The 899,232-nt window shown below is 38.1% G+C and overlaps 1 protein-coding gene and 432 non-coding genes across 433 annotated transcripts in view; all 433 read right to left on the reverse strand.

Annotated features, from left to right (window-relative positions):
- Positions 1-28,399: 28,399 nt before the first annotated feature.
- On the reverse strand, positions 28,400-28,471 carry TRNAA-CGC (transfer RNA alanine (anticodon CGC)). The gene has a single exon. It is a non-coding gene; the product is annotated as a tRNA-Ala (tRNA).
- Positions 28,472-31,921: 3,450 nt separating this feature from the next.
- TRNAA-CGC (transfer RNA alanine (anticodon CGC)) lies at positions 31,922-31,993 on the reverse strand. Its single transcript has one exon. It is a non-coding gene; the product is annotated as a tRNA-Ala (tRNA).
- Positions 31,994-33,701: 1,708 nt separating this feature from the next.
- On the reverse strand, positions 33,702-33,770 carry TRNAA-CGC (transfer RNA alanine (anticodon CGC)). Its single transcript has one exon. It is a non-coding gene; the product is annotated as a tRNA-Ala (tRNA).
- A 1,686-nt stretch (positions 33,771-35,456) lies between these two features.
- TRNAA-CGC (transfer RNA alanine (anticodon CGC)) lies at positions 35,457-35,528 on the reverse strand. Its single transcript has one exon. It is a non-coding gene; the product is annotated as a tRNA-Ala (tRNA).
- A 16,707-nt stretch (positions 35,529-52,235) lies between these two features.
- On the reverse strand, positions 52,236-52,304 carry TRNAA-CGC (transfer RNA alanine (anticodon CGC)). Its single transcript has one exon. It is a non-coding gene; the product is annotated as a tRNA-Ala (tRNA).
- Positions 52,305-53,990: 1,686 nt separating this feature from the next.
- On the reverse strand, positions 53,991-54,062 carry TRNAA-CGC (transfer RNA alanine (anticodon CGC)). The gene has a single exon. It is a non-coding gene; the product is annotated as a tRNA-Ala (tRNA).
- A 2,750-nt stretch (positions 54,063-56,812) lies between these two features.
- On the reverse strand, positions 56,813-56,884 carry TRNAA-CGC (transfer RNA alanine (anticodon CGC)). The gene has a single exon. It is a non-coding gene; the product is annotated as a tRNA-Ala (tRNA).
- A 1,632-nt stretch (positions 56,885-58,516) lies between these two features.
- Positions 58,517-58,588, reverse strand: TRNAA-CGC (transfer RNA alanine (anticodon CGC)). The gene has a single exon. It is a non-coding gene; the product is annotated as a tRNA-Ala (tRNA).
- A 1,671-nt stretch (positions 58,589-60,259) lies between these two features.
- Positions 60,260-60,331, reverse strand: TRNAA-AGC (transfer RNA alanine (anticodon AGC)). The gene has a single exon. It is a non-coding gene; the product is annotated as a tRNA-Ala (tRNA).
- A 1,677-nt stretch (positions 60,332-62,008) lies between these two features.
- On the reverse strand, positions 62,009-62,080 carry TRNAA-CGC (transfer RNA alanine (anticodon CGC)). Its single transcript has one exon. It is a non-coding gene; the product is annotated as a tRNA-Ala (tRNA).
- Positions 62,081-65,513: 3,433 nt separating this feature from the next.
- On the reverse strand, positions 65,514-65,585 carry TRNAA-CGC (transfer RNA alanine (anticodon CGC)). The gene has a single exon. It is a non-coding gene; the product is annotated as a tRNA-Ala (tRNA).
- A 5,228-nt stretch (positions 65,586-70,813) lies between these two features.
- On the reverse strand, positions 70,814-70,885 carry TRNAA-CGC (transfer RNA alanine (anticodon CGC)). The gene has a single exon. It is a non-coding gene; the product is annotated as a tRNA-Ala (tRNA).
- Positions 70,886-78,391: 7,506 nt separating this feature from the next.
- Positions 78,392-78,463, reverse strand: TRNAA-UGC (transfer RNA alanine (anticodon UGC)). The gene has a single exon. It is a non-coding gene; the product is annotated as a tRNA-Ala (tRNA).
- Positions 78,464-82,438: 3,975 nt separating this feature from the next.
- TRNAA-CGC (transfer RNA alanine (anticodon CGC)) lies at positions 82,439-82,510 on the reverse strand. The gene has a single exon. It is a non-coding gene; the product is annotated as a tRNA-Ala (tRNA).
- Positions 82,511-84,688: 2,178 nt separating this feature from the next.
- TRNAA-CGC (transfer RNA alanine (anticodon CGC)) lies at positions 84,689-84,754 on the reverse strand. Its single transcript has one exon. It is a non-coding gene; the product is annotated as a tRNA-Ala (tRNA).
- Positions 84,755-85,823: 1,069 nt separating this feature from the next.
- Positions 85,824-85,895, reverse strand: TRNAA-CGC (transfer RNA alanine (anticodon CGC)). The gene has a single exon. It is a non-coding gene; the product is annotated as a tRNA-Ala (tRNA).
- Positions 85,896-86,960: 1,065 nt separating this feature from the next.
- TRNAA-CGC (transfer RNA alanine (anticodon CGC)) lies at positions 86,961-87,032 on the reverse strand. The gene has a single exon. It is a non-coding gene; the product is annotated as a tRNA-Ala (tRNA).
- Positions 87,033-88,097: 1,065 nt separating this feature from the next.
- On the reverse strand, positions 88,098-88,169 carry TRNAA-CGC (transfer RNA alanine (anticodon CGC)). Its single transcript has one exon. It is a non-coding gene; the product is annotated as a tRNA-Ala (tRNA).
- Positions 88,170-89,234: 1,065 nt separating this feature from the next.
- TRNAA-CGC (transfer RNA alanine (anticodon CGC)) lies at positions 89,235-89,306 on the reverse strand. Its single transcript has one exon. It is a non-coding gene; the product is annotated as a tRNA-Ala (tRNA).
- Positions 89,307-90,371: 1,065 nt separating this feature from the next.
- Positions 90,372-90,443, reverse strand: TRNAA-CGC (transfer RNA alanine (anticodon CGC)). Its single transcript has one exon. It is a non-coding gene; the product is annotated as a tRNA-Ala (tRNA).
- A 1,065-nt stretch (positions 90,444-91,508) lies between these two features.
- Positions 91,509-91,580, reverse strand: TRNAA-CGC (transfer RNA alanine (anticodon CGC)). Its single transcript has one exon. It is a non-coding gene; the product is annotated as a tRNA-Ala (tRNA).
- Positions 91,581-92,645: 1,065 nt separating this feature from the next.
- Positions 92,646-92,717, reverse strand: TRNAA-CGC (transfer RNA alanine (anticodon CGC)). The gene has a single exon. It is a non-coding gene; the product is annotated as a tRNA-Ala (tRNA).
- Positions 92,718-96,032: 3,315 nt separating this feature from the next.
- On the reverse strand, positions 96,033-96,104 carry TRNAA-CGC (transfer RNA alanine (anticodon CGC)). Its single transcript has one exon. It is a non-coding gene; the product is annotated as a tRNA-Ala (tRNA).
- Positions 96,105-97,169: 1,065 nt separating this feature from the next.
- TRNAA-CGC (transfer RNA alanine (anticodon CGC)) lies at positions 97,170-97,241 on the reverse strand. The gene has a single exon. It is a non-coding gene; the product is annotated as a tRNA-Ala (tRNA).
- A 2,205-nt stretch (positions 97,242-99,446) lies between these two features.
- TRNAA-CGC (transfer RNA alanine (anticodon CGC)) lies at positions 99,447-99,518 on the reverse strand. The gene has a single exon. It is a non-coding gene; the product is annotated as a tRNA-Ala (tRNA).
- A 1,066-nt stretch (positions 99,519-100,584) lies between these two features.
- Positions 100,585-100,656, reverse strand: TRNAA-CGC (transfer RNA alanine (anticodon CGC)). The gene has a single exon. It is a non-coding gene; the product is annotated as a tRNA-Ala (tRNA).
- A 1,071-nt stretch (positions 100,657-101,727) lies between these two features.
- TRNAV-CAC (transfer RNA valine (anticodon CAC)) lies at positions 101,728-101,799 on the reverse strand. Its single transcript has one exon. It is a non-coding gene; the product is annotated as a tRNA-Val (tRNA).
- Positions 101,800-102,864: 1,065 nt separating this feature from the next.
- Positions 102,865-102,936, reverse strand: TRNAA-CGC (transfer RNA alanine (anticodon CGC)). The gene has a single exon. It is a non-coding gene; the product is annotated as a tRNA-Ala (tRNA).
- A 1,066-nt stretch (positions 102,937-104,002) lies between these two features.
- TRNAA-CGC (transfer RNA alanine (anticodon CGC)) lies at positions 104,003-104,074 on the reverse strand. The gene has a single exon. It is a non-coding gene; the product is annotated as a tRNA-Ala (tRNA).
- A 1,065-nt stretch (positions 104,075-105,139) lies between these two features.
- Positions 105,140-105,211, reverse strand: TRNAA-CGC (transfer RNA alanine (anticodon CGC)). Its single transcript has one exon. It is a non-coding gene; the product is annotated as a tRNA-Ala (tRNA).
- A 1,065-nt stretch (positions 105,212-106,276) lies between these two features.
- On the reverse strand, positions 106,277-106,348 carry TRNAA-CGC (transfer RNA alanine (anticodon CGC)). Its single transcript has one exon. It is a non-coding gene; the product is annotated as a tRNA-Ala (tRNA).
- Positions 106,349-108,731: 2,383 nt separating this feature from the next.
- Positions 108,732-108,803, reverse strand: TRNAA-CGC (transfer RNA alanine (anticodon CGC)). The gene has a single exon. It is a non-coding gene; the product is annotated as a tRNA-Ala (tRNA).
- Positions 108,804-109,869: 1,066 nt separating this feature from the next.
- On the reverse strand, positions 109,870-109,941 carry TRNAA-CGC (transfer RNA alanine (anticodon CGC)). The gene has a single exon. It is a non-coding gene; the product is annotated as a tRNA-Ala (tRNA).
- A 2,015-nt stretch (positions 109,942-111,956) lies between these two features.
- Positions 111,957-112,028, reverse strand: TRNAA-CGC (transfer RNA alanine (anticodon CGC)). The gene has a single exon. It is a non-coding gene; the product is annotated as a tRNA-Ala (tRNA).
- Positions 112,029-113,092: 1,064 nt separating this feature from the next.
- TRNAA-CGC (transfer RNA alanine (anticodon CGC)) lies at positions 113,093-113,164 on the reverse strand. The gene has a single exon. It is a non-coding gene; the product is annotated as a tRNA-Ala (tRNA).
- Positions 113,165-114,209: 1,045 nt separating this feature from the next.
- Positions 114,210-114,281, reverse strand: TRNAA-CGC (transfer RNA alanine (anticodon CGC)). The gene has a single exon. It is a non-coding gene; the product is annotated as a tRNA-Ala (tRNA).
- Positions 114,282-115,353: 1,072 nt separating this feature from the next.
- On the reverse strand, positions 115,354-115,425 carry TRNAA-CGC (transfer RNA alanine (anticodon CGC)). Its single transcript has one exon. It is a non-coding gene; the product is annotated as a tRNA-Ala (tRNA).
- A 1,064-nt stretch (positions 115,426-116,489) lies between these two features.
- Positions 116,490-116,561, reverse strand: TRNAA-CGC (transfer RNA alanine (anticodon CGC)). The gene has a single exon. It is a non-coding gene; the product is annotated as a tRNA-Ala (tRNA).
- A 1,045-nt stretch (positions 116,562-117,606) lies between these two features.
- Positions 117,607-117,678, reverse strand: TRNAA-CGC (transfer RNA alanine (anticodon CGC)). The gene has a single exon. It is a non-coding gene; the product is annotated as a tRNA-Ala (tRNA).
- A 1,066-nt stretch (positions 117,679-118,744) lies between these two features.
- TRNAA-CGC (transfer RNA alanine (anticodon CGC)) lies at positions 118,745-118,816 on the reverse strand. Its single transcript has one exon. It is a non-coding gene; the product is annotated as a tRNA-Ala (tRNA).
- Positions 118,817-120,831: 2,015 nt separating this feature from the next.
- Positions 120,832-120,903, reverse strand: TRNAA-CGC (transfer RNA alanine (anticodon CGC)). The gene has a single exon. It is a non-coding gene; the product is annotated as a tRNA-Ala (tRNA).
- A 1,071-nt stretch (positions 120,904-121,974) lies between these two features.
- Positions 121,975-122,046, reverse strand: TRNAA-CGC (transfer RNA alanine (anticodon CGC)). Its single transcript has one exon. It is a non-coding gene; the product is annotated as a tRNA-Ala (tRNA).
- Positions 122,047-125,188: 3,142 nt separating this feature from the next.
- Positions 125,189-125,260, reverse strand: TRNAA-CGC (transfer RNA alanine (anticodon CGC)). Its single transcript has one exon. It is a non-coding gene; the product is annotated as a tRNA-Ala (tRNA).
- Positions 125,261-133,618: 8,358 nt separating this feature from the next.
- TRNAA-CGC (transfer RNA alanine (anticodon CGC)) lies at positions 133,619-133,690 on the reverse strand. The gene has a single exon. It is a non-coding gene; the product is annotated as a tRNA-Ala (tRNA).
- Positions 133,691-135,328: 1,638 nt separating this feature from the next.
- Positions 135,329-135,400, reverse strand: TRNAA-CGC (transfer RNA alanine (anticodon CGC)). The gene has a single exon. It is a non-coding gene; the product is annotated as a tRNA-Ala (tRNA).
- Positions 135,401-137,038: 1,638 nt separating this feature from the next.
- On the reverse strand, positions 137,039-137,110 carry TRNAA-CGC (transfer RNA alanine (anticodon CGC)). Its single transcript has one exon. It is a non-coding gene; the product is annotated as a tRNA-Ala (tRNA).
- A 2,210-nt stretch (positions 137,111-139,320) lies between these two features.
- TRNAA-CGC (transfer RNA alanine (anticodon CGC)) lies at positions 139,321-139,392 on the reverse strand. Its single transcript has one exon. It is a non-coding gene; the product is annotated as a tRNA-Ala (tRNA).
- A 1,638-nt stretch (positions 139,393-141,030) lies between these two features.
- Positions 141,031-141,102, reverse strand: TRNAA-CGC (transfer RNA alanine (anticodon CGC)). Its single transcript has one exon. It is a non-coding gene; the product is annotated as a tRNA-Ala (tRNA).
- A 2,210-nt stretch (positions 141,103-143,312) lies between these two features.
- Positions 143,313-143,384, reverse strand: TRNAA-CGC (transfer RNA alanine (anticodon CGC)). The gene has a single exon. It is a non-coding gene; the product is annotated as a tRNA-Ala (tRNA).
- A 2,917-nt stretch (positions 143,385-146,301) lies between these two features.
- On the reverse strand, positions 146,302-146,373 carry TRNAA-UGC (transfer RNA alanine (anticodon UGC)). Its single transcript has one exon. It is a non-coding gene; the product is annotated as a tRNA-Ala (tRNA).
- Positions 146,374-148,409: 2,036 nt separating this feature from the next.
- Positions 148,410-148,481, reverse strand: TRNAA-CGC (transfer RNA alanine (anticodon CGC)). Its single transcript has one exon. It is a non-coding gene; the product is annotated as a tRNA-Ala (tRNA).
- A 2,188-nt stretch (positions 148,482-150,669) lies between these two features.
- On the reverse strand, positions 150,670-150,741 carry TRNAA-CGC (transfer RNA alanine (anticodon CGC)). Its single transcript has one exon. It is a non-coding gene; the product is annotated as a tRNA-Ala (tRNA).
- Positions 150,742-151,807: 1,066 nt separating this feature from the next.
- TRNAA-CGC (transfer RNA alanine (anticodon CGC)) lies at positions 151,808-151,879 on the reverse strand. Its single transcript has one exon. It is a non-coding gene; the product is annotated as a tRNA-Ala (tRNA).
- A 5,771-nt stretch (positions 151,880-157,650) lies between these two features.
- Positions 157,651-157,722, reverse strand: TRNAA-CGC (transfer RNA alanine (anticodon CGC)). The gene has a single exon. It is a non-coding gene; the product is annotated as a tRNA-Ala (tRNA).
- An 11,762-nt stretch (positions 157,723-169,484) lies between these two features.
- TRNAA-CGC (transfer RNA alanine (anticodon CGC)) lies at positions 169,485-169,556 on the reverse strand. Its single transcript has one exon. It is a non-coding gene; the product is annotated as a tRNA-Ala (tRNA).
- Positions 169,557-170,619: 1,063 nt separating this feature from the next.
- Positions 170,620-170,691, reverse strand: TRNAA-UGC (transfer RNA alanine (anticodon UGC)). Its single transcript has one exon. It is a non-coding gene; the product is annotated as a tRNA-Ala (tRNA).
- Positions 170,692-171,756: 1,065 nt separating this feature from the next.
- On the reverse strand, positions 171,757-171,828 carry TRNAA-CGC (transfer RNA alanine (anticodon CGC)). The gene has a single exon. It is a non-coding gene; the product is annotated as a tRNA-Ala (tRNA).
- A 1,065-nt stretch (positions 171,829-172,893) lies between these two features.
- Positions 172,894-172,965, reverse strand: TRNAA-CGC (transfer RNA alanine (anticodon CGC)). Its single transcript has one exon. It is a non-coding gene; the product is annotated as a tRNA-Ala (tRNA).
- Positions 172,966-174,106: 1,141 nt separating this feature from the next.
- On the reverse strand, positions 174,107-174,178 carry TRNAA-CGC (transfer RNA alanine (anticodon CGC)). The gene has a single exon. It is a non-coding gene; the product is annotated as a tRNA-Ala (tRNA).
- Positions 174,179-176,363: 2,185 nt separating this feature from the next.
- TRNAA-CGC (transfer RNA alanine (anticodon CGC)) lies at positions 176,364-176,435 on the reverse strand. Its single transcript has one exon. It is a non-coding gene; the product is annotated as a tRNA-Ala (tRNA).
- Positions 176,436-177,500: 1,065 nt separating this feature from the next.
- Positions 177,501-177,572, reverse strand: TRNAA-CGC (transfer RNA alanine (anticodon CGC)). The gene has a single exon. It is a non-coding gene; the product is annotated as a tRNA-Ala (tRNA).
- Positions 177,573-178,710: 1,138 nt separating this feature from the next.
- Positions 178,711-178,782, reverse strand: TRNAA-CGC (transfer RNA alanine (anticodon CGC)). Its single transcript has one exon. It is a non-coding gene; the product is annotated as a tRNA-Ala (tRNA).
- A 2,185-nt stretch (positions 178,783-180,967) lies between these two features.
- On the reverse strand, positions 180,968-181,039 carry TRNAA-CGC (transfer RNA alanine (anticodon CGC)). The gene has a single exon. It is a non-coding gene; the product is annotated as a tRNA-Ala (tRNA).
- A 3,300-nt stretch (positions 181,040-184,339) lies between these two features.
- TRNAA-CGC (transfer RNA alanine (anticodon CGC)) lies at positions 184,340-184,411 on the reverse strand. Its single transcript has one exon. It is a non-coding gene; the product is annotated as a tRNA-Ala (tRNA).
- Positions 184,412-186,595: 2,184 nt separating this feature from the next.
- On the reverse strand, positions 186,596-186,667 carry TRNAA-CGC (transfer RNA alanine (anticodon CGC)). The gene has a single exon. It is a non-coding gene; the product is annotated as a tRNA-Ala (tRNA).
- Positions 186,668-188,931: 2,264 nt separating this feature from the next.
- Positions 188,932-189,003, reverse strand: TRNAA-UGC (transfer RNA alanine (anticodon UGC)). Its single transcript has one exon. It is a non-coding gene; the product is annotated as a tRNA-Ala (tRNA).
- Positions 189,004-190,068: 1,065 nt separating this feature from the next.
- TRNAA-CGC (transfer RNA alanine (anticodon CGC)) lies at positions 190,069-190,140 on the reverse strand. Its single transcript has one exon. It is a non-coding gene; the product is annotated as a tRNA-Ala (tRNA).
- A 3,310-nt stretch (positions 190,141-193,450) lies between these two features.
- On the reverse strand, positions 193,451-193,522 carry TRNAA-UGC (transfer RNA alanine (anticodon UGC)). Its single transcript has one exon. It is a non-coding gene; the product is annotated as a tRNA-Ala (tRNA).
- Positions 193,523-194,587: 1,065 nt separating this feature from the next.
- On the reverse strand, positions 194,588-194,659 carry TRNAA-CGC (transfer RNA alanine (anticodon CGC)). The gene has a single exon. It is a non-coding gene; the product is annotated as a tRNA-Ala (tRNA).
- Positions 194,660-196,843: 2,184 nt separating this feature from the next.
- TRNAA-CGC (transfer RNA alanine (anticodon CGC)) lies at positions 196,844-196,915 on the reverse strand. The gene has a single exon. It is a non-coding gene; the product is annotated as a tRNA-Ala (tRNA).
- Positions 196,916-197,977: 1,062 nt separating this feature from the next.
- TRNAA-UGC (transfer RNA alanine (anticodon UGC)) lies at positions 197,978-198,049 on the reverse strand. Its single transcript has one exon. It is a non-coding gene; the product is annotated as a tRNA-Ala (tRNA).
- A 1,064-nt stretch (positions 198,050-199,113) lies between these two features.
- TRNAA-UGC (transfer RNA alanine (anticodon UGC)) lies at positions 199,114-199,185 on the reverse strand. Its single transcript has one exon. It is a non-coding gene; the product is annotated as a tRNA-Ala (tRNA).
- Positions 199,186-200,250: 1,065 nt separating this feature from the next.
- Positions 200,251-200,322, reverse strand: TRNAA-UGC (transfer RNA alanine (anticodon UGC)). Its single transcript has one exon. It is a non-coding gene; the product is annotated as a tRNA-Ala (tRNA).
- A 1,064-nt stretch (positions 200,323-201,386) lies between these two features.
- TRNAA-UGC (transfer RNA alanine (anticodon UGC)) lies at positions 201,387-201,458 on the reverse strand. The gene has a single exon. It is a non-coding gene; the product is annotated as a tRNA-Ala (tRNA).
- A 1,062-nt stretch (positions 201,459-202,520) lies between these two features.
- Positions 202,521-202,592, reverse strand: TRNAA-UGC (transfer RNA alanine (anticodon UGC)). The gene has a single exon. It is a non-coding gene; the product is annotated as a tRNA-Ala (tRNA).
- Positions 202,593-204,781: 2,189 nt separating this feature from the next.
- On the reverse strand, positions 204,782-204,853 carry TRNAA-UGC (transfer RNA alanine (anticodon UGC)). The gene has a single exon. It is a non-coding gene; the product is annotated as a tRNA-Ala (tRNA).
- A 1,064-nt stretch (positions 204,854-205,917) lies between these two features.
- Positions 205,918-205,989, reverse strand: TRNAA-UGC (transfer RNA alanine (anticodon UGC)). Its single transcript has one exon. It is a non-coding gene; the product is annotated as a tRNA-Ala (tRNA).
- A 1,692-nt stretch (positions 205,990-207,681) lies between these two features.
- TRNAA-UGC (transfer RNA alanine (anticodon UGC)) lies at positions 207,682-207,753 on the reverse strand. The gene has a single exon. It is a non-coding gene; the product is annotated as a tRNA-Ala (tRNA).
- A 1,063-nt stretch (positions 207,754-208,816) lies between these two features.
- On the reverse strand, positions 208,817-208,888 carry TRNAA-UGC (transfer RNA alanine (anticodon UGC)). Its single transcript has one exon. It is a non-coding gene; the product is annotated as a tRNA-Ala (tRNA).
- Positions 208,889-210,579: 1,691 nt separating this feature from the next.
- Positions 210,580-210,651, reverse strand: TRNAA-UGC (transfer RNA alanine (anticodon UGC)). Its single transcript has one exon. It is a non-coding gene; the product is annotated as a tRNA-Ala (tRNA).
- A 1,064-nt stretch (positions 210,652-211,715) lies between these two features.
- Positions 211,716-211,787, reverse strand: TRNAA-UGC (transfer RNA alanine (anticodon UGC)). The gene has a single exon. It is a non-coding gene; the product is annotated as a tRNA-Ala (tRNA).
- A 1,691-nt stretch (positions 211,788-213,478) lies between these two features.
- On the reverse strand, positions 213,479-213,550 carry TRNAA-UGC (transfer RNA alanine (anticodon UGC)). The gene has a single exon. It is a non-coding gene; the product is annotated as a tRNA-Ala (tRNA).
- A 1,064-nt stretch (positions 213,551-214,614) lies between these two features.
- TRNAA-UGC (transfer RNA alanine (anticodon UGC)) lies at positions 214,615-214,686 on the reverse strand. Its single transcript has one exon. It is a non-coding gene; the product is annotated as a tRNA-Ala (tRNA).
- Positions 214,687-216,377: 1,691 nt separating this feature from the next.
- On the reverse strand, positions 216,378-216,449 carry TRNAA-UGC (transfer RNA alanine (anticodon UGC)). The gene has a single exon. It is a non-coding gene; the product is annotated as a tRNA-Ala (tRNA).
- A 1,064-nt stretch (positions 216,450-217,513) lies between these two features.
- TRNAA-UGC (transfer RNA alanine (anticodon UGC)) lies at positions 217,514-217,585 on the reverse strand. Its single transcript has one exon. It is a non-coding gene; the product is annotated as a tRNA-Ala (tRNA).
- A 3,882-nt stretch (positions 217,586-221,467) lies between these two features.
- Positions 221,468-221,539, reverse strand: TRNAA-UGC (transfer RNA alanine (anticodon UGC)). The gene has a single exon. It is a non-coding gene; the product is annotated as a tRNA-Ala (tRNA).
- A 1,672-nt stretch (positions 221,540-223,211) lies between these two features.
- TRNAA-UGC (transfer RNA alanine (anticodon UGC)) lies at positions 223,212-223,283 on the reverse strand. Its single transcript has one exon. It is a non-coding gene; the product is annotated as a tRNA-Ala (tRNA).
- Positions 223,284-224,347: 1,064 nt separating this feature from the next.
- Positions 224,348-224,419, reverse strand: TRNAA-UGC (transfer RNA alanine (anticodon UGC)). Its single transcript has one exon. It is a non-coding gene; the product is annotated as a tRNA-Ala (tRNA).
- A 1,675-nt stretch (positions 224,420-226,094) lies between these two features.
- TRNAA-UGC (transfer RNA alanine (anticodon UGC)) lies at positions 226,095-226,166 on the reverse strand. The gene has a single exon. It is a non-coding gene; the product is annotated as a tRNA-Ala (tRNA).
- A 1,685-nt stretch (positions 226,167-227,851) lies between these two features.
- On the reverse strand, positions 227,852-227,923 carry TRNAA-UGC (transfer RNA alanine (anticodon UGC)). Its single transcript has one exon. It is a non-coding gene; the product is annotated as a tRNA-Ala (tRNA).
- A 1,063-nt stretch (positions 227,924-228,986) lies between these two features.
- Positions 228,987-229,058, reverse strand: TRNAA-UGC (transfer RNA alanine (anticodon UGC)). Its single transcript has one exon. It is a non-coding gene; the product is annotated as a tRNA-Ala (tRNA).
- Positions 229,059-230,749: 1,691 nt separating this feature from the next.
- Positions 230,750-230,821, reverse strand: TRNAA-UGC (transfer RNA alanine (anticodon UGC)). Its single transcript has one exon. It is a non-coding gene; the product is annotated as a tRNA-Ala (tRNA).
- Positions 230,822-231,885: 1,064 nt separating this feature from the next.
- TRNAA-UGC (transfer RNA alanine (anticodon UGC)) lies at positions 231,886-231,957 on the reverse strand. Its single transcript has one exon. It is a non-coding gene; the product is annotated as a tRNA-Ala (tRNA).
- Positions 231,958-234,154: 2,197 nt separating this feature from the next.
- TRNAA-UGC (transfer RNA alanine (anticodon UGC)) lies at positions 234,155-234,226 on the reverse strand. Its single transcript has one exon. It is a non-coding gene; the product is annotated as a tRNA-Ala (tRNA).
- A 1,064-nt stretch (positions 234,227-235,290) lies between these two features.
- TRNAA-UGC (transfer RNA alanine (anticodon UGC)) lies at positions 235,291-235,362 on the reverse strand. The gene has a single exon. It is a non-coding gene; the product is annotated as a tRNA-Ala (tRNA).
- A 1,065-nt stretch (positions 235,363-236,427) lies between these two features.
- Positions 236,428-236,499, reverse strand: TRNAA-UGC (transfer RNA alanine (anticodon UGC)). Its single transcript has one exon. It is a non-coding gene; the product is annotated as a tRNA-Ala (tRNA).
- Positions 236,500-237,563: 1,064 nt separating this feature from the next.
- TRNAA-UGC (transfer RNA alanine (anticodon UGC)) lies at positions 237,564-237,635 on the reverse strand. The gene has a single exon. It is a non-coding gene; the product is annotated as a tRNA-Ala (tRNA).
- A 1,064-nt stretch (positions 237,636-238,699) lies between these two features.
- Positions 238,700-238,771, reverse strand: TRNAA-UGC (transfer RNA alanine (anticodon UGC)). The gene has a single exon. It is a non-coding gene; the product is annotated as a tRNA-Ala (tRNA).
- A 1,220-nt stretch (positions 238,772-239,991) lies between these two features.
- On the reverse strand, positions 239,992-240,063 carry TRNAA-UGC (transfer RNA alanine (anticodon UGC)). The gene has a single exon. It is a non-coding gene; the product is annotated as a tRNA-Ala (tRNA).
- A 1,221-nt stretch (positions 240,064-241,284) lies between these two features.
- TRNAA-UGC (transfer RNA alanine (anticodon UGC)) lies at positions 241,285-241,356 on the reverse strand. Its single transcript has one exon. It is a non-coding gene; the product is annotated as a tRNA-Ala (tRNA).
- A 1,064-nt stretch (positions 241,357-242,420) lies between these two features.
- TRNAA-UGC (transfer RNA alanine (anticodon UGC)) lies at positions 242,421-242,492 on the reverse strand. Its single transcript has one exon. It is a non-coding gene; the product is annotated as a tRNA-Ala (tRNA).
- Positions 242,493-244,689: 2,197 nt separating this feature from the next.
- TRNAA-UGC (transfer RNA alanine (anticodon UGC)) lies at positions 244,690-244,761 on the reverse strand. Its single transcript has one exon. It is a non-coding gene; the product is annotated as a tRNA-Ala (tRNA).
- A 1,064-nt stretch (positions 244,762-245,825) lies between these two features.
- Positions 245,826-245,897, reverse strand: TRNAA-UGC (transfer RNA alanine (anticodon UGC)). The gene has a single exon. It is a non-coding gene; the product is annotated as a tRNA-Ala (tRNA).
- A 1,065-nt stretch (positions 245,898-246,962) lies between these two features.
- On the reverse strand, positions 246,963-247,034 carry TRNAA-UGC (transfer RNA alanine (anticodon UGC)). Its single transcript has one exon. It is a non-coding gene; the product is annotated as a tRNA-Ala (tRNA).
- Positions 247,035-248,098: 1,064 nt separating this feature from the next.
- Positions 248,099-248,170, reverse strand: TRNAA-UGC (transfer RNA alanine (anticodon UGC)). Its single transcript has one exon. It is a non-coding gene; the product is annotated as a tRNA-Ala (tRNA).
- Positions 248,171-249,233: 1,063 nt separating this feature from the next.
- On the reverse strand, positions 249,234-249,305 carry TRNAA-UGC (transfer RNA alanine (anticodon UGC)). Its single transcript has one exon. It is a non-coding gene; the product is annotated as a tRNA-Ala (tRNA).
- Positions 249,306-250,525: 1,220 nt separating this feature from the next.
- TRNAA-UGC (transfer RNA alanine (anticodon UGC)) lies at positions 250,526-250,597 on the reverse strand. The gene has a single exon. It is a non-coding gene; the product is annotated as a tRNA-Ala (tRNA).
- A 1,065-nt stretch (positions 250,598-251,662) lies between these two features.
- TRNAA-UGC (transfer RNA alanine (anticodon UGC)) lies at positions 251,663-251,734 on the reverse strand. Its single transcript has one exon. It is a non-coding gene; the product is annotated as a tRNA-Ala (tRNA).
- A 1,064-nt stretch (positions 251,735-252,798) lies between these two features.
- On the reverse strand, positions 252,799-252,870 carry TRNAA-UGC (transfer RNA alanine (anticodon UGC)). Its single transcript has one exon. It is a non-coding gene; the product is annotated as a tRNA-Ala (tRNA).
- A 1,691-nt stretch (positions 252,871-254,561) lies between these two features.
- Positions 254,562-254,633, reverse strand: TRNAA-UGC (transfer RNA alanine (anticodon UGC)). Its single transcript has one exon. It is a non-coding gene; the product is annotated as a tRNA-Ala (tRNA).
- Positions 254,634-255,697: 1,064 nt separating this feature from the next.
- On the reverse strand, positions 255,698-255,769 carry TRNAA-UGC (transfer RNA alanine (anticodon UGC)). Its single transcript has one exon. It is a non-coding gene; the product is annotated as a tRNA-Ala (tRNA).
- A 1,064-nt stretch (positions 255,770-256,833) lies between these two features.
- Positions 256,834-256,905, reverse strand: TRNAA-UGC (transfer RNA alanine (anticodon UGC)). The gene has a single exon. It is a non-coding gene; the product is annotated as a tRNA-Ala (tRNA).
- Positions 256,906-257,969: 1,064 nt separating this feature from the next.
- Positions 257,970-258,041, reverse strand: TRNAA-UGC (transfer RNA alanine (anticodon UGC)). Its single transcript has one exon. It is a non-coding gene; the product is annotated as a tRNA-Ala (tRNA).
- Positions 258,042-259,105: 1,064 nt separating this feature from the next.
- TRNAA-UGC (transfer RNA alanine (anticodon UGC)) lies at positions 259,106-259,177 on the reverse strand. The gene has a single exon. It is a non-coding gene; the product is annotated as a tRNA-Ala (tRNA).
- A 1,064-nt stretch (positions 259,178-260,241) lies between these two features.
- On the reverse strand, positions 260,242-260,313 carry TRNAA-UGC (transfer RNA alanine (anticodon UGC)). Its single transcript has one exon. It is a non-coding gene; the product is annotated as a tRNA-Ala (tRNA).
- A 1,064-nt stretch (positions 260,314-261,377) lies between these two features.
- On the reverse strand, positions 261,378-261,449 carry TRNAA-UGC (transfer RNA alanine (anticodon UGC)). The gene has a single exon. It is a non-coding gene; the product is annotated as a tRNA-Ala (tRNA).
- Positions 261,450-262,669: 1,220 nt separating this feature from the next.
- Positions 262,670-262,741, reverse strand: TRNAA-UGC (transfer RNA alanine (anticodon UGC)). The gene has a single exon. It is a non-coding gene; the product is annotated as a tRNA-Ala (tRNA).
- A 1,065-nt stretch (positions 262,742-263,806) lies between these two features.
- TRNAA-UGC (transfer RNA alanine (anticodon UGC)) lies at positions 263,807-263,878 on the reverse strand. The gene has a single exon. It is a non-coding gene; the product is annotated as a tRNA-Ala (tRNA).
- Positions 263,879-264,942: 1,064 nt separating this feature from the next.
- TRNAA-UGC (transfer RNA alanine (anticodon UGC)) lies at positions 264,943-265,014 on the reverse strand. The gene has a single exon. It is a non-coding gene; the product is annotated as a tRNA-Ala (tRNA).
- A 2,202-nt stretch (positions 265,015-267,216) lies between these two features.
- TRNAA-UGC (transfer RNA alanine (anticodon UGC)) lies at positions 267,217-267,288 on the reverse strand. Its single transcript has one exon. It is a non-coding gene; the product is annotated as a tRNA-Ala (tRNA).
- A 1,549-nt stretch (positions 267,289-268,837) lies between these two features.
- Positions 268,838-268,909, reverse strand: TRNAA-UGC (transfer RNA alanine (anticodon UGC)). The gene has a single exon. It is a non-coding gene; the product is annotated as a tRNA-Ala (tRNA).
- A 2,185-nt stretch (positions 268,910-271,094) lies between these two features.
- On the reverse strand, positions 271,095-271,166 carry TRNAA-UGC (transfer RNA alanine (anticodon UGC)). The gene has a single exon. It is a non-coding gene; the product is annotated as a tRNA-Ala (tRNA).
- A 1,063-nt stretch (positions 271,167-272,229) lies between these two features.
- TRNAA-UGC (transfer RNA alanine (anticodon UGC)) lies at positions 272,230-272,301 on the reverse strand. Its single transcript has one exon. It is a non-coding gene; the product is annotated as a tRNA-Ala (tRNA).
- Positions 272,302-273,364: 1,063 nt separating this feature from the next.
- Positions 273,365-273,436, reverse strand: TRNAA-UGC (transfer RNA alanine (anticodon UGC)). Its single transcript has one exon. It is a non-coding gene; the product is annotated as a tRNA-Ala (tRNA).
- A 1,063-nt stretch (positions 273,437-274,499) lies between these two features.
- TRNAA-UGC (transfer RNA alanine (anticodon UGC)) lies at positions 274,500-274,571 on the reverse strand. Its single transcript has one exon. It is a non-coding gene; the product is annotated as a tRNA-Ala (tRNA).
- A 1,692-nt stretch (positions 274,572-276,263) lies between these two features.
- TRNAA-UGC (transfer RNA alanine (anticodon UGC)) lies at positions 276,264-276,335 on the reverse strand. The gene has a single exon. It is a non-coding gene; the product is annotated as a tRNA-Ala (tRNA).
- Positions 276,336-279,517: 3,182 nt separating this feature from the next.
- On the reverse strand, positions 279,518-279,589 carry TRNAA-UGC (transfer RNA alanine (anticodon UGC)). The gene has a single exon. It is a non-coding gene; the product is annotated as a tRNA-Ala (tRNA).
- A 1,064-nt stretch (positions 279,590-280,653) lies between these two features.
- On the reverse strand, positions 280,654-280,725 carry TRNAA-UGC (transfer RNA alanine (anticodon UGC)). Its single transcript has one exon. It is a non-coding gene; the product is annotated as a tRNA-Ala (tRNA).
- Positions 280,726-282,417: 1,692 nt separating this feature from the next.
- On the reverse strand, positions 282,418-282,489 carry TRNAA-UGC (transfer RNA alanine (anticodon UGC)). The gene has a single exon. It is a non-coding gene; the product is annotated as a tRNA-Ala (tRNA).
- Positions 282,490-283,553: 1,064 nt separating this feature from the next.
- On the reverse strand, positions 283,554-283,625 carry TRNAA-UGC (transfer RNA alanine (anticodon UGC)). Its single transcript has one exon. It is a non-coding gene; the product is annotated as a tRNA-Ala (tRNA).
- A 2,184-nt stretch (positions 283,626-285,809) lies between these two features.
- Positions 285,810-285,881, reverse strand: TRNAA-UGC (transfer RNA alanine (anticodon UGC)). Its single transcript has one exon. It is a non-coding gene; the product is annotated as a tRNA-Ala (tRNA).
- Positions 285,882-286,945: 1,064 nt separating this feature from the next.
- TRNAA-UGC (transfer RNA alanine (anticodon UGC)) lies at positions 286,946-287,017 on the reverse strand. The gene has a single exon. It is a non-coding gene; the product is annotated as a tRNA-Ala (tRNA).
- A 2,184-nt stretch (positions 287,018-289,201) lies between these two features.
- Positions 289,202-289,273, reverse strand: TRNAA-UGC (transfer RNA alanine (anticodon UGC)). The gene has a single exon. It is a non-coding gene; the product is annotated as a tRNA-Ala (tRNA).
- A 1,061-nt stretch (positions 289,274-290,334) lies between these two features.
- TRNAA-UGC (transfer RNA alanine (anticodon UGC)) lies at positions 290,335-290,406 on the reverse strand. Its single transcript has one exon. It is a non-coding gene; the product is annotated as a tRNA-Ala (tRNA).
- A 1,064-nt stretch (positions 290,407-291,470) lies between these two features.
- TRNAA-UGC (transfer RNA alanine (anticodon UGC)) lies at positions 291,471-291,542 on the reverse strand. The gene has a single exon. It is a non-coding gene; the product is annotated as a tRNA-Ala (tRNA).
- A 1,064-nt stretch (positions 291,543-292,606) lies between these two features.
- On the reverse strand, positions 292,607-292,678 carry TRNAA-UGC (transfer RNA alanine (anticodon UGC)). The gene has a single exon. It is a non-coding gene; the product is annotated as a tRNA-Ala (tRNA).
- Positions 292,679-293,742: 1,064 nt separating this feature from the next.
- On the reverse strand, positions 293,743-293,814 carry TRNAA-UGC (transfer RNA alanine (anticodon UGC)). The gene has a single exon. It is a non-coding gene; the product is annotated as a tRNA-Ala (tRNA).
- Positions 293,815-294,798: 984 nt separating this feature from the next.
- TRNAA-UGC (transfer RNA alanine (anticodon UGC)) lies at positions 294,799-294,870 on the reverse strand. The gene has a single exon. It is a non-coding gene; the product is annotated as a tRNA-Ala (tRNA).
- Positions 294,871-297,057: 2,187 nt separating this feature from the next.
- Positions 297,058-297,129, reverse strand: TRNAA-UGC (transfer RNA alanine (anticodon UGC)). Its single transcript has one exon. It is a non-coding gene; the product is annotated as a tRNA-Ala (tRNA).
- A 1,064-nt stretch (positions 297,130-298,193) lies between these two features.
- Positions 298,194-298,265, reverse strand: TRNAA-UGC (transfer RNA alanine (anticodon UGC)). The gene has a single exon. It is a non-coding gene; the product is annotated as a tRNA-Ala (tRNA).
- Positions 298,266-299,329: 1,064 nt separating this feature from the next.
- Positions 299,330-299,401, reverse strand: TRNAA-UGC (transfer RNA alanine (anticodon UGC)). Its single transcript has one exon. It is a non-coding gene; the product is annotated as a tRNA-Ala (tRNA).
- A 1,065-nt stretch (positions 299,402-300,466) lies between these two features.
- Positions 300,467-300,538, reverse strand: TRNAA-UGC (transfer RNA alanine (anticodon UGC)). The gene has a single exon. It is a non-coding gene; the product is annotated as a tRNA-Ala (tRNA).
- A 1,063-nt stretch (positions 300,539-301,601) lies between these two features.
- TRNAA-UGC (transfer RNA alanine (anticodon UGC)) lies at positions 301,602-301,673 on the reverse strand. The gene has a single exon. It is a non-coding gene; the product is annotated as a tRNA-Ala (tRNA).
- A 1,064-nt stretch (positions 301,674-302,737) lies between these two features.
- On the reverse strand, positions 302,738-302,809 carry TRNAA-UGC (transfer RNA alanine (anticodon UGC)). Its single transcript has one exon. It is a non-coding gene; the product is annotated as a tRNA-Ala (tRNA).
- Positions 302,810-303,873: 1,064 nt separating this feature from the next.
- Positions 303,874-303,945, reverse strand: TRNAA-UGC (transfer RNA alanine (anticodon UGC)). The gene has a single exon. It is a non-coding gene; the product is annotated as a tRNA-Ala (tRNA).
- Positions 303,946-305,010: 1,065 nt separating this feature from the next.
- On the reverse strand, positions 305,011-305,082 carry TRNAA-UGC (transfer RNA alanine (anticodon UGC)). The gene has a single exon. It is a non-coding gene; the product is annotated as a tRNA-Ala (tRNA).
- A 1,063-nt stretch (positions 305,083-306,145) lies between these two features.
- Positions 306,146-306,217, reverse strand: TRNAA-UGC (transfer RNA alanine (anticodon UGC)). Its single transcript has one exon. It is a non-coding gene; the product is annotated as a tRNA-Ala (tRNA).
- Positions 306,218-307,280: 1,063 nt separating this feature from the next.
- Positions 307,281-307,352, reverse strand: TRNAA-UGC (transfer RNA alanine (anticodon UGC)). The gene has a single exon. It is a non-coding gene; the product is annotated as a tRNA-Ala (tRNA).
- A 1,063-nt stretch (positions 307,353-308,415) lies between these two features.
- On the reverse strand, positions 308,416-308,487 carry TRNAA-UGC (transfer RNA alanine (anticodon UGC)). The gene has a single exon. It is a non-coding gene; the product is annotated as a tRNA-Ala (tRNA).
- Positions 308,488-309,552: 1,065 nt separating this feature from the next.
- On the reverse strand, positions 309,553-309,624 carry TRNAA-GGC (transfer RNA alanine (anticodon GGC)). Its single transcript has one exon. It is a non-coding gene; the product is annotated as a tRNA-Ala (tRNA).
- Positions 309,625-310,688: 1,064 nt separating this feature from the next.
- Positions 310,689-310,760, reverse strand: TRNAA-UGC (transfer RNA alanine (anticodon UGC)). The gene has a single exon. It is a non-coding gene; the product is annotated as a tRNA-Ala (tRNA).
- Positions 310,761-311,824: 1,064 nt separating this feature from the next.
- On the reverse strand, positions 311,825-311,896 carry TRNAA-GGC (transfer RNA alanine (anticodon GGC)). The gene has a single exon. It is a non-coding gene; the product is annotated as a tRNA-Ala (tRNA).
- A 1,064-nt stretch (positions 311,897-312,960) lies between these two features.
- On the reverse strand, positions 312,961-313,032 carry TRNAA-UGC (transfer RNA alanine (anticodon UGC)). The gene has a single exon. It is a non-coding gene; the product is annotated as a tRNA-Ala (tRNA).
- Positions 313,033-314,095: 1,063 nt separating this feature from the next.
- TRNAA-UGC (transfer RNA alanine (anticodon UGC)) lies at positions 314,096-314,167 on the reverse strand. Its single transcript has one exon. It is a non-coding gene; the product is annotated as a tRNA-Ala (tRNA).
- Positions 314,168-315,229: 1,062 nt separating this feature from the next.
- On the reverse strand, positions 315,230-315,301 carry TRNAA-UGC (transfer RNA alanine (anticodon UGC)). The gene has a single exon. It is a non-coding gene; the product is annotated as a tRNA-Ala (tRNA).
- A 1,065-nt stretch (positions 315,302-316,366) lies between these two features.
- TRNAA-UGC (transfer RNA alanine (anticodon UGC)) lies at positions 316,367-316,438 on the reverse strand. The gene has a single exon. It is a non-coding gene; the product is annotated as a tRNA-Ala (tRNA).
- A 1,063-nt stretch (positions 316,439-317,501) lies between these two features.
- Positions 317,502-317,573, reverse strand: TRNAA-UGC (transfer RNA alanine (anticodon UGC)). The gene has a single exon. It is a non-coding gene; the product is annotated as a tRNA-Ala (tRNA).
- A 1,064-nt stretch (positions 317,574-318,637) lies between these two features.
- Positions 318,638-318,709, reverse strand: TRNAA-UGC (transfer RNA alanine (anticodon UGC)). Its single transcript has one exon. It is a non-coding gene; the product is annotated as a tRNA-Ala (tRNA).
- A 2,200-nt stretch (positions 318,710-320,909) lies between these two features.
- TRNAA-UGC (transfer RNA alanine (anticodon UGC)) lies at positions 320,910-320,981 on the reverse strand. Its single transcript has one exon. It is a non-coding gene; the product is annotated as a tRNA-Ala (tRNA).
- A 1,063-nt stretch (positions 320,982-322,044) lies between these two features.
- TRNAA-UGC (transfer RNA alanine (anticodon UGC)) lies at positions 322,045-322,116 on the reverse strand. Its single transcript has one exon. It is a non-coding gene; the product is annotated as a tRNA-Ala (tRNA).
- A 1,066-nt stretch (positions 322,117-323,182) lies between these two features.
- On the reverse strand, positions 323,183-323,254 carry TRNAA-UGC (transfer RNA alanine (anticodon UGC)). The gene has a single exon. It is a non-coding gene; the product is annotated as a tRNA-Ala (tRNA).
- A 1,065-nt stretch (positions 323,255-324,319) lies between these two features.
- TRNAA-UGC (transfer RNA alanine (anticodon UGC)) lies at positions 324,320-324,391 on the reverse strand. The gene has a single exon. It is a non-coding gene; the product is annotated as a tRNA-Ala (tRNA).
- A 1,063-nt stretch (positions 324,392-325,454) lies between these two features.
- On the reverse strand, positions 325,455-325,526 carry TRNAA-UGC (transfer RNA alanine (anticodon UGC)). The gene has a single exon. It is a non-coding gene; the product is annotated as a tRNA-Ala (tRNA).
- A 1,063-nt stretch (positions 325,527-326,589) lies between these two features.
- TRNAA-UGC (transfer RNA alanine (anticodon UGC)) lies at positions 326,590-326,661 on the reverse strand. The gene has a single exon. It is a non-coding gene; the product is annotated as a tRNA-Ala (tRNA).
- A 1,063-nt stretch (positions 326,662-327,724) lies between these two features.
- On the reverse strand, positions 327,725-327,796 carry TRNAA-UGC (transfer RNA alanine (anticodon UGC)). The gene has a single exon. It is a non-coding gene; the product is annotated as a tRNA-Ala (tRNA).
- A 1,063-nt stretch (positions 327,797-328,859) lies between these two features.
- On the reverse strand, positions 328,860-328,931 carry TRNAA-UGC (transfer RNA alanine (anticodon UGC)). Its single transcript has one exon. It is a non-coding gene; the product is annotated as a tRNA-Ala (tRNA).
- A 1,065-nt stretch (positions 328,932-329,996) lies between these two features.
- Positions 329,997-330,068, reverse strand: TRNAA-UGC (transfer RNA alanine (anticodon UGC)). Its single transcript has one exon. It is a non-coding gene; the product is annotated as a tRNA-Ala (tRNA).
- Positions 330,069-331,131: 1,063 nt separating this feature from the next.
- Positions 331,132-331,204, reverse strand: TRNAA-UGC (transfer RNA alanine (anticodon UGC)). Its single transcript has one exon. It is a non-coding gene; the product is annotated as a tRNA-Ala (tRNA).
- A 1,062-nt stretch (positions 331,205-332,266) lies between these two features.
- On the reverse strand, positions 332,267-332,338 carry TRNAA-UGC (transfer RNA alanine (anticodon UGC)). Its single transcript has one exon. It is a non-coding gene; the product is annotated as a tRNA-Ala (tRNA).
- Positions 332,339-333,404: 1,066 nt separating this feature from the next.
- TRNAA-UGC (transfer RNA alanine (anticodon UGC)) lies at positions 333,405-333,476 on the reverse strand. The gene has a single exon. It is a non-coding gene; the product is annotated as a tRNA-Ala (tRNA).
- Positions 333,477-334,541: 1,065 nt separating this feature from the next.
- TRNAA-UGC (transfer RNA alanine (anticodon UGC)) lies at positions 334,542-334,613 on the reverse strand. Its single transcript has one exon. It is a non-coding gene; the product is annotated as a tRNA-Ala (tRNA).
- A 1,063-nt stretch (positions 334,614-335,676) lies between these two features.
- Positions 335,677-335,748, reverse strand: TRNAA-UGC (transfer RNA alanine (anticodon UGC)). Its single transcript has one exon. It is a non-coding gene; the product is annotated as a tRNA-Ala (tRNA).
- Positions 335,749-336,811: 1,063 nt separating this feature from the next.
- TRNAA-UGC (transfer RNA alanine (anticodon UGC)) lies at positions 336,812-336,883 on the reverse strand. Its single transcript has one exon. It is a non-coding gene; the product is annotated as a tRNA-Ala (tRNA).
- Positions 336,884-337,946: 1,063 nt separating this feature from the next.
- Positions 337,947-338,018, reverse strand: TRNAA-UGC (transfer RNA alanine (anticodon UGC)). Its single transcript has one exon. It is a non-coding gene; the product is annotated as a tRNA-Ala (tRNA).
- A 2,202-nt stretch (positions 338,019-340,220) lies between these two features.
- Positions 340,221-340,292, reverse strand: TRNAA-UGC (transfer RNA alanine (anticodon UGC)). Its single transcript has one exon. It is a non-coding gene; the product is annotated as a tRNA-Ala (tRNA).
- A 1,064-nt stretch (positions 340,293-341,356) lies between these two features.
- Positions 341,357-341,428, reverse strand: TRNAA-UGC (transfer RNA alanine (anticodon UGC)). Its single transcript has one exon. It is a non-coding gene; the product is annotated as a tRNA-Ala (tRNA).
- Positions 341,429-342,491: 1,063 nt separating this feature from the next.
- TRNAA-UGC (transfer RNA alanine (anticodon UGC)) lies at positions 342,492-342,563 on the reverse strand. Its single transcript has one exon. It is a non-coding gene; the product is annotated as a tRNA-Ala (tRNA).
- A 1,066-nt stretch (positions 342,564-343,629) lies between these two features.
- On the reverse strand, positions 343,630-343,701 carry TRNAA-UGC (transfer RNA alanine (anticodon UGC)). The gene has a single exon. It is a non-coding gene; the product is annotated as a tRNA-Ala (tRNA).
- A 2,191-nt stretch (positions 343,702-345,892) lies between these two features.
- Positions 345,893-345,964, reverse strand: TRNAA-UGC (transfer RNA alanine (anticodon UGC)). Its single transcript has one exon. It is a non-coding gene; the product is annotated as a tRNA-Ala (tRNA).
- Positions 345,965-347,027: 1,063 nt separating this feature from the next.
- Positions 347,028-347,099, reverse strand: TRNAA-UGC (transfer RNA alanine (anticodon UGC)). Its single transcript has one exon. It is a non-coding gene; the product is annotated as a tRNA-Ala (tRNA).
- A 1,066-nt stretch (positions 347,100-348,165) lies between these two features.
- TRNAA-UGC (transfer RNA alanine (anticodon UGC)) lies at positions 348,166-348,237 on the reverse strand. Its single transcript has one exon. It is a non-coding gene; the product is annotated as a tRNA-Ala (tRNA).
- Positions 348,238-350,428: 2,191 nt separating this feature from the next.
- On the reverse strand, positions 350,429-350,500 carry TRNAA-UGC (transfer RNA alanine (anticodon UGC)). Its single transcript has one exon. It is a non-coding gene; the product is annotated as a tRNA-Ala (tRNA).
- Positions 350,501-351,560: 1,060 nt separating this feature from the next.
- On the reverse strand, positions 351,561-351,632 carry TRNAA-UGC (transfer RNA alanine (anticodon UGC)). Its single transcript has one exon. It is a non-coding gene; the product is annotated as a tRNA-Ala (tRNA).
- A 2,321-nt stretch (positions 351,633-353,953) lies between these two features.
- Positions 353,954-354,025, reverse strand: TRNAA-UGC (transfer RNA alanine (anticodon UGC)). The gene has a single exon. It is a non-coding gene; the product is annotated as a tRNA-Ala (tRNA).
- A 1,065-nt stretch (positions 354,026-355,090) lies between these two features.
- On the reverse strand, positions 355,091-355,162 carry TRNAA-UGC (transfer RNA alanine (anticodon UGC)). The gene has a single exon. It is a non-coding gene; the product is annotated as a tRNA-Ala (tRNA).
- A 1,064-nt stretch (positions 355,163-356,226) lies between these two features.
- On the reverse strand, positions 356,227-356,298 carry TRNAA-UGC (transfer RNA alanine (anticodon UGC)). Its single transcript has one exon. It is a non-coding gene; the product is annotated as a tRNA-Ala (tRNA).
- A 1,064-nt stretch (positions 356,299-357,362) lies between these two features.
- On the reverse strand, positions 357,363-357,434 carry TRNAA-UGC (transfer RNA alanine (anticodon UGC)). The gene has a single exon. It is a non-coding gene; the product is annotated as a tRNA-Ala (tRNA).
- Positions 357,435-360,752: 3,318 nt separating this feature from the next.
- On the reverse strand, positions 360,753-360,824 carry TRNAA-UGC (transfer RNA alanine (anticodon UGC)). The gene has a single exon. It is a non-coding gene; the product is annotated as a tRNA-Ala (tRNA).
- Positions 360,825-361,889: 1,065 nt separating this feature from the next.
- TRNAA-UGC (transfer RNA alanine (anticodon UGC)) lies at positions 361,890-361,961 on the reverse strand. The gene has a single exon. It is a non-coding gene; the product is annotated as a tRNA-Ala (tRNA).
- Positions 361,962-364,282: 2,321 nt separating this feature from the next.
- Positions 364,283-364,354, reverse strand: TRNAA-UGC (transfer RNA alanine (anticodon UGC)). The gene has a single exon. It is a non-coding gene; the product is annotated as a tRNA-Ala (tRNA).
- Positions 364,355-365,419: 1,065 nt separating this feature from the next.
- On the reverse strand, positions 365,420-365,491 carry TRNAA-UGC (transfer RNA alanine (anticodon UGC)). Its single transcript has one exon. It is a non-coding gene; the product is annotated as a tRNA-Ala (tRNA).
- A 1,693-nt stretch (positions 365,492-367,184) lies between these two features.
- Positions 367,185-367,256, reverse strand: TRNAA-UGC (transfer RNA alanine (anticodon UGC)). The gene has a single exon. It is a non-coding gene; the product is annotated as a tRNA-Ala (tRNA).
- Positions 367,257-368,321: 1,065 nt separating this feature from the next.
- Positions 368,322-368,393, reverse strand: TRNAA-UGC (transfer RNA alanine (anticodon UGC)). The gene has a single exon. It is a non-coding gene; the product is annotated as a tRNA-Ala (tRNA).
- A 1,064-nt stretch (positions 368,394-369,457) lies between these two features.
- TRNAA-UGC (transfer RNA alanine (anticodon UGC)) lies at positions 369,458-369,529 on the reverse strand. The gene has a single exon. It is a non-coding gene; the product is annotated as a tRNA-Ala (tRNA).
- A 1,065-nt stretch (positions 369,530-370,594) lies between these two features.
- TRNAA-UGC (transfer RNA alanine (anticodon UGC)) lies at positions 370,595-370,666 on the reverse strand. The gene has a single exon. It is a non-coding gene; the product is annotated as a tRNA-Ala (tRNA).
- Positions 370,667-371,730: 1,064 nt separating this feature from the next.
- TRNAA-UGC (transfer RNA alanine (anticodon UGC)) lies at positions 371,731-371,802 on the reverse strand. The gene has a single exon. It is a non-coding gene; the product is annotated as a tRNA-Ala (tRNA).
- Positions 371,803-372,865: 1,063 nt separating this feature from the next.
- On the reverse strand, positions 372,866-372,937 carry TRNAA-UGC (transfer RNA alanine (anticodon UGC)). The gene has a single exon. It is a non-coding gene; the product is annotated as a tRNA-Ala (tRNA).
- Positions 372,938-375,271: 2,334 nt separating this feature from the next.
- TRNAA-UGC (transfer RNA alanine (anticodon UGC)) lies at positions 375,272-375,343 on the reverse strand. Its single transcript has one exon. It is a non-coding gene; the product is annotated as a tRNA-Ala (tRNA).
- Positions 375,344-376,406: 1,063 nt separating this feature from the next.
- On the reverse strand, positions 376,407-376,478 carry TRNAA-UGC (transfer RNA alanine (anticodon UGC)). The gene has a single exon. It is a non-coding gene; the product is annotated as a tRNA-Ala (tRNA).
- Positions 376,479-379,439: 2,961 nt separating this feature from the next.
- Positions 379,440-379,511, reverse strand: TRNAA-UGC (transfer RNA alanine (anticodon UGC)). Its single transcript has one exon. It is a non-coding gene; the product is annotated as a tRNA-Ala (tRNA).
- A 1,064-nt stretch (positions 379,512-380,575) lies between these two features.
- On the reverse strand, positions 380,576-380,647 carry TRNAA-UGC (transfer RNA alanine (anticodon UGC)). The gene has a single exon. It is a non-coding gene; the product is annotated as a tRNA-Ala (tRNA).
- A 1,063-nt stretch (positions 380,648-381,710) lies between these two features.
- TRNAA-UGC (transfer RNA alanine (anticodon UGC)) lies at positions 381,711-381,782 on the reverse strand. Its single transcript has one exon. It is a non-coding gene; the product is annotated as a tRNA-Ala (tRNA).
- A 2,961-nt stretch (positions 381,783-384,743) lies between these two features.
- On the reverse strand, positions 384,744-384,815 carry TRNAA-UGC (transfer RNA alanine (anticodon UGC)). The gene has a single exon. It is a non-coding gene; the product is annotated as a tRNA-Ala (tRNA).
- Positions 384,816-385,879: 1,064 nt separating this feature from the next.
- TRNAA-UGC (transfer RNA alanine (anticodon UGC)) lies at positions 385,880-385,951 on the reverse strand. The gene has a single exon. It is a non-coding gene; the product is annotated as a tRNA-Ala (tRNA).
- A 1,063-nt stretch (positions 385,952-387,014) lies between these two features.
- Positions 387,015-387,086, reverse strand: TRNAA-UGC (transfer RNA alanine (anticodon UGC)). The gene has a single exon. It is a non-coding gene; the product is annotated as a tRNA-Ala (tRNA).
- Positions 387,087-388,779: 1,693 nt separating this feature from the next.
- TRNAA-UGC (transfer RNA alanine (anticodon UGC)) lies at positions 388,780-388,851 on the reverse strand. Its single transcript has one exon. It is a non-coding gene; the product is annotated as a tRNA-Ala (tRNA).
- Positions 388,852-389,915: 1,064 nt separating this feature from the next.
- On the reverse strand, positions 389,916-389,987 carry TRNAA-UGC (transfer RNA alanine (anticodon UGC)). The gene has a single exon. It is a non-coding gene; the product is annotated as a tRNA-Ala (tRNA).
- A 1,065-nt stretch (positions 389,988-391,052) lies between these two features.
- On the reverse strand, positions 391,053-391,124 carry TRNAA-UGC (transfer RNA alanine (anticodon UGC)). Its single transcript has one exon. It is a non-coding gene; the product is annotated as a tRNA-Ala (tRNA).
- Positions 391,125-392,189: 1,065 nt separating this feature from the next.
- On the reverse strand, positions 392,190-392,261 carry TRNAA-UGC (transfer RNA alanine (anticodon UGC)). Its single transcript has one exon. It is a non-coding gene; the product is annotated as a tRNA-Ala (tRNA).
- A 1,063-nt stretch (positions 392,262-393,324) lies between these two features.
- TRNAA-UGC (transfer RNA alanine (anticodon UGC)) lies at positions 393,325-393,396 on the reverse strand. The gene has a single exon. It is a non-coding gene; the product is annotated as a tRNA-Ala (tRNA).
- Positions 393,397-394,460: 1,064 nt separating this feature from the next.
- TRNAA-UGC (transfer RNA alanine (anticodon UGC)) lies at positions 394,461-394,532 on the reverse strand. Its single transcript has one exon. It is a non-coding gene; the product is annotated as a tRNA-Ala (tRNA).
- A 1,065-nt stretch (positions 394,533-395,597) lies between these two features.
- Positions 395,598-395,669, reverse strand: TRNAA-UGC (transfer RNA alanine (anticodon UGC)). Its single transcript has one exon. It is a non-coding gene; the product is annotated as a tRNA-Ala (tRNA).
- Positions 395,670-396,734: 1,065 nt separating this feature from the next.
- TRNAA-UGC (transfer RNA alanine (anticodon UGC)) lies at positions 396,735-396,806 on the reverse strand. Its single transcript has one exon. It is a non-coding gene; the product is annotated as a tRNA-Ala (tRNA).
- Positions 396,807-397,869: 1,063 nt separating this feature from the next.
- On the reverse strand, positions 397,870-397,941 carry TRNAA-UGC (transfer RNA alanine (anticodon UGC)). Its single transcript has one exon. It is a non-coding gene; the product is annotated as a tRNA-Ala (tRNA).
- A 1,064-nt stretch (positions 397,942-399,005) lies between these two features.
- Positions 399,006-399,077, reverse strand: TRNAA-UGC (transfer RNA alanine (anticodon UGC)). Its single transcript has one exon. It is a non-coding gene; the product is annotated as a tRNA-Ala (tRNA).
- A 1,063-nt stretch (positions 399,078-400,140) lies between these two features.
- On the reverse strand, positions 400,141-400,212 carry TRNAA-UGC (transfer RNA alanine (anticodon UGC)). Its single transcript has one exon. It is a non-coding gene; the product is annotated as a tRNA-Ala (tRNA).
- Positions 400,213-403,173: 2,961 nt separating this feature from the next.
- TRNAA-UGC (transfer RNA alanine (anticodon UGC)) lies at positions 403,174-403,245 on the reverse strand. Its single transcript has one exon. It is a non-coding gene; the product is annotated as a tRNA-Ala (tRNA).
- Positions 403,246-404,310: 1,065 nt separating this feature from the next.
- TRNAA-UGC (transfer RNA alanine (anticodon UGC)) lies at positions 404,311-404,382 on the reverse strand. The gene has a single exon. It is a non-coding gene; the product is annotated as a tRNA-Ala (tRNA).
- Positions 404,383-405,447: 1,065 nt separating this feature from the next.
- On the reverse strand, positions 405,448-405,519 carry TRNAA-UGC (transfer RNA alanine (anticodon UGC)). Its single transcript has one exon. It is a non-coding gene; the product is annotated as a tRNA-Ala (tRNA).
- A 1,197-nt stretch (positions 405,520-406,716) lies between these two features.
- Positions 406,717-406,788, reverse strand: TRNAA-UGC (transfer RNA alanine (anticodon UGC)). The gene has a single exon. It is a non-coding gene; the product is annotated as a tRNA-Ala (tRNA).
- A 1,065-nt stretch (positions 406,789-407,853) lies between these two features.
- On the reverse strand, positions 407,854-407,925 carry TRNAA-UGC (transfer RNA alanine (anticodon UGC)). The gene has a single exon. It is a non-coding gene; the product is annotated as a tRNA-Ala (tRNA).
- A 1,066-nt stretch (positions 407,926-408,991) lies between these two features.
- Positions 408,992-409,063, reverse strand: TRNAA-UGC (transfer RNA alanine (anticodon UGC)). Its single transcript has one exon. It is a non-coding gene; the product is annotated as a tRNA-Ala (tRNA).
- Positions 409,064-411,401: 2,338 nt separating this feature from the next.
- Positions 411,402-411,473, reverse strand: TRNAA-UGC (transfer RNA alanine (anticodon UGC)). Its single transcript has one exon. It is a non-coding gene; the product is annotated as a tRNA-Ala (tRNA).
- Positions 411,474-412,537: 1,064 nt separating this feature from the next.
- On the reverse strand, positions 412,538-412,609 carry TRNAA-UGC (transfer RNA alanine (anticodon UGC)). The gene has a single exon. It is a non-coding gene; the product is annotated as a tRNA-Ala (tRNA).
- A 1,064-nt stretch (positions 412,610-413,673) lies between these two features.
- Positions 413,674-413,745, reverse strand: TRNAA-UGC (transfer RNA alanine (anticodon UGC)). Its single transcript has one exon. It is a non-coding gene; the product is annotated as a tRNA-Ala (tRNA).
- A 1,063-nt stretch (positions 413,746-414,808) lies between these two features.
- On the reverse strand, positions 414,809-414,880 carry TRNAA-UGC (transfer RNA alanine (anticodon UGC)). The gene has a single exon. It is a non-coding gene; the product is annotated as a tRNA-Ala (tRNA).
- A 1,064-nt stretch (positions 414,881-415,944) lies between these two features.
- Positions 415,945-416,016, reverse strand: TRNAA-UGC (transfer RNA alanine (anticodon UGC)). The gene has a single exon. It is a non-coding gene; the product is annotated as a tRNA-Ala (tRNA).
- A 2,828-nt stretch (positions 416,017-418,844) lies between these two features.
- On the reverse strand, positions 418,845-418,916 carry TRNAA-UGC (transfer RNA alanine (anticodon UGC)). Its single transcript has one exon. It is a non-coding gene; the product is annotated as a tRNA-Ala (tRNA).
- A 1,051-nt stretch (positions 418,917-419,967) lies between these two features.
- TRNAR-CCU (transfer RNA arginine (anticodon CCU)) lies at positions 419,968-420,039 on the reverse strand. The gene has a single exon. It is a non-coding gene; the product is annotated as a tRNA-Arg (tRNA).
- Positions 420,040-421,104: 1,065 nt separating this feature from the next.
- Positions 421,105-421,176, reverse strand: TRNAA-CGC (transfer RNA alanine (anticodon CGC)). The gene has a single exon. It is a non-coding gene; the product is annotated as a tRNA-Ala (tRNA).
- Positions 421,177-422,240: 1,064 nt separating this feature from the next.
- Positions 422,241-422,312, reverse strand: TRNAA-UGC (transfer RNA alanine (anticodon UGC)). The gene has a single exon. It is a non-coding gene; the product is annotated as a tRNA-Ala (tRNA).
- Positions 422,313-424,004: 1,692 nt separating this feature from the next.
- Positions 424,005-424,076, reverse strand: TRNAA-UGC (transfer RNA alanine (anticodon UGC)). The gene has a single exon. It is a non-coding gene; the product is annotated as a tRNA-Ala (tRNA).
- Positions 424,077-425,140: 1,064 nt separating this feature from the next.
- On the reverse strand, positions 425,141-425,212 carry TRNAA-UGC (transfer RNA alanine (anticodon UGC)). Its single transcript has one exon. It is a non-coding gene; the product is annotated as a tRNA-Ala (tRNA).
- Positions 425,213-426,275: 1,063 nt separating this feature from the next.
- Positions 426,276-426,347, reverse strand: TRNAA-UGC (transfer RNA alanine (anticodon UGC)). Its single transcript has one exon. It is a non-coding gene; the product is annotated as a tRNA-Ala (tRNA).
- Positions 426,348-427,411: 1,064 nt separating this feature from the next.
- Positions 427,412-427,483, reverse strand: TRNAA-UGC (transfer RNA alanine (anticodon UGC)). The gene has a single exon. It is a non-coding gene; the product is annotated as a tRNA-Ala (tRNA).
- A 2,828-nt stretch (positions 427,484-430,311) lies between these two features.
- TRNAA-UGC (transfer RNA alanine (anticodon UGC)) lies at positions 430,312-430,383 on the reverse strand. The gene has a single exon. It is a non-coding gene; the product is annotated as a tRNA-Ala (tRNA).
- A 1,051-nt stretch (positions 430,384-431,434) lies between these two features.
- On the reverse strand, positions 431,435-431,506 carry TRNAR-CCU (transfer RNA arginine (anticodon CCU)). Its single transcript has one exon. It is a non-coding gene; the product is annotated as a tRNA-Arg (tRNA).
- A 1,065-nt stretch (positions 431,507-432,571) lies between these two features.
- TRNAA-CGC (transfer RNA alanine (anticodon CGC)) lies at positions 432,572-432,643 on the reverse strand. Its single transcript has one exon. It is a non-coding gene; the product is annotated as a tRNA-Ala (tRNA).
- A 1,064-nt stretch (positions 432,644-433,707) lies between these two features.
- On the reverse strand, positions 433,708-433,779 carry TRNAA-UGC (transfer RNA alanine (anticodon UGC)). Its single transcript has one exon. It is a non-coding gene; the product is annotated as a tRNA-Ala (tRNA).
- A 1,692-nt stretch (positions 433,780-435,471) lies between these two features.
- Positions 435,472-435,543, reverse strand: TRNAA-UGC (transfer RNA alanine (anticodon UGC)). The gene has a single exon. It is a non-coding gene; the product is annotated as a tRNA-Ala (tRNA).
- Positions 435,544-436,607: 1,064 nt separating this feature from the next.
- On the reverse strand, positions 436,608-436,679 carry TRNAA-UGC (transfer RNA alanine (anticodon UGC)). The gene has a single exon. It is a non-coding gene; the product is annotated as a tRNA-Ala (tRNA).
- A 1,061-nt stretch (positions 436,680-437,740) lies between these two features.
- Positions 437,741-437,812, reverse strand: TRNAA-UGC (transfer RNA alanine (anticodon UGC)). The gene has a single exon. It is a non-coding gene; the product is annotated as a tRNA-Ala (tRNA).
- Positions 437,813-438,872: 1,060 nt separating this feature from the next.
- Positions 438,873-438,944, reverse strand: TRNAA-UGC (transfer RNA alanine (anticodon UGC)). The gene has a single exon. It is a non-coding gene; the product is annotated as a tRNA-Ala (tRNA).
- Positions 438,945-440,081: 1,137 nt separating this feature from the next.
- On the reverse strand, positions 440,082-440,153 carry TRNAA-UGC (transfer RNA alanine (anticodon UGC)). The gene has a single exon. It is a non-coding gene; the product is annotated as a tRNA-Ala (tRNA).
- Positions 440,154-441,217: 1,064 nt separating this feature from the next.
- On the reverse strand, positions 441,218-441,289 carry TRNAA-UGC (transfer RNA alanine (anticodon UGC)). Its single transcript has one exon. It is a non-coding gene; the product is annotated as a tRNA-Ala (tRNA).
- A 1,060-nt stretch (positions 441,290-442,349) lies between these two features.
- TRNAA-UGC (transfer RNA alanine (anticodon UGC)) lies at positions 442,350-442,421 on the reverse strand. Its single transcript has one exon. It is a non-coding gene; the product is annotated as a tRNA-Ala (tRNA).
- Positions 442,422-443,482: 1,061 nt separating this feature from the next.
- TRNAA-UGC (transfer RNA alanine (anticodon UGC)) lies at positions 443,483-443,554 on the reverse strand. Its single transcript has one exon. It is a non-coding gene; the product is annotated as a tRNA-Ala (tRNA).
- Positions 443,555-444,618: 1,064 nt separating this feature from the next.
- TRNAA-CGC (transfer RNA alanine (anticodon CGC)) lies at positions 444,619-444,690 on the reverse strand. Its single transcript has one exon. It is a non-coding gene; the product is annotated as a tRNA-Ala (tRNA).
- A 1,061-nt stretch (positions 444,691-445,751) lies between these two features.
- TRNAA-CGC (transfer RNA alanine (anticodon CGC)) lies at positions 445,752-445,823 on the reverse strand. The gene has a single exon. It is a non-coding gene; the product is annotated as a tRNA-Ala (tRNA).
- Positions 445,824-446,888: 1,065 nt separating this feature from the next.
- Positions 446,889-446,960, reverse strand: TRNAA-UGC (transfer RNA alanine (anticodon UGC)). The gene has a single exon. It is a non-coding gene; the product is annotated as a tRNA-Ala (tRNA).
- A 1,061-nt stretch (positions 446,961-448,021) lies between these two features.
- TRNAA-CGC (transfer RNA alanine (anticodon CGC)) lies at positions 448,022-448,093 on the reverse strand. Its single transcript has one exon. It is a non-coding gene; the product is annotated as a tRNA-Ala (tRNA).
- Positions 448,094-449,158: 1,065 nt separating this feature from the next.
- On the reverse strand, positions 449,159-449,230 carry TRNAA-UGC (transfer RNA alanine (anticodon UGC)). Its single transcript has one exon. It is a non-coding gene; the product is annotated as a tRNA-Ala (tRNA).
- A 1,103-nt stretch (positions 449,231-450,333) lies between these two features.
- Positions 450,334-450,405, reverse strand: TRNAA-CGC (transfer RNA alanine (anticodon CGC)). The gene has a single exon. It is a non-coding gene; the product is annotated as a tRNA-Ala (tRNA).
- A 1,064-nt stretch (positions 450,406-451,469) lies between these two features.
- TRNAA-CGC (transfer RNA alanine (anticodon CGC)) lies at positions 451,470-451,541 on the reverse strand. Its single transcript has one exon. It is a non-coding gene; the product is annotated as a tRNA-Ala (tRNA).
- Positions 451,542-452,606: 1,065 nt separating this feature from the next.
- TRNAA-UGC (transfer RNA alanine (anticodon UGC)) lies at positions 452,607-452,678 on the reverse strand. Its single transcript has one exon. It is a non-coding gene; the product is annotated as a tRNA-Ala (tRNA).
- A 1,064-nt stretch (positions 452,679-453,742) lies between these two features.
- On the reverse strand, positions 453,743-453,814 carry TRNAA-CGC (transfer RNA alanine (anticodon CGC)). Its single transcript has one exon. It is a non-coding gene; the product is annotated as a tRNA-Ala (tRNA).
- A 1,065-nt stretch (positions 453,815-454,879) lies between these two features.
- Positions 454,880-454,951, reverse strand: TRNAA-UGC (transfer RNA alanine (anticodon UGC)). Its single transcript has one exon. It is a non-coding gene; the product is annotated as a tRNA-Ala (tRNA).
- A 1,065-nt stretch (positions 454,952-456,016) lies between these two features.
- Positions 456,017-456,088, reverse strand: TRNAA-UGC (transfer RNA alanine (anticodon UGC)). The gene has a single exon. It is a non-coding gene; the product is annotated as a tRNA-Ala (tRNA).
- A 1,064-nt stretch (positions 456,089-457,152) lies between these two features.
- On the reverse strand, positions 457,153-457,224 carry TRNAA-UGC (transfer RNA alanine (anticodon UGC)). The gene has a single exon. It is a non-coding gene; the product is annotated as a tRNA-Ala (tRNA).
- Positions 457,225-458,958: 1,734 nt separating this feature from the next.
- Positions 458,959-459,030, reverse strand: TRNAA-UGC (transfer RNA alanine (anticodon UGC)). Its single transcript has one exon. It is a non-coding gene; the product is annotated as a tRNA-Ala (tRNA).
- Positions 459,031-460,133: 1,103 nt separating this feature from the next.
- Positions 460,134-460,205, reverse strand: TRNAA-UGC (transfer RNA alanine (anticodon UGC)). Its single transcript has one exon. It is a non-coding gene; the product is annotated as a tRNA-Ala (tRNA).
- Positions 460,206-461,310: 1,105 nt separating this feature from the next.
- Positions 461,311-461,382, reverse strand: TRNAA-UGC (transfer RNA alanine (anticodon UGC)). Its single transcript has one exon. It is a non-coding gene; the product is annotated as a tRNA-Ala (tRNA).
- Positions 461,383-462,447: 1,065 nt separating this feature from the next.
- TRNAA-UGC (transfer RNA alanine (anticodon UGC)) lies at positions 462,448-462,519 on the reverse strand. Its single transcript has one exon. It is a non-coding gene; the product is annotated as a tRNA-Ala (tRNA).
- Positions 462,520-463,653: 1,134 nt separating this feature from the next.
- TRNAA-UGC (transfer RNA alanine (anticodon UGC)) lies at positions 463,654-463,725 on the reverse strand. The gene has a single exon. It is a non-coding gene; the product is annotated as a tRNA-Ala (tRNA).
- A 1,064-nt stretch (positions 463,726-464,789) lies between these two features.
- TRNAA-UGC (transfer RNA alanine (anticodon UGC)) lies at positions 464,790-464,861 on the reverse strand. Its single transcript has one exon. It is a non-coding gene; the product is annotated as a tRNA-Ala (tRNA).
- A 1,060-nt stretch (positions 464,862-465,921) lies between these two features.
- TRNAA-UGC (transfer RNA alanine (anticodon UGC)) lies at positions 465,922-465,993 on the reverse strand. The gene has a single exon. It is a non-coding gene; the product is annotated as a tRNA-Ala (tRNA).
- A 1,061-nt stretch (positions 465,994-467,054) lies between these two features.
- TRNAA-UGC (transfer RNA alanine (anticodon UGC)) lies at positions 467,055-467,126 on the reverse strand. Its single transcript has one exon. It is a non-coding gene; the product is annotated as a tRNA-Ala (tRNA).
- Positions 467,127-468,190: 1,064 nt separating this feature from the next.
- TRNAA-CGC (transfer RNA alanine (anticodon CGC)) lies at positions 468,191-468,262 on the reverse strand. The gene has a single exon. It is a non-coding gene; the product is annotated as a tRNA-Ala (tRNA).
- Positions 468,263-469,323: 1,061 nt separating this feature from the next.
- TRNAA-CGC (transfer RNA alanine (anticodon CGC)) lies at positions 469,324-469,395 on the reverse strand. Its single transcript has one exon. It is a non-coding gene; the product is annotated as a tRNA-Ala (tRNA).
- A 1,065-nt stretch (positions 469,396-470,460) lies between these two features.
- TRNAA-UGC (transfer RNA alanine (anticodon UGC)) lies at positions 470,461-470,532 on the reverse strand. Its single transcript has one exon. It is a non-coding gene; the product is annotated as a tRNA-Ala (tRNA).
- A 1,061-nt stretch (positions 470,533-471,593) lies between these two features.
- TRNAA-CGC (transfer RNA alanine (anticodon CGC)) lies at positions 471,594-471,665 on the reverse strand. Its single transcript has one exon. It is a non-coding gene; the product is annotated as a tRNA-Ala (tRNA).
- A 1,065-nt stretch (positions 471,666-472,730) lies between these two features.
- Positions 472,731-472,802, reverse strand: TRNAA-UGC (transfer RNA alanine (anticodon UGC)). Its single transcript has one exon. It is a non-coding gene; the product is annotated as a tRNA-Ala (tRNA).
- Positions 472,803-473,905: 1,103 nt separating this feature from the next.
- On the reverse strand, positions 473,906-473,977 carry TRNAA-CGC (transfer RNA alanine (anticodon CGC)). The gene has a single exon. It is a non-coding gene; the product is annotated as a tRNA-Ala (tRNA).
- Positions 473,978-475,041: 1,064 nt separating this feature from the next.
- TRNAA-CGC (transfer RNA alanine (anticodon CGC)) lies at positions 475,042-475,113 on the reverse strand. Its single transcript has one exon. It is a non-coding gene; the product is annotated as a tRNA-Ala (tRNA).
- A 1,066-nt stretch (positions 475,114-476,179) lies between these two features.
- On the reverse strand, positions 476,180-476,251 carry TRNAA-UGC (transfer RNA alanine (anticodon UGC)). Its single transcript has one exon. It is a non-coding gene; the product is annotated as a tRNA-Ala (tRNA).
- A 1,064-nt stretch (positions 476,252-477,315) lies between these two features.
- Positions 477,316-477,387, reverse strand: TRNAA-CGC (transfer RNA alanine (anticodon CGC)). Its single transcript has one exon. It is a non-coding gene; the product is annotated as a tRNA-Ala (tRNA).
- Positions 477,388-478,452: 1,065 nt separating this feature from the next.
- On the reverse strand, positions 478,453-478,524 carry TRNAA-UGC (transfer RNA alanine (anticodon UGC)). Its single transcript has one exon. It is a non-coding gene; the product is annotated as a tRNA-Ala (tRNA).
- A 1,065-nt stretch (positions 478,525-479,589) lies between these two features.
- TRNAA-UGC (transfer RNA alanine (anticodon UGC)) lies at positions 479,590-479,661 on the reverse strand. Its single transcript has one exon. It is a non-coding gene; the product is annotated as a tRNA-Ala (tRNA).
- A 1,064-nt stretch (positions 479,662-480,725) lies between these two features.
- On the reverse strand, positions 480,726-480,797 carry TRNAA-UGC (transfer RNA alanine (anticodon UGC)). Its single transcript has one exon. It is a non-coding gene; the product is annotated as a tRNA-Ala (tRNA).
- Positions 480,798-482,531: 1,734 nt separating this feature from the next.
- On the reverse strand, positions 482,532-482,603 carry TRNAA-UGC (transfer RNA alanine (anticodon UGC)). Its single transcript has one exon. It is a non-coding gene; the product is annotated as a tRNA-Ala (tRNA).
- Positions 482,604-483,706: 1,103 nt separating this feature from the next.
- TRNAA-UGC (transfer RNA alanine (anticodon UGC)) lies at positions 483,707-483,778 on the reverse strand. Its single transcript has one exon. It is a non-coding gene; the product is annotated as a tRNA-Ala (tRNA).
- Positions 483,779-484,883: 1,105 nt separating this feature from the next.
- Positions 484,884-484,955, reverse strand: TRNAA-UGC (transfer RNA alanine (anticodon UGC)). The gene has a single exon. It is a non-coding gene; the product is annotated as a tRNA-Ala (tRNA).
- A 1,065-nt stretch (positions 484,956-486,020) lies between these two features.
- TRNAA-UGC (transfer RNA alanine (anticodon UGC)) lies at positions 486,021-486,092 on the reverse strand. Its single transcript has one exon. It is a non-coding gene; the product is annotated as a tRNA-Ala (tRNA).
- A 1,690-nt stretch (positions 486,093-487,782) lies between these two features.
- On the reverse strand, positions 487,783-487,854 carry TRNAA-UGC (transfer RNA alanine (anticodon UGC)). The gene has a single exon. It is a non-coding gene; the product is annotated as a tRNA-Ala (tRNA).
- A 1,064-nt stretch (positions 487,855-488,918) lies between these two features.
- On the reverse strand, positions 488,919-488,990 carry TRNAA-UGC (transfer RNA alanine (anticodon UGC)). Its single transcript has one exon. It is a non-coding gene; the product is annotated as a tRNA-Ala (tRNA).
- A 1,690-nt stretch (positions 488,991-490,680) lies between these two features.
- On the reverse strand, positions 490,681-490,752 carry TRNAA-UGC (transfer RNA alanine (anticodon UGC)). The gene has a single exon. It is a non-coding gene; the product is annotated as a tRNA-Ala (tRNA).
- A 1,064-nt stretch (positions 490,753-491,816) lies between these two features.
- Positions 491,817-491,888, reverse strand: TRNAA-UGC (transfer RNA alanine (anticodon UGC)). Its single transcript has one exon. It is a non-coding gene; the product is annotated as a tRNA-Ala (tRNA).
- Positions 491,889-492,949: 1,061 nt separating this feature from the next.
- Positions 492,950-493,021, reverse strand: TRNAA-UGC (transfer RNA alanine (anticodon UGC)). The gene has a single exon. It is a non-coding gene; the product is annotated as a tRNA-Ala (tRNA).
- Positions 493,022-495,848: 2,827 nt separating this feature from the next.
- TRNAA-UGC (transfer RNA alanine (anticodon UGC)) lies at positions 495,849-495,920 on the reverse strand. The gene has a single exon. It is a non-coding gene; the product is annotated as a tRNA-Ala (tRNA).
- A 1,064-nt stretch (positions 495,921-496,984) lies between these two features.
- TRNAA-UGC (transfer RNA alanine (anticodon UGC)) lies at positions 496,985-497,056 on the reverse strand. The gene has a single exon. It is a non-coding gene; the product is annotated as a tRNA-Ala (tRNA).
- Positions 497,057-498,117: 1,061 nt separating this feature from the next.
- TRNAA-UGC (transfer RNA alanine (anticodon UGC)) lies at positions 498,118-498,189 on the reverse strand. The gene has a single exon. It is a non-coding gene; the product is annotated as a tRNA-Ala (tRNA).
- A 3,941-nt stretch (positions 498,190-502,130) lies between these two features.
- Positions 502,131-502,202, reverse strand: TRNAA-UGC (transfer RNA alanine (anticodon UGC)). Its single transcript has one exon. It is a non-coding gene; the product is annotated as a tRNA-Ala (tRNA).
- A 1,064-nt stretch (positions 502,203-503,266) lies between these two features.
- On the reverse strand, positions 503,267-503,338 carry TRNAA-UGC (transfer RNA alanine (anticodon UGC)). Its single transcript has one exon. It is a non-coding gene; the product is annotated as a tRNA-Ala (tRNA).
- A 2,202-nt stretch (positions 503,339-505,540) lies between these two features.
- TRNAA-UGC (transfer RNA alanine (anticodon UGC)) lies at positions 505,541-505,612 on the reverse strand. Its single transcript has one exon. It is a non-coding gene; the product is annotated as a tRNA-Ala (tRNA).
- A 1,064-nt stretch (positions 505,613-506,676) lies between these two features.
- Positions 506,677-506,748, reverse strand: TRNAA-UGC (transfer RNA alanine (anticodon UGC)). Its single transcript has one exon. It is a non-coding gene; the product is annotated as a tRNA-Ala (tRNA).
- A 1,693-nt stretch (positions 506,749-508,441) lies between these two features.
- Positions 508,442-508,513, reverse strand: TRNAA-UGC (transfer RNA alanine (anticodon UGC)). Its single transcript has one exon. It is a non-coding gene; the product is annotated as a tRNA-Ala (tRNA).
- A 1,065-nt stretch (positions 508,514-509,578) lies between these two features.
- TRNAA-UGC (transfer RNA alanine (anticodon UGC)) lies at positions 509,579-509,650 on the reverse strand. The gene has a single exon. It is a non-coding gene; the product is annotated as a tRNA-Ala (tRNA).
- A 1,140-nt stretch (positions 509,651-510,790) lies between these two features.
- On the reverse strand, positions 510,791-510,862 carry TRNAA-UGC (transfer RNA alanine (anticodon UGC)). The gene has a single exon. It is a non-coding gene; the product is annotated as a tRNA-Ala (tRNA).
- Positions 510,863-511,927: 1,065 nt separating this feature from the next.
- On the reverse strand, positions 511,928-511,999 carry TRNAA-UGC (transfer RNA alanine (anticodon UGC)). Its single transcript has one exon. It is a non-coding gene; the product is annotated as a tRNA-Ala (tRNA).
- A 1,065-nt stretch (positions 512,000-513,064) lies between these two features.
- TRNAA-UGC (transfer RNA alanine (anticodon UGC)) lies at positions 513,065-513,136 on the reverse strand. The gene has a single exon. It is a non-coding gene; the product is annotated as a tRNA-Ala (tRNA).
- Positions 513,137-514,276: 1,140 nt separating this feature from the next.
- Positions 514,277-514,348, reverse strand: TRNAA-UGC (transfer RNA alanine (anticodon UGC)). The gene has a single exon. It is a non-coding gene; the product is annotated as a tRNA-Ala (tRNA).
- Positions 514,349-515,414: 1,066 nt separating this feature from the next.
- TRNAA-UGC (transfer RNA alanine (anticodon UGC)) lies at positions 515,415-515,486 on the reverse strand. The gene has a single exon. It is a non-coding gene; the product is annotated as a tRNA-Ala (tRNA).
- A 1,065-nt stretch (positions 515,487-516,551) lies between these two features.
- On the reverse strand, positions 516,552-516,623 carry TRNAA-UGC (transfer RNA alanine (anticodon UGC)). Its single transcript has one exon. It is a non-coding gene; the product is annotated as a tRNA-Ala (tRNA).
- A 2,277-nt stretch (positions 516,624-518,900) lies between these two features.
- Positions 518,901-518,972, reverse strand: TRNAA-UGC (transfer RNA alanine (anticodon UGC)). The gene has a single exon. It is a non-coding gene; the product is annotated as a tRNA-Ala (tRNA).
- A 1,065-nt stretch (positions 518,973-520,037) lies between these two features.
- Positions 520,038-520,109, reverse strand: TRNAA-UGC (transfer RNA alanine (anticodon UGC)). Its single transcript has one exon. It is a non-coding gene; the product is annotated as a tRNA-Ala (tRNA).
- A 1,141-nt stretch (positions 520,110-521,250) lies between these two features.
- Positions 521,251-521,322, reverse strand: TRNAA-UGC (transfer RNA alanine (anticodon UGC)). Its single transcript has one exon. It is a non-coding gene; the product is annotated as a tRNA-Ala (tRNA).
- Positions 521,323-522,387: 1,065 nt separating this feature from the next.
- On the reverse strand, positions 522,388-522,459 carry TRNAA-UGC (transfer RNA alanine (anticodon UGC)). The gene has a single exon. It is a non-coding gene; the product is annotated as a tRNA-Ala (tRNA).
- Positions 522,460-523,600: 1,141 nt separating this feature from the next.
- Positions 523,601-523,672, reverse strand: TRNAA-UGC (transfer RNA alanine (anticodon UGC)). Its single transcript has one exon. It is a non-coding gene; the product is annotated as a tRNA-Ala (tRNA).
- Positions 523,673-524,812: 1,140 nt separating this feature from the next.
- Positions 524,813-524,884, reverse strand: TRNAA-UGC (transfer RNA alanine (anticodon UGC)). The gene has a single exon. It is a non-coding gene; the product is annotated as a tRNA-Ala (tRNA).
- Positions 524,885-527,083: 2,199 nt separating this feature from the next.
- On the reverse strand, positions 527,084-527,155 carry TRNAA-UGC (transfer RNA alanine (anticodon UGC)). The gene has a single exon. It is a non-coding gene; the product is annotated as a tRNA-Ala (tRNA).
- A 2,278-nt stretch (positions 527,156-529,433) lies between these two features.
- Positions 529,434-529,505, reverse strand: TRNAA-UGC (transfer RNA alanine (anticodon UGC)). Its single transcript has one exon. It is a non-coding gene; the product is annotated as a tRNA-Ala (tRNA).
- A 2,278-nt stretch (positions 529,506-531,783) lies between these two features.
- On the reverse strand, positions 531,784-531,855 carry TRNAA-UGC (transfer RNA alanine (anticodon UGC)). Its single transcript has one exon. It is a non-coding gene; the product is annotated as a tRNA-Ala (tRNA).
- Positions 531,856-532,919: 1,064 nt separating this feature from the next.
- On the reverse strand, positions 532,920-532,991 carry TRNAA-UGC (transfer RNA alanine (anticodon UGC)). Its single transcript has one exon. It is a non-coding gene; the product is annotated as a tRNA-Ala (tRNA).
- Positions 532,992-534,055: 1,064 nt separating this feature from the next.
- TRNAA-UGC (transfer RNA alanine (anticodon UGC)) lies at positions 534,056-534,127 on the reverse strand. The gene has a single exon. It is a non-coding gene; the product is annotated as a tRNA-Ala (tRNA).
- A 1,065-nt stretch (positions 534,128-535,192) lies between these two features.
- Positions 535,193-535,264, reverse strand: TRNAA-UGC (transfer RNA alanine (anticodon UGC)). Its single transcript has one exon. It is a non-coding gene; the product is annotated as a tRNA-Ala (tRNA).
- Positions 535,265-536,329: 1,065 nt separating this feature from the next.
- On the reverse strand, positions 536,330-536,401 carry TRNAA-UGC (transfer RNA alanine (anticodon UGC)). The gene has a single exon. It is a non-coding gene; the product is annotated as a tRNA-Ala (tRNA).
- Positions 536,402-537,466: 1,065 nt separating this feature from the next.
- Positions 537,467-537,538, reverse strand: TRNAA-UGC (transfer RNA alanine (anticodon UGC)). The gene has a single exon. It is a non-coding gene; the product is annotated as a tRNA-Ala (tRNA).
- Positions 537,539-538,602: 1,064 nt separating this feature from the next.
- Positions 538,603-538,674, reverse strand: TRNAA-UGC (transfer RNA alanine (anticodon UGC)). The gene has a single exon. It is a non-coding gene; the product is annotated as a tRNA-Ala (tRNA).
- A 1,140-nt stretch (positions 538,675-539,814) lies between these two features.
- TRNAA-UGC (transfer RNA alanine (anticodon UGC)) lies at positions 539,815-539,886 on the reverse strand. Its single transcript has one exon. It is a non-coding gene; the product is annotated as a tRNA-Ala (tRNA).
- Positions 539,887-540,951: 1,065 nt separating this feature from the next.
- TRNAA-UGC (transfer RNA alanine (anticodon UGC)) lies at positions 540,952-541,023 on the reverse strand. Its single transcript has one exon. It is a non-coding gene; the product is annotated as a tRNA-Ala (tRNA).
- Positions 541,024-543,224: 2,201 nt separating this feature from the next.
- On the reverse strand, positions 543,225-543,296 carry TRNAA-UGC (transfer RNA alanine (anticodon UGC)). The gene has a single exon. It is a non-coding gene; the product is annotated as a tRNA-Ala (tRNA).
- A 1,141-nt stretch (positions 543,297-544,437) lies between these two features.
- TRNAA-UGC (transfer RNA alanine (anticodon UGC)) lies at positions 544,438-544,509 on the reverse strand. The gene has a single exon. It is a non-coding gene; the product is annotated as a tRNA-Ala (tRNA).
- A 1,065-nt stretch (positions 544,510-545,574) lies between these two features.
- Positions 545,575-545,646, reverse strand: TRNAA-UGC (transfer RNA alanine (anticodon UGC)). Its single transcript has one exon. It is a non-coding gene; the product is annotated as a tRNA-Ala (tRNA).
- A 2,201-nt stretch (positions 545,647-547,847) lies between these two features.
- Positions 547,848-547,919, reverse strand: TRNAA-UGC (transfer RNA alanine (anticodon UGC)). Its single transcript has one exon. It is a non-coding gene; the product is annotated as a tRNA-Ala (tRNA).
- A 3,339-nt stretch (positions 547,920-551,258) lies between these two features.
- Positions 551,259-551,330, reverse strand: TRNAA-UGC (transfer RNA alanine (anticodon UGC)). The gene has a single exon. It is a non-coding gene; the product is annotated as a tRNA-Ala (tRNA).
- A 2,202-nt stretch (positions 551,331-553,532) lies between these two features.
- On the reverse strand, positions 553,533-553,604 carry TRNAA-UGC (transfer RNA alanine (anticodon UGC)). Its single transcript has one exon. It is a non-coding gene; the product is annotated as a tRNA-Ala (tRNA).
- A 1,065-nt stretch (positions 553,605-554,669) lies between these two features.
- On the reverse strand, positions 554,670-554,741 carry TRNAA-UGC (transfer RNA alanine (anticodon UGC)). The gene has a single exon. It is a non-coding gene; the product is annotated as a tRNA-Ala (tRNA).
- A 1,065-nt stretch (positions 554,742-555,806) lies between these two features.
- On the reverse strand, positions 555,807-555,878 carry TRNAA-UGC (transfer RNA alanine (anticodon UGC)). The gene has a single exon. It is a non-coding gene; the product is annotated as a tRNA-Ala (tRNA).
- Positions 555,879-556,944: 1,066 nt separating this feature from the next.
- On the reverse strand, positions 556,945-557,016 carry TRNAA-CGC (transfer RNA alanine (anticodon CGC)). Its single transcript has one exon. It is a non-coding gene; the product is annotated as a tRNA-Ala (tRNA).
- A 1,141-nt stretch (positions 557,017-558,157) lies between these two features.
- TRNAA-UGC (transfer RNA alanine (anticodon UGC)) lies at positions 558,158-558,229 on the reverse strand. The gene has a single exon. It is a non-coding gene; the product is annotated as a tRNA-Ala (tRNA).
- A 1,065-nt stretch (positions 558,230-559,294) lies between these two features.
- Positions 559,295-559,366, reverse strand: TRNAA-UGC (transfer RNA alanine (anticodon UGC)). Its single transcript has one exon. It is a non-coding gene; the product is annotated as a tRNA-Ala (tRNA).
- Positions 559,367-560,430: 1,064 nt separating this feature from the next.
- Positions 560,431-560,502, reverse strand: TRNAA-UGC (transfer RNA alanine (anticodon UGC)). Its single transcript has one exon. It is a non-coding gene; the product is annotated as a tRNA-Ala (tRNA).
- A 1,065-nt stretch (positions 560,503-561,567) lies between these two features.
- Positions 561,568-561,639, reverse strand: TRNAA-UGC (transfer RNA alanine (anticodon UGC)). The gene has a single exon. It is a non-coding gene; the product is annotated as a tRNA-Ala (tRNA).
- Positions 561,640-562,704: 1,065 nt separating this feature from the next.
- Positions 562,705-562,776, reverse strand: TRNAA-UGC (transfer RNA alanine (anticodon UGC)). Its single transcript has one exon. It is a non-coding gene; the product is annotated as a tRNA-Ala (tRNA).
- A 1,064-nt stretch (positions 562,777-563,840) lies between these two features.
- On the reverse strand, positions 563,841-563,912 carry TRNAA-UGC (transfer RNA alanine (anticodon UGC)). Its single transcript has one exon. It is a non-coding gene; the product is annotated as a tRNA-Ala (tRNA).
- Positions 563,913-565,053: 1,141 nt separating this feature from the next.
- TRNAA-UGC (transfer RNA alanine (anticodon UGC)) lies at positions 565,054-565,125 on the reverse strand. Its single transcript has one exon. It is a non-coding gene; the product is annotated as a tRNA-Ala (tRNA).
- Positions 565,126-566,190: 1,065 nt separating this feature from the next.
- TRNAA-UGC (transfer RNA alanine (anticodon UGC)) lies at positions 566,191-566,262 on the reverse strand. The gene has a single exon. It is a non-coding gene; the product is annotated as a tRNA-Ala (tRNA).
- Positions 566,263-567,327: 1,065 nt separating this feature from the next.
- On the reverse strand, positions 567,328-567,399 carry TRNAA-UGC (transfer RNA alanine (anticodon UGC)). The gene has a single exon. It is a non-coding gene; the product is annotated as a tRNA-Ala (tRNA).
- Positions 567,400-568,464: 1,065 nt separating this feature from the next.
- On the reverse strand, positions 568,465-568,536 carry TRNAA-UGC (transfer RNA alanine (anticodon UGC)). Its single transcript has one exon. It is a non-coding gene; the product is annotated as a tRNA-Ala (tRNA).
- A 1,064-nt stretch (positions 568,537-569,600) lies between these two features.
- TRNAA-UGC (transfer RNA alanine (anticodon UGC)) lies at positions 569,601-569,672 on the reverse strand. Its single transcript has one exon. It is a non-coding gene; the product is annotated as a tRNA-Ala (tRNA).
- Positions 569,673-570,737: 1,065 nt separating this feature from the next.
- Positions 570,738-570,809, reverse strand: TRNAA-UGC (transfer RNA alanine (anticodon UGC)). Its single transcript has one exon. It is a non-coding gene; the product is annotated as a tRNA-Ala (tRNA).
- A 1,141-nt stretch (positions 570,810-571,950) lies between these two features.
- Positions 571,951-572,022, reverse strand: TRNAA-UGC (transfer RNA alanine (anticodon UGC)). Its single transcript has one exon. It is a non-coding gene; the product is annotated as a tRNA-Ala (tRNA).
- A 2,278-nt stretch (positions 572,023-574,300) lies between these two features.
- Positions 574,301-574,372, reverse strand: TRNAA-UGC (transfer RNA alanine (anticodon UGC)). Its single transcript has one exon. It is a non-coding gene; the product is annotated as a tRNA-Ala (tRNA).
- A 1,065-nt stretch (positions 574,373-575,437) lies between these two features.
- Positions 575,438-575,509, reverse strand: TRNAA-UGC (transfer RNA alanine (anticodon UGC)). Its single transcript has one exon. It is a non-coding gene; the product is annotated as a tRNA-Ala (tRNA).
- A 1,064-nt stretch (positions 575,510-576,573) lies between these two features.
- Positions 576,574-576,645, reverse strand: TRNAA-UGC (transfer RNA alanine (anticodon UGC)). The gene has a single exon. It is a non-coding gene; the product is annotated as a tRNA-Ala (tRNA).
- Positions 576,646-577,710: 1,065 nt separating this feature from the next.
- On the reverse strand, positions 577,711-577,782 carry TRNAA-CGC (transfer RNA alanine (anticodon CGC)). The gene has a single exon. It is a non-coding gene; the product is annotated as a tRNA-Ala (tRNA).
- A 1,065-nt stretch (positions 577,783-578,847) lies between these two features.
- On the reverse strand, positions 578,848-578,919 carry TRNAA-UGC (transfer RNA alanine (anticodon UGC)). The gene has a single exon. It is a non-coding gene; the product is annotated as a tRNA-Ala (tRNA).
- A 1,065-nt stretch (positions 578,920-579,984) lies between these two features.
- On the reverse strand, positions 579,985-580,056 carry TRNAA-UGC (transfer RNA alanine (anticodon UGC)). The gene has a single exon. It is a non-coding gene; the product is annotated as a tRNA-Ala (tRNA).
- A 1,065-nt stretch (positions 580,057-581,121) lies between these two features.
- TRNAA-UGC (transfer RNA alanine (anticodon UGC)) lies at positions 581,122-581,193 on the reverse strand. The gene has a single exon. It is a non-coding gene; the product is annotated as a tRNA-Ala (tRNA).
- Positions 581,194-582,258: 1,065 nt separating this feature from the next.
- Positions 582,259-582,330, reverse strand: TRNAA-CGC (transfer RNA alanine (anticodon CGC)). Its single transcript has one exon. It is a non-coding gene; the product is annotated as a tRNA-Ala (tRNA).
- Positions 582,331-583,471: 1,141 nt separating this feature from the next.
- On the reverse strand, positions 583,472-583,543 carry TRNAA-UGC (transfer RNA alanine (anticodon UGC)). The gene has a single exon. It is a non-coding gene; the product is annotated as a tRNA-Ala (tRNA).
- Positions 583,544-584,608: 1,065 nt separating this feature from the next.
- On the reverse strand, positions 584,609-584,680 carry TRNAA-UGC (transfer RNA alanine (anticodon UGC)). The gene has a single exon. It is a non-coding gene; the product is annotated as a tRNA-Ala (tRNA).
- Positions 584,681-586,873: 2,193 nt separating this feature from the next.
- On the reverse strand, positions 586,874-586,945 carry TRNAA-UGC (transfer RNA alanine (anticodon UGC)). Its single transcript has one exon. It is a non-coding gene; the product is annotated as a tRNA-Ala (tRNA).
- Positions 586,946-589,139: 2,194 nt separating this feature from the next.
- Positions 589,140-589,211, reverse strand: TRNAA-UGC (transfer RNA alanine (anticodon UGC)). The gene has a single exon. It is a non-coding gene; the product is annotated as a tRNA-Ala (tRNA).
- A 1,065-nt stretch (positions 589,212-590,276) lies between these two features.
- TRNAA-UGC (transfer RNA alanine (anticodon UGC)) lies at positions 590,277-590,348 on the reverse strand. The gene has a single exon. It is a non-coding gene; the product is annotated as a tRNA-Ala (tRNA).
- A 2,202-nt stretch (positions 590,349-592,550) lies between these two features.
- Positions 592,551-592,622, reverse strand: TRNAA-UGC (transfer RNA alanine (anticodon UGC)). Its single transcript has one exon. It is a non-coding gene; the product is annotated as a tRNA-Ala (tRNA).
- Positions 592,623-593,687: 1,065 nt separating this feature from the next.
- Positions 593,688-593,759, reverse strand: TRNAA-CGC (transfer RNA alanine (anticodon CGC)). The gene has a single exon. It is a non-coding gene; the product is annotated as a tRNA-Ala (tRNA).
- A 2,195-nt stretch (positions 593,760-595,954) lies between these two features.
- TRNAA-UGC (transfer RNA alanine (anticodon UGC)) lies at positions 595,955-596,026 on the reverse strand. Its single transcript has one exon. It is a non-coding gene; the product is annotated as a tRNA-Ala (tRNA).
- Positions 596,027-602,304: 6,278 nt separating this feature from the next.
- Positions 602,305-602,376, reverse strand: TRNAA-UGC (transfer RNA alanine (anticodon UGC)). The gene has a single exon. It is a non-coding gene; the product is annotated as a tRNA-Ala (tRNA).
- A 1,065-nt stretch (positions 602,377-603,441) lies between these two features.
- On the reverse strand, positions 603,442-603,513 carry TRNAA-CGC (transfer RNA alanine (anticodon CGC)). Its single transcript has one exon. It is a non-coding gene; the product is annotated as a tRNA-Ala (tRNA).
- Positions 603,514-605,708: 2,195 nt separating this feature from the next.
- Positions 605,709-605,780, reverse strand: TRNAA-UGC (transfer RNA alanine (anticodon UGC)). The gene has a single exon. It is a non-coding gene; the product is annotated as a tRNA-Ala (tRNA).
- A 5,141-nt stretch (positions 605,781-610,921) lies between these two features.
- Positions 610,922-610,993, reverse strand: TRNAA-UGC (transfer RNA alanine (anticodon UGC)). The gene has a single exon. It is a non-coding gene; the product is annotated as a tRNA-Ala (tRNA).
- Positions 610,994-615,072: 4,079 nt separating this feature from the next.
- On the reverse strand, positions 615,073-615,144 carry TRNAA-UGC (transfer RNA alanine (anticodon UGC)). Its single transcript has one exon. It is a non-coding gene; the product is annotated as a tRNA-Ala (tRNA).
- Positions 615,145-616,209: 1,065 nt separating this feature from the next.
- TRNAA-UGC (transfer RNA alanine (anticodon UGC)) lies at positions 616,210-616,281 on the reverse strand. The gene has a single exon. It is a non-coding gene; the product is annotated as a tRNA-Ala (tRNA).
- A 1,064-nt stretch (positions 616,282-617,345) lies between these two features.
- Positions 617,346-617,417, reverse strand: TRNAA-CGC (transfer RNA alanine (anticodon CGC)). Its single transcript has one exon. It is a non-coding gene; the product is annotated as a tRNA-Ala (tRNA).
- A 1,687-nt stretch (positions 617,418-619,104) lies between these two features.
- Positions 619,105-619,176, reverse strand: TRNAA-UGC (transfer RNA alanine (anticodon UGC)). Its single transcript has one exon. It is a non-coding gene; the product is annotated as a tRNA-Ala (tRNA).
- Positions 619,177-620,241: 1,065 nt separating this feature from the next.
- On the reverse strand, positions 620,242-620,313 carry TRNAA-UGC (transfer RNA alanine (anticodon UGC)). Its single transcript has one exon. It is a non-coding gene; the product is annotated as a tRNA-Ala (tRNA).
- Positions 620,314-621,377: 1,064 nt separating this feature from the next.
- On the reverse strand, positions 621,378-621,449 carry TRNAA-CGC (transfer RNA alanine (anticodon CGC)). Its single transcript has one exon. It is a non-coding gene; the product is annotated as a tRNA-Ala (tRNA).
- A 1,693-nt stretch (positions 621,450-623,142) lies between these two features.
- On the reverse strand, positions 623,143-623,214 carry TRNAA-CGC (transfer RNA alanine (anticodon CGC)). Its single transcript has one exon. It is a non-coding gene; the product is annotated as a tRNA-Ala (tRNA).
- A 1,693-nt stretch (positions 623,215-624,907) lies between these two features.
- On the reverse strand, positions 624,908-624,979 carry TRNAA-CGC (transfer RNA alanine (anticodon CGC)). The gene has a single exon. It is a non-coding gene; the product is annotated as a tRNA-Ala (tRNA).
- Positions 624,980-626,668: 1,689 nt separating this feature from the next.
- TRNAA-UGC (transfer RNA alanine (anticodon UGC)) lies at positions 626,669-626,740 on the reverse strand. Its single transcript has one exon. It is a non-coding gene; the product is annotated as a tRNA-Ala (tRNA).
- A 1,065-nt stretch (positions 626,741-627,805) lies between these two features.
- Positions 627,806-627,877, reverse strand: TRNAA-UGC (transfer RNA alanine (anticodon UGC)). Its single transcript has one exon. It is a non-coding gene; the product is annotated as a tRNA-Ala (tRNA).
- Positions 627,878-628,941: 1,064 nt separating this feature from the next.
- TRNAA-CGC (transfer RNA alanine (anticodon CGC)) lies at positions 628,942-629,013 on the reverse strand. The gene has a single exon. It is a non-coding gene; the product is annotated as a tRNA-Ala (tRNA).
- A 2,946-nt stretch (positions 629,014-631,959) lies between these two features.
- Positions 631,960-632,031, reverse strand: TRNAA-UGC (transfer RNA alanine (anticodon UGC)). The gene has a single exon. It is a non-coding gene; the product is annotated as a tRNA-Ala (tRNA).
- A 1,065-nt stretch (positions 632,032-633,096) lies between these two features.
- On the reverse strand, positions 633,097-633,168 carry TRNAA-UGC (transfer RNA alanine (anticodon UGC)). Its single transcript has one exon. It is a non-coding gene; the product is annotated as a tRNA-Ala (tRNA).
- Positions 633,169-634,232: 1,064 nt separating this feature from the next.
- Positions 634,233-634,304, reverse strand: TRNAA-CGC (transfer RNA alanine (anticodon CGC)). Its single transcript has one exon. It is a non-coding gene; the product is annotated as a tRNA-Ala (tRNA).
- A 1,693-nt stretch (positions 634,305-635,997) lies between these two features.
- On the reverse strand, positions 635,998-636,069 carry TRNAA-CGC (transfer RNA alanine (anticodon CGC)). Its single transcript has one exon. It is a non-coding gene; the product is annotated as a tRNA-Ala (tRNA).
- An 8,877-nt stretch (positions 636,070-644,946) lies between these two features.
- TRNAA-CGC (transfer RNA alanine (anticodon CGC)) lies at positions 644,947-645,018 on the reverse strand. Its single transcript has one exon. It is a non-coding gene; the product is annotated as a tRNA-Ala (tRNA).
- Positions 645,019-646,712: 1,694 nt separating this feature from the next.
- Positions 646,713-646,784, reverse strand: TRNAA-UGC (transfer RNA alanine (anticodon UGC)). The gene has a single exon. It is a non-coding gene; the product is annotated as a tRNA-Ala (tRNA).
- A 1,693-nt stretch (positions 646,785-648,477) lies between these two features.
- Positions 648,478-648,549, reverse strand: TRNAA-UGC (transfer RNA alanine (anticodon UGC)). The gene has a single exon. It is a non-coding gene; the product is annotated as a tRNA-Ala (tRNA).
- A 1,693-nt stretch (positions 648,550-650,242) lies between these two features.
- On the reverse strand, positions 650,243-650,314 carry TRNAA-UGC (transfer RNA alanine (anticodon UGC)). The gene has a single exon. It is a non-coding gene; the product is annotated as a tRNA-Ala (tRNA).
- A 1,065-nt stretch (positions 650,315-651,379) lies between these two features.
- TRNAA-UGC (transfer RNA alanine (anticodon UGC)) lies at positions 651,380-651,451 on the reverse strand. The gene has a single exon. It is a non-coding gene; the product is annotated as a tRNA-Ala (tRNA).
- A 1,693-nt stretch (positions 651,452-653,144) lies between these two features.
- On the reverse strand, positions 653,145-653,216 carry TRNAA-UGC (transfer RNA alanine (anticodon UGC)). The gene has a single exon. It is a non-coding gene; the product is annotated as a tRNA-Ala (tRNA).
- Positions 653,217-654,280: 1,064 nt separating this feature from the next.
- TRNAA-UGC (transfer RNA alanine (anticodon UGC)) lies at positions 654,281-654,352 on the reverse strand. The gene has a single exon. It is a non-coding gene; the product is annotated as a tRNA-Ala (tRNA).
- Positions 654,353-655,393: 1,041 nt separating this feature from the next.
- On the reverse strand, positions 655,394-655,465 carry TRNAA-UGC (transfer RNA alanine (anticodon UGC)). The gene has a single exon. It is a non-coding gene; the product is annotated as a tRNA-Ala (tRNA).
- Positions 655,466-656,530: 1,065 nt separating this feature from the next.
- Positions 656,531-656,602, reverse strand: TRNAA-UGC (transfer RNA alanine (anticodon UGC)). Its single transcript has one exon. It is a non-coding gene; the product is annotated as a tRNA-Ala (tRNA).
- Positions 656,603-657,666: 1,064 nt separating this feature from the next.
- On the reverse strand, positions 657,667-657,738 carry TRNAA-UGC (transfer RNA alanine (anticodon UGC)). Its single transcript has one exon. It is a non-coding gene; the product is annotated as a tRNA-Ala (tRNA).
- Positions 657,739-658,802: 1,064 nt separating this feature from the next.
- On the reverse strand, positions 658,803-658,874 carry TRNAA-UGC (transfer RNA alanine (anticodon UGC)). The gene has a single exon. It is a non-coding gene; the product is annotated as a tRNA-Ala (tRNA).
- Positions 658,875-659,915: 1,041 nt separating this feature from the next.
- TRNAA-UGC (transfer RNA alanine (anticodon UGC)) lies at positions 659,916-659,987 on the reverse strand. Its single transcript has one exon. It is a non-coding gene; the product is annotated as a tRNA-Ala (tRNA).
- A 1,065-nt stretch (positions 659,988-661,052) lies between these two features.
- Positions 661,053-661,124, reverse strand: TRNAA-UGC (transfer RNA alanine (anticodon UGC)). Its single transcript has one exon. It is a non-coding gene; the product is annotated as a tRNA-Ala (tRNA).
- A 2,189-nt stretch (positions 661,125-663,313) lies between these two features.
- Positions 663,314-663,385, reverse strand: TRNAA-CGC (transfer RNA alanine (anticodon CGC)). Its single transcript has one exon. It is a non-coding gene; the product is annotated as a tRNA-Ala (tRNA).
- A 1,043-nt stretch (positions 663,386-664,428) lies between these two features.
- TRNAA-UGC (transfer RNA alanine (anticodon UGC)) lies at positions 664,429-664,500 on the reverse strand. Its single transcript has one exon. It is a non-coding gene; the product is annotated as a tRNA-Ala (tRNA).
- Positions 664,501-666,680: 2,180 nt separating this feature from the next.
- On the reverse strand, positions 666,681-666,752 carry TRNAA-UGC (transfer RNA alanine (anticodon UGC)). The gene has a single exon. It is a non-coding gene; the product is annotated as a tRNA-Ala (tRNA).
- A 1,065-nt stretch (positions 666,753-667,817) lies between these two features.
- On the reverse strand, positions 667,818-667,889 carry TRNAA-CGC (transfer RNA alanine (anticodon CGC)). The gene has a single exon. It is a non-coding gene; the product is annotated as a tRNA-Ala (tRNA).
- Positions 667,890-670,089: 2,200 nt separating this feature from the next.
- Positions 670,090-670,161, reverse strand: TRNAA-CGC (transfer RNA alanine (anticodon CGC)). The gene has a single exon. It is a non-coding gene; the product is annotated as a tRNA-Ala (tRNA).
- Positions 670,162-671,204: 1,043 nt separating this feature from the next.
- TRNAA-UGC (transfer RNA alanine (anticodon UGC)) lies at positions 671,205-671,276 on the reverse strand. Its single transcript has one exon. It is a non-coding gene; the product is annotated as a tRNA-Ala (tRNA).
- Positions 671,277-672,341: 1,065 nt separating this feature from the next.
- On the reverse strand, positions 672,342-672,413 carry TRNAA-CGC (transfer RNA alanine (anticodon CGC)). Its single transcript has one exon. It is a non-coding gene; the product is annotated as a tRNA-Ala (tRNA).
- Positions 672,414-673,457: 1,044 nt separating this feature from the next.
- On the reverse strand, positions 673,458-673,529 carry TRNAA-CGC (transfer RNA alanine (anticodon CGC)). The gene has a single exon. It is a non-coding gene; the product is annotated as a tRNA-Ala (tRNA).
- A 1,042-nt stretch (positions 673,530-674,571) lies between these two features.
- TRNAA-CGC (transfer RNA alanine (anticodon CGC)) lies at positions 674,572-674,643 on the reverse strand. The gene has a single exon. It is a non-coding gene; the product is annotated as a tRNA-Ala (tRNA).
- Positions 674,644-675,709: 1,066 nt separating this feature from the next.
- On the reverse strand, positions 675,710-675,781 carry TRNAA-UGC (transfer RNA alanine (anticodon UGC)). Its single transcript has one exon. It is a non-coding gene; the product is annotated as a tRNA-Ala (tRNA).
- A 774-nt stretch (positions 675,782-676,555) lies between these two features.
- On the reverse strand, positions 676,556-676,627 carry TRNAA-CGC (transfer RNA alanine (anticodon CGC)). Its single transcript has one exon. It is a non-coding gene; the product is annotated as a tRNA-Ala (tRNA).
- A 1,066-nt stretch (positions 676,628-677,693) lies between these two features.
- TRNAA-CGC (transfer RNA alanine (anticodon CGC)) lies at positions 677,694-677,765 on the reverse strand. Its single transcript has one exon. It is a non-coding gene; the product is annotated as a tRNA-Ala (tRNA).
- Positions 677,766-678,831: 1,066 nt separating this feature from the next.
- On the reverse strand, positions 678,832-678,903 carry TRNAA-UGC (transfer RNA alanine (anticodon UGC)). The gene has a single exon. It is a non-coding gene; the product is annotated as a tRNA-Ala (tRNA).
- Positions 678,904-679,677: 774 nt separating this feature from the next.
- Positions 679,678-679,749, reverse strand: TRNAA-CGC (transfer RNA alanine (anticodon CGC)). Its single transcript has one exon. It is a non-coding gene; the product is annotated as a tRNA-Ala (tRNA).
- A 1,066-nt stretch (positions 679,750-680,815) lies between these two features.
- TRNAA-UGC (transfer RNA alanine (anticodon UGC)) lies at positions 680,816-680,887 on the reverse strand. The gene has a single exon. It is a non-coding gene; the product is annotated as a tRNA-Ala (tRNA).
- Positions 680,888-681,662: 775 nt separating this feature from the next.
- On the reverse strand, positions 681,663-681,734 carry TRNAA-UGC (transfer RNA alanine (anticodon UGC)). Its single transcript has one exon. It is a non-coding gene; the product is annotated as a tRNA-Ala (tRNA).
- A 1,065-nt stretch (positions 681,735-682,799) lies between these two features.
- On the reverse strand, positions 682,800-682,871 carry TRNAA-UGC (transfer RNA alanine (anticodon UGC)). The gene has a single exon. It is a non-coding gene; the product is annotated as a tRNA-Ala (tRNA).
- A 1,065-nt stretch (positions 682,872-683,936) lies between these two features.
- Positions 683,937-684,008, reverse strand: TRNAA-CGC (transfer RNA alanine (anticodon CGC)). The gene has a single exon. It is a non-coding gene; the product is annotated as a tRNA-Ala (tRNA).
- A 1,919-nt stretch (positions 684,009-685,927) lies between these two features.
- On the reverse strand, positions 685,928-685,999 carry TRNAA-UGC (transfer RNA alanine (anticodon UGC)). Its single transcript has one exon. It is a non-coding gene; the product is annotated as a tRNA-Ala (tRNA).
- Positions 686,000-687,064: 1,065 nt separating this feature from the next.
- TRNAA-CGC (transfer RNA alanine (anticodon CGC)) lies at positions 687,065-687,136 on the reverse strand. The gene has a single exon. It is a non-coding gene; the product is annotated as a tRNA-Ala (tRNA).
- A 1,397-nt stretch (positions 687,137-688,533) lies between these two features.
- TRNAA-UGC (transfer RNA alanine (anticodon UGC)) lies at positions 688,534-688,605 on the reverse strand. Its single transcript has one exon. It is a non-coding gene; the product is annotated as a tRNA-Ala (tRNA).
- A 774-nt stretch (positions 688,606-689,379) lies between these two features.
- On the reverse strand, positions 689,380-689,451 carry TRNAA-UGC (transfer RNA alanine (anticodon UGC)). Its single transcript has one exon. It is a non-coding gene; the product is annotated as a tRNA-Ala (tRNA).
- A 774-nt stretch (positions 689,452-690,225) lies between these two features.
- TRNAA-UGC (transfer RNA alanine (anticodon UGC)) lies at positions 690,226-690,297 on the reverse strand. The gene has a single exon. It is a non-coding gene; the product is annotated as a tRNA-Ala (tRNA).
- A 774-nt stretch (positions 690,298-691,071) lies between these two features.
- Positions 691,072-691,143, reverse strand: TRNAA-CGC (transfer RNA alanine (anticodon CGC)). The gene has a single exon. It is a non-coding gene; the product is annotated as a tRNA-Ala (tRNA).
- Positions 691,144-692,378: 1,235 nt separating this feature from the next.
- TRNAA-CGC (transfer RNA alanine (anticodon CGC)) lies at positions 692,379-692,450 on the reverse strand. The gene has a single exon. It is a non-coding gene; the product is annotated as a tRNA-Ala (tRNA).
- Positions 692,451-693,684: 1,234 nt separating this feature from the next.
- Positions 693,685-693,756, reverse strand: TRNAA-CGC (transfer RNA alanine (anticodon CGC)). Its single transcript has one exon. It is a non-coding gene; the product is annotated as a tRNA-Ala (tRNA).
- Positions 693,757-704,436: 10,680 nt separating this feature from the next.
- Positions 704,437-704,508, reverse strand: TRNAA-UGC (transfer RNA alanine (anticodon UGC)). Its single transcript has one exon. It is a non-coding gene; the product is annotated as a tRNA-Ala (tRNA).
- Positions 704,509-705,649: 1,141 nt separating this feature from the next.
- On the reverse strand, positions 705,650-705,721 carry TRNAA-CGC (transfer RNA alanine (anticodon CGC)). Its single transcript has one exon. It is a non-coding gene; the product is annotated as a tRNA-Ala (tRNA).
- A 2,205-nt stretch (positions 705,722-707,926) lies between these two features.
- Positions 707,927-707,998, reverse strand: TRNAA-CGC (transfer RNA alanine (anticodon CGC)). The gene has a single exon. It is a non-coding gene; the product is annotated as a tRNA-Ala (tRNA).
- Positions 707,999-709,064: 1,066 nt separating this feature from the next.
- TRNAA-UGC (transfer RNA alanine (anticodon UGC)) lies at positions 709,065-709,136 on the reverse strand. The gene has a single exon. It is a non-coding gene; the product is annotated as a tRNA-Ala (tRNA).
- Positions 709,137-711,062: 1,926 nt separating this feature from the next.
- TRNAA-UGC (transfer RNA alanine (anticodon UGC)) lies at positions 711,063-711,134 on the reverse strand. Its single transcript has one exon. It is a non-coding gene; the product is annotated as a tRNA-Ala (tRNA).
- Positions 711,135-713,060: 1,926 nt separating this feature from the next.
- On the reverse strand, positions 713,061-713,132 carry TRNAA-UGC (transfer RNA alanine (anticodon UGC)). The gene has a single exon. It is a non-coding gene; the product is annotated as a tRNA-Ala (tRNA).
- Positions 713,133-714,197: 1,065 nt separating this feature from the next.
- Positions 714,198-714,269, reverse strand: TRNAA-UGC (transfer RNA alanine (anticodon UGC)). The gene has a single exon. It is a non-coding gene; the product is annotated as a tRNA-Ala (tRNA).
- Positions 714,270-716,470: 2,201 nt separating this feature from the next.
- TRNAA-CGC (transfer RNA alanine (anticodon CGC)) lies at positions 716,471-716,542 on the reverse strand. Its single transcript has one exon. It is a non-coding gene; the product is annotated as a tRNA-Ala (tRNA).
- Positions 716,543-717,631: 1,089 nt separating this feature from the next.
- Positions 717,632-717,703, reverse strand: TRNAA-CGC (transfer RNA alanine (anticodon CGC)). The gene has a single exon. It is a non-coding gene; the product is annotated as a tRNA-Ala (tRNA).
- Positions 717,704-720,640: 2,937 nt separating this feature from the next.
- TRNAA-CGC (transfer RNA alanine (anticodon CGC)) lies at positions 720,641-720,712 on the reverse strand. The gene has a single exon. It is a non-coding gene; the product is annotated as a tRNA-Ala (tRNA).
- An 18,337-nt stretch (positions 720,713-739,049) lies between these two features.
- Positions 739,050-739,121, reverse strand: TRNAA-UGC (transfer RNA alanine (anticodon UGC)). Its single transcript has one exon. It is a non-coding gene; the product is annotated as a tRNA-Ala (tRNA).
- Positions 739,122-740,925: 1,804 nt separating this feature from the next.
- Positions 740,926-740,997, reverse strand: TRNAA-CGC (transfer RNA alanine (anticodon CGC)). The gene has a single exon. It is a non-coding gene; the product is annotated as a tRNA-Ala (tRNA).
- Positions 740,998-745,675: 4,678 nt separating this feature from the next.
- Positions 745,676-745,747, reverse strand: TRNAA-UGC (transfer RNA alanine (anticodon UGC)). Its single transcript has one exon. It is a non-coding gene; the product is annotated as a tRNA-Ala (tRNA).
- Positions 745,748-747,551: 1,804 nt separating this feature from the next.
- Positions 747,552-747,623, reverse strand: TRNAA-CGC (transfer RNA alanine (anticodon CGC)). Its single transcript has one exon. It is a non-coding gene; the product is annotated as a tRNA-Ala (tRNA).
- A 4,895-nt stretch (positions 747,624-752,518) lies between these two features.
- Positions 752,519-752,590, reverse strand: TRNAA-UGC (transfer RNA alanine (anticodon UGC)). The gene has a single exon. It is a non-coding gene; the product is annotated as a tRNA-Ala (tRNA).
- Positions 752,591-848,916: 96,326 nt separating this feature from the next.
- On the reverse strand, positions 848,917-848,988 carry TRNAD-GUC (transfer RNA aspartic acid (anticodon GUC)). Its single transcript has one exon. It is a non-coding gene; the product is annotated as a tRNA-Asp (tRNA).
- A 41,768-nt stretch (positions 848,989-890,756) lies between these two features.
- Positions 890,757-899,232, reverse strand: part of CHKA (choline kinase alpha) — a 44,353-nt gene continuing 35,877 nt past the window's right edge. The window contains exons 9-12 of the mRNA XM_063437859.1: positions 897,166-897,274; positions 895,719-895,825; positions 894,379-894,460; positions 890,757-892,787 (exon numbers count right to left, since the gene is read on the reverse strand). Of these exons, the coding sequence (XP_063293929.1) occupies positions 892,728-892,787; positions 894,379-894,460; positions 895,719-895,825; positions 897,166-897,274 (358 nt within the window). The 3' untranslated portion in view covers positions 890,757-892,727. The remainder of the gene's footprint in view (positions 892,788-894,378; positions 894,461-895,718; positions 895,826-897,165; positions 897,275-899,232) is intronic.

Raw genomic sequence — 899,232 nt, forward strand, 5'->3', positions numbered from 1 at the left:
CTGCCAAGTGACCCTATGTAGGGGGAACAGTCCATATTCTGCTCTGTGTCAGTGTGTATCAGGGGCTTTGAGGATGGGGAACAGTCTCTATTCTGCTCTTTGTCAGTGTGTATCATGGTCTCTGAGGACGGGGAACAGTCTCTATTCCGCTCTTTGTCAGTGTGTATCAGGGGCTTTGAGGACGGGGAACAGTCTCTATTCTGCTCTTTGTCAGTGTGTATCATGGTCTCTGAGGACGGGGAACAGTTTCTATTCTACTCTGTGTGAGGAGGAGGAACGGGAAATGAGTAGCTCGGCATCCAACCTTGTGCAAATGTGGTCTTTCATGCTATCGTGCCTGTTGAGGGACCCTCGTATAAAAAGGCTGAAGGAGAACGACCTGTGCTGGGTGTCCACGCTACTAGACCCCCGGTCTCTATTCTGCTCTTTGTCAGTGTGTATCATGGTCTCTGAGGACGGGGAACAGTCTCTATTCTGCTCTGTGTCAGTGTGTATCAGGGGCTTTGAGGACCGGTGTCAATCCATACCTACCAAGTGACCCTATGTAAGGGGAACAGTCCCTATTCTGCTCTGTGACCGTGTGCATCAGGGTCTCTGAGGACAGGTGTCAATCCATATGTCAAGGTGTCAATATGTCATATGTCAGGTGTCAATCCATATTCATTGCGATTTAGGAATGTTAGGTGATTTCTGCCCTTTATGGATTAAAACCAGAATCTGCATCAACTGTGTAATTTTCCATGGGAGTTTTGCCATGGATCCCCCTCCGGCATGCAACAGTCAAGGTGTTAGTCCCCTTGAAACAACTTTTCCATCACTTTTGTGGCCAGAAAGAGTCCCTGTGGGTTTTAAAATTCGCCTGCCCGTTGAAGTCAATGGCGGTTCGCCCGGTTCGGCGGTTCGCGAACGTTTGTGGAAGTTCACGTTCGCCGTTCGCGAACCGAAAATTCCGGGGTTGCGACATCACTAGAAATCAGTTCTCACCTATTGAGAAGTCAAGAAAACTACAAATGTGAAGTCAAGAAAACGTCCAGAAACTCTAGAATTTAAGTAGGGTAAGCAATGTACACTATTAAAAACCCACTTCACAGAAACAGGTAACTTTACTCTATTTTCTTTGGGAATGAGGACATCTAATGCCGACTTTGTCCTCAGATGGAATCCAGGCATAACCTTTTAAGACAGGAGAGGATGGGAACCTAAAGAAATCTCTTTGGATTAATTCATTCATGTTCAAAATTGTAGTGAAACTAAAAGCATATGGTAACGTTTACACTTATTGAGAGAAGCTGTGCCTAAAGCTGCATTTGAGAAGTCCTTGTAAACCTCACTTTTGCCTTAATATTTCACTTGATATGCCCTCCCATTTATTGCTTTAATGTTAAAGCCTTGAAAATCTTCAGTAAGTATATCATCTTTTGGGACAAATCTGTTTATTGTTTCGTAGTCCTATGACTATGTCTCCTAACTCAAAATCTATCATGACACCAGATGACCATAATGGTCCCATTGAAAGCTTGAATAGTTGCAAAAATAAAATATGTAGTGATATACCGAACTGTCCGCCGGCGAACAGTTCCCGGCGAACTTAGCGTGTTCGCGTTCGCCGCCGCGGGCGAACACATGGGCGGTTCGATCCGCCCCCTATTCGTCATCATTGGGCAAACTTTGACCCTGTGCCTCTCGGTCAGCAGACACATTCCAGCCAATTAGCAGCACTCACTCCCTTCCACACCCTCCAACCTCCCTCCCAGCATCCATTTTCGATGTATTCTGAAGCTGCATGCTTAGTGAGAGGAGGGAAAGTTTAGCTGCTGCTGATTAGATAGGGAACTTGATAGCTAGGCTAGGGTATTCAGTGTCCACTACAATCCTGAAGGACTCATCTGATCTCTGCTGTAAGGACAGCACCCCAAAAAGCCCTTTTTAGGGCTAGAACTTCAGTCTGCTTTTTTTTTTTTCTGTGTAATGTAATTGCAGGTGCCTGCCTGCCAGCTTCTGTGTGAGGTTCACAGTGGATACTGTGCCCACTTGCCCAGTGCCACCACTCATATCTGTTTTTACAATAGCTTAAGCTTTAGATTTTAAAAAAAGAATTTTTTTTCACTGTAATAGAAGAGCAGTTGCCTGCCTGCCAGCTTCTGTGTGAGGTTCACAGTGGATACTGTGCCCACTTGCCCAGTGCCACCACTCATATCTGTTTTTAAAATAGCTTAAGCTTTAGATTTAAAAAGAAAATTTCACTGTAATAGAAGAGCAGTTGCCTGCCTGCCAGCATCTGTGTGAGGTTCACAGTGGATACTGTGCCCACTTGCCCAGTGCCACCACTCATATCTGTTTTTACAATAGCTTAAGCTTTAGATTTAAAAAAAATATATTTTTTTCACTGTAATAGAAGAACAGTTGCCTGCCTGACAGCTTCTGTGTGAGGTTCACAGTGGATACTGTGCCCACTTGCCCAGTGCCACCACTCATATCTGTTTTTACAATAGCTTAAGCTTTAGATTTAAAAAAATATATTTTTTTTCACTGTAATAGAAGAGCAGTTGCCTGCCTGCCAGCTTCTGTGTGAGGTTCACAGTGGATACTGTGCCCACTTGCCCAGTGCCACCACTCATATCTGTTTTTACAATAGCTTAAGCTTTAGATTTAAAAGAAAATAATTTTTTTCACTGTAATAGAAGAGCAGTTGCCTGCCTGCCAGCTTCTGTGTGAGGTTCACAGTGGATACTGTGCCCACTTGCCCAGTGCCACCACTCATATCTGTTTTACAATAGCTTAAGCTTTAGATTAAAAAAAACAAAAACAATTTTCACTGTAATAGAAGAGCAGTTGCCTGCCTGCCAGCTTCTGTGTGAGGTTCACAGTGGATACTGTGCCCACTTGCCCAGTGCCACCACTCATATCTGTTTTTACAATAGCTTAAGCTCTAGATTTAAAAAAAAAATCACTGTAATAGAATAGCAGTTGCCTGCCTGCCAGCTTCTGTGTGAGGTTCACAGTGGATACTGTGCTCACTTGCCCAGTGCAACCACTCATATCTGTTTTTACAATAGCTTAAGCTTTAGATTTCAAAAAAAATATTTTTTTTCACTGTAATAGAAGAGCAGTTGCCTGCCTGCCATCTTCTGTGTCAGGCTGGATGCTGTGCCCATTTGCACAGTCAGTGCCACCACTCATATCTGTTGTGACAATAGCTTAAGCTTTAGATTTAAAAAAATATATTTTTTTTTCACTGTAATAGAAGAGCAGTTAGTTGTCTGCAAGCGTCTGGGTGTCAGGCCTACTTTGACAGTTGCCACTCATATCTGGTGTCTCTGTAGCGTGCTTTTACAAAGAAAAAAGGTTTCCAGTGTAAGCTAATAGCAGCCAGTCAGTGTCCTTCAAGCGGCTCTGTCAGGCCTACAGTGTGTGCTCTCCAGAACTGTTACAGTGCACATTGCCAATCATATCTGGTGTCTCTATAGCGTGCTTTTACAAAGAAAAAAGGTTTCCATTGTAAGCTAATAGCAGCCAGTCAGTGTCCTTCAAGCGGCTCTGTCAGTCCTTCCTTCAGCGTGTGCTCTCCAGAACTGTTACAGTGCACATTGCCAATCATATCTGGTGTCTCTATAGCGTGCTTTTACAAAGAAAAAAGGTTTCCATTGTAAGCTAATAGCAGCCAGTCAGTGTCCTTCAAGCGGCTCTGTCTGGCCTACAGTGTGTGCTCTCCAGAACTGTTACAGTGCACATTGCCAATCATATCTGGTGTCTCTATAGCGTGCTTTTACAAAGAAAAAAGATTTCTATTGTAAGCTAATAGCAGCCAGTCAGTGTCCTTCAAGCGGCTCTGTCAGGCCTACAGTGTGTGCTCTCCAGAACTGTTACAGTGCACATTGCCAATCATATCTGGTGTCTCTATAGCGTGCTTTTACAAAGAAAAAAGGTTTCCATTGTAAGCTAATAGCAGCCAGTCAGTGTCCTTCAAGCGGCTCTGTCAGGCCTACAGTGTGTGCTCTCCAGAACTGTTACAGTGCACATTGCCAATCATATCTGGTGTCTCTATAGCGTGCTTTTACAAAGAAAAAAGGTTTCCATTGTAAGCTAATAGCAGCCAGTCAGTGTCCTTCAAGCGGCTCTGTCAGTCCTTCCTTCAGCGTGTGCTCTCCAGAACTGTTACAGTGCACATTTCCAATCATATCTGGTGTCTCTATAGCGTGCTTTTACAAAGAAAAAAGGTTTCCATTGTAAGCTAATAGCAGCCAGTCAGTGTCCTTCAAGCGGCTCTGTCAGGCCTACAGTGTGTGCTCTCCAGAACTGTTACAGTGCACATTTCCAATCATATCTGGTGTCTCTATAGCGTGCTTTTACAAAGAAAAAAGGTTTCCATTGTAAGCTAATAGCAGCCAGTCAGTGGCCTTCAAGCGGCTCTGTCAGTCCTTCCTTCAGCGTGTGCTCTCCAGAACTGTTACAGTGCACATTGCCAATCATATCTGGTGTCTTTATAGCGTGCTTTTAAAACCAAAATTTTTTTTTCACTGTTATAGATTGAATAGCAGTTACTTGTCTTCAAGCGGTTGTGTCAGGCCTACAGTGTGTGCTCCGCAGAACTGTTACAGTGCACATTGCCAATCATATCTGGTGTCTCTATAGCGTGCTTTTACAAAGAAAAAAGGTTTCTATTGTAAGCTAATAGCAGCCAGTCAGTGTCCTTCAAGCGGCTCTGTCAGGCCTACAGTGTGTGCTCTCCAGAACTGTTACAGTGCACATTGCCAATCATATCTGGTGTCTCTATAGTGTGCTTTTACAAAGAAAAAAGGTTTCCATTGTAAGCTAATAGCAGCCAGTCAGTGTCCTTCAAGCGGCTCTGTCAGGCCTACAGTGTATGCTCTCCAGAACTGTTACAGTGCACATTGCCAATCATATCTGGTGTCTCTATAGCGTGCTTTTACAAAGAAAAAAGGTTTCTATTGTAAGCTAATGGCAGCCAGTCAGTGTCCTTCAAGCGGCTCTGTCAGGCATACAGTGTGTGCTCTCCAGAACTGTTACAGTGCACATTGCCAATCATATCTGGTGTCTCTATAGCGTGCTTTTACAAAGAAAAAAGGTTTATATTGTAAGCTAATAGCAGCCAGTCAGTGTCCTTCAAGCGGCTCTGTCAGGCCTACAGTGTGTGCTCTCCAGAACTGTTACAGTGCACATTGCCAATCATATCTGGTGTCTCTATAGCGTGCTTTTACAAAGAAAAAAGGTTTCCATTGTAAGCTAATAGCAGCCAGTCAGTGTCCTTCAAGCGGCTCTGTCAGTCCTTCCTTCAGCGTGTGCTCTCCAGAACTGTTACAGTGCACATTGCCAATCATATCTGGTGTCTCTATAGCGTGCTTTTAAAACCCAATTTTTTTTTTCACTGTTATAGATTGAATAGCAGTTACTTGTCTTCAAGCGGGTGTGTCAGGCCTACAGTGTGTGCTCTGCAGAACTGTTACAGTGCACATTGCCAATCATATCTGGTGTCTCTATAGCGTGCTTTTACAAAGTAAAAAGGTTTCTATTGTAAGCTAATAGCAGCCAGTCAGTGTCCTTCAAGCGGCTCTGTCAGTCCTTCCTTCAGCGTGTGCTCTCCAGAACTGTTACAGTGCACATTGCCAATCATATCTGGTGTCTCTATAGCGTGCTTTTAAAACCAAATTTTTTTTTCACTGTTATAGATTGAATAGCAGTTACTTGTCTTCAAGTGGTTGTGTCAGGCCTACAGTGTGTGCTCTGCAGAACTGTTACAGTGCACATTGCCAATCATATCTGGTCTCACAGTATCTTGCACGCATAGTACCACTAATCCCCAAAAAAATGACAGGCAGAGGCAGGCCACCCCGCAGGGGCCGTCGTGGTCGTGGTGCTGTGATTCCCTTTTGCCCTAGAATAATGCCCAGTTTTCAGAAGCCACGTACCCTGAACTTGAAAAGTTCTGAGGACATAGTTGACTGGCTAACACAGGACACCCAATCTTCTACAGCCTCCGCTCGAAACCTTGACGCACTATCCTCCTCCAGCTTAGCTTCAGGCACCTCTCAAGATACCACTCACCCGCCTGCCGCCACCACCAAAACTAGCACCACAGACGCTTTACTTGGTATGTCAGAGGAGTTATTCACACACCCGTTTGAAGAAATGAGTGATGCACAACCATTATTGCTAGAGGATTTAGATAACAGGGATATGTCTCAGGCAGGCAGCATTAAACACATGGAGGTACAGTGTGATGATGATGATGTTGTGCCCGCTGCTGCTTCCTTTTCTGAGTTGTCAGATACAAGCGAAGCGGTTGATGATGACGATGCGTCCATGGATGTCACGTGGGTGCCCGCTCGGCAAGAAGAAGAACAGGGCAAAAGTTCAGATGGGGAGACCGAGAGGAGGAGGAGACGAGTTGGAAGCAGGGGGGGGTCATCGCAAGGAGCTAGTGGCACAGTCAGACAGCATGCATCGGCACCCGGGGTCAGCCCGACAGCACGCCAATCAACGCATGCTGTGTCCACCACCAGAATGCCGTCATTGCAGAGCTCAGCAGTGTGGAATTTTTTTGTGTGTCTGCCTCTGACAACAGCGATGCCATTTCAACCTGTGCCAAAGGAAACTGAGTCGTGGGAGGTCCAACACCCACCTAGGTACAACTGCTTTGCGTAGGCACATGATCTCACATCACAAACACCTATGGGATCAACACATGAGTACAAGCAGCACGCCTACTCTAAGCCGCCATCCTCCTCCTGGTCCAGCATCTTCAGCCACGTCAACCACTGCTGTCCTCCTTGCCCCCTCTCAACCATCCTCCACTCCGTCTCCCGCCTTGAGCAGTTCCCGCTCATCTGCCCACAGTCATGTGTCTGTCAAGGACATGTTTGAGCGTAAGAAGCCAAGAAGCCAATGTCACCAAGTCACCCCCTTGCCCAGCGTCTGACAGCTGGCTTGTCCGAACTATTAGCCCGCCAGCTTTTACCATACAATCTGGTTGAGTCTGAGGCGTTCAAAAAATTTGTAGCTATTGGGACACCGCAGTGGAAGGTACCCGGCCGGAATTTCTTTTCACAAAAGGCAATCCCCAACTTGTACTCGATTGTGCAAAAGGAAGTCATGGCATGTCTGGCACACAGTGTTGGGGCAAGGGTCCATCTGACCACTGATACCTGGTCTGCAAAGCATGGTCAGGGCAGGTATATCACCTACACTGCGCATTGGGTAAACCTGCTGACGGCTGACAAGCATGGAATGCGTGGCATTGCAGAGGAGTTGGTGACACCACCACGACTTGCAGGCAGTCCTGCTGCCACCTCCTCTACTCCTCCTACTCCATCCTCTTCCATAACCTCCTCGGCTGAGTCCTCTTGTGCTGCCGCGTCTTGCTCCACATCAACGGCACCCCCCCAGCTCCCCAGGTACTATTCCACATCCCGGATACGGCAGTGTCACGCCGTCTTGGGTTTGACTTGCTTGAAAGCAGAGAGTCACACCGGACAAGCACTCCTGTCCACCCTGAACGCACAGGTGGAAAAGTGGCTGACTCCGCAGCAACTGGATATCGGCAAAGTGGTGTGTGACAACGGAACAAATTTGATAGCGGCATTGAAGTTGGGCAAGTTGACACATGTGCCGTGCATGGCACATGTGTGTAATCTGATCGTACAACGCTTTGTGCATAAGTACACAGGCTTACAGGACGTCCTGAAGCAGGCCAGGAAGGTGTGTGGCCATTTCAGGCGTTCCTACACGGCCATGGCTCACTTTGCCGATATCCAGCGGCGAAACAACATGCCAGTGAGGCGCTTGATTTGCGACAGCCCTACACGTTGGAATTCAACACTCCTAATGTTCGACCGCCTGCTCCAACAAGAAAAAGCTGTTAATGAATATTTTTGTATGACCGGGGTGCTAGGACAGCCTCTGGGGAGCTGGGAATGTTTTTGCCAAGTTACTGGACGCTCATGCGCAATGCCTGTAGGCTCATGCGTCCTTTTGAGGAGGTGACAAACCTAGTCAGTCGCACCGAAGGCACCATCAGCGACATCATACCATTTGTTTTCTTCCTGGAGCGTGCCCTGCGAAGAGTGCTGTATCAGGCCGTAGATGAGCGTGAAGAGGAAGAGGAAGAGTTGTGGTCACCATCACCACCAGAAACAGCCTTATCAGCATCGCTTGCTGGACCTGCGGCCAGGGCCGTCTTTAACGCGGGGCAAACGGGGCAGCTGCCCCGGGCCCTGTCCCTGCTGGGGGGGCCCAAGACAGCTGCTCCGTTTGCCCCGGCCCGCAAACTATGGGGGCCCATCGGGTGGCCCATGCACTTAGGGACACCCGGTGGGCCTGTGTCAGCAGGGGCCCGGTCGGGCGCGGTGGCGCTTTAACAGCGTGACCGTTCCCTTGCTTTTCGGCAGCCGTCTGGGAGGAAGTGACCGCCGCGCGTCACTTCCTCCCACAGAAACCGGAACCGCGCAGGAGGAAGGAGGACCAGCTGCTCAGAAGGGGGCCAGGCCCGGGAGAGAGCGAGAGCTTAACTCCCAGCCACCCCAGCCAGCCCACTGCACCCCAGGGAATCCACCCTCCAGGAAAAGGTAATAAACTGGAGGGTGGTTATCAAATTTTGCATGATTGTCTGAGTGTGAGTGTGTGTGTGTCAGTATATATGTATGTCTATCTGTGTGTATGTGTGTTTCAGTATGTCTGTCTGTGTGTATGTGTGCCAGAATAATTTTACAGGAATTAACTCCAAAAATGTACACCATTGAGTTAAAAATTCAAAACAATATAAACGTAATATATTTAGAATCCTGGGGAGTTATAGTCTTTCTTTAAATATACTCTACACTCGCGTTGGTGTTTTGGAGTCTGCAGTTCCCATACAATGATGGCCTCAATTCAATATTTTTGGATACAATTTTCAAATGATTTAATATTTCTGGATCAACTTTCAGAATAGATTAATATATTAAAATATATTTCAAAATATTAAATCATATTAGAAGTTTAACCCCCAAAATAAATCAATTCAGAAGCGTATTCAACAATATTACAATGAAGCCAACAACTGTCTATTGTGGAGATATGCCTCACTGCAGCTTTACTGTAGTTTAGTTTGTGATCGTTCCCCATAATTCTCAGTTTAGTGAATAATCCCCAATATGTTACATTGCTTTTCACACGTAGAAACACAAAAACACTTAGTGCTGGTGATACAGGATACAGGGGGCCAGGCCGGGAGAGAGCAAGAGCTTAACTCCCAGCCACCCCAGCCAGCCCACTGGACCCCAGGGAATCCACCCTCCAGGAAAAGGTAATAAACTGGAGGGTGGTTATCAAATTTTGCATGAATGTCTGAGTGTGAGTGTGTGTGTCAGTATATATGTATGTCTATCTGTGTGTATGTGTGTTTCAGTATGTCTGTCTGTGTGTATGTGTGCCAGAATGTCTGTCAGTGTGTCAGTATGTCTGTGTGTGCATGAGTCTGTCAGTGTCCCTGTGGTTCTGTATGTCTGTGTGTTTCAGTATGGCTGTCTGTGAGTGTCAAAATGTCTATGTGTGTATATCTGTCAGTGTCTGTGTGTATGTGTGTTTCAGTACGTCTGTCTGTCTGTGTGTATATGTGCCAGTATGTCTGTCAGTGTATCTGTATGTCTGTGTGGTTCAGTATGTCTTTGTGTATGTGTGTTTCAGTATGGCTGTCTGTGTCAGTACGTCTGTCAGAATGTGTCTCTGTATCTGTATGTTGTCCATTTGCGTTTGTGTGTGTATCTGTATGTGTCAGTGTTTGTATCTGTATATCTGCATGTGTGTCTGAATGTGTGTCAGTGTGTGTGTACCTTTTGTATCTGCATGTATGTCAGTGTTTGTATCTGTGTGTGTCTATGTGTGTGTCAGTGTCTGTGTGTATCTGTATGTTCTTGTGTGTATCTATATGCGGTCAGTGTGTATCTGCATGTGTGTCAGGTAGTGTATTTGTGTGTATCTATATGTAGTCAGGGGGGCCCAAGTAAATGCTTGCCCAGGGTCCAATCAAAATTAAAGACGGCCCTGCCTGCGGCAACGCTGGAAGAGGATTGTGAGGAAGAGGAGTCAGAGGAGGAATGTGGCTTTGAGGAGGAGGAGGAGCAAGACCAAACACAACAGGCATGCCAGGGTGCTCGTTGTCACCTATCTGGTACCCGTGGTGTTGTACGTGGCTGGGGGGAAGAACATACCTTCAATGACATCAGTGAGGAGGAGGAACGGGAAATGAGTAGCTCGGCATCCAACCTTGTGCAAATGGGGTCTTTCATGCTGTCCTGCCTGTTGAGGGACCCTCGTATAAAAAGGCTGAAGGAGAACGACCTGTACTGGGTGTCCACGCTACTAGACCCCTGGTATAAGCAGAAAGTGGCGGAAATTTTACCGAATTACAACAAGTCAGAAAGGATGCAGCATTTGCAAAATAAATTAAAAAGTATGCTTTACACAGCGTATAAGGGTGATGTCACAGCACAACGGGAATCTAACAGAGGGAGAGGTGGAAGTCATCCTCCTCCTCCCACGACCACGCCGGCAAGGACAGGGCGCTTTAAAGACATGTTGTTGATGGAGGTCATGCGGACCTTTTTAAGTCCTACGCATCGCCACTGCCCTTCGGCATCCACCCTCAGAGAGCGACTCGACCGACAGGTAGCAGACTACCTCGCTTTAACTGCAGATATCGACACTCTGAGGAGCGATGAACCCCTTAACTACTGGGTGTGCAGGCTTGACCTGTGGCCTGAGCTATCCCAATTTGCGATAGAACTTCTGGCCTGCCCCGCTTCAAGTGTCCTGTCAGAAAGGACCTTCAGTGCAGCAGGAGGTATTGTCACTGAGAAGAGAAGTCGCCTAGGTCAAAAAAGTCTAGATTACCTCACCTTTATTAAGATGAATGAGGGATGGATCCCGAAGGGACTGACACTGGGCGATACATTCGATTAAAAAAGGCCTGATGAGATGAGCTGCCTTGGGCTAAAAATGGTCCACACGCTGCTGTATTTTAGCTCTGAATGACGTTTGACTTGCGTGACTTATCCGCCACCAACTAGGGTTCAAGCCGCCATGTTTTAGGGCGCTTTCTGCCTGTGAAACAAACATCAATACATCAATTACAGCAGCGGCTGCAACAATACCAAATTTTTCAGGCATGTGTACATGCCTAATTTTTAGGCCCACTGGTGCAGCACTGTGGCTTCAAAAACCAAACCAAAAAAAAATCCTCCAAGATGGCACCAATATACCAGTGGTCTAAGCATCTTGCAACCTTGGCCTAAAAAGGGGAGGTGATTCCACAAGTAAAAATCGCTGCCATATACACGTCCACTGATAGGAGACGCGGAAGGTATTAAACTGATCAGAACAATACTAAACTCACCACTCCTATCGGGTGGCACATTAGCTTGCCCGCGCAGTGCCCCAAATTTCAAGTAAGAGGATCGACCAAGCATCTTCTTCCATCTCCCTGTTACATAAATCACTGCCATATCCATAGAAATTGTACATACAGGGCCAAATCTTGTCGCCTGTTGAAAGAGGTGACCTTGCTCGGGTCCCAGGTGTGCGGTTCCTAAAATGGCTGCCATATACACGTCCACTGATAGGAGACGCGGAAGGTATTAAACTGATATGAACATTTACTAAACTCACCACTCCGAGTGCTGTTATTTATTTAAATTTTTTGTGGTGAGGCTTTACAGGACAGAGTGCTTCTCCACGGGACATGTTAACTCGCGGGCAGCTGGCTCATCAAGGAACCAGAGCAGCTTTAACGAGCAGCTTGAATGGTGTCCCAATAGCTTGCATTTAAAAACCTGTTAAATGTTATAATAACGTCAGATTGCTTTGCAGCAGGATATCCTTCCAGAAGAGATGTATTTGACAAAATGTTGTAATACCTTTAGTAAAAATGAGTGAAAAAAATAAATCACAAGCAGGGTACAAATGGCTAATTAAAGCTAAGGATTTCGGGATTAACCATGTTTTAGAGAAGGAGATCCGACAAAAAAAAAAAAAAAAAATACCTTGTTCGATTCTAGAAACCTGGTGTGTATGGTAATCTGTCCCAAGTCAATGAGGCAAAACTGCAGATGGAGGAAACATGCGAACTCACAGGTTACATTAGCACCACCACTCAAAAAACACTGAATAAACAGACGCAGAACTGTAGCCGTGTCTATATTTTAAAGTAAATTAAGTCATACAATTCACCACCCTCATTTTCTAAAAGGGGAAAAATTACTATGGGTCACTTTACCACCAGTGAAGTTCAGCCCACCCCCGGCTCCAACCAAGTGACTGAAATCCTCCAAGATGGCACCAATATACCAGTGGTCTAAGCATCTTCCCACCTTGGCCTAAAAAGGGGAGATGATTCCACAATTAAAAATCGCTGCCATATACACGTCCACTGATAGGATTATTATTATTTATTATTATTATTGCAATTTATATAGCGCCAACAGATTCCGTAGCGCTTTACAATATTATGAGAGGGGATTTAACTATAAATAGTACAATTACAAATAAACTTACAGGAACAATAGGTTGAAGAGGACCCTGCTCGATCGAGCTTACATTCTATAGGAGGTGGGGTGTAAAACACATTAGGACAGGAATTTTCAATCAAATAAGGTGGATTGCCCTTTAGGAGAGGGCAAGAGACAGGTATGTGAGGTATTGGTTAGTCTTGGAGGCCATAAGCTTTCCTAAAGAGATGGGTTTTAAGGCACTTCTTAAAAGATGCAAGACTAGGGGAGAGTCTGATGGCGGTAGGCAGGCTATTCCATAGGAAGGGAGCCGCCCGCGAGAAGTCCTGCAAGCGCGAGTTGGCCGTACGAGTGCGGACAACGGACAGGAGGTGGTCACGGGCAGAGCGGAGAGACCGAGAAGGGACATACCTATGGATCTGTGAGGAGATATAAGAGGGGCTAGAGTTGTTCAGTGCTTTATAGGTGTGAGTTAGTACCTTGAATTGACTCCTATAGCATACAGGAAGCCAATGTAAGGACTGGCAGAGGGGTGAGGTGTGAGAGAAACGACTAGAGAGGAAAATCAGTCTAGCAGCAGCGTTCATTAGGACTGTAGGGGTGCAGTACGGCTTTTGGGAAGACCAATCAGGAGAGGGTTACAGTAATCCATGCGGGAAATTACTAGAGCATGGACAAGCTCCTTGGTGGTATCTGGTGCAAGAAAGGGGCGGATGCGGGCTATGGTTTTAAGATGGAATCTACAGGATTTGGCAACATGCTGGATGTGAGGCTCAAAGGTGAGACCAGAGTCAAGTATGACACCAAGACAGCGCGCTTGCAAGGATGGACTGATGTTGGTACCACAAACTTGAAGGGAGAGCGAAAGAGGAGGATTAGTATTAGGAGGAGGAAGACAAGGAGCTCAGTTTTTGAGAGATTGAGTTTCAGAAAGCGGGAGGACATCCAGTCAGAGATGGAAGAAAGGCAAGCAGTGACACGTTGCAGGACGGCAGGGGAGAGGTCCGGGGAGGAGAGATATAGCTGGGTGTCATCAGCGTACAGGTGGTAGTGGAATCCAAAAGAGGTAATAAGTTTGCCAAGAGAGGCAGTATAAAGAGAAAATAGAAGGGGACCAAGGACGGAGCCTTGGGGGACTCCAACCGAGACAGGGCGAGGGGAGGAGGTATCATTAGAAAAGGAGACACTGAATGAGCGTTGGGAGAGATAAGAGGAAAACCACGAGAGGACAGAGTCACAGAGACCAAGCGATTGAAGAGTTTGAAGAAGGAGAGCATGATCAACGGTGTCAAAGGCCGCTGAGAGGTCAAGAAGAATTAGTATGGAGTAGTGGCCTTTGGATTTAGCTGTGATTAGGTCGTTAGTGACTTTGATAAGTGCAGTCTCTGTAGAGTGGAGAGGGCGGAATCCAGATTGAAGGGGGTCAAGGAGAGAGTTGGAATTGAGGAAATGAGACACACGTGTAAAGACAAGTCTTTCCAGAAGCTTTGAGGAAAAAGGGAGCAGGGATATGGGACGGTAGTTAGAGAGGGTGGATGGGTCGAGGGATGGTTTTTTTAGTATAGGTACTACAGTGGCATGTTTGAGGTCAGCAGGGACGATGCCAGAAGAGAGCGAGAAGTTGAAGATGTGTGTTAGAGAAGGCATGAGACAAGTGGAGAGAGATCTGATAAGGTGAGATGACACAGGATCGAGCGGGCAAGTGGTGGGGCAAGTGGAGGAGAAAAGAAGAGCAGCCACCTCTTGGTCAGTAGCTGGGGAGAATGTCTGAAGGGTAGGAAAGGCATGATCTATGTGTGATTGAGAAACAGAAAGGCAAGGAGGGGAGAATTCTTTCCTTAGCTGTTCAATCTTGTCAGTGAAGTAACATGCAAAGTTATCAGAAGTAAGGTTAGTTTTGGGGGTGGCCACAGCAGGGCGAAGAAGAGAATTAAAGGTGTCAAAGAGATGCCTGGGGTTGCGGGAACATGAACTAATGAGAGAGGAAAAATAGGACTGTTTGGCAAGGGCAAGGGCTGCACTGTATGAACACAATATGAATCTATAATGGAGAAAGTCTGATTGGGTACGAGACTTCCTCCAGGAGCGTTCAGCACAACGGGAGCATCTTTGCAGGTAGCGCGTTGATTTAGTATGCCATGGTTGGGGGCGGGTCCTCCTTGAGGTGCTTGTTAGGAGACGCGGAAGGAATTAAACTGATCAGAACAATACTAAACTCACCACTACTATCTGGTGGCACATTAGCTTGCCCGCGCAGTGCCCCAAATTTCAAGTAAGAGGACCGACCAAGCATCTTCTTCCATCTCCCTGTTACAGAAATCACTGCCATATCCATAGAAATTGTACATTATATCCAGGAGAGTTTTACAGGGCCAAATCTTGTCGCCTGTTGAAAGAGGTGACCTTGCTCGGGTCCCAGGTGTGCGGTTCCTAAAATGGCTGCCATATACACGTCCACTGATAGGAGACGCGGAAGGTATTAAACTGATATGAACATTTACTAAATTCACCACTCCGAGTGCTGTTATTTATTTAAATTTTTTGTGGTGAGGCTTTACAGGACAGAGTGCTTCTCCACGGGACATGTTAACTCACGGGCAGGTGGCTCATCAAGGAACCAGAGCAGCTTGAACGAGGTGACCTTGCTCGGGTCCCAGGTGTGCGGTTCCTAAAATGGCTGCCATATACACGTCCACTGATAGGAGACGCGGAAGGTATTAAACTGATATGAACAATACTCCACTCCTATCAGTAGGTCCCCGCCATTGTGATTTATGCCCCCCACCCACCGCACAGGGGTGGGGGCCGGGGGGGGAGGAAAGTAGGTCCCCCCCATTGTGATTTATGGCCCCTACCCAACTCGCAAGGGTGGGGGCTGGGGGGGAGGACAGTAGGTCCCCCCATTGTGATTTATGGCCCCCACCCACTGCGCAGGGGTGGGGGCCGAGGGGGGGAGGACAGTAGGTCCCCCCATTGTGATTTATGGCCCCCACCCACCGCGCAGGGGTGGGGGAGGACAGTAGCTCCCCCCAGTGTGTATCAGGGTCCCTGAGGACAGGTGTTAATCCATACCTGCCAAGTGACCCTATGTAGGGGGAACAGTCTCTATTCTGCTCTGTGTCAGTGTGTATCATGGTCTCTGTGGACGGGGAACAGTCTCTATTCGTTCCTTTTAGTCACATCACTAGTGACTTACCAGGTGCCTGGGGGAGTGGTCCATTACAGCGTTCACCGCGGTCTTTTTCGAAGATCCCGACCGCGGTGCATCTCACCGTTTCTCGACGGACCCCCCTTGTTTGAAGTGCAACAGATACCGGCGGCACAGAATTCTCTTCAATACCCTTTCCTTGTTTCTGGTTTTTTTTCTCTCCATCACCTCGGTGGGGGGCCCACACCGAGGCAGGTACTCTTCATTTCTGTTTATGTATTTAGTTTTTTGTTGTGTATATATATTTTTTTGTTGTATATTCTTTTTAGATTAGTTTTTTATTTTTATGATTTATTTTGCAGCTGCTTCTGATACCGTATGTGATACTTTGTACTCTTTACACAGAGTCAAGTGACAGATTAGCGTCTGCACTACACTTTGTTTTGTGTTATATAGAGTAAGTTAATTGATACAACGTTCACCAAAGTGGATCCATGCACACATAGTACTGTGTGATATTTATTTACACACATTGTGACTTTTTATTTGACTCAATATTCTGTTTGATTTTTAAATAAATACATACATTTTTTGTACAAGTGCTAAATCATAGTATATGCATTAGTCCTTTATTGATATATTTATTTCTGAGCGCACATACTTTTTTACCCTTTTGAGCTACCACTCATTTATAGACGCTTGTGTATGTATGTAGTTGCCAATCCCTAATATTTGTTATTCAATACACCTGATATCTCTATTTTTTCTATTGTCTATAAGGTTATACAAGCGCATTCATAGGTGTTCAGTTAGACTATTTTTTACTTACTTTTTATTTTTTATTTTTTATTTTCCAGTTGTTACCCTTTATATTTTCTGGTGTTCTTCGGGTTTAGGTGGTTTAATCCCGATTGCCCTAGGAATTGTGTATCAATATGGGTCTCAATAGTGTTGCCAACAGGCTAGATAGGAGAACAAATTTATTCAACGAAAAAATTTCGGGTAAAGTGGAAACTATTCCTAGTCCAGAAACTAACATACACAAACTGTTTTTCGAGTTGGAAAAAACCCTCAAGGCAGAAATGAGAGATTGGTGGGATAGTGCCCTCCTGAAAAAATATGTTGACAATAAATTTATCCCCAGAGGTCTTAGATTTGACAAACAGCCCTTCTTCAATGATAATATTTCGTTAGAAAAAGAATGGCTAGGGGCCCTAGATTCTTGCTCTTTTATATTAATGGATATTCTGGTTAGGTATAGAGAATCGAGACTCCTGGTTACTGAGAAGAAGATTGAAGATCTCCAGCAACAAATTGGCCAGATGCCTTCACAATCGACTGTCACTTCCAAATTAGATGAGTCTGTCAATCAAAGGCTGATTAAGTTTGAGACAGATCTAATAGCCCATAAAAATAATAAATTTCAAAGGGACAAATCAGACTATCAAAGTGAGCAGATTAGGAGTTGGCAAAGGAAACGTAGTTTCAAGTTTGGTATCAGTAATAAGAGCGCAACTTCAAAGCCTTTGAAGGAGACTAACCCCAATCAATATCGACTCCAGCATACTTATAGGCCCCACACTGAGTGGGCCAATCATACCAACACTAAACAACAGGGGAGAGGGTCCCCATCGATCCCCTATAAGGCACAACTTGTTCTTGGAAAGAAAAATAGATCCCCAACGTTTCGTGATAGAAGACAACAGCACAATTCCATATATACTTCTGTGGGGAACTACTCACACAATACCACCAGAAGGGAGGAGAGTATTGGTGGGACCGATAAAGCTAGAGAACTAGGGGCCAAGCCGAAACAGATATCCCCTAAGAAGATTAAGTTTGCCAGTACTACATCTGAGGATTTTTTGGAGTTAGCCCCCCTACGAAGTACGGAAGAAAGAAATTTTCCCCTCTTCCGAAATCTGACCAGCAAAAGGAGGGGGGTACCCACAGAGGAACAAGAGGAGGTGGAAAACAGTCCGGCCAAACTGAGATGTCTCCAATGAGAGGTCTATTTAATCTATCACCCCATACCTTGGATGAAGGAGAAATCTCCCTACTAAATAAGGGATTAAAATATGCTCCTGATAGACTACCTAACATAATCGATTTATTTAAAGACCTCAATTATTTTGTCAGGAAACTCACGGTGGTACGATCCTTTAACCTGAAGGGATCAAAAGGTTTTGAAGATTGTCCTAAATTCCTAAATACTCCACAAGACAAAATTATCTTCTACAATTTGATCTCCCTTCTGGAGGAACAAGATTTCCCAGATCCCAAGGAAGATGTGCTGAGCATTCTAGATTCGAATATTTCGTCTGGATTAAAACCACCTTCTGTGTTCTACCCCCAAGCTGATAAAGGCCCTTATATTCAAATGTTCTATGAGTTGGTTCTAAAAGAACTGAGAGCCCTCTGTAACGTTCTCAAAAAGAAAAAAGCAAAGGTCTGTAACAACTTAGAAAAAATTGAGCTTACAGCAATGTCCTCCTTGAAAAACAACGATAATTTGATCATCAAAGGAGCAGACAAAGGAGGGGGTATCGTCCTGCTGGACAAAGTGGACTATCTTGAGGAAGCACACCGAATTTTGGATAATGTGGATTACTATAAGGTTCTTACCGGGGATCCTACTTCATCTTACAAAAAAGAGTTGAGAGAACTCATAGAACAGGCTCATCTGAATGGAGCGATTGATAAAAGAGAGAGAAGTTTTTTCATCTCAGCCAAGGGGGAGATTCCTATTTTTTACTACCTCCCGAAGGTGCATAAATCCCTCACTAATCCACCAGGGCGCCCCATAATATCGGGTTTGGGCTCATTGATATCACCCATATCCAAATGGGTAGATTTTCATTTACAAAGATATGTACCACATCTGCCCTCATACTTAAAGGACACAGGACATGTGCTTACGATTGTCAAGGATATTATATGGCGAGAACACTATTGTTGGCTGACCATTGATGTGGCAGCTCTCTATTCGAACATCGACCACACCTTGGGTTTAGAAGCCATTTCATCATATCTAAGATCTGACCCTCTACTTCCAACCAACCAGTCCCATTATATTGTCAAGTTTACCGAGTTTATGTTAACTCACAATTATTTTGAATTTGATGACAAGTTTTTTGTGCAAACCAGAGGTACCGCGATGGGGGCGAGTTTCGCTCCATCCTATGCCAACTTATTTATGGGTCACTGGGAGCAGTCGATGATACTCAGTGATCTATATTGGATGGAGCGACTCGCCCTTTATCGTAGGTTTATTGACGATATTCTCATTGTCTGGAGGGGTGAGTGGAATGAGGTGGAAGAGTTCATGTCCTATATCAACAACAATCACTGGGGTCTCTCCTTTACATATAAGAAACATAAGTCGACTATAGATTTTTTGGACCTATCCCTCACGGGGTCAGAAGGGCGGATTACCACCAAAACATACCTGAAAAATGTAGACGTGAATGGTTATCTGCATGCAAATAGCGGCCATCATCCAACATGGATCCAAAATATTCCCATGGGGCAATTTACCAGAATCAAACGCAATTGCACACTAAAGTCGGATTATGAGATGGAGTCGCTAAAACTTTGCCAGCGGTTTATAGAAAAATCCTATCCACCAAAGAAGATTCTGAAGGCTTATATGAGAGGACTTAGTTCCAATCAGATATTGGAGCCTGGGTCTCAAGGTCTGAGCCCTTCTGAACAGGGAAATCATACAAATGAGCACTATATTATTCTGGATTTACTTGAGCACACTCAAGTCCCTAAGCTAAAAAGAGCAAAATATAATATCAGCACCAAAGAGGTTGGTAAAAGTTCCACACCAATATTCACCACCACGTTCAATAAAGGCTTTGACGAGATCATTAACATTTTTTATACATACTGGCCCATTCTAACCAAGGACCCATGGTTATCATTTTGTATCTCAGAAACCCCAAAAGTTACTTTTAGAAAGGCCCCAAATCTAAAAAACATTTTGGCACCCTCTAAATTGCATCACTCTAATGAAAAGAGCAAAGAAATAACAACTCGCAAAGAGGGGATATCGAACAAAAGTTGTGGCCGCAATATATGCCTTACATGCAACTTTATCTGTGTTCAGAGCTCCACCTTTAGTCCATTCAATAACTCGGATGTTATTTTTCCAGTTCTATCAGAAATAACATGTAACACTTCATTTGTAGTGTATCTAATAACTTGCCCATGTGGGCGGCAATATGTGGGTCAAACCACAAGACCTCTCAAATGTAGATTCCGGGAGCATAGAACAGCCATCATCCGCAATGACACCAGGTCTGCGGTAGCCCGTCATTTTTCTATTTTTCATGACAAAAATCCATCAGGAATACAACTTATGGGGATAGCCCAGATCCCCCCTTATCAAGATGAGGCAAGGAGGAGAAGAGAACTGATCAAGTTAGAGTCAGTCTGGATCTTTAAGCTCAATACCATGACACCCAATGGTTTAAATGAAGAGTTAGAACTCTTCTGATTTGTTCAGTTTTCCCATCTCTGCTGTGCTTTTAGGGGCATCTGTAGTGATATCTAGAGGGGGAGGGGGGTACGATATGTTGAGTTCTGCTCGGGGCATGTCACATCCCCATTTATTGTTTCATTTTATTATATGGATTTGGGCTACTGATAGCACTGTTCAATCTATTTGGTTTATTATGGATTTTGTTTATATTAGGCACACTACTTTCCTTGACCTATACCCATACTTAGGTCTTGAGTATTCATACACTTTTCTTATTTTAAAAAGCCCAAGGGTTTTATCCTTAAATCATATATACCGTTTGAAGAATATCTGCTTTAGTTGGAATCTGTTATACATTAACACTAAATCTGCCCCTTTAAGTACAGATATAAATCTAAATAGTGATTTGTCTGACTATCATGTCTCTTTCACATCTTAAGGGGGATCTATATTGGTATCGGGTGGAGACTGGTGTGGTCTGGGGAATTCTGTTTAGGGCCTTCTACAATCCCACCTATTGGTTTATTATATAAATATGTCGGTTGGTACGGATAGTTATAGTTTATAATGATTTGGTTCAGTGTATTCTCTGTATTTACTTTGTTATTATCATTTATTATATATATATATATTTTTTATGAAGATCAGGCATAATATTTTGCCTGATTTATATTTAGGTCCATGTCTGGAGGATGGAATTACTTCCCTATCTATTATGCTCAGGTGCCCCCTTTTTTTAGACCACACGCATATAAAACTGTTCCTGTTTGAAACTATAATCTGTAAAAATTAAATCTGCCCCTTTAAATAGGGATGTGTTGTATTATGTGTGCAATGGATATATATATATATATCGAGTTTTTAGTCTAACTGTTATTTATTTATTTATGTTTGAGTAATGTATAAGTTTATCTCTCATTCAGATTCATTCATAGTATTTTGTGTTAATTATTTAATTGATTTAGAACTAATCGTTTGAGTGCTTCAAATAAAGGGGTGGATTTTTTCCCCCACCTGTTTAATCACTCCAGTATTTTTGAGGTATTTAAACCCAATTATCCTGCAGCTTCTTTAGTCTTGAGAAAGTCCCGTGGACGGGACGAAACGCGTAGACGTGAGTGTATGTGTGGCTGGTTCCACCGGATCCTTGTCGGCTGCCTTTATTTATTTATTTATTTTTTCATTATTTTTATTTTTATTTTTATTTATCTTATTTTATCCAGATTTTTTGGTTAAATTATTTTTCCCTCCCACCTACCAATTTTGTTAAGGAGAGTCCGGACACAGTGAAGCCGGGGACTTTATATTCTAGGCTGCTTCATTTCAACCATACCGCGGTCTTTTGAGAAGATCCCGACCGCGGTATATTCGTTCCTTTTAGTCACATCACTAGTGACTTACCAGGTGCCTGGGGGAGTGGTCCATTACAGCGTTCACCGCGGTCTTTTTCGAAGATCCCGACCGCGGTGCATCTCACCGTTTCTCGACGGACCCCCCTTGTTTGAAGTGCAACAGATACCGGCGGCACAGAATTCTCTTCAATACCCTTTCCTTGTTTCTGGTTTTTTTTCTCTCCATCACCTCGGTGGGGGGCCCACACCGAGGCAGGTACTCTTCATTTCTGTTTATGTATTTAGTTTTTTGTTGTGTATATATATTTTTTTGTTGTATATTCTTTTTAGATTAGTTTTTTATTTTTATGATTTATTTTGCAGCTGCTTCTGATACCGTATGTGATACTTTGTACTCTTTACACAGAGTCAAGTGACAGATTAGCGTCTGCACTACACTTTGTTTTGTGTTATATAGAGTAAGTTAATTGATACAACGTTCACCAAAGTGGATCCATGCACACATAGTACTGTGTGATATTTATTTACACACATTGTGACTTTTTATTTGACTCAATATTCTGTTTGATTTTTAAATAAATACATACATTTTTTGTACAAGTGCTAAATCATAGTATATGCATTAGTCCTTTATTGATATATTTATTTCTGAGCGCACATACTTTTTTACCCTTTTGAGCTACCACTCATTTATAGACGCTTGTGTATGTATGTAGTTGCCAATCCCTAATATTTGTTATTCAATACACCTGATATCTCTATTTTTTCTACAGTCTCTATTCTGCTCTGTGTCAGTGTGTATCATGGGCTTTGAGGACAGGTGTCAATCCATACCTGCCAAGTGACCCTATGTAGGGGTAACAGTCTCTATTCTGCTCTGTGTCAGTGTGTATCATGGTCTCTGTGGACGGGGACCAGTCTCTATTCTGCTCTGTGTCAGTGTGTATCATGGGCTTTGAGGACAGGTGTCAATCCATACATGCCAAGTGACCCTATGTAGGGGGAACAGTCTCTATTCTGCTCTGTGTCAGTGTGTATCATGGTCTCTGTGGACGGGGAACAGTCTCTATTCTGCTCTGTGTCAGTGTGTATCATGGTCTCTGTGGATGGGGAACAGTCTCTATTCTGCTCTGTGTCAGTGTGTATCAGGGGTTTTGAGGACAGGTGTCAATCCATATCTGCCAAGTGACCCTATGTAGGGGGGACAGTCTCTATTCTGCTCTGTGTCAGTGTGTATCATGGGCTTTGAGGACAGGTGTCAATCCATACCTGCCAAGTGACCCTATGTAGGGGTAACAGTCTCTATTCTGCTCTGTGTCAGTGTGTATCATGGTCTCTGTGGACGGGGAACAGTCTCTATTCTGCTCTGTGTCAGTGTGTATCATGGTCTCTGTGGACGGGGAACAGTCTCTATTCTGCTCTGTGTCAGTGTGTATCATGGTCTCTGTGGATGGGGAACAGTCTCTATTCTGCTCTGTGTCAGTGTGTATCAGGGGTTTTGAGGACAGGTGTCAATCCATATCTGCCAAGTGACCCTATGTAGGGGGGACAGTCTCTATTCTGCTCTGTGTCAGTGTGTATCATGGGCTTTGAGGACAGGTGTCAATCCATACCTGCCAAGTGACCCTATGTAGGGGTAACAGTCTCTATTCTGCTCTGTGTCAGTGTGTATCATGGTCTCTGTGGACGGGGAACAGTCTCTATTCTGCTCTGTGTCAGTGTGTATCATGGTCTCTGTGGACGGGGAACAGTCTCTATTCTGCTCTGTGTCAGTGTGTATCATGGTCTCTGTGGATGGGGAACAGTCTCTATTCTGCTCTGTGTCAGTGTGTATCAGGGGTTTTGAGGACAGGTGTCAATCCATATCTGCCAAGTGACCCTATGTAGGGGGGACAGTCTCTATTCTGCTCTGTGTCAGTGTGTATCATGGTCTCTGTGGACGGGGAACAGTCTCTATTCTGCTCTGTGTCAGTGTGTATCATGGTCTCTGTGGATGGGGAACAGTCTCTATTCTGCTCTGTGTCAGTGTGTATCAGGGGTTTTGAGGACAGGTGTCAATCCATATCTGCCAAGTGACCCTATGTAGGGGGGACAGTCTCTATTCTGCTCTGTGTCAGTGTGTATCATGGGCTTTGAGGACAGGTGTCAATCCATACCTGCCAAGTGACCCTATGTAGGGGTAACAGTCTCTATTCTGCTCTGTGTCAGTGTGTATCATGGTCTCTGTGGACGGGGAACAGTCTCTATTCTGCTCTGTGTCAATGTGTATCATGGGCTTTGAGGACAGGTGTCAATCCATACCTGCCAAGTGACCCTATGTAGGGGGAACAGTCTCTATTCTGCTCTGTGTGAGGAGGAGGAACGGGAAATGAGTAGCTCGGCATCCAACCTTGTGCAAATGGGGTCTTTCATGCTGTCGTGCCTGTTGAGGGACCCTCGTATATTAAGGCTGAAGGAGAATGACCTGTTCTGGGTGTCCACGCTACTAGACCCCCGGTATAAGCAGACAGTGGCGGAAATGTTACCGAATTACAAGTCGGAAAGGATGCAGCATTTGCAAAATAAATTAAAAAGTATGGTTTACACAGCTTATAAGGGTGATGTCACAGCACAACGGGAATCTAACAGGGGAAGAGGTGAAAGTGATCCTCCTCCTCCTCCCACGACCACGCCATATCTGCCAAGTGACCCTATGTAGGGGGAACAGTCCCTATTCTGCTCTGTGTCCGTGTGCATCAGGGTCTCTGAGGACAGGTGTCAATCCATATGTCAAGGTGTCAATATGTCATATGTCAGGTGTAATCCATATCCATTGTGATTTAGGAATGTTAGGTGATTTCTGCCCTTTATGGATTAAAAGCAGACTCTGCATCAACTGTGTAAATTTCCATGGGAGTTTTGCCATGGATCCCACTCCGCAATGCCACAGTCCAGGTGTTAGTCCCCTTGAAAAAACTTTTGCATCACTTTTGTGGCCAGAAAGAGTCCCTGTTGGTTTTAAAATTCGCCTGCCCATTGAAGTCAATAGCAGGTTTGCGCGGTTCGCCGGTTCGCGAACATTTGAGGAAGTTCGCGTTCGCCGTTCGCGAACCGAAAATTTCGGGTTCGCGACAACACAAAAAATATGTTAATTTGAGTGGCAAATGTAGAGTAGCGAAAACTGCCTGTCGATTCAAAACGCTATCTACACTAATACACTTTGGTGAAAAACAGATGGATGTCCTCAGATGGATTTCAGGATCAACATTTTTAGACAAGAGAGGATGGGAGCTTAAAGATGTTTCCTTGCATCTTGATTCAATTTATCTTCTGTTGAATAAATCCCTCAGTGGAACTATATGAAAAAATATCAATACCACACCATTAAAAAGAAAAATGTGCAACACTGGAGATCCCAGGGCCTCATACATGCGAAGCATGCGCTCTACCACTGAGCTACATCCCCAACACATGGCACAAACTCTAGCATTTGAGAAAAAGGCTAGAGCCTTGGTTTGTTAAAAACTAATTGTATTTTATTTAGAAAAATGTCCATCTGGTGACTCTTGTTTGCTCAATAGTTTAATGCTAAAGACTTATATTAACAGAGGGAATAATTTGTAACATTTAGGCAAAGTATTATTTGGAACTCCTACAAGTATGTGTGATAACTTAATGTCTATTGTTATATCAGATGGCTAAAATGCCCTCCCATTTATAGCTTTAATGGTCAAGCCATGAAGTTCTTTACTAAGAAGAATTTAAGCCAAATCTGTTCATTGCTCAATATTCTTATGGTCATGTCTTGTAACTTAATATCTATCATGACAACAGATGACCATAATTGACCAATATATGAATTGTTAAGAAAAACAAAATGTTCTATTTTGAGTGGCAAAAGTAGAGTCATTAAAACTGCTTGACGATTCAAAACTAAGCTCCAGAATCGAATATAGAGAGAAAACTCTACTGCAGGTAATTATCATTGTTTGGGGGAGGGGGGATGAAGATTTAAAATTGATGGACTGGCATTTCATGGACACCAGGCACAAAATCTTTTGAGACCACAGAGAACAAGATCTTAGCAGACGTTTCATCGAGTTGGTTCACTAAACTCTGAATTTTTCAGGATCAAAATCTGAATTGCATTTTTTTAGGTAGAAAGGGCCAAGCTGTAGAAGTAGCTGTGTTGGACTCTTTTCTAAAACATAAGTAGCTGGGTTGGACTCTTTTCTGAAACATCAGTTCTTGAAACAATTTATATAACGCTACAGTGGCCAAAGAAATCAGTTCTCACCTATTGAGAAGTCAAGAAAACTACAAATGTGAAGTCAAGAAAACGTCCAGAAACTCTAGAATTTAAGTAGGGTAAGCAATGTACACTATTAAAAACCCACTTCAGAGAAACAGGTAACTTTACTCTATTTTCTTTGGGAATGAGGACATCTAATGCCGACTTTGTCCTCAGATGGAATCCAGGCATAACCTTTTAAGACAGGAGAGGATGGGAACCTAAAGAAATCTCTTTGGATTAATTCATTAATGTTCAAAATTGTAGTGAAACTAAAAGCATATGGTAACGTTTAAACTTATTGAGAGAAGCTGTGCCTAAAGCTGCATTTGAGAAGTCCTTGAAAACCTCATTTTTGCCTTAATATTTCACTTGATATGCCCTCCCATTTATTGCTTTGATGTTAAAGCCTTGAAAATCTTCACTAAGTATATCATCTTTTGGGACAAATCTGTTTATTGTTTAGTAGTCCTATGACTAAGTCTCCTAACTCAAAATCTATCATGACACCAGATGACCATAATGGTCCCATTGAAAGCTTGAATAGTTGCAAAAATAAAATATGTTAATTTGAGTGGCAAATGTAGAGTCGCTAAAACTGCCTGTCGATTCAAAACGTTATCTCTACTAATACACTTTGGCGAAAAACAGACAAAGCTATTCTATTTTCTTTGGGAATGAGGAAATCTAATGCAGACTTTGTCCTCAGATGGATTTCAGGATCAACATTTGTAGACAAGAGAGGATGGGAGCTTAAAGATGTTTCCTTGGAGTTTCACTTGATTCAATTTATCTTCTGTTGAATAAATCCCTCAGTGGAACTATATGAAGAAATGTCAATACCACACCATTATAAAGAAAAATGTGCAACACTGGAGATGCCGGGGATTGAACCCGGGGCCTCATACATGCGAAGCATGCGCTCTACCACTCTACCACACATGGAGCAAGTTCTATAGCATTTGAGAAAAAGGCTAGAGCCTTGGTTTGTTAAAAACTAATTGTATTTTATTTTGAAAAATGTCCATCTGGTGACTCTTGTTTGCTCAATAGTTTAATGCTAAAGACATATATTAACAGAGGGAATCATTTGTAACATTTAGGCAAAGTATTATTTGGAACTCCTACAACTATGTTTGATAACTTAATGTCTATTGTTATATCAGATGGCTTAAATGCCCTCCCATTTATAGCTTTAACGGTCAAGCCATGAAGTTCTTTACTAAGAAGAATTTAAGCCAAATCTGTTCATTGCTCAATATTCTTATGGTCATGTCTTGTAACTTAATATCTATCATGACAACAGATGACCATAATTGACCAATATATAGCTTGAATTGTTAAAAAAACCAAAATGTTCTATTTGGAGTGGCAAAAGTAGAGTCATTAAAACTGCTTGACGATTCAAAACTAAGCTCCAGAATCGAATATAGAGAGAAAACTCTCTGCAGGTAATTATCATTGTTTGGGGGAGGGGGGATGAAGATTTAAAATTGATGGACTGGCATTTCATGGACACCAGGCACAAAATCTTTTGAGACCACAGAGAACAAGATCTTAGCAGAGGTTTCATCGAGTTGGTTCAATAAACTCTGAATTTTTCAGGATCAAAATCTGAATTGCATTTTTTTAGGTTGAAAGGGCCAAGCTGTAGAAGTAGCTGTGTTGGACTCTTTTCTAAAACATAAGTAGCTGGGTTGGACTCTTTTCTGAAACATCAGTTCTTGAAACAATTTATATAACGCTACAGTGGCCAAAGAAATCAGTTCTCACCTATTGAGAAGTCAAGAAAACTACAAATGTGAAGTCAAGAAAACGTCCAGAAACTCTAGAATTTAAGTAGGGTAAGCAATGTACACTATTCAAAACCCACTTCAGAGAAACAGGTAACTTTACTCTATTTTCTTTGGGAATGAGGACATCTAATGCCGACTTTGTCCTCAGATGGAATCCAGGCATAACCTTTTAAGACAAGAGAGGATGGGAACCTAAAGAAATCGCTTTGGATTAATTCATTAATGTTCAATATTGTAGTAAAACTAAAAGCATATGGTAACGTTTACACTTATTGAGAGAAGCTGTGCCTAAAGCTGCATTTGAGAAGCCCTTGTAAACCTCACTTTTGCCTTAATATTTCACTTGATATGCCCTCCCATTTATTGCTTTGATGTTAAAGCCTTGACAATCTTCACTAAGTATATCATCTATTGGGACAAATCTGTTTATTGTTTAGTAGTCCTACGACTATGTCTCCTAACTCAAAATCTATCATGACACCAGATGACCATAATGGTCCCATTGAAAGCTTGAATAGTTGCAAAAATAAAATATGTTAATTTGAGTGGCAAATGTTGATTCGCTAAAACTGCCTGTCGATTCAAAACGCTATCTACACTAATACACTTTGGCAAAAAACAGACAACGCTATTCTATTTTCTTTGGGAATGAGGAAATCTAATGCAGACTTTGTCCTCAGATGGATTTCAGGATCAACATTTTTAGACAAGAGAGGATGGGAGCTTAAAGATGTTTCCTTGGAGTTTCACTTGATTCAATTTATCTTCTGTTGAATAAATCCCTCAGTGGAACTATATGAAGAAATGTCAATACCACACCATTATAAAGAAAAATGTGCAACACTGGAGATGCCGGGGATTGAACCCGGGGCCTCATACATGCGAAGCATGCGCTCTACCACTGAGCTACATCCCCAACACATGGAGCAAGTTCTATAGCATTTGAGAAAAAGGCTAGAGCCTTGGTTTGTTAAAAACTAATTGTATTTTATTTTGAAAAATGTCCATCTGTTGACTCTTGTTTGCTCAATAGTTTAATGCTAAAGACATATATTAACAGAGGGAATCATTTGTAACATTTAGGCAAAGTATTATTTGGAACTCCTACAACTATGTTTGATAACTTAATGTCTATTGTTATATCAGATGGCTTAAATGCCCTCCCATTTATAGCTTTAACGGTCAAGCCATGAAGTTCTTTACTAAGAAGAATTTAAGCCAAATCTGTTCATTGCTCAATATTCTTATGGTCATGTCTTGTAACTTAATATCTATCATGACAACAGATGACCATAATTGACTAATATATAGCTTGAATTGTTAAAAAAAACACAAAATGTTCTATTTTGAGTGGCAAAAGTAGAGTCATTAAAACTGCTTGACGATTCAAAACTAAGCTCCAGAATCGAATATAGAGAGAAAACTCTACTGCAGGTAATTATCATTGTTTGGGGGAGGGGGGATGAAAAATTAAAATTGATGGACTGGCATTTCATGGACACCAGGCACAAAATCTTTTGAGACCACAGAGAACAAGATCTTAGCAGACGTTTCATCGAGTTGGTTCACTAAACTCTGAATTTTTCAGGATCAAAATCTGAATTGCATTTTTTTAGGTTGAAAGGGCCAAGCTGTAGAAGTAGCTGTGTTGGACTCTTTTCAAAAACAGAAGTAGCTGGGTTGGACTCTTTTCTGAAACATCAGTTCTTGAAACAATTTATATAACGCTACAGTGGCCAAAGAAATCAGTTCTCACCTATTGAGAAGTCAAGAAAACTACAAATGTGAAGTCAAGAAAACGTCCAGAAACTCTAGAATTTAAGTAGGGTAAGCAATGTACACTATTCAAAACCCACTTCAGAGAAACAGGTAACTTTACTCTATTTTCTTTGGGAATGAGGACATCTAATGCCGACTTTGTCCTCAGATGGAACCCAGGCATAACCTTTTAAGACAGGAGAGGATGGGAACCTAAAGAAATCTCTTTGGATTAATTCATTAATGTTCAATATTGTAGTAAAACTAAAAGCATATGGTAACGTTTACACTTATTGAGAGAAGCTGTGCCTAAAGCTGCATTTGAGAAGCCCTTGTAAACCTCACTTTTGCCTTAATATTTCACTTGATATGCCCTCCCATTTATTGCTTTGATGTTAAAGCCTTGACAATCTTCACTAAGTATATCATCTATTGGGACAAATCTGTTTATTGTTTAGTAGTCCTATGACTATGTCTCCTAACTCAAAATCTATCATGACACCAGATGACCATAATGGTCCCATTGAAAGCTTGAATAGTTGCAAAAATAAAATATGTTATAAAACTGCCTGTCGATTCAAAACGCTATCTACACTAATACACTTTGGCGAAAAACAGACAACGCTATTCTATTTTCTTTGGGAATGAGGAAATCTAATGCAGACTTTGTCCTCAGATGGATTTCAGGATCAACATTTTTAGACAAGAGAGGATGGGAGCTTAAAGATGTTTCCTTGGAGTTTCACTTGATTCAATGTATCTTCTGTTGAATAAATCCCTCAGTGGAACTATATCAATACCACACCATTAAAAAGAAAAATATGCAACTCTGGAGATGCCGGGGATTGAACACAGGGCCTCATACATGCAAAGCATGCGCTCTTCCACTGAGCTACATCCCCAACACATGGAACAAACTCTATAGCATTTGAGAAAAAAGCTAGAACCTTGGTTTGTTAAAAACTAATTGTATTTTATTTTGAAAAATGTCCATCTGGGGACTCTTGTTTGCTCAATAGTTTAATGCTAAAGACATATATTAACAGAGGGAATCATTTGGAACATTTAGGCAAAGTATTATTTGGAACTCCTACAACTATGTGTGATAACTTAATGTCTATTGTTATATCAGATGGCTTAAATGCCCTCCCATTTATAGCTTTAACGGTCAAGCCATGAAGTTCTTTACTAAGAAGAATTTAAGCCAAATCTGTTCATTGCTCAATATTCTTATGGTCATGTCTTGTAACTTAATATCTATCATGACAACAGATGACCATAATTGACCAATATATAGCTTGAATTGTTAAAAAAAACAAAATGTTCTATTTGGAGTGGCAAAAGTAGAGTCATTAAAACTGCTTGACGATTCAAAACTAAGCTCCAGAATCGAATATAAAGAGAAAACTCTACTGCAGGTAATTATCATTGTTTGGGGGAGGGGGGGATGAAGATTTAAAATTGATGGACTGGCATTTCATGGACACCAGGCACAAAATCTTTTGAGACCACAGAGAACAAGATCTTAGCAGAGGTTTCATCGAGTTAGTTCAATAAACTCTGAATTTTTCAGGATCAAAATCTGAATTGCATTTTTTTAGGTTGAAAGGGCCAAGCTGTAGAAGTAGCTGTGTTGGACTATTTTCTAAAACATAAGTAGCTGGGTTGGACTCTTTTCTGAAACATCAGTTCTTGAAACAATTTATATAACGCTACAGTGGCCAAAGAAATCAGTTCTCACCTATTGAGAAGTAGAGAAAACTACAAATGTGAAGTCAAGAAAACGTCCAGAAACTCTAGAATTTAAGTAGGGTAAGCAATGTACACTATTCAAAACCCACTTCAGAGAAACAGGTAACTTTACTCTATTTTCTTTGGGAATGAGGACATCTAATGCCGACTTTGTCCTCAGATGGAATCCAGGCATAACCTTTTAAGACAAGAGAGGATGGGAACCTAAAGAAATCGCTTTGGATTAATTCATTAATGTTCAATATTGTAGTAAAACTAAAAGCATATGGTAACGTTTACACTTATTGAGAGAAGCTGTGCCTAAAGCTGCATTTGAGAAGCCCTTGTAAACCTCACTTTTGCCTTAATATTTCACTTGATATGCCCTCCCATTTATTGCTTTGATGTTAAAGCCTTGACAATCTTCACTAAGTATATCATCTATTGGGACAAATCTGTTTATTGTTTAGTAGTCCTATGACTATGTCTCCTAACTCAAAATCTATCATGACACCAGATGACCATAATGGTCCCATTGAAAGCTTGAATAGTTGCAAAAATAAAATATGTTAATTTGAGTGGCAAATGTTGATTCGCTAAAACTGCCTGTCGATTCAAAACGCTATCTACACTAATACACTTTGGCAAAAAACAGACAACGCTATTCTATTTTCTTTGGGAATGAGGAAATCTAATGCAGACTTTGTCCTCAGATGGATTTCAGGATCAACATTTTTAGACAAGAGAGGATGGGAGCTTAAAGATGTTTCCTTGGAGTTTCACTTGATTCAATTTATCTTCTGTTGAATAAATCCCTCAGTGAAACTATATGAAGAAATGTCAATACCACACCATTATAAAGAAAAAGGTGCAACACTGGAGATGCCGGGGAATGAACCCGGGGACTCATACATGCGAAGCATGCGCTCTACCACTGAGCTACATCCCCAACACATGGAGCAAGTTCTATAGCATTTGAGAAAAAGGCTAGAGCCTTGGTTTGTTAAAAACTAATTGTATTTTATTTTGAAAAATGTCCATCTGTTGACTCTTGTTTGCTCAATAGTTTAATGCTAAAGACATATATTAACAGAGGGAATCATTTGTAACATTTAGGCAAAGTATTATTTGGAACTCCTACAACTATGTTTGATAACTTAATGTCTATTGTTATATCAGATGGCTTAAATGCCCTCCCATTTATAGCTTTAACGGTCAAGCCATGAAGTTCTTTACTAAGAAGAATTTAAGCCAAATCTGTTCATTGCTCAATATTCTTATGGTCATGTCTTGTAACTTAATATCTATCATGACAACAGATGACCATAATTGACCAATATATAGCTTGAATTGTTAAAAAAAACACAAAATGTTCTATTTTGAGTGGCAAAAGTAGAGTCATTAAAACTGCTTGACGATTCAAAACTAAGCTCCAGAATCGAATATAGAGAGAAAACTCTACTGCAGGTAATTATCATTGTTTGGAGGAGGGGGGATGAAAAATTAAAATTGATGGACTGGCATTTCATGGACACCAGGCACAAAATCTTTTGAGACCACAGAGAACAAGATCTTAGCAGACGTTTCATCGAGTTGGTTCACTAAACTCTGAATTTTTCAGGATCAAAATCTGAATTGCATTTTTTTAGGTTGAAAGGGCCAAGCTGTAGAAGTAGCTGTGTTGGACTCTTTTCAAAAACAGAAGTAGCTGGGTTGGACTCTTTTCTGAAACATCAGTTCTTGAAACAATTTATATAATGCTACAGTGGCCAAAGAAATCAGTTCTCACCTATTGAGAAGTCAAGAAAACTACAAATGTGAAGTCAAGAAAACGTCCAGAAACTCTAGAATTTAAGTAGGGTAAGCAATGTACACTATTCAAAACCCACTTCAGAGAAACAGGTAACTTTACTCTATTTTCTTTGGGAATGAGGACATCTAATGCCGACATTGTCCTCAGATGGAATCCAGGCATAACCTTTTAAGACAGGAGAGGATGGGAACCTAAAGAAATCTCTTTGGATTAATTCATTAATGTTCAATATTGTAGTAAAACTAAAAGCATATAGTAACGTTTACACTTATTGAGAGAAGCTGTGCCTAAATCTGCATTTGAGAAGCCCTTGTAAACCTTACTTTTGCCTTAATATTTCACTTGATATGCCCTCCCATTTATTGCTTTAATGTTAAAGCCTTGAAAATCTTCACTAAGTATATCATCTATTGGGACAAATCTGTTTATTGTTTAGTAGTCCTACGACTATGTCTCCTAAATTGAAAATCTATCATGACACCAGATTACCATAATGGTCCCATTGAAAGCTTGAATAGTTGCAAAAATAAAATATGTTAATTTGAGTGGCAAATGTTGATTCGCTAAAACTGCCTGTCGATTCAAAACGCTATCTACACTAATACACTTTGGCGAAAAACAGACAACGCTATTCTATTTTCTTTGGGAATGAGGAAATCTAATGCAGACTTTGTCCTCAGATGGATTTCAGGATCAACATTTTTAGACAAGAGAGGATGGGAGCTTAAAGATGTTTCCTTGGAGTTTCACTTGATTCAATTTATCTTCTGTTGAATAAATCCCTCAGTGGAACTATATGAAGAAATATCTATACCACACCATTATAAAGAAAAATGTGCGACACTGGAGATGCCGGGGATTGAACCCGGGGCCTCATACATGCGAAGCATGCGCTCTACCACTGAGCTACAACCTTAAAAACATAGAGCAAGCTCTATAGCATTTGAGAAAAAAGCTAGAACCTTGGTTTGTTAAAAACTTATTGTATTTTATTTTGAAAAATGTCCATCTGTTGACTCTTGTTTGCTCAATAGTTTAATGCTAAAGACATATATTAACAGAGGGAATCATTTGTAACATTTAGGCAAAGTATTATTTGGAACTCCTACAACTATGTTTGATAACTTAATGTCTATTGTTATATCAGATGGCTTAAATGCCCTCCCATTTATAGCTTTAATGGTCAAGCCATGAAGTTCTTTACTAAGAAGAATTGAAGCCAAATCTGTTCATTGCTCAATATTCTTATGGTCATGTCTTGTAACTTAATATCTATCATGACAACAGATGACCATAATTGACCAATATATAGCTTGAATTGTTAAAAAAAAAAAAAAATGTTCTATTTTGAGTGGCAAAAGTAGAGTCATTAAAACTGCTTGACGATTCAAAACTAAGCTCCAGAATCGAATATAGAGAGAAAACTCTACTGCAGGTAATTATCATTGTTTGGGGGAGGGGGGATGAAGATTTAAAAATGATGGACTGGCATTTCATGGACACCAGACACAAAATCTTTTGAGACGTTTCATCGAGTTGGTTCACTAAACTCTGAATTTTTCAGGATCAAAATCTGAATTGCATTTTTTTAGGTTGAAAGGGCCAAGCTGTAGAAGTATCTGTGTTGGACTCTTTTCTAAAACATAAGTAGCTGGGTTGGACTTTTTTCTGAAACATCAGTTCTTGAAACAATTTATATAACGCTACAGTGGCCAAAGAAATCAGTTCTCACCTATTGAGAAGTCAAGAAACTACAAATGTGAAGTCAAGAAAACGTCCAGAAACTCTAGAATTTAAGTAGGGTAAGCAATGTACACTATTCAAAACCCACTTCAGAGAAACAGGTAACTTTACTCTATTTTCTTTGGGAATGAGGACATCTAATGCCGACTTTGTCCTCAGATGGAATCCAGGCATAACCTTTTAAGACAGGAGAGGATGGGAACCTAAAGAAATCTCTTTGGATTAATTCATTAATGTTCAATATTGTAGTAAAACTAAAAGCATATAGTAACGTTTACACTTATTGAGAGAAGCTGTGCCTAAAGCTGCATTTGAGAAGCCCTTGTAATCCTTACTTTTGCCTTAATATTTCACTTGATATGCCCTCCCATTTATTGCTTTAATGTTAAAGCCTTGAAAATCTTCACTAAGTATATCATCTATTGGGACAAATCTGTTTATTGTTTAGTAGTCCTACGACTATGTCTCCTAAATTGAAAATCTATCATGACACCAGATGACCATAATGGTCCCATTGAAAGCTTGAATAGTTGCAAAAATAAAATATGTTAATTTGAGTGGCAAATGTTGATTCGCTAAAACTGCCTGTCGATTCAAAACGCTATCTACACTAATACACTTTGGCGAAAAACAGACAACGCTATTCTATTTTCTTTGGGAATGAGGAAATCTAATGCAGACTTTGTCCTCAGATGGATTTCAGGATCAACATTTTTAGACAAGAGAGGATGGGAGCTTAAAGATGTTTCCTTGGAGTTTCACTTGATTCAATTTATCTTCTGTTGAATAAATCCCTCAGTGGAACTATATGAAGAAATATCTATACCACACCATTATAAAGGAAAATGTGCGACACTGGAGATGCCGGGGATTGAACCCGGGGCCTCATACATGCGAAGCATGCGCTCTACCACTGAGCTACATCCTCAAAACATAGAGCAAACTCTATAGCATTTGAGAAAAAAGCTAGAACCTTGGTTTGAAAAAACAGGTCGCAAGAGTATTCTGAGAACGGACAGCAACTGAAATAGCCTGCCCTTCGGTAGGTCCCCGCTCAGAACTCAAGCTGGTTTTAGCTCATCTTGTGCCATTACAGAGAGAACATATCTGAAGCATATCAGACTGGTCCCACCCATACGGGTAGTCCAGATCCGAAATGCCAGCAAGTTCTCTCTGCACGAGGGATACAGCAACCCCAGACGATCGTTTCAGCCTTGTTAGGCATCATCAGTGAGGCATAGCTAATATCTCTCTAGGCACCGTGAGAAAGGGGTCCACGTCTGGATTACCCTTTAAACTTATGGAGAGAAAAAACGGGTCGCAAGAGTATTCTGAGAACGGACAGCAACTGAAATAGCCTGCCCTTCGGTAGGTCCCTGCTCAGAACTCAAGCTGGTTTTAGCTCATCTTGTGCCATTACAGAGAGAACATATCTGAAGCATATCAGACTGGTCCCACCCATACGGGTAGTCCAGATCCGAAATGCCAGCAAGTTCTCTCTGCACGAGAGATACAGCAACCCCAGACGATCGTTTCAGCCTTGTTAGGCATCATCAGTGAGGCATAGCTAATATCTCTCTAGGCACCGTGAGCAAGGGGTCCACGTCTGGATTACCCTTTAAACTTATGGAGAGAAAAAACGGGTCGCAAGAGTATTCTGAGAACGGACAGCAACTGAAATAGCCTGCCCTTCGGTAGGTCCCCGCTCAGAACTCAAGCTGGTTTTAGCTCATCTTGTGCCATTACAGAGAGAACATATCTGAAGCATATCAGACTGGTCCCACCCATACGGGTAGTCCAGATCCGAAATGCCAGCAAGTTCTCTCTGCACGAGAGATACAGCAACCCCAGACGATCGTTTCAGCCTTGTTAGGCATCATCAGTGAGGCATAGCTAATATCTCTCTAGGCACCGTGAGCAAGGGGTCCACGTCTGGATTACCCTTTAAACTTATGGAGAGAAAAAACGGGTCGCAAGAGTATTCTGAGAACGGACAGCAACTGAAATAGCCTGCCCTTCGGTAGGTCCCCGCTCAGAACTCAAGCTGGTTTTAGCTCATCTTGTGCCATTACAGAGAGAACATATCTGAAGCATATCAGACTGGTCCCACCCATACGGGTAGTCCAGATCCGAAATGCCAGCAAGTTCTCTCTGCACGAGAGATACAGCAACCCCAGACGATCGTTTCAGCCTTGTTAGGCATCATCAGTGAGGCATAGCTAATATCTCTCTAGGCACCGTGAGCAAGGGGTCCACGTCTGGATTACCCTTTAAACTTATGGAGAGAAAAAACAGGTCGCAAGAGTATTCTGAGAACGGACAGCAACTGAAATAGCCTGCCCTTCGGTAGGTCCCCGCTCAGAACTCAAGCTGGTTTTAGCTCATCTTGTGCCATTACAGAGAGAACATATCTGAAGCATATCAGACTGGTCCCACCCATACAGGTAGTCCAGATCCGAAATGCCAGCAAGTTCTCTCTGCACGAGAGATACAGCAACCCCAGACGATCGTTTCAGCCTTGTTAGGCATCATCAGTGAGGCATAGCTAATATCTCTCTAGGCACCGTGAGCAAGGGGTCCACGTCTGGATTACCCTTTAAACTTATGGAGAGAAAAAACGGGTCGCAAGAGTATTCTGAGAACGGACAGCAACTGAAATAGCCTGCCCTTCGGTAGGTCCCCGCTCAGAACTCAAGCTGGTTTTAGCTCATCTTGTGCCATTACAGAGAGAACATATCTGAAGCATATCAGACTGGTCCCACCCATACGGGTAGTCCAGATCCGAAATGCCAGCAAGTTCTCTCTGCACGAGAGATACAGCAACCCCAGACGATCGTTTCAGCCTTGTTAGGCATCATCAGTGAGGCATAGCTAATATCTCTCTAGGCACCGTGAGCAAGGGGTCCACGTCTGGATTACCCTTTAAACTTATGGAGAGAAAAAACGGGTCGCAAGAGTATTCTGAGAACGGACAGCAACTGAAATAGCCTGCCCTTCGGTAGGTCCCCGCTCAGAACTCAAGCTGGTTTTAGCTCATCTTGTGCCATTACAGAGAGAACATATCTGAAGCATATCAGACTGGTCCCACCCATACGGGTAGTCCAGATCCGAAATGCCAGCAAGTTCTCTCTGCACGAGAGATACAGCAACCCCAGACGATCGTTTCAGCCTTGTTAGGCATCATCAGTGAGGCATAGCTAATATCTCTCTAGGCACCGTGAGCAAGGGGTCCACGTCTGGATTACCCTTTAAACTTATGGAGAGAAAAAACGGGTCGCAAGAGTATTCTGAGAACGGACAGCAACTGAAATAGCCTGCCCTTCGGTAGGTCCCCGCTCAGAACTCAAGCTGGTTTTAGCTCATCTTGTGCCATTACAGAGAGAACATATCTGAAGCATATCAGACTGGTCCCACCCATACGGGTAGTCCAGATCCGAAATGCCAGCAAGTTCTCTCTGCACGAGAGATACAGCAACCCCAGACGATCGTTTCAGCCTTGTTAGGCATCATCAGTGAGGCATAGCTAATATCTCTCTAGGCACCGTGAGCAAGGGGTCCACGTCTGGATTACCCTTTAAACTTATGGAGAGAAAAAACGGGTCGCAAGAGTATTCGGAGAACGGACAGCAACTGAAATAGCCTGCCCTTCGGTAGGTCCCCGCTCAGAACTCAAGCTGGTTTTAGCTCATCTTGTGCCATTACAGAGAGAACATATCTGAAGCATATCAGACTGGTCCCACCCATACGGGTAGTCCAGATCCGAAATGCCAGCAAGTTATCTCTGCACGAGAGATACAGCAACCCCAGACGATCGTTTCAGCCTTGTTAGGCATCATCAGTGAGGCATAGCTAATATCTCTCTAGGCACCGTGAGCAAGGGGTCCACGTCTGGATTACCCTTTAAACTTATGGAGAGAAAAAACGGGTCGCAAGAGTATTCTGAGAACGGACAGCAACTGAAATAGCCTGCCCTTCGGTAGGTCCCCGCTCAGAACTCAAGCTGGTTTTAGCTCATCTTGTGCCATTACAGAGAGAACATATCTGAAGCATATCAGACTGGTCCCACCCATACGGGTAGTCCAGATCCGAAATGCCAGCAAGTTCTCTCTGCACGAGAGATACAGCAACCCCAGACGATCGTTTCAGCCTTGTTAGGCATCATCAGTGAGGCATAGCTAATATCTCTCTAGGCACCGTGAGCAAGGGGTCCACGTCTGGATTACCCTTTAAACTTATGGAGAGAAAAAACGGGTCGCAAGAGTATTCGGAGAACGGACAGCAACTGAAATAGCCTGCCCTTCGGTAGGTCCCCGCTCAGAACTCAAGCTGGTTTTAGCTCATCTTGTGCCATTACAGAGAGAACATATCTGAAGCATATCAGACTGGTCCCACCCATACGGGTAGTCCAGATCCGAAATGCCAGCAAGTTCTCTCTGCACGAGAGATACAGCAACCCCAGACGATCGTTTCAGCCTTGTTAGGCATCATCAGTGAGGCATAGCTAATATCTCTCTAGGCACCGTGAGCAAGGGGTCCACGTCTGGATTACCCTTTAAACTTATGGAGAGAAAAAACGGGTCGCAAGAGTATTCGGAGAACGGACAGCAACTGAAATAGCCTGCCCTTCGGTAGGTCCCCGCTCAGAACTCAAGCTGGTTTTAGCTCATCTTGTGCCATTACAGAGAGAACATATCTGAAGCATATCAGACTGGTCCCACCCATACGGGTAGTCCAGATCCGAAATGCCAGCAAGTTCTCTCTGCACGCGAGATACAGCAACCCCAGACGATCGTTTCAGCCTTGTTAGGCATCATCAGTGAGGCATAGCTAATATCTCTCTAGGCACCGTGAGCAAGGGGTCCACGTCTGGATTACCCTTTAAACTTATGGAGAGAAAAAACGGGTCGCAAGAGTATTCTGAGAACGGACAGCAACTGAAATAGCCTGCCCTTCGGTAGGTCCCCGCTCAGAACTCAAGCTGGTTTTAGCTCATCTTGTGCCATTACAGAGAGAACATATCTGAAGCATATCAGACTGGTCCCACCCATACGGGTAGTCCAGATCCGAAATGCCAGCAAGTTCTCTCTGCACGAGAGATACAGCAACCCCAGACGATCGTTTCAGCCTTGTTAGGCATCATCAGTGAGGCATAGCTAATATCTCTCTAGGCACCGTGAGCAAGGGGTCCACGTCTGGATTACCCTTTAAACTTATGGAGAGAAAAAAACGGGTCGCAAGAGTATTCGGAGAACGGACAGCAACTGAAATAGCCTGCCCTTCGGTAGGTCCCCGCTCAGAACTCAAGCTGGTTTTAGCTCATCTTGTGCCATTACAGAGAGAACATATCTGAAGCATATCAGACTGGTCCCACCCATACGGGTAGTCCAGATCCGAAATGCCAGCAAGTTCTCTCTGCACGAGAGATACAGCAACCCCAGACGATCGTTTCAGCCTTGTTAGGCATCATCAGTGAGGCATAGCTAATATCTCTCTAGGCACCGTGAGCAAGGGGTCCACGTCTGGATTACCCTTTAAACTTATGGAGAGAAAAAACGGGTCGCAAGAGTATTCGGAGAACGGACAGCAACTGAAATAGCCTGCCCTTCGGTAGGTCCCCGCTCAGAACTCAAGCTGGTTTTAGCTCATCTTGTGCCATTACAGAGAGAACATATCTGAAGCATATCAGACTGGTCCCACCCATACGGGTAGTCCAGATCCGAAATGCCAGCAAGTTCTCTCTGCACGAGAGATACAGCAACCCCAGACGATCGTTTCAGCCTTGTTAGGCATCATCAGTGAGGCATAGCTAATATCTCTCTAGGCACCGTGAGCAAGGGGTCCACGTCTGGATTACCCTTTAAACTTATGGAGAGAAAAAACGGGTCGCAAGAGTATTCGGAGAACGGACAGCAACTGAAATAGCCTGCCCTTCGGTAGGTCCCCGCTCAGAACTCAAGCTGGTTTTAGCTCATCTTGTGCCATTACAGAGAGAACATATCTGAAGCATATCAGACTGGTCCCACCCATACGGGTAGTCCAGATCCGAAATGCCAGCAAGTTCTCTCTGCACGAGAGATACAGCAACCCCAGACGATCGTTTCAGCCTTGTTAGGCATCATCAGTGAGGCATAGCTAATATCTCTCTAGGCACCGTGAGCAAGGGGTCCACGTCTGGATTACCCTTTAAACTTATGGAGAAAAAAAACGGGTCGCAAGAGTATTCTGAGAACGGACAGCAACTGAAATAGCCTGCCCTTCGGTAGGTCCCCGCTCAGAACTCAAGCTGGTTTTAGCTCATCTTGTGCCATTACAGAGAGAACATATCTGAAGCATATCAGACTGGTCCCACCCATACGGGTAGTCCAGATCCGAAATGCCAGCAAGTTCTCTCTGCACGCGAGATACAGCAACCCCAGACGATCGTTTCAGCCTTGTTAGGCATCATCAGTGAGGCATAGCTAATATCTCTCTAGGCACCGTGAGCAAGGGGTCCACGTCTGGATTACCCTTTAAACTTATGGAGAGAAAAAACGGGTCGCAAGAGTATTCTGAGAACGGACAGCAACTGAAATAGCCTGCCCTTCGGTAGGTCCCCGCTCAGAACTCAAGCTGGTTTTAGCTCATCTTGTGCCATTACAGAGAGAACATATCTGAAGCATATCAGACTGGTCCCACCCATACAGGTAGTCCAGATCCGAAATGCCAGCAAGTTCTCTCTGCACGAGAGATACAGCAACCCCAGACGATCGTTTCAGCCTTGTTAGGCATCATCAGTGAGGCATAGCTAATATCTCTCTAGGCACCGTGAGCAAGGGGTCCACGTCTGGATTACCCTTTAAACTTATGGAGAGAAAAAACGGGTCGCAAGAGTATTCTGAGAACGGACAGCAACTGAAATAGCCTGCCCTTCGGTAGGTCCCCGCTCAGAACTCAAGCTGGTTTTAGCTCATCTTGTGCCATTACAGAGAGAACATATCTGAAGCATATCAGACTGGTCCCACCCATACGGGTAGTCCAGATCCGAAATGCCAGCAAGTTCTCTCTGCACGAGAGATACAGCAACCCCAGACGATCGTTTCAGCCTTGTTAGGCATCATCAGTGAGGCATAGCTAATATCTCTCTAGGCACCGTGAGCAAGGGGTCCACGTCTGGATTACCCTTTAAACTTATGGAGAGAAAAAACGGGTCGCAAGAGTATTCTGAGAACGGACAGCAACTGAAATAGCCTGCCCTTCGGTAGGTCCCCGCTCAGAACTCAAGCTGGTTTTAGCTCATCTTGTGCCATTACAGAGAGAACATATCTGAAGCATATCAGACTGGTCCCACCCATACGGGTAGTCCAGATCCGAAATGCCAGCAAGTTCTCTCTGCACGAGAGATACAGCAACCCCAGACGATCGTTTCAGCCTTGTTAGGCATCATCAGTGAGGCATAGCTAATATCTCTCTAGGCACCGTGAGCAAGGGGTCCACGTCTGGATTACCCTTTAAACTTATGGAGAGAAAAAACGGGTCGCAAGAGTATTCGGAGAACGGACAGCAACTGAAATAGCCTGCCCTTCGGTAGGTCCCCGCTCAGAACTCAAGCTGGTTTTAGCTCATCTTGTGCCATTACAGAGAGAACATATCTGAAGCATATCAGACTGGTCCCACCCATACGGGTAGTCCAGATCCGAAATGCCAGCAAGTTATCTCTGCACGAGAGATACAGCAACCCCAGACGATCGTTTCAGCCTTGTTAGGCATCATCAGTGAGGCATAGCTAATATCTCTCTAGGCACCGTGAGCAAGGGGTCCACGTCTGGATTACCCTTTAAACTTATGGAGAGAAAAAACGGGTCGCAAGAGTATTCTGAGAACGGACAGCAACTGAAATAGCCTGCCCTTCGGTAGGTCCCCGCTCAGAACTCAAGCTGGTTTTAGCTCATCTTGTGCCATTACAGAGAGAACATATCTGAAGCATATCAGACTGGTCCCACCCATACGGGTAGTCCAGATCCGAAATGCCAGCAAGTTCTCTCTGCACGAGAGATACAGCAACCCCAGACGATCGTTTCAGCCTTGTTAGGCATCATCAGTGAGGCATAGCTAATATCTCTCTAGGCACCGTGAGCAAGGGGTCCACGTCTGGATTACCCTTTAAACTTATGGAGAGAAAAAACGGGTCGCAAGAGTATTCGGAGAACGGACAGCAACTGAAATAGCCTGCCCTTCGGTAGGTCCCCGCTCAGAACTCAAGCTGGTTTTAGCTCATCTTGTGCCATTACAGAGAGAACATATCTGAAGCATATCAGACTGGTCCCACCCATACGGGTAGTCCAGATCCGAAATGCCAGCAAGTTCTCTCTGCACGAGAGATACAGCAACCCCAGACGATCGTTTCAGCCTTGTTAGGCATCATCAGTGAGGCATAGCTAATATCTCTCTAGGCACCGTGAGCAAGGGGTCCACGTCTGGATTACCCTTTAAACTTATGGAGAGAAAAAACGGGTCGCAAGAGTATTCGGAGAACGGACAGCAACTGAAATAGCCTGCCCTTCGGTAGGTCCCCGCTCAGAACTCAAGCTGGTTTTAGCTCATCTTGTGCCATTACAGAGAGAACATATCTGAAGCATATCAGACTGGTCCCACCCATACGGGTAGTCCAGATCCGAAATGCCAGCAAGTTCTCTCTGCACGCGAGATACAGCAACCCCAGACGATCGTTTCAGCCTTGTTAGGCATCATCAGTGAGGCATAGCTAATATCTCTCTAGGCACCGTGAGCAAGGGGTCCACGTCTGGATTACCCTTTAAACTTATGGAGAGAAAAAACGGGTCGCAAGAGTATTCTGAGAACGGACAGCAACTGAAATAGCCTGCCCTTCGGTAGGTCCCCGCTCAGAACTCAAGCTGGTTTTAGCTCATCTTGTGCCATTACAGAGAGAACATATCTGAAGCATATCAGACTGGTCCCACCCATACGGGTAGTCCAGATCCGAAATGCCAGCAAGTTCTCTCTGCACGAGAGATACAGCAACCCCAGACGATCGTTTCAGCCTTGTTAGGCATCATCAGTGAGGCATAGCTAATATCTCTCTAGGCACCGTGAGCAAGGGGTCCACGTCTGGATTACCCTTTAAACTTATGGAGAGAAAAAAACGGGTCGCAAGAGTATTCGGAGAACGGACAGCAACTGAAATAGCCTGCCCTTCGGTAGGTCCCCGCTCAGAACTCAAGCTGGTTTTAGCTCATCTTGTGCCATTACAGAGAGAACATATCTGAAGCATATCAGACTGGTCCCACCCATACGGGTAGTCCAGATCCGAAATGCCAGCAAGTTCTCTCTGCACGAGAGATACAGCAACCCCAGACGATCGTTTCAGCCTTGTTAGGCATCATCAGTGAGGCATAGCTAATATCTCTCTAGGCACCGTGAGCAAGGGGTCCACGTCTGGATTACCCTTTAAACTTATGGAGAGAAAAAACGGGTCGCAAGAGTATTCGGAGAACGGACAGCAACTGAAATAGCCTGCCCTTCGGTAGGTCCCCGCTCAGAACTCAAGCTGGTTTTAGCTCATCTTGTGCCATTACAGAGAGAACATATCTGAAGCATATCAGACTGGTCCCACCCATACGGGTAGTCCAGATCCGAAATGCCAGCAAGTTCTCTCTGCACGAGAGATACAGCAACCCCAGACGATCGTTTCAGCCTTGTTAGGCATCATCAGTGAGGCATAGCTAATATCTCTCTAGGCACCGTGAGCAAGGGGTCCACGTCTGGATTACCCTTTAAACTTATGGAGAGAAAAAACGGGTCGCAAGAGTATTCGGAGAACGGACAGCAACTGAAATAGCCTGCCCTTCGGTAGGTCCCCGCTCAGAACTCAAGCTGGTTTTAGCTCATCTTGTGCCATTACAGAGAGAACATATCTGAAGCATATCAGACTGGTCCCACCCATACGGGTAGTCCAGATCCGAAATGCCAGCAAGTTCTCTCTGCACGAGAGATACAGCAACCCCAGACGATCGTTTCAGCCTTGTTAGGCATCATCAGTGAGGCATAGCTAATATCTCTCTAGGCACCGTGAGCAAGGGGTCCACGTCTGGATTACCCTTTAAACTTATGGAGAAAAAAAACGGGTCGCAAGAGTATTCTGAGAACGGACAGCAACTGAAATAGCCTGCCCTTCGGTAGGTCCCCGCTCAGAACTCAAGCTGGTTTTAGCTCATCTTGTGCCATTACAGAGAGAACATATCTGAAGCATATCAGACTGGTCCCACCCATACGGGTAGTCCAGATCCGAAATGCCAGCAAGTTCTCTCTGCACGCGAGATACAGCAACCCCAGACGATCGTTTCAGCCTTGTTAGGCATCATCAGTGAGGCATAGCTAATATCTCTCTAGGCACCGTGAGCAAGGGGTCCACGTCTGGATTACCCTTTAAACTTATGGAGAGAAAAAACGGGTCGCAAGAGTATTCTGAGAACGGACAGCAACTGAAATAGCCTGCCCTTCGGTAGGTCCCCGCTCAGAACTCAAGCTGGTTTTAGCTCATCTTGTGCCATTACAGAGAGAACATATCTGAAGCATATCAGACTGGTCCCACCCATACAGGTAGTCCAGATCCGAAATGCCAGCAAGTTCTCTCTGCACGAGAGATACAGCAACCCCAGACGATCGTTTCAGCCTTGTTAGGCATCATCAGTGAGGCATAGCTAATATCTCTCTAGGCACCGTGAGCAAGGGGTCCACGTCTGGATTACCCTTTAAACTTATGGAGAGAAAAAACGGGTCGCAAGAGTATTCTGAGAACGGACAGCAACTGAAATAGCCTGCCCTTCGGTAGGTCCCCGCTCAGAACTCAAGCTGGTTTTAGCTCATCTTGTGCCATTACAGAGAGAACATATCTGAAGCATATCAGACTGGTCCCACCCATACGGGTAGTCCAGATCCGAAATGCCAGCAAGTTCTCTCTGCACGAGAGATACAGCAACCCCAGACGATCGTTTCAGCCTTGTTAGGCATCATCAGTGAGGCATAGCTAATATCTCTCTAGGCACCGTGAGCAAGGGGTCCACGTCTGGATTACCCTTTAAACTTATGGAGAGAAAAAACGGGTCGCAAGAGTATTCTGAGAACGGACAGCAACTGAAATAGCCTGCCCTTCGGTAGGTCCCCGCTCAGAACTCAAGCTGGTTTTAGCTCATCTTGTGCCATTACAGAGAGAACATATCTGAAGCATATCAGACTGGTCCCACCCATACGGGTAGTCCAGATCCGAAATGCCAGCAAGTTCTCTCTGCACGAGAGATACAGCAACCCCAGACGATCGTTTCAGCCTTGTTAGGCATCATCAGTGAGGCATAGCTAATATCTCTCTAGGCACCGTGAGCAAGGGGTCCACGTCTGGATTACCCTTTAAACTTATGGAGAGAAAAAACGGGTCGCAAGAGTATTCGGAGAACGGACAGCAACTGAAATAGCCTGCCCTTCGGTAGGTCCCCGCTCAGAACTCAAGCTGGTTTTAGCTCATCTTGTGCCATTACAGAGAGAACATATCTGAAGCATATCAGACTGGTCCCACCCATACGGGTAGTCCAGATCCGAAATGCCAGCAAGTTATCTCTGCACGAGAGATACAGCAACCCCAGACGATCGTTTCAGCCTTGTTAGGCATCATCAGTGAGGCATAGCTAATATCTCTCTAGGCACCGTGAGCAAGGGGTCCACGTCTGGATTACCCTTTAAACTTATGGAGAGAAAAAACGGGTCGCAAGAGTATTCTGAGAACGGACAGCAACTGAAATAGCCTGCCCTTCGGTAGGTCCCCGCTCAGAACTCAAGCTGGTTTTAGCTCATCTTGTGCCATTACAGAGAGAACATATCTGAAGCATATCAGACTGGTCCCACCCATACGGGTAGTCCAGATCCGAAATGCCAGCAAGTTCTCTCTGCACGAGAGATACAGCAACCCCAGACGATCGTTTCAGCCTTGTTAGGCATCATCAGTGAGGCATAGCTAATATCTCTCTAGGCACCGTGAGCAAGGGGTCCACGTCTGGATTACCCTTTAAACTTATGGAGAGAAAAAACGGGTCGCAAGAGTATTCGGAGAACGGACAGCAACTGAAATAGCCTGCCCTTCGGTAGGTCCCCGCTCAGAACTCAAGCTGGTTTTAGCTCATCTTGTGCCATTACAGAGAGAACATATCTGAAGCATATCAGACTGGTCCCACCCATACGGGTAGTCCAGATCCGAAATGCCAGCAAGTTCTCTCTGCACGAGAGATACAGCAACCCCAGACGATCGTTTCAGCCTTGTTAGGCATCATCAGTGAGGCATAGCTAATATCTCTCTAGGCACCGTGAGCAAGGGGTCCACGTCTGGATTACCCTTTAAACTTATGGAGAGAAAAAACGGGTCGCAAGAGTATTCGGAGAACGGACAGCAACTGAAATAGCCTGCCCTTCGGTAGGTCCCCGCTCAGAACTCAAGCTGGTTTTAGCTCATCTTGTGCCATTACAGAGAGAACATATCTGAAGCATATCAGACTGGTCCCACCCATACGGGTAGTCCAGATCCGAAATGCCAGCAAGTTCTCTCTGCACGCGAGATACAGCAACCCCAGACGATCGTTTCAGCCTTGTTAGGCATCATCAGTGAGGCATAGCTAATATCTCTCTAGGCACCGTGAGCAAGGGGTCCACGTCTGGATTACCCTTTAAACTTATGGAGAGAAAAAACGGGTCGCAAGAGTATTCTGAGAACGGACAGCAACTGAAATAGCCTGCCCTTCGGTAGGTCCCCGCTCAGAACTCAAGCTGGTTTTAGCTCATCTTGTGCCATTACAGAGAGAACATATCTGAAGCATATCAGACTGGTCCCACCCATACGGGTAGTCCAGATCCGAAATGCCAGCAAGTTCTCTCTGCACGAGAGATACAGCAACCCCAGACGATCGTTTCAGCCTTGTTAGGCATCATCAGTGAGGCATAGCTAATATCTCTCTAGGCACCGTGAGCAAGGGGTCCACGTCTGGATTACCCTTTAAACTTATGGAGAGAAAAAAACGGGTCGCAAGAGTATTCGGAGAACGGACAGCAACTGAAATAGCCTGCCCTTCGGTAGGTCCCCGCTCAGAACTCAAGCTGGTTTTAGCTCATCTTGTGCCATTACAGAGAGAACATATCTGAAGCATATCAGACTGGTCCCACCCATACGGGTAGTCCAGATCCGAAATGCCAGCAAGTTCTCTCTGCACGAGAGATACAGCAACCCCAGACGATCGTTTCAGCCTTGTTAGGCATCATCAGTGAGGCATAGCTAATATCTCTCTAGGCACCGTGAGCAAGGGGTCCACGTCTGGATTACCCTTTAAACTTATGGAGAGAAAAAACGGGTCGCAAGAGTATTCGGAGAACGGACAGCAACTGAAATAGCCTGCCCTTCGGTAGGTCCCCGCTCAGAACTCAAGCTGGTTTTAGCTCATCTTGTGCCATTACAGAGAGAACATATCTGAAGCATATCAGACTGGTCCCACCCATACGGGTAGTCCAGATCCGAAATGCCAGCAAGTTCTCTCTGCACGAGAGATACAGCAACCCCAGACGATCGTTTCAGCCTTGTTAGGCATCATCAGTGAGGCATAGCTAATATCTCTCTAGGCACCGTGAGCAAGGGGTCCACGTCTGGATTACCCTTTAAACTTATGGAGAGAAAAAACGGGTCGCAAGAGTATTCGGAGAACGGACAGCAACTGAAATAGCCTGCCCTTCGGTAGGTCCCCGCTCAGAACTCAAGCTGGTTTTAGCTCATCTTGTGCCATTACAGAGAGAACATATCTGAAGCATATCAGACTGGTCCCACCCATACGGGTAGTCCAGATCCGAAATGCCAGCAAGTTCTCTCTGCACGAGAGATACAGCAACCCCAGACGATCGTTTCAGCCTTGTTAGGCATCATCAGTGAGGCATAGCTAATATCTCTCTAGGCACCGTGAGCAAGGGGTCCACGTCTGGATTACCCTTTAAACTTATGGAGAAAAAAAACGGGTCGCAAGAGTATTCTGAGAACGGACAGCAACTGAAATAGCCTGCCCTTCGGTAGGTCCCCGCTCAGAACTCAAGCTGGTTTTAGCTCATCTTGTGCCATTACAGAGAGAACATATCTGAAGCATATCAGACTGGTCCCACCCATACGGGTAGTCCAGATCCGAAATGCCAGCAAGTTCTCTCTGCACGAGAGATACAGCAACCCCAAACGATCGTTTCAGCCTTGTTAGGCATCATCAGTGAGGCATAGCTAATATCTCTCTAGGCACCGTGAGCAAGGGGTCCACGTCTGGATTACCCTTTAAACTTATGGAGAGAAAAAACGGGTCGCAAGAGTATTCTGAGAACGGACAGCAACTGAAATAGCCTGCCCTTCGGTAGGTCCCCGCTCAGAACTCAAGCTGGTTTTAGCTCATCTTGTGCCATTACAGAGAGAACATATCTGAAGCATATCAGACTGGTCCCACCCATACGGGTAGTCCAGATCCGAAATGCCAGCAAGTTCTCTCTGCACGAGAGATACAGCAACCCCAGACGATCGTTTCAGCCTTGTTAGGCATCATCAGTGAGGCATAGCTAATATCTCTCTAGGCACCGTGAGCAAGGGGTCCACGTCTGGATTACCCTTTAAACTTATGGAGAGAAAAAACGGGTCGCAAGAGTTTAAGGGATAATCCAGACGTGGACCCCTTGCTCACGGTGCCTAGGGAGATATCAGCTATGCCTCACTGATGATGCCTTACAAGGCTGAAACGATCGTCTGGGGTTGCTGTGTCTCTCGTGCAGAGGGAACTTGCTGGCATTTCGGATCTGGACTGCCCGTATGGGTGGGACCAGTCTGATATGTTTCAGAGAAGTTCTCTCTGTAATGGCACAAGATGAGCAAAAAACAGCTTGAGAACTGAGCGGTGACCGACCGAAGGGCAGGCTATTTCAGTTGCTGCCCGTTCTCAGTATTCTCTTGCGACCTATTTTTTCTCTCCACAAGTTTAAGGGATAATCCAGACGTGGACCCCTTGCTCACGGTGCCTAGGGAGATATCAGCTATGCCTCACTGATGATGTCTTGCAAGGCTGAAACAATCGTCTGGGGTTGCTGTGTCTCTCGTGCAGAGGGAACTTGCTGGCATTTCGGATCTGGACTGCCCGTATGGGTGGGACCAGTCTGATATGTTTCAGAGAAGTTCTCTCTGTAATGGCACAAGATGAGCAAAAAACAGCTTGAGAACTGAGCGGTGACCGACCGAAGGGCAGGCTATTTCAGTTGCTGCCCGTTCTCAGTATTCTCTTGCGACCTATTTTTTCTCTCCACAAGTTTAAGGGATAATCCAGACGTGGACCCCTTTCTCACGGTGCCTAGGGAGATATCAGCTATGCCTCACTGATGATGCTTTACAAGGCTGAAACGATCGTCTGGGGTTGCTGTGTCTCTCGTGCAGAGGGAACTTGCTGGCATTTCGGATCTGGACTGCCCGTATGGGTGGGACCAGTCTGATATGTTTCAGAGAAGTTCTCTCTGTAATGGCACAAGATGAGCAAAAAACAGCTTGAGAACTGAGCGGTGACCGACCGAAGGGCAGGCTATTTCAGTTGCTGCCCGTTCTCAGTATTCTCTTGCGACCTATTTTTTCTCTCCACAAGTTTAAGGGATAATCCAGACGTGGACCCCTTGCTCACGGTGCCTAGGGAGATATCAGCTATGCCTCACTGATGATGCCTTACAAGGCTGAAACGATCGTCTGGGGTTGCTGTGTCTCTCGTGCAGAGGGAACTTGCTGGCATTTCGGATCTGGACTGCCCGTATGGGTGGGACCAGTCTGATATGTTTCAGAGAAGTTCTCTCTGTAATGGCACAAGATGAGCAAAAAACAGCTTGAGAACTGAGCGGTGACCGACCGAAGGGCAGGCTATTTCAGTTGCTGCCCGTTCTCAGTATTCTCTTGCGACCTATTTTTTCTCTAGAACCTTGGTTTGTTAAAAACTTATTGTATTTTATTTTGAAAAATGTCCATCTGTTGACTCTTGTTTGCTCAATAGTTTAATGCTAAAGACATATATTAACAGAGGGAATCATTTGTAACATTTAGGCAAAGTATTATTTGGAACTCCTACAACTATGTTTGATAACTTAATGTCTATTGTTATATCAGATGGCTTAAATGCCCTCCCATTTATAGCTTTAACGGTCAAGCCATGAAGTTCTTTACTAAGAAGAATTTAAGCCAAATCTGTTCATTGCTCAATATTCTTATGGTCATGTCTTGTAACTTAATATCTATCATGACAACAGATGACCATAATTGACCAATATATAGCTTGAATTGTTAAAAAAAAACCAAAATGTTCTATTTTGAGTGGCAAAAGTAGAGTCATTAAAACTGCTCGACGATTCAAAACTAAGCTCCAGAATCGAATATAGAGAGAAAACTCTACTGCAGGTAATTATCATTGTTTGGGGGAGGGGGGATGAAGATTTAAAATTGATGGACTGGCATTTCATGGACACCAGACACAAAATCTTTTGAGACGTTTCATCGAGTTGGTTCACTAAACTCTGAATTTTTCAGGATCAAAATCTGAATTGCATTTTTTTAGGTTGAAAGGGCCAAGCTGTAGAAGTATCTGTGTTGGACTCTTTTCTAAAACATAAGTAGCTGGGTTGGACTTTTTTCTGAAACATCAGTTCTTAAAACAATTTATATAACGCTACAGTGGCCAAAGAAATCAGTTCTCACCTATTGAGAAGTCAAGAAACTACAAATGTGAAGTCAAGAAAACGTCCAGAAACTCTAGAATTTAAGTAGGGTAAGCAATGTACACTATTCAAAACCCACTTCAGAGAAACAGGTAACTTTACTCTATTTTCTTTGGGAATGAGGACATCTAATGCCGACTTTGTCCTCAGATGGAATCCAGGCATAACCTTTTAAGACAGGAGAGGATGGGAACCTAAAGAAATCTCTTTGGATTAATTAATTAATGTTCAATATTGTAGTAAAACTAAAAGCATATAGTAACGTTTACACTTATTGAGAGAAGCTGTGCCTAAAGCTGCATTTGAGAAGCCCTTGTAATCCTTACTTTTGCCTTAATATTTCACTTGATATGCCCTCCCATTTATTGCTTTAATGTTAAAGCCTTGAAAATCTTCACTAAGTATATCATCTATTGGGACAAATCTGTTTATTGTTTAGTAGTCCTACGACTATGTCTCCTAAATTGAAAATCTATCATGACACCAGATGACCATAATGGTCCCATTGAAAGCTTGAATAGTTGCAAAAATAAAATATGTTAATTTGAGTGGCAAATGTTGATTCGCTAAAACTGCCTGTCGATTCAAAACGCTATCTACACTAATACACTTTGGCGAAAAACAGACAACGCTATTCTATTTTCTTTGGGAATGAGGAAATCTAATGCAGACTTTGTCCTCAGATGGATTTCAGGATCAACATTTTTAGACAAGAGAGGATGGGAGCTTAAAGATGTTTCCTTGGAGTTTCACTTGATTCAATTTATCTTCTGTTGAATAAATCCCTCAGTGGAACTATATGAAGAAATATCTATACCACACCATTATAAAGGAAAAAGTGCGACACTGGAGATGCCGGGGATTGAACCCAGGGCCTCATATATGCGAAGCATGCGCTCTACCACTGAGCTACAACCTTAAAAACATAGAGCAAACTCTATAGCATTTGAGAAAAAAGCTAGAACCTTGGTTTGTTAAAAACTTATTGTATTTTATTTTGAAAAATGTCCATCTGTTGACTCTTGTTTGCTCAATAGTTTAATGCTAAAGACATATATTAACAGAGGGAATCATTTGTAACATTTAGGCAAAGTATTATTTGGAACTCCTACAACTATGTTTGATAACTTAATGTCTATTGTTATATCAGATGGCTTAAATGCCCTCCCATTTATAGCTTTAACGGTCAAGCCATGAAGTTCTTTACTAAGAAGAATTTAAGCCAAATCTGTTCATTGCTCAATATTCTTATGGTCATGTCTTGTAACTTAATATCTATCATGACAACAGATGACCATAATTGACCAATATATAGCTTGAATTGTTAAAAAAAAACCAAAATGTTCTATTTTGAGTGGCAAAAGTAGAGTCATTAAAACTGCTTGACGATTCAAAACTAAGCTCCAGAATCGAATATAGAGAGAAAACTCTACTGCAGGTAATTATCATTGTTTGGGGGAGGGGGGATGAAGATTTAAAAATGATGGACTGGCATTTCATGGACACCAGACACAAAATCTTTTGAGACGTTTCATTGAGTTGGTTCACTAAACTCTGAATTTTTCAGGATCAAAATCTGAATTGCATTTTTTTAGGTTGAAAGGGCCAAGCTGTAGAAGTATCTGTGTTGGACTCTTTTCTAAAACATAAGTAGCTGGGTTGGACTTTTTTCTGAAACATCAGTTCTTGAAACAATTTATATAACGCTACAGTGGCCAAAGAAATCAGTTCTCACCTATTGAGAAGTCAAGAAACTACAAATGTGAAGTCAAGAAAACGTCCAGAAACTCTAGAATTTAAGTAGGGTAAGCAATGTACACTATTCAAAACCCACTTCAGAGAAACAGGTAACTTTACTCTATTTTCTTTGGGAATGAGGACATCTAATGCCGACTTTGTCCTCAGATGGAATCCAGGCATAACCTTTTAAGACAGGAGAGGATGGGAACCTAAAGAAATCTCTTTGGATTAATTCATTAATGTTCAATATTGTAGTAAAACTAAAAGCATATAGTAATGTTTACACTTATGGAGAGAAGCTGTGCCTAAAGCTGCATTTGAGAAGCCCTTGTAATCCTTACTTTTGCCTTAATATTTCACTTGATATGCCCTCCCATTTATTGCTTTAATGTTAAAGCCTTGAAAATCTTCACTAAGTATATCATCTATTGGGACAAATCTGTTTATTGTTTAGTAGTCCTACGACTATGTCTCCTAAATTGAAAATCTATCATGACACCAGATGACCATAATGGTCCCATTGAAAGCTTGAATAGTTGCAAAAATAAAATATGTTAATTTGAGTGGCAAATGTTGATTCGCTAAAACTGCCTGTCGATTCAAAACGCTATCTACACTAATACACTTTGACGAAAAACAGACAACGCTATTCTATTTTCTTTGGGAATGAGGAAATCTAATGCAGACTTTTTCCTCAGATGGATTTCAGGATCAACATTTTTAGACAAGAGAGGATGGGAGCTTAAAGATGTTTCCTTGGAGTTTCACTTGATTCAATTTATCTTCTGTTGAATAAATCCCTCAGTGGAACTATATGAAGAAATATCTATACCACACCATTATAAAGGAAAATGTGCGACACTGGAGATGCCGGGGATTGAACCCGGGGCCTCATACATGCGAAGCATGCGCTCTACCACTGAGCTACATCCTCAAAACATAGAGCAAACTCTATAGCATTTGAGAAAAAAGCTAGAACCTTGGTTTGTTAAAAACTTATTGTATTTTATTTTGAAAAATGTCCATCTGTTGACTCTTGTTTGCTCAATAGTTTAATGCTAAAGACATATATTAACAGAGGGAATCATTTGTAACATTTAGGCAAAGTATTATTTGGAACTCCTACAACTATGTTTGATAACTTAATGTCTATTGTTATATCAGATGGCTTAAATGCCCTCCCATTTATAGCTTTAACGGTCAAGCCATGAAGTTCTTTACTAAGAAGAATTGAAGCCAAATCTGTTCATTGCTCAATATTCTTATGGTCATGTCTTGTAACTTAATATCTATCATGACAACAGATGACCATAATTGACCAATATATAGCTTGAATTGTTAAAAAAAAACCAAAATGTTCTATTTTGAGTGGCAAAAGTAGAGTCATTAAAACTGCTCGACGATTCAAAACTAAGCTCCAGAATCGAATATAGAGAGAAAACTCTACTGCAGGTAATTATCATTGTTTGGGGGAGGGGGGATGAAGATTTAAAATTGATGGACTGACATTTCATGGACACCAGGTACAAGATCTTTTGAGACCACAGAGAACAAGATCTTAGCAGACGTTTCATTGAGTTTGTTCACTAAACTCTGATTTTTTTCAGGATCAAAATCTGAATTGCATTTTTTTAGGCTGAAAGGGCCAAGCTGTAGAAGTAGCTGTGTTGGACTCTTTTCTGAAACATCAGTTCTTGAAACAATTTATATAACGCTACAGTGGCCAAAGAATTCAGTTCTCACCTATTGAGAAGTCAAGAAAACTACAAATGTGAAGTCAAGAAAACGTCCAGAAACTCTAGAATTTAAGTAGGGTAAGCAATGTACACTATTCAAAACCCACTTCAGAGAAACAGGTAACTTTACTCTATTTTCTTTGGGAATGAGGACATCTAATGCCAACTTTGTCCTCAGATGGAATCCAGGCATAACCTTTTAAGACAGAAGAGGATGGGAACCTAAAGAAATCTCTTTGGATTAATTCATTAATGTTCAAAATTGTAGTGAAACTAAAAGCATATGGTAACGTTTACACTTATTGATAGAAGCTGTGCCTAAAGCTTCATTTGAGCCTTGGTTTGTTAAAAACTAATTGTATTTTATTTTGAAAAATGTCCATCTGGTGACTCTTGTTTGCTCAATAGTTTAATGCTAAAGACATATATTAACAGAGGGAATAATTTGTAACATTTAGGCAAAGTATTATTTGGAACTCCTACAACTATGTGTGATAACTTAATGTCTATTGTTATATCAGATGGCTTAAATGCCCTCCCATTTATAGCTTTAACGGTCAAGCCATGAAGTTCTTTACTAAGAAGAATTTAAGCCAAATCTGTTTATTGCTCAATATTCTAATGGTCATGTCTTGTAACTTAATATCTATCATGACAACAGATGACCATAAATGACCAATATATAGCTGGAATTGTTAAAAAAAACTAAATGTTCTATTTTGAGTGGCAAAAGTAGAGTCATTAAAACTGCTTGATGATTCAAAACTAAGCTCCAGAATCGAATATAGAGAGAAAACTCTACTGCAGGTAATTATCATTGTTTGGGGGAGGGGGGATGAAGATTTAAAATTGATGGACTGGCATTTCATGGACACCAGGCACAAAATCTTTTGAGACCACAGAGAACAAGATCTTAGCAGACGTTTCATCGACTTGGTTCACTAAACTGTGAATTTTTCAGGATCAAAATCTGAATTGCATTTTTTTAGGTTGAAAGGGCCAAGCTGTAGAAGTAGCTGTGTTGGACTCTTTTCTAAAACATAAGTATCTGGGTTGGACTCTTTTCTGAAACATCAGTTCTTGAAACAATTTATATAATGCTACAGTGGCCAAAGAAATCAGTTCTCGCCTATTGAGAAGTCAGAAAAACTACAAATGTGAAGTCAAGAAAACGTCCAGAAACTCTAGAATTTAAGTAGGGTAAGCAATGTACACTATTAAAAACCCACTTCAGAGAAACAGGTAACTTTACTCTATTTTCTTTGGGAATGAGGACATCTAATGCCGACTTTGTCCTCAGATGGAATCCAGGCATAACCTTTTAAGACAGGAGAGGATGGGAACCTAAAGAAATCTCTTTGGATTAATTCATTAATGTTTAAAATTGTAGTGAAACTAAAAGCATATGGTAACGTTTACACTTATTGAGAGAAGCTGTGCCTAAAGCTGCATTTGAGAAGTCCTTGTAAACCTCACTTTTGCCTTAATATTTCACTTGATATGCCCTCCCATTTATTGCTTTAATGTTAAAACCTTGAAAATCTTCACTAAGTATATCATCTATTGGGACAAATCTGTTTACTGTTTAGTAGTCCTATGACTATGTCTCCTAACTCAAAATCTATCATGACACCAGATGACCATAATGGTCCCATTGAAAGCATAGTTGCAAAAATAAAATATGTTAATTTGAGTGGCAAATGCAGAGTAGCGAAATCTGCCTGTCGATTCAAAACGCTATCTACACTAATTCACTTTGGTGAAAAACAGATGGATGTCCTCTGATGGATTTCAGGATCAACATTTTTAGACAAGAGAGGATGGGAGCTTAAAGATGTTTCCTTGGAGTTTCACTTGATTCAATTTATCTTCTGTTGAATAAATCCCTCAGTGGAACTATATGAAGAAATATCTATACCACACCATTATAAAGAAAAATGTGCGACACTGGAGATGCCGGGGATTGAACCCGGGGCCTCATACATGCGAAGCATGCGCTCTACCACTGAGCTACATCCTCAAAACATAGAGCAAACTCTATAGCATTTGAGAAAAAAGCTAGAACCTTGGTTTGTTAAAAACTAATTGTATTTTATTTTGAAAAATGTCCATCTGTTGACTCTTGTTTGCTCAATAGTTTAATGCTAAAGACATATATTAACAGAGGGAATCATTTGTAACATTTAGGCAAAGTATTATTTGGAACTCCTACAACTATGTTTGATAACTTAATGTCTATTGTTATATCAGATGGCTTAAATGCCCTCCCATTTATAGCTTTAACGGTCAAGCCATGAAGTTCTTTACTAAGAAGAATTTAAGCCAAATCTGTTCATTGCTCAATATTCTTATGGTCATGTCTTGTAACTTAATATCTATCATGACAACAGATGACCATAATTGACCAATATATAGCTTGAATTGTTAAAAAAAACAAAATGTTCTATTTTGAGTGGCAAAAGTAGAGTCATTAAAACTGCTTGACGATTCAAAACTAAGCTCCAGAATCGAATATAGAGAGAAAACTCTACTGCAGGTAATTATCATTGTTTGGGGGAGGGGGGGATTAAGATTTAAAAATGATGGACTGGCATTTCATGGACACCAGACACAAAATCTTTTGAGACGTTTCATCGAGTTGGTTCACTAAACTCTGAATTTTTCAGGATCAAAATCTGAATTGCATTTTTTTAGGTTGAAAGGGCCAAGCTGTAGAAGTAGCTGTGTTGGACTCTTTTCTAAAACATAAGAAGCTGGGTTGGACTCTTTTCTGAAACATCAGATCTTGAAACTATTTATATAACGCTACAGTGGCCAAAGAAATCAGTTCTCGCCTATTGAGAAGTCAAAAAAACTACAAATGTGAAGTCAAGAAAACGTCCAGAAACTCTAGAATTTAAGTAGGGTAAGCAATGTACACTATTAAAAACCCACTTCAGAGAAACAGGTAACTTTACTCTATTTTCTTTGGGAATGAGGACATCTAATGCCGACTTTGTCCTCAGATGGAATCCAGGCATAACCTTTTAAGACAGGAGAGGATGGGAACCTAAAGAAATCTCTTTGGATTAATTCATTAATGTTTAAAATTGTAGTGAAACTAAAAGCATATGGTAACGTTTACACTTATTGAGAGAAGCTGTGCCTAAAGCTGCATTTGAGAAGTCCTTGTAAACCTCACTTTTGCCTTAATATTTCACTTGATATGCCCTCCCATTTATTGCTTTAATGTAAAACCTTGAAAATCTTCACTAAGTATATCATCTTTTGGGACAAATCTGTTTATTGTTTAGTAGTCCTATGACTATGTCTCCTAACTCAAAATCTATCATGACACCAGATGACCATAATGGTCCCATTGAAAGCATAGTTGCAAAAATAAAATATGTTAATTTGAGTGGCAAATGTAGAGTAGCGAAATCTGCCTGTCGATTCAAAACGCTATCTACACTAATTCACTTTGGTGAAAAACAGATGGATGTCCTCTGATGGATTTCAGGATCAACATTTTTAGACAAGAGAGGATGGGAGCTTAAAGATGTTTCCTTGGAGTTTCACTTCATTCAATTTATCTTCTGTTGAATAAATCCCTCAGTGGAACTATATGAAGAAATATCTATACCACACCATTATAAAGAAAAATGTGCGACACTGGAGATCCAGGGGATTGAACCCGGGGCCTCATACATGCGAAGCATGCGCTCTACCACTGAGCTACATCCTCAAAACATAGAGCAAACTCTATAGCATTTGAGAAAAAAGCTAGAACCTTGGTTTGTTAAAAACTAATTGTATTTTATTTTGAAAAATGTCCATCTGTTGACTCTTGTTTGCTCAATAGTTTAATGCTAAAGACATATATTAACAGAGGGAATAATTTGTAACATTTAGGCAAAGTATTATTTGGAACTCCTACAACTATGTTTGATAACTTAATGTCTATTGTTATATCAGATGGCTTAAATGCCCTCCCATTTATAGCTTTAACGGTCAAGCCATGAAGTTCTTTACTAAGAAGAATTTAAGCCAAATCTGTTCATTGCTCAATATTCTTATGGTCATGTCTTGTAACTTAATATCTATCATGACAACAGATGACCATAATTGACCAATATATAGCTTGAATTGTTAAAAAACCCAAAATGTTCTATTTTGAGTGGCAAAAGTAGAGTCATTAAAACTGCTTGACGATTCAAAACTAAGCTCCAGAATCGAATATAGAGAGAAAACTCTACTGCAGGTAATTATCATTGTTTGGGGGAGGGGGGGGTGAAGATTTAAAAATGATGGACTGGCATTTCATGGACACCAGACACAAAATCTTTTGAGACGTTTCATCGAGTTGGTTCACTAAACTCTGAATTTTTCAGGATCAAAATCTGAATTGCATTTTTTTAGGTTGAAAGGGCCAAGCTGTAGAAGTAGCTGTGTTGGACTCTTTTCTAAAACATAAGAAGCTGGGTTGGACTCTTTTCTGAAACATCAGTTCTTGAAACAATTTATATAACGCTACAGTGGCCAAAGAAATCAGTTCTCACCTATTGAGAAGTCAAGAAAACTACAAATGTGAAGGCAAGAAAACGTCCAGAAACTCTAGAATTTAAGTAGGGTAAGCAATGTACACTATTCAAAACCCACTTCAGAGAAACAGGTAACTTTACTCTATTTTCTTTGGGAATGAGGACATCTAATGTCGACTTTGTCCTCAGATGGAATCCAGGCATAACCTTTTAAGTCAGGAGAGGATGGGAACCTAAATAAATCTCTTTGGATTAATTCATTAATGTTCAATATTGTAGTAAAACTAAAAGCATATAGTAACGTTTACACTTATTGAGAGAAGCTGTGCCTAAAGCTGCATTTGAGAAGCCCTTGTAAACCTCACTTTTGCCTTAATATTTCACTTGATATGCCCTCCCATTTATTGCTTTAATGTTAAAGCCTTGAAAATCTTCACTAAGTATATCATCTATTGGGACAAATCTGTTTATTGTTTAGTAGTCCTATGACTATGTCTCCTAACTCAAAACCTATCATTACACCAGATGACCTTAATGGTCCCATTGAAAGCTTGAATAGTTGCAAAAATAAAATATGTTAATTTGAGTGGCAAATGTTGATTCGCGAAAACTGCCTGTCGATTCAAAACGCTATCTACACTAATACACTTTGGCGACAAACAGACAACGCTATTCTATTTTCTTTGGGAATGAGGAAATCTAATGCAGACTTTGTCCTCAGATGGATTTCAGGATCAACATTTTTAGACAAGAGAGGATGGGAGCTTAAAGATGTTTCCTTGGAGTTTCACTTGATTCAATGTATCATCTGTTGAATAAATCCCTCAGTGGAACTATATCAATACCACACCATTAAAAAGAAAAATATGCCACACTGGAGATGCCGGGGATTGAACCCGGGGCCTCATACATGCTAAGCATGCACTCTACCACTGAGCTACATCCCCAACACTTGGAACAAACTCTATAGCATTTGAGAAAAAAGCTAGAACCTTGGTTTGTTAAAAACTAATTGTATTTTATTTTGAAAAATGTCCATCTGGGGACTCTTGTTTGCTCAATAGTTTAATGCTAAAGACATATATTAACAGAGGGAATCATTTGGAACATTTAGGCAAAGTATTATTTGGAACTCCTACAACTATGTTTGATAACTTAATGTCTATTGTTATATCAGATGGCGTAAATGCCCTCCCATTTATAGCTTTAACGGTCAAGCCATGAAGTTCTTTACTAAGAAGAATTTAAGCCAAATCTGTTCATTGCTCAATATTCTTATGGTCATGTCTTGTAACTTAATATCTATCATGACAACAGATGACCATAATTGACCAATATATAGCTTGAATTGTTAAAAAAAACTAAATGTTCTATTTGGAGTGGCAAAAGTAGAGTCATTAAAACTGCTTGACGATTCAAAACTAAGCTCCAGAATCGAATATAGAGAGAAAACTCTACTGCAGGTAATTATCATTGTTTGTGGGAGGGGGGATGAAGATTTAAAATTGATGGACTGGCATTTCATGGACACCAGGCACAAAATCTTTTGAGATGTTTCATTGAGTTGGTTCACTAAACTCTGAATTTTTCAGGATCAAAATCTGAATTGCATTTTTTTAGGTTGAAAGGGCCAAGCTGTAGAAGTATCTGTGTTGGACTCTTTTCTAAAACATAAGTAGCTGGGTTGGACTCTTTTCTGAAACATCAGTTCTTGAAACAATTTATATAACGCTACAGTGGCCAAAGAAATCAGTTCTCACCTATTGAGAAGTCAAGAAACTACAAATGTGAAGTCAAGAAAACGTCCAGAAACTCTAGAATTTAAGTAGGGTAAGCAATGTACACTATTCAAAACCCACTTCAGAGAAACTCTATTTTACTCTATTTTCTTTGGGAATGAGGACATCTAATGCCGACTTTGTCCTCAGATGGAATCCAGGCATAACCTTTTAAGACAGGAGAGGATGGGAACCTAAATAAATCTCTTTGGATTAATTCATTAATGTTCAATATTGTAGTAAAACTAAAAGCATATAGTAACGTTTACACTTATTGAGAGAAGCTGTGCCTAAAGCTGCATTTGAGAAGCCCTTGTAATCCTTACTTTTGCCTTAATATTTCACTTGATATGCCCTCCCATTTATTGCTTTAATGTTAAAGCCTTGAAAATCTTCACTAAGTATATCATCTATTGGGACAAATCTGTTTATTGTTTAGTAGTCCTACGACTATGTCTCCTAACTCAAAATCTATCATGACACCAGATGACCATAATGGTCCCATTGAAAGCTTGAATAGTTGCAAAAATAAAATATGTTAATTTGAGTGGCAAATGTTGATTCGCTAAAACTGCCTGTCGATTCAAAACGCTATCTACACTAATACACTTTGGCGAAAAACAGACAACGCTATTCTATTTTCTTTGGGAATGAGGAAATCTAATGCAGACTTTGTCCTGAGATGGATTTCAGGATCAACATTTTTAGACAAGATAGGATGGGAGCTTAAAGATGTTTCCTTGGAGTTTCACTTGATTCAATTTATCTTCTGTTGAATAAATCCCTCAGTGGAACTATATGAAGAAATATCTATACCACACCATTATAAAGAAAAATGTGCGACACTGGAGATGCCGGGGATTGAACCCGGGGCCTCATACATGCGAAGCATGCGCTCTACCACTGAGCTACATCCCCAACAAATAGAGCAAACTCTATAGCATTTGAGAAAAAAGCTAGAACCTTGGTTTGTTAAAAACTAATTGTATTTTATTTTGAAAAATTTCCATCTGTTGACTCTTGTTTGCTCAATAGTTTAATGCTAAAGACATATATTAACAGAGGGAATAATTTGTAACATTTAGGCAAAGTATTATTTGGAACTCCTACAACTATGTGTGATAACTTAATGTCTATTGTTATATCAGATGGCTTAAATGCCCTCCCATTTATAGCTTTAACGGTCAAGCCATGAAGTTCTTTACTAAGAAGAATTTAAGCCAAATCTGTTCATTGCTCAATATTCTTATGGTCATGTCTTGTAACTTAATATCTATCATGACAACAGATGACCATAATTGACCAATATATGAATTGTTAAGAAAAACAAAATGTTCTATTTTGAGTGGCAAAAGTAGAGTCATTAAAACTGCTTGACGATTCAAAACTAAGCTCCAGAATCGAATATATAGAGAAAACTCTACTGCAGGTAATTATCATTGTTTGGGGGAGGGGGGATGAAGATTTAAAATTGATGGACTGGCATTTCATGGACACCAGGCACAAAATCTTTTGAGACCACAGAAAACAAGATCTTAGCAGACGTTTCATCGAGTTGGTTCACTAAACTCTGAATTTTTCAGGATCAAAATCTGAATTGCATTTTTTTAGGTTGAAAGGGCCAAGCTGTAGAAGTAGCTGTGTTGGACTCTTTTCTAAAACATCAGTTCTTGAAACAATTTATATAACGCTACAGTGGCCAAAGAAATCAGTTCTCACCTATTGAGAAGTCAAGAAAACTACAAATGTGAAGTCAAGAAAACGTCCAGAAACTCTAGAATTTAAGTAGGGAAAGCAATGTACACTATTAAAAACCCACTTCAGAGAAACAGGTAACTTTACTCTATTTTCTTTGGGAATGAGGACATCTAATGCCGACTTTGTCCTCAGATGGAATCCAGGCATAACCTTTTAAGACAGGAGAGGATGGGAACCTAAAGAAATCTCTTTGGATTAATTCATTAATGTTCAATATTGTAGTAAAACTAAAAGCATATAGTAACGTTTACACTTATTGAGAGAAGCTGTGCCTAAAGCTGCATTTGAGAAGCCCTTGTAAACCTCACTTTTGCCTTAATATTTCACTTGATATGCCCTCCCATTTATTGCTTTAATGTTAAAGCCTTGAAAATCTTCACTAAGTATATCATCTATTGGGACAAATCTGTTTATTGTTTAGTAGTCTTATGACTATGTCTCCTAACTCAAAACCTATCATTACACCAGATGACCTTAATGGTCCCATTGAAAGCTTGAATAGTTGCAAAAATAAAATATGTTAATTTGAGTGGCAAATGTTGATTCGCGAAAACTGCCTGTCGATTCAAAACGCTATCTACACTAATACACTTTGGCGAAAAACAGACAACGCTATTCTATTTTCTTTGGGAATGAGGAAATCTAATGCAGACTTTGTCCTCAGATGGATTTCAGGATCAACATTTTTAGACAAGAGAGGATGGGAGCTTAAAGATGTTTCCTTGGAGTTTCACTTGATTCAATGTATCTTCTGTTGAATAAATCCCTCAGTGGAACTATATCAATACCACACCATTAAAAAGAAAAATATGCAACACTGGAGATGCCGGGGATTTAACCCGGGGCCTCATACATGCAAAGCATGCGATCTACCACTGAGCTTCATCCCCAACACATGGAATAAACTCTATAGCATTTGAGAAAAAAGCTAGAACCTTGGTTTGTTAAAAACTAATTGTATTTTTTTTTGAAAAATGTCCATCTGGGGACTCTTGTTTGCTCAATAGTTTAATGCTAAAGACATATATTAACAGAGGGAATAATTTGTAACATTTAGGCAAAGTATTATTTGGAACTCCTACAACTATGTTTGATAACTTAATGTCTATTGTTATATCAGATGGCTTAAATGCCCTCCCATTTATAGCTTTAACGGTCAAGCCATGAAGTTCTTTACTAAGAAGAATTTAAGCCAAATCTGTTCGTTGCTCAATATTCTTATGGTCATGTCTTGTAACTTAATATCTATCATGACAACAGATGACCATAATTGACCAATATATGAATTGTTAAGAAAAACAAAATGTTCTATTTTGAGTGGCAAAAGTAGAGTCATTAAAACTGCTTGACGATTCAAAACTAAGCTCCAGAATCGAATATAGAGAGAAAACTCTACTGCAGGTAATTATCATTGTTTGGGGGAGGGGGGATGAAGATTTAAAATTGATGGACTGGCATTTCATGGACACCAGGCACAAAATCTTTTGAGACCACAGAGAACAAGATCTTAGCAGACGTTTCATCGAGTTGGTTCACTAAACTCTGAATTTTTCAGGATCAAAATCTGAATTGCATTTTTTTAGGTTGAAAGGGCCAAGCTGTAGAAGTAGCTGTGTTGGACTCTTTTCTAAAACATAAGTAGCTGGGTTGGACTCTTTTCTGAAACATCAGTTCTTGAAACAATTTATATAACGCTACAGTGGCCAAAGAAATCAGTTCTCACCTATTGAGAAGTCAAGAAAACTACAAATGTGAAGTCAAGAAAACGTCCAGAAACTCTAGAATTTAAGTAGGGTAAGCAATGTACACTATTCAAAACCCACTTCAGAGAAACAGGTAACTTTACTCTATTTTCTTTGGGAATGAGGACATCTAATGTCGACTTTGTCCTCAGATGGAATCCAGGCATAACCTTTTAAGACAGGAGAGGATGGGAACCTAAAGAAATCTCTTTGGATTAATTCATTAATGTTCAATATTGTAGTAAAACTAAAAGCATATAGTAACGTTTACACTTATTGAGAGAAGCTGTGCCTAAAGCTGCATTTGAGAAGCCCTTGTAAACCTCACTTTTGCCTTAATATTTCACTTGATATGCCCTCCCATTTATTGCTTTAATGTTAAAGCCTTGAAAATCTTCACTAAGTATATCATCTATTGGGACAAATCTGTTTATTGTTTAGTAGTCCTATGACTATGTCTCCTAACTCAAAATCTATCATGACACCAGATGACCATAATGGTCCCATTGAAAGCTTGAATAGTTGCAAAAAAAATATATGTTAATTTGAGTGGCAAATGTTGATTCGCGAAAACTGCCTGTCGATTCAAAACGCTATCTACACTAATACACTTTGGCGAAAAACAGACAACGCTATTCTATTTTCTTTGGGAATGAGGAAATCTAATGCAGACTTTGTCCTCAGATGGATTTCAGGATCAACATTTTTAGACAAGAGAGGATGGGAGCTTAAAGATGTTTACTTGGAGTTTCACTTGATTCAATTTATCTTCTGTTGAATAAATCCCTCAGTGGAACTATATGAAGAAAAAATTAAAAATAATTAAAAATTAAAAAGAAAATATGCAACACTGGAGATGCCGGGGATTGAACCCGGGGCCTCATACATGCGAAGCATGCGCTCTACCACTGAGCTACATCCCCAACACATATAACAAACTCTATTGCATTTGAGAAAAAGGCTAGAACCTTGGTTTGTTAAAAACTAATTGTATTTTATTTTGAAAAATGTCCATCTGGTGACTCTTGTTTGCTCAATAGTTTAATGCTAAAGACATATATTAACAGAGGGAATCATTTGTAACATTTAGGCAAAGTATTATTTGGAACTCCTACAACTATGTGTGATAACTTAATGTCTATTGTTATATCAGATGGCTTAAATGCCCTCCCATTTATAGCTTTAACGGTCAAGCCATGAAGTTCTTTACTAAGAAGAATTTAAGCCAAATCTGTTCATTGCTCAATATTCTTATGGTCATGTCTTGTAACTTAATATCTATCATGACAACAGATGACCATAATTGACCAATATATGAATTGTTAAGAAAAACAAAATGTTCTATTTTGAGTGGCAAAAGTAGAGTCATTAAAACTGCTTGACGATTCAAAACTAAGCTCCAGAATCGAATATAGAGAGAAAACTCTACTGCAGGTAATTATCATTGTTTGGGGGAGGGGGGATGAAGATTTAAAATTGATGGACTGGCATTTCATGGACACCAGGCACAAAATCTTTTGAGACCACAGAAAACAAGATCTTAGCAGACGTTTCATCGAGTTGGTTCACTAAACTCTGAATTTTTCAGGATCAAAATCTGAATTGCATTTTTTTAGGTTGAAAGGGCCAAGCTGTAGAAGTAGCTGTGTTGGACTCTTTTCTAAAACATAAGTAGCTGGGTTGGACTCTTTTCTGAAACATCAGTTCTTGAAACAATTTATATAACGCTACAGTGGCCAAAGAAATCAGTTCTCACCTATTGAGAAGTCAAGAAAACTACAAATGTGAAGTCAAGAAAACGTCCAGAAACTCTAGAATTTAAGTAGGGTAAGCAATGTACACTATTCAAAACCCACTTCAGAGAAACAGGTAACTTTACTCTATTTTCTTTGGGAATGAGGACATCTAATGCCGACTTTGTCCTCAGATGGAATCCAGGCATAACCTTTTAAGACAGGAGAGGATGGGAACCTAAAGAAATCTCTTTGGATTAATTCATTAATGTTCAATATTGTAGTAAAACTAAAAGCATATAGTAACGTTTACACTTATTGAGAGAAGCTGTGCCTAAAGCTGCATTTGAGAAGCCCTTGTAAACCTCACTTTTGCCTTAATATTTCACTTGATATGCCCTCCCATTTATTGCTTTAATGTTAAAGCCTTGAAAATCTTCACTAAGTATATCATCTATTGGGACAAATCTGTTTATTGTTTAGTAGTCCTATGACTATGTCTCCTAACTCAAAACCTATCATTACACCAGATGACCTTAATGGTCCCATTGAAAGCTTGAATAGTTGCAAAAATAAAATATGTTAATTTGAGTGGCAAATGTTGATTCGCGAAAACTGCCTGTCGATTCAAAACGCTATCTACACTAATACACTTTGGCGAAAAACAGACAACGCTATTCTATTTTCTTTGGGAATGAGGAAATCTAATGCAGACTTTGTCCTCAGATGGATTTCAGGATCAACATTTTTAGACAAGAGAGGATGGGAGCTTAAAGATGTTTCCTTGGAGTTTCACTTGATTCAATGTATCTTCTGTTGAATAAATCCCTCAGTGGAACTATATCAATACCACACCATTAAAAAGAAAAATATGCAACACTGGAGATGCCGGGGATTGAACCCGGGGCCTCATACATGCAAAGCATGCGCTCTACCACTGTTCTTCATCCCCAACACATGGAACAAACTCTATAGCATTTGAGAAAAAAGCTAGAACCTTGGTTTGTTAAAAACTAATTGTATTTTATTTTGAAAAATGTCCATCTGGGGACTCTTGTTTGCTCAATAGTTTAATGCTAAAGACATATATTAACAGAGGGAATCATTTGTAACATTTAGGCAAAGTATTATTTGGAACTCCTACAACTATGTGTGATAACTTAATGTCTATTGTTATATCAGATGGCTTAAATGCCCTCCCATTTATAGCTTTAACGGTCAAGCCATGAAGTTCTTTACTAAGAAGAATTTAAGCCAAATCTGTTCATTGCTCAATATTCTTATGGTCATGTCTTGTAACTTAATATCTATCATGACAACAGATGACCATAATTGACCAATATATGAATTGTTAAGAAAAACAAAATGTTCTATTTTGAGTGGCAAAAGTAGAGTCATTAAAACTGCTTGACGATTCAAAACTAAGCTCCAGAATCGAATATAGAGAGAAAACTCTACTGCAGGTAATTATCATTGTTTGGGGGAGGGGGGATGAAGATTTAAAATTGATGGACTGGCATTTCATGGACACCAGGCACAAAATCTTTTGAGACCACAGAAAACAAGATCTTAGCAGACGTTTCATCGAGTTGGTTCACTAAACTCTGAATTTTTCAGGATCAAAATCTGAATTGCATTTTTTTAGGTTGAAAGGGCCAAGCTGTAGAAGTAGCTGTGTTGGACTCTTTTCTAAAACATAAGTAGCTGGGTTGGACTCTTTTCTGAAACATCAGTTCTTGAAACAATTTATATAACGCTACAGTGGCCAAAGAAATCAGTTCTCACCTATTGAGAAGTCAAGAAAACTACAAATGTGAAGTCAAGAAAACGTCCAGAAACTCTAGAATTTAAGTAGGGTAAGCAATGTACACTATTCAAAACCCACTTCAGAGAAACAGGTAACTTTACTCTATTTTCTTTGGGAATGAGGACATCTAATGCCGACTTTGTCCTCAGATGGAATCCAGGCATAACCTTTTAAGACAGGAGAGGATGGGAACCTAAAGAAATCTCTTTGGATTAATTCATTAATGTTCAATATTGTAGTAAAACTAAAAGCATATAGTAACGTTTACACTTATTGAGAGAAGCTGTGCCTAAAGCTGCATTTGAGAAGCCCTTGTAAACCTCACTTTTGCCTTAATATTTCACTTGATATGCCCTCCCATTTATTGCTTTAATGTTAAAGCCTTGAAAATCTTCACTAAGTATATCATCTATTGGGACAAATCTGTTTATTGTTTAGTAGTCCTATGACTATGTCTCCTAACTCAAAACCTATCATTACACCAGATGACCTTAATGGTCCCATTGAAAGCTTGAATAGTTGCAAAAATAAAATATGTTAATTTGAGTGGCAAATGTTGATTCGCGAAAACTGCCTGTCGATTCAAAACGCTATCTACACTAATACACTTTGGCGAAAAACAGACAACGCTATTCTATTTTCTTTGGGAATGAGGAAATCTAATGCAGACTTTGTCCTCAGATGGATTTCAGGATCAACATTTTTAGACAAGAGAGGATGGGAGCTTAAAGATGTTTCCTTGGAGTTTCACTTGATTCAATGTATCTTCTGTTGAATAAATCCCTCAGTGGAACTATATCAATACCACACCATTAAAAAGAAAAATATGCAACACTGGAGATGCCGGGGATTGAACCCGGGGCCTCATACATGCAAAGCATGCGCTCTACCACTGTTCTTCATCCCCAACACATGGAACAAACTCTATAGCATTTGAGAAAAAAGCTAGAACCTTGGTTTGTTAAAAACTAATTGTATTTTATTTTGAAAAATGTCCATCTGGGGACTCTTGTTTGCTCAATAGTTTAATGCTAAAGACATATATTAACAGAGGGAATCATTTGTAACATTTAGGCAAAGTATTATTTGGAACTCCTACAACTATGTTTGATAACTTAATGTCTATTGTTATATCAGATGGCTTAAATGCCCTCCCATTTATAGCTTTAACGGTCAAGCCATGAAGTTCTTTACTAAGAAGAATTTAAGCCAAATCTGTTCGTTGCTCAATATTCTTATGGTCATGTCTTGTAACTTAATATCTATCATAACAACAGATGACCATAATTGACCAATATATGAATTGTTAAGAAAAACAAAATGTTCTATTTTGAGTGGCAAAAGTAGAGTCATTAAAACTGCTTGACGATTCAAAACTAAGCTCCAGAATCGAATATAGAGAGAAAACTCTACTGCAGGTAATTATCATTGTTTGGGGGAGGGGTGATGAAGATTTAAAATTGATGGACTGGCATTTCATGGACACCAGGCACAAAATCTTTTGAGACCACAGAGAACAAGATCTTAGCAGACGTTTCATCGAGTTGGTTCACTAAACTCTGAATTTTTCAGGATCAAAATCTGAATTGCATTTTTTTAGGTTGAAAGGGCCAAGCAGTAGAAGTAACTGTGTTGGACTCTTTTCTAAAACATAAGTAGCTGGGTTGGACTCTTTTCTGAAACATCAGTTCTTGAAACAATTTATATAACGCTACAGTGGCCAAAGAAATCAGTTCTCACCTATTGAGAAGTCAAGAAAACTACAAATGTGAAGTCAAGAAAACGTCCAGAAACTCTAGAATTTAAGTAGGGTAAGCAATGTACACTATTCAAAACCCACTTCAGAGAAACAGGTAACTTTACTCTATTTTCTTTGGGAATGAGGACATCTAATGCCGACTTTGTCCTCAGATGGAATCCAGGCATAACCTTTTAAGACAGGAGAGGATGGGAACCTAAAGAAATCTCTTTGGATTAATTCATTAATGTTCAATATTGTAGTAAAACTAAAAGCATATAGTAACGTTTACACTTATTGAGAGAAGCTGTGCCTAAAGCTGCATTTGAGAAGCCCTTGTAAACCTCACTTTTGCCTTAATATTTCACTTTATGTGCCCTCCCATTTATTGCTTTAATGTTAAAGCCTTGAAAATCTTCACTAAGTATATCATCTATTGGGACAAATCTGTTTATTGTTTAGTAGTCCTATGACTATTTCTCCTAACTCAAAATCTATCATGACACCAGATGACCATAATGGTCCCATTGAAAGCTTGAATAGTTGCAAAAATAAAATATGTTAATTTGAGTGGCAAATGTTGATTCGCGAAAACTGCCTGTCGATTCAAAACGCTATCTACACTAATACACTTTGGCGAAAAACAGACAACGCTATTCTATTTTCTTTGGGAATGAGGAAATCTAATGCAGACTTTGTCCTCAGATGGATTTCAGGATCAACATTTTTAGACAAGAGAGGATGGGAGCTTAAAGATGTTTACTTGGAGTTTCACTGGATTCAATTTATCTTCTGTTGAATAAATCCCTCAGTGGAACTATATGAAGAAAAAATTAAAAAGAATTAAAAATTAAAAAGAAAATAATGCAACACTGGAGATGCCGGGGATTGAACCCGGGGCCTCATACATGCGAAGCATGCGCTCTACCACTGAGCTACATCCCCAACACATAGAACAAACTCTATTGCATTTGAGAAAAAGGCTAGAACCTTGGTTTGTTAAAAACTAATTGTATTTTATTTTGAAAAATGTCCATCTGGTGACTCTTGTTTGCTCAATAGTTTAATGCTAAAGACATATATTAACAGAGGGAATCATTTGTAACATTTAGGCAAAGTATTATTTGGAACTCCTACAACTATGTGTGATAACTTAATGTCTATTGTTATATCAGATGGCTTAAATGCCCTCCCATTTATAGCTTTAACGGTAAAGCCATGAAGTTCTTTACTAAGAAGAATTTAAGCCAAATCTGTTCATTGCTCAATATTCTTATGGTCATGTCTTGTAACTTAATATCTATAATGACAACAGATGACCACAATTGACCAATATATAGCTTGAATTGTTAAAAAAAGCAAAATGTTCTATTTTGAGTGGCAAAAGTCGAGTCATTAAAACTGCTTGACGATTCAAAACTAAGCTCCAGAATCGAATATAGAGAGAAAACTCTACTGCAGGTAATTTTATAACATGACAGGAGGCTTCGTATTTGCTTAAGTCTCTCTTTACTAGAACTCCACAGCAGCACAGAAAACAACCAATCAGAAAAAAGTTAGGTACTATAAAACTCCACATGCATTATTTCCTCTTTCTTTGCTGCTCCGCATCAGTACAGGTCAGAGTACCACTGCCTCCTGCTCATAGTGGGTGGCTTTGGGGTTTTTATTGCTTATTTTCAGTATTTTTTATTCTATATTGTAGATTGCCTTTGTGGGATTTAGCTATATTTGTATATATATAGTCAGTAATTTATTTATCTTTCCCTTGTGAGATTTTTTCTTATGTATTCAATTTGTCTATGCCCTGTGTAATTTCATTCTATCAATGTATTTTTTCCTATATTTGTGGGGGTCTTTGGGGTCCTTACTGTTTTTTCTTTGGACTTGTGCCCCCTGTCCGTTTCCCATTTCTGTGTTCATGCATTTTTCATGCTATTTTGTTTTTCCGCATTTATCCCGCGGTGTGCCTGCCGCTCTGGGGCTTCAGGAGGCTGTCTACTTCTGCCTCCTTCGACCCCCGAGCTCCGGGACCGTGGAGTTCAACTCCGGCGGTCCCATGTGCCTTTTCGGTCGCGGGCTACTCGCGTGCGCCCAAGTACCCGGCGGCCGGATCTTTTTCCCCACGTGGCCGCCTCGCCGCGGACGCCTCCGCCCGTGGATGGCGTGTGTCCGACCGGGCGGGGGAGAGTGCGACCGGGGGTGAGTGGGACCGCCCGCGGCCCCCTCCCTCGTCGGTACATTACTCTTTGGAGGTCTGCCTCCACCCAGCTCAGTGCTTACCTTCTGCACTTGGAGCTGTATACAGGCCTTTGACTGCATGTCCATTTTAATTTCACTATAGTGACCGTTTTGAACTTGAACCTTCTATTAAGGGACTCTCTGAGTGACATTCTCCTATGGATTACTATCCATGTATGTGTGGGTGTATATTTTTGCATATACGATTTTTTGTTACATGTCAGGATTGCTGTGAGTTTGATTGACATAATTTACCTAAGTGTACTGTGATTTTACTGTCTAGTGTATATCAGATTACTGTATATCACAGAATACTGTGGGTTTTTTGCTGACAGTGTATATCACAGGTTGCTATGTGTTGTTACGGATAGTGTATTTCATAGATTTTGTTTGGCTGACAGTGTATATCACAGGTTGCTGTGTGTTTGCGGACAGTGCATATCGCTAATTTTGTTTGATCTACTGTCAGGGTATATCACAGATTGCTGTGAATTTCGAGTATTTATAAACTCGGTTATACAGGCTCTGTACAGGGGTGTACATCCTACATCCTACAGTTAGCTCTGGGATTCATTCGCTTCTCAGTATATATATTTTCTCTCAGATGGGACTACTCTGGTATATATTCTCTGTCCATGGCATATATATAGTTAACAGACTTGGATCTGACTCTAGCTGGTATGAGAGACCAGTCTACACCGATACGGTACAATTTATCAGGTTCTTGGGGAACTAATTATGTTGGCTGTTGTTTAACCCTACTCCTTGAGGTGTCCGTGATTACATTCCCCTTCACGTGTGTGCGGATGGTAATCTATAATATGCTAAGATATTTCAAATAGATCCGTGTGCGCATGTGCATACCTATCCACAGTTCATGGACAGTGGCGCTCAGTGTACCTTACATTCATGGACATGATGGTCACTGGACTACTTCCGCCTGTACCCAATACAGCTGGAATACCACTATTTGACTGCCGGGCACTTAGGGACTGCCAGTCCCGGTTCAAGTTACTCACACAGCATTACGCTGTCTAAAAGGGTTGATTGTCTAAGGGTCCTATGTCACAAGATCCCCTGAGGATCTACAATTTTTAGGGACCTCTACCCGAACTCAGAGGTCCCCGTTACTCATTCAATAACCACTGTAAAGCGCGACGGAATTGGAAGGCGCTATATAAATACATGTTAATAATAATATTGTGGTAATACACAACCCATTGAATGGCCTGCTATGTCTGTGCCCATAAGAATGGCCTGCTATGTCTGTGCCCATAAGATTGGCCTGCTATGTCTGTGCCCATAAGAATGGCCTGCTTTGTCTGTGCCCATAAGAATGGCCTGCTATGTCTGTGCCCGTAAGAATGGCCTGCTTTGTCTGTGCCCATAAGAACGGCCTGCTATGTCTGTGTCCATAAGAACGGCCTGCTATGTCTGTGCCCATAAGAACGGCCTGCTATGTCTGTGCCCATAAGAACGGCCTGCTATGTCTGTGCCCATAAGAACGGCCTGCTATGTCTGTGCTCATAAGAACGGCCTGCTATGTCTGCGCCCATAAGAACGGCCTGCTATGTCTGCGCCCATAAGAACGGCCTGTTATGTCTGTGCCCGTAAAAACGGCCTGTTATGTCTGTGCCCGTAAAAACGGCCTGCTATGTCTGTGCCCGTAAGAACGGCCTGCTATGTCTGTGCCCATAAGGACAGCCTACTATGTCTGTGCCCTTTAAAATGGCCTGCTAGGTCTGAATGGCCTGCTATGTCGGTGCCTACTTGAATGGCCTGCTATGTCTGTGACTATTTGCTTGACTAACCGTTCTGTGTCCATTCGTTTGGCCTGCTGGGCCTGTGCCCTACTGACGGGCCTACACTATTGGTACCGAACCCCCTCTTGGCCGCAGGCCAGGGGTAATATCACTGAGGAAATCCCAGTGCCCACCAGTGACATGGAGATAGGCAGGTGTCCAGACAAACACCATTGCCATAGTGTTCAAGAGGACACCAGTATACAGCCATCTGAATATGGTGGGAAGGGTGAAGGCCCTTAACCTCATGCCTGAAGGACAGAGTTTCTTATGAAGACCCCGGACACATCCACGGTTTACTCCAAACCGGCGACGGCACATCTCCAAGGAGAACTTCGCACAGGCAAGGACCGGTACTCAGACTCCTACAGGAGAAAGTAGTGTGTTTTCCTTGTCTTTGCCAGCTACTCCGTATCTGCCCCCGGAACTTTATAGGTTCAGTAGTTTTTTCCTGCGTTGGGTTGGCTCCTGGCCCTGTCCGGTGGGACTTACTTTTCTTACCTCCCGGCCTGCTGTTTGCCTTCTATCCGGATAGAATTGGTGTATTTTTCCCTTATCTACATTGATTGTTGCTTTTTTGTTTTTCATGACTTCCTTTTCCTTTCGCTCGGGTCGTCGTGAGGCCTGACTTGACCTCCTCCGGCCTCCCGGGCACTCGTGGATCGCGGAGAACGTCTCCAGCTTTCCTCAGACTACCAATGGTCTACCTGGACCCCGCGCGCGCGCACAGGATCCAGTTAGTCGGTTGATAGTTTTCCATCGTTGTTTCCGAAGATTGCCCTCAGCCTTATGCTGACATTAATATTCGGTGCGCCCTACAGTTTGGTCACCCTGAATCTCTAGGGACTCTAGTTTGCACCACGGGAGGGTGCGGCCCTCCATCACCTCTATCCGAGTATATATTTATTTTCAGGAACATAGGGCGAACCCTCTCATGCAGAGCCGGATAATGATTTGTTATTAGAGGGCGCAACCCTCACTCGTCCTCAACCAGATACTGGGCTGGATACAGAGGACAGATTGGGAGGACCCATTCTCATAGAGGGAACCGGTCTCGGATGTAGACTCTGCTGTTGGTTGCTAACGGGCACGGCCCGCTCAGGCTAGCAGCCGGACGCTCTCACGGTATGCGATCACAGTAGTAGAGAGCGCGGCTCTCTCATACACTCGACGCTCTACAGTACCGGCCATCTGTTCATCGCACAGGCTTGTACCTGTGCAGGACATTAATGACTACATAGAGGGGCGTCCCTCCTGCGTTCAATTGGAGCTGACATCCACGCTACTGACTTCGTCCTAGAGGACTGCCTGGTCATGCAAGAATTGCATGTTTAGACTAGATACCTCTATTCTATCTCCTGTAATGGATCTACTAGATCCGGACCGCTGTAACACGTAAGAAATACTCAGAGGTATAACGGGGGGAGTCTCCCACTTATTTACACGCACTCCTGGAGAGGGTGCGGCTAACGGATGGCCCTCCGGTATTCTGAGAGTGCAGGTTTGGGCATATTCTCCACCACTTAATACAGAGATTGCTTTCTGTTTTTGGATATCCAGACCATTACGAACAAACTGCGCAGACAGTTTCTCCCATGTCAAGATGTCAGGAGTTACGGTGACCTTCATGGAGAAAACGAGCACTGCCTTGCTCGGGTAACTGGATTCTGGAAGGCCTATTACCCGGTCTGAAAGACCATAAACCCCAGTTGCCTTGACTTCCCCGATCATTATGACCTTGGGATAGATGGCAGGCTGCCCCGTCTCCTCGGAGCGCGTGCCTGGTGAACATGGTTCAGAGATAGAGGAACCTCCGTTTCGGCTCTACTTATCCCTCACGGGAGCCGTTTTGTTGGATTCGCGCTAACCTATTTTTCAACTACCGTCGAGGAGACCTACGAGACTTTATGGAGGTGCTTGGTGTGCCCCGACTCCTACACAGACATCTCTCACTCTTGGACGAAGGCATCTCTGGATGGAAATCTGCGTTCCGGCTTGCCTTTCCCATTCCTTCGAAGATTCTGGGATTCACTATTCCCAGAGTAGTCGACCACCGTTTCTTCCACACCAGTTCAGTTCGGAACCTTGAATGGACGTCCTGTGGAGTTTTTTCTCTACTGCGTCCGAGGATTACACAGTCCATTTGGAATATTGGTATCACTTAGAGTACGGCTGGTTTGGCCACACTCTTGCCTGCATTATGAATTTATCCTCGGATGAGACATCTCACCGGGTAGGACAGGAAGGAACGGAAGATCCGCCTCGGTTTTTCTATTGCGATTTTGGTGGTGGTCTTAGGTGCATTCCTTGAGATTAGAGATCTACCTGCAAGGCCGCATTGCCGAATGGCCCTGGCACGATCGGAGGAGCCGCCTTACGGATCATGAGTTGAGACTTGGTGTCAGTTTTCTTCTCGCGACCCTAAGTCCTAGATCGGATTTCGAAATTATACAACTACAGGAATGTGGCTAATAGGTCAGCTTGACAGCTCATGGACCGACTTCTAGGAAACAGGTTGCAACACCACGTACAATGGATTTACCGGCGGATGGTGCTTTTTTCCGGATTTGAGATGCTTCGTCGGTTGGCATCTTCTTTGACCCGTCGGCTGTCATTTATCGTATTTGGAATGTCCAATTAGGATTACTCTGATATTTCCTGGAATAGATACCAGCGACACAAACAGTGTTGGATTGGTGAACTGAGCGTTGAAACAGCAAATACGAAGCCTCCTGTCATGTTATAAAATTGTAGATTATGCTAGCTTTAGTGTACCTATAATCTTAATTTTATTAATGACAGGAGGCGAGTATTTCCCACCCATTCTTGTCCCTCCCTTGTTTAATGTTATAGTTTAGATTATCAGGTACGTATGCAACTCTGTTTGTTGTCTCTGCTACCTGTCGCTTGTTCCTTATGTCTGTGTTTTTTTCCATAAGTAGGGTTGGGATATTTATATATTAGGTTAATTTGGTTGCTACATTGGGTACCTACATGTTTATTCAGAGTACATTTCATTGGATAATCAACCTGTTCTATTCTGTTTTTCTCTCATTTCAGTTTACAGTCCATCTACACTATCTAGTTTGTCGGTTACACTTGGATGGTGGACATCGTTATATTCATCGTATCTAGGACTTCGTTTCTTCCCCATGATGTTCTCTGCCTTTTATTCTGTTTTGTCGCAGCTTGAAAGAGGAAATGATGCATGTGGAGGGGAGTTTTATAGTACCTAACTTTTTTCTGATTGGTTGTTTTCTGTGCTGCTGTGGAGTTCTAGTAAAGAGAGACTTGACTGGCATTTCATGGACACCAGGCACAAAATCTTTTGAGACGTTTCATCGAGTTGGTTCACTAAACTCTGAATTTTTCAGGATCAAAATCTGAATTGCATTTTTTTAGGTTGAAAGGGCCAAGCTGTAGAAGTAGCTGTGTTGGACTCTTTTCTAAAACATAAGTAGCTGGGTTGGACTCTTTTCTGAAACATCAGTTCTTGAAACAATTTATATAACGCTACAGTGGCCAAAGAAATCAGTTCTCACCTATTGAGAAGTCAAGAAACTACAAATGTGAAGTCAAGAAAACGTCCAGAAACTCTAGAATTTAAGTAGGGTAATCAATGTACACTATTCAAAACCCACTTCAGAGAAACAGGTAACTTTACTCTATTTTCTTTGGGAATGAGGACATCTAATGCCGACTTTGTCCTCAGATGGAATCCAGGCATAACCTTTTAAGACAGGAGAGGATGGGAACCTAAAGAAATCTCTTTGGATTAATTCATTAATGTTCAATATTGTAGTAAAACTAAAAGCATATGGTAACGTTTACACTTATTGAGAGAAGCTGTGCCTAAAGCTGCATTTGAGAAGCCCTTGTAAACCTCACTTTTGCCTTAATATTTCACTTGATATGCCCTCCCATTTATTGCTTTAATGTTAAAGCCTTGAAAATCTTCACTAAGTATATCATCTATTGGGACAAATCTGTTTATTGTTTAGTAGTCCTACGACTATGTCTCCTAACTCAAAATCTATCATGACACCAGATGACCATAATGGTCCCATTGAAAGCTTGAATAGTTGCAAAAATAAAATATGTTAATTTGAGTGGCAAATGTCGAGTCGCTAAAACTGCCTGTCGATTCAAAACGCTATCTACACTAATACACTTTGGCGAAAAACAGACAACGCTATTCTATTTTCTTTGGGAATGAGGAAATCTAATGCAGACTTTGTCCTCAGATGGATTTCAGGATCAACATTTTTAGACAAGAGAGGATGGGAGCTTAAAGATGTTTCCTTGGAGTTTCACTTGATTCAATTTATCTTCTGTTGAATAAATCCCTCAGTGGAACTATATGAAGAAATATCAATACCACACGATTAAAAAGAAAAATATGCAACACTGGAGATGCCGGGGATTGAAACCGGGGCCTCATACATGCAAAGCATGCGCTCTACCACTGAGCTACATCCCCAACACATGGAGCAAGCTCTATAGCATTTGAGAAAAAGGCTAGAGCCTTGGTTTGTTAAAAACTAATTGTATTTTATTTTGAAAAATGTCCATCTGGTGACTCTTGTTTGCTCAATAGTTTAATGCTAAAGACATATATTAACAGAGGGAATCATTTGTAACATTTAGGCAAAGTATTATTTGGAACTCCTACAACTATGTGTGATAACTTAATGTCTATTGTTATATCAGATGGCTTAAATGCCCTCCCATTTATAGCTTTAACGGTCAAGCCATGAAGTTCTTTACTAAGAAGAATTTAAGCCAAATCTGTTCATTGCTCAATATTCTTATGGTCATGTCTTGTAACTTAATATCCATCATGACAACAGATGACCATAATTGACCAATATATAGCTTGAATTGTTAAAAAACCCAAAATGTTCTATTTTGAGTTGCAAAAGTCGAGTCATTAAAACTGCTTGACGATTCAAAACTAAGCTCCAGAATCGAATATAGAGAGAAAACTCTACTGCAGGTAATTATCATTGTTTGGGGGAGGGGGGATGAAGATTTAAAATTGATGGACTGGCATTTCATGGACACCAGGCACAAAATCTTTTGAGACGTTTCATCGAGTTGGTTCACTAAACTCTGAATTTTTCAGGATCAAAATCTGAATTGCATTTTTTTAGGTTGAAAGGGCCAAGCTGTAGAAGTAGCTGTGTTGGACTATTTTCTAAAACATAAGTAGCTGGGTTGGACTCTTTTCTGAAACATCAGTTCTTGAAACAATTTATATAACGCTACAGTGGCCAAAGAAATCAGTTCTCACCTATTGAGAAGTCAAGAAACTACAAATGTGAAGTCAAGAAAACGTCCAGAAACTCTAGAATTTAAGTAGGGTAATCAATGTACACTATTCAAAACCCACTTCAGAGAAACAGGTAACTTTACTCTATTTTCTTTGGGAATGAGGACATCTAATGCCGACTTTGTCCTCAGATGGAATCCAGGCATAACCTTTTAAGACAGGAGAGGATGGGAACCTAAAGAAATCTCTTTGGATTAATTCATTAATGTTCAATATTGTAGTAAAACTAAAAGCATATGGTAACGTTTACACTTATTGAGAGAAGCTGTGCCTAAAGCTGCATTTGAGAAGCCCTTGTAAACCTCACTTTTGCCTTAATATTTCACTTGATATGCCCTCCCATTTATTGCTTTAATGTTAAAGCCTTGAAAATCTTCACTAAGTATATCATCTATTGGGACAAATCTGTTTATTGTTTAGTAGTCCTACGACTATGTCTCCTAACTCAAAATCTATCATGACACCAGATGACCATAATGGTCCCATTGAAAGCTTGAATAGTTGCAAAAATAAAATATGTTAATTTGAGTGGCAAATGTTGATTCGCTAAAACTGCCTGTCGATTCAAAACGCTATCTACACTAATTCACTTTGGTGAATAAAATGATATATAATAAGTGTGGGTGCATTTAATATGAAAGAGGTGAATTATCGTTGGACAGACATGTAGCGCAAATGCCAGGTTAAATAAGCTGTGACTAAAGCCGAGTTTGTGAATATTTTGAAAAGATCACTTTTTGCCTACATATTTTTCTTGATACAATTCATCTTCTGGTGAATAAATTCTTCATTGGAACTATGTAAACAAAGTCACTCATGCCGACTCTTCTAAATTAAAATTAACTGCACCTGGAGATGCCGGGGATTGAAAACGTGGCCTCATACATGCAAAGCATGCGCTCTACCACTGAGCTACAACCCCATTACATTTCTCGAGTTGTACAGAACACGACACACAAATAGAACCTCGTCTCATTCGAAAAAATAGCCTTGTCTATTTTTTTTAATAAAGTTCGTCTGAGGACTGTAGATTGCAAAATAGTTAAAAGCCTCAGATGTATTTTAACAGAGGTAATAGTTGGACACATTTAACCACATCCAATGATTGTTTAGGACTCCTAGCCTACGTATGGTAACTTAGTGTCAATTGTTATATCAGATGGCTTAAATGCCCTTCCATTTATGACTTTATTGGTCAAAATATGAAGTTCTTCACTAAGTATATCATCTTCTTATCCAAAAATTATCCTCTTTTACTCGGGGAATGAGGACCTATAATCGATTTACTGACACCTCATGGACACCAGGCACCAGATTTTCTGAGACAGCAGTGAACAGGATCTTAGCAGATGTTTAATTAAGTTTGCTCACTCAACTCTAAATTGTTCAAAATCAAAACCTGAATTGCATTTTCTTTTCGGCTAAACGTTCCAAGCTGTGGAAGGAGCTATGTTGGACTCTTTTCTAAAACATCAGCCTTGAAACAATTTTAATAAAGCTTCTGTAGCCAAAGAAATGAAATTCTCATGAGAAGTCACTAAAACTACGAATGTGAGGTCAAGGAAACTTCCCGAAACTCTAGAATTTAAGTAGGATACGCCATATACACTATTAAAACCCCACTTAGAGAAGTTGGCAACGCTATGCTATTTTCTTTGGGAATAAGGAAATCTAATGCAGACTCTGTCCTCAGAAGGAAACCAGACACAGGATTTTTAAGACAAGAGAGGATTTGGAGCTTAAAGATTTTTCTTTGGATTGATACACTAATGTTGACATTGTTGTGTGATAATTACTAAATTGTAAAATTTTGACTTATTTAAAGAAGCTGTGAGTAAAGCCGAGTTTGTGAATATTTTTAAAACATCACTTTTTGCCTACATATTTTTCTCGATACAATTCATCTTGTGGTGAATAAATTCTTCATTGGAACTATGTAAACAAAGTCACTCATGCCGACTCTTCTAAATTAAAATTAACTGCACCTGGAGATGCCAGGGATTGAACCCGGGGCATCATACATGTGAACCAAGCGCTCTACCACTGAGCTACATCCCCATTACATTGCTGCAGCATTACAGAACACGACACACAAATAGAACCTCAGCTCATTCGAAAAAATAGCCTTGTCTATTTTTTTTTAATAAAGTTCGTCTGAGGACTGTAGATTGCAAAATAGTTAAAAGCCTCAGATGTATATTAACAGAGGTAATAGTTGGACACATTTAACCACATCCAATGATTGTTTAGGACTCCTAGCCTACTTATGGTAACTTAGTGTCAATTGTTATATGAGATGGCTTAAATGCCCTTCCATTTATGACTTTATTGGTCAAAATATGAAGTTCTTCACTAAGTATATCATCTTCTTATCCAAAAATTATCCTCTTTTACTCGGGGAATGAGGACCTATAATCGATTTACTGACACCTCATGGACACCAGGCACCAGATTTTCTGAGACAGCAGTGAACAGGATCTTAGCAGATGTTTAATTAAGTTTGCTCACTCAACTCTAAATTGTTCAAAATCAAAACCTGAATTGCATTTTCTTTTCGGCTAAACGTTCCAAGCTGTGGAAGGAGCTATGTTGGACTCTTTTCAAAAACATCAGCCTTGAAACAATTTTAATAAAGCTTCTGTAGCCAAAGAAATGAAATTCTCATGAGAAGTCACTAAAACTACGAATGTGAGGTAAAGGAAACTTCCCGAAACTCTAGAATTTAAGTAGGATACGCCATATACACTATTAAAACCCCACTTAGAGAAGTTGGCAACGCTATGCTATTTTCTTTGGGAATAAGGAAATCTAATGCAGACTCTGTCCTCAGAAGGAAACCAGACACAGGATTTTTAAGACAAGAGAGGATTTGGAGCTTAAAGATTTTTCTTTGGATTGATACACTAATGTTGACATTGTTGTGTGATAATTACTAAATTGTAAAATTTTGACTTATTTAAAGAAGCTGTGAGTAAAGCCGAGTTTGTGAATATTTTGAAAACATCACTTTTTGCCTACATATTTTTCTCGATACAATTCATCTTCTGGTGAATAAATTCTTCATTGGAACTATGTAAACAAAGTCACTCATGCCGACTCTTCTAAATTAAAATTAACTGCACCTGGAGATGCCGGGGATTGAACCCGGGGCCTCATACATGCGAAGCAGGCGCTCTACCACTGAGCTACATCCCCATTACATTGCTACAGTTGTACAGAACACGACACACAAATAGAACCTCGGCTCATTCGAAAAAATAACCTTGTCTATTTTTTTTTATAAAGTTCGTCTGAGGACTGTAGATTGCAAAATAGTTAAAAGCCTCAGATGTATATTAACAGAGGTAATAGTTGGACACATTTAACCACATCCAATGATTGTTTAGGACTCCTAGCCTACGTATGGTAACTTAGTGTCAATTGTTATATGAGATGGCTTAAATGCCCTTCCATTTATGACTTTATTGGTCAAAATATGAAGTTCTTCACTAAGTATATCATCTTCTTATCCAAAAATTATCCTCTTTTACTCGGGGAATGAGGACCTATAATCGATTTACTGACACCTCATGGACACCAGGCACCAGATTTTCTGAGACAGCAGTGAACAGGATCTTAGCAGATGTTTAATTAAGTTTGCTCACTCAGCTCTAAATTGTTCAAAATCAAAACCTGAATTGCATTTTCTTTTCGGCTAAACGTTCCAAGCTGTGGAAGAGCTATGTTGGACTCTTTTCTAAAACATCAGCCTTGAAACAATTTTAATAAAGCTTCTGTAGCCAAAGAAATGAAATTCTCATGAGAAGTCACTAAAACTACGAATGTGAGGTCAAGGAAACTTCCCGAAACTCTAGAATTTAAGTAGGATACGCCATATACACTATTAAAACCCCACTTAGAGAAGTTGGCAACGCTATGCTATTTTCTTTGGGAATAAGGAAATCTAATGCAGACTCTGTCCTCAGAAGGAAACCAGACACAGGATTTTTAAGACAAGAGAGGATTTGGAGCTTAAAGATTTTTCTTTGGATTGATACACTAATGTTGACATTGTTGTGTGATAATTACTAAATTGTAAAATTTTGACTTATTTAAAGAAGCTGTGACTAAAGCCGAGTTTGTGAATATTTTGAAAACATCACTTTTTGCCTACATATTTTTCTCGATACAATTCATCTTCTGGTGAATAAATTCTTCATTGGAACTATGTAAACAAAGTCACTCATGCCGACTCTTCTAAATTAAAATTTACTGCCGGGGATTGAACCCGGGACCTCATACATGCGAAGCATGCGCTCCACCACTGAGCTACATCCCCATTACATTGCTACAGTTGTACAGAACACGACACACAAATAGAACCTCGGCTCATTCGAAAAAATAACCTTGTCTATTTTTTTTTAATAAAGTTCGTCTGAGGACTGTAGATTGCAAAATAGTTAAAAGCCTCAGATGTATATTAACAGAGGTAATAGTTGGACACATTTAACCACATCCAATGATTGTTTAGGACTCCTAGCCTACGTATGGTAACTTAGTGTCAATTGTTATATCAGATGGCTTAAATGCCCTTCCATTTATGACTTTATTGGTCAAAATATGAAGTTCTTCACTAAGTATATCATCTTCTTATCCAAAAATTATCCTCTTTTACTCGGGGAATGAGGACCTTTAATCGATTTACTGACACCTCATGGACACCAGGCACCAGATTTTCTGAGACAGCAGTGAACAGGATCTTAGCAGATGTTTAATTAAGTTTGCTCACTCAACTCGAAATTGTTCAAAATCAAAACCTGAATTGCATTTTCTTTTCGGCTAAACGTTCCAAGCTGTGGAAGGAGCTATGTTGGACTCTTTTCTAAAACATCAGCCTTGAAACAATTTTAATAAAGCTTCTGTAGCCAAAGAAATGAAATTCTCATGAGAAGTCACTAAAACTACGAATGTGAGGTCAAGGAAACTTCCCGAAACTCTAGAATTTAAGTAGGATACGCCATATACACTATTAAAACCCCACTTAGAGAAGTTGGCAACGCTATGCTATTTTCTTTGGGAATAAGGAAATCTAATGCAGACTCTGTCCTCAGAAGGAAACCAGACACAGGATTTTTAAGACAAGAGAGGATTTGGAGCTTAAAGATTTTTCTTTGGATTGATACACTAATGTTGACATTGTTGTGTGATAATTACTAAATTGTAAAATTTTGACTTATTTAAAGAAGCTGTGACTAAAGCCGAGTTTGTGAATATTTTGAAAACATCACTTTTTGCCTACATATTTTTCTCGATACAATTCATCTTCTGGTGAATAAATTCTTCATTGGAACTATGTAAACAAAGTCACTCATGCCGACTCTTCTAAATTAAAATTAACTGCCGGGGATTGAACCCGGGGCCTCATACATGCGAAGCATGCGCTCTACCACTGAGCTACATCCCCATTACATTGCTACAGTTGTACAGAACACGACACACAAATAGAACCTCGGCTCATTCGAAAAAATAACCTTGTCTATTTTTTTTTAATAAAGTTCGTCTGAGGACTGTAGATTGCAGAATAGTTAAAAGCCTCAGATGTATATTAACAGAGGTAATAGTTGGACACATTTAACCACATCCAATGATTGTTTAGGACTCCTAGCCTACGTATGGTAACTTAGTGTCAATTGTTATATCAGATGGCTTAAATGCCCTTCCATTTATGACTTTATTGGTCAAAATATGAAGTTCTTCACTAAGTATATCATCTTCTTATCCAAAAATTATCCTCTTTTACTCGGGGAATGAGGACCTATAATCGATTTACTGACACCTCATGGACACCAGGCACCAGATTTTCTGAGACAGCAGTGAACAGGATCTTAGCAGATGTTTAATTAAGTTTGCTCACTCAACTCTAAATTGTTCAAAATCAAAACCTGAATTGCATTTTCTTTTCGGCTAAACGTTCCAAGCTGTGGAAGGAGCTATGTTGGACTCTTTTCTAAAACATCAGCCTTGAAACAATTTTAATAAAGCTTCTGTAGCCAAAGAAATGAAATTCTCATGAGAAGTCACTAAAACTACGAATGTGAGGTCAAGGAAACTTCCCGAAACTCTAGAATTTAAGTAGGATACGCCATATACACTATTAAAACCCCACTTAGAGAAGTTGGCAACGCTATGCTATTTTCTTTGGGAATAAGGAAATCTAATGCAGACTCTGTCCTCAGAAGGAAACCAGACACAGGATTTTTAAGACAAGAGAGGATTTGGAGCTTAAAGATTTTTCTTTGGATTGATACACTAATGTTGACATTGTTGTGTGATAATTACTAAATTGTAAAATTTTGACTTATTTAAAGAAGCTGTGACTAAAGCCGAGTTTGTGAATATTTTGAAAACATCACTTTTTGCCTACATATTTTTCTCGATACAATTCATCTTGTGGTGAATAAATTCTTCATTGGAACTATGTAAACAAAGTCACTCATGCCGACTCTTCTAAATTAAAATTAACTGCACCTGGAGATGCCGGGGATTGAACCCGGGGCCTCATACATGCGAAGCAGGCGCTCTACCACTGAGCTACATCCCCATTACATTGCTACAGTTGTACAGAACACGACACACAAATAGAACCTCGGCTCATTCGAAAAAATAACCTTGTCTATTTTTTTTTAATAAAGTTTGTCTGAGGACTGTAGATTGCAAAATAGTTAAAAGCCTCAGATGTATATTAACAGAGGTAATAGTTGGACACATTTAACCACATCCAATGATTGTTTAGGACTCCTAGCCTACGTATGGTAACTTAGTGTCAATTGTTATATGAGATGGCTTAAATGCCCTTCCATTTATGACTTTATTGGTCAAAATATGAAGTTCTTCACTAAGTATGTCATCTTCTTATCCAAAAATTATCCTCTTTTACTCGGGGAATGAGGACCTATAATCGATTTACTGACACCTCATGGACACCAGGCACCAGATTTTCTGAGACAGCAGTGAACAGGATCTTAGCAGATGTTTAATTAAGTTTGCTCACTCAACTCTAAATTGTTCAAAATCAAAACCTGAATTGCATTTTCTTTTCGGCTAAACGTTCCAAGCTGTGGAAGGAGCTATGTTGGACTCTTTTCTAAAACATCAGCCTTGAAACAATTTTAATAAAGCTTCTGTAGCCAAAGAAATGAAATTCTCATGAGAAGTCACTAAAACTACGAATGTGAGGTCAAGGAAACTTCCCGAAACTCTAGAATTTAAGTAGGATACGCCATATACACTATTAAAACCCCACTTAGAGAAGTTGGCAACGCTATGCTATTTTCTTTGGGAATAAGGAAATCTAATGCAGACTCTGTCCTCAGAAGGAAACCAGACACAGGATTTTTAAGACAAGAGAGGATTTGGAGCTTAAAGATTTTTCTTTGGATTGATACACTAATGTTGACATTGTTGTGTGATAATTACTAAATTGTAAAATTTTTACTTATTTAAAGAAGCTGTGAGTAAAGCCGAGTTTGTGAATATTTTGAAAACATCACTTTTTGCCTTCATATTTTTCTCGATACAATTCATCTTCTGGTGAATAAATTCTTCATTGGAACTATGTAAACAAAGTCACTCATGCCGACTCTTCTAAATTAAAATTAACTGCACCTGGAGATGCCGGGGATTGAACCCGGGGCCTCATACATGCGAAGCATGCGCTCTACCACTGAGCTACATCCCCATTACATTGCTACAGTTGTACAGAACACGACACACAAATAGAACCTCGGCTCATTCGAAAAAATAACCTTGTCTATTTTTTTTTAATAAAGTTCGTCTGAGGACTGTAGATTGCAAAATAGTTAAAAGCCTCAGATGTATATTAACAGAGGTAATAGTTGGACACATTTAACCACATCCAATGATTGTTTAGGACTCTTAGCCTACGTATGGTAACTTAGTGTCAATTGTTATATCAGATGGCTTAAATGCCCTTCCATTTATGACTTTATTGGTCAAAATATGAAGTTCTTCACTAAGTATATCATCTTCTTATCCAAAAATTATCCTCTTTTACTCGGGGAATGAGGACCTATAATCGATTTACTGACACCTCATGGACACCAGGCACCAGATTTTCTGAGACAGCAGTGAACAGGATCTTAGCAGATGTTTAATTAAGTTTGCTCACTCAACTCTAAATTGTTCAAAATCAAAACCTGAATTGCATTTTCTTTTCGGCTAAACGTTCCAAGCTGTGGAAGGAGCTATGTTGGACTCTTTTCTAAAACATCAGCCTTGAAACAATTTTAATAAAGCTTCTGTAGCCAAAGAAATGAAATTCTCATGAGAAGTCACTAAAACTACGAATGTGAGGTCAAGGAAACTTCCCGAAACTCTAGAATTTAAGTAGGATACGCCATATACACTATTAAAACCCCACTTAGAGAAGTTGGCAACGCTATGCTATTTTCTTTGGGAATAAGGAAATCTAATGCAGACTCTGTCCTCAGAAGGAAACCAGACACAGGATTTTTAAGACAAGAGAGGATTTGGAGCTTAAAGATTTTTCTTTGGATTGATACACTAATGTTGACATTGTTGTGTGATAATTACTAAATTGTAAAATTTTTACTTATTTAAAGAAGCTGTGAGTAAAGCCGAGTTTGTGAATATTTTGAAAACATCACTTTTTGCCTTCATATTTTTCTCGATACAATTCATCTTCTGGTGAATAAATTCTTCATTGGAACTATGTAAACAAAGTCACTCATGCCGACTCTTCTAAATTAAAATTAACTGCACCTGGAGATGCCGGGGATTGAACCCGGGGCCTCATACATGCGAAGCATGCGCTCTACCACTGAGCTACATCCCCATTACATTGCTACAGTTGTACAGAACACGACACACAAATAGAACCTCGGCTCATTCGAAAAAATAACCTTGTCTATTTTTTTTTAATAAAGTTCGTCTGAGGACTGTAGATTGCAAAATAGTTAAAAGCCTCAGATGTATATTAACAGAGGTAATAGTTGGACACATTTAACCACATCCAATGATTGTTTAGGACTCTTAGCCTACGTATGGTAACTTAGTGTCAATTGTTATATCAGATGGCTTAAATGCCCTTCCATTTATGACTTTATTGGTCAAAATATGAAGTTCTTCACTAAGTATATCATCTTCTTATCCAAAAATTATCCTCTTTTACTCGGGGAATGAGGACCTATAATCGATTTACTGACACCTCATGGACACCAGGCACCAGATTTTCTGAGACAGCAGTGAACAGGATCTTAGCAGATGTTTAATTAAGTTTGCTCACTCAACTCTAAATTGTTCAAAATCAAAACCTGAATTGCATTTTCTTTTCGGCTAAACGTTCCAAGCTGTGGAAGGAGCTATGTTGGACTCTTTTCTAAAACATCAGCCTTGAAACAATTTTAATAAAGCTTCTGTAGCCAAAGAAATGAAATTCTCATGAGAAGTCACTAAAACTACGAATGTGAGGTCAAGGAAACTTCCCGAAACTCTAGAATTTAAGTAGGATACGCCATATACACTATTAAAACCCCACTTAGAGAAGTTGGCAACGCTATGCTATTTTCTTTGGGAATAAGGAAATCTAATGCAGACTCTGTCCTCAGAAGGAAACCAGACACAGGATTTTTAAGACAAGAGAGGATTTGGAGCTTAAAGATTTTTCTTTGGATTGATACACTAATGTTGACATTGTTGTGTGATAATTACTAAATTGTAAAATTTTGACTTATTTAAAGAAGCTGTGAGTAAAGCCGAGTTTGTGAATATTTTGAAAACATCACTTTTTGCCTACATATTTTTCTCGATACAATTCATCTTCTGGTGAATAAATTCTTCATTGGAACTATGTAAACAAAGTCACTCATGCCGACTCTTCTAAATTAAAATTAACTGCACCTGGAGATGCCGGGGATTGAACCCGGGGCCTCATACATGCGAAGCAGGCGCTCTACCACTGAGCTACATCCCCATTACATTGCTACAGTTGTACAGAACACGACACACAAATAGAACCTCGGCTCATTCGAAAAAATAACCTTGTCTATTTTTTTTTAATAAAGTTTGTCTGAGGACTGTAGATTGCAAAATAGTTAAAAGCCTCAGATGTATATTAACAGAGGTAATAGTTGGACACATTTAACCACATCCAATGATTGTTTAGGACTCCTAGCCTACGTATGGTAACTTAGTGTCAATTGTTATATGAGATGGCTTAAATGCCCTTCCATTTATGACTTTATTGGTCAAAATATGAAGTTCTTCACTAAGTATGTCATCTTCTTATCCAAAAATTATCCTCTTTTACTCGGGGAATGAGGACCTATAATCGATTTACTGACACCTCATGGACACCAGGCACCAGATTTTCTGAGACAGCAGTGAACAGGATCTTAGCAGATGTTTAATTAAGTTTGCTCACTCAACTCTAAATTGTTCAAAATCAAAACCTGAATTGCATTTTCTTTTCGGCTAAACGTTCCAAGCTGTGGAAGGAGCTATGTTGGACTCTTTTCTAAAACATCAGCCTTGAAACAATTTTAATAAAGCTTCTGTAGCCAAAGAAATGAAATTCTCATGAGAAGTCACTAAAACTACGAATGTGAGGTCAAGGAAACTTCCCGAAACTCTAGAATTTAAGTAGGATACGCCATATACACTATTAAAACCCCACTTAGAGAAGTTGGCAACGCTATGCTATTTTCTTTGGGAATAAGGAAATCTAATGCAGACTCTGTCCTCAGAAGGAAACCAGACACAGGATTTTTAAGACAAGAGAGGATTTGGAGCTTAAAGATTTTTCTTTGGATTGATACACTAATGTTGACATTGTTGTGTGATAATTACTAAATTGTAAAATTTTTACTTATTTAAAGAAGCTGTGAGTAAAGCCGAGTTTGTGAATATTTTGAAAACATCACTTTTTGCCTTCATATTTTTCTCGATACAATTCATCTTCTGGTGAATAAATTCTTCATTGGAACTATGTAAACAAAGTCACTCATGCCGACTCTTCTAAATTAAAATTAACTGCACCTGGAGATGCCGGGGATTGAACCCGGGGCCTCATACATGCGAAGCATGCGCTCTACCACTGAGCTACATCCCCATTACATTGCTACAGTTGTACAGAACACGACACACAAATAGAACCTCGGCTCATTCGAAAAAATAACCTTGTCTATTTTTTTTTAATAAAGTTCGTCTGAGGACTGTAGATTGCAAAATAGTTAAAAGCCTCAGATGTATATTAACAGAGGTAATAGTTGGACACATTTAACCACATCCAATGATTGTTTAGGACTCTTAGCCTACGTATGGTAACTTAGTGTCAATTGTTATATCAGATGGCTTAAATGCCCTTCCATTTATGACTTTATTGGTCAAAATATGAAGTTCTTCACTAAGTATATCATCTTCTTATCCAAAAATTATCCTCTTTTACTCGGGGAATGAGGACCTATAATCGATTTACTGACACCTCATGGACACCAGGCACCAGATTTTCTGAGACAGCAGTGAACAGGATCTTAGCAGATGTTTAATTAAGTTTGCTCACTCAACTCTAAATTGTTCAAAATCAAAACCTGAATTGCATTTTCTTTTCGGCTAAACGTTCCAAGCTGTGGAAGGAGCTATGTTGGACTCTTTTCTAAAACATCAGCCTTGAAACAATTTTAATAAAGCTTCTGTAGCCAAAGAAATGAAATTCTCATGAGAAGTCACTAAAACTACGAATGTGAGGTCAAGGAAACTTCCCGAAACTCTAGAATTTAAGTAGGATACGCCATATACACTATTAAAACCCCACTTAGAGAAGTTGGCAACGCTATGCTATTTTCTTTGGGAATAAGGAAATCTAATGCAGACTCTGTCCTCAGAAGGAAACCAGACACAGGATTTTTAAGACAAGAGAGGATTTGGAGCTTAAAGATTTTTCTTTGGATTGATACACTAATGTTGACATTGTTGTGTGATAATTACTAAATTGTAAAATTTTGACTTATTTAAAGAAGCTGTGAGTAAAGCCGAGTTTGTGAATATTTTGAAAACATCACTTTTTGCCTACATATTTTTCTCGATACAATTCATCTTCTGGTGAATAAATTCTTCATTGGAACTATGTAAACAAAGTCACTCATGCCGACTCTTCTAAATTAAAATTAACTGCACCTGGAGATGCCGGGGATTGAACCCGGGGCCTCATACATGCGTAGCATGCGCTCTACCACTGAGCTACATCCCCATTACATTGCTACAGTTGTACAGAACACGACACACAAATAGAACCTCGGCTCATTCGAAAAAATAACCTTGTCTATTTTTTTTTAATAAAGTTCGTCTGAGGACTGTAGATTGCAAAATAGTTAAAAGCCTCAGATGTATATTAACAGAGGTAATAGTTGGACACATTTAACCACATCCAATGATTGTTTAGGACTCCTAGCCTACGTATGGTAACTTAGTGTCAATTGTTATATCAGATGGCTTAAATGCCCTTCCATTTATGACTTTATTGGTCAAAATATGAAGTTCTTCACTAAGTATATCATCTTCTTATCCAAAAATTATCCTCTTTTACTCGGGGAATGAGGACCTATAATCGATTTACTGACACCTCATGGACACCAGGCACCAGATTTTCTGAGACAGCAGTGAACAGGATCTTAGCAGATGTTTAATTAAGTTTGCTCACTCAACTCTAAATTGTTCAAAATCAAAACCTGAATTGCATTTTCTTTTCGGCTAAACGTTCCAAGCTGTGGAAGGAGCTATGTTGGACTCTTTTCTAAAACATCAGCCTTGAAACAATTTTAATAAAGCTTCTGTAGCCAAAGAAATGAAATTCTCATGAGAAGTCACTAAAACTACGAATGTGAGGTCAAGGAAACTTCCCGAAACTCTAGAATTTAAGTAGGATACGCCATATACACTATTAAAACCCCACTTAGAGAAGTTGGCAACGCTATGCTATTTTCTTTGGGAATAAGGAAATCTAATGCAGACTCTGTCCTCAGAAGGAAACCAGACACAGGATTTTTAAGACAAGAGAGGATTTGGAGCTTAAAGATTTTTCTTTGGATTGATACACTAATGTTGACATTGTTGTGTGATAATTACTAAATTGTAAAATTTTGACTTATTTAAAGAAGCTGTGACTAAAGCCGAGTTTGTGAATATTTTGAAAACATCACTTTTTGCCTACATATTTTTCTCGATACAATTCATCTTCTGGTGAATAAATTCTTCATTGGAACTATGTAAACAAAGTCACTCATGCCGACTCTTCTAAATTAAAATTAACTGCACCTGGAGATGCCGGGGATTGAACCCGGGGCCTCATACATGCGTAGCATGCGCTCTACCACTGAGCTACATCCCCATTACATTGCTACAGTTGTACAGAACACGACACACAAATAGAACCTCGGCTCATTCGAAAAAATAACCTTGTCTATTTTTTTTTAATAAAGTTCGTCTGAGGACTGTAGATTGCAAAATAGTTAAAAGCCTCAGATGTATATTAACAGAGGTAATAGTTGGACACATTTAACCACATCCAATGATTGTTTAGGACTCCTAGCCTACGTATGGTAACTTAGTGTCAATTGTTATATCAGATGGCTTAAATGCCCTTCCATTTATGACTTTATTGGTCAAAATATGAAGTTCTTCACTAAGTATATCATCTTCTTATCCAAAAATTATCCTCTTTTACTCGGGGAATGAGGACCTATAATCGATTTACTGACACCTCATGGACACCAGGCACCAGATTTTCTGAGACAGCAGTGAACAGGATCTTAGCAGATGTTTAATTAAGTTTGCTCACTCAACTCTAAATTGTTCAAAATCAAAACCTGAATTGCATTTTCTTTTCGGCTAAACGTTCCAAGCTGTGGAAGGAGCTATGTTGGACTCTTTTCTAAAACATCAGCCTTGAAACAATTTTAATAAAGCTTCTGTAGCCAAAGAAATGAAATTCTCATGAGAAGTCACTAAAACTACGAATGTGAGGTCAAGGAAACTTCCCGAAACTCTAGAATTTAAGTAGGATACGCCATATACACTATTAAAACCCCACTTAGAGAAGTTGGCAACGCTATGCTATTTTCTTTGGGAATAAGGAAATCTAATGCAGACTCTGTCCTCAGAAGGAAACCAGACACAGGATTTTTAAGACAAGAGAGGATTTGGAGCTTAAAGATTTTTCTTTGGATTGATACACTAATGTTGACATTGTTGTGTGATAATTACTAAATTGTAAAATTTTGACTTATTTAAAGAAGCTGTGACTAAAGCCGAGTTTGTGAATATTTTGAAAACATCACTTTTTGCCTACATATTTTTCTCGATACAATTCATCTTCTGGTGAATAAATTCTTCATTGGAACTATGTAAACAAAGTCACTCATGCCGACTCTTCTAAATTAAAATTAACTGCCGGGGATTGAACCCAGGGACTCATACATGCGAAGCATGCGCTCTACCACTGAGCTACATCCCCATTACATTGCTACAGTTGTACAGAACACGACACACAAATAGAACCTCGGCTCATTCGAAAAAATAACCTTGTCTATTTTTTTTTAATAAAGTTCGTCTGAGGACTGTAGATTGCAAAATAGTTAAAAGCCTCAGATGTATATTAACAGAGGTAATAGTTGGACACATTTAACCACATCCAATGATTGTTTAGGACTCCTAGCCTACGTATGGTAACTTAGTGTCAATTGTTATATCAGATGGCTTAAATGCCCTTCCATTTATGACTTTATTGGTCAAAATATGAAGTTCTTCACTAAGTATATCATCTTCTTATCCAAAAATTATCCTCTTTTACTCGGGGAATGAGGACCTATAATCGATTTACTGACACCTCATGGACACCAGGCACCAGATTTTCTGAGACAGCAGTGAACAGGATCTTAGCAGATGTTTAATTAAGTTTGCTCACTCAACTCTAAATTGTTCAAAATCAAAACCTGAATTGCATTTTCTTTTCGGCTAAACGTTCCAAGCTGTGGAAGGAGCTATGTTGGACTCTTTTCTAAAACATCAGCCTTGAAACAATTTTAATAAAGCTTCTGTAGCCAAAGAAATGAAATTCTCATGAGAAGTCACTAAAACTACGAATGTGAGGTCAAGGAAACTTCCCGAAACTCTAGAATTTAAGTAGGATACGCCATATACACTATTAAAACCCCACTTAGAGAAGTTGGCAACGCTATGCTATTTTCTTTGGGAATAAGGAAATCTAATGCAGACTCTGTCCTCAGAAGGAAACCAGACACAGGATTTTTAAGACAAGAGAGGATTTGGAGCTTAAAGATTTTTCTTTGGATTGATACACTAATGTTGACATTGTTGTGTGATAATTACTAAATTGTAAAATTTTGACTTATTTAAAGAAGCTGTGACTAAAGCCGAGTTTGTGAATATTTTGAAAACATCACTTTTTGCCTACATATTTTTCTCGATACAATTCATCTTCTGGTGAATAAATTCTTCATTGGAACTATGTAAACAAAGTCACTCATGCCGACTCTTCTAAATTAAAATTAACTGCCGGGGATTGAACCCAGGGACTCATACATGCGAAGCATGCGCTCTACCACTGAGCTACATCCCCATTACATTGCTACAGTTGTACAGAACACGACACACAAATAGAACCTCGGCTCATTCGAAAAAATAACCTTGTCTATTTTTTTTTAATAAAGTTCGTCTGAGGACTGTAGATTGCAAAATAGTTAAAAGCCTCAGATGTATATTAACAGAGGTAATAGTTGGACACATTTAACCACATCCAATGATTGTTTAGGACTCCTAGCCTACGTATGGTAACTTAGTGTCAATTGTTATATCAGATGGCTTAAATGCCCTTCCATTTATGACTTTATTGGTCAAAATATGAAGTTCTTCACTAAGTATATCATCTTCTTATCCAAAAATTATCCTCTTTTACTCGGGGAATGAGGACCTATAATCGATTTACTGACACCTCATGGACACCAGGCACCAGATTTTCTGAGACAGCAGTGAACAGGATCTTAGCAGATGTTTAATTAAGTTTGCTCACTCAACTCTAAATTGTTCAAAATCAAAACCTGAATTGCATTTTCTTTTCGGCTAAACGTTCCAAGCTGTGGAAGGAGCTATGTTGGACTCTTTTCTAAAACATCAGCCTTGAAACAATTTTAATAAAGCTTCTGTAGCCAAAGAAATGAAATTCTCATGAGAAGTCACTAAAACTACGAATGTGAGGTCAAGGAAACTTCCCGAAACTCTAGAATTTAAGTAGGATACGCCATATACACTATTAAAACCCCACTTAGAGAAGTTGGCAACGCTATGCTATTTTCTTTGGGAATAAGGAAATCTAATGCAGACTCTGTCCTCAGAAGGAAACCAGACACAGGATTTTTAAGACAAGAGAGGATTTGGAGCTTAAAGATTTTTCTTTGGATTGATACACTAATGTTGACATTGTTGTGTGATAATTACTAAATTGTAAAATTTTGACTTATTTAAAGAAGCTGTGAGTAAAGCCGAGTTTGTGAATATTTTGAAAACATCACTTTTTGCCTACATATTTTTCTCGATACAATTCATCTTCTGGTGAATAAATTCTTCATTGGAACTATGTAAACAAAGTCACTCATGCCGACTCTTCTAAATTAAAATTAACTGCACCTGGAGATGCCGGGGATTGAACCCGGGGCCTCATACATGCGAAGCATGCGCTCTACCACTGAGCTACATCCCCATTACATTGCTACAGTTGTACAGAACACGACACACAAATAGAACCTCGGCTCATTCGAAAAAATAACCTTGTCTATTTTTTTTTAATAAAGTTCGTCTGAGGACTGTAGATTGCAAAATAGTTAAAAGCCTCAGATGTATATTAACAGAGGTAATAGTTGGACACATTTAACCACATCCAATGATTGTTTAGGACTCCTAGCCTACGTATGGTAACTTAGTGTCAATTGTTATATCAGATGGCTTAAATGCCCTTCCATTTATGACTTTATTGGTCAAAATATGAAGTTCTTCACTAAGTATATCATCTTCTTATCCAAAAATTATCCTCTTTTACTCGGGGAATGAGGACCTATAATCGATTTACTGACACCTCATGGACACCAGGCACCAGATTTTCTGAGACAGCAGTGAACAGGATCTTAGCAGATGTTTAATTAAGTTTGCTCACTCAACTCTAAATTGTTCAAAATCAAAACCTGAATTGCATTTTCTTTTCGGCTAAACGTTCCAAGCTGTGGAAGGAGCTATGTTGGACTCTTTTCTAAAACATCAGCCTTGAAACAATTTTAATAAAGCTTCTGTAGCCAAAGAAATGAAATTCTCATGAGAAGTCACTAAAACTACGAATGTGAGGTCAAGGAAACTTCCCGAAACTCTAGAATTTAAGTAGGATACGCCATATACATTATTAAAACCCCACTTAGAGAAGTTGGCAACGCTATGCTATTTTCTTTGGGAATAAGGAAATCTAATGCAGACTCTGTCCTCAGAAGGAAACCAGACACAGGATTTTTAAGACAAGAGAGGATTTGGAGCTTAAAGATTTTTCTTTGGATTGATACACTAATGTTGACATTGTTGTGTGATAATTACTAAATTGTAAAATTTTGACTTATTTAAAGAAGCTGTGAGTAAAGCCGAGTTTGTGAATATTTTGAAAACATCACTTTTTGCCTACATATTTTTCTCGATACAATTCATCTTCTGGTGAATAAATTCTTCATTGGAACTATGTAAACAAAGTCACTCATGCCGACTCGTCTAAATTAAAATTAACTGCACCTGGAGATGCCGGGGATTGAACCCGGGGCCTCATACATGCGAAGCATGCGCTCTACCACTGAGCTACATCCCCATTACATTGCTACAGTTGTACAGAACACGACACACAAATAGAACCTCGGCTCATTCGAAAAAATAACCTTGTCTATTTTTTTTTAATAAAGTTCGTCTGAGGACTGTAGATTGCAAAATAGTTAAAAGCCTCAGATGTATATTAACAGAGGTAATAGTTGGACACATTTAACCACATCCAATGATTGTTTAGGACTCCTAGCCTACGTATGGTAACTTAGTGTCAATTGTTATATCAGATGGCTTAAATGCCCTTCCATTTATGACTTTATTGGTCAAAATATGAAGTTCTTCACTAAGTATATCATCTTCTTATCCAAAAATTATCCTCTTTTACTCGGGGAATGAGGACCTATAATCGATTTACTGACACCTCATGGACACCAGGCACCAGATTTTCTGAGACAGCAGTGAACAGGATCTTAGCAGATGTTTAATTAAGTTTGCTCACTCAGCTCTAAATTGTTCAAAATCAAAACCTGAATTGCATTTTCTTTTCGGCTAAACGTTCCAAGCTGTGGAAGAGCTATGTTGGACTCTTTTCTAAAACATCAGCCTTGAAACAATTTTAATAAAGCTTCTGTAGCCAAAGAAATGAAATTCTCATGAGAAGTCACTAAAACTACGAATGTGAGGTCAAGGAAACTTCCCGAAACTCTAGAATTTAAGTAGGATACGCCATATACACTATTAAAACCCCACTTAGAGAAGTTGGCAACGCTATGCTATTTTCTTTGGGAATAAGGAAATCTAATGCAGACTCTGTCCTCAGAAGGAAACCAGACACAGGATTTTTAAGACAAGAGAGGATTTGGAGCTTAAAGATTTTTCTTTGGATTGATACACTAATGTTGACATTGTTGTGTGATAATTACTAAATTGTAAAATTTTGACTTATTTAAAGAAGCTGTGACTAAAGCCGAGTTTGTGAATATTTTGAAAACATCACTTTTTGCCTACATATTTTTCTCGATACAATTCATCTTCTGGTGAATAAATTCTTCATTGGAACTATGTAAACAAAGTCACTCATGCCGACTCTTCTAAATTAAAATTAATCCCCGGCATCCCCTCATGCCGGGGATTGAACCCGGGGCCTCAAACATGTGAAGCATGCGCTCTACCACTGAGCTACATCCCCATTACATTGCTACAGTTGTACAGAACACGACACACAAATAGAACCTCGGCTCATTCGAAAAAATAACCTTGTCTATTTTTTTTTAATAAAGTTCGTCTGAGGACTGTAGATTGCAAAATAGTTAAAAGCCTCAGATGTATATTAACAGAGGTAATAGTTGGACACATTTAACCACATCCAATGATTGTTTAGGACTCCTAGCCTACGTATGGTAACTTAGTGTCAATTGTTATATCAGATGGCTTAAATGCCCTTCCATTTATGACTTTATTGGTCAAAATATGAAGTTCTTCACTAAGTATATCATCTTCTTATCCAAAAATTATCCTCTTTTACTCGGGGAATGAGGACCTATAATCGATTTACTGACACCTCATGGACACCAGGCACCAGATTTTCTGAGACAGCAGTGAACAGGATCTTAGCAGATGTTTAATTAAGTTTGCTCACTCAACTCTAAATTGTTCAAAATCAAAACCTGAATTGCATTTTCTTTTTGGCTAAACGTTCCAAGCTGTGGAAGGAGCTATGTTGGACTCTTTTCTAAAACATCAGCCTTGAAACAATTTTAATAAAGCTTCTGTAGCCAAAGAAATGAAATTCTCATGAGAAGTCACTAAAACTACGAATGTGAGGTCAAGGAAACTTCCCGAAACTCTAGAATTTAAGTAGGATACGCCATATACACTATTAAAACCCCACTTAGAGAAGTTGGCAACGCTATGCTATTTTCTTTGGTTATAAGGAAATCTAATGCAGACTCTGTCCTCAGAAGGAAACCAGACACAGGATTTTTAAGACAAGAGAGGATTTGGAGCTTAAAGATTTTTCTTTGGATTGATACACTAATGTTGACATTGTTGTGTGATAATTACTAAATTGTAAAATTTTGACTTATTTAAAGAAGCTGTGAGTAAAGCCGAGTTTGTGAATATTTTGAAAACATCACTTTTTGCCTACATATTTTTCTCGATACAATTCATCTTCTGGTGAATAAATTCTTCATTGGAACTATGTAAACAAAGTCACTCATGCCGACTCTTCTAAATTAAAATTAACTGCACCTGGAGATGCCGGGGATTGAACCCGGGGCCTCATACATGCGAAGCATGCGCTCTACCAGTGAGCTACATCCCCATTACATTGCTACAGTTGTACAGAACACGACACACAAATAGAACCTCGGCTCATTCGAAAAAATAACCTTGTCTATTTTTTTTTAAATAAAGTTCGTCTGAGGACTGTAGATTGCAAAATAGTTAAAAGCCTCAGATGTATATTAACAGAGGTAATAGTTGGACACATTTAACCACATCCAATGATTGTTTAGGACTCCTAGCCTACGTATGGTGACTTAGTGTCAATTGTTATATCAGATGGCTTAAATGCCCTTCCTTTTATGACTTTATTGGTCAAAATATGAAGTTCTTCACTAAGTATATCATCTTCTTATCCAAAAATTATCCTCTTTTACTCGGGGAATGAGGACCTATAATCGATTTACTGACACCTCATGGACACCAGGCACCAGATTTTCTGAGACAGCAGTGAACAGGATCTTAGCAGATGTTTAATTAAGTTTGCTCACTCAACTCTAAATTGTTCAAAATCAAAACCTGAATTGCATTTTCTTTTCGGCTAAACGTTCCAAGCTGTGGAAGGAGCTATGTTGGACTCTTTTCTAAAACATCAGCCTTGAAACAATTTTAATAAAGCTTCTGTAGCCAAAGAAATGAAATTCTCATGAGAAGTCACTAAAACTACGAATGTGAGGTCAAGGAAACTTCCCGAAACTCTAGAATTTAAGTAGGATACGCCATATACATTATTAAAACCCCACTTAGAGAAGTTGGCAACGCTATGCTATTTTCTTTGGGAATAAGGAAATCTAATGCAGACTCTGTCCTCAGAAGGAAACCAGACACAGGATTTTTAAGACAAGAGAGGATTTGGAGCTTAAAGATTTTTCTTTGGATTGATACACTAATGTTGACATTGTTGTGTGATAATTACTAAATTGTAAAATTTTGACTTATTTAAAGAAGCTGTGAGTAAAGCCGAGTTTGTGAATATTTTGAAAACATCACTTTTTGCCTACATATTTTTCTCGATACAATTCATCTTCTGGTGAATAAATTCTTCATTGGAACTATGTAAACAAAGTCACTCATGCCGACTCTTCTAAATTAAAATTAACTGCACCTGGAGATGCCGGGGATTGAACCCGGGGCCTCATACATGCGAAGCATGCGCTCTACCACTGAGCTACATCCCCATTACATTGCTACAGTTGTACAGAACACGACACACAAATAGAACCTCGGCTCATTCGAAAAAATAACCTTGTCTATTTTTTTTTAATAAAGTTCGTCTGAGGACTGTAGATTGCAAAATAGTTAAAAGCCTCAGATGTATATTAACAGAGGTAATAGTTGGACACATTTAACCACATCCAATGATTGTTTAGGACTCCTAGCCTACGTATGGTAACTTAGTGTCAATTGTTATATCAGATGGCTTAAATGCCCTTCCATTTATGACTTTATTGGTCAAAATATGAAGTTCTTCACTAAGTATATCATCTTCTTATCCAAAAATTATCCTCTTTTACTCGGGGAATGAGGACCTATAATCGATTTACTGACACCTCATGGACACCAGGCACCAGATTTTCTGAGACAGCAGTGAACAGGATCTTAGCAGATGTTTAATTAAGTTTGCTCACTCAGCTCTAAATTGTTCAAAATCAAAACCTGAATTGCATTTTCTTTTCGGCTAAACGTTCCAAGCTGTGGAAGAGCTATGTTGGACTCTTTTCTAAAACATCAGCCTTGAAACAATTTTAATAAAGCTTCTGTAGCCAAAGAAATGAAATTCTCATGAGAAGTCACTAAAACTACGAATGTGAGGTCAAGGAAACTTCCCGAAACTCTAGAATTTAAGTAGGATACGCCATATACACTATTAAAACCCCACTTAGAGAAGTTGGCAACGCTATGCTATTTTCTTTGGGAATAAGGAAATCTAATGCAGACTCTGTCCTCAGAAGGAAACCAGACACAGGATTTTTAAGACAAGAGAGGATTTGGAGCTTAAAGATTTTTCTTTGGATTGATACACTAATGTTGACATTGTTGTGTGATAATTACTAAATTGTAAAATTTTGACTTATTTAAAGAAGCTGTGACTAAAGCCGAGTTTGTGAATATTTTGAAAACATCACTTTTTGCCTACATATTTTTCTCGATACAATTCATCTTCTGGTGAATAAATTCTTCATTGGAACTATGTAAACAAAGTCACTCATGCCGACTCTTCTAAATTAAAATTAATCCCCGGCATCCCCTGGAGATGCCGGGGATTGAACCCGGGGCCTCAAACATGTGAAGCATGCGCTCTACCACTGAGCTACATCCCCATTACATTGCTACAGTTGTACAGAACACGACACACAAATAGAACCTCGGCTCATTCGAAAAAATAACCTTGTCTATTTTTTTTTAATAAAGTTCGTCTGAGGACTGTAGATTGCAAAATAGTTAAAAGCCTCAGATTTATATTAACAGAGGTAATAGTTGGACACATTTAACCACATCCAATGATTGTTTAGGACTCCTAGCCTACGTATGGTAACTTAGTGTCAATTGTTATATCAGATGGCTTAAATGCCCTTCCATTTATGACTTTATTGGTCAAAATATGAAGTTCTTCACTAAGTATATCATCTTCTTATCCAAAAATTATCCTCTTTTACTCGGGGAATGAGGACCTATAATCGATTTACTGACACCTCATGGACACCAGGCACCAGATTTTCTGAGACAGCAGTGAACAGGATCTTAGCAGATGTTTAATTAAGTTTGCTCACTCAACTCTAAATTGTTCAAAATCAAAACCTGAATTGCATTTTCTTTTTGGCTAAACGTTCCAAGCTGTGGAAGGAGCTATGTTGGACTCTTTTCTAAAACATCAGCCTTGAAACAATTTTAATAAAGCTTCTGTAGCCAAAGAAATGAAATTCTCATGAGAAGTCACTAAAACTACGAATGTGAGGTCAAGGAAACTTCCCGAAACTCTAGAATTTAAGTAGGATACGCCATATACACTATTAAAACCCCACTTAGAGAAGTTGGCAACGCTATGCTATTTTCTTTGGGAATAAGGAAATCTAATGCAGACTCTGTCCTCAGAAGGAAACCAGACACAGGATTTTTAAGACAAGAGAGGATTTGGAGCTTAAAGATTTTTCTTTGGATTGATACACTAATGTTGACATTGTTGTGTGATAATTACTAAATTGTAAAATTTTGACTTATTTAAAGAAGCTGTGAGTAAAGCCGAGTTTGTGAATATTTTGAAAACATCACTTTTTGCCTACATATTTTTCTCGATACAATTCATCTTCTGGTGAATAAATTCTTCATTGGAACTATGTAAACAAAGTCACTCATGCCGACTCTTCTAAATTAAAATTAACTGCACCTGGAGATGCCGGGGATTGAACCCGGGGCCTCATACATGCGAAGCATGCGCTCTACCACTGAGCTACATCCCCATTACATTGCTACAGTTGTACAGAACACGACACACAAATAGAACCTCGGCTCATTCGAAAAAATAACCTTGTCTATTTTTTTTTAAATAAAGTTCGTCTGAGGACTGTAGATTGCAAAATAGTTAAAAGCCTCAGATGTATATTAACAGAGGTAATAGTTGGACACATTTAACCACATCCAATGATTGTTTAGGACTCCTAGCCTACGTATGGTGACTTAGTGTCAATTGTTATATCAGATGGCTTAAATGCCCTTCCTTTTATGACTTTATTGGTCAAAATATGAAGTTCTTCACTAAGTATATCATCTTCTTATCCAAAAATTATCCTCTTTTACTCGGGGAATGAGGAACTATAATCGATTTACTGACACCTCATGGACACCAGGCACCAGATTTTCTGAGACAGCAGTGAACAGGATCTTAGCAGATGTTTAATTAAGTTTGCTCACTCAACTCTAAATTGTTCAAAATCAAAACCTGAATTGCATTTTCTTTTCGGCTTAACGTTCCAAGCTGTGGAAGGAGCTATGTTGGACTCTTTTCTAAAACATCAGCCTTGAAACAATTTTAATAAAGCTTCTGTAGCCAAAGAAATGAAATTCTCATGAGAAGTCACTAAAACTACGAATGTGAGGTCAAGGAAACTTCCCGAAACTCTAGAATTTAAGTAGGATACGCCATATACACTATTAAAACCCCACTTAGAGAAGTTGGCAACGCTATGCTATTTTCTTTGGGAATAAGGAAATCTAATGCAGACTCTGTCCTCAGAAGGAAACCAGACACAGGATTTTTAAGACAAGAGAGGATTTGGAGCTTAAAGATTTTTCTTTGGATTGATACACTAATGTTGACATTGTTGTGTGATAATTACTAAATTGTAAAATTTTGACTTATTTAAAGAAGCTGTGAGTAAAGCCGAGTTTGTGAATATTTTGAAAACATCACTTTTTGCCTACATATTTTTCTCGATACAATTCATCTTGTGGTGAATTAATTCTTCATTGGAACTATGTAAACAAAGTCACTCATGCCGACTCTTCTAAATTAAAATTAACTGCACCTGGAGATGCCGGGGATTGAACCCGGGGCCTCATACATGCGAAGCATGCGCTCTACGACTGAGCTACATCCCCATTACATTGCTACAGTTGTACAGAACACGACACACAAATAGAACCTCGGCTCATTCGAAAAAATAACATTGTCTATTTTTTTTTAATAAAGTTTGTCTGAGGACTGTAGATTGCAAAATAGTTAAAAGCCTCAGATGTATATTAACAGAGGTAATAGTTGGACACATTTAACCACATCCAATGATTGTTTAGGACTCCTAGCCTACGTATGGTAACTTAGTGTCAATTGTTATATCAGATGGCTTAAATGCCCTTCCATTTATGACTTTATTGGTCAAAATATGAAGTTCTTCACTAAGTATATCATCTTCTTATCCAAAAATTATCCTCTTTTACTCGGGGAATGAGGACCTATAATCGATTTACTGACACCTCATGGACACCAGGCACCAGATTTTCTGAGACAGCAGTGAACAGGATCTTAGCAGATGTTTAATTAAGTTTGCTCACTCAACTCTAAATTGTTCAAAATCAAAACCTGAATTGCATTTTCTTTTCGGCTAAACGTTCCAAGCTGTGGAAGGAGCTATGTTGGACTCTTTTCTAAAACATCAGCCTTGAAACAATTTTAATAAAGCTTCTGTAGCCAAAGAAATGAAATTCTCATGAGAAGTCACTAAAACTACGAATGTGAGGTCAAGGAAACTTCCCGAAACTCTAGAATTTAAGTAGGATACGCCATATACACTATTAAAACCCCACTTAGAGAAGTTGGCAACGCTATGCTATTTTCTTTGGGAATAAGGAAATCTAATGCAGACTCTGTCCTCAGAAGGAAACCAGACACAGGATTTTTAAGACAAGAGAGGATTTGGAGCTTAAAGATTTTTCTTTGGATTGATACACTAATGTTGACATTGTTGTGTGATAATTACTAAATTGTAAAATTTTGACTTATTTAAAGAAGCTGTGAGTAAAGCCGAGTTTGTGAATATTTTGAAAACATCACTTTTTGCCTACATATTTTTCTCGATACAATTCATCTTCTGGTGAATAAATTCTTCATTGGAACTATGTAAACAAAGTCACTCATGCCGACTCTTCTAAATTAAAATTAACTGCACCTGGAGATGCCGGGGATTGAACCCGGGGCCTCATACATGCGAAGCATGTGCTCTACCACTGAGCTACATCCCCATTACATTGCTACAGTTGTACAGAACACGACACACAAATAGAACCTCGGCTCATTCGAAAAAATAACCTTGTCTATTTTTTTTTAATAAAGTTCGTCTGAGGACTGTAGATTGCAAAATAGTTAAAAGCCTCAGATGTATATTAACAGAGGTAATAGTTGGACACATTTAACCACATCCAATGATTGTTTAGGACTCCTAGCCTACGTATGGTAACTTAGTGTCAATTGTTATATCAGATGGCTTAAATGCCCTTCCATTTATGACTTTATTGGTCAAAATATGAAGTTCTTCACTAAGTATATCATCTTCTTATCCAAAAATTATCCTCTTTTACTCGGGGAATGAGGACCTATAATCGATTTACTGACACCTCATGGACACCAGGCACCAGATTTTCTGAGACAGCAGTGAACAGGATCTTAGCAGATGTTTAATTAAGTTTGCTCACTCAACTCTAAATTGTTCAAAATCAAAACCTGAATTGCATTTTCTTTTCGGCTAAACGTTCCAAGCTGTGGAAGGAGCTATGTTGGACTCTTTTCTAAAACATCAGCCTTGAAACAATTTTAATAAAGCTTCTGTAGCCAAAGAAATGAAATTCTCATGAGAAGTCACTAAAACTACGAATGTGAGGTCAAGGAAACTTCCCGAAACTCTAGAATTTAAGTAGGATACGCCATATACACTATTAAAACCCCACTTAGAGAAGTTGGCAACGCTATGCTATTTTCTTTGGGAATAAGGAAATCTAATGCAGACTCTGTCCTCAGAAGGAAACCAGACACAGGATTTTTAAGACAAGAGAGGATTTGGAGCTTAAAGATTTTTCTTTGGATTGATACACTAATGTTGACATTGTTGTGTGATAATTACTAAATTGTAAAATTTTGACTTATTTAAAGAAGCTGTGACTAAAGCCGAGTTTGTGAATATTTTGAAAACATCACTTTTTGCCTACATATTTTTCTCGATACAATTCATCTTCTGGTGAATAAATTCTTCATTGGAACTATGTAAACAAAGTCACTCATGCCGACTCTTCTAAATTAAAATTAACTGCACCTGGAGATGCCGGGGATTGAACCCGGGGCCTCATACATGCGAAGCATGTGCTCTACCACTGAGCTACATCCCCATTACATTGCTACAGTTGTACAGAACACGACACACAAATAGAACCTCGGCTCATTCGAAAAAATAACCTTGTCTATTTTTTTTTAATAAAGTTCGTCTGAGGACTGTAGATTGCAAAATAGTTAAAAGCCTCAGATGTATATTAACAGAGGTAATAGTTGGACACATTTAACCACATCCAATGATTGTTTAGGACTCCTAGCCTACGTATGGTAACTTAGTGTCAATTGTTATATCAGATGGCTTAAATGCCCTTCCATTTATGACTTTATTGGTCAAAATATGAAGTTCTTCACTAAGTATATCATCTTCTTATCCAAAAATTATCCTCTTTTACTCGGGGAATGAGGACCTATAATCGATTTACTGACACCTCATGGACACCAGGCACCAGATTTTCTGAGACAGCAGTGAACAGGATCTTAGCAGATGTTTAATTAAGTTTGCTCACTCAACTCTAAATTGTTCAAAATCAAAACCTGAATTGCATTTTCTTTTCGGCTAAACGTTCCAAGCTGTGGAAGGAGCTATGTTGGACTCTTTTCTAAAACATCAGCCTTGAAACAATTTTAATAAAGCTTCTGTAGCCAAAGAAATGAAATTCTCATGAGAAGTCACTAAAACTACGAATGTGAGGTCAAGGAAACTTCCCGAAACTCTAGAATTTAAGTAGGATACGCCATATACACTATTAAAACCCCACTTAGAGAAGTTGGCAACGCTATGCTATTTTCTTTGGGAATAAGGAAATCTAATGCAGACTCTGTCCTCAGAAGGAAACCAGACACAGGATTTTTAAGACAAGAGAGGATTTGGAGCTTAAAGATTTTTCTTTGGATTGATACACTAATGTTGACATTGTTGTGTGATAATTACTAAATTGTAAAATTTTGACTTATTTAAAGAAGCTGTGACTAAAGCCGAGTTTGTGAATATTTTGAAAACATCACTTTTTGCCTACATATTTTTCTCGATACAATTCATCTTCTGGTGAATAAATTCTTCATTGGAACTATGTAAACAAAGTCACTCATGCCGACTCTTCTAAATTAAAATTAACTGCCGGGGATTGAACCCAGGGACTCATACATGCGAAGCATGCGCTCTACCACTGAGCTACATCCCCATTACATTGCTACAGTTGTACAGAACACGACACACAAATAGAACCTCGGCTCATTCGAAAAAATAACCTTGTCTATTTTTTTTTTAATAAAGTTCGTCTGAGGACTGTAGATTGCAAAATAGTTAAAAGCCTCAGATGTATATTAACAGAGGTAATAGTTGGACACATTTAACCACATCCAATGATTGTTTAGGACTCCTAGCCTACGTATGGTAACTTCTTCATCTTCTGGTGAATAAATTCTTCATTGGAACTATGTAAACAAAGTCACTCATGCCGACTCTTCTAAATTAAAATTAACTGCACCTGGATAGTTAAAAGCCTCAGATGTATATTAACAGAGGTAATAGTTGGACACATTTAACCACATCCAATGATTGTTTAGGACTCCTAGCCTACGTATGGTAACTTAGTGTCAATTGTTATATCAGATGGCTTAAATGCCCTTCCATTTATGACTTTATTGGTCAAAATATGAAGTTCTTCACTAAGTATATCATCTTCTTATCCAAAAATTATCCTCTTTTACTCGGGGAATGAGGAACTATAATCGATTTACTGACACCTCATGGACACCAGGCACCAGATTTTCTGAGACAGCAGTGAACAGGATCTTAGCAGATGTTTAATTAAGTTTGCTCACTCAACTCTAAATTGTTCAAAATCAAAACCTGAATTGCATTTTCTTTTCGGCTAAACGTTCCAAGCTGTGGAAGGAGCTATGTTGGACTCTTTTCTAAAACATCAGCCTTGAAACAATTTTAATAAAGCTTCTGTAGCCAAAGAAATGAAATTCTCATGAGAAGTCACTAAAACTACGAATGTGAGGTCAAGGAAACTTCCCGAAACTCTAGAATTTAAGTAGGATACGCCATATACACTATTAAAACCCCACTTAGAGAAGTTGGCAACGCTATGCTATTTTCTTTGGGAATAAGGAAATCTAATGCAGACTCTGTCCTCAGAAGGAAACCAGACACAGGATTTTTAAGACAAGAGAGGATTTGGAGCTTAAAGATTTTTCTTTGGATTGATACACTAATGTTGACATTGTTGTGTGATAATTACTAAATTGTAAAATTTTGACTTATTTAAAGAAGCTGTGAGTAAAGCCGAGTTTGTGAATATTTTGAAAACATCACTTTTTGCCTACATATTTTTCTCGATACAATTCATCTTCTGGTGAATAAATTCTTCATTGGAACTATGTAAACAAAGTCACTCATGCCGACTCTTCTAAATTAAAATTAACTGCACCTGGAGATGCCGGGGATTGAACCCGGGGCCTCATACATGCGAAGCATGCGCTCTACCAGTGAGCTACATCCCCATTACATTGCTACAGTTGTACAGAACACGACACACAAATAGAACCTCGGCTCATTCGAAAAAATAACCTTGTCTATTTTTTTTTAAATAAAGTTCGTCTGAGGACTGTAGATTGCAAAATAGTTAAAAGCCTCAGATGTATATTAACAGAGGTAATAGTTGGACACATTTAACCACATCCAATGATTGTTTAGGACTCCTAGCCTACGTATGGTGACTTAGTGTCAATTGTTATATCAGATGGCTTAAATGCCCTTCCTTTTATGACTTTATTGGTCAAAATATGAAGTTCTTCACTAAGTATATCATCTTCTTATCCAAAAATTATCCTCTTTTACTCGGGGAATGAGGACCTATAATCGATTTACTGACACCTCATGGACACCAGGCACCAGATTTTCTGAGACAGCAGTGAACAGGATCTTAGCAGATGTTTAATTAAGTTTGCTCACTCAACTCTAAATTGTTCAAAATCAAAACCTGAATTGCATTTTCTTTTCGGCTAAACGTTCCAAGCTGTGGAAGGAGCTATGTTGGACTCTTTTCTAAAACATCAGCCTTGAAACAATTTTAATAAAGCTTCTGTAGCCAAAGAAATGAAATTCTCATGAGAAGTCACTAAAACTACGAATGTGAGGTCAAGGAAACTTCCCGAAACTCTAGAATTTAAGTAGGATACGCCATATACACTATTAAAACCCCACTTAGAGAAGTTGGCAACGCTATGCTATTTTCTTTGGGAATAAGGAAATCTAATGCAGACTCTGTCCTCAGAAGGAAACCAGACACAGGATTTTTAAGACAAGAGAGGATTTGGAGCTTAAAGATTTTTCTTTGGATTGATACACTAATGTTGACATTGTTGTGTGATAATTACTAAATTGTAAAATTTTTACTTATTTAAAGAAGCTGTGACTAAAGCCGAGTTTGTGAATATTTTGAAAACATCACTTTTTGCCTACATATTTTTCTCGATACAATTCATCTTCTGGTGAATAAATTCTTCATTGGAACTATGTAAACAAAGTCACTCATGCCGACTCTTCTAAATTAAAATTAACTGCACCTGGAGATGCCGGGGATTGAACCCGGGGCCTCATACATGCGAAGCATGCGCTCTACCACTGAGCTACATCCCCATTACATTGCTACAGTTGTACAGAACACGACACACAAATAGAACCTCGGCTCATTTGAAAAAATAACCTTGTCTATTTTTTTTTAATAAAGTTCGTCTGAGGACTGTAGATTGCAAAATAGTTAAAAGCCTCAGATGTATATTAACAGAGGTAATTGTTGGACACATTTAACCACATCCAATGATTGTTTAGGACTCCTAGCCTACGTATGGTAACTTAGTGTCAATTGTTATATCAGATGGCTTAAATGCCCTTCCATTTATGACTTTATTGGTCAAAATATGAAGTTCTTCACTAAGTATATCATCTTCTTATCCAAAAATTATCCTCTTTTACTCGGGAATGAGGACCTGTAATCGATTTACTGACACCTCATGGACACCAGGCACCAGATTTTCTGAGACAGCAGTGAACAGGATCTTAGCAGATGTTTAATTAAGTTTGCTCACTCAACTCTAAATTGTTCAAAATCAAAACCTGAATTGCATTTTCTTTTCGGCTAAACGTTCCAAGCTGTGGAAGGAGCTATGTTGGACTCTTTTCTAAAACATCAGCCTTTAAACAATTTTAATAAAGCTTCTGTAGCCAAAGAAATGAAATTCTCATGAGAAGTCACTAAAACTACGAATGTGAGGTCAAGGAAACTTCCCGAAACTCTAGAATTTAAGTAGGATACGCCATATACACTATTAAAACCCCACTTAGAGAAGTTGGCAACGCTATGCTATTTTCTTTGGGAATAAGGAAATCTAATGCAGACTCTGTCCTCAGAAGGAAACCAGACACAGGATGTTTAAGACAAGAGAGGATTTGGAGCTTAAAGATTTTTCTTTGGATTGATACACTAATGTTGACATTGTTGTGTGATAATTACTAAATTGTAAAATTTTTACTTATTTAAAGAAGCTGTGAGTAAAGCCGAGTTTGTGAATATTTTGAAAAAATCACTTTTTGCCTACATATTTTTCTCGATACAATTCATCTTCTGGTGAATAAATTCTTCATTGGAACTATGTAAACAAAGTCACTCATGCCGACTCTTCTAAATTAAAATTAACTGCACCTGGATAGTTAAAAGCCTCAGATGTATATTAACAGAGGTAATAGTTGGACACATTTAACCACATCCAATGATTGTTTAGGACTCCTAGCCTACGTATGGTAACTTAGTGTCAATTGTTATATCAGATGGCTTAAATGCCCTTCCATTTATGACTTTATTGGTCAAAATATGAAGTTCTTCACTAAGTATATCATCTTCTTATCCAAAAATTATCCTCTTTTACTCGGGGAATGAGGACCTATAATCGATTTACTGACACCTCATGGACACCAGGCACCAGATTTTCTGAGACAGCAGTGAACAGGATCTTAGCAGATGTTTAATTAAGTTTGCTCACTCAACTCTAAATTGTTCAAAATCAAAACCTGAATTGCATTTTCTTTTTGGCTAAACGTTCCAAGCTGTGGAAGGAGCTATGTTGGACTCTTTTCTAAAACATCAGCCTTGAAACAATTTTAATAAAGCTTCTGTAGCCAAAGAAATGAAATTCTCATGAGAAGTCACTAAAACTACGAATGTGAGGTCAAGGAAACTTCCCGAAACTCTAGAATTTAAGTAGGATACGCCATATACACTATTAAAACCCCACTTAGAGAAGTTGGCAACGCTATGCTATTTTCTTTGGGAATAAGGAAATCTAATGCAGACTCTGTCCTCAGAAGGAAACCAGACACAGGATTTTTAAGACAAGAGAGGATTTGGAGCTTAAAGATTTTTCTTTGGATTGATACAATAATGTTGACATTGTTGTGTGATAATTACTAAATTGTAAAATTTTGACTTATTTAAAGAAGCTGTGAGTAAAGCCGAGTTTGTGAATATTTTGAAAACATCACTTTTTGCCTACATATTTTTCTCGATACAATTCATCTTCTGGTGAATAAATTCTTCATTGGAACTATGTAAACAAAGTCACTCATGCCGACTCTTCTAAATTAAAATTAACTGCACCTGGAGATGCCGGGGATTGAACCCGGGGCCTCATACATGCGAAGCATGCGCTCTACCACTGAGCTACATCCCCATTACATTGCTACAGTTGTACAGAACACGACACACAAATAGAACCTCGGCTCATTCGAAAAAATAACCTTGTCTATTTTTTTTTAATAAAGTTCGTCTGAGGACTGTAGATTGCAAAATAGTTAAAAGCCTCAGATGTATATTAACAGAGGTAATAGTTGGACACATTTAACCACATCCAATGATTGTTTAGGACTCCTAGCCTACGTATGGTAACTTAGTGTCAATTGTTATATCAGATGGCTTAAATGCCCTTCCATTTATGACTTTATTGGTCAAAATATGAAGTTCTTCACTAAGTATATCATCTTCTTATCCAAAAATTATCCTCTTTTACTCGGGAATGAGGACCTGTAATCGATTTACTGACACCTCATGGACACCAGGCACCAGATTTTCTGAGACAGCAGTGAACAGGATCTTAGCAGATGTTTAATTAAGTTTGCTCACTCAACTCTAAATTGTTCAAAATCAAAACCTGAATTGCATTTTCTTTTCGGCTAAACGTTCCAAGCTGTGGAAGGAGCTATGTTGGACTCTTTTCTAAAACATCAGCCTTGAAACAATTTTAATAAAGCTTCTGTAGCCAAAGAAATGAAATTCTCATGAGAAGTCACTAAAACTACGAATGTGAGGTCAAGGAAACTTCCCGAAACTCTAGAATTTAAGTAGGATACGCCATATACACTATTAAAACCCCACTTAGAGAAGTTGGCAACGCTATGCTATTTTCTTTGGGAATAAGGAAATCTAATGCAGACTCTGTCCTCAGAAGGAAACCAGACACAGGATTTTTAAGACAAGAGAGGATTTGGAGCTTAAAGATTTTTCTTTGGATTGATACACTAATGTTGACATTGTTGTGTGATAATTACTAAATTGTAAAATTTTGACTTATTTAAAGAAGCTGTGAGTAAAGCCGAGTTTGTGAATATTTTGAAAACATCACTTTTTGCCTACATATTTTTCTCGATACAATTCATCTTCTGGTGAATAAATTCTTCATTGGAACTATGTAAACAAAGTCACTCATGCCGACTCTTCTAAATTAAAATTAACTGCACCTGGAGATGCCGGGGATTGAACCCAGGGCCTCATACATGCGAAGCATGCGCTCTACCACTGAGCTACATCCCCATTACATTGCTACAGTTGTACAGAACACGACACACAAATAGAACCTCGGCTCATTCGAAAAAATAACCTTGTCTATTTTTTTTTAATAAAGTTCGTCTGAGGACTGTAGATTGCAAAATAGTTAAAAGCCTCAGATGTATATTAACAGAGGTAATAGTTGGACACATTTAACCACATCCAATGATTGTTTAGGACTCCTAGCCTACGTATGGTAACTTAGTGTCAATTGTTATATCAGATGGCTTAAATGCCCTTCCATTTATGACTTTATTGGTCAAAATATGAAGTTCTTCACTAAGTATATCATCTTCTTATCCAAAAATTATCCTCTTTTACTCGGGGAATGAGGACCTATAATCGATTTACTGACACCTCATGGACACCAGGCACCAGATTTTCTGAGACAGCAGTGAACAGGATCTTAGCAGATGTTTAATTAAGTTTGCTCACTCAGCTCTAAATTGTTCAAAATCAAAACCTGAATTGCATTTTCTTTTCGGCTAAACGTTCCAAGCTGTGGAAGAGCTATGTTGGACTCTTTTCTAAAACATCAGCCTTGAAACAATTTTAATAAAGCTTCTGTAGCCAAAGAAATGAAATTCTCATGAGAAGTCACTAAAACTACGAATGTGAGGTCAAGGAAACTTCCCGAAACTCTAGAATTTAAGTAGGATACGCCATATACACTATTAAAACCCCACTTAGAGAAGTTGGCAACGCTATGCTATTTTCTTTGGGAATAAGGAAATCTAATGCAGACTCTGTCCTCAGAAGGAAACCAGACACAGGATTTTTAAGATTAAGATTTTTCTTTGGATTGATACACTAATGTTGACATTGTTGTGTGATAATTACTAAATTGTAAAATTTTGACTTATTTAAAGAAGCTGTGAGTAAAGCCGAGTTTGTGAATATTTTGAAAACATCACTTTTTGCCTACATATTTTTCTCGATACAATTCATCTTCTGGTGAATAAATTCTTCATTGGAACTATGTAAACAAAGTCACTCATGCCGACTCTTCTAAATTAAAATTAACTGCACCTGGAGATGCCGGGGATTGAACCCGGGGCCTCATACATGCGAAGCATGCGCTCTACCAGTGAGCTACATCCCCATTACATTGCTACAGTTGTACAGAACACGACACACAAATAGAACCTCGGCTCATTCGAAAAAATAACCTTGTCTATTTTTTTTTAAATAAAGTTCGTCTGAGGACTGTAGATTGCAAAATAGTTAAAAGCCTCAGATGTATATTAACAGAGGTAATAGTTGGACACATTTAACCACATCCAATGATTGTTTAGGACTCCTAGCCTACGTATGGTGACTTAGTGTCAATTGTTATATCAGATGGCTTAAATGCCCTTCCTTTTATGACTTTATTGGTCAAAATATGAAGTTCTTCACTAAGTATATCATCTTCTTATCCAAAAATTATCCTCTTTTACTCGGGAATGAGGACCTGTAATCGATTTACTGACACCTCATGGACACCAGGCACCAGATTTTCTGAGACAGCAGTGAACAGGATCTTAGCAGATGTTTAATTAAGTTTGCTCACTCAACTCTAAATTGTTCAAAATCAAAACCTGAATTGCATTTTCTTTTCGGCTAAACGTTCCAAGCTGTGGAAGGAGCTATGTTGGACTCTTTTCTAAAACATCAGCCTTGAAACAATTTTAATAAAGCTTCTGTAGCCAAAGAAATGAAATTCTCATGAGAAGTCACTAAAACTACGAATGTGAGGTCAAGGAAACTTCCCGAAACTCTAGAATTTAAGTAGGATACGCCATATACACTATTAAAACCCCACTTAGAGAAGTTGGCAACGCTATGCTATTTTCTTTGGGAATAAGGAAATCTAATGCAGACTCTGTCCTCAGAAGGAAACCAGACACAGGATTTTTAAGACAAGAGAGGATTTGGAGCTTAAAGATTTTTCTTTGGATTGATACACTAATGTTGACATTGTTGTGTGATAATTACTAAATTGTAAAATTTTGACTTATTTAAAGAAGCTGTGACTAAAGCCGAGTTTGTGAATATTTTGAAAACATCACTTTTTGCCTACATATTTTTCTCGATACAATTCATCTTCTGGTGAATAAATTCTTCATTGGAACTATGTAAACAAAGTCACTCATGCCGACTCTTCTAAATTAAAATTAATCCCCGGCATCCCCTGGAGATGCCGGGGATTGAACCCGGGGCCTCAAACATGCGAAGCATGCGCTCTACCACTGAGCTACATCCCCATTATATTGCTACAGTTGTACAGAACACGACACACAAATAGAACCTCGGCTCATTCGAAAAAATAACCTTGTCTATTTTTTTTTAATAAAGTTCGTCTGAGGACTGTAGATTGCAAAATAGTTAAAAGCCTCAGATGTATATTAACAGAGGTAATAGTTGGACACATTTAACCACATCCAATGATTGTTTAGGACTCCTAGCCTACGTATGGTAACTTAGTGTCAATTGTTATATCAGATGGCTTAAATGCCCTTCCATTTATGACTTTATTGGTCAAAATATGAAGTTCTTCACTAAGTATATCATCTTCTTATCCAAAAATTATCCTCTTTTACTCGGGAATGAGGACCTGTAATCGATTTACTGACACCTCATGGACACCAGGCACCAGATTTTCTGAGACAGCAGTGAACAGGATCTTAGCAGATGTTTAATTAAGTTTGCTCACTCAACTCTAAATTGTTCAAAATCAAAACCTGAATTGCATTTTCTTTTCGGCTAAACGTTCCAAGCTGTGGAAGGAGCTATGTTGGACTCTTTTCTAAAACATCAGCCTTGAAACAATTTTAATAAAGCTTCTGTAGCCAAAGAAATGAAATTCTCATGAGAAGTCACTAAAACTACGAATGTGAGGTCAAGGAAACTTCCCGAAACTCTAGAATTTAAGTAGGATACGCCATATACACTATTAAAACCCCACTTAGAGAAGTTGGCAACGCTATGCTATTTTCTTTGGGAATAAGGAAATCTAATGCAGACTCTGTCCTCAGAAGGAAACCAGACACAGGATTTTTAAGACAAGAGAGGATTTGGAGCTTAAAGATTTTTCTTTGGATTGATACACTAATGTTGACATTGTTGTGTGATAATTACTAAATTGTAAAATTTTGACTTATTTAAAGAAGCTGTGAGTAAAGCCGAGTTTGTGAATATTTTGAAAACATCACTTTTTGCCTACATATTTTTCTCGATACAATTCATCTTCTGGTGAATAAATTCTTCATTGGAACTATGTAAACAAAGTCACTCATGCCGACTCTTCTAAATTAAAATTAACTGCACCTGGAGATGCCGGGGATTGAACCCAGGGCCTCATACATGCGAAGCATGCGCTCTACCACTGAGCTACATCCCCATTACATTGCTACAGTTGTACAGAACACGACACACAAATAGAACCTCGGCTCATTCGAAAAAATAACCTTGTCTATTTTTTTTTAATAAAGTTCGTCTGAGGACTGTAGATTGCAAAATAGTTAAAAGCCTCAGATGTATATTAACAGAGGTAATAGTTGGACACATTTAACCACATCCAATGATTGTTTAGGACTCCTAGCCTACGTATGGTAACTTAGTGTCAATTGTTATATCAGATGGCTTAAATGCCCTTCCATTTATGACTTTATTGGTCAAAATATGAAGTTCTTCACTAAGTATATCATCTTCTTATCCAAAAATTATCCTCTTTTACTCGGGGAATGAGGACCTATAATCGATTTACTGACACCTCATGGACACCAGGCACCAGATTTTCTGAGACAGCAGTGAACAGGATCTTAGCAGATGTTTAATTAAGTTTGCTCACTCAGCTCTAAATTGTTCAAAATCAAAACCTGAATTGCATTTTCTTTTCGGCTAAACGTTCCAAGCTGTGGAAGAGCTATGTTGGACTCTTTTCTAAAACATCAGCCTTGAAACAATTTTAATAAAGCTTCTGTAGCCAAAGAAATGAAATTCTCATGAGAAGTCACTAAAACTACGAATGTGAGGTCAAGGAAACTTCCCGAAACTCTAGAATTTAAGTAGGATACGCCATATACACTATTAAAACCCCACTTAGAGAAGTTGGCAACGCTATGCTATTTTCTTTGGGAATAAGGAAATCTAATGCAGACTCTGTCCTCAGAAGGAAACCAGACACAGGATTTTTAAGATTAAGATTTTTCTTTGGATTGATACACTAATGTTGACATTGTTGTGTGATAATTACTAAATTGTAAAATTTTGACTTATTTAAAGAAGCTGTGAGTAAAGCCGAGTTTGTGAATATTTTGAAAACATCACTTTTTGCCTACATATTTTTCTCGATACAATTCATCTTCTGGTGAATAAATTCTTCATTGGAACTATGTAAACAAAGTCACTCATGCCGACTCTTCTAAATTAAAATTAACTGCACCTGGAGATGCCGGGGATTGAACCCGGGGCCTCATACATGCGAAGCATGCGCTCTACCAGTGAGCTACATCCCCATTACATTGCTACAGTTGTACAGAACACGACACACAAATAGAACCTCGGCTCATTCGAAAAAATAACCTTGTCTATTTTTTTTTAAATAAAGTTCGTCTGAGGACTGTAGATTGCAAAATAGTTAAAAGCCTCAGATGTATATTAACAGAGGTAATAGTTGGACACATTTAACCACATCCAATGATTGTTTAGGACTCCTAGCCTACGTATGGTGACTTAGTGTCAATTGTTATATCAGATGGCTTAAATGCCCTTCCTTTTATGACTTTATTGGTCAAAATATGAAGTTCTTCACTAAGTATATCATCTTCTTATCCAAAAATTATCCTCTTTTACTCGGGGAATGAGGACCTATAATCGATTTACTGACACCTCATGGACACCAGGCACCAGATTTTCTGAGACAGCAGTGAACAGGATCTTAGCAGATGTTTAATTAAGTTTGCTCACTCAACTCTAAATTGTTCAAAATCAAAACCTGAATTGCATTTTCTTTTCGGCTAAACGTTCCAAGCTGTGGAAGGAGCTATGTTGGACTCTTTTCTAAAACATCAGCCTTGAAACAATTTTAATAAAGCTTCTGTAGCCAAAGAAATGAAATTCTCATGAGAAGTCACTAAAACTACGAATGTGAGGTCAAGGAAACTTCCCGAAACTCTAGAATTTAAGTAGGATACGCCATATACACTATTAAAACCCCACTTAGAGAAGTTGGCAACGCTATGCTATTTTCTTTGGGAATAAGGAAATCTAATGCAGACTCTGTCCTCAGAAGGAAACCAGACACAGGATTTTTAAGACAAGAGAGGATTTGGAGCTTAAAGATTTTTCTTTGGATTGATACACTAATGTTGACATTGTTGTGTGATAATTACTAAATTGTAAAATTTTTACTTATTTAAAGAAGCTGTGACTAAAGCCGAGTTTGTGAATATTTTGAAAACATCACTTTTTGCCTACATATTTTTCTCGATACAATTCATCTTCTGGTGAATAAATTCTTCATTGGAACTATGTAAACAAAGTCACTCATGCCGACTCTTCTAAATTAAAATTAACTGCACCTGGAGATGCCGGGGATTGAACCCGGGGCCTCATACATGCGAAGCATGCGCTCTACCACTGAGCTACATCCCCATTACATTGCTACAGTTGTACAGAACACGACACACAAATAGAACCTCGGCTCATTTGAAAAAATAACCTTGTCTATTTTTTTTTAATAAAGTTCGTCTGAGGACTGTAGATTGCAAAATAGTTAAAAGCCTCAGATGTATATTAACAGAGGTAATTGTTGGACACATTTAACCACATCCAATGATTGTTTAGGACTCCTAGCCTACGTATGGTAACTTAGTGTCAATTGTTATATCAGATGGCTTAAATGCCCTTCCATTTATGACTTTATTGGTCAAAATATGAAGTTCTTCACTAAGTATATCATCTTCTTATCCAAAAATTATCCTCTTTTACTCGGGAATGAGGACCTGTAATCGATTTACTGACACCTCATGGACACCAGGCACCAGATTTTCTGAGACAGCAGTGAACAGGATCTTAGCAGATGTTTAATTAAGTTTGCTCACTCAACTCTAAATTGTTCAAAATCAAAACCTGAATTGCATTTTCTTTTCGGCTAAACGTTCCAAGCTGTGGAAGGAGCTATGTTGGACTCTTTTCTAAAACATCAGCCTTTAAACAATTTTAATAAAGCTTCTGTAGCCAAAGAAATGAAATTCTCATGAGAAGTCACTAAAACTACGAATGTGAGGTCAAGGAAACTTCCCGAAACTCTAGAATTTAAGTAGGATACGCCATATACACTATTAAAACCCCACTTAGAGAAGTTGGCAACGCTATGCTATTTTCTTTGGGAATAAGGAAATCTAATGCAGACTCTGTCCTCAGAAGGAAACCAGACACAGGATGTTTAAGACAAGAGAGGATTTGGAGCTTAAAGATTTTTCTTTGGATTGATACACTAATGTTGACATTGTTGTGTGATAATTACTAAATTGTAAAATTTTTACTTATTTAAAGAAGCTGTGAGTAAAGCCGAGTTTGTGAATATTTTGAAAAAATCACTTTTTGCCTACATATTTTTCTCGATACAATTCATCTTCTGGTGAATAAATTCTTCATTGGAACTATGTAAACAAAGTCACTCATGCCGACTCTTCTAAATTAAAATTAACTGCACCTGGATAGTTAAAAGCCTCAGATGTATATTAACAGAGGTAATAGTTGGACACATTTAACCACATCCAATGATTGTTTAGGACTCCTAGCCTACGTATGGTAACTTAGTGTCAATTGTTATATCAGATGGCTTAAATGCCCTTCCATTTATGACTTTATTGGTCAAAATATGAAGTTCTTCACTAAGTATATCATCTTCTTATCCAAAAATTATCCTCTTTTACTCGGGGAATGAGGACCTATAATCGATTTACTGACACCTCATGGACACCAGGCACCAGATTTTCTGAGACAGCAGTGAACAGGATCTTAGCAGATGTTTAATTAAGTTTGCTCACTCAACTCTAAATTGTTCAAAATCAAAACCTGAATTGCATTTTCTTTTTGGCTAAACGTTCCAAGCTGTGGAAGGAGCTATGTTGGACTCTTTTCTAAAACATCAGCCTTGAAACAATTTTAATAAAGCTTCTGTAGCCAAAGAAATGAAATTCTCATGAGAAGTCACTAAAACTACGAATGTGAGGTCAAGGAAACTTCCCGAAACTCTAGAATTTAAGTAGGATACGCCATATACACTATTAAAACCCCACTTAGAGAAGTTGGCAACGCTATGCTATTTTCTTTGGGAATAAGGAAATCTAATGCAGACTCTGTCCTCAGAAGGAAACCAGACACAGGATTTTTAAGACAAGAGAGGATTTGGAGCTTAAAGATTTTTCTTTGGATTGATACAATAATGTTGACATTGTTGTGTGATAATTACTAAATTGTAAAATTTTGACTTATTTAAAGAAGCTGTGAGTAGAGCCGAGTTTGTGAATATTTTGAAAACATCACTTTTTGCCTACATATTTTTCTCGATACAATTCATCTTCTGGTGAATAAATTCTTCATTGGAACTATGTAAACAAAGTCACTCATGCCGACTCTTCTAAATTAAAATTAACTGCACCTGGAGATGCCGGGGATTGAACCCGGGGCCTCATACATGCGAAGCATGCGCTCTACCACTGAGCTACATCCCCATTACATTGCTACAGTTGTACAGAACACGACACACAAATAGAACCTCGGCTCATTCGAAAAAATAACCTTGTCTATTTTTTTTTAATAAAGTTCGTCTGAGGACTGTAGATTGCAAAATAGTTAAAAGCCTCAGATGTATATTAACAGAGGTAATAGTTGGACACATTTAACCACATCCAATGATTGTTTAGGACTCCTAGCCTACGTATGGTAACTTAGTGTCAATTGTTATATCAGATGGCTTAAATGCCCTTCCATTTATGACTTTATTGGTCAAAATATGAAGTTCTTCACTAAGTATATCATCTTCTTATCCAAAAATTATCCTCTTTTACTCGGGAATGAGGACCTGTAATCGATTTACTGACACCTCATGGACACCAGGCACCAGATTTTCTGAGACAGCAGTGAACAGGATCTTAGCAGATGTTTAATTAAGTTTGCTCACTCAACTCTAAATTGTTCAAAATCAAAACCTGAATTGCATTTTCTTTTCGGCTAAACGTTCCAAGCTGTGGAAGGAGCTATGTTGGACTCTTTTCTAAAACATCAGCCTTGAAACAATTTTAATAAAGCTTCTGTAGCCAAAGAAATGAAATTCTCATGAGAAGTCACTAAAACTACGAATGTGAGGTCAAGGAAACTTCCCGAAACTCTAGAATTTAAGTAGGATACGCCATATACACTATTAAAACCCCACTTAGAGAAGTTGGCAACGCTATGCTATTTTCTTTGGGAATAAGGAAATCTAATGCAGACTCTGTCCTCAGAAGGAAACCAGACACAGGATTTTTAAGACAAGAGAGGATTTGGAGCTTAAAGATTTTTCTTTGGATTGATACACTAATGTTGACATTGTTGTGTGATAATTACTAAATTGTAAAATTTTGACTTATTTAAAGAAGCTGTGACTAAAGCCGAGTTTGTGAATATTTTGAAAACATCACTTTTTGCCTACATATTTTTCTCGATACAATTCATCTTCTGGTGAATAAATTCTTCATTGGAACTATGTAAACAAAGTCACTCATGCCGACTCTTCTAAATTAAAATTAATCCCCGGCATCCCCTGGAGATGCCGGGGATTGAACCCGGGGCCTCAAACATGCGAAGCATGCGCTCTACCACTGAGCTACATCCCCATTATATTGCTACAGTTGTACAGAACACGACACACAAATAGAACCTCGGCTCATTCGAAAAAATAACCTTGTCTATTTTTTTTTAATAAAGTTCGTCTGAGGACTGTAGATTGCAAAATAGTTAAAAGCCTCAGATGTATATTAACAGAGGTAATAGTTGGACACATTTAACCACATCCAATGATTGTTTAGGACTCCTAGCCTACGTATGGTAACTTAGTGTCAATTGTTATATCAGATGGCTTAAATGCCCTTCCATTTATGACTTTATTGGTCAAAATATGAAGTTCTTCACTAAGTATATCATCTTCTTATCCAAAAATTATCCTCTTTTACTCGGGGAATGAGGACCTATAATCGATTTACTGACACCTCATGGACACCAGGCACCAGATTTTCTGAGACAGCAGTGAACAGGATCTTAGCAGATGTTTAATTAAGTTTGCTCACTCAACTCTAAATTGTTCAAAATCAAAACCTGAATTGCATTTTCTTTTTGGCTAAACGTTCCAAGCTGTGGAAGGAGCTATGTTGGACTCTTTTCTAAAACATCAGCCTTGAAACAATTTTAATAAAGCTTCTGTAGCCAAAGAAATGAAATTCTCATGAGAAGTCACTAAAACTACGAATGTGAGGTCAAGGAAACTTCCCGAAACTCTAGAATTTAAGTAGGATACGCCATATACACTATTAAAACCCCACTTAGAGAAGTTGGCAACGCTATGCTATTTTCTTTGGGAATAAGGAAATCTAATGCAGACTCTGTCCTCAGAAGGAAACCAGACACAGGATTTTTAAGACAAGAGAGGATTTGGAGCTTAAAGATTTTTCTTTGGATTGATACACTAATGTTGACATTGTTGTGTGATAATTACTAAATTGTAAAATTTTGACTTATTTAAAGAAGCTGTGACTAAAGCCGAGTTTGTGAATATTTTGAAAACATCACTTTTTGCCTACATATTTTTCTCGATACAATTCATCTTCTGGTGAATAAATTCTTCATTGGAACTATGTAAACAAAGTCACTCATGCCGACTCTTCTAAATTAAAATTAACTGCACCTGGGAATGAACCCGGGGCATCATACATGCGAAGCATGCGCTCTACCACTGAGCTACATCCCCATTACATTGCTACAGTTGTACAGAACACGACACACAAATAGAACCTCGGCTCATTCGAAAAAATAACCTTGTCTATTTTTTTTTAATAAAGTTCGTCTGAGGACTGTAGATTGCAAAATAGTTAAAAGCCTCAGATGTATATTAACAGAGGTAATAGTTGGACACATTTAACCACATCCAATGATTGTTTAGGACTCCTAGCCTACGTATGGTAACTTAGTGTCAATTGTTATATCAGATGGCTTAAATGCCCTTCCATTTATGACTTTATTGGTCAAAATATGAAGTTCTTCACTAAGTATATCATCTTCTTATCCAAAAATTATCCTCTTTTACTCGGGAATGAGGACCTATAATCGATTTACTGACACCTCATGGACACCAGGCACCAGATTTTCTGAGACAGCAGTGAACAGGATCTTAGCAGATGTTTAATTAAGTTTGCTCACTCAACTCTAAATTGTTCAAAATCAAAACCTGAATTGCATTTTCTTTTCGGCTAAACGTTCCAAGCTGTGGAAGGAGCTATGTTGGACTCTTTTCTAAAACATCAGCCTTGAAACAATTTTAATAAAGCTTCTGTAGCCAAAGAAATGAAATTCTCATGAGAAGTCACTAAAACTACGAATGTGAGGTCAAGGAAACTGCCCGAAACTCTAGAATTTAAGTAGGATACGCCATATACACTATTAAAAACCCACTTAGAGAAGTTGGCAACGCTATGCTATTTTCTTTGGGAATAAGGAAATCTAATGCAGACTCTGTCCTCAGAAGGAAACCAGACACAGGATGTTTAAGACAAGAGAGGATTTGGAGCTTAAAGATTTTTCTTTGGATTGATACACTAATGTTGACATTGTTGTGTGATAATTACTAAATTGTAAAATTTTTACTTATTTAAAGAAGCTGTGAGTAAAGCCGAGTTTGTGAATATTTTGAAAAAATCACTTTTTGCCTACATATTTTTCTCGATACAATTCATCTTCTGGTGAATAAATTCTTCATTGGAACTATGTAAACAAAGTCACTCATGCCGACTCTTCTAAATTAAAATTAACTGCACCTGGATAGTTAAAAGCCTCAGATGTATATTAACAGAGGTAATAGTTGGACACATTTAACCACATCCAATGATTGTTTAGGACTCCTAGCCTGCGTATGGTAACTTAGTGTCAATTGTTATATCAGATGGCTTAAATGCCCTTCCATTTATGACTTTATTGGTCAAAATATGAAGTTCTTCACTAAGTATATCATCTTCTTATCCAAAAATTATCCTCTTTTACTCGGGGAATGAGGACCTATAATCGATTTACTGACACCTCATGGACACCAGGCACCAGATTTTCTGAGACAGCAGTGAACAGGATCTTAGCAGATGTTTAATTAAGTTTGCTCACTCAACTCTAAATTGTTCAAAATCAAAACCTGAATTGCATTTTCTTTTTGGCTAAACGTTCCAAGCTGTGGAAGGAGCTATGTTGGACTCTTTTCTAAAACATCAGCCTTGAAACAATTTTAATAAAGCTTCTGTAGCCAAAGAAATGAAATTCTCATGAGAAGTCACTAAAACTACGAATGTGAGGTCAAGGAAACTTCCCGAAACTCTAGAATTTAAGTAGGATACGCCATATACACTATTAAAACCCCACTTAGAGAAGTTGGCAACGCTATGCTATTTTCTTTGGGAATAAGGAAATCTAATGCAGACTCTGTCCTCAGAAGGAAACCAGACACAGGATTTTTAAGACAAGAGAGGATTTGGAGCTTAAAGATTTTTCTTTGGATTGATACACTAATGTTGACATTGTTGTGTGATAATTACTAAATTGTAAAATTTTGACTTATTTAAAGAAGCTGTGAGTAAAGCCGAGTTTGTGAATATTTTGAAAACATCACTTTTTGCCTACATATTTTTCTCGATACAATTCATCTTCTGGTGAATAAATTCTTCATTGGAACTATGTAAACAAAGTCACTCATGCCGACTCTTCTAAATTAAAATTAACTGCACCTGGAGATGCCGGGGATTGAACCCGGGGCCTCATACATGCGAAGCATGCGCTCTACCACTGAGCTACATCCCCATTACATTGCTACAGTTGTACAGAACACGACACACAAATAGAACCTCGGCTCATTCGAAAAAATAACCTTGTCTATTTTTTTTTAATAAAGTTCGTCTGAGGACTGTAGATTGCAAAAAAGTTAAAAGCCTCAGATGTATATTAACAGAGGTAATAGTTGGACACATTTAACCACATCCAATTATTGTTTAGGACTCCTAGCCTACATATGGTAACTTAGTGTCAATTGTTATATCAGATGGCTTAAATGCCCTTCCATTTATGACTTTATTGGTCAAAATATGAAGTTCTTCACTAAGTATATCATCTTCTTATCCAAAAATTATCCTCTTTTACTCGGGGAATGAGGACCTATAATCGATTTACTGACACCTCATGGACACCAGGCACCAGATTTTCTGAGACAGCAGTGAACAGGATCTTAGCAGATGTTTAATTAAGTTTGCTCACTCAACTCTAAATTGTTCAAAATCAAAACCTGAATTGCATTTTCTTTTCGGCTAAACGTTCCAAGCTGTGGAAGGAGCTATGTTGGACTCTTTTCTAAAACATCAGCCTTGAAACAATTTTAATAAAGCTTCTGTAGCCAAAGAAATGAAATACTCATGAGAAGTCACTAAAACTATGAATGTGAGGTCAAGGAAACTTCCCGAAACTCTAGAATTTAAGTAGGATACGCCATGTACACTATTAAAGACCCACTTAGAGAAGTTGGCAACGCTATGCTATTTTCTTTGGGAATAAGGAAATCTAATGCAGACTCTGTCCTCAGAAGGAAACCAGACACAGGATTTTTAAGACAAGAGAGGATTTGGAGCTTAAAGATTTTTCTTTGGATTGATACACTAATGTTGACATTGTTGTGTGATAATTACTAAATTGTAAAATTTTGACTTATTTAAAGAAGCTGTGACTAAAGCCGAGTTTGTGAATATTTTGAAAACATCACTTTTTGCCTACATATTTTTCTCGATACAATTCATCTTCTGGTGAATAAATTTCTTCATTGGAACTATGTAAACAAAGTCACTCATGCCGACTCTTCTAAATTAAAATTAACTGCACCTGGAGATGCCGGGGATTGAACCCGGGGCCTCATACATGCAAAGCATGCGCTCTACCATAGAGCTACATCCCCATTACATTGCTACAGTTGCACAGAACACGACACACAAATAGAACCTCGGCTAATTCGAAAAAATAACCTTGTCTATTTTTTTTTTAATAAAGTTCGTCTGAGGACTGTAGATTGCAAAATAGTTAAAAGCCTCAGATGTATATTAACAGAGGTAATAGTTGGACACATTTAACCACATCCAATGATTGTTTAGGACCCCTAGCCTACGTATGGTAACTTAGTGTCAATTGTTATATGAGATGGCTTAAATGCCCTTCCATTTATTACTTTATTGGTCAAAATATGAAGTTCTTCACTAAGTATATCATCTTCTTATCCAAAAATTATCCTCTTTTACTCGGGGACGTATGGTAACTTAGTGTCAATTTTTATATGAGATGGCTTAAATGCCCTTCCATTTATGACTTTATTGGTCAAAATATGAAGTTCTTGGGGGCGGGGCCTGACAGCCAAGATGGCCGGACGTGTCCTCTGAGGGCTCCTGCACCAGAGGGCACACAAACATCCAAACTGCCTAATCTACCAAAGCCAATTACACAAGCTATCTGGATATCCATCCGGGACCCCAAGCGGAGCAGAATGGTACCACTCCGGTACCGAACCGCCACGGGAAAGCCTGAATCGGCCATGCGGCCTAACACAGAGCGGGGACTAAAGCATGGGGGAGGCGGCCGATCCCCCGGCTCGGGGCCCACGCACAAGCGAGAGATAAACAACGCCCTGCTACCCCCCCCTTTGGACCGGCGGGGGTTATCCCGGTCCAATCTGGGGACAACAACCCCTGAGAAACGGCAAACCCAAGCGACGACCAAACGGGACCTGAGAGGCCCAAACAAGATGGCGACGACAAGGCAGCCTGGGAAAGAGCGCACACTACACAAGCCCCCAGGAAATATTCCAGTGTTCTGCGGCAGACTCATGACTTACCTCTGCATGCAGTTTCCCACCCGGGGACAGGCCTTTAGGCGGGCGAGGAGTGAGGCAGCAGCTTGGATCCGCCCGACGACCAGACGACGCATGAGCTGGTTCCCTCCTCGGGCCTCCAGAGGGGCGCCGGGGGGGAGACGCCAGCACCTCATGAAGCAGGAACCGGAGTCAAGTCCCTTGGACACCGGCACTCGCTCCCACCTCAGCCAGGGAGAGGGCTGCAAACAAAGCCAGCCAGAAGGCCACCGGGCGGCGCCGGAATCCGCGAGACAGACCTTCCCACGTGACCGAACACACGCCGTCTGCAACAGAAGACACCGAACAGCAGAAAGACCCGGTACCACAGAGCAAAACGGGCGAAGAGCTCTACCACGACCTGCCAGGGGGAGACCCTCACAAGGACTGGGACTAACCACACACACGCAGCAATGGCGATTCCCAGCCCTGGGAGTGGGCTGAAGAGACACTTGCCGACCAGCACAAGCGAGGGCTTACCTAACCAGGCACCACCACCACCGCTAACCGGGATCGGCTGATCCTGATGCTGGACTTAAAACCAGACCTCAGAACTGCCAGAAAGGGACACTAAGCGCTCAGACAGGTTCACTGAGGGTCTAACTTTAACCCCTTGCTTACCGCAGCCCTAATGGTCATAAGCGTATATGCCACTCTAGCATACCAAGTGATGCACTAGCCTGCATAATACAAAAATAGGATGTCCTCAAGGGAGGAAATATTGCCTCTTTCCTTCTTTTAGTTAACATATTTCAGCATACACATAGGATCTTAATTGCAAAATGTATTGTATGTTTTGCGCAATATGCAGGGTGATAGATCTGCCACAGTGACCTACTAAGATTTTGCTTGCAACATATATTGTTTGTTATTTTATGTAATCTGTATGTTGTTCTGCGTAACATGCACAAGAAGCTAACAGAGCACTCATTAGCACATACTCACATAGGTATTACCACCCCGCAGGCAACGCACGAACCAACATTACGCAACCACGTTACGGCATAACATACGACACCATGCGTAATCACCCAAGCGAGAACATGTCTACCTGCACTGTTGCCCTAGCTATAAACGTCTCCCTTTACACAATATGCAAGGCAACCCACCTCACTGTAACGTTAAGCGAGAACACTTTTGTTATGTACACACTTAGCCTAGCATGTCTATCACAAACCACGAATGTCTTATTCTTTGTCTTTTTCTTACATGCTCTCCTTTTATAAAAAATGTGCAGTACCTTCTATGCCATGATATTGTTTTCTACTGTTTACTGTTATGAAGCTTGATATGGCTGTCGTGGCTACTCAAGCATGATGTAATGTTTGCACAACCAAAATAAAGAATTAAAAAAAAAAAAAACTATGAAGTTCTTCACTAAGTATATCATCTTCTTATCCAAAAATTATCCTCTTTTACTCGGGGAATGAGGACCTATAATCGATTTACTGACACCTCATGGACACCAGGCACCAGATTTTCTGAGACAGCAGTGAACAGGATCTTAGCAGATGTTTAATTAAGTTTGCTCACTCAACTCTAAATTGTTCAAAATCAAAACCTGAATTGCATTTTCTTTTCGGCTAAACGTTCCAAGCTGTGGAAGGAGCTATGTTGGACTCTTTTCTAAAACATCAGCCTTGAAACAATTTTAATAAAGCTTCTGTAGCCAAAGAAATGAAATTCTCATGAGAAGACACTAAAACTACGAATGTGAGATCAAGGAAACTTCCCGAAACTCTAGAATTTAAGTAGGATACGCCATATACACTATTAAAAACCCACTTAGAGAAGTTGTCAACGCTATGCTATTTTCTTTGGGAATAAGGAAATCTAATGCAGACTCTGTCCTCAGAAGGAAACCAGACACAGGATTTTTAAGACAAGAGAGGATTTGGAGCTTAACCCCTTAACGACGAGTGGCGGACGAGGTCCGTCACTCAGGGGAATGCGTTAATGACGAGTGACGGACCTCGTCCGTCACCCGTTAAAATGAACCCCAGATCGCCGCAATCGCGGCGATCGCGGGGTTAATGGTGCTCCGGTCTGCCTCTGCATTAGAGGCAAACCGGGAGCACCGGATCGGGCTATCAGAGTACATGTGCCCGCTCTGACAGCATGCCAGAGCGGGCACATGTGCTCTCTATACTCACCTCCGCCTCCCTGCACTTCCTGGTTCTGTGTGAAGTGCAGGGAGATGGATCTTCAGTGATCCTGCCCCCTGGGGGAAAGAAAACATAGTAAAATTAAAATCCCACCCCCCTTTACCCCCCCTTTACCCATTTTAATAAAAAATTTACCCCTTCCCTGCCAATTGATCACTGACTACAGTGATCAATTGGCAGGGATTACATTTTACTAAGATCTGATTTTTTTTTAACCCCTGAGGGTTAATTCTTTTTTTTTTAACCCTCAGGGGTTCAATTTATTTTATTAATTAATTTAAATATTTTAAAATTATAAATTTAGCTAGCTGGGGAGGGTGGAAGTTAGTGGGGAATTGGGGGATTTAGTATTACGCTAACTAGGGGTTAACGTTAAAAAAAGTTTAAAAATAAGCTTTAAAAAGTTAAAAAATTAAGTTAAAAAAAAGTTTTAATAACATTTAAGTAAAAAAATTAAAAAAATAAACCCTTTACCCAGTCCAAATAAAAATTAACCCCTTCCCTGCCATTCGATCACTGCCTACAGTGATCAAAATACAGATCACAGTATTATACTGTTCTAATTTTTTTTTAACCCCTGACGATTAACTTTTATTTATTTTTTAACCCTCAGGGGTTAAATTTATTTAATTAACTAATTTAAATATTGTATAATTAAATATTTTGCTAGCTGGGGTGGGTGGGAGTTATGGGAAAATGGGGAATTTACTGTTAGTGCTGCTTACTGCTAGTTAGGGGTTAACGTAAAAAAAAAGCTTAGAAAAATGTTAAATCTGTAAAAAAAAGTTTTACGAAAGTTTAGGAAACTTTAAAAAAATGAATAATCAAAACAAAAGTTTAAAAAATAGTTTTAAAAAGTAAAAAAAGTTTTAAAAAGTAAAAAAATACATTTAATAACGCTCATTACCTCTACACCTGGTACAAGCTAGCGGAAAAATGATCCCACGCTAAGGTTCAAAATATGCCTTTTGAAATACCCTGGGATGTCTTCTTTAAGAAATGGTATGGCTTTATGGGGTATTTGGTTTATATAGCCTGGTAAAATACTCTAAAATGGGACATGGGCACAGCGTAAAAATTTAAAGTTTGAAAAAAAATGGAATGGCTGTGTCCCAAATGTGCCCCTCCGATGTCCACATATACCTGGCAAAGGTACATACGGGGGTATTTTTGTACTCAGCAGACATAGCTGAGCAACATATGAAGTATTATACAGTGGTAGTACACATAAGGTTTGCAAAATATACTGTGCAAACTCACTTTGTGTGTCAAAAAGGCAGAAAAAACGCTTACTACCACTACACCTGGTACAAGCTAGCGGAAAAATGATCCCACGCTAAGGTTCAAAATATGCCTTTTGAAATACCCTGGGATGTCTTCTTTAAGAAATGGTATGGCTTTATGGGGTATTTGGATTATATAGCCTGGTAAAATACTCTAAAATGGGACATGGGCACAGCGTAAAAATTCAATATTTGAAAAAAAAAATGGAATGGCTGTGTCCCAAATGTGCCCCTCCGATGTCCACATATACCTGGCAAAGGTACATACGGGGGTATTTTTGTACTCAGCAGACATAGCTGAGCAAAATATGAAGTATTATACAGTGGTAGTACACATATGGTTTGCAAAATATATTGTGCAAACTCACTTTGTGTGTCAAAAAGGCAGAAAAAAACGCTTACTACCACTACACCTGGTACAAGCTAGCGGAAAAATGATCCCACGCTAAGGTTCAAAATATGCCTTTTGAAATACCCTGGGATGTCTTCTTTAAGAAATGGTATGGCTTTATGGGGTATTTGGATTATATAGCCTGGTAAAATACTCTAAAATGGGACATGGGCACAGCGTAAAAATTCAATATTTGAAAAAAAATGGAATGGCTGTGATCCAAATGTGCCCCTCCGATGTCCGCATATACCTGGCAAAGGTACATACGGGGGTATTTTTGTACTCAGCAGACATAGCTGAGCAAAATATGAAGTATTATACAGTGGTAGTACACATATGGTTTGCAAAATATATTGTGCAAACTCACTTTGTGTGTCAAAAAGGCAGAAAAAAACGCTTATAACCACTACACCTGGTACACGCTAGCGGAAAAATGATCCCACGCTAAGGTTCAAAATATGCCTTTTGAAATACCCTGGGGTGTCTACTTTAAGAAATGGTAGGCCTTTGTGGGGTAGTTTGAATTTAAAACCTGCAAAGATGCTTGGAAATTGCACATAGGCCCGGCGTCAAAATTCAAAGTTCGGTCAAAACTGATATGGCTTGGTCTCCTATATGGCACTGTAGCTTCACAAAATAGTGCCATAGACATACAATGGGGGTGTCCTTTTACTCAGAAGACTTAGCTGAGCATAATGTGGGGGGTTTGAACTTAGTGGGACACATGAAATATACAAAATGCCCAGCAAAAATGCAATCCGTATGTAAAAAATGCACAAAATTATTTTTTACCACATACTTTGGCATGTAATGGTAAAAAAAATGGGGGCATGTTAAGGCACAATATGCACCTTATGAGATACCCTGGAGTGTCTTCTTTTACAAATGGTAGGCCTTTGTGGGGTGTTTTGAACAGTCAAACTGTTATAATACCCCAAATGGAAGCATAGGCTCATTAAATCCGTCTCTCAAAATTCTACTGTGAATACTGAAAAGGACAGGTCTCCTGTATGGCACTGTAGCTTCACGAAATAGTGCCATAGACATACAATGGGGGTGTCCTTTTACTCAGAAGACTTAGCTGAGCATAATTTGGGGGGTTTGAACTTAGTGGCACACATGAAATATACAAAATGCCCAGCAAAAATGCAATCCGTATGTAAAATATGCACAAAATTATTTTTTACCACATACTTTGGCATGTAATGGTAAAAAAATGGGGGCATGTTAAGGCACAATATGCACCTTATGAGATACCCTGGAGTGTCTACTTTTACAAATGGTAGGCCTTTGTGGGGTTTTTTTGAACAGTCAAACTACTATAATACCCCAAATGGAAGCATAGGCTCATTAAATCCGTCTCTCAAAATTCTACTGTAAATACTGAAAAGGACAGGTCTCCTATATGGCACTGTAGCTTCACGAAATAGTGACAAAGACATACAATGGGGGTACCGTTGTACTCAGCAGAAGTAACTGAACACATAATAAAACTTTGTACAGGAATAGCACACACCAACTTTACAAAATACACATGAGAAGTTCTTTGTTATAAGTTTGTGTGCGAAAACCCCCAAAAAACACAATTTTACTCCAATATTTAGCAGAGGTTGGGGGTAAAATGGCTACGTAGAAAGTGTCAAAACAACCTTAGGTAAATAGCCTGTGGTGTCTACTTTATATAAATATATACTTTTGTGTGGCAATTTTGTTTTCTTTTATGGCTATTAGGCTTACAAGACAAACATACCAAATTCTAAAATCGCTCCACATAAAAAGTTTATTTTACTCCTTGTGCTTTGTGACCTGTAACTACCAAAAAAAACTTAAAATCCCAGACACATTATATATTCTGTAATTCAGAACAACTAAATGAATTTATTTTTAATTACTTTCCTTAACCTGCACTAATTATGTACACATTATTATTGCAAAAACTGTAAAAAAAACACACAAAAATTCATTTTTTTGCATATTTCTGTATTTTTTTTATAATAAATAAGCATTTATATATATATGTGTTACATCAAATTAAAGCCCTTTCTGTCCTTTAAAAAACGGACAGGATAATATGTGTCGGTGCAATAAATTAGTAAAATGCAAATTGCAGTTGAACGCAAATAGCAAAAAATGCAAAAAATGCCGTTGTCATTAAGTGAAAGACAAGCTTCTGAAGCTCTGTCCTTAAGGGGTTAAAGATTTTTCTTTGGATTGATACACTAATGTTGACATTGTTGTGTGATAATTACTAAATTGTAAAATTTTGACTTATTTAAAGAAGCTGTGACTAAAGCCGAGTTTGTGAATATTTTGAAAACATCACTTTTTGCCTACATATTTTTCTCGATACAATTCATCTTCTGGTGAATAAATTCTTCATTGGAACTATGTAAACAAAGTCACTCATGCCGACTCTTCTAAATTAAAATTAACTGCACCTGGAGATGCCGGGGATTGAACCCAGGGCCTCATACATGCGAAGCATGCGCTCTTCCACTGAGTTACATCCCCATTACATTGCTACAGTTGTACAGAACACGACACACAAATAGAACCTCGGCTAATTCGAAAAAATAACCTTGTCTATTTTTTTTTTAATAAAGTTCGTCTGAGGACTGTAGATTGCAAAATAGTTAAAAGCCTCAGATGTATATTAACAGAGGTAATAGTTGGACACATTTAACCACATCCAATGATTGTTTAGGACTCCTAGCCTACGTATGGTAACTTAGTGTCAATTGTTATATCAGATGGCTTAAATGCCCTTCCATTTATGACTTTATTGGTCAAAATATGAAGTTCTTCACTAAGTATATCATCTTCTAATCCAAAAATTATCCTCTTTTACTCGGGGAATGAGGACCTATAATCGATTTACTGACACCTCATGGACACCAGGCACCAGATTTTCTGAGACAGCAGTGAACAGGATCTTAGCAGATGTTTAATTAAGTTTGCTCACTCAACTCTAAATTGTTCAAAATCAAAACCTGAATTGCATTTTCTTTTCGGCTAAACGTTCCAAGCTGTGGAAGGAGCTATGTTGGACTCTTTTCTAAAACATCAGCCTTGAAACAATTTTAATAAAGCTTCTGTAGCCAAAGAAATGAAATTCTCATGAGAAGTCCCTAAAACTACGAATGTGAGGTCAAGGAAACTTCCCGAAACTCTAGAATTTAAGTAGGATACGCCATATACACTATTAAAAACCCACTTAGAGAAGTTGTCAACGCTATGCTATTTTCTTTGGGAATAAGGAAATCTAATGCAGACTCTGTCCTCAGAAGGAAACCAGACACAGGATTTTTAAGACAAGAGAGGATTTGGAGCTTAAAGATTTTTCTTTGGACTTTATTGGTCAAAATATGAAGTTCTTCACTAAGTATATCATCTTCTTATCCAAAAATTATCCTCTTTTACTCGGGGAATGAGGACCTATAATCGATTTACTGACACCTCATAGACACCAGGCACCAGATTTTCTGAGACAGCAGTGAACAGGATCTTAGCAGATGTTTAATTAAGTTTGCGCACTCAACTCGATATTGTTCAAAATCAAAACCTGAATTGCATTTTCTTTTCGGCTAAACGTTCCAAGCTGTGGAAGGAGCTATGTTGGACTCTTTTCTAAAACATCAGCCTTGAATCAATTTTAATAAAGCTTCTGTAGCCAAAGAAATGAAATTCTCATGAGAAGTCACTAAAACTACGAATGTGAGGTCAAGGAAACTTCCCGAAACTCTAGAATTTAAGTAGGATACGCCATATACACTATTAAAACCCCACTTAGAGAAGTTGGCAACGCTATGCTATTTTCTTTGGGAATAAGGAAATCTAATGCAGACTCTGTCCTCAGAAGGAAACCAGACACAGGATTTTTAAGACAAGAGAGGATTTGGAGCTTAAAGATTTTTCTTTGGATTGATACACTAATGTTGACATTGTTGTGTGATAATTACTAAATTGTAAAATTTTGACTTATTTAAAGAAGCTGTGACTAAAGCCGAGTTTGTGAATATTTTGAAAACATCACTTTTTGCCTACATATTTTTCTCGATACAATTCATCTTCTGGTGAATAAATTCTTCATTGCAACTATGTAAACAAAGTCACTCATGCCGACTCTTCTAAATTAAAATTAACTGCACCTGGAGATGCCGGGGATTGAACCCGGGGCCTCATACATGCGAAGCATGCGCTCTACCACTGAGCTACATCCCCATTACATTGCTACAGTTGTACAGAACACGACACACAAATAGAACTTCGGCTAATTCGAAAAAATAACCTTGTCTATTTTTTTTTTAATAAAGTTCGTCTGAGGACTGTAGATTGCAAAATAGTTAAAAGCCTCAGATGTATATTAACAGAGGTAATAGTTGGACACATTTAACCACATCCAATGATTGTTTAGGACTCCTAGCCTACGTATGGTAACTTAGTGTCAATTGTTATATGAGATGGCTTAAATGCCCTTCCATTTATGACTTTATTGGTCAAAATATGAAGTTCTTCACTAAGTATATCATCTTCTTATCCAAAAATTATCCTCTTTTACTCTGGGAATGAGGACCTATAATCGATTTACTGACACCTCATGTACACCAGGCACCAGATTTTCTGAGACAGCAGTGAACAGGATCTTAGCAGATGTTTAATTAAGTTTGCTCACTCAACTCTAAATTGTTCAAAATCAAAACCTGAATTGCATTTTCTTTTCGGCTAAACGTTCCAAGCTGTGGAAGGAGCTATGTTGGACTCTTTTCTAAAACATCAGCCTTGAAACAATTTTAATAAAGCTTCTGTAGCCAAAGAAATTAAATTCTCATGAGAAGTCCCTAAAACTACGAATGTGAGGTCAAGGAAACTTCCCGAAACTCTAGAATTTAAGTAGGATACGCCATATACACTATTAAAAACCCACTTAGAGAAGTTGTCAACGCTATGCTATTTTCTTTGGGAATAAGGAAATCTAATGCAGACTCTGTCCTCAGAAGGAAACCAGACACAGGATTTTTAAGACAAGAGAGGATTTGGAGCTTAAAGATTTTTCTTTGGACTTTATTGGTCAAAATATGAAGTTCTTCACTAAGTATATCATCTTCTTATCCAAAAATTATCCTCTTTTACTCGGGGAATGAGGACCTATAATCGATTTACTGACACCTCATAGACACCAGGCACCAGATTTTCTGAGACAGCAGTGAACAGGATCTTAGCAGATGTTTAATTAAGTTTGCGCACTCAACTCGATATTGTTCAAAATCAAAACCTGAATTGCATTTTCTTTTCGGCTAAACGTTCCAAGCTGTGGAAGGAGCTATGTTGGACTCTTTTCTAAAACATCAGCCTTGAATCAATTTTAATAAAGCTTCTGTAGCCAAAGAAATGAAATTCTCATGAGAAGTCACTAAAACTACGAATGTGAGGTCAAGGAAACTTCCCGAAACTCTAGAATTTAAGTAGGATACGCCATATACACTATTAAAAACCCACTTAGAGAAGTTGGCAACGCTATGCTATTTTCTTTGGGAATAAGGAAATCTAATGCAGACTCTGTCCTCAGAAGGAAACCAGACACAGGATTTTTAAGACAAGAGAGGATTTGGAGCTTAAAGATTTTTCTTTGGATTGATACACTAATGTTGACATTGTTGTGTGATAATTACTAAATTGTAAAATTTTGACTTATTTAAAGAAGCTGTGACTAAAGCCGAGTTTGTGAATATTTTGAAAACATCACTTTTTGCCTACATATTTTTCTCGATACAATTCATCTTCTGGTGAATAAATTCTTCATTGCAACTATGTAAACAAAGTCACTCATGCCGACTCTTCTAAATTAAAATTAACTGCACCTGGAGATGCCGGGGATTGAACCCAGGGCCTCATACATGCGAAGCATGCGCTCTACCACTGAGCTACATCCCCATTACATTGCTACAGTTGTACAGAACACGACACACAAATAGAACTTCGGCTAATTCGAAAAAATAACCTTGTCTATTTTTTTTTTAATAAAGTTCGTCTGAGGACTGTAGATTGCAAAATAGTTAAAAGCCTCAGATGTATATTAACAGAGGTAATAGTTGGACACATTTAACCACATCCAATGATTGTTTAGGACTCCTAGCCTACGTATGGTAACTTAGTGTCAATTGTTATATGAGATGGCTTAAATGCCCTTCCATTTATGACTTTATTGGTCAAAATATGAAGTTCTTCACTAAGTATATCATCTTCTTATCAAAAAATTATCCTCTTTTACTCTGGGAATGAGGACCTATAATCGATTTACTGACACCTCATGTACACCAGGCACCAGATTTTCTGAGACAGCAGTGAACAGGATCTTAGCAGATGTTTAATTAAGTTTGCTCACTCAACTCTAAATTGTTCAAAATCAAAACCTGAATTGCATTTTCTTTTCGGCTAAACGTTCCAAGCTGTGGAAGGAGCTATGTTGGACTCTTTTCTAAAACATCAGCCTTGAAACAATTTTAATAAAGCTTCTGTAGCCAAAGAAATGAAATTCTCATGAGAAGTCCCTAAAACTACGAATGTGAGGTCAAGGAAACTTCCCGAAACTCTAGAATTTAAGAAGGATACGCCATATACACTATTAAAAACCCACTTAGAGAAGTTGTCAACGCTATGCTATTTTCTTTGGGAATAAGGAAATCTAATGCAGACTCTGTCCTCAGAAGGAAACCAGACACAGGATTTTTAAGACAAGAGAGGATTTGGAGCTTAAAGATTTTTCTTTGGACTTTATTGGTCAAAATATGAAGTTCTTCACTAAGTATATCATCTTCTTATCCAAAAATTATCCTCTTTTACTCGGGGAATGAGGACCTATAATCGATTTACTGACACCTCATAGACACCAGGCACCAGATTTTCTGAGACAGCAGTGAACAGGATCTTAGCAGATGTTTAATTAAGTTTGCGCACTCAACTCGATATTGTTCAAAATCAAAACCTGAATTGCATTTTCTTTTCGGCTAAACGTTCCAAGCTGTGGAAGGAGCTATGTTGGACTCTTTTCTAAAACATCAGCCTTGAAACAATTTTAATAAAGCTTCTGTAGCCAAAGAAATGAAATTCTCATGAGAAGTCCCTAAAACTACGAATGTGAGGTCAAGGAAACTTCCCGAAACTCTAGAATTTAAGTAGGATACGCCATATACACTATTAAAAACCCACTTAGAGAAGTTGTCAACGCTATGCTATTTTCTTTGGGAATAAGGAAATCTAATGCAGACTCTGTCCTCAGAAGGAAACCAGACACAGGATTTTTAAGACAAGAGAGGATTTGGAGCTTAAAGATTTTTCTTTGGACTTTATTGGTCAAAATATGAAGTTCTTCACTAAGTATATCATCTTCTTATCCAAAAATTATCCTCTTTTACTCGGGGAATGAGGACCTATAATCGATTTACTGACACCTCATAGACACCAGGCACCAGATTTTCTGAGACAGCAGTGAACAGGATCTTAGCAGATGTTTAATTAAGTTTGCGCACTCAACTCGATATTGTTCAAAATCAAAACCTGAATTGCATTTTCTTTTCGGCTAAACGTTCCAAGCTGTGGAAGGAGCTATGTTGGACTCTTTTCTAAAACATCAGCCTTGAATCAATTTTAATAAAGCTTCTGTAGCCAAAGAAATGAAATTCTCATGAGAAGTCACTAAAACTACGAATGTGAGGTCAAGGAAACTTCCCGAAACTCTAGAATTTAAGTAGGATACGCCATATACACTATTAAAAACCCACTTAGAGAAGTTGGCAACGCTATGCTATTTTCTTTGGGAATAAGGAAATCTAATGCAGACTCTGTCCTCAGAAGGAAACCAGACACAGGATTTTTAAGACAAGAGAGGATTTGGAGCTTAAAGATTTTTCTTTGGATTGATACACTAATGTTGACATTGTTGTGTGATAATTACTAAATTGTAAAATTTTGACTTATTTAAAGAAGCTGTGACTAAAGCCGAGTTTGTGAATATTTTGAAAACATCACTTTTTGCCTACATATTTTTCTCGATACAATTCATCTTCTGGTGAATAAATTCTTCATTGCAACTATGTAAACAAAGTCACTCATGCCGACTCTTCTAAATTAAAATTAACTGCACCTGGAGATGCCGGGGATTGAACCCAGGGCCTCATACATGCGAAGCATGCGCTCTACCACTGAGCTACATCCCCATTACATTGCTACAGTTGTACAGAACACGACACACAAATAGAACTTCGGCTAATTCGAAAAAATAACCTTGTCTATTTTTTTTTTAATAAAGTTCGTCTGAGGACTGTAGATTGCAAAATAGTTAAAAGCCTCAGATGTATATTAACAGAGGTAATAGTTGGACACATTTAACCACATCCAATGATTGTTTAGGACTCCTAGCCTACGTATGGTAACTTAGTGTCAATTGTTATATGAGATGGCTTAAATGCCCTTCCATTTATGACTTTATTGGTCAAAATATGAAGTTCTTCACTAAGTATATCATCTTCTTATCAAAAAATTATCCTCTTTTACTCTGGGAATGAGGACCTATAATCGATTTACTGACACCTCATGTACACCAGGCACCAGATTTTCTGAGACAGCAGTGAACAGGATCTTAGCAGATGTTTAATTAAGTTTGCTCACTCAACTCTAAATTGTTCAAAATCAAAACCTGAATTGCATTTTCTTTTCGGCTAAACGTTCCAAGCTGTGGAAGGAGCTATGTTGGACTCTTTTCTAAAACATCAGCCTTGAAACAATTTTAATAAAGCTTCTGTAGCCAAAGAAATGAAATTCTCATGAGAAGTCCCTAAAACTACGAATGTGAGGTCAAGGAAACTTCCCGAAACTCTAGAATTTAAGTAGGATACGCCATATACACTATTAAAAACCCACTTAGAGAAGTTGTCAACGCTATGCTATTTTCTTTGGGAATAAGGAAATCTAATGCAGACTCTGTCCTCAGAAGGAAACCAGACACAGGATTTTTAAGACAAGAGAGGATTTGGAGCTTAAAGATTTTTCTTTGGACTTTATTGGTCAAAATATGAAGTTCTTCACTAAGTATATCATCTTCTTATCCAAAAATTATCCTCTTTTACTCGGGGAATGAGGACCTATAATCGATTTACTGACACCTCATAGACACCAGGCACCAGATTTTCTGAGACAGCAGTGAACAGGATCTTAGCAGATGTTTAATTAAGTTTGCGCACTCAACTCGATATTGTTCAAAATCAAAACCTGAATTGCATTTTCTTTTCGGCTAAACGTTCCAAGCTGTGGAAGGAGCTATGTTGGACTCTTTTCTAAAACATCAGCCTTGAATCAATTTTAATAAAGCTTCTGTAGCCAAAGAAATGAAATTCTCATGAGAAGTCACTAAAACTACAAATGTGAGGTCAAGGAAACTTCCCGAAACTCTAGAATTTAAGTAGGATACGCCATATACACTATTAAAAACCCACTTAGAGAAGTTGGCAACGCTATGCTATTTTCTTTGGGAATAAGGAAATCTAATGCAGACTCTGTCCTCAGAAGGAAACCAGACACAGGATTTTTAAGACAAGAGAGGATTTGGAGCTTAAAGATTTTTCTTTGGATTGATACACTAATGTTGACATTGTTGTGTGATAATTACTAAATTGTAAAATTTTGACTTATTTAAAGAAGCTGTGACTAAAGCCGAGTTTGTGAATATTTTGAAAACATCACTTTTTGCCTACATATTTTTCTCGATACAATTCATCTTCTGGTGAATAAATTCTTCATTGCAACTATGTAAACAAAGTCACTCATGCCGACTCTTCTAAATTAAAATTAACTGCATTTGGAGATGCCGGGGATTGAACCCGGGGCCTCATACATGCGAAGCATGCGCTCTACCACTGAGCTACATCCCCATTACATTGCTACAGTTGTACAGAACACGACACACAAATAGAACTTCGGCTAATTCGAAAAAATAACCTTGTCTATTTTTTTTTTAATAAAGTTCGTCTGAGGACTGTAGATTGCAAAATAGTTAAAAGCCTCAGATGTATATTAACAGAGGTAATAGTTGGACACATTTAACCACATCCAATGATTGTTTAGGACTCCTAGCCTACGTATGGTAACTTAGTGTCAATTGTTATATGAGATGGCTTAAATGCCCTTCCATTTATGACTTTATTGGTCAAAATATGAAGTTCTTCACTAAGTATATCATCTTCTTATCAAAAAATTATCCTCTTTTACTCTGGGAATGAGGACCTATAATCGATTTACTGACACCTCATGTACACCAGGCACCAGATTTTCTGAGACAGCAGTGAACAGGATCTTAGCAGATGTTTAATTAAGTTTGCTCACTCAACTCTAAATTGTTCAAAATCAAAACCTGAATTGCATTTTCTTTTCGGCTAAACGTTCCAAGCTGTGGAAGGAGCTATGTTGGACTCTTTTCTAAAACATCAGCCTTGAAACAATTTTAATAAAGCTTCTGTAGCCAAAGAAATGAAATTCTCATGAGAAGTCCCTAAAACTACGAATGTGAGGTCAAGGAAACTTCCCGAAACTCTAGAATTTAAGTAGGATACGCCATATACACTATTAAAAACCCACTTAGAGAAGTTGTCAACGCTATGCTATTTTCTTTGGGAATAAGGAAATCTAATGCAGACTCTGTCCTCAGAAGGAAACCAGACACAGGATTTTTAAGACAAGAGAGGATTTGGAGCTTAAAGATTTTTCTTTGGACTTTATTGGTCAAAATATGAAGTTCTTCACTAAGTATATCATCTTCTTATCCAAAAATTATCCTCTTTTACTCGGGGAATGAGGACCTATAATCGATTTACTGACACCTCATAGACACCAGGCACCAGATTTTCTGAGACAGCAGTGAACAGGATCTTAGCAGATGTTTAATTAAGTTTGCTCACTCAACTCGATATTGTTCAAAATCAAAACCTGTATTGCATTTTCTTTTCGGCTAAACGTTCCAAGCTGTGGAAGGAGCTATGTTGGACTCTTTTCTAAAACATCAGCCTTGAATCAATTTTAATAAAGCTTCTGTAGCCAAAGAAATGAAATTCTCATGAGAAGTCACTAAAACTACGAATGTGAGGTCAAGGAAACTTCCCGAAACTCTAGAATTTAAGTAGGATACGCCATATACACTATTAAAAACCCACTTAGAGAAGTTGTCAACGCTATGCTATTTTCTTTGGGAATAAGGAAATCTAATGCAGACTCTGTCCTCAGAAGGAAACCAGACACAGGATTTTTAAGACAAGAGAGGATTTGGAGCTTAAAGATTTTTCTTTGGACTTTATTGGTCAAAATATGAAGTTCTTCACTAAGTATATCATCTTCTTATCCAAAAATTATCCTCTTTTACTCGGGGAATGAGGACCTATAATCGATTTACTGACACCTCATAGACACCAGGCACCAGATTTTCTGAGACAGCAGTGAACAGGATCTTAGCAGATGTTTAATTAAGTTTGCGCACTCAACTCGATATTGTTCAAAATCAAAACCTGAATTGCATTTTCTTTTCGGCTAAACGTTCCAAGCTGTGGAAGGAGCTATGTTGGACTCTTTTCTAAAACATCAGCCTTGAATCAATTTTAATAAAGCTTCTGTAGCCAAAGAAATGAAATTCTCATGAGAAGTCACTAAAACTACAAATGTGAGGTCAAGGAAACTTCCCGAAACTCTAGAATTTAAGTAGGATACGCCATATACACTATTAAAAACCCACTTAGAGAAGTTGGCAACGCTATGCTATTTTCTTTGGGAATAAGGAAATCTAATGCAGACTCTGTCCTCAGAAGGAAACCAGACACAGGATTTTTAAGACAAGAGAGGATTTGGAGCTTAAAGATTTTTCTTTGGATTGATACACTAATGTTGACATTGTTGTGTGATAATTACTAAATTGTAAAATTTTGACTTATTTAAAGAAGCTGTGACTAAAGCCGAGTTTGTGAATATTTTGAAAACATCACTTTTTGCCTACATATTTTTCTCGATACAATTCATCTTCTGGTGAATAAATTCTTCATTGCAACTATGTAAACAAAGTCACTCATGCCGACTCTTCTAAATTAAAATTAACTGCATTTGGAGATGCCGGGGATTGAACCCGGGGCCTCATACATGCGAAGCATGCGCTCTACCACTGAGCTACATCCCCATTACATTGCTACAGTTGTACAGAACACGACACACAAATAGAACTTCGGCTAATTCGAAAAAATAACCTTGTCTATTTTTTTTTTAATAAAGTTCGTCTGAGGACTGTAGATTGCAAAATAGTTAAAAGCCTCAGATGTATATTAACAGAGGTAATAGTTGGACACATTTAACCACATCCAATGATTGTTTAGGACTCCTAGCCTACGTATGGTAACTTAGTGTCAATTGTTATATGAGATGGCTTAAATGCCCTTCCATTTATGACTTTATTGGTCAAAATATGAAGTTCTTCACTAAGTATATCATCTTCTTATCAAAAAATTATCCTCTTTTACTCTGGGAATGAGGACCTATAATCGATTTACTGACACCTCATGTACACCAGGCACCAGATTTTCTGAGACAGCAGTGAACAGGATCTTAGCAGATGTTTAATTAAGTTTGCTCACTCAACTCTAAATTGTTCAAAATCAAAACCTGAATTGCATTTTCTTTTCGGCTAAACGTTCCAAGCTGTGGAAGGAGCTATGTTGGACTCTTTTCTAAAACATCAGCCTTGAAACAATTTTAATAAAGCTTCTGTAGCCAAAGAAATGAAATTCTCATGAGAAGTCCCTAAAACTACGAATGTGAGGTCAAGGAAACTTCCCGAAACTCTAGAATTTAAGTAGGATACGCCATATACACTATTAAAAACCCACTTAGAGAAGTTGTCAACGCTATGCTATTTTCTTTGGGAATAAGGAAATCTAATGCAGACTCTGTCCTCAGAAGGAAACCAGACACAGGATTTTTAAGACAAGAGAGGATTTGGAGCTTAAAGATTTTTCTTTGGACTTTATTGGTCAAAATATGAAGTTCTTCACTAAGTATATCATCTTCTTATCCAAAAATTATCCTCTTTTACTCGGGGAATGAGGACCTATAATCGATTTACTGACACCTCATAGACACCAGGCACCAGATTTTCTGAGACAGCAGTGAACAGGATCTTAGCAGATGTTTAATTAAGTTTGCTCACTCAACTCGATATTGTTCAAAATCAAAACCTGTATTGCATTTTCTTTTCGGCTAAACGTTCCAAGCTGTGGAAGGAGCTATGTTGGACTCTTTTCTAAAACATCAGCCTTGAATCAATTTTAATAAAGCTTCTGTAGCCAAAGAAATGAAATTCTCATGAGAAGTCACTAAAACTACGAATGTGAGGTCAAGGAAACTTCCCGAAACTCTAGAATTTAAGTAGGATACGCCATATACACTATTAAAAACCCACTTAGAGAAGTTGGCAACGCTATGCTATTTTCTTTGGGAATAAGGAAATCTAATGCAGACTCTGTCCTCAGAAGGAAACCAGACACAGGATTTTTAAGACAAGAGAGGATTTGGAGCTTAAATATTTTTCTTTGGATTGATACACTAATGTTGACATTGTTGTGTGATAATTACTAAATTGTAAAATTTTGACTTATTTAACCCCTTAAGGACACATGACATGTGGGGCATGTCATGATTACCTTTTATTCCAAAGGTTTGGTGCTTAAGGGGTTAAAAAAGCTGTGACTAAAGCCGAGTTTGTGAATATTTTGAAAACATCACTTTTTGCCTACATATTTTTCTCGATACAATTCATCTTCTGGTGAATAAATTCTTCATTGGAACTATGTAAACAAAGTCACTCATGCCGACACTTCTAAATTAAAATTAATTGCACCGGGGATTGAACCCGGGGCCTCATACATGCAAAGCATGCACTCTACCACTGAGCTACATCCCCATTACATTGCTGTAGCATTACAGAACACGACACACAAATAGAACCTCGGCTCATTCGAAAAAATAGCCTTGTCTATTTTTTTTTAATAAAGTTCGTCTGAGGACTGTAGATTGCAAAATAGTTAAAAGCCTCAGATGTATATTAACAGAGGTAATAGTTGGACACATTTAACCACATCCAATGATTGTTTAGGACTCCTAGCCTACGTATGGTAACTTAGTGTCAATTGTTATATCAGATGGCTTAAATGCCCTTCCATTTATGACTTTATTGGTCAAAATATGAAGTTCTTCACTAAGTATATCATCTTCTTATCCAAAAATTATCCTCTTTTACTCGGGGAATGAGGACCTATAATCGATTTACTGACACCTCATAGACACCAGGCACCAGATTTTCTGAGACAGCAGTGAACAGGATCTTAGCAGATGTTTAATTAAGTTTGCTCACTCAACTTGATATTGTTCAAAATCAAAACCTGAATTGCATTTTCTTTTCGGCTAAACGTTCCAAGCTGTGGAAGGAGCTATGTTGGACTCTTTTCTAAAACATCAGCCTTGAATCAATTTTAATAAAGCTTCTGTAACCAAAGAAATGAAATTCTCATGAGAAGTCACTAAAACTACGAATGTGAGGTCAAGGAAACTTCCCGAAACTCTAGAATTTAAGTAGGATATGCCATATACACTATTAAAAACCCACTTAGAGAAGTTGGCAATGCTATGCTATTTTCTTTGGGAATAAGGAAATCTAATGCAGACTCTGTCCTCAGAAGGAAACCAGACACAGGATTTTTAAGACAAGAGAGGATTTGGAGCTTAAAGATTTTTCTTTGGATTGATACACTAATGTTGACATTGTTGTGTGATAATTACTAAATTGTAAAATTTTTACTTATTTAACCCCTTAAGGACACATGACATGTGGGGCATGTCATGATTACCTTTTATTCCAAAGGTTTGGTGCTTAAGGGGTTAAAGAAGCTGTGACTAAAGCCGAGTTTGTGAATACTTTGAAAACATCACTTTTTGCCTACATATTTTTCTCGATACAATTCATCTTCTGGTGAATAAATTCTTCATTGGAACTATGTAAACAAAGTCACTCATGCCGACTCTTCTAAATTAAAATTAATTGCACCTGGAGATGCCGGGGATTGAACCCGGGGCCTCATACATGCAAAGCATGCACTCTACCACTGAGCTACATCCCCATTACATTGCTGCATCATTACAGAACACGACACACAAATAGAACCTCGGCTCATTCGAAAAAAAAGCCTTGTCTATTTTTTTTTAATAAAGTTCGTCTGAGGACTGTAGATTGCAAAATAGTTAAAAGCCTCAGATGTATATTAACAGAGGTAATAGTTGGACACATTTAACCACATCCAATGATTGTTTAGGACTCCTAGCCTACGTATGGTAAATTAGTGTCAATTGTTATATCAGATGGCTTAAATGCCCTTCCATTTATGACTTTATTGGTCAAAATATGAAGTTCTTCACTAAGTATATCATCTTCTTATCCAAAAATTATCCTCTTTTACTCGGGGAATGAGGACCTATAATCGATTTACTGACACCTCATGGACACCAGGCACCAGATTTTCTGAGACAGCAGTGAACAGGATCTTAGCAGATGTTTAATTAAGTTTGCTCACTCAACTCTAAATTGTTCAAAATCAAAACCTGAATTGCATTTTCTTTTCGGCTAAACGTTCCAAGCTGTGGAAGGAGCTATGTTGGACTCTTTTCTAAAACATCAGCCTTGAAACAATTTTAATAAAGCTTCTGTAGCCAAAGAAATGAAATTCTCATGAGAAGTCACTAAAACTACGAATGTGAGGTCAAGGAAACTTCCCGAAACTCTAGAATTTAAGTAGGATACGCCATATACACTATTAAAAACCCACTTAGAGAAGTTGGCAACGCTATGCTATTTTCTTTGGGAATAAGGAAATCTAATGCAGACTCTGTCCTCAGAAGGAAACCAGACACAGGATTTTTAAGACAAGAGAGGATTTGGAGCTTAAAGATTTTTCTTTGGACTTTATTGGTCAAAATATGAAGTTCTTCACTAAGTATATCATCTTCTTATCCAAAAATTATCCTCTTTTACTCGGGGAATGAGGACCTATAATCGATCTACTGACACCTCATGGACACCAGGCACCAGATTTTCTGACATTGCAACAGTTGTACAGAACACGACACACAAATAGAACCTCGGCTAATTCGAAAAAATAACCTTGTCTATTTTTTTTTTAATAAAGTTCGTCTGAGGACTGTAGATTGCAAAATAGTTAAAAGCCTCAGATGTACATTAACAGAGGTAATAGTTGGACACATTTAACCACATCCAATGATTGTTTAGGACTCCTAGCCTACGTATGGTAACTTAGTGTCAATTGTTATATGAGATGGCTTAAATGCCCTTCCATTTATGACTTTATTGGTCAAAATATGAAGTTCTTCACTAAGTATATCATCTTCTTATCCAAAAATTATCCTCTTTTACTCGGGGAATGAGGACCTATAATCGATTTACTGACACCTCATGGACACCAGGCACCAGATTTTCTGAGACAGCAGTGAACAGGATCTTAGCAGATGTTTAATTAAGTTTGCTCACTCAACTCTAAATTGTTCAAAATCAAAACCTGAATTGCATTTTCTTTTCGGTTAAACATTCCAAGCTGTGGAAGGAGCTATGTTGGACTCTTTTCTAAAACATCAGCCTTGAAACAATTTTAATAAAGCTTCTGTAGCCAAAGAAATGAAATTCTCATGAGAAGTCACTAAAACTACGAATGTGAGGTCAAGGAAACTTCCAGAAACTCTAGAATTTAAGTAGGATACGCCATATACACTATTAAAACCCCACTTAGAGAAGTTGGCAACGCTATGCTATTTTCTTTGGGAATAAGGAAATCTAATGCAGACTCTGTCCTCAGAAGGAAACCAGACACAGGATTTTTAAGACAAGAAAGGATTTGGAGCTTAAAGATTTTTCTTTGGATTTATACACTAATGTTGACATTGTTGTGTGATAATTACTAAATTGTAAAATTTTGACTTATTTAAAGAAGCTGTGACTAAAGCCGAGTTTGTGAATATTTTGAAAACATCACTTTTTGCCTACATATTTTTCTCGATACAATTCATCTTCTGGTGAATAAATTCTTCATTGGAACTATGTAAACAAAGTCACTCATGCCGACTCTTCTAAATTAAAATTAACTGCACCTGGAGATGCCGGGGATTGAACCCGGGGCCTCATACATGCGAAGCATGCGCTCTACCACTGAGCTACATCCCCATTACATTGCTACAGTTGTACAGAACACGACACACAAATAGAACCTCGGCTAATTCGAAAAAATAACCTTGTCTATTTTTTTTTTAATAAAGTTCGTCTGAGGACTGTAGATTGCAAAATAGTTAAAAGCCTCAGATGTATATTAACAGAGGTAATAGTTGGACACATTTAACCACATCCAATGATTGTTTAGGACTCCTAGCCTACGTATGGTAACTTAGTGTCAATTGTTATATGAGATGGCTTAAATGCCCTTCCATTTATGACTTTATTGGTCAAAATATGAAGTTCTTCACTAAGTATATCATCTTCTTATCCAAAAATTATCCTCTTTTACTCGGGGAATGAGGACCTATAATCGATTTACTGACACCTCATGGACACCAGGCACCAGATTTTCTGAGACAGCAGTGAACAGGATCTTAGCAGATGTTTAATTAAGTTTGCTCACTCAACTCTAAATTGTTCAAAATCAAAACCTGAATTGCATTTTCTTTTCGGTTAAACGTTCCAAGCTGTGGAAGGAGCTATGTTGGACTCTTTTCTAAAACATCAGCCTTGAAACAATTTTAATAAAGCTTCTGTAGCCAAAGAAATGAAATTCTCATGAGAAGTCACTAAAACTACGAATGTGAGGTCAAGGAAACTTCCCGAAACTCTAGAATTTAAGTAGGATACGCCATATACACTATTAAAACCCCACTTAGAGAAGTTGGCAACGCTATGCTATTTTCTTTGGGAATAAGGAAATCTAATGCAGACTCTGTCCTCAGAAGGAAACCAGACACAGGATTTTTAAGACAAGAGAGGATTTGGAGCTTAAAGATTTTTCTTTGGATTGATACACTAATGTTGACATTGTTGTGTGATAATTACTAAATTGTAAAATTTTGACTTATTTAAAGAAGCTGTGACTAAAGCCGAGTTTGTGAATATTTTGAAAACATCACTTTTGGCCTACATATTTTTCTCGATACAATTCATCTTCTGGTTAATAAATTCTTCATTGGAACTATGTAAACAAAGTCACTCATGCCGACTCTTCTAATGTTTGAGGCCCCGGGGATTGACCCCGGGGCCTCAAACATGCGAAGCATGCGCTCTACCACTGAGCTACATCCCCATTACATTGCTGCAGCGTTACAGAACACGACACACAAATAGAACCTCGGCTCATTCGAAAAAATAGCCTTGTCTATTTTTTTTTAATAAAGTTCGTCTGAGGACTGTAGATTGCAAAATAGTTAAAAGCCTCAGATGTATATTAACAGAGGTAATAGTTGGACACATTTAACCACATCCAATGATTGTTTAGGACTCCTAGCCTACGTATGGTAACTTAGTGTCAATTGTTATATGAGATGGCTTAAATGCCCTTCCATTTATGACTTTATTGGTCAAAATATGAAGTTCTTCACTAAGTATATCATCTTCTTATCCAAAAATTATCCTCTTTTACTCGGGGAATGAGGACCTATAATCGATTTACTGACACCTCATGGACACCAGGCACCAGATTTTCTGAGACAGCAGTGAACAGGATCTTAGCAGATGTTTAATTAAGTTTGCTCACTCAACTCTAAATTGTTCAAAATCAAAACCTGAATTGCATTTTCTTTTCGGTTAAACATTCCAAGCTGTGGAAGGAGCTATGTTGGACTCTTTTCTAAAACATCAGCCTTGAAACAATTTTAATAAAGCTTCTGTAGCCAAAGAAATGAAATTCTCATGAGAAGTCACTAAAACTACGAATGTGAGGTCAAGGAAACTTCCAGAAACTCTAGAATTTAAGTAGGATACGCCATATACACTATTAAAACCCCACTTAGAGAAGTTGGCAACGCTATGCTATTTTCTTTGGGAATAAGGAAATCTAATGCAGACTCTGTCCTCAGAAGGAAACCAGACACAGGATTTTTAAGACAAGAAAGGATTTGGAGCTTAAAGATTTTTCTTTGGATTTATACACTAATGTTGACATTGTTGTGTGATAATTACTAAATTGTAAAATTTTGACTTATTTAAAGAAGCTGTGACTAAAGCCGAGTTTGTGAATATTTTGAAAACATCACTTTTTGCCTACATATTTTTCTCGATACAATTCATCTTCTGGTGAATAAATTCTTCATTGGAACTATGTAAACAAAGTCACTCATGCCGACTCTTCTAAATTAAAATTAACTGCACCTGGAGATGCCGGGGATTGAACCCGGGGCCTCATACATGCGAAGCATGCGCTCTACCACTGAGCTACATCCCCATTACATTGCTACAGTTGTACAGAACACGACACACAAATAGAACCTCGGCTAATTCGAAAAAATAACCTTGTCTATTTTTTTTTTAATAAAGTTCGTCTGAGGACTGTAGATTGCAAAATAGTTAAAAGCCTCAGATGTATATTAACAGAGGTAATAGTTGGACACATTTAACCACATCCAATGATTGTTTAGGACTCCTAGCCTACGTATGGTAACTTAGTGTCAATTGTTATATGAGATGGCTTAAATGCCCTTCCATTTATGACTTTATTGGTCAAAATATGAAGTTCTTCACTAAGTATATCATCTTCTTATCCAAAAATTATCCTCTTTTACTCGGGGAATGAGGACCTATAATCGATTTACTGACACCTCATGGACACCAGGCACCAGATTTTCTGAGACAGCAGTGAACAGGATCTTAGCAGATGTTTAATTAAGTTTGCTCACTCAACTCTAAATTGTTCAAAATCAAAACCTGAATTGCATTTTCTTTTCGGTTAAACGTTCCAAGCTGTGGAAGGAGCTATGTTGGACTCTTTTCTAAAACATCAGCCTTGAAACAATTTTAATAAAGCTTCTGTAGCCAAAGAAATGAAATTCTCATGAGAAGTCACTAAAACTACGAATGTGAGGTCAAGGAAACTTCCCGAAACTCTAGAATTTAAGTAGGATACGCCATATACACTATTAAAACCCCACTTAGAGAAGTTGGCAACGCTATGCTATTTTCTTTGGGAATAAGGAAATCTAATGCAGACTCTGTCCTCAGAAGGAAACCAGACACAGGATTTTTAAGACAAGAGAGGATTTGGAGCTTAAAGATTTTTCTTTGGATTGATACACTAATGTTGACATTGTTGTGTGATAATTACTAAATTGTAAAATTTTGACTTATTTAAAGAAGCTGTGACTAAAGCCGAGTTTGTGAATATTTTGAAAACATCACTTTTGGCCTACATATTTTTCTCGATACAATTCATCTTCTGGTGAATAAATTCTTCATTGCAACTATGTAAACAAAGTCACTCATGCCGACTCTTCTAAATTAAAATTAACTGCACCTGGAGATGCCAGGGATTGAACCCGGGGCCTCATACATGCGAAGCATGCGCTCTACCCCTGAGCTACATCCCCATTACATTGCTACAGTTGTACAGAACACGACACACAAATAGAACTTCGGCTAATTCGAAAAAATAACCTTGTCTATTTTTTTTTTAATAAAGTTCGTCTGAGGACTGTAGATTGCAAAATAGTTAAAAGCCTCAGATGTATATTAACAGAGGTAATAGTTGGACACATTTAACCACATCCAATGATTGTTTAGGACGCCTAGCCTACGTATGGTAACTTAGTGTCAATTGTTATATGAGATGGCTTAAATGCCCTTCCATTTATGACTTTATTGGTCAAAATATGAAGTTCTTCACTAAGTATATCATCTTCTTATCAAAAAATTATCCTCTTTTACTCTGGGAATGAGGACCTATAATCGATTTACTGACACCTCATGTACACCAGGCACCAGATTTTCTGAGACAGCAGTGAACAGGATCTTAGCAGATGTTTAATTAAGTTTGCTCACTCAACTCTAAATTGTTCAAAATCAAAACCTGAATTGCATTTTCTTTTCGGCTAAACGTTCCAAGCTGTGGAAGGAGCTATGTTGGACTCTTTTCTAAAACATCAGCCTTGAAACAATTTTAATAACGCTTCTGTAGCCAAAGAAATGAAATTCTCATGAGAAGTCACTAAAACTACGAATGTGAGGTCTAGGAAACTTCCCGAAACTAGAGAAAATTTATGCCAAACTTACCGTAATTTTCTTTTCCTGGCTATTTCTCATGGCAGCATCACTTATGGGTAGCTCCTCCCTTAGCAGTCACAGGACAGGAATTAATTAGATTAATTAATTAGACTGATAGGTATAAAGAGTCCCTCCTCCCCTTACACCACAGTCCAATTATAAAGCTGAAAATAAAAAATGGGCGGGAACCCTGATGCTGCCATGAGAAATAGCCAGGAAAAGAAAATTACGGTAAGTTTGGCATAAATTTTCTCTATTCCTGGCTAATCATGGCAGCATCACTTATGGGTAATACCCAAGCTCACAAAATTAGGGTGGGAATAAAATTATGATAAAACACACAGAACAAATTATTATGCTATTACTGAATTTAATATCAACGGGACAAAGAAACCGTAGACAAGACACTCTTCCCAAATGAGGTGGAAGGAGCATCCACATCAAGTTTGTAGTGTTTCATGAACGTCATCGGGGAAGACCAGGTGGCTGCCTTGCAAATGTCATCGTATGGAACCTCTGCCCAATTAGCCCAGGAAGTTGACAATGCTCTGGTTGAATGAGCCTTTATCTTCAGTGGAGGAGAGCGATCTTTATTGAGATAAGCCTTTCTGATTACAAGAGCAATCCAACGCTTCAATGTAGATAGAGAGGCTGCCTCACCTCTCCTGGCCCCTGAAGGCAAAACGAAAAGCTGGTGAGTTTTCCTGTAAGGAGCAGAACGTTCAAGGTACACAGACAGGCAGTCCATAACATCCAAACGATGCCACTTGATCTCCTCTGGTGAAGAAGGATTGGGGTAGAAGGATGGCAGGACCACCTCTTGAGATAGATGGAAACGAGAGACCACTTTAGGCAGAAATGCTGGATTAGGTTTCAGGCACACCCTATTGTGGTAGAATTGGAGACAAGAAGGCAGGGTGGAGAAGGCCTTGATCTCTGAAATTCTCCTAGCGGAAGTAATTGCTACTAAGAACAATGTTTTGTAAGTTAGGAGGACAGCATCCAAATTCTCAAGAGGAACGAATAGATCCTCAGACAGGTAGTCGAGAACAAGCGGAAGGTCCCAAGGAGGGGTAGTGGATCTCGAAGGCGGTCTCAACTTGAAAGCTGCCTTGAAGAATCTGGAGATCAATGGGTCTGATGACCAAGAGGTGTTGCACAAAGCTGACAGGGCCGAAGACTGAACTTTAAGAGTGCTGATGCTAAGACCCTTATCCAGACCTTCTTGCAGGAACTCCAAGATTTCAGTGTTGCGAGGGCGTATGAAGGCAACTCGCTTGGCCGAAACCCATTCCTGAAACACATCCCAGATTCTATGGTAGCATGAAGACGTAGAAGCCTTCCTTGAGTGTAAGAGAGTATTGACCACTGCTTCTGAAAGGCCTAATTGTTGAAGTCTTTCTTTTTCAAGACCCACACCCCCAATTTGAGGCGTTCCGGATGAGGATGGGATATTGGACCCTGCGTTAGCAGATCCTTCAAAACAGGCAGGGGCCGAGGCTGTTCCTGGCTCAGCGTTGACAGTAGGGGAAACCACGGCCTTCGAGGCCAAATCGGGATTACGGCAATAACCGTTTTCCCTTCTGCCCAAACTTTTCTCAGGAACCTGGGTATCATGGGTAGGGGAGGGAACGCATACCCCAGATCGAACGACCAAGGAAGAGATAGAGCATCCTGGCCCAGTGCCTGACTCTCTGGGTGGAGGGAGAAGTAATTCTCCACCTGGCGATTCCTGAACGAGGCCATCAGGTCGATCTGGGGCATGCCCCACCGACGGGTGATCCAAGCAAAAACTGACTGGTGAAGTTTCCATTCTCCCGGGAGAATTTCTGATCTGCTGAGAAAATCCGCCGCTACGTTCTCCGAGCCTGGGAGATAGATAGCCTTCAGTCCCTGGAGATAGGTCATGGCCATCACCATTAGAGGAGCTAGCTCTTTTAAGAGCCGCTTGCTCCTTGTGCCTCCCTGGTTGTTTACATAAGAGGCCACCGCTCGGTTGTCCGTCTTGATCAACACCCAGGAATTCCTGATCTTCGGAAGGAACACCTGAATGGCCTTGGAAACAGCTCGCAGTTCTCTTAGGTTGGAGTGGAGCCGACTTTCTTCTCGAGTCCACCACCCCTGAGTCCATGAGGAATCGAGGTGGGCACCCCAACCAGAAGAACTGGCATCCGTCGTAATAACGGTCCACGGAGGTTCTTCCAAGGGAAAACCCTTTGCTAGGTTCTTCCCGTTCCTCCACCAGTCCAACTCTCTTCTTACTGGCAGGGGCAGAGAAATTTTCTGATCCCAATCCGTTTTTTCTCTGTCGAACTGGAGAAGAAAACAACTCTGTACAGGGCGAAACTTCCATTGGGCCCACTTCACCAAACCTATCGTAGACGTCAAAGAACCCAGGAGACTCATGACTTCCCTTGCCGAGGCCTTTTCGAGAACCTGGAGCTTCTTGACTTTGTCTTGTAACTTCATGACCCTCTCTGGAGACAAAAACACATGAGCAGAAATGGTATTTATCACCGCTCCGAGGAACACGATGGTCTGAGATGGAATCAGGGAGCTTTTTTCTATGTTGAGAAGCCACCCGTGATCTTGCAGGATGTTCATTGCCATTAATGTATGATGCTCCACTATTCCTTGTGAAGGCCCTACGATGAGTATGTCGTCCAGGTAATGGAATATCTCGATACCTCTCATCCTTATGACGGCAATCAGAGAGACAAGGACCTTCGAGAAAGTCCTTGGCGCTAAGCTGAGACCAAACGGAAGCCCTCGGAACTGGAAATGTCTTCCTAAAGCCCAGAACCGAAGGAACTGCATGTGATTGCTGTTTACAGGGATTTGGTAGTAGGCGTCTTTTAAGTCTATGGAGGTCATCCAATCTCCTGGTTTTACGCACTTTAGGATAGTCTGTAAGGATTCCATTTTGAATGTCCTTACGTCTAGAAAGGCGTTCACTCCTTTTAGGTTCAGGATGAGACGCCACTTTCCCTGGGGCTTTGGGGCCAAAAACACAGTGGAATACATCCCCTGGAATCTTTCGTGAGAAGGGACTTCCTCCAACACCTTCTGTCCCAACAGCCCACCGTACCCGGATGGGCCCGAGGACCTTCAGAAGGTCTTCCCGGAGGTCCTGGCACCTCTACCTCTGGAAGCCTTATTGGAAGAGGAGTGAGAGAAGGACTTCCACGAAGAGTTCCTGGAATACTCCCTTCCGGGCTTGTAGCTTCTACTGTCCCGAAAGGACCGATCCTTAAATCGCCTGGTTTTCCAGGAGGAGGAAAAACCCTTTCTGCTGACTTGTGGAAGAAACGCTTTTTTCCCATCAGCCGCTTTCTGAATGGCATCCTCCAGGATCTTACCAAACAGGAGGTCCCCTTGGAACGGTAGACCACACAAGGACGCTTTGGAGGCATAGTCCGCCCCCCAGGAATGAAGCCATAAAGCCCTTCTGGAGGCCACCGATAGGGCCATACCTTTGGCAATCATGCGAGTGATGTCCAGGGAGGCTTCAGAGCAAAATTCAGTAGCAAGGCTCAAATCCTTGAGACTTCCCAGGAGATGTTCTCTACGGACACCTTGATCAATATCTTCCTCCAAATTAGCGAGCCAAACACGTAAGGCCCTGGAGAGAGTGGTCAGCGCCACTGCCGGATGAAGGGCGGAGCCTAGCGCCAGATAGGCTTTAATTAGGTCACCATCCATACGCTTTTCCATAGGTTCTCTTAAGTATGCCATGGAGTCTATAGGAAGCGTGGTCTTTTTAGCCATATGGATCACTGCGGCATCAACCTTGGGAACCGAATTCCAAAGGCAGCAGTCCATGGTAGAATAAGGATAAGTCCTTGTGAATTTGTTTTTCAAGGTGGACTTCCTCTCCGGCTTATTCCACTCCTGAAGGATCATGTCCTTTATAGAGGAATGCACTGGGAACGTTGGTCTATTAGGTTTCAGATCCTCAAAAAACCTGTCAGCCTCTCTCAATTCAGACTTTTCTTCCATGAGGCTAAGAGTGTCTCTGAGGAGGGTAATAAGCCGATCTACAGATTTAGAGTCCAGAGACCTGGAGGCATCCCAGCCTGCGACGCCCGAACCCCCAGGAAGCCCCAGGCAGTCGGGGAATAGCCCCATGGGCCAGAAGGCATAGCCACCAATCCAGGAGACCCCACAGGGAACCGGACAACACACCAAACCACAGGTAGGACCACTCCAGGGCCCCATAGTATGGATTCAAAGAACTGCCAGAAATAGGTGCGGGGGGGGGGGATTTTGGACCCCAATTAAGAGGGGCAAGCTGATAACAAGGGGAATTTGTAAGGAAGATCAACCCCATCAGACAAATAGAAAACCAGTGTCTCCCTCAGAACACCTAAATCCCACGCAGCGGTTCAGTTCTTACACAGAACCTGACCCAGTTAGTCCTGCTCATGCAGGCTGTTTACTGGGGCCTTCAAATGAAGAGAGGCTGAACTTCATTTGGAACGAACCCACGACAAACGCAGGAAGGTGGCCATAAAAGAAAAAGTTAAAAGTCCTGTAGAACTTGCTAAGGACAGGAAAAAAGACTGTGGTGTAAGGGGAGGAGGGACTCTTTATACCTATCAGTCTAATTAATTAATCTAATTAATTCCTGTCCTGTGACTGCTAAGGGAGGAGCTACCCATAAGTGATGCTGCCATGATTAGCCAGGAATCTAGAATTTAAGTAGGATACGCCATATACACTATTAAAAACCCACTTAGAGAAGTTGGCAACGCTATGCTATTTTCTTTGGGAATAAGGAAATCTAATGCAGACTCTGTCCTCAGAAGGAAACCAGACACAGGATTTTTAAGACAAGAGAGGATTTGGAGCTTAAAGATTTTTCTTTGGATTGATACACTAATGTTGACATTGTTGTGTGATAATTACTAAATTGTAAAATTTTGACTTATTTAAAGAAGCTGTGACTAAAGCCGAGTTTGTGAATATTTTGAAAACATCACTTTTTGCCTACATATTTTTCTCGATACAATTCATCTTCTGGTGAATAAATTCTTCATTGGAACTATGTAAACAAAGTCACTCATGCCGACTCTTCTAAATTAAAATTAACTGCACCTGGAGATGCCGGGGATTGAACCCGGGGCCTCATACATGCGAAGCATGCGCTCTACCACTGAGCTAAATCCCCATTACATTGCTACAGTTGTACAGAACACGACACACAAATAGAACCTCGGCTAATTCGAAAAAATAACCTTGTCTATTTTTTTTTTAATAAAGTTTGTCTGAGGACTGTAGATTGCATAGTTAAAAGCCTCAGATGTATATTAACAGAGGTAATAGTTGGACACATTTAACCACATCCAATGATTGTTTAGGACTCCTAGCCTACGTATGGTAACTTAGTGTCAATTGTTATATGAGATGGCTTAAATGCCCTTCCATTTATGACTTTATTGGTCAAAATATGAAGTTCTTCACTAAGTATATCATCTTCTTATCCAAAAATTATCCTCTTTTACTCGGGGAATGAGGACCTATAATCGATTTACTGACACCTCATGGACACCAGGCACCAGATTTTCTGAGACAGCAGTGAACAGGATCTTAGCAGATGTTTAATTAAGTTTGCTCACTCAACTCTAAATTGTTCAAAATCAAAACCTGAATTGCATTTTCTTTTTGGCTAAACGTTCCAAGCTGTGGAAGGAGCTATGTTGGACTCTTTTCTAAAACATCAGCCTTGAAACAATTTTAATAAAGCTTCTGTAGCCAAAGAAATGAAATTCTCATGAGAAGTCACTAAAACTACGAATGTGAGGTCAAGGAAACTTCCCGAAACTCTAGAATTTAAGTAGGATACGCCATATACACTATTAAAACCCCACTTAGAGAAGTTGGCAACGCTATGCTATTTTCTTTGGGAATAAGGAAATCTAATGCAGACTCTGTCCTCAGAAGGAAACCAGACACAGGATTTTTAAGACAAGAGAGGATTTGGAGCTTAAAGATTTTTCTTTGGATTGATACACTAATGTTGACATTGTTGTGTGATACAAAATAGATAGCAGAGACCCAGTATATGCTAAGTGCAAAAACAATAAGTAACTCAAACACCTTGGTGAGGTCCCCTTAACCTTCACCAACATTAAAATACAAACACAAAGAAAGTAAGGCGGAGTATCTTACATGCACTTTCCAAATGGTTCTTTACATGGGTACTTTCCTATAATACACCCTAAGAAAAATAAAACAGTAGATGATAGTGCAATATTGTCTGTACTGTTAATCACTTCAATCCAATAAGGTTTTCACAAGTGCAAACTCACAATGGTGGAGCCACTATAGGTTAGGCTCAGACAATTCGCCTGGTGGGATGTAAAGGGTCCCACTCCCTCCTCTGTGCTCCGGAATCCTTGTACAGGATAATCACAGGTTCGCAGATGGAGTGTAGTTAAATAGTATTTATTGGTAAAATACACAAATCAAAAACATAAAATAGTAAAAAAAGACCTTACAATCTCTGTGGATCAGTCTTAAAAGCAAAACGCGTTTCGCCCCTTCAGGGGGCTTCCTCAGTTGCTGTTGAGTTTCCTGGATCCTTGTTCGTTTTTAAATGCCATCTGTTGCCGCTTTTTTCCGTCCCTTCCTTCATTTCCGGTTTGCCGAACTTCCAGTTTCCGGTCTTTGCGTTCCACCCTTGGAACGCACACGCAATACGCCTGAATTTCCTGTAGGGTACCAGTCTCTCTCCTGTTCCGGTTATTTTTGCGTTCCACCGTTGGAACGCATGTGCGGGCTCCCTAAATGTCTCTTATTTAGAACGCTTTATGCGTTCTATCTTAAGTGTCCTTATCACAATGGGCTCATGCATCGGAGAGCAGGGAGAGAGAAAGGGAAAATAAGGAAGAAAAAAGGGGGGGAAGAAGGATGTTACTTGCCTTAACTGCCATAGGAAAAAAGATGTTTAAAGCATATACATATATATCTCCTTACAAAAGAACATAAAGACACTCTGCTATTTCTACTTGTAGTGATGTAAAAAGTACATAAAAAATGAATAAATAATATATAAATAGAAGCTCCCATGCCTCTACAGGTGCAGTCGTGTAACCTAAATCTCTCATTTAAAAGCACAAGTTTCTTAAAGGTGTATGCCTCCATAATTTATATATAATAAAAACGATTCTAAAAACCGATTTAAAATATTTTAAACAATTTTATAAAATTAGTGGTGCAGTAAAAGTTCAAATAATGCCATTCTACAATTACTGAATGGGGCTGTCTAGGCCTGATCGTAAACTGATAAATAAAACCACATCTCTCAAAAACATACAATTTCAACAGGTAAAGCCCAAGAAAATATATCATCAAAAGCAGTTTTAAAAATGACACACTTCAAAATCAGCATTTAGGCCATGCGGTGATAGGGAATTAAACTCAAAAATATACTTCATTTCCTCTCTCCCTAACTTGCGTATATAATCCCCACCCCTCCAATCCCTTTTAACTTCTTTAATGGCGCAAAAGAATAATTTGCTAGGATCTTGATCGTGCTTTTCTTTAAAGTGGAGCGGAACACTGTGGGTCTCCACCCCATTTCTGATGTTCCTAATGTGTTCCGCAACTCTTACTTTTAATGGCCTGATCGTTCTGCCTATATATAATAGGTCACATGGACATTTTAAAACGTATATAATTCCTTTTGTGTGGCAAGTTAAGTGATCCTTTATACAGTACGTTTTTTTTATAATGTGTCCTATATCTGTTAAGTGTCTTTTTTTGCTGTTAGTTGTTCTACAGGGTAGACACATTCCGCATCCGTAAAAACCTTTTAGATCCTTTAAAAAATGGCTGGATTTCTTTGGGCTTCGACAGCTTTTAACTAAAATATTTTTAAAATTCTTTGCACCTCTATAGATAATTCTGGGTTCGGGCTGTAAAATCTTATTGAGGATAGGGTCATCTTGTAGTAAATGCCAGTGCTTCTTAATTGTTTTCCTTATTTGTTTGTTTCGTCCATTATAGTTACAAATAAAGGATATATCATTGGTATTTCCTTGCTCTTTTTTAGGTTTATATTTTATAAGTTCCTTTCTGGGTACTTTTCTCACTTCTTCAAAATCTCTCTCTACAATTTCCCTACTGTATCCCTTCTCTATAAATTGCCGTTTAATATAACTGGCTTGTTCTAAATAATCAGATTCTTTTTTACAATTTCTTCGAATCCTTAGAAATTGGCCTCTTGGTGCGTTCTCCAGCCACGGGTTATGATGACAGCTATTTCTCTCTATGTACCCGTTAGCGTCCACTGGTTTAAAGTAGTTCTTGGTATTTATCTTTTCGTCCTCTATGTAGATATGTAGATCCAAGAAGTTTATTTTCTCTTCACTAATGCAGCTCGTTAGGTGAATCCCCCAGTCGTTCCGGTTAAGATACGTAATAAAATCATTCAATTGATCTTGGTTACCTGTCCAGATAAAAAATATATCATCTATGAAGCGGCGATAGGACACCAAGTATGCCCCCCATTCATGGCCCTGGGTGACAAATGCCTCTTCCCAGAATGCCATGAATAAGTTGGCATAACTGGGGGCAAACTTGGTGCCCATCGCCGTTCCACAGATCTGGAGATAAAATTCGCCCTCAAACCAAAAAAAGTTGTTGGTCAGAATTAAAAAAATGCCCTCTAGGATAAAATCTATCTGTTCACTCTTAAAATCTGATTTGGATAAAAAATGCCGTACTGCTGCCATCCCTTTCTCATGAGGTATTATAGTATATAAGGAAGTAACATCACAGGTTACCAACAGGTTGCCCTGTTGCCAAACCGTGTCTTCCAGGATCTGCAGCATGTGAATTGTATCCTTAAGATACGACGGAGTTTTCGAGACCAGAGGCTGTAGGAGAGTGTCTATATATTCGGACACTCGCGTGGAGACAGAGTCTATGCCGGATATTATAGGTCTACCGGGGGGTTCTGTGATGTTTTTATGCACTTTAGGAAGGTGATAAAAAACTGGAATTTTGGGATGAGTTACAAATAAGTAGCCCGCTTCTTTTTCATTGAGTATTTTTGACTCCTTCCCTCTATCTACATATTCCTTAAATACATTGATAATCTGTTTAAGGGGGTTATATGTGAGTTTTTTATACGTTGAGGAGTCTGATAAAATCCTTATAGCTTCCTTCAAGTATTGGGGTCTATTTAACATCACAATTCCCCCCCCCTTATCTGCTGGTTTAATTATCAGATCAGAGTTATCTCGTATCTCCTTTAGTGCTTTCTTCTCTCCTACTGTTAGATTCTGTTGATATTTATTCTCTTTTTTGTATTTCTTTACTTCCTCCATCACCATTTTTTCAAAAGTTTTTATTTCATGGGAAATTAAATGGCGTGGAAAAAATTGTGACTTCTCTTTAAGAGATGTGTGTTGATATTCGTCCATACTTTCATTCTCTTTGGGCAACTGTTCTGTCCTATTATAAAAAAATTTCTTTAAACATAGTTTCCTAATAAAATGGTTCATATCTGTAAAAAAGTTAAAAACATTAAAATCTGCAGTTGGGGCAAATTTGAGACCTTTCCTTAAAATGCTTATATGCTCCTTTGTGAGTGGTTCATCTGCAATATTAAAAATCCCATTTAAATCGATGTCTTTCCCCTCTTCTCCCTGTGCCTCCTTCCTAACTCCTCTCTTTCTTCTTCTTCTTCTAGTGATCTTTGTCTTTTCCCCTGCATCTCCCATGGTTGTGGATCGTTCGTCCATTTCCTTCTGTTCTGTATCAGGTCCCTCCGAAAAAAAGAAGGTGATGGGGGAGTATCTGGGGGTAATGACTTACTTATGCTCCTATTCCTTGTCAAAATAGGTTCCACTCTATCACTATTGGCTGATTTTGAATTCATTGTTCTCCCCTTTTGGCTCTTTTTCTGGTGATTGGATGAGCCTTCTTTTACCGCATCACTGTATGTTTTAGATTTGGTGACATAATGTTGGCTCCCTGTTTCTTGTGTGTTGATGAAATCTCTCCTTGTGTGATGTTCTAATTCTATTGCGTGTCTTCCTTCATGATGCAACTCTTTCCTAGTGGGTGTAGTGTACTGGTGTTGGGGCCCTAAGGCAAACCGTGAGTCCTGTCTCTCCCTATTTGTTACCCCCTCCCCCCTTGTTAAGTTGCTCTTTTGAGGGTGTCTATAGCGTGACTCCCTATCCTCTCTTCCATATTCCTTCACTCTATTTCTCGAGTCCCTACGTTCCGGTCTCTCCTGGTTGGTTCGTCTCCATGTTTGTGAGTTATGTGTGTCATGGGGAAATTTTCCTCTATAACTCCTTTTTGTATTTCTATTTGCCTTCTGTTTAGGGTTCCTCACATTGCCTGTTTTATAATCATTTATGTCTCTCTGATATTTGCTTCTTTTTATATCTATAGTCTCTGTTTCTATCCTATCTACTTTCTCTTTAATCTCTTTTAAGATGCTGTTATAAACTTCAGGGCTTGTGGAGTCTATCAAGAGATTTTTCCATTTATTTATCTCTTCATCCAATTTAGGTAGGTTCTCCTCCCTTCTCGCCACTATGTATCCCATGGTACTGAATGAAAAGCCATCTAATAGCTTATTCCATCCTGCCATGAAGTGTGGGTCATCCTTGTCAAAGCTAGGGTCCTTAAAAAATCTAAGACCTCTTGGAGTGATCTGATCTCTAACATATTTTTTAAGAGTAGCAATCTCCCATTTTGTTTTCATTTCCTTTATAAGGGCATTCTCCAAATTATATCTAAATTGGTTTTTGCCATTAAATTTTAAGGCTCCTTGCCGTTCTATACCTCTATCAAAACATGTATCAATGTTACTTGTTCTATAGTTTCTATTATCAAGAAATGTCATATTGATCTATATAGCTAACTGGGTCCTCTGAAAGGAGAATACAGACACTAATACAAAATAGATAGCAGAGACCCAGTATATGCTAAGTGCAAAAACAATAAGTAACTCAAACACCTTGGTGAGGTCCCCTTAACCTTCACCAACATTAAAATACAAACACAAAGAAAGTAAGGCGGAGTATCTTACATGCACTTTCCAAATGGTTCTTTACATGGGTACTTTCCTATAATACACCCTAAGAAAAATAAAACAGTAGATGATAGTGCAATATTGTCTGTACTGTTAATCACTTCAATCCAATAAGGTTTTCACAAGTGCAAACTCACAATGGTGGAGCCACTATAGGTTAGGCTCAGACAATTCGCCTGGTGGGATGTAAAGGGTCCCACTCCCTCCTCTGTGCTCCGGAATCCTTGTACAGGATAATCACAGGTTCGCAGATGGAGTGTAGTTAAATAGTATTTATTGGTAAAATACACAAATCAAAAACATAAAATAGTAAAAAAAGACCTTACAATCTCTGTGGATCAGTCTTAAAAGCAAAACGCGTTTCGCCCCTTCAGGGGGCTTCCTCAGTTGCTGTTGAGTTTCCTGGATCCTTGTTCGTTTTTAAATGCCATCTGTTGCCGCTTTTTTCCGTCCCTTCCTTCATTTCCGGTTTGCCGAACTTCCGGTTTCCGGTCTTTGCGTTCCACCCTTGGAACGCACACGCAATACGCCTGAATTTCCTGTAGGGTACCAGTCTCTCTCCTGTTCCGGTTATTTTTGCGTTCCACCGTTGGAACGCATGTGCGGGCTCCCTAAATGTCTCTTATTTAGAACGCTTTATGCGTTCTATCTTAAGTGTCCTTATCACAATGGGCTCATGCATCGGAGAGCAGGGAGAGAGAAAGGGAAAATAAGGAAGAAAAAAGGGGGGGAAGAAGGATGTTACTTGCCTTAACTGCCATAGGAAAAAAGATGTTTAAAGCATATACATATATATCTCCTTACAAAAGAACATAAAGACACTCTGCTATTTCTACTTGTAGTGATGTAAAAAGTACATAAAAAATGAATAAATAATATATAAATAGAAGCTCCCATGCCTCTACAGGTGCAGTCGTGTAACCTAAATCTCGCATTTAAAAGCACAAGTTTCTTAAAGGTGTATGCCTCCATAATTTATATATAATAAAAACGATTCTAAAAACCGATTTAAAATATTTTAAACAATTTTATAAAATTAGTGGTGCAGTAAAAGTTCAAATAATGCCATTCTACAATTACTGAATGGGGCTGTCTAGGCCTGATCGTAAACTGATAAATAAAACCACATCTCTCAAAAACATACAATTTCAACAGGTAAAGCCCAAGAAAATATATCATCAAAAGCAGTTTTAAAAATGACACACTTCAAAATCAGCATTTAGGCCATGCGGTGATAGGGAATTAAACTCAAAAATATACTTCATTTCCTCTCTCCCTAACTTGCGTATATAATCCCCACCCCTCCAATCCCTTTTAACTTCTTTAATGGCGCAAAAGAATAATTTGCTAGGATCTTGATCGTGCTTTTCTTTAAAGTGGAGCGGAACACTGTGGGTCTCCACCCCATTTCTGATGTTCCTAATGTGTTCCGCAACTCTTACTTTTAATGGCCTGATCGTTCTGCCTATATATAATAGGTCACATGGACATTTTAAAACGTATATAATTCCTTTTGTGTGGCAAGTTAAGTGATCCTTTATACAGTACGTTTTTTTTATAATGTGTCCTAAATCTGTTAAGTGTCTTTTTTTGCTGTTAGTTGTTCTACAGGGTAGACACATTCCGCATCCGTAAAAACCTTTTAGATCCTTTAAAAATGGCTGGATTTCTTTGGGCTAAGACAGCTTTTAACTAAAATATTTTTAAAATTCTTTGCACCTCTATAGATAATTCTGGGTTCGGGCTGTAAAATCTTATTGAGGATAGGGTCATCTTGTAGTAAATGCCAGTGCTTCTTAATTGTTTTCCTTATTTGTTTGTTTCGTCCATTATAGTTACAAATAAAGGATATATCATTGGTATTTCCTTGCTCTTTTTTAGGTTTATATTTTATAAGTTCCTTTCTGGGTACTTTTCTCACTTCTTCAAAATCTCTCTCTACAATTTCCCTACTGTATCCCTTCTCTATAAATTGCCGTTTAATATAACTGGCTTGTTCTAAATAATCAGATTCTTTTTTACAATTTCTTCGAATCCTTAGAAATTGGCCTCTTGGTGCGTTCTCCAGCCACGGGTTATGATGACAGCTATTTCTCTCTATGTACCCGTTAGCGTCCACTGGTTTAAAGTAGTTCTTGGTATTTATCTTTTCGTCCTCTATGTAGATATGTAGATCCAAGAAGTTTATTTTCTCTTCACTAATGCAGCTCGTTAGGTGAATCCCCCAGTCGTTCCGGTTAAGATACGTAATAAAATCATTCAATTGATCTTGGTTACCTGTCCAGATAAAAAATATATCATCTATGAAGCGGCGATAGGACACCAAGTATGCCCCCCATTCATGGCCCTGGGTGACAAATGCCTCTTCCCAGAATGCCATGAATAAGTTGGCATAACTGGGGGCAAACTTGGTGCCCATCGCCGTTCCACAGATCTGGAGATAAAATTCGCCCTCAAACCAAAAAAAGTTGTTGGTCAGAATTAAAAAAATGCCCTCTAGGATAAAATCTATCTGTTCACTCTTAAAATCTGATTTGGATAAAAAATGCCGTACTGCTGCCATCCCTTTCTCATGAGGTATTATAGTATATAAGGAAGTAACATCACAGGTTACCAACAGGTTGCCCTGTTGCCAAACCGTGTCTTCCAGGATCTGCAGCATGTGAATTGTATCCTTAAGATACGACGGAGTTTTCGAGACCAGAGGCTGTAGGAGAGTGTCTATATATTCGGACACTCGCGTGGAGACAGAGTCTATGCCGGATATTATAGGTCTACCGGGGGGTTCTGTGATGTTTTTATGCACTTTAGGAAGGTGATAAAAAACTGGAATTTTGGGATGAGTTACAAATAAGTAGCCCGCTTCTTTTTCATTGAGTATTTTTGACTCCTTCCCTCTATCTACATATTCCTTAAATACATTGATAATCTGTTTAAGGGGGTTATATGTGAGTTTTTTATACGTTGAGGAGTCTGATAAAATCCTTATAGCTTCCTTCAAGTATTGGGGTCTATTTAACATCACAATTCCCCCCCCCTTATCTGCTGGTTTAATTATCAGATCAGAGTTATCTCGTATCTCCTTTAGTGCTTTCTTCTCTCCTACTGTTAGATTCTGTTGATATTTATTCTCTTTTTTGTATTTCTTTACTTCCTCCATCACCATTTTTTCAAAAGTTTTTATTTCATGGGAAATTAAATGGCGTGGAAAAAATTGTGACTTCTCTTTAAGAGATGTGTGTTGATATTCGTCCATACTTTCATTCTCTTTGGGCAACTGTTCTGTCCTATTATAAAAAAATTTCTTTAAATTCTATCGCCGCTTCATAGATGATATATTTTTTATCTGGACAGGTAACCAAGATCAATTGAATGATTTTATTACGTATCTTAACCGGAACGACTGGGGGATTCACCTAACGAGCTGCATTAGTGAAGAGAAAATAAACTTCTTGGATCTACATATCTACATAGAGGACGAAAAGATAAATACCAAGAACTACTTTAAACCAGTGGACGCTAACGGGTACATAGAGAGAAATAGCTGTCATCATAACCCGTGGCTGGAGAACGCACCAAGAGGCCAATTTCTAAGGATTCGAAGAAATTGTAAAAAAGAATCTGATTATTTAGAACAAGCCAGTTATATTAAACGGCAATTTATAGAGAAGGGATACAGTAGGGAAATTGTAGAGAGAGATTTTGAAGAAGTGAGAAAAGTACCCAGAAAGGAACTTATAAAATATAAACCTAAAAAAGAGCAAGGAAATACCAATGATATATCCTTTATTTGTAACTATAATGGACGAAACAAACAAATAAGGAAAACAATTAAGAAGCACTGGCATTTACTACAAGATGACCCTATCCTCAATAAGATTTTACAGCCCGAACCCAGAATTATCTATAGAGGTGCAAAGAATTTTAAAAATATTTTAGTTAAAAGCTGTCTTAGCCCAAAGAAATCCAGCCATTTTTTAAAGGATCTAAAAGGTTTTTACGGATGCGGAATGTGTCTACCCTGTAGAACAACTAACAGCAAAAAAAGACACTTAACAGATATAGGACACATTATAAAAAAAACGTACTGTATAAAGGATCACTTAACTTGCCACACAAAAGGAATTATATACGTTTTAAAATGTCCATGTGACCTATTATATATAGGCAGAACGATCAGGCCATTAAAAGTAAGAGTTGCGGAACACATTAGGAACATCAGAAATGGGGTGGAGACCCACAGTGTTCCGCTCCACTTTAAAGAAAAGCACGATCAAGATCCTAGCAAATTATTCTTTTGCGCCATTAAAGAAGTTAAAAGGGATTGGAGGGGTGGGGATTATATACGCAAGTTAGGGAGAGAGGAAATGAAGTATATTTTTGAGTTTAATTCCCTATCACCGCATGGCCTAAATGCTGATTTTGAAGTGTGTCATTTTTAAAACTGCTTTTGATGATATATTTTCTTGGGCTTTACCTGTTGAAATTGTATGTTTTTGAGAGATGTGGTTTTATTTATCAGTTTACGATCAGGCCTAGACAGCCCCATTCAGTAAATGTAGAATGGCATTATTTGAACTTTTACTGCACCACTAATTTTATAAAATTGTTTAAAATATTTTAAATCGGTTTTTAGAATCGTTTTTATTATATATAAATTATGGAGGCATACACCTTTAAGAAACTTGTGCTTTTAAATGCGAGATTTAGGTTACACGACTGCACCTGTAGAGGCATGGGAGCTTCTATTTATATATTATTTATTCATTTTTTATGTACTTTTTACATCACTACAAGTAGAAATAGCAGAGTGTCTTTATGTTCTTTTGTAAGGAGATATATATGTATATGCTTTAAACATCTTTTTTCCTATGGCAGTTAAGGCAAGTAACATCCTTCTTCCCCCCCTTTTTTCTTCCTTATTTTCCCTTTCTCTCTCCCTGCTCTCCGATGCATGAGCCCATTGTGATAAGGACACTTAAGATAGAACGCATAAAGCGTTCTAAATAAGAGACATTTAGGGAGCCCGCACATGCGTTCCAACGGTGGAACGCAAAAATAACCGGAACAGGAGAGAGACTGGTACCCTACAGGAAATTCAGGCGTATTGCGTGTGCGTTCCAAGGGTGGAACGCAAAGACCGGAAACCGGAAGTTCGGCAAACCGGAAATGAAGGAAGGGACGGAAAAAAGCGGCAACAGATGGCATTTAAAAACGAACAAGGATCCAGGAAACTCAACAGCAACTGAGGAAGCCCCCTGAAGGGGCGAAACGCGTTTTGCTTTTAAGACTGATCCACAGAGATTGTAAGGTCTTTTTTTACTATTTTATGTTTTTGATTTGTGTATTTTACCAATAAATACTATTTAACTACACTCCATCTGCGAACCTGTGATTATCCTGTACAAGGATTCCGGAGCACAGAGGAGGGAGTGGGACCCTTTACATCCCACCAGGCGAATTGTCTGAGCCTAACCTATAGTGGCTCCACCATTGTGAGTTTGCACTTGTGAAAACCTTATTGGATTGAAGTGATTAACAGTACAGACAATATTGCACTATCATCTACTGTTTTATTTTTCTTAGGGTGTATTATAGGAAAGTACCCATGTAAAGAACCATTTGGAAAGTACATGTAAGATACTCCGCCTTACTTTCTTTGTGATTGTTGTGTGATAATTACTAAATTGTAAAATTTTGACTTATTTAAAGAAGCTGTGACTAAAGCCGAGTTTGTGAATATTTTGAAAACATCACTTTTTGCCTACATATTTTTCTCGATACAATTCATCTTCTGGTGAATAAATTCTTCATTGGAACTATGTAAACAAAGTCACTCATGCCGACTCTTCTAAATTAAAATTAACTGCACCTGGAGATGCCGGGGATTGAACCCGGGGCCTCATACATGCGAAGCATGCGCTCTACCACTGAGCTACATCCCCATTACATTGCTACAGTTGTACAGAACACGACACACAAATAGAACCTCGGCTAATTCGAAAAAATAACCTTGTCTATTTTTTTTTTAATAAAGTTTGTCTGAGGACTGTAGATTGCATAGTTAAAAGCCTCAGATGTATATTAACAGAGGTAATAGTTGGACACATTTAACCACATCCAATGATTGTTTAGGACTCCTAGCCTACGTATGGTAACTTAGTGTCAATTGTTATATGAGATGGCTTAAATGCCCTTCCATTTATGACTTTATTGGTCAAAATATGAAGTTCTTCACTAAGTATATCATCTTCTTATCCAAAAATTATCCTCTTTTACTCGGGGAATGAGGACCTATAATCGATTTACTGACACCTCATGGACACCAGGCACCAGATTTTATGAGACAGCAGTGAACAGGATCTTAGCAGATGTTTAATTAAGTTTGCTCACTCAACTCTAAATTGTTGAAAATCAAAACCGGAATTGCATTTTCTTTTCGGCTAAACGTTCCAAGCTGTGGAAGGAGCTATGTTGGACTCTTTTCTAAAACATCAGCCTTGAAACAATTTTAATAAAGCTTCTGTAGCCAAAGAAATGAAATTCTCATGAGAAGTCACTAAAACTACGAATGTGAGGTCAAGGAAACTTCCCGAAACTCTAGAATTTAAGTAGGATACGCCATATACACTATTAAAACCCCACTTAGAGAAGTTGGCAACGCTATGCTATTTTCTTTGGGAATAAGGAAATCTAATGCAGACTCTGTCCTCAGAAGGAAACCAGACACAGGATTTTTAAGACAAGAGAGGATTTGGAGCTTAAAGATTTTTCTTTGGATTGATACACTAATGTTGACATTGTTGTGTGATAATTACTAAATTGTAAAATTTTGACTTATTTAAAGAAGCTGTGACTAAAGCCGAGTTTGTGAATATTTTGAAAACATCACTTTTTGCCTACATATTTTTCTCGATACAATTCATCTTCTGGTGAATAAATTCTTCATTGGAACTATGTAAACAAAGTCACTCATGCCGACTCTTCTAAATTAAAATTAACTGCACCTGGAGATGCCGGGGATTGAACCCGGGGCCTCATACATGCAAAGCATGCGCTCTACCACTGAGCTACATCCCCATTACATTGCTACAGTTGTACAGAACACGACACACAAATAGAACCTCGGCTAATTCGAAAAAATAACCTTGTCTATTTTTTTTTTTTAATAAAGTTTGTCTGAGGACTGTAGATTGCATAGTTAAAAGCCTCAGATGTATATTAAAAGAGGTAATAGTTGGACACATTTAACCACATCCAATGATTGTTTAGGACTCCTAGCCTACGTATGGTAACTTAGTGTCAATTGTTATATCAGATGGCTTAAATGCCCTTCCATTTATGACTTTATTGGTCAAAATATGAAGTTCTTCACTAAGTATATCATCTTCTTATCCAAAAATTATCCTCTTTTACTCGGGGAATGAGGACCTATAATCAATTTACTGACACCTCATGGACACCAGGCACCAGATTTTCTGAGACAGCAGTGAACAGGATCTTAGCAGATGTTTAATTAAGTTTGCTCACTCAACTCTAAATTGTTCAAAATCAAAACCTGAATTGCATTTTCTTTTCGGCTAAACGTTCCAAGCTGTGGAAGGAGCTATGTTGGACTCTTTTCTAAAACATCAGCCTTGAAACAATTTTAATAAAGCTTCTGTAGCCAAAGAAATGAAATTCTCATGAGAAGTCACTAAAACTACGAATGTGAGGTCAAGGAAACTTCCCGAAACTCTAGAATTTAAGTAGGATACGCCATATACACTATTAAAACCCCACTTAGAGAAGTTGGCAACGCTATGCTATTTTCTTTGGGAATAAGGAAATCTAATGCAGACTCTGTCCTCAGAAGGAAACCAGACACAGGATTTTTAAGACAAGAGAGGATTTGGAGCTTAAAGATTTTTCTTTGGATTGATACACTAATGTTGACATTGTTGTGTGATAATTACTAAATTGTAAAATTTTGACTTATTTAAAGAAGCTGTGACTAAAGCCGAGTTTGTGAATATTTTGAAAACATCACTTTTTGCCTACATATTTTTCTCGATACAATTCATCTTCTGGTGAATAAATTCTTCATTGGAACTATGTAAACAAAGTCACTCATGCCGACTCTTCTAAATTAAAATTAACTGTACCTGGAGATGCCGGGGATTGAACCCGGGGCCTCATACATGCGAAGCATGCGCTCTACCACTGAGCTACATCCCCATTACATTGTTGCAGCATTACAGAACACGACACACAAATAGAACCTCGGCTCATTCGAAAAAATAGCCTTGTCTATTTTTTTTTAATAAAGTTCGTCTGAGGACTGTAGATTGCAAAATAGTTAAAAGCCTCAGATGTATATTAACAGAGGTAATAGTTGGACACATTTAACCACATCCAATGATTGTTTAGGACTCCTAGCCTACGTATGGTAACTTAGTGTCAATTGTTATATCAGATGGCTTAAATGCCCTTCCATTTATGACTTTATTGGTCAAAATATGAAGTTCTTCACTAAGTATATCATCTTCTTATCCAAAAATTATCCTCTTTTACTCGGGGAATGAGGACCTATAATCGATTTACTGACACCTCATGGACACCAGGCACCAGATTTTCTGAGAAAGCAGTGAACAGGATCTTAGCAGATGTTTAATTAAGTTTGCTCACTCAACTCTAAATTGTTCAAAATCAAAACCTGAATTGCATTTTCTTTTCGGCTAAACGTTCCAAGCTGTGGAAGGAGCTATGTTGGACTCTTTTCTAAAACATCAGCCTTGAAACAATTTTAATAAAGCTTCTGTAGCCAAAGAAATGAAATTCTCATGAGAAGTCACTAAAACTACGAATGTGAGGTCAAGGAAACTTCCCGAAACTCTAGAATTTAAGTAGGATACGCCATATACACTATTAAAAACCCACTTAGAGAAGTTGTCAACGCTATGCTATTTTCTTTGGGAATAAGGAAATCTAATGCAGACTCTGTCCTCAGAAGGAAACCAGACACAGGATTTTTAAGACAAGAGAGGATTTGGAGCTTAAAGATTTTTCTTTGGATTGATACACTAATGTTGACATTGTTGTGTGATAATTACTAAATTGTAAAATTTTGACTTATTTAAAGAAGCTGTGACTAAAGCCGAGTTTGTGAATATTTTGAAAACATCACTTTTTGCCTACATATTTTTCTCGATACAATTCATCTTCTGGTGAATAAATTCTTCATTGGAACTATGTAAACAAAGTCACTCATGCCGACTCTTCTAAATTAAAATTAACTGCACCTGGAGATGCCGGGGATTGAACCCGGGGCCTCATACATGCGAAGCATGCGCTCTACCACTGAGCTACATCCCCATTACATTGCTACAGTTGTACAGAACACGACACACAAATAGAACCTCGGCTAATTCGAAAAAATAGCCTTGTCTATTTTTTTTTAATAAAGTTCGTCTGAGGACTGTAGATTGCAAAATAGTTAAAAGCCTCAGATGTATATTAACAGAGGTAATAGTTGGACACATTTAACCACATCCAATGATTGTTTAGGACTCCTAGCCTACGTATGGTAACTTAGTGTCAATTGTTATATCAGATGGCTTAAATGCCCTTCCATTTATGACTTTATTGGTCAAAATATGAAGTTCTTCACTAAGTATATCATCTTCTTATCCAAAAATTATCCTCTTTTACTCGGGGAATGAGGACCTATAATCGATTTACTGACACCTCATGGACACCAGGCACCAGATTTTCTGAGACAGCAGTGAACAGGATCTTAGCAGATGTTTAATTAAGTTTGCTCACTCAACTCTAAATTGTTCAAAATCAAAACCTGAATTGCATTTTCTTTTCGGCTAAACGTTCCAAGCTGTGGAAGGAGCTATGTTGGACTCTTTTCTAAAACATCAGCCTTGAAACAATTTTAATAAAGCTTCTGTAGCCAAAGAAATGAAATTCTCATGAGAAGTCACTAAAACTACGAATGTGAGGTCAAGGAAACTTCCCGAAACTCTAGAATTTAAGTAGGATACGCCATATACACTATTAAAACCCCACTTAGAGAAGTTGGCAACGCTATGCTATTTTCTTTGGGAATAAGGAAATCTAATGCAGACTCTGTCCTCAGAAGGAAACCAGACACAGGATTTTTAAGACAAGAGAGGATTTGGAGCTTAAAGATTTTTCTTTGGATTGATACACTAATGTTGACATTGTTGTGTGATAATTACTAAATTGTAAAATTTTGACTTATTTAACCCCTTAAGGACACATGACATATGGGGCTTGTCATGATTACCTTTTATTCCAAAGGTTTGGTGCTTAAGGGGTTAAAGAAGCTGTGACTAAAGCCGAGTTTGTGAATATTTTTAAAACATCACTTTTCGCCTACATATTTTTCTCGATACAATTCATCTTCTGGAGAATAAATTCTTCATTGGAACTATGTAAACAAAGTCACTCATGCCGACTCTTCTAAATTAAAATTAACTGCACCTGGAGATGCCGTGGATTAAACCCGGGGCCTCATACATGCGAAGCATGAGCTCTACCACTGAGCTACATCCCCATTACATTGCTACAGTTGTACAGAACACGACACACAAATAGAACCTCGGCTAATTCGAAAAAATAACCTTGTCTATTTTTTTTTTTATAAAGTTCGTCTGAGGACTGTAGATTGCAAAATAGTTAAAAGCCTCAGATGTATATTAACAGAGGTAATAGTTGGACACATTTAACCACATCCAATGATTGTTTAGGACTCCTAGCCTACGTATGGTAACTTAGTGTCAATTGTTATATGAGATGGCTTAAATGCCCTTCCATTTATGACTTTATTGGTCAAAATATGAAGTTCTTCACTAAGTATATCATCTTCTTATCCAAAAATTATCCTCTTTTACTCGGGGAATGAGGACCTATAATCGATTTACTGACACCTCATGGACACCAGGCACCAGATTTTCTGAGACAGCAGTGAACAGGATCTTAGCAGATGTTTAATTAAGTTTGCTCACTCAACTCTAAATTGTTGAAAATCAAAACCGGAATTGCATTTTCTTTTCGGCTAAACGTTCCAAGCTGTGGAAGGAGCTATGTTGGACTCTTTTCTAAAACATCAGCCTTGAAACAATTTTAATAAAGCTTCTGTAGCCAAAGAAATGAAATTCTCATGAGAAGTCACTAAAACTACGAATGTGAGGTCAAGGAAACTTCCCGAAACTCTAGAATTTAAGTAGGATACGCCATATACACTGTTAAAAACCCACTTAGAGAAGTTGGCAACGCTATGCTATTTTCTTTGGGAATAAGGAAATCTAATGCAGACTATGTCCTCAGAAGGAAACCAGACACAGGATTTTTAACACAAGAGAGGATTTGGAGCTTAAAGATTTTTCTTTGGATTGATACACTAATGTTGACATTGTTGTGTGATAATTACTAAATTGTAAAATTTTGACTTATTTAAAGAAGCTGTGACTAAAGCCGAGTTTGTGAATATTTTGAAAACATCACTTTTTGCCTACATATTTTTCTCGATACAATTCATCTTCTGGTGAATAAATTCTTCATTGGAACTATGTAAACAAAGTCACTCATGCCGACTCTTCTAAATTAAAATTAACTGCACCTGGAGATGCCGGGGATTGAACCCGGGGCCTCATACATACCACTGAGCTACATCCCCATTACATTGCTACAGTTGTACAGAACACGACACACAAATAGAACCTCGGCTAATTCGAAAAATAACCTTGTCTATTTTTTTTTTTAATAAAGTTCGTCTGAGGACTGTAGATTGCATAGTTAAAAGCCTCAGATGTATATTAACAGAGGTAATAGTTGGACACATTTAACCACATCCAATGATTGTTTAGGACTCCTAGGCTACGTATGGTAACTTAGTGTCAATTGTTATATGAGATGGCTTAAATGCCCTTCCATTTATGACTTTATTGGTCAAAATATGAAGTTCTTCACTAAGTATATCATCTTCTTATCCAAAAATTATCCTCTTTTACTCGGGGAATGAGGACCTATAATCGATTTACTGACACCTCATGGACACCAGGCACCAGATTTTCTGAGACAGCAGTGAACAGGATCTTAGCAGATGTTTAATTAAGTTTGCTCACTCAACTCTAAATTGTTGAAAATCAAAACCGGAATTGCATTTTCTTTTCGGCTAAACGTTCCAAGCTGTGGAAGGAGCTATGTTGGACTCTTTTCTAAAACATCAGCCTTGAAACAATTTTAATAAAGCTTCTGTAGCCAAAGAAATGAAATTCTCATGAGAAGTCACTAAAACTACGAATGTGAGGTCAAGGAAACTTCCCGAAACTCTAGAATTTAAGTAGGATACGCCATATACACTATTAAAACCCCACTTAGAGAAGTTGGCAACGCTATGCTATTTTCTTTGGGAATAAGGAAATCTAATGCAGACTCTGTCCTCAGAAGGAAACCAGACACAGGATTTTTAAGACAAGAGAGGATTTGGAGCTTAAAGATTTTTCTTTGGATTGATACACTAATGTTGACATTGTTGTGTGATAATTACTAAATTGTAAAATTTTGACTTATTTAAAGAAGCTGTGACTAAAGCCGAGTTTGTGAATATTTTGAAAACATCACTTTTTGCCTACATATTTTTCTCGATACAATTCATCTTCTGGTGAATAAATTCTTCATTGGAACTATGTAAACAAAGTCACTCATGCCGACTCTTCTAAATTAAAATCAACTGTACCTGGAGATGCCGGGGATTGAACCCGGGGCCTCATACATGCGAAGCATGCGCTCTACCACTGAGCTACATCCCCATTACATTGTTGCAGCATTACAGAACACGACACACAAATAGAACCTCGGCTCATTCGAAAAAATAGCCTTGTCTATTTTTTTTTAATAAAGTTCGTCTGAGGACTGTAGATTGTAAAATAGTTAAAAGCCTCAGATGTATATTAACAGAGGTAATAGTTGGACACATTTAACCACATCCAATGATTGTTTAGGACTCCTAGCCTACGTATGGTAACTTAGTGTCAATTGTTATATCAGATGGCTTAAATGCCCTTCCATTTATGACTTTATTGGTCAAAATATGAAGTTCTTCACTAAGTATATCATCTTCTTATCCAAAAATTATCCTCTTTTACTCGGGGAATGAGGACCTATAATCGATTTACTGACACCTCATGGACACCAGGCACCAGATTTTCTGAGAAAGCAGTGAACAGGATCTTAGCAGATGTTTAATTAAGTTTGCTCACTCAACTCTAAATTGTTCAAAATCAAAACCTGAATTGCATTTTCTTTTCGGCTAAACGTTCCAAGCTGTGGAAGGAGCTATGTTGGACTCTTTTCTAAAACATCAGCCTTGAAACAATTTTAATAAAGCTTCTGTAGCCAAAGAAATGAAATTCTCATGAGAAGTCACTAAAACTACGAATGTGAGGTCAAGGAAACTTCCCGAAACTCTAGAATTTAAGTAGGATACGCCATATACACTATTAAAAACCCACTTAGAGAAGTTGGCAACGCTATGCTATTTTCTTTGGGAATAAGGAAATCTAATGCAGACTCTGTCCTCAGAAGGAAACCAGACACAGGATTTTTAAGACAAGAGAGGATTTGGAGCTTAAAGATTTTTCTTTGGATTGATACACTAATGTTGACATTGTTGTGTGATAATTACTAAATTGTAAAATTTTTACTTATTTAAAGAAGCTGTGACTAAAGCCGAGTTTGTGAATATTTTGAAAACATCACTTTTTGCCTACATATTTTTCTCGATACAATTCATCTTCTGGTGAATAAATTCTTCATTGGAACTATGTAAACAAAGTCACTCATGCCGACTCTTCTAAATTAAAATTAACTGCACCTGGAGATGCCGGGGATTGAACCCGGGGCCTCATACATGCGAAGCATGCGCTCTACCACTGAGCTACATCCCCATTACATTGCTACAGTTGTACAGAACACGACACACAAATAGAACCTCGGCTAATTCGAAAAAATAACCTTGTCTATTTTTTTTTAATAAAGTTTGTCTGAGGACTGTAGATTGCATAGTTAAAAGCCTCAGATGTATATTAACAGAGGTAATAGTTGGACACATTTAACCACATCCAATGATTGTTTAGGACTCCTAGCCTACGTATGGTAACTTAGTGTCAATTGTTATATCAGATGGCTTAAATGCCCTTCCATTTATGACTTTATTGGTCAAAATATGAAGTTCTTCACTAAGTATATCATCTTCTTATCCAAAAATTATCCTCTTTTACTCGGGGAATGAGGACCTATAATCGATTTACTGACACCTCATGGACACCAGGCACCAGATTTTCTGAGACAGCAGTGAACAGGATCTTAGCAGATGTTTAATTAAGTTTGCTCACTCAACTCTAAATTGTTCAAAATCAAAACCTGAATTGCATTTTCTTTTCGGCTAAACGTTCCAAGCTGTGGAAGGAGCTATGTTGGACTCTTTTCTAAAACATCAGCCTTGAAACAATTTTAATAAAGCTTCTGTAGCCAAAGAAATGAAATTCTCATGAGAAGTCACTAAAACTACGAATGTGAGGTCAAGGAAACTTCCCGAAACTCTAGAATTTAAGTAGGATACGCCATATACACTATTAAAACCCCACTTAGAGAAGTTGGCAACGCTATGCTATTTTCTTTGGGAATAAGGAAATCTAATGCAGACTCTGTCCTCAGAAGGAAACCAGACACAGGATTTTTAAGACAAGAGAGGATTTGGAGCTTAAAGATTTTTCTTTGGATTGATACACTAATGTTGACATTGTTGTGTGATAATTACTAAATTGTAAAATTTTGACTTATTTAACCCCTTAAGGACACATGACATGTGGGGCTTGTCATGATTACCTTTTATTCCAAAGGTTTGGTGCTTAAGGGGTTAAAGAAGCTGTGACTAAAGCCGAGTTTGTGAATATTTTTAAAACATCACTTTTCGCCTACATATTTTTCTCGATACAATTCATCTTCTGGAGAATAAATTCTTCATTGGAACTATGTAAACAAAGTCACTCATGCCGACTCTTCTAAATTAAAATTAACTGCACCTGGAGATGCCGTGGATTAAACCCGGGGCCTCATACATGCGAAGCATTCGCTCTACCACTGAGCTACATCCCCATTACATTGCTACAGTTGTACAGAACACGACACACAAATAGAACCTCGGCTAATTCGAAAAAATAACCTTGTCTATTTTTTTTTTAATAAAGTTCGTCTGAGGACTGTAGATTGCAAAATAGTTAAAAGCCTCAGATGTATATTAACAGAGGTAATAGTTGGACACATTTAACCACATCCAATGATTGTTTAGGACTCCTAGCCTACGTATGGTAACTTAGTGTCAATTGTTATATGAGATGGCTTAAATGCCCTTCCATTTATGACTTTATTGGTCAAAATATGAAGTTCTTCACTAAGTATATCATCTTCTTATCCAAAAATTATCCTCTTTTACTCGGGGAATGAGGACCTATAATCGATTTACTGACACCTCATGGACACCAGGCACCAGATTTTCTGAGACAGCAGTGAACAGGATCTTAGCAGATGTTTAATTAAGTTTGCTCACTCAACTCTAAATTGTTCAAAATCAAAACCTGAATTGCATTTTCTTTTCGGCTAAACGTTCCAAGCTGTGGAAGGAGCTATGTTGGACTCTTTTCTAAAACATCAGCCTTGAAACAATTTTAATAAAGCTTCTGTAGCCAAAGAAATGAAATTCTCATGAGAAGTCACTAAAACTACGAATGTGAGGTCAAGGAAACTTCCCGAAACTCTAGAATTTAAGTAGGATACGCCATATACACTATTAAAAACCCACTTAGAGAAGTTGGCAACGCTATGCTATTTTCTTTGGGAATAAGGAAATCTAATGCAGACTATGTCCTCAGAAGGAAACCAGACACAGGATTTTTAAGACAAGAGAGGATTTGGAGCTTAAAGATTTTTCTTTGGATTGATACACTAATGTTGACATTGTTGTGTGATAATTACTAAATTGTAAAATTTTGACTTATTTAAAGAAGCTGTGACTAAAGCCGAGTGTGTGAATATTTTGAAAACATCACTTTTTGCCTACATATTTTTCTCGATACAATTCATCTTCTGGTGAATAAATTCTTCATTGGAACTATGTAAACAAAGTCACTCATGCCGACTCTTCTAAATTAAAATTAACTGCACCTGGAGATGCCGGGGATTGAACCCGGGGCCTCATACATACCACTGAGCTACATCCCCATTACATTGCTACAGTTGTACAGAACACGACACACAAATAGAACCTCGGCTAATTCGAAAAAATAACCGTGTCTATTTTTTTTTTAATAAAGTTCATCTGAGGACTGTAGATTGCATAGTTAAAAGCCTCAGATGTATATTAACAGAGGTAATAGTTGGACACATTTAACCACATCCAATGATTGTTTAGGACTCCTAGCCTACGTATGGTAACTTAGTGTCAATTGTTATATGAGATGGCTTAAATGCCCTTCCATTTATGACTTTATTGGTCAAAATATGAAGTTCTTCACTAAGTATATCATCTTCTTATCCAAAAATTATCCTCTTTTACTCGGGGAATGAGGACCTATAATCGATTTACTGACACCTCATGGACACCAGGCACCAGATTTTCTGAGACAGCAGTGAACAGGATCTTAGCAGATGTTTAATTAAGTTTGCTCACTCAACTCTAAATTGTTTAAAATCAAAACCGGAATTGCATTTTCTTTTCGGCTAAACGTTCCAAGCTGTGGAATTAGCTATGTTGGACTCTTTTCTAAAACATCAGCCTTGAAACAATTTTAATAAAGCTTCTGTAGCCAAAGAAATGAAATTCTCATGAGAAGTCACTAAAACTACGAATGTGAGGTCAAGGAAACTTCCCGAAACTCTAGAATTTAAGTAGGATACGCCATATACACTATTAAAACCCCACTTAGAGAAGTTGGCAACGCTATGCTATTTTCTTTGGGAATAAGGAAATCTAATGCAGACTCTGTCCTCAGAAGGAAACCAGACACAGGATTTTTAAGACAAGAGAGGATTTGGAGCTTAAAGATTTTTCTTTGGATTGATACACTAATGTTGACATTGTTGTGTGATAATTACTAAATTGTAAAATTTTGACTTATTTAAAGAAGCTGTGACTAAAGCCGAGTTTGTGAATATTTTGAAAACATCACTTTTTGCCTACATATTTTTCTCGATACAATTCATCTTCTGGTGAATAAATTCTTCATTGGAACTATGTAAACAAAGTCACTCATGCCGACTCTTCTAAATTAAAATTAACTGCACCTGGAGATGCCGGGGATTGAACCCGGGGCCTCATACATGCGAAGCATGCGCTCTACCACTGAGCTACATCCCCATTACATTGCTACAGTTGTACAGAACACGACACACAAATAGAACCTCGGCTAATTCGAAAAAATAACCTTGTCTATTTTTTTTTTATAAAGTTCGTCTGAGGACTGTAGATTGCATAGTTAAAAGCCTCAGATGTATATTAACAGAGGTAATAGTTGGACACATTTAACCACATCCAATGATTGTTTAGGACTCCTAGCCTACGTATGGTAACTTAGTGTCAATTGTTATATGAGATGGCTTAAATGCCCTTCCATTTATGACTTTATTGGTCAAAATATGAAGTTCTTCACTAAGTATATCATCTTCTTATCCAAAAATTATCCTCTTTTACTCGGGGAATGAGGACCTATAATCGATTTACTGACACCTCATGGACACCAGGCACCAGATTTTCTGAGACAGCAGTGAACAGGATCTTAGCAGATGTTTAATTAAGTTTGCTCACTCAACTCTAAATTGTTGAAAATCAAAACCGGAATTGCATTTTCTTTTCGGCTAAACGTTCCAAGCTGTGGAAGGAGCTATGTTGGACTCTTTTCTAAAACATCAGCCTTGAAACAATTTTAATAAAGCTTCTGTAGCCAAAGAAATGAAATTCTCATGAGAAGTCACTAAAACTACGAATGTGAGGTCAAGGAAACTTCCCGAAACTCTAGAATTTAAGTAGGATACGCCATATACACTGTTAAAAACCCACTTAGAGAAGTTGGCAACGCTATGCTATTTTCTTTGGGAATAAGGAAATCTAATGCAGACTATGTCCTCAGAAGGAAACCAGACACAGGATTTTTAAGACAAGAGAGGATTTGGAGCTTAAAGATTTTTCTTTGGATTGATACACTAATGTTGACATTGTTGTGTGATAATTACTAAATTGTAAAATTTTGACTTATTTAAAGAAGCTGTGACTAAAGCCGAGTTTGTGAATATTTTGAAAACATCACTTTTTGCCTACATATTTTTCTCGATACAATTCATCTTCTGGTGAATAAATTCTTCATTGGAACTATGTAAACAAAGTCACTCATGCCGACTCTTCTAAATTAAAATTAACTGCACCTGGAGATGCCGGGGATTGAACCCGGGGCCTCATACATACCACTGAGCTACATCCCCATTACATTGCTACAGTTGTACAGAACACGACACACAAATAGAACCTCGGCTAATTCGAAAAATAACCTTGTCTATTTTTTTTTTTAATAAAGTTCGTCTGAGGACTGTAGATTGCATAGTTAAAAGCCTCAGATGTATATTAACAGAGGTAATAGTTGGACACATTTAACCACATCCAATGATTGTTTAGGACTCCTAGCCTACGTATGGTAACTTAGTGTCAATTGTTATATGAGATGGCTTAAATGCCCTTCCATTTATGACTTTATTGGTCAAAATATGAAGTTCTTCACTAAGTATATCATCTTCTTATCCAAAAATTATCCTCTTTTACTCGGGGAATGAGGACCTATAATCGATTTACTGACACCTCATGGACACCAGGCACCAGATTTTCTGAGACAGCAGTGAACAGGATCTTAGCAGATGTTTAATTAAGTTTGCTCACTCAACTCTAAATTGTTGAAAATCAAAACCAGAATTGCATTTTCTTTTCGGCTAAACGTTCCAAGCTGTGGAAGGAGCTATGTTGGACTCTTTTCTAAAACATCAGCCTTGAAACAATTTTAATAAAGCTTCTGTAGCCAAAGAAATGAAATTCTCATGAGAAGTCACTAAAACTACGAATGTGAGGTCAAGGAAACTTCCCGAAACTCTAGAATTTAAGTAGGATACGCCATATACACTGTTAAAAACCCACTTAGAGAAGTTGGCAACGCTATGCTATTTTCTTTGGGAATAAGGAAATCTAATGCAGACTATGTCCTCAGAAGGAAACCAGACACAGGATTTTTAAGACAAGAGAGGATTTGGAGCTTAAAGATTTTTCTTTGGATTGATACACTAATGTTGACATTGTTGTGTGATAATTACTAAATTGTAAAATTTTGACTTATTTAAAGAAGCTGTGACTAAAGCCGAGTTTGTGAATATTTTGAAAACATCACTTTTTGCCTACATATTTTTCTCGATACAATTCATCTTCTGGTGAATAAATTCTTCATTGGAACTATGTAAACAAAGTCACTCATGCCGACTCTTCTAAATTAAAATTAACTGCACCTGGAGATGCCGGGGATTGAACCCGGGGCCTCATACATACCACTGAGCTACATCCCCATTACATTGCTACAGTTGTACAGAACACGACACACAAATAGAACCTCGGCTAATTCGAAAAATAACCTTGTCTATTTTTTTTTTTAATAAAGTTCGTCTGAGGACTGTAGATTGCATAGTTAAAAGCCTCAGATGTATATTAACAGAGGTAATAGTTGGACACATTTAACCACATCCAATGATTGTTTAGGACTCCTAGCCTACGTATGGTAACTTAGTGTCAATTGTTATATGAGATGGCTTAAATGCCCTTCCATTTATGACTTTATTGGTCAAAATATGAAGTTCTTCACTAAGTATATCATCTTCTTATCCAAAAATTATCCTCTTTTACTCGGGGAATGAGGACCTATAATCGATTTACTGACACCTCATGGACACCAGGCACCAGATTTTCTGAGACAGCAGTGAACAGGATCTTAGCAGATGTTTAATTAAGTTTGCTCACTCAACTCTAAATTGTTGAAAATCAAAACCGGAATTGCATTTTCTTTTCGGCTAAACGTTCCAAGCTGTGGAAGGAGCTATGTTGGACTCTTTTCTAAAACATCAGCCTTGAAACAATTTTAATAAAGCTTCTGTAGCCAAAGAAATGAAATTCTCATGAGAAGTCACTAAAACTACGAATGTGAGGTCAAGGAAACTTCCCGAAACTCTAGAATTTAAGTAGGATACGCCATATACACTATTAAAAACCCACTTAGAGAAGTTGGCAACGCTATGCTATTTTCTTTGGGAATAAGGAAATCTAATGCAGACTCTGTCCTCAGAAGGAAACCAGACACAGGATTTTTAAGACAAGAGAGGATTTGGAGCTTAAAGATTTTTCTTTGGATTGATACACTAATGTTGACATTGTTGTGTGATAATTACTAAATTGTAAAATTTTGACTTATTTAAAGAAGCTGTGACTAAAGCCGAGTTTGTGAATATTTTGAAAACATCACTTTTTGCCTACATATTTTTCTCGATACAATTCATCTTCTGGTGAATAAATTCTTCATTGGAACTATGTAAACAAAGTCACTCATGCCGACTCTTCTAAATTAAAATCAACTGTACCTGGAGATGCCGGGGATTGAACCCGGGGCCTCATACATGCGAAGCATGCGCTCTACCACTGAGCTACATCCCCATTACATTGTTGCAGCATTACAGAACACGACACACAAATAGAACCTCGGCTCATTCGAAAAAATAGCCTTGTCTATTTTTTTTTAATAAAGTTCGTCTGAGGACTGTAGATTGTAAAATAGTTAAAAGCCTCAGATGTATATTAACAGAGGTAATAGTTGGACACATTTAACCACATCCAATGATTGTTTAGGACTCCTAGCCTACGTATGGTAACTTAGTGTCAATTGTTATATCAGATGGCTTAAATGCCCTTCCATTTATGACTTTATTGGTCAAAATATGAAGTTCTTCACTAAGTATATCATCTTCTTATCCAAAAATTATCCTCTTTTACTCGGGGAATGAGGACCTATAATCGATTTACTGACACCTCATGGACACCAGGCACCAGATTTTCTGAGACAGCAGTGAACAGGATCTTAGCAGATGTTTAATTAAGTTTGCTCACTCAACTCTAAATTGTTCAAAATCAAAACCTGAATTGCATTTTCTTTTCGGTTAAACGTTCCAAGCTGTGGAAGGAGCTATGTTGGACTCTTTTCTAAAACATCAGCCTTGAAACAATTTTAATAAAGCTTCTGTAGCCAAAGAAATGAAATTCTCATGAGAAGTCACTAAAACTACGAATGTGAGGTCAAGGAAACTTCCCGAAACTCTAGAATTTAAGTAGGATACGCCATATACACTATTAAAAACCCACTTAGAGAAGTTGGCAACGCTATGCTATTTTCTTTGGGAATAAGGAAATCTAATGCAGACTATGTCCTCAGAAGGAAACCAGACACAGGATTTTTAAGACAAGAGAGGATTTGGAGCTTAAAGATTTTTCTTTGGATTGATACACTAATGTTGACATTGTTGTGTGATAATTACTAAATTGTAAAATTTTGACTTATTTAAAGAAGCTGTGACTAAAGCCGAGTGTGTGAATATTTTGAAAACATCACTTTTTGCCTACATATTTTTCTCGATACAATTCATCTTCTGGTGAATAAATTCTTCATTGGAACTATGTAAACAAAGTCACTCATGCCGACTCTTCTAAATTAAAATTAACTGCACCTGGAGATGCCGGGGATTGAACCCGGGGCCTCATACATACCACTGAGCTACATCCCCATTACATTGCTACAGTTGTACAGAACACGACACACAAATAGAACCTCGGCTAATTCGAAAAAATAACCTTGTCTATTTTTTTTTTAATAAAGTTCATCTGAGGACTGTAGATTGCATAGTTAAAAGCCTCAGATGTATATTAACAGAGGTAATAGTTGGACACATTTAACCACATCCAATGATTGTTTAGGACTCCTAGCCTACGTATGGTAACTTAGTGTCAATTGTTATATGAGATGGCTTAAATGCCCTTCCATTTATGACTTTATTGGTCAAAATATGAAGTTCTTCACTAAGTATATCATCTTCTTATCCAAAAATTATCCTCTTTTACTCGGGGAATGAGGACCTATAATCGATTTACTGACACCTCATGGACACCAGGCACCAGATTTTCTGAGACAGCAGTGAACAGGATCTTAGCAGATGTTTAATTAAGTTTGCTCACTCAACTCTAAATTGTTTAAAATCAAAACCGGAATTGCATTTTCTTTTCGGCTAAACGTTCCAAGCTGTGGAATTAGCTATGTTGGACTCTTTTCTAAAACATCAGCCTTGAAACAATTTTAATAAAGCTTCTGTAGCCAAAGAAATGAAATTCTCATGAGAAGTCACTAAAACTACGAATGTGAGGTCAAGGAAACTTCCCGAAACTCTAGAATTTAAGTAGGATACGCCATATACACTATTAAAACCCCACTTAGAGAAGTTGGCAACGCTATGCTATTTTCTTTGGGAATAAGGAAATCTAATGCAGACTCTGTCCTCAGAAGGAAACCAGACACAGGATTTTTAAGACAAGAGAGGATTTGGAGCTTAAAGATTTTTCTTTGGATTGATACACTAATGTTGACATTGTTGTGTGATAATTACTAAATTGTAAAATTTTGACTTATTTAAAGAAGCTGTGACTAAAGCCGAGTTTGTGAATATTTTGAAAACATCACTTTTTGCCTACATATTTTTCTCGATACAATTCATCTTCTGGTGAATAAATTCTTCATTGGAACTATGTAAACAAAGTCACTCATGCCGACTCTTCTAAATTAAAATTAACTGCACCTGGAGATGCCGGGGATTGAACCCGGGGCCTCATACATGCGAAGCATGCGCTCTACCACTGAGCTACATCCCCATTACATTGCTACAGTTGTACAGAACACGACACACAAATAGAACCTCGGCTAATTCGAAAAAATAACCTTGTCTATTTTTTTTTTATAAAGTTCGTCTGAGGACTGTAGATTGCATAGTTAAAAGCCTCAGATGTATATTAACAGAGGTAATAGTTGGACACATTTAACCACATCCAATGATTGTTTAGGACTCCTAGCCTACGTATGGTAACTTAGTGTCAATTGTTATATGAGATGGCTTAAATGCCCTTCCATTTATGACTTTATTGGTCAAAATATGAAGTTCTTCACTAAGTATATCATCTTCTTATCCAAAAATTATCCTCTTTTACTCGGGGAATGAGGACCTATAATCGATTTACTGACACCTCATGGACACCAGGCACCAGATTTTCTGAGACAGCAGTGAACAGGATCTTAGCAGATGTTTAATTAAGTTTGCTCACTCAACTCTAAATTGTTGAAAATCAAAACCGGAATTGCATTTTCTTTTCGGCTAAACGTTCCAAGCTGTGGAAGGAGCTATGTCGGACTCTTTTCTAAAACATCAGCCTTGAAACAATTTTAATAAAGCTTCTGTAGCCAAAGAAATGAAATTCTCATGAGAAGTCACTAAAACTACGAATGTGAGGTCAAGGAAACTTCCCGAAACTCTAGAATTTAAGTAGGATACGCCATATACACTATTAAAACCCCACTTAGAGAAGTTGGCAACGCTATGCTATTTTCTTTGGGAATAAGGAAATCTAATGCAGACTCTGTCCTCAGAAGGAAACCAGACACAGGATTTTTAAGACAAGAGAGGATTTGGAGCTTAAAGATTTTTCTTTGGATTGATACACTAATGTTGACATTGTTGTGTGATAATTACTAAATTGTAAAATTTTGACTTATTTAACCCCTTAAGGACACATGACATGTGGGGCATGTCATGATTACCTTTTATTCCAAAGGTTTGGTGCTTAAGGGGTTAAAAAAGCTGTGACTAAAGCCGAGTTTGTGAATATTTTGAAAACATCACTTTTTGCCTACATATTTTTCTCGATACAATTCATCTTCTGGTGAATAAATTCTTCATTGGAACTATGTAAACAAAGTCACTCATGCCGACACTTCTAAATTAAAATTAATTGCACCGGGGATTGAACCCGGGGCCTCATACATGCAAAGCATGCACTCTACCACTGAGCTACATCCCCATTACATTGCTGTAGCATTACAGAACACGACACACAAATAGAACCTCGGCTCATTCGAAAAAATAGCCTTGTCTATTTTTTTTTAATAAAGTTCGTCTGAGGACTGTAGATTGCAAAATAGTTAAAAGCCTCAGATGTATATTAACAGAGGTAATAGTTGGACACATTTAACCACATCCAATGATTGTTTAGGACTCCTAGCCTACGTATGGTAACTTAGTGTCAATTGTTATATCAGATGGCTTAAATGCCCTTCCATTTATGACTTTATTGGTCAAAATATGAAGTTCTTCACTAAGTATATCATCTTCTTATCCAAAAATTATCCTCTTTTACTCGGGGAATGAGGACCTATAATCGATTTACTGACACCTCATGGACACCAGGCACCAGATTTTCTGAGACAGCAGTGAACAGGATCTTAGCAGATGTTTAATTAAGTTTGCTCACTCAACTCTAAATTGTTCAAAATCAAAACCTGAATTGCATTTTCTTTTCGGCTAAACGTTCCAAGCTGTGGAAGTTCCATGTTGGACTCTTTTCTAAAACATCAGCCTTGAAACAATTTTAATAAAGCTTCTGTAGCCAAAGAAATGAAATTCTCATGAGAAGTCACTAAAACTACGAATGTGAGGTCAAGGAAACTTCCCGAAACTCTAGAATTTAAGTAGGATACGCCATATACACTATTAAAAACCCACTTAGAGAAGTTGGCAACGCTATGCTATTTTCTTTGGGAATAAGGAAATCTAATGCAGACTATGTCCTCAGAAGTAAACCAGACACAGGATTTTTAAGACAAGAGAGGATTTGGAGCTTAAAGATTTTTCTTTGGATTGATACACTAATGTTGACATTGTTGTGTGATAATTACTAAATTGTAAAATTTTGACTTATTTAAAGAAGCTGTGACTAAAGCCGAGTTTGTGAATATTTTGAAAACATCACTTTTTGCCTACATATTTTTCTCGATACAATTCATCTTCTGGTGAATAAATTCTTCATTGGAACTATGTAAACAAAGTCACTCATGCCGACTCTTCTAAATTAAAATTAATTGCACCTGGAGATGCCGGGGATTGAACCCAGGGCCTCATACATGCAAAGCATGCGCTCTACCACTGAGCTACATCCCCATTACACTGTTGCAGCATTACAGAACACGACACACAAATGGAACCTCGGCTCATTCGAAAAAATAGCCTTGTCTATTTTTTTTTAATAAAGTTCGTCTGAGGACTGTAGATTGCAAAATAGTTAAAAGCCTCAGATGTATATTAACAGAGGTAATAGTTGGACACATTTAACCACATCCAATGATTGTTTAGGACTCCTAGCCTACGTATGGTAACTTAGTGTCAATTGTTATATGAGATGGCTTAAATGCCCTTCCATTTATGACTTTATTGGTCAAAATATGAAGTTCTTCACTAAGTATATCATCTTCTTATCCAAAAATTATCCTCTTTTACTCGGGGAATGAGGACCTATAATCGATTTACTGACACCTCATGGACACCAGGCACCAGATTTTCTGAGACAGCAGTGAACAGGATCTTAGCAGATGTTTAATTAAGTTTGCTCACTCAACTCTAAATTGTTGAAAATCAAAACCGGAATTGCATTTTCTTTTCGGCTAAACGTTCCAAGCTGTGGAAGGAGCTATGTTGGACTCTTTTCTAAAACATCAGCCTTGAAACAATTTTAATAAAGCTTCTGTAGCCAAAGAAATGAAATTCTCATGAGAAGTCACTAAAACTACGAATGTGAGGTCAAGGAAACTTCCCGAAACTCTAGAATTTAAGTAGGATACGCCATATACACTATTAAAACCCCACTTAGAGAAGTTGGCAACGCTATGCTATTTTCTTTGGGAATAAGGAAATCTAATGCAGACTCTGTCCTCAGAAGGAAACCAGACACAGGATTTTTAAGACAAGAGAGGATTTGGAGCTTAAAGATTTTTCTTTGGATTGATACACTAATGTTGACATTGTTGTGTGATAATTACTAAATTGTAAAATTTTGACTTATTTAAAGAAGCTGTGACTAAAGCCGAGTTTGTGAATATTTTGAAAACATCACTTTTTGCCTACATATTTTTCTCGATACAATTCATCTTCTGGTGAATAAATTCTTCATTGGAACTATGTAAACAAAGTCACTCATGCCGACTCTTCTAAATTAAAATCAACTGTACCTGGAGATGCCGGGGATTGAACCCGGGGCCTCATACATGCGAAGCATGCGCTCTACCACTGAGCTACATCCCCATTACATTGTTGCAGCATTACAGAACACGACACACAAATAGAACCTCGGCTCATTCGAAAAAATAGCCTTGTCTATTTTTTTTTAATAAAGTTCGTCTGAGGACTGTAGATTGTAAAATAGTTAAAAGCCTCAGATGTATATTAACAGAGGTAATAGTTGGACACATTTAACCACATCCAATGATTGTTTAGGACTCCTAGCCTACGTATGGTAACTTAGTGTCAATTGTTATATCAGATGGCTTAAATGCCCTTCCATTTATGACTTTATTGGTCAAAATATGAAGTTCTTCACTAAGTATATCATCTTCTTATCCAAAAATTATCCTCTTTTACTCGGGGAATGAGGACCTATAATCGATTTACTGACACCTCATGGACACCAGGCACCAGATTTTCTGAGACAGCAGTGAACAGGATCTTAGCAGATGTTTAATTAAGTTTGCTCACTCAACTCTAAATTGTTCAAAATCAAAACCTGAATTGCATTTTCTTTTCGGCTAAACGTTCCAAGCTGTGGAAGGAGCTATGTTGGACTCTTTTCTAAAACATCAGCCTTGAAACAATTTTAATAAAGCTTCTGTAGCCAAAGAAATGAAATTCTCATGAGAAGTCACTAAAACTACGAATGTGAGGTCAAGGAAACTTCCCGAAACTCTAGAATTTAAGTAGGATACGCCATATACACTATTAAAAACCCACTTAGAGAAGTTGGCAACGCTATGCTATTTTCTTTGGGAATAAGGAAATCTAATGCAGACTCTGTCCTCAGAAGGAAACCAGACACAGGATTTTTAAGACAAGAGAGGATTTGGAGCTTAAAGATTTTTCTTTGGATTGATACACTAATGTTGACATTGTTGTGTGATAATTACTAAATTGTAAAATTTTGACTTATTTAAAGAAGCTGTGACTAAAGCCGAGTGTGTGAATATTTTGAAAACATCACTTTTTGCCTACATATTTTTCTCGATACAATTCATCTTCTGGTGAATAAATTCTTCATTGGAACTATGTAAACAAAGTCACTCATGCCGACTCTTCTAAATTAAAATTAACTGCACCTGGAGATGCCGGGGATTGAACCCGGGGCCTCATACATACCACTGAGCTACATCCCCATTACATTGCTACAGTTGTACAGAACACGACACACAAATAGAACCTCGGCTAATTCGAAAAAATAACCTTGTCTATTTTTTTTTTAATAAAGTTCATCTGAGGACTGTAGATTGCATAGTTAAAAGCCTCAGATGTATATTAACAGAGGTAATAGTTGGACACATTTAACCACATCCAATGATTGTTTAGGACTCCTAGCCTACGTATGGTAACTTAGTGTCAATTGTTATATGAGATGGCTTAAATGCCCTTCCATTTATGACTTTATTGGTCAAAATATGAAGTTCTTCACTAAGTATATCATCTTCTTATCCAAAAATTATCCTCTTTTACTCGGGGAATGAGGACCTATAATCGATTTACTGACACCTCATGGACACCAGGCACCAGATTTTCTGAGACAGCAGTGAACAGGATCTTAGCAGATGTTTAATTAAGTTTGCTCACTCAACTCTAAATTGTTTAAAATCAAAACCGGAATTGCATTTTCTTTTCGGCTAAACGTTCCAAGCTGTGGAATTAGCTATGTTGGACTCTTTTCTAAAACATCAGCCTTGAAACAATTTTAATAAAGCTTCTGTAGCCAAAGAAATGAAATTCTCATGAGAAGTCACTAAAACTACGAATGTGAGGTCAAGGAAACTTCCCGAAACTCTAGAATTTAAGTAGGATACGCCATATACACTATTAAAACCCCACTTAGAGAAGTTGGCAACGCTATGCTATTTTCTTTGGGAATAAGGAAATCTAATGCAGACTCTGTCCTCAGAAGGAAACCAGACACAGGATTTTTAAGACAAGAGAGGATTTGGAGCTTAAAGATTTTTCTTTGGATTGATACACTAATGTTGACATTGTTGTGTGATAATTACTAAATTGTAAAATTTTGACTTATTTAAAGAAGCTGTGACTAAAGCCGAGTTTGTGAATATTTTGAAAACATCACTTTTTGCCTACATATTTTTCTCGATACAATTCATCTTCTGGTGAATAAATTCTTCATTGGAACTATGTAAACAAAGTCACTCATGCCGACACTTCTAAATTAAAATTAATTGCACCGGGGATTGAACCCGGGGCCTCATACATGCAAAGCATGCACTCTACCACTGAGCTACATCCCCATTACATTGCTGTAGCATTACAGAACACGACACACAAATAGAACCTCGGCTCATTCGAAAAAATAGCCTTGTCTATTTTTTTTTAATAAAGTTCGTCTGAGGACTGTAGATTGCAAAATAGTTAAAAGCCTCAGATGTATATTAACAGAGGTAATAGTTGGACACATTTAACCACATCCAATGATTGTTTAGGACTCCTAGCCTACGTATGGTAACTTAGTGTCAATTGTTATATCAGATGGCTTAAATGCCCTTCCATTTATGACTTTATTGGTCAAAATATGAAGTTCTTCACTAAGTATATCATCTTCTTATCCAAAAATTATCCTCTTTTACTCGGGGAATGAGGACCTATAATCGATTTACTGACACCTCATGGACACCAGGCACCAGATTTTCTGAGACAGCAGTGAACAGGATCTTAGCAGATGTTTAATTAAGTTTGCTCACTCAACTCTAAATTGTTCAAAATCAAAACCTGAATTGCATTTTCTTTTCGGCTAAACGTTCCAAGCTGTGGAAGTTCCATGTTGGACTCTTTTCTAAAACATCAGCCTTGAAACAATTTTAATAAAGCTTCTGTAGCCAAAGAAATGAAATTCTCATGAGAAGTCACTAAAACTACGAATGTGAGGTCAAGGAAACTTCCCGAAACTCTAGAATTTAAGTAGGATACGCCATATACACTATTAAAAACCCACTTAGAGAAGTTGGCAACGCTATGCTATTTTCTTTGGGAATAAGGAAATCTAATGCAGACTATGTCCTCAGAAGTAAACCAGACACAGGATTTTTAAGACAAGAGAGGATTTGGAGCTTAAAGATTTTTCTTTGGATTGATACACTAATGTTGACATTGTTGTGTGATAATTACTAAATTGTAAAATTTTGACTTATTTAAAGAAGCTGTGACTAAAGCCGAGTTTGTGAATATTTTGAAAACATCACTTTTTGCCTACATATTTTTCTCGATACAATTCATCTTCTGGTGAATAAATTCTTCATTGGAACTATGTAAACAAAGTCACTCATGCCGACTCTTCTAAATTAAAATTAATTGCACCTGGAGATGCCGGGGATTGAACCCAGGGCCTCATACATGCAAAGCATGCGCTCTACCACTGAGCTACATCCCCATTACACTGTTGCAGCATTACAGAACACGACACACAAATGGAACCTCGGCTCATTCGAAAAAATAGCCTTGTCTATTTTTTTTTAATAAAGTTCGTCTGAGGACTGTAGATTGCAAAATAGTTAAAAGCCTCAGATGTATATTAACAGAGGTAATAGTTGGACACATTTAACCACATCCAATGATTGTTTAGGACTCCTAGCCTACGTATGGTAACTTAGTGTCAATTGTTATATGAGATGGCTTAAATGCCCTTCCATTTATGACTTTATTGGTCAAAATATGAAGTTCTTCACTAAGTATATCATCTTCTTATCCAAAAATTATCCTCTTTTACTCGGGGAATGAGGACCTATAATCGATTTACTGACACCTCATGGACACCAGGCACCAGATTTTCTGAGACAGCAGTGAACAGGATCTTAGCAGATGTTTAATTAAGTTTGCTCACTCAACTCTAAATTGTTGAAAATCAAAACCGGAATTGCATTTTCTTTTCGGCTAAACATTCCAAGCTGTGGAAGGAGCTATGTTGGACTCTTTTCTAAAACATCAGCCTTGAAACAATTTTAATAAAGCTTCTGTAGCCAAAGAAATGAAATTCTCATGAGAAGTCACTAAAACTACGAATGTGAGGTCAAGGAAACTTCCCGAAACTCTAGAATTTAAGTAGGATACGCCATATACACTATTAAAACCCCACTTAGAGAAGTTGGCAACGCTATGCTATTTTCTTTGGGAATAAGGAAATCTAATGCAGACTCTGTCCTCAGAAGGAAACCAGACACAGGATTTTTAAGACAAGAGAGGATTTGGAGCTTAAAGATTTTTCTTTGGATTGATACACTAATGTTGACATTGTTGTGTGATAATTACTAAATTGTAAAATTTTGACTTATTTAAAGAAGCTGTGACTAAAGCCGAGTTTGTGAATATTTTGAAAACATCACTTTTTGCCTACATATTTTTCTCGATACAATTCATCTTCTGGTGAATAAATTCTTCATTGGAACTATGTAAACAAAGTCACTCATGCCGACTCTTCTAAATTAAAATCAACTGTACCTGGAGATGCCGGGGATTGAACCCGGGGCCTCATACATGCGAAGCATGCGCTCTACCACTGAGCTACATCCCCATTACATTGTTGCAGCATTACAGAACACGACACACAAATAGAACCTCGGCTCATTCGAAAAAATAGCCTTGTCTATTTTTTTTTAATAAAGTTCGTCTGAGGACTGTAGATTGTAAAATAGTTAAAAGCCTCAGATGTATATTAACAGAGGTAATAGTTGGACACATTTAACCACATCCAATGATTGTTTAGGACTCCTAGCCTACGTATGGTAACTTAGTGTCAATTGTTATATCAGATGGCTTAAATGCCCTTCCATTTATGACTTTATTGGTCAAAATATGAAGTTCTTCACTAAGTATATCATCTTCTTATCCAAAAATTATCCTCTTTTACTCGGGGAATGAGGACCTATAATCGATTTACTGACACCTCATGGACACCAGGCACCAGATTTTCTGAGACAGCAGTGAACAGGATCTTAGCAGATGTTTAATTAAGTTTGCTCACTCAACTCTAAATTGTTCAAAATCAAAACCTGAATTGCATTTTCTTTTCGGCTAAACGTTCCAAGCTGTGGAAGGAGCTATGTTGGACTCTTTTCTAAAACATCAGCCTTGAAACAATTTTAATAAAGCTTCTGTAGCCAAAGAAATGAAATTCTCATGAGAAGTCACTAAAACTACGAATGTGAGGTCAAGGAAACTTCCCGAAACTCTAGAATTTAAGTAGGATACGCCATATACACTATTAAAAACCCACTTAGAGAAGTTGGCAACGCTATGCTATTTTCTTTGGGAATAAGGAAATCTAATGCAGACTCTGTCCTCAGAAGGAAACCAGACACAGGATTTTTAAGACAAGAGAGGATTTGGAGCTTAAAGATTTTTCTTTGGATTGATACACTAATGTTGACATTGTTGTGTGATAATTACTAAATTGTAAAATTTTGACTTATTTAAAGAAGCTGTGACTAAAGCCGAGTGTGTGAATATTTTGAAAACATCACTTTTTGCCTACATATTTTTCTCGATACAATTCATCTTCTGGTGAATAAATTCTTCATTGGAACTATGTAAACAAAGTCACTCATGCCGACTCTTCTAAATTAAAATTAACTGCACCTGGAGATGCCGGGGATTGAACCCGGGGCCTCATACATACCACTGAGCTACATCCCCATTACATTGCTACAGTTGTACAGAACACGACACACAAATAGAACCTCGGCTAATTCGAAAAAATAACCTTGTCTATTTTTTTTTTAATAAAGTTCATCTGAGGACTGTAGATTGCATAGTTAAAAGCCTCAGATGTATATTAACAGAGGTAATAGTTGGACACATTTAACCACATCCAATGATTGTTTAGGACTCCTAGCCTACGTATGGTAACTTAGTGTCAATTGTTATATGAGATGGCTTAAATGCCCTTCCATTTATGACTTTATTGGTCAAAATATGAAGTTCTTCACTAAGTATATCATCTTCTTATCCAAAAATTATCCTCTTTTACTCGGGGAATGAGGACCTATAATCGATTTACTGACACCTCATGGACACCAGGCACCAGATTTTCTGAGACAGCAGTGAACAGGATCTTAGCAGATGTTTAATTAAGTTTGCTCACTCAACTCTAAATTGTTTAAAATCAAAACCGGAATTGCATTTTCTTTTCGGCTAAACGTTCCAAGCTGTGGAATTAGCTATGTTGGACTCTTTTCTAAAACATCAGCCTTGAAACAATTTTAATAAAGCTTCTGTAGCCAAAGAAATGAAATTCTCATGAGAAGTCACTAAAACTACGAATGTGAGGTCAAGGAAACTTCCCGAAACTCTAGAATTTAAGTAGGATACGCCATATACACTATTAAAACCCCACTTAGAGAAGTTGGCAACGCTATGCTATTTTCTTTGGGAATAAGGAAATCTAATGCAGACTCTGTCCTCAGAAGGAAACCAGACACAGGATTTTTAAGACAAGAGAGGATTTGGAGCTTAAAGATTTTTCTTTGGATTGATACACTAATGTTGACATTGTTGTGTGATAATTACTAAATTGTAAAATTTTGACTTATTTAAAGAAGCTGTGACTAAAGCCGAGTTTGTGAATATTTTGAAAACATCACTTTTTGCCTACATATTTTTCTCGATACAATTCATCTTCTGGTGAATAAATTCTTCATTGGAACTATGTAAACAAAGTCACTCATGCCGACTCTTCTAAATTAAAATTAACTGCACCTGGAGATGCCGGGGATTGAACCCGGGGCCTCATACATGCGAAGCATGCGCTCTACCACTGAGCTACATCCCCATTACATTGCTACAGTTGTACAGAACACGACACACAAATAGAACCTCGGCTAATTCGAAAAAATAACCTTGTCTATTTTTTTTTTATAAAGTTCGTCTGAGGACTGTAGATTGCATAGTTAAAAGCCTCAGATGTATATTAACAGAGGTAATAGTTGGACACATTTAACCACATCCAATGATTGTTTAGGACTCCTAGCCTACGTATGGTAACTTAGTGTCAATTGTTATATGAGATGGCTTAAATGCCCTTCCATTTATGACTTTATTGGTCAAAATATGAAGTTCTTCACTAAGTATATCATCTTCTTATCCAAAAATTATCCTCTTTTACTCGGGGAATGAGGACCTATAATCGATTTACTGACACCTCATGGACACCAGGCACCAGATTTTCTGAGACAGCAGTGAACAGGATCTTAGCAGATGTTTAATTAAGTTTGCTCACTCAACTCTAAATTGTTGAAAATCAAAACCGGAATTGCATTTTCTTTTCGGCTAAACGTTCCAAGCTGTGGAAGGAGCTATGTCGGACTCTTTTCTAAAACATCAGCCTTGAAACAATTTTAATAAAGCTTCTGTAGCCAAAGAAATGAAATTCTCATGAGAAGTCACTAAAACTACGAATGTGAGGTCAAGGAAACTTCCCGAAACTCTAGAATTTAAGTAGGATACGCCATATACACTATTAAAACCCCACTTAGAGAAGTTGGCAACGCTATGCTATTTTCTTTGGGAATAAGGAAATCTAATGCAGACTCTGTCCTCAGAAGGAAACCAGACACAGGATTTTTAAGACAAGAGAGGATTTGGAGCTTAAAGATTTTTCTTTGGATTGATACACTAATGTTGACATTGTTGTGTGATAATTACTAAATTGTAAAATTTTGACTTATTTAAAGAAGCTGTGACTAAAGCCGAGTTTGTGAATATTTTGAAAACATCACTTTTAGCCTACATATTTTTCTCGATACAATTCATCTTCTGGTGAATAAATTCTTCATTGGAACTATGTAAACAAAGTCACTCATGCCGACTCTTCTAAATTAAAATTAATTGCACCTGGAGATGCCAGGGATTGAACCCGGGGCCTCATACATGCAAAGCATGCGCTCTACCACTGAGCTACATCCCCATTACACTGTTGCAGCATTACAGAACACGACACACAAATAGAACCTCGGCTCATTCGAAAAAATAGCCTTGTCTATTTTTTTTTAATAAAGTTCGTCTGAGGACTGTAGATTGCAAAATAGTTAAAAGCCTCAGATGTATATTAACAGAGGTAATAGTTGGACACATTTAACCACATCCAATGATTGTTTAGGACTCCTAGCCTACGTATGGTAACTTAGTGTCAATTGTTATATCAGATGGCTTAAATGCCCTTCCATTTATGACTTTATTGGTCAAAATATGAAGTTCTTCACTAAGTATATCATCTTCTTATCCAAAAATTATCCTCTTTTACTCGGGGAATGAGGACCTATAATCGATTTACTGACACCTCATGGACACCAGGCACCAGATTTTCTGAGACAGCAGTGAACAGGATCTTAGCAGATGTTTAATTAAGTTTGCTCACTCAACTCTAAATTGTTCAAAATCAAAACCTGAATTGCATTTTCTTTTTGGCTAAACGTTCCAAGCTGTGGAAGGTCCATGTTGGACTCTTTTCTAAAACATCAGCCTTGAAACAATTTTAATAAAGCTTCTGTAGCCAAAGAAATGAAATTCTCATGAGAAGTCACTAAAACTACGAATGTGAGGTCAAGGAAACTTCCCGAAACTCTAGAATTTAAGTAGGATACGCCATATACACTATTAAAAACCCACTTAGAGAAGTTGGCAACGCTATGCTATTTTCTTTGGGAATAAGGAAATCTAATGCAGACTCTGTCCTCAGAAGGAAACCAGACACAGGATTTTTAAGACAAGAGAGGATTTGGAGCTTAAAGATTTTTCTTTGGATTGATACACTAATGTTGACATTGTTGTGTGATAATTACTAAATTGTAAAATTTTGACTTATTTAAAGAAGCTGTGACTAAAGCCGAGTTTGTGAATATTTTGAAAACATCACTTTTTGCCTACATATTTTTCTCGATACAATTCATCTTCTGGTGAATAAATTCTTAATTGGAACAATGTAAACATAGTCACTCATGCCGACTCTTCTAAATTAAAATTAATTGCACCTGGAGATGCCGGGGATTGAACCCGGGGCCTCATACATGCAAAGCATGCGCTCTACCACTGAGCTACATCCCCATTACATTGCTGCAGCATTACAGAACACGACACACAAATAGAACCTCGGCTCATTCGACAAAAATAGCCTTGTCTATTTTTTTTTAATAAAGTTCGTCTGAGGACTGTAGATTGCAAAATAGTTAAAAGCCTCAGATGTATATTAACAGAGGTAATAGTTGGACACATTTAACCACATCCAATGATTGTTTAGGACTCCTAGCCTACGTATGGTAACTTAGTGTCAATTGTTATATCAGATGGCTTAAATGCCCTTCCATTAATGACTTTATTGGTCAAAATATGAAGTTCTTCACTAAGTATATCATCTTCTTATCCAAAAATTATCCTCTTTTACTCGGGGAATGAGGACCTATAATCGATTTACTGACACCTCATGGACACCAGGTACCAGATTTTCTGAGACAGCAGTGAACAGGATCTTAGCAGATGTTTAATTAAGTTTGCTCACTCAACTCTAAATTGTTCAAAATCAAAACCTGAATTGCATTTTCTTTTCGGCTAAACGTTCCAAGCTGTGGAAGGTCCATGTTGGACTCTTTTCTAAAACATAAGCCTTGAAACAATTTTAATAAAGCTTCTGTAGCCAAAGAAATGAAATTCTCATGAGAAGTCACTAAAACTACGAATGTGAAGTCAGGGAAACTTCCCGAAACTCTAGAATTTAAGTAGGATACGCCATATACACTAATAAAACCCCACTTAGAGAAGTTGGTAACGCTATGCTATTTTCTTTGGGAATAAGGAAATCTAATGCAGACTCTGTCCTCAGAAGGAAACCAGACACAGGATTTTTAAGACAAGAGAGGATTTGGAGCTTAAAGATTTTTCTTTGGATTGATACACTAATGTTGACATTGTTGTGTGATAATTACTAAATTGTAAAATTTTGACTTATTTAAAGAAGCTGTGACTAAAGCCGAGTTTGTGAATATTTTGAAAACATCACTTTTTGCCTACATATTTTTCTCGATACAATTCATCTTCTGGTGAATAAATTCTTCATTGGAACTATGTAAACAAAGTCACTCATGCCGACTCTTCTAAATTAAAATTAATTGCACCTGGAGATGCCGGGGATTGAACCCAGGGCCTCATACATGCAAAGCATGCGCTCTACCACTGAGCTACATCCCCATTACATTGCTGCAGCATTACAGAACACGACACACAAATAGAACCTCGGCTCATTCGAAAAAATAGCCTTGTCTATTTTTTTTTAATAAAGTTCGTCTGAGGACTGTAGATTGCAAAATAGTTAAAAGCCTCAGATGTATATTAACAGAGGTAATAGTTGGACACATTTAACCACATCCAATGATTGTTTAGGACTCCTAGCCTACGTATGGTAACTTAGTGTCAATTGTTATATCAGATGGCTTAAATGCCCTTCCATTTATGACTTTATTGGTCAAAATATGAAGTTCTTCACTAAGTATATCATCTTCTTATCCAAAAATTATCCTCTTTTACTCGGGGAATGAGGACCTATAATCGATTTACTGACACCTCATGGACACCAGGCACCAGATTTTCTGAGACAGCAGTGAACAGGATCTTAGCAGATGTTTAATTAAGTTTGCTCACTCAACTCTAAATTGTTCAAAATCAAAACCTGAATTGCATTTTCTTTTCGGCTAAACGTTCCAAGCTGTGGAAGGTCCATGTTGGACTCTTTTCTAAAACATCAGCCTTTAAACAATTTTAATAAAGCTTCTGTAGCCAAAGAAATGAAATTCTCATGAGAAGTCACTAAAACTACGAATGTGAGGTCAAGGAAACTTCCCGAAACTCTAGAATTTAAGTAGGATACGCCATATACACTATTAAAAACCCACTTAGAGAAGTTGGCAACGCTATGCTATTTTCTTTGGGAATAAGGAAATCTAATGCAGACTCTGTCCTCAGAAGGAAACCAGACACAGGATTTTTAAGACAAGAGAGGATTTGGAGCTTAAAGATTTTTCTTTGGATTGATACACTAATGTTGACATTGTTGTGTGATAATTACTAAATTGTAAAATTTTGACTTATTTAAAGAAGCTGTGACTAAAGCCGAGTTTGTGAATATTTTGAAAACATCACTTTTTGCCTACATATTTTTCTCGATACAATTCATCTTCTGGTGAATAAATTCTTCATTGGAACTATGTAAACAAAGTCACTCATGCCGACTCTTCTAAATTAAAATTAATTGCACCTGGAGATGCCGGGGATTGAACCCGGGGCCTCATACATGCAAAGCATGCGCTCTACCACTGAGCTACATCCCCATTACACTGTCAGCATTACAGAACACGACACACAAATAGAACCTCGGCTCATTCGAAAAAATAGCCTTGTCTATTTTTTTTTAATAAAGTTCGTCTGAGGACTGTAGATTGCAAAATAGTTAAAAGCCTCAGATGTATATTAACAGAGGTAATAGTTGGACACATTTAACCACATCCAATGATTGTTTAGGACTCCTAGCCTACGTATGGTAACTTAGTGTCAATTGTTATATCAGATGGCTTAAATGCCCTTCCATTTATGACTTTATTGGTCAAAATATGAAGTTCTTCACTAAGTATATCATCTTCTTATCCAAAAATTATCCTCTTTTACTCGGGGAATGAGGACCTATAATCGATTTACTGACACCTCATGGACACCAGGCACCAGATTTTCTGAGACAGCAGTGAACAGGATCTTAGCAGATGTTTAATTAAGTTTGCTCACTCAACTCTAAATTGTTCAAAATCAAAACCTGAATTGCATTTTCTTTTCGGCTAAACGTTCCAAGCTGTGGAAGGTCCATGTTGGACTCTTTTCTAAAACATCAGCCTTGAAACAATTTTAATAAAGCTTCTGTAGCCAAAGAAATGAAATTCTCATGAGAAGTCACTAAAACTACGAATGTGAGGTCAAGGAAACTTCCCGAAACTCTAGAATTTAAGTAGGATACGCCATATACACTATTAAAAACCCACTTAGAGAAGTTGGCAACGCTATGCTATTTTCTTTGGGAATAAGGAAATCTAATGCAGACTCTGTCCTCAGAAGGAAACCAGACACAGGATTTTTAAGACAAGAGAGGATTTGGAGCTTAAAGATTTTTCTTTGGATTGATACACTAATGTTGACATTGTTGTGTGATAATTACTAAATTGTAAAATTTTGACTTATTTAAAGAAGCTGTGACTAAAGCCGAGTTTGTGAATATTTTGAAAACATCACTTTTTGCCTACATATTTTTCTCGATACAATTCATCTTCTGGTGAATAAATTCTTAATTGGAACAATGTAAACAAAGTCACTCATGCCGACTCTTCTAAATTAAAATTAATTGCACCTGGAGATGCCGGGGATTGAACCCGGGGCCTCATACATGCAAAGCATGCGCTCTACCACTGAGCTACATCCCCATTACACTGTTGCAGCATTACAGAACACGACACACAAATAGAACCTCGGCTCATTCGAAAAAATAGCCTTGTCTATTTTTTTTTAATAAAGTTCGTCTGAGGACTGTAGATTGCAAAATAGTTAAAGGACCACTCTAGGCACCCAGACCACTTCAGCTTAATGAAGTGGTCTGGGTGCCAGGTCCAGCTAGGGTTAACTAATTTTTTTATAAACATAGCAGTTTCAGAGAAACTGCTATGTTTATCAATTAGTTAAGCCTTCCCCTATTTCCTCTAGTGGCTGTCTCACTGACAGCCGCTAGAGGCGCTTGCGTGATTCTCACTGTGAAAATCACAGTGAGAGCACGCAAGCGTCCATAGGAAAGCATTATGAATGCTTTCCTATGCGACCGGCTGAATGCGCGCGCAGCTCTTGCTGCGCGTGCGCATTCAGCCGACGGGGAGGAACGGAGGCGGAGAGGAGGAGGAGAGCTCCCCGCCCAGCGCTGGAAAAAGGTAAGTTTTACCCCTTTTCCCCTTTCCAGAGCAGGGCGGGAGGGGGTCCCTGAGGGTGGGGGCACCCTCAGGGCACTCTAGTGCCAGGAAAACGAGTATGCTTTCCTGGCACTAGAGTGGTCCTTTAAAAGCCTCAGATGTATATTAACAGAGGTAATAGTTGGACACATTTAACCACATCCAATGATTGTTTAGGACTCCTAGCCTACGTATGGTAACTTAGTGTCAATTGTTATATCAGATGGCTTAAATGCCCTTCCATTTATGACTTTATTGGTCAAAATATGAAGTTCTTCACTAAGTATATCATCTTCTTATCCAAAAATTATCCTCTTTTACTCGGGGAATGAGGACCTATAATCGATTTACTGACACCTCATGGACACCAGGCACCAGATTTTCTGAGACAGCAGTGAACAGGATCTTAGCAGATGTTTAATTAAGTTTGCTCACTCAACTCTAAATTGTTCAAAATCAAAACCTGAATTGCATTTTCTTTTCGGCTAAACGTTCCAAGCTGTGGAAGGTCCATGTTGGACTCTTTTCTAAAACATCAGCCTTTAAACAATTTTAATAAAGCTTCTGTAGCCAAAGAAATGAAATTCTCATGAGAAGTCACTAAAACTACGAATGTGAGGTCAAGGAAACTTCCCGAAACTCTAGAATTTAAGTAGGATACGCCATATACACTATTAAAACCCCACTTAGAGAAGTTGGCAACGCTATGCTATTTTCTTTGGGAATAAGGAAATCTAATGCAGACTCTGTCCTCAGAAGGAAACCAGACACAGGATTTTTAAGACAAGAGAGGATTTGGAGCTTAAAGATTTTTCTTTGGATTGATACACTAATGTTGACATTGTTGTGTGATAATTACTAAATTGTAAAATTTTGACTTTATTGGTCAAAATATGAAGTTCTTCACTAAGTATATCATCTTCTTATCCAAAAATTATCCTCTTTTACTCGGGGAATGAGGACCTATAATCGATTTACTGACACCTCATGGACACCAGGCACCAGATTTTCTGAGACAGCAGTGAACAGGATCTTAGCAGATGTTTAATTAAGTTTGCTCACTCAACTCTAAATTGTTCAAAATCAAAACCTGAATTGCATTTTCTTTTCGGCTAAACGTTCCAAGCTGTGGAAGGTCCATGTTGGACTCTTTTCTAAAACATCAGCCTTGAAACAATTTTAATAAAGCTTCTGTAGCCAAAGAAATGAAATTCTCATGAGAAGTCACTAAAACTACGAATGTGAGGTCAAGGAAACTTCCCGAAACTCTAGAATTTAAGTAGGATACGCCATATACACTATTAAAAACCCACTTAGAGAAGTTGGCAACGCTATGCTATTTTCTTTGGGAATAAGGAAATCTAATGCAGACTCTGTCCTCAGAAGGAAACCAGACACAGGATTTTTAAGACAAGAGAGGATTTGGAGCTTAAAGATTTTTCTTTGGATTGATACACTAATGTTGACATTGTTGTGTGATAATTACTAAATTGTAAAATTTTGACTTATTTAAAGAAGCTGTGACTAAAGCCGAGTTTGTGAATATTTTGAAAACATCACTTTTTGCCTACATATTTTTCTCGATACAATTCATCTTCTGGTGAATAAATTCTTCATTGGAACTATGTAAACAAAGTCACTCATGCCGACTCTTCTAAATTAAAATTAATTGCACCTGGAGATGCCGGGGATTGAACCCGGGGCCTCATACATGCAAAGCATGCGCTCTACCACTGAGCTACATCCCCATTACACTGTTGCAGCATTACAGAACACGACACACAAATAGAACCTCGGCTCATTCGAAAAAATAGCCTTGTCTATTTTTTTTTAATAAAGTTCGTCTGAGGACTGTAGATTGCAAAATAGTTAAAAGCCTCAGATGTATATTAACAGAGGTAATAGTTGGACACATTTAACCACATCCAATGATTGTTTAGGACTCCTAGCCTACGTATGGTAACTTAGTGTCAATTGTTATATGAGATGGCTTAAATGCCCTTCCATTTATGACTTTATTGGTCAAAATATGAAGTTCTTCACTAAGTATATCATCTTCTTATCCAAAAATTATCCTCTTTTACTCGGGGAATGAGGACCTATAATCGATTTACTGACACCTCATGGACACCAGGCACAAGATTTTCTGAGACAGCAGTGAACAGGATCTTAGCAGATGTTTAATTAAGTTTGCTCACTCAACTCTAAATTGTTCAAAATCAAAACCTGAATTGCATTTTCTTTTCGGCTAAACGTTCCAAGCTGTGGAAGGTCCATGTTGGACTCTTTTCTAAAACATCAGCCTTGAAACAATTTTAATAAAGCTTCTGTAGCCAAAGAAATTAAATTCTCATGAGAAGTCACTAAAACTACGAATGTGAGGTCAAGGAAACTTCCCGAAACTCTAGAATTTAAGTAGGATACGCCATATACACTATTAAAAACCCACTTAGAGAAGTTGGCAACGCTATGCTATTTTCTTTGGGAATAAGGAAATCTAATGCAGACTCTGTCCTCAGAAGGAAACCAGACACAGGATTTTTAAGACAAGAGAGGATTTGGAGCTTAAAGATTTTTCTTTGGATTGATACACTAATGTTGACATTGTTGTGTGATAATTACTAAATTGTAAAATTTTGACTTATTTAAAGAAGCTGTGACTAAAGCCGAGTTTGTGAATATTTTGAAAACATCACTTTTTGCCTACATATTTTTCTCGATACAATTCATCTTCTGGTGAATAAATTCTTCATTGGAACTATGTAAACAAAGTCACTCATGCCGACTCTTCTAAATTAAAATTAACTGCACCTGGAGATGCCGGGGATTGAACCCGGGGCCTCATACATGCAAAGCATGCGCTCTACCACTGAGCTACATCCCCATTACATTGCTGCAGCATTACAGAACACGACACACAAATAGAACCTCGGCTCATTCGAAAAAATAGCCTTGTCTATTTTTTTTTAATAAAGTTCGTCTGAGGACTGTAGATTGCAAAATAGTTAAAAGCCTCAGATGTATATTAACAGAGGTAATAGTTGGACACATTTAACCACATCCAATGATTGTTTAGGACTCCTAGCCTACGTATGGTAACTTAGTGTCAATTGTTATATCAGATGGCTTAAATGCCCTTCCATTTATGACTTTATTGGTCAAAATATGAAGTTCTTCACTAAGTATATCATCTTCTTATCCAAAAATTATCCTCTTTTACTCGGGGAGTGAGGACCTATAATCGATTTACTGACACCTCATGGACACCAGGCACCAGATTTTCTGAGACAGCAGTGAACAGGATCTTAGCAGATGTTTAATTAAGTTTGCTCACTCAACTCTAAATTGTTCAAAATCAAAACCTGAATTGCATTTTCTTTTCGGCTAAAGGTTCCAAGCTGTGGAAGGAGCTATGTTGGACTCTTTTCTAAAACATCAGCCTTGAAACAATTTTAATAAATCTTCTGTAGCCAAAGAAATGAAATTCTCATGAGAAGTCACTAAAATTACGAATGTGAGGTCAAGGAAACTTCCCGAAACTCTAGAATTTAAGTAGGATACGCCATATACACTATTAAAATCCCACTTAGAGAAGTTGGCAACGCTATGCTATTTTCTTTGGGAATAAGGAAATCTAATGCAGACTCTGTCCTCAGAAGGAACCCAGACACAGGATTTTTAAGACAAGAGAGGATTTGGAGCTTAAAGATTTTTCTTTGGATTGATACACTAATGTTGACATTGTTGTGTGATAATTACTAAATTGTAAAATTTTGACTTTATTGGACAAAATATGAAGTTCTTCACTAAGTATATCATCTTCTTATCCAAAAATTATCCTCTTTTACTCGGGGAATGAGGACCTATAATCGATTTACTGACACCTCATGGACACCAGGCACCAGATTTTCTGAGACAGCAGTGAACAGGATCTTAGCAGATGTTTAATTAAGTTTGCTCACTCAACTCTAAATTGTTCAAAATCAAAACCTGAATTGCATTTTCTTTTCGGCTAAACGTTCCAAGCTGTGGAAGGTCCATGTTGGACTCTTTTCTAAAACATCAGCCTTCAAACAATTTTAATAAAGCTTCTGTAGCCAAAGAAATGAAATTCTCATGAGAAGTCACTAAAACTACGAATGTGAGGTCAAGGAAACTTCCCGAAACTCTAGAATTTAAGTAGGATACGCCATATACACTATTAAAAACCCACTTAGAGAAGTTGGCAACGCTATGCTATTTTCTTTGGGAATAAGGAAATCTAATGCAGACTCTGTCCTCAGAAGGAAACCAGACACAGGATTTTTAAGACAAGAGAGGATTTGGAGCTTAAAGATTTTTCTTTGGATTGATACACTAATGTTGACATTGTTGTGTGATAATTACTAAATTGTAAAATTTTGACTTATTTAAAGAAGCTGTGACTAAAGCCGAGTTTGTGAATATTTTGAAAACATCACTTTTTGCCTACATATTTTTCTCGATACAATTCATCTTCTGGTGAATAAATTCTTAATTGGAACAATGTAAACATAGTCACTCATGCCGACTCTTCTAAATTAAAATTAATTGCACCTGGAGATGCCGGGGATTGAACCCGGGGCCTCATACATGCAAAGCATGCGCTCTACCACTGAGCTACATCCCCATTACATTGCTGCAGCATTACAGAACACAACACACAAATAGAACCTCGGCTCATTCGAAAAAATAGCCTTGTCTATTTTTTTTAATAAAGTTCGTCTGAGGACTGTAGATTGCAAAATAGTTAAAAGCCTCAGATGTATATTAACAGAGGTAATAGTTGGACACATTTAACCACATCCAATGATTGTTTAGGACTCCTAGCCTACGTATGGTAACTTAGTGTCAATTGTTATATCAGATGGCTTAAATGCCCTTCTATTTATGACTTTATTGGTCAAAATATGAAGTTCTTCACTAAGTATATCATCTTCTTATCCAAAAATTATCCTCTTTTACTCGGGGAATGAGGACCTATAATCGATTTACTGACACCTCATGGACACCAGGTACCAGATTTTCTGAGACAGCAGTGAACAGGATCTTAGCAGATGTTTTATTAAGTTTGCTCACTCAACTCTAAATTGTTCAAAATCAAAACCTGAATTGCATTTTCTTTTCGGCTAAACGTTCCAAGCTGTGGAAGGTCCATGTTGGACTCTTTTCTAAAACATAAGCCTTGAAACAATTTTAATAAAGCTTCTGTAGCCAAAGAAATGAAATTCTCATGAGAAGTCACTAAAACTACGAATGTGAAGTCAGGGAAACTTCCCGAAACTCTAGAATTTAAGTAGGATACGCCATATACACTAATAAAACCCCACTTAGAGAAGTTGGTAACGCTATGCTATTTTCTTTGGGAATAAGGAAATCTAATGCAGACTCTGTCCTCAGAAGGAAACCAGACACAGGATTTTTAAGACAAGAGAGGATTTGGAGCTTAAAGATTTTTCTTTGGATTGATACACTAATGTTGACATTGTTGTGTGATAATTACTAAATTGTAAAATTTTGACTTATTTAAAGAAGCTGTGACTAAAGCCGAGTTTGTGAATATTTTGAAAACATCACTTTTTGCCTACATATTTTTCTCGATACAATTCATCTTCTGGTGAATAAATTCTTCATTGGAACTATGTAAACAAAGTCACTCATGCCGACTCTTCTAAATTAAAATTAATTGCACCTGGAGATGCCGGGGATTGAACCCGGGGCCTCATACATGCAAAGCATGCGCTCTACCACTGAGCTACATCCCCATTACATTGCTGCAGCATTACAGAACACGACACACAAATAGAACCTCGGCTCATTCGAAAAAATAGCCTTGTCTATTTTTTTTTAATAAAGTTCGTCTGAGGACTGTAGATTGCAAAATAGTTAAAAGCCTCAGATGTATATTAACAGAGGTAATAGTTGGACACATTTAACCACATCCAATGATTGTTTAGGACTCCTAGCCTACGTATGGTAACTTAGTGTCAATTGTTATATCAGATGGCTTAAATGCCCTTCCATTTATGACTTTATTGGTCAAAATATGAAGTTCTTCACTAAGTATATCATCTTCTTATCCAAAAATTATCCTCTTTTACTCGGGGAATGAGGACCTATAATCGATTTACTGACACCTCATGGACACCAGGCACCAGATTTTCTGAGACAGCAGTGAACAGGATCTTAGCAGATGTTTAATTAAGTTTGCTTACTCAACTCTAAATTGTTCAAAATCAAAACCTGAATTGCATTTTCTTTTCGGCTAAACGTTCCAAGCTGTGGAAGGTCCATGTTGGACTCTTTTCTAAAACATCAGCCTTTAAACAATTTTAATAAAGCTTCTGTAGCCAAAGAAATGAAATTCTCATGAGAAGTCACTAAAACTACGAATGTGAGGTCAAGGAAACTTCCCGAAACTCTAGAATTTAAGTAGGATACGCCATATACACTATTAAAACCCCACTTAGAGAAGTTGGCAACGCTATGCTATTTTCTTTGGGAATAAGGAAATCTAATGCAGACTCTGTCCTCAGAAGGAAACCAGACACAGGATTTTTAAGACAAGAGAGGATTTGGAGCTTAAAGATTTTTCTTTGGATTGATACACTAATGTTGACATTGTTGTGTGATAATTACTAAATTGTAAAATTTTGACTTTATTGGTCAAAATATGAAGTTCTTCACTAAGTATATCATCTTCTTATCCAAAAATTATCCTCTTTTACTCGGGGAATGAGGACCTATAATCGATTTACTGACACCTCATGGACACCAGGCACCAGATTTTCTGAGACAGCAGTGAACAGGATCTTAGCAGATGTTTAATTAAGTTTGCTCACTCAACTCTAAATTGTTCAAAATCAAAACCTGAATTGCATTTTCTTTTCGGCTAAACGTTCCAAGCTGTGGAAGGTCCATGTTGGACTCTTTTCTAAAACATCAGCCTTGAAACAATTTTAATAAAGCTTCTGTAGCCAAAGAAATGAAATTCTCATGAGAAGTCACTAAAACTACGAATGTGAGGTCAAGGAAACTTACCGAAACTCTAGAATTTAAGTAGGATACGCCATATACACTATTAAAAACCCACTTAGAGAAGTTGGCAACGCTATGCTATTTTCTTTGGGAATAAGGAAATCTAATGCAGACTCTGTCCTCAGAAGGAAACCAGACACAGGATTTTTAAGACAAGAGAGGATTTGGAGCTTAAAGATTTTTCTTTGGATTGATACACTAATGTTGACATTGTTGTGTGATAATTACTAAATTGTAAAATTTTGACTTATTTAAAGAAGCTGTGACTAAAGCCGAGTTTGTGAATATTTTGAAAACATCACTTTTTGCCTACATATTTTTCTCGATACAATTCATCTTCTGGTGAATAAATTCTTCATTGGAACTATGTAAACAAAGTCACTCATGCCGACTCTTCTAAATTAAAATTAATTGCACCTGGAGATGCCGGGGATTGAACCCGGGGCCTCATACATGCAAAGCATGCGCTCTACCACTGAGCTACATCCCCATTACACTGTTGCAGCATTACAGAACACGACACACAAATAGAACCTCGGCTCATTCGAAAAAATAGCCTTGTCTATTTTTTTTTAATAAAGTTCGTCTGAGGACTGTAGATTGCAAAATAGTTAAAAGCCTCAGATGTATATTAACAGAGGTAATAGTTGGACACATTTAACCACATCCAATGATTGTTTAGGACTCCTAGCCTACGTATGGTAACTTAGTGTCAATTGTTATATCAGATGGCTTAAATGCCCTTCCATTTATGACTTTATTGGTCAAAATATGAAGTTCTTCACTAAGTATATCATCTTCTTATCCAAAAATTATCCTCTTTTACTCGGGGAATGAGGACCTATAATCGATTTACTGACACCTCATGGACACCAGGCACCAGATTTTCTGAGACAGCAGTGAACAGGATCTTAGCAGATGTTTAATTAAGTTTGCTCACTCAACTCTAAATTGTTCAAAATCAAAACCTGAATTGCATTTTCTTTTCGGCTAAACGTTCCAAGCTGTGGAAGGTCCATGTTGGACTCTTTTCTAAAACATCAGCCTTGAAACAATTTTAATAAAGCTTCTGTAGCCAAAGAAATGAAATTCTCATGAGAAGTCACTAAAACTACGAATGTGAGGTCAAGGAAACTTCCCGAAACTCTAGAATTTAAGTAGGATACGCCATATACACTATTAAAAACCCACTTAGAGAAGTTGGCAACGCTATGCTATTTTCTTTGGGAATAAGGAAATCTAATGCAGACTCTGTCCTCAGAAGGAAACCAGACACAGGATTTTTAAGACAAGAGAGGATTTGGAGCTTAAAGATTTTTCTTTGGATTGATACACTAATGTTGACATTGTTGTGTGATAATTACTAAATTGTAAAATTTTGACTTATTTAAAGAAGCTGTGACTAAAGCCGAGTTTGTGAATATTTTGAAAACATCACTTTTTGCCTACATATTTTTCTCGATACAATTCATCTTCTGGTGAATAAATTCTTAATTGGAACAATGTAAACAAAGTCACTCATGCCGACTCTTCTAAATTAAAATTAATTGCACCTGGAGATGCCGGGGATTGAACCCGGGGCCTCATACATGCAAAGCATGCGCTCTACCACTGAGCTACATCCCCATTACACTGTTGCAGCATTACAGAACACGACACACAAATAGAACCTCGGCTCATTCGAAAAAATAGCCTTGTCTATTTTTTTTAATAAAGTTCGTCTGAGGACTGTAGATTGCAAAATAGTTAAAAGCCTCAGATGTATATTAACAGAGGTAATAGTTGGACACATTTAACCACATCCAATGATTGTTTAGGACTCCTAGCCTACGTATGGTAACTTAGTGTCAATTGTTATATCAGATGGCTTAAATGCCCTTCCATTTATGACTTTATTGGTCAAAATATGAAGTTCTTCACTAAGTATATCATCTTCTTATCCAAAAATTATCCTCTTTTACTCGGGGAATGAGGACCTATAATCGATTTACTGACACCTCATGGACACCAGGCACCAGATTTTCTGAGACAGCAGTGAACAGGATCTTAGCAGATGTTTAATTAAGTTTGCTCACTCAACTCTAAATTGTTCAAAATCAAAACCTGAATTGCATTTTCTTTTCGGCTAAAGGTTCCAAGCTGTGGAAGGAGCTATGTTGGACTCTTTTCTAAAACATCAGCCTTGAAACAATTTTAATAAATCTTCTGTAGCCAAAGAAATGAAATTCTCATGAGAAGTCACTAAAACTACGAATGTGAGGTCAAGGAAACTTCCCGAAACTCTAGAATTTAAGTAGGATACGCCATATACACTATTAAAATCCCACTTAGAGAAGTTGGCAACGCTATGCTATTTTCTTTGGGAATAAGGAAATCTAATGCAGACTCTGTCCTCAGAAGGAACCCAGACACAGGATTTTTAAGACAAGAGAGGATTTGGAGCTTAAAGATTTTTCTTTGGATTGATACACTAATGTTGACATTGTTGTGTGATAATTCCTAAATTGTAAAATTTTGACTTTATTGGACAAAATATGAAGTTCTTCACTAAGTATATCATCTTCTTATCCAAAAATTATCCTCTTTTACTCGGGGAATGAGGACCTATAATCGATTTACTGACACCTCATGGACACCAGGCACCAGATTTTCTGAGACAGCAGTGAACAGGATCTTAGCAGATGTTTAATTAAGTTTGCTCACTCAACTCTAAATTGTTCAAAATCAAAACCTGAATTGCATTTTCTTTTCGGCTAAACGTTCCAAGCTGTGGAAGGTCCATGTTGGACTCTTTTCTAAAACATCAGCCTTCAAACAATTTTAATAAAGCTTCTGTAGCCAAAGAAATGAAATTCTCATGAGAAGTCACTAAAACTACGAATGTGAGGTCAAGGAAACTTCCCGAAACTCTAGAATTTAAGTAGGATACGCCATATACACTATTAAAAACCCACTTAGAGAAGTTGGCAACGCTATGGTATTTTCTTTGGGAATAAGGAAATCTAATGCAGACTCTGTCCTCAGAAGGAAACCAGACACAGGATTTTTAAGACAAGAGAGGATTTGGAGCTTAAAGATTTTTCTTTGGATTGATACACTAATGTTGACATTGTTGTGTGATAATTACTAAATTGTAAAATTTTGACTTATTTAAAGAAGCTGTGACTAAAGCCGAGTTTGTGAATATTTTGAAAACATCACTTTTTGCCTACATATTTTTCTCGATACAATTCATCTTCTGGTGAATAAATTCTTCATTGGAACTATGTAAACAAAGTCACTCATGCCGACTCTTCTAAATTAAAATTAATTGCACCTGGAGATGCCGGGGATTGAACCCGGGGCCTCATACATGCAAAGCATGCGCTCTACCACTGAGCTACATCCCCATTACACTGTTGCAGCATTACAGAACACGACACACAAATAGAATCTCGGCTCATTCGAAAAAATAGCCTTGTCTATTTTTTTTTAATAAAGTTCGTCTGAGGACTGTAGATTGCAAAATAGTTAAAAGCCTCAGATGTATATTAACAGAGGTAATAGTTGGACACATTTAACCACATCCAATGATTGTTTAGGACTCCTAGCCTACGTATGGTAACTTAGTGTCAATTGTTATATCAGATGGCTTAAATGCCCTTCCATTTATGACTTTATTGGTCAAAATATGAAGTTCTTCACTAAGTATATCATCTTCTTATCCAAAAATTATCCTCTTTTACTCGGGGAATGAGGACCTATAATCGATTTACTGACACCTCATGGACACCAGGCACCAGATTTTCTGAGACAGCAGTGAACAGGATCTTAGCAGATGTTTAATTAAGTTTGCTCACTCAACTCTAAATTGTTCAAAATCAAAACCTGAATTGCATTTTCTTTTCGGCTAAACGTTCCAAGCTGTGGAAGGTCCATGTTGGACTCTTTTCTAAAACATCAGCCTTGAAACAATTTTAATAAAGCTTCTGTAGCCAAAGAAATGAAATTCTCATGAGAAGTCACTAAAACTACGAATGTGAGGTCAAGGAAACTTCCCGAAACTCTAGAATTTAAGTAGGATACGCCATATACACTATTAAAAACCCACTTAGAGAAGTTGGCAACGCTATGCTATTTTCTTTGGGAATAAGGAAATCTAATGCAGACTCTGTCCTCAGAAGGAAACCAGACACAGGATTTTTAAGACAAGAGAGGATTTGGAGCTTAAAGATTTTTCTTTGGATTGATACACTAATGTTGACATTGTTGTGTGATAATTACTAAATTGTAAAATTTTGACTTATTTAAAGAAGCTGTGACTAAAGCCGAGTTTGTGAATATTTTGAAAACATCACTTTTTGCCTACATATTTTTCTCGATACAATTCATCTTCTGGTGAATAAATTCTTAATTGGAACAATGTAAACAAAGTCACTCTTGCCGACTCTTCTAAATTAAAATTTATTGCACCTGGAGATGCCGGGGATTGAACCCGGGGCCTCATACATGCAAAGCATGCGCTCTACCACTGAGCTACATCCCCATTACACTGTTGCAGCATTACAGAACACGACACACAAATAGAACCTCGGCTCATTCGAAAAAATAGCCTTGTCTATTTTTTTTAATAAAGTTCGTCTGAGGACTGTAGATTGCAAAATAGTTAAAAGCCTCAGATGTATATTAACAGAGGTAATAGTTGGACACATTTAACCACATCCAATGATTGTTTAGGACTCCTAGCCTACGTATGGTAACTTAGTGTCAATTGTTATATCAGATGGCTTAAATGCCCTTCCATTTATGACTTTATTGGTCAAAATATGAAGTTCTTCACTAAGTATATCATCTTCTTATCCAAAAATTATCCTCTTTTACTCGGGGAATGAGGACCTATAATCGATTTACTGACACCTCATGGACACCAGGCACCAGATTTTCTGAGACAGCAGTGAACAGGATCTTAGCAGATGTTTAATTAAGTTTGCTCACTCAACTCTAAATTGTTCAAAATCAAAACCTGAATTGCATTTTCTTTTCGGCTAAAGGTTCCAAGCTGTGGAAGGAGCTATGTTGGACTCTTTTCTAAAACATCAGCCTTGAAACAATTTTAATAAATCTTCTGTAGCCAAAGAAATGAAATTCTCATGAGAAGTCACTAAAACTACGAATGTGAGGTCAAGGAAACTTCCCGAAACTCTAGAATTTAAGTAGGATACGCCATATACACTATTAAAATCCCACTTAGAGAAGTTGGCAACGCTATGCTATTTTCTTTGGGAATAAGGAAATCTAATGCAGACTCTGTCCTCAGAAGGAACCCAGACACAGGATTTTTAAGACAAGAGAGGATTTGGAGCTTAAAGATTTTTCTTTGGATTGATACACTAATGTTGACATTGTTGTGTGATAATTACTAAATTGTAAAATTTTGACTTTATTGGACAAAATATGAAGTTCTTCACTAAGTATATCATCTTCTTATCCAAAAATTATCCTCTTTTACTCGGGGAATGAGGACCTATAATCGATTTACTGACACCTCATGGACACCAGGCACCAGATTTTCTGAGACAGCAGTGAACAGGATCTTAGCAGATGTTTAATTAAGTTTGCTCACTCAACTCTAAATTGTTCAAAATCAAAACCTGAATTGCATTTTCTTTTCGGCTAAACGTTCCAAGCTGTGGAAGGTCCATGTTGGACTCTTTTCTAAAACATCAGCCTTCAAACAATTTTAATAAAGCTTCTGTAGCCAAAGAAATGAAATTCTCATGAGAAGTCACTAAAACTACGAATGTGAGGTCAAGGAAACTTCCCGAAACTCTAGAATTTAAGTAGGATACGCCATATACACTATTAAAAACCCACTTAGAGAAGTTGGCAACGCTATGCTATTTTCTTTGGGAATAAGGAAATCTAATGCAGACTCTGTCCTCAGAAGGAAACCAGACACAGGATTTTTAAGACAAGAGAGGATTTGGAGCTTAAAGATTTTTCTTTGGATTGATACACTCATGTTGACATTGTTGTGTGATAATTACTAAATTGTAAAATTTTGACTTATTTAAAGAAGCTGTGACTAAAGCCGAGTTTGTGAATATTTTGAAAACATCACTTTTTGCCTACATATTTTTCTCGATACAATTCATCTTCTGGTGAATAAATTCTTCATTGGAACTATGTAAACAAAGTCACTCATGCCGACTCTTCTAAATTAAAATTAATTGCACCTGGAGATGCCGGGGATTGAACCCGGGGCCTCATACATGCAAAGCATGCGCTCTACCACTGAGCTACATCCCCATTACACTGTTGCAGCATTACAGAACACGACACACAAATAGAACCTCGGCTCATTCGAAAAAATAGCCTTGTCTATTTTTTTTTAATAAAGTTCGTCTGAGGACTGTAGATTGCAAAATAGTTAAAAGCCTCAGATGTATATTAACAGAGGTAATAGTTGGACACATTTAACCACATCCAATGATTGTTTAGGACTCCTAGCCTACGTATGGTAACTTAGTGTCAATTGTTATATCAGATGGCTTAAATGCCCTTCCATTTATGACTTTATTGGTCAAAATATGAAGTTCTTCACTAAGTATATCATCTTCTTATCCAAAAATTATCCTCTTTTACTCGGGGAATGAGGACCTATAATCGATTTACTGACACCTCATGGACACCAGGCACCAGATTTTCTGAGACAGCAGTGAACAGGATCTTAGCAGATGTTTAATTAAGTTTGCTTACTCAACTCTAAATTGTTCAAAATCAAAACCTGAATTGCATTTTCTTTTCGGCTAAACGTTCCAAGCTGTGGAAGGTCCATGTTGGACTCTTTTCTAAAACATCAGCCTTCAAACAATTTTAATAAAGCTTCTGTAGCCAAAGAAATGAAATTCTCATGAGAAGTCACTAAAACTACGAATGTGAGGTCAAGGAAACTTCCCGAAACTCTAGAATTTAAGTAGGATACGCCATATACACTATTAAAAACCCACTTAGAGAAGTTGGCAACGCTATGCTATTTTCTTTGGGAATAAGGAAATCTAATGCAGACTCTGTCCTCAGAAGGAAACCAGACACAGGATTTTTAAGACAAGAGAGGATTTGGAGCTTAAAGATTTTTCTTTGGATTGATACACTCATGTTGACATTGTTGTGTGATAATTACTAAATTGTAAAATTTTGACTTATTTAAAGAAGCTGTGACTAAAGCCGAGTTTGTGAATATTTTGAAAACATCACTTTTTGCCTACATATTTTTCTCGATACAATTCATCTTCTGGTGAATAAATTCTTCATTGGAACTATGTAAACAAAGTCACTCATGCCGACTCTTCTAAATTAAAATTAATTGCACCTGGAGATGCCGGGGATTGAACCCGGGGCCTCATACATGCAAAGCATGCGCTCTACCACTGAGCTACATCCCCATTACACTGTTGCAGCATTACAGAACACGACACACAAATAGAACCTCGGCTCATTCGAAAAAATAGCCTTGTCTATTTTTTTTTAATAAAGTTCGTCTGAGGACTGTAGATTGCAAAATAGTTAAAAGCCTCAGATGTATATTAACAGAGGTAATAGTTGGACACATTTAACCACATCCAATGATTGTTTAGGACTCCTAGCCTACGTATGGTAACTTAGTGTCAATTGTTATATCAGATGGCTTAAATGCCCTTCCATTTATGACTTTATTGGTCAAAATATGAAGTTCTTCACTAAGTATATCATCTTCTTATCCAAAAATTATCCTCTTTTACTCGGGGAATGAGGACCTATAATCGATTTACTGACACCTCATGGACACCAGGCACCAGATTTTCTGAGACAGCAGTGAACAGGATCTTAGCAGATGTTTAATTAAGTTTGCTTACTCAACTCTAAATTGTTCAAAATCAAAACCTGAATTGCATTTTCTTTTCGGCTAAACGTTCCAAGCTGTGGAAGGTCCATGTTGGACTCTTTTCTAAAACATCAGCCTTTAAACAATTTTAATAAAGCTTCTGTAGCCAAAGAAATGAAATTCTCATGAGAAGTCACTAAAACTACGAATGTGAGGTCAAGGAAACTTCCCGAAACTCTAGAATTTAAGTAGGATACGCCATATACACTATTAAAACCCCACTTAGAGAAGTTGGCAACGCTATGCTATTTTCTTTGGGAATAAGGAAATCTAATGCAGACTCTGTCCTCAGAAGGAAACCAGACACAGGATTTTTAAGACAAGAGAGGATTTGGAGCTTAAAGATTTTTCTTTGGATTGATACACTAATGTTGACATTGTTGTGTGATAATTACTAAATTGTAAAATTTTGACTTTATTGGTCAAAATATGAAGTTCTTCACTAAGTATATCATCTTCTTATCCAAAAATTATCCTCTTTTACTCGGGGAATGAGGACCTATAATCGATTTACTGACACCTCATGGACACCAGGCACCAGATTTTCTGAGACAGCAGTGAACAGGATCTTAGCAGATGTTTAATTAAGTTTGCTCACTCACCCGCTGTGCTGAACGCTCCTGGAGGAAGTCCCGCACCCAGGCAGACTATCTTCATTATAGATTCATGTTGCTTTCGTACAGCGCAGCCCTTGCCCTCGCCAAACAGTCCTACTTTTCCTCTCTCATTAGTTCATGCTCCCGCAATCCCAGACGTCTCTTTGACACTTTTAATTCCCTTCTCCGCCCTGTTGTGGCCACCCCCCAAACTAACCTTACAGCTGATAGCTTTGCATATTACTTTACTGACAAGATTGAACAGCTAAGGAAACAATTCTCCCCTCCTTGCCTTTCTCTTTCTCAACCACACATAAATCATGCTTTCCCTACCCTTCAGACTTTCTCCCCAGCTACTGAACAAGAGGTGGCTGCACTTCTCCATTCCTCTCGCCCCACCACTTGCCCACTTGATCCTGTCCCATCTCACCTCATCAGATCTCTCTCCCCTTGTCTTGTGCCTATCCTAACACACATCTTTAACTGCTCTCTCTCTTCTGGCACTGTTCCTGCTAACCTTAAACATGCCACTGTAATACCTATCCTGAAAAAACCATCTCTTGACCCGTCCTCCCCCTCTAACTATCGTCCCATATCCCTGCTCCCTTACTCATCAAAGCTTTTGGAAAGACTTGTCTTCACCCGTGTGTCTCACTTCCTTAATTCCAACTCTCTCCTTGACCCTCTTCAGTCTGGCTTCCGCCCTCTCCACTCTACTGAGACCGCTCTTATCAAAGTGACTAATGACCTAATCTCCGCTAAATCCAAAGGTCACTACTCCATATTAATTCTCCTTGACCTCTCTGCTGCCTTTGACACAGTTGATCATGCTCTCCTCCTTCAAACTCTTCAATCACTCGGTCTCTGTGACTCTGTCCTCTCTTGGTTTTCCTCCTATCTCTCCCAACGCTCATTTAGTGTCTCCTTTTCCAAGGATACCTCCTCCCCTCGCCCTGTCTCGGTTGGAGTTCCCCAAGGCTCTGTCCTTGGTCCCCTTCTATTTTCTCTTTATACTGCCTCTCTTGGAAAACTTATTGCCTCTTTTGGATTCAACTACCACCTGTACGCTGATGACACTCAGATATACCTCTCCTCACCGGACCTCTCCCCGGCCGTCCTGCAACGTGTCACTGCTTGCCTCTCTTCCATCTCTGACTGGATGTCGTCACGCTTTCTCAAACTTAACCTCTCAAAAACTGAACTCCTTGTCTTTCCTCCTCCTAATACTGATCCTCCTCTCTCACTCTCCCTTCAAGTCAGTGATATCCACATAAGTCCATCCCTACAAGCGCGCTGTCTTGGCGTCATACTTGACTCTGGTCTCACCTTTGAGTCTCACATCCAGTTTGTTGCCAAGTCCTGTAGGTTCCAACTCAAAAACATAGCCCGCATCCGCCCCTTTCTTACGCAAGATGCTACCAAGGAGCTTGTCCATGCTCTAGTAATTTCCCGCATGGATTACTGTAACCCTCTCCTGATTGGTCTCCCCAAAAGCCGTACTGCCCCACTACAGTCTGTAATGAATGCTGCAGCTAGACTGATTTTCCTATCCAGTCGGTCCTCTCACACCTCGCCCCTCTGCCAGTCCTTACATTGGCTCCCTGTATCCTATAGGAGTCAATTCAAAGTGCTAACCCATACATTTAAAGCACTGAACAATTCCAGCCCCTCTTATATCTCTTCACTGATCCAGAGGTATGCCCCTCCTCGTACCCTCCGCTCTGCCCGCGACCACCTCCTGACCGCTGCTCGCACCCGTACAGCCAACTCACGCTTGCAGGACTTCTCACGGGCGGCTCCTCTCCTATGGAATAACTTGCCTACTGCCATCAGACTCTCTCCTAGTCTTCAATCATTTAAGAAGGGCCTTAAAACCCATCTCTTCAGGAAAGCGTATGGCCTCCCAGAGTAATCTCTCCCTTACATACCTGTCGCTTGCTCTCCTATGGGATAGTGCTTTGCTCTCTCCTCCAGCTCTGCTTCACTCCTACTTGATATTTCCTATCCTAATGTTTCTAATACCCCACCTCCTATAGACTGTAAGCTCATTTGAGCAGGGTCCTCTTCAACCTATCATTCCTGTAAGTTTTCTTGTAATTGTCTTATTTATTGTTACATCCCCCCCTCTCAAAATATTGTAAAGCGCTACGGAATCTGTTGGCGCTATATAAATGGCAATAATAATAATAATAATAACTCTAAATTGTTGAAAATCAAAACCGGAATTGCATTTTCTTTTCGGCTAAACGTTCCAAGCTGTGGAAGGAGCTATGTTGGACTCTTTTCTAAAACATCAGCCTTGAAACAATTTTAATAAAGCTTCTGTAGCCAAAGAAATGAAATTCTCATGAGAAGTCACTAAAACTACGAATGTGAGGTCAAGGAAACTTCCCGAAACTCTAGAATTTAAGTAGGATACGCCATATACACTATTAAAACCCCACTTAGAGAAGTTGGCAACGCTATGCTATTTTCTTTGGGAATAAGGAAATCTAATGCAGACTCTGTCCTCAGAAGGAAACCAGACACAGGATTTTTAAGACAAGAGAGGATTTGGAGCTTAAAGATTTTTCTTTGGATTGATACACTAATGTTGACATTGTTGTGTGATAATTACTAAATTGTAAAATTTTGACTTATTTAAAGAAGCTGTGACTAAAGCCGAGTTTGTGAATATTTTGAAAACATCACTTTTTGCCTACATATTTTTCTCGATACAATTCATCTTCTGGTGAATAAATTCTTAATTGGAACAATGTAAACAAAGTCACTCATGCCGACTCTTCTAAATTAAAATTAATTGCACCTGGAGATGCCGGGGATTGAACCCGGGGCCTCATACATGCAAAGCATGCGCTCTACCACTGAGCTACATCCCCATTACACTGTTGCAGTATTACAGAACACGACACACAAATAGAACCTCGGCTCATTCGAAAAAATAGCCTTGTCTATTTTTTTTAATAAAGTTCGTCTGAGGACTGTAGATTGCAAAATAGTTAAAAGCCTCAGATGTATATTAACAGAGGTAATAGTTGGACACATTTAACCACATCCAATGATTGTTTAGGACTCCTAGCCTACGTATGGTAACTTAGTGTCAATTGTTATATCAGATGGCTTAAATGCCCTTCCATTTATGACTTTATTGGTCAAAATATGAAGTTCTTCACTAAGTATATCATCTTCTTATCCAAAAATTATCCTCTTTTACTCGGGGAATGAGGACCTATAATCGATTTACTGACACCTCATGGACACCAGGCACCAGATTTTCTGAGACAGCAGTGAACAGGATCTTAGCAGATGTTTAATTAAGTTTGCTCACTCAACTCTAAATTGTTCAAAATCAAAACCTGAATTGCATTTTCTTTTCGGCTAAAGGTTCCAAGCTGTGGAAGGAGCTATGTTGGACTCTTTTCTAAAACATCAGCCTTGAAACAATTTTAATAAATCTTCTGTAGCCAAAGAAATGAAATTCTCATGAGAAGTCACTAAAACTACGAATGTGAGGTCAAGGAAACTTCCCGAAACTCTAGAATTTAAGTAGGATACGCCATATACACTATTAAAATCCCACTTAGAGAAGTTGGCAACGCTATGCTATTTTCTTTGGGAATAAGGAAATCTAATGCAGACTCTGTCCTCAGAAGGAACCCAGACACAGGATTTTTAAGACAAGAGAGGATTTGGAGCTTAAAGATTTTTCTTTGGATTGATACACTAATGTTGACATTGTTGTAAAATTTTGACTTTATTGGACAAAATATGAAGTTCTTCACTAAGTATATCATCTTCTTATCCAAAAATTATCCTCTTTTACTCGGGGAATGAGGACCTATAATCGATTTACTGACACCTCATGGACACCAGGCACCAGATTTTCTGAGACAGCAGTGAACAGGATCTTAGCAGATGTTTAATTAAGTTTGCTCACTCAACTCTAAATTGTTCAAAATCAAAACCTGAATTGCATTTTCTTTTCGGCTAAACGTTCCAAGCTGTGGAAGGTCCATGTTGGACTCTTTTCTAAAACATCAGCCTTCAAACAATTTTAATAAAGCTTCTGTAGCCAAAGAAATGAAATTCTCATGAGAAGTCACTAAAACTACGAATGTGAGGTCAAGGAAACTTCCCGAAACTCTAGAATTTAAGTAGGATACGCCATATACACTATTAAAAACCCACTTAGAGAAGTTGGCAACGCTATGCTATTTTCTTTGGGAATAAGGAAATCTAATGCAGACTCTGTCCTCAGAAGGAAACCAGACACAGGATTTTTAAGACAAGAGAGGATTTGGAGCTTAAAGATTTTTCTTTGGATTGATACACTAATGTTGACATTGTTGTGTGATAATTACTAAATTGTAAAATTTTTACTTATTTAAAGAAGCTGTGACTAAAGCCGAGTTTGTGAATATTTTGAAAACATCACTTTTTGCCTACATATTTTTCTCGATACAATTCATCTTCTGGTGAATAAATTCTTCATTGGAACTATGTAAACAAAGTCACTCATGCCGACTCTTCTAAATTAAAATTAATTGCACCTGGAGATGCCGGGGATTGAACCCGGGGCCTCATACATGCAAAGCATGCGCTCTACCACTGAGCTACATCCCCATTACACTGTTGCAGCATTACAGAACACGACACACAAATAGAATCTCGGCTCATTCGAAAAAATAGCCTTGTCTATTTTTTTTTAATAAAGTTCGTCTGAGGACTGTAGATTGCAAAATAGTTAAAAGCCTCAGATGTATATTAACAGAGGTAATAGTTGGACACATTTAACCACATCCAATGATTGTTTAGGACTCCTAGCCTACGTATGGTAACTTAGTGTCAATTGTTATATCAGATGGCTTAAATGCCCTTCCATTTATGACTTTATTGGTCAAAATATGAAGTTCTTCACTAAGTATATCATCTTCTTATCCAAAAATTATCCTCTTTTACTCGGGGAATGAGGACCTATAATCGATTTACTGACACCTCATGGACACCAGGCACCAGATTTTCTGAGACAGCAGTGAACAGGATCTTAGCAGATGTTTAATTAAGTTTGCTCACTCAACTCTAAATTGTTCAAAATCAAAACCTGAATTGCATTTTCTTTTCGGCTAAACGTTCCAAGCTGTGGAAGGTCCATGTTGGACTCTTTTCTAAAACATCAGCCTTGAAACAATTTTAATAAAGCTTCTGTAGCCAAAGAAATGAAATTCTCATGAGAAGTCACTAAAACTACGAATGTGAGGTCAAGGAAACTTCCCGAAACTCTAGAATTTAAGTAGGATACGCCATATACACTATTAAAAACCCACTTAGAGAAGTTGGCAACGCTATGCTATTTTCTTTGGGAATAAGGAAATCTAATGCAGACTCTGTCCTCAGAAGGAAACCAGACACAGGATTTTTAAGACAAGAGAGGATTTGGAGCTTAAAGATTTTTCTTTGGATTGATACACTAATGTTGACATTGTTGTGTGATAATTACTAAATTGTAAAATTTTGACTTATTTAAAGAAGCTGTGACTAAAGCCGAGTTTGTGAATATTTTGAAAACATCACTTTTTGCCTACATATTTTTCTCGATACAATTCATCTTCTGGTGAATAAATTCTTAATTGGAACAATGTAAACAAAGTCACTCATGCCGACTCTTCTAAATTAAAATTAATTGCACCTGGAGATGCCGGGGATTGAACCCGGGGCCTCATACATGCAAAGCATGCGCTCTACCACTGAGCTACATCCCCATTACAGAACACGACACACAAATAGAACCTCGGCTCATTCGAAAAAATAGCCTTGTCTATTTTTTTTAATAAAGTTCGTCTGAGGACTGTAGATTGCAAAATAGTTAAAAGCCTCAGATGTATATTAACAGAGGTAATAGTTGGACACATTTAACCACATCCAATGATTGTTTAGGACTCCTAGCCTACGTATGGCAACTTAGTGTCAATTGTTATATCAGATGGCTTAAATGCCCTTCCATTTATGACTTTATTGGTCAAAATATGAAGTTCTTCACTAAGTATATCATCTTCTTATCCAAAAATTATCCTCTTTTACTCGGGGAATGAGGACCTATAATCGATTTACTGACACCTCATGGACACCAGGCACCAGATTTTCTGAGACAGCAGTGAACAGGATCTTAGCAGATGTTTAATTAAGTTTGCTCACTCAACTCTAAATTGTTCAAAATCAAAACCTGAATTGCATTTTCTTTTCGGCTAAAGGTTCCAAGCTGTGGAAGGAGCTATGTTGGACTCTTTTCTAAAACATCAGCCTTGAAACAATTTTAATAAATCTTCTGTAGCCAAAGAAATGAAATTCTCATGAGAAGTCACTAAAACTACGAATGTGAGGTCAAGGAAACTTCCCGAAACTCTAGAATTTAAGTAGGATACGCCATATACACTATTAAAATCCCACTTAGAGAAGTTGGCAACGCTATGCTATTTTCTTTGGGAATAAGGAAATCTAATGCAGACTCTGTCCTCAGAAGGAACCCAGACACAGGATTTTTAAGACAAGAGAGGATTTGGAGCTTAAAGATTTTTCTTTGGATTGATACACTAATGTTGACATTGTTGTGTGATAATTACTAAATTGTAAAATTTTGACTTTATTGGACAAAATATGAAGTTCTTCACTAAGTATATCATCTTCTTATCCAAAAATTATCCTCTTTTACTCGGGGAATGAGGACCTATAATCGATTTACTGACACCTCATGGACACCAGGCACCAGATTTTCTGAGACAGCAGTGAACAGGATCTTAGCAGATGTTTAATTAAGTTTGCTCACTCAACTCTAAATTGTTCAAAATCAAAACCTGAATTGCATTTTCTTTTCGGCTAAACGTTCCAAGCTGTGGAAGGTCCATGTTGGACTCTTTTCTAAAACATCAGCCTTTAAACAATTTTAATAAAGCTTCTGTAGCCAAAGAAATGAAATTCTCATGAGAAGTCACTAAAACTACGAATGTGAGGTCAAGGAAACTTCCCGAAACTCTAGAATTTAAGTAGGATACGCCATATACACTATTAAAAACCCACTTAGAGAAGTTGGCAACGCTATGCTATTTTCTTTGGGAATAAGGAAATCTAATGCAGACTCTGTCCTCAGAAGGAAACCAGACACAGGATTTTTAAGACAAGAGAGGATTTGGAGCTTAAAGATTTTTCTTTGGATTGATACACTCATGTTGACATTGTTGTGTGATAATTACTAAATTGTAAAATTTTGACTTATTTAAAGAAGCTGTGACTAAAGCCGAGTTTGTGAATATTTTGAAAACATCACTTTTTGCCTACATATTTTTCTCGATACAATTCATCTTCTGGTGAATAAATTCTTCATTGGAACTATGTAAACAAAGTCACTCATGCCGACTCTTCTAAATTAAAATTAATTGCACCTGGAGATGCCGGGGATTGAACCCGGGGCCTCATACATGCAAAGCATGCGCTCTACCACTGAGCTACATCCCCATTACACTGTTGCAGCTTTACAGAACACGACACACAAATAGAACCTCGGCTCATTCGAAAAAATAGCCTTGTCTATTTTTTTTTAATAAAGTTCGTCTGAGGACTGTAGATTGCAAAATAGTTAAAAGCCTCAGATGTATATTAACAGAGGTAATAGTTGGACACATTTAACCACATCCAATGATTGTTTAGGACTCCTAGCCTACGTATGGTAACTTAGTGTCAATTGTTATATCAGATGGCTTAAATGCCCTTCCATTTATGACTTTATTGGTCAAAATATGAAGTTCTTCACTAAGTATATCATCTTCTTATCCAAAAATTATCCTCTTTTACTCGGGGAATGAGGACCTATAATCGATTTACTGACACCTCATGGACACCAGGCACCAGATTTTCTGAGACAGCAGTGAACAGGATCTTAGCAGATGTTTAATTAAGTTTGCTCACTCAACTCTAAATTGTTCAAAATCAAAACCTGAATTGCATTTTCTTTTTGGCTAAACGTTCCAAGCTGTGGAAGGTCCATGTTGGACTCTTTTCTAAAACATCAGCCTTGAAACAATAAAGCTTCTGTAGCCAAAGAAATGAAATTCTCATGAGAAGTCACTAAAACTACGAATGTGAGGTCAAGGAAACTTCCCGAAACTCTAGAATTTAAGTAGGATACGCCATATACACTATTAAAAACCCACTTAGAGAAGTTGGCAACGCTATGCTATTTTCTTTGGGAATAAGGAAATCTAATGCAGACTCTGTCCTCAGAAGGAAACCAGACACAGGATTTTTAAGACAAGAGAGGATTTGGAGCTTAAAGATTTTTCTTTGGATTGATACACTAATGTTGACATTGTTGTGTGATAATTACTAAATTGTAAAATTTTGACTTTATTGGTCAAAATATGAAGTTCTTCACTAAGTATATCATCTTCTTATCCAAAAATTATCCTCTTTTACTCGGGGAATGAGGACCTATAATCGATTTACTGACACCTCATGGACACCAGGCACCAGATTTTCTGAGACAGCAGTGAACAGGATCTTAGCAGATGTTTAATTAAGTTTGCTCACTCAACTCTAAATTGTTCAAAATCAAAACCTGAATTGCATTTTCTTTTCGGCTAAACGTTCCAAGCTGTGGAAGGTCCATGTTGGACTATTTTCTAAAACATCAGCCTTGAAACAATTTTAATAAAGCTTCTGTAGCCAAAGAAATGGAATTCTCATGAGAAGTCACTAAAACTACGAATGTGAGGTCAAGGAAACTTCCCGAAACTCTAGAATTTAAGTAGGATACGCCATATACACTATTAAAAACCCACTTAGAGAAGTTGGCAACGCTATGCTATTTTCTTTGGGAATAAGGAAATCTAATGCAGACTCTGTCCTCAGAAGGAAACCAGACACAGGATTTTTAAGACAAGAGAGGATTTGGAGCTTAAAGATTTTTCTTTGGATTGATACACTAATGTTGACATTGTTGTGTGATAATTACTAAATTGTAAAATTTTGACTTATTTAAAGAAGCTGTGACTAAAGCCGAGTTTGTGAATATTTTGAAAACATCACTTTTTGCCTACATATTTTTCTCGATACAATTCATCTTCTGGTGAATAAATTCTTCATTGGAACTATGTAAACAAAGTCACTCATGCCGACTCTTCTAAATTAAAATTAATTGCACCTGGAGATGCCGGGGATTGAACCCGGGGCCTCATACATGCAAAGCATGCGCTCTACCACTGAGCTACATCCCCATTACATTGCTGCAGCATTACAGAACACAACACACAAATAGAACCTCGGCTCATTCGAAAAAATAGCCTTGTCTATTTTTTTTAATAAAGTTCGTCTGAGGACTGTAGATTGCAAAATAGTTAAAAGCCTCAGATGTATATTAACAGAGGTAATAGTTGGACACATTTAACCACATCCAATAATTGTTTAGGACTCCTAGCCTACGTATGGTAACTTAGTGTCAATTGTTATATCAGATGGCTTAAATGCCCTTCTATTTATGACTTTATTGGTCAAAATATGAAGTTCTTCACTAAGTATATCATCTTCTTATCCAAAAATTATCCTCTTTTACTCGGGGAATGAGGACCTATAATCGATTTACTGACACCTCATGGACACCAGGTACCAGATTTTCTGAGACAGCAGTGAACAGAATCTTAGCAGATGTTTAATTAAGTTTGCTCACTCAACTCTAAATTGTTCAAAATCAAAACCTGAATTGCATTTTCTTTTCGGCTAAACGTTCCAAGCTGTGGAAGGTCCATGTTGGACTCTTTTCTAAAACATAAGCCTTGAAACAATTTTAATAAAGCTTCTGTAGCCAAAGAAATGAAATTCTCATGAGAAGTCACTAAAACTACGAATGTGAAGTCAGGGAAACTTCCCGAAACTCTAGAATTTAAGTAGGATACGCCATATACACTAATAAAACCCCACTTAGAGAAGTTGGTAACGCTATGCTATTTTCTTTGGGAATAAGGAAATCTAATGCAGACTCTGTCCTCAGAAGGAAACCAGACACAGGATTTTTAAGACAAGAGAGGATTTGGAGCTTAAAGATTTTTCTTTGGATTGATACACTAATGTTGACATTGTTGTGTGATAATTACTAAATTGTAAAATTTTGACTTATTTAAAGAAGCTGTGACTAAAGCCGAGTTTGTGAATATTTTGAAAACATCACTTTTTGCCTACATATTTTTCTCGATACAATTCATCTTCTGGTGAATAAATTCTTCATTGGAACTATGTAAACAAAGTCACTCATGCCGACTCTTCTAAATTAAAATTAATTGCACCTGGAGATGCCGGGGATTGAACCCGGGGCCTCATACATGCAAAGCATGCGCTCTACCACTGAGCTACATCCCCATTACATTGCTGCAGCATTACAGAACACGACACACAAATAGAACCTCGGCTCATTCGAAAAAATAGCCTTGTCTATTTTTTTTTAATAAAGTTCGTCTGAGGACTGTAGATTGCAAAATAGTTAAAAGCCTCAGATGTATATTAACAGAGGTAATAGTTGGACACATTTAACCACATCCAATGATTGTTTAGGACTCCTAGCCTACGTATGGTAACTTAGTGTCAATTGTTATATCAGATGGCTTAAATGCCCTTCCATTTATGACTTTATTGGTCAAAATATGAAGTTCTTCACTAAGTATATCATCTTCTTATCCAAAAATTATCCTCTTTTACTCGGGGAATGAGGACCTATAATCGATTTACTGACACCTCATGGACACCAGGCACCAGATTTTCTGAGACAGCAGTGAACAGGATCTTAGCAGATGTTTAATTAAGTTTGCTTACTCAACTCTAAATTGTTCAAAATCAAAACCTGAATTGCATTTTCTTTTCGGCTAAACGTTCCAAGCTGTGGAAGGTCCATGTTGGACTCTTTTCTAAAACATCAGCCTTTAAACAATTTTAATAAAGCTTCTGTAGCCAAAGAAATGAAATTCTCATGAGAAGTCACTAAAACTACGAATGTGAGGTCAAGGAAACTTCCCGAAACTCTAGAATTTAAGTAGGATACGCCATATACACTATTAAAACCCCACTTAGAGAAGTTGGCAACGCTATGCTATTTTCTTTGGGAATAAGGAAATCTAATGCAGACTCTGTCCTCAGAAGGAAACCAGACACAGGATTTTTAAGACAAGAGAGGATTTGGAGCTTAAAGATTTTTCTTTGGATTGATACACTAATGTTGACATTGTTGTGTGATAATTACTAAATTGTAAAATTTTGACTTTATTGGTCAAAATATGAAGTTCTTCACTAAGTATATCATCTTCTTATCCAAAAATTATCCTCTTTTACTCGGGGAATGAGGACCTATAATCGATTTACTGACACCTCATGGACACCAGGCACCAGATTTTCTGAGACAGCAGTGAACAGGATCTTAGCAGATGTTTAATTAAGTTTGCTCACTCAACTCTAAATTGTTCAAAATCAAAACCTGAATTGCATTTTCTTTTCGGCTAAACGTTCCAAGCTGTGGAAGGTCCATGTTGGACTCTTTTCTAAAACATCAGCCTTGAAACAATTTTAATAAAGCTTCTGTAGCCAAAGAAATGAAATTCTCATGAGAAGTCACTAAAACTACGAATGTGAGGTCAAGGAAACTTCCCGAAACTCTAGAATTTAAGTAGGATACGCCATATACACTATTAAAAACCCACTTAGAGAAGTTGGTAACGCTATGCTATTTTCTTTGGGAATAAGGAAATCTAATGCAGACTCTGTCCTCAGAAGGAAACCAGACACAGGATTTTTAAGACAAGAGAGGATTTGGAGCTTAAAGATTTTTCTTTGGATTGATACACTAATGTTGACATTGTTGTGTGATAATTACTAAATTGTAAAATTTTGACTTATTTAAAGAAGCTGTGACTAAAGCCGAGTTTGTGAATATTTTGAAAACATCACTTTTTGCCTACATATTTTTCTCGATACAATTCATCTTCTGGTGAATAAATTCTTCATTGGAACTATGTAAACAAAGTCACTCATGCCGACTCTTCTAAATTAAAATTAATTGCACCTGGAGATGCCGGGGATTGAACCCGGGGCCTCATACATGCAAAGCATGCGCTCTACCACTGAGCTACATCCCCATTACACTGTTGCAGCATTACAGAACACGACACACAAATAGAACCTCGGCTCATTCGAAAAAATAGCCTTGTCTATTTTTTTTTAATAAAGTTCGTCTGAGGACTGTAGATTGCAAAATAGTTAAAAGCCTCACATGTATATTAACAGAGGTAATAGTTGGACACATTTAACCACATCCAATGATTGTTTAGGACTCCTAGCCTACGTATGGTAACTTAGTGTCAATTGTTATATCAGATGGCTTAAATGCCCTTCCATTTATGACTTTATTGGTCAAAATATGAAGTTCTTCACTAAGTATATCATCTTCTTATCCAAAAATTATCCTCTTTTACTCGGGGAATGAGGACCTATAATCGATTTACTGACACCTCATGGACACCAGGCACCAGATTTTCCGAGACAGCAGTGAACAGGATCTTAGCAGATGTTTAATTAAGTTTGCTCACTCAACTCTAAATTGTTCAAAATCAAAACCTGAATTGCATTTTCTTTTCGGCTAAACGTTCCAAGCTGTGGAAGGTCCATGTTGGACTCTTTTCTAAAACATCAGCCTTGAAACAATTTTAATAAAGCTTCTGTAGCCAAAGAAATGAAATTCTCATGAGAAGTCACTAAAACTACGAATGTGAGGTCAAGGAAACTTCCCGAAACTCTAGAATTTAAGTAGGATACGCCATATACACTATTAAAAACCCACTTAGAGAAGTTGGTAACGCTATGCTATTTTCTTTGGGAATAAGGAAATCTAATGCAGACTCTGTCCTCAGAAGGAAACCAGACACAGGATTTTTAAGACAAGAGAGGATTTGGAGCTTAAAGATTTTTCTTTGGATTGATACACTAATGTTGACATTGTTGTGTGATAATTACTAAATTGTAAAATTTTGACTTATTTAAAGAAGCTGTGACTAAAGCCGAGTTTGTGAATATTTTGAAAACATCACTTTTTGCCTACATATTTTTCTCGATACAATTCATCTTCTGGTGAATAAATTCTTCATTGGAACTATGTAAACAAAGTCACTCATGCCGACTCTTCTAAATTAAAATTAATTGCACCTGGAGATGCCGGGGATTGAACCCGGGGCCTCATACATGCAAAGCATGCGCTCTACCACTGAGCTACATCCCCATTACACTGTTGCAGCATTACAGAACACGACACACAAATAGAACCTCGGCTCATTCGAAAAAATAGCCTTGTCTATTTTTTTTTAATAAAGTTCGTCTGAGGACTGTAGATTGCAAAATAGTTAAAATCCTCAGATGTATATTAACAGAGGTAATAGTTGGACACATTTAACCACATCCAATGATTGTTTAGGACTCCTAGCCTACGTATGGTAACTTAGTGTCAATTGTTATATCAGATGGCTTAAATGCCCTTCCATTTATGACTTTATTGGTCAAAATATGAAGTTCTTCACTAAGTATATCATCTTCTTATCCAAAAATTATCCTCTTTTACTCGGGGAATGAGGACCTATAATCGATTTACTGACACCTCATGGACACCAGGCACCAGATTTTCTGAGACAGCAGTGAACAGGATCTTAGCAGATGTTTAATTAAGTTTGCTTACTCAACTCTAAATTGTTCAAAATCAAAACCTGAATTGCATTTTCTTTTCGGCTAAACGTTCCAAGCTGTGGAAGGTCCATGTTGGACTCTTTTCTAAAACATCAGCCTTGAAACAATTTTAATAAAGCTTCTGTAGCCAAAGAAATGAAATTCTCATGAGAAGTCACTAAAACTACGAATGTGAGGTCAAGGAAACTTCCCGAAACTCTAGAATTTAAGTAGGATACGCCATATACACTATTAAAAACCCACTTAGAGAAGTTGGCAACGCTATGAAATTTTCTTTGGGAATAAGGAAATCTAATGCAGACTCTGTCCTCAGAAGGAAACCAGACACAGGATTTTTAAGACAAGAGAGGATTTGGAGCTTAAAGATTTTTCTTTGGATTGATACACTAATGTTGACATTGTTGTGTGATAATTACTAAATTGTAAAATTTTGACTTATTTAAAGAAGCTGTGACTAAAGCCGAGTTTGTGAATATTTTGAAAACATCACTTTTTGCCTACATATTTTTCTCGATACAATTCATCTTCTGGTGAATAAATTCTTCATTGGAACTATGTAAACAAAGTCACTCATGCCGACTCTTCTAAATTAAAATTAATTGCACCTGGAGATGCCGATTGAACCCGGGGCCTCATACATGCAAAGCATGCGCTCTACCACTGAGCTACATCCCCATTACACTGTTGCAGCATTACAGAACACGACACACAAATAGAACCTCGGCTCATTCGAAAAAATAGCCTTGTCTATTTTTTTTTAATTAAGTTCGTCTGAGGACTGTAGATTGCAAAATAGTTAAAAGCCTCAGATGTATATTAACAGAGGTAATAGTTGGACACATTTAACCACATCCAATGATTGTTTAGGACTCCTAGCCTACGTATGGTAACTTAGTGTCAATTGTTATATCAGATGGCTTAAATGCCCTTCCATTTATGACTTTATTGGTCAAAATATGAAGTTCTTCACTAAGTATATCATCTTCTTATCCAAAAATTATCCTCTTTTACTCGGGGAATGAGGACCTATAATCGATTTACTGACACCTCATGGACACCAGGCACCAGATTTTCTGAGACAGCAGTGAACAGGATCTTAGCAGATGTTTAATTAAGTTTGCTCACTCAACTCTAAATTGTTCAAAATCAAAACCTGAATTGCATTTTCTTTTCGGCTAAACGTTCCAAGCTGTGGAAGGTCCATGTTGGACTCTTTTCTAAAACATCAGCCTTGAAACAATTTTAATAAAGCTTCTGTAGCCAAAGAAATGAAATTCTCATGAGAAGTCACTAAAACTACGAATGTGAGGTCAAGGAAACTTCCCGAAACTCTAGAATTTAAGTAGGATACGCCATATACACTATTAAAAACCCACTTAGAGAAGTTGGCAACGCTATGCTATTTTCTTTGGGAATAAGGAAATCTAATGCAGACTCTGTCCTCAGAAGGAAACCAGACACAGGATTTTTAAGACAAGAGAGGATTTGGAGCTTAAAGATTTTTCTTTGGATTGATACACTAATGTTGACATTGTTGTGTGATAATTACTAAATTGTAAAATTTTGACTTATTTAAAGAAGCTGTGACTAAAGCCGAGTTTGTGAATATTTTGAAAACATCACTTTTTGCCTACATATTTTTCTCGATACAATTCATCTTCTGGTGAATAAATTCTTCATTGGAACTATGTAAACAAAGTCACTCATGCCGACTCTTCTAAATTAAAATTAATTGCACCTGGAGATGCCGGGGATTGAACCCGGGGCCTCATACATGCAAAGCATGCGCTCTACCACTGAGCTACATCCCCATTACACTGTTGCACTATTACAGAACACGACACACAAATAGAACCTCGGCTCATTCGAAAAAATAGCCTTGTCTATTTTTTTTTAATTAAGTTCGTCTGAGGACTGTAGATTGCAAAATAGTTAAAAGCCTCAGATGTATATTAACAGAGGTAATAGTTGGACACATTTAACCACATCCAATGATTGTTTAGGACTCCTAGCCTACGTATGGTAACTTAGTGTCAATTGTTATATCAGATGGCTTAAATGCCCTTCCATTTATGACTTTATTGGTCAAAATATGAAGTTCTTCACTAAGTATATCATCTTCTTATCCAAAAATTATCCTCTTTTACTCGGGGAATGAGGACCTATAATCGATTTACTGACACCTCATGGACACCAGGCACCAGATTTTCTGAGACAGCAGTGAACAGGATCTTAGCAGATGTTTAATTAAGTTTGCTCACTCAACTCTAAATTGTTCAAAATCAAAACCTGAATTGCATTTTCTTTTCGGCTAAACGTTCCAAGCTGTGGAAGGTCCATGTTGGACTCTTTTCTAAAACATCAGCCTTGAAACAATTTTAATAAAGCTTCTGTAGCCAAAGAAATGAAATTCTCATGAGAAGTCACTAAAACTACGAATGTGAGGTCAAGGAAACTTCCCGAAACTCTAGAATTTAAGTAGGATACGCCATATACACTATTAAAAACCCACTTAGAGAAGTTGGCAACGCTATGCTATTTTCTTTGGGAATAAGGAAATCTAATGCAGACTCTGTCCTCAGAAGGAAACCAGACACAGGATTTTTAAGACAAGAGAGGATTTGGAGCTTAAAGATTTTTCTTTGGATTGATACACTAATGTTGACATTGTTGTGTGATAATTACTAAATTGTAAAATTTTGACTTATTTAAAGAAGCTGTGACTAAAGCCGAGTTTGTGAATATTTTGAAAACATCACTTTTTGCCTACATATTTTTCTCGATACAATTCATCTTCTGGTGAATAAATTCTTAATTGGAACAATGTAAACAAAGTCACTCATGCCGACTCTTCTAAATTAAAATTAATTGCACCTGGAGATGCCGGGGATTGAACCCGGGGCCTCATACATGCAAAGCATGCGCTCTACCACTGAGCTACATCCCCATTACATTGCTGCAACATTACAGAACACGACACACAAATAGAACCTCGGCTCATTCGACAAAAATAGCCTTGTCTATTTTTTTTTAATAAAGTTCGTCTGAGGACTGTAGATTGCAAAATAGTTAAAAGCCTCAGATGTATATTAACAGAGGTAATAGTTGGACACATTTAACCACATCCAATGATTGTTTAGGACTCCTAGCCTACGTATGGTAACTTAGTGTCAATTGTTATATCAGATGGCTTAAATGCCCTTCCATTTATGACTTTATTGGTCAAAATATGAAGTTCTTCACTAAGTATATCATCTTCTTATCCAAAAATTATCCTCTTTTACTCGGGGAATGAGGACCTATAATCGATTTACTGACACCTCATGGACACCAGGCACCAGATTTTCCGAGACAGCAGTGAACAGGATCTTAGCAGATGTTTAATTAAGTTTGCTCACTCAACTCTAAATTGTTCAAAATCAAAACCTGAATTGCATTTTCTTTTCGGCTAAACGTTCCAAGCTGTGGAAGGTCCATGTTGGACTCTTTTCTAAAACATCAGCCTTGAAACAATTTTAATAAAGCTTCTGTAGCCAAAGAAATTAAATTCTCATGAGAAGTCACTAAAACTACGAATGTGAGGTCAAGGAAACTTCCCGAAACTCTAGAATTTAAGTAGGATACGCCATATACACTATTAAAAACCCACTTAGAGAAGTTGGTAACGCTATGCTATTTTCTTTGGGAATAAGGAAATCTAATGCAGACTCTGTCCTCAGAAGGAAACCAGACACAGGATTTTTAAGACAAGAGAGGATTTGGAGCTTAAAGATTTTTCTTTGGATTGATACACTAATGTTGACATTGTTGTGTGATAATTACTAAATTGTAAAATTTTGACTTATTTAAAGAAGCTGTGACTAAAGCCGAGTTTGTGAATATTTTGAAAACATCACTTTTTGCCTACATATTTTTCTCGATACAATTCATCTTCTGGTGAATAAATTCTTCATTGGAACTATGTAAACAAAGTCACTCATGCCGACTCTTCTAAATTAAAATTAATTGCACCTGGAGATGCCGGGGATTGAACCCGGGGCCTCATACATGCAAAGCATGCGCTCTACCACTGAGCTACATCCCCATTACACTGTTGCAGCATTACAGAACACGACACACAAATAGAACCTCGGCTCATTCGAAAAAATAGCCTTGTCTATTTTTTTTTAATAAAGTTCGTCTGAGGACTGTAGATTGCAAAATAGTTAAAAGCCTCAGATGTATATTAACAGAGGTAATAGTTGGACACATTTAACCACATCCAATGATTGTTTAGGACTCCTAGCCTACGTATGGTAACTTAGTGTCAATTGTTATATCAGATGGCTTAAATGCCCTTCCATTTATGACTTTATTGGTCAAAATATGAAGTTCTTCACTAAGTATATCATCTTCTTATCCAAAAATTATCCTCTTTTACTCGGGGAATGAGGACCTATAATCGATTTACTGACACCTCATGGACACCAGGCACCAGATTTTCTGAGACAGCAGTGAACAGGATCTTAGCAGATGTTTAATTAAGTTTGCTTACTCAACTCTAAATTGTTCAAAATCAAAACCTGAATTGCATTTTCTTTTCGGCTAAACGTTCCAAGCTGTGGAAGGTCCATGTTGGACTCTTTTCTAAAACATCAGCCTTGAAACAATTTTAATAAAGCTTCTGTAGCCAAAGAAATGAAATTCTCATGAGAAGTCACTAAAACTACGAATGTGAGGTCAAGGAAACTTCCCGAAACTCTAGAATTTAAGTAGGATACGCCATATACACTATTAAAAACCCACTTAGAGAAGTTGGCAACGCTATGAAATTTTCTTTGGGAATAAGGAAATCTAATGCAGACTCTGTCCTCAGAAGGAAACCAGACACAGGATTTTTAAGACAAGAGAGGATTTGGAGCTTAAAGATTTTTCTTTGGATTGATACACTAATGTTGACATTGTTGTGTGATAATTACTAAATTGTAAAATTTTGACTTATTTAAAGAAGCTGTGACTAAAGCCGAGTTTGTGAATATTTTGAAAACATCACTTTTTGCCTACATATTTTTCTCGATACAATTCATCTTCTGGTGAATAAATTCTTCATTGGAACTATGTAAACAAAGTCACTCATGCCGACTCTTCTAAATTAAAATTAATTGCACCTGGAGATGCCGGGGATTGAACCCGGGGCCTCATACATGCAAAGCATGCGCTCTACCACTGAGCTACATCCCCATTACACTGTTGCAGCATTACAGAACACGACACACAAATAGAACCTCGGCTCATTCGAAAAAATAGCCTTGTCTATTTTTTTTTAATTAAGTTCGTCTGAGGACTGTAGATTGCAAAATAGTTAAAAGCCTCAGATGTATATTAACAGAGGTAATAGTTGGACACATTTAACCACATCCAATGATTGTTTAGGACTCCTAGCCTACGTATGGTAACTTAGTGTCAATTGTTATATCAGATGGCTTAAATGCCCTTCCATTTATGACTTTATTGGTCAAAATATGAAGTTCTTCACTAAGTATATCATCTTCTTATCCAAAAATTATCCTCTTTTACTCGGGGAATGAGGACCTATAATCGATTTACTGACACCTCATGGACACCAGGCACCAGATTTTCTGAGACAGCAGTGAACAGGATCTTAGCAGATGTTTAATTAAGTTTGCTCACTCAACTCTAAATTGTTCAAAATCAAAACCTGAATTGCATTTTCTTTTCGGCTAAACGTTCCAAGCTGTGGAAGGTCCATGTTGGACTCTTTTCTAAAACATCAGCCTTGAAACAATTTTAATAAAGCTTCTGTAGCCAAAGAAATGAAATTCTCATGAGAAGTCACTAAAACTACGAATGTGAGGTCAAGGAAACTTCCCGAAACTCTAGAATTTAAGTAGGATACGCCATATACACTATTAAAAACCCACTTAGAGAAGTTGGCAACGCTATGCTATTTTCTTTGGGAATAAGGAAATCTAATGCAGACTCTGTCCTCAGAAGGAAACCAGACACAGGATTTTTAAGACAAGAGAGGATTTGGAGCTTAAAGATTTTTCTTTGGATTGATACACTAATGTTGACATTGTTGTGTGATAATTACTAAATTGTAAAATTTTGACTTATTTAAAGAAGCTGTGACTAAAGCCGAGTTTGTGAATATTTTGAAAACATCACTTTTTGCCTACATATTTTTCTCGATACAATTCATCTTCTGGTGAATAAATTCTTCATTGGAACTATGTAAACAAAGTCACTCATGCCGACTCTTCTAAATTAAAATTAATTGCACCTGGAGATGCCGGGGATTGAACCCGGGGCCTCATACATGCAAAGCATGCGCTCTACCACTGAGCTACATCCCCATTACACTGTTGCACTATTACAGAACACGACACACAAATAGAACCTCGGCTCATTCGAAAAAATAGCCTTGTCTATTTTTTTTTAATTAAGTTCGTCTGAGGACTGTAGATTGCAAAATAGTTAAAAGCCTCAGATGTATATTAACAGAGGTAATAGTTGGACACATTTAACCACATCCAATGATTGTTTAGGACTCCTAGCCTACGTATGGTAACTTAGTGTCAATTGTTATATCAGATGGCTTAAATGCCCTTCCATTTATGACTTTATTGGTCAAAATATGAAGTTCTTCACTAAGTATATCATCTTCTTATCCAAAAATTATCCTCTTTTACTCGGGGAATGAGGACCTATAATCGATTTACTGACACCTCATGGACACCAGGCACCAGATTTTCTGAGACAGCAGTGAACAGGATCTTAGCAGATGTTTAATTAAGTTTGCTCACTCAACTCTAAATTGTTCAAAATCAAAACCTGAATTGCATTTTCTTTTCGGCTAAACGTTCCAAGCTGTGGAAGGTCCATGTTGGACTCTTTTCTAAAACATCAGCCTTGAAACAATTTTAATAAAGCTTCTGTAGCCAAAGAAATGAAATTCTCATGAGAAGTCACTAAAACTACGAATGTGAGGTCAAGGAAACTTCCCGAAACTCTAGAATTTAAGTAGGATACGCCATATACACTATTAAAAACCCACTTAGAGAAGTTGGCAACGCTATGCTATTTTCTTTGGGAATAAGGAAATCTAATGCAGACTCTGTCCTCAGAAGGAAACCAGACACAGGATTTTTAAGACAAGAGAGGATTTGGAGCTTAAAGATTTTTCTTTGGATTGATACACTAATGTTGACATTGTTGTGTGATAATTACTAAATTGTAAAATTTTGACTTATTTAAAGAAGCTGTGACTAAAGCCGAGTTTGTGAATATTTTGAAAACATCACTTTTTGCCTACATATTTTTCTCGATACAATTCATCTTCTGGTGAATAAATTCTTAATTGGAACAATGTAAACAAAGTCACTCATGCCGACTCTTCTAAATTAAAATTAATTGCACCTGGAGATGCCGGGGATTGAACCCGGGGCCTCATACATCACTTTTTGCCTACATATTTTTCTCGATACAATTCATCTTCTGGTGAATAAATTCTTAATTGGAACAATGTAAACAAAGTCACTCATGCCGACTCTTCTAAATTAAAATTAATTGCACCTGGAGATGCCGGGGATTGAACCCGGGGCCTCATACATGCAAAGCATGCGCTCTACCACTGAGCTACATCCCCATTACATTGCTGCAGCATTACAGAACACGACACACAAATAGAACCTCGGCTCATTCGACAAAAATAGCCTTGTCTATTTTTTTTTAATAAAGTTCGTCTGAGGACTGTAGATTGCAAAATAGTTAAAAGCCTCAGATGTATATTAACAGAGGTAATAGTTGGACACATTTAACCACATCCAATGATTGTTTAGGACTCCTAGCCTACGTATGGTAACTTAGTGTCAATTGTTATATCAGATGGCTTAAATGCCCTTCCATTTATGACTTTATTGGTCAAAATATGAAGTTCTTCACTAAGTATATCATCTTCTTATCCAAAAATTATCCTCTTTTACTCGGGGAATGAGGACCTATAATCGATTTACTGACACCTCATGGACACCAGGCACCAGATTTTCTGAGACAGCAGTGAACAGGATCTTAGCAGATGTTTAATTAAGTTTGCTCACTCAACTCTAAATTGTTCAAAATCAAAACCTGAATTGCATTTTCTTTTCGGCTAAACGTTCCAAGCTGTAGAAGGTCCATGTTGGACTCTTTTCTAAAACATCAGCCTTGAAACAATTTTAATAAAGCTTCTGTAGCCAAAGAAATGAAATTCTCATGAGAAGTCACTAAAACTACGAATGTGAGGTCAAGGAAACTTCCCGAAACTCTAGAATTTAAGTAGGATACGCCATATACACTATTAAAAACCCACTTAGAGAAGTTGGCAACGCTATGCTATTTTCTTTGGGAATAAGGAAATCTAATGCAGACTCTGTCCTCAGAAGGAAACCAGACACAGGATTTTTAAGACAAGAGAGGATTTGGAGCTTAAAGATTTTTCTTTGGATTGATACACTAATGTTGACATTGTTGTGTGATAATTACTAAATTGTAAAATTTTGACTTATTTAAAGAAGCTGTGACTAAAGCCGAGTTTGTGAATATTTTGAAAACATCACTTTTTGCCTACATATTTTTCTCGATACAATTCATCTTCTGGTGAATAAATTCTTCATTGGAACTATGTAAACAAAGTCACTCATGCCGACTCTTCTAAATTAAAATTAATTGCACCTGGAGATGCCGGGGATTGAACCCGGGGCCTCATACATCACTTTTTGCCTACATATTTTTCTCGATACAATTCATCTTCTGGTGAATAAATTCTTAATTGGAACAATGTAAACAAAGTCACTCATGCCGACTCTTCTAAATTAAAATTAATTGCACCTGGAGATGCCGGGGATTGAACCCGGGGCCTCATACATGCAAAGCATGCGCTCTACCACTGAGCTACATCCCCATTACACTGTTGCAGCATTACAGAACACGACACACAAATAGAACCTCGGCTCATTCGAAAAAATAGCCTTGTCTATTTTTTTTTAATAAAGTTCGTCTGAGGACTGTAGATTGCAAAATAGTTAAAAGCCTCACATGTATATTAACAGAGGTAATAGTTGGACACATTTAACCACATCCAATGATTGTTTAGGACTCCTAGCCTACGTATGGTAACTTAGTGTCAATTGTTATATCAGATGGCTTAAATGCCCTTCCATTTATGACTTTATTGGTCAAAATATGAAGTTCTTCACTAAGTATATCATCTTCTTATCCAAAAATTATCCTCTTTTACTCGGGGAATGAGGACCTATAATCGATTTACTGACACCTCATGGACACCAGGCACCAGATTTTCCGAGACAGCAGTGAACAGGATCTTAGCAGATGTTTAATTAAGTTTGCTCACTCAACTCTAAATTGTTCAAAATCAAAACCTGAATTGCATTTTCTTTTCGGCTAAACGTTCCAAGCTGTGGAAGGTCCATGTTGGACTCTTTTCTAAAACATCAGCCTTGAAACAATTTTAATAAAGCTTCTGTAGCCAAAGAAATGAAATTCTCATGAGAAGTCACTAAAACTACGAATGTGAGGTCAAGGAAACTTCCCGAAACTCTAGAATTTAAGTAGGATACGCCATATACACTATTAAAAACCCACTTAGAGAAGTTGGTAACGCTATGCTATTTTCTTTGGGAATAAGGAAATCTAATGCAGACTCTGTCCTCAGAAGGAAACCAGACACAGGATTTTTAAGACAAGAGAGGATTTGGAGCTTAAAGATTTTTCTTTGGATTGATACACTAATGTTGACATTGTTGTGTGATAATTACTAAATTGTAAAATTTTGACTTATTTAAAGAAGCTGTGACTAAAGCCGAGTTTGTGAATATTTTGAAAACATCACTTTTTGCCTACATATTTTTCTCGATACAATTCATCTTCTGGTGAATAAATTCTTCATTGGAACTATGTAAACAAAGTCACTCATGCCGACTCTTCTAAATTTAAATTAATTGCACCTGGAGATGCCGGGGATTGAACCCGGGGCCTCATACATGCAAAGCATGCGCTCTACCACTGAGCTACATCCCCATTACACTGTTGCAGCATTACAGAACACGACACACAAATAGAACCTCGGCTCATTCGAAAAAATAGCCTTGTCTATTTTTTTTTAATAAAGTTCGTCTGAGGACTGTAGATTGCAAAATAGTTAAAAGCCTCAGATGTATATTAACAGAGGTAATAGTTGGACACATTTAACCACATCCAATGATTGTTTAGGACTCCTAGCCTACGTATGGTAACTTAGTGTCAATTGTTATATCAGATGGCTTAAATGCCCTTCCATTTATGACTTTATTGGTCAAAATATGAAGTTCTTCACTAAGTATATCATCTTCTTATCCAAAAATTATCCTCTTTTACTCGGGGAATGAGGACCTATAATCGATTTACTGACACCTCATGGACACCAGGCACCAGATTTTCTGAGACAGCAGTGAACAGGATCTTAGCAGATGTTTAATTAAGTTTGCTTACTCAACTCTAAATTGTTCAAAATCAAAACCTGAATTGCATTTTCTTTTCGGCTAAACGTTCCAAGCTGTGGAAGGTCCATGTTGGACTCTTTTCTAAAACATCAGCCTTGAAACAATTTTAATAAAGCTTCTGTAGCCAAAGAAATGAAATTCTCATGAGAAGTCACTAAAACTACGAATGTGAGGTCAAGGAAACTTCCCGAAACTCTAGAATTTAAGTAGGATACGCCATATACACTATTAAAAACCCACTTAGAGAAGTTGGCAACGCTATGAAATTTTCTTTGGGAATAAGGAAATCTAATGCAGACTCTGTCCTCAGAAGGAAACCAGACACAGGATTTTTAAGACAAGAGAGGATTTGGAGCTTAAAGATTTTTCTTTGGATTGATACACTAATGTTGACATTGTTGTGTGATAATTACTAAATTGTAAAATTTTGACTTATTTAAAGAAGCTGTGACTAAAGCCGAGTTTGTGAATATTTTGAAAACATCACTTTTTGCCTACATATTTTTCTCGATACAATTCATCTTCTGGTGAATAAATTCTTCATTGGAACTATGTAAACAAAGTCACTCATGCCGACTCTTCTAAATTAAAATTAATTGCACCTGGAGATGCCGATTGAACCCGGGGCCTCATACATGCAAAGCATGCGCTCTACCACTGAGCTACATCCCCATTACACTGTTGCAGCATTACAGAACACGACACACAAATAGAACCTCGGCTCATTCGAAAAAATAGCCTTGTCTATTTTTTTTTAATTAAGTTCGTCTGAGGACTGTAGATTGCAAAATAGTTAAAAGCCTCAGATGTATATTAACAGAGGTAATAGTTGGACACATTTAACCACATCCAATGATTGTTTAGGACTCCTAGCCTACGTATGGTAACTTAGTGTCAATTGTTATATCAGATGGCTTAAATGCCCTTCCATTTATGACTTTATTGGTCAAAATATGAAGTTCTTCACTAAGTATATCATCTTCTTATCCAAAAATTATCCTCTTTTACTCGGGGAATGAGGACCTATAATCGATTTACTGACACCTCATGGACACCAGGCACCAGATTTTCTGAGACAGCAGTGAACAGGATCTTAGCAGATGTTTAATTAAGTTTGCTCACTCAACTCTAAATTGTTCAAAATCAAAACCTGAATTGCATTTTCTTTTCGGCTAAACGTTCCAAGCTGTGGAAGGTCCATGTTGGACTCTTTTCTAAAACATCAGCCTTGAAACAATTTTAATAAAGCTTCTGTAGCCAAAGAAATGAAATTCTCATGAGAAGTCACTAAAACTACGAATGTGAGGTCAAGGAAACTTCCCGAAACTCTAGAATTTAAGTAGGATACGCCATATACACTATTAAAAACCCACTTAGAGAAGTTGGCAACGCTATGCTATTTTCTTTGGGAATAAGGAAATCTAATGCAGACTCTGTCCTCAGAAGGAAACCAGACACAGGATTTTTAAGACAAGAGAGGATTTGGAGCTTAAAGATTTTTCTTTGGATTGATACACTAATGTTGACATTGTTGTGTGATAATTACTAAATTGTAAAATTTTGACTTATTTAAAGAAGCTGTGACTAAAGCCGAGTTTGTGAATATTTTGAAAACATCACTTTTTGCCTACATATTTTTCTCGATACAATTCATCTTCTGGTGAATAAATTCTTCATTGGAACTATGTAAACAAAGTCACTCATGCCGACTCTTCTAAATTAAAATTAATTGCACCTGGAGATGCCGGGGATTGAACCCGGGGCCTCATACATGCAAAGCATGCGCTCTACCACTGAGCTACATCCCCATTACACTGTTGCACTATTACAGAACACGACACACAAATAGAACCTCGGCTCATTCGAAAAAATAGCCTTGTCTATTTTTTTTTAATAAAGTTCGTCTGAGGACTGTAGATTGCAAAATAGTTAAAAGCCTCAGATGTATATTAACAGAGGTAATAGTTGGACACATTTAACCACATCCAATGATTGTTTAGGACTCCTAGCCTACGTATGGTAACTTAGTGTCAATTGTTATATCAGATGGCTTAAATGCCCTTCCATTTATGACTTTATTGGTCAAAATATGAAGTTCTTCACTAAGTATATCATCTTCTTATCCAAAAATTATCCTCTTTTACTCGGGGAATGAGGACCTATAATCGATTTACTGACACCTCATGGACACCAGGCACCAGATTTTCTGAGACAGCAGTGAACAGGATCTTAGCAGATGTTTAATTAAGTTTGCTCACTCAACTCTAAATTGTTCAAAATCAAAACCTGAATTGCATTTTCTTTTCGGCTAAACGTTCCAAGCTGTGGAAGGTCCATGTTGGACTCTTTTCTAAAACATCAGCCTTGAAACAATTTTAATAAAGCTTCTGTAGCCAAAGAAATGAAATTCTCATGAGAAGTCACTAAAACTACGAATGTGAGGTCAAGGAAACTTCCCGAAACTCTAGAATTTAAGTAGGATACGCCATATACACTATTAAAAACCCACTTAGAGAAGTTGGCAACGCTATGCTATTTTCTTTGGGAATAAGGAAATCTAATGCAGACTCTGTCCTCAGAAGGAAACCAGACACAGGATTTTTAAGACAAGAGAGGATTTGGAGCTTAAAGATTTTTCTTTGGATTGATACACTAATGTTGACATTGTTGTGTGATAATTACTAAATTGTAAAATTTTGACTTATTTAAAGAAGCTGTGACTAAAGCCGAGTTTGTGAATATTTTGAAAACATCACTTTTTGCCTACATATTTTTCTCGATACAATTCATCTTCTGGTGAATAAATTCTTAATTGGAACAATGTAAACAAAGTCACTCATGCCGACTCTTCTAAATTAAAATTAATTGCACCTGGAGATGCCGGGGATTGAACCCGGGGCCTCATACATGCAAAGCATGCGCTCTACCACTGAGCTACATCCCCATTACATTGCTGCAGCATTACAGAACACGACACACAAATAGAACCTCGGCTCATTCGACAAAAATAGCCTTGTCTATTTTTTTTTAATAAAGTTCGTCTGAGGACTGTAGATTGCAAAATAGTTAAAAGCCTCAGATGTATATTAACAGAGGTAATAGTTGGACACATTTAACCACATCCAATGATTGTTTAGGACTCCTAGCCTACGTATGGTAACTTAGTGTCAATTGTTATATCAGATGGCTTAAATGCCCTTCCATTTATGACTTTATTGGTCAAAATATGAAGTTCTTCACTAAGTATATCATCTTCTTATCCAAAAATTATCCTCTTTTACTCGGGGAATGAGGACCTATAATCGATTTACTGACACCTCATGGACACCAGGCACCAGATTTTCTGAGACAGCAGTGAACAGGATCTTAGCAGATGTTTAATTAAGTTTGCTCACTCAACTCTAAATTGTTCAAAATCAAAACCTGAATTGCATTTTCTTTTCGGCTAAACGTTCCAAGCTGTGGAAGGTCCATGTTGGACTCTTTTCTAAAACATCAGCCTTGAAACAATTTTAATAAAGCTTCTGTAGCCAAAGAAATGAAATTCTCATGAGAAGTCACTAAAACTACGAATGTGAGGTCAAGGAAACTTCCCGAAACTCTAGAATTTAAGTAGGATACGCCATATACACTATTAAAAACCCACTTAGAGAAGTTGGCAACGCTATGCTATTTTCTTTGGGAATAAGGAAATCTAATGCAGACTCTGTCCTCAGAAGGAAACCAGACACAGGATTTTTAAGACAAGAGAGGATTTGGAGCTTAAAGATTTTTCTTTGGATTGATACACTAATGTTGACATTGTTGTGTGATAATTACTAAATTGTAAAATTTTGACTTATTTAAAGAAGCTGTGACTAAAGCCGAGTTTGTGAATATTTTGAAAACATCACTTTTTGCCTACATATTTTTCTCGATACAATTCATCTTCTGGTGAATAAATTCTTCATTGGAACTATGTAAACAAAGTCACTCATGCCGACTCTTCTAAATTAAAATTAATTGCACCTGGAGATGCCAGGGATTGAACCCGGGGCCTCATACATGCAAAGCATGCGCTCTACCACTGAGCTACATCCCCATTACACTATTGCAGCATTACAGAACACGACACACAAATAGAACCTCGGCTCATTCGAAAAAATAGCCTTGTCTATTTTTTTTTAATAAAGTTCGTCTGAGGACTGTAGATTGCAAAATAGTTAAAAGCCTCACATGTATATTAACAGAGGTAATAGTTGGACACATTTAACCACATCCAATGATTGTTTAGGACTCCTAGCCTACGTATGGTAACTTAGTGTCAATTGTTATATCAGATGGCTTAAATGCCCTTCCATTTATGACTTTATTGGTCAAAATATGAAGTTCTTCACTAAGTATATCATCTTCTTATCCAAAAATTATCCTCTTTTACTCGGGGAATGAGGACCTATAATCGATTTACTGACACCTCATGGACACCAGGCACCAGATTTTCCGAGACAGCAGTGAACAGGATCTTAGCAGATGTTTAATTAAGTTTGCTCACTCAACTCTAAATTGTTCAAAATCAAAACCTGAATTGCATTTTCTTTTCGGCTAAACGTTCCAAGCTGTGGAAGGTCCATGTTGGACTCTTTTCTAAAACATCAGCCTTGAAACAATTTTAATAAAGCTTCTGTAGCCAAAGAAATGAAATTCTCATGAGAAGTCACTAAAACTACGAATGTGAGGTCAAGGAAACTTCCCGAAACTCTAGAATTTAAGTAGGATACGCCATATACACTATTAAAAACCCACTTAGAGAAGTTGGTAACGCTATGCTATTTTCTTTGGGAATAAGGAAATCTAATGCAGACTCTGTCCTCAGAAGGAAACCAGACACAGGATTTTTAAGACAAGAGAGGATTTGGAGCTTAAAGATTTTTCTTTGGATTGATACACTAATGTTGACATTGTTGTGTGATAATTACTAAATTGTAAAATTTTGACTTATTTAAAGAAGCTGTGACTAAAGCCGAGTTTGTGAATATTTTGAAAACATCACTTTTTGCCTACATATTTTTCTCGATACAATTCATCTTCTGGTGAATAAATTCTTCATTGGAACTATGTAAACAAAGTCACTCATGCCGACTCTTCTAAATTAAAATTAATTGCACCTGGAGATGCCGGGGATTGAACCCGGGGCCTCATACATGCAAAGCATGCGCTCTACCACTGAGCTACATCCCCATTACACTGTTGCAGCATTACAGAACACGACACACAAATAGAACCTCGGCTCATTCGAAAAAATAGCCTTGTCTATTTTTTTTAATAAAGTTCGTCTGAGGACTGTAGATTGCAAAATAGTTAAAAGCCTCAGATGTATATTAACAGAGGTAATAGTTGGACACATTTAACCACATCCAATGATTGTTTAGGACTCCTAGCCTACGTATGGTAACTTAGTGTCAATTGTTATATCAGATGGCTTAAATGCCCTTCCATTTATGACTTTATTGGTCAAAATATGAAGTTCTTCACTAAGTATATCATCTTCTTATCCAAAAATTATCCTCTTTTACTCGGGGAATGAGGACCTATAATCGATTTACTGACACCTCATGGACACCAGGCACCAGATTTTCTGAGACAGCAGTGAACAGGATCTTAGCAGATGTTTAATTAAGTTTGCTCACTCAACTCTAAATTGTTCAAAATCAAAACCTGAATTGCATTTTCTTTTCGGCTAAACGTTCCAAGCTGTGGAAGGTCCATGTTGGACTCTTTTCTAAAACATCAGCCTTGAAACAATTTTAATAAAGCTTCTGTAGCCAAAGAAATGAAATTCTCATGAGAAGTCACTAAAACTACGAATGTGAGGTCAAGGAAACTTCCCGAAACTCTAGAATTTAAGTAGGATACGCCATATACACTATTAAAAACCCACTTAGAGAAGTTGGCAACGCTATGCTATTTTCTTTGGGAATAAGGAAATCTAATGCAGACTCTGTCCTCAGAAGGAAACCAGACACAGGATTTTTAAGACAAGAGAGGATTTGGAGCTTAAAGATTTTTCTTTGGATTGATACACTAATGTTGACATTGTTGTGTGATAATTACTAAATTGTAAAATTTTGACTTATTTAAAGAAGCTGTGACTAAAGCCGAGTTTGTGAATATTTTGAAAACATCACTTTTTGCCTACATATTTTTCTCGATACAATTCATCTTCTGGTGAATAAATTCTTCATTGGAACTATGTAAACAAAGTCACTCATGCCGACTCTTCTAAATTAAAATTAATTGCACCTGGAGATGCCGGGGATTGAACCCGGGGCCTCATACATGCAAAGCATGCGCTCTACCACTGAGCTACATCCCCATTACACTGTTGCACTATTACAGAACACGACACACAAATAGAACCTCGGCTCATTCGAAAAAATAGCCTTGTCTATTTTTTTTTAATTAAGTTCGTCTGAGGACTGTAGATTGCAAAATAGTTAAAAGCCTCAGATGTATATTAACAGAGGTAATAGTTGGACACATTTAACCACATCCAATGATTGTTTAGGACTCCTAGCCTACGTATGGTAACTTAGTGTCAATTGTTATATCAGATGGCTTAAATGCCCTTCCATTTATGACTTTATTGGTCAAAATATGAAGTTCTTCACTAAGTATATCATCTTCTTATCCAAAAATTATCCTCTTTTACTCGGGGAATGAGGACCTATAATCGATTTACTGACACCTCATGGACACCAGGCACCAGATTTTCTGAGACAGCAGTGAACAGGATCTTAGCAGATGTTTAATTAAGTTTGCTCACTCAACTCTAAATTGTTCAAAATCAAAACCTGAATTGCATTTTCTTTTCGGCTAAACGTTCCAAGCTGTGGAAGGTCCATGTTGGACTCTTTTCTAAAACATCAGCCTTGAAACAATTTTAATAAAGCTTCTGTAGCCAAAGAAATGAAATTCTCATGAGAAGTCACTAAAACTACGAATGTGAGGTCAAGGAAACTTCCCGAAACTCTAGAATTTAAGTAGGATACGCCATATACACTATTAAAAACCCACTTAGAGAAGTTGGCAACGCTATGCTATTTTCTTTGGGAATAAGGAAATCTAATGCAGACTCTGTCCTCAGAAGGAAACCAGACACAGGATTTTTAAGACAAGAGAGGATTTGGAGCTTAAAGATTTTTCTTTGGATTGATACACTAATGTTGACATTGTTGTGTGATAATTACTAAATTGTAAAATTTTGACTTATTTAAAGAAGCTGTGACTAAAGCCGAGTTTGTGAATATTTTGAAAACATCACTTTTTGCCTACATATTTTTCTCGATACAATTCATCTTCTGGTGAATAAATTCTTAATTGGAACAATGTAAACAAAGTCACTCATGCCGACTCTTCTAAATTAAAATTAATTGCACCTGGAGATGCCGGGGATTGAACCCGGGGCCTCATACATCACTTTTTGCCTACATATTTTTCTCGATACAATTCATCTTCTGGTGAATAAATTCTTAATTGGAACAATGTAAACAAAGTCACTCATGCCGACTCTTCTAAATTAAAATTAATTGCACCTGGAGATGCCGGGGATTGAACCCGGGGCCTCATACATGCAAAGCATGCGCTCTACCACTGAGCTACATCCCCATTACATTGCTGCAGCATTACAGAACACGACACACAAATAGAACCTCGGCTCATTCGACAAAAATAGCCTTGTCTATTTTTTTTTAATAAAGTTCGTCTGAGGACTGTAGATTGCAAAATAGTTAAAAGCCTCAGATGTATATTAACAGAGGTAATAGTTGGACACATTTAACCACATCCAATGATTGTTTAGGACTCCTAGCCTACGTATGGTAACTTAGTGTCAATTGTTATATCAGATGGCTTAAATGCCCTTCCATTTATGACTTTATTGGTCAAAATATGAAGTTCTTCACTAAGTATATCATCTTCTTATCCAAAAATTATCCTCTTTTACTCGGGGAATGAGGACCTATAATCGATTTACTGACACCTCATGGACACCAGGCACCAGATTTTCTGAGACAGCAGTGAACAGGATCTTAGCAGATGTTTAATTAAGTTTGCTCACTCAACTCTAAATTGTTCAAAATCAAAACCTGAATTGCATTTTCTTTTCGGCTAAACGTTCCAAGCTGTGGAAGGTCCATGTTGGACTCTTTTCTAAAACATCAGCCTTGAAACAATTTTAATAAAGCTTCTGTAGCCAAAGAAATGAAATTCTCATGAGAAGTCACTAAAACTACGAATGTGAGGTCAAGGAAACTTCCCGAAACTCTAGAATTTAAGTAGGATACGCCATATACACTATTAAAAACCCACTTAGAGAAGTTGGCAACGCTATGCTATTTTCTTTGGGAATAAGGAAATCTAATGCAGACTCTGTCCTCAGAAGGAAACCAGACACAGGATTTTTAAGACAAGAGAGGATTTGGAGCTTAAAGATTTTTCTTTGGATTGATACACTAATGTTGACATTGTTGTGTGATAATTACTAAATTGTAAAATTTTGACTTATTTAAAGAAGCTGTGACTAAAGCCGAGTTTGTGAATATTTTGAAAACATCACTTTTTGCCTACATATTTTTCTCGATACAATTCATCTTCTGGTGAATAAATTCTTCATTGGAACTATGTAAACAAAGTCACTCATGCCGACTCTTCTAAATTAAAATTAATTGCACCTGGAGATGCCGGGGATTGAACCCGGGGCCTCATACATGCAAAGCATGCGCTCTACCACTGAGCTACATCCCCATTACACTGTTGCAGCATTACAGAACACGACACACAAATAGAACCTCGGCTCATTCGAAAAAATAGCCTTGTCTATTTTTTTTTAATTAAGTTCGTCTGAGGACTGTAGATTGCAAAATAGTTAAAAGCCTCAGATGTATATTAACAGAGGTAATAGTTGGACACATTTAACCACATCCAATGATTGTTTAGGACTCCTAGCCTACGTATGGTAACTTAGTGTCAATTGTTATATCAGATGGCTTAAATGCCCTTCCATTTATGACTTTATTGGTCAAAATATGAAGTTCTTCACTAAGTATATCATCTTCTTATCCAAAAATTATCCTCTTTTACTCGGGGAATGAGGACCTATAATCGATTTACTGACACCTCATGGACACCAGGCACCAGATTTTCTGAGACAGCAGTGAACAGGATCTTAGCAGATGTTTAATTAAGTTTGCTCACTCAACTCTAAATTGTTCAAAATCAAAACCTGAATTGCATTTTCTTTTCGGCTAAACGTTCCAAGCTGTGGAAGGTCCATGTTGGACTCTTTTCTAAAACATCAGCCTTGAAACAATTTTAATAAAGCTTCTGTAGCCAAAGAAATGAAATTCTCATGAGAAGTCACTAAAACTACGAATGTGAGGTCAAGGAAACTTCCCGAAACTCTAGAATTTAAGTAGGATACGCCATATACACTATTAAAAACCCACTTAGAGAAGTTGGCAACGCTATGCTATTTTCTTTGGGAATAAGGAAATCTAATGCAGACTCTGTCCTCAGAAGGAAACCAGACACAGGATTTTTAAGACAAGAGAGGATTTGGAGCTTAAAGATTTTTCTTTGGATTGATACACTAATGTTGACATTGTTGTGTGATAATTACTAAATTGTAAAATTTTGACTTATTTAAAGAAGCTGTGACTAAAGCCGAGTTTGTGAATATTTTGAAAACATCACTTTTTGCCTACATATTTTTCTCGATACAATTCATCTTCTGGTGAATAAATTCTTCATTGGAACTATGTAAACAAAGTCACTCATGCCGACTCTTCTAAATTAAAATTAATTGCACCTGGAGATGCCGGGGATTGAACCCGGGGCCTCATACATGCAAAGCATGCGCTCTACCACTGAGCTACATCCCCATTACATTGCTGCAGCATTACAGAACACGACACACAAATAGAACCTCGGCTCATTCGAAAAAATAGCCTTGTCTATTTTTTTTTAATAAAGTTCGTCTGAGGACTGTAGATTGCAAAATAGTTAAAAGCCTCAGATGTATATTAACAGAGGTAATAGTTGGACACATTTAACCACATCCAATGATTGTTTAGGACTCCTAGCCTACGTATGGTAACTTAGTGTCAATTGTTATATCAGATGGCTTAAATGCCCTTCCATTTATGACTTTATTGGTCAAAATATGAAGTTCTTCACTAAGTATATCATCTTCTTATCCAAAAATTATCCTCTTTTACTCGGGGAATGAGGACCTATAATCGATTTACTGACACCTCATGGACACCAGGCACCAGATTTTCTGAGACAGCAGTGAACAGGATCTTAGCAGATGTTTAATTAAGTTTGCTTACTCAACTCTAAATTGTTCAAAATCAAAACCTGAATTGCATTTTCTTTTCGGCTAAACGTTCCAAGCTGTGGAAGGTCCATGTTGGACTCTTTTCTAAAACATCAGCCTTGAAACAATTTTAATAAAGCTTCTGTAGCCAAAGAAATGAAATTCTCATGAGAAGTCACTAAAACTACGAATGTGAGGTCAAGGAAACTTCCCGAAACTCTAGAATTTAAGTAGGATACGCCATATACACTATTAAAACCCCACTTAGAGAAGTTGGCAACGCTATGCTATTTTCTTTGGGAATAAGGAAATCTAATGCAGACTCTGTCCTCAGAAGGAAACCAGACACAGGATTTTTAAGACAAGAGAGGATTTGGAGCTTAAAGATTTTTCTTTGGATTGATACACTAATGTTGACATTGTTGTGTGATAATTACTAAATTGTAAAATTTTGACTTTATTGGTCAAAATATGAAGTTCTTCACTAAGTATATCATCTTCTTATCCAAAAATTATCCTCTTTTACTCGGGGAATGAGGACCTATAATCGATTTACTGACACCTCATGGACACCAGGCACCAGATTTTCTGAGACAGCAGTGAACAGGATCTTAGCAGATGTTTAATTAAGTTTGCTCACTCAACTCTAAATTGTTCAAAATCAAAACCTGAATTGCATTTTCTTTTCGGCTAAACGTTCCAAGCTGTGGAAGGTCCATGTTGGACTCTTTTCTAAAACATCAGCCTTGAAACAATTTTAATAAAGCTTCTGTAGCCAAAGAAATGAAATTCTCATGAGAAGTCACTAAAACTACGAATGTGAGGTCAAGGAAACTTCCCGAAACTCTAGAATTTAAGTAGGATACGCCATATACACTATTAAAAACCCACTTAGAGAAGTTGGCAACGCTATGCTATTTTCTTTGGGAATAAGGAAATCTAATGCAGACTCTGTCCTCAGAAGGAAACCAGACACAGGATTTTTAAGACAAGAGAGGATTTGGAGCTTAAAGATTTTTCTTTGGATTGATACACTAATGTTGACATTGTTGTGTGATAATTACTAAATTGTAAAATTTTGACTTATTTAAAGAAGCTGTGACTAAAGCCGAGTTTGTGAATATTTTGAAAACATCACTTTTTGCCTACATATTTTTCTCGATACAATTCATCTTCTGGTGAATAAATTCTTCATTGGAACTATGTAAACAAAGTCACTCATGCCGACTCTTCTAAATTAAAATTAATTGCACCTGGAGATGCCGGGGATTGAACCCGGGGCCTCATACATGCAAAGCATGCGCTCTACCACTGAGCTACATCCCCATTACACTGTTGCAGCATTACAGAACACGACACACAAATAGAACCTCGGCTCATTCGAAAAAATAGCCTTGTCTATTTTTTTTTAATAAAGTTCGTCTGAGGACTGTAGATTGCAAAATAGTTAAAAGCCTCAGATGTATATTAACAGAGGTAATAGTTGGACACATTTAACCACATCCAATGATTGTTTAGGACTCCTAGCCTACGTATGGTAACTTAGTGTCAATTGTTATATCAGATGGCTTAAATGCCCTTCCATTTACGACTTTATTGGTCAAAATATGAAGTTCTTCACTAAGTATATCATCTTCTTATCCAAAAATTATCCTCTTTTACTCGGGGAATGAGGACCTATAATCGATTTACTGACACCTCATGGACACCAGGCACCAGATTTTCTGAGACAGCAGTGAACAGGATCTTAGCAGATGTTTAATTAAGTTTGCTCACTCAACTCTAAATTGTTCAAAATCAAAACCTGAATTGCATTTTCTTTTCGGCTAAACGTTCCAAGCTGTGGAAGGTCCATGTTGGACTCTTTTCTAAAACATAAGCCTTAAAACAATTTTAATAAAGCTTCTGTAGCCAAAGAAATGAAATTCTCATGAGAAGTCACTAAAACTACGAATGTGAGGTCAAGGAAACTTCCCGAAACTCTAGAATTTAAGTAGGATACGCCATATACACTATTAAAACCCCACTTAGAGAAGTTGGTAACGCTATGCTATTTTCTTTGGGAATAAGGAAATCTAATGCAGACTCTGTCCTCAGAAGGAAACCAGACACAGGATTTTTAAGACAAGAGAGGATTTGGAGCTTAAAGATTTTTCTTTGGATTGATACACTAATGTTGACATTGTTGTGTGATAATTACTAAATTGTAAAATTTTGACTTATTTAAAGAAGCTGTGACTAAAGCCGAGTTTGTGAATATTTTGAAAACATCACTTTTTGCCTACATATTTTTCTCGATACAATTCATCTTCTGGTGAATAAATTCTTCATTGGAACTATGTAAACAAAGTCACTCATGCCGACTCTTCTAAATTAAAATTAATTGCACCTGGAGATGCCGGGGATTGAACCCGGGGCCTCATACATGCAAAGCATGCGCTCTACCACTGAGCTACATCCCCATTACACTGTTGCAGCATTACAGAACACGACACACAAATAGAACCTCGGCTCATTCGAAAAAATAGCCTTGTCTATTTTTTTTTAATAAAGTTCGTCTGAGGACTGTAGATTGCAAAATAGTTAAAAGCCTCACATGTATATTAACAGAGGTAATAGTTGGACACATTTAACCACATCCAATGATTGTTTAGGACTCCTAGCCTACGTATGGTAACTTAGTGTCAATTGTTATATCAGATGGCTTAAATGCCCTTCCATTTATGACTTTATTGGTCAAAATATGAAGTTCTTCACTAAGTATATCATCTTCTTATCCAAAAATTATCCTCTTTTACTCGGGGAATGAGGACCTATAATCGATTTACTGACACCTCATGGACACCAGGCACCAGATTTTCCGAGACAGCAGTGAACAGGATCTTAGCAGATGTTTAATTAAGTTTGCTCACTCAACTCTAAATTGTTCAAAATCAAAACCTGAATTGCATTTTCTTTTCGGCTAAACGTTCCAAGCTGTGGAAGGTCCATGTTGGACTCTTTTCTAAAACATCAGCCTTGAATCAATTTTAATAAAGCTTCTGTAGCCAAAGAAATGAAATTCTCATGAGAAGTCACTAAAACTACGAATGTGAGGTCAAGGAAACTTCCCGAAACTCTAGAATTTAAGTAGGATACGCCATATACACTATTAAAAACCCACTTAGAGAAGTTGGTAACGCTATGCTATTTTCTTTGGGAATAAGGAAATCTAATGCAGACTCTGTCCTCAGAAGGAAACCAGACACAGGATTTTTAAGACAAGAGAGGATTTGGAGCTTAAAGATTTTTCTTTGGATTGATACACTAATGTTGACATTGTTGTGTGATAATTACTAAATTGTAAAATTTTGACTTATTTAAAGAAGCTGTGACTAAAGCCGAGTTTGTGAATATTTTGAAAACATCACTTTTTGCCTACATATTTTTCTCGATACAATTCATCTTCTGGTGAATAAATTCTTCATTGGAACTATGTAAACAAAGTCACTCATGCCGACTCTTCTAAATTAAAATTAATTGCACCTGAAGATGCCGGGGATTGAACCCGGGGCCTCATACATGCAAAGCATGCGCTCTACCACTGAGCTACATCCCCATTACACTGTTGCAGCATTACAGAACACGACACACAAATAGAACCTCGGCTCATTCGAAAAAATAGCCTTGTCTATTTTTTTTTAATAAAGTTCGTCTGAGGACTGTAGATTGCAAAATAGTTAAAAGCCTCACATGTATATTAACAGAGGTAATAGTTGGACACATTTAACCACATCCAATGATTGTTTAGGACTCCTAGCCTACGTATGGTAACTTAGTGTCAATTGTTATATCAGATGGCTTAAATGCCCTTCCATTTATGACTTTATTGGTCAAAATATGAAGTTCTTCACTAAGTATATCATCTTCTTATCCAAAAATTATCCTCTTTTACTCGGGGAATGAGGACCTATAATCGATTTACTGACACCTCATGGACACCAGGCACCAGATTTTCTGAGACAGCAGTGAACAGGATCTTAGCAGATGTTTAATTAAGTTTGCTTACTCAACTCTAAATTGTTCAAAATCAAAACCTGAATTGCATTTTCTTTTCGGCTAAACGTTCCAAGCTGTGGAAGGTCCATGTTGGACTCTTTTCTAAAACATCAGCCTTGAAACAATTTTAATAAAGCTTCTGTAGCCAAAGAAATGAAATTCTCATGAGAAGTCACTAAAACTACGAATGTGAGGTCAAGGAAACTTCCCGAAACTCTAGAATTTAAGTAGGATACGCCATATACACTATTAAAAACCCACTTAGAGAAGTTGGCAACGCTATGAAATTTTCTTTGGGAATAAGGAAATCTAATGCAGACTCTGTCCTCAGAAGGAAACCAGACACAGGATTTTTAAGACAAGAGAGGATTTGGAGCTTAAAGATTTTTCTTTGGATTGATACACTAATGTTGACATTGTTGTGTGATAATTACTAAATTGTAAAATTTTGACTTATTTAAAGAAGCTGTGACTAAAGCCGAGTTTGTGAATATTTTGAAAACATCACTTTTTGCCTACATATTTTTCTCGATACAATTCATCTTCTGGTGAATAAATTCTTCATTGGAACTATGTAAACAAAGTCACTCATGCCGACTCTTCTAAATTAAAATTAATTGCACCTGGAGATGCCGGGGATTGAACCCGGGGCCTCATACATGCAAAGCATGCGCTCTACCACTGAGCTACATCCCCATTACACTGTTGCAGCATTACAGAACACGACACACAAATAGAACCTCGGCTCATTCGAAAAAATAGCCTTGTCTATTTTTTTTTAATAAAGTTCGTCTGAGGACTGTAGATTGCAAAATAGTTAAAAGCCTCAGATGTATATTAACAGAGGTAATAGTTGGACACATTTAACCACATCCAATGATTGTTTAGGACTCCTAGCCTACGTATGGTAACTTAGTGTCAATTGTTATATCAGATGGCTTAAATGCCCTTCCATTTATGACTTTATTGGTCAAAATATGAAGTTCTTCACTAAGTATATCATCTTCTTATCCAAAAATTATCCTCTTTTACTCGGGGAATGAGGACCTATAATCGATTTACTGACACCTCATGGACACCAGGCACCAGATTTTCTGAGACAGCAGTGAACAGGATCTTAGCAGATGTTTAATTAAGTTTGCTTACTCAACTCTAAATTGTTCAAAATCAAAACCTGAATTGCATTTTCTTTTCGGCTAAACGTTCCAAGCTGTGGAAGGTCCATGTTGGACTCTTTTCTAAAACATCAGCCTTGAAACAATTTTAATAAAGCTTCTGTAGCCAAAGAAATGAAATTCTCATGAGAAGTCACTAAAACTACGAATGTGAGGTCAAGGAAACTTCCCGAAACTCTAGAATTTAAGTAGGATACGCCATATACACTATTAAAAACCCACTTAGAGAAGTTGGCAACGCTATGAAATTTTCTTTGGGAATAAGGAAATCTAATGCAGACTCTGTCCTCAGAAGGAAACCAGACACAGGATTTTTAAGACAAGAGAGGATTTGGAGCTTAAAGATTTTTCTTTGGATTGATACACTAATGTTGACATTGTTGTGTGATAATTACTAAATTGTAAAATTTTGACTTATTTAAAGAAGCTGTGACTAAAGCCGAGTTTGTGAATATTTTGAAAACATCACTTTTTGCCTACATATTTTTCTCGATACAATTCATCTTCTGGTGAATAAATTCTTCATTGGAACTATGTAAACAAAGTCACTCATGCCGACTCTTCTAAATTAAAATTAATTGCACCTGGAGATGCCGGGGATTGAACCCGGGGCCTCATACATGCAAAGCATGCGCTCTACCACTGAGCTACATCCCCATTACACTGTTGCAGCATTACAGAACACGACACACAAATAGAACCTCGGCTCATTCGAAAAAATAGCCTTGTCTATTTTTTTTTAATAAAGTTCGTCTGAGGACTGTAGATTGCAAAATAGTTAAAAGCCTCAGATGTATATTAACAGAGGTAATAGTTGGACACATTTAACCACATCCAATGATTGTTTAGGACTCCTAGCCTACGTATGGTAACTTAGTGTCAATTGTTATATCAGATGGCTTAAATGCCCTTCCATTTATGACTTTATTGGTCAAAATATGAAGTTCTTCACTAAGTATATCATCTTCTTATCCAAAAATTATCCTCTTTTACTCGGGGAATGAGGACCTATAATCGATTTACTGACACCTCATGGACACCAGGCACCAGATTTTCTGAGACAGCAGTGAACAGGATCTTAGCAGATGTTTAATTAAGTTTGCTTACTCAACTCTAAATTGTTCAAAATCAAAACCTGAATTGCATTTTCTTTTCGGCTAAACGTTCCAAGCTGTGGAAGGTCCATGTTGGACTCTTTTCTAAAACATCAGCCTTGAAACAATTTTAATAAAGCTTCTGTAGCCAAAGAAATGAAATTCTCATGAGAAGTCACTAAAACTACGAATGTGAGGTCAAGGAAACTTCCCGAAACTCTAGAATTTAAGTAGGATACGCCATATACACTATTAAAAACCCACTTAGAGAAGTTGGCAACGCTATGAAATTTTCTTTGGGAATAAGGAAATCTAATGCAGACTCTGTCCTCAGAAGGAAACCAGACACAGGATTTTTAAGACAAGAGAGGATTTGGAGCTTAAAGATTTTTCTTTGGATTGATACACTAATGTTGACATTGTTGTGTGATAATTACTAAATTGTAAAATTTTGACTTATTTAAAGAAGCTGTGACTAAAGCCGAGTTTGTGAATATTTTGAAAACATCACTTTTAGCCTACATATTTTTCTCGATACAATTCATCTTCTTGTGAATAAATTCTTCATTGGAACTATGTAAACAAAGTCACTCATGCCGACTCTTCTAAATTAAAATTAATTGCACCTGGAGATGCCGGGGATTGAACCCGGGGCCTCATACATGCAAAGCATGCGCTCTACCACTGAGCTACATCCCCATTACACTGTTGCAGCATTACAGAACACGACACACAAATAGAACCTCGGCTCATTCGAAAAAATAGCCTTGTCTATTTTTTTTTAATAAAGTTCGTCTGAGGACTGTAGATTGCAAAATAGTTAAAAGCCTCAGATGTATATTAACAGAGGTAATAGTTGGACACATTTAACCACATCCAATGATTGTTTAGGACTCCTAGCCTACGTATGGTAACTTAGTGTCAATTGTTATATCAGATGGCTTAAATGCCCTTCCATTTATGACTTTATTGGTCAAAATATGAAGTTCTTCACTAAGTATATCATCTTCTTATCCAAAAATTATCCTCTTTTACTCGGGGAATGAGGACCTATAATCGATTTACTGACACCTCATGGACACCAGGCACCAGATTTTCTGAGACAGCAGTGAACAGGATCTTAGCAGATGTTTAATTAAGTTTGCTCACTCAACTCTAAATTGTTCAAAATCAAAACCTGAATTGCATTTTCTTTTCGGCTAAACGTTCCAAGCTGTGGAAGGTCCATGTTGGACTCTTTTCTAAAACATCAGCCTTGAAACAATTTTAATAAAGCTTCTGTAGCCAAAGAAATGAAATTCTCATGAGAAGTCACTAAAACTACGAATGTGAGGTCAAGGAAACTTCCCGAAACTCTAGAATTTAAGTAGGATACGCCATATACACTATTAAAAACCCACTTAGAGAAGTTGGCAACGCTATGCTATTTTCTTTGGGAATAAGGAAATCTAATGCAGACTCTGTCCTCAGAAGGAAACCAGACACAGGATTTTTAAGACAAGAGAGGATTTGGAGCTTAAAGATTTTTCTTTGGATTGATACACTAATGTTGACATTGTTGTGTGATAATTACTAAATTGTAAAATTTTGACTTATTTAAAGAAGCTGTGACTAAAGCCGAGTTTGTGAATATTTTGAAAACATCACTTTTTGCCTACATATTTTTCTCGATACAATTCATCTTCTGGTGAATAAATTCTTCATTGGAACTATGTAAACAAAGTCACTCATGCCGACTCTTCTAAATTAAAATTAATTGCACCTGGAGATGCCGGGGATTGAACCCGGGGCCTCATACATGCAAAGCATGCGCTCTACCACTGAGCTACATCCCCATTACACTGTTGCACTATTACAGAACACGACACACAAATAGAACCTCGGCTCATTCGAAAAAATAGCCTTGTCTATTTTTTTTTAATTAAGTTCGTCTGAGGACTGTAGATTGCAAAATAGTTAAAAGCCTCAGATGTATATTAACAGAGGTAATAGTTGGACACATTTAACCACATCCAATGATTGTTTAGGACTCCTAGCCTACGTATGGTAACTTAGTGTCAATTGTTATATCAGATGGCTTAAATGCCCTTCCATTTATGACTTTATTGGTCAAAATATGAAGTTCTTCACTAAGTATATCATCTTCTTATCCAAAAATTATCCACTTTTACTCGGGGAATGAGGACCTATAATCGATTTACTGACACCTCATGGACACCAGGCACCAGATTTTCTGAGACAGCAGTGAACAGGATCTTAGCAGATGTTTAATTAAGTTTGCTCACTCAACTCTAAATTGTTCAAAATCAAAACCTGAATTGCATTTTCTTTTCGGCTAAACGTTCCAAGCTGTGGAAGGTCCATGTTGGACTCTTTTCTAAAACATCAGCCTTGAAACAATTTTAATAAAGCTTCTGTAGCCAAAGAAATGAAATTCTCATGAGAAGTCACTAAAACTACGAATGTGAGGTCAAGGAAACTTCCCGAAACTCTAGAATTTAAGTAGGATACGCCATATACACTATTAAAAACCCACTTAGAGAAGTTGGCAACGCTATGCTATTTTCTTTGGGAATAAGGAAATCTAATGCAGACTCTGTCCTCAGAAGGAAACCAGACACAGGATTTTTAAGACAAGAGAGGATTTGGAGCTTAAAGATTTTTCTTTGGATTGATACACTAATGTTGACATTGTTGTGTGATAATTACTAAATTGTAAAATTTTGACTTATTTAAAGAAGCTGTGACTAAAGCCGAGTTTGTGAATATTTTGAAAACATCACTTTTTGCCTACATATTTTTCTCGATACAATTCATCTTCTGGTGAATAAATTCTTAATTGGAACAATGTAAACAAAGTCACTCATGCCGACTCTTCTAAATTAAAATTAATTGCACCTGGAGATGCCGGGGATTGAACCCGGGGCCTCATACATCACTTTTTGCCTACATATTTTTCTCGATACAATTCATCTTCTGGTGAATAAATTCTTAATTGGAACAATGTAAACAAAGTCACTCATGCCGACTCTTCTAAATTAAAATTAATTGCACCTGGAGATGCCGGGGATTGAACCCGGGGCCTCATACATGCAAAGCATGCGCTCTACCACTGAGCTACATCCCCATTACATTGCTGCAGCATTACAGAACACGACACACAAATAGAACCTCGGCTCATTCGACAAAAATAGCCTTGTCTATTTTTTTTTAATAAAGTTCGTCTGAGGACTGTAGATTGCAAAATAGTTAAAAGCCTCAGATGTATATTAACAGAGGTAATAGTTGGACACATTTAACCACATCCAATGATTGTTTAGGACTCCTAGCCTACGTATGGTAACTTAGTGTCAATTGTTATATCAGATGGCTTAAATGCCCTTCCATTTATGACTTTATTGGTCAAAATATGAAGTTCTTCACTAAGTATATCATCTTCTTATCCAAAAATTATCCTCTTTTACTCGGGGAATGAGGACCTATAATCGATTTACTGGCACCTCATGGACACCAGGCACCAGATTTTCTGAGACAGCAGTGAACAGGATCTTAGCAGATGTTTAATTAAGTTTGCTCACTCAACTCTAAATTGTTCAAAATCAAAACCTGAATTGCATTTTCTTTTCGGCTAAACGTTCCAAGCTGTGGAAGGTCCATGTTGGACTCTTTTCTAAAACATCAGCCTTGAAACAATTTTAATAAAGCTTCTGTAGCCAAAGAAATGAAATTCTCATGAGAAGTCACTAAAACTACGAATGTGAGGTCAAGGAAACTTCCCGAAACTCTAGAATTTAAGTAGGATACGCCATATACACTATTAAAAACCCACTTAGAGAAGTTGGCAACGCTATGCTATTTTCCTTGGGAATAAGGAAATCTAATGCAGACTCTGTCCTCAGAAGGAAACCAGACACAGGATTTTTAAGACAAGAGAGGATTTGGAGCTTAAAGATTTTTCTTTGGATTGATACACTAATGTTGACATTGTTGTGTGATAATTACTAAATTGTAAAATTTTGACTTATTTAAAGAAGCTGTGACTAAAGCCGAGTTTGTGAATATTTTGAAAACATCACTTTTTGCCTACATATTTTTCTCGATACAATTCATCTTCTGGTGAATAAATTCTTCATTGGAACTATGTAAACAAAGTCACTCATGCCGACTCTTCTAAATTAAAATTAATTGCACCTGGAGATGCCGGGGATTGAACCCGGGGCCTCATACATGCAAAGCATGCGCTCTACCACTGAGCTACATCCCCATTACATTGCTGCAGCATTACAGAACACGACACACAAATAGAACCTCGGCTCATTCGAAAAAATAGCCTTGTCTATTTTTTTTTAATAAAGTTCGTCTGAGGACTGTAGATTGCAAAATAGTTAAAAGCCTCAGATGTATATTAACAGAGGTAATAGTTGGACACATTTAACCACATCCAATGATTGTTTAGGACTCCTAGCCTACGTATGGTAACTTAGTGTCAATTGTTATATCAGATGGCTTAAATGCCCTTCCATTTATGACTTTATTGGTCAAAATATGAAGTTCTTCACTAAATATATCATCTTCTTATCCAAAAATTATCCTCTTTTACTCGGGGAATGAGGACCTATAATCGATTTACTGACACCTCATGGACACCAGGCACCAGATTTTCTGAGACAGCAGTGAACAGGATCTTAGCAGATGTTTAATTAAGTTTGCTCACTCAACTCTAAATTGTTCAAAATCAAAACCTGAATTGCATTTTCTTTTCGGCTAAACGTTCCAAGCTGTGGAAGGTCCATGTTGGACTCTTTTCTAAAACATCAGCCTTGAAACAATTTTAATAAAGCTTCTGTAGCCAAAGAAATGAAATTCTCATGAGAAGTCACTAAAACTACGAATGTGAGGTCAAGGAAACTTCCCGAAACTCTAGAATTTAAGTAGGATACGCCATATACACTATTAAAAACCCACTTAGAGAAGTTGGCAACGCTATGCTATTTTCCTTGGGAATAAGGAAATCTAATGCAGACTCTGTCCTCAGAAGGAAACCAGACACAGGATTTTTAAGACAAGAGAGGATTTGGAGCTTAAAGATTTTTCTTTGGATTGATACACTAATGTTGACATTGTTGTGTGATAATTACTAAATTGTAAAATTTTGACTTATTTAAAGAAGCTGTGACTAAAGCCGAGTTTGTGAATATTTTGAAAACATCACTTTTTGCCTACATATTTTTCTCGATACAATTCATCTTCTGGTGAATAAATTCTTCATTGGAACTATGTAAACAAAGTCACTCATGCCGACTCTTCTAAATTAAAATTAATTGCACCTGGAGATGCCGGGGATTGAACCCGGGGCCTCATACATGCAAAGCATGCGCTCTACCACTGAGCTACATCCCCATTACACTGTTGCAGCATTACAGAACACGACACACAAATAGAACCTCGGCTCATTCGAAAAAATAGCCTTGTCTATTTTTTTTTAATTAAGTTCGTCTGAGGACTGTAGATTGCAAAATAGTTAAAAGCCTCAGATGTATATTAACAGAGGTAATAGTTGGACACATTTAACCACATCCAATGATTGTTTAGGACTCCTAGCCTACGTATGGTAACTTAGTGTCAATTGTTATATCAGATGGCTTAAATGCCCTTCCATTTATGACTTTATTGGTCAAAATATGAAGTTCTTCACTAAGTATATCATCTTCTTATCCAAAAATTATCCTCTTTTACTCGGGGAATGAGGACCTATAATCGATTTACTGACACCTCATGGACACCAGGCACCAGATTTTCTGAGACAGCAGTGAACAGGATCTTAGCAGATGTTTAATTAAGTTTGCTCACTCAACTCTAAATTGTTCAAAATCAAAACCTGAATTGCATTTTCTTTTCGGCTAAACGTTCCAAGCTGTGGAAGGTCCATGTTGGACTCTTTTCTAAAACATCAGCCTTGAAACAATTTTAATAAAGCTTCTGTAGCCAAAGAAATGAAATTCTCATGAGAAGTCACTAAAACTACGAATGTGAGGTCAAGGAAACTTCCCGAAACTCTAGAATTTAAGTAGGATACGCCATATACACTATTAAAAACCCACTTAGAGAAGTTGGCAACGCTATGCTATTTTCTTTGGGAATAAGGAAATCTAATGCAGACTCTGTCCTCAGAAGGAAACCAGACACAGGATTTTTAAGACAAGAGAGGATTTGGAGCTTAAAGATTTTTCTTTGGATTGATACACTAATGTTGACATTGTTGTGTGATAATTACTAAATTGTAAAATTTTGACTTATTTAAAGAAGCTGTGACTAAAGCCGAGTTTGTGAATATTTTGAAAACATCACTTTTTGCCTACATATTTTTCTCGATACAATTCATCTTCTGGTGAATAAATTCTTAATTGGAACAATGTAAACAAAGTCACTCATGCCGACTCTTCTAAATTAAAATTAATTGCACCTGGAGATGCCGGGGATTGAACCGGGGGCCTCATACATGCAAAGCATGCGCTCTACCACTGAGCTACATCCCCATTACATTGCTGCAGCATTACAGAACACGACACACAAATAGAACCTCGGCTCATTCGACAAAAATAGCCTTGTCTATTTTTTTTTAATAAAGTTCGTCTGAGGACTGTAGATTGCAAAATAGTTAAAAGCCTCAGATGTATATTAACAGAGGTAATAGTTGGACACATTTAACCACATCCAATGATTGTTTAGGACTCCTAGCCTACGTATGGTAACTTAGTGTCAATTGTTATATCAGATGGCTTAAATGCCCTTCCATTTATGACTTTATTGGTCAAAATATGAAGTTCTTCACTAAGTATATCATCTTCTTATCCAAAAATTATCCTCTTTTACTCGGGGAATGAGGACCTATAATCGATTTACTGACACCTCATGGACACCAGGCACCAGATTTTCTGAGACAGCAGTGAACAGGATCTTAGCAGATGTTTAATTAAGTTTGCTCACTCAACTCTAAATTGTTCAAAATCAAAACCTGAATTGCATTTTCTTTTCGGCTAAACGTTCCAAGCTGTGGAAGGAGCTATGTTGGACTCTTTTCTAAAACATCAGCCTTGAAACAATTTTAATAAAGCTTCTGTAGCCAAAGAAATGAAATTCTCATGAGAAGTCACTAAAACTACGAATGTGAGGTCAAGGAAACTTCCCAAAACTCTAGATTTTAAGTAGGATACGCCATATACACTATTATAACCCCACTTAGAGAAGTTTGCAACGCTATGCTATTTTCTTTGGGAATAAGGAAATCTAATGCAGACTCTGTCCTCAGAAGGAAACCAGACACAGGATTTTTAAGACAAGAGAGGATTTGGAGCTTAAAGATTTTTCTTTGGATTGATACACTAATGTTGACATTGTTGTGTGATAATTACTAAATTGTAAAATTTTGACTTATTTAAAGAAGCTGTGACTAAAGCCGAGTTTGTGAATATTTTGAAAACATCACTTTTTGCCTACATATTTTTCTCGATACAATTCATCTTCTGGTGAATAAATTCTTCATTGGAACTATGTAAACAAAGTCACTCATGCCGACTCTTCTAAATTAAAATTAATTTCACCTGGAGATGCCGGGGATTGAACCCGGGGCCTCATACATGCAAAGCATGCGCTCTACCACTGAGCTACATCCCCATTACATTGCTGCAGCATTACAGAACACAACACACAAATAGAACCTCGGCTCATTCGAAAAAATAGCCTTGTCTATTTTTTTTTAATAAAGTTCGTCTGAGGACTGTAGATTGCAAAATAGTTAAAAGCCTCAGATGTATATTAACAGAGGAAATAGTTGGTCACATTTAACCACATCCAATGATTGTTTAGGACTCCTGGCCTACGTATGGTAACTTAGTGTCAATTGTTATATGAGATGGCTTAAATGCCCTTCCATTTATGACTTTATTGGTCAAAATATGAAGTTCTTCACTAAGTATATCATCTTCTTATCCAAAAATTATCCTCTTTTACTCGGGGAATGAGGACCTATAATCAATTTACTGACACCTCATGGACACCAGGCACCAGAATTTCTGAGACAGCAGTGAACAGGATCTTAGCAGATGTTTAATTAAGTTTTCTCACTCAACTCTAAATTGTTCAAAATCAAAACCTGAATTGCATTTTCTTTTCGGCTAAAGGTTCCAAGCTGTGGAAGGAGCTATGTTGGACTCTTTTCTAAAACATCAGCCTTGAAACAATTTTACTAAAGCTTCTGTAGCCAAAGAAATGAAATTCTCATGAGAAGTCACTAAAACTACGAATGTGAGGTCAAGGAAACTTCCCGAAACTCTAGAATTTAAGTAGGATACGCCATATACACTATTAAAAACCCACTTAGAGAAGTTGGCAACGCTATGCTATTTTCTTTGGGAATAAGGAAATCTAATGCAGACTCTGTCCTCAGAAGGAAACCAGACACAGGATTTTTAAGACAAGAGAGGATTTGGAGCTTAAAGATTTTTCTTTGGATTGATACACGAATGTTGACATTGTTGTGATAATTACTAAATTGTAAAATTTTGACTTATTTAAAGAAGCTGTGACTAAAGCCGAGTTTGTGAATATTTTGAAAACATCACTTTTTGCCTACATATTTTTCTCGATACAATTCATCTTCTGGTGAATAAATTCTTCATTGGAACTATGTAAACAAAGTCACTCATGCCGACTCTTCTAAATTAAAATTAATTGCACCTGGAGATGCCAGGGATTGAACCCGGGGCCTCACACATGCAAAGCATGCGCTCTACCACTGAGCTACATCCCCGAAACTCTAGAATTTAAGTAGGATACGCCATATACACTATTAAAAACCCACTTAGAGAAGTTGGCAACGCTATGCTATTTTCTTTGGGAATAAGGAAATCTAATGCAGACTCTGTCCTCAGAAGGAAACCAGACACAGGATTTTTAAGACAAGAGAGGATTTGGAGCTTAAAGATTTTTCTTTGGATTGATACACTAATGTTGACATTGTTGTGTGATAATTACTAAATTGTAAAATTTTGACTTATTTAAAGAAGCTGTGACTAAAGCCGAGTTTGTGAATATTTTGAAAACAGCACTTTTTGCCTACATATTTTTCTCGATACAATTCATCTTCTGGTGAATAAATTCTTCATTGGAACTATGTAAACAAAGTCACTCATGCCGACTCTTCTAAATGAAAATTAATTGCACCTGGAGATGCCGGGGATTGAACCCGGGGCCTCATACATGCAAAGCATGCGCTCTACCACTGAGCTACATCCCCATATTACTGTTGGAGCATTACAGAACACGACACACAAATAGAACCTCGGCTCATTCGAAAAAATAGCCTTGTCTATTTTTTTTAATAAAGTTCGTCTGAGGACTGTAGATTGCAAAATAGTTAAAAGCCTCAGATGTATATTAACAGAGGTAATAGTTGGACACATTTAACCACATCCAATGATTGTTTAGGACTCCTAGCCTACGTATGGTAACTTAGTGTCAATTGTTATATCAGATGGCTTAAATGCCCTTCCATTTATGACTTTATTGGTCAAAATATGAAGTTCTTCACTAAGTATATCATCTTCTTATCCAAAAATTATCATCTTTTACTCGGGGAATGAGGACCTATAATCGATTTACTGACACCTCATGGACACCAGGCACCAGATTTTCTGAGACAGCAGTGAACAGGATCTTAGCAGATGTTCAATTAAGTTTGCTCACTCAACTCTAAATTGTTCAAAATCAAAACCTGAATTGCATTTTCTTTTCGGCTAAACGTTCCAAGCTGTGGAAGGTCCATGTTGGACTCTTTTCTAAAACATCAGCCTTGAAACAATTTTAATAAAGCTTCTGTAGCCAAAGAAATGAAATTCTCATGAGAAGTCACTAAAACTACGAATGTGAGGTCAAGGAAACTTCCCGAAACTCTAGAATTTAAGTAGGATACGCCATATACACTATTAAAAACCTACTTAGAGAAGTTGGCAACGCTATGCTATTTTCTTTGGGAATAAGGAAATCTAATGCAGACTCTGTCCTCAGAAGGAAACCAGACACAGGATTTTTAAGACAAGAGAGGATTTGGAGCTTAATGATTTTTCTTTGGATTGATACACTAATGTTGACATTGTTGTGTGATAATTACTAAATTGTAAAATTTTGACTTATTTAAAGAAGCTTTGACTAAAGCCGAGTTTGTGAATATTTTGAAAACATCACTTTTTGCCTACATATTTTTCTCGATACAATTCATCTTCTGGTGAATAAATTCTTCATTGGAACTATGTAAACAAAGTCACTCATGCCGACTCTTCTAAATTAAAATTAATTGCACCTGGAGATGTCGGGGCCTCATACATGCAAAGCATGCGCTCTACCACTGAGCTACATCCCCATTACATTGCTGCAGCATTACAGAACACGACACACAAATAGAACCTCGGCTCATTCGAAAAAATAGCCTTGTCTATTTTTTTTTTATAAAGTTCGTCTGAGGACTGTAGATTGTAAAATAGTTAAAAGCCTCAGATGTATATTAACAGAGGTAATAATTGGACACATTTAACCACATCCAATGATTGTTTAGGACTCCTAGCCTACGTATGGTAACTTAGTGTCAATTGTTATATCAGATGGCTTAAATGCCCTTCCATTTATGACTTTATTGGTCAAAATATGAAGTTCTTCACTAAGTATATCATCTTCTTATCCAAAAATTATCCTCTTTTACTCGGGGAATGAGGACCTATAATCGATTTACTGACACCTCATGGACACCAGGCACCAGATTTTCTGAGACAGCAGTGAACAGGATCTTAGCAGATGTTTAATTAAGTTTGCTCACTCAACTCTAAATTGTTCAAAATCAAAACCTGAATAGCATTTTCTTTTCGGCTAAACGTTCCAAGCTGTGGAAGGAGCTATGTTGGACTCTTTTCTAAAACATCAGCCTTGAAACAATTTTAATAAAGCTTCTGTAGCCAAAGAAATGAAATTCTCATGAGAAGTCACTAAAACTACGAATGTGAGGTCAAGGAAACTTCCCGAAACTCTAGAATTTAAGTAGGATACGCCATATACACTATTAAAACCCCACTTAGAGAAGTTGGCAACGCTATGCTATTTTCTTTGGGAATATTTTCTGAGAGCAGACTCTGTCCTCAGAAGGAAACCAGACACAGGATTTTTAAGACAAGAGAGGATTTGGAGCTTAAAGATTTTTCTTTGGATTGATACACTAATGTTGACATTGTTGTGTGATAATTACTAAATTGTAAAATTTTGACTTATTTAAAGAAGCTGTGACTAAAGCCGAGTTTGTGAATATTTTGAAAACATCACTTTTTGCCTACATATTTTTCTCGATACAATTCATCTTCTGGTGAATAAATTCTTCATTGGAACTATGTAAACAAAGTCACTCATGCCGACTCTTCTAAATTAAAATTAATTGCACCTGGAGATGCCGGGGATTGAACCCAGGGCCTCATACATGCAAAGCATGCGCTCTACCACTAAGCTACATCCCCATTACATTGCTGCAGCATTACAGAACACGACACACAAATAGAACCTCGGCTCATTCGAAAAAATAGCCTTGTCTATTTTTTTTTTATAAAGTTCGTCTGAGGACTGTAGATTGTAAAATAGTTAAAAGCCTCAGATGTATATTAACAGAGGTAATAATTGGACACATTTAACCACATCCAATGATTGTTTAGGACTCCTAGCCTACGTATGGTAACTTAGTGTCAATTGTTATATCAGATGGCTTAAATGCCCTTCCATTTATGACTTTATTGGTCAAAATATGAAGTTCTTCACTAAGTATATCATCTTCTTATCCAAAAATTATCCTCTTTTACTCGGGGAATGAGGACCTATAATCGATTTACTGACACCTCATGGACACCAGGCACCAGATTTTCTGAGACAGCAGTGAACAGGATCTTAGCAGATGTTTAATTAAGTTTGCTCACTCAACTCTAAATTGTTCAAAATCAAAACCTGAATAGCATTTTCTTTTCGGCTAAACGTTCCAAGCTGTGGAAGGAGCTATGTTGGACTCTTTTCTAAAACATCAGCCTTGAAACTATTTTAATAAAGCTTCTGTAGCCAAAGAAATGAAATTCTCATGAGAAGTCACTAAAACTACGAATGTGAGGTCAAGGAAACTTCCCGAAACTCTAGAATTTAAGTAGGATACGCCATATACACTATTAAAACCCCACTTAGAGAAGTTGGCAACGCTATGCTATTTTCTTTGGGAATATTTTCTGAGAGCAGACTCTGTCCTCAGAAGGAAACCAGACACAGGATTTTTAAGACAAGAGAGGATTTGGAGCTTAAAGATTTTTCTTTGGATTGATACACTAATGTTGACATTGTTGTGTGATAATTACTAAATTGTAAAATTTTGACTTATTTAAAGAAGCTGTGACTAAAGCCGAGTTTGTGAATATTTTGAAAACATCACTTTTTGCCTACATATTTTTCTCGATACAATTCATCTTCTGGTGAATAAATTCTTCATTGGAACTATGTAAACAAAGTCACTCATGCCGACTCTTCTAAATTAAAATTAATTGCACCTGGAGATGCCGGGGATTGAACCCGGGGCCTCATACATGCAAAGCATGCGCTCTACCACTGAGCTACATCCCCATTACACTGTTGCAGCATTACAGAACACGACACACAAATAGAACCTCGGCTCATTCGAAAAAATAGCCTTGTCTATTTTTTTTTAATAAAGTTCGTCTGAGGACTGTAGATTGCAAAATAGTTAAAAACCTCAGATGTATATTAACAGAGGTAATAGTTGGACACATTTAACCACATCCAATGATTGTTTAGGACTCCTAGCCTACGTATGGTAACTTAGTGTCAATTGTTATATCAGATGGCTTAAATGCCCTTCCATTTATGACTTTATTGGTCAAAATATGAAGTTCTTCACTAAGTATATCATCTTCTTATCCCAAAATTATCCTCTTTTACTCGGGGAATGAGGACCTATAATCGATTTACTGACACCTCATGGACACCAGGCACCAGATTTTCTGAGACAGCAGTGAACAGGATCTTAGCAGATGTTTAATTAAGTTTGCTCACTCAACTCTAAATTGTTCAAAATCAAAACCTGAATTGCATTTTCTTTTCGGCTAAACGTTCCAAGCTGTGGAAGGAGCTATGTTGGACTCTTTTCTAAAACATCAGCCTTGAAACAATTTTAATAAAGCTTCTGTAGCCAAAGAAATGAAATTCTCATGAGAAGTCACTAAAACTACGAATGTGAGGTCAAGGAAACTTCCCGAAACTCTAGAATTTAAGTAGGATACGCCATATACACTATTAAAACCCCACTTAGAGAAGTTGGCAACGCTATGCTATTTTCTTTGGGAATATTTTCTGAGGGCAGACTCTGTCCTCAGAAGGAAACCAGACACAGGATTTTTAAGACAAGAGAGGATTTGGAGCTTAAAGATTTTTCTTTGGATTGATACACTAATGTTGACATTGTTGTGTGATAATTACTAAATTGTAAAATTTTGACTTATTTAAAGAAGCTGTGACTAAAGCAGAGTTTGTGAATATTTTGAAAACATCACTTTTTGCCTACATATTTTTCTCGATACAATTCATCTTCTGGTGAATAAATTCTTCATTGGAACTATGTAAACAAAGTCACTCATGCCGACTCTTCTAAATTAAAATTAATTGCACCTGGAGATGCCGGGGATTGAACCTGGGGCCTCATACATGCAAAGCATGCGCTCTACCACTGAGCTACATCCCCATATTACTGTTGCAGCTTTACAGAACACGACACACAAATAGAACCTCGGCTCATTCGAAAAAATAGCCTTGTCTATTTTTTTTTAATAAAGTTCGTCTGAGGACTGTAGATTGCAAAATAGTTAAAAGCCTCAGATGTATATTAACAGAGGTAATAGTTGGACACATTTAACCACATCCAATGATTGTTTAGGACTCCTAGCCTACGTATGGTAACTTAGTGTCAATTGTTATATCAGATGGCTTAAATGCCCTTCCATTTATGACTTTATTGGTCAAAATATGAAGTTCTTCACTAAGTATATCATCTTCTTATCCAAAAATTATCCTCTTTTACTCGGGGAATGAGGACCTATAATCGATTTACTGACACCTCATGGACACCAGGCACCAGATTTTCTGAGACAGCAGTGAACAGGATCTTAGCAGATGTTTAATTAAGTTTGCTCACTCAACTCTAAATTGTTCAAAATCAAAACCTGAATAGCATTTTCTTTTCGGCTAAACGTTCCAAGCTGTGGAAGGAGCTATGTTGGACTCTTTTCTAAAACATCAGCCTTGAAACAATTTTAATAAAGCTTCTGTAGCCAAAGAAATGAAATTCTCATGAGAAGTCACTAAAACTACGAATGTGAGGTCAAGGAAACTTCCCGAAACTCTAGAATTTAAGTAGGATACGCCATATACACTATTAAAACCCCACTTAGAGAAGTTGGCAACGCTATGCTATTTTCTTTGGGAATATTTTCTGAGAGCAGACTCTGTCCTCAGAAGGAAACCAGACACAGGATTTTTAAGACAAGAGAGGATTTGGAGCTTAAAGATTTTTCTTTGGATTGATACACTAATGTTGACATTGTTGTGTGATAATTACTAAATTGTAAAATTTTGACTTATTTAAAGAAGCTGTGACTAAAGCCGAGTTTGTGAATATTTTGAAAACATCACTTTTTGCCTACATATTTTTCTCGATACAATTCATCTTCTGGTGAATAAATTCTTCATTGGAACTATGTAAACAAAGTCACTCATGCCGACTCTTCTAAATTAAAATTAATTGCACCTGGAGATGCCAGGGATTGAACCCGGGGCCTCATACATGCAAAGCATGCGCTCTACCACTGAGCTACATCCCCATTATACTGTTGCAGCATTACAGAACACGACACACAAATAGAACCTCGGCTCATTCGAAAAAATAGCCTTGTCTATTTTTTTTTAATAAAGTTCGTCTGAGGACTGTAGATTGCAAAATAGTTAAAAGCCTCAGATGTATATTAACAGAGGTAATAGTTGGACACATTTAACCACATCCAATGATTGTTTAGGACTCCTAGCCTACGTATGGTAACTTAGTGTCAATTGTTATATCAGATGGCTTAAATGCCCTTCCATTTATGACTTTATTGGTCAAAATATGAAGTTCTTCACTAAGTATATCATCTTCTTATCCAAAAATTATCCTCTTTTACTCGGGGAGTGAGGACCTATAATCGATTTACTGACACCTCATGGACACCAGGCACCAGATTTTCTGAGACAGCAGTGAACAGGATCTTAGCAGATGTTTAATTAAGTTTGCTTACTCAACTCTAAATTGTTCAAAATCAAAACCTGAATTGCATTTTCTTTTCGGCTAAAGGTTCCAAGCTGTGGAAGGAGCTATGTTGGACTCTTTTCTAAAACATCAGCCTTGAAACAATTTTAATAAAGCTTCTGTAGCCAAAGAAATGAAATTCTCATGAGAAGTCACTAAAACTACGAATGTGAGGTCAAGGAAACTTCCCGAAACTCTAGAATTTAAGTAGGATACGCCATATACACTATTAAAACCCCACTTAGAGAAGTTGGAAACGCTATGCTATTTTCTTTGGGAATAAGGAAATCTAATGCAGACTCTGTCCTCAGAAGGAAACCAGACACAGGATTTTTAAGACAAGAGAGGATTTGGAGCTTAAAGATTTTTCTATGGATTGATACACTAATGTTGACATTGTTGTGTGATAATTACTAAATTGTAAAATTTTGACTTTATTGGTCAAAATATGAAGTTCTTTACTAAGTATATCATCTTCTTATCCAAAAATTATCCTCTTTTACTCGGGGAATGAGGACCTATAATCGATTTACTGACACCTCATGGACACCAGGCACCAGATTTTCTGAGACAGCAGTGAACAGGATCTTAGCAGATGTTTAATTAAGTTTGCTCACTCAACTCTAAATTGTTCAAAATCAAAACCTGAATTGCATTTTCTTTTCGGCTAAACGTTCCAAGCTGTGGAAGGTCCATGTTGGACTCTTTTCTAAAACATCAGCCTTGAAACAATTTTAATAAAGCTTCTGTAGCCAAAGAAATGAAATTCTCATGAGAAGTCACTAAAACTACGAATGTGAGGTCAAGGAAACTTCCCGAAACTCTAGAATTTAAGTAGGATACGCCATATACACTATTAAAAACCCACTTAGAGAAGTTGGCAACGCTATGCTATTTTCTTTGGGAATAAGGAAATCTAATGCAGACTCTGTCCTCAGAAGGAAACCAGACACCGTATTTTTAAGACAAGAGAGGATTTGGAGCTTAAAGATTTTTCTTTGGATTGATACACTAATGTTGACATTGTTGTGTGATAATTACTAAATTGTAAAATTTTGACTTATTTAAAGAAGCTGTGACTAATGCCGAGTTTGTGAATATTTTGAAAACATCACTTTTTGCCTACATATTTTTCTCGATACAATTCATCTTCTGGTGAATAAATTCTTCATTGGAACTATGTAAACAAAGTCACTCATGACGACTCTTCTAAATTAAAATTAATTGCACCTGGAGATGCCGGGGATTGAACCCGGGGCCTCATACATGCAAAGCATGCGCTCTACCACTGAGCTACATCCCCATTACACTGTTGCAGCATTACAGAACACGACACACAAATAGAACCTCGGCTCATTCGAAAAAATAGCCTTGTCTATTTTTTTTTAATACAGTTCGTCTGAGGACTGTAGATTGCAAAATAGTTAAAAGCCTCAGATGTATATTAACAGAGGTAATAGTTGGACACATTTAACCACATCCAATGATTGTTTAGGACTCCTAGCCTACGTATGGTAACTTAGTGTCAATTGTTATATCAGATGGCTTAAATGCCCTTCCATTTATGACTTTATTGGTCAAAATATGAAGTTCTTCACTAAGTATATCATCTTCTTATCCAAAAATTATCCTCTTTTACTCGGGGAGTGAGGACCTATAATCGATTTACTGACACCTCATGGACACCAGGCACCAGATTTTCTGAGACAGCAGTGAACAGGATCTTAGCAGATGTTTAATTAAGTTTGCTTACTCAACTCTAAATTGTTCAAAATCAAAACCTGAATTGCATTTTCTTTTCGGCTAAAGGTTCCAAGCTGTGGAAGGAGCTATGTTGGACTCTTTTCTAAAACATCAGCCTTGAAACTATTTTAATAAAGCTTCTGTAGCCAAAGAAATGAAATTCTCATGAGAAGTCACTAAAACTACGAATGTGAGGTCAAGGAAACTTCCCGAAACTCTAGAATTTAAGTAGGATACGCCATATACACTATTAAAACCCCACTTAGAGAGGGGCGGGGCCAGGCCGCCGAGCGAGATGGTCGCATGTCTGACCAGCTCCTGGAATTGCTAACGAAAAAACAAACCATCAGTCTACTTTGGGCACAAAAACTGACAAAAATCGGTGAAACACATCGGGTGGAGAGTACCGGACCCAGGGTGAGGCTGGCCCAAACGGTTTCAGTCCCCTGGGGGAAGAATCCTCACTGGCACCAACGAGGCCTACTCCGGCGGTGAGTGGGGCAGACGGCCGCTGCCCCGCTATCCTGCCCATCGGTGCTCAGACAGGAGCCAGACCCGTGGAGCCGTGGCCCCGTTCCCCCCCATGGACCGGGGGGGTGATCCCGGTCCCCATTCCCCCCATACCCCGACTATCCCGGGAGCAGCAGCAGGGCCGTCTGAATCCAGCACCAAAACACAGCGTGCAAGATGGCGGAGACCAAGAATGATGGCGCCAAACCAGGCAGTGAGGCTCAGAAGCGGCCCACACAGCTCCCCCTGCACAGCATGAACCTGCGGGCAGCACCGGCGCGGCCAAACCTGGAGGCCGTATCTAGCTGGGCTGCTGCGTGGGCCCGACGACTGAATCTAAGATGGCGGAGACCGCGAGGCAAAGCACTGACTCACAGAGCCCAAAACAAGCTGATGATCCCCGCTGACAAGACAAGCGAAGGAACCAGCAGAGAGCAAACCACCATCAGTGGCAGACGGATGAAGAGGAGGGGAGCCGCACGGCACAAGGCGGCGCAACAAACACCGCTACCGGCACCAAGCACCTAGCCACCTACCCTCAAAGAGTGAGAGAGCCGGAGCCCAAGGTACAGAGCTGAATCCCCCTTCAACATCTAAACCGGCATCTCATACACAAATATTGTGCCGGCTTCTGCCACAACATAAGCGACTTTAAACTAGGACACTCAGGCATACCCAAAGCCCTCCTATAAACGAGGCATAGGCTGACAGGGCACCCACAACCCAGGAGAGGGGAGAGGCCCTTACACAATGCCTTTGCTGATAAGGACGCTGCCCAGACCCTACCACAGCCTCCACAACTGGGACTGGCTTAACACTTAAGTAACTGACAAAATTTCAATGTGTACCATCTTTCTTGTCTTGTTCTCCCAAGTTTAGCAATTGTATGTCACTCTTAGCCTAAATGTACTATGCTTTGCTGTCCACACTGGGACATGTCACCTGCTACTCACGTCTTGACAGGCCAGCTGCCAGGCACTCTCTTGAGCCCTACTACCATTCTCACACTCCCTGTTTATAAGCGTGTAACATAAGCTATTCAACCTATTTTATTTTCTTCTAGTCAATCGTATTACCTAAGCAATCTCTAAATATAAAAAATTGTGCTTGATTTCGCATGTACCCATATGTTTCACATGTCTTTTAAGCGTTGAAGGAATGCCTTTGGGGTACCTTGCAACAACATGTTATCAGCTTATGCACAACAAAAATAAAGAATTAAAAAAAAAAAAAAAACCCCACTTAGAGAAGTTGGCAACGCTATGCTATTTTCTTTGGGAATAAGGAAATCTAATGCAGACTCTGTCCTCAGAAGGAAACCAGACACAGGATTTTTAAGACAAGAGAGGATTTGGAGCTTAAAGATTTTTCTATGGATTGATACACTAATGTTGACATTGTTGTGTGATAATTACTAAATTGTAAAATTTTGACTTTATTGGTCAAAATATGAAGTTCTTTACTAAGTATATCATCTTCTTATCCAAAAATTATCCTCTTTTACTCGGGGAATGAGGACCTATAATCGATTTACTGACACCTCATGGACACCAGGCACCAGATTTTCTGAGACAGCAGTGAACAGGATCTTAGCAGATGTTTAATTAAGTTTGCTCACTCAACTCTAAATTGTTCAAAATCAAAACCTGAATTGCATTTTCTTTTCGGCTAAACGTTCCAAGCTGTGGAAGGTCCATGTTGGACTCTTTTCTAAAACATCAGCCTTGAAACAATTTTAATAAAGCTTCTGTAGCCAAAGAAATGAAATTCTCATGAGAAGTCACTAAAACTACGAATGTGAGGTCAAGGAAACTTCCCGAAACTCTAGAATTTAAGTAGGATACGCCATATACACTATTAAAAACCCACTTAGAGAAGTTGGCAACGCTATGCTATTTTCTTTGGGAATAAGGAAATCTAATGCAGACTCTGTCCTCAGAAGGAAACCAGACACAGTATTTTTAAGACAAGAGAGGATTTGGAGCTTAAAGATTTTTCTTTGGATTGATACACTAATGTTGACATTGTTGTGTGATAATTACTAAATTGTAAAATTTTGACTTATTTAAAGAAGCTGTGACTAAAGCCGAGTTTGTGAATATTTTGAAAACATCACTTTTTGCCTACATATTTTTCTCGATACAATTCATCTTCTGGTGAATAAATTCTTCATTGGAACTATGTAAACAAAGTCACTCATGCCGACTCTTCTAAATTAAAATTAATTGCACCTGGAGATGCCGGGGATTGAACCCGGGGCCTCATACATGCAAAGCATGCGCTCTACCACTGAGCTACATCCCCATTACACTGTTGCAGCATTACAGAACACTTTACACAAATAGAACCTCGGCTCATTCGAAAAAATAGCCTTGTCTATTTTTTTTTAATAAAGTTCGTCTGAGGACTGTAGATTGCAAAATAGTTAAAAGCCTCAGATGTATATTAACAGAGGTAATAGTTGGACACATTTAACCACATCCAATGATTGTTTAGGACTCCTAGCCTACGTATGGTAACTTAGTGTCAATTGTTATATCAGATGGCTTAAATGCCCTTCCATTTATGACTTTATTGGTCAAAATATGAAGTTCTTCACTAAGTATATCATCTTCTTATCCAAAAATTATCCTCTTTTACTCGGGGAATGAGGACCTATAATCGATTTACTGACACCTCATGGACACCAGGCACCAGATTTTCTGAGACAGCAGTGAACAGGATCTTAGCAGATGTTTAATTAAGTTTGCTCACTCAACTCTAAATTGTTCAAAATCAAAACCTGAATTGCATTTTCTTTTCGGCTAAACGTTCCAAGCTGTGGAAGGTCCATGTTGGACTCTTTTCTAAAACATCAGCCTTGAAACAATTTTAATAAAGCTTCTGTAGCCAAAGAAATGAAATTCTCATGAGAAGTCACTAAAACTACGAATGTGAGGTCAAGGAAACTTCCCGAAACTCTAGAATTTAAGTAGGATACGCCATATACACTATTAAAAACCCACTTAGAGAAGTTGGCAACGCTATGCTATTTTCTTTGGGAATAAGGAAATCTAATGCAGACTCTGTCCTCAGAAGGAAACCAGACACAGTATTTTTAAGACAAGAGAGGATTTGGAGCTTAAAGATTTTTCTTTGGATTGATACACTAATGTTGACATTGTTGTGTGATAATTACTAAATTGTAAAATTTTGACTTATTTAAAGAAGCTGTGACTAAAGCCGAGTTTGTGAATATTTTGAAAACATCACTTTTTGCCTACATATTTTTCTCGATACAATTCATCTTCTGGTGAATAAATTCTTCATTGGAACTATGTAAACAAAGTCACTCATGCCGACTCTTCTAAATTAAAATTAATTGCACCTGGAGATGCCGGGGATTGAACCCGGGGCCTCATACATGCAAAGCATGCGCTCTACCACTGAGCTACATCCCCATTACACTGTTGCAGCATTACAGAACACGACACACAAATAGAACCTCGGCTCATTCGAAAAAATAGCCTTGTCTATTTTTTTTTAATAAAGTTCGTCTGAGGACTGTAGATTGCAAAATAGTTAAAAGCCTCAGATGTATATTAACAGAGGTAATAGTTGGACACATTTAACCACATCCAATGATTGTTTAGGACTCCTAGCCTACGTATGGTAACTTAGTGTCAATTGTTATATCAGATGGCTTAAATGCCCTTCCATTTATGACTTTATTGGTCAAAATATGAAGTTCTTCACTAAGTATATCATCTTCTTATCCAAAAATTATCCTCTTTTACTCGGGGAGTGAGGACCTATAATCGATTTACTGACACCTCATGGACACCAGGCACCAGATTTTCTGAGACAGCAGTGAACAGGATCTTAGCAGATGTTTAATTAAGTTTGCTTACTCAACTCTAAATTGTTCAAAATCAAAACCTGAATTGCATTTTCTTTTCGGCTAAAGGTTCCAAGCTGTGGAAGGAGCTATGTTGGACTCTTTTCTAAAACATCAGCCTTGAAACTATTTTAATAAAGCTTCTGTAGCCAAAGAAATGAAATTCTCATGAGAAGTCACTAAAACTACGAATGTGAGGTCAAGGAAACTTCCCGAAACTCTAGAATTTAAGTAGGATACGCCATATACACTATTAAAACCCCACTTAGAGAAGTTGGCAACGCTATGCTATTTTCTTTGGGAATAAGGAAATCTAATGCAGACTCTGTCCTCAGAAGGAAACCAGACACAGGATTTTTAAGACAAGAGAGGATTTGGAGCTTAAAGATTTTTCTATGGATTGATACACTAATGTTGACATTGTTGTGTGATAATTACTAAATTGTAAAATTTTGACTTTATTGGTCAAAATATTAAGTTCTTTACTAAGTATATCATCTTCTTATCCAAAAATTATCCTCTTTTACTCGGGGAATGAGGACCTATAATCGATTTACTGACACCTCATGGACACCAGGCACCAGATTTTCTGAGACAGCAGTGAACAGGATCTTAGCAGATGTTTAATTAAGTTTGCTCACTCAACTCTAAATTGTTCAAAATCAAAACCTGAATTGCATTTTCTTTTCGGCTAAACGTTCCAAGCTGTGGAAGGTCCATGTTGGACTCTTTTCTAAAACATCAGCCTTGAAACAATTTTAATAAAGCTTCTGTAGCCAAAGAAATGAAATTCTCATGAGAAGTCACTAAAACTACGAATGTGAGGTCAAGGAAACTTCCCGAAACTCTAGAATTTAAGTAGGATACGCCATATACACTATTAAAAACCCACTTAGAGAAGTTGGCAACGCTATGCTATTTTCTTTGGGAATAAGGAAATCTAATGCAGACTCTGTCCTCAGAAGGAAACCAGACACAGTATTTTTAAGACAAGAGAGGATTTGGAGCTTAAAGATTTTTCTTTGGATTGATACACTAATGTTGACATTGTTGTGTGATAATTACTAAATTGTAAAATTTTGACTTATTTAAAGAAGCTGTGACTAAAGCCGAGTTTGTGAATATTTTGAAAACATCACTTTTTGCCTACATATTTTTCTCGATACAATTCATCTTCTGGTGAATAAATTCTTCATTGGAACTATGTAAACAAAGTCACTCATGCCGACTCTTCTAAATTAAAATTAATTGCACCTGGAGATGCCGGGGATTGAACCCGGGGCCTCATACATGCAAAGCATGCGCTCTACCACTGAGCTACATCCCCATTACACTGTTGCAGCATTACAGAACACGACACACAAATAGAACCTCGGCTCATTCGAAAAAATAGCCTTGTCTATTTTTTTTTAATAAAGTTCGTCTGAGGACTGTAGATTGCAAAATAGTTAAAAGCCTCAGATGTATATTAACAGAGGTAATAGTTGGACACATTTAACCACATCCAATGATTGTTTAGGACTCCTAGCCTACGTATGGTAACTTAGTGTCAATTGTTATATCAGATGGCTTAAATGCCCTTCCATTTATGACTTTATTGGTCAAAATATGAAGTTCTTCACTAAGTATATCATCTTCTTATCCAAAAATTATCCTCTTTTACTCGGGGAATGAGGACCTATAATCGATTTACTGACACCTCATGGACACCAGGCACCAGATTTTCTGAGACAGCAGTGAACAGGATCTTAGCAGATGTTTAATTAAGTTTGCTCACTCAACTCTAAATTGTTCAAAATCAAAACCTGAATTGCATTTTCTTTTCGGCTAAACGTTCCAAGCTGTGGAAGGTCCATGTTGGACTCTTTTCTAAAACATCAGCCTTGAAACAATTTTAATAAAGCTTCTGTAGCCAAAGAAATGAAATTCTCATGAGAAGTCACTAAAACTACGAATGTGAGGTCAAGGAAACTTCCCGAAACTCTAGAATTTAAGTAGGATACGCCATATACACTATTAAAAACCCACTTAGAGAAGTTGGCAACGCTATGCTATTTTCTTTGGGAATAAGGAAATCTAATGCAGACTCTGTCCTCAGAAGGAAACCAGACACAGTATTTTTAAGACAAGAGAGGATTTGGAGCTTAAAGATTTTTCTTTGGATTGATACACTAATGTTGACATTGTTGTGTGATAATTACTAAATTGTAAAATTTTGACTTATTTAAAGAAGCTGTGACTAAAGCCGAGTTTGTGAATATTTTGAAAACATCACTTTTTGCCTACATATTTTTCTCGATACAATTCATCTTCTGGTGAATAAATTCTTCATTGGAACTATGTAAACAAAGTCACTCATGCCGACTCTTCTAAATTAAAATTAATTGCACCTGGAGATGCCGGGGATTGAACCCGGGGCCTCATACATGCAAAGCATGCGCTCTACCACTGAGCTACATCCCCATTACACTGTTGCAGCATTACAGAACACGACACACAAATAGAACCTCGGCTCATTCGAAAAAATAGCCTTGTCTATTTTTTTTTAATAAAGTTCGTCTGAGGACTGTAGATTGCAAAATAGTTAAAAGCCTCAGATGTATATTAACAGAGGTAATAGTTGGACACATTTAACCACATCCAATGATTGTTTAGGACTCCTAGCCTACGTATGGTAACTTAGTGTCAATTGTTATATCAGATGGCTTAAATGCCCTTCCATTTATGACTTTATTGGTCAAAATATGAAGTTCTTCACTAAGTATATCATCTTCTTATCCAAAAATTATCCTCTTTTACTCGGGGAATGAGGACCTATAATCGATTTACTGACACCTCATGGACACCAGGCACCAGATTTTCTGAGACAGCAGTGAACAGGATCTTAGCAGATGTTTAATTAAGTTTGCTCACTCAACTCTAAATTGTTCAAAATCAAAACCTGAATTGCATTTTCTTTTCGGCTAAACGTTCCAAGCTGTGGAAGGTCCATGTTGGACTCTTTTCTAAAACATCAGCCTTGAAACAATTTTAATAAAGCTTCTGTAGCCAAAGAAATGAAATTCTCATGAGAAGTCACTAAAACTACGAATGTGAGGTCAAGGAAACTTCCCGAAACTCTAGAATTTAAGTAGGATACGCCATATACACTATTAAAAACCCACTTAGAGAAGTTGACAACGCTATGCTATTTTCTTTGGGAATAAGGAAATCTAATGCAGACTCTGTCCTCAGAAGGAAACCAGACACAGGATTTTTAAGACAAGAGAGGATTTGGAGCTTAAAGATTTTTCTTTGGATTGATACACTAATGTTGACATTGTTGTGTGATAATTACTAAATTGTAAAATTTTGACTTATTTAAAGAAGCTGTGACTAAAGCCGAGTTTGTGAATATTTTGAAAACATCACTTTTTGCCTACATATTTTTCTCGATACAATTCATCTTCTGGTGAATAAATTCTTCATTGGAACTATGTAAACAAAGTCACTCATGCCGACTCTTCTAAATTAAAATTAATTGCACCTGGAGATGTCGGGGCCTCATACATGCAAAGCATGCGCTCTACCACTGAGCTACATCCCCATTACATTGCTGCAGCATTACAGAACACGACACACAAATAGAACCTCGGCTCATTCGAAAAAATAGCCTTGTCTATTTTTTTTTAATAAAGTTCGTCTGAGGACTGTAGATTGCAAAATAGTTAAAAGCCTCAGATGTATATTAACAGAGGTAATAGTTGGACACATTTAACCACATCCAATGATTGTTTAGGACTCCTAGCCTACGTATGGTAACTTAGTGTCAATTGTTATATCAGATGGCTTAAATGCCCTTCCATTTATGACTTTATTGGTCAAAATATGAAGTTCTTCACTAAGTATATCTTCTTATCCAAAAATTATCCTCTTTTACTCGGGGAATGAGGACCTATAATCGATTTACTGACACCTCATGGACACCAGGCACCAGATTTTCTGAGACAGCAGTGAACAGGATCTTAGCAGATGTTTAATTAAGTTTGCTCACTCAACTCTAAATTGTTCAAAATCAAAACCTGAATTGCATTTTCTTTTCGGCTAAACGTTCCAAGCTGTGGAAGGTCCATGTTGGACTCTTTTCTAAAACATCAGCCTTGAAACAATTTTAATAAAGCTTCTGTAGCCAAAGAAATGAAATTCTCATGAGAAGTCACTAAAACTACGAATGTGAGGTCAAGGAAACTTCCCGAAACTCTAGAATTTAAGTAGGATACGCCATATACACTATTAAAAACCCACTTAGAGAAGTTGGCAACGCTATGCTATTTTCTTTGGGAATAAGGAAATCTAATGCAGACTCTGTCCTCAGAAGGAAACCAGACACAGTATTTTTAAGACAAGAGAGGATTTGGAGCTTAAAGATTTTTCTTTGGATTGATACACTAATGTTGACATTGTTGTGTGATAATTACTAAATTGTAAAATTTTGACTTATTTAAAGAAGCTGTGACTAAAGCCGAGTTTGTGAATATTTTGAAAACATCACTTTTTGCCTACATATTTTTCTCGATACAATTCATCTTCTGGTGAATAAATTCTTCATTGGAACTATGTAAACAAAGTCACTCATGCCGACTCTTCTAAATTAAAATTAATTGCACCTGGAGATGCCGGGGATTGAACCCGGGGCCTCATACATGCAAAGCATGCGCTCTACCACTGAGCTACATCCCCATTACACTGTTGCAGCATTACAGAACACGACACACAAATAGAACCTCGGCTCATTCGAAAAAATAGCCTTGTCTATTTTTTTTTAATAAAGTTCGTCTGAGGACTGTAGATTGCAAAATAGTTAAAAGCCTCAGATGTATATTAACAGAGGTAATAGTTGGACACATTTAACCACATCCAATGATTGTTTAGGACTCCTAGCCTACGTATGGTAACTTAGTGTCAATTGTTATATCAGATGGCTTAAATGCCCTTCCATTTATGACTTTATTGGTCAAAATATGAAGTTCTTCACTAAGTATATCATCTTCTTATCCAAAAATTATCCTCTTTTACTCGGGGAATGAGGACCTATAATCGATTTACTGACACCTCATGGACACCAGGCACCAGATTTTCTGAGACAGCAGTGAACAGGATCTTAGCAGATGTTTAATTAAGTTTGCTCACTCAACTCTAAATTGTTCAAAATCAAAACCTGAATTGCATTTTCTTTTCGGCTAAACGTTCCAAGCTGTGGAAGGTCCATGTTGGACTCTTTTCTAAAACATCAGCCTTGAAACAATTTTAATAAAGCTTCTGTAGCCAAAGAAATGAAATTCTCATGAGAAGTCACTAAAACTACGAATGTGAGGTCAAGGAAACTTCCCGAAACTCTAGAATTTAAGTAGGATACGCCATATACACTATTAAAAACCCACTTAGAGAAGTTGGCAACGCTATGCTATTTTCTTTGGGAATAAGGAAATCTAATGCAGACTCTGTCCTCAGAAGGAAACCAGACACAGTATTTTTAAGACAAGAGAGGATTTGGAGCTTAAAGATTTTTCTTTGGATTGATACACTAATGTTGACATTGTTGTGTGATAATTACTAAATTGTAAAATTTTGACTTATTTAAAGAAGCTGTGACTAAAGCCGAGTTTGTGAATATTTTGAAAACATCACTTTTTGCCTACATATTTTTCTCGATACAATTCATCTTCTGGTGAATAAATTCTTCATTGGAACTATGTAAACAAAGTCACTCATGCCGACTCTTCTAAATTAAAATTAATTGCACCTGGAGATGCCGGGGATTGAACCCGGGGCCTCATACATGCAAAGCATGCGCTCTACCACAGAGCTACATCCCCATTACACTGTTGCAGCATTACAGAACACGACACACAAATAGAACCTCGGCTCATTCGAAAAAATAGCCTTGTCTATTTTTTTTTAATAAAGTTCGTCTGAGGACTGTAGATTGCAAAATAGTTAAAAGCCTCAGATGTATATTAACAGAGGTAATAGTTGGACACATTTAACCACATCCAATGATTGTTTAGGACTCCTAGCCTACGTATGGTAACTTAGTGTCAATTGTTATATCAGATGGCTTAAATGCCCTTCCATTTATGACTTTATTGGTCAAAATATGAAGTTCTTCACTAAGTATATCATCTTCTTATCCAAAAATTATCCTCTTTTACTCGGGGAATGAGGACCTATAATCGATTTACTGACACCTCATGGACACCAGGCACCAGATTTTCTGAGACAGCAGTGAACAGGATCTTAGCAGATGTTTAATTAAGTTTGCTCACTCAACTCTAAATTGTTCAAAATCAAAACCTGAATTGCATTTTCTTTTCGGCTAAACGTTCCAAGCTGTGGAAGGTCCATGTTGGACTCTTTTCTAAAACATCAGCCTTGAAACAATTTTAATAAAGCTTCTGTAGCCAAAGAAATGAAATTCTCATGAGAAGTCACTAAAACTACGAATGTGAGGTCAAGGAAACTTCCCGAAACTCTAGAATTTAAGTAGGATACGCCATATACACTATTAAAAACCCACTTAGAGAAGTTGACAACGCTATGCTATTTTCTTTGGGAATAAGGAAATCTAATGCAGACTCTGTCCTCAGAAGGAAACCAGACACAGGATTTTTAAGACAAGAGAGGATTTGGAGCTTAAAGATTTTTCTTTGGATTGATACACTAATGTTGACATTGTTGTGTGATAATTACTAAATTGTAAAATTTTGACTTATTTAAAGAAGCTGTGACTAAAGCCGAGTTTGTGAATATTTTGAAAACATCACTTTTTGCCTACATATTTTTCTCGATACAATTCATCTTCTGGTGAATAAATTCTTCATTGGAACTATGTAAACAAAGTCACTCATGCCGACTCTTCTAAATTAAAATTAATTGCACCTGGAGATGTCGGGGCCTCATACATGCAAAGCATGCGCTCTACCACTGAGCTACATCCCCATTACATTGCTGCAGCATTACAGAACACGACACACAAATAGAACCTCGGCTCATTCGAAAAAATAGCCTTGTCTATTTTTTTTTAATAAAGTTCGTCTGAGGACTGTAGATTGCAAAATAGTTAAAAGCCTCAGATGTATATTAACAGAGGTAATAGTTGGACACATTTAACCACATCCAATGATTGTTTAGGACTCCTAGCCTACGTATGGTAACTTAGTGTCAATTGTTATATCAGATGGCTTAAATGCCCTTCCATTTATGACTTTATTGGTCAAAATATGAAGTTCTTCACTAAGTATATCTTCTTATCCAAAAATTATCCTCTTTTACTCGGGGAATGAGGACCTATAATCGATTTACTGACACCTCATGGACACCAGGCACCAGATTTTCTGAGACAGCAGTGAACAGGATCTTAGCAGATGTTTAATTAAGTTTGCTCACTCAACTCTAAATTGTTCAAAATCAAAACCTGAATTGCATTTTCTTTTCGGCTAAACGTTCCAAGCTGTGGAAGGTCCATGTTGGACTCTTTTCTAAAACATCAGCCTTGAAACAATTTTAATAAAGCTTCTGTAGCCAAAGAAATGAAATTCTCATGAGAAGTCACTAAAACTACGAATGTGAGGTCAAGGAAACTTCCCGAAACTCTAGAATTTAAGTAGGATACGCCATATACACTATTAAAAACCCACTTAGAGAAGTTGGCAACGCTATGCTATTTTCTTTGGGAATAAGGAAATCTAATGCAGACTCTGTCCTCAGAAGGAAACCAGACACAGTATTTTTAAGACAAGAGAGGATTTGGAGCTTAAAGATTTTTCTTTGGATTGATACACTAATGTTGACATTGTTGTGTGATAATTACTAAATTGTAAAATTTTGACTTATTTAAAGAAGCTGTGACTAAAGCCGAGTTTGTGAATATTTTGAAAACATCACTTTTTGCCTACATATTTTTCTCGATACAATTCATCTTCTGGTGAATAAATTCTTCATTGGAACTATGTAAACAAAGTCACTCATGCCGACTCTTCTAAATTAAAATTAATTGCACCTGGAGATGCCGGGGATTGAACCCGGGGCCTCATACATGCAAAGCATGCGCTCTACCACTGAGCTACATCCCCATTACACTGTTGCAGCATTACAGAACACGACACACAAATAGAACCTCGGCTCATTCGAAAAAATAGCCTTGTCTATTTTTTTTTAATAAAGTTCGTCTGAGGACTGTAGATTGCAAAATAGTTAAAAGCCTCAGATGTATATTAACAGAGGTAATAGTTGGACACATTTAACCACATCCAATGATTGTTTAGGACTCCTAGCCTACGTATGGTAACTTAGTGTCAATTGTTATATCAGATGGCTTAAATGCCCTTCCATTTATGACTTTATTGGTCAAAATATGAAGTTCTTCACTAAGTATATCTTCTTATCCAAAAATTATCCTCTTTTACTCGGGGAATGAGGACCTATAATCGATTTACTGACACCTCATGGACACCAGGCACCAGATTTTCTGAGACAGCAGTGAACAGGATCTTAGCAGATGTTTAATTAAGTTTGCTCACTCAACTCTAAATTGTTCAAAATCAAAACCTGAATTGCATTTTCTTTTCGGCTAAACGTTCCAAGCTGTGGAAGGTCCATGTTGGACTCTTTTCTAAAACATCAGCCTTGAAACAATTTTAATAAAGCTTCTGTAGCCAAAGAAATGAAATTCTCATGAGAAGTCACTAAAACTACGAATGTGAGGTCAAGGAAACTTCCCGAAACTCTAGAATTTAAGTAGGATACGCCATATACACTATTAAAAACCCACTTAGAGAAGTTGGCAACGCTATGCTATTTTCTTTGGGAATAAGGAAATCTAATGCAGACTCTGTCCTCAGAAGGAAACCAGACACAGGATTTTTAAGACAAGAGAGGATTTGGAGCTTAAAGATTTTTCTTTGGATTGATACACTAATGTTGACATTGTTGTGTGATAATTACTAAATTGTAAAATTTTGACTTATTTAAAGAAGCTGTGACTAAAGCCGAGTTTGTGAATATTTTGAAAACATCACTTTTTGCCTACATATTTTTCTCGATACAATTCATCTTCTGGTGAATAAATTCTTCATTGGAACTATGTAAACAAAGTCACTCATGCCGACTCTTCTAAATTAAAATTAATTGCACCTGGAGATGCCGGGGATTGAACCCGGGGCCTCATACATGCAAAGCATGCGCTCTACCACTGAGCTACATCCCCATTACACTGTTGCAGCATTACAGAACACGACACACAAATAGAACCTCGGCTCATTCGAAAAAATAGCCTTGTCTATTTTTTTTTAATAAAGTTCGTCTGAGGACTGTAGATTGCAAAATAGTTAAAAGCCTCAGATGTATATTAACAGAGGTAATATTTGGACACATTTAACCACATCCAATGATTGTTTAGGACTCCTAGCCTACGTATGGTAACTTAGTGTCAATTGTTATATCAGATGGCTTAAATGCCCTTCCATTTATGACTTTATTGGTCAAAATATGAAGTTCTTCACTAAGTATATCATCTTCTTATCCAAAAATTATCCTCTTTTACTCGGGGAATGAGGACCTATAATCGATTTACTGACACCTCATGGACACCAGGCACCAGATTTTCTGAGACAGCAGTGAACAGGATCTTAGCAGATGTTTAATTAAGTTTGCTCACTCAACTCTAAATTGTTCAAAATCAAAACCTGAATTGCATTTTCTTTTCGGCTAAACGTTCCAAGCTGTGGAAGGTCCATGTTGGACTCTTTTCTAAAACATCAGCCTTGAAACAATTTTAATAAAGCTTCTGTAGCCAAAGAAATGAAATTCTCATGAGAAGTCACTAAAACTACGAATGTGAGGTCAAGGAAACTTCCCGAAACTCTAGAATTTAAGTAGGATACGCCATATACACTATTAAAAACCCACTTAGAGAAGTTGGCAACGCTATGCTATTTTCTTTGGGAATAAGGAAATCTAATGCAGACTCTGTCCTCAGAAGGAAACCAGACACAGGATTTTTAAGACAAGAGAGGATTTGGAGCTTAAAGATTTTTCTTTGGATTGATACACTAATGTTGACATTGTTGTGTGATAATTACTAAATTGTAAAATTTTGACTTATTTAAAGAAGCTGTGACTAAAGCCGAGTTTGTGAATATTTTGAAAACATCACTTTTTGCCTACATATTTTTCTCGATACAATTCATCTTCTGGTGAATAAATTCTTCATTGGAACTATGTAAACAAAGTCACACATGCCGACTCTTCTAAATTAAAATTAATTGCACCTGGAGATGCCGGGGATTGAACCCGGGGCCTCATACATGCAAAGCATGCGCTCTACCACTGAGCTACATCCCCATTACATTGCTGCAGCATTACAGAACACGACACACAAATAGAACCTCGGCTCATTCGAAAAAATAGCCTTGTCTATTTTTTTAAATAAAGTTCGTCTGAGGACTGTAGATTGCAAAATAGTTAAAAGCCTCAGATGTATATTAACAGAGGTAATAGTTGGACACATTTAACCACATCCAATGATTGTTTAGGACTCCTAGCCTACGTATGGTAACTTAGTGTCAATTGTTATATCAGATGGCTTAAATGCCCTTCCATTTATGACTTTATTGGTCAAAATATGAAGTTCTTCACTAAGTATATCATCTTCTTATCCAAAAATTATCCTCTTTTACTCGGGGAGTGAGGACCTATAATCGATTTACTGACACCTCATGGTCACCAGGCACCAGATTTTCTGAGACAGCAGTGAACAGGATCTTAGCAGATGTTTAATTAAGTTTGCTCACTCAACTCTAAATTGTTCAAAATCAAAACCTGAATTGCATTTTCTTTTCGGCTAAACGTTCCAAGCTGTGGAAGGAGCTATGTTGGACTCTTTTCTAAAACATCAGCCTTGAAACAATTTTAATAAAGCTTCTGTAGCCAAAGAAATGAAATTCTCATGAGAAGTCACTAAAACTACGAATGTGAGGTCAAGGAAACTTCCCGAAACTCTAGAATTTAAGTAGGATACGCCATATACACTATTAAAAACCCACTTAGAGAAGTTGGCAACGCTATGCTATTTTCTTTGGGAATAAGGAAATCTAATGCAGACTCTGTCCTCAGAAGGAAACCAGACACAGGATTTTTAAGACAAGAGAGGATTTGGAGCTTAAAGATTTTTCTTTGGATTGATACACTAATGTTGACATTGTTGTGTGATAATTACTAAATTGTAAAATTTTGACTTATTTAAAGAAGCTGTGACTAAAGCCGAGTTTGTGAATATTTTGAAAACATCACTTTTTGCCTACATATTTTTCTCGATACAATTCATCTTCTGGTGAATAAATTCTTCATTGGAACTATGTAAACAAAGTCACTCATGCCGACTCTTCTAAATGAAAATTAATTGCACCTGGAGATGCCGGGGATTGAACCCGGGGCCTCATACATGCAAAGCATGCGCTCTACCACTGAGCTACATCCCCATTACACTGTTGCAGCATTACAGAACACGACACACAAATAGAACCTCGGCTCATTCGAAAAAATAGCCTTGTCTATTTTTTTTTAATAAAGTTCGTCTGAGGACTGTAGATTGCAAAATAGTTAAAAGCCTCAGATGTATATTAACAGAGGTAATAGTTGGACACATTTAACCACATCCAATGATTGTTTAGGACTCCTAGCCTACGTATGGTAACTTAGTGTCAATTGTTATATCAGATGGCTTAAATGCCCTTCCATTTATGACTTTATTGGTCAAAATATGAAGTTCTTCACTAAGTATATCATCTTCTTATCCAAAAATTATCCTCTTTTACTCGGGGAATGAGGACCTATAATCGATTTACTGACACCTCATGGACACCAGGCACCAGATTTTCTGAGACAGCAGTGAACAGGATCTTAGCAGATGTTTAATTAAGTTTGCTCACTCAACTCTAAATTGTTCAAAATCAAAACCTGAATTGCATTTTCTTTTCGGCTAAACGTTCCAAGCTGTGGAAGGTCCATGTTGGACTCTTTTCTAAAACATCAGCCTTGAAACAATTTTAATAAAGCTTCTGTAGCCAAAGAAATGAAATTCTCATGAGAAGTCACTAAAACTACGAATGTGAGGTCAAGGAAACTTCCCGAAACTCTAGAATTTAAGTAGGATACGCCATATACACTATTAAAAACCCACTTAGAGAAGTTGGCAACGCTATGCTATTTTCTTTGGGAATAAGGAAATCTAATGCAGACTCTGTCCTCAGAAGGAAACCAGACACAGTATTTTTAAGACAAGAGAGGATTTGGAGCTTAAAGATTTTTCTTTGGATTGATACACTAATGTTGACATTGTTGTGTGATAATTACTAAATTGTAAAATTTTGACTTATTTAAAGAAGCTGTGACTAAAGCCGAGTTTGTGAATATTTTGAAAACATCACTTTTTGCCTACATATTTTTCTCGATACAATTCATCTTCTGGTGAATAAATTCTTCATTGGAACTATGTAAACAAAGTCACACATGCCGACTCTTCTAAATTAAAATTAATTGCACCTGGAGATGCCGGGGATTGAACCCGGGGCCTCATACATGCAAAGCATGCGCTCTACCACTGAGCTACATCCCCATTACATTGCTGCAGCATTACAGAACACGACACACAAATAGAACCTCGGCTCATTCGAAAAAATAGCCTTGTCTATTTTTTTAAATAAAGTTCGTCTGAGGACTGTAGATTGCAAAATAGTTAAAAGCCTCAGATGTATATTAACAGAGGTAATAGTTGGACACATTTAACCACATCCAATGATTGTTTAGGACTCCTAGCCTACGTATGGTAACTTAGTGTCAATTGTTATATCAGATGGCTTAAATGCCCTTCCATTTATGACTTTATTGGTCAAAATATGAAGTTCTTCACTAAGTATATCATCTTCTTATCCAAAAATTATCCTCTTTTACTCGGGGAGTGAGGACCTATAATCGATTTACTGACACCTCATGGACACCAGGCACCAGATTTTCTGAGACAGCAGTGAACAGGATCTTAGCAGATGTTTAATTAAGTTTGCTCACTCAACTCTAAATTGTTCAAAATCAAAACCTGAATTGCATTTTCTTTTCGGCTAAACGTTCCAAGCTGTGGAAGGAGCTATGTTGGACTCTTTTCTAAAACATCAGCCTTGAAACAATTTTAATAAAGCTTCTGTAGCCAAAGAAATGAAATTCTCATGAGAAGTCACTAAAACTACGAATGTGAGGTCAAGGAAACTTCCCGAAACTCTAGAATTTAAGTAGGATACGCCATATACACTATTAAAAACCCACTTAGAGAAGTTGGCAACGCTATGCTATTTTCTTTGGGAATAAGGAAATCTAATGCAGACTCTGTCCTCAGAAGGAAACCAGACACAGGATTACTAAATTGTAAAATTTTGACTTATTTAAAGAAGCTGTGACTAAAGCCGAGTTTGTGAATATTTTGAAAACATCACTTTTTGCCTACATATTTTTCTCGATACAATTCATCTTCTGGTGAATAAATTCTTCATTGGAACTATGTAAACAAAGTCACTCATGCCGACTCTTCTAAATTAAAATTAATTGCACCTGGAGATGCCGGGGATTGAACCCGGGGCCTCATACATGCAAAGCATGCGCTCTACCACTGAGCTACATCCCCATTACATTGCTGCAGCATTACAGAACATGACACACAAATAGAACCTCGGCTCATTCGAAAAAATAGCCTTGTCTATTTTTTTTAATAAAGTTTGTCTGAGGACTGTAGATTGCAAAATAGTTAAAAGCCTCAGATGTATATTAACAGAGGTAATAGTTGGACACATTTAACCACATCCAATGATTGTTTAGGACTCCTAGCCTACGTATGGTAACTTAGTGTCAATTGTTATATCAGATGGCTTAAATGCCCTTCCATTTATGACTTTATTGGTCAAAATATGAAGTTCTTCACTAAGTATATCATCTTCTTATCCAAAAATTATCCTCTTTTACTCGGGGAGTGAGGACCTATAATCGATTTACTGACACCTCATGGACACCAGGCACCAGATTTTCTGAGACAGCAGTGAACAGGATCTTAGCAGATGTTTAATTAAGTTTGCTCACTCAACTCTAAATTGTTCAAAATCAAAACCTGAATTGCATTTTCTTTTCGGCTAAACGTTCCAAGCTGTGAAAGGAGCTATGTTGGACTCTTTTCTAAAACATCAGCCTTGAAACTATTTTAATAAAGCTTCTGTAGCCAAAGAAATGAAATTCTCATGAGAAGTCACTAAAACTACGAATGTGAGGTCAAGGAAACTTCCCGAAACTCTAGAATTTAAGTAGGATACGCCATATACACTATTAAAACCCCACTTAGAGAAGTTGGCAACGCTATGCTATTTTCTTTGGGAATAAGGAAATCTAATGCAGACTCTGTCCTCAGAAGGAAACCAGACACAGGATTTTTAAGACAAGAGAGGATTTGGAGCTTAAAGATTTTTCTTTGGATTGATACACTAATGTTGACATTGTTGTGTGATAATTACTAAATTGTAAAATTTTGACTTATTTAAAGAAGCTGTGACTAAAGCCGAGTTTGTGAATATTTTGAAAACATCACTTTTTGCCTACATATTTTTCTCGATACAATTCATCTTCTGGTGAATAAATTCTTCATTGGAACTATGTAAACAAAGTCACTCATGCCGACTCTTCTAAATTAAAATTAATTGCACCTGGAGATGCCGGGGCCTCATACATGCAAAGCATGCGCTCTACCACTGAGCTACATCCCCATTACATTGCTGCAGCATTACAGAACACGACACACAAATAGAACCTCGGCTCATTTGAAAAAATAGCCTTGTCTATTTTTTTTAATAAAGTTCGTCTGAGGACTGTAGATTGCAAAATAGTTAAAAGCCTCAGATGTATATTAACAGAGGTAATAGTTGGACACATTTAACCACATCCAATGATTGTTTAGGACTCCTAGCCTACGTATGGTAACTTAGTGTCAATTGTTATATCAGATGGCTTAAATGCCCTTCCATTTATGACTTTATTGGTCAAAATATGAAGTTCTTCACTAAGTATATCATCTTCTTATCCAAAAATTATCCTCTTTTACTCGTGGAGTGAGGACCTATAATCGATTTACTGACACCTCATGGACACCAGGCACCAGATTTTCTGAGACAGCAGTGAACAGGATCTTAGCAGATGTTTAATTAAGTTTGCTCACTCAACTCTAAATTGTTCAAAATCAAAACCTGAATTGCATTTTCTTTTCGGCTAAAGGTTCCAAGCTGTGGAAGGAGCTATGTTGGACTCTTTTCTAAAACATCAGCCTTGAAACAATTTTAATAAAGCTTCTGTAGCCAAAGAAATGAAATTCTCATGAGAAGTCACTTCAACTACGAATGTGAGGTCAAGGAAACTTCCCGAAACTCTAGAATTTAAGTAGGATACGCCATATACACTATTAAAAACCCACTTAGAGAAGTTGGCAACGCTATGCTATTTTCTTTGGGAATAAGGAAATCTAATGCAGACTCTGTCCTCAGAAGGAAACCAGACACAGGATTTTTAAGACAAGAGAGGATTTGGAGCTTAAAGATTTTTCTTTGGATTGATACACTAATGTTGACATTGTTGTGTGATAATTACTAAATTGTAAAATTTTGACTTATTTAAAGAAGCTGTGACTAAAGCCGAGTTTGTGAATATTTTGAAAACATCACTTTTTGCCTACATATTTTTCTCGATACAATTCATCTTCTGGTGAATAAATTCTTCATTGGAACTATGTAAACAAAGTCACTCATGCCGACTCTTCTAAATTAAAATTAATTGCACCTGGAGATGCCGGGGATTGAACCCGGGGCCTCATACATGCAAAGCATGCGCTCTACCACTGAGCTACATCCCCATTACATTGCTGCAGCATTACAGAACACGACACACAAATAGAACCTCGGCTCATTCGAAAAAATAGCCTTGTCTATTTTTTTTTAATAAAGTTCGTCTGAGGACTGTAGATTGCAAAATAGTTAAAAGCCTCAGATGTATATTAACAGAGGTAATAGTTGGACACATTTAACCACATCCAATGATTGTTTAGGACTCCTAGCCTACGTATGGTAACTTAGTGTCAATTGTTATATCAGATGGCTTAAATGCCCTTCCATTTATGACTTTATTGGTCAAAATATGAAGTTCTTCACTAAGTATATCATCTTCTTATCCAAAAATTATCCTCTTTTACTCGGGGAATGAGGACCTATAATCGATTTACTGACACCTCATGGACACCAGGCACCAGATTTTCTGAGACAGCAGTGAACAGGATCTTAGCAGATGTTTAATTAAGTTTGCTCACTCAACTCTAAATTGTTCAAAATCAAAACCTGAATTGCATTTTCTTTTCGGCTAAACGTTCCAAGCTGTGGAAGGTCCATGTTGGACTCTTTTCTAAAACATCAGCCTTGAAACAATTTTAATAAAGCTTCTGTAGCCAAAGAAATGAAATTCTCATGAGAAGTCACTAAAACTACGAATGTGAGGTCAAGGAAACTTCCCGAAACTCTAGAATTTAAGTAGGATACGCCATATACACTATTAAAAACCCACTTAGAGAAGTTGGCAACGCTATGCTATTTTCCTTGGGAATAAGGAAATCTAATGCAGACTCTGTCCTCAGAAGGAAACCAGACACAGGATTTTTAAGACAAGAGAGGATTTGGAGCTTAAAGATTTTTCTTTGGATTGATACACTAATGTTGACATTGTTGTGTGATAATTACTAAATTGTAAAATTTTGACTTATTTAAAGAAGCTGTGACTAAAGCCGAGTTTGTGAATATTTTGAAAACATCACTTTTTGCCTACATATTTTTCTCGATACAATTCATCTTCTGGTGAATAAATTCTTCATTGGAACTATGTAAACAAAGTCACTCATGCCGACTCTTCTAAATTAAAATTAATTGCACCTGGAGATGCCGGGGATTGAACCCGGGGCCTCATACATGCAAAGCATGCGCTCTACCACTGAACTACATCCCCATTACATTGCTGCAGCATTACAGAACACGACACACAAATAGAACCTCGGCTCATTCGAAAAAATAGCCTTGTCTATTTTTTTTAATAAAGTTCGTCTGAGGACTGTAGATTGCAAAATAGTTAAAAGCCTCAGATGTATATTAACAGAGGTAATAGTTGGACACATTTAACCACATCCAATGATTGTTTAGGACTCCTAGCCTACGTATGGTAACTTAGTGTCAATTGTTATATCAGATGGCTTAAATGCCCTTTCATTTATGACTTTATTGGTCAAAATATGAAGTTCTTCCCTAAGTATATCATCTTCTTATCCAAAAATTATCCTCTTTTACTCGGGGAGTGAGGACCTATAATCGATTTACTGACACTTCATGGACACCAGGCACCAGATTTTCTGAGACAGCAGTGAACAGGATCTTAGCAGATGTTTAATTAAGTTTGCTCACTCAACTCTAAATTGTTCAAAATCAAAACCTGAATTGCATTTTCTTTTCGGCTAAAGGTTCCAAGCTGTGGAAGGAGCTATGTTGGACTCTTTTCTAAAACATCAGCCTTGAAACAATTTTAATAAAGCTTCTGTAGCCAAAGAAATGAAATTCTCATGAGAAGTCACTAAAACTACGAATGTGAGGTCAAGGAAACTTCCCGAAACTCTAGAATTTAAGTAGGATACGCCATATACACTATTAAAAACCCACTTAGAGAAGTTGGCAACGCTATGCTATTTTCTTTGGGAATAAGGAAATCTAATGCAGACTCTGTCCTCAGAAGGAAACCAGACACAGGATTTTTAAGACAAGAGAGGATTTGGAGCTTAAAGATTTTTCTTTGGATTGATACACTAATGTTGACATTGTTGTGTGATAATTACTAAATTGTAAAATTTTGACTTATTTAAAGAAGCTGTGACTAAAGCCGAGTTTGTGAATATTTTGAAAACATCACTTTTTGCCTACATATTTTTCTCGATACAATTCATCTTCTGGTGAATAAATTCTTCATTGGAACTATGTAAACAAAGTCACTCATGCCGACTCTTCTAAATTAAAATTAATTGCACCTGGAGATGCCGGGGATTGAACCCGGGGCCTCATACATGCAAAGCATGCGCTCTACCACTGAGCTACATCCCCATATTACTGTTGCAGCATTACAGAACACGACACACAAATAGAACCTCGGCTAATTCGAAAAAATAGCCTTGTCTATTTTTTTTTTAATAAAGTTCGTCTGAGGACTGTAGATTGCAAAATAGTTAAAAGCCTCAGATGTATATTAACAGAGGTAATAGTTGGACACATTTAACCACATCCAATGATTGTTTAGGACTCCTAGCCTACGTATGGTAACTTAGTGTCAATTGTTATATCAGATGGCTTAAATGCCCTTCCATTTATGACTTTATTGGTCAAAATATGAAGTTCTTCACTAAGTATATCATCTTCTTATCCAAAAATTATCCTCTTTTACTCGGGGAATGAGGACCTATAATCGATTTACTGACACCTCATGGACACCAGGCACCAGATTTTCTGAGACAGCAGTGAACAGGATCTTAGCAGATGTTTAATTAAGTTTGCTCACTCAACTCTAAATTGTTCAAAATCAAAACCTGAATTGCATTTTCTTTTCGGCTAAACGTTCCAAGCTGTGGAAGGTCCATGTTGGACTCTTTTCTAAAACATCAGCCTTGAAACAATTTTAATAAAGCTTCTGTAGCCAAAGAAATGAAATTCTCATGAGAAGTCACTAAAACTACGAATGTGAGGTCAAGGAAACTTCCCGAAACTCTAGAATTTAAGTAGGATACGCCATATACACTATTAAAAACCCACTTAGAGAAGTTGGCAACGCTATGCTATTTTCTTTGGGAATAAGGAAATCTAATGCAGACTCTGTCCTCAGAAGGAAACCAAACACAGGATTTTTAAGACAAGAGAGGATTTGGAGCTTAAAGATTTTTCTTTGGATTGATACACTAATGTTGACATTGTTGTGTGATAATTACTAAATTGTAAAATTTTGACTTATTTAAAGAAGCTGTGACTAAAGCCGAGTTTGTGAATATTTTGAAAACATCACTTTTTGCCTACATATTTTTCTCGATACAATTCATCTTCTGGTGAATAAATTCTTCATTGGAACTATGTAAACAAAGTCACTCATGCCGACTCTTCTAAATTAAAATTAATTGCACCTGGAGATGCCGGGGATTGAACCCGGGGCCTCATACATGCAAAGCATGCGCTCTACCACTGAGCTACATCCCCATTACATTGCTGCAGCATTACAGAACACGACACACAAATAGAACCTCGGCTCATTTGAAAAAATAGCCTTGTCTATTTTTTTTAATAAAGTTCGTCTGAGGACTGTAGATTGCAAAATAGTTAAAAGCCTCAGATGTATATTAACAGAGGTAATAGTTGGACACATTTAACCACATCCAATGATTGTTTAGGACTCCTAGCCTACGTATGGTAACTTAGTGTCAATTGTTATATCAGATGGCTTAAATGCCCTTCCATTTATGACTTTATTGGTCAAAATATTAAGTTCTTCACTAAGTATATCATCTTCTTATCCAAAAATTATCCTCTTTTACTCGTGGAGTGAGGACCTATAATCGATTTACTGACACCTCATGGACACCAGGCACCAGATTTTCTGAGACAGCAGTGAACAGGATCTTAGCAGATGTTTAATTAAGTTTGCTCACTCAACTCTAAATTGTTCAAAATCAAAACCTGAATTGCATTTTCTTTTCGGCTAAACGTTCCAAGCTGTGGAAGATTCATGTTGGACTCTTTTCTAAAACATCAGCCTTGAAACAATTTTAATAAAGCTTCTGTAGCCAAAGAAATGAAATTCTCATGAGAAGTCACTAAAACTACGAATGTGAGGTCAAGGAAACTTCCCGAAACTCTAGAATTTAAGTAGGATACGCCATATACACTATTAAAAACCCACTTAGAGAAGTTGGCAACGCTATGCTATTTTCTTTGGGAATAAGGAAATCTAATGCAGACTCTGTCCTCAGAAGGAAACCAGACACAGGCTTTTTAAGACAAGAGAGGATTTGGAGCTTAAAGATTTTTCTTTGGATTGATACACTAATGTTGACATTGTTGTGTGATAATTACTAAATTGTAAAATTTTGACTTATTTAAAGAAGCTGTGACTAAAGCCGAGTTTGTGAATATTTTGAAAACATCACTTTTTGCCTACATATTTTTCTCGATACAATTCATCTTCTGGTGAATAAATTCTTCATTGGAACTATGTAAACAAAGTCACTCATGCCGACTCTTCTAAATTAAAATTAATTGCACCTGGAGATGCCGGGGATTGAACCCGGGGCCTCATACATGCAAAGCATGCGCTCTACCACTGAGCTACATCCCCATTACATTGCTGCAGCATTACAGAACACGACACACAAATAGAACCTCGGCTCATTCGAAAAAATAGCCTTGTCTATTTTTTTTTAATAAAGTTCGTCTGAGGACTGTAGATTGCAAAATAGTTAAAAGCCTCAGATGTATATTAACAGAGGTAATAGTTGGACACATTTAACCACATCCAATGATTGTTTAGGACTCCTAGCCTACGTATGGTAACTTAGTGTCAATTGTTATATCAGATGGCTTAAATGCCCTTCCATTTATGACTTTATTGGTCAAAATATGAAGTTCTTCACTAAATATATCATCTTCTTATCCAAAAATTATCCTCTTTTACTCGGGGAATGAGGACCTATAATCGATTTACTGACACCTCATGGACACCAGGCACCAGATTTTCTGAGACAGCAGTGAACAGGATCTTAGCAGATGTTTAATTAAGTTTGCTCACTCAACTCTAAATTGTTCAAAATCAAAACCTGAATTGCATTTTCTTTTCGGCTAAACGTTCCAAGCTGTGGAAGGTCCATGTTGGACTCTTTTCTAAAACATCAGCCTTGAAACAATTTTAATAAAGCTTCTGTAGCCAAAGAAATGAAATTCTCATGAGAAGTCACTAAAACTACGAATGTGAGGTCAAGGAAACTTCCCGAAACTCTAGAATTTAAGTAGGATACGCCATATACACTATTAAAAACCCACTTAGAGAAGTTGGCAACGCTATGCTATTTTCCTTGGGAATAAGGAAATCTAATGCAGACTCTGTCCTCAGAAGGAAACCAGACACAGGATTTTTAAGACAAGAGAGGATTTGGAGCTTAAAGATTTTTCTTTGGATTGATACACTAATGTTGACATTGTTGTGTGATAATTACTAAATTGTAAAATTTTGACTTATTTAAAGAAGCTGTGACTAAAGCCGAGTTTGTGAATATTTTGAAAACATCACTTTTTGCCTACATATTTTTCTCGATACAATTCATCTTCTGGTGAATAAATTCTTCATTGGAACTATGTAAACAAAGTCACTCATGCCGACTCTTCTAAATTAAAATTAATTGCACCTGGAGATGCCGGGGATTGAACCCGGGGCCTCATACATGCAAAGCATGCGCTCTACCACTGAGCTACATCCCCATTACATTGCTGCAGCATTACAGAACACGACACACAAATAGAACCTCGGCTCATTCGAAAAAATAGCCTTGTCTATTTTTTTTTAATAAAGTTCGTCTGAGGACTGTAGATTGCAAAATAGTTAAAAGCCTCAGATGTATATTAACAGAGGTAATAGTTGGACACATTTAACCACATCCAATGATTGTTTAGGACTCCTAGCCTACGTATGGTAACTTAGTGTCAATTGTTATATCAGATGGCTTAAATGCCCTTCCATTTATGACTTTATTGGTCAAAATATGAAGTTCTTCACTAAATATATCATCTTCTTATCCAAAAATTATCCTCTTTTACTCGGGGAATGAGGACCTATAATCGATTTACTGACACCTCATGGACACCAGGCACCAGATTTTCTGAGACAGCAGTGAACAGGATCTTAGCAGATGTTTAATTAAGTTTGCTCACTCAACTCTAAATTGTTCAAAATCAAAACCTGAATTGCATTTTCTTTTCGGCTAAACGTTCCAAGCTGTGGAAGGTCCATGTTGGACTCTTTTCTAAAACATCAGCCTTGAAACAATTTTAATAAAGCTTCTGTAGCCAAAGAAATGAAATTCTCATGAGAAGTCACTAAAACTACGAATGTGAGGTCAAGGAAACTTCCCGAAACTCTAGAATTTAAGTAGGATACGCCATATACACTATTAAAAACCCACTTAGAGAAGTTGGCAACGCTATGCTATTTTCCTTGGGAATAAGGAAATCTAATGCAGACTCTGTCCTCAGAAGGAAACCAGACACAGGATTTTTAAGACAAGAGAGGATTTGGAGCTTAAAGATTTTTCTTTGGATTGATACACTAATGTTGACATTGTTGTGTGATAATTACTAAATTGTAAAATTTTGACTTATTTAAAGAAGCTGTGACTAAAGCCGAGTTTGTGAATATTTTGAAAACATCACTTTTTGCCTACATATTTTTCTCGATACAATTCATCTTCTGGTGAATAAATTCTTCATTGGAACTATGTAAACAAAGTCACTCATGCCGACTCTTCTAAATTAAAATTAATTGCACCTGGAGATGCCGGGGATTGAACCCGGGGCCTCATACATGCAAAGCATGCGCTCTACCACTGAGCTACATCCCCATTACATTGCGGCAGCATTACAGAACACGACACACAAATAGAACCTCGGCTCATTCGAAAAAATAGCCTTGTCTATTTTTTTTTAATAAAGTTCGTCTGAGGACTGTAGATTGCAAAATAGTTAAAAGCCTCAGATGTATATTAACAGAGGTAATAGTTGGACACATTTAACCACATCCAATGATTGTTTAGGACTCCTAGCCTACGTATGGTAACTTAGTGTCAATTGTTATATCAGATGGCTTAAATGCCCTTCCATTTATGACTTTATTGGTCAAAATATGAAGTTCTTCACTAAGTATATCATCTTCTTATCCAAAAATTATCCTCTTTTACTCGGGGAATGAGGACCTATAATCGATTTACTGACACCTCATGGACACCAGGCACCAGATTTTCTGAGACAGCAGTGAACAGGATCTTAGCAGATGTTTAATTAAGTTTGCTCACTCAACTCTAAATTGTTCAAAATCAAAACCTGAATTGCATTTTCTTTTCGGCTAAACGTTCCAAGCTGTGGAAGGAGCTATGTTCTACTCTTTTCTAAAACATCAGCCTTGAAACAATTTTAATAAAGCTTCTGTAGCCAAAGAAATGAAATTCTCATGAGAAGTCACTAAAACTACGAATGTGAGGTCAAGGAAACTTCCCGAAACTCTAGAATTTAAGTAGGATACGCCATATACACTATTAAAACCCCACTTAGAGAAGTTGGCAACGCTATGCTATTTTCTTTGGGAATAAGGAAATCTAATGCAGACTCTGTCCTCAGAAGGAAACCAGACACAGGATTTTTAAGACAAGAGAGGATTTGGAGCTTAAAGATTTTTCTTTGGATTGATACACTAATGTTGACATTGTTGTGTGATAATTACTAAATTGTAAAATTTTGACTTATTTAAAGAAGCTGTGACTAAAGCCGAGTTTGTGAATATTTTGAAAACATCACTTTTTGCCTACATATTTTTCTCGATACAATTCATCTTCTGGTGAATAAATTCTTCATTGGAACTATGTAAACAAAGTCACTCATGCCGACTCTTCTAAATTAAAATTAATTGCACCTGGAGATGCCGGGGATTGAACCCGGGGCCTCATACATGCAAAGCATGCGCTCTACCACTGAGCTACATCCCCATTACATTGCTGCAGCATTACAGAACACGACACACAAATAGAACCTCGGCTCATTCGAAAAAATAGCCTTGTCTATTTTTTTTAATAAAGTTCGTCTGAGGACTGTAGATTGCAAAATAGTTAAAAGCCTCAGATGTATATTAACAGAGGTAATAGTTGGACACATTTAACCACATCCAATGATTGTTTAGGACTCCTAGCCTACGTATGGTAACTTAGTGTCAATTGTTATATCAGATGGCTTAAATGCCCTTCCATTTATGACTTTATTGGTCAAAATATGAAGTTCTTCACTAAGTATATCATCTTCTTATCCAAAAATTATCCTCTTTTACTCGGGGAATGAGGACCTATAATCGATTTACTGACACCTCATGGACACCAGGCACCAGATTTTCTGAGACAGCAGTGAACAGGATCTTAGCAGATGTTTAATTAAGTTTGCTCACTCAACTCTAAATTGTTCAAAATCAAAACCTGAATTGCATTTTCTTTTCGGCTAAACGTTCCAAGCTGTGGAAGGTCCATGTTGGACTCTTTTCTAAAACATCAGCCTTGAAACAATTTTAATAAAGCTTCTGTAGCCAAAGAAATGAAATTCTCATGAGAAGTCACTAAAACTACGAATGTGAGGTCAAGGAAACTTCCCGAAACTCTAGAATTTAAGTAGGATACGCCATATACACTATTAAAAACCCACTTAGAGAAGTTGGCAACGCTATGCTATTTTCCTTGGGAATAAGGAAATCTAATGCAGACTCTGTCCTCAGAAGGAAACCAGACACAGGATTTTTAAGACAAGAGAGGATTTGGAGCTTAAAGATTTTTCTTTGGATTGATACACTAATGTTGACATTGTTGTGTGATAATTACTAAATTGTAAAATTTTGACTTATTTAAAGAAGCTGTGACTAAAGCCGAGTTTGTGAATATTTTGAAAACATCACTTTTTGCCTACATATTTTTCTCGATACAATTCATCTTCTGGTGAATAAATTCTTCATTGGAACTATGTAAACAAAGTCACACATGCCGACTCTTCTAAATTAAAATTAATTGCACCTGGAGATGCCGGGGATTGAACCCGGGGCCTCATACATGCAAAGCATGCGCTCTACCACTGAGCTACATCCCCATTACATTGCTGCAGCATTACAGAACACGACACACAAATAGAACCTCGGCTCATTCGAAAAAATAGCCTTGTCTATTTTTTTTAATAAAGTTCGTCTGAGGACTGTAGATTGCAAAATAGTTAAAAGCCTCAGATGTATATTAACAGAGGTAATAGTTGGACACATTTAACCACATCCAATGATTGTTTAGGACTCCTAGCCTACGTATGGTAACTTAGTGTCAATTGTTATATCAGATGGCTTAAATGCCCTTCCATTTATGACTTTATTGGTCAAAATATGAAGTTCTTCACTAAGTATATCATCTTCTTATCCAAAAATTATCCTCTTTTACTCGGGGAATGAGGACCTATAATCGATTTACTGACACCTCATGGACACCAGGCACCAGATTTTCTGAGACAGCAGTGAACAGGATCTTAGCAGATGTTTAATTAAGTTTGCTCACTCAACTCTAAATTGTTCAAAATCAAAACCTGAATTGCATTTTCTTTTCGGCTAAACGTTCCAAGCTGTGGAAGGTCCATGTTGGACTCTTTTCTAAAACATCAGCCTTGAAACAATTTTAATAAAGCTTCTGTAGCCAAAGAAATGAAATTCTCATGAGAAGTCACTAAAACTACGAATGTGAGGTCAAGGAAACTTCCCGAAACTCTAGAATTTAAGTAGGATACGCCATATACACTATTAAAAACCCACTTAGAGAAGTTGGCAACGCTATGCTATTTTCTTTGGGAATAAGGAAATCTAATGCAGACTCTGTCCTCAGAAGGAAACCAGACACAGGATTTTTAAGACAAGAGAGGATTTGGAGCTTAAAGATTTTTCTTTGGATTGATACACTAATGTTGACATTGTTGTGTGATAATTACTAAATTGTAAAATTTTGACTTATTTAAAGAAGCTGTGACTAAAGCCGAGTTTGTGAATATTTTGAAAACATCACTTTTTGCCTACATATTTTTCTCGATACAATTCATCTTCTGGTGAATAAATTCTTCATTGGAACTATGTAAACAAAGTCACTCATGCCGACTCTTCTAAATTAAAATTAATTGCACCTGGAGATGCCGGGGATTGAACCCGGGGCCTCATACATGCAAAGCATGCGCTCTACCACTGAGCTACATCCCCATTACATTGCTGCAGCATTACAGAACACGACACACAAATAGAACCTCGGCTCATTCGAAAAAATAGCCTTGTCTATTTTTTTTTAATAAAGTTCGTCTGAGGACTGTAGATTGCAAAATAGTTAAAAGCCTCAGATGTATATTAACAGAGGTAATAGTTGGACACATTTAACCACATCCAATGATTGTTTAGGACTCCTAGCCTACGTATGGTAACTTAGTGTCAATTGTTATATCAGATGGCTTAAATGCCCTTCCATTTATGACTTTATTGGTCAAAATATGAAGTTCTTCACTAAGTATATCATCTTCTTATCCAAAAATTATCCTCTTTAACTCGAGAATGAGGACCTATAATCGATTTACTGACACCTCATGGACACCAGGCACCAGATTTTCTGAGACAGCAGTGAACAGGATCTTAGCAGATGTTTAATTAAGTTTGCTCACTCAACTCTAAATTGTTCAAAATCAAAACCTGAATTGCATTTTCTTTTCGGCTAAACGTTCCAAGCTGTGGAAGGTCCATGTTGGACTCTTTTCTAAAACATCAGCCTTGAAACAATTTTAATAAAGCTTCTGTAGCCAAAGAAATGAAATTCTCATGAGAAGTCACTAAAACTACGAATGTGAGGTCAAGGAAACTTCCCGAAACTCTAGAATTTAAGTAGGATACGCCATATACACTATTAAAAACCCACTTAGAGAAGTTGGCAACGCTATGCTATTTTCCTTGGGAATAAGGAAATCTAATGCAGACTCTGTCCTCAGAAGGAAACCAGACACAGGATTTTTAAGACAAGAGAGGATTTGGAGCTTAAAGATTTTTCTTTGGATTGATACACTAATGTTGACATTGTTGTGTGATAATTACTAAATTGTAAAATTTTGACTTATTTAAAGAAGCTGTGACTAAAGCCGAGTTTGTGAATATTTTGAAAACATCACTTTTTGCCTACATATTTTTCTCGATACAATTCATCTTCTGGTGAATAAATTCTTCATTGGAACTATGTAAACAAAGTCACTCATGCCGACTCTTCTAAATTAAAATTAATTGCACCTGGAGATGCCGGGGATTGAACCCGGGGCCTCATACATGCAAAGCATGCGCTCTACCACTGAGCTACATCCCCATTACATTGCTGCAGCATTACAGAACACGACACACAAATAGAACCTCGGCTCATTCGAAAAAATAGCCTTGTCTATTTTTTTTTAATAAAGTTCGTCTGAGGACTGTAGATTGCAAAATAGTTAAAAGCCTCAGATGTATATTAACAGAGGTAATAGTTGGACACATTTAACCACATCCAATGATTGTTTAGGACTCCTAGCTTACGTATGGTAACTTAGTGTCAATTGTTATATCAGATGGCTTAAATGCCCTTCCATTTATGACTTTATTGGTCAAAATATGAAGTTCTTCACTAAGTATATCATCTTCTTATCCAAAAATTATCCTCTTTTACTCGGGGAATGAGGACCTATAATCGATTTACTGACACCTCATGGACACCAGGCACCAGATTTTCTGAGACAGCAGTGAACAGGATCTTAGCAGATGTTTAATTAAGTTTGCTCACTCAACTCTAAATTGTTCAAAATCAAAACCTGAATTGCATTTTCTTTTCGGCTAAACGTTCCAAGCTGTGGAAGGAGCTATGTTCTACTCTTTTCTAAAACATCAGCCTTGAAACAATTTTAATAAAGCTTCTGTAGCCAAAGAAATGAAATTCTCATGAGAAGTCACTAAAACTACGAATGTGAGGTCAAGGAAACTTCCCGAAACTCTAGAATTTAAGTAGGATACGCCATATACACTATTAAAACCCCACTTAGAGAAGTTGGCAACGCTATGCTATTTTCTTTGGGAATAAGGAAATCTAATGCAGACTCTGTCCTCAGAAGGAAACCAGACACAGGATTTTTAAGACAAGAGAGGATTTGGAGCTTAAAGATTTTTCTTTGGATTGATACACTAATGTTGACATTGTTGTGTGATAATTACTAAATTGTAAAATTTTGACTTATTTAAAGAAGCTGTGACTAAAGCCGAGTTTGTGAATATTTTGAAAACATCACTTTTTGCCTACATATTTTTCTCGATACAATTCATCTTCTGGTGAATAAATTCTTCATTGGAACTATGTAAACAAAGTCACTCATGCCGACTCTTCTAAATTAAAATTAATTGCACCTGGAGATGCCGGGGATTGAACCCGGGGCCTCATACATGCCAAGCATGCGCTCTACCACTGAGCTACATCCCCATTACATTGCTGCAGCATTACAGAACACGACACACAAATAGAACCTCGGCTCATTCGAAAAAATAGCCTTGTCTATTTTTTTTAATAAAGTTCGTCTGAGGACTGTAGATTGCAAAATAGTTAAAAGCCTCAGATGTATATTAACAGAGGTAATAGTTGGACACATTTAACCACATCCAATGATTGTTTAGGACTCCTAGCCTACGTATGGTAACTTAGTGTCAATTGTTATATCAGATGGCTTAAATGCCCTTCCATTTATGACTTTATTGGTCAAAATATGAAGTTCTTCACTAAGTATATCATCTTCTTATCCAAAAATTATCCTCTTTTACTCGGGGAATGAGGACCTATAATCGATTTACTGACACCTCATGGACACCAGGCACCAGATTTTCTGAGACAGCAGTGAACAGGATCTTAGCAGATGTTTAATTAAGTTTGCTCACTCAACTCTAAATTGTTCAAAATCAAAACCTGAATTGCATTTTCTTTTCGGCTAAACGTTCCAAGCTGTGGAAGGAGCTATGTTCTACTCTTTTCTAAAACATCAGCCTTGAAACAATTTTAATAAAGCTTCTGTAGCCAAAGAAATGAAATTCTCATGAGAAGTCACTAAAACTACGAATGTGAGGTCAAGGAAACTTCCCGAAACTCTAGAATTTAAGTAGGATACGCCATATACACTATTAAAACCCCACTTAGAGAAGTTGGCAACGCTATGCTATTTTCTTTGGGAATAAGGAAATCTAATGCAGACTCTGTCCTCAGAAGGAAACCAGACACAGGATTTTTAAGACAAGAGAGGATTTGGAGCTTAAAGATTTTTCTTTGGATTGATACACTAATGTTGACATTGTTGTGTGATAATTACTAAATTGTAAAATTTTGACTTATTTAAAGAAGCTGTGACTAAAGCCGAGTTTGTGAATATTTTGAAAACATCACTTTTTGCCTACATATTTTTCTCGATACAATTCATCTTCTGGTGAATAAATTCTTCATTGGAACTATGTAAACAAAGTCACTCATGCCGACTCTTCTAAATTAAAATTAATTGCACCTGGAGATGCCGGGGATTGAACCCGGGGCCTCATACATGCAAAGCATGCGCTCTACCACTGAGCTACATCCCCATTACATTGCTGCAGCATTACAGAACACGACACACAAATAGAACCTCGGCTCATTCGAAAATATAGCCTTGTCTATTTTTTTTAATAAAGTTCGTCTGAGGACTGTAGATTGCAAAATAGTTAAAAGCCTCAGATGTATATTAACAGAGGTAATAGTTGGACACATTTAACCACATCCAATGATTGTTTAGGACTCCTAGCCTACGTATGGTAACTTAGTGTCAATTGTTATATCAGATGGCTTAAATGCCCTTCCATTTATGACTTTATTGGTCAAAATATGAAGTTCTTCACTAAGTATATCATCTTCTTATCCAAAAATTATCCTCTTTTACTCGGGGAATGAGGACCTATAATCGATTTACTGACACCTCATGGACACCAGGCACCAGATTTTCTGAGACAGCAGTGAACAGGATCTTAGCAGATGTTTAATTAAGTTTGCTCACTCAACTCTAAATTGTTCAAAATCAAAACCTGAATTGCATTTTCTTTTCGGCTAAACGTTCCAAGCTGTGGAAGGAGCTATGTTCTACTCTTTTCTAAAACATCAGCCTTGAAACAATTTTAATAAAGCTTCTGTAGCCAAAGAAATGAAATTCTCATGAGAAGTCACTAAAACTACGAATGTGAGGTCAAGGAAACTTCCCGAAACTCTAGAATTTAAGTAGGATACGCCATATACACTATTAAAACCCCACTTAGAGAAGTTGGCAACGCTATGCTATTTTCTTTGGGAATAAGGAAATCTAATGCAGACTCTGTCCTCAGAAGGAAACCAGACACAGGATTTTTAAGACAAGAGAGGATTTGGAGCTTAAAGATTTTTCTTTGGATTGATACACTAATGTTGACATTGTTGTGTGATAATTACTAAATTGTAAAATTTTGACTTATTTAAAGAAGCTGTGACTAAAGCCGAGTTTGTGAATATTTTGAAAACATCACTTTTTGCCTACATATTTTTCTCGATACAATTCATCTTCTGGTGAATAAATTCTTCATTGGAACTATGTAAACAAAGTCACTCATGCCGACTCTTCTAAATTAAAATTAATTGCACCTGGAGATGCCGGGGATTGAACCCGGGGCCTCATACATGCCAAGCATGCGCTCTACCACTGAGCTACATCCCCATTACATTGCTGCAGCATTACAGAACACGACACACAAATAGAACCTCGGCTCATTCGAAAAAATAGCCTTGTCTATTTTTTTTAATAAAGTTCGTCTGAGGACTGTAGATTGCAAAATAGTTAAAAGCCTCAGATGTATATTAACAGAGGTAATAGTTGGACACATTTAACCACATCCAATGATTGTTTAGGACTCCTAGCCTACGTATGGTAACTTAGTGTCAATTGTTATATCAGATGGCTTAAATGCCCTTCCATTTATGACTTTATTGGTCAAAATATGAAGTTCTTCACTAAGTATATCATCTTCTTATCCAAAAATTATCCTCTTTTACTCGGGGAATGAGGACCTATAATCGATTTACTGACACCTCATGGACACCAGGCACCAGATTTTCTGAGACAGCAGTGAACAGGATCTTAGCAGATGTTTAATTAAGTTTGCTCACTCAACTCTAAATTGTTCAAAATCAAAACCTGAATTGCATTTTCTTTTCGGCTAAACGTTCCAAGCTGTGGAAGGAGCTATGTTCTACTCTTTTCTAAAACATCAGCCTTGAAACAATTTTAATAAAGCTTCTGTAGCCAAAGAAATGAAATTCTCATGAGAAGTCACTAAAACTACGAATGTGAGGTCAAGGAAACTTCCCGAAACTCTAGAATTTAAGTAGGATACGCCATATACACTATTAAAACCCCACTTAGAGAAGTTGGCAACGCTATGCTATTTTCTTTGGGAATAAGGAAATCTAATGCAGACTCTGTCCTCAGAAGGAAACCAGACACAGGATTTTTAAGACAAGAGAGGATTTGGAGCTTAAAGATTTTTCTTTGGATTGATACACTAATGTTGACATTGTTGTGTGATAATTACTAAATTGTAAAATTTTGACTTATTTAAAGAAGCTGTGACTAAAGCCGAGTTTGTGAATATTTTGAAAACATCACTTTTTGCCTACATATTTTTCTCGATACAATTCATCTTCTGGTGAATAAATTCTTCATTGGAACTATGTAAACAAAGTCACTCATGCCGACTCTTCTAAATTAAAATTAATTGCACCTGGAGATGCCGGGGATTGAACCCGGGGCCTCATACATGCAAAGCATGCGCTCTACCACTGAGCTACATCCCCATTACATTGCTGCAGCATTACAGAACACGACACACAAATAGAACCTCGGCTCATTCGAAAATATAGCCTTGTCTATTTTTTTTAATAAAGTTCGTCTGAGGACTGTAGATTGCAAAATAGTTAAAAGCCTCAGATGTATATTAACAGAGGTAATAGTTGGACACATTTAACCACATCCAATGATTGTTTAGGACTCCTAGCCTACGTATGGTAACTTAGTGTCAATTGTTATATCAGATGGCTTAAATGCCCTTCCATTTATGACTTTATTGGTCAAAATATGAAGTTCTTCACTAAGTATATCATCTTCTTATCCAAAAATTATCCTCTTTTACTCGGGGAATGAGGACCTATAATCGATTTACTGACACCTCATGGACACCAGGCACCAGATTTTCTGAGACAGCAGTGAACAGGATCTTAGCAGATGTTTAATTAAGTTTGCTCACTCAACTCTAAATTGTTCAAAATCAAAACCTGAATTGCATTTTCTTTTCGGCTAAACGTTCCAAGCTGTGGAAGGTCCATGTTGGACTCTTTTCTAAAACATCAGCCTTGAAACAATTTTAATAAAGCTTCTGTAGCCAAAGAAATGAAATTCTCATGAGAAGTCACTAAAACTACGAATGTGAGGTCAAGGAAACTTCCCGAAACTCTAGAATTTAAGTAGGATACGCCATATACACTATTAAAAACCCACTTAGAGAAGTTGGCAACGCTATGCTATTTTCTTTGGGAATAAGGAAATCTAATGCAGACTCTGTCCTCAGAAGGAAACCAAACACAGGATTTTTAAGACAAGAGAGGATTTGGAGCTTAAAGATTTTTCTTTGGATTGATACACTAATGTTGACATTGTTGTGTGATAATTACTAAATTGTAAAATTTTGACTTATTTAAAGAAGCTGTGACTAAAGCCGAGTTTGTGAATATTTTGAAAACATCACTTTTTGCCTACATATTTTTCTCGATACAATTCATCTTCTGGTGAATAAATTCTTCATTGGAACTATGTAAACAAAGTCACTCATGCCGACTCTTCTAAATTAAAATTAATTGCACCTGGAGATGCCGGGGATTGAACCCGGGGCCTCATACATGCAAAGCATGCGCTCTACCACTGAGCTACATCCCCATTACATTGCTGCAGCATTACAGAACACGACACACAAATAGAACCTCGGCTCATTCGAAAAAATAGCCTTGTCTATTTTTTTTAATAAAGTTCGTCTGAGGACTGTAGATTGCAAAATAGTTAAAAGCCTCAGATGTATATTAACAGAGGTAATAGTTGGACACATTTAACCACATCCAATGATTGTTTAGGACTCCTAGCCTACGTATGGTAACTTAGTGTCAATTGTTATATAAGATGGCTTAAATGCCCTTCCATTTATGACTTTATTGGTCAAAATATGAAGTTCTTCACTAAGTATATCATCTTCTTATCCAAAAATTATCCTCTTTAACTCGAGAATGAGGACCTATAATCGATTTACTGACACCTCATGGACACCAGGCACCAGATTTTCTGAGACAGCAGTGAACAGGATCTTAGCAGATGTTTAATTAAGTTTGCTCACTCAACTCTAAATTGTTCAAAATCAAAACCTGAATTGCATTTTCTTTTCGGCTAAACGTTCCAAGCTGTGGAAGGTCCATGTTGGACTCTTTTCTAAAACATCAGCCTTGAAACAATTTTAATAAAGCTTCTGTAGCCAAAGAAATGAAATTCTCATGAGAAGTCACTAAAACTACGAATGTGAGGTCAAGGAAACTTCCCGAAACTCTAGAATTTAAGTAGGATACGCCATATACACTATTAAAAACCCACTTAGAGAAGTTGGCAACGCTATGCTATTTTCTTTGGGAATAAGGAAATCTAATGCAGACTCTGTCCTCAGAAGGAAACCAGACACAGGATTTTTAAGACAAGAGAGGATTTGGAGCTTAAAGATTTTTCTTTGGATTGATACACTAATGTTGACATTGTTGTGTGATAATTACTAAATTGTAAAATTTTGACTTATTTAAAGAAGCTGTGACTAAAGCCGAGTTTGTGAATATTTTGAAAACATCACTTTTTGCCTACATATTTTTCTTGATACAATTCATCTTCTGGTGAATAAATTCTTCATTGGAACTATGTAAACAAAGTCACTCATGCCGACTCTTCTAAATTAAAATTAATTGCACCTGGAGATGCCGGGGATTGAACCCGGGGCCTCATACATGCAAAGCATGCGCTCTACCACTGAGCTACATCCCCATTACATTGCTGCAGCATTACAGAACACGACACACAAATAGAACCTCGGCTCATTCGAAAAAATAGCCTTGTCTATTTTTTTTTAATAAAGTTCGTCTGAGGACTGTAGATTGCAAAATAGTTAAAAGCCTCAGATGTATATTAACAGAGGTAATAGTTGGACACATTTAACCACATCCAATGATTGTTTAGGACTCCTAGCCTACGTATGGTAACTTAGTGTCAATTGTTATATCAGATGGCTTAAATGCCCTTCCATTTATGACTTTATTGGTCAAAATATGAAGTTCTTCACTAAGTATATCATCTTCTTATCCAAAAATTATCCTCTTTTACTCGGGGAATGAGGACCTATAATCGATTTACTGACACCTCATGGACACCAGGCACCAGATTTTCTGAGACAGCAGTGAACAGGATCTTAGCAGATGTTTAATTAAGTTTGCTCACTCAACTCTAAATTGTTCAAAATCAAAACCTGAATTGCATTTTCTTTTCGGCTAAACGTTCCAAGCTGTGGAAGGAGCTATGTTCTACTCTTTTCTAAAACATCAGCCTTGAAACAATTTTAATAAAGCTTCTGTAGCCAAAGAAATGAAATTCTCATGAGAAGTCACTAAAACTACGAATGTGAGGTCAAGGAAACTTCCCGAAACTCTAGAATTTAAGTAGGATACGCCATATACACTATTAAAACCCCACTTAGAGAAGTTGGCAACGCTATGCTATTTTCTTTGGGAATAAGGAAATCTAATGCAGACTCTGTCCTCAGAAGGAAACCAAACACAGGATTTTTAAGACAAGAGAGGATTTGGAGCTTAAAGATTTTTCTTTGGATTGATACACTAATGTTGACATTGTTGTGTGATAATTACTAAATTGTAAAATTTTGACTTATTTAAAGAAGCTGTGACTAAAGCCGAGTTTGTGAATATTTTGAAAACATCACTTTTTGCCTACATATTTTTCTCGATACAATTCATCTTCTGGTGAATAAATTCTTCATTGGAACTATGTAAACAAAGTCACTCATGCCGACTCTTCTAAATTAAAATTAATTGCACCTGGAGATGCCGGGGATTGAACCCGGGGCCTCATACATGCAAAGCATGCGCTCTACCACTGAGCTACATCCCCATTACATTGCTGCAGCATTACAGAACACGACACACAAATAGAACCTCGGCTCATTTGAAAAAATAGCCTTGTCTATTTTTTTTAATAAAGTTCGTCTGAGGACTGTAGATTGCAAAATAGTTAAAAGCCTCAGATGTATATTAACAGAGGTAATAGTTGGACACATTTAACCACATCCAATGATTGTTTAGGACTCCTAGCCTACGTATGGTAACTTAGTGTCAATTGTTATATCAGATGGCTTAAATGCCCTTCCATTTATGACTTTATTGGTCAAAATATGAAGTTCTTCACTAAGTATATCATCTTCTTATCCAAAAATTATCCTCTTTTACTCGTGGAGTGAGGACCTATAATCGATTTACTGACACCTCATGGACACCAGGCACCAGATTTTCTGAGACAGCAGTGAACAGGATCTTAGCAGATGTTTAATTAAGTTTGCTCACTCAACTCTAAATTGTTCAAAATCAAAACCTGAATTGCATTTTCTTTTCGGCTAAACGTTCCAAGCTGTGGAAGGTCCATGTTGGACTCTTTTCTAAAACATCAGCCTTGAAACAATTTTAATAAAGCTTCTGTAGCCAAAGAAATGAAATTCTCATGAGAAGTCACTAAAACTACGAATGTGAGGTCAAGGAAACTTCCCGAAACTCTAGAATTTAAGTAGGATACGCCATATACACTATTAAAAACCCACTTAGAGAAGTTGGCAACGCTATGCTATTTTCTTTGGGAATAAGGAAATCTAATGCAGACTCTGTCCTCAGAAGGAAACCAGACACAGGATTTTTAAGACAAGAGAGGATTTGGAGCTTAAAGATTTTTCTTTGGATTGATACACTAATGTTGACATTGTTGTGTGATAATTACTAAATTGTAAAATTTTGACTTATTTAAAGAAGCTGTGACTAAAGCCGAGTTTGTGAATATTTTGAAAACATCACTTTTTGCCTACATATTTTTCTCGATACAATTCATCTTCTGGTGAATAAATTCTTCATTGGAACTATGTAAACAAAGTCACTCATGCCGACTCTTCTAAATTAAAATTAATTGCACCTGGAGATGCCGGGGATTGAACCCGGGGCCTCATACATGCAAAGCATGCGCTCTACCACTGAGCTACATCCCCATTACATTGCTGCAGCATTACAGAACACGACACACAAATAGAACCTCGGCTCATTCGAAAAAATAGTCTTGTCTATTTTTTTTTAATAAAGTTCGTCTGAGGACTGTAGATTGCAAAATAGTTAAAAGCCTCAGATGTATATTAACAGAGGTAATAGTTGGACACATTTAACCACATCCAATGATTGTTTAGGACTCCTAGCCTACGTATGGTAACTTAGTGTCAATTGTTATATCAGATGGCTTAAATGCCCTTCCATTTATGACTTTATTGGTCAAAATATGAAGTTCTTCACTAAATATATCATCTTCTTATCCAAAAATTATCCTCTTTTACTCGGGGAATGAGGACCTATAATCGATTTACTGACACCTCATGGACACCAGGCACCAGATTTTCTGAGACAGCAGTGAACAGGATCTTAGCAGATGTTTAATTAAGTTTGCTCACTCAACTCTAAATTGTTCAAAATCAAAACCTGAATTGCATTTTCTTTTCGGCTAAACGTTCCAAGCTGTGGAAGGTCCATGTTGGACTCTTTTCTAAAACATCAGCCTTGAAACAATTTTAATAAAGCTTCTGTAGCCAAAGAAATGAAATTCTCATGAGAAGTCACTAAAACTACGAATGTGAGGTCAAGGAAACTTCCCGAAACTCTAGAATTTAAGTAGGATACGCCATATACACTATTAAAAACCCACTTAGAGAAGTTGGCAACGCTATGCTATTTTCCTTGGGAATAAGGAAATCTAATGCAGACTCTGTCCTCAGAAGGAAACCAGACACAGGATTTTTAAGACAAGAGAGGATTTGGAGCTTAAAGATTTTTCTTTGGATTGATACACTAATGTTGACATTGTTGTGTGATAATTACTAAATTGTAAAATTTTGACTTATTTAAAGAAGCTGTGACTAAAGCCGAGTTTGTGAATATTTTGAAAACATCACTTTTTGCCTACATATTTTTCTCGATACAATTCATCTTCTGGTGAATAAATTCTTCATTGGAACTATGTAAACAAAGTCACTCATGCCGACTCTTCTAAATTAAAATTAATTGCACCTGGAGATGCCGGGGATTGAACCCGGGGCCTCATACATGCAAAGCATGCGCTCTACCACTGAGCTACATCCCCATTACATTGCTGCAGCATTACAGAACACGACACACAAATAGAACCTCGGCTCATTCGAAAAAATAGCCTTGTCTATTTTTTTTTAATAAAGTTCGTCTGAGGACTGTAGATTGCAAAATAGTTAAAAGCCTCAGATGTATATTAACAGAGGTAATAGTTGGACACATTTAACCACATCCAATGATTGTTTAGGACTCCTAGCCTACGTATGGTAACTTAGTGTCAATTGTTATATCAGATGGCTTAAATGCCCTTCCATTTATGACTTTATTGGTCAAAATATGAAGTTCTTCACGAAGTATATCATCTTCTTATCCAAAAATTATCCTCTTTTACTCGGGGAATGAGGACCTATAATCGATTTACTGACACCTCATGGACACCAGGCACCAGATTTTCTGAGACAGCAGTGAACAGGATCTTAGCAGATGTTTAATTAAGTTTGCTCACTCAACTCTAAATTGTTCAAAATCAAAACCTGAATTGCATTTTCTTTTCGGCTAAACGTTCCAAGCTGTGGAAGGAGCTATGTTCTACTCTTTTCTAAAACATCAGCCTTGAAACAATTTTAATAAAGCTTCTGTAGCCAAAGAAATGAAATTCTCATGAGAAGTCACTAAAACTACGAATGTGAGGTCAAGGAAACTTCCCGAAACTCTAGAATTTAAGTAGGATACGCCATATACACTATTAAAACCCCACTTAGAGAAGTTGGCAACGCTATGCTATTTTCTTTGGGAATAAGGAAATCTAATGCAGACTCTGTCCTCAGAAGTAAACCAGACACAGGATTTTTAAGACAAGAGAGGATTTGGAGCTTAAAGATTTTTCTTTGGATTGATACACTAATGTTGACATTGTTGTGTGATAATTACTAAATTGTAAAATTTTGACTTATTTAAAGAAGCTGTGACTAAAGCCGAGTTTGTGAATATTTTGAAAACATCACTTTTTGCCTACATATTTTTCTCGATACAATTCATCTTCTGGTGAATAAATTCTTCATTGGAACTATGTAAACAAAGTAACTCATGCCGACTCTTCTAAATTAAAATTAATTGCACCTGGAGATGCCAGGGATTGAACCCGGGGCCTCATACATGCAAAGCATGCGCTCTACCACTGAGCTACATCCTCATTACATTGCTGCAGCATTACAGAACACGACACACAAATAGAACCTCGGCTCATTCGAAAAAATAGCCTTGTCTATTTTTTTTAATAAAGTTCGTCTGAGGACTGTAGATTGCAAAATAGTTAAAAGCCTCAGATGTATATTAACAGAGGTAATAGTTGGACACATTTAACCACATCCAATGATTGTTTAGGACTCCTAGCCTACGTATGGTAACTTAGTGTCAATTGTTATATCAGATGGCTTAAATGCCCTTCCATTTATGACTTTATTGGTCAAAATATGAAGTTCTTCACTAAGTATATCATCTTCTTATCCAAAAATTATCCTCTTTTACTCGGGGAATGAGGACCTATAATCGATTTACTGACACCTCATGGACACCAGGCACCAGATTTTCTGAGACAGCAGTGAACAGGATCTTAGCAGATGTTTAATTAAGTTTGCTCACTCAACTCTAAATTGTTCAAAATCAAAACCTGAATTGCATTTTCTTTTCGGCTAAACGTTCCAAGCTGTGGAAGGTCCATGTTGGACTCTTTTCTAAAACATCAGCCTTGAAACAATTTTAATAAAGCTTCTGTAGCCAAAGAAATGAAATTCTCATGAGAAGTCACTAAAACTACGAATGTGAGGTCAAGGAAACTTCCCGAAACTCTAGAATTTAAGTAGGATACGCCATATACACTATTAAAAACCCACTTAGAGAAGTTGGCAACGCTATGCTATTTTCTTTGGGAATAAGAAAATCTAATGCAGACTCTGTCCTCAGAAGGAAACCAAACACAGGATTTTTAAGACAAGAGAGGATTTGGAGCTTAAAGATTTTTCTTTGGATTGATACACTAATGTTGACATTGTTGTGTGATAATTACTAAATTGTAAAATTTTGACTTATTTAAAGAAGCTGTGACTAAAGCCGAGTTTGTGAATATTTTGAAAACATCACTTTTTGCCTACATATTTTTCTCGATACAATTCATCTTCTGGTGAATAAATTCTTCATTGGAACTATGTAAACAAAGTCACTCATGCCGACTCTTCTAAATTAAAATTAATTGCACCTGGAGATGCCGGGGATTGAACCCGGGGCCTCATACATGCAAAGCATGCGCTCTACCACTGAGCTACATCCCCATTACATTGCTGCAGCATTACAGAACACGACACACAAATAGAACCTCGGCTCATTTGAAAAAATAGCCTTGTCTATTTTTTTTAATAAAGTTCGTCTGAGAACTGTAGATTGCAAAATAGTTAAAAGCCTCAGATGTATATTAACAGAGGTAATAGTTGGACACATTTAACCACATCCAATGATTGTTTAGGACTCCTAGCCTACGTATGGTAACTTAGTGTCAATTGTTATATCAGATGGCTTAAATGCCCTTCCATTTATGACTTTATTGGTCAAAATATGAAGTTCTTCACTAAGTATATCATCTTCTTATCCAAAAATTATCCTCTTTTACTCGTGGAGTGAGGACCTATAATCGATTTACTGACACCTCATGGACACCAGGCACCAGATTTTCTGAGACAGCAGTGAACAGGATCTTAGCAGATGTTTAATTAAGTTTGCTCACTCAACTCTAAATTGTTCAAAATCAAAACCTGAATTGCATTTTCTTTTCGGCTAAACGTTCCAAGCTGTGGAAGGTCCATGTTGGACTCTTTTCTAAAACATCAGCCTTGAAACAATTTTAATAAAGCTTCTGTAGCCAAAGAAATGAAATTCTCATGAGAAGTCACTAAAACTACGAATGTGAGGTCAAGGAAACTTCCCGAAACTCTAGAATTTAAGTAGGATACGCCATATACACTATTAAAAACCCACTTAGAGAAGTTGGCAACGCTATGCTATTTTCCTTGGGAATAAGGAAATCTAATGCAGACTCTGTCCTCAGAAGGAAACCAGACACAGGATTTTTAAGACAAGAGAGGATTTGGAGCTTAAAGATTTTTCTTTGGATTGATACACTAATGTTGACATTGTTGTGTGATAATTACTAAATTGTAAAATTTTGACTTATTTAAAGAAGCTGTGACTAAAGCCGAGTTTGTGAATATTTTGAAAACATCACTTTTTGCCTACATATTTTTCTCGATACAATTCATCTTCTGGTGAATAAATTCTTCATTGGAACTATGTAAACAAAGTCACTCATGCCGACTCTTCTAAATTAAAATTAATTGCACCTGGAGATGCAGGGGATTGAACCCGGGGCCTCATACATGCAAAGCATGCGCTCTACCACTGAGCTACATCCCCATTACATTGCTGCAGCATTACAGAACACGACACACAAATAGAACCTCGGCTCATTCGAAAAAATAGCCTTGTCTATTTTTTTTAATAAAGTTCGTCTGAGGACTGTAGATTGCAAAATAGTTAAAAGCCTCAGATGTATATTAACAGAGGTAATAGTTGGACACATTTAACCACATCCAATGATTGTTTAGGACTCCTAGCCTACGTATGGTAACTTAGTGTCAATTGTTATATCAGATGGCTTAAATGCCCTTTCATTTATGACTTTATTGGTCAAAATATGAAGTTCTTCACTAAGTATATCATCTTCTTATCCAAAAATTATCCTCTTTTACTCGGGGAGTGAGGACCTATAATCGATTTACTGACACTTCATGGACACCAGGCACCAGATTTTCTGAGACAGCAGTGAACAGGATCTTAGCAGATGTTTAATTAAGTTTGCTCACTCAACTCTAAATTGTTCAAAATCAAAACCTGAATTGCATTTTCTTTTCGGCTAAACGTTCCAAGCTGTGGAAGGTCCATGTTGGACTCTTTTCTAAAACATCAGCCTTGAAACAATTTTAACAAAGCTTCTGTAGCCAAAGAAATGAAATTCTCATGAGAAGTCACTAAAACTACGAATGTGAGGTCAAGGAAACTTCCCGAAACTCTAGAATTTAAGTAGGATACGCCATATACACTATTAAAAACCCACTTAGAGAAGTTGGCAACGCTATGCTATTTTCCTTGGGAATAAGGAAATCTAATGCAGACTCTGTCCTCAGAAGGAAACCAGACACAGGATTTTTAAGACAAGAGAGGATTTGGAGCTTAAAGATTTTTTTTTTTTGGATTGATACACTAATGTTGACATTGTTGTGTGATAATTACTAAATTGTAAAATTTTGACTTATTTAAAGAAGCTGTGACTAAAGCCGAGTTTGTGAATATTTTGAAAACATCACTTTTTGCCTACATATTTTTCTCGATACAATTCATCTTCTGGTGAATAAATTCTTCATTGGAACTATGTAAACAAAGTCACTCATGCCGACTCTTCTAAATTAAAATTAATTGCACCTGGAGATGCCGGGGATTGAACCCGGGGCCTCATACATGCAAAGCATGCGCTCTACCACTGAGCTACATCCCCATTACATTGCTGCAGCATTACAGAACACGACACACAAATAGAACCTCGGCTCATTCGAAAAAATAGCCTTGTCTATTTTTTTTTTAATAAAGTTCGTCTGAGGACTGTAGATTGCAAAATAGTTAAAAGCCTCAGATGTATATTAACAGAGGTAATAGTTGGACACATTTAACCACATCCAATGATTGTTTAGGACTCCTAGCCTACGTATGGTAACTTAGTGTCAATTGTTATATCAGATGGCTTAAATGCCCTTCCATTTATGACTTTATTGGTCAAAATATGAAGTTCTTCACTAAGTATATCATCTTCTTATCCAAAAATTATCCTCTTTTACTCGGGGAATGAGGACCTATAATCGATTTACTGACACCTCATGGACAACAGGCACCAGATTTTCTGAGACAGCAGTGAACAGGATCTTAGCAGATGTTTAATTAAGTTTGCTCACTCAACTCTAAATTGTTCAAAATCAAAACCTGAATTGCATTTTCTTTTCGGCTAAACGTTCCAAGCTGTGGAAGGTCCATGTTGGACTCTTTTCTAAAACATCAGCCTTGAAACAATTTTAATAAAGCTTCTGTAGCCAAAGAAATGAAATTCTCATGAGAAGTCACTAAAACTACGAATGTGAGGTCAAGGAAACTTCCCGAAACTCTAGAATTTAAGTAGGATACGCCATATACACTATTAAAACCCCACTTAGAGAAGTTGGCAACGCTATGCTATTTTCTTTGGGAATAAGGAAATCTAATGCAGACTCTGTCCTCAGAAGGAAACCAGACACAGGATTTTTAAGACAAGAGAGGATTTGGAGCTTAAAGATTTTTCTTTGGATTGATACACTAATGTTGACATTGTTGTGTGATAATTACTAAATTGTAAAATTTTGACTTATTTAAAGAAGCTGTGACTAAAGCCGAGTTTGTGAATATTTTGAAAACATCACTTTTTGCCTACATATTTTTCTCGATACAATTCATCTTCTGGTGAATAAATTCTTCATTGGAACTATGTAAACAAAGTCACTCATGCCGACTCTTCTAAATTAAAATTAATTGCACCTGGAGATGCCGGGGATTGAACCCGGGGCCTCATACATGCAAAGCATGCGCTCTACCACTGAGCTACATCCCCATTACATTGCTGCAGCATTACAGAACACGACACACAAATAGAACCTCGGCTCATTCGAAAAAATAGCCTTGTCTATTTTTTTTAATAAAGTTCGTCTGAGGACTGTAGATTGCAAAATAGTTAAAAGCCTCAGATGTATATTAACAGAGGTAATAGTTGGACACATTTAACCACATCCAATGATTGTTTAGGACTCCTAGCCTACGTATGGTAACTTAGTGTCAATTGTTATATCAGATGGCTTAAATGCCCTTCCATTTATGACTTTATTGGTCAAAATATGAAGTTCTTCACTAAGTATATCATCTTCTTATCCAAAAATTATCCTCTTTTACTCGGGGAATGAGGACCTATAATCGATTTACTGACACCTCATGGACACCAGGCACCAGATTTTCTGAGACAGCAGTGAACAGGATCTTAGCAGATGTTTAATTAAGTTTGCTCACTCAACTCTAAATTGTTCAAAATCAAAACCTGAATTGCATTTTCTTTTCGGCTAAACGTTCCAAGCTGTGGAAGGTCCATGTTGGACTCTTTTCTAAAACATCAGCCTTGAAACAATTTTAATAAAGCTTCTGTAGCCAAAGAAATGAAATTCTCATGAGAAGTCACTAAAACTACGAATGTGAGGTCAAGGAAACTTCCCGAAACTCTAGAATTTAAGTAGGATACGCCATATACACTATTAAAAACCCACTTAGAGAAGTTGGCAACGCTATGCTATTTTCTTTGGGAATAAGGAAATCTAATGCAGACTCTGTCCTCAGAAGGAAACCAAACACAGGATTTTTAAGACAAGAGAGGATTTGGAGCTTAAAGATTTTTCTTTGGATTGATACACTAATGTTGACATTGTTGTGTGATAATTACTAAATTGTAAAATTTTGACTTATTTAAAGAAGCTGTGACTAAAGCCGAGTTTGTGAATATTTTGAAAACATCACTTTTTGCCTACATATTTTTCTCGATACAATTCATCTTCTGGTGAATAAATTCTTCATTGGAACTATGTAAACAAAGTCACTCATGCCGACTCTTCTAAATTAAAATTAATTGCACCTGGAGATGCCGGGGATTGAACCCGGGGCCTCATACATGCAAAGCATGCGCTCTACCACTGAGCTACATCCCCATTACATTGCTGCAGCATTACAGAACACGACACACAAATAGAACCTCGGCTCATTCGAAAAAATAGCCTTGTCTATTTTTTTTAATAAAGTTCGTCTGAGGACTGTAGATTGCAAAATAGTTAAAAGCCTCAGATGTATATTAACAGAGGTAATAGTTGGACACATTTAACCACATCCAATGATTGTTTAGGACTCCTAGCCTACGTATGGTAACTTAGTGTCAATTGTTATATCAGATGGCTTAAATGCCCTTCCATTTATGACTTTATTGGTCAAAATATGAAGTTCTTCACTAAGTATATCATCTTCTTATCCAAAAATTATCCTCTTTTACTCGGGGAATGAGGACCTATAATCGATTTACTGACACCTCATGGACACCAGGCACCAGATTTTCTGAGACAGCAGTGAACAGGATCTTAGCAGATGTTTAATTAAGTTTGCTCACTCAACTCTAAATTGTTCAAAATCAAAACCTGAATTGCATTTTCTTTTCGGCTAAACGTTCCAAGCTGTGGAAGGTCCATGTTGGACTCTTTTCTAAAACATCAGCCTTGAAACAATTTTAATAAAGCTTCTGTAGCCAAAGAAATGAAATTCTCATGAGAAGTCACTAAAACTACGAATGTGAGGTCAAGGAAACTTCCCGAAACTCTAGAATTTAAGTAGGATACGCCATATACACTATTAAAAACCCACTTAGAGAAGTTGGCAACGCTATGCTATTTTCTTTGGGAATAAGGAAATCTAATGCAGACTCTGTCCTCAGAAGGAAACCAAACACAGGATTTTTAAGACAAGAGAGGATTTGGAGCTTAAAGATTTTTCTTTGGATTGATACACTAATGTTGACATTGTTGTGTGATAATTACTAAATTGTAAAATTTTGACTTATTTAAAGAAGCTGTGACTAAAGCCGAGTTTGTGAATATTTTGAAAACATCACTTTTTGCCTACATATTTTTCTCGATACAATTCATCTTCTGGTGAATAAATTCTTCATTGGAACTATGTAAACAAAGTCACTCATGCCGACTCTTCTAAATTAAAATTAATTGCACCTGGAGATGCCGGGGATTGAACCCGGGGCCTCATACATGCAAAGCATGCGCTCTACCACTGAGCTACATCCCCATTACATTGCTGCAGCATTACAGAACACGACACACAAATAGAACCTCGGCTCATTCGAAAAAATAGCCTTGTCTATTTTTTTTAATAAAGTTCGTCTGAGGACTGTAGATTGCAAAATAGTTAAAAGCCTCAGATGTATATTAACAGAGGTAATAGTTGGACACATTTAACCACATCCAATGATTGTTTAGGACTCCTAGCCTACGTATGGTAACTTAGTGTCAATTGTTATATCAGATGGCTTAAATGCCCTTCCATTTATGACTTTATTGGTCAAAATATGAAGTTCTTCACTAAGTATATCATCTTCTTATCCAAAAATTATCCTCTTTTACTCGGGGAATGAGGACCTATAATCGATTTACTGACACCTCATGGACACCAGGCACCAGATTTTCTGAGACAGCAGTGAACAGGATCTTAGCAGATGTTTAATTAAGTTTGCTCACTCAACTCTAAATTGTTCAAAATCAAAACCTGAATTGCATTTTCTTTTCGGCTAAACGTTCCAAGCTGTGGAAGGTCCATGTTGGACTCTTTTCTAAAACATCAGCCTTGAAACAATTTTAATAAAGCTTCTGTAGCCAAAGAAATGAAATTCTCATGAGAAGTCACTAAAACTACGAATGTGAGGTCAAGGAAACTTCCCGAAACTCTAGAATTTAAGTAGGATACGCCATATACACTATTAAAAACCCACTTAGAGAAGTTGGCAACGCTATGCTATTTTCTTTGGGAATAAGGAAATCTAATGCAGACTCTGTCCTCAGAAGGAAACCAAACACAGGATTTTTAAGACAAGAGAGGATTTGGAGCTTAAAGATTTTTCTTTGGATTGATACACTAATGTTGACATTGTTGTGTGATAATTACTAAATTGTAAAATTTTGACTTATTTAAAGAAGCTGTGACTAAAGCCGAGTTTGTGAATATTTTGAAAACATCACTTTTTGCCTACATATTTTTCTCGATACAATTCATCTTCTGGTGAATAAATTCTTCATTGGAACTATGTAAACAAAGTCACTCATGCCGACTCTTCTAAATTAAAATTAATTGCACCTGGAGATGCCGGGGATTGAACCCGGGGCCTCATACATGCAAAGCATGCGCTCTACCACTGAGCTACATCCCCATTACATTGCTGCAGCATTACAGAACACGACACACAAATAGAACCTCGGCTCATTCGAAAAAATAGCCTTGTCTATTTTTTTTAATAAAGTTCGTCTGAGGACTGTAGATTGCAAAATAGTTAAAAGCCTCAGATGTATATTAACAGAGGTAATAGTTGGACACATTTAACCACATCCAATGATTGTTTAGGACTCCTAGCCTACGTATGGTAACTTAGTGTCAATTGTTATATCAGATGGCTTAAATGCCCTTCCATTTATGACTTTATTGGTCAAAATATGAAGTTCTTCACTAAGTATATCATCTTCTTATCCAAAAATTATCCTCTTTTACTCGGGGAATGAGGACCTATAATCGATTTACTGACACCTCATGGACACCAGGCACCAGATTTTCTGAGACAGCAGTGAACAGGATCTTAGCAGATGTTTAATTAAGTTTGCTCACTCAACTCTAAATTGTTCAAAATCAAAACCTGAATTGCATTTTCTTTTCGGCTAAACGTTCCAAGCTGTGGAAGGTCCATGTTGGACTCTTTTCTAAAACATCAGCCTTGAAACAATTTTAATAAAGCTTCTGTAGCCAAAGAAATGAAATTCTCATGAGAAGTCACTAAAACTACGAATGTGAGGTCAAGGAAACTTCCCGAAACTCTAGAATTTAAGTAGGATACGCCATATACACTATTAAAAACCCACTTAGAGAAGTTGGCAACGCTATGCTATTTTCCTTGGGAATAAGGAAATCTAATGCAGACTCTGTCCTCAGAAGGAAACCAGACACAGGATTTTTAAGACAAGAGAGGATTTGGAGCTTAAAGATTTTTCTTTGGATTGATACACTAATGTTGACATTGTTGTGTGATAATTACTAAATTGTAAAATTTTGACTTATTTAAAGAAGCTGTGACTAAAGCCGAGTTTGTGAATATTTTGAAAACATCACTTTTTGCCTACATATTTTTCTCGATACAATTCATCTTCTGGTGAATAAATTCTTCATTGGAACTATGTAAACAAAGTCACTCATGCCGACTCTTCTAAATTAAAATTAATTGCACCTGGAGATGCCAGGGATTGAACCCGGGGCCTCATACATGCAAAGCATGCGCTCTACCACTGAGCTACATCCCCATTACATTGCTGCAGCATTACAGAACACGACACACAAATAGAACCTCGGCTCATTCGAAAAAATAGCCTTGTCTATTTTTTTTTAATAAAGTTCGTCTGAGGACTGTAGATTGCAAAATAGTTAAAAGCCTCAGATGTATATTAACAGAGGTAATAGTTGGACACATTTAACCACATCCAATGATTGTTTAGGACTCCTAGCCTACGTATGGTAACTTAGTGTCAATTGTTATATCAGATGGCTTAAATGCCCTTCCATTTATGACTTTATTGGTCAAAATATGAAGTTCTTCACGAAGTATATCATCTTCTTATCCAAAAATTATCCTCTTTTACTCGGGGAATGAGGACCTATAATCGATTTACTGACACCTCATGGACACCAGGCACCAGATTTTCTGAGACAGCAGTGAACAGGATCTTAGCAGATGTTTAATTAAGTTTGCTCACTCAACTCTAAATTGTTCAAAATCAAAACCTGAATTGCATTTTCTTTTCGGCTAAACGTTCCAAGCTGTGGAAGGAGCTATGTTCTACTCTTTTCTAAAACATCAGCCTTGAAACAATTTTAATAAAGCTTCTGTAGCCAAAGAAATGAAATTCTCATGAGAAGTCACTAAAACTACGAATGTGAGGTCAAGGAAACTTCCCGAAACTCTAGAATTTAAGTAGGATACGCCATATACACTATTAAAACCCCACTTAGAGAAGTTGGCAACGCTATGCTATTTTCTTTGGGAATAAGGAAATCTAATGCAGACTCTGTCCTCAGAAGGAAACCAGACACAGGATTTTTAAGACAAGAGAGGATTTGGAGCTTAAAGATTTTTCTTTGGATTGATACACTAATGTTGACATTGTTGTGTGATAATTACTAAATTGTAAAATTTTGACTTATTTAAAGAAGCTGTGACTAAAGCCGAGTTTGTGAATATTTTGAAAACATCACTTTTTGCCTACATATTTTTCTCGATACAATTCATCTTCTGGTGAATAAATTCTTCATTGGAACTATGTAAACAAAGTAACTCATGCCGACTCTTCTAAATTAAAATTAATTGCACCTGGAGATGCCGGGGATTGAACCCGGGGCCTCATACATGCAAAGCATGCGCTCTACCACTGAGCTACATCCCCATTACATTGCTGCAGCATTACAGAACACGACACACAAATAGAACCTCGGCTCATTCGAAAAAATAGCCTTGTCTATTTTTTTTAATAAAGTTCGTCTGAGGACTGTAGATTGCAAAATAGTTAAAAGCCTCAGATGTATATTAACAGAGGTAATAGTTGGACACATTTAACCACATCCAATGATTGTTTAGGACTCCTAGCCTACGTATGGTAACTTAGTGTCAATTGTTATATCAGATGGCTTAAATGCCCTTCCATTTATGACTTTATTGGTCAAAATATGAAGTTCTTCACTAAGTATATCATCTTCTTATCCAAAAATTATCCTCTTTTACTCGGGGAATGAGGACCAATAATCGATTTACTGACACCTCATGGACACCAGGCACCAGATTTTCTGAGACAGCAGTGAACAGGATCTTAGCAGATGTTTAATTAAGTTTGCTCACTCAACTCTAAATTGTTCAAAATCAAAACCTGAATTGCATTTTCTTTTCGGCTAAACGTTCCAAGCTGTGGAAGGTCCATGTTGGACTCTTTTCTAAAACATCAGCCTTGAAACAATTTTAATAAAGCTTCTGTAGCCAAAGAAATGAAATTCTCATGAGAAGTCACTAAAACTACGAATGTGAGGTCAAGGAAACTTCCCGAAACTCTAGAATTTAAGTAGGATACGCCATATACACTATTAAAAACCCACTTAGAGAAGTTGGCAACGCTATGCTATTTTCTTTGGGAATAAGAAAATCTAATGCAGACTCTGTCCTCAGAAGGAAACCAAACACAGGATTTTTAAGACAAGAGAGGATTTGGAGCTTAAAGATTTTTCTTTGGATTGATACACTAATGTTGACATTGTTGTGTGATAATTACTAAATTGTAAAATTTTGACTTATTTAAAGAAGCTGTGACTAAAGCCGAGTTTGTGAATATTTTGAAAACATCACTTTTTGCCTACATATTTTTCTCGATACAATTCATCTTCTGGTGAATAAATTCTTCATTGGAACTATGTAAACAAAGTCACTCATGCCGACTCTTCTAAATTAAAATTAATTGCACCTTGAGATGCCGGGGATTGAACCCGGGGCCTCATACATGCAAAGCATGCGCTCTACCACTGAGCTACATCCCCATTACATTGCTGCAGCATTACAGAACACGACACACAAATAGAACCTCGGCTCATTTGAAAAAATAGCCTTGTCTATTTTTTTTAATAAAGTTCGTCTGAGAACTGTAGATTGCAAAATAGTTAAAAGCCTCAGATGTATATTAACAGAGGTAATAGTTGGATACATTTAACCACATCCAATGATTGTTTAGGACTCCTAGCCTACGTATGGTAACTTAGTGTCAATTGTTATATCAGATGGCTTAAATGCCCTTCCATTTATGACTTTATTGGTCAAAATATGAAGTTCTTCACTAAGTATATCATCTTCTTATCCAAAAATTATCCTCTTTTACTCGTGGAGTGAGGACCTATAATCGATTTACTGACACCTCATGGACACCAGGCACCAGATTTTCTGAGACAGCAGTGAACAGGATCTTAGCAGATGTTTAATTAAGTTTGCTCACTCAACTCTAAATTGTTCAAAATCAAAACCTGAATTGCATTTTCTTTTCGGCTAAACGTTCCAAGCTGTGGAAGGTCCATGTTGGACTCTTTTCTAAAACATCAGCCTTGAAACAATTTTAATAAAGCTTCTGTAGCCAAAGAAATGAAATTCTCATGAGAAGTCACTAAAACTACGAATGTGAGGTCAAGGAAACTTCCCGAAACTCTAGAATTTAAGTAGGATACGCCATATACACTATTAAAAACCCACTTAGAGAAGTTGGCAACGCTATGCTATTTTCCTTGGGAATAAGGAAATCTAATGCAGACTCTGTCCTCAGAAGGAAACCAGACACAGGATTTTTAAGACAAGAGAGGATTTGGAGCTTAAAGATTTTTCTTTGGATTGATACACTAATGTTGACATTGTTGTGTGATAATTACTAAATTGTAAAATTTTGACTTATTTAAAGAAGCTGTGACTAAAGCCGAGTTTGTGAATATTTTGAAAACATCACTTTTTGCCTACATATTTTTCTCGATACAATTCATCTTCTGGTGAATAAATTCTTCATTGGAACTATGTAAACAAAGTCACTCATGCCGACTCTTCTAAATTAAAATTAATTGCACCTGGAGATGCAGGGGATTGAACCCGGGGCCTCATACATGCAAAGCATGCGCTCTACCACTGAGCTACATCCCCATTACATTGCTGCAGCATTACAGAACACGACACACAAATAGAACCTCGGCTCATTCGAAAAAATAGCCTTGTCTATTTTTTTTAATAAAGTTCGTCTGAGGACTGTAGATTGCAAAATAGTTAAAAGCCTCAGATGTATATTAACAGAGGTAATAGTTGGACACATTTAACCACATCCAATGATTGTTTAGGACTCCTAGCCTACGTATGGTAACTTAGTGTCAATTGTTATATCAGATGGCTTAAATGCCCTTTCATTTATGACTTTATTGGTCAAAATATGAAGTTCTTCACTAAGTATATCATCTTCTTATCCAAAAATTATCCTCTTTTACTCGGGGAGTGAGGACCTATAATCGATTTACTGACACTTCATGGACACCAGGCACCAGATTTTCTGAGACAGCAGTGAACAGGATCTTAGCAGATGTTTAATTAAGTTTGCTCACTCAACTCTAAATTGTTCAAAATCAAAACCTGAATTGCATTTTCTTTTCGGCTAAACGTTCCAAGCTGTGGAAGGTCCATGTTGGACTCTTTTCTAAAACATCAGCCTTGAAACAATTTTAATAAAGCTTCTGTAGCCAAAGAAATGAAATTCTCATGAGAAGTCACTAAAACTACGAATGTGAGGTCAAGGAAACTTCCCGAAACTCTAGAATTTAAGTAGGATACGCCATATACACTATTAAAAACCCACTTAGAGAAGTTGGCAACGCTATGCTATTTTCCTTGGGAATAAGGAAATCTAATGCAGACTCTGTCCTCAGAAGGAAACCAGACACAGGATTTTTAAGACAAGAGAGGATTTGGAGCTTAAAGATTTTTTTTTTTTGGATTGATACACTAATGTTGACATTGTTGTGTGATAATTACTAAATTGTAAAATTTTGACTTATTTAAAGAAGCTGTGACTAAAGCCGAGTTTGTGAATATTTTGAAAACATCACTTTTTGCCTACATATTTTTCTCGATACAATTCATCTTCTGGTGAATAAATTCTTCATTGGAACTATGTAAACAAAGTCACTCATGCCGACTCTTCTAAATTAAAATTAATTGCACCTGGAGATGCCGGGGATTGAACCCGGGGCCTCATACATGCAAAGCATGCGCTCTACCACTGAGCTACATCCCCATTACATTGCTGCAGCATTACAGAACACGACACACAAATAGAACCTCGGCTCATTCGAAAAAATAGCCTTGTCTATTTTTTTTTTAATAAAGTTCGTCTGAGGACTGTAGATTGCAAAATAGTTAAAAGCCTCAGATGTATATTAACAGAGGTAATAGTTGGACACATTTAACCACATCCAATGATTGTTTAGGACTCCTAGCCTACGTATGGTAACTTAGTGTCAATTGTTATATCAGATGGCTTAAATGCCCTTCCATTTATGACTTTATTGGTCAAAATATGAAGTTCTTCACTAAGTATATCATCTTCTTATCCAAAAATTATCCTCTTTTACTCGGGGAATGAGGACCTATAATCGATTTACTGACACCTCATGGACACCAGGCACCAGATTTTCTGAGACAGCAGTGAACAGGATCTTAGCAGATGTTTAATTAAGTTTGCTCACTCAACTCTAAATTGTTCAAAATCAAAACCTGAATTGCATTTTCTTTTCGGCTAAACGTTCCAAGCTGTGGAAGGTCCATGTTGGACTCTTTTCTAAAACATCAGCCTTGAAACAATTTTAATAAAGCTTCTGTAGCCAAAGAAATGAAATTCTCATGAGAAGTCACTAAAACTACGAATGTGAGGTCAAGGAAACTTCCCGAAACTCTAGAATTTAAGTAGGATACGCCATATACACTATTAAAACCCCACTTAGAGAAGTTGGCAACGCTATGCTATTTTCTTTGGGAATAAGGAAATCTAATGCAGACTCTGTCCTCAGAAGGAAACCAGACACAGGATTTTTAAGACAAGAGAGGATTTGGAGCTTAAAGATTTTTCTTTGGATTGATACACTAATGTTGACATTGTTGTGTGATAATTACTAAATTGTAAAATTTTGACTTATTTAAAGAAGCTGTGACTAAAGCCGAGTTTGTGAATATTTTGAAAACATCACTTTTTGCCTACATATTTTTCTCGATACAATTCATCTTCTGGTGAATAAATTCTTCATTGGAACTATGTAAACAAAGTAACTCATGCCGACTCTTCTAAATTAAAATTAATTGCACCTGGAGATGCCGGGGATTGAACCCGGGGCCTCATACATGCAAAGCATGCGCTCTACCACTGAGCTACATCCCCATTACATTGCTGCAGCATTACAGAACACGACACACAAATAGAACCTCGGCTCATTCGAAAAAATAGCCTTGTCTATTTTTTTTAATAAAGTTCGTCTGAGGACTGTAGATTGCAAAATAGTTAAAAGCCTCAGATGTATATTAACAGAGGTAATAGTTGGACACATTTAACCACATCCAATGATTGTTTAGGACTCCTAGCCTACGTATGGTAACTTAGTGTCAATTGTTATATCAGATGGCTTAAATGCCCTTCCATTTATGACTTTATTGGTCAAAATATGAAGTTCTTCACTAAGTATATCATCTTCTTATCCAAAAATGATCCTCTTTTACTCGGGGAATGAGGACCTATAATCGATTTACTGACACCTCATGGACACCAGGCACCAGATTTTCTGAGACAGCAGTGAACAGGATCTTAGCAGATGTTTAATTAAGTTTGCTCACTCAACTCTAAATTGTTCAAAATCAAAACCTGAATTGCATTTTCTTTTCGGCTAAACGTTCCAAGCTGTGGAAGGTCCATGTTGGACTCTTTTCTAAAACATCAGCCTTGAAACAATTTTAATAAAGCTTCTGTAGCCAAAGAAATGAAATTCTCATGAGAAGTCACTAAAACTACGAATGTGAGGTCAAGGAAACTTCCCGAAACTCTAGAATTTAAGTAGGATACGCCATATACACTATTAAAAACCCACTTAGAGAAGTTGGCAACGCTATGCTATTTTCTTTGGGAATAAGAAAATCTAATGCAGACTCTGTCCTCAGAAGGAAACCAAACACAGGATTTTTAAGACAAGAGAGGATTTGGAGCTTAAAGATTTTTCTTTGGATTGATACACTAATGTTGACATTGTTGTGTGATAATTACTAAATTGTAAAATTTTGACTTATTTAAAGAAGCTGTGACTAAAGCCGAGTTTGTGAATATTTTGAAAACATCACTTTTTGCCTACATATTTTTCTCGATACAATTCATCTTCTGGTGAATAAATTCTTCATTGGAACTATGTAAACAAAGTCACTCATGCCGACTCTTCTAAATTAAAATTAATTGCACCTGGAGATGCCGGGGATTGAACCCGGGGCCTCATACATGCAAAGCATGCGCTCTACCACTGAGCTACATCCCCATTACATTGCTGCAGCATTACAGAACACTACACACAAATAGAACCTCGGCTCATTTGAAAAAATAGCCTTGTCTATTTTTTTTAGTAAAGTTCGTCTGAGAACTGTAGATTGCAAAATAGTTAAAAGCCTCAGATGTATATTAACAGAGGTAATAGTTGGACACATTTAACCACATCCAATGATTGTTTAGGACTCCTAGCCTACGTATGGTAACTTAGTGTCAATTGTTATATCAGATGGCTTAAATGCCCTTCCATTTATGACTTTATTGGTCAAAATATGAAGTTCTTCACTAAGTATATCATCTTCTTATCCAAAAATTATCCTCTTTTACTCGGGGAATGAGGACCTATAATCGATTTACTGACACCTCATGGACACCAGGCACCAGATTTTCTGAGACAGCAGTGAACAGGATCTTAGCAGATGTTTAATTAAGTTTGCTCACTCAACTCTAAATTGTTCAAAATCAAAACCTGAATTGCATTTTCTTTTCGGCTAAACGTTCCAAGCTGTGGAAGGTCCATGTTGGACTCTTTTCTAAAACATCAGCCTTGAAACAATTTTAATAAAGCTTCTGTAGCCAAAGAAATGAAATTCTCATGAGAAGTCACTAAAACTACGAATGTGAGGTCAAGGAAACTTCCCGAAACTCTAGAATTTAAGTAGGATACGCCATATACACTATTAAAACCCCACTTAGAGAAGTTGGCAACGCTATGCTATTTTCTTTGGGAATAAGGAAATCTAATGCAGACTCTGTCCTCAGAAGGAAACCAGACACAGGATTTTTAAGACAAGAGAGGATTTGGAGCTTAAAGATTTTTCTTTGGATTGATACACTAATGTTGACATTGTTGTGTGATAATTACTAAATTGTAAAATTTTGACTTATTTAAAGAAGCTGTGACTAAAGCCGAGTTTGTGAATATTTTGAAAACATCACTTTTTGCCTACATATTTTTCTCGATACAATTCATCTTCTGGTGAATAAATTCTTCATTGGAACTATGTAAACAAAGTAACTCATGCCGACTCTTCTAAATTAAAATTAATTGCACCTGGAGATGCCGGGGATTGAACCCGGGGCCTCATACATGCAAAGCATGCGCTCTACCACTGAGCTACATCCCCATTACATTGCTGCAGCATTACAGAACACGACACACAAATAGAACCTCGGCTCATTCGAAAAAATAGCCTTGTCTATTTTTTTTAATAAAGTTCGTCTGAGGACTGTAGATTGCAAAATAGTTAAAAGCCTCAGATGTATATTAACAGAGGTAATAGTTGGACACATTTAACCACATCCAATGATTGTTTAGGACTCCTAGCCTACGTATGGTAACTTAGTGTCAATTGTTATATCAGATGGCTTAAATGCCCTTCCATTTATGACTTTATTGGTCAAAATATGAAGTTCTTCACTAAGTATATCATCTTCTTATCCAAAAATTATCCTCTTTTACTCGGGGAATGAGGACCTATAATCGATTTACTGACACCTCATGGACACCAGGCACCAGATTTTCTGAGACAGCAGTGAACAGGATCTTAGCAGATGTTTAATTAAGTTTGCTCACTCAACTCTAAATTGTTCAAAATCAAAACCTGAATTGCATTTTCTTTTCGGCTAAACGTTCCAAGCTGTGGAAGGTCCATGTTGGACTCTTTTCTAAAACATCAGCCTTGAAACAATTTTAATAAAGCTTCTGTAGCCAAAGAAATGAAATTCTCATGAGAAGTCACTAAAACTACGAATGTGAGGTCAAGGAAACTTCCCGAAACTCTAGAATTTAAGTAGGATACGCCATATACACTATTAAAAACCCACTTAGAGAAGTTGGCAACGCTATGCTATTTTCTTTGGGAATAAGAAAATCTAATGCAGACTCTGTCCTCAGAAGGAAACCAAACACAGGATTTTTAAGACAAGAGAGGATTTGGAGCTTAAAGATTTTTCTTTGGATTGATACACTAATGTTGACATTGTTGTGTGATAATTACTAAATTGTAAAATTTTGACTTATTTAAAGAAGCTGTGACTAAAGCCGAGTTTGTGAATATTTTGAAAACATCACTTTTTGCCTACATATTTTTCTCGATACAATTCATCTTCTGGTGAATAAATTCTTCATTGGAACTATGTAAACAAAGTCACTCATGCCGACTCTTCTAAATTAAAATTAATTGCACCTGGAGATGCCGGGGATTGAACCCGGGGCCTCATACATGCAAAGCATGCGCTCTACCACTGAGCTACATCCCCATTACATTGCTGCAGCATTACAGAACACGACACACAAATAGAACCTCGGCTCATTTGAAAAAATAGCCTTGTCTATTTTTTTTAATAAAGTTCGTCTGAGAACTGTAGATTGCAAAATAGTTAAAAGCCTCAGATGTATATTAACAGAGGTAATAGTTGGACACATTTAACCACATCCAATGATTGTTTAGGACTCCTAGCCTACGTATGGTAACTTAGTGTCAATTGTTATATCAGATGGCTTAAATGCCCTTCCATTTATGACTTTATTGGTCAAAATATGAAGTTCTTCACTAAGTATATCATCTTCTTATCCAAAAATTATCCTCTTTTACTCGTGGAGTGAGGACCTATAATCGATTTACTGACACCTCATGGACACCAGGCACCAGATTTTCTGAGACAGCAGTGAACAGGATCTTAGCAGATGTTTAATTAAGTTTGCTCACTCAACTCTAAATTGTTCAAAATCAAAACCTGAATTGCATTTTCTTTTCGGCTAAAGGTTCCAAGCTGTGGAAGGAGCTATGTTGGACTCTTTTCTAAAACATCAGCCTTGAAACAATTTTAATAAAGCTTCTGTAGCCAAAGAAATGAAATTCTCATGAGAAGTCACTAAAACTACGAATGTGAGGTCAAGGAAACTTCCCGAAACTCTAAAATTTAAGTAGGATACGCCATATACACTATTAAAAACCCACTTAGAGAAGTTGGCAACGCTATGCTATTTTCCTTGGGAATAAGGAAATCTAATGCAGACTCTGTCCTCAGAAGGAAACCAGACACAGGATTTTTAAGACAAGAGAGGATTTGGAGCTTAAAGATTTTTCTTTGGATTGATACACTAATGTTGACATTGTTGTGTGATAATTACTAAATTGTAAAATTTTGACTTATTTAAAGAAGCTGTGACTAAAGCCGAGTTTGTGAATATTTTGAAAACATCACTTTTTGCCTACATATTTTTCTCGATACAATTCATCTTCTGGTGAATAAATTCTTCATTGGAACTATGTAAACAAAGTCACTCATGCCGACTCTTCTAAATTAAAATTAATTGCACCTGGAGATGCAGGGGATTGAACCCGGGGCCTCATACATGCAAAGCATGCGCTTTACCACTGAGCTACATCCCCATTACATTGCTGCAGCATTACAGAACACGACACACAAATAGAACCTCGGCTCATTCGAAAAAATAGCCTTGTCTATTTTTTTTAATAAAGTTCGTCTGAGGACTGTAGATTGCAAAATAGTTAAAAGCCTCAGATGTATATTAACAGAGGTAATAGTTGGACACATTTAACCACATCCAATGATTGTTTAGGACTCCTAGCCTACGTATGGTAACTTAGTGTCAATTGTTATATCAGATGGCTTAAATGCCCTTTCATTTATGACTTTATTGGTCAAAATATGAAGTTCTTCACTAAGTATATCATCTTCTTATCCAAAAATTATCCTCTTTTACTCGGGGAGTGAGGACCTATAATCGATTTACTGACACTTCATGGACACCAGGCACCAGATTTTCTGAGACAGCAGTGAACAGGATCTTAGCAGATGTTTAATTAAGTTTGCTCACTCAACTCTAATTTGTTCAAAATCAAAACCTGAATTGCATTTTCTTTTCGGCTAAACGTTCCAAGCTGTGGAAGGTCCATGTTGGACTCTTTTCTAAAACATCAGCCTTGAAACAATTTTAATAAAGCTTCTGTAGCCAAAGAAATGAAATTCTCATGAGAAGTCACTAAAACTACGAATGTGAGGTCAAGGAAACTTCCCGAAACTCTAGAATTTAAGTAGGATACGCCATATACACTATTAAAAACCCACTTAGAGAAGTTGGCAACGCTATGCTATTTTCCTTGGGAATAAGGAAATCTAATGCAGACTCTGTCCTCAGAAGGAAACCAGACACAGGATTTTTAAGACAAGAGAGGATTTGGAGCTTAAAGATTTTTTTTTTTTGGATTGATACACTAATGTTGACATTGTTGTGTGATAATTACTAAATTGTAAAATTTTGACTTATTTAAAGAAGCTGTGACTAAAGCCGAGTTTGTGAATATTTTGAAAACATCACTTTTTGCCTACATATTTTTCTCGATACAATTCATCTTCTGGTGAATAAATTCTTCATTGGAACTATGTAAACAAAGTCACTCATGCCGACTCTTCTAAATTAAAATTAATTGCACCTGGAGATGCCGGGGATTGAACCCGGGGCCTCATACATGCAAAGCATGCGCTCTACCACTGAGCTACATCCCCATTACATTGCTGCAGCATTACAGAACACGACACACAAATAGAACCTCGGCTCATTCGAAAAAATAGCCTTGTCTATTTTTTTTTAATAAAGTTCGTCTGAGGACTGTAGATTGCAAAATAGTTAAAAGCCTCAGATGTATATTAACAGAGGTAATAGTTGGACACATTTAACCACATCCAATGATTGTTTAGGACTCCTAGCCTACGTATGGTAACTTAGTGTCAATTGTTATATCAGATGGCTTAAATGCCCTTCCATTTATGACTTTATTGGTCAAAATATGAAGTTCTTCACTAAGTATATCATCTTCTTATCCAAAAATTATCCTCTTTTACTCGGGGAATGAGGACCTATAATCGATTTACTGACACCTCATGGACACCAGGCACCAGATTTTCTGAGACAGCAGTGAACAGGATCTTAGCAGATGTTTAATTAAGTTTGCTCACTCAACTCTAAATTGTTCAAAATCAAAACCTGAATTGCATTTTCTTTTCGGCTAAATGTTCCAAGCTGTGGAAGGTCCATGTTGGACTCTTTTCTAAAACATCAGCCTTGAAACAATTTTAATAAAGCTTCTGTAGCCAAAGAAATGAAATTCTCATGAGAAGTCACTAAAACTACGAATGTGAGGTCAAGGAAACTTCCCGAAACTCTAGAATTTAAGTAGGATACGCCATATACACTATTAAAAACCCACTTAGAGAAGTTGGCAACGCTATGCTATTTTCTTTGGGAATAAGGAAATCTAATGCAGACTCTGTCCTCAGAAGGAAACCAGACACAGGATTTTTAAGACAAGAGAGGATTTGGAGCTTAAAGATTTTTCTTTGGATTGATACACTAATGTTGACATTGTTGTGTGATAATTACTAAATTGTAAAATTTTGACTTATTTAAAGAAGCTGTGACTAAAGCCGAGTTTGTGAATATTTTGAAAACATCACTTTTTGCCTACATATTTTTCTCGATACAATTCATCTTCTGGTGAATAAATTCTTCATTGGAACTATGTAAACAAAGTAACTCATGCCGACTCTTCTAAATTAAAATTAATTGCACCTGGAGATGCCGGGGATTGAACCCCGGGCCTCATACATGCAAAGCATGCGCTCTACCACTGAGCTACATCCCCATTACATTGCTGCAGCATTACAGAACACGACACACAAATAGAACCTCGGCTCATTCGAAAAAATAGCCTTGTCTATTTTTTTTAATAAAGTTCGTCTGAGGACTGTAGATTGCAAAATAGTTAAAAGCCTCAGATGTATATTAACAGAGGTAATAGTTGGACACATTTAACCACATCCAATGATTGTTTAGGACTCCTAGCCTACGTATGGTAACTTAGTGTCAATTGTTATATCAGATGGCTTAAATGCCCTTCCATTTATGACTTTATTGGTCAAAATATGAAGTTCTTCACTAAGTATATCATCTTCTTATCCAAAAATTATCCTCTTTTACTCGGGGAATGAGGACCTATAATCGATTTACTGACACCTCATGGACACCAGGCACCAGATTTTCTGAGACAGCAGTGAACAGGATCTTAGCAGATGTTTAATTAAGTTTGCTCACTCAACTCTAAATTGTTCAAAATCAAAACCTGAATTGCATTTTCTTTTCGGCTAAACGTTCCAAGCTGTGGAAGGTCCATGTTGGACTCTTTTCTAAAACATCAGCCTTGAAACAATTTTAATAAAGCTTCTGTAGCCAAAGAAATGAAATTCTCATGAGAAGTCACTAAAACTACGAATGTGAGGTCAAGGAAACTTCCCGAAACTCTAGAATTTAAGTAGGATACGCCATATACACTATTAAAAACCCACTTAGAGAAGTTGGCAACGCTATGCTATTTTCTTTGGGAATAAGAAAATCTAATGCAGACTCTGTCCTCAGAAGGAAACCAAACACAGGATTTTTAAGACAAGAGAGGATTTGGAGCTTAAAGATTTTTCTTTGGATTGATACACTAATGTTGACATTGTTGTGTGATAATTACTAAATTGTAAAATTTTGACTTATTTAAAGAAGCTGTGACTAAAGCCGAGTTTGTGAATATTTTGAAAACATCACTTTTTGCCTACATATTTTTCTCGATACAATTCATCTTCTGGTGAATAAATTCTTCATTGGAACTATGTAAACAAAGTCACTCATGCCGACTCTTCTAAATTAAAATTAATTGCACCTGGAGATGCAGGGGATTGAACCCGGGGCCTCATACATGCAAAGCATGCGCTCTACCACTGAGCTACATCCCCATTACATTGCTGCAGCATTACAGAACACGACACACAAATAGAACCTCGGCTCATTCGAAAAAATAGCCTTGTCTATTTTTTTTAATAAAGTTCGTCTGAGGACTGTAGATTGCAAAATAGTTAAAAGCCTCAGATGTATATTAACAGAGGTAATAGTTGGACACATTTAACCACATCCAATGATTGTTTAGGACTCCTAGCCTACGTATGGTAACTTAGTGTCAATTGTTATATCAGATGGCTTAAATGCCCTTTCATTTATGACTTTATTGGTCAAAATATGAAGTTCTTCACTAAGTATATCATCTTCTTATCCAAAAATTATCCTCTTTTACTCGGGGAGTGAGGACCTATAATCGATTTACTGACACTTCATGGACACCAGGCACCAGATTTTCTGAGACAGCAGTGAACAGGATCTTAGCAGATGTTTAATTAAGTTTGCTCACTCAACTCTAAATTGTTCAAAATCAAAACCTGAATTGCATTTTCTTTTCGGCTAAACGTTCCAAGCTGTGGAAGGTCCATGTTGGACTCTTTTCTAAAACATCAGCCTTGAAACAATTTTAATAAAGCTTCTGTAGCCAAAGAAATTAAATTCTCATGAGAAGTCACTAAAACTACGAATGTGAGGTCAAGGAAACTTCCCGAAACTCTAGAATTTAAGTAGGATACGCCATATACACTATTAAAAACCCACTTAGAGAAGTTGGCAACGCTATGCTATTTTCCTTGGGAATAAGGAAATCTAATGCAGACTCTGTCCTCAGAAGGAAACCAGACACAGGATTTTTAAGACAAGAGAGGATTTGGAGCTTAAAGATTTTTTTTTTTTGGATTGATACACTAATGTTGACATTGTTGTGTGATAATTACTAAATTGTAAAATTTTGACTTATTTAAAGAAGCTGTGACTAAAGCCGAGTTTGTGAATATTTTGAAAACATCACTTTTTGCCTACATATTTTTCTCGATACAATTCATCTTCTGGTGAATAAATTCTTCATTGGAACTATGTAAACAAAGTCACTCATGCCGACTCTTCTAAATTAAAATTAATTGCACCTGGAGATGCCGGGGATTGAACCTGGGGCCTCATACATGCAAAGCATGCGCTCTACCACTGAGCTACATCCCCATTACATTGCTGCAGCATTACAGAACACGACACACAAATAGAACCTCGGCTCATTCGAAAAAATAGCCTTGTCTATTTTTTTTTAATAAAGTTCGTCTGAGGACTGTAGATTGCGAAATAGTTAAAAGCCTCAGATGTATATTAACAGAGGTAATAGTTGGACACATTTAACCACATCCAATGATTGTTTAGGACTCCTAGCCTACGTATGGTAACTTAGTGTCAATTGTTATATCAGATGGCTTAAATGCCCTTCCATTTATGACTTTATTGGTCAAAATATGAAGTTCTTCACTAAGTATATCATCTTCTTATCCAAAAATTATCCTCTTTTACTCGGGGAATGAGGACCTATAATCGATTTACTGACACCTCATGGACACCAGGCACCAGATTTTCTGAGACAGCAGTGAACAGGATCTTAGCAGATGTTTAATTAAGTTTGCTCACTCAACTCTAAATTGTTCAAAATCAAAACCTGAATTGCATTTTCTTTTCGGCTAAACGTTCCAAGCTGTGGAAGGTCCATGTTGGACTCTTTTCTAAAACATCAGCCTTGAAACAATTTTAATAAAGCTTCTGTAGCCAAAGAAATGAAATTCTCATGAGAAGTCACTAAAACTACGAATGTGAGGTCAAGGAAACTTCCCGAAACTCTAGAATTTAAGTAGGATACGCCATATACACTATTAAAAACCCACTTAGAGAAGCTATGCTATTTTCTTTGGGAATAAGGAAATCTAATGCAGACTCTGTCCTCAGAAGGAAACCAGACACAGGATTTTTAAGACAAGAGAGGATTTGGAGCTTAAAGATTTTTCTTTGGATTGATACACTAATGTTGACATTGTTGTGTGATAATTACTAAATTGTAAAATTTTGACTTATTTAAAGAAGCTGTGACTAAAGCCGAGTTTGTGAATATTTTGAAAACATCACTTTTTGCCTACATATTTTTCTCGATACAATTCATCTTTTGGTGAATAAATTCTTCATTGGAACTATGTAAACAAAGTCACTCATGCCGACTCTTCTAAATTAAAATTAATTGCACCTGGAGATGCCGAGGATTAAACCCGGGGCCTCATACATGCAAAGCATGCGCTCTACCACTGAGCTACATCCCCATTACATTGCTGCAGCATTACAGAACACGACACACAAATAGAACCTCGGCTCATTCGAAAAAATAGCCTTGTCTATTTTTTTTTAATAAAGTTCGTCTGAGGACTGTAGATTGCAAAATAGTTAAAAGCCTCAGATGTATATTAACAGAGGTAATAGTTGGACACATTTAACCACATCCAATGATTGTTTAGGACTCCTAGCCTACGTATGGTAACTTAGTGTCAATTGTTATATCAGATGGCTTAAATGCCCTTCCATTTATGACTTTATTGGTCAAAATATGAAGTTCTTCACTAAGTATATCATCTTCTTATCCAAAAATTATCCTCTTTTACTCGGGGAATGAGGACCTCTAATCGATTTACTGACACCTCATGGACACCAGGCACCAGATTTTCTGAGACAGCAGTGAACAGGATCTTAGCAGATGTTTAATTAAGTTTGCTCACTCAACTCTAAATTGTTCAAAATCAAAACCTGAATTGCATTTTCTTTTCGGCTAAACGTTCCAAGCTGTGGAAGGTCCATGTTGGACTCTTTTCTAAAACATCAGCCTTGAAACAATTTTAATAAAGCTTCTGTAGCCAAAGAAATGAAATTCTCATGAGAAGTCACTAAAACTACGAATGTGAGGTCAAGGAAACTTCCCGAAACTCTAGAATTTAAGTAGGATACGCCATATACACTATTAAAAACCCACTTAGAGAAGTTGGCAACGCTATGCTATTTTCTTTGGGAATAAGGAAATCTAATGCAGACTCTGTCCTCAGAAGGAAACCAGACACAGGATTTTTAAGACAAGAGAGGATTTGGAGCTTAAAGATTTTTCTTTGGATTGATACACTAATGTTGACATTGTTGTGTGATAATTACTAAATTGTAAAATTTTGACTTATTTAAAGAAGCTGTGACTAAAGCCGAGTTTGTGAATATTTTGAAAACATCACTTTTTGCCTACATATTTTTCTCGATACAATTCATCTTCTGGTGAATAAATTCTTCATTGGAACTATGTAAACAAAGTAACTCATGCCGACTCTTCTAAATTAAAATTAATTGCACCTGGAGATGCCGGGGATTGAACCCGGGGCCTCATACATGCAAAGCATGCGCTCTACCACTGAGCTACATCCCCATTACATTGCTGCAGCATTACAGAACACGACACACAAATAGAACCTCGGCTCATTCGAAAAAATAGCCTTGTCTATTTTTTTTAATAAAGTTCGTCTGAGGACTGTAGATTGCAAAATAGTTAAAAGCCTCAGATGTATATTAACAGAGGTAATAGTTGGACACATTTAACCACATCCAATGATTGTTTAGGACTCCTAGCCTACGTATGGTAACTTAGTGTCAATTGTTATATCAGATGGCTTAAATGCCCTTCCATTTATGACTTTATTGGTCAAAATATGAAGTTCTTCACTAAGTATATCATCTTCTTATCCAAAAATTATCCTCTTTTACTCGGGGAATGAGGACCTATAATCGATTTACTGACACCTCATGGACACCAGGCACCAGATTTTCTGAGACAGCAGTGAACAGGATCTTAGCAGATGTTTAATTAAGTTTGCTCACTCAACTCTAAATTGTTCAAAATCAAAACCTGAATTGCATTTTCTTTTCGGCTAAACGTTCCAAGCTGTGGAAGGTCCATGTTGGACTCTTTTCTAAAACATCAGCCTTGAAACAATTTTAATAAAGCTTCTGTAGCCAAAGAAATGAAATTCTCATGAGAAGTCACTAAAACTACGAATGTGAGGTCAAGGAAACTTCCCGAAACTCTAGAATTTAAGTAGGATACGCCATATACACTATTAAAAACCCACTTAGAGAAGTTGGCAACGCTATGCTATTTTCTTTGGGAATAAGAAAATCTAATGCAGACTCTGTCCTCAGAAGGAAACCAAACACAGGATTTTTAAGACAAGAGAGGATTTGGAGCTTAAAGATTTTTCTTTGGATTGATACACTAATGTTGACATTGTTGTGTGATAATTACTAAATTGTAAAATTTTGACTTATTTAAAGAAGCTGTGACTAAAGCCGAGTTTGTGAATATTTTGAAAACATCACTTTTTGCCTACATATTTTTCTCGATACAATTCATCTTCTGGTGAATAAATTCTTCATTGGAACTATGTAAACAAAGTCACTCATGCCGACTCTTCTAAATTAAAATTAATTGCACCTGGAGATGCAGGGGATTGAACCCGGGGCCTCATACATGCAAAGCATGCGCTCTACCACTGAGCTACATCCCCATTACATTGCTGCAGCATTACAGAACACGACACACAAATAGAACCTCGGCTCATTCGAAAAAATAGCCTTGTCTATTTTTTTTAATAAAGTTCGTCTGAGGACTGTAGATTGCAAAATAGTTAAAAGCCTCAGATGTATATTAACAGAGGTAATAGTTGGACACATTTAACCACATCCAATGATTGTTTAGGACTCCTAGCCTACGTATGGTAACTTAGTGTCAATTGTTATATCAGATGGCTTAAATGCCCTTTCATTTATGACTTTATTGGTCAAAATATGAAGTTCTTCACTAAGTATATCATCTTCTTATCCAAAAATTATCCTCTTTTACTCGGGGAGTGAGGACCTATAATCGATTTACTGACACTTCATGGACACCAGGCACCAGATTTTCTGAGACAGCAGTGAACAGGATCTTAGCAGATGTTTAATTAAGTTTGCTCACTCAACTCTAAATTGTTCAAAATCAAAACCTGAATTGCATTTTCTTTTCGGCTAAACGTTCCAAGCTGTGGAAGGTCCATGTTGGACTCTTTTCTAAAACATCAGCCTTGAAACAATTTTAATAAAGCTTCTGTAGCCAAAGAAATGAAATTCTCATGAGAAGTCACTAAAACTACGAATGTGAGGTCAAGGAAACTTCCCGAAACTCTAGAATTTAAGTAGGATACGCCATATACACTATTAAAAACCCACTTAGAGAAGTTGGCAACGCTATGCTATTTTCCTTGGGAATAAGGAAATCTAATGCAGACTCTGTCCTCAGAAGGAAACCAGACACAGGATTTTTAAGACAAGAGAGGATTTGGAGCTTAAAGATTTTTTTTTTTTGGATTGATACACTAATGTTGACATTGTTGTGTGATAATTACTAAATTGTAAAATTTTGACTTATTTAAAGAAGCTGTGACTAAAGCCGAGTTTGTGAATATTTTGAAAACATCACTTTTTGCCTACATATTTTTCTCGATACAATTCATCTTCTGGTGAATAAATTCTTCATTGGAACTATGTAAACAAAGTCACTCATGCCGACTCTTCTAAATTAAAATTAATTGCACCTGGAGATGCCGGGGATTGAACCTGGGGCCTCATACATGCAAAGCATGCGCTCTACCACTGAGCTACATCCCCATTACATTGCTGCAGCATTACAGAACACGACACACAAATAGAACCTCGGCTCATTCGAAAAAATAGCCTTGTCTATTTTTTTTTAATAAAGTTCGTCTGAGGACTGTAGATTGCGAAATAGTTAAAAGCCTCAGATGTATATTAACAGAGGTAATAGTTGGACACATTTAACCACATCCAATGATTGTTTAGGACTCCTAGCCTACGTATGGTAACTTAGTGTCAATTGTTATATCAGATGGCTTAAATGCCCTTCCATTTATGACTTTATTGGTCAAAATATGAAGTTCTTCACTAAGTATATCATCTTCTTATCCAAAAATTATCCTCTTTTACTCGGGGAATGAGGACCTATAATCGATTTACTGACACCTCATGGACACCAGGCACCAGATTTTCTGAGACAGCAGTGAACAGGATCTTAGCAGATGTTTAATTAAGTTTGCTCACTCAACTCTAAATTGTTCAAAATCAAAACCTGAATTGCATTTTCTTTTCGGCTAAACGTTCCAAGCTGTGGAAGGTCCATGTTGGACTCTTTTCTAAAACATCAGCCTTGAAACTATTTTAATAAAGCTTCTGTAGCCAAAGAAATGAAATTCTCATGAGAAGTCACTAAAACTACGAATGTGAGGTCAAGGAAACTTCCCGAAACTCTAGAATTTAAGTAGGATACGCCATATACACTATTAAAAACCCACTTAGAGAAGCTATGCTATTTTCTTTGGGAATAAGGAAATCTAATGCAGACTCTGTCCTCAGAAGGAAACCAGACACAGGATTTTTAAGACAAGAGAGGATTTGGAGCTTAAAGATTTTTCTTTGGATTGATACACTAATGTTGACATTGTTGTGTGATAATTACTAAATTGTAAAATTTTGACTTATTTAAAGAAGCTGTGACTAAAGCCGAGTTTGTGAATATTTTGAAAACATCACTTTTTGCCTACATATTTTTCTCGATACAATTCATCTTTTGGTGAATAAATTCTTCATTGGAACTATGTAAACAAAGTCACTCATGCCGACTCTTCTAAATTAAAATTAATTGCACCTGGAGATGCCGAGGATTAAACCCGGGGCCTCATACATGCAAAGCATGTGCTCTACCACTGAGCTACATCCCCATTACATTGCTGCAGCATTACAGAACACGACACACAAATAGAACCTCGGCTCATTCGAAAAAATAGCCTTGTCTATTTTTTTTTAATAAAGTTCGTCTGAGGACTGTAGATTGCAAAATAGTTAAAAGCCTCAGATGTATATTAACAGAGGTAATAGTTGGACACATTTAACCACATCCAATGATTGTTTAGGACTCCTAGCCTACGTATGGTAACTTAGTGTCAATTGTTATATCAGATGGCTTAAATGCCCTTCCATTTATGACTTTATTGGTCAAAATATGAAGTTCTTCACTAAGTATATCATCTTCTTATCCAAAAATTATCCTCTTTTACTCGGGGAATGAGGACCTATAATCGATTTACTGACACCTCATGGACACCAGGCACCAGATTTTCTGAGACAGCAGTGAACAGGATCTTAGCAGATGTTTAATTAAGTTTGCTCACTCAACTCTAAATTGTTCAAAATCAAAACCTGAATTGCATTTTCTTTTCGGCTAAACGTTCCAAGCTGTGGAAGGTCCATGTTGGACTCTTTTCTAAAACATCAGCCTTGAAACAATTTTAATAAAGCTTCTGTAGCCAAAGAAATGAAATTCTCATGAGAAGTCACTAAAACTACGAATGTGAGGTCGAGGAAACTTCCCGAAACTCTAGAATTTAAGTAGGATACGCCATATACACTATTAAAAACCCACTTAGAGAAGTTGGCAACGCTATGCTATTTTCTTTGGGAATAAGGAAATCTAATGCAGACTCTGTCCTCAGAAGGAAACCAGACACAGGATTTTTAAGACAAGAGAGGATTTGGAGCTTAAAGATTTTTCTTTGGATTGATACACTAATGTTGACATTGTTGTGTGATAATTACTAAATTGTAAAATTTTGACTTATTTAAAGAAGCTGTGACTAAAGCCGAGTTTGTGAATATTTTGAAAACATCACTTTTTGCCTACATATTTTTCTCGATACAATTCATCTTTTGGTGAATAAATTCTTCATTGGAACTATGTAAACAAAGTCACTCATGCCGACTCTTCTAAATTAAAATTAATTGCACCTGGAGATGCCGGGGATTGAACCCGGGGCCTCATACATGCAAAGCATGCGCTCTACCACTGAGCTACATCCCCATTACATTGCTGCAGCATTACAGAACACGACACACAAATAGAACCTCGGCTCATTCGAAAAAATAGTCTATTTTTTTTTAATAAAGTTCGTCTGAGGACTGTAGATTGCAAAATAGTTAAAAGCCTCAGATGTATATTAACAGAGGTAATAGTTGGACACATTTAACCACATCCAATGATTGTTTAGGACTCCTATCCTACGTATGGTAACTTAGTGTCAATTGTTATATCAGATGGCTTAAATGCCCTTCCATTTATGACTTTATTGGTCAAAATATGAAGTTCTTCACTAAGTATATCATCTTCTTATCCAAAAATTATCCTCTTTTACTCGGGGAATGAGGACCTATAATCGATTTACTGACACCTCATGGACACCAGGCACCAGATTTTCTGAGACAGCAGTGAACAGGATCTTAGCAGATGTTTAATTAAGTTTGCTCACTCAACTCTAAATTGTTCAAAATCAAAACCTGAATTGCATTTTCTTTTCGGCTAAACGTTCCAAGCTGTGGAAGGAGCTATGTTGGACTCTTTTCTAAAACATCAGCCTTGAAACAATTTTAATAAAGCTTCTGTAGCCAAAGAAATGAAATTCTCATGAGAAGTCACTAAAACTACGAATGTGAGGTCAAGGAAACTTCCCGAAACTCTAGAATTTAAGTAGGATACGCCATATACACTATTAAAAACCCACTTAGAGAAGTTGGCAACGCTATGCTATTTTCCTTGGGAATAAGGAAATCTAATGCAGACTCTGTCCTCAGAAGGAAACCAGACACAGGATTTTTAAGACAAGAGAGGATTTGGAGCTTAAAGATTTTTCTTTGGATTGATACACTAATGTTGACATTGTTGTGTGATAATTACTAAATTGTAAAATTTTGACTTATTTAAAGAAGCTGTGACTAAAGCCGAGTTTGTGAATATTTTGAAAACATCACTTTTTGCCTACATATTTTTCTCGATACAATTCATCTTCTGGTGAATAAATTCTTCATTGGAACTATGTAAACAAAGTCACACATGCCGACTCTTCTAAATTAAAATTAATTGCACATGGAGATGCCGGGGATTGAACCCGGGGCCTCATACATGCAAAGCATGCGCTCTACCACTGAGCTACATCCCCATTACATTGCTGCAGCATTACAGAACACGACACACAAATAGAACCTCGGCTCATTCGAAAAAATAGCCTTGTCTATTTTTTTTTAATAAAGTTCGTCTGAGGACTGTAGATTGCAAAATAGTTAAAAGCCTCAGATGTATATTAACAGAGGTAATAGTTGGACACATTTAACCACATCCAATGATTGTTTAGGACTCCTAGCCTACGTATGGTAACTTAGTGTCAATTGTTATATCAGATGGCTTAAATGCCCTTCCATTTATGACTTTATTGGTCAAAATATGAAGTTCTTCACTAAGTATATCATCTTCTTATCCAAAAATTATCCTCTTTTACTCGGGGAATGAGGACCTATAATCGATTTACTGACACCTCATGGACACCAGGCACCAGATTTTCTGAGACAGCAGTGAACAGGATCTTAGCAGATGTTTAATTAAGTTTGCTCACTCAACTCTAAATTGTTCAAAATCAAAACCTGAATTGCATTTTCTTTTCGGCTAAACGTTCCAAGCTGTGGAAGGAGCTATGTTCTACTCTTTTCTAAAACATCAGCCTTGAAACAATTTTAATAAAGCTTCTGTAGCCAAAGAAATGAAATTCTCATGAGAAGTCACTAAAACTACGAATGTGAGGTCAAGGAAACTTCCCGAAACTCTAGAATTTAAGTAGGATACGCCATATACACTATTAAAACCCCACTTAGAGAAGTTGGCAACGCTATGCTATTTTCTTTGGGAATAAGGAAATCTAATGCAGACTCTGTCCTCAGAAGGAAACCAGACACAGGATTTTTAAGACAAGAGAGGATTTGGAGCTTAAAGATTTTTCTTTGGATTGATACACTAATGTTGACATTGTTGTGTGATAATTACTAAATTGTAAAATTTTGACTTTATTGGTCAAAATATGAAGTTCTTCACTAAGTATATCATCTTCTTATCCAAAAATTATCCTCTTTTACTCGGGGAATGAGGACCTATAATCGATTTACTGACACCTCATGGACACCAGGCACCAGATTTTCTGAGACTGCAGTGAACAGGATCTTAGCAGATGTTTAATTAAGTTTGCTCACTCAACTCTAAATTGTTCAAAATCAAAACCTGAATTGCATTTTCTTTTCGGCTAAACGTTCCAAGCTGTGGAAGGAGCTATGTTCTACTCTTTTCTAAAACATCAGCCTTGAAACAATTTTAATAAAGCTTCTGTAGCCAAAGAAATGAAATTCTCATGAGAAGTCACTAAAACTACGAATGTGAGGTCAAGGAAACTTCCCGAAACTCTAGAATTTAAGTAGGATACGCCATATACACTATTAAAACCCCACTTAGAGAAGTTGGCAACGCTATGCTATTTTCTTTGGGAATAAGGAAATCTAATGCAGACTCTGTCCTCAGAAGGAAACCAGACACAGGATTTTTAAGACAAGAGAGGATTTGGAGCTTAAAGATTTTTCTTTGGATTGATACACTAATGTTGACATTGTTGTGTGATAATTACTAAATTGTAAAATTTTGACTTTATTGGTCAAAATATGAAGTTCTTCACTAAGTATATCATCTTCTTATCCAAAAATTATCCTCTTTTACTCGGGGAATGAGGACCTATAATCGATTTACTGACACCTCATGGACACCAGGCACCAGATTTTCTGAGACAGCAGTGAACAGGATCTTAGCAGATGTTTAATTAAGTTTGCTCACTCAACTCTAAATTGTTCAAAATCAAAACCTGAATTGCATTTTCTTTTCCGCTAAACGTTCCAAGCTGTGGAAGGAGCTATGCTGGACTCTTTTCTAAAACATCAGCCTTGAAACAATTTTAATAAAGCTTCTGTAGCCAAAGAAATGAAATTCTCATGAGAAGTCACTAAAACTACGAATGTGAGGTCAAGGAAACTTCCCGAAACTCTAGAATTTAAGTAGGATACGCCATATACACTATTAAAAACCCACTTAGAGAAGTTGGCAACGCTATGCTATTTTCTTTGGGAATAAGGAAATCTAATGCAGACTCTGTCCTCAGAAGGAAACCAGACACAGGATTTTTAAGACAAGAGAGGATTTGGAGCTTAAAGATTTTTCTTTGGATTGATACACTAATGTTGACATTGTTGTGTGATAATTACTAAATTGTAAAATTTTGACTTATTTAAAGAAGCTGTGACTAAAGCCGAGTTTGTGAATATTTTGAAAACATCACTTTTTGCCTACATATTTTTCTCGATACAATTCATCTTCTGGTGAATAAATTCTTCATTGGAACTATGTAAACAAAGTCACTCATGCCGACTCTTCTAAATTAAAATTAATTGCACCTGGAGATGCCGGGGATTGAACCCGGGGCCTCATACATGCAAAGCATGCGCTCTACCACTGAGCTACATCCCCATTACACTGTTGCAGCATTACAGAACACGACACACAAATAGAACCTCGGCTCATTCGAAAAAATAGCCTTGTCTATTTTTTTTTAATAAAGTTCGTCTGAGGACTGTAGATTGCAAAATAGTTAAAAGCCTCAGATGTATATTAACAGAGGTAATAGTTGGACACATTTAACCACATCCAATGATTGTTTAGGACTCCTAGCCTACGTATGGTAACTTAGTGTCAATTGTTATATCAGATGGCTTAAATGCCCTTCCATTTATGACTTTATTGGTCAAAATATGAAGTTCTTCACTAAGTATATCATCTTCTTATCCAAAAATTATCCTCTTTTACTCGGGGAATGAGGACCTATAATCGATTTACTGACACCTCATGGACACCAGGCACCAGATTTTCTGAGACAGCAGTGAACAGGATCTTAGCAGATGTTTAATTAAGTTTGCTCACTCAATTCTAAATTGTTCAAAATCAAAACCTGAATTGCATTTTCTTTTCGGCTAAACGTTCCAAGCTGTGGAAGGAGCTATGTTGGACTCTTTTCTAAAACATCAGCCTTGAAACAATTTTAATAAAGCTTCTGTAGCCAAAGAAATGAAATTCTCATGAGAAGTCACTAAAACTACAAATGTGAGGTCAAGGAAACTTCCCGAAACTCTAGAATTTAAGTAGGATACGCCATATACACTATTAAAAACCCACTTAGAGAAGTTGGCAACGCTATGCTATTTTCTTTGGGAATAAGGAAATCTAATGCAGACTCTGTCCTCAGAAGGAAACCAGACACAGGATTTTTAAGACAAGAGAGGATTTGGAGCTTAAAGATTTTTCTTTGGATTGATACACTAATGTTGACATTGTTGTGTGATAATTACTAAATTGTAAAATTTTGACTTATTTAAAGAAGCTGTGACTAAAGCCGAGTTTGTGAATATTTTGAAAACATCACTTTTTGCCTACATATTTTTCTCGATACAATTCATCTTCTGGTGAATAAATTCTTCATTGGAACTATGTAAACAAAGTCACTCATGCCGACTCTTCTAAATTAAAATTAATTGCACCTGGAGATGCCGGGGATTGAACCCGGGGCCTCATATATGCAAAGCATGCGCTCTACCACTGAGCTACATCCCCATTACACTGTTGCAGCATTACAGAACACGACACACAAATAGAACCTCGGCTCATTCGAAAAAATAGCCTTGTCTATTTTTTTTAATAAAGTTCGTCTGAGGACTGTAGATTGCAAAATAGTTAAAAGCCTCAGATGTATATTAACAGAGGTAATAGTTGGACACATTTAACCACATCCAATGATTGTTTAGGACTCCTAGCCTACGTATGGTAACTTAGTGTCAATTGTTATATCAGATGGCTTAAATGCCCTTCCATTTATGACTTTATTGGTCAAAATATGAAGTTCTTCACTAAGTATATCATCTTCTTATCCAAAAATTATCCTCTTTTACTCGGGGAGTGAGGACCTATAATCGATTTACTGACACCTCATGGACACCAGGCACCAGATTTTCTGAGACAGCAGTGAACAGGATCTTAGCAGATGTTTAATTAAGTTTGCTCACTCAACTCTAAATTGTTCAAAATCAAAACCTGAATTGCATTTTCTTTTCGGCTAAACGTTCCAAGCTGTGGAAGGAGCTATGTTGGACTCTTTTCTAAAACATCAGCCTTGAAACAATTTTAATAAAGCTTCTGTAGCCAAAGAAATGAAATTCTCATGAGAAGTCACTAAAACTACGAATGTGAGGTCAAGGAAACTTCCCGAAACTCTAGAATTTAAGTAGGATACGCCATATACACTATTAAAAACCCACTTAGAGAAGTTGGCAACGCTATGCTATTTTCTTTTGGAATAAGGAAATCTAATGCAGACTCTGTCCTCAGAAGGAAACCAGACACAGGATTTTTAAGACAAGAGAGGATTTGGAGCTTAAAGATTTTTCTTTGGATTGATACACTAATGTTGACATTGTTGTGTGATAATTACTAAATTGTAAAATTTTGACTTATTTAAAGAAGCTGTGACTAAAGCCGAGTTTGTGAATATTTTGAAAACATCACTTTTTGCCTACATATTTTTCTCGATACAATTCATCTTCTGGTGAATAAATTCTTCATTGGAACTATGTAAACAAAGTCACTCATGCCGACTCTTCTAAATTAAAATTAATTTCACCTGGAGATGCCGGGGATTGAACCCGGGGCCTCATACATGCAAAGCATGCGCTCTACCACTGAGCTACATCCCCATTACATTGCTGCAGCATTACAGAACACGACACACAAATAGAACCTCGGCTCATTCGAAAAAATAGCCTTGTCTATTTTTTTTTAATAAAGTTCGTCTGAGGACTGTAGATTGCAAAATAGTTAAAAGCCTCAGATGTATATTAACAGAGGTAATAGTTGGACACATTTAACCACATCCAATGATTGTTTAGGACTCCTAGCCTACGTATGGTAACTTAGTGTCAATTGTTATATCAGATGGCTTAAATGCCCTTCCATTTATGACTTTATTGGTCAAAATATGAAGTTCTTCACTAAGTATATCATCTTCTTATCCAAAAATTATCCTCTTTTACTAGGGGAATGAGGACCTATAATCGATTTACTGACACCTCATGGACACCAGGCACCAGATTTTCTGAGACAGCAGTGAACAGGATCTTAGCAGATGTTTAATTAAGTTTGCTCACTCAACTCTAAATTGTTCAAAATCAAAACCTGAATTGCATTTTCTTTTCGGCTAAACGTTCCAAGCTGTGGAAGGTCCATGTTGGACTCTTTTCTAAAACATCAGCCTTGAAACAATTTTAATAAAGCTTCTGTAGCCAAAGAAATGAAATTCTCATGAGAAGTCACTAAAACTACGAATGTGAGGTCAAGGAAACTTCCCGAAACTCTAGAATTTAAGTAGGATACGCCATATACACTATTAAAAACCCACTTAGAGAAGTTGGCAACGCTATGCTATTTTCTTTGGGAATAAGGAAATCTAATGCAGACTCTGTCCTCAGAAGGAAACCAGACACAGGATTTTTAAGACAAGAGAGGATTTGGAGCTTAAAGATTTTTCTTTGGATTGATACACTAATGTTGACATTGTTGTGTGATAATTACTAAATTGTAAAATTTTGACTTATTTAAAGAAGCTGTGACTAAAGCCGAGTTTGTGAATATTTTGAAAACATCACTTTTTGCCTACATATTTTTCTCGATACAATTCATCTTCTGGTGAATAAATTCTTCATTGGAACTATGTAAACAAAGTCACTCATGCCGACTCTTCTAAATTAAAATTAATTGCACCTGGAGATGCTGGGGATTGAACCCGGGGCCTCATACATGCAAAGCATGCGCTCTACCACTGAGCTACATCCCCATTACATTGCTGCAGCATTACAGAACACGACACACAAATAGAACCTCGGCTCATTCGAAAAAAATAGCCTTGTCTATTTTTTTTAATAAAGTTCGTCTGAGGACTGTAGATTGCAAAATAGTTAAAAGCCTCAGATGTATATTAACAGAGGTAATAGTTGGACACATTTAACCACATCCAATGATTGTTTAGGACTCCTAGCCTACGTATGGTAACTTAGTGTCAATTGTTATATCAGATGGCTTAAATGCCCTTCCATTTATGACTTTATTGGTCAAAATATGAAGTTCTTCACTAAGTATATCATCTTCTTATCCAAAAATTATCCTCTTTTACTAGGGGAATGAGGACCTATAATCGATTTACTGACACCTCATGGACACCAGGCACCAGATTTTCTGAGACAGCAGTGAACAGGATCTTAGCAGATGTTTAATTAAGTTTGCTCACTCAACTCTAAATTGTTCAAAATCAAAACCTGAATTGCATTTTCTTTTCGGCTAAACGTTCCAAGCTGTGGAAGGTCCATGTTGGACTCTTTTCTAAAACATCAGCCTTGAAACAATTTTAATAAAGCTTCTGTAGCCAAAGAAATGAAATTCTCATGAGAAGTCACTAAAACTACGAATGTGAGGTCAAGGAAACTTCCCGAAACTCTAGAATTTAAGTAGGATACGCCATATACACTATTAAAAACCCACTTAGAGAAGCTATGCTATTTTCTTTGGGAATAAGGAAATCTAATGCAGACTCTGTCCTCAGAAGGAAACCAGACACAGGATTTTTAAGACAAGAGAGGATTTGGAGCTTAAAGATTTTTCTTTGGATTGATACACTAATGTTGACATTGTTGTGTGATAATTACTAAATTGTAAAATTTTGACTTATTTAAAGAAGCTGTGACTAAAGCCGAGTTTGTGAATATTTTGAAAACATCACTTTTTGCCTACATATTTTTCTCGATACAATTCATCTTTTGGTGAATAAATTCTTCATTGGAACTATGTAAACAAAGTCACTCATGCCGACTCTTCTAAATTAAAATTAATTGCACCTGGAGATGCCGAGGATTAAACCCGGGGCCTCATACATGCAAAGCATGCGCTCTACCACTGAGCTACATCCCCATTACATTGCTGCAGCATTACAGAACACGACACACAAATAGAACCTCGGCTCATTCGAAAAAATAGCCTTGTCTATTTTTTTTTAATAAAGTTCGTCTGAGGACTGTAGATTGCAAAATAGTTAAAAGCCTCAGATGTATATTAACAGAGGTAATAGTTGGACACATTTAACCACATCCAATGATTGTTTAGGACTCCTAGCCTACGTATGGTAACTTAGTGTCAATTGTTATATCAGATGGCTTAAATGCCCTTCCATTTATGACTTTATTGGTCAAAATATGAAGTTCTTCACTAAGTATATCATCTTCTTATCCAAAAATTATCCTCTTTTACTAGGGGAATGAGGACCTATAATCGATTTACTGACACCTCATGGACACCAGGCACCAGATTTTCTGAGACAGCAGTGAACAGGATCTTAGCAGATGTTTAATTAAGTTTGCTCACTCAACTCTAAATTGTTCAAAATCAAAACCTGAATTGCATTTTCTTTTCGGCTAAACGTTCCAAGCTGTGGAAGGTCCATGTTGGACTCTTTTCTAAAACATCAGCCTTGAAACAATTTTAATAAAGCTTCTGTAGCCAAAGAAATGAAATTCTCATGAGAAGTCACTAAAACTACGAATGTGAGGTCAAGGAAACTTCCCGAAACTCTAGAATTTAAGTAGGATACGCCATATACACTATTAAAAACCCACTTAGAGAAGCTATGCTATTTTCTTTGGGAATAAGGAAATCTAATGCAGACTCTGTCCTCAGAAGGAAACCAGACACAGGATTTTTAAGACAAGAGAGGATTTGGAGCTTAAAGATTTTTCTTTGGATTGATACACTAATGTTGACATTGTTGTGTGATAATTACTAAATTGTAAAATTTTGACTTATTTAAAGAAGCTGTGACTAAAGCCGAGTTTGTGAATATTTTGAAAACATCACTTTTTGCCTACATATTTTTCTCGATACAATTCATCTTTTGGTGAATAAATTCTTCATTGGAACTATGTAAACAAAGTCACTCATGCCGACTCTTCTAAATTAAAATTAATTGCACCTGGAGATGCCGAGGATTAAACCCGGGGCCTCATACATGCAAAGCATGCGCTCTACCACTGAGCTACATCCCCATTACATTGCTGCAGCATTACAGAACACGACACACAAATAGAACCTCGGCTCATTCGAAAAAATAGCCTTGTCTATTTTTTTTTAATAAAGTTCGTCTGAGGACTGTAGATTGCAAAATAGTTAAAAGCCTCAGATGTATATTAACAGAGGTAATAGTTGGACACATTTAACCACATCCAATGATTGTTTAGGACTCCTAGCCTACGTATGGTAACTTAGTGTCAATTGTTATATCAGATGGCTTAAATGCCCTTCCATTTATGACTTTATTGGTCAAAATATGAAGTTCTTCACTAAGTATATCATCTTCTTATCCAAAAATTATCCTCTTTTACTCGGGGAATGAGGACCTATAATCGATTTACTGACACCTCATGGACACCAGGCACCAGATTTTCTGAGACAGCAGTGAACAGGATCTTAGCAGATGTTTAATTAAGTTTGCTCACTCAACTCTAAATTGTTCAAAATCAAAACCTGAATTGCATTTTCTTTTCGGCTAAACGTTCCAAGCTGTGGAAGGTCCATGTTGGACTCTTTTCTAAAACATCAGCCTTGAAACAATTTTAATAAAGCTTCTGTAGCCAAAGAAATGAAATTCTCATGAGAAGTCACTAAAACTACGAATGTGAGGTCGAGGAAACTTCCCGAAACTCTAGAATTTAAGTAGGATACGCCATATACACTATTAAAAACCCACTTAGAGAAGTTGGCAACGCTATGCTATTTTCTTTGGGAATAAGGAAATCTAATGCAGACTCTGTCCTCAGAAGGAAACCAGACACAGGATTTTTAAGACAAGAGAGGATTTGGAGCTTAAAGATTTTTCTTTGGATTGATACACTAATGTTGACATTGTTGTGTGATAATTACTAAATTGTAAAATTTTGACTTATTTAAAGAAGCTGTGACTAAAGCCGAGTTTGTGAATATTTTGAAAACATCACTTTTTGCCTACATATTTTTCTCGATACAATTCATCTTTTGGTGAATAAATTCTTCATTGGAACTATGTAAACAAAGTCACTCATGCCGACTCTTCTAAATTAAAATTAATTGCACCTGGAGATGCCGGGGATTGAACCCGGGGCCTCATACATGCAAAGCATGCGCTCTACCACTGAGCTACATCCCCATTACATTGCTACAGCATTACAGAACACGACACACAAATAGAACCTCGGCTCATTCGAAAAAATAGCCTTGTCTATTTTTTTTTAATAAAGTTCGTCTGAGGACTGTAGATTGCAAAATAGTTAAAAGCCTCAGATGTATATTAACAGAGGTAATAGTTGGACACATTTAACCACATCCAATGATTGTTTAGGACTCCTATCCTACGTATGGTAACTTAGTGTCAATTGTTATATCAGATGGCTTAAATGCCCTTCCATTTATGACTTTATTGGTCAAAATATGAAGTTCTTCACTAAGTATATCATCTTCTTATCCAAAAATTATCCTCTTTTACTCGGGGAATGAGGACCTATAATCGATTTACTGACACCTCATGGACACCAGGCACCAGATTTTCTGAGACAGCAGTGAACAGGATCTTAGCAGATGTTTAATTAAGTTTGCTCACTCAACTCTAAATTGTTCAAAATCAAAACCTGAATTGCATTTTCTTTTCGGCTAAACGTTCCAAGCTGTGGAAGGAGCTATGTTGGACTCTTTTCTAAAACATCAGCCTTGAAACAATTTTAATAAAGCTTCTGTAGCCAAAGAAATGAAATTCTCATGAGAAGTCACTAAAACTACGAATGTGAGGTCAAGGAAACTTCCCGAAACTCTAGAATTTAAGTAGGATACGCCATATACACTATTAAAAACCCACTTAGAGAAGTTGGCAACGCTATGCTATTTTCCTTGGGAATAAGGAAATCTAATGCAGACTCTGTCCTCAGAAGGAAACCAGACACAGGATTTTTAAGACAAGAGAGGATTTGGAGCTTAAAGATTTTTCTTTGGATTGATACACTAATGTTGACATTGTTGTGTGATAATTACTAAATTGTAAAATTTTGACTTATTTAAAGAAGCTGTGACTAAAGCCGAGTTTGTGAATATTTTGAAAACATCACTTTTTGCCTACATATTTTTCTCGATACAATTCATCTTCTGGTGAATAAATTCTTCATTGGAACTATGTAAACAAAGTCACACATGCCGACTCTTCTAAATTAAAATTAATTGCACCTGGAGATGCCGGGGATTGAACCCGGGGCCTCATACATGCAAAGCATGCGCTCTACCACTGAGCTACATCCCCATTACATTGCTGCAGCATTACAGAACACGACACACAAATAGAACCTCGGCTCATTCGAAAAAATAGCCTTGTCTATTTTTTTTTAATAAAGTTCGTCTGAGGACTGTAGATTGCAAAATAGTTAAAAGCCTCAGATGTATATTAACAGAGGTAATAGTTGGACACATTTAACCACATCCAATGATTGTTTAGGACTCCTAGCCTACGTATGGTAACTTAGTGTCAATTGTTATATCAGATGGCTTAAATGCCCTTCCATTTATGACTTTATTGGTCAAAATATGAAGTTCTTCACTAAGTATATCATCTTCTTATCCAAAAATTATCCTCTTTTACTCGGGGAATGAGGACCTATAATCGATTTACTGACACCTCATGGACACCAGGCACCAGATTTTCTGAGACAGCAGTGAACAGGATCTTAGCAGATGTTTAATTAAGTTTGCTCACTCAACTCTAAATTGTTCAAAATCAAAACCTGAATTGCATTTTCTTTTCGGCTAAACGTTCCAAGCTGTGGAAGGAGCTATGTTCTACTCTTTTCTAAAACATCAGCCTTGAAACAATTTTAATAAAGCTTCTGTAGCCAAAGAAATGAAATTCTCATGAGAAGTCACTAAAACTACGAATGTGAGGTCAAGGAAACTTCCCGAAACTCTAGAATTTAAGTAGGATACGCCATATACACTATTAAAACCCCACTTAGAGAAGTTGGCAACGCTATGCTATTTTCTTTGGGAATAAGGAAATCTAATGCAGACTCTGTCCTCAGAAGGAAACCAGACACAGGATTTTTAAGACAAGAGAGGATTTGGAGCTTAAAGATTTTTCTTTGGATTGATACACTAATGTTGACATTGTTGTGTGATAATTACTAAATTGTAAAATTTTGACTTTATTGGTCAAAATATGAAGTTCTTCACTAAGTATATCATCTTCTTATCCAAAAATTATCCTCTTTTACTCGGGGAATGAGGACCTATAATCGATTTACTGACACCTCATGGACACCAGGCACCAGATTTTCTGAGACTGCAGTGAACAGGATCTTAGCAGATGTTTAATTAAGTTTGCTCACTCAACTCTAAATTGTTCAAAATCAAAACCTGAATTGCATTTTCTTTTCGGCTAAACGTTCCAAGCTGTGGAAGGAGCTATGTTCTACTCTTTTCTAAAACATCAGCCTTGAAACAATTTTAATAAAGCTTCTGTAGCCAAAGAAATGAAATTCTCATGAGAAGTCACTAAAACTACGAATGTGAGGTCAAGGAAACTTCCCGAAACTCTAGAATTTAAGTAGGATACGCCATATACACTATTAAAACCCCACTTAGAGAAGTTGGCAACGCTATGCTATTTTCTTTGGGAATAAGGAAATCTAATGCAGACTCTGTCCTCAGAAGGAAACCAGACACAGGATTTTTAAGACAAGAGAGGATTTGGAGCTTAAAGATTTTTCTTTGGATTGATACACTAATGTTGACATTGTTGTGTGATAATTACTAAATTGTAAAATTTTGACTTTATTGGTCAAAATATGAAGTTCTTCACTAAGTATATCATCTTCTTATCCAAAAATTATCCTCTTTTACTCGGGGAATGAGGACCTATAATCGATTTACTGACACCTCATGGACACCAGGCACCAGATTTTCTGAGACAGCAGTGAACAGGATCTTAGCAGATGTTTAATTAAGTTTGCTCACTCAACTCTAAATTGTTCAAAATCAAAACCTGAATTGCATTTTCTTTTCCGCTAAACGTTCCAAGCTGTGGAAGGAGCTATGCTGGACTCTTTTCTAAAACATCAGCCTTGAAACAATTTTAATAAAGCTTCTGTAGCCAAAGAAATGAAATTCTCATGAGAAGTCACTAAAACTACGAATGTGAGGTCAAGGAAACTTCCCGAAACTCTAGAATTTAAGTAGGATACGCCATATACACTATTAAAAACCCACTTAGAGAAGTTGGCAACGCTATGCTATTTTCTTTGTGAATAAGGAAATCTAATGCGGACTCTGTCCTCAGAAGGAAACCAGACACAGGATTTTTAAGACAAGAGAGGATTTGGAGCTTAAAGATTTTTCTTTGGATTGATACACTAATGTTGACATTGTTGTGTGATAATTACTAAATTGTAAAATTTTGACTTATTTAAAGAAGCTGTGACTAAAGCCGAGTTTGTGAATATTTTGAAAACATCACTTTTTGCCTACATATTTTTCTCGATACAATTCATCTTCTGGTGAATAAATTCTTCATTGGAACTATGTAAACAAAGTCACTCATGCCGACTCTTCTAAATTAAAATTAATTGCACCTGGAGATGCCGGGGATTGAACCCGGGGCCTCATACATGCAAAGCATGCGCTCTACCACTGAGCTACATCCCCATTACATTGCTGCAGCATTACAGAACACGACACACAAATAGAACCTCGGCTCATTCGAAAAAATAGCCTTGTCTATTTTTTTTTAATAAAGTTCGTCTGAGGACTGTAGATTGCAAAATAGTTAAAAGCCTCAGATGTATATTAACAGAGGTAATAGTTGGACACATTTAACCACATCCAATGATTGTTTAGGACTCCTATCCTACGTATGGTAACTTAGTGTCAATTGTTATATCAGATGGCTTAAATGCCCTTCCATTTATGACTTTATTGGTCAAAATATGAAGTTCTTCACTAAGTATATCATCTTCTTATCCAAAAATTATCCTCTTTTACTCGGGGAATGAGGACCTATAATCGATTTACTGACACCTCATGGACACCAGGCACCAGATTTTCTGAGACAGCAGTGAACAGGATCTTAGCAGATGTTTAATTAAGTTTGCTCACTCAACTCTAAATTGTTCAAAATCAAAACCTGAATTGCATTTTCTTTTCGGCTAAACGTTCCAAGCTGTGGAAGGAGCTATGTTGGACTCTTTTCTAAAACATCAGCCTTGAAACAATTTTAATAAAGCTTCTGTAGCCAAAGAAATGAAATTCTCATGAGAAGTCACTAAAACTACGAATGTGAGGTCAAGGAAACTTCCCGAAACTCTAGAATTTAAGTAGGATACGCCATATACACTATTAAAAACCCACTTAGAGAAGTTGGCAACGCTATGCTATTTTCCTTGGGAATAAGGAAATCTAATGCAGACTCTGTCCTCAGAAGGAAACCAGACACAGGATTTTTAAGACAAGAGAGGATTTGGAGCTTAAAGATTTTTCTTTGGATTGATACACTAATGTTGACATTGTTGTGTGATAATTACTAAATTGTAAAATTTTGACTTATTTAAAGAAGCTGTGACTAAAGCCGAGTTTGTGAATATTTTGAAAACATCACTTTTTGCCTACATATTTTTCTCGATACAATTCATCTTCTGGTGAATAAATTCTTCATTGGAACTATGTAAACAAAGTCACACATGCCGACTCTTCTAAATTAAAATTAATTGCACCTGGAGATGCCGGGGATTGAACCCGGGGCCTCATACATGCAAAGCATGCGCTCTACCACTGAGCTACATCCCCATTACATTGCTGCAGCATTACAGAACACGACACACAAATAGAACCTCGGCTCATTCGAAAAAATAGCCTTGTCTATTTTTTTTTAATAAAGTTCGTCTGAGGACTGTAGATTGCAAAATAGTTAAAAGCCTCAGATGTATATTAACAGAGGTAATAGTTGGACACATTTAACCACATCCAATGATTGTTTAGGACTCCTAGCCTACGTATGGTAACTTAGTGTCAATTGTTATATCAGATGGCTTAAATGCCCTTCCATTTATGACTTTATTGGTCAAAATATGAAGTTCTTCACTAAGTATATCATCTTCTTATCCAAAAATTATCCTCTTTTACTCGGGGAATGAGGACCTATAATCGATTTACTGACACCTCATGGACACCAGGCACCAGATTTTCTGAGACAGCAGTGAACAGGATCTTAGCAGATGTTTAATTAAGTTTGCTCACTCAACTCTAAATTGTTCAAAATCAAAACCTGAATTGCATTTTCTTTTCGGCTAAACGTTCCAAGCTGTGGAAGGAGCTATGTTCTACTCTTTTCTAAAACATCAGCCTTGAAACAATTTTAATAAAGCTTCTGTAGCCAAAGAAATGAAATTCTCATGAGAAGTCACTAAAACTACGAATGTGAGGTCAAGGAAACTTCCCGAAACTCTAGAATTTAAGTAGGATACGCCATATACACTATTAAAACCCCACTTAGAGAAGTTGGCAACGCTATGCTATTTTCTTTGGGAATAAGGAAATCTAATGCAGACTCTGTCCTCAGAAGGAAACCAGACACAGGATTTTTAAGACAAGAGAGGATTTGGAGCTTAAAGATTTTTCTTTGGATTGATACACTAATGTTGACATTGTTGTGTGATAATTACTAAATTGTAAAATTTTGACTTTATTGGTCAAAATATGAAGTTCTTCACTAAGTATATCATCTTCTTATCCAAAAATTATCCTCTTTTACTCGGGGAATGAGGACCTATAATCGATTTACTGACACCTCATGGACACCAGGCACCAGATTTTCTGAGACTGCAGTGAACAGGATCTTAGCAGATGTTTAATTAAGTTTGCTCACTCAACTCTAAATTGTTCAAAATCAAAACCTGAATTGCATTTTCTTTTCGGCTAAACGTTCCAAGCTGTGGAAGGAGCTATGTTCTACTCTTTTCTAAAACATCAGCCTTGAAACAATTTTAATAAAGCTTCTGTAGCCAAAGAAATGAAATTCTCATGAGAAGTCACTAAAACTACGAATGTGAGGTCAAGGAAACTTCCCGAAACTCTAGAATTTAAGTAGGATACGCCATATACACTATTAAAACCCCACTTAGAGAAGTTGGCAACGCTATGCTATTTTCTTTGGGAATAAGGAAATCTAATGCAGACTCTGTCCTCAGAAGGAAACCAGACACAGGATTTTTAAGACAAGAGAGGATTTGGAGCTTAAAGATTTTTCTTTGGATTGATACACTAATGTTGACATTGTTGTGTGATAATTACTAAATTGTAAAATTTTGACTTATTTAAAGAAGCTGTGACTAAAGCCGAGTTTGTGAATATTTTGAAAACATCACTTTTTGCCTACATATTTTTCTCGATACAATTCATCTTCTGGTGAATAAATTCTTCATTGGAACTATGTAAACAAAGTCACTCATGCCGACTCTTCTAAATTAAAATTAATTGCACCTGGAGATGCCGGGGATTGAACCCGGGGCCTCATACATGCAAAGCATGCGCTCTACCACTGAGCTACATCCCCATTACATTGCTGCAGCATTACAGAACACGACACACAAATAGAACCTCGGCTCATTCGAAAAAAATAGCCTTGTCTATTTTTTTTAATAAAGTTCGTCTGAGGACTGTAGATTGCAAAATAGTTAAAAGCCTCAGATGTATATTAACAGAGGTAATAGTTGGACACATTTAACCACATCCAATGATTGTTTAGGACTCCTAGCCTACGTATGGTAACTTAGTGTCAATTGTTATATCAGATGGCTTAAATGCCCTTCCATTTATGACTTTATTGGTCAAAATATGAAGTTCTTCACTAAGTATATCATCTTCTTATCCAAAAATGATCCTCTTTTACTAGGGGAATGAGGACCTATAATCGATTTACTGACACCTCATGGACACCAGGCACCAGATTTTCTGAGACAGCAGTGAACAGGATCTTAGCAGATGTTTAATTAAGTTTGCTCACTCAACTCTAAATTGTTCAAAATCAAAACCTGAATTGCATTTTCTTTTCGGCTAAACGTTCCAAGCTGTGGAAGGAGCTATGTTGGACTCTTTTCTAAAACATCAGCCTTGAAACAATTTTAATAAAGCTTCTGTAGCCAAAGAAATGAAATTCTCATGAGAAGTCACTAAAACTACGAATGTGAGGTCAAGGAAACTTCCCGAAACTCTAGAATTTAAGTAGGATACGCCATATACACTATTAAAAACCCACTTAGAGAAGTTGGCAACGCTATGCTATTTTCTTTTGGAATAAGGAAATCTAATGCAGACTCTGTCCTCAGAAGGAAACCAGACACAGGATTTTTAAGACAAGAGAGGATTTGGAGCTTAAAGATTTTTCTTTGGATTGATACACTAATGTTGACATTGTTGTGTGATAATTACTAAATTGTAAAATTTTGACTTATTTAAAGAAGCTGTGACTAAAGCCGAATTTGTGAATATTTTGAAAACATCACTTTTTGCCTACATATTTTTCTCGATACAATTCATCTTCTGGTGAATAAATTCTTCATTGGAACTATGTAAACAAAGTCACTCATGCCGACTCTTCTAAATTAAAATTAATTGCACCTGGAGATGCCGGGGATTGAACCCGGGGCCTCATACATGCAAAGCATGCGCTCTACCACTGAGCTACATCCCCATTACATTGCTGCAGCATTACAGAACACGACACACAAATAGAACCTCGGCTCATTCGAAAAAATAGCCTTGTCTATTTTTTTTAATAAAGTTCGTCTGAGGACTGTAGATTGCAAAATAGTTAAAAGCCTCAGATGTATATTAACAGAGGTAATAGTTGGACACATTTAACCACATCCAATGATTGTTTAGGACTCCTAGCCTACGTATGGTAACTTAGTGTCAATTGTTATATCAGATGGCTTAAATGCCCTTCCATTTATGACTTTATTGGTCAAAATATGAAGTTCTTCACTAAGTATATCATCTTCTTATCCAAAAATTATCCTCTTTTACTCGGGGAATGAGGACCTATAATCGATTTACTGACACCTCATGGACACCAGGCACCAGATTTTCTGAGACAGCAGTGAACAGGATCTTAGCAGATGTTTAATTAAGTTTGCTCACTCAACTCTAAATTGTTCAAAATCAAAACCTGAATTGCATTTTCTTTTCGGCTAAACGTTCCAAGCTGTGGAAGGAGCTATGTTGGACTCTTTTCTAAAACATCAGCCTTGAAACAATTTTAATAAAGCTTCTGTAGCCAAAGAAATGAAATTCTCATGAGAAGTCACTAAAACTACGAATGTGAGGTCAAGGAAACTTCCCGAAACTCTAGAATTTAAGTAGGATACGCCATATACACTATTAAAAACCCACTTAGAGAAGTTGGCAACGCTATGCTATTTTCTTTGGGAATAAGGAAATCTAATGCAGACTCTGTCCTCAGAAGGAAACCAGACACAGGATTTTTAAGACAAGAGAGGATTTGGAGCTTAAAGATTTTTCTTTGGATTGATACACTAATGTTGACATTGTTGTGTGATAATTACTAAATTGTAAAATTTTGACTTATTTAAAGAAGCTGTGACTAAAGCCGAGTTTGTGAATATTTTGAAAACATCACTTTTTGCCTACATATTTTTCTCGATACAATTCATCTTCTGGTGAATAAATTCTTCATTGGAACTATGTAAACAAAGTCACTCATGCCGACTCTTCTAAATTAAAATTAATTGCACCTGGAGATGCCGGGGATTGAACCCGGGGCCTCATACATGCAAAGCATGCGCTCTACCACTGAGCTACATCCCCATTACATTGCTGCAGCATTACAGAACACGACACACAAATAGAACCTCGGCTCATTCGAAAAAAATAGCCTTGTCTATTTTTTTTAATAAAGTTCGTCTGAGGACTGTAGATTGCAAAATAGTTAAAAGCCTCAGATGTATATTAACAGAGGTAATAGTTGGACACATTTAACCACATCCAATGATTGTTTAGGACTCCTAGCCTACGTATGGTAACTTAGTGTCAATTGTTATATCAGATGGCTTAAATGCCCTTCCATTTATGACTTTATTGGTCAAAATATGAAGTTCTTCACTAAGTATATCATCTTCTTATCCAAAAATTATCCTCTTTTACTAGGGGAATGAGGACCTATAATCGATTTACTGACACCTCATGGACACCAGGCACCAGATTTTCTGAGACAGCAGTGAACAGGATCTTAGCAGATGTTTAATTAAGTTTGCTCACTCAACTCTAAATTGTTCAAAATCAAAACCTGAATTGCATTTTCTTTTCGGCTAAACGTTCCAAGCTGTGGAAGGAGCTATGTTGGACTCTTTTCTAAAACATCAGCCTTGAAACAATTTTAATAAAGCTTCTGTAGCCAAAGAAATGAAATTCTCATGAGAAGTCACTAAAACTACGAATGTGAGGTCAAGGAAACTTCCCGAAACTCTAGAATTTAAGTAGGATACGCCATATACACTATTAAAAACCCACTTAGAGAAGTTGGCAACGCTATGCTATTTTCTTTGGGAATAAGGAAATCTAATGCAGACTCTGTCCTCAGAAGGAAACCAGACACAGGATTTTTAAGACAAGAGAGGATTTGGAGCTTAAAGATTTTTCTTTGGATTGATACACTAATGTTGACATTGTTGTGTGATAATTACTAAATTGTAAAATTTTGACTTATTTAAAGAAGCTGTGACTAAAGCCGAGTTTGTGAATATTTTGAAAACATCACTTTTTGCCTACATATTTTTCTCGATACAATTCATCTTCTGGTGAATAAATTCTTCATTTGAACTATGTAAACAAAGTCACTCATGCCAACTCTTCTAAATTAAAATTAATTGCACCTGGAGATGCCGGGGATTGAACCCGGGGCCTCATACATGCAAAGCATGCGCTCTACCACTGAGCTACATCCCCATTACACTGTTGCAGAATTACAGAACACGACACACAAATAGAACCTCGGCTCATTCGAAAAAATAGCCTTGTCTATTTTTTTTTAATAAAGTTCGTCTGAGGACTGTAGATTGCAAAATAGTTAAAAGCCTCAGATGTATATTAACAGAGGTAATAGTTGGACACATTTAACCACATCCAATGATTGTTTAGGACTCCTAGCCTACGTATGGTAACTTAGTGTCAATTGTTATATCAGATGGCTTAAATGCCCTTCCATTTATGACTTTATTGGTCAAAATATGAAGTTCTTCACTAAGTATATCATCTTCTTATCCAAAAATTATCCTCTTTTACTCGGGGAATGAGGACCTATAATCGATTTACTGACACCTCATGGACACCAGGCACCAGATTTTCTGAGACAGCAGTGAACAGGATCTTAGCAGATGTTTAATTAAGTTTGCTCACTCAACTCTAAATTGTTCAAAATCAAAACCTGAATTGCATTTTCTTTTCGGCTAAACGTTCCAAGCTGTGGAAGGTCCATGTTGGACTCTTTTCTAAAACATCAGCCTTGAAACAATTTTAATAAAGCTTCTGTAGCCAAAGAAATGAAATTCTCATGAGAAGTCACTAAAACTACGAATGTGAGGTCAAGGAAACTTCCCGAAACTCTAGAATTTAAGTAGGATACGCCATATACACTATTAAAAACCCACTTAGAGAAGTTGACAACGCTATGCTATTTTCTTTGGGAATAAGGAAATCTAATGCAGACTCTGTCCTCAGAAGGAAACCAAACACAGGATTTTTAAGACAAGAGAGGATTTGGAGCTTAAAGATTTTTCTTTGGATTGATACACTAATGTTGACATTGTTGTGTGATAATTACTAAATTGTAAAATTTTGACTTATTTAAAGAAGCTGTGACTAAAGCCGAGTTTGTGAATATTTTGAAAACATCACTTTTTGCCTACATATTTTTCTCGATACAATTCATCTTCTGGTGAATAAATTCTTCATTGGAACTATGTAAACAAAGTCACTCATGCCGACTCTTCTAAATTAAAATTAATTGCACCTGGAGATGCCGGGGATTGAACCCGGGGCCTCATACATGCAAAGCATGCGCTCTACCACTGAGCTACATCCCCATTACATTGCTGCAGCATTACAGAACACGACACACAAATAGAACCTCGGCTCATTCGAAAAAATAGCCTTGTCTATTTTTTTTAATAAAGTTCGTCTGAGGACTGTAGATTGCAAAATAGTTAAAAGCCTCAGATGTATATTAACAGAGGTAATAGTTGGACACATTTAACCACATCCAATGATTGTTTAGGACTCCTAGCCTACGTATGGTAACTTAGTGTCAATTGTTATATCAGATGGCTTAAATGCCCTTCCATTTATGACTTTATTGGTCAAAATATGAAGTTCTTCACTAAGTATATCATCTTCTTATCCAAAAATTATCCTCTTTTACTCGGGGAATGAGGACCTATAATCGATTTACTGACACCTCATGGACACCAGGCACCAGATTTTCTGAGACAGCAGTGAACAGGATCTTAGCAGATGTTTAATTAAGTTTGCTCACTCAACTCTAAATTGTTCAAAATCAAAACCTGAATTGCATTTTCTTTTCGGCTAAACGTTCCAAGCTGTGGAAGGTCCATGTTGGACTCTTTTCTAAAACATCAGCCTTGAAACAATTTTAATAAAGCTTCTGTAGCCAAAGAAATGAAATTCTCATGAGAAGTCACTAAAACTACGAATGTGAGGTCAAGGAAACTTCCCGAAACTCTAGAATTTAAGTAGGATACGCCATATACACTATTAAAAACCCACTTAGAGAAGTTGACAACGCTATGCTATTTTCTTTGGGAATAAGGAAATCTAATGCAGACTCTGTCCTCAGAAGGAAACCAAACACAGGATTTTTAAGACAAGAGAGGATTTGGAGCTTAAAGATTTTTCTTTGGATTGATACACTAATGTTGACATTGTTGTGTGATAATTACTAAATTGTAAAATTTTGACTTATTTAAAGAAGCTGTTACTAAAGCCGAGTTTGTGAATATTTTGAAAACATCACTTTTTGCCTACATATTTTTCTCGATACAATTCATCTTATGGTGAATAAATTCTTCATTGGAACTATGTAAACAAAGTCACTCATGCCGACTCTTCTAAATTAAAATTAATTGCACCTGGAGATGCCGGGGATTGAACCCGGGGCCTCATACATGCAAAGCATGCGCTCTACCACTGAGCTACATCCCCATTACATTGCTGCAGCATTACAGAACACGACACACAAATAGAACCTCGGCTCATTCGAAAAAATAGCCTTGTCTATTTTTTTTAATAAAGTTCGTCTGAGGACTGTAGATTGCAAAATAGTTAAAAGCCTCAGATGTATATTAACAGAGGTAATAGTTGGACACATTTAACCACATCCAATGATTGTTTAGGACTCCTAGCCTACGTATGGTAACTTAGTGTCAATTGTTATATCAGATGGCTTAAATGCCCTTCCATTTATGACTTTATTGGTCAAAATATGAAGTTCTTCACTAAGTATATCATCTTCTTATCCAAAAATTATCCTCTTTTACTCGGGGAATGAGGACCTATAATCGATTTACTGACACCTCATGGACTCCAGGCACCAGATTTTCTGAGACAGCAGTGAACAGGATCTTAGCAGATGTTTAATTAAGTTTGCTCACTCAACTCTAAATTGTTCAAAATCAAAACCTGAATTGCATTTTCTTTTCGGCTAAACGTTCCAAGCTGTGGAAGGAGCTATGTTCTACTCTTTTCTAAAACATCAGCCTTGAAACAATTTTAATAAAGCTTCTGTAGCAAAAGAAATGAAATTCTCATGAGAAGTCACTAAAACTACGAATGTGAGGTCAAGGAAACTTCCCGAAACTCTAGAATTTAAGTAGGATACGCCATATACACTATTAAAAACCCACTTAGAGAAGTTGGCAACGCTATGCTATTTTCTTTGGGAATAAGGAAATCTAATGCAGACTCTGTCCTCAGAAGGAAACCAGACACAGGATTTTTAAGACAAGAGAGGATTTGGAGCTTAAAGATTTTTCTTTGGATTGATACACTAATGTTGACATTGTTGTGTGATAATTACTAAATTGTAAAATTTTGACTTATTTAAAGAAGCTGTGACTAAAGCCGAGTTTGTGAATATTTTGAAAACATCACTTTTTGCCTACATATTTTTCTCGATACAATTCATCTTCTGGTGAATAAATTCTTCATTGGAACTATGTAAACAAAGTCACTCATGCCGACTCTTCTAAATTAAAATTAATTGCACCTGGAGATGCCGGGGATTGAACCTTGGGCCTCATACATTCATACAATTCATCTTCTGGTGAATAAATTCTTCATTGGAACTATGTAAACAAAGTCACTCATGCCGACTCTTCTAAATTAAAATTAATTGCACCTGGAGATGCCGGGGATTGAACCTTGGGCCTCATACATGCAAAGCATGCGCTCTACCACTGAGCTACATCCCCATTACATTGCTGCAGCATTACAGAACACGACACACAAATAGAACCTCGGCTCATTCGAAAAAATAGCCTTGTCTATTTTTTTTTTAATAAAGTTCGTCTGAGGACTGTAGATTGCAAAATAGTTAAAAGCCTCAGATGTATATTAACAGAGGTAATAGTTGGACACATTTAACCACATCCAATGATTGTTTAGGACTCCTAGCCTACGTATGGTAACTTAGTGTCAATTGTTATATCAGATGGCTTAAATGCCCTTCCATTTATGACTTTATTGGTCAAAATATGAAGTTCTTCACTAAGTATATCATCTTCTTATCCAAAAATTATCCTCTTTTACTCGGGGAATGAGGACCTATAATCGATTTACTGACACCTCATGGACACCAGGCACCAGATTTTCTGAGACAGAAGTGAGCAGGATCTTAGCAGATGTTTAATTAAGTTTGCTCACTCAACTCTAAATTGTTCAAAATCAAAACCTGAATTGCATTTTCTTTTCGGCTAAACGTTCCAAGCTGTGGAAGGAGCTATGTTGGACTCTTTTCTAAAACATCAGCCTTGAAACAATTTTAATAAAGCTTCTGTAGCCAAAGAAATGAAATTCTCATGAGAAGTCACTAAAACTACGAATGTGAGGTCAAGGAAACTTCCCGAAACTCTAGAATTTAAGTAGGATACGCCATATACACTATTAAAAACCCACTTAGAGAAGTTGGCAACGCTATGCTATTTTCCTTGGGAATAAGGAAATCTAATGCAGACTCTGTCCTCAGAAGGAAACCAGACACAGGATTTTTAAGACAAGAGAGGATTTGGAGCTTAAAGATTTTTCTTTGGATTGATACACTAATGTTGACATTGTTGTGTGATAATTACTAAATTGTAAAATTTTGACTTATTTAAAGAAGCTGTGACTAAAGCCGAGTTTGTGAATATTTTGAAAACATCACTTTTTGCCTACATATTTTTCTCGATACAATTCATCTTCTGGTGAATAAATTCTTCATTGGAACTATGTAAACAAAGTCACTCATGCCGACTCTTCTAAATTAAAATTAATTGCACCTGGAGATGCCAGGGATTGAACCCGGGGCCTCATACATGCAAAGCATGCGCTCTACCACTGAGCTACATCCCCATTACACTGTTGCAGCATTACAGAACACGACACACAAATAGAACCTCGGCTCATTCGAAAAAATAGCCTTGTCTATTTTTTTTAATAAAGTTCGTCTGAGGACTGTAAATTGCAAAATAGTTAAAAGCCTCAGATGTATATTAACAGAGGTAATAGTTGGACACATTTAACCACATCCAATGATTGTTTAGGACTCCTAGCCTACGTATGGTAACTTAGTGTCAATTGTTATATCAGATGGCTTAAATGCCCTTCCATTTATGACTTTATTGGTCAAAATATGAAGTTCTTCACTAAGTATATCATCTTCTTATCCAAAAATTATCCTCTTTTACTCGGGGAATGAGGACCTATAATCGATTTACTGACACCTCATGGACACCAGGCACCAGATTTTCTGAGACAGCAGTGAACAGGATCTTAGCAGATGTTTAATTAAGTTTGCTCACTCAACTCTAAATTGTTCAAAATCAAAACCTGAATTGCATTTTCTTTTCGGCTAAACGTTCCAAGCTGTGGAAGGTCCATGTTGGACTCTTTTCTAAAACATCAGCCTTGAAACAATTTTAATAAAGCTTCTGTAGCCAAAGAAATGAAATTCTCATGAGAAGTCACTAAAACTACGAATGTGAGGTCAAGGAAACTTCCCGAAACTCTAGAATTTAAGTAGGATACGCCATATACACTATTAAAAACCCACTTAGAGAAGTTGACAACGCTATGCTATTTTCTTTGGGAATAAGGAAATCTAATGCAGACTCTGTCCTCAGAAGGAAACCAAACACAGGATTTTTAAGACAAGAGAGGATTTGGAGCTTGAAGATTTTTCTTTGGATTGATACACTAATGTTGACATTGTTGTGTGATAATTACTAAATTGTAAAATTTTGACTTATTTAAAGAAGCTGTGACTAAAGCCGAGTTTGTGAATATTTTGAAAACATCACTTTTTGCCTACATATTTTTCTCGATACAATTCATCTTCTGGTGAATAAATTCTTCATTGGAACTATGTAAACAAAGTCACTCATGCCGACTCTTCTAAATTAAAATTAATTGCACCTGGAGATGCCGGGGATTGAACCCGGGGCCTCATACATGCAAAGCATGCGCTCTACCACTGAGCTACATCCCCATTACATTGCTGCAGCATTACAGAACACGACACACAAATAGAACCTCGGCTCATTCGAAAAAATAGCCTTGTCTATTTTTTTTAATAAAGTTCGTCTGAGGACTGTAGATTGCAAAATAGTTAAAAGCCTCAGATGTATATTAACAGAGGTAATAGTTGGACACATTTAACCACATCCAATGATTGTTTAGGACTCCTAGCCTACGTATGGTAACTTAGTGTCAATTGTTATATCAGATGGCTTAAATGCCCTTCCATTTATGACTTTATTGGTCAAAATATGAAGTTCTTCACTAAGTATATCATCTTCTTATCCAAAAATTATCCTCTTTTACTCGGGGAATGAGGACCTATAATCGATTTACTGACACCTCATGGACTCCAGGCACCAGATTTTCTGAGACAGCAGTGAACAGGATCTTAGCAGATGTTTAATTAAGTTTGCTCACTCAACTCTAAATTGTTCAAAATCAAAACCTGAATTGCATTTTCTTTTCGGCTAAACGTTCCAAGCTGTGGAAGGAGCTATGTTCTACTCTTTTCTAAAACATCAGCCTTGAAACAATTTTAATAAAGCTTCTGTAGCAAAAGAAATGAAATTCTCATGAGAAGTCACTAAAACTACGAATGTGAGGTCAAGGAAACTTCCCGAAACTCTAGAATTTAAGTAGGATACGCCATATACACTATTAAAAACCCACTTAGAGAAGTTGGCAACGCTATGCTATTTTCTTTGGGAATAAGGAAATCTAATGCAGACTCTGTCCTCAGAAGGAAACCAGACACAGGATTTTTAAGACAAGAGAGGATTTGGAGCTTAAAGATTTTTCTTTGGATTGATACACTAATGTTGACATTGTTGTGTGATAATTACTAAATTGTAAAATTTTGACTTATTTAAAGAAGCTGTGACTAAAGCCGAGTTTGTGAATATTTTGAAAACATCACTTTTTGCCTACATATTTTTCTCGATACAATTCATCTTCTGGTGAATAAATTCTTCATTGGAACTATGTAAACAAAGTCACTCATGCCGACTCTTCTAAATTAAAATTAATTGCACCTGGAGATGCCGGGGATTGAACCTTGGGCCTCATACATTCATACAATTCATCTTCTGGTGAATAAATTCTTCATTGGAACTATGTAAACAAAGTCACTCATGCCGACTCTTCTAAATTAAAATTAATTGCACCTGGAGATGCCGGGGATTGAACCTTGGGCCTCATACATGCAAAGCATGCGCTCTACCACTGAGCTACATCCCCATTACATTGCTGCAGCATTACAGAACACGACACACAAATAGAACCTCGGCTCATTCGAAAAAATAGCCTTGTCTATTTTTTTTTAATAAAGTTCGTCTGAGGACTGTAGATTGCAAAATAGTTAAAAGCCTCAGATGTATATTAACAGAGGTAATAGTTGGACACATTTAACCACATCCAATGATTGTTTAGGACTCCTAGCCTACGTATGGTAACTTAGTGTCAATTGTTATATCAGATGGCTTAAATGCCCTTCCATTTATGACTTTATTGGTCAAAATATGAAGTTCTTCACTAAGTATATCATCTTCTTATCCAAAAATTATCCTCTTTTACTCGGGGAGTGAGGACCTATAATCGATTTACTGACACCTCATGGACACCAGGCACCAGATTTTCTGAGACAGCAGTGAACAGGATCTTAGCAGATGTTTAATTAAGTTTGCTCACTCAACTCTAAATTGTTCAAAATCAAAACCTGAATTGCATTTTCTTTTCGGCTAAACGTTCCAAGCTGTGGAAGGAGCTATGTTGGACTCTTTTCTAAAACATCAGCCTTGAAACAATTTTAATAAAGCTTCTGTAGCCAAAGAAATGAAATTCTCATGAGAAGTCACTAAAACTACGAATGTGAGGTCAAGGAAACTTCCCGAAACTCTAGAATTTAAGTAGGATACGCCATATACACTATTAAAACCCCACTTAGAGAAGTTGGCAACGCTATGCTATTTTCTTTGGGAATAAGGAAATCTAATGCAGACTCTGTCCTCAGAAGGAAACCAGACACAGGATTTTTAAGACAAGAGAGGATTTGGAGCTTAAAGATTTTTCTTTGGATTGATACACTAATGTTGACATTGTTGTGTGATAATTACTAAATTGTAAAATTTTGACTTTATTGGTCAAAATATGAAGTTCTTCACTAAGTATATCATCTTCTTATCCAAAAATTATCCTCTTTTACTCGGGGAATGAGGACCTATAATCGATTTACTGACACCTCATGGACACCAGGCACCAGATTTTCTGAGACAGAAGTGAGCAGGATCTTAGCAGATGTTTAATTAAGTTTGCTCACTCAACTCTAAATTGTTCAAAATCAAAACCTGAATTGCATTTTCTTTTCGGCTAAACGTTCCAAGCTGTGGAAGGAGCTATGTTGGACTCTTTTCTAAAACATCAGCCTTGAAACAATTTTAATAAAGCTTCTGTAGCCAAAGAAATGAAATTCTCATGAGAAGTCACTAAAACTACGAATGTGAGGTCAAGGAAACTTCCCGAAACTCTAGAATTTAAGTAGGATACGCCATATACACTATTAAAAACCCACTTAGAGAAGTTGGCAACGCTATGCTATTTTCTTTGGGAATAAGGAAATCTAATGCAGACTCTGTCCTCAGAAGGAAACCAGACACAGGATTTTTAAGACAAGAGAGGATTTGGAGCTTAAAGATTTTTCTTTGGATTGATACACTAATGTTGACATTGTTGTGTGATAATTACTAAATTGTAAAATTTTGACTTATTTAAAGAAGCTGTGACTAAAGCCGAGTTTGTGAATATTTTGAAAACATCACTTTTTGCCTACATATTTTTCTCGATACAATTCATCTTCTGGTGAATAAATTCTTCATTGGAACTATGTAAACAAAGTCACTCATGCCGACTCTTCTAAATTAAAATTAATTGCACCTGGAGATGCCAGGGATTGAACCCGGGGCCTCATACATGCAAAGCATGCGCTCTACCACTGAGCTACATCCCCATTACACTGTTGCAGCATTACAGAACACGACACACAAATAGAACCTCGGCTCATTCGAAAAAATAGCCTTGTCTATTTTTTTTAATAAAGTTCGTCTGAGGACTGTAAATTGCAAAATAGTTAAAAGCCTCAGATGTATATTAACAGAGGTAATAGTTGGACACATTTAACCACATCCAATGATTGTTTAGGACTCCTAGCCTACGTATGGTAACTTAGTGTCAATTGTTATATCAGATGGCTTAAATGCCCTTCCATTTATGACTTTATTGGTCAAAATATGAAGTTCTTCACTAAGTATATCATCTTCTTATCCAAAAATTATCCTCTTTTACTCGGGGAATGAGGACCTATAATCGATTTACTGACACCTCATGGACACCAGGCACCAGATTTTCTGAGACAGCAGTGAACAGGATCTTAGCAGATGTTTAATTAAGTTTGCTCACTCAACTCTAAATTGTTCAAAATCAAAACCTGAATTGCATTTTCTTTTCGGCTAAACGTTCCAAGCTGTGGAAGGAGCTATGTTGGACTCTTTTCTAAAACATCAGCCTTGAAACAATTTTAATAAAGCTTCTGTAGCCAAAGAAATGAAATTCTCATGAGAAGTCACTAAAACTACGAATGTGAGGTCAAGGAAACTTCCCGAAACTCTAGAATTTAAGTAGGATACGCCATATACACTATTAAAAACCCACTTAGAGAAGTTGGCAACGCTATGCTATTTTCTTTGGGAATAAGGAAATCTAATGCAGACTCTGTCCTCAGAAGGAAACCAGACACAGGATTTTTAAGACAAGAGAGGATTTGGAGCTTAAAGATTTTTCTTTGGATTGATACACTAATGTTGACATTGTTGTGTGATAATTACTAAATTGTAAAATTTTGACTTATTTAAAGAAGCTGTGACTAAAGCCGAGTTTGTGAATATTTTGAAAACATCACTTTTTGCCTACATATTTTTCTCGATACAATTCATCTTCTGGTGAATAAATTCTTCATTGGAACTATGTAAACAAAGTCACTCATGCCGACTCTTCTAAATTAAAATTAATTGCACCTGGAGATGCCAGGGATTGAACCCGGGGCCTCATACATGCAAAGCATGCGCTCTACCACTGAGCTACATCCCCATTACACTGTTGCAGCATTACAGAACACGACACACAAATAGAACCTCGGCTCATTCGAAAAAATAGCCTTGTCTATTTTTTTTAATAAAGTTCGTCTGAGGACTGTAAATTGCAAAATAGTTAAAAGCCTCAGATGTATATTAACAGAGGTAATAGTTGGACACATTTAACCACATCCAATGATTGTTTAGGACTCCTAGCCTACGTATGGTAACTTAGTGTCAATTGTTATATCAGATGGCTTAAATGCCCTTCCATTTATGACTTTATTGGTCAAAATATGAAGTTCTTCACTAAGTATATCATCTTCTTATCCAAAAATTATCCTCTTTTACTCGGGGAATGAGGACCTATAATCGATTTACTGACACCTCATGGACACCAGGCACCAGATTTTCTGAGACAGCAGTGAACAGGATCTTAGCAGATGTTTAATTAAGTTTGCTCACTCAACTCTAAATTGTTCAAAATCAAAACCTGAATTGCATTTTCTTTTCGGCTAAACGTTCCAAGCTGTGGAAGGTCCATGTTGGACTCTTTTCTAAAACATCAGCCTTGAAACAATTTTAATAAAGCTTCTGTAGCCAAAGAAATGAAATTCTCATGAGAAGTCACTAAAACTACGAATGTGAGGTCAAGGAAACTTCCCGAAACTCTAGAATTTAAGTAGGATACGCCATATACACTATTAAAAACCCACTTAGAGAAGTTGACAACGCTATGCTATTTTCTTTGGGAATAAGGAAATCTAATGCAGACTCTGTCCTCAGAAGGAAACCAAACACAGGATTTTTAAGACAAGAGAGGATTTGGAGCTTAAAGATTTTTCTTTGGATTGATACACTAATGTTGACATTGTTGTGTGATAATTACTAAATTGTAAAATTTTGACTTATTTAAAGAAGCTGTGACTAAAGCCGAGTTTGTGAATATTTTGAAAACATCACTTTTTGCCTACATATTTTTCTCGATACAATTCATCTTCTGGTGAATAAATTCTTCATTGGAACTATGTAAACAAAGTCACTCACACCGACTCTTCTAAATTAAAATTAATTGCACCTGGAGATGCCGGGGATTGAACCCGGGGCCTCATACATGCAAAGCATGCGCTCTACCACTGAGCTACATCCCCATTACATTGCTGGAGCATTACAGAACACGACACACAAATAGAACCTCGGCTCATTCGAAAAAATAGCCTTGTCTATTTTTTTTAATAAAGTTCGTCTGAGGACTGTAGATTGCAAAATAGTTAAAAGCCTCAGATGTATATTAACAGAGGTAATAGTTGGACACATTTAACCACATCCAATGATTGTTTAGGACTCCTAGCCTACGTATGGTAACTTAGTGTCAATTGTTATATCAGATGGCTTAAATGCCCTTCCATTTATGACTTTATTGGTCAAAATATGAAGTTCTTCACTAAGTATATCATCTTCTTATCCAAAAATTATCCTCTTTTACTCGGGGAATGAGGACCTATAATCGATTTACTGACACCTCATGGACTCCAGGCACCAGATTTTCTGAGACAGCAGTGAACAGGATCTTAGCAGATGTTTAATTAAGTTTGCTCACTCAACTCTAAATTGTTCAAAATCAAAACCTGAATTGCATTTTCTTTTCGGCTAAACGTTCCAAGCTGTGGAAGGAGCTATGTTCTACTCTTTTCTAAAACATCAGCCTTGAAACAATTTTAATAAAGCTTCTGTAGCAAAAGAAATGAAATTCTCATGAGAAGTCACTAAAACTACGAATGTGAGGTCAAGGAAACTTCCCGAAACTCTAGAATTTAAGTAGGATACGCCATATACACTATTAAAAACCCACTTAGAGAAGTTGGCAACGCTATGCTATTTTCTTTGGGAATAAGGAAATCTAATGCAGACTCTGTCCTCAGAAGGAAACCAGACACAGGATTTTTAAGACAAGAGAGGATTTGGAGCTTAAAGATTTTTCTTTGGATTGATACACTAATGTTGACATTGTTGTGTGATAATTACTAAATTGTAAAATTTTGACTTATTTAAAGAAGCTGTGACTAAAGCCGAGTTTGTGAATATTTTGAAAACATCACTTTTTGCCTACATATTTTTCTCGATACAATTCATCTTCTGGTGAATAAATTCTTCATTGGAACTATGTAAACAAAGTCACTCATGCCGACTCTTCTAAATTAAAATTAATTGCACCTGGAGATGCCGGGGATTGAACCTTGGGCCTCATACATTCATACAATTCATCTTCTGGTGAATAAATTCTTCATTGGAACTATGTAAACAAAGTCACTCATGCCGACTCTTCTAAATTAAAATTAATTGCACCTGGAGATGCCGGGGATTGAACCTTGGGCCTCATACATGCAAAGCATGCGCTCTACCACTGAGCTACATCCCCATTACATTGCTGCAGCATTACAGAACACGACACACAAATAGAACCTCGGCTCATTCGAAAAAATAGCCTTGTCTATTTTTTTTTAATAAAGTTCGTCTGAGGACTGTAGATTGCAAAATAGTTAAAAGCCTCAGATGTATATTAACAGAGGTAATAGTTGGACACATTTAACCACATCCAATGATTGTTTAGGACTCCTAGCCTACGTATGGTAACTTAGTGTCAATTGTTATATCAGATGGCTTAAATGCCCTTCCATTTATGACTTTATTGGTCAAAATATGAAGTTCTTCACTAAGTATATCATCTTCTTATCCAAAAATTATCCTCTTTTACTCGGGGAGTGAGGACCTATAATCGATTTACTGACACCTCATGGACACCAGGCACCAGATTTTCTGAGACAGCAGTGAACAGGATCTTAGCAGATGTTTAATTAAGTTTGCTCACTCAACTCTAAATTGTTCAAAATCAAAACCTGAATTGCATTTTCTTTTCGGCTAAACGTTCCAAGCTGTGGAAGGAGCTATGTTGGACTCTTTTCTAAAACATCAGCCTTGAAACAATTTTAATAAAGCTTCTGTAGCCAAAGAAATGAAATTCTCATGAGAAGTCACTAAAACTACGAATGTGAGGTCAAGGAAACTTCCCGAAACTCTAGAATTTAAGTAGGATACGCCATATACACTATTAAAACCCCACTTAGAGAAGTTGGCAACGCTATGCTATTTTCTTTGGGAATAAGGAAATCTAATGCAGACTCTGTCCTCAGAAGGAAACCAGACACAGGATTTTTAAGACAAGAGAGGATTTGGAGCTTAAAGATTTTTCTTTGGATTGATACACTAATGTTGACATTGTTGTGTGATAATTACTAAATTGTAAAATTTTGACTTTATTGGTCAAAATATGAAGTTCTTCACTAAGTATATCATCTTCTTATCCAAAAATTATCCTCTTTTACTCGGGGAATGAGGACCTATAATCGATTTACTGACACCTCATGGACACCAGGCACCAGATTTTCTGAGACAGAAGTGAGCAGGATCTTAGCAGATGTTTAATTAAGTTTGCTCACTCAACTCTAAATTGTTCAAAATCAAAACCTGAATTGCATTTTCTTTTCGGCTAAACGTTCCAAGCTGTGGAAGGAGCTATGTTGGACTCTTTTCTAAAACATCAGCCTTGAAACAATTTTAATAAAGCTTCTGTAGCCAAAGAAATGAAATTCTCATGAGAAGTCACTAAAACTACGAATGTGAGGTCAAGGAAACTTCCCGAAACTCTAGAATTTAAGTAGGATACGCCATATACACTATTAAAAACCCACTTAGAGAAGTTGGCAACGCTATGCTATTTTCTTTGGGAATAAGGAAATCTAATGCAGACTCTGTCCTCAGAAGGAAACCAGACACAGGATTTTTAAGACAAGAGAGGATTTGGAGCTTAAAGATTTTTCTTTGGATTGATACACTAATGTTGACATTGTTGTGTGATAATTACTAAATTGTAAAATTTTGACTTATTTAAAGAAGCTGTGACTAAAGCCGAGTTTGTGAATATTTTGAAAACATCACTTTTTGCCTACATATTTTTCTCGATACAATTCATCTTCTGGTGAATAAATTCTTTATTGGAACTATGTAAACAAAGTCACTCATGCCGACTCTTCTAAATTAAAATTAATTGCACCTGGAGATGCCAGGGATTGAACCCGGGGCCTCATACATGCAAAGCATGCGCTCTACCACTGAGCTACATCCCCATTACACTGTTGCAGCATTACAGAACACGACACACAAATAGAACCTCGGCTCATTCGAAAAAATAGCCTTGTCTATTTTTTTTAATAAAGTTCGTCTGAGGACTGTAAATTGCAAAATAGTTAAAAGCCTCAGATGTATATTAACAGAGGTAATAGTTGGACACATTTAACCACATCCAATGATTGTTTAGGACTCCTAGCCTACGTATGGTAACTTAGTGTCAATTGTTATATCAGATGGCTTAAATGCCCTTCCATTTATGACTTTATTGGTCAAAATATGAAGTTCTTCACTAAGTATATCATCTTCTTATCCAAAAATTATCCTCTTTTACTCGGGGAATGAGGACCTATAATCGATTTACTGACACCTCATGGACACCAGGCACCAGATTTTCTGAGACAGCAGTGAACAGGATCTTAGCAGATGTTTAATTAAGTTTGCTCACTCAACTCTAAATTGTTCAAAATCAAAACCTGAATTGCATTTTCTTTTCGGCTAAACGTTCCAAGCTGTGGAAGGAGCTATGTTGGACTCTTTTCTAAAACATCAGCCTTGAAACTATTTTAATAAAGCTTCTGTAGCCAAAGAAATGAAATTCTCATGAGAAGTCACTAAAACTACGAATGTGAGGTCAAGGAAACTTCCCGAAACTCTAGAATTTAAGTAGGATACGCCATATACACTATTAAAAACCCACTTAGAGAAGTTGGCAACGCTATGCTATTTTCTTTGGGAATAAGGAAATCTAATGCAGACTCTGTCCTCAGAAGGAAACCAGACACAGGATTTTTAAGACAAGAGAGGATTTGGAGCTTAAAGATTTTTCTTTGGATTGATACACTAATGTTGACATTGTTGTGTGATAATTACTAAATTGTAAAATTTTGACTTATTTAAAGAAGCTGTGACTAAAGCCGAGTTTGTGAATATTTTGAAAACATCACTTTTTGCCTACATATTTTTCTCGATACAATTCATCTTCTGGTGAATAAATTCTTCATTGGAACTATGTAAACAAAGTCACTCATGCCGACTCTTCTAAATTAAAATTAATTGCACCTGGAGATGCCGGGGATTGAATCCGGGGCCTCATACATGCAAAGCATGCGCTCTACCACTGAGCTACATCCCCATTACACTGTTGCAGCATTACAGAACACGACACACAAATAGAACCTCGGCTCATTCGAAAAAATAGCCTTGTCTATTTTTTTTAATAAAGTTCGTCTGAGGACTGTAAATTGCAAAATAGTTAAAAGCCTCAGATGTATATTAACAGAGGTAATAGTTGGACACATTTAACCACATCCAATGATTGTTTAGGACTCCTAGCCTACGTATGGTAACTTAGTGTCAATTGTTATATCAGATGGCTTAAATGCCCTTCCATTTATGACTTTATTGGTCAAAATATGAAGTTCTTCACTAAGTATATCATCTTCTTATCCAAAAATTATCCTCTTTTACTCGGGGAATGAGGACCTATAATCGATTTACTGACACCTCATGGACACCAGGCACCAGATTTTCTGAGACAGCAGTGAACAGGATCTTAGCAGATGTTTAATTAAGTTTGCTCACTCAACTCTAAATTGTTCAAAATCAAAACCTGAATTGCATTTTCTTTTCGGCTAAACGTTCCAAGCTGTGGAAGGTCCATGTTGGACTCTTTTCTAAAACATCAGCCTTGAAACAATTTTAATAAAGCTTCTGTAGCCAAAGAAATGAAATTCTCATGAGAAGTCACTAAAACTACGAATGTGAGGTCAAGGAAACTTCCCGAAACTCTAGAATTTAAGTAGGATACGCCATATACACTATTAAAAACCCACTTAGAGAAGTTGACAACGCTATGCTATTTTCTTTGGGAATAAGGAAATCTAATGCAGACTCTGTCCTCAGAAGGAAACCAAACACAGGATTTTTAAGACAAGAGAGGATTTGGAGCTTAAAGATTTTTCTTTGGATTGATACACTAATGTTGACATTGTTGTGTGATAATTACTAAATTGTAAAATTTTGACTTATTTAAAGAAGCTGTGACTAAAGCCGAGTTTGTGAATATTTTGAAAACATCACTTTTTGCCTACATATTTTTCTCGATACAATTCATCTTCTGGTGAATAAATTCTTCATTGGAACTATGTAAACAAAGTCACTCATGCCGACTCTTCTAAATTAAAATTAATTGCACCTGGAGATGCCGGGGATTGAACCCGGGGCCTCATACATGCAAAGCATGCGCTCTACCACTGAGCTACATCCCCATTACATTGCTGCAGCATTACAGAACACGACACACAAATAGAACCTCGGCTCATTCGAAAAAATAGCCTTGTCTATTTTTTTTTAATAAAGTTCGTCTGAGGACTGTAGATTGCAAAATAGTTAAAAGCCTCAGATGTATATTAACAGAGGTAATAGTTGGACACATTTAACCACATCCAATGATTGTTTAGGACTCCTAGCCTACGTATGGTAACTTAGTGTCAATTGTTATATCAGATGGCTTAAATGCCCTTCCATTTATGACTTTATTGGTCAAAATATGAAGTTCTTCACTAAGTATATCATCTTCTTATCCAAAAATTATCCTCTTTTACTCGGGGAGTGAGGACCTATAATCGATTTACTGACACCTCATGGACACCAGGCACCAGATTTTCTGAGACAGCAGTGAACAGGATCTTAGCAGATGTTTAATTAAGTTTGCTCACTCAACTCTAAATTGTTCAAAATCAAAACCTGAATTGCATTTTCTTTTCGGCTAAACGTTCCAAGCTGTGGAAGGAGCTATGTTGGACTCTTTTCTAAAACATCAGCCTTGAAACAATTTTAATAAAGCTTCTGTAGCCAAAGAAATGAAATTCTCATGAGAAGTCACTAAAACTACGAATGTGAGGTCAAGGAAACTTCCCGAAACTCTAGAATTTAAGTAGGATACGCCATATACACTATTAAAACCCCACTTAGAGAAGTTGGCAACGCTATGCTATTTTCTTTGGGAATAAGGAAATCTAATGCAGACTCTGTCCTCAGAAGGAAACCAGACACAGGATTTTTAAGACAAGAGAGGATTTGGAGCTTAAAGATTTTTCTTTGGATTGATACACTAATGTTGACATTGTTGTGTGATAATTACTAAATTGTAAAATTTTGACTTTATTGGTCAAAATATGAAGTTCTTCACTAAGTATATCATCTTCTTATCCAAAAATTATCCTCTTTTACTCGGGGAATGAGGACCTATAATCGATTTACTGACACCTCATGGACACCAGGCACCAGATTTTCTGAGACAGAAGTGAGCAGGATCTTAGCAGATGTTTAATTAAGTTTGCTCACTCAACTCTAAATTGTTCAAAATCAAAACCTGAATTGCATTTTCTTTTCGGCTAAACGTTCCAAGCTGTGGAAGGAGCTATGTTGGACTCTTTTCTAAAACATCAGCCTTGAAACAATTTTAATAAAGCTTCTGTAGCCAAAGAAATGAAATTCTCATGAGAAGTCACTAAAACTACGAATGTGAGGTCAAGGAAACTTCCCGAAACTCTAGAATTTAAGTAGGATACGCCATATACACTATTAAAAACCCACTTAGAGAAGTTGGCAACGCTATGCTATTTTCTTTGGGAATAAGGAAATCTAATGCAGACTCTGTCCTCAGAAGGAAACCAGACACAGGATTTTTAAGACAAGAGAGGATTTGGAGCTTAAAGATTTTTCTTTGGATTGATACACTAATGTTGACATTGTTGTGTGATAATTACTAAATTGTAAAATTTTGACTTATTTAAAGAAGCTGTGACTAAAGCCGAGTTTGTGAATATTTTGAAAACATCACTTTTTGCCTACATATTTTTCTCGATACAATTCATCTTCTGGTGAATAAATTCTTCATTGGAACTATGTAAACAAAGTCACTCATGCCGACTCTTCTAAATTAAAATTAATTGCACCTGGAGATGCCAGGGATTGAACCCGGGGCCTCATACATGCAAAGCATGCGCTCTACCACTGAGCTACATCCCCATTACACTGTTGCAGCATTACAGAACACGACACACAAATAGAACCTCGGCTCATTCGAAAAAATAGCCTTGTCTATTTTTTTTAATAAAGTTCGTCTGAGGACTGTAAATTGCAAAATAGTTAAAAGCCTCAGATGTATATTAACAGAGGTAATAGTTGGACACATTTAACCACATCCAATGATTGTTTAGGACTCCTAGCCTACGTATGGTAACTTAGTGTCAATTGTTATATCAGATGGCTTAAATGCCCTTCCATTTATGACTTTATTGGTCAAAATATGAAGTTCTTCACTAAGTATATCATCTTCTTATCCAAAAATTATCCTCTTTTACTCGGGGAATGAGGACCTATAATCGATTTACTGACACCTCATGGACACCAGGCACCAGATTTTCTGAGACAGCAGTGAACAGGATCTTAGCAGATGTTTAATTAAGTTTGCTCACTCAACTCTAAATTGTTCAAAATCAAAACCTGAATTGCATTTTCTTTTCGGCTAAACGTTCCAAGCTGTGGAAGGAGCTATGTTGGACTCTTTTCTAAAACATCAGCCTTGAAACTATTTTAATAAAGCTTCTGTAGCCAAAGAAATGAAATTCTCATGAGAAGTCACTAAAACTACGAATGTGAGGTCAAGGAAACTTCCCGAAACTCTAGAATTTAAGTAGGATACGCCATATACACTATTAAAAACCCACTTAGAGAAGTTGGCAACGCTATGCTATTTTCTTTGGGAATAAGGAAATCTAATGCAGACTCTGTCCTCAGAAGGAAACCAGACACAGGATTTTTAAGACAAGAGAGGATTTGGAGCTTAAAGATTTTTCTTTGGATTGATACACTAATGTTGACATTGTTGTGTGATAATTACTAAATTGTAAAATTTTGACTTATTTAAAGAAGCTGTGACTAAAGCCGAGTTTGTGAATATTTTGAAAACATCACTTTTTGCCTACATATTTTTCTCGATACAATTCATCTTCTGGTGAATAAATTCTTCATTGGAACTATGTAAACAAAGTCACTCATGCCGACTCTTCTAAATTAAAATTAATTGCACCTGGAGATGCCGGGGATTGAATCCGGGGCCTCATACATGCAAAGCATGCGCTCTACCACTGAGCTACATCCCCATTACACTGTTGCAGCATTACAGAACACGACACACAAATAGAACCTCGGCTCATTCGAAAAAATAGCCTTGTCTATTTTTTTTTAATAAAGTTCGTCTGAGGACTGTAGATTGCAAAATAGTTAAAAGCCTCAGATGTATATTAACAGAGGTAATAGTTGGACACATTTAACCACATCCAATGATTGTTTAGGACTCCTAGCCTACGTATGGTAACTTAGTGTCAATTGTTATATCAGATGGCTTAAATGCCCTTCCATTTATGACTTTATTGGTCAAAATATGAAGTTCTTCACTAAGTATATCATCTTCTTATCCAAAAATTATCCTCTTTTACTAGGGGAATGAGGACCTATAATCGATTTACTGACACCTCATGGACACCAGGCACCAGATTTTCTGAGACAGCAGTGAACAGGATCTTAGCAGATGTTTAATTAAGTTTGCTCACTCAACTCTAAATTGTTCAAAATCAAAACCTGAATTGCATTTTCTTTTCGGCTAAACGTTCCAAGCTGTGGAAGGAGCTATGTTGGACTCTTTTCTAAAACATCAGCCTTGAAACAATTTTAATAAAGCTTCTGTAGCCAAAGAAATGAAATTCTCATGAGAAGTCACTAAAACTACGAATGTGAGGTCAAGGAAACTTCCCGAAACTCTAGAATTTAAGTAGGATACGCCATATACACTATTAAAAACCCACTTAGAGAAGTTGGCAACGCTATGCTATTTTCTTTGGGAATAAGGAAATCTAATGCAGACTCTGTCCTCAGAAGGAAACCAGACACAGGATTTTTAAGACAAGAGAGGATTTGGAGCTTAAAGATTTTTCTTTGGATTGATACACTAATGTTGACATTGTTGTGTGATAATTACTAAATGGTAAAATTTTGACTTATTTAAAGAAGCTGTGACTAAAGCCGAGTTTGTGAATATTTTGAAAACATCACTTTTTGCCTACATATTTTTCTCGATACAATTCATCTTCTGGTGAATAAATTCTTCATTGGAACTATGTAAACAAAGTCACTCATGCCGACTCTTCTAAATTAAAATTAATTGCACCTGGAGATGCCGGGGATTGAACCCGGGGCCTCATACATGCAAAGCATGCGCTCTACCACTGAGCTACATCCCCATTACATTGCTGCAGCATTACAGAACACGACACACAAATAGAACCTCGGCTCATTCGAAAAAAATAGCCTTGTCTATTTTTTTTAATAAAGTTCGTCTGAGGACTGTAGATTGCAAAATAGTTAAAAGCCTCAGATGTATATTAACAGAGGTAATAGTTGGACACATTTAACCACATCCAATGATTGTTTAGGACTCCTAGCCTACGTATGGTAACTTAGTGTCAATTGTTATATCAGATGGCTTAAATGCCCTTCCATTTATGACTTTATTGGTCAAAATATGAAGTTCTTCACTAAGTATATCATCTTCTTATCCAAAAATTATCCTCTTTTACTAGGGGAATGAGGACCTATAATCGATTTACTGACACCTCATGGACACCAGGCACCAGATTTTCTGAGACAGCAGTGAACAGGATCTTAGCAGATGTTTAATTAAGTTTGCTCACTCAACTCTAAATTGTTCAAAATCAAAACCTGAATTGCATTTTCTTTTCGGCTAAACGTTCCAAGCTGTGGAAGGAGCTATGTTGGACTCTTTTCTAAAACATCAGCCTTGAAACAATTTTAATAAAGCTTCTGTAGCCAAAGAAATGAAATTCTCATGAGAAGTCACTAAAACTACGAATGTGAGGTCAAGGAAACTTCCCGAAACTCTAGAATTTAAGTAGGATACGCCATATACACTATTAAAAACCCACTTAGAGAAGTTGGCAACGCTATGCTATTTTCTTTGGGAATAAGGAAATCTAATGCAGACTCTGTCCTCAGAAGGAAACCAGACACAGGATTTTTAAGACAAGAGAGGATTTGGAGCTTAAAGATTTTTCTTTGGATTGATACACTAATGTTGACATTGTTGTGTGATAATTACTAAATTGTAAAATTTTGACTTATTTAAAGAAGCTGTGACTAAAGCCGAGTTTGTGAATATTTTGAAAACATCACTTTTTGCCTACATATTTTTCTCGATACAATTCATCTTCTGGTGAATAAATTCTTCATTGGAACTATGTAAACAAAGTAACTCATACCGACTCTTCTAAATTAAAATTAATTGCACCTGGAGATGCCGGGGATTGAACCCGGGGCCTCATACATGCAAAGCATGCGCTCTACCACTGAGCTACATCCCCATTACATTGCTGCAGCATTACAGAACACGACACACAAATAGAACCTCGGCTCATTCGAAAAAAATAGCCTTGTCTATTTTTTTTAATAAAGTTCGTCTGAGGACTGTAGATTGCAAAATAGTTAAAAGCCTCAGATGTATATTAACAGAGGTAATAGTTGGACACATTTAACCACATCCAATGATTGTTTAGGACTCCTAGCCTACGTATGGTAACTTAGTGTCAATTGTTATATCAGATGGCTTAAATGCCCTTCCATTTATGACTTTATTGGTCAAAATATGAAGTTCTTCACTAAGTATATCATCTTCTTATCCAAAAATTATCCTCTTTTACTCGGGGAATGAGGACCTATAATCGATTTACTGACACCTCATGGACACCAGGCACCAGATTTTCTGAGACAGCAGTGAACAGGATCTTAGCAGATGTTTAATTAAGTTTGCTCACTCAACTCTAAATTGTTCAAAATCAAAACCTGAATTGCATTTTCTTTTCGGCTAAACGTTCCAAGCTGTGGAAGGTCCATGTTGGACTCTTTTCTAAAACATCAGCCTTGAAACAATTTTAATAAAGCTTCTGTAGCCAAAGAAATGAAATTCTCATGAGAAGTCACTAAAACTACGAATGTGAGGTCAAGGAAACTTCCCGAAACTCTAGAATTTAAGTAGGATACGCCATATACACTATTAAAAACCCACTTAGAGAAGTTGGCAACGCTATGCTATTTTCTTTGGGAATAAGGAAATCTAATGCAGACTCTGTCCTCAGAAGGAAACCAAACACAGGATTTTTAAGACAAGAGAGGATTTGGAGCTTAAAGATTTTTCTTTGGATTGATACACTAATGTCACATTGTTGTGTGATAATTACTAAATTGTAAAATTTTGACTTATTTAAAGAAGCTGTGACTAAAGCCGAGTTTGTGAATATTTTGAAAACATCACTTTTTGCCTACATATTTTTCTCGATACAATTCATCTTCTGGTGAATAAATTCTTCATTGGAACTATGTAAACAAAGTCACTCATGCCGACTCTTCTAAATTAAAATTAATTGCACCTGGAGATGCCGGGGATTGAACCCGGGGCCTCATACATGCAAAGCATGCGCTCTACCACTGAGCTACATCCCCATTACATTGCTGCAGCATTACAGAACACGACACACAAATAGAACCTCGGCTCATTCGAAAAAATAGCCTTGTCTATTTTTTTTAATAAAGTTCGTCTGAGGACTGTAGATTGCAAAATAGTTAAAAGCCTCAGATGTATATTAACAGAGGTAATAGTTGGACACATTTAACCACATCCAATGATTGTTTAGGACTCCTAGCCTACGTATGGTAACTTAGTGTCAATTGTTATATCAGATGGCTTAAATGCCCTTCCATTTATGACTTTATTGGTCAAAATATGAAGTTCTTCACTAAGTATATCATCTTCTTATCCAAAAATTATCCTCTTTTACTCGGGGAATGAGGACCTATAATCGATTTACTGACACCTCATGGACACCAGGCACCAGATTTTCTGAGACAGCAGTGAACAGGATCTTAGCAGATGTTTAATTAAGTTTGCTCACTCAACTCTAAATTGTTCAAAATCAAAACCTGAATTGCATTTTCTTTTCGGCTAAACGTTCCAAGCTGTGGAAGGAGCTATGTTGGACTCTTTTCTAAAACATCAGCCTTGAAACAATTTTAATAAAGCTTCTGTAGCCAAAGAAATGAAATTCTCATGAGAAGTCACTAAAACTACGAATGTGAGGTCAAGGAAACTTCCCGAAACTCTAGAATTTAAGTAGGATACGCCATATACACTATTAAAAACCCACTTAGAGAAGTTGGCAACGCTATGCTATTTTCCTTGGGAATAAGGAAATCTAATGCAGACTCTGTCCTCAGAAGGAAACCAGACACAGGATTTTTAAGACAAGAGAGGATTTGGAGCTTAAAGATTTTTCTTTGGATTGATACACTAATGTTGACATTGTTGTGTGATAATTACTAAATTGTAAAATTTTGACTTATTTAAAGAAGCTGTGACTAAAGCCGAGTTTGTGAATATTTTGAAAACATCACTTTTTGCCTACATATTTTTCTCGATACAATTCATCTTCTGGTGAATAAATTCTTCATTGGAACTATGTAAACAAAGTCACTCATGCCGACTCTTCTAAATTAAAATTAATTGCACCTGGAGATGCCGGGGATTGAACCCGGGGCCTCATACATGCAAAGCATGCGCTCTACCACTGAGCTACATCCCCATTACATTGCTGCAGCATTACAGAACACGACACACAAATAGAACCTCGGCTCATTCGAAAAAAATAGCCTTGTCTATTTTTTTTAATAAAGTTCGTCTGAGGACTGTAGATTGCAAAATAGTTAAAAGCCTCAGATGTATATTAACAGAGGTAATAGTTGGACACATTTAACCACATCCAATGATTGTTTAGGACTCCTAGCCTACGTATGGTAACTTAGTGTCAATTGTTATATCAGATGGCTTAAATGCCCTTCCATTTATGACTTTATTGGTCAAAATATGAAGTTCTTCACTAAGTATATCATCTTCTTATCCAAAAATTATCCTCTTTTACTAGGGGAATGAGGACCTATAATCGATTTACTGACACCTCATGGACACCAGGCACCAGATTTTCTGAGACAGCAGTGAACAGGATCTTAGCAGATGTTTAATTAAGTTTGCTCACTCAACTCTAAATTGTTCAAAATCAAAACCTGAATTGCATTTTCTTTTCGGCTAAACGTTCCAAGCTGTGGAAGGAGCTATGTTGGACTCTTTTCTAAAACATCAGCCTTGAAACAATTTTAATAAAGCTTCTGTAGCCAAAGAAATGAAATTCTCATGAGAAGTCACTAAAACTACGAATGTGAGGTCAAGGAAACTTCCCGAAACTCTAGAATTTAAGTAGGATACGCCATATACACTATTAAAAACCCACTTAGAGAAGTTGGCAACGCTATGCTATTTTCTTTGGGAATAAGGAAATCTAATGCAGACTCTGTCCTCAGAAGGAAACCAGACACAGGATTTTTAAGACAAGAGAGGATTTGGAGCTTAAAGATTTTTCTTTGGATTGATACACTAATGTTGACATTGTTGTGTGATAATTACTAAATTGTAAAATTTTGACTTATTTAAAGAAGCTGTGACTAAAGCCGAGTTTGTGAATATTTTGAAAACATCACTTTTTGCCTACATATTTTTCTCGATACAATTCATCTTCTGGTGAATAAATTCTTCATTGGAACTATGTAAACAAAGTAACTCATGCCGACTCTTCTAAATTAAAATTAATTGCACCTGGAGATGCCGGGGATTGAACCCGGGGCCTCATACATGCAAAGCATGCGCTCTACCACTGAGCTACATCCCCATTACATTGCTGCAGCATTACAGAACACGACACACAAATAGAACCTCGGCTCATTCGAAAAAAATAGCCTTGTCTATTTTTTTTAATAAAGTTCGTCTGAGGACTGTAGATTGCAAAATAGTTAAAAGCCTCAGATGTATATTAACAGAGGTAATAGTTGGACACATTTAACCACATCCAATGATTGTTTAGGACTCCTAGCCTACGTATGGTAACTTAGTGTCAATTGTTATATCAGATGGCTTAAATGCCCTTCCATTTATGACTTTATTGGTCAAAATATGAAGTTCTTCACTAAGTATATCATCTTCTTATCCAAAAATTATCCTCTTTTACTAGGGGAATGAGGACCTATAATCGATTTACTGACACCTCATGGACACCAGGCACCAGATTTTCTGAGACAGCAGTGAACAGGATCTTAGCAGATGTTTAATTAAGTTTGCTCACTCAACTCTAAATTGTTCAAAATCAAAACCTGAATTGCATTTTCTTTTCGGCTAAACGTTCCAAGCTGTGGAAGGAGCTATGTTGGACTCTTTTCTAAAACATCAGCCTTGAAACAATTTTAATAAAGCTTCTGTAGCCAAAGAAATGAAATTCTAATGAGAAGTCACTAAAACTACGAATGTGAGGTCAAGGAAACTTCCCGAAACTCTAGAATTTAAGTAGGATACGCCATATACACTATTAAAAACCCACTTAGAGAAGTTGGCAACGCTATGCTATTTTCTTTGGGAATAAGGAAATCTAATGCAGACTCTGTCCTCAGAAGGAAACCAGACACAGGATTTTTAAGACAAGAGAGGATTTGGAGCTTAAAGATTTTTCTTTGGATTGATACACTAATGTTGACATTGTTGTGTGATAATTACTAAATTGTAAAATTTTGACTTATTTAAAGAAGCTGTGACTAAAGCCGAGTTTGTGAATATTTTGAAAACATCACTTTTTGCCTACATATTTTTCTCGATACAATTCATCTTCTGGTGAATAAATTCTTCATTGGAACTATGTAAACAAAGTCACTCATGCCGACTCTTCTAAATTAAAATTAATTGCACCTGGAGATGCCGGGGATTGAACCCAGGGCCTCATACATGCAAAGCATGCGCTCTACCACTGAGCTACATCCCCATTACACTGTTGCAGAATTACAGAACACGACACACAAATAGAACCTCGGCTCATTCGAAAAAATAGCCTTGTCTATTTTTTTTTAATAAAGTTCGTCTGAGGACTGTAGATTGCAAAATAGTTAAAAGCCTCAGATGTATATTAACAGAGGTAATAGTTGGACACATTTAACCACATCCAATGATTGTTTAGGACTCCTAGCCTACGTATGGTAACTTAGTGTCAATTGTTATATCAGATGGCTTAAATGCCCTTCCATTTATGACTTTATTGGTCAAAATATGAAGTTCTTCACTAAGTATATCATCTTCTTATCCAAAAATTATCCTCTTTTACTCGGGGAATGAGGACCTATAATCGATTTACTGACACCTCATGGACACCAGGCACCAGATTTTCTGAGACAGCAGTGAACAGGATCTTAGCAGATGTTTAATTAAGTTTGCTCACTCAACTCTAAATTGTTCAAAATCAAAACCTGAATTGCATTTTCTTTTCGGCTAAACGTTCCAAGCTGTGGAAGGTCCATGTTGGACTCTTTTCTAAAACATCAGCCTTGAAACAATTTTAATAAGGCTTCTGTAGCCAAAGAAATGAAATTCTCATGAGAAGTCACTAAAACTACGAATGTGAGGTCAAGGAAACTTCCCGAAACTCTAGAATTTAAGTAGGATACGCCATATACACTATTAAAAACCCACTTAGAGAAGTTGACAACGCTATGCTATTTTCTTTGGGAATAAGGAAATCTAATGCAGACTCTGTCCTCAGAAGGAAACCAAACACAGGATTTTTAAGACAAGAGAGGATTTGGAGCTTAAAGATTTTTCTTTGGATTGATACACTAATGTCACATTGTTGTGTGATAATTACTAAATTGTAAAATTTTGACTTATTTAAAGAAGCTGTGACTAAAGCCGAGTTTGTGAATATTTTGAAAACATCACTTTTTGCCTACATATTTTTCTCGATACAATTCATCTTCTGGTGAATAAATTCTTCATTGGAACTATGTAAACAAAGTCACTCATGCCGACTCTTCTAAATTAAAATTAATTGCACCTGGAGATGCCGGGGATTGAACCCGGGGCCTCATACATGCAAAGCATGCGCTCTACCACTGAGCTACATCCCCATTACATTGCTGCAGCATTACAGAACACGACACACAAATAGAACCTCGGCTCATTCGAAAAAATAGCCTTGTCTATTTTTTTTAATAAAGTTCGTCTGAGGACTGTAGATTGCAAAATAGTTAAAAGCCTCAGATGTATATTAACAGAGGTAATAGTTGGACACATTTAACCACATCCAATGATTGTTTAGGACTCCTAGCCTACGTATGGTAACTTAGTGTCAATTGTTATATCAGATGGCTTAAATGCCCTTCCATTTATGACTTTATTGGTCAAAATATGAAGTTCTTCACTAAGTATATCATCTTCTTATCCAAAAATTATCCTCTTTTACTCGGGGAATGAGGACCTATAATCGATTTACTGACACCTCATGGACTCCAGGCACCAGATTTTCTGAGACAGCAGTGAACAGGATCTTAGCAGATGTTTAATTAAGTTTGCTCACTCAACTCTAAATTGTTCAAAATCAAAACCTGAATTGCATTTTCTTTTCGGCTAAACGTTCCAAGCTGTGGAAGGAGCTATGTTGGACTCTTTTCTAAAACATCAGCCTTGAAACAATTTTAATAAAGCTTCTGTAGCCAAAGAAATGAAATTCTCATGAGAAGTCACTAAAACTACGAATGTGAGGTCAAGGAAACTTCCCGAAACTCTAGAATTTAAGTAGGATACGCCATATACACTATTAAAAACCCACTTAGAGAAGTTGGCAACGCTATGCTATTTTCTTTGGGAATAAGGAAATCTAATGCAGACTCTGTCCTCAGAAGGAAACCAGACACAGGATTTTTAAGACAAGAGAGGATTTGGAGCTTAAAGATTTTTCTTTGGATTGATACACTAATGTTGACATTGTTGTGTGATAATTACTAAATTGTAAAATTTTGACTTATTTAAAGAAGCTGTGACTAAAGCCGAGTTTGTGAATATTTTGAAAACATCACTTTTTGCCTACATATTTTTCTCGATACAATTCATCTTCTGGTGAATAAATTCTTCATTGGAACTATGTAAACAAAGTCACTCATGCCGACTCTTCTAAATTAAAATTAATTGCACCTGGAGATGCCGGGGATTGAACCCAGGGCCTCATACATGCAAAGCATGCGCTCTACCACTGAGCTACATCCCCATTACACTGTTGCAGAATTACAGAACACGACACACAAATAGAACCTCGGCTCATTCGAAAAAATAGCCTTGTCTATTTTTTTTTAATAAAGTTCGTCTGAGGACTGTAGATTGCAAAATAGTTAAAAGCCTCAGATGTATATTAACAGAGGTAATAGTTGGACACATTTAACCACATCCAATGATTGTTTAGGACTCCTAGCCTACGTATGGTAACTTAGTGTCAATTGTTATATCAGATGGCTTAAATGCCCTTCCATTTATGACTTTATTGGTCAAAATATGAAGTTCTTCACTAAGTATATCATCTTCTTATCCAAAAATTATCCTCTTTTACTCGGGGAATGAGGACCTATAATCGATTTACTGACACCTCATGGACACCAGGCACCAGATTTTCTGAGACAGCAGTGAACAGGATCTTAGCAGATGTTTAATTAAGTTTGCTCACTCAACTCTAAATTGTTCAAAATCAAAACCTGAATTGCATTTTCTTTTCGGCTAAACGTTCCAAGCTGTGGAAGGTCCATGTTGGACTCTTTTCTAAAACATCAGCCTTGAAACAATTTTAATAAGGCTTCTGTAGCCAAAGAAATGAAATTCTCATGAGAAGTCACTAAAACTACGAATGTGAGGTCAAGGAAACTTCCCGAAACTCTAGAATTTAAGTAGGATACGCCATATACACTATTAAAAACCCACTTAGAGAAGTTGACAACGCTATGCTATTTTCTTTGGGAATAAGGAAATCTAATGCAGACTCTGTCCTCAGAAGGAAACCAAACACAGGATTTTTAAGACAAGAGAGGATTTGGAGCTTAAAGATTTTTCTTTGGATTGATACACTAATGTCACATTGTTGTGTGATAATTACTAAATTGTAAAATTTTGACTTATTTAAAGAAGCTGTGACTAAAGCCGAGTTTGTGAATATTTTGAAAACATCACTTTTTGCCTACATATTTTTCTCGATACAATTCATCTTCTGGTGAATAAATTCTTCATTGGAACTATGTAAACAAAGTCACTCATGCCGACTCTTCTAAATTAAAATTAATTGCACCTGGAGATGCCGGGGATTGAACCCGGGGCCTCATACATGCAAAGCATGCGCTCTACCACTGAGCTACATCCCCATTACATTGCTGCAGCATTACAGAACACGACACACAAATAGAACCTCGGCTCATTCGAAAAAATAGCCTTGTCTATTTTTTTTAATAAAGTTCGTCTGAGGACTGTAGATTGCAAAATAGTTAAAAGCCTCAGATGTATATTAACAGAGGTAATAGTTGGACACATTTAACCACATCCAATGATTGTTTAGGACTCCTAGCCTACGTATGGTAACTTAGTGTCAATTGTTATATCAGATGGCTTAAATGCCCTTCCATTTATGACTTTATTGGTCAAAATATGAAGTTCTTCACTAAGTATATCATCTTCTTATCCAAAAATTATCCTCTTTTACTCGGGGAATGAGGACCTATAATCGATTTACTGACACCTCATGGACTCCAGGCACCAGATTTTCTGAGACAGCAGTGAACAGGATCTTAGCAGATGTTTAATTAAGTTTGCTCACTCAACTCTAAATTGTTCAAAATCAAAACCTGAATTGCATTTTCTTTTCGGCTAAACGTTCCAAGCTGTGGAAGGAGCTATGTTCTACTCTTTTCTAAAACATCAGCCTTGAAACAATTTTAATAAAGCTTCTGTAGCCAAAGAAATGAAATTCTCATGAGAAGTCACTAAAACTACGAATGTGAGGTCAAGGAAACTTCCCGAAACTCTAGAATTTAAGTAGGATACGCCATATACACTATTAAAAACCCACTTAGAGAAGTTGGCAACGCTATGCTATTTTCTTTGGGAATAAGGAAATCTAATGCAGACTCTGTCCTCAGAAGGAAACCAGACACAGGATTTTTAAGACAAGAGAGGATTTGGAGCTTAAAGATTTTTCTTTGGATTGATACACTAATGTTGACATTGTTGTGTGATAATTACTAAATTGTAAAATTTTGACTTATTTAAAGAAGCTGTGACTAAAGCCGAGTTTGTGAATATTTTGAAAACATCACTTTTTGCCTACATATTTTTCTCGATACAATTCATCTTCTGGTGAATAAATTCTTCATTGGAACTATGTAAACAAAGTCACTCATGCCGACTCTTCTAAATTAAAATTAATTGCACCTGGAGATGCCGGGGATTGAACCTTGGGCCTCATACATTCATACAATTCATCTTCTGGTGAATAAATTCTTCATTGGAACTATGTAAACAAAGTCACTCATGCCGACTCTTCTAAATTAAAATTAATTGCACCTGGAGATGCCGGGGATTGAACCTTGGGCCTCATACATGCAAAGCATGCGCTCTACCACTGAGCTACATCCCCATTACATTGCTGCAGCATTACAGAACACGACACACAAATAGAACCTCGGCTCATTCGAAAAAATAGCCTTGTCTATTTTTTTTTAATAAAGTTCGTCTGAGGACTGTAGATTGCAAAATAGTTAAAAGCCTCAGATGTATATTAACAGAGGTAATAGTTGGACACATTTAACCACATCCAATGATTGTTTAGGACTCCTAGCCTACGTATGGTAACTTAGTGTCAATTGTTATATCAGATGGCTTAAATGCCCTTCCATTTATGACTTTATTGGTCAAAATATGAAGTTCTTCACTAAGTATATCATCTTCTTATCCAAAAATTATCCTCTTTTACTCGGGGAATGAGGACCTATAATCGATTTACTGACACCTCATGGACACCAGGCACCAGATTTTCTGAGACAGCAGTGAACAGGATCTTAGCAGATGTTTAATTAAGTTTGCTCACTCAACTCTAAATTGTTCAAAATCAAAACCTGAATTGCATTTTCTTTTCGGCTAAACGTTCCAAGCTGTGGAAGGAGCTATGTTGGACTCTTTTCTAAAACATCAGCCTTGAAACAATTTTAATAAAGCTTCTGTAGCCAAAGAAATGAAATTCTCATGAGAAGTCACTAAAACTACGAATGTGAGGTCAAGGAAACTTCCCGAAACTCTAGAATTTAAGTAGGATACGCCATATACACTATTAAAAACCCACTTAGAGAAGTTGGCAACGCTATGCTATTTTCTTTGGGAATAAGGAAATCTAATGCAGACTCTGTCCTCAGAAGGAAACCAGACACAGGATTTTTAAGACAAGAGAGGATTTGGAGCTTAAAGATTTTTCTTTGGATTGATACACTAATGTTGACATTGTTGTGTGATAATTACTAAATTGTAAAATTTTGACTTTATTGGTCAAAATATGAAGTTCTTCACTAAGTATATCATCTTCTTATCCAAAAATTATCCTCTTTTACTCGGGGAATGAGGACCTATAATCGATTTACTGACACCTCATGGACACCAGGCACCAGATTTTCTGAGACAGCAGTGAACAGGAACTTAGCAGATGTTTAATTAAGTTTGCTCACTCAACTCTAAATTGTTCAAAATCAAAACCTGAATTGCATTTTCTTTTCGGCTAAACGTTCCAAGCTGTGGAATGAGCTATGCTGGACTCTTTTCTAAAACATCAGCCTTGAAACAATTTTAATAAAGCTTCTGTAGCCAAAGAAATGAAATTCTCATGAGAAGTCACTAAAACTACGAATGTGAGGTCAAGGAAACTTCCCGAAACTCTAGAATTTAAGTAGGATACGCCATATACACTATTAAAAACCCACTTAGAGAAGTTGGCAACGCTATGCTATTTTCTTTGGGAATAAGGAAATCTAATGCAGACTCTGTCCTCAGAAGGAAACCAGACACAGGATTTTTAAGACAAGAGAGGATTTGGAGCTTAAAGATTTTTCTTTGGATTGATACACTAATGTTGACATTGTTGTGTGATAATTACTAAATTGTAAAATTTTGACTTATTTAAAGAAGCTGTGACTAAAGCCGAGTTTGTGAATATTTTGAAAACATCACTTTTTGCCTACATATTTTTCTCGATACAATTCATCTTCTGGTGAATAAATTCTTCATTGGAACTATGTAAACAAAGTAACTCATGCCGACTCTTCTAAATTAAAATTAATTGCACCTGGAGATGCCGGGGATTGAACCCGGGGCCTCATACATGCAAAGCATGCGCTCTACCACTGAGCTACATCCCCATTACACTGTTGCAGAATTACAGAACACGACACACAAATAGAACCTCGGCTCATTCGAAAAAATAGCCTTGTCTATTTTTTTTTAATAAAGTTCGTCTGAGGACTGTAGATTGCAAAATAGTTAAAAGCCTCAGATGTATATTAACAGAGGTAATAGTTGGACACATTTAACCACATCCAATGATTGTTTAGGACTCCTAGCCTACGTATGGTAACTTAGTGTCAATTGTTATATCAGATGGCTTAAATGCCCTTCCATTTATGACTTTATTGGTCAAAATATGAAGTTCTTCACTAAGTATATCATCTTCTTATCCAAAAATTATCCTCTTTTACTCGGGGAATGAGGACCTATAATCGATTTACTGACACCTCATGGACACCAGGCACCAGATTTTCTGAGACAGCAGTGAACAGGATCTTAGCAGATGTTTAATTAAGTTTGCTCACTCAACTCTAAATTGTTCAAAATCAAAACCTGAATTGCATTTTCTTTTCGGCTAAACGTTCCAAGCTGTGGAAGGAGCTATGTTGGACTCTTTTCTAAAACATCAGCCTTGAAACAATTTTAATAAAGCTTCTGTAGCCAAAGAAATGAAATTCTCATGAGAAGTCACTAAAACTACGAATGTGAGGTCAAGGAAACTTCCCGAAACTCTAGAATTTAAGTAGGATACGCCATATACACTATTAAAAACCCACTTAGAGAAGTTGGCAACGCTATGCTATTTTCTTTGGGAATAAGGAAATCTAATGCAGACTCTGTCCTCAGAAGGAAACCAGACACAGGATTTTTAAGACAAGAGAGGATTTGGAGCTTAAAGATTTTTCTTTGGATTGATACACTAATGTTGACATTGTTGTGTGATAATTACTAAATTGTAAAATTTTGACTTATTTAAAGAAGCTGTGACTAAAGCCGAGTTTGTGAATATTTTGAAAACATCACTTTTTGCCTACATATTTTTCTCGATACAATTCATCTTCTGGTGAATAAATTCTTCATTGGAACTATGTAAACAAAGTAACTCATGCCGACTCTTCTAAATTAAAATTAATTGCACCTGGAGATGCCGGGGATTGAACCCGGGGCCTCATACATGCAAAGCATGCGCTCTACCACTGAGCTACATCCCCATTACATTGCTGCAGCATTACAGAACACGACACACAAATAGAACCTCGGCTCATTCGAAAAAAATAGCCTTGTCTATTTTTTTTAATAAAGTTCGTCTGAGGACTGTAGATTGCAAAATAGTTAAAAGCCTCAGATGTATATTAACAGAGGTAATAGTTGGACACATTTAACCACATCCAATGATTGTTTAGGACTCCTAGCCTACGTATGGTAACTTAGTGTCAATTGTTATATCAGATGGCTTAAATGCCCTTCCATTTATGACTTTATTGGTCAAAATATGAAGTTCTTCACTAAGTATATCATCTTCTTATCCAAAAATTATCCTCTTTTACTAGGGGAATGAGGACCTATAATCGATTTACTGACACCTCATGGACACCAGGCACCAGATTTTCTGAGACAGCAGTGAACAGGATCTTAGCAGATGTTTAATTAAGTTTGCTCACTCAACTCTAAATTGTTCAAAATCAAAACCTGAATTGCATTTTCTTTTCGGCTAAACGTTCCAAGCTGTGGAAGGAGCTATGTTGGACTCTTTTCTAAAACATCAGCCTTGAAACAATTTTAATAAAGCTTCTGTAGCCAAAGAAATGAAATTCTCATGAGAAGTCACTAAAACTACAAATGTGAGGTCAAGGAAACTTCCCGAAACTCTAGAATTTAAGTAGGATACGCCATATACACTATTAAAAACCCACTTAGAGAAGTTGGCAACGCTATGCTATTTTCTTTGGGAATAAGGAAATCTAATGCAGACTCTGTCCTCAGAAGGAAACCAGACACAGGATTTTTAAGACAAGAGAGGATTTGGAGCTTAAAGATTTTTCTTTGGATTGATACACTAATGTTGACATTGTTGTGTGATAATTACTAAATTGTAAAATTTTGACTTATTTAAAGAAGCTGTGACTAAAGCCGAGTTTGTGAATATTTTGAAAACATCACTTTTTGCCTACATATTTTTCTCGATACAATTCATCTTCTGGTGAATAAATTCTTCATTGGAACTATGTAAACAAAGTCACTCATGCCGACTCTTCTAAATTAAAATTAATTGCACCTGGAGATGCCGGGGATTGAACCCAGGGCCTCATACATGCAAAGCATGCGCTCTACCACTGAGCTACATCCCCATTACACTGTTGCAGAATTACAGAACACGACACACAAATAGAACCTCGGCTCATTCGAAAAAATAGCCTTGTCTATTTTTTTTTAATAAAGTTCGTCTGAGGACTGTAGATTGCAAAATAGTTAAAAGCCTCAGATGTATATTAACAGAGGTAATAGTTGGACACATTTAACCACATCCAATGATTGTTTAGGACTCCTAGCCTACGTATGGTAACTTAGTGTCAATTGTTATATCAGATGGCTTAAATGCCCTTCCATTTATGACTTTATTGGTCAAAATATGAAGTTCTTCACTAAGTATATCATCTTCTTATCCAAAAATTATCCTCTTTTACTCGGGGAATGAGGACCTATAATCGATTTACTGACACCTCATGGACTCCAGGCACCAGATTTTCTGAGACAGCAGTGAACAGGATCTTAGCAGATGTTTAATTAAGTTTGCTCACTCAACTCTAAATTGTTCAAAATCAAAACCTGAATTGCATTTTCTTTTCGGCTAAACGTTCCAAGCTGTGGAAGGAGCTATGTTCTACTCTTTTCTAAAACATCAGCCTTGAAACAATTTTAATAAAGCTTCTGTAGCCAAAGAAATGAAATTCTCATGAGAAGTCACTAAAACTACGAATGTGAGGTCAAGGAAACTTCCCGAAACTCTAGAATTTAAGTAGGATACGCCATATACACTATTAAAAACCCACTTAGAGAAGTTGGCAACGCTATGCTATTTTCTTTGGGAATAAGGAAATCTAATGCAGACTCTGTCCTCAGAAGGAAACCAGACACAGGATTTTTAAGACAAGAGAGGATTTGGAGCTTAAAGATTTTTCTTTGGATTGATACACTAATGTTGACATTGTTGTGTGATAATTACTAAATTGTAAAATTTTGACTTATTTAAAGAAGCTGTGACTAAAGCCGAGTTTGTGAATATTTTGAAAACATCACTTTTTGCCTACATATTTTTCTCGATACAATTCATCTTCTGGTGAATAAATTCTTCATTGGAACTATGTAAACAAAGTCACTCATGCCGACTCTTCTAAATTAAAATTAATTGCACCTGGAGATGCCGGGGATTGAACCTTGGGCCTCATACATTCATACAATTCATCTTCTGGTGAATAAATTCTTCATTGGAACTATGTAAACAAAGTCACTCATGCCGACTCTTCTAAATTAAAATTAACTGCACCTGGAGATGCCGGGGATTGAACCCGGGGCCTCATACATGCAAAGCATGCGCTCTACCACTGAGCTACATCCCCATTACATTGCTGCAGCATTACAGAACACGACACACAAATAGAACCTCGGCTCATTCGAAAAAAATAGCCTTGTCTATTTTTTTTAATAAAGTTCGTCTGAGGACTGTAGATTGCAAAATAGTTAAAAGCCTCAGATGTATATTAACAGAGGTAATAGTTGGACACATTTAACCACATCCAATGATTGTTTAGGACTCCTAGCCTACGTATGGTAACTTAGTGTCAATTGTTATATCAGATGGCTTAAATGCCCTTCCATTTATGACTTTATTGGTCAAAATATGAAGTTCTTCACTAAGTATATCATCTTCTTATCCAAAAATTATCCTCTTTTACTCGGGGAATGAGGACCTATAATCGATTTACTGACACCTCATGGACACCAGGCACCAGATTTTCTGAGACAGCAGTGAACAGGATCTTAGCAGATGTTTAATTAAGTTTGCTCACTCAACTCTAAATTGTTCAAAATCAAAACCTGAATTGCATTTTCTTTTCGGCTAAACGTTCCAAGCTGTGGAAGGAGCTATGTTGGACTCTTTTCTAAAACATCAGCCTTGAAACAATTTTAATAAAGCTTCTGTAGCCAAAGAAATGAAATTCTCATGAGAAGTCACTAAAACTACGAATGTGAGGTCAAGGAAACTTCCCGAAACTCTAGAATTTAAGTAGGATACGCCATATACACTATTAAAAACCCACTTAGAGAAGTTGGCAACGCTATGCTATTTTCTTTGGGAATAAGGAAATCTAATGCAGACTCTGTCCTCAGAAGGAAACCAGACACAGGATTTTTAAGACAAGAGAGGATTTGGAGCTTAAAGATTTTTCTTTGGATTGATACACTAATGTTGACATTGTTGTGTGATAATTACTAAATTGTAAAATTTTGACTTATTTAAAGAAGCTGTGACTAAAGCCGAGTTTGTGAATATTTTGAAAACATCACTTTTTGCCTACATATTTTTCTCGATACAATTCATCTTCTGGTGAATAAATTCTTCATTGGAACTATGTAAACAAAGTAACTCATGCCGACTCTTCTAAATTAAAATTAATTGCACCTGGAGATGCCGGGGATTGAACCCAGGGCCTCATACATGCAAAGCATGCGCTCTACCACTGAGCTACATCCCCATTACATTGCTGCAGCATTACAGAACACGACACACAAATAGAACCTCGGCTCATTCGAAAAAAATAGCCTTGTCTATTTTTTTTAATAAAGTTCGTCTGAGGACTGTAGATTGCAAAATAGTTAAAAGCCTCAGATGTATATTAACAGAGGTAATAGTTGGACACATTTAACCACATCCAATGATTGTTTAGGACTCCTAGCCTACGTATGGTAACTTAGTGTCAATTGTTATATCAGATGGCTTAAATGCCCTTCCATTTATGACTTTATTGGTCAAAATATGAAGTTCTTCACTAAGTATATCATCTTCTTATCCAAAAATTATCCTCTTTTACTAGGGGAATGAGGACCTATAATCGATTTACTGACACCTCATGGACACCAGGCACCAGATTTTCTGAGACAGCAGTGAACAGGATCTTAGCAGATGTTTAATTAAGTTTGCTCACTCAACTCTAAATTGTTCAAAATCAAAACCTGAATTGCATTTTCTTTTCGGCTAAACGTTCCAAGCTGTGGAAGGAGCTATGTTGGACTCTTTTCTAAAACATCAGCCTTGAAACAATTTTAATAAAGCTTCTGTAGCCAAAGAAATGAAATTCTCATGAGAAGTCACTAAAACTACAAATGTGAGGTCAAGGAAACTTCCCGAAACTCTAGAATTTAAGTAGGATACGCCATATACACTATTAAAAACCCACTTAGAGAAGTTGGCAACGCTATGCTATTTTCTTTGGGAATAAGGAAATCTAATGCAGACTCTGTCCTCAGAAGGAAACCAGACACAGGATTTTTAAGACAAGAGAGGATTTGGAGCTTAAAGATTTTTCTTTGGATTGATACACTAATGTTGACATTGTTGTGTGATAATTACATAAATTGTAAAATTTTGACTTATTTAAAGAAGCTGTGACTAAAGCCGAGTTTGTGAATATTTTGAAAACATCACTTTTTGCCTACATATTTTTCTCGATACAATTCATCTTCTGGTGAATAAATTCTTCATTGGAACTATGTAAACAAAGTCACTCATGCCGACTCTTCTAAATTAAAATTAATTGCACCTGGAGATGCCGGGGATTGAACCCAGGGCCTCATACATGCAAAGCATGCGCTCTACCACTGAGCTACATCCCCATTACACTGTTGCAGACTTACAGAACACGACACACAAATAGAACCTCGGCTCATTCGAAAAAATAGCCTTGTCTATTTTTTTTTAATAAAGTTCGTCTGAGGACTGTAGATTGCAAAATAGTTAAAAGCCTCAGATGTATATTAACAGAGGTAATAGTTGGACACATTTAACCACATCCAAGGTTTGTTTAGGACTCCTAGCCTACTGATGGTAACTTAGTGTCAATTGTATTGCTCGGCGTCAGCCTTAAATGCCCTTCCATTTATGACTTTATTGGTCAAAATATGAAGTTCTTCACTAAGTATATCATCTTCTTATCCAAAAATTATCCTCTTTTACTCGGGGAATGAGGACCTATAATCGATTTACTGACACCTCATGGACTCCAGGCACCAGATTTTCTGAGACAGCAGTGAACAGGATCTTAGCAGATGTTTAATTAAGTTTGCTCACTCAACTCTAAATTGTTCAAAATCAAAACCTGAATTGCATTTTCTTTTCGGCTAAACGTTCCAAGCTGTGGAAGGTGCTATGTTCTACTCTTTTCTAAAACATCAGCCTTGAAACAATTTTAATAAAGCTTCTGTAGCCAAAGAAATGAAATTCTCATGAGAAGTCACTAAAACTACGAATGTGAGGTCAAGGAAACTTCCCGAAACTCTAGAATTTAAGTAGGATACGCCATATACACTATTAAAAACCCACTTAGAGAAGTTGGCAACGCTATGCTATTTTCTTTGGGAATAAGGAAATCTAATGCAGACTCTGTCCTCAGAAGGAAACCAGACACAGGATTTTTAAGACAAGAGAGGATTTGGAGCTTAAAGATTTTTCTTTGGATTGATACACTAATGTTGACATTGTTGTGTGATAATTACTAAATTGTAAAATTTTGACTTATTTAAAGAAGCTGTGACTAAAGCCGAGTTTGTGAATATTTTGAAAACATCACTTTTTGCCTACATATTTTTCTCGATACAATTCATCTTCTGGTGAATAAATTCTTCATTGGAACTATGTAAACAAAGTCACTCATGCCGACTCTTCTAAATTAAAATTAATTGCACCTGGAGATGCCGGGGATTGAACCTTGGGCCTCATACATTCATACAATTCATCTTCTGGTGAATAAATTCTTCATTGGAACTATGTAAACAAAGTCACTCATGCCGACTCTTCTAAATTAAAATTAATTGCACCTGGAGATGCCGGGGATTGAACCTTGGGCCTCATACATGCAAAGCATGCGCTCTACCACTGAGCTACATCCCCATTACATTGCTGCAGCATTACAGAACACGACACACAAATAGAACCTCGGCTCATTCGAAAAAATAGCCTTGTCTATTTTTTTTTAATAAAGTTCGTCTGAGGACTGTAGATTGCAAAATAGTTAAAAGCCTCAGATGTATATTAACAGAGGTAATAGTTGGACACATTTAACCACATCCAATGATTGTTTAGGACTCCTAGCCTACGTATGGTAACTTAGTGTCAATTGTTATATCAGATGGCTTAAATGCCCTTCCATTTATGACTTTATTGGTCAAAATATGAAGTTCTTCACTAAGTATATCATCTTCTTATCCAAAAATTATCCTCTTTTACTCGGGGAATGAGGACCTATAATCGATTTACTGACACCTCATGGACACCAGGCACCAGATTTTCTGAGACAGCAGTGAACAGGATCTTAGCAGATGTTTAATTAAGTTTGCTCACTCAACTCTAAATTGTTCAAAATCAAAACCTGAATTGCATTTTCTTTTCGGCTAAACGTTCCAAGCTGTGGAAGGAGCTATGTTGGACTCTTTTCTAAAACATCAGCCTTGAAACAATTTTAATAAAGCTTCTGTAGCCAAAGAAATGAAATTCTCATGAGAAGTCACTAAAACTACGAATGTGAGGTCAAGGAAACTTCCCGAAACTCTAGAATTTAAGTAGGATACGCCATATACACTATTAAAAACCCACTTAGAGAAGTTGGCAACGCTATGCTATTTTCTTTGGGAATAAGGAAATCTAATGCAGACTCTGTCCTCAGAAGGAAACCAGACACAGGATTTTTAAGACAAGAGAGGATTTGGAGCTTAAAGATTTTTCTTTGGATTGATACACTAATGTTGACATTGTTGTGTGATAATTACTAAATTGTAAAATTTTGACTTATTTAAAGAAGCTGTGACTAAAGCCGAGTTTGTGAATATTTTGAAAACATCACTTTTTGCCTACATATTTTTCTCGATACAATTCATCTTCTGGTGAATAAATTCTTCATTGGAACTATGTAAACAAAGTCACTCATGCCGACTCTTCTAAATTAAAATTAATTGCACCTGGAGATGCCGGGGATTGAACCCAGGGCCTCATACATGCAAAGCATGCGCTCTACCACTGAGCTACATCCCCATTACACTGTTGCAGAATTACAGAACACGACACACAAATAGAACCTCGGCTCATTCGAAAAAATAGCCTTGTCTATTTTTTTTTAATAAAGTTCGTCTGAGGACTGTAGATTGCAAAATAGTTAAAAGCCTCAGATGTATATTAACAGAGGTAATAGTTGGACACATTTAACCACATCCAATGATTGTTTAGGACTCCTAGCCTACGTATGGTAACTTAGTGTCAATTGTTATATCAGATGGCTTAAATGCCCTTCCATTTATGACTTTATTGGTCAAAATATGAAGTTCTTCACTAAGTATATCATCTTCTTATCCAAAAATTATCCTCTTTTACTCGGGGAATGAGGACCTATAATCGATTTACTGACACCTCATGGACACCAGGCACCAGATTTTCTGAGACAGCAGTGAACAGGATCTTAGCAGATGTTTAATTAAGTTTGCTCACTCAACTCTAAATTGTTCAAAATCAAAACCTGAATTGCATTTTCTTTTCGGCTAAACGTTCCAAGCTGTGGAAGGTCCATGTTGGACTCTTTTCTAAAACATCAGCCTTGAAACAATTTTAATAAAGCTTCTGTAGCCAAAGAAATGAAATTCTCATGAGAAGTCACTAAAACTACGAATGTGAGGTCAAGGAAACTTCCCGAAACTCTAGAATTTAAGTAGGATACGCCATATACACTATTAAAAACCCACTTAGAGAAGTTGACAACGCTATGCTATTTTCTTTGGGAATAAGGAAATCTAATGCAGACTCTGTCCTCAGAAGGAAACCAGACACAGGATTTTTAAGACAAGAGAGGATTTGGAGCTTAAAGATTTTTCTTTGGATTGATACACTAATGTTGACATTGTTGTGTGATAATTACTAAATTGTAAAATTTTGACTTATTTAAAGAAGCTGTGACTAAAGCCGAGTTTGTGAATATTTTGAAAACATCACTTTTTGCCTACATATTTTTCTCGATACAATTCATCTTCTGGTGAATAAATTCTTCATTGGAACTATGTAAACAAAGTAACTCATGCCGACTCTTCTAAATTAAAATTAATTGCACCTGGAGATGCCGGGGATTGAACCCGAGGCCTCATACATGCAAAGCATGCGCTCTACCACTGAGCTACATCCCCATTACATTGCTGCAGCATTACAGAACACGACACACAAATAGAACCTCGGCTCATTCGAAAAAAATAGCCTTGTCTATTTTTTTTAATAAAGTTCGTCTGAGGACTGTAGATTGCAAAATAGTTAAAAGCCTCAGATGTATATTAACAGAGGTAATAGTTGGACACATTTAACCACATCCAATGATTGTTTAGGACTCCTAGCCTACGTATGGTAACTTAGTGTCAATTGTTATATCAGATGGCTTAAATGCCCTTCCATTTATGACTTTATTGGTCAAAATATGAAGTTCTTCACTAAGTATATCATCTTCTTATCCAAAAATTATCCTCTTTTACTAGGGGAATGAGGACCTATAATCGATTTACTGACACCTCATGGACACCAGGCACCAGATTTTCTGAGACAGCAGTGAACAGGATCTTAGCAGATGTTTAATTAAGTTTGCTCACTCAACTCTAAATTGTTCAAAATCAAAACCTGAATTGCATTTTCTTTTCGGCTAAACGTTCCAAGCTGTGGAAGGTCCATGTTGGACTCTTTTCTAAAACATCAGCCTTGAAACAATTTTAATAAAGCTTCTGTAGCCAAAGAAATGAAATTCTCATGAGAAGTCACTAAAACTACGAATGTGAGGTCAAGGAAACTTCCCGAAACTCTAGAATTTAAGTAGGATACGCCATATACACTATTAAAAACCCACTTAGAGAAGTTGGCAACGCTATGCTATTTTCTTTGGGAATAAGGAAATCTAATGCAGACTCTGTCCTCAGAAGGAAACCAGACACAGGATTTTTAAGACAAGAGAGGATTTGGAGCTTAAAGATTTTTCTTTGGATTGATACACTAATGTTGACATTGTTGTGTGATAATTACTAAATTGTAAAATTTTGACTTATTTAAAGAAGCTGTGACTAAAGCCGAGTTTGTGAATATTTTGAAAACATCACTTTTTGCCTACATATTTTTCTCGATACAATTCATCTTCTGGTGAATAAATTCTTCATTGGAACTATGTAAACAAAGTCACTCATGCCGACTCTTCTAAATTAAAATTAATTGCACCTGGAGATGCCGGGGATTGAACCCAGGGCCTCATACATGCAAAGCATGCGCTCTACCACTGAGCTACATCCCCATTACACTGTTGCAGAATTACAGAACACGACACACAAATAGAACCTCGGCTCATTCGAAAAAATAGCCTTGTCTATTTTTTTTTAATAAAGTTCGTCTGAGGACTGTAGATTGCAAAATAGTTAAAAGCCTCAGATGTATATTAACAGAGGTAATAGTTGGACACATTTAACCACATCCAATGATTGTTTAGGACTCCTAGCCTACGTATGGTAACTTAGTGTCAATTGTTATATTAGATGGCTTAAATGCCCTTCCATTTATGACTTTATTGGTCAAAATATGAAGTTCTTCACTAAGTATATCATCTTCTTATCCAAAAATTATCCTCTTTTACTCGGGGAATGAGGACCTATAATCGATTTACTGACACCTCATGGACACCAGGCACCAGATTTTCTGAGACAGCAGTGAACAGGATCTTAGCAGATGTTTAATTAAGTTTGCTCACTCAACTCTAAATTGTTCAAAATCAAAACCTGAATTGCATTTTCTTTTCGGCTAAACGTTCCAAGCTGTGGAAGGTCCATGTTGGACTCTTTTCTAAAACATCAGCCTTGAAACAATTTTAATAAAGCTTCTGTAGCCAAAGAAATGAAATTCTCATGAGAAGTCACTAAAACTACGAATGTGAGGTCAAGGAAACTTCCCGAAACTCTAGAATTTAAGTAGGATACGCCATATACACTATTAAAAACCCAATTAGAGAAGTTGACAACGCTATGCTATTTTCTTTGGGAATAAGGAAATCTAATGCAGACTCTGTCCTCAGAAGGAAACCAAACACAGGATTTTTAAGACAAGAGAGGATTTGGAGCTTAAAGATTTTTCTTTGGATTGATACACTAATGTCACATTGTTGTGTGATAATTACTAAATTGTAAAATTTTGACTTATTTAAAGAAGCTGTGACTAAAGCCGAGTTTGTGAATATTTTGAAAACATCACTTTTTGCCTACATATTTTTCTCGATACAATTCATCTTCTGGTGAATAAATTCTTCATTGGAACTATGTAAACAAAGTCACTCATGCCGACTCTTCTAAATTAAAATTAATTGCACCTGGAGATGCCGGAGATTGAACCCGGGGCCTCATACATGCAAAGCATGCGCTCTACCACTGAGCTACATCCCCATTACATTGCTGCAGCATTACAGAACACGACACACAAATAGAACCTCGGCTCATTCGAAAAAATAGCCTTGTCTATTTTTTTTAATAAAGTTCGTCTGAGGACTGTAGATTGCAAAATAGTTAAAAGCCTCAGATGTATATTAACAGAGGTAATAGTTGGACACATTTAACCACATCCAATGATTGTTTAGGACTCCTAGCCTACGTATGGTAACTTAGTGTCAATTGTTATATCAGATGGCTTAAATGCCCTTCCATTTATGACTTTATTGGTCAAAATATGAAGTTCTTCACTAAGTATATCATCTTCTTATCCAAAAATTATCCTCTTTTACTCGGGGAATGAGGACCTATAATCGATTTACTGACACCTCATGGACTCCAGGCACCAGATTTTCTGAGACAGCAGTGAACAGGATCTTAGCAGATGTTTAATTAAGTTTGCTCACTCAACTCTAAATTGTTCAAAATCAAAACCTGAATTGCATTTTCTTTTCGGCTAAACGTTCCAAGCTGTGGAAGGAGCTATGTTCTACTCTTTTCTAAAACATCAGCCTTGAAACAATTTTAATAAAGCTTCTGTAGCCAAAGAAATGAAATTCTCATGAGAAGTCACTAAAACTACGAATGTGAGGTCAAGGAAACTTCCCGAAACTCTAGAATTTAAGTAGGATACGCCATATACACTATTAAAAACCCACTTAGAGAAGTTGGCAACGCTATGCTATTTTCTTTGGGAATAAGGAAATCTAATGCAGACTCTGTCCTCAGAAGGAAACCAGACACAGGATTTTTAAGACAAGAGAGGATTTGGAGCTTAAAGATTTTTCTTTGGATTGATACACTAATGTTGACATTGTTGTGTGATAATTACTAAATTGTAAAATTTTGACTTATTTAAAGAAGCTGTGACTAAAGCCGAGTTTGTGAATATTTTGAAAACATCACTTTTTGCCTACATATTTTTCTCGATACAATTCATCTTCTGGTGAATAAATTCTTCATTGGAACTATGTAAACAAAGTCACTCATGCCGACTCTTCTAAATTAAAATTAATTGCACCTGGAGATGCCGGAGATTGAACCCGGGGCCTCATACATGCAAAGCATGCGCTCTACCACTGAGCTACATCCCCATTACATTGCTGCAGCATTACAGAACACGACACACAAATAGAACCTCGGCTCATTCGAAAAAATAGCCTTGTCTATTTTTTTTAATAAAGTTCGTCTGAGGACTGTAGATTGCAAAATAGTTAAAAGCCTCAGATGTATATTAACAGAGGTAATAGTTGGACACATTTAACCACATCCAATGATTGTTTAGGACTCCTAGCCTACGTATGGTAACTTAGTGTCAATTGTTATATCAGATGGCTTAAATGCCCTTCCATTTATGACTTTATTGGTCAAAATATGAAGTTCTTCACTAAGTATATCATCTTCTTATCCAAAAATTATCCTCTTTTACTCGGGGAATGAGGACCTATAATCGATTTACTGACACCTCATGGACTCCAGGCACCAGATTTTCTGAGACAGCAGTGAACAGGATCTTAGCAGATGTTTAATTAAGTTTGCTCACTCAACTCTAAATTGTTCAAAATCAAAACCTGAATTGCATTTTCTTTTCGGCTAAACGTTCCAAGCTGTGGAAGGAGCTATGTTCTACTCTTTTCTAAAACATCAGCCTTGAAACAATTTTAATAAAGCTTCTGTAGCCAAAGAAATGAAATTCTCATGAGAAGTCACTAAAACTACGAATGTGAGGTCAAGGAAACTTCCCGAAACTCTAGAATTTAAGTAGGATACGCCATATACACTATTAAAAACCCACTTAGAGAAGTTGGCAACGCTATGCTATTTTCTTTGGGAATAAGGAAATCTAATGCAGACTCTGTCCTCAGAAGGAAACCAGACACAGGATTTTTAAGACAAGAGAGGATTTGGAGCTTAAAGATTTTTCTTTGGATTGATACACTAATGTTGACATTGTTGTGTGATAATTACTAAATTGTAAAATTTTGACTTATTTAAAGAAGCTGTGACTAAAGCCGAGTTTGTGAATATTTTGAAAACATCACTTTTTGCCTACATATTTTTCTCGATACAATTCATCTTCTGGTGAATAAATTCTTCATTGGAACTATGTAAACAAAGTCACTCATGCCGACTCTTCTAAATTAAAATTAATTGCACCTGGAGATGCCGGGGATTGAACCTTGGGCCTCATACATGCAAAGCATGCGCTCTACCACTGAGCTACATCCCCATTACATTGCTGCAGCATTACAGAACACGACACACAAATAGAACCTCGGCTCATTCGAAAAAATAGCCTTGTCTATTTTTTTTTAATAAAGTTCGTCTGAGGACTGTAGATTGCAAAATAGTTAAAAGCCTCAGATGTATATTAACAGAGGTAATAGTTGGACACATTTAACCACATCCAATGATTGTTTAGGACTCCTAGCCTACGTATGGTAACTTAGTGTCAATTGTTATATCAGATGGCTTAAATGCCCTTCCATTTATGACTTTATTGGTCAAAATATGAAGTTCTTCACTAAGTATATCATCTTCTTATCCAAAAATTATCCTCTTTTACTCGGGGAGTGAGGACCTATAATCGATTTACTGACACCTCATGGACACCAGGCACCAGATTTTCTGAGACAGCAGTGAACAGGATCTTAGCAGATGTTTAATTAAGTTTGCTCTTCAACTCTAAATTGTTCAAAATCAAAACCTGAATTGCATTTTCTTTTCGGCTAAACGTTCCAAGCTGTGGAAGGAGCTATGTTGGACTCTTTTCTAAAACATCAGCCTTGAAACAATTTTAATAAAGCTTCTGTAGCCAAAGAAATTAAATTCTCATGAGAAGTCACTAAAACTACGAATGTGAGGTCAAGGAAACTTCCCGAAACTCTAGAATTTAAGTAGGATACGCCATATACACTATTAAAACCCCACTTAGAGAAGTTGGCAACGCTATGCTATTTTCTTTGGGAATAAGGAAATCTAATGCAGACTCTGTCCTCAGAAGGAAACCAGACACAGGATTTTTAAGACAAGAGAGGATTTGGAGCTTAAAGATTTTTCTTTGGATTGATACACTAATGTTGACATTGTTGTGTGATAATTACTAAATTGTAAAATTTTGACTTTATTGGTCAAAATATGAAGTTCTTCACTAAGTATATCATCTTCTTATCCAAAAATTATCCTCTTTTACTCGGGGAATGAGGACCTATAATCGATTTACTGACACCTCATGGACACCAGGCACCAGATTTTCTGAGACAGCAGTGAACAGGAACTTAGCAGATGTTTAATTAAGTTTGCTCACTCAACTCTAAATTGTTCAAAATCAAAACCTGAATTGCATTTTCTTTTCGGCTAAACGTTCCAAGCTGTGGAAGGAGCTATGCTGGACTCTTTTCTAAAACATCAGCCTTGAAACAATTTTAATAAAGCTTCTGTAGCCAAAGAAATGAAATTCTCATGAGAAGTCACTAAAACTACGAATGTGAGGTCAAGGAAACTTCCCGAAACTCTAGAATTTAAGTAGGATACGCCATATACACTATTAAAAACCCACTTAGAGAAGTTGGCAACGCTATGCTATTTTCTTTGGGAATAAGGAAATCTAATGCAGACTCTGTCCTCAGAAGGAAACCAGACACAGGATTTTTAAGACAAGAGAGGATTTGGAGCTTAAAGATTTTTCTTTGGATTGATACACTAATGTTGACATTGTTGTGTGATAATTACTAAATTGTAAAATTTTGACTTATTTAAAGAAGCTGTGACTAAAGCCGAGTTTGTGAATATTTTGAAAACATCACTTTTTGCCTACATATTTTTCTCGATACAATTCATCTTCTGGTGAATAAATTCTTCATTGGAACTATGTAAACAAAGTCACTCATGACGACTCTTCTAAATTAAAATTAACTGCACCTGGAGATGACGGGGATTGAACCCGGGGCCTCATACATGCAAAGCATGCGCTCTACCACTGAGCTACATCCCCATTACACTGTTGGCGCATAACAGAAAACGACACACAAATAGAACCTCGGCTCATTCAAAAAATTGCCTTGTCTATTTTTTTTAATAAAGTTCGTCTGAGGACTGTAGATTGCAAAATAGTTAAAAGCCTCAGATGTATATTAACAGAGGTAATAGTTGGACACATTTAACCACATCCAATGATTGTTTAGGACTCCTAGCCTACGTATGGTAACTTAGTGTCAATTGTTATATCAGATGGCTTAAATGCCCTTCCATTTATGACTTTATTGGTCAAAATATGAAGTTCTTCACTAAGTATATCATCTTCTTATCCAAAAATTATCCTCTTTTACTCGGGGAATGAGGACCTATAATCGATTTACTGACACCTCATGGACACCAGGCACCAGATTTTCTGAGACAGCAGTGAACAGGATCTTAGCAGATGTTTAATTAAGTTTGCTCACTCAACTCTAAATTGTTCAAAATCAAAACCTGAATTGCATTTTCTTTTCGGCTAAACGTTCCAAGCTGTGGAAGGAGCTATGTTGGACTCTTTTCTAAAACATCAGCCTTGAAACTATTTTAATAAAGCTTCTGTAGCCAAAGAAATGAAATTCTCATGAGAAGTCACTAAAACTACGAATGTGAGGTCAAGGAAACTTCCCGAAACTCTAGAATTTAAGTAGGATACGCCATATACACTATTAAAAACCCACTTAGAGAAGTTGGCAACGCTATGCTATTTTCTTTGGGAATAAGGAAATCTAATGCAGACTCTGTCCTCAGAAGGAAACCAGACACAGGATTTTTAAGACAAGAGAGGATTTGGAGCTTAAAGATTTTTCTTTGGATTGATACACTAATGTTGACATTGTTGTGTGATAATTACTAAATTGTAAAATTTTGACTTATTTAAAGAAGCTGAGTTTGTGAATATTTTGAAAACATCACTTTTTGCCTACATATTTTTCTCGATACAATTCATCTTCTGGTGAATAAATTCTTCATTGGAACTATGTAAACAAAGTCACTCATGCCGACTCTTCTAAATTAAAATTAATTGCACCTGGAGATGCCGGGGATTGAACCCGTGGCCTCATACATAGGAAGCATGCGCTCTACCACTGAGCTACATCCCCATTACATTGCTACAGTTGTACAGAACACGACACACAAATAGAACCTCGGCTAATTCGAAAAAATAACCTTGTCTATTTTTTTTTAATAAAGTTCGTCTGAGGACTGTAGATTGCAAAATAGTTAAAAGCCTCAGATGTATATTAACAGAGGTAATAGTTGGACACATTTAACCACATCCAATGATTGTTTAGGACTCCTAGCCTACGTATGGTAACTTAGTGTCAATTGTTATATCAGATGGCTTAAATGCCCTTCCATTTATGACTTTATTGGTCAAAATATGAAGTTCTTCACTAAGTATATCATCTTCTTATCCAAAAATTATCCTCTTTTACTCGGGGAATGAGGACCTATAATCGATTTACTGACACCTCATGGACACCAGGCACCAGATTTTCTGAGACAGAAGTGAACAGGATCTTAGCAGATGTTTAATTAAGTTTGCTCACTCAACTCTAAATTGTTCAAAATCAAAACCTGAATTGCATTTTCTTTTCGGCTAAACGTTCCAAGCTGTGGAAGGAGCTATGTTGGACTCTTTTCTAAAACATCAGCCTTGAAACAATTTTAATAAAGCTTCTGTAGCCAAAGAAATGAAATTCTCATGAGAAGTCACTAAAACTACGAATGTGAGGTCAAGGAAACTTCCCGAAACTCTAGAATTTAAGTAGGATACGCCATATACACTATTAAAAACCCACTTAGAGAAGTTGGCAACGCTATGCTATTTTCTTTGGGAATAAGGAAATCTAATGCAGACTCTGTCCTCAGAAGGAAACCAGACACAGGATTTTTAAGACAAGAGAGGATTTGGAGCTTAAAGATTTTTCTTTGGATTGATACACTAATGTTGACATTGTTGTGTGATAATTACTAAATTGTAAAATTTTGACTTATTTAAAGAAGCTGTGACTAAAGCCGAGTTTGTGAATATTTTGAAAACATCAATTTTTGCCTACATATTTTTCTCGATACAATTCATCTTCTGGTGAATAAATTCTTCATTGGAACTATGTAAACAAAGTCACTCATGCCGACTCTTCTAAATTAAAATTAATTGCACCTGGAAATGCCGGGGATTGAACCCGGGGCCTCATACATGCGAAGCATGCGCTCTACCACTGAGCTACATCCCCATTACATTGCTACAGTTGTACAGAACACGACACACAAATAGAACCTCGGCTAATTCGAAAAAATAACCTTGTCTATTTTTTTTTAATAAAGTTCGTCTGAGGACTGTAGATTGCAAAATAGTTAAAAGCCTCAGATGTATATTAACAGAGGTAATAGTTGGACACATTTAACCACATCCAATGATTGTTTAGGACTCCTAGCCTACGTATGGTAACTTAGTGTCAATTGTTATATCAGATGGCTTAAATGCCCTTCCATTTATGACTTTATTGGTCAAAATATGAAGTTCTTCACTAAGTATATCATCTTCTTATCCAAAAATTATCCTCTTTTACTCGGGGAATGAGGACCTATAATCGATTTACTGACACCTCATGGACACCAGGCACCAGATTTTCTGAGACAGAAGTGAACAGGATCTTAGCAGATGTTTAATTAAGTTTGCTCACTCAACTCTAAATTGTTCAAAATCAAAACCTGAATTGCATTTTCTTTTCGGCTAAACGTTCTAAGCTGTGGAAGGTCCATGTTGGACTCTTTTCTAAAACATCAGCCTTGAAACAATTTTAATAAAGCTTCTGTAGCCAAAGAAATGAAATTCTCATGAGAAGTCACTAAAACTACGAATGTGAGGTCAAGGAAACTTCCCGAAACTCTAGAATTTAAGTAGGATACGCCATATACACTATTAAAAACCCACTTAGAGAAGTTGGCAATGCTATGCTATTTTCTTTGGGAATAAGGAAATCTAATGCAGACTCTGTCCTCAGAAGGAAACCAGACACAGGATTTTTAAGACAAGAGAGGATTTGGAGCTTAAAGATTTTTCTTTGGATTGATACACTAATGTTGACATTGTTGTGTGATAATTACTAAATTGTAAAATTTTGACTTATTTAAAGAAGCTGTGACTAAAGCCGAGTTTGTGAATATTTTGAAAACATCACTTTTTGCCTACATATTTTTCTCGATACAATTCATCTTCTGGTGAATAAATTCTTCATTGGAACTATGTAAACAAAGTCACTCATGCCGACTCTTCTAAATTAAAATTAATTGCACCTGGAGATGCCGGGGATTGAACCCGGGGCCTCATACATGCAAAGCATGCGCTCTACCACTGAGCTACATCCCCATTACATTGCTGCAGCATTACAGAACACGACACACAAATAGAACCTCGGCTCATTCGAAAAAATAGCCTTGTCTATTTTTTTTAATAAAGTTCGTCTGAGGACTGTAGATTGCAAAATAGTTAAAAGCCTCAGATGTATATTAACAGAGGTAATAGTTGGACACATTTAACCACATCCAATGATTGTTTAGGACTCCTAGCCTATGTATGGTAACTTAGTGTCAATTGTTATATCAGATGGCTTAAATGCCCTTCCATTTATGACTTTATTGGTCAAAATATGAAGTTCTTCACTAAGTATATCATCTTCTTATCCAAAAATTATCCTCTTTTACTCGGGGAGTGTGGACCTATAATCGATTTACTGACACCTCATGGACACCAGGCACCAGATTTTCTGAGACAGCAGTGAACAGGATCTTAGCAGATGTTTAATTAAGTTTGCTCACTCAACTCTAAATTGTTCAAAATCAAAACCTGAATTGCATTTTCTTTTCGGCTAAACGTTCCAAGCTGTGGAAGGAGCTATGTTGGACTCTTTTCTAAAACATCAGCCTTGAAACAATTTTAAGAAAGCTTCTGTAGCCAAAGAAATGAAATTCTCATGAGAAGTCACTAAAACTACGAATGTGAGGTCAAGGAAACTTCCCGAAACTCTAGAATTTAAGTAGGATACGCCATATACACTATTAAAAACCCACTTAGAGAAGTTGGCAACGCTATGCTATTTTCTTTGGGAATAAGGAAATCTAATGCAGACTCTGTCCTCAGAAGGAAACCAGACACAGGATTTTTAAGACAAGAGAGGATTTGGAGCTTAAAGATTTTTCTTTGGATTGATACACTAATGTTGACATTGTTGTGTGATAATTACTAAATTGTAAAATTTTGACTTTATTGGTCAAAATATGAAGTTCTTCACTAAGTATATCATCTTCTTATCCAAAAATTATCCTCTTTTACTCGGGGAATGAGGACCTATAATCGATTTACTGACACCTCATGGACACCAGGCACCAGATTTTCTGAGACAGCAGTGAACAGGAACTTAGCAGATGTTTAATTAAGTTTGCTCACTCAACTCTAAATTGTTCAAAATCAAAACCTGAATTGCATTTTCTTTTCGGCTAAACGTTCCAAGCTGTGGAAGGAGCTATGCTGGAATCTTTTCTAAAACATCAGCCTTGAAACAATTTTAATAAAGCTTCTGTAGCCAAAGAAATGAAATTCTCATGAGAAGTCACTAAAACTACGAATGTGAGGTCAAGGAAACTTCCCGAAACTCTAGAATTTAAGTAGGATACGCCATATACACTATTAAAAACCCACTTAGAGAAGTTGGCAACGCTATGCTATTTTCTTTGGGAATAAGGAAATCTAATGCAGACTCTGTCCTCAGAAGGAAACCAGACACAGGATTTTTAAGACAAGAGAGGATTTGGAGCTTAAAGATTTTTCTTTGGATTGATACACTAATGTTGACATTGTTGTGTGATAATTACTAAATTGTAAAATTTTGACTTATTTAAAGAAGCTGTGACTAAAGCCGAGTTTGTGAATATTTTGAAAACATCACTTTTTGCCTACATATTTTTCTCGATACAATTCATCTTCTGGTGAATAAATTCTTCATTGGAACTATGTAAACAAAGTAACTCATGCCGACTCTTCTAAATTAAAATTAATTGCACCTGGAGATGCCGGGGATTGAACCCGAGGCCTCATACATGCAAAGCATGCGCTCTACCACTGAGCTACATCCCCATTACATTGCTGCAGCATTACAGAACACGACACACAAATAGAACCTCGGCTCATTCGAAAAAAATAGCCTTGTCTATTTTTTTTAATAAAGTTCGTCTGAGGACTGTAGATTGCAAAATAGTTAAAAGCCTCAGATGTATATTAACAGAGGTAATAGTTGGACACATTTAACCACATCCAATGATTGTTTAGGACTCCTAGCCTACGTATGGTAACTTAGTGTCAATTGTTATATCAGATGGCTTAAATGCCCTTCCATTTATGACTTTATTGGTCAAAATATGAAGTTCTTCACTAAGTATATCATCTTCTTATCCAAAAATTATCCTCTTTTACTAGGGGAATGAGGACCTATAATCGATTTACTGACACCTCATGGACACCAGGCACCAGATTTTCTGAGACAGCAGTGAACAGGATCTTAGCAGATGTTTAATTAAGTTTGCTCACTCAACTCTAAATTGTTCAAAATCAAAACCTGAATTGCATTTTCTTTTCGGCTAAACGTTCCAAGCTGTGGAAGGTCCATGTTGGACTCTTTTCTAAAACATCAGCCTTGAAACAATTTTAATAAAGCTTCTGTAGCCAAAGAAATGAAATTCTCATGAGAAGTCACTAAAACTACGAATGTGAGGTCAAGGAAACTTCCCGAAACTCTAGAATTTAAGTAGGATACGCCATATACACTATTAAAAACCCACTTAGAGAAGTTGGCAACGCTATGCTATTTTCTTTGGGAATAAGGAAATCTAATGCAGACTCTGTCCTCAGAAGGAAACCAGACACAGGATTTTTAAGACAAGAGAGGATTTGGAGCTTAAAGATTTTTCTTTGGATTGATACACTAATGTTGACATTGTTGTGTGATAATTACTAAATTGTAAAATTTTGACTTATTTAAAGAAGCTGTGACTAAAGCCGAGTTTGTGAATATTTTGAAAACATCACTTTTTGCCTACATATTTTTCTCGATACAATTCATCTTCTGGTGAATAAATTCTTCATTGGAACTATGTAAACAAAGTCACTCATGCCGACTCTTCTAAATTAAAATTAATTGCACCTGGAGATGCCGGGGATTGAACCCAGGGCCTCATACATGCAAAGCATGCGCTCTACCACTGAGCTACATCCCCATTACACTGTTGCAGAATTACAGAACACGACACACAAATAGAACCTCGGCTCATTCGAAAAAATAGCCTTGTCTATTTTTTTTTAATAAAGTTCGTCTGAGGACTGTAGATTGCAAAATAGTTAAAAGCCTCAGATGTATATTAACAGAGGTAATAGTTGGACACATTTAACCACATCCAATGATTGTTTAGGACTCCTAGCCTACGTATGGTAACTTAGTGTCAATTGTTATATTAGATGGCTTAAATGCCCTTCCATTTATGACTTTATTGGTCAAAATATGAAGTTCTTCACTAAGTATATCATCTTCTTATCCAAAAATTATCCTCTTTTACTCGGGGAATGAGGACCTATAATCGATTTACTGACACCTCATGGACACCAGGCACCAGATTTTCTGAGACAGCAGTGAACAGGATCTTAGCAGATGTTTAATTAAGTTTGCTCACTCAACTCTAAATTGTTCAAAATCAAAACCTGAATTGCATTTTCTTTTCGGCTAAACGTTCCAAGCTGTGGAAGGTCCATGTTGGACTCTTTTCTAAAACATCAGCCTTGAAACAATTTTAATAAAGCTTCTGTAGCCAAAGAAATGAAATTCTCATGAGAAGTCACTAAAACTACGAATGTGAGGTCAAGGAAACTTCCCGAAACTCTAGAATTTAAGTAGGATACGCCATATACACTATTAAAAACCCAATTAGAGAAGTTGACAACGCTATGCTATTTTCTTTGGGAATAAGGAAATCTAATGCAGACTCTGTCCTCAGAAGGAAACCAAACACAGGATTTTTAAGACAAGAGAGGATTTGGAGCTTAAAGATTTTTCTTTGGATTGATACACTAATGTCACATTGTTGTGTGATAATTACTAAATTGTAAAATTTTGACTTATTTAAAGAAGCTGTGACTAAAGCCGAGTTTGTGAATATTTTGAAAACATCACTTTTTGCCTACATATTTTTCTCGATACAATTCATCTTCTGGTGAATAAATTCTTCATTGGAACTATGTAAACAAAGTCACTCATGCCGACTCTTCTAAATTAAAATTAATTGCACCTGGAGATGCCGGAGATTGAACCCGGGGCCTCATACATGCAAAGCATGCGCTCTACCACTGAGCTACATCCCCATTACATTGCTGCAGCATTACAGAACACGACACACAAATAGAACCTCGGCTCATTCGAAAAAATAGCCTTGTCTATTTTTTTTAATAAAGTTCGTCTGAGGACTGTAGATTGCAAAATAGTTAAAAGCCTCAGATGTATATTAACAGAGGTAATAGTTGGACACATTTAACCACATCCAATGATTGTTTAGGACTCCTAGCCTACGTATGGTAACTTAGTGTCAATTGTTATATCAGATGGCTTAAATGCCCTTCCATTTATGACTTTATTGGTCAAAATATGAAGTTCTTCACTAAGTATATCATCTTCTTATCCAAAAATTATCCTCTTTTACTCGGGGAATGAGGACCTATAATCGATTTACTGACACCTCATGGACTCCAGGCACCAGATTTTCTGAGACAGCAGTGAACAGGATCTTAGCAGATGTTTAATTAAGTTTGCTCACTCAACTCTAAATTGTTCAAAATCAAAACCTGAATTGCATTTTCTTTTCGGCTAAACGTTCCAAGCTGTGGAAGGAGCTATGTTCTACTCTTTTCTAAAACATCAGCCTTGAAACAATTTTAATAAAGCTTCTGTAGCCAAAGAAATGAAATTCTCATGAGAAGTCACTAAAACTACGAATGTGAGGTCAAGGAAACTTCCCGAAACTCTAGAATTTAAGTAGGATACGCCATATACACTATTAAAAACCCACTTAGAGAAGTTGGCAACGCTATGCTATTTTCTTTGGGAATAAGGAAATCTAATGCAGACTCTGTCCTCAGAAGGAAACCAGACACAGGATTTTTAAGACAAGAGAGGATTTGGAGCTTAAAGATTTTTCTTTGGATTGATACACTAATGTTGACATTGTTGTGTGATAATTACTAAATTGTAAAATTTTGACTTATTTAAAGAAGCTGTGACTAAAGCCGAGTTTGTGAATATTTTGAAAACATCACTTTTTGCCTACATATTTTTCTCGATACAATTCATCTTCTGGTGAATAAATTCTTCATTGGAACTATGTAAACAAAGTCACTCATGCCGACTCTTCTAAATTAAAATTAATTGCACCTGGAGATGCCGGAGATTGAACCCGGGGCCTCATACATGCAAAGCATGCGCTCTACCACTGAGCTACATCCCCATTACATTGCTGCAGCATTACAGAACACGACACACAAATAGAACCTCGGCTCATTCGAAAAAATAGCCTTGTCTATTTTTTTTAATAAAGTTCGTCTGAGGACTGTAGATTGCAAAATAGTTAAAAGCCTCAGATGTATATTAACAGAGGTAATAGTTGGACACATTTAACCACATCCAATGATTGTTTAGGACTCCTAGCCTACGTATGGTAACTTAGTGTCAATTGTTATATCAGATGGCTTAAATGCCCTTCCATTTATGACTTTATTGGTCAAAATATGAAGTTCTTCACTAAGTATATCATCTTCTTATCCAAAAATTATCCTCTTTTACTCGGGGAATGAGGACCTATAATCGATTTACTGACACCTCATGGACTCCAGGCACCAGATTTTCTGAGACAGCAGTGAACAGGATCTTAGCAGATGTTTAATTAAGTTTGCTCACTCAACTCTAAATTGTTCAAAATCAAAACCTGAATTGCATTTTCTTTTCGGCTAAACGTTCCAAGCTGTGGAAGGAGCTATGTTCTACTCTTTTCTAAAACATCAGCCTTGAAACAATTTTAATAAAGCTTCTGTAGCCAAAGAAATGAAATTCTCATGAGAAGTCACTAAAACTACGAATGTGAGGTCAAGGAAACTTCCCGAAACTCTAGAATTTAAGTAGGATACGCCATATACACTATTAAAAACCCACTTAGAGAAGTTGGCAACGCTATGCTATTTTCTTTGGGAATAAGGAAATCTAATGCAGACTCTGTCCTCAGAAGGAAACCAGACACAGGATTTTTAAGACAAGAGAGGATTTGGAGCTTAAAGATTTTTCTTTGGATTGATACACTAATGTTGACATTGTTGTGTGATAATTACTAAATTGTAAAATTTTGACTTATTTAAAGAAGCTGTGACTAAAGCCGAGTTTGTGAATATTTTGAAAACATCACTTTTTGCCTACATATTTTTCTCGATACAATTCATCTTCTGGTGAATAAATTCTTCATTGGAACTATGTAAACAAAGTCACTCATGCCGACTCTTCTAAATTAAAATTAATTGCACCTGGAGATGCCGGGGATTGAACCTTGGGCCTCATACATGCAAAGCATGCGCTCTACCACTGAGCTACATCCCCATTACATTGCTGCAGCATTACAGAACACGACACACAAATAGAACCTCGGCTCATTCGAAAAAATAGCCTTGTCTATTTTTTTTTAATAAAGTTCGTCTGAGGACTGTAGATTGCAAAATAGTTAAAAGCCTCAGATGTATATTAACAGAGGTAATAGTTGGACACATTTAACCACATCCAATGATTGTTTAGGACTCCTAGCCTACGTATGGTAACTTAGTGTCAATTGTTATATCAGATGGCTTAAATGCCCTTCCATTTATGACTTTATTGGTCAAAATATGAAGTTCTTCACTAAGTATATCATCTTCTTATCCAAAAATTATCCTCTTTTACTCGGGGAGTGAGGACCTATAATCGATTTACTGACACCTCATGGACACCAGGCACCAGATTTTCTGAGACAGCAGTGAACAGGATCTTAGCAGATGTTTAATTAAGTTTGCTCTTCAACTCTAAATTGTTCAAAATCAAAACCTGAATTGCATTTTCTTTTCGGCTAAACGTTCCAAGCTGTGGAAGGAGCTATGTTGGACTCTTTTCTAAAACATCAGCCTTGAAACAATTTTAATAAAGCTTCTGTAGCCAAAGAAATTAAATTCTCATGAGAAGTCACTAAAACTACGAATGTGAGGTCAAGGAAACTTCCCGAAACTCTAGAATTTAAGTAGGATACGCCATATACACTATTAAAACCCCACTTAGAGAAGTTGGCAACGCTATGCTATTTTCTTTGGGAATAAGGAAATCTAATGCAGACTCTGTCCTCAGAAGGAAACCAGACACAGGATTTTTAAGACAAGAGAGGATTTGGAGCTTAAAGATTTTTCTTTGGATTGATACACTAATGTTGACATTGTTGTGTGATAATTACTAAATTGTAAAATTTTGACTTTATTGGTCAAAATATGAAGTTCTTCACTAAGTATATCATCTTCTTATCCAAAAATTATCCTCTTTTACTCGGGGAATGAGGACCTATAATCGATTTACTGACACCTCATGGACACCAGGCACCAGATTTTCTGAGACAGCAGTGAACAGGAACTTAGCAGATGTTTAATTAAGTTTGCTCACTCAACTCTAAATTGTTCAAAATCAAAACCTGAATTGCATTTTCTTTTCGGCTAAACGTTCCAAGCTGTGGAAGGAGCTATGCTGGACTCTTTTCTAAAACATCAGCCTTGAAACAATTTTAATAAAGCTTCTGTAGCCAAAGAAATGAAATTCTCATGAGAAGTCACTAAAACTACGAATGTGAGGTCAAGGAAACTTCCCGAAACTCTAGAATTTAAGTAGGATACGCCATATACACTATTAAAAACCCACTTAGAGAAGTTGGCAACGCTATGCTATTTTCTTTGGGAATAAGGAAATCTAATGCAGACTCTGTCCTCAGAAGGAAACCAGACACAGGATTTTTAAGACAAGAGAGGATTTGGAGCTTAAAGATTTTTCTTTGGATTGATACACTAATGTTGACATTGTTGTGTGATAATTACTAAATTGTAAAATTTTGACTTATTTAAAGAAGCTGTGACTAAAGCCGAGTTTGTGAATATTTTGAAAACATCACTTTTTGCCTACATATTTTTCTCGATACAATTCATCTTCTGGTGAATAAATTCTTCATTGGAACTATGTAAACAAAGTCACTCATGACGACTCTTCTAAATTAAAATTAACTGCACCTGGAGATGACGGGGATTGAACCCGGGGCCTCATACATGCAAAGCATGCGCTCTACCACTGAGCTACATCCCCATTACACTGTTGGCGCATAACAGAAAACGACACACAAATAGAACCTCGGCTCATTCAAAAAATTGCCTTGTCTATTTTTTTTAATAAAGTTCGTCTGAGGACTGTAGATTGCAAAATAGTTAAAAGCCTCAGATGTATATTAACAGAGGTAATAGTTGGACACATTTAACCACATCCAATGATTGTTTAGGACTCCTAGCCTACGTATGGTAACTTAGTGTCAATTGTTATATCAGATGGCTTAAATGCCCTTCCATTTATGACTTTATTGGTCAAAATATGAAGTTCTTCACTAAGTATATCATCTTCTTATCCAAAAATTATCCTCTTTTACTCGGGGAATGAGGACCTATAATCGATTTACTGACACCTCATGGACACCAGGCACCAGATTTTCTGAGACAGCAGTGAACAGGATCTTAGCAGATGTTTAATTAAGTTTGCTCACTCAACTCTAAATTGTTCAAAATCAAAACCTGAATTGCATTTTCTTTTCGGCTAAACGTTCCAAGCTGTGGAAGGAGCTATGTTGGACTCTTTTCTAAAACATCAGCCTTGAAACTATTTTAATAAAGCTTCTGTAGCCAAAGAAATGAAATTCTCATGAGAAGTCACTAAAACTACGAATGTGAGGTCAAGGAAACTTCCCGAAACTCTAGAATTTAAGTAGGATACGCCATATACACTATTAAAAACCCACTTAGAGAAGTTGGCAACGCTATGCTATTTTCTTTGGGAATAAGGAAATCTAATGCAGACTCTGTCCTCAGAAGGAAACCAGACACAGGATTTTTAAGACAAGAGAGGATTTGGAGCTTAAAGATTTTTCTTTGGATTGATACACTAATGTTGACATTGTTGTGTGATAATTACTAAATTGTAAAATTTTGACTTATTTAAAGAAGCTGAGTTTGTGAATATTTTGAAAACATCACTTTTTGCCTACATATTTTTCTCGATACAATTCATCTTCTGGTGAATAAATTCTTCATTGGAACTATGTAAACAAAGTCACTCATGCCGACTCTTCTAAATTAAAATTAATTGCACCTGGAGATGCCGGGGATTGAACCCGTGGCCTCATACATAGGAAGCATGCGCTCTACCACTGAGCTACATCCCCATTACATTGCTACAGTTGTACAGAACACGACACACAAATAGAACCTCGGCTAATTCGAAAAAATAACCTTGTCTATTTTTTTTTAATAAAGTTCGTCTGAGGACTGTAGATTGCAAAATAGTTAAAAGCCTCAGATGTATATTAACAGAGGTAATAGTTGGACACATTTAACCACATCCAATGATTGTTTAGGACTCCTAGCCTACGTATGGTAACTTAGTGTCAATTGTTATATCAGATGGCTTAAATGCCCTTCCATTTATGACTTTATTGGTCAAAATATGAAGTTCTTCACTAAGTATATCATCTTCTTATCCAAAAATTATCCTCTTTTACTCGGGGAATGAGGACCTATAATCGATTTACTGACACCTCATGGACACCAGGCACCAGATTTTCTGAGACAGAAGTGAACAGGATCTTAGCAGATGTTTAATTAAGTTTGCTCACTCAACTCTAAATTGTTCAAAATCAAAACCTGAATTGCATTTTCTTTTCGGCTAAACGTTCCAAGCTGTGGAAGGAGCTATGTTGGACTCTTTTCTAAAACATCAGCCTTGAAACAATTTTAATAAAGCTTCTGTAGCCAAAGAAATGAAATTCTCATGAGAAGTCACTAAAACTACGAATGTGAGGTCAAGGAAACTTCCCGAAACTCTAGAATTTAAGTAGGATACGCCATATACACTATTAAAAACCCACTTAGAGAAGTTGGCAACGCTATGCTATTTTCTTTGGGAATAAGGAAATCTAATGCAGACTCTGTCCTCAGGAGGAAACCAGACACAGGATTTTTAAGACAAGAGAGGATTTGGAGCTTAAAGATTTTTCTTTGGATTGATACACTAATGTTGACATTGTTGTGTGATAATTACTAAATTGTAAAATTTTGACTTATTTAAAGAAGCTGTGACTAAAGCCGAGTTTGTGAATATTTTGAAAACATCAATTTTTGCCTACATATTTTTCTCGATACAATTCATCTTCTGGTGAATAAATTCTTCATTGGAACTATGTAAACAAAGTCACTCATGCCGACTCTTCTAAATTAAAATTAATTGCACCTGGAAATGCCGGGGATTGAACCCGGGGCCTCATACATGCGAAGCATGCGCTCTACCACTGAGCTACATCCCCATTACATTGCTACAGTTGTACAGAACACGACACACAAATAGAACCTCGGCTAATTCGAAAAAATAACCTTGTCTATTTTTTTTTAATAAAGTTCGTCTGAGGACTGTAGATTGCAAAATAGTTAAAAGCCTCAGATGTATATTAACAGAGGTAATAGTTGGACACATTTAACCACATCCAATGATTGTTTAGGACTCCTAGCCTACGTATGGTAACTTAGTGTCAATTGTTATATCAGATGGCTTAAATGCCCTTCCATTTATGACTTTATTGGTCAAAATATGAAGTTCTTCACTAAGTATATCATCTTCTTATCCAAAAATTATCCTCTTTTACTCGGGGAATGAGGACCTATAATCGATTTACTGACACCTCATGGACACCAGGCACCAGATTTTCTGAGACAGAAGTGAACAGGATCTTAGCAGATGTTTAATTAAGTTTGCTCACTCAACTCTAAATTGTTCAAAATCAAAACCTGAATTGCATTTTCTTTTCGGCTAAACGTTCTAAGCTGTGGAAGGTCCATGTTGGACTCTTTTCTAAAACATCAGCCTTGAAACAATTTTAATAAAGCTTCTGTAGCCAAAGAAATGAAATTCTCATGAGAAGTCACTAAAACTACGAATGTGAGGTCAAGGAAACTTCCCGAAACTCTAGAATTTAAGTAGGATACGCCATATACACTATTAAAAACCCACTTAGAGAAGTTGGCAATGCTATGCTATTTTCTTTGGGAATAAGGAAATCTAATGCAGACTCTGTCCTCAGAAGGAAACCAGACACAGGATTTTTAAGACAAGAGAGGATTTGGAGCTTAAAGATTTTTCTTTGGATTGATACACTAATGTTGACATTGTTGTGTGATAATTACTAAATTGTAAAATTTTGACTTATTTAAAGAAGCTGTGACTAAAGCCGAGTTTGTGAATATTTTGAAAACATCACTTTTTGCCTACATATTTTTCTCGATACAATTCATCTTCTGGTGAATAAATTCTTCATTGGAACTATGTAAACAAAGTCACTCATGCCGACTCTTCTAAATTAAAATTAATTGCACCTGGAGATGCCGGGGATTGAACCCGGGGCCTCATACATGCAAAGCATGCGCTCTACCACTGAGCTACATCCCCATTACATTGCTGCAGCATTACAGAACACGACACACAAATAGAACCTCGGCTCATTCGAAAAAATAGCCTTGTCTATTTTTTTTAATAAAGTTCGTCTGAGGACTGTAGATTGCAAAATAGTTAAAAGCCTCAGATGTATATTAACAGAGGTAATAGTTGGACACATTTAACCACATCCAATGATTGTTTAGGACTCCTAGCCTATGTATGGTAACTTAGTGTCAATTGTTATATCAGATGGCTTAAATGCCCTTCCATTTATGACTTTATTGGTCAAAATATGAAGTTCTTCACTAAGTATATCATCTTCTTATCCAAAAATTATCCTCTTTTACTCGGGGAGTGTGGACCTATAATCGATTTACTGACACCTCATGGACACCAGGCACCAGATTTTCTGAGACAGCAGTGAACAGGATCTTAGCAGATGTTTAATTAAGTTTGCTCACTCAACTCTAAATTGTTCAAAATCAAAACCTGAATTGCATTTTCTTTTCGGCTAAACGTTCCAAGCTGTGGAAGGAGCTATGTTGGACTCTTTTCTAAAACATCAGCCTTGAAACAATTTTAAGAAAGCTTCTGTAGCCAAAGAAATGAAATTCTCATGAGAAGTCACTAAAACTACGAATGTGAGGTCAAGGAAACTTCCCGAAACTCTAGAATTTAAGTAGGATACGCCATATACACTATTAAAAACCCACTTAGAGAAGTTGGCAACGCTATGCTATTTTCTTTGGGAATAAGGAAATCTAATGCAGACTCTGTCCTCAGAAGGAAACCAGACACAGGATTTTTAAGACAAGAGAGGATTTGGAGCTTAAAGATTTTTCTTTGGATTGATACACTAATGTTGACATTGTTGTGTGATAATTACTAAATTGTAAAATTTTGACTTTATTGGTCAAAATATGAAGTTCTTCACTAAGTATATCATCTTCTTATCCAAAAATTATCCTCTTTTACTCGGGGAATGAGGACCTATAATCGATTTACTGACACCTCATGGACACCAGGCACCAGATTTTCTGAGACAGCAGTGAACAGGAACTTAGCAGATGTTTAATTAAGTTTGCTCACTCAACTCTAAATTGTTCAAAATCAAAACCTGAATTGCATTTTCTTTTCGGCTAAACGTTCCAAGCTGTGGAAGGAGCTATGCTGGAATCTTTTCTAAAACATCAGCCTTGAAACAATTTTAATAAAGCTTCTGTAGCCAAAGAAATGAAATTCTCATGAGAAGTCACTAAAACTACGAATGTGAGGTCAAGGAAACTTCCCGAAACTCTAGAATTTAAGTAGGATACGCCATATACACTATTAAAAACCCACTTAGAGAAGTTGGCAACGCTATGCTATTTTCTTTGGGAATAAGGAAATCTAATGCAGACTCTGTCCTCAGAAGGAAACCAGACACAGGATTTTTAAGACAAGAGAGGATTTGGAGCTTAAAGATTTTTCTTTGGATTGATACACTAATGTTGACATTGTTGTGTGATAATTACTAAATTGTAAAATTTTGACTTATTTAAAGAAGCTGTGACTAAAGCCGAGTTTGTGAATATTTTGAAAACATCACTTTTTGCCTACATATTTTTCTCAATACAATTCATCTTCTGGTGAATAAATTCTTCATTGGAACTATGTAAACAAAGTCACTCATGCCGACTCTTCTAAATTAAAATTAATTGCACCTGGAGATGCCGGGGATTGAACCCGGGGCCTCATACATGCAAAGCATGCGCTCTACCACTGAGCTACATCCCCATCACACTGTTGCAGCATTACAGAAAACGACACACAAATAGAACCTCGGCTCATTCGAAAAAATAGCCTTGTCTATTTTTTTTAATAAAGTTCGTCTGAGGACTGTAGATTGCAAAATAGTTAAAAGCCTCAGATGTATATTAACAGAGGTAATAGTTGGACACATTTAACCACATCCAATGATTGTTTAGGACTCCTAGCCTACGTATGGTAACTTAGTGTCAATTGTTATATCAGATGGCTTAAATGCCCTTCCATTTATGACTTTATTGGTCAAAATATGAAGTTCTTCACTAAGTATATCATCTTCTTATCCAAAAATTATCCTCTTTTACTCGGGGAATGAGGACCTATAATCGATTTACTGACACCTCATGGACACCAGGCACCAGATTTTCTGAGACAGCAGTGAACAGGATCTTAGCAGATGTTTAATTAAGTTTGCTCACTCAATTCTAAATTGTTCAAAATCAAAACCTGAATTGCATTTTCTTTTCGGCTAAACGTTCCAAGCTGTGGAAGGAGCTATGTTGGACTCTTTTCTAAAACATCAGCCTTGAAACAATTTTAATAAAGCTTCTGTAGCCAAAGAAATGAAATTCTCATGAGAAGTCACTAAAACTACAAATGTGAGGTCAAGGAAACTTCCCGAAACTCTAGAATTTAAGTAGGATACGCCATATACACTATTAAAAACCCACTTAGAGAAGTTGGCAACGCTATGCTATTTTCTTTGGGAATAAGGAAATCTAATGCAGACTCTGTCCTCAGAAGGAAACCAGACACAGGATTTTTAAGACAAGAGAGGATTTGGAGCTTAAAGATTTTTCTTTGGATTGATACACTAATGTTGACATTGTTGTGTGATAATTACTAAATTGTAAAATTTTGACTTATTTAAAGAAGCTGTGACTAAAGCCGAGTTTGTGAATATTTTGAAAACATCACTTTTTGCCTACATATTTTTCTCGATACAATTCATCTTCTGGTGAATAAATTCTTCATTGGAACTATGTAAACAAAGTCACTCATGCCGACTCTTCTAAATTAAAATTAATTGCACCTGGAGATGCCGGGGATTGAACCCGGGGCCTCATACATGCAAAGCATGCGCTCTTCCACTGAGCTACATCCCCATTACATTGCTGCAGCATTACAGAACACGACACACAAATAGAACCTCGGCTCATTTGAAAAAATAGCCTTGTCTATTTTTTTTAATAAAGTTCGTCTGAGGACTGTAGATTGCAAAATAGTTAAAAGCCTCAGATGTATATTAACAGAGGTAATAGTTGGACACATTTAACCACATCCAATGATTGTTTAGGACTCCTAGCCTACGTATGGTAACTTAGTGTCAATTGTTATATCAGATGGCTTAAATGCCCTTCCATTTATGACTTTATTGGTCAAAATATGAAGTTCTTCACTAAGTATATCTTCTTATCCAAAAATTATCCTCTTTTACTCGGGGAATGAGGACCTATAATCGATTTACTGACACCTCATGGACACCAGGCACCAGATTTTCTGAGACAGCAGTGAACAGGATCTTAGCAGATGTTTAATTAAGTTTGCTCACTCAATTCTAAATTGTTCAAAATCAAAACCTGAATTGCATTTTCTTTTCGGCTAAACGTTCCAAGCTGTGGAAGGAGCTATGTTGGACTCTTTTCTAAAACATCAGCCTTGAAACAATTTTAATAAAGCTTCTGTAGCCAAAGAAATGAAATTCTCATGAGAAGTCACTAAAACTACAAATGTGAGGTCAAGGAAACTTCCCGAAACTCTAGAATTTAAGTAGGATACGCCATATACACTATTAAAAACCCACTTAGAGAAGTTGGCAACGCTATGCTATTTTCTTTGGGAATAAGGAAATCTAATGCAGACTCTGTCCTCAGAAGGAAACCAGACACAGGATTTTTAAGACAAGAGAGGATTTGGAGCTTAAAGATTTTTCTTTGGATTGATACACTAATGTTGACATTGTTGTGTGATAATTACTAAATTGTAAAATTTTGACTTATTTAAAGAAGCTGTGACTAAAGCCGAGTTTGTGAATATTTTGAAAACATCACTTTTTGCCTACATATTTTTCTCGATACAATTCATCTTCTGGTGAATAAATTCTTCATTGGAACTATGTAAACAAAGTCACTCATGCCGACTCTTCTAAATTAAAATTAATTGCACCTGGAGATGCCGGGGATTGAACCCGGGGCCTCATACATGCAAAGCATGCGCTCTTCCACTGAGCTACATCCCCATTACATTGCTGCAGCATTACAGAACACGACACACAAATAGAACCTCGGCTCATTTGAAAAAATAGCCTTGTCTATTTTTTTTAATAAAGTTCGTCTGAGTACTGTAGATTGCAAAATAGTTAAAAGCCTCAGATGTATATTAACAGAGGTAATAGTTGGACACATTTAACCACATCCAATGATTGTTTAGGACTCCTAGCCTACGTATGGTAACTTAGTGTCAATTGTTATATCAGATGGCTTAAATGCCCTTCCATTTATGACTTTATTGGTCAAAATATGAAGTTCTTCACTAAGTATATCTTCTTATCCAAAAATTATCCTCTTTTACTCGGGGAATGAGGACCTATAATCGATTTACTGACACCTCATGGACACCAGGCACCAGATTTTCTGAGACAGCAGTGAACAGGATCTTAGCAGATGTTTAATTAAGTTTGCTCACTCAACTCTAAATTGTTCAAAATCAAAACCTGAATTGCATTTTCTTTTCGGCTAAACGTTCTAAGCTGTGGAAGGTCCATGTTGGACTCTTTTCTAAAACATCAGCCTTGAAACAATTTTAATAAAGCTTCTGTAGCCAAAGAAATGAAATTCTCATGAGAAGTCACTAAAACTACGAATGTGAGGTCAAGGAAACTTCCCGAAACTCTAGAATTTAAGTAGGATACGCCATATACACTATTAAAAACCCACTTAGAGAAGTTGGCAACGCTATGCTATTTTCTTTGGGAATAAGGAAATCTAATGCAGACTCTGTCCTCAGAAGGAAACCAGACACAGGATTTTTAAGACAAGAGAGGATTTGGAGCTTAAAGATTTTTCTTTGGATTGATACACTAATGTTGACATTGTTGTGTGATAATTACTAAATTGTAAAATTTTGACTTATTTAAAGAAGCTGTGACTAAAGCCGAGTTTGTGAATATTTTGAAAACATCACTTTTTGCCTACATATTTTTCTCGATACAATTCATCTTCTGGTGAATAAATTCTTCATTGGAACTATGTAAACAAAGTCACTCATGCCGACTCTTCTAAATTAAAATTAATTGCACCTGGAGATGCCGGGGATTGAACCCGGGGCCTCATACATGCAAAGCATGCGCTCTACCACTGAGCTACATCCCCATCACACTGTTGCAGCATTACAGAAAACGACACACAAATAGAACCTCGGCTCATTCGAAAAAATAGCCTTGTCTATTTTTTTTTAATAAAGTTCGTCTGAGGACTGTAGATTGCAAAATAGTTAAAAGCCTCAGATGTATATTAACAGAGGTAATAGTTGGACACATTTAACCACATCCAATGATTGTTTAGGACTCCTAGCCTACGTATGGTAACTTAGTGTCAATTGTTATATCAGATGGCTTAAATGCCCTTCCATTTATGACTTTATTGGTCAAAATATGAAGTTCTTCACTAAGTATATCTTCTTATCCAAAAATTATCCTCTTTTACTCGGGGAATGAGGACCTATAATCGATTTACTGACACCTCATGGACACCAGGCACCAGATTTTCTGAGACAGCAGTGAACAGGATCTTAGCAGATGTTTAATTAAGTTTGCTCACTCAACTCTAAATTGTTCAAAATCAAAACCTGAATTGCATTTTCTTTTCGGCTAAACGTTCTAAGCTGTGGAAGGTCCATGTTGGACTCTTTTCTAAAACATCAGCCTTGAAACAATTTTAATAAAGCTTCTGTAGCCAAAGAAATGAAATTCTCATGAGAAGTCACTAAAACTACGAATGTGAGGTCAAGGAAACTTCCCGAAACTCTAGAATTTAAGTAGGATACGCCATATACACTATTAAAAACCCACTTAGAGAAGTTGGCAACGCTATGCTATTTTCTTTGGGAATAAGGAAATCTAATGCAGACTCTGTCCTCAGAAGGAAACCAGACACAGGATTTTTAAGACAAGAGAGGATTTGGAGCTTAAAGATTTTTCTTTGGATTGATACACTAATGTTGACATTGTTGTGTGATAATTACTAAATTGTAAAATTTTGACTTATTTAACCCCTTAAGGACCAAACTTCTGAAATAAAAGTGAATCACGACATGTCACACACGTCATGTGTCCTTAAGGGGTTAAAGAAGCTGTGACTAAAGCCGAGTTTGTGAATATTTTGAAAACATCACTTTTTGCCTACATATTTTTCTCAATACAATTCATCTTCTGGTGAATAAATTCTTCATTGGAACTATGTAAACAAAGTCACTCATGCCGACTCTTCTAAATTAAAATTAATTGCACCTGGAGATGCCGGGGATTGAACCCGGGGCCTCATACATGCAAAGCATGCGCTCTACCACTGAGCTACATCCCCATCACACTGTTGCAGCATTACAGAAAACGACACACAAATAGAACCTCGGCTCATTCGAAAAAATAGCCTTGTCTATTTTTTTTAATAAAGTTCGTCTGAGGACTGTAGATTGCAAAATAGTTAAAAGCCTCAGATGTATATTAACAGAGGTAATAGTTGGACACATTTAACCACATCCAATGATTGTTTAGGACTCCTAGCCTACGTATGGTAACTTAGTGTCAATTGTTATATCAGATGGCTTAAATGCCCTTCCATTTATGACTTTATTGGTCAAAATATGAAGTTCTTCACTAAGTATATCATCTTCTTATCCAAAAATTATCCTCTTTTACTCGGGGAATGAGGACCTATAATCGATTTACTGACACCTCATGGACACCAGGCACCAGATTTTCTGAGACAGCAGTGAACAGGATCTTAGCAGATGTTTAATTAAGTTTGCTCACTCAATTCTAAATTGTTCAAAATCAAAACCTGAATTGCATTTTCTTTTCGGCTAAACGTTCCAAGCTGTGGAAGGAGCTATGTTGGACTCTTTTCTAAAACATCAGCCTTGAAACAATTTTAATAAAGCTTCTGTAGCCAAAGAAATGAAATTCTCATGAGAAGTCACTAAAACTACAAATGTGAGGTCAAGGAAACTTCCCGAAACTCTAGAATTTAAGTAGGATACGCCATATACACTATTAAAAACCCACTTAGAGAAGTTGGCAACGCTATGCTATTTTCTTTGGGAATAAGGAAATCTAATGCAGACTCTGTCCTCAGAAGGAAACCAGACACAGGATTTTTAAGACAAGAGAGGATTTGGAGCTTAAAGATTTTTCTTTGGATTGATACACTAATGTTGACATTGTTGTGTGATAATTACTAAATTGTAAAATTTTGACTTATTTAAAGAAGCTGTGACTAAAGCCGAGTTTGTGAATATTTTGAAAACATCACTTTTTGCCTACATATTTTTCTCGATACAATTCATCTTCTGGTGAATAAATTCTTCATTGGAACTATGTAAACAAAGTCACTCATGCCGACTCTTCTAAATTAAAATTAATTGCACCTGGAGATGCCGGGGATTGAACCCGGGGCCTCATACATGCAAAGCATGCGCTCTTCCACTGAGCTACATCCCCATTACATTGCTGCAGCATTACAGAACACGACACACAAATAGAACCTCGGCTCATTTGAAAAAATAGCCTTGTCTATTTTTTTTAATAAAGTTCGTCTGAGTACTGTAGATTGCAAAATAGTTAAAAGCCTCAGATGTATATTAACAGAGGTAATAGTTGGACACATTTAACCACATCCAATGATTGTTTAGGACTCCTAGCCTACGTATGGTAACTTAGTGTCAATTGTTATATCAGATGGCTTAAATGCCCTTCCATTTATGACTTTATTGGTCAAAATATGAAGTTCTTCACTAAGTATATCTTCTTATCCAAAAATTATCCTCTTTTACTCGGGGAATGAGGACCTATAATCGATTTACTGACACCTCATGGACACCAGGCACCAGATTTTCTGAGACAGCAGTGAACAGGATCTTAGCAGATGTTTAATTAAGTTTGCTCACTCAACTCTAAATTGTTCAAAATCAAAACCTGAATTGCATTTTCTTTTCGGCTAAACGTTCTAAGCTGTGGAAGGTCCATGTTGGACTCTTTTCTAAAACATCAGCCTTGAAACAATTTTAATAAAGCTTCTGTAGCCAAAGAAATGAAATTCTCATGAGAAGTCACTAAAACTACGAATGTGAGGTCAAGGAAACTTCCCGAAACTCTAGAATTTAAGTAGGATACGCCATATACACTATTAAAAACCCACTTAGAGAAGTTGGCAACGCTATGCTATTTTCTTTGGGAATAAGGAAATCTAATGCAGACTCTGTCCTCAGAAGGAAACCAGACACAGGATTTTTAAGACAAGAGAGGATTTGGAGCTTAAAGATTTTTCTTTGGATTGATACACTAATGTTGACATTGTTGTGTGATAATTACTAAATTGTAAAATTTTGACTTATTTAAAGAAGCTGTGACTAAAGCCGAGTTTGTGAATATTTTGAAAACATCACTTTTTGCCTACATATTTTTCTCGATACAATTCATCTTCTGGTGAATAAATTCTTCATTGGAACTATGTAAACAAAGTCACTCATGCCGACTCTTCTAAATTAAAATTAATTGCACCTGGAGATGCCGGGGATTGAACCCGGGGCCTCATACATGCAAAGCATGCGCTCTACCACTGAGCTACATCCCCATCACACTGTTGCAGCATTACAGAAAACGACACACAAATAGAACCTCGGCTCATTCGAAAAAATAGCCTTGTCTATTTTTTTTTAATAAAGTTCGTCTGAGGACTGTAGATTGCAAAATAGTTAAAAGCCTCAGATGTATATTAACAGAGGTAATAGTTGGACACATTTAACCACATCCAATGATTGTTTAGGACTCCTAGCCTACGTATGGTAACTTAGTGTCAATTGTTATATCAGATGGCTTAAATGCCCTTCCATTTATGACTTTATTGGTCAAAATATGAAGTTCTTCACTAAGTATATCTTCTTATCCAAAAATTATCCTCTTTTACTCGGGGAATGAGGACCTATAATCGATTTACTGACACCTCATGGACACCAGGCACCAGATTTTCTGAGACAGCAGTGAACAGGATCTTAGCAGATGTTTAATTAAGTTTGCTCACTCAACTCTAAATTGTTCAAAATCAAAACCTGAATTGCATTTTCTTTTCGGCTAAACGTTCTAAGCTGTGGAAGGTCCATGTTGGACTCTTTTCTAAAACATCAGCCTTGAAACAATTTTAATAAAGCTTCTGTAGCCAAAGAAATGAAATTCTCATGAGAAGTCACTAAAACTACGAATGTGAGGTCAAGGAAACTTCCCGAAACTCTAGAATTTAAGTAGGATACGCCATATACACTATTAAAAACCCACTTAGAGAAGTTGGCAACGCTATGCTATTTTCTTTGGGAATAAGGAAATCTAATGCAGACTCTGTCCTCAGAAGGAAACCAGACACAGGATTTTTAAGACAAGAGAGGATTTGGAGCTTAAAGATTTTTCTTTGGATTGATACACTAATGTTGACATTGTTGTGTGATAATTACTAAATTGTAAAATTTTGACTTATTTAAAGAAGCTGTGACTAAAGCCGAGTTTGTGAATATTTTGAAAACATCACTTTTTGCCTACATATTTTTCTCGATACAATTCATCTTCTGGTGAATAAATTCTTCATTGGAACTATGTAAACAAAGTCACTCATGCCGACTCTTCTAAATTAAAATTAATTGCACCTGGAGATGCCGGGGATTGAACCCGGGGCCTCATACATGCAAAGCATGCGCTCTACCACTGAGCTACATCCCCATTACATTGCTACAGTTGTACAGAACACGACACACAAATAGAACCTCGGCTAATTCGAAAAAATAACCTTGTCTATTTTTTTTTAATAAAGTTCGTCTGAGGACTGTAGATTGCAAAATAGTTAAAAGCCTCAGATGTATATTAACAGAGGTAATAGTTGGACACATTTAACCACATCCAATGATTGTTTAGGACTCCTAGCCTACGTATGGTAACTTAGTGTCAATTGTTATATCAGATGGCTTAAATGCCCTTCCATTTATGACTTTATTGGTCAAAATATGAAGTTCTTCACTAAGTATATCATCTTCTTATCCAAAAATTATCCTCTTTTACTCGGGGAATGAGGACCTATAATCGATTTACTGACACCTCATGGACACCAGGCACCAGATTTTCTGAGACAGCAGTGAACAGGATCTTAGCAGATGTTTAATTAAGTTTGCTCACTCAACTCTAAATTGTTCAAAATCAAAACCTGAATTGCATTTTCTTTTCGGCTAAACGTTCTAAGCTGTGGAAGGTCCATGTTGGACTCTTTTCTAAAACATCAGCCTTGAAACAATTTTAATAAAGCTTCTGTAGCCAAAGAAATGAAATTCTCATGAGAAGTCACTAAAACTACGAATGTGAGGTCAAGGAAACTTCCCGAAACTCTAGAATTTAAGTAGGATACGCCATATACACTATTAAAAACCCACTTAGAGAAGTTGGCAACGCTATGCTATTTTCTTTGGGAATAAGGAAATCTAATGCAGACTCTGTCCTCAGAAGGAAACCAGACACAGGATTTTTAAGACAAGAGAGGATTTGGAGCTTAAAGATTTTTCTTTGGATTGATACACTAATGTTGACATTGTTGTGTGATAATTACTAAATTGTAAAATTTTGACTTATTTAAAGAAGCTGTGACTAAAGCCGAGTTTGTGAATATTTTGAAAACATCACTTTTTGCCTACATATTTTTCTCGATACAATTCATCTTCTGGTGAATAAATTCTTCATTGGAACTATGTAAACAAAGTCACTCATGCCGACTCTTCTAAATTAAAATTAATTGCACCTGGAGATGCCGGGGATTGAACCCGGGGCCACATACATGCGAAGCATGCGCTCTACCACTGAGCTACATCCCCATTACATTGCTACAGTTGTACAGAACACGACACACAAATAGAACCTCGGCTCATTCGAAAAAATAGCCTTGTCTATTTTTTTTTAATAAAGTTCGTCTGAGGACTGTAGATTGCAAAATAGTTAAAAGCCTCAGATGTATATTAACAGAGGTAATAGTTGGACACATTTAACCACATCCAATGATTGTTTAGGACTCCTAGCCTACGTATGGTAACTTAGTGTCAATTGTTATATCAGATGGCTTAAATGCCCTTCCATTTATGACTTTATTGGTCAAAATATGAAGTTCTTCACTAAGTATATCTTCTTATCCAAAAATTATCCTCTTTTACTCAGGGAATGAGGACCTATAATCGATTTACTGACACCTCATGGACACCAGGCACCAGATTTTCTGAGACAGCAGTGAACAGGATCTTAGCAGATGTTTAATTAAGTTTGCTCACTCAACTCTAAATTGTTCAAAATCAAAACCTGAATTGCATTTTCTTTTCGGCTAAACGTTCTAAGCTGTGGAAGGTCCATGTTGGACTCTTTTCTAAAACATCAGCCTTGAAACAATTTTAATAAAGCTTCTGTAGCCAAAGAAATGAAATTCTCATGAGAAGTCACTAAAACTACGAATGTGAGGTCAAGGAAACTTCCCGAAACTCTAGAATTTAAGTAGGATACGCCATATACACTATTAAAAACCCACTTAGAGAAGTTGGCAACGCTATGCTATTTTCTTTGGGAATAAGGAAATCTAATGCAGACTCTGTCCTCAGAAGGAAACCAGACACAGGATTTTTAAGACAAGAGAGGATTTGGAGCTTAAAGATTTTTCTTTGGATTGATACACTAATGTTGACATTGTTGTGTGATAATTACTAAATTGTAAAATTTTGACTTATTTAAAGAAGCTGTGACTAAAGCCGAGTTTGTGAATATTTTGAAAACATCACTTTTTGCCTACATATTTTTCTCGATACAATTCATCTTCTGGTGAATAAATTCTTCATTGGAACTATGTAAACAAAGTCACTCATGCCGACTCTTCTAAATTAAAATTAATTGCACCTGGAGATGCCGGGGATTGAACCCGGGGTCTCATACATGCGAAGCATGCGCTCTACCACTGAGCTACATCCCCATTACATTGCTACAGTTGTACAGAACACGACACACAAATAGAACCTCGGCTAATTCGAAAAAATAACCTTGTCTATTTTTTTTTAATAAAGTTCGTCTGAGGACTGTAGATTGCAAAATAGTTAAAAGCCTCAGATGTATATTAACAGAGGTAATAGTTGGACACATTTAACCACATCCAATGATTGTTTAGGACTCCTAGCCTACGTATGGTAACTTAGTGTCAATTGTTATATCAGATGGCTTAAATGCCCTTCCATTTATGACTTTATTGGTCAAAATATGAAGTTCTTCACTAAGTATATCATCTTCTTATCCAAAAATTATCCTCTTTTACTCGGGGAATGAGGACCTATAATCGATTTACTGACACCTCATGGACACCAGGCACCAGATTTTCTGAGACAGAAGTGAACAGGATCTTAGCAGATGTTTAATTAAGTTTGCTCACTCAACTCTAAATTGTTCAAAATCAAAACCTGAATTGCATTTTCTTTTCGGCTAAACGTTCCAAGCTGTGGAATGAGCTATGTTGGACTCTTTTCTAAAACATCAGCCTTGAAACAATTTTAATAAAGCTTCTGTAGCCAAAGAAATGAAATTCTCATGAGAAGTCACTAAAACTACGAATGTGAGCTCAAGGAAACTTCCCGAAACTCTAGAATTTAAGTAGGATACGCCATATACACTATTAAAAACCCACTTAGAGAAGTTGGCAACGCTATGCTATTTTCTTTGGGAATAAGGAAATCTAATGCAGACTCTGTCCTCAGAAGGAAACCAGACACAGGATTTTTAAGACAAGAGAGGATTTGGAGCTTAAAGATTTTTCTTTGGATTGATACACTAATGTTGACATTGTTGTGTGATAATTACTAAATTGTAAAATTTTGACTTATTTAAAGAAGCTGTGACTAAAGCCGAGTTTGTGAATATTTTGAAAACATCACTTTTTGCCTACATATTTTTCTCGATACAATTCATCTTCTGGTGAATAAATTCTTCATTGGAACTATGTAAACAAAGTCACTCATGCCGACTCTTCTAAATTAAAATTAATTGCACCTGGAGATGCCGGGGATTGAACCCGGGGCCTCATACATGCAAAGCATGCGCTCTACCACTGAGCTACATCCCCATTACACTGTTGCAGCATTACAGAACACGACACACAAATAGAACCTCGGCTCATTCGAAAAAATAGCCTTGTCTATTTTTTTTTAATAAAGTTCGTCTGAGGACTGTAGATTGCAAAATAGTTAAAAGCCTCAGATGTATATTAACAGAGGTAATAGTTGGACACATTTAACCACATCCAATGATTGTTTAGGACTCCTAGCCTACGTATGGTAACTTAGTGTCAATTGTTATATCAGATGGCTTAAATGCCCTTCCATTTATGACTTTATTGGTCAAAATATGAAGTTCTTCACTAAGTATATCTTCTTATCCAAAAATTATCCTCTTTTACTCGGGGAATGAGGACCTATAATCGATTTACTGACACCTCATGGACACCAGGCACCAGATTTTCTGAGACAGCAGTGAACAGGATCTTAGCAGATGTTTAATTAAGTTTGCTCACTCAACTCTAAATTGTTCAAAATCAAAACCTGAATTGCATTTTCTTTTCGGCTAAACGTTCTAAGCTGTGGAAGGTCCATGTTGGACTCTTTTCTAAAACATCAGCCTTGAAACAATTTTAATAAAGCTTCTGTAGCCAAAGAAATGAAATTCTCATGAGAAGTCACTAAAACTACGAATGTGAGGTCAAGGAAACTTCCCGAAACTCTAGAATTTAAGTAGGATACGCCATATACACTATTAAAAACCCACTTAGAGAAGTTGGCAACGCTATGCTATTTTCTTTGGGAATAAGGAAATCTAATGCAGACTCTGTCCTCAGAAGGAAACCAGACACAGGATTTTTAAGACAAGAGAGGATTTGGAGCTTAAAGATTTTTCTTTGGATTGATACACTAATGTTGACATTGTTGTGTGATAATTACTAAATTGTAAAATTTTGACTTATTTAAAGAAGCTGTGACTAAAGCCGAGTTTGTGAATATTTTGAAAACATCACTTTTTGCCTACATATTTTTCTCGATACAATTCATCTTCTGGTGAATAAATTCTTCATTGGAACTATGTAAACAAAGTCACTCATGCCGACTCTTCTAAATTAAAATTAATTGCACCTGGAGATGCCGGGGATTGAACCCGGGGCCTCATACATGCGAAGCATGCGCTCTACCACTGAGCTACATCCCCATTACATTGCTACAGTTGTACAGAACACGACACACAAATAGAACCTCGGCTAATTCGAAAAAATAACCTTGTCTATTTTTTTTTAATAAAGTTCGTCTGAGGACTGTAGATTGCAAAATAGTTAAAAGCCTCAGATGTATATTAACAGAGGTAATAGTTGGACACATTTAACCACATCCAATGATTGTTTAGGACTCCTAGCCTACGTATGGTAACTTAGTGTCAATTGTTATATCAGATGGCTTAAATGCCCTTCCATTTATGACTTTATTGGTCAAAATATGAAGTTCTTCACTAAGTATATCATCTTCTTATCCAAAAATTATCCTCTTTTACTCGGGGAATGAGGACCTATAATCGATTTACTGACACCTCATGGACACCAGGCACCAGATTTTCTGAGACAGAAGTGAACAGGATCTTAGCAGATGTTTAATTAAGTTTGCTCACTCAACTCTAAATTGTTCAAAATCAAAACCTGAATTGCATTTTCTTTTCGGCTAAACGTTCCAAGCTGTGGAAGGAGCTATGTTGGACTCTTTTCTAAAACATCAGCCTTGAAACAATTTTAATAAAGCTTCTGTAGCCAAAGAAATGAAATTCTCATGAGAAGTCACTAAAACTACGAATGTGAGGTCAAGGAAACTTCCCGAAACTCTAGAATTTAAGTAGGATACGCCATATACACTATTAAAAACCCACTTAGAGAAGTTGGCAACGCTATGCTATTTTCTTTGGGAATAAGGAAATCTAATGCAGACTCTGTCCTCAGAAGGAAACCAGACACAGGATTTTTAAGACAAGAGAGGATTTGGAGCTTAAAGATTTTTCTTTGGATTGATACACTAATGTTGACATTGTTGTGTGATAATTACTAAATTGTAAAATTTTGACTTATTTAAAGAAGCTGTGACTAAAGCCGAGTTTGTGAATATTTTGAAAACATCACTTTTTGCCTACATATTTTTCTCGATACAATTCATCTTCTGGTGAATAAATTCTTCATTGGAACTATGTAAACAAAGTCACTCATGCCGACTCTTCTAAATTAAAATTAATTGCACCTGGAGATGCCGGGGATTGAACCCGGGGCCTCATACATGCAAAGCATGCGCTCTACCACTGAGCTACATCCCCATTACACTGTTGCAGCATTACAGAACACGACACACAAATAGAACCTCGGCTCATTCGAAAAAATAGCCTTGTCTATTTTTTTTTAATAAAGTTCGTCTGAGGACTGTAGATTGCAAAATAGTTAAAAGCCTCAGATGTATATTAACAGAGGTAATAGTTGGACACATTTAACCACATCCAATGATTGTTTAGGACTCCTAGCCTACGTATGGTAACTTAGTGTCAATTGTTATATCAGATGGCTTAAATGCCCTTCCATTTATGACTTTATTGGTCAAAATATGAAGTTCTTCACTAAGTATATCTTCTTATCCAAAAATTATCCTCTTTTACTCGGGGAATGAGGACCTATAATCGATTTACTGACACCTCATGGACACCAGGCACCAGATTTTCTGAGACAGCAGTGAACAGGATCTTAGCAGATGTTTAATTAAGTTTGCTCACTCAACTCTAAATTGTTCAAAATCAAAACCTGAATTGCATTTTCTTTTCGGCTAAACGTTCTAAGCTGTGGAAGGTCCATGTTGGACTCTTTTCTAAAACATCAGCCTTGAAACAATTTTAATAAAGCTTCTGTAGCCAAAGAAATGAAATTCTCATGAGAAGTCACTAAAACTACGAATGTGAGGTCAAGGAAACTTCCCGAAACTCTAGAATTTAAGTAGGATACGCCATATACACTATTAAAAACCCACTTAGAGAAGTTGGCAACGCTATGCTATTTTCTTTGGGAATAAGGAAATCTAATGCAGACTCTGTCCTCAGAAGGAAACCAGACACAGGATTTTTAAGACAAGAGAGGATTTGGAGCTTAAAGATTTTTCTTTGGATTGATACACTAATGTTGACATTGTTGTGTGATAATTACTAAATTGTAAAATTTTGACTTATTTAAAGAAGCTGTGACTAAAGCCGAGTTTGTGAATATTTTGAAAACATCACTTTTTGCCTACATATTTTTCTCGATACAATTCATCTTCTGGTGAATAAATTCTTCATTGGAACTATGTAAACAAAGTCACTCATGCCGACTCTTCTAAATTAAAATTAATTGCACCTGGAGATGCCGGGGATTGAACCCAGGGCCTCATACATGCACCTGGAGATGCCGGGGATTGAACCCGGGGCCTCATACATGCGAAGCATGCGCTCTACCACTGAGCTACATCCCCATTACATTGCTACAGTTGTACAGAACACGACACACAAATAGAACCTCGGCTAATTCGAAAAAATAACCTTGTCTATTTTTTTTTAATAAAGTTCGTCTGAGGACTGTAGATTGCAAAATAGTTAAAAGCCTCAGATGTATATTAACAGAGGTAATAGTTGGACACATTTAACCACATCCAATGATTGTTTAGGACTCCTAGCCTACGTATGGTAACTTAGTGTCAATTGTTATATCAGATGGCTTAAATGCCCTTCCATTTATGACTTTATTGGTCAAAATATGAAGTTCTTCACTAAGTATATCATCTTCTTATCCAAAAATTATCCTCTTTTACTCGGGGAATGAGGACCTATAATCGATTTACTGACACCTCATGGACACCAGGCACCAGATTTTCTGAGACAGCAGTGAACAGGATCTTAGCAGATGTTTAATTAAGTTTGCTCACTCAACTCTAAATTGTTCAAAATCAAAACCTGAATTGCATTTTCTTTTCGGCTAAACGTTCTAAGCTGTGGAAGGTCCATGTTGGACTCTTTTCTAAAACATCAGCCTTGAAACAATTTTAATAAAGCTTCTGTAGCCAAAGAAATGAAATTCTCATGAGAAGTCACTAAAACTACGAATGTGAGGTCAAGGAAACTTCCCGAAACTCTAGAATTTAAGTAGGATACGCCATATACACTATTAAAAACCCACTTAGAGAAGTTGGCAACGCTATGCTATTTTCTTTGGGAATAAGGAAATCTAATGCAGACTCTGTCCTCAGAAGGAAACCAGACACAGGATTTTTAAGACAAGAGAGGATTTGGAGCTTAAAGATTTTTCTTTGGATTGATACACTAATGTTGACATTGTTGTGTGATAATTACTAAATTGTAAAATTTTGACTTATTTAAAGAAGCTGTGACTAAAGCCGAGTTTGTGAATATTTTGAAAACATCACTTTTTGCCTACATATTTTTCTCGATACAATTCATCTTCTGGTGAATAAATTCTTCATTGGAACTATGTAAACAAAGTCACTCATGCCGACTCTTCTAAATTAAAATTAATTGCACCTGGAGATGCCGGGGATTGAACCCGGGGCCTCATACATGCGAAGCATGCGCTCTACCACTGAGCTACATCCCCATTACATTGCTACAGTTGTACAGAACACGACACACAAATAGAACCTCGGCTAATTCGAAAAAATAACCTTGTCTATTTTTTTTTAATAAAGTTCGTCTGAGGACTGTAGATTGCAAAATAGTTAAAAGCCTCAGATGTATATTAACAGAGGTAATAGTTGGACACATTTAACCACATCCAATGATTGTTTAGGACTCCTAGCCTACGTATGGTAACTTAGTGTCAATTGTTATATCAGATGGCTTAAATGCCCTTCCATTTATGACTTTATTGGTCAAAATATGAAGTTCTTCACTAAGTATATCATCTTCTTATCCAAAAATTATCCTCTTTTACTCGGGGAATGAGGACCTATAATCGATTTACTGACACCTCATGGACACCAGGCACCAGATTTTCTGAGACAGAAGTGAACAGGATCTTAGCAGATGTTTAATTAAGTTTGCTTACTCAACTCTAAATTTTTCAAAATCAAAACCTGAATTGCATTTTCTTTTCGGCTAAACGTTCCAAGCTGTGGAAGGAGCTATGTTGGACTCTTTTCTAAAACATCAGCCTTGAAACAATTTTAATAAAGCTTCTGTAGCCAAAGAAATGAAATTCTCATGAGAAGTCACTAAAACTACGAATGTGAGCTCAAGGAAACTTCCCGAAACTCTAGAATTTAAGTAGGATACGCCATATACACTATTAAAAACCCACTTAGAGAAGTTGGCAACGCTATGCTATTTTCTTTGGGAATAAGGAAATCTAATGCAGACTCTGTCCTCAGAAGGAAACCAGACACAGGATTTTTAAGACAAGAGAGGATTTGGAGCTTAAAGATTTTTCTTTGGATTGATACACTAATGTTGACATTGTTGTGTGATAATTACTAAATTGTAAAATTTTGACTTATTTAAAGAAGCTGTGACTAAAGCCGAGTTTGTGAATATTTTGAAAACATCACTTTTTGCCTACATATTTTTCTCGATACAATTCATCTTCTGGTGAATAAATTCTTCATTGGAACTATGTAAACAAAGTCACTCATGCCGACTCTTCTAAATTAAAATTAATTGCACCTGGAGATGCCGGGGATTGAACCCGGGGCCTCATACATGCAAAGCATGCGCTCTACCACTGAGCTACATCCCCATTACACTGTTGCAGCATTACAGAACACGACACACAAATAGAACCTCGGCTCATTCGAAAAAATAGCCTTGTCTATTTTTTTTTAATAAAGTTCGTCTGAGGACTGTAGATTGCAAAATAGTTAAAAGCCTCAGATGTATATTAACAGAGGTAATAGTTGGACACATTTAACCACATCCAATGATTGTTTAGGACTCCTAGCCTACGTATGGTAACTTAGTGTCAATTGTTATATCAGATGGCTTAAATGCCCTTCCATTTATGACTTTATTGGTCAAAATATGAAGTTCTTCACTAAGTATATCATCTTCTTATCCAAAAATTATCCTCTTTTACTCGGGGAATGAGGACCTATAATCGATTTACTGACACCTCATGGACACCAGGCACCAGATTTTCTGAGACAGCAGTGAACAGGATCTTAGCAGATGTTTAATTAAGTTTGCTCACTCAACTCTAAATTGTTCAAAATCAAAACCTGAATTGCATTTTCTTTTCGGCTAAACGTTCTAAGCTGTGGAAGGTCCATGTTGGACTCTTTTCTAAAACATCAGCCTTGAAACAATTTTAATAAAGCTTCTGTAGCCAAAGAAATGAAATTCTCATGAGAAGTCACTAAAACTACGAATGTGAGGTCAAGGAAACTTCCCGAAACTCTAGAATTTAAGTAGGATACGCCATATACACTATTAAAAACCCACTTAGAGAAGTTGGCAACGCTATGCTATTTTCTTTGGGAATAAGGAAATCTAATGCAGACTCTGTCCTCAGAAGGAAACCAGACACAGGATTTTTAAGACAAGAGAGGATTTGGAGCTTAAAGATTTTTCTTTGGATTGATACACTAATGTTGACATTGTTGTGTGATAATTACTAAATTGTAAAATTTTGACTTATTTAAAGAAGCTGTGACTAAAGCCGAGTTTGTGAATATTTTGAAAACATCACTTTTTGCCTACATATTTTTCTCGATACAATTCATCTTCTGGTGAATAAATTCTTCATTGGAACTATGTAAACAAAGTCACTCATGCCAACTCTTCTAAATTAAAATTAATTGCACCTGGAGATGCCGGGGATTGAACCCGGGGCCTCATACATGCGAAGCATGCGCTCTACCACTGAGCTACATCCCCATTACATTGCTACAGTTGTACAGAACACGACACACAAATAGAACCTCGGCTAATTCGAAAAAATAACCTTGTCTATTTTTTTTTAATAAAGTTCGTCTGAGGACTGTAGATTGCAAAATAGTTAAAAGCCTCAGATGTATATTAACAGAGGTAATAGTTGGACACATTTAACCACATCCAATGATTGTTTAGGACTCCTAGCCTACGTATGGTAACTTAGTGTCAATTGTTATATCAGATGGCTTAAATGCCCTTCCATTTATGACTTTATTGGTCAAAATATGAAGTTCTTCACTAAGTATATCATCTTCTTATCCAAAAATTATCCTCTTTTACTCGGGGAATGAGGACCTATAATCGATTTACTGACACCTCATGGACACCAGGCACCAGATTTTCTGAGACAGAAGTGAACAGGATCTTAGCAGATGTTTAATTAAGTTTGCTCACTCAACTCTAAATTGTTCAAAATCAAAACCTGAATTGCATTTTCTTTTCGGCTAAACGTTCCAAGCTGTGGAAGGAGCTATGTTGGACTCTTTTCTAAAACATCAGCCTTGAAACAATTTTAATAAAGCTTCTGTAGCCAAAGAAATGAAATTCTCATGAGAAGTCACTAAAACTACGAATGTGAGGTCAAGGAAACTTCCCGAAACTCTAGAATTTAAGTAGGATACGCCATATACACTATTAAAAACCCACTTAGAGAAGTTGGCAACGCTATGCTATTTTCTTTGGGAATAAGGAAATCTAATGCAGACTCTGTCCTCAGAAGGAAACCAGACACAGGATTTTTAAGACAAGAGAGGATTTGGAGCTTAAAGATTTTTCTTTGGATTGATACACTAATGTTGACATTGTTGTGTGATAATTACTAAATTGTAAAATTTTGACTTATTTAAAGAAGCTGTGACTAAAGCCGAGTTTGTGAATATTTTGAAAACATCACTTTTTGCCTACATATTTTTCTCGATACAATTCATCTTCTGGTGAATAAATTCTTCATTGGAACTATGTAAACAAAGTCACTCATGCCGACTCTTCTAAATTAAAATTAATTGCACCTGGAGATGCCGGGGATTGAACCCGGGGCCTCATACATGCAAAGCATGCGCTCTACCACTGAGCTACATCCCCATTACACTGTTGCAGCATTACAGAACACGACACACAAATAGAACCTCGGCTCATTCGAAAAAATAGCCTTGTCTATTTTTTTTTAATAAAGTTCGTCTGAGGACTGTAGATTGCAAAATAGTTAAAAGCCTCAGATGTATATTAACAGAGGTAATAGTTGGACACATTTAACCACATCCAATGATTGTTTAGGACTCCTAGCCTATGTATGGTAACTTAGTGTCAATTGTTATATCAGATGGCTTAAATGCCCTTCCATTTATGACTTTATTGGTCAAAATATGAAGTTCTTCACTAAGTATATCTTCTTATCCAAAAATTATCCTCTTTTACTCGGGGAATGAGGACCTATAATCGATTTACTGACACCTCATGGACACCAGGCACCAGATTTTCTGAGACAGCAGTGAACAGGATCTTAGCAGATGTTTAATTAAGTTTGCTCACTCAACTCTAAATTGTTCAAAATCAAAACCTGAATTGCATTTTCTTTTCGGCTAAACGTTCTAAGCTGTGGAAGGTCCATGTTGGACTCTTTTCTAAAACATCAGCCTTGAAACAATTTTAATAAAGCTTCTGTAGCCAAAGAAATGAAATTCTCATGAGAAGTCACTAAAACTACGAATGTGAGGTCAAGGAAACTTCCCGAAACTCTAGAATTTAAGTAGGATACGCCATATACACTATTAAAAACCCACTTAGAGAAGTTGGCAACGCTATGCTATTTTCTTTGGGAATAAGGAAATCTAATGCAGACTCTGTCCTCAGAAGGAAACCAGACACAGGATTTTTAAGACAAGAGAGGATTTGGAGCTTAAAGATTTTTCTTTGGATTGATACACTAATGTTGACATTGTTGTGTGATAATTACTAAATTGTAAAATTTTGACTTATTTAAAGAAGCTGTGACTAAAGCCGAGTTTGTGAATATTTTGAAAACATCACTTTTTGCCTACATATTTTTCTCGATACAATTCATCTTCTGGTGAATAAATTCTTCATTGGAACTATGTAAACAAAGTCACTCATGCCGACTCTTCTAAATTAAAATTAATTGCATGCACCTGGAGATGCCGGGGATTGAACCCGGGGCCTCATACATGCAAAGCATGCGCTCTACCACTGAGCTACATCCCCATTACACTGTTGCAGCATTACAGAACACGACACACAAATAGAACCTCGGCTCATTCGAAAAAATAGCCTTGTCTATTTTTTTTAATAAAGTTCGTCTGAGGACTGTAGATTGCAAAATAGTTAAAAGCCTCAGATGTATATTAACAGAGGTAATAGTTGGACACATTTAACCACATCCAATGATTGTTTAGGACTCCTAGCCTACGTATGGTAACTTAGTGTCAATTGTTATATCAGATGGCTTAAATGCCCTTCCATTTATGACTTTATTGGTCAAAATATGAAGTTCTTCACTAAGTATATCTTCTTATCCAAAAATTATCCTCTTTTACTCGGGGAATGAGGACCTATAATCGATTTACTGACACCTCATGGACACCAGGCACCAGATTTTCTGAGACAGCAGTGAACAGGATCTTAGCAGATGTTTAATTAAGTTTGCTCACTCAACTCTAAATTGTTCAAAATCAAAACCTGAATTGCATTTTCTTTTCGGCTAAACGTTCTAAGCTGTGGAAGGTCCATGTTGGACTCTTTTCTAAAACATCAGCCTTGAAACAATTTTAATAAAGCTTCTGTAGCCAAAGAAATGAAATTCTCATGAGAAGTCACTAAAACTACGAATGTGAGGTCAAGGAAACTTCCCGAAACTCTAGAATTTAAGTAGGATACGCCATATACACTATTAAAAACCCACTTAGAGAAGTTGGCAACGCTATGCTATTTTCTTTGGGAATAAGGAAATCTAATGCAGACTCTGTCCTCAGAAGGAAACCAGACACAGGATTTTTAAGACAAGAGAGGATTTGGAGCTTAAAGATTTTTCTTTGGATTGATACACTAATGTTGACATTGTTGTGTGATAATTACTAAATTGTAAAATTTTGACTTATTTAAAGAAGCTGTGACTAAAGCCGAGTTTGTGAATATTTTGAAAACATCACTTTTTGCCTACATATTTTTCTCGATACAATTCATCTTCTGGTGAATAAATTCTTCATTGGAACTATGTAAACAAAGTCACTCATGCCGACTCTTCTAAATTAAAATTAATTGCATGCACCTGGAGATGCCGGGGATTGAACCCGGGGCCTCATACATGCAAAGCATGCGGTCTACCACTGAGCTACATCCCCATTACATTGCTGCTGCATTACAGAACACGACACACAAATAGAACCTCGGCTCATTCGAAAAAATAGCCTTGTCTATTTTTTTTAATAAAGTTCGTCTGAGGACTGTAGATTGCAAAATAGTTAAAAGCCTCAGATGTATATTAACAGAGGTAATAGTTGGACACATTTAACCACATCCAATGATTGTTTAGGACTCCTAGCCTACGTATGGTAACTTAGTGTCAATTGTTATATCAGATGGCTTAAATGCCCTTCCATTTATGACTTTATTGGTCAAAATATGAAGTTCTTCACTAAGTATATCATCTTCTTATCCAAAAATTATCCTCTTTTACTCGGGGAATGAGGACCTATAATCGATTTACTGACACCTCATGGACACCAGGCACCAGATTTTCTGAGACAGCAGTGAACAGGATCTTAGCAGATGTTTAATTAAGTTTGCTCACTCAACTCTAAATTGTTCAAAATCAAAACCTGAATTGCATTTTCTTTTCGGCTAAACGTTCCAAGCTGTGGAAGGAGCTATGTTCTACTCTTTTCTAAAACATCAGCCTTGAAACAATTTTAATAAAGCTTCTGTAGCCAAAGAAATGAAATTCTCATGAGAAGTCACTAAAACTACGAATGTGAGGTCAAGGAAACTTCCCGAAACTCTAGAATTTAAGTAGGATACGCCATATACACTATTAAAAACCCACTTAGAGAAGTTGGCAACGCTATGCTATTTTCTTTGGGAATAAGGAAATCTAATGCAGACTCTGTCCTCAGAAGGAAACCAGACACAGGATTTTTAAGACAAGAGAGGATTTGGAGCTTAAAGATTTTTCTTTGGATTGATACACTAATGTTGACATTGTTGTGTGATAATTACTAAATTGTAAAATTTTGACTTTATTGGTCAAAATATGAAGTTCTTCACTAAGTATATCATCTTCTTATCCAAAAATTATCCTCTTTTACTCGGGGAATGAGGACCTATAATCGATTTACTGACACCTCATGGACACCAGGCACCAGATTTTCTGAGACAGCAGTGAACAGGATCTTAGCAGATGTTTAATTAAGTTTGCTCACTCAACTCTAAATTGTTCAAAATCAAAACCTGAATTGCATTTTCTTTTCGGCTAAACGTTCCAAGCTGTGGAAGGAGCTATGTTGGACTCTTTTCTAAAACATCAGCCTTGAAACAATTTTAATAAAGCTTCTGTAGCCAAAGAAATGAAATTCTCATGAGAAGTCACTAAAACTACGAATGTGAGGTCAAGGAAACTTCCCGAAACTCTAGAATTTAAGTAGGATACGCCATATACACTATTAAAAACCCACTTAGAGAAGTTGGCAACGCTATGCTATTTTCTTTGGGAATAAGGAAATCTAATGCAGACTCTGTCCTCAGAAGGAAACCAGACACAGGATTTTTAAGACAAGAGAGGATTTGGAGCTTAAAGATTTTTCTTTGGATTGATACACTAATGTTGACATTGTTGTGTGATAATTACTAAATTGTAAAATTTTGACTTATTTAAAGAAGCTGTGACTAAAGCCGAGTTTGTGAATATTTTGAAAACATCACTTTTTGCCTACATATTTTTCTCGATACAATTCATCTTCTGGTGAATAAATTCTTCATTGGAACTATGTAAACAAAGTCACTCATGCCGACTCTTCTAAATTAAAATTAATTGCACCTGGAGATGCCGGGGATTGAACCCGGGGCCTCATACATGCACCTGGAGATGCCGGGGATTGAACCCGGGGCCTCATACATGCAAAGCATGCGCTCTACCACTGAGTTACATCCCCATTACACTGTTGCAGCATTACAGAACACGACACACAAATAGAACCTCGGCTCATTCGAAAAAATAGCCTTGTCTATTTTTTTTTAATAAAGTTCGTCTGAGGACTGTAGATTGCAAAATAGTTAAAAGCCTCAGATGTATATTAACAGAGGTAATAGTTGGACACATTTAACCACATCCAATGATTGTTTAGGACTCCTAGCCTACGTATGGTAACTTAGTGTCAATTGTTATATCAGATGGCTTAAATGCCCTTCCATTTATGACTTTATTGGTCGAAATATGAAGTTCTTCACTAAGTATATCTTCTTATCCAAAAATTATCCTCTTTTACTCGGGGAATGAGGACCTATAATCGATTTACTGACACCTCATGGACACCAGGCACCAGATTTTCTGAGACAGCAGTGAACAGGATCTTAGCAGATGTTTAATTAAGTTTGCTCACTCAACTCTAAATTGTTCAAAATCAAAACCTGAATTGCATTTTCTTTTCGGCTAAACGTTCCAAGCTGTGGAAGGTCCATGTTGGACTCTTTTCTAAAACATCAGCCTTGAAACAATTTTAATAAAGCTTCTGTAGCCAAAGAAATGAAATTCTCATGAGAAGTCACTAAAACTACGAATGTGAGGTCAAGGAAACTTCCCGAAACTCTAGAATTTAAGTAGGATACGCCATATACACTATTAAAAACCCACTTAGAGAAGTTGGCAACGCTATGCTATTTTCTTTGGGAATAAGGAAATCTAATGCAGACTCTGTCCTCAGAAGGAAACCAGACACAGGATTTTTAAGACAAGAGAGGATTTGGAGCTTAAAGATTTTTCTTTGGATTGATACACTAATGTTGACATTGTTGTGTGATAATTACTAAATTGTAAAATTTTGACTTATTTAAAGAAGCTGTGACTAAAGCCGAGTTTGTGAATATTTTTAAAACATCACTTTTTGCCTACATATTTTTCTCGATACAATTCATCTTCTGGTGAAAAAATTATTCATTGGAACTATGTAAACAAAGTCACTCATGCAGACTCTTCTAAATTAAAATTAATTGCACCTGGAGATGCCAGGGATTGAACCCGGGGCCTCATACATGCACCTGGAGATGCCGGGGATTGAACCCGGGGCCTCATACATGCAAAGCATGCGCTCTACCACTGAGCTACATCCCCATTACACTGTTGCAGCATTACAGAACACGACACACAAATAGAACCTCGGCTCATTCGAAAAAATAGCCTTGTCTATTTTTTTTTTTAATAAAGTTCGTCTGAGGACTGTAGATTGCAAAATAGTTAAAAGCCTCAGATGTATATTAACAGAGGTAATAGTTGGACACATTTAACCACATCCAATGATTGTTTAGGACTCCTAGCCTACGTATGGTAACTTAGTGTCAATTGTTATATCAGATGGCTTAAATGCCCTTCCATTTATGACTTTATTGGTCGAAATATGAAGTTCTTCACTAAGTATATCTTCTTATCCAAAAATTATCCTCTTTTACTCTGGGAATGAGGACCTATAATCGATTTACTGACACCTCATGGACACCAGGCACCAGATTTTCTGAGACAGCAGTGAACAGGATCTTAGCAGATGTTTAATTAAGTTTGCTCACTCAACTCTAAATTGTTCAAAATCAAAACCTGAATTGCATTTTCTTTTCGGCTAAACGTTCCAAGCTGTGGAAGGTCCATGTTGGACTCTTTTCTAAAACATCAGCCTTGAAACAATTTTAATAAAGCTTCTGTAGCCAAAGAAATGAAATTCTCATGAGAAGTCACTAAAACTACGAATGTGAGGTCAAGGAAACTTCCCGAAACTCTAGAATTTAAGTAGGATACGCCATATACACTATTAAAAACCCACTTAGAGAAGTTGGCAACGCTATGCTATTTTCTTTGGGAATAAGGAAATCTAATGCAGACTCTGTCCTCAGAAGGAAACCAGACACAGGATTTTTAAGACAAGAGAGGATTTGGAGCTTAAAGATTTTTCTTTGGATTGATACACTAATGTTGACATTATTGTGTGATAATTACTAAATTGTAAAATTTTGACTTATTTAAAGAAGCTGTGACTAAAGCCGAGTTTGTGAATATTTTGAAAACATCACTTTTTGCCTACATATTTTTCTCGATACAATTCATCTTCTGGTGAATAAATTCTTCATTGGAACTATGTAAACAAATTCACTCATGCCGACTCTTCTAAATTAAAATTAATTGCACCTGGAGATGCCGGGGATTGAACCCGGGGCCTCATACATGCACCTGGAGATGCCGGGGATTGAACCCGGGACCTCATACATGCAAAGCATGCGCTCTACCACTGAGCTACATCCCCATTACACTGTTGCAGCATTACAGAACACGACACACAAATAGAACCTCGGCTCATTCGAAAAAATAGCCTTGTCTATTTTTTTTTAATAAAGTTCGTCTGAGGACTGTAGATTGCAAAATAGTTAAAAGCCTCAGATGTATATTAACAGAGGTAATAGTTGGACACATTTAACCACATCCAATGATTGTTTAGGACTCCTAGCCTACGTATGGTAACTTAGTGTCAATTGTTATATCAGATGGCTTAAATGCCCTTCCATTTATGACTTTATTGGTCAAAATATGAAGTTCTTCACTAAGTATATCATCTTCTTATCCAAAAATTATCCTCTTTTACTAGGGGAATGAGGACCTATAATCGATTTACTGACACCTCATGGACACCAGGCACCAGATTTTCTGAGACAGCAGTGAACAGGATCTTAGCAGATGTTTAATTAAGTTTGCTCACTCAATTCTAAATTGTTCAAAATCAAAACCTGAATTGCATTTTCTTTTCGGCTAAACGTTCCAAGCTGTGGAAGGAGCTATGTTGGACTCTTTTCTAAAACATCAGCCTTGAAACAATTTTAATAAAGCTTCTGTAGCCAAAGAAATTAAATTCTCATGAGAAGTCACTAAAACTACAAATGTGAGGTCAAGGAAACTTCCCGAAACTCTAGAATTTAAGTAGGATACGCCATATACACTATTAAAAACCCACTTAGAGAAGTTGGCAACGCTATGCTATTTTCTTTGGGAATAAGGAAATCTAATGCAGACTCTGTCCTCAGAAGGAAACCAGACACAGGATTTTTAAGACAAGAGAGGATTTGGAGCTTAAAGATTTTTCTTTGGATTGATACACTAATGTTGACATTGTTGTGTGATAATTACTAAATTGTAAAATTTTGACTTATTTAAAGAAGCTGTGACTAAAGCCGAGTTTGTGAAAATTTTGAAAACATCACTTTTTGCCTACATATTTTTCTCGATACAATTCATCTTCTGGTGAATAAATTCTTCATTGGAACTATGTAAACAAAGTCACTCATGCCGACTCTTCTAAATTAAAATTAATTGCACCTGGAGATGCCGGGGATTGAACCCTGGGCCTCATACATGCAAAGCATGCGCTCTACCACTGAGCTACATCCCCATTACATTGCTGCATAACAGAACACGACACACAAATAGAACCTCGGCTCATTCGAAAAAATAGCCTTGTCTATTTTTTTTTAATAAAGTTCGTCTGAGGACTGTAGATTGCAAAATAGTTAAAAGCCTCAGATGTATATTAACAGAGGTAATAGTTGGACACATTTAACCACATCCAATGATTGTTTAGGACTCCTAGCCTACGTATGGTAACTTAGTGTCAATTGTTATATCAGATGGCTTAAATGCCCTTCCATTTATGACTTTATTGGTCAAAATATGAAGTTCTTCACTAAGTATATCTTCTTATCCAAAAATTATCCTCTTTTACTCGGGGAATGAGGACCTATAATCGATTTACTGACACCTCATGGACACCAGGCACCAGATTTTCTGAGACAGCAGTGAACAGGATCTTAGCAGATGTTTAATTAAGTTTGCTCACTCAACTCTAAATTGTTCAAAATCAAAACCTGAATTGCATTTTCTTTTCGGCTAAACGTTCTAAGCTGTGGAAGGTCCATGTTGGACTCTTTTCTAAAACATCAGCCTTGAAACAATTTTAATAAAGCTTCTGTAGCCAAAGAAATGAAATTCTCATGAGAAGTCACTAAAACTACGAATGTGAGGTCAAGGAAACTTCCCGAAACTCTAGAATTTAAGTAGGATACGCCATATACACTATTAAAAACCCACTTAGAGAAGTTGGCAACGCTATGCTATTTTCTTTGGGAATAAGGAAATCTAATGCAGACTCTGTCCTCAGAAGGAAACCAGACACAGGATTTTTAAGACAAGAGAGGATTTGGAGCTTAAAGATTTTTCTTTGGATTGATACACTAATGTTGACATTGTTGTGTGATAATTACTAAATTGTAAAATTTTGACTTATTTAACCCCTTAAGGACCAAACTTCTGAAATAAAAGTGAATCACGACATGTCACACACGTCATGTGTCCTTAAGGGGTTAAAGAAGCTGTGACTAAAGCCGAGTTTGTGAATATTTTGAAAACATCACTTTTTGCCTACATATTTTTCTCAATACAATTCATCTTCTGGTGAATAAATTCTTCATTGGAACTATGTAAACAAAGTCACTCATGCCGACTCTTCTAAATTAAAATTAATTGCACCTGGAGATGCCGGGGATTGAACCCGGGGCCTCATACATGCAAAGCATGCGCTCTACCACTGAGCTACATCCCCATCACACTGTTGCAGCATTACAGAAAACGACACACAAATAGAACCTCGGCTCATTCGAAAAAATAGCCTTGTCTATTTTTTTTAATAAAGTTCGTCTGAGGACTGTAGATTGCAAAATAGTTAAAAGCCTCAGATGTATATTAACAGAGGTAATAGTTGGACACATTTAACCACATCCAATGATTGTTTAGGACTCCTAGCCTACGTATGGTAACTTAGTGTCAATTGTTATATCAGATGGCTTAAATGCCCTTCCATTTATGACTTTATTGGTCAAAATATGAAGTTCTTCACTAAGTATATCATCTTCTTATCCAAAAATTATCCTCTTTTACTCGGGGAATGAGGACCTATAATCGATTTACTGACACCTCATGGACACCAGGCACCAGATTTTCTGAGACAGCAGTGAACAGGATCTTAGCAGATGTTTAATTAAGTTTGCTCACTCAATTCTAAATTGTTCAAAATCAAAACCTGAATTGCATTTTCTTTTCGGCTAAACGTTCCAAGCTGTGGAAGGAGCTATGTTGGACTCTTTTCTAAAACATCAGCCTTGAAACAATTTTAATAAAGCTTCTGTAGCCAAAGAAATGAAATTCTCATGAGAAGTCACTAAAACTACAAATGTGAGGTCAAGGAAACTTCCCGAAACTCTAGAATTTAAGTAGGATACGCCATATACACTATTAAAAACCCACTTAGAGAAGTTGGCAACGCTATGCTATTTTCTTTGGGAATAAGGAAATCTAATGCAGACTCTGTCCTCAGAAGGAAACCAGACACAGGATTTTTAAGACAAGAGAGGATTTGGAGCTTAAAGATTTTTCTTTGGATTGATACACTAATGTTGACATTGTTGTGTGATAATTACTAAATTGTAAAATTTTGACTTATTTAAAGAAGCTGTGACTAAAGCCGAGTTTGTGAATATTTTGAAAACATCACTTTTTGCCTACATATTTTTCTCGATACAATTCATCTTCTGGTGAATAAATTCTTCATTGGAACTATGTAAACAAAGTCACTCATGCCGACTCTTCTAAATTAAAATTAATTGCACCTGGAGATGCCGGGGATTGAACCCGGGGCCTCATACATGCAAAGCATGCGCTCTTCCACTGAGCTACATCCCCATTACATTGCTGCAGCATTACAGAACACGACACACAAATAGAACCTCGGCTCATTTGAAAAAATAGCCTTGTCTATTTTTTTTAATAAAGTTCGTCTGAGTACTGTAGATTGCAAAATAGTTAAAAGCCTCAGATGTATATTAACAGAGGTAATAGTTGGACACATTTAACCACATCCAATGATTGTTTAGGACTCCTAGCCTACGTATGGTAACTTAGTGTCAATTGTTATATCAGATGGCTTAAATGCCCTTCCATTTATGACTTTATTGGTCAAAATATGAAGTTCTTCACTAAGTATATCTTCTTATCCAAAAATTATCCTCTTTTACTCGGGGAATGAGGACCTATAATCGATTTACTGACACCTCATGGACACCAGGCACCAGATTTTCTGAGACAGCAGTGAACAGGATCTTAGCAGATGTTTAATTAAGTTTGCTCACTCAACTCTAAATTGTTCAAAATCAAAACCTGAATTGCATTTTCTTTTCGGCTAAACGTTCTAAGCTGTGGAAGGTCCATGTTGGACTCTTTTCTAAAACATCAGCCTTGAAACAATTTTAATAAAGCTTCTGTAGCCAAAGAAATGAAATTCTCATGAGAAGTCACTAAAACTACGAATGTGAGGTCAAGGAAACTTCCCGAAACTCTAGAATTTAAGTAGGATACGCCATATACACTATTAAAAACCCACTTAGAGAAGTTGGCAACGCTATGCTATTTTCTTTGGGAATAAGGAAATCTAATGCAGACTCTGTCCTCAGAAGGAAACCAGACACAGGATTTTTAAGACAAGAGAGGATTTGGAGCTTAAAGATTTTTCTTTGGATTGATACACTAATGTTGACATTGTTGTGTGATAATTACTAAATTGTAAAATTTTGACTTATTTAAAGAAGCTGTGACTAAAGCCGAGTTTGTGAATATTTTGAAAACATCACTTTTTGCCTACATATTTTTCTCGATACAATTCATCTTCTGGTGAATAAATTCTTCATTGGAACTATGTAAACAAAGTCACTCATGCCGACTCTTCTAAATTAAAATTAATTGCACCTGGAGATGCCGGGGATTGAACCCGGGGCCTCATACATGCAAAGCATGCGCTCTACCACTGAGCTACATCCCCATCACACTGTTGCAGCATTACAGAAAACGACACACAAATAGAACCTCGGCTCATTCGAAAAAATAGCCTTGTCTATTTTTTTTTAATAAAGTTCGTCTGAGGACTGTAGATTGCAAAATAGTTAAAAGCCTCAGATGTATATTAACAGAGGTAATAGTTGGACACATTTAACCACATCCAATGATTGTTTAGGACTCCTAGCCTACGTATGGTAACTTAGTGTCAATTGTTATATCAGATGGCTTAAATGCCCTTCCATTTATGACTTTATTGGTCAAAATATGAAGTTCTTCACTAAGTATATCTTCTTATCCAAAAATTATCCTCTTTTACTCGGGGAATGAGGACCTATAATCGATTTACTGACACCTCATGGACACCAGGCACCAGATTTTCTGAGACAGCAGTGAACAGGATCTTAGCAGATGTTTAATTAAGTTTGCTCACTCAACTCTAAATTGTTCAAAATCAAAACCTGAATTGCATTTTCTTTTCGGCTAAACGTTCTAAGCTGTGGAAGGTCCATGTTGGACTCTTTTCTAAAACATCAGCCTTGAAACAATTTTAATAAAGCTTCTGTAGCCAAAGAAATGAAATTCTCATGAGAAGTCACTAAAACTACGAATGTGAGGTCAAGGAAACTTCCCGAAACTCTAGAATTTAAGTAGGATACGCCATATACACTATTAAAAACCCACTTAGAGAAGTTGGCAACGCTATGCTATTTTCTTTGGGAATAAGGAAATCTAATGCAGACTCTGTCCTCAGAAGGAAACCAGACACAGGATTTTTAAGACAAGAGAGGATTTGGAGCTTAAAGATTTTTCTTTGGATTGATACACTAATGTTGACATTGTTGTGTGATAATTACTAAATTGTAAAATTTTGACTTATTTAAAGAAGCTGTGACTAAAGCCGAGTTTGTGAATATTTTGAAAACATCACTTTTTGCCTACATATTTTTCTCGATACAATTCATCTTCTGGTGAATAAATTCTTCATTGGAACTATGTAAACAAAGTCACTCATGCCGACTCTTCTAAATTAAAATTAATTGCACCTGGAGATGCCGGGGATTGAACCCGGGGCCTCATACATGCAAAGCATGCGCTCTACCACTGAGCTACATCCCCATTACATTGCTACAGTTGTACAGAACACGACACACAAATAGAACCTCGGCTAATTCGAAAAAATAACCTTGTCTATTTTTTTTTAATAAAGTTCGTCTGAGGACTGTAGATTGCAAAATAGTTAAAAGCCTCAGATGTATATTAACAGAGGTAATAGTTGGACACATTTAACCACATCCAATGATTGTTTAGGACTCCTAGCCTACGTATGGTAACTTAGTGTCAATTGTTATATCAGATGGCTTAAATGCCCTTCCATTTATGACTTTATTGGTCAAAATATGAAGTTCTTCACTAAGTATATCATCTTCTTATCCAAAAATTATCCTCTTTTACTCGGGGAATGAGGACCTATAATCGATTTACTGACACCTCATGGACACCAGGCACCAGATTTTCTGAGACAGCAGTGAACAGGATCTTAGCAGATGTTTAATTAAGTTTGCTCACTCAACTCTAAATTGTTCAAAATCAAAACCTGAATTGCATTTTCTTTTCGGCTAAACGTTCTAAGCTGTGGAAGGTCCATGTTGGACTCTTTTCTAAAACATCAGCCTTGAAACAATTTTAATAAAGCTTCTGTAGCCAAAGAAATGAAATTCTCATGAGAAGTCACTAAAACTACGAATGTGAGGTCAAGGAAACTTCCCGAAACTCTAGAATTTAAGTAGGATACGCCATATACACTATTAAAAACCCACTTAGAGAAGTTGGCAACGCTATGCTATTTTCTTTGGGAATAAGGAAATCTAATGCAGACTCTGTCCTCAGAAGGAAACCAGACACAGGATTTTTAAGACAAGAGAGGATTTGGAGCTTAAAGATTTTTCTTTGGATTGATACACTAATGTTGACATTGTTGTGTGATAATTACTAAATTGTAAAATTTTGACTTATTTAAAGAAGCTGTGACTAAAGCCGAGTTTGTGAATATTTTGAAAACATCACTTTTTGCCTACATATTTTTCTCGATACAATTCATCTTCTGGTGAATAAATTCTTCATTGGAACTATGTAAACAAAGTCACTCATGCCGACTCTTCTAAATTAAAATTAATTGCACCTGGAGATGCCGGGGATTGAACCCGGGGCCACATACATGCGAAGCATGCGCTCTACCACTGAGCTACATCCCCATTACATTGCTACAGTTGTACAGAACACGACACACAAATAGAACCTCGGCTCATTCGAAAAAATAGCCTTGTCTATTTTTTTTTAATAAAGTTCGTCTGAGGACTGTAGATTGCAAAATAGTTAAAAGCCTCAGATGTATATTAACAGAGGTAATAGTTGGACACATTTAACCACATCCAATGATTGTTTAGGACTCCTAGCCTACGTATGGTAACTTAGTGTCAATTGTTATATCAGATGGCTTAAATGCCCTTCCATTTATGACTTTATTGGTCAAAATATGAAGTTCTTCACTAAGTATATCTTCTTATCCAAAAATTATCCTCTTTTACTCAGGGAATGAGGACCTATAATCGATTTACTGACACCTCATGGACACCAGGCACCAGATTTTCTGAGACAGCAGTGAACAGGATCTTAGCAGATGTTTAATTAAGTTTGCTCACTCAACTCTAAATTGTTCAAAATCAAAACCTGAATTGCATTTTCTTTTCGGCTAAACGTTCTAAGCTGTGGAAGGTCCATGTTGGACTCTTTTCTAAAACATCAGCCTTGAAACAATTTTAATAAAGCTTCTGTAGCCAAAGAAATGAAATTCTCATGAGAAGTCACTAAAACTACGAATGTGAGGTCAAGGAAACTTCCCGAAACTCTAGAATTTAAGTAGGATACGCCATATACACTATTAAAAACCCACTTAGAGAAGTTGGCAACGCTATGCTATTTTCTTTGGGAATAAGGAAATCTAATGCAGACTCTGTCCTCAGAAGGAAACCAGACACAGGATTTTTAAGACAAGAGAGGATTTGGAGCTTAAAGATTTTTCTTTGGATTGATACACTAATGTTGACATTGTTGTGTGATAATTACTAAATTGTAAAATTTTGACTTATTTAAAGAAGCTGTGACTAAAGCCGAGTTTGTGAATATTTTGAAAACATCACTTTTTGCCTACATATTTTTCTCGATACAATTCATCTTCTGGTGAATAAATTCTTCATTGGAACTATGTAAACAAAGTCACTCATGCCGACTCTTCTAAATTAAAATTAATTGCACCTGGAGATGCCGGGGATTGAACCCGGGGTCTCATACATGCGAAGCATGCGCTCTACCACTGAGCTACATCCCCATTACATTGCTACAGTTGTACAGAACACGACACACAAATAGAACCTCGGCTAATTCGAAAAAATAACCTTGTCTATTTTTTTTTAATAAAGTTCGTCTGAGGACTGTAGATTGCAAAATAGTTAAAAGCCTCAGATGTATATTAACAGAGGTAATAGTTGGACACATTTAACCACATCCAATGATTGTTTAGGACTCCTAGCCTACGTATGGTAACTTAGTGTCAATTGTTATATCAGATGGCTTAAATGCCCTTCCATTTATGACTTTATTGGTCAAAATATGAAGTTCTTCACTAAGTATATCATCTTCTTATCCAAAAATTATCCTCTTTTACTCGGGGAATGAGGACCTATAATCGATTTACTGACACCTCATGGACACCAGGCACCAGATTTTCTGAGACAGAAGTGAACAGGATCTTAGCAGATGTTTAATTAAGTTTGCTCACTCAACTCTAAATTGTTCAAAATCAAAACCTGAATTGCATTTTCTTTTCGGCTAAACGTTCCAAGCTGTGGAATGAGCTATGTTGGACTCTTTTCTAAAACATCAGCCTTGAAACAATTTTAATAAAGCTTCTGTAGCCAAAGAAATGAAATTCTCATGAGAAGTCACTAAAACTACGAATGTGAGCTCAAGGAAACTTCCCGAAACTCTAGAATTTAAGTAGGATACGCCATATACACTATTAAAAACCCACTTAGAGAAGTTGGCAACGCTATGCTATTTTCTTTGGGAATAAGGAAATCTAATGCAGACTCTGTCCTCAGAAGGAAACCAGACACAGGATTTTTAAGACAAGAGAGGATTTGGAGCTTAAAGATTTTTCTTTGGATTGATACACTAATGTTGACATTGTTGTGTGATAATTACTAAATTGTAAAATTTTGACTTATTTAAAGAAGCTGTGACTAAAGCCGAGTTTGTGAATATTTTGAAAACATCACTTTTTGCCTACATATTTTTCTCGATACAATTCATCTTCTGGTGAATAAATTCTTCATTGGAACTATGTAAACAAAGTCACTCATGCCGACTCTTCTAAATTAAAATTAATTGCACCTGGAGATGCCGGGGATTGAACCCGGGGCCTCATACATGCAAAGCATGCGCTCTACCACTGAGCTACATCCCCATTACACTGTTGCAGCATTACAGAACACGACACACAAATAGAACCTCGGCTCATTCGAAAAAATAGCCTTGTCTATTTTTTTTTAATAAAGTTCGTCTGAGGACTGTAGATTGCAAAATAGTTAAAAGCCTCAGATGTATATTAACAGAGGTAATAGTTGGACACATTTAACCACATCCAATGATTGTTTAGGACTCCTAGCCTACGTATGGTAACTTAGTGTCAATTGTTATATCAGATGGCTTAAATGCCCTTCCATTTATGACTTTATTGGTCAAAATATGAAGTTCTTCACTAAGTATATCTTCTTATCCAAAAATTATCCTCTTTTACTCGGGGAATGAGGACCTATAATCGATTTACTGACACCTCATGGACACCAGGCACCAGATTTTCTGAGACAGCAGTGAACAGGATCTTAGCAGATGTTTAATTAAGTTTGCTCACTCAACTCTAAATTGTTCAAAATCAAAACCTGAATTGCATTTTCTTTTCGGCTAAACGTTCTAAGCTGTGGAAGGTCCATGTTGGACTCTTTTCTAAAACATCAGCCTTGAAACAATTTTAATAAAGCTTCTGTAGCCAAAGAAATGAAATTCTCATGAGAAGTCACTAAAACTACGAATGTGAGGTCAAGGAAACTTCCCGAAACTCTAGAATTTAAGTAGGATACGCCATATACACTATTAAAAACCCACTTAGAGAAGTTGGCAACGCTATGCTATTTTCTTTGGGAATAAGGAAATCTAATGCAGACTCTGTCCTCAGAAGGAAACCAGACACAGGATTTTTAAGACAAGAGAGGATTTGGAGCTTAAAGATTTTTCTTTGGATTGATACACTAATGTTGACATTGTTGTGTGATAATTACTAAATTGTAAAATTTTGACTTATTTAAAGAAGCTGTGACTAAAGCCGAGTTTGTGAATATTTTGAAAACATCACTTTTTGCCTACATATTTTTCTCGATACAATTCATCTTCTGGTGAATAAATTCTTCATTGGAACTATGTAAACAAAGTCACTCATGCCGACTCTTCTAAATTAAAATTAATTGCACCTGGAGATGCCGGGGATTGAACCCGGGGCCTCATACATGCGAAGCATGCGCTCTACCACTGAGCTACATCCCCATTACATTGCTACAGTTGTACAGAACACGACACACAAATAGAACCTCGGCTAATTCGAAAAAATAACCTTGTCTATTTTTTTTTAATAAAGTTCGTCTGAGGACTGTAGATTGCAAAATAGTTAAAAGCCTCAGATGTATATTAACAGAGGTAATAGTTGGACACATTTAACCACATCCAATGATTGTTTAGGACTCCTAGCCTACGTATGGTAACTTAGTGTCAATTGTTATATCAGATGGCTTAAATGCCCTTCCATTTATGACTTTATTGGTCAAAATATGAAGTTCTTCACTAAGTATATCATCTTCTTATCCAAAAATTATCCTCTTTTACTCGGGGAATGAGGACCTATAATCGATTTACTGACACCTCATGGACACCAGGCACCAGATTTTCTGAGACAGAAGTGAACAGGATCTTAGCAGATGTTTAATTAAGTTTGCTCACTCAACTCTAAATTGTTCAAAATCAAAACCTGAATTGCATTTTCTTTTCGGCTAAACGTTCCAAGCTGTGGAAGGAGCTATGTTGGACTCTTTTCTAAAACATCAGCCTTGAAACAATTTTAATAAAGCTTCTGTAGCCAAAGAAATGAAATTCTCATGAGAAGTCACTAAAACTACGAATGTGAGGTCAAGGAAACTTCCCGAAACTCTAGAATTTAAGTAGGATACGCCATATACACTATTAAAAACCCACTTAGAGAAGTTGGCAACGCTATGCTATTTTCTTTGGGAATAAGGAAATCTAATGCAGACTCTGTCCTCAGAAGGAAACCAGACACAGGATTTTTAAGACAAGAGAGGATTTGGAGCTTAAAGATTTTTCTTTGGATTGATACACTAATGTTGACATTGTTGTGTGATAATTACTAAATTGTAAAATTTTGACTTATTTAAAGAAGCTGTGACTAAAGCCGAGTTTGTGAATATTTTGAAAACATCACTTTTTGCCTACATATTTTTCTCGATACAATTCATCTTCTGGTGAATAAATTCTTCATTGGAACTATGTAAACAAAGTCACTCATGCCGACTCTTCTAAATTAAAATTAATTGCACCTGGAGATGCCGGGGATTGAACCCGGGGCCTCATACATGCAAAGCATGCGCTCTACCACTGAGCTACATCCCCATTACACTGTTGCAGCATTACAGAACACGACACACAAATAGAACCTCGGCTCATTCGAAAAAATAGCCTTGTCTATTTTTTTTTAATAAAGTTCGTCTGAGGACTGTAGATTGCAAAATAGTTAAAAGCCTCAGATGTATATTAACAGAGGTAATAGTTGGACACATTTAACCACATCCAATGATTGTTTAGGACTCCTAGCCTACGTATGGTAACTTAGTGTCAATTGTTATATCAGATGGCTTAAATGCCCTTCCATTTATGACTTTATTGGTCAAAATATGAAGTTCTTCACTAAGTATATCTTCTTATCCAAAAATTATCCTCTTTTACTCGGGGAATGAGGACCTATAATCGATTTACTGACACCTCATGGACACCAGGCACCAGATTTTCTGAGACAGCAGTGAACAGGATCTTAGCAGATGTTTAATTAAGTTTGCTCACTCAACTCTAAATTGTTCAAAATCAAAACCTGAATTGCATTTTCTTTTCGGCTAAACGTTCTAAGCTGTGGAAGGTCCATGTTGGACTCTTTTCTAAAACATCAGCCTTGAAACAATTTTAATAAAGCTTCTGTAGCCAAAGAAATGAAATTCTCATGAGAAGTCACTAAAACTACGAATGTGAGGTCAAGGAAACTTCCCGAAACTCTAGAATTTAAGTAGGATACGCCATATACACTATTAAAAACCCACTTAGAGAAGTTGGCAACGCTATGCTATTTTCTTTGGGAATAAGGAAATCTAATGCAGACTCTGTCCTCAGAAGGAAACCAGACACAGGATTTTTAAGACAAGAGAGGATTTGGAGCTTAAAGATTTTTCTTTGGATTGATACACTAATGTTGACATTGTTGTGTGATAATTACTAAATTGTAAAATTTTGACTTATTTAAAGAAGCTGTGACTAAAGCCGAGTTTGTGAATATTTTGAAAACATCACTTTTTGCCTACATATTTTTCTCGATACAATTCATCTTCTGGTGAATAAATTCTTCATTGGAACTATGTAAACAAAGTCACTCATGCCGACTCTTCTAAATTAAAATTAATTGCACCTGGAGATGCCGGGGATTGAACCCAGGGCCTCATACATGCACCTGGAGATGCCGGGGATTGAACCCGGGGCCTCATACATGCGAAGCATGCGCTCTACCACTGAGCTACATCCCCATTACATTGCTACAGTTGTACAGAACACGACACACAAATAGAACCTCGGCTAATTCGAAAAAATAACCTTGTCTATTTTTTTTTAATAAAGTTCGTCTGAGGACTGTAGATTGCAAAATAGTTAAAAGCCTCAGATGTATATTAACAGAGGTAATAGTTGGACACATTTAACCACATCCAATGATTGTTTAGGACTCCTAGCCTACGTATGGTAACTTAGTGTCAATTGTTATATCAGATGGCTTAAATGCCCTTCCATTTATGACTTTATTGGTCAAAATATGAAGTTCTTCACTAAGTATATCATCTTCTTATCCAAAAATTATCCTCTTTTACTCGGGGAATGAGGACCTATAATCGATTTACTGACACCTCATGGACACCAGGCACCAGATTTTCTGAGACAGCAGTGAACAGGATCTTAGCAGATGTTTAATTAAGTTTGCTCACTCAACTCTAAATTGTTCAAAATCAAAACCTGAATTGCATTTTCTTTTCGGCTAAACGTTCTAAGCTGTGGAAGGTCCATGTTGGACTCTTTTCTAAAACATCAGCCTTGAAACAATTTTAATAAAGCTTCTGTAGCCAAAGAAATGAAATTCTCATGAGAAGTCACTAAAACTACGAATGTGAGGTCAAGGAAACTTCCCGAAACTCTAGAATTTAAGTAGGATACGCCATATACACTATTAAAAACCCACTTAGAGAAGTTGGCAACGCTATGCTATTTTCTTTGGGAATAAGGAAATCTAATGCAGACTCTGTCCTCAGAAGGAAACCAGACACAGGATTTTTAAGACAAGAGAGGATTTGGAGCTTAAAGATTTTTCTTTGGATTGATACACTAATGTTGACATTGTTGTGTGATAATTACTAAATTGTAAAATTTTGACTTATTTAAAGAAGCTGTGACTAAAGCCGAGTTTGTGAATATTTTGAAAACATCACTTTTTGCCTACATATTTTTCTCGATACAATTCATCTTCTGGTGAATAAATTCTTCATTGGAACTATGTAAACAAAGTCACTCATGCCGACTCTTCTAAATTAAAATTAATTGCACCTGGAGATGCCGGGGATTGAACCCGGGGCCTCATACATGCGAAGCATGCGCTCTACCACTGAGCTACATCCCCATTACATTGCTACAGTTGTACAGAACACGACACACAAATAGAACCTCGGCTAATTCGAAAAAATAACCTTGTCTATTTTTTTTTTAATAAAGTTCGTCTGAGGACTGTAGATTGCAAAATAGTTAAAAGCCTCAGATGTATATTAACAGAGGTAATAGTTGGACACATTTAACCACATCCAATGATTGTTTAGGACTCCTAGCCTACGTATGGTAACTTAGTGTCAATTGTTATATCAGATGGCTTAAATGCCCTTCCATTTATGACTTTATTGGTCAAAATATGAAGTTCTTCACTAAGTATATCATCTTCTTATCCAAAAATTATCCTCTTTTACTCGGGGAATGAGGACCTATAATCGATTTACTGACACCTCATGGACACCAGGCACCAGATTTTCTGAGACAGAAGTGAACAGGATCTTAGCAGATGTTTAATTAAGTTTGCTTACTCAACTCTAAATTTTTCAAAATCAAAACCTGAATTGCATTTTCTTTTCGGCTAAACGTTCCAAGCTGTGGAAGGAGCTATGTTGGACTCTTTTCTAAAACATCAGCCTTGAAACAATTTTAATAAAGCTTCTGTAGCCAAAGAAATGAAATTCTCATGAGAAGTCACTAAAACTACGAATGTGAGCTCAAGGAAACTTCCCGAAACTCTAGAATTTAAGTAGGATACGCCATATACACTATTAAAAACCCACTTAGAGAAGTTGGCAACGCTATGCTATTTTCTTTGGGAATAAGGAAATCTAATGCAGACTCTGTCCTCAGAAGGAAACCAGACACAGGATTTTTAAGACAAGAGAGGATTTGGAGCTTAAAGATTTTTCTTTGGATTGATACACTAATGTTGACATTGTTGTGTGATAATTACTAAATTGTAAAATTTTGACTTATTTAAAGAAGCTGTGACTAAAGCCGAGTTTGTGAATATTTTGAAAACATCACTTTTTGCCTACATATTTTTCTCGATACAATTCATCTTCTGGTGAATAAATTCTTCATTGGAACTATGTAAACAAAGTCACTCATGCCGACTCTTCTAAATTAAAATTAATTGCACCTGGAGATGCCGGGGATTGAACCCGGGGCCTCATACATGCAAAGCATGCGCTCTACCACTGAGCTACATCCCCATTACACTGTTGCAGCATTACAGAACACGACACACAAATAGAACCTCGGCTCATTCGAAAAAATAGCCTTGTCTATTTTTTTTTAATAAAGTTCGTCTGAGGACTGTAGATTGCAAAATAGTTAAAAGCCTCAGATGTATATTAACAGAGGTAATAGTTGGACACATTTAACCACATCCAATGATTGTTTAGGACTCCTAGCCTACGTATGGTAACTTAGTGTCAATTGTTATATCAGATGGCTTAAATGCCCTTCCATTTATGACTTTATTGGTCAAAATATGAAGTTCTTCACTAAGTATATCATCTTCTTATCCAAAAATTATCCTCTTTTACTCGGGGAATGAGGACCTATAATCGATTTACTGACACCTCATGGACACCAGGCACCAGATTTTCTGAGACAGCAGTGAACAGGATCTTAGCAGATGTTTAATTAAGTTTGCTCACTCAACTCTAAATTGTTCAAAATCAAAACCTGAATTGCATTTTCTTTTCGGCTAAACGTTCTAAGCTGTGGAAGGTCCATGTTGGACTCTTTTCTAAAACATCAGCCTTGAAACAATTTTAATAAAGCTTCTGTAGCCAAAGAAATGAAATTCTCATGAGAAGTCACTAAAACTACGAATGTGAGGTCAAGGAAACTTCCCGAAACTCTAGAATTTAAGTAGGATACGCCATATACACTATTAAAAACCCACTTAGAGAAGTTGGCAACGCTATGCTATTTTCTTTGGGAATAAGGAAATCTAATGCAGACTCTGTCCTCAGAAGGAAACCAGACACAGGATTTTTAAGACAAGAGAGGATTTGGAGCTTAAAGATTTTTCTTTGGATTGATACACTAATGTTGACATTGTTGTGTGATAATTACTAAATTGTAAAATTTTGACTTATTTAAAGAAGCTGTGACTAAAGCCGAGTTTGTGAATATTTTGAAAACATCACTTTTTGCCTACATATTTTTCTCGATACAATTCATCTTCTGGTGAATAAATTCTTCATTGGAACTATGTAAACAAAGTCACTCATGCCAACTCTTCTAAATTAAAATTAATTGCACCTGGAGATGCCGGGGATTGAACCCGGGGCCTCATACATGCGAAGCATGCGCTCTACCACTGAGCTACATCCCCATTACATTGCTACAGTTGTACAGAACACGACACACAAATAGAACCTCGGCTAATTCGAAAAAATAACCTTGTCTATTTTTTTTTAATAAAGTTCGTCTGAGGACTGTAGATTGCAAAATAGTTAAAAGCCTCAGATGTATATTAACAGAGGTAATAGTTGGACACATTTAACCACATCCAATGATTGTTTAGGACTCCTAGCCTACGTATGGTAACTTAGTGTCAATTGTTATATCAGATGGCTTAAATGCCCTTCCATTTATGACTTTATTGGTCAAAATATGAAGTTCTTCACTAAGTATATCATCTTCTTATCCAAAAATTATCCTCTTTTACTCGGGGAATGAGGACCTATAATCGATTTACTGACACCTCATGGACACCAGGCACCAGATTTTCTGAGACAGAAGTGAACAGGATCTTAGCAGATGTTTAATTAAGTTTGCTCACTCAACTCTAAATTGTTCAAAATCAAAACCTGAATTGCATTTTCTTTTCGGCTAAACGTTCCAAGCTGTGGAAGGAGCTATGTTGGACTCTTTTCTAAAACATCAGCCTTGAAACAATTTTAATAAAGCTTCTGTAGCCAAAGAAATGAAATTCTCATGAGAAGTCACTAAAACTACGAATGTGAGGTCAAGGAAACTTCCCGAAACTCTAGAATTTAAGTAGGATACGCCATATACACTATTAAAAACCCACTTAGAGAAGTTGGCAACGCTATGCTATTTTCTTTGGGAATAAGGAAATCTAATGCAGACTCTGTCCTCAGAAGGAAACCAGACACAGGATTTTTAAGACAAGAGAGGATTTGGAGCTTAAAGATTTTTCTTTGGATTGATACACTAATGTTGACATTGTTGTGTGATAATTACTAAATTGTAAAATTTTGACTTATTTAAAGAAGCTGTGACTAAAGCCGAGTTTGTGAATATTTTGAAAACATCACTTTTTGCCTACATATTTTTCTCGATACAATTCATCTTCTGGTGAATAAATTCTTCATTGGAACTATGTAAACAAAGTCACTCATGCCGACTCTTCTAAATTAAAATTAATTGCACCTGGAGATGCCGGGGATTGAACCCGGGGCCTCATACATGCAAAGCATGCGCTCTACCACTGAGCTACATCCCCATTACACTGTTGCAGCATTACAGAACACGACACACAAATAGAACCTCGGCTCATTCGAAAAAATAGCCTTGTCTATTTTTTTTTAATAAAGTTCGTCTGAGGACTGTAGATTGCAAAATAGTTAAAAGCCTCAGATGTATATTAACAGAGGTAATAGTTGGACACATTTAACCACATCCAATGATTGTTTAGGACTCCTAGCCTATGTATGGTAACTTAGTGTCAATTGTTATATCAGATGGCTTAAATGCCCTTCCATTTATGACTTTATTGGTCAAAATATGAAGTTCTTCACTAAGTATATCTTCTTATCCAAAAATTATCCTCTTTTACTCGGGGAATGAGGACCTATAATCGATTTACTGACACCTCATGGACACCAGGCACCAGATTTTCTGAGACAGCAGTGAACAGGATCTTAGCAGATGTTTAATTAAGTTTGCTCACTCAACTCTAAATTGTTCAAAATCAAAACCTGAATTGCATTTTCTTTTCGGCTAAACGTTCTAAGCTGTGGAAGGTCCATGTTGGACTCTTTTCTAAAACATCAGCCTTGAAACAATTTTAATAAAGCTTCTGTAGCCAAAGAAATGAAATTCTCATGAGAAGTCACTAAAACTACGAATGTGAGGTCAAGGAAACTTCCCGAAACTCTAGAATTTAAGTAGGATACGCCATATACACTATTAAAAACCCACTTAGAGAAGTTGGCAACGCTATGCTATTTTCTTTGGGAATAAGGAAATCTAATGCAGACTCTGTCCTCAGAAGGAAACCAGACACAGGATTTTTAAGACAAGAGAGGATTTGGAGCTTAAAGATTTTTCTTTGGATTGATACACTAATGTTGACATTGTTGTGTGATAATTACTAAATTGTAAAATTTTGACTTATTTAAAGAAGCTGTGACTAAAGCCGAGTTTGTGAATATTTTGAAAACATCACTTTTTGCCTACATATTTTTCTCGATACAATTCATCTTCTGGTGAATAAATTCTTCATTGGAACTATGTAAACAAAGTCACTCATGCCGACTCTTCTAAATTAAAATTAATTGCATGCACCTGGAGATGCCGGGGATTGAACCCGGGGCCTCATACATGCAAAGCATGCGCTCTACCACTGAGCTACATCCCCATTACACTGTTGCAGCATTACAGAACACGACACACAAATAGAACCTCGGCTCATTCGAAAAAATAGCCTTGTCTATTTTTTTTAATAAAGTTCGTCTGAGGACTGTAGATTGCAAAATAGTTAAAAGCCTCAGATGTATATTAACAGAGGTAATAGTTGGACACATTTAACCACATCCAATGATTGTTTAGGACTCCTAGCCTACGTATGGTAACTTAGTGTCAATTGTTATATCAGATGGCTTAAATGCCCTTCCATTTATGACTTTATTGGTCAAAATATGAAGTTCTTCACTAAGTATATCTTCTTATCCAAAAATTATCCTCTTTTACTCGGGGAATGAGGACCTATAATCGATTTACTGACACCTCATGGACACCAGGCACCAGATTTTCTGAGACAGCAGTGAACAGGATCTTAGCAGATGTTTAATTAAGTTTGCTCACTCAACTCTAAATTGTTCAAAATCAAAACCTGAATTGCATTTTCTTTTCGGCTAAACGTTCTAAGCTGTGGAAGGTCCATGTTGGACTCTTTTCTAAAACATCAGCCTTGAAACAATTTTAATAAAGCTTCTGTAGCCAAAGAAATGAAATTCTCATGAGAAGTCACTAAAACTACGAATGTGAGGTCAAGGAAACTTCCCGAAACTCTAGAATTTAAGTAGGATACGCCATATACACTATTAAAAACCCACTTAGAGAAGTTGGCAACGCTATGCTATTTTCTTTGGGAATAAGGAAATCTAATGCAGACTCTGTCCTCAGAAGGAAACCAGACACAGGATTTTTAAGACAAGAGAGGATTTGGAGCTTAAAGATTTTTCTTTGGATTGATACACTAATGTTGACATTGTTGTGTGATAATTACTAAATTGTAAAATTTTGACTTATTTAAAGAAGCTGTGACTAAAGCCGAGTTTGTGAATATTTTGAAAACATCACTTTTTGCCTACATATTTTTCTCGATACAATTCATCTTCTGGTGAATAAATTCTTCATTGGAACTATGTAAACAAAGTCACTCATGCCGACTCTTCTAAATTAAAATTAATTGCATGCACCTGGAGATGCCGGGGATTGAACCCGGGGCCTCATACATGCAAAGCATGCGGTCTACCACTGAGCTACATCCCCATTACATTGCTGCTGCATTACAGAACACGACACACAAATAGAACCTCGGCTCATTCGAAAAAATAGCCTTGTCTATTTTTTTTAATAAAGTTCGTCTGAGGACTGTAGATTGCAAAATAGTTAAAAGCCTCAGATGTATATTAACAGAGGTAATAGTTGGACACATTTAACCACATCCAATGATTGTTTAGGACTCCTAGCCTACGTATGGTAACTTAGTGTCAATTGTTATATCAGATGGCTTAAATGCCCTTCCATTTATGACTTTATTGGTCAAAATATGAAGTTCTTCACTAAGTATATCATCTTCTTATCCAAAAATTATCCTCTTTTACTCGGGGAATGAGGACCTATAATCGATTTACTGACACCTCATGGACACCAGGCACCAGATTTTCTGAGACAGCAGTGAACAGGATCTTAGCAGATGTTTAATTAAGTTTGCTCACTCAACTCTAAATTGTTCAAAATCAAAACCTGAATTGCATTTTCTTTTCGGCTAAACGTTCCAAGCTGTGGAAGGAGCTATGTTCTACTCTTTTCTAAAACATCAGCCTTGAAACAATTTTAATAAAGCTTCTGTAGCCAAAGAAATGAAATTCTCATGAGAAGTCACTAAAACTACGAATGTGAGGTCAAGGAAACTTCCCGAAACTCTAGAATTTAAGTAGGATACGCCATATACACTATTAAAAACCCACTTAGAGAAGTTGGCAACGCTATGCTATTTTCTTTGGGAATAAGGAAATCTAATGCAGACTCTGTCCTCAGAAGGAAACCAGACACAGGATTTTTAAGACAAGAGAGGATTTGGAGCTTAAAGATTTTTCTTTGGATTGATACACTAATGTTGACATTGTTGTGTGATAATTACTAAATTGTAAAATTTTGACTTTATTGGTCAAAATATGAAGTTCTTCACTAAGTATATCATCTTCTTATCCAAAAATTATCCTCTTTTACTCGGGGAATGAGGACCTATAATCGATTTACTGACACCTCATGGACACCAGGCACCAGATTTTCTGAGACAGCAGTGAACAGGATCTTAGCAGATGTTTAATTAAGTTTGCTCACTCAACTCTAAATTGTTCAAAATCAAAACCTGAATTGCATTTTCTTTTCGGCTAAACGTTCCAAGCTGTGGAAGGAGCTATGTTGGACTCTTTTCTAAAACATCAGCCTTGAAACAATTTTAATAAAGCTTCTGTAGCCAAAGAAATGAAATTCTCATGAGAAGTCACTAAAACTACGAATGTGAGGTCAAGGAAACTTCCCGAAACTCTAGAATTTAAGTAGGATACGCCATATACACTATTAAAAACCCACTTAGAGAAGTTGGCAACGCTATGCTATTTTCTTTGGGAATAAGGAAATCTAATGCAGACTCTGTCCTCAGAAGGAAACCAGACACAGGATTTTTAAGACAAGAGAGGATTTGGAGCTTAAAGATTTTTCTTTGGATTGATACACTAATGTTGACATTGTTGTGTGATAATTACTAAATTGTAAAATTTTGACTTATTTAAAGAAGCTGTGACTAAAGCCGAGTTTGTGAATATTTTGAAAACATCACTTTTTGCCTACATATTTTTCTCGATACAATTCATCTTCTGGTGAATAAATTCTTCATTGGAACTATGTAAACAAAGTCACTCATGCCGACTCTTCTAAATTAAAATTAATTGCACCTGGAGATGCCGGGGATTGAACCCGGGGCCTCATACATGCACCTGGAGATGCCGGGGATTGAACCCGGGGCCTCATACATGCAAAGCATGCGCTCTACCACTGAGTTACATCCCCATTACACTGTTGCAGCATTACAGAACACGACACACAAATAGAACCTCGGCTCATTCGAAAAAATAGCCTTGTCTATTTTTTTTTAATAAAGTTCGTCTGAGGACTGTAGATTGCAAAATAGTTAAAAGCCTCAGATGTATATTAACAGAGGTAATAGTTGGACACATTTAACCACATCCAATGATTGTTTAGGACTCCTAGCCTACGTATGGTAACTTAGTGTCAATTGTTATATCAGATGGCTTAAATGCCCTTCCATTTATGACTTTATTGGTCGAAATATGAAGTTCTTCACTAAGTATATCTTCTTATCCAAAAATTATCCTCTTTTACTCGGGGAATGAGGACCTATAATCGATTTACTGACACCTCATGGACACCAGGCACCAGATTTTCTGAGACAGCAGTGAACAGGATCTTAGCAGATGTTTAATTAAGTTTGCTCACTCAACTCTAAATTGTTCAAAATCAAAACCTGAATTGCATTTTCTTTTCGGCTAAACGTTCCAAGCTGTGGAAGGTCCATGTTGGACTCTTTTCTAAAACATCAGCCTTGAAACAATTTTAATAAAGCTTCTGTAGCCAAAGAAATGAAATTCTCATGAGAAGTCACTAAAACTACGAATGTGAGGTCAAGGAAACTTCCCGAAACTCTAGAATTTAAGTAGGATACGCCATATACACTATTAAAAACCCACTTAGAGAAGTTGGCAACGCTATGCTATTTTCTTTGGGAATAAGGAAATCTAATGCAGACTCTGTCCTCAGAAGGAAACCAGACACAGGATTTTTAAGACAAGAGAGGATTTGGAGCTTAAAGATTTTTCTTTGGATTGATACACTAATGTTGACATTGTTGTGTGATAATTACTAAATTGTAAAATTTTGACTTATTTAAAGAAGCTGTGACTAAAGCCGAGTTTGTGAATATTTTTAAAACATCACTTTTTGCCTACATATTTTTCTCGATACAATTCATCTTCTGGTGAAAAAATTATTCATTGGAACTATGTAAACAAAGTCACTCATGCAGACTCTTCTAAATTAAAATTAATTGCACCTGGAGATGCCAGGGATTGAACCCGGGGCCTCATACATGCACCTGGAGATGCCGGGGATTGAACCCGGGGCCTCATACATGCAAAGCATGCGCTCTACCACTGAGCTACATCCCCATTACACTGTTGCAGCATTACAGAACACGACACACAAATAGAACCTCGGCTCATTCGAAAAAATAGCCTTGTCTATTTTTTTTTTTAATAAAGTTCGTCTGAGGACTGTAGATTGCAAAATAGTTAAAAGCCTCAGATGTATATTAACAGAGGTAATAGTTGGACACATTTAACCACATCCAATGATTGTTTAGGACTCCTAGCCTACGTATGGTAACTTAGTGTCAATTGTTATATCAGATGGCTTAAATGCCCTTCCATTTATGACTTTATTGGTCGAAATATGAAGTTCTTCACTAAGTATATCTTCTTATCCAAAAATTATCCTCTTTTACTCTGGGAATGAGGACCTATAATCGATTTACTGACACCTCATGGACACCAGGCACCAGATTTTCTGAGACAGCAGTGAACAGGATCTTAGCAGATGTTTAATTAAGTTTGCTCACTCAACTCTAAATTGTTCAAAATCAAAACCTGAATTGCATTTTCTTTTCGGCTAAACGTTCCAAGCTGTGGAAGGTCTATGTTGGACTCTTTTCTAAAACATCAGCCTTGAAACAATTTTAATAAAGCTTCTGTAGCCAAAGAAATGAAATTCTCATGAGAAGTCACTAAAACTACGAATGTGAGGTCAAGGAAACTTCCCGAAACTCTAGAATTTAAGTAGGATACGCCATATACACTATTAAAAACCCACTTAGAGAAGTTGGCAACGCTATGCTATTTTCTTTGGGAATAAGGAAATCTAATGCAGACTCTGTCCTCAGAAGGAAACCAGACACAGGATTTTTAAGACAAGAGAGGATTTGGAGCTTAAAGATTTTTCTTTGGATTGATACACTAATGTTGACATTGTTGTGTGATAATTACTAAATTGTAAAATTTTGACTTATTTAAAGAAGCTGTGACTAAAGCCGAGTTTGTGAATATTTTGAAAACATCACTTTTTGCCTACATATTTTTCTCGATACAATTCATCTTCTGGTGAATAAATTCTTCATTGGAACTATGTAAACAAATTCACTCATGCCGACTCTTCTAAATTAAAATTAATTGCACCTGGAGATGCCGGGGATTGAACCCGGGGCCTCATACATGCACCTGGAGATGCCGGGGATTGAACCCGGGACCTCATACATGCAAAGCATGCGCTCTACCACTGAGCTACATCCCCATTACACTGTTGCAGCATTACAGAACACGACACACAAATAGAACCTCGGCTCATTCGAAAAAATAGCCTTGTCTATTTTTTTTTAATAAAGTTCGTCTGAGGACTGTAGATTGCAAAATAGTTAAAAGCCTCAGATGTATATTAACAGAGGTAATAGTTGGACACATTTAACCACATCCAATGATTGTTTAGGACTCCTAGCCTACGTATGGTAACTTAGTGTCAATTGTTATATCAGATGGCTTAAATGCCCTTCCATTTATGACTTTATTGGTCAAAATATGAAGTTCTTCACTAAGTATATCATCTTCTTATCCAAAAATTATCCTCTTTTACTAGGGGAATGAGGACCTATAATCGATTTACTGACACCTCATGGACACCAGGCACCAGATTTTCTGAGACAGCAGTGAACAGGATCTTAGCAGATGTTTAATTAAGTTTGCTCACTCAATTCTAAATTGTTCAAAATCAAAACCTGAATTGCATTTTCTTTTCGGCTAAACGTTCCAAGCTGTGGAAGGAGCTATGTTGGACTCTTTTCTAAAACATCAGCCTTGAAACAATTTTAATAAAGCTTCTGTAGCCAAAGAAATTAAATTCTCATGAGAAGTCACTAAAACTACAAATGTGAGGTCAAGGAAACTTCCCGAAACTCTAGAATTTAAGTAGGATACGCCATATACACTATTAAAAACCCACTTAGAGAAGTTGGCAACGCTATGCTATTTTCTTTGGGAATAAGGAAATCTAATGCAGACTCTGTCCTCAGAAGGAAACCAGACACAGGATTTTTAAGACAAGAGAGGATTTGGAGCTTAAAGATTTTTCTTTGGATTGATACACTAATGTTGACATTGTTGTGTGATAATTACTAAATTGTAAAATTTTGACTTATTTAAAGAAGCTGTGACTAAAGCCGAGTTTGTGAAAATTTTGAAAACATCACTTTTTGCCTACATATTTTTCTCGATACAATTCATCTTCTGGTGAATAAATTCTTCATTGGAACTATGTAAACAAAGTCACTCATGCCGACTCTTCTAAATTAAAATTAATTGCACCTGGAGATGCCGGGGATTGAACCCTGGGCCTCATACATGCAAAGCATGCGCTCTACCACTGAGCTACATCCCCATTACATTGCTGCATAACAGAACACGACACACAAATAGAACCTCGGCTCATTCGAAAAAATAGCCTTGTCTATTTTTTTTTAATAAAGTTCGTCTGAGGACTGTAGATTGCAAAATAGTAAAAAGCCTCAGATGTATATTAACAGAGGTAATAGTTGGACACATTTAACCACATCCAATGATTGTTTAGGACTCCTAGCCTATGTATGGTAACTTAGTGTCAATTGTTATATCAGATGGCTTAAATGCCCTTCCATTTATGACTTTATTGGTCAAAATATGAAGTTCTTCACTAAGTATATCATCTTCTTATCCAAAAATTATCCTCTTTTACTCGGGGAGTGAGGACCTATAATCGATTTACTGACACCTCATGGACACCAGGCACCAGATTTTCTGAGACAGCAGTGAACAGGATCTTAGCAGATGTTTAATTAAGTTTGCTCACTCAACTCTAAATTGTTCAAAATCAAAACCTGAATTGCATTTTCTTTTCGGCTAAACGTTCCAAGCTGTGGAAGGAGCTATGTTCTACTCTTTTCTAAAACATCAGCCTTGAAACAATTTTAATAAAGCTTCTGTAGCCAAAGAAATGAAATTCTCATGAGAAGTCACTAAAACTACGAATGTGAGGTCAAGGAAACTTCCCGAAACTCTAGAATTTAAGTAGGATACGCCATATACACTATTAAAAACCCACTTAGAGAAGTTGGCAACGCTATGCTATTTTCTTTGGGAATAAGGAAATCTAATGCAGACTCTGTCCTCAGAAGGAAACCAGACACAGGATTTTTAAGACAAGAGAGGATTTGGAGCTTAAAGATTTTTCTTTGGATTGATACACTAATGTTGACATTGTTGTGTGATAATTACTAAATTATAAAATTTTGACTTTATTGGTCAAAATATGAAGTTCTTCACTAAGTATATCATCTTCTTATCCAAAAATTATCCTCTTTTACTCGGGGAATGAGGACCTATAATCGATTTACTGACACCTCATGGACACCAGGCACCAGATTTTCTGAGACAGCAGTGAACAGGATCTTAGCAGATGTTTAATTAAGTTTGCTCACTCAACTCTAAATTGTTCAAAATCAAAACCTGAATTGCATTTTCTTTTCGGCCAAACCTTCCAAGCTGTGGAAGGAGCTATGTTGGACTCTTTTCTAAAACATCAGCCTTGAAACAATTTTAATAAAGCTTCTGTAGCCAAAGAAATGAAATTCTCATGAGAAGTCACTAAAACTACGAATGTGAGGTCAAGGAAACTTCCCGAAACTCTAGAATTTAAGTAGGATACGCCATATACACTATTAAAAACCCACTTAGAGAAGTTGGCAACGCTATGCTATTTTCTTTGGGAATAAGGAAATCTAATGCAGACTCTGTCCTCAGAAGGAAACCAGACACAGGATTTTTAAGACAAGAGAGGATTTGGAGCTTAAAGATTTTTCTTTGGATTGATACACTAATGTTGACATTGTTGTGTGATAATTACTAAATTGTAAAATTTTGACTTATTTAAAGAAGCTGTGACTAAAGCCGAGTTTGTGAATATTTTGAAAACATCACTTTTTGCCTACATATTTTTCTCGATACAATTCATCTTCTGGTGAATAAATTCTTCATTGGAACTATGTAAACAAAGTCACTCATGCCGACTCTTCTAAATTAAAATTAATTGCACCTGCAGATGCCGGGGATTGAACCCGGGGCCTCATACATGCAAAGCATGCGCTCTACCACTGAGCTACATCCCCATTACATTGCTGCAGCATTACAGAACACGACACACAAATAGAACCTCGGCTCATTCGAAAAAATAACCTTGTCTATTTTTTTTAATAAAGTTCGTCTGAGGACTGTAGATTGCAAAATAGTTAAAAGCCTCAGATGTATATTAACAGAGGTAATAGTTGGACACATTTAACCACATCCAATGATTGTTTAGGACTCCTAGCCTACGTATGGTAACTTAGTGTCAATTGTTATATGAGATGGCTTAAATGCCCTTCCATTTATGACTTTATTGGTCAAAATATGAAGTTCTTCACTAAGTATATCATCTTCTTATCCAAAAATTATCCTCTTTTACTAGGGGAATGAGGACCTATAATCGATTTACTGACACCTCATGGACACCAGGCACCAGATTTTCTGAGACAGCAGTGAACAGGATCTTAGCAGATGTTTAATTAAGTTTGCTCACTCAACTCTAAATTGTTCAAAATCAAAACCTGAATTGCATTTTCTTTTCGGCTAAACGTTCCAAGCTGTGGAAGGAGCTATGTTGGACTCTTTTCTAAAACATCAGCCTTGAAACAATTTTAATAAAGCTTCTGTAGCCAAAGAAATGAAATTCTCATGAGAAGTCACTAAAACTACGAATGTGAGGTCAAGGAAACTTCCCGAAACTCTAGAATTTAAGTAGGATACGCCATATACACTATTAAAAACCCACTTAGAGAAGTTGGCAACGCTATGCTATTTTCTTTGGGAATAAGGAAATCTAATGCAGACTCTGTCCTCAGAAGGAAACCAGACACAGGATTTTTAAGACAAGAGAGGATTTGGAGCTTAAAGATTTTTCTTTGGATTGATACACTAATGTTGACATTGTTGTGTGATAATTACTAAATTGTAAAATTTTGACTTATTTAAAGAAGCTGTGACTAAAGCCGAGTTTGTGAATATTTTGAAAACATCACTTTTTGCCTACATATTTTTCTCGATACAATTCATCTTCTGGTGAATAAATTCTTCATTGGAACTATGTAAACAAAGTCACTCATGCCGACTCTTCTAAATTAAAATTAATTGCACCTGGAGATGCCGGGGATTGAACCCGGGGCCTCATACATGCAAAGCATGCGCTCTACCACTGAGCTACATCCCCATTACACTGTTGCAGCATTACAGAACACGACACACAAATAGAACCTCGGCTCATTCGAAAAAATAGCCTTGTCTATTTTTTTTTAATAAAGTTCGTCTGAGGACTGTAGATTGCAAAATAGTTAAAAGCCTCAGATGTATATTAACAGAGGTAATAGTTGGACACATTTAACCACATCCAATGATTGTTTAGGACTCCTAGCCTACGTATGGTAACTTAGTGTCAATTGTTATATCAGATGGCTTAAATGCCCTTCCATTTATGACTTTATTGGTCAAAATATGAAGTTCTTCACTAAGTATATCTTCTTATCCAAAAATTATCCTCTTTTACTCGGGGAGTGAGGACCTATAATCGATTTACTGACACCTCATGGACACCAGGCACCAGATTTTCTGAGACAGCAGTGAACAGGATCTTAGCAGATGTTTAATTAAGTTTGCTCACTCAACTCTAAATTGTTCAAAATCAAAACCTGAATTGCATTTTCTTTTCGGCTAAACGTTCCAAGCTGTGGAAGGAGCTATGTTGGACTCTTTTCTAAAACATCAGCCTTGAAACAATTTTAATAAAGCTTCTGTAGCCAAAGAAATGAAATTCTCATGAGAAGTCACTAAAACTACGAATGTGAGGTCAAGGAAACTTCCCGAAACTCTAGAATTTAAGTAGGATACGCCATATACACTATTAAAAACCCACTTAGAGAAGTTGGCAACGCTATGCTATTTTCTTTGGGAATAAGGAAATCTAATGCAGACTCTGTCCTCAGAAGGAAACCAGACACAGGATTTTTAAGACAAGAGAGGATTTGGAGCTTAAAGATTTTTCTTTGGATTGATACACTAATGTTGACATTGTTGTGTGATAATTACTAAATTGTAAAATTTTGACTTTATTGGTCAAAATATGAAGTTCTTCACTAAGTATATCATCTTCTTATCCAAAAATTATCCTCTTTTACTCGGGGAATGAGGACCTATAATCGATTTACTGACACCTCATGGACACCAGGCACCAGATTTTCTGAGACAGCAGTGAACAGGATCTTAGCAGATGTTTAATTAAGTTTGCTCACTCAACTCTAAATTGTTCAAAATCAAAACCTGAATTGCATTTTCTTTTCGGCTAAACGTTCCAAGCTGTGGAAGGAGCTATGTTGGACTCTTTTCTAAAACATCAGCCTTGAAACAATTTTAATAAAGCTTCTGTAGCCAAAGAAATGAAATTCTCATGAGAAGTCACTAAAACTACGAATGTGAGGTCAAGGAAACTTCCCGAAACTCTAGAATTTAAGTAGGATACGCCATATACACTATTAAAAACCCACTTAGAGAAGTTGGCAACGCTATGCTATTTTCTTTGGGAATAAGGAAATCTAATGCAGACTCTGTCCTCAGAAGGAAACCAGACACAGGATTTTTAAGACAAGAGAGGATTTGGAGCTTAAAGATTTTTCTTTGGATTGATACACTAATGTTGACATTGTTGTGTGATAATTACTAAATTGTAAAATTTTGACTTATTTAAAGAAGCTGTGACTAAAGCCGAGTTTGTGAATATTTTGAAAACATCACTTTTTGCCTACATATTTTTCTCGATACAATTCATCTTCTGGTGAATAAATTCTTCATTGGAACTATGTAAACAAAGTCACTCATGCCGACTCTTCTAAATTAAAATTAATTGCACCTGCAGATGCCGGGGATTGAACCCGGGGCCTCATACATGCAAAGCATGCGCTCTACCACTGAGCTACATCCCCATTACATTGCTGCAGCATTACAGAACACGACACACAAATAGAACCTCGGCTCATTCGAAAAAATAGCCTTGTCTATTTTTTTTAATAAAGTTCGTCTGAGGACTGTAGATTGCAAAATAGTTAAAAGCCTCAGATGTATATTAACAGAGGTAATAGTTGGACACATTTAACCACATCCAATGATTGTTTAGGACTCCTAGCCTACGTATGGTAACTTAGTGTCAATTGTTATATGAGATGGCTTAAATGCCCTTCCATTTATGACTTTATTGGTCAAAATATGAAGTTCTTCACTAAGTATATCATCTTCTTATCCAAAAATTATCCTCTTTTACTAGGGGAATGAGGACCTATAATCGATTTACTGACACCTCATGGACACCAGGCACCAGATTTTCTGAGACAGCAGTGAACAGGATCTTAGCAGATGTTTAATTAAGTTTGCTCACTCAACTCTAAATTGTTCAAAATCAAAACCTGAATTGCATTTTCTTTTCGGCTAAACGTTCCAAGCTGTGGAAGGAGCTATGTTGGACTCTTTTCTAAAACATCAGCCTTGAAACAATTTTAATAAAGCTTCTGTAGCCAAAGAAATGAAATTCTCATGAGAAGTCACTAAAACTACGAATGTGAGGTCAAGGAAACTTCCCGAAACTCTAGAATTTAAGTAGGATACGCCATATACACTATTAAAAACCCACTTAGAGAAGTTGGCAACGCTATGCTATTTTCTTTGGGAATAAGGAAATCTAATGCAGACTCTGTCCTCAGAAGGAAACCAGACACAGGATTTTTAAGACAAGAGAGGATTTGGAGCTTAAAGATTTTTCTTTGGATTGATACACTAATGTTGACATTGTTGTGTGATAATTACTAAATTGTAAAATTTTGACTTATTTAAAGAAGCTGTGACTAAAGCCGAGTTTGTGAATATTTTGAAAACATCACTTTTTGCCTACATATTTTTCTCGATACAATTCATCTTCTGGTGAATAAATTCTTCATTGGAACTATGTAAACAAAGTCACTCATGCCGACTCTTCTAAATTAAAATTAATTGCACCTGGAGATGCCGGGGATTGAACCCGGGACCTCATACATGCAAAGCATGCGCTCTACCACTGAGCTACATCCCCATTACACTGTTGCAGCATTACAGAACACGACACACAAATAGAACCTCGGCTCATTCGAAAAAATAGCCTTGTCTATTTTTTTTTAATAAAGTTCGTCTGAGGACTGTAGATTGCAAAATAGTTAAAAGCCTCAGATGTATATTAACAGAGGTAATAGTTGGACACATTTAACCACATCCAATGATTGTTTAGGACTCCTAGCCTACGTATGGTAACTTAGTGTCAATTGTTATATCAGATGGCTTAAATGCCCTTCCATTTATGACTTTATTGGTCAAAATATGAAGTTCTTCACTAAGTATATCTTCTTATCCAAAAATTATCCTCTTTTACTAGGGGAATGAGGACCTATAATCGATTTACTGACACCTCATGGACACCAGGCACCAGATTTTCTGAGACAGCAGTGAACAGGATCTTAGCAGATGTTTAATTAAGTTTGCTCACTCAACTCTAAATTGTTCAAAATCAAAACCTGAATTGCATTTTCTTTTCGGCTAAACGTTCCAAGCTGTGGAAGGTCCATGTTGGACTCTTTTCTAAAACATCAGCCTTGAAACAATTTTAATAAAGCTTCTGTAGCCAAAGAAATGAAATTCTCATGAGAAGTCACTAAAACTACGAATGTGAGGTAAAGGAAACTTCCCGAAACTCTAGAATTTAAGTAGGATACGCCATATACACTATTAAAAACCCACTTAGAGAAGTTGGCAACGCTATGCTATTTTCTTTGGGAATAAGGAAATCTAATGCAGACTCTGTCCTCAGAAGGAAACCAGACACAGGATTTTTAAGACAAGAGAGGATTTGGAGCTTAAAGATTTTTCTTTGGATTGATACACTAATGTTGACATTGTTGTGTGATAATTACTAAATTGTAAAATGTTGACTTATTTAAAGAAGCTGTGACTAAAGCAGAGTTTGTGAATATTTTGAAAACATCACTTTTTGCCTACATATTTTTCTCGATACAATTCATCTTCTGGTGAATAAATTCTTCATTGGAACTATGTAAACAAAGTCACTCATGCCGACTCTTCTAAATTAAAATTAATTGCACCTGGAGATGCCGGGGATTGAACCCGGGGCCTCATACATGCAAAGCATGCGCTCTACCACTGAACTACATCCCCATTACACTGTTGCAGCATTACAGAACACGACACACAAATAGAACCTCGGCTCATTCGAAAAAATAGCCTTGTCTATTTTTTTTTAATAAAGTTCGTCTGAGGACTGTAGATTGCAAAATAGTTAAAAGCCTCAGATGTATATTAACAGAGGTAATAGTTGGACACATTTAACCACATCCAATGATTGTTTAGGACTCCTAGCCTACGTATGGTAACTTAGTGTTAATTGTTATATCAGATGGCTTAAATGCCCTTCCATTTATGACTTTATTGGTCAAAATATGAAGTTCTTCACTAAGTATATCATCTTCTTATCCAAAAATTATCCTCTTTTACTCGGAGAATGAGGACCTATAATCGATTTACTGACGCCTCATGGACACCAGGCACCAGATTTTCTGAGACAGCAGTGAACAGGATCTTAGCAGATGTTTAATTAAGTTTGCTCACTCAACTCTAAATTGTTCAAAATCAAAACCTGAATTGCATTTTCTTTTCGGCTAAACGTTCCAAGCTGTGGAAGGAGCTATGTTGGACTCTTTTCTAAAACATCAGCCTTGAAACAATTTTAAGAAAGCTTCTGTAGCCAAAGAAATGAAATTCTCATGAGAAGTCACTAAAACTACGAATGTGAGGTCAAGGAAACTTCCCGAAACTCTAGAATTTAAGTAGGATACGCCATATACACTATTAAAAACCCACTTAGAGAAGTTGGCAACGCTATGCTATTTTCTTTGGGAATAAGGAAATCTAATGCAGACTCTGTCCTCAGAAGGAAACCAGACACAGGATTTTTAAGACAAGAGAGGATTTGGAGCTTAAAGATTTTTCTTTGGATTGATACACTAATGTTGACATTGTTGTGTGATAATTACTAAATTGTAAAATTTTGACTTATTTAAAGAAGCTGTGACTAAAGCCGAGTTTGTGAATATTTTGAAAACATCACTTTTTGCCTACATATTTTTCTCGATACAATTCATCTTCTGGTGAATAAATTCTTCATTGGAACTATGTAAACAAAGTCACTCATGCCGACTCTTCTAAATTAAAATTAATTGCACCTGGAAATGCCGGGGATTGAACCCCGGGCCTCATACATGCAAAGCATGCGCTCTACCACTGAGCTACATCCCCATTACACTGTTGCAGCATTACAGAACACGACACACAAATAGAACCTCGGCTCATTCGAAAAAATAGCCTTGTCTATTTTTTTTTAATAAAGTTCGTCTGAGGACTGTAGATTGCAAAATAGTTAAAAGCCTCAGATGTATATTAACAGAGGTAATAGTTGGACACATTTAACCACATCCAATGATTGTTTAGGACTCCTAGCCTACGTATGGTAACTTAGTGTCAATTGTTATATCAGATGGCTTAAATGCCCTTCCATTTATGACTTTATTGGTCAAAATATGAAGTTCTTCACTAAGTATATCTTCTTATCCAAAAATTATCCTCTTTTACTCGGGGAGTGAGGACCTATAATCGATTTACTGACACCTCATGGACACCAGGCACCAGATTTTCTGAGACAGCAGTGAACAGGATCTTAGCAGATGTTTAATTAAGTTTGCTCACTCAACTCTAAATTGTTCAAAATCAAAACCTGAATTGCATTTTCTTTTCGGCTAAACGTTCCAAGCTGTGGAAGGAGCTATGTTGGACTCTTTTCTAAAACATCAGCCTTGAAACAATTTTAATAAAGCTTCTGTAGCCAAAGAAATGAAATTCTCATGAGAAGTCACTAAAACTACGAATGTGAGGTCAAGGAAACTTCCCGAAACTCTAGAATTTAAGTAGGATACGCCATATACACTATTAAAAACCCACTTAGAGAAGTTGGCAACGCTATGCTATTTTCTTTGGGAATAAGGAAATCTAATGCAGACTCTGTCCTCAGAAGGAAACCAGACACAGGATTTTTAAGACAAGAGAGGATTTGGAGCTTAAAGATTTTTCTTTGGATTGATACACTAATGTTGACATTGTTGTGTGATAATTACTAAATTGTAAAATTTTGACTTTATTGGTCAAAATATGAAGTTCTTCACTAAGTATATCATCTTCTTATCCAAAAATTATCCTCTTTTACTCGGGGAATGAGGACCTATAATCGATTTACTGACACCTCATGGACACCAGGCACCAGATTTTCTGAGACAGCAGTGAACAGGATCTTAGCAGATGTTTAATTAAGTTTGCTCACTCAACTCTAAATTGTTCAAAATCAAAACCTGAATTGCATTTTCTTTTCGGCTAAACGTTCCAAGCTGTGGAAGGAGCTATGTTGGACTCTTTTCTAAAACATCAGCCTTGAAACAATTTTAATAAAGCTTCTGTAGCCAAAGAAATGAAATTCTCATGAGAAGTCACTAAAACTACGAATGTGAGGTCAAGGAAACTTCCCGAAACTCTAGAATTTAAGTAGGATACGCCATATACACTATTAAAAACCCACTTAGAGAAGTTGGCAACGCTATGCTATTTTCTTTGGGAATAAGGAAATCTAATGCAGACTCTGTCCTCAGAAGGAAACCAGACACAGGATTTTTAAGACAAGAGAGGATTTGGAGCTTAAAGATTTTTCTTTGGATTGATACACTAATGTTGACATTGTTGTGTGATAATTACTAAATTGTAAAATTTTGACTTATTTAAAGAAGCTGTGACTAAAGCCGAGTTTGTGAATATTTTGAAAACATCACTTTTTGCCTACATATTTTTCTCGATACAATTCATCTTCTGGTGAATAAATTCTTCATTGGAACTATGTAAACAAAGTCACTCATGCCGACTCTTCTAAATTAAAATTAATTGCACCTGCAGATGCCGGGGATTGAACCCGGGGCCTCATACATGCAAAGCATGCGCTCTACCACTGAGCTACATCCCCATTACATTGCTGCAGCATTACAGAACACGACACACAAATAGAACCTCGGCTCATTCGAAAAAATAGCCTTGTCTATTTTTTTTAATAAAGTTCGTCTGAGGACTGTAGATTGCAAAATAGTTAAAAGCCTCAGATGTATATTAACAGAGGTAATAGTTGGACACATTTAACCACATCCAATGATTGTTTAGGACTCCTAGCCTACGTATGGTAACTTAGTGTCAATTGTTATATGAGATGGCTTAAATGCCCTTCCATTTATGACTTTATTGGTCAAAATATGAAGTTCTTCACTAAGTATATCATCTTCTTATCCAAAAATTATCCTCTTTTACTAGGGGAATGAGGACCTATAATCGATTTACTGACACCTCATGGACACCAGGCACCAGATTTTCTGAGACAGCAGTGAACAGGATCTTAGCAGATGTTTAATTAAGTTTGCTCACTCAACTCTAAATTGTTCAAAATCAAAACCTGAATTGCATTTTCTTTTCGGCTAAACGTTCCAAGCTGTGGAAGGAGCTATGTTGGACTCTTTTCTAAAACATCAGCCTTGAAACAATTTTAATAAAGCTTCTGTAGCCAAAGAAATGAAATTCTCATGAGAAGTCACTAAAACTACGAATGTGAGGTCAAGGAAACTTCCCGAAACTCTAGAATTTAAGTAGGATACGCCATATACACTATTAAAAACCCACTTAGAGAAGTTGGCAACGCTATGCTATTTTCTTTGGGAATAAGGAAATCTAATGCAGACTCTGTCCTCAGAAGGAAACCAGACACAGGATTTTTAAGACAAGAGAGGATTTGGAGCTTAAAGATTTTTCTTTGGATTGATACACTAATGTTGACATTGTTGTGTGATAATTACTAAATTGTAAAATTTTGACTTATTTAAAGAAGCTGTGACTAAAGCCGAGTTTGTGAATATTTTGAAAACATCACTTTTTGCCTACATATTTTTCTCGATACAATTCATCTTCTGGTGAATAAATTCTTCATTGGAACTATGTAAACAAAGTCACTCATGCCGACTCTTCTAAATTAAAATTAATTGCACCTGGAGATGCCGGGGATTGAACCCGGGACCTCATACATGCAAAGCATGCGCTCTACCACTGAGCTACATCCCCATTACACTGTTGCAGCATTACAGAACACGACACACAAATAGAACCTCGGCTCATTCGAAAAAATAGCCTTGTCTATTTTTTTTTAATAAAGTTCGTCTGAGGACTGTAGATTGCAAAATAGTTAAAAGCCTCAGATGTATATTAACAGAGGTAATAGTTGGACACATTTAACCACATCCAATGATTGTTTAGGACTCCTAGCCTACGTATGGTAACTTAGTGTCAATTGTTATATCAGATGGCTTAAATGCCCTTCCATTTATGACTTTATTGGTCAAAATATGAAGTTCTTCACTAAGTATATCTTCTTATCCAAAAATTATCCTCTTTTACTAGGGGAATGAGGACCTATAATCGATTTACTGACACCTCATGGACACCAGGCACCAGATTTTCTGAGACAGCAGTGAACAGGATCTTAGCAGATGTTTAATTAAGTTTGCTCACTCAACTCTAAATTGTTCAAAATCAAAACCTGAATTGCATTTTCTTTTCGGCTAAACGTTCCAAGCTGTGGAAGGTCCATGTTGGACTCTTTTCTAAAACATCAGCCTTGAAACAATTTTAATAAAGCTTCTGTAGCCAAAGAAATGAAATTCTCATGAGAAGTCACTAAAACTACGAATGTGAGGTAAAGGAAACTTCCCGAAACTCTAGAATTTAAGTAGGATACGCCATATACACTATTAAAAACCCACTTAGAGAAGTTGGCAACGCTATGCTATTTTCTTTGGGAATAAGGAAATCTAATGCAGACTCTGTCCTCAGAAGGAAACCAGACACAGGATTTTTAAGACAAGAGAGGATTTGGAGCTTAAAGATTTTTCTTTGGATTGATACACTAATGTTGACATTGTTGTGTGATAATTACTAAATTGTAAAATGTTGACTTATTTAAAGAAGCTGTGACTAAAGCAGAGTTTGTGAATATTTTGAAAACATCACTTTTTGCCTACATATTTTTCTCGATACAATTCATCTTCTGGTGAATAAATTCTTCATTGGAACTATGTAAACAAAGTCACTCATGCCGACTCTTCTAAATTAAAATTAATTGCACCTGGAGATGCCGGGGATTGAACCCGGGGCCTCATACATGCAAAGCATGCGCTCTACCACTGAACTACATCCCCATTACACTGTTGCAGCATTACAGAACACGACACACAAATAGAACCTCGGCTCATTCGAAAAAATAGCCTTGTCTATTTTTTTTTAATAAAGTTCGTCTGAGGACTGTAGATTGCAAAATAGTTAAAAGCCTCAGATGTATATTAACAGAGGTAATAGTTGGACACATTTAACCACATCCAATGATTGTTTAGGACTCCTAGCCTACGTATGGTAACTTAGTGTTAATTGTTATATCAGATGGCTTAAATGCCCTTCCATTTATGACTTTATTGGTCAAAATATGAAGTTCTTCACTAAGTATATCATCTTCTTATCCAAAAATTATCCTCTTTTACTCGGAGAATGAGGACCTATAATCGATTTACTGACGCCTCATGGACACCAGGCACCAGATTTTCTGAGACAGCAGTGAACAGGATCTTAGCAGATGTTTAATTAAGTTTGCTCACTCAACTCTAAATTGTTCAAAATCAAAACCTGAATTGCATTTTCTTTTCGGCTAAACGTTCCAAGCTGTGGAAGGAGCTATGTTGGACTCTTTTCTAAAACATCAGCCTTGAAACAATTTTAAGAAAGCTTCTGTAGCCAAAGAAATGAAATTCTCATGAGAAGTCACTAAAACTACGAATGTGAGGTCAAGGAAACTTCCCGAAACTCTAGAATTTAAGTAGGATACGCCATATACACTATTAAAAACCCACTTAGAGAAGTTGGCAACGCTATGCTATTTTCTTTGGGAATAAGGAAATCTAATGCAGACTCTGTCCTCAGAAGGAAACCAGACACAGGATTTTTAAGACAAGAGAGGATTTGGAGCTTAAAGATTTTTCTTTGGATTGATACACTAATGTTGACATTGTTGTGTGATAATTACTAAATTGTAAAATTTTGACTTATTTAAAGAAGCTGTGACTAAAGCCGAGTTTGTGAATATTTTGAAAACATCACTTTTTGCCTACATATTTTTCTCGATACAATTCATCTTCTGGTGAATAAATTCTTCATTGGAACTATGTAAACAAAGTCACTCATGCCGACTCTTCTAAATTAAAATTAATTGCACCTGGAAATGCCGGGGATTGAACCCCGGGCCTCATACATGCAAAGCATGCGCTCTACCACTGAGCTACATCCCCATTACACTGTTGCAGCATTACAGAACACGACACACAAATAGAACCTCGGCTCATTCGAAAAAATAGCCTTGTCTATTTTTTTTTAATAAAGTTCGTCTGAGGACTGTAGATTGCAAAATAGTTAAAAGCCTCAGATGTATATTAACAGAGGTAATAGTTGGACACATTTAACCACATCCAATGATTGTTTAGGACTCCTAGCCTACGTATGGTAACTTAGTGTCAATTGTTATATCAGATGGCTTAAATGCCCTTCCATTTATGACTTTATTGGTCAAAATATGAAGTTCTTCACTAAGTATATCTTCTTATCCAAAAATTATCCTCTTTTACTCGGGGAGTGAGGACCTATAATCGATTTACTGACACCTCATGGACACCAGGCACCAGATTTTCTGAGACAGCAGTGAACAGGATCTTAGCAGATGTTTAATTAAGTTTGCTCACTCAACTCTAAATTGTTCAAAATCAAAACCTGAATTGCATTTTCTTTTCGGCTAAACGTTCCAAGCTGTGGAAGGAGCTATGTTGGACTCTTTTCTAAAACATCAGCCTTGAAACAATTTTAATAAAGCTTCTGTAGCCAAAGAAATGAAATTCTCATGAGAAGTCACTAAAACTACGAATGTGAGGTCAAGGAAACTTCCCGAAACTCTAGAATTTAAGTAGGATACGCCATATACACTATTAAAAACCCACTTAGAGAAGTTGGCAACGCTATGCTATTTTCTTTGGGAATAAGGAAATCTAATGCAGACTCTGTCCTCAGAAGGAAACCAGACACAGGATTTTTAAGACAAGAGAGGATTTGGAGCTTAAAGATTTTTCTTTGGATTGATACACTAATGTTGACATTGTTGTGTGATAATTACTAAATTGTAAAATTTTGACTTTATTGGTCAAAATATGAAGTTCTTCACTAAGTATATCATCTTCTTATCCAAAAATTATCCTCTTTTACTAGGGGAATGAGGACCTATAATCGATTTACTGACACCTCATGGACACCAGGCACCAGATTTTCTGAGACAGCAGTGAACAGGATCTTAGCAGATGTTTAATTAAGTTTGCTCACTCAACTCTAAATTGTTCAAAATCAAAACCTGAATTGCATTTTCTTTTCGGCTAAACGTTCCAAGCTGTGGAAGGAGCTATGTTGGACTCTTTTCTAAAACATCAGCCTTGAAACAATTTTAAGAAAGCTTCTGTAGCCAAAGAAATGAAATTCTCATGAGAAGTCACTAAAACTACGAATGTGAGGTCAAGGAAACTTCCCGAAACTCTAGAATTTAAGTAGGATACGCCATATACACTATTAAAAACCCACTTAGAGAAGTTGGCAACGCTATGCTATTTTCTTTGGGAATAAGGAAATCTAATGCAGACTCTGTCCTCAGAAGGAAACCAGACACAGGATTTTTAAGACAAGAGAGGATTTGGAGCTTAAAGATTTTTCTTTGGATTGATACACTAATGTTGACATTGTTGTGTGATAATTACTAAATTGTAAAATTTTGACTTATTTAAAGAAGCTGTGACTAAAGCCGAGTTTGTGAATATTTTTAAAACATCACTTTTTGCCTACATATTTTTCTCGATACAATTCATCTTCTGGTGAATAAATTCTTCATTGGAACTATGTAAACAAAGTCACTCATGCCGACTCTTCTAAATTAAAATTAATTGCACCTGGAGATGCCGGGGATTGAACCCGGGGCCTCATACATGCAAAGCATGCGCTCTACCATGGAGCTACATCCCCATTACCTTGCTGCAGCATTACAGAACACGACACACAAATAGAACCTCGGCTCATTCGAAAAAATAGCCTTGTCTATTTTTTTTTAATAAAGTTCGTCTGAGGACTGTAGATTGCAAAATAGTTAAAAGCCTCAGATGTATATTAACAGAGGTAATAGTTGGACACATTTAACCACATCCAATGATTGTTTAGGACTCCTAGCCTACGTATGGTAACTTAGTGTCAATTGTTATATGAGATGGCTTAAATGCCCTTCCATTTATGACTTTATTGGTCAAAATATGAAGTTCTTCACTAAGTATATCATCTTCTTATCCAAAAATTATCCTCTTTTACTAGGGGAATGAGGACCTATAATCGATTTACTGACACCTCATGGACACCAGGCACCAGATTTTCTGAGACAGCAGTGAACAGGATCTTAGCAGATGTTTAATTAAGTTTGCTCACTCAACTCTAAATTGTTCAAAATCAAAACCTGAATTGCATTTTCTTTTCGGCTAAACGTTCCAAGCTGTGGAAGGAGCTATGTTGGACTCTTTTCTAAAACATCAGCCTTGAAACAATTTTAATAAAGCTTCTGTAGCCAAAGAAATGAAATTCTCATGAGAAGTCACTAAAACTACGAATGTGAGGTCAAGGAAACTTCCCGAAACTCTAGAATTTAAGTAGGATACGCCATATACACTATTAAAAACCCACTTAGAGAAGTTGGCAACGCTATGCTATTTTCTTTGGGAATAAGGAAATCTAATGCAGACTCTGTCCTCAGAAGGAAACCAGACACAGGATTTTTAAGACAAGAGAGGATTTGGAGCTTAAAGATTTTTCTTTGGATTGATACACTAATGTTGACATTGTTGTGTGATAATTACTAAATTGTAAAATTTTGACTTATTTTGAAATTTTTATTTTTAAAACATCACTTTTTGCCTACATATTTTTCTCGATACAATTCATCTTCTGGTGAATAAATTCTTCATTGGAACTATGTAAACAAAGTCACTCATGCCGACTCTTCTAAATTAAAATTAATTGCACCTGGAAATGCCGGGGATTGAACCCGGGGCCTCATACATGCAAAGCATGCGCTCTACCACTGAGCTACATCCCCATTACATTGCTGCAGCATTACAGAACACGACACACAAATAGAACCTCGGCTCATTCGAAAAAATAGCCTTGTCTATTTTTTTTAATAAAGTTCGTCTGAGGACTGTAGATTGCAAAATAGTTAAAAGCCTCAGATGTATATTAACAGAGGTAATAGTTGGACACATTTAACCACATCCAATGATTGTTTAGGACTCCTAGCCTACGTATGGTAACTTAGTGTCAATTGTTATATCAGATGGCTTAAATGCCCTTCCATTTATGACTTTATTGGTCAAAATATGAAGTTCTTCACTAAGTATATCATCTTCTTATCCAAAAATTATCCTCTTTTACTCGGGGAATGAGGACCTATAATCGATTTACTGACACCTCATGGACACCAGGCACCAGATTTTCTGAGACAGCAGTGAACAGGATCTTAGCAGATGTTTAATTAAGTTTGCTCACTCAACTCTAAATTGTTCAAAATCAAAACCTGAATTGCATTTTCTTTTCGGCTTAACGTTCCAAGCTGTGGAAGGAGCTATGTTGGACTCTTTTCTAAAACATCAGCCTTGAAACAATTTTAATAAAGCTTCTGTAGCCAAAGAAATGAAATTCTCATGAGAAGTCACTAAAACTACGAATGTGAGGTCAAGGAAACTTCCCGAAACTCTAGAATTTAAGTAGGATACGCCATATACACTATTAAAAACCCACTTAGAGAAGTTGGCAACGCTATGCTATTTTCTTTGGGAATAAGGAAATCTAATGCAGACTCTGTCCTCAGAAGGAAACCAGACACAGGATTTTTAAGACAAGAGAGGATTTGGAGCTTAAAGATTTTTCTTTGGATTGATACACTAATGTTGACATTGTTGTGTGATAATTACTAAATTGTAAAATTTTGACTTATTTAAAGAAGCTGTGACTAAAGCCGAGTTTGTGAATATTTTGAAAACATCACTTTTTGCCTACATATTTTTCTCGATACAATTCATCTTCTGGTGAATAAATTCTTCATTGGAACTATGTAAACAAAGTCACTCATGCCGACTCTTCTAAATTAAAATTAATTGCACCTGGAGATGCCGGGGATTGAACCCGGGGCCTCATACATGCAAAGCATGCGCTCTACCACTGAGCTACATCCCCATTACACTGTTGCAGCATTACAGAACACGACACACAAATAGAACCTCGGCTCATTCGAAAAAATAGCCTTGTCTATTTTTTTTTAATAAAGTTCGTCTGAGGACTGTAGATTGCAAAATAGTTAAAAGCCTCAGATGTATATTAACAGAGGTAATAGTTGGACACATTTAACCACATCCAATGATTGTTTAGGACTCCTAGCCTACGTATGGTAACTTAGTGTCAATTGTTTTATCAGATGGCTTAAATGCCCTTCCATTTATGACTTTATTGGTCAAAATATGAAGTTCTTCACTCAGTATATCATCTTCTTATCCAAAAATTATCCTCTTTTACTAGGGGAATGAGGACCTATAATCGATTTACTGACACCTCATGGACACCAGGCACCAGATTTTCTGAGACAGCAGTGAACAGGATCTTAGCAGATGTTTAATTAAGTTTGCTCACTCAACTCTAAATTGTTCAAAATCAAAACCTGAATTGCATTTTCTTTTCGGCTAAACGTTCCAAGCTGTGGAAGGAGCTATGTTGGACTCTTTTCTAAAACATCAGCCTTGAAACAATTTTAATAAAGCTTCTGTAGCCAAAGAAATGAAATTCTCATGAGAAGTCACTAAAACTACGAATGTGAGGTCAAGGAAACTTCCCGAAACTCTAGAATTTAAGTAGGATACGCCATATACACTATTAAAAACCCACTTAGAGAAGTTGGCAACGCTATGCTATTTTCTTTGGGAATAAGGAAATCTAATGCAGACTCTGTCCTCAGAAGGAAACCAGACACAGGATTTTTAAGACAAGAGAGGATTTGGAGCTTAAAGATTTTTCTTTGGATTGATACACTAATGTTGACATTGTTGTGTGATAATTACTAAATTGTAAAATTTTGACTTATTTAAAGAAGCTGTGACTAAAGCCGAGTTTGTGAATATTTTTAAAACATCACTTTTTGCCTACATATTTTTCTCGATACAATTCATCTTCTGGTGAATAAATTCTTCATTGGAACTATGTAAACAAAGTCACTCATTCCGACTCTTCTAAATTAAAATTAATTGCACCTGGAGATGCCGGGGATTGAACCCAGGGCCTCATACATGCAAAGCATGCGCTCTACCATGGAGCTACATCCCCATTACCTTGCTGCAGCATTACAGAACACGACACACAAATAGAACCTCGGCTCATTCGAAAAAATAGCCTTGTCTATTTTTTTTTAATAAAGTTCGTCTGAGGACTGTAGATTGCAAAATAGTTAAAAGCCTCAGATGTATATTAACAGAGGTAATAGTTGGACACATTTAACCACATCCAATGATTGTTTAGGACTCCTAGCCTACGTATGGTAACTTAGTGTCAATTGTTATATCAGATGGCTTAAATGCCCTTCCATTTATGACTTTATTGGTCAAAATATGAAGTTCTTCACTAAGTATATCATCTTCTTATCCAAAAATTATCCTCTTTTACTAGGGGAATGAGGACCTATAATCGATTTACTGACACCTCATGGACACCAGGCACCAGATTTTCTGAGACAGCAGTGAACAGGATCTTAGCAGATGTTTAATTAAGTTTGCTCACTCAACTCTAAATTGTTCAAAATCAAAACCTGAATTGCATTTTCTTTTCGGCTAAACGTTCCAAGCTGTGGAAGGAGCTATGTTGGACTCTTTTCTAAAACATCAGCCTTGAAACAATTTTAATAAAGCTTCTGTAGCCAAAGAAATGAAATTCTCATGAGAAGTCACTAAAACTACGAATGTGAGGTCAAGGAAACTTCCCGAAACTCTAGAATTTAAGTAGGATACGCCATATACACTATTAAAAACCCACTTAGAGAAGTTGGCAACGCTATGCTATTTTCTTTGGCAATAAGGAAATCTAATGCAGACTCTGTCCTCAGAAGGAAACCAGACACAGGATTTTTAAGACAAGAGAGGATTTGGAGCTTAAAGATTTTTCTTTGGATTGATACACTAATGTTGACATTGTTGTGTGATAATTACTAAATTGTAAAATTTTGACTTATTTAAAGAAGCTGTGACTAAAGCCGAGTTTGTGAATATTTTTAAAACATCACTTTTTGCCTACATATTTTTCTCGATACAATTCATCTTCTGGTGAATAAATTCTTCATTGGAACTATGTAAACAAAGTCACTCATGCCGACTCTTCTAAATTAAAATTAATTGCACCTGGAAATGCCAGGGATTGAACCCGGGGCCTCATACATGCAAAGCATGCGCTCTACCACTGAGCTACATCCCCATTACATTGCTGCAGCATTACAGAACACGACACACAAATAGAACCTCGGCTCATTCGAAAAAATAGCCTTGTCTATTTTTTTTGATAAAGTTCGTCTGAGGACTGTAGATTGCAAAATAGTTAAAAGCCTCAGATGTATATTAACAGAGGTAATAGTTGGACACATTTAACCACATCCAATGATTGTTTAGGACTCCTAGCCTACGTATGGTAACTTAGTGTCAATTGTTATATCAGATGGCTTAAATGCCCTTCCATTTATGACTTTATTGGTCAAAATATGAAGTTCTTCACTAAGTATATCATCTTCTTATCCAAAAATTATCCTCTTTTACTCGGGGAATGAGGACCTATAATCGATTTACTGACACCTCATGGACACCAGGCACCAGATTTTCTGAGACAGCAGTGAACAGGATCTTAGCAGATGTTTAATTAAGTTTGCTCACTCAACTCTAAATTGTTCAAAATCAAAACCTGAATTGCATTTTCTTTTCGGCTAAACGTTCCAAGCTGTGGAAGGAGCTATGTTGGACTCTTTTCTAAAACATCAGCCTTGAAACAATTTTAATAAAGCTTCTGTAGCCAAAGAAATGAAATTCTCATGAGAAGTCACTAAAACTACGAATGTGAGGTCAAGGAAACTTCCCGAAACTCTAGAATTTAAGTAGGATACGCCATATACACTATTAAAAACCCACTTAAAGAAGTTGGCAACGCTATGCTATTTTCTTTGGGAATAAGGAAATCTAATGCAGACTCTGTCCTCAGAAGGAAACCAGACACAGGATTTTTAAGACAAGAGAGGATTTGGAGCTTAAAGATTTTTCTTTGGATTGATACACTAATGTTGACATTGTTGTGTGATAATTACTAAATTGTAAAATTTTGACTTATTTAAAGAAGCTGTGACTAAAGCCGAGTTTGTGAATATTTTGAAAACATCACTTTTTGCCTACATATTTTTCTCGATACAATTCAACTTCTGGTGAATAAATTCTTCATTGGAACTATGTAAACAAAGTCACACATGCCGACTCTTCTAAATTAAAATTAATTGCACCTGGAAATGCCGGGGATTGAACCCGGGGCCTCATACATGCAAAGCATGCGCTCTACCACTGAGCTACATCCCCATTACCTTGCTGCAGCATTACAGAACACGACACACGAATAGAACCTCGGCTCATTCGAAAAAATAGCCTTGTCTATTTTTTTTTAATAAAGTTCGTCTGAGGACTGTAGATTGCAAAATAGTTAAAAGCCTCAGATGTATATTAACAGAGGTAATAGTTGGACACATTTAACCACATCCAATGATTGTTTAGGACTCCTAGCCTACGTATGGTAACTTAGTGTCAATTGTTATATCAGATGGCTTAAATGCCCTTCCATTTATGACTTTATTGGTCAAAATATGAAGTTCTTCACTAAGTATATCATCTTCTTATCCAAAAATTATCCTCTTTTACTCGGGAAATGAGGACCTATAATCGATTTACTGACACCTCATGGACACCAGGCACCAGATTTTCTGAGACAGCAGTGAACAGGATCTTAGCAGATGTTTAATTAAGTTTGCTCACTCAACTCTAAATTGTTCAAAATCAAAACCTGAATTGCATTTTCTTTTCGGCTAAACGTTCCAAGCTGTGGAAGGAGCTATGTTGGACTCTTTTCTAAAACATCAGCCTTGAAACAATTTTAATAAAGCTTCTGTAGCCAAAGAAATGAAATTGTCATGAGAAGTCACTAAAACTACGAATGTGAGGTCAAGGAAACTTCCCGAAACTCTAGAATTTAAGTAGGATACGCCATATACACTATTAAAAACCCACTTAGAGAAGTTGGCAACGCTATGCTATTTTCTTTGGGAATAAGGAAATCTAATGCAGACTCTGTCCTCAGAAGGAAACCAGACACAGGATTTTTAAGACAAGAGAGGATTTGGAGCTTAAAGATTTTTCTTTGGATTGATACACTGATGTTGACATTGTTGTGTGATAATTACTAAATTGTAAAATTTTGACTTCATTGGTCAAAATATGAAGTTCTTCACTAAGTATATCATCTTCTTATCCAAAAATTATCCTCTTTTACTCGGGGAATGAGGACCTATAATCGATTTACTGACACCTCATGGACACCAGGCACCAGATTTTCTGAGACAGCAGTGAACAGGATCTTAGCAGATGTTTAATTAAGTTTGCTCACTCAACTCTAAATTGTTCAAAATCAAAACCTGAATTGCATTTTCTTTTCGGCTAAACGTTCCAAGCTGTGGAAGGAGCTATGTTGGACTCTTTTCTAAAACATCAGCCTTGAAACAATTTTAATAAAGCTTCTGTAGCCAAAGAAATGAAATTCTCATGAGAAGTCACTAAAACTACGAATGTGAGGTCAAGGAAACTTCCCGAAACTCTAGAATTTAAGTAGGATACGCCATATACACTATTAAAAACCCACTTAGAGAAGTTGGCAACGCTATGCTATTTTCTTTGGGAATAAGGAAATCTAATGCAGACTCTGTCCTCAGAAGGAAACCAGACACAGGATTTTTAAGACAAGAGAGGATTTGGAGCTTAAAGATTTTTCTTTGGATTGATACACTAATGTTGACATTGTTGTGTGATAATTACTAAATTGTAAAATTTTGACTTATTTAAAGAAGCTGTGACTAAAGCCGAGTTTGTGAATATTTTTGAAACATCACTTTTTGCCTACATATTTTTCTCGATACAATTCATCTTCTGGTGAATAAATTCTTCATTGGAACTATGTAAACAAAGTCACTCATGCCGACTCTTCTAAATTAAAATTAATTGCACCTGGAAATACCGGGGATTGAACCCAGGGCCTCATACATGCAAAGCATGCGCTCTACCACTGAGCTACATCCCCATTACATTGCTGCAGCATTACAGAACACGACACACAAATAGAACCTCGGCTCATTCGAAAAAATAGCCTTGTCTATTTTTTTTTAATAAAGTTCGTCTGAGGACTGTAGATTGCAAAATAGTTAAAAGCCTCAGATGTATATTAACAGAGGTAATAGTTGGACACATTTAACCACATCCAATGATTGTTTAGGACTCCTAGCCTACGTATGGTAACTTAGTGTCAATTGTTATATCAGATGGCTTAAATGCCCTTCCATTTATGACTTTATTGGTCAAAATATGAAGTTCTTCACTAAGTATATCATCTTCTTATCCAAAAATTATCCTCTTTTACTAGGGGAATGAGGACCTATAATCGATTTACTGACACCTCATGGACACCAGGCACCAGATTTTCTGAGACAGCAGTGAACAGGATCTTAGCAGATGTTTAATTAAGTTTGCTCACTCAACTCTAAATTGTTCAAAATCAAAACCTGAATTGCATTTTCTTTTCGGCTAAACGTTCCAAGCTGTGGAAGGAGCTATGTTGGACTCTTTTCTAAAACATCAGCCTTGAAACAATTTTAATAAAGCTTCTGTAGCCAAAGAAATTAAATTCTCATGAGAAGTCACTAAAACTACGAATGTGAGGTCAAGGAAACTTCCCGAAACTCTAGAATTTAAGTAGGATACGCCATATACACTATTAAAAACCCACTTAGAGAAGTTGGCAACGCTATGCTATTTTCTTTGGGAATAAGGAAATCTAATGCAGACTCTGTCCTCAGAAGGAAACCAGACACAGGATTTTTAAGACAAGAGAGGATTTGGAGCTTAAAGATTTTTCTTTGGATTGATACACTAATGTTGACATTGTTGTGTGATAATTACTAAATTGTAAAATTTTGACTTATTTAAAGAAGCTGTGACTAAAGCCGAGTTTGTGAATATTTTTAAAACATCACTTTTTGCCTACATATTTTTCTCGATACAATTCATCTTCTGGTGAATAAATTCTTCATTGGAACTATGTAAACAAAGTCACTCATGCCGACTCTTCTAAATTAAAATTAATTGCACCTGGAAATGCCGGGGATTGAACCCGGGGCCTCATACATGCAAAGCATGCGCTCTACCACTGAGCTACATCCCCATTACATTGCTGCAGCATTACAGAACACGACACACAAATAGAACCTCGGCTCATTCGAAAAAATAGCCTTGTCTATTTTTTTTAATAAAGTTCGTCTGAGGACTGTAGATTGCAAAATAGTTAAAAGCCTCAGATGTATATTAACAGAGGTAATAGTTGGACACATTTAACCACATCCAATGATTGTTTAGGACTCCTAGCCTACGTATGGTAACTTAGTGTCAATTGTTATATCAGATGGCTTAAATGCCCTTCCATTTATGACTTTATTGGTCAAAATATGAAGTTCTTCACTAAGTATATCATCTTCTTATCCAAAAATTATCCTCTTTTACTCGGGGAATGAGGACCTATAATCGATTTACTGACACCTCATGGACACCAGGCACCAGATTTTCTGAGACAGAAGTGAACAGGATCTTAGCAGATGTTTAATTAAGTTTGCTCACTCAACTCTAAATTGTTCAAAATCAAAACCTGAATTGCATTTTCTTTTCGGCTAAACGTTCCAAGCTGTGGAAGGAGCTATGTTGGACTCTTTTCTAAAACATCAGCCTTGAAACAATTTTAATAAAGCTTCTGTAGCCAAAGAAATGAAATTCTCATGAGAAGTCACTAAAACTACGAATGTGAGGTCAAGGAAACTTCCCGAAACTCTAGAATTTAAGTAGGATACGCCATATACACTATTAAAAACCCACTTAGAGAAGTTGGCAACGCTATGCTATTTTCTTTGGGAATAAGGAAATCTAATGCAGACTCTGTCCTCAGAAGGAAACCAGACACAGGATTTTTAAGACAAGAGAGGATTTGGAGCTTAAAGATTTTTCTTTGGATTGATACACTAATGTTGACATTGTTGTGTGATAATTACTAAATTGTAAAATTTTGACTTATTTAACCCCTTAAGGACCAAACTTCTGAAATAAAAGGGAATCACGACATGTCACACACGTCATGTGTCCTTAAGGGGTTAAAGAAGCTGTGACTAAAGCCGAGTTTGTGAATATTTTGAAAACATCACTTTTTGCCTACATATTTTTCTCGATACAATTCATCTTCTGGTTAATAAATTCTTCATTGGAACTATGTAAACAAAGTCACTCATGCCGACTCTTCTAAATTAAAATTAATTGCACCTGGAAATGCCGGGGATTGAACCCGGGGCCTCATACATGCAAAGCATGCGCTCTACCACTGAGCTACATCCCCATTACATTGCTGCAGCATTACAGAACACGACACACAAATAGAACCTCGGCTCATTCGAAAAAATAGCCTTGTCTATTTTTTTTTAATAAAGTTCGTCTGAGGACTGTAGATTGCAAAATAGTTAAAAGCCTCAGATGTATATTAACAGAGGTAATAGTTGGACACATTTAACCACATCCAATGATTGTTTAGGACTCCTAGCCTACGTATGGTAACTTAGTGTCAATTGTTATATCAGATGGCTTAAATGCCCTTCCATTTATGACTTTATTGGTCAAAATATGAAGTTCTTCACTAAGTATATCATCTTCTTATCCAAAAATTATCCTCTTTTACTCGGGGAATGAGGACCTATAATCGATTTACTGACACCTCATGGACACCAGGCACCAGATTTTCTGAGACAGCAGTGAACAGGATCTTAGCAGATGTTTAATTAAGTTTGCTCACTCAACTCTAAATTGTTCAAAATCAAAACCTGAATTGCATTTTCTTTTCGGCTAAACGTTCCAAGCTGTGGAAGGAGCTATGTTGGACTCTTTTCTAAAACATCAGCCTTGAAACAATTTTAATAAAGCTTCTGTAGCCAAAGAAATGAAATTCTCATGAGAAGTCACTAAAACTACGAATGTGAGGTCAAGGAAACTTCCCGAAACTCTAGAATTTAAGTAGGATACGCCATATACACTATTAAAAACCCACTTAGAGAAGTTGGCAACGCTATGCTATTTTCTTTGGGAATAAGGAAATCTAATGCAGACTCTGTCCTCAGAAGGAAACCAGACACAGGATTTTTAAGACAAGAGAGGATTTGGAGCTTAAAGATTTTTCTTTGGATTGATACACTAATGTTGACATTGTTGTGTGATAATTACTAAATTGTAAAATTTTGACTTATTTAAAGAAGCTGTGACTAAAGCCGAGTTTGTGAATATTTTTGAAACATCACTTTTTGCCTACATATTTTTCTCGATACAATTCATCTTCTGGTGAATAAATTCTTCATTGGAACTATGTAAACAAAGTCACTCATGCCGACTCTTCTAAATTAAAATTAATTGCACCTGGAAATACCGGGGATTGAACCCAGGGCCTCATACATGCAAAGCATGCGCTCTACCACTGAGCTACATCCCCATTACATTGCTGCAGCATTACAGAACACGACACACAAATAGAACCTCGGCTCATTCGAAAAAATAGCCTTGTCTATTTTTTTTTAATAAAGTTCGTCTGAGGACTGTAGATTGCAAAATAGTTAAAAGCCTCAGATGTATATTAACAGAGGTAATAGTTGGACACATTTAACCACATCCAATGATTGTTTAGGACTCCTAGCCTACGTATGGTAACTTAGTGTCAATTGTTATATCAGATGGCTTAAATGCCCTTCCATTTATGACTTTATTGGTCAAAATATGAAGTTCTTCACTAAGTATATCATCTTCTTATCCAAAAATTATCCTCTTTTACTAGGGGAATGAGGACCTATAATCGATTTACTGACACCTCATGGACACCAGGCACCAGATTTTCTGAGACAGCAGTGAACAGGATCTTAGCAGATGTTTAATTAAGTTTGCTCACTCAACTCTAAATTGTTCAAAATCAAAACCTGAATTGCATTTTCTTTTCGGCTAAACGTTCCAAGCTGTGGAAGGAGCTATGTTGGACTCTTTTCTAAAACATCAGCCTTGAAACAATTTTAATAAAGCTTCTGTAGCCAAAGAAATTAAATTCTCATGAGAAGTCACTAAAACTACGAATGTGAGGTCAAGGAAACTTCCCGAAACTCTAGAATTTAAGTAGGATACGCCATATACACTATTAAAAACCCACTTAGAGAAGTTGGCAACGCTATGCTATTTTCTTTGGGAATAAGGAAATCTAATGCAGACTCTGTCCTCAGAAGGAAACCAGACACAGGATTTTTAAGACAAGAGAGGATTTGGAGCTTAAAGATTTTTCTTTGGATTGATACACTAATGTTGACATTGTTGTGTGATAATTACTAAATTGTAAAATTTTGACTTATTTAAAGAAGCTGTGACTAAAGCCGAGTTTGTGAATATTTTTAAAACATCACTTTTTGCCTACATATTTTTCTCGATACAATTCATCTTCTGGTTAATAAATTCTTCATTGGAACTATGTAAACAAAGTCACTCATGCCGACTCTTCTAAATTAAAATTAATTGCACCTGGAAATGCCGGGGATTGAACCCGGGGCCTCATACATGCAAAGCATGCGCTCTACCACTGAGCTACATCCCCATTACATTGCTGCAGCATTACAGAACACGACACACAAATAGAACCTCGGCTCATTCGAAAAAATAGCCTTGTCTATTTTTTTTAATAAAGTTCGTCTGAGGACTGTAGATTGCAAAATAGTTAAAAGCCTCAGATGTATATTAACAGAGGTAATAGTTGGACACATTTAACCACATCCAATGATTGTTTAGGACTCCTAGCCTACGTATGGTAACTTAGTGTCAATTGTTATATCAGATGGCTTAAATGCCCTTCCATTTATGACTTTATTGGTCAAAATATGAAGTTCTTCACTAAGTATATCATCTTCTTATCCAAAAATTATCCTCTTTTACTCGGGGAATGAGGACCTATAATCGATTTACTGACACCTCATGGACACCAGGCACCAGATTTTCTGAGACAGCAGTGAACAGGATCTTAGCAGATGTTTAATTAAGTTTGCTCACTCAACTCTAAATTGTTCAAAATCAAAACCTGAATTGCATTTTCTTTTCGGCTAAACGTTCCAAGCTGTGGAAGGAGCTATGTTGGACTCTTTTCTAAAACATCAGCCTTGAAACAATTTTAATAAAGCTTCTGTAGCCAAAGAAATGAAATTCTCATGAGAAGTCACTAAAACTACGAATGTGAGGTCAAGGAAACTTCCCGAAACTCTAGAATTTAAGTAGGATACGCCATATACACTATTAAAAACCCACTTAGAGAAGTTGGCAACGCTATGCTATTTTCTTTGGGAATAAGGAAATCTAATGCAGACTCTGTCCTCAGAAGGAAACCAGACACAGGATTTTTAAGACAAGAGAGGATTTGGAGCTTAAAGATTTTTCTTTGGATTGATACACTAATGTTGACATTGTTGTGTGATAATTACTAAATTGTAAAATTTTGACTTATTTAACCCCTTAAGGACCAAACTTCTGAAATAAAAGTGAATCACGACATGTCACACACGTCATGTGTCCTTAAGGGGTTAAAGAAGCTGTGACTAAAGCCGAGTTTGTGAATATTTTGAAAACATCACTTTTTGCCTACATATTTTTCTCGATACAATTCATCTTCTGGTGAATAAATTCTTCATTGGAACTATGTAAACAAAGTCACTCATGCCGACTCTTCTAAATTAAAATTAATTGCACCTGGAAATGCCGGGGATTGAACCCGGGGCCTCATACATGCAAAGCATGCGCTCTACCACTGAGCTACATCCCCATTACATTGCTGCAGCATTACAGAACACGACACACAAATAGAACCTCGGCTCATTCGAAAAAATAGCCTTGTCTATTTTTTTTTTAATAAAGTTCGTCTGAGGACTGTAGATTGCAAAATAGTTAAAAGCCTCAGATGTATATTAACAGAGGTAATAGTTGGACACATTTAACCACATCCAATGATTGTTTAGGACTCCTAGCCTACGTATGGTAACTTAGTGTCAATTGTTATATCAGATGGCTTAAATGCCCTTCCATTTATGACTTTATTGGTCAAAATATGAAGTTCTTCACTAAGTATATCATCTTCTTATCCAAAAATTATCCTCTTTTACTCGGGGAATGAGGACCTATAATCGATTTACTGACACCTCATGGACACCAGGCACCAGATTTTCTGAGACAGCAGTGAACAGGATCTTAGCAGATGTTTAATTAAGTTTGCTCACTCAACTCTAAATTGTTCAAAATCAAAACCTGAATTGCATTTTCTTTTCGGCTAAACGTTCCAAGCTGTGGAAGGAGCTATGTTGGACTCTTTTCTAAAACATCAGCCTTGAAACAATTTTAATAAAGCTTCTGTAGCCAAAGAAATGAAATTCTCATGAGAAGTCACTAAAACTACGAATGTGAGGTCAAGGAAACTTCCCGAAACTCTAGAATTTAAGTAGGATACGCCATATACACTATTAAAAACCCACTTAGAGAAGTTGGCAACGCTATGCTATTTTCTTTGGGAATAAGGAAATCTAATGCAGACTCTGTCCTCAGAAGGAAACCAGACACAGGATTTTTAAGACAAGAGAGGATTTGGAGCTTAAAGATTTTTCTTTGGATTGATACACTAATGTTGACATTGTTGTGTGATAATTACTAAATTGTAAAATTTTGACTTATTTAAAGAAGCTGTGACTAAAGCCGAGTTTGTGAATATTTTTGAAACATCACTTTTTGCCTACATATTTTTCTCGATACAATTCATCTTCTGGTGAATAAATTCTTCATTGGAACTATGTAAACAAAGTCACTCATGCCGACTCTTCTAAATTAAAATTAATTGCACCTGGAAATACCGGGGATTGAACCCAGGGCCTCATACATGCAAAGCATGCGCTCTACCACTGAGCTACATCCCCATTACATTGCTGCAGCATTACAGAACACGACACACAAATAGAACCTCGGCTCATTCGAAAAAATAGCCTTGTCTATTTTTTTTTAATAAAGTTCGTCTGAGGACTGTAGATTGCAAAATAGTTAAAAGCCTCAGATGTATATTAACAGAGGTAATAGTTGGACACATTTAACCACATCCAATGATTGTTTAGGACTCCTAGCCTACGTATGGTAACTTAGTGTCAATTGTTATATCAGATGGCTTAAATGCCCTTCCATTTATGACTTTATTGGTCAAAATATGAAGTTCTTCACTAAGTATATCATCTTCTTATCCAAAAATTATCCTCTTTTACTAGGGGAATGAGGACCTATAATCGATTTACTGACACCTCATGGACACCAGGCACCAGATTTTCTGAGACAGCAGTGAACAGGATCTTAGCAGATGTTTAATTAAGTTTGCTCACTCAACTCTAAATTGTTCAAAATCAAAACCTGAATTGCATTTTCTTTTCGGCTAAACGTTCCAAGCTGTGGAAGGAGCTATGTTGGACTCTTTTCTAAAACATCAGCCTTGAAACAATTTTAATAAAGCTTCTGTAGCCAAAGAAATTAAATTCTCATGAGAAGTCACTAAAACTACGAATGTGAGGTCAAGGAAACTTCCCGAAACTCTAGAATTTAAGTAGGATACGCCATATACACTATTAAAAACCCACTTAGAGAAGTTGGCAACGCTATGCTATTTTCTTTGGGAATAAGGAAATCTAATGCAGACTCTGTCCTCAGAAGGAAACCAGACACAGGATTTTTAAGACAAGAGAGGATTTGGAGCTTAAAGATTTTTCTTTGGATTGATACACTAATGTTGACATTGTTGTGTGATAATTACTAAATTGTAAAATTTTGACTTATTTAAAGAAGCTGTGACTAAAGCCGAGTTTGTGAATATTTTTAAAACATCACTTTTTGCCTACATATTTTTCTCGATACAATTCATCTTCTGGTGAATAAATTCTTCATTGGAACTATGTAAACAAAGTCACTCATGCCGACTCTTCTAAATTAAAATTAATTGCACCTGGAAATGCCGGGGATTGAACCCAGGGCCTCATACATGCAAAGCATGCGCTCTACCACTGAGCTACATCCCCATTACATTGCTGCAGCATTACAGAACACGACACACAAATAGAACCTCGGCTCATTCGAAAAAATAGCCTTGTCTATTTTTTTTAATAAAGTTCGTCTGAGGACTGTAGATTGCAAAATAGTTAAAAGCCTCAGATGTTTATTAACAGAGGTAATAGTTGGACACATTTAACCACATCCAATGATTGTTTAGGACTCCTAGCCTACGTATGGTAACTTAGTGTCAATTGTTATATCAGATGGCTTAAATGCCCTTCCATTTATGACTTTATTGGTCAAAATATGAAGTTCTTCACTAAGTATATCATCTTCTTATCCAAAAATTATCCTCTTTTACTCGGGGAATGAGGACCTATAATCGATTTACTGACACCTCATGGACACCAGGCACCAGATTTTCTGAGACAGCAGTGAACAGGATCTTAGCAGATGTTTAATTAAGTTTGCTCACTCAACTCTAAATTGTTCAAAATCAAAACCTGAATTGCATTTTCTTTTCGGCTAAACGTTCCAAGCTGTGGAAGGAGCTATGTTGGACTCTTTTCTAAAACATCAGCCTTGAAACAATTTTAATAAAGCTTCTGTAGCCAAAGAAATGAAATTCTCATGAGAAGTCACTAAAACTACGAATGTGAGGTCAAGGAAACTTCCCGAAACTCTAGAATTTAAGTAGGATACGCCATATACACTATTAAAAACCCACTTAGAGAAGTTGGCAACGCTATGCTATTTTCTTTGGGAATAAGGAAATCTAATGCAGACTCTGTCCTCAGAAGGAAACCAGACACAGGATTTTTAAGACAAGAGAGGATTTGGAGCTTAAAGATTTTTCTTTGGATTGATACACTAATGTTGACATTGTTGTGTGATAATTACTAAATTGTAAAATTTTGACTTATTTAACCCCTTAAGGACCAAACTTCTGAAATAAAAGTGAATCACGACATGTCACACACGTCATGTGTCCTTAAGGGGTTAAAGAAGCTGTGACTAAAGCCGAGTTTGTGAATATTTTGAAAACATCACTTTTTGCCTACATATTTTTCTCGATACAATTCATCTTCTGGTGAATAAATTCTTCATTGGAACTATGTAAACAAAGTCACTCATGCCGACTCTTCTAAATTAAAATTAATTGCACCTGGAGATGCCGGGGATTGAACCCGGGGCCTCATACATGCAAAGCATGCACTCTACCATGGAGCTACATACCCATTACCTTGCTGCAGCATTACAGAACACGACACACAAATAGAACCTCGGCTCATTCGAAAAAATAGCCTTGTCTATTTTTTTTTAATAAAGTTCGTCTGAGGACTGTAGATTGCAAAATAGTTAAAAGCCTCAGATGTATATTAACAGAGGTAATAGTTGGACACATTTAACCACATCCAATGATTGTTTAGGACTCCTAGCCTACGTATGGTAACTTAGTGTCAATTGTTATATCAGATGGCTTAAATGCCCTTCCATTTATGACTTTATTGGTCAAAATATGAAGTTCTTCACTAAGTATATCATCTTCTTATCCAAAAATTATCCTCTTTTACTAGGGGAATGAGGACCTATAATCGATTTACTGACACCTCATGGACACCAGGCACCAGATTTTCTGAGACAGCAGTGAACAGGATCTTAGCAGATGTTTAATTAAGTTTGCTCACTCAACTCTAAATTGTTCAAAATCAAAACCTGAATTGCATTTTCTTTTCGGCTAAACGTTCCAAGCTGTGGAAGGAGCTATGTTGGACTCTTTTCTAAAACATCAGCCTTGAAACAATTTTAATAAAGCTTCTGTAGCCAAAGAAATGAAATTCTCATAAGAAGTCACTAAAACTACGAATGTGAGGTCAAGGAAACTTCCCGAAACTCTAGAATTTAAGTAGGATACGCCATATACACTATTAAAAACCCACTTAGAGAAGTTGGCAACGCTATGCTATTTTCTTTGGGAATAAGGAAATCTAATGCAGACTCTGTCCTCAGAAGGAAACCAGACACAGGATTTTTAAGACAAGAGAGGATTTGGAGCTTAAAGATTTTTCTTTGGATTGATACACTAATGTTGACATTGTTGTGTGATAATTACTAAATTGTAAAATTTTGACTTATTTAAAGAAGCTGTGACTAAAGCCGAGTTTGTGAATATTTTTAAAACATCACTTTTTGCCTACATATTTTTCTCGATACAATTCATCTTCTGGTGAATAAATTCTTCATTGGAACTATGTAAACAAAGTCACTCATGCCGACTCTTCTAAATTAAAATTAATTGCACCTGGAAATGCCGGGGATTGAACCCGGGGCCTCATACATGCAAAGCATGCGCTCTACCACTGAGCTACATCCCCATTACATTGCTGCAGCATTACAGAACACGACACACAAATAGAACCTCGGCTCATTCGAAAAAATAGCCTTGTCTATTTTTTTTTAATAAAGTTCGTCTGAGGACTGTAGATTGCAAAATAGTTAAAAGCCTCAGATGTATATTAACAGAGGTAATAGTTGGACACATTTAACCACATCCAATGATTGTTTAGGACTCCTAGCCTACGTATGGTAACTTAGTGTCAATTGTTATATCAGATGGCTTAAATGCCCTTCCATTTATGACTTTATTGGTCAAAATATGAAGTTCTTCACTAAGTATATCATCTTCTTATCCAAAAATTATCCTCTTTTACTCGGGGAATGAGGACCTATAATCGATTTACTGACACCTCATGGACACCAGGCACCAGATTTTCTGAGACAGCAGTGAACAGGATCTTAGCAGATGTTTAATTAAGTTTGCTCACTCAACTCTAAATTGTTCAAAATCAAAACCTGAATTGCATTTTCTTTTCGGCTAAACGTTCCAAGCTGTGGAAGGAGCTATGTTGGACTCTTTTCTAAAACATCAGCCTTGAAACAATTTTAATAAAGCTTCTGTAGCCAAAGAAATGAAATTCTCATGAGAAGTCACTAAAACTACGAATGTGAGGTCAAGGAAACTTCCCGAAACTCTAGAATTTAAGTAGGATACGCCATATACACTATTAAAAACCCACTTAGAGAAGTTGGCAACGCTATGCTATTTTCTTTGGGAATAAGGAAATCTAATGCAGACTCTGTCCTCAGAAGGAAACCAGACACAGGATTTTTAAGACAAGAGAGGATTTGGAGCTTAAAGATTTTTCTTTGGATTGATACACTAATGTTGACATTGTTGTGTGATAATTACTAAATTGTAAAATTTTGACTTATTTAAAGAAGCTGTGACTAAAGCCGAGTTTGTGAATATTTTTGAAACATCACTTTTTGCCTACATATTTTTCTCGATACAATTCATCTTCTGGTGAATAAATTCTTCATTGGAACTATGTAAACAAAGTCACTCATGCCGACTCTTCTAAATTAAAATTAATTGCACCTGGAAATACCGGGGATTGAACCCAGGGCCTCATACATGCAAAGCATGCGCTCTACCACTGAGCTACATCCCCATTACATTGCTGCAGCATTACAGAACACGACACACAAATAGAACCTCGGCTCATTCGAAAAAATAGCCTTGTCTATTTTTTTTTAATAAAGTTCGTCTGAGGACTGTAGATTGCAAAATAGTTAAAAGCCTCAGATGTATATTAACAGAGGTAATAGTTGGACACATTTAACCACATCCAATGATTGTTTAGGACTCCTAGCCTACGTATGGTAACTTAGTGTCAATTGTTATATCAGATGGCTTAAATGCCCTTCCATTTATGACTTTATTGGTCAAAATATGAAGTTCTTCACTAAGTATATCATCTTCTTATCCAAAAATTATCCTCTTTTACTAGGGGAATGAGGACCTATAATCGATTTACTGACACCTCATGGACACCAGGCACCAGATTTTCTGAGACAGCAGTGAACAGGATCTTAGCAGATGTTTAATTAAGTTTGCTCACTCAACTCTAAATTGTTCAAAATCAAAACCTGAATTGCATTTTCTTTTCGGCTAAACGTTCCAAGCTGTGGAAGGAGCTATGTTGGACTCTTTTCTAAAACATCAGCCTTGAAACAATTTTAATAAAGCTTCTGTAGCCAAAGAAATGAAATTCTCATGAGAAGTCACTAAAACTACGAATGTGAGGTCAAGGAAACTTCCCGAAACTCTAGAATTTAAGTAGGATACGCCATATACACTATTAAAAACCCACTTAGAGAAGTTGGCAACGCTATGCTATTTTCTTTGGGAATAAGGAAATCTAATGCAGACTCTGTCCTCAGAAGGAAACCAGACACAGGATTTTTAAGACAAGAGAGGATTTGGAGCTTAAAGATTTTTCTTTGGATTGATACACTAATGTTGACATTGTTGTGTGATAATTACTAAATTGTAAAATTTTGACTTATTTAACCCCTTAAGGACCAAACTTCTGAAATAAAAGTGAATCACGACATGTCACACACGTCATGTGTCCTTAAGGGGTTAAAGAAGCTGTGACTAAAGCCGAGTTTGTGAATATTTTGAAAACATCACTTTTTGCCTACATATTTTTCTCGATACAATTCATCTTCTGGTGAATAAATTCTTCATTGGAACTATGTAAACAAAGTCACTCATGCCGACTCTTCTAAATTAAAATTAATTGCACCTGGAAATGCCGGGGATTGAACCCGGGGCCTCATACATGCAAAGCATGCGCTCTACCACTGAGCTACATCCCCATTACATTGCTGCAGCATTACAGAACACGACACACAAATAGAACCTCGGCTCATTCGAAAAAATAGCCTTGTCTATTTTTTTTTAATAAAGTTCGTCTGAGGACTGTAGATTGCAAAATAGTTAAAAGCCTCAGATGTATATTAACAGAGGTAATAGTTGGACACATTTAACCACATCCAATGATTGTTTAGGACTCCTAGCCTACGTATGGTAACTTAGTGTCAATTGTTATATCAGATGGCTTAAATGCCCTTCCATTTATGACTTTATTGGTCAAAATATGAAGTTCTTCACTAAGTATATCATCTTCTTATCCAAAAATTATCCTCTTTTACTCGGGGAATGAGGACCTATAATCGATTTACTGACACCTCATGGACACCAGGCACCAGATTTTCTGAGACAGCAGTGAACAGGATCTTAGCAGATGTTTAATTAAGTTTGCTCACTCAACTCTAAATTGTTCAAAATCAAAACCTGAATTGCATTTTCTTTTCGGCTAAACGTTCCAAGCTGTGGAAGGAGCTATGTTGGACTCTTTTCTAAAACATCAGCCTTGAAACAATTTTAATAAAGCTTCTGTAGCCAAAGAAATGAAATTCTCATGAGAAGTCACTAAAACTACGAATGTGAGGTCAAGGAAACTTCCCGAAACTCTAGAATTTAAGTAGGATACGCCATATACACTATTAAAAACCCACTTAGAGAAGTTGGCAACGCTATGCTATTTTCTTTGGGAATAAGGAAATCTAATGCAGACTCTGTCCTCAGAAGGAAACCAGACACAGGATTTTTAAGACAAGAGAGGATTTGGAGCTTAAAGATTTTTCTTTGGATTGATACACTAATGTTGACATTGTTGTGTGATAATTACTAAATTGTAAAATTTTGACTTATTTAAAGAAGCTGTGACTAAAGCCGAGTTTGTGAATATTTTTGAAACATCACTTTTTGCCTACATATTTTTCTCGATACAATTCATCTTCTGGTGAATAAATTCTTCATTGGAACTATGTAAACAAAGTCACTCATGCCGACTCTTCTAAATTAAAATTAATTGCACCTGGAAATACCGGGGATTGAACCCAGGGCCTCATACATGCAAAGCATGCGCTCTACCACTGAGCTACATCCCCATTACATTGCTGCAGCATTACAGAACACGACACACAAATAGAACCTCGGCTCATTCGAAAAAATAGCCTTGTCTATTTTTTTTTAATAAAGTTCGTCTGAGGACTGTAGATTGCAAAATAGTTAAAAGCCTCAGATGTATATTAACAGAGGTAATAGTTGGACACATTTAACCACATCCAATGATTGTTTAGGACTCCTAGCCTACGTATGGTAACTTAGTGTCAATTGTTATATCAGATGGCTTAAATGCCCTTCCATTTATGACTTTATTGGTCAAAATATGAAGTTCTTCACTAAGTATATCATCTTCTTATCCAAAAATTATCCTCTTTTACTAGGGGAATGAGGACCTATAATCGATTTACTGACACCTCATGGACACCAGGCACCAGATTTTCTGAGACAGCAGTGAACAGGATCTTAGCAGATGTTTAATTAAGTTTGCTCACTCAACTCTAAATTGTTCAAAATCAAAACCTGAATTGCATTTTCTTTTCGGCTAAACGTTCCAAGCTGTGGAAGGAGCTATGTTGGACTCTTTTCTAAAACATCAGCCTTGAAACAATTTTAATAAAGCTTCTGTAGCCAAAGAAATGAAATTCTCATGAGAAGTCACTAAAACTACGAATGTGAGGTCAAGGAAACTTCCCGAAACTCTAGAATTTAAGTAGGATACGCCATATACACTATTAAAAACCCACTTAGAGAAGTTGGCAACGCTATGCTATTTTCTTTGGGAATAAGGAAATCTAATGCAGACTCTGTCCTCAGAAGGAAACCAGACACAGGATTTTTAAGACAAGAGAGGATTTGGAGCTTAAAGATTTTTCTTTGGATTGATACACTAATGTTGACATTGTTGTGTGATAATTACTAAATTGTAAAATTTTGACTTATTTAACCCCTTAAGGACCAAACTTCTGAAATAAAAGTGAATCACGACATGTCACACACGTCATGTGTCCTTAAGGGGTTAAAGAAGCTGTGACTAAAGCCGAGTTTGTGAATATTTTGAAAACATCACTTTTTGCCTACATATTTTTCTCGATACAATTCATCTTCTGGTGAATAAATTCTTCATTGGAACTATGTAAACAAAGTCACTCATGCCGACTCTTCTAAATTAAAATTAATTGCACCTGGAAATGCCGGGGATTGAACCCGGGGCCTCATACATGCAAAGCATGCGCTCTACCACTGAGCTACATCCCCATTACATTGCTGCAGCATTACAGAACACGACACACAAATAGAACCTCGGCTCATTCGAAAAAATAGCCTTGTCTATTTTTTTTAATAAAGTTCGTCTGAGGACTGTAGATTGCAAAATAGTTAAAAGCCTCAGATGTATATTAACAGAGGTAATAGTTGGACACATTTAACCACATCCAATGATTGTTTAGGACTCCTAGCCTACGTATGGTAACTTAGTGTCAATTGTTATATCAGATGGCTTAAATGCCCTTCCATTTATGACTTTATTGGTCAAAATATGAAGTTCTTCACTAAGTATATCATCTTCTTATCCAAAAATTATCCTCTTTTACTCGGGGAATGAGGACCTATAATCGATTTACTGACACCTCATGGACACCAGGCACCAGATTTTCTGAGACAGCAGTGAACAGGATCTTAGCAGATGTTTAATTAAGTTTGCTCACTCAACTCTAAATTGTTCAAAATCAAAACCTGAATTGCATTTTCTTTTCGGCTAAACGTTCCAAGCTGTGGAAGGAGCTATGTTGGACTCTTTTCTAAAACATCAGCCTTGAAACAATTTTAATAAAGCTTCTGTAGCCAAAGAAATGAAATTCTCATGAGAAGTCACTAAAACTACGAATGTGAGGTCAAGGAAACTTCCCGAAACTCTAGAATTTAAGTAGGATACGCCATATACACTATTAAAAACCCACTTAGAGAAGTTGGCAACGCTATGCTATTTTCTTTGGGAATAAGGAAATCTAATGCAGACTCTGTCCTCAGAAGGAAACCAGACACAGGATTTTTAAGACAAGAGAGGATTTGGAGCTTAAAGATTTTTCTTTGGATTGATACACTAATGTTGACATTGTTGTGTGATAATTACTAAATTGTAAAATTTTGACTTATTTAACCCCTTAAGGACCAAACTTCTGAAATAAAAGTGAATCACGACATGTCACACACGTCATGTGTCCTTAAGGGGTTAAAGAAGCTGTGACTAAAGCCGAGTTTGTGAATATTTTGAAAACATCACTTTTTGCCTACATATTTTTCTCGATACAATTCATCTTCTGGTGAATAAATTCTTCATTGGAACTATGTAAACAAAGTCACTCATGCCGACTCTTCTAAATTAAAATTAATTGCACCTGGAAATGCCGGGGATTGAACCCGGGGCCTCATACATGCAAAGCATGCGCTCTACCACTGAGCTACATCCCCATTACATTGCTGCAGCATTACAGAACACGACACACAAATAGAACCTCGGCTCATTCGAAAAAATAGCCTTGTCTATTTTTTTTTAATAAAGTTTGTCTGAGGACTGTAGATTGCAAAATAGTTAAAAGCCTCAGATGTATATTAACAGAGGTAATAGTTGGACACATTTAACCACATCCAATGATTGTTTAGGACTCCTAGCCTACGTATGGTAACTTAGTGTCAATTGTTATATCAGATGGCTTAAATGCCCTTCCATTTATGACTTTATTGGTCAAAATATGAAGTTCTTCACTAAGTATATCATCTTCTTATCCAAAAATTATCTTTTACTCGGGGAATGAGGACCTATAATCGATTTACTGACACCTCATGGACACCAGGCACCAGATTTTCTGAGACAGCAGTGAACAGGATCTTAGCAGATGTTTAATTAAGTTTGCTCACTCAACTCTAAATTGTTCAAAATCAAAACCTGAATTGCATTTTCTTTTCGGCTAAACGTTCCAAGCTGTGGAAGGAGCTATGTTGGACTCTTTTCTAAAACATCAGCCTTGAAACAATTTTAATAAAGCTTCTGTAGCCAAAGAAATGAAATTCTCATGAGAAGTCACTAAAACTACGAATGTGAGGTCAAGGAAACTTCCCGAAACTCTAGAATTTAAGTAGGATACGCCATATACACTATTAAAAACCCACTTAGAGAAGTTGGCAACGCTATGCTATTTTCTTTGGGAATAAGGAAATCTAATGCAGACTCTGTCCTCAGAAGGAAACCAGACACAGGATTTTTAAGACAAGAGAGGATTTGGAGCTTAAAGATTTTTCTTTGGATTGATACACTAATGTTGACATTGTTGTGTGATAATTACTAAATTGTAAAATTTTGACTTATTTAAAGAAGCTGTGACTAAAGCCGAGTTTGTGAATATTTTGAAAACATCACTTTTTGCCTACATATTTTTCTCGATACAATTCATCTTCTGGTGAATAAATTCTTCATTGGAACTATGTAAACAAAGTCACTCATGCCGACTCTTCTAAATTAAAATTAATTGCACCTGGAAATGCCGGGGATTGAACCCGGGGCCTCATACATGCAAAGCATGCGCTCTACCACTGAGTTACATCCCCATTACATTGCTGCAGTATTACAGAACACGACACACAAATAGAACCTCGGCTCATTCGAAAAAATAGCCTTGTCAATTTTTTTTTAATAAAGTTCGTCTGAGGACTGTAGATTGCAAAATAGTTAAAAGCCTCAGATGTATATTAACAGAGGTAATAGTTGGACACATTTAACCACATCCAATGATTGTTTAGGACTCCTAGCCTACGTATGGTAACTTAGTGTCAATTGTTATATCAGATGGCTTAAATGCCCTTCCATTTATGACTTTATTGGTCAAAATATGAAGTTCTTCACTAAGTATATCATCTTCTTATCCAAAAATTATCCTCTTTTACTCGGGGAATGAGGACCTATAATCGATTTACTGACACCTCATGGACACCAGGCACCAGATTTTCTGAGACAGCAGTGAACAGGATCTTAGCAGATGTTTAATTAAGTTTGCTCACTCAACTCTAAATTGTTCAAAATCAAAACCTGAATTGCATTTTCTTTTCGGCTAAACGTTCCAAGCTGTGGAAGGAGCTATGTTGGACTCTTTTCTAAAACATCAGCCTTGAAACAATTTTAATAAAGCTTCTGTAGCCAAAGAAATGAAATTCTCATGAGAAGTCACTAAAACTACGAATGTGAGGTCAAGGAAACTTCCCGAAACTCTAGAATTTAAGTAGGATACGCCATATACACTATTAAAAACCCACTTAGAGAAGTTGGCAACGCTATGCTATTTTCTTTGGGAATAAGGAAATCTAATGCAGACTCTGTCCTCAGAAGGAAACCAGACACAGGATTTTTAAGACAAGAGAGGATTTGGAGCTTAAAGATTTTTCTTTGGATTGATACACTAATGTTGACATTGTTGTGTGATAATTACTAAATTGTAACATTTTGACTTATTTAAAGAAGCTGTGACTAAAGCCGAGTTTGTGAATATTTTGAAAACATCACTTTTTGCCTACATATTTTTCTCGATACAATTCATCTTCTGGTGAATAAATTCTTCATTGGAACTATGTAAACAAAGTCACTCATGCCGACTCTTCTAAATTAAAATTAATTGCACCTGGAAATGCCGGGGATTGAACCCGGGGCCTCATACATGCAAAGCATGCGCTCTACCACTGAGCTACATCCCCATTACATTGCTGCAGCATTACAGAACACGACACACAAATAGAACCTCGGCTCATTCGAAAAAATAGCCTTGTCTATTTTTTTTTAATAAAGTTCGTCTGAGGACTGTAGATTGCAAAATAGTTAAAAGCCTCAGATGTATATTAACAGAGGTAATAGTTGGACACATTTAACCACATCCAATGATTGTTTAGGACTCCTAGCCTACGTATGGTAACTTAGTGTCAATTGTTATATCAGATGGCTTAAATGCCCTTCCATTTATGACTTTATTGGTCAAAATATGAAGTTCTTCACTAAGTATATCATCTTCTTATCCAAAAATTATCCTCTTTTACTCGGGGAATGAGGACCTATAATCGATTTACTGACACCTCATGGACACCAGGCACCAGATTTTCTGAGACAGCAGTGAACAGGATCTTAGCAGATGTTTAATTAAGTTTGCTCACTCAACTCTAAATTGTTCAAAATCAAAACCTGAATTGCATTTTCTTTTCGGCTAAACGTTCCAAGCTGTGGAAGGAGCTATGTTGGACTCTTTTCTAAAACATCAGCCTTGAAACAATTTTAATAAAGCTTCTGTAGCCAAAGAAATGAAATTCTCATGAGAAGTCACTAAAACTACGAATGTGAGGTCAAGGAAACTTCCCGAAACTCTAGAATTTAAGTAGGATACGCCATATACACTATTAAAAACCCACTTAGAGAAGTTGGCAACGCTATGCTATTTTCTTTGGGAATAAGGAAATCTAATGCAGACTCTGTCCTCAGAAGGAAACCAGACACAGGATTTTTAAGACAAGAGAGGATTTGGAGCTTAAAGATTTTTCTTTGGATTGATACACTAATGTTGACATTGTTGTGTGATAATTACTAAATTGTAAAATTTTGACTTATTTAACCCCTTAAGGACCAAACTTCTGAAATAAAAGGGAATAACGACATGTCACACACGTCATGTGTCCTTAAGGGGTTAAAGAAGCTGTGACTAAAGCCGAGTTTGTGAATATTTTGAAAACATCACTTTTTGCCTACATATTTTTCTCGATACAATTCATCTTCTGGTGAATAAATTCTTCATTGGAACTATGTAAACAAAGTCACTCATGCCGACTCTTCTAAATTAAAATTAATTGCACCTGGAGATGCCGGGGATTGAACCCGGGGCCTCATACATGCAACGCATGCACTCTACCATGGAGCTACATACCCATTACCTTGCTGCAGCATTACAGAACACGACACACAAATAGAACCTCGGCTCATTCGAAAAAATAGCCTTGTCTATTTTTTTTTAATAAAGTTCGTCTGAGGACTGTAGATTGCAAAATAGTTAAAAGCCTCAGATGTATATTAACAGAGGTAATAGTTGGACACATTTAACCACATCCAATGATTGTTTAGGACTCCTAGCCTACGTATGGTAACTTAGTGTCAATTGTTATATCAGATGGCTTAAATGCCCTTCCATTTATGACTTTATTGGTCAAAATATGAAGTTCTTCACTAAGTATATCATCTTCTTATCCAAAAATTATCCTCTTTTACTAGGGGAATGAGGACCTATAATCGATTTACTGACACCTCATGGACACCAGGCACCAGATTTTCTGAGACAGCAGTGAACAGGATCTTAGCAGATGTTTAATTAAGTTTGCTCACTCAACTCTAAATTGTTCAAAATCAAAACCTGAATTGCATTTTCTTTTCGGCTAAACGTTCCAAGCTGTGGAAGGAGCTATGTTGGACTCTTTTCTAAAACATCAGCCTTGAAACAATTTTAATAAAGCTTCTGTAGCCAAAGAAATGAAATTCTCATAAGAAGTCACTAAAACTACGAATGTGAGGTCAAGGAAACTTCCCGAAACTCTAGAATTTAAGTAGGATACGCCATATACACTATTAAAAACCCACTTAGAGAAGTTGGCAACGCTATGCTATTTTCTTTGGGAATAAGGAAATCTAATGCAGACTCTGTCCTCAGAAGGAAACCAGACACAGGATTTTTAAGACAAGAGAGGATTTGGAGCTTAAAGATTTTTCTTTGGATTGATACACTAATGTTGACATTGTTGTGTGATAATTACTAAATTGTAAAATTTTGACTTATTTAAAGAAGCTGTGACTAAAGCCGAGTTTGTGAATATTTTTAAAACATCACTTTTTGCCTACATATTTTTCTCGATACAATTCATCTTCTGGTGAATAAATTCTTCATTGGAACTATGTAAACAAAGTCACTCATGCCGACTCTTCTAAATTAAAATTAATTGCACCTGGAAATGCCGGGGATTGAACCCGGGGCCTCATACATGCAAAGCATGCGCTCTACCACTGAGCTACATCCCCATTACATTGCTGCAGCATTACAGAACACGACACACAAATAGAACCTCGGCTCATTCGAAAAAATAGCCTTGTCTATTTTTTTTTAATAAAGTTCGTCTGAGGACTGTAGATTGCAAAATAGTTAAAAGCCTCAGATGTATATTAACAGAGGTAATAGTTGGACACATTTAACCACATCCAATGATTGTTTAGGACTCCTAGCCTACGTATGGTAACTTAGTGTCAATTGTTATATCAGATGGCTTAAATGCCCTTCCATTTATGACTTTATTGGTCAAAATATGAAGTTCTTCACTAAGTATATCATCTTCTTATCCAAAAATTATCCTCTTTTACTAGGGGAATGAGGACCTATAATCGATTTACTGACACCTCATGGACACCAGGCACCAGATTTTCTGAGACAGCAGTGAACAGGATCTTAGCAGATGTTTAATTAAGTTTGCTCACTCAACTCTAAATTGTTCAAAATCAAAACCTGAATTGCATTTTCTTTTCGGCTAAACGTTCCAAGCTGTGGAAGGAGCTATGTTGGACTCTTTTCTAAAACATCAGCCTTGAAACAATTTTAATAAAGCTTCTGTAGCCAAAGAAATGAAATTCTCATGAGAAGTCACTAAAACTACGAATGTGAGGTCAAGGAAACTTCCCGAAACTCTAGAATTTAAGTAGGATACGCCATATACACTATTAAAAACCCACTTAGAGAAGTTGGCAACGCTATGCTATTTTCTTTGGGAATAAGGAAATCTAATGCAGACTCTGTCCTCAGAAGGAAACCAGACACAGGATTTTTAAGACAAGAGAGGATTTGGAGCTTAAAGATTTTTCTTTGGATTGATACACTAATGTTGACATTGTTGTGTGATAATTACTAAATTGTAAAATTTTGACTTATTTAAAGAAGCTGTGACTAAAGCCGAGTTTGTGAATATTTTTAAAACATCACTTTTTGCCTACATATTTTTCTCGATACAATTCATCTTCTGGTGAATAAATTCTTCATTGGAACTATGTAAACAAAGTCACTCATGCCGACTCTTCTAAATTAAAATTAACTGCACCTGGAAATGCCGGGGATTGAAACCGGGGCCTCATACATGCAAAGCATGCGCTCTACCACTGAGCTACATCCCCATTACATTGCTGCAGCATTACAGAACACGACACACAAATAGAACCTCGGCTCATTCGAAAAAATAGCCTTGTCTATTTTTTTTTAATAAAGTTCGTCTGAGGACTGTAATTTGCAAAATAGTTAAAAGCCTCAGATGTATATTAACAGAGGTAATAGTTGGACACATTTAACCACATCCAATGATTGTTTAGGACTCCTAGCCTACGTATGGTAACTTAGTGTCAATTGTTATATCAGATGGCTTAAATGCCCTTCCATTTATGACTTTATTGGTCAAAATATGAAGTTCTTCACTAAGTATATCATCTTCTTATCCAAAAATTATCCTCTTTTACTAGGGGAATGAGGACCTATAATCGATTTACTGACACCTCATGGACACCAGGCACCAGATTTTCTGAGACAGCAGTGAACAGGATCTTAGCAGATGTTTAATTAAGTTTGCTCACTCAACTCTAAATTGTTCAAAATCAAAACCTGAATTGCATTTTCTTTTCGGCTAAACGTTCCAAGCTGTGGAAGGAGCTATGTTGGACTCTTTTCTAAAACATCAGCCTTGAAACAATTTTAATAAAGCTTCTGTAGCCAAAGAAATGAAATTCTCATGAGAAGTCACTAAAACTACGAATGTGAGGTCAAGGAAACTTCCCGAAACTCTAGAATTTAAGTAGGATACGCCATATACACTATTAAAAACCCACTTAGAGAAGTTGGCAACGCTATGCTATTTTCTTTGGGAATAAGGAAATCTAATGCAGACTCTGTCCTCAGAAGGAAACCAGACACAGGATTTTTAAGACAAGAGAGGATTTGGAGCTTAAAGATTTTTCTTTGGATTGATACACTAATGTTGACATTGTTGTGTGATAATTACTAAATTGTAAAATTTTGACTTATTTAACCCCTTAAGGACCAAACTTCTGAAATAAAAGGGAATAACGACATGTCACACACGTCATGTGTCCTTAAGGGGTTAAAGAAGCTGTGACTAAAGCCGAGTTTGTGAATATTTTGAAAACATCACTTTTTGCCTACATATTTTTCTCGATACAATTCATCTTCTGGTGAATAAATTCTTCATTGGAACTATGTAAACAAAGTCACTCATGCCAACTCTTCTAAAATAAAATTAATTGCACCTGGAAATGCCGGGGATTGAACCCGGGGCCTCATACATGCAAAGCATGCGCTCTACCACTGAGCTACATCCCCATTACATTGCTGCAGCATTACAGAACACGACACACAAATAGAACCTCGGCTCATTCGAAAAAATAGCCTTGTCTATTTTTTTTTAATAAAGTTCGTCTGAGGACTGTAGATTGCAAAATAGTTAAAAGCCTCAGATGTATATTAACAGAGGTAATAGTTGGACACATTTAACCACATCCAATGATTGTTTAGGACTCCTAGCCTACGTATGGTAACTTAGTGTCAATTGTTATATCAGATGGCTTAAATGCCCTTCCATTTATGACTTTATTGGTCAAAATATGAAGTTCTTCACTAAGTATATCATCTTCTTATCCAAAAATTATCCTCTTTTACTCGGGGAATGAGGACCTATAATCGATTTACTGACACCTCATGGACACCAGGCACCAGATTTTCTGAGACAGCAGTGAACAGGATCTTAGCAGATGTTTAATTAAGTTTGCTCACTCAACTCTAAATTGTTCAAAATCAAAACCTGAATTGCATTTTCTTTTCGGCTAAACGTTCCAAGCTGTGGAAGGAGCTATGTTGGACTCTTTTCTAAAACATCAGCCTTGAAACAATTTTAATAAAGCTTCTGTAGCCAAAAAAATGAAATTCTCATGAGAAGTCACTAAAACTACGAATGTGAGGTCAAGGAAACTTCCGAAACTCTAGAATTTAAGTAGGATACGCCATATACACTATTAAAAACCCACTTAGAGAAGTTGGCAACGCTATGCTATTTTCTTTGGGAATAAGGAAATCTAATGCAGACTCTGTCCTCAGAAGGAAACCAGTCACAGGATTTTTAAGACAAGAGAGGATTTGGAGCTTAAAGATTTTTCTTTGGATTGATACACTAATGTTGACATTGTTGTGTGATAATTACTAAATTGTAAAATTTTGACTTATTTAAAGAAGCTGTGACTAAAGCCGAGTTTGTGAATATTTTGAAAACATCACTTTTTGCCTACATATTTTTCTCGATACAATTCATCTTCTGGTGAATAAATTCTTCATTGGAACTATGTAAACAAAGTCACTCATGCCGACTCTTCTAAATTAAAATTAATTGCACCTGGAGATGCCAGGGATTGAACCCGGGGCCTCATACATGCAAAGCATGCGCTCTACCACTGAGCTACATCCCCATTACATTGCTGCAGCATTACAGAACACGACACACAAATAGAACCTCGGCTCATTCGAAAAAATAGCCTTGTCTATTTTTTTTAATAAAGTTCGTCTGAGGACTGTAGATTGCAAAATAGTTAAAAGCCTCAGATGTATATTAACAGAGGTAATAGTTGGACACATTTAACCACATCCAATGATTGTTTAGGACTCCTAGCCTACGTATGGTAACTTAGTGTCAATTGTTATATCAGATGGCTTAAATGCCCTTCCATTTATGACTTTATTGGTCAAAATATGAAGTTCTTCACTAAGTATATCATCTTCTTATCCAAAAATTATCCTCTTTTACTCGGGGAATGAGGACCTATAATCGATTTACTGACACCTCATGGACACCAGGCACCAGATTTTCTGAGACAGCAGTGAACAGGATCTTAGCAGATGTTTAATTAAGTTTGCTCACTCAACTCTAAATTGTTCAAAATCAAAACCTGAATTGCATTTTCTTTTCGGCTAAACGTTCCAAGCTGTGGAAGGAGCTATGTTGGACTCTTTTCTAAAACATCAGCCTTGAAACAATTTTAATAAAGCTTCTGTAGCCAAAGAAATGAAATTCTCATGAGAAGTCACTAAAACTACAAATGTGAGGTCAAGGAAACTTCCTGAAACTCTAGAATTTAAGTAGGATACGCCATATACACTATTAAAAACCCACTTAGAGAAGTTGGCAACGCTATGCTATTTTCTTTGGGAATAAGGAAATCTAATGCAGACTCTGTCCTCAGAAGGAAACCAGACACAGGATTTTTAAGACAAGAGAGGATTTGGAGCTTAAAGATTTTTCTTTGGATTGATACACTAATGTTGACATTGTTGTGTGATAATTACTAAATTGTAAAATTTTGACTTATTTAAAGAAGCTGTGACTAAAGCCGAGTTTGTGAATATTTTGAAAACATCACTTTTTGCCTACATATTTTTCTCGATACAATTCATCTTCTGGTGAATAAATTCTTCATTGGAACTATGTAAACAAAGTCACTCATTCCGACTCTTCTAAATTAAAATTAATTGCACCTGGAGATGCCGGGGATTGAACCCGGGGCCTCATACATGCAAAGCATGCGCTCTACCACTGAGCTACATCCCCATTACATTGCTGCAGCATTACAGAACACGACACACAAATAGAACCTCGGCTCATTCGAAAAAATAGCCTTGTCTATTTTTTTTTAATAAAGTTCGTCTGAGGACTGTAGATTGCAAAATAGTTAAAAGCCTCAGATGTATATTAACAGAGGTAATAGTTGGACACATTTAACCACATCCAATGATTGTTTAGGACTCCTAGCCTACGTATGGTAACTTAGTGTCAATTGTTATATCAGATGGCTTAAATGCCCTTCCATTTATGACTTTATTGGTCAAAATATGAAGTTCTTCACTAAGTATATCATCTTCTTATCCAAAAATTATCCTCTTTTACTAGGGGAATGAGGACCTATAATCGATTTACTGACACCTCATGGACACCAGGCACCAGATTTTCTGAGACAGCAGTGAACAGGATCTTAGCAGATGTTTAATTAAGTTTGCTCACTCAACTCTAAATTGTTCAAAATCAAAACCTGAATTGCATTTTCTTTTCGGCTAAACGTTCCAAGCTGTGGAAGGAGCTATGTTGGACTCTTTTCTAAAACATCAGCCTTGAAACAATTTTAATAAAGCTTCTGTAGCCAAAGAAATGAAATTCTCATGAGAAGTCACTAAAACTACGAATGTGAGGTCAAGGAAACTTCCCGAAACTCTAGAATTTAAGTAGGATACGCCATATACACTATTAAAAACCCACTTAGAGAAGTTGGCAACGCTATGCTATTTTCTTTGGGAATAAGGAAATCTAATGCAGACTCTGTCCTCAGAAGGAAACCAGACACAGGATTTTTAAGACAAGAGAGGATTTGGAGCTTAAAGATTTTTCTTTGGATTGATACACTAATGTTGACATTGTTGTGTGATAATTACTAAATTGTAAAATTTTGACTTATTTAAAGAAGCTGTGACTAAAGCCGAGTTTGTGAATATTTTTAAAACATCACTTTTTGCCTACATATTTTTCTCGATACAATTCATCTTCTGGTGAATAAATTCTTCATTGGAACTATGTAAACAAAGTCACTCATGCCGACTCTTCTAAATTAAAATTAATTGCACCTGGAAATGCCGGGGATTGAACCCGGGGCCTCATACATGCAAAGCATGCGCTCTACCACTGAGCTACATCCCCATTACATTGCTGCAGCATTACAGAACACGACACACAAATAGAACCTCGGCTCATTCGAAAAAATAGCCTTGTCTATTTTTTTTTAATAAAGTTCGTCTGAGGACTGTAGATTGCAAAATAGTTAAAAGCCTCAGATGTATATTAACAGAGGTAATAGTTGGACACATTTAACCACATCCAATGATTGTTTAGGACTCCTAGCCTACGTATGGTAACTTAGTGTCAATTGTTATATCAGATGGCTTAAATGCCCTTCCATTTATGACTTTATTGGTCAAAATATGAAGTTCTTCACTAAGTATATCATCTTCTTATCCAAAAATTATCCTCTTTTACTAGGGGAATGAGGACCTATAATCGATTTACTGACACCTCATGGACACCAGGCACCAGATTTTCTGAGACAGCAGTGAACAGGATCTTAGCAGATGTTTAATTAAGTTTGCTCACTCAACTCTAAATTGTTCAAAATCAAAACCTGAATTGCATTTTCTTTTCGGCTAAACGTTCCAAGCTGTGGAAGGAGCTATGTTGGACTCTTTTCTAAAACATCAGCCTTGAAACAATTTTAATAAAGCTTCTGTAGCCAAAGAAATGAAATTCTCATGAGAAGTCACTAAAACTACGAATGTGAGGTCAAGGAAACTTCCCGAAACTCTAGAATTTAAGTAGGATACGCCATATACACTATTAAAAACCCACTTAGAGAAGTTGGCAACGCTATGCTATTTTCTTTGGGAATAAGGAAATCTAATGCAGACTCTGTCCTCAGAAGGAAACCAGACACAGGATTTTTAAGACAAGAGAGGATTTGGAGCTTAAAGATTTTTCTTTGGATTGATACACTAATGTTGACATTGTTGTGTGATAATTACTAAATTGTAAAATTTTGACTTATTTAAAGAAGCTGTGACTAAAGCCGAGTTTGTGAATATTTTTAAAACATCACTTTTTGCCTACATATTTTTCTCGATACAATTCATCTTCTGGTGAATAAATTCTTCATTGGAACTATGTAAACAAAGTCACTCATGCCGACTCTTCTAAATTAAAATTAATTGCACCTGGAAATGCCGGGGATTGAACCCGGGGCCTCATACATGCAAAGCATGCGCTCTACCACTGAGCTACATCCCCATTACATTGCTGCAGCATTACAGAACACGACACACAAATAGAACCTCGGCTCATTCGAAAAAATAGCCTTGTCTATTTTTTTTTAATAAAGTTCGTCTGAGGACTGTAGATTGCAAAATAGTTAAAAGCCTCAGATGTATATTAACAGAGGTAATAGTTGGACACATTTAACCACATCCAATGATTGTTTAGGACTCCTAGCCTACGTATGGTAACTTAGTGTCAATTGTTATATCAGATGGCTTAAATGCCCTTCCATTTATGACTTTATTGGTCAAAATATGAAGTTCTTCACTAAGTATATCATCTTCTTATCCAAAAATTATCCTCTTTTACTCGGGGAATGAGGACCTATAATCGATTTACTGACACCTCATGGACACCAGGCACCAGATTTTCTGAGACAGCAGTGAACAGGATCTTAGCAGATGTTTAATTAAGTTTGCTCACTCAACTCTAAATTGTTCAAAATCAAAACCTGAATTGCATTTTCTTTTCGGCTAAACGTTCCAAGCTGTGGAAGGAGCTATGTTGGACTCTTTTCTAAAACATCAGCCTTGAAACAATTTTAATAAAGCTTCTGTAGCCAAAGAAATGAAATTCTCATGAGAAGTCACTAAAACTACGAATGTGAGGTCAAGGAAACTTCCCAAAACTCTAGAATTTAAGTAGGATACGCCATATACACTATTAAAAACCCACTTAGAGAAGTTGGCAACGCTATGCTATTTTCTTTGGGAATAAGGAAATCTAATGCAGACTCTGTCCTCAGAAGGAAACCAGACACAGGATTTTTAAGACAAGAGAGGATTTGGAGCTTAAAGATTTTTCTTTGGATTGATACACTAATGTTGACATTGTTGTGTGATAATTACTAAATTGTAAAATTTTGACTTATTTAAAGAAGCTGTGACTAAAGCCGAGTTTGTGAATATTTTGAAAACATCACTTTTTGCCTACATATTTTTCTCGATACAATTCATCTTCTGGTGAATAAATTCTTCATTGGAACTATGTAAACAAAGTCACTCATGCCGACTCTTCTAAATTAAAATTAATTGCACCTGGAGATGCCAGGGATTGAACCCGGGGCCTCATACATGCAAAGCATGCGCTCTACCACTGAGCTACATCCCCATTACATTGCTGCAGCATTACAGAACACGACACACAAATAGAACCTCGGCTCATTCGAAAAAATAGCCTTGTCTATTTTTTTTAATAAAGTTCGTCTGAGGACTGTAGATTGCAAAATAGTTAAAAGCCTCAGATGTATATTAACAGAGGTAATAGTTGGACACATTTAACCACATCCAATGATTGTTTAGGACTCCTAGCCTACGTATGGTAACTTAGTGTCAATTGTTATATCAGATGGCTTAAATGCCCTTCCATTTATGACTTTATTGGTCAAAATATGAAGTTCTTCACTAAGTATATCATCTTCTTATCCAAAAATTATCCTCTTTTACTAGGGGAATGAGGACCTATAATCGATTTACTGACACCTCATGGACACCAGGCACCAGATTTTCTGAGACAGCAGTGAACAGGATCTTAGCAGATGTTTAATTAAGTTTGCTCACTCAACTCTAAATTGTTCAAAATCAAAACCTGAATTGCATTTTCTTTTCGGCTAAACGTTCCAAGCTGTGGAAGGAGCTATGTTGGACTCTTTTCTAAAACATCAGCCTTGAAACAATTTTAATAAAGCTTCTGTAGCCAAAGAAATGAAATTCTCATGAGAAGTCACTAAAACTACGAATGTGAGGTCAAGGAAACTTCCTGAAACTCTAGAATTTAAGTAGGATACGCCATATACACTATTAAAAACCCACTTAGAGAAGTTGGCAACGCTATGCTATTTTCTTTGGGAATAAGGAAATCTAATGCAGACTCTGTCCTCAGAAGGAAACCAGACACAGGATTTTTAAGACAAGAGAGGATTTGGAGCTTAAAGATTTTTCTTTGGATTGATACACTAATGTTGACATTGTTGTGTGATAATTACTAAATTGTAAAATTTTGACTTATTTAAAGAAGCTGTGACTAAAGCCGAGTTTGTGAATATTTTGAAAACATCACTTTTTGCCTACATATTTTTCTCGATACAATTCATCTTCTGGTGAATAAATTCTTCATTGGAACTATGTAAACAAAGTCACTCATGCCGACTCTTCTAAATTAAAATTAATTGCACCTGGAGATGCCAGGGATTGAACCCGGGGCCTCATACATGCAAAGCATGCGCTCTACCACTGAGCTACATCCCCATTACATTGCTGCAGCATTACAGAACACGACACACAAATAGAACCTCGGCTCATTCGAAAAAATAGCCTTGTCTATTTTTTTTAATAAAGTTCGTCTGAGGACTGTAGATTGCAAAATAGTTAAAAGCCTCAGATGTATATTAACAGAGGTAATAGTTGGACACATTTAACCACATCCAATGATTGTTTAGGACTCCTAGCCTACGTATGGTAACTTAGTGTCAATTGTTATATCAGATGGCTTAAATGCCCTTCCATTTATGACTTTATTGGTCAAAATATGAAGTTCTTCACTAAGTATATCATCTTCTTATCCAAAAATTATCCTCTTTTACTCGGGGAATGAGGACCTATAATCGATTTACTGACACCTCATGGACACCAGGCACCAGATTTTCTGAGACAGCAGTGAACAGGATCTTAGCAGATGTTTAATTAAGTTTGCTCACTCAACTCTAAATTGTTCAAAATCAAAACCTGAATTGCATTTTCTTTTCGGCTAAACGTTCCAAGCTGTGGAAGGAGCTATGTTGGACTCTTTTCTAAAACATCAGCCTTGAAACAATTTTAATAAAGCTTCTGTAGCCAAAGAAATGAAATTCTCATGAGAAGTCACTAAAACTACGAATGTGAGGTCAAGGAAACTTCCCAAAACTCTAGAATTTAAGTAGGATACGCCATATACACTATTAAAAACCCACTTAGAGAAGTTGGCAACGCTATGCTATTTTCTTTGGGAATAAGGAAATCTAATGCAGACTCTGTCCTCAGAAGGAAACCAGACACAGGATTTTTAAGACAAGAGAGGATTTGGAGCTTAAAGATTTTTCTTTGGATTGATACACTAATGTTGACATTGTTGTGTGATAATTACTAAATTGTAAAATTTTGACTTATTTAACCCCTTAAGGACCAAACTTTTGAAATAAAAGGGAATAACGACATGTCACACACGTCATGTGTCCTTAAGGGGTTAAAGAAGCTGTGACTAAAGCCGAGTTTGTGAATATTTTGAAAACATCACTTTTTGCCTACATATTTTTCTCGATACAATTCATCTTCTGGTGAATAAATTCTTCATTGGAACTATGTAAACAAAGTCACTCATGCCGACTCTTCTAAATTAAAATTAATTGCACCTGGAAATGCCGGGGATTGAACCCGGGGCCTCATACATGCAAAGCATGCGCTCTACCACTGAGCTACATCCCCATTACATTGCTGCAGCATTACAGAACACGACACACAAATAGAACCTCGGCTCATTCGAAAAAATAGCCTTGTCTATTTTTTTTTAATAAAGTTCGTCTGAGGACTGTAGATTGCAAAATAGTTAAAAGCCTCAGATGTATATTAACAGAGGTAATAGTTGGACACATTTAACCACATCCAATGATTGTTTAGGACTCCTAGCCTACGTATGGTAACTTAGTGTCAATTGTTATATCAGATGGCTTAAATGCCCTTCCATTTATGACTTTATTGGTCAAAATATGAAGTTCTTCACTAAGTATATCATCTTCTTATCCAAAAATTATCCTCTTTTACTCGGGGAATGAGGACCTATAATCGATTTACTGACACCTCATGGACACCAGGCACCAGATTTTCTGAGACAGCAGTGAACAGGATCTTAGCAGATGTTTAATTAAGTTTGCTCACTCAACTCTAAATTGTTCAAAATCAAAACCTGAATTGCATTTTCTTTTCGGCTAAACGTTCCAAGCTGTGGAAGGAGCTATGTTGGACTCTTTTCTAAAACATCAGCCTTGAAACAATTTTAATAAAGCTTCTGTAGCCAAAGAAATGAAATTCTCATGAGAAGTCACTAAAACTACGAATGTGAGGTCAAGGAAACTTCCCGAAACTCTAGAATTTAAGTAGGATACGCCATATACACTATTAAAAACCCACTTAGAGAAGTTGGCAACGCTATGCTATTTTCTTTGGGAATAAGGAAATCTAATGCAGACTCTGTCCTCAGAAGGAAACCAGACACAGGATTTTTAAGACAAGAGAGGATTTGGAGCTTAAAGATTTTTCTTTGGATTGATACACTAATGTTGACATTGTTGTGTGATAATTACTAAATTGTAAAATTTTGACTTATTTAAAGAAGCTGTGACTAAAGCCGAGTTTGTGAATATTTTGAAAACATCACTTTTTGCCTACATATTTTTCTCGATACAATTCATCTTCTGGTGAATAAATTCTTCATTGGAACTATGTAAACAAAGTCACTCATGCCGACTCTTCTAAATTAAAATTAATTGCACCTGGAGATGCCAGGGATTGAACCCGGGGCCTCATACATGCAAAGCATGCGCTCTACCACTGAGCTACATCCCCATTACATTGCTGCAGCATTACAGAACACGACACACAAATAGAACCTCGGCTCATTCGAAAAAATAGCCTTGTCTATTTTTTTTAATAAAGTTCGTCTGAGGACTGTAGATTGCAAAATAGTTAAAAGCCTCAGATGTATATTAACAGAGGTAATAGTTGGACACATTTAACCACATCCAATGATTGTTTAGGACTCCTAGCCTACGTATGGTAACTTAGTGTCAATTGTTATATCAGATGGCTTAAATGCCCTTCCATTTATGACTTTATTGGTCAAAATATGAAGTTCTTCACTAAGTATATCATCTTCTTATCCAAAAATTATCCTCTTTTACTAGGGGAATGAGGACCTATAATCGATTTACTGACACCTCATGGACACCAGGCACCAGATTTTCTGAGACAGCAGTGAACAGGATCTTAGCAGATGTTTAATTAAGTTTGCTCACTCAACTCTAAATTGTTCAAAATCAAAACCTGAATTGCATTTTCTTTTCGGCTAAACGTTCCAAGCTGTGGAAGGAGCTATGTTGGACTCTTTTCTAAAACATCAGCCTTGAAACAATTTTAATAAAGCTTCTGTAGCCAAAGAAATGAAATTCTCATGAGAAGTCACTAAAACTACGAATGTGAGGTCAAGGAAACTTCCTGAAACTCTAGAATTTAAGTAGGATACGCCATATACACTATTAAAAACCCACTTAGAGAAGTTGGCAACGCTATGCTATTTTCTTTGGGAATAAGGAAATCTAATGCAGACTCTGTCCTCAGAAGGAAACCAGACACAGGATTTTTAAGACAAGAGAGGATTTGGAGCTTAAAGATTTTTCTTTGGATTGATACACTAATGTTGACATTGTTGTGTGATAATTACTAAATTGTAAAATTTTGACTTATTTAAAGAAGCTGTGACTAAAGCCGAGTTTGTGAATATTTTGAAAACATCACTTTTTGCCTACATATTTTTCTCGATACAATTCATCTTCTGGTGAATAAATTCTTCATTGGAACTATGTAAACAAAGTCACTCATTCCGACTCTTCTAAATTAAAATTAATTGCACCTGGAGATGCCGGGGATTGAACCCGGGGCCTCATACATGCAAAGCATGCACTCTACCATGGAGCTACATACCCATTACCTTGCTGCAGCATTACAGAACACGACACACAAATAGAACCTCGGCTCATTCGAAAAAATAGCCTTGTCTATTTTTTTTTAATAAAGTTCGTCTGAGGACTGTAGATTGCAAAATAGTTAAAAGCCTCAGATGTATATTAACAGAGGTAATAGTTGGACACATTTAACCACATCCAATGATTGTTTAGGACTCCTAGCCTACGTATGGTAACTTAGTGTCAATTGTTATATCAGATGGCTTAAATGCCCTTCCATTTATGACTTTATTGGTCAAAATATGAAGTTCTTCACTAAGTATATCATCTTCTTATCCAAAAATTATCCTCTTTTACTAGGGGAATGAGGACCTATAATCGATTTACTGACACCTCATGGACACCAGGCACCAGATTTTCTGAGACAGCAGTGAACAGGATCTTAGCAGATGTTTAATTAAGTTTGCTCACTCAACTCTAAATTGTTCAAAATCAAAACCTGAATTGCATTTTCTTTTCGGCTAAACGTTCCAAGCTGTGGAAGGAGCTATGTTGGACTCTTTTCTAAAACATCAGCCTTGAAACAATTTTAATAAAGCTTCTGTAGCCAAAGAAATGAAATTCTCATGAGAAGTCACTAAAACTACGAATGTGAGGTCAAGGAAACTTCCCGAAACTCTAGAATTTAAGTAGGATACGCCATATACACTATTAAAAACCCACTTAGAGAAGTTGGCAACGCTATGCTATTTTCTTTGGGAATAAGGAAATCTAATGCAGACTCTGTCCTCAGAAGGAAACCAGACACAGGATTTTTAAGACAAGAGAGGATTTGGAGCTTAAAGATTTTTCTTTGGATTGATACACTAATGTTGACATTGTTGTGTGATAATTACTAAATTGTAAAATTTTGACTTATTTAAAGAAGCTGTGACTAAAGCCGAGTTTGTGAATATTTTTAAAACATCACTTTTTGCCTACATATTTTTCTCGATACAATTCATCTTCTGGTGAATAAATTCTTCATTGGAACTATGTAAACAAAGTCACTCATGCCGACTCTTCTAAATTAAAATTAATTGCACCTGGAAATGCCGGGGATTGAACCCGGGGCCTCATACATGCAAAGCATGCGCTCTACCACTGAGCTACATCCCCATTACATTGCTGCAGCATTACAGAACACGACACACAAATAGAACCTCGGCTCATTCGAAAAAATAGCCTTGTCTATTTTTTTTTAATAAAGTTCGTCTGAGGACTGTAGATTGCAAAATAGTTAAAAGCCTCAGATGTATATTAACAGAGGTAATAGTTGGACACATTTAACCACATCCAATGATTGTTTAGGACTCCTAGCCTACGTATGGTAACTTAGTGTCAATTGTTATATCAGATGGCTTAAATGCCCTTCCATTTATGACTTTATTGGTCAAAATATGAAGTTCTTCACTAAGTATATCATCTTCTTATCCAAAAATTATCCTCTTTTACTCGGGGAATGAGGACCTATAATCGATTTACTGACACCTCATGGACACCAGGCACCAGATTTTCTGAGACAGCAGTGAACAGGATCTTAGCAGATGTTTAATTAAGTTTGCTCACTCAACTCTAAATTGTTCAAAATCAAAACCTGAATTGCATTTTCTTTTCGGCTAAACGTTCCAAGCTGTGGAAGGAGCTATGTTGGACTCTTTTCTAAAACATCAGCCTTGAAACAATTTTAATAAAGCTTCTGTAGCCAAAGAAATGAAATTCTCATGAGAAGTCACTAAAACTACGAATGTGAGGTCAAGGAAACTTCCCGAAACTCTAGAATTTAAGTAGGATACGCCATATACACTATTAAAAACCCACTTAGAGAAGTTGGCAACGCTATGCTATTTTCTTTGGGAATAAGGAAATCTAATGCAGACTCCGTCCTCAGAAGGAAACCAGACACAGGATTTTTAAGACAAGAGAGGATTTGGAGCTTAAAGATTTTTCTTTGGATTGATACACTAATGTTGACATTGTTGTGTGATAATTACTAAATTGTAAAATTTTGACTTATTTAACCCCTTAAGGACCAAACTTCTGAAATAAAAGGGAATCACGACATGTCACACACGTCATGTGTCCTTAAGGGGTTAAAGAAGCTGTGACTAAAGCCGAGTTTGTGAATATTTTGAAAACATCACTTTTTGCCTACATATTTTTCTCGATACAATTCATCTTCTGGTGAATAAATTCTTCATTGGAACTATGTAAACAAAGTCACTCATGCCGACTCTTCTAAATTAAAATTAATTGCACCTGGAAATGCCGGGGATTGAACCCGGGGCCTCATACATGCAAAGCATGCGCTCTACCACTGAGCTACATCCCCATTACATTGCCGCAGCATTACAGAACACAACACACAAATAGAACCTCGGCTCATTCGAAAAAATAGCCTTGTCTATTTTTTTTTAATAAAGTTCGTCTGAGGACTGTAGATTGCAAAATAGTTAAAAGCCTCAGATGTATATTAACAGAGGTAATAGTTGGACACATTTAACCACATCCAATGATTGTTTAGGACTCCTAGCCTACGTATGGTAACTTAGTGTCAATTGTTATATCAGATGGCTTAAATGCCCTTCCATTTATGACTTTATTGGTCAAAATATGAAGTTCTTCACTAAGTATATCATCTTCTTATCCAAAAATTATCCTCTTTTACTCGGGGAATGAGGACCTATAATCGATTTACTGACACCTCATGGACACCAGGCACCAGATTTTCTGAGACAGCAGTGAACAGGATCTTAGCAGATGTTTAATTAAGTTTGCTCACTCAACTCTAAATTGTTCAAAATCAAAACCTGAATTGCATTTTCTTTTCGGCTAAACGTTCCAAGCTGTGGAAGGAGCTATGTTGGACTCTTTTCTAAAACATCAGCCTTGAAACAATTTTAATAAAGCTTCTGTAGCCAAAGAAATGAAATTCTCATGAGAAGTCACTAAAACTACGAATGTGAGGTCAAGGAAACTTCCCGAAACTCTAGAATTTAAGTAGGATACGCCATATACACTATTAAAAACCCACTTAGAGAAGTTGGCAACGCTATGCTATTTTCTTTGGGAATAAGGAAATCTAATGCAGACTCTGTCCTCAGAAGGAAACCAGACACAGGATTTTTAAGACAAGAGAGGATTTGGAGCTTAAAGATTTTTCTTTGGATTGATACACTAATGTTGACATTGTTGTGTGATAATTACTAAATTGTAAAATTTTGACTTATTTAAAGAAGCTGTGACTAAAGCCGAGTTTGTGAATATTTTGAAAACATCACTTTTTGCCTACATATTTTTCTCGATACAATTCATCTTCTGGTGAATAAATTCTTCATTGGAACTATGTAAACAAAGTCACTCATGCTGACTCTTCTAAATTAAAATTAATTGCACCTGGAGATGCCGGGGACTGAACCCGGGGCCTCATACATGCAAAGCATGCGCTCTACCACTGAGCTACATCCCCATTACATTGCTGCAGCATTACAGAACACGACACACAAATAGAACCTCGGCTCATTCGAAAAAATAGCCTTGTCTATTTTTTTTAATAAAGTTCGTCTGAGGACTGTAGATTGCAAAATAGTTAAAAGCCTCAGATGTATATTAACAGAGGTAATATTTGGACACATTTAACCACATCCAATGATTGTTTAGGACTCCTAGCCTACGTATGGTAACTTAGTGTCAATTGTTATATCAGATGGCTTAAATGCCCTTCCATTTATGACTTTATTGGTCAAAATATGAAGTTCTTCACTAAGTATATCATCTTCTTATCCAAAAATTATCCTCTTTTACTAGGGGAATGAGGACCTATAATCGATTTACTGACACCTCATGGACACCAGGCACCAGATTTTCTGAGACAGCAGTGAACAGGATCTTAGCAGATGTTTAATTAAGTTTGCTCACTCAACTCTAAATTGTTCAAAATCAAAACCTGAATTGCATTTTCTTTTCGGCTAAACGTTCCAAGCTGTGGAAGGAGCTATGTTGGACTCTTTTCTAAAACATCAGCCTTGAAACAATTTTAATAAAGCTTCTGTAGCCAAAGAAATGAAATTCTCATGAGAAGTCACTAAAACTACGAATGTGAGGTCAAGGAAACTTCCCGAAACTCTAGAATTTAAGTAGGATACGCCATATACACTATTAAAAACCCACTTAGAGAAGTTGGCAACGCTATGCTATTTTCTTTGGGAATATGGAAATCTAATGCAGACTCTGTCCTCAGAAGGAAACCAGACACAGGATTTTTAAGACAAGAGAGGATTTGGAGCTTAAAGATTTTTCTTTGGATTGATACACTAATGTTGACATTGTTGTGTGATAATTACTAAATTGTAAAATTTTGACTTATTTAAAGAAGCTGTGACTAAAGCCGAGTTTGTGAATATTTTGAAAACATCACTTTTTGCCTACATATTTTTCTCGATACAATTCATCTTCTGGTGAATAAATTCTTCATTGGAACTATGTAAACAAAGTCACTCATTCCGACTCTTCTAAATTAAAATTAATTGCACCTGGAGATGCCGGGGATTGAACCCGGGGCCTCATACATGCAAAGCATGCGCTCTACCATGGAGCTACATCCCCATTACCTTGCTGCAGCATTACAGAACACGACACACAAATAGAACCTCGGCTCATTCGAAAAAATAGCCTTGTCTATTTTTTTTTAATAAAGTTCGTCTGAGGACTGTAGATTGCAAAATAGTTAAAAGCCTCAGATGTATATTAACAGAGGTAATAGTTGGACACATTTAACCACATCCAATGATTGTTTAGGACTCCTAGCCTACGTATGGTAACTTAGTGTCAATTGTTATATCAGATGGCTTAAATGCCCTTCCATTTATGACTTTATTGGTCAAAATATGAAGTTCTTCACTAAGTATATCATCTTCTTATCCAAAAATTATCCTCTTTTACTCGGGGAATGAGGACCTATAATCGATTTACTGACACCTCATGGACACCAGGCACCAGATTTTCTGAGACAGCAGTGAACAGGATCTTAGCAGATGTTTAATTAAGTTTGCTCACTCAACTCTAAATTGTTCAAAATCAAAACCTGAATTGCATTTTCTTTTCGGCTAAACGTTCCAAGCTGTGGAAGGAGCTATGTTGGACTCTTTTCTAAAACATCAGCCTTGAAACAATTTTAATAAAGCTTCTGTAGCCAAAGAAATTAAATTCTCATGAGAAGTCACTAAAACTACGAATGTGAGGTCAAGGAAACTTCCCGAAACGCTAGAATTTAAGTAGGATACGCCATATACACTATTAAAAACCCACTTAGAGAAGTTGGCAACGCTATGCTATTTTCTTTGGGAATAAGGAAATCTAATGCAGACTCTGTCCTCAGAAGGAAACCAGACACAGGATTTTTAAGACAAGAGAGGATTTGGAGCTTAAAGATTTTTCTTTGGATTGATACACTAATGTTGACATTGTTGTGTGATAATTACTAAATTGTAAAATTTTTACTTATTTAAAGAAGCTGTGACTAAAGCCGAGTTTGTGAAAATTTTGAAAACATCACTTTTTGCCTACATATTTTTCTCGATACAATTCATCTTCTGGTGAATAAATTCTTCATTGGAACTATGTAAACAAAGTCACTCATGCCGACTCTTCTAAATTAAAATTAATTGCACCTGGAAATGCCAGGGATTGAACCCGGGGCCTCATACATGCAAAGCATGCGCTCTACCACTGAGCTACATCCCCATTACATTGCTGCAGCATTACAGAACACGACACACAAATAGAACCTCGGCTCATTCGAAAAAATAGCCTTGTCTATTTTTTTTTAATAAAGTTCGTCTGAGGACTGTAGATTGCAAAATAGTTAAAAGCCTCAGATGTATATTAACAGAGGTAATAGTTGGACACATTTAACCACATCCAATGATTGTTTAGGACTCCTAGCCTACGTATGGTAACTTAGTGTCAATTGTTATATCAGATGGCTTAAATGCCCTTCCATTTATGACTTTATTGGTCAAAATATGAAGTTCTTCACTAAGTATATCGACTTCTTATCCAAAAATTATCCTCTTTTACTAGGGGAATGAGGACCTATAATCGATTTACTGACACCTCATGGACACCAGGCACCAGATTTTCTGAGACAGCAGTGAACAGGATCTTAGCAGATGTTTAATTAAGTTTGCTCACTCAACTCTAAATTGTTCAAAATCAAAACCTGAATTGCATTTTCTTTTCGGCTAAACGTTCCAAGCTGTGGAAGGAGCTATGTTGGACTCTTTTCTAAAACATCAGCCTTGAAACAATTTTAATAAAGCTTCTGTAGCCAAAGAAATTAAATTCTCATGAGAAGTCACTAAAACTACGAATGTGAGGTCAAGGAAACTTCCCGAAACTCTAGAATTTAAGTAGGATACGCCATATACACTATTAAAAACCCACTTAGAGAAGTTGGCAACGCTATGCTATTTTCTTTGGGAATATGGAAATCTAATGCAGACTCTGTCCTCAGAAGGAAACCAGACACAGGATTTTTAAGACAAGAGAGGATTTGGAGCTTAAAGATTTTTCTTTGGATTGATACACTAATGTTGACATTGTTGTGTGATAATTACTAAATTGTAAAATTTTGACTTATTTAAAGAAGCTGTGACTAAAGCCGAGTTTGTGAATATTTTGAAAACATCACTTTTTGCCTACATATTTTTCTCGATACAATTCATCTTCTGGTGAATAAATTCTTCATTGGAACTATGTAAACAAAGTCACTCATTCCGACTCTTCTAAATTAAAATTAATTGCACCTGGAGATGCCGGGGATTGAACCCAGGGCCTCATACATGCAAAGCATGCGCTCTACCATGGAGCTACATCCCCATTACCTTGCTGCAGCATTACAGAACACGACACACAAATAGAACCTCGGCTCATTCGAAAAAATAGCCTTGTCTATTTTTTTTTAATAAAGTTCGTCTGAGGACTGTAGATTGCAAAATAGTTAAAAGCCTCAGATGTATATTAACAGAGGTAATAGTTGGACACATTTAACCACATCCAATGATTGTTTAGGACTCCTAGCCTACGTATGGTAACTTAGTGTCAATTGTTATATCAGATGGCTTAAATGCCCTTCCATTTATGACTTTATTGGTCAAAATATGAAGTTCTTCACTAAGTATATCATCTTCTTATCCAAAAATTATCCTCTTTTACTAGGGGAATGAGGACCTATAATCGATTTACTGACACCTCATGGACACCAGGCACCAGATTTTCTGAGACAGCAGTGAACAGGATCTTAGCAGATGTTTAATTAAGTTTGCTCACTCAACTCTAAATTGTTCAAAATCAAAACCTGAATTGCATTTTCTTTTCGGCTAAACGTTCCAAGCTGTGGAAGGAGCTATGTTGGACTCTTTTCTAAAACATCAGCCTTGAAACAATTTTAATAAAGCTTCTGTAGCCAAAGAAATTAAATTCTCATGAGAAGTCACTAAAACTACGAATGTGAGGTCAAGGAAACTTCCCGAAACTCTAGAATTTAAGTAGGATACGCCATATACACTATTAAAAACCCACTTAGAGAAGTTGGCAACGCTATGCTATTTTCTTTGGGAATAAGGAAATCTAATGCAGACTCTGTCCTCAGAAGGAAACCAGACACAGGATTTTTAAGACAAGAGAGGATTTGGAGCTTAAAGATTTTTCTTTGGATTGATACACTAATGTTGACATTGTTGTGTGATAATTACTAAATTGTAAAATTTTGACTTATTTAAAGAAGCTGTGACTAAAGCCGAGTTTGTGAATATTTTTAAAACATCACTTTTTGCCTACATATTTTTCTCGATACAATTCATCTTCTGGTGAATAAATTCTTCATTGGAACTATGTAAACAAAGTCACTCATGCCGACTCTTCTAAATTAAAATTAATTGCACCTGGAAAGGCCGGGGATTGAACCCGGGGCCTCATACATGCAAAGCATGCGCTCTACCACTGAGCTACATCCCCATTACATTGCTGCAGCATTACAGAACACGACACACAAATAGAACCTCGGCTCATTCGAAAAAATAGCCTTGTCTATTTTTTTTTAATAAAGTTCGTCTGAGGACTGTAGATTGCAAAATAGTTAAAAGCCTCAGATGTATATTAACAGAGGTAATAGTTGGACACATTTAACCACATCCAATGATTGTTTAGGACTCCTAGCCTACGTATGGTAACTTAGTGTCAATTGTTATATCAGATGGCTTAAATGCCCTTCCATTTATGACTTTATTGGTCAAAATATGAAGTTCTTCACTAAGTATATCATCTTCTTATCCAAAAATTATCCTCTTTTACTCGGGGAATGAGGACCTATAATCGATTTACTGACACCTCATGGACACCAGGCACCAGATTTTCTGAGACAGCAGTGAACAGGATCTTAGCAGATGTTTAATTAAGTTTGCTCACTCAACTCTAAATTGTTCAAAATCAAAACCTGAATTGCATTTTCTTTTCGGCTAAACGTTCCAAGCTGTGGAAGGAGCTATGTTGGACTCTTTTCTAAAACATCAGCCTTGAAACAATTTTAATAAAGCTTCTGTAGCCAAAGAAATGAAATTCTCATGAGAAGTCACTAAAACTACGAATGTGAGGTCAAGGAAACTTCCCGAAACGCTAGAATTTAAGTAGGATACGCCATATACACTATTAAAAACCCACTTAGAGAAGTTGGCAACGCTATGCTATTTTCTTTGGGAATAAGGAAATCTAATGCAGACTCTGTCCTCAGAAGGAAACCAGACACAGGATTTTTAAGACAAGAGAGGATTTGGAGCTTAAAGATTTTTCTTTGGATTGATACACTAATGTTGACATTGTTGTGTGATAATTACTAAATTGTAAAATTTTGACTTATTTAAAGAAGCTGTGACTAAAGCCGAGTTTGTGAATATTTTGAAAACATCACTTTTTGCCTACATATTTTTCTCGATACAATTCATCTTCTGGTGAATAAATTCTTCATTGGAACTATGTAAACAAAGTCACTCATGCCGACTCTTCTAAATTAAAATTAATTGCACCTGGAAATGCCAGGGATTGAACCCGGGGCCTCATACATGCAAAGCATGCGCTCTACCACTGAGCTACATCCCCATTACATTGCTGCAGCATTACAGAACACGACACACAAATAGAACCTCGGCTCATTCGAAAAAATAGCCTTGTCTATTTTTTTTTAATAAAGTTCGTCTGAGGACTGTAGATTGCAAAATAGTTAAAAGCCTCAGATGTATATTAACAGAGGTAATAGTTGGACACATTTAACCACATCCAATGATTGTTTAGGACTCCTAGCCTACGTATGGTAACTTAGTGTCAATTGTTATATCAGATGGCTTAAATGCCCTTCCATTTATGACTTTATTGGTCAAAATATGAAGTTCTTCACTAAGTATATCATCTTCTTATCCAAAAATTATCCTCTTTTACTAGGGGAATGAGGACCTATAATCGATTTACTGACACCTCATGGACACCAGGCACCAGATTTTCTGAGACAGCAGTGAACAGGATCTTAGCAGATGTTTAATTAAGTTTGCTCACTCAACTCTAAATTGTTCAAAATCAAAACCTGAATTGCATTTTCTTTTCGGCTAAACGTTCCAAGCTGTGGAAGGAGCTATGTTGGACTCTTTTCTAAAACATCAGCCCTGAAACAATTTTAATAAAGCTTCTGTAGCCAAAGAAATGAAATTCTCATGAGAAGTCACTAAAACTACAAATGTGAGGTCAAGGAAACTTCCCGAAACTCTAGAATTTAAGTAGGATACGCCATATACACTATTAAAAACCCACTTAGAGATGTTGGCAACGCTATGCTATTTTCTTTGGGAATAAGGAAATCTAATGCAGACTCTGTCCTCAGAAGGAAACCAGACACAGGATTTTTAAGACAAGAGAGGATTTGGAGCTTAAAGATTTTTCTTTGGATTGATACACTAATGTTGACATTGTTGTGTGATAATTACTAAATTGTAAAATTTTGACTTATTTAAAGAAGCTGTGACTAAAGCCGAGTTTGTGAATATTTTTAAAACATCACTTTTTGCCTACATATTTTTCTCGATACAATTCATCTTCTGGTGAATAAATTCTTCATTGGAACTATGTAAACAAAGTCACTCATGCCGACTCTTCTAAATTAAAATTAATTGCACCTGGAAATGCCGGGGATTGAACCCGGGGCCTCATACATGCAAAGCATGCGCTATACCACTGAGCTACATCCCCATTACATTGCTGCAGCATTACAGAACACGACACACAAATAGAACCTCGGCTCATTCGAAAAAATAGCCTTGTCTATTTTTTTTTAATAAAGTTCGTCTGAGGACTGTAGATTGCAAAATAGTTAAAAGCCTCAGATGTATATTAACAGAGGTAATAGTTGGACACATTTAACCACATCCAATGATTGTTTAGGACTCCTAGCCTACGTATGGTAACTTAGTGTCAATTGTTATATCAGATGGCTTAAATGCCCTTCCATTTATGACTTTATTGGTCAAAATATGAAGTTCTTCACTAAGTATATCATCTTCTTATCCAAAAATTATCCTCTTTTACTCGGGGAATGAGGACCTATAATCGATTTACTGACACCTCATGGACACCAGGCACCAGATTTTCTGAGACAGCAGTGAACAGGATCTTAGCAGATGTTTAATTAAGTTTGCTCACTCAACTCTAAATTGTTCAAAATCAAAACCTGAATTGCATTTTCTTTTCGGCTAAACGTTCCAAGCTGTGGAAGGAGCTATGTTGGACTCTTTTCTAAAACATCAGCCTTGAAACAATTTTAATAAAGCTTCTGTAGCCAAAGAAATGAAATTCTCATGAGAAGTCACTAAAACTACGAATGTGAGGTCAAGGAAACTTCCCGAAACGCTAGAATTTAAGTAGGATACGCCATATACACTATTAAAAACCCACTTAGAGAAGTTGGCAACGCTATGCTATTTTCTTTGGGAATAAGGAAATCTAATGCAGACTCTGTCCTCAGAAGGAAACCAGACACAGGATTTTTAAGACAAGAGAGGATTTAGAGCTTAAAGATTTTTCTTTGGATTGATACACTAATGTTGACATTGTTGTGTGATAATTACTAAATTGTAAAATTTTGACTTATTTAAAGAAGCTGTGACTAAAGCCGAGTTTGTGAATATTTTGAAAACATCACTTTTTGCCTACATATTTTTCTCGATACAATTCATCTTCTGGTGAATAAATTCTTCATTGGAACTATGTAAACAAAGTCACTCATGCCGACTCTTCTAAATTAAAATTAATTGCACCTGGAAATGCCAGGGATTGAACCCGGGGCCTCATACATGCAAAGCATGCGCTCTACCACTGAGCTACATCCCCATTACATTGCTGCAGCATTACAGAACACGACACACAAATAGAACCTCGGCTCATTCGAAAAAATAGCCTTGTCTATTTTTTTTAAATAAAGTTCGTCTGAGGACTGTAGATTGCAAAATAGTTAAAAGCCTCAGATGTATATTAACAGAGGTAATAGTTGGACACATTTAACCACATCCAATGATTGTTTAGGACTCCTAGCCTACGTATGGTAACTTAGTGTCAATTGTTATATCAGATGGCTTAAATGCCCTTCCATTTATGACTTTATTGGTCAAAATATGAAGTTCTTCACTAAGTATATCATCTTCTTATCCAAAAATTATCCTCTTTTACTCGGGGAATGAGGACCTATAATCGATTTACTGACACCTCATGGACACCAGGCACCAGATTTTCTGAGACAGCAGTGAACAGGATCTTAGCAGATGTTTAATTAAGTTTGCTCACTCAACTCTAAATTGTTCAAAATCAAAACCTGAATTGCATTTTCTTTTCGGCTAAACGTTCCAAGCTGTGGAAGGAGCTATGTTGGACTCTTTTCTAAAACATCAGCCCTGAAACAATTTTAATAAAGCTTCTGTAGCCAAAGAAATGAAATTCTCATGAGAAGTCACTAAAACTACAAATGTGAGGTCAAGGAAACTTCCCGAAACTCTAGAATTTAAGTAGGATACGCCATATACACTATTAAAAACCCACTTAGAGATGTTGGCAACGCTATGCTATTTTCTTTGGGAATAAGGAAATCTAATGCAGACTCTGTCCTCAGAAGGAAACCAGACACAGGATTTTTAAGACAAGAGAGGATTTGGAGCTTAAAGATTTTTCTTTGGATTGATACACTAATGTTGACATTGTTGTGTGATAATTACTAAATTGTAAAATTTTGACTTATTTAAAGAAGCTGTGACTAAAGCCGAGTTTGTGAATATTTTTAAAACATCACTTTTTGCCTACATATTTTTCTCGATACAATTCATCTTCTGGTGAATAAATTCTTCATTGGAACTATGTAAACAAAGTCACTCATGCCGACTCTTCTAAATTAAAATTAATTGCACCTGGAAATGCCGGGGATTGAACCCGGGGCCTCATACATGCAAAGCATGCGCTCTACCACTGAGCTACATCCCCATTACATTGCTGCAGCATTACAGAACACGACACACAAATAGAACCTTGGCTCATTCGAAAAAATAGCCTTGTCTATTTTTTTTTAATAAAGTTCGTCTGAGGACTGTAGATTGCAAAATAGTTAAAAGCCTCAGATGTATATTAACAGAGGTAATAGTTGGACACATTTAACCACATCCAATGATTGTTTAGGACTCCTAGCCTACGTATGGTAACTTAGTGTCAATTGTTATATCAGATGGCTTAAATGCCCTTCCATTTATGACTTTATTGGTCAAAATATGAAGTTCTTCACTAAGTATATCATCTTCTTATCCAAAAATTATCCTCTTTTACTAGGGGAATGAGGACCTATAATCGATTTACTGACACCTCATGGACACCAGGCACCAGATTTTCTGAGACAGCAGTGAACAGGATCTTAGCAGATGTTTAATTAAGTTTGCTCACTCAACTCTAAATTGTTCAAAATCAAAACCTGAATTGCATTTTCTTTTCGGCTAAACGTTCCAAGCTGTGGAAGGAGCTATGTTGGACTCTTTTCTAAAACATCAGCCCTGAAACAATTTTAATAAAGCTTCTGTAGCCAAAGAAATGAAATTCTCATGAGAAGTCACTAAAACTACAAATGTGAGGTCAAGGAAACTTCCCGAAACTCTAGAATTTAAGTAGGATACGCCATATACACTATTAAAAACCCACTTAGAGATGTTGGCAACGCTATGCTATTTTCTTTGGGAATAAGGAAATCTAATGCAGACTCTGTCCTCAGAAGGAAACCAGACACAGGATTTTTAAGACAAGAGAGGATTTGGAGCTTAAAGATTTTTCTTTGGATTGATACACTAATGTTGACATTGTTGTGTGATAATTACTAAATTGTAAAATTTTGACTTATTTAAAGAAGCTGTGACTAAAGCCGAGTTTGTGAATATTTTGAAAACATCACTTTTTGCCTACATATTTTTCTTGATACAATTCATCTTCTGGTGAATAAATTCTTCATTGGAACTATGTAAACAAAGTCACTCATGCCGACTCTTCTAAATTAAAATTAATTGCACCTGGAAATGCCGGGGATTGAACCCGGGGCCTCATACATGCAAAGCATGCGCTCTACCACTGAGCTACATCCCCATTACATTGCTGCAGCATTACAGAACACGACACACAAATAGAACCTCGGCTCATTCGAAAAAATAGCCTTGTCTATTTTTTTTTTAATAAAGTTCGTCTGAGGACTGTAGATTGCAAAATAGTTAAAAGCCTCAGATGTATATTAACAGAGGTAATAGTTGGACACATTTAACCACATCCAATGATTGTTTAGGACTCCTAGCCTACGTATGGTAACTTAGTGTCAATTGTTATATCAGATGGCTTAAATGCCCTTCCATTTATGACTTTATTGGTCAAAATATGAAGTTCTTCACTAAGTATATCATCTTCTTATCCAAAAATTATCCTCTTTTACTAGGGGAATGAGGACCTATAATCGATTTACTGACACCTCATGGACACCAGGCACCATATTTTCTGAGACAGCAGTGAACAGGATCTTAGCAGATGTTTAATTAAGTTTGCTCACTCAACTCTAAATTGTTCAAAATCAAAACCTGAATTGCATTTTCTTTTCGGCTAAACGTTCCAAGCTGTGGAAGGAGCTATGTTGGACTCTTTTCTAAAACATCAGCCCTGAAACAATTTTAATAAAGCTTCTGTAGCCAAAGAAATGAAATTCTCATGAGAAGTCACTAAAACTACAAATGTGAGGTCAAGGAAACTTCCCGAAACTCTAGAATTTAAGTAGGATACGCCATATACACTATTAAAAACCCACTTAGAGATGTTGGCAACGCTATGCTATTTTCTTTGGGAATAAGGAAATCTAATGCAGACTCTGTCCTCAGAAGGAAACCAGACACAGGATTTTTAAGACAAGAGAGGATTTGGAGCTTAAAGATTTTTCTTTGGATTGATACACTAATGTTGACATTGTTGTGTGATAATTACTAAATTGTAAAATTTTGACTTATTTAAAGAAGCTGTGACTAAAGCCGAGTTTGTGAATATTTTGAAAACATCACTTTTTGCCTACATATTTTTCTTGATACAATTCATCTTCTGGTGAATAAATTCTTCATTGGAACTATGTAAACAAAGTCACTCATGCCGACTCTTCTAAATTAAAATTAATTGCACCTGGAAATGCCGGGGATTGAACCCGGGGCCTCATACAAGCGAAGCATGCGCTCTACCACTGAGCTACATCCCCATTACATTGCTACAGTTGTACAGAACACGACACACAAATAGAACCTCGGCTAATTCGAAAAAATAACCTTGTCGATTTTTTTTTAATAAAGTTCGTCTGAGGACTGTAGATTGCAAAATAGTTAAAAGCCTCAGATGTATATTAACAGAGGTAATAGTTGGACACATTTAACCACATCCAATGATTGTTTAGGACTCCTAGCCTACGTATGGTAACTTAGTGTCAATTGTTATATCAGATGGCTTAAATGCCCTTCCATTTATGACTTTATTGGTCAAAATATGAAGTTCTTCACTAAGTATATCATCTTCTTATCCAAAAATTATCCTCTTTTACTCGGGGAATGAGGACCTATAATCGATTTACTGACACCTCATGGACACCAGGCACCAGATTTTCTGAGACAGCAGTGAACAGGATCTTAGCAGATGTTTAATTAAGTTTGCTCACTCAACTCTAAATTGTTCAAAATCAAAACCTGAATTGCATTTTCTTTTCGGCTAAACGTTCCAAGCTGTGGAAGGAGCTATGTTGGACTCTTTTCTAAAACATCAGCCTTGAAACAATTTTAATAAAGCTTCTGTAGCCAAAGAAATGAAATTCTCATGAGAAGTCACTAAAACTACGAATGTGAGGTCAAGGAAACTTCCCGAAACTCTAGAATTTAAGTAGGATACGCCATATACACTATTAAAAACCCACTTAGAGAAGTTGGCAACGCTATGCTATTTTCTTTGGGAATAAGGAAATCTAATGCAGACTCTGTCCTCAGAAGGAAACCAGACACAGGATTTTTAAGACAAGAGAGGATTTGGAGCTTAAAGATTTTTCTTTGGATTGATACACTAATGTTGACATTGTTGTGTGATAATTACTAAATTGTAAAATTTTGACTTATTTAACCCCTTAAGGACCAAACTTCTGAAATAAAAGGGAATCACGACATGTCACACACGTCATGTGTCCTTAAGGGGTTAAAGAAGCTGTGACTAAAGCCGAGTTTGTGAATATTTTGAAAACATCACTTTTTGCCTACATATTTTTCTCGATACAATTCATCTTCTGGTGAATAAATTCTTCATTGGAACTATGTAAACAAAGTCACTCATGCCGACTCTTCTAAATTAAAATTAATTGCACCTGGAAATGCCGGGGATTGAACCCGGGGCCTCATACATGCAAAGCATGCGCTCTACCACTGAGCTACATCCCCATTACATTGCTGCAGCATTACAGAACACGACACACAAATAGAACCTCGGCTCATTCGAAAAAATAGCCTTGTCTATTTTTTTTTAATAAAGTTCGTCTGAGGACTGTAGATTGCAAAATAGTTAAAAGCCTCAGATGTATATTAACAGAGGTAATAGTTGGACACATTTAACCACATCCAATGATTGTTTAGGACTCCTAGCCTACGTATGGTAACTTAGTGTCAATTGTTATATCAGATGGCTTAAATGCCCTTCCATTTATGACTTTATTGGTCAAAATATGAAGTTCTTCACTAAGTATATCATCTTCTTATCCAAAAATTATCCTCTTTTACTCGGGGAATGAGGACCTATAATCGATTTACTGACACCTCATGGACACCAGGCACCAGATTTTCTGAGACAGCAGTGAACAGGATCTTAGCAGATGTTTAATTAAGTTTGCTCACTCAACTCTAAATTGTTCAAAATCAAAACCTGAATTGCATTTTCTTTTCGGCTAAACGTTCCAAGCTGTGGAAGGAGCTATGTTGGACTCTTTTCTAAAACATCAGCCTTGAAACAATTTTAATAAAGCTTCTGTAGCCAAAGAAATGAAATTCTCATGAGAAGTCACTAAAACTACGAATGTGAGGTCAAGGAAACTTCCCGAAACGCTAGAATTTAAGTAGGATACGCCATATACACTATTAAAAACCCACTTAGAGAAGTTGGCAACGCTATGCTATTTTCTTTGGGAATAAGGAAATCTAATGCAGACTCTGTCCTCAGAAGGAAACCAGACACAGGATTTTTAAGACAAGAGAGGATTTGGAGCTTAAAGATTTTTCTTTGGATTGATACACTAATGTTGACATTGTTGTGTGATAATTACTAAATTGTAAAATTTTGACTTATTTAAAGAAGCTGTGACTAAAGCCGAGTTTGTGAATATTTTGAAAACATCACTTTTTGCCTACATATTTTTCTCGATACAATTCATCTTCTGGTGAATAAATTCTTCATTGGAACTATGTAAACAAAGTCACTCATGCCGACTCTTCTAAATTAAAATTAATTGCACCTGGAGATGCCGGGGATTGAACCCGGGGCCTCATACATGCAAAGCATGCGCTCTACCACTGAGCTACATCCCCATTACATTGCTGCAGCATTACAGAACACGACACACAAATAGAACCGCGGCTCATTCGAAAAAATAGCCTTGTCTATTTTTTTTTAATAAGGTTCGTCTGAGGACTGTAGATTGCAAAATAGTTAAAAGCCTCAGATGTATATTAACAGAGGTAATAGTTGGACACATTTAACCACATCCAAGGATTGTTTAGGACTCCTAGCCTACGTATGGTAACTTAGTGTTATTGTTATATCAGATGGCTTAAATGCCCTTCCATTTATGACTTTATTGGTCAAAATATGAAGTTCTTCACTAAGTATATCATCTTCTTATCCAAAAATTATCCTCTTTTACTCGGGGAATGAGGACCTATAATCGATTTACTGACACCTCATGGACACCAGGCACCAGATTTTCTGAGACAGCAGTGAACAGGATCTTAGCAGATGTTTAATTAAGTTTGCTCACTCAACTCTAAATTGTTCAAAATCAAAACCTGAATTGCATTTTCTTTTCGGCTAAACGTTCCAAGCTGTGGAAGGAGCTATGTTGGACTCTTTTCTAAAACATCAGCCTTGAAACAATTTTAATAAAGCTTCTGTAGCCAAAGAAATGAAATTCTCATGAGAAGTCACTAAAACTACGAATGTGAGGTCAAGGAAACTTCCCGAAACTCTAGAATTTAAGTAGGATACGCCATATACACTATTAAAAACCCACTTAGAGAAGTTGGCAACGCTATGCTATTTTCTTTGGGAATAAGGAAATCTAATGCAGACTCTGTCCTCAGAAGGAAACCAGACACAGGATTTTTAAGACAAGAGAGGATTTGGAGCTTAAAGATTTTTCTTTGGATTGATACACTAATGTTGACATTGTTGTGTGATAATTACTAAATTGTAAAATTTTGACTTATTTAAAGAAGCTGTGACTAAAGCCGAGTTTGTGAATATTTTTAAAACATCACTTTTTGCCTACATATTTTTCTCGATACAATTCATCTTCTGGTGAATAAATTCTTCATTGGAACTATGTAAACAAAGTCACTCATGCCGACTCTTCTAAATTAAAATTAATTGCACCTGGAAATGCCGGGGATTGAACCCGGGGCCTCATACATGCAAAGCATGCGCTCTACCACTGAGCTACATCCCCATTACATTGCTGCAGCATTACAGAACACGACACACAAATAGAACCTCGGCTCATTCGAAAAAATAGCCTTGTCTATTTTTTTTTAATAAAGTTCGTCTGAGGACTGTAGATTGCAAAATAGTTAAAAGCCTCAGATGTATATTAACAGAGGTAATAGTTGGACACATTTAACCACATCCAATGATTGTTTAGGACTCCTAGCCTATGTATGGTAACTTAGTGTCAATTGTTATATCAGATGGCTTAAATGCCCTTCCATTTATGACTTTATTGGTCAAAATATGAAGTTCTTCACTAAGTATATCATCTTCTTATCCAAAAATTATCCTCTTTTACTCGGGGAATGAGGACCTATAATCGATTTACTGACACCTCATGGACACCAGGCACCAGATTTTCTGAGACAGCAGTGAACAGGATCTTAGCAGATGTTTAATTAAGTTTGCTCACTCAACTCTAAATTGTTCAAAATCAAAACCTGAATTGCATTTTCTTTTCGGCTAAACGTTCCAAGCTGTGGAAGGAGCTATGTTGGACTCTTTTCTAAAACATCAGCCTTGAAACAATTTTAATAAAGCTTCTGTAGCCAAAGAAATGAAATTCTCATGAGAAGTCACTAAAACTACGAATGTGAGGTCAAGGAAACTTCCCGAAACTCTAGAATTTAAGTAGGATACGCCATATACACTATTAAAAACCCACTTAGAGAAGTTGGCAACGCTATGCTATTTTCTTTGGGAATAAGGAAATCTAATGCAGACTCTGTCCTCAGAAGGAAACCAGACACAGGATTTTTAAGACAAGAGAGGATTTGGAGCTTAAAGATTTTTCTTTGGATTGATACACTAATGTTGACATTGTTGTGTGATAATTACTAAATTGTAAAATTTTGACTTATTTAAAGAAGCTGTGACTAAAGCCGAGTTTGTGAATATTTTGAAAACATCACTTTTTGCCTACATATTTTTCTCGATACAATTCATCTTCTGGTGAATAAATTCTTCATTGGAACTATGTAAACAAAGTCACTCATGCCGACTCTTCTAAATTAAAATTAATTGCACCTGGAAATGCCGGGGATTGAACCCGGGGCCTCATACATGCAAAGCATGCGCTCTACCACTGAGCTACATCCCCATTACATTGCTGCAGCATTACAGAACACGACACACAAATAGAACCTCGGCTCATTCGAAAAAATAGCCTTGTCTATTTTTTTTTAATAAAGTTCGTCTGAGGACTGTAGATTGCAAAATAGTTAAAAGCCTCAGATGTATATTAACAGAGGTAATAGTTGGACACATTTAACCACATCCAATGATTGTTTAGGACTCCTAGCCTACGTATGGTAACTTAGTGTCAATTGTTATATCAGATGGCTTAAATGCCCTTCCATTTATGACTTTATTGGTCAAAATATGAAGTTCTTCACTAAGTATATCATCTTCTTATCCAAAAATTATCCTCTTTTACTAGGGGAATGAGGACCTATAATCGATTTACTGACACCTCATGGACACCAGGCACCAGATTTTCTGAGACAGCAGTGAACAGGATCTTAGCAGATGTTTAATTAAGTTTGCTCACTCAACTCTAAATTGTTCAAAATCAAAACCTGAATTGCATTTTCTTTTCGGCTAAACGTTCCAAGCTGTGGAAGGAGCTATGTTGGACTCTTTTCTAAAACATCAGCCTTGAAACAATTTTAATAAAGCTTCTGTAGCCAAAGAAATTAAATTCTCATGAGAAGTCACTAAAACTACGAATGTGAGGTCAAGGAAACTTCCCGAAACTCTAGAATTTAAGTAGGATACGCCATATACACTATTAAAAACCCACTTAGAGAAGTTGGCAACGCTATGCTATTTTCTTTGGGAATAAGGAAATCTAATGCAGACTCTGTCCTCAGAAGGAAACCAGACACAGGATTTTTAAGACAAGAGAGGATTTGGAGCTTAAAGATTTTTCTTTGGATTGATACACTAATGTTGACATTGTTGTGTGATAATTACTAAATTGTAAAATTTTGACTTATTTAAAGAAGCTGTGACTAAAGCCGAGTTTGTGAATATTTTGAAAACATCACTTTTTGCCTACATATTTTTCTCGATACAATTCATCTTCTGGTGAATAAATTCTTCATTGGAACTATGTAAACAAAGTCACTCATGCCGACTCTTCTAAATTAAAATTAATTGCACCTGGAGATGCCGGGGATTGAACCCGGGGCCTCATACATGCAAAGCATGCGCTCTACCACTGAGCTACATCCCCATTACATTGCTACAGCATTACAGAACACGACACACAAATAGAACCGCGGCTCATTCGAAAAAATAGCCTTGTCTATTTTTTTTTAATAAGGTTCGTCTGAGGACTGTAGATTGCAAAATAGTTAAAAGCCTCAGATGTATATTAACAGAGGTAATAGTTGGACACATTTAACCACATCCAAGGATTGTTTAGGACTCCTAGCCTACGTATGGTAACTTAGTGTTATTGTTATATCAGATGGCTTAAATGCCCTTCCATTTATGACTTTATTGGTCAAAATATGAAGTTCTTCACTAAGTATATCATCTTCTTATCCAAAAATTATCCTCTTTTACTCGGGGAATGAGGACCTATAATCGATTTACTGACACCTCATGGACACCAGGCACCAGATTTTCTGAGACAGCAGTGAACAGGATCTTAGCAGATGTTTAATTAAGTTTGCTCACTCAACTCTAAATTGTTCAAAATCAAAACCTGAATTGCATTTTCTTTTCGGCTAAACGTTCCAAGCTGTGGAAGGAGCTATGTTGGACTCTTTTCTAAAGCATCAGCCTTGAAACAATTTTAATAAAGCTTCTGTAGCCAAAGAAATGAAATTCTCATGAGAAGTCACTAAAACTACGAATGTGAGGTCATGGAAACTTCCCGAAACTCTAGAATTTAAGTAGGATACGCCATATACACTATTAAAAACCCACTTAGAGAAGTTGGCAACGCTATGCTATTTTCTTTGGGAATAAGGAAATCTAATGCAGACTCTGTCCTCAGAAGGAAACCAGACACAGGATTTTTAAGACAAGAGAGGATTTGGAGCTTAAAGATTTTTCTTTGGATTGATACACTAATGTTGACATTGTTGTGTGATAATTACTAAATTGTAAAATTTTGACTTATTTAAAGAAGCTGTGACTAAAGCCGAGTTTGTGAATATTTTTAAAACATCACTTTTTGCCTACATATTTTTCTCGATACAATTCATCTTCTGGTGAATAAATTCTTCATTGGAACTATGTAAACAAAGTCACTCATGCCGACTCTTCTAAATTAAAATTAATTGCACCTGGAAATGCCGGGGATTGAACCCGGGGCCTCATACATGCAAAGCATGCGCTCTACCACTGAGCTACATCCCCATTACATTGCTGCAGCATTACAGAACACGACACACAAATAGAACCTCGGCTCATTCGAAAAAATAGCCTTGTCTATTTTTTTTTAATAAAGTTCGTCTGAGGACTGTAGATTGCAAAATAGTTAAAAGCCTCAGATGTATATTAACAGAGGTAATAGTTGGACACATTTAACCACATCCAATGATTGTTTAGGACTCCTAGCCTATGTATGGTAACTTAGTGTCAATTGTTATATCAGATGGCTTAAATGCCCTTCCATTTATGACTTTATTGGTCAAAATATGAAGTTCTTCACTAAGTATATCATCTTCTTATCCAAAAATTATCCTCTTTTACTCGGGGAATGAGGACCTATAATCGATTTACTGACACCTCATGGACACCAGGCACCAGATTTTCTGAGACAGCAGTGAACAGGATCTTAGCAGATGTTTAATTAAGTTTGCTCACTCAACTCTAAATTGTTCAAAATCAAAACCTGAATTGCATTTTCTTTTCGGCTAAACGTTCCAAGCTGTGGAAGGAGCTATGTTGGACTCTTTTCTAAAACATCAGCCTTGAAACAATTTTAATAAAGCTTCTGTAGCCAAAGAAATGAAATTCTCATGAGAAGTCACTAAAACTACGAATGTGAGGTCAAGGAAACTTCCCGAAACTCTAGAATTTAAGTAGGATACGCCATATACACTATTAAAAACCCACTTAGAGAAGTTGGCAACGCTATGCTATTTTCTTTGGGAATAAGGAAATCTAATGCAGACTCTGTCCTCAGAAGGAAACCAGACACAGGATTTTTAAGACAAGAGAGGATTTGGAGCTTAAAGATTTTTCTTTGGATTGATACACTAATGTTGACATTGTTGTGTGATAATTACTAAATTGTAAAATTTTGACTTATTTAACCCCTTAAGGACCAAACTTCTGAAATAAAAGGGAATCACGACATGTCACACACGTCATGTGTCCTTAAGGGGTTAAAGAAGCTGTGACTAAAGCCGAGTTTGTGAATATTTTGAAAACATCACTTTTTGCCTACATATTTTTCTCGATACAATTCATCTTCTGGTGAATAAATTCTTCATTGGAACTATGTAAACAAAGTCACTCATGCCGACTCTTCTAAATTAAAATTAATTGCACCTGGAAATGCCGGGGATTGAACCCGGGGCCTCATACATGCAAAGCATGCGCTCTACCACTGAGCTACATCCCCATTACATTGCTGCAGCATTACAGAACACGACACACAAATAGAACCTCGGCTCATTCGAAAAAATAGCCTTGTCTATTTTTTTTTAATAAAGTTCGTCTGAGGACTGTAGATTGCAAAATAGTTAAAAGCCTCAGATGTATATTAACAGAGGTAATAGTTGGACACATTTAACCACATCCAATGATTGTTTAGGACTCCTAGCCTACGTATGGTAACTTAGTGTCAATTGTTATATCAGATGGCTTAAATGCCCTTCCATTTATGACTTTATTGGTCAAAATATGAAGTTCTTCACTAAGTATATCATCTTCTTATCCAAAAATTATCCTCTTTTACTAGGGGAATGAGGACCTATAATCGATTTACTGACACCTCATGGACACCAGGCACCAGATTTTCTGAGACAGCAGTGAACAGGATCTTAGCAGATGTTTAATTAAGTTTGCTCACTCAACTCTAAATTGTTCAAAATCAAAACCTGAATTGCATTTTCTTTTCGGCTAAACGTTCCAAGCTGTGGAAGGAGCTATGTTGGACTCTTTTCTAAAACATCAGCCTTGAAACAATTTTAATAAAGCTTCTGTAGCCAAAGAAATTAAATTCTCATGAGAAGTCACTAAAACTACGAATGTGAGGTCAAGGAAACTTCCCGAAACTCTAGAATTTAAGTAGGATACGCCATATACACTATTAAAAACCCACTTAGAGAAGTTGGCAACGCTATGCTATTTTCTTTGGGAATAAGGAAATCTAATGCAGACTCTGTCCTCAGAAGGAAACCAGACACAGGATTTTTAAGACAAGAGAGGATTTGGAGCTTAAAGATTTTTCTTTGGATTGATACACTAATGTTGACATTGTTGTGTGATAATTACTAAATTGTAAAATTTTGACTTATTTAAAGAAGCTGTGACTAAAGCCGAGTTTGTGAATATTTTTAAAACATCACTTTTTGCCTACATATTTTTCTCGATACAATTCATCTTCTGGTGAATAAATTCTTCATTGGAACTATGTAAACAAAGTCACTCATGCCGACTCTTCTAAATTAAAATTAATTGCACCTGGAAATGCCGGGGATTGAACCCGGGGCCTCATACATGCAAAGCATGCGCTCTACCACTGAGCTACATCCCCATTACATTGCTGCAGCATTACAGAACACGACACACAAATAGAACCTCGGCTCATTCGAAAAAATAGCCTTGTCTATTTTTTTTTAATAAAGTTCGTCTGAGGACTGTAGATTGCAAAATAGTTAAAAGCCTCAGATGTATATTAACAGAGGTAATAGTTGGACACATTTAACCACATCCAATGATTGTTTAGGACTCCTAGCCTATGTATGGTAACTTAGTGTCAATTGTTATATCAGATGGCTTAAATGCCCTTCCATTTATGACTTTATTGGTCAAAATATGAAGTTCTTCACTAAGTATATCATCTTCTTATCCAAAAATTATCCTCTTTTACTCGGGGAATGAGGACCTATAATCGATTTACTGACACCTCATGGACACCAGGCACCAGATTTTCTGAGACAGCAGTGAACAGGATCTTAGCAGATGTTTAATTAAGTTTGCTCACTCAACTCTAAATTGTTCAAAATCAAAACCTGAATTGCATTTTCTTTTCGGCTAAACGTTCCAAGCTGTGGAAGGAGCTATGTTGGACTCTTTTCTAAAACATCAGCCTTGAAACAATTTTAATAAAGCTTCTGTAGCCAAAGAAATGAAATTCTCATGAGAAGTCACTAAAACTACGAATGTGAGGTCAAGGAAACTTCCCGAAACTCTAGAATTTAAGTAGGATACGCCATATACACTATTAAAAACCCACTTAGAGAAGTTGGCAACGCTATGCTATTTTCTTTGGGAATAAGGAAATCTAATGCAGACTCTGTCCTCAGAAGGAAACCAGACACAGGATTTTTAAGACAAGAGAGGATTTGGAGCTTAAAGATTTTTCTTTGGATTGATACACTAATGTTGACATTGTTGTGTGATAATTACTAAATTGTAAAATTTTGACTTATTTAAAGAAGCTGTGACTAAAGCCGAGTTTGTGAATATTTTGAAAACATCACTTTTTGCCTACATATTTTTCTCGATACAATTCATCTTCTGGTGAATAAATTCTTCATTGGAACTATGTAAACAAAGTCACTCATGCCGACTCTTCTAAATTAAAATTAATTGCACCTGGAAATGCCGGGGATTGAACCCGGAGCCTCATACATGCAAAGCATGCGCTCTACCACTGAGCTACATCCCCATTACATTGCTGCAGCATTACAGAACACGACACACAAATAGAACCTCGGCTCATTCGAAAAAATAGCCTTGTCTATTTTTTTTTAATAAAGTTCGTCTGAGGACTGTAGATTGCAAAATAGTTAAAAGCCTCAGATGTATATTAACAGAGGTAATAGTTGGACACATTTAACCACATCCAATGATTGTTTAGGACTCCTAGCCTACGTATGGTAACTTAGTGTCAATTGTTATATCAGATGGCTTAAATGCCCTTCCATTTATGACTTTATTGGTCAAAATATGAAGTTCTTCACTAAGTATATCATCTTCTTATCCAAAAATTATCCTCTTTTACTAGGGGAATGAGGACCTATAATCGATTTACTGACACCTCATGGACACCAGGCACCAGATTTTCTGAGACAGCAGTGAACAGGATCTTAGCAGATGTTTAATTAAGTTTGCTCACTCAACTCTAAATTGTTCAAAATCAAAACCTGAATTGCATTTTCTTTTCGGCTAAACGTTCCAAGCTGTGGAAGGAGCTATGTTGGACTCTTTTCTAAAACATCAGCCTTGAAACAATTTTAATAAAGCTTCTGTAGCCAAAGAAATTAAATTCTCATGAGAAGTCACTAAAACTACGAATGTGAGGTCAAGGAAACTTCCCGAAACTCTAGAATTTAAGTAGGATACGCCATATACACTATTAAAAACCCACTTAGAGAAGTTGGCAACGCTATGCTATTTTCTTTGGGAATAAGGAAATCTAATGCAGACTCTGTCCTCAGAAGGAAACCAGACACAGGATTTTTAAGACAAGAGAGGATTTGGAGCTTAAAGATTTTTCTTTGGATTGATACACTAATGTTGACATTGTTGTGTGATAATTACTAAATTGTAAAATTTTGACTTATTTAAAGAAGCTGTGACTAAAGCCGAGTTTGTGAATATTTTTAAAACATCACTTTTTGCCTACATATTTTTCTCGATACAATTCATCTTCTGGTGAATAAATTCTTCATTGGAACTATGTAAACAAAGTCACTCATGCCGACTCTTCTAAATTAAAATTAATTGCACCTGGAGATGCCGGGGATTGAACCCGGGGCCTCATACATGCAAAGCATGCGCTCTACCACTGAGCTACATCCCCATTACATTGCTGCAGCATTACAGAACACGACACACAAATAGAACCGCGGCTCATTCGAAAAAATAGCCTTGTCTATTTTTTTTTAATAAGGTTCGTCTGAGGACTGTAGATTGCAAAATAGTTAAAAGCCTCAGATGTATATTAACAGAGGTAATAGTTGGACACATTTAACCACATCCAAGGATTGTTTAGGACTCCTAGCCTACGTATGGTAACTTAGTGTTATTGTTATATCAGATGGCTTAAATGCCCTTCCATTTATGACTTTATTGGTCAAAATATGAAGTTCTTCACTAAGTATATCATCTTCTTATCCAAAAATTATCCTCTTTTACTCGGGGAATGAGGACCTATAATCGATTTACTGACACCTCATGGACACCAGGCACCAGATTTTCTGAGACAGCAGTGAACAGGATCTTAGCAGATGTTTAATTAAGTTTGCTCACTCAACTCTAAATTGTTCAAAATCAAAACCTGAATTGCATTTTCTTTTCGGCTAAACGTTCCAAGCTGTGGAAGGAGCTATGTTGGACTCTTTTCTAAAACATCAGCCTTGAAACAATTTTAATAAAGCTTCTGTAGCCAAAGAAATGAAATTCTCATGAGAAGTCACTAAAACTACGAATGTGAGGTCAAGGAAACTTCCCGAAACTCTAGAATTTAAGTAGGATACGCCATATACACTATTAAAAACCCACTTAGAGAAGTTGGCAACGCTATGCTATTTTCTTTGGGAATAAGGAAATCTAATGCAGACTCTGTCCTCAGAAGGAAACCAGACACAGGATTTTTAAGACAAGAGAGGATTTGGAGCTTAAAGATTTTTCTTTGGATTGATACACTAATGTTGACATTGTTGTGTGATAATTACTAAATTGTAAAATTTTGACTTATTTAAAGAAGCTGTGACTAAAGCCGAGTTTGTGAATATTTTTAAAACATCACTTTTTGCCTACATATTTTTCTCGATACAATTCATCTTCTGGTGAATAAATTCTTCATTGGAACTATGTAAACAAAGTCACTCATGCCGACTCTTCTAAATTAAAATTAATTGCACCTGGAAATGCCGGGGATTGAACCCGGGGCCTCATACATGCAAAGCATGCGCTCTACCACTGAGCTACATCCCCATTACATTGCTGCAGCATTACAGAACACGACACACAAATAGAACCTCGGCTCATTCGAAAAAATAGCCTTGTCTATTTTTTTTTAATAAAGTTCGTCTGAGGACTGTAGATTGCAAAATAGTTAAAAGCCTCAGATGTATATTAACAGAGGTAATAGTTGGACACATTTAACCACATCCAATGATTGTTTAGGACTCCTAGCCTATGTATGGTAACTTAGTGTCAATTGTTATATCAGATGGCTTAAATGCCCTTCCATTTATGACTTTATTGGTCAAAATATGAAGTTCTTCACTAAGTATATCATCTTCTTATCCAAAAATTATCCTCTTTTACTCGGGGAATGAGGACCTATAATCGATTTACTGACACCTCATGGACACCAGGCACCAGATTTTCTGAGACAGCAGTGAACAGGATCTTAGCAGATGTTTAATTAAGTTTGCTCACTCAACTCTAAATTGTTCAAAATCAAAACCTGAATTGCATTTTCTTTTCGGCTAAACGTTCCAAGCTGTGGAAGGAGCTATGTTGGACTCTTTTCTAAAACATCAGCCTTGAAACAATTTTAATAAAGCTTCTGTAGCCAAAGAAATGAAATTCTCATGAGAAGTCACTAAAACTACGAATGTGAGGTCAAGGAAACTTCCCGAAACTCTAGAATTTAAGTAGGATACGCCATATACACTATTAAAAACCCACTTAGAGAAGTTGGCAACGCTATGCTATTTTCTTTGGGAATAAGGAAATCTAATGCAGACTCTGTCCTCAGAAGGAAACCAGACACAGGATTTTTAAGACAAGAGAGGATTTGGAGCTTAAAGATTTTTCTTTGGATTGATACACTAATGTTGACATTGTTGTGTGATAATTACTAAATTGTAAAATTTTGACTTATTTAAAGAAGCTGTGACTAAAGCCGAGTTTGTGAATATTTTGAAAACATCACTTTTTGCCTACATATTTTTCTCGATACAATTCATCTTCTGGTGAATAAATTCTTCATTGGAACTATGTAAACAAAGTCACTCATGCCGACTCTTCTAAATTAAAATTAATTGCACCTGGAAATGCCGGGGATTGAACCCGGGGACTCATACATGCAAAGCATGCGCTCTACCACTGAGCTACATCCCCATTACATTGCTGCAGCATTACAGAACACGACACACAAATAGAACCTCGGCTCATTCGAAAAAATAGCCTTGTCTATTTTTTTTTAATAAAGTTCGTCTGAGGACTGTAGATTGCAAAATAGTTAAAAGCCTCAGATGTATATTAACAGAGGTAATAGTTGGACACATTTAACCACATCCAATGATTGTTTAGGACTCCTAGCCTACGTATGGTAACTTAGTGTCAATTGTTATATCAGATGGCTTAAATGCCCTTCCATTTATGACTTTATTGGTCAAAATATGAAGTTCTTCACTAAGTATATCATCTTCTTATCCAAAAATTATCCTCTTTTACTCGGGGAATGAGGACCTATAATCGATTTACTGACACCTCATGGACACCAGGCACCAGATTTTCTGAGACAGCAGTGAACAGGATCTTAGCAGATGTTTAATTAAGTTTGCTCACTCAACTCTAAATTGTTCAAAATCAAAACCTGAATTGCATTTTCTTTTCGGCTAAACGTTCCAAGCTGTGGAAGGAGCTATGTTGGACTCTTTTCTAAAACATCAGCCTTGAAACAATTTTAATAAAGCTTCTGTAGCCAAAGAAATGAAATTCTCATGAGAAGTCACTAAAACTACGAATGTGAGGTCAAGGAAACTTCCCGAAACTCTAGAATTTAAGTAGGATACGCCATATACACTATTAAAAACCCACTTAGAGAAGTTGGCAACGCTATGCTATTTTCTTTGGGAATAAGGAAATCTAATGCAGACTCTGTCCTCAGAAGGAAACCAGACACAGGATTTTTAAGACAAGAGAGGATTTGGAGCTTAAAGATTTTTCTTTGGATTGATACACTAATGTTGACATTGTTGTGTGATAATTACTAAATTGTAAAATTTTGACTTATTTAACCCCTTAAGGACCAAACTTCTGAAATAAAAGGGAATCACGACATGTCACACACGTCATGTGTCCTTAAGGGGTTAAAGAAGCTGTGACTAAAGCCGAGTTTGTGAATATTTTGAAAACATCACTTTTTGCCTACATATTTTTCTCGATACAATTCATCTTCTGGTGAATAAATTCTTCATTGGAACTATGTAAACAAAGTCACTCATGCCGACTCTTCTAAATTAAAATTAATTGCACCTGGAAATGCCGGGGATTGAACCCGGGGCCTCATACATGCAAAGCATGCGCTCTACCACTGAGCTACATCCCCATTACATTGCTGCAGCATTACAGAACACGACACACAAATAGAACCTCGGCTCATTCGAAAAAATAGCCTTGTCTATTTTTTTTTAATAAAGTTCGTCTGAGGACTGTAGATTGCAAAATAGTTAAAAGCCTCAGATGTATATTAACAGAGGTAATAGTTGGACACATTTAACCACATCCAATGATTGTTTAGGACTCCTAGCCTACGTATGGTAACTTAGTGTCAATTGTTATATCAGATGGCTTAAATGCCCTTCCATTTATGACTTTATTGGTCAAAATATGAAGTTCTTCACTAAGTATATCATCTTCTTATCCAAAAATTATCCTCTTTTACTCGGGGAATGAGGACCTATAATCGATTTACTGACACCTCATGGACACCAGGCACCAGATTTTCTGAGACAGCAGTGAACAGGATCTTAGCAGATGTTTAATTAAGTTTGCTCACTCAACTCTAAATTGTTCAAAATCAAAACCTGAATTGCATTTTCTTTTCGGCTAAACGTTCCAAGCTGTGGAAGGAGCTATGTTGGACTCTTTTCTAAAACATCAGCCTTGAAACAATTTTAATAAAGCTTCTGTAGCCAAAGAAATGAAATTCTCATGAGAAGTCACTAAAACTACGAATGTGAGGTCAAGGAAACTTCCCGAAACTCTAGAATTTAAGTAGGATACGCCATATACACTATTAAAAACCCACTTAGAGAAGTTGGCAACGCTATGCTATTTTCTTTGGGAATATGGAAATCTAATGCAGACTCTGTCCTCAGAAGGAAACCAGACACAGGATTTTTAAGACAAGAGAGGATTTGGAGCTTAAAGATTTTTCTTTGGATTGATACACTAATGTTGACATTGTTGTGTGATAATTACTAAATTGTAAAATTTTGACTTATTTAAAGAAGCTGTGACTAAAGCCGAGTTTGTGAATATTTTGAAAACATCACTTTTTGCCTACATATTTTTCTCGATACAATTCATCTTCTGGTGAATAAATTCTTCATTGGAACTATGTAAACAAAGTCACTCATTCCGACTCTTCTAAATTAAAATTAATTGCACCTGGAGATGCCGGGGATTGAACCCGGGGCCTCATACATGCAAAGCATGCGCTCTACCATGGAGCTACATCCCCATTACCTTGCTGCAGCATTACAGAACACGACACACAAATAGAACCTCGGCTCATTCGAAAAAATAGCCTTGTCTATTTTTTTTTAATAAAGTTCGTCTGAGAACTGTAGATTGCAAAATAGTTAAAAGCCTCAGATGTATATTAACAGAGGTAATAGTTGGACACATTTAACCACATCCAATGATTGTTTAGGACTCCTAGCCTACGTATGGTAACTTAGTGTCAATTGTTATATCAGATGGCTTAAATGCCCTTCCATTTATGACTTTATTGGTCAAAATATGAAGTTCTTCACTAAGTATATCATCTTCTTATCCAAAAATTATCCTCTTTTACTCGGGGAATGAGGACCTATAATCGATTTACTGACACCTCATGGACACCAGGCACCAGATTTTCTGAGACAGCAGTGAACAGGATCTTAGCAGATGTTTAATTAAGTTTGCTCACTCAACTCTAAATTGTTCAAAATCAAAACCTGAATTGCATTTTCTTTTCGGCTAAACGTTCCAAGCTGTGGAAGGAGCTATGTTGGACTCTTTTCTAAAACATCAGCCTTGAAACAATTTTAATAAAGCTTCTGTAGCCAAAGAAATTAAATTCTCATGAGAAGTCACTAAAACTACGAATGTGAGGTCAAGGAAACTTCCCGAAACTCTAGAATTTAAGTAGGATACGCCATATACACTATTAAAAACCCACTTAGAGAAGTTGGCAACGCTATGCTATTTTCTTTGGGAATAAGGAAATCTAATGCAGACTCTGTCCTCAGAAGGAAACCAGACACAGGATTTTTAAGACAAGAGAGGATTTGGAGCTTAAAGATTTTTCTTTGGATTGATACACTAATGTTGGCATTGTTGTGTGATAATTACTAAATTGTAAAATTTTGACTTATTTAACCCCTTAAGGACCAAACTTCTGAAATAAAAGGGAATCACGACATGTCACACACGTCATGTGTCCTTAAGGGGTTAAAGAAGCTGTGACTAAAGCCGAGTTTGTGAATATTTTGAAAACATCACTTTTTGCCTACATATTTTTCTCGATACAATTCATCTTCTGGTGAATAAATTCTTAATTGGAACTATGTAAACAAAGTCACTCATGCCGACTCTTCTAAATTAAAATTAATTGCACCTGGAAATGCCGGGGATTGAACCCGGGGCCTCATACATGCAAAGCATGCGCTCTACCACTGAGCTACATCCCCATTACATTGCTGCAGCATTACAGAACACGACACACAAATAGAACCTCGGCTCATTCGAAAAAATAGCCTTGTCTATTTTTTTTTAATAAAGTTCGTCTGAGGACTGTAGATTGCAAAATAGTTAAAAGCCTCAGATGTATATTAACAGAGGTAATAGTTGGACACATTTAACCACATCCAATGATTGTTTAGGACTCCTAGCCTACGTATGGTAACTTAGTGTCAATTGTTATATCAGATGGCTTAAATGCCCTTCCATTTATGACTTTATTGGTCAAAATATGAAGTTCTTCACTAAGTATATCATCTTCTTATCCAAAAATTATCCTCTTTTACTCGGGGAATGAGGACCTATAATCGATTTACTGACACCTCATGGACACCAGGCACCAGATTTTCTGAGACAGCAGTGAACAGGATCTTAGCAGATGTTTAATTAAGTTTGCTCACTCAACTCTAAATTGTTCAAAATCAAAACCTGAATTGCATTTTCTTTTCGGCTAAACGTTCCAAGCTGTGGAAGGAGCTATGTTGGACTCTTTTCTAAAACATCAGCCTTGAAACAATTTTAATAAAGCTTCTGTAGCCAAAGAAATGAAATTCTCATGAGAAGTCACTAAAACTACGAATGTGAGGTCAAGGAAACTTCCCGAAACTCTAGAATTTAAGTAGGATACGCCATATACACTATTAAAAACCCACTTAGAGAAGTTGGCAACGCTATGCTATTTTCTTTGGGAATAAGGAAATCTAATGCAGACTCTGTCCTCAGAAGGAAACCAGACACAGGATTTTTAAGACAAGAGAGGATTTGGAGCTTAAAGATTTTTCTTTGGATTGATACACTAATGTTGACATTGTTGTGTGATAATTACTAAATTGTAAAATTTTGACTTATTTAAAGAAGCTGTGACTAAAGCCGAGTTTGTGAATATTTTGAAAACATTACTTTTTGCCTACATATTTTTCTCGATACAATTCATCTTCTGGTGAATAAATTCTTCATTGGAACTATGTAAACAAAGTCACTCATGCTGACTCTTCTAAATTAAAATTAATTGCACCTGGAGATGCCGGGGATTGAACCCGGGGCCTCATACATGCAAAGCATGCGCTCTACCACTGAGCTACATCCCCATTACATTGCTGCAGCATTACAGAACACGACACACAAATAGAACCTCGGCTCATTCGAAAAAATAGCCTTGTCTATTTTTTTTAATAAAGTTCGTCTGAGGACTGTAGATTGCAAAATAGTTAAAAGCCTCAGATGTATATTAACAGAGGTAATAGTTGGACACATTTAACCACTTCCAATGATTGTTTAGGACTCCTAGCCTACGTATGGTAACTTAGTGTCAATTGTTATATCAGATGGCTTAAATGCCCTTCCATTTATGACTTTATTGGTCAAAATATGAAGTTCTTCACTAAGTATATCATCTTCTTATCCAAAAATTATCCTCTTTTACTCGGGGAATGAGGACCTATAATCGATTTACTGACACCTCATGGACACCAGGCACCAGATTTTCTGAGACAGCAGTGAACAGGATCTTAGCAGATGTTTAATTAAGTTTGCTCACTCAACTCTAAATTGTTCAAAATCAAAACCTGAATTGCATTTTCTTTTCGGCTAAACGTTCCAAGCTGTGGAAGGAGCTATGTTGGACTCTTTTCTAAAACATCAGCCTTGAAACAATTTTAATAAAGCTTCTGTAGCCAAAGAAATGAAATTCTCATGAGAAGTCACTAAAACTACGAATGTGAGGTCAAGGAAACTTCCCGAAACGCTAGAATTTAAGTAGGATACGCCATATACACTATTAAAAACCCACTTAGAGATGTTGGCAACGCTATGCTATTTTCTTTGGGAATAAGGAAATCTAATGCAGACTCTGTCCTCAGAAGGAAACCAGACACAGGATTTTTAAGACAAGAGAGGATTTGGAGCTTAAAGATTTTTCTTTGGATTGATACACTAATGTTGACATTGTTGTGTGATAATTACTAAATTGTAAAATTTTGACTTATTTAAAGAAGCTGTGACTAAAACCGAGTTTGTGAATATTTTTAAAACATCACTTTTTGCCTACATATTTTTCTCGATACAATTCATCTTCTGGTGAATAAATTCTTCATTGGAACTATGTAAACAAAGTCACTCATGCCGACTCTTCTAAATTAAAATTAATTGCACCTGGAAATGCCAGGGATTGAACCCGGGGCCTCATACATGCAAAGCATGCGCTCTACCACTGAGCTACATCCCCATTACATTGCTGCAGCATTACAGAACACGACACACAAATAGAACCTCGGCTCATTCGAAAAAATAGCCTTGTCTATTTTTTTTTAATAAAGTTCGTCTGAGGACTGTAGATTGCAAAATAGTTAAAAGCCTCAGATGTATATTAACAGAGGTAATAGTTGGACACATTTAACCACATCCAATGATTGTTTAGGACTCCTAGCCTACGTATGGTAACTTAGTGTCAATTGTTATATCAGATGGCTTAAATGCCCTTCCATTTATGACTTTATTGGTCAAAATATGAAGTTCTTCACTAAGTATATCATCTTCTTATCCAAAAATTATCCTCTTTTACTAGGGGAATGAGGACCTATAATCGATTTACTGACACCTCATGGACACCAGGCACCAGATTTTCTGAGACAGCAGTGAACAGGATCTTAGCAGATGTTTAATTAAGTTTGAACACTCAACTCTAAATTGTTCAAAATCAAAACCTGAATTGCATTTTCTTTTCGGCTAAACGTTCCAAGCTGTGGAAGGAGCTATGTTGGACTCTTTTCTAAAACATCAGCCCTGAAACAATTTTAATAAAGCTTCTGTAGCCAAAGAAATGAAATTCTCATGAGAAGTCACTAAAACTACAAATGTGAGGTCAAGGAAACTTCCCGAAACTCTAGAATTTAAGTAGGATACGCCATATACACTATTAAAAACCCACTTAGAGATGTTGGCAACGCTATGCTATTTTCTTTGGGAATAAGGAAATCTAATGCAGACTCTGTCCTCAGAAGGAAACCAGACACAGGATTTTTAAGACAAGAGAGGATTTGGAGCTTAAAGATTTTTCTTTGGATTGATACACTAATGTTGACATTGTTGTGTGATAATTAATAAATTGTAAAATTTTGACTTATTTAAAGAAGCTGTGACTAAAGCCGAGTTTGTGAATATTTTGAAAACATCACTTTTTGCCTACATATTTTTCTTGATACAATTCATCTTCTGGTGAATAAATTCTTCATTGGAACTATGTAATCAAAGTCACTCATGCCGACTCTTCTAAATTAAAATTAATTGCACCTGGAAATGCCAGGGATTGAACCCGGGGCCTCATACATGCGAAGCATGCGCTCTACCACTGAGCTACATCCCCATTACATTGCTACAGTTGTACAGAACACGACACACAAATAGAACCTCGGCTAATTCGAAAAAATAACCTTGTCGATTTTTTTTTAATAAAGTTCGTCTGAGGACTGTAGATTGCAAAATAGTTAAAAGCCTCAGATGTATATTAACAGAGGTAATAGTTGGACACATTTAACCACATCCAATGATTGTTTAGGACTCCTAGCCTACGTATGGTAACTTAGTGTCAATTGTTATATCAGATGGCTTAAATGCCCTTCCATTTATGACTTTATTGGTCAAAATATGAAGTTCTTCACTAAGTATATCATCTTCTTATCCAAAAATTATCCTCTTTTACTCGGGGAATGAGGACCTATAATCGATTTACTGACACCTCATGGACACCAGGCACCAGATTTTCTGAGACAGCAGTGAACAGGATCTTAGCAGATGTTTAATTAAGTTTGCTCACTCAACTCTAAATTGTTCAAAATCAAAACCTGAATTGCATTTTCTTTTCGGCTAAACGTTCCAAACTGTGGAAGGAGCTATGTTGGACTCTTTTCTAAAACATCAGCCTTGAAACAATTTTAATAAAGCTTCTGTAGCCAAAGAAATGAAATTCTCATGAGAAGTCACTAAAACTACGAATGTGAGGTCAAGGAAACTTCCCGAAACTCTAGAATTTAAGTAGGATACGCCATATACACTATTAAAAACCCACTTAGAGAAGTTGGCAACGCTATGCTATTTTCTTTGGGAATAAGGAAATCTAATGCAGACTCTGTCCTCAGAAGGAAACCAGACACAGGATTTTTAAGACAAGAGAGGATTTGGAGCTTAAAGATTTTTCTTTGGATTGATACACTAATGTTGACATTGTTGTGTGATAATTACTAAATTGTAAAATTTTGACTTATTTAAAGAAGCTGTGACTAAAGCCGAGTTTGTGAATATTTTTAAAACATCACTTTTTGCCTACATATTTTTCTCGATACAATTCATCTTCTGGTGAATAAATTCTTCATTGGAACTATGTAAACAAAGTCACTCATGCCGACTCTTCTAAATTAAAATTAATTGCACCTGGAAATGCCAGGGATTGAACCCGGGGCCTCATACATGCAAAGCATGCGCTCTACCACTGAGCTACATCCCCATTACATTGCTGCAGCATTACAGAACACGACACACAAATAGAACCTCGGCTCATTCGAAAAAATAGCCTTGTCTATTTTTTTTTAATAAAGTTCGTCTGAGGACTGTAGATTGCAAAATAGTTAAAAGCCTCAGATGTATATTAACAGAGGTAATAGTTGGACACATTTAACCACATCCAATGATTGTTTAGGACTCCTAGCCTACGTATGGTAACTTAGTGTCAATTGTTATATCAGATGGCTTAAATGCCCTTCCATTTATGACTTTATTGGTCAAAATATGAAGTTCTTCACTAAGTATATCATCTTCTTATCCAAAAATTATCCTCTTTTACTAGGGGAATGAGGACCTATAATCGATTTACTGACACCTCATGGACACCAGGCACCAGATTTTCTGAGACAGCAGTGAACAGGATCTTAGCAGATGTTTAATTAAGTTTGCTCACTCAACTCTAAATTGTTCAAAATCAAAACCTGAATTGCATTTTCTTTTCGGCTAAACGTTCCAAGCTGTGGAAGGAGCTATGTTGGACTCTTTTCTAAAACATCAGCCCTGAAACAATTTTAATAAAGCTTCTGTAGCCAAAGAAATGAAATTCTCATGAGAAGTCACTAAAACTACAAATGTGAGGTCAAGGAAACTTCCCGAAACTCTAGAATTTAAGTAGGATACGCCATATACACTATTAAAAACCCACTTAGAGATGTTGGCAACGCTATGCTATTTTCTTTGGGAATAAGGAAATCTAATGCAGACTCTGTCCTCAGAAGGAAACCAGACACAGGATTTTTAAGACAAGAGAGGATTTGGAGCTTAAAGATTTTTCTTTGGATTGATACACTAATGTTGACATTGTTGTGTGATAATTACTAAATTGTAAAATTTTGACTTATTTAAAGAAGCTGTGACTAAAGCCGAGTTTGTGAATATTTTGAAAACATCACTTTTTGCCTACATATTTTTCTTGATACAATTCATCTTCTGGTGAATAAATTCTTCATTGGAACTATGTAAACAAAGTCACTCATGCCGACTCTTCTAAATTAAAATTAATTGCACCTGGAAATGCCGGGGATTGAACCCGGGGCCTCATACATGCAAAGCATGCGCTCTACCACTGAGCTACATCCCCATTACATTGCTGCAGCATTACAGAACACGACACACAAATAGAACCTCGGCTCATTCGAAAAAATAGCCTTGTCTATTTTTTTTTAATAAAGTTCGTCTGAGGACTGTAGATTGCAAAATAGTTAAAAGCCTCAGATGTATATTAACAGAGGTAATAGTTGGACACATTTAACCACATCCAATGATTGTTTAGGACTCCTAGCCTACGTATGGTAACTTAGTGTCAATTGTTATATCAGATGGCTTAAATGCCCTTCCATTTATGACTTTATTGGTCAAAATATGAAGTTCTTCACTAAGTATATCATCTTCTTATCCAAAAATTATCCTCTTTTACTAGGGGAATGAGGACCTATAATCGATTTACTGACACCTCATGGACACCAGGCACCAGATTTTCTGAGACAGCAGTGAACAGGATCTTAGCAGATGTTTAATTAAGTTTGAACACTCAACTCTAAATTGTTCAAAATCAAAACCTGAATTGCATTTTCTTTTCGGCTAAACGTTCCAAGCTGTGGAAGGAGCTATGTTGGACTCTTTTCTAAAACATCAGCCCTGAAACAATTTTAATAAAGCTTCTGTAGCCAAAGAAATGAAATTCTCATGAGAAGTCACTAAAACTACAAATGTGAGGTCAAGGAAACTTCCCGAAACTCTAGAATTTAAGTAGGATACGCCATATACACTATTAAAAACCCACTTAGAGATGTTGGCAACGCTATGCTATTTTCTTTGGGAATAAGGAAATCTAATGCAGACTCTGTCCTCAGAAGGAAACCAGACACAGGATTTTTAAGACAAGAGAGGATTTGGAGCTTAAAGATTTTTCTTTGGATTGATACACTAATGTTGACATTGTTGTGTGATAATTACTAAATTGTAAAATTTTGACTTATTTAAAGAAGCTGTGACTAAAGCCGAGTTTGTGAATATTTTTAAAACATCACTTTTTGCCTACATATTTTTCTTGATACAATTCATCTTCTGGTGAATAAATTCTTCATTGGAACTATGTAATCAAAGTCACTCATGCCGACTCTTCTAAATTAAAATTAATTGCACCTGGAGATGCCGGGGATTGAACCCGGGGCCTCATACATGCAAAGCATGCGCTCTACCACTGAGCTACATCCCCATTACATTGCTGCAGCATTACAGAACACGACACACAAATAGAACCTCGGCTCATTCGAAAAAATAGCCTTGTCTATTTTTTTTTAATAAAGTTCGTCTGAGGACTGTAGATTGCAAAATAGTTAAAAGCCTCAGATGTATATTAACAGAGGTAATAGTTGGACACATTTAACCACATCCAATGATTGTTTAGGACTCCTAGCCTACGTATGGTAACTTAGTGTCAATTGTTATATCAGATGGCTTAAATGCCCTTCCATTTATGACTTTATTGGTCAAAATATGAAGTTCTTCACTAAGTATATCATCTTCTTATCCAAAAATTATCCTCTTTTACTAGGGGAATGAGGACCTATAATCGATTTACTGACACCTCATGGACACCAGGCACCAGATTTTCTGAGACAGCAGTGAACAGGATCTTAGCAGATGTTTAATTAAGTTTGAACACTCAACTCTAAATTGTTCAAAATCAAAACCTGAATTGCATTTTCTTTTCGGCTAAACGTTCCAAGCTGTGGAAGGAGCTATGTTGGACTCTTTTCTAAAACATCAGCCCTGAAACAATTTTAATAAAGCTTCTGTAGCCAAAGAAATGAAATTCTCATGAGAAGTCACTAAAACTACAAATGTGAGGTCAAGGAAACTTCCCGAAACTCTAGAATTTAAGTAGGATACGCCATATACACTATTAAAAACCCACTTAGAGATGTTGGCAACGCTATGCTATTTTCTTTGGGAATAAGGAAATCTAATGCAGACTCTGTCCTCAGAAGGAAACCAGACACAGGATTTTTAAGACAAGAGAGGATTTGGAGCTTAAAGATTTTTCTTTGGATTGATACACTAATGTTGACATTGTTGTGTGATAATTACTAAATTGTAAAATTTTGACTTATTTAAAGAAGCTGTGACTAAAGCCGAGTTTGTGAATATTTTGAAAACATCACTTTTTGCCTACATATTTTTCTTGATACAATTCATCTTCTGGTGAATAAATTCTTCATTGGAACTATGTAATCAAAGTCACTCATGCCGACTCTTCTAAATTAAAATTAATTGCACCTGGAAATGCCAGGGATTGAACCCGGGGCCTCATACATGCGAAGCATGCGCTCTACCACTGAGCTACATCCCCATTACATTGCTACAGTTGTACAGAACACGACACACAAATAGAACCTCGGCTAATTCGAAAAAATAACCTTGTCGATTTTTTTTTAATAAAGTTCGTCTGAGGACTGTAGATTGCAAAATAGTTAAAAGCCTCAGATGTATATTAACAGAGGTAATAGTTGGACACATTTAACCACATCCAATGATTGTTTAGGACTCCTAGCCTACGTATGGTAACTTAGTGTCAATTGTTATATCAGATGGCTTAAATGCCCTTCCATTTATGACTTTATTGGTCAAAATATGAAGTTCTTCACTAAGTATATCATCTTCTTATCCAAAAATTATCCTCTTTTACTCGGGGAATGAGGACCTATAATCGATTTACTGACACCTCATGGACACCAGGCACCAGATTTTCTGAGACAGCAGTGAACAGGATCTTAGCAGATGTTTAATTAAGTTTGCTCACTCAACTCTAAATTGTTCAAAATCAAAACCTGAATTGCATTTTCTTTTCGGCTAAACGTTCCAAACTGTGGAAGGAGCTATGTTGGACTCTTTTCTAAAACATCAGCCTTGAAACAATTTTAATAAAGCTTCTGTAGCCAAAGAAATGAAATTCTCATGAGAAGTCACTAAAACTACGAATGTGAGGTCAAGGAAACTTCCCGAAACTCTAGAATTTAAGTAGGATACGCCATATACACTATTAAAAACCCACTTAGAGAAGTTGGCAACGCTATGCTATTTTCTTTGGGAATAAGGAAATCTAATGCAGACTCTGTCCTCAGAAGGAAACCAGACACAGGATTTTTAAGACAAGAGAGGATTTGGAGCTTAAAGATTTTTCTTTGGATTGATACACTAATGTTGACATTGTTGTGTGATAATTACTAAATTGTAAAATTTTGACTTATTTAACCCCTTAAGGACCAAACTTCTGGAATAAAAGGGAATCATGACATGTCACACATGTCATGTGTCCTTAAGGGGTTAAAGAAGCTGTGACTAAAGCCGAGTTTGTGAATATTTTTAAAACATCACTTTTTGCCTACATATTTTTCTCGATACAATTCATCTTCTGGTGAATAAATTCTTCATTGGAACTATGTAAACAAAGTCACTCATGCCGACTCTTCTAAATTAAAATTAATTGCACCTGGAAATGCCGGGGATTGAACCCGGGGCCTCATACATGCAAAGCATGCGCTCTACCACTGAGCTACATCCCCATTACATTGCTGCAGCATTACAGAACACGACACACAAATAGAACCTCGGCTCATTCGAAAAAATAGCCTTGTCTATTTTTTTTTAATAAAGTTCGTCTGAGGACTGTAGATTGCAAAATAGTTAAAAGCCTCAGATGTATATTAACAGAGGTAATAGTTGGACACATTTAACCACATCCAATGATTGTTTAGGACTCCTAGCCTACGTATGGTAACTTAGTGTCAATTGTTATATCAGATGGCTTAAATGCCCTTCCATTTATGACTTTATTGGTCAAAATATGAAGTTCTTCACTAAGTATATCATCTTCTTATCCAAAAATTATCCTCTTTTACTCGGGGAATGAGGACCTATAATCGATTTACTGACACCTCATGGACACCAGGCACCAGATTTTCTGAGACAGCAGTGAACAGGATCTTAGCAGATGTTTAATTAAGTTTGCTCACTCAACTCTAAATTGTTCAAAATCAAAACCTGAATTGCATTTTCTTTTCGGCTAAACGTTCCAAGCTGTGGAAGGAGCTATGTTGGACTCTTTTCTAAAACATCAGCCTTGAAACAATTTTAATAAAGCTTCTGTAGCCAAAGAAATGAAATTCTCATGAGAAGTCACTAAAACTACGAATGTGAGGTCAAGGAAACTTCCCGAAACTCTAGAATTTAAGTAGGATACGCCATATACACTATTAAAAACCCACTTAGAGAAGTTGGCAACGCTATGCTATTTTCTTTGGGAATAAGGAAATCTAATGCAGACTCTGTCCTCAGAAGGAAACCAGACACAGGATTTTTAAGACAAGAGAGGATTTGGAGCTTAAAGATTTTTCTTTGGATTGATACACTAATGTTGACATTGTTGTGTGATAATTACTAAATTGTAAAATTTTGACTTATTTAAAGAAGCTGTGACTAAAGCCGAGTTTGTGAATATTTTGAAAACATCACTTTTTGCCTACATATTTTTCTCGATACAATTCATCTTCTGGTGAATAAATTCTTCATTGGAACTATGTAAACAAAGTCACTCATGCTGACTCTTCTAAATTAAAATTAATTGCACCTGGAGATGCCGGGGATTGAACCCGGGGCCTCATACATGCAAAGCATGCGCTCTACCACTGAGCTACATCCCCATTACATTGCTGCAGCATTACAGAACACGACACACAAATAGAACCTCGGCTCATTCGAAAAAATAGCCTTGTCTATTTTTTTTAATAAAGTTCGTCTGAGGACTGTAGATTGCAAAATAGTTAAAAGCCTCAGATGTATATTAACAGAGGTAATAGTTGGACACATTTAACCACATCCAATGATTGTTTAGGACTCCTAGCCTACGTATGGTAACTTAGTGTCAATTGTTATATCAGATGGCTTAAATGCCCTTCCATTTATGACTTTATTGGTCAAAATATGAAGTTCTTCACTAAGTATATCATCTTCTTATCCAAAAATTATCCTCTTTTACTAGGGGAATGAGGACCTATAATCGATTTACTGACACCTCATGGACACCAGGCACCAGATTTTCTGAGACAGCAGTGAACAGGATCTTAGCAGATGTTTAATTAAGTTTGCTCACTCAACTCTAAATTGTTCAAAATCAAAACCTGAATTGCATTTTCTTTTCGGCTAAACGTTCCAAGCTGTGGAAGGAGCTATGTTGGACTCTTTTCTAAAACATCAGCCTTGAAACAATTTTAATAAAGCTTCTGTAGCCAAAGAAATGAAATTCTCATGAGAAGTCACTAAAACTACGAATGTGAGGTCAAGGAAACTTCCCGAAACTCTAGAATTTAAGTAGGATACGCCATATACACTATTAAAAACCCACTTAGAGAAGTTGGCAACGCTATGCTATTTTCTTTGGGAATAAGGAAATCTAATGCAGACTCTGTCCTCAGAAGGAAACCAGACACAGGATTTTTAAGACAAGAGAGGATTTGGAGCTTAAAGATTTTTCTTTGGATTGATACACTAATGTTGACATTGTTGTGTGATAATTACTAAATTGTAAAATTTTGACTTATTTAAAGAAGCTGTGACTAAAGCCGAGTTTGTGAATATTTTGAAAACATCACTTTTTGCCTACATATTTTTCTCGATACAATTCATCTTCTGGTGAATAAATTCTTCATTGGAACTATGTAAACAAAGTCACTCATTCCGACTCTTCTAAATTAAAATTAATTGCACCTGGAGATGCCGGGGATTGAACCCGGGGCCTCATACATGCAAAGCATGCGCTCTACCATGGAGCTACATCCCCATTACCTTGCTGCAGCATTACAGAACACGACACACAAATAGAACCTCGGCTCATTCGAAAAAATAGCCTTGTCTATTTTTTTTTAATAAAGTTCGTCTGAGGACTGTAGATTGCAAAATAGTTAAAAGCCTCAGATGTATATTAACAGAGGTAATAGTTGGACACATTTAACCACATCCAATGATTGTTTAGGACTCCTAGCCTACGTATGGTAACTTAGTGTCAATTGTTATATCAGATGGCTTAAATGCCCTTCCATTTATGACTTTATTGGTCAAAATATGAAGTTCTTCACTAAGTATATCATCTTCTTATCCAAAAATTATCCTCTTTTACTAGGGGAATGAGGACCTATAATCGATTTACTGACACCTCATGGACACCAGGCACCAGATTTTCTGAGACAGCAGTGAACAGGATCTTAGCAGATGTTTAATTAAGTTTGCTCACTCAACTCTAAATTGTTCAAAATCAAAACCTGAATTGCATTTTCTTTTCGGCTAAACGTTCCAAGCTGTGGAAGGAGCTATGTTGGACTCTTTTCTAAAACATCAGCCTTGAAACAATTTTAATAAAGCTTCTGTAGCCAAAGAAATGAAATTCTCATGAGAAGTCACTAAAACTACGAATGTGAGGTCAAGGAAACTTCCCGAAACTCTAGAATTTAAGTAGGATACGCCATATACACTATTAAAAACCCACTTAGAGAAGTTGGCAACGCTATGCTATTTTCTTTGGGAATAAGGAAATCTAATGCAGACTCTGTCCTCAGAAGGAAACCAGACACAGGATTTTTAAGACAAGAGAGGATTTGGAGCTTAAAGATTTTTCTTTGGATTGATACACTAATGTTGACATTGTTGTGTGATAATTACTAAATTGTGACTTATTTAAAGAAGCTGTGACTAAAGCCGAGTTTGTGAATATTTTGAAAACATCACTTTTTGCCTACATATTTTTCTCGATACAATTCATCTTCTGGTGAATAAATTCTTCATTGGAACTATGTAAACAAAGTCACTCATGCCGACTCTTCTAAATTAAAATTAATTGCACCTGGAAATGCCAGGGATTGAACCCGGGGCCTCATACATGCAAAGCATGCGCTCTACCACTGAGCTACATCCCCATTACATTGCTGCAGCATTACAGAACACGACACACAAATAGAACCTCGGCTCATTCGAAAAAATAGCCTTGTCTATTTTTTTTTAATAAAGTTCGTCTGAGGACTGTAGATTGCAAAATAGTTAAAAGCCTCAGATGTATATTAACAGAGGTAATAGTTGGACACATTTAACCACATCCAATGATTGTTTAGGACTCCTAGCCTACGTATGGTAACTTAGTGTCAATTGTTATATCAGATGGCTTAAATGCCCTTCCATTTATGACTTTATTGGTCAAAATATGAAGTTCTTCACTAAGTATATCATCTTCTTATCCAAAAATTATCCTCTTTTACTAGGGGAATGAGGACCTATAATCGATTTACTGACACCTCATGGACACCAGGCACCAGATTTTCTGAGACAGCAGTGAACAGGATCTTAGCAGATGTTTAATTAAGTTTGCTCACTCAACTCTAAATTGTTCAAAATCAAAACCTGAATTGCATTTTCTTTTCGGCTAAACGTTCCAAGCTGTGGAAGGAGCTATGTTGGACTCTTTTCTAAAACATCAGCCTTGAAACAATTTTAATAAAGCTTCTGTAGCCAAAGAAATGAAATTCTCATGAGAAGTCACTAAAACTACGAATGTGAGGTCAAGGAAACTTCCCGAAACTCTAGAATTTAAGTAGGATACGCCATATACACTATTAAAAACCCACTTAGAGAAGTTGGCAACGCTATGCTATTTTCTTTGGGAATAAGGAAATCTAATGCAGACTCTGTCCTCAGAAGGAAACCAGACACAGGATTTTTAAGACAAGAGAGGATTTGGAGCTTAAAGATTTTTCTTTGGATTGATACACTAATGTTGACATTGTTGTGTGATAATTACTAAATTGTAAAATTTTTACTTATTTAAAGAAGCTGTGACTAAAGCCGAGTTTGTGAATATTTTGAAAACATCACTTTTTGCCTACATATTTTTCTCGATACAATTCATCTTCTGGTGAATAAATTCTTCATTGGAACTATGTAAACAAAGTCACTCATTCCGACTCTTCTAAATTAAAATTAATTGCACCTGGAGATGCCGGGGATTGAACCCGGGGCCTCATACATGCAAAGCATGCGCTCTACCATGGAGCTACATCCCCATTACCTTGCTGCAGCATTACAGAACACGACACACAAATAGAACCTCGGCTCATTCGAAAAAATAGCCTTGTCTATTTTTTTTTAATAAAGTTCGTCTGAGGACTGTAGATTGCAAAATAGTTAAAAGCCTCAGATGTATATTAACAGAGGTAATAGTTGGACACATTTAACCACATCCAATGATTGTTTAGGACTCCTAGCCTACGTATGGTAACTTAGTGTCAATTGTTATATCAGATGGCTTAAATGCCCTTCCATTTATGACTTTATTGGTCAAAATATGAAGTTCTTCACTAAGTATATCATCTTCTTATCCAAAAATTATCCTCTTTTACTAGGGGAATGAGGACCTATAATCGATTTACTGACACCTCATGGACACCAGGCACCAGATTTTCTGAGACAGCAGTGAACAGGATCTTAGCAGATGTTTAATTAAGTTTGCTCACTCAACTCTAAATTGTTCAAAATCAAAACCTGAATTGCATTTTCTTTTCGGCTAAACGTTCCAAGCTGTGGAAGGAGCTATGTTGGACTCTTTTCTAAAACATCAGCCTTGAAACAATTTTAATAAAGCTTCTGTAGCCAAAGAAATGAAATTCTCATGAGAAGTCACTAAAACTACGAATGTGAGGTCAAGGAAACTTCCCGAAACGCTAGAATTTAAGTAGGATACGCCATATACACTATTAAAAACCCACTTAGAGAAGTTGGCAACGCTATGCTATTTTCTTTGGGAATAAGGAAATCTAATGCAGACTCTGTCCTCAGAAGGAAACCAGACACAGGATTTTTAAGACAAGAGAGGATTTGGAGCTTAAAGATTTTTCTTTGGATTGATACACTAATGTTGACATTGTTGTGTGATAATTACTAAATTGTGACTTATTTAAAGAAGCTGTGACTAAAGCCGAGTTTGTGAATATTTTGAAAACATCACTTTTTGCCTACATATTTTTCTCGATACAATTCATCTTCTGGTGAATAAATTCTTCATTGGAACTATGTAAACAAAGTCACTCATGCCGACTCTTCTAAATTTAAATTAATTGCACCTGGAAATGCCAGGGATTGAACCCGGGGCCTCATACATGCAAAGCATGCGCTCTACCACTGAGCTACATCCCCATTACATTGCTGCAGCATTACAGAACACGACACACAAATAGAACCTCGGCTCATTCGAAAAAATAGCCTTGTCTATTTTTTTTTAATAAAGTTCGTCTGAGGACTGTAGATTGCAAAATAGTTAAAAGCCTCAGATGTATATTAACAGAGGTAATAGTTGGACACATTTAACCACATCCAATGATTGTTTAGGACTCCTAGCCTACGTATGGTAACTTAGTGTCAATTGTTATATCAGATGGCTTAAATGCCCTTCCATTTATGACTTTATTGGTCAAAATATGAAGTTCTTCACTAAGTATATCATCTTCTTATCCAAAAATTATCCTCTTTTACTCGGGGAACGAGGACCTATAATCGATTTACTGACACCTCATGGACACCAGGCACCAGATTTTCTGAGACAGCAGTGAACAGGATCTTAGCAGATGTTTAATTAAGTTTGCTCACTCAACTCTAAATTGTTCAAAATCAAAACCTGAATTGCATTTTCTTTTCGGCTAAACGTTCCAAGCTGTGGAAGGAGCTATGTTGGACTCTTTTCTAAAACATCAGCCTTGAAACAATTTTAATAAAGCTTCTGTAGCCAAAGAAATGAAATTCTCATGAGAAGTCACTAAAACTACGAATGTGAGGTCAAGGAAACTTCCCGAAACGCTAGAATTTAAGTAGGATACGCCATATACACTATTAAAAACCCACTTAGAGAAGTTGGCAACGCTATGCTATTTTCTTTGGGAATAAGGAAATCTAATGCAGACTCTGTCCTCAGAAGGAAACCAGACACAGGATTTTTAAGACAAGAGAGGATTTGGAGCTTAAAGATTTTTCTTTGGATTGATACACTAATGTTGACATTGTTGTGTGATAATTACTAAATTGTAAAATTTTGACTTATTTAAAGAAGCTGTGACTAAAGCCGAGTTTGTGAATATTTTGAAAACATCACTTTTTGCCTACATATTTTTCTCGATACAATTCATCTTCTGGTGAATAAATTCTTCATTGGAACTATGTAAACAAAGTCACTCATGCCGACTCTTCTAAATTAAAATTAATTGCACCTGGAAATGCCAGGGATTGAACCCGGGGCCTCATACATGCAAAGCATGCGCTCTACCACTGAGCTACATCCCCATTACATTGCTGCAGCATTACAGAACACGACACACAAATAGAACCTCGGCTCATTCGAAAAAATAGCCTTGTCTATTTTTTTTTAATAAAGTTCGTCTGAGGACTGTAGATTGCAAAATAGTTAAAAGCCTCAGATGTATATTAACAGAGGTAATAGTTGGACACATTTAACCACATCCAATGATTGTTTAGGACTCCTAGCCTACGTATGGTAACTTAGTGTCAATTGTTATATCAGATGGCTTAAATGCCCTTCCATTTATGACTTTATTGGTCAAAATATGAAGTTCTTCACTAAGTATATCATCTTCTTATCCAAAAATTATCCTCTTTTACTAGGGGAATGAGGACCTATAATCGATTTACTGACACCTCATGGACACCAGGCACCAGATTTTCTGAGACAGCAGTGAACAGGATCTTAGCAGATGTTTAATTAAGTTTGCTCACTCAACTCTAAATTGTTCAAAATCAAAACCTGAATTGCATTTTCTTTTTGGCTAAACGTTCCAAGCTGTGGAAGGAGCTATGTTGGACTCTTTTCTAAAACATCAGCCTTGAAACAATTTTAATAAAGCTTCTGTAGCCAAAGAAATGAAATTCTCATGAGAAGTCACTAAAACTACGAATGTGAGGTCAAGGAAACTTCCCGAAACTCTAGAATTTAAGTAGGATACGCCATATACACTATTAAAAACCCACTTAGAGAAGTTGGCAACGCTATGCTATTTTCTTTGGGAATAAGGAAATCTAATGCAGACTCTGTCCTCAGAAGGAAACCAGACACAGGATTTTTAAGACAAGAGAGGATTTGGAGCTTAAAGATTTTTCTTTGGATTGATACACTAATGTTGACATTGTTGTGTGATAATTACTAAATTGTAAAATTTTTACTTATTTAAAGAAGCTGTGACTAAAGCCGAGTTTGTGAATATTTTGAAAACATCACTTTTTGCCTACATATTTTTCTCGATACAATTCATCTTCTGGTGAATAAATTCTTCATTGGAACTATGTAAACAAAGTCACTCATTCCGACTCTTCTAAATTAAAATTAATTGCACCTGGAGATGCCGGGGATTGAACCCGGGGCCTCATACATGCAAAGCATGCGCTCTACCATGGAGCTACATCCCCATTACCTTGCTGCAGCATTACAGAACACGACACACAAATAGAACCTCGGCTCATTCGAAAAAATAGCCTTGTCTATTTTTTTTTAATAAAGTTCGTCTGAGGACTGTAGATTGCAAAATAGTTAAAAGCCTCAGATGTATATTAACAGAGGTAATAGTTGGACACATTTAACCACATCCAATGATTGTTTAGGACTCCTAGCCTACGTATGGTAACTTAGTGTCAATTGTTATATCAGATGGCTTAAATGCCCTTCCATTTATGACTTTATTGGTCAAAATATGAAGTTCTTCACTAAGTATATCATCTTCTTATCCAAAAATTATCCTCTTTTACTAGGGGAATGAGGACCTATAATCGATTTACTGACACCTCATGGACACCAGGCACCAGATTTTCTGAGACAGCAGTGAACAGGATCTTAGCAGATGTTTAATTAAGTTTGCTCACTCAACTCTAAATTGTTCAAAATCAAAACCTGAATTGCATTTTCTTTTCGGCTAAACGTTCCAAGCTGTGGAAGGAGCTATGTTGGACTCTTTTCTAAAACATCAGCCTTGAAACAATTTTAATAAAGCTTCTGTAGCCAAAGAAATGAAATTCTCATGAGAAGTCACTAAAACTACGAATGTGAGGTCAAGGAAACTTCCCGAAACGCTAGAATTTAAGTAGGATACGCCATATACACTATTAAAAACCCACTTAGAGAAGTTGGCAACGCTATGCTATTTTCTTTGGGAATAAGGAAATCTAATGCAGACTCTGTCCTCAGAAGGAAACCAGACACAGGATTTTTAAGACAAGAGAGGATTTGGAGCTTAAAGATTTTTCTTTGGATTGATACACTAATGTTGACATTGTTGTGTGATAATTACTAAATTGTAAAATTTTGACTTATTTAAAGAAGCTGTGACTAAAGCCGAGTTTGTGAATATTTTGAAAACATCACTTTTTGCCTACATATTTTTCTCGATACAATTCATCTTCTGGTGAATAAATTCTTCATTGGAACTATGTAAACAAAGTCACTCATGCCGACTCTTCTAAATTAAAATTAATTGCACCTGGAAATGCCAGGGATTGAACCCGGGGCCTCATACATGCAAAGCATGCGCTCTACCACTGAGCTACATCCCCATTACATTGCTGCAGCATTACAGAACACGACACACAAATAGAACCTCGGCTCATTCGAAAAAATAGCCTTGTCTATTTTTTTTTAATAAAGTTCGTCTGAGGACTGTAGATTGCAAAATAGTTAAAAGCCTCAGATGTATATTAACAGAGGTAATAGTTGGACACATTTAACCACATCCAATGATTGTTTAGGACTCCTAGCCTACGTATGGTAACTTAGTGTCAATTGTTATATCAGATGGCTTAAATGCCCTTCCATTTATGACTTTATTGGTCAAAATATGAAGTTCTTCACTAAGTATATCATCTTCTTATCCAAAAATTATCCTCTTTTACTAGGGGAATGAGGACCTATAATCGATTTACTGACACCTCATGGACACCAGGCACCAGATTTTCTGAGACAGCAGTGAACAGGATCTTAGCAGATGTTTAATTAAGTTTGCTCACTCAACTCTAAATTGTTCAAAATCAAAACCTGAATTGCATTTTCTTTTCGGCTAAACGTTCCAAGCTGTGGAAGGAGCTATGTTGGACTCTTTTCTAAAACATCAGCCCTGAAACAATTTTAATAAAGCTTCTGTAGCCAAAGAAATGAAATTCTCATGAGAAGTCACTAAAACTACAAATGTGAGGTCAAGGAAACTTCCCGAAACTCTAGAATTTAAGTAGGATACGCCATATACACTATTAAAAACCCACTTAGAGATGTTGGCAACGCTATGCTATTTTCTTTGGGAATAAGGAAATCTAATGCAGACTCTGTCCTCAGAAGGAAACCAGACACAGGATTTTTAAGACAAGAGAGGATTTGGAGCTTAAAGATTTTTCTTTGGATTGATACACTAATGTTGACATTGTTGTGTGATAATTACTAAATTGTAAAATTTTGACTTATTTAAAGAAGCTGTGACTAAAGCCGAGTTTGTGAATATTTTGAAAACATCACTTTTTGCCTACATATTTTTCTTGATACAATTCATCTTCTGGTGAATAAATTCTTCATTGGAACTATGTAAACAAAGTCACTCATGCCGACTCTTCTAAATTAAAATTAATTGCACCTGGAAATGCCGGGGATTGAACCCGGGGCCTCATACATGCGAAGCATGCGCTCTACCACTGAGCTACATCCCCATTACATTGCTACAGTTGTACAGAACACGACACACAAATAGAACCTCGGCTCATTCGAAAAAATAACCTTGTCGATTTTTTTTTAATAAAGTTCGTCTGAGGACTGTAGATTGCAAAATAGTTAAAAGCCTCAGATGTATATTAACAGAGGTAATAGTTGGACACATTTAACCACATCCAATGATTGTTTAGGACTCCTAGCCTACGTATGGTAACTTAGTGTCAATTGTTATATCAGATGGCTTAAATGCCCTTCCATTTATGACTTTATTGGTCAAAATATGAAGTTCTTCACTAAGTATATCATCTTCTTATCCAAAAATTATCCTCTTTTACTCGGGGAATGAGGACCTATAATCGATTTACTGACACCTCATGGACACCAGGCACCAGATTTTCTGAGACAGCAGTGAACAGGATCTTAGCAGATGTTTAATTAAGTTTGCTCACTCAACTCTAAATTGTTCAAAATCAAAACCTGAATTGCATTTTCTTTTCGGCTAAACGTTCCAAGCTGTGGAAGGAGCTATGTTGGACTCTTTTCTAAAACATCAGCCTTGAAACAATTTTAATAAAGCTTCTGTAGCCAAAGAAATGAAATTCTCATGAGAAGTCACTAAAACTACGAATGTGAGGTCAAGGAAACTTCCCGAAACTCTAGAATTTAAGTAGGATACGCCATATACACTATTAAAAACCCACTTAGAGAAGTTGGCAACGCTATGCTATTTTCTTTGGGAATAAGGAAATCTAATGCAGACTCTGTCCTCAGAAGGAAACCAGACACAGGATTTTTAAGACAAGAGAGGATTTGGAGCTTAAAGATTTTTCTTTGGATTGATACACTAATGTTGACATTGTTGTGTGATAATTACTAAATTGTAAAATTTTGACTTATTTAAAGAAGCTGTGACTAAAGCCGAGTTTGTGAATATTTTGAAAACATCACTTTTTGCCTACATATTTTTCTCGATACAATTCATCTTCTGGTGAATAAATTCTTAATTGGAACTATGTAAACAAAGTCACTCATGCCGACTCTTCTAAATTAAAATTAATTGCACACGGAGATGCCGGGGATTGAACCCGGGTCCTCATACATGCAAAGCATGCGCTCTACCACTCTACCATTACATTGCTGCAGCGTTACAGAACACGACACACAAATAGAACCTCGGCTCATTCGAAAAAATAGCCTTGTCTATTTTTTTTTTAATAAAGTTCGTCTGAGGACTGTAGATTGTAAAATAGTTAAAAGCCTCAGATGTATATTAACAGAGGTAATAGTTGGACACATTTAACCACATCCAATGATTGTTTAGGACTCCTAGCCTACGTATGGTAACTTAGTGTCAATTGTTATATCAGATGGCTTAAATGCCCTTCCATTTATGACTTTATTGGTCAAAATATGAAGTTCTTCACTAAGTATATCATCTTCTTATCCAAAAATGATCCTCTTTTACTCGGGGAATGAGGACCTATAATCGATTTACAGACACCTCATGGACACCAGGCACCAGATTTTCTGAGACAGCAGTGAACAGGATCTTAGCAGATGTTTAATTAAGTTTGCTCACTCAACTCTAAATTGTTCAAAATCAAAACCTGAATTGCATTTTCTTTTCGGTTAAACGTTCCAAGCTGTGGAAGGAGCTATGTTGGACTCTTTTCTAAAACATCAGCCTTGAAACAATTTTAATAAAGCTTCTGTAGCCAAAGAAATGAAATTCTCATGAGAAGTCACTAAAACTACGAATGTGAGGTCAAGGAAACTTCCCGAAACTCTAGAATTTAAGTAGGATACGCCATATACACTATTAAAAACCCACTTAGAGAAGTTGGCAACGCTATACTATTTTCTTTGGGAATAAGGAAATCTAATGCAGACTCTGTCCTCAGAAGGAAACCAGACACAGGATTTTTAAGACAAGAGAGGATTTGGAGCTTAAAGATTTTTCTTTGGATTGATACACTAATGTTGACATTGTTGTGTGATAATTACTAAATTGTAAAATTTTGACTTATTTAAAGAAACTGTGAATAAAGCCGAGTTTGTGAATATTTTGAAAACATCACTTTTTGCCTACATATTTTTCTCGATACAATTCATCTTCTGGTGAATAAATTCTTCATTGGAACTATGTAAACAAAGTCACTCATGCCGACTCTTCTAAATTAAAATTAATTGCACCTGGAAATGCCGGGGATTGAACCCGGGGCCTCATACATGCAAAGCATGCGCTCTACCACTGAGCTACATCCCCATTACATTGCTGCAGCATTACAGAACACGACACACAAATAGAACCTCGGCTCATTCGAAAAAATAGCCTTGTCAATTTTTTTTTAATAAAGTTCGTCTGAGGACTGTAGATTGCAAAATAGTTAAAAGCCTCAGATGTATATTAACAGAGGTAATAGTTGGACACATTTAACCACATCCAATGATTGTTTAGGACTCCTAGCCTACGTATGGTAACTTAGTGTCAATTGTTATATCAGATGGCTTAAATGCCCTTCCATTTATGACTTTATTGGTCAAAATATGAAGTTCTTCACTAAGTATATCATCTTCTTATCCAAAAATTATCCTCTTTTACTCGGGGAATGAGGACCTATAATCGATTTACTGACACCTCATGGACACCAGGCACCAGATTTTCTGAGACAGCAGTGAACAGGATCTTAGCAGATGTTTAATTAAGTTTGCTCACTCAACTCTAAATTGTTCAAAATCAAAACCTGAATTGCATTTTCTTTTCGGCTAAACGTTCCAAGCTGTGGAAGGAGCTATGTTGGACTCTTTTCTAAAACATCAGCCTTGAAACAATTTTAATAAAGCTTCTGTAGCCAAAGAAATGAAATTCTCATGAGAAGTCACTAAAACTACGAATGTGAGGTCAAGGAAACTTCGCGAAACGCTAGAATTTAAGTAGGATACGCCATATACACTATTAAAAACCCACTTAGAGAAGTTAAGACAAGAGAGGATTTGGAGCTTAAAGATTTTTCTTTGGATTGATACACTAATGTTGACATTGTTGTGTGATAATTACTAAATTGTAAAATTTTGACTTATTTAAAGAAGCTGTGACTAAAGCCGAGTTTGTGAATATTTTGAAAACATCACTTTTTGCCTACATATTTTTCTCGATACAATTCATCTTCTGGTGAATAAATTCTTCATTGGAACTATGTAAACAAAGTCACTCATGCCGACTCTTCTAAATTAAAATTAATTGCACATGGAGATGCCGGGGATTGAACCGGGTCCTCATACATGCAAAGCATGCGCTCTACAACTGAGCTACATCCTCATTACATTGCTGCAGCGTTACAGAACACGACACACAAATAGAACCTCGGCTCATTCGAAAAAATAGCCTTGTCTATTTTTTTTTTAATAAAGTTCGTCTGAGGACTGTAGATTGTAAAATAGTTAAAAGCCTCAGATGTATATTAACAGAGGTAATAGTTGGACACATTTAACCACATCCAATGATTGTTTAGGACTCCTAGCCTACGTATGGTAACTTAGTGTCAATTGTTATATCAGATGGCTTAAATGCCCTTCCATTTATGACTTTATTGGTCAAAATATGAAGTTCTTCACTAAGTATATCATCTTCTTATCCAAAAATGATCCTCTTTTACTCGGGGAATGAGGACCTATAATCGATTTACTGACACCTCATGGACACCAGGCACCAGATTTTCTGAGACAGCAGTGAACAGGATCTTAGCAGATGTTTAATTAAGTTTGCTCACTCAACTCTAAATTGTTCAAAATCAAAACCTGAATTGCATTTTCTTTTCGGTTAAACGTTCCAAGCTGTGGAAGGAGCTATGTTGGACTCTTTTCTAAAACATCAGCCTTGAAACAATTTTAATAAAGCTTCTGTAGCCAAAGAAATGAAATTCTCATGAGAAGTCACTAAAACTACGAATGTGAGGTCAAGGAAACTTCCCGAAACTCTAGAATTTAAGTAGGATACGCCATATACACTATTAAAAACCCACTTAGAGAAGTTGGCAACGCTATGCTATTTTCTTTGGGAATAAGGAAATCTAATGCAGACTCTGTCCTCAGAAGGAAACCAGACACAGGATTTTTAAGACAAGAGAGAATTTGGAGCTTAAAGATTTTTCTTTGGATTGATACACTAATGTTGACATTGTTGTGTGATAATTACCAAATTGTAAAATTTTGACTTATTTAAAGAAACTGTGAATAAAGCCGAGTTTGTGAATATTTTGAAAACATCACTTTTTGCCTACATATTTTTCTCGATACAATTCATCTTCTGGTGAATAAATTCTTCATTGGAACTATGTAAACAAAGTCACTCATGCCGACTCTTCTAAATTAAAATTAATTGCACCTGGAAATGCCGGGGATTGAACCCGGGGCCTCATACATGCAAAGCATGCGCTCTACCACTGAGTTACATCCCCATTACATTGCTGCAGTATTACAGAACACGACACACAAATAGAACCTCGGCTCATTCGAAAAAATAGCCTTGTCAATTTTTTTTTAATAAAGTTCGTCTGAGGACTGTAGATTGCAAAATAGTTAAAAGCCTCAGATGTATATTAACAGAGGTAATAGTTGGACACATTTAACCACATCCAATGATTGTTTAGGACTCCTAGCCTACGTATGGTAACTTAGTGTCAATTGTTATATCAGATGGCTTAAATGCCCTTCCATTTATGACTTTATTGGTCAAAATATGAAGTTCTTCACTAAGTATATCATCTTCTAATCCAAAAATTATCCTCTTTTACTCGGGGAATGAGGACCTATAATCGATTTACTGACACCTCATGGACACCAGGCACCAGATTTTCTGAGACAGCAGTGAACAGGATCTTAGCAGATGTTTAATTAAGTTTGCTCACTCAACTCTAAATTGTTCAAAATCAAAACCTGAATTGCATTTTCTTTTCGGCTAAACGTTCCAAGCTGTGGAAGGAGCTATGTTGGACTCTTTTCTAAAACATCAGCCTTGAAACAATTTTAATAAAGCTTCTGTAGCCAAAGAAATGAAATTCTCATGAGAAGTCACTAAAACTACGAATGTGAGGTCAAGGAAACTTCCCGAAACGCTAGAATTTAAGTAGGATACGCCATATACACTATTAAAAACCCACTTAGAGAAGTTGGCAACGCTATGCTATTTTCTTTGGGAATAAGGAAATCTAATGCAGACTCTGTCCTCAGAAGGAAACCAGACACAGGATTTTTAAGACAAGAGAGGATTTGGAGCTTAAAGATTTATCTTTGGATTGATACACTAATGTTGACATTGTTGTGTGATAATTACTAAATTGTAAAATTTTGACTTTATTGGTCAAAATATGTAGTTCTTCACTAAGTATATCATCTTCTTATCCAAAAATTATCCTCTTTTACTCGGGGAATGAGGACCTATAATCGATTTACTGACACCTCATGGACACCAGGCACCAGATTTTCTGAGACAGCAGTGAACAGGATCTTAGCAGATGTTTAATTAAGTTTGCTCACTCAACTCTAAATTGTTCAAAATCAAAACCTGAATTGCATTTTCTTTTCGGCTAAACGTTCCAAGCTGTGGAAGGAGCTATGTTGGACTCTTTTCTAAAACATCAGCCTTGAAACAATTTTAAGAAAGCTTCTGTAGCCAAAGAAATGAAATTCTCATGAGAAGTCACTAAAACTACGAATGTGAGGTCAAGGAAACTTCCCGAAACTCTAGAATTTAAGTAGGATACGCCATATACACTATTAAAAACCCACTTAGAGAAGTTGGCAACGCTATGCTATTTTCTTTGGGAATAAGGAAATCTAATGCAGACTCTGTCCTCAGAAGGAAACCAGACACAGGATTTTTTAAGACAAGAGAGGATTTGGAGCTTAAAGATTTATCTTTGGATTGATACACTAATGTTGACATTGTTGTGTGATAATTACTAAATTGTAAAATTTTGACTTTATTGGTCAAAATATGAAGTTCTTCACTAAGTATATCATCTTCTTATCCAAAAATTATCCTCTTTTACTCGGGGAATGAGGACCTATAATCGATTTACTGACACCTCATGGACACCAGGCACCAGATTTTCTGAGACAGCAGTGAACAGGATCTTAGCAGATGTTTAATTAAGTTTGCTCACTCAACTCTAAATTGTTCAAAATCAAAACCTGAATTGCATTTTCTTTTCGGCTAAACGTTCCAAGCTGTGGAAGGAGCTATGTTGGACTCTTTTCTAAAACATCAGCCTTGAAACAATTTTAATAAAGCTTCTGTAGCCAAAGAAATGAAATTCTCATGAGAAGTCACTAAAACTACGAATGTGAGGTCAAGGAAACTTCCCGAAACGCTAGAATTTAAGTAGGATACGCCATATACACTATTAAAAACCCACTTAGAGAAGTTGGCAACGCTATGCTATTTTCTTTGGGAATAAGGAAATCTAATGCAGACTCTGTCCTCAGAAGGAAACCAGACACAGGATTTTTAAGACAAGAGAGGATTTGGAGCTTAAAGATTTTTCTTTGGATTGATACACTAATGTTGACATTGTTGTGTGATAATTACTAAATTGTAAAATTTTGACTTTATTGGTCAAAATATGAAGTTCTTCACTAAGTATATCATCTTCTTATCCAAAAATTATCCTCTTTTACTCGGGGAGTGAGGACCTATAATCGATTTACTGACACCTCATGGACACCAGGCACCAGATTTTCTGAGACAGCAGTGAACAGGATCTTAGCAGATGTTTAATTAAGATTGCTCACTCAACTCTAAATTGTTCAAAATCAAAACCTGAATTGCATTTTCTTTTCGGCTAAACGTTCCAAGCTGTGGAAGGAGCTATGTTGGACTCTTTTCTAAAACATCAGCCTTGAAACAATTTTAATAAAGCTTCTGTAGCCAAAGAAATGAAATTCTCATGAGAAGTCACTAAAACTACGAATGTGAGGTCAAGGAAACTTCCCGAAACTCTAGAATTTAAGTAGGATACGCCATATACACTATTAAAAACCCACTTAGAGAAGTTGGCAACGCTATGCTATTTTCTTTGGGAATAAGGAAATCTAATGCAGACTCTGTCCTCAGAAGGAAACCAGACACAGGATTTTTAAGACAAGAGAGGATTTGGAGCTTAAAGATTTTTCTTTGGATTGATACACTAATGTTGACATTGTTGTGTGATAATTACTAAATTGTAAAATTTTGACTTATTTAAAGAAGCTGTGACTAAAGCCGAGTTTGTGAATATTTTGAAAACATCACTTTTTGCCTACATATTTTTCTCGATACAATTCATCTTCTGGTGAATAAATTCTTCATTGGAACTATGTAAACAAAGTCACTCATTCCGACTCTTCTAAATTAAAATTAATTGCACCTGGAGATGCCGGGGATTGAACCCGGGGCCTCATACATGCAAAGCATGCGCTCTACCATGGAGCTACATCCCCATTACCTTGCTGCAGCATTACAGAACACGACACACAAATAGAACCTCGGCTCATTCGAAAAAATAGCCTTGTCTATTTTTTTTTAATAAAGTTCGTCTGAGGACTGTAGATTGCAAAATAGTTAAAAGCCTCAGATGTATATTAACAGAGGTAATAGTTGGACACATTTAACCACATCCAATGATTGTTTAGGACTCCTAGCCTACGTATGGTAACTTAGTGTCAATTGTTATATCAGATGGCTTAAATGCCCTTCCATTTATGACTTTATTGGTCAAAATATGAAGTTCTTCACTAAGTATATCATCTTCTTATCCAAAAATTATCCTCTTTTACTAGGGGAATGAGGACCTATAATCGATTTACTGACACCTCATGGACACCAGGCACCAGATTTTCTGAGACAGCAGTGAACAGGATCTTAGCAGATGTTTAATTAAGTTTGCTCACTCAACTCTAAATTGTTCAAAATCAAAACCTGAATTGCATTTTCTTTTCGGCTAAACGTTCCAAGCTGTGGAAGGAGCTATGTTGGACTCTTTTCTAAAACATCAGCCTTGAAACAATTTTAATAAAGCTTCTGTAGCCAAAGAAATGAAATTCTCATGAGAAGTCACTAAAACTACGAATGTGAGGTCAAGGAAACTTCCCGAAACGCTAGAATTTAAGTAGGATACGCCATATACACTATTAAAAACCCACTTAGAGAAGTTGGCAACGCTATGCTATTTTCTTTGGGAATAAGGAAATCTAATGCAGACTCTGTCCTCAGAAGGAAACCAGACACAGGATTTTTAAGACAAGAGAGGATTTGGAGCTTAAAGATTTTTCTTTGGATTGATACACTAATGTTGACATTGTTGTGTGATAATTACTAAATTGTAAAATTTTGACTTATTTAAAGAAGCTGTGACTAAAGCCGAGTTTGTGAATATTTTGAAAACATCACTTTTTGCCTACATATTTTTCTCGATACAATTCATCTTCTGGTGAATAAATTCTTCATTGGAACTATGTAAACAAAGTCACTCATGCCGACTCTTCTAAATTAAAATTAATTGCACCTGGAAATGCCAGGGATTGAACCCGGGGCCTCATACATGCAAAGCATGCGCTCTACCACTGAGCTACATCCCCATTACATTGCTGCAGCATTACAGAACACGACACACAAATAGAACCTCGGCTCATTCGAAAAAATAGCCTTGTCTATTTTTTTTTAATAAAGTTCGTCTGAGGACTGTAGATTGCAAAATAGTTAAAAGCCTCAGATGTATATTAACAGAGGTAATAGTTGGACACATTTAACCACATCCAATGATTGTTTAGGACTCCTAGCCTACGTATGGTAACTTAGTGTCAATTGTTATATCAGATGGCTTAAATGCCCTTCCATTTATGACTTTATTGGTCAAAATATGAAGTTCTTCACTAAGTATATCATCTTCTTATCCAAAAATTATCCTCTTTTACTAGGGGAATGAGGACCTATAATCGATTTACTGACACCTCATGGACACCAGGCACCAGATTTTCTGAGACAGCAGTGAACAGGATCTTAGCAGATGTTTAATTAAGTTTGCTCACTCAACTCTAAATTGTTCAAAATCAAAACCTGAATTGCATTTTCTTTTCGGCTAAACGTTCCAAGCTGTGGAAGGAGCTATGTTGGACTCTTTTCTAAAACATCAGCCCTGAAACAATTTTAATAAAGCTTCTGTAGCCAAAGAAATGAAATTCTCATGAGAAGTCACTAAAACTACAAATGTGAGGTCAAGGAAACTTCCCGAAACTCTAGAATTTAAGTAGGATACGCCATATACACTATTAAAAACCCACTTAGAGATGTTGGCAACGCTATGCTATTTTCTTTGGGAATAAGGAAATCTAATGCAGACTCTGTCCTCAGAAGGAAACCAGACACAGGATTTTTAAGACAAGAGAGGATTTGGAGCTTAAAGATTTTTCTTTGGATTGATACACTAATGTTGACATTGTTGTGTGATAATTACTAAATTGTAAAATTTTGACTTATTTAAAGAAGCTGTGACTAAAGCCGAGTTTGTGAATATTTTGAAAACATCACTTTTTGCCTACATATTTTTCTTGATACAATTCATCTTCTGGTGAATAAATTCTTCATTGGAACTATGTAAACAAAGTCACTCATGCCGACTCTTCTAAATTAAAATTAATTGCACCTGGAAATGCCGGGGATTGAACCCGGGGCCTCATACATGCGAAGCATGCGCTCTACCACTGAGCTACATCCCCATTACATTGCTACAGTTGTACAGAACACGACACACAAATAGAACCTCGGCTCATTCGAAAAAATAACCTTGTCGATTTTTTTTTAATAAAGTTCGTCTGAGGACTGTAGATTGCAAAATAGTTAAAAGCCTCAGATGTATATTAACAGAGGTAATAGTTGGACACATTTAACCACATCCAATGATTGTTTAGGACTCCTAGCCTACGTATGGTAACTTAGTGTCAATTGTTATATCAGATGGCTTAAATGCCCTTCCATTTATGACTTTATTGGTCAAAATATGAAGTTCTTCACTAAGTATATCATCTTCTTATCCAAAAATTATCCTCTTTTACTCGGGGAATGAGGACCTATAATCGATTTACTGACACCTCATGGACACCAGGCACCAGATTTTCTGAGACAGCAGTGAACAGGATCTTAGCAGATGTTTAATTAAGTTTGCTCACTCAACTCTAAATTGTTCAAAATCAAAACCTGAATTGCATTTTCTTTTCGGCTAAACGTTCCAAGCTGTGGAAGGAGCTATGTTGGACTCTTTTCTAAAACATCAGCCTTGAAACAATTTTAATAAAGCTTCTGTAGCCAAAGAAATGAAATTCTCATGAGAAGTCACTAAAACTACGAATGTGAGGTCAAGGAAACTTCCCGAAACTCTAGAATTTAAGTAGGATACGCCATATACACTATTAAAAACCCACTTAGAGAAGTTGGCAACGCTATGCTATTTTCTTTGGGAATAAGGAAATCTAATGCAGACTCTGTCCTCAGAAGGAAACCAGACACAGGATTTTTAAGACAAGAGAGGATTTGGAGCTTAAAGATTTTTCTTTGGATTGATACACTAATGTTGACATTGTTGTGTGATAATTACTAAATTGTAAAATTTTGACTTATTTAAAGAAGCTGTGACTAAAGCCGAGTTTGTGAATATTTTGAAAACATCACTTTTTGCCTACATATTTTTCTCGATACAATTCATCTTCTGGTGAATAAATTCTTAATTGGAACTATGTAAACAAAGTCACTCATGCCGACTCTTCTAAATTAAAATTAATTGCACACGGAGATGCCGGGGATTGAACCCGGGTCCTCATACATGCAAAGCATGCGCTCTACCACTCTACCATTACATTGCTGCAGCGTTACAGAACACGACACACAAATAGAACCTCGGCTCATTCGAAAAAATAGCCTTGTCTATTTTTTTTTTAATAAAGTTCGTCTGAGGACTGTAGATTGTAAAATAGTTAAAAGCCTCAGATGTATATTAACAGAGGTAATAGTTGGACACATTTAACCACATCCAATGATTGTTTAGGACTCCTAGCCTACGTATGGTAACTTAGTGTCAATTGTTATATCAGATGGCTTAAATGCCCTTCCATTTATGACTTTATTGGTCAAAATATGAAGTTCTTCACTAAGTATATCATCTTCTTATCCAAAAATGATCCTCTTTTACTCGGGGAATGAGGACCTATAATCGATTTACAGACACCTCATGGACACCAGGCACCAGATTTTCTGAGACAGCAGTGAACAGGATCTTAGCAGATGTTTAATTAAGTTTGCTCACTCAACTCTAAATTGTTCAAAATCAAAACCTGAATTGCATTTTCTTTTCGGTTAAACGTTCCAAGCTGTGGAAGGAGCTATGTTGGACTCTTTTCTAAAACATCAGCCTTGAAACAATTTTAATAAAGCTTCTGTAGCCAAAGAAATGAAATTCTCATGAGAAGTCACTAAAACTACGAATGTGAGGTCAAGGAAACTTCCCGAAACTCTAGAATTTAAGTAGGATACGCCATATACACTATTAAAAACCCACTTAGAGAAGTTGGCAACGCTATACTATTTTCTTTGGGAATAAGGAAATCTAATGCAGACTCTGTCCTCAGAAGGAAACCAGACACAGGATTTTTAAGACAAGAGAGGATTTGGAGCTTAAAGATTTTTCTTTGGATTGATACACTAATGTTGACATTGTTGTGTGATAATTACTAAATTGTAAAATTTTGACTTATTTAAAGAAACTGTGAATAAAGCCGAGTTTGTGAATATTTTGAAAACATCACTTTTTGCCTACATATTTTTCTCGATACAATTCATCTTCTGGTGAATAAATTCTTCATTGGAACTATGTAAACAAAGTCACTCATGCCGACTCTTCTAAATTAAAATTAATTGCACCTGGAAATGCCGGGGATTGAACCCGGGGCCTCATACATGCAAAGCATGCGCTCTACCACTGAGCTACATCCCCATTACATTGCTGCAGCATTACAGAACACGACACACAAATAGAACCTCGGCTCATTCGAAAAAATAGCCTTGTCAATTTTTTTTTAATAAAGTTCGTCTGAGGACTGTAGATTGCAAAATAGTTAAAAGCCTCAGATGTATATTAACAGAGGTAATAGTTGGACACATTTAACCACATCCAATGATTGTTTAGGACTCCTAGCCTACGTATGGTAACTTAGTGTCAATTGTTATATCAGATGGCTTAAATGCCCTTCCATTTATGACTTTATTGGTCAAAATATGAAGTTCTTCACTAAGTATATCATCTTCTTATCCAAAAATTATCCTCTTTTACTCGGGGAATGAGGACCTATAATCGATTTACTGACACCTCATGGACACCAGGCACCAGATTTTCTGAGACAGCAGTGAACAGGATCTTAGCAGATGTTTAATTAAGTTTGCTCACTCAACTCTAAATTGTTCAAAATCAAAACCTGAATTGCATTTTCTTTTCGGCTAAACGTTCCAAGCTGTGGAAGGAGCTATGTTGGACTCTTTTCTAAAACATCAGCCTTGAAACAATTTTAATAAAGCTTCTGTAGCCAAAGAAATGAAATTCTCATGAGAAGTCACTAAAACTACGAATGTGAGGTCAAGGAAACTTCGCGAAACGCTAGAATTTAAGTAGGATACGCCATATACACTATTAAAAACCCACTTAGAGAAGTTAAGACAAGAGAGGATTTGGAGCTTAAAGATTTTTCTTTGGATTGATACACTAATGTTGACATTGTTGTGTGATAATTACTAAATTGTAAAATTTTGACTTATTTAAAGAAGCTGTGACTAAAGCCGAGTTTGTGAATATTTTGAAAACATCACTTTTTGCCTACATATTTTTCTCGATACAATTCATCTTCTGGTGAATAAATTCTTCATTGGAACTATGTAAACAAAGTCACTCATGCCGACTCTTCTAAATTAAAATTAATTGCACATGGAGATGCCGGGGATTGAACCGGGTCCTCATACATGCAAAGCATGCGCTCTACAACTGAGCTACATCCTCATTACATTGCTGCAGCGTTACAGAACACGACACACAAATAGAACCTCGGCTCATTCGAAAAAATAGCCTTGTCTATTTTTTTTTTAATAAAGTTCGTCTGAGGACTGTAGATTGTAAAATAGTTAAAAGCCTCAGATGTATATTAACAGAGGTAATAGTTGGACACATTTAACCACATCCAATGATTGTTTAGGACTCCTAGCCTACGTATGGTAACTTAGTGTCAATTGTTATATCAGATGGCTTAAATGCCCTTCCATTTATGACTTTATTGGTCAAAATATGAAGTTCTTCACTAAGTATATCATCTTCTTATCCAAAAATGATCCTCTTTTACTCGGGGAATGAGGACCTATAATCGATTTACTGACACCTCATGGACACCAGGCACCAGATTTTCTGAGACAGCAGTGAACAGGATCTTAGCAGATGTTTAATTAAGTTTGCTCACTCAACTCTAAATTGTTCAAAATCAAAACCTGAATTGCATTTTCTTTTCGGTTAAACGTTCCAAGCTGTGGAAGGAGCTATGTTGGACTCTTTTCTAAAACATCAGCCTTGAAACAATTTTAATAAAGCTTCTGTAGCCAAAGAAATGAAATTCTCATGAGAAGTCACTAAAACTACGAATGTGAGGTCAAGGAAACTTCCCGAAACTCTAGAATTTAAGTAGGATACGCCATATACACTATTAAAAACCCACTTAGAGAAGTTGGCAACGCTATGCTATTTTCTTTGGGAATAAGGAAATCTAATGCAGACTCTGTCCTCAGAAGGAAACCAGACACAGGATTTTTAAGACAAGAGAGAATTTGGAGCTTAAAGATTTTTCTTTGGATTGATACACTAATGTTGACATTGTTGTGTGATAATTACCAAATTGTAAAATTTTGACTTATTTAAAGAAACTGTGAATAAAGCCGAGTTTGTGAATATTTTGAAAACATCACTTTTTGCCTACATATTTTTCTCGATACAATTCATCTTCTGGTGAATAAATTCTTCATTGGAACTATGTAAACAAAGTCACTCATGCCGACTCTTCTAAATTAAAATTAATTGCACCTGGAAATGCCGGGGATTGAACCCGGGGCCTCATACATGCAAAGCATGCGCTCTACCACTGAGTTACATCCCCATTACATTGCTGCAGTATTACAGAACACGACACACAAATAGAACCTCGGCTCATTCGAAAAAATAGCCTTGTCAATTTTTTTTTAATAAAGTTCGTCTGAGGACTGTAGATTGCAAAATAGTTAAAAGCCTCAGATGTATATTAACAGAGGTAATAGTTGGACACATTTAACCACATCCAATGATTGTTTAGGACTCCTAGCCTACGTATGGTAACTTAGTGTCAATTGTTATATCAGATGGCTTAAATGCCCTTCCATTTATGACTTTATTGGTCAAAATATGAAGTTCTTCACTAAGTATATCATCTTCTAATCCAAAAATTATCCTCTTTTACTCGGGGAATGAGGACCTATAATCGATTTACTGACACCTCATGGACACCAGGCACCAGATTTTCTGAGACAGCAGTGAACAGGATCTTAGCAGATGTTTAATTAAGTTTGCTCACTCAACTCTAAATTGTTCAAAATCAAAACCTGAATTGCATTTTCTTTTCGGCTAAACGTTCCAAGCTGTGGAAGGAGCTATGTTGGACTCTTTTCTAAAACATCAGCCTTGAAACAATTTTAATAAAGCTTCTGTAGCCAAAGAAATGAAATTCTCATGAGAAGTCACTAAAACTACGAATGTGAGGTCAAGGAAACTTCCCGAAACGCTAGAATTTAAGTAGGATACGCCATATACACTATTAAAAACCCACTTAGAGAAGTTGGCAACGCTATGCTATTTTCTTTGGGAATAAGGAAATCTAATGCAGACTCTGTCCTCAGAAGGAAACCAGACACAGGATTTTTAAGACAAGAGAGGATTTGGAGCTTAAAGATTTATCTTTGGATTGATACACTAATGTTGACATTGTTGTGTGATAATTACTAAATTGTAAAATTTTGACTTTATTGGTCAAAATATGTAGTTCTTCACTAAGTATATCATCTTCTTATCCAAAAATTATCCTCTTTTACTCGGGGAATGAGGACCTATAATCGATTTACTGACACCTCATGGACACCAGGCACCAGATTTTCTGAGACAGCAGTGAACAGGATCTTAGCAGATGTTTAATTAAGTTTGCTCACTCAACTCTAAATTGTTCAAAATCAAAACCTGAATTGCATTTTCTTTTCGGCTAAACGTTCCAAGCTGTGGAAGGAGCTATGTTGGACTCTTTTCTAAAACATCAGCCTTGAAACAATTTTAAGAAAGCTTCTGTAGCCAAAGAAATGAAATTCTCATGAGAAGTCACTAAAACTACGAATGTGAGGTCAAGGAAACTTCCCGAAACTCTAGAATTTAAGTAGGATACGCCATATACACTATTAAAAACCCACTTAGAGAAGTTGGCAACGCTATGCTATTTTCTTTGGGAATAAGGAAATCTAATGCAGACTCTGTCCTCAGAAGGAAACCAGACACAGGATTTTTTAAGACAAGAGAGGATTTGGAGCTTAAAGATTTATCTTTGGATTGATACACTAATGTTGACATTGTTGTGTGATAATTACTAAATTGTAAAATTTTGACTTTATTGGTCAAAATATGAAGTTCTTCACTAAGTATATCATCTTCTTATCCAAAAATTATCCTCTTTTACTCGGGGAATGAGGACCTATAATCGATTTACTGACACCTCATGGACACCAGGCACCAGATTTTCTGAGACAGCAGTGAACAGGATCTTAGCAGATGTTTAATTAAGTTTGCTCACTCAACTCTAAATTGTTCAAAATCAAAACCTGAATTGCATTTTCTTTTCGGCTAAACGTTCCAAGCTGTGGAAGGAGCTATGTTGGACTCTTTTCTAAAACATCAGCCTTGAAACAATTTTAATAAAGCTTCTGTAGCCAAAGAAATGAAATTCTCATGAGAAGTCACTAAAACTACGAATGTGAGGTCAAGGAAACTTCCCGAAACGCTAGAATTTAAGTAGGATACGCCATATACACTATTAAAAACCCACTTAGAGAAGTTGGCAACGCTATGCTATTTTCTTTGGGAATAAGGAAATCTAATGCAGACTCTGTCCTCAGAAGGAAACCAGACACAGGATTTTTAAGACAAGAGAGGATTTGGAGCTTAAAGATTTTTCTTTGGATTGATACACTAATGTTGACATTGTTGTGTGATAATTACTAAATTGTAAAATTTTGACTTTATTGGTCAAAATATGAAGTTCTTCACTAAGTATATCATCTTCTTATCCAAAAATTATCCTCTTTTACTCGGGGAGTGAGGACCTATAATCGATTTACTGACACCTCATGGACACCAGGCACCAGATTTTCTGAGACAGCAGTGAACAGGATCTTAGCAGATGTTTAATTAAGATTGCTCACTCAACTCTAAATTGTTCAAAATCAAAACCTGAATTGCATTTTCTTTTCGGCTAAACGTTCCAAGCTGTGGAAGGAGCTATGTTGGACTCTTTTCTAAAACATCAGCCTTGAAACAATTTTAATAAAGCTTCTGTAGCCAAAGAAATGAAATTCTCATGAGAAGTCACTAAAACTACGAATGTGAGGTCAAGGAAACTTCCCGAAACTCTAGAATTTAAGTAGGATACGCCATATACACTATTAAAAACCCACTTAGAGAAGTTGGCAACGCTATGCTATTTTCTTTGGGAATAAGGAAATCTAATGCAGACTCTGTCCTCAGAAGGAAACCAGACACAGGATTTTTAAGACAAGAGAGGATTTGGAGCTTAAAGATTTTTCTTTGGATTGATACACTAATGTTGACATTGTTGTGTGATAATTACTAAATTGTAAAATTTTGACTTATTTAAAGAAGCTGTGACTAAAGCCGAGTTTGTGAATATTTTGAAAACATCACTTTTTGCCTACATATTTTTCTCGATACAATTCATCTTCTGGTGAATAAATTCTTCATTGGAACTATGTAAACAAAGTCACTCATGCCGACTCTTCTAAATTAAAATTAATTGCACCTGGAGATGCCGGGGATTGAACCCGGGGCCTCATACATGCAAAGCATGCGCTCTACCACTGAGCTACATCCCCATTACACTGTTGCAGCATTACAGAACACGACACACAAATAGAACCTCGGCTCATTCGAAAAAATAGCCTTGTCTATTTTTTTTAATAAAGTTCGTCTGAGGACTGTAGATTGCAAAATAGTTAAAAGCCTCAGATGTATATTAACAGAGGTAATAGTTGGACACATTTAACCACATCCAATGATTGTTTAGGACTCCTAGCCTACGTATGGTAACTTAGTGTCAATTGTTATGTCAGATGGCTTAAATGCCCTTCCATTTATGACTTTATTGGTCAAAATATGAAGTTCTTCACTAAGTATATCATCTTCTTATCCAAAAATTATCCTCTTTTACTCGGGGAATGAGGACCTATAATCGATTTACTGACACCTCATGGACACCAGGCACCAGATTTTCTGAGACAGCAGTGAACAGGATCTTAGCAGATGTTTAATTAAGTTTGCTCACTCAACTCTAAATTGTTCAAAATCAAAACCTGAATTGCATTTTCTTTTCGGTTAAACGTTCCAAGCTGTGGAAGGAGCTATGTTGGACTCTTTTCTAAAACATCAGCCTTGAAACAATTTTAATAAAGCTTCTGTAGCCAAAGAAATGAAATTCTCATGAGAAGTCACTAAAACTACGAATGTGAGGTCAAGGAAACTTCCCGAAACTCTAGAATTTAAGTAGGATACGCCATATACACTATTAAAAACCCACTTAGAGAAGTTGGCAACGCTATGCTATTTTCTTTGGGAATAAGGAAATCTAATGCAGACTCTGTCCTCAGAAGGAAACCAGACACAGGATTTTTAAGACAAGAGAGGATTTGGAGCTTAAAGATTTTTCTTTGGATTGATACACTAATGTTGACATTGTTGTGTGATAATTACTAAATTGTAAAATTTTGACTTATTTAAAGAAGCTGTGACTAAAGCCGAGTTTGTGAATATTTTGAAAACATCTCTTTTTGCCTACATATTTTTCTCGATACAATTCATCTTCTGGTGAATAAATTCTTCATTGGAACTATGTAAACAAAGTCACTCATGCCGACTCTTCTAAATTAAAATTAATTGCACATGGAGATGCCGGGGATTGAACCGGGTCCTCATACATGCAAAGCATGCGCTCTACAACTGAGCTACATCCCCATTACATTGCTGCAGCGTTACAGAACACGACACACAAATAGAACCTCGGCTCATTCGAAAAAATAGCCTTGTCAATTTTTTTTTAATAAAGTTCGTCTGAGGACTGTAGATTGCAAAATAGTTAAAAGCCTCAGATGTATATTAACAGAGGTAATAGTTGGACACATTTAACCACATCCAATGATTGTTTAGGACTCCTAGCCTACGTATGGTAACTTAGTGTCAATTGTTATATCAGATGGCTTAAATGCCCTTCCATTTATGACTTTATTGGTCAAAATATGAAGTTCTTCACTAAGTATATCATCTTCTTATCCAAAAATTATCCTCTTTTACTCGGGGAATGAGGACCTATAATCGATTTACTGACACCTCATGGACACCAGGCACCAGATTTTCTGAGACAGCAGTGAACAGGATCTTAGCAGATGTTTAATTAAGTTTGCTCACTCAACTCTAAATTGTTCAAAATCAAAACCTGAATTGCATTTTCTTTTCGGCTAAACGTTCCAAGCTGTGGAAGGAGCTATGTTGGACTCTTTTCTAAAACATCAGCCTTGAAACAATTTTAATAAAGCTTCTGTAGCCAAAGAAATGAAATTCTCATGAGAAGTCACTAAAACTACGAATGTGAGGTCAAGGAAACTTCCCGAAATGCTAGAATTTAAGTAGGATACGCCATATACACTATTAAAAACCCACTTAGAGAAGTTGGCAACGCTATGCTATTTTCTTTGGGAATAAGGAAATCTAATGCAGACTCTGTCCTCAGAAGGAAACCAGACACAGGATTTTTAAGACAAGAGAGGATTTGGAGCTTAAAGATTTATCTTTGGATTGATACACTAATGTTGACATTGTTGTGTGATAATTACTAAATTGTAAAATTTTGACTTTATTGGTCAAAATATGAAGTTCTTCACTAAGTATATCATCTTCTTATCCAAAAATTATCCTCTTTTACTCGGGGAATGAGGACCTATAATCGATTTACTGACACCTCATGGACACCAGGCACCAGATTTTCTGAGACAGCAGTGAACAGGATCTTAGCAGATGTTTAATTAAGTTTGCTCACTCAACTCTAAATTGTTCAAAATCAAAACCTGAATTGCATTTTCTTTTCGGCTAAACGTTCCAAGCTGTGGAAGGAGCTATGTTGGACTCTTTTCTAAAACATCAGCCTTGAAACAATTTTAATAAAGCTTCTGTAGCCAAAGAAATGAAATTCTCATGAGAAGTCACTAAAACTACGAATGTGAGGTCAAGGAAACTTCCCGAAACTCTAGAATTTAAGTAGGATACGCCATATACACTATTAAAAACCCACTTAGAGAAGTTGGCAACGCTATGCTATTTTCTTTGGGAATAAGGAAATCTAATGCAGACTCTGTCCTCAGAAGGAAACCAGACACAGGATTTTTAAGACAAGAGAGGATTTGGAGCTTAAAGATTTATCTTTGGATTGATACACTAATGTTGACATTGTTGTGTGATAATTACTAAATTGTAAAATTTTGACTTTATTGTCAAAATATGAAGTTCTTCACTAAGTATATCATCTTCTTATCCAAAAATTATCCTCTTTTACTCGGGGAATGAGGACCTATAATCGATTTACTGACACCTCATGGACACCAGGCACCAGATTTTCTGAGACAGCAGTGAACAGGATCTTAGCAGATGTTTAATTAAGTTTGCTCACTCAACTCTAAATTGTTCAAAATCAAAACCTGAATTGCATTTTCTTTTCGGCTAAACGTTCCAAGCTGTGGAAGGAGCTATGTTGGACTCTTTTCTAAAACATCAGCCTTGAAACAATTTTAATAAAGCTTCTGTAGCCAAAGAAATGAAATTCTCATGAGAAGTCACTAAAACTACGAATGTGAGGTCAAGGAAACTTCCCGAAACTCTAGAATTTAAGAAGGATACGCCATATACACTATTAAAAACCCACTTAGAGAAGTTGGCAACGCTATGCTATTTTCTTTGGGAATAAGGAAATCTAATGCAGACTCTGTCCTCAGAAGGAAAAAAGACACAGGATTTTTAAGACAAGAGAGGATTTGGAGCTTAAAGATTTTTCTTTGGATTGATACACTAATGTTGACATTGTTGTGTGATAATTACTAAATTGTAAAATTTTGACTTTATTGGTCAAAATATGAAGTTCTTCACTAAGTATATCATCTTCTTATCCAAAAATTATCCTCTTTTACTCGGGGAATGAGGACCTATAATCGATTTACTGACACCTCATGGACACCAGGCACCAGATTTTCTGAGACAGCAGTGAACAGGATCTTAGCAGATGTTTAATTAAGTTTGCTCACTCAACTCTAAATTGTTCAAAATCAAAACCTGAATTGCATTTTCTTTTCGGCTAAACGTTCCAAGCTGTGGAAGGAGCTATGTTGGACTCTTTTCTAAAACATCAGCCTTGAAACAATTTTAATAAAGCTTCTGTAGCCAAAGAAATGAAATTCTCATGAGAAGTCACTAAAACTACGAATGTGAGGTCAAGGAAACTTCCCGAAACTCTAGAATTTAAGTAGGATACGCCATATACACTATTAAAAACCCACTTAGAGAAGTTGGCAACGCTATGCTATTTTCTTTGGGAATAAGGAAATCTAATGCAGACTCTGTCCTCAGAAGGAAACCAGACACAGGATTTTTAAGACAAGAGAGGATTTGGAGCTTAAAGATTTTTCTTTGGATTGATACACTAATGTTGACATTGTTGTGTGATAATTACTAAATTGTAAAATTTTGACTTAGTTAAAGAAGCTGTGACTAAAGCCGAGTTTGTGAATATTTTGAAAACATCACTTTTTGCATATATTTCTCGATACAATTCATCTTCTGGTGAATAAATTCTTCATTGGAACTATGTAAACAAAGTCACTCATGCCGACTCTTCTAAATTAAAATTAATTGCACCTGGAGATGCCGGGGATTGAACCCTGGGCCTCATACATGCAAAGCATGCGCTCTACCACTGAGCTACATCCCCATTACATTGCTGCAGCATTCCAGAACACGACACACAAATAGAACCTCGGCTCATTCGAAAAAATAGCCTTGTCTATTTTTTTTTAATAAAGTTCGTCTGAGGACTGTAGATTGCAAAATAGTTAAAAGCCTCAGATGTATATTAACAGAGGTAATAGTTGGACACATTTAACCACATCCAATGATTGTTTAGGACTCCTAGCCTATGTATGGTAACTTAGTGTCAATTGTTATATCAGATGGCTTAAATGCCCTTCCATTTATGACTTTATTGGTCAAAATATGAAGTTCTTCACTAAGTATATCATCTTCTTATCCAAAAATTATCCTCTTTTACTCGGGGAGTGAGGACCTATAATCGATTTACTGACACCTCATGGACACCAGGCACCAGATTTTCTGAGACAGCAGTGAACAGGATCTTAGCAGATGTTTAATTAAGATTGCTCACTCAACTCTAAATTGTTCAAAATCAAAACCTGAATTGCATTTTCTTTTCGGCTAAACGTTCCAAGCTGTGGAAGGAGCTATGTTGGACTCTTTTCTAAAACATCAGCCTTGAAACAATTTTAATAAAGCTTCTGTAGCCAAAGAAATGAAATTCTCATGAGAAGTCACTAAAACTACGAATGTGAGGTCAAGGAAACTTCCCGAAACTCTAGAATTTAAGTAGGATACGCCATATACACTATTAAAAACCCACTTAGAGAAGTTGGCAACGCTATGCTATTTTCTTTGGGAATAAGGAAATCTAATGCAGACTCTGTCCTCAGAAGGAAACCAGACACAGGATTTTTAAGACAAGAGAGGATTTGGAGCTTAAAGATTTTTCTTTGGATTGATACACTAATGTTGACATTGTTGTGTGATAATTACTAAATTGTAAAATTTTGACTTATTTAAAGAAGCTGTGACTAAAGCCGAGTTTGTGAATATTTTGAAAACATCACTTTTTGCCTACATATTTTTCTCGATACAATTCATCTTCTGGTGAATAAATTCTTCATTGGAACTATGTAAACAAAGTCACTCATGCCGACTCTTCTAAATTAAAATTAATTGCACCTGGAGATGCCGGGGATTGAACCCGGGGCCTCATACATGCAAAGCATGCGCTCTACCACTGAGCTACATCCCCATTACACTGTTGCAGCATTACAGAACACGACACACAAATAGAACCTCGGCTCATTCGAAAAAATAGCCTTGTCTATTTTTTTTAATAAAGTTCGTCTGAGGACTGTAGATTGCAAAATAGTTAAAAGCCTCAGATGTATATTAACAGAGGTAATAGTTGGACACATTTAACCACATCCAATGATTGTTTAGGACTCCTAGCCTACGTATGGTAACTTAGTGTCAATTGTTATGTCAGATGGCTTAAATGCCCTTCCATTTATGACTTTATTGGTCAAAATATGAAGTTCTTCACTAAGTATATCATCTTCTTATCCAAAAATTATCCTCTTTTACTCGGGGAATGAGGACCTATAATCGATTTACTGACACCTCATGGACACCAGGCACCAGATTTTCTGAGACAGCAGTGAACAGGATCTTAGCAGATGTTTAATTAAGTTTGCTCACTCAACTCTAAATTGTTCAAAATCAAAACCTGAATTGCATTTTCTTTTCGGCTAAACGTTCCAAGCTGTGGAAGGAGCTATGTTGGACTCTTTTCTAAAACATCAGCCTTGAAACAATTTGAATAAAGCTTCTGTAGCCAAAGAAATGAAATTCTCATGAGAAGTCACTAAAACTACGAATGTGAGGTCAAGGAAACTTCCCGAAACTCTAGAATTTAAGTAGGATACGCCATATACACTATTAAAAACCCACTTAGAGAAGTTGGCAACGCTATGCTATTTTCTTTGGGAATAAGGAAATCTAATGCAGACTCTGTCCTCAGAAGGAAACCAGACACAGGATTTTTAAGACAAGAGAGGATTTGGAGCTTAAAGATTTTTCTTTGGATTGATACACTAATGTTGACATTGTTGTGTGATAATTACTAAATTGTAAAATTTTGACTTATTTAAAGAAGCTGTGACTAAAGCCGAGTTTGTGAATATTTTGAAAACATCACTTTTTGCCTACATATTTTTCTCGATACAATTCATCTTCTGGTGAATAAATTCTTCATTGGAACTATGTAAACAAAGTCACTCATGCCGACTCTTCTAAATTAAAATTAATTGCACCTGGAGATGCTGGGGATTGAACCCGGGGCCTCATACATGCGAAGCTTGCGCTCTACCACTGAGCTACATCCCCATTATATTGTTGCAGCATTACAGAACACGACACACAAATAGAACCTCGGCTCATTCGAAAAAATAGCCTTGTCTATTTTTTTTAATAAAGTTCGTCTGAGGACTGTAGATTGCAAAATAGTTAAAAGCCTCAGATGTATATTAACAGAGGTAATAGTTGGACACATTTAACCACATCCAATGATTGTTTAGGACTCCTAGCCTACGTATGGTAACTTAGTGTCAATTGTTATGTCAGATGGCTTAAATGCCCTTCCATTTATGACTTTATTGGTCAAAATATGAAGTTCTTCACTAAGTATATCATCTTCTTATCCAAAAATTATCCTCTTTTACTCGGGGAATGAGGACCTATAATCGATTTACTGACACCTCATGGACACCAGGCACCAGATTTTCTGAGACAGCAGTGAACAGGATCTTAGCAGATGTTTAATTAAGTTTGCTCACTCAACTCTAAATTGTTCAAAATCAAAACCTGAATTGCATTTTCTTTTCGGCTAAACGTTCCAAGCTGTGGAAGGAGCTATGTTGGACTCTTTTCTAAAACATCAGCCTTGAAACAATTTGAATAAAGCTTCTGTAGCCAAAGAAATGAAATTCTCATGAGAAGTCACTAAAACTACGAATGTGAGGTCAAGGAAACTTCCCGAAACTCTAGAATTTAAGTAGGATACGCCATATACACTATTAAAAACCACTTAGAGAAGTTGGCAACGCTATGCTATTTTCTTTGGGAATAAGGAAATCTAATGCAGACTCTGTCCTCAGAAGGAAACCAGACACAGGATTTTTAAGACAAGAGAGGATTTGGAGCTTAAAGATTTTTCTTTGGATTGATACACTAATGTTGACATTGTTGTGTGATAATTACTAAATTGTAAAATTTTGACTTTATTGGTCAAAATATGAAGTTCTTCACTAAGTATATCATCTTCTTATCCAAAAATTATCCTCTTTTACTCGGGGAATGAGGACCTATAATCGATTTACTGACACCTCATGGACACCAGGCACCAGATTTTCTGAGACAGCAGTGAACAGGATCTTAGCAGATGTTTAATTAAGTTTGCTCACTCAACTCTAAATTGTTCAAAATCAAAACCTGAATTGCATTTTCTTTTCGGCTAAACGTTCCAAGCTGTGGAAGGAGCTATGTTGGACTCTTTTCTAAAACATCAGCCTTGAAACAATTTTAATAAAGCTTCTGTAGCCAAAGAAATGAAATTCTCATGAGAAGTCACTAAAACTACGAATGTGAGGTCAAGGAAACTTCCCGAAACTCTAGAATTTAAGTAGGATACGCCATATACACTATTAAAAACCCACTTAGAGAAGTTGGCAACGCTATGCTATTTTCTTTGGGAATAAGGAAATCTAATGCAGACTCTGTCCTCAGAAGGAAACCAGACACAGGATTTTTAAGACAAGAGAGGATTTGGAGCTTAAAGATTTTTCTTTGGATTGATACACTAATGTTGACATTGTTGTGTGATAATTACTAAATTGTAAAATTTTGACTTAGTTAAAGAAGCTGTGACTAAAGCCGAGTTTGTGAATATTTTGAAAACATCACTTTTTGCATATATTTCTCGATACAATTCATCTTCTGGTGAATAAATTCTTCATTGGAACTATGTAAACAAAGTCACTCATGCCGACTCTTCTAAATTAAAATTAATTGCACCTGGAGATGCCGGGGATTGAACCCTGGGCCTCATACATGCAAAGCATGCGCTCTACCACTGAGCTACATCCCCATTACATTGCTGCAGCATTCCAGAACACGACACACAAATAGAACCTCGGCTCATTCGAAAAAATAGCCTTGTCTATTTTTTTTTAATAAAGTTCGTCTGAGGACTGTAGATTGCAAAATAGTTAAAAGCCTCAGATGTATATTAACAGAGGTAATAGTTGGACACATTTAACCACATCCAATGATTGTTTAGGACTCCTAGCCTATGTATGGTAACTTAGTGTCAATTGTTATATCAGATGGCTTAAATGCCCTTCCATTTATGACTTTATTGGTCAAAATATGAAGTTCTTCACTAAGTATATCATCTTCTTATCCAAAAATTATCCTCTTTTACTCGGGGAGTGAGGACCTATAATCGATTTACTGACACCTCATGGACACCAGGCACCAGATTTTCTGAGACAGCAGTGAACAGGATCTTAGCAGATGTTTAATTAAGATTGCTCACTCAACTCTAAATTGTTCAAAATCAAAACCTGAATTGCATTTTCTTTTCGGCTAAACGTTCCAAGCTGTGGAAGGAGCTATGTTGGACTCTTTTCTAAAACATCAGCCTTGAAACAATTTTAATAAAGCTTCTGTAGCCAAAGAAATGAAATTCTCATGAGAAGTCACTAAAACTACGAATGTGAGGTCAAGGAAACTTCCCGAAACTCTAGAATTTAAGTAGGATACGCCATATACACTATTAAAAACCCACTTAGAGAAGTTGGCAACGCTATGCTATTTTCTTTGGGAATAAGGAAATCTAATGCAGACTCTGTCCTCAGAAGGAAACCAGACACAGGATTTTTAAGACAAGAGAGGATTTGGAGCTTAAAGATTTTTCTTTGGATTGATACACTAATGTTGACATTGTTGTGTGATAATTACTAAATTGTAAAATTTTGACTTATTTAAAGAAGCTGTGACTAAAGCCGAGTTTGTGAATATTTTGAAAACATCACTTTTTGCCTACATATTTTTCTCGATACAATTCATCTTCTGGTGAATAAATTCTTCATTGGAACTATGTAAACAAAGTCACTCATGCCGACTCTTCTAAATTAAAATTAATTGCACCTGGAGATGCCGGGGATTGAACCCGGGGCCTCATACATGCAAAGCATGCGCTCTACCACTGAGCTACATCCCCATTACACTGTTGCAGCATTACAGAACACGACACACAAATAGAACCTCGGCTCATTCGAAAAAATAGCCTTGTCTATTTTTTTTAATAAAGTTCGTCTGAGGACTGTAGATTGCAAAATAGTTAAAAGCCTCAGATGTATATTAACAGAGGTAATAGTTGGACACATTTAACCACATCCAATGATTGTTTAGGACTCCTAGCCTACGTATGGTAACTTAGTGTCAATTGTTATGTCAGATGGCTTAAATGCCCTTCCATTTATGACTTTATTGGTCAAAATATGAAGTTCTTCACTAAGTATATCATCTTCTTATCCAAAAATTATCCTCTTTTACTCGGGGAATGAGGACCTATAATCGATTTACTGACACCTCATGGACACCAGGCACCAGATTTTCTGAGACAGCAGTGAACAGGATCTTAGCAGATGTTTAATTAAGTTTGCTCACTCAACTCTAAATTGTTCAAAATCAAAACCTGAATTGCATTTTCTTTTCGGCTAAACGTTCCAAGCTGTGGAAGGAGCTATGTTGGACTCTTTTCTAAAACATCAGCCTTGAAACAATTTGAATAAAGCTTCTGTAGCCAAAGAAATGAAATTCTCATGAGAAGTCACTAAAACTACGAATGTGAGGTCAAGGAAACTTCCCGAAACTCTAGAATTTAAGTAGGATACGCCATATACACTATTAAAAACCCACTTAGAGAAGTTGGCAACGCTATGCTATTTTCTTTGGGAATAAGGAAATCTAATGCAGACTCTGTCCTCAGAAGGAAACCAGACACAGGATTTTTAAGACAAGAGAGGATTTGGAGCTTAAAGATTTTTCTTTGGATTGATACACTAATGTTGACATTGTTGTGTGATAATTACTAAATTGTAAAATTTTGACTTATTTAAAGAAGCTGTGACTAAAGCCGAGTTTGTGAATATTTTGAAAACATCACTTTTTGCCTACATATTTTTCTCGATACAATTCATCTTCTGGTGAATAAATTCTTCATTGGAACTATGTAAACAAAGTCACTCATGCCGACTCTTCTAAATTAAAATTAATTGCACCTGGAGATGCCGGGGATTGAACCCGGGGCCTCATACATGCGAAGCATGCGCTCTACCACTGAGCTACATTCCCATTATATTGCTGCAGCTTTACAGAACACGACACACAAATAGAACCTCGGCTTATTCGAAAAAATAACCTTGTCTATTTTTTTTTAATAAAGTTCGTCTGAGGACTGTAGATTGCAAAATAGTTAAAAGCCTCAGATGTATATTAACAGAGGTAATAGTTGGACACATTTAACCACATCCAATGATTGTTTAGGACTCCTAGCCTACGTATGGTAACTTAGTGTCAATTGTTATATCAGATGGCTTAAATGCCCTTCCATTTATGACTTTATTGGTCAAAATATGAAGTTCTTCACTAAGTATATCATCTTCTTATCCAAAAATTATCCTCTTTTACTCGGGGAATGAGGACCTATAATCGATTTACTGACACCTCATGGACACCAGGCACCAGATTTTCTGAGACAGCAGTGAACAGGATCTTAGCAGATGTTTAATTAAGTTTGCTCACTCAACTCTAAATTGTTCAAAATCAAAACCTGAATTGCATTTTCTTTTCGGCTAAACGTTCCAAGCTGTGGAAGGAGCTATGTTGGACTCTTTTCTAAAACATCAGCCTTGAAACAATTTTAATAAAGCTTCTGTAGCCAAAGAAATGAAATTCTCATGAGAAGTCACTAAAACTACGAATGTGAGGTCAAGGAAACTTCCCGAAACGCTAGAATTTAAGTAGGATACGCCATATACACTATTAAAAACCCACTTAGAGAAGTTGGCAACGCTATGCTATTTTCTTTGGGAATAAGGAAATCTAATGCAGACTCTGTCCTCAGAAGGAAACCAGACACAGGATTTTTAAGACAAGAGAGGATTTGGAGCTTAAAGATTTTTCTTTGGATTGATACACTAATGTTGACATTGTTGTGTGATAATTACTAAATTGTAAAATTTTGACTTTATTGGTCAAAATATGAAGTTCTTCACTAAGTATATCATCTTCTTATTCAAAAATTATCCTCTTTTACTCGGGGAGTGAGGACCTATAATCGATTTACTGACACCTCATGGACACCAGGCACCAGATTTTCTGAGACAGCAGTGAACAGGATCTTAGCAGATGTTTAATTAAGTTTGCTCACTCAACTCTAAATTGTTCAAAATCAAAACCTGAATTGCATTTTCTTTTCGGCTAAACGTTCCAAGCTGTGGAAGGAGCTATGTTGGACTCTTTTCTAAAACATCAGCCTTGAAACAATTTGAATAAAGCTTCTGTAGCCAAAGAAATGAAATTCTCATGAGAAGTCACTAAAACTACGAATGTGAGGTCAAGGAAACTTCCCGAAACTCTAGAATTTAAGTAGGATACGCCATATACACTATTAAAAACCCACTTAGAGAAGTTGGCAACGCTATGCTATTTTCTTTGGGAATAAGGAAATCTAATGCAGACTCTGTCCTCAGAAGGAAACCAGACACAGTATTTTTAAGACAAGAGAGGATTTGGAGCTTAAAGATTTTTCTTTGGATTGATACACTAATGTTGACATTGTTGTGTGATAATTACTAAATTGTAAAATTTTGACTTATTTAAAGAAGCTGTGACTAAAGTCGAGTTATTGAATATTTTGAAAACATCACTTTTTGCCTACATATTTTTCTCGATACAATTCATCTTCTGGTGAATAAATTCTTCATTGGAACTATGTAAACAAAGTCACTCATGCCGACTCTTCTAAATTAAAATTAATTGCACCTGGAGATGCCGGGGATTGAACCCGGGGCCTCATACATGCGAAGCATGCGCTCTACCACTGAGCTACATCCCCATTACATTGCTGCAGCATTACAGAACACGACACACAAATAGAACCTCGGCTAATTCGAAAAAATAACCTTGTCTATTTTTTTTTAATAAAGTTCGTCTGAGGACTGTAGATTGCAAAATAGTTAAAAGCCTCAGATGTATATTAACAGAGGTAATAGTTGGACACATTTAACCACATCCAATGATTGTTTAGGACTCCTAGCCTACGTATGGTAACTTAGTGTCAATTGTTATATCAGATGGCTTAAATGCCCTTCCATTTATGACTTTATTGGTCAAAATATGAAGTTCTTCACTAAGTATATCATCTTCTTATCCAAAAATTATCCTCTTTTACTCGGGGAATGAGGACCTATAATCGATTTACTGACACCTCATGGACACCAGGCACCAGATTTTCTGAGACAGCAGTGAACAGGATCTTAGCAGATGTTTAATTAAGTTTGCTCACTCAACTCTAAATTGTTCAAAATCAAAACCTGAATTGCATTTTCTTTTCGGCTAAACGTTCCAAGCTGTGGAAGGAGCTATGTTGGACTCTTTTCTAAAACATCAGCCTTGAAACAATTTTAATAAAGCTTCTGTAGCCAAAGAAATGAAATTCTCATGAGAAGTCACTAAAACTACGAATGTGAGGTCAAGGAAACTTCCCGAAACGCTAGAATTTAAGTAGGATACGCCATATACACTATTAAAAACCCACTTAGAGAAGTTGGCAACGCTATGCTATTTTCTTTGGGAATAAGGAAATCTAATGCAGACTCTGTCCTCAGAAGGAAACCAGACACAGGATTTTTAAGACAAGAGAGGATTTGGAGCTTAAAGATTTTTCTTTGGATTGATACACTAATGTTGACATTGTTGTGTGATAATTACTAAATTGTAAAATTTTGACTTTATTGGTCAAAATATGAAGTTCTTCACTAAGTATATCATCTTCTTATCCAAAAATTATCCTCTTTTACTCGGGGAGTGAGGACCTATAATCGATTTACTGACACCTCATGGACACCAGGCACCAGATTTTCTGAGACAGCAGTGAACAGGATCTTAGCAGATGTTTAATTAAGTTTGCTCACTCAACTCTAAATTGTTCAAAATCAAAACCTGAATTGCATTTTCTTTTCGGCTAAACGTTCCAAGCTGTGGAAGGAGCTATGTTGGACTCTTTTCTAAAACATCAGCCTTGAAACAATTTTAATAAAGCTTCTGTAGCCAAAGAAATGAAATTCTCATGAGAAGTCACTAAAACTACGAATGTGAGGTCAAGGAAACTTCCCGAAACTCTAGAATTTAAGTAGGATACGCCATATACACTATTAAAAACCCACTTAGAGAAGTTGGCAACGCTATGCTATTTTCTTTGGGAATAAGGAAATCTAATGCAGACTCTGTCCTCAGAAGGAAACCAGACACAGTATTTTTAAGACAAGAGAGGATTTGGAGCTTAAAGATTTTTCTTTGGATTGATACACTAATGTTGACATTGTTGTGTGATAATTACTAAATTGTAAAATTTTGACTTATTTAAAGAAGCTGTGACTAAAGCCGAGTTTGTGAATATTTTGAAAACATCACTTTTTGCCTACATATTTTTCTCGATACAATTCATCTTCTGGTGAATAAATTCTTCATTGGAACTATGTAAACAAAGTCACTCATGCCGACTCTTCTAAATTAAAATTAATTGCACCTGGAGATGCCGGGGATTGAACCCGGGGCCTCATACATGCGAAGCATGCGCTCTACCACTGAGCTACATCCCCATTACATTTCTGCAGCATTACAGAACACGACACACAAATAGAACCTCGGCTAATTCGAAAAAATAACCTTGTCTATTTTTTTTTAATAAAGTTCGTCTGAGGACTGTAGATTGCAAAATAGTTAAAAGCCTCAGATGTATATTAACAGAGGTAATAGTTGGACACATTTAACCACATCCAATGATTGTTTAGGACTCCTAGCCTACGTATGGTAACTTAGTGTCAATTGTTATATCAGATGGCTTAAATGCCCTTCCATTTATGACTTTATTGGTCAAAATATGAAGTTCTTCACTAAGTATATCATCTTCTTATCCAAAAATTATCCTCTTTTACTCGGGGAATGAGGACCTATAATCGATTTACTGACACCTCATGGACACCAGGCACCAGATTTTCTGAGACAGCAGTGAACAGGATCTTAGCAGATGTTTAATTAAGTTTGCTCACTCAACTCTAAATTGTTCAAAATCAAAACCTGAATTGCATTTTCTTTTCGGCTAAACGTTCCAAGCTGTGGAAGGAGCTATGTTGGACTCTTTTCTAAAACATCAGCCTTGAAACAATTTTAATAAAGCTTCTGTAGCCAAAGAAATGAAATTCTCATGAGAAGTCACTAAAACTACGAATGTGAGGTCAAGGAAACTTCCCGAAACGCTAGAATTTAAGTAGGATACGCCATATACACTATTAAAAACCCACTTAGAGAAGTTGGCAACGCTATGCTATTTTCTTTGGGAATAAGGAAATCTAATGCAGACTCTGTCCTCAGAAGGAAACCAGACACAGGATTTTTAAGACAAGAGAGGATTTGGAGCTTAAAGATTTTTCTTTGGATTGATACACTAATGTTGACATTGTTGTGTGATAATTACTAAATTGTAAAATTTTGACTTTATTGGTCAAAATATGAAGTTCTTCACTAAGTATATCATCTTCTTATCCAAAAATTATCCTCTTTTACTCGGGGAGTGAGGACCTATAATCGATTTACTGACACCTCATGGACACCAGGCACCAGATTTTCTGAGACAGCAGTGAACAGGATCTTAGCAGATGTTTAATTAAGTTTGCTCACTCAACTCTAAATTGTTCAAAATCAAAACCTGAATTGCATTTTCTTTTCGGCTAAACGTTCCAAGCTGTGGAAGGAGCTATGTTGGACTCTTTTCTAAAACATCAGCCTTGAAACAATTTTAATAAAGCTTCTGTAGCCAAAGAAATGAAATTCTCATGAGAAGTCACTAAAACTACGAATGTGAGGTCAAGGAAACTTCCCGAAACTCTAGAATTTAAGAAGGATACGCCATATACACTATTAAAAACCCACTTAGAGAAGTTGGCAACGCTATGCTATTTTCTTTGGGAATAAGGAAATCTAATGCAGACTCTGTCCTCAGAAGGAAACCAGACACAGGATTTTTAAGACAAGAGAGGATTTGGAGCTTAAAGATTTTTCTTTGGATTGATACACTAATGTTGACATTGTTGTGTGATAATTACTAAATTGTAAAATTTTGACTTAGTTAAAGAAGCTGTGACTAAAGCCGAGTTTGTGAATATTTTGAAAACATCACTTTTTGCATATATTTCTCGATACAATTCATCTTCTGGTGAATAAATTCTTCATTGGAACTATGTAAACAAAGTCACTCATGCCGACTCTTCTAAATTAAAATTAATTGCACCTGGAGATGCCGGGGATTGAACCCTGGGCCTCATACATGCAAAGCATGCGCTCTACCACTGAGCTACATCCCCATTACATTGCTGCAGCATTCCAGAACACGACACACAAATAGAACCTCGGCTCATTCGAAAAAATAGCCTTGTCTATTTTTTTTTAATAAAGTTCGTCTGAGGACTGTAGATTGCAAAATAGTTAAAAGCCTCAGATGTATATTAACAGAGGTAATAGTTGGACACATTTAACCACATCCAATGATTGTTTAGGACTCCTAGCCTATGTATGGTAACTTAGTGTCAATTGTTATATCAGATGGCTTAAATGCCCTTCCATTTATGACTTTATTGGTCAAAATATGAAGTTCTTCACTAAGTATATCATCTTCTTATCCAAAAATTATCCTCTTTTACTCGGGGAGTGAGGACCTATAATCGATTTACTGACACCTCATGGACACCAGGCACCAGATTTTCTGAGACAGCAGTGAACAGGATCTTAGCAGATGTTTAATTAAGATTGCTCACTCAACTCTAAATTGTTCAAAATCAAAACCTGAATTGCATTTTCTTTTCGGCTAAACGTTCCAAGCTGTGGAAGGAGCTATGTTGGACTCTTTTCTAAAACATCAGCCTTGAAACAATTTTAATAAAGCTTCTGTAGCCAAAGAAATGAAATTCTCATGAGAAGTCACTAAAACTACGAATGTGAGGTCAAGGAAACTTCCCGAAACTCTAGAATTTAAGTAGGATACGCCATATACACTATTAAAAACCCACTTAGAGAAGTTGGCAACGCTATGCTATTTTCTTTGGGAATAAGGAAATCTAATGCAGACTCTGTCCTCAGAAGGAAACCAGACACAGGATTTTTAAGACAAGAGAGGATTTGGAGCTTAAAGATTTTTCTTTGGATTGATACACTAATGTTGACATTGTTGTGTGATAATTACTAAATTGTAAAATTTTGACTTATTTAAAGAAGCTGTGACTAAAGCCGAGTTTGTGAATATTTTGAAAACATCACTTTTTGCCTACATATTTTTCTCGATACAATTCATCTTCTGGTGAATAAATTCTTCATTGGAACTATGTAAACAAAGTCACTCATGCCGACTCTTCTAAATTAAAATTAATTGCACCTGGAGATGCCGGGGATTGAACCCGGGGCCTCATACATGCAAAGCATGCGCTCTACCACTGAGCTACATCCCCATTACACTGTTGCAGCATTACAGAACACGACACACAAATAGAACCTCGGCTCATTCGAAAAAATAGCCTTGTCTATTTTTTTTAATAAAGTTCGTCTGAGGACTGTAGATTGCAAAATAGTTAAAAGCCTCAGATGTATATTAACAGAGGTAATAGTTGGACACATTTAACCACATCCAATGATTGTTTAGGACTCCTAGCCTACGTATGGTAACTTAGTGTCAATTGTTATGTCAGATGGCTTAAATGCCCTTCCATTTATGACTTTATTGGTCAAAATATGAAGTTCTTCACTAAGTATATCATCTTCTTATCCAAAAATTATCCTCTTTTACTCGGGGAATGAGGACCTATAATCGATTTACTGACACCTCATGGACACCAGGCACCAGATTTTCTGAGACAGCAGTGAACAGGATCTTAGCAGATGTTTAATTAAGTTTGCTCACTCAACTCTAAATTGTTCAAAATCAAAACCTGAATTGCATTTTCTTTTCGGCTAAACGTTCCAAGCTGTGGAAGGAGCTATGTTGGACTCTTTTCTAAAACATCAGCCTTGAAACAATTTGAATAAAGCTTCTGTAGCCAAAGAAATGAAATTCTCATGAGAAGTCACTAAAACTACGAATGTGAGGTCAAGGAAACTTCCCGAAACTCTAGAATTTAAGTAGGATACGCCATATACACTATTAAAAACCCACTTAGAGAAGTTGGCAACGCTATGCTATTTTCTTTGGGAATAAGGAAATCTAATGCAGACTCTGTCCTCAGAAGGAAACCAGACACAGTATTTTTAAGACAAGAGAGGATTTGGAGCTTAAAGATTTTTCTTTGGATTGATACACTAATGTTGACATTGTTGTGTGATAATTACTAAATTGTAAAATTTTGACTTATTTAAAGAAGCTGTGACTAAAGCCGAGTTTGTGAATATTTTGAAAACATCACTTTTTGCCTACATATTTTTCTCGATACAATTCATCTTCTGGTGAATAAATTCTTCATTGGAACTATGTAAACAAAGTCACTCATGCCGACTCTTCTAAATTAAAATTAATTGCACCTGGAGATGCCGGGGATTGAACCCGGGGCCTCATACATGCGAAGCATGCGCTCTACCACTGAGCTACATCCCCATTACATTGCTGCAGCATTACAGAACACGACACACAAATAGAACCTCGGCTAATTCGAAAAAATAACCTTGTCTATTTTTTTTTTAATAAAGTTCGTCTGAGGACTGTAGATTGCAAAATAGTTAAAAGCCTCAGATGTATATTAACAGAGGTAATAGTTGGACACATTTAACCACATCCAATGATTGTTTAGGACTCCTAGCCTACGTATGGTAACTTAGTGTCAATTGTTATATCAGATGGCTTAAATGCCCTTCCATTTATGACTTTATTGGTCAAAATATGAAGTTCTTCACTAAGTATATCATCTTCTTATCCAAAAATTATCCTCTTTTACTCGGGGAATGAGGACCTATAATCGATTTACTGACACCTCATGGACACCAGGCACCAGATTTTCTGAGACAGCAGTGAACAGGATCTTAGCAGATGTTTAATTAAGTTTGCTCACTCAACTCTAAATTGTTCAAAATCAAAACCTGAATTGCATTTTCTTTTCAGCTAAACGTTCCAAGCTGTGGAAGGAGCTATGTTGGACTCTTTTCTAAAACATCAGCCTTGAAACAATTTTAATAAAGCTTCTGTAGCCAAAGAAATGAAATTCTCATGAGAAGTCACTAAAACTACGAATGTGAGGTCAAGGAAACTTCCCGAAACGCTAGAATTTAAGTAGGATACGCCATATACACTATTAAAAACCCACTTAGAGAAGTTGGCAACGCTATGCTATTTTCTTTGGGAATAAGGAAATCTAATGCAGACTCTGTCCTCAGAAGGAAACCAGACACAGGATTTTTAAGACAAGAGAGGATTTGGAGCTTAAAGATTTATCTTTGGATTGATACACTAATGTTGACATTGTTGTGTGATAATTACTAAATTGTAAAATTTTGACTTTATTGGTCAAAATATGAAGTTCTTCACTAAGTATATCATCTTCTTATCCAAAAATTATCCTCTTTTACTCGGGGAATGAGGACCTATAATCGATTTACTGACACCTCATGGACACCAGGCACCAGATTTTCTGAGACAGCAGTGAACAGGATCTTAGCAGATGTTTAATTAAGTTTGCTCACTCAACTCTAAATTGTTCAAAATCAAAACCTGAATTGCATTTTCTTTTCGGCTAAACGTTCCAAGCTGTGGAAGGAGCTATGTTGGACTCTTTTCTAAAACATCAGCCTTGAAACAATTTTAATAAAGCTTCTGTAGCCAAAGAAATGAAATTCTCATGAGAAGTCACTAAAACTACGAATGTGAGGTCAAGGAAACTTCCCGAAACTCTAGAATTTAAGTAGGATACGCCATATACACTATTAAAAACCCACTTAGAGAAGTTGGCAACGCTATGCTATTTTCTTTGGGAATAAGGAAATCTAATGCAGACTCTGTCCTCAGAAGGAAACCAGACACAGGATTTTTAAGACAAGAGAGGATTTGGAGCTTAAAGATTTATCTTTGGATTGATACACTAATGTTGACATTGTTGTGTGATAATTACTAAATTGTAAAATTTTGACTTTATTGGTCAAAATATGAAGTTCTTCACTAAGTATATCATCTTCTTATCCAAAAATTATCCTCTTTTACTCGGGGAATGAGGACCTATAATCGATTTACTGACACCTCATGGACACCAGGCACCAGATTTTCTGAGACAGCAGTGAACAGGATCTTAGCAGATGTTTAATTAAGTTTGCTCACTCAACTCTAAATTGTTCAAAATCAAAACCTGAATTGCATTTTCTTTTCGGCTAAACGTTCCAAGCTGTGGAAGGAGCTATGTTGGACTCTTTTCTAAAACATCAGCCTTGAAACAATTTTAATAAAGCTTCTGTAGCCAAAGAAATGAAATTCTCATGAGAAGTCACTAAAACTACGAATGTGAGGTCAAGGAAACTTCCCGAAACTCTAGAATTTAAGAAGGATACGCCATATACACTATTAAAAACCCACTTAGAGAAGTTGGCAACGCTATGCTATTTTCTTTGGGAATAAGGAAATCTAATGCAGACTCTGTCCTCAGAAGGAAACCAGACACAGGATTTTTAAGACAAGAGAGGATTTGGAGCTTAAAGATTTTTCTTTGGATTGATACACTAATGTTGACATTGTTGTGTGATAATTACTAAATTGTAAAATTTTGACTTTATTGGTCAAAATATGAAGTTCTTCACTAAGTATATTATCTTCTTATCCAAAAATTATCCTCTTTTACTCGGGGAATGAGGACCTATAATCGATTTACTGACACCTCATGGACACCAGGCACCAGATTTTCTGAGACAGCAGTGAACAGGATCTTAGCAGATGTTTAATTAAGTTTGCTCACTCAACTCTAAATTGTTCAAAATCAAAACCTGAATTGCATTTTCTTTTCGGCTAAACGTTCCAAGCTGTGGAAGGAGCTATGTTGGACTCTTTTCTAAAACATCAGCCTTGAAACAATTTTAATAAAGCTTCTGTAGCCAAAGAAATGAAATTCTCATGAGAAGTCACTAAAACTACGAATGTGAGGTCAAGGAAACTTCCCGAAACTCTAGAATTTAAGTAGGATACGCCATATACACTATTAAAAACCCACTTAGAGAAGTTGGCAACGCTATGCTATTTTCTTTGGGAATAAGGAAATCTAATGCAGACTCTGTCCTCAGAAGGAAACCAGACACAGGATTTTTAAGACAAGAGAGGATTTGGAGCTTAAAGATTTTTCTTTGGATTGATACACTAATGTTGACATTGTTGTGTGATAATTACTAAATTGTAAAATTTTGACTTAGTTAAAGAAGCTGTGACTAAAGCCGAGTTTGTGAATATTTTGAAAACATCACTTTTTGCATATATTTCTCGATACAATTCATCTTCTGGTGAATAAATTCTTCATTGGAACTATGTAAACAAAGTCACTCATGCCGACTCTTCTAAATTAAAATTAATTGCACCTGGAGACGCCGGGGATTGAACCCTGGGCCTCATACATGCAAAGCATGCGCTCTACCACTGAGCTACATCCCCATTACATTGCTGCAGCATTCCAGAACACGACACACAAATAGAACCTCGGCTCATTCTTAAAAATAGCCTTGTCTATTTTTTTTTAATAAAGTTCGTCTGAGGACTGTAGATTGCAAAATAGTTAAAAGCCTCAGATGTATATTAACAGAGGTAATAGTTGGACACATTTAACCACATCCAATGATTGTTTAGGACTCCTAGCCTATGTATGGTATCTTAGTGTCAATTGTTATATCAGATGGCTTAAATGCCCTTCCATTTATGACTTTATTGGTCAAAATATGAAGTTCTTCACTAAGTATATCATCTTCTTATCCAAAAATTATCCTCTTTTACTCGGGGAGTGAGGACCTATAATCGATTTACTGACACCTCATGGACACCAGGCACCAGATTTTCTGAGACAGCAGTGAACAGGATCTTAGCAGATGTTTAATTAAGATTGCTCACTCAACTCTAAATTGTTCAAAATCAAAACCTGAATTGCATTTTCTTTTTGGCTAAACGTTCCAAGCTGTGGAAGGAGCTATGTTGGACTCTTTTCTAAAACATCAGCCTTGAAACAATTTTAATAAAGCTTCTGTAGCCAAAGAAATGAAATTCTCATGAGAAGTCACTAAAACTACGAATGTGAGGTCAAGGAAACTTCCCGAAACTCTAGAATTTAAGTAGGATACGCCATATACACTATTAAAAACCCACTTAGAGAAGTTGGCAACGCTATGCTATTTTCTTTGGGAATAAGGAAATCTAATGCAGACTCTGTCCTCAGAAGGAAACCAGACACAGGATTTTTAAGACAAGAGAGGATTTGGAGCTTAAAGATTTTTCTTTGGATTGATACACTAATGTTGACATTGTTGTGTGATAATTACTAAATTGTAAAATTTTGACTTATTTAAAGAAGCTGTGACTAAAGCCGAGTTTGTGAATATTTTGAAAACATCACTTTTTGCCTACATATTTTTCTCGATACAATTCATCTTCTGGTGAATAAATTCTTCATTGGAACTATGTAAACAAAGTCACTCATGCCGACTCTTCTAAATTAAAATTAATTGCACCTGGAGATGCCAGGGATTGAACCTGGGGCCTCATACATGCAAAGCATGCGCTCTACCACTGAGCTACATCCCCATTACACTGTTGCAGCATTACAGAACACGACACACAAATAGAACCTCGGCTCATTCGAAAAAATAGCCTTGTCTATTTTTTTTAATAAAGTTCGTCTGAGGACTGTAGATTGCAAAATAGTTAAAAGCCTCAGATGTATATTAACAGAGGTAATAGTTGGACACATTTAACCACATCCAATGATTGTTTAGGACTCCTAGCCTACGTATGGTAACTTAGTGTCAATTGTTATGTCAGATGGCTTAAATGCCCTTCCATTTATGACTTTATTGGTCAAAATATGAAGTTCTTCACTAAGTATATCATCTTCTTATCCAAAAATTATCCTCTTTTACTCGGGGAATGAGGACCTATAATCGATTTACTGACACCTCATGGACACCAGGCACCAGATTTTCTGAGACAGCAGTGAACAGGATCTTAGCAGATGTTTAATTAAGTTTGCTCACTCAACTCTAAATTGTTCAAAATCAAAACCTGAATTGCATTTTCTTTTCGGCTAAACGTTCCAAGCTGTGGAAGGAGCTATGTTGGACTCTTTTCTAAAACATCAGCCTTGAAACAATTTGAATAAAGCTTCTGTAGCCAAAGAAATGAAATTCTCATGAGAAGTCACTAAAACTACGAATGTGAGGTCAAGGAAACTTCCCGAAACTCTAGAATTTAAGTAGGATACGCCATATACACTATTAAAAACCCACTTAGAGAAGTTGGCAACGCTATGCTATTTTCTTTGGGAATAAGGAAATCTAATGCAGACTCTGTCCTCAGAAGGAAACCAGACACAGGATTTTTAAGACAAGAGAGGATTTGGAGCTTAAAGATTTTTCTTTGGATTGATACACTAATGTTGACATTGTTGTGTGATAATTACTAAATTGTAAAATTTTGACTTATTTAAAGAAGCTGTGACTAAAGCCGAGTTTGTGAATATTTTGAAAACATCACTTTTTGCCTACATATTTTTCTCGATACAATTCATCTTCTGGTGAATAAATTCTTCATTGGAACTATGTAAACAAAGTCACTCATGCCGACTCTTCTAAATTAAAATTAATTGCACCTGGAGATGCCGGGGATTGAACCCGGGGCCTCATACATGCGAAGCATGCGCTCTACCACTGAGCTACATCCCCATTATATTGCTGCAGCTTTACAGAACACGACACACAAATAGAACCTCGGCTTATTCGAAAAAATAACCTTGTCTATTTTTTTTTAATAAAGTTCGTCTGAGGACTGTAGATTGCAAAATAGTTAAAAGCCTCAGATGTATATTAACAGAGGTAATAGTTGGACACATTTAACCACATCCAATGATTGTTTAGGACTCCTAGCCTACGTATGGTAACTTAGTGTCAATTGTTATATCAGATGGCTTAAATGCCCTTCCATTTATGACTTTATTGGTCAAAATATGAAGTTCTTCACTAAGTATATCATCTTCTTATCCAAAAATTATCCTCTTTTACTCGGGGAATGAGGACCTATAATCGATTTACTGACACCTCATGGACACCAGGCACCAGATTTTCTGAGACAGCAGTGAACAGGATCTTAGCAGATGTTTAATTAAGTTTGCTCACTCAACTCTAAATTGTTCAAAATCAAAACCTGAATTGCATTTTCTTTTCGGCTAAACGTTCCAAGCTGTGGAAGGAGCTATGTTGGACTCTTTTCTAAAACATCAGCCTTGAAACAATTTTAATAAAGCTTCTGTAGCCAAAGAAATGAAATTCTCATGAGAAGTCACTAAAACTACGAATGTGAGGTCAAGGAAACTTCCCGAAACGCTAGAATTTAAGTAGGATACGCCATATACACTATTAAAAACCCACTTAGAGAAGTTGGCAACGCTATGCTATTTTCTTTGGGAATAAGGAAATCTAATGCAGACTCTGTCCTCAGAAGGAAACCAGACACAGGATTTTTAAGACAAGAGAGGATTTGGAGCTTAAAGATTTTTCTTTGGATTGATACACTAATGTTGACATTGTTGTGTGATAATTACTAAATTGTAAAATTTTGACTTTATTGGTCAAAATATGAAGTTCTTCACTAAGTATATCATCTTCTTATCCAAAAATTATCCTCTTTTACTCGGGGAGTGAGGACCTATAATCGATTTACTGACACCTCATGGACACCAGGCACCAGATTTTCTGAGACAGCAGTGAACAGGATCTTAGCAGATGTTTAATTAAGTTTGCTCACTCAACTCTAAATTGTTCAAAATCAAAACCTGAATTGCATTTTCTTTTCGGCTAAACGTTCCAAGCTGTGGAAGGAGCTATGTTGGACTCTTTTCTAAAACATCAGCCTTGAAACAATTTTAATAAAGCTTCTGTAGCCAAAGAAATGAAATTCTCATGAGAAGTCACTAAAACTACGAATGTGAGGTCAAGGAAACTTCCCGAAACTCTAGAATTTAAGTAGGATACGCCATATACACTATTAAAAACCCACTTAGAGAAGTTGGCAACGCTATGCTATTTTCTTTGGGAATAAGGAAATCTAATGCAGACTCTGTCCTCAGAAGGAAACCAGACACAGTATTTTTAAGACAAGAGAGGATTTGGAGCTTAAAGATTTTTCTTTGGATTGATACACTAATGTTGACATTGTTGTGTGATAATTACTAAATTGTAAAATTTTGACTTATTTAAAGAAGCTGTGACTAAAGCCGAGTTTGTGAATATTTTGAAAACATCACTTTTTGCCTACATATTTTTCTCGATACAATTCATCTTCTGGTGAATAAATTCTTCATTGGAACTATGTAAACAAAGTCACTCATGCCGACTCTTCTAAATTAAAATTAATTGCACCTGGAGATGCCGGGGATTGAACCCGGGGCCTCATACATGCGAAGCATGCGCTCTACCACTGAGCTACATCCCCATTACATTGCTGCAGCATTACAGAACACGACACACAAATAGAACCTCGGCTAATTCGAAAAAATAACCTTGTCTATTTTTTTTTAATAAAGTTCGTCTGAGGACTGTAGATTGCAAAATAGTTAAAAGCCTCAGATGTATATTAACAGAGGTAATAGTTGGACACATTTAACCACATCCAATGATTGTTTAGGACTCCTAGCCTACGTATGGTAACTTAGTGTCAATTGTTATATCAGATGGCTTAAATGCCCTTCCATTTATGACTTTATTGGTCAAAATATGAAGTTCTTCACTAAGTATATCATCTTCTTATCCAAAAATTATCCTCTTTTACTCGGGGAATGAGGACCTATAATCGATTTACTGACACCTCATGGACACCAGGCACCAGATTTTCTGAGACAGCAGTGAACAGGATCTTAGCAGATGTTTAATTAAGTTTGCTCACTCAACTCTAAATTGTTCAAAATCAAAACCTGAATTGCATTTTCTTTTCGGCTAAACGTTCCAAGCTGTGGAAGGAGCTATGTTGGACTCTTTTCTAAAACATCAGCCTTGAAACAATTTTAATAAAGCTTCTGTAGCCAAAGAAATGAAATTCTCATGAGAAGTCACTAAAACTACGAATGTGAGGTCAAGGAAACTTCCCGAAACGCTAGAATTTAAGTAGGATACGCCATATACACTATTAAAAACCCACTTAGAGAAGTTGGCAACGCTATGCTATTTTCTTTGGGAATAAGGAAATCTATTTTTTTTTTTTTTAGTATAAATTCTTTTATTTAATTTCTTACACACATACATTTAACACTATGACTACATAAGTCCAATACTGTTTTAACATAATTAGCACATTTAACACATTTACATAATACAAAATACAAAATACAAACACAATACAGTGTTATCTGCCGGGTCAGGCATTGAGAGGGGATATATCATTAACTCATAGCTCTAATTCTTTCTGAGCTCAGGTAAATCCTAATATGCTTTATGGCCGATTTTCAATTTTGTTGAGCCACCCTTGCCATAGGTCTCTCCTTTTGGGGGCATTCAAATATGGGATGCTCAGATCTCTCTCCATCATTGTCTGAAGACGGATTTGGTCCTTAATCGTATCCCAATTGATCGTTTGGTTTGATTTCCAATTCCGTGCTAAGACAATTTTAAATGCAATAAAGCAGTGAATAACAAAGCATCTGATACTATAGACCATCTTTGGCCAGTGCATGTGTAGCAAGACTATCTCAGGTTTCATTTCTAACTCTATTCCGGTTATCTCTTTTATGAATCTTAGCATTCTCTTTATAGAGCTCTGGATTTTTGAACAACTCCACCAGATATGGATAAATGAGCCTACTTCTTTATCGCATCTCCAACATTTAGAAGATACCCCTGGGTACATCTGGGACAGCTTACTGGGGACTAGATACCATCTATAGATGACCTTATAGTAAGATTCTAATAGATTTAAGCATTGGACCTGTCGACGAGTAATATTTATGGCTTTACACCACTCATCCTGATCTAACGGACATTTCAGATCACTCTCCCATTTAGTTTTCTGAGGGAAGCTAACCACTTCATTCATGTTTCTTATAGCTACTATTGCTTTAGCTAGGACTTTTGGTACATTCTGGTTTGAGAAAATGTTTTTTATCATCATATACGCTTTTCCAAGATCTTTGCTAAGGTGTTTCTGCAGGAAATATTTAAGTCTCAGGTACGTAAATACTTCTCGCTGGGACAGATGGAATTTCTGTACAATAATATCAAAAGGCAATATGTTAGCTGCACCTAATATCTGCGAGACTTTATATATTCCCTGGGTTCGCCAGCTATCTAGAGAGATGTCCCTCATATTGGCTTCTATTGTTCTCAGATTTGCTGTATCCAAAATCGCATGTTTTAGAGACATTTTCATTTTGAATTCCTCCCAGACTGGCACCATTTGAGCCCATATAATATTATTTTTGATATCGATCTCCATTTTACCTAAAGGTTTTGTATTCCATAATATGCCCTCTGAACTTTTTAGACCTAAATCTTCCATTTCCATACAAAACCAACTTTCTTTCCTAGCCGTCACCGTCTGGGACCTGTACATATGTGTAATCACGTTTGCCCAGTATATAACTCTTATATTGGGAAAATTTAATCCACCGTCCTTGGTTTTTAGTGATAGGATTTTCCTGTTTATTCTATTTTTCTTACCTTTATTAATAAAGTTCTCTAGATTATTCTGCAATAATGTCAACCAACTATCTGGAACCCTGAGTGGAATCATTTGAAATAAATAGTTCCACTTAGGGATAATATAGTAGTTGATGACATTAATACGACCCCACCAGGTAATCTGCGCACTTCTCCACTCTTTGAGTAGTAAGTTTGTACTTTTTAGCAAGCTTAAGAAATTTTCTTCCATCATTCTCTCTATATTTTTCGTAATGGTTATTCCTAAGCAGTCAAACTTCTGAGGTGCCCATGTAAATGCGTAGAGATTACTAATTTCCTCTCTTGACTTTTTATCTAATTCAATGCTCATCACGACTGTTTTTTCATTGTTAAGTTTATAATTTGCTAGTTGGCTATACCGTCTAACTTCTCCCATCATATGTTTCAAAGATCTAACTGGGTCAGTGATTGTCAGAAGGATGTCATCCGCATAAAGACTAATTTTTAGTTCTTTTTCTCCTATTTTGTATCCCTTTATATCTACATTGTTTCTAATATTTTCCGCTAAGGGTTCTATTGAGAGGATGTATAATAGAGGTGAGAGCGGGCACCCTTGTCTGACTCCATTATTAACTGATACCCAATCTGAACATACATTGGGGCCTACTATCCTAGTAGAAGGGTTTTTATATAGGGCCATAATTCCTCTTATCATCCAGCCATCTATTCCATAGGCTTCTAGGGTTAGTTCTAAAAACTTCCAGTTTAGCCTATCGAAGGCTTTTTCTGCGTCGACTGCTAGGGTCATAAGAGGAATATGTTTCTTGTTAGCGTTGTCTATAATACTTATAATTCTTCTTGAATTGGATCCCACCCATCTATCTGGTATGAAACCTATTTGGTCATTATTGATAAGAGTTTTAATAATACCTTTAAGGCGGTCTGCCAGGATGGATGAGAATATTTTTACATCTGAATTGATTAGAGAGATGGGACGGTAGCTAGATACTACAGCTGGATCTTTTCCTTGTTTCAGGATGGGAAGCATGTTTGCTCTTGTCATCTCTTCCGGGAAGCTACCTATTTTCACTGCATCATTAAACGCTAGTGCTAGATGTGAACTCAAAATAGATTTATAAGTATGAAAAAACAAATTAGAAAACCCATCTGGGCCTGGTGTTTTTAGCTTCTGGGTTTTAGATATAGCCCTAATAACCTCGTCCTCTGTAATCTCTTTGTTCAAACTATCCTTCTGAATTTGATCTATTTTTTTTAGCTTTGTACTGGTTAAATATTCCTTAATCTTTATTACAGAGGTTTCTACGGGAAGATTGTATAATGACCCGTAGTAATCTCTAAAACAGTCTCCAATCTCTTTTGGATTTATATAGGTATTTGAGTTATATACAATCTTGGATATGCGCGCCTTAGCCTGTTGTTTCCTCAGCTTATTAGTTAACATCTTGTCTGTTTTATTTCCTCTACAGTAGAATCTAAGTTTTAATTTCTTTATATTATTTGCTATCTTAATATTCAGACATTGTAAAATATTTTTTTGAACTTCTGCTATTCTTCTACCTCTCTCCATAGTAGGCTCATTTTTATTATCAGTTGTAAGCTTATAGAGTTCAATATGCAAGTCTCCTAGTCTTTTTTCTTTACCTTTAGCTTCATGATTTAGCTTTATAAGGTAGCCTCTTACCACTGCTTTGAAACAACACCAAGTGTTGAGGTTTGAGGTATCCGAAGGGTCATTCTCCTCAAAAAAGCATTTTATCAGATTCTCCAGCTTGGACTTGCTATGTTTGTTATATAGCAAATAATTATTTAGTTTCCAAGTTGAGTTACTTCTAGCTGTCAAATTGTCTTTTAGTTCAAATATATACATACTATGGTCCGACCAGACGTTTTCTACAATGTCTATCCTAGTCAAGTTATCTACTAGATTCATATTTCCCCAAATCATGTCAATTCTTGAGTATGTGTAATATACTCTCGATAGATGAGTATAATCTCTTACATCCGGATTTTGGAGGCGCCAGACGTCAAATAAATCATAATTGTTTTTAATGTTGGTCAAAGAACTAGCGTTTTTAATTACTGCTTTATTCAGTGAGCTCCCTTTCAGCAATTTTTTATCTTTTTGTGGATCCAGTATGCAATTAAAGTCGCCCGCCACTATATATATCCCTGTTTTAACCAAATCCGCTTTGTTTAATATTTTCTTTAATTGGGAAACTGGAGCTACATTCGGAAGATATAGATTAATTATGGTGAATTTCACGTCATTTATCTTCGCCACCAAAATCATAAATCTACCTTCCGTGTCTAAATCCTGATAGAGTTTCTCCCACTTAACCCTGTCCGAAATTATCATTGCTACACCTCTTTTCTTTTTATCTTTCATGGATGCATGTAGGATAATTGGAAACTTATTACCTCCCCATGTGGGTTTCTCATTTTGTCTCCAATGTGTCTCCTGGACTAAGCAGATATCAATCTTTTCTTTTATCATTTGGTTGCGTATCATAGATCTTTTATGCATAGTATTTAGGCCCTGAGCATTTATAGACAAAAACTTAACCATATTTACCTTCTCTCTCTTTATTTTCTAGCCTCTTGCCTTTAAGACCCTTCAGATAACACATGTTCATAACAAACAACACTACATTAATCGGGAACCTTTTCTGGTACCACATCTTTACCTATCTCGCCTAGGACTAACCTTAGTCTCTAGCGGATAGCCCCCGTCTCGTGAGTAGATCGCTACTCCGAGATTTATGCTTAATATAAGCATCAGGCGGGACTCTAAGTGAGAGTCGAGGAGGGGCGACTGGGGGAGGGAGAGGGAGAGGGAAAGAAAAAAAAAAAAAAAAAAAAAAAATATATATATATATCTTTTCTTTCTTTTCTCTTTTCTCTTTCCTTTCTTCTATGATTTAAACTGTTTCCAATTTACACTAACCAATTTTATAGTGGCGTATTAATAATACTAACTTTCAGTTATAACGATCTCTGTAGGCTCTAGGTTTTCTAGTATAAATTATAATGATACATTCTCTACCCATACCCTTATATATGTATTCTGTGATAAGTACTAAAAAAAAAAAAAAAAAAAAGGCACTCGTGTTAACATTCCTCGTTTTAAACTTTTTCTCCATATTACCCTTAACCGATTCAGTAGTGTCGTGTGCTTGTGCAAGCTTTTGGTTGTATCGTTCTCTATAAAACTCTTAGATTACTAATATAATTGTAGAGATTATTTCTCTCCCCTCACCTTTATCTATGTTTCTATACTAAGTAATTGTTCCACAATTTCCTAAAACCCTTTTAGCCCCACAACGGGCATCTCATATCTTAAAATCCTTTACTGGATCATAAGTAGGTATATCTCAAACCTAAATCCAAAAAAAAAAAAAAAAAAAAAAACACTCGTGTTGTCATACCTCAGTTTAAGCTTTTTTTCCTTATTCCCCTTAGCAAATTCAATAGTGACGTATAATTATAAACACTTTCAATTGTACCGTGCTCTGTAAACTTTTCAGTTACAAATATAATTCTAGTAAATTGTTTCTCTATCTCTATGTTTCTATAGTAAGTGATTTATTCCACACATTTCTAAACCAATTTTGTCCCCAAGTGGGCATCTTGTGTCCCTTATAGATATATCTTGACCCATATTCTTCTTACAGGAAAAAAAAAAAAAAAAAAAAAAAAAAAGAAAAAAGCATTAGTTGTTTTCCGTGCCTTTTCCCTTTTTAAGTTTGTAAATGGGTTGTAAATAGCTTGTAAATAGGTCGGTCCATACTTCTGCTTCTCTAAAATAGGAAAGCTTTCTTTTCCTCAATAGTCTGGGTGAATAGATCCTCTTTACCAACTAATTTGGGTGGAGTGTAACTTGCATAGTAGAGTCTTTAAGTTTTCTCTCCTCCTTTGAAGTTCCTTTGAACTTCCCTTTTCTCTCGTTCCTTCGCATCCTTCTCATAGAGAGCATTGAGCTCCGGGCTTAACCTTAATATGCTTAACCCATTTCAAGAAGAAAAAAAAAAAAAAAAAAAAAAAAAAAAACCACCGCCTTCTTCTTTTACTCCCATATCTCTCATCTCTCCCAGCTCTCATAAAGTTATTAGAGGGTTAATGATTTTGTCCATGCTTCTAGTTCTTTAGCTGAAGTGAATGGTATCCATTTTTCTTCCCACCACACAATTATTTTGGATGATTGTACCCATTTGTATTTCACGTTTCTTTGCTTCAATGGGTCTAAGGCTTGAAAAAATGTTCTTCTCCATTTTCTTGTTTGCATTGAGAGATCTTGGAATGTAATGATGTCCTTAAATTTCTCCGATAAGTTGTCCTTGTTCCTCAGCAGGTTTAACAATTGTTGTTTGTATGTATAGGAGGAGAAGCAAACTATTACATCTCTTGGATAATGGGCAGGAACTTCATGAGGCTTTCTTAATCTATGTGCTCGTTCTATTATAGGTTGAGGTATTTCCTTCTGTAAGCCAGCTTCTTGAAAGAAAGAGAGTAAAAAATCCTGTAATTGGTCTTGGGTTATAGATTCAGATATGTTTCTGAAACGAACATTGCACCTCCTCGACCGATCTTCAAGGTCTCTAATCTTTAAGTTTATTTGCTGTATTAAAGCTTCTGTTTGAGTGTTCTCCCGTTGCATATTATTTATTTGGTCTTCCATTCTATCAATTTTTTCTAATGCCGAGCTCAATTTGGTATTAATTCTCTCCATCTCCATTTTAATTGTATTTGAGCTGTTAACAATCTGGCTAGCAATCTGTGCCATTTGCTCGTCTAGTTTGTTCACCAGAAAATCTTGAGACACATAATTCGCATAATTCTTATGATCTGTATTGAGCACAACTGTTGTTTGCGTGTTCTGATCATGGAATATCGTTTCGTTCTCTTTGTGCCCCGGTTTTTCTTTATTGGGGGAAAAAAAACCTGACAACCTAGTTGGCTGAGAGTCATCTTTTTTTTCTTTGCTTTTTATTTGTCTCTTAGACGCCATATTGGATTTCTTTCCTGAGTCTGGGGGGAGGAGGTTCACTCAGATTCTTTCAGGCCTCTTTCAAGCCTCTTTCAAGCCGCTTTGACTTTTAGCAGCAGCAGCGAAAACTTCCTTAGGTACAATTTTTATATGCAGAGATTTTGCACAAGATTTTACCAAGATTTTGTTGCAAGGTTTTGTTGCTACTATATCCTGCTATATCCTGCTTGTTACCATGTTTTACCAGAAGTAAACTTTAATAAAAGTAGAGTAAATTATAATACCGACGTAGATAGAAAAAATAGAAAAAAAAAAAAAAATTCCCACTACGGTTATATGTGGGCTTAACTTACTCCACTTATTTAACTTGGACCTCCTATTTGTAGGCAACAATTTTTGTCCCCTTGTCTTTTCGTCCCCTCCAACTGAGTCAGGTCTTATCCCCCAACGTGGTTTAAATATTTTAAGCACAAATTTTAAGCACTTCCCTTATCGATGGAGAGCTATCCGCTCACTGCTCCGTTTTTACTCCGTCTCTGCCGCTTACTCCGCTTACTCCGTCTCTGCCGCTGCCGCTTACTGCTCCGTCTTCCCCATCGAGTCGTGGTCACTTGTAAGCCGCGGTCGCTGCCTTCTCCCTCATCTCCCGCCGGGCGCCTCTCACACGCTCTTCCTAGACCCGCCTCCCGACGTGCTCACGTCCTCCCGTGCACGTCCGCCCACATCGGAGGCCTCCTCGGGAATAAGGAAATCTAATGCAGACTCTGTCCTCAGAAGGAAACCAGACACAGGATTTTTAAGACAAGAGAGGATTTGGAGCTTAAAGATTTTTCTTTGGATTGATACACTAATGTTGACATTGTTGTGTGATAATTACTAAATTGTAAAATTTTGACTTTATTGGTCAAAATATGAAGTTCTTCACTAAGTATATCATCTTCTTATCCAAAAATTATCCTCTTTTACTCGGGGAGTGAGGACCTATAATCGATTTACTGACACCTCATGGACACCAGGCACCAGATTTTCTGAGACAGCAGTGAACAGGATCTTAGCAGATGTTTAATTAAGTTTGCTCACTCAACTCTAAATTGTTCAAAATCAAAACCTGAATTGCATTTTCTTTTCGGCTAAACGTTCCAAGCTGTGGAAGGAGCTATGTTGGACTCTTTTCTAAAACATCAGCCTTGAAACAATTTTAATAAAGCTTCTGTAGCCAAAGAAATGAAATTCTCATGAGAAGTCACTAAAACTACGAATGTGAGGTCAAGGAAACTTCCCGAAACTCTAGAATTTAAGTAGGATACGCCATATACACTATTAAAAACCCACTTAGAGAAGTTGGCAACGCTATGCTATTTTCTTTGGGAATAAGGAAATCTAATGCAGACTCTGTCCTCAGAAGGAAACCAGACACAGTATTTTTAAGACAAGAGAGGATTTGGAGCTTAAAGATTTTTCTTTGGATTGATACACTAATGTTGACATTGTTGTGTGATAATTACTAAATTGTAAAATTTTGACTTATTTAAAGAAGCTGTGACTAAAGCCGAGTTTGTGAATATTTTGAAAACATCACTTTTTGCCTACATATTTTTCTCGATACAATTCATCTTCTGGTGAATAAATTCTTCATTGGAACTATGTAAACAAAGTCACTCATGCCGACTCTTCTAAATTAAAATTAATTGCACCTGGAGATGCCGGGGATTGAACCCGGGGCCTCATACATGCGAAGCATGCGCTCTACCACTGAGCTACATCCCCATTACATTGCTGCAGCATTACAGAACACGACACACAAATAGAACCTCGGCTAATTCGAAAAAATAACCTTGTCTATTTTTTTTTAATAAAGTTCGTCTGAGGACTGTAGATTGCAAAATAGTTAAAAGCCTCAGATGTATATTAACAGAGGTAATAGTTGGACACATTTAACCACATCCAATGATTGTTTAGGACTCCTAGCCTACGTATGGTAACTTAGTGTCAATTGTTATATCAGATGGCTTAAATGCCCTTCCATTTATGACTTTATTGGTCAAAATATGAAGTTCTTCACTAAGTATATCATCTTCTTATCCAAAAATTATCCTCTTTTACTCGGGGAATGAGGACCTATAATCGATTTACTGACACCTCATGGACACCAGGCACCAGATTTTCTGAGACAGTAGTGAACAGGATCTTAGCAGATGTTTAATTAAGTTTGCTCACTCAACTCTAAATTGTTCAAAATTTAAAACCTGAATTGCATTTTCTTTTCGGCTAAACGTTCCAAGCTGTGGAAGGAGCTATGTTGGACTCTTTTCTAAAACATCAGCCTTGAAACAATTTTAATAAAGCTTCTGTAGCCAAAGAAATGAAATTCTCATGAGAAGTCACTAAAACTACGAATGTGAGGTCAAGGAAACTTCCCGAAACGCTAGAATTTAAGTAGGATACGCCATATACACTATTAAAAACCCACTTAGAGAAGTTGGCAACGCTATGCTATTTTCTTTGGGAATAAGGAAATCTAATGCAGACTCTGTCCTCAGAAGGAAACCAGACACAGGATTTTTAAGACAAGAGAGGATTTGGAGCTTAAAGATTTTTCTTTGGATTGATACACTAATGTTGACATTGTTGTGTGATAATTACTAAATTGTAAAATTTTGACTTTATTGGTCAAAATATGAAGTTCTTCACTAAGTATATCATCTTCTTATCCAAAAATTATCCTCTTTTACTCGGGGAATGAGCACCTATAATCGATTTACTGACACCTCATGGACACCAGGCACCAGATTTTCTGAGACAGCAGTGAACAGGATCTTAGCAGATGTTTAATTAAGTTTGCTCACTCAACTCTAAATTGTTCAAAATCAAAACCTGAATTGCATTTTCTTTTCGGCTAAACGTTCCAAGCTGTGGAAGGAGCTATGTTGGACTCTTTTCTAAAACATCAGCCTTGAAACAATTTTAATAAAGCTTCTGTAGCCAAAGAAATGAAATTCTCATGAGAAGTCACTAAAACTACGAATGTGAGGTCAAGGAAACTTCCCGAAACTCTAGAATTTAAGTAGGATACGCCATATACACTATTAAAAACCCACTTAGAGAAGTTGGCAACGCTATGCTATTTTCTTTGGGAATAAGGAAATCTAATGCAGACTCTGTCCTCAGAAGGAAACCAGACACAGGATTTTTAAGACAAGAGAGGATTTGGAGCTTAAAGATTTTTCTTTGGATTGATACACTAATGTTGACATTGTTGTGTGATAATTACTAAATTGTAAAATTTTGACTTATTTAAAGAAGCTGTGACTAAAGTCGAGTTTGTGAATATTTTGAAAACATCACTTTTTGCCTACATATTTTTCTCGATACAATTCATCTTCTGGTGAATAAATTCTTCATTGGAACTATGTAAAAAAAGTCACTCATGCCGACTCTTCTAAATTAAAATTAATTGCACCTGGAGATGCCGGGGATTGAACCCGGGGACTCATACATGCAAAGCATGCGCTCTACCACTGAGCTACATCCCCATTACATTGCTGCAGCATTACAGAACACGACACACAAATAGAACCTCGGCTCATTCGAAAAAATAGCCTTGTCTATTTTTTTTTAATAAAGTTCGTCTGAGGACTGTAGATTGCAAAATAGTTAAAAGCCTCAGATGTATATTAACAGAGGTAATAGTTGGACACATTTAACCACATCCAATGATTGTTTAGGACTCCTAGCCTACGTATGGTAACTTAGTGTCAATTGTTATATCAGATGGCTTAAATGCCCTTCCATTTATGACTTTATTGGTCAAAATATGAAGTTCTTCACTAAGTATATCATCTTCTTATCCAAAAATTATCCTCTTTTACTCGGGGAATGAGGACCTATAATCGATTTACTGACACCTCATGGACACCAGGCACCAGATTTTCTGAGACAGCAGTGAACAGGATCTTAGCAGATGTTTAATTAAGTTTGCTCACTCAACTCTAAATTGTTCAAAATCAAAACCTGAATTGCATTTTCTTTTCGGCTAAACGTTCCAAGCTGTGGAAGGAGCTATGTTGGACTCTTTTCTAAAACATCAGCCTTGAAACAATTTTAATAAAGCTTCTGTAGCCAAAGAAATGAAATTCTCATGAGAAGTCACTAAAACTACGAATGTGAGGTCAAGGAAACTTCCCGAAACGCTAGAATTTAAGTAGGATACGCCATATACACTATTAAAAACCCACTTAGAGAAGTTGGCAACGCTATGCTATTTTCTTTGGGAATAAGGAAATCTAATGCAGACTCTGTCCTCAGAAGGAAACCAGACACAGGATTTTTAAGACAAGAGAGGATTTGGAGCTTAAAGATTTTTCTTTGGATTGATACACTAATGTTGACATTGTTGTGTGATAATTACTAAATTGTAAAATTTTGACTTTATTGGTCAAAATATGAAGTTCTTCACTAAGTATATCATCTTCTTATCCAAAAATTATCCTCTTTTACTCGGGGAATGAGGACCTATAATCGATTTACTGACACCTCATGGACACCAGGCACCAGATTTTCTGAGACAGCAGTGAACAGGATCTTAGCAGATGTTTAATTAAGTTTGCTCACTCAACTCTAAATTGTTCAAAATCAAAACCTGAATTGCATTTTCTTTTCGGCTAAACGTTCCAAGCTGTGGAAGGAGCTATGTTGGACTCTTTTCTAAAACATCAGCCTTGAAACAATTTTAATAAAGCTTCTGTAGCCAAAGAAATGAAATTCTCATGAGAAGTCACTAAAACTACGAATGTGAGGTCAAGGAAACTTCCCGAAACGCTAGAATTTAAGTAGGATACGCCATATACACTATTAAAAACCCACTTAGAGAAGTTGGCAACGCTATGCTATTTTCTTTGGGAATAAGGAAATCTAATTGCGACTCTGTCCTCAGAAGGAAACCAGACACAGGATTTTTAAGACAAGAGAGGATTTGGAGCTTAAAGATTTTTCTTTGGATTGATACACTAATGTTGACATTGTTGTGTGATAATTACTAAATTGTAAAATTTTGACTTATTTAAAGAAGCTGTGACTAAAGTCGAGTTTGTGAATATTTTGAAAACATCACTTTTTGCCTACATATTTTTCTCGATACAATTCATCTTCTGGTGAATAAATTCTTCATTGGAACTATGTAAACAAAGTCACTCATGCCGACTCTTCTAAATTAAAATTAATTGCACCTGGAGATGCCGGGGATTGAACCCGGGGCCTCATACATGCAAAGCACGCGCTCTACCACTGAGCTACATCCCCACTACATTGCTGCAGCATTACAGAACACGACACACAAATAGAACCTCGGCTCATTCGAAAAAATAGCCTTGTCTATTTTTTTTTAATAAAGTTCGTCTGAGGACTGTAGATTGCAAAATAGTTAAAAGCCTCAGATGTATATTAACAGAGGTAATAGTTGGACACATTTAACCACATCCAATGATTGTTTAGGACTCCTAGCCTACGTATGGTAACTTAGTGTCAATTGTTATATCAGATGGCTTAAATGCCCTTCCATTTATGACTTTATTGGTCAAAATATGAAGTTCTTCACTAAGTATATCATCTTCTTATCCAAAAATTATCCTCTTTTACTCGGGGAATGAGGACCTATAATCGATTTACTGACACCTCATGGACACCAGGCACCAGATTTTCTGAGACAGCAGTGAACAGGATCTTAGCAGATGTTTAATTAAGTTTGCTCACTCAACTCTAAATTGTTCAAAATCAAAACCTGAATTGCATTTTCTTTTCGGCTAAACGTTCCAAGCTGTGGAAGGAGCTATGTTGGACTCTTTTCTAAAACATCAGCCTTGAAACAATTTTAATAAAGCTTCTGTAGCCAAAGAAATGAAATTCTCATGAGAAGTCACTAAAACTACGAATGTGAGGTCAAGGAAACTTCCCGAAACGCTAGAATTTAAGTAGGATACGCCATATACACTATTAAAAACCCACTTAGAGAAGTTGGCAACGCTATGCTATTTTCTTTGGGAATAAGGAAATCTAATGCAGACTCTGTCCTCAGAAGGAAACCAGACACAGGATTTTTAAGACAAGAGAGGATTTGGAGCTTAAAGATTTTTCTTTGGATTGATACACTAATGTTGACATTGTTGTGTGATAATTACTAAATTGTAAAATTTTGACTTTATTGGTCAAAATATGAAGTTCTTCACTAAGTATATCATCTTCTTATCCAAAAATTATCCTCTTTTACTCGGGGAATGAGGACCTATAATCGATTTACTGACACCTCATGGACACCAGGCACCAGATTTTCTGAGACAGCAGTGAACAGGATCTTAGCAGATGTTTAATTAAGTTTGCTCACTCAACTCTAAATTGTTCAAAATCAAAACCTGAATTGCATTTTCTTTTCGGCTAAACGTTCCAAGCTGTGGAAGGAGCTATGTTGGACTCTTTTCTAAAACATCAGCCTTGAAACAATTTTAATAAAGCTTCTGTAGCCAAAGAAATGAAATTCTCATGAGAAGTCACTAAAACTACGAATGTGAGGTCAAGGAAACTTCCCGAAACGCTAGAATTTAAGTAGGATACGCCATATACACTATTAAAAACCCACTTAGAGAAGTTGGCAACGCTATGCTATTTTCTTTGGGAATAAGGAAATCTAATTGCGACTCTGTCCTCAGAAGGAAACCAGACACAGGATTTTTAAGACAAGAGAGGATTTGGAGCTTAAAGATTTTTCTTTGGATTGATACACTAATGTTGACATTGTTGTGTGATAATTACTAAATTGTAAAATTTTCACTTATTTAAAGAAGCTGTGACTAAAGTCGAGTTTGTGAATATTTTGAAAACATCACTTTTTGCCTACATATTTTTCTCGATACAATTCATCTTCTGGTGAATAAATTCTTCATTGGAACTATGTAAACAAAGTCACTCATGCCGACTCTTCTAAATTAAAATTAATTGCACCTGGAGATGCCGGGGATTGAACCCGGGGCCTCATACATGCAAAGCACGCGCTCTACCACTGAGCTACATCCCCACTACATTGCTGCAGCATTACAGAACACGACACACAAATAGAACCTCGGCTCATTCGAAAAAATAGCCTTGTCTATTTTTTTTTAATAAAGTTCGTCTGAGGACTGTAGATTGCAAAATAGTTAAAAGCCTCAGATGTATATTAACAGAGGTAATAGTTGGACACATTTAACCACATCCAATGATTGTTTAGGACTCCTAGCCTACGTATGGTAACTTAGTGTCAATTGTTATATCAGATGGCTTAAATGCCCTTCCATTTATGACTTTATTGGTCAAAATATGAAGTTCTTCACTAAGTATATCATCTTCTTATCCAAAAATTATCCTCTTTTACTCGGGGAATGAGGACCTATAATCGATTTACTGACACCTCATGGACACCAGGCACCAGATTTTCTGAGACAGCAGTGAACAGGATCTTAGCAGATGTTTAATTAAGTTTGCTCACTCAACTCTAAATTGTTCAAAATCAAAACCTGAATTGCATTTTCTTTTCGGCTAAACGTTCCAAGCTGTGGAAGGAGCTATGTTGGACTCTTTTCTAAAACATCAGCCTTGAAACAATTTTAATAAAGCTTCTGTAGCCAAAGAAATGAAATTCTCATGAGAAGTCACTAAAACTACGAATGTGAGGTCAAGGAAACTTCCCGAAACGCTAGAATTTAAGTAGGATACGCCATATACACTATTAAAAACCCACTTAGAGAAGTTGGCAACGCTATGCTATTTTCTTTGGGAATAAGGAAATCTAATTGCGACTCTGTCCTCAGAAGGAAACCAGACACAGGATTTTTAAGACAAGAGAGGATTTGGAGCTTAAAGATTTTTCTTTGGATTGATACACTAATGTTGACATTGTTGTGTGATAATTACTAAATTGTAAAATTTTGACTTATTTAAAGAAGCTGTGACTAAAGTCGAGTTTGTGAATATTTTGAAAACATCACTTTTTGCCTACATATTTTTCTCGATACAATTCATCTTCTGGTGAATAAATTCTTCATTGGAACTATGTAAACAAAGTCACTCATGCCGACTCTTCTAAATTAAAATTAATTGCACCTGGAGATGCCGGGGATTGAACCCGGGGCCTCATACATGCAAAGCACGCGCTCTACCACTGAGCTACATCCCCACTACATTGCTGCAGCATTACAGAACACGACACACAAATAGAACCTCGGCTCATTCGAAAAAATAGCCTTGTCTATTTTTTTTTAATAAAGTTCGTTTGAGGACTGTAGATTGCAAAATAGTTAAAAGCCTCAGATGTATATTAACAGAGGTAATAGTTGGACACATTTAACCACATCCAATGATTGTTTAGGACTCCTAGCCTACGTATGGTAACTTAGTGTCAATTGTTATATCAGATGGCTTAAATGCCCTTCCATTTATGACTTTATTGGTCAAAATATGAAGTTCTTCACTAAGTATATCATCTTCTTATCCAAAAATTATCCTCTTTTACTCGGGGAATGAGGACCTATAATCGATTTACTGACACCTCATGGACACCAGGCACCAGATTTTCTGAGACAGCAGTGAACAGGATCTTAGCAGATGTTTAATTAAGTTTTCTCACTCAACTCTAAATTGTTCAAAATCAAAACCTGAATTGCATTTTCTTTTCGGCTAAACGTTCCAAGCTGTGGAAGGAGCTATGTTGGACTCTTTTCTAAAACATCAGCCTTGAAACAATTTTAATAAAGCTTCTGTAGCCAAAGAAATGAAATTCTCATGAGAAGTCACTAAAACTACGAATGTGAGGTCAAGGAAACTTCCCGAAACTCTAGAATTTAAGTAGGATACGCCATATACACTATTAAAAACCCACTTAGAGAAGTTGGCAACGCTATGCTATTTTCTTTGGGAATAAGGAAATCTAATGCAGACTCTGTCCTCAGAAGGAAACCAGACACAGGATTTTTAAGACAAGAGAGGATTTGGAGCTTAAAGATTTTTCTTTGGATTGATACACTAATGTTGACATTGTTGTGTGATAATTACTAAATTGTAAAATTTTGACTTTATTGGTCAAAATATGAAGTTCTTCACTAAGTATATCATCTTCTTATCCAAAAATTATCCTCTTTTACACGGGGAATGAGGACCTATAATCGATTTACTGACACCTCATGGACACCAGGCACCAGATTTTCTGAGACAGCAGTGAACAGGATCTTAGCAGATGTTTAATTAAGTTTGCTCACTCAACTCTAAATTGTTCAAAATCAAAACCTGAATTGCATTTTCTTTTCGGCTAAACGTTCCAAGCTGTGGAAGGAGCTATGTTGGACTCTTTTCTAAAACATCAGCCTTGAAACAATTTTAATAAAGCTTCTGTAGCCAAAGAAATGAAATTCTCATGAGAAGTCACTAAAACTACGAATGTGAGGTCAAGGAAACTTCCCGAAACTCTAGAATTTAAGTAGGATACGCCATATACACTATTAAAACCCCACTTAGAGAAGTTGGCAACGCTATGCTATTTTCTTTGGGAATAAGGAAATCTAATGCAGACTCTGTCCTCAGAAGGAAACCAGACACAGGATTTTTAAGACAAGAGAGGATTTGGAGCTTAAAGATTTTTCTTTGGATTGATACACTAATGTTGACATTGTTGTGTGATAATTACTAAATTGTAAAATTTTGACTTATTTAAAGAAGCTGTGAGTAAAGCCGAGTTTGTGAATATTTTGAAAACATCACTTTTTGCCTACATATTTTTCTCGATACAATTCATCTTCTGGTGAATAAATTCTTCATTGGAACTATGTAAACAAAGTGACTCATGCCGACTCTTCTAAATTAAAATTAATTGCACCTGGAGATGCCGGGGATTGAACCCGGGGCCTCATACATGCAAAGCATGCGCTCTACCACTGAGCTACATCCCCATTACATTGCTGCAGCATTACAGAACACGACACACAAATAGAACCTCGGCTCATTCGAAAAAATAGCCTTGTCTATTTTTTTTTAATAAAGTTCGTCTGAGGACTGTAGATTGTAAAATAGTTAAAAGCCTCAGATGTATATTAACAGAGGTAATAATTGGACACATTTAACCACATCCAATGATTGTTTAGGACTCCTAGCCTACGTATGGTAACTTAGTGTCAATTGTTATATCAGATGGCTTAAATGCCCTTCCATTTATGACTTTATTGGTCAAAATATGAAGTTCTTCACTAAGTATATCATCTTCTTATCCAAAAATTATCCTCTTTTACTCGGGGAATGAGGACCTATAATCGATTTACTGACACCTCATGGACACCAGGCACCAGATTTTCTGAGACAGCAGTGAACAGGATCTTAGCAGATGTTTAATTAAGTTTGCTCACTCAACTCTAAATTGTTCAAAATCAAAACCTGAATTGCATTTTCTTTTCGGCTAAACGTTCCAAGCTGTGGAAGGAGCTATGTTGGACTCTTTTCTAAAACATCAGCCTTGAAACAATTTGAATAAAGCTTCTGTAGCCAAAGAAATGAAATTCTCATGAGAAGTCACTAAAACTACGAATGTGAGGTCAAGGAAACTTCCCGGAAACTCTAGAATTTAAGTAGGATACGCCATATACACTATTAAAAACCCACTTAGAGAAGTTGGCAACGCTATGCTATTTTCTTTGGGAATAAGGAAATCTAATGCAGACTCTGTCCTCAGAAGGAAACCAGACACAGGATTTTTAAGACGAGAGGATTTGGAGCTTAAAGATTTTTCTTTGGATTGATACACTAATGTTGACATTGTTGTGTGATAATTACTAAATTGTAAAATTTTGACTTATTTAAAGAAGCTGTGACTAAAGCCGAGTTTGTGAATATTTTGAAAACATCTCTTTTTGCCTACATATTTTTCTCGATACAATTCATCTTCTGGTGAATAAATTCTTCATTGGAACTATGTAAACAAAGTCACTCATGCCGACTCTTCTAAATTAAAATTAACTGCACCTGGAGATGCCGGGGATTGAACCCAGGGCCTCATACATGCAAAGCATGCGCTCTACCACTGAGCTACATCCCCATTACATTGCTGCAGCATTACAGAACACGACACACAAATAGAACCTCGGCTCATTCGAAAAAATAGCCTTGTCTATTTTTTTTTAATAAAGTTCGTCTGAGGACTGTAGATTGCAAAATAGTTAAAAGCCTCAGATGTATATTAACAGAGGTAATAGTTGGACACATTTAACCACATCCAATGATTGTTTAGGACTCCTAGCCTACGTATGGTAACTTAGTGTCAATTGTTATATCAGATGGCTTAAATGCCCTTCCATTTATGACTTTATTGGTCAAAATATGAAGTTCTTCACTAAGTATATCATCTTCTTATCCAAAAATTATCCTCTTTTACTCGGGGAATGAGGACCTATAATCGATTTACTGACACCTCATGGACACCAGGCACCAGATTTTCTGAGACAGCAGTGAACAGGATCTTAGCAGATGTTTAATTAAGTTTGCTCACTCAACTCTAAATTGTTCAAAATCAAAACCTGAATTGCATTTTCTTTTCGGCTAAACGTTCCAAGCTGTGGAAGGAGCTATGTTGGACTCTTTTCTAAAACATCAGCCTTGAAACAATTTTAATAAAGCTTCTGTAGCCAAATAAATGAAATTCTCATGAGAAGTCACTAAAACTACGAATGTGAGGTCAAGGAAACTTCCCGAAACTCTAGAATTTAAGTAGGATACGCCATATACACTATTAAAAATCCACTTAGAGAAGTTGGCAACGCTATGCTATTTTCTTTGGGAATAAGGAAATCTAATGAAGACTCTGTCCTCAGAAGGAAACCAGACACAGGATTTTTAAAGATTTTTCTTTGGATTGATACACTAATGTTGACATTGTTGTGTGATAATTACTAAATTGTAAAATTTTGACTTATTTAAAGAAGCTGTGACTAAAGCCGAGTTTGTGAATATTTTGAAAACATCACTTTTTGCCTACATATTTTTCTCGATACAATTCATCTTCTGGTGAATAAATTCTTCATTGGAACTATGTAAACAAAGTCACTCATGCCGACTCTTCTAAATTAATATTAACTGCACCTGGAGATGCCGGGGATTGAACCCGGGGCCTCATACATGCAAAGCATGCGCTCTACCACTGAGCTACATCCCCATTACATTGCTGCAGTTGTAAAGAACACGACACACAAATAGAACCTCGGCTAATTCGAAAAAATAACCTTGTCTATTTTTTTTTTAATAAAGTTCGTCTGAGGACTGTAGATTGCAAAATAGTTAAAAGCCTCAGATGTATATTAACAGAGGTAATAGTTGGACACATTTAACCACATCCAATGATTGTTTAGGACTCCTAGCCTACGTATGGTAACTTAGTGTTATTGTTATATCAGATGGCTTAAATGCCCTTCCATTTATGACTTTATTGGTCAAAATATGAAGTTCTTCACTAAGTATATCATCTTCTTATCCAAAAATTATCCTCTTTTACTCGGGGAATGAGGACCTATAATCGATTTACTGACACCTCATGGACACCAGGCACCAGATTTTCTGAGACAGCAGTGAACAGGATCTTAGCAGATGTTTAATTAAGTTTGCTCAATCAACTCTAAATTGTTCAAAATCAAAACCTGAATTGCATTTTCTTTTCGGCTAAACGTTCCAAGCTGTGGAAGGAGCTATGTTGGACTCTTTTCTAAAACATCAGCCTTGAAACAATTTTAATAAAGCTTCTGTAGCCAAAGAAATGAAATTCTCATGAGAAGTCACTAAAACTACGAATGTGAGGTCAAGGAAACTTCCCGAAACTCTAGAATTTAAGTAGGATATGCCATATACACTATTAAAAACCCACTTAGAGAAGTTGGCAACGCTATGCTATTTTCTTTGGGAATAAGGAAATCTAATGCAGACTCTGTCCTCAGAAGGAAACCAGACACAGGATTTTTAAGACAAGAGAGGATTTGGAGCTTAAAGATTTTTCTTTGGATTGATACACTAATGTTGACATTGTTGTGTGATAATTACTAAATTGTAAAATTTTGACTTATTTAAAGAAGCTGTGACTAAAGTCGAGTTTGTGAATATTTTGAAAACATCACTTTTTGCCTACATATTTTTCTCGATACAATTCATCTTCTGGTGAATAAATTCTTCATTGGAACTATGTAAACAAAGTCACTCATGCCGACTCTTCTAAATTAATATTAACTGCACCTGGAGATGCCGGGGATTGAACCCGGGGCCTCATACATGCAAAGCATGCGCTCTACCACTGAGCTACATCCCCATTACATTGCTGCAGCATTACAGAACACGACACACAAATAGAACCTCGGCTCATTCGAAAAAATAGCCTTGTCTATTTTTTTTTAATAAAGTTCGTCTGAGGACTGTAGATTGTAAAATAGTTAAAAGCCTCAGATGTATATTAACAGAGGTAATAATTGGACACATTTAACCACATCCAATGATTGTTTAGGACTCCTAGCCTACGTATGGTAACTTAGTGTCAATTGTTATATCAGATGGCTTAAATGCCCTTCCATTTATGACTTTATTGGTCAAAATATGAAGTTCTTCACTAAGTATATCATCTTCTTATCCAAAAATTATCCTCTTTTACTCGGGGAATGAGGACCTATAATCGATTTACTGACACCTCATGGACACCAGGCACCAGATTTTCTGAGACAGCAGTGAACAGGATCTTAGCAGATGTTTAATTAAGTTTGCTCACTCAACTCTAAATTGTTCAAAATCAAAACCTGAATTGCATTTTCTTTTCGGCTAAACGTTCCAAGCTGTGGAAGGAGCTATGTTGGACTCTTTTCTAAAACATCAGCCTTGAAACAATTTGAATAAAGCTTCTGTAGCCAAAGAAATGAAATTCTCATGAGAAGTCACTAAAACTACGAATGTGAGGTCAAGGAAACTTCCCGGAAACTCTAGAATTTAAGTAGGATACGCCATATACACTATTAAAAACCCACTTAGAGAAGTTGGCAACGCTATGCTATTTTCTTTGGGAATAAGGAAATCTAATGCAGACTCTGTCCTCAGAAGGAAACCAGACACAGGATTTTTAAGACGAGAGGATTTGGAGCTTAAAGATTTTTCTTTGGATTGATACACTAATGTTGACATTGTTGTGTGATAATTACTAAATTGTAAAATTTTGACTTATTTAAAGAAGCTGTGACTAAAGCCGAGTTTGTGAATATTTTGAAAACATCTCTTTTTGCCTACATATTTTTCTCGATACAATTCATCTTCTGGTGAATAAATTCTTCATTGGAACTATGTAAACAAAGTCACTCATGCCGACTCTTCTAAATTAATATTAACTGCACCTGGAGATGCCGGGGATTGAACCCGGGGCCTCATACATGCAAAGCATGCGCTCTACCACTGAGCTACATCCCCATTACATTGCTGCAGCATTACAGAACACGACACACAAATAGAACCTCGGCTCATTCGAAAAAATAGCCTTGTCTATTTTTTTTTAATAAAGTTCGTCTGAGGACTGTAGATTGTAAAATAGTTAAAAGCCTCAGATGTATATTAACAGAGGTAATAATTGGACACATTTAACCACATCCAATGATTGTTTAGGACTCCTAGCCTACGTATGGTAACTTAGTGTCAATTGTTATATCAGATGGCTTAAATGCCCTTCCATTTATGACTTTATTGGTCAAAATATGAAGTTCTTCACTAAGTATATCATCTTCTTATCCAAAAATTATCCTCTTTTACTCGGGGAATGAGGACCTATAATCGATTTACTGACACCTCATGGACACCAGGCACCAGATTTTCTGAGACAGCAGTGAACAGGATCTTAGCAGATGTTTAATTAAGTTTGCTCACTCAACTCTAAATTGTTCAAAATCAAAACCTGAATTGCATTTTCTTTTCGGCTAAACGTTCCAAGCTGTGGAAGGAGCTATGTTGGACTCTTTTCTAAAACATCAGCCTTGAAACAATTTGAATAAAGCTTCTGTAGCCAAAGAAATGAAATTCTCATGAGAAGTCACTAAAACTACGAATGTGAGGTCAAGGAAACTTCCCGGAAACTCTAGAATTTAAGTAGGATACGCCATATACACTATTAAAAACCCACTTAGAGAAGTTGGCAACGCTATGCTATTTTCTTTGGGAATAAGGAAATCTAATGCAGACTCTGTCCTCAGAAGGAAACCAGACACAGGATTTTTAAGACGAGAGGATTTGGAGCTTAAAGATTTTTCTTTGGATTGATACACTAATGTTGACATTGTTGTGTGATAATTACTAAATTGTAAAATTTTGACTTATTTAAAGAAGCTGTGACTAAAGACGAGTTTGTGAATATTTTGAAAACATCTCTTTTTGCCTACATATTTTTCTCGATACAATTCATCTTCTGGTGAATAAATTCTTCATTGGAACTATGTAAACAAAGTCACTCATGCCGACTCTTCTAAATTAAAATTAACTGCACCTGGAGATGCCGGGGATTGAACCCGGGGCCTCATACATGCAAAGCATGCGCTCTACCACTGAGCTACATCCCCATTACATTGCTGCAGCATTACAGAACACGACACACAAATAGAACCTCGGCTCATTCGAAAAAATAGCCTTGTCTATTTTTTTTTAATAAAGTTCGTCTGAGGACTGTAGATTGCAAAATAGTTAAAAGCCTCAGATGTATATTAACAGAGGTAATAGTTGGACACATTTAACCACATCCAATGATTGTTTAGGACTCCTAGCCTACGTATGGTAACTTAGTGTCAATTGTTATATCAGATGGCTTAAATGCCCTTCCATTTATGACTTTATTGGTCAAAATATGAAGTTCTTCACTAAGTATATCATCTTCTTATCCAAAAATTATCCTCTTTTACTCGGGGAATGAGGACCTATAATCGATTTACTGACACCTCATGGACACCAGGCACCAGATTTTCTGAGACAGCAGTGAACAGGATCTTAGCAGATGTTTAATTAAGTTTGCTCACTCAACTCTAAATTGTTCAAAATCAAAACCTGAATTGCATTTTCTTTTCGGCTAAACGTTCCAAGCTGTGGAAGGAGCTATGTTGGACTCTTTTCTAAAACATCAGCCTTGAAACAATTTTAATAAAGCTTCTGTAGCCAAATAAATGAAATTCTCATGAGAAGTCACTAAAACTACGAATGTGAGGTCAAGGAAACTTCCCGAAACTCTAGAATTTAAGTAGGATACGCCATATACACTATTAAAAATCCACTTAGAGAAGTTGGCAACGCTATGCTATTTTCTTTGGGAATAAGGAAATCTAATGAAGACTCTGTCCTCAGAAGGAAACCAGACACAGGATTTTTAAAGATTTTTCTTTGGATTGATACACTAATGTTGACATTGTTGTGTGATAATTACTAAATTGTAAAATTTTGACTTATTTAAAGAAGCTGTGACTAAAGCCGAGTTTGTGAATATTTTGAAAACATCACTTTTTGCCTACACATTTTTCTCGATACAATTCATTTTCTGGTGAATAAATTCTTCATTGGAACTATGTAAACAAAGTCACTCATGCCGACTCTTCTAAATTAAAATTAACTGCACCTGGAGATGCCGGGGATTGAACCCGGGTCCTCATACATGCAAAGCATGCGCTCTACCACTGAGCTACATCCCCATTACATTGCTGCAGTTGTAAAGAACACGACACACAAATAGAACCTCGGCTAATTCGAAAAAATAACCTTGTCTATTTTTTTTTTAATAAAGTTCGTCTGAGGACTGTAGATTGCAAAATAGTTAAAAGCCTCAGATGTATATTAACAGAGGTAATAGTTGGACACATTTAACCACATCCAATGATTGTTTAGGACTCCTAGCCTACGTATGGTAACTTAGTGTTATTGTTATATCAGATGGCTTAAATGCCCTTCCATTTATGACTTTATTGGTCAAAATATGAAGTTCTTCACTAAGTATATCATCTTCTTATCCAAAAATTATCCTCTTTTACTTGGGGAATGAGGACCTATAATCGATTTACTGACACCTCATGGACACCAGGCACCAGATTTTCTGAGACAGCAGTGAACAGGATCTTAGCAGATGTTAAATTAAGTTTGCTCACTCAACTCTAAATTGTTCAAAATCAAAACCTGAATTGCATTTTCTTTTCGGCTAAACGTTCCAAACTGTGGAAGCAGCTATGTTGGACTCTTTTCTAAAACATCAGCCTTGAAACAATTTTAATAAATCTTCTGTAGCCAAAGAAATGAAATTCTCATGAGAAGTCACTAAAACTACGAATGTGAGGTCAAGGAAACTTCCCGAAACTCTAGAATTTAAGTAGGATACGCCATATACACTATTAAAAACCCACTTAGAGAAGTTGGCAACGCTATGCTATTTTCTTTGGGAATAAGGAAATCTAATGCAGACTCTGTCCTCAGAAGGAAACCAGACACAGGATTTTTAAGACAAGAGAGGATTTGGAGCTTAAAGATTTTTCTTTGGATTGATACACTAATGTTGACATTGTTGTGTGATAATAACTAAATTGTACAATTTTGACTTATTTAAAGAAGCTGTGACTAAAGCCGAGTTTGTGAATATTTTGAAAACATCACTTTTTGCCTACATATTTTTCTCGATACAATTCATCTTCTGGTGAATAAATTCTTCATTGGAACTATGTAAACAAAGTCACTCATGCCGACTCTTCTAAATTAATATTAACTGCACCTGGAGATGCCGGGGATTGAACCCGGGGCCTCATACATGCAAAGCATGCGCTCTACCACTGAGCTACATCCCCATTACATTGCTGCAGTTGTAAAGAACACGACACACAAATAGAACCTCGGCTAATTCGAAAAAATAACCTTGTCTATTTTTTTTTTAATAAAGTTCGTCTGAGGACTGTAGATTGCAAAATAGTTAAAAGCCTCAGATGTATATTAACAGAGGTAATAGTTGGACACATTTAACCACATCCAATGATTGTTTAGGACTCCTAGCCTACGTATGGTAACTTAGTGTTATTGTTATATCAGATGGCTTAAATGCCCTTCCATTTATGACTTTATTGGTCAAAATATGAAGTTCTTCACTAAGTATATCATCTTCTTATCCAAAAATTATCCTCTTTTACTCGGGGAATGAGGACCTATAATCGATTTACTGACACCTCATGGACACCAGGCACCAGATTTTCTGAGACAGCAGTGAACAGGATCTTAGCAGATGTTTAATTAAGTTTGCTCAATCAACTCTAAATTGTTCAAAATCAAAACCTGAATTGCATTTTCTTTTCGGCTAAACGTTCCAAGCTGTGGAAGGAGCTATGTTGGACTCTTTTCTAAAACATCAGCCTTGAAACAATTTTAATAAAGCTTCTGTAGCCAAAGAAATGAAATTCTCATGAGAAGTCACTAAAACTACGAATGTGAGGTCAAGGAAACTTCCCGAAACTCTAGAATTTAAGTAGGATATGCCATATACACTATTAAAAACCCACTTAGAGAAGTTGGCAACGCTATGCTATTTTCTTTGGGAATAAGGAAATCTAATGCAGACTCTGTCCTCAGAAGGAAACCAGACACAGGATTTTTAAGACAAGAGAGGATTTGGAGCTTAAAGATTTTTCTTTGGATTGATACACTAATGTTGACATTGTTGTGTGATAATTACTAAATTGTAAAATTTTGACTTATTTAAAGAAGCTGTGACTAAAGCCGAGTTTGTGAATATTTTGAAAACATCACTTTTTGCCTACATATTTTTCTCGATACAATTCATCTTCTGGTGAATAAATTCTTCATTGGAACTATGTAAACAAAGTCACTCATGCCGACTCTTCTAAATTAAAATTAACTGCACCTGGAGATGCCGGGGCCTCATACATGCGAAGCATGCGCTCTACCACAGAGCTACATCCCCATTACATTGCTGCAGTTGTAAAGAACACGACACACAAATAGAACCTCGGCTAATTCGAAAAAATAACCTTGTCTATTTTTTTTTTAATAAAGTTCGTCTGAGGACTGTAGATTGCAAAATAGTTAAAAGCCTCAGATGTATATTAACAGAGGTAATAGTTGGACACATTTAACCACATCCAATGATTGTTTAGGACTCCTAGCCTACGTATGGTAACTTAGTGTTATTGTTATATCAGATGGCTTAAATGCCCTTCCATTTATGACTTTATTGGTCAAAATATGAAGTTCTTCACTAAGTATATCATCTTCTTATCCAAAAATTATCCTCTTTTACTCAAGGAATGAGGACCTATAATCGATTTACTGACACCTCATGGACACCAGGCACCAGATTTTCTGAGACAGCAGTGAACAGGATCTTAGCAGATGTTTAATTAAGTTTGCTCAATCAACTCTAAATTGTTCAAAATCAAAACCTGAATTGCATTTTCTTTTCGGCTAAACGTTCCAAGCTGTGGAAGGAGCTATGTTGGACTCTTTTCTAAAACATCAGCCTTGAAACAATTTTAATAAAGCTTCTGTAGCCAAAGAAATGAAATTCTCATGAGAAGTCACTAAAACTACGAATGTGAGGTCAAGGAAACTTCCCGAAACTCTAGAATTTAAGTAGGATATGCCATATACACTATTAAAAACCCACTTAGAGAAGTTGGCAACGCTATGCTATTTTCTTTGGGAATAAGGAAATCTAATGCAGACTCTGTCCTCAGAAGGAAACCAGACACAGGATTTTTAAGACAAGAGAGGATTTGGAGCTTAAAGATTTTTCTTTGGATTGATACACTAATGTTGACATTGTTGTGTGATAATTACTAAATTGTAAAATTTTGACTTATTTAAAGAAGCTGTGACTAAAGCCGAGTTTGTGAATATTTTGAAAACATCACTTTTTGCCTACATATTTTTCTCGATACAATTCATCTTCTGGTGAATAAATTCTTCATTGGAACTATGTAAACAAAGTCACTCATGCCGACTCTTCTAAATTAAAATTAACTGCACCTGGAGATGCCGGGGATTGAACCCGGGGCCTCATACATGCGAAGCATGCGCTCTACCACAGAGCTACATCCCCATTACATTGCTACAGATGTACAGAACACGACACACAAATAGAACCTCGGCTAATTCGAAAAAATAACCTTGTCTATTTTTTTTTTTAATAAAGTTCGTCTGAGGACTGTAGATTGCAAAATAGTTAAAAGCCTCAGATGTATATTAACAGAGGTAATAGTTGGACACATTTAACCACATCCAATGATTGTTTAGGACTCCTAGCCTACGTATGGTAACTTAGTGTCAATTGTTATATGAGATCGCTTAAATGCCCTTCCATTTATGACTTTATTGGTCAAAATATGAAGTTCTTCACTAAGTATATCATCTTCTTATCCAAAAATTATCCTCTTTTACTCGGGGAATGAGGACCTATAATCGATTTACTGACACCTCATGGACACCAGGCACCAGATTTTCGGAGACAGCAGTGAACAGGATCTTAGCAGATGTTTAATTAAGTTTTCTCACTCAACTCTAAATTGTTCAAAATCAAAACCTGAATTGCATTTTCTTTTCGGCTAAACGTTCCAAGCTGTGGAAGGAGCTATGTTGGACTCTTTTCTAAAACATCAGCCTTGAAACAATTTTAATAAAGCTTCTGTAGCCAAAGAAATGAAATTCTCATGAGAAGTCACTAAAACTACGAATGTGAGGTCAAGGAAACTTCCCGAAACTCTAGAATTTAAGTAGGATACGCCATATACACTATTAAAAATCCACTTAGAGAAGTTGGCAACGCTATGCTATTTTCTTTGGGAATAAGGAAATCTAATGAAGACTCTGTCCTCAGAAGGAAACCAGACACAGGATTTTTAAAGATTTTTCTTTGGATTGATACACTAATGTTGACATTGTTGTGTGATAATTACTAAATTGTAAAATTTTGACTTATTTAAAGAAGCTGTGACTAAAGCCGAGTTTGTGAATATTTTGAAAACATCACTTTTTGCCTACACATTTTTCTCGATACAATTCATTTTCTGGTGAATAAATTCTTCATTGGAACTATGTAAACAAAGTCACTCATGCCGACTCTTCTAAATTAAAATTAACTGCACCTGGAGATGCCGGGGATTGAACCCGGGGCCTCATACATGCAAAGCATGCGCTCTACCACTGAGCTACATCCCCATTACATTGCTGCAGTTGTAAAGAACACGACACACAAATAGAACCTCGGCTAATTCGAAAAAATAACCTTGTCTATTTTTTTTTTAATAAAGTTCGTCTGAGGACTGTAGATTGCAAAATAGTTAAAAGCCTCAGATGTATATTAACAGAGGTAATAGTTGGACACATTTAACCACATCCAATGATTGTTTAGGACTCCTAGCCTACGTATGGTAACTTAGTGTTATTGTTATATCAGATGGCTTAAATGCCCTTCCATTTATGACTTTATTGGTCAAAATATGAAGTTCTTCACTAAGTATATCATCTTCTTATCCAAAAATTATCCTCTTTTACTCGGGGAATGAGGACCTATAATCGATTTACTGACACCTCATGGACACCAGGCACCAGATTTTCTGAGACAGCAGTGAACAGGATCTTAGCAGATGTTAAATTAAGTTTGCTCACTCAACTCTAAATTGTTCAAAATCAAAACCTGAATTGCATTTTCTTTTCGGCTAAACGTTCCAAACTGTGGAAGCAGCTATGTTGGACTCTTTTCTAAAACATCAGCCTTGAAACAATTTTAATAAAGCTTCTGTAGCCAAAGAAATGAAATTCTCATGAGAAGTCACTAAAACTACGAATGTGAGGTCAAGGAAACTTCCCGAAACTCTAGAATTTAAGTAGGATACGCCATATACACTATTAAAAACCCACTTAGAGAAGTTGGCAACGCTATGCTATTTTCTTTGGGAATAAGGAAATCTAATGCAGACTCTGTCCTCAGAAGGAAACCAGACACAGGATTTTTAAGACAAGAGAGGATTTGGAGCTTAAAGATTTTTCTTTGGATTGATACACTAATGTTGACATTGTTGTGTGATAATAACTAAATTGTACAATTTTGACTTATTTAAAGAAGATGTGACTAAAGCCGAGTTTGTGAATATTTTGAAAACATCACTTTTTGCCTACATATTTTTCTCGATACAATTCATCTTCTGGTGAATAAATTCTTCATTGGAACTATGTAAACAAAGTCACTCATGCCGACTCTTCTAAATTAAAATTAATTGCACCTGGAAATGCCGGGGATTGAATCCGGGGCCTCATACATGCAAAGCATGCGCTCTACCACTGAGCTACATCCCCATTACATTGCTACAGATGTACAGAACACGACACACAAATAGAACCTCGGCTTATTCGAAAAAATAACCTTGTCTATTTTTTTTTTTAATAAAGTTCGTCTGAGGACTGTAGATTGCAAAATAGTTAAAAGCCTCAGATGTATATTAACAGAGGTAATAGTTGGACACATTTAACCACATCCAATGATTGTTTAGGACTCCTAGCCTACGTATGGTAACTTAGTGTCAATTGTTATATGAGATGGCTTAAATGCCCTTCCATTTATGACTTTATTGGTCAAAATATGAAGTTCTTCACTAAGTATATCATCTTCTTATCCAAAAATTATCCTCTTTTACTCGGGGAATGAGGACCTATAATCGATTTACTGACACCTCATGGACACCAGGCACCAGATTTTCTGAGACAGCAGTGAACAGGATCTTAGCAGATGTTTAATTAAGTTTGCTCACTCAACTCTAAATTGTTCAAAATCAAAACCTGAATTGCATTTTCTTTTCGGCTAAACGTTCCAAGCTGTGGAAGGAGCTTTGTTGGACTCTTTTCTAAAACATCAGCCTTGAAACAATTTTAATAAAGCTTCTGTAGCCAAATAAATGAAATTCTCATGAGAAGTCACTAAAACTACGAATGTGAGGTCAAGGAAACTTCCCGAAACTCTAGAATTTAAGTAGGATACGCCATATACACTATTAAAAATCCACTTAGAGAAGTTGGCAACGCTATGCTATTTTCTTTGGGAATAAGGAAATCTAATGAAGACTCTGTCCTCAGAAGGAAACCAGACACAGGATTTTTAAAGATTTTTCTTTGGATTGATACACTAATGTTGACATTGTTGTGTGATAATTACTAAATTGTAAAATTTTGACTTATTTAAAGAAGCTGTGACTAAAGCCGAGTTTGTGAATATTTTGAAAACATCACTTTTTGCCTACATATTTTTCTCGATACAATTCATCTTCTGGTGAATAAATTCTTCATTGGAACTATGTAAACAAAGTCACTCATGCCGACTCTTCTAAATTAAAATTAATTGCTCCTGGAGATGCCGGGGATTGAACCCGGGGCCTCATACATGCAAAGCATGCGCTCTACCACTGAGCTACATCCCCATTACATTGCTGCAGTTGTAAAGAACACGACACACAAATAGAACCTCGGCTAATTCGAAAAAATAACCTTGTCTATTTTTTTTTTAATAAAGTTCATCTGAGGACTGTAGATTGCAAAATAGTTAAAAGCCTCAGATGTATATTAACAGAGGTAATAGTTGGACACATTTAACCACATCCAATGATTGTTTAGGACTCCTAGCCTACGTATGGTAACTTAGTGTTATTGTTATATCAGATGGCTTAAATGCCCTTCCATTTATGACTTTATTGGTCAAAATATGAAGTTCTTCACTAAGTATATCATCTTCTTATCCAAAAATTATCCTCTTTTACTCGGGGAATGAGGACCTATAATCGATTTACTGACACCTCATGGACACCAGGCACCAGATTTTCTGAGACAGCAGTGAACAGGATCTTAGCAGATGTTTAATTAAGTTTGCTCAATCAACTCTAAATTGTTCAAAATCAAAACCTGAATTGCATTTTCTTTTCGGCTAAACGTTCCAAGCTGTGGAAGGAGCTATGTTGGACTCTTTTCTAAAACATCAGCCTTGAAACAATTTTAATAAAGCTTCTGTAGCCAAAGAAATGAAATTCTCATGAGAAGTCACTAAAACTACGAATGTGAGGTCAAGGAAACTTCCCGAAACTCTAGAATTTAAGTAGGATATGCCATATACACTATTAAAAACCCACTTAGAGAAGTTGGCAACGCTATGCTATTTTCTTTGGGAATAAGGAAATCTAATGCAGACTCTGTCCTCAGAAGGAAACCAGACACAGGATTTTTAAGACAAGAGAGGATTTGGAGCTTAAAGATTTTTCTTTGGATTGATACACTAATGTTGACATTGTTGTGTGATAATTACTAAATTGTAAAATTTTGACTTATTTAAAGAAGCTGTGACTAAAGCCGAGTTTGTGAATATTTTGAAAACATCACTTTTTGCCTACATATTTTTCTCGATACAATTCATCTTCTGGTGAATAAATTCTTCATTGGAACTATGTAAACAAAGTCACTCATGCCGACTCTTCTAAATTAAAATTAACTGCACCTGGAGATGCCGGGGATTGAACCCGGGGCCTCATACATGCGAAGCATGCGCTCTACCACAGAGCTACATCCCCATTACATTGCTGCCGTTGTAAAGAACACGACACACAAATAGAACCTCGGCTAATTCGAAAAAATAACCTTGTCTATTTTTTTTTTAATAAAGTTCGTCTGAGGACTGTAGATTGCAAAATAGTTAAAAGCCTCAGATGTATATTAACAGAGGTAATAGTTGGACACATTTAACCACATCCAATGATTGTTTAGGACTCCTAGCCTACGTATGGTAACTTAGTGTTATTGTTATATCAGATGGCTTAAATGCCCTTCCATTTATGACTTTATTGGTCAAAATATGAAGTTCTTCACTAAGTATATCATCTTCTTATCCAAAAATTATCCTCTTTTACTCAAGGAATGAGGACCTATAATCGATTTACTGACACCTCATGGACACCAGGCACCAGATTTTCTGAGACAGCAGTGAACAGGATCTTAGCAGATGTTTAATTAAGTTTGCTCAATCAACTCTAAATTGTTCAAAATCAAAACCTGAATTGCATTTTCTTTTCGGCTAAACGTTCCAAGCTGTGGAAGGAGCTATGTTGGACTCTTTTCTAAAACATCAGCCTTGAAACAATTTTAATAAAGCTTCTGTAGCCAAAGAAATGAAATTCTCATGAGAAGTCACTAAAACTACGAATGTGAGGTCAAGGAAACTTCCCGAAACTCTAGAATTTAAGTAGGATATGCCATATACACTATTAAAAACCCACTTAGAGAAGTTGGCAACGCTATGCTATTTTCTTTGGGAATAAGGAAATCTAATGCAGACTCTGTCCTCAGAAGGAAACCAGACACAGGATTTTTAAGACAAGAGAGGATTTGGAGCTTAAAGATTTTTCTTTGGATTGATACACTAATGTTGACATTGTTGTGTGATAATTACTAAATTGTAAAATTTTGACTTATTTAAAGAAGCTGTGACTAAAGCCGAGTTTGTGAATATTTTGAAAACATCACTTTTTGCCTACATATTTTTCTCGATACAATTCATCTTCTGGTGAATAAATTCTTCATTGGAACTATGTAAACAAAGTCACTCATGCCGACTCTTCTAAATTAAAATTAATTGCTCCTGGAGATGCCGGGGATTGAACCCGGGGCCTCATACATGCGAAGCATGCGCTCTACCACTGAGCTACATCCCAATTACATTGCTACAGTTGTAAAGAACACGACACACAAATAGAACCTCGGCTAATTCGAAAAAATAACCTTGTCTATTTTTTTTTTAATAAAGTTCGTCTGAGGACTGTAGATTGCAAAATAGTTAAAAGCCTCAGATGTATATTAACAGAGGTAATAGTTGGACACATTTAACCACATCCAATGATTGTTTAGGACTCCTAGCCTACGTATGGTAACTTAGTGTTATTGTTATATCAGATGGCTTAAATGCCCTTCCATTTATGACTTTATTGGTCAAAATATGAAGTTCTTCACTAAGTATATCATCTTCTTATCCAAAAATTATCCTCTTTTACTCAAGGAATGAGGACCTATAATCGATTTACTGACACCTCATGGACACCAGGCACCAGATTTTCTGAGACAGCAGTGAACAGGATCTTAGCAGATGTTTAATTAAGTTTGCTCAATCAACTCTAAATTGTTCAAAATCAAAACCTGAATTGCATTTTCTTTTCGGCTAAACGTTCCAAGCTGTGGAAGGAGCTATGTTGGACTCTTTTCTAAAACATCAGCCTTGAAACAATTTTAATAAAGCTTCTGTAGCCAAAGAAATGAAATTCTCATGAGAAGTCACTAAAACTACGAATGTGAGGTCAAGGAAACTTCCCGAAACTCTAGAATTTAAGTAGGATATGCCATATACACTATTAAAAACCCACTTAGAGAAGTTGGCAACGCTATGCTATTTTCTTTGGGAATAAGGAAATCTAATGCAGACTCTGTCCTCAGAAGGAAACCAGACACAGGATTTTTAAGACGAGAGGATTTGGAGCTTAAAGATTTTTCTTTGGATTGATACACTAATGTTGACATTGTTGTGTGATAATTACTAAATTGTAAAATTTTGACTTATTTAAAGAAGCTGTGACTAAAGCCGAGTTTGTGAATATTTTGAAAACATCACTTTTTGCCTACATATTTTTCTCGATACAATTCATCTTCTGGTGAATAAATTCTTCATTGGAACTATGTAAACAAAGTCACTCATGCCGACTCTTCTAAATTAAAATTAACTGCACCTGGAGATGCCGGGGATTGAACCCGGGGCCTCATACATGCGAAGCATGCGCTCTACCACAGAGCTACATCCCCATTACATTGCTACAGATGTACAGAACACGACACACAAATAGAACCTCGGCTAATTCGAAAAAATAACCTTGTCTATTTTTTTTTTTAATAAAGTTCGTCTGAGGACTGTAGATTGCAAAATAGTTAAAAGCCTCAGATGTATATTAACAGAGGTAATAGTTGGACACATTTAACCACATCCAATGATTGTTTAGGACTCCTAGCCTACGTATGGTAACTTAGTGTCAATTGTTATATGAGATCGCTTAAATGCCCTTCCATTTATGACTTTATTGGTCAAAATATGAAGTTCTTCACTAAGTATATCATCTTCTTATCCAAAAATTATCCTCTTTTACTCGGGGAATGAGGACCTATAATCGATTTACTGACACCTCATGGACACCAGGCACCAGATTTTCGGAGACAGCAGTGAACAGGATCTTAGCAGATGTTTAATTAAGTTTTCTCACTCAACTCTAAATTGTTCAAAATCAAAACCTGAATTGCATTTTCTTTTCGGCTAAACGTTCCAAGCTGTGGAAGGAGCTATGTTGGACTCTTTTCTAAAACATCAGCCTTGAAACAATTTTAATAAAGCTTCTGTAGCCAAAGAAATGAAATTCTCATGAGAAGTCACTAAAACTACGAATGTAAGGTCAAGGAAACTTCCCGAAACTCTAGAATTTAAGTAGGATACGCCATATACACTATTAAAAATCCACTTAGAGAAGTTGGCAACGCTATGCTATTTTCTTTGGGAATAAGGAAATCTAATGAAGACTCTGTCCTCAGAAGGAAACCAGACACAGGATTTTTAAAGATTTTTCTTTGGATTGATACACTAATGTTGACATTGTTGTGTGATAATTACTAAATTGTAAAATTTTGACTTATTTAAAGAAGCTGTGACTAAAGCCGAGTTTGTGAATATTTTGAAAACATCACTTTTTGCCTACACATTTTTCTCGATACAATTCATTTTCTGGTGAATAAATTCTTCATTGGAACTATGTAAACAAAGTCACTCATGCCGACTCTTCTAAATTAAAATTAACTGCACCTGGAGATGCCGGGGATTGAACCCGGGGCCTCATACATGCAAAGCATGCACTCTACCACTGAGCTACATCCCCATTACATTGCTGCAGTTGTAAAGAACACGACACACAAATAGAACCTCGGCTAATTCGAAAAAATAACCTTGTCTATTTTTTTTTTAATAAAGTTCGTCTGAGGACTGTAGATTGCAAAATAGTTAAAAGCCTCAGATGTATATTAACAGAGGTAATAGTTGGACACATTTAACCACATCCAATGATTGTTTAGGACTCCTAGCCTACGTATGGTAACTTAGTGTTATTGTTATATCAGATGGCTTAAATGCCCTTCCATTTATGACTTTATTGGTCAAAATATGAAGTTCTTCACTAAGTATATCATCTTCTTATCCAAAAATTATCCTCTTTTACTCGGGGAATGAGGACCTATAATCGATTTACTGACACCTCATGGACACCAGGCACCAGATTTTCTGAGACAGCAGTGAACAGGATCTTAGCAGATGTTTAATTAAGTTTGCTCAATCAACTCTAAATTGTTCAAAATCAAAACCTGAATTGCATTTTCTTTTCGGCTAAACGTTCCAAGCTGTGGAAGGAGCTATGTTGGACTCTTTTCTAAAACATCAGCCTTGAAACAATTTTAATAAAGCTTCTGTAGCCAAAGAAATGAAATTCTCATGAGAAGTCACTAAAACTACGAATGTGAGGTCAAGGAAACTTCCCGAAACTCTAGAATTTAAGTAGGATATGCCATATACACTATTAAAAACCCACTTAGAGAAGTTGGCAACGCTATGCTATTTTCTTTGGGAATAAGGAAATCTAATGCAGACTCTGTCCTCAGAAGGAAACCAGACACAGGATTTTTAAGACAAGAGAGGATTTGGAGCTTAAAGATTTTTCTTTGGATTGATACACTAATGTTGACATTGTTGTGTGATAATTACTAAATTGTAAAATTTTGACTTATTTAAAGAAGCTGTGACTAAAGCCGAGTTTGTGAATATTTTGAAAACATCACTTTTTGCCTACATATTTTTCTCGATACAATTCATCTTCTGGTGAATAAATTCTTCATTGGAACTATGTAAACAAAGTCACTCATGCCGACTCTTCTAAATTAAAATTAACTGCACCTGGAGATGCCGGGGATTGAACCCGGGGCCTCATACATGCGAAGCATGCGCTCTACCACAGAGCTACATCCCCATTACATTGCTACAGATGTACAGAACACGACACACAAATAGAACCTCGGCTAATTCGAAAAAATAACCTTGTCTATTTTTTTTTTTTAATAAAGTTCGTCTGAGGACTGTAGATTGCAAAATAGTTAAAAGCCTCAGATGTATATTAACAGAGGTAATAGTTGGACACATTTAACCACATCCAATGATTGTTTAGGACTCCTAGCCTACGTATGGTAACTTAGTGTCAATTGTTATATGAGATCGCTTAAATGCCCTTCCATTTATGACTTTATTGGTCAAAATATGAAGTTCTTCACTAAGTATATCATCTTCTTATCCAAAAATTATCCTCTTTTACTCGGGGAATGAGGACCTATAATCGATTTACTGACACCTCATGGACACCAGGCACCAGATTTTCGGAGACAGCAGTGAACAGGATCTTAGCAGATGTTTAATTAAGTTTTCTCACTCAACTCTAAATTGTTCAAAATCAAAACCTGAATTGCATTTTCTTTTCGGCTAAACGTTCCAAGCTGTGGAAGGAGCTATGTTGGACTCTTTTCTAAAACATCAGCCTTGAAACAATTTTAATAAAGCTTCTGTAGCCAAAGAAATGAAATTCTCATGAGAAGTCACTAAAACTACGAATGTGAGGTCAAGGAAACTTCCCGAAACTCTAGAATTTAAGTAGGATACGCCATATACACTATTAAAAATCCACTTAGAGAAGTTGGCAACGCTATGCTATTTTCTTTGGGAATAAGGAAATCTAATGAAGACTCTGTCCTCAGAAGGAAACCAGACACAGGATTTTTAAAGATTTTTCTTTGGATTGATACACTAATGTTGACATTGTTGTGTGATAATTACTAAATGGTAAAATTTTGACTTATTTAAAGAAGCTGTGACTAAAGCCGAGTCTGTGAATATTTTGAAAACATCACTTTTTGCCTACATATTTTTCTTGATACAATTCATCTTGTGGTGAATAAATTCTTCATTGGAACTATGTAAACAAAGTCACTCATGCCGACTCTTCTAAATTAAAATTAACTGCACCTGGAGATGCCAGGGATTGAACCCGGGGCCTCATACATGCGAAGCATGCGCTCTACCACTGAGCTACATCCCCATTACATTGCTACAGTTGTTCAGAACACGACACACAAATAGAACCTCGGCTAATTCGAAAAAATAGCCTTGTCTATTTTTTTTTTAATAAAGTTCGTCTGAGGACTGTAGATTGCAAAATAGTTAAAAGCCTCAGATGTATATTAACAGAGGTAATAGTTGGACACATTTAACCACATCCAATGATTGTTTAGGACTCCTAGCCTACGTATGGTAACTTAGTGTCAATTGTTATATGAGATGGCTTAAATGCCCTTCCATTTATGACTTTATTGGTCAAAATATGAAGTTCTTCACTAAGTATATCATCTTCTTATCCAAAAATTATCCTCTTTTACTCGGGGAATGAGGACCTATAATCGATTTACTGACACCTCATGGACACCAGGCACCAGATTTTCTGAGACAGCAGTGAACAGGATCTTAGCAGATGTTTAATTAAGTTTGCTCACTCAACTCTAAATTGTTCAAAATCAAAACCTGAATTGCATTTTCTTTTCGGCTAAACGTTCCAAGCTGTGGAAGGAGCTATGTTGGACTCTTTTCTAAAACATCAGCCTTGAAACAATTTTAATAAAGCTTCTGTAGCCAAAGAAATGAAATTCTCATGAGAAGTCACTAAAACTACGAATGTGAGGTCAAGGAAACTTCCCGAAACTCTAGAATTTAAGTAGGATACGCCATATACACTATTAAAAATCCACTTAGAGAAGTTGGCAACGCTATGCTATTTTCTTTGGGAATAAGGAAATCTAATGAAGACTCTGTCCTCAGAAGGAAACCAGACACAGGATTTTTAAAGATTTTTCTTTGGATTGATACACTAATGTTGACATTGTTGTGTGATAATTACTAAATGGTAAAATTTTGACTTATTTAAAGAAGCTGTGACTAAAGCCGAGTCTGTGAATATTTTGAAAACATCACTTTTTGCCTACATATTTTTCTTGATACAATTCATCTTGTGGTGAATAAATTCTTCATTGGAACTATGTAAACAAAGTCACTCATGCCGACTCTTCTAAATTAAAATTAACTGCACCTGGAGATGCCAGGGATTGAACCCGGGGCCTCATACATGCGAAGCATGCGCTCTACCACTGAGCTACATCCCCATTACATTGCTACAGTTGTTCAGAACACGACACACAAATAGAACCTCGGCTAATTCGAAAAAATAGCCTTGTCTATTTTTTTTTTAATAAAGTTCGTCTGAGGACTGTAGATTGCAAAATAGTTAAAAGCCTCAGATGTATATTAACAGAGGTAATAGTTGGACACATTTAACCACATCCAATGATTGTTTAGGACTCCTAGCCTACGTATGGTAACTTAGTGTCAATTGTTATATGAGATGGCTTAAATGCCCTTCCATTTATGACTTTATTGGTCAAAATATGAAGTTCTTCACTAAGTATATCATCTTCTTATCCAAAAATTATCCTCTTTTACTCGGGGAATGAGGACCTATAATCGATTTACTGACACCTCATGGACACCAGGCACCAGATTTTCTGAGACAGCAGTGAACAGGATCTTAGCAGATGTTTAATTAAGTTTGCTCACTCAACTCTAAATTGTTCAAAATCAAAACCTGAATTGCATTTTCTTTTCGGCTAAACGTTCCAAGCTGTGGAAGGAGCTATGTTGGACTCTTTTCTAAAACATCAGCCTTGAAACAATTTGAATAAAGCTTCTGTAGCCAAAGAAATGAAATTCTCATGAGAAGTCACTAAAACTACGAATGTGAGGTCAAGGAAACTTCCCGAAACTCTAGAATTTAAGTAGGATACGCCATATACACTATTAAAAACCCACTTAGAGAAGTTGGCAACGCTATGCTATTTTCTTTGGGAATAAGGAAATCTAATGCAGACTCTGTCCTCAGAAGGAAACCAGAAACAGGATTTTTAAGACAAGAGAGGATTTGGAGCTTAAAGATTTTTCTTTGGATTGATACACTAATGTTGATATTGTTGTGTGATAATTACTAAATTGTAAAATTTTGACTTATTTAAAGAAGCTGTGACTAAAGCCGAGTTTGTGAATATTTTGAAAACATCACTTTTTGCCTACATATTTTTCTTGATACAATTCATCTTGTGGTGAATAAATTCTTCATTGGAACTATGTAAACAAAGTCACTCATGCCGACTCTTCTAAATTAAAATTAATTGCACCTGGAGATGCCGGGGATTGAACCCGGGGCCTCATACATGCAAAGCATGCGCTCTACCACTGAGCTACATCCCCATTACATTGCTGCAGCCTTACAGAACACGACACACAAATAGAACTTTGGCTCATTCGAAAAAATAATCGATTTACTGACACCTCATGGACACCAGGCACCAGATTTTCTGAGACAGCAGTGAACAGGATCTTAGCAGATGTTTAATTAAGTTTGCTCACTCAACTCTAAATTGTTCAAAATCAAAACCTGAATTGCATTTTCTTTTCGGCTAAACGTTCCAAGCTGTGGAAGGAGCTATGTTGGACTCTTTTCTAAAACAACAGCCTTGAAACAATTTGAATAAAGCTTCTGTAGCCAAAGAAATGAAATTCTCATGAGAAGTCACTAAAACTACGAATGTGAGGTCAAGGAAACTTCCCGAAACTCTAGAATTTAAGTAGGATACGCCATATACACTATTAAAAACCCACTTAGAGAAGTTGGCAACGCTATGCTATTTTCTTTGGGAATAAGGAAATCTAATGCAGACTCTGTCCTCAGAAGGAAACCAGACACAGGATTTTTAAGACAAGAGAGGATTTGGAGCTTAAAGATTTTTCTTTGGATTGATACACTAATGTTGACATTGTTGTGTGATAATTACTAAATGGTAAAATTTTGACTTATTTAAAGAAGCTGTGACTAAAGCCGAGTCTGTGAATATTTTGAAAACATCACTTTTTGCCTACATATTTTTCTTGATACAATTCATCTTGTGGTGAATAAATTCTTCATTGGAACTATGTAAACAAAGTCACTCATGCCGACTCTTCTAAATTAAAATTAACTGCACCTGGAGATGCCAGGGATTGAACCCGGGGCCTCATACATGCGAAGCATGCGCTCTACCACTGAGCTACATCCCCATTACATTGCTACAGTTGTACAGAACACGACACACAAATAGAACCGCGGCTAATTCGAAAAAATAACCTTGTCTATTTTTTTTTTAATAAAGTTCGTCTGAGGACTGTAGATTGCAATATAGTTAAAAGCCTCAGATGTATATTAACAGAGGTAATAGTTGGACACATTTAACCACATCCAATGATTGTTTAGGACTCCTAGCCTACGTATGGTAACTTAGTGTCAATTGTTATATGAGATGGCTTAAATGCCCTTCCATTTATGACTTTATTGGTCAAAATATGAAGTTCTTCACTAAGTATATCATCTTCTTATCCAAAAATTATCCTCTTTTACTCGGGGAATGAGGACCTATAATCGATTTACTGACACCTCATGGACACCAGGCACCAGATTTTCTGAGACAGCAGTGAACAGGATCTTAGCAGATGTTTAATTAAGTTTGCTCACTCAACTCTAAATTGTTCAAAATCAAAACCTGAATTGCATTTTCTTTTCGGCTAAACGTTCCAAGCTGTGGAAGGAGCTATGTTGGACTCTTTTCAAAAACATCAGCCTTGAAACAATTTGAATAAAGCTTCTGTAGCCAAAGAAATGAAATTCTCATGAGAAGTCACTAAAACTACGAATGTGAGGTCAAGGAAACTTCCCGAAACTCTAGAATTTAAGTAGGATACGCCATATACACTATTAAAAACCCACTTAGAGAAGTTGGCAACGCTATGCTATTTTCTTTGGGAATAAGGAAATCTAATGCAGACTCTGTCCTCAGAAGGAAACCAGACACAGGGTTTTTAAGACAAGAGAGGATTTGGAGCTTAAAGATTTTTCTTTGGATTGATACACTAATGTTGACATTGTTGTGTGATAATTACTAAATTGTAAAATTTTGACTTATTTAAAGAAGCTGTGACTAAAGCCGAGTCTGTGAATATTTTGAAAACATCACTTTTTGCCTACATATTTTTCTTGATACAATTCATCTTGTGGTGAATAAATTCTTCATTGGAACTATGTAAACAAAGTCACTCATGCCGACTCTTCTAAATTAAAATTAACTGCACCTGGAGATGCCAGGGATTGAACCCGGGGCCTCATACATGCGAAGCATGCGCTCTACCACTGAGCTACATCCCCATTACATTGCTACAGTTGTTCAGAACACGACACACAAATAGAACCTCGGCTAATTCGAAAAAATAGCCTTGTCTATTTTTTTTTTAATAAAGTTCGTCTGAGGACTGTAGATTGCAAAATAGTTAAAAGCCTCAGATGTATATTAACAGAGGTAATAGTTGGACACATTTAACCACATCCAATGATTGTTTAGGACTCCTAGCCTACGTATGGTAACTTAGTGTCAATTGTTATATGAGATGGCTTAAATGCCCTTCCATTTATGACTTTATTGGTCAAAATATGAAGTTCTTCACTAAGTATATCATCTTCTTATCCAAAAATTATCCTCTTTTACTCGGGGAATGAGGACCTATAATCGATTTACTGACACCTCATGGACACCAGGCACCAGATTTTCTGAGACAGCAGTGAACAGGATCTTAGCAGATGTTTAATTAAGTTTGCTCACTCAACTCTAAATTGTTCAAAATCAAAACCTGAATTGCATTTTCTTTTCGGCTAAACGTTCCAAGCTGTGGAAGGAGCTATGTTGGACTCTTTTCTAAAACATCAGCCTTGAAACAATTTGAATAAAGCTTCTGTAGCCAAAGAAATGAAATTCTCATGAGAAGTCACTAAAACTACGAATGTGAGGTCAAGGAAACTTCCCGAAACTCTAGAATTTAAGTAGGATACGCCATATACACTATTAAAAACCCACTTAGAGAAGTTGGCAACGCTATGCTATTTTCTTTGGGAATAAGGAAATCTAATGCAGACTCTGTCCTCAGAAGGAAACCAGACACAGGATTTTTAAGACAAGAGAGGATTTGGAGCTTAAAGATTTTTCTTTGGATTGATACACTAATGTTGATATTGTTGTGTGATAATTACTAAATTGTAAAATTTTGACTTATTTAAAGAAGCTGTGACTAAAGCCGAGTTTGTGAATATTTTGAAAACATCACTTTTTGCCTACATATTTTTCTTGATACAATTCATCTTGTGGTGAATAAATTCTTCATTGGAACTATGTAAACAAAGTCACTCATGCCGACTCTTCTAAATTAAAATTAATTGCACCTGGAGATGCCGGGGATTGAACCCGGGGCCTCATACATGCAAAGCATGCGCTCTACCACTGAGCTACATCCCCATTACATTGCTGCAGCATTACAGAACACGACACACAAATAGAACTTTGGCTCATTCGAAAAAATAATCGATTTACTGACACCTCATGGACACCAGGCACCAGATTTTCTGAGACAGCAGTGAACAGGATCTTAGCAGATGTTTAATTAAGTTTGCTCACTCAACTCTAAATTGTTCAAAATCAAAACCTGAATTGCATTTTCTTTTCGGCTAAACGTTCCAAGCTGTGGAAGGAGCTATGTTGGACTCTTTTCTAAAACAACAGCCTTGAAACAATTTGAATAAAGCTTCTGTAGCCAAAGAAATGAAATTCTCATGAGAAGTCACTAAAACTACGAATGTGAGGTCAAGGAAACTTCCCGAAACTCTAGAATTTAAGTAGGATACGCCATATACACTATTAAAAACCCACTTAGAGAAGTTGGCAACGCTATGCTATTTTCTTTGGGAATAAGGAAATCTAATGCAGACTCTGTCCTCAGAAGGAAACCAGACACAGGATTTTTAAGACAAGAGAGGATTTGGAGCTTAAAGATTTTTCTTTGGATTGATACACTAATGTTGACATTGTTGTGTGATAATTACTAAATGGTAAAATTTTGACTTATTTAAAGAAGCTGTGACTAAAGCCGAGTCTGTGAATATTTTGAAAACATCACTTTTTGCCTACATATTTTTCTTGATACAATTCATCTTGTGGTGAATAAATTCTTCATTGGAACTATGTAAACAAAGTCACTCATGCCGACTCTTCTAAATTAAAATTAACTGCACCTGGAGATGCCAGGGATTGAACCCGGGGCCTCATACATGCGAAGCATGCGCTCTACCACTGAGCTACATCCCCATTACATTGCTACAGTTGTACAGAACACGACACACAAATAGAACCGCGGCTAATTCGAAAAAATAACCTTGTCTATTTTTTTTTTAATAAAGTTCGTCTGAGGACTGTAGATTGCAATATAGTTAAAAGCCTCAGATGTATATTAACAGAGGTAATAGTTGGACACATTTAACCACATCCAATGATTGTTTAGGACTCCTAGCCTACGTATGGTAACTTAGTGTCAATTGTTATATGAGATGGCTTAAATGCCCTTCCATTTATGACTTTATTGGTCAAAATATGAAGTTCTTCACTAAGTATATCATCTTCTTATCCAAAAATTATCCTCTTTTACTCGGGGAATGAGGACCTATAATCGATTTACTGACACCTCATGGACACCAGGCACCAGATTTTCTGAGACAGCAGTGAACAGGATCTTAGCAGATGTTTAATTAAGTTTGCTCACTCAACTCTAAATTGTTCAAAATCAAAACCTGAATTGCATTTTCTTTTCGGCTAAACGTTCCAAGCTGTGGAAGGAGCTATGTTGGACTCTTTTCAAAAACATCAGCCTTGAAACAATTTGAATAAAGCTTCTGTAGCCAAAGAAATGAAATTCTCATGAGAAGTCACTAAAACTACGAATGTGAGGTCAAGGAAACTTCCCGAAACTCTAGAATTTAAGTAGGATACGCCATATACACTATTAAAAACCCACTTAGAGAAGTTGGCAACGCTATGCTATTTTCTTTGGGAATAAGGAAATCTAATGCAGACTCTGTCCTCAGAAGGAAACCAGACACAGGGTTTTTAAGACAAGAGAGGATTTGGAGCTTAAAGATTTTTCTTTGGATTGATACACTAATGTTGACATTGTTGTGTGATAATTACTAAATTGTAAAATTTTGACTTATTTAAAGAAGCTGTGACTAAAGCCGAGTTTGTGAATATTTTGAAAACATCACTTTTTGCCTACATATTTTTCTCGATACAATTCATCTTCTGGTGAATAAATTCTTCATTGGAACTATGTAAACAAAGTCACTCATGCCGACTCTTCTAAATTAAAATTAATTGCACCTGGAGATGCCGGGGATTGAACCCGGGGCCTCACACATGCAAAGCATGCGCTCTACCACTGAGCTACATCCCCATTACATTGCTGCAGCATTACAGAACACGACACACAAATAGAACCTTCGGCTCATTCGAAAAAATAATCGATTTACTGACACCTCATGGACACCAGGCACCAGATTTTCTGAGAAAGCAGTGAACAGGATCTTAGCAGATGTTTAATTAAGTTTGCTCACTCAACTCTAAATTGTTCAAAATCAAAACCTGAATTGCATTTTCTTTTCGGCTAAACGTTCCAAGCTGTGGAAGGAGCTATGTTGGACTCTTTTCTAAAACATCAGCCTTGAAACAATTTTAATAAAGCTTCTGTAGCCAAAGAAATGAAATTCTCATGAGAAGTCACTAAAACTACGAATGTGAGGTCAAGGAAACTTCCCGAAACTCTAGAATTTAAGTAGGATACGCCATATACACTATTAAAAACCCACTTAGAGAAGTTGGCAACGCTATGCTATTTTCTTTGGGAATAAGGAAATCTAATGCAGACTCTGTCCTCAGAAGGAAACCAGACACAGGATTTTTAAGACAAGAGAGGATTTGGAGCTTAAAGATTTTTCTTTGGATTGATACACTAATGTTGACATTGTTGTGTGATAATTACTAAATTGTAAAATTTTGACTTATTTAAAGAAGCTGTGACTAAAGCCGAGTTTGTGAATATTTTGAAAACATCTCTTTTTGCCTACATATTTTTCTCGATACAATTCATCTTCTGGTGAATAAATTCTTCATTGGAACTATGTAAACAAAGTCACTCATGCCGACTCTTCTAAATTAAAATTAATTGCACCTGGAGATGCCGGGGATTGAACCCGGGGCCTCATACATGCAAAGCATGCGCTCTACCACTGAGCTACATCCCCATTACACTGCTGCAGCATTACAGAACACGACACACAAATAGAACCTCGGCTCATTCGAAAAAATAACCTTGTCTATTTTTTTTTAATAAAGTTCATCTGAGGACTGTAGATTGCAAAATAGTTAAAAGCCTCAGATGTATATTAACAGAGGTAATAGTTGGACACATTTAATCACATCCAATGATTGTTTAGGACTCCTAGCCTACGTATGGTAACTTAGTGTCAATTGTTATATCAGATGGCTTAAATGCCCTTCCATTTATGACTTTATTGGTCAAAATATGAAGTTCTTCACTAAGTATATCATCTTCTTATCCAAAAATTATCCTCTTTTACTCGGGGAATGAGGACCTATAATCGATTTACTGACACCTCATGGACACCAGGCACCAGATTTTCTGAGACAGCAGTGAACAGGATCTTAGCAGATGTTTAATTAAGTTTGCTCACTCAACTCTAAATTGTTCAAAATCAAAACCTGAATTGCATTTTCTTTTCGGCTAAACGTTCCAAGCTGTGGAAGGAGCTATGTTGGACTCTTTTCTAAAACAACAGCCTTGAAACAATTTGAATAAAGCTTCTGTAGCCAAAGAAATGAAATTCTCATGAGAAGTCACTAAAACTACGAATGTGAGGTCAAGGAAACTTCCCGAAACTCTAGAATTTAAGTAGGATACGCCATATACACTATTTAAAACCCACTTAGAGAAGTTGGCAACGCTATGCTATTTTCTTTGGGAATAAGGAAATCTAATGCAGACTCTGTCCTCAGAAGGAAACCAGACACAGGATTTTTAAGACAAGAGAGGATTTGGAGCTTAAAGATTTTTCTTTGGATTGATACACTAATGTTGACATTGTTGTGTGATAATTACTAAATTGTAAAATTTTGACTTATTTAAAGAAGCTGTGACTAAAGCCGAGTTTGTGAATATTTTGAAAACATCACTTTTTGCCTACATATTTTTCTCGATACAATTCATCTTCTGGTGAATAAATTCTTCATTGGAACTATGTAAACAAAGTCACTCATGCCGACTCTTCTAAATTAAAATTAATTGCACCTGGAGATGCCGGGGATTGAACCCGGGGCCTCATACATGCAAAGCATGCGCTCTACCACTGAGCTACATCCCCATTACACTGCTGCAGCATTACAGAACACGACACACAAATAGAACCTCGGCTCATTCGAAAAAATAACCTTGTCTATTTTTTTTTAATAAAGTTCATCTGAGGACTGTAGATTGCAAAATAGTTAAAAGCCTCAGATGTATATTAACAGAGGTAATAGTTGGACACATTTAATCACATCCAATGATTGTTTAGGACTCCTAGCCTACGTATGGTAACTTAGTGTCAATTGTTATATCAGATGGCTTAAATGCCCTTCCATTTATGACTTTATTGGTCAAAATATGAAGTTCTTCACTAAGTATATCATCTTCTTATCCAAAAATTATCCTCTTTTACTCGGGGAATGAGGACCTATAATCGATTTACTGACACCTCATGGACACCAGGCACCAGATTTTCTGAGACAGCAGTGAACAGGATCTTAGCAGATGTTTAATTAAGTTTGCTCACTCAACTCTAAATTGTTCAAAATCAAAACCTGAATTGCATTTTCTTTTCGGCTAAACGTTCCAAGCTGTGGAAGGAGCTATGTTGGACTCTTTTCTAAAACAACAGCCTTGAAACAATTTGAATAAAGCTTCTGTAGCCAAAGAAATGAAATTCTCATGAGAAGTCACTAAAACTACGAATGTGAGGTCAAGGAAACTTCCCGAAACTCTAGAATTTAAGTAGGATACGCCATATACACTATTTAAAACCCACTTAGAGAAGTTGGCAACGCTATGCTATTTTCTTTGGGAATAAGGAAATCTAATGCAGACTCTGTCCTCAGAAGGAAACCAAACACAGGATTTTTAAGACAAGAGAGGATTTGGAGCTTAAAGATTTTTCTTTGGATTGATACACTAATGTTGACATTGTTGTGTGATAATTACTAAATGGTAAAATTTTGACTTATTTAAAGAAGCTGTGACTAAAGCCGAGTCTGTGAATATTTTGAAAACATCACTTTTTGCCTACATATTTTTCTTGATACAATTCATCTTGTGGTGAATAAATTCTTCATTGGAACTATGTAAACAAAGTCACTCATGCCGACTCTTCTAAATTAAAATTAACTGCACCTGGAGATGCCAGGGATTGAACCCGGGGCCTCATACATGCGAAGCATGCGCTCTACCACTGAGCTACATCCCCATTACATTGCTACAGTTGTACAGAACACGACACACAAATAGAACCGCGGCTAATTCGAAAAAATAACCTTGTCTATTTTTTTTTTAATAAAGTTCGTCTGAGGACTGTAGATTGCAATATAGTTAAAAGCCTCAGATGTATATTAACAGAGGTAATAGTTGGACACATTTAACCACATCCAATGATTGTTTAGGACTCCTAGCCTACGTATGGTAACTTAGTGTCAATTGTTATATGAGATGGCTTAAATGCCCTTCCATTTATGACTTTATTGGTCAAAATATGAAGTTCTTCACTAAGTATATCATCTTCTTATCCAAAAATTATCCTCTTTTACTCGGGGAATGAGGACCTATAATCGATTTACTGACACCTCATGGACACCAGGCACCAGATTTTCTGAGACAGCAGTGAACAGGATCTTAGCAGATGTTTAATTAAGTTTGCTCACTCAACTCTAAATTGTTCAAAATCAAAACCTGAATTGCATTTTCTTTTCGGCTAAACGTTCCAAGCTGTGGAAGGAGCTATGTTGGACTCTTTTCAAAAACATCAGCCTTGAAACAATTTGAATAAAGCTTCTGTAGCCAAAGAAATGAAATTCTCATGAGAAGTCACTAAAACTACGAATGTGAGGTCAAGGAAACTTCCCGAAACTCTAGAATTTAAGTAGGATACGCCATATACACTATTAAAAACCCACTTAGAGAAGTTGGCAACGCTATGCTATTTTCTTTGGGAATAAGGAAATCTAATGCAGACTCTGTCCTCAGAAGGAAACCAGACACAGGGTTTTTAAGACAAGAGAGGATTTGGAGCTTAAAGATTTTTCTTTGGATTGATACACTAATGTTGACATTGTTGTGTGATAATTACTAAATTGTAAAATTTTGACTTATTTAAAGAAGCTGTGACTAAAGCCGAGTTTGTGAATATTTTGAAAACATCACTTTTTGCCTACATATTTTTCTCGATACAATTCATCTTCTGGTGAATAAATTCTTCATTGGAACTATGTAAACAAAGTCACTCATGCCGACTCTTCTAAATTAAAATTAATTGCACCTGGAGATTTACTGACACCTCATTGAACCCGGGGCCTCACACATGCAAAGCATGCGCTCTACCACTGAGCTACATCCCCATTACATTGCTGCAGCATTACAGAACACGACACACAAATAGAACCTTCGGCTCATTCGAAAAAATAATCGATTTACTGACACCTCATGGACACCAGGCACCAGATTTTCTGAGAAAGCAGTGAACAGGATCTTAGCAGATGTTTAATTAAGTTTGCTCACTCAACTCTAAATTGTTCAAAATCAAAACCTGAATTGCATTTTCTTTTCGGCTAAACGTTCCAAGCTGTGGAAGGAGCTATGTTGGACTCTTTTCTAAAACATCAGCCTTGAAACAATTTTAATAAAGCTTCTGTAGCCAAAGAAATGAAATTCTCATGAGAAGTCACTAAAACTACGAATGTGAGGTCAAGGAAACTTCCCGAAACTCTAGAATTTAAGTAGGATACGCCATATACACTATTAAAAACCCACTTAGAGAAGTTGGCAACGCTATGCTATTTTCTTTGGGAATAAGGAAATCTAATGCAGACTCTGTCCTCAGAAGGAAACCAGACACAGGATTTTTAAGACAAGAGAGGATTTGGAGCTTAAAGATTTTTCTCTGGATTGATACACTAATGTTGACATTGTTGTGTGATAATTACTAAATTGTAAAATTTTGACTTATTTAAAGAAGCTGTGACTAAAGCCGAGTTTGTGAATATTTTGAAAACATCTCTTTTTGCCTACATATTTTTCTCGATACAATTCATCTTCTGGTGAATAAATTCTTCATTGGAACTATGTAAACAAAGTCACTCATGCCGACTCTTCTAAATTAAAATTAATTGCACCTGGAGATGCCGGGGATTGAACCCGGGGCCTCATACATGCAAAGCATGCGCTCTACCACTGAGCTACATCCCCATTACACTGCTGCAGCATTACAGAACACGACACACAAATAGAACCTCGGCTCATTCGAAAAAATAACCTTGTCTATTTTTTTTTAATAAAGTTCATCTGAGGACTGTAGATTGCAAAATAGTTAAAAGCCTCAGATGTATATTAACAGAGGTAATAGTTGGACACATTTAATCACATCCAATGATTGTTTAGGACTCCTAGCCTACGTATGGTAACTTAGTGTCAATTGTTATATCAGATGGCTTAAATGCCCTTCCATTTATGACTTTATTGGTCAAAATATGAAGTTCTTCACTAAGTATATCATCTTCTTATCCAAAAATTATCCTCTTTTACTCGGGGAATGAGGACCTATAATCGATTTACTGACACCTCATGGACACCAGGCACCAGATTTTCTGAGACAGCAGTGAACAGGATCTTAGCAGATGTTTAATTAAGTTTGCTCACTCAACTCTAAATTGTTCAAAATCAAAACCTGAATTGCATTTTCTTTTCGGCTAAACGTTCCAAGCTGTGGAAGGAGCTATGTTGGACTCTTTTCTAAAACAACAGCCTTGAAACAATTTGAATAAAGCTTCTGTAGCCAAAGAAATGAAATTCTCATGAGAAGTCACTAAAACTACGAATGTGAGGTCAAGGAAACTTCCCGAAACTCTAGAATTTAAGTAGGATACGCCATATACACTATTAAAAACCCACTTAGAGAAGTTGGCAACGCTATGCTATTTTCTTTGGGAATAAGGAAATCTAATGCAGACTCTGTCCTCAGAAGGAAACCAGACACAGGATTTTTAAGACAAGAGAGGATTTGGAGCTTAAAGATTTTTCTTTGGATTGATACACTAATGTTGACATTGTTGTGTGATAATTACTAAATGGTAAAATTTTGACTTATTTAAAGAAGCTGTGACTAAAGCCGAGTCTGTGAATATTTTGAAAACATCACTTTTTGCCTACATATTTTTCTTGATACAATTCATCTTGTGGTGAATAAATTCTTCATTGGAACTATGTAAACAAAGTCACTCATGCCGACTCTTCTAAATTAAAATTAACTGCACCTGGAGATGCCAGGGATTGAACCCGGGGCCTCATACATGCGAAGCATGCGCTCTACCACTGAGCTACATCCCCATTACATTGCTACAGTTGTACAGAACACGACACACAAATAGAACCTCGGCTAATTCGAAAAAATAACCTTGTCTATTTTTTTTTTAATAAAGTTCGTCTGAGGACTGTAGATTGCAAAATAGTTAAAAGCCTAAGATGTATATTAACAGAGGTAATAGTTGGACACATTTAACCACATCCAATGATTGTTTAGGACTCCTAGCCTACGTATGGTAACTTAGTGTCAATTGTTATATGAGATGGCTTAAATGCCCTTCCATTTATGACTTTATTGGTCAAAATATGAAGTTCTTCACTAAGTATATCATCTTCTTATCCAAAAATTATCCTCTTTTACTCGGGGAATGAGGACCTATAATCGATTTACTGACACCTCATGGACACCAGGCACCAGATTTTCTGAGACAGCAGTGAACAGGATCTTAGCAGATGTTTAATTAAGTTTGCTCACTCAACTCTAAATTGTTCAAAATCAAAACCTGAATTGCATTTTCTTTTCGGCTAAACGTTCCAAGCTGTGGAAGGAGCTATGTTGGACTCTTTTCTAAAACATCAGCCTTGAAACAATTTGAATAAAGCTTCTGTAGCCAAAGAAATGAAATTCTCATGAGAAGTCACTAAAACTACGAATGTGAGGTCAAGGAAACTTCCCGAAACTCTAGAATTTAAGTAGTATATGCCATATACACTATTAAAAACCCACTTAGAGAAGTTGGCAACGCTATGCTATTTTCTTTGGGAATAAGGAAATCTAATGCAGACTCTGTCCTCAGAAGGAAACCAGACACAGGATTTTTAAGACAAGAGAGGATTTGGAGCTTAAAGATTTTTCTTTGGATTGATACACTAATGTTGACATTGTTGTGTGATAATTACTAAATTGTAAAATTTTGACTTATTTAAAGAAGCTGTGACTAAAGCCGAGTTTGTGAATATTTTGAAAACATCACTTTTTGCCTACATATTTTTCTCGATACAATTCATCTTCTGGTGAATTTAAGTAGGATACGCCATATACACTATTAAAAACCCACTTAGAGAAGTTGGCAACGCTATGCTATTTTCTTTGGGAATCAGGAAATCTAATGCAGACTCTGTCCTCAGAAGGAAACCAGACACAGGATTTTTAAGACAAGAGAGGATTTGGAGCTTAAAGATTTTTCTTTGGATTGATACACTAATGTTGACATTGTTGTGTGATAATTACTAAATTGTAAAATTTTGACTTATTTAAAGAAGCTGTGACTAAAGCCGAGTTTGTGAATATTTTGAAAACATCACTTTTTGCCTACATATTTTTCTCGATACAATTCATCTTCTGGTGAATAAATTCTTCATTGGAACTATGTAAACAAAGTCACTCATGCCGACTCTTCTAAATTAAAATTAATTGCACCTGGAGATGCCGGGGATTGAACCCGGGGCCTCATACATGCAAAGCATGCGCTCTACCACTGAGCTACATCCCCATTACATTGCTGCAGCATTACAGAACACGACACACAAATAGAACCTCGGCTCATTTGAAAAAATAATCGATTTACTGACACCTCATGGACACCAGGCACCAGATTTTCTGAGAAAGCAGTGAACAGGATCTTAGCAGATGTTTAATTAAGTTTGCTCACTCAACTCTAAATTGTTCAAAATCAAAACCTGAATTGCATTTTCTTTTCGGCTAAACGTTCCAAGCTGTGGAAGGAGCTATGTTGGACTCTTTTCTAAAACATCAGCCTTGAAACAATTTTAATAAAGCTTCTGTAGCCAAAGAAATGAAATTCTCATGAGAAGTCACTAAAACTACGAATGTGAGGTCAAGGAAACTTCCCGAAACTCTAGAATTTAAGTAGGATACGCCATATACACTATTAAAAACCCACTTAGAGAAGTTGGCAACGCTATGCTATTTTCTTTGGGAATAAGGAAATCTAATGCAGACTCTGTCCTCAGAAGGAAACCAGACACAGGATTTTTAAGACAAGAGAGGATTTGGAGCTTAAAGATTTTTCTTTGGATTGATACACTAATGTTGACATTGTTGTGTGATAATTACTAAATTGTAAAATTTTGACTTATTTAAAGAAGCTGTGACTAAAGCCGAGTTTGTGAATATTTTGAAAACATCACTTTTTGCCTACATATTTTTCTCGATACAATTCATCTTCTGGTGAATAAATTCTTCATTGGAACTATGTAAACAAAGTCACTCATGCCGACTCTTCTAAATTAAAATTAATTGCACCTGGAGATGCCGGGGATTGAACCCGGGGCCTCATACATGCAAAGCATGCGCTCTACCACTGAGCTACATCCCCATTACATTGCTGCAGCATTACAGAACACGACACACAAATAGAACCTCGGCTCATTTGAAAAAATAATCGATTTACTGACACCTCATGGACACCAGGCACCAGATTTTCTGAGAAAGCAGTGAACAGGATCTTAGCAGATGTTTAATTAAGTTTGCTCACTCAACTCTAAATTGTTCAAAATCAAAACCTGAATTGCATTTTCTTTTCGGCTAAACGTTCCAAGCTGTGGAAGGAGCTATGTTGGACTCTTTTCTAAAACATCAGCCTTGAAACAATTTTAATAAAGCTTCTGTAGCCAAAGAAATGAAATTCTCATGAGAAGTCACTAAAACTACGAATGTGAGGTCAAGGAAACTTCCCGAAACTCTAGAATTTAAGTAGGATACGCCATATACACTATTAAAAACCCACTTAGAGAAGTTGGCAACGCTATGCTATTTTCTTTGGGAATAAGGAAATCTAATGCAGACTCTGTCCTCAGAAGGAAACCAGACACAGGATTTTTAAGACAAGAGAGGATTTGGAGCTTAAAGATTTTTCTTTGGATTGATACACTAATGTTGACATTGTTGTGTGATAATTACTAAATTGTAAAATTTTGACTTATTTAAAGAAGCTGTGACTAAAGCCGAGTTTGTGAATATTTTGAAAACATCTCTTTTTGCCTACATATTTTTCTCGATACAATTCATCTTCTGGTGAATAAATTCTTCATTGGAACTATGTAAACAAAGTCACTCATGCCGACTCTTCTAAATTAAAATTAATTGCACCTGGAGATGCCGGGGATTGAACCCGGGGCCTCATACATGCAAAGCATGCGCTCTACCACTGAGCTACATCCCCATTACATTGCTGCAGCATTACAGAACACGACACACAAATAGAACCTCGGCTCATTCGAAAAAATAATCGATTTACTGACACCTCATGGACACCAGGCACCAGATTTTCTGAGACAGCAGTGAACAGGATCTTAGCAGATGTTTAATTAAGTTTGCTCACTCAACTCTAAATTGTTCAAAATCAAAACCTGAATTGCATTTTCTTTTCGGCTAAACGTTCCAAGCTGTGGAAGGAGCTATGTTGGACTCTTTTCTAAAACATCAGCCTTGAAACAATTTGAATAAAGCTTCTGTAGCCAAAGAAATGAAATTCTCATGAGAAGTCACTAAAACTACGAATGTGAGGTCAAGGAAACTTCCCGAAACTCTAGAATTTAAGTAGGATACGCCATATACACTATTAAAAGCCCACTTAGAGAAGTTGGCAACGCTATGCTATTTTCTTTGGGAATAAGGAAATCTAATGCAGACTCTGTCCTCAGAAGGAAACCAGACACAGGATTTTTAAGACAAGAGAGGATTTGGAGCTTAAAGATTTTTCTTTGGATTGATACACTAATGTTGACATTGTTGTGTGATAATTACTAAATTGTAAAATTTTGACTTATTTAAAGAAGCTGTGACTAAAGCCGAGTTTGTGAATATTTTGAAAACATCACTTTTTGCCTACATATTTTTCTCGATACAATTCATCTTCTGGTGAATAAATTCTTCATTGGAACTATGTAAACAAAGTCACTCATGCCGACTCTTCTAAATTAAAATTAACTGCACCTGGAGATGCCGGGGATTGGACCCGGGGCCTCATACATGCGAAGCATGCGCTCTACCACTGAGCTACATCCCCATTACATTGCTACAGCTGTAAAGAACACGACACACAAATAGAACCTCGGCTATTTCGAAAAAATAACCTTGTCTATTTTTTTTTTAAATAAAGTTCGTCTGAGGACTGTAGATTGCAAAATAGTTAAAAGCCTCAGATGTATATTAACAGAGGTAATAGTTGGACACATTTAACCACATCCAATGATTGTTTAGGACTCCTAGCCTACGTATGGTAACTTAGTGTCAATTGTTATATCAGATGGCTTAAATGCCCTTCCATTTATGACTTTATTGGTCAAAATATGAAGTTCTTCACTAAGTATATCATCTTCTTATCCAAAAATTATCCTCTTTTACTCGGGGAATGAGGACCTATAATCGATTTACTGACACCTCATGGACACCAGGCACCAGATTTTCTGAGACAGCAGTGAACAGGATCTTAGCAGATGTTTAATTAAGTTTGCTCACTCAACTCTAAATTGTTCAAAATCATCTTCTTATCCAAAAATTATCCTCTTTTACTCGGGGAATGAGGACCTATAATCGATTTACTGACACCTCATGGACACCAGGCACCAGATTTTCTGAGACAGCAGTGAACAGGATCTTAGCAGATGTTTAATTAAGTTTGCTCACTCAACTCTAAATTGTTCAAAATCAAAACCTGAATTGCATTTTCTTTTCGGCTAAACGTTCCAAGCTGTGGAAGGAGCTATGTTGGACTCTTTTCTAAAACATCAGCCTTGAAACAATTTTAATAAAGCTTCTGTAGCCAAAGAAATGAAATTCTCATGAGAAGTCACTAAAACTACGAATGTGAGGTCAAGGAATCTTCCCGAAACTCTAGAATTTAAGTAGGATACGCCATATACACTATTAAAAACCCACTTAGAGAAGTTGGCAACGCTATGCTATTTTCTTTGGGAATAAGGAAATCTAATGCAGACTCTGTCCTCAGAAGGAAACCAGACACAGGATTTTTAAGACAAGAGAGGATTTGGAGCTTAAAGATTTTTCTTTGGATTGATACACTAATGTTGACATTGTTGTGTGATAATTACTAAATTGTAAAATTTTTACTTATTTAAAGAAGCTGTGACTGAAGCCGAGTTTGTGAATATTTTGAAAACATCACTTTTTGCCTACATATTTTTCTCGATACAATTCATCTTCTAGTGAATAAATTCTTCATTGGAACTATGTAAACAAAGTCACTCATGCCGACTCTTCTAAATTAAGATTAACTGCACCTGAAGATGCCGGGGATTGAACCCGGGGCCTCATACATGCGAAGCATGCGCGCTACCACTGAGCTACATCCCCATTACATTGCTACAGTTGTACAGAACACGACACACAAATAGAACCTCGGCTAATTCGAAAAAATAACCTTGTCTATTTTTTTTTTAATAAAGTTCGTCTGAGGACTGTAGATTGCAAAATAGTTAAAAGCCTCAGATGTATATTAACAGAGGTAATAGTTGGACACATTTAACCACATCCAATGATTGTTTAGGACTCCTAGCCTACGTATGGTAACTTAGTGTCAATTGTTATATCAGATGGCTTAAATGCCCTTCCATTTATGACTTTATTGGTCAAAATATGAAGTTCTTCACTAAGTATATCATCTTCTTATCCAAAAATTATCCTCTTTTACTCGGGGAATGAGGACCTATAATCGATTTACTGACACCTCATGGACACCAGGCACCAGATTTTCTGAGACAGAAGTGAACAGGATCTTAGCAGATGTTTAATTAAGTTTGCTCACTCAACTCTAAATTGTTCAAAATCATCTTCTTATCCAAAAATTATCCTCTTTTACTCGGGGAATGAGGACCTATAATCGATTTACTGACACCTCATGGACACCAGGCACCAGATTTTCTGAGACAGCAGTGAACAGGATCTTAGCAGATGTTTAATTAAGTTTGCTCACTCAACTCTAAATTGTTCAAAATCAAAACCTGAATTGCATATTCTTTTCGGCTAAACGTTCCAAGCTGTGGAAGGAGCTATGTTGGACTCTTTTCTAAAACATCAGCCTTGAAACAATTTTAATAAAGCTTCTGTAGCCAAAGAAATGAAATTCTCATGAGAAGTCACTAAAACTACGAATGTGAGGTCAAGGAATCTTCCTGAAACTCTAGAATTTAAGTAGGATACGCCATATACACTATTAAAAACCCACTTAGAGAAGTTGGCAACGCTATGCTATTTTCTTTGGGAATAAGGAAATCTAATGCAGACTCTGTCCTCAGAAGGAAACCAGACACAGGATTTTTAAGACAAGAGAGGATTTGGAGCTTAAAGATTTTTCTTTGGATTGATACACTAATGTTGACATTGTTGTGTGATAATTACTAAATTGTAAAATTTTGACTTATTTAAAGAAGCTGTGACTAAAGCCGAGTTTGTGAATATTTTGAAAACATCACTTTTTGCCTACATATTTTTCTCGATACAATTCATCTTCTAGTGAATAAATTCTTCATTGGAACTATGAAAACAAAGTCACTCATGCCGACTCTTCTAAATTAAGATTAACTGCACCTGGAGATGCCGGGGATTGAACCCGGGGCCTCATACATGCGAAGCATGCGCGCTACCACTGAGCTACATCCCCATTACATTGCTACAGTTGTACAGAACACGACACACAAATAGAACCTCGGCTAATTCGAAAAAATAACCTTGTCTATTTTTTTTTTAATAAAGTTCGTCTGAGGACTGTAGATTGCAAAATAGTTAAAAGCCTCAGATGTATATTAACAGAGGTAATAGTTGGACACATTTAACCACATCCAATGATTGTTTAGGACTCCTAGCCTACGTATGGTAACTTAGTGTCAATTGTTATATCAGATGGCTTAAATGCCCTTCCATTTATGACTTTATTGGTCAAAATATGAAGTTCTTCACTAAGTATATCATCTTCTTATCCAAAAATTATCCTCTTTTACTCGGGGAATGAGGACCTATAATCGATTTACTGACACCTCATGGACACCAGGCACCAGATTTTCTGAGACAGCAGTGAACAGGATCTTAGCAGATGTTTAATTAAGTTTGCTCACTCAATTCTAAATTGTTCAAATTCAAAACCTGAATTGCATTTTCTTTTCGGCTAAACGTTCCAAGCTGTGGAAGGAGCTATGTTGGACTCTTTTCTAAAACATCAGCCTTGAAACAATTTGAATAAAGCTTCTGTAGCCAAAGAAATGAAATTCTCATGAGAAGTCACTAAAACTACGAATGTGAGGTCAAGGAAACTTCCCGAAACTCTAGAATTTAAGTAGGATACGCCATATACACTATTAAAAACCCACTTAGAGAAGTTGGCAACGCTATGCTATTTTCTTTGGGAATAAGGAAATCTAATGCAGACTCTGTCCTCAGAAGGAAACCAGACACAGGATTTTTAAGACAAGAGAGGATTTGGAGCTTAAAGATTTTTCTTTGGATTGATACACTAATGTTGACATTGTTGTGTGATAATTACTAAATTGTAAAATTTTGACTTATTTTCTGAGACAGCAGTGAACAGGATCTTAGCAGATGTTTAATTAAGTTTGCTCACTCAACTCTAAATTGTTCAAAATCAAAACCTGGGAATAGAGGGGGGCGTGGCTTGACCACTCATGGAGTAAGTCGCACGCTGCACTCGCTCCCAGGCCCCAACCCGCATAAGCCCGATTTCAGAGCAGAACCCGCGACCCACATGGGGAAACCCAGACGGAACACCCCCCACCATCCTCCCACTCCCCACACGAACCTTCGACTGGGTCCCATGGACGAGTTTATGTCCACCCCGCAACAACTTGGGGGCACATGAGGCGCAGACAAGATGGCGCCTTCCTCCCCTCCTTCCCCGAGCACTAGCAGCATGGCTGGCTCCGCGGAGAGAACACCCGATGCCGATGCCTTAACCCAGATGTCCAGAGATTTAGCAGCCCCTAATGACGTGCCTCGATTTCTACAGTCCGCTGGACTGCCACATGTCCACATCCCGAACTGGATTCTTGAATTCCCACCTGCTCGCCCCACCGGACCCTACCCGGCGGCAGAGAACCTCACAGGGGGACACGCTGCACCCCCCCCGCAACGTCGTGGCGGCCCTGACGGCCCGGAAGAATGAAGCACTAACGCTTTCTTGCTGATCCCCTGCCCTGCGGACCACGGACCAATTCTTAAAACATTCTCCCACTCATCAGGTGAGGACATTTGTTTGCTGCTGGCCTTTGGCGACTCCACATCGTGTCACAAGGGGGGATATGACCTACAGGCCTAGATCACCGGTGAACGGGCCGAAGCCGAGAACACCACCTAGCAACACGGGTCTTGGGGACTCTCAGAGGGTGGGATGCTGCTAGATTGGCAGGCCGTACGCAGCGAGCCGCTTTGCTTCGGCCAGTATGGGGTGGGGGACTGGGCCGTGCATTCCTGGACTTCGTATGTATGAACCTGTATCTGCGACCTGTAAGTTAAACGCCCTTATGGGTGATGGTTCCTGCTCCTTGTAACAGTCGTTTTTTCTCTTTATTATATTCACATTTGCATTTATATGTTCCTCGTTCTTCACTTTGCTGGTTAGGTTACCGCGAACTTCCCAATTGGTAGCGGACAGCCGCGTAACCCACTGCGCCTCCTACAGTGCCCTCGCTGCCCTTAGACCATCGCCCCCCCTTTTTTTTTTTTTTTGGGGGAACAAGCCACGAGGGTACTGTATGATGCTCTTTAAACTGCCTCACATGTTGCCGACGTGGTACGGGGGACCTAACTACCGCCATATACTTCCCTCTGGGGTGGGCGAAGCTAGTATTTGTTTAGCACATATCCTACAACTTGGGGCCCTCGCCACGTGGTGCCATGAACCAGATCCGAGCAGTTGCTTTTTCCCCCTTCTGCACGCTACAACGCCATTATATATTTCGTTCCCAGTTACTTACTGTGGCCACTGTGATGGCCTCTATGATTTTCCCTCGACTCATCTCACCCCCGTAGTAGATAGTAATGCCACCGGGGGAGAGACACCCCACTGCTTTCATGGCGCCCCGTGCTGCCCCTTAAGCCTAGAACAAGCTGTTATATTTGCCCAGGGTGTGTGTTATAATTTCGCCTCATGTACCAGGTTCTTTCACTTACACGTCCCCGGGGCACGGACCTAGCCATAAAAATATCCCCTTAGTACGGGTAGTACAGTTTATGTTGAATGCATTACGCAGACCTATCCGCATTCTGCGTGGTGCCCACAAGGGTAGAATCGAGACTCGTGAGGGCCTGGGTTACCCAGGGCAGTATGGTGGTTTATATGGCTCACATGTTAACGTTCTCTGAAAGGCTTATGATATACATATTTGTTTTATGCAACAAATGCAGTGAAACTGTGCCTTGACGTGTTACACATAATTTGGTATATCCTGTTTATGACCTCATCGAGTAGCTATTGACACTCCAGGTGCCCATACCTTGCTGTGGTGATGTTACTTGTGTAGGAGGCAATTCCCATGTTTCCGGAACTTCCTACACACATGTTAAACTCTTTGTGTGGTCCGCATGGAGCGGTTTAGGCCGTGTCCACAGGTGCGGTACATGAGGTAATGTGATTACTAAATTAACCCCTAGATACCTCTAGCATTTCTGTGAACGTAACTTAAAACACCAATGACAGTTTGCAGTCCCGCTTCGGTCTTAGATTGTTATGTTACTGCGATGCTACTCCACAACGCTCACCCAGGTAGTAACTATGCCCCCAGCGTTGCCCCGGATACCCCCCTGGGTTAAGTTTTGATCTCTGTCGTATTATGTAATGTAACTGTTTGCTGTTTTAATTGCTTTTTTGGTGTACGCTGTATTTCTCCTCCCTAGGGAAGTTTACGGCCACATTCCCCCCCCTCCTCCAAGTCCCACGAACTGCGCCATAGTTGTGCCCCCTCCAGCCGGCGACCCCTCCTGGGCCGCTCTCCACGGCATCTCAGGACTCGTCCCCTCCCCCCCCCCCCCCGACACCCGTCCCCTCCCCCCCCCCGACTTGTGAAATCCCTGACACCTAAACACGGACAGCGGGTTGGGTGCCGAGGGAAGCGGGCGCTGACCACCCACACTTTAACGCGACAGTCTCCGTGTGCGGACTTCTTCGCACCTCACGCAACTCTGTCTCCTGAACACCACCTACCGGTCTAGGTTCATTAGTTGCCTTTACCTCCCTTGCCTCTTTGATCCTACCCTTCCCGCCCCCCACCTATGGACCCCCCTCCCACCAGGGTTCTCCCCACGGGGGTATGGACGGGATTTAAACCAGACTTGCTCACGTTTTGGTCCAACAACACCGGGGGCCTCAACCAACCGGAGAAGCGCTCCCACCTGCTACGCCGTCTTTGGGCGGAGACGCATTTTAGAGGTCCTGATGCGCCCAAACTCGAAAATAACCGCTATAATCTGGCTTACTATGCCAACCACCAGTCGTCTAAGAGAGCAGGTGTAGCGATACTCTTTGCGAATTCTGTACCTTTTAGCCATACGGAAACTCTCCCTGACCCCGAGGGCCGCTTCCTCTTCGTTAAGGGGACCATTGCTGACCACAAATACACGTTTGCCTGCATATACTGCCCCAACCGCGGACAACACACTTTCCTCTCCCGCACCCTGACCAAACTTGGTAAATTCAGAGAGGGCCTTTTGTTGGTTGCGGGCGATCTAAATATGCCCCTTGACCCGCTCCGAGACACGTCCCGCGGGACCAGCACAATCCCCCCCCCACTGCCTTAGGACCGCTGCTAGAGCGCTGAACGGCTTAGGCCTCGTGGACTGCTGGAGGACCGCACACCCCAATGAACGCGACTATACCCACTTCTCCCATGTCCACCGCCACTACAGTCGTATCGACTACATATTCATGCCTCAGGAATTCCTCTCACTACTCCACGATGCCCATATCGGGCTCACGACCCACTCTGACCATGCACCGGTTAAGATACGTACGAGCTCACCCCTCCACAAACCTAGGGACAGACAATGGAAACTCAATGTATCCCTGCTGAACGACGTAGCCGTCCGTGCATCTACACTCCAAACACTCTCCCAGTACTTTGACACGAACGAGGGACCAGACACCCCCCCCTGACGGTCTGGGAGGCACATAAATGTGTTATACGGGGCCATTACATCGCCCTCTGTACGCAGCGCAAAAAAGACAAACGCAGACAACTCACAGACCTCACAACTAAAGTGTCAACCCTAGAAGCCATACATAAACAAACGTTAGACGACGACGACTACCTACGACTGACCGCTGCACGGAGAGAGCTTAGAGATCACCTTTCCCAGGGACTTTTACACACTATCACGAAATCCGCCAGGTATTTCTACGAACATTCCAATAAAAGCGGTAGGCTTCTGGCAAAGATGCTTCAGGCAAAGAGGAGGACACAACACATTCACAAAATAAACACGCATGACCGACATAGCACGAGACGACCGGACGGGATACTTGACGCCTTTCAGGCATACTACAGAGACCTGTACAATCGATCGCAAACCACACCAGGGACAGACACCCAGACACACCAGAAGAGGGTCGCGGACTACCTCACCAAACACATCTCCAAGACACTCACCCAAGATCAATCAGATGACCTAGAGCAACCCATAACACTTGAGGAACTCAACGGCACACTGAAACTCATGAAGCCGCATAGGGCCCCCGGCCCTGACGGGTTACCGATTGCGTACCTCCGCACGTTCAGTGACACCCTCCTGCCCAAACTTTTGTTGGGGCTGAATTCAATCCGGGAGGGTGGGCATTTCCCCACTGACACCTTAGCTGCCACTATCACGATAATCCCCAAAGAAGGGAAGGATCCGACTAACTGCTCGAGCTACCGCCCAATATCGTTGTTAAATTCAGACCTAAAACTTTTTGCCAAGACCCTAGCTCGACGGATCTCCCCACTCCTCCCGGATCTGGTCCACCCGGACCAGGTCGGGTTTATCGCAGGGAGGGAGGCCAGGGACGACACGATACGAGCGCTCAATATAATACATTCGGTTACATCCGAGCGGCGCGAGGCTGTCCTACTTTCGACGGACGCCGAAAAGGCGTTCGATCGGGTAGACTGGACATACCTCGCGTCCACTCTCCGACACTTTAGATTTGGCCCCCAAATATGCACCTGGGTGTCGGCATTGTACACGACACCGACAGCGCGGATCCGAGTCAATGGGACCCTTTCACAACCATTCCCCATCAGTAACGGCACTCGCCAGGGATGCCCCCTGTCCCCCCTCCTGTTTGCCCTCTCTCTAGAACCATTTCTGGAGGCGGTCAGACGGGATGGGGGCATTACAGGGGTGACGATGGGAGCCGAGGAACACAAACTGGCCGCCTACGCGGATGATATGCTGTTTTTTATAGAACAGCCTCTAATCTCCATTCCTAACCTCCTTCAAGCGTTCCGTGAATACCGTCAAGTCTCCAATCTAAAACTCAACCTAGATAAATCTGAAGCCATGTCGCTGCTGAGTGACGCCGGCTTCGCTGACCGCCTGCAAAGTCTGTTCTCCTTTTCCTGGCAACCCACCAAACTAAAATACCTAGGCACCTGGCTACCACACGATCTGACACAATTGTACACAGCTAACTTCCCGCCCCTCCTAACGACCATTCAAAAGGATCTCCTCCGCTGGTCACCACAATATCTCACCTGGTTTGGCCGCATTCAGGCACTTAAAATGAACGTCCTCCCTAGACTGTTGTACCTCTTCGCGGCTCTACCTGTCGCGATACCCCAAGCGTTTTTCCGCACCCTTACGAGGGAAATACGCAACTTTATCTGGAATCGCTCCGCATCCCGCATCCGTAGATCCACTTTAGAAAGGCCAAAATCGGCGGGGGGTGCCGGGCTGCCCTCCATGCAGCAATACTATCGCGCCACACACCTTCAACGGGTAGTGGACTGGCATGCGCGCCCTGGGGCCAAAAGATGGGTACCCATGGAGGTGCAACAGGCCGGGGGGACGATCCCGGCCAGGCTATGGCTTGGATCCCTCACGTTCGCGGAACTCCGGACCCACAACCCACTCATCGATGCTACCCTTAGGGTATGGTGCACACTGCGTTACGCACACCGACTCACCACATCTCCGAACCCACTTACTCCTCTAGCACACAACCCAAATCTAGCAGGGGGTCTTCCCCCCTCGGCATTCCGAAATTTCACACAGACGGACTGGATCTACCTTCGTCAATGGACAGGAGATAGAGCCCTTAAACCACTGACTGACGTAGTGACGGTACAGAGACCAACTACCCTGGACAGGTTCCGTTATCACCAGGTGAAGACCTACTACATGAGCCTCCAAGGTATAGACCACCTACACAGACCACTGACAGACTTCGAGCGCCTATGTACCGACAGGAAACACCTAGACCATGCCGTATCGTATCTTTACACTATGCTACAAGCCCTGGGCAATGAAAGCCCACTAGGATTTACGGATAAATGGGAACGGGAGACAGGGATGCACCTGACGGCCCTGGAGTGGGACAAAATCTTCCTCTTAACCCACAAGTGCTCCATTAGCTCTAAGTACCAGGAAATGAGTTATAAACTGCTCACTCAATGGTACAGAACCCCTGACATGCTTAAACGTATGTATGGCACTTCCTCTGGCGAATGCTGGAGATGTGGCTCTGCCCCGGGCACCAACCTTCACATATGGTGGACCTGTCCCCGCATTATCCCATTCTGGCAGTTGATACACACTAAGATCACCGAAATTGTAGACCCGGACCTCCCACTGCAACCGCTACCAATGCTTCTGCACCACACAGCCATGTCGGTCCAAAGGTATAAGAAGACGCTCACGATACACCTGCTCTCTGCCGCAAAAAGTCTCATCCCTCTGCACTGGAAAAGCCAGGCAGTGCCCACATATAGACAATGGGTGGATAAGGTAGAGGAAATTCATAACATGGAAATGTTGACCGCTTCCCTGCAGGAACGCTCGGACAAATGTGCCCTCCTGTGGTTTCCATGGACGTCCTACATCGCCCGTGGACAGGTCTGACCGGCCTACTCTACCTCCGACAAACCATAGGCGACTAAACTTACAGTTCTGTTCCGCGCCCCCTGGGGATAACCCTGGTCTCAGCCTTTCCCCTTCTCTCCTCCTTCCCTCCTGTTTCCCCCTCCCCTGTGCCCGACCCAGGACACGGTCTTCAGTGACTAGAGCCCTGCCCTCACTACGAGTCAGGTACTCTCCTAGGTAGGGTGACCTCCACCTGCCGACCCAGACAAGGGTACATACTCCTCTGCTACCCCGGACCGGCCTGCTCAATGTGTCAATTGCCCTCTCCATGGCCCCGCTCCCCGGCGGGACTCCGCCCTTGCAGAAAAGGTGCGGGCAGGCTAGATGTCAATCGTACAGGTATTACAGGAATTGCTTTTGACTTGAGGTTGCCAATCAAACTGTTCATCAGTGTACTGTATTCTGTAAAGTGTATCATGCTCCCCCTCCCCCCCTTTTCTTTTTTCTGTCTCCCTCCCTATTTTGAAAACTATTATAAATAAAGAATGTCTAAAAAAAAAATCAAAACCTGAATTGCATTTTCTTTTCGGCTAAACGTTCCAAGCTGTGGAAGGAGCTATGTTGGACTCTTTTCTAAAACATCAGCCTTGAAACAATTTGAATAAAGCTTCTGTAGCCAAAGAAATGAAATTCTCATGAGAAGTCACTAAAACTACGAATGTGAGGTCAAGGAAACTTCCCGAAACTCTAGAATTTAAGTAGGATACGCCATATACACTATTAAAAACCCACTTAGAGAAGTTGGCAACGCTATGCTATTTTCTTTGGGAATAAGGAAATCTAATGCAGACTCTGTCCTCAGAAGGAAACCAGACACAGGATTTTTAAGACAAGAGAGGATTTGGAGCTTAAAGATTTTTCTTTGGATTGATACACTAATGTTGACATTGTTGTGTGATAATTACTAAATTGTACAATTTTGACTTATTTAAAGAAGCTGTGAGTAAAGCCGAGTTTGTGAATATTTTGAAAACATCACTTTTTGCCTACATATTTTTCTCGATACAATTCATCTTCTGGTGAATAAATTCTTCATTGGAACTATGTAAACAAAGTCACTCATGCCAACTCTTCTAAATTAAAATTAATTGCACCTGGAGATGCCGGGGATTGAACCCGAGGCCTCATACAATTCATCTTCTGGTGAATAAATTCTTCATTGGAACTATGTAAACAAAGTCACTCATGCCGACTCTTCTAAATTAAAATTAATTACACCTGGAGATGCCGGGGATTGAACCCGAGGCCTCATACATGCAAAGGATGCGCTCTACCACTGAGATACATCCCCATTACATTGCTGCAGCATTACAGAACACGACACACAAATAGAACCTCGGCTCATTCGAAAAAATAGCCTTGTCTATTTTTTTTTAATAAAGTTTGTCTGAGGACTGTAGATTGCAAAATAGTTAAAAGCCTCAGATGTATATTAACAGAGGTAATAGTTGGACACATTTAACCACATCCAATGATTGTTTAGGACTCCTAGCCTACGTATGGTAACTTAGTGTCAATTGTTATATCAGATGGCTTAAATGCCCTTCCATTTATGACTTTATTGGTCAAAATATGAAGTTCTTCACTAAGTATATCATCTTCTTATCCAAAAATTATCCTCTTTTACTCGGGGAATGAGGACCTATAATCGATTTACTGACACCTCATGGACACCAGGCACCAGATTTTCTGAGACAGCAGTGAACAGGATCTTAGCAGATGTTTAATTAAGTTTGCTCACTCAACTCTAAATTGTTCAAAATCAAAACCTGAATTGCATTTTCTTTTCGGCTAAACGTTCCAAGCTGTGGAAGGAGCTATGTTGGACTCTTTTCTAAAACATCAGCCTTGAAACAATTTTAATAAAGCTTCTGTAGCCAAAGAAATGAAATTCTCATGAGAAGTCACTAAAACTACGAATGTGAGGTCAAGGAAACTTCCCGAAACTCTAGAATTTAAGAAGGATACGCCATATACACTATTAAAAACCCACTTAGAGAAGTTGGCAACGCTATGCTATTTTCTTTGGGAATAAGGAAATCTAATGCAGACTCTGTCCTCAGAAGGAAACCAGACACAGGATTTTTAAGACAAGAGAGGATTTGGAGCTTAAAGATTTTTCTTTGGATTGATACACTAATGTTGACATTGTTGTGTGATAATTACTAAATTGTAAAATTTTGACTTATTTAAAGAAGCTGTGACTAAAGCCGAGTTTGTGAATATTTTGAAAACATCACTTTTTGCCTACATATTTTTCTCGATACTATTCATCTTCTGGTGAATAAATTCTTCATTGGAACTATGTAAACAAAGTCACTCATGCCGACTCTTCTAAATTTAAATTAACTGCATGTGGAGATGCCGGGGATTGAAAACGGGGCCTCATACATGCAAAGCATGCGCTCTACCACTGAGCTACATCCCCATTACATTGCTACAGCTGTACAGAACACGACACACAAATAGAAAAATTATCCTCTTTTACTCGGGGAATGAGGACCTATAATCGATTTACTGACACCTCATGGACACCAGGCACCAGATTTTCTGAGACAGCAGTGAACAGGATCTTAGCAGATGTTTAATTAAGTTTGCTCACTCAACTCTAAATTGTTCAAAATCAAAACCTGAATTGCATTTTCTTTTCGGCTAAACGTTCCAAGCTGTGGAAGGAGCTATGTTGGACTCTTTTCTAAAACATCAGCCTTGAAACAATTTGAATAAAGCTTCTGTAGCCAAAGAAATGAAATTCTCATGAGAAGTCACTAAAACTACGAATGTGAGGTCAAGGAAACTTCCCGAAACTCTAGAATTTAAGTAGGATACGCCATATACACTATTAAAAACCCACTTAGAGAAGTTGGCAACGCTATGCTATTTTCTTTGGGAATAAGGAAATCTAATGCAGACTCTGTCCTCAGAAGGAAACCAGACACAGGATTTTTAAGACAAGAGAGGATTTGGAGCTTAAAGATTTTTCTTTGGATTGATACACTAATGTTGACATTGTTGTGTGATAATTACTAAATTGTAAAATTTTGACTTATTTAAAGAAGCTGTGACTAAAGCCGAGTTTGTGAATATTTTGAAAACATCACTTTTTGCCTACATATTTTTCTCGATACAATTCATCTTCTGGTGAATAAATTCTTCATTGGAACTATGTAAACAAAGTCACTCATGCCGACTCTTCTAAATTAAAATTAATTGCACCTGGAGATGCCGGGGATTGAACCCGGGGCCTCATACATGCAAAGCATGCGCTCTTCCACTGAGCTACATCCCCATTACATTGCTGCAGCATTACAGAACACGACACACAAATAGAACCTCGGCTCATTCGAAAAAATAACCTTGTCTATTTTTTTTTAATAAAGTTCGTCTGAGGACTGTAGATTGCAAAATAGTTAAAAGCCTCAGATGTATATTAACAGAGGTAATAGTTGGACACATTTAACCACATCCAATGATTGTTTAGGACTCCTAGCCTACGTATGGTAACTTAGTGTCAATTGTTATATCAGATGGCTTAAATGCCCTTCCATTTATGACTTTATTGGTCAAAATATGAAGTTCTTCACTAAGTATATCATCTTCTTATCCAAAAATTATCCTCTTTTACTCGGGGAATGAGGACCTATAATCGATTTACTGACACCTCATGGACACCAGGCACCAGATTTTCTGAGACAGCAGTGAACAGGATCTTAGCATATGTTTAATTAAGTTTGCTCACTCAACTCTAAATTGTTCAAAATCAAAACCTGAATTGCATTTTCTTTTCGGCTAAACGTTCCAAGCTGGGGAAGGAGCTATGTTGGACTCTTTTCTAAAACATCAGCCTTGAAACAATTTGAATAAAGCTTCTGTAGCCAAAGAAATAAAATTCTCATGAGAAGTCACTAAAACTACGAATGTGAGGTCAAGGAAACTTCCCAAAACTCAAGAATTTAAGAAGGATACGCCATATACACTATTAAAAACCCACTTAGAGAAGTTGGCAACGCTATGCTATTTTCTTTGGGAATAAGGAAATCTAATGCAGACTCTGTCCTCAGAAGGAAACCAGACACAGGTTTTTTAAGACAAGAGAGGATTTGGAGCTTAAAGATTTTTCTTTGGATTGATACACTAATGTTGACATTGTTGTGTGATAATTACTAAATTGTAAAATTTTGACTTATTTAACCCCTTAAGTACACATGACATGTGGGGCATGTCATGATTACCTTTTATTCCAAAGGTTTGGTGCTTAAGGGGTTAAAGAAGCTGTGACTAAAGCCGAGTTTGTGAATATTTTGAAAACATCACTTTTTGCCTACATATTTTTCTCGATACAATTCATCTTCTGGTGAATAAATTCTTCATTGGAACTATGTAAACAAAGTCACTCATGCCGACTCTTCTAAATTAAAATTAACTGCACCTGGAGATGCCGGGGATTGAACCCGGGGCCTCATACATGCGAAGCATGCGCTCTACCACTGAGCTACATCCCCATTACATTGCTACAGTTGTACAGAACACGACACACAAATAGAACCTCGGCTAATTCGAAAAAATAACCTTGTCTATTTTTTTTTTAATAAAGTTCGTCTGAGGACTGTAGATTGCAAAATAGTTAAAAGCCTCAGATGTATATTAACAGAGGTAATAGTTGGACACATTTAACCACATCCAATGATTGTTTAGGACTCCTAGCCTACGTATGGTAACTTAGTGTCAATTGTTATATGAGATGGCTTAAATGCCCTTCCATTTATGACTTTATTGGTCAAAATATGAAGTTCTTCACTAAGTATATCATCTTCTTATCCAAAAATTATCCTCTTTTACTCGGGGAATGAGGACCTATAATCGATTTACTGACACCTCATGGACACCAGGCACCAGATTTTCTGAGACAGCAGTGAACAGGATCTTAGCATATGTTTAATTAAGTTTGCTCACTCAACTCTAAATTGTTCAAAATCAAAACCTGAATTGCATTTTCTTTTCGGCTAAACGTTCCAAGCTGGGGAAGGAGCTATGTTGGACTCTTTTCTAAAACATCAGCCTTGAAACAATTTTAATAAAGCTTCTGTAGCCAAAGAAATGAAATTCTCATGAGAAGTCACTAAAACTACGAATGTGAGGTCAAGGAAACTTCCCAAAACTCAAGAATTTAAGTAGGATACGCCATATACACTATTAAAAACCCACTTAGAGAAGTTGGCAACGCTATGCTATTTTCTTTGGGAATAAGGAAATCTAATGCAGACTCTGTCCTCAGAAGGAAACCAGACACAGGATTTTTAAGACAAGAGAGGATTTGGAGCTTAAAGATTTTTCTTTGGATTGATACACTAATGTTGACATTGTTGTGTGATAATTACTAAATTGTAAAATTTTGACTTATTTAAAGAAGCTGTGACTAAAGCCGAGTTTGTGAATATTTTGAAAACATCACTTTTTGCCTACATATTTTTCTCGATGCAATTCATCTTCTGGTGAATAAATTCTTCATTGGAACTATGTAAACAAAGTCACTCATGCTGACTCTTCTAAATTAAAATTAACTGCACCTGGAGATGCCGGGGATTGAACCCGGGGCCTCATACATGCGAAGCATGCGCTCTACCACTGAGCTACATCCCAATTACATTGCTACAGTTGTACAGAACACGACACAAAAATAGAACCTCGGCTAATTCGAAAAAATAACCTTGTCTATTTTTTTTTAAAATAAAGTTCGTCTGAGGACTGTAGATTGCAAAATAGTTAAAAGCCTCAGATGTATATTAACAGAGGTAATAGTTGGACACATTTAACCACATCCAATGATTGTTTAGGACTCCTAGCCTACGTATGGTAACTTAGTGTCAATTGTTATATGAGATGGCTTAAATGCCCTTCCATTTATGACTTTATTGGTCAAAATATGAAGTTCTTCACTAAGTATATCATCTTCTTATCCAAAAATTATCCTCTTTTACTCGGGGAATGAGGACCTATAATCGATTTACTGACACCTCATGGACACCAGGCACCAGATTTTCTGAGACAGCAGTGAACAGGATCTTAGCAGATGTTTAATTAAGTTTGCTCACTCAACTCTAAATTGTTCAAAATCAAAACCTGAATTGCATTTTCTTTTCGGCTAAACGTTCCAAGCTGTGGAAGGAGCTATGTTGGACTCTTTTCTAAAACATCAGCCTTGAAACAATTTTAATAAAGCTTCTGTAGCCAAAGAAATGAAATTCTCATGAGAAGTCACTAAAACTACGAATGTGAGGTCAAGGAAACTTCCCGAAACTCTAGAATTTAAGTAGGATACGCCATATACACTATTAAAAACCCACTTAGAGAAGTTGGCAACGCTATGCTATTTTCTTTGGGAATAAGGAAATCTAATGCAGACTCTGTCCTCAGAAGGAAACCAGACACAGGATTTTTAAGACAAGAGAGGATTTGGAGCTTAAAGATTTTTCTTTGGATTGATACACTAATGTTGACATTGTTGTGTGATAATTACTAAATTGTAAAATTTTGACTTATTTAAAGAAGCTATGACTAAAGCCGAGTTTGTGAATATTTTGAAAACATCACTTTTTGCCTACATATTTTTCTCGATACAATTCATCTTCTGGTGAATAAATTCTTCATTGGAACTATGTAAACAAAGTCACTCATGCCGACTCTTCTATATTAAAATTAACTGCACCTGGAGATGCCGGGGATTGAAGCCGGGGCCTCATACATGCGAAGCATGCGCTCTACCACTGAGCTACATCCCCATTACATTGCTACAGTTGTACAGAACACGACACACAAATAGAACCTCGGCTAATTCGAAAAAATAACCTTGTCTATTTTTTTTTTAATAAAGTTCGTCTGAGGACTGTAGATTGCAAAATAGTTAAAATCCTCAGATGTATATTAACAGAGGTAATAGTTGGACACATTTAACCACATCCAATGATTGTTTAGGACTCCTAGCCTACGTATGGTAACTTAGTGTCAATTGTTATATGAGATGGCTTAAATGCCCTTCCATTTATGATTTTATTGGTCAAAATATGAAGTTCTTCACTAAGTATATCATCTTCTTATCCAAAAATTATCCTCTTTTACTCGGGGAATGAGGACCTATAATCGATTTACTGACACCTCATGGACACCAGGCACCAGATTTTCTGAGACAGCAGTGAACAGGATCTTAGCAGATGTTTAATTAAGTTTGCTCACTCAACTCTAAATTGTTCAAAATCAAAACCTGAATTGCATTTTCTTTTCGGCTAAACGTTCCAAGCTGTGGAAGGAGCTATGTTGGACTCTTTTCTAAAACATCAGCCTTGAAACAATTTTAATAAAGCTTCTGTAGCCAAATAAATGAAATTCTCATGAGAAGTCACTAAAACTACGAATGTGAGGTCAAGGAAACTTCCCGAAACTCTAGAATTTAAGTAGGATACGCCATATACACTATTAAAAACCCACTTAGAGAAGTTGGCAATGCTATGCTATTTTCTTTGGGAATAAGGAAATCTAATGCAGACTCTGTCCTCAGAAGGAAACCAGACACAGGATTTTTAAGACAAGAGAGGATTTGGAGCTTAAAGATTTTTCTTTGGATTGATACACTAATGTTGACATTGTTGTGTGATAATTACTAAATTGTAAAATTTTGACTTATTTAAAGAAGCTGTGACTAAAGCCGAGTTTGTGAATATTTTGAAAACATCACTTTTTGCCTACATATTTTTCTCGATACAATTCATCTTCTGGTGAATAAATTCTTCATTGGAACTATGTAAACAAAGTCACTCATGCCGACTCTTCTAAATTAAAATTAATTGCACCTGGAGATGCCGGGGATTGAACCCGGGGCCTCATACATGCAAAGCATGCGCTCTTCCACTGAGCTACATCCCCATTACATTGCTACAGCATTACAGAACACGACACACAAATAGAACCTCGGCTCATTCGAAAAACTAGCCTTGTCTATTTTTTTTTAATAAAGTTCGTCTGAGGACTGTAGATTGCAAAATAGTTAAAAGCCTCAGATGTATATTAACAGAGGTAATAGTTGGACACATTTAACCACATCCAATGATTGTTTAGGACTCCTAGCCTACGTATGGTAACTTAGTGTCAATTGTTATATCAGATGGCTTAAATGCCCTTCCATTTATGACTTTATTGGTCAAAATATGAAGTTCTTCACTAAGTATATCATCTTCTTATCCAAAAATTATCCTCTTTTACTCGGGGAATGAGGACCTATAATCGATTTACTGACACCTCATGGACACCAGGCACCAGATTTTCTGAGACAGCAGTGAACAGGATCTTAGCATATGTTTAATTAAGTTTGCTCACTCAACTCTAAATTGTTCAAAATCAAAACCTGAATTGCATTTTCTTTTCGGCTAAACGTTCCAAGCTGGGGAAGGAGCTATGTTGGACTCTTTTCTAAAACATCAGCCTTGAAACAATTTGAATAAAGCTTCTGTAGCCAAAGAAATGAAATTCTCATGAGAAGTCACTAAAACTACGAATGTGAGGTCAAGGAAACTTCCCAAAACTCAAGAATTTAAGTAGGATACGCCATATACACTATTAAAAACCCACTTAGAGAAGTTGGCAACGCTATGCTATTTTCTTTGGGAATAAGGAAATCTAATGCAGACTCTGTCCTCAGAAGGAAACCAGACACAGGGTTTTTAAGACAAGAGAGGATTTGGAGCTTAAAGATTTTTCTTTGGATTGATACACTAATGTTGACATTGTTGTGTGATAATTACTAAATTGTAAAATTTTGACTTATTTAAAGAAGCTGTGACTAAAGCCGAGTTTGTGAATATTTTGAAAACATTACTTTTTGCCTACATATTTTTCTTGATACAATTCATCTTCTGGTGAATAAATTCTTCATTGGAACTATGTAAACAAAGTCACTCATGCCGACTCTTCTAAATTAAAATTAACTGCCCCTGGAGATGCCGGGGATTGAAAACGGGGCTTCATACATGCAAAGCATGCGCTCTACCACTGAGCTACATCCCCATTACATTGCTACAGCTGTACAGAACACGACACACAAATAGAAAAATTATCCTCTTTTACTCGGGGAATGAGGACCTATAATCGATTTACTGACACCTCATGGACACCAGGCACCAGATTTTCTGAGACAGTAGTGAACAGGATCTTAGCAGATGTTTAATTAAGTTTGCTCACTCAACTCTAAATTGTTCAAAATCAAAACCTGAATTGCATTTTCTTTTCGGCTAAACGTTCCAAGCTGTGGAAGGAGCTATGTTGGACTCTTTTCTAAAACATCAGCCTTGAAACAATTTTAATAAAGCTTCTGTAGCCAAATAAATGAAATTCTCATGAGAAGTCACTAAAACTACGAATGTGAGGTCAAGGAAACTTCCCGAAACTCTAGAATTTAAGTAGGATACGCCATATACACTATTAAAAACCCACTTAGAGAAGTTGGCAACGCTATGCTATTTTCTTTGGGAATAAGGAAATCTAATGCAGACTCTATCCTCAGAAGGAAACCAGACACAGGATTTTTAAGACAAGAGAGGATTTGGAGCTTAAGGATTTTTCTTTGGATTGATACACTAATGTTGACATTGTTGTGTGATAATTACTAAATTGTAAAATTTTGACTTATTTAAAGAAGCTGTGACTAAAGCCAAGTTTGTGAATATTTTGAAAACATCACTTTTTGCCTACATATTTTTCTCGATACAATTCATCTTCTGGTGAATAAATTCTTCATTGGAACTATGTAAACAAAGTCACTCATGCCGACTCTTCTAAATTAAAATTAACTGCACCTGGAGATGCCGGGGATTGAACCCGGGGCCTCATACATGCAAAGCATGCGCTCTACCACTGAGCTACATCCCCATTTCATTTCTACAGTTGTACAGAACACGACACACAAATAGAACCTCGGCTCATTCGAAAAAATAACCTTGTCTATTTTTTTTTAATAAAGTTCGTCTGAGGACTGTAGATTGCAAAATAGTTAAAAGCCTCAGATGTATATTAACAGAGGTAATAGTTGGACACATTTAAACACATCCAATGATTGTTTAGGACTCCTAGCCTACGTATGGTAACTTAGTGTCAATTGTTATATCAGATGGCTTAAATGCCCTTCCATTTATGACTTTATTGGTCAAAATATGAAGTTCTTCACTAAGTATATCATCTTCTTATCCAAAAATTATCCTCTTTTACTCGGGGAATGAGGACCTATAATCGATTTACTGACACCTCATGGACACCAGGCACCAGATTTTCTGAGACAGCAGTGAACAGGATCTTAGCAGATGTTTAATTAAGTTTGCTCACTCAACTCTAAATTGTTCAAAATCAAAACCTGAATTGCATTTTCTTTTCGGCTAAACGTTCCAAGCTGTGGAAGGAGCTATGTTGGACTCTTTTCTAAAACATCAGCCTTGAAACAATTTTAATAAAGCTTCTGTAGCCAAAGAAATGAAATTCTCATGAGAAGTCACTAAAACTACGAATGTGAGGTCAAGGAAACTTCCCGAAACTCTAGAATTTAAGAAGGATACGCCATATACACTATTAAAAACCCACTTAGAGAAGTTGGCAACGCTATGCTATTTTCTTTGGGAATAAGGAAATCTAATGCAGACTCTGTCCTCAGAAGGAAACCAGACACAGGATTTTTAAGACAAGAGAGGATTTGGAGCTTAAAGATTTTTCTTTGGATTGATACACTAATGTTGACATTGTTGTGTGATAATTACTAAATTGTAAAATTTTGACTTATTTAAAGAAGCTGTGACTAAAGCCGAGTTTGTGAATATTTTGAAAACATCACTTTTTGCCTACATATTTTTCTCGATACTAATCATCTTCTGGTGAATAAATTCTTCATTGGAACTATGTAAACAAAGTCACTCATGCCGACTCTTCTAAATTTAAATTAACTGCATGTGGAGATGCCGGGGATTGAAAACGGGGCTTCATACATGCAAAGCATGCGCTCTACCACTGAGCTACATCCCCATTACATTGCTACAGCTGTACAGAACACGACACACAAATAGAAAAATTATCCTCTTTTACTCGGGGAATGAGGACCTATAATCGATTTACTGACACCTCATGGACACCAGGCACCAGATTTTCTGAGACAGCAGTGAACAGGATCTTAGCAGATGTTTAATTAAGTTTGCTCACTCAACTCTAAATTGTTCAAAATCAAAACCTGAATTGCATTTTCTTTTCGGCTAAACGTTCCAAGCTGTGGAAGGAGCTATGTTGGACTCTTTTCTAAAACATCAGCCTTGAAACAATTTTAATAAAGCTTCTGTAGCCAAATAAATGAAATTCTCATGAGAAGTCACTAAAACTACGAATGTGAGGTCAAGGAAACTTCCCGAAACTCTAGAATTTAAGTAGGATACGCCATATACACTATTAAAAACCCACTTAGAGAAGTTGGCAACGCTATGCTATTTTCTTTGGGAATAAGGAAATCTAATGCAGACTCTATCCTCAGAAGGAAACCAGACACAGGATTTTTAAGACAAGAGAGGATTTGGAGCTTAAAGATTTTTCTTTGGATTGATACACTAATGTTGACATTGTTGTGTGATAATTACTAAATTGTAAAATTTTGACTTATTTAAAGAAGCTGTGACTAAAGCCAAGTTTGTGAATATTTTGAAAACATCACTTTTTGCCTACATATTTTTCTCGATACAATTCATCTTCTGGTGAATAAATTCTTCATTGGAACTATGTAAACAAAGTCACTCATGCCGACTCTTCTAATTTAAAATTAATTGCACCTGGAGATGCCGGGGATTGAACCCGGGGCCTCATACATGCAAAGCATGCGCTCTTCCACTGAGCTACATCCCCATTACATTGCTGCAGCATTACAGAACACGACACACAAATAGAACCTCGGCTCATTCGAAAAACTAGCCTTGTCTATTTTTTTTTAATAAAGTTCGTCTGAGGACTGTAGATTGCAAAATAGTTAAAAGCCTCAGATGTATATTAACAGAGGTAATAGTTGGACACATTTAACCACATCCAATGATTGTTTAGGACTCCTAGCCTACGTATGGTAACTTAGTGTCAATTGTTATATCAGATGGCTTAAATGCCCTTCCATTTATGACTTTATTGGTCAAAATATGAAGTTCTTCACTAAGTATATCATCTTCTTATCCAAAAATTATCCTCTTTTACTCGGGGAATGAGGACCTATAATCGATTTACTGACACCTCATGGACACCAGGCACCAGATTTTCTGAGACAGCAGTGAACAGGATCTTAGCAGATGTTTAATTAAGTTTGCTCACTCAACTCTAAATTGTTCAAAATCAAAACCTGAATTGCATTTTCTTTTCGGCTAAACGTTCCAAGCTGGGGAAGGAGCTATGTTGGACTCTTTTCTAAAACATCAGCCTTGAAACAATTTGAATAAAGCTTCTGTAGCCAAAGAAATGAAATTCTCATGAGAAGTCACTAAAACTACGAATGTGAGGTCAAGGAAACTTCCCAAAACTCAAGAATTTAAGTAGGATACGCCATATACACTATTAAAAACCCACTTAGAGAAGTTGGCAACGCTATGCTATTTTCTTTGGGAATTAGGAAATCTAATGCAGACTCTGTCCTCAGAAGGAAACCAGACACAGGATTTTTAAGACAAGAGAGGATTTGGAGCTTAAAGATTTTTCTTTGGATTGATACACTAATGTTGACATTGTTGTGTGATAATTACTAAATTGTAAAATTTTGACTTATTTAAAGAAGCTGTGACTAAAGCCGAGTTTGTGAATATTTTGAAAACATCACTTTTTGCCTACATATTTTTCTCGATACAATTCATCTTCTGGTGAATAAATTCTTCATTGGAACTATGTAAACAAAGTCACTCATGCCGACTCTTCTAAATTAAAATTAATTGCACCTGGAGATGCCGGGGATTGAACCCGGGGCCTCATACATGCAAAGCATGCGCTCTTCCACTGAGCTACATCCCCATTACATTGCTGCAGCATTACAGAACACGACACACAAATAGAACCTCGGCTCATTCGAAAAACTAGCCTTGTCTATTTTTTTTTAATAAAGTTCGTCTGAGGACTGTAGATTGCAAAATAGTTAAAAGCCTCAGATGTATATTAACAGAGGTAATAGTTGGACACATTTAACCACATCCAATGATTGTTTAGGACTCCTAGCCTACGTATGGTAACTTAGTGTCAATTGTTATATCAGATGGCTTAAATGCCCTTCCATTTATGACTATATTGGTCAAAATATTAAGTTCTTCACTAAGTATATCATCTTCTTATCCAAAAATTATCCTCTTTTACTCGGGGAATGAGGACCTATAATTGATTTACTGACACCTCATGGACACCAGGCACCAGATTTTCTGAGACAGCAGTGAACAGGATCTTAGCATATGTTTAATTAAGTTTGCTCACTCAACTCTAAATTGTTCAAAATCAAAACCTGAATTGCATTTTCTTTTCGGCTAAACGTTCCAAGCTGTGGAAGGAGCTATGTTGGACTCTTTTCTAAAACATCAGCCTTGAAACAATTTGAATAAAGCTTCTGTAGCCAAAGAAATGAAATTCTCATGAGAAGTCACTAAAACTACGAATGTGAGGTCAAGGAAACTTCCCAAAACTCAAGAATTTAAGTAGGATACGCCATATACACTATTAAAAACCCACTTAGAGAAGTTGGCAACGCTATGCTATTTTCTTTGGGAATAAGGAAATCTAATGCAGACTCTGTCCTCAGAAGGAAACCAGACACAGGGTTTTTAAGACAAGAGAGGATTTGGAGCTTAAAGATTTTTCTTTGGATTGATACACTAATGTTGACATTGTTGTGTGATAATTACTAAATTGTAAAATTTTGACTTATTTAAAGAAGCTGTGACTAAAGCCGAGTTTGTGAATATTTTGAAAACATTACTTTTTGCTTACATATTTTTCTTGATACAATTCATCTTCTGGTGAATAAATTCTTCATTGGAACTATGTAAACAAAGTCACTCATGCCGACTCTTCTAAATTAAAATTAACTACCCCTGGAGATTCCAGGGATTGAACCCGGGGCCTCATACATGCAAAGCATGCGCTCTACCACTGAGCTACATCCCCATTACATTGCTGCAGCATTACAGAACACGACACACAAATAGAACCTCGGCTCATTCGAAAAACTAGCCTTGTCTATTTTTTTTAATAAAGTTCGTCTGAGGACTGTAGATTGCAAAATAGTTAAAAGCCTCAGATGTATATTAACAGAGGTAATAGTTGGACACATTTAAACACATCCAATGATTGTTTAGGACTCCTAGCCTACGTATGGTAACTTAGTGTCAATTGTTATATCAGATGGCTTAAATGCCCTTCCATTTATGACTTTATTGGTCAAAATATGAAGTTCTTCACTAAGTATATCATCTTCTTATCCAAAAATTATCCTCTTTTACTCGGGGAATGAGGACCTATAATCGATTTACTGACACCTCATGGACACCAGGCACCAGATTTTCTGAGACAGCAGTGAACAGGATCTTAGCAGATGTTTAATTAAGTTTGCTCACTCAACTCTAAATTGTTCAAAATCAAAACCTGAATTGCATTTTCTTTTCGGCTAAACGTTCCAAGCTGTGGAAGGAGCTATGTTGGACTCTTTTCTAAAACATCAGCCTTGAAACAATTTTAATAAAGCTTCTGTAGCCAAAGAAATGAAATTCTCATGAGAAGTCACTAAAACTACGAATGTGAGGTCAAGGAAACTTCCCAAAACTCTAGAATTTAAGAAGGATACGCCATATACACTATTAAAAATCCACTTAGAGAAGTTGGCAACGCTATGCTATTTTCTTTGGGAATAAGGAAATCTAATGCAGACTCTGTCCTCAGAAGGAAACCAGACACAGGATTTTTAAGACAAGAGAGGATTTGGAGCTTAAAGACTTTTCTTTGGATTGATACACTAATGTTGACATTGTTGTGTGATAATTACTAAATTGTAAAATTTTGACTTATTTAAAGAAGCTGTGACTAAAGCCGAGTTTGTGAATATTTTGAAAACTTCACTTTTTGCCTACATATTTTTCTTGATACAATTCATCTTGTGGTGAATAAATTCTTCATTGGAACTATGTAAGCAAAGTCACTCATGCCGACTCTTCTAAATTAAAATTAACTGCACGTGGAGATGCCGGGGATTGAACCCGGGGCCTCATACATGCGAAGCATGCGCTCTACCACTGAGCTACATCCCCATTACATTGCTACAGTTGTACAGAACACGACACACAAATAGAACCTCGGCTCATTCGAAAAAATAACCTTGTCTATTTTTTTTTTTAATAAAGTTCGTCTGAGGACTTTAGATTGCAAAATAGTTAAAAGCCTCAGATGTATATTAACAGAGGTAATAGTTGGACACATTTAACCACATCCAATGATTGTTTAGGACTCCTAGCCTACGTATGGTAACTTAGTGTCAATTGTTATAGAGATGGCTTAAATGCCCTTCCATTTATGACTATATTGGTCAAAATATTAAGTTCTTCACTAAGTATATCATCTTCTTATCCAAAAATTATCCTCTTTTACTCGGGGAATGAGGACCTATAATCGATTTACTGACACCTCATGGACACCAGGCACCAGATTTTCTGAGACAGCAGTGAACAGGATCTTAGCAGATGTTTAATTAAGTTTGCTCACTCAACTCTAAATTGTTCAAAATCAAAACCTGAATTGCATTTTCTTTTCGGCTAAACGTTCCAAGCTGTGGAAGGAGCTATGTTGGACTCTTTTCTAAAACATCAGCCTTGAAACAATTTAAATAAAGCTTCTGTAGCCAAAGAAATGAAATTCTCATGAGAAGTCACTAAAACTACGAATGTGAGGTCAAGGAAACTTCCCAAAACTCTAGAATTTAAGTAGGATACGTCATATACACTATTAAAAACCCACTTAGAGAAGTTGGCAACGCTATGCTATTTTCTTTGGGAATAAGGAAATCTAATGCAGACTCTGTCCTCAGAAGGAAACCAGACACAGGATTTTTAAGACAAGAGAGGATTTGGAGCTTAAAGATTTTTCTTTGGATTGATACACTAATGTTGACATTGTTGTCATAAACATGTAATAATAATGTTGACATAATTACTAAATTGTAAAATTTTGACATATTTAAAGAAGCTGTGACTAAAGCCGAGTTTGTGAATATTTTGAAAACATCACTTTTTGCCTACATATTTTTCTCGATACAATTCATCTTCTGGTGAATACAATCTTCATTGGAACTATGTAAACAAAGTCACTCATGCCGACTCTTCTAAATAAAAATTAACTGCACCTGGAGATGCCAGGGATTGAACCCGGGACCTCATACATGCGAAGCATGCGCTCTACCACTGAGCTACATCCCCATTACATTGCTACAGTTGTACAGAACACGACACACAAATAGAACCTCGGCTCATTCGAAAAAATAACCTTGTCTATTTTTTTTTTTAATGAAGTTCGTCTGAGGACTGTAGATTGAAAAATAGTTAAAAGCCTCAGATGTATATTAACAGAGGTAATAGTTGGACACATTTAACCACATCCAATGATTGTTTAGGACTCCTAGCCTACGTATGGTAACTTAGTGTCAATTGTTATATCAGATGGCTTAAATGCCCTTCCATTTATGACTATATTGGTCAAAATATTAAGTTCTTCACTAAGTATATCATCTTCTTATCCAAAAATTATCCTCTTTTACTCGGGGAATGAGGACCTATAATCGATTTACTGACACCTCATGGACACCAGGCACCAGATTTTCTGAGACAGCAGTGAACAGGATCTTAGCAGATGTTTAATTAAGTTTTCTCACTCAACTCTAAATTGTTAAAAATCAAAACCTGAATTGCATTTTCTTTTCGGCTAAACGTTCCAAGCTGTGGAAGGAACTATGTTGGACTCTTTTCTAAAACATCAGCCTTGAAACAATTTTAATAAAGCTTCTGTAGCCAAAGAAATGAAATTCTCATGAGAAGTCACTAAAACTACGAATGTGAGGTCAAGGAAACTTCCCAAAACTCTAGAATTTAAGTAGGATACGTCATATACACTATTAAAAACCCACTTAGAGAAGTTGGCAACGCTATGCTATTTTCTTTGGGAATAAGGAAATCTAATGCAGACTCTGTCCTCAGAAGGAAACCAGACACAGGATTTTTAAGACAAGAGAGGATTTGGAGCTTAAAGATTTTTATTTGGATTGATACACTAATGTTGACATTGTTGTGTGATAATTACTAAATTGTAAAATTTTGACTTATTTAAAGAAGCTGTGACAAAAGCCGAGTTTGTGAATATTTTGAAAACATCACTTTTTGCCTACATATTTTTCTCGATACAATTCATCTTGTGGTGAATAAATTCTTCATTGGAACTATGTAAACAAAGTCACTCATGCCGACTCTTCTAAATTAAAATTAACTGCACCTGGAGATTCCGGGGATTGAACCCAGGGCCTCATACATGCAAAGCATGCGCTCAACCACTGAGCTACATCCCCATTACATTGCTACAGCTGTACAGAACACGACACACAAATAGAACCTCGGCTCATTCGAAAAAATAGCCTTGTCTATTTTTTTTAATAAAGTTCGTCTGAGGACTGTAGATTGAAAAATAGTTAAAAGCCTCAGATGTATATTAACAGAGGTAATAGTTGGACACATTTAACCACATCCAATGATTGTTTAGGACTCCTAGCCTACGTATGGTAACTTAGTGTCAATTGTTATATCAGATGGCTTAAATGCCCTTCCATTTATGACTATATTGGTCAAAATATTAAGTTCTTCACTAAGTATATCATCTTCTTATCCAAAAATTATCCTCTTTTACTCGGGGAATGAGGACCTATAATCGATTTACTGACACCTCATGGACACCAGGCACCAGATTTTCTGAGACAGCAGTGAACAGGATCTTAGCAGATGTTTAATTAAGTTTGCTCACTCAACTCTAAATTGTTCAAAATCAAAACCTGAATTGCATTTTCTTTTCGGCTAAACGTTCCAAGCTGTGGAAGGAGCTATGTTGGACTCTTTTCTAAAACATCAGCCTTGAAACAATTTTAATAAAGCTTCTGTAGCCAAAGAAATGAAATTCTCATGAGAAGTCACTAAAACTACGAATGTGAGGTCAAGGAAACTTCCCGAAACTCTAGAATTTAAGTAGGATACGCCATATACACTATTAAAAACCCACTTAGAGAAGTTGGCAACGCTATGCTATTTTCTTTGGGAATAAGGAAATCTAATGCAGACTCTGTCCTCAGAAGGAAACCAGACACAGGATTTTTAAGACAAGAGAGGATTTGGAGCTTAATGATTTTTCTTTGGATTGATACACTAATGTTGACATTGTTGTGTGATAATTACTAAATGGTAAAATTTTGACTTATTTAAAGAAGCTGTGACTAAAGCCGAGTCTGTGAATATTTTTAAAACATCACTTTTTGCCTACATATTTTTCTTGATACAATTCATCTTCTGGTGAATAAATTCTTCATTGGAACTATGTAAACAAAGTCACTAAGTATATCATCTTCTTATCCCAAAATTATCCTCTTTTACTTGGGGAATGAGGACCTATAATCGATTTACTGACACCCCATGGACACCAGGCACCAGATTTTCTGAGACAGCAGTGAACAGGATCTTAGCAGATGTTTAATTAAGTTTGCTCACTCAACTCTAAATTGTTCAAAATCAAAACCTGAATTGCATTTTCTTTTCGGCTAAACGTTCCAAGCTGTGGAAGGAGCTATGTTGGACTCTTTTCTAAAACATCAGCCTTGAAACAATTTGAATAAAGCTTCTGTAGCCAAAGAAATGAAATTCTCATGAGAAGTCACTAAAACTACGAATGTGAGGTCAAGGAAACTTCCCGAAACTCTAGAATTTAAGTAGGATACGCCATATACACTATTAAAAACCCACTTAGAGAAGTTGGCAACGCTATGCTATTTTCTTTGGGAATAAGGAAATCTAATGCAGACTCTGTCTTCAGAAGGAAACCAGACACAGGATTTTTAAGACAAGAGAGGATTTGGAGCTTAAAGATTTTTCTTTGGATTGATACACTAATGTTGACATTGTTGTGTGATAATTACTAAATTGTAAAATTTTGACTTATTTAAAGAAGCTGTGACAAAAGCCGAGTTTGTGAATATTTTGAAAACATCACTTTTTGCCTACATATTTTTCTCGATACAATTCATCTTCTGGTGAATACATTCTTCATTGGAACTATGTAAACAAAGTCACTCATGCCGACTCTTCTAAATTAAAATTAACTGCTCCTGGAGATGCCGGGGATTGAACCCGGGGCCTCATACATGCGAAGCATGCGCTCTACCACTGAGCTACATCCCCATTACATTGCTACAGTTGTACAGAACACGACACACAAATAGAACCTCGGCTCATTCGAAAAAATAACCTTGTCTATTTTTTTTTTAATGAAGTTCGTCTGAGGACTGTAGATTGAAAAATAGTTAAAAGCCTCAGATGTATATTAACAGAGGTAATAGTTGGACACATTTAACCACATCCAATGATTGTTTAGGACTCCTAGCCTACGTTTGGTAACTTAGTGTCAATTGTTATATCAGATGGCTTAAATGCCCTTCCATTTATGACTTTATTGGTCAAAATATGAAGTTCTTCACTAAGTATATCATCTTCTTATCCAAAAATTATCCTCTTTTACTCGGGGAATGAGGACCTATAATCGATTTACTGACACCTCATGGACACCAGGCACCAGATTTTCTGAGACAGCAGTGAACAGGATCTTAGCAGATGTTTAATAAAGTTTGCTCACTCAACTCTAAATTGTTCAAAATCAAAACCTGAATTGCATTTTCTTTTCGGCTAAACGTTCCAAGCTGTGGAAGGAGCTATGTTGGACTCTTTTCTAAAACATCAGCCTTGAAACAATTTTAATAAAGCTTCTGTAGCCAAAGAAATTAAATTCTCATGAGAAGTCACTAAAACTACGAATGTGAGGTCAAGGAAACTTCCCAAAACTCTAGAATTTAAGTAGGATACGTCATATACACTATTAAAAACCCACTTAGAGAAGTTGGCAACGCTATGCTATTTTCTTTGGGAATAAGGAAATCTAATGCAGACTCTGTCCTCAGAAGGAAACCAGACACAGGATTTTTAAGACAAGAGAGGATTTGGAGCTTAAAGATTTTTCTTTGGATTGATACACTAATGTTGACATTGTTGTCATAAACATGTAATAATAATGTTGACATAATTACTAAATTGTAAAATTTTGACTTATTTAAAGAAGCTGTGACTAAAGCCGAGTTTGTGAATATTTTGAAAACATCACTTTTTGCCTACATATTTTTCTCGATACAATTCATCTTCAGGTGAATACAATCTTCATTGGAACTATGTAAACAAAGTCACTCATGCCGACTCTTCTAAATTAAAATTAACTGCACCTGGAGATGCCGGGGATTGAACCCGGGGCCTGAAGCATGCGCTCTACCACTGAGCTACATCCCCATTACATTGCTACAGTTGTACAGAACACGACACACAAATAGAACCTCGGCTCATTCGAAAAAATAACCTTGTCTATTTTTTTATAATAAAGTTCGTCTGAGGACTGTAGATTGCAAAATAGTTAAAAGCCTCAGATGTATATTAACAGAGGTAATAGTTGGACACATTTAACCACATCCAATGATTGTTTAGGACTCCTAGCCTACGTTTGGTAACTTAGTGTCAATTGTTATATCAGATGGCTTAAATGCCCTTCCATTTATGACTTTATTGGTCAAAATATGAAGTTCTTCACTAAGTATATCATCTTCTTATCCAAAAATTATCCTCTTTTACTCGGGGAATGAGGACCTATAATCGATTTACTGACACCTCATGGACACCAGGCACCAGATTTTCTGAGACAGCAGTGAACAGGATCTTAGCAGATGTTTAATAAAGTTTGCTCACTCAACTCTAAATTGTTCAAAATCAAAACCTGAATTGCATTTTCTTTTCGGCTAAACGTTCCAAGCTGTGGAAGGAGCTATGTTGGACTCTTTTCTAAAACATCAGCCTTGAAACAATTTTAATAAAGCTTCTGTAGCCAAAGAAATTAAATTCTCATGAGAAGTCACTAAAACTACGAATGTGAGGTCAAGGAAACTTCCCAAAACTCTAGAATTTAAGTAGGATACGTCATATACACTATTAAAAACCCACTTAGAGAAGTTGGCAACGCTATGCTATTTTCTTTGGGAATAAGGAAATCTAATGCAGACTCTGTCCTCAGAAGGAAACCAGACACAGGATTTTTAAGACAAGAGAGGATTTGGAGCTTAAAGATTTTTCTTTGGATTGATACACTAATGTTGACATTGTTGTCATAAACATGTAATAATAATGTTGACATAATTACTAAATTGTAAAATTTTGACTTATTTAAAGAAGCTGTGACTAAAGCCGAGTTTGTGAATATTTTGAAAACATCACTTTTTGCCTACATATTTTTCTCGATACAATTCATCTTCAGGTGAATACAATCTTCATTGGAACTATGTAAACAAAGTCACTCATGCCGACTCTTCTAAATTAAAATTAACTGCACCTGGAGATACCGGGGATTGAACCCGGGGCCTGAAGCATGCGCTCTACCACTGAGCTACATCCCCATTACATTGCTACAGTTGTACAGAACACGACACACAAATAGAACCTCGGCTCATTCGAAAAAATAACCTTGTCTATTTTTTTATAATAAAGTTCGTCTGAGGACTGTAGATTGCAAAATAGTTAAAAGCCTCAGATATATATTAACAGAGGTAATAGTTGGACACATTTAACCACATCCAATGATTGTTTAGGACTCCTAGCCTACGTATGGTAACTTAGTGTCAATTGTTATATCAGATGGCTTAAATGCCCTTCCATTTATGACTTTATTGGTCAAAATATGAAGTTCTTCACTAAGTATATCATCTTCTTATGCAAAAATTATCCTCTTTTACTCGGGGAATGAGGACCTATAATCGATTTACTGACACCTCATGGACACCAGGCACCAGATTTTCTGAGACAGCAGTGAACAGGATCTTAGCAGATGTTTAATTAAGTTTGCTCACTCAACTCTAAATTGTTCAAAATCAAAACCTGAATTGCATTTTCTTTTCGGCTAAACGTTCCAAGCTGTGGAAGGAGCTATGTTGGACTCTTTTCTAAAACATCAGCCTTGAAACAATTTTAATAAAGCTTCTGTAGCCAATGAAATGAAATTCTCATGAGAAGTCACTAAAACTACGAATGTGAGGTCAAGGAAACTTCCCGAAACTCTAGAATTTAAGTAGGATACGCCATATACACTATTAAAAACCCACTTAGAGAAGTTGGCAACGCTATGCTATTTTCTTTGGGAATAAGGAAATCTAATGCAGACTCTGTCCTCAGAAGGAAACCAGACACAGGATATTTAAGACAAGAGAGGATTTGGAGCTTAAAGATTTTTCTTTGGATTGATACACTAATGTTGACATTGTTGTGTGATAATTACTAAATGGTAAAATTTTGACTTATTTAAAGAAGCTGTGACTAAAGCCGAGTCTGTGAATATTTTTAAAACATCACTTTTTGCCTACATATTTTTCTTGATACAATTCATCTTCTGGTGAATAAATTCTTCATTGGAACTATGTAAACAAAGTCACTAAGTATATCATCTTCTTATCCCAAAATTATCCTCTTTTACTTGGGGAATGAGGACCTATAATCGATTTACTGACACCCCATGGACACCAGGCACAAGATTTTCTGAGACAGCAGTGAACAGGATCTTAGCAGATGTTTAATTAAGTTTGCTCACTCAACTCTAAATTGTTCAAAATCAAAACCTGAATTGCATTTTCTTTTCGGCTAAACGTTCCAAGCTGTGGAAGGAGCTATGTTGGACTCTTTTCTAAAACATCAGCCTTGAAACAATTTTAATAAAGCTTCAGTAGCCAAAGAAATTAAATTTTCATGAGAAGTCACTAAAACTACGAATTTGAGGTCAAAGAAACTTCCCGAAACTCTAGAATTTAAGTAGGATACGCCATATACACTATTAAAAACCCACTTAGAGAAGTTGGCAACGCTATGCTATTTTCTTTGGGAATAAGGAAATCTAATGCAGACTCTGTCCTCAGAAGGAAACCAGACACAGGATATTTAAGACAAGAGAGGATTTGGAGCTTAAAGATTTTTCTTTGGATTGATACACTAATGTTGACATTGTTGTGTGATAATTACTAAATGGTAAAATTTTGACTTATTTAAAGAAGCTGTGACTAAAGCCGAGTCTGTGAATATTTTTAAAACATCACTTTTTGCCTACATATTTTTCTTGATACAATTCATCTTCTGGTGAATAAATTCTTCATTGGAACTATGTAAACAAAGTCACTAAGTATATCATCTTCTTATCCAAAAATTATCCTCTTTTACTCGGGGAATGAGGACCTATAATCGATTTACTGACACCTCATGGACACCAGGCACCAGATTTTCTGAGACAGCAGTGAACAGGATCTTAGCAGATGTTTAATTAAGTTTGCTCACTCAACTCTAAATTGTTCAAAATCAAAACCTGAATTGCATTTTCTTTTCGGCTAAACGTTCCAAGCTGTGGAAGGAGCTATGTTGGACTCTTTTCTAAAACATCAGCCTTGAAAAAATTTTAATAAAGCTTCTGTAGCCAAAGAAATGAAATTCTCATGAGAAGTCACTAAAACTACGAATGTGAGGTCAAGGAAACTTCCCGAAACTCTAGAATTTAAGTAGGATACACCATATACACTATTAAAACCCACTTAGAGAAGTTGGCAACGCTATGCTATTTTCTTTGGGAATAAGGAAATCTAATGCAGACTCTGTCCTCAGAAGGAAACCAGACACAGGATATTTAAGACAAGAGAGGATTTGGAGCTTAAAGATTTTTCTTTGGATTGATACACTAATGTTGACATTGTTGTGTGATAATTACTAAATGGTAAAATTTTGACTTATTTAAAGAAGCTGTGACTAAAGCCGAGTCTGTGAATATTTTTAAAACATCACTTTTTGCCTACATATTTTTCTTGATACAATTCATCTTCTGGTGAATAAATTCTTCATTGGAATTATGTAAACAAAGTCACTAAGTGTATCATCTTCTTATCCCAAAATTATACTCTTTTACTCGGGGAATGAGGACCTATAATCGATTTACTGACACCTCATGGACACCAGGCACCAGATTTTCTGAGACAGCAGTGAACAGGATCTTAGCAGATGTTTAATTAAGTTTGCTCACTCAACTCTAAATTGTTCAAAATCAAAACCTGAATTGCATTTTCTTTTCGGCTAAACGTTCCAAGCTGTGGAAGGAGCTATGTTGGACTCTTTTCTAAAACATCAGCCTTGAAACAATTTTAATAAAGCTTCTGTAGCCAAAGAAATGAAATTCTCATGAGAAGTCACTAAAACTACGAATGTGAGGTCAAGGAAACTTCCCGAAACTCTAGAATTTAAGTAGGATACGCCATATACACTATTAAAAACCCACTTAGAGAAGTTGGCAACGCTATGCTATTTTCTTTGGGAATAAGGAAATCTAATGCAGACTCTGTCCTCAGAAGGAAACCAGACACAGGATATTTAAGACAAGAGAGGATTTGGAGCTTAAAGATTTTTCTTTGGATTGATACACTAATGTTGACATTGTTGTGTGATAATTACTAAATGGTAAAATTTTGACTTATTTAAAGAAGCTGTGACTAAAGCCGAGTCTGTGAATATTTTTAAAACATCACTTTTTGCCTACATATTTTTCTTGATACAATTCATCTTCTGGTGAATAAATTCTTCATTGGAACTATGTAAACAAAGTCACTAAGTGTATCATCTTCTTATCCCAAAATTATACTCTTTTACTCGGGGAATGAGGACCTATAATCGATTTACTGACACCTCATGGACACCAGGCACCAGATTTTCTGAGACAGCAGTGAACAGGATCTTAGCAGATGTTTAATTAAGTTTGCTCACTCAACTCTAAATTGTTCAAAATCAAAACCTGAATTGCATTTTCTTTTCGGCTAAACGTTCCAAGCTGTGGAAGGAGCTATGTTGGACTCTTTTCTAAAACATCAGCCTTGAAACAATTTTAATAAAGCTTCTGTAGCCAAAGAAATGAAATTCTCATGAGAAGTCACTAAAACTACGAATGTGAGGTCAAGGAAACTTCCCGAAACTCTAGAATTTAAGTAGGATACGCCATATACACTATTAAAAACCCACTTAGAGAAGTTGGCAACGCTATGCTATTTTCTTTGGGAATAAGGAAATCTAATGCAGACTCTGTCCTCAGAAGGAAACCAGACACAGGATATTTAAGACAAGAGAGGATTTGGAGCTTAAAGATTTTTCTTTGGATTGATACACTAATGTTGACATTGTTGTGTGATAATTACTAAATGGTAAAATTTTGACTTATTTAAAGAAGCTGTGACTAAAGCCGAGTCTGTGAATATTTTTAAAACATCACTTTTTGCCTACATATTTTTCTTGATACAATTCATCTTCTGGTGAATAAATTCTTCATTGGAACTATGTAAACAAAGTCACTAAGTATATCATCTTCTTATCCCAAAATTATCCTCTTTTACTTGGGGAATGAGGACCTATAATCGATTTACTGACACCCCATGGACACCAGGCACAAGATTTTCTGAGACAGCAGTGAACAGGATCTTAGCAGATGTTTAATTAAGTTTGCTCACTCAACTCTAAATTGTTCAAAATCAAAACCTGAATTGCATTTTCTTTTCGGCTAAACGTTCCAAGCTGTGGAAGGAGCTATGTTGGACTCTTTTCTAAAACATCAGCCTTGAAACAATTTTAATAAAGCTTCAGTAGCCAAAGAAATGAAATTTTCATGAGAAGTCACTAAAACTACGAATTTGAGGTCAAAGAAACTTCCCGAAACTCTAGAATTTAAGTAGGATACGCCATATACACTATTAAAAACCCACTTAGAGAAGTTGGCAACGCTATGCTATTTTCTTTGGGAATAAGGAAATCTAATGCAGACTCTGTCCTCAGAAGGAAACCAGACACAGGATTTTTAAGACAAGAGAGGATTTGGAGCTTAAAGATTTTTATTTGGATTGATACACTAATGTTGACATTGTTGTGTGATAATTACTAAATTGTAAAATTTTGAATTATTTAAAGAAGCTGTGACTAAACCCGAGTTTGTAAATATTTTGAAAACATCACTTTTTGCCTACATATTTCTCTTGATACAATTCATCTTCTGGTGAATAAATTCTTCATTGGAACTATGTAAACAAAGTCACTCATGCCGACTCTTCTAAATTAAAATTAACTGCACCTGGAGATGCCGGGGATTGAACGCGGGGCCTCATATATGCAAAGCATGCGCTCTACCACTGAGCTACATCCCCATTACATTGCTACACTTGTACAGAACATGACACACAAATAGAACCTCGGCTCATTCGAAAAAATAGCTTTGTCTATTTTTTTTAATAAAGTTCGTCTGAGGACTGTAGATTGCAAAAGGCAAAAGCCTTGTCTATTTTTTTTAATAAAGTTCGTCTAAGGACTGTAGATTGCAAAATAGTTAAAAGCCTCAGATGTATATTAACAGAGGTAATAGTTGGACACATTTAACCACATCCAATGATTGTTTAGGACTCCTAGCCTACGTATGGTAACTTAGTGTCAATTGTTATATCAGATGGCTTAAATGCCCTTCCATTTATGACTTTATTGGTCAAAATATGAAGTTCTTCACTAAGTATATCATCTTCTTATCCAAAAATTATCCTCTTTTACTCGGGGATTGAGGACCTATAATCGATTTACTGACACCTCATGGACACCAGGCACCAGATTTTCTGAGACAGCAGTGAACAGGATCTTAGCAGATGTTTAATTAAGTTTGCTCACTCAACTCTAAATTGTTCAAAATCAAAACCTGAATTGCATTTTCTTTTCGGCTAAACGTTCCAAGCTGTGGAAGGAGCTATGTTGGACTCTTTTCTAAAACATCAGCCTTGAAACAATTTTAATAAAGCTTCTGTAGCCAAAGAAATGAAATTCTCATGAGAAGTCACTAAAACTACGAATGTGAGGTCAAGGAAACTTCCCGAAACTCTAGAATTTAAGTAGGATACGCCATATACACTATTAAAAACCCACTTAGAGAAGTTGGCAACGCTATGCTATTTTCTTTGGGAATAAGGAAATCTAATGCAGACTCTGTCCTCAGAAGGAAACCAGACACAGGATATTTAAGACAAGAGAGGATTTGGAGCTTAAAGATTTTTCTTTGGATTGATACACTAATGTTGACATTGTTGTGTGATAATTACTAAATGGTAAAATTTTGACTTATTTAAAGAAGCTGTGACTAAAGCCGAGTCTGTGAATATTTTTAAAACATCACTTTTTGCCTACATATTTTTCTTGATACAATTCATCTTCTGGTGAATAAATTCTTCATTGGAACTATGTAAACAAAGTCACTAAGTGTATCATCTTCTTATCCCAAAATTATACTCTTTTACTCGGGGAATGAGGACCTATAATCGATTTACTGACACCTCATGGACACCAGGCACCAGATTTTCTGAGACAGCAGTGAACAGGATCTTAGCAGATGTTTAATTAAGTTTGCTCACTCAACTCTAAATTGTTCAAAATCAAAACCTGAATTGCATTTTCTTTTCGGCTAAACGTTCCAAGCTGTGGAAGGAGCTATGTTGGACTCTTTTCTAAAACATCAGCCTTGAAACAATTTTAATAAAGCTTCTGTAGCCAAAGAAATGAAATTCTCATGAGAAGTCACTAAAACTACGAATGTGAGGTCAAGGAAACTTCCCGAAACTCTAGAATTTAAGTAGGATACGCCATATACACTATTAAAAACCCACTTAGAGAAGTTGGCAACGCTATGCTATTTTCTTTGGGAATAAGGAAATCTAATGCAGACTCTGTCCTCAGAAGGAAACCAGACACAGGATATTTAAGACAAGAGAGGATTTGGAGCTTAAAGATTTTTCTTTGGATTGATACACTAATGTTGACATTGTTGTGTGATAATTACTAAATGGTAAAATTTTGACTTATTTAAAGAAGCTGTGACTAAAGCCGAGTCTGTGAATATTTTTAAAACATCACTTTTTGCCTACATATTTTTCTTGATACAATTCATCTTCTGGTGAATAAATTCTTCATTGGAACTATGTAAACAAAGTCACTAAGTATATCATCTTCTTATCCCAAAATTATCCTCTTTTACTTGGGGAATGAGGACCTATAATCGATTTACTGACACCCCATGGACACCAGGCACAAGATTTTCTGAGACAGCAGTGAACAGGATCTTAGCAGATGTTTAATTAAGTTTGCTCACTCAACTCTAAATTGTTCAAAATCAAAACCTGAATTGCATTTTCTTTTCGGCTAAACGTTCCAAGCTGTGGAAGGAGCTATGTTGGACTCTTTTCTAAAACATCAGCCTTGAAACAATTTTAATAAAGCTTCAGTAGCCAAAGAAATGAAATTTTCATGAGAAGTCACTAAAACTACGAATTTGAGGTCAAAGAAACTTCCCGAAACTCTAGAATTTAAGTAGGATACGCCATATACACTATTAAAAACCCACTTAGAGAAGTTGGCAACGCTATGCTATTTTCTTTGGGAATAAGGAAATCTAATGCAGACTCTGTCCTCAGAAGGAAACCAGACACAGGATTTTTAAGACAAGAGAGGATTTGGAGCTTAAAGATTTTTATTTGGATTGATACACTAATGTTGACATTGTTGTGTGATAATTACTAAATTGTAAAATTTTGAATTATTTAAAGAAGCTGTGACTAAACCCGAGTTTGTAAATATTTTGAAAACATCACTTTTTGCCTACATATTTCTCTTGATACAATTCATCTTCTGGTGAATAAATTCTTCATTGGAACTATGTAAACAAAGTCACTCATGCCGACTCTTCTAAATTAAAATTAACTGCACCTGGAGATGCCGGGGATTGAACGCGGGGCCTCATATATGCAAAGCATGCGCTCTACCACTGAGCTACATCCCCATTACATTGCTACACTTGTACAGAACATGACACACAAATAGAACCTCGGCTCATTCGAAAAAATAGCTTTGTCTATTTTTTTTAATAAAGTTCGTCTGAGGACTGTAGATTGCAAAAGGCAAAAGCCTTGTCTATTTTTTTTAATAAAGTTCGTCTAAGGACTGTAGATTGCAAAATAGTTAAAAGCCTCAGATGTATATTAACAGAGGTAATAGTTGGACACATTTAACCACATCCAATGATTGTTTAGGACTCCTAGCCTACGTATGGTAACTTAGTGTCAATTGTTATATCAGATGGCTTAAATGCCCTTCCATTTATGACTTTATTGGTCAAAATATGAAGTTCTTCACTAAGTATATCATCTTCTTATCCAAAAATTATCCTCTTTTACTCGGGGATTGAGGACCTATAATCGATTTACTGACACCTCATGGACACCAGGCACCAGATTTTCTGAGACAGCAGTGAACAGGATCTTAGCAGATGTTTAATTAAGTTTGCTCACTCAACTCTAAATTGTTCAAAATCAAAACCTGAATTGCATTTTCTTTTCGGCTAAACGTTCCAAGCTGTGGAAGGAGCTATGTTGGACTCTTTTCTAAAACATCAGCCTTGAAACAATTTTAATAAAGCTTCAGTAGCCAAAGAAATGAAATTTTCATGAGAAGTCACTAAAACTACGAATTTGAGGTCAAAGAAACTTCCCGAAACTCTAGAATTTAAGTAGGATACGCCATATACACTATTAAAAACCCACTTAGAGAAGTTGGCAACGCTATGCTATTTTCTTTGGGAATAAGGAAATCTAATGCAGACTCTGTCCTCAGAAGGAAACCAGACACAGGATTTTTAAGACAAGAGAGGATTTGGAGCTTAAAGATTTTTATTTGGATTGATACACTAATGTTGACATTGTTGTGTGATAATTACTAAATTGTAAAATTTTGAATTATTTAAAGAAGCTGTGACTAAACCCGAGTTTGTGAATATTTTGAAAACATCACTTTTTGCCTACATATTTCTCTTGATACAATTCATCTTCTGGTGAATAAATTCTTCATTGGAACTATGTAAACAAAGTCACTCATGCCGACTCTTCTAAATTAAAATTAACTGCACCTGGAGATGCCGGGGATTGAACGCAGGGCCTCATATATGCAAAGCATGCGCTCTACCACTGAGCTACATCCCCATTACATTGCTACACTTGTACAGAACATGACACACAAATAGAACCTCGGCTCATTCGAAAAAATAGCTTTGTCTATTTTTTTTAATAAAGTTCGTCTGAGGACTGTAGATTGCAAAAGGCAAAAGCCTTGTCTATTTTTTTTAATAAAGTTCGTCTGAGGACTGTAGATTGCAAAATAGTTAAAAGCCTCAGATGTATATTAACAGAGGTAATAGTTGGACACATTTAACCACATCCAATGATTGTTTAGGACTCCTAGCCTACGTATGGTAACTTAGTGTCAATTGTTATATCAGATGGCTTAAATGCCCTTCCATTTATGACTTTATTGGTCAAAATATGAAGTTCTTCACTAAGTATATCATCTTCTTATCCAAAAATTATCCTCTTTTACTCGGGGAGTGAGGACCTATAATCGATTTACTGACACCTCATGGACACCAGGCACCAGATTTTCTGAGACAGCAGTGAACAGGATCTTAGCAGATGTTTAATTAAGTTTGCTCACTCAACTCTAAATTGTTCAAAATCAAAACCTGAATTGCATTTTCTTTTCGGCTAAACGTTCCAAGCTGTGGAAGGAGCTATGTTGGACTCTTTTCTAAAACATCAGCCTTGAAACAATTTTAATAAAGCTTCAGTAGCCAAAGAAATGAAATTTTCATGAGAAGTCACTAAAACTACGAATTTGAGGTCAAAGAAACTTCCCGAAACTCTAGAATTTAAGTAGGATACGCCATATACACTATTAAAAACCCACTTAGAGAAGTTGGCAACGCTATGCTATTTTCTTTGGGAATAAGGAAATCTAATGCAGACTCTGTCCTCAGAAGGAAACCAGACACAGGATTTTTAAGACAAGAGAGGATTTGGAGCTTAAAGATTTTTATTTGGATTGATACACTAATGTTGACATTGTTGTGTGATAATTACTAAATTGTAAAATTTTGAATTATTTAAAGAAGCTGTGACTAAACCCGAGTTTGTGAATATTTTGAAAACATCACTTTTTGCCTACATATTTCTCTTGATACAATTCATCTTCTGGTGAATAAATTCTTCATTGGAACTATGTAAACAAAGTCACTCATGCCGACTCTTCTAAATTAAAATTAACTGCACCTGGAGATGCCGGGGATTGAACGCGGGGCCTCATATATGCAAAGCATGCGCTCTACCACTGAGCTACATCCCCATTACATTGCTACACTTCTACAGAACATGACACACAAATAGAACCTCGGCTCATTCGAAAAAATAGCTTTGTCTATTTTTTTTAATAAAGTTCGTCTGAGGACTGTAGATTGCAAAAGGCAAAAGCCTTGTCTATTTTTTTTAATAAAGTTCGTCTGAGGACTGTAGATTGCAAAATAGTTAAAAGCCTCAGATGTATATTAACAGAGGTAATAGTTGGACACATTTAACCACATCCAATGATTGTTTAGGACTCCTAGCCTACGTATGGTAACTTAGTGTCAATTGTTATATCAGATGGCTTAAATGCCCTTCCATTTATGACTTTATTGGTCAAAATATGAAGTTCTTCACTAAGTATATCATCTTCTTATCCAAAAATTATCCTCTTTTACTCGGGGAATGAGGACCTATAATCGATTTACTGACACCTCATGGACACCAGGCACCAGATTTTCTGAGACAGCAGTGAACAGGATCTTAGCAGATGTTTAATTAAGTTTGCTCACTCAACTCTAAATTGTTCAAAATCAAAACCTGAATTGCATTTTCTTTTCGGCTAAACGTTCCAAGCTGTGGAAGGAGCTATGTTGGACTCTTTTCTAAAACATCAGCCTTGAAACAATTTTAATAAAGCTTCTGTAGCCAAAGAAATGAAATTCTCATGAGAAGTCACTAAAACTACGAATGTGAGGTCAAGGAAACTTCCCGAAACTCTAGAATTTAAGTAGGATACGCCATATACACTATTAAAAACCCACTTAGAGAAGTTGGCAACGCTATGCTATTTTCTTTGGGAATAAGGAAATCTAATGCAGACTCTGTCCTCAGAAGGAAACCAGACACAGGATTTTTAAGGCAAGAGAGGATTTGGAGCTTAAAGATTTTTCTTTGGATTGATACACTAATGTTGACATTGTTGTGTGATAATTACTAAATGGTAAAATTTTGACTTATTTAAAGAAGCTGTGACTAAAGCCGAGTCTGTGAATATTTTGAAAACATGACTTTTTGCCTACATATTTTTCTTGATACAATTCATCTTCTGGTGAATAAATTCTTCATTGGAACTATGTAAACAAAGTCACTAAGTATATCATCTTCTTATCCCAAAATTATCCTCTTTTACTTGGGGAATGAGGACCTATAATCGATTTACTGACACCCCATGGACACCAGGCACAAGATTTTCTGAGACAGCAGTGAACAGGATCTTAGCAGATGTTTAATTAAGTTTGCTCACTCAACTCTAAATTGTTCAAAATCAAAACCTGAATTGCATTTTCTTTTCGGCTAAACGTTCCAAGCTGTGGAAGGAGCTATGTTGGACTCTTTTCTAAAACATCAGCCTTGAAACAATTTTAATAAAGCTTCAGTAGCCAAAGAAATGAAATTTTCATGAGAAGTCACTAAAACTACGAATTTGAGGTCAAAGAAACTTCCCGAAACTCTAGAATTTAAGTAGGATACGCCATATACACTATTAAAAACCCACTTAGAGAAGTTGGCAACGCTATGCTATTTTCTTTGGGAATAAGGAAATCTAATGCAGACTCTGTCCTCAGAAGGAAACCAGACACAGGATTTTTAAGACAAGAGAGGATTTGGAGCTTAAAGATTTTTATTTGGATTGATACACTAATGTTGACATTGTTGTGTGATAATTACTAAATTGTAAAATTTTGAATTATTTAAAGAAGCTGTGACTAAACCCGAGTTTGTGAATATTTTGAAAACATCACTTTTTGCCTACATATTTCTCTTGATACAATTCATCTTCTGGTGAATAAATTCTTCATTGGAACTATGTAAACAAAGTCACTCATGCCGACTCTTCTAAATTAAAATTAACTGCACCTGGAGATGCCGGGGATTGAACGCGGGGCCTCATATATGCAAAGCATGCGCTCTACCACTGAGCTACATCCCCATTACATTGCTACACTTGTACAGAACATGACACACAAATAGAACCTCGGCTCATTCGAAAAAATAGCTTTGTCTATTTTTTTTAATAAAGTTCGTCTGAGGACTGTAGATTGCAAAAGGCAAAAGCCTTGTCTATTTTTTGTAATAAAGTTCGTCTGAGGACTGTAGATTGCAAAATAGTTAAAAGCCTCAGATGTATATTAACAGAGGTAATAGTTGGACACATTTAACCACATCCAATGATTGTTTAGGACTCCTAGCCTACGTATGGTAACTTAGTGTCAATTGTTATATCAGATGGCTTAAATGCCCTTCCATTTATGACTTTATTGGTCAAAATATGAAGTTCTTCACTAAGTATATCATCTTCTTATCCAAAAATTATCCTCTTTTACTCGGGGATTGAGGACCTATAATCGATTTACTGACACCTCATGGACACCAGGCACCAGATTTTCTGAGACAGCAGTGAACAGGATCTTAGCAGATGTTTAATTAAGTTTGCTCACTCAACTCTAAATTGTTCAAAATCAAAACCTGAATTGCATTTTCTTTTCGGCTAAACGTTCCAAGCTGTGGAAGGAGCTATGTTGGACTCTTTTCTAAAACATCAGCCTTGAAACAATTTTAATAAAGCTTCTGTAGCCAAAGAAATGAAATTCTCATGAGAAGTCACTAAAACTACGAATGTGAGGTCAAGGAAACTTCCCGAAACTCTAGAATTTAAGTAGGATACGCCATATACACTATTAAAAACCCACTTAGAGAAGTTGGCAACGCTATGCTATTTTCTTTGGGAATAAGGAAATCTAATGCAGACTCTGTCCTCAGAAGGAAACCAGACACAGGATATTTAAGACAAGAGAGGATTTGGAGCTTAAAGATTTTTCTTTGGATTGATACACTAATGTTGACATTGTTGTGTGATAATTACTAAATGGTAAAATTTTGACTTATTTAAAGAAGCTGTGACTAAAGCCGAGTCTGTGAATATTTTTAAAACATCACTTTTTGCCTACATATTTTTCTTGATACAATTCATCTTCTGGTGAATAAATTCTTCATTGGAACTATGTAAACAAAGTAACTAAGTATATCATCTTCTTATCCCAAAATTATCCTCTTTTACTTGGGGAATGAGGACCTATAATCGATTTACTGACACCCCATGGACACCAGGCACAAGATTTTCTGAGACAGCAGTGAACAGGATCTTAGCAGATGTTTAATTAAGTTTGCTCACTCAACTCTAAATTGTTCAAAATCAAAACCTGAATTGCATTTTCTTTTCGGCTAAACGTTCCAAGCTGTGGAAGGAGCTATGTTGGACTCTTTTCTAAAACATCAGCCTTGAAACAATTTTAATAAAGCTTCAGTAGCCAAAGAAATGAAATTTTCATGAGAAGTCACTAAAACTACGAATTTGAGGTCAAAGAAACTTCCCGAAACTCTAGAATTTAAGTAGGATACGCCATATACACTATTAAAAACCCACTTAGAGAAGTTGGCAACGCTATGCTATTTTCTTTGGGAATAAGGAAATCTAATGCAGACTCTGTCCTCAGAAGGAAACCAGACACAGGATTTTTAAGACAAGAGAGGATTTGGAGCTTAAAGATTTTTATTTGGATTGATACACTAATGTTGACATTGTTGTGTGATAATTACTAAATTGTAAAATTTTGAATTATTTAAAGAAGCTGTGACTAAACCCGAGTTTGTGAATATTTTGAAAACATCACTTTTTGCCTACATATTTCTCTTGATACAATTCATCTTCTGGTGAATAAATTCTTCATTGGAACTATGTAAACAAAGTCACTCATGCCGACTCTTCTAAATTAAAATTAACTGCACCTGGAGATGCCGGGGATTGAACGCGGGGCCTCATATATGCAAAGCATGCGCTCTACCACTGAGCTACATCCCCATTACATTGCTACACTTGTACAGAACATGACACACAAATAGAACCTCGGCTCATTCGAAAAAATAGCTTTGTCTATTTTTTTTAATAAAGTTCGTCTGAGGACTGTAGATTGCAAAAGGCAAAAGCCTTGTCTATTTTTTTTAATAAAGTTCGTCTGAGGACTGTAGATTGCAAAATAGTTAAAAGCCTCAGATGTATATTAACAGAGGTAATAGTTGGACACATTTAACCACATCCAATGATTGTTTAGGACTCCTAGCCTACGTATGGTAACTTAGTGTCAATTGTTATATCAGATGGCTTAAATGCCCTTCCATTTATGACTTTATTGGTCAAAATATGAAGTTCTTCACTAAGTATATCATCTTCTTATCCAAAAATTATCCTCTTTTACTCGGGGAATGAGGACCTATAATCGATTTACTGACACCTCATGGACACCAGGCACCAGATTTTCTGAGACAGCAGTGAACAGGATCTTAGCAGATGTTTAATTAAGTTTGCTCACTCAACTCTAAATTGTTCAAAATCAAAACCTGAATTGCATTTTCTTTTCGGCTAAACGTTCCAAGCTGTGGAAGGAGCTATGTTGGACTCTTTTCTAAAACATCAGCCTTGAAACAATTTTAATAAAGCTTCTGTAGCCAAAGAAATGAAATTCTCATGAGAAGTCACTAAAACTACGAATGTGAGGTCAAGGAAACTTCCCAAAACTCTAGAATTTAAGTAGGATACGCCATATACACTATTAAAAACCCACTTAGAGAAGTTGGCAACGCTATGCTATTTTCTTTGGGAATAAGGAAATCTAATGCAGACTCTGTCCTCAGAAGGAAACCAGACACAGGATTTTTAAGACAAGAGAGGATTAGGAGCTTAAAGATTTTTCTTTGGATTGATACACTAATGTTGACATTGTTGTGTGATAATTACTAAATGGTACAATTTTGACTTATTTAACCCCTTAAGGACACATGACATGTTTGACATGTCATGATTCCCTTTTATTCCAGAAGTTTGGTCCTTAAGAAGCTGTGACTAAAGCCGAGTTTGTGAATATTTTGAAAACATCACTTTTTGCCTACATATTTTTCTTGATACAATTCATCTTCTGGTGAATAAATTCGTCATTGGAACTATGTAAACAAAGCCGACTCTTCTAAATTAAAATTGACTGCACATGGAGATGCCGGGGATTGAACCTGGGGCCTCATACATGCGAAGCATGCGCTCTTCCACTGTGCTACATTCCCATTACATTGCTACAGTTGTACAGAACACGACACACAAATAGAACCTCGGCTCATTCGAAAAAATAGCCTTGTCTATTTTTTTTAATAAAGTTCGTCTGAGGACTGTAGATTGCAAAATAGTTAAAAGCCTCAGATGTATATTAACAGAGGTAATAGTTGGACACATTTAACCACATCCAATGATTGTTTAGGACTCCTAGCCTACGTATGGTAACTTAGTGTCAATTGTTATATCAGATGGCTTAAATGCCCTTCCATTTATGACTTTATTGGTCAAAATATGAAGTTCTTCACTAAGTATATCATCTTCTTATCCAAAAATTATCCTCTTTTACTCGGGGAATGAGGACCTATAATCGATTTACTGACACCTCATGGACACCAGGCACCAGATTTTCTGAGACAGCAGTGAACAGGATCTTAGCAGATGTTTAATTAAGTTTGCTCACTCAACTCTAAATTGTTCAAAATCAAAACCTGAATTGCATTTTCTTTTCGGCTAAACGTTCCAAGCTGTGGAAGGAGCTATGTTGGACTCTTTTCTAAAACATCAGCCTTGAAACAATTTTAATAAAGCTTCTGTAGCCAAAGAAATGAAATTCTCATGAGAAGTCACTAAAACTACGAATGTGAGGTCAAGGAAACTTCCCGAAACTCTAGAATTTAAGTAGGATACGCCATATACACTATTAAAAACCCACTTAGAGAAGTTGGCAACGCTATGCTATTTTCTTTGGGAATAAGGAAATCTAATGCAGACTCTGTCCTCAGAAGGAAACCAGACACAGGATTTTTAAGGCAAGAGAGGATTTGGAGCTTAAAGATTTTTCTTTGGATTGATACACTAATGTTGACATTGTTGTGTGATAATTACTAAATGGTAAAATTTTGACTTATTTAAAGAAGCTGTGACTAAAGCCGAGTCTGTGAATATTTTGAAAACATGACTTTTTGCCTACATATTTTTCGCGATACAATTCATCTTGTGGTGAATAAATTCTTCATTGGAACTATGTAAACAAAGTCACTCATGCCGACTCTTCTAAATTAAAATTAACTGCACCTGGAGATGCCGGGGATTGAACCCAGGGCCTCATACATGCAAAGCATGCGCTCTACCACTGAGCTACATCCCCATTACATTGCTACAGCTGTACAGAACACGACACACAAATAGAACCTCGGCTCATTCGAAAAAATAGCCTTGTCTATTTTTTTTTAATAAAGTTCGTCTGAGGACTGTAGATTGCAAAATAGTTAAAAGCCTCAGATGTATATTAACAGAGGTAATAGTTGGACACATTTAACCACATCCAATGATTGTTTAGGACTCCTAGCCTACGTATGGTAACTTAGTGTCAATTGTTATATCAGATGGCTTAAATGCCCTTCCATTTATGACTTTATTGGTCAAAATATGAAATTCTTCACTAAGTATATCATCTTCTTATCCAAAAATTATCCTCTTTTACTCGGGGAATGAGGACCTATAATTGATTTACTGACACCTCATGGACACCAGGCACCATATTTTCTGAGACAGCAGTGAACAGGATCTTAGCAGATGTTTAATTAAGTTTGCTCACTCAACTCTAAATTGTTCAAAATCAAAACCTGAATTGCATTTTCTTTTCAGCAAAACGTTCCAAGCTGTGGAAGGAGCTATGTTGGACTCTTTTCTAAAACATCAGCCTTGAAACAATTTTAATAAAGCTTCTGTAGCCAATGAAATGAAATTCTCATGAGAAGTCACTAAAACTACGAATGTGAGGTCAAGGAAACTTCCCGAAACTCTAGAATTTAAGTAGGATACGCCATATACACTATTAAAAACCCACTTAGAGAAGTTGGCAACGCTATGCTATTTTCTTTGGGAATAAGGAAATCTAATGCAGACTCTGTCCTCAGAAGGAAACCAGACACAATAGAACCTCGGCTCATTCGAAAAAATAGCCTTGTCTATTTTTTTTTAATAAAGTTCGTCTGAGGACTGTAGATTGCAAAATAATTAAAAGCCTCAGATGTATATTAACAGAGGTAATAGTTGGACACATTTAACCACATCCAATGATTGTTTAGGACTCCTAGCCTATGTTTGGTAACTTAGTGTCAATTGTTATATCAGATGGCTTAAATGCCCTTCCATTTATGACTTTATTGGTCAAAATATGAAGTTCTTCACTAAGTATATCATCTTCTTATCCAAAAATTATCCTCTTTTACTCGGGGAATGAGGACCTATAATCGATTTACTGACACCTCATGGACACCAGGCACCATATTTTCTGAGACAGCAGTGAACAGGATCTTAGCAGATGTTTAATTAAGTTTGCTCACTCAACTCTAAATTGTTCAAAATCAAAACCTGAATTGCATTTTCTTTTCAGCAAAACGTTCCAAGCTGTGGAAGGAGCTATGTTGGACTCTTTTCTAAAACATCAGCCTTGAAACAATTTTAATAAAGCTTCTGTAGCCAAAGAAATGAAATTCTCATGAGAATTCACTAAAACTACGAATGTGAGGTCGAGGAAACTTCCCGAAACTCTAGAATTTAAGTAGGATACGCCATATACACTATTAAAAACCCACTTAGAGAAGTTGGCAACACTATGCTATTTTCTTTGGGAATATGGAAATCTAATGCAGACTCTGTCCTCAGAAGGAAACCAGACACAGGATTTTTAAGACAAGAGAGGATTTGGAGCTTAAAGATTTTTCTTTGAATTGATACACTAATGTTGACATTGTTGTGTGATAATTACTAAATTGTAAAATTTTGACTTATTTAAAGAAGCTGTGACTAAAGCCGAGTTTGTGAATATTTTTAAAACATCACTTTTTGCCTACATATTTTTCTTGATACAATTCATCTGGTGAATAAATTCGTCATTGGAACTATGTAAACAAAGCCGACTCTTCTAAATTAAAATTAACTGCACCTGGAGATGCCGGGGATTGAACCTGGGGCCTCATACACGCGAAGCATGCGCTCTACCACTGAGCTACATCCCCATTACATTGCTACAGATGTACAGAAGACGACACACAAATAGAACCTCGGCTCATTCGACAAAATAGCCTTGTCTATTTTTTTTTTTTTAATAAAGTTCGTCTGAGGACTGTAGATTACAAAATAGTTAAAAGCCTCAGATGTATATTAACAGAGGTAATAGTTGGACACATTTAACCACATCCAATGATTGTTTAGGACTCCTAGCCTACGTATGGTAACTTGGTGTCAATTGTTATATCAGATGGCTTAAATGCCCTTCCATTTATGACTTTATTGGTCAAAATATGAAGTTCTTCACTAAGTATATCATCTTCTTATCCAAAAATTATCCTCTTTTACTCGGGGAATGAGGACCTATAATCGATATACTGACACCTCATGGACACCAGGCACCAGATTTTCTGAGACAGCAGTGAACAGGATCTTAGCAGATGTTTAATTAAGTTTGCTCACTCAACTCTAAATTGTTCAAAATATAAAACCTGAATTGCATTTTCTTTTCGGCTAAACGTTCCAAGCTGTGGAAGGAGCTATGTTGGACTCTTTTCTAAAACATCAGCCTTGAAACAATTTTAATAAAGCTTCTGTAGCCAAAGAAATGAAATTCTCATGAGAAGTCACTAAAACTACGAATGTGAGGTCAAGGAAACTTCCCAAAACTCTAGAATTTAAGTAGGATACGTCATATACACTATTAAAAACCCACTTAGAGAAGTTGGCAACGCTATGCTATTTTCTTTGGGAATAAGGAAATCTAATGCAGACTCTGTCCTCAGAAGGAAACCAGACACAGGATTTTTAAGACAAGAGAGGATTTGGAGCTTAAATATTTTTCTTTGGATTGATACACTAATGTTGACATTGTTGTCATAAACATGTAATAATAATGTTGACATAATTACTGAATTGTAAAATTGTGACTTATTTAAAGAAGCTGTGACTAAAGCCGAGTTTGTGAATATTTTGAAAACATCACTTTTTGCCTACATATTTTTCTTGATACAATTCATCTTGTGGTGAATAAATTCTTCATTGGAACTATGTAAACAAAGTCACTCATGACGACTCTTCCAAATTAAAATTAACTGCACCTGGAGATGCCGGGGATTGAACGCGGGGCCTCATACATGCAAAGCATGCGCTCTACCACTGAGCTACATCCCCATTACATTGCTACACTTCTACAGAACATGACACACAAATAGAACCTCGGCTCATTCGAAAAAATAGCTTTGTCTATTTTTTTTAATAAAGTTCGTCTGAGGACTGTAGATTGCAAAAGGCAAAAGCCTTGTCTATTTTTTTTAATAAAGTTCGTCTGAGGACTGTAGATTGCAAAATAGTTAAAAGCCTCAGATGTATATTAACAGAGGTAATAGTTGGACACATTTAACCACATCCAATGATTGTTTAGGACTCCTAGCCTACGTATGGTAACTTAGTGTCAATTGTTATATCAGATGGCTTAAATGCCCTTCCATTTATGACTTTATTGGTCAAAATATGAAGTTCTTCACTAAGTATATCATCTTCTTATCCAAAAATTATCCTCTTTTACTCGGGGAATGAGGACCTATAATCGATTTACTGACACCTCATGGACACCAGGCACCAGATTTTCTGAGACAGCAGTGAACAGGATCTTAGCAGATGTTTAATTAAGTTTGCTCACTCAACTCTAAATTGTTCAAAATATAAAACCTGAATTGCATTTTCTTTTCGGCTAAACGTTCCAAGCTGTGGAAGGAGCTATGTTGGACTCTTTTCTAAAACATCAGCCTTGAAACAATTTTAATAAAGCTTCTGTAGCCAAAGAAATGAAATTTTCATGAGAAGTCACTAAAACTACGAATTTGAGGTCAAAGAAACTTCCCGAAACTCTAGAATTTAAGTAGGATACGCCATATACACTATTAAAAACCCACTTAGAGAAGTTGGCAACGCTATGCTATTTTCTTTGGGAATAAGGAAATCTAATGCAGACTCTGTCCTCAGAAGGAAACCAGACACAGGATTTTTAAGACAAGAGAGGATTTGGAGCTTAAAGATTTGTATTTGGATTGATACACTAATGTTGACATTGTTGTGTGATAATTACTAAATTGTAAAATTTTGACTTATTTAAAGAAGCTGTGACTAAACCCGAGTTTGTGAATATTTTGAAAACATCACTTTTTGCCTACATATTTCTCTTGATACAATTCATCTTCTGGTGAATAAATTCTTCATTGGAACTATGTAAACAAAGTCACTCATGCCGACTCTTCTAAATTAAAATTAACTGCACCTGGAGATGCCGGGGATTGAACGCGGGGCCTCATACATGCAAAGCATGCGCTCTACCACTAAGCTACATCCCCATTACATTGCTACACTTGTACAGAACATGACACACAAATAGAACCTCGGCTCATTCGAAAAAATAGCTTTGTCTATTTTTTTTAATAAAGTTCGTCTGAGGACTGTAGATTGCAAAAGGCAAAAGCCTTGTCTATTTTTTTTAATAAAGTTCGTCTGAGGACTGTAGATTGCAAAATAGTTAAAAGCCTCAGATGTATATTAACAGAGGTAATAGTTGGACACATTTAACCACATCCAATGATTGTTTAGGACTCCTAGCCTACGTATGGTAACTTAGTGTCAATTGTTATATCAGATGGCTTAAATGCCCTTCCATTTATGACTTTATTGGTCAAAATATGAAGTTCTTCACTAAGTATATCATCTTCTTATCCAAAAATTATCCTCTTTTACTCGGGGAATGAGGACCTATAATCGATTTACTGACACCTCATGGACACCAGGCACCAGATTTTCTGAGACAGCAGTGAACAGGATCTTAGCAGATGTTTAATTAAGTTTGCTCACTCAACTCTAAATTGTTCAAAATCAAAACCTGAATTGCATTTTCTTTTCGGCTAAACGTTCCAAGCTGTGGAAGGAGCTATGTTGGACTCTTTTCTAAAACATCAGCCTTGAAACAATTTTAATAAAGCTTCTGTAGCCAAAGAAATGAAATTCTCATGAGAAGTCACTAAAACTACGAATGTGAGGTCAAGGAAACTTCCCAAAACTCTAGAATTTAAGTAGGATACGCCATATACACTATTAAAAACCCACTTAGAGAAGTTGGCAACGCTATGCTATTTTCTTTGGGAATAAGGAAATCTAATGCAGACTCTGTCCTCAGAAGGAAACCAGACACAGGATTTTTAAGACAAGAGAGGATTAGGAGCTTAAAGATTTTTCTTTGGATTGATACACTAATGTTGACATTGTTGTGTGATAATTACTAAATGGTACAATTTTGACTTATTTAACCCCTTAAGGACACATGACATGTTTGACATGTCATGATTCCCTTTTATTCCAGAAGTTTGGTCCTTAAGAAGCTGTGACTAAAGCCGAGTTTGTGAATATTTTGAAAACATCACTTTTTGCCTACATATTTTTCTTGATACAATTCATCTTCTGGTGAATAAATTCGTCATTGGAACTATGTAAACAAAGCCGACTCTTCTAAATTAAAATTGACTGCACATGGAGATGCCGGGGATTGAACCTGGGGCCTCATACATGCGAAGCATGCGCTCTTCCACTGTGCTACATTCCCATTACATTGCTACAGTTGTACAGAACACGACACACAAATAGAACCTCGGCTCATTCGAAAAAATAGCCTTGTCTATTTTTTTTAATAAAGTTCGTCTGAGGACTGTAGATTGCAAAATAGTTAAAAGCCTCAGATGTATATTAACAGAGGTAATAGTTGGACACATTTAACCACATCCAATGATTGTTTAGGACTCCTAGCCTACGTATGGTAACTTAGTGTCAATTGTTATATCAGATGGCTTAAATGCCCTTCCATTTATGACTTTATTGGTCAAAATATGAAGTTCTTCACTAAGTATATCATCTTCTTATCCAAAAATTATCCTCTTTTACTCGGGGAATGAGGACCTATAATCGATTTACTGACACCTCATGGACACCAGGCACCAGATTTTCTGAGACAGCAGTGAACAGGATCTTAGCAGATGTTTAATTAAGTTTGCTCACTCAACTCTAAATTGTTCAAAATCAAAACCTGAATTGCATTTTCTTTTCGGCTAAACGTTCCAAGCTGTGGAAGGAGCTATGTTGGACTCTTTTCTAAAACATCAGCCTTGAAACAATTTTAATAAAGCTTCTGTAGCCAAAGAAATGAAATTCTCATGAGAAGTCACTAAAACTACGAATGTGAGGTCAAGGAAACTTCCCGAAACTCTAGAATTTAAGTAGGATACGCCATATACACTATTAAAAACCCACTTAGAGAAGTTGGCAACGCTATGCTATTTTCTTTGGGAATAAGGAAATCTAATGCAGACTCTGTCCTCAGAAGGAAACCAGACACAGGATTTTTAAGGCAAGAGAGGATTTGGAGCTTAAAGATTTTTCTTTGGATTGATACACTAATGTTGACATTGTTGTGTGATAATTACTAAATGGTAAAATTTTGACTTATTTAAAGAAGCTGTGACTAAAGCCGAGTCTGTGAATATTTTGAAAACATGACTTTTTGCCTACATATTTTTCGCGATACAATTCATCTTGTGGTGAATAAATTCTTCATTGGAACTATGTAAACAAAGTCACTCATGCCGACTCTTCTAAATTAAAATTAACTGCACCTGGAGATGCCGGGGATTGAACCCAGGGCCTCATACATGCAAAGCATGCGCTCTACCACTGAGCTACATCCCCATTACATTGCTACAGCTGTACAGAACACGACACACAAATAGAACCTCGGCTCATTCGAAAAAATAGCCTTGTCTATTTTTTTTTAATAAAGTTCGTCTGAGGACTGTAGATTGCAAAATAGTTAAAAGCCTCAGATGTATATTAACAGAGGTAATAGTTGGACACATTTAACCACATCCAATGATTGTTTAGGACTCCTAGCCTACGTATGGTAACTTAGTGTCAATTGTTATATCAGATGGCTTAAATGCCCTTCCATTTATGACTTTATTGGTCAAAATATGAAATTCTTCACTAAGTATATCATCTTCTTATCCAAAAATTATCCTCTTTTACTCGGGGAATGAGGACCTATAATTGATTTACTGACACCTCATGGACACCAGGCACCATATTTTCTGAGACAGCAGTGAACAGGATCTTAGCAGATGTTTAATTAAGTTTGCTCACTCAACTCTAAATTGTTCAAAATCAAAACCTGAATTGCATTTTCTTTTCAGCAAAACGTTCCAAGCTGTGGAAGGAGCTATGTTGGACTCTTTTCTAAAACATCAGCCTTGAAACAATTTTAATAAAGCTTCTGTAGCCAATGAAATGAAATTCTCATGAGAAGTCACTAAAACTACGAATGTGAGGTCAAGGAAACTTCCCGAAACTCTAGAATTTAAGTAGGATACGCCATATACACTATTAAAAACCCACTTAGAGAAGTTGGCAACGCTATGCTATTTTCTTTGGGAATAAGGAAATCTAATGCAGACTCTGTCCTCAGAAGGAAACCAGACACAATAGAACCTCGGCTCATTCGAAAAAATAGCCTTGTCTATTTTTTTTTAATAAAGTTCGTCTGAGGACTGTAGATTGCAAAATAATTAAAAGCCTCAGATGTATATTAACAGAGGTAATAGTTGGACACATTTAACCACATCCAATGATTGTTTAGGACTCCTAGCCTATGTTTGGTAACTTAGTGTCAATTGTTATATCAGATGGCTTAAATGCCCTTCCATTTATGACTTTATTGGTCAAAATATGAAGTTCTTCACTAAGTATATCATCTTCTTATCCAAAAATTATCCTCTTTTACTCGGGGAATGAGGACCTATAATCGATTTACTGACACCTCATGGACACCAGGCACCATATTTTCTGAGACAGCAGTGAACAGGATCTTAGCAGATGTTTAATTAAGTTTGCTCACTCAACTCTAAATTGTTCAAAATCAAAACCTGAATTGCATTTTCTTTTCAGCAAAACGTTCCAAGCTGTGGAAGGAGCTATGTTGGACTCTTTTCTAAAACATCAGCCTTGAAACAATTTTAATAAAGCTTCTGTAGCCAAAGAAATGAAATTCTCATGAGAATTCACTAAAACTACGAATGTGAGGTCGAGGAAACTTCCCGAAACTCTAGAATTTAAGTAGGATACGCCATATACACTATTAAAAACCCACTTAGAGAAGTTGGCAACACTATGCTATTTTCTTTGGGAATATGGAAATCTAATGCAGACTCTGTCCTCAGAAGGAAACCAGACACAGGATTTTTAAGACAAGAGAGGATTTGGAGCTTAAAGATTTTTCTTTGAATTGATACACTAATGTTGACATTGTTGTGTGATAATTACTAAATTGTAAAATTTTGACTTATTTAAAGAAGCTGTGACTAAAGCCGAGTTTGTGAATATTTTTAAAACATCACTTTTTGCCTACATATTTTTCTTGATACAATTCATCTGGTGAATAAATTCGTCATTGGAACTATGTAAACAAAGCCGACTCTTCTAAATTAAAATTAACTGCACCTGGAGATGCCGGGGATTGAACCTGGGGCCTCATACACGCGAAGCATGCGCTCTACCACTGAGCTACATCCCCATTACATTGCTACAGATGTACAGAAGACGACACACAAATAGAACCTCGGCTCATTCGACAAAATAGCCTTGTCTATTTTTTTTTTTTTAATAAAGTTCGTCTGAGGACTGTAGATTACAAAATAGTTAAAAGCCTCAGATGTATATTAACAGAGGTAATAGTTGGACACATTTAACCACATCCAATGATTGTTTAGGACTCCTAGCCTACGTATGGTAACTTGGTGTCAATTGTTATATCAGATGGCTTAAATGCCCTTCCATTTATGACTTTATTGGTCAAAATATGAAGTTCTTCACTAAGTATATCATCTTCTTATCCAAAAATTATCCTCTTTTACTCGGGGAATGAGGACCTATAATCGATATACTGACACCTCATGGACACCAGGCACCAGATTTTCTGAGACAGCAGTGAACAGGATCTTAGCAGATGTTTAATTAAGTTTGCTCACTCAACTCTAAATTGTTCAAAATATAAAACCTGAATTGCATTTTCTTTTCGGCTAAACGTTCCAAGCTGTGGAAGGAGCTATGTTGGACTCTTTTCTAAAACATCAGCCTTGAAACAATTTTAATAAAGCTTCTGTAGCCAAAGAAATGAAATTCTCATGAGAAGTCACTAAAACTACGAATGTGAGGTCAAGGAAACTTCCCAAAACTCTAGAATTTAAGTAGGATACGTCATATACACTATTAAAAACCCACTTAGAGAAGTTGGCAACGCTATGCTATTTTCTTTGGGAATAAGGAAATCTAATGCAGACTCTGTCCTCAGAAGGAAACCAGACACAGGATTTTTAAGACAAGAGAGGATTTGGAGCTTAAATATTTTTCTTTGGATTGATACACTAATGTTGACATTGTTGTCATAAACATGTAATAATAATGTTGACATAATTACTGAATTGTAAAATTGTGACTTATTTAAAGAAGCTGTGACTAAAGCCGAGTTTGTGAATATTTTGAAAACATCACTTTTTGCCTACATATTTTTCTTGATACAATTCATCTTGTGGTGAATAAATTCTTCATTGGAACTATGTAAACAAAGTCACTCATGACGACTCTTCCAAATTAAAATTAACTGCACCTGGAGATGCCGGGGATTGAACCCAGGGCCTCATACATGCAAAGCATGCGCTCTACCACTGAGCTACATCGCATTACATTACTCAAGTTTTACAGAACACGACGCACAAATAGAACCTCGGCTCATTCGAAAAAATAGCCTTGTCTATTTTTTTTTAATAAAGTTCGTCTGAGGACTGTAGATTGCAAAATAGTTAAAAGCCTCAGATGTATATTAACAGAGGTAATAGTTGGACACATTTAACCACATCCAATGATTGTTTAGGACTCCTAGCCTACGTATGGTAACTTAGTGTCAATTGTTATATCAGATGGCTTAAATGCCCTTCCATTTATGACTTTATTGGTCAAAATATGAAGTTCTTCACTAAGTATATCATCTTCTTATCCAAAAATTATCCTCTTTTACTCGGGGAATGAGGACCTATAATCGATTTACTGACACCTCATGGACACCAGGCACCAGATTTTCTGAGACAGCAGTGAACAGGATCTTAGCAGATGTTTAATTAAGTTTGCTCACTCAACTCTAAATTGTTCAAAATCAAAACCTGAATTGCATTTTCTTTTCGGCTAAACGTTCCAAGCTGTGGAAGGAGCTATGTTGGACTCTTTTCTAAAACATCAGCCTTGAAACAATTTTAATAAAGCTTCTGTAGCCAAAGAAATTAAATTCTAATGAGAAGTCACTAAAACTACGAATGTGAGGTCAAGGAAACTTCCCAAAACTCTAGTATTTAAGTAGGATACGCCATATACACTATTAAAAACCCACTTAGAGAAGTTGGCAACGCTATGCTATTTTCTTTGGGAATAAGGAAATCTAATGCAGACTCTGTCCTCAGAAGGAAACCAGACACAGGATTTTTAAGACAAGAGAGGATTTGGAGCTTAAAGATTTTTCTTTGCATTGATACACTAATGTTGACATTGTATTGTGATAATTACTAAATTGTAAAATTTTGACTTATTTAACCCCTTCAGGACGGGTGACGGATGAGGTCCGTCATCCAGGGGATACCCTTAACGACGGATGACGGACCTTGTCCGTCACGCGGTAAAATTAACTAAGGGATTACATTTTAATATGATCTGGTTTTTTTTTAACCCCTGAGGGTTAATTCTTTTTTTTTTGTTAACCCTCAGGGGTTAAATTTATTTTATTAATTTAAATATTTTAAAATTATAAATTTGGCTAGCTGGGGAGGGTGGAAGTTAGTGGGGAATTGGGGGAATTAGTGTTAGGCTAACTAGGGGTTAACGTTAAAAAAAAGTTTTAAAATAAGCTTTCAAAAGTTAAAAAATTAAGTTAAAAAAAGTTTTAATAACGTTTAAGTAAAAAATTAAAAAAAATAAACCCTTTACCCAGTCCAAATAAAAATTAACCGCTTCCCTGCCAGTCTATCACTGCCTCCAGTGATCAAAATACAGATCACAGTATTATACTGTGATCTAATTTTTTTTTAACCCCTAACGATTAACTTTTATTTATTTGTTAACCCTCAGGGGTTACATTTATTTAATTAACTAATTTAAATATTGTATAATTAAATATTTTGCTAGCTGGTTTGGGTGGGAGTTATGGGAAAATGGGGAATTTACTGTTAGTGCTGCTTACTGCTAGTTAGGGGTTAACGGTAAAAGAAAAAGCTTAGAAAAATGTTAAATCTGTAAAAAAAAGTTTTACTAAAGTTTAGGAAACTTTAAAAAAATTAATAAGCAAAACAAAAGTTTAAAAAATAGTTTTAAAAAGTAAAAAAAGTTTTAAAAAGTTCAAAAATAAATTTACTAACGCTCATTACCACTACACCTGGTACAAGCTAGCGGAAAAATGATCCCACGCTAAGGTTCAAAATATGCCTTTTGAAATACCCTGGGATGTCTTCTTTAAGAAATGGTATGGCTTTATGGGGTATTTGGATTATATAGCCTGGTAAAATACTCTAAAATGGGACATGGGCACAGCGTAAAAATTTAAAGTTTGAAAAAAACTGGAATGACTATGTCCCAAATGTGCCCCTCCGATGTCCACATATACCTGGCAAAGGTACATACGGGGGTATTTTTGTACTCAGCTGACATAGCTGAGCAACATATGAAGTATTATACAGTCGTAGCACACATAAGGTTTGCAAAATATACTGTGCAAACTCACTTTGTGTGTCAAAAAGGCAGAAAAAACGCTTATGACCACTACACCTGGTACAAGCTAGCGGAAAAATGATCCCACGCTAAGGTTCAAAATATGCCTTTTGAAATACCATGGGGTGTCTACTTTAAGTAATGGTAGGCCTTTGTGGGGTAGTTTGAATTTAAAACCTGCGAAGATGCTTGGAAATTGCACATAGGCCCAGCTTCAAAATTCAAAGTTCTGTAAAAACTGATATGGCTTGGTCTCCAATATGCCACTGTAGCTTCACAAAATAGTGCCAAAGACATTAATTGGGGATGTCTTTTTACTCAGAAGACTTAGCTGAGTATAATTTGGATGTTTTGAACTTAGTGGCACATATGAAATATACAAAATGCCCAGCAAAAATGCAATCCGTATGTCAAAAAATGCACAAAATTATTTTTTACCACATACTTTGGCATGTAATGGTAAAAAAAATGGGGGCATGTTAAGGCACAATATGCACCTTATGAGATACCCTGGAGTGTCTACTTTTACAAATGGTAGGCCTTTGTGGGGGTTTTTGAACAGTAAAACTGTTATAATACCCCAAATGGAAGCATAGGCTCATTAAATCCGTCTCAAAATTCTACTGTGAATACTGAAAAGGACAGGTCTCCTATATGGCACTGTAGCTTCACAAAATAGTGCCAAAGACATACAATGGGGGTACCATTGTACCCCACAGAAGTAACTGAACACATAATAAAACTTTGTACAGGAATAGCACACACCAACTTTACAAAATACACATGAGAAGTTCTTTGTTATACGTTTGTGTGAGAAAACCCCCCAAAAACACAATTTTACTTCAATATTTAGCAGAGGTTGGCGGTAAAATGGCTACGTAGAAAGTGTCAAAACAACCTTAGGTAAATAGCCTGTGATGTCTACTTTATATAAATATATACTTTTGTGTGGCAATTTTGTTTTCTTTTATGGCTATTAGGCTTACAAGACAAACATACCAAATTCTAAAATCGCTCCACATTAAAATTTTATTTTACTCCTTGTGCTTTGTGACCTGTAACTACCAAAAAAAACTTAAAATCCCAGACACATTATATATTCTGTAAATCAGAACAAATAAATGAATTTATTTTTAATTACTTTCCTTAACCTGCACTAATTATACACACATTATGATTGCAAAAACTGTAAAAAAAAAATGCATTTTTTTTGCATTTTTCTGTATTTTTTTTATAATAAGTAAGCATTTATATATATATATATATATATATATATATATGTTATATCAAATTAAAGCCCTTTCTGTCCTTTAACCCCTTAAGGACCAAACTTCTGGAATGAAAGGGAATCATGACATGTCACACATGTCATGTCATTAAGGGGTTAAAAAACAGTATATAATATGTGTCGGTGCAATAAATGAGAGAGATGCAAATAGCAGTTGAACGCAAACAGCAAGAAAATGCAAAAATTGCTTGTGTCATTAAGCGTAAGTCAAGCTTCTGAAGCTGTGTCCTTAAGGGGTTAAAGAAGCTGTGACTAAAGCCGAGTTTGTGAATATTTTGAAAACATCACTTTTTGCCTACATATTTTACTTGATACAATTCATCTTCTGGTGAATAAATTCTTCATTGGAACTATGTAAACAAAATCACTGCACCTGGAAATGCTGGGGATTGAACCCAGGGCCTCATACATGCAAAGCATGCGCTCTACCACTGAGCTACATCCCCATTACACTGTAACAACTGTACAGAACACGACACACAAATAGAACCTCGGCTCATTCGAAAAAATAGCCTTGTCTAATTTTTTTTAATAAAGTTCGTCTAAGGACTGTAGATTGCAAAATAGTTAAAAGCCTCAGATGTATATTAACAGAGGTAATAGTTGGACACATTTAACCACATCCAATGATTGTTTAGGACTCCTAGCCTACGTATGGTAACTTAGTGTCAATTGTTATATCAGATGGCTTAAATGCCCTTCCATTTATGACTTTATTGGTCAAAATATGAAGTTCTTCACTAAGTATATCATCTTCTTATCCAAAAATTATCCTCTTTTACTCGGGGAATGAGGACATATAATCGATTTACTGACACCTCATGAACACAAGGCACCAGATTTTCTGAGACAGCAGTGAACAGGATCTTAGCAGATGTTTAATTAAGTTTGCTCACTCAACTCTAAATTGTTCAAAATCAAAACCTGAATTGCATTTTCTTTTCGGCTAAACGTTTCAAGCTGTGGAAGGAGCTATGTTGGACTCTTTTCTAAAACATCAGCCTTGAAACAATTTTAATAAAGCTTCTGTAGCCAAAGAAATGAAATTCTCATGAGAAGTCACTAAAACTACGAATGTGAGGTCAAGGAAACTTCCCGAAACTCTAGAATTTAAGTAGGATACGCCATATACACTATTAAAAACCCACTTAGAGAAGTTGGCAACGCTATGCTATTTTCTTTGGGAATAAGGAAATCTAATGCAGACTCTGTCCTCAGAAGGAAACCAGACACAGGATTTTTAAGACAAGAGAGGATTTGGAGCTTAAAGATTTTTCTTTGGATTGATACACTAATGTTGACATTGTTGTGTGATAAATACTAAATTGTAAAATTTTGGCTTATTTAGAGAAGCTGTCACTAAAGCAGAGTTTGTGAATATTTTGTGAAGCAGCCAGACCGCATCCCTGAGGCAGTTCGGGAGAGCATGTTAAAAGAAATCCAGGAAATGCTGGACTTAGGAGTCATAAAAACCTTCCAGAGTTCGTGGGCTTCTCTGGTAGTGCTTGTACCTAAGCGGGGTGGTTCAACCCACTTTTGTATCAACTACTGAAAACTCAAGGATAAAACAGTCACCGATGACTATCCTATACCCCGGACAGATAAACTTAGATAAATCTAAGTCTTTAAAGATAGCTTTCTCAATATCCCTGCACACCATTTCCAGAAATACCTCAACATTTTTGTAGTCTTTCAAGGGAGGTGTGAACTTACTTTTAGGGGTAAGATGAGTATTAGGAATTGTATTTGTGTCATCGTTGCTTTCTAAAAGCTCGACCAAAGTGTCAAGGCCATGTCCTTTACTGTAAGTCCCAAACTCAGGGCTTTCTGCTCCTTCTTGTGTGAGGGATATTTATGTAGGGCTAATTGACGGGCAAACAGATGTAGATCTTTGGTCCAGGTGAACTTGTTAAATGGGGGGATGGGTACAAAAGATAGGCCTTTGGTAAGCAACTTAATCTGAGATTATGTGAGTTGTATAGAGGACAAATTAATTACTCTTAGGTCATTAGTTGTTAACAACGATATTTCCGTTGTCCCCTGCCCCTCTGTGATTGCCTTGTCTTGAGGCCTTGTAATTCGTCCGCTTGTCTCAATCCTAAAAAATCCACTCCCTTACGTAAGATACTCTTGGGGGCTGGTTGAGTTGAGGTTATGATATTAGTGGAAGACTCGCCTTCATTATCTGTAGACTCATATTCTGAAGTACTAAAGTGGTCCGAGTCTATTCTCACTTTCCTCCTAGTCTGGCGATAGACCCTACCTGTTTCGAAGTCAGCTATGTCCCTTATAAATTTATCATGTTTCTTGATTTTTATCTGATGTGAGAATCTATCCAAGTTGGTCTTTAATTTAACCTCAAGATTCTGAAATTGGGGATCTTCCTTGAATCTTTGTTGTTCTTAATCTCAGTATCTAATGAGCTTTGGATGTTAGCTAGATGTTGTGTTTCATCTTTGCATATGATAGACATAAAGGTTGTGGAGCAGATAGCTGCAGCCTCCTCCCATTCCCTGCTAAATCCCTCAATCTCTATGTTTCTAGAGGGTGGAACGAGAACTCTAAGGCCCCTTGGGATGATTTTCTTGGATATATAAGTGTCCAAGGTTGATATCTCCCAGCTGGTTTTAATTTGTTGTTTAAATATTTTAGTTAATTTATTGAAGCTGGCATGCATATCCTGAAGGGTAAGGGTTTGGAGAAACAGGTTATTTGAAAAGATAGTGTCAGCATCCGAACACCATTATTTAGAGTCTATCTTGTTAGAAAGGAAACCAGCCATAACCCAATGATCAAACTATAGGATGTGGTGGACAAGGGGTTCTCTGATGAGGTATTTGTGGAATCTAGAGGTGGTGCATAAACACCCAATAATCAATAACACGTAAAGCAATAGGGGTTGGCCAACGAGTCCCCAAAATCTAAGGACTAGCCGGTCAACTCCAAAAAGGAACCCACTATTATTCTCCTAATTGTGGGAATAACCCACTAAATATTGAAAATACAGAAAATTGGACCAATGGTCCAGATGAAGAATAACATGTATAAAAAGTGAGGGAAATAAAAACAAAGGGGAAAAAAAGGGCTGCGCCACAATAGATAGTGAGTAAATAAGCAATGTCCAATTCCAATAAAGGAAGCAAATATAAAAGAAAGTCCAACCTAAGTATTCTCACGGTTCGTCTTAAAGTGTTGAGTACAAGGATAAGGTCTTCAGATGTTGTTATGGTTCCACTTATATAGGAGATAAAAAAGAGGGACAACCAATAGTGCAATATGTATAGCTCAAATGGGAACGCAAATTTTTTACTTTATCCTGGCCTTTTATTATTCTGCTTTTAATTTCAATTTTTTACTATTCTGGTTTTACAACCTTTGGAAGTCTCCTGCACCCCAAGAAATCCTAGGTGGGGATTAATTCACCAATGCTGATACCAAAGAGCAGTCGGTCTGCTCTCCACTTGTAAGTACGATTTTAATTAATTTTCATTGAGATCGTTAAACAGAGAGTACTATTGGTTGTCTCTTTTATCTTTTCTTTTCTGAGTATTGGACACCAGTGATGGAGAGGTACTCACTACATATCCCATAAGCGGGGATTATACCGCTGTACACGCTTTACCCTAGAGCTGGATATAAGCTCTTATAAATGTGAGTTCTCTACCATTATTTTTATTTGCCTTCCTATTTGAGCTATACATATTGCACTATTGGTTGTCCTTCTTTTCTATCTCCTATATAAGTGGAACCAGAACAACATCTGAAGACCTTGCCTTTGTACTCAACACTTTAAGACAAACCGTGAGAATACTTATGTAATAAGTGGGGGGATGTGATTAACAGCCAAACTGTATGCCAATGAAGTGTTATTGTGTTCTAATACAGGGATTCAAGCTCCCATTCTACCCTAAGGCAATAATGGAGTCCTCTGTGAAGCACATGGCCTTTCACCAGGCAAAACCAGTTGGGTTGTTGATAAACTCCTCCTCCATTCCCTTCCAATGCAATCCCCCTTCCCCCAGGAGGCACTCTGGTTCTGTTACATCCTAAGAGATTGACTAAAGGAGGTGTGTCCAGCAGAAGGAGGGCTAACCTGTTTCAAGCCCTGTGAATATCACATGTCTCTCTCTTTGAATTCACCCTCCTCACGTTCTCTCTCTCCCCCCTCTCCCCACTATACACACCCTCTCTCTCTCTCTTACTCTCAGCTGCTGATCGATGGAGTGGTAACTGTATCATGTGTCTATGCCTGTTTTGTTATGTTAATTTAGCCTACTTTCCATTCAGTCAATGACTAGTTTTATTAGCAACATATACTAGCCTATTTCAAATGTATATGTATTGTTTATTTGTTTAATTAGCCTCTCTTAATAAATATTATTGAATTGCCGAAAGCAAGGAGTGTGGACTCTGACTTTACAGTCAGTTTTTAAGTTATTATTTTAAGTTATTATTTTTAGTTATTAATGTTATTATTAATTCCAAGTTTATTCCAACTTGCTAGTTAAACGTTTATTACATTTGGCAAGCCATGTTATTATTTTCTACCACCTTTTAAGTTCACTTGCAAAGAGGGAACAATCCAGTCTTCTCCAGATACATGTGAGCTATAAAAGGGGACAAAATAACCGAACCAATTTTTGTTTTATTTTTTGTGAGCGTTTTCGGCAATACGTCCAGGGCCAGGACGTGCGGGATCCTACAGAGGCAACCAGGGTGAGTGCAGTTTGTAAGCCGGCCATCACTTCTGGAGGATCAGAGATAGCCAGACCAAGGATTCAAAGTGGGGTGCACACCATTTGATTTGCCTGCAGTCTGAAGACACAAATCGTGTAAGTACTTTTAGCATCATTTTAAGTAAGAATGGAAATTGTAGCAGAGTATGCAGCATCTAGCAGTTTTGATCCACTAATGTTTGAAAATTAAAATGAATTTAAGAAAATGCATAGCATGTGGTTACAATGCGAAAAAGAGAACATGAGAGTAGATAACAAAAAATGGTATTTGAATAAGGATAAGCAGAAACTCCAAAATTGCATGAAATTGTTGAGGTTATCAAGAAACCAGTTAAATAGGATTATTTTGGGGCAAACTACTGTGGCCTGTATACAAAGTAGTAATCTGAAATATAGTGATTGTCCAACATGCGGCTTAAATACGGACTATGTAAGTACATTAGATGACAATTATGAAGCGAGAGGAGAGCTAATTCCATCGCTTAGAACAGGTTTTGCTGCACAAACCCCAGTTGCTGTATGTGGCCACGGGGATATGTGTGCAGAGGAAGAAGAGGCATCTGGTATTGCAGAAAATGAGGACCAAGGGGTAAACAGGGGAAACCTTGTACTGGATGGGTTTGATATTAGTGGTATTCCGGTATTAACCCCCCATATAAATAAGCCAACAACGTCACCTTTTAGGGACCCTTTGTCCATTACACCAAGTGTTAAAAGCAGGGCATCTGCCACCCTGCAGACTGCTAAAATTCTACAGCAGCAAGATAGGGATAAAGTAATGAAACAGCTTGTTAAGTTAAGATCCCTTTTTCCCCCATATGACTGCAAAATAGATGTAATTTCAAACATGTCCAGCTTTGAATCTGCAGTCAAACAATATATGCTCTCTCCTAAAGAGGCATGTATTATGCTTCAAATGTGGGCACCAAGCAGCATTGCATGCAGACTAAATTCCCCCATAAATGGGCCCATTAATCGGGATCAAGACTGGTTCAAAGAGGACAAATGGGGGACAGAAGGAGACAGGCTTAGAGCGATCTCCAAATTGATTACCAGAGAAAGAGATTTAGACAGTCATTCACTCGCTGAAATGAAGGTACACTTACAGGATGATCCTTGGGTTTTTGCTTCTAAATTTGAACAAGTGTACCGACTAACCCACCGTATTCCACCAGACCAAACCCCTCCTGATTTACTGCAATACCTGATAAAAAAAAGTTCACTTATTTAGACCCCGGAGTACAAATGATAGCAGAGGAAAAAGACACTCTGGAAGGAGTTCTAACTATTATAGGAAAAGTTAGACAAAATTTAATTAGGAAAGGTGTTACATTACGTCACAAGGTGGCCATTATGGCTACTAATGAAGGGAGGCAAGCTCTTCCAGAGATTCCATTCAGAGGGACTTGTTATTATTGCAACAGGCAAAGAGAGATCAAAGGATAACTGAGGGATGGCAGGATAATCCTGTTCCCTCAAGGCCTTTTAAACATAGAATTGATCCAAAAACTTATGAAAAGACTGACCGAAATAACCCCCCAGATAAGACAGATCAGGGACACCATTCTCAGCCCCTGCCTAGGACAAATCTATACGGTCCTGCACAGGAGGCCCTGAGAATGATGACTGTACAGGGAACAATGTATTCCAAAATGAATTCCAAAATGAATCCAGAGAATGAAGTTTCTCTGATTTCATTTTCAGAATGACTATCACTGGACGACAAGGTTCCTATTTGTAACACATTTAGGGACCATGCAGGACGCCCCCATGTGAACGGAATTATTGCAGGACATCATACAAAGATTCTCATCGATACAGGAGCTTCAGTGACACTTACTGACCTACCACTAAGTCCCCCTTCTGGGACAAAACAGACCTTTCTTGTAGGACTTGGGGGATCCCAGTCTCAGGCTTTTCTTATACCAAAAGTGAGTATGACTTTAAGTGCTCAGTGGAATAGGAAAATACCAATATGGCAAAGTAAAAACACTGAAGGTACTATACTGGGTGCAGACGTAATGAGAACAGAAGGAATGCTGGTAGACCTTTGTAATAATGTTTTGTGGAGAGATACAAGAGGGAGAAAGCCTGTTATCTTAGATGATGCTTATTTAAGCCCTGTGGCATCCATGTTCCTTCAGTTCTGAAGCAAGATTTGGCATCAGCCCCCGCCCTAGCTACTGTGAATGGGGAGACTCCATTTGCCCTCCAGACGTGTACATCTGATACTTCTATCTCATCTGTATTGCTGCAGGAGAATGCTGGAAAATGGAGGCCTGATGGCTATTTCTCCAGACTTCTATCTCCAGTAGAAAAAGGGTATGATTCATGCAAAAAGGCTCTGTTAGGTGTACATTGGTCAGTGGAAGCTACTGAACACATAGTTGGGTTCAGGAAGCTGATTCTGCAAACCCCTCACACACCTTTGAAGTTGCTGTTTGAGAAATCTCTCAGTGGGGTATCCACACAGCGGCTTACAAGGTGGCTGACAGACTTGCAGCATCGTGACATTACTGTACATCATAATGCAAAATAAATTTTGCCACAACTCATGCACATCCAAGGAGAGCCCCATGATTGCACAGATATACATGTACAGAAAGACACACCCTCTAAATTGTTCAGGGATCAAAGCTCCCCCCAAGATATACAAATCTATGTAGACGGATCACGTTTTTGGCATGAGGGAAAATTCCATACGGGATTTGCAATCTGGGTGCCATCAAAACAATTATCCCTCAAATTCATGCTGCCACGTTCTTTTTCAGCCCAGAGAGCCGAATTAGAAGCCATTTCTATGGCATGTCACAAATTTGACAAACACCCTATCTGTATTCATAGTGACAGTGCATATGTAACCAGATCCCTAACAGAGTATCTGCCCATATGGAATCTAAGGGGAATGGTAGACTCAGCAGGGAAATCTCTGGCCCACAGTCAAGCTCTTGAAAAACTAGTTCGATGGGGATCAAAGCACCCCCTCCAGGCAGCAGTTGTAAAAGTAAAAGCCCATTCAAATTCTACAGATCAACATTCACAGGGCAACAAACAAGTTGATTTGTTAGCAAAGGAAGCTGCCTTAGACGGGGATCCTTGGCACTTACATGTAAAAAACACTGAGATACAACAAGCATGGGAGGAGCACTTCACATGCAAAGACTAAATTACTCAAATAGCAAAAGTACAAGATTCAGAAGTGCCAGATTTAAAAGCAGAACAGAGTAGAGATCCTAATCTTTCTCTTTTGTTACAAAACCAGCAAACCCTGCCAAGTGGCTATTCTGTTAAAGAAGGGTTGTTATGTTACAGTGATCCTAATGATCAACAAGCAAGACATTTTTTTGTTGTCCCACACCATTTACAGAAGCCCATTACACAGCAAACACATACTTTTATGGGCCACATTGGACAGAGCGCATTAGAATATCACCTCAGACAGAAATTTTATTGGCCTGAAATAAAAACCTCAGCTCTACATTGTGTTCAAGAATGTCTTATTTGTGCCCAAGTAAATCCACGACCTAAGGGACAAAGACCTATACTTCAGAGAGTGCCAGTTGCAGACGGTCCCTGGAAATCAATACAGATTGATTTCATAGGCCCACTTCCATTGTCCAAGTGGGGTCTCAGATATGGTTTGGTAATTGTTGACACATTTACAAAGTGGATAGAGGTAATCTAGACTCTGCACTAGCCACGACCAAAGCATTATGGGAACATGTCTTTCCATGCTGGGGCTTCCCTGAAATAATTGAATCAGACAGGGGCACCCATTTTAAAGGACAGGTCATGCAAAACCTCTGTGCCCTACTGGGAATTCAACAGAGATTTCATAAACCATACCACCCCCAGTCATCAGGTATAGTGGAAAGGATGAATCGCACTCTACCAGGTTATCTAAAATGCTAGTACCAGGTTATCTAAAATGCTAGTACAATATGGTAAATCGTGGGTTAATCATCTTCCTGCAGTACTCATGGCTATCAGAGCTACACCCTCTAGCGCTACTAGATGTTCTCCATATGAGCTTATGACAGGAAGACAGATGGCATTAGGCCACCCAGGTGAACCACAACTGTCAACTCCACTGAGAGAATCTGTGTCTAGAGACCAATACCTCTCCCAAATTCAGGAGCAATTAAACTCCTTACTACTTTTTGCTGCCTCAAATATGGCCCCAACCGAAGGTAAAATTTTATCTACACCTCAAACTCTGTTTGAGAAGGGGGGATTAGTAATGATTAAAAATTTTCGCAAAAATTCTCCATGGGATGCAAATTGGGAAGGGCCCTATGTAATCCTTGACACATTGGGCACAACTGTTTTAAAAGTACAAAGGTCTAACCCCAAAAAGGCCAGAAGGCAGCCGGGATATAAGTGGGTACATGCAGACCAATGTAAAATATATAAAGGGGCTTGTTCCCCAGATGCAGAGTTATCTGCTAAGAACTGATGCTTCTTCTTGATCTCTTACAGATTTTTCCAAAACTACTGAGAAAAGATGTCACTCAACATTATGATACTCACCTGGGTCTTGATGGAACAGCTTGTCACAGGCCAAACCAACACCAGTTCCATATATACAACTACAGATCCATCCACCAAAGACTTTACAGACGGCTTAACAAAAAAATGTTTCCCAATTAAATACTACTCCTTTAAGCAGGCACTGGAGAGGGAATTATGCACATGATATATCTGGATGGACTAGAATTTGGAGCAGTGACAATCTACAAGTTCCATGTGGGGATGTGATATTTGATTTTGGGTGGGTGGTTGAGATAGTTGGGATAAAACAACATGATTCCATCATGGGATTCTGGAAAGACAATAAGAGAAATGAGGAACATTGGGAATGAAAATGGACTGGTTGGGGAAAATGGGTGGTATATTTGGAGGGTGAAAATATTAATCTGGAATCGAACGTTACTAACCCTATTTATAATGTTAACAGCAATCTTAGAGAGTATCACATAACACAAACACAAATAATAGTGGATACATTTATTGTAAAGGGGATAAATTGGGGAACAGTAGGACACAATAAGGGTGGGGAAGTGAAGGTCTTGTTGTTTCTAGTGGTCCTTTCCAAATCAGCTCACTAAGACCTACCCCTATAGTCAGGAAAGCTACTTTCCAATTGTTCACTTGGCAAATAAAATTAACAGATTGGTTAGTTTCATCACATTTTCAGAACTGTTCTAGGGTCACATCTACTATTGAAAAGGCGTTAGTCAGATGGGCGACAAGAAACAGGACTAGGAATAGGAGGGATATCCTGGGTACGGTTCTGTGAGGTATGGGTACAGGGTTAGGATTTGTAAATTCAATTGACATCTCCAGTATGACTACAACACTCCAGTCAGAGGGTATGTTAAACTCCAAAGGGATACAAACACAGAGAACGATCAATACATTAGTGGAAGGTTTGACCCAGAAAGTAGTAAAGACACATAGTTCAACAATCCTACACACAGAAGAAATATTGATCAGTGTAATTATGAAATTAAGACAGGATTCATGGAGTGTTGTGTGTTTGTCTATGCAAACTGAACTATCTACAGATTTTAAGATCATGGCTCAAGCCTTAGATAATAACCATACACCACTGGGGAATGGAGAACTACCAGAAATAAGTAGGTTTGCCTGTGAACATAGAGATCTGTGGGTTAGTAGTTGGTTGGGATGTCAGGGTAATATCTGTAGGGCAACTTCACTGATGCCATCTAGTGGTGTATATCAGAATAGTTATCAACTGTTATCAATAGGAATACCTGTCACAGAATCACACGTGTTACATCATGAGTTGCAATATCCTAATGTAGTTATGAATGGTCAAGAATTACAGCAAGTTGATTTCCTAGGTTGCTTAAGATTTCCTAACAGAACCATAGTGGATTCATGTTGGCATAACCATTCATACTGCAAAGGGATTGTGGAGCAAGTAAATCCTACTGACATGGTATTCCCGTTGGGGCAGGGAAAGGTGTGCTTTGTCTCATTAGAGCCAAACGATGAGGTACAAGTCTGGTGTAAACACTGCTCTGTAAAGGAACTAATTACACAGGGAATTTATTGTGTTACAGGGTATCCTACAAGAATTAATACACGCTATTTTAACCTGACAGTACCTCTATTACTAACAATAAATATGACCCTGGGCCCCCCATTAATAGAGCCCATTATAACGGAGGACACCACTTGGCAAGAATGGGTTGATCAATTGAAGTCAGACCAAGTATTAATGGCACATCTACAAAATTTTGGCGACAGTATTCATGTTCAGTTCTTCCACCAGCAACAAGAACTTCAACGGATTGAACATTTATTCAATGACATGGCTAGTACAACCTGGTGGCAGAAATTCAAAGACTAATTTTCTAAGCAATCATCATGGGGTACTGCCGTGGGAAAATTTTTCATTCACCCATTTATTATTGTATTATGTGTTTCGGTAGTATGCATTGTTATTCAGGTTGGTATGTGTTGTTACTTAAAGTCATTGATTGCCCGAGTATATCATCTTCAATATGGTACGCAAATGGAAAGAGCTCTATTAGGGTAGTGGGCTTGGCGTTCACATAACTAGATACACTGCAGGATGCATTCTCTCTCTCTCTCTCTCTCTCTCTCTCTCTGATGGGTTTTATAGAGTCTAAGTATCTCATCCACTTCATTGCCAATAGGAGGGATGTAATAAGTGGGGGGATGTGATTAACAGCCAAACTGTATGCCAATGAAGTGTTATTGTGTTCTAATACAGGGATTCAAGCCCCCATTCTACCCTTAGGCAATAAGGGAGTCCTCTGTGAAGCACATGGCCTTTCACCAGGCAAAACCAGTTGGGTTGTTGATAAACTCCTCCTCCATTCCCTTCCAATGCAATCCCCCTTCCCCCAGGAGGCACTCTGGTTCTGTTACACCCTAAGGGATTGACTAAGGGAGGTGTGTCCGGTGATAACCTGTTTCAAGCCCTGTGAATAGCACATTTTCTCTCTCTTTGAATTCACCCTCCTCACCTTCTCTCTCTCTCCCCTCTCCTCACTATACACACCCTCTCTCTCTCTTACTCTCAGCTGCATGATCGATGGAGTGGTAACTGTATCATGTGTCTATGCCTGTTTTGTTATGTTAATTTAGCCTACTTTCCATTCAGTCAATGACTAGTTTTAGTAGCAACATATACTAGCCTATTTCAAATGTATATGTATTGTTTATTTGTTTAATTAGCCTCTCTTAATAAATATTATTGAATTGCCGAAAGCAAGGAGTGTGGACTCTGACTTTACACTCAGTTTTTAAGTTATTATTTTAAGTTATTATTTTTAGTTATTAATGTTATTATTAATTCCAAGTTTATTCCAACTTGCGAGTTAAACGTTTATTACAACTTAGGTTGGACTTTCTTTTATATTTGCTTCCTTTATTGGAATTGGACATTGCTTATTTACTCACTATCTATTGTGGCGCAGCCCTTTTTTTTTTTTCTTTTTTTTTCTTTGCTTTGTTTTAAAGGGTTTGGATATATTCCCTTAGTTAACCAGCGCTGTCTCTTCTTCTTATTTATAAAAAGGGAGGGGGCCCTACCTTTATTAAAAATAGAAGGAATAACCAATAGAGGAAGTAATGGCAAAAAAATGTGTATGGTGTCTTTCCAAATCATACACAAGGACATATATATATACAAACAGCAAAAAAGCTGTATAAAGTCCAGCTAGACAGGCTGAAAAAATAATAAAGATGTCAACCTTCCTAAACAGTGGCTTGGCATCTATAGAGGTAAAACGTCAAGGGAAGGGGGGGGACGCAGAAAGGACCCCCCTCAATCCCCACTGCCGAACTCAAAGGTAAAGGCTATCCCTGTAATACCTCGGCACCGTGGGGCAGCCACTAATGCCTACCAGAACCTCTGTCCCTTCCTCCACTAAAAACATACAAAATGAACTAACTACAAATCCTAGTGCATAGTGCTACCAAAGTGTGGTGAAAAATAAAAAAACAGACAAATAGCTCAACGCGCGTTTCGGTGTGTCAGCACGCCGTCGTCAGAAGCAATAAGTTATGACTGGCTAGGCTAGCCTTATATATGTTCTTAATTGGAGTAAAATGTCATCGGTTGTGTGCAGTGGGAGTGTTGGACCAATCAATCCCTTAATACATGGAATATGTGTATCTCACTCCCATTCTAGTTGTTCCCTCCTATATTGAGCTGTGAGACAGCTAAGACTTCCCCCAGATGTAATTAATCTCATTCATAAATCGATTGGGGGGGGGGGGGGCGGGCAGGAACATCTTCTCCTGTGTTGACCTGTCAGTACAAACACTCCCCAAGGGGCAGTCGCATTCCAAGAGTACGCCCATCATCCCTTCAATGCATGAGCGCAGTCATTAGCAAGCGCAATGAATAACATACAGGGGCGTCCATCGGGCGTAGTTTAGCCCGATCAATCATAAAGGAGGTAGCTCCTCAGGATAAATGTAATGCCAGCGCCCGCCCCTAAACTCCCATTGGCTCACTCCCCAAATGGAGGAGGGGTTTGCAGTGCTGCATAACAATCATTGTGTATAGCCCACTAGGGGTCATTGCAAGACTAAAACGTGCTCTATGTATTTCCTGCAGCTAACTGTAATTAGATGAATCCCCACACTTGGACTTGAAAGGATTACATAGTATAATAGATTATTCAAAACAACCTCATAATAATAAGGTCTAAAGAAAAGGGCTACCCCAATAGTATCCTAAGAAAGGCATATTCTAGAGCTATTCTCTCAGATAGAGACTCACTTCTCTCTGACAACTATCAACAAACATCAAACTCCAACCTGATTCGGAGTATAGCCACCTACGATGCAGGTTGGACATATATGATGGAAACTTTCAAACGCTATTGGCCAATCTTAGTGTCGGATCCGCATTTAAAAAATGTGGTTACTCATTGTGACGAAACCAATCTCGCCACATTGTATTGGAGGAGCCTGGTTGCCCGCCTGTTGCCTTTGGATTATGGACCGGCAGCTAAAGGGTTAATTTTACTGTGCAGAAGGATTTATTTCTCCCTTTCTGCACAGCAGTTCGGTAGATTTCATATACCGAACAAACAGCCGTTCACCAACCTCCCCAGAGCCGTGGGAAGCCGGCCGGCGTTGTTAATTGGCCACCCAGAAGCTGGAGTGTGCCTCCTATTTACCTCCCTGAAGCTGCGGTTAACCGCAGCTTAATTGCTTGTTAACTTTGTGCCTGCTGTTACACTCTGCGGCCGCTAGGTGGCGGTGTTCTGGAGCTCCCCGGGCAGCCAGCGCTTTTCAGCACGGCTTTCATGCACCAAAATCGGACACTTTTACGTGCAGGCACCGCTGAACCTCCAGCCCCTGGTTCTCATTCGTATGGATTTGGTGAATGCAGGGAAATTCGGTATTTTATGTTTTATGTGAATCCTTTAACCCAGATAGCAATGTCATGGAGCCTGTTCATATAATTAAAGACTTTAGCTCCATGGCACTTAAACTGTATTCGGGTGGTCTGGGTGCCATTCACCTAATAATGTGCACCCAGACCTGAGCTATCTGGAGATATGTTACATGTCTGTGTTTTGTGTATAAAATGTGTCTGTATGTATTTTAAAGTGATAGTTTCTGTGTCACCATGTGCATAATGGAGTCTGGCCTTTGTCCTGGGAGATAATTGAATTACTTCATTAATTATCTCCAGGACAGAGAGGAGGAAACCAGGATGCATTGTGGGAAAGTATTGTGGCTGTGTGTACGAAAGTGATACATGTCTGTCTGCTGTTTCAGTCTTCCATCTGGTCCCCTAGGGGAGTGTCCACCAGGTGGGAGACCTGCATAAATACAGGGGCAGGTAGCCCTGAATAAACAGACCACTGCTTGACCTTCAACACGGAGCCTTGTCTCGTTCTTGGGGGGATTCACTGTATGCTGCTGGAAGATTGATTGCTAGGAGTGTAAGCTGATGTCTGCTTTTCCTGTTCGTCTGCTAGCAGCTATTCGTGAGGTTCCAGTTCGGAGTGCTATCTTATTCCCTGGTATGCAGTTCGGGAGTCTGATGTATTCACCTATATCCAAATTCGTGAGTTTTGGTGCTTTTACAGTAGCTGTGCCTTTTTGTGAAAAGGGGATTATCGCCTAAACGGATTTTTACCCTTTTCTGCTGAAACGGTCCGTTACAATTGGTGGCAGCGGTGGGAACGTTCCTACAGCCAGAAGGACAGCTACAGGAGACACCATCGCTCTGGATTTTACAATTTGAGGGCAACGCATGTCTCAGTACAGCGACCCTGACAGCACCAGCATGGAACCAGCAGTGGAGTTTGATGAGGGTGACATGGACGAACGAGATGCAGTACGCAAAGGCATCTGGTACCAGGCACTGGGTATGGTGGAATACCAGCAGGACGGGAGATTCCCCATGGAGGAGCAGCGGTTGCAGAAGCGAGTAGCCCTGCGGATGCCCTTCCTGGGAGAGCAGCCCCTGGAGGAATGGGTGAGGGAATTGGAACACCTAGTATGGCAGGAAATGTGGCTGGAGGATGCCTACAAGGCGCTCTGGTGGTATGAAGCTCAGTACCTGCCCTGGACAGCCGAGCATGACAAGCCAGAGGGAGACGAGTTTGATGGTCCTGGCTTGTTATGGGAGACTTTTGCAGAGCCTGCGTTTGGGAGCGCTACACAAGCCCGGTTACAGGATCTCTTTGAGTGGAGGGAGAGCAGGTATGACTGGGACGACACTCATAAGATTGAGCAAGACCTGGTCCACCTGGTGACCCGGGAGATGGAGCTGGAACAGGGCTACCAAAATCTGTTCCACTCCAGTGAGAAGGCTCAGCAGGGAATTGGGAGCCCAGTCTCCATTCCCCAGCGGCAGTGTGAAGTGCAGGGAGAGGAGAGCAGCGTCCTCCCTCCCCAGCGGCAGGCTGAGTTACAGGGGGCAGAGGTTGTTGTTCCTGCCCCCCAGCAGCAGAGTGATATGCCAGGAAGGCAGTGTGAAGTACAGGGAGAGGAGAGCAGTGTCCTCCCTCCCCAGCGGCAGGCTGAGTTACAGGGGGCAGAGGTAGTTGTTCCTGCCCCCCAGCAGCAGAGTGATATGCCAGGAAGGCAGTGTGAAGTGCAGGGAGAGGAGAGCAGCGTCCTCCCTCCCCAGCGGCAGGCTGAGTTACAGGGGGCAGAGGTTGTTGTTCCTGCCCCCCAGCAGCAGAGTGATATGCCAGGAGGGCAATGTGAAGTGCAGGGAGAGGAGAGCAGCATCCTCCCTCCCCAGCGGCAGGCTAAATTACAGGGGGCAGAGGTAGTTGTTCCTGCCCCCCAGCAGCAGAGTGGTATGCCAGGAAGGCAGTGGGAAATACAGGGAGAGGAGAGCAGTGTCCTCCCTCCCCAGAGGCAGCATGATTTTTCGGGAATTGGGAGCCCAGTCTCCATTCCCCAGCGGCAGTGTGATGTGCCGGGAATTGGGAGCCCAGTCTCCATTCTCCAGCGGCAGTGTTATTTGCCGGGAATTGGGAGCCCAGTATCCAGTCCCCAGCGGCAGAGTATCCAGCAGGGAATAGAGAGCCCAGTCTCCTTTCCCCAGCAGCAGGACTATGTATTGGGAGGAGAGACAGTCGGTCTCCCTCCGCAAAGACTGGAAGTATGTATGGGAGAGGAGATTGTTACCACCTCTCCCCAGCGGCGGATCATTAATGGGCAGAGTGTCCTATCGGGAGAGGAGCTTGTTACCCCCTCTCCCCAGCGGCAGCTTAATGTACCAGGGGGAGACTGTAAACCCCCCACCGGTGCAGATGGGACAGTGGTCTCTGCACTCACCACACAGGGGGTAGGGACGGTCGGTCCTACCCCCCCACGACAGAGCTGTGTATCCAAGGGGGAGACAGTCCGTCTCCAGCAACCAGGCTCCAACCAGACTACTCCGGTGGTAGTGCTGGCACCAGGACAGAGTACCGCTGGTCTCTGCCCACTCAGCAACCCACCAAGGCAGCCTACCGGTCCCCCACACAGCCGTGGTGAGGCACCTGGACATGGACAAGATTCTCCTCTACCCAGGTGTAGTAACCATTTATTGTGGGTGGGCCGTACTGTTTTTTCTGCTTTGTGGGTGGGCTGCTGGACTAACAAGGGCACTGACCGGCAGGAGGTCAGGTACCCTGTTAGTCTTTTTGGAAAGGGGGAGAGATGTGACGAAACCAATCTCGCCACATTGAATTGGAGGAGCTTGGTTGCCCGCCTGCTGCCTTTGGATTATGGACCGGCAGCTAAAGGGTTAATTTTACTGTGCAGAAGGATTTATTTCTCCCTTTCTGCACAGCAGTTCGGTAGATTTCATATACCGAACAAACAGCCGTTCACCAACCTCCCCAGAGCCGTGGGAAGCCGGCCGGCGTTGTTAATTGGCCACCCAGAAGCTGGAGTGTGCCTCCTATTTACCTCCCTGAAGCTGCGGTTAACCGCAGCTTAATTGCTTGTTAACTTTGTGCCTGCTGTTACACTCTGCGGCCGCTAGGTGGCAGTGTTCTGGAGCTCCCCGGGCAGCCAGCGCTTTTCAGCCCGGCTTTCATGCACCAAAATCGGACACTTTTACGTGCAGGCACTGCTGAACCTCCAACCCCTGGTTCTCATTCGTATGGATTTGGTGAATGCAGGGAAATTCGGTATTTTATGTTTTATGTGAATCCTTTAACCCAGATAGCAATGCCATGGAGCCTGTTCGTATAATTAAAGACTTTAGCTCCATGGCACTTAAACTGTATTCGGGTGGCCTGGGTGCCATTCACCTAATAATGTGCACCCAGACCTGAGCTATCTGGGGATATGTTACATGTCTGTGTTTTGTGTATAAAATGTGTCTGTATGTATTTTAAAGTGATAGTCTGTTTCTGTGTCACCATGTGCATAATGGAGTCTGGCCTTTGTCCTGGGAGATAATTGAATTACTTCATTAATTATCTCCAGGACAGAGAGGAGGAAACCAGGATGCATTGTGGGAAAGTATTGTGGCTGTGTGTACGAAAGTGATACATGTCTGTCTGCTGTTTCAGTCTTCCATCTGGTCCCCTAGGGGAGTGTCCACCAGGTGGGAGACCTGCATAAATACAGGGGCAGGTAGCCCTGAATAAACAGACCACTGCTTGACCTTCAACACGGAGCCTTGTCTCGTTCTTGGGGGGATTCACTGTATGCTGCTGGAAGATTGATTGCTAGGAGTGTAAGCTGATGTCTGCTTTTCCTGTTCGTCTGCTAGCCGCTATTCGTGAGGTTCCAGTTTGGAGTGCTATCTTATTCCCTGGTATGCAGTTCGGGAGTTTGATGTATTCACCTATATCCAAATTCGTGAGTTTTGGTGCTTTTACAGTAGCTGTGCCTTTTTGTGAAAAGGGGATTATCGCCTAAACTGATTTTTACCCTTTTCTGCTGAAACGGTCATTTTCCCTCTATAACTGCACGGAGGGGAAAAAATCTGAGAGATACCTGTTACAAAACCGCTACAGACAAGCATAATGTTGTTTCTTTTCTATGTTATTGCTTCGGTACTTTAATTCTGTACCCAACTCACGAACGGATTACTTACACCTAATTCTGTACCCAACTCACGAACGGATTACTTACACCTATTCGTTAAACGAACAATGGACCACCCGGTCCCTGGCGTGTGCCGCCACTTAACCCCGGTCACCTTTCAAACAACCGAACGACCGACCACCCTGCGAGGGGAGTGTGTTGCCAATCGATCACCCAGAGGGTTGCGGTCTGCGGTTAACCGCAGGTTAATTGACGGCCTCCGTGCATTCCCGTTCGTGCCCTATCTCCCGATAGTCAAACTGCCGAAAGGGTCATGAACGGGGACTACCTACAGCCTGGTGTGTGGCCTCAATTAGAACGTTGAGTTTTGCGGTTAACTAAGGGTTAAGTACCCCCTTCACGGCGGTCTACGTTCATCTCCCAAACAACTGAAAAATCCAGCAATAGAGCGGAGATTCGCACACAACTCTGTCCGTTACTCGTTCTACAAGTTTGTTGCCGAGGTCCCGCTGCCTATTGACTCACTTAAAAACATGGCCGCCATCACAAGCTTGGGACCAAAGATACGAACAGACTTTGTAACGAGGAAACCAAGCGTATGGTTCGTGGATTTTGGGCGATCTTCGGTTAACTAGTGCACCCAGACCGGGGCTACAGAATGAATGGTGGAAGACCCGAATTGTATCTGAAAATGTTAAAGTTATATATTTTTAACCTGTTTTTTATGTGGCAATAAAACGTATTTTGGGCGCTTGGAGATAATTATATTGTCATAGCCGTTGGATTCATTATCTCCTTTTCCGCTTTCCTATAGCCCATATAATTCTCTGATGGTGGTTCCTTTTGGGACGTTATCCCTATACACCATCCTTTTTAGAAACTGTAAATAGTTGAACATTTATTCACTTATCACTTGACTGGTGGCTATCTTGGAGAGTCATTCTAATAATTGGAACTTTAAGAATTAGACCATATAGTGCTTTTTTGAACCATAGTTTCCCATAATATCTATTCATCTTTTCCTGATTAGTGGTAATATAAATTTTCCATCTGTAATGATTTCTACATATATGTATTGACTCTTAGGGTCATCATTTATGTGATTTACAGATTAATATCTGCTCCCCATGTCCCTGCATACTTAACTGGATTACATCTATTCATATTTAATTTATTTCTTGGATGGTCAAAGGAATTAATAGAGTGTAATTTTATTTTAATTTCCCCTATATATGAAATAGGAATGGTATTACAATACTTTACTAAAAACCCTCTTAGAGAAGCTGGCAACACTATGCTGTTTTCTTTGGGAATAAGGAAATCTAATGCAGACTTTGTCCTTAGAAGGAAACAAGACACAACATTTTTGAGACGAGAGGATGAGAGCTTAAAGATTTTTCTTTCAATTGATATACTAATGTTCCCATTGTAGTGAAATAAATAAAGAATCGTAAAATTTTGGCTTATTTAGAGAAGCTGTGACTAAAGCTGAGTTTGGCAATTTTTTGAAAATATCCCTTTTTGCCCTCATCGGAATCGAGGGGGATGGAATCGTCCCCAACCCCAACCCGCTCAAGCAGCCACTCACTGTTACCAAGAGGAGCCTCGAGCTGTGTCAAATTGCCCCGAGGAACAATGGACAGTGCTGCATGAGGTGAACCCCATACAAGCTGCAGGTGACAACCGGGAACACCACCGACAGCTGGTAAATGAAGATGGACAAGAAGCCGAGGACTAAGGGATACAGGCGCAACGTTGACCCTGATACATCCGCGTAAGGTTAACACATTCAACCGGACCAGCCATACATTTGCCGTGAGGGTGGCTGGAGGTGCAATCCACAATTCACCGACCACCCAAGTCTATCTAAACTTGGGGTCTGGGGCCAAGTACCTAGAGGTCGGGATCATGAGAGACATACCGGCGGAAGTACTTTTGGGGAACAACTTGAGCTGCCTAACCTCTCAGTTCGCTGCATGAAACCCTGAAGAGATACTGCCCGTAACCACCTTAATGCAAGCCCGAAAGATGGAGCCATTGCACTCCGAGGAACCTCACGTAGGACCCTTTGACCGGACCCTAGTAGCTATCCCTGCTCCTTACTGGAGCACCCCACAAGATTTTAAACAAGAGCTATTCTAGGTGGGTATAGGAGGCAGGCAGAATCCCCCCAAGGAGACATAGAACAAGAGAGAACAAGTGGGACAAGGGGTTGTTATATAGGGGATACAGGAGCAGGGTGGCCCAAGCAGCTTAGAGACAGTTAATTGTTCCCCATAAATACCGGGCTGAGCTACTCAAGTTAAGCCATGACATCCTCTTAGCTGGACACTTGGGTATTTGGAAAACTACAGGGAGTGCAGAATTATTAGGCAAGTTGTATTTTTGAGGATTAATTTTATTATTGAACAACAACCATGTTCTCAATGAACCCAAAAAACTCATTAATATCAAAGCTGAATATTTTTGGAAGTAGATTTTAGTTTGTTTTTAGTTTTAGCTATTTTAGGGGGATATCTGTGTGTGCAGGTGACTATTACTGTGCATAATTATTAGGCAACTTAACAAAAAACAAATATATACCCATTTCAATTATTTATTTTTACCAGTGAAAGCAATATAACATCTCAACATTCACAAATATACATTTCTGACATTCAAAAACAAAACAAAAACAAATCAGTGACCAATATAGCCACCTTTCTTTGCAAGGACACTCAAAAGCCTGCCATCCATGGATTCTGTCAGTGTTTTGATCTGTTCACCATCAACATTGCATGCAGAAGCAACCACAGCCTCCCAGACACTGTTCAGAGAGGTGTACTGTTTTCCCTCCTTATGTGATGGACGCGTGTGATGGAGCATTGTCCTGCATGAAAATCATGTTTTTCTTGAAGGATGCAGACTTCTTCCTGTACCACTGCTTGAAGAAGGTGTCTTCCAGAAACTGGCAGTAGGACTGGGAGTTGAGCTTGACTCCATCCTCAACCCGAAAAGGCCCCACAAGCTCATCTTTGATGATACCAGCCCAAACCAGTACTCCACCTCCACCTTGCTGGCGTCTGAGTCGGACTGGAGCTCTCTGCCCTTTACCAATCCAGCCACGGGCCCATCCATCTGGCCCATCAAGACTCACTCTCATTTCATCAGTCCATAAAACCTTAGAAAAATCAGTCTTGAGATATTTCTTGTCCCAGTCTTGACGTTTCAGCTTGTGTGTCTTGTTCAGTGGTGGTCGTCTTTCAGCCTTTATTACCTTGGCCATGTCTCTGAGTATTGCACACCTTGTGCTTTTGGGCACTCCAGTGATGTTGCAGCTCTGAAATATGGCCAAACTGGTGGCAAGTGGCATCTTGGCAGCTGCACGCTTGACTTTTCTCAGTTCATGGGCAGTTATTTTGCGCCTTGGTTTTTCCACACGCTTCTTGCAACCATGTTGACTATTTTGAATGAAACGCTTGATTGTTCGATGATCACGCTTCAGAAGCTTTGCAATTTTAAGAGTGCTGCATCCCTCTGCAAGATATCTCACTATTTTTTTACTTTTCTGAGCCTGTCAAGTCCTTCTTTTGACCCATTTTGCCAAAGGAAAGGAAGTCACCTAATAATTATGCACACCTGATATAGGGTGTTGATGTCATTATACCACACCCCTTATCATTACAGAGATGCACATCACCTAATATGCTTAATTGGTAGTAGGCTTTCAAGCAAATACAGCTTGGAGTAAGACAACATGCATAAAGAGGATGATGTGGTTAAAATACCCATTTGCCTAATAATTCTGCACTCCCTGTAGGGAGCGATTGATCCAGACGTTCTTCTGGCTAGGGGTTACCCAGGATTTGCAGAATTACTGCAGGACATGTAATGTATGTCAACTGTGAAATGCTCAATAATGTAAAACACAGGTTCTTCACACAAGAACATATCTTATATACAGATATACAACACATGCCAGGAACAGCATAGTGAGAAAATATCAGTATCTTGATGTATGCAATAAAAACACAGTGTCCTGTAATTAGTTGCCTCTAAACCTACTCACCCTGCTGTGGTCAGTTCAGTCTCTTCTGAATCAATCACTTCTGACCATTCACACTAAGGTGATCTACCACATTTACCTATTTCCATTCTGATCATTGAATAGATAAACCAGTTTCTTAGAGCAAAGAGCACAGACATGTCCATACTTAACCCTTCAAACAGACAAAGTCACAGAGAGTGCAAACATGGCTGATATAAGAATAAGATGGTGGCTGACGAGCTAAGACACTGTCTCAACATTCACACAACGGATAGGGAAAAGAGGTGACCATCCTAGGGCCAAGTTGCACCCAATGCCTATAATAGAAGAGCCATTTCACTGAGTAGCAGTCGACTTGGTAGGCCCCGTAAGTAAACCCAGAACTTCGGGGGAGAGGTATATACTTACCATGGTAGACTATGCCTTCCACTACCCAAAAGACGCCGAAACCGTAGCTTAGGTGCTAGTCAATATATTCACCCGAGTAGGCTTCCCCAGGGAAATTGTGTCAGACCAAGGGACCCAATTCACATCAACCATCACCCAGCAACTTTGGCAAAGCTATGTGGTCAAACCCATCCTCAGTTCCCCGTATCATCCCCAGACAAGTGGGCTCTACAAATGCTTCAATGGCACTCTGAAGCAGATGCTAAAAATGTTCGCAGCCTCCTGCTGGAACTGGGAAAGGTTTTTACTCCACCTCCTGTTTGCCTAATGTGAGGTTCCCCTAGAGCCCACAGGGTTCTCCCCCTTCAAACTTCTATATGGGAGATAAGTACAGGGATCCGGTTGTACCAAACGTCCTGGAGCTGAGGGACCATCTGCAGACACTGATAGACTCCTTTCGGGAGAACCTGCGGTCGGCCCAACAGCAAAAGAAATGGTGGTATGACCGAGGGGCCTGGTACAGAATTATGGAAGTGGAACAAAAAGTGCAAGCTCTTAGGCCCACTAAAAAGGACAAATTACAGGCCGTCTGGCAGGGGCCATTTCACGTAGTGGAGCGATCAGCGACAGTACCTACATTGTAGCCCAGTTTTCAGATGGAAGGATATGGCAATCCTTTCATGTGAACATGTTGAAACCATATTTTAAAAGGACAGAGAAAGTGGTCGCTGTATCAGCCTCCTACCTCGAGGATAGCGTGAATCTACCCCTAGCCGAACTGCTCTCTCTGTCCACAGGGAGTGTGGAGCAGGTTAGCTTAGGAGAAGACCTTAGCTCTGTAGAGATGAACAAAGCCTTCCAACTGCTATAGGGATACCGCAAGATGTTCTCTGTCCTGCCCGAGTACACAACCGTAGCTGTCCACTGAGTCGAGACCCAGGGACAAACCCCACCGCGTCAGCAGCCATACCGCATCCTTGAGGCATTTTGGGAGAACATGTTAAAAGAAATCCAGGCAATGCTGGAACTAGGAGTCATAGAAACCTTCCGGAGTCCGTGGGCTTCTCCGGTAGCGCTGGTTCCTTAAGCGGGATGGTACAACCTACTTTTGTATTGACTACTGCAAACTCAATGATAGAACAGTCACCGATGCCTATTCTATACCCTGGATAGATAAACTTTTAGACCGTATGACCGGGGACAATTACTTGACCACCATAGATCTGTTTAACCCCTTAAGGACCAAACTTCTGGAATACAAGGTGTAGCGGAACGCAGTAAGCCTGTCCTGCAAAATGCCTGTGTGACTGTATTCCTTATATTTTTACCTATGTTGAAATTGCTATTCGCCTATGTAATATGTGAATTGTATGTTATTCGGTAGTTTCCATCCGTACTATATACTTATGGAAACTACCGAACGGAGAGACCACCCCGGAGAGAAGTGTGCCAGCAATTAAGGTTCACATTCTCTCCAAACCGCAAGTTAACCGGCTCATTAACAGTGTGTCTGGGTGGCCGCCATTCGGCATGCGTACACGTGGCGGCGGCCATCTTACGCATGAAAATCTCAGCGGTGTTTTGTCGTCGAGTGTCTGGAACTCAAATCGGACACTCAAACAACCAAACACCGCTGAGACCTCCAGAGCTCCGTAACTGCCGAACGGAGAGACCTAACGAATCCCCATTCGGTAGTTACAAAGTACCGAATGCGGGAATCACTATCTAGGTGAATTAAAGTATGGATGGCAATTATAAATATCTGTTTTAACTGCCGAACGGAGACCGACCACAGGGCCCATTCTCCTGGAACCCTTTTCGGATACCAACTCGTGTGCGGTCGGTCAAACTTCACCTGCCTGTAACTGCCGAACCACTGGTCCGATCTGGGTGAATTTTGGATATTATATTCACCCAGATCAGGGCTACCTAGCGGTACCCTAATATTAAGGATATGTGATGGTTTAGGGGTACATCCAAGTTTGGGGTAAAGTACTGTACAAGTTAAGGGGATTATGACTCACTCTGAGGGGAGGAGATGTGTGGGAGGTAACAAGCACTGCATTGGTTACTGTCATAATTACTGTAGTTCCCTCCCTTGCATGGGAGCAGGCTTTATAAGAAACCTTGGAATAAACGATTGTCAGTTCTACTCCTGAAACTGTGTGTCGTCCAGTTATTGGGAGTGCTGTGGGGATTTTGCTGTACCTTTTTACCTGCTGGAAACTCTGCTGTGGATTTACTAATGACTTGTTCCTGAGCCCTCCTTGGATCTAAAGTGGAGAATAGCTGCGAGAAATCAGCTTTCCGCTACATTGGTGGCAGGGGTGGGATCCAATGTAGCGGAGAGCTGATTTCTCGCAGCTATTCTCCACTTTAGATCCAAGGAGGGCTCAGGAACAAGTCATTAGTAAATCCACAGCAGAGTTTCCAGCAGGTAAAAAGGTACAGCAAAATCCCCACAGCACTCCCAATAACTGGACGACACACAGTTTCAGGAGTAGAACTGACAATCGTTTATTCCAAGGTTTCTTATAAAGCCTGCTCCCATGCAAGGGAGGGAACTACAGTAATTATGACAGTAACCAATGCAGTGCTTGTTACCTCCCACACATCTCCTCCCCTCAGAGTGAGTCATAATCCCCTTAACTTGTACAGTACTTTACCCCAAACTTGGATGTACCCCTAAACCATCACATATCCTTAATATTAGGGTACCGCTAGGTAGCCCTGATCTGGGTGAATATAATATCCAAAATTCACCCAGATCGGACCAGTGGTTCGGCAGTTACAGGCAGGTGAAGTTTGACCGACCGCACACGAGTTGGTATCCGAAAAGGGTTCCAGGAGAATGGGCCCTGCGGTCGGTCTCCGTTCGGCAGTTAAAACAGATATTTATAATTGCCATCCATACTTTAATTCACCTAGATAGTGATTCCCGCATTCGGTACTTTGTAACTACCGAATGGGGATTCGTTAGGTCTCTCCGTTCGGCAGTTACGGAGCTCTGGAGGTCTCAGCGGTGTTTGGTTGTTTGAGTGTCCGATTTGAGTTCCAGACACTCGACGACAAAACACAGCTGAGATTTTCATGCGTAAGATGGCCGCCGCCACGTGTACGCATGCCGAATGGCGGCCACCCAGACACACTGTTAATGAGCCGGTTAACTTGCGGTTTGGAGAGAATGTGAACCTTAATTGCTGGCACACTTCTCTCCGGGGTGGTCTCTCCGTTCGGTAGTTTCCATAAGTATATAGTACGGATGGAAACTACCGAATAACATACAATTCACATATTACATAGGCGAATAGCAATTTCAACATAGGTAAAAATATAAGGAATACAGTCACACAGGCATTTTGCAGGACAGGCTTACTGCGTTTCGCTACACAAGGGAATCATGACATGTCACACATGTCATGTGTCCTTAAGGGGTTAAAGGCTACTGGCAGATCCCTCTAGAGCCGGAGGCCATTCCAAAGTTTGGCATTCGTCATCCCATTCAGGCTTTAGCAGTTTAAGGTTATGCCATTTGGGATGAAGAATGCCCCGGCTACATTTCCGCGAATGGCCAACTGGCTCTTGGAGGGATTTCAGGACTTTGGCTGTGCATATTTAAACGACATTACGATCTACAGCCGCACATGAAAGGACCAGATTAGAAACCTAATTATCTCCCAGGATAGAGACAATCGCCCTATTTAAATACAGTAAGAAAAATACAGTAAAATACATAAATGAAGAAATACCGAATAAATATGGTTCGTGTAACGTATCCACAGATAGCCTGGATCTGAGTGCATATTCCTACTGAATAGCGCTCAGATCCGATGTACCTAGTTCAATCGCCATGGATTCAAAGTCTTTCACAAGTCCTTCGGTATACGAACGACTCCATGGGACGGCTATCTGGGTAAAGTCCATACGAATGTTAAAAACTCCCGAACTGACCGGTGTTCGTACGCCTCAACGAAATAGAAGGCGGGCGGCAACTTCCAGCGGTGTTCGGTAGATAAAGTGTCCGTTTTTAGTTCCATAGGATTTGCACTGAACACCGCTGATCTTCCTCGTGTCCCAAAATGGCCGCCGCCTCATGGTCGGCATACAAACGACGACCACCCGTACGAATGGAATGGAGAGGTGTCTGCGGTTAACCACAACGTTCTAATTGGGGCCAAGAGGTTAACCAACAGCACACTCCTCTCCTGGGTGGCCGTCTGTTTGGTAGTTTCAATCGGTATTCCAGAATCACACGGACAGGGGCATACGGACAGGAAATCCAGCGGAAATAAAGGCAAACAGACGAACCAGCAATACTAGTCTATACAGATGGATCTGTCACACACTCATCATCTTCTTTTATTCTAATGAGATTATAAGCCCCTCTGAGGTCAAGTTTGGTGAAGACAGTAGCGGTTCTTAATCTTTCAATTAATTCAGGAATTAAAGGTAAAGGATAACTTTTTTTATGGTTATTTTGTTTAATGCTCGGTAGTCTATTATGGGGCGTATAGTTTGATCTTTATTTCTAACTAAGAAAATCCCTGAAGCGACGGGAGAAGTAGATGGACTTATGAATCCTTTACTTAAATTTTCTTCAAGGTAATCCTTAAGGGTTTCCAATTCAGTCTCAGAAAGTGGGTATATGTGACCATAGGGAATAGAAGCTCCAGGAACAAGATCAATGGGACAGTCATAATTCCGGTGAGGAGGAAGTGTTTCGGCTTCTTTTTTGCTAAAAACATTGGAGAATTCTGAATAACATTCAGGTATAATTTCTTCTTTAGTACCGTATATACTCGAGTATAAGCCGACCTGAATATAAGCCGAGGCCCCTAATTTTACCCCAAAAAACTGGGAAAACTTATTGACTCGAGTATAAGACTAGGGTGGGAAATGCAGCAGCTACTGGTAAATCTCTAAATAAAATTAGATCCTAAAAAAATTATATTAATTGAATATTTATTTACAGTGTGTGTATATAATGAATGCAGTGTGTGTGTATGAATGCAGTGTGTGTATGAGTGCAGTGTGTGTATGAGTGCAGTGTGTGTGTATGAGTGCAGTGTGTGTGTGTGAGTGCAGTGTGTGTGTGTGAGTGCAGTGTGTGTGTGAGTGCAGTGTGTGTGTGTATGAGTGCAGTGTGTATGAATGTAGTGTTTGAGTGTGTGATGCAGAGGCTTGGTGGGGGTGGGCATTTTTTTATTTATTATTTTAATACTAATTGTTTTTTGTTATATTAACTTTTTTAAATTATTATTATTTTTATTATTTTTTAATATTTTTTCATTATTATTATTAGTAATACTTGTATTCATTTTTTTTTATTATTATTGATATTTGTAGTATTATTTTCGTCCCCCCTCCCTGCTTGCTAGCTGGCCAGGGAGGGGGGCTCCTTCCCTGGTGGTCCAGTGGCATTGGCAGTTCAGTGGGGGGGAGAGGAGGGCTGGCAGAGCTGTAACTTACCTCTCCTGCAGCTCCTGTCAGCTCTCTCCTCCTCCGCGCGGTCTGTGCAGCTCCCTCTGTCAGCTCCCAGTGTAAGTCTCGCGAGAGCCGCGGCTCTCGCAAGACTTACACTGGGAGCTGACCGAGGTGCTGAACGGACGGCGCGGAGGAGGAGAGAGCTGACAGGAGCTGCAGGAGAGGTAAGTTACAGCTCTGCCAGCCCCCCTCTCCCCCAGTCTGTATTATGGCAATGAAAATTGCCATAATACAGACTATTGACTCGAGTATAAGCCGAGTTCCGGTTTTTCAGCACAAAAAATGTGCTGAAAAACTCGGCTTATACTCGAGTATATACGGTAATCTGAAGTATGGGTGTATGAGGAAAACAAGTTTCTTTACAATAATCCGACTCAAAGGAGAGGGAAAAACGCGACCAATGGATTAGAGGATCATGCGTTTTTAACCAATTGGCACCAAGGATAACTGGATAGAGAGGGGATTTTACAATATCAAAAACAGGAAATTCACAATGATTATGATTGCTGATTGTCTTTAAAGGGATGGTTTACTTTTTTATAGGACCCGAAGGTATTAAAGAACCGTCAATAACTCTGATAGAAATGAACGAAGTTTTTTGCACACAAGGAATTTTATTGTTTTCTACAAAGGAAGAGTCTAGGAACATCCCTGCAGCTCCAGAATCGATAATGGCTTCAGTCTGGATTCTTAATTTGTCCCACTGTAAAATTAGAGATATAGCAAAATGAGGAGAGGAGGAAGGGGGAAGGATATTCAATATTGAAGTATGAACAGAATCCTTACCGCCCTTAGAGCGTTTTAACAGTTGGCAGTCTTGTAAAAGGTGATCGTTAGAGGCACAATACATACAGAGCCTCAATTCTCTCCTTCTCATTTTTTCCTCGGGAGAAAGGGGACTTCTTAGAATGCCGATTTCCATAGGTTCAGTTGATTGAGAGGGTTTATCATGAATTCTAGTAGCAACAGGGTTTTTTTTCCAGAGTGAACTGGTGAGTGCTTTCTCAGCCTTACGTTCTCTGATTCTTCTATCAAGTTGTATCAGTGTATCAAGAGTTTGTGGAAGTGTGGTTCTGGATAATTTGTCTTTAACGGTTTCAGATAGTCCTAGACGGAACTGAGTGCGCAAGGTAATATCATTCCACTTAGTTTAAAACGCCCATCTCATGAACTCAGCGATATAATCTTCTACAGGTTGATTTTGTTGTTGTAGTGTTCTGATAGTGAGATCAGCAGTAGCTTGTTTATTAGGGTCCTCATATGAAAGAGGGACATTGCATCAAAAAAGTCCTCCAATGAATCCAATATGGGGTCATCATTTTCTAGAAATGAATGGGCCCAAGACATTGGTTCTCCTCTCAGAAAAGAGATCACAGTACAGACTTTAATTCTGTCAGAGGGGTATGCTCTCGTTTTAAGGGTAAACAATAATTTGCAAGAATTCAAGAATTCTCTGTATTTGGAGCGATCTCCATAGAATTTTTCAGTTGTGCACACTGCAGGATCGCTTATTGAATGAGAACCCCCATGCGTTGAAGCCTGGTTTTGGATCTCTCTGACATAGGAGAGAATTCTCTCATTTGCAATTTGTAGTTCTTGCCTACCCTGGTTTAGCATATCCACCCTATGGTTTAAAGAGGAAATTTGAGTAGAAACTTCTGCTGGTTCCATAATAAGGCTTGGTGAATATGTTATGCTACAATTGAAGATTATACTAGCTTTAGTGTACTAATAATCTTAATTTTAATAATGACAGGAGGCGAATATTTTTGCATATCTTTCTTTACTGAAAACTCCAGCAGCATAGAAACAGTAACAACCAATCAGAGAAAAGATATGGTGCCCATATAAGGCCCTGTCTATGACATCACTTCCTCTTTCTTTGAAGCGAAACAATAAATAGCAACAATAAACATAATCATATTACGTCAACAGTTCCACAACATATTAGAATAATCAACTCCAGTAGTTCCGTGATGTAGAGGTATGGAAGGTGAGTCTTTGTCCTGATGAGAAGACGTTCACGCTGTAAGAAAAAGAAAAAGGTGAAAGGACTCTGGCGTGGTAGCTTGTCCGCATACAATAAACATTAAGCATCTGATATACCAATGGATACTAGAATGAGTAACATATCAATATATATTAATTCTAAAGCAATGATATTTAAGAATCTGTAAACACAACATAATTCAAGGTACATGTCTAATATACAACCTATACAAGTCTCTCAAGCCACATATCTAAGTAGCAAACATACAACCATAACGTACTTACCTTCCTGAACATAGAGGGCATATTCTGTTCAACACGAGAAAACATGGGAGGGATCCTATAGGGTGGGAAATATTCGCCTCCTGTCATTATTAAAATTAAGATTAATTGTACACTAAAGCTAGTATAATCTTCAATTTTACCACATGACAGGAGGCTTCATATTTGCATTTTTAAAGCTTAGAATTGGCCAGTGTGAAGGAAGCATGAGATGTTTGCCGAAACAGAGCGTTCTAAACGTACCCTCTCGCGCTCAAACCGCGCATCGTATAATGTCGGTTAGGGAAGCGTCGGCCGAAAATGACTTGTGGGGCCACCGCTCCCTTGACCGAGTGGGCTCCGAAACAAGGTTCGACGCCCGCTAGATGCAATAGCCAGCGGATCCATCTGGCCAGTGTAGCGGTAGACACCTCTCCATGAAGTTCCACGTAAGAAGTCAGGAGTAGACTCGTCGCATGAATACGAAGGGGGAATGATTTCGGTATACCCCATTAGCGTTCCGACCGCACCTAGTTTGGTGTCGGACACAAATTATGGGTATGACACCGAAGATGAACTGGACTTAGTTCGTCTCGATATGGTAAAGGTAATCCCGTCTGGTGTGATAGAGAAAAAAACATCCATATCGAAAGCCCTAACATCCGTCACCCGTCTAAATAAGACAACAAGAGGGCTAGTTTGGCTGAAAGTTGTTTCAGTGACAAACAAGGATTTTCCTGCTATTCCCCCAAGGAATCACAGCACCACATCCACCTGCCAGAGGTGTGAATACTTGGGTGCCGGGTCTCGATCATTCGGCACCCCGTAGTAGCCGACAAACCAGTGGATCTTGACCTACTGGTCCGCCCTGTACCGGAACGTGCGCCACCGATATGGCGGATCCGATCACGTTGAGGGATCGATATGACCGCCCCAACGAGACCAGGTGTGACAGATAGTTAAGGATCGGTGGGGCAGGTGCGGTAAAGGGATCGGAATCCCTTTCCACCCACCAAACACTCAAGGCCGATCAGGCAGAAATATAGCATTTCCTGGTGCCGGGAGTCTGAGTCCCATCAGAGGTCTTAGTTGGAGGTCCTGAAATCGTCCAGTCCATTAGTGCCAGTCGTCCTTCCATGACAAAGGAGTGGGCTTCCCCTTGAGGTCCCGTCAAAAGTAGAGGGAAGGTAGGGAGTGGTAGAGGGTCTCCGCGAGACGCCCCCAGGCGAACCGGGAACCAGGGTTGGCATTGTCCGAGGGGTGTCATGAGCAGGAGCAATATCCTGTGTGTGCGTGTGTATCGAAGCACCCTTGCCGTCGTGGAGAGCGGTTGGGTCTGTTTTTATGGGTTCATCCACCACTACGCATCCAGAGGAAGAGTCAAAGATCGATTTGCCGATCCAAGTTTGCAAGTGAAGTAGTCACCATCGGAATTCCGTCCTCACTTCTGCCGACAGTGGGATCCAGTGGTCGCATGAGTGACCGGCGTGTACGTATCTAGCCAGCAGTCGTTGCATGGCTCTGTAGTGTAGTGGGCCAGGGTATATCGATAGTACGGAGGAGGAGAGGAGGAGAGGAATTCCACAATCCGGTGAGTATTCTGAGAGGAATCGTATCCAACCTTAGAGCGTGTCCGATATCCAACCGTATAGGGGTGATCTTGTCGGGGACCGACGCGGAACGTAGTTCTCCAAGCCGATGTCGAAACCGAGGAACTGACCCGACACAGATAGGGGAGCGATTTGTCTGCGTACTACCAAAAAATCCGTGGAGTCCAGAACGTGAACGTCAAATTTGACCGCAAACGTAGCCTGGATTCGCAAAGGTCAGCAAGTCTTCCAGGTACACGAGACCTCGCACGTCCAAATTCGCGGATGTGAGCCCTCACCGGCTTCAGTAGCTTTGTGGGTACCATGGAGTCGTAAACTGCTGTGTTAGTCCTCATCACTGGGATCGGAGGAAAAACTAGGTAGTTTAGGGTAGCGGATATTGACAAGTATGTGTCCTGAGGGTCCAGATGTGTAAACCAGTCGTTATCGTTCAGGAGGTCTAGTAGAAGGTTGATTTTTTCTATCCTGAAGCGTTTGCATACCACGTAGGAGTTCCCTTGGTGATAGGATGACTCACTAGTAGATGAAGCGGTTGGTGGTTCGGTTCCGCCACCGACCAGTCCTCCCAAAAACACCTTTCCCCGAAGGGGTGTGGAGCATTTGCTTCAGCGAGGTTTGGGCTAAAGTTAGTGTGGTGGGTAAGTTCCCGCTGTCAAATAGTAGGACTTGTGTTTGTGGGCCGAATACTAGTCGTTCTCACGTTCCCCTCGTTTATTAATGCCTGGAAGTCGTAGGGGGTTGAGAGTGTTCTCCATGACCCATTCTCGTCCTGTTGGGAGATAGTGGTAGTCAGTGGGAGGAGTGTTTCAGGGTCAGCACGTAGGGGTGCTAGACTCCTGGTAGCACTGGGGGTCACCCAGGTAAAGCGGCTTGAATTGCCTGCATCAGGTTGTCTAAGTGTATGAAATACTCGTGTCAAGTGTAGAGGGGTCACCTCCATTAGTTTAATCCGGCTATTGGGAGCTGTGGCGTAGGCGCGATTGACCGGTAGTGCTGGTCCGCCAGAGCTGTATGCACGGATGTAACTATACAGGCTTATTATAGAAGCGCGTGGGACCTGTCTCCATAAGGTCTGCAGCCGCAGGGCCCACGTGTATTCGACTGGGGTCATCCCAGGTGGTGTGCCCTGGTAACCCTGAGGACACCCACATTATAATTGTTGGCACCTTACAAGTATTGCATGCATGTGTGGGGGTCACCCCAGGTGGTGTGCCATGAAAAATTTACTCAGAGGACACCCACGTTCAATATGTACGCCAGGTACAGTAAATGTATAGATATGTATCCCTGTGAAGGGTACTCCGCAATACACTCAGTTCACTCATGATCCTGCCTGCAATCGTATCCAGCAAGGTGGTACTGTTGCTTTAATGTAAAACTGCCAGGCAGTGTTTAAACATCCATACATGTATGCAGTAATCAGTGATAAAGTTGAGGCGTAGGACTTTGTGTATTCCATAGGGGTTCACCCCGGGTGGCGTGCCGTGGTAATCCAGAGGACACCCACATCAACGTAATGGTCTATAAATGGCCTTGCATGGATATCTGGGGGGTCACCCCAGGTGGTGTGCCATGAAAAATACCAAGAGGGCACCCACATCAATGTAATGGTCTATGAGTGACCTTGTATGCATATCTGGGGGGTCACCCCAGGTGGTGTGCCATGAAAAATACCCAGAGGACACCCACATCAATGTAATGGTCTATGAATGACCTTGTATGCGTATCTGGGGGGTCACCCCAGGTGGTGTGCCATGAAAAAACACCCAGAGGACACCCACATAAATTTGCACCCTCAGGTACAGTAATATAATATGACCCTCTGTAGGGTACAATAATATAATATAATATGCCCTTTGTAGGGTACAGTAATACAAAATGCCCTTTGTGGGGTACAGTGATATAGTTGATCTTGTTGTAGGTATAGTATATGTTTTACAAACAGAATATAGGCGCTCACTATAGTGTGAACAGGTGATATTAAATGGGCAGCAGTGATCAGCACAAGGATTCCCCACCTTATGAGAAAATAATAGTGAACAACAGTAAAAGAAAACCGTGCCCTTATTGTGATACGAACATACGTACTCAAGTCCTTACAATTTCAGCGGTATACCTCAAAAAAAGAGAACATACAAAATAATAGTGTAACTCTGTGGGTAATCTGAGAGTGAAAAAAGAAATATATAGTTGTACACTCACATTTGGCAGAGCTAAATACAGAGCTCTGCTGTTTTTAGCGCATAGACGGAATGATCCCCGTCCTAGGATATATGTGGAGTAATCAGCGTCTTGATGGTCTCAAACAGAAAAAAACAGACAGGAATATCCACATAGTGTAGTAGGTACTAGTCTTAGTATGGGTGATAAGTGAATAAAAGGTATCGTACTCACATTTACTAGAGCGTACCTCGCTCTAGTTAGTAGCGCATAGGTGGTATGATCCCCACCAAGGAATATAGACGAAAACCAGGAACAAAAAAATATAGTATGGAGATCTCAGAGTAGTAAAAAAAGTAATAAAAAGTATATTAAAACTATTTATTAACATATATATTAGTAAAAAACAGAATACATAAAATACTCTATGAGAAAGTCCATATAAAATCCACTTTACGCGTTTCACCTATAGAGGCTTCTTCAGAAGTGTGGCTTCTCAAGTGTGGCCCACACTTCTGAAGAAGCCTCTATAGGTGAAACGCGTAAAGTGGATTTTATATGGACTTTCTCATAGAGTATTTTATGTATTCTGTTTTTTTTCGGTCCGCGTGGCGAGGGCGGTACGGGCAGCCGTGACGCCCGCGGACCGTCAGACAATATGGGAAATAAAATATATAGAAATACAGGGGTAGCAAGAAGAGCAGGCACAAAGAGGGGGAGCAGGGAGACAGGAATAGAGAGTCAGGAGTAGTAGGGTTTATGTAGAATTAAGTATAAACATGGAAAAAAGTATAATAAAAGTAAAATATAAACTGTCACAGAGAGGTAAAAAGTACTCTGACCTGTAGGCTGGAGCAGCAAAGAAAGAGGAAGTGATGTCATAGACAGGGCCTTATATGGGCACCATATCTTTTCTCTGATTGGTTGTTACTGTTTCTATGCTGCTGGAGTTTTCAGTAAAGAAAGATATGCAAAAATTTGAAGCCTCCTGTCATGTGGTAAAATTAGATGAGATGTGGAACACAACTGCAGAGTTTATGTTTTCCTAATATTTAGCCAAGAGTTACATAAAAACAAAGTCCTTTCTGTTATCACAATACTGTAGCTTTAATGATTGATAGTGAAGTTGTAATCGTAAGTAAATAATAATTGAAGGAGAGCAAGTGAAAAGTTGATTTTGAATTGTTTAGTTAACAAGTGAGACTTCCTTAAGAAAGCAACTATATAAGGAATACTTAAGGTTTGAGATGAGAGTGAACCTTTAACAGTCCGGGTCTTGAGGTTTGAAGAGAATAGAGAAACCAGTTACAGTCCGATGATCAGAGGATTGGAGAAGGCAGGGATTCCGTTTTACAGTCCAGGAGTTCGGTACACAGTAGTCAGAAGTAAGGAGCTTTAGCCGGCGATATGAATGAGGAAGTAACCTAATACATTCACCAAGCGATTTGAAACTGGCGCGGTTTCTCTATAAGGGCTTGAGAGAGCCGCATCAGAGAAGGGGGCGGAGACTTGTTACGCATACCGGAAGTGTCAGAACGGAGCCGGAGAGGATTCTAATCGTAAGTCCTGACATTAACTTCACAGAAACCTCTGGAAAATAATGGCCATTTTGTCTCCTAAACGCAGGCAACGGTACTTGGTCGTCGAGTGTGTGGAACTCTTTTTCGAATGCTTTATCTTGCGAATCCCAGGAATATCATACCATTGCCTGCTATTCTCACAGACAAGCCAGGAGAGCACTTTTTGGGGAAAAGATACCCCCGAATGGGGAGAACATTCGCTCTCTACGAGCCAGGGGGAGCCTTTGTTTATGTTTGTATGGGAACTCCCGAAAGTTGACCGGCGCTACCTCTTTCCCTCTGGAACTATTTTAGGCAGCAGCAGCGGTGGCGATTCGGCTGTATTACTTGGATCTGAGCACTATTTGGATAACTTGGGCGCTGAAATCCGAGCTATATATAATACTTGTGGGGATATAATACTTGTGGAGGTTCCTATCAATATTGTATGTTTTTTTGGTTGTTATGTGTTGTACCTCGAGTTCCTGGGAGATGTTTAGTTTAAGTAAAAGCAAGCTCATTTATCTCCTAGACACAGAAATGCCTGGGCAGGCTTACCTATGTTTTTGCTGAAGACCCCATGCTGGGGGTCTGTGTATTTAAGCTGGCCACTTGGTCATAATAAAACATTCCTTTATACCCTTCATCAAGTCTCAACTGATGTTTGGGTGTGCGAACAGATAGAGCGCTATAATCACACAAAACCTTGTGGGATTTTGGGAAGTTTCAGACAAACGTACCACTATGAGGTTCGTTACACAAGTCATATACTTTTCTCTGTTTTAAGCTATATACTTTTTAACTTTTATCTACTGCTACCTGTCATTTGTATTTATTTTCTAAATTTCCTGAAGACTACTGCCCAAATAATACTAGGTGGGGATTATATCACCCACTCTTGATAGAGCGGTTAATCTGCTCCATCGATTGTAAGTACATTTCTATCTTTTTTATCTAGACTTACATATAGAGTGAGCACTATTGGCTGCCTTTTCTTATTTCATATGACTTACCTCAACATCTTCCTATTGGGATTTACTGCCTGGGGGATATCCGGCAATTGGGGATACAATACCACTGCATGCGGTTTTATCCTGAGCTGGTTAAAGCTCTATACCATGGAAGTTGGCATTTTTAGACCTGTATGTTGTAAGTTATCTCTTCCACTACTGTACTACACTTTTGGTCCTCCTTTGCTTTTGCTTTCTTTCATATGCTGCTATTGAGCAAAGTTGTCCATTTAAGCACTTTTTTGACAGTAAGAAGATGGATTGCTTTTTTAAGGACTGTGTCTTATCAGCGAGTACTTTTATATTTATTTTTATTAAAAAAAATTCTGGACTATACTGCAGACTTTTTTATTTCTGTGTTTTTGTTTGTTTTTACTTGCTTTTTTATGGTTGATACTACCTGTATATTTTCTGTTTCTACTTCTTTTTAGGGGTTTAGAGGAAATCTCCCTTTTTTTCAGGTGTGCTGCCTTTTGTAACTTATATGCTTAGTTGTTCAGCGCTGCTCCATTTTTGTGTTGTTTTGTATTATTACTTTGAACACCGTATATCCCAAGGGTCTCAACGAATTTGTTCATTTAATGCGTTCTTAAATAAGTGTTCGTTAATTGATTTATGTACTAATGGTTTCATTTTTTTTTTATATACTGATAGGGGTTGTCAGGATTATTGAATTACAATTCTCACTAATGTTTATATTCTAGACAAGTTATTTAATTCTGGACATTTGGTACTTATAATGTATTGGTTTGCTGCATAATAACAAGGTTTTATAATCATCAGGGTTTTTTACTCGCAAGTGTCATATCTATAAATTAATATGATAGTTGTGATTGTCCTGTTTTTTTGGACAACCCTTATCATACCATGGCATTGAACATTAACGCATGATTATTTTGCTTTCTCCGCCACATTTACTGCCAGTAAGGTTTATGAGAAATATTCATGTAAAGAATACTCAGGAGGAGATATCCAGCTTTATTACTTTTGCTTTTTTTATTGTTGTTATTTTGAGTAATTTTATAACATTGAGGATTTATATTTGGGTATACACACTTCACACATTTCACTTTTCACTAGGGTTGCCACGTAGGACTGCCCGGAAGGTACCGGTGTATTGTAAATACCGGCAATGCAATGGCTGGTATTTTTGTGCCGGCAACAAATAGGTTGCTGCTTTCTTTCAAGAAGCAGCCCAGCTGCCTGTGGTAGTTATCCCTCCTGCTGGTAGTGTGTTTCCTAGCTTCCTTTCTGACCTCACATTGCCAACTCTGTGTCTGACTGCTCCTGCAGACCGTTCAGCCAGAGTAACTGTTCAGGTATACAGAAGGGGCTGGAGCGGAGAAAGTCTGGACTCTCCCTGTGCACTGCAGGGGTTAATTCTAACATATACTAACATATAACCTATTCATGAATAAACATAAATAAACACAGAATAAATAATAATAAAGCACACAGACTCAGACATCTGATGAAAAAGGCTGTGGTCTTTTATTTAGTTTATAACACATTACAAACCATAATTTATTTACTTTTCAAATATATAATTTGTAACCAAACATCTCTGGTCTTTAAACCCCCAGAGATTTTAACACTTGAATTACAATTGAGTTCCACCCTATTAGCCAAAACTTACACAAATATATAACCAAACTGAGTTAGTCCAACCCCTTTTAAAATAGGCAGGTGACCTCAGCCCCATCAGCTTCAGCATCCAACTAATGCCGCAGTCCACTCCACCAGATCGTGGTTTCTTATCAATCACAAACGATCTTATCAATCATATACTGCAAATCATTATTAATAATGTCCAAACCGTCTTTAGACAAATTAATACCATCCTTGAAGAACAAACCTTCACAATTACCCTCAATGTCAGTATGGAAAAAAATAAAACCACCTATTGATGGGATAAATTTCTCCATGGGTCTATTCAGCTTGCGCCTAACTTTTTCTAAAGCTTTAACACTCATATTGCGCAATCACACCAGCCTAGGGACTATCTCTGACCAAATGATTAAAGAATCTGGTAACATTCTTCTAAATTGAACCATATCTTTTTTAATAGGTGAAACAGAACTACTGACTTGATTCTACCAACATAATTTCCTCTATTATTTATTTATTATTTATTATTGCCATTTATATAGCGCCAACAGATTCCGTAGCGCTTTACAATATTATGAGAGGGGGAATTTAACTATAAATAGGACAATTACAAATAAACTTACAGGAACAATAGGTTGAAGAGGACCCTGCTCAAACGAGCTTACATTCTATAGGACTCTATAGTACAAAATAATAACATGCAGCCATGGAAATTCATTATAGCATTCTTGTAACACATTAAGTACATCATCCCTTATTAAACATCAACCCAAAATATTGAAACAGTCTCATCAGCATTGTCACGCCAAAGGTACATAATTTCATTGTTGCACAATAGAATATTACCAGTTAATGTATTTTGTGTAGTACATATATAAATTGGCCACTTGGTTGCAAGGTCAGATGACAGAAGGCATAATGTAAATATATGGTATAGGAATGTGAATTGGGAAAGATGGTTTACAACAACGATTGATCCTTTGATTAATCAAAGGCTCTGCAGAGTGTGAGATTCTACACTTGAGATGCCTGGATATCTAGTTCCAATGTAAACTAGCTGGCTTCAGCCATATGGCCTGTACTTCCTGATTGATTACTTGATTCCTTTGATATGTTAATGGCCATTAGCCTTGTGTTCCAGTATCATATCCAAAAGAAACATTAATACTTACCCACAGATTAATAATTAAGCCTAATTTTTATTATATTTAGAATGGGACAAGTACAATCGAATCAAGCCCAAACATGATTTGCCTAACTTAACCATAGGGGAAGGGATTGTGATGTTCGCTATATTGGGTCACAAGTAAGTAGTGTGATATCTATGGAATGGAAAAATGGTAACAAATTCATAGATGCAATGATTATTTCTGTGACAAGTACATGAGAGGAGATATAACCAAATGTTTCCATTTGCATTAATGTTGGTCTGGAACACAAGGAGGTGGTCACTTATAGTTACTATAGGTATGCCTTATCTCCACCTCTGGGTGAGGCTTGGTAATCCACAGGGTATCTAATGATACAAAAGAAAAAACCAAAAGGCAAAGATGTGTGTGTAATCACCAGAAAGTGATAACAGATGATACAACCTGTATAGCAATCGGTAGGATCTACCATAAGCACCGTATATCTGGTGGAATAAAATACAAATACAGTGCAATACAATAGGCACAAGCAGGGGGTAGGGGTGGTAGAAAACTCACTAGAAAGTAGTTAATTCAGGCGTGTCTCCCTCAATATTAGGGTAATTGCATGGATATAAGGAGTCTTCCAGCCGTAGAGATCTTGATATAGAAATATCTTCTTAAAGCAACACTTTTTTTAACCCCCCCTCCCGACTCCATTACATCTAACTGACCCCCTAGTAACCCCCAAATGCCCCTAAGCCCCCCGTATTACCTATTTTTTAACCTAGGTTCTGGGTGCCACCATCTTTGTGTGGGTAGATAATGTCCCTGTGGGACATGTCACCTGCCCACACTAGATAGTGCTGTGAGATTCCCGCACATGCCCAGTTAAACACTTGGACATGCGAACGGGGATTTAATCTATTCATTCATTAGAAACACGAATTAATAGAAATGTCAGATGAACAAACAAACACTGAATATCGGTGTTCATTTTTTCGTTCAGTTTATTACAAGGAAAGAGCTACAGGCGCGCAGCTCCCTCCTTGTAATATGTAAAGATAGAAGCGGCAGGGAGCAGTGCTCCCCGCCACTTCCTAAGCCCCCCTATGTCCTCCCTCACTCTATGGGGTGGTCAATATGACCCCCATAACAGCATATGTAGCCTGTGGCTACTCACTGTTAAAAAAAGTACCCCCCGGCCTCCACCCCTGAGCGGCGGGGGCCCTAAATAACAATAAGCGGGGGGACCTATTGTCCTCCCCCCAGGCCCCCACCACTGAGCGGTGGGTGGGGGCCATAAATGATAATGACGGGGGGGGGACCTATTGTCCCCCACCGCCCCCGGCCCCCACCCCTGAGCTGTAGGTGGGAGCCATAAAGGAAAATGACAGGGGGGACCTATTGTCCCTTGTCCCCCCATGCCCCCACCTCTGAGTGGCGGGTGGGGGCCATTGTCACATATTCATTCGCTTATAAAAATGTGGTTAATGACATTTACTTTCCACACAGGAAAAGTTGTGCGGAGCAGCAACCTAATCCACAGAAGGGTTAATGCTGAGCAAATGGGAACCTGGTAACTGACTTTGGGGTCAAAGGCCGGTTACAGCCTATCAGATCTAGAGGAGGGGTTCTCATCCTGCTCAGTGCCCTGTCGTGGTTTCCCTTGTGGTTGTCCGAGAGCGCGTTATTTATTCGGGTATTCTGGTTATTTGACTTTGGCATTGTTTTTTACCTTGACCTCGGCTATTCCTGACTATTCTTTGGTACGTTAGTCTGGCCATTCTAAGGTCCGGTATATGTTACCTATCAGTCCTCTGTGTTACACAATTCTACGTGCTGGATCATACTGTAATCCTGACAGCCATAAAGGAAAATGAGGGGAGGAACCTATTGTCCTCCCCCTGGCCCACACCCCCGAGCGGCAGGTGGTGGCCATAAATAACAATAAGGGGGCCCCACCTGAGCGGCAGGTGGGGGCCATAAATGATAAAATGATAATGAGGGGGGAGGGACACCTATTGTCCTCCCCCCAGGCCACCACACCTGAGCGGCGGCTGGGGGCCACAAAAGACAATAAGGGGGTGGACCTATTGTCCCCCCCCCCATCCCCCACCCCTGAGTGGCAGGTGGAGGCCCTAAATGAAAATGCCCCCCTTCCAAGGTGACTAGGGGTCCCCAAGCCGCTAGTAACCCCCCCCCAACCCAAATAAAAAATAATCCCCTACCTACCCCCCTCACCCTAAAAATAGTGAGGGGGAATAATAATCAGAGTGTTCTAGGCCTAATTGCATGGCGGGGCAAGGCTTTATAAGCCTTTTTCCCGCCCTGCAGAGCTCAGTCTGCGCCGTGCCCTCACTGGGTGAAGATGGATTAATTTTTTTGCGTCGGGTTTTTTCTTTTTCGTCTGATTTTTTTTGGTGCTCGGGTTTTTTTATTTTATTTTATACAACTTCGACGGGTATTATGGTTTTTATTTGACACTTTTTGGGGCTGAAAAATTAAATGGTAAGTTTTATTTTTTTACAGGTTGTTAGTTCTTTTATTTTCCCCTCACTATTTTTAGGGTGAGGGGGGTAGGTAGGAGATTAGGTAGGACCCCTAGTCACCTTGGAAGGGGGGCATTTTCTTTTATGGCCCCCACCCGCCGCTCAGGGGTGGGGCGGGGGCCGGGGGGGGAAGACAATAGGTCCCCCCCCTCATTATCATTTATGGCCCCCACCCGCTGCTCAGGGGTGGGGCGGGGGAGGACAATAGGTCCCCTCCCCATTGTGATTTATGGCCCCCACCCACCGCTCAGGGGTGGGGGATGGGGGGAGGACAATGGGTCCCTCCTCATTGTCTTTTATGGCCCCCACCCGCCGCTCAGGGGTGGGGGCTGGGGGGAGGAAAAAAGGGTCCCCCCTATTGTCTTTTATGGCCCCCACCTGCCGCTCAGGGGTGGGGGCGGGGGAGGACAATAGGTCACCTCCCCATTGTGATTTATGGCCCCCACCCACCACTCAGGGGTGGGGGCTGGGGGGAGGACAATAGATCCCCTCCCCATTGTGATTTATGGCCCCCACCCACCACTCAGGGGTGGGGGCTGGGGGGAGGACAATAGGTTCCCCCCTCATTGTCTTTTATGGCCCCCACCCACTGCTCAGGGTTGGGGGCCAGGGTGGAGGATGATAGGTCCCCCCCTCATTATCATTTTGTCAGGATTAGAGTATGATCCAGCACGTAGAATTGTGTAACACAGAGGGCTGATAGGTAACGTACACCGGAGCTTAGAATGGCCGGACTAACGTACCAAAGAATAGTCAGGAATAGCCGAGGTCAAGGGATACAGAAAGAGACACAATGATAAGGGAAAAGCCAGGGGTCAGGGATGCCAGAAAACAGGGAAGTCAAAAACAATGCCAAAGTCAAATAACCAGAATTATCAAAATCAATAACACGCTCTCGGACAACCACGACAGGGCACTGAGCAAGACGAGAACTGGGCCTAAAGGTTGTAATCGACCTTTGACCCCAAAGGCAGTTACCAGGATCCTATTTGCATGATTGCTGCTCAGCACAAACCCTCCTGTGGATTGATTTCTGCTCGGCACAACATTTCCTGTCTAAACAGTAAATTCCATTAATCACATTTTTATAAGCGGATGAATACGTGACAATACCCCCCACCTGAAGAACGCACACCGGGCGGGCAGGACCAGGCTTGCGAGGAAACATAGCAAATCTTGCGACCAGCATGTATATCAGATGCCGGAACCCAAGAACGATCGGCTGGTCCATAACCTTTCCAATCCACCAAGTAGAGAGTATGCAACAGGATTGATCCTACGAAGGACATGAAAAGGTCCAAGGAACCTAGGAGCAAATTTCATGCTAGGGACTTTGAACCTGATGTTACTAGAAGATAACCAAACCCTCTCACCCACTTGGTAAACAGGGTTGGCACCTCGACGTGTATCAGCATAATGCTTGAAACGGTCAGCAGCAGTATCCAGAGCAGATTGAACTTTAACCCAGGTATCACGGATGGAAGCCAGACAGTCATCCAAAGCAGGAATAGCCGTATCAGAAAGAACAGCTGGTAGGACAGTAGGATGCCGGCCATTATTTAAAAAAAATGGACTATGCCAAGAGGAGTCATGGTCAGCATTGTTCCTAGCAAACTCGGCCCATGGTAGTAATTCAGACCAATTGTCTTGAGTGCTATTAACGAAACAACGCAAATATAATTCCAAGGACTGGTTAGCCCTCTCAGCTGTACCATGTGTCTGGGGGTGGTAACAATTCAATCCCTAATTGTTTATCGAAGGCCCTCCAAAACCGAGACACAAATTGAGAACCTCGGTCAGATACTATATTGGAATGCCATGCAGAAGGACAATTTCTCATATTAAGATTAGTACCAGGTCTTGAGACGATGGCCTTTTCTTGAGAGGAATAAAATTAGCCATTTTAGAAAAACGGTCCACAACCATGAGAATGGTGGTATAACCGTTAGAACTAGGAAGTTCAACAATAAAGTCCATGGACAAGTAGGACAATGGGACCTCAGGAATAGGAAGAGGTTGTAACAAGCCACGAGGGAGTTTATGAGGCACTTTGGAAACCGCACAAACAGAACAAGCCTGCACATACTCCTTAACATCCTTCCTGAAGGAATCCCACCAGAATGGCCTCATGATAGCAGAAGTGGATTTATTAATACCTGGGTGATCAGCAGACACATTGTCGTTAAACACCTTCATGATATTAACCCTTTCCCCCAATGGAACAAACAGTTTGTCCTGAGGTTTACCACAGGACGCCTGAGACTGAGCCTCCATGATGGATATTGCAGAAGGTCTTGATGGTAAGGTGTGTCTTTTTGCTGATGATACTAAGATATGTAACAGGGTTGATGTTCCAGGCGGGATAAGCCAAATGGCAATTAGCATAAGCCAAATGGTATTAGCAGTAGAAAGAGGGAAGTGCTCATGCCATTGTACAGAACACTGGTGAGACCTCACTTGGAGAACTGTACACAGTACTGGAGACCATATCTTCAGAAGGATATTGATACCTTAGAGAGAGTTCAAAGAAGGACTACTAAACTGGTTCATGGATTGCAGGATAAAACTTACCAGGAAAGGTTAAAGGATCTTAACATGTATAGCTTGGAGGAAAGACGAGACAGGGGGGATATGATAGAAACATTTAACCCCTTAAGACCGCAGCCAAATGTACAAGTTGTGAACCAAAAAAAATGTAAACAAACCACAGATTTTGACTATATGTCTGTTCAACAATAATTTACCTCTTTCATATTAAATGCACCCACACTTATTATATATCATTTTGTTCAGGGGAAACAGGGCTTTCATTTAACATCCAATATTTAGGTATGGAACATAACGTAATATGAATAAAATATAAAAAAAATGAGAGAAAATATGATTTTTTTTAAATTTTCTTAGTTCTATGTGACATTCTAACTGTGAATGTCATAATACTGTTTGCTTTTACTGCAATAAAATACACATATTTGTATTCAGCGATGTCTCACGTGTAAAACAGTACCCCCTATGTACAGGTTTTATGGTGTTTTGGGAAGTTACAGGGTCAAATATAGCATGTTACACTTTTCAGTTTTTTCACATTGAAATTTGCCAGTTTGGTTATGTTGCCTTTAAGACTGTATGGTAGCCCAGGAATGAAAATTACCCCCATGATGGCATACCATTTGCAAAAGTAGACAACCCAAGGTATTGCAAATGGGGTATGTCCAGTCTTTTTTAGTAGCCACTTGGTCACAAACACTAGCCAAAGTTAACGTTAATATTTGTTTGTGTGTGAAAAATGCAAAAAACTAATTTGAAAGCCAATTTTGGCCAGTGTTTGTGACTAAGTGGCTACTAAAAAAGACTGAACATACCCCATTTGCAATACCTTGGGTTGTCTACTTTTGCAAATGGTATGCCATTATGGAGGTAATTCTTATTTCTGGGCTACTATACGGTCTCAAAGCCAACGTAACCAATCTGGCGAATTTCATTGTGAAAAAACTGAAACGCAAGCCTTATATTTGACTCTGTAACTTTTGAAAACACCATAAAACCTGTACATGAGGGGTATTGTTATACTCAGGAGACTTTGCTGAACACAAATATTTGTGTTTCAAAACAGTAAAAAGTATGACAGCAAAAATATCGTCAGTGTAAGTGCCGTTTGTGTGCGAAAAAGGCAATAAATTTCACTTTCCCTGACGATATCATTGTTGTAATAAATTTTACGGTTTTGAAACACAAATATTTGTATTCAGCGATGTCTCCCGAGTAAAACAGTACCCCCCATGTACAGGTTTTATAGTGTCTTGGAAAGTTATAGGGTTAAATATAGTGCTAGCAAATTAAATTCCCTATACTTTCGGCCTGGGTTGTTAGGCAGGTCCCGCTAATTGTAATTAATTAGGATACCTAATTATGTAAAATTATTACATAAATATATATGTAAAATTATTATATATACACGTGTGTGTATATATATATATGTATATATATGTATATAATTTTTTTACTATTATTTTTATTTATATATAGGTATACATATAGTGATGTATACGTATATACTTGGGTATATTATTTCGTTCTACGTGTATTTTGCTATCTATATCTATATATATATATATATATATATATATATATATATATATATAGATAGATAGATATATATATATTATCAAAATACAGTTAGAACGAAATTACACACATATATATTTTTAATTATTTATTTTTTTATTTTAATTTTTTTTACGTATTTACATATTTTTTTATTATAATATATATATATATATATAATTATGTATATATTTAATCAATATCCTTCTACGTGTATTTTGATATTAATATATATATATATATAATTATATATATAAATATTAAAATACACTTAGTGTATGTGTAAATGTGTGCGTATATATATATATATTATATATAGATCATATATATAATATATATATAAATGATGTAAGTGTATTTTATTTTTAACTCTAATTTATTTATTTTTTTACATTAAGGGGTTAATAGGGGAGGAGAGGGGCAGAGACAGTGTCAGCCAGTGATTTTACATCACTGGCTGACACACAGGATCAGTGATCACAGTGACAGGCTGTCACTGTGATCACCTCCTGCAGATCGCGGTAATTGGCCACAGGGGGAGTGCCTGGGTGGCCAGGCATGCCCCCCACCGCGATCTGCAGGGGGATCCTGCCTGCAGTTACTATGTGTCAGCCAATAGGCTGACACATAGTAACCTCTGATCGCAGTGACAGGCTGTCACTGCGATCAGATCGCAGGGAGAGGCTGTCTCTGCATTCAGATCGCAGAGACAGCCTCTCCCTGCGATCATACTCTGCAGATCGCGGTCACTGACCGCAGGGGGACTGCCTGGGGGGCCAGGCATGTCCCCCGACCGCGATCTGCTGCAGAGAATTCCGCCGGCTCCATGTGTCAGCCGATTTTAAAATCGGCTGACACATGGTAAATACCGATCGCAGTGACAGCCTGTCACTGCGATCGGAAGCTGCAGACCGCGGTCCCCAGGCACAGGGGGGCTGCCTGGGGGGCCAGGCATGCCCCCCGACCGCGATCTGCAGCGGCCATGTTCCGCCGGCCACGTGGGGCTGAAGACCGCCCAGGACGTACTATGCCGTCCTGCGGCGTTTAGAGCCACCAAAATAAGGACGGCATAGTACGTCCTGCGGTCTTAAGGGGTTAAATACATAAAGGGAATCAACACAGTAAAGGAGGAGACTATATTTAAAAGAAGAAAAACTGCCACAACAAGAGGACATAGTCTTAAATTAGAAGGGAAAGGGTTTAAAAATAATATCAGGAAGTATTACTTTACTGAGAGGGTAGTGGATATATGGAATAGCCTTCCAGCTGAAGTGGTAGAGGTTAACACAGTAAAGGAGTTTAAGCATGCGTGGGATAGGCATAAGGCTATCCTAACTATAAGATAAGGCCAGGGACTAATGAAAGTATTTAGAAAACTGGGCAGACTAGATGGGCCGAATGGTTCTTATCTGCCTTCACATTCTATGTTTCTATGTTTCTATGGGTGGGGGCCCTACAGTAAAATAAGGGGGGGGCCTAAGGTCCTTCCCCTTGGCCCCCACCCCTGAGCGGTGGGTGGGGGCCCTAAATACTAATAAGGGGGGGGACCTAATGTCTTCCCCCCTGGCCCCTACCCCTGAGCAGTGGGTGGGGGCCCTAAATACTAATAAGGGGGGGACCTAATGACCTCCCCCCTGGCCCCCACCCCTGAGCGGCGGGTGGGGGCCCTAAATTGAAATAAGATGGGGGGAGCTAGTGTCCTCCCCCCTGGCCCCCACCCCTGAGCGGCGGGTGGGGGCCCTAAATACTAATAAGGGGGGGACCTAATGTCCTCCCCCCTGGCCCCCACCCCTGAGCGGTGGGTGGGGGCCCTAAATACTAATAAGGGGGGGGACCCAATGTCCTCCCCCCTGGCCCCCACCCCTGAGCGGCAGGTTGGGGCCCTAAATTGAAATAAGAGGGGGGGACCTAGTGTCCTCCCCCCTGGCCCCCACCCCTGAGTGGTGGGTGGGGGCCCTAAAAAGAATCCCCCCAGGTGACTAGGGGTCCCCAAACCCCTAGTCACCCCCTCCCCCCCAATAAAAATTATCCCCCTACCTACCTCCTCACCCTAAAAACTAATGAGGAGGGGACATTTAACTAAGTACCTGTAAAAAAAATAAAACTTACCATTCAATGTTTTCTTTCTTCTAAAATCTTCTTTTTTTAGCCCCAAAAAAGGCCAAATAAAAAACCATAATAACCGACGCAATTATAAAAAAGAAAAACAAACGAGCGCAAAAAAAAATAATCCTTCTTCACCCGGCAAGGGCTCCGCGCAGACTGAGCTCTGCAGGGCGGGGGAAGGCTTATAAATAGTGATGTACCGAACTGTTCGCTGGCGAATAGTTCCTGGCGAACATAGCATGTTCGCGTTCGCCACCGCGGGCGAACACATGCGCGGTTCGATCCGCCCCCTATTCGTCATCATTGAGCAAACTTTGACCCTGTGCCTCACGGTCAGCAGACACATTCCAGCAAATTAGCAGCAGACCCTCCCTTCCACACCCTCCCACCTCCCTCCCAGCATCCATTTTAGATTCATTCTGAAGCTGCATGCTTAGTGAGAGGAGGGAAAGTGTAGCTGCTGCTGAATAGATAGGGAAATTGATAGCTAGGCTAGGGTATTCAGTGTCCACTACAGTCCTGAAGGACTCATCTGATCTCTGCTGTAAGAACAGCACCCCAAAAAGCCCTTTTTAGGGCTAGAACATCAGTCTGCTTTTTTTTGTGTGTGTGTGTAATGTAATTGCAGTTGCCTGCCTGCCAGCTTCTGTGTCAGGCTCACAGTGCATACTGTGCCCATTTGCCCAGTGCCACCACTCATACCTGGTTTCACAATAGCTTATGCTTGACATTTAAAAAGAAAAAAAAAATTTCACTGTAATAAATTGAATAGCAGTTAGTTGTCTGCCAGCTTCTGTGTCAGGCTCAGTGGATACTTTGCCCATTTGCCCAGTGCCACCACTCATATCTGGTTTCACAATAGCTTATGCTTGACATTTAAAAAAAAAAAAAAATTCACTGTAATAGATTGAATAGCAGTTAGTTGCCTGCCAGCTTCTGTGTCAGGCTCACAGTGGATACTGTGCCCATTTGCCCAGTCAATGCCACCACTCATATCTGGTGTCTCTATAGCGTGCTTTTACAAAGAAAAAAAGTTTTCCAGTGTAAGCTAATAGCAGTCAGTGTCCTTAAAGCGGGTGTGTCAGGCCTTCAGCGTGTGCCCTGCAGACCCCTGCCAGTGTACTTTGACAGTTGCCACTCATATCTGGTGTCTCTATAGCGTGCTTTTACAAAGAAAAAAAGTTTTCCAGTGTAAGCTAATAGCAGTCAGTGTCCTTAAAGCGGGTGTGTCAGGCCTTCAGCGTGTGCCCTGCAGACCCCTGCCAGTGTACTTTGACAGTTGCCACTCATATCTGGTGTCTCTATAGCGTGCTTTTACAAAGAAAAAAGTTTTCCAGTGTAAGCTAATAGCAGTCAGTGTCCTTAAAGCGGGTGTGTCAGGCCTTCAGCGTGTGCCCTGCAGACCCCTGCCAGTGTACTTTGACAGTTGCCACTCATATCTGGTGTCTCTATAGCGTGCTTTTACAAAGAAAAAAAGTTTTTCACTGTAAGCTAATAGCAGTCAGTGTCCTTAAAGCGGGTGTCAGACCTTCAGCGTGTACTCTGCCAACCTCTGCCAGTCCACTTTGCCACTCATATCTGGTGTGACAATAGCGTGCCTTTAAAAAGAAAAAAAGTTTTTCACTGTAAGCTAATAGCAGTCAGTGTCCTTAAAGCGGGTGTCAGACCTTCAGCGTGTACTCTGCCAACCTCTGCCAGTCCACTTTGCCACTCATATCAGGTGTGACAATAGCGTGCCTTTTAAAAGAAAAAAAGTTTTTCACTGTAAGCTAATAGCAGTCAGTGTCCTTCAAGCTGGTGTGTCAGGCCTTCAGCGTGTACTCTGCCAACCTCTGCCAGTCCACTTTGCCACTCATATCAGGTGTCACAATAGATTGCATTTAAAAACCAAAAAACTTTTTTCACTGTTATACATTGAATAGCAGTTAGTTGTCTGCAAGCATCAGAAAGTCACCCCCTTGCCCGGTGTCTGACACCTGGCTTGTCTGAACTATTAGCCCGCCAGCTTTTACCATACAAGCTGGTGGAGTCTGAGGCGTTCAAAAAAATTGTAGCTATTGGGACACCACAGTGGAAGGTACCCGGACGAAATTTATTTGCACAAAAGGCAATCCCCAACCTGTACTCGACTGTGCAAAAGGAAGTAATAGCATGTCTGGCACACAGTATTGGGGCAAGGGTCCATCTGACCACTGATACCTGGTCTGCAAAGCATGGTCAGGGCAGGTATATCACCTACACTGCGCATTGGGTAAACCTGCTGACGGCTGCCAAGCATGGAATGCTTGGCTCTGCAGAGGAGTTGGTGACACTGATGTAGATTAATTTAGAAATAAACAAATATGTTTAAATATCTATCTGTTCCTGTCCAAATCTGAGATGATTAAATTGCGTATACGCAGAAGTAAATTCACACTTACACACGGAGTTCAGGTTAAAATAACTTCGAGAAAATTTAATAGCATCTGATTAAAAGCGGGCTCGCAGACCCTTATAAGAGCAAAATTACATCATCATTGAATATCAAGATATCAGTAAATAAACATCATTAATTGGATTAAATGTTAAGTGGCTATGTCAATGTCCACCCATCAATATTATTAATTGGCTCAAGAACTAAGTGGTTAGCTAGGTGTCCTCCCACCGGGAGGTGGTATTGTTCTGGACACGGGTGTGGACAGATGGCTCAAGCGCCATCTTACCCAGCACGAGGCTTACTCGGTGGGAAGGGGGGCTTGGGCGTCATTTTGCGTAGTTAGTGATGTCAGACTCGTGGTCAGGTTCAGGGTTCTTTTTATGAATAGAACATTTCATTAGGCCAGCTTCCCATGGCCTTGGCTATACTTTGTTGCATGTTACAGGAGATTCAGTAATTCCGGGGTTAGTCATGTCTTTATAGAAAATACAGTCTCTATTCATTACACTAAATGCTGTTAGGAAATTCTGTCATGTAATGTACGGTAGTTTAAAATGGAGGATCTGTCAGGTAATGTGGGTTAAAATGGAGTTAGTGCAAAAATTCAACACAGGTTCAATACAGGTTTTTAATAATTCTACATCAACACCACCACGACTTGCAGGCAGGCCTGCTGCCACCTCTTCCATTACCTCCTCGGCTGAGTCCTCTTCTGCTGCTGCGTCTTGCTCCACATCAACGGCACCCCCCCAGCTCCCCAGGTACTATTCCACATCCCAGATATGGCAGTGTCACGCAGTCTTGGAGTTGACTTGCCTGAAAGCAGAGAGTCACACCGGACCAGCACTCCTGTCCGCCCTGAACGCACAGGTGGAAAAGTGGCTGACTCCGCACCAACTGGAAATCGGCAAAGTGGTTTGTGACAACGGAATAAATTTGTTGGTGGCATTGAATTTGGGCAAGTTGACACATGTGCCATGCATGGCACATGTGTGTAATCTTATCGTACAACGCTTTGTGCATAAGTACCCAGGCTTACAGGACGTCCTGAAGCAGGCCAGGATCGGCTTGGGGATGTCCGTAGGAGTACTCACAGATCACTGTTCAAGATCTGTTTGTCTGGATAACCCGTCAGCATTGCCATTTTGCTTCCCAGGGCGATAGTGAATTGTAAAGTCAAAAGGCTGTAGCGCCAAACTCCAGCGCAACAGCCTGGCATTGTCTCCTGACACCCTGTTCAGCCACACCAACGGGTTGTGATCTGTAAGGTAAACGGTTGTCCATACAAGTAAGGTTGCAGCTTTTTGAGGGCACACACCACCGCCAGGCACTCCTTTTCAATGGCAGTGTATCTACTTCCCTGGGTAAAAGTTTCCGGCTTACATAAGCCCCGGGTTGCTCGCCGCCATCTGCTCCGACTTGGCTCAGTACTGCTCCCAATCCAAACATAGAAGCGTCTGTATGGACGAGAAAGCATTTAGTTGGATCAGGAGCAGAAAGTACAAGTGATTTAATGAGCTGTTGGAAGGTCTGTTCACACTCTGGGGCCCATACTACTATCTTGGGGAGGTTTTTATGTGTTAGATACGTGAGAGGTTTAGCTAGGGTGCTGTAATTAGGTACGAATTTCCTGTAGTACCCTGCGGTACCCAGGAATGCGAGGACCTGGGTTTTAGTGCGGGGGGTTGGCCACTTGGCGACTGCCTCTATTTTAGCGGGTTCTGCTTTCTGTAGCAGGCTCCCGACTATGTCCCCTAAGTATTGAACTTCTGCCATTCCTATATGGCACTTACTGGGCTTTAGGGTCAGTCCGGCCTCCCTAATCCGGTCTAGTCCAGCTCCTATGTGGGTCAGGTGCTCGACCCAGCAGCAGCTAAAAATGGGTATATCATCCAAGTAGGCGCAGGCATACTCCTGAAACCCATCCAGTAGCCGATCTACCATCCTCTGAAAGTTAGCCGGGGCATTCTTCATCCCGAATGGCATGACCTTAAACTGATACAGGCCAAACGGGGTGACAAATGCCGACTTGAGGATGGCATCCTCGGCTAATGGAATTTGCCAGTACCCCTTGCACAGATCTACTGTGGTGAGGTACTGGCCTCTGGCCATTTTGTCTAGGATCTCGTCTATCCAGGGCATAGGGTAGGCGTCTGAGGTTGTTTCATTGTTTAGCCTCCGGTAGTCCACACAGAAACGGTCGTGCCGTCCCGTTTCGGTACTAGTACTAGAGGTGGCTTTGGCCACATGAGTAAAGGAAAGGGATTACTGTTGAATTTATTTGAACTGTGATGCATGCACTGTATTTTAATTGAAATGTTGTCTTAATTGGGAGTCATTCAAACTCCTGTGTCTGTCTCTACTTTCACTTTACTTTTGCTTTTTCTCTACTTCCTGTGTTATTTACACTTTCCCCTCATATTTCTCTTGTGAGAGAAGTGATTGGTCACACACTTCTCACCTCGCTCCAATCCGTGGCTACCTCGGGTAGGCAGAATAAGTGACTGGTCTACGTTTTGGGAAGACGCACTTGGGGACCCACCCTCAAACAAGCGGCAGTCGAGCATTGTAGACACTCTGTTTCATTTTCCTTACTCTATATCTGGGACGCCTTTTATAGGGGGAATGGGACAGGGATTAGAAAAGCCCAGTAAGGGCTGGTTAGCGTGTGATCTAGTTGAGGACAGAGAGGGTGAAGAGATGGTTAAAGGAGTTGAAAAGATTGCTAAGGTGTGTAAGATTGCTGTACCTTCATGTGGTAGATTACAGCCAGAGAGCTGGCGCAGATTACTGACAGAGAAGAAAGGCAAGCTTACAGATAATGATTTACTGCGTACTGCAGAAGCCTGGTACAGAGTATCAAGAGCTATTCAACAGGAAGGTTGGGTTGAGGAAGAAATAGATCACAAAGGTATAAAATTGTATGTGTATCATAATAATTATGTTGCTGGGGTACTCCCTCAGCCAGCGCCCCAAAATGGCGCCCTGGGAATGTTTATCCCCAAGTTTCAGTCAGCAATGAGTGACAGCCAGCTGACCATGTTCCCCACTCCCAATTCTCCCATCACCCATCCCGTCATTGCCCCTGTTTGTCCGGTCCTGAATTTTGATGGATCTTTATTTCCCCCCATCATCTCTATCATTCCCATCATCCTCATCCATCCCTACACTACCTTCTCTGTCTAATCCAACCATTTCATCCGTCATTCCTTCCCTACGCTCTCTCTCCGTTAACAATCCTACCCTCCCACTTGCATCCACCCAGTCCGCTAACCCCTCCTCACTTGCTACTGTCAATCCCACTACACCCACTCCGGTCCCTCCTACTACACCTGCCTCTGCTAATCTCTCTCCATCCTCTTTCCTGCCTACTCCTCCCACAGCCCACCCCCCCAGCTTCATTTCCCTACTCCGGATATCCCACCTCCTTTCCTAATCCCTGCCCAGCTATCCCGCCCTCCCCAGGTTCCGCCTTAGCCCCTGCCCAGATGGCCTGGCCATACCCCTTCCCCTACCCCATGGCCCTGCCATATTCAAACCATCCCTACTTCCTTTCCCAAGCCACTCCCCAGACCCTGTCCACGCCCATTCCGGTACAGTCTACCCCGGATGTGCCCACATCCAACATGGCCACCACTTCCTCCCTTAACCCTAACGCAGTTTCCTTTCACGCCTCCAATATGGCGGCCCCCAGTAATCCAGCACCTTTAATGCCGGTACTTGCCGGTGACTACTCACCCCAAGCTCATAATCCACTGGCCACCCCAACATCCGGGATCCCCGCATACCCCCCGGTCCTGACACCTCAAGCGGCCCCACTTCCCAGAGGGGTCCAGGTCACATACGAAGATGAGGATGAGGAGGCCGGCTCTCATGGTTACCGGGGCTCACCGGATGCCTCGGAGTCACAGCCTCGCTGTTCCCTTGGTGATCCTTTCGGACATATGGGCCGAGGAGATCAGTCTCCACCTAAATATGTTTCTTTTAACCCTACTCAGGCCAGTGCTCTGATGAAATCACTCCCTGACCCAGAAAAGCAACCTATGCCTTTTTACCGAGGGATAGTTCAAATCCAAAAGACTTATTCCGCAGCATGGCGAGATTTACTAAGCATTTGTGCCATTAAAGCTGGAGATGCATACTGGCCCAGCATAGCCCACCACCTCAGTACGGATTTGCTTACTACTGATATTGACTATGCTTCCGGAGTGGCATTCTGCAACCAGCTAAAGGAATGGGCTAAGGACAAACTTGCAGATCAGGCTGCTGGCCTTACTGATATAGTACAAGAAAAAGGAGAATCAGTGGAAAGGTTCCATGCAAGACTGTTTCAAGTGTTTACAGATTTGGGATTTGATCTTACTAATAAGATTCATTCTCAAATGCTGTCTGGTTCATTTGTCCTAGGCATAAAAGACTCCATACGCAAGGGAATCGTTGCTGCACGTCCTGAATTTAGAGTTGTTCCTCTGGATACCCTACTCCAAGTTGCTAGGGGTCTGGAATCTGCTCAGACTCCTAGAAAGCCCAATTCAGCTCCTCTCATGGTGTCCCGCCCCGGACCTGTTCCAATAGGCACCAGACCCGAGGATGGACATTGCTTTAATTGTGGAGCTAAAGGTCACTTCAGGGGTGAATGTCCAGAACCCAAGAAAGTGACAAAGGCTGCACATGTCCCTAAGGCTTCAAAGACAGTTCCAATTGTTGAGGAACCTGATGATTAGGATATTGGCAAGCCTGTGTCATTAACCCCTGTCATGGCAGTGTCTTCAGGGGACAAGGGGGGGCCACTTGCCACTGTGACTCTACCCATTGAAGGACAACCTACCACATTTCTTGTTCACACAGGTGCAGCCCAAAGCCAGACCCATCATTCCTGTCAAAAATTGATGTCGCTTGCGTAGGAGTGGATGGCCTACCAAGACAAAGTCCATTAACAACTCCATTACGAGTTGGCAACTACCCCAGCTTGCTTGCTCATTTTGTGGTGTCCTCCACATGCCCCATTAACCTGTTAGGCGCTGATGTTCTTTCACGCCTGAAGGCATCTATCACATTCACTCCAGATGGACAAGTAGAACTATCTACCTCTCTATCTGTTTCTGACACTTCAGCCTTATGCTCCCTGCCTCTGATGCACCATTTGGAAGAACCCCATGGGGATGCAAAGGAAGGTCCAATTTCCCTGATTCACTGAAGAAAGCTGTTCCTGCAAAACTATGGTCCTCAGGCCCAGAGGACATAGGTCACCTAAAAGTCCCACCTGTGGTGGTGAAGCTCATTCCAGGAGCAAAGTTACCAAGGAAACCACAATACCCTTTGAAACCAGCTCAAGCTGCAGCTATCTCAATTCAAATCAAAGCACTCTTGGAGAAGGGTGCTCTCGTGAAATGTGAATCAAAATGTAACACCCCATTGTTTCCTGTGAAGAAGAAGACTCCAAAAGGTGAACCAGAGAAGTACAGGATGGTCCAGGATCTCCGAGCAGTGAATGAAGCAACAGTCCTGGACACCCCTATTGTGCCAAACCCACACACTCTGCTCTCTGGGGTCCCACCTTCTGCAAAATACTTCACAGTCATTGACCTGGCCAATGCCTTCTTCAGTGTACCCCTGGATCCAACCTGTCAGTAGCTATTTGCTTTCACACATGACAATCAACAGTATACATGGACTGTCATGCCCCAAGGGGCACAAAATTCTCCAAGTCAATTTGCAAAGGCCATGTGTTCTATTCTTGATCCATGGCAGTCTGACCATCCAGAGGTGGTCCTGCTCCAGTATGTGGATGATTTGCTGCTCTGTGGTGATGACATACCTACAACTGAAGAATGCTCAATTAATCTACTTTGCTATCTAGCAGAACAAGGATGTAAAGCTTCACTTCTCAAACTTCAATTCTGTCAACCCACAGTTATCTTCCTTGGCCACTGCCTATCTCAAGGAACAAGACATCTCACCCGTGAGTCAGAGCAGTACTGGATATTCCACCCCCAAGGACTTCGAAATCTCTACATGCCTTCTTAGGCCTCATTTCCTACTGCAGAGCATGGATACCAGAAGCCTCTCTACTCATGCAACCACTCTATGATGCACTCAAGTCAGACCCATTCTGCCTGACCATTGAAGCACATGACAACTTCTGTACACTAAAACGTGCCATTGCATCTGCTCCTGCTCTTGGCCTACCAGACTATTCCAAACCCTTCAAATTATTTGTCTCTGAAAGACAAGGCCATGCTACAGGAGTCCTTACCCAAACACATGAATCAAAAGGCCGTCAAAGGCCTATTGGATTTTTCTCCTGCCAGCTGGATATTGTGGCCAGTGGGACCCCTTCTTGCCTTCGGGCCGTTTTTGCAGCCAGGGAACTAATTGAAAGAACTGCAGACCTGGTCCTTGGCCACCCTCTAGTTGTCTTGGCCCCTCATGACATTTCTGCCATCATCAACCAAGTACAACTCAAGCATGTATCTTCTGCAAGACACCTCCGTCTTCAATGTCATCTCCTTTTACCTGACAACATTACCATACAAAGATGTCAGGTTCTCAATCCGTCCACTCTTCTCCCACTACCTGAGGGGGGTATCTACTATGGGTTTATCATGGATGAAACCTACATTTTCCTTCTCACTGGCACCATCAAGAGAATGCATCCTGATTTATCCTTTCATGACGGACAAATACCTCTCTGTGAGGGAGCAGGATATGCCTTCTGTACCATGTGGTACAAGCCAAACATCACTCCTGAACCTTGCTATGAAGATGAGCTCTATCATCAGGTGGAGGTGAAACTTACTGCACAAGACTTCTACTGTGACTCTGAAGGCAACAGCATGGTCTTGATTCATCTACCTTCAGAACTCAAATACTTGTACCGTCATTGGGACATTGCCATCCCACATGTCCCTGTCACCAAGTTGAAAACAAGATCATGGAATGACTTTGGGCCCATGGCAAAATTATGGGCCACCATGAATGAATCACAGCTACAGGAAAATGGCATTGTCAAATACCCAACAATTGACCATCTGGAAGCATGGCCACGCCACTTCCTGGAAAATGAATTTCAAGATCTGGTCATAGTGAATGACTATGACCCAGAGACACCTCATGACTGTTTTGAACAGATGAAAATGGAGTTAATGCATTTACCAACCGTGCATGAGGATCCATTAGTAGATCCTGATCTCACTCTGTTTGTGGACGGTTCAAGGTATGCCGATGAAGAAGGAAAATACCACACAGGATATGCCGTAAACACAACAGATGAAGTTATCAAGTCATCATCTTTACCACCAACAATGTCTGCACAAGAAGCTGAATTGCAAGCCCTGACTTCAGCATGCAAGATCTCAGAAGGTAAATGTGCCAACATCTACACAGATTCAAGATACGCACTGGGTGTGGCACATGACTTCGGACTAATTTGGAAAACAAGAGGATTTCTTACCACAGCTGGTACGCCAGTCAAACACAGTTCTGCAATTAAGGAACTAATGGATGCCCTCCTACTCCCAGAAGAAGTGGCCATTTTAAAAGTAAAGGCACATGGGAAATTGGATACAGATGAAGCAAAGGGCAACCACTTGGCTGATCAGGCTGCTAAGCAAGCAGCAAGAAAATTGCAGGAAGTGGATGAAGAAGCGTCCGGACACGAAGAAATTCCTATTTTTACCTTGCAGACTCTTCCTACTGACTTAAGAATCCTACGGGAACAGCAAGCTACAACTGCCCCTGAAGAAATACAGAAATGGAAGAAGAAAGGAGCAGTTCTAAAGGATAGGGTATACTACAACAACTTTAGATTCTGCCACCCTAAGAATTTATACCCAGCAGTTGTCCAATGGGCACATGGACCTGCACATCTGTCAAAAGACTTAATGGCTGCCCTCATACAAAAGTATTATGAAGCACGTGGAATTACAACACTGGTCATCAACTTCTGCAAGGCCTGTGTCATTTGCGCAAAATGCAACCCAGGAAAACCAACCAAAGTGCCCTTGAAGCACCTGGCTAAACCAATATACCCATTTCAGAGAATTCAGATTGACCACATACAAATGCCCAAGAGTGGGCCTCATGAATATGCACTAGTAATAGTGGACATGTTTTCAGGTTGGCCAGAAGCCTATCCAGTAACCAACATCACTGCCAAAACAACAGCAAGACGTCTGCTCACAGAAATTGTATGTAGATTTGGACTACCAGAAGTTATTGAAAGTGACCAGGGCCCAGCCTTTACAGCAACAGTGACTAAAGAAATTTGGACTGCTCTGGGAGTGACCCTAGCATTTCACACCCCTTACCACCCACAAAGTAGTGGCAAAGTGGAACGCATGAATGGCACCCTAAAAGCCAGAATGTTAAAAATGTCACAAGAAACAAAGATGCCCTGGCCAGAAAGCTTGTCAATAGCTTTATTCAGCGTTAGACACACACCTAGAGGGAAGCACTCACTATCCCCATATGAGATTCTATTTGGGACTGCACCCAGACTAGGTTGTTATTACCCTCAACAGCTACAGCTTCAAACTGATGTTTTGGTAGATTATGTAACTGAACTTGCAAGTGCTTTGAACAAAATACATGCCCAAATTTTCTCTTCAATTCCAGATCCTGATTTTGATACGGGTACCCGCAACCTGCTTCCCGGAGATTGGGTTCTGGTCAAGAGATTTGTGCGGAAACACACCCTGGAACCAAGATTTGACGGACCATTCCAAGTTCTCCTGATCACTTCAACCTCCGTCAAGTTGGCTCCACGCTTCCCATTGCAAAAAGACTCCTGCCCCAGAGGAAGCAGATACCGCACAACCATGTACCTCTGGTACATCATCTCCTTAATTAGCGTAATTAAGGCCCAACAAGTAGCCATTACTAAAGATGCCAGTGGGTATACCTTCTGGTACAATTCCTCATGTACCCGTGTGGCTACATACACTTTTGACTACTGTGACATTGTAGACTGCCCATTCCCTACGTCACAAATCCAAACTATCTATAGAGATATCCCTCATGTAAAGGACCCCTATGTTTGTGTAGTTGACAAACAATGGGGGCATAATTGTAACCATTGGGGGGCTGCAGGGTGGAATGCTGGGCCTGCCTGGGGTTACAAACCCAAAAGTGCCTTATCTAAGGTAGATGATCATGGAAGATCCCTCCTCCAAAGAATGACTCTAAGGAAGCCTGGAGGAGGTACACCCATGAAATTAATCCTAAATATAGAGCATCCCAGTCCAACGGATGCAGACCAGTATGTAATGGGAATGTATTGGAAGAAAGGTTCCTATAACAAATTGGGGCACTTCTACCTAAAAGATATGTGCCACTCTCCAGAGTGGCAAGGGGCCACCCACATGGTCTCAAATCCATTAAAACCACACTTCCAGTCCTTTAAAGACATGATGGCCATTGCTAACCCCACCTTTGAAGATACTATGGCCGCTGAAACAGGTTTTAATGATGTTAATTTATGGTTAGAATGGATGAAATACAATGCCAACAAACATAACAGAACCGCATGCTATGTGTGTGGTGGTGCCCGGCCTCACCTCGGCACTGTTCCTTTGACCTTACCAGTAGATATAGAAGAATGCGTTCTGAGTCTTTTTGCCTACCACTACAATTTTAATAGGTCCCTCTGCAAAGCATGGACAGTAGAATATCCTCTCCTAACCAAGGATGTCAAACCCCCAGATGGTGTTACAGTTTACAAGGGAAACTACACCTGTTATGCCAATTATGATGGAATTGGTAAGTTCTTGGGTAACTTCTCCAAAGGGTATTGTGCCACTTACAGAACTGTCCCTATGCACCTGTTACAATTCCATACTAGGTCATTAGGGGATATTTACTGGTTGTGTGGGGATTTACAGCTAAGATCCAGGATGGACAAGGAATGGTGGGGGGAGTGTACTCTGGCTAAAGCCATCATGCCTATACATATTATCTCTGACACACACCCTGATGTACATGAGTCCATACACACACCAGCCAAGGTTAAGCGTGAAGCCCCAGTAAGAGGCAGTTTTGACCCCCACATTTACATTGATGCCATTGGGGTGCCTAGGGGGGTGCCTAATGAATTTAAAGCAAGAGATGAAGTTGCTGCAGGGTTTGAAACTTTTTACCATAGTTACTGCAAACAAGAATTTAAATTGGATCAATTACATTTATTATAACCAACAACGCTTTGTCAACTACGCCAGAGATGCCCTCCAGGGTTTAGCCGAACAATTGCAGGCCACGTCCCAAATGTCCTTCCAGAACAGAATGGCCTTAGACATGATTCTAGCTGAAAAGGGGGGTGTATGTAAAATACTGCCCGACACTATGACCTGTTGTACATACATCCCAGAAAACACAGGTCCTAATGGTAAAGTCACCATGGCCATAGAGAAACTGAATAAGCTCTCTGAAGAGTTAAAAAGGAATTCTGGGATAAAAGATCCCTGGGAAAGATGGTTTGGTTGGATGACAGGATGGCAAAAAGCTTTAATACATATTGGTATGGCATTACTAATTTTTCTTTTTATTTTCGCTCTTCTCGTTTGTTGTGTCCTCCCCTGTCTAAGAAAATTCCTGCTGAAGACTGTAGACCAAGCGGCACCCACTTTTGCACATCTGACAGTTGATGACCAAGATTTCCAAGATTTCAACTCACCCTGTATACCGCTGCAAACTATCCCTTTTTCCCATAAAGTGCAAGAGTTTTAGGTAGGGAACCAGCTTAGGGACAGCGTCCGTCTCTATGGAACTGACTGCCGTGCGGAGATGTGGTGGAAAAGCCACCGCGGGATACCAGCGGAGTGAAGAGATTTCCTGACCGTATTGACGGATGTGCTGCAGCCTATTAGGGAAAGGAAGGGACAGAATTGCACTTTGCAATAACACCTAGCTAGCGGTCACGGGGTTTCTGTGCCTTTGGGCTAACACGTCTTCTGGTATTAACAAATAAAGTTTAGCTTTTTTAGAGTCTAACATTTCATAGGGGGGACTGATGTAGAATTATTAAAAACCTTAATTAAACCTTTATTAAATTTTTACACTAACTCCATTTAACTTCATTATATGACAGATTTTCCTAATAGCATTTAGAATATTAGAAAGAGAATGTATTGTATGTATTTTCTAGAAGGATATGACTAACACCGGAATTGTCAAGTTCCTGTAACATGAAACAAAGTATCCCATAGCTAGCCCATGAGAAACTGCTCTAATGAAATGTTTTTTCATAAAAAAGGCCCTGAACCTGACCCCAAGTCTGACATCACTAACTACCCAAAATGACGCCCCAAGCCCCCCTCCCATCGAGTAAAGCCTCGTGCTAAGTAAGATGGCGCCTGAGCCAACTGTCCACACCCGTGTCCAAGATGACGCCACCTCTCGGTGGGAGGACACTTAGCCAGCCACTTAGTACTTGAGCCAATTAATAATATTGATGGGTGGACATTGACATAGCCACTTAACACCTAATCCAATTAATGATGTTTATTTGTTGTTATCTTGATATTCAATGATGATGTAATATTGCTCTTATAAGGGTCTGCGAGCCCGCTTTTAACCAGATGCCATTGAATTTTCTCGAAGTGCTTTTAACCTGAACTCCGTGTGTCAGTGTGAATTTACTTCTGCGTATACGCAATTTAATCATCTCAGATTTGGACAGGAACAGATAGACATTTAAACATATTTGTTTATTTTAAAATCATCTATATCAGTTCTGGCTGCCCCACCTCCACGTTTCCGTGCCCCGCTCCACAATTCAAATGTACCTTGGCAGTGGGTACTTTATAAATGGCTCCACCTGCCACCCGTACAGCAACACAGTCTCCAGTTAGGAGGACCGACCAAGCATCTTTTTCTATCTCATGGTTCCTAAAATCGCTGCCATATACACGTCCACTGATAGGGGACGCAACAGGGATGCAAAGAATAGTACTACTTAACACACCTTATAATAACGCAGAGAGAGGCAACGCAGAGAGAGGAGTTTGAAGAAGAGGAGTAAGAGGAGGAAGGTGGCTTTGAGGAGGTGGAAGACGAAACACAGCAGGCGTCCCAGGGGGCTTGTTGTCACCTTTCGGGGACCCTTGGTGTTGTATGTGGCTGGGTGGAGGAAGAGACCTTCAATGACATCAGTGAGGACAAGGAACGGGACATGGCTAGCTTGGTATCCAACCTTGTGCAAATGGGGAGTTTGCGGTTGTGGAAATGGACTGTTTGCGGTTGTTTGCGGTGCGTTAAACGGGGAGTTCGGTCTGTCACTGTGAAGCGGGCGTAACCCTTACACTACCTGATCGATACAACATCATACAGTAGGTCCCCCCCTCATTATTTTTATGGCCCCCACCCACCACTCTCGGGTGGGGGCGGGGGGGAGGACAGTAGGTCCCCCACCTTATCCTTATTTACTGAATATTCCCCTGTATAACAATGTTTGGCATTTAGTGAATATTCCCTATTCTGCTCTGTGTCAGTGTGTATCAGGGTCTCTGAGGACAGGTGTCAATCCATATCTGCCAAGTGACCCTATGTAGAAGGAACAGTCCCTATTCTGCTCTGTTTCAGTGTGTATCATGGTCCCTGAGGACAGGTGTCAATCCATATCTGCCAAGTGACCCTATGTAGGGGGAACAGTCCCTATTCTGCTCTGTGTCAGTGTATATCAGGGTCCCTGAGGACAGGTGTCAATCCATATCTGCCAAGTGACCCTATGTAGGGGGAACAGTCCCTATTCTGCTCTGTTTCAGTGTGTATCATGGTCTCTGAGGACAGGTGTCAATCCATATCTGCCAAGTGACCCTATGTAGGGGGAACAGTCTCTTTTCTGCTCTGTGTCAGTGTGTATCATGGTCTCTGAGGACAGGTGTCAATCCATATCTGCCAAGTGACCCTATGTAGGGGGAACAGTCTCTATTCTGCTCTGTGTCAGTGTGTATCAGGGGCTCTGAGGACAGGTGTCAATCCATATCTGCCAAGTGACCCTATGGAGGGGGAACAGTCCCTATTCTGCTCTGTGTCAGTGTGTATCATGGTCTCTGAGGACAGGTGTCAATCCATATCTGCCAAGTGACCCTATGCAGGGGGAACAGTCCCTATTCTGCTCTGTGTCAGTGTGTATCATGGTCTCTGAGGACAGGTGTCAATCCATATCTGCCAAGTGACCCTATGTAGGGGGAACAGTCTCTATTCTGCTCTGTGTCAGTGTGTATCAGGGGCTCTGAGGACAGGTGTGAATCCATATCTGCCAAGTGACCCTATGTAGGGGGAATAGTCCCTATTCTGCTCTGTGTCAGTGTGTATCATGGTCTCTGAGGACAGGTGTCAATCCATATCTGCCAAGTGACCCTATGTAGGGGGAACAGTCTCTATTCTGCTCTGTTTCAGTGTGTATCATGGTCTCTGAGGACAGGTGTCAATCCATATCTGCCAAGTGACCCTATGTAGGGGGAACAGTCTCTATTCTGCTCTGTGTCAGTATGTATCATGGTCTCTGAGGACAGGTGTCAATCCATATCTGCCAAGTGACCCTATGTAGGGGGAACAGTCTCTATTCTGCTCTGTGTCAGTGTGTATCAGGGATCCTTAGGATAGGTGTCAATCCATATCTGCCAAGTGACCATCTGTCGGAGGAACAGTCTTTTTTCTGCTCTGTGTCAGTGTGTATCAGGGATCCTTAGGATAGGTGTCAATCCATATCTGCCAAGTGACCATATGTAGGGGGAATACTCCCTATTCTGCTCTGTTTCAGTGTGTATCAGGGTCTCTGAGGACAGGTGTCAATCTATATGTCAAGGTGTCAATATGTTATATGTCAGGTGTCAATCCATATCCATTGTGATTTAGGAATGTTAGGTGATTTATGCCCTTTATGGATTAAAACCAGACTCTGCATCAACTGTGTAATTTTCCATGGGAGTTTTGCCATTGATCCGCCTCCGGCATGCCACAGTCCAGTTGTTAGTCCCATTGAAACAACTTTTCCATCACTTTTGTGGCCAGAAAGAGTCCCTGTGGGTTTTAAAATTCGCCTGCCCATTGAAGTCAATGGCGGTTCGCGAACGTTTGAGGAAGTTCCCGTTCGCGAACTGAAAATTTCGTGCTTGCGACATCACTAATAGAGAGATATCAGATCAGGAGTCTGCTCCCTTACATGGAGGGAAGGGAGGTTTTTCCCTCCATGTGTACTCCAAATGTACTTGATAAAAATCACCCTTTCACACACAGGCACTCCTCCACAAAACACCACCCTCATATACACACAGTTGCTTCTAACACGCACATCACCATAAACGTAACACATCAATACCACAAACAGCCCCCACATACACACACACACACAAACAACAGCTCCCACATTTGCTCCCAGACACAGAGATTCACATGCTCACATACACAAATGTGCATTCTAGACACAGTCACAGATACAATTAGACACAGATATACACTCACAGATGCACATAAATACTCACTGCCAGACACACAATCTCACAAACATAGATACACAATACAACACACACACACAAACACACTGTGTTTGTGTGCTTGTTTCTGTCAATGTGTGTTTTTGAATATCCGTGCATATATGTGTGCGCGTGTATTTGTGTGTGTGGCTACAGTTTCCCCTGCAAATGTATTGTGTCTCTTACATCACACCCTGTGATGTCACACATATATAATTAATTATGTAAATTAGCAATGCCAGTACATTTTTTACAATAAAGGTGGCAACCCTACTTTTCACTTTAAAACCTATGTCACAATTGCTTTGTTTGCTGTGGTTTTGATTCACAGATTGATAACAATAACATCACTACATAGCTTTGTTTTACATATTTTCCTTTTCCTGCTCTCTTCTTTGCACTCACACATTTTCTGATCTTATACTTAGTCTCACTTCATGACATATGCATAGTCCCCTTTTGGCATTTGCTTGATTAACCCAATACCCCCAAAAAATACTCAGACACCTTGTATTGGGAAAATTAATATCACAGCTTTAATGATATAAAAGGTAACATATCAAATTATAAGGTCATTGTCAACACAACAAATAATACACTATTAACTCCCATCCCTTTAACATAGCTACTCCGACAATGACCCACATAAACAATTATTGATACCAACTATAATATATAAATAAATGAACATAAAACATAAACCATTACCACCGAGGGCATGATTTTCCAGCTTTCACAATGTAGGGGTATACCAAGATACACCCTACACACACCAGGTTCGGAGATACCGACAAGCTTGAACCTACCAATACCATTCCAAACTTAACTGTTCTTAGCAAACTAAAACTAACATACCTATGACTAAATGACCTACCCCTCAACTTTTTCATCCAGCTCAGAGCTTGACTCCTTAAACTACCTGAGCTTCCCCCCCCAAACAAAAACACAGCTTTCTGTATACCATCCTGAAAACCAAGCAACATAAAGTCCAGACCCACATCGCAAAGATAAACACCGTCCAGCCGGTAATGTCCTGGAAGCTTAGCTTCCATGTCCCGATGTCTAAAGACCACCCCCCATCCTCGACGAATATAATTTGCCATGATTTTGTTCACCTTACCTCTGCTCTTGTCTAATGCCCTTGCATCCCTAGCATGATGTCACTGCAAACAGGGAATAATCACAGACCATACTACCACCACCCCATGGACCACCTGCCTCAAAGTGTCCGCATCCATCTTCATCTGCTCAATCAGTTCCCGCTGCGGGACCTTCCCCAAATCGTTTCCCCCAGCGTGTACCAATACCACATTCGGCACCTGACCTTCACCAACTCGCCTCCATAACTCACAACACACACCCCGCCAGATGGAACCCCGAAAACCAAACCACAAAACTACTGAATGAGGAAAGCCCAGCTGCATGCCGTGACGACAAACTGCGACCCTCCTTTTTGCCTAGTAGACGAACAAGCGTCCCATCACCCAAGCATTCCAGGTTAATACAAGTAGACAAACATGTTCCACATTTCCAACCATGTAAAGAAATAAATTAACACATTTACCCGCCAAACACCCACCTGAACCTAAACTAAACGGTCAGGTCTCATGTAGGTTTTAGAACGCACCGATTCCCACCTACCGATCTTCTTGACCAAGTCCTCCATCAATCCCAGCCAGGTAGCCTCCGTCACGGCCCCAATTCGGAAAGAGTGTGTCTCAAACAAGCCCATACGTGCCAGAGTTAACCGGAAAACCCTGAGGAATTGGAACCTCGATAAGGAGGACCCATCCGCGTGAACCAAAAACGAACCACGAACCCCTGCACGTATTGCCCGAAAGGCAAAAGCAGAAGATACAGGACAAACTTTGACACCTGACAACGAAAACAGGGAATAATACACTTTGTCTATATTTACCCAGGGCTTAAGATACAGATGACGGGCTGGCCAGTCTGTTTAACATTGGTTAACATGTCAGCTATTTGCAATAATATATTTTATCTATATCCAATGCTTAGTGAATATACCCTTAGACAATAAAGATCAGTATAATATCATGTAACAAGTAATAGGTGTTAAGAGATGTAGAACATGATGTAACAAGAAATATGTGTTATATGCTGTAGAACATCATGTAACAATAAATATGTGTTATATCCTGTATTCTTCTGTCTGGCAGTCTTATTTCCTGTTTTTCTCCCTATGATCATATCTGCACAGTAATGTGCAATCTTGGAACTTAGAAGTAAATATATTTAAGTCATAGTGCGCATGCATATTAGTTTGACGTGTGTAGTTATAGTGAAACTTTGAGCAAGGTCAGAACATGAAGGTACACCCGCAAGCTTGCTATAGGTTAAGATGTTAGGATAAGATAGATGATTTAGGATTAGATAATGCTTGTAACGATCACCCCTGTTTCCTGCTGTATAAAACCTGTTACACGGCTCATTAAAAGCTCAGAAGTCACTTTGAACCTTGTCTTGTATTGTTCATTGGGGCTACTCACCATATGGTTTGGGGACGAGGAGAAATACATAGAGTTCCAAATTGCTTAGAAGTTCATGGCATGACATAAAGAAAAATTCGTGATGCAGGAAATCTTCACTAACAACTACCAAGCAACCCTTACCAAAGACATCAGTCTTAGACCTACTCAAATGCAATACCGCCCGATCTTCCCATAATTTGACCTCCGAAAGCTGCATTCCCTCTCCACCAAAATGATTGCTACTGACCAGTTCGCTCACCCGAAATGCCCCGTAAAAGGCCCAACTAAAGGCCACGGAACACAGCAGAACTTCATACTCCGAAGAACAAACCTCAGGGAACGCGCCAAACAAACCTTGGAGGACCTCATACGATACAGGCTGCCGCGCATCCAGTGATGTCCACTCCTTCCTGTACCCCTTAAGTGTTTGCTGGACAATGAAATGCTTAGTCATGTCCTCCCAACTATTCAGCTTGAATAGGAATGCTAGCACTGTCATTTTTTGCCCCACAACCAAAGGCGAACCAACCGAAGCAAAAAGCCTACCCAAGAACCATAACAGCGTCTCAAACCTGGCCGCAGCAGAGCCGTGACCTCCCGCACAATCCAGTGCCCTGTCACAATCCTGCCAAGCCTTGATGTAGGCCGCCCATGTGGACAGCGCCAGTGAGTCTGCCAATCAAGATGTCTTGAGCTGCCACACCTCCGCCACACAGGGAACCACTTCCTCCTGCACGCCCGGAGCTGCCGACCGAAACCTTGCCCACTGAAAATGAGAGAGCAAGTCAGCAATAACATTCAAGAACCCGGGCACGTATCTCGACCGGAAAACAACATTAAATTTCATGCAATGCAAGACAAAACGGCGGAGTAGCCGAACCATTGGGATGGAGGAAGCAGATAAACTGTTAACAGCTTCCACTACTGACATGTTATCAGAGAAAAATATCACCTCCCTGTTCTGCAACTGCCGCCCCCATAAAGCCAAAGCCACCACCAACTAAAAAAATTACAGAAATGCAAAGTTACGAATCGGGCTGGCCTTCCACGCCTCCGGCCACGGTTCCGCACACCACTGCCCAGCAAAATAAGCTCAAAATCCCACACTCCCCGACGCATCCGGAAAAAATTCCAAATCTGGTGAAGCCACCGCCGCTGTCAGGGTACCTTTTGTGTGGGCACAGGATGTGCCACACACTGAAGTCCTCTTGCAAGAGGCTGGAGACCTGCCCAGGTATTCTCCCACTGTCTCCAGACGTTTTCGTGCCGGCCGGGATAGCTCCGCCCCTTTTTATGACGCAAAATGGGACGTCGACATAATGATGCCCATGACGTCACGGATCATCGAAATGTCTGAAAAATTATGTTTTGGGTGTGTGGCTATCATCCTAACCAGATACAGCCACAGTATAAAAGGGAGTTCTTGAGTTAGGTTCCTTGCCCAGTTGTGGTTCTTCATAGTCCCAATAGCGCGTTGTACTTATTTGTATTTTCTGTTTTTTTACTTTGGCTTGCTTGACTATTCTCGTTTCTATTGTTCCTTTGACTCGGCTTGTGTACCTTCGTTCTTTCTGATCTCTGGCTCCCCTGACCTCGGCTCGTCCTGTTTATAGAGATATCTTCGTAACATCAACCCAGCCATTCTAAGGTCCGGTACGTTACTGCTTTTGTTACATTCTGTGTTTAGAATCCCCACTATCCTGACAGCCGCCTTCCGAAAAAACACCCGACCATTGAAATCCCGCAGAAAACCCGACCACACCTCCAAATCGGCTTTCATGGAAGCCGATACCTGTACAAAATGATGAGCGAACGAAACGCCACTCGTAGCCCTAGCCAGGAACCTATTAAACACTCGACCCACCGGAATCACCCGGCAAGCAAAATTCAGACGACCAATCAAGGACTGCAGAGTCCGCAACAAAACTCTCCTACACCCGCGGACCTCAGCTACCGCCTGGCGAAGAGCAATCAGCTTGTTCTCCGGCAAGCGACACACCCCCTGCACTGAATGAATCTCCAAGCCCAGAAAGGATAGACAGATCGTGGGACCCACAGTCTTATTCCCGCCAGCGGCATGCCAAAAACTTGTGCGACCCATTCCAGTGTTCGCAAGCCCACCCGGCACACATCTGACCCTGCCTGCCCAACGCAAAGAAAATCATCGAGATAATGGACTATTAGTTTTGTGCCCCCCTCCACCCGGACCACCCACTCAAAAAAGGAACTGGATTTTTCAAAGTAGGTGCACGAGATGCAACAACCCACAGGCAAGCACAAATCCACAAAATACTGCCATCAAAAAAAACAGCCCAGTAGATGATGACAGTCGGGGTGAATTGACAATAAGCGGAACGTCGCTTCCATTTCCGCTATAGCCAACAATGCCCCTCGGCCTGCCCTCCGAACCAACTTGACTGCATTCTCGAAGGATGTATAAGAAACTGACCAAAGATCCCTGTCGATATCATTCACAGACAATCCTTTCGGATACGACAAATGATGTATCAGCCAGTACTTACCAGGTTCCTTCTTCGGCACCACCCCCAAGGGGGAAACCCGAAGATCTGCCAATGCTGGCGCCACAAACGGCCCCACCATCCTCCCCAGATGGACCTCCTTCATCAACTTTTCCCGTACGATACTGGGAAAATTCCCCACAGATTTCAAATTCATTGAACCACCTCCCTCCCCTGGAACAGAATGACAAAATCAGAAATGAACCCATCCCTCAGAGGTGCCGTATCCGCTTGATTATTGTAGCAGTTTAGCCAAGGCTCCACCTACCCTTACCGGCATGAGCCCCAGCAGAAGTGGATCAATTGCCGCCCCCTGTACCCCACCGGCCGGGGAAGACTTGCCCCGCTTGAAACATCGGCTATGGCTATGTGCCCCCCCACATCCCGAGCACTCATGCTTGAAACGACAGGAGGCCCCCCACTTACACTGGCCCTCATTAAAGTGCCAACAGAAACCTTTTCTCTGGACGGCCGACGAGGCTGAGGCAGCTCTAGCGCCGACCCATGCCTGAAAGGGGGATGCCTTCTGCGCCATCATGAGCTTCATCCACAGAGGGAGATCCATCTGATCACATCTCATCCCCGGATTAACCGCAAGGCACTGATGAAATTGCTCGTCATACCGCCACCACGCCAAGCCGCCGTATGTCCTATATGCCTCCCAGATACCTTCCAGATAGCAGAATAATTGAGAGCAGCGATCCAGGGACTTCTCCCCCACCACGCTGGCCAGTATGCAGAAGGCCCTAAGCCAATTACCAAACAACTTAGGGATCTTCCGATACCATCTCCTCTTGTCCTCTTCCTCTTTCTTGCTATCCTTCTTGTCTTCCTCCGTGAGACTAATGTACTCCTCCAACAGGAGGAGCAAAAAGATCTCCACAAACTCCCCTTTCCAAATCTTCTCCTTCACCTTGGGCTTAAGGTGACAGCCCAACGGTCCCACAAAGGAGACATGCACATTTTGGCATGTCACCTCCAGGATGCCCCCAATAGGCTCTGCCCGCTCACTCCCCAACTCCAGTGAAGTCACCGACAGTGCAACCGCCTCGCCGGCCACCGTATCGCCCGCCGCAGTCTCCCCTATGACCGGAAACCTGATCGGTCCTGTCTCTTGTGCCTCCAATCGAGGCACCCATACCCAACTAAAATCTACCATATTACCCCCGCCCCCACTCCAAACCTCTAGAAATGACTTTAAACCCTCCAACAGATCCCCAGATTTATAAGTTTCCATGGACTCACCATCCGAACTTCTTGCCGCTGAAGGGCGTGAGGCCGCATCCCGAGTGCAGTCATCATGGCGGTGGCGCAGCGGTGCTTCCCGCAGTGATTATTCCTCCTGTGGTCTCACCCTTTCCGTGGGCTACCATCCCGGAGACCTGGAATGAGAAGACATCCTGGGTACATTGCCCGACTTTGCCCTGACCTCCCTATCATCTGCCCAGGGCTGACCATGCATGCTCGCCCCGTGCTGTCCTTTGTCCTGACCCCATTGGCTGAGCCTACCAGACGGGAGCACCCTACCGTCCCCTTCCTGAGAACTCCCGCTGGAAGAGCGAGCTCCCCGGTACCCATCACTGTCCATCCTAACAGGAGAATCTATGCGTCGACCACGCAACATGACCACAGGTGACCCCCTACCGTCTTCCTGGAGCGTGTGTGGGATCCCTTCCTATTGGTGTCCCCCTGGGACCTGGTGTCTGGGCCCTGACTACGGTGATGTCCGCCCACCTGCAGGGATCCCCTATCAGTCCGCCCACCGTCAACCCGTCCAAGTGGTGCCCCCCTAGCATACGTTTCCTGTGTGCATCCCCCATATGGCGGGGCCGCCCTCCCTGCCAGCCTGGGAGGGGACCGTGGGGAGCTGCTTCTAGCCCCTCGCCCATCTGGGGAAACTGACCCTTGCCTAAGCCCTTCATACTGCCCCCCGCTAACCCCTTCCCCCCTTTGAGCCTGGTGCACGGGGCACCCCCTATGTGACGCCCCAGTGCCCGTAAGCAGGTGACCCACTGTGTTGGTGGCCGACTCACCCGACCCACCGTCCACCATCGATCCAGTCCTTGCAGAGTCCACTGCCAAGGAAATCGCCTTCCGCCTGGTAAACGCCTTGCCCACCATGGCAACTGAACCAGAGTCACCACCCGTAGTCCTGGGTTCGCAGGCCGAACGCAGCCCGTTCGGGAGAAATCCAGCATTCCTGTTCATGGGCAGAATGTTCGGCAGCTCCCTGTTTTAGCCCGTTTGTCTGTCTCCTGTTCGCGACCAGAACATTCAGCAGTTGTTCGTTTCGCAGCCCGTTCGTTCGGCAGTTTCCCATTCACGTCCCGAACATTCTACAGTTTCCACATGTTCAGCAGCTCCGTCAGTTACCTCTTCCGCCAGTTACCTGTTCATGGGAACACATCCTGGCTGTGCAGCCACACTACAACACCGTCCTCGCCGTACGGCTGGCATGGGACTCCGGCCAGTCACCGCTTCAGCCCTACCAAGCTCGACAGTCGGGCTCCTGCCCTTCCGACCACCGGGCTGCTCACTAGGGCTCAAACGCTGCGCGGCCTGGTCCTCCTAACGGGCCAACTTCTTTGGGACACAGATGGCTCCCTATATATACTCCCCAGTATATCTTGGGAGGCAATCAGGAGCGAGACCAGGTTGACATCATTGCCTTCCAAGATATCTTTTTTTAATGTTAGCTGATACCATATGAGCTGGATTGATAATATTCAGAGTATTTGGGCACTAGTGGAATTACCGGTTTGACTGCAGGGGAGAATTAGAGGTTCAGGAGTGACCAGTTCAGGGAGAGAATCAGGTCTGCTTCCAGACTCCAAGTGATCCACCCTATCATGTATCCATCCCAATGAGGACAGGACCGACGATATTATGGCATAAATGTTGGATTAATGGACACCGCTGGATCCCTCTCCTGCCCCAGTGTTATCTGAGGTAGTATTCAAAAGTCTATACAGTTCTGCCTTCCTGGCAGTAGCAGGGTTCCATCGCCTTAGTTCAGCCATAATTTTTGTAATAGTCCAACACCTGAGCAAAGTATGGCTAGCGTTTTCCCCTTTGTGTGATAGAGTGATTGACTTTGCTGGGGTGCTGGGGATAGACAAATCCTTGACAACTTCAGATAGTTGAGACATACTAGGGATTAAATTAAATATTAAGTATTAAAGGAGATCCCACCCTGTACTGGCTGGCTATACAAAACCAAAAGTAAAGTGCACTGTGCCTTTAAGACCAAAATTAATTAGGATCCACTCGGTGAAAATGAACATTCTCCCCAGGATTTTGTTCCTATTTCAGGCTCTCCCGGTCAGGCTGACCAAGTTTGATCTGGGGGTTCTCCAGCTGGCCATAGGAAAATTGATCTGGCAAAATAGGAAACATAGAGTTTCGCGCAACGTTCTTTACAGGGCAAAGACAAGGGGCGGCTTGGGTCTACCAAACCTTTATTTCTACTATTTAGCATCCCAGCTAACTCAAATAGCACTTTGGCATTCTCCTCCGGACGAGAGGTGGTGGGTGGACCTAGAGGCTACCCTCATGGGACCTGACGTCCCTCAATTCTTTATGTGGGTCCCTAGGGACCACAGACCATTCATACGCATGGAATGCCCAGCCATTGCAAATTCCTTGAAAATCTGGGACGCAACATCAACCAAATATGGTTTATCTCCCCACCTGTCACAGTTGGCCCCTTACTTGAGGAATAGAGCCTTCTCCCCGGGATTGGAAGCTAGAAACTTTAGGGGCATAGAGAGCACGGGGGTACAACGACTATATCATATGAGGGTGGCTCACTTATATCTTTCGAGGAATTGAAGTCCAGAGCTACTCTACGCCCCTCTGACGTTTTTCGTTACCTCCAGCTAAGGGACTTTGCCCAAAACCCACAGATTAAGACAAGCGCCTTAACCCCACTTACGTTTTTTGAAAGAATGTGCATCCAAGAACAATTTTTTAATCCTGAAAGTGATAATAAAGATTTCTACCGTCACCACAGCTTCCAGTTTGCATATGTTGCACAAGATGCCATCAAAGTTCAGAGCAGACTAAATTGCTCTATCCTTGTGAGTGTTTTCGTTCCTATTTTGCATACATAATATTCAAACATTCTGTCCTATGATTGTGTATTTCCCCTTTTTTTAGATCTATATTGGAATACCAATACAAGTTAAAGGTATATTCCAAAGTGGGAAAGCTAAGTACAATTTTTGGTTGTAAATTGCACTATCCTTGCAAAATATTTGTACACATTTATAAGTGTGTTTTGCACAAATGCACTTGGTCACTTTTTTTGCTATACAATATTGCACATATTATTCTCACTTATTTAATTAATTAATTTTGGTCTTAAAGGCACAGCGCACTTTACTTTTGGTTTTGTATAGTTACACGTGATTGAGCTTTTTCACTGTATATAGTGCTGCTTATTACATATAGTTATTACTATCAATTGATTCAGCGTCATAACATTACTTGTGTGTTTTGTATTGGCTGGCTGCCTATTGCCAAGTGGCGAAAAAAAATGACCTAATGTTCTGTGACAGGTAAAACCCTGCTGAGTGCCAAGTGGCTTGAGAGGCTCTATCTATGTGTTGGCCCGAGGGGATTTCGTTGACATTGATGTTGATGTGGTGGGGTGTGGGCCTCCTGGTGACTTGTAAAGCATAACATAGAATGGGAGTGACAGGTGAAGCCCTCTCTATGCAACTAAGCAAGGCGAATAACCTCAGAGTATGAGGATGGGTGTTGGCCTTGCGGGACCACTATGTTAAGACATAAAGGCCTGAAAAAATTAACTAGTGGATTCCTGAACCCTATGAGCCAGTATACAGCTATCTAGTCTGAGACTAGTTACAGGTAGGTTGAGTAGGGAGGTGTGATCATATCGAGATTGACATACCTGATGTTAGACAGATATGGAGTAGGTCACAGGTAACAAAGCCCCAGCAATACCTATGAGAGTAATAATAGTGTTGTAGTACCCAAATTGTACTGTTACTGAAGTAAAATAATAATAGAGACACCTACCGGTTTATGGCTTGGTCTATGTTGAACCGTCACTAAGTTGTAAGTGGTCATTGACTAGCTGGGCCTAGTACCTGACAACATAGAAATGAACATATTAGGTCTGGGATTGCTTGTGAGGGTCAGATCGTCCACCCAAATAACTATAAACCAGTAACCTAAATGCACAGTAGGGTATGAGGAATAGCAGTGATTGTTGCTCAAATGCTGAGCACCTTCTAAACCTGAAATATAACACGTGATAATTAAGAATCCAAGGACAACTTGATATGACTACTATTAGCCTTTACGTATAGACCCACCTAAGTGCGAGTGGATCACCGGGATTCTAAACAGGAAGTGTCAATATGATAGCTAAAAGGAGTATATACAGAGAAAAATCTACCATAGAGCGATGACAGGAGGGCCAATCGCCTTTATTTAAAATCCTAAGTTTAACCCGTAAAAACAGGAACCTCACCTATGAGTCTCTAGACAAGCTGAGACAGCCAGAAAACAGAGCAATAACTACGCAACCTAAAAAACAGCATTGTGTTATAACCTATATGATAAAAAAAAATTATGACATGCAATGATCAAACAATGCGCTTGTTAACTACTTCAAACAATCAGATTGAGCATCATATGCAGAGAAAAACTTAATATACATACATAGGTAATACCATAAACTAGCAACTAGAGGCCCACATAACATCCAGCATTTAAACTGAACACAAGTTAAATACATTTCGTGTGATTTCGCATAAACCTTACTGTCACGGAAGCTCCCGTGCCACAGCCTGCTGGAGAGGCATAACAGCTAGCCTCCTGCCCACAGACTATGGGCCTAGTCACAGACTTTATAATGATATACAGGATATGGGAGTACAGTGTGTTAATGTTGAGTTATTATGTAAAATGTTGAGCTGGATGAAAGCTATTGTGTTAATTGTATTATGTAAAAGCTATTGTGCTATGTGTCCTGGTGTCGATCAGGAAATTGCATTATCATGTCCTGACCCACTTATGTCCCAGACACACCAAGACACCAGGAAGTGGTTTGCATTGTGCTGGCTGAAGACCCCCTGTTGTGTGTATGGGGATAAATGCACATGTTTATCTCGGAAATAAATAGTTCTCTTCATTTACCCAATACGACTGATCTTGTCTACTGTATTGGGGAATTTTACAAAGTTCCAAAGGGATATAATAGCTATATGCTCTAGCTGAATTCAGGAGTAGTGGAGGATTAGAGAAGCGGCGACCAAGAGACACTAAGAGACCCTGGAACCTGTGACACTTTGGGGGGAAGAGGAGTGCAGAAATGTAGGTGCCTGACCTCAGAGTTTCATCAGTGACTACAAGAAGCTCTGTTCCAGTATGATGGCAAAATCCCAGGACAGTGTGAGCAGGATCTTAGGGACCAGATCCGAAAGCAACTCTGGAGCAAACTCTTGAGGAGGTACAGGTTCACCGGAAAGAATCCCTCCTAATTCCAGAACAGCTATCAAGGTCAACTGGATATGCGGATGCCTTTTCTGGGAGAGCCCCTGGAGGAATGGGTGACTGAACTGGAGAGACTGGTCTGGAGAGAACTGTGTCTGGACGATGGTTACCACGCCTTGAGGTGGTGTGAGGTCCAGCAGTACTCGTCGCTCACAGACGACAACCACCTGGAAGGTGGGGACTTTGTTGGCCCTGGCTTATTGTGGGAGGCCTTTGAGGAGTGGACTTATTTTGGGAGCTCAGCAGCGTTCCGCATCTGGGAACTTAAAAGAGACCTGCTGGATCTTGCAGCAGCAACAGACCTGGTATTGATACCGGAGAAACTGACGGAAGCCAAGTACAGAGAGATGGACACAGGTTTCTTCAGGAAGGAAGAGATTCTTTATTGGATCACCGATCGGGACTCAGAGGGACTAATGTCACCAAAATACAGCAAGTTCTGAGCCCCAGACAATAGTGCAGGCTCCTTATATAGGCACATAACTCCTCCCATATTAAGCTCCACCCGCACATTCTCTTGACCAATCAATACAAATAAGAATTAACTTCCTGCTTGACCGCATGGCCTGTCCAGCACAATGGAGGAGGGGAATACTACATCCTGTATTCTTGCACATGCTCCGTACACTACTGATCGTATCTTGCCTCGTGCAACCAACTGATCGATACGTCAGCATATGCACGTACACATGCCACGTGGTAATCTCGGCCTACTAAATTTATTTTTACCGAGATTCCACCACATTCCCCCCTTTGATGCCTCCTGATATTTCACAATTACTTGAGGCATCACTTAACCTTAGTTTGCATACACCGCAAGTTACCTTGAACCAGACCAGACTTATCTTATGATGTAAATCTTCAACACTCATCTTCCTGCATTGGTTCTCCCTGATCTAGAGCCTTATATTTATAAATTGCCATTATCTGTGCAGCAGCCTTCCTCTCTGCTATATTTTCTATCAGGCTTTGCACAGACCTAACTACTAAGGGTATAAGACAGGGCAGGAGTAGACACAACATTAAAATCAGTAGGACTCCACCTACCACTGCCTTAAGCCTTCCAAATCAGTCAAACCAGCTACCAAACCAACTACTTGGATTATACCCTTTCCATACCTGAGTAGGCACATGCGCTAGTTTAACCATATGGCTAGTAAACTCAGCTATTGCTTGCCCTTCGTCATCTATTTGAAGACAGCAATTGCTCAGGTTAAACTTCCCACATACACCTCCCTCTACTGCCAAAAGGTAATCCAAGGCTAATCTATTTTGATATACTGCTGTCCTCATCCTGGTATTATGCTTCGCTAGAAGATTGAGCGCTTGTGATGTCTCGTTAGTAATGATCTCAACCACCGCCTGTAATCTTATAATACGGTTGAGCATATAAATTGGGGTTCTATAACCAAAGGTACCGTCCTCTGCCCACGTGGCTGGCCCATAGTAATCTATAATACGCTGGGGAGGCCATTCATTATCTTCCCAGGTGCCTATCTCTATGGGTCCCCTTTTCTTCCTATGATTCACATCATACACTTTAACACCTAAAGTCTCACCTGTTTCAATAGGTAACAAGAAGAAGGATGGTTTGAGCATACCCAACACACATGCCCCTTCCCAGTCCTGTGGCAACTCCGAATAGGCTTTCTTACCACAGATCCAGTACAAAGTTGCTGGAGCTCTCCAGTTAGATGTGATGGATAGGTCAAACCACACATCCTTTAAATTGGCGTATCTAGCAAACGGGTTAGATGGTTCTGAGACATTTGAAGCCGACCACCAAGTTGTATTCTTCGTATCATCATCATAAGCTTTTTGCCCTAGACAAGTTAATTCTCCTACAGAAGTATTATACATCATTCCTTTCCTTGCTATGCAAACATAACCTATGATGGAGGTCTTTAATCTCCACTCAGATTTACCTCTAACACTCATATGATAATCGGCTTGTGTAGATATTAATTGGTCAACTGCCTCAGAACCGGACATTACCTCCTTTGCTTCCCAAGGCCATTGGTCTCCCATGTTAGTACCTCCACACACATAGCAGTTGGTAACATTAAGACTACCGGCAATACTTTCGGCTAAATCAATAAACAGGTTTTTAGCATTATGGGGGATCTTATTATCTATGCTCATCTCTTCATAAAAGGAATGGTATACTTGATGAGTTTGGGAGGATACCGTATCAGTCTCTATCCCTATAAACAATACTGTCCCAGGATCTAAACCCGTCCCATATATTTGAAACCCAAATAAATTACCATATTTATCTAAGAACTTGTCGGGGTTATTTATAAGTATATGGATGGGATTGCATTCCATAGACTTACAATATGGGCTGGTAGGCAACTTAGTCACAATCATGTCCTTGTCTACTGTCTGTCCCCAAGTTGCCCACCCCACACAAGACCAATATGGGCAAAAGTTATAATCTCTATTTGGGCATCTAGGACTCACATATTTATTTTTACTACTGGGACAAATATATTTATCGTTAGACCCATACGTCCTCTCCCATCTAAGATCCCCACATACATTCCACGGCTTTCTACCACTTGATATCGCCTTACACGCATCAAATAGCGGAACACCCGAAGAATGTACGGATTCTAATACCGTCTTATTAATTAGGGTCCCCTGAGGATCTCCATTCCTGAGAGTCAACCAAATTGTACGAGGTTGATACTCTGGACTGAAGCACTTAGGTTCTCCTACTCCTAAATGGCACACACTATATTCTATATTTAGGTATCTACATCTTGATACATCTCCTTTACACTCGTATTGTGAATGCCAAATTAGGGTTTGGGAAATATGGTTACCTGTTCTTGTAGTCTTAATGCATACCTCACAGCTAGGAGTGTCGGTACCTCTACCTTCCTGAATATAAAAATACACATAAATAAACATTATTATAAACACATCTTTCGTCGTCATCCTCAGTCTTCGTCCGTGCGAAGGCACCTCAGCTTCCAGGATGTAAGGGCGGCAGGGAATGGAGTTCTGCTCGTCTTCACAGGGGTCCCTTCGGGACTTTTCCTGGCTTATATACTATACGTCGGTGAGCGGACAGGTTTTATTATGGCCTTCTCACTCACTTACCAAATCTCTGAAACAATAAAATTTGTAATCCACAAGGTTCCTCGTCACTCCGACTGAGTCGTGCGTTTTAACCGGATCTTGCAGGGATTCTCTGGATCTGCTGTAACTTGCCAAGAATCGACTGCTGCTGGTTTAACCCTGGAGTGATGTATCCACGGAGTCACTTCGGCTACTTTTATCGCTGTAGGGGTAGACAAAAGAACAACATAAGGACCTCTCCACTTGGGCCCTAACGGTACATTATTCCACTCTTTAATCCACACTTGGTCTCCTGGGTGGTAACTATGAACTGGGGGATAAATATTCACAGGTAATCTATCTTGTACCCATTTCTGTACCTCCTCCATAGTCTTACCCAACTCTACAACCTGCTGCCGGGTAATTCCTTCTCCCAACTGACTCAAATCCCCCCTTAAGTTACCAAGTACGGGAGGTGGTCGCCCATACATGATTTCAAAAGGAGAGAGGCCCATCCTTCTGGTAGGTTTACTGCGGATTCGCAATAGAGCTATGGGTAAGAGAACGTTCCACTTAAGTTGGGTTTCCTGACACATTTTAGCCAACTGATTCTTAATAGTTCTATTCATTCTCTCTACCTTACCAGAACTCTGGGGTCTATATGCCGTATGAAGCCTCCACTTTATACCAAGCATATGAGTCAGTTGTTGTAGGCACTGATGAACAAAAGCTGGACCATTGTCCGATCCTATAGAGCAGGGTAGTCCATATCGGGGTATTATTTCTCATAGCAGGAATCTCACAACTTCTCCTGCTTTCTCTGTACGAGTAGGACATGCTTCTACCCAGCCTGAATAGGTACACACAACTACCAGCAGGTAGCGATGTCCACCTGATTTAGGCATCACTGTATAGTCAATTTGTAAATCGGACATGGGGAGTCCCCCCATAAACTGGACTCCTGGTGGCTTTACTGGTCCTTGCCTTGCATTATTTTTAGCACACGTTACACATCTTCGTACAATGGCCTGAGTCAAGTTGGACAATCTTGGTATGTCGAAATGTTTTCTGAGAGATTCTTCTGTGCTGTCTCTCCCAGAATGTGTCCCGTTGTGATAGTTTTGGACAATTTCTACCGCTAGTGACGCTGGAATGACTATTCTTCCATCTTCTAACTGATACCATTTGTTCTCCAAATACTTTCCAGGTTCAGTCTTTAACCACTCCTCTTCTTGAGCTGTATAAACTGGAGTCCATTGAGACAGTGGAGTTGGTATAAGAGCAGCTATATGCCCCACATACTCCTGTCTTCCCGATTCAGCGGCACGCTTAGCTGCACTATCTGCCATCCGATTTCCTTTGGTTACATCACCATCTCCTCTCAGATGCGCTCGACAATGTATAATACCGACTTCTCTCGGCTCCCACACTGCTTCCAATAGTTGTAGGATTTCAGCTGCGTACTTGATTTCTTTGCCTTCTGAATTCAATAGTCCTCTTTCTTTATACAAAGCTCCGTGGGCATGAGTGGTTAAAAATGCATACTTGGAGTCCGTGTAGATGTTCACTATTAAACCTTCAGCCAATTGTAACGCTTGTGTCAGTGCTATCAATTCTGCCTTTTGTGCTGATGTTCCTTTTGCCAGTGGCCGAGCTTCTATCACCTTGTCTATCGTTGTTACGGCATATCCTGCATAGCGGATCCCTTCTTTCACATAACTACTGCCGTCGGTGTAATATTGAACATCGGGGTTCTGGATGGGAAAATCACGAAGATCGGGTCTACTTGAAAATACTTCATCCATTACTTCCAAACAATCATGTTGACTTTCAGTAGGTTGTGGCAAAAGGGTAGCTGGATTTAAGGTGTTTACAGTCTCTAAATGCACTCTTGGGTTTTCACACAACATTGCTTGATACTTGGTCATACGGCTGTTACTAAACCAATGATTTCCTTTGTAATCCAACAACGTCTGTACTGCATGTGGGACTCGTACATAAAGTTCTTGACCCAGAGTGAGTTTATCGGCTTCAGCTACTAGCAGGGCGGCTGCAGCTACGGCTCTTAGACAAGGTGGAAGTCCGCTGGCCACTGCATCCAGTTGCTTAGACATGTAGGCAACAGGTCTTTGCCATGATCCCAAGTACTGTGTCAATACTCCCACAGCCATTCTTCTTTGCTCATGTACATACAGGTAGAATGGTCGTGTGTGATCAGGTAGACCTAATGCTGGGGCACTCATCAAAGCCTTCTTCACATCTTCAAATGCCGTTTGCTGTTCTTGAGTCCATAAGAAGGGGTCGTGCTCTGTACCTTTGATAGCTGCATACAGAGGTTTTGCCAGTATCGCGTAGCTGGGAATCCATATCCTACAGAAGCCTGCTGCCCCCAAGAATTCTCGCACTTGTCTTCTATTCTTGGGTATCGGTATTTGGCACACAGCTTCTTTTCTCTCTGGCCCCATAATTCTTTGACCTTCAGAGATATGGAATCCCAGATATTTGACAGTTGGCAAACACAACTGAGCCTTCTTTCTAGACACCTTGTATCCTGCCTTCCAGAGAATGTGTAGTAGATCGTGCGTTGCTTGCTGACATATTTCCTTTGTAACTGCTGCTATCAACAAGTCATCTACATATTGTAACAATACACACTCTCCTGGGATGGACTCGAAATCCAGTAGATCTTGACTTAGAGTTGAACCAAATAGGGTAGGTGAATTTTTAAACCCTTGGGGCAGTCTTGTCCAGGTCATTTGGCATTTCGAGCCCGTTACAGCGTTTTCCCATTGGAAAGCGAAGATACATTGACTTTCTGCGGCAATTCGGAGGCAAAAGAAGGCATCTTTGAGGTCTAGGACTGTAAAGTAAGTAGCCCTGCCCGGAATTAAAGCAAGCAGGTTATATGGATTGGGCACAACTGGATGTATACTAACAACCGATCATGAACGCACTCCTTTTTCCCCCTATTGATACATCGACCATAGGCTCCGCTCAACCAAGGGGGATGGAGCCCGGTCGGTATCAATAGTCCTCCATGACCGTGTCAGCCAATCCTACAAAGTCCCTACCTTCTCTATCGCGGGACCTTTGCGCTGCTGGATAGTACCTATCTTCCTTTACACTTCCCCTGTTCCCATTACTCCCTCTATTACCATTGCTCCCTCCGGGGCCTCCTCTACCTCTCGCTCTGCCTCTAAAGTTTCCGTAACCTGCCCTGGGTCTGTCTCTCTCATACTGTTCTCTTCGCGGACACTCATTTCTCCAATGCCCTTCTTCCCTACAGTATGCGCACTGATTTCTACTCAGAGGTTCCTCATTCCACTTACTATCGCCTCTATCTGGGCCCCGTCTATCTACGCCTGTGATCGCTACCGCTAGCATATCTGCCTTTCTACGCATCTTGCGCTCTTCCTCTTTCTTCGTCTCTGTTTCCCTGTTCATGTACACTTTATTCGCTACCTCCATTAGTTGGGTGATAGACATTCCTGCAAACCCTTCTAACTTTTGTAGCTTGCGCTTAATATCTCCGTAAGCTTGGCTGACAAAGGCGGAGTTTACCATTCGGGAATTATCTGCGTCTTCCGGATTAAAGGGGGTATACAAACGGTATGCCTCCAATAATCGGTCATAAAAGACACTGGGCGCTTCATCACTTTTCTGAATCACCTCAACTGTCTTCGACATGTTAATAGCTTTCTTCCCTCCGGCTTTCATGCCAGCAATTATAGCGTCTCTATAGGCTCTGAGTTGAACCATATCTGCGCCATTTACATTCCAATCGGGATCGGTATTAGGGTAATGTGTTGCGGCCCATGCTGCTGGATTGGCTTGATTCAAAGCACGGGCTCTATCCTCTAGCGCTTTAATGGCCGCTTGGTTAATCCTTGTCCTTTCCTCATTATTAAACAAAGTCATTAATAACTGCTGGCAATCAGCCCATGTCGGATTATGTGTCTGAACTATCGAGGTGAACAGATCGGTCATAGCTTGTGGTTTCTCAGTGTACGAGGAATTGTGGGTCTTCCAATTCAAGAGATCGGTAGTCGTGAACGGGACATATACGAAGACTGGGTCAGCATGTGCCATTTGACCTGCGGCATCGATATAGGCTGACCCAGGATTCAGACGAAGAGGCATCTGATAATGTTTTAATTGTTGGGTACCGGTCAGTTGTCGGGTTAGTATGGGGCTACGTGGAGGGGCGTCAGTTATGGGTTCCAGTCGGGGAGAAATAGGGCATGAGGATGTGGGAGCTTGATTTTGAGAAAAGTTAGTAAATAGAATACTCCCAGCCGAGCTAGAAGAAGCTTGACCGGAAGTTTGAAGTGGCGCCAAATCAGGATATTTAGATCTAACGGGGGTTGGTTCTGGTTCCGGAAGGGGAGGTTTAATACGAGGGGGGGTGGATTCTGTACTAGAGGAGGAAGCGGAAGTGGATGAGGGCAATGAAGGGAGGGGTATAGAACTTCCTGCATTCGCGTTACCTATTCCTGTAGGGAAGTAAGGGGGCGGCAAAGGGATCTCGGACTCAGGGGGCGTGTCCAAAATGGGCCTAACCACCGTCCTAGTGGACAAACAAGTCCTGGCCACCATGAGGCGACATTGCTCCTCGTGGCATATCTGAATCCATTTTGGCGAGTCGTTTACGGCCTGTCTCCAACAATCAATATATGGAAACTGTCCGTAAAGTTCAGGCCTACCTGACACAGCCACGTGTACACGCTGTATCAGGGTTGGATCCAAACTACCACGTGGCGGCCATGCCGCAACCAAAGTAGGCCACTCCCTAGTGCACAAAGTGACCAAACGTACAGGAGACATTTTAACCCCGAAATCACATGTTTTGAATCCCTTTTTAAAATTCTTTACCATACAACCGGAATCCGGTTGACTCCGACGCGCCCATACTTATCAATGGAACGTCGTTGACAACGAAAACTATGCACGCGTTCTATTCAACAGTCACACCCGTTTCCTCTGGCAACAGCACCACGTGGTACGGTTACCAAGTGAAACGTACACAATAACACAATAAACACTCAAGGAATTCCCGTACACACACAGCTGTTACACCAGTCACTAGATAATCAATATTATGCCCTTTGGCGAAACTATACAGTCACCCACGCTATAATTCTCTATATATGAATTACCCGTCTATAACACACCCCAGTAACATCGTCTTTTACAAATAGCGGTTACAGTACGGTTAGCATAGGTCAAAGCACAATTTAAGGTCACAATACAATTATTAGTGGTTATGGTGTTAAACATGCAATGGACGACAGTGATTAGTACTTATATACAGTGTCAGTAAATATACAGGGTTATGGTACCGTGCACTATGATACAGCAACACACTATTAACACTCTCGCTAGACGGCTGAGCTCGCGCTATCTAACAAGATATACACTTTACTAACAATCTTTAACACATTTACAATTCCCAACTAAACTATTGGCCAGTACCTTGAATGGACTACCTAAAACTATCTACATCCGTTTTGGTTAGCCACACTGCCCAAGCACCACATATAGCGAGCTAGAGGACTGAATTTACACAGACGCCTCTTAGTCGATTACTATCAAAAATCTAGTGGGTTCCAAATTTACACGCCTTCCCACTTAGCCAAGATAGGTTGAGAGCTAGCGAACCGAATTTACACAGACGCCGCTTAGTCTCCCGGTCCCTCCGACCTAGAGAACAAAATATACACGCTAGAACGCTAGTCTAGACAAGACACCGGTGTCCGGCTAGGGCTATTTACACCAGAACCCCGCCTGACTAACCAAATCAAACGGTCTTACTAAAGAGCGTTCGATTGAGCGGTGCGCCTTCGCTCCTTCCCTCCGACAGAGGGGGCAGATTCCATACACAGATTTAAACCCCTTTTGGGCCTACCGCACAATCGGTATACCCCTAGTGGGTCTGCCGTCTAAAACAGCAGTTGTCTTACCTCCTCGTTCCTGAACCTGAGTTCACACTCATCGACGGGGACACCCCAGCACTTTTTACGTAGAGGCCGATGATCTCCTGGACAACAGACCAGTGGCGCCGAGACGAAGGGAGGTCCACGCAGAAGTTCAGGGGTGCAGCCATAGAGAACGTGGGCAAAGATAGACCGTCTCACGCCTCTGCCTCTCAGCTACCGTTGAACGATGAGCTTCCCGGCCAATGCACCAAATGATACCGGAGAAACTGACGGAAGCCAAGTACAGAGAGATGGACACAGGTTTCTTCAGGAAGGAAGAGATTCTTTATTGGATCACCGATCGGGACTCAGAGGGACTAATGTCACCAAAATACAGCAAGTTCTGAGCCCCAGACAATAGTGCAGGCTCCTTATATAGGCACATAACTCCTCCCATATTAAGCTCCACCCGCACATTCTCTTGACCAATCAATACAAATAAGAATTAACTTCCTGCTTGACCGCATGGCCTGTCCAGCACAATGGAGGAGGGGAATACTACATCCTGTATTCTTGCACATGCTCCGTACACTACTGATCGTATCTTGCCTCGTGCAACCAACTGATCGATACGTCAGCATATGCACGTACACATGCCACGTGGTAATCTCGGCCTACTAAATTTATTTTTACCGAGATTCCACCACAGTATCTGATCTGAACTACATTGCCAACCAGGAATGGGAGCTCGAGCAGGACTACCGGCAACTAATTGACTCTGTTCAGCAGCAGTAGAGTGAGTTCCAGAGAGGGGAGGACAGTACCCTCACTCCACAACGGCAGGATGTGTTGCAGGTAGTGGATACAACCAGTCTCACTCCCAACGGCAGTGCTTGTCACAGTGAGAGGAGACAACCGGTCTCTCTCCCCAGCAGCAGTGTACAGTGCAGTGAGTGGAGACATCCAGTCCCCCTCCCCAACAGCAGCAGGAGTGAATCGGAGTGGAGATGGTCGATTCCCCTCCCCAGCGGCAGCTGGAGCAAACGGGATTGGAGACAGTTTGTCCCCCTCCCCAACAGCAGTCGGAGTTATATATATAGCAACCGGGATTGGAGACAGTCGGTCCCCCTCCCCAACAGCAGTCAGAGTTACTGGCAGATATATATAATCTATGTTTATGAATTACTCAATCGGGGGTAGCAAGATGTAGCCATATTTTAAATGTTATAAAGGAATATTTAACATTGTCACTAAAGTGTTATTGGTATGTTTTTAACTCAAAATATTTGTCCTTTCAGGGTAAAAGAATGTAATTATACAATAAGGATACATGCAGGCACAGACAATCTTACTGACACAAGTTCACTGGTATACAGGCTCACAGACAGACAATCTCACTGATACACACACAAGCTTACTACAGACAAACTCGCTGGTATAAACACGAAGCTTACTACAGACAAGCTCACTGACACACACATGCTCATTACTGACAAGCACATTGACGCCCACATGCTCATTACAGACAAACTCAATGACACAGACATGATCATTACAGACAAGCTCACTACAGACAAAGTCACTGACACACATACACATGCTTACTACAGACAAGCTCACTGACACACACACATGTTCACGCCAAACAAGTTCACTGACATACGCACACAAGTTCACTGCATACAAGCTCACTGATACACACATGCTCACTACAGACAAGCTCACTGACACACACAAGCTCACTGACTCTTACTGTCAGGTTCCTATCCTGACTAGCAAGACTTTTTCCGTTTGATACCGTTCCTTTAAATTCCAGTACCTGTTTCTCGCCTCTAGTGGCCTCCCCAGTCACTTGTCACCTCCAACTCTCACCTGTAAAGCATAATTCAACTTCTGCTATAAAAGGCCACACCCGACAAAGCAAGTGGCCTTGACATGGAAGTTTGATGATTACATGAAAATACTTCATATCCTGGCTCCTGAGTTTACCTGTGGAAATTCCTTATTGACTCGTTATCCTGCAATACTCACCAACCTGCTTCAAACTTACCTGTACAACTCTTCTTCCTGCCATATCTGCAAACCTACCTGGACTTCCTATCTCTCTGCTTAACATGCAACTTACTTAAATTAACACTGGATTTTCCATCCATCACAAAGACCTACTTCTACTATTTAATCCTTACCCAAAGAGACAGAACCACTGCAAACCTATTTAAGTATTTATGTTGATTTCTGTCTAGTTCTATTTAGATGTTTTCTTATCCTGTTCTGGAACATATTGCCTAAATCCTGTTTTCCTATTTCTCCTTTATCTAGAACCTATAATTTCTCGTATAGGTTTATCCTCTATTATACTGCCTATAACTTCTTTTATAGGTTTACCTTATTGCAACTTAGGGCATATTGCCTAAATCCTGTTTTCCTATTTCTCCTGTATATAGGACCTATAATCTCTCTTATAGCTTTATCTTCTGTTATACTTCCTATATCTACAATTTATAGGATATCCTGTGTTTACTAGTATGCCTAAGTCAAATAAATTCTTTGTTTATATACATTTGAATTTTATTTTTTCCATCCTGGTTATCATCCTGCTCCTTGGTGGGGACTATACCACCTACGCTATAGAAACTAGAGCAAGTTCTGCTCTAGTAAATGTGAGTATTGATTTTATATCATTTTATTCATTCATTATTTTATCAATACATATTGCACTATCTGGATTCTTCCGTCTCTCCACATATTACTCCATCCGAGACGGTTGGGACTACCACCACCTCATATATATTCTTAGACGGGAATTGTTCCGTCCAGGCGTACTAACAGCAGAGCTCTAAGTTAGCTCTGGGATATGTGAGTGGAAATGTATTAGTATTATTTATCCACATACTTATTGTACCTGACATATTGCACTATTATTTCTTGTATGCTCTTTTTATTTTTGAGGTCATACTGTATAAGAGAACCATTACTTCAATTATTGTGTATGTATACTTTTTTGTATATTTATTTAGTTCTTTATATTTAAGGCGCGGTCTCCTCCCTCTCTTTTTCACGCCACTTTTCTACAAGGTTGGGGTTCCTTGTATTGGGTACTGCAGCCTATTACTCCATATAGTGAGCGCCTAATACATCCATTTTTTGTACATTCTAGCTCATATGCGCATTACATAAAGCTTGTTCTGACACACATAATAAAATCCAAATAACCAAAACATGTCACAAAATATACAAGAAATTATAATAGCTTAATAATATATTTATAAAGGGTGAGAAAAACAATAACCAGCATAAAATATATCTCCTGCCTGCAGAATTAGCAATCTACCTGAATATTAACAAGCCTTGCTATTCAGGTAGTGCATATTGCTACCAACAGGTGGTGCTGTACAGGCTCCACAGCCAAATTCCCCTACTTGGTAGCAAGCATCAGCAGGACAGGAGAGCACACTAAACTTATAACAATAAAACAACAATACACACCCTGCAACTATAATGGGTACAGGGTGACTTAGACATAGGCGTAGTCCAGGGTCCTACATAAAGTGTCCGTATGAAACCCCAGGTGATGGTGACTTCCCCCAAGGTAAAACTAACCAGGTTCCAGACCTTCAATCAGTCTGTGCCTGAGTTAGTCTGGCAACCTGCCCCAAAATGTCCAGCTAACCTGGTGGCTTCCTGTACTACATTGTCCTACTGGGGAGGCAGTCTGACAACCTCAGCAACTGGTAACAGAAGCTGTTGCTGAAAGGGGGGGCACCTGTCACTGCTCCCAGTAACTCAGTTGCTGCTGGTGAAGGTGGGTGCTGACATTGCCATTACCACATTCTGCCACTGAGGATTGAGGAAGCTGGCCTATCCTCTCTGCAGCTTACACTGTCGCAGGCTAGAGAAGATGATACTCTCCTCTCCCTGCAGAATAATACTGCCGCTGGGGAGAGAGACCGGCTGTCTCCACTCCCAATAACTTACTCTGCTGATTGGGAGGAGGACTGACCATCTCCACTCCCAGGAACTCCTGCTGCTGGGTAGTGGGACTGGCTGTCTCCACTCCTGGCTTCTGTTGGGGAGGGAGACCGTCTGTCTCCACTCCAGGCTGCTGTTAGGGAGGGAGAGTGCCTGATGACCGACCATCTCCTCTCCCTGTAATGCACACTGCCGCTGGGGAGGGAGACTGGCTGTCTACACTCCCAGTAACTCCTGCTGCCACTGGGGAGGGAGACAGGCTGTCTCCACTCCCAGTAACTCCCGCTGCCGTTGGGGAGAGAGACCAACCGTGTCATCTCCCTGTAACGTACCCTGCCGTTTGGGGGAGAGACTGACCATCTCCTCTCCCTGTAATGCCCACTGCTGCTGGGGAGGGAAGATGATACTCTCCTCTCCCGGTGCTTCAAAATCTATAGACTACCTCCTCTTCGAAACCCGCAGCGTTACTCAGTGGAACAGGCGTACTTAGTCCTGTTCGAGCTCCCATTCTTGGTTAGCCAGAAAAGTCAGATCTGGCTTTAGCTCCGTTATCTCCAAAAGGTTTAAGAGATCTTCCTGCTCATCTCAGATGCTCCAGAAGCGAGAACGTCCAGGTTCCCGAATTCTAACTTGTCCTCAAAAGCCTCTCACAAAAGACCAGGGCCATCATAGTCCTTCCCCTCGATACATTTGCCATCGACCAGCCATGGGTAGAGGTGAAACACATGCCATTGCAAGGCCCAGTACGACTCATCCAACCACACTTCCATCATTACAAGCGTTTCTAGTTCCATTACTCATTCATCCAAGGGCTGTTCTCCCAGGAATGGCATCTGCAACTCGAACTCACCGCTGTTCGATGATTGGGGGGAACTTGCTCCAGAAGGCATGCAGGGTTCCCGTTGTAAGTTGGGGGTCTCTCTAATAGCTAGGAAGCCATCCCACAGTCCCAAGTAAAATTAAGTATTGTATGTTAGTTCCATTTTGAACTGGGTGTCCTGTGTGGATTTTTAGGGATCCCAGTGACAGAGTCTTCGGACATGTTGACTTGCTGCATGATCCCTCTAGCCCTGGGATAAATCAAAAGAGCTAGGCTTGAGAGCCCCAAGTACCTTCGTAAAGGCAATGGCAATCTTTGTAAGCAGAGCTGCAGAGGAATAGGCAGAGGAGAAGATACCTGCCTGGAAAAAGGGCTGCAGCAGAATTGGCAGTGGGGCCGATACCTGCCTGGAAGCTGAAGGGTGGAAAAGCTTCAGAGAGACCCCAGTCAAGGCTTGGCAACTGGGGTTGAAGCGCTCCAGGGTCCCTGCAAGCGGCTAGGAAGCTGACTGGGCAGAAGTACTCAGCCGGAGTACAGGAGATATGTCACAGGCAGTTTGGAGAGTTGCCGTAGTTACCATGACAACACTCCGAGTAGCTTGTGAGGGTTGAGAACTCTGTCTGCAGATGGATGAGCTGCAAGCTAGAGTTCTCCCCACCACTGGACCACCAGGGCTTGCAATGAGACAGGACAGGAGAGAGAACGTAAAGTTTTTTTTTGTTTGCACCCATCACACACATTGCACCCCTACACATACTGCATCCCTCAAACTCACAGCACCTCTATACACACTACACCTTACATACAAACTGCATCCCTCACGCACGATAAGGTTTATATAAACGCTGTCCATTTTTAAGAAGACGTTAGTTGCATTACTCAATTGTTAAATTGAGTAATGACTATGAAAATTGACTTTACCTATATTTGGAGTTGTTTTCCTTTTTTTTATAATGTCGGTTGTATAGAGAAGTGTAGCCTCTTTTTTGGTTGTGACTGGAGTGATAGAGATTTTTTTTTCTCTGGCATTATTAATTTTAGCAACCATTGGATAATCATTTACGTGTAGACAAACTAGATACTTTTCCAGTGCCACTTGTTTATTTTTTGTTAGCACATTTTAGCTCGCATGCATCCCATCGTTCCTCCCTCCTTAAGCGATCCTCACCGGCCCCCAGCCTCCCAGTATTACTTTTTAAATAAATAACCATTTGACCACCCACCTGCCCCCCTCTTCCACCTCCCCGACTTCCTCGCCTCAGAGCGAACACAATCCACGCATGGGCTCTGAACCTATGAGATCAGTCCAATCAAATGTGTCTCTATGAGAAGCATTTGATTGGACATTGTAGAGGGAAGCAATGGGGAGATGTGATGAGGCGCAACGACAGATGAGGCGTAGAAACAATCAAGAGAAACTTAGCTGGATTTAAAGTAAGTTTACAAGTGACAATTGTCCAATATGACATTCTAAATTTTAAAAAGCGCAATGTGATGGAGTTCCCTGTACCCCTGGCTGGGTACCTCCGCCAAGGACCGCTTCCTAGCTGGAACAGGGGACAAACCGCAGCACTTCTGCCTACAGTCGCCATGGCTTGACTGGGGCCCTGGAACCGCTCTCTCCTGGAGTCAAATGGGGAACTCGCTCTAGCAACCCCTAGGCACTGGACGACACTTAATCCTGGGTACTCTAGTGATGGAACCGCTCCCTCCTGGAGCCGAATGGGGAATTTGCTCTAGACACCCCCAGGCACTGGATGACACTCAGTCCTGCAAGTTCCAGTCCTTAAAATGACTTTCCCCATTGAATCCTCCACACTGGAACAGTGATTAAAGAATAGCCCATTCCCCTCCCAGTAACCAGACGACACATAGTTCTGGGAGTAAAAGCTGGAATGTGTTTAATTGCAGCCACGACTGGCCTTATATACAGTTCTCCATGCAAGGGGCACTTCCCCCTGGACCTAAGAGTAGACTACAGTAAAAACATTACACAATTACATTGGCCCTCAGGTCCAGAACACTCCCATACAAAACAAGATAATCCCTCCCCTGTGCCTGGGAGATAATTGAGTCAAGCACTGTATTAAACTCAATTATCTCCAAGCACAAAAATTTCCCAAACACCCCAAAAGTACCTTAAAAATATATAAAATCCCACAAAGCCCCACAGTTACATCCTCTGATAGCCCTGATCTGGGTGACCAACATATCCAAAAATCACCCAGATCAGTTCAGGGGTTCAGGAATTTCCTGGAAGTCATAATTTGACTGACCGCACGCATGGTCCCATTGTCACGTATTCATCCGAATATAAAAATGTGATTAATGACATTTACTGTTCTGACAGGAAAAGTTGTGCCGAGCAGCAATCAAATCCACAGGAGGGTTTGTGCTGAGCAGCAGTTATGCAAATGGAAACCTGGTAACTGCCTTTGGGGTCAAAGGGCGATTACAGCCTATCAGATCCAGAGGAGGGGTATTTAGGCCCAGTTCTCATCCTGCTCAGTGCCCTGTCGTAGTTTCCCTTGTGGTTGTCCGAGAGCGCGTTCCTGATTCAAGTTTCTTCTGGTTTTTGACTTCCCTGTATTCTGGTATCCCTAACTTCTGGCTTTCCCTTATCGTTGTGTCTCTTTCTGTATCCCCTGACCTCGGCAAGTAACCTGACTATTCTTTGGTACGTTAAGTCCGGCCATTATAACGCCCGGTAATACGTTACCTGTTAGTCATCTGTGTGACACAATTCTACGTGCTGGATCAACTAGTAATCCTGACACCCATGCCCAAAACAGTTCTAGAGAATCAGGGCTTGTGGTCAGTCTAGTTCGGTAGTTTAAAAACAAACAAACTGCCGAACATAGTCAATAGTCTTACCCTGGAGCCTGATCCCTTGTTCGTGGGAATGCTTCCACCAAACAGTGTCTTCCTAAGTTGTATAAAACCGAACACAGGCGATCATTGAAGTCCAGCGGTGTTCGGGAGTTTCAGTGTCCTAAAATAGTTCCATGAACTCGACGACCAAACAGCGCTGCCTGTGTTCATGCGAACAAAATGGCCGCCAGCTTGTGAACGTCCATAGGAATTACGGCCACCCAGACGAACACTTAGAACACTGCGGTGGAAAGTGCTACAAAGTATAAATTAGGCTTAACAAGCTCCAGGGTAACCTCCGGTTCGTGCGACTGTTCGGTTCCCGAACCCAGTGGCGTACTAAGGGGGGGGCGGGGGGGGCGGCCCGCCCCGGGTGCCACTGACTAGGGGGGTGCCATGACTTCCAGTGTCATGTGTCACCCCCCCATCATTACGCTGCGCACAGCCGCAGCACCTTTGCGGCCAAACACCGGTGGGACTTCCTTCTTTATGAGGAGGAGGGGGAGGAGCGTTGCGGGCCGCGGCGTCGCGCAACGTGATGACGTGCGCAGCGCCGTCAGTCCGCCTTCACGGATCTTCAGCGGAAGGATCCATTTCCGGGCGGTGAGGCACCCAGTGGTCGGACTCGGCGGGCAAGCAAGGCATCATCAAAATGTAAGTATAAAGTAGTTATTTATGTCTGGGGCTGAATTAATTAAAGGGGGGGGTGTATTAATTAGAGGGGGTGTATTAATTAGAGGGGGTGTATTAATTAGAGGGGGGTGTATTAATTAGAGGGGGGTGTATTAATTAGAGGGGGGTGTATTAATTAGAGGGGGTGTATTAATTAGAGGGGGGTGTATTAATTAGAGGGGGGTGTATTAATTAGAGGGGGGTGTATTAATTAGAGGGGGTGTATTAATTAGAGGGGGGTGTATTAATTAGAGGGGGGTGTATTAATTAGAGGGGGTGTATTAATTATGGGGGGTGTATTAATTAGAGGGGGTGTATTAATTAGAGGGGTTGTATTAATTAGAGGGGGGTGGATTAATTAGAGGGGGTGTATTAATTATGGGGGGTGTATTAATTAGAGGGGGGTGTATTAATTAGAGGGGGGTGGATTAATTAGAGGGGGTGTATTAATTAGAGGGGGGTGTATTAATTAGAGGGGGTGTATTAATTAGAGGGGGTGTATTAATTATGGGGGGTGTATTAATTAGAGGGGGTGTATTAATTAGAGAAGGGGTGTATTAATTAGAGGGGGTGGATTAATTAGAGGGGGTGGATTAATTAGATGGGGGTGTATTGATTAGAGGGGGTGTATTAATTAGAGGGAGGTGTATTAATAAGAGGGGGTGTATTAATTAGAGGGGGGTGTATTAATTAGAGGGGGGTGTATTAATTAGAGGAGGTGTATTAATTAGAGGGGGTGGATTAATTAGAGGGGGTGTATAATGTATTAATTAGAGGGGGTGGATTAATTAGAGGGGGTGGATTAATTAGAGGGGGGTGTATTAATTAGAGGGGGTGTATTAATTAGATGGGGGTGTATTAATTAGAGGGGGTGTATTAATTAGATGGGGGTGTATTGATTAGAGGGGGTGTATTAATTAGAGGGAGGTGTATTAATAAGAGGGGGTGTATTAATTAGAGGGGGGTGTATTAATTAGAGGGGGGTGTATTAATTAGAGGGGGTGTATTAATTAGAGGGGGTGGATTAATTAGAGGGGGTGTATAATGTATTAATTAGAGGGGGGTGGATTAATTAGAGGGGGGTGGATTAATTAGAGGGGGGTGTATTAATTAGTGGGGGTGTATTAATTGGAGGGAGGTGTATTAATTAGAGGGGGTATATTAATTAGCGGGGGTGGATTAATTAGAGGGGTGGATTAATTAAAGAGGGGTTGTGGATTCAGATTTTTGTTTTTTATTAAGGGGGTGTGCAGGGTTTTTATTAAGGGGTGTGTGCATGTTTTTTTGTTAGGGGGGTTGTGAAAGTTTTTGTTTTTTATTAAGGGGGTGTGCAGGGTTTTTATTAAGGGTTTGCAGGATTTTTTTTAATTAAGGGGGGTTGTGCAGGGTTTTTTTTTCTTTTAAGGGGGTGTGCAGCTTTTTTTTTAATTAAGGGGGATGTGCAGGGTTTTTTATGTGTAGGGAGTGTATGAAATTTATGTGATCGGGGTGCAGGGTTTTTATGTGTAACAAGTGTATGAAATTTATGTGATCGGGGTGCAGGGTTTTTATATGAAGGGCGAAGGGCAGGGGTTTTCTAGAAGGGGCGAGACCAGGGGCTTTGTAGAAAGGGGCAGGGGAGGAGTTTTCTAGAAGTTTCTCACCAGCCCCTTTCTACAAAAGTGGCGCATTTATACAAAATCCCTGCCCTGGCCCCCTTCTACAAAACCTCTGCCCTAGCCGCTACATCTTTTGAACTCAAATCCCTTTCCTATGCTATTTCTAAGGATCCGCTCAATAAAGTGGTATGGGTGCCAGGTCCCTCTAGTTTTAACCCTGCAGCTGAAAACATATGTTTCACTGAGGGTTAATCCAGCCTCTAGTGGCTGTCTCACTGACAGCCGCTAGAGGCGCTTCCGCAATTCTCACTGTAAAACTCAGTGAGAAGACGCTGGACGTCCATAGGAAAGCATTGAGTAATGCTTTCCTATGGGCAGTTTGAATGCACATGTGGCTCTTGCCGCGCATGCGCATTCGGATCTAACGTCGGCAGGGGGAGGAGAGGTCACCAGCGCCGAGGGAGCCCGACGTTGGAGAAAGGTAAGTGGCTGAATGGGTTTTAAGGGGTGACCTCTTCTCCCCCGCCGACGTCAGCTCCCGAGTGGAGCCGAATGCACATGCGCGGCAAGAGCTGCGCGCACATTCAAACAGTCCATAGGAAAGCAAAAAATTGTGGGTGTTTTCTTAAATTTTTATTATGGGCGGGGGGGGGTGCCACACTCAGGGTCCGCCCCGGGTGCCAAATGCTCTAGGTACGCCCCTGCCCGAACCATATAGTCCAAATACACGAACAGAGACTTTTACATCACAAGGTCCATAGTCTGTGGGTAGGAGACTGGCAAGCAGGCTCCTCCAGGAACTTGTGGCAAACTCACTTAAAAAAGGGTTGGAGTAGCCTTTTCAATAGAAAATGCAGTGCATTCCGTTCTCTTTCAATGTATACGTAAGTCATGAGCACAGAACTGGCACTTTCTCAAGGAAACGAAAACATACGCAGCAAGTGTCAGCACGCAAAACCCCAGGCACTTTTTAGTTTTTACAACCAAATCTGTGTTAATATGGACAAAATTCTCTGCAATAAGTGCCAATTGCTGGCTAAGCATTCTGGTATTTTGAATGAAGAAGAAATAATGTAAAAATTTGTAAATTAGCATGTACATTTTTTTTTTTCAAAACATATTGTCATTATTAAAAAATAAATAAAGAATCATCTTTAGAAAGAATTTAAAAAAAAAAAAAAAATTAGCCTCCCCGTCGGGGAATCGAACCCCGGTCTCCCGCGTGACAGGCGGGGATACTTACCACTATACTAACGAGGACTGCCATGAAAATTTCTACTGAAAAATTGCAGTTAAGGGAAACTAATTTTGGACTCAGTATCACTAGTAGAATTACAATTTCAATTTAAAAACGTTATCAAACTAAACTAAACATTATACAAAAAGCAGTTACTCAACAATATGAGGAGGCTGTTAAACAGATAAGGTTATGTTTGCACGACTATATCTGGAATAGAAATGTACAAAACTGTATTCTTTAGAATCTATGGTGAAGGCAGTTTATTGACAGATCAGAAACTTTTTATCTTTGCATAAAAAAAGCACCATATGCACAATCTGTGAATCTGGCACTATACACATTAACCAAGTGCTTAAATCACAAGCTTTTCCTAAATATACTAAGCAGATCACTAGGGGTCAGTATTGTGATGATCTACAATACAGCAATTCAATTCAGTGCACGCTTGTTTTACCTTAATAAAGTAATTAATACTGCATACAGATCACACTACACAATGTATAAATGCATTGGGACAGGTCTTTACATATGCATGAATGAGGAGAGAGATGGTAAACATCTCTATATCCACTTTATATATGGATGCATGGATAGTCTAAAATAGATATGGGAGATGGTGTGTACATGTAGTATAGGTGCACCTAGGTTACTTGGCACCCAGGGTGACCTGTATGTTGTCACCCATCCCCCTTTTGTCTTTTACCCCTTCCTTTGTCTCTTTCCCTCTTTGTGTCTCTTAACCCTTTTGGTGTATTTAATCCCCTTTTTGTCTCTTACCCCTTTTTGTGTTCTTATTCTCCCTTTGCATCTTAACCCCCTTTTTGTGTCTCTTAAACCTCTCTTGTGTCTTACACCCCTCTTGTGACTCTTATGCCCACTTGTCATGTCTTATGCCCCCTTGGGGCTGCTATGCCTCCCTTGGGTCATTTACCCCCATTCCGTGTCTCTTATGCCCCCTTGTGTCTCTAGCTTGTATTTTGTGTCTCTTATGCCCTACTTGTGTTTTGTAATCCCTCTGGTGTCTTTTATTACCTTTATTGTGCCTTGTACCCTCTTTATTGTGTATATTATGCTCCCCTCATGTCTCAAATCTCCAGACTATGTCTCCTAACATCCCTTTGTGGCTCTTACTCCCCATGTGTCTCCTACCCCCCTTTATGTGTCTCGTACTTTCCCCATCTCTTACGTCTCTATAGCATGACCTTATGGACCACAGTAGAGGGTTATCCTCTACCTGGATTGAGAAAGTAGTTATTGGCATGCTGTGAGTGTGAGTGTCATATCTCCACCCACTCCAGTCTCAACACGCCAAGATCAGTTTTCTCAGACCAGGTAAAGGATAATGAAGGTCTGCTACTGCCGTCCGCAAGACCACACTACACATGCCACTAGTTATATATGTGTTTAAAGAAGAATGTAATTTAGAATTTCACTCAGCCAGACTATTCATCTGGGGCTAATAAGGGTTAACCTTGATGGACTAGACACTACATAAATCCCAAATGTGCTATAGCAGCTCTCTGATGCCTAGTCAATACTACTTCTTTGCCTACTCCTCCAAAGAAAATGAGTCCAAAGTGATCCTACAGTTTTATTGTAATAATGCCTCATCTTCTGGGGTGCAATCAGAATACACAAGTGGATGCATGGAATAGCCTTCCAGCTAAAGTGGTAGAGGTTAACACAGTAAAGGAGTTTAAGCATGCGTGGGATAGGATTAAGGCTATCCTAACTATAAGATAAGGCCAGGGACTAATGAAAGTATTAAGAAAATTGGGAAGACTAGATGGGCCGAATGGTTCTTATCTGCCGTCACATTCTATGCTTCTATGTTTCTAAAGAAGAAAATATATCATTTTAACCACCCACCAGTTTGCATGTAGATAGCAGCTTCCCTGGGGTCCAGTGATAGTAGGCTGGATCAGGTTGCCTGATGCTTCTCTACCTGCTTCACTTACTTCTTTGCAGTGCAGTCACAGGATGAAGCAGCCCTGCTGTTCAAAAAACAGGGTACAAGAGAATACTGAGAACGGACAACAGCTCAATTTGCTTTCCCTCCAGTGGGTCCCCGCTCATATCTCAAGCTGGTTTTAGCTCATCTTGTGCTATTACAAAGAGAAACTAGGCAATATGGATACTCAGGCCCCCTGTAAAGTTTTGCGGTACTCTCCTGGGCACATTTGGGACTGCTTGTGCTTATAGTTGCTTTTTTGTTTTGCCTTTTTTATTTTTTATTTCACGTTCAACTACTTTAAGACTATGTGGTAAATCATGGTTAAATGACAGCAGATATAATGAAAATATGGAGTTGCAAATACAAAAAGCAACAAAGAAATAGCTAGATGGTATAAATAGCTTAAATTATATATAAAAACGTTATATCAAAAGCATATCATTTATTTATAAAATATTTTACCAGGAAAGATACATTGAGATTTCTCTTGTTTTCAAGTATGTCCTGGGTCCACAAATCATTGCATTGTTACAGTTAGTGTACAATAAAATACAGAAACAATATTAATATACAATATGTACAAAATTTAACATAGAACAGGTAGGAAATATATAATCAACCATGACAGGTGCATTCTGTTTTGAGGTATGTAGAGAGGGATGTCTTAACCCCTTAAGGACTGAGCCAAATGTACAAGTTGTGAACAAAACAAAACGTAAACAAAACCTGGCATTTGCGCTATATGTCTGTCCATCCGTAATTCACCTCTTTCATATTAAATGCACCCCCCCTTATTATATATCATTTTATTCAGGGGGGACAGGGCTTTCATTTAATATCAAATATTTAGCTATGAAACATAATTTAATATGAAAAAAATGGGAGAAAATAAGAAATGTTGTTATTTTTTTAGTTCTACATGACATTTTAACTGTCAATATCATAATACTGTTTGATTGTACTGCAATAAAATACACATATTTGTATTCAGCAAAGTCTCACGTGTAAAACAGTACCCCCTATGTACAGGTTTTATGGTGTTTTGGGAAGTTACAGGGTCAAATATAGCACGTTACATTTGAAATTGAAATTCGCCAGATTGGTTACGTTGCCTTTGAGACTGTATAGTAGCCCAGGAATTCAATTTACACCCATAATGGCATACCACTTGCAATAGTAGACAACCCAGGGTATTGCAAATGGGGTATGTCCAGTCTTTTTTAGTAGCCATTTGGTCACAAACACTGGCCAAAGTTAGCATTAGTATTTGTTTGTGTGTGAAAAATGCAAAAAACGCCAATTTTGGCCAGTGTTTGTGACTAAGTGGCTACTAAAAAAGACTGGACATACCCCATTTGCAATACCTTGGGTTGTCTACTATTGCAAATGGTATGCCATCATAGGGGTAATTTTCATTCTTGGGCTACCATAGGGTCACAAAGGCAACGTAAGCAATCTGGCGAATTTTAATGTGAAAAAAATGAAACACAAGCCTTATATTTGACGCTGTAACTTTTGAAAACACCATAAAACCTGTACATGAGGGGTACTGTTGTACTCGGGAGACTTCGCTGAACACAAATATTTGTGTTTCAAAACAGTAAAAAGTATTGCAGCAATAATATCGTCCGTGTAAGTGCTGTTTGTGCGTGAGAAATACAAAAAACTTCACTTTTACTGGCGATATCATCGTTGTAATACATTTTACTGTTTTTAAACACTAATATTTGTGTTCAGCGAAGTCTCCCGAGTAAAACAGTACCCCCCATGTACAGGTTTTATGGTGTCTTGGAATGTTATAGGGTTAAATATAGTGCTAGCAAATTAAATTCCCTATACTTTCGGCATGGGTTGTCAGGCAGGTCCCGCTAATTGTAACTAATTAGGATACCTAATTAGGTAAAAATATTACATAAATATATGTGTAGAATTAATATATGTATATATATATATATATATACATATGTGTATATATACGTATATATATATATATATAATTTTTTAAATATTTGTATTTATATATAGGTATATATTTATAGTGATATATACGTATATATTTATGTATATAGATATATATATTATTTTGTTCTAAATGTATTTTGATATAAATATATATATATTAATATCACAATACAGTTAGAACTAAATAACACACATCTATATATTTTTTAATTATTTATTTTTAATTATTTTTTAATTTTTTTTTTTATTTTTTTTTGAGGGCCCTGCTCAGTGAGTTTACATGTTAGAGGGAGTGGGGTATAGTGACACAGTTTAATTTTATTTTTTTAATTTAATTTTTTTTTAAATTAATTTTTTTAATTTTATTAATTTTATTTTTTTACTGGCGATATCATCGTTGTAATACATTTTACTGTTTTGAAACACTAATATTTGTGTTCAGCGAAGTCTCCCGAGTAAAACAGTACCCCCATGTACAGGTTTTATGGTGTCTTGGAAAGTTATAGGGTTAAATATAGTGCTAGCAAATTAAATTCCCTATACTTTCGGCATGGGTTGTCAGGCAGGTCCCGCTAATTGTAATTAATTAGGATACCTAATTATGTAAAAATATTATATATTATATAAATATTTAATATTATATATTAAATATATTATTATTTATATATAGGTATATATATAGTGATATATACGTATATATTTATGTATATAGATATATATTATTTCGTTCTACATGTATTTTGATATAAATATATATATATATATATATATATATATATATATTAATATCACAATACAGTTAGAACTAAATAACACACATCTATATATTTTTTTAATTATTTATTTTTAATTATTTTTTTAATTTAATTATTTTTTATTTTATTTTTTATTTTTTTTTATATATATGATCTAAGTATATATATATATATATATATATATATATATATATATATATTTTACACTTATTTTAATTTTACACTTATTTTAATTTGATTTCCAGCCAGCAGGGGGACTAACTGTCATTAAAGTTAGTCCCCCTGCTGGCATTGCTGCAGCCAGCTATCCCGGCCATTTGATTGTGAGGTCCTCGCAAGGACCTCACTCTCACATTGCCCGGGGGGGCTGAAGAGGGCGGACGTGCCGCGGGGGGCTCCCTGGGAGTCCACCCAACCGCGATCGCCGGTGTGGGATCGCCGGCGACCGGGTAAGTAAAAAAAAAACGGAGGGCGTACAATTACGCCCGGCGGCGTTTAGAGCCGCTTTAAAAAGGACGTAATTGTACGCCCTCCGGTCTTAAGGGGTTAAAGGACTTTAAGCTTAGGGAAGATTTTAATTTGTGTGGGAGGTCGTTCCACAAATGCGGTGCTCTGTAGGAGAAGGAGGATCGGGCTGCTTTCTTTTTGTATTGAGGTAGACTAAGTAAAGTGTTGGTACTGGATCGGAGGTTATAGGAAGTGGGAACAGCCGGGGAAAGCATTGCGTTCAGGTAGGGTGGGAGTTTCCCAGAAAAGCTCTTAAACACAAGGCTGGAAAGATAAAGGGTGCGTCTGGATTCCAGCGACAGCCAGTTTAGTTCTTTTAGCATGTCACAATGGTGGGTCCTGTAATTACAAGGGACTTTAACTTGTGGCTTGGTGAATGGTGTCGGGAGCAAGGATTTGGCTTTATTGCTCATGGTAGCTCTGTTTGGAATGGAAATAAACTGTACAAAAAAGATGGATTGCATCTTTCTCAAAAGGGAACAAATGTTCTCAGTGAGCAGTTCAGAGGTTTTGCTAGGATGTTTTTAAACTAGGAGGGGGGGGGGGGCAAAAGGGTGATAAAACATCAATCCAATTGTCCCCCAAAACAAGGACAGAAGGTGCCTGTAGCAAGTGTGTTAAAAAATGATAAGCTTAGAGTCATGTCTACAAATGCTCGCAGTTTAGGGAATAAGATCCATGAACTTGTGGCAATAATGGCAACTGATAGTGTAGATTTAGTCGCTGTTACTGAGACATGGTATAATGAGAAAAATGACTGGGACATAGCAATACCAGGGTACTCTTTATATAGAAAAGACAGGGAAGGCAAGAAAGGGGGAGGGGTGGCCCTGTATGTAAAGGATAGCATAAAATCTAGCCTAATAAAGGTTAGTGAGGCGAACATAGAGTCCGTTTGGGTTACGTTAGAATTTGGTAATCACACAGTAACTCGTGTAGGTGTGATTTATAGGCCCCCAGGACAAATTGAAGAGTTAGATAATCTACTAGTTGAAGAAATAGCTAAAATGACAATGAAGGGGGAAGTTATCATCATGGGTGACTTTAATCTTCCTGATGTGAATTGGAAAACAAAAATAGCTACTTGTGCCAGGAGCACACATATTCTAAACTCCCTACTGGGATTGTCTCTAAAACAAGTCGTTGAGGAGCCAACTCGTAAAGAGGCCATACTAGATTTAGTGTTAACAAATGGAGATTTGGTATCAGATATTACTGTAGGTGAAAGTTTAGGATCCAGTGATCATCAGTCAGTGTGGTTTAATATAAGAACAGTGACTGAGTCACACCACACAAAAACAAAAGTTTTAGACTTTAGAAAAACAGACTTTTCTAAAATTAGAATATGTGTAAAGGAGTCATTATCAGACTGGAGCAATTTATTTGGAGTCCAAAAGAAATGGGATTATTTAAAAGTTGCACTACTGAAGGCAACAGAAAATTGCATTAGGCTTGTGTCAGGGTACTCACCTGTGAGACAGACGGCCAGACGTGGTCGCTCCTGGAATTCCCGACAGGGGACTTGAACCGGGGTACTTATCTATCCCAGTCCTGCTCTCTACCTCTGAGCCACAGCAGCTTTACCAGAGACTTCTGATTCCGGTCTTGTTCACCATGGCTTGGCTACTACACCGGGGGCTGCACCTTGACTTGTCTGCTTCTCACCTGACTCTGATCTTCATCAGCAGGGTATTTAAACCCAGCCTCGCCCTGCACTCATTGTCAAGTCTTTGATCTGTGTTCCTGTGTTGTACCAGTGTTCCTGTTTATTCTGCTTCGTATATTTGACCTCGGCTTGTGACTACGTTTATTCTAACCTCTGGCATCCTTTGACCTCGGCTATCCCTCGACTATCCTGCTGGTTCTGCCCTTGCCTGTCCTGCGAATTTGGTACTGCATCCTGCACAGCCCCCGTGCACAGACCCACAGGCCAGGTGAATTCTTACCTGACCACCTCGGCCTGTGGCTATCTGCAAGGGTGAGCGACATATCTGCGCTACAGACTCCCAACTCAGGTAAGACCCTGACAAAAGACTTGACCAATATGGAGTCCGCAGAAATGTGCTCACCCTCACTCCAGCAAGTGTCCAGCCTGGCCCAGATTGTTTCGGAGTTGCAGCAGGAACTTTTATCTCTTAAAGGCGCAGTACATCCAGCTCCGGAACCCTTTGTCATCATGCCCGACAGATTTGATGGTAACTACACGTCCTTCCAGTCATTCAGGATGGATTGCGAGGTATTGTTCTCTTTAAAGCCTCGAACTTACGCCACGGATTTCATCAGGGTCAGAGCGGCTATCAACCTGTTGTCTGGACGCATTAAAGCTTGGTCTTACCAAATGTTGCAGAGGAAGAGTCCTGTCCTTGTCAGCTGGGAGTCCTTTATTATTGCTTTGGACTCACAGTGCAGGATCACTAAGCCCAAGCCAGCTCCAACTACTAAAAAATCGCGGAGTCTACGTCACCACACCCCAGTGATACCCTCTTATGATCCAGTTCCCAGGAGAACTCCAGAGGTATCCTGTGTTCAACTTGATCCTGAGGAACCTATGCAAATTGGACGTGTCCACTGCAAAGTCACACCGGGAGAGAGGGACCGAAGGAGAAGCCATGGTCTGTGTTTTTACTGCGGAGAAGGTGGACACTTCATCACGCTTTGTCCTGTTCGCCCTCCTAGACCTCCTGCTCCAGAGTCGTCTGCCTTTACTACCAAAGTTGCTTCCTGTATTACCACCACTACTTCCTGCCCACTTGAAAAGGATTTACCTAAGGATTGTGTCATTGCTTCTAATGGCACTACGGTCTGTAAAAAAGACCTGGAAGTGTTCGAAAAAGCACTGCTAGCTGCGAGCACTGTCCCTCCCGAGGTTGTGGAAGTTTTTGTCACCCGTACCCGGAACCTAGACCGATCGTCAGCTGTACCAGAAGCTGGTACTGGGAAATCCCGAGCTAATCAGGGATCCCATACTGAGGACTTTCACTATGGGGACTCGACGGATTCTGAGAGTGACTCTGGAGAGACGGATTATTTCAATGAGGAGCCTACCTACGCCCAGAGGTCGTTTTTGAAGGGGGAGGTACTGTCAGGGTACTCACCTGTGAGACAGACGGCCAGACGTGGTCGCTCCTGGAATTCCCGACAGGGGACTTGAACCGGGGTACTTATCTATCCCAGTCCTGCTCTCTACCTCTGAGCCACAGCAGCTTTACCAGAGACTTCTGATTCCGGTCTTGTTCACCATGGCTTGGCTACTACACCGGGGGCTGCACCTTGACTTGTCTGCTTCTCACCTGACTCTGATCTTCATCAGCAGGGTATTTAAACCCAGCCTCGCCCTGCACTCATTGTCAAGTCTTTGATCTGTGTTCCTGTGTTGTACCAGTGTTCCTGTTTATTCTGCTTCGTATATTTGACCTCGGCTTGTGACTACGTTTATTCTAACCTCTGGCATCCTTTGACCTCGGCTATCCCTCGACTATCCTGCTGGTTCTGCCCTTGCCTGTCCTGCGAATTTGGTACTGCATCCTGCACAGCCCCCGTGCACAGACCCACAGGCCAGGTGAATTCTTACCTGACCACCTCGGCCTGTGGCTATCTGCAAGGGTGAGCGACATATCTGCGCTACAGACTCCCAACTCAGGTAAGACCCTGACAGCTTGTCAGTAAAAGCAAAAAATTCAAGAAACCACTGTGGTACTCCGCAGATGTGGCCAAAATAGTAAAAAACTAAAAGTTAGCATTTAGTAATTATAAAAAAACCCAGAGTGAGGAAGACAGAATGACCTATAAGATTAGGCAGAAAGAGGCTAAGCAAGTTATAAGAGCTTCCAAATCCCACACAGAAGAGAAAATAGCACAGTCGGTAAAAAAGGGGGACAAAACTTATTTTTAGATACATAAATGAGAAAAGAAAAGTAAAACAAGGATTAGTTAGATTAAAAACAAAAGAAGGAAGGTATGTAGATGAGGATAAAGGTCTAGCTGACTGCCTCAATGAATATTTTTGTTCGGTATTTACAGATGAAAATGAAGGAAAGGGACCTCAGTTAAGAAAAAAGAAAAATGAGTCATTTATTACATGTGAGTTTACAGAGGAAGAGGTTCTATTTCAACTGTCAAAAGTAAAGGCAAATAAGTCAATGGGACCTGATGGAATACACCCAAAGCTATTAAAAGAGCTTAGTGGTGTACTAGCAAAACCATTAACAGATTTATTTAACCAATCATAACAGGAGTAGTCCCAGAAGATTGGAAGTTAGCGAATGTTGTGCCCATTCACAAGAAAGGTAATAGGGAGGAGTCGGGCAACTATAGGCCAGTAAGCCTTACTTCAGTAGTGGGGAAAGTGATGGAAACCATGTTAAAGGATAGGATTGTTGAACATCTAAAAACACATGGATTTCAAGACCAGAGACAACATGGGTTTACTTCAGGGAGATCATGCCAAACTAATCTTATTGATTTTTTTTGATTGGGTAACTAAAATTATAGATCAGGGTGGTGCAGTAGACATTGCTTACCTAGAGTTCAGTAAGGCTTTTGACACTGTTGCACATAGAAGGCTTATCAATAAACTACAATCTTTGAGTTTGGATTCCAATATTGTTGAATGGGTAAGGCAGTGGCTGAGTGACAGGCAACAGAGGGTTGTAGTCAATGGAGTATATTCGAAGCTTGGGCTTGTCACCAGTGGGGTACCTCAGGGATCTGTACTTGGACCCATTCTCTTTAATATTTTTATTAGTGATATTGCAGAAGGTCTTGATGGTAAGGTGTGTCTTTTTGCGGATGATACTAAGATATGTAACAGGGTTGATGTTCCAGGAGGGATAAGCCAAATGGAAAATGATTTAGGTAAACTAGACAAATGGTCAGAATTGTGGCAACTGACATTTAATGTGGATAAGTGCAAGATAATGCATCTTGGACGTAAAAACCCAAGGGTAGAGTACAAAATATTTGATAGAGTCCTAACCTCAACATCTGAGGAAAGGGATTTAGGGGTGATTATTTCTGATGACTTAAAGGTAGGCAGACAATGTAATAGAGCAGTAGGAAATGCTATCAGAATGCTTGGTTGTATAGGGAGAGGTATTAGCAGTAGAAAGAGGGAAGTGCTCATGCCATTGTCCAGAACACTGGTGAGACCCTATCTTCAGAAGGATATTGATACCTTAGAGAGAGTTCAAAGAAGGGCTACTAAACTGGTTCATGGATTGCAGGATAAAACTTACCAGGAAAGGTTAAAGGATCTTAACATGTATAGCTTGGAGGAAAGACGAGACAGGGGGGATATGATAGAAACATTTAAATACATAAAGGGAATCAACACAGTAAAGGAGGAGACTATATTTAAAAGAAGAAAAACTACCTCAACAAGAGGACATAGTCTTAAATTAGAGGGACAAAGGTTTAAAAATAATATCAGGAAGTATTACTTTACTGAGAGGGTAGTGGATGCATGGAATAGCCTTCCAGCTGAAGTGGTAGAGGTTAACACAGTAAAGGAGTTTAAGCATGCGTGGGATAGGCATAAGGCTATCCTAACTATAAGATAAGGCCAGGGACTAATGAAAGTATTTAGAAAACTGGGCAGACTAGATGGGCCGAATGGTTCTTATCTGCCGTCACATTCTATTTTTCTATGTTTCTATGTTACATTGTAGCACAAATCGGCAGAACGAGTTATACAATGTGTTGAGTTTATTAATGTGGGATTGCGATGCAGATGCATATACTACGTCCCCATAATCAATGATTGGCATCAGCATTTGCTGTGCAATCTTTTCCTTTACTGAAGAGCTTAGGCAGGATTTGTTTCTGTACAGGGCACCTAGTTTGGGATAAAGTTTAGATGCAAGCTTTTCTATGTGCAGGCCAAAAGATAGATTGGGGTCTAACATCATACCCAAGTATTTGAAAGAGTGGATTGCGGTCAGTGTGCCATTTGAAATTGTTTTGATGGATAGGTGGGAATTGTGTAATTTGTGTAAGTTAGGTACTGTTCCAAAGATCATTGTGACATATAGTGCAGTTCAAGTAGCTCAATAAACAATCAAACGTAATGCAAAAAGCAACATTTACAATTACAACAATACTGTGACAATGTACAGGTATATTAGCTCTTTCAGTGTTTCTTTCTCTGGCTCTGCTTCTTCTCCCCAACTCCTCTCTGTTGGTGTCCCCCAAGGTTCAGTCCTTGGTCCCCTACTGTTCTCCATCTATACTGCCTCCCTTGGTAAACTCATTAGCTCTTTTGGCTTCCAATATCATTTCTATGCAGATGACACGCAAATCTACCTGTCCTCTCCTAATCTCTCCCCGTCCCTCTTGACTAGTGTCTCTGACTGCCTCTCTGCTGTTTCTAACTGGATGGCTGCCCACTTCCTTAAACTAAACTTGACCAAAACTGAAATTCTGGTCTTTCCTCCCTCAAGTGTTGTTACTCCGGTGTCTGTCTCCCTCCAAGTCAACGGTGCTACTATCAGCTCCACCACACAGGCTCGCTGCCTAGGTGTTCTCTTTGACCTCTCCTTCAGCCTCATGTTCAATCTATCGCCAAATCCTGTCATTTCCATCTCAAAAACATTGCGCGCATCCGCCCCTACTTAACGCCAGATGCGACTAAGGTGTTGGTCCATTCCGCTGTCCTTTCTCGCCTTGACTACTGTAATCTGCTTCTCAGTGGTCTTACGTGCTCCCAACTTGCGCCGTTACAGTCCATAATGAATGCGGCGGCGAGGCTCATCTTCCTATCCGCCCGCACCTCCCATGCCTCACCCTTCTGTCAGTCCCTACATTGGCTTCCTATAAAATATAGAGCTCAATTTAAAATTCTGGCTCTTGCTTTCAAATCTCTACATAATGCTGCTCCCACCCATCTATCCTCCCTTATACATAAGTATGTCCCGTCTAGGCCCTTACGATCTGCTGAAGACTTACGTCTATCTTCTGTCCGTACTCCCACCTCTGATGCTCGCCTTCAAGATTTCTCGAGGGCTGCACCGTTCCTGTGGAACTCTCTTACCTCCTTCGTTAGATGCTCACCCAGTATCCACTGCTTCAAAAAATCGTTAAAAACCCACTTCTTCATAAAAGCGTATCAATTAAACTGTTAATAGCTCCCAACTGATTCCTCTTCTGCAACTGTCACTAGTCTAATACTATCCTTACCTTTTGTGTCATTTTACCCCACTCCCTCTAGCATGTAAGCTCATTGAGCAGGGCCCTCAACCCCTCTGTTCCTGTGTGTCCAACTTGTCTGGTTACAACTACATGTCTGTTCGTCCACCCATTGTAAAGCGCTGCGGAATTTGATGGCGCCCTATAAATATCATAATAATAATAATAATAATAATATTCTTTCTTTTTGTATTGAGGTAGACTAAGTAAAGTGTTGGTACAGGATCGGAGGGTATAGGAAGTGGGAATAGCCGGGGAAAGCATTGCGTTCAGGTAGGGTGGGAGTTTCCCAGAAAAGCTCTTAAACACAAGGCTGGAAAGATAAAGGGTGCGTCTGGATTCCAGCGACAGCCAGTTTAGTTCTTTTAGCATGTCACAATGGTGGGTCCTGTAATTACATTGTAGCACAAATCAGCAGAACGAGTTATACAATGTGTTGAGTTTATTAATGTGGGATTGCGATGCAGATGCATATACTACGTCCCCATAATCAATGATTGGCATCAGCATTTGCTGTGCAATCTTTTCCTTTACTGAAGAGCTTAGGCAGGATTTGTTTCTGTACAGGGCACCTAGTTTTGGATAAAGTTTAGATGCAAGCTTTTCTATGTGCAGGCCAAAAGATAGATTGGGGTCTAACATCATACTCAAGTATTTGAAAGATTGGATTGCGGTCAGTGTGCCATTTGAAATTGTTTTGATGGATAGGTGGGAATTGTGTAATTTGTGTAATTTAGGTACTGTTCCAAAGATCATTGTGACATATAGTGCAGTTCAAGTAGCTCAATAAACAATCAAACGTAATGCAAAAAGCAACATTTACAATTACAACAATACTGTGACAATGTACAGGTATATTAGCTCTTTAGTTAAATGTTTGTTTGATGTAACCTTGAGTATGGGAGTAGTACCTATACTTCTGTTTGTCACTGTGTCCCTTTGAACTGATATGAATAGAATGTAGGAGAGGCTGGGATTCAAATTTAATGGAGAAACACTGAACCTTGTTCATTTTCTTTTTTTTTTTTTTTTTAATCAATTAATTTATACATATATTTTTTCTTTAAGCATACAGAGGAAAAAAGAATCAACAGTAATAACATCATACAATAATATAAAGCCACACATAATTGAAACGCCAACAATAGTGGAGACATGTGCCAATTGAAGAAATCATGTATATTTGGGAGCAATAGTGTAAGCGATAAACAAACCAAAACAAACAAACAAACAAACAGATAACGTGTAAGTGTGTGCAGTTGAAATGAAAAAATAAAGAGGAGACATCAAAAAGCCATGTAGATGACATAGGGATCATGTAATTCATATTCACGATGTGTCACCATTTAGGGACCCAGAAATCATTCACGCTTGGAAAGGGCATGAAGGACTTTGGAATCCCTTGTCTATTTTATAGTGTAAGATAAACTGAAACAGTATATAGTAAAGTGAAAAAATATTGATCACAAAAAAAGGACTAAACAGTAAAAAGTAAGAGAGAGTAATGAAAATGAGAAAATGAGGTGGAAGACAGTGATGTATGGGAGGAGAAAAATAGCTGATAGAGAAGGGTGGTAATACAAAAGCATCAAAGAGAAGGAGGGACAGGAAGAGAGCAGTGGGGTAGGTCCTCAGCCCCACTAACAACACCATCAGGTAGAGAAAGTGGAAATCCAGCCTCAGAAGGAATTTTTAGAATGGGAAGATACACCTGATAGGAAATACATCTAGCCAGTGTTTCCACATATTATTTAATTAATAGTGGAGCACCATGTACTATTGAGGTCAGCTTGTCAATTTCGAGTGCTTCTATGATTCTATAGCAAATCAGTTGTAAAGTTGGAATTTTATTAGTATTTCAATGTCAGGTTATTGCGTTATCTGTTGCCATGGACACTCTGCCTATCAATTTATTCTGTGATTGAGCAAAGTCTTTGAGTGGCCTCACAAGAAGAGTTGTCCCACTGTCCAATAGCACAAATTTATAGAGAATGAGCCAAAAATACAAAGCGTACTCGAAAAAAACCAGGAGCAACCCACTGGTCAAAATTTAAAAATATAAACATAAACCCAATGCCACTTACTATTAAAAAATTAATTATAACACAGCAGGAAAAGATGGAGAGGCAATAATAAGCCTAACTATATCTAATGCATTACTCTGGCATTACAATACTATAAATAGGGGAATTTAATAATAAATTAGACAATTACATAATGTTACAGGAACAATAGACTGATAAGGACCCAGCTCAAAAGAGCTTACAATCTAGGTTTATTGACTAACTGTATTAATGCTTACACTGACACGGTTGTAAAATAGAAAATGTAAATGCACAAGCAAATATATATAATTGCAAAATAAAATGCAATATTAATGAACAGAAAGCTGAATAAAATAAATAAATACAATTCTTGAACTTAATTATCAATTAAAGGGACACTATAGTCACCAGAACCACTACAGCTTAATGTAGTTGTTCTGGTGTCTATAGCATGTCCCTGCAGGCTTTTCAATGTAAGCGCTGCCTTTTAACACCTCTCGTGGCAGTCACTCAGACATTTACTAGAGGTTCTTCCTAGTCCAGTCCTGCACAGTGTGTGGCACACACGGTCAGCATCTGCACGCTCTGCATGGAGACGCTGAATGTTCACCATAGATATGCATTGATTCAATACATCTTTATGAACAGATGCTAATTGGTGCAGCTTTAAGTTTTGTTGCGCATGTGCGATAGCTTCCCAATGCTTTCCTATGTGATTGGTGATCTCAGCCATGGAGGTGGACTAGCTGCGGCAAGACCTGCGCAGCAATGAATAAAAGGAAAGTTTAAGATATTTTTACTCCACAGAAAGGGGGGCCAGATACGTACATATCTATATCTCACTGTGCATCTGACTTTCTACACTATAAATTTATGCTTAGCTCATACAGCTTGGCTCTTTCCTCTGCAAAAGTTAATTTCTTCAATACCCTCATAAACACACTCTCCCGCGAACCCAAACGACTATTTCACACATTTAACTCTCTTCTTCGGCCTGCTGTTCCTCCTCCATCTACTAACTTGACCGCCTCAGACTTTGCAACTCACTTCACTGACAAGATCTCTACAATCAGAGAAGAAATCTCTCTTCTTTCTTCTTCCCCTTACAATACTTCCCCTAACTTCACTCCCTCTGCTGTTCTATGTTCATTCGCACCCACTACATTGGAAGAGGTTTCTGCTCTGCTCCAGTCCTCCCGCCCCACCACCTGCTCCCTAGATCCAATTTCCTTGCATCTCATCCGTACTCTGTCTTCTTCTCTTTCTCCACTTCTCACTAAAATTCTCAATCTCTCTCTCTCCTCTGGTATATTTCCATCGCCCTTCAAACATGCAGCTGTAACCCCAATTCTAAAGAAGCCCAATCTTGACCCTAACTCCCCATCCAACTATCGTCCTATCTCGCTACTGGCTTTTGCAACCAAGATCCTTGAAAGAATTGTGTATGCGAGATTGACAGACTTCCTCGAGTCCAACTCTCTGCTAGACCCGCTTCAGTCTAGTTTCCGCTCTAAGCACTCTGTGGAAACGGCACTGACCAAAGTATCTAATGATCTACTCACTGCAAAATCTCGTGGTCACTAGTCTATCCTAATTCTCCTTGGCCTGTCTGCGGCTTTTGACACTGTTGATCATCAACAGCTTCTTCTCATCCTCCGCAATATTGGTCTACAAGATATTGCTCTCTCCTGGTGCTCCTCCTACCTCTCCCAGCACTCTTTCAGTGTTTCTTTCTCTGGCTCTGCTTCTTCTCCCCAACTCCTCTCTGTTGGTGTCCCCCAAGGTTCAGTCCTTGGTCCCCTACTGTTATCCATCTATACTGCCTCCCTTGGTAAACTCATTAGCTCCTTTGGCTTCCAATATCATTTCTATGCAGATGACACGCAAATCTACCTGTCCTCTCCTAATCTCTCCCCGTCCCTCTTGACTAGTGTCTCTGACTGCCTCTCTGCTGTTTCTAACTGGATGGCTGCCCACTTCCTTAAACTAAACTTGACCAAAACTGAAATTCTGGTCTTTCCTCCCTCAAGTGTTGTTACTCCTGTGTCTGTCTCCCTCCAAGTCAACGGTGCTACTATCAGCTCCACCACGCAGGCTCGCTGCCTAGGTGTTCTCTTTGACCTCTCCTTCAAGCCTCATGTTCAATCTATCGCCAAATCCTGTCATTTCCATCTAAAAAACATTGCGCGCATCCGCCCCTACTTAACGCCAGATGCAACTAAGGTGTTGGTCCCTTCCACTGTCCTTTCTCACCTTGACTACTGTAATCCGCTTCTCAGTGGTCTTACATGCTCCCAACTTGCAACGTTACAGTCCATAATGAATGCGGCGGCGAGGCTCATCTTCCTATCCGCCCGCACCTCCCATGCCTCACCCTTCTGTCAGTCCCTACATTGGCTTCCTATAAAATATAGAGCTCAATTTAAAATTTTGGTTCTTGCTTTCAAATCTCTACATAATGCTGCTCCCACCTATCTATTCTCCCTTATACACAAGTATGTCCCGTCTAGGCCCTTATGATCTGCTGAAGACTTACGTCTATCTTCTGTCCGTACTCCCACCTCTGATGCTTGCCTTCAAGATTTCTCGAGGGCTGCACCGTTCCTGTGGAGCTCTCTTACCTCCTCCGTTAGATGCTCACCCAGTATCCACTGCTTAAAAAAATCGTTAAAAACCCACTTCTTCATAAAAGCTTATCAATTAAACTGTTAATAGCTCCCAACTGATTCCTCTTCTGCAACTGTCACTAGTCTAATACTATCCTTACCTTTTGTGTCATTTTACCCCACTCCCTCTAGCATGTAAGCTCATTGAGCAGGGCCCTCAACCCCTCTGTTCCTGTGTGTCCAACTTGTCTGGTTACAACTACATGTCTGTTCGTCCACCCATTGTAAAGCGCTGCGGAATTTGATGGCGCCCTGTAAATATCATAATAATAATAATAATATCTATGTTTGCATTCTTAACACTGTAGTGTTCCTTTAACTGTCATTTACTGCCATTTACAAGTCACAACAGAGTTCCTAGCTGTAAAAATCTTTTTCTGTTATTAAACTTTAAGGCAAGAATTTGGGATGTGTATGAGAAATGTGTGTTCATATTCATTGTTGGCCTTTGGCTTCAAAGCACATTTGATAACAAGTGCAACAATATATGTGACATTCCTTAAAACAATGCCTTATCTTCTTAGATAACAGGATACTTCAAGTGACTTTCTCACGCCTGGAAAATTACTGCAAGTGAAATTACTCTGCTAGTACGCTGAAGTAAATCACACTGAGGCACAAGTTTCAGGTTAATTAAAAACTTTGAACCTACCTAGGCACTGTACACTATATAAAGCCCACTTTCGAGGTCAACAAATGTGACACCATTATTGCGTTTTCCAATGTTTATTATACCTCTAAATGGTAGTGCACTTACATGCAATGTATGATATTATTCAGTTACTGTTTAACAAAAAAAAAAAAACTCTTGACACGGAGACAAGATGACCTACGGCTACACAGCTTAATGTTTATATTCAGGAAAGCACATGTTGGCCAGTACCGTGATTCCATGGGCTTCTGCGTAAGCCGTGATGCAACTATGTTTATTTATGTCGGCGAAAGCCGTGATGCAACTGTGTTTACCTATGCTCTGTCAAGTGAAAAATAAAGAAATAAAAAATATAAAAAAACTTTGGAATGTTTAATCAGGGGGGCAGCAAGCACCTTATAAATGCAGATATACATCATATGCAGAAAGCAAGATAACAGAGAGAATACATCTTTAATTGGTCAAGTGTTAAAGGGACACTATAGTCACCTGAGCAACTTTAGCTTAATGAAGCAGTTTTGGTGTATAGAACATGCCCCTGCAGCCTCACTGCTCAATTCTCTGCCATTTAGGAGTTAAATCCCTTTGTTTATGAACCCTAGTCACACCTCCCTGCATGTGACTTGCACAGCCTTCCATAAACACTTCCTGTAAAGAGAGCCCTATTTAGGCTTTCTTTATTGCAAGTTCTGTTTAAGTAAGATTTTCTTATCCCCTGCTATGGTAATAGCTTGCTAGACCCTGCAAGAGCCTCCTGTATGTGATTAAAGTTCAATTTAGAGATTGAGATACCATTATTTAAGGTAAATGACATCTGTTTGAAAGTGAAACCAGTTTTGTTTTTCATGCAGGCTCTGTCAATCATACCCAGGGGAGGTGTGGCTAGGGCTGCATAAACAGAAACAAAGTGATTTAACTCCTAAATGACAGTGAATTGAGCAGTGAAATTTCAGGGGAATGATCTATACACTAAAACTGCTTTATTTAGCTAAAGTAATTTAGGTAACTATAGTGTTCCTTTAAGTGTCTTATCTAATGCACATCCTCCAAAGTGTGATGTCACCATCATCCTGGGTGCAGCTCTGGATGGAGACGCCATTTTAATACATGACATTCTTTACATTCTTTGGTTGATGGGAGGGGGTGCTCTAGCAGCCATTTCGAGTAAATAATGAACACAGGCACATACAGTAAATAGGCATTTTACTAACAATAATTTATATCCATAACAATGGTACTAACCGTCATGCAAATCTAATAAAAGATGCAAAAGTAAAATGATAGATTTATTCCACTTCTAAGAGAGGTTGGAATAATGGGATACCTCCAAAGGTGGAGAGTAACATAAAAGGAAAGAAAGATAAAAAATACAAACCAAATAACTGGCTGAATCAAGATGTCCGAAATCACAAAATCAAATAATCAAGCCAAGTCAGGGGAACTGAGAACTCAGGACAGTCAAAACACAAAAAACAACCAGACACAGAATACAGTCAATACAAATGTGTACATGTTCAGCAGCAATTTGGTATGGCAGAATTAATGTGACCTAGACTTGCTATAACCAGCAGTCCATGCAGTAGAGGGCAATGAGAATAGTTATTCAGGAGCCAGCAGAGGATTCACCAAGACAGAAAAACAGAACCTGTCACCATCAGGGGCTTACGGTATTTAGATCTTAGGCTTAGTGAATAAACCTGAAGATGTTCCGACTTAGAGTGTCTTTATCTGAACTGCTTTCCCCTTTTTCCGCTATTGATGACTTTTTTCACTTGATCTGTGAGCCAAATGGCATGAAAATGTGTCAATCAGTGTACTATAAAATATATACATAATATTTATATTGTTACTGTCCATGGATTGGCCTGTATTTGATGTCTTTTTACTTTTCCAAATTGCTTCCCTGAAAATTTTGTATGGGTGATGTTTGGATGAACCACCGGATGACTATTGAACTAACTACTTTTATTTAAGAATTTAACAACCATGTACAAGTCTGGTTGACAGTAACACTTCTTTAATTAACATCAACTGCATCATAAACCTGAGCCTTAATTTTTCCTTCAAAGTGTTTTTTTTTTAAAATCATTTGAGCAGGGTTTCTTGTGTTTGTCAACATTATTTTTGTCTACCAATTACTTCTTGCTAAATAACCCCACTGTTTGACTGTACTATACAGTGTAAAATGTTCTATATAAATGCTAATAATAACAATACCATACAATGTGTTCTCTTCTTATTGTGTGAGTAAGGCTACATTTCATCTGAAGGATTAGCAATAGCCTTGGGAAAGAAAAATAAGAGTGCTTAAGTTAAATCATAAGTATGGACCACAAAGGAGAATGTGAAAAGAAGAAAGCATATGAGCTGGAATTAAAAACTAGAACTTATGCGATAGGTAGGTTGCAGTCTATAGCAATGCAATGTAAACTTAAAGTAGGGTCTGTGTGGCCAAACCGGTCACAACTGATAAACCACTGCACGATCCATACTACCATACTACAACAAATGTCATCACTGGCCCATGAAGGATGGAGATTCTATATACCCATAATTCATAATCCACTGATTGGAGTGACTGTATGCCAGAGCAGTATCTAATCTAGAACACATATAGGACCTGCATGCTTTGTAAGGTTAGAAGACAATCTGGATGCTATTCACCTTTCCTATTTGCAGAACCTTCCATGGGTCACAGTCAAGATGTAAATATTGTACAGTGTAAATCTTTAATTCAAATCAAGTCACAATTTGTTCATCTGAGGATGTTTACTATATGTGCAGCACCTCGTTCAGCACATTGTCTATCTGAGTGAACCTATCTGAAGTTTCTTCCAAACACACCCATAGCCAGCAAAACTCAGGTGACCATTTGACGTTATGGGCTCAACCCATAGTTTTAAAGCCAAAGTATGTCTCTAGGATAAGGCAAAGGAAATTTAATTGTCAGCTTATATGAGTTTAAGGCCATTACAATTGGTGAATGTGTAAAATGTAATGAAATTATATGTGGTATGACCTTTAAAATCAATACAATAAACATTACGTTCCAATCTAGATTTATAAAAGTATATTGGCCAATGATACTCTCATAACCTGTTAAGTATAGCCAGCTTGTCTGGCTAAAATAAAGAGGACAAGTTTGTACCTGCCATATTATTCTACAGCAGGAGACATGACTTCATCCTGCTATTAAAATGTAATAAAATTTGTCATGAGACAGAAAATAATATGAAGTTTACATATTCATTTGACATATCTGTGTCAATATATATCAGATTATAAAACAAATTCTAAGATTAGATTAGTCCTGCGTCAACCAGTCAATGAAAGCCTACCTGGCCAGCAAAAGTTCTAAGATTTTTTTTAATTAACATGTAATTATTCAATTATGGCTTAGTGGCATTGAAAGCACAGCTGGATGATTAACGTCATGTTAATTAAATATATTGAGAAATAACTGCTGAGGGGATTCTAAAACCAGTGCAATCTAGAAAAATGCAGAGCAAGAATTTCTGGCAAAAATAGATACCCGTAGCTTAAAATGGAAGAAAAATCAGAACCAATGATTAATCTGGGCAAAGGTGAAGAAACAACTGTGCAACAAACATATCAAGATTATGTCAAATAAATTGTTGACATTCCCAAAGAGGATTTCCAAGAATCTGTCCATACTTTCATTTTGATATACATTCATGCATATTATATCTTCTCTTGCGATGTGACCAACTTCATTGCATTCTGCCATATGTATACCTACCAACGGGTCCACGTTTGACAGAACCATTCAATTTCGGATCCCCCCTCACCATCCTGAGTTGGATCTCTGGTGTCCTTCATCTGGCCTTGCAGGACTTTCTATTTTGGATGTTGCCAGTGATGGAAGTGGTTTCCCTGGCACAAACCCATGGACTTACCAACCCCCTCTACCGATGTCATTCTTACCAATGTTGGGATGCATGTATATGGCTCCCTAGTGTCTAAATGTTTTTTCTGATCAGTACATCTATAGCCATCTGCTATGTTGACTGCATTGGAAATGTGTTATTGGTGCACTCAGTGCATGTGAGTATTCCTTTTTCCTGATGAGGTTCAATCATTGTTTCTGCAAAGCAGTAGTTAGTTGTGGTAAGCATGCTGACAATTTGTGTTTGAGAAACAGTGCAAATAAATAATACTTCCAGTATTACATGACAATAAAACACATTTTGATTTATTTAACTGATTCAAGGATTTCAAGGGTAAACTGTTCCTTTAAGTGGCATGCATGTTTCTTTTCCATCTTCACAATTGTTCTGCCATGGGTGAAATTCTAAATTGTCAAAAGCAAACGGCACAGCCACTGTCTGGGGGACTTTGCAAATTCTTTACAAAGAATCTTTACAAAGAATCCCGAAGAAAGCATTGCCGTTGAGGGTCCTGAGGCCGGGGGCAGGGAAAGGTGAGTTCTACTTACCTGAGACTGTCTCTCATGGGCGTGATCATATTTCTCTGGCCTTCAGAACCAGGTGCCGATATCATTGCTGTACTCTCACAGATGCAAGAGTGAATTCCCAATGTGGCTCCGTCCAGTGTCTAAGAAAGTCAGGTGTAAGAAAAATGCATAAGGCAAAGTAGTCTCTACTTTGGCCTACGGTTTTAGTTAGAAATAGAACAAAAAAGAAAAAAAGAAAGACTGAAAGAGGAAAGAAAGAGGAAGTGATTGGGAAAAGGTAATTACGGCGTTACAGTTCCACTTTAAGCATAATGTGTGAAAAGGCTTGTTTGAGTGATTTGATGAGTAGTATTAATAGAAAACACAAAAGAAAGTCCTCTATAAATGGAGGACCTCTTTAGATTGTGTAAGATGGACCCCTCTGTTACTGGGGTGTAACCCAATGAGTAATTAGTAAAAAAGAAAGAAATATCTCACCAAAGAGGTGAGAGGAGGGTGTTTTAATGTAATAACTTATGAATTATTATGAACACATAATAAAAACACATATTTATTTACTCGAACAACACACTTAAAAATAAAAAATGTGTGACGCACATGTAATTGATAAACTTAGACCTAAAGTAAGGTCAGGGAGAAATTATAGCTATTAAAATCCTCTCAGTGGTTACTCCATGTGTAGGGATGTTTCCTCGTTAACAGATGAGGTCCTATTCTGTAGTCCCTAAATTCTCGAATTACTGAATTGAATAATCATTTTAACTGATTTACCTGAATCTCCCTGTTCAAAAGTCCCATTATACCTGGAAAATGTCCTATAACATTCAAATATCTGTTCATTAATAGACCAATTATAGTTCCAAAATCTAAATAGCTGCAGTTCAGAAATGTAGGGGCACTCACTTATATGTTTAACGCATTACAAAGACAATGCTTAAAAAAATAAAATGGAAAAGCAAATGTAAAAAAAAAATCATACCCTTACACAACAGCATCAATAGAGGTACTGACCAATTTGAAGCTGATCAGTGCTTTCCCAATGAAACATATAGTAGTACATAATGAGCATGCACACATAATATTTTTTTTTTTTTAATTCTTTATTTTTATTGTGCACAAGAATTGACAAACAGCCTTGGTTCGCCACAACAGCGTGTCAAGGTATGAGTAATTTCAATTTGCAGTACATGTTGTGACATTTATTACTCAGGCACATTTTTAAATTTTTTTAGTTGCTAACAATCAGCAGATACATCATAGCTTTAGTGAAATATATGAGAAACTACTTAGCTTAACTGTAGAGTGAGTACTAGATTATCTAAGATCTGGCTAAGGTTTTGTTCACTTGCAGGAGTGCAGTTAAAAGATTAATAAAAGGAGTAAACATTGCAAATTAACAGATTAACAGAGCGAGCCATATGTCTAGTGTTCAACATTTGTGAATCTTAGTAAGTATACTTGTTAAGTACGTAAATGTTGGTATAAGCCTCTAGAAGTAGGCAAGATTTTGCACAATTGTTTGTATTTATAAGCTTAGCTAAACATTTGTTCCAGCAAAGTAAGATTTAGTAAAAATAACTAATGTGAAGAGAAAGCATAGATTATTAACACACGTTTAGTTGCATCGCCTTTATACCATGCTATTTCAATAGAGGGCTATTATTCTGGATAAATTAGTGGCATGGTTGTGGCTGTGACAGTGGTTCCCGCTAGAGCTAAAGTAAAGCTCCCTAGCTACATTAGCCTCTTTGCCTAATGTGCAGACCTCCATGTTGGCTGCGCGGCGTGATGGGAGTTGTGGGAAGCAAAACTGAACACTAAACAAAAGGTTGAATAATAGAGATATGTCCAGTTCCAGTGGGGCAAAGAGTCAGGTGTAAGACAATACTATGCCTGTGTTAGAGTCTCAGTCAACCGATGCCTTGCCGGGGCTGGGTGAATACCCCCTGCTGTAGGTGGTGCAGCCGGTGCGATCTCCCTGGTGACCGGGTGCCGAGATCCCCTGGGCTTGTCTGAGTTGCTGTGGGTGCTGAGTTTAGCTGCACCTGCATTGTTTGGGGTGGTCTGGTGCTCGTCTTTGGCAGTCTCCTCTGCTTCCTCGCCTTGCCTGGAAGATGCCGTTTTTTGACCGCCCTCCGCCTTCCAACATCCGCTTTGTTGGGATGTGTGTCCTGCCTCTGCTCCCGCCGGTTCAGGTTAGTGCCCTTTTGTTGCTTCTGCCGTTGGGGTTGCTCTGCTATTTTTCCCGGATTGGCGTCTTGTGAGGTACCCTGTGGCAAAGTCTGGGGGATCTCTGTAGGCTCTGAGCCCCTCATGCGGGCTTCTAGAGACTTCCAGAAGGCATTGAATATGATGTTCAGTCGCTTCTCGGTTTCCCGCCAAGTGTAGGACGTGACGGCGGTGCTAGAGGCATCCGCCATCTTGGAGGTCGTAGGGACGGTAGCTTTTTGCCTCCATATAGCCGGTACTGGGTCATTGCTGTGCCCGGGAGTTAGTTGGAGGTGGACCGGGATAACCCCCACCGGTCCAGAGGGGGGGGAACGGGGGCTTGCAGTCAGCCTTCCGGCCTGGCCTTGCTGCTGGGGAGCGGCCGCCTTTCTGCGCCTGCCATGCTTGTAGGCCTCATTGTGTTCTGTGCTCGGTTCGTCGCCGGGGACGTACCGATCTCTGCACCTCGGTATCCTCTCTCGAGTGGTAGCTTCGTGGTCGCAATTAAGTGCCTGTATGGCGGTCAATTTTGGCTTTAAGTCCCCGGTTTAGCAGGAGCTGCTGAGATGAGCGTCTGCACAGCTCTGCGGTTAGGCCCCGCCCCCTCCACACATAATATTTTAATGATCCCTGATTAAAATGTAGTAGTTTATTTACCAAGAAATTAATTGTGGCAATTAAGAAGTGGTATAAAAAATGTTCAAACCATAACTTGGGACATTCAATTGATAATAAGAAAAAATATGCACAAACAGGAAACATACGAATGGTACCCGGTCCGTGTCTAACCCGTGGTCCCTAGGTAGTTACCTATGGTTGTAGAGACATAAAATGTGATGACAGATAAGAACCGTTTGGCCCATCTAGTCTGTCCTACTCTGAAGACCATACATTTTTGGATATTTAAAAATGTGTGCATATAAAGTATTGTTAAACTACAATCACAAAATAAAACCCTTAAAGAAATAATAACAAGAAAATTATTTTATAATGGATGGTGATAAAACATAGTCATGGAATAATATCTCATTGCAAATACAACTGTTTTTGAGCATACAGAAACAAAATGTTCAGTGGTCTGTTTTCATGTTATGATCGTTCTAATTCTTGAAAACAGCCTTCTCAGACATGTGGTACTTGTGCTTAAACATTTTCTTTCAAAACATAGGAACATTTCACATTCACAGTATCATGTGTCAAAGCTACATTCAGGAATTCCCATCTTGAAAACAAAATAAATAACATGGGATATCCTTCATTTTGAAATTCTGCTGTACACAGAAATCTCAATGTTCTCGGTTTAAGCAATGTGGCCCCTCAGTAATCAGATTCCACAAGCATGTGTTGCATTCTTGGAATTCCAACTCAACTGTAGATTGTTTGTGTAGAGGCAACTCAAGGGGCAATGTTCCAGAGAGAGATTGAAGGTGCAGAATACCTCTGGTCTAAAATGTAAACAAATATTAACAGAAATAATTTGACAACGTATTACCACTTGTTTTTGGTAGAAATGTGTATAAACATCTAGCTTCTAAGAAAAGCAGACGATGGCATGGTCCTTGAAATGTTTAAACAAAAAAACGGGGAACAACTAGGAGCTACTATTTTTAGGAACAAAAACATTATTCCCCATTGTAGTGGGTATGGTGCCAGGTGTGCCAGGGTAAGCAATCAAACAATTTTATGATGTTTTGATTACCCTAACAGTCAGCTCCTCAGTAGATCTATCATGCCATCTTGCAGGAGCTGGCTGTTCCAAGGGAGAAAGCGAATGGTGCCCAGTGGACCCCACATTAGACGTTAAACTGTTCTCAAAGAGTTTGACTGCTTACACTGGCAGGACACCTGGACAATCCGGGCATCACAACCTCTACAGTGGGCTGTAGTGGTTATGGTTCTTTTAAAGTTAAATTCTGTTGATGATGATAAACATGATGTCTGGTGTCCAACTTCATATGTGTTTCAACCCTAGGGTAATGATTTTTAGGCTTTTATAATTAGTTGCTAACGGGTTACTCCAAGCACCATGACCATTTAAAGGGACACTCCAGGCACCCAGACCACTTCTGCTCATTGGAGTGGTCTGGGTGCCAACTCCCACTACCCTTAACCCTGCAAGTGTAATTATTGCAGTTTTTCATAAACTGCAATATTTACATTGCAGGGTTAACTCCACCTCTAGTGGCTGTCTATTAGACAGCCACTAGAGGTCACTTCCTGGGTTCTAGCACAGGTTTCCTGTGCTAGAGCGTCGCTGGACGTCCTCACGCTAAAAACGGATAGTTTTTCTGGCACTGGAGTTTCCCTTTAAGTGATTTGAAGTAGTTATGGTGCCTGAAGTTTGCATGTGCAGAGAGTCTCTTTGAAATGCTGAACAGAAATTAACCCCTCTGTTGCCGGTAATCGATTTCCTATAACCTTTGCCATAGATGGATCTCCTGATCAAAATATAAATTTTAGCAAATAATACTCTACTGTACATAACCTGTCAGCAAAAAAGTCAATGATTTAGCTGGAACCTGAATTCTGAGAAAAACTGAGTCAAAGTTGATGATTAGTGTTGTCGCGAACCCGAAATTTTCGGTTCGCGAACGGCGAACTTCCGCAAATGTTCGCGAACCGCGCGAACCGCCATTGACTTCAATGGGCAGGCGAATTTTAAAACCAACAGGGACTCTTTCTGGCCACAATAGTGATGGAAAAGTTGTTTCAAGGGGACTAACACCTGGACTGTGGCATGCCAGAGGGGGATCCATGGCAAATTGCACAATTGCACAGTTGATGCAGAGTCTGCTTTTAATCCATAAAGGGCAGAAATCACCTAACATTGACACCTGTCCTCAAAGCCCAGCCCTGATACACACTGACACAGAGCAGAATAGAGACTGTTCCCCCTACATAGGGTCACTTGGCAGATATGGATTGACACCTGTCCTCAAAACCCCTGATACACACTGACACAGAGCAGAATAGGGACTGTTCCTCCTACATAGGGTCACTTGGCAGATATGGATTGACACCTGTCCTCAAAACCCCTGATACACACTGACACAGAGCAGAATAGGGACTGTTCCCCCTACATAGGGTCACTTGGCAGATATGGATTGACACCTGTCCTCAAAACCCCTGATACACACTGACACAGAGCAGAATAGGGACTGTTCCCCCTACATAGGGTCACTTGGCAGATATGGATTGACACCTATCCTAATGATCCCTGATACACACTGACACAGAGCAGAATAGAGACTGTTCCCTGTCCACAGAGACCATGATACACACTGACACAGAGCAGAATAGAGACTGTTCACCGTCCACAGAGACCATGATACACACTGACACAGAGCAGAATAGGGACTGTTCCCCCTACATAGGGTCACTTGGCAGATATGGATTGACACCTGTCCTCAAAACCCCTGATACACACTGACACAGAGCAGAATAGAGACTGTTCCCTGTCCACAGAGACCATGATACACACTGACACAGAGCAGAATAGAGACTGTTCACCGTCCACAGAGACCATGATACACACTGACACAGAGCAGAATAGAGACTGTTCCCTGTCCACAGACACCATGATACACACTGACACAGAGTGTCCGCGTGAAATAGGGCCGTGAGTAATGACGTCACGGGTAGCCTGCCCATAGTATCGCATAGGGTGGAAGAGCTGATAGGACATCTGAAACGTATTGGGATGGAGATGCTTAATTGTTCTCCAAAATGCTTGAAACCACCCCAAAGTGAATCTCTGCAAACTTTAATACCATCAGAGGAGGAAGAATGTGGCAGCCCACTGGGATTATTCGAAAAATTTCAAATTGATGATTTTACAGACCCTGGGGTTGACATTAGTCCAGATTTACATCTTGTGACCCATGAGGATGTTCCAGGCACTACTTGTGAAATAAAGACAGATAATAAAGTGAATGATCCTTCTCCTTGGGACTTGCACCCTGTCGTTGAAGGTGGAGTAGGCAATGGCAAGAGCATGCTGTGGGTAGTCAGTGCAAACACTCTCTTCCCGGTGAATAATGAGGAGACTAACTATGATGACGTTATTTGCGTTGAAAGTAATGATGCCAGAGATCTTTTGAAACCATATGGAAGGAACGAATTGGTTAAAAGAAAGGCAAGAGACCACCTGCATATAGACAAGAATACGCATAAGAGAAAGAAGAGAACAGGTGAAAAAGAGAAGCTGCAGACTGCCTATCTGCAAATAGTTGAGTTATGTCCTGAAGATGTCCGTGTTACCACAGTGCAGACTCTGTTTGATACACTACTGAGGAGAGTCAGAGAAACCCCAGATCTTCACGTATTGGATGAGTCGGTGCGTGGAGATGCAGAGAACGTAGAACAAGAAATATTTAAACTTTTCCTGTGTACTGACAGCAGATATACATAGGGTCACTTGGCAGATATGGATTGACACCTGTCCTCAAAACCCCTGATACACACTGACACAGAGCAGAATAGAGACTGTTCCCTGTCCACAGAGACCATGATACACACTGACACAGAGCAGAATAGGGACTGTTACCCCTACATAGGGTCACTTGGCAGATATGGATTGACAAATCCCTGACAAACAGCTACCACATGCAAGGAAGGCAGCAGGGGCGCAAATGACCCACTCCCGACGCGGGAAGGTAGTGACGACAAATAACAATACAGGACTCTTTAGAGGCCCTGTAATTGTAATCAGTCCACTTGAAATCCTTTAACTTTGATCAATTGGAGGGAAGTCTGGTGCAGAGCCACTGACCCATGCGCAGGGCCAGCCTTAGGCCTTTGGGCGCCCTATGCAAGAAATCTTCACCCTGTCACACCCATGTGCAAGAAATCTTCACCCTGTCACACACACAGGCAGACAGCCATACACACGCACACACACAACTGCGACTGACTAGGTTTGTCACCTCCTCAAAAGGACGCATGAGCCTACAGGCATTGCGCATGAGCGTCCAGTAACGTGGCAAAAAAATTCCCAGCTCCCCAGAGGCTGTCCTAGCACCCCGGTCATACAAATATTCATTAACAGCTTTTTCTTGTTGGAGCAGGCGGTCGAACATTAGGAGTGTTGAATTCCAACGTGTAGGGCTGTCGCAAATCAAGCGCCTCACTGGCATGTTGTTTCGCCGCTGGATATCGGCAAAGTGAGCCATGGCCGTGTAGGAACGCCTGAAATGGCCACACACCTTCCTGGCCTGCTTCAGGATGTCCTGTAAGCCTGTGTACTTATGCACAAAGCGTTGTACGATCAGATTACACACATGTGCCATGCACGGCACATGTGTCAACTTGCCCAACTTCAATGCCGCTATCAAATTTTTTCCGTTGTCACACACCACTTTGCCGATATCCAGTTGCTGCGGAGTCAGCCACTTTTCCACCTGTGCGTTCAGGGCGGACAGGAGTGCTTGTCCGGTGTGACTCTCTGCTTTCAAGCAAGTCAAACCCAAGACGGCGTGACACTGCCGTATCCGGGATGTGGAATAGTACCTGGGGAGCTGGGGGGGGTGCCGTTGATGTGGAGCAAGAAGCAGCGGCACAAGAGGACTCAGCCGAGGAGGTTATGGAAGAGGATGGAGTAGGAGGAGTAGAGGAGGTGGCAGCAGGACTGCCTGCAATTCGTGGCGGTGTCACCAACTCCTCTGCAATGCCACGCATTCCTTGCTTGTCAGCCGTCAGCAGGTTTACCCAATGCGCAGTGTAGGTGATATACCTGCCCTGACCATGCTTTGCAGACCAGGTATCAGTGGTCAGATGGACCCTTGCCCCAACACTGTGTGCCAGACATGCCATGACTTCCTTTTGCACAATCGAGTACAAGTTGGGGATTGCCTTTTGTGAAAATAAATTCCGGCCGGGTACCTTCCACTGCGGTGTCCCAATAGCTAAAAATTTTTTGAACGCCTCAGACTCAACCAGATTGTATGGTAAAAGCTGGCGGGCTAATAGTTCGGACAAGCCAGCTGTCAGACGCTGGGCAAGGGGGTGACTTGGTGACATTGGCTTCTTACGCTCAAACATGTCCTTGACAGAAACACATGACTGTGGGCAGATGAGCGGGAACTGCTCAAGGCGGGAGACGGAGTGGCGGATGGTTGAGAGGGGGCAAGAAGGACAGCAGTGGTTGACGTGGCTGAAGATGCTGGACCAGGAGGAGGATGGCGGCTTAGAGTAGGCGTGCTGCTTGTACTCATGTGTTGATCCCATAGGCGTTTGTGATGTGAGATCATGTGCCTACGCAAAGCAGTTGTACCTAGGTGGGTGTTGGACCTCCCACGACTCAGTTTCCTTTGGCACAGGTTGCAAATGGCATCGCTGTTGTCAGAGGCAGACACACAAAAAAAATGCCACACTGCTGAGCTCTGCAATGACGGCATTCTGGTGGTGGACACAGCATGCGTTGATTGGCGTGCTGTCGGGCTGACCCCGGGTGCCGATGCATGCTGTCTGACTGTGCCACTAGCTCCTTGCGACGACCCCCCCCTGCTTCCAACTCGTCTCCTCCTCCTCCTCTCTGTCTCCCCATCTGAACTTTTGCCCTGTTCTTCTTCTTGCCGAGCGGGCACCCACGTGACATCCATGGACGCATCGTCATCATCAACCGCTTCGCTTGTATCTGACAACTCAGAAAAGGAAGCAGCAGCGGGTACAACATCATCATCATCACACCGTACCTCCATGTGTTTAATGCTGCCTGCCTGAGACATATCCCTGGTATCTACATCCTCTAGCAATAATGGTTGCGCATCACTCATTTCTTCAAACGGGTGTGTGAATAACTCCTCTGACATACCAAGTAAAGCGGCTGTGGTGCTAGTTTTGGTGGTGGCGGCAGGCGGGTGAGTGCTATCTTGAGAGGTGCCTGAAGCTAAGCTGGAGGAGGATGGTGCGTCAAGGTTCCGAGCGGAGGCTGTACAAGATTGGGTGTCCTGTGTTAGCCAGTCAACTAAGTCCTCAGAACTTTTCAAGTTCAGGGTACGTGGCTTTTGAAAACTGGGCATTATTCTAGGGCAAAAGGGAATCACAGCACCACGACCACGACGGCCCCTGCGGGGTGGCCTGCCTCTGCCTGTCATTTTTTTGGGGATTAGTGGTACTATGCGTGCAAGCTACTGTGAGACCAGATATGATTGGCAATGTGCACTGAAACAGTTCTGCAGAGCACACGCTGAAGGAAGGACTGACAGAGCCGCTTGAAGACAAGTAACTGCTATTCAATCTATAACAGTGAAAAACAAATTTTGGTTTTAAAAGCACGCTATAGAGACACCAGATATGATTGGCAATGTGCACTGGAACAGTTCTGCAGAGCACACACTGTAGGCCTGAGACACCCGCTTGAAGACAAGTAACTGCTATTCAATCTATAACAGTGAAAAACAAATTTTGGTTTTAAAAGCACGCTATAGAGACACCAGATATGATTGGCAATGTGCACTGGAACAGTTCTGCAGAGCACACACTGTAGGCCTGAGACACCCGCTTGAAGACAAGTAACTGCTATTCAATCTATAACAGTGAAAAACACATTTTGGTTTTAAAAGCACGCTATAGAGACACCAAATAGGATTGCCAACTGTCAAAGCACGCTGGAACAAGTCTACAGAGCACACGCTGAAGTAGGCCTGACACCCAGACGCTTGCAGACAACTAACTGATCTTCTATTAAAGTGAAAAAAAATCATTTCTTTAAAATCTAAAGCTTAACCAATTGTTAAAACAGATATGAGTGGTGGCACTGGGCAAGTAGGCACAGTATCCAATGTGAACCTCACACAGAAGCTGGCAGGCAGGCAACTGCTCTTCTATTACAGTGGAAAAAAAATATTTATTTTAAATCTAAAGCTTAACCAATTGTTAAAACAGATATGAGTGGTGGCACTGGGCTAGTGGGCACAGTATCCAATGTGAACCTTACACAGAAGCTGGTAGGCAGGCAACTGCTCTTCTATTACAGTGGAAACAAAATTTTGTTTGTAAAAGCACGCTATAGAGACACAAGATATGAGTGGCAACTGTCAAAGCACGCTGGCAGGGTTGTGCAGGGCACACGCTGAAGGAAGGCCTGACAGAGCCGCTTGAAGGACACTGACTGTCTGCTATTAGCTTACACTGGAAACCTTTTTTCTTTGTAAAAGCACGCTAAAGAGACACCAGATATGATTGGCAACTGTCAAAGCACGCTGGCACAGGTCTGCAGAGCACACGCTGAAGTAGGCCTGACACCCAGACGCTTGCAGACAACTAACTGCTCTTCTATTACAGTGAAAAAAAATGATTTATTTTAAATGTAAAGCTTAACCAATTGTTAAAACAGATATGAGTGGTGGCACTGAGCAAGTAGGCACAGTATCCAATGTGAACCTCACACAGAAGCTGGCAGGCAGGCAACTGCTCTTCTATTACAGTGGAAACAAAATTTTGGTTGTAAAAGCACGCTATAGAGACACAAGATATGAGTGGCAACTGTCAAAGTACGCTGGCAGGGTTGTGCAGGGCACACGCTGAAGGAAGGCCTGACAGAGCCGCTTGAAGGACACTGACTGTCTGCTATTAGCTTACACTGGAAACCTTTTTTCTTTGTAAAAGCACGCTAAAGAGACACCAGATATGATTGGCAACTGTCAAAGCACGCTGGCACAGGTCTGCAGAGCACACGCTGAAGTAGGCCTGACACCCAGATGCTTGCAGACAACTAACTGATCTTCTATTACAGTGAAAAAAAATGATTTCGTTAAAATCTAAAGCTTAACCAATTGTTAAAACAGATATGAGTGGTGGCACTGGGCAAGTAGGCACAGTATCCAATGTGAACCTCACACAGAAGCTGGCAGGCAGGCAACTGCTCTTCTATTACAGTGAAAAAAAAATATTTATTTTAAATCTAAAGCTTAACCAATTGTTAAAACAGATATGAGTGGTGGCACTGGGCTAGTGGGCACAGTATCCAATGTGAACCTCACACAGAAGCTGGCAGGCAGGCAACTGCTCTTCTATTACAGTGAAAAAAATGATTTCTTTAAAATCTAAAGCTTAAGCTATTGTTAAAACAGATATGAGTGGTGGCACTGACTGTGCAAATGGGCAAGGCATCCAACCTGACACAGAAGCTGGCAGGCAGGCAACTGCTCTTCTATTACAGTGAAAAAAAATTATTTATTTTAAATGTAAAGCTTAACCAATTGTTAAAACAGATATGAGTGGTGGCACTGGGCAAGTAGGCACAGTATCCAATGTGAACCTCACACAGAAGCTGGCAGGCAGGCAACTGCTCTTCTATTACAGTGGAAACAAAATTTTGGTTGTAAAAGCACGCTATAGAGACACAAGATATGAGTGGCAACTGTCAAAGTACGCTGGCAGGGTTGTGCAGGGCACACGCTGAAGGAAGGCCTGACAGAGCCGCTTGAAGGACACTGACTGTCTGCTATTAGCTTACACTGGAAACCTTTTTTCTTTGTAAAAGCACGCTAAAGAGACACCAGATATGATTGGCAACTGTCAAAGCACGCTGGCACAGGTCTGCAGAGCACACGCTGAAGTAGGCCTGACACCCAGATGCTTGCAGACAACTAACTGATCTTCTATTACAGTGAAAAAAAATGATTTCGTTAAAATCTAAAGCTTAACCAATTGTTAAAACAGATATGAGTGGTGGCACTGGGCAAGTAGGCACAGTATCCAATGTGAACCTCACACAGAAGCTGGCAGGCAGGCAACTGCTCTTCTATTACAGTGAAAAAAAAATATTTATTTTAAATCTAAAGCTTAACCAATTGTTAAAACAGATATGAGTGGTGGCACTGGGCTAGTGGGCACAGTATCCAATGTGAACCTCACACAGAAGCTGGCAGGCAGGCAACTGCTCTTCTATTACAGTGAAAAAAATGATTTCTTTAAAATCTAAAGCTTAAGCTATTGTTAAAACAGATATGAGTGGTGGCACTGACTGTGCAAATGGGCAAGGCATCCAACCTGACACAGAAGCTGGCAGGCAGGCAACTGCTCTTCTATTACAGTGAAAAAAAATTATTTATTTTAAATCTAAAGCTTAACCAATTGTTAAAACAGATATGAGTGGTGGCACTGGGCTAGTGGGCACAGTATCCAATGTGAACCTCACACAGAAGCTGGCAGGCAGGCAACTGCTCTTCTATTACAGTGAAAAAAATGATTTATTTAAAATCTAAAGCTTAACCAATTGTTAAAACAGATATGAGTGGTGGCACTGACTGTGCAAATGGGCAAGGCATCCAACCTGACACAGAAGCTGGCAGGCAGGCAACTGCTCTTCTATTACAGTGAAAAAAAATTATTTATTTTAAATCTAAAGCTTAACCAATTGTTAAAACAGATATGAGTGGTGGCACTGGGCTAGTGGGCAAAGTATCCAATGTGAACCTCACACAGAAGCTGGCAGGCAGGCAACTGCTCTTCTATTACAGTGAAAAAAATGATTTATTTAAAATCTAAAGCTTAACCAATTGTTAAAACAGATATGAGTGGTGGCACTGACTGTGCAAATGGGCAAGGCATCCAACCTGACACAGAAGCTGGCAGGCAGGCAACTGCTCTTCTATTACAGTGAAAAAATTTATTTATTTTAAATCTAAAGCTTAACCAATTGTTAAAACAGATATTAAACCTGTTAAAACCTGATGTTATAGCCCTAAAAAGGGCTTTTTGGGGTGCTGTCCTTACAGCAGAGATCAGATGAGTCCTTCAGGATTGTAGTGGACACTGAATACCCTAGCCTAGCTATCAATTTCCCTATCTAATCAGCAGCAGCTAAACTTTCCCTCCTCTCACTAAGCATGCATCTTCCGAATGAATCGAAAATGGATGCTGGGAGGGAGGTTGGAGGGTGTGGAAGGGAGGGAGTGCTGCTGATTGGCTGGAATGTGTCTGCTGACCGAGAGGCACAGGGTCAAAGTTTGCCCAATGATGACGAATAGGGGGCGGATCGAACTGCGCATGTGTCCGCCCGCCGCGGCGAACACGCTAAGTTCGCCGGGAACTGTTCGCCGGCGGACAGTTCGGTACATCACTATTGATGATGCTATTTAAGAAGAGTTGCAATTTTAGGCATGTCCTCTAAATATGATAGTAGGTCTATTTATAATGACATAGTGTGTAGCAAAGATTGGGTTGCTCTCACCCAATCAGCAACGCCCCTGCCCGCTTCCTGTAAGTAACAATTCAGAAGCGAGATGCGGCCAGGGGTTCAGCAGTGGAAGAAACTTAGGGGTTAAACTGTTCAAGAACATTTTAACTCCTTGAGGTAAGAGTGGCTTCAGCAGTCTCCAGGCACCATAACAACTTTGTTTAGATGAAGATGATTTTGTACCTTGAGTGTCTTTTTAATTTCCCCACATCACAAATAGGTAAAACACAATATCAACAATTCGAGGAAGTGACAGTCCCCTTTATGTTATTTGTTTTTAAATTCTTTATTTTTGTTGCAGAGGAAATACGGTACATATTGGCTCGCAATGCCACAGCTGCTGTTGCTAGTCGCACAATTAACATAGAAAGACATTTATAGGCATTAATAACTTTGCACATTTTTAGGAAATAGAGGGGGAATCAGACAGTATTGTAATACACGTCAGGCTATGTGCTATAGTGGCTATTGAAGTTCAGCGATTGACCTTCCCTGTCTGAGTAAAATGTGTGAGGAATGGACAGCGCTTTGCTGTCGAGTATTTATGTGAGTAGACTTGGGCAGTCAGTTGACCTTGTAATGATGGTGAGGCCTTAGCTCCAATTATAGTATACTCTGTTCGGTTTTGGCCTTTATCCGCCTATGCCCGTCTTTGGGTGATCTCTTGAGCTATCCTTAAGGGATTTTTATGTGTGTCTCTATATAGGGAGTGTTCCTGACAATGAGTGTCATTAAGGATTGTATCCTGAGGCATAAGAGTGCCAGGGAGTAAGTGGGCAGTAGCCACACGGGGTCTGAGGCTCAAGACAAATGTCTAAAGTTCACCCTTCTAGCGTGGCTTGGTGACATCTGGGGTTACCGTTAATGGGGGGGCGATCACCTTCATTTAGAGAATAGTGCCATTTACGTAATTTGACTTGAAATGTATTACAGAATCTAAATTGAAATTAAAGGGAAGTATGTTCGGAGTGCTAAGCCTTGGGTATATTGCGTGTAATGGGTGCGTACTCCATAGGGGCCCCTATGAGTATTTTAATTACTACCCCTATAGTCAGTCCGTAGACCAACTGTTAGGACCCTTCTCTATGGGGACAGTAGGGCAGGTGAGTATTTAGACCTGGTGGTCATCATGAAGGCAGCTTTTGCAACATGTAGCTCTGGAGTGGTTCAAGTGTGCATTTTAGGGGTACCAAACTGGGTTTAAACAGCTTAACTAAATTGGAACAAATTGGATAACAGTAATTGTTGACAGTAGTCTCTGCTAAAGTGGTGACCACTGCCTAGGGGTCTGGTGTTGAGCCTTGCGGGATAAACATGGCGATTCTTGCCGGATCCCAAGTGCAGTTTGGACGGGTTGTAGTGTGTGACCCCTCCTGGGTGAGTGAGTCCTGTGGTAGGCCCAGAGCCCGCATAAGAGCTGCTGTGTCCTGGAGGTCTTGGATCTGGTTTGAGCCAGTCTCATGTTGGACGATGAGCGTTCGGGAGAGCCACCAGTGGTAGCAATTCTTTTGCAATGGTAGCAGGGAGGTGAGTGGTCGGATTAACCTATGCCATGCTAAAATACCGCTTGAAAAATCAGTGAAAAATGTTGGGGACCCTAAAGAAGTCTTCGTGGTTAATAGCTTTGGCCTGCCTGGGTGGTAGTAAAGCCGTTAACAGGCATCTTATTACGAGCGGCATTTCGGCCTCTGGGATTTCCTCTGGGGCCGCTCTAACCTTTAGGTTGTTTCTCGGCCACGCAGCAATCATGCATCCGATGCTGCTGTTGCAGGTCATGTTGGAGTTTGGCGATTTCCTGAGTGCTTCCTCGGGATGTTCCCTCTTGCGTGCTAATTCGGCGTGACAGGCCCTGTAGGTCACCTCGGATTGCTGTTACATCCATTAGGATGTTCTTTTGAAGGTCTCCCAGTAGCGTCTTTAAGACCGGCGAGGAGTCTGAGCCTGCCTTACTTTGTCGAGCCAGCAGCGCTGGAGCAGGAATGGGCAAGTATTATTCCTCTGCGTCTCTAGAAAATCTGAGCAGCCCCCATGAATAGCCACCATATTGGGCCTGCTAGCACCGCGTGCTTAGCTCCACATGTCGCCGATCGTCAGCCCGAGGTAGGCTTATCTGGTACAGTTTTCTTGGTTTTTGCATCCCATGTGGCTTGGATCGTCTAGGGGGGTCCCCACTGTCAATTGGATGTGGAGTAATATAAATTATCCGTTGATTTCGCCGTGTGGAGCTCGGAGCTACAAGTTAATGCGACCACGTTAAAGTCAAACTTAGACAGTTCCCACACTACAGGGAAGGGGAGGTGAGGAGAGAGGCAGTGCTGCTCTCTATAGAGCGCTCAGGCGGCTGCAGCATTAGAAGGGCTCACTCGAGTAAAAGTTGAGGGGAGCTTTTTCAGCATAAAAAAGAAAAAGCCGGCTTATACACAAGTATATACGGTATTTAAAACTAACAAAATGCCAAGTCAATTTCTGAAATGGTGTGCATGGAAGACCGAGAACACAATATGGTAAATATGTATAAAGTAGCCACGCAAAAAAAAAATCTAATAAAGCGAATTTCATCTTAAAGGGAAACTATAGTGCCAGGAAAACAAGCTTGTTTCTATAGTGCCAGGAAAACAAGCTTGTTTTCCTGGCACTATAGTTTCCCCCTTTGTCAAGGCCCACCCCCGTGGTGCAGAAGGGGTTAATAATGCTCCTCCAGCCGCGCTCGCATTAGGATATCCCCATAGTAAAGCATTACTTAATGCTTTCCTATGGGGATTCCGGTGACACTGTGCAGTACAGCCATTCAGTGTCTCCACCCTCTGCATGCAAACACTGAACTTTCCTCATAGAGATACATTGATTTAATTCATCTCTTCAAGGAAATGCTGATGGGCCACGGCTGTGTTTGACTTGTGCTGGCAATTTAGAGGCAATTTATTACAAGAGAGACAAAAAATAACTTTTATAACCTATCCAAAAAAACAAAAATCTCTTGACCTGTCCTGCCCTATCTATCGTCCCATATCCCTGCTCCCTTTTTCCTCAAAGCTTCTGGAAAGACTTGTCTTTACCCATCTGGCTTGCTTCCTGAATTCAAACTTTCTCCTTGACCCTCTTTAGTCTGGCTTCCGCTCCCTCCACTCTGATACTGCCCATTAAAGTTACTAACCACCTAATCGCAGTTAAATCCAAAGGCCACTAATTCATATTAATTATTCTTGACCTCTCTGCTGCCTTTGACACTTTTGACCATGTTCAATCAAACTCTTCAATCACTCGGTCTCTGTGACACGGTCTTCTTGTGGTTTTCCTCCTATCTCCCCCAACGCTTATTCAGTGTCTTCTTTTCTAATGATACCTCCTCACTTTGTCCTGTCTCAGTTGGAGTACCCCAAGGCTTCGCTCTTGGTCCCCTACTATTCTCTCTTTATACCGTCTCTCTTGGCAAACTTATTACCTCATTTGAATTCAATTAACACCTGTACGCTGATGACACACAGATATATCTCTCCTCTCCTCTGCTCTTTCCTGCCATCCTGCAATGTGTCCCTGCTTGCCTTTCTTCCATCTCTGATTGAATGTCCTCCTGCTTTCTGAAACGTAATCTCTCTCTACAACGCAGCTTATTGTCCTCCTAATACTGATCCTCCTCTTTCACTCTCCTTTCAAGTTAGTGGTACCGACATCAGCCCATCCTTGCAAGTGCGCTGACTTGGCATCTTTTTTAATTATGGCCTCACCTTTCAGCCTCACATCTAGTCTGTTACCAAATCCTGTCGATTCCACCTTAAAAACATTGCCTGCATCCATCCCTTTCTTACACAAGCTAAGGAGCTTGTTCATGCTCTAGTAATTTCTCGCATGGATTATTGTAACAGTCTCCTAATAAGCCTTTCATGAAGCCATAATGCTGTTACAGTCTATCACAACCTCTCCAGTCACTCCTCTCACACCTCACTCCTCTGTCCGTCCTTACATTGGCTTCCTGTATGCTATAGGAGTCAAATCAAAGTACTAATCCATATCTATAAAGCACTGAACAATTCTAGCCCCTCTTATATCTTCACTGACTCAAAGGTATGCCTCTTCTCGGTCTCTCCACTCTGCCCATGACGACCTTCTGTCCGCTGCTCGCACCCGTATGACCAACTCACGCTTGCAGGACTTCTTGCGGGTGGCTCCTTTCTTTTGGAATAGCTTGCCGACCACCATCAGACTCTCCCGTAGTCTTTAATAGTTTAAGAAATGCCTTTAAACCCATCTCTTCAGGAAAGGTTATGGCCTCCCAGAGTAAGCTCTACCTTACATACCTGCCCCTTGCTCTCTCCAAAAGGGCAGCACTATACTCTCCTCCAGCTCTGCTTCACTCCACCTTGTTTGATTGCTACCTCATGTCCTACTGTGTTTTATACCACACCTCCTCTAGACTGTAAGCTCGTTTGAATAGGGCCCTCTTCACCCTATTGTTCTTGTAATTTTTTTGTAATTGCCTCATTTGTTAAATCTCCCCCTCTAATATTGTAAAGCGCTACGGAATATGTTGGCGCTATATAAATGCCAATAATGAATAATAAGACCTACATTTTGGATCATCGGTATGTGATTTGTGCTAATTCACTAAACACTTGATATATATTTTGAGAGCTATTGGAAAGTAGGTATATTGTAATGGATATTACCACATGCTTGTAGAAGTAAAAAAAAAAAAAAAGAAAGAAAGAAAGAAAGAAAAAAAAAAAAAACACCAAACATTGTGTTTATTACTTTTAATATAAAAATACAAGTTTACATTTCATGTAAAGGAAAAAAAGGTGCCATGTTTGGTTTTACATTACATGATATATCAACCAAGAGCGTTAAAAAAAAAAAATATATATTCATACATAACATCTGTAAAAGAAGATCTACACATATGTGCATCTAGTCTTACATAGTGTTATTATTTGAAGTTAATAAATGAAAGCACTTGTCAATTTGACTTACCCCAAAATAATTACTTCATTATGAAAGGGATTAATGAAGGGATTTTAAACTCTGGTAACCCACATGTTGATGGTCTACAACTCCTAGAATTCCATGAATGAAATAAATGGCCAAAGAATCATGGGAGCTGTAATTCAGCAATATGTTGGGGGGGCTGAAATTTGAGATGCCTAGGTTAATGAATCCTAATATAACAAAAGTATTTCCTCCATTAGAGTAAAATATTGTACAGTTTCAGAAAAATAAAAAAAAAATATTTAGGCTTTAAGCAAAATTATTTTTTCCCCCCCATTAAGAAAAGTTAATATACACTTCTTGACCTGTACAGTAAGATGCTTACTGATGAACCTGCATAAGCTTCCTCCCCTAACAGCATATAAGCATGTTGTTCAATCTTAACCTGTTCAGACAGATGACTTGCCAAGATTTCCAATACAAAGTAATTTCGCTCAACCCTTTGTCACTAAGAGGACTAATTAATTTGTATCTATACATTTCCAACATTTTGGCTTGTACAAGGAACAGTTTAAAAGTTTGTATGCTGTGCCATCATGTCAGTTTTAACATAGCTTTAGGGTTTTAGCTGTTCTTTGCATGTACTTCTATGCATGTGTGAATGTATTGCACCAGAATTGCATAAATTTATCTGCAGGTCTACATAGATTTAATGTTTTTTCCCTCATTTAACATTTACTAAGTGGTTCATTAACCATGATTTGGTTACCAAAAGGCATCAGGCATATGTCTGCCACAGATTATGCAAGTGCTACCTATGATTATAGATTATAACTGAACTCAGAGTTCAAATATATAGTAAAATATAAGTAAACTGTATGTAAAAAGGAATAATCTTGCATTTCATAAACATTTCAAGTACATACATTTACGTCAGTTAATCACCCGGTAAGAAAATATTTAATCTCTGGATCCTGACACCCACCCCAAACAAAAAACAAAATTACAAAATACCTTCACATTGTTTTTGATTAGTGATGTCTGAATACTAATTTAATTCTATAATACTGAAACTACATGATGATCCATATACTAACACATGTGAAACCACTTTTCCTGGCACTAGCTGCATCTCCAAATTCGACCCTCCCATCTAATCTTCCAGGAATGTCTGTGGTCGAGTGTGAATATATTACACATGACAAGATATGGTCCAATATGTTATACTGTCCAAGTGTTATGACTTGGCAGTGACAGTCAATGGCAAACCATTACATTTATACATTTTACAAGTGTGGCTAATGTACGTGTCTAGAATTATTTTTACAAATAGCATATGAGGGCTCAGCTGGTCTCCCCTACATTCTCAGGTGAATTAATTAGTATTACAGTCTTGCTATTCACAAAAAAAAGTAGAATTTTGGAATAGGAGTCTGTATCCAGCTCCCTTGTAACTAGGCACATAAAACTCAGAGGAGTTTATTTTACCTCCCACATATCATTAATCCTGCAAGATGTTCTAGAGAAGATGGAGAGCAAGTGATCATCCCTCTTGCTTGTAAGTGTTTCGTGTGAGAGGTTTAGCAGACCTGGACAACATAGTATATCAACATATCGCTAGTTGTAAACTACTTTAGTATTTTAGCTTTAAGCATGTCTCCCTACCTTCCTCTTTACAATCTGAACTTCACAGTGAGCGAGGACCTGATTCAAAAAGAAACTAAAGAAAATAAATGCATGAAGCATATATCACAATATAAAGAGGACTTATTTACAAGAAAAAAGTGTCTACAGAAAATGTTAAATGGCCATAATAAAGGTTATTTTTTAAATGTAAAACATGTATGGCTGTAGTTTATAATGACTGTGCTCTACGCTCATAACAGAAGATTTTATATAGTGTGCTATATACACTAAAAATATCTTAGGAGAAAGCTCCAGCTGTAAACTATAAACACAGCTAGTATTATGGCTGGCCAGAAAGAATCACAGCTACATTTTGTATAGCTCTGGTTTAGCAACCTGCCTGCAGATGTGATAATTAGCTTTTGGCACTGCGGATGTTGTGGACGGTTTCCCATGATGCTCAGTACTGGATTGTTGCATGAGCATTAATTGAGGCCTAGTATATAATGTTTACATTGGCTAGGCATTGCTGTAGTACAGCAGAGACCTTGGTAAATTTGCAAGGGTAAACATTTTTCTGTTCTAATTAGTCACGCATGTGCACCTTTCAATGGTAAATTATACAGAGTCAGGCATGGAAGAGCCCCAAACCATCATTGTACGTGGTCTGAAATGTGTTTAGAAATGGATAACATTTTATAAGATTAAAAAAAAAAAAAATGCATTTAACTAATGCATTAGTCAGTCAAGCGTAACACGTTAAATCTGGCTATTACACTGAATTGTACATATAGTCAAGATCTAAACTGATTCACTTAATATCACAAAATATAGTCTATGTAGAAGAGTTGTCAGTAGATGTTGGAATACATTGCAAACTGTGCTTCACCAATCTTCAAGTAACATTATTAGTAGACGTACTGAGGGACTGGATGAAACCTGTCCCAGAATCCACCACTTTTCAGCTTTAGTGTCTCCTACCCAAATGGAGGGCAATGACAAACTGGAAAGAAAGCTTAATCTGAGGCCAGAGACCATGGGTCTCTGACTGGCATGACCAACTACAGTTCTGAAGAGGCGCTAGAGAGAAATGCTATTCCATTATAGAATACACGTAGATCAAAATGATTGATCAAGTGATCGCCCCATCCAAGACTAGCCAGATTTGGCCTTATTGGTTCATTAGTATTATCAATGCACTGAAATTGCCCAGCTCTTGTTCACTGCAACAGGCGACCGTCTACCAATGACATGTAGAATTGAATGCAGGAATGTGGGTGAAGACACTGAATTTTGAGGGACTTGCAGCGTTACAACCACCTTATAATGTAAGAATTAAGAGGCGGTATAATCACATCAAACAGGGTGAAATATTACAACATATTAAACAATTATACAATATGTACATTCACAAAATTGGCAAATGTTTGCAATAACACTTACATTTTGTTTTCACAACTTTCAGAGTAAAGTGTACAAATGAAAAGAAACCTTCAACCTTCCTAAAACCAAAGTACTTCACTTACAATGTGTCCTTCCTAAGTAGTAAACACAGTGAACATCATTTTCACAGTTCTCTATTGAAATTCCTCCGGGGTAAATATGGAAAATCTGAAATGACGCATGATTGTCCAATTGTTTCCCCACGTAAAAGTTAGAGGATCACAGTCCTAATCGCCTCTTCTGCTGGAAATAGGCATCAAATCTTGCAGTGGCATACTCCTAATGAAAAGGAATGAGCAAAACATATGTATTAATAATCATAAAGAGGAACTCTTTCCCATCTGCCCACTAACAGCCTCTCACACAGGAAATGCCATGCAGAAGGAGGAAGGAAAGCACCAAGTGATGCACACTGTATAACAGTTCCTGCAGTTCTACTATCAAATCATATGAGGGTGAGTACTTTGCAAATAACTCTTTACATCACTGCCTGTACCCTCAAATCCCCTATCCCCACCAAGTCTTAAAGGAGCACTATAGGGTCAGGAACACAAACATGTATTCCTGACCCTATAGGGTTAAAACCACCCTGAGCCCCATATGCCTCCCTAAAAATAGTAAAATCTTACTTTTATTCAAGCCTCAAGCTGCTGGCTTTGTCACTGTTTCCCTTAGACCTGCCCACTGCCTGCTGACATCAGCAGAAGTGGAAGCCTGATCCAATCACAATGCTTCCCCATAGGATTGGTTGAGACTGACAAAGAGGCAGATCAGGGGCAGAGTCAGCATGATTCAAACACAGCCCTGGCCAATCAGCATCTCATCATATAGATTAATTGAATCAATGAATCTCTATAAGGAAAGTTCCGTGTCTGCATGCAGAGGGAGGCTATACTGAATGTTTGGATGCATTTTAGGCAGCCATGACCCAGGAAGGATCTCTAACAGCTATCTGAGGAGTGGCCAGTGAAGTTATCAATAGGCTGTAATGTAAAAACTGCATTTTCTGTGAAAAGACAGTGTTTACAGCAAAAAGCCTGAAGGTAATGATTCTACTCACCAGAACAAATTCAATAAGCTGCAGTTGTTCTGGTGACTATAGTGTCCCTTTACTTTAACCCTCACAAAACTCTTTCCTTAGTCCCAAATGTCTGCAAGTGCTTACTCAAAGCCTAAACAACCCACGTTAACTTAATCCTTGGTTTAGTTCTGCCTAAAAATTAAACACCCCATGTAATCTATTAGTAAGTTTACCACTCTACCACTAAACCCATTCCTTCTAAACACCCCTTATACCACAACTGTAAGCCATCTCACGCTTTAAATCCTCCAAACCCTCTATGTAATGTGACATTAACTCCTTTCTAACATTAACCATCCATTTACCCTAATCATTTTTAACATTTTTATTTAACACTGCATGCATTTTTTACAGATGCATACACAATACAAGTACAAATATGCACATACATGTGTAGTTGCCCAATTTGAATATACATGTTTGGTTTTTTTAATGCCTGCAATGTTCAGTTAATACATTAAATCCAGTGTTGCCTACACAAGATGCTTACCCACTCATCCACAGGTATTTGTTCCTACATCAAAACTCACAGCTGACAAAATTAGCTTTTTTGAATCATAAAAGATGGAAGCTTTAAGTAAGCTGTCGGTAACTAACAGAGCCATATGTGCTTACAAGTCCAAGCTGTAACCATCCCACAGCCTCTGCACATTGGTTTCATCAGAGAAGTATATGATAGAATTGTGTACCACAACTACGGACACATCTAAGTTTTTTTTGTTTCCACCTGAAAGTATCTGAAAGGTTGTTCTCAGTTACTTGAATTTTCACACGGATACAAGTACTCACCATATAGCCAAACTCAATAGAAGATATTTTAGCTTGAACAATGGACCAAAGACCCCAGAAAAAATGGGATGCAAGAGCGAACCTATAAAAAAAAAAAAAAAAATGTATATTGGTGCATGCCTTAAAGACTCCTTTTCCATACATATTTAATTAAAGTAGTTATTGAATAAGACCTTCAAATTTGTAGCAAAGTTATGTCATTTTTTTTTGCAACATCTGATTTCTTACTAATCAGTATGCTCTCTGAAGAACAATTAATTATATAAATTGGTTAATCTGCAAATAACATGACCCTTGGTAATAAATAATCTACTTTAGAAAGCACCAACACATTCCACAGTGCTGTCCATGGGTACAATTAAAAAGAAAAGGATACAATAGAGCTACTTGCAATATTTGACAAACAAATGCAGGATGAGTTAAGGTCCCTATTCCCATTGGAACTTACACTCTAGATATGCCCCTTCACACCAGTACTGTAGATATAAACATGTTTATTCAATACACTAGGGTTTCTTTCACTTGAGATAGGAACTCTATAGCGTTCCAAAATACTTAAATATTTTAGATTCAATACAAATTGTGTGATAAAATTATATACACACACACACACATATATATATATATATATATATATATATATATATATATATATATATATATATATATATATATATATATATATATATATACATACACACACACACACACATACTGTGTCAATGTTTGAGAATCTGTATGTGTGCCTGTGTCAGTGTATGTGTCTAACATTCAAACACAAACTGTGTGTGTGTGTGTGTATATATACACATATATACACACACACACACACACACACACACACATTATATACATACACACAGCTGCAAGAAAAAATATGTGAACCCTTTGGAATGATATGGATTTCTGCACAAATTGGTCATAAAAATGTGATCTGATCATCATCTAAGTCACAACAATAGACAGTCACAGTCTGCTTAAACTAATAACACACAAAGAATGAAATGTTGCCATGTTTTTATTGAACACACCATGTAAACATTCACAGTGCAGGTGGAAAAAAAGTATGTTCACATACTTTTTCTTGCGTACATATGTATATATACGTATGAAATTATTTCTAAAAAAGGTGTCCTGATGAAAGCTCCTGACAGGAGCTGAAATGTTGATGTGGTTTCTCTGAATAAAGAAGATTGTATTTGAAAACCCCAGGAGTGCTGGTATTTTTTTCATGTATATATATATATATATATATATATATATATATATATATATATATATGAGAAATTATTTCTAAAAAAAAAAAAAAGTGTATTCTGTCTGGTACAAAATGTATTTACCTGTTCACTTCAGTGAGCATTTCATTCTCTATTTTGATCCTCTCTTCATTACTGAGGTTTTCATACCCTGGCTGACACTCTGTCATGTAGCTGGAGATGAAGTGAATCTGAAAAACATGATGTAAATATCAACCTGCAGTTTGCAAATACGCAGCTTACATGTAAACGGTTTAATGCAAGTAGATAAAGGGGATTATTAGACTTCAATGCCTTGCATAAAAGCATTCAACATCCACTATTACAAAGACATTTTATGCTACATAACTCGGCAAAGCTGAAGAGTATGCACAACTAATTGGCATGCATGCCTTCTTTGTTTGTTTGTGTTTACATGGTAATTACATAGCTGAAAAGAGACTTGCGTCACTCAAGTTCAGCCTTTCTCATATATGTTTTTTTGTTGATTCAAAGAAAGTGCTTTCAATTTTGCAACAAACTAGGAAAATAAATTCCTTCTTGACCCCAAAATGGCAATCAGATATCTCCTTGGATCAAGCAACTATTACCCAACTAATTGGAAATTATGTATGTTATGTTTTAACTGTTTAAAGAAACACTAGTCACCTAGACCAGTTCAATTAAGTAGTTTGGGTGCAGTAGCCCTGTCCTGGAACGGACCATCAATGATGAGGCCATGCTTCCTCAAAGATGTTGCAGGTGGCAGAGGTGAGCAGTGACAATTTTATGGCAAATGGTGGGGAATAAAGACCACATTCCTAATATAGTGCACTTTACTTAACTAGGAAAAGAGGCACTATATTGTTAGGAATATTGTCTTTTATTCCCAGTGCCATAGTGTTCCTTTAAACATCTCTTATGGCCAAGCTATCCTGCATACCTTAAACACATGAAGAGGTTTTGTGAAGTGTGGATATATGACAAAGGGGGTGATGTTTTTTTGAGTAGCACAACTAGTGATTGTAACAGGGAGAAAAATCTGACAGCCTCCAGTTTGTTCTCTGTACAATGCCTGATGTGCTCTCCTGAGATTATTTTGACTAGTGGACAGTGGGTAAATTAGCTTGTAACCGGCAATGGAAATTCGAATAATCTACACCCATGGACAAGGATCACACTCATTTATTCAAATTCTTTAATTTTTGTATTATAACAAAAAAATGTGAAAAACAACGAGAAGCAGGATAAAAAAAAAAAAAAAAAAAAAAAAAAAGGATTACTTTCAAAAACCAAAACCTGCAAAGTGGTAAAATGGCAGTACCACTGTACGTTGTCCTCAAAGTTTTTCTTTAAGTGTAAGAAACACTGAGGCAGTGACTGTGTGTCAAGCAAATTCTATAAGACAAATACACCTCAAGCCCAGCAACAAGCACAAGGTAGCCAACACAATGGATCCACATTTAAACCACAAACCGATAAAGGCTACAAATGCTTATTGCATGGGGAAAAGTTCTATATTCCAAAGAGGTTATGGTATATGTTCAGTTACCTGCTGCTTTCTTGTAGGGTAGTTTGAAAAGCTGGCCTTGAAGAAGGGAAATTTCTCATAGGTGTAGTCATACATCCATTCACAGAAATGGTTCCCAATGTCAAATCCCCTGGAAGACAAAATACAAGTTTCACCTTGGCGGTAGATTATATATTTTAAATGCGAACCTGTTTTTTGCAACACAGTAATTTAAAAGGGAAGTTTTACAGAAATTTGAAAAGCAGCTCATACAGAGATAAAGTATGCCAACCTTATTTAACTGCTTAAGGACTCGCGGCATATTTAAGACCTGGAGCATTTCCAAAGAAAATGCATCTCATAAAATGCTTGTTCTATCCGCATTGCAAGTACAAAACAAAACTTTAAAACAGTGCCAAAAAACATTAAGAATTGCAAAATTGCTGGCCCCAGTAGAGGTATGAAATAGCATGTGTTTTTCTATACAAGACATTTATCCTTAAGCAAAAAAATGAGCCAGTGATGCAAAAATGTATATAGCTTTCCACTTTTAGGAAAGAACATGTTTTTTTTTTTTTTAAAGCCCATGTGATTTATATGTTAGCTCAACAGAACGGAATCATTATTGTGAGAAGTGATACGAAAACTGAATCACGCGCACCAGAGCTCATAAGCAGGATAGCAAGCTTATGCAAATGTCCCCATGTTAGCTCCTCTGCTGGTATCACAAAGCTGTGACAGACTGTAATCCTTTTTCCATGACAAATGTGCCAGACTGTAATCTGATACATTTACTCAGTACGCATTATGAAAATTTGCATACTGATTTTACAGGCTAAACAATGGATTATGTTGACCTTTATCTGCCATCAAAAACAGTTTCTAGAACCAAGATCTATATCACCGCAGGAATCATAAAGATATTGAAGAGTGGTTCCCAGTACTGACAGCCATATTCGGAAGACAAACCTTAAAGGGACACTACAGTCATGAAGCAGTTTTGGTGTATAGATCATGCCCCATGCGTTCTCACTGCTCAATCCTCTGCCATTTAGGAGTTAGAGCACTTTGTTTATGAACCCTAGTCACACCTCCCTGCATGTGACTTGCATAGCCTTCCTAAACACTTCCTGTAAAGAGTCATCTACAGTTTATCCTTCCTTTATTTCAAGTTCTGTTTAATTTAGATTTTCTTATCACCTGCCATGTTAAAGTATCACTATTGGGTCAGGAACACAAACATGTATTCCTGACCCTATAGTGTTAACACCACCATCTAGCCCCCATGGGCCCCTCATGCCTCCACAAATATAGCAACATCTTACTGTATTCAAGCCTGAAGCTGTAGATCTGCATGCCGTTTGCCTCAACAACAACAACAAAAAAGCAGTCTGCTGACATCAGCAGAAGTGGTAGCCTGATCCAATCACAGTGCTTCCCCAAAGGATTGGCTGAGACTGACAAGGAGGCAGATCAGGAGCAGAGCCAGCATGATTCAAACACAGCCCTGGCCAATCAGCATCTCCTAATAGAGATGAATTGAATCAATGAATCTCTATGAGGGAAGTTCAGTGTCTGCATGCAGAGGGAGGAGATACTGAATGTTTGGATGCATTTTAGGCAGCCATGACCCAGGAAGGATCTCTAACAGCTATCTGAGGAGTGGCCAGTGAAGTTATCACTAGGCTGTAATGTAAACATTGCATTTTCTCTGAAAAGACAGTGTTTACAGCAAAAAGCCTGAAGGTAATGATTCTACTCACCAGAACAAATTCAATAAGCTGTAGTTGTACTGGTGACTATAGTGTCTCTAATAGCTTGCTAGACCCTGCAAGAGCCTCTTGTATGTGATTAAAGTTCAATTTACAGAGAAAGAGATACAATTGTTTAAGGTAAATTACATCTGATTAAAAGTGAAACCAGTTTTTTTCATTCAAGCTGTGTCAATCAGAGCCAGGGGAGGTGTGACAAGGGCTGCATTAACAGAAACAAAGTGATTTAACTCCTAAATGGCAGAGAATTGAGAAGTGAAACTTGAGAAGCATGATTTATACACTAAAACTGCTTCATTAAGCTAAAGTTGTTTAGGTCACTATAAATTTCCTTTAA

This window comes from Pelobates fuscus, chromosome 12, assembly GCF_036172605.1.
Source record: "Pelobates fuscus isolate aPelFus1 chromosome 12, aPelFus1.pri, whole genome shotgun sequence".
In the NCBI taxonomy this organism is placed as follows: Eukaryota; Metazoa; Chordata; class Amphibia; order Anura; family Pelobatidae; genus Pelobates; species Pelobates fuscus.